Source organism: Lissotriton helveticus, chromosome 4_1 (genome assembly GCF_964261635.1).
Source record: "Lissotriton helveticus chromosome 4_1, aLisHel1.1, whole genome shotgun sequence".
NCBI lineage: Eukaryota > Metazoa > Chordata > Amphibia > Caudata > Salamandridae > Lissotriton > Lissotriton helveticus.
Genome location: NC_136063.1, coordinates 600,949,194 through 602,102,626, shown reverse-complemented (window position 1 = coordinate 602,102,626; position 1,153,433 = coordinate 600,949,194). Strand labels below are relative to the sequence as shown.

General features: G+C 43.1%; 2 long non-coding RNA genes and 1 pseudogene across 2 annotated transcripts; 1 reads left to right on the top strand and 2 right to left on the bottom strand.

The window, feature by feature from the left end:
* Nucleotides 1-46,687: 46,687 nt before the first annotated feature.
* Nucleotides 46,688-48,825, bottom strand: LOC144827253 (uncharacterized). Its single transcript, XR_013610102.1, has 2 exons — nt 48,722-48,825; nt 46,688-46,875 (listed from the first exon to the last, which is right to left on the bottom strand). It is a non-coding gene; the product is annotated as an uncharacterized LOC144827253 (long non-coding RNA).
* A 308,868-nt stretch (nt 48,826-357,693) lies between these two features.
* On the bottom strand, nt 357,694-371,220 carry LOC144827252 (uncharacterized). Its single transcript, XR_013610101.1, has 3 exons — nt 371,071-371,220; nt 370,165-370,257; nt 357,694-359,000 (listed from the first exon to the last, which is right to left on the bottom strand). It is a non-coding gene; the product is annotated as an uncharacterized LOC144827252 (long non-coding RNA).
* A 295,509-nt stretch (nt 371,221-666,729) lies between these two features.
* On the top strand, nt 666,730-670,091 carry LOC144828033 (F-box/WD repeat-containing protein 7 pseudogene; annotated as a pseudogene).
* The last annotated feature ends 483,342 nt before the right edge of the window (nt 670,092-1,153,433 follow it).

The window sequence follows — 1,153,433 nt, the reverse complement described above, 5'->3', positions numbered from 1 at the left end:
TTAAAAGCTATTCAAAGCAAAGTGATAGAGAGACCTCCCGGCATCCACCTCAGGAGGGGGAAAGAGCGCACAGCCTAGTCAGGGATCTGTTATGGCCCAGAGTGCGTAGTGTACAGCAGCTTCTCTGTAAAATCTATAATTACCTCCGAGCACTGACAACAGATACGTTACAACAGTCTGACAAACAGATCCACAACCTTATTACACCGCTTTTGAGTCACTTTTAACATGGGTAAAGTGATGCAAGGAGCTAGTAAATCTACATCTCACTTTTCAAGAAAAAATCTCAACTCCAGACTCTGCGACACAGTTTTAATGTTGTTTTCTCTCTCTCTCCCTCTCTGTGACATCATTTCTCTTTCTCTCTTAAACTTAGACACTGCTGTCTTCGACGTGTAGACGTGTAGAAGAATTGTTCACAATAAGTTGTGACACCAACTGCCTAAAATGTTTACCTGCAAAGTTTATACAACGGTAAGCACAGAGGCCTAGATCTACAAAGCCTAAATAGGAATGCATTAGAAATAAGTCACCATAACGGGCGTCAGTAACACAGTAGGCACTTCCATATAGACACCACTTGAATGCGGCACTATAACAGAACTGGAATGTACGAGTCACACTGCACACGCAAAACCGTAGAGTTATCAAAACTTGTAGGGGCATAGTATCAAGAACGGCGATAAAATTGTCGCCGTTTCAGCGGCAGGAAACTGCCGCTAAAGCGGCGATAATGGGCTTGATAATATGCCCTTGTGAATTCCAATAGTAGCCAAGGTTAACACCAGAACCTAGACTGCTATGGGAATTCACAACACCATATTATCAAGCCCATTATTGGCGCTTTAGCTGCAGTTTCCTGCCGCTGAAACGGCGATAAGTTTATCGCCGTTCTTGATAATTTGCCCCGTAATGCTTCAGCTCATTTACTCACATCTACATAATTCTAAACTCTAATTTTCTTTTTTCTTTTGCAGATTACCAATCGGACACCTTTTGGAATCCATTTCACAATTTGTTTATAACATTGTTTAAGTTATTTTTCCAGTTCTAATATAGTTATAATTGAGTTTTGTTTAAATTAATTGTTTAATAAAAGTTAATAAAAAAAAAAACTACATACTTCTTTTATTTTGTGGGGGAGGGGTATGACGGCCCACAATAAAAATAATGTTGAAATACTATAGTAAGATATTCAAGACTAGGATTGAAAACTACTGAGTTCCAACTAACAGATATATTAAAAACAACAGTGAGAAACTACTAAAATGGCGGTGGACGGAGTACGTAATCAACGTTTGGTGCCTCGGCACTACCTTTCAAATAAATATATAGAAAATATGACTATTAATACTGTACAAAAGTACAGGAGCGGATGACACACACAAACCGGGAGAAGAAAGCGACAGATTTACTAACTGATATAAAGAAAGGTTTGCTTGTTGAACTTGAAGAAAAAGAAAACGTGGGCTTCAAAACGACGCTGAGCATGCGAAGAGAGTACAACTGCTACACCAAAAAAAAGGAAAGCTTTACATACTATCATAGAAATGAAGGAGCATATTATCAACAAAAGGCGATACATTATTGCCGCTTTTATCTACAGGAAACTGCCGATAAAGCGGCGATAATGTGCTTGATAATAGGCCCTTGTAACTTCCCATAGCAGCACAGGTTCTGGTGTTAACCTGGGCTCCTATGGTTATTCACAAGGACATATTATCAAGTCCATTATTGCCGCTTTATCTGCAGTTTCCTGCCGATAAAAGCGACGGTAATGTATCTCCTTTTGTTGATAATATGGCTCATTGCTCTTTTTTTGACCAGTAAATTTATGTGCATATTATCAAGGACCGGTGTTAAAATTATCGCCGTTTTATTGGCAGGAAACTGCCGATAAAACGGCGATAATGAGCTTGATAATACGGCCTTGTTATTTCCCATAGAAGCCCATGTTAACACCAGAACATAGGCTTCTATGGGAATTTACAAGGACGTATTATCAAGCCCACCCTCCCAACATTAATAAAAAAATCTTCAGACAATGCAGGTACCCGGAGCTGGAAGGTCATTTTACATATCACTGCCCCAGAAATGTGGCGTTCCCCGCAACGTGTACGGGGAGAGGGAGCTCAAAACATATATATTTTTTAAAAGACCCGAGGGTGCGGCTCAGCAAGACTGCGGGGAATAGGGCCGTAACCCCCCCCCCGCATACTTCAAAATTAAAACCAGAGGCACATTACAAGCCCCCATTAAGCAGAAAAATTGCCCCCGTAATTTGCCCCCCTGGGACCTAATGAATGAAACAGACTTCTACTTTGTTTTCACCTTTTCCACCGCATGCAAACACTCTTATTAAAGTTACAAACAAGGTCATGGAAACAAACAACGGACTGTGGGAGCCAAGCCGATAGTTGGCAGACATCTTGGAAAGGTAAACTGTACATATGTTTCAAGTAAATGTTAAATGCTCACAGTACTGTGTCTAGTGCTTATAAAGACCCAACTCAATACACAATACGACATTTGTAGGGTAATGTAAAGACATGAATGCAAATTAACGCAAAATAACAGTAGAATACCAATAACATATAAGCGGACATGAATGGTATTGGACTACAAATATCCCCCAAGTGGGAAAATCATGTATTGAGGTCTACCAAATGCGTGCCTGATGTAGTCAATATCATGATCCTAAACAAGCCCGTCAAAATGTGTTATCAAATGATCTTGGTGTGGTGCCTGGTACCGCTGAGCCAGTCTGGGTTAAGCTGGACTTTAAAAGGGGGGGAATAGTAACAGGTGAAATACCATGACCCCCTCTTGACAAAAGTGATCAGGAAAATCCTGAACAGTCAAGTTATCAGGTGAAATACCTGAAGAAATGGAGCAAAAAACACTTCTCGGGATTCTGTCTGCTCTTGCTTTGGCTTTTCTCAGTACCCATGCTGAATATCCCCTGTCTTTAAAGCGTTCCAGCATTTCTACACAGACTTCTTGATAGCAATACCGATGACAGCTATCAAGAAGTCTGTGTAGAAATGCTGGAACGCTTTAAAGACAGGGGATATCCAGCATGGGTACTGAGAAAAGCCAAAGCAAGAGCAGACAAAATCCCGAGAAGTGCCACTCTAGAATACAACTCATCAGATGAGAAAGAGCTTAATGAGAACAGCTCACGACTCATTCTGACTTACAATACCGAGTCACGACAGGTTCATAAAATACTGGCCAAAAATTGGGATATCCTTAAGAGTGACAACGTCATAGGAGATCTTGTTCCTGATAAACCTAGCGTCACGTACAGAAAAGGCAGAAATATCAGGGACCTTTGTGTACGCAGTGACATTACGCTTTATCCTGCTGTGCATGACTTTGGCCTCAAGGGATTTTTCCCTTGCAGTCATTGCAAAGCCCGCAGGAACCGCACACATATCAAAAAAGTGAATTACAATGGAGTTGACAAAGAGACACTCAGTTCCTCACTTGTAGCACTATGTTTGTTGTTTACGTAATTGTCTGTCCCTGCGGACTAGGCAGCACGACTGTCCATGCCAAAAAACGCATTTTGGAACATTATCGTGCCATTGCACATAATGATGAAAAATATCCTGTGGCAAGGCACTTTTGTGATAAACATTTTTCAAACCCGAGCCTAATGAGTTTTTTCATTTTGGAACAGATAAACGAGAGCCCCAGGGGCAGCAACAGGGTTTTGAGACTGAGGCAAAAGGAGTCTAAACACATCATACATTTTCAGACAAAGGCCCCTGGTGGCCTTAATCAGGATGAGGAGTTAGCGGTTCATTTGAAAGAAGACTAATGTACTCCTTTCTACTGTTACACCATTTGTTTGTCCTCTATAAACCTGATTTTTTTGCCACATATGTATTTAGACTCACATTGCAGATCAACTTTTGAACTAAGTTCTTTTTACGCAAGTTTTCTCTTTACGTATGTTCTTTCTCTCTGCATTTTTCTCCTCCATGCTCACTAATGCGAGTTTATTAATGGCATGCACACAGTCTTTATCATGTTTTTAACAATCGAGTAATATGTTCATATATTCCCCAACAGGAATACAGCTGTGGGCCGGGCCTCGCCACTACACTCACGCACACGGCCCTTTGATTAGCACCGTTCCTTTCACTTCACCTCACCGAGCACATCTCTAATGGTCAATTGTTACAGGCACAGTGACACTGCAGCGGGCAACCGGGCCAAGCCATAAGGAAGGACTTATGTTTTTTGCTCCGTTACTTCAGGTATTTCACCTGATAACCTGACTGTTCAGGATTTTCCTGATCACTTTTGTCAAGAGGGGGTCGTGGTATTTCACCTGTTACTATTCCCCCCCTTTTTAAAGTCCAGCTTAACCCAGACTGGCTCAGCGGTACCAGGCACCACACCAAGATCATTTGATCACACATTTTGACGGGCTTGTTTAGGATCATGATATTGACTACATCAGGCACGTATTCGGTAGACCTCCATACATGATGTGCCCACTTGGGGGATATCTGTAGTCCAATACCATTCATGTCCGCTTATATGTTATTGGTATTCTACTGTTATTTTGTATTAATTTGCATTTATGTCTTTATATTACCCTACAAATGTCGTATGGTGTATTGAGTTGGGTCTTTATAAGCACTAGACACAGTACTGTGAGCATTTAACATTTACTTGAAACATATGTACAGTTTACCTTTCCAAGATGTCTGCCAACTATCGACTTGGCTCCCACAGTCCGTTGTTTGTTTCCATGACCTTGTTTGTAACTTTATTAAGAGTGTTTGCATGCATTTTGTCACTTACGTGATCAAGGCTTTTCGTAAGCCGAAACATGTTGTAGGTGTTAATAAACACCCTTGGATTCTGCATTTGGCGTGATGTGTTTTGGTCTCTGAGAGCGTGGCGACTTTGGAACTGTTTGGCTATATATATATATATGTATATATATATATATATCGAACACCAGTCCAACTTTCACTTCTCAAAACAGGCGCTGACTCCGTGCATCCATCAAAGTAGAAACGATTTTATTAATCCAATTAGTTGCTCAGACGTGTTTCGGTAGACACAGCTACCTTGCTAACTACATCTGATCTCATTGTCAGCCATGATTTATACTAGCCAACTTTGACATGTTAGAAATGGTTTGGTTGCCATGGCAACCCTATGACACCATCTAAAAACAACATAGAAGAGTTTATTCCTCGTCACTCTCATGTGTTTGCAAAATCACCCGTAAATCATTCATCATTACTGTTTCTCCTCACCTTGGATCTGAGTTGCATTGCATTTCTTATTATTATCTACAGTGCATTCCTATATACAGTGAGCAAAAATTAATTATGTAAATTAAAGCAATAACATGATTTGAATGGCATTCATGTGATACATAAGTGAAATGGTAAATTTACTTTACAGTGAGTGAAAGTTTTTTTGACGCACTTTATTTGTATATTATTAAAATCATTTTTAAGACACGCTGTGAGCATATGTGAGTATTGTTCTGTCATAGGTCTAGTTCCTTCGTTATTTTTTACCACATATAAGATAAATGGCCATCCTCCAGGTTCGGGACCGTGTATCATCATAATGATGGGTACCCCCAAGTCCAGCGCTGCCTATTGATATGTATACAAATGCTAGATTAGGGAGCCTGTGTAGTTGGCTCCTTCCTGCTACTCCCCCGTCTGAGGCTATGAGACCCATAGTGGGTGGGGGTTGCGGAATGTCTCTCATATCTATACTGATACGGGTGACAGGCTGTCGTGGATTACCCATTATACTTTGTGTGTGTTACTGGTGTCTAAATCGTGTCGTGCGTAAGAAAAAAACAAAACTTATGTGTGCTTAGTGTCAAAAAAGACTATTTACAAAATATTTACAAAGTAAGTGCAATTTCAGATGTTTTTCAGGGGGTTTAGGTTTAACGCAGGACAAGCGGCATTGGATTCTAGAGGTGCACATTTAGAGCCTCATCCGCATTTAACCCATTGGGGATTTTTGAGTCGAGCAGAATGATGTATCTCGACTCCAGTCTTCTGAGTGCCAACCGTCTGTTCCCACCCCTGATGTTTTTCGGGATGCTGTCTATTACAAAGAATGTCAGTTCTTTTTCATTGCCTGCATGGTGTGAATTTATATGCCTCGCCACGGGATATGTTTGGTCATTGTTACTGATGGCTCTAAGGTGGTGTAGTATGCTGACATGGACCTGATGTATCGTACTACCCACATACCTGCTACCACATGTACACTGCAAAACATACACAGCATACGCCATTTTGCAGGAGTAGCTGCCTCGGATTTTATATGGAGTGTGCCTGAAAGGAAGTGCGACCGACTGAGTGTTAATGCCGTGTCTGCACGCTTTACATTTGAAACACCTGTGGAAACCTTTCTGTGTTGGTAACCATGTGGTGTTCTTGGTAGTCGTAGGGGCATTGCAAACTAATTCGTTCCGCATTGACTTAGCCTTCCTGAAGGTCAGAGCAGGCCTTTTTTCACAGAATTGACCTATAATGGGGTCATTGCGGACTAGGGGCCAGTGTCTGTTGAGTACCTTCCTATGGTTAGCATGGTAGCTGTTATAACCAGTGATTAACATAGGTGTGTGTGGTGAGACTGCCTTTGATGTATGGGTTGTTTTATCCTGTGGCATCAAAAGGTCTTTCCTATTTATGGATGCACATTTGTCTTCAGCTTTTTTTTAGGGTGTCTTGTTTGTAACCTCTACTCCTGAGTCTTTTGAATAGTTCAGTTTTGGACTCCTTCAGATCTGTTTGCCTGCTACAATTTCGGGTCATTCTGAGACATTCGGCGTAAGGGATCGACTGTATTAGTGTGGTAGGATGAAAATTTCGGGCGTGCAATATAGCATTGCCAGCTGTCGGTTTCCTGTAGGTGCGAGTATGTATTTTATTGTTTGCCACGAATAGTTCTAGGTCTAAGAATTGGATGGAGGTCTGACTAATGTTGCTTGTGAAGGTGAGATTGACCTTATTGCTGTTTAAGGCTAAAGCAAATTCTAAAGCGCTCTCACTGGTTCCCTTCCATAAGATAAAAATATCATCGATGTAACGTTTATATATGATTACATTCTCCGACATGACCTGTTGATATGTGACCCCTAATACTTGCTCCTCCCACCAACCCATGTGTAAATTTGCATAGCTGGGGGAGAAGCAAGTACCCATAGCTGAGCCTTGTAGCTGTTTGAAAGGCAGTCTGTTGAAAATAAACATGTTGTTGGTGAGGCAGCACTCAACCATTTCCAAAATCATACAGGTGTGTTGATGCAGTGTGATAGGTCTCTGGCCTAGGTAATGTTGTAACGCCCTTAGTCTGTCTGTGTGTCTTATGCTTGTATATAAAGATTGAACATCTAGTGTCATGAATACATAGTTTACATTCCAGTCCAAATCATATATTTTAGTGAGAAAATCCCCAGTGTCTTTAATGAAAGCCGGCAGCTCCTGAACATATGGTTGCAAAAATGAATCAATAAAAATGCTTGTATTTTCAAACAAACTCCCAATCACAGCTATTATCGGTCGACCAGGTGGTTGTTGCGCATTTTTTTGTACCTTGGGGATTAGGTACATTTGTGGGGTGATAGGGTAGTCCCTTTTCAAAAACTCAAACTCTGGTTTGCTGAGTAACCCCAGTCCCTTCCACCTGTATAATTCCGCATGGTATCTCTCTTTAATACCTGCTATGTTCGTTGGGCTTATCCGGCTGTAGCAATTATGGTCTTGTAGTTGTGATTGTGCTTCCTCATTATACATAGTTAGTGGCCACAGCACAATGTTGCCTCCCTTGTCAGACCACCTGACCACAATGTCAGGGCGGGCTTGGATTTTGGTAATGAGGTTGTTGTACTCCAATCTTTTATTGTGGTTTTTGGTAATGAAACTCTGTGTGCTTGTTAGTGAAAGGTTCTTGAGCTCTCTGATCACGTTGTCCGAAAATAGATCCAGGCCATCCTTAGGCATAAGCTGCATGAAGACAGATTTAGGCTGGAAGGTCGTATATACTGATTCATATATGCTGATTCCTGACCTTGTTGCTGCTTCATCTGGGTTTATTTGGCTTACCCCTTCATCTGAGTCTAGTGTTTTGAGGTCTCTAAGTAGATCCTTGTCATTGGTTGACAGAGCGGATTCAACTCCATTCTCACTGCTCATTTCTGTGGGTTTCCTTTTGTTGTAGATAACATATATAAATATGCCTTAAACTCTGCACTTCCGTCCATTAGGCGAACAGAGACACGAACCCAGCGATATGAGGCAAGATTATATTTTATTTGAAACCTCAAAACTGATGCTTTTCGGGCACCTTGTGCCCTTGCTCCTATATATATATGTATTTATGTCTGGTCATTTGAGACAACCATCGCTGAAGACAGATCATTTTTAAAGTGGGCTGACCAATTGCAATTCTTGTATGATATGATCATCACACGCAAAATATGGATGATGCCACAATAGACCAATGAAATAAGAGTGCTGACCCGACTGAAAGCCCCTCTTTGTACCTATGTATATAGATCTATGTTTGGGTTTGACCTTTGAGACAGCTTTAGCTGTGTCTCTAGATTATTGTTTTCCCATATTCATAGATAATATACATATTTTGGAAGGTTTTCAGTTAGCCCTCTCCCTCTATTGGTCTGTTCAACTGTCATTCACATTTTGCTTCCACCCACCACAGTACATAATGTGGGACAATGGGTCAACGCACTTCAGCCTCTGGCTCACCTCACTTTAAGTGACTGCATATTCTTGTGCACAATTTGCACATCCGCTCAGTGGTGGCCACTAGCAGGGGAAATCGGTGGTGGAGCTCAGTGGAAACATATAGAAATAAAACCTTGCCTGACATCTGCCGTCTCGTCTCCTCTCCTGCTCGACAATGTTCATACAGGTACCCAGAGTCCCTTGAGACAATCCAGACGCTACTCTCAAACTGGTGTTACACAGCATGAGTGAAGCGTAGGGATTGTGTGAAGAAGGCTGGTTCCATGCTCCTGTAGGGACTGGGAGCCTGTGCTCCTGAGCCCTGCTGATATCTCCAAGCAACTGGCAGTGCCAGTGGCCCACTATTCCTCCTGCAGGCCCCACCTTCAAGACTCAGCCGCGACTCAGCTCAGAGTAAAATAAAATGATAATAAAGCAGTTTTATTAACTGCTTTATTAGCATTTTTTTACATGCATCTGCTGGTTCCAGTGGTGGAGCAACGCTCCTCATCCATAACGGAGGAGTCAGCCCTACATCCACTTCCAAAGTAATCGTGTTCATGTAAGAAAATTAGAGTCACTAAATATACATGCTGCTCAGTGGACATCACCATGACTTAAAGTCATATCTTAGAAGTTACTTGGTTTATGTAGTGAGCCATGACATTTGGATGGCCTACCACAGAGACACAAAACACCTCCTTCAACCCATTCCTTTTAATACCAGATGCTACTCCTTCTTTTCAACATGTATAGAACTGCCAGCAGAGCATTCACTTTAGTTTCATTTGTGATGGTTTTATCATGTTGTGACTGGTTCTAAAGTGAGTTGCCATTCAAGCTCTTCTATTTTCAAACTCGCATAGCTTTGCCTCATGCTTCATGACAGGAGTGATGTAAAGCGCCATTTGCACGTCATATAAATAATTATTATGAGGGGGTGCGGTGGAATTGTGAAGTGCAGGCACTACACGCCTTTTCAGACAGCCTATTCCCCTTTTCAGAAAGATATTACACTGTATGGGGGCTGTAATCGATTTGCTGACCTTCTGGACAAGAAAGATGTAGACTCTCCTCGATTGGCAGATTGCAAGATACCAGCTCTCATGTTCGCTGATGATACGCTCCTTTTGTCTAAATCATCTATGGGCATCCAGCGAACATTGGAAGCGTTCTGTCAATTCTGTAAAAATAGAAATTAGGAGATTAATCTCTCCAAATCTAAATATATGGTTTTTCGTGCCAGTTCAGTAAATTGCCCCCACCCCCATATGGATGGTATGGCCCTCGAGAGAACCTGTACATTTGACTACCTAGGGGTGACCCTGAACGACCGGATGGATTGGGGGACCCACGTGGCCAAAGCCAATTTGAAGTTGGCACAAGCATCCGGGGGTATCCTTAAGGCTTATAATGACTGCTCCTAGAAAATCCCAGGACCCCCGGTAGAAAGTTATAAGACCCAAGCCAGGGGAGGAGCACTCTATGGTTTTGAACTCTGGGGGCATGTTAGTGCCAATCCTATGGCTTTTAAGATTTCCCAAGGGCACCCCTATCCTCCCATTGCGACTTGATTTGGGCATGATCCCTATCTTGGATATAATAGCCAACCGTCCCATTCTCTTTTGGAGACATCTTTGGAGCACGTCCGAGCTCTCCAGTTACAGAGAGGAATTGAAGGACTTGTTTTCTATCCTGGGGATGGGGAAAATTCTTTGGCTTACGCAAGTTAGAAATCTTTGCTACGCAATCGGGAGGGCAGATATCTGAATTCTACCAGAACAGACTTGTCCCCTTATTTCTAAAAAATCTCCCATAAGGAATATCGCTTGGCTAGCTTATTACGAAATAGCACTCTAGGCGTACTGAGTTCTAGATTCTTAAGTCCGATTTCCATTTTGAGCAGTTGTTGGACTATATACAGCCCCTTCTGGCAAAGAAATTATATCTGCAATTCAGATTGGGAACACTTCCAGTAAGGGCTTACACTAACAAGTGGATAGGTGCACTTACCCCTGCCCAGGGTTGTCCAGGGTGCAATGCTAGTGTAGAATCCGACTTGCATGTCATTTTATTCTGCCCTTTATTTAAAAACGCCAGAGTTAAATGGATTGTTCAATTATGAAGGAATTATCTGGAGGTGTACAGAATCCTAAAATATGATCCATCTTTTTTTATGTATTCGTCACCTCCAGGTTCCTATTTTCTATGTGGTGTACTAGAAGTGCAAAGATTAAATCAATGGAATTAGGGAGATGCGTGGTAGCGGTGTCTTCTTCACATACCTGAAATGTGGGATGACTATTGGTCCTAATCTGATGGTTAGAGTCCTAGCTTAGTACCATTGTATCCACCTGATTATCTAATTGTATTGTCCTTCTGTTTTTTTATTTGATTTTATGGTAATTTATTTGATTGTTTTAACTTCATATTTTAAGCATTATAGACTCAATTGTGATACCTTATTTATGTAATGCTGTCTTATAACTTTGTTGGTCATGGAACACTTTGAATGTCGCTTTTTATCTAATTTGTTGTACTGCTTTTATGGCCGTATGGCCAATAATAAAGCGTGTTTGACTGACTGTCTGATTTGCTTACCAGCTAGGAAAAGCAAACACTCAGAACCATTGAGAATTGCAGATGATAACGTGACATTATTGAGGCTCATGTTCAGTGTCTGAGTTTTGATGTGAGGAGCTTTTGAGATGGGCCAACTAGCTGTATGACTCTTGTAGTAGTCTGCCTTCCAGTTTCTGAGCACGATTCCAAGCATAGCATGTTTACTTTTTTGTCACAACCATGTACCACATTGTGTGCCATAGTCTGCTTCCTGACCAGCTCTGAAAACTCAGCAGAACAATGGAGTGTGATACCAACAAGAATCATGCTCTGTCTCTGGGCTTTAGTAGGAGGAGCAATTTTCCAGGTGCTAAAATCTGCAGCTTCCATTGTAGCCCTCCCAAACTAATCAAAAGCAATAGTGTTTCATTACAGCATGTTTTAACCCTTAACACAGCTTTTCCCCAACCCTGCAGAGTCAACCCATTGGAGAGATGTTCTGTCCTGATTTTGGGTTATTTATTTTTCCGGTACGCAGTGTTTCGTCATCTGCAGCTGTCTAGGCACAAGGGCAGTGGAATCTTTGGCGAAGAATCATAGATGTCTGCAAATGCATATACATGAATGAACATGTGTGAATATGTGGTGCATGAATCTGTTTGCACGAGTATGCGCACGTGTGAGATGTGCATGAGGAAGCTACATACATCAGGCCTGCACTTTCACATCTTTCTTACACCTCCAATGCATCTGTGTACAGTGCATTGGCAGCTCTTTCACCCAAACCCTGGCTGGTTGATTTTCATGTCAACTTTTTGTCCTTCTGTATTTATGTATTAGGTGGGGTTTCAATGTGTGGCCTACTGCCTCTGGAACTGATTCTAAAGACCTCCTCTCAGAACAGAATGCCATATGAGCACAGAGTTGTTTTAAGTCATGGGGAAAACAAGCAGTGTTCAGGGCACCCTCTTCCATAGAGCCATTGAGGTACTATCGCTGCAACTCAGTATAACTGCCACTACCTCAGCCTCCCACCCTCTCAATAGCCCAACACTCTCTCTGCAACAGCCCTCTCCCTGCATCTCACTGCTCTGCTTCCATCTCCGTTCATTGTATCTCTCCTTCATCGAAATCACCTCACTCTCAACCTCATCTTTTCCGTGATCTCACTTTTCTATTTCTCTCATCTCTATACCACACCGTTCTTTGCCTCTTTCTCTAGCTCGCTACTCTTTACCTCACCCCTATCTCTTCCTCCGTTTTTTTCTCTGCGGCCCATCTCTCTTACTACCTTCTCTTTACACCGCCTCTTTCTCTCTCTTGCTATTACACCTACCAATTTCTCCAGTTTGTTGACTCGCCAACTCCCCCTCTCTTTGTAACTCTTTGCCCTCTACTTCACCTGTCACTATCTTTATCATTAGCTCTCTTACTCTACCACCACTTTTCATTAACTTCTTTTTTTATATTTTTCTTCAAAACTCTCTGCACCTTTCTCTATTTTAGCTCACCTACTTTATCTCTCCTATCTCTGGGCCCCACCCCTTTTACTTCTTTATACATTATCTCTCTGACTTCACCTCTTTCTCTACCTCACACTCTCTACTGATTCATCACTAGCACCTCTCTCTGCGTCAGCTCTGTCTCGGTGCTTTAATAATGGCCTCTCTCCACCTCACCTTTCTTTCTACATTTCACTCTTCCCATTTCATCTCTCTCTATCAGCCTCCCTGCATTCTTTAGCTCACATCTATCTAAACATATCACTATCTCACCTGTCTACTTCTGCTACTCTGGTCCTCTATTTCTAACTCACCTCCCTTTTTTTACCCTCGGTGTTGTCCATCCACCCCCTCACTCGTTACATTTCCTTCTCCCTAGCTCTCTGTACCACACTTCGAAACCTTTGCAATGTTTCTCTCCCTGCCTTTCCTTTTCTTCCTCGCTGTATATTTTTTTCTGGCTACTTCAAAATTCGATATTTACCCTACATCTCGCCACCCCACTTATCACTCTATTTCAGCTCTGTCCATACATCACTTCTCGTGCTACTGCACCTGTCTCACTATACTGCCCTCTTTACCTCCCTGCCCTTCCTCCGCCTCCTTCTTCCTCTCATTCCCCTTTAGTAGGATGGAAGGTCACTGTCTAACAGGAGAAGTGCACATATAATAAGAGGAGAGGAGGGACAAGGCTGAATAACAGAATTAAGACGAAAATTATCAGGTGTCACCTGATGGAATGATGAAAATCCTCATCGCTTTGTTTTACACTGACAGCAAGGATGCCACTCGTGAAATTGTTTTATTTATGCTTATGAATTTCTGAAGTTAAAGTTACAATGAATGCTGTCTGCATATATGGTATTTTAAAAATATGAACCTCTCCACTATACATATGCCAAGTCACTCGAATTATGTCTTTCCCACAGTGAGAGGAAGAGGCTGGCTGACCCTGAATTCCACATGAATTATTGTGAGGTAAAAATCTGGAGCTCGCACATTAAAAGGAAATGGCATTATCAACACTTTCTACAAGACGTTTCGTTATACATATACAGACACGCGCAAATACAATCACGTACGGAGGACAGAGTGTATATATATATATATATATATATATATATATATATATATATATATATATATATATATATATATATATATATGTGTGTGTGTATATGAGTGACTGGTCCTCACGTTCTCCTGTCTGAGTGTGTGTTCCTGGGTATTCACAAATAAGCCCATAAAAATGTATCTATATTTAGTTATACATGTATGGGCATTGGCGTACATGAAGAATTTTGAAATGCTAATAAAATAATATGTATTTATTATTACATCCACATACCATGGCATTTTATCTTACGTGTAACTGGTTTACAAAGTGCAAACTGGTAAAAATATTGTAACTTCTCCTTCTGTACACCTCCGTGAATTGATATTCTTATTGACAACATATATTCACAAACCCCAGGTGCAAAGCACAACCAAAGATTACACGCCACTGCTTTACCTTGTAAAAAAAAGGATCAACGGCTCATTTTTTTTTCGATGAACTATTTTCTCATGCAGAGGGTACGTTACGCACGACCACCATGTATACACGCTGCAGAGGGCTTTCGGACAGCCATCTGTTTTGAATGATTATTGAATACTGCTGACGGTGTGCTTTTATAAGTATCACATTTTTTGAAAAACATACAATTGCCCCAAAATGTTTAATTTTCAAACGCCTTGCAAAAATATTGAAAAACGTGGTCTTATTTTACAAATGTTCGTCTTTTTGTTTTTATAGCGTATCTACAGGAAAGGGACTGAGTCAGGAATACGATTTCTCAGAGGGGGGATGGGCAACTGATAATGTCAGAAAAAGGCAACACTGTCCCAGAAAGCCGACAGTTTACTCAGTAAATGGGTCGTGTTATGACTTAATTTTAGTGAAAGTGAAACATAGTCAACAGAGGCGAATTAAAACCATATAATTTTGTAATCTTAGTTTAGATATAATTGCAGCAATAAAACAGTGGAAAGAATAATTGTGGAACATATGTTTGTGATTGGCGTTATCTAGGTGGCTTCCCCGTTGCAGCAATGCGCTGTCCTATTTGTTTTCCTCTCCCCGTGTATTGGAATGACAAACCTGCAAGCCTGGAGTTAATGCTGATTACAGCAGCTGCTTCCACATGGTGTCTCCATGGCAACTGCAAAGGTTGCCATGCAACCATGTTCTTTTAGGGACAGTGAAAATGCCCAAAGGCTTACTAAAAATACGTGAAAAAAGCATTAGAAATGTTTCTACCACTTTTGTCGCGTAAAGAGAGGAATGCAGCAGGGAAAAAAAACTCAGGTCGCGCAAAAAATAGCCATCGGCCGACCTTAGAAAATATTGCCTGAAATTTCAAGTGTATATCATAAAGAGAACTCCTGTTTTATTGAAGAATAGGTGGTCTGTTCAGGCTGCATGATGCAGGCGCGTGATATTAGTATTCCGATGGGGTTAAAGGTCAGCAGAGCCATCGATGAAGTATTGATCGTTTGCGTCCAAAAATGCTCATGTTTACGCCATTATGATTTTTTGGGCCCACGTGCACAACTTGAGCCGAGGCCTTCCAGCTTTTTATCGAGCTATTAAAGCCTTAAATCTCCGAATGCGAAGTCACTCTTGCCTTCTCAGCTGTTTCTGCATATTTCTATAAATAGCTGAATGAAGAATTTATGACTCCATGCAGGGACCGTGGCCACTCCTTTTCAGTTCCTCAAGATTTATGGTTTGCTCTATTTTCTTACTCCTGCGGTAGTGAGGATGTAAAGAGAACTGTATTGTGTTTACTCAAATTGTTAATTTGAATGCAGGAGGTTTTTTTCTGCAATGTGGTAATATACATTTGGGATGTTTGAGTTCGATCTTTTTTCCTTTCATTTCTCCTGCTGAAAATCATTAGATAAGAATTTGAAAGGCAGAGCTGCGAAAAAAGCATGAAGCATGTCCGTGTGTTTCTGACAGGGGAGCGACGACAGAGGGCAGACACCAGAATTGCAGCCTAACGTAGACCTCTTGATTAATCATATTTATTTGGATCTTACGGCTTGTACAGTTCGTTTAAAGTAGGTACCAAGTGCCTAGAAGTAATCAGGATCGTATTAGAGCACTGTCAATGTTAGTAGGAGCCATTTTGCTTCGGCTAGAATTTTTTAAGCATGTGCCCACACTACCAATACACAAAAGACATTCACACTATAGTTGTGGACTATGTCCTAAACTATAGCTATTTGTCCACATTAGCAATTGCTCGGACTCCCAATGCTGGTTGGTACAGACTTTGCTTAATAAGTATTAGAATGAGTGCCAGTGGCCGAAGCTCCACTCAGAAGTCTGTGGCAAGTCAATTTAAATGTCAGTGCGTGGAAGACCAATGTTGCTTAGTCTTGAATCCACCTCACGCCTCTTTAATCTACCACCAGAGACTTCCTGACCCTTATTCTTACTCATGCAGGTTCCAGCTTTTTCCCTTTAATCCTTTTTTCCCGTCTTTCTCTTGCTCCGTCTTTCTCCAATGTGAGTTTTTTCCTTTCTTGCCCTCAGTAAATGTCTGATAATGAGGAATAAGTTCCGGTCCCCAAAAATGAGTGCAAGTGGCCCCCACCAGGAACCACCGGCTTAAATTAAGTACTGGGTACACCATTTTAATTTTCCGTTTCTGCTCACAACTGCATTCTGACTGCTTTTACCTTGCTGCTTTCAGAATTGTTTTTTGGTAGTGACAAAGACGTTTTCACTAAAGGTACTTTGGTTCTTTGCAGTAGTTGTATGATTCATGTTTGATTTGTGTTATGGTAACATTCTTCTTGTTGTTACTACCAGCATCCCAAACAAAAACGTGTACATTCGTTCCTACCACAGTAGGAGAGCTGCCAGGAGAGACCTAAGCATGCCCTTTCCCTTATCATATGAGGGGCAGTACATGCACAGAAAAGTCTTTGCTGGAAAGGCATTCCTTATTCAGTTTAAAAAGCTTTATTTAACGAGTAGAACAAAAAAGATAAGTTACGAGAAACATTTGCATCATACAGTAATATATTTAAGCATTAGAACAATGGGGTGTGGAATGTACAATCTAAGTAAAGCTATATTAAAACACCGAGAACTTAAAGAGAACACAAGATAATAAAACCATATCAATAATAAGTTTTTTACTTTTGTAAGGCTAGACGTATAACATTAGTAAGAAATACACAGAAAGGAAAAGAAAACGAAGAAAGAAATAAGGAAACATGAAGAAAAGTATAATGAAAAAAGAACAGCATCAATTGTGAGCGGTAAGCGGTAGTAACATCAAGTAGAAAAGAAAAGATTCAGTGAAGTAAGTGAATTGGAAATTAAATAATTCGCAATGAGATAGCATCTGATCGAGTTGGTTTAAAATTCACTGATGTAACGGTAGAGATATGCAAAATATTATTGCAAACATTATTTAAATATGCTGGTATTCGGAGGCAAAATATTTCTCAGTTGACAGGACTAACAGAGGAACCCACAAACCGTCTCTCCAATCTGTGATGGTAGCAAACTGCATACCACCAAACTTTAGAGGAAATATTCGAAAAACGCTTCCAGTTCATTGTCATTTGTTGAAAAGCAACAGCTGGTAAAAGGTCTAACAACTTATTAAGGAATACATTCGTATCATTGGGATCAGCGAGACTATCGAACAATTCCCTAGGGATTTCAAAGGAGGTTGGAGTATAAAAAAATTGCCTTAATTTGTTTCCATACTTTATGCCAAAAGTCCCCAGACAACAAAATAACATGTGTAATAAATCACTATTGGTTTGATCACATGATCATCAATTGTTAGTGGTAGCCTGAGAACATTTAGCAGACTTGGAGAGAGTGATATAAAGTCTATAATAAATAAAGAACACCGTCTGAGTGGTATTGACTGTCCTAGAGGTTTTATGAATTTTTAGCCAAATCTTGTCCCAAAAAGGGACAGGGAAGGTAAGACCAAAATCTGCATTCCATAGTAGTTCGATTTTAGATTTTGGGCCTCAATATAGTAGAGATGAAAGAATTTGATAAAGAAGGGAAGTTTTAAAACAAGAGATTAAGACATGAGGCAAACTTATGGTGATAGGAGATGAGTCTTGAGAATCATATAAAGAATAAAGAACATCCAAGAGTACATTCAATAGAAGGAAGAACCTAGACTGAAATAAATAGGAGACATTGAAACCATGACAGAGATTGTGGCAGGGGTTAGGAACATTCTGGAAATAGGCCTGATACCCATAAAATGCCTCGGTCCCTATTTGAGGTACAATAAATTGGTGGATGATTAAGTTTAATACGTTTATTAGGCCATAAAGGCAGTTTAGGGAAAGTCTTGCCAGAAGTCAACTCTGAATGAAAGATTGATGATAACAATGAACAGGTCTGCTTAAAATCTTAGTGAGTAACACTAGAGGGCTGCAAAGAGAAGAAAATAACCTCTTAAAAAATAGTAGAGACTCAGATTTTCCCAACATCAAGTCATAACGGGTAGAAAGAGGATTTTGCAACCAAGGAGAGACTTAAGGGAGACAACACGCATTAGGATGCTGATGAAAATCTAGGAAGTTAACCCCTCCCTCCCCTTTGACTTTTTTGAGTTTGCTCAAAGAAACTTAAGATCTCTTCTTCTTCTATAAGAAGACAGAAATAAGTGAATCGAGTTTCGTAAAGTTCATGAGGGAAATTATTACTGTGTCATAGCTATGGTATAGAATATACTGGACATGGTCATCAATTTAAAATAGTCCAAGCAAACCCCAACAGGATAAGAATGAAAGATTCCAACTTAAAAGCAGGGTTTTGGATTTGTATAAAACTTCCTTAAGATTGATATGAACTGTCTCATTGATAGAGTTAGTGAAGCAAAGACCTAAGTATTTGATTTTACAAGACTTCTAGAGAAAATCAATAGACTCAAATGAGTGTTCGGTAAATAATTAATTTAAAAGAAGTATTTCAGGTTTAACAGTGTTATATTTTATAACCCAACATGGATGCAAACAACATTAACTACATTATCAAGGACAGTATTGAGAGATCAGGATTGGAAGCAAAAAGAAGAATATCATCTGTTAAAGCTGATCATTTTAAATTTGTATCTCCACAGTGAAAACCTGTGATTAACAAATTATTTGATCTGAGAAAGAAAAGTTTCCAGCACAAGAAGAAATGGAATCTGGGATAGGGGACAACCTTGATGGACACCTCTTTGGAATGTGAAGGAAGGGGATGGCTTCCAGTTCACTGCCACTGAAACCCTAGAGAAGTTAGATAATAAGAAAATAAGAGAGATGAATTTAAGTCCAAAACCATGCCTATGCAAAGATCTAAGCATACAATCCCAACCCAGTCTTTTGAAGGCTTTCTGACCATCAATTTTTCTTGCTCTTATAACTTTGGACCCGTTTGACAAATCTTCACTAAGTTTTCCTCAAAAATCTCATCCACCTAAGCTCCATCCGGGAAAGTTATTGGATGACCTGTGAAGTGGGGACCGAGAAAAGGGGGGGGGGGGCAAAATGCATTTTACCATTCATTTTTCCATAGTAAAGTTGAACAGCGATACCGCAAAAACTGCTTAATGGAATTACACCAAATTAGGCAAAAAGCAAAATCTTGGTCCAGAAAGTGCAGGTACTGTGATTTAGTGTAGACCCATTCAGTAGTTTTCCAGAAATTAACATTCAAATTGTATGCACATATCATGGCCAGAGGATCCATGGCTGCATCAAATCAAAATGTATTATCTGATATATAGGGAGGCAGGATAGGAACAATCTTTCATATTAAGCAAGGTGGAAGTGTCCCTGAGAGAGCCCCAGGCCCAAAATGTATTTTTTTCTCAGCGTTGAAGAGCCACAGAAGATCCACGGATCCGTGGTGCCAACAGAAGAAAGACAGAGTCTCCCATGCTTTGTAAACATAAGCCCCCCCCCCGAGATGGGCCAGGGGCTGGGGGAATGTTGCATTTTTTATTTTTATTTGGGGGGAGTATATATATATATATATGTATATATATATATATATCAATGCTCGAAGGCATCCACCTTTGAGTAGCACGCGAACAGCAGCTTGGTTTATGTATAGGTGAGGACGGGGATCCACTCGTAGACGCCGCTCCGTACGGGATCTGCCCGACGCGTTTCGAAGCTCCATATGCTTCTCTTCAGGGGCTTTAACGGAAGCGGTGTGCGCAACCGCCGACCCACTTCCCCATTTTATATATAACACACCCACCGATGGGAGGCTCAAATGAGACTGTGCATTCTGGGAAATGTGGTCCGGGAAGCACACAATCAATTGGTGGGTGTGTCATATGGAAAATGGAGAAGTGGGTTAGCGGTTGCGAACACTGCTTCCGTTAAAGCCCCTGAAGAGAAGCATGTGGAGCTTCGAAACGCGTCGGGCAGATCCATTACGGAGCGGCATCTACAAGCGGATCCCCGTCCTCACCTACACATAAATCAAGCTGCTGCTCGTGTGCTACTCAAAGGAGGACAACCTTGGAGCGACAATATATATATGTATATATATATATATATATATATTACCTACTGGCGGTCGCCAGTAGGTAGTTATAGTTAGGATTGTTTTCCATAGGAAATCCGCAACATTCTATTGGGAATAACTTTGGCGCCGGTGGACGAATTTTCGCGCATTTATCAAAGAAGATGGCCCGCTCCTTCCCTGAAAATTTGGGGGGGATTCGTGAAGTGGGGGCCGAGATAAAAGGGGGGTCCCAAAACGTGTTTTCCCCATGTTAATTTCCATAGGGCGGTTGGACTCACCTTTAGCCCGAATGGCTGAATGGATTTCCACCAAACTTGGCAAAATTGTAGGGACTGGTAGCCCGATGTGCCTTTGCTATGTCTCAAGATATGTGCTCCAGTGGATTTTGAGTAATTTAGGTTAAAAAAAATATATATATCTATGAGCGCGCCCCAGTACGCGCACCGGGGAGCGCACCCGGCGCGTAACGCGAGTTCGCGAGCGGAAAGCTGATTGGCTCTCGGGTGTTTGTCAACATTCTAAACAGTCCGGAGCGGCCGCCATCTTGTGTGTCGGTAGGATCGAGACACAAGAGGTGTCAAAAACAAAGGGGGAAATGACTAAAAGGGGGCAGGGTAGACCCCCCCCTGACCCCATAGGTTTGATGGGAGGGCCATAAAAGGGCTTTCGCGGGTCAAAAAAAAAAATATTTTTTTATTTTCGCGGGGGGAGCGCCCGGTACGCGCACCGGGGAGCGTACCAGGGAGCGTACCATGAGGAAAACCCAGTGAAACAGTAAAATAATAATTTAAAGTGCTTAGAGGTAGGGTAGCTCTGAATAGAGTTGTTGTGTTGTGTGGGTGATTTAAGTACCAACATGTAGGTACCAATGCAGAGTCTTAAATTAAATGTACACCTTCTTTTCTGTAGATATCTTCAATGTTGTTACAGAAGTTATGTGGTATATGGAATCCATACCATAGTCTGTCAGGAAAACAGAAACAGATCCTTTAAGCACTCCCTGAGAAGGCCTAGGGGATCATGGGTAGTCTACGCTGCTCCCTTATGATCTTTTAAAATTGCACAGTATACTGTAAGTCTCACTTTATATTATAATCATTTTGGTACTACTTCATGAATTACATATAAAAATGAATAATGTCTCAAACAATTTTGAATTATTAAATAAAAATGTATTGGTTAGAATTTTCATAGTTTAATAAAACTTCCAGCATCAGATGATCTGGAATCTCCTCAAAATTGCATGATTCAATATCTTGTAAACAGTCAATAAATTGTTGGTCCAGAGACTCATCCATAAAGTCCTCGTCAACAAAATCTTCTTGAACAATCTCCTCATCGGTAATTTCGAAAGAAATATTGATGATTTCTTGTTCTCCTTCCATTGTCTTGCTGTAAATTGCATAAAAAATAACTATATCAGTAGAGTTAGGGCACTGTTGGGTTTAAGTTCAGAGAGGTACTTCTGAGTTTTTAACAGTGAAGTTATCTTTGGGAAGTTATCAGGCAGGAAGTAGAAATATAAAAAAGTGTATGTGAGGAAGCCTAAGTAAATTCATAATTATACCAGAGAAGCCTAACTTAATCTATAAATATAACAGAGAAGCCTATCTTAATCTATAACTACAACAGAGAGACAGTAAATAACTATCAGAAAACGTTTTTACAATTTAAATTAAAGTGCCCCTTACAAATTAACAACTTACCTTATATAAAGGAGATGAAGATAAATGAGAAAATCCTTTAAAGATGTACCTCAGCTAGTTGTGGTCAAAATGGCCGTGTTTCCCTCTCATTTTTCATTTATATTCATGTACATAACCAATCAAATGTCAGGAAATAAAAATAGAAAATGAAAGTAACATTTTAATTAGTTGTAAATTCTAACACTTCATATGTGTTTTTGTCATGTAATTTACCTCAGGATATTTAGACAGGGCTACAGCCCAAATGGCTCAATGGAATTCCACCAAATTTGGGAAAATGGTAGGGACTGGTATGTAGTAGGGCCTATTCTATATTTGGTGAAAGTCTCTCCAGTGGTTTTTATGTGAATTAACTTTCAAAATTTTTTGGGAGCGCTTACCGGTGCGCGCCCCGGTACGCGTACCTGCAGCGCAACGGGAGTCCTCCATCTTGTGTTTCGGTAGATTTGAGACGCAAGATGGAGGACAAACAACATTGGGAATGGGTAAAAGGGGGCACGGTAGACACCCCTTGACCCCCTAGGTCTTTTTTTTTTTACTTTTTCGCGGGGGGGGAGCGCCCGATACGCGTACCGGGGAGCGTACCGGGGAGCGTACTTTGGTGAAAAACAGTGAAAAAAGTTAGAGTAAAGTAATCATTTTGAGTGATCAGAGGTAGGGTTGCCCTGAAAAGAGCTTTTGGGTTCTGTGGCTGATTTAGGTACCTACAAGTAGGTTCCAATGCACAGTCTTAAATTTAGGAGGAATATTCTATTCCCCTCATCTGAGAAGTGCACACCATCTCCTCTGTAGATATCTTGCATGTTGTAACGCAAGTTGTTGTTGTATATTGAACCCATTCCATAGTCTCTCATGTAAGCAGAAACAGATTTATTCACATGTTTCCGTGCTTTCTCAAAGTGTGGACAAAATTGGTTGGACCACTTCCATTTCTGTCTTTGGCATGTATTGGAATATACCAAGGCAGTTTGTGGAAAAAGTGTCATCAATTGCCCAAAGGTGTCCTTTAAAAGCATTTCCAGACCTACCCCAGTCAAAGTGCCTAGGTCATTTCCACCACAGTGCAAAATTATGAGGTCAGGGTGTGGCAGATGGTAAAAGGTTTTCACCAATGGTATCAATTGATGACATTTCAATCCTCTCTGGCCAATCCACTTGATGTCTACATTTGGTAAATCAAGGTTGTGAAAATTTCTGATAGCTGCATACCTTTGAGCCCAGTGGATGTAGCTATGTCCAATAATCCAGACAGAATACATGATGAGAGGAGGTTCTGGTGCAGTCAGATGAAGTGTAGGAATGAATTGGCAGTTGGAACAGTAGGAGTTTGCAAAAAAAAACCTGTGGAGTTTCAGTGCTCTTGAATCACAAGCAATGATTGGTGGATTCAGATAGTTGAAAACTGAAAGTTAGGGTGCATGCTTCTGTTCTGTGAAAGAAGTGATTTGAATGGTTAAGAAAAAGTCATTTAAAGAAACATAGCACCGGATAAGCTGGTGTATTGAGAGGTCAAACATCCTTGCTGAGTTCATTTGCAACATTGTAGAATAAACTTTTAAACCTGAAAGTTCAGTGAGGAGGGAGTTGCTATGGTAACAGGTAGAAAGGGCTGAGGGGGGGGGGAAGGGTGTTGGTTTGAAAATAGGGAGGGAAGAGTTTTAATTGGTTAACATGAGGGATATGTGTGTAGAATTAGAGGTTTTCTGTGCCATTCATGGTTGCAGTGCCTGGAGTACATACCTTTTGCTCTGCTAAAGAAATATTGGTGTGTGTGTCTGACACTGTTCTCAATCTCCCAAAGCATTTGTAAAGGTGAGTAATGATTCATTTAATATAGATAGAGACTTGTATACTCTATGGAGAAGATTTGGAAGCAAAATGTGGTTTTTAAATGTTGCTTTGTGTCATGTTTTTTGATAATGCTTGGTAAAAAGTTTTTGCTGCATAGAGGAATTGTATTTTGTAAAATTGTGAAGTTTCAGTAGTGACATGGAATGCTTGTACATAGGACCTGTGCTGTGTTTCTTACATGTTATTTAAAAAACGATTTTGGGGCAAATGAATGGCTTTTACATTGGTGAGAAGGAATAAATAGTGTCTGCATGATTAAATAAATATATTTGAACCTTTCACAATCATGTCACCTGTGTTACCTCAGATTAGGAAGCAGATTGAGCTTCTTTCTTGTTGGTTAGTGTCATGTTTTTTGATAATGCTTGGTATGAACATTTGCAAGATAGAGGATTTGTATTTTGTGAAATAGTGAGGTTTCAGTAGTGAAATTGAATGCTTGTACATAGGACCTGCGCTCTGTTTCTAAAATGTTATTTAAAAAACGATTTTGGGTAAATGAATGGCTTTTACATTTTTGAGAAGGAATAAATAGTGTCTGCATGATTAAATAAATATATTTGAACCTTTCACAATCATGTCACCTGTGTTACCTCAGATTATGAAGCAGATTGAGCTCGTTTCTTGTTGGTTTCTGTCATTATTTTTGATAAAGCTTGGTATCAACATTTGCAAGATAGAGGAATTGTATTTTGTAAAATAGTAATGTTTCACTAGTGAAATTGAATGCTTGTACATAGGATCTGCCACTGTTTATTAAATGTTATTTAAAACATGCTTTTGGGGCAAATGAATGGCTTTTACATTTTTGAGAAGGAATAAATAGTGTCTGCATGATTAAATAAATATATTTGAAGCTTTCACAATGATGTCACCTGTCTTACTTCAGATTAGAAAGCAGATTGAGCTTTTTTCTTGTTGAATTGTGTCATTGTTTTCGATAATGCTTGGTATCAATGTTTGCAAGAGAGAGGAAATGTATTTTGTAAAATAGTGAGGTTTCAGTAGTGAAATGGAATGCTTGTACATAGGACCTGCGCTCTGTTTCTTAAATCTTATTTGAAAAACGATTTTTGGGCAAATGAATAGCTTTTACATTTTTGACTAGGAATAAATAGTGTGTGCATGATTAAATAAATATATTTGCAGTTTTCACAATCATGTCACTTGTGTTACTCTAGATTAGGGAGCAGATTGAGCTTTTTTCTTCTTGTTTTTTGTTAAGTTTAATGATAATGTTTGGTATCAACATTTCCTAGATAGAAGAATTGTATTTTGAAAAATAGTGAGGTTTTAGTAGTGAAATGGAATGATCTGTTTCGTAAATGTTATTGGAAACACGATTTTGGAGCAAATGAATGGCTTTTACATTTTTGAGAAGGAATAAATAGTGTCTGCATGATTAAATAAATATATTTGAACCTTTTACAATCATGTCACCTGTGTTTCCTCAGATTAGGAAGTAGATTGTGCAGATGAGGTGAGGCATGTCCAGGGGTGCAAAGGAGGTGAGGCCTGTGTCCATGAGTGCAGTGTAGAGGACTCACGTCCTCTGACTCTTGGACAAGACTCATCTCCTCTGTGCCCCCTTGACAGGCCTCAATGTATTGAGTATAATTGATGGTAACAGGGTGCAGATGAGGTCAGGCGTGTCCAGGGGTGTAGATGAGCTGAGGCCTGTCTAGGGGTGCAGATGAGGTGAGGTCTGTTCAGGGTTGCAGATGAGGTGAGGATTGTCCAGGGGTGCAGAGGAGGCGAGGCCTGTGTTCAAGAGTGTACTGGGAGAGAAGCCTGTCCAGGGGTGCAAAGGAGGTGAGGCCTGTGTCTAAGAGTGCAGTGGGGGAGAGGCTTCATGAAGTCCATTCCACTGCCCTCTTAGACACAGGCCTCAACACCTCTGCTCCCCTGGACAGGCCTCACCTCATCTGCACTCCTGGTTAGGCCTCACCTTATCTGCATCCTGTTACCATCAATTATACCCAATACATTGAGGCCTGTCCAGGGTGCACGGAGGAGGTGAGGCTTGTTCAAGGGTCAGAGGAGGCGAGTCCTGTCCAATGCACTCTTCGACACAGGCCTTACCTCCTCCTCACCCCTGGACAGGCCTCACCTCATGTGCACAATGTACTTACTAATCTGAGAAAACACAGGTGACATGATTGTGAAAGGTTCAAATATATCTATTTAATCTTGCGGACACTATTTATTCCTTCTCAAAAATGTAAAAGCTATTCATTTGCCCCAAAATCGTTTTTCAAATAACATTCAAGAAACAGAGCGCTCGTCCTATGTACAAGCATTCGATTTGTAAGCATATTGTGCAGATGAGGTGAGGCCTGTCCAGGGGTGCAGAGGAGGTAAGTCCTGTCCACAGCACTCTTGGACACAGGACTTATCTCCTCTGCACCCCTGGACAGGCCTCACCTCATCTGCACAATCTGCTTACTAATCTGAGGAAACACAAGTGACATGATTGTGAAATGTGCTAATATATTTTTTTAATCATGCAGATACTCTCTAATCATTGTCAATAATGTAAAACCAATTCATGTGCCCGAAATCTTTTTTTAAATAACATTTACAAAACAGAGCACAGGTCATATGTATAAGCATTTCATTACACTAATGAAACCTCACTCATTTAGAAAATACAATTCCTTTATGCACCAACATTTCTTTAAGAAGCATTATCAACAATGTATTAGTCTCTATTATATTCTCTTCCTGACTTACTCTATTTTTCCACCTGTCCCCTTCTAACACCCTCTCTCTGACTTATTCCTTTTTACATCCTGGCTCTGTGTTACACTCTCTTACACTCTCTCTTTGACTTACTTTCTCTTACACCCTGTCTCTAATTTATTCCCTCTCCCTCTTTTTTACAGCAATTTGTAAGTCATACTTTCTCTTACATCCTCTTCCTGATTTACTCCGTCTTACAACCTTTCTCTTTGTAACATTCTCTCCCAGACTTACTCCCTATTACACCTTTTGTCTGTTTTACACCCTCTCTCCCTCTTTCTGACTTTTGTATTCTCTTCCTCTCTTCCTGTTACACCCTCTGTCTGACTTACTCCTTGTTACATCCTCTCTCTGATTTACTTCCTCTTACACCCTCTCTCAAACTTACTCTCTCTCTCCCTTTTACAGCCTCTCTCTGTTTTAGTCTCTTTTACATACTCTCCCCTTCTAACACCCTCTCTCTGTCTTACATCCTCTTACACCCTCTCTCTGTCTTACACCCTGTTATATCCTTTTTCTGACTTACTCCCTTTGTCCCTTTCTTTGACTGACTCCCTCTCCCTATTACATCCTTTTTCTGTCTTACAACATATTATACACTTTTTCTGTCTTACTCATTCTCTATGTTTTACTCCCTCTACCTGTTTCTTTGTCTGACTCTCTCTGTCTTTTTGTGTTAGTTCCTCTACCTCTTTTTCTCTGTCTTAATCCTAGTTACATAGTTGCTGTGACATAAACTTAGATATGTTGTAAACTAGTGTTTATATCGCTTGCTTATTGTCATTGCTTTGTTGTTTGGTAATAGTAGTCTAAAATGTGTTATTTTTTTCTTTAACACAGATTAAAATCAAGATTTCAATAGTAAGGAAATATGCCCTCAAGGCAGAGGAGAAGAAAAGATGCCAAGCGGAAAAAATTAAAGACAGCAACGAATTAAAGCACTCGTCTACAACAAATACTTCAAAAAACAGGAAAAAAGCTCCTGGTAAGACAACTAAGTCTTTCTTTCGGAACATATGTAGATCAAAACAAAATGTTGATGAGGATGTGAATATACAGAAGGAGAGAGCAAATTTGAAAAGGAAGGAGAGACCCCCCAAAAATGTTACTACTGGAGCAGGAGAGAATAATATGTATAGGAATAGAAGGCAAAACCAATTTAGGGACATTCGTAAATGAATGTTTCGCAATAGGGTGGTTTTAAATTTGTTAAAAAATATTAAAAAAGGTAAACAGAGAGCTGCTTTTTATAAAAAAAGAAAAGTGTAGAGAAGATTGTTGATCAGGCTTTTGAACTTAAGAAAAAATTATTTATTTTAGTAATCAATCGAATTAGGACACTTAACAAGACAATTGATGTTTTCAAATCAAAGAGTAGATGCAAAAGAGTAACTAATCGGACTAATTTTTGTAAAGTTTTTTCTGGAGAATGGATGCATAGTTCAAGTTGTAAGCCATTTTTTAATGAGGAGAGTTACTTCCAGGAGAATGATTTGGTGCATGCAGTTGACACCAGTGGTCGAGCATATGAGGTGAAAGACGGTTGTCCGATTGAAAAAGAGAAACTTGTGTCTAGAAATGCAGAAGAGGTGTTAACTGATGAAGTTTTAGGGAGACGTACTAAGGGTCCAGTGTACACTTGGAAGTGTAGTAGTATTTGTAGTGTGCGACAGGATTCAATCGATTTGCTTCGTAATTTCTTACGTACATATAGTAAGAAAAGTCTAAAACAGAAAATGAAGATGTTGCAAGACTTAGATCCTTGCAGAGTGAGAGAAAACACAGGTTTGCAAGGGCATTCACTGGCCTGTCTTTCTAGAAAAGTATGTCAGAGTGTTTTTCATCATTTTAGGATGTTAGCAGTGTATCATAACAAAATGAGGAAATTAGTGAGAATGTTGTATTATGCAAAAAGTCCAGCACTTAAGCTTAAACAGTTAAACAGTGCTCTTTTTGCATGGAACTGAATTAGATGTGAAGAAGATTTGTGAAGATATTGAGATTTGTTACTTTGGTGAAAAAGAGGACAGTGTAGAAATTGACACAGTAATAGAAGGTAATGTGGAAGACAATGTACACATTTCAAGTACAGAAAAGTTTGACCAGGAAATTACCAAGTTTAGGGTGAAATCAAGTGAAAGGCCTAATTTTACTTGTGTGTGTTGTCGACTGACTCATTATAAGATTCAGACAAGGTTAGTTGATTTATGTGCAGAAAGTGAAATGGAAAATATTAGTGAATGGAAGAATTTTGCAACTTTTTTGTTGGTGGAGAATTCTTTTGATTTGAGTTCTGATCAGCGTATTTGTAAATATTGTTATAATAAATTAAATGAAAACAGAATGCCTGCTAGAGCTGTTCATAATAATCTTGAGTTGGTAGACATTCCTCCTGAATTGATGGATTTAAATACATATGAATCTATTTTGATACAAAGTGTCCATCCTTTTCAGGCTATTGTTCGCATGGAGCCTAAGATAGGGAAATTGCCTCCTTCAGATTTACAGAGAGGATTAAAGGGAAGAGTTGTTTATTTGCCTCTAGATTTCAAGAAAAATATTGATACAATTGGTGTAGAGAAAGTGGAAGAGGAACCTCTGGTTGTTCTAGTTATTGGGGTTCCGACAAAGAGTAAGAAAATCTGGCAAGATTTAGTGGATGTTAGGAAAGTCAAAAAGGCAACGTTGTATTTGGTCAAAAACAATGAGTACTACAAAGATGTATGTGTTGGAGCAGAGGAAACAGCTGCAGAAGAAGACAGTGATTGTTCAACCGGCTAAATTGAAAAAAGTTGATGTGTCTAGAAGTGAAGAAATATATGAACATTATACTGTTCATCCTTTGCATTCCAAAGAAGTAATGGGGAATGCAATTGACTTGTTTCAAATGAAAGCAGCAAATGGAAGTCCCATTAGTGTATGGAAAGAAAGTTTGGAAGCTCGTTGTTTTCCACAGCTATTTCCAACAGGTCGAGGTGGACGATATGACGATCGACCACTTCAAATTCCAGCATCTGAATACCGGACTTTAAGATTATATGCTGAAGATCCAAGGTTTCGTCAACGCATCCCATATTTGTTTCATCTACTGTATGAAAGTGACTTGTCTGGGCTTTATTATGCAGTAAACCATATACTGAAAAGTGGAGCACATCTGCAAAATGTTTCGGCGAGGACTTTATGGAGAAAGTCAATCTGCAAGACAATATTTTGGAATCTCATCTAATCAATCGCATGGCATGTCAGCGTGGTACAAACGAGTATTGGTACCGTCGTCATGGGGAATTGAAATGTATGCTAAGAAACTTAGCAACTCCTACATGGTTCCTCACTCTTAGCTGTGCTGAGTATGCATGGGACGACTTACTTTAATTTCTACGAGAGGCAAATGCAAACATACAAAATATAGAATTCAAAACACCTGGAGAACTGTGTTCTTTGGATCCAGTGAATGTATGCAGATATTTCAATCATAGATTTGAAGCTATGATGTCTTTCATTACCAACAAAAAAAATCCTCCCCTTGAAAAGGTTTTGGATTTCTTTTGGAGAAAGGAGTATCAAGCGAGAGGTGCTCCTCACATACATATGTTGTTATGGATTAAAGATGCACCCAAATTTGGAACAGATTCGGATGACACAGTGATGAGTTTCATTGAAGAGTATTCAACATGTGCTGTTCCGAAAACTACTGAAGAAAACAGTTTACGGCAACAAGTTTTACGCTTTCAATCACATCGTTGTGGAAAGTACTGTCGTCGAAAATTCAGAAACAAGGACAAGTTCTACACAAAATGTTGTTTCGGATTTCCACGACCAGTGATTTCTAAAGGAAGAGTAAATAATTTGATGTCTTCTCTGCGACATACTGTTACGAGGAAATCACCAAAAAATACATTTAATTTAAAAAGAAACAAAGAGTCCAAGTACACCAACGACTACAACCCAGTGATTTTGTCCATGTGGAATGCTAACATGGATATTCAGTTCGTTGCTGACAACTCTATTGCTGTGGCTCGATATGTGGCGTCTTACATCACAAAAAAAGAAAAGACAGAACTGAAGGAAATGTGGGAGTACATTTCACATGAAAAGAGTATAAGTAAAAAATTATGCAGTTTCAGTTTGAAGATGTTGTTGCATCAAGAAATTGGAGCATATGAATGTTCTGATCGGTTATCATCAGCAAGTCTCTACGCCAAGTCTAGAACAATTATTTGGGTGAGTCTAGGTCTTGCTGCAACACGAAACCGAGTTTTGAAATCTGTACAAGAAATTGAGTATTTGGCGGAGAAAGAACCAAACAGTACAGATATTTTGAAGACAAACATGTTGGATACATACTATCCAAATAGAAGTAGTCATCTTGAGAACAGTTATTTGTATGAAGTTCTGAAAAACTATATTTATGAGAGGACCATCAGAGAAGATATCAGCCGCGGCCCGTGCAGGGAGTTACGGTGGGGCAGGGAGGCGGGGAGGGGGAGGGGCAGGGTGGAGGGTGCTAAAAAACAGCATAGGGATAATTACAGGTAAGTAAACAATTTCATTAATAAAACGAATTTCGTAGCGCGCCCTGCATCGCAAAATGCGATGCAGTGCGCGCTACGAACTTCGTTTTATTAATTACATTGTTTACTTACCTGTAATTATCCATATGCCAGTTTTTAGCACCCTCCACCCTGCCCCTCCCACTCCCCGCCTCCCTGCCCCACCGTAACTCCCTCCACGGGCCGCGGCTGGAAGATATCAATAATGTAATATATGCTATCATTGGGTGTGAAGGATGTCTAGTGAAGCAGAGAAAAGGCCATTTGATTAATCATCGAAAATTGAGTTGCGAATATCCAGAGAAAAGGAAATTTTACTATTTAGCTCTTTTGCAACTCTTTAAGACATGGCGTACAGAAGAGGAACTACTTGGAGATTTTCTCTGTTGAGAAGATTCTTTTAATGCAACCAAGGATACCATAGAATGTCCTGATTTTCCAAATTATCTGCAAATGTTGAACGAAGAAATAGAGCAAGAAGCCACAATTGCTGTAGAGATTGCTAGAGACAGTTCTCAAGACAGTCAGAGTTCTGCTTCATTGAGTCAGGATCCACTAGGAGGACCAATTATCCAAAATGAAGCTGCCACTGCCATGGATGAGGTGGAAAGAGCTATGGAACAAGCTCAAGATGATGTAGTTAACTTAAAAGATTTGGTGAAACAACTAAACCTTGAGCAGAAACAGATATATGACGAAGTCACAGAACAGGTTGAACATGGATTCAGTCATGAGAAAAAAGAGTGCTCATGTACATCATTTAAGCCTGTCCGACTGTACGTGAGTGGAGAAGCGGGAACTGGAAAACGTTTTCTGATTAAAGCAATTACAACTTATCTGCAGAAAAGGACGGAGTCATCACTGTCTTGTGTTGTTACCGCTCCAACTGGGCTGGCAGCACATAACATTAAAGGGATTACTTTAAATCATTTACTGATGCTACCAGTTGAGCATGATAACAAATTGCAATACCACAAGCTATCTGGAGATGTGTGTTCTGAAGTTTCCAGAGTCCTGAAGAAAATGAAACTTCTTATCATTGATGAAGTAAGCATGGTCTCAAATCTAATGCTTGCTTTTGTGCATTTAAGAATGCAGGAAATTCTTAGAACAGACTATGATGTCTTATTCGGAGGAAAACACATTATTGTTTTTGGAGATCTACTGCAGTTGACTCCAGTGAAAGGACAACCAGTGTTTAAAATGCTCACGCATGAAGATACCAGGAAGTGCCTAGGAAGCATTGGAAACGTTAATATATGGTTAAATTTCAAATATGCAGAACTGCTTCAAAATATGCGACAGGCAAAGGATGAAGATTATAAAAATATTCTACAAGATGGGATTCTTTGGAGTGGGGCTGCTGGGCTTCCCTGGTCTTCCTGCTTCGACTTCGTTCCTGGTTTTCCTGCTCCTGATGTCTTCTGCCTACCAGGTAGGGGTGGGGAGCGCTGGTCTGCTTTTGCACGATCCTCCCCGGGGTGTTCCTTTCCCCCCTACCCCCTCCCTCCGGGCCTCTCTGTGGTTGCGGGGGCCCGGGGGATGTTTCTTCCCTGTGGGGTGTTTGGTTGGGAGCGCTGTTTCGGTGCGCGCTCTTTTTCCTCCCCCCCCCCCCGTTCCCGTTCCCGTCCTCTGTGCTGTGGGGGCGAGGGGCGTTTGGTGCTCGTTGTGTCCCTGGGGACGGCACTGTCTTCCTGGTTTCCTGGGGCCGGGAGTCCTCGTTCTTGGTTTGCCCGGCCTCCTCTCGCGATGCGTGGTTCGCAGATGCCCGGTGGAGCATTTCCTGCCTGACCTCGCAATGGCCGGTCGCCCGGGTGGGCTCCGGGCGCTCCGGTGTTTCGGTGGTTTTTGGTGCCCCGTCGCGGGCCCTGGGCGTTTTCGACAGTCATCGTTTCGGAGTCAGCGGGGCACTGGCCGGTCTTTTCCCCGGAAGTTTCAGAAGAAGTCCCAGCGTAGTGCCGGGTCTGGTCTGCAGCGTTCCTGACTATGCCGGCCTGGGGGACGTTCTCGCTGGTGGTCCGCCTCTGGTTGGTGGGAGGCTTCGCCTGTTCCTTCCTGCTTGGCACCGGACGACCTCGGACAGTTGGGTGCTGGATGTCTTGTCCGGGGGCTACCGGATCGAGTTCCTGTCCCCTCCTCCCCCCTCCGGGGTGGTGGTGACCCCTTCTCCTCGGCATGTGGGGCTGTCTTTCGGTATGTTGGGCCTATCCCGGTCCTCCCTGTGGGGGGTTAATTGGTGTGTGCCCTTTTATTTCTATATATATATATATGTGCCTCTGGGTGGTGGTGTTTGTGTGCTCTTGTGGTGTTTTCCTTTGTTCCTGCTTTGTGCTTTGGTGGTTTCATCATTAGCAAGCACCATCGCAAGAGGAAGCATTCCTCTCCTGTACCTCCCTCTTCCTCGGGTTCCGGTGGGGACTCCTCTCCTCCTCCTGTGAAGCGTGACAAGGGGGATGATGATGATAGGATTAAACGCCTTATCATAGAGACTCTTTCTGATATCAAGGCGTCCAAGAGAGGTGCTTCTGGTCTTTCTGGTTCTGCTGCGCTTTACTCTGATATTTCGTCCTCTTCTGGGTCTGATGAGTCTTCTTCGGCTGCGGTTGAACTTCAAGGCAAATACATTTCCAGGGATCTCTTGCCTGACGTCCTTTCCTATGTGCGTGTTAATATGGGGTTTCCTGATGTTTCTACGCCAAATGCTTCTCAGGATTCTCTCTTACCGCAGTTTAGGAAGCCTGTTGCCTCTTCCTTGCCGGTCCATCCCTTTGTCTCTGATGTCCTGCTGAATGAGTGGAAGGACCCTGATCATATTTCCATGCCCAGGTTTATGTCCAAGCTTTATCCCTTGCAGTACATGGCGGAGCATTTGCCTGATTCAGTTCCTGTGGACTCTGTTGTGGCCAGTCTTGTGGGGCGTCCTTCTATGGCGGATGATAACATTCTGAAGGACGGTGTGGACAAGAAGGTGGATTCTGCCCTGAAAAAGTCTTATGCCGCCTCCCACCTGGCGATTCGTTCTGGCGTTTATGGGGCATATGTTGCCCAGTCTCTGCTGACTGATTTCAAGTCCCTGTTTTCATCTATGCAGGAGGGTACCAGTTGTCCGGAATTGCTGGAGTCTATGGAGCGCCAGGCGGAATTCCTGTTGGACATTGCCTTTGATTCTGTGAGGGCTTCTGCTATGTCCTGTGGTGCCTCTGTGGCTGCCCGTCGTAACCTGTTGCTGAGAGAGTGGAAGACGGACGCGGCCCAGCGTTCCATGGCTTTGTGGCTGCCTTTCACTGGTACCCGTCTCTTTGGTGACTCGCTGGAGGAGAAACTGCACAAGGTCTTCAAGGAACGCAAGCATTCTTTGTCCTTTCGTGATCCTCAGCCCCCTAGGGGTTCCTCCTTCTCTGGTGCCAGGTCTTTCCGCCAGCCTTCCAGATTCCACAAGACAGGAAACGAAACAGAAAACGCTTTTAGGCTCCACCCCCCCTCCTGCCAGGTGCTATATCACTACCAACCACCAGAAGCACATCCTGACACATCAAGCAACAAAGGCCTGGACAGGGAGGGAGGGTGGGAAGTATGACTGGGTCGAGGACGAGTAGGACTGAGAGTAATGGGGATTACCAAACGTAATCATAGCATTACCTCTACGTCCCTCGTCCTCGACCCAGTCATCACTCATGAGGCATACCAAAGCAACGCCCAAACAGGCCTTTGGCAACCCCAAACACAGCAAAACACAGACAAGACACAAAGGAGTGCAGCAAGTGAAAAAAGTTTAATACACAAACAGAACTCAGAGCGGAGGGGGAACCCCCACAGCTTGCAACACCCCAAGACCAAAATTGGTCCGGTCAGACAGGGCACAATTCAACCTGTAATGCCACACAAACGTGGACTCAGAGGCCCAGGTCCCAGCACGACAAATCTCATCAAGAGACACACCATTGAAAGCAGCCCAGGAGGCAGACACGCCCGAGTGGAACGCGCCTGAACCCCCGCTGGACAGGGCAAACCAGCACCACGATAGGCAAGAGAGATGACAGCCTTAATCCAACGACCCAAGGTGAGCCTGGAAGCAGCCTTACCCTTACCAGCCAAACCAAAGGTCACAAAGAGAGAGTCAGAAGAACGAAACTCCCCAGAACGAGCCACATAAATGGACAGGGCACGCATCAGGTCCAAAGAATGAAGCAACAGCTCAGAAGGAGAAGAAGGAGAAGGACACAAAGAAGGAAGAACCAGCTCCTGAGAGGAATGGAAACGGGAGCGGACTTTGGGGAGAAAACCAGGATCCAAAGAGAGCACCACAGCGTCATCCAGAAAACGCAAAAACGGCGGGGAACAACGCAAGGCCGTAAGCTCCCCCAACCGCCTCGCAGAAGTGATGGCCACCAGAAAAACCACCTTGTAGGACAGAAACTTAATGTCCACAGACTCTATAGGCTACAAGGGGGAAGACTGTAAAACACCCAACACCAAAGACAAATCCCAAGAAGGCACCAGAGAACGAACAGAAGGGGCAGAAAGAGAAAAACTCCGAAACAGCTGAGAAACCAAAAGGCCATCTGAAGCAAGAAAGGAATCCGGGTCCCGGAAGGCCCGGATAGCAGCCCACTGACCACGCAAGGTAGACACAGCAAAACGCTTCTGAAAACCATCCAGAAAAAACTGAAGGATAGAAGACACAGGGCAAGAGGTAGGAGACAAACCAGAAGAGGAACACCACCCCGAGAAAGAAGACCAGTGCTTCCAGTAAGAAGACAAAGTAGACGGCCTACGAGAGGCCTGCATCACAGAAATTATGTGGTCGGGCAGACCACGGACCCCAAGAGACAACCGTTCAACCTCCAGACCGCCAAGGAGAGGGGAACCAGAAGAAGGGACGGGGACCTCAGAGGAGAGGGGTAGCGGGGCAGAAGCCAAGGAGGGCCCACCGCTAGGCCCAGCAACAGAGGAAACCAGGACCTCCTCGGCCAGTGTGGAAGAACAGCCACTACCTGAGCCCCCTCCCGCTGAACCTTCAGCAAGAAGGCAGGAATCAGAGGAAAGGGAGGAAAGGCATAAAGAAGCCAAGGAGGCCACCGGAGAGACAAGGCATCCACTCCCCACGCACCCACCTCCGGAGACCTGGAGCAGAACAGGGGAACCAGGGCATCGTACCGGGAAGCGAACAAGTCCAGACAAGGAGTCCGGAACCTCAGGCAAATCAAGCGAAAAGTTTGGGGAGCCAAGCACAGGGACAGAGACGAAGGAAACCTCCGGCTCAAAGAGTCCGCCACCACGTTGCCCACACCCCGAATATGCTGAGCAGACAGGGCCAGAAGATTCTCCTCCGCCCAGTCCGAAATGGAGCAGGCCACCAGGTTCAGGGAAGAACTGCGGGTCCCACCTTGGTGATTGATGTAGGCCGCAGACACCGTGTTGTCCGATCTCACCAGGACATGGCAACCCCCCAGATGAAGATGGAAAAAGCGGAGCCCCCTCTCCACTGCAGACAACTCCCTCCAGTTGGACGACCTGCGAGACTCCGACGGAAGCCAACGAGCATGAACAGCCCAATGGTCCAGAGTCGCCCCCCAGCCGGAAGCGCTGGCATCCGTGGTCACAACCAGAGGAGGAGGCAGACGGAACAACATCCCCACAGAAAGGTGGAAAGGATCCAGCCACCATTGAAGAGCAGACACAACGTCCAGAGTCACAGGCACAGGAACCGCATAATCCAGGATAGGAAAGGGGACCCACCGCTGCATATGCCACAGCAGAGGGCGAAGATGAACCCTGGCCCAGGGCACCTTTGTATGGGAAAGAAGCTTTACATGCACGATTAATTTCAAATTTGTATCCAAATGAAAACATTCTTCCAGAGAATATTTTTAAGAAAATTACTGAAAAAAAAACTGGAAGCTATAGATAAAATAGAGCATATGGGAGCATCCACCCCAGCGTCTCCCATTAAGAGACTCAGTAGTCTGGTAGGGGTTAGGTTAGGTGACTACACACATTCTACACATTGCACTACAGCACTGCTAGTGTTAATGCCTGACTCATTCTGCGAATGCTTAAGCAATGACTGGGTTCTAATACTACTCAAACTTGACAACTGGATAGGTTTTTAAGCAGTTATGTGTAAGCAAAGACATGAAGTAACCACATGCTTCTGTCAGAATGATTGCACAAGTGGACAGAGACTCATAGTGTGATTCTAGACAAGTAAAACTATTCCCTGGACTTTAGCAGAAGAAACTCACTAGTCTGGAAGGAGTTAGGTGACTGCATTAATTATACACATTTCAATACAGCACTTCTAGTGTAAATACCTGACTCATTCTGTGAATCCATAAGCAGTGACTGGGTTCTGATACTTCTAAAACTTGACAACCGAATAGGTTTTTAAGCAGTTATGTGCCAGCAAAGATATGAAGTAACCACATGGTTCTGTCACAATGGTTGCACAAGTAGACAAAGACTCACATTGTGATTCTAGACAAGCAAGACTATTCCATGGACTTTAGCAGGAGAGAGTCACTAGTCTGGAAGGGGTTAGGTGACTGCATACATTCTACACATTTCAGTACAGCACAGCTAGTGTTAATGCCTGACTCATTCTGCGAATACATAATCATTGACCGGGTTCTAATACTACTAAAACTTGACAACAGGATATGTTGTTAAGTAGTTATGTGTCAGCAAAGAGATGAAGTAACCATATGCTTCTGTTAGAATTCTTGCACCAGTGGACACAGACTCACAGTGTGATTCTAGACAAGCAAAACTATTCCCTGGACTTTAGCAGAAGAAACTCACTAGTCTGGAAGGGATTAGGTGACTGCATTCATTATACACATTTTACTACAGAACGTCCAGTGTAAATATCTGACTCATTCTGTGAATCCATAAGCAGTGACTGGGTTCTAAATCTACTGAAACTTGACAACAGGATAGGTTTTTAAACAGTTATGCGTCAGCAAAGAAATTAAGTAACTACATGCTTCTGTCACAATGGTTGCACAAGTGGACACAGACTCACAGTGTGATTCTTGACAAGCAGGACTATTCCCTGGGATTTAGAAGGAGAAACCCACTAGTCTGGAAAGGGGTTAGGTGACTGCATACATTCTACATATTTCACTACAGCACTGCTAGTGTTAATGCCTGTCTCATTCTGAGAATACATAAGCAATGACTGTGTTTTAATACGACTGAAACTTGACAGCAGGATAGGTTTTTAAGCAGTTATGTGTCAGCAAAGATATGAAGTAACCACATGTTCCTGTCACAATAGATGCACAAGTGGACACAGACTCACAGGGTGATTCTAGACAAGCAAGACTATTCCCTGTACTTAAGCAGGAGAAACTCTCTAGTCTGGAAGAGGTTAGGTGAGTGCATACATTTTACACATTTCACTACAGCACTGCTAGTGTGAATGCCTGACTCATTCTGCTAATGCATAAGCAATGACTGGGTTCTAATACTACTGAAACTTGACAACAGAATAGGTTTTTTAAGCAGTTAAGTGGCAGCAAAGACATGAAGTAACCACATGCTTCTGCCACAATGGTTGCACAAGTGGACACAGACTCACAGTGTGATTCTAGACAAGCAAGACTATTCCCTGGACTTTAGCAGGAGAAACTCACTAGTCTGGAAGGGGTTAGGTGACTGTATAAATTCTACACATTTCACTACAGCACCTGCTAGTGTGAATGCCTGACTCATTCTGCGAATACATAAGCAATGACTGGGTTCTAAATCTACTGAAACTTGACACCAGGATAGGTTTTTAAGCAGATATGTGTCAGCAAAGACTTGAAGGTACCACATGTTCCTGTCACAATGGTTGGACAAGTGTACACAGAATCACAGTATGATTCTAGACAATCAAGACTATTCCCTCGACTTTAGCATGAGAAACCCACTAGTCTCAAAGGGGTTAGGTGAGTGCATACATTCTACACATTTCATTACAGCACTGCTAGTGTTAATGCCTGGCTCATTCTGAGAATACATAAGCAATGACTGTGTTCTAATACGACTGAAACTTGACAACAGGGTCGTTTTTTAAGCAGTTATGTGTCCGCAAAGAAATTAAGTAACTACATGCTTCTGTCACAATGGTTGCACGATTGGACACAGACTCACAGTGTGATTCAAGACAAGCAGGACTATTCCCTGGACTTTAGCAGGAGAAACTCACTAGTCTGGAAGGGGTTAGGTGACTGTATACATTCTTCACATTTTACTACAGCACTGCTAGTGTGAATGCCTGACTCATTCTGCGAATGCATAAGCAATGACTGGGTTCTAATACTACTGAAACTTGACAACAGGGTAGGTTTTTAAGCAGTTATGTGTCAGCAAAGACATAAAGTAACCACATGCGTCTGTCACAATGGTTTCACAAGTGGACACAGACTCACAGTGTGATTTTAGACAAGCAAGACTATTTCCTGGAATTTAGCAGGAGAAGCTCACTGGTCTGGAAGCGGTTAGGTGAGTGCATACATTCTACACATTTCACTACAGCACTGCTAGTGTGAATGCCTGACTTATTCTGCGAATGCATAAGCAATGACTGGGTCCTAATACTACTGAAACTTGACAACAGAAAGGCTTTATAAGCAGTTATGTGTCAGCAAAGACATGTAGTAACCGGTAAACAACCTTTACAACAAAACTTTTACAACGCACTACCATTACAATGCGGTCATTACAACGCAAACCATTACAACGCATTGCGCTGGGGGCGCTCTAGGATAGGGAATAAGTTTAATTTACCATCCAACACCTTCCCTAGTGTCCACGGGGACTGGAGTTGGAATAGTAAATTAAACTATTCACTATCCAACACCCAAAAGCACTATGCGTTGTAATGGATTGCGATGTAAAAACCGCGTTGTAAAGGCAGGCGTTGTAATAGCCTGCATTGTAACGTCGTACATCCGTAGTAACCACATGCTTCTGTCACAATGGTTGCACAAGTGGACATAGACTCACAGTGTGATCCTAGACAAGCAAACTATTCCCCGGACTTTAGCAGGAGAAACTCACTAGTCTGGAAGGGTTTAGGTGACTGTATACATTCTACACATTTCACTCCAGCACTGCTAGTGTTAATGCCTGACTCATTCTGCGAATACATAAGCCATGACTGGGTTCTAATACTACTGAAACTTGACAACAGAATAAATAGGTCTTTTAAGCAGTTATGTGTCAGCAAAGACATGAAGTAACCACATGCTTCTGTCACAATGGTTGCACAAGTGGACATAGACTCACAGTGTGATTCTAGACAAGCAAGACTATTCCCTGGACTTTAGCAGGAGAAACTCACTAGTCTGGAAGGAGTTAGGTGACTGTATACATTCTACACATTTCACTACAGCACTGCTAGTGTGAATGCCTGACTCATTCTGCGAATACATAAGCAATGACTGGGTTCTAAATCTACTGAAACTTGACAACAGGATAGGTTTTTAAGCAGATATGTGTCAGCAAAGACATGAAGGTACCACATGTTCCTGTCACAATGGTTGAACAAGTGTACACAGACTCACAGTATGATTCTAGATAAGCAAGACTATTTCCTGTATTTTAGCAGGAGAAACTCTCTAGACTGGAAGGGGTTAGGTGAGTGCATACGTTCTACACATTTCACTACAGCACTGCTAGTGTGAATGCCTGACTCATTCTGCGAATGCATAAGCAATGACTGAGTTCTAATACTACTGAAACTTGACAACAGGATCGTTTTTTAAGCAGTAATGTGGCAGCAAAGACATAAAGTAACCACGTGCTTCTGTCAAAATGGTTGCACAAGTGGACACAGACTCACAGTGTGATTCTAGAGAAGCAAGACTATTCCCTGGACTTTAGCATGAGAAACTCACTAGTCTGGAAGGGGTTAGGTGACTGCATACATTCTACATATTTCACTACAGCACTGCTAGTGTTAATGCCTGACCCATTCTGAGAATACATAAGCAATGAGTGTGTTCTAATACGACTGAAACTTGACAACAGGGTAGTTTTTAAAGCAGTTATTTGTCAGCAAAGAAATTAAGTAACTACATGCTTCTGTCACAGTGGTTGCACGAGTGGACACAGAGTCACAGTGTGATTTTAGACAAGCAAGGCTATTCCCTGGACTTCAGCAGGAGAAGCTCACTAGTCTGGAAGGGGTTAGGTGAGTGCATACAATCTACACATTTCCCTACAGCACTGCTAGTGTGAGTGCCTGACTCATTCTGCGAATGCATAAGCAATGACTAAGTCCTAATACTTCTGAAACTTGACAACAGAATAAATAGGTCTTTTAAGCAGTTATGTGTCAGCAAAGACACGAAGTAACCACATGCTTCTTTCACAATGGTTGCACAAGTGGACATAGACTCACAGTGTGATTCTAGACAAGCAAGACTATACCCTGGACTTTAGCAGGAAAAACTCACTAGTCTGGAAGGGGTTAGGTGACTGTATAAATTCTACACATTTCACTACAGCACTGCTAGTGTGAATGCCTGACTCATCTGCGAATACATAAGCAATGACTGGGTTCTAAATCTACTGAAACTTGACAACAGGATAGGTTTTTAAGCAGATATGTGTCAGCAAAGACTTGAAGGTACCACATGTTCCTGTCACAATGGTTGCACAAGTGTACACAGACTCACAGTATGATTCTAGACAAGCAAGACTATTTCCTTTATTTTAGCAGGAGAAACTCTCTAGTCTGGAAGCGGTTAGGTGAGTGCATACATTCTACACATTTCACTACAGCACTGCTAGTGTGAATGCCTGGCTCATTCTGCGAATGCATAAGAAATGACTGGGTTCTAATACTACTGAAACTTGATAACAGGATAGTTTTTTAAGCAGTAATGTGGCATCAAAGACATAAAGTAACCACATGCTTCTGTCACAATGGTTGCACAAGTGAACACAGACTCACAGTGTGATTCTAGAGAAGCAAGACTATTCCCTGGACTTTAGCATGAGAAGCCCACTAGTCTGGAAGGGGTTAGGTGACTGCATACATTCTACATATTTCACTACAGCACTGCTAGTGTTAATGCCTGACTCATTCTGAGAATACATAAGCAATGACTTGGTTCTAATATGACTGAAACTTGACAACAGGGTAGTGTTTTAAACAGTTATGTGTCCGCTAAGAAATTAAGTAACTACATGCTTCTGTGACAATGGTTGTACAAGTGGACACAGACTCACAGTGGGATTCTAGACAAGCTGGACTATTCCCTGGGATTTAGCAGGAGAAACTCTCTAGTCTGAAAGGGGTTAGGTGAGTGCATACATTCTACACATTTCATTACAGCACTGCTAGTGTGAATGCCTGACTCATTCTGCGAATGCATAAGCAATGACTGGGTTCTAATACTACTGAAACTTGACAACAGAATAGGTTTTTTAAGCAGTTACTTGGCAGCAAAGACATGAAGTAACCACATGCTTCTGCCACAATGGTTGCACAAGTGGACACAGACTCACAGTGTGATTCATTCTAGACAAGCAAGACTATTCCCTGGACGTTAGCAGCAGAAACTCACTAGTCTGGAAGGGGTTAGGTGACTGTATACATTCTACACATTTCACTACAGCACTGCTAGTGTTAATGCCTGACTCATTCTGCGAATACATAAGCAATGACTGGGATCTAATACTACTGAAACTTGACAACAGGATAGGTTTTTAAGCAGTTATGTGTCAGCAAAGAGATGAAGTAACCACATGCTTCTGTTATAATTCTTGCACAAGTGGACACAGACTCACAGTGTGATTCTATACAAGCAAGTCTATTCCCTGGACTTTAGCAGAAGAGACTCCGTAGTCTGGAAGGGGTTACGTGACTGCTTACATTCTACACATTTCACTACAGCACTGCTAGTGTTAATGCATGACTCTTTCTGCGAATGCATAAGCAGTGACTGGCTTCTAATACTACTGAAACTTGACAACAGGATAGGTTTTGAATAAGCATGGGCGGATTTTGCGGATTCGCAATCCGCGAATTTGCGGATTTGCGTATTCGCGGATTGCGAAAATACGCGAAATCCGCGAATTCTCGCGGATTAGCGGATTTTTTGGGGGTGTGTGTGTTCGCACGGGTTTCTGCAAGTTCGCGAGGGTTTTGTACTATTTCTCAAATTGCGAACTTACTTGTCGGGTCGCCAGTTTAGCGAACTTGTTGTTTCTACGTGCCCAGCCTGTTTGCTAAGCTTTCTTCATCACTGCCACCCTCTGTCACCACTGGCACTCTCTTTGGTCACCCATGCCACCCTCTGGCTCACCCATGTCACCCTCTGTGTCATCACATCACCCTCTAGTTCACCAGTGTACATTATTGGGGCAAAGCAAAGCACTGCCATCCTCTGTCAACACTGGCACTCTGGTTCACCCATGCCACCCTCTGGCTGGCACACCCATGCCACCCTCAGTGTCATCACAACACCCTCTGATTGACCACTGAGTGAACAAACACCTGCTAAGTGCTTTAAGTTTTGCAAACAACAACACCTGCCCTGCCCCAACTGACATTAATGAAGGCTGGCACCTGCTTGTCTGCTCCCTTTCCTTTTTGTTGCAAATGCAATGTAAATAATTTTTTTTAACAGGATGCAATGGCATACTTGTAACTATTCTGTGACTGTCAGAGCAGGGTCACACAATAGTTGCAAGTAGGCAACCGGATTCTGGAGGGCCCCTTCAGGAAGCACTACAGGTAAATGGTTACAAATGATGAGCTCGAACTTTTGCACCTGCTCGTTTGTTTTGCTTTTGCAAAACTCGTTTTTCGGTAATTTCGCCCTATTCGCGGGGCGCGTCGTAGTGCGAACTGGCCCGTGGAGGCCGCGAACTCGTGCGAGTTACCTCAAGGTTGAGTATGGGCGCCGCCATTTTGTGTGCGTGACGTATTTCCGTTTCCGCCCGCTAAGTGTAATCTCGCGCGACTCGCGCCGTGCGAATACAAGTTCGCACGAGTTCGCGAGAGAAATCGCGTGCGAACTTACTTACGCGCACGTGATCGGGCCGCCATCTTGTTTTTCATTCATTCCTATGTGTCTGGGTATGGTGTTTCTATCCTCTCTATATCTCTGCCATCCTTTGCTTGTTTTAATATTTTTTTGATCTATTTAACTTATTTTCTATCCCTGTATTTTTCTAGATCTATATTTTTGTGTTTAGGCTACTTTTGTTTACTTTTGAACTACTTTTTTAAACTTTTACTTTCCTTCTTCCCTACTCTTATTCTTTTTCATTTTGTCTCTTCTTTACTGCTCACACCTGCCCAGAACATGGTCAAGACAGCTGTGAAGCTGCCCAAGACGGGCACCGCAGCCCGTGCCCGGCTCCCGTGTGGTCGATTGAGGGCGGAAATGGTGGTGCCCCGGGAGATTTTCAGCCCTGAGGAGGTGGGCGCACTTGTTTTTTACGTGCAGCGTCGTCTCCCCAGGACCATCGCGGCAGGCGGCAGGATTGCTGCTGGTTACACCAACAGCCAGGAGCGACGGAAGCGGTGGGGGCAGGTGTGCCGGGCCCTTTTTAAGATCACGGGGGTCCAGCGCACCTACAATCAGGTCACCCACCGCTGGACCGACATCCTTGACCGAGAGCGTGACCTGCTAGACGTGCTGGGAGTGGAGGTCCCCGGTCTTGGTGAGTAGTAGTAGCAATTTTTTCATTAATATTTAAAAATCTTCTGTGCATTTCAGGTGCACTGTTCTCCTTCTCTGTGCCGGTGCCACTGCTTATTTGTTATCTATTTTGTGTTCATTTAATTGGGCTGAGTATGAGTGTATTTTACAGAACTGCGTAATGCTAGACACAAAGGGGCAGATTTACAAGCCCCTTGTTCCACGTTTACACTGCCTTACCTGACGCACAGCGACGTAAACGTGGCGCATCCCTGCGAGTCATGTACAACGTGATGCATCTAAGGAGATGCGCCACGTGAATGCCTGGGCCTGCGCCTCAATGGGTGCGTTCCCACGCAGGGGGGGAGTGGGGGGTGGGGGGTGCCAGTCAGGCAGATGTGTGCCTCGCAAAAGTGCCTGCGTGAAATCTACAAGATTTAACGCAGGCATTTCCGCGACGCTGCTATGTCAATTCTTTATGCCTGCTTGCTTGAAGCAGGCGTAAGGACTGATGCGTTATGTAGAGTATTGGGCAGCCCTGAGCACTGCTATAGTTGCATTGCGCCTGCGACGCGACTCTAGAGATGCGCCCCTATTTCGTCACGAGATGCGTCACGCATCTGCCTACCCTTGCGCCAGGGTTTGCCGCATTGTAATAGCGGCGCATCTGCCGTGACGCAAGGTTAGTTTTGCGTTACGTATTTGTTCTGGTGCACATCTGGAGGTGTCCAGCTCAGAACTCGTAAGTATGCCCGTAAGTGTCAGATTAGCAATTACCTGCGCATCCCTGCAAAGTGTGTGGCACGGCAGCACCACCCATGGTGCGCCGTATTTACAATGCGGCACACCATGGTCCCAAAACGTCACCGAAGCGTTACGCATCGGTGCCGTAAAGGCGGCTCTTTGATGGAGTTGCGTTGCAACGATGGCGCAGCTCCAGCAATGCTGCGTCAAGCCGTAAGTCTGCTTCATGCAGGCGCAGGGTTTCAGTGACGCATCATTGTCCTAAATGACTGATTGAAATTTTATATATTCCCCATAGCCACTTTTAGCATGCGTTCCTGCGCAGGAACGCCCTCCCTTGCGATGGAATGCTCCCTAATGGCGCAGGGTTTTAGAATGGGATGCATCTCCCATATGCGTCACGTTGTTAATATACGCCACACCATGGCGCCTCTCTTGTGGCGCTGCGTCACAAAATTGACGCAAGAATGGAGCAAAAGAGCTGCAAGTGGCTTGTAAATCTGCCCCTAGAGTAGAGGCTCAGGTGCAGTCCTTCCTTTGTAGCCCTCTTTTTGGATGAAATAGTAGGTTCTTGTTCTTTCTAAATGTTTGATTTGGTTGACAAGGACATCGGCAAGCAGCAATCATCAATGTTTTCTGTTATTTCTTTCATGTTGTACGTCAGGTCCGCCCAGGGGCAAGCGGACCGAAAAATCTGATGCAGCAGTGGCTCCAAAGGAGGAGGATGCAGGCCAGGGCGGCGAGTGCTCCTTTGCTGGCCCCAGTAAGTTTTCATTTAAATATAGAGGACCTATTGTTGTCCAAGCATTCCTAATTTAATTGTTTCGAAATAGGGTTTAGATAGGAGCAAAATCAATAATCCAACTGTTGCAGGGACAATTCTCCACAAACCGAACTATGGACAGCAAAGACCAGAGTAATAATATTTCAGAGTGGCGTGTTTGGCACACTGTATAAATAAACCTGGTAGTGTCAGCAGCACAGACTCCTCCTTGCAAAAATTGCAAAACTTTTCGCTCAGTCACTCTAGTCTGGACTCTCTGGAGGACTAAAAACCACAGAGTCAATTCAAGTTTAAAAGCTTTATTAAAAGTTTAAGTAAACACATATATGAAAATAAAGTTAGTTGGAAATGGAAAAGTGCTTGGTGCTGAGTTGATGAGTACTGGATTGGTACACATTTCTTGTGGTCGAGCCGAGCTTTCACCTGGTTTGAAGTTGATGTTCCTCTTGTCCTTAGAAGTCCAGTTTCTGTCTGTTCAGAGAAAAATAGTGTGTGTTAAAATTAAGCAAGCATTCAACAATTGTGAATATAAAAATGAAGCAAGACAACAGCTTTCCCTGGAAGGAGGGACATTTTTACTTTAGACTAGAGTAGACAGTCAATTAATTTTTCTGTTGTTTTCACATTTTTTCATTCATAGACCAAATACTAGTGGAGTGGTGTAATCTAACATTCTTAAATCTACTTTGTAGGTGGAACATCTGGTGGCGGGGCCAGCTCAGATGTGGTGGTCATCAGTGACTCGGAGTCCGAGGGTCAATCTGGGGAGGAGGCGGCGCTAGAGGAGTCGGACCAAGAGCAAGAAGTACAGACTGTGAGGAAGGAGACGGTGGCGGTGGCGAGTACAGGTAAGCTGGATCATGGAGGTACTATCTGACTCTTAGATAGGATATGATGTGTATTCAGTGGTGGCCCAGTGACAAATTACAATATGGTAATTACAGCAGGCTGGGACCGACAGACAGATGGAGGCAGAGACAGAGAGAGAGGAAGACAGAAGGAGAGAGAGAGAGAGGGAGGGAGCCAGAGGGAGGGTGAGGGAGGGAGACAGAGAGAGAGAGACAGCGAGGTAGAGGGAGACAAAGGGAGACAGAAAGAGTGAGACAGAGAGAGAGAGAGAGAGAGAGAGAGAGAGAGGGAGGGAAACAGACATATCGCCTGGGCCTGGTGCAGATGATACGGTTGCTGGTGTGGTTAACGGCTCAGAGGAAAAATCACTCACTTCTGCCAGATCTCTTTCATATGAAAGAGCACCAAACCAAGGATACAAGTGAGTTGTGGGAAGGGAAATGGTGATTCAAGCGCCCCTCCCTGCGGACGCCCATGATACTGGCCTGAATAGTTTTGTACTGCCCTGGCTAGTTGCTAGTTGTACTGTGACACAACTTCCTGCTGAATCATTTTGTGTTAATCATATTCTTAAAGAGCATTGGTTACAGATTATGTCTTTCTTTCTTCATGTAGTTGGCAATACTAAAACCTCCAAACCAACGAGGAGTATGCTGGCTGTACTGGCCCGGCAACGGAGGCTGGAAGCAACTGTTGCTGAATATCGGCGACTGGTGGAACTAGAGGGGGACGACACGCACTCCAGTGCATCAAACCTAACAACATCTACATCCTCCTCTGTTACCCCACGTTCTACCGGTAAGCACAGTGCTCCAGCAAACCGGAGCCGTGCCGGAAGACGCCACCGCCGAGCAGCAAAAGCTGCACCTCGCAGCACTGTTAAAGGTCGCTTGCGCCGTGCACTCCGCAGAGTGTCCGACCTAGAGGCGGAGGTCCAGAAATGGACCAAATATCAGAATGTGGTGGAGGGCCTCCGCCTAGATCAAGCCATCCTCCAAGAAAGGTATGATGCCCTGGCCCTAAAGCATGATGCCCTGGAGGCCAAACTTAACAGCTTGCATCCATAGAGTGTCCCTTGCCCCTGTTTTTGAGACTTTTGGGGGGTGGGAATTGGGAGTTGGGTTTTTTGGGGACTTTTGAGGACTATTTATTTGTTGGGGTTAGGGAGGGTCTTGCGGGAGATTATTTTGTTAGGGATATAAATATACTTTTTCAAACTTTATCTGAGCATACCTGTTTTTTTACTACTTTTGAGCTGGGTGGGTGGTGGTTTTGCAGTAATTTCATTTAACTGAACACTGTCATCGTGTTGGTTCACGTGCAATAGGCCAAATGTTTTCCAAAGTAAATGCCTGTCACAGAGTTTGTTAATTCAAGAGCCCTAGGACTTTGCTGCTAGTACCACTGTCACTCTCTCGCCTCTCCGAATACTCCATTATACTACCTCCCATCCAAACGCTTATCTTACCTGTAATTTGTGTTTGAGGGCTGGCTCCACCTGGAATTCACAGAGTCCTAACGCGTTCTGCAGCAGGGCCACAACTGGAGTTTCCCGGCGTGGATTTTCTGCAAATCAAAAGCAATCAACATTAGAAATGTGGTAGCGGTGCTGACACAACCCTAAAACCTAGAAGCCCCAGAGACAGCACCCCTGAGACAGGCAAGCGAGCAATATAACGCCTACACGTTCACGTGCAATAGGCCAAATGTTTTCCTAAGTAAATGCCTGTCACAGAGTTTGTTAATTCAAGAGCCCTAGGACTTTGCTGCTAGTACCACTGTCACTCTCTCGCCTCTCCGAATACTCCATTATACTACCTCCCATCCAAACGCTTATCTTACCTGTAATTTGTGTTTGAGGGCTGGCTCCACCTGGAATTCACAGAGTCCTAACGCGTTCTGCAGCAGGGCCACAACTGGAGTTTCCCGGCGTGGATTTTCTGCAAATCAAAAGCAATCAACATTAGAAATGTGGTAGCGGTGCTGACACAACCCTAAAACCTAGAAGCCCCAGAGACAGCACCCCTGAGACAGGCAAGCGAGCAATATAACGCCTACACGTTCACGTGCAATAGGCCAAATGTTTTCCTAAGTAAATGCCTGTCACAGAGTTTGTTAATTCAAGAGCCCTAGGACTTTGCTGCTAGTACCACTGTCACTCTCTCGCCTCTCCAAATACTCCATTATACTACCTCCCATCCAAACGCTTATCTTACCTGTAATTTGTGTTTGAGGGCTGGCTCCACCTGGAATTCACAGAGTCCTAACGCGTTCTGCAGCAGGGCCACAACTGGAGTTTCCCGGCGTGGATTTTCTGCAAATCAAAAGCAATCAACATTAGAAATGTGGTAGCGGTGCTGACACAACCCTAAAACCTAGAAGCCCCAGAGACAGCACCCCTGAGACAGGCAAGCGAGCAATATAACGCCTACACGTTCACGTGCAATAGGCCAAATGTTTTCCTAAGTAAATGCCTGTCACAGAGTTTGTTAATTCAAGAGCCCTAGGACTTTGCTGCTAGTACCACTGTCACTCTCTCGCCTCTCCGAATACTCCATTATACTACCTCCCATCCAAACGCTTATCTTACCTGTAATTTGTGTTTGAGGGCTGGCTCCACCTGGAATTCACAGTGGGGGACTCGTCAACGTTAAGTAAGTTTCTTCATTGTGCAGAATCCAGGCATCAGCATTATGGGTAATGGATAGGGTGAGTCTGGAGGAGGAGGACTCAGGATAGACGACCAGGACTGAGTTCGTGTCAACTAACTGTTGTGAACCTGAGGAATGCTGCGGCATCAAAATCAAGACAGTTCTGTTGATGGGCTTGTTGTTTTATTGGTTGATTTGATTACAGTTTTGTTGGGAATGTGATGAAGCACTTGCTAAAGAAAGACAGACACACAGGAATAAAAGTGAATAAGGAGGACTATTTACAATTAATGAATGAATGATTGAGTCATTTTCAGAACTCGCTGTCAGGGAAGCAGAACTCGTCCTCATACTCTGCTAAATCATCAGTCGGGGTTACTTCTGGTAACTGAGGAGAACTTTCCTCGGGTAGGGCGGTGTCCTCTTCTTCCTGCGTGCATTCTCGTACTCTGTAATCTGGTGGTATGAAGTGCTGGTTCATCTTTATCAAGGTGAGCCGCTCCACATTTGCGGGCAAGAGGCGGGACCTTTTGGAAGTCACAATGCCACCAGCAGAACTAAAAACACGTTCTGAAGACACGCTTGCGAGTGGGCAAGACAAGTAATTGATAGCCAGGTTGGTGAGCTCTCGCCATATTTTTCTTTTCCCATGCCAATACGCCAATGGGTCCTCTGTAATATTGACCTCTGTTGAGTCATCCAGATAGGCCTGCACCATTGAAAGAATGTCCTCCCGGATTCCTGTACTTTGCACTTCTGTGTCCTTTCTAGGACCAGGAAACCCTAGCTGAGTTAGCCAACTCGCTTCAGACATATCGCATGCGCCTGGTGCAGATGATACGGTTGCTGGTGTGGTTAACGGCTCAGAGGGATAACCCCTGAAAAAGAGATCCAGTGTGCAGTGATGCACATGTAATCAAGGGCTTGGCAACTGGTCCACATGTCTGTTGTCAGGTGTATAGTGTGAACAGCACTCTTCTGCAAAGCTGCCCCCACCAACTCAAGCACCTCTTTGTGTAGTGCTGGAACAGCAACCCTGGCAAAATAGTACCGGCTAGGAACCTTCCATTTAGGGGCCAATGTTGCCACGAGTTCAAGGAAACCCACACCTTCGACAAACGAAAAAGGGAGAAGGTCCACCGCTAGCATTTTTGCCAGCTTAGTGTTATAGAGGCGTACAGTTGGGTGGTTGCGTTGAAATTGCGCATCTGAGGAGAACATGGCTGAAATGGTGCGCTGGACAAATTTACGGGATGATGCTGATGCCTTCTTCGACCCACTTCTGATCAGTGTTGACATTTTCCGCATTGGTGTGTCTCCCAGACTCTCAGTGTGCCTGCTATGTGTTACGGAGGGTGTGGTGCTGCAAGGGGTACTGGGTGCAACCGGACACATGTCTGACGCTTCTTCTACCTCCCCATCATCTTCAGATGAAACACCTACTATGGGTATATTTTGGCCACTTGCCCTTTGGGATCGCTTTCCCTTGACGTTTGCTAGGTGCGGAAACCATTCGACAGCGTGCTTTCTTTCAAGATGACCTATCTGGACTCCGGTTCCATAGTTGGTACCAGTCTTACCACGGCTAACGCTAGTCTTACAAATGCAACAAACGGCTATGTTATCATATTTTTCATGGACACTAAAAAAGTTCCAAACTGGGGACTGGAAACTTCTGGTTTTGCCGCACGAGGTGATACTGCTGCCAATGCCAGATGAAGCAGTGGTGGATGAGCCTTGCAGACATCTACTGGGTTGTGCAATTATTGCAGCAACCTTACTTGAGGGAGTCGAGCTGGATGGAGTCCCCCTCTGGGGAGAAAATATGGGAGCTGTAGGTTTTGTTGAACTTGTGGTACTACTTGACTGCGTTGGTGGTGCTACCAGTGGCACGTCGCCAGGGTCACGCTCAGCATGACGTCGGGATAGGGTGTAAATGTCTGTCTGCTGCATGGCCGGTGTGGCTGGACTGACATGTGTGATGACTAGGTCATTGCTGTCATCCTCTTCAACAACATCAGAATGCACCACTTCATCAAGTCCGACGTTCGGATCCATAAGTATGAGCTTTCCGGGGCCCTTCCTTTTACCATGTGATACCTTTCGCAGCTCATGGTGTGCCTCCCTCTCAGACGTCAGAGATGGTTGCCAATCTAGATCCACATCATCATCTGATGGAGCGGGGCTTGAAGAGGAACTTCTACACACCCTCCTTGATCTTTTCCTTGCTGGGGAGCTGGGAGAAAATGAATCATCAGGAGGAGTGGCTTCGTCTTCCTGACATGATACCCCGGCTCCAAAGTCAATTTCCTCCTGTGCCCCCACTTCTGGAAGAACAACCATTGTGGGCACTTGCACCGCTCCATGGCCATCTTCACTGACCTCTACTTGCAAGTCTCCATGGACCTCTCCTTCTCGGCCTTCTCCTTCTCGGCCTTCTCCTTCTCGGCTTTCTCCTTCTCGGCCTTCTCCTTCTCGGACAGCTCCTTCTCGGACAGCTCCTTCTCGGACAGCTCCTTCTCGGACAGCTCCTTCTTGGACAGCTCCTTGCGCATGTACTTCTGCTTGTACTAGTAGCCCATGCAGTTGTTGTTGCGGCTTTGGTTGTTGAATAGTACTTGTGAGATGAGTTAAAACCTGTGTTGATGGCGTGCTGCTACTTTCTTGCGATGATCCAACATCACTGGTCGTTGGTGATTCAACAACTAAACAGGCTACCTGTGCAGCACTCATGGTGGGCCTTTGTTTTTTTTGTTGTTGTTGCCCAAAAAATGTCTTGGTTGAGCAACCAGTCGCCTTGGTAAGTGGTGCCACTTGCTTCTTCTTCTCCTTAGTAGAGACATCTTTCTTGGAAGAGGACCTACGGGCACCTCTTTTTGGAGCCATCTTCTTCAGATGTCGGAACAACAGGCCGCAGCAGCACTTCTTCCTGGCACTGATGCTCAACGATGATGCGTAGTTTTGTGCACCTAAACGCAAACGAAGACAGAGGAACATCAGTAAATATAAATGTTGCATATGTAGCGCTTGAATAAACAGTTAGCAAGTAGGCATTTATGAATACACACGTGCACACCACACAATATGGAATTTTCAAAATTAGGATTTGCTAAATTTTTGGGAAACAGGAATTTAACATTGATCCAAGAGAGCACACACACAGAGGGTTGTGCTTTCATGTACCCCTGACTCCGCCTGGGCACAATGGGTGAAAGCAAGGCACAATGGGTGCAGGCCTATGTCTCAAAGCTCACTGCCTGCCTTCAAAATGGCCGCTTGACCCCCCCATCCACATGGCCAGGAACATGCCTCAAAATGGCCACCACCAACATAGCCAGCACCCAACCCCTACTCCAAAAAGTGAAAACACACAACACAAATCAAATCACCACAATCCAATGCCATCCATCCATTTTCAGAAGGCTTATGCTGCCTGCTGGTGGTTTTCCGGTGCAAAATTGCAGTTTTTACAATTTCGCGAGTGCGAGATTGTTGCTTCACGGCGCGAACGTGGCAAAAACCCGCAAAATCCGCGAACAGACCGATTCTGGGCCCCCCTGGGCATAATGGATGACATCAGAGCACAGTGGGTGCAGGCCTATGGCACAAAGCACACAACTTACAAATGGCCCCTAGACCCCCACCCACACGGGACCAGACAATAAAATGGCCCCCACCCCCATAGCAAGCCCCCAACACCACCCCAAAAAGTCCTAAAACACACAAAAATCAGCACAATCCAATGTCATCCATGCCCTGGCCAGAATCATGTTAACAAAAATAATTTCAACAAAACAGTTGTATCATCCATGCACCCATAAATAAGCCTGGTGGTTTTCAATTCATGTGCAGCAGAATTGTAATTTTTACAATTTCGCGAGTGCGAGATTGTTGCTGCGCGGGACACGAGCAGTGCGAACACAAGCAAAAACATCCTCAGCTCGCGAACTTGCAGATTTTCCCCCCAAAAAAGTCGAAAAAAAAACAACACACACAAAAATCACCACAAACAAACAACATCAACTTACTTCTTTGTGAAATCAAAATTCGAATCCAAAAGTAATCCAAAAGGCCTCAAATCCAAATATCCAGCAGCAACCACAAAAAGTAATCCTTCCCAGTCAAGAATGATCGAAAAGTGGCCAGGAAATGGAGGAGCTTGCTGGACAGGAACAGGAAGTTGGAGACTGGGGCACTTCCTTCACCCCACCCCTATGGGAGGAGCTTGCTGGACAGGAACAGGAAGTTGGAGACTGGGCCACTTCCTTTACTAAGTAATTTTTGTACTTTCGCTAGTGCGAGATTGTTCCTGCCCGCGCCGCGGACCGCGAGCAGCGCGAGCAGTGCGAACACAAACAAAAAATCCGCTTCGCGCGGATTTGCGTATTCTCGCCGCATCCGCGAGAGTTCGCGGATTGCGGATTCCCCAAAAATACGAAAAATACGCGAGCGTAACGGATTTTACGCCCATGCTTAGTTTTGAAGAAGTTATGTGGCAGCAAAAACATAAAGTAACCACATGCTTATGTTGTAATTCTTGCATAAGCGGACACAGGCTCACGGTGTGATTCTAGACAAGCAAGTATATTCCCTGCACTTACGCAGAAGAGACTCACAAGTCTGATAGCAGTTTGGTGACTGCATACATTCTACACATTTTAATACAGCCCTGCTAGTGTGAATGCCTGACTCATTCTGTGAATGCATAAGCAATGACTGGGTTCTAATACTACTAAAACTTGACAACAGGATAGGTTTTTAGACAGTTATGTGTCAGCAAAGACAAGAAGTAACCACATGCTTCTGTCACAATAGTTGCACAAGTGGACACAGACTCATAGTGTGAATCTTGACAAGCAGGACTATTCCCTGGGATTTAGAAGGAGAAACTCACTAGTCTGGAAGGGGTTAGGTGACTATACATTCTACAAATTTCACTACAGCACTGCTAGTGTTAATGCCTGACTCATTTTGCGAATGCTTAAGCAATGACTGGGTTCTAATACTACTGAAACTTGACAACACAATAGGTTTTTAAGCAGTTATGTGTCAGCAAAGACATGAAGTAACCACATGCTTCTGTCACAATGGTTGCACAAGTGGACATAGACTCACAGTGAGATTCTAGACAAGCAAGACTATTCCCTGGACTTTAGCATGAGAAACCCACTAATCTGGAAGGGGTTAAGTGACTGTATACATTCTACATATTTCACTACAGCACTGTTAGTGTTAATGCCTGACTCATTCTGCAAATACATAAGCAATGACTGGGTTCTAATACTACTGAAACTTGACAACAGAATAAATAGTCTTTTAAGCAGTTATGTGTGAGCAAAGACATGAAGTAACCACATGTTCCTGTCACAATGGTTGCACAAGTGTACACAGACTCACAGTATGATTCTAGACAAGCATGACTATTTCCTGTACTTTAGCAGGAGAAACTCTCTACTCTGAAAGGGGTTAGGTGAGTGCATTCATTCTACACATTTCACTACAGCACTGCTAGTGTGAATGCCTGACTCATTCTACGAATGCATAAGCAATGACTGGGTTCTAATACTACTGAAACTTGAAAACAGGATAGTTTTTTAAGCAGTAATGTGGCAGTAAAGACATAAAGTAACCACATGCTTTCTGTCACAATGGTTGCACAAGTGGACACAGACTCACAGTGTCGTTCTAAACAAGCAAGACTATTCCCTGCACTTTAGCAGGAGAAACTCACTAGTCTGGAAGGGGTTAGGTGACTGCATACATTCTACATATTTCACTACAGCAGTGCTAGTGTTAATGCCTGACTCATTCTGAGAATACATAAGCAATGACTCGGTTCTAATATGATTGAAACTTGACAACAGGGTAGTTTTTTAAGCAGTTATGTGTCCGCAAAGAAATTAAGTAACTACATTCTTCTGTCACAATGGTTGCACAAGTGGACACAGACTCACAGTTTGATTCTAGACATGCTGGACTATTCCCTGAGATTTAGCAGGAGAAACTCACTAGTCTGGAAGGGGTTAGGTGAGTGTATACATTCTACACATTTCACTACAGCACTGCTAGTGTTAATACCTGACTCATTCTGCAAATGCTTAAGCAATGACTGGGTTCTAATACTACTGAAACTTGACAACAGGATAGGTTTTTAAGCAGTTATGTGTCAGCAAAGAGATGAAGTAACCACATGCTTCTGTTATAATTCTTACACAAGTGGACGCAGACTCACAGTGTGATTCTATACAAGCAAGTCTATTCCCTGGCCTTTAGCAGAAGAGACTCCGTAGTCTGGAAGGGGTTACGTGACTGCTTACATTCTACACATTTCACTACAGCACTGCTAGTGTTAATGCATGACTCTTTCTGCGAATGCATAAGCAGTGACTGGCTTCTAATACTACTGAAACTTGACAACAGGATAGGTTTTTAAGAAGTTATGTGGCAGCAAAGACATAAAGTAACCACATGCTTATGTTGTAATTCTTGCACAAGCGGACACAGGTTCACGGTGTGATTCTAGACAAGCAAGTATATTCCCTGGACTTACACAGAAGAGACTCACAAGTCTGATAGCAGTTCGGTGACTGCATACATTGTACACATTTTAATACAGCCCTGCTAGTGTGAATGCCTGACTCATTCTGTGAATGCATAAGTAATGACTGGGTTCTAATACTACTAAAACTTGACAACAGGATAGGTTTTTAGACAGTTATGTGTCAGCAAAGACAAGAAGTAACCACATGCTTCTGTCACAATAGTTGCACAAGTGGACACAGACTCATAGTGTGAATCTTGACAAGCAGGACTATTCCCTGGGATTTAGAAGGAGAAACTCACTAGTCTGGAAGGGGTTAGGTGACTATACATTCTACAAATTTCACTACAGCACTGCTAGTGTTAATGCCTGACTCATTTTGCGAATGCTTAAGCAATGACTGGGTTCTAATACTACTGAAACTTGACAACACAATAGGTTTTTAAGCAGTTATGTGTCAGCAAAGACATGAAGCAACCACATGCTTCTGTCACAATGGTTGCACAAGTGGACATAGACTCACAGTGAGATTCTAGACAAGCAAGACTATTCCCTGGACTTTAGCATGAGAAACCCACTAATCTGGAAGGGGTTAAGTGACTGTATACATTCTACACGTTTCACTACAGCACTGCTAGTGTTAATGCCTGACTCATTCTGCAAATACATAAGCAATGACTGGGTTCTAATACTACTGAAACTTGACAACAGAATAAATAGTCTTTTAAGCAGTTATGTGTAAGCAAAGACATGAAGTAACCACATGTTCCTGTCACAATGGTTGCACAAGTGTACACAGACTCACAGTATGATCTAGACAAGCATGACTATTTCCTGTACTTTAGCAGGAGAAACTCTCTACTCTGAAAGGGATTAGGTGAGTGCATTCATTCTACACATTTCACTACAGCACTGCTAGTGTGAATGCCTGACTCAGTCAGTCAGTCAATTATCTTTATTCGATTATCGAAAATCATAAAAGAATGAGCAAAATTACATATCACCATTTCATCAGAGCACACATTTTTACAAATTTAAAACAGACAATCATTATAAAAAACACTAGTTTCACAATAAAACATACATAAATATTTAAAAAGATAAAAAGAAGGGCTTATTAAAACACAACTCCTTCAGAAAAATGAGAAAAGAGGAAATTCATTTTTGAGAGATAAAGTGCCTGTCCCTTGTACGATGCTTGTTTAAACGTGCTCCTGCAACTAGAAAACTAGCGACAGAGAAAGCTATTTTAACATTAGGGAGAAGTTGCAAGAACAACAGGGCTGGTTTTACCTGAATAAAGCCCTGGTTACGTAAAATAGGGAACAAATATCTTTTTCTAATCTCAATATAATGTCCGCAAAACATGATAAAGTGCATCGTGTCCTGTGTTGAAAAATGGTCACAGTCACATGGTTCAGCATCATCAGGTCTAGTCCAGATTCTAAAGTTGCCCAGTATAAAATGAATTAAATCAAAACGAAATCTCGTTAAGAGAAAGCGATGATAAGAATTTGTTACCAGGAGGAGATATGGTTCCATTCCTGGAACAGAGGAGAGCATACAGTGTTTCCTTACCATGTTTTTTTTTTAGCTCTGTAGCTTCCCTCTCCAGGGCATATAAATTTGTCAGTGTATTTTTGACTGATTTTAGATCTTCATAAGTTATTCCATCTGGAGATGAGAAGAGCTCTGGGCGGCCTGCTAAAGTAAGCTGCGTTTTCACATATCTTACCCATGGAATGTTAAGGGCTCTATCCAGGGCTAAATAGTCTTTTAAAATAATATGATTTAAAGTAAGCTCCTGGTTAAGCCAAGTTTTTATCCAACCAATCACTCGTGCTAGTTTTAAAATATCAGATATATAGCCCAGACCCAACTCTGTATGCAATGCAAAGGTCGGGGTTGATTGGGGAACGGAAAGCAGAGATCTCAAAAATTTGTTTTCTACGTTCTGTATTTTGGCGGAACTAGTATGTCCCCAGATAACAGAACCATACTGGGCGACAGACAAACATTTTGCTTTGTAAACTTTGATGATGCTTTCCATGGGACGGGCGCCCAGTTTTTTTAGCAAAACCTAGCAGCCCTGCAGCCGCTCTAGCAACAGCGCTGCTTTTAGCCAAAAGCTGGGGGCCCCAAGTACCCTTTTCGTCAAAAGTCACTCCTAAGTATGGAAAAGAAGGGACTCTCTTGACCTCCTTCCCCGCACAGTAAAATGTTAACGACTTTCTTTTCCTGCCTGCGGCTCCAGCAATCATTACATGTGATTTTTCAGTATTAATTTTCATGTCCAATGATGACATAAAAACTCCAAAAGATAAAAGAAGTTTGTTTAACGCCACTCCAGAACGTGCCAGAAGGACGGCATCATCCGCGTACAGGAGGACAGGTATCTTTGTCTCACCTGCACGCGGGATGTCACTATGGGATGTTGTCATTACTGCCTCAAGGTCATTAATGTATAAGGTAAAGAGGAGGGGGGCAAGTATACACCCTTGCCTAACCCCCCTCTCTGACTTAAAGTGACAAGTGCATCTTCCTTCCCTAGTTGCTCTAACTGAGGTCATACGATCCTTATGTAGCTCAGCTAAGTATTCGACCAAAGGGGGGTCAAGGCCCATGGCCAAGAGGATCCTCCACAGCTTTGCCCAGTTTACCAGGTCAAAAGCTGATGAGAGGTCCATGAAGGCCATGTACAATGAGCCCTCCTTGGCGATTACATATTTATTTAAAATTAATTCTAGGTTTAGACACTGATCTAAAGTTCCTCTTTTGGCTCTAAAGCCATATTGTGTGTTAGATAAAATGCCCTTACTTTCTAAAATCAATGTCAGTCTGCCTAAGAGGACTCTCCCCAGGATTTTAACACTCGAGTCGATAAGGGAAATTGGCCTATAACAGGCTGGATCTGTCCTCTGACCTTTCTTAAAGATTGGCACAATGGTCGAACTTGCCCAGCTAGAAGGGAAAGTAAATTCCCTTGTAGCATTAAAAATGTTAGTCAGAATCTTTGAGCTTAATTCAGGGGCACTCTTAAAAAAGTCTGCGGGGACCCCGTCTGGCCCCGGTGCCTTTCTACAGAGTGTGTCGTTAATTGCTTGTTTCACCTCCTCCTGAGTAAAGGGAGAGATGTAAGTTGACGATTGTGAAAGAGGTATTTCGCATTCTGTAGTGGTATGAGTACAACTATAAATATTACTAAAATGTGTCACCCACTGTTCATCTGGGATAATACAGTCAGCTCTCTGATTATCTAATCCCACAAAATATGGGTGATTTATAACTGCCCAAAATTTGGCACTGTCTTTCTGTGTCTCCGGCAGTAACAAATCATTCCAAGCCTCGTCTTTTATCTCAGATTTCCTCTTCCTAATAGCTAGGTTATATTGTTTCCTTAATGACGCTATCAACACTCTGTCTCTAGGTTTGTACTTTAGGGCCTTAAGAAGGGTGGAATGGGCCTTGGAGCAGTTTGTATCGAACCATTTGGGGCCCTTTGGCTTATTGGACTTTGCCTTTACAGTCAAATCTAAGTTAACTTGGTGACAGATAACACTAAAGGCCTCAACCATAGTAGCGCTAGGGTTTTTATTATCTAAACAGATGGCGACTTCACCAGTGACTTTGGCCAAAGTTTCCTGTAAAAAGGTTATTGGAATAACTTGATCCCATTTGAGCCTCCGGTTTTGATCTCTTAGCGCAAGATCTATTGCACACAATGTGTCTATCTTCCTTTTTCCCAAGACTCCTTGAGCTGACATCTCTAAAATCACAGGATTGTGATCACTAAAAACAGAAGTTTCTACCTTATAAACGAATACTTCAGGCAGAACTCTAAAAGATGCAAAAATGTAATCTATAATTGTGCCTGAAACATTGCCCACGTATTTTGGTAACCTTGAATCATTAGAACAGATACATGGTTCATAAAGGTTGAAGGTAGCCAAGAGCAATTCCAATGCCTCACCGCTTGGGGTGTGTTCAAAATGCGGCGAGGAGGAATAAGAGAAAAATTCCTCTGGTTCCCTTTGACAACCCGCCTGGCATGGATGAATATTAAAATCTCCCATAAGGATCACCTCATACCCATAGGAACTGTTCTCAATGTGAGTAAATAAAAGATCCTCTAGGGATACCAAATGCTCGTTTGGAAATTGACTGGCCGGGGAATTATAAAAGTTAACAAGTAAAATAGGATGGGAGTTTGATGAAGTCAGTTCAACCACTAAACAATTTTTAGATTTAGACTTAATGTGTCTAGGTTTGCCTTGGACGTCAAGTGAAATATATACAGCCAACCCTCCCCTTGCTCTTCCTGCTTTGCTGGGGTCTGCAGATACATAAAAATGAGAATAGCCATCTAAGGCCAAACAATTTAGCGTTTCCCAAGTTTCCTGAAAGGCAAGGATATCATAATTCCTGATTAGGTCCAACCAGTTCTTGTCTTTGAATTTAGCTCTCAGTCCGGCGATGTTCCAGCTCATAATTCTACAGACCCTGCCACTTGCAGGGAACTGAGCTGACTGACCAAGAGCGGGCTGTGATCCCTCCACATCATTGTCTCGACTTGGCAAAAGTCAATCATTTTGATCCATGGAAGATAGTGGTTAAACGGTTAAACAGTTCTAAGGGCTGTGTAACAGGGTTGAGCATTAAAGGTTGATGGCGATGAACTGGTGCTTTGTTCCTTAAATCTTGTCCCCATCTGAAGTGAGAATCCCAATTGGTGTCCCACCCTGGAGCAGGAGTCCTTGCAAAAGATACATTCTGCTGTTCCCCGTAAAAGAATTTCAAAGTGAGGGGGACCACAGTACCTCGTCTTCGTTGGGGAGGAAAGATATTTGCAAGGATATTGGGAAGAACGTCTTGATTTGAAAAGCTCACCGCCACACAGTCCCCTTTTAATTTTTTGGGCCGATTTCCCAGCCAGGGAACCCTAGTTGCTGATTTGATTACACTTGCTAGGTGATGTTTTCCCCCTGGAGCTAGCCGCACATTGCTAGTTAGCCAATGTAGGGCTTTGCTACAAAGTGAATTAGAACTTTCCGCTGTGCCTTCTTCCAGCGGAGGGACATTTGCGAGGACTAAGACCCCAGGTGTGGCTTCAACAATGAATTGCAGAGGGTCCGTAGAAAAAGTTTGGGCTTGTGCTTGTAATTGCGCTGGGGGAATGTTTGCCGAAGGAGTTGGATCTGATGAAGAACATGCTAGTATATGACCCTCATTAATAGCAGTCAAAATTGGTGGCGATGGATTCTCCCCAAGCAGTTCTGTTCCATCTCCAACACCCATATCACCTCCAGCGACGACTCCCCCAGAGTTATAGCCCAAATGAGTAACTAACGTGGTTATATTTTCGATGCCACTTGCAACTGTGTTTTGGAGGCCACCCAGCTTCTTAACCTCTGCTTGCAGTTTGTCAATCTTAGATATGAGAGGTTTGACAATAGTGTTGATTTTAGTCTCAATGAGATCTGCAATTTTATCAAAAAGAGCTTCCTCAAAAGAGCAGATAGGTTGATCCTCAACATGAGCCACTTGTTTGCGTTTTGGGGTAGTAGCCCTCTTCCGTTTTGTCCCTGAGCATAACCCACCCCGCTTTGGAGGATTCTTTGTACATTGACGTTTAGATCTGGCTGCGCGCCCTATAGGAGATTGGTCAAGGACAGAGACCTGAGACTGTGTATCTTGGTCAAAATCATTATCATTATCATTATCTGTAGTGCCCCCAGCGGGCAAACCCTTAGAGACCGGGGTTGCATTATCCGGTGTGCCAGGTATAACTTGGGAAGTAATGTCAACAAAGGTGGCTGCACTATGAACATCTTGCATGATAATTTCATCAGTCAAAGTAGTGACAAGTGTGGTTGGAGACGGACAAAGCCAATCAGGAGATTGGCTCAGCCCCAATGACTCCCTCCTTTGCATATTAATCTTCTGGTCAGTCTGAACAAGGTAATTGTTAATCTTGTTTTGCTGAACTCCAGCGAGTTTTTTAGACATAGCTTAGAATATAAAAAGTATTGATGTTGTATATATATCGAACTGTAAATCGGGTCTTGTGCAAGCAAGACTTACTTGAAGGATGATCGCAGAAGTATGTCCTGCAGCATTTCTGGCCCTGCCCCTGCCTCCTCCTGCCGATGAGGGCCTTAGAGGGCCCGCCATTTGCCCGGGCTTCGCCCCGGGCGTCCCGCTCGCGTCCCGCGACGCGGGGCTCCTCCGAGCTTTATCCTTCCCGTTGGCGCTCTCTGGCGCGTGTGTGTCACCCTAGACGCGCCGCCGCGTGGCCTGCCGGGTGCTGTAGTCCCCCGGAGCGGCGGCGCGGAGTCAAGTGCCTTCCTGACTCTTGGCGGTGGCGGCTAAAACAACAGGATACCTTCCCTGCAGGTAAGTGACTCTCGGCGGCGTTATTCAAATGTCTCCCCCGCTCTGCCTGGCTTCTCCGAGCTTTATCCTTCCCGTTGGCGCTCTCTGGCGCGTGTGCGTCACCCTAGACGCGCCGCCGCGTGGCCTGCCGCTGCCGGGTGCTGTAGTCCCCCGGAGCGGCGGCGCGGAGTCAAGTGCCTTCCTGACTCTTGGCGGTGGCGGCTAAAACAACAGGATACCTTCCCTGCAGGTAAGTGACTCTCGGCGGTGGCGGCGTTATTCAAATGCCTGACTCATTCTGCGAATGCATAAGCAATGACTGGGTTCTAATACTACTGAAACTTGAAAACAGGATAGTTTTTTAAGCAGTAATGTGGCAGTAAAGACATAAAGTAACCACATGCTTTCTGTCACAATGGTTGCACAAGTGGACACAGACTCACAGTGTGGTTCTAGACAAGCAAGACTATTCCCTGCACTTTAGCAGGAGAAACTCACAAGTCTGGAAGGGGTTAGGTGACTGCATACATTCTACATATTTCACTACAGCAGTGCTAGTGTTAATGCCTGACTCATTCTGAGAATACATAAGCAATGACTCGGTTCTAATATGATTGAAACTTGACAACAGGGTAGTTTTTTAAGCAGTTATGTGTCCGCAAAGAAATTAAGAAACTACATTCTTCTGTCACAATGGTTGCACAAGTGGACACAGACTCACAGTTTGATTCTAGACATGCTGGACTATTCCCTGAGATTTAGCAGGAGAAACTCACTAGTCTGGAAGGGGTTAGGTGAGTGTATACATTCTACACATTTTACTACAGCACTGCTAGTGTTAATGCCTGACTCATTCTGCAAATGCTTAAGCAATGACTGGGTTCTAATACTACTGAAACTTGACAACAGAATAGGTTTTTTAAGCAGTTAAGTGGCAGCAAAGACATGAAGTAACCACATGCTTCTGCCACAATGGTTGCACAAGTGGACATCGACTCACAGTGTGATTCTAGACAAGCACGGCTATTCCCTGGACTTTAGCAGGAGAAACTCACTAGTCTGGAAGGGGTTAGGTGACTGCTTACATTCTAAAAATTTCACTACAGCACTGCTAGTGTTAATGCCTGACTCATTCTGCAAATATATAAGCAATGACTGGGTTATAATACTACTGAAACTTGACAACAGGATAGGTTTTTAGGCAGTTATGTGTCAGCAAAGACATGAAGTAACTACATGCTTCTGTCACAATGGTTGCACAAGTGGACACAGACTCACAGTGTAATTGTAGATAAGCAAGACTACTCCTTTGACTTTAGCATGAGAAACTCACTAGTCTGGAAGGGGTTAGGTGACTGCACACATTCTACACATTTTACTACAGCACAGCTAGTCTTAATGCCTGACTCATTCTGCGAATGCATAAGCAATGTCTGGGTTCTAATACTACTAAAACTTGACAACAGGATAGGTTTTTAAGCAGTTATGTGTCAGCAAAGAGATGAAGTAACCACATGCTTCTGTTATAATTCTTGCACAAGTGGACACAGACTCACAGTGTGATTCTATACAAGCAAGTCTATTCCCTGGACTTTAGCAGAAGAGACTCCGTAGTCTGGAAGGGGTTACGTGACTGCTTACATTCTACACATTTCACTACAGCACTGCTAGTGTTAATGCATGACTCTTTCTACGAATGCATAAGCAGTGACTGGCTTCTAATACTACTGGAACTTGACAACAGGATGGGTTTTTAAGCAGTTATGTGGCAGCAAAGACATAAAGTAAGCACATGCTTATGTTGTAATTCTTGCACAAGCGGACACAGGCTCACGGTGTGATTCTAGACAAGCAAGTATATTCCCTGGACTTACGCAGAAGAGACTCACAAGTCTGATAGCAGTTCGGTGACTGCATACATTCTACACATTTCAATACAGCCCTGCTAGTGTGAATGCCGGACTCATTCTGTGAATGCATAAGCAATGACTGGGTTCTAATTCTACTAAAACTTGACAACAGGATAGGTTTTTAGACAGTTATGTGTCAGCAAAGACAAGAAGTAACCACATGCTTCTGTCACAATAGTTGCACAAGTGGACACAGACTCATAGTGTGAATCTTGACAAGCAGGACTATTCCCTGGGATTTAGAAGGATAAACTCACTAGTCTGGAAGGGGTTAGGTGACTATACATTCTACACATTTCACTACAGCACTGCTAGTGTTAATGCCTGACTCATTCTGCGAATGCTTAAGCAATGACTGGGTTCTAATACTACTGAAACTTGACAACTGAATAAATAGTCTTTTAAGCAGTTATGTGTCAGCAAAGACATGAAGTAACCACATGTTCCTGTCACAATGGTTGCACAAGTGTACACAGACTCACAGTATGATTCTAGACAAGCAAGACTATTTCCTGTACTTTAGCAGGAGAAACTCTCTAGTCTGAAAGGGGTTAGGTGAGTGCATTCATTCTACACATTTCACTACAGCACTGCTAGTGTGAATGCCTGACTCATTCTGCGAATGCATAAGCAATGACTGGGTTCTAATACTACTGAAACTTGAAAAGAGGATAGTTTTTTAAGCAATAATGTGGCAGCAAAGACATAAAGTAACCACATGCTTCTGTCACAATGGTTGCACGAGTGGACACAGACTCACAGTGTGGTTCTAGACAAGCAAGACTATTCCCTGGACTTTAGCAGGAGAAACTCACTAGTCTGGAAGGGGATAGGTGACTGCATACATTCTACATATTTCACTACAGCACTGCTAGTGTTAATGCCTGACCCATTCTGAGAATACATAAGCAATGAGTGTGTTCTAATACGACTGAAACTTGACAACAGGGTAGTTTTTAAAGCAGTTATTTGTCAGCAAAGAAATTAAGTAACTACATGCTTCTGTCACAGTGGTTGCACGAGTGGACACAGACTCACAGTGTGATTTTAGACAAGCAAGGCTATTCCCTGGACTTTAGCAGGAGAAGCTCACTAGTCTGGAAGGGGTTAGGTGAGTGCATACAATCTACACATTTCTCTACAGCACTGCTTGTGTGAGTGCCTGACTCATTCTGCGAATGCATAAGCAATGACTAAGTCCTAATACTTCTGAAACTTGACAACAGAATAAATAGGTCTTTTAAGCAGTTATGTGTCAGCAAAGACATGAAGTAACCACATGCTTCTTTCACAATGGTTGCACAAGTGGACATAGACTCACAGTGTGATTCTAGACAAGCAAGACTATACCCTGGACTTTATCAGGAAAAACTCACTAGTCTGGAAGGGGTTAGGTGACTGTATAAATTCTACACATTTCACTACAGCACCTGCTAGTGTGAATGCTTGACTCATCTGCGAATACATAAGCAATGACTGGGTTCTAAATCTACTGAAACTTGACAACAGGATAGGTTTTTAAGCAGATATGTGTCAGCAAAGACTTGAAGGTACCACATGTTCCTGTCACAATGGTTGCACAAGTGTACACAGACTCACAGTATGATTCTAGACAAGCATGACTATTTCCTTTATTTTAGCAGGAGAAACTCTCTAGTCTGGAAGCGGTTAGGTGAGTGCATACATTCTACACATTTAACTACAGCACTGCTAGTGTGAATGCCTGGCTCATTCTGCGAATGCATAAGAAAAGACTGGGTTCTAATACTACTGAAACTTGATAACAGGATAGTTTTGTAAGCAGTAATGTGGCATCATAGACATAAAGTAACCACATGCTTCTGTCACAATGGTTGCACAAATGAACACAGACTCACAGTGTGATTCTAGAGAAGCAAGACTATTCCCTGGACTTTAGCATGAGAAACCCACTAGTCTGGAAGGGGTTAGGTGACTGCATACATTCTACATATTTCATTACAGCACTGCTAGTGTTAATGCCTGACTCATTCTGAGAATACATAAGCAATGACTTGGTTCTAATATGACTGAAACTTGACAAAAGGGTAGTGTTTTAAGCAGTTATGTGTCCGCTAAGAAATTAAGTAACTACATGCTTCTGTGACAATGGTTGTACAAGTGGACACAGACTCACAGTGGGATTCTAGACAAGCTGGACTATTCCCTGGGATTTAGCAGGAGAAACTCACTAGTCTGGAAGGGGTTCGGTGAGTGTATACATTCTACACATTTCAATACAGTACTGCTAGTGTTAATGCCTGACTCATTCTGCGAATGCATGAGCAATTACTGGGTTCTAATACTACTGAAACTTGACAACACAATAGTTTTTTTAAGCAGTTATGTGGCAGCAAAGACATAAAGTAACCACATGCTTCTGTAGTAATTCTTGCACAAGCGGACACAGACTCACAGTGTGATTCTAGACAAGCAAGTATATTCCCTGGACTTTAGCAGAAGAGACTCACAAGTCTGGTAGCGGTTAGGTGACTGCATACATTCTACACATTTCAATACAGCCCTGCTAGTGTGAATGCCGGACTCATTCTGTGAATGCATAAGCAATGACTGGGTTCTAATACTACTGAAACTTGACAACAGAATAAATAGTCTTTTAAGCAGTTATGTGTCAGCAAAGACACGAAGTAACCACATGTTCCTGTCACAATGGTTGCACAAGTGTACACAGACTCACAGTATGATTCTAGACAAGCAAGACTATTTCCTGTACTTTAGCAGGAGAAACTCTCTAGTCTGAAAGGGGTTAGGTGAGTGCATACATTCTACACATTTCATTACAGCACTGCTAGTGTGAATGCCTGACTCATTCTGCGAATGCATAAGCAATGACTGGGTTCTAATACTACTGAAACTTGACAACAGAATAGGTTTTTTAAGCAGTTACTTGGCAGCAAAGACATGAAGTAACCACATGCTTCCGCCACAATGGTTGCACAAGTGGACATAGACTCACAGTGTGATTCATTCTAGACAAGCAAGACTATTCCCTGGACGTTAGCAGGAGAAACTCACTAGTCTGGAAGGGGTTAGGTGACTGTATACATTCTACACATTTCACTACAGCACTGCTAGTGTTAATGCCTGACTCATTCTGCGAATACATAAGCAATGACTGGGATCTAATACTACTGAAACTTGACAACAGGATAGGTTTTTAAGCAGTTATGTGTCAGCAAAGAGATGAAGTAACCACATGCTTCTGTTACAATTCTTGCACAAGTGGACACAGACTCACAGTGTGATTCTATACAAGCAAGTCTATTCCCTGGACTTTAGCAGAAGAGACTCCGTAGTCTGGAAGGGGTTACGTGACTGCTTACATTCTACACATTTCACTACAGCACTGCTAGTGTTAATGCATGACTCTTTCTGCGAATGCATAAGCAGTGACTGGCTTCTAATACTACTGAAACTTGACAACAGGATAGGTTTTTAAGAAGTTATGTGGCAGCAAAGACATAAAGTAACCACATGCTTATGTTGTAATTCTTGCACAAGCGGACACAGGCTCACGGTGTGATTCTAGACAAGCAAGTATATTCCCTGGACTTACGCAGAAGAGACTCACAAGTCTGATAGCAGTTCGGTGACTGCATACATTCTACACATTTTAATACAGCCCTGCAATTGTGAATGCCTGACTCATTCTGTGAATGCATAAGCAATGACTGGGTTCTAATACTACTAAAACTTGAAAACAGGATAGGTTTTTAGACAGTTATGTGTCAGCAAAGACAATAAGTAACCACATGCTTCTGTCACAATAGTTGCACAAGTGGACACAGACTCATAGTGTGAATCTTGACAAGCAGGACTATTCCCTGGGATTTAGAAGGATTAACTCACTAGTCTGGAAGGGGTTAGGTGACTATACATTCTACAAATTTCACTACAGCACTGCTAGTGTTAATGCCTGACTCATTCTGCGAATGCTTAAGCAATGACTGGGTTCTAATACTACTGAAACTTGACAACAGAATAAATAGTCTTTTAAGCAGTTATGTGTCAGCCAAGACATGAAGTAACCACATGTTCCTGTCACAATGGGTGCACAAGTGTACACAGACTTACAGTATGATTCTAGACAAGCATGACTATTTCCTGTACTTTAGCAGGAGAAACTCTCTATTCTGAAAGGGGTTAGGTGAGTGCATTCATTCTACACATTTCACTACAGCACTGCTAGTGTGAATGCCTGACTCATTCTGCGAATGCATAAGCAATGACTGGGTTCTAATACTACTGAAACTTGACAACAGGGTAGTTTTTTAAGCAGTTATGTGTCCGCAAAGAAATTAAGTAACTACATTCTTCTGTCACAATGGTTGCACAAGTGGACACAGACTCACAGTGTGATTCTAGACAAGCTGGACTATTCACTGAGATTTAGCAGGAGAAACTCACTAGTCTGGAAGGGGTTAGGTTAGTGTATACATTCTACACATTTCACTACAGCACTGCTAGTGTTAATGCCTGACTCATTCTGCAAATGCTTAAGCAATGACTGGGTTCTAAAACAACTGAAACTTGACAACAGAATAGGTTTTTTAAGCAGTTAAGTGGCAGCAAAGACATGAAGTAACCACATGCTTCTGCCACAATGGTTGCACAAGTGGACATAGACTCACAGTGTGATTCTAGACAAGCAAGGCTATTCCCTGGACTTTAGCAGGAGAAACTCACTAGTCTGGAAGGGGTTAGGTGACTGTATACATTCTAAAAATTTCACTACAGCACTGCTAGTGTTAATGCCTGACTCATTCTGCAAATATATAAGCAATGACTGGGTTATAATACTTCTGAAACTTGACAACAGGATAGGTTTTTAGGCAGTTATGTGTCAGCAAAGACATGAAGTAACTACATGCTTCTGTCACAATGGTTGCACAAGTGGACACTGTCTCACAGTGTGATTGTAGACAAACAAGATTATTCCGTGGACTTTAGCAGTAGAAACTCACTAGTCTGGAAGGGTTTAGGTGACTGCATACATTCTACACATTTAACTACTGCACTGCTAGTGTCAATGCCTGACTCATTCTGCGAATGCATAAGCAGTGACTGGGTTCCAATACTGCTGAAACTTGACAACAGGATAGGTTTTTAAGCAGCTATGTTTCAGTAAAGACATAAAGTAACCACATGCTTCTGTCACAATGGTTGCACAAGTGGACACAGACTCACAGTGTAATTGTAGATAAGCAAGACTACTCCTTTGACTTTAGCATGAGAAACTCACTAGTCTGAAGGGGTTAGGTGACTGCACACATTCTACACATATCACTACAGCACAGCTAGTGTTAATGCATGACTCTTTCTGCGAATGAATAAGCAGTGACTGGCTTCTAATACTACTGAAACTTGACAACAGGATAGGTTTTTAGGCAGTTATGTGGCAGCAAAGACATAAAGTAACCACATGCTTATGTTGTAATTCTTGCACAAGCGGACACAGGCTCACGGTGTGATTCTAGACAAGCAAGTATATTCCATGGACTTACGCAGTAGAGACTCACAAGTCTGATAGCAGTTCGGTGACTGCATACATTCTACCCATTTCAATACAGCCCTGCTAGTGTGAATGCCAGACTCATTCTGTGAATGCAAAAGCAATGACTGGGTTCTAATACTACTAAAACTTGACAACAGGATAGGTTTTTAGACAGTTATGTGTCAGCAAAGACAAGAAGTAACCACATGCTTCTGTCACAATAGTTGCACAAGTGGACACAGACTCATAGTGTGAATCTTGACAAGCAGGACTATTCCCTGGGATTTAGAAGGAGAAACTCACTAGTCTGGAAGGGGTTAGGTGACTATACATTCTACAAATTTCACTACAGCACTGCTAGTGTTAATGCCTGACTCATTCTGCGAATGCTTAAGCAATTACTGGGTTCTAATACTACTGAAACTTGACAACACAATAGGTTTTTAAGCAGTTATGTGTCAGCAAAGACATGAAGTAACCACATGCTTCTGTCACAATGGTTGCACAAGTGGACACAGACTCACAGTGTGAATCTAGAGAAGCTAGACTATTCCCTGGACTTTAGCATGAGAAACCCACTAGTCTGGAAGGGGTTGGGTGACTGAATACATTCTACATATTTCACTACAGCACTGTTAGTGTTAATGACCTGACTCATTCTGAGAACACATAAGCAATGACTGGGATCTAAATCTTCTGAAACTTGACAAAAGGATAGGTTTTTAAGCAGATATGTGTCAGCATGACTTGAAGTACCACATGTTCCTGTCACAATGGTTGCACACGTGTACACAGACTCACAGTATGATTCTAGACAAGCAAGACTATTTCCTTTACTTTAGCAGGAGAAACTCTCTAGTCTGGAAGGGGTTAGGTGAGTGCATACATTCTACACATTTCACTACAGCACTGCTAGTGTGAATGCCTGACTCATTCTGCGAATGCATAAGCAATGACTGGGTTCTAATACTACTGAAACTTGACAACAGGATAGTTTTTTAAGCAGTAATGTGGCAGCAAGGACATAAAGTAACCACGTGCTTCTATCACAATGGTTGCACAAGTGGACACAGACTCACGGTGTGATTCTAGAGAAGCAAGACTATTCCCTGGACTTTAGCATAAGAAACCCACTAATCTGGAAGGGGTTAAGTGACTTTATACATTCTACACGTTTCACTACAGCACTGCTAGTGTTAATGCCTGACTCATTCTGCAAATACATAAGCAATGACTGGGTTCTAATACTACTGAAACTTGACAACAGAATAAATAGTATTTTAAGCAGTTATGTGTAAGCAAAGACATGAAGTAACCACATGTTCCTGTCACAATGGTTGCACAAGTGTACACAGACTCACAGTATGATTCTAGACAAGCATGACTATTTCCTGTACTTTAGCAGGAAAAACTCTCTAGTCTGGAAGGGGTTAGGTGAGTGCATACATTCTATACATTTCACTACAGCACTGCTAGTGTGAATGCCTGACTCATTCTGCGAATGCATAAGCAATGACTGGGTTCTAATACTACTGAAACTTGACAACAGGATAGTTTTTTAAGCAGTAATGTGGCAGCAAAGACATAAAGTAACCACGTGCTTCTGTCACAATGGTTGCACAAGTGGACACAGACTCACGGTGTGATTCTAGAGAAGCAAGACTATTCCCTGGACTTTAGCATGAGAAACCCACTAGTCTGGAAGGGGTTAGGTGACTGCATACATTCTACATATTTCACTACAGCAGTGCTAGTGGTAATGCCTGACTCATTCTGAGAATACATAAGCAATGACTCGGTTCTAATATGATTGAAACTTGACAACAGGGTAGTTTTTTAAGCAGGTATGTGTCCGCAAAGAAATTAAGTAACTACATTCTTCTGTCACAATGGTTGCACAAGTGGACACAGACTCACAGTGTGATTCTAGGCAAGCTGGACTATTCACTGAGATTTAGCAGGAGAAACTCACTAGTCTGGAAGGGGTTAGGTGAGTGTATACATTCTACACATTTCACTACAGCACTGCTAGTGTTAATGCCTGACTCATTCTGCAAATGCTTAAGCAATGACTGGGTTCTAATACTACTGAAACTTGACAACAGAATAGGTTTTTTAAGCAGTTAAGTGGCAGCAAAGACATGAAGTAACCACATGCTTCTGCCACAATGGTTGCACAAGTGGACATCGACTCACAGTGTGATTCTAGACAAGCACGGCTATTCCCTGGACTTTAGCAGGAGAAACTCACTAGTCTGGAAGGGGTTAGGTGACTGTATACATTCTAATAATTTCACTACAGCACTGCTAGTGTTAATGCCTGACTCATTCTGCAAATATATAAGCAATAACTGGGTTATAATACTACTGAAACTTGACAACAGGATAGGTTTTTAGGCAGTTTTGTGTCAGCAAAGACATGAAGTAACTACATGCTTCTGTCAAAATGGTTGCACAAGTGGACACTGTCTCACAGTGTGATTGTAGACAAACAAGACTATTCCGTGGACTTTAGCAGTAGAAACTCACTAGTCTGGAAGGGTTTAGGTGACTGCATACATTCTACACATTTAACTACTGCACTGCTAGTGTCAATGCCTGACTCATTCTGCGAATGCATAAGCAGTGACTGGGTTCCAATACTGCTGAAACTTGACAACAGGATAGGTTTTTAAGCAGCTATGTTGCAGTAAAGACATAAAGTAACCACATGCTTCTGTCACAATGGTTGCACAAGTGGACACAGACTCACAGTGTAATTGTAGATAAGCAAGACTACTCCTTTGACTTTAGCATGAGAAACTCACTAGTCTGGAAGGGGTTAGGTGACTGCACACATTCTACACATTTTACTACAGCACAGCTAGTCTTAATGCCTGACTCATTCTGCGAATGCATAGCAATGTCTGGGTTCTAATACTACTAAAACTTGACAACAGGATAGGTTTTTAAGCAGTTATGTGTCAGCAAAGAGATGAAGTAACCACATGCTTCTGTTATAATTCTTGCACAAGTGGACACAGACTCACAGTGTGATTCTATACAAGCAAGTCTATTCCCTGGACTTTAGCAGAAGAGACTCCGTAGTCTGGAAGGGGTTACGTGACTGCTTACATTCTACACATTTCACTACAGCACTGCTAGTGTTAATGCATGACTCTTTCTACGAATGCATAAGCAGTGACTGGCTTCTAATACTACTGGAACTTGACAACAGGATAGGTTTTTAAGCAGTTATGTGGCAGCAAAGACATAAAGTAAGCACATGCTTATGTTGTAATTCTTGCACAAGCGGACACAGGCTCACGGTGTGATTCTAGACAAGCAAGTATATTCCCTGGACTTACGCAGAAGAGACTCACAAGTCTGATAGCAGTTCGGTGACTGCATACATTCTACACATTTCAATACAGCCCTGCTAGTGTGAATGCCGGACTCATTCTGTGAATGCATAAGCAATGACTGGGTTCTAATACTACTAAAACTTGACAACAGGATAGGTTTTTAGACAGTTATCTGTCAGCAAAGACAAGAAGTAACCACATGCTTCTGTCACAATAGTTGCACAAGTGGACACAGACTCATAGTGTGAATCTTGACAAGCAGGACTATTCCCTGGGATTTAGAAGGATAAACTCACTAGTCTGGAAGGGGTTAGGTGACTATACATTCTACAAATTTCACTACAGCACTGCTAGTGTTAATGCCTGACTCATTCTGCGAATGCTTAAGCAATGACTGGGTTCTAATACTACTGAAACTTGACAACACAATAGGTTTTTAAGCAGTTATGTTTCAGCAAAGGCATGAAGTAACCACATGCTTCAGTCACAATGGTTGCACAAGTGGACATAGACTCACAGTGAGATTCTAGACAAGCAAGACTATTCCCTGGACTTTAGCATGAGAAACCCACTAATCTGGAAGGGGTTAAGTGACTGTATACATTCTACACGTTTCACTACAGCACTGCTAGTGTTAATGCCTGACTCATTCTGCAAATACATAAGCAATGACTCGGTTCTAATATGACTGAAACTTGACAACAGGGTAGTGTTTTAAGCAGTTATGTGTCCGCAAAGAAATTAAGTAACTACATGCTTCAGTCACATTGGTTGTACAAGTGGACACAGACTCACAGTGGGATTCTAGACAAGCTGGACTATTCCCTGGGATTTAGCAGGAGAAGCTCACTAGTCTGGAAGGGGTTAGGTGAGTGTATACATTCTACACATTTCAATACAGTACTGCTAGTGTTAATGCCTGACTCATTCTGCGAATGCATGAGCAATTACTGGGTTCTAACACTACTGAAACTTGACAACACAATAGTTTTTTAAGCAGTTATGTGGCAGCAAAGACATAAAGTAACCACATGCTTCTGTAGTAATTCTTGCACAAGCGGACACAGACTCATAGTGTGATTCTAGACAAGCAAGTATATTCCCTGGACTTTAGCAGAAGAGACTCACAAGTCTGGAAGCGGTTAGGTGACTGCATACATTCTACACATTTCAATACAGCCCTGCTAGTGTGAATGCCAGACTCATTCAGTGAATGCATAAGCAATGACTGGGTTCTAATACTACTAAGACTTGACAACAGGATAGGTTTTTAGACAGTTATGTGTCAGCAAAGACAAGAAGTAACCACATGCTTCTGTCACAATAGTTTCACAAGTGGACACAGACTCACAGTGTGATTCTAGACAATCAGGACTATTCTCTGGGATTTAGCATGAGAAACTCACTAGTCTGGAAGGGGTTAGGTGACTGCATACATTCTACACATTTCACTACAGCACAGCTAGTCTAAATGCCTGCCTCATTCTGGGAATACATAGGCATTGACTGGGTTCCAATACTCCTACATCTTGACAACAGGATATGTTTTTGAGCAGTTATGGGTCAGCAAAGACATGAAGTAACCATATGCTTCTGTTAGAATTCTTGCACAAGTGGACACAGACTCACAGTGTGATTCTAGACAAGCAAGACTATTCCCTGGATTTTAGCAGAAGAGACTCAGTAGTCTGATAGGGGTTAGGTGACTACACACATTCTACACATTGCACTACAGCACTGCTAGTGTTAATGCCTGACTCATTCTGCGAATGCTTAAGCAATGACTGAGGGTACCACCTAGTACTGCTGGACATATAGCTCATAGGGAGCTAGGGAGGCCACACCTGGTTGACTCATTAAAACTTAGGCCAATTGTGGCGTGGCTTAAAATTTGGGCAAACCCAGATGCATATTTAAGCAGAGAAATTCTATTGGACTGCTTGGGTAGGACTCACTGCATGCGCATCCCTTGGCTCAAATATGTGAGAAACACTCTTGAAGAGTTAGGGTTTGGAAATCTCTTCAGGAACCCCACAACCATCTTAGCACAGCACAAGAAACAAGTAGGGGAAATTTTCCTAGAGCGGAAAACCCAATGTCGTGCGGAGGCTGAAGGAGAGAAAAAGTCCGTGAGGGCTTATAACTTGGTGAAGAGTGTGGAGGGTATGGAGCCTTATCTGTATCTTGTACATAACGCAAGGACAGATTTCTTATGTGTCGTTTCAGATTGAATTTGCTTCCTTTTATGTTGGCTACTCCGGCAGGTTTTACTATGTCAATCGAGCAGAAGGGACCCTGCGGCTGCGACAATTTGTCTCCGCAGGATTCCCTTCATTTTATTTTGCTTTGCCCCTATTTTTCTATGCCCAGGCGTAGATTTCTAGTAGACATATTAAAAAAAGCCAAATTGGAACATGCCAGGGATGCTTTAGTCTATCTGCAACAAGCTGCCGACCCGCTAACCTTATGCTGTGTCATGAACTTTATCAAGGTGGCGGTTCGATTAAGGATGACGAGGGGAGAGGAATGAATGACCTGGGATTTTATGTTTTAAATTTATGGCCCTGTATGTTGGGATTTTATCGTATTATTCATGTACAAGGATCTTGACTAAGATTTAATGTTTTCTTATCTATGTATATATATGTGTGCTTTTATGGTGTTTTTTAATCACCGAATAAAGATTCTTGAAATGAAATGACTGGATTCTAATACTACTCAAACTTGACAACTGGATAGGTTTTTAAGCAGTTATGTGTAAGCAAAGACATGAAGTAACCACATGCTTCTGTCAGAATGATTGCACAAGTGGACAGAGACTCATAGTGTGATTCTAGACAAGTAAAACTATTCCCTGGACTTTAGCAGAAGAAACTCACTAGTCTGGAAGGAGTTAGTTGACTGCATTTATTGTACACATTTCACTACAGTACTTCTAGTGCAAATACCTGACTCATTCTGTGAATCCATAAGCAGTGACTGAGTTCTGATACTTCTAAAACTTGACAACCGAATAGGTTTTTAAGCAGTTATGTGCCAGCAAAGATATGAAGTAACCACATGGTTCTGTCACAATGGTTGCACAAGTAGACAAAGACTCACATTGTGATTCTGAATCTATGACATAATATCGAAACACACATTATCGTAGTACAAAATTATCGACACAAAAATATCGACATCAAATATATCGTCATCCTATACTTATTTAATCACATACACAAATATCGAAATTAAAATATCGCAATACATAAACATCGATATCAATTATATCGACCCCATATATATATCAATATTTAAATATCGATAATTAAAATTTATAAACAGTACGTTAAAAATATCGAGAGTAAAAATATCGACTACAATAATATCGTTATTTAAGCAATATCGAACAATTTTATTATTATTCTATAACACTTGTAAACATTAAAAAAATACTATTAGCAATACAATTCACATTTTACAACAATTTAAAAATACATAAATTTTCACATTTAAAAATAAATGATTTACACATGTATAAATTATTTATTTAACATATTATATAAAGGTATGTATGCTCAACATTAATTAGCGTTTACCATATATGGTAATTAATTACACCAACAGTTTTTCAAAAATACAAACCAACGAATCAAAACAGTACAAACATAAACTCACCAATAGCTAACTAATTACTAAGTCCAAAACACTATATAAACAATTACATCCAACAAACAAATTACCTGAGAAAAGTAGAAGACAGAAAAGAATACTGTGGATACATTTGACGACGCCTACAAGAAAACTAAGATTCAACCTACCATTAAGATGATTGAAAGTAAGTAACAAAATGTAACTTAATTAAAGGAACTGCTAAAATTACACATGTAGTAAAAAGGACAAATTACTCATACATATGTATTGTATATTATCTCCTACCACTACAGAAAACTTCACTACTAAAGAACAGAAAAAACTAAGAAGAACACTACGAAACTACTAACAAAGTAATTATTATTTTTTTTTCTCGAACAACATTAAATAATTTAAGCTTTAACCTTAAAACAGCAAACAGACCTGCTTCCAAAAAAATGTTAATAAATATGGATTTTAATGAATATTATTTTTTTTTACAGATAAAGACATCAAAGGAAATACAGGCCACAACTGAAAATTGAACAGATTGCCTTACACCTACAACAGCATTAAAACTCTGCATAACAAGCAACTAATACAAAGTAAGTCAATTAAATGATGTGACAAACAGTAACTCCTAAAGAATAAAAAATTGCTAACATATAGTAATAATTTATGCATATATCCTTCTTTTTTTCTAGCACCACTACAACATCCACTAACAACAAATATCAAAGAACAGAATTCAACAAACAAAGATACAACTACCAAAGTAAGTATATCCAAACACTTTTCAAAAAGATAAAATAAGTACAAGCTTTAACTTATAGCAAAACATGTAAAAGCTACCCAAAAAATATAACTAAACAATTTACACAAATACATTTTTTTTTTCAAGGAAAGAAACACCAGAAAAGACAGACCACAAGGAAAAGAGTAAAGAACATCAAAATCACAGACTAAACTTCAACCAAAGGTAAGCATGCACAATATAAATATTTTTAATTCCCACTTAAAATACATATAACTATAACTATAATAACTATACCATATATTTCCAATAGATTTACAAAGGAGAAAATGACAGAAGGAGCTGAATTTGTTACCAGTCAAAAAGGGAAACTATTACTCTGCTACATGGGTTATACTTATACCCAAGAGAAACAATTTGTGATGAAAGTAAATTGGAAATGTTGCAAATATTACTCTAACAAATGTTATGGAAGAGCAACAACTAGAGAAGCAACTGTCCTTTACACCAGGGAACACAACCACCCTCCAAATATAACAGAAATAGAAGTCAGAACAGCATTAGAAAACATTAAAGAAGCTAGTACATGTTCCCAAAAACCTACAAGCCTAATTTTAAAAGAACAAATTCCACAAATCCCAAAAACAGCCACTACCCAAATGCCTAATATAATTTCTCTCAAAAGAACAATATCACGTACCAAAAAAGCAACTACTACTACCACTCCACCTCCTAAAACATATAGTGATATAAATTTAACTCATGACCAAACTATAACTTTAAACAAAATACCTTTTATAATTTACGACAATAAAAACAATGAGAAAAGAATAATAATCTTTGGTACTGCTATAAATTTAATAAAACTCCAACAATGCCAATTTTGGATGATGGACGGTACTTTTAACATCTGTCCCAGACCTTTCTACCAACTTTACACAATACATGGCTTATATCAAAACTGTAACATACCTCTACTATATGCACTGCTTCCAAATAAAACTAATTCAACATATATGGATTTATTAAACATTATCAAACCAAAAACAAATGACTATTCCCCTGAAAAAATTATACTGGATTTTGAACAAGCAATGCTCTCAGCTATTTTAAAAATACACCCCCATGCGTGTATCCAAGGCTGCTATTATCATTTTAATCAGTGTCTTTGGAGGCATTTACAAAAAACTACTCTAAGCATAGAATATGCTACAAGCTCATCTTTTGCATATCAAATAAAAAAACTGATAGCACTCGCTTACGTCCCTGAAACAGATGTGGCCGAACACTACAACCTTTTAATAGACAGCCAATTTTACAAACAAAATGAAGCAAAGTTAACTCCTCTCTTAGACTACTTTGAGGACACTTGGATAGGTAGACTCCATAGATCTGGCCACAGGAGAAATCCTAAATTCTTAATACCCTGGTGGAATGTTTACAGAAGCACCTTAAATGGAGAATCTAAAACAAACAACGCAGTTGAAGGTTGGCACAATGCCTTCCTCCAATCAACAGGCCAAACTAAACCAACATTACAAAAATTCATTACATGCCTCCAAAAAGAGCAAAGTTATCAGGAATTCAGAATGGAGCAATCCATTACTGAACTAACTCCAAAAACATCCAAACAAACAAAACAAATGCACAAATACCTAGAGCAACAAGTAAAGCTGTACCCTAGCACAACAGGCATGGAATACCTCAATATAATAGCCAAAACACTACTGTAAACTACTCTAAGCCACAAACAATCTCAATAGAAAAATGTTCTAATACAATAATATTACATTCATATAATTTATCTCGAAAAAAATTAATGTATGTAATATATATTATATAATTAAATATATATACACACATTAATTATGTTTGAAATAAATAAAACTAAACAATATTCATTAAAACATTACCCACCCACAATTAATATAATGTAAAAAAACTTACCAAAGATATTCCAAATGATGTAGAATCCATTTCCACCAAAATAATCCATTTTCGAATACCAGTTACCCCAAAAAAAATTAAAAAATACAACTGTCCCAAAATAGATAAATCCATTCCACGAAGCTCTTTCGAAATACCATAAAAAACCCGAAAAATGTAAAAATGTAGAAAAAACGCTCCAGGAAAGCCGAAAAATTTGAAGAAGTGTCTACAAACTATTAGTTAATAAAACTAACCAACACTTCTCCCCCCAAAAAAACGCTTCCTTCCGACATCAGGAACTCCTGCAAGTGAAAGACATAAAAGAAATATTCCCACCCACATAAAATAACACATACACTCCTACTAAAAGTAATAGCAACATAATATTTCGAATAATAAACTTAAACATCGAAACACTAACTCTACACACAAGGCAATACAACACTAAAAATTACGTTAAATGTACATCCGCAAACACAACACATCATAATCGCCAATACAACACATTTACTTCTAACAACACTAAATACGACCAAACTACTCTCAAAATTAATTCAAAACACAGTTAAAACATATTAAATAAACCTTACCTTCAGAGACGTGAAGTGTTTCCCAACCGCTAGCTGAACTTCCTCAAAATGACACAAAACGACCTAAAGCCGTTACAAAATAAAGGACCCAAAACTAAAGAAAATGATAGACATTACACACTTATTATTTAATGCAAGCAAAGTATTTGTTAATTTAATAAACCAAGGAATACTATGAAAAAATAGTAATTTTTTATTTGTATTAAAATACTTAGAAAAATGTACACAATTTGTAAAATTATAAAAATAAATATTATAAAATACATAATATTTATTATTATAATTGTAAAAATGTTTAAATGGTGTAAAAAAAAATAACAAAATGTTTAACAAAATGTATATATTCTACAATATTTTTTTCAATAAAAATGTTTGTTACAAAATGTAATATTAATATCTTTATATTAATATAAATACTAAACTATTGTTTACTAACAACATGTTTTTGAATATATACATTGTATATGTATTTTTCAAACAGTATATTTTATTTGGATGTATGACGTTACAACTCATACGTTTAGAACGCATACCATTACAAAGAAAATTTTACAACGCAATAACTATTACAACGCATGTATTTACAACGCATGTTTTTACAACACAGATACCTTTACAACGCATACCATAACAACGTACGTATTGGTAAGTATATAATAATTTAGTTAATTAAAATTAATTGAAAATAATATAATTTAATTAAATGTAATATAATTTAATGTAATTTAATATCATTTAATAAATTTTAATTAAATAGTTAATAATTAAAAATAATAATATTTAATTAAATTTAATGTAATTTAATGTAATTTAATTTAATTAATTTAAAATTAAATTTATTTTAACCCTGTACCCCTGTACCCCAAAAACTCAAAACTGACCCTGAATCCAAAAAATACCCTTTTACCCAAAAACCCAAAACTGACCCTGAACCCTAAAAATACCCCTTTACCCAAAAACCCAAAACTGACCCAGAACCCTAAAAATACCCCTTTACCCAAAAACCCAGAACTGACCCTGAACCAAAAAAATACCCCTTTACCCAAAAACTGAAAACTGACCCTGCACCCAAAAAATACCCCTTTACCCAAAAACTGAAAACTGACCCTGAACCCTAAAAATACCCCTTTACCCAAAAACCCAAAACTGACCCTGAACCCTAAAAATACCCCTTTACCCAAAAGCCCAAAACTGACCCTGAACCCTAAAAATACCCCTTTACCCAAAAACTGAAAACTGACCCTGAACCCTAAAAATACCCCTTTACCCACAAACTGAAAACTGACCCTGAACCCTAAAAATACCCCTTTACCCAAAAACCCAAAACTGACCCTGAACCCAAAAAATACCCTTTTACCCAAAAACTGAAAACTGACCCTGAACCCTAAAAATACCCCTTTACCCAAAAACTGAAAACTGAGCATGAACCCTAAAAATACCCCTTTACCCAAAAACTGAAAACTGACCCTGAACCCTAAAAATACCCCTTTACCCAAAAACTGAAAACTGACACTGAGCCCTAAATACACCCCTTTACCCAAAAACTGAAAACTGAGCATGAACCCTAAAAATACCCCTTTACCCAAAAACTGAAAACTGACCCTGAACCCTAAAAATACCCCTTTACCCAAAAACTGAAAACTGACACTGAACCCTAAATATACCCTTTTACCCAAAAACTGAAAACTGACCCTGAACCCTAAATATACCCCTTTACCCAAAAACTGAAAACAGACCCTGAACCCTAAATATCCCCCTTTAGCCAAATACTGAAAACTGACCCTGAACCCTAAAAATACCCCTTTACCCAAAAACTGAAAACTGACCCTGAACCCTAAAAATACCCCTTTACCCAAAAACCCAAAAGTAACCCTGAACTCTAAAAATACCCTTTTACCCAAAAACTGAAAACTGACCCTAAAAATACCCCTTTACCCAACAAATGACTACTGACCCTGAACCCTAAAAATACCCCTTTACCCCAAAACTGAAAACTGACCCTGGACCCTTAAAAATATCCCTTAAAAACAAACCAAACATATAAAATTTAAAATATAATTATATACTTACCAATACTTACATTGTAATGGTATGCGTTGTAAAGGTACCTGCGTTGTAAAAAATGCGTTGTAAATACATGCGTTGTAATAGTTTTAGCGTTGTAAAAATTTCTTTGTAATGGTAGTGAGTTGTAAAAGTTGCGTTGTAATTGTTGTTTCCCATTTAATTTACTTATAACAATACTTATGTTTATTAAATATGTACTCTTTGAATTAAGTAATATTACCAATATTGTTTGAAATGTTTAATAAAATTTACACAAATTCCACTAATATATTAATAAATATAAATGTAAAAAATAGATGTTATACTAATGTTTATTGTTGTTCTTTCTCATGTTAATAATTTTTTTTTAATTTGTTCCAAAAAACACTACAGTATTGTATATTTTACTTCACTAAAATATTTATTTAATGACATTTCAATCTACATAACTTTACTATTCCCACTCCAGTCTACATTAATTTGGTGTAGGTGCTGGACACTAATTAAATATAATTTACTATTCCCACTCCAGTCACCATTAATTTGGGGTAGGTGCTGGACACGAATTAAATATAATTTAATTTTCTCACTCCAGTCTACATTAATTAGAGATAGATGGTGGAGACTAATTATATATAATTTACTATTCCTACTCCATTCTACATTAATTAGGAATACTTTAGCACACTATTTACATATACTTTTAAATTCCCACTCCAAGGTACATAAAATGCATGTACATATATGTTTATTTTAATAAAAATACATACCTTAAACACTATATACAATAATGATGTTTAAAAAATAATCTTTTCTAATTAATAATTTTTATTTTCACAGTTCAAATGTAGTATAATATACAAAACTGTACAGCAATATAAATTGTTAACAATTGTACTCACTCCATACACTCAACAAACAAATATACTTATTCCGAATGTGTAAATATCAAAAAAACTGTAAAAAAATATTCCGATTATTTATATAAAATAATTTGTTAAACATATTTTAAAATAGAACAATATAGTAAAATGTAATTTAAAAAATTTCGCAATTTATTATAAAATTTTAGCGAAATTCGAAATTTTAATTTTGTATTTAATGCACATATTGGTTTTATAAATGATTTGACATATTTTAACAAAAAATTAAAAAAAATATATATTTAAATTATAAAATATTTTTTTTATTATTTTAAAATTTTCCAAATAAATTTAAAATGTAAAAGACTTTTTTAATGTAGAATTATTGAACCATTTTAATATTTTTCTCTTATTTAAATATATTTATTTAAAAACATATTTTATATTATATTATTTTTAAATAATTATTATAAAATAAAATCTATTTCAAATATCAAATTTCTAAAAATATATATTTGAAAACAAAATTTTAAAATTTTGAATTATTATAAAAAAAAATTAATTTTTAATTTTTAAATGTTTTTTTCAATTTAATATATTTTTTCAATTAAATAAAAAAAAATATGTATATATTTTTTTTAAACACTCCCCACCCTTATCCTTTATAAACCCAACATCCCGCTCCTAAATTTATATATCGATTGATACATTTTTATATAAAATTTTGATTTAAATTTTTTTTATTTATATATTTTCTAATTAAAATAAAATATCTGCTATTTAATATTTATAATATATACTTTTTTAATACACTCCCCACCCTTATCCCCTATTAACCCAACATCCCGCTCCTAAATTTATATATGTTTTATTTTTTTATTTATTATATTTTATAGGTACACATTACTATTAAAAAATTGTAAATATTACTAATTATTACACAACAATAACACACATTACTACATAATTATTACTATATATTTTATTTCGATATTTTTACTATTTATCGATATTTCTTTACAACGATATTTTTACTTAGATATTTTTGTTACCGATATTTCAGCACACATACTTATTACGATATTTTTGACATCGATATTTGTGATTCCGATATTTTTCATCATCGATATTTAAACTTCGATATTATGTCACTTCGATATTAAAAGTTCGATATTATGTCTCAGTACCGTGATTCTAGACAAGCAAGACTATTCCATGCACTCTAGCAGGAGAGACTCACTAGTCTGGAAGCGGTTAGGTGACTGCATACATTCTACACATTTCAAGTAAGCACTGCTAGTGTGAATGCCTGACTCATTCTGCGAATGCATACGCAATGACTGGGTTCTAAATCTACTGAAACTTGACAGCAGGATAGGTTTTTAAGCAGTTATGTGTCAGCAAACATATGAAGTTACCACATGTTCCTGTCAAAATAGTTGCACAAGTGGACACAGACTCACAGTCTGATTCTAGACAAGGAAGACTATTCCCTGTACTTTAGCAGGAGAAACTCTCTAGTCTGGAAGGGGTTAGGTGAGTGCATACATTCTACACATTTCATTACAGCACTGCTAGTGTGAATGCCTTACTCATTCTGCGAATGCATAAGCAATGACTGGGTTCTAATACTACTGAAACTTGACAACAGAATAGGTTTTTTAAGCAGTTACTTGGCAGCAAATACATGAAGTAACCACATGCTTCTGCCACAATGGTTGCACAAGTGGACATAGGCTCACAGTGTGATTCATTCTAGACAAGCAAGACTATTCCCTGGACTTTAGCAGGAGAAACTCACTAGTCTGGAAGGGGTTAGGTGACTGTATACATTCTACACATTTCACTACAGCACTGCTAGTGTTAATGCCTGACTCATTCTGCGAATACATAAGCAATGACTGGGATCTAATACTACTGAAACTTGACAACAGGATAGGTTTTTAAGTAGTTATGTATCAGCAAAGACATGAAGTAACCACATGCTTCTGTTATAATTCTTGCACAAGTGGACACAGACTCACAGTGTGATTCTGTACAAACAAGTCTATTCCCTGGACTTTAGCAGAAGAGACTCCGTAGTCTGGAAGGGGTTAGTTGACTGCATATATTCTACACAATTCTCTACAGCACAGCTAGTCTTAATGTCTGACTCATTCTGCGAATGCAAGTGCAATGACTTGGTTCTAATACTACTGAAACTTGACAGCAGGATAGGTTTTTAAGTAGTTTGTAACAGCAAAGACATGAAGTAACCACATTCTTCTGTCACAATGGTTGCACAAGTGGACACAGACTCACAGTGTGATTCTAGAAAAACAAGACTATTCCCTGGACTTTAGCAGAAGAGACTCACTAGTCTGGAAGGGGTTAGGTGTCTGCATTCATTCTACACATTTCACTACAGCACTGCTAGAGTGAATGGCTGACTCATTCTGCGAATGCATAAGCAATGACTGGGTTCTAATACTACTGAAACTTGACAACAGAATAGGTTTTTTTTAATCAAATTTATTTTTATTTCCAATAATACAAAACATTTCGACTTTCGGACAATCACTACATAACATGCTTATGGTACCCCCAGTGTCCGGAATGGTTTCCGGAGTACGACCTCTGGAAGAGGATGCATTGTGTCCATGTATGCTGGTTAGGGCAATAGCCTGCAAAGTAAAGCATAGCAACGCTCCTGTTTCAAACCGCCCATCTATATCGTCCCTAACCCCAACTGCCCCTTTCCCAGAACTTCCCCCCACCCCCCTACCCACCCATTCCGGTGTGTTCCACTGTGCCAATGTCTGGTGTGGCTGGATCCGCTTCATATCGTCTATTCCTCATCTCCCGGTGTTTTGCATAACTCATCAACTAATCTGAGAACTCTAAGATATTTCGGGCACGTAAGTTCATAAAATTCGTGGGACAGCAGGGAAATCAGAGGTGACCAAGTTTTATTAAAGGTCTCCGAAGTTTGTGTAAGGGAGGCTTGTATCCGCTCCATCCCCATGATATACCATAACCGATGGAGCCACCCTGTGTGCGTGGGCTTCCGCGAAGAGCCCCAGAGTGAGAGAATGTGTTGCGTTGCGGCCCCCATCGCCAGCCCCATTTGTCTCCCCAATTTCAATTTCAATTTATTTTATTATGATTTTGGCTCTCCGCAGAGGGCCACATAAAATATACAAGAAACACAAATACAAAACGATACAAATGCAGGGGGTTAGCCACCCAAGAAATATCTAGCATAGATACTGATTAATATTCACACCAAAAAATTTACAAAAATACAATACAAAGCAGTACAAATGCAAAGGGTTAGCCTCCCAAGAAATATCTAACCTAGATACTAATTAATTTACCCACCGGAACAGTAAATGATTGATAAGTCAAAAAGCATCTCCATAAAATATCAGTAAATAGCTAAAAAAAAACTTTAAAAAAATTAAAAATGTAGAAGCAGAACATTTCGCTAGGAGGAAAATACAATGCATGACGAAAATCATTCAAAGTTAAGATACCAAGACGAAAACAAATTGCTTTTATCCATCTAGTGCGCCATTTACATAACGCCGGACAGATCAGTAGGACATGCATGCAATCCTGAATATTTAATTTACATAGGTTGCACAAAGAGGAGGAGCCATACCATTTAGATAGCAGAAGATTTAAGGGTATTAAATCATAGCGTAACAAAAACCAAAATCTTCGTATGCCATGTGGGAGGGACCATCGCACATAAGGTTGTGACTGCTTCATCGTGTAAGTATCAAGGAGGATATCTATGTTCTTCTTTCCCTGAATTGATTTTTTATCTGATTGGAAGCAGAGGTCCCAAGAGGCTGTTTTTAAAACAAGTTTTAACTGTATAGGTGAATACAGAAAAAGGGTAGTTTCTTCTAATTTTAGAAACTTTACGGCTATTCTGAAATTACGAACGAGTTGGGAAAACTCATTGAAACTACCTAAAAGTTCCTTTTTGAGCAAAGCTCTCAGTGTCCCAGCTTCCGCTCTTGCAAGACAAGACACCCATCTTACAAGGGCACAGAGTCCCTGAACCCAACTGCTCCTTAGACCAAATTCGATCCTACAGGCGGCCAAAGAGCATGCAGTGTTTAATGAGGAGAGAGATCTTAAGAGTTTCCCCTCAATCCGATTGCAAAAGTCCCACTTTTTTACCTCTATTAACTCTATACCATAGAGAATTGTCTCCCCCTTATGGACTTAAGTGGGAAAGTGAGTTTATTAGGTAGGCCCAGGATCGCATATGCGGGGAAGCGGGGAATCTCTGTCTCAAAATATCTATCTATGTCACGGAGGACCTCCTCCCAGTATTCCTACACCTCTGGGCATTCCCATAACAAGTGAAGTATAGTCCCTATGTGCCCGCATCCCCTCCAACACATGGGGTCCCGACTGGGAATGCTCTGGTGTAGCCTCTCGGGGGTCAGGTGCCAATAATAGGCCACCTTAACCTCCGATTCCCGACTGGCCACATTGCGAGCTGTGTGGTGCGCCCAGTAAAAGATGTCCTGCCATTCCTTATCTGAGAGCGTGCGTCCCAGTTCTCGGTCCCATCGCCTCTGCCCTGCAGATCTAGTCACCGGCGACGGAGGGTCAACAGCTTTTACAGTTCCGTGATCGCCCGCCTGTCCGTGGACTTGGATAGGAGCCATTTCTCATTAAGGTTTGAGAGGACGGCCCACTTGCGGAACTATATCTTTGTGGGTGAGCCAGTGTCGTAGCTGAGAGTACTGGAAATTTTTCGGCCTATCAATGGTGTACCCATCTCTCAGAGCCTCCAGTGTCATGAAGCCTTGCAGATCAAACAAATGTCCAGCCGAGTTACACTCCGTCCGTCGCTATTGCGGGAAGGAGCCTGGGATCATCCCGGGTGGAAACGCCGGATTGTCAAACAGGGGGGTCATTGGCGACGGAAAGGACGTGAGATCTCTGGTGATTGCTACCGTATTCCACACTTGGATGAGAGTCTTGGTGATGGGTGACTTGTTTATGTATGCCGGTCTATCGGAACGCGCCAGGAAGGGGATTCTCCAGAGCGGCATTCCCGCCATTGCCCTATCCTGAAACAGCCAGCGCTTCTCTGAGGTCGGTCTGGACCATTCCAAGAGGTATCGCATTTGCGTCGCATGGAAGTAACGCTGCAGATCAGGTACTCCCAATCCTCCCTCCGAGGGAACTCGAGTTATCAAGTCTTGCAGCTTTTTAATCATACCTATAGGAGGGGTGACAGGGATGGTCTGAAAGAGGTATAGTACTTTCGGGAGCAGGGAAATTTTGACCGCGGCCACCCGGCCCAGCCAGGATAACGGCTGCTGTCGCCATCTCTGAATATCCCCTTTGATGCGTGTAAGGAGCTTGGCATAGTTTAGTTCGACAGTCTGGGATGTAGTGGGAGTCAGATCGATTCCCAGGTACGGGAGTGTCATGTGTGTGGATAATCCTCCCAATTGTAGCGAGCTTCTGTTGGCCTGGCGGGTGTTGCTACCTAGAGGAAGAGGCACGGACTTTTGGACATTCATTTTGAAGCCCGATACCCTCCCGATCCTCTCCATCTCCTCTAAAAACGCCGGTATCAAGACCTTCGGATCCTCTACGGCAACCAGAATGTCGTCCGCGTATAGGCTAATAGTTTGTTCTTCGCCCCCAAAGGTGATGCCTTTGATAGCCCGGTTGTCCCGCACGCACTGGGCGAAAGGTTCGACATAGAGGGCGAAGAGCATCGGTGAGAGCGGGCAGCCCTGCCTCGTGCCCCGTCGGATGTCAAAAGGCATGGAGCTCGTCTCGTTCACCTTGATCGTCGCCCGGGGTGCCGCGTAGCAGCTCGCCACCCAGGCCCTGAACCTGTCTCCTAAACCAAATCTCGCCAGTGTCCTGTCGAGATGGAGCCAATCCACCCGGTCAAATGCTTTTACGGCGTCAGCTGACAAAAGAGCCGCGTCCGTACCGTTGTAGTGCGTTTTATCAATCACATGCATCAAGTGTTTGGTGTTATCTGCACATTGACGGGAGGGAATACAGCCCGCCTGATCCAGCTCTATTATACCTGGGAGGCAGGGCCCCAGCCTCGCGGCCAAAATCCCAGTGAAGATCTTTAGGTCGAGGTTGAGGAGTGAGATCGGCCGATATGCCGCGCACTGAGACGTGTCCTTGCCTGGTTTCGGCAGGACTATGATATCTGCCTCCAGCACATCTTGCGGGATTGATGCCGGACCCCGGAAAGAGTTGAACAATTTCATCAACACGGGGGCTAGGAGGGAACAGAAGGATTTATAAAAGCCCGCGGAGAAGCCGTCCGGGCCCGGCGCCTTAAGCGGTTTGAGACGTGCAATCCAGAGCCTGGGCGCTGGCATCGTTCAGGGCTGTCACCTTGGCGTCGTCAAGGTATGCTATGCCCGCTCCATCATCCGCAGCCGGGTCCGCTGTGTAAAGTTTGGCGTAGAAGGACCGAAATGCCTCCGCAATGCGTTCGTCCTCCCGGAGCTCCCCCCAACCTTCCTCGTGAATGACTGGGATCTTGGACCTGACCGTTTTCGCCTTTAGTTTACTGGCCAACAGTCAGCCTGTCCTGTCCCTTCCCACGTAGTACGTGTGCTTGAGGCCCAGTGCCGCGTATTCCGCCCGATCTAGATTGAGGCTCGCGAGTAGCGCCCTGGCTGCTTTCAACTTGCGCCAGATCCTGGGGTCCCCATCCGGCTATGCACCCTCTACAACTCCAGCACTTGTGCTGATAGCTCCTGGCGTCGTTCCTTACGTTCCTTATTATCCGCAGCTGAAATCGCAATGAGCTCCCCTCTGATGACCGCCTTAAGTGCCCCCCAGACCTCTGTCATGACCACCTCCCCCGTATCGTTTTGGCTTAGATAGTCCGTAATGCTTTGGGAAAGTTGCTGAATGACCCCTTTGCGGGAAAGCAGATTCTCCCTGAGGCGCCATTTACCCTTGTGTGAGTGCGTACGTGGGACCTGCAATCGCATTATTATAGCATCGTGGTCTGACAGAGCCGCCGGTGTAACCTCCATGTCCTGTACCATAGAGGCTAGTTCTGCGGAGCAGAGGAAGTGATCTATTCTGGCATAAGTTTGGTGCACGTGTGAGCAAAAGGTGTAACCCGGGGCCGTGTGGTGAAGCTCCCGTCATGTGTCCAGGAACCCCCTACTGGCAAGCCAACGCTTCCCCTCAGTAGAGAGAGCGCCCGAATCGCCGAACCTCCGACCTGACCTATCCCTCCCGTTGTCCATAACCAGGTTAATGTCCCCGCCTATCAATATGTGCCTCGAATCCGTTCTCATGACCTCCGATAATGTTCCTGTAAGAAATGATTCTTGTTTGGCGTGGGGGCTTAAATGGACCCCACCGTGAATGTCAGGTTCCCAATAAAAACAGTATGGGCCAGTAGTCTACCTTTAATTTCTGCCACCTTGTCTCCCACCCGACCCTTGAAGTGTCTAGCGAAAAGGAGAGCCACCCCTGCCTTCTTCTCTGTGGTGGAAGAATAAAACTGAGTTGGGAACGCCCTGGATCTCATGCGGTGCCAATCTTTGGCCAGCAGGTGCGTCTCCTGGAGAAGGCACACCGCCGCCCCGGAGTGCTACAGATAGGAGAGTACTGCCCTTCTCTTGATTGGGTTATTGAGCCCTTTGACATTTAGGGTAAGAACCAGAAGAGGTTCGTCAGCCATGAGGAGGTTTGTACCCTGTCCCTCCCTTTTGCTGTCCCGTTCCGAAGCTGCCCAGCTCCCTTGTCGTCGCTGCCTGAGTGAAGTGAACACCGGAGCCCACCCCCAAACTCCATCCCTGAACTCGCACCCTTCTCCCCCCCCCCTTCCCTTCCCAACCCCAAATTCAACACCCAAACTGATGAACATTGTCCCAGGCCTATAAAACGTCAGTCTAGGCCCGTTGTTAAGTGTCAAATGTAGGGGAAGCGTGTCAATGGCGGCCCGAGGCGTCCCGTCCCGCCTCCCGAGGCGCTGCAACTTAGCTGTTAAACACCCTCGCCTCAATACATTCAGGAGTCAGCGTTGGTGTCCTTGGAGACCTCTTGGATCACTGCCACTCGTTCCTGTGCCACGGTCTCGGGATTCGGTTTGAGACCTTTCCTGGAGGAGCGTCTGTGTCGTACCGTCTGCCAGCCTACAGTGGTCGATCGCGCGGGTCCGGACTGGGCCCCCGGTGACCGCCTCCCGGTGTCTTCCTCTGGCGAGTCCCCCTCGTTGGGAATGCCCAGCAGGGCGCAGGTGTCTCGCAGGGACCTAAGTTGATGCATGGCCCGTTCCATTTGAAGATCAGTCGAAAGGGCTGCCCCCATGAATACGGGACCCCTTTATCTCGCAAGAAGGTGGTAGCCACTTTGAACGACCGCCGTTTTTGCAAGGTGATAGCGGACAGGTCCTGATAGAGTTCCACTGAGTGGCCTTGAAATCGGAGGGGTTGCTTCAGGCGGGCTGCCTTCAGGATGCGTTCCTTGAGGGGATAGTCAGGCAGGAAGGCCAGAATGTCCGGAGGGGGAGCCGACGCCCTGCGAGCCAGGCCCACCCGGTGGGCTCTGTCTATGCGGATCACAAAGTCCTCGCCCTCATCCAGCACCCCTCTGAATAAGTTCTGCAGATATGCCGCCACGTCGTCCCCTTCTGCTTTAGAAGGCACGTTGCAAACCCGAATGTTGTTGCGTCTCGAGCGGTTCTTAAGGTCTTCTGTGTGTGTTTGGAGGTCCATTTGTTGCTCATGGAGTCTGATGACTTCCTGTTGGAGGAATTCTACTTCTTCACTTCTAGCCTGAACAGTGAGCTCGGACGCAGCCACCCGTTCACCTAGGTCGTCGACGTCGTGGCACAGTTCCTTATAATCCCCCGCCATATCCTGTCGGAGTGTTTGAATGTCTTCTTTAAGAGAAGCGAATGGGGCCTCCATAAACGCCTTAGTCGCCGGGGCTTCCCCTTCATCATGATCCTTTCCCTTAGGCGGAATGATCTGCGCGGGTTTATCAGGGCTCTTGTCCGTCTTGGAGGATCCCTTGGCCAGCATTTCTGTGATGGTGCGGCCCCCTTGCGGTTAGAGGAAGACATGGTTTATTTCTCAGCGGGACCGGCCGTCTCCCGGGTCGTGCCGCGGCCCCCAGTGAGCCTGCAATCGATGGGGGGTCCATGAAGGGGATGCGGAGCTATGTGTGCGGGTGGCACCGCGCTATGATGTGTGCTGCAGGGTCTGCTCACTGATTAGAGCGGCAGACCCTGATGCAGAGGTCTGGCCCGGGACCAGGGTTCAATTCCCGACGCGGCAGGGTCCTGAGCCCAAAATGTCCACGGACTCGATAATTCTCGCCTCGGTGCCTATTCTAATCATGGGGTCCCACGCTGCAACTCTGGGCAATAGTTGCTTAATCTCCACTTCGGCGGCCCACCCGCTGCGGGATGCCTGGCTTTCACCCTGGGGATACCCAGTAGGGGTTATCTCACAAGGAAAAGCCAGGACGGGTTCCCAAGGCAAGCGCCTTGATGCCTTCGGGTGATACGTGCGCTATATAAGTCGCAATACATTTACATACATTTACATTTACTCCAGTCCAGGGCCCCTGACCTTGCTGTCCTGCGGCCCCTCCGACCCGCGCCCTCCATGGTACGCTGTTCCTCTCGTCTTGCCCACTGAGCCGTAGGTGATCCCCCGCACCAGGCCACGTTGATCTCCGGGGATCGTTCTATGCCCCTTGTGTCCAGGCTCCCGGAGTCGGGATCTGACTCCTAGTGTTTCTTGGGCCCTTCTCCCCAGCACCCAGCCGGTGGAGCCCCAGGGCCCTCTGGCTGCCCCTCCAGGAGGGCTTGCTGCTGCGGCGCTAGTTCTAGGCTGAGGCCCACGCCGCAAGGTCTCCCGCGACGGAGGGATTCAGTGCGTGGGCCCCCCAAACGCTGACCCCAGGGTCCGTATTTCCAGTTGCGGCGCGCCTTGCGCTCGTCGACACTCTTTTCCCTTGGAGGCCTTCACCCACTGATTGGGCTCACTCCCGGGCTCTCGATGGCGACCACGGCCGATAGGCCCCGCTCCTCGTGGCACCAGCCCTTCAGGAAGCTGCCACTCGCCAGGGGCTCGCTGTTGCCCCCGATCACTCTCACACGGCCCCAGAGCTCGCCTGTGGTGTGGGCCCTCTCTGACGAGTCCTCTGCGCGCCGGGTCTGGCAGTTTCAGGGCGGGCCTCGTGGCACCGCTTCTAAGAGCGCGGCCGTGCGGCGCCGGGCCCCACTGGCATCGGCCCCGGTCCACGCCTCGCCGGGGGCTCGATTTTCCGCCCCCCGAGTGGTTGCCCCCTCTGTCTGCTTCGTCCCGCTCCTCACCTCTCTGCTGGGCGCCGCAGGCCTCCTCAGTGGCCGCTAGTTCTCGGCCCGGTAGGCCCAAGCCGGGGTCTCGGGAAGTTCCATCTGCCCTCCAGCACAGCTCCCCGCGCTCTGGACAGCGCACCGGCGGCCCACCGCAGGGTTGTCGCCCTGCACCTCACGTCCTCTTCGTCGCCGGCAGAGGGTTGCTCCGCCTCGGTGGTGTGACTGCCCAGCTGCTGCGGGGGCCCCCAAGCCACTACCGCCCCGCGGGCCGGGCCGCCTCAGTCTTGCTTTCAGCCGGGGACGGTCGCCACCGTCGCCGTTCCGATTTCGCCTCCTTGCCGGGCGGCCCCACGGGAGTCTCTGCCGGAGTCTCACCGTCAGCCGACGGTCAGTGAGAGGCTTAGATGGGGAGAGGGTGTATTTTAAAGTACGGTTAGAGGGATCAGGATGAGGAACCTCTACGAAACACGTCCTCTCAGGCCGCCATCTTGGCCACGCCCCCACTGGAATAGGTTTTTAAGCAGTTATGTGTCAGCAAAGACAAGAAGCAACCAGATGCTTCTGTCACAATGGTTGCACAAGTGGACACAGACTCACAGTGTTAATCTAGACAAGTAAGACTATTCCCTGGAATTTAGCAGTAGAAAGTCACTATTCTGGAAGGGGTTAGGTTACTGCATACATTCTACACATTTCACTACAGCAATCAATCAATCATCCAGAGTACTTGTAAAGCGCGCTACTCACCCGTGAGGGTCTCAAGGCTCTGTGGGGAGGGGGCTGCCGCTATTGCTCAAAGAGCCAAGTCTTGAGGAGTCTTCTGAATGCGGGTAGGTCTTGGGTCTGCTGTAGGTGGGTAGGGAGGGTGTTCCAGGTCTTGGTGGCGAGGTAGGAGAAGGATCTGCCGCCGGAGGTCGTACGTTGGATGCGGGGGACAACGGCGAGGGCGAGGCTGGCTGAGCGTAGCTGGCGGGTGGGGTGGTAGAAGCTGAGTCTGCTGTTCAGGTAGGCTGGTCTGGCCTTGTGGAGTGCTTTGTGTGCGTGGGTGAGGAACTTATAGGTGATCCTCTTGCCGACGAGGAGCCAGAGTAGGTCTCTCAGGTAGGGGGTGATGTGGATGCGGACGTTGTCGATCAGGTGGGCGGAAGCGTTTTGGATGCGTTGTAGTCATCGTAGTTGTTTGGCTGGGATTCCTGCATAGAGTGTGTTGCCATCGTCCAGTTTGCTGCTAACTAGGGCCTGTGTCACCGTTCTTCTTGTTTCGGTCGGATTCCACTTGTAGATCCTGCAGAGTGTGCGGAGGGTGTTGTAGCAGGAGGAGGAGACGGCGTTGACCTGCTTATACATGGAAAGGGAAGAGTTGAGGATGAATCCTAGGTTGCGTGCATGGCCGGTGGGTGTCGGTGCTGTTCCCAGTGTGGTCGGCCACGAGGAGTCGTCCCAGGCTGAGGGGGTGGGTCCGAGGATGAGGACCTCCGTCTTGTCCGAGTTCAGTCTCAGACGGCTGCTCCTCATCCAGTCAGCGACGGCCTTCATTCCCTCATGGAGGTTTGTTTTGGCGGTGTGTGGGTCCTTGGTGAGGGAGAGGATGAGCTGGATATTGTCGGTGTAGGAGATGATGTTGAGGTCGTGATGGCGGGCCACTTGTGCAAGGGGGGCTATGTAGACGTTGAACAGCGTTGAGCTGAGGGATGATCCCTGGGGGACGCCGCAGATGATGTCAGTGGCTTCAGGTCGGAAGGGTGGGAGGCAGACACTCTGGGTTCTGCCGGAGAGGAAGGACGTGGTCCAGTCAAGGGCATTCTCTTGGATTCCGGCTTTTTGGAGGCGTGTCTTTAGAGTGCGATGGAAGACCGTGTCAAAGGCGGCTGACAGGTCAAGGAGGATGAGGGCTGAAGTTTCGCTGTTTGTCTAGTTGGCGCCTGATGTCGTCTGTGGCGGCAATGAGGGCTGTCTTGGTGCTGTGGTTTCATCTGAATCCGGACTGGGACGGGTCCAAGATGATGTTGTCTGCGAGGTGGCGGGCCAATTGCATGTTGACGATTTTCTCGATGACCTTCACCGGGAACAGGAGCATGGAGATGGGGCGTAAGTTCTTGAGGTCCTTGGGGTCCGCCTTGGGCTTTTTGAGGAGGGCGTTGATTTTGGCGTGCTTCCAGCTTTACGGGAATGTCGCTGTCTCGAAGGAGATGTGGATGACCTTCCGTAGTTGGGGTGCTATGGCTGCGTCTGCTTTGTTGAATACGTGGTGTGGGCACGGGTCTGACGGAGATCCTGAGTGGATGGAGTTCATGACCTTGCGTGTCTCTGCGTCGTTGACGTTGGACCAGGAGGTTAGGCGGTTGGCGCTGGTGGTGTTCGCAGGGGAGGTGGAGTCTAACGTAGTCGGGGCAGTCGTGGTGGTGAAGCTGTCATGGATGTCAGCGATCTTGCGGTGGAAGGAGATGGCCAGTGAGTCACACAGTTCTTGTGAGGGCGAGATGTCATTGGCATTGGCGCTGGGGTTGGAGAGTTCTTTTACGATGCTGAAGAGCTTTTTGCTGTCGTGTGCGTTGTTATCCATGCGGTCTTTGAAGGAGGACCTCTTGGCTAATCTGATGAGGTGGTGATGTCTGCGGGTGGCGTCCTTGTGGGCTGCGTGGTTGTCCGGTGTGCGTGGGTGGAGCCATTTCTTCTCCAGTTTCTGGCATGCATGTTTGGAGGTCTGGAGCTCGTCGGTGAACCAGGTGGCTCTCTTGCTGGTGTGGCTGTTGGAAGGTTTCTTGAGTGGGGTAAGGGTATTGGCGCAGTCGTCGATCTGCTGTCTGATGTTGTGGGCAGCGGCGTCTTGGTTGATGGGGTCTGTGGGTGGGTTCTGGGCGAGGCTGGTGATTAGCTGGTCTTCAGTGACTTTGCTCCAGCAGCGGCGAGGCAGCTGTTGGGTGCGGTGGTGCGAGGTTGGTTTCTTGAAGGTGAACACTGCTAGTGTTAATGCCTGACTCATTCTACGAATGCCTAAGCAATGACTGGGTTCTAATAACACTGAAACTTGACAACAGGATAGTTTTTTAAGTAGCTATGTGTCAGCAAAGACATGAAGTAACCACACGCTTCTGTCACAATGGTTGCACAAGTAGACACAGACTCACAGTGTGATTCTAGACAAGCAAGACTATTACCTGGACTTTAGCAGTAGAAACTCACTAGTCTGGAAGGGGTTAGGTGACTGCATACACTCTACACATTTCACTACAGAACTGCCAGTGTTAATGCTTGACTCATTCTGTGAATGCATAATCAATGACCGGGTTTAAAACTACTTAAACTTGACAACAGGATAGATTTTTAAGTAGTTAAGTGTCAGCAAAGACATGAAGTAACCACACGCTTCTGTCACAATGGTTGCACAAGTAGACACAGACTCACAGTGTTAATCTAGACAAGCAAGACTATTCCCTGGACTTTAGCTGGAGAACTCAGTAGTCTAATTAAAAACAAAGGCACCACATACAACACCTCACAAATTAATAACTCACTTTTCAAATTGATTTTTAGATTAAGAAGTATCTGAAGCACACACCAGATTTTCTTATTCACGCAATGTCTGTAGTGTACTGCTCTTAGCAAAACCAAAAAATGGCACACTTTTCCTCTCATTCTGCACACATATACATGTAAATATCAAATCACATTGCTTCCCACATTATTCAAAAGCTAACACACATTTCTATTGGTTACACATTTCAACCCGTTCAAATTGACAAAACTTTCAACCCTAACCCCATTCTGCTTAATGCCTTTTACCATAGTAACAGTTCATGGAACACTCAACTGAACACACAGGTCACAAGTTCAGCACAGAATGTTGCAAATTCATACAGAAAGTGTGCTTGACTTTTCAAATTATCAGCTTATCCCATCTAATGTTCCTTTCAAATAGTTTTCACTATCCAATAAGAAACATGCTTTTAAAACAAAGAAATATGCACCCTATGTTTCAGTCTATAATGTTCTCCAACAGCCAATCATTTCTCTTATTTTTTTAAAACTGCATCTTATCCAACATTTTAGAAAACTCTTAGTTTTCAACTGCCCATTTCACACACAGACATCTTCTGAGTACATCCAGACCCCCTTCAAGATGCTTAGAGTGTGGATTGTGGGACACAGCTATATTTCCTGGAGCAAAATGTATGCTGAAAACAAAGGTATTGTCAAAGATTTAGCTTTGCCAAATGTAGACATTAAATGTATTGGACATAGAGGATTAAAGTGACACCAATTGATGCCATTGGTTAAATCTTTTTTGCATCTCCAACACCCTGACCTCATAATTGTGCACTGTGGTGGCTATGACCTAGGCACTTTGACTGGGGTAGATCTGGAAATGCTTATGAAGGGAACCTGTGGAGAATTTATGTCACTTTTCCCACAAACTGCCTTTGTCTATTCTAACATATGCCAAAGACAGAAATGGAACTGTTCCCATCAATTTTGTCCTCAGATTGAGAAAGCTCGGAAACATGTCAATAATGCTGTTTCTGCTTATCTCAGAGATTATAGGATGGGGTCCATTAACAACAACAATCTGCGTTTTAATATGGATTGCATCAATAGGAGAGATGGTGCACATTTTACAGATGAGGGTAACTGAGTCTTTCTCAACAACTTTAGACTCTGCATAGGTACTTACTTGTAGGTACCAAAATCTCCCAATAATCGCAAGGGCCCTTTTTAGAGCCACCCAATATCTAAACACATAAGCTTGATGTATATTTAAAAAATATTACTTTCTTTGTGTGGAGTCGCACACCCAGTGTGTTTTGGAGTCAAGCACCCAACGCGATCACACCAGGGGACCGCGCTGGGAGTTGTGCACCCAACGCAGTCACACCAAACAGCTGCGCTGGGAATCACGCTCCCAACGGGTTCACACCAGGGGGGCACACTGGGAGTGACGCACCCAACGTGTCCACACCAGAGAGCCACACTGGGAATCTCGCACCCAGCGCGTTCACACCAGGGGGCTGCGTTGAGCACCGTGCTGGAGCCGCGACTCCAAATGTTTACGTAAATGTTTTTTTGCTCCTACCACTAATTTTTATTCTACCAACCGGAGACCCCATCCCCTGGGGCTTACACATAATGATGGAGAACAGGGGGTGTACCCAATGCCCCCATGGTCCCGCCAGCTTCCTGCGTCCTTTGGGAGCCGGAATTGCTTTCCCACATAGGGAGCTGCTAACATGCAGCTTCCCGTGTGGAAAAACAATCTGGTTTGCATTTTGAAAGAGAGAGTAGGTTTCCCTGCTCTCTCTTTCAAAATCCAAACCAAGTTTGCTATGGCAGTGTGGGAGCCACGAGGATCCTGCCCTGCCATAGCAAACAGCAGTGTCCTGGGGTGGACACCCGAGACACTGCAGGAGCTGGCCCTGGAGGGTGGCGGTCCCCAGGGCCATCATTGGCTCCAGGAGGGGAGCCCCACGACCCCCCTCCCACTTAAGGCAAAGCTCCAGCGGGTGGTGGTCCCCGGGGCTTGGGGGTCCATAACAGACCCCCTTTTTTGAATATGCCCCCCACAATAATAATTAATTAGAGCTCTGGGGGTGGCGGTCCCCGGGGCTGTGGGGGGCCGTGTGTCACCCACAAATATGCTTTGCCCCAGGGGCTGGCGGTCCCCGGGGCAGTGTCGGGGGGATTGGGCCTCCCCCCACACTTTTTTTTCACATGCCCCCAAGACCTGGCCCACCCGGGGGCTTTAATTAAATGAAGCGCGGGAGCCCCCGCTTTATTTTTTTCATTTTCGTGGCTGGATCCGCGCATACTGCGCGCATTATGACGTTTTAAAAATAAATATGCTTTTTTTTAGCCCTAGAATTCCTTCTAGGACACCCTAAGCAGACCTATGGGATCAGGGTGTTTCAACCCTGCCCCCTCTTCTTTGTTTCCACCTTCATTTTACTGCCATCTTGTGCCTCGCTTCTACCGAGGCACAAGATGGCTGCCAACAGTTCCTGGTTTAGAGTGTTCCCAGCCAATTAAAATGCAGCTCGTGATCGGCGGGGTGCGCGGATCCTAATCTGTAGGGTGCGCGGATCCTAATCTGTAGGGTGCGCTGATCCTCCACGGCCATAGATATAGTTATCATTTTCTCAGCAACTACTGAATGGATTTATAGCATTTAACAAAAAGGGTTCTTTCTGAACCAAGAACTACCTCTTTGCCAAATTTGGGGTAATTCCGTTCAGCAGTTCGGGCTGTAGCCGTGTCTAAAGTTTCCTACGGAAAATTGCATGGGGAAAACACGTTTTGGGACCCCCTTTCTTCTTGGCCCCACTTGCCGAATCACCCCAACAACAAAAGGCACCAGTGGCAATACTTTCAATTTCCGTGCTCCGCTGTGTCTCTCTCATCTTTTCGGCAAGGAGAAGGTGTTGTGTTCATGTTTCAGCGTGTTAGCCCTTGGAACGCAAGAGAGACCCGTCCGTCAAGCGTTCTCAGCAACTAAAGGCACCAGTGGCAACACTTTCATTTTCCGAGTGATCGACAGCTGAGAACCGCCACCTGACCCACGAGGGAAGAAGAACTGCTGGCAGCGTCAGTCCATCACTGAATGGAGAGTCATGGACACTGTGCCGTGGTCTCCAGTTTTGGCCCATAGTGGGAAAGTGCGGCTGGAAGTAGGGGCAAGTGAGACAGCTTTCTTCAACCTAGCTGTACCATTCGCCTGACCTCGCTCCCAAATTGGCCCTACATTCACTGTGAATAATTACAATCCTGGCCATCAGTTTCACCCTCCCCAGTCCAACATCGCGCTGCATTGTGGGATATGCAGTCTTTCCAACTTAAACTGCATGGGTGGAGCTTGAGTATATATGGGGGCCAGGTGTGCTCATTTAATTGAAGGAGAGGCTAGACTACTTTGAGATATGCAAGCAGTCTTATCAGTTTTGAGAACTTTGGCATTCGAGAAAGGAAAAAGGTATTTCCGAAACGCGTCATGCCTTAAATAACAATAAAGTCTGCCTCACCGTGCTCCGCTGTGTCTCTCTCATCTTTTCGGCAAGGAGAAGGTGTTTTGTTCATATATACATATTTATATTTTATATATATATATAAATATATATATATATATATTACCTACTGGCGGTCGCCAGTAGGTATATATAGTTAGGATTTTTTCCCTATGGGATTTTTGAAAATTCTATGTCTAATAACTTTGGCGTTTGTGGACGGAATTGGCTGAAATTTTCAGCAAAATGGAACATTTTGTTTCTGAGCAGCCACTGGAAATTTGGGGGGAGTTGGTCCAGGGGGGGCCGAGAAAAAAGGGGGGTCCCAAAACGTGTTTTTAACATTGAGTTTTCCATAGGGCGGTTAGCCTCATTTTTAGCCCGAACGGCTGAATGGATTTGCACGAAACTTGGCAAATTTGTAGGGACTGGTAGCCCGATGTGCCTTTTGTAGGTCTCAATGTATGTGCTCCAGTGGATTTTGAGAAATTAACGTTCAAAAAAAGATATATATCTAGATCCGCGCCTGGAGCGCTCCCGGATACGCGTACGGGAGAGCGCTCCAGGCGCGCCACGCGACTTGCGCACGGCAAGCTGATTGGTTCTCGGGTGTCTATAAACATTCGAAACAGTCCGCAGCGGCCGCCATCTTGTGTCTCGGTAGGATTGAGACACAAGAGGTGGCAAAAATCAAAGGGGGAAATGAGCAAGAGGGAGCAGGGTACACACCCCCTGACCCCCTAGGTTTCATGTGGGGGCCATAAAAGGCTCCCGCGGGTGAAAAAAATAAATAAAAAAAAAAATCGATTTTCGCGGGGGTGAGCGCCCGGTACGCGCACCGGGGAGCGTACGGGGGAGCGTACCATGGAGATTAAAAATGACAGACTTTAAAAAAAATAAAGCTTCTTTTTAAAAATTGGAGGTAGTTCTGAAAAGAACTTTTTTTTTCATTTTGTTGTTTTATATATATTTTTTTTTTGTTTTTTTTGTTTTATATTTTTTTAGACTTTTTAAAACAATTTTATATTTTTTTTGTATTTTTTTCAAGGGAAAAACAAAAACAAGGATTGCAAAACTGCTCAACAGGAGCAAAAAAAATTGAAAATTTAGGGACTGGAAGAGCAGCGGTGTTGCTGTTTCTTTAGAGCAATCAGTTCAACACTCTGCTCCCCATAGCAGAGCAGTTCGTCACACTCTGCGCACAAAAATTTGATGCCCGCAAACACCGGCTGAATGTTAGGGATCATTCTTCCACGGGGTGGTCCCGAAGGTGTTGCTCCACCAGTGGAGGTGCTGCCGCCATCTGTTGGTACATTCCGTGCCAGCTCTCTGACACTCTCCCTGGCAAAGTTGTTAGGGTGTCTTCTTTTGACATGCCGGATCAAATTGGCATTGCCAAAACTATATTTTTTCAGAGGATTGCCTCTGGATAAACTACTCCCACATATTTTGCATGTTACTTTGGGAGCGTTCACTTTTTTCTGTCCTTCTGGGATGTCGTAAAATTTCCAAATGAAATGGGTTTTTTTCTTTTGCTGAGGAGGGTCCTCATCCAAAAATCCCTCTGAATCACTGCTGGATGACTCTCTTGCAGCCATTGCTGGAGATCAGAAAAGTAGGAGATAGAGTAGACACAACAGCTCTTGCTCTCTCCAAGTACAAAGCAATAGTGAGAGAAATGGGTGGGTTTCACACAATTTGGAAAAAAAAAAGTTCTGAACCAATGAAAAGTGTTATTTTAAAGTCACATGGTTTGACGCGCTTACGCTACGCGCCCGGGGCGCGTCCCGGGCGTGTATCGTAAGCGCATCGGGGCGCTTACGTTGCGCGATCGTATGCGCTTCCGGGTGCGCTTACGCGGTGCGTCATAAGACGCATCTCGCGGCTACGCGATACGTGTCTTATGACGCAAGGCGTGGCGGCTACGCGATACGTCACGATGTTGTTTTCGTTCTCGACAATAGCGCTTCCGGGACGCGCATTAGTACGCGCCTCGGGGCGCGCCGCCAGATTGCGCTTACCCGTGCGTTCACCTGTCCGCGCCCCGGGAGCGCACTAAAAATAATATTAAAAAAAAATAAAAAAATTATAAAATATAAAATTAGATTTAAAATGTATTATTTTTATAAAGATTTGCTATTAAAAAACCTATGAAATTCACTGAAAAAACCATAGGTTATAGACCATATATAGTTAGGAATTAGCATTTACAAAACCTTGAAAATTCACTGAAAAAACCATAGGTTATAGACCATATATAGTTAGGAATTAGCATTTAAAAAACCTTATTTTACTCACACAAAACCATTGAAATTCCATATATAGTTAGTTGCAGTAACTATATATCGCGCACCCGCAATCCACTGCTGATCATGTCACATATTACATCATTCATGACATGGTCAGTGACATCACTGATGACATCACTGATGACATCTCAAATGACATCACTGATGACATCACTGATGACATCTCAAATGACATCAGTGATGACATCATGACACACCAATACCAGTTACTACATACGCACTCACTGATTCCTACGTCTACACACACATTCACTCATTCACCCATACAATCACTCATAAATACAGTCACTCATTATTACAACACTATCATATGCACTCATACACCTAGTCAGTCCTGTGAAGAATCAATCACACTTCGATTTCCTCATCTATACAGTTAAACACAGAACACCATACTTTTCACACATAAACTAACACATACTTACTCTCTTATACAATCACTGATACAAGTACACATTGATATGCACAGTCACACACCTCCCAGCCAGCCACACACACACTCAGTCTTCCATACATCCACTCATTCTTCAATATGTAAAACATATTTAAACTTTACAAAAACACACAGACACTAGATGATGTCATCAGTGATGTCACTGACCATGTCATGAATGATGTAATATGTGACATGATCAGCAGTGGATTGCGGGTGCGCGATATATAGTTACTGCAACTAACTATATATGGAATTTCAATGGTTTTGTATGAGTAAAATAAGGTTTTTTAAATGCTAATTCCTAACTATATATGGTCTATAACCTATGGTTTTTTCAGTGAATTTTCAAGGTTTTGTAAATGCTAATTCCTAACTATATATGGTCTATAACCTATGGTTTTTTCAGTGAATATATATATATATATATTCACTGAAAAAACCATAGGTTATAGACCATATATAGTTAGGAATTAGCATTTACAAAACCTTATTTTACTCACACAAAACCATTGAAATTCGCATATATAGTTAGTTGTACTAACTATATATCGCGCACCCGCAATCCACTGCTGATCATGTCACATATTACATCATTCATGACATGGTCAGTGACATCACTGATGACATCACTGATGACATCTCAAATGACATCACTGATGACATCACTGATGACATCTCAAATGACATCACTGATGACATCACTGATGACATTACTGAGCACATCACTGATGACATTATTCATGTGATAATACGATGAACCTCTTCAGACTCTACTATAACCTTAGATAAACTCAGTGTAAACAGACACTCACAGACTGTCACTCATCCATGGAGTTACTCACACACCTACTCAGTCATGCAAAGAATCAATCACACCTCCATTTTCTCAACTATACAGTTATACACACCTTACTTATTCAAACATATACTAACACATATTTACTCTCTTATACAATCCCTGATACAAGTTCACAATGATCCATACAGCCACTCACACATTCACTAGCTCTTATGCACAGTTATTTATATATGTCAACTCTCACATGTACTGTGTTTTACATATGTACTTACTTTGACATGTAGCACTTAGATATCCATTCACTCACCAATACACTCATGCACACTGTCAACCGCCCATACAGCTGTTTCCACATGCACTTTTGAACCCATACATCTAGTGAATCAACTGCTCACACATCTATGCACAGAGTCATACACCTCCCAGCCACCCACACACACACTCAGTCTCCCATACAAATACTTGGGCAACCAATCAATAACCCATATAGTTACTCATATAGCTACTGATCAACACATGCAGCAGTTTACAGAACAACAGACATAATGATGCACAAATTAAGACACTTTAGTCACTAACCCATGCACTCAGTGAGACACATTTAATCACTCACTCATACAGTCAGTCATGCACCTACTAAATCCTTCATCCAGACACTTATACATCCACTCATTCTTCAATATGTAAGACATATTTTAACTTTACAGAAATACACAGTCACTGGATGTTATCATCAGTGATGTCATCAGTGATGTCATTTGAGATGTCATCAGTGATGTCATCAGTGATGTCATTTGAGATGTCATCAGTGATGTCATCAGTGATGTCACTGACCATGTCATGAATGATGTAATATGTGACATGATCAGCAGTGGATTGCGGGTGCGCGATATATAGTTAGTACAACTAACTATATATGCGAATTTCAATGGTTTTGTGTGAGTAAAATAAGGTTTTGTAAATGCTAATTCCTAACTATATATGGTCTATAACCTATGGTTTTTTCAGTGAATTTTCAAGGTTTTGTAAATGCTAATTCCTAACTATATATGGTCTATAACCTATGGTTTTTTCAGTCAATTTCAATGGTTTTTTAATAGCAAATATCAAAAGCTTTAAAATGTATTCTTCTTTAATTCGAAAAATATATTTTATATGTTTTTAATACAATTTTTTAATGTATTTTTTTTTATTTTTATTTTTTTGTTTCGCTCCCGGCCTGCGAACCGGGTAGCTTCCCGTTAGCTCAATTCGGTGCCGCGACCCGGTCCGCAAACCGGTAAATGTTCCGTTTGCGCAACTGCCGCGTTAGAAAACAACATCGTGACGCGTCGCGTAATCGCGACGTATGGCGTTCTCGCGTAATGCGTCTTATGACGCGCCGCGTTAGTGCACCCGGAAGTGCTCCGGAGCGCGAACCGAGGCGCGAAGCGCAGCGCCCCGGAAGCGATCCGGGGCGCGGCGCGGCACGCAGCGCGCAGCGCGTAACGTAAGCGTCACAGGTCATGTAACTTGTTATCAAAACGTTTCATTGGTTCATTTCACTTTTGGTTTCCTAATGATGTAAGGCTAGGTCATGTGACCTAAAAATAACACTTTTCTTTGGTTTAGAACTATTTTTTTTCCCAAATGATGAAAACCCCTCCTTGTTTCCTCACTCTGACTTTCAACTTTGTGAGAGGAAGACCTTTTTTGATTACTTAGAAATGGCAAGTCTTGTAGCTGCAGCTGGTGCACCCCCACCACCACCACCACCTCCTAGGAAGAGAGGACCACCTCCTCAGGTTATCCTTCAGCAAGAGGAGGAAGAAGAGGAAGAGACGCAAGGGGAGAGGCAGTTTTTGCCTGAGGAGCCAAGAATTTCCCATGTAAAGGAAGATTTCATCTGGCAATTTTATTCATTTCCCCAGGGCCAAAAGAAAGTTAATGCCCGTTATGTTACCTGCCTTATTTGCAAAAAAGATCTGTCCAGAGGGACAGATAAAAAATATAGCTATGGCAATTACACCATGCATCGCCATATGCAGAGGTGGCACCCTAATAATTATAGTGCTGCGCAGGTACGTGACCTGCAGGATAACCCCCCTCCTGTGGCCAGAACATCAAATGTAGAGGCAGTGACGGGACCAGAGGCGAGGGAGATGGTCCCAAATATACAGATGAAGTTTGGAAGTGTGAAACAAGTGTGTGTTTATTGCGGCCAATTGATTTGCTACAGGGAAAGTAGCATCACTCTAATCAACAGAGCTATCGACAATCATAATTGTCCAAAATGCCCCAGAAAATAAATTATCTTTTTTTTTGTTGCTCCTGTTGAGCCCTTTATAATGAATCATTTTCGTTTCTCCCCCCCCAAAAAAACCCAAAAATATATAAAATCGTTCAAAAAATACAAAAAAAGTAAAAACATGTTCAGAAAAATAATAAAAAAAATATAAAACAACAAAAATAATTTTAAAAAAAGTTCTTTTCAGAACTACCTCCCCTTTATAAAAAATTGCTAGAATGTTTAGCACTCTGGCAACCTCTATTTCTTTTGATTCGCTTCCCGGTTCGCGCGCCGGTACGCGAACCGGAAGCGAAATAAAAAAAAAAAAATTAAAAAAAGGAAGAGTGAGTATAAGGGAAGGAAACAGAGAGTAATGTTAAAAGAAAGACAGCTAGAGGGAGTAACACAGAGATACTGTTTAATAGATCTATTTACCGAAGAAAAGATGGAAGAGGGTATAATTGTGAAAAACAAAATAGATAAGGAAGTGAAAGAAAAAAAGGAGAGTAGAAGAATAATAAACAAGAGTTTCTTAGAGAATGTGAGTGTATGTTCAAAATAAGAAGAAAAATAGTAAAGGATGTGGAATGAGAGGTAGGGATAGAACCGGACTAAAAGAACAATCCTGAGGGAAAGTGTTAAGAAAACAGTGAGCAAAAGTAAATAGGAATAAAACAAGATGTATGATAGTGACTAAGGTTAAAACATGTTGAATAACAGAGAGAAAAAACAGAAAGCAGAAAAGAAGAAGTGACAGAAAAGGAATGATTGAAACAGCAAAGAAATGTAAATAAGATAGGGGCATATTATCAACACAGGCGATAAAATTATCGCTGCTTTTATCGGCAGAAAACTGCCGCTAAAGCCGCTTTTGCGGCAGAAAACTGCCGCTAAAGCCGCTTTTGCGGCAGTTTTCTGCCGATAAAAGCAGCGATAATTTTATCGCCTGTGTTGATAATATGCCCCTTAGTGTGCTTGAACTACAGGGAGAAAGCATAATGAACAAGTAGTGAAAGAGTGATCAGTCAGAGACAGTGAGAGTAATAGAGACGGAGTGAGTGAACAGGAGTGAGGAACTATGAGAACAGAGGGACTGAGAAAAGGAGTGGAAGGAGTAGAGTAAGTAAGTAATAGAGAAAGGAATGAGGGAAGTAGCAAAGGCAGGAAACTGAGGGTTAAAGAAATGAAGCAGTGGAACTAATAGAAGTTAAATGTGATAGAAATGTAACGAAAAGAGTACAAAACATTTACCTTATAATTGTCGTTAACTTAGTCACTTGCTATTTTTATACTTTCAATCTGTGAAAGAAAGAACAAAAATTTGAAAAATATTAAAACATGTATTTAAAAATTAGAAAAGACAAGGGAAAAGATTGACAATCATCCAATTTTACAAAGAAATAAAGTTAGAGATAAACATGCAGAAAAAAAGAGAAAGAAACGGTGATAGACAGTCAGAGACAAAAAGAAATTGAAATAGAGTAAATTACTAAGAGAAAAAAAAGAAGATACTTTCAGTGACAGAAAAGAAGGATAGAAGAGAAAACTAAATTGAAGTTGTGTAAGCTACTAAAAGAAAGTGAGTAAGGTAAACTATATAAGGAAAGGGTGAATAAGGAAAAGAGAGTGAGGGAGAGAGGAGACAGAGGAAGTGAAGGAAAGAGTGTCAGATACAGACTGAGTGAGGCATCTACACAATGTGATTCATAATGTTAGGAAACACAGATAATGTAATTGAAAAACGTTCAATTTTTTTTGCTCATTCCACAATCACATCACTTGTGTTTCCTATGCTTAGGTATCTCATTGTGCAGATGTAGTCTAGCATATGAAAGACTACGCAGAAGGTGAGCACTGTATGCAACAACTTTGACACTTACAGAAGCCTCTGCTTCTCCATGCCCCCTACACAGTCCTAAATATATACATTTTAAACTGACGGTATCTTGTTGCAGATGAAGTGAGGCCTATCTTGCAACATGGTGCATCTTTTGCACTGCTGCTGCGTCACAAAAGTGACGCAACGGCGGCGCAAAAGAGGCGCACGGCCATCATAAAACTGCCCCTAACATTTTAAATGATTGTTTCAGGATGCCGATAAGGTGTGGCCTATCCAGAGATTTGTTTGAGGTGAGGCCTATCCAGAGTTACAGATTAAATTTAGGCTTGTTGAAGAGTACAGAGGAGATAATACATGTGCAGGCCTACCAACGAAGTGAGTCATGTCCACTGCACTCTTGAACAAAGGCCAGCCCTCCTCTGTCTCCCTGGACAGCCCTAAACCTCATCTGCACAATGTGATTCGTAATGTTAGGAAACACAGGTGATATAATTGAAAAACGTGCAAATATTTGTGCTCATTTAACAATCACATCACCTGTCTTTCCTCAGCTTAGGTATCTCATTGTACAGATGTAGTCTAGCATATCCAAGAGTACGCAGAAGGTGAGGACTGTATGCAACAGAGCAATGTACATTACTCACCTCCCTTGACACTTACAGAAGCCTCAGTTTCTCCATGCCTCCTACACAGTTCTAAATGTATATCATAAATACAAAAAGTACAGAATTAATTATACATGTTAAATGGTTTATTTTTGCTGTTCTCAGAATATATCAAATTTCACTAAAAACAGCGACTTGAAGGTATTCATCATATACCAGCGGGGAAAAAAAACCACAATCAAAATGATTGTGTTTAAAAAACCCATATAACATAACCAATCAGAAATCAGAACTCCTCAAAAGTAACTTACTTTCCATGACGTCGAAGGATGTCCTAGGAACAGCTTATACTCTGTTGTGCTGTTATTATTTTCAGCCCACCACTTTCTGAAAGAAAAGCTCCATCGTTTTGACAAATATGTTACATACAATAAATGACTTCTCGCTCTCTACCGCACTTCTCCTCAGGGCCAAATCGTGTAAGAGCCATTTATAACTCTTGGAATTCTTCTAAGCAAATCCCGTCATTTTCTTTTTCCGCAACTTTCAGAAAGAAAACGTTCAAGATCACTTTCACAATCCTGTACTAGTAATATCTCACCCTACTTGCTCACTCATGTTCCACATTTCCTATGACACTGATACTGCTTACTATGAGGCACACTTACACTACCTCTATGACTACTACAAATATTTAATTCTCTACATCACTTTTAATCACAAAGCAATTTAAAACAGTACATAAAATTATATCAACTCCTAGAATCATTATAGGCCAGTTACCTACCCTAAATTCTTTCTTCTGAAAACAGAAAGTAAGAATATTTTTAAGTCAAAAGGCAACATTGTTTCATAGTCAAATGTAAATCATTTCCGAAACATCAGCTTTTTTTACATTTTCAATAAGCTGTGTAATAAGCAGATGTTGTCAAAGGACCATCATGTCATATAATAGCTGCAGTTAGAAATGTTCTTCCTAAAATCAACAACTGTGTAGCCACAACATTTGTAATTAAAGTTGAAAACTTACTTTCATCAGGTTTATATAGTTGGAATTTTAAAGTGACATTATAACCAAAAGTTTGTTCAAAAAATGTGGACAGCATTGCAGACTTACATTACCTCTACTCCATGTTTTAATTGACTGCTTGAATTAGCTTATTAAAACAAACAGTTTTTCTGAACTCATTCAAAGTGCAGTTATTTTTCCATGACGTCGAGTGTTATGGTAAGAACACCGTTTGCTTTGGTAAATACTCTGTTGTCCTTTAACTAATCCGTGCCCACCACTTTCTGTAAGAAAACCTTCTTTTTTTTCAGGAACTACTTAAAACTCAAAAATAACTTTTTACTATGTACTACACTTATCCTCAAGGCCAAATAGTGTAGGAGCCATTAGAACCTCTTGAAATTCCTCAGAGCAAATCCCGAGATTCTTTCCCTAAAATTTTGGTTGTAAAAACACCAGGTAAGAATTTTTAAGGTCAAAAGGCAATTTTTTTTTGAAAGTTAAAACAGAATCATTGCAGAATGACCAGCCGTTTCTAGACTTCAAATAAGCTGTGTAATGTCCTGATGTTGTTGAAGGACCGTCATGATATATAATTGCTGCAGTTACAAAAGTCCTTCCTGATATTGACAACTGCGAAGCCACAAAATTTTTAATTAAAGTTGTCAATTTTGTTCCATCAGGCCTACATCGTTGGAACATTAAAATGACATACTGGCCATATGTTCGTATAAATAATGTGGACAACATTGCAGACTTACATTGGCTATACTCCATGTTGTGATCAGCTGCTTTTACTAGCTTATTAAAGGACACTGATTTACTGTCTGGCAAAGTTAAATATATAAATCTTTCTGAGTCTACACTAGTAGTACTTGATACCCTACAGTTCTCGCAGGCATGCTGCCATTGATAAGAAAGGCCAAACAGATGATCTACATCTACACCTTCATCTTGCAATACATCAAGCATATACATTAAAAACTCCTGACAATCTTGCTGAATATTTTGAGAGAATTGCGTTTGACCTGAACATTTGTCTAACAGATTTCGAATTTCAGACACACTTTCTATTCTTATTCTATCAGTGCTACATTTCTCTAACACAGAATTCAACAAACTGCAAAATCTTTGATCCAAATTGACCACAATCTCTTCTTTTAAAGTTTCTAGAGAAAAGACAATATTAACCACTACATTAGCATAGCACTTGACACCAGAACTATTTTCAAATTGAAAACCAACAACATCTTCAACAGAATCCATTATTTTTCTGCTTATAATTTTGGGTTCATCGACTTTTCGTCTTTTTGCTACAACCTCCCTACTATTGGTCACATTTCTTCGTTTCCGGCCTACCACACGTTTCTCAAACAAAGGATATTGAGGCAAATGTGGCGCATACTGTCTTCTTAACCTATTGTATTCCTTAACACAATCTAGATCCGCACAAATGTTTGTGACATCACACTCAATCAAGTACAATCCCGATAAAGTTCTGACTCGTGACAATGCCACATATGCCATACCCTCCTTGAACACAGAACTGCCAATATTCACCAATGCACTGTCTACACTTAAACCTTGCGATTTATGGATTGTCACCGCATATGCCAAGCAAACAGGAAACTGCTTACGGAGAACATATAAGTCTTTTACAAGCAAAAATCTAGCAGAGCAACGACCAATTAGCTGTACTTCCTCAATGCCATCAAATTTAATTTTTAAAAATTCAATTCCATCTCTATTTCTGTATTTCTCAAAATCAACAACATTACCCATTGATCCATTTACCAGACCTCTTTCAACATGTAAATTCCTTCTTAAAATTATACGGCAATTTAAGCACACATTCAGAGTCTTTTCAAAACCAGCAGTTTTAGATATAGTCTTCTCTAATGAATCCGATTTTGATTTCAAATTCTCAGACAAAATAATTGTTGCTCCCATATGCTCTATTCTGTCAATAGCTTCCAGTTTCACAATCTCTTGGTTTTCTAAATTCAACATTTTATTGTTGAAGATGGCACATTCTGTAAGAGTTGGCATCAAACATATTCCAGATTTCTTCTCAGTAATTTTCTGAAAAATATTCTCAGGCACAACGTCTTCTTCTGGATACAAATTTGACAGTAATCGTGCATGTAAAGCTTCTTTCCCATGCTCGGTCACTTTTCCAATTCTAACATCTTGTAGAATATTCTTATAATCTTCATCCTTCGCTTGAAGCATATTTTCACGCAGTTCAGCATAATTGAAGTTTAACCATATATTGACGTTGCCAATGCTCCCTAGGCACTTCCTGGTATCTTCATGCGTGAGCATTTTGAACACAGGTTGTCCTTTCACTGGTGTCAGCTGTAGAAGATCACCGAAAACAATGATGTGTTTGCCACCAAATAACACATCATACTCTGTTTTGAGAACTTCTTGCATTCTCAAATGCACAAAGGCAAGCATGACATTGGAAACCATGCTTACTTCGTCAATGATAAGAAGTTTCATTTTCCTCAAGACTCTTGAAACTTCACAACAAGCATCTCCAGATAACTTTTGGTATTGTAATTTGTTATCATGCTCCACTGGCAGCATCAGTAGACGATGCAAAGTAATACCTTTAATGTTATGTGCTGCCAGTCCAGTTGGAGCGGTGACAACACAAGACAGCGATGACTCAGTCCTTTTCTGCAAATAATATGAAATTGCTTTAATGAGGAAACATTTTCCAGTTCCCGCTTCTCCACTCACGTACAGTCGGACAGGCTTCAACGACGTACATGAGCACTCTTTCTTCTCATGACTTAATCCATGATCAATTTGGTTGGTAACTTCGTCATATATTTTCCTCTGCTCAACGTTGAGTTGTCTTTCCAAGTCTTCTAAGTTAACCGCATCCTCCTGAGCATGTGCCATGGCTCTTTCCACTTCAATCATGGCAGTGGCAGCTTCATTTTCGATAACTGGTCCTCCTAGTGGATCCTGACTCAATGAAACAGAACTCTGACTGTCCTGAGAACTGTCTCTAGCAATCTCGGCTGCAATCGTTGCTTCCTGCTCGATTTCCGCATTCAACATTTCTAGATATTTGGGAAAAACAGGACATTCTATGGTCTCCTTGGCGGCATTGAAAGAGTCTTCGTAACAGAGGAAATCTCCAAGCAGTTCCTCTTCTGCACGCCAAGGCTTGAAAAGTTGCAAAAGTGCTAAATAGAAAAACTCTTTTCTTTCAGGAGATTCGCCACTCAATTTTCGATGGTTTACCAAGTGGCATTTTCTTTGCTTGACCAGACATCCCTCACTTCCAATTACAGCATACACTCCTTTATCAATATCTTCTTTGATGTTCCTCTTGAATATGTAATATTGTAGAACCTCATACAGACAAACATTCTCGAGGTGACTGCTTCTATTTGGATAATATGTATCCAACATGTTGGTCTTCAAAATATCTGTACTGTTTGGCTCCTTTTCCGCCAAATACTCAATTTCCCGTACAGGTTTCAGAACTCGATTACGCGTTGCAGCAAGACCAAGACTCGCCCAAATGATACTCCTAGATTTGGCATAGAGACTTGCTGAAGACAACCGGTCAGAACATTCGTAAGCTCCGATTTCTCGATGCGACAACATCTTCAGACTGAAACTGTACAACTTGTTACTGAGGCTCTTTTCATGGGAAATGTCCTCCCACATATCCTTCAATTCTGTCTTTTCTTTTTTGGAGATGTAAGATGTCACATACCGAGCCACAGCCATACAGTTATCAGCCACAAACTGTATATCCATGTTAGCATTCCACATGGACAAAATCACTGGGTTGTAGTCGTTGATGTACTTGGACTCTTCGTTCCTTTTCAAATTGTATGTATTTTTGGGTGATTTCCTCGTCACATTATGTCGCAGCGAAGACATCAAACTGTTCACTCTTCCTTTAGAAATCACCGGTCGTGGAAAGGCGAAACGACATTTTGTGTAGAACTTGTCCTTGTTTCTGAATTTACGATGACAGTACTTTCCACAACGATGGCTTTGGAAGCGTAAAACTTGTTCTCTTAGGCTTTTGTCTTCCTTTGTGTTTGGAACAGCACATGTAGAATACTGTTCTATGAAACTCATCACTAAGTCATCCGGATCTGTTCCAAATTTGGGTGCATCTTTGATCCATAGCAGCATATGTATATGAGGAGCACCTCTTGCTTGGTACTCCTTTCTCCAGAAGAAATCCAACACCTCTCCAAGAGGTGGATTCTTCTTGTTCATGATGAAAGACATCATAGCTTCAAATCTATGATTGAAGTATCTGCATACATTCACTGGATCCAAAGAGCACAGTTCTCCGGGTGTCTTGAATTCGATATTTTCAATGTTTCCATTTGCCTCTCGTAGATATTCAAGTAAGTCTTCCCAGCCATACTCAGCACAGCTGAGAGTGAGGAACCATGTGGGAGTTCCTAAGTTCCTCAGCATACATTTTAAATCACCATGACGACGGTACCAGTACTCATTAGTACCACGCTGACACGCCATGAGATTAATCAGGTGAGAATCCAAAATACTGTCTTGCACATCGACTTTATCCATAAAGTCCCTTGCCGAGATATTTTGCATCTGTACACCACTTTTCAAAATGTGGTTCACTGCATATGACAGTCCAGACAGATCACTTTCAAACAGTAGATGAAACAAATAGGGAATGCATTGACGAAACCTAGGATCTTCTGCATACAATCGTAAAGTCCGGTATTCAGAAGCAGGAATTTGATGAGGTCGCTCATCATATCTTCCTCCTTGACCTGTTGGAAATAGCTGTGGGAAACACCGAGCTTCCAAACTTTCTTCCCAAACACTAATGGGACTCCCTTTGGCTTGTTTCATTTGAAACAACTCAATAGCATTCCCCATGACTTCCTTGGAATGCAAAGGATGAACACTATAATGTTCATATATTTCTTCATTTTTAGAGGTTTCTACTTTCTCAATTTGTCCAGCACACAAATCGCTGTCCTCTTCTTCACTTACTTCCTCTTCTGCAACATATACATTCTTGTAGTACTTATTGTTTTTCTTCAAATACAATGTTGCCTTTTTGACTTTCCTAACATCCACTAAATCTTGCCAGATTTTCTTACTCTTTGTCGGAACCACATTAACTAGGATAACCAGAGGTTCCTCTTCCACTTTCTCTACTCCAATTGTATTAATGTTTTTCTTGAAATCTAGAGGCAAATAAACAACTCTTCCCTTTAATCCTCTCTGTAAATCTGATGGAGGCAATTTCCCTGTCTTTGGCTCCATTCGTACAATAGCCTGAAAGGGATGGACACTTTGAATCAAAATAGATTCATAAGTATTTAAATCCTTCAATTCAGAAGGAATCTCAACCAATTCCAGATTATTATGAACCGCTCTAGCAGGTATCTGGTTTTGATTTAATTTGTTACAACAATAAGTACACACACGTTGATCCGATCCCAAATCAAAACAATTTTCTACCATCAAGTATGTTGCAAAATCCTTCCATTCACTATTATTTTCCCTTTCACTTTTTGCATAGAAATCAACTAACTTAGTCTGATTCTTATAATAAGTGCGTCGACAACACACACAAGTGAAATTAGGCCTCTCACTTGATTTCACCTGAAACGTGGCAATTTCCTTCTGAAAATTATCTGTACTGGAAACCTGTACACTCTCTTCCACATTACCTTCTTCTTCAGGGTCAATTTCAACATTCTTCTCTTTACTTGCAAAGTAACAAAACTCAATTTCTTCACAAATATTCTTCACATCTACTTCAGAACCATGCAAAAGAGCAGTGCATAATTGTTTAAGCATAATTGCTGGACTCTTAGCATAATACAACATTCTAACTAATTTCCTCACTTTATTATGATGCACTGCTAGCATCCTGAAATGATGAAAAACACTCTGACATACTCTCCTGGAAAGACAAGCCAGTGAATGACCATGCAAACCTGTCACTTCTCTCACTCTGCAAGGATCTAATTCTTGCAACAACTTCATTTTCTGTTTTAAAGTTTTCTTATTAAATGTCCATACAAAATCACAAAGCAAATTGATGGAATCCTGTCACACACTGCAAATACTACTACACTTCCAGGTGTACACTGGTCCCTTAGGACGTCTTCCTAAAACCTCATTACCTAACACCTCTTCTGCCTCTGTTTACACAAGTTTTTCTTTTTCAACCGGACAACCATCTTTCACCTCATATGCTCGACCACTGGTGTCAACTGCATGCACCAAATCATTATCCTGGAAATAGCTCTCCTCATTAAAAAATGCCTCACAACTTGAACTATGCATCCATTCTCCTGAAAAAACTTCACAAAAATTACTACGATTAACTGTTCTCTTCCATCTACTATTTGTTTTGAAATCATAAATTACCTTGTTTAGTTTCCTAATTCTATTGATTATCAAAATAAATAACTTTCGCTTAATTTCGAATGCCTGATCAATAATTTTCTCAATGTTTCTCTTTCTCTAATAAAAAGCCACTTTCTGTTGACGTTTCTTAACATTTTTTAACAAATTGCCAATTATCCTGTTGCGAAACATTCGTCTACGAATGTCCCTAAACTGATTTTTCCTTCTACTACCATGCACAGAGTTATCTCCTGCTCTAGCAGTAACATTTTTGATTGGCCTTTCCTTTCCGTTTAAATTGGCTCTCTTTTTCTGGACTAAAACATGTTTTGTAGTGATATTTTTTTTTCTGCAAATGTTTCTTAGGAATGATTTTGTTGTCTTACCCGGAGGTTTCTTGGTGACTTGACGAGTTTTTATTGTAGAGGACTGCTGCAAGCATGTAGTAAGCTGCTGTCTTTGACGTTTTGTAGCCTTTCGGCTTCTTTGCTTCGATGACATAGTGTAGTTTTGACATGATCTGCAGTTGAATCTGTGGTAAAATATAATAAAAAATTTTATTAACCACTATTACCAAACATTAAATCAATAACAGTCGTCAAAAAATTAACACACTACTTGTCAATTCTACATACAATAATTTTTAGTGCATTGGCAAATTTAAAACTCACAAATAGTAGCAAAGAAATAGAATGCTTCTACATTTGACCTGTGCTCTTTTATATGTGAATCTGAACTAATTTTATTAGCATATTTCACTATTTTATTAAAGACACTTCACACAAGCTGTTTTTGAAGTTGTGTTTAATTTTAAATGAAACTGTTAACATGGTTACTTTTCATTTCCAGTAACTTTTAAAAATAACTCTTTATAGTTCCATAGGCTCGAGCAGGTCAGCTTCCCACCCTATGTCATACAATTCTGACAAATCGGCATCCTCATCATGTTCTTCATCATCCTCAGGATTTAAATCATCCAAGGGATCTACTTCCACTGATGTTTCAATGACAAGTTCAATGATAATATCGAGATCAACAGTTTGCTCATTATCACTCATGCTTGATGTTGTCGTTATCTTTAAAAAAAGAGAACAACAATGAGATGTTGCAGAGTAAGAGACAAATCTCAGAGACTATAATAGTAAAATTGTTTAACAAGAGTAACATTTTGCAGATATTATTTAACCATGTCCAGCGATGCTGAGGAGGTGAGGCCTATGTCCAAGTTTTCAGTGAACAGGACTCATCTCTTCTTAACCTTGGATAAGCCTCACCAACTCTGTGTCCCCTGCTCTTACTTAAATGTACGTTGGCAGATTTATGTTAACTGGCGCATCCCTAGGGATGCAACAGTTAATGTGCGCTGCTGCTCTGCCACCCATGATGTGCCGCATTTACAATGTGGAGCACCATTGAACAAAAATAGCACAGATGCGCCACGCATCTGTGCCGCAAAAGCGGCACATTGCAGGAATCACGTCATAAGCGCGACATGTCTACTACAATGCACAGGGGCAAGCCACACATTGCATGGTGCGTCACTCCTTATGCCTGTTTCAAACAGGCGTAAGGATTTGATTCAGCAATGCCATAAAGCTGACTCAGTGAAATGTTCTAAATTTCACCGTGTTAGTTTTACAGGGCTTTCATGCAAATGAATGCCCACCCTGCAACAAAACGCCCACATGAAACCTGACGCAGATTTCATGTGGCACAGGACTTTACACCGTGACACATCTGCCTGGATGCATCAAGTTGTAAATATGTCTCAACATAGCGCATCTTTTGCGCCGCCGCTGCGTCACAAAAATGACGCAACAGCGGCGCAAAAGAGGCACACGGCCATCATAAATCTGCCCCTAACATTTTAAATGATTGGTTCAGGATGCCGACAAGGTGTGGCGTATCCAGGGGTTTGTTTGACGTGAGGCCTACCCAGGGTTACAGATGAAATTTATGTTTGTTGAAGAGTACAGAGGAGATAATACATGTGCATGCCTACCAATGAAGTGAGTCATGTCTACTGCATTCTTTAACAAAGGCCAGACCTCCTCTGTCTCCCTGGACAGGCCTAAACCTGATCTCCACAATGTGATTCATAATGTTAGGAAACAAAGGATGATGTAATTGAAAAACGTGCAATTTTTTTTGCTCATTTCACAATCACATCACTTGTGTTTCCTTTGCTTAGGTATCTAATTGTGCAGATGTAGTCTAGCATATCAAAGAGTACGCAGAAGGTGAGCACTGTATGCAACAATTTTGACACTTACAGAAGATTCAGCTTCTCCATGCCCCCTACACAGTCCTAAATGTATACAGTTTAAAGTGACGGTATCTTGTTGCAGATGAAGTGAGGCCTATCTTGCAACATGGTGCATCTTTTGCACCACTGCTGCGTCACAAAAGTGACGCAACAGCGGCGCAAAAGAGGCGCACGGCCATCATAAATTTGCCCCTAACATTTTAAATGATTGATTCAGGATGACGATAAGGTGTGGCCTATCCAGAGGTTTGTTTGAGGTGAGGCCTACTCAGGGTTGCAGATGAAATTTAGGCTTGTTAAAGAGTACAGAGGAGATAATACATGTGCAGGCCTACCAATGAAGTGAGTCATGTCCACTGCATTCTTGAACAAAGGCCAGACCTCCTCTGTCTCCCTGGACAGACCTAAACCTCATCTGCACAATGTGATTCGTAATGTTAGAAAACACAGGTGATGTAATTGAAAAACGTGCAAATATTTATGCTCAATTCACAATCACATCACCTGTGTTTCCTCAGCTTAGGTATCTCATTGTGCAGATGTAGTCTAGCATATCCAAGAGTACGCAGAAGATGAGGACTGTATGCAACAGAGCAATGTACATTACTCACAATAAAGCATTTCTTTTTTTTTTAAAACGATTTTCTGCTCATAATTTGAAAACACAACACAGCTCCTATGTAGAAGCACACCCTGTCAGTACTTAAATTTGCCAAGCACACATGGGTGCGTATTTACAAGGACCTTGCACCACGGGGAAATGACTTAAATTAAAATGGGGAAAATAACATCAAAGTGACTCAAAGGCCTTGTAAATATGCCCCAAGCAGCCTATGAAACTCTAGCAGTACATATCAAGAAACCTAATTGACTTCAAGAAGTGTACACGGCCATCATAAATCTGCCCCTAACATTTTAAATGATTGGTTCAGGATGTCGATAAGGTGAGGCCTATCCAGGGGTTTGTTTGACGTGAGGCCTACTCAGGGTTACAGATGAAATTTACGCTTGTTGAAGAGTAAAGAGGAGATAAAACATGTGCATGCCTACCAATGAAGTGAGTCATGTCCACTGCACTCTTTAACAAAGGCCAGACCTCCTCTGTCTCCCTGGACAGGCCTAAACCTGATCTGCACAATGTGATTCGAAATGTTAGGAAACACAGGTGATGTAATTGAAAAACGTGCAATTTTTTTTGCTTATTTCACAATCACATCACTTGTGTTTCCTTTGCTTAGGTATCTCATTGTGCAGATGTAGTCTAGCATATCAAAGAGTACGCAGAAGGTGAGCACTGTATGCAACAATTTTGACACTTACAGAAGATTCAGCTTCTCCATGCCCCCTACACAGTCCTAAATGTATACAGTTTAAAGTGACGGTATCTTGTTGCAGATGAAGTGAGGCCTATCTTGCAACATGGTGCATCTTTTGCACCACTGCTGCGTCACAAAAGTGACGCAACAGCGGCGCAAAAGAGGCGCACGGCCATCTTAAATTTGCCCCTAACATTTTAAATGATTGATTCAGGATGACGATAAGGTGTGGCCTATCCAGAGGTTTGTTTGAGGTGAGGCCTACTCAGGGTTGCAGATGAAATTTAGGCTTGTTGAAGAGTACAGAGGAGATAATACATGTGCAGGCCTACCAATGAAGTGAGTCATATCCACTGCACTCTTGAACAAAGGCCAGACCTCCTCTGTCTCCCTGGACAGACCTAAACCTCATCTGCACAATGTGATTCGTAATGTTAGAAAACACAGGTAATGTAATTGAAAAACGTGCAAATATTTATGCTCAATTCACAATCACATCACCTGTGTTTCCTCAGCTTAGGTATCTCATTGTGCAGATGTAGTCTAGCATATCCAAGAGTACGCAGAAGATGAGGACTGTATGCAACAGAGCAATGTACATTACTCACAATAATGCATTTCTTTTTTTTTAAAAACGATTTTCTGGTCATAATTTGAAAACACAACACAGCTCCTATGTAGAAGCACACCCTGTCAGTACTTAAATTTGCCAAGCACACATGGGGGCGTATTTACAAGGACCTTGCACCACGGGGAAATGACAAATTAAAATGGGGAAAATAACGTCAAAGTGACGCAAAGGCCTTGTAAATATGCCCCAAGCAGCCTATGAAACTCTAGCAGTACATTTCAAGAAACCTAATTGACTTCAAGAAACGTTTTTAAACACATCAAGTAAACTAATTATTCACCCACATTTATGGGGAAGTGACTTAAAATGCCCTAACACACATGAAAGCGTATTTATTAGGGCCTTGCATCATTTTTGCGTCACTTTTAACATGGCTATGTAACTCAAAGAAACAAAGTCTAAATTTGCCAAGCACACATGGGGGCGTATTTACAAGGACCTTACACCACGGGAAAATGACTTAAATTAAAATGGGGAAGATAACGTCAAAATGACTCAAAGGCCTTGTAAATATGCCCCAAGCAGCCTATAAAACTCTAGCAGTACATTTCAAGAAACCTAATTGACTTCAAGAAACGTTTTTAAACACATGAAGTAAACTATTTATTCACCCACATTCATGGGGAAGTGACTTAAAATGCCTTAACATACATGAAAGCGTATTTTTAGGGCCCTTGCACCATTTTTGCATCACTTTTAACATGGCAATGTAACTCAAAGAAACAAAGTCTAAATTTGCCAAGCACACATGGGGCGTATTTACAAGGACTTTGAACCACGGGGAAATGTCTTAAATTAAAATGTGGAAAATAACATCAAAGTGACTCAAAGGCCTTGTAAATATGCCTCAAGCAGCCTATAAAACTCTAGCAGTACATATCAAGAAACCTAATTGATTTCAAAAAACGTTTTTAAACACATCAAAAAACAAATTATTTTCCCACATTCATGAGGAAGTGACTTAAAATGCCCTAACACACATGAAAGTGTATTTTTAAGGCCCTTCCACCACTTTTGCGTCACTTTTAACATGGCTATGTAACTCAAAGAAACAAAGTCTAAATTTGCCAAGCACACATGATGGCGTATTTACATAGACTTTGCACCACGGGGAAATGTCTTCAATTAAAATGGGGAAAATAACATCAAAGTGACTCAAAGGCCTTGTAAATATGCCTCAAGCAGCCTATGAAACTCTAGCAGTACATATCAAGAAACCTAATTGATTTCAAAAAACGTTTTTAAACACATCAAGTAAATCACTTATTTACTCACATTCATGGGGAAGTGACTTAAAATGCCCTAACACACATGAAAGCGTATTTTTAAGGTCCTTCCACCACTTTTGCGTCACTTTTAACATGGCTATGAAACTCAAAGAAACTAAATCTATTTGTAAAACACTTGACACAAAGCAACATTTTAAATACACAACTTTCTTCATAAATTTATCCCTAAAGCATACTATTCTCTATCTAAATTAAATGAATCTTTTCTCACCTTAGCAAATACTTTTTGAGTTTCAAAACAGTCTCGACACACACCAATTTTTCTTTAGCAGAGCAAAAGGTATGCACTCCAGAGGCTGCAAACAACAATGGCACAGAAATGCTGTAATTCATAACACATATCTCTCATGTCACCCAATCAAAACTCTTCCCTCACTTTTTTCAAATCAACACCCTTCCCCCCTCTGCCCTTTCTGCCTTTTTTCCATAGCAACCACCTCCTGAAACACCTGTCATGTTTACAAGTTCACACAACAATGTTTCACTTGAACTCTGAACTCTCAGTACAGCTGCGTATCCAGTGCAATCTTTCATAAAATGATTTTTTCTTGACCATTCAAATTACATCTTTCAAAGAACTCATCCATGCACCCTAACTTTCTGTTTTCAGCAATCAAAATCCACCAATCACTGCTACTGAATCATTAGCACAGAAACTCCACAGTTTTTTTTATTACATACTCCTACTATTTCAACTGCCATTTCATTCCCACACTTCATCTGACTGCAGCAGAACCTCCTCTCACCATGTTTTCTGTCTGGATTGTTGGACATAGTTACATCCACTGGGCTCAAAGGTATGCTGATAACAGAAATTTACACAACCTCAATTTACAAAATGTGGAAATCAACTGGATTGGTCACAGAGGATTAAGATGTCACCAATTGATACCATTGGTGAAAACCTTTTTGCATTTGCCAAACCCTGACCTGTTAATTGTGCACTGTGGAGGAAATTACTTGGGTACTTTGACTGGGGTAGGTCTGGAAATGCTTTTAAAGGACACCTTTGAGCAATTGATGGCACTTTTTCCTCAAACTGCCTTGGTATATTCAAATATATGCCAAAGACAGAAATGGAGGTGGTCTAACCAATTTTGTCCACAAATTGAGAAATCGAGAAAGCATGTAAATAAGTCTGTTTCAGCTTACATGAGAGACTATGGAATGGGCTCCATCTACAACAATAACTTGCGTTACTACATGCAAGATATCTACAGAGGAGATGGAGTTAACTTCTCAGATGAGGGGAACAGAGTTTTCATCCTGAATTTAAGACTATGTATTGGTACCTACTTATAAGTACCTAAATCTACCACATACCCAAAAGCTCTTCTCAGAGCTACCCTAACTATGATCACTCTAAACAAATTTTAAATGTAACTTTTTTTTTACTAATTGTCACGATTTACGCTTTCCGGAGCGCTACCCGGTACGCGCACCGGACGCTAAGCGCGCAAAAATTTGAAAAAAAAATGTTTTTTTTCGCACATATGGGCCTCCTCAGCCACCCTCAGAAAACCTAGGGGGTCAGGATACGTCTACCGTGGCCACTTCTACCCAATCTGAACATTATTTGCCCTCCATCTTGTATCTCAATTCTACCGAAACACAAAATGGAGGACTCCCGTAACGCTGCCGGTTCGCGTACCGGGGCGCGCACCGGGAAGCGCTCGCTGAAAAAAGGTGGGAAAGTAATTCACAGAAAAACCACTGGAGACACTTTCACCAAATATAGATTAGCTCATACTACATACCAATCCCTACCATTTTCACAAATTTGATTGGAATTCCATTTAGCCATTTAGCCTGTAGACCTCTCTAAATACCCTGAGGTAAATTACTTCACAAAACACATCTGAAGTGTTGGAATTGACAACCAATTAAAATGTTACTTTCATTTTCTACTTTTTTTACCTGACATTTGATTGGTTATGTACCTGAATATATATAAAGAAAGAGAGAGAAACACAGCCATTTTGACTACTACTTCCTGAAGTACATTGCAAGAGCATTTTCACTGACAACTTAAACTTGTTTTTAAAAGGTAAGATGTTATTTTGAAAACTGAAGTATATTGTGCACTTTAAGTTAATATGGAAAACTTTTTCTGATAGTTATATACTATCCCTCTGTAATAGTTATATATTTAGATAGACTTTTCTGTTATAGTTATGGATGGATTTAGGCTTGTCTTGTATAATTATGAATTTACTAAGGTTTCATCACATACACATTTTTATATTTCTACTACCAGTCTGATACCATACACTGCCCAAAGATAAATTCACTGTTAAATTAATCCCAACAGTGCCCTATCTCTACTGATATATATATTTTTTTATGCAAATTTCAGGCAAAATGGAAGGAGAACAAAAAGTGTCATTTGAAATTGTCCTTGTAGAGAACAATGAAGAAAACATTGAACCAAATGACATTGAATTCTTGGATGAATCACAGGACCATGAACTACTACAATGTGTACAATCTGTAGATGTTGCAAGTTATGTTCACTCAAAATAAGGACATTTCGGACACTCAAATGTTGGAAGTTATGTTCACTGAACATGACGACATTTCGGACAGTCAAATGTTAGACGTTCAATTAAATTTTGAAAAACAATCACAAAAATAAAATAAAAATAAAAAAACAACAAAACGAACAATCAATAAACATACAATATTTGAAAAGTCTATCATTCTTTTTTCCTCATAGTACGCTCCCCGGACCGCTTCCCGGTGCGCGTACCGGGCGCACCCCACGCAAAAAAAACGATTTTTTTTTTTGCCCCGCGGGGCCCTTTTAAAGCCTCCACATCAAACCTAGGGGGTCAGGGAGGATCTACTATGTCCCCTTATGGTCATTTCCCCCTTTGTTTTGGCCCCCTCTTGTCTCTCGATCATACCGAGAGACAAGATGGCGGCCGCTCCGGACTGTTTAGAATGTTGACAGACACCGGAGAGCCAATCAGCTTCGCTTCGCGAAGTTCAGTTACGCGTCAAGTACGCGAACCGGGGCGCTAACCGGGGCACGCTTACAGATATATATTTTTTTTTAACGTTAATTTCTCAAAATCCACTGGAGCACATATATTGAGACCTAGCAAAGGCACATCGGGCAAACAATATCTACAATTTTGCCAAGTTTCATGTAAATCCATTCAGCCGTTCGAGCTAAAAGTGAGTCCAACCGCCCTATGGAAAATTGCATGGGAAAAACGCGTTTTGGGACCCCCCTTTTTTCTCGGCCCCCCCTTGACGAAACCCCCCCAAATTTTCAGGGGCTGCTCAGAAACAAAATGTTCCATTTTCCTGAACAATTCAGCCAATTCCGTCCACAAACGCCAAAGTTATTAGACATAGAATTTTCAAAAATCCCATAGAGAAAAAATCCTAACTATATATACCTACTGGCGACCGCCAGTAGGTAATATATATATTACCTACTGGCGGTCGCCAGTAGGTATATATAGTTAGGATGTTTTCCCTATGGGATTTTTGAAAATTCTATGTCTAATAACTTTGGCGTTTGTGGACGGAATTGGCTGAAATTTTCAGGAAAATGGCACATTTTGTTTCTGAGCAGCCCTTGAAAATTTGGGGGGGTTCGTCAAGGGGGGGCCGAGAAAAAAGGGGGGTCCCAAAACGTGTTTTTAACATTGAGTTTTCCATAGGGCGGTTGGCCTCACTTTTAGCCCGAAGGGCTGAATGGATTTGCACGAAACTTGGCAAAATTGTAGGGACTGGTAGCCCGATGTGCCTTTTGTAGGTCTCAATATATGTGCTTCAGTGGATTTTGAGAAATTAACGTTCAAAAAAAGATATATATCTGTAACAGCGGACCGGGCAGCGCTCCAGTTCGCGTACTTTTCGCGCAACGGAGCTTTGTGAAGCGAAGCTGATTGGTTCTCCGGCGTCTGTAAACATTCCAAACAGTCCGTAGCGGCCGCCATCTTGTCTCTCGGTAGGATCGAGAGACAAGAGTAGGCCAAAGCAAAGGGGCAAATGACCATAAGGGGGCATAGTAGATTCTCGCTGACCCCCTAGGTTTGATGTGGAGGTTTTAAAAGGGCCCCGCGGGGCAAACAAAAAAAAAATAATAATAATAATCGAACGGCTGAATGGATTTGCACGAAACTTGGCAAAATTGTAGGGACTGGTAGCCCGATGTGCCTTTGCTAGGTCTCAATATATGTGCTCCAGTGGATTTTGAGAAATTAACGTTCAAAAAAAGATATATATCTGTAACAGCGCTCCGCTTCGGAGCTTTGCGAAGCTGATTGGTTCTTCGGCCTCTGTAAACATTCCAAACAGTCCGTAGCGGCCGCCATCTTGTCTCTCGGTAGGATCGAGAGACAAGAGGAGGCCAAAGCGAAGGGGCAAATGACCATAAGGGGGCATAGTAGATCGTCCCAGACCCCCTAGGTTTGATGTGGAGGCTTTAAAAGGGTCTCGCAGGGCAAAAAAAAAATATATCGTTTTTTTAGTTTTTTGCGTGGAGTGTGCCCGGTTCGCGAACCGGGAAGCGTTCTGGGGAGCGTACTTTCTTGAAAATTAGTGAAAAAAGTTAGAGTAAAATAATAATTGTGAGTGATCAGATGTAGGGAATCTCTGAGAAGAGCTTTTGGGTTTATGGTACATTTAGGTACTTATAAGTAGGTACCAGTGCACAGTCTTAAATTCAAAATGAAAACTCTGTTGCCCTCATCTGAGAAGTGAACTCCATCTCCTCTGTAGATATCTTGCATGTAGTAACGCAAGTTATTGTTGTACAGGGAGCCCATTCCATGGTCTCTCATGTAAGCTGAAACAGATTTGTTTACATGCTTCCTCGACTTCTCAATTTGTGGACAAAATTGGTTTGACCACCTCCATTTCTGTCTTTGGCATATATTTGAATATACCAAGGCAGTCTGAGGAAAAAGTGCCATCAATTGCTCAAAGGTGTCCTTTAAAAGCATTTCCAGACCTACCCCAGTCAAAGTGCCCAAATCATTACCTCCACAGTGCACAATTAACAGGTCAGGTTTTGGCAAATGCATAAAGGTTTTCACCAATGGTATCAATTGGTGACATTTTAATCCTCTGTGGCCATACCACTTAATTTCCACATCTTGTAAATTGAGGTTAGGTAAATTCCTGTTCTCAGCATACCTCTGAGCCCAATAGATGTAACTATGTCCAACAATCCAGACAGAAAACATGGTGAGAGAAGGTTCTCCTGCAGTCAGATGAAGTGTGGCAATGAAATGGCAGTTGAAAAAATAAGAGTTTAAAATGAAAAAAACTGTGGAGTTTCTGTGTTAATGAAGCAGTAACAGTGATTGGTGGATTTTGATTGCTGAAAACAGAAAGTTAGGGTGCATGGATGAGTTGTTTGAAAGATGTATTTTGAGTGGTCAAGAAAAAATCATTAAATGAAAGAATGCACTGGATATGAGGTGCACTGAGAGTTCAGAGTTCAATTGCAACATTGTTGTGTGAACTTGCAAACACCAGAGGTCTTCCAAGACGTGGTTGCCATGCAGAAAAGGCATGAAATGGCAGAGGGGGGAAGGGTTTTCATTTGAAAAAAATTGAGGGAAGAGTTTTGATTGGGTTACATGAGAGATATGTGTGAAGAATTACAGCATTTCTGTGCTTTTGATAGCTGCAGACTCTGGAGTGCATACCTTTTGCTCTGCTGAAGACAAATTGGTGTGTTTCTGAGACTGTTTTGAAACTCAAAGTATTTGCTAAGGTGAGAAAAGATTTCTTTAATTTAGATAGAAAATAGTGTGCTTTAAGGAGAAAATTATGAAGAAAGTTGTGTTTTTCAAATGTTGCTTTGTCTCAAGTGTTTTACAAATAGATTTTGTTTCTTTGAGAAATTGTAATTGGAGAAAATGTGAAGTATTAGTACTGACAGGGTTTTTATGTGCATAGGAGCTGTGGAGTGTTTTCAAATTATGACTTGTAAATCGTTTTTGAGAAAAAGCAATGGTTTTAATATTGATGACAAGGACATAATGGTGTCTGCTTCTTTATAAGGTAATTGAGAGTCTCTGATGTTATTTTTCCCATTTCAATGTAAGAAGTTTGTCTGTGGAGCAAATTGCTTGTAAATATGCTCCCACCTGTGCATGGCAAATTTAGATTTTGAATGTTTGCGTTACATAGGCATGTTAAAGGTGACTGAAACATGCTGCAAAGGCAATCAAAAAACGCTTTTATGTGTCTTAAGGACATTTTAAGTCATTTCCCCATGTGCAGTGTTTTCAAATTATGAGTTGAAAATCGTTTTTGAGGTAAAGGAATGTTTTCAAAATTTATGTGCGCCATATGCCCCTAAATTTCTTTTTCAGGGGTGCAGCAGGGTGTTCTTGAGACACCCCTGCACCCTCGGAAAAATTCGTAATTTGCGATGAGGTAATTGCTAATCGCAAATTGCACCTTCATTCCTATGGGCCTCCTGCTGCATGGAAATGAATGGGTAATTTGTAATTAGCAAATAGCTCATCGCAAACTAGGAATGGTAAAGAATCGCTATTTATTCCTTAAAGTTCGCTATTTAGGAAATGCAAAAAACTTTGATGATACATATGACGGTTCATCTCTAACAAGATAAGAAGCATAGGGATAGATTTATGATGACTGGCGCATCACCAGGGATGTGTTAGTCATTCTGTGCCGATGTTCCGCCACCTATGGTGTGCTGCATTTACAATGCGGCGCATCATGGGGCAAAAACAGCACAGATGCGTGACGTATCTGTGCCGTAAAGGTGGCGCATTGCTGGAGTTGTATCGCAAGTGTGATGAAGCTCCAGCAAGGCTCAGGGGTGTCCCTGTCGCAGGGTTTCTGTTCTCACACAGAACTGTGGACAGAGGATTGGAACCTCGGCGAATTAGGGTGCCCCAAAACTCACCTTAGTAATCAAAAACCCCTTAGCAAGCTAGGTACAGTGTCACATTGGATATAACAAACTCTCAATGTTTAGACAATCCAGAATATGAACTTATAGTACCTCAGGATACGTGGAACTCATGAACAGTCGGTCGTTATATATTTCTTAGAAACCAGAACATGGAGTTAAGAAGAACACATGTGTATTTGAAATGTTTATTTACTAATGCCGTCTTCTCAGGCGTAGTATCTTAGATAATAGAAGTACACATATTATCAGTAGCAAAATTACCAGCATAGTTACTAGTACATAAAAAGCGAATGGTGACAGTATGTTAACATGCTGTAAATGAATAAGAGTTAGCAACACTTATAAGCAGCCGCGGGCCGTGGAGGGAGTTACGGTGGGGCAGGGAGGCGGGGAGGGGGAGGGGCAGGGTGGAGAGGGCTCCACCCTGCCCCTCCCCCTCCCCGCCTCCCTGCCTCACCGTAACTCCCTCCACGGCCCGCGGCTGCTTATATGTGACCCTCCCTAATACACATAATATATTATTTGCTAAGAAGGTCTCTTTGTGTTGGTTTAGGGCGTGCCCATACTTTAGTGTCTTAGATTTGAAGGAATCACATCAGCATACACCAGCTCTCTCTTCATGTGAACCGCATCAAGTGTTGTGTATGTGTGTTCGGCAAAGCAATATAAAACCCGCCTCATGCCCAGAATTGGCAGAAGCTGCACCTATGTTATGAGTATGAAGTCATGGAGATCAGACCTCATAACAATTCTGTATCGTGTTGTTCTTGAAACTTCAGCAGTCGCTGTACAGATATAGTTTAACAAGCAAAGCAGATAGTAGAGCAATAACATATTATTCTCATGTAAACCACGATGAACTACTAGGTTGAAAGCTAAAGCAACAACTAAGTGTCGTGTGCAGAAGTTGCAAAAAAGGAAAAATGGCATTTAAACCGGTAATGAGCCCATGCTAACTTAACACGGTGTAAAGATATCCAGGATCTAGATGACACCTCCCCATGATCCGGAAACAAACTGAATAAGATAATAGAAGTGGCATCTCATGAGAGCAGATTGCAACTTTATATGTGGACGGTCCGCAAGGTAAAACATTTAAAAACTAGGAAAATTTAATGCTAAAGAAAAATAAAACAGCCAACTACTTTATCGAGGCTTAAGCCAATAGGCAAGCTAAATAATAAAAACTTGACAAATAAGTCAATGAATTGTCAATGAAATGCTAGTACTCAGCATATCAAACATGAATAAGGTCTATGACATAACTGTGTATGCAAAATAAGCTGCAACAGCCTCCAATAGGAAGTCACCGTCTTCATCCGAAAAGAGTTCAGCCATACAATTTAAAAGCGGAAAAGAACATACGTGCTCTCCCAGCACCGGATCCTCTATCACCATCAGAGGACAGCTCGGTGGGTTTTCAAGAAAGCTCTGTTCCAAGAAAGACTGTGTTGCCACCAGTAAATTCCAGGGACCAATTAGTCCATGCATCAATGCCACAGCCATAATCCTTTCGCCAGGACAAACCAACTCGTGAGTAATGATAGGAGTCATCAGCTTATTAAAGTCGACGTCAGGAGAAACCGGTCCGCAGAGACACAAATCAATGGCCCAATCGAAATCACAGGTCAGGCAGTGAAATACAGGCTGGACACAGGTGAAGTAGGAGAATCGAAAAGATAATCCATATGCCGTGCTTAATATCGCCAACGGCATTGTGCCATAATATTCAAGCATGCGATTGCGGAACAGCGTCAGCAGCTGCAGGGTGGGAGCTTGCACAGGAGGGACATCCATATTTAAAAATGTAAAAAAGCACAAGAGCGTCCGCTGGTAATGCAAGTAAAAATGGGAATCCACCAAGCACAGTGGAAAAAATAGAATGAAAGAAAGCAGGGATGACTCCAAAGATTTTCTCAAATGAAGTCACGAGACCACTGGTAACAACTTTAAAAAAGTGCGCCAGGCCCTTTGTGGAGGACGCGTTAAAGATAGTCCGAACCATCTTGCTGAAATGGAAAGGCAAATCTGTATTTAAAAGGGTCTGCACCTCTGTACGGGTGTTCGCTATGTGAAGCACGAAAGTTTCACGGGCCGAACTCAAGGCCACCTCTCTCTGAGACAAAAGAGCTCTTATTCTTGCCATGCCGTTGAAACGTGTCCCAAGGTTGGTATTTGTGGCCAGATTGAAAACTCCCTATGTTCATGTGTGGGAGGAAATAGAACATTTCTGCAGCAAATAACCCGTTCACTTACTGTTACGATAAAAGGAATACTTTTAATTAACTCAGAACAATCTTCATTATTGAGCATCAAATAACTACCATTTTCCAACAACTTGAACGTGGGGATGATAGCAGGAACTGGCGTGCCTTGCAACACGCAAGCCATATTTGGTCGGTGTTTGTTGCATGAACCGTGTAACTGTATGTGCCTACACATTAGTGAATGATCTGGCGTCTCAGTGCATTCCTCTCCATTCAGATAAACTTCTTGATCATCTTTGAAACATCTGTATGTGTATGGAAGCGACCAGACCTCATGAAGAAAAGCACTACCTAAAGGTTCATAACGACCTATTGGTATATATTTCATACAATTTGAAAACTTATATAAAGCAAAAGGCAGCGTTATTAAACCGTGGATAAGGCACGTTGCCAAAGCAGCCAACCTTTTGGATTTATACTGGAAATGTTAAAGGAAGAATTATGGAGTAGGGCCTGTAAATCTTTAATGGACAACCGAGTAAAATTACTCCAACCATCATATTCCTCTAACTCCGGGATAGTAGGGGTGTTTAATTTTTTAGAAGTAGCCAATCCAAAGCATGTGGTCTGGGAAATTGTTTCATTCACAAACAACATATGATTTGGGATGAGATATGCACGGTGCAAAGCCTCAGTGCCTTTTACCTGCCAGGTTCGTGAACCCCAAACTGATGTAGATCCTGGATATCTTTACACTGTGTTAAGTTAGCATGGGCTCATTATTGGTTTAAACGCCATTTTTCCTTTTTTGCAACTTCTGCACACGACACTTAGTTGTTGCTTTAGCTTTCAGCCTACTTGCGTCAAGATCTATGCCTGCTTCAAGCAGGCGCAGGGTTTTGATGCAGCTTTGTCCTATCTGATTGTAAATGCGGCAGACTGTGGGTGGTAGAGCAGCGGTGCACGTTAACTGGTGCATCTCTGGGGATGTGCTAGTTAATATAAATCTGCCCCTTTCCATACATACTGAGCATGTCATGAATGATGTAATATGTGACATCATCAGCAGTGGATTACGGGTAATAGTATCTCTAGTTTACTCCCCTATAGCTGTCTTTCTTTTAACATAACTGTCTGTTTCCTTCCCTTATACTTACTGTTTTTTTGGTTCGCTTCCGGTTCGCGTACCGGCGAGCGAACTGGGAAGCGAACTAAGAGAAATAGAGGTTGGCACAGTTCCAAATATTGTACCAATTTTTTAATACCGGGGAGGTAGTTCTGAAAAGAACTTTTTTTTAATTGTTTTTGTGGTTTTATATTTTTTTAATTATTTTTCTGAACATTTTTTTACTTTTTTTGAATTTTTCTGAACAGTTTTATATTTTTTTTGTTTTTTTTTTGGAGGGGGCAACGAAAACGATTCATTGTAAAGGGCTCAACAGGAGCAACAAAAAAAAAAAAAGAATTTATTGTTTGGGGCGTTTCGGACAAACATGAGCATGATTGTCAATAGCTCTGTTGATCAGAGTGATGCTACTTTCTCCGTAGCAAATGAATCCACTGCAATGTACGCAGACTTGTTTTACTTCACGAAATCTCGTTTGTATATTTGGCACCATCTCCCTGCCCTCTGGTCCCGTTACTTCCGGTACAACAGATCTTCTGGCCATAATAGGGAGATTATCTAGGTCGTTACGAAACTGTGCAGCACTGTAGTTGTTAGGATGCCACCTAGTCATATGGCGATGCATTGTGTAGTTTCCGAAACTGTATTTTTTGTCGGTCCCTCTGGACAGTCTATCTTGACATATAAGGCAAGTTACGTATCTTGCATTTACTTTTTTCTGACCTTTGGGAATTTTAAAAAATTGCCAAATGAAGTTTTCTTTCCGGTGAGACGTCCTGGGCTCCTCAGGCAAAAAGTGCCTCTCTTCGTGCTCTTCGTCCTGTTCCTCTTCTTCCTCTTCTTGCTGAATTATAACTTCAGCAGGTGGTCCACTCTTCCTTGGATGTGGTGGAGGTGGTGGGGAAGCACCAGCTGAAGCTACTAAAGAAGCCATTGCTCACTGGTAACAAAGGGTCTTTCTCTCACAATGATGAAAGTCAGAGTGAGGAAAGAAGGAGGGATTTTCATCATTTGGGAAAAACAATAGTTCTCAACCAATGAAAAGTGTTCATTTTAGATTATATGACCTAGTCTTACATCATTAGGAAACCAAAAGTGTAATGAACCAATGAAAAGTGTTATTACCAAGTCACATGACCTGCTGTGTTTACGTTACGCGCTTTGCAGGGCCTCCCGGTTTGCTTCCAGAAACCTGCGCTTTGCGCCTCGCTTCGCGTACCAGTTCGCTAACGTAGCACGTCATATGACGTATCACGCGACAACGCGAAACATCATGTGGACGGGAGGCGTCACGATGTTGTTTTCTAACGCGGCAGTTGCGGTAAAGAAACGTTTACCGGCTCGCGGTCTATTTCGCGGCATCAAGGTCAGCTAACGGGAAGTTTCCCGATTTGCGAAGCGGGAACGAAGAAAAAAAAATATTTAAAAAAAAAATTATTAATAAACATATAAAATATATTTTTGGATTTAAAGAAGAATACATTTTACAGCTACAGATATTAGCTGTTAAAAAACCAATGAAATTCACTGGAAAAACCGTAGGTTATAGACCATATATAGTTAGGAATTAGCATTTAGAAAACCTTATTTTACTCACACAAAACCATTGAAATTCCATATATAGTTAGTTGCACTAACTATATATCGCGCACCCGCAATCCACTGCTGTTGATGTCACATATTACATCATTCATGACATGGTCAGTGACATCACTGATGACATCACTGATGACATCTCAAATGACATCACTGATGATATCTCATTTGACATCAATGGTCACATCAATGATGATATCATTAATGTGACAATACAATGCATCTCCTCACACTTTAATATAACCTCTGTTACACCCAGTGTTAAATACAGAGTATAATTTCTGAAACCATTGACACACCAATACTAGTTACTACATACGCACTCACTGATTCCTACGTCTACACACACATTCACTCATTCACCCATACAATCATTCATACATACAATCACTCATCTTTACAACACTATCATATGCACTCATACACCTATACAGACACTCACACTCTGCCACTCATCCATGGAGTTACTCACACACCTAGTCAGTCCTGTAAAGAATCAATCACACTTCCATTTTCTAATCTACACAGTTAAACATAGAGTACCTTACATTTTCAAACATATACTAACACATACTTACTCTCTTATAGAATCACTGATACAAGTACACATTGATCTGCACAGAGTCACACACCTCCCAGCCAGCCATACACACACTCAGTCTCCCATACAAATACTTGTGCAACCAATCAATAACCCATATAGCTACTTATATAGCTACTGATCAACACATGCAGCAGCTTGCACAACAACAGACATACTGATGCACACTTTCAGACAGTTTAGTCACTAACCCGTGCATTTAGTAAGACGCATTTAATCACTCACTCATACAGTCAATCACGCACCTACTAAAACCTTCATTCAGACACTTATACATCCACTCATTCTTCAATATGTAAAACATATTTAAACTTTACAGAAACACATAATCACTGGATGTTGTCATCAGTGATGTCATTTGAGATGTCATCAGTGATGTCATCAGTGATGTCACTGACCATGTCATGAATGATGTAATATGTGACATCATCAGCAGTGGATTGCGGGTGCGCGATATATAGTTAGTGCAACTAACTATATATGGAATTTCAATGGTTTTGTGTGAGTAAAATAAGGTTTTCTAAATGCTAATTCCTAACTATATATGGTCTATAACCTATGGTTTTTTCAGTGAATATATATATATATATATATATATATATATATATATATATATATATATATATATATATATATATATATATATATATATATATAATATAATATATTACCTACTGGCAGTCGCCAGTAGGTAGTTATAGTTAGGATAGTTTTCCATAGGAAATCCGCAACATTCTATTGGGAATAACTTTGGCGCCGAATGAGGGATCTGCCTGTAATTTTCCTTAACTTTGCCACGCTGCGCTCCGCTCCTTCCCTGAATGTTTCGGGGGGATCCGTCAAGCGGGGGCCGAGATAAAAGGGGGGTCCCAAAACGTGTTTTCCCCATGTTAATTTCCATAGGGCGGTTGGACTCACTTTTAGCCCGAACGGCTGAATGGATTTCCACCAAACTTGGCGAAATTGTAGGGACTGGTACCCCGATGTGCCTTTGCTATGTCTGAAGATATATGCTCCAGTGGATTTTACGAAAATTAACTTTGAAAAAATATATATTGGGCTACATTGGGCTATATATATGTTAGAGCCCAAATGTAGCCCAATGTAGCCCAATGTAGCCCAATGTAGCCCAAAGATGGCCACCAGAGACAAAAAAAACAAATGTAGCCCAAATATCAGCCAGATGTAGCCCAACTATAGCCCAATGACAGAATGTCCCAGAGTGTTCTAAAGAACAACTAGAGCGCTAACAGTCTTATTTATGACAAAAGTATGGCACACCTGAAGTCATCTTGATTGGAATAAAGTGTTAGCACTTAAAACATTTAATTTGCAAAGGAACAAAATGAGGGGGTTCATTTTGCCATAGTGTAGTGTAGCTCCTATTTTCCCAATAGGCTCTGCGCATTGGAATAATACCTACAGCAGTAAAGGCCTAGGCCAGACGTTAACTAGGTCTACTACTGTCGATACTAGACTTAATTTTTGGGTTTGCCAGCTAAGCTCAGAGTTCGCTAGAAACTTTCTCGAATGTTCAAGGAAGGAATTAACTCCCCTGATTAGACAAGAAGGGATTTAGTTTCTGACAACCATAGAACATGACAACTTTGCTCTCCCCTAATCAAGAGTCAATCTCGAGAGTCGTGTGAGCACAAGGCAATTATTTTACTTAGTCAGTACGTGCATTCTTAGTCTCATCAGAATGTAGAGAAAAGGAAGAGACGGGCGTGTTCAATAAAAAGATGTTATTTATTGATCAGTCTCTTTTCTCGTACAAGAGAAATGGATCGATATTATTGCAATACTTATAGTTAAGTAAAGTGCATACATTAAAAGCAATAGTATAAAATAATACTGTAAAAACATTGATATGGTTTCTGAGCCATATGATGTTTGAAATGATTAAAATATATTTACATACACATATACATTTGACTAAATGTACTCAACTGGTGTTTCTAAATACGCCTACCCCGTGTACCTGACCTAAGTCTAATGCGTGGGCGGGAATAGAAAGTTACAGTTTAAGTTAAGTTTGTTTTTGCCAAGTGAATAACTAAAGAATTCTCTGTGAGGGGTTATTCAGTTCTGTACCTGGAATTTAGGATGGATGAGGAATGGTATCTCTTTCTCTGCTCTCGATATTCCAGGCTGCCTGCGAGGGCTGCCCGAAAGCGCCGGTGCTGGGTCTCTCGGCTTGAGATAGCAGGGCGTCTCTCAGTGCGTCAGGAAGGCGGGGCTGCTGCCAGCGGGGTCTGCTTCTGCTCTCGGCTTCGGCAAGTGTGGCTGCTCCGTCTTGTCACCACGCGTGTGTTTGCATAGGGCAAGATCGGCAATATTTATACCTTAAAGGTGCCGAGATTGACGTAAGGATGGACATAGATACGTCAATAAAGATGTCATACGACTTGCTCGTTAGCACATTCTTTACTAAAGTTCTCTGTGAAATCAAAACAATGGCCGCACGGATTTTCCAGGTTGTCATAGGTTTGATTTGTTATGAGAACGTCGTATGCCTTATCAGGGGCTGGAGGAATGTCGCTTGTCTAATTAGATCTCAGCGTTATGACCTAATCAGATAACACGTTCCTGTGCCGTAGTGTGACTGCGTCAGATAACGGTATCTGCATCATGGGGGCTTTTCTTGCCTCATGGGCTGACTGTTAGTTAACTTGATAGTTAGTCTAACCAGAATAGGGTCAGGAATAGGGGGACTGATTCAGAACCTATAGGAATACATGACACCCACTCCACGCTAACTATGGTCATATCTACTAATCTATGCATAGTATAACATAGTACAACATACTATAGAGTATAGTGTATACCTTACCACCCCAAAATACATAAATGCATTTCGAAATTTTCAAATATACTGAAAAATTGCAGTCATATATATTGTATGCACTTAAGCTATGGTTTAAATGCAAAAGTAAACACGCATTTGTATGCATTATTGCTTATTGGTATATGAGAAATACACATGAAATGGCTCTTAATATGGCTATACAGAAAGGAAGTTCGAGACCATCTCATCACATAATAAAATATTTGTGAACATCCCAGCGGGCAACTAAAGTTTATAAAGTATCTAAAAATAGAAATGTTAGTTCTCTAGGAATAGTTTCTTACTTTAAGCAGAAGATAAGTGTCCCGAAAAATTTGTGAAAAATAATTTGGGGCTGCTAAAAAATTGTTGTCCGTGAACTGGTGGGAAGAATTGTTCATGCGACTTTATTTTTAAAGTTGAAGGCCGAATTCAGGGAACGCCGTGTGCGAGTTTACTCAAAAGTCTCTATTTCTGTTCTGGAGAGAACATCATATCATTCAGGCTTTCGAAAAAACTGTCAACAGCTTCATGGGAAAGTTCCACTAAGTCGGAAATAGGTGTAACCATGCATTCGTGCGCATGATTGTCTGTATTGACATTCTGATTCGCATTGCTGACAGAAGGTCGTACCTGTTCGATGCTGCTTTCATCTTGAACTTCACTACTCTTCAATCGCAGTGGTGAAGATTCCAGGAATGCCGTCATCAGGATTGGCAGCCTTTGAGGGCAGCACAAAGCGTGAACCTTGGTAGGAACCAACAGTGTATCTGCATCCACTGGCGCATCCGATTGTAGCGTCAGACAGGTGTCTAACACGCATTCTTCTCCGCATAGCAGACACCTTAGTACAGGTAAAACACACCTTTGCCACATTGGTCGAAATGATAGAAACCAAGTCATGTTTAGGTCTCTAAGCCGGGAGAGTCCCAGGATTTTTGATATCCGGTCCCGGTATCCAATGGCTAGGATCGTATCTTCCATTGTCGCGAGAGTTTGATCTGTGACATGGGTTGCCATAACGAAAAATAAGGACTAGGAATAGGATTCCTGCAATTAGTCCTAGGATCAGGGGAAGTCCGCCAAAAATCGAATGGACGAAATCTGGAAAAATACCCAGTATGGCTTTGAATGGTGTTAATGCCATCGAAAATACTGTCTTAAATACCCCTGAGATCCCATTGGTATCAGAAATATTTAAGATTTCGCTTAGGATTTCCGCAAAATGTACGGGGGAATTAGTTGATAATAATGTATGTATCTCTGCAGTCGTCCTTGCAACTTGTAGATCATACGTTTCTTTTGATGACGTGAGCCTTGTAGGCGTCTGAAGAAGCACTGTTTTCATTCTGCTTAAAGTATCTATTCGAATAGAAGTAATTTTCAAACTGGGCCATGCCCTTGCCTCCCTGTCTGGAAAGGAGCTGGGGAATAAAGAGCGTCCACAGCACTTGACCTTCGCCGTCGTAGTGACTAGATAAGGAGTCCCGGGCATAAGACTGCAACATCTGCGGTCTACAATAAGAATGTAACTCCCATTATAGAGTCTTTGAAAGAATGGTTCTATTTCAGTTGCAGGTGCGCCTTGCTGGTGACATGAAAGGTTGTATGAATTCCCTTCACAGGCTCCATGCAAACTAATTCCGTTACACAGAAGCGTGCCGCTTAGTGACATAGCACAATTGTTGCCACTAAGAAACACTTTCTGTCCTTTATTACTGACACATGCATGTGAATAGGGCAGGTTCCAAGTTGTTTTAAGGTACCCCTTTCCCAATTTCTCGTACATGCCAGCCTGTATATATTTTTGGCAGTATTGAAACCTGAAGGTTGAGATTGGAATATTTATGATTCCGTGGATTATCCATTCACTGACAGGTCGTTCTGACATTGTCATTGGTAATCTTTCTAGTTTTTCAATGCTCAAGATTGTATAATCAGCACCCTTTTGCGCCATACCGATTTGTCTATCAGTAAGGTTAAAGATTTGGAATAGTGACGTTGTGTTGATTAAACGCCAAGGCACGTAGCCTGAACGCAGATTTTGTAACGTCCAGCCAAGCTGTACAATGGAACGCAATTGTGACTGACCATGTTGTAATAACAGTAAGTCTTGCGATAATATATCGATTGCTGAAGACACAATGCTGTCCAACGAAAAAATTCTGGAGGACAGAGTCATTAACCCATTGTCCACTACAGAAAGTGATTTTTCCAAATTGATACGGTCAATTTCCAGTATTCTTTCTGCTGTCTCAATTTGAGTAACCTTCCAGGCCTCATTGTATGCTGCATATACAGAGGCTGCTATGAAACGCTTTTGACGCTGTTTGCGTGGTCCCGGTATGAAATCACGCAAGTCAGCACCATCAGTAAGTAAAGTTAGGTGTTGCTTAATTTCAGGCAGTGTGGAAGTTTGTAGCCACTGAAGGCATAATTTGCCCACACTGTAGGTTGTTATTATCCCTGGGTAATGTCTTTGGGGATATCTAGGGTCTGGCCTGGTCATTTTGAAACCCTGTGTTTTATTCAGGAATCTATCTTGACAGTTATTTGTATCTGTGGGCCAGATCAACCATTGTTTCCAATCAGGATGTGTTCTGTTTTGGTTTAATATATGGTTTACGTCTATCTCTTCATCTGTATCAGAGTTATTGCTAAACATTATTGGCTTTGGAATAGACGGTTTAATTAAATCTTTGATTTTGGCTAAGCCAAGACAGGTGGTTTGTTGAACAGTGTCATTTAAAAATATCATTTGTTCTGGGATCATGCAGGCTCTAAACAAAGCTTCTATACCCTGTACTTGCCATTCTTTTGTACCCCAAACACTTTTCAGATCAACATTTTTGTCCCAATAATCAAATCCAAAAGTATTCATTTTTTCAAAGAATGAATCTGAATATATCAATTTTGTGTTGGTTATCATGGTTTTCATCCCTGTCTTGTTTGACAATTTAAATTAAAATGTTTCAGCATTACTTATGTTAAAACCTGAAAAATATGAATATTTGTCATATACGGTTCTAGAGCTTCCTTTTGGAGGTGTAGCACAATGTTCCCATTGATTATAATTTAAAACATTTCTAGGTTGTGCTGATTTATGCAAAAAATGGTTACCATAGTGGTTATAGCAATACATACTGTCATAATTTGTAGAACCTTGCAAATAATCATGTTTTGTAAATTTAGCAGACATTACTAAGTCAGACATCATGTTGTTAATACTTTCGAAGTCTCAATCATCAGCAAATGAGTTTGGTTTTGCAAAATCACCCAAGGAGATCTTGATTTGGTGTGGATATTTCAGGATCTCGACCGGACCATAAATTTCATAGTCAGTGTTGTCCCAGGCTACCCCACCAGGTATAGGATTGGCTGTGAAGTTGGCTGAAGAAAGTTCTGAAGAAAGTTCTCTTTTCTCGACGTGTGAAGATGTGTGTGGTTTGAGGATCAAGTTGATGTTCTGACTTGCTGTGTCCATTTTAGCATATTTTCCCTCAATGAAGCGTCCCAAAGTAAATACCATGATGAGCCAAAGTATGAGGATAAATGCACCAAAACCCACCCAAAATTCAATCCATGGAGAAACCAGATATGTTTCTTTCAGTTGTTTCAAAAGTTCCTTAGCTTTGTCTTTAAAGGATTTTGATGATGGCTGTGTCTTTGATTCACTGAAGCCGTCAGAGGAATCATCGAAGTAACCGGATGCAGTTCTGTCAATTGTTCCAATTGGTTCAGGATTTCTGTTTTTTGCATTTTCACTTGGTACTTCAGTATAGATTGGTGTGTCTCTCCTAAATGTCTTTATTTGGGTTTTCAGAGGTCTGAGTTCTATTGCATTGTTGCATAGTCCTTCTTTTCCTTCTGCAGGCGTTTCGAATGTGATGAGCCTTTTTGTTAGGACCTCTGTACTGGTAGCAAACCTTGGTGTTCTGCTACTTATTGGGAGTCCACTTGGCCTACTGTTTGTTATCGGCCACATGTTGTGGTTTCACCAGGTCGATGGATACAACTCGGTTCTCCTTTTTTCCAGCAAGTGGCGGTAGTACAACTGATCTTGTCCCGTTGACAGACAAGACAGGAACTGCTTTTCTGTAAGAAGGCCCAAATTCCTTCTTTACCGCGATCTTCTCCCTGACTAGATCCCCGACTTTTGGAATCCAAACAGGTCTTGCTGGGACAGGTGGTGATTCTTCAGTGGTTGTTGGCTGTTGTTTCAACTGTATGTTGCTCAGGTCTTTTCTTGTTTTGTTTAAGTCCTGCAAAATAGCCAAACGGTCTTTGACATCAAAGGTTTTTTCTATTACCACTGAAGTCTGACTATCAAGGTCAGAGATCAACATCCTAGTTCCGAATAATAATTCGTACGGACTGAATCCCTTCAGAGAATTTTTTGGCAATTTATTTAGACTACGTTGGACACTTATTAGATGTTTGACCCACCCAGCTCCCGAACCTAATATCCTTTCTATTATAGATTGCTTTCTGCCTTGGTTTTTTCTTTACACCATCCCGTACCCTCAGGAAGGAAGCGAGAAGATTCCCGCTGGGCTGTGCTCATTTGGCCATGTTTCCCCCCCAGGCTGGATTGCCTGAGTGAAAACAATGGTCGAACGTAGCATGCTCTTAGCGTATATGCCATTTAGACTCGCAAATCTTGTATAATAGTCCGGACGTCAGCCGAGTGCTGGTGATCTACATTATAAGTGGAAACTAGCCTGTATATGTTAATCGCAAGCCATTCTTTTTGCTGGTAATATTATCTGCCTTGATACGACGAGGTATTAAACTGTTTCTCTCCCCACTGCGATCTCTGTTGCAGTTTGGGCAGTTTTTTACAAACATGGTGTAGTGCAGGCTCATGCCTGGCCACCAGTACCGTGATTGTAATTCTTCCAGAGAATTTTTCAGTTTGAGGTGTCTGAGACCCTCGCCCATGTGTGCGTCTGCGATTAACAAGCTTCTCCTGTCCATGTTTGGAATCACTCTATCCCCCACTCCAGGGATTCGAGCAAAAGGGACGGAGTTTGCATCGATTATGTATGTATAATTGAGTGGATAGTTGATCGGTAACGCTGAGCAGTCGCCTTTTGATGACGTTTTCACCGCCAGCATTGTTTCACCGTCAATGTATTTTAATGTACGCTTTTTTCGATCTACGGGTGCCGGTTTAGTGGCTGCCGCTGCGGCTGCTTCAGCCAATGAATTCCCCACAACGTGAACGCCATCACGTTGATGACTCAGTGAGTGAGTCACGTGAGTCTTTGGTAGTTCTTTTTTCAAAAGAGCTTCTTGTTCCCAGAGCAGTTTCTGCTTTATTGGTGCATCTGTGTCATCTTTGTAACCGTTCTGAATCCATGTCTGCAAATCCTTGTTATATGCTTTGACGCAGTAATATGAATCTGACACTATAAGTGTCGGGAATTCGCGATCCGCATTATCTAGCGCCATTTTCAAAGCTATTATTTCAGTTTGTAGTTCTGAATTAGTTTCTACTGAGTGTGATTTTGTTAATAGAGGTTTTAATATACCTCCGCGCCACACTTCTTTTGTAATCTCACATGTGGGGTTGTATGCATGTTCTCCCCAAACGGAGGGTTGAGCATGTCCGTCTGTAAAGATTACACAGGCGTAATGTCGTAGAGGAAGAATGTCGATTGGCAGAGGATACGTCTTTTCATATTTTAGATTTTTTAATTCTTCTAGTTCTTAGAAAATTGTCAACCAGGCTATACTTGATAATTCATATCCTACGTACAAGACTGTCAGATGGGCAATTCTGGATTTTTTAAAGTTGAATTTGTAACCCTCTGCAGCGAACCCAAGTATTATGGTGTTCACTCTTTTCAAGTGAGTATCCAAGTCATCATCTGTTAAGTAAATGTCATCGACATAGGATAATGCTTCATCATCATATAGTTGTAGTAATTCTGTTACTCTCGCTGAGAATACCCCCGGGTTGTTCTTGTACCCCTGGGCTAACCGACAGAATTGTTTTTGAGTGCCATTTACTGAGAATGCAGTTAAATATCTGCTCTCTGGTGCTATGTTTTGACAAAAGAATCCATTGGAGATGTCCAAGGTTGTTTTGTATTTTTTGCGCACTATGTTATTCATTAGTGCAGCACTGTGTGAGTTTTGCACTGCAAAGGTTTTGCAACATGTGTTAAGGTGTCGGTAATCCAAAACTAGACGATATGAATTGTCTGGTTTGGAGACCGGAAACAAAGGATTGTTCATTTGTGAGGTGCAAGTTTCAATCACCCCCTGGTATTCTAGCTGATCTAGTATTTCATTTACTTGTTTTTTAGCTTCTTGCTTAATTGGGTACTGCCTTTGTGCAGTAGGTTGTGATTTTAACTGGATTTTGTGAGGAGGAGAATCCTCATCCCATCCTATATGATTTTTATATAAAGCAGGTGCTAAGGCCACTGCCCACTTTCTAGCAAGTGTGTATTTTTTTATGAATCGGTATTTGATTCGAGAAGGCAGGCATAATTACTTCTTCGCCATGAGGGCACTCCCTGACAAACTCTGGTGGCCAGTCTTTTTCAGCTAGAAGGATGTCATAGCCTTTGGAGAGGTTATCCCAAAATAGTCCCCTTATTTTCCTAGTCTTATCTCCCTCTATACGTAATGTTATCTCGTATATCTTGTGGGGCTTGCTAACTCTGGTGTCTGCAGTTTCCACTTGAAGGTATTCATTCGTGTCCACTGTCTCCAGATGATTCATAAGGACTTTGCGAGCTATGCTCACCTCTGCTGCGCTGTCTAGCATTGTCTGAGCCCACTCTCCGTTTTTCAGTTGTGTCCTCAGTATTCTCGGCATTTTTAACTACCTTGATACTGGCTACCTTCTTTTTTGGAAATTGTAATTTCTTTTTTTGTTGAGCAGGTTCCTTGTCTTTGGACTTGGCGTGCTCTTCTGATCGTCCTCTTCTTTCCGATTTCTGCGAGGAATTCTGAAAAGATTGAGAGGGACGTGTATCAATGTCTTGATATCTATCAGGTTTTTTAATATTATCCCTATTTCTAAGGTTATATCTATTCCCCGAGGGGTCACTCTGCGGTGACCTCTGTCTTTGGTTTGGAGATTTCTCTCTTCGCCTAGGAGACCTTCCTCGGGACTGGAATTTCTTTTCTTTAGGATTGGATTGTTTGTTTCCATCCCAGTTCTTTTTTGGTGAATTATTATTATTAAATAATATTTTTTCTGGACTTGTAGTCAGTTGCGGTTTTACTGGTATTCCACCTAGACTATCTCTGCCTAGTTCTTCATAGGATTTTTCTATGATTCTGGCAATTTCAGCTGGTTGGTCTGCTATATCTGTCTCTTTTAACCTCTGGCGGATCGCCACGTTTGTTGCTTCACCTTTTATGTTGGCTAATAATATAGCCGAGACCTGCTTGAAGTCTTTCAGTAATTTCATACCAAGAGTTAAAGCAGGTTCTGGACCGTATTCATCTTGAATTTGTTTTAGCACATCTGGTATTACCGAAATGGATGGAACACCGTGCGTTTTTGTGTAGATGGAAGCAAAGACTGTACCCCAAGTGTCACAGTCCTCAATGTGTGGTGCGATTCCCATTGGGAGACATATAGTCAGAATCCTGTGTTTTTCTAATGGGGTGGTGTCAGGAAACACCGCCTCTATTTGGGTAATTTTCTGTGCCAACCAGAATGGTATCTGTTCCCGTTTAGCTGGAACTTTACCTAGGCAGGATTGGATGTTCTGTGGTGTAATTTTATTTGTGTTCCCCTGGTGAGGGGTCAGCTGTGGAAGTTTAATCGCTGGCTGAATTGTTGAAGTCCGCATTACATACTGAACTAATTGTCTATGAATTTTTAGTAGTTGTTTTAGCTGTATTAACAGCTCTGCTGCAGGCATTCTTTCGATGTCTGGATGTGGTGTGTATCCGGCTAAGACCGGCCACGTTGCTCCTGGTCTTCCTAAAGGACCGAGCCTTGTAATGTGATTGTTATGTTTTTAGGGCGCCATCAAATAAGAGCAAATGCTCTTGGAATTTGAGTGGTACTTCCACCTCCTCAAAAGGAGTGTACGTTTCAGGAGGTTCCTCTACTTTGTAATAGTGGAAGTACTTTGTTACAGCATTTGCTGCCGGAAAATGTATCCATGAATAGTATACCTCTGTCTGCCGATATTCGTGTGCCTCAATTACGAATATGACTGTGCCACCTCTAGGTGTCAGTCCATTTTCTATAAGTTTTAAGGTTATAGATCTCCTTTTAATGACCGGAATGAGTGTTATATTCGGGTCTGCTGCTTGCATGGTAGCATCAGCATCTGCGAGTTCAGTTGCTAATCTAACTGCCTCTCTTTCATCATCACTCTCTGCCATTTTACAGACAGGATGGTATTATGTTTGTTTGCAGATCAGGTTTCTTTATGGAACAAAGATTAGATGCACAATATTTTGGAACTGTTTATCCTTCAACGTTGACTTGACCAAGAACCATACATAGGAGTTCCCTCCTGCGAGGTTTTGGAGGATATAACCTTTCACCCACTCCAGACGTCTTTGGAGTATTTGGGAAAAGGGGTCTGAGTGAGAAAGCACGACTGAGTTACTCTAAATGTCTTACGTTAGTTTTATCGCCCTTTCCAAACACGTTGGGCGCCATGTAGTGTAGCTCCTATTTTCCCAATAGGCTCTGCGCATTGGAATAATACCTACAGCAGTAAAGGCCTAGGCCTGACGTTAACTAGGTCTACTACTGTCGATACTAGACTTAATTTTTGGGTTTGCCAGCTAAGCTCAGAGTTCGCTAGAAACTTTCTCGAATGTTCAAGGAAGGAATTAACTCCCCTGATTAGACAAGAAGGGATTTAGTTTCTGACAACCATAGAACATGACAACTTTGCTCTCCCCTAATCAAGAGTCAATCTCGAGAGTCGTGTGAGCACAAGGCAATTATTTTACTCAGTCAGTACGTGCATTCTTAGTCTCATCAGAATGTAGAGAAAAGGAAGAGACGGGCGTGTTCAATAAAAAGATGTTATTTATTGATCAGTCTCTTTTCTCGTACAAGAGAAATGGATCGATATTATTGCAATACTTATAGTTAAGTAAAGTGCATACATTAAAAGCAATAGTATAAAATAATACTGTAAAAACATTGATATGGTTTCTGAGCCATATGATGTTTGAAATGATTAAAATATATTTACATACACATATACATTTGACTAAACGTACTCAACTGGTGTTTCTAAATACGCCTACCCCGTGTACCTGACCTAAGTCTAATGCGTGGGCGGGAATAGAAAGTTACAGTTTAAGTTAAGTTTGTTTTTGCCAAGTGAATAACTAAAGAATTCTCTGTGAGGGGTTATTCAGTTCTGTACCTGGAATTTAGGATGGATGAGGAATGGTATCTCTTTCTCTGCTCTCGATATTCCAGGCTGCCTGCGAGGGCTGCCCGAAAGCGCCGGTGCTGGGTCTCTCGGCTTGAGATAGCAGCGCGTCTCTCAGCGCGTCAAGAAGGCGGGGCTGCTGCCAGCGGGGTCTGCTTCTGCTCTCGGCTTCGGCAAGTGTGGCTGCTCCGTCTTGTCACCACGCGTGTGTTTGCATAGGGCAAGATCGGCAATATTTATACCTTAAAGGTGCCGAGATTGACGTAAGGATGGACATAGATACGTCAATACAGATGTCATACGACTTGCTCGTTAGCACATTCTTTACTAAAGTTCTCTGTGAAATCAAAACAATGGCCGCACGGATTTTCCAGGTTGTCATAGGTTTGATTTGTTATGAGAACGTCGTATGCCTTATCAGGGGCTGGAGGAATGTCGCTTGTCTAATTAGATCTCAAGCGTTATGACCTAATCAGATAACACGTTCCTGTGCCGTAGTGTGACTGCGTCAGATAACGGTATCTGCATCATGGGGGCTTTTCTTGCCTCATGGGCTGACTGTTAGTTAACTTGATAGTTAGTCTAACCAGAATAGGGTCAGGAATAGGGGGACTGATTCAGAACCTATAGGAATACATGACAATAGAAATTATGATTAGTGCTGAAGAAAGAAAAATTAGGGCACATTTTGAGTGACTTCTCAAATCCTCTTATATTTCATTAAAAAAATTCTGATATGCAGTCTCCCAAGATGGCCACCAGAGACAAAAGAGCCCAAATGTAGCCCGAATATCAGCCAGATGTAGCCCAACTATAGCCCAATGACAGAATGTCCCAGAGTGTTCTAAAGAACAACTAGAACGCTAACAGTCTTACTTATGACAAAAGTATGGCACACCTGAAGTCATCTTGATTGGAATAAAGTGGTAACACTTAATACATTTAATTTGAAAAGGAACAAAATGAGGGGTTTCATTTTGCCATAGAAATTTTATATATATATATATATTCACTGAAAAAACCATAGGTTATAGACCATATATAGTTAGGAATTAGCATTTACAAAACCTTGAAAATTCACTGAAAAAACCATAGGTTATAGACCATATATAGTTAGGAATTAGCATTTACAAAACCTTGAAAATTCACTGAAAAAACCATAGGTTAAAGACCATATATCGTTAGGAATTAGCATTTAAAAAACCTTATTTTACTCACACAAAACCATTGAAATTCCATATATAGTTAGTTGCACTAACTATATATCGCGCACCCGCAATCCACTGCTGATGATGTCACATATTACATCATTCATGACATGGTCAGTGACATCACTGATGACATCACTGATGAGATCTCAAATGACATCACTGATGACATCACTGATGACATCTCATTTGACATCAATGACCACATCACTGATGATATCATTCACGTGACAATACAATGCATCTCCTCACATTTTAATATAACCTGTTTCACCCAGTGTTAAATACAGAATATAATTTTTGAAACCATTGACACACCAATACTAGTTACTACATACGCACTCACTGATTCCTACGTCTACACACACCTTCACTCATTCACCCATACAATCATTCATACATACAATCACTCATCTTTACAACACTATCATATGCACTCATACACCTATACAGACACTCACAGTCTGCCACTCATCCATGGAGTTACTCACACACCTAGTCAGTCCTGTAAAGAATCAATGACACTTCCATTTTCTTGTCTATACAGTTAAACATAGAGCACCTTACATTTTCAAACATATACTAACACATACTTACCTTGTTATACAATCATTGATACAAGTACACATTGATCTGCACAGAGTCACACACCTCCCAGCCAGCCACACACACACTCAGTCTCCCATACAAATACTTGGACAATCAATCAGTAACCCATATAGTTAATCATATAGCTACTGATCAACACATGCAGCAGTTTACAGAACAACAGACATAATGATGCACAAATTAAGACACTTTAGTCACTAACCCATGCACTCAGTGAGACACATTTAATCACTCACTCATACATTCAGTCATGCACCTACTAAATCCTTTGTCCAGACACTTATACTTCCACTCATTCTTCAATATGTAAGACACATTTTAACTTTACAGAAACATACAGTCACTGGATGTTGTCATCAGTGATGTCATCAGTGATGTCATTTGAGATGTCATCAGTGATGTCATCAGTGATGTCACTGACCATGTCATGAATGATGTAATATGTGACATCATCAGCAGTGGATTGCGGGTGCGCGATATATATTTAGTGCAACTAACTATATATGGAATTTCAATGGTTTTGTGTGAGTAAAATAAGGTTTTTTAAATGCTAATTCCTAACGCTATATATTGTCTATAACCTATGGTTTTTTCAGTGAATTTTCAAGGTTTTGTAAATGCTAATTCCTAACTATATATGGTCTATAACCTATGGTTTTTTCAGTGAATTTTCAAGGTTTTGTAAATGCTAATTCCTAACTATATATGGTCTATAACCTATGGTTTTTTCAGTGAATTTCAATGGTTTTTTAATAGCAAATATCATAAGCTGTCGAATGTCAAGTACGTGGTAAGTAAAAACATTTTCGTGTTTATGCACACTGATCTGCTTTGAATGCTGCCCCCCACCCCTCATTTCTATTAGGAGTACTCTCTCTTTGCAGATAGTGAAGGGTAGTTAACGCAGGCCTTTGCCCCCGTTGTAATCCGTCGTGCCTGCTTCTCTCTCCATTTGATTGATTGTTCTCTTTGGTTCATTCTCTATTTACAAACAAGCACAGAGTCGCAATACTCTGTTTAGTCTTTGCAGATAGCGAAAAATCGTGTAAAAAAACAAAAGGAATCGAGCAAAATCAGTAGGCCACTAATGGGATCTCTTTTTGACCTCGCTAAAATAGAAACATTAGGAACAACCTGTTGAAAATAGCAATGTGTATGTACATAAGCGGCGTTCATTTGTGTTCACAGTACCCCTTGTTGATTGTTTGAATCGAGCATTGAATTGTTCGAAGTTGGTTCTCTCAAGGATCTTCTCTGCCTGCAAACGATGAAGAATAGGAATATTCTCTCTCCCTTTGCAGATAGTGAAGGGTAGGTAACGCAAGCCTTTAACACGTCGTACCTATTTCATTCCTCATTGATTGATTGATTATCCGAACATTGACTGTTTGGGAATTAGTTCTTTTTTGAGGTATTCCCTGTTTGCAAATAAACGTAGGAAAATCTTTGCAAGTAGTGAAAGGGTACGTAATGCGGACCTTTCTCCCCCGTTGTAATCTGTCATGCCTATCTACTCCCCACTGATTGATGCACCTGTTTCACCCGGACCATTTACTAGAGATAGGTCATCTGGCCCGACCAGAGAGCACCCCTAGTGAAAAGGACATATGCAATAATAACGAAGTGATCACTGTATCCTGTTAACAGAAACTTTAGCATGAAACAACCTGGAAAGAAAAGAATAGGAAAACGAAAATCAGTAGGCCACTGATGAACTTTTTATTAAATAACAAACAAAGAAACGATAACAATACGTAATGATAAAACCTATTATTGTCCTAGAAACAAGAAACGTTAGAAGTAAGCCCGTAATAAGAAACCTGAAAACATCGCCCCTCACTGCCCCAAAACGTGTCTGTCCCACCGCCTGCCACGGCCAAATAACGGCAAACTGGGAAAGATAGAAGTCAGCAGACATCCGCCCCATTCTAGAAACTTCCAAAGGGCAACAGGTTTTCGGCTACGCCCAGCCGGAAGCAACACATATAAGGCGGGTCCTGCTGCCACGCCTCGGCCAGGAGATCATCACGTAGGGTGTAGCCGGAGGAGAGGCCGAGGCCAGCGGGACCCAGCCAGGGGGATTGACAACACTCGAGAGTTTCAGGGGGGGGAATGTCCGTGTCCTCGACCCTCCCCTCTCTCTCCCAGTCCGGCCGCGGTGGCCCTTGAGAGTTGCAGGTTGTCCCTCCACACTCTCTCCCGGTCCGGCCACCAACGGCCGGGGGCTGGGGCCGACGGGATCCGGCTGCAGCCGATGAGCCAAGGAACCCGTTCATGGGGCCAGAGCAAAGGGCGTCCGGCCGCCATCCACCGGAGATCCGGCCCAAAGACGGACGGGACATTTCTTCTTTCTTGAATAATTGCTGCAACAACCCTGGGGGGGGATGTCTTGCACATGCCTCCGACCCCCCCCCCCCTCTCGTCCTCATCGCCTGGTCCGGCCATAACAAATCTCAAGCGAGACGCCGTGGGGTGCACTGGGAGGGAGAGACGGTGCGAACAGGCCTCTCCCGCCTCCCCAGGTGGAGGCTTCACAGCTGCACCCTCAGCGCTCCAGGCGCCCGGAAAAGGGTTCTTCCACTGTGGCGATGCTACAACGTCTCGCCCGGCAGGGTGGAGCCCGTCCGCTCATTTGACCCCGCGATCGCCAGTAGCTACCGAACTCTCAAAATGGCGGTCGACCTGGCAAGAGCGGGCCCAGCATAAAGAAATGGCCCGGTCACTGGTTGACTCCACCACCGTAGTCCTCCACGACCTTGAAGATTCTAGAGGAGCCGCGGGAGTCCCCGACCCCCGCAGACACCCCCGATGGGGAATGACTGCCATGATCGCCCATGGAGTGACGAAACTGTAGCCGCGGGACGTCGGCGCTCCCATGCTGGCGCCAGCCTCAGTTTGAATGACTAGAATCCTGCAGACCTCAGTTCCGGTGAAAGCACAGTGTGACCCGGTAGGAAAAATTGTTGCACCCCCTCCCCTTTTTGACTGATGGTTCAAACCACCGATCCTTTCCTTTGCCCTTTTAACGGAACTTTGGACTGCCTCCCCCCCCCCCGCGGCGCCCCACGCCGTTATTTGCTGGGCGGCAAATTACTAGACATCACCTTCGTGACATCCAGATTTCAGCGCGTTCTGCTGCCTTGGAACTATTCGCACAACAGACCGCTACTGACAACCCACCCCCCGGGACGCCCCACGCCGGATACCCAAATCAATGCGGCACCCAGGCAACATCTTCTGAATTTTCATAATTTGAAAGAACTAGTAACATGTCCTCATCAGGAATTTCCTCTTCAATCATCTCATCAGGAATTTCCTCATGAAAAGTCTGCAATGATGATTCTTGTAACTCTATGGTCTCCAAACATTCGATAAATTCGCCATCAAGACATTGATCAAAAAAATCATTCAAGTCATCTCCTCCTTGTGAGAATATTTCATTATTGGTGCTGTCAATTTCAATAAATGTAGTGGATAATTCAAAAGAAATTGCCACGGTCTCTTCGTTGTTTAAATGTTTTTACTGTTTTTGTTTTGTTGTATATATTTATAAGTTATTAAAGTTTTATATTCCTACTACTTTGTTGGAGTGCTATATATTTTTAATGTGACACATAATTGTAAAAACTTTGATGTACAAAGAGTCATCCCTGGAATCTTCCGCTTCAGGCTCGGTCCCCTCCCCAATCACAATACAGGATGGTTTTCAGATAGTATGAACACGTGTGGTGTGACGGATCTCATCGGGTGTGGGCCTTGATCTACTATAACTCCTTTGAAGAGGGGTGATTCTTTACAGCTGGGGCCATAAACTACATCTGCAGGGCTAGCTGATAGCCTAGGACCGGCCTGGACAATCGGACACAGAGGAAGAGGAGTGTCAGAGGGTGCGGTAGTGAATAGGGCGAAAGGGAGGTGTCGGGCGGGCACAGAGTGTGATTCTCAGGGAAGAGCAGCGCAGATGGGGGGAGGTTTATTGCCCATGCATAAGACAGAGAGCGGGGGTGAGCAGTGCCTGGGGAAGATGCTTGCGAGGGTGGGGAGCCATGCTACGAATCGACAGCGTGCAGAGAGTGGGTCTGGTCAAGGCATCTAAAATGGCTGCCGTGCACAACAAAAGTGTGGCATTTCAAAAAAGGCAAGATGGCGCAGACAATGTTTTTCAACACTTCCTCATTTCCTTCGAATCGAACGTTAACAGACGTTGGTGCATATTGCCAAAGTTAAGCGATATTTATCGCTAACGATACTTAGCAACAAATTTTTTACCGCTAAGCATCGTCAGAAATTATCGAAGATAAACCTTGCTATTATCAAGGTTTATCGCAAATGCGATAAAAAACGGCCGCAATGCATGAATATCGCTAAAAAGTCAGCGATATTCATGCATTACCGAGCTAATGCTCTTAGCCATGTTATCCACCTCCCATTGGATAACATGGCTAAGAACTGCTCAGGGCAGGTGTTAGTTTTTGGAGATATTCGCGCTTAGCGCGAATATCTCCAAAAGTTGGTAATAGGAGATAGATATCTTGCATGTTGTAATGCAAGTTATTGTGGTATATGGAACTCATACCATAATCTCTCAGGAAAGCAGAAACTGATCCTTTTGGAACCGCCTGAGAAGGCCTAGGGGGTGAGGGGTACTCTACTTTGCCCCCTTTTCACGTTCCGAACTATTTTATTTTACTCTCTTCTGTAATTACACAAAATGGCAGCGATAAGATGCATCAGAGACAGACAGTGAGAGAAAGGAGGCCGGAGATGAAGAAGAGATGTCAAATACACATTGGAGATAATATAGTGGGAGAAGGGAAGTAAATATGAGTAAACTTACCATGTAACATAAAAATGTTCCACTCTATACTATAAGTCTCATTTTATACTACAATCACTTCGCTACAACCTCATAAATTAAAAATAAAAATGAATAATGTCTCAAACAATTTTTGTATTTCTAAATATAAATTTATTCTTCTGAATTTTCAAAATTTGAAAGAACTAGTAACATGTCCTCATCAGGAATTTCCTCTTCAATCATCTCATCTGGAATTTCCTCATGAAAAGTCTGCAATGATGATTCTTGTAACTCTATGGTCTCCAAACATTCGATAAATTCGCCATCAAGAGATTGATCCAAAAAATCATTCAAGTCATCTCCTCCTTGTGAGAATACTTCATTATTGGTGCTGTCAATTTCAATAAATGTAGTGGATAATTCAAAAGAAATTGCCACGGTCTCTTCATTGTGAGCCATTTTATTTTGAAATTGCTTGCTGTAAATTGCAGAAAAAATAATCACTTTCATTTATCGTTTTTAGTATTTAGTATAACAGAAGGACTGTAAATAAATAACAGAAAACATTTTTCAAATTATCTTAAAGTGTACAACATAGTTCCCCTTACAAATTAACAACTCACCTTTTTAAAAGTAGGAGAAGTGTTAGTACTGTGTAAACCAAACACCAGAAATTGAGCACCAAAAATTCCTCACAAATGTACCTCAGACAGTAGTATCACAAAATGGCTGTGGTTTCCTCTCATTTTAGATATATACATAACCAATTAACTTTCATCACACACAAATACAAAACCAAAGTAACATTTTAATTGGTTCTAAATTTCAACACTTTCAAATGTGTTTGCCCCATGCAATTTTCCATAGGACATTTAGATACGTCTACAGCCTGAATGGCTGAACGGAATTACACCAAACTTGGCAAAATGGTACATCAAACCTAAGAGGTCAGGGAGGATCTACTATGCCCCCTTATGGTCATTTGCCCCTTCGCTTTGGCCTCCTCTTGTCTCTCGATCCTACCGAGAGACAAGATGGCGGCCGCTACGGACTGTTTGGAATGTTTACAGACGCCGGAGAACCAATCACCTTCGCAAAGCTCCGTAACGCGAAAAGTACGCGAAGCGGAGCGCTGTTACAGATATATATCTTTTTTTGAACGTTAATTTCTCAAAATCCACTGGAGCACATATATTGAAACCTAGCAAAGGCACATCGGGCTACCAGTCCCTAATATTTTGCCAAGTTTCGTACAAATCCATTCAGCCGTTCGATTATTATTATTATTTATTTTTTTTGCCGCGCGGGGCCCTTTTAAAACCTCCACATCAAACCTAGGGGGTCAGCGAGGATCTACTATGCCCCCTTATGGTCATTTGCCCCTTCGCTTTGGCCTCCTCTTGTCTCTCGATCCTACCGAGAGACAAGATGGCGGCCGCTACGGACTGTTTGGAATGTTTACAGACGCCGGAGAACCAATCAGCTTCGCTTCACAAAGCTCCGTAACGCGAAAAGTACGCGAACTGGAGCGCTGCCCGGTCCGCTGTTACAGATATATATCTTTTTTTGAACGTTAATTTCTCAAAATCCACTGGAGCACATATATTGAGACCTAGCAAAGGCACATCGGGCTACCAGTCCCTACAATTTTGCCAAGTTTCGTGCAAATCCATTCAGCCGTTCGGGCTAAAAGTGAGGCCAACCGCCCTATGGAAAACTCAATGTTAAAAACACGTTTTGGGACCCCCCTTTTTTCTCGGCCCCCCCTTGACGAAACCCCCCCAAATTTTCAGGGGCTGCTCAGAAACAAAATGTTCCATTTTCCTAAAAATTTCAGCCAATTCCGTCCACAAACGCCAAAGTTATTAGACATAGAATTTTCAAAAATCCCATAGAGAAAAAATCCTAACTATATATACCTACTGGCGACCGCCAGTAGGTAATATATATATATATATATATATATCCTGCTCCTCCAAACGCCATGGGCGGGACACTACGTGGTCGGGTGCAAAAATGCGGTGGCGTACCGCGATATAAATCCAAGCTCAACAATTTCCTATTCTCCTCAGGAAAGAAATAGCACTCACGAGGATTCTGTAGCTCAGCAGCAGTTTATTCAGGACAAACGCGTTTCGGATTTACATCCTTCGTCAGTGTCGTGATCTCTAAACAAAATACTGGCGGCCATATTTTATTAAAACATTACATGTCACGTGTCACAGGTGAGAATAGAGGACGGACTTGGCGTCTCAGTGTTTTGCGCGGGCGCCATGTTTGCACAGTATATACTGACTGACTTTCACAATATTTTCCGGTTTACGAATACCATGATTAGTCATATTTCAACATCATCACAAACCATCAATCTTAATGTAATTCATACAAATATAATTCAGCCGTGGATCTGCGATGCAGCCTTCTAAAAAAGGCTGCTAGTCCTATTTGCCCACTAAAAATTATGCCGTGTATCGGCATGACAGTGACATGTTAAAAAAGCGAAATGGTTGCAGGCAATGTTTCACAAATCATTTTCATATATCACAGTACTTTACTTGTTCAAATGAACAGCCAACTCTTCCCCACCATTCAGCCCTTTAGGTATTTTAGTTCCCAAATCGATAATATAACGGGATTCCAGCCTCCTCAATCTGAGCAAACGATCTCCACCTCTAATGTTTGGTGGTAGGTAGTCCAAACAATAATACTGCAACAGGTCCCTATTGCTGTTATGTTGTACTGAGAAGTGGCGTGCTACTGGATAGCTGAAATCTTTATTTTTAATAGCACGCATGTGCTCTAGTACCCTTAGTTTTACCATATTGATCGTGCTCCCCACGTATCTCAGTCCGCAGGGACACACGAGACAATACACTGCAAAGCTGGTTTGACAGGTCATGAATTTGTTATTCTGTTTGTTTTGTTTCATGCCCTCTATCTTGTACGATCTCACTCTTTTACTCGCTACACAAGCTTTGCACTTCCCGCAGGGAAAAAAACCCTTCATTTCTTTGAGGGTATTTTGGGTTTTAGGTATAGGTTTTTCTAGGTGACTGGAAACCAAATTGTCTTTGAGGGAACGGGCTTTCCTAAAGGTCATTAGGGGATGAATAGGAATATCTGTAGCTATAACGGCATCCGTTTTTAAAATGTGCCAATTTCTTCTCAGAATATTCCTAATAGTGTTGGACTCATTAGAAAAGGTAGTGATCATTCTAAACTTTCCTGTGTCTTTAAGATTCTTTTCTTTTTTCTTTAACAGATCTTCTCTATTGAGACTTAGGACCTTCCTACGGGTACTGTCTAACAGTGTCGTCTGATAGCCTCTAGCCTGGAAACGTTCTATGCTGCCCTTCAAGGCTTCGTTAAGGTCTTCCTCCCCTGAACAGTTTCTTTTTAACCTCAAAAACTCCCCATAAGGGATACTATCTTTGAGTTTCTGAGGATGTCCACTGTCCGCGTGAAGAATACTGTTCCCGGCTGTGGGCTTTCTGTACAAGGAGGTATTCATCTTCCCATCTTTGACAGTTAGTTTCAAATCTAGATAGTTTACTGTAGTTGTACTGATCTCTCCAGAAAATTGAAGATTAACTTCATTATCATTCAAAATTCCTATATATTCCTCTGCTTCGGCCACAGTACCATCCCAGATTAAAAACAGATCATCGATGTATCTGTACCATGCCACTGTCTTGTTGGTCCAATTTTGGTTCACCCTTGACCAGGCCACCTGCTCCTCCCACCAGCCCACGAACAGGTTCGCGTAGCTGGGGGCGAAGCAGGTACCCATCGCGGTCCCCGATGTTTGTCTGAACAAGTCCCCATTAAAGGTAAATATGTTATTGTACAGACAAAATTCTATAAATTCCAACAACATAGAATTGTGGGTGGCAAATCTCATAGATTTCTTATCTAGGAAGTATTTTATGGCTGTCAGGCCTGTAGTATGGTTAATGCAGGTATACAAACTTGTTATATCGAGTACCACCATACAATAAGTTGATTGCCATGTAATTTGTTCAATGTGACAAATAAAATCGGTGGTATCTCGTACATAGGATTTTAATTTTACTACTGCATCAAACAGAAAGTGGTCAAGGAATTTGGAGAGATTTTCAGTAAGACTGCCCAATGAAGACACTATCGGTCTACCCGGTGGTTCCCTCTCATTTTTGTGAATCTTAGGTAGGTGGTAAAAGGTGGGTAAGGTGGGCTCAGGAGTGTTTAAAAACAGATACTCATCACCATCCAGCATCTGTTTGTGGTGCCATATTTTAATTAAAGCATGGAACTTTCGAATGCTTTCTTGGTAAGTCACTTGCGTACAGATCTCATAACAGTTAGAGTTTTTCAATTGTCTATATGCTTCTTCTTCATAGTATTTTCGTGTCAAGAGGACTATATTTCCTCCCTTGTCCGAAGGTTTGTATATAATATCATTATCTCCTTTCAAAGTCTTCAATGCTTTTTTTTGATCTTTATTAAGATTTTCATTTTTGTAGTTTTTGCACGACTTAGATGTCATCTTTAATTTCAATAAGTCCTTTGTAACTGCTTCTGTGAAAGTATCGATGGCATCATGTGGCATTAAAGGAAAAAATTGGGAGGGGGATTTCAATCCACTAGTGGGTGCATCTTGATCTATTCCCACAGTTCTTATCCTCTGACTCAAAGTGTCCTCAGTATCTGATTGAGTTGGATCCTCATCCTTGCGCAGGTTTTCCAAAATTTCCAGGGTCATTAAATCATTTATTTGCAACAGATCCATGTCTTGTTTCTGTGTTTTTAGAAGTTTTGCTTCCTTTGTTGTAGGTCGAAGTTTGAAAAATTTATGAAGCTTAAGTCCGCGAGTAAATTTAAACAAGTCTATTTTAGTTTGCGTAAACTCAAAACTTGTTTGTGGGCAGAAAGTTAACCCTAACTTCAGAACTGATTCTTCTGTCTTTGTCAGCACTTTCTTAGTTAGGTTGACGATGGTTAAATTGTCATCGGTCTCTACCATCGATTGCCTCTCCGGCTTCTGGTAACTCTGGTCGTTGGTTGGGGTGTTTTTCTTCGACCTCTTCCTCTTCCTGCCCCCTCGCCTTGTTCTTCTTGTTTTTCTGGGGGTCTGGTCTTTCCCCCTCGCAACCATGTCTGTTGCATTAGCTGAAATTCCTGCTGAAAAGGAGTTTTCTCAATATCTGATGAGGTTCCAGGTATCTCATCTCCTGACTGATCTGTATCTGTCAACTCCGATTCGGAGGTTTCCACTCGTGTTGTTCCTCTTATATATATATATATTACTCAGGAAGTCAGCCTTGTAGCATGAAGAAGGACGACAGCGGACCCAGGAAATTTCAGGTGCAAATTTTATTTAGTGCAAGAGCGCCCCCGCACCATAGCCATGACGCGTTTCGGGTCTTCCACGACCCTTGATCACATGACGGATATATTCACTGAAAAAACCATAGGTTTTCACACCAGTTATAGTTAGGAATTAGCATTTAAAAAACCTATTAAATTCACTGAAAAAACCATAGGTTTCACACCAGTTATAGTTAGGTGGAAATTTTACTCGCATAAAACCATTGAAATTCCCACGTTATAGTTAGTTGGACTCACTATAACTTGCGCGTGCAATGCACTGCTGATGACGTCACATATTACATCACTCTTGAAATGGTCAGTGACATCACTCATGACATCACTGATGACATCTCAAATCACAATACTGATGACATCATCCAGTGAATGTGTATCTTTCTGAAAAATAAATATTTTTTATATATGTATATCTAAAGGTTGATGGAAGAATAAATGGGTAAATAAATGTCTAAATGGATGTTTTTTTGTGTAAAATTGATTGGTTAACTGACTTATTAAATGTATCTTAGTGAATACATATATTGGCGAGTAATGTTTAAATATTTAAATATCTGTATCTGTGTCTCACTTTGTGTATAAGTGGCTGCATGGGTTGGTGAGTAGCTACATGAGTGTGTATATGGGTTATTAGTTGTTTTTTTGAGTATCAGTATCAGTGTCTGTATGGTTCGGTGGGGGATATTACTTAGAGCACAGATGCATGAATGAGTGACTCACTATTTGTATGTATTTTGAAGACAGCATGTGTGCAAGACTGTATGGGTGGATGATTGTGTGTATGGGTGGGTTAGTGAGTATGTGTTTTTATAATTGATTGTTTAAGAGAGTAAATATGTTTCGGTTTCTGTAGAAGTATGTGTAGTGGTGTGTATATAGCAGTATAATCAAGTAAATGTTTTTTTGATAGTTTATTTGCATGTGTGAATTTGTGTGTGAGTAACTATATGGATGAGTATTAGTGTGTAACAGGATGTATAGGTGTATGAGTACATATGATGAGTAAGTACATGCATGAGTGACTATATAGAACTGTTGGTGAATGAGTGGATGTGCATGTAGATGTTGGAATTACCTAAAAAGTTGTTGTAATTGGTATTGGTTTCTCCTTTTTTAAGAAAATGTTAGTTTCTATTTTTGAATGTGTGTGTCAAAGGTTATTTTATGCTGATAGGAGGTCTGCCACTTTGTCACAAGGATGTTGTCATCAGTGATGTCATTTGAGATGTCATCAGTGATGTCATGAGTGATGTCACTGACCATGTCATGAGTGATGTAATATGTGACGTCATCAGCAGTGCATTGCACGCGCAAGTTATAGTGAGTCCAACTAACTATAACGTGGGAATTTCAATGGTTTTATGCGAGTAAAATTTCCACCTAACTATAACTGGTGTGAAACCTATGGTTTTTTCAGGGAATATATATATATATATATATATATATATATATATATATATATATATATATATATATATATACATATATATATATATATATTCACAGAAAAAACCATAGGTTATAGACCATATATAGTTAGGAATTAGCATTTACAAAACCTTGAAAATTCACTGAAAAAACCATAGGTTATAGACCATATATAGTTAGGAATTAGCATTTAGAAAACCTTATTTTACTCACACAAAACCATTGAAATTCCATATATAGTTAGTTGCACTAACTATATATCGCGCACCCGCAATCCACTGCTGATGATGTCACATATTACATCATTCATGACATGGTCAGTGACATCACTGATGACATCACTGATGACATCTCAAATGACATCACTGATGACATCACTGATGACATCACTGATGACATCTCAAATGACATTACTGATGACATCACTGATAAAATCATTTATGTGATAATACGATGAACCTCTTCAGACTCTAATATAACCTTAGATACACTCAGTGTAAACACAGACTCAAAGATTGTCACTCATCCATGAAGTTACACACACACCTGGACAGTCATGCAAACAATCAATCACACCTCCATTTCCTTAACTATACAGTTAAACACACCTTACTTATTCAAACATATACTAAGACATATTTACTCACTTATACAATCCTGGATACAAGTTCACAATGATCCATACAGCCACTCACACATTCACTGGCTCTTATGCACAGTTATTTATATATGTCAACTCTCACATGTATTGTATTTTACATATGTACTTAATTTGACATGTAGCACTGAGATATCTATTCACTCAACAATACAGTCATGCACACAGTCAACCGCCCATACAGCTGTTTCCAACATGCACTTTTGAACCCATACATCTATGCACAGAGTCATACACTTCCCAGCCACCCACACACACACTCAGTCTCCCATACAAATGCTTGGGCAACCAATCAATAACCCATATAGTTACTCATATAGCTACTGATCAACACATGCAGCAGTTTACAGAACAACAGACATAATGATGCACAAATTAAGACAGTTTAGTCACTAACCCATGCACTCAGTGAGACACATTTAATCACTCACTCATACATTCAGTCATGCACCTACTAAATCCTTCGTCCAGACACTTATACATCGACTCATTCATAAATATGTAAGACATATTTTAACTTTACAGAAAAATACAGTCACTGGATTTTGTCATCAGTGATGTCATCAGTGATGTCATTTGAGATGTCATCAGTGATGTCATCAGTGATGTCACTGACCATGTCATGAATGATGTAATATGTGACATGATCAGCAGTGGATTGCGGGTGCGCGATATATAGTTAGTACAACTAACTATATATGCGAATTTCAATGGTTTTGTGTGAGTAAAATAAGGTTTTCTAAATGCTAATTCCTAACTATATATGGTCTATAACCTATGGTTTTTTCAGTGAATTTTCAAGGTTTTGTAAATGCTAATTCCTAACTATATATGGTCTATAACCTATGGTTTTTTCTGTGAATTTCATTGGTTTTTTAACAGCTAATATCTGTAGCTGTAAAATGTATTCTTCTTTAAATCCAAAAATATATTTTATATGTTTATGAATAATTTTTTTTTTAAATAATTTTTTTTCTTCGTTCCCGCTTCGCGAATTGGGAAGCTTCCCGTTAGCTGACCTTGATGCCGCGAAATAGACCGCGAGCCGGTAAACGTTTCTTTACCGCAAGTGCCGCGTTAGAAAACAACATCGTGACGCCTCCCGTCCGCATGACGTTTCATGTTGTCGCGTGATACGTCATATGACGTGCTACGTTAGCGAACTGGTACGCGAAGCGAGTGCCAAAGCGCAGGTTTCTGGAAGCAAACCGGGAGGCCCTGCAAAGCGCTTAACGTAAACACAGCAAGTCATGTGACTTGGTAATAACACTTTTCATTGGTTCATTTCACTTTTGGTTTCCTAATGATGTAAGACTAGGTCATATAATCTAAAATGAACACTTTTGATTGGTTGAGAACTCTTGTTTTTCCCAAATGATGAAAATCCCTCCTTCTTTCCTCACTCTGACTTTCATCATTGTGAGAGAAAGACCCTTTGTGATCACTGAGCAATGGCTTCTTTAGTAGCTTCAGCTGGTGCTTCCCCACCACCTCCACCACATCCAAGGAAGAGTGGACCACCTGCTCAAGTTGTAATTCAACAAGAAGAAGAAGAAGAGGAACAGGAGGACGAGCACGAAGAGAGGCAGTTTTTGCCTGAGCAGCCCAAGACGTCTCACCGGAAAGAAAACTTCATTTGGCAATTTTTTAAAATTCCCAAAGGTCAGAAAAAAGTAAATGCAAGATACGTAACTTGCCTTATATGTCAAGATAGACTGTCCAGAGGGACCGACAAAAAATACAGTTTCGGAAACTACACAATGCATCGCCATATGACTAGGTGGCATCCTAACAACTACAGTGCTGCACAGTTTCGGAACGACCTAGATAATCTCCCTATTATGGCCAGAAGATCTGTTGTACCGGAAGTAACGGGACCAGAGGGCAGGGAGATGGTGCCAAATATACAAATGAGATTTGGTGAAGTAAAACACACCTGCGTATTTTGCGATGGATTCATTTCCTACGGAGAAAGAAGCATCACTCTGATCAACAGAGCTATTGACTATCATATGCAAGTTTGTCCGAAACGCCCAAAATAATAAATACTTCTTTTTTTTGTTTTGTTGCTCCTGTTGAGCCCTTTACAATGAATCGTTTTCATTGCCCCCTCCAAGAAAAACCCAAAAAAATATAAAACTGTTCCGAAAAATTCAAAAACAGTAAAAAAATGTTCAGAAAAATAAAAATAAAAGTTCTTTTCAGAACTACCTCCCCGTTATTAAAAAATTGGTACAATATTTGGAACTGTGCCAACCTCTATTTCTCTTAGTTCGCTTCCTAGTTCGCTCGCTGGTACGCGAACTGGAAGCGAACCAAAAACAGTAAGTATAAGGGAAGGAAACACACACTTATGTTAAAAGAAAGACAGCTATAGGGGAGTAAACTAGAGATACTATTACCCATAATCCACTGCTGATGATGTCACATATTACATCATTCATGACATGCTCAGTGACATCATCAGCAGAGGATTGCGGGTTTTTTGGCAACATGCCTTATCCACGGTTTAATAACGCTGCCTTTTGCTTTATATAAGTTTTCAAATTGTATGAAATATATACCAATAGGTCTTTATGAACCTTTAGGTAGTGCTTTTGTTCATGAGGTCTGGTCGCTTCCATACACATACAGATGTTTCAAAGATGATCAAGAAGTTTATCTGAATGGAGAGGAATGCACTGAGACGCCAGATCATTCACTAATGTGTAGGCACATACAGTTACACGATTCATGCAACAAACACCGACCAAATATGGCTTGCGTGTTGCAAGGCACGCCAGTTCCTGCTATCATCCCCACGTTCAAGTTGTTGGAAAATGGTAGTTATTTGATGCTCAATAATGAAGATTGTTCTGAGTTAATTAAAAGTATTCCTTTTATCGTAACAGTAAGTGAACGGGTTATTTGCTGCAGAAATGTTCTATTTCCTCCCACACATGAACATAGGGAGTTTTCAATCTGGCCACAAATACCAACCTTGGGACACGTTTCAACGGCATGGCAAGAATAAGAGCTCTTTTGTCTCAGAGAGAGGTGGCCTTGAGTTCGGCCCGTGAAACTTTCGTACTTCACATAGCGAACACCCGTACACAGGTTTGCCTTTCAATTTCAGCAACATGTTTCCGACTATCTTTAACGCATCCTCCACAAAATCCCTGGCACACTTTTTTAAAGTTGTTACCAGTGGTCTCGTGACTTCATTTGAGAAAATCTTTGGAGTCATCCCTGCTCCCTTTCATTGTATTTTCTGCACTCTGGTTCGTGGATTGGCATTTTTACTTGCATTACCAGCGGACGCTCTTGTGCTTTTTTACATTTTTAAATATGGATGTCCCTCCTATGCAACCTCCGACCCTGCAGCTGCTGACACTGTTCCGCAATCGCATGCTAGAATATTATGGCACAATGCCGTTGGCGATATTAAGCACGGCATATGGATTATCTTTTCGGTTCTCCTACTTCACCTGTGTCCAGCCTGTATTTCACTGCCTGACCTGTGATTTCGATTGGGCCATTGATTTGTGTCTCTGCGGACCGGTTTCTCCTGACGTCGACTTTAATCAGCTGATGACTCCTATCATTACTCACGAGTTGATTTGTCCTGGCGAAAGGATTATGGCTGTGGCATTGATGCATGGACTACTTGGTCCCTGGAATTTACTGGCGGCAGCACAGTCTTTCTTGGAACACAGCTTTCTTGAAAACCCACCGAGCTGTCCTCTGATGGTGATAGAGGATCCGGTGCTGGGAGAGCACGTATGTTCTTTTCCGCTTTTAAATTGGATGGCTGAACTGTTTTCGGATGAAGACGTGACTTCCTATTGGAGGCTGTTGCAGCTTATTTTGCATACACAGTTATGTCATAGACCTTTTTCATGTTTGATATGCTGAGTACTAGCATTTCATTGACAATTCATTGACTTATTTGTCAAGTTTTTATTATTTACCTTGCCTATTGGCTTAAGACTCGATAAAGTACTTGGCTGTTTTATTTTTCTTTAGCATTGAATTTTCCTAGTTTTTAATGCTTTACCTTGCGGACCGTCCACATATAAACTTGCAATCTGCTCTCATGAGATGGCACTTCTATTATCTTATTCAGTTCGTTTCCGGATCATGAGGAGGTGTCATCTAGGTCCTGGATATCTTTACACCGTGTTAAGTTAGCATGGGCTCATTACCGGTTTAAACGCCATTTTTCCTTTTTTGCAACTTCTGCACACGACACTTAGTTGTTGCTTTAGCTTTCCACCTAGTAGTTCATCGTGGTTTACATGAGAATAATATGTTATTGCTCTACTATCTGCTTTGCTTGTTAAACTATATCTGTACAGCGAGTGCTGAAGTTTCAAGAACAACACGATACAGAATTGTTATGAGGTCTGATCTCCACGACTTCATACTCATAACATAAGTGCAACTTCTGCCAATTCTGGGCATGAGGCGGGTTTTATATTGCTTTGCCGAACACACATACACAACAGTTGATGCGGTTCACATGAAGAGAGAGCTGGTGTATGCTGATGTGATTCCTTCAAATCTAAGACACTAAAGTATGGGCACGCCCTAAACCAACACAAAGAGACCTTCTTAGCAAATAATATAATATGTGTATTAGGGAGGGTGAGATATAAGCAGCCGCGGGCCGTGGAGGGAGTTACGATGGGGCAGGGAGGCGGGGAGGGGGAGAAGCAGGGTGGAGCCCTCTCTACCTTGCCCCTCCCCCTCCCCGCCTCCCTGCCCCACCGTAACTCCCTCCACGGCCCGCGGCTGCTTATAAGTGTTGCTAACTCTTATTCATTTACAGCATGTTAACATACTGTCACCATTCGCTTTTTATGTACTAGTAACTATGCTGGTAATTTTGCTACTGATAATATGTGTACTTGTATTCTCCACCCTGCTTCTCCCCCTCCCCGCCTCCCTGCCTCACCGTAACTCCCTCCACGGCCCGCGGCTTCTTATAAGTGTTGCTAACTCTTATTCATTTACAGCATGTTAACATACTATCACCATTCACTTTTTATGTACTAGTAACTATGCTGGTAATTTTGCTACTGATAATATGTGTACTTTTATTATCTAAGGTACTACGCCTGAGAAGACGGCATTAGTAAATAAACATTTCAAATACACATCTGTTCTTCTTAACTCCATGTTCTGGTTTCTAAGAAATCTATAACGACCGACTGTTCATGAGTTCCACGTATCCTGAGGTACTATAAGTTCATATTCTGGATTGTCTAAACATTGAGAGTTTGTTATATCCAATGTGACACTGTACCTAGCTTGCTAAATAGTTTTTGATTACTAACGTGAGTTTTGGGACACCCTAATTCGCCGAGGTTCCAATCCTCTGTCCACAGTTCTGTGTGAGAACAGAAACCCTGCGACAGGGTCACCCCCGACCCTTGCTGGAGCTTCATCACACTTGCGATACAACTCCAGCAATGCGCCACCTTTACGGCACAGATACATCACGCATCTGTGCTGTTTTTGCCCCATGATGCGCCGCATTGTAAATGCAGCACACCATAGGTGACGGAACAGCGGCACAGAATGACTAACACATCCCTGGTGATGTGCCAGTCATCATAAATCTATCCCTATGCTTCTTATCTTGTTAGAGATGAACCGCCATATGTATCATCAAAGTTATTTGCATTTCCTAAATAGCGAACTTTAAGGAATAAATAGCGATTCTTTACCATTCCTAGTTTGCGATGAGCTATTTGCTAATTAGCCGAATGTAGCCCAATGAAGCCCAATGTAGCCCAATGTAGCCCAAAGATGGCCGCCAGACACACAAAAAAACAAATGTAGCCCAAATATCAGCCAGATGTAGCCCAACTATAGCCCAGTGACAGAATGACCAATCAGCTTCGCAAACCTCCGTTACGCGAAGCGGAGCGCTGTTACAGATATATATCTTTTTTTGAACGTTAATTTCTCAAAATCCACTGGAGCACATATATTGAGACCTAGCAAAGGCACATCGGGCTACCAGTCCCTAATATTTTGCCAAGTTTCGTGCAAATCCATTCAGCCGTTCAATTATTATTTTTATTTTTTTTTTTTGCCCCGCGGGGCCCTTTTAAAACCTCCACATCAAACCTAGGGGGTCAGCGAGGATCTACTATGCCCCCTTATAGTTATTTCCCCCTTTGTTTTGACCTCCTCTTGTCTCTCGATCCTACCGAGAGACAAGATGGCGGCCGCTACGGACTGTTTGGAATGTTGACAGACGCCGGAGAACCAATCAGCTTCGCTTCACAAAGCTCCGTTGCGCGAAAAGTCCGCGAACCAGAGCGCTGCCTGGTCCGCGCTTACAGATATATATCTTTTTTTAAACGTTAATTTCTCAAAATCCACTGGAGCACATATATTGAGACCTACAAAAGGCACATCGGGCTACCAGTCCCTACAATTTTGCCAAGTTTCGTGCAAATCCATTCAGCCGTTCGGGCTAAAAGTGAGGCCAACCGCCCTATGGAAATTAACATGGGAAAAACGCGTTTTGGGACCCCCCTTTTTTCTCGGCCCCCCCTTGACGAACCCCCCCCCAAATTTTCAAAGGCTGCTCAGAAACAAAATGTGCCATTTTCCTGAAAATTTCAGCCAATTCCGTCCACAAACGGCAAAGTTATTAGACATAGAATTTTCAAAAAACCCATAGAGAAAAAATCCTAACTATATATACCTACTTCAGCGAGGATCTACTATGCCCCCTTATAGTTATTTCCCCCTTTGTTTTGACCTCCTCTTGTCTCTCGATCCTACCGAGAGACAAGATGGCGGCCGCTACGGACTGTTTGGAATGTTGACAGACGCCGGAGAACCAATCAGCTTCGCTTCACAAAGCTCCGTTGCGCGAAAAGTCTGCGAACCAGAGCGCTGCCTGGTCCGCGCTTACAGATATATATCTTTTTTTAAACGTTAATTTCTCAAAATCCACTGGAGCACATATATTGAGACCTACAAAAGGCACATCGGGCTACCAGTCCCTACAATTTTGCCAAGTTTCGTGCAAATCCATTCAGCCGTTCGGGCTAAAAGTGAGGCCAACCGCCCTATGGAAATTAACATGGGAAAAACGCGTTTTGGGACCCCCCTTTTTTCTCGGCCCCCCCTTGACGAACCCCCCCCAAATTTTCAAAGGCTGCTCAGAAACAAAATGTGCCATTTTCCTGAAAATTTCAGCCAATTCCGTCCACAAACGGCAAAGTTATTAGACATAGAATTTTTAAAAAACCCATAGAGAAAAAATCCTAACTATATATACCTACTGGCGACCGCCAGTAGGTAATATGATAGATAGATAGATGTAACACACTGGAAGTTGCCACTGTGTAGTAATGGTTAAGTCACACTTTGCATTGACAATGCATGTTTTGATAAAATGATGAGTCTGATTTGCTAATCCTATTCAGGATTTGCAGTTCTCCAACACCTAAAATGATGGACTTAGGGGCCGATTAGTATGGCGGACGGATGTTGTAGGAAGGGACCGTCCGCCACAGGGGCAGAGGTCCCGTGCATCGAATTAGGATGCACCCACCACAGTGGCGGGTGCATCCCACATTTTTAACATTGCAGCGGGCGGTGCTGAAAGCACCGTCCGCCGCATTGCTAAAAATGCATGTTGTGCGTTTCAAAGCACAACATGACAGGCACCTGCCATGTTGTACTTTGAAACACAGGGGGATCCCATAGGTACCCCCCATGTGCACCTTCCACCCCTCCCTTCACCCTGGGGTCCCGCATTGGGCCCCCAAAGCAAAGAGAGTATGCCTTTCCATGGCTAGGTCCGCCCGCATCGTAATATGGCTGGCGGTGTCTCGCAGACACCTCCACCATATGTAAGCACTTTTTTCTGCTGGTTGCAAAGGCAACCAGCGGAAAAGCGGCGGACAGTCTTGCCATCCGCCGCAGACTCCCCCGCCATCCTAATGTGATGGGGAGTAAATCTGTGAGGATGGTGGACGGATTGTCCCCACCGGGCTGGCGGTGGCTACCACCAGCCCGGCGGGGGCAATCCGTCCGCCATCCTAATCGGCCCCATAGTCCTTAGTGCTGAGGCATGGACCACAGTACCCTTCCACTAATTTAGGTTGTTTCGATTCACAGATCTCAGAAAAGGTAAGGGAATTGAGGGCAATCTTCATGCTCCATTACTGTAAACCCAGGCTAAGTTTCTCCTACCCATGCTTTGCCTATAGGATTTTAGACTGCAAATATGTGAAAGGATGGTAAGAGTCAGAGATGTTTCCGTGTATGTTTTGTTCCAATTAAGACTGTGAATCCACCCCCCCCCCAAATATAATAATACCTAAGGCAAGGGCAAATGCCAAGCACTATGGCCCAATCATACTGAACATCTGAGATTGGCTGCCCACGGCAGGTTTGGCACAGGGACTGCTACTCCTTTGGAAACTAAGTACATCATATAAAGTACAACGAAATTCACTGAATTGCACAGCTAAAAGCTGAATTATGATCCAGGCTCAAATGCCAAATACCCCTGCCATTCATCAGATATAAAAAGTTATCAAAAAGACAACATGGGGCATGGCACAAGCTATAGCATATATTGTCAGAATTGGTAACCAGAACTTACGAATTCCAATCAGTTTCTGCATTTGAGCTAGAACCATATCTTAGATTTTAACTGTGTTTTTTCAGTGAATTTCTTTATATTTTTTAGGATGTAATAATACTATGCAAGGAGATAGATTGATAGTGAAGCATACAGGCAATCCAAGAGAAAAAGATGCGTGGATATTTTATTACAACAAGTCAATTTCTCAACCTGCTAACATTTGTGAATTATGATAATGGACAGTATTGGAAGCTAAAATGTAGCAGATATTAGTTATCAGCAGGATCAGAATTATGAGATATGTGGCAACATTGGGATTGTTTTTATTTTGACTTGGAGATTGGAGCTGCTGAAAACAGCCTACATTTCTGTGTAAATATCTCGGGAGAAATTAATACTTACTGCCTGAATCACACCCAGATTTACTGATTCCTCTGTAATCCCTAATTTCTGTGGTAATATTCAGGGCATCACTTCTTAATCCCCAGTACCTTAAACCATATGTAGTTTATGGTACCTGAAACTTTATTCCCGGGAGCTGAGGTTACCAGGAGAATTACTGCTGCTCATAATTAAGCTTTTACAGGTTGCACTTAAGGAATCTAGGAATTTGGGTTCAGGCGCAGTAGAGGAATTAAATAAACTCTAAAATGCTGAACCTGATCAGTAAATAAGGAATCTATCTTCAAGATATCCTCAGGATTTGAAAGTTAGCATGCAAGGCAACAGCTATGAAGCTGCAGACTTAGGGGCCAGATGTACGACCCTATTTTGCATGTGTAAAGGATTTGCGACCCATTTGCGCATGCAAAATACTATTGAGCCATGTACAAACCGTGTTTAGCGAGTCACAATTTATTTGCAACTCCCTAAATAGGATTTGCGGCTCGCTATTCGGAAGGGGCGTTCCAAGGGCATCCCTTCCTAATAGCGACTCACTACCCTATGTAAGAATGTTTTGGGACCGCAATTGCAGTCTCAAAACACTCACAATTTAATGCCCTGTTCAAGAGGGTCGTAAAACACTCGCAGAAGGGAAAGGGTCCCCAAGGGACACCTTCCCCGTTGTGAATGCGGGGGAAAATATATTTATGGGGCAGGCAGTGGTCCCAGGGACCACTACATGCCCTTACAAAATAAAAACAAACACTTTTTTTTTTTAAAAATGCACCCCTTTTTCCTTTAAGGAAAATGGGCTGCATTAAAAAAAGCTGTCCCAGACATGGAGGTTTGCTGAGCCCAGCAGGCCACCATACCTGGGAGGGCTAGCCATTCCCAATGGGGTCGCAAATTCCAAGTGCATAATGAATATTGATGCGGCATACAATTTGTGACCTCATTGGGAATTACAAACAGTGTCTCAGACACTGCTGTACATGGTATTTTGCGAGTTGCAAATTGTGACTCGTAATTGTGCGCAATTTGCGAGTCGTACATCTGGCCCTAGGTTTCTAAATCTGTCCGTCAGTTTGGAAGTCTTATGGCCACGCTCCAATTGTCTTTTTTTTGTCGTTCAATGTTGCAGCATGTAACACGCTGGGGAAAGTCACCTATCAAACTGCTGTAAACATAATGGAACTGAAAACTAAGGCCGATTTCTAAACCAGGATGTGCAATTTACACACTGACTGAATTGCAAATGGGTATGCATTTTGAGAGGCGACCTATGTACTAATTGGACAGAATGTAATTTACATATTTACAAGTAGTCACACAATTACCAGCATAATGAAAATTAATTAGGCAGTTCACAATATGCAACCTTCTGTTAATAGCTATGAATGCAGGGACAGTGCACTGCAAATGACAGCAGACCACTACTCATGCCCATGTACCTTAAAGGGGCAAGTACTTCTATAAAAATGTTTCCCTTTTGGAAACACATTGGGTCACCTGGTCCTCTGGCTGCTCCCCCAGGGGCTTTCTGACATAATTGTATACGTAACTGAAGACTACCATGACCACATAGAGGGATTAGGTGGAAAGCATTGTTCCTTCCTCAGGTCACCGAGATCTGAGGTAACTTTAAAAAAATGTAGAACATTGAAAGGTGGCACTTTTTCTTTGTAATGTATTTTCACATCATCACCGCTGTACTGTCTTGCGATATATTTTGACAGAACCCTTTTGGCTCCTAACTAACTCTGTAAAGCTGTGACGTAAGTGTCAGAGCACAATGCCATGAAAGGTTATTTAGAATGTCGAGTTCACAGTTACCCGCAGCATAATAAATCAATCAATCAATCAATCAATCAGGAGTTTGTTAAAGCGCGACTACTCACCCGTAAGGGTCTCAAGGCGCTAGGGGTGGGGGGGGTTGGGGGGGTGCAGGTTCCATTCCATCAAGGAGGGGGTCTGTCGAAGAGCCAGGTTTTGAGGTTTCTTGTGAAGATGGGGAGCGATGTTGTCTGTCTGAGGTGGAGCGGAAGGGCGTTCCATGCTTTGGCCGCGACGAAGGAGAAGGAGCGGCCTCCCGATCTGGTCTTTCTGGTGCGGGGGACCACAGCGTAGGAAAGCTGGGCTGATCGTAGGGTCCTTTGGGGTGCGTGGAATTTGAGTCGGCTGTTCAGGTATGCTGGTCCGGTGCCGTGGAGGGCCTTGTGTGCGTGGGTGAGCATCTTAAAGGTGATTCTCGCCTCGACGGGGAGCCAGTGGAGTGTGCGCAGGTGCTGGGAGATGTGGTAGTGTTTTGGCAGGTTGAGGACCAGTCTTGCGGCGGCGTTCTGGATGTTCTGTAGCTTGCAGATGAGGTTTTTGTTTATTCCGGCGTAGAGTGCGTTGCCGTAGTCGAGTCTGCTGGTGACCAGGGCGTGAGTGACTGTCTTTCGGTGTTCGAGGGGGATCCATTTGAAGGTCTTACGAAGGAGGCGGAGGGTGTGGAAGCAGGAAGATGAGACAGAGTTGATCTGGCGGTCCATTTTGAGCTCGGAGTCCAGGATGATTCCCAGGTTGCGTGTGTGGTCTGTGGGGGTTGGCGGGTTTCCGAGGGCGGTGGGCCACCAGGTGTCACTCCAGGCGTCGGGGTTTGGGCCCATGATGAGTACTTCTGTTTTGTTGGTGTTTAGTTGTAGGCAGCTGTTTTTCATCCATTTGGCGACGGCTTCCATGCCTTCTCGAAAGTTGCGTCTGGTGGTGTTGGGCTCGTTGGATAGGGAGAGGATGAGCTGGATGTGTAATACTAAGCTTCGTGTGTGGCGTGGTCATTGGCGGATACCCAGGCTGGTACGACTCTACAACACTCATCCAATTTTGATACTGGTTGCAGATAATTAGAGTAAATAAAGTGCCAATATAGTAGAATTATACAGCCTCCATATTTGTATTTGTTGCAGATATATTTAGGCCCTTTAATATGAGCCGATTGTAAAACAATTTATAGTATGCTAGTATTTAGTGTATTGTACCTTTCCTAGTTATCTCCCTTGCTGCTCAGCCAGTGTGAGTGAGCTTGGAATGTTGGTATGTGTGATGAGTGAATGGAATGCTGGTATGCCTGTGTGTGGAGTGGCAGTTGGAGTAGATGGGCTGAGCGGCAAGGAAGCTGTTCCTGGTGGGGTTCTCCCTTTGGGCTTACTTACCTATGATTCTTATACTTGATACTTGCATCCATCTAAGATAGTACCAATAAAGCATACAATTTTAAAGAATACCTGTAGCCCATTGGTCATATTACACAATTCTATTTGAATTTGAAATGTGTAGTAACATGAAGTTAGTGTCACTTTTTTATTTGCTGACTTTCAGAATTGTCATAATAAGGGAAGCATTGCCTTAAATATGTTCTTATTAACTTGTGACTGTAGATTTTCTGGGAAACAAACACATCAGATGGATTGGATCTGAAAAGCTAGTCACTCCATGATTTATTTTGGTATTTTTTCTTCGCATGAGGAAGTTATTTGCAAACTGTTTCCTGGCCCTGTAGGAAAGCAAACTTGACATCAGAGTTATACTGCAATTAATTAGTACATAGATCAGTGTTGTTTCCTGTCTTATTGCAGGTGAGCAGTGTTACCACAATTAGTAATAAGGAGGCTAAATGCAAGCCTGCAATCTATGTGACCAGGGATTTTAGGCATCTATGGTTTGTGAGACAATGTATTCAATGTCTGCAGTTCATCTCCACACAAGCGTCAGAACACTTTAGTATCCATGGTGCCCGATTTTGAGAATTATGGTATGCAGTTCAAGATGAGGTGCCAACCTGGTGCTGATCAGCTCTAAAATGAAAATTAACTTAAATTGGGTGACCACTGGCATGGGTGGTCTGTTTAACAGACATTGAAACGCTCAGGTAATGCAAAACTCTGCACATGGCCTGTGGTCTGAGGACTCGGTCAGACACAAGTTTTTCAAGCAAGGGTAGTGAATACATGGAATAGTGCTACATATGGAATTGTGGAGATAAACATGATGCATGCATTCTAAATAAGCATTGGCACATACAATAGGTACAGTGTTGGTTGCTAGCCTTTTGGCTTTTGTCAACGCCTGATTTGTCGTGGTTTTCGCAAAATATCGTTGTTGTGGAAGCTCCTGCGCCTCATTAGTCAATAAAATAGCTAAAAACTAAAATATTTTTGGTGTAAAGATGCACAAATTGCCACAGTAATCCCTGACACTTATGGAAACTATGTTGTGTGGTGATGTAATCCTTGTGAAAGGCCCAAATGCCGTCACTCGCAGAGAATTAGGTCAATGGTTGACGTGGTTGACTCGTTTCCCCATTCTGTTCCCTGTAGTGGGCAGAAACAAATGTAATGTGAATGACAAAATAATAGATCAATGGATAAAGAGAAAAAATGTATTAGTATACAAGTTATTTAAATAAAATCAAAACGTCTTGGCTAACGCTAGACCTAAAAGATTTGTGACAGAAACAAAGCAATAACAATAAACATTCAAGCATACTAATGTACATACACAAATGAAAGTAAATAGATGGCATGAGTTAAGAGAATGTGAAAGCAGTTCACATTCCATCCATTTCACAGACCAGATATAACACTACCCTCTGATCAGGCCGTGAACCCTTGATCTGGTGAGACTACACAATGATGTTACATTTAACTTTTTATTTAGGAATAGTGTTTCATAGTAAAGATTTAACATTTATAGAACGTCGGATTTCGTGCTTGCTTATCTATGTCAGAAGGATAAAAGGCTATGTCGATCATGCTCAAAAGCAAACCTGTGACCTGAAGATGTGTAATCCATTAACAATTTAAAGACAATAGAAGTTACACCTGGTCCCGTAATCATAGGTGCATTTTAAGGTGAAACAATTGCCAGTGTGAGGCGCCTAGTTGTGGTGCCCTAAACTATAGAGACCCATGGACGTTGTTTAGGAGTCACCAGGAGTTGCAGCTGAGACCATTAGCATGATCCTTGCGACCCCTGGCAATGCCTTTTTGACCCCTGTACTCAAAGGCTGGCAAAGGTAATGCTAGGAAGAGAATAGCCGTTTGATGGTGCTGTGGTGTGCACTATTTACTTTCTGCAGCTTCTTCTGTGAACTTAGTCATTGGACTCTTAGCTCAGTAACGCTAATCAGTATACAGGAGTGCAATGAAGATATCACTTCCTGGCAGGATTCAGTGTCAGATCGTATGATTCCTCTTTGTGTTATGTGATGGGTCAAATGGAAATGATGTGATGTCACTTTTGATACCCCTGGCAGTTTGGTGAATCGACGCCCTTGCAGAGATCTTTTATCTACTGGATCTTCACACCATGAACAATTGGGATATTGAGACTATAGGATGAGATTTTGCAGGCTGACAATAAAAGCCTGCAAGGCAGGTTGGAGATGTAGTCAGCTTCCTTACAACAAGAAGACATCAGGTTCACATCTTTGCTTTGCCTGACACATTTTGGGAAGGCTATGGCACCATGCTCGATGAGAGGCACGCCCAGCGGCTGCCAGAAGTATGTATCCAACAGTCATTAGGGTCAACCTCACAATTCTGGCATTCTTTTTGTGTCGGTGGGTGTACTGTGCAGTGGTTGAAGTACTGATTAACATGTGCTTGCAGTCGCTTGGCATAGCCTTTGAAAGGTGCTGACAACTCATGATTTTCAATCACCACCTGCTATCAAGGAATTCCATTAAAAGCAAGTGTTTGGTCACAGCCTAATCGCTTCAACTCCTTATGCTTAGAACACGAACCACGAACACTTACACAAAACAAGCAAACGATATTCGGTGTCGATGCAAAAACTAAAAACCTGGGGCCTCATATATGAAAAGGGACTCATCGCTGCGTGAAAACAGCGATGCGTCACTTTTCACTGCGCCCTCCTTGCGGCTCCAATGATGCGTCATATTTACAGTATGACGCATCATGGCGCAAGGGGTTACAGATACGTCAGTATTTCTGACGTATCTGTATGGCGCAAAAGTGACGCATTGCTGGAGTGTGTCACAAAAGTGACGCAACTCCAGCAATGTGTCCTTTCACATGCCCCAAGCCCCATGTGAAAGGGCCTGTGTCAGTCTTACGCCTGCTGTGAGGCAGGCATAAGAAATTGACACATTTGTGTCCTAGAAGTGGCACAGTGAAATCTTATAGATTTCACTGCGTCATTTCTATGATCCTTTCTTGTGTCAAAACGCCCCCTTGCATACATTATACCTGGCGCAGGTATAATGTGGCGCAGGGGTTTACAAAGTGACGCATCTACCTAGATGCCTCACTTTGTAAATATGTTGCGCAACAAGGCGCATTTTTTACGCCACTGGTGCGTCACAAAAAGTGATGCACCAGCGGCGTAAAAGTGAAGCCCAACCTCATAAATGAGGCCCCTGAATTTAAGCAAGCCGTGCAAATGTTATCATCAATCGTTTGTGGGCATCATAAAATATTTTTGCAGGTATAAAATGTTTCAGTGATAATCTGTTATTTTCCCCATTAGCCAAAGTACAAACATATTTTCAGAGTGGTGCAGATAAATTAATCAATAAATCAACACATATTTCAAAGTACCATACAAATAAGCTCTCTTTCTTTTTCTCTTTCTCTCTCTTTCTCCATCTATTCGAGGACTATGCCCTTGTTTACCTGTTGAAACAGGCAAAGCTCTAAATGCCGGGCTCAATGTCTGCGTATTGGTTGAACAAATAAGCCAAAGGTCATACAACAGGACACAATACGAACAAGGTCCCTGATCATACAATACCTCCAAAACGACTCAAGAGCACTGAGAGTGAAAATGTCACACACTTCACACAAAGCATAGTTTTTCAGACCACCCCATGCTTCTCTTTGGCTGCGAGGACATGTAATTACCCCTTCATTTGCACTACACTATTTATTGTACTTTTCCTCGATCACTGCATACACAAAATACCACTATTGTGGCTTTTTGTCAACATTTTGATATGATGCAATGAATAAATAATCTTCCACTAATTTCTTTGAATATGTCTCAAACGGTCACCCATGTTAAACTAATGTCTAGGCCATTTTACATTTTTTGATAAAAGCAAAATATCATAGGGCAAGCTCTGTGGCCAGCCCATGCTACATATAGCAGTAGACTATGGACAGAAGGGTTTGACTGCAATACCTGGCCTACCGCCAGGCTTTGCTCCCAACCCTCCACTACTGGCCAACCCACGCTGAGCACAGCCTTCATCCATTTGCTGTGGGGATTGTCCGCCAGAGCTTGGCCCATGGGCAGCCCTTGCAGGCAACTCACAAGGTTAGTGTTTTGTAGAGGCAAACTACTTTTTAGGTGTTTTTCCTGATTCTCCAAAGAACCATTTTTGAGTGGATGTTTATGTTTTGAGTTGTGTGTGTTTGTTGGTTTTTTGCTGTTTTTTCTTTAACTATGGACGCAAATCTTTTACTTTTTTTTTTTAATTGATGGGATTTTCAAGAATGTTTCTTTTACCATCTTGTTCCCAATCCTGAGATTTTTCTTTCAGTATCAGATGCTATTTTTGCACTCCCTACAGCTGATTGCAAAGATGCACATGTGGATAATTTTCTTCTGCTTCCTGCAGCACCTCTTGTGCCAAATTGTGCGAGTGTCGGATTACTGGTGTCTGGTTTCTTTACGCTTCTGCAGGAACCTCCCATACTTCTTCCCATGATTCAACTTCAGGTGTCAATACATTTTCCAAAGGAGTAGTGTCCTCTCCCCCTGATACTGAGTATTTGTCACATATATTGCAGTTGACTTGGCGTATGTTGAGCTGCGTCTCCTCTATTGGATAGAAAAATAACTCCTTTGTGTCTAAATGTTTCTTCAGCTTTCCACTCTCCTAAAGGCATTGACAGAATCTTCTTCCTCTGGAGCAGCAGAGATAATACAGGAATCTCTCCTGAATTGTATTTGTGGAACACCTGCATCACTCAAGGTATTATGAAACGTTTCACCTGCTGCCTGGCTACCTATAATGATTGTTGTCTTTTTTAAAGAAGGAAAAAAATATCCCCAGTGTGCCATGGGGATTTTGTGTTAATTTTATATCATGAAATCTTCCAAAGATACCAGCTTGCAGAGGGTCCATGAATTGATGGTGTTACGTCTATTCCATTGTAGTGTAGTTCCTATATTCCCAATAAGCTCTGCGCATTGGAATAACATAAACGATAGTTTAGACGTAGGACTTAGGTTGACTATGTCTCTATTGAATATGTTAGACTTAATTATGAATGCCAGCTAGCTCAGAGGTCACTAGAAACGTTCTCGAGTAAACAGGAAGGTGTTAACTTTCCTGATTAGACAAGAAGGGATTAGTTTCTGGCAACCGCATAAACATGACAACTTTGCTCCCTCCAGAATAAGGAGTATATCTCCAGAGTCGTGGAAACAATGGATAACTATTTTACCCCAGTCAATCGTGCATGCTTAGTTTCACCAGAAGCGCAGAGAAATAGAGAGACGGGCATTTTCAATAAAAGAGGTTATTTATCGAACAGTCTTCTTTCTCATGCAAGAGAAGTGAGTTGCCACAATTGCAATACTTGTCATAAAGTAAAGTGCGTACAGTAAAAGGAGTATTATGAAATAATACTGTAAAAGTATGGTATGGTTTCTAAGCCATACAGTGTTTAAAATAGATAAAATATATACATAGATAAAACCATGCCTAAACGTACTCAACTGGTGCTTCTAAGATAGGCCTACCCCGGTGTACCTAACCTAAGTCTAGCACGTGGGAAGGAGTAAGTGAGCTGCAGTTTAAGTTAAGATTGTTTTTGCCAAGAATCTGAATCAAGAATTCTCTAAGGGTCTAATCAGCTCCGTACCTTGTTTATAGAATAAAGGAGGTCTCGTATCTCTCTCTCAGGACTCGATCTCCCAGCAACCCGCAAGGGTGACCAGGAAACACTGGAGCTGGATTTCTCGGCAGGAGAAAAGACAGACTCTCTCTCAGTGCGTCAATGGGAGGGTCGCTTCCTTCGGCACTTGCCACAGCAGGGCGTCGGGCAAGTAGATAGCTGATCTGCTCCAAACCACCGTGTGTTTTGCTGGGGCAGATGCTGGTATATTTATACCTGGAAGGTGCCGAGTTTGACATAAGGTTGGACATAAGACGTCACTAAGAACTCGCAGTTCTTTTAGGACTCCAGGAGTTCTAGGACAAATCAATACAGAAGCAGGGGGAATTCCCGGGCTGCTGGAGGCTTGGTTTGTTTAAAAACGCGTTGTGCTTTCTAGGAGTCTCTGGGAGTAGCCTTGCCGTATTTGGATTGCATTGGCTATGACTTAATATGGATATGATTTGTTATAACCACATAAGGGCATAAATCGGGAATATTTAAATAGGGTCCTAGATACGTTTACAACACCCACTCCAAGTATAATGTCCATCATTACTAAAGACTAAGCAATTTTAAACATATGACTATGCATGTGTTTTCCATCCCACCCCAAAATACATAAAATGCATTTGAAATGGTATATACACGAAAAATGAGTAATATACTGTATGTTTTCAAGCAGTGGTATAATTCAGATAATGCATATATTGTACATTGAAATGTTGACTGGATGAATCATGAAAATTACATTCATGAAATAGCTCTTAATACAGAAGAGAAGGTCGAAACCATTTCATCACATATTTATACAAGAATGTACATGTGCGAGAGGCTAAATCAAAATATTGCCTCTAGAGTTTCAAAATAGAAATCTTGTTCTCTAAGAATAGTTCTACTTTAAGCAGAGTATCATGTGCCAAAAAAAAAGGTCAATATTTTGGGAACGGGGAAAAAATAATTTAGCTTTCAGGGCAAAAATTAGTTCCACAGTTTTCTAGAAGTTTCTGTTTTCCAAAATTGAAGGTCGAATTCAGAGTTCAGGGAACGCTATGTGCTCAAAAGTTATTCTCGTTGTTAGGAGAGAACATTAACTCAGATAGGCTGGCAAAGAATTCGTCTACAACAGTAGGTGAAAGTTGGACCAGGTCCGAAAAAGTAGAAATAGTGCAGATATGAGAAGCATTGCTGTCATCGGTGTTCAGATCAGCAATGGTCACAGAAGGTTGTACCTGTGTGCCACTTTCATCTCGTACCTCACCGTCACCTAATCGTAATGATGAGGTCTCAACGAATGCCGTCATCAGAATAGGTAGCCGCTGGGGACAACACGTTGCATGAGCCGTTACCGAACCAAGCAAAGTATCGATATCCAAAGGTACTGCTGATGGTAGTGTGGGACAGACGTCCAACACACATTCTTCTCCGCAGAGCAGGCATCGTAGAACAGGTAGGATGCAATCTTGCCAGATTGGTCTGAATGAAAGAAACCAGGTAGTATTCAGATCTCTTAGCCAAGCCGAGTACTTTTGTTATCCGGTCTCGGTATCTCATCGCTAGGATCGTTTCTTCCATGGTAGCCTGAGTTTTGTTTGTGGCTGGATTTGTCCTATCGGAGCAGAAGGAACAAAAATAAAATTCCAAGATGAGAGGCAGGCCGCCAAACACAGAGTGCACGAAATTCGGAAGATGCTCAGGACTGCTTCAAAGGGTGCTAATAGTCCTGAAAAAATTGTCTTAAATACATGTGCGATGCCACTGGTATCAGACATGTTTAAACATTTGACCTAACATTTCTACTAAATGCACAGGGCAATTTGTTGATAATAATGCATGTATCTCTGCCGCTGTCCTTGCAACTTGCAGATCATACATTTCTCTAGATGAGGTTAAAGGCACAGTTGTTTGTAAAAGAATGGATTTCATTCTGCTTAAAGTATCAATTCGAATAGAATAGATGTTCAGAGAAGGCCATATCATTGCCTCCTTGTCTGATTTGCTGTTTGGATACAATACTTGCATACAGCAAGTGACCATGGAAGTTACACTGACGAGATATGCCCTTCCTGGCACCATGGCACAACAGCTGCGGTCACTTATTATAACGTAACTGCCGTTGGACAGTTGTCTGAAAAAAGGTTCTATCTGTGTAGCCGGGGTGCCGCGCAGGTGGCATGAAAGGTTATTTGATGAACCTTCGCAGGCTCCATGCAAGTTAATTCCTTGACACAGAAGTGTACCGCTTAGTGAATTTTTGCAGTTATTACCACTAAGAAATACCTCTTTTTTCCCCCCACTGTAACATTTATGTGTATAAGGTAGATTCCAGGTCGACTTGATGTAACCTTCACCCAACCTTTCATACAGGCCTGCTGGTATATGCTTTTGGCAATATTGAAACTGAAAAGTCGTTATTGTAATTGTAATTGTGCCATGTATTATCCATTCAATGACGGGTCTTTCGGAGACTGTCAATGGCAATCTTTCTAGTTTTTCAATGCTCAGCACCGTATAGCCTGCTCCTTTTTGTGCCAAAGAGATGTATTTATCAGTAAGGTTAAAGATAGAAAATAATGACGTTGTGTTGATTAGACGCCATGGCACGTAGCCTGAATGGAGGTTTTGTAACGTCCAGCCTAACTGTACAATAGAATGTAATTGGGACTGGCCATGTTGTAACATTATCATATCCTGTTCTATTATATCAATAGCAGATAATACAATGCTGTCCAGTGAATAAATTCTGGAGGACAGAGTCGTTAACCCATTGTCCACTACAGACAGTGATTTTTCCAAATTAATACGGTCAATTTCTTGTATTTTTTTAGCAGTTTCAATTTGCGCTACTTTCTAAGTTTCGTTGTAAGCAGCGTATATACCGGCGTATATGAAACGTTTTTGACGCTGTTTGCGAGGTCCCAATATGAAATCTCGCAAGTAAGCACCTTCTTTAAGTAAAGTCAAGTGTTGCTTAATTTCAGGCAGTGTGGATTTCTGTAGTCATTCGAGGCATTGTTTTCCTACACTGTATGTTGTAATTATCCCTGGATGTTGTCGCTGGGAATATCTTGGGTCTGGCCTGTTCTGTTTGAGCCCCTGTCTTTTATTCAGGAATCTATCTTGACAGTTATTAGTGTCTGTGGGCCAGATCAACCATTTTCTCCAATCAGGATTTGTTCTGTTTTGGTGTAAAATATGGGATACGTCTATTTACGCATCTGTAGAGCTATTACTATCAGGTATGGACTTTGGTATAGACGGTTTGGTTAAGTCCTTTATTTTGGCTAGGCCAAGACAGGTTGTTTGTTGAATGGTGTCATTCAGGAACATTATTTGTTCTGGGATCATGCAGGCTCTGAATAATCATTCTAGACCTTGTACCTGCCAATCTTTTGTACCCCAGATGGTTTTTGTCTCAATGTTGTTTTTCCAAAATTCAAAACCAAATGTAGACATTTTTTCATAAAATTTTGTGGAATATATCAATTTAGTATTTGTCAACATGTTTTTCATTCCTGTCTAATTTAACATTTTAAAATAAAACATTTCTGGATCAGTGATGTTAAACCCTGAGAAGTATGGGAAATTTTCATAAAATGTTTTTGAGCTGCCTTTTGGCGGTGTTGGACAATGTTCCCATTGATTATAAGCAAAAACATTTCTAGGATTAGCAGATTTATGCAAATAGTGATGCCCATAATGATTAAAGCAATACATTTCTTCATAGTTTGATGAGCCTTCTAAATAATCATGTTCTGTAAATTTTGCTGACATTTCTAAATCGGACATCATATTATTAATATTTTCAAAGTCCCAATCATCAGAGAAAGTACTGGGTCAGTGGTTCCCAAACTTTTGACTGCGGAGGACCCCTATTGAGTCACCACTGGAAGCCGGGGACCCCCAAACAATTTGTAGGATTTAATTATCAAACATTATAACTAATTAAAAAAAATAAAAACACATGTGCATACAAACCAAATACTCAAATTACTAAGGAATTTATGGGCATATTTTCAAGCCCCTATCACCATGGGAAAGTCAATTTTTGTGATGTTCCCGTGGCGATAAGGGCTTCGCCTTATTTACACAGCAGCTTTAAGCCACTTAATGTGGCTTAGCGCTGCCTTGTAAATAAGCCCCCCTTTCACACACTGCTTATCGTGAAAGGGGTGGGCAGTGGGAGTTACAGTGGGTCTTCCACCCCAACACCTATTGATTTTGGCGCTGCCCTCTATTAACAAGGGCAGCATAAATAGGAGGCAGCACCAAGATTAAGACCATGGAAAACCAGGTCTTAACTTGGCGAAAGAAGTAGAAATACGTTATTTCTCCTCGATTTTGCTTTTTCCCAAGGAAAAAGCAAAACACCTTGGATTGTTTATTTGAAGGAAGGTGACCCTTTTGGCACATAAACAATCTATTTAAAAAAAAGAATTTGGTAACTTCCATGTATGCTGCATATACAGGATACATAGAAGTGACAAGACTGCATTTCAAAATTGTTCATGTGAAGGAAGTGGGAACTTCCTGCACATAAACAATCTTCCCCTGCACACAGACACCCTTGTACTATGGTGCAAGGGTGCCTGCATTGGCACAAAACTGCTAAGTGTAGCGCCAGTGCAGGGTGAAACGCAGGGCTGCACCATATTCTTGTAAATTTGGTGCAGCCCTGCGTTTCTGCGGAGGATGTCGTTAAGCCAAGGAGGCTAACGACATACTCCGCCAATTCTATTGTAAATATCCCCTTAATATTCTATTTTGAAAGAAATTGCAAAAAACATATTAATGGGAAGAGAGGTGCTGCATCTCCAAGACTAACTTTTGAATGGTTGCTTTTATTTTGTAGTACGAGGTTCCTGCTCCTGCCAGGGCCAGACTGGAAACACAATGCAGCCCTGGCAAATGTTCTCAGACCAGTCCCTTTATGGTGCACACCGAGTGCAGTGAGTGAGCCTCACCACTACAAAGGGGGCTCTGGGAGGCTCGCCCCCCAAACAAAATGTAGCAAACAATGGTGCAGTCTACAAAACATTTATCATTATACAATGAATTGTATTAGCTTTTAAAAAATAGTAAATGAAGACCTAACTGTACACCAGGATACAAATATTTTTGTTCGAGTTCTTCTATGTTTCCCTTATTATCACCCTCCAACAGGGCCAACATAGCCCATTTGTCACATGTATTTACTTTGTTTTATAGCAACTTTCATGGCATTGTAGGATGTCAAAGCACTTTACTTCACACACATATAGAGACAATGAATCATACGTGAAATCAGCATTTAGAAAATGTTAAAAAAGGCAAAGGGGACTACAAGGTGTTTTACTCACATTGTCATTCATACTGGTTGGCATATGTAAAGAGTGCTTGGTCTGGTGAAGCACAAACTCAGGATTGAGAATATAACACAGTGGTTAGCAATGACTTTAACAATAAAAATTTATTTCCACACATATAAACCTTTTTTAGCAGCATCCGGATAATTATAGACTGGGAAAAAACATACATAAGTTACTGACTTGGACAATGCAGTTTGCAAGTAGTTCTTTGATGAGAGTTTATAGGTCACTGTGCTAGATTACACTAGTCCCTTATGAATTGCACACTAACAAAAGAATCTCTGTGAGAAAAGCAGTAACCCACTGACCTATGCACCTAAAATACTGTTTTTTTTTATGCATGGTACACATTCTTTGCAGTAGGTATATTAACCCTCTGTGCTACATTAGATAAGTCAAAGCTGCCACTGAACAAAACTCTCAACTCTCTCCAGCAGATACATTAATCATTGGCATTTTCATGACACTTTTATTGTTGCTCAAAAACTGCTCATTTTACCAGGAACTTTGCAGTGCTTTTCAAACTGCTGCCTGGGGACCCCCTGGGAATGTGCCACGGACCCCTGGGGGTCCGCGGGCCACAGTTTGGGAAACACTGTACTAGGTGATACAAAGTCACTTAATGAAACCTTGAACTGATGTGGATATCTCAACAGTTCAACCGGGCCATAGATGTCGTAATCAGTAGCGTCCCATGCTACACCACCAGGTATAGGAATGGCAGTGATGTTTACTGATGATAGCTCTCTTTTTTCATTGTGAGAAGATCTGTGAGGCTTTAGAACCAAGTTGATGTTCTGACTTGCTGTGTCCATTGTACTGTATTTTCCATCAATCATTCTTCCCAAGCTTAAAACAAAATGAGCCAGAGTAGGAGGAAAAGTACACCTAACACAATCCATAATTCAATCCATGGTGAAATCAGATATATTTCTTTGAGTTGATGAAAGAGTTCAGTAATTTTTTCTTTGAAAGTTTTAGTTGCTGGCGTTTCTTCATGTTCACTTGGATCTTCAGAAAAGTCATCGAAAATGATGAAGTAGCCAGATGCAGTTCTGTCAATTGTTGGAATTGCTTCGGGATTTTCATTAATCTCTGCATTTGTACAGTCAGAGGCTACATCATTGTAGATTGGTGTTTCTTGACGAACTGTTGCAATTTGGGTTTCAAGAGGCACAAGTTCCATGGCTTTGTTGCATAGTCCTTTTTTATTCACTGCAGGTTCATCAAATGTGATTAGTCTCTCAGTTTGAAACTCTTGAATTATAGCAAGGTTTGGTCTTCTGCTACTTCTTGGGAGTCCACTGGGCCTACTACTTATTATTGGCCACATGATTGTGGTTTTACCAGGTCGATTGATACAACTCTGTTCTCCTTTTTACCAGCAAGGGGCGGTAGTACTACTGATCTTGTTCCGCTGATAGCTAAGACAGGTACTGCTTTTCTGTAAGAAGGCCCAAATTCCTTCTTCACCGCGATCTTTTCTCTGACCAGATCCCCAATCTTTGGAATCCAGACAGGTCTTGCTGGGACAGGTGGTTTTTCTTCAGTGGCCGTTGGCTTTAGCTTTGTGTTACTTAGACTTCTTCTTGTTTCATTTAAATCCTGTAAGACAGCCAAACGATCTTTGATATCAAAGGTTTTTTGTTCCATCACTGAAGTCTGACTATCGAGATCTTCGATTATCATTCTAGTACCAAACAAAAGTTCATACGGTGTCGTGCAGGCCTCAGCCAGACCCGCTAGTGCAAGGGGTTCACCCTTCTCTGCACAAAGTCCTCAGACCAAATAGAAAAAAATTGGCACAGAAACTGGAAATAGAAAACATAACATTTATTACACCTCATGAGGTGGTGCTACGGTTCAAACAGTACCCTTCGGCATTGCAAGAAGTAGCACCCGAGCTAAGAATGCATGGTTTATTTATACCCACACAGGGGCTCAAAAGAAGGCGGTACAAAGCACAAGAGCACATTTTATGTACATATAAGGTAAGGCACAATCGATCAGTGGGAGGAGCTAACATTCTTGGGGGCTTGACAAACACATTCCACTCTAGAGCTAATCACTACCATATGTGAACCCTAACGGTCAGCGGCAAAGTAGGGGACACTAATAAAAGCCTGTTGCTGGGCAGATTCAAACACCATGAACAGGAAGATAGGACAAAGCACATGGTCGGCACGAGGCAGCATGTAGCAGACAAAATGGCTGCCATGAATACAAAACGGAGTCCACTAAATGTCAAGATAACGGCTAGAACTAAGATGTTTTTTGCTAATGCTCAATCTAATCGCTGTTAAATTACAACAGACAACCGTTTTAGCATTAGCTAAAGACATACACACTTTTGGGATAATCTAAACATTCATCCTGTATATCTATACGCATCATATCAGCTACTTCTTTATCTAACATGTGTTGTGCTTTCACAGTATTCTTCTTGGATGGTATACAAGCAGTTATGCACATAGAACATAGCATTGGGCCACAGTGGATACACATACAACAGGTGAAAATCACTGCAATTGCAATACAGAGAATAGTCAGTAATTTCCAACCCCAAGCAGAAACTAGAGCCCACAATCAACCAGCAAAAGTCCAGGTGCCATTCTTGGTATGGATATCTGCAGCTATCTTATGCAGTTTAAGAATTGCATCATACACTGAGGGCGAATTATCAGGGATAAAAACGCAGCAACTACTACCGATAACTTTACATGCACCTCCTCTATCAGCTAACATAACATCTAACACCATCCTATTCTGGAGAGCTACAATTCTAGCAACTTGTAACTCCTCAGTAATATTTCCAAGAGCTATAGCAGTTTGATTAGTGACAGCTTCCACAACTCTAGTCAATCGTCACACTTTCCTGCTATTTAATGCAGCGCCCACAAAAGGAAACAGGCCCAAATTAAAATCAAAATATTGCTGCAGACTAGTGTCTATTTGGTCCACATCATCAATTCTTATTGTTCTCTTGTAACGATTTATTGAAATATTCCTAAACAGTTTAAAATCTCGGTGGTATGAAGCAGGTGCCAGGAAACAGGAGGCAATAGAAAAGAAACATAACATGCACCTGACCACCCTACTGGTAGTCTATGGTATCCATGTCTTCCACATACTAGATATGTGTTATGTGAAGCCAAAAAAAAGCTGTTATTTATTCCATCTATATTTAATACAGTAACACAGTCACTAATTCCAACTGGGATTCGTCCAGTACTTTGTACACATAAGTCTGCTTTAGTCCTTGTAACAGTAATTACAGATTGGTTGCTTGTGGTAAAGTATCTCGTGTGGGTGAAAACATATGGCGTAGAAGGATTGTCTGGTCGGTATTCCTCCCATTCCCATATAGTTCCATTTGCTTGAGGATACCCATGTTTGTCTTGATAACACTCTTTTTTCACCTACTATAGGTTTTCTAGTTGCAAACAAAAGAGTGTACCAGGCGCGACAAGAACCATTATGCGAGAAAGGAAGTGGAATAAAAGGGGTTCCACCTTTCTTTTGATGTGCTGGAAGCATACCACATATCCAACAATTAGTGGTATTCGTTGCATTATGGGTGTGGTGGAGCATCTGGACAAACGTATTATTAAGATAAGATTCTTGATGCTTCTGCTCATGATACGGTAGAGTGAAATACTGGTGCTCTTCTGGGACTGGAGTAATAGGAACCACAAAAAAATCATGAGCAGGAGCCATCATTTCAATAGACCAGGTGATCACTGCTATAATTGTCAGAGCAGCAAAAACACCTATGACTCCTAATATCTTTTTCTTAGTGGTCATCATAGCAACAAAATCAACTTTCTCAAAAAACAGAACAAAACAACAAAAACAAAAATGATCATAAGAGCTCTTCTCCCGAGGGTAGACGTTGTTTTCTTCACCGCAGATCAAGACAGGTGTCACTACACTATGCAGGGCTGATCCCCCTCCCTTGTCATATCGGCATTCCGTTTCCACTACCCAGGGCGGTTGCTCAACCTGTATGTCCGAATGAGGTCGCACACTGCTCGTCCCCTCAGCGTGTGACCCCGGAGCATGATGGTCGATGTAGTCGGTATCAGCGGGTGCGCTTCTACCCGAGTGTTGAGCCTTGAGGGTGTTCACTGGTGTGCTTGCCATCCCTGGACATGTGTTTCGCGTTCATTAACGCTCATCAGCAGGGATTAGGCGTGTGCACGGGGTTGCTGCGTGGGCTGCCGAAAATATTCGTAGGTCCAGATACCTCTTAAGGCGCGCAGGTGCGTTGTCTTGAGGTAGTCACCTCCACCGGCTCAAGGGAGCCTGTATAAATAGTATGTCCAAATGTGGTCGCACACTGCTCGTCCCATCAGCGTGTGACCCCGGAGCATGATGGTCGATGTAGTCAGTATCAGCGGGTGCGCTTCTACCCGAGTGTTGAGTCTTGAGGGTGTTCACTGGTGTGCTTGCCATCCCTGGACACGTGTTTCGCATTCATTAACGCTCATCAGCAGGGATTTCGGCGTGTGCAAGGAGTTGCTGCGTGGGCAGCCGAATATATTCGTATGTCCAGATACCTCTTAAGGCGCGCAGGTGCGTTGTCTCGAGGTCGTCACCTCCACCGGCTCAAGGGAGCCTGTATAAATAGTATGTCCGAATGAGGTCGCACACTGCTCGTCCCATCAGCGTGTGACCCCGGAGCATGATGGTCGATGTAGTCGGTATCAGCGGGTGCGCTTCTACCCGAGTGTTGAGTCTTGATGGTGTTCACTGGTGTCCTTGCCATCCCTGGACACGTGTTTCGCGTTCATTAATGCTCATCAGCAGGGATTAGGCGTGTGCACGGGGTTGCTGCGTGGGCTGCCGAAAATATTCATAGGTCCAGATACCTCTTAAGGAGCGCAGGTGCTTTGTCTCGAGGTCGTCACCTCCACTGGCTCAAGGGAGCCTGTATATATAGTATGTCCGAATGAGGTAGCACACTGCTCGTCCCATCAGCGTGTGACCCCGGAGCATGATGTCTCTCTCAAAAAACTGTAGACTCTTTCCTCGGTCTCAAGTTGTATCGTGTTGCTCCAAAAATCGTCTGGTCCGGGAAGAACTCCGCAGATTCGTCAGGTGATACAGCAGGGCCTTTCTCCGTGGTCAAGATCTCTCGATGATCAGTCAGCACAGCAGGTTCCACCAAGGTCGATGATACCTTCCGACAATGGGTACTATGCACCCAATTTTTCTTGTTGATGACTCGAACCGCTGTTCTCGCAGCAAGGAGCACCTGTTCTGGTTCACACCATCTCGGCTCCAAGCTGCTTGACCTCTCGAACGCCTTAACCATCACAAGGTCGCCAGGACGGAGTTCATGGCCTTCACCTGTAGATCTGTCAGGAAGTGCTTCTCGAACCTGGTGATGAATAGAAACTAAACTGTCAGTTAACTGTGCCAAATAGTCATTCATCAAGACACAAGGTACATCATACACAGAACTCGGTTTTGGACCTCCCCAAAGGTCGTCCGAATACCACTTCGTACGGGGTGAGACCCGTTCTAGAATGTGGTACTGATCTGATGAACAACAATGCCAATGGCAACGCATCAGGCCAGGTCAAGTGTGTAGAAGCTTGAATTTTCGCAATTTTCAGCTTCAGAGTAGCATTATACCTTTCCACCAATCCTGCTGATTGAGGTCCGTTATCATTCCATAGTCTGCGAACACCAAACCACGGCAAGAATTCCTTCAGTAACACCTTTGTGGGGTACGCCTCAATCCATTTACTGAAGGCACAAACCACCACTAGAACATACTTTAAGTTAATACAACGCTCAAGTTGGATGTAATCCATTTGCAAGACTTCAAAAGGTGCAGTTGGTGTAGCAAAACCTCCAGATGGAACTCGCATTCCTTTTCCAGGATTATATTGTAAACAGATCAAGCAAGACAGTACTACTCTCTTAGCTGTGCTAGCAATTTCTTGATGCTCCCAAACTTGCGTAAGCATTTTCGTTATTGCGGAAGCTCCAACTTGTGCTAGCCCATGTGCCAACTAAACCATAGGTTGTACGAAAGCTATAGGCAGCTTCCATCTATCCATCTGCTTATTCCGTCAACAACCTTCATCATCTAATTCTCCTTCGTTAGACCATTTTTCACGTTCTTTATCAGAGGCTGTCCTCTGTATCTCTCGTATTTCTTGCCTAGCATCATGCCATCCCTCAGCTTGTGACTTCACTACATACATGGGAGTAGTGTTTCTTTGCGTCGCAGTTTCACGTGCTACGTGATCTGCAAAGGCAGTACCTTGTCCAATCTTATCTGTCACTTTCTTGTGCGCACCACACTTCACTATGGCTACTTTCTTTGGGCATGTCAATGCAATCACAGATTATGCACTAATTCTCCGTGTAATATTTGCATTCCGTGAGATGTAAGAAAGCCTCTTTCCTTCCAGAGTAGGCCAAAATCATGCGCTACTCCAAAAGCATAGCGCCTATCTGTAAATATTCACACACAAATCAGTACTAAGCTCACATGCTCGCGTCAAAGCTATCAATTCAGCTGCTTGAGCCGATTTCTGTGGTATGCGAGCTGTCTCCACTATTGTTTCAAGCGTGGGATTACATATGCGGCTGAGGTCGTACCATCTGGTAATTTTCAAACATGACCCGTCAACCCACAATTCACCATCCACATCTGGAAGGGGCATATCTTGCAAATCAATGCAACCCCTTGTCTGTTCCTCAGTCAGGAATATACAATCATGCCTTTCTTGTGACTGAGGCTGAGTCACCGGATACGGCAACAAAGTAGCTAGGTTCAAAGTTGCACATCTCTTCAATGTAATTTGAGGAGCTAGCAATGTCAGTTCATATCCTGTCAGACGAGCGCTAGTTAAGTGCTGCGTCTTTGTTTGATTCAAAAGGGCATCAACCGCATGGGGTACCAACACTAACAGCTTATGTGACAAAACTATTCGCTCACTCTGTCGTATTGACACAGCTGTTGCTGCAACTGAGCGAAAACACCTAGGTAATGCTCTAGCAACAGGATCAAGAACTGCTGAAAATAAGCACAAGGACGTTGCTTATCACCATGTAACTGGACTAAAACTGACAATGCACATCGATCTTTCTCGTGCACGTAAAGTGTAAAAAGCTTCGTGTAATCTGGTGTACCTAACACTGGTGCTGAACAAAGGGCTTGTCGTAACTGTTGAAAAGCACTTTCACATTCATCTGTCCATGGAAGGGGTATGGGAGTGTCTTCCGTCAAAAGTGCTAACAAAGGCTTAACAATATGTGAAAACCCCAAAATCCATTGCCTGCAAAAGGAAGTAAGACCCAGAAATGCACGTACTCATTTCTGTGTCTTAGGTACTGGCGTGTCTAAAATTGCTTGTATACGATCTCATGTCAATGCACGTCCCTCCTCAGACAAAAGGTGACCTAAGTAGGTTACCTTTGGTCTACAATATTGCAGCTTCTTTCTCGACACTTTGTGATGATGTGAAGCAAGAAAAGAAAGCAAAGACAGAGTACACTTTTCACACTGTTCTGGGGTGTCGGCTGCCAGCAAGATGTCATCGACATATTGTATGAGAGCCACACCTTCGGGCAACGCAAAAGAATCAAGTTCTCTATTTAATGCTTGACTGTAAATACTCGGACTCTCAGTATAACCTTGAGGAACTCTAAAAAATCTATACGATCGATTATTCCACGTGAAACCAAACAAGTATCAGCTGTCAGGATGAATAGGGATAGAAAAGAAAGCGTTCTTCAAGTCTATAACCCAAAACGTAGTAGCAGTCGGAGGAACTAAAGTAAGAAGTGTTGTGATGTCAGAAACCACAGGGTACTGCGGTACAACAATCTTATTTACCTCCCTCAAGTCTATGATGAATCTGTAAATTCAAGTATCAGTGTCTCTTTTCAGAATTGGAAGAATCGGGCTGTTACAAACATTAAATGGAACTTCCACAACAACCCCAACTTGGATGAGATCTTGTACAATTCGTATGAGTGCTTCTTCACCCTCCTGTGAAATCCTATATTGAGGCAAGCGAGGTAACACAGCTCCCTCCTTGACACTAATCTGTTAAGCCTGTGGCTTGCGAGAGCTCTGAGTTAGCATCACAGCAATTGTGTGATGAAATCTCTCAGTTCTTTACTAAGAAAATAGATGGGATATATGAAAAAATCATTAGCTCCAACCTGTCCTTTAGTGGAGATACAACACGACCACAAGTCGTGGAAGAATTTTACCCTACCACTCATACGCTCGACATATTTCCTCCTATTTCTCTAGAAGAGGTAGAATCTTTAATGATTCAGATCAAGAGTGTCTGTCCAGCTGATACCATCCCAGCTAGAATAATGCCTGTGGTTGGCAACGAACTGGGTCCTGGGATCCAGCGACTTGTGAATCTTTCTTTGACTGAAGGCGAGGTCACCAGGAGTGGAAAAAGGCTCTGGTAAGACCCATTAGGAAAAACTCTACAATCCCTTGGACAGACCTGTCCAATCTCAGACTGATGTCGCTGCTTCCATTCCTGAGTAAACTCACAGAAAAACATGTGAATCGACATCTATCAAATTACATCGAACTGGCAGGAGGCCTGGATTATTCTCAATCCGGCTTTAGGCCGAAGCACAATACAGAGTCAACCTTACTGTCAGTTACGGATGATCTGCATATGTATCAGGATAGGGGCTACTCCGTTGTCCTGATACTGCTAGACCTATCGGCAGCGTTCGATACTGTGTCCCATAACATCTTGATTGGACGGCTCGCAAATATCGGTCTTGAGAATAAGGCACTGGCCTGGTTAAGGAGCTTTTTATCCAACCGCACCCAATGTGTCACCATGGGTGCGTATCGCTCGGGGGAGGTAGAGATTACTAAGGGGGTGCCACAGGGCTCCTGTTTGAGTCCGACTCTTTTCAACATCTATGTGGCCCACGTGGCTGGAATTATGAGAGCTTTCGGTTTCATCCAGTGTCTTACGTGGATGACACACAGCTCCTTTTTCCTTTCAAATCTCTCACCACCGAGGTTAAAACCTCCTTTTCCCAGGGCATGAATGCTGTGGCCCAGTGGATGTCATCATACTGCCTACAGTGTAATGTAGGGAAGACCAAAGTCATGCTTTTCGGGGAGGCTAAAATCCTATGGACTCTGGACTGGTGGCCACAAGATCTCGAGCCAGTCCCCGACCCTAAACAAGTCGTGAAGAACTTAGGAGTACGATTAGACCAGGAGCTCTCGCTGAAGCAGCATGGTAACTACATTGTGGGCTCATGTTTCCACGTGATAGGCCTTCTACGCAAAGTGTTTCCCTTGCTCCCTGACTCCATCAGGAAAACATTGGTACAGGCTCTTGTCCTTAGTCGTATCGACTACTGTAATGGGTTGTTGTTATCGGCAAATGAGGGAGTATTAGCTAAACTCCAAGTTGTGCAGAATACTGCTGCCCGGTTGGTCCTGAACGCTTCTCCTAGATCCGCGTCCAAACCTCTTTTGGACAAACTACATTGGCTGTCGGTCCGCCAAATGATCAAGTTTAAGACATGTTGCCTAATTCACAAGAGCCTAAACGGACTAGGTTCCTCCTATTTAATAGACTAATTTGTACCTTATACTCCTGTTCGCTCCCTTAGGTCAAGCAACCAGCTTCTACTGTGTGTGCCCCGTGCAAAGAAGGCCAGACACGGAGGCAAAGCTCTGTTAGTGGTTGGGCCCACACTATGGAATAAACTCCCCTTAGCTCTCAGACAATGTTCGGAGCATCTGTTGTTTAGGAAGCGGCTTAAAACTTTCCTGTTTCAAAACTAAATCTTGTAAGTGTCCTCTCTGATTGTGCTTGTGGTGTTTTTAGGGCGCAGAGATACTCCTCCGGGAGTCGATTCGAGCGCGATATAAACCCGCAAATAAATAAAATAAATAAATCTGTACTGGTGGGATAACCATTTGACCCACATCAGTGTCTGAGGTAGCCCACAAAGTTTTAGGAAGTGAAGCTGATGCAATATCTTCTTTAACAAGACAAACTCTTTCAGACTCGGAATGATCATCATTCAAAATGACATGCACTCCTTCAGGAGAACATCGTATTGTAGCTCTGAAATACTTCAGCATATCAAGGCCCACAATATTATCTGGTGTGTTTGGGGAAAGAAAAAATAGACAAGAAGCAGTAAATTTATCAACATGAAATGCAAGTGGTTGTGACAATGGGCTAAGGGAAGGTGTTCCATCGAAACCTATCGAAGTAATAGTTACGCCAGACAGGGGAGCCCTCGGAACCAAATGTTTAGACAAAGCGCTAAGAGTAGTTCCTGTATCAACCAGAAACCGATCAGTAGAACCCAAAACATGTGCTGTAACATAGGGACCCGTCTGATCTACTGGAACTTCAACTGATTCCTTACCCCATCCTTGGCAATCCTATGCATGAGCAGAATCGTAAAGGTCAGGCTGAACATAATCAGACATTTGATATTGATTTCGTCTATCAAAAGCATTTGGTCCATTTTGTGCTCGTACATTAGTATCAAATCGAGCACGATCATTCGTATTTCCCCTAGGTCCTGAAAAACCTGAACGATTTCTCATTTGTCCCCACCCTCGTGAATTCTGTTGGGCACGCAACACTGGGCAATCAGCCATCCAATGACCAAACTGCTTACAATACGCACATTGATTGATAGACAGATTCGTACGAGTATAGAGAGTATTGAAAGATCCACGTCCGCCTCTATTGTAACCTTTATCATAGCCTCTATCATAACCTCTAGAGGGCGGACTATAGACTTTGGCTAACATGACTTTAGTTTTCAAATCTTTAGATTTCTTGTCTTCGTTACCTTTAGCTTCTAATTCTTGACGCTCATAATATTGAGTCATCGTCAAAACAGATGCTGGAGAGCATGTAGTCCAGGAACTTTCACTGGCTTTTAAGCGGCTAGCTATCCCTGGCAACAGATTCGTAACATATTTGTCGACAATCAGTTGTCTGCCCGTATCATCCGTCAAAGACTGACCGCTAAAATCATGAAAAGCTTCCTCAGAGCGTGTAAAGAAATCAGAAACCGACTTGTCTACCTTTTGTTTACACTATGCTAGAACAGTCCAATCTATCTTTTTAGGTGGAATAACTGTTTTAAGTTTAGTTAATATTGCTGCGGGGAGATCTAATATCAACCGATGTGGCTTTTGAGCGGGCTCCCTTTCTAAATCCAATCGTTCTAAAACCTTCCAATCGGCACCAAGAGTAACTTGATCATCAATTTTACGAACAGTCCGCCACATATCTGGCGGTAAGATTAAGCCGGAATATAAATCTATATCACATAGGGTCATAGTACAAGAATTTATAGCACCTTCAACTTCCTCTTAAAAAGTGGCTGGATTTTTACACGGATCGGGTAACGCTGCTTTTAGTGGCATTACATCTGCTCTATTCCAAAGAGTGTACACCCAATTATAAACAAAATATCCTTTAGAATCAGTAGAATTTTTATCATCACTGTCACCCGCTCCTTTAGGAGAACATATAAGGGCATGGCTTCCCACATAGGCCTCATTTCGACTGGTATTATCTTATCTGTTCCGCAGATAGGAGACTGCGACACTCCGGACGGATTGGGCTGCGCAGCTGCGTCTGCAAGCTTTTTCTTCTCCTTCAAGTGAACCGCTTCAGTTCGTAATTTAACCAACCGTCTAATCGTGTCATCCACCTTTTCCGACCATCCCTGTATACTAGCTAAAAGATCGGGAGCAGAATCAGTACTACGTAATGCTTTACGAGCAGCTTGTCTGATATCGGATGCACGCTCAGCAGACAACATAGATCGGGTGTCCCGCGCTTTTTGTTGCTCTGTGTCAGAATCCTCGTCGCCTTCGGCCCGAGCGGACGGAACGGCATACGGAGGTGGAGGTCGATCTAGTAACAAAAAATCATCTTGGGGTTTATTAAGGACAGGATAGAGAGGCTGTCGGACAGGATATTGGCCAGATATCTGCAACCTGTGTTCTTTTTCCGCTCACTCTTTCAACTCTTTCACTTCTTTCTTTCTCAACTCCAGCGCTTTCTCATACACATTCTTTTTCTGTTCTTTCTCAATCAACGCTTGCTCACGCTTCTCTTGTTGTCGTACTTCTTTCTCCCACATACGCACGCATTCAAACATATAACGTCTAGACCTTCGCTCAAACATACATCGCTCCACATACTCAACCTTCCGTGCATCAAATGACCCATTCAGTGGCCACTGTAACTCAGGATCCTTTTTGGTATATTTATGCCACAAAGTGCTCTACATTATGGCAGAAAGACCAAATTTAACATACATAACTCTATTAGGCGTTCCCTCTGGGGGAGCCGTCTGCGATTCCTCAAGTCGTAAACTGGTACCATTACAAAAGCAACACAACTTTCGAAGTGCGCTAAAAACAGGCATGCCGGAAATAATGCAAAATATGCAATATTATACACAAAGTAGCACTTAAAGTACCTTTAGTACGTTGCACCGTTCAAATCAAATAATTGAAGAAAAATCTTTACATTGCCTGCCTATATGGGTTGCAACACATATTTATACCAAATTCCAAATACAAATTAGACTAGTCTTTTCCAAATACAAATATGCCACAGTAAGTGTTCCTAAAACTACCTTACCATACAAAGGCATCCAAAACCCGTAGTAGGTGCCGCAAAACGGCTCTTACCAATCATAGGGTGTCCAGATTCCTACTGCCAAGTTCTAAATTCGACCAAACGGTGACTGAACAGCGAACCAACAGAAGAGATCTCAGTCAAAGACCGGCGCCGCCTGGATGGTCAGATCGGAAAGAAGGGAAGAAACGCCTTGGGTGCCAAGATACGGGTCTCTTCTGGCAGCAATTGCGTCCTCAGCGAGGTTCCAAACCTTCGCCACGACCGATCCTTCGGGCATCCGAGTCGTCGATGAGCCCCACGTGTCGGGCGCCAATTTGTCGTGCAGGCCTCAGCCAGACCCGCTAGTGCAAGGGGTTCGCCCTTCTCTGCACGAAGTCCTCAGACCAAATAGAGAGAAGTTGGCACAGAAACTGGAAATAGAAAACGTAACATTTATTACACCTCATGAGTTGGTGCTACGGTTCAAACAGTACCCTTCAGCACTGCAAGAAGTAGCACCCCGAGCGAAGAATACATGGTTTAGTTATACCCGCACAGGGGCTCAAAAGAAGGCGGTACAAAGCACAAGAGCCCATTTTATGTACATATAAGGTAATATCGAGAGGCACAATCGATCAGTGGGAGGAGCTAACAGTCTTGGAGGCTTGACAAACACATTCCAATCTAGAGCTAATCACTACCAGATGTGAACCCTAACGGTCAGCGTCAAAGTAGGAGACACTAATAATAGCTTGTTGCTGGGCAGATTCAAACACCATGAACAGGAAGATAGGACAAAGCACATGGTCAGCACGAGGCAGCATGTAGCAGACAAAATGGCTGCCATGAATACAAAATGGAGTCCGCTAAATGTCAAGATAACGGCTAGAACTAAGATGTCTTTTGCTAATGCTGAATCTAATCGCTGTTAAATTACAACAACGGAGTGATTCCCCCCAGAGAATGTCTTGGCGGATTATTATGACTACGTTGGACACTTATAAGGTGTTTGACCCACCCATCACCCGAACCTAATACCCTCACTGTTATAGATTGCTTTATGTCACGTTTTTTTCTCTCCGCTATCGTATTTCCCTCGGGATGGAATGGACTAGAGTACCGCAATGCAATGCCCATGCTGGCCATCGCCTCCTTGTAAGCTCGAGAGCTAAATGCAGGACCCTGGTCAGAATGTAGCATGCCAATTGCGTATGTGCCGATAAAGACTCGCAAATCTTTTATAACAGTTCTGGCGTCAGTCGAGCGCTGGGGCCACATCTAAATGAATCTCGTCTCAATATTTATGGGATCGCATTTTTCCGTGTGGATGTCTGCGTGTAGATAGCCTAATGCTGTCTAATAGAGGTGTATGGGCTGGTATCTGGTCCGGTTCACAACTGCAATCTCTGTTGCAGTCCAGACAATCCATTGCAAAGTTATAAATTTGCACGCTCATCCCCGGACACCAGTATTGTGATTGTAATTCTATTAGAGATTTCAAGATCTCTTGGTGCCTCAGACCCATTCCAATGTGTGCTTCTTGAATCAAGTAAGCCCTCCGGTTCATGTTTGGAATTACTCTGTCCCCCACTCCAGGGATTCGAGCAAAAGGAACGGAGTTCGCATCAATTATGTATGTATTGTCGAGTGGATGGTTGAGAGGTAATGCTGCATAGTCGCCTTTTAATGAGGGTTTTACTGCCAGCATGGTTTCACCATCTATTTGTTTTTTAGAACACTTTTTTGTAGCTACGGAAGCCAGTTGGACAGCTGCCGTTGTGGCTCTGTTAGCCAATTGATTCCCTGCAACGTGAACGCCATCACGTCGAAGACTCTGCATATGTATCACGTGAGTCTTTCGTAGTTCTTTCTGTAAAAGAACTACTTGTTCCCATAGTTTTTATGCTTTATTGTGACACCTCATCTTTGTAACCGTTTTCAATCCAGGTCTGCATGAAATTATTGTAAGAGTGGACGCAATAATACGAATCGCACACTATTAGTGTGGGAATTCGCGATCGGCATTCTCAAGCGCCATCTTTAAAGATCTTATTTCAGCTCGCTGAGCGGTACAGTTTCTGAGTGATTCAGTTTTAGTGACCATCGGTCTGAATTTACCTAAGCGGCAGCAACCTTTAACATTTGCGCATGCTGCATTGTAAACTTGTTTTTCCACAATGTAGTGTTGTGCAAATCTGTCCGTGTAAATTACACAGGTGTACTGTTCGAGAGGCAGAATTTCGATTGACAGAGGACATTCATGTTCGTATTCTAGATGTTCTAGTTTTTTTCATTTTGGGATCAAATGCGTGTATCACGTCTGTTGCAGCAATAGAATTTTCCCATTGTATCCATTTTGGATCTAATGCCATAGCATTTGGAAGCCTTGGTCTTGTTACTGCCTCAAGGGCTGATACTGCTGTTAAAATAGATATGCTCTTCCCTTGGGCTAGGGCTCTTTCTTTTTCTACAGCAATTTAGACCGCAGTCAGAGTTTTCTCAGTAGAACTGAATGTCATTTCAGCTTGTGTGTACAAGTGTGATTTATAAGCTATTGGTCTCCCTCATTAGAGGTCAGGTACGTAAATCCGCATCTTCCTGGGATGACAAGGTTGCGTTAGTTTGCGCGTGTTTGCAGTTTTGTTTTAGTTAACATGTCTGTTTGTAGTGATCGTAACATTTTTGTGTGTTTCTGAGTCCAATTAATTGGTTTGAAATCAGGTTTTATTAATTTCTAGAGTGGTTTAACCCTCTCTGCATAGTTTAGAATGTAAGTTCTTCCGAAATTCAGGAAACCTAGAATTGATTGTAGGTTTTTCAGCGTTTTTTGAGCTTGGAGTACTGCACACTTCTCTAAGAAGTTGTCTGCTAGGCTTTTGCCTTCACTTGATAACTCACATCCTAAAAATAGGACAGTGAGGTGGGCAATTCGTGACTTTTTATAGTTGAATTTGTACCCTTCAGATGCGAACCCAAGTATAATGGTGTTCACTCTTTTCAAGTGTGTCTCCAGGTCATCGTCTGTAAGATAGATGTCATCGACATAAGATAATGCCTCATCATCATACATTTGTAGTAATTCTGCTACTCTGGCTAAAAATAATCCTGGGCTGTTCTTGAATCCCTGGGGGAGACGACAGAATTGCCTTTTGGCCCCCATACTTGAGAAAGCGGTCAAATACCTGCTTTATGGTGCTATGTTTTGACAAAAGAAACCATTGGAAATATCTAATGTCGTTTAATATTTTTTTGCGCACAATGTTATTCATTAGTGCTGCACTGTGTGAGTGTTGTACTGCAAATGTTTTGCAGCAGGAGTTTAGGTGTCTGTAGTCCAAAACTAGACAATATGAATCGTCTGGCTTGGAGACAGGAAACAAAGGATTGTTCATTTGTGAAGTGCATGTTTCAATCACCCCCTGGTATTCAAGTTGATCTAAGATCTCCCTGACTTGTTTTTTAGCTTCTTGCTTAACAGGATACTGCCTCTGTGCAGTCGGTTGATTTTTTAACTGAATTTTATGGTGAGGAGAATCCTCATCCCATTACATGATTTTTATATGACGCAGGTGTTTGGGCCACTGCCCATTTTCTAGCATATGTGTATATTTTATGAATTGGAATGTGATTTGAGAAGGCAGGCATAATCATTTCTTTGCCATGTAGGCCCTCCCTGACAAACTCTGGTGGCCAGTCTTTCTCTGCTAGAAAGATATCATAGCCTTTAGATAGGTTCTCCCAAAAGAGACCTCCTATTTTTCTAGTTTTGTCCCCTTCTATACGTAATGTTATTTCATATAATTTATGGGGTAGACTAACTCTGGTGTCTGCAGTTTCCACTTGAATGTATTCATTCGTGTCCACTGTCTCCAGAAGATTCATCAGGATCTTGTGAGCTATGGTCACTTCTGCAGCGCTGTCTAGCATTGTCTGGGCCCATTCTCCGTTCTTGAGTTGTGTCCTCAGAATCCTCGGCATGTTTTATTTTAATACTGGCTACCTTCTTTTTTGGAAATTGTAATTTTTTACTTAGATGAGCAGGTTCCTTGTCTTTGGACTTGACGCGCTCTTCTTTGTGTTATGACCGTCCTCTTCTTTCCGATTTCTGTGAGGAAGTCTGAAAAGATCGAGAGGGACGTGTATCATTATCTTGATATCTGTCAGGTTTTCTTAAATTATCCCTATTTCTAAGGTTGTATCTTTTTTTAGAGGGCTCTCGTTGTGGAGACTTGACCCCCCTGTTCTGGAGATCTATTTCTCCGTTGGGTAGACCTTCCTCTGGACTGGAACTGTTTTTCTCTGGGAGTTGTTTGTTTATTACCCTCCCACTTCTTTTTTGGAGTAATGAGATTATTTTTAATAAAGCTCTTTTCAGGATTTTCAGTTAGTTGTGGTTTTAGTGGTTTCCCACCCAAACTATCTCTACCTAATTCTTCATAGGATTTTTCAATTATTCTGGCAAGTTCAAAAGGTTGTTCTGCTATATTTGTTTCTTTCAATTTTTGGCGGATCGCCACAGATGCTGCTTCTATTCTTATGTTTGCTAATAGTATAGCCGAGACTTGCTTAAAGTCTTTCAGTAATTTCATACCTATATTTAAAGCAGGCTCTGGACCGTATTCATTTTGAATCTGTCTTAATACGCCTGGTATAACCACCATAGAAGGGACACCATGTGTTTTTATGTATATTGATAATTTACAACAAGGGGTGGTGATGGACAGAGTCTCTGAATTAAGCAGAATACTCTCACCCAGTCAAGAGATCAGGGCTAGATCCAACACCGTTTTTTAGCTCATTGCACCATCCCAGTTTCAGGTCCCCGGAAGCTTGTTTCCTTCCCAGTGTAAGAATTGGCTTTTGTAGTTTGGTTTGCCCTGTTCCCATCATGCACTGGGACAGGAACAGACTAATTTGCATACAGCCAGGTTCTGAAACTGGGATGGTGCAATGAGCTAAAAAACGGTGTTGGATCTAGCCCTGATCTCTTGACTGGGTGAGAGTATTCTGCTTAATTCAGAGACTCTGTCCCTCACCACCCCTTGTTGTAAATAATTTATGTATATTGAAGCAAAGACTGTGCCCCAAGTGTCACAGTCCTCCACATTTGGTGCGATCCCCATTGGTAGACAGATTGTCAGAATTCTGTGTTTTTCATGAGGTGTAGTATCAGGAAATACTACCTCTATTTGAGTAATTTTTTGAGCTAACCAGAACGGAATTTGTTCCCGTTTTGCGGATAATTTGCCAATGACTGATTGTATTGTCTGTGGTGTAATTTTATTTGTGTTCCCCTGGTGAGGGGTGTGCTGTGGAATTCTTATTGCTGGTTGGACTGTTAGAGTCCGCATGACATATTGGACCAATTGTCTATGTATTTTAATTAGTTGTTTTAGGTGAACTAAAAGTTCTCCGTTTGACATTTTTTCAATGTCAGGATGTGGTGTATAGCCGGCTAGAACCGGCCTTGTGGCTCCTGGTCTACCTAGTGGACCGAGCCTGGTAAAGTGATATTGATGTTTTAGGGCACCCTTAAACCAGAGCTGATGCTCTTGGTATGTTAGTGGAATTTCAATGTCCTCGAAAGGAACGTATTCCGTTGGAGATTCCTCTATTTTGTAGTAGTGGAAATCGCGTGTCACGGCATTTGCTGCCGGAAAATGTATCCATGAATAGAATACCTCTGTCTGCCGATATTCATGGGCCTCTACCACAAATATGACTGTACCACCTCTTGGTGATTCTCCTTTTTCTATAAGTTTTATAGTTATGATTTTTCTTACATTTACCGGGATGATTATAGCATTCGGGTCATCATGTTGGAGACTTGTGTCCTCCGCTAAAAGTTGAGCTGCCAAAACATCTCTTTCTTCGTCACTTCCCGTCATTTTACTGACTGAAAGGTTTTTTGCAGAGCAAGTTTCAAGGAAACAAAGATTAGGTGCACAATATTTTTGGAACACTGTATCCTTCAACGTTGACTAAACCAAAAACAAATTCATAGGAATCTCTTCCTACTAAGTTTTGGCGGATATTAACCTTTCACCCACTCCAGATGTCTATTGGAGTATTTACGGGAAAAAAGGGGTCTTTGTGAAAAGCACGACTGAGTTACTCTAGTATCTTGCGTTAAATTATCGCCTTACCAAACGTTGGCCGCCATGTAGTGTAGTTCCTATATTCCCAATAGGCTCTGCGCATTGGAATAACATAAACGATAGTTTAGACGTAGGACTTAGGTCGACTATGTCTCTATTGAATATGTTAGACTTAATTATGAATGCCAGCTAGCTCAGAGGTCACTAGAAACGTTCTCGAGTAAACAGGAAGGTGTTAACTTTCCTGAATAGACAAGAAGGGATTAGTTTCTGACAACCGCATAAACATGACAACTTTGCTCCCTCCAGAATAAGGAGTATATCTCCAGAGTCGCGGAAACAATAGATAACTATTTTACCCCAGTCAATCGTGCATGCTTAGTTTCACCAGAAGCGCAGAGAAATAGAGAGACGGGCGTTTTCAATAAAAGAGGTTATTTATTGAACAGTCTTCTTTCTCATGCAAGAGAAGTGAGTTGCCACAATTGCAATACTTGTCATGAAGAAAAGTGCGTACAGTAAAAGGAGTATTATGAAATAATACTGTAAAAGCATGGAATGGTTTCTAAGCCATACAGTGTTTAAAATAGATAAAATATATACATAGATAAAACCATGACTAAACGTACTCAACTGGTGCTTATAAGATACGCCTACCCCGGTGTACCTAACCTAAGTCTAGTACGTGGGAAAGAGTAAGTGAGCTGCAGTTTAATTTAAGATTGTTTTTGCCAAGAATTCTCTAAGGGTCTAATCAGCTCTGTACCTTGTTTATAGAATGAAGGAGGTCTTGTATCTCTCTCTCAGGACTCGATCTCCCAGCAACCCGCAAGGGTGACCAGGAAACACTGGAGCTGGATTTCTCAGCAGGAGAAAAGACAGCGTCTCTCTCAGTGCGTCAATGGGAGGGTCGGCTTCCTTCGGCACTTGCCACAGCAGGGCGTCGGGCAAGTAGATAGCTGATCTGCTCCAAATCACCGTGTGTTTTGCTGTGGCAGATGCTGGTATATTTATACCTGGAAGGTGCCGAGTTTGACGTAAGGTTGGATGTTAGAAGGGGCGATCTAAGAGGGCCAGGTTGTACTCACCCAACCACCCCGGGACCCACCTCTCCCCCAGATCTTGCCGAGTCTTATTGTGAGTTCCTCACCGGGGAGGACTTTGAGTCTAGGATCGTACACACTGAGCTCACACCACACTTACGAACAGACACCACAACGTGGAATTTCAATGACAAGTTATTTATATGCAGTAAAAAGAAGGAAGCACTCTTATGTACAGAAAGGATCGAGGAATCACAGAGTCTCTGAGGATTCGGGAAGAGGGAAGCGGGACAGTCTTTAGCCTTTGGGCCAATACGATGCGTACCCTACGCACAGCTCTCAATCCTCGAGCCGGGGGATACGGGATGATGGTTGTACTGGCTGCTTCACTCACGTCGAGTCGGCTCGGGTCGTGATGGTGGTCTCAGTAGTCCGGCCGGACCAAAGTACCCCTCGAGCCGTGACGAGGTCAGCAGGGCTCGGTCCGGAGAGGGTCTTGAGGAGCCGCGACAGCGTCAGCAGGGCTCCGAGGTCTTAGAGAGGACGAGCCGCGACAGCGTCAGCAGGGCTCCGATGGTTGCAAGTTCAGTTCGAGCCGTGACAGCGTCAGCAGGGCTCCGAGGTTTTAGAGAGGACGAGCCGCGACAGCGTCAGCAGGGTTCTCCGATGGTTGCAAGTTCAGTTCGAGCCGCGACAGCAGCAGCAGGGCTCCGAGGTTTTAGAGAGGACGAGCCACGACAGCGTCAGCAGGGCTCCGATGGTTGCAAGTTCAGCGCGAGCCGTGACAGCGTCAGCAGGGCTCAGGTGGTTCAGTTCCTTGTTGCGAAGAGGGAGCCGCGACAGCGTCAGCAGGGCTCAAGGATGCAAGGTTGAGTTCGTCTCAGGGTCAGCCGCGATCAGATCAGCAGGGCTTCAGGTCCAAGATACAACTGCCCGCTAGTTGTCGAGCGGGCCCAGATATAGTCCATTGGCCCTTTGATGTCCGGACCCTCGCAGGCGGAGGTCTCATGCCCTGGGGGGCTGGTCGTTGGCGAGGTCCGGCGGTTGGCTCTTTGATCCTTTGATGATGGGTCCCAGATGCCAGCGGGTCTGGAGCCAGCACTGGAGGAGGCCAGAGGTGTGAATGAACCTGGCCCACCAGGGAAGGCCAGAGGTGTGACAGATACCGGTCTCTCAGGGGAGGCTGGAGGTGCCATCGAAACTCCCTGGCTTATCTCACTCGGGGAGCCCTTTACCCCCCAGCCGGGACTGGCGTGCCTTTGGAGTCTGGGTTTCGCTGGGCCCGGGGTCACGCTAGGCCCAGGGAGACAGGGATCTGGGGAAGGGAAAATGGCTGCCGGGCCTTGTGGGGCATGCAATGGTTAGGCGCTCGGAGCCGGGAGTGGGACAGGATAGTCAGGCCTGGTCGTGGGTTACAAGGGTCGGGGCTTATCGGGAGTAGGACGACCAGGTTCGGGGGCAGGTTACGCTGACGGGGAGGCTGCGCAGGGAACTCAGGTGGCAGGCCTGCGCTCGCAGGGTGTGGAGGGACAGCAGCGGACCGCGCCACGAGGCCGGGTCCAACACTGGACATAAGACGTCACTAAGAACTCGCAGTTCTTTTAGGACTCCAGGAGTTCTAGGACAAATCAATACAGAAGCAGGGGGAATTCCCGGGCTGCTGGAGGCTTGGTTTGTTTAAGAACACGTTGTGCTTTCTAGGAGTCTATGGGAGTAGCCTAGCCATATTTGGATTGCATTGGCTATGACTTAATATGGATATGGTTCTTCTGCCTTTATAAGGATATGATTTGTTATAACCACATAAGGGCATAAATTGGGAATATTTAAATAGGGTCCTAGATACGTGTACAACACCATGTGCTTACCAGAGGTAACAACATGCAGTTATTAGAAGACAGTTCATTTTTGGTATCTGTTCTCAGCATGTAGTGCAGCAGAGAATTGTAGATTCTACAGCCATTTACCTAGAGGGATGTTCTGCTGCTTTCATGTAGCGCCCACCTTCAAGTGCAGTAGTTGTGTTATGGAACCTCATGAGGGAAGTATGATGTGAAATTGTTTTTCTTCTTCTCATAATTGTAAGACGTTATATGTCTGAAGATGTAGGCGGAATTGGCCTAATATTTAACCATTCCTAAGATGGGTGTTTTATTTTAGTGATTGCCGCCTGAAGGTTTTATTCCAAGACAGAGCTGTTCAATTTCCTATGGTATCGTTTCCTTCTTCCCTATATAAGAATGTACCAATAAGAGATGGAAGCTTGACAGTCTGCTGTTTTTCCTGTAGCAGAAAGCAAAACATCCTATGAGAGTTAAAACCACTAGCCTTCTTCTATGTGCAGTAGGGGCGTTTGGCAAGCCTTTTGCCTAACCTTCTACAACACATGGCTTTTTTGCCATGTGTAGTGGAAGTTGCATTCATGACCTGGTATGTTGCCAGGCTATTTTGAGCAGAATCCATGTGGCAGTTCCTCAGCTGCAGAGACAAAATGTAGGAAATGTACCTTTTCCACATGGTCACCCCAGATGTTTTGCCTTTTCCTGGATCATATTTTTTCTGGACTGATAACTATAAGTTCGTAGTATATGGTGTGCACCTACATTAGACATGCCTGGACCTGAAAGAGCAATTTTGGAAATGGCTCTATTCAATGATCTTAAGAAGATTACTAAATATATACTTCCAGTTACACCAAACCTGACTAGAGGGCAAATAGTTTCTCTTTAGTGATGGTAAGATAATTCTAAGCTAACCGTAAACCCTATGACAAAGAGGGCGGGTTCATTCTTATGAACACAGATAAGTATATAAATAAAGAGAATGAGATGTTATCTATCGCTGAGCATTACAGAAGGGTGAAAAGAGATACAATGGAAACCCTGAAGATGAGCATGAAGCATATGAGGCTTTGGAAAAGAAGGGATATGCAAACAAATGTGATTACCTGGATGAGATCAGTCTGGTAACTCCCGCAATCTACAATGTTCCAAATCGCACAAAAAATTAGAAGGACCTTCCTGTACGTCTTATTGTCTCTGCTATCATTGCCATGATAGACTCCTCTTTAAGTATGCATATATGTTTCCACGACCCTTTGTAAAAATGTTCAAGTTATGCATTAAAGATACAGGGTATATGATTACAAAGATAGAGAATGTGCCTTCCTGTAATGAGCATAAAATATTAGTGATTTTGACTGTTGAAGTGCTATATAGTAATATACCTGAAGAGAAGCAATAGAGCGAATCCAGGAATTCCTGATGGAGATTTCTAAAGATGAACAAACTTAATTTATTATGCAATGTCTAGAAGTTGAACTTCTTACTCATTCTTGGGAGATCAATGGAGAGTTATGTCAATAAATTAAAAGTACACATATGGTGGAGTCTTTTTCCCCTAAGATAGCACATATCTATCTGGGGGTGTATGAAGAGAAACACATATAAAATAAGATCACACAATTTTTTGAGAACATTAAGAATTGGTACCAGATCATTGATATTTTGTTCATCAGAGTTGGTAAGGAAGAAATATTGAAATAATTCCTGCTCTGGCTTAATGAGAGTAATCAAAACTTAAGTTTTAAAGCTAATGTAAGTAGACAGTAATTTAAATTTATTGATATTTGGAAAGTAGATATTGTTGGTTACCTGTATGTGGATTTATTTGTCTAGAAACACCCTTCTGTATTCCTCTAGTGTCTGTATTCCTCTAGTGTCTATCAGTATTGATAAAAATAATCTGTGAACTTTGGACAATTTCTCAGAATAAGGAGAAATACAATGGAGAATTCAACACCATCTCACATCTCACTCTCGCAGCCAGACTTCACGACGCGGGGATACAAGGAGCCTCCCTCAACTGGATCCAATCCTTTCTCTCCGGCAGAACCCAGAGGATCGGACTGCCCCCTTCCTGTCCGAATCCACAGAGATCAACTGCGAAGTACCCCAAGGAGCATCGCTCAGCCCCAAACTTTTCAACATCTGCATGTCCCCCTCACCACTATTGTCAGACAGCATGGACACAGCATAGTATCCTACGCTGATGACACCCAGCTCATCCACTCCCTCATGAATCACCCCGAAGACACCAGACTCTGCTTCCAGGAAGGACTGAAGGACGTTGCAGCCTGGATGAAGGATAGCTGCCTGAAGCTCAACTCAGACACAGAGGTCCTCATCCTCAGACCCTCTGCCTCCACCTGGGACATAACCTGGTGGCCCTTCACCCTCAGGAGCCCACCTACCCCTACAGACCACACACGGAACCTCAGCATCATCCTCGACTGATCCCTTACCATGACCCGCCAGATCAACTCCATCGCCTCCACCAGTTTCAACTGCTTTTGCACCCTCCCCACAAGACCGTCAAAGGGATCCCCCATGAATGCAGGAGGACTGTCACCCATGCACTCATTACCAGCAGTCTGAACTATGGCAACTCCCTCTACGCCGGAACCAACAGAACTCTTCTACACAAGCTCCAAACCATCCAGAACACCACAGCCAGACTTGTCCTCGGGACAACACGACACAAAAACATGACACAACACTTATGAGACCTCTACTGGCTCCCCATCGAGAAGAGAGTCACCTTCAAACTTCTCACCCACGCTTACAAATCCCTCCACAGCATCAGACCCAAATACCTCAACAAGAGAGTCTCCTTCCACGCACCCAAGAGGAACCTCTGCTCCACCGACATCGCCCTGGCAGAGACCCTGCGCATACGTAGATGCAGAATAGGAGGAAGAGCCTTCTCCTACATTGCAGCCAAGACCTGGAACGAGCTCCCAGTGAACATCAGATGCTCCCCGACCCTGCACATGTTCAGGAAGAATCTCAAGACCTGGCATTTTGACTGAACCGGAGCTGCACCTCCCTCCGCCCAGCGCCTTGAGACCCTCACTGGTGAGTAGTGTGCTTTACAAACCCCCTGATTGATTGATTGAGAATTATCATAGAAATAGGGAAGAACTAAAAACAAGATTGATACAGAGAGGACACTCCAAATGATTGGTGAAAGACACACTCAAAAGGGGTAAACATTATGACTGTGGAACCCTGTTGGTGAGTAAAAAGTAAAAAAAGAGAAAAAATTAAGCATAAAAAATCACTCTAAAATTAATAATAAGATCAGAAGAATGTGTTGGTCTAATTGGAAAAATCTCAATACTAATGAGTGGAACCCAGCAATTGAAAAACCAGTGTATGCATAAGGAGAAATTGAAATCTGAGAGAAAAGTTGGTTCATAGCCGCATGAAGGGAAATCATAGGCGGAGTCAAAGATCCATATAAGGTGGCGTGCCAGTTAAAGGTAACTATTTGTGGGGCACATGTCATGCCTGTGAGGCAGCCTTTATCCCCAATAGATGGGAACACAATGATTACAAGTAAACATGGAATGAAATCAAGAACTGTAGAAGCAGTAATTTTGTGTAGTTCATCCTATATCCGTGTGGTCTTGGATATATAGGTGGGACAGAAAGAAAGTTTAGAATGCTATTCCAATAGCACAAATCAGCAATCGGGACGAAAAGGGTACAGGCCCCTTTAGTTTGGCACTGGATAGGCATAGGACAAAAGTGAGAATCAAAATGGCTAATTATAGAGAGGGTTAACTGTCAGGAGGGCAGGTCTAAAATATTAAAACAGAAGGAGAGAGAGACATTTTGGATTTTCTCTTTAAAAAGCTATGGAATAAGACAATGAAAATGTAATTTGAGATTTTGTGTAATTTGAGTGAAGGACATCTTGGATTTGTTGATCCATCTGTATAATGTTGTCTCCTTACTGCCATGGACATTTTAACTTGAGATTATAGGTGATATTCATGGTGAGCATACAGCTCCTGAATTTATATTACGTTTTACTTAGTGTTGTTAGAAGAAGTTAGGTGGCAGTTAGAATAGAGCAAGGGATTCTTGATCATCAGTTATGTACAGAATATAGACGTTGGGCCTATCTTGGGAATGTTAATTTGTCATGTCCATATTTTGATAGTGAGTAAAATGTTTATGTAAAGCTGTGCCCCATAATTAGCCATTAAAGCACCTAATTTTGCCTAGATAATCACTTGTCTGCTCATTGTTTTGCACAGGGTTGATATAAAGGGAAACAAGAGTTATTGTATATTGGACATTTTCTTTATTCCTCTTTTACCAGCCTCAAGATAGCTCCAACAGTGCTATTAACTTTATGTGACCTATAAGAAAGTTGTGTTAGGTGCACTGGACATCTTGTCTGCACCTTGGGATGGTGATATGGGTATGATGCAGCATAAACAAGTTTACAGATATATATAGTACCCAATCACCATCTCTGGGAAGATAAGACAATGTTATGCACATCTCTATGGTATATCAGTTCATTTTACATTATGGTTTGACAGCTCTAATATGGCTTCTGTATTTAGAACGTGTTGAGTTTAGCGTACTTTCCTACCTGGTTTTAATTTCGGGATGCGCAGTGTAGATGAAGTTGCCATCCAACATGGGCTGGTTGGTCTGTAGTAACTTGCTTTTGTACACTGTACAGTGTTCTGAACTTGCCCTGCTAATAATATATTTGTTATAAAAGTTGTAATCTGGACTTTTACTGGTATCCCAACAGGTTTTTATCCATATATGATAGTGAGAGTTTAATGGTTTACAAAGAGAGCAAAGTTTACCACAGAAGATATAATGAATATATGTATGGATGTGTGACATACATGGATATCTGTCAAGCACAAAGGTGGAAGCTGTTTCTAGTGGGGTGATACACCACAGTGAATCACAGGCAGCTGTTTTCAATTTGTAATATCCGCACTGGCATGCACCACTGGTTCATGATGATGAAGAACATATATTAGCCACATATATTGTTGGTGATGGTAGGTGTCTGGTGCATATGGTATGTTATAACTAGAGTAAATAATGATTTTAATTGCAATTTTGGTATAACTGCCCCTTACTTACATAACATTTTGTTTATGTCTAGAATATACCTCACTAGTCAGTAGAAAAATAGAAGACAATTTATTTTAGGTCCTGAAGAAAGTAATTATAAAGCAATACGCTCACCAAAACGTATGTTAACCGCTTGTGAGTCTCCCCTGGCTATGGCGCAAATACTGTGGAAGAAAAAGAGAATATTCTCAATGTAGGGGCAATACGAGTTCTTGTGGGAAGTGGGTGTTGTTGACTAGTATACATGAGTATGAATGCATGGTGTGTATAAGAAGGATTGAACTGGGAATAAGATTAAGCGATGTGTCGTACATATATGAACTGAGCAAATTATTGTGACAATTAGTTTAGCTATATATGCAAATTATGTATCTCAAAATGTATTATGCTAACAAGATGACCTATACAGTGAGAAATTAAATGAAGATATGGGAAAAAAGTGGGGTTAGTTAATAATTCAGTGATTAACTCTATAGAAAGGAGATACAGGTTAACAGGAATGTTTACTGCTGACAAAATGTCCCCACAGCCTGAAAGTTAAATGCCACCTGCCAACTGAAGCACCTATTTTGCCATCCATTACAGTGGCATTGAAAACATGGCTTAATGCCTGCTCCCCGAAACTTGAGAGCAGTAGGCAGCCTGAATCCTCCTTCACAGATTTATCAAAATAACCCACTTAATAGGTGAGAAACCCTACTTTTAAATATTCAATAAGTAACCACTTCAAGCACCTTCCTTACCACAAGGTAGAATGCACAATATGTGAGAATGAAATGTGTGATGTTCAAAATGACATGTTACCTGAGTGACTAGGTCCAAAATAACATTTCACAGGTCAGGATGTAGCTGGCACATAGGAAACACATTTTTTATCCACTTAAGTCCTTAAGTAGCATCTGCAGACTTAATTCAAAAACGTATTCTTATATTTAATGAACATCCATTCTAATAGTAATGTTGGATTTATATTAAATATACGGAAAATGCAACTTTTAAAAAGATTCTTTTTCTCTGCTTGAAACTGCAGGAGGCTAATTTGTATTAGCTCTCCAGACGCTGCCCAACCTGTACTTTGCCTGAAAGAGGTGTGAAAAATGCTCCCAGAGCAGAAACTGTGGTTCGGATGTGGTATGTGTTTTCTTTCCCTTGCAGGAAGACCTGTGATGGTGGGCCCATGAACTTAATTTACTTTAAAATGGACGGCCCTGTCACAATTAAGTGACAATGTGACACCTGGGAAGGTCACCGTCTTTGTCCCTATAGTCAGGCTTGCACCAAACCCAATGGGACAAAAGCTATCCCCAGAACCATTTTGAGTGACCTCAGACGAAGGGACTGCTGATTCGCCTGAGCATACTTCTGGGTCGACACATAGGGCCCCATTAGGATGTTGGGTGGATTTCCACTACCCGCATGGCGGTGGTGATCCATCTGACATCCGTCCCCGCCCGCCATCCATTTCCCCTCTGCCATATTACTATGGCTGCAGTGAAGCAAAAAGCACAATCTAAAAATGTAGGTAGGATAGTCCAAAGAAACTTTTGCACCATGGGTTAGAGAGTGCCCAGGGGTCACCCCCACCCACTATCTAGTGTCAGGCATATATTTGGAACCCTAAGGAACGTTCCTTAGAAGACGTAGTGAACCTGTGGAAGTTCAGAAGAAGACTGTACCTGCTATCTGTGACCTTTGAGGAGCCCTGAAGAATTGAACCTGCCCCCTCTTGTATCTAGGGGTGTTAGGACAAAATATCAGGAAAAATGCATTGTGTGGACAAAATATTGTTTCAAGAATATTGAGGCCAAAAATATCATGAAGGTAAGTTTCTATTGGTAAGCAAAGTTTTACTATAGATAACTCCACATATATGTACCTTGGTGATTTATATATATATATCTTCAAAGTACGTAGATGTGGAATTAAGAATGGTAAATCTATACTTCCCTATTTGTACTTGCCTCCTCAATATTTTGGTCCTCGATTGTCTGACACAATATTCTATACACCCAATATTTTTGTTACCGATATTCCATAAGTAATCCATACATACCTAGGACAGAGAAGTGGACTAAAAGAGTCTGTGGGTGCCTTAAAAATTGCATTGAATGTGTTACATGTGCTTTAAATAAAATGATAAAGGAAATAAAATGATGAAGGAAAAGAGACCCAGAACTAGACATAGGCGGTGAACTACACCCCAAACGCAGAGTTTGTGGACTTTTCTGCTATCCGCACTCGGCAGAGCTCACAGAGGGCAGAAACTCCACTCCGTGTAGTGCAGCAGAATTTTTTCCTTACTTGCAAATGGTAAGTTCACTAGCACGAGATGCCGCTCGGGTAGATTTTCTAATCGAGTGACAGGAAGACCAGCGTGAACTGCAGTAAGCACTGCACTCCGTCACTTACGAAACTCAGCCGTTTTCTTGTCACTTCGCCCAGATCTGCCCAGAACATCTCAGAGATGCTATTGCAATTTTCTAAGTGTTGTTGGCTGATAGACACAAACAATGTAGTAGTCTGTTTCATCATTTATAATTTTTATATAGGACAACTAATTTTGTTATGTTCTTGCAGGTACCACTCACTTCTTTAAAATTGGCTTTAATGAAGAAGGTGCTCATATGCTGAAATGCAAGTAGATGATGATGGAAGACTATCATTCTTTAAGCCACAAAATACTTGTCATATAGAAATTCGGATGAAGATCAAAGACTATCCTTCTTTAAGCAACTAAGGGGGTCATTAGGATGGCGGGCGGACTTTGCCCGCCCACCTTCCTCACGGGGATTGGGACTGCCCGCCATAAGGGCGGGGGTCCCGTGGTGGGGATTAGGATGCGCCCGCCACAGTGGCGGGTGTATCCCTCAATTTTTTAACATTGTGGCGGGCGGTGCACTCAGCACCGCCCGCCACAATGCTAAAAAAGCTTTTATGCATTTGCATACACAAAGCGGCAGGAACCGCACGGTGCCTGCCACTACATGTATGCAAATGCTGGGGGGTACCACAGGTATCCCCCGTGTGCACCCCCCACCTCTCCTTCACTCTGGGGGCCCGCAGCGGGCCCCCAGAGTGAAGACCGCATACCTTTCCGTGGCGGCGATGGGCATCTGACTGAGCCCATTGTACTATGGCTGGCGGTGTCTAATGGACACTGCCACCATATTAAACCTTTTCCGCCCCGGCCGCAAGGCGACCGGGGCAGAAAAGCGGCGGGCGGTGTTTCCTTCCGCTGCGGTCCCCCCCGCCATAATAATATGGCGGGGGGAAAATGGGTGGCGGGCGGGCATAAATGTCGGGCGGATCGCCACCGCCACCATGGCGGTGGCGATCCGCCCAACATCGTAATGAGCCCCAAAGTGTTTTTCATATAAAAATTGATAGATATCCACTGCCTAAAAGCATCAGATTATGTGGTGCATGTTTTAAATAATCTAATTTGTATGATTGGCTTTTATTGGTTGGATGTACCTGGGGAGATTGCAGCGACAAATGTAGTGTGCGTGTCAAAGTATGGAATTGTTATCCTTGTGGAATTTATTATGAACTCTTTATTTAAGTGTGAATAAACATAATTGTTCAATTGACATCTGTTCTTTATTATATTCTTCTTGGTACCATTTTTCACTTTGGTTTGTATGTATTCTTGGAAATCTGGTCCATATCAATAAATAAGAGATGCCTTCGATTTCTGTTCGCTGATGAAAAAAAGGCTCTACATTGAACATAGGGAAAAAATGTTCCATCTTTCAATGGGATTCAAATGTATTTTCATCAGAGTATTTGAGGCTCCATATCTGTGAATAATGAGGATATACTGTCAAAAATTCACTTCCTGATTACCCTTAAAGAATGGCAGACACCTATTTTTAAGACAATCATTTTAAAAACCACTAGGGTCCCGATTCATAAATGTAAAGGTGCACCCTTGTGTATTTTTCCATTTTTTTTATATTGAATAAGTATATTTTATTAGTAAGTTTGATGACTACAGAGAGTACGCAGTTGAGGTGTGGAACGCAGTACATAGAAAGATAAGATATGCCTATATTTGCATGTTTAATGTTTTCCATCCTGACAGCGTAGTCTCCACAGTCATAAATTTACCACTGAAATACAGTTTTGAAAATGCAAAAAAAGACCAAGCGGGTTGTGGGTTAATAGGGGAAAAGGGTGGGAAGTAATTTAATTGTAAATATGTAATTTGTATCTATTGGTATTGATAAATATGTTTATGTTAATTAATCATTAATTGGTAATTAATTGATTAATTGGTAATTTTATTAAGTGTATTAATTTATTATTGAAGTGTGTTGTGAGGTTATAGGGTGGTAAGTAATTTAATTGTAATTTAGTACAAACATTTTTTAGTGTTGAGTATTGACAATTAAATTGTTGTTAATCAATTATTAATTGGTAATAAATGTTTACTAATTCTTTTTTTAATTGTTCATTAATTATTAATTGATAATGACATTTTATGTTTTATAATTTATTGGTATGAAAAATAATGTATTGTTAATTAATTATTAATTGCTAAATGATTTTGAATAATTATTGTTTTTTCGTAATGATTTTTTTAAAAATGTTTTTATAATTTGTTAAGACATGTTTAGTAATTATTATTTATTTGTATTTATTTTAATAGTTAATTATTTATTAATTGGTATTTATTTTTAAATAATAATTTATTGGTATTGTTAGCTAATTTGTTGTAACTTAATAATTAAATTTCTATTTTCTAAAAAGAAATATTATTTTAATTATTAGTAAGTTTTTTTGACCCCTAAGCTATCCAACACTTTCCCTACTGTTGCACCCTCTGGAGTTGAAATAATAATGTTAACCCCTATGCTATCCAACACTTTCCCTCCTGTTGCACCCTCTGTAGTTGGAATAGTAATTTTTGCCCCTACGCTATCCAACACTTTCCCTACTGGTGCACCCTCTGGAGTTGGAACATTAATTTTAACCCCTACGCTATCCAACACTTTCCCTACTGTTGCACCCTCTAGAGTTGGAATAGTAATTGTAACCCCTACGCTATCCAGCACGTTCCCTACTGTTGCACCCTCTGGAGTTGGAATAGTCATTTTTTCCCCTACGCTATCCAATATTTATTGTTTAAGATATTTATATTGAAAAATAAATGTTAAAATTAGTCATATAAAGTCTTGATATTTTTATTTATATTATTGTTGTATGTGTATGTGTGTATTAATAATGTATTTAAAAAAATCTAACAATTTATAAGTTATTAGAGTAATTAATTGTAAATATTATCAAGTATGTATATAAATTATATTTTATATGTGTTTGTTAAAAAAATGTTTACATTATATCTATTACTTATAATTTTAAATATATTTTTAACTATGTTTATTTTAATGATATGTATTATTTATTTAATTTTATATTATTTTTAAACATTTTAAAAAAACAATATTTTTTACAATGATATTTTTTTCAACGATATTTTTTTCTCGTTATTGTTGTACTTTCTTAATATAGATAGTCCGATATTTTTGATGTCGATATTCCACCTCTGATATTTTTTACGTCGATATTCTGTCAGTGAGTCCTGTGCACATTGTGCTACCTGACCAACCTTAGCCACTCCCACCATGCACACCCGACTCCCTGCCCATCCTTGGCCCCTCCAGCTGTGCACCACACTCCCTGGGTCACCAGTGCCAACAGATTATGTATTGTTTTCCAGGTCGGTTGACCATACTCCCTCTGGTAACCTTTGCAGCCCTATGCAGATGGGTGTGTGTGTAATTATAATTATAACCTCAACATCTGTAGAGCCTGTGGGTGAGTGAAGTGTGCTGGCAGGGTTGGGGCTGAATGCACTGCACACCTCCAGCACCTCCAGGCAGAGGACAGTGCCCCTCGCTAGCAGAAAATGTCATGTTGAGGTGGGTTGACTAGGCATCACAGTCAGGGGTGTTTAGCATGCATGCCAGCCCCCATGACCAAGTGGACTCATTGTGTTGCTCCTGAGTGTACTGCACTTTTTTGTATTCTACTTTCTCTTTCTTAAGCATACTTTTCTTTGCTCGGCAAGTGGCAGGTATATAAAATACCCCTTTCTTTGTTGCAAGCTCTCCCGTTCGGGTGTTCTCAAATGCTGGCATGTGTGTGCATGCTAGAGGCAACCGGGGCCTGCTGCTTCCTGGCACCAGGACTGTCACTCCACATCATGGAGGGGTTTGTGCACCCCGCAGGGAAGGGCTGTCCTCAAGGAGCATAGAAAGGTGTGCAGGGTCTGGGGGTGCAGACCCAGCCACAGTGTGAGGGTTCACGAGCAGGGCACAGCCATACCAGACAGTTGTCACTGAAAAGGAATTTGCCCCTACTTACCACTCCGAGCTATTACTATGTAAGCAGTGCACAGTGAAATAGCCCATTCTATCCAGCCACCCCTTTCATCAGTTTACGAGAGCTACCGCCCCACACACAATTATGGATTGAGGCTAAAGCAAATATGTGGTTAAGACTGCTGTTTTCAGCATGGGTTTGGCATCGCTGAAAAATACACAGGAAATATATTATTCAACAATTTGTGTCCAATCTAAGCTACGCTTCATTCTTTTCTGTCTCAAAATCCAACTGAAATGAGCAGCAGCTTTGATAGGAAAAACATTTTGCTTGCTATCTGATCCTGAGAAAGTGTTTCAGAGCTGAAAGTGTTTCACTTTTGTATCTTAATAGAATTGTTTTTAACTTAATTCAATTAATAAAAACGCATTTTCTGAAACACATCAGAAGGTATTCTTCCTCTCATTAAGGCGTCTATGGGTCGATCCTAAGTTAACAGCGAAGCATCCCATGCATAAATACTGACAGCCAGGAGAGGTAAAGAACGCCCAAGATAATGGCCAATTTGCATGTGAGCGCACAGTCACAGTGCTGCCATCCCCTCCTCCCATGGCCTCATGCTAAAGGAAAAGTCGTCACCTTCGATAGTAAGGAGACTCAGTGAACTCCTCAACTCCTGTTACACTCCTTATTTCTACTGAGGATCAGAAATAAATTTTATTTTGGGGACATGTTCAATCACATCAGAAAATCATACAAAGCATTCAATGTGGAAGTACAGGGCGGGCCAAACAATTACTGACCTTGGCAGTGGCATCATTTTAAGGAACACTCTGTTGTTCAGTTCACACTGATAAACAACTCTGAAGGTTTCGGGCCAACTGTTCTTTCCCTAAGCTGTGCTGAATATGATTCTTATCTCCCTCAGGTGTCTCTCATCACCACACTTTTCCAGTGTAGTTTAAAGTACAATAATATATTTGTATTTACTTCTTCTATTTCTGTCTCCTCTAACTAATAGGTGTTACTGTTACTTGATGATGGAGAAGAAACACTGCGCGCCAAGAAACAAAGGAAAAAATGTGTAAATCGTAAAATTTTCAAGTCCGGTTTCAGCGTACCTGCTGGTAAAAATGTAGCAAACAAAGGCGAGTGATAGAAAGAAACATTGTGGCAGAGCTAATGTTACACACTCTGTCTCCTTTGGTCGGCTCAGTTTGAATCCGTTTATCTCTGCGAGGGGAGTTGTTTTTTTCACCGTTCTCCTACCTTCAAAATTGCCCATATTTGCAAAAACACAAGGACGACTTCAATATGTTCACATTTCGAATGTCTTCCAAGCTGCGCTCCAGACACAGTCTTTGTGTAGTGATGCCCCTCACAGAATGACTGATTCAAGCCTGGAGGACCCACATTAAAGGCACAAAGAAGTGTGAGGGGTCTGCACTGAAGTGTGATTAAGGTAGACAAATGTGTGGCCTCACCTAATGGGTACCCATCAACCTGCAGCTCCATCCCTACTCACCCATAGCATCTACAAAGGGACAGAGCTTCAGGAAGTCTAATCAGAGGCAATTTGCTTACAAAAGTGTTCATTGGATTTGTAAAGGGAGCCCTTTCACCATACCCTAACTGACATCAGTGTTTGCATTGTCAGAAACAAGCAGAAAGAGGCAAAATAATAGGCAGAATGAGCAGAAAAGGGCAGAGTAGAGAGCAGTAGCAGCAAAGAAGCAGACAATGAGCAGATGAGGTACCCCGAGTGTCTCCCTCCTTTTATATGCACACACACACTCACAGCCCAACTCACACAGTCATGACCCCTCTCACAGACCCACTCTTATACTCATCCACCCACTCACAGACCTACTCAAGCACCCTCTCACAGACCCATTCAGAGTTACACACCCACTGACAGACCTACCCAGACATTTAATCACCAACTTACAGACCCACTCACACACTCAAGCACCCAGTGACGAACCCACTGAGACACTCATGCACCCACTCAAAGATACATTCAAGCACTCATGCACCCATTCACAGACCTAGTCACACACTCTAGGTGCCACTCACAGGCCCACTCAGAGACTCATGCATGCACTCACAGACCCACTCAAGGACTCATGAACCCACTGACAGACCCACTCAGACACTCATTCACATATACTCACAGAACCACTCAGAGACTCAGACAACTACACACAGATCCAGTCCAACACTTACATACCAACTCACTCACCCACACAGAGACTCATCAAACCACTCATACATCCTTTCAGACACTCATGCACCCACTGACAGACCCACTCAGAGACTCATGCACTGACTCACAGGCCCACTCAGTGTCCACTCATGCGCGTGCTCACAGATCTACACAGGTACTCTCACACCCACTCACACAGCCATGTGCACATCCATACTGTCGCTCACACACCCACTCACAGACCCATACAGACACTCATGTACCCACAAAAACCTTCACACAACTACTCAGAGATCCAATCAGCTATTCACACACACACTCAACTATCAGTATAGCCACTCACACACCGACTCTCAAATGTTACAGGTTACAGTTAGGAAATAACATTTTTAAAAATGTAGAAATTCAGTGAACTAAAAACAAAGGTTACAGGGACCTTATAGTTAGGAAATATATTTTTTTTTAAATGTAGAAATTCAGTGAAAAAGCCAAAGGTTACAGGGAGATTACAGTAGGATATAGAATTAAAAAACGTTAGAAATTCACTGAAATGACAGGGATCTTATTGTTAGGCTCATTGTTCACTCGTAAAATACAGTGACATTCAGCAGTTATATTCACCTGAGATAACTAAAACTTATGCCCCTGCAATGCACTGCTTATGACCTCACATTTTACATCACTCATAACATGGTCAGTGCCATCACTGGATACATCACCGATGATATCTCAGGTCACATCACTGATGATATCATCCACAGAACCACTCACACCTCCACACCTCTCCTGCACCCACTGACATAACCATAGAACCATTCACACACAGTGGCGGCTCCTCTAGGGAGTGCTGTGAGGCATGGCGTGGAAAGGGCAGGGTGGGGTAGTAAACCCTGGCATTTGGCCGAACAGTTAAGTAACTAAATAAATAAATAAAACGAATTACGTTCCAGCGCTCGCAATGTCATTTGTTTTATTTATTTATTTAGTTACTTAATTCCATTCGGCGATAAGCCGGAGTTTACTGCCCCCCACCTTGACCCTCCCCCACCCTACTTGACTGCCCCACAGCACTCCCTCAAGGAGCAGCCACTGCTCACACACCTACATACGCATCCACACAGTCACTCACATGCCCACTCATTCACCTAAACAGCCACTCACTTACCCATACACCTGTTCACTCACTGGTAAATTCACTCACAAAGCCACTCACTCCTTCATTCAGCCACTCACACACCCAATCACTCGCTAATATAGCTACTCACACACCCAGTCACTCACCCATACAGCCTCCAAAAGAGCCACTCACGCATCCACACGACCACTTATATACCCTTTCACACATCCATGCAAGCACTCACACATTTACTAGTGCTCACTCACCCATACAGGGACACATACATTTACTAGCCAATGCAGCCACACCCACACTGATTCAGCTAATCAAACACCCACCGAAACAGCCACACACTCACCCATACAGCCACTAACATAGCCACTCTGATACAACATTGTAGCCAATCACACAGCCACTCACTCACTAATACATCCACTCACACAGGCACTAACCCACCCATACAGCCATTCACAGGCAGGTGCACACAGTCACACAACCACACACATAATATATATTAGAAAATAATGTACTCATTAATGCTACACAAAGTATACAAATATAACTTTTGTAGTACCTTATTACACATGTTTAACACTCATAAACTGTTAGCAAATACTCACAATCACTGGATGATGTTATCAGTGATGCCATTTAAGATGTCATCAGTGATGTGACAGACCATGTCATGAGTGATGTATATGTGAGGTCATAAACAGTGAGTTGCAGTCACGATATTTATAGTTACCTGAGATAACTATAACGGCTGAATTTCAGTGAAATCTGAGCCTAACTATAATGTCCCTGTAACCTTTAGTTTTTTCTGTGAATTTCTAAGGTTTTTAAAATGCTGATTCTTAACTATACCATCATTCGAACCTTCATTTTTTTCAGTGGATTTCTCAGTTTTTTTTAAATGGTAATTCCTAACAATAACTTCCTTGTAACCTTTGGTTTTTTCAGTGAATTTCAATGTTTTTTTAAGTTGCACTCATGGGCCTCCGACCAGCTCTCAACAATCCCACTGTGTAGGACTTACAGGAGGTCAGGATCCACGTTTGCAGGGTGGTGGCGAAAGGGGGCGTGGGTTCAGAAGACCTCTTACCAATCATGCTGTGTGGGACTTAATGGGGGTAACATGAAGGGTAGTTTCAGCGCCGGGGGCCCAATCCCCGGGGCTTGCCCGTTCTTTATTTATTAATTTGTTTATTTTAATTGGTGGGGGCTATGCAGCACCCCTCCTGGGCCGATTTCAACCCCAGGGACCCCATCCCCCAGAGCCAAGCCTTTAGTGTTGGTGCCATGGTCCCATCCCAAACACCAATTCTTTTTAAAGTTGGGGACCAGAGGGAGCCTAATGGCCCCTATGGTTCCTGCTGGCTCCCCGCCTCCTGTGGGAGCCAGCCTTGCTATTGCACACAGGGAGCTACTAACATGCAGGTCCCTGTGTAAAAGCAATCCTGCCTCACTTCTAGTACACAAGAGCATTTTCTGCTCTCGCTTACAAGAAGTAAAGTAGTATTTGCTATGGCTTGTCAGGAGCTGTGCTTCCACCTGAGGCCAAAACATATACGTTAAGGGGATTATGGCCTGTAGCTCCCCTAACCTAGGTTTATTGGTCCCGTGGGCCCATTTCCTGGCACCAAAAATAATAAAATAAATTCCATGGAAAATGCATGGGGATTTGGCATTTTGGCATCCACCTATTCTCTCAGCCCTCACTTGACGAATCACCCTCACACTTTCCATGCACAAACTAAGCAAAAAGTGATATTTTTTGTAAAGTTTATCCCAGATTCATTATATATATATTGGTATATTCACTAAAAAACAAAGGTTACAGAGTTGTTATAGTTAGCTGACAGAATTTTTGTTACTTTTAAAAAAAATACTTTTTATTAAGCCGATGATTCAGAACACAAAGCAATTAAGGCTGAATACAGTGCAACAAATAGGCTGCTCACAGGGGGCCTAGACATATTCTGAATACTTTCCCTAACCCGCCCAAAGCCCCAAAGAACTCCCTGTAGCAATGGAGCTAGTCTCTGGCTCTGCCTCTGCCTCACTGATATTGAGAATATCCACTTCCTCGGCCCCTGTTTGGTTATTTATACCCCGATATTGCTTCATGGCCCCCATATCTTTTCAAATTTGAGTGTGCAACCCCTGAAGCGATATACTGCCTGTTCAGCTAATTGGCCCCAGTCTAAATCTTCCTTCCAGTCTTTAATCGCTGGGGACCTGCTTGCCCCGCATAACCTGGCTAGGCTGTGCTTTGCCACCCCTGCAGCCATTTTGAGCCAGATGTTTATGTGACTAGGCCATTTCTCCTCAATCAACATTCCCAACAATAGCCACTTGGCCTCCAGCAGCACCCCTTACCTCCCTCATTGTCTTGGTTATTTCGGACCAAAAGTTTTGAATATGTGGGCAGGTCCAGAATGTGTGGTAGGATGTGCCCAACTCACCACATCCCCTGGGGCATTCGGACAAGTCTATCCAACCCATCTTGAATACTCTCGACCTAGCCAGGTAGGACCTGTGTAGTATCCGTAGCTGCACCCGATGAAATCCAGCCCTTATAGTTACTTCTCTGGGGCTCTGCAGCACCTCGCTCCACACTTCGTCATCTAGGGGCCCCACATCTACCATCCAAGCCTCCTAAGTGGGACAAGGTTGTCCGGCATGTTGTTCATGATCTTCCTATGTACCAGGGAGACTGCCTTGGAGGGCACCAGGTCAAGTATCAGTCGGTCCTCTTTGGGGAAGTAATCTGGGATGGCCTCCCCTTCCAAAAGATGACATTTCATAGCATGCTGCAGCTGCCTATACTGAAAAATGTTCCCCTGTGCCAACTATATGCAGTCTTCAGTGTCCCGACGGTAACTATAGTGCCCACTCCCCAGACATCTCCCAGTCGCTCAATTCCTACTGTGTGCCATTTCGTGAATGCTCTCAATTTTTGTAACCTATCCCACAGTGGGGTCTCTGCTTTAAGTGTCCCATCTCATCCCAGGGACCTGTTGGTTGCTTTCCATGTCCGTACTACCACCCGTGTGTGGGGCGGGAGCTGGCCACTTTCAATTGCACCGTACAGAAGCGCCGGAGAGTCCCTGTTTCCCATGGCTAAGTGATCCACCCTGTATGTCTTCTCCGTCCGGTCCCCAAACACCTAGTCATTCACCACTGCCAGCTCTGAGGCCCAGTAATAAACTCGGAGTTCAGGGACTGCCAGGCCCCCCATCGTAAGCACCCTGCTGCAGCTTTGCCAACAAGACTTTGGCTGCCCCACCGTCCCACAATAGGGACCGCAAAATGCTTTTAATTCTGCGAAAGTAGTATTCAGAAATTCTGAACGGTCTGGTCTGAAGAATGTACAGCATTCGCAGGAGGGTCATCATTTTTTAGAGGTCCGCCCACCCCATCAGCGAAAGTAGAAGTGCTCGCCAGTGGCTCACGCCTACCTGAAAGTGATCTATCTGAGGGAGAATGTTACAAGTTAAAAATATTTTATCGGCTCTGGTGATACAGATCCCCAGGTACATAAACCCGTCTGTTACCACTGGGGCTAGGCATCGTGATGGCAGAGACAGGGGGACCGAGGAGAGTGGGTAAATCAGTAACTTATCCCAGTTAATTTGGTAACTGGCATAGCTGCTGAACAGATAAAAAATGTGCAGAGTTCACGGTATCAAGATACAGGGCTTTTCCACATAGAGTAGGATATCGTCCTCAAAGAGAGATATCTTTTCCTCCCAGTTACATTTGACTTTAATTCCCCGGATGAGTTGGTCTCCGTGGACCCAGGCTGCCAGGGGCTCCAAAGCTAGAGTGAAGATCATGAGAGATAGTGGACAACCTTGCCACGTGCCCCTCCGCAGTTCAATTGCGTGGGAGATGTAACCGTTCACCCGCACCCTGGCTGCAGTGATTCATAGAGTAGGCGAATCAAGGCACAGAAATTAGGGCCAAAGCCCAGCCTAGGTAGCATTGCAAATATGTATTTCCAATGCACACTGTCAAAGGCCATTCAGGCATCGAGGGAGATAACCCCCGCATCCTCTACACCATACGCCTCCATCAGGTGGAGCACCCCATATTGTCGTCTCAAATTTAAGCACGTACTTTACTTCGGCATAAAGCCGGATTGGTCAGGGTGTATCAACAATGTTATCACACTTGCTAGTCTGTTTGCAAGGACTTTGGCCAGGACCTTGGGTTCCATGTTGAGCAGGGAAATGGTTTGACTTTTTTGGGGATTACCACTATGGTGACAGTTCTTTGGTCATCAGGAAACATCCCACCCTCCCTGGCCTCTAGGAACATGTTCAAGAGGTAGGGTGCCAACTATTGAGCAGTTTTCTATGTTTATTCTACATGGTACATCAGTCCATATTAGTACAATTTGTAACATGAGCGTTTCATGTGTTCAAGGCTGATGAGGCAGTCGAAACGCATGATGGTGGACAAAGTTTGAATAAATCAAAAAAGTGAAATCTGCTGGTAGTGTCTGATTCAGTCGTGTAGAGAAACTCAGGATTGCAAATGTACATATATACATATATACAAATATATATATATATTACCTACTGGCAGTCGCCAGTAGGTAGTTATAGTTAGGATTGATTTCCATAGGGAAATCGCAACATTCTATTGGGAATAACTTTGGCGCCCGTTGAGGAATCTGCCTAAAATTTTCTCAACTTTGCCTCGCGGCGCTCCGGTCCTTCTCTGAAAGTTTGGGGGGGGGTCTGTCAAGCGGGGGCCGAGATAAAAGGGGGGTCCCAAAACGTGTTTTCCCCATGTTAATTTCCATAGGGCAGTTGGTCTCACTTTAAGCTCGAACGGCTGAATGGATTTTCACCAAACTTGGCAAAATTGTAGGGACTGGTAGCCCGATGTGCCTTTGCTATGTCTCAAGATATGTGCTCCAGAGGATTTTGCGTAATTTAGGTTCCAAAAAATTTATATATCTATTGCCGCGCCCCGGTACGCGCACCGGGGAGCGCTCCGGGCGCGCCACGCGACTTGCGCACGGAAAGCTGATTGGCTCTCGGGTGTCTGTAAACATTCGAAACAGTCCAGAGCGGCCGCCATCTTGTGTCTCGGTAGGATTGAGACACAAGAGGTGGTAAAAACAAAGGGGGAAATAATCAAAAGGGGGCAGGGTAGACCCCCCTGACCTCCTAGGTTTGATGTGGGGGCCATAAAAGGGTCCCTCGGGTAAAAAAAATAAAATAATTTTTTTTCGATTTTCGCGGGGGGAGCGCCCGGTACGCGCACAGGGGAGCGTACCGGGGAGCGTACTTTGGTGAAAAATAGTTAAAATAATAGTGTAAAATATTCATTTTGAGTGATTACAGGTAGGGTAGCTCTGAAAAGAGCTTTTGGGTTCTGTGGCTGTTTTAGGTACCTACAAGTACGTCCCACACACACCCACACGCACACAACCCCACACCCACACACTCCCCACACACACCTCACACACGCACACCTCCACCCACACCCAAACACCCCACACCCCCACACCGACACCTTACACATCCACACCCTCACCCACACATCCCACACACCCACACCCACACACACCTCACCCCCCCTCAACACATAACACACACACACGCACACACAGATACCTCACAGACACACCCCACACACACACCTCCCCCCCACACACACACACACACCTCACAGACACATCCACACATCCCACACATACACACATATCCTACACACATACCCCCCACACCCACACACCTCCCACACACACCTCACACACCCACACCTACACTCAAACACCCCACACACCCACACCCACATACACACCTTACACACCCACACCCCCACCCACACCAACATACCCCATACACCTACATACACCTATGCACCTCACCCCCCCCAGACACATACACACACACACCTCACAGACACACCGCACCATCCCCCACACACACCTCTCCCCCACACACATGGGGAAAACTCAGTGAAACAGTAAAATGATAATTTAAAGTGCTTAGAGGTAGGGTAGCTCTGAATAGAGTTGTTGTGTTGTGTGGGTGATTTAAGGACCAACATGTAGGTACCAATGCAGAGTTTTAAATTCAATGTACACCTTTTTTATGTAGATATCTAGCATGTTGTTACAGAAGTTATTGTGGTATATGGAATCCATACCATAGTCTGTCAGGAAAGCAGAAACAGATCCTTTAAGTACTCCTTGAGAAGACCTAGGGGATCATGGGTAGTCTACCCTGCTCCCTTATGATGTTTTAAAATTGCACAGTATACTGTAAGTTTCACTTTATACTATAATATAAACATAATTATTTTGGTAGTACTTCATGAATTAGATATAGAAATGAATAATGTCTCAAACAATTTTTAATTATTAAATAAAAATGTATTGGTTAGAATTTTCATAGTTCAATAAAACTTCCAGCATTAGATCATCTGGAATCTCCTAAAAAATGCATGTTTCTATATCTTGTAAACATTCAATAAATTGTTGATCCAAAGACTGATCCATAAAATCTTCTTCAACAAAATCTTCATTAAGAATCTCCTCATATGTAATCTCGAAGGAAACATTGATATTTTCTTGCTCCCCTTCCATTTTTTTGCTGTAAATTGCATAAAAAATAACTATATGAGTAGAGTTAGGGCACTGTTGGGTTTAAGTTCAGACAGGTAGTTCTGATTTTTTAACAGTGAAGTTAACTTTGGGCAGTGTATGGTAACAGGCAGGAAGTAGAAATATAAAAAAAGTGCCTGTGAAGAAGCGTAAGTAAATTCATAATTATAGCAGAGAAGCCTAAGTCAATCCATAAATATAACAGAGGAGCCTATCTCTATCTATAACTATAGCAGAGGGACAGTAAATAATTATCAGAAAACGTTTTTACAAATTAACTTAAAGTGCCCCTTACAAATTATCAACTTACTTTACAGAGAGGTGAAGAAGAAAAAATGCGAAAATCCTTTCAAGATGTACCTCAGGTAGTTGTAGTCAAAATGGCCGTGTTTCCCTCTCATTTTTCATTTATATTCATGTACATAACCAATCAAATGTCAGGAAAAAAAAGTAGAAAATGAAAGTAACATTTTAATTGGTTGTAAATTCTAACACTTCAGATGTGTTTTTGTCATGTAATTTACCTCAGGATATTTAGACAGTGCTACAGCTTAAATGGCTCAATGGAATTCCACCAAATTTGGGAAAATGGTAGGGACTGGTATGTAGTATGGCCTATTCTATATTTGGTGAAAGTGTCTCCAGTGGTTTTTATGTAAATTAACTTTTAACATTTTTGGGAGCGCTTCCCGGTGCGCGCCCTGGTACGCGTACCGGCAGCGCTACGGGAGTCCTCCATTTTGTGTTTCGATAGATTTGAGACAGAAAATGGAGGAGAAACAACGTTGGGAATGGGTATAAGGGGGCATGGTAGGCACTCCCTGACCCTCTAGGTTTTCTGAGGGGGTCTTAGGAGGCCCATATAGGCAAACAGAAAAATAATAATTTTTCGCGGGGGGAGCGCCCGGTACGCGCACCGGAAAGCGTACCGGGGAGCGTACTTTGGTGAAAAATAGTGAAAAAAGTTAGAAAAAGATAATCATTTGGAGTGATCAGAGGTAGGGTAGCCTTGAAAAGAGCTTTTGGGTTCTGTGGCTGATTTAGGTACCTACAAGTAGGTACCAATGCACAGTCTTAAATTCAGGAGGAATATTCTATTCCCCTCATCTGAGAAGTGCACACCATCTCCTCGGTAGATATCTTGCATGTTGTAACGCAAGTTGTTGTTGTATATTGAACTCATTCCATAGTCTCTCATGTAAGCAGAAACAGATTTATTCACATGTTTCCGTGCTTTCTCAAATTGTGGACAAAATTGGTTGGACCAGTTCCATTTCTGTCTCTGGCATATATTGGAATTTACCATGGCAGTTTGTGGAAAAATTGTCATCAATTGCCCAAAGGTGTCCTTTAAAAGCATCTCCAGACCTACCCCAGTCAAAGTGCCTAGGTCATTTCCACCACAGTGCAAAATTATGAGGTCAGGGTGTGGCAGATGGTAAAGGGTTTTCACCAATGGTATCAATTGATGACATCTCAATACTCTTTGGCCAATCCATTTTATGTGCACATTTGGTAAATCAAGGTTGTGAAAATTTCTGGTAGCTGCATACCTTTGAGCCCAGTGAATGTAGCTATGTCCAATAATCCAGACAGAGTACATGGTGAGAGGAGGTTCTGGTACAGTCAGATGAAGTGTAGGAATGAAATGGCAGTTGGAACAGTAGGGGTTTGCAAAAAAAAACTGTGGAGTTTCAGTGCTCGTGAATCACAAGCAATGATTGGTGGATTCAGATAGTTGAAAACTGAAAGTTAGGGTGCATGGTTCTGTTATGTGAAAGGAGTACTTTGAGTGGTTAAGAAAAAGTCATTTAAAGAAAGATTGCAGTGGATAAGCTGGTGTATTGAGAGGTCAAACATGCTTGCTGATTTGATTTGCAACATTGTAGAATAAACTTTTAACCCTGGGAGCTCAGTGAGGAGGGAGTTGCTATGGTAACAGGTAGAAAGGGCTGAGGGGGAGAAGGGTGTTGGTTTGAAAATACAGAGGGAAGAGTTTTGATTGGTTACCATGAGCAATATTTGTGTAGAATTAGAGGTTTTCTGTGCCATTAATGGTTGCAGTGCCTGGAGAACATACCTTTTGCTCTGCTAAAGAAATATTGGTGTGTGTATCTGACACTGTTCTGAATCTCCTAAAGCATTTGTAAAGGTGAGTTATGATTCATTTAGATGGAGAGTTCAGATTAAGAAGCACATTGATTTTTTTTGCTGTTGGTTTGTGTGATGCTTTTTGAAAATGCATGGTTTCTATATTTGTAAAATAGAGGATTTGTATTTTGTGAAATAGTGATGTTTCAGTAGTGAAGTTGAATGGTTGTACATAGAACTTGCACTCTGTATCTAAAATGTTATTTTAAAAATCAATTTTAGGGTAAATGAATGGGGTCAGTAGTGAAAATGAATGCTTGTACATAGGACCTGTGTTGTGTTTCTAAAATGTTAATTGAAAAACGATTTTAGTGCAAAACAATGGGTTTTAGTAGTGAAAATGAATGCTTGTAAATAGGATCTGTGCTCTGTTCATAAAATATTAAATAAAAAACGATTTTTGGGCAAATTAATGGCTTTCAGTAGTGAAAATGAATGCTTGTACATAGGACCTGTGTTCTGTTCATAAAATGGTAATTGAAAAACGATTTTAGTGCAAATCAATGGCTTTAACATTTTTAAGAAGGAATAAATAGTGTGTGCATAATTATATAAAAATATTTGAATCTTTTACAAACATGTTACGTGTTTTACCTCAGATTGGGAAGCAGACTGAGTTTCTTTGCTGTTGGTTTGTTTCATTTTTTGGGTAATGCTTGGTAGGAATGTTTGCAAGAGATAGGAAATGTATTTTGTAAAATAGTGACTTTTCAAGACTGAAATGGAATGATTGTACATTGGACCTGCACTGTGTTTCTAAAATGTTATTGAAAAATCGATGTTGGTGCAAATTAATAGCTTTTACATTTTTGAGAAATAAAAAAAGTGTGTGCATGATTAAATAAAATAATTTGAAGCTTTCACAATCATGTCACCTGTGTTACCTTAGATTAGGAAGCACACTGAGAGCCTTATATATGAAAACAGCGATGCGTCACTTTTAACTGTGCACTCCTTGTGACACCAATGGTGCATTATATTTAATGTATGACGCATCATGTTTCTAGGACTTACAGATAAGTCAGTATTTCTTATGTATCTGTAAGCGCAAAAGTGACGAATTGCTGGAGTGTGTCACAAAAATGACGCAACTCTAGCAATGCATCCTTTCACATGGGGAAAGCCCCATGTGAAAGCGTTTGCCTCAGTCTTACGCCTGCTGTGAGACAGGTGCAAGATTTTGACGTAACAGTGTCCTAAAAGTGATGCAGTGAAATCTCATAGATTTCACTGCGTCACTATTACGAGGCTTTTTGCAGGGGAATGCCCCCTCTGTGTACATTACACCTGACAGAGGTATAATGTGGCGCAGAGGTTTAAAAAGTGACGCATCTACCTAAATGCGTCACTTTTTAAATATGGCGCAAAAAGGTACATGTTTTATGCCGCCGATGCGTCACAAAAAGTGACGCATCAGCAGTGCAAAACTGACGCAGGGCCTCATAAATGAGGTTCATCTTTGTTTGCACACTACTCCAGTTTAGTCCTGTCCACTGCACTATTGGACACAAGCCTCACCTTTTGTGCTCCCCTGGACAGGCTTCATCTCATCTGCACTCCTGCTTAGGTGTCAGAATCCTATCACATGGGGAAAGCCCCATGTGAAAGCGTTTGCCTCAGTCTTATGCCTGCTGTGAGGCAGGTGCAAGATTTTCATGTAACAGTGTCCTAAAAGTGACGCAGTGAAATCTCATAGATTTCACTGCGTCACTATTACGAGGCTTTTTGCGGAGAAATGACCCCTCTGTGTTCATTACACCTGACAGAGGTATAATGTGGCGCAGAGGTTTAAAAAATGACTCATCTACCTACATGCGTCACTTTTAAAATATGGCGCAACAAGGCACATGTTTTATGCCGCCAATACGTCACAAAAAGTGACGCATCAGTTTTGCAAAACTGACGCAGGGCTTTATAAATGAGGCTCATCTTTTTTTTGCACACTACTCCAGTTTAGTCCTGTCCACTGCACTCTTGGACATAAGCCTCACATTTTGTGCTCCCCTGGACAGGCTTCATCACATGAGCACTCCTGCTTAGACCTTATAATCTTTTTTTAGAATAACATTTGAAAAACAAAGAAAAGGTCATATGTATAAGCTTTTCATTACACTACTAAAATATTTTTGCTGCAAATTAATGAGTTTTACATTTTTGAGAAAGTTTAAATAGTAGGACCTGCACTGTGTTTCTAAAATCGATTTTGGGACTAATCAATGAATTCTACATTTTTGAGAAAGAATAAATAGTGTGTGCATGATTACATAAAAAAATTTGAACTTTTCACAATTATGTCACCTGTGTTACCTCAGATTAGGAAGCACACTGAGCTTCTTTGCTGTTGGTTTGTATTATTTTTTTGGTAATGCTTTGTAGCATTAATTGCAAGAGAGAGGAAATGTATTTTGTAAAAGAGTTTTCAGTAATGAAATGGAATGCTTGTACTCCAGCAATGTATCCTTTCACATGGGGAAAGCTGCATGTGAAAGCGTTTACCTCAGTCTTATATCTGCTGTGAGGCAGGCGCAAGATTTTGACGTAACAGTGTCCTAAAAGTGACGCAGTGAAATCTCATAGATTTCACTGCGTCACTATTAAGAGGCTTTTGGTGGAGAAATGACCCCTCTGTGTACATTACACCTGACAGAGGTATAATGTGGTGCAGAGGTTTAAAAAATGACGCATCTACCTTCATGCGTCACTTTTTAAATATGGTGCAACAAGGCACATGTTTTATGCCGCCAATGCGTCACAAAAAGTGACGCATCAGTAGCGCAAAACTGACGCAGGGCTTTATAAATGAGGCTCATCTTTTTTTTGCACACTACTCCAGTTTAGTCCTGTCCACTGCACTCTTGGACACAAGCCTCACGTTTTGTGCTCCCCTGGACAGGCTTCATCACATGGACACTCCTGCTTAGGCCTCATAATCTTTTTTTAGAATAAAATTTGAAAAACAGAGAAAAGGTCATATGTATAAGCTTTTCATTACACTACTGAAACATTTTTGGGGCAAATTAATGTCTTTTACATTTTTGAGAAAGAATAAATTGTGTGTGCATGATTACATAAAAAAATTTGACCTTTTCACAATCATGTCACCTGTGTTACCTGAGATTAGGAAGTAGATTGTGCAGATGAGGTGAGGCATGTCCAGAGGGACAGAGGAGGTGAGGTCTATTTTTTCCAGACTGTAGTGGGAGAGAGGCCTTTCCTGGGAAGCATAGGTGGTGAAGCCTGTGTATAAGAGTGCAGTGGACTAGACTTCATGAAGTGTATCCCCTACTGGACTCTTAGACACAGGTCTCATCTTCTTTGTACCTGTGGACAGAGCTGTCTTCCAGTACACTCTTCAATACAGGCCTCACCTCTTCTGCACCCCTGGAGAATCCTCACCTGATCTGTAACCCTGAATAGACCGTTTGCTTTTTGTCATTGCTTTGTTGTTTGGTAATAGTGGTCTATAATGGTGCTATTTTTTTCTTTAACACAGATTGAAATCAAGATTTCAAGAGTAAGGAAAGATGCCCTCAAGGGAAAGGCCAAAAAACAAAACCAGCAACGGAATTACAGCACTCTTCCGCAACAAATACTTAAAAAAACAGGAACAAAGCTCCTGGTAAGACAACTAAGTCTTTCTTACGGAACATATGTAGATCAAAAAAAAATGTTGGACAGCATGTAGAAAAAGAGAATGAGAGAGTAAATTTGAAAAGGAAGGAGAGAACCTCAAAGAATCCTACAACTGGAGCAGGAGAGAATAATATGTATAGGAATAGAAGGCAGAATCAGTTTAGAGACATTCGTAAACAAATGTTTCGCAATAGGGTGGTTTTAAATTTGTTAAAAAACATTAGGAAAGGTAAACACAGAGCTGCTTTTTATAAGAAAAAGAAAAGTGTAGAGAAGATTGTTGATCAGGCTTTTGAAGTTAAGAAAAAATTATTTATTTTAATAGTCAATAGAATTAGGACACTTAACAAGACAATTGATGTTTTCAAATCAAACAGTAGATGGAAAAGAGTAATTAATCAGACTAATTTTTGTAAAGTTTTTTCAGGAGAATGGATGCACAATTCAAGTTGTGAGCCATTTTTTAATGAGGAGAGTTACTTCCAGGAGAATGATTTAGTGCATGCAGTTGACACCAGTGGTTGAGCGTATGAAGTGAAAGACGGTTGTCCGATTGAAAAAGAGAAACTTGTGCCTAGAGAACCAGAAGAGGTGTTAACTGATGAAGTTTTAGGGAGACGTACTAAGAGTCCAGTGTACACTTGGAAGTGTAGTCGTATTTGTAGTGTGCGACAGGAATCAATTGATTTGTTTTGTAATTTCTTACGTACATATAGTAAGAAAAGTCTAAAGCAGAAAGTGAAGTTGTTGCAAGACTTAGATCCTTGCAGAGTGAGAGAAAACACAGGTTTGCAAGGGCATTCACTGGCTTGTCTTTCTAGAAAAGTCTGTCAGAGTGTTTTTCATCATTTTAGGATGTTAGCAGTGCATCATACCAAAATGAGGAAATTAGTGAGAATGTCGTATTATGCAAAAAGTCCAGCACTTAAGCTTAAACAATTAAACAGTGCTCTTTTGCATGGAACTGAATTAGATGTGAAGAAGATTTGTGAAGAAATTGAGATTTGTTATTTTGGTGAAAAAGAGGACAGTGTAGAAATTGACACAGCAATTCAAGGTAATGTGGAAGACAATGTACAGATTTCAAGTACAGAAAAGTTTGAGCAGGAAATTACCAGGTTTAAGGTGAAATCAAGTGAAAGGCCGAATTTTACTTGTGTGTGTTGTCGACGAAGTCATTATAAACATCAAACTAGATTAGTTGATTTACACGTAAAAAGTGAAAAGATGAATAATTATGAGTGGAAGGATTTTGCAACTTATTTGTGGGTGGAGAATTGTTTTGATTTGAGTTCTGATCAGCGTATTTGTAAATATTGTTATGATAAATTAAATGAAAACAGAATGCCTGCTAGAGCTGTTCATAATAATCTGGAGTTGGTAGACATTCCCCGTGAATTGATGGATTTAAATACATGTGAGTCTATTTTGATTCAATGTGTCCATCCTTTTCAGGCAATTGTTCGCATGGAGCCTAAGATAGGGAAATTGCCTCCTACAGATTTGCAGAGAGGATTAAAGGGAAGAGTTGTTTATTTGCCTCTAGATTTAAAAAAAAATATTGATCCAATTGGAATAGAAAAAGTAGAAGAGGAACCTTTAGTTATTCTAGTTAATGGGGTTCCAACAAAGAGTAAGAAAATCTGGCAAGATTTAGTGGATGTTAGGAAAGTCAAAAAGGCAATGTTGTATTTAGTCAAAAACAATGAGTATTACAAAGATGTATGTGTTGCAGCAGAGGAAACAGCTGCAGATGAAGATAGTGATTGTTCAGGCGGCCAAATTGAAAAAGTTGATGTGTCTAGAAGTGAAGAAATATATGAACATTATACTGTTCATCCTTTGCATTCCAAAGAAGTAATGGGGAATGCAATTGAATTGTTTCAAATGAAAGCAGCAAAAGGAAGTCCCATTAGTGTATGGGAAGAAAGTTTGGAAGCTCGTTGTTTTCCACAGCTATTTCCAACAGGTCGAGGTGGACGATATGACGATCGACCACTTCAAATTCCTGCATTTGAATATCGAACTGTAAGATTATATGCTGAAGATCCAAGGTTTCGTCAATGCATTCCCTATTTGTGTCATCTACTGTATGAAAGTGACTTGTCTGGGCTTTCTTATGCAGTAAACCATATACTGAAAAGTGGAGCACATCTGCAAAATGTTTCGGCGAGGGACTTTCTGGAGAAAGTGAATCTGCAAGATAATATTTTAGAATCTCATCTAATCAATCTCATGGCATGTCAGCGTGGTACAAACGAGTATTGGTACCGTCGTCATGGGGAATTGAAAAGTATGCTAAGAAACTTAGGAACTCCTACATGGTTCCTCACTCTTAGCTGTGCCGAGTATGCATGGGACGACTTACTACAATTTCTACAAGAGGCAAATGCAAATATACAAAATATAGAATTCAAAACACCTGGAGAACTGTGTTCTTTGGATCCTGTGAATGTATGCAGATATTTGAATCATAGATTTGAAGCTATGATGTCTTTTATTACCAACAAAAAAAATCCTCCCCTTGGAGAGGTTTTGGATTTCTTTTGGAGAAAGGAGTATCAAGCGAGAGGTGCTCCTCACATACATATGTTGTTGTGGATTAAAGATGCACCCAAATTTGGAACAGATTCGGATGAGACAGTGATGAGCTTCATTGAAGAGTTTTCAACATGTGCTGTTCCAAAAACTACCGAAGAAAACAGTTTAAGGCAACAAGTTTTACGCTTTCAATCCCATCGTTGTGGAAAGTACTGTTGTCGAAAATTCAGAAACAAGGACAAGTTCTACACAAAATGTCGTTTCGGCTTTCCACGACCAGTGATTTCTAAAGGAAGAGTAAATAATTTGATGTCTTCTCTGAGACATACTGTGACGAGGAAATCACCATAAAATACATACAATTTAAAAAGAAACGAAGAGTCAAAGTACATCAACGACTACAACCCAGTGATTTTGTCCATGTGGAATGCTAACATGAATATTCAATTCGTTGCTGACAACTCTATTGCTGTGGCTCGATATGTGACGTCTTACATCACAAAAAAAGAAAAGACAGAACTGAAGGAAATGTGGGAGGACATTTCACATGAAAAGAGTCTAAGCAAGAAATTATACAGTTACAGTCTGAAGATGTTGTCGCATCGAGAAATTGGAGCATATGAATGTTCTGATCGATTGTCGTCAGCAAGTCTCTATGCCAAATCTAGAACCATCATTTGGGTGAGTCTAGGTCTTGCTGCAACACGAAATCGAGTTTTGAAATCTGTACAAGAAATAGAGTATTTCGCTGAGAAAGAACCAGAAAGTACAGATATTTTGAAGACAAACATGTTGGGTACATACTATCCAAATAGAAGTAGTCATCTTGAGAACAGTTGTTTGTATGAAGTTCTGCAAAACTATATTCATAAGAGAACCATCAGAGAAGATATTAACAATGGAATATATGCTATTATTGAGTGTGAAGGATGTCTAGTGAGACAGAAAAAAGGCCATTTGATTAATCATCGAAAATTGAGTTGCGCAAATCCAGAGAAAAGGGAATTTTACTATTTAGCTCTTTTGCAACTCTTTAAGCCATGGCGTACAGAAGAGGAACTACTTGGAGATTTTCTCTGTTACGAAGATTCTTTTAATGCAACCAAGGATACCATAGAATGTCCTGTTTTTCCAAATTATCTGCAAATGTTGAACGAAGAAATAGAGAAAGAAGCCACAATTGCTGCAGAGATTGCTAGAGACAGTTCTCAAGACAGTCAGAGTACTGCTTCATTGAGTCAGGATCCACTTGGAGGACCAATTATTCAAAATGAAGCTGCCACTGCCATGGATGAGGTGGAAAGAGCTATGGAACAAGCTCCAGATGACGTAGTTAACTTAGAAGATTTGGTGAAACAACTAAACCTTGAGCAGAAACAGATATATGACGAAGTCAAAGATCAGGTTGAACATGGATTCACTCATGTGAAAAAAGAGTGCTCATGTACATCTTTTAAACCAGTCCAACTGTACGTGAGTGGAGAAGCGGGAACTGGAAAAAGTTTTCTGATTAAAGCAATTGCAATTTATCTGCAGAAAAGGACTGAATCACCGCTGTCTTGTGTTGTTACCACTCCAACTGGGCTGGCTGCACATAACATTAAAGGGATTACTTTACATCGTTTACTGATGCTGCCAGTCTGGAGATGCGTGTTCTGAAGTTTCGAGAGTCCTGAAGAAAATGAAACTTCTTATCATTGATGAAGTAAGCATGGTGTCAAATATAATGCTTGCTTTTGTGCATTTGAGAATGCAAGAAATTCTTAGAACAGACTATGATGTCTTATTTGGAGGAAAACATATTATTGTTTTTGGAGATCTTCTGCAGTTGACTCCAGTGAAAGGACAACCTGTGTTCAAAATACTCACGCATTAATATACCAGGAAGTGCCTAGGAAGCATTGGAAACGTTAATATATGGTTAAACTTCAAATATGCAGAACTTCTTACAAAATATGCGAAATGCGGCAGGCAAAGGATGAAGATTATAAAAATATTTTACAAGATGTAAGAATCGGAAAAGTAAGTCAGCAAGGGAAAGAAGGTTTACATGGACGGTTAATTTCAAATTTGTACCCAAATGAAAACATTCTTCCAGAGAATATTTTTAAGAAAATTAACGAGAAGAAATCTGGCATATGTTTGATGCCAACTCTGAAAGAATGTTCCATGTTCAACAACAAAATGTTAAAGTTAGAAAATGAAGAGATAGTGAAACTGGAAGCTACAGATAAAATAGAGCATATGGGAGCAACAATTATTTTGTCTGAAAATTTGAAATCAAAATTGGATTCATTAGAGAAGACTATATCTAAAACTGCTGGTTTTGAAAAGACTCTGAATGTGTGTTTGAATTGTCGTATAATTTTGAGAAGGAATTTAAATGTTGAAAGAGGTCTGGTAAATGGAGCAATGGGTCATGTTGTTGTTTTTGTGAATTACAAAAATAGAGATGGAATTGAAATTTTAAAAATTAAATTTGATGGCATTGATGAAATAGAACACATTTGTCGTTGTTCAGCTAGATTTTTGCTCGTGAAAGACTTATATGTTTGCCGAAAACAGTTTCCTATTCGTTTGGCATATGCAGTGACAATTTGTAAATCTCAAGGTTTAAGTGTAGATAGCGCTTTGGTGAACATTGGAAGTTCTGTGTTTAAAGAGGGTATGGCATATGTGGCATTATCTCGAGTCAGAACTTTATCAGGATTGTACTTGATTGAGTGTGATGAAACAAAGATTTGTGCAGATCTACATTGTGTTAAAGAATACAATAGGTTAAGAAGAGAGTATGCTCCACATTTGCCTCAATATCCTCTGATTGAAAAACGTGTGGTAGGCCGAAAAAGAAGAAATGAGAGTAATTGCAGTGAGATAGTAGCAAAAAGACAAAAAGTAGATGAAACTGTAATTGTAAGCAGAAGGAAAAAGGATTCTGTTGAAGATGTTGTTGGATTTCAGTTTGAAAACAGTTCTGGTGTCAACTGCTATGCTAATGTAGTGGTTAATGTTGTTTTTTTCTTCAAAATATACAGGAACAGATTGTTCAAAATCGGGATCAAAGATTCTGTTGTTTGTTGAATTCCGTGTTTGAGAAATGTACCAGTGATAGAGCAAAAATAGAAAGTGTTTCAGAAATTCAAAATCTTCTAGACGTATGTTCTGGTGAAAATCAATTTTCACAGAATATTCAGCAGGATTGTCAGGAATTTTTAATGTATATGTTTGATGTATTGGAAGATGAAGGTGTAGATATAAAAAAATCTTTTTAGCCTTTCTTATCAATGGCAGCATGACTGTGACAACTGTACTTTAACAAGTACTACTAGAATAGACACTGAAAGTTTTATATATTTGACTTTACCAGACTGCAAATCAGTGCCTTTTAATAATCTAGTTAAAGCAGCGGATCACAATATGGTGTGTACCCAATGTAAGTCTACAATGCTGTCCACATTATTTCTTCAAAATTATGGTCAGTATGTCATTTTAATGTTCCAACGGTGTAGACCTGATGGAAGTAAATTGACAACTTCTATTAAATATTTTGTGGCTTCTCAGTTATCGATATCAGGAAGAACCTTTGCAACTGTAGCTATTATTTTTCATGACGGTCCTTCTACAACATCAGGGCATTACACATGCTATTTAAAAAGTTGTAAAGGTTGGACCCAATGTAACGACACTCATTTGACTTTCAAACAAAGTTTGCCTTTTGGCTTAAAAAATTCATACCTAGTGTTTTTACAGCCAAAATTTAGGTAAAGGTAATTGGCCTATGAAGACGGGAGCAGTTAATAAAGGTTTTTTTGATGTTTAAAAATATATTCTAAGTAAAAGTGATCCAGGTAATATAAAAAATTGACTTGTCATAAAGGTACTGTAAGTGGATCTCATAGTAAGTGATATTAGTATTATACAAAATGATGAACATGAGTGAGTCAGAGATGGTTTTACAAATACTTAAATATTGTGAAAATGTTGTAGAGACTTTCTTTCAGAACGTCAGAAAAAAGGTCATTTCAGAGTTTCTTAGAATTAATTTGAAAATATACTCATACATCTGACACTATTTGGCCAAAAGGAAAGGTACAGGAATGAGTAAAGAGTCATGACTGAAAAAAAGGAGTATATGAAAATAATGAAAATATTTCAGATGTTCTTGGAGCTTTTCTTCTAGAAAGTCGATGAAACGGATTTTTTTGTGAACAGCAGAGTACTTTGCAACGAGAAAAGGACCTCCATGATATACTATTTGGCCTCAAGGAAAAGTAAGTCAATCAAAGATTAGTGTACATTTGTCATTTGTCAGTATCTAAGTTTTTTTTAAAAACACAATCTTTTAGATTGTGTTTTTTTTCCCCGCTGTCATATGATGAGTAATTTGAACTCACTGTTTTAAGTGAAATTCAATATATTCTGAGAACAGCAAAAATAAACTATGTAACATGTTGTACAAGTTATTCTATCCTTTGGATTGTGTAAACTAAATTGTATTCCCATTCTCTGACACTCACTTTCCTTTTTCCATCCTCTTTCAGCTCTTTTTACTCACTTATAATGTCTTTCTCTCACTCTCTGTAACCCCCGTTCCTTTACTCCACTTCTTTGACAACCCCTCATTCTCATTTCAACTGTCTGCATCCCCTCTCTCCCTTGCATACCTTTTCAGCTTTCAGTCTCTCTGCTTTACTTCCCTTTTCCGTATTTTCCTCCTTTGCTCTTTTAGTAATTCCTGTTTACTCACTCAGCAGTATTATCGCACTCTATCACTATAAATCACCCACTCTCCCTCGCTTATCTTTGTTTGCTCCTTACTTTTGACCTCTTCTCTCTATTTTTTGTTCACTACCTCTATGTCCTCAGTGCCTCACTCTCCTTGTGTTATGTTCACTTGTGTTTATCTACCTTCTATCATTTCTTTTACAACAACTTCACTGCTTCTCTCTCATCGTTCTTCATCCCATTTCTTTTACTCTGGTTCCATTACTATCCCTCATTTCCTATCTTTCAGTGTCCTTCTCTTTACTTTCATCACCGAATCACTTTCTCTCAGTACCACTGCTCTAGTCCTCTTCTCCTCTCTTTCCTTCTTTTGCTCCCTTAATCATTTTCCTTTCCTCACTCATTGTACTCCACTTCACTCAGTCCTTCCCTTAGTTTCTTTGTCTACTAACTTCCTCACTCCTTTTCCCTCAATCATTCTATATTATCCTCTCTCCCTTCATCCCTTCACTCTATGACTCTCCTTCACTTACTCTCAGTTATCTCCCATTTCTCAATCTTCTAAATGCATCCATAATTAGACTCTTTTCCGTCTCTGTTATTATCTTTTTACTTACTACTGTTTCCTGACTTAGTTTTGCTAACTCACATTGTTTTAGTATCTTTCTTACCTTCAGTTCATTTCTCTGTTCTTCTCTTCCTCTGTGTCAGTGAATCTATATGCCTTACTCTTAGAAATTTGCTCTCATTCTATTTCTTTTTTCTCTTTTTATCCTTCTACCTTACTTTATTTCCCTTTCTGTGTCCTTCACTCTTACTTTATTTCTAAATACACTGTTATGATTTTTAACCTCTTCATTTGTATATTTGAATTTAAAATACACATTTTACTAATTATAACTTATTTTTTCTTCTCTCTTTCACAGATACAAAGTGTAGTAAATTTTTTTATTAAAGTTACATTTATTATATGGTAAGTATGACTATAAAAATGTATTTTGTCATCACCCTTTGCTTTAAGCTCACTAATATTTTCTCAACCAACCTCACTCCTGTGTCTTTATTCTGCTTCCCTCACTTATTCTTATTCTCCATGTTTACTCCAATTTCCCTATTTCCCCTCTCATATTCAACTTCTTTCAATCCCTATTCTTTACTTCACTTACCCTTTGTTCCCTTCCTTTGCTTCTTCACTCATTCTGTTTTTCTTAATCATTTACCTTACTCCTACACACACACACCTCATTCCCCTCTCAATACATACACACACCTCTAACATACACCCCACACACACACCTCAAACACACACAAAATCCCCCCACACACACTCTTCACATACACACACACATTCCATACACACACAAACATCGCACACATATACACCCCACACCCATACACTCTTCACACATACTTCACACACCCTCACCTTGACCCACACCAAAACACCCCACACAGCCACACCCACAGACACACCTTACACACCCACACCCCGACCTACACCCACTGACTCCCTATAAGTCACACACACTGCATTACTTATCTTTCTTTGCTGTTTCACTCAAACCCATTCAGGTACTGTTTTCTTTACTCTCTTTGTCCTTTCTCTTTGTCACTCCCCATGTCTTATCCTAATTCAATTTTTCACCCTCTTTCACCCCTCTTTACTTACACTAACTGGTCTTTTCTTACCCTCACTCACCGTTCTTCATTTATCCCGGTTACGCCACTACCCTTCATTCCCAATTTTTTACTGTCCTTTCTTTTTCTTTCAACACCCACTCACATTCTTCCACTATCTCTACTTTAGTCTTCTTCCTCTCTCTTCCCTTCTTTCGCTCCTTTAGTCATTTTACTTTTCTCACTTTCACCCTATTACACCTTCTCTCTTTTTTACTATGTAATAAACAATCCCTCTGTGTTCATCCTGTAGCTCTCTTTCTCTTAACATTACTCTCTTTGTGTTCTTCCTTCATGCTAACTCCTTCATTAATTTTTTTTTTCTATTTTTTGGGGGGGGCGCGCCCCGGTACGCGTACCCTAAGAAAAAAAAATTGACAGAGATTCATTAAAAATATAGGTTTATTTTTATAAATGAAAGGTAGTTCTAAAAAGAACTGTTTTTTTTCTTCTTTTTGTTGTTTTATATGTTTTTAAATTTTTTTTGAACATTTTGTACTTTTTTTGGCTTTTCAAAACATTTTTATATTTTTTTGTATTTTTTATGTCGAGAAACAAAAAACAGGGAATTGTAAATAGCTCAACAGGAGCAAAAAACAAAAACCGGAAAAAATTACTGTTTTTTGGGGCATTTGTGATTGTCACCAGCAAGGAGGACGAGCTTCATGCTCTTTTCACCATAGGCGATGAGTTTGCCACATTCAATACATGTGATTCTAAAATATGCAAATCGTGGTTGTATACAAGGCATCATCTCTGTTGTTTCTGGTCCCGATGGAGTGGGTTGTGTTCTTTTGGAGGTGGTCCTTGAAGACTGGGGGAGGTTACTAGCCAGATCCCTGAGCTCTGCACGAGAATAGTTGTTTGGATGCTTCCGGGTCATATGTCGAATCATGGTATTATTACCAAAGGAATATTTTTTGTTTGGGTTGCCCCTTGAGAGTTGTTTGCCACAGATTAGGCAAGTTACTTTTTTCTTGCCCTCTGGGATTGAAAAAAACTCCCATACAATGTGTGACTTGGGCTTGTATGGGGTATTTTGTTCAGGCAACCATGTTCTCCCCTCCTCCTCTTCCTCTTCCTCCTCCTCCTCTTCTTGACCACCAATGTACTGTTGTGGTGGTCCTCTTGGTGGTGGTGGTGGTGGTGCAGATGCTCCAGCTGTTGCAGCTACAGTAGCCTTTTGAAAGTACAAAATAGTTCTCTCTCTATTGTTGAAACAGGTCTTCCTCAGTCAAAGGACAAAGTCAGAATAAGGAAAGAAGGTGGGGTCTTTCATCATTTGCAAAAAACAAAGTGTCCTGAACCAATGAGAAGTGTTATTTTCAGGTCATATGACCCGGGCTTTACTCATTTGGAAACCAAAACTGTTCTGCACCAATAGAAAGTGTTATTTTCAGGTCACATGACCCGACGTGCTTACGCTACGCGCCCTGAGACGCGCCCGTAGTCGCGCTCCGGGGCGCGCCCGTGGGTGCGTAGCGTAAGCGCGTCAAGACGTTGCGCGATCGTATGCGCTCGCGTGCTTCCGGGTGCGCTTACGCTGTGCGTCATGACGCATCACGCGTCTACGCCGAACGTCACGATGTTGTTTTCGTTCGGGAAAATAGCGCTAACGGGGCGCTCCCCGGTACGCGCCCCAGGGCGCGCCGCAACATTGCGCTGACCCGTGCGCTCCCCGGAACGCGCCCTGGGAGCGCCCCAGGCAAAAAAAAACAAAAACATAATTATACAATATAACATTCATTATAAAAAATATTACTTTTCATACCTATAGAGATTTGCTATTAAAAAACCTATGAAATTCACTGATAAAACCATAGGTTTCACACCAGTTATAGTTAGGAATTAGCATTTAAAAAACCAATTAAATTCACTGAAAAAACCAAAGGTTTCACACCGGTTATAGTTAGCTGGAAATTGTACTCGCATAAAACCAATGAAATTCCCACGTTATAGTTAGTTGTACTCACTATAACTTGCGCGTGCAATGCACTGCTGATGACGTCACATATTACATCACTCATGACATGGTCAGTGACATCACTCATGACATCACTGATGACACCATCCTTGTGACAGAGTGACAGACCTCCTTTCACTGTAATGTAACCCTTGAAACACATATTCAAAAATAGAAACTAAAATTTTCAAAAACAATGGAGATACCCATACCAGTTACAACAACCAATTCAGTAATTCCACCATCTATATACACATCCACTCATTCACCAACAGTTCTATGTAGTCACTCGTACATATACTCACTCATCATATGTAGTGATACACCTATACATCATATTACACACCGACAGTCATCCAAAAGATACTCTCACACATACTCACACATGCAAAAAAACTATTGAACATCCATTTATTTGCATATACAGCTATACACACACTACCACCTTAAGTCTAAGGAACCTTACACATACTTACTCTCTTAAACAATCACTTATAGAAACATATACTTATTTGAACAGGAACTCTTACAATCCCTTACTCTCACATATATTCACTTATATACATCAAAATTCACATATACTATATTAAAACATATGTAGTTACTGATAAAGACACTAGTGAGACAGTCATTCACTCACTAACATACACATATACACACTCATCCACCCATACAGTCCTGCACATGTGCTGTATTCAAAACACATACAAACAGAGAGTCAGTCATTCATGCATCTATGTGCTAAGTAAGCATGGGCGGATCTAGCGGATCTCGCGTACGCGAATTTGCGGATTTACGGATTCGCAATCCGCGAAGATACGCGAACTCTCGCGGATTTGCGGATTTTCCCGTTTTTTGTGTTGGCGCGCGTTCGCGCCGATTTTGGGACAATTTCGCAATTGCGAACTTACTTTTCGGCTCGCAACGGCCGTGACTATGTTGTTTCTAGGTCTGGTTTATCATCACAGGTTCACAGCACCCTCTGTTTCACCACTGCCACCCTCTGGGACACCCATGCAACCCTCTGGTACATCCTCACTGCCACCCATTAGGTTTGTTTATCACTGTAGTTTATGGGGGGTGAAAAAAGCAAGCACACCTCCCCTACTTCAACTGCCATGAATTAATTTGGGGTTGATTAATGTGTCAGTTATTTAGAAAGTTCCAGTCTGGCTGGCACCTGCTTCCTTCCTTATCTGTAATTTGCTTTCTGTTGCAGTGAATTTTTTTTTCACAGGACCTTTATGGTCTACTTGTAGCTATTCTATGAGCCTGCTGTTTGGGTCATAGCAGGGTCATAGAATAGTTGCAAACTCTGGAGGGGCCCCTCAGGAAGCACTACAGTGAATGTTACAAATGTTAAGTTTGAACTTTTGCACCTGCTCATTGCTTTCAGTTTAGCAAAAATCGTTTTTTCTGCAATTTCGCGTGTTTTTTGGGGCGCGAATCCGTGCGAGATCGATTTCGGAAGCCGCGAATGCTTGCGAATACACAATTTTTTTTTTTGCGACGTGTATGTTCGCGTGATTTTGTGCGTGTTCACGAGGCGCTTGTAGCTATACGTTTGCCAAGTTACCCTAGCGGTCGTACACGGGCGCGGCCATCTTGTTTGCGTGACGTAATTCCGTTTCCGGCCGCTATGTGTAATCTCGCAAAGTGTGCTGCTCGCTAGTACAATTTCGCGCGTGCTCGCGAGGAAAATCTCACGCGAACTTACCCACGCGGTCGGGAACGGGCGCGGCCATCTTGTTTCTCATTCATTGCTATGGTTCTGGGCATGCTTTCTGTATCCTCTCTGAATCTCTGCCATCCTTTGCTTGTTTGAAGTTTATTTGATCTATTTTACTTATTAATCTATCCCTCTATTTTTCTAGCTCTATATTTTTGTGTTTTCTGCTGCTTTTAGTTACTTTTAAACTACTTTTTTAAACTCTTTTCTTTTCTTCTTCACTATTCTATTTCTTCTTTATCATTTAACTTTATTTCTGCCCAGACCATGGTAAGGGAGCCGGGAAGCACCCTGAGAAGGGGAAGGGTCCCGCACCCCGTGACCGGCTCCCGTGCGGGCGTTTGAGGGGGGAGCAAGTGGTGCCACGGGAGATCTTTAGCGCGGAGGAGGTGGCCGCACTCATCTTCCACGTCCAGCGCCGCCTCCCCAAGACGATCCTGGGAGGCGGCAAGATCGCAACCGGCTATGGCATCCGGGAGCGCCGGAAGCGGTGGGAGAAGGTGTGCCGGGCCATGTTTAAGCTCTCTGGGGTCCGGCGCACATATAACCAGGCCACCCACCGCTGGACAGATGTCATGGACCGGGAGCGGGACTTGCTGGACGCGCTCGGCGTAGAGGTCCCCGGGCTTGGTGAGTAGTAGTAGCTATTCATCACTACTCTGTTTTATCCGGCTCTGTCATTTGCAAATCTTTGTTCTTTACCAAGAGCAATAATGCTGCCGATTACATTGTAGGTAAATTATATTTCAAAATCTTCTATGCATTTCAGGTGCACTGCTCTCCTTCTCAGTAGCCTTGCTTGCTACTATGCTTATTTGTTTTGTATTTCGTGTTCATTTCATTGGCCTGAGAAATTATGTATGAGTGTAGTGTAAAGATAAGAACTGCGTAATGCTAGACACTAAGGGTCATATTTTCAATTACCCATTGGCCCAAAATGTCACAGAAGCCTTACGCATCTGTGCCGTAAAGGCGGCGCATTGCTGGAGTTGCGTGCCAACGATGGCGCAGCTCCAGCAATGCTCTGGGGTACCCTATCTCCCCAATGCTGCATCAAGCCGTACGTCGGCTTCAAGCGCGCAGGGTTTGAGTCATGCATCATTGTCCTAAAAGTGACTGATTGACATCTTGTAGATTTCCCTCAGCCACTTTTAGGATTCGTTCCTGCGCAGGTACGCCCTCCCTTGCGCCGGAACGCCCCCTGATGGCGCAGGGCTTTACAACGTGATGCATATATACGCCGCACCAACACCATGGCGAGTCTTTTGTTCTGCCGCTGCGTCACAAAAGTCATACAACAATGGAGGAAAATGAGCCGCAAGGGACTTCTAAATCAGCCCCAACAGACTGAAGTCCAGTCCTTCCTTTAGACACATGGCTATAAGAAGAAATAGTGGCGGTGGTCGGTGGATTGATAGTTTGAGTATTCACTGATCTGCAAGCAGGATGGACTTTGTCTGTCACTTCGCGTGCTGCGGACTGCTGCCTGCCAGGCCTAGGCAAACCTCTTTAGTAGTCTGTTTATTGAGTTACATAGGAACTTTCTAAGTCAACGGTCCGCAAATCAGGCAATACGAATAACGTAGTATACCACATGAGATAGATCCCGTGGAATAGTTGTCTATCTATTTGCTATTTCTCCAAAATATTGTGTTATTGTTCTTTTGAAATGTTTGATTTGGTTGACAAATCTCATCCATGTTTTCTGGTCTTTCTTTCTTTCATGTTGTACATCAGCTCCCCCCAAGGGCAAGAGGACACAGGAGGAGGGTGCTGTTCAGGAGGATGCAGGCCAGGATCGGGCAGGCGAGGGCTCCTTTGCTGGTCCCAGTAAGTTTAAATTTTAATAAAGAGTACCTATTTTTTCCTAGCGTTCCTCATTCGATTTTTTCTAAATCGTCTTTGATCTTCTTGTAGACTGGATATAAATTCTTATCCTGCCTCGAATATGACTCCATGTGGCATTACTAGATTATTCTTATTAGTCTGTCTGTGTAGCTAACTAAGATTGGACATTTGGCAATTCCATTGTACTCCCATTCTATTCAGCAATAGCTCTATGCACTGTCTCCTTACTGACTAGATAGTGTGGCAGATAGTGTGGCAGAGTCATTTAGCTCCCGAAGTCACCGATGATTGATCCCCAATGATCTCTAGATTATCGTACGCAGGACAAGAGTACGGAGTCACAGTCAAGAAGTGTCAGAGGCACTCATGCTTGCAAAAATTCCAAAACCTCTAGCTCATCCACTCTAGTCTGGAGGACCAAAAACCACAGAGTCTATTTAAGTTTAAAAGCTTTATTAAAAGTAAACACATTTATTAAAATCTACTTTGTCATAAAACTATTTAACTGAAAACGGAAAAGTGCTTAGTGCTGACGATTAATTGGACACATTTCTTGTGGTCGAGCCGAGCTCTCACCTGGTTTGAACTTGATCCTGGTCGTGTTCTTAGGAGTCAAGCTTCTGTCTGTTAGGAGAAAAAGTGGTGCGTGTTAGAAATAAAAAGCAAGCATTCATCAGTTGTGCATAAAAGTGCAGCAAGACAACAGCCTTCCCTGGAAAAAGGGACATTTTTACTATAGAATAGACAGTCACAAATTATTACATTGTATTCTGTTTTTTTAACATTTCTTTATTACTCCTAGACCAAATATTATATAGTAGTGAGTGGTGTATTCTAACATTCTTAAATGTACTTTGTAGGTGGAACATCTGGTGACGGGGCCAGCGCGGAGGTGGCGGTGTTGGGCGAGGACTCGGAGGACTCTGGGGAGGAGGCGGTGCAAGAGCCGGCGGACGGTCCTGTGGGGGTTCGCACGGTGGTGGCGGGAACAGGTAAGCTATATATTCCTTACTTATTGAGATTGAAGACTGCATAGTGTGCTTTCTGCACGGGTGTATTACAAATCAACCAGGTAGTAGCCTCCTCGAAATGTACTTCGACTTAGCTGTGAAGTTTTTGGTGAGAAGAATCCCAATAAGTTCTTAGATGAACGTGATGGATGGGATGAACGAAAAGCGAAAGAAGGGTGTAAGTAAGTGGGACGCGAAATTGTATGATGGCTGGCAAAGAAGAACGATATGTGTTTGCTTGGCCCCCGAGGTGGCTGGGAAGGAAAGAATATGGTATGGTGCATGGCTGGGTCAATGATGAAGCAAGGATGGGTGGAAGGACAGCAGCCTGGGTGGGTGAAACAGAAACTGTATGTGTGCGTATACTTTGAATGAATGGATGCGTGGAGCATGGTATTCTCTGACTCTTAGATAGCACATGTGTATCTAGAGAGAGTAGATGGTCGCTGGATGAACTAAGTGTTACCTTGAAGAGCATGTACCACCGCACCCGCACGTCCGTTCCAGTGTAGGGAAGGCAAGGAAAAGAAATTGTAAATGTGTCCAATACTACCATGAATAGTAGCAGTACTTTGTATTGCAACTGCAAGCACAGCATATATCTGGTTATTACGGTGGACACTCCGTACCTCTCTTAATAACTTTAGTTTAGTTGTAGTACGTCATTCATGTGTGGGTGTATCACTGTTCACTCAATATTAAGCAAAGCACCTAAAGTCATCCCATATGTCATCAAATACGTCCCATGTGAAGTGATAGATAATCAAATTATTTAGCTTCTTCATTTTCCTTTTCTAGTACTCATTTGCACTGTAGGGTGAAAGGTAAATTAATTAAGCAGTAGCCCTTGTAACAGAGTATTCTCAGTGCCACCCGTAATAGAAAAGTAATAGCTTCACCACCTGCATGTACTGGACCGGTACAGTAACGCAAGTCTGTCTCACTCATCATGGTGTGCAACTGTTTTTCTCGGGTGCAAGTTCACTGTGCTGCCATTCTGCCGGCTTGCATAAGATAACGTACCAATTTTCCTAAACAAGAGAGAAGAAGAAGAATAAGACTGGTGTACTGTCATAGTCGACTGTAATGGAAGTCCATAGTGGTCGTAGAATTTGTTCATTAAACTACCACTAATGTTAGAGCAAGGATGCAGAAGTGGGAGGTTACATAGATACTGTCCTCAATAGTTATGTACTGTGCTTTCAATTTGCTACTTGTACTGTGACCCAACTTTCGGCTCAATCACTTTGTGTTATTAATGCTAAGGAGCATTGGTTACAGACTATGTCTTTCTTTCTTCATATAGTTGCTCCTTCCAAATCGACATCACGGAGGGAGCAGGCTCGAATGGCCAGGCAACGGAGGCTGGATGCCACTGTCACCGAATATCGGCAGCTGGTGGCCCTGGAGGAGGAGGAGGACACGCAGTCGACCGGTGCAACAACAACATCCTCGACTGGGACAGCTGCATCCTCCTCCGTGACCCCACGGGACGCCAGCATGCGCTGTGCTCCAGCGGGACCGAGCCGGGCTAACAAAGCCAACCGCCACCGCCAAGCAACAGAAAGACCAGCTGCCCCCCACAGGAGCTGCAAGGCACGCCAACGCCGCCTAGGAGTCCGAATGTCCTACCTGGAGCAGGAGGTCCAGAACTATAAGAACTTGGTGGAGGGCCTCCGCTTCGAGCTTGCCACCCTCCGCAAGGAGTATGATGCCCATGCCGCAAAATGCACCAGCACCCTCCAGTAGTGGAGTGTCCCTTGCCCTTTTTTTAGAGACTTTTGGGGGGTGGGATTTGGGAGTTGGGTTCTTTTTGGGACTTTTCAAAGACAATCGTTGGGGTTAGGGTGGGTCTTGAGGGAGATTATTTTGTTAGGGCTACATAAATATACATTTTTTAACTTTATCTGACCATACCTGTTTTTTACTGCTTTTCAGTCTGGTGGGTGGGGGACGGGGGTGTAACAGTAAGTTTGTTTTCCTGAACAGTCGTAGGACTTTAGTAGTACTACCGTCAATCTCTCGTCTAGTCCTAAATAATACTCCATTATACTACCTCCCACCAAACGCTTATCTTACCTGTAATTTGTGTTAGAAATTAGGGCTAGGCCCAGGGCTGGCTCCACGTGAAATGGGGATTAACGTTGGCAATCCTGGGCGGGTGAAATTTCCTCATTGCGGTGGTACTAGTGGTGTGACACAGTGGCAGTTGCATGCCTATGGAAAAAAAGAAAACGAAACCTGGTTTGTCCTTACTGTAGCATTACAACGGTTACGGTACGATCGAGAATATAGCAGGTGACAGTACACTAGAACAGTGCCATAATGTAGCCTAACAAATGGTAAAGTATTTGCTTGCAAGTATAACTAGTACTTGCGTTGAATTTATTTGACATTGGCTCCTACTACTAGAAGATATAGTACTGAAGCTGAGTAAGTCTAGAAGATATCCTCGTATTCCTTCACCAGCCTGTTGCTATGACCTTATCCTCCCCAGCAAGTGTGTGGAATTATTGATGTCATTTTAGTCAGACATCAAGCAAAACAACACAGCCCGGGGGAAGAGGGTTAGGGTTTGGAAAATGGATGGGAATGGGGGTTTCTTTTTGGGTAGGTTTTGTTGAGAGAAGAAAAAAAAAGCACAGCCTGGACAAACAATAATTGAAGATAAAGAAATCTTTGGGTACAAACTAAAGCTAAGCACATGCAGTCACACTCATAGAAGAAAACAATGGATACTGTATCTGTATTCTGTATGTTGTTGGAGTTGTCCTGTTGAATTTGGTAAGTAAGTTGCATGCAGCAAACAATTCCTCTTATTAGCGGCACTCCTCCATTCCAGCTGACGCTTCGTCCATCAATGTTGGTGACCACTGACAGAAGACACCCTGTCCACTGCCTGCCTGGCGGATGTTGACTGAAACCCGGCCTGTAATTATTGAACGGAAAACAGGAATTGCTATTACAATACCACTGATAAACAAATAAAAGGTATGCACGCTGTGTGGTGCAAAAAGTCACACTTTGATTTCCCTAATAGACAGTAGAATATTTTTGAAATTGCGTGCTCTGTCTGAGTCACCTTTTTAAGGATAAATAAGTATGGCCAAAATATTATAGCGGATCTTTCCCCTCAAGGTAGGTGTACTGTAAACTGTGTTTTAGAACAAAATTTGACCTTCCCAGCAATGCTCCCACCAAGACCCTTACTAAAGCCAGTCGCAAAAATGTAGAAGACCCCCAATCAGATCTCCAAAAACGATGCCTAGCAGAAAAATGGAGACAAAACGTACTTTGAAAGTAACAGTAGGCCCAAATACAGACCGTGGATTGTATTCAAACCACTTGCAAGCAAGCAAAAGTATCCATAGCCAGCATCGCTCCAACAGTGCTCTAAAACCCCAGAACTGCGTTGCAATAGAACACCCCGAAACACATGCAATCCTGCTGCTAGGGCTAACCCTAAGGAACCCTAATCTACAAAAAGTGCCAAAACTGGTGTTTCCTTATGGATTTTGTCCAAAACACTTCTATCCGGTATTAGACCTTCCCAGGAATGCCCCAGGCAAGACCCGCCAACCCACCCGCAAAAAACCACGCGACAACACCCCCAAACAGCGAAAAAGCTAAATCTCATACTTACAATATCTCTCGGCCTTCGGTCCAAACGCGCTGTGCAGCTACTACCAGCTAGGTCATCATCAATCATCATAACTCCTGTTTTCCACCACGGATTTCCTGAAAAGCAAATGCAATCAAGATTAGACTGTCGCAGCAGTGCTTCGACAGAGACCCCGGCCGCAACCCACCCACGAACAGCAGGAAGCCCCCCAAAACGCTACTGTGAGCAAGATGTCAGAAGAAATAGCAAAAAAAAGGCTTTTCCTTAAGGATTTTGTCCAAAACACTTCTATCCGGCATTAGACCTTCCCAGGAATGCCCCAGGAATGCCCCAGCCAAGACCCGCCAACCCACCCGCAAAAAACCACGCGACAACACCCCCAAACAGCGAAAAAGCTAAATCTCATACTTACAATATCTCTCGGCCTTCGGTCCAAACGCGCTGTGCAGCTAGGTCATCATCAATCATCATAACTCCTGTTTTCCACCACGGATTTCCTGAAAAGCAAATGCAATCAAGATTAGACTGTCGCAGCAGTGCTCCCAGACCCCAAAACTCACCCACAAACACCCGGAACCCCGCCAAAGAGCACCTCAAAGGCAAGCAAGTCAGCAAAAACGGCAAGAAATTTCCACCTCATATTTGGTCCAAAACACTTTTATCCGTTATTAGAGCTTCACAGCAATGGGCCCAAATCCGTCAACTCACCCGCAAAGAAGTAGAACACCCCCACAAGTGCTGAGTCTTTCTTCATTGGGCGTAATCCAGCACTCTGCTTTGAGGGAAATCGCAGTCTGGAGGAGGAGGATAGAGGAGCATGTTCTTCAGAACTTGTGAACCTGAGGAATGTAGACTGCGGCACCTTCAAATCAATAAGCAAACAAGTGAAGACAGTTCTGCTGATGGTCTTGTTTTTGGGATTAGGTGATTAAAGTTTGAATTAAATTAACTGTGCAAAACAAATAAAGAGAGACACACAGGAATAAAAGTGAATAAGGACGAAAAAGAAAGTTATTGATTCATTGTCTCATTTTCAGGGCTCGGTGTCAGGGAATAAGAAGAAGATTTCGTCATCATACTCTGCGAATTCAGGCAGGATGACGTCAGTGCCACCGAACAGAGAACAAATCCCCTCATCTACGTTGCCATCCTCCTCGTCTTCATGCGGCGTGCTTTCTCGTACTTTGTAATCTGGTGGTATGAGGTGCTGATTCATCTTGATCATTGTCAGCCGCTCCACATTTTGGGGCGAGAGGCGGCTCCGTTTGGGAGTTACAATGCCACCAGCAGCACTGAAAACACGTTCAGAAGACACACTTGCGAGTGGGCAAGACAAATAGTTTATAGCCAGGTTGGAGAGCTCTGGCCACAATTGTTTTTTCCCATGCCAATACTGCAATGGCTCATCATTAAGAAAGACCTCTGTTGAGTCATTCAGATAGTCCTGCACCATCGACTCAAGGTCATCAACGGTTCCTCCACTTTGCTTACTTTTTGCTGTGCCTGTGACATTTTTTCGAGAACCATACCCCATCAAACTTAGCCAATCCTCCTCCGCAGCCACTGTTAGTGTTGTCATTGTGTGTGGTGCAGATGGTCCACTTGCCGGTGTCTTTAACGGCTGAGAGGTCACTTGTGCCCCAGCCACAGGTGCAGAAGTGGATTCTTGTGACTGGGGATGGCCTGCTGATGCTGATGCTGATGTACTGTCTTCTCCTTCAATAACCTGCCGTTCTTTTTCAAACCTCTTGGCTGACCAGGCTAACCAATGTTTGTACTTTTGAACATCTGCATCAGCAAAAGGAAAGAATGCTTCGCCTGCCAGCACCTTTTTGTAGCGTGGATCCAGAATAGTAGCACAAATGTAATGCTGTTCTGACTTGATCTTTTGAAGACGTTCATCACCACGTAGGCGCTCTAATAATTTCTCAGACAAAATAAAATGGTCTTTTTTTTTCATCTTTTTCAAACTCAGAAGACACCGCCATCAGTTGGTGCTCCAGCATGCACAACAATGGGATAGCTTTTCCCAAATTACAGTCCTCCTGGCTGACTGCACGCGTGAAGAACTCAAAAGGATGAAGCATGTCTGTCAGGCTTTTAACTATGTCCCATTGCGCCGCACCCATCCGCATGTCCTCCTTCTGAGATGTACCCTCTGTGAAGAAATAGTGATCGAGTACCGTATACTGCTCATACAGACGCTCAAGCATGTAGAAGGTTGAGTTCCAACGTGTTGCCACCTCCTGGATGAGTGCTTTCACTGGTATTCGACTTTGAAGTAGCAGCCTCCTCAGATGCTTCCGGGCCTTAAAAGAATGGCTGAAATGGTTGCACATTTTGCGGCAGGTGGCCATTACCGCGAACGCTGCACTGTCTCTATCACTCAAGAATTTTTGAACTACCAGGTTGATACAGTGCGCCAAACACGGCACTCTAAAATAGCGACCCAGCGCCATGGCCTTAACTACATTGGCGCCATTATCCGTGGAAACATAACCAATCTGGCGTTTTTTTGGGGATAGCATTTTCAAGACCTTTTTGTCAAACTCGTCCAAAATGTTTTGGGATGTGTGACTTTTCTCCAAGCCAAACATAGCTAGTGTTGCATGTTTCCGAGCAGCTTTGAAAACTTTGTCCGGGTCAACACCTGCGTTTAGCTTTGCTTTAACACCTGAAAAAGAGACCCAGTGTGCAGTGATGCACATGTAATCAGCGCCTGCACCACTGGTCCACATGTCTGTTGTCAGATGTATTGTGTGAACAGCACTCTTCTGCAAAGCTGCCCCAATCGCCTCCAGCACATCTTCATGTAGTGCTGGAACCGCAACTATGGCAAAATAGAACCGGCTAGGAACCTTCCATTTAGGGCAGAGCGTTGCCACTAATTCTAGAAAACCTACCGCTTCTACAAAAGAAAAAGGGAGAAGGTCCACAGCTAGCATTTTAGCCAGCTTAGTGTTATACAGACGCGTCAGTGGGTGGTTGCGTTCATATGGCACGTCTGAAGTAAGCATTGTTCTAATGTTGCCCTGGACCAAGCATTTACGGGCTGATAATGAGTTCGTTGACCCAATTTTGCTCGCTGGTGAACTTTTGTGCGTTGGTGTCTCACTCGCTCCAACACTCTTAGTGTGCCTCACATTGGGTGTGCTGCTGACAGGGGTACTGGGTGTAAGGGAAGTGTTTGACACGTCTTCTTCCTCCTCGTCATCATCAGATGCAACATCAACGTTTCCTTGAATTCGGCCTTTCTTGATCGCATCTAGGTGCGCAAACCATTGGACAGTGTGCTGTCTCCTAAGATGACCTCTCTGGCCTCCGGTACCATAGTTGGTACCTGGCTTACCACGACTAACTGCAAGCTTACAAAGGGTACAAATGGCAAACTTTGGATTTTTTTGACAAACAGTAAAGAAGTCCCAAACTGGGGACTTGAAGTGTCTGTGGGACCTGGAGGAGGCGGCGATACTGGTGGTGGTGGTCATGAAGCTAATGCCAGATGAAGTGGAGGATCTGGATTGCCCAACTTTTGTACGTTGTGCACTTTCACAGCCACTAATTAAGGTCGAGGTGGATGGAGGTCTCTTCTTGCCAGAAAGAAATATGGAAGCGGGACGAGTTGGTGTACTACTTAACTCCAATGATTGTGGTGTTTCCACTGCCTCCTCATCGACAACATCATCATCATCACGCTCAGCAGCTCTTCGGGCTAGGGTCAAAATGTCTGTTTGCTGCATGCCCGCTGGGGCTGCAGTGACCTTTATGATGACTGGGTCGTCGTTGGCAGAGTCTTCATCAGCAGCAGTATCCGCCACTTCTTGTTGAGCCTCATCACACTCCATAACTCTGAGACTTTGGACGAGCTTCCTTTTACGCTTAACTACCTTTGTCAGATCATGGTGTGCCTCACTCTCAGACGGCAGTGGTGCTGGTTCCCAAGTTTGATCCGTATCATCAGAAGGAGGTGTGCTTGAAGAAGATGTAGACACCACCCTTGATCTCTTCCTTGCTAGGGGTGTGGAAGACAATGAAGGATCATCAGGAGGAGTGGCTTCCTCAAATGATACCTCGCCTAGATTGTCGATTTCCTGATGTGCCCCTACTTCGGGAGGAACAACTATTGTGGGCACTTGTGACCCTCCATGCACCTCTGCTTGCGCATCTCCTTGCGCTGCCTCTCCTTCCACATGTACTTGGGCTTGTACTTGCACATGTGATTGTTGTTGCGGCTGTGGTTGTTCAACACTCGTCAGATGAGCTACAACAACCTGTGTTGATTGAGGGACATTGCTGCTGCTTTCTTGCGATGAGCCAACATCACTGGTCGATGGTGATTGAAGAACTATACTGGCTGCCTCTGCAGCACTCAAGGGCTTGGACTTAAGTTGGTGTGGTGGTGGTGGTGGCACTGAGCCCAATGGAGCGGGGGTGCTGCTGCCAGCTTGGTCCCCAGCAGATCCCGCTGCTGCTGCAGGCATACTTTTTTTTTTACTCCCAAAAAAAGGGGCGGGTGGCACACCAGTCTCCTTGGTAACTTGCTTCTTCTGCTCCTTACTGGCACCTTTCTTGCTAGAGGAGCTACGGGTTACTTTTTTTGGGGCCATCTTCTTCAGAGCAGGTCAGAAAAGCAGGCAGCAGTTGCACGAGTTGCAGAGTTGTCTGTGTCCAGACGTGACGTCGCGTGACGTTATGCTGCACACACACACCGCTGCAGGACTTCTTCCTGGCACTGGTGGTTCTCTTGAGTCTTGTGCACCTAAAAGCAATGGAAGACAGAGGAACATCAGTTCAGTTATACACCCCAAAAAATCGACAAAACACAGAAAAATGAGCACAATCCCATGCCATCCATGATGTTTATATTGAAGACACCCCACAGAAAGACTAGGGCCATGCAAGTATGCAACACTCACTACCCCTGGGCATAATGGATGAAAAGTAGGCAAAATAAATGCAGGCCTCAGACACTGCCTCTTTTCAAAATGGCCCCTTAAACCCCAAGCACATGTTGCCTGTACCAGCCAGGACTCAAGATGGCCACCACCACCACCCACATGGCCACAGTCCACATCAACAGTACACCCCCAAAAAACAGAAAACCAGCCAGAAATCACCACAATCCAATGCCATCCATGATGTTTACATTAAAGAGAGTGAGACCACACTACAGGCACACTCAGTCCATGCACCACTACCCCTTGGCAAAAGGCCCCACCAGCAGCCCCAAAAAAACGACAAAAAACAATAAAATCAGCACAATCCCAGCCCATCCATGGCCTCAATGGTGTTTAAATTCAAGAAGACACCCCTCAGAAACACTAGGCCCATGCAACACTCACTACCCCTGGGCATAATGGATGAAAAGTAGGCAAAATAAGTGCAGGCCTCAGACACTGCCTCTCTTCAAAATGGCCCCTTACACTCCAAGCACATGTTGCCTGTACCAGCCAGGACTCAAGATGGCCACCACCACCACCCACATGGCCACAGTCCACATCAACAGTACACCCCCAAAAAACAGAAAACCAGCCAGAAATCACCACAATCCAATGCCATCCATGATGTTTACATTAAAGAGAGTGAGACCACACTACAGGCATACTCAGTCCATGCACCACTACCCCTTGGCAAAAGGCCCCACCAGCAGCCCCAAAAAAACGACAAAAAACAATAAAATCAGCACAATCCCAGCCCATCCATGGCCTCAATGGTGTTTAAATTCAAGAAGACACCCCTCAGAAACACTAGGCCCATGCAACACTCACTACCCCTGGGCATAATGGATGAAAAGTAGGCAAAATAAGTGCAGGCCTCAGACACCGCCTCTCTTCAAAATGGCCCCTTACACCCCAAGCACATGTTGCCTGTACCAGCCAGGACTCAAGATGGCCACCACCACCACCCACATGGCCACAGGCCACATCAACAGTACACCCCCAAAAAACAGAAAACCAGCCAGAAATCACCACAATCCAATGCCATCCATGATGTTTACATTAAAGAGAGTGAGACCACACTACAGGCACACTCAGTCCATGCACCACTACCCCTTGGCAAAAGGCCCCACCAGCAGCCCCAAAAAAACGACAAAAAACAATAAAATCAGCACAATCCCAGCCCATCCATGGCCTCAATGGTGTTTAAATTCAAGAAGACACCCCTCAGAAACACTAGGCCCATGCAACACTCACTACCCCTGGGCATAATGGATGAAAAGTAGGCAAAATAAGTGCAGGCCTCAGACACTGCCTCTCTTCAAAATGGCCCCTTACACCCCAAGCACATGTTGCCTGTACCAGCCAGGACTCAAGATGGCCACCACCACCACCCACATGGCCACAGTCCACATCAACAGTACACCCCCCAAAAAACAGAAAACCAGCCAGAAATCACCACAATCCAATGCCATCCATGATGTTTACATTAAAGAGAGTGAGACCACACTACAGGCACACTCAGTCCATGCACCACTACCCCTTGGCAAAAGGCCCCACCAGCAGCCCCAAAAAAATGACAAAAAACAATAAAATCAGCACAATCCCAGCCCATCCATGGCCTCAATGGTGTTTAAATTCAACAAAACAGTTGTATCATGCACCCCTAACCAACCCTGGTCCTACTGGATACTGTGGCTACCAACAATATAATTTATTTAATGTTCTGAAAAAGTTCCAAAATTGTACTTGCAGCAACTGTAATGCCCCAAACAAACGTACTTGTGAAAGTTGATTTCTAATCCAAAAGTGATCCAAAGACAGTCAAAAAGGCCTCAAATCCAAATATCCAGCAGCACCCACAAAAAGTAATCCTTCCAGCTCCAGATCCAAATGAAAGTGACCAGGAGATGGACAAAGCACTGGGAGGAGCCTGCTGGACAGGAACAGGAAGTTGGAGACTGTGGGGCACTTCCTTCCTCCCCCCCCCCAAAAATTGACTCCTTGCAAAAAAAAAGGCCATGCAAATGTCAACCTGAGGAGTGATTCTGATAAAAATCATAATTTTCTGAAGGTTTATCCTGTTTGCTGGTGATTTTCTTGTGCAGAATTGCAAAATCTCTATTTCGCGAGTGCGAGATTGTTCCTTTCCGCCGCAACTACGTGTTCGCAATTGCGAACTCTCGCGAGGTATGCTGTGCAAGGTGGCAAGCCGCGATTACGTATTCGCGGGTGCCAAACTCCCGCGGGATCACGCAGCAAGATCCAAAATGGCGCGGCACTCGCTAAATATGATCGAGAAAAACAACTCGGCAAACGCTTAATGACGGAAAGTGAACGCCGTGCACCACGCCGCGCGCCGCAACCAAGCAAAAAATCCGCCGCGAGCGGATTCACGGATTTTCGACAAATTCGCGAGAGTTCGCGGATTGCGAATTTGCCGAAAATCCGAAAAATCCGCGATCAGAGCGGATTTTACGCCCATGCTTAGTGCTAAGTAATACCCCCACCAAACCATACAAACACTTATACTGATACTAAGAAAAACATCTAATAACCCATATACCTACACATGTAGCTACTCACCAACCCATGCAGCCACTTATACACAAAGTGAAACATTAATACATATATTTAAATATTTAAACATTACTCACTAATATTTATTTTTCAGAAAGACACACATTCACTGGATGGTGTCATCAGTGATGTCATGAGTGATGTCACTGACCATGTCATGAGTGATGTAATATGTGACATCATCAGCAGTGCATTGCAAGCGCAAGTTATAGTGAGTCCAACTGACTATAACGTGGGAATTTCATTGGTTTTATGCGAGTAAAATTTCCAGCCAACTATAACCGGTGTGAAACCTATGGTTTTTTCAGTAAATATATATATACATATATATATATATATATATTACCTACTGGCGGTCGCCAGTAGGTATATATAGTTAGGATTTTTTCTCTATGGGTTTTTTGAAAATTCTATGTCTAATAACTTTGGCGTTTGTGGACGGAATTGGCTGAAATTTTCAGGAAAATGGCACATTTTGTTTCTGAGCAGCCTGAAAATTTTGGGGGGGTTCGTCAAGGGGGGGCCGAGAAAAAAGGGGGGTCCCAAAACGCGTTTTTCCCATGTTAATTTCCATAGGGCGGTTGGCCTCACTTTTAGCCCGAACGGCTGAATGGATTTGCACGAAACTTGGCAAAATTGTAGGGACTGGTAGCCCGATGTGCCTTTTGTAGGTCTCAATATATGTGCTGCAGTGGATTTTGAGAAATTAACGTTTAAAAAAAGATATATATCTGTAACAGCGGACTGGGCAGCGGCCCAGGACGCGGACTTTTCGCGCAACGGAGCTTTGTGAAGCGAAGCTGATTGGTTCTCCGGCGTCTGTCAACATTCCAAATAGTCCGTAGCGGCCGCCATCTTGTCTCTCGGTAGGATCGAGAGACAAGAGGAGGCGAAAGCGAAGGGGCAAATGACCATAAGGGGGAATAGTAGATCCTCGCTGACCCCCTAGGTTTGATGTGGAGGTTTTAAAAGGGCCCCGCGGGGCAAAAAAAAAAAATAATAATAATAATCGAACGGCTGAATGGATTTGCACGAAACTTGGTAAAATATTAGGGACTGGTAGCCCGATGTGCCTTTGCTAGGTCTCAATATATGTGCTCCAGTGGATTTTGAGAAATTAACGTTCAAAAAAAGATATATATCTGTAACAGCGCTCCGCTTCGCGTACTTTTCGCGTTACGGAGCTTTGCGAAGCTGATTGGTTCTCCGGCGTCTGTCAACATTCCAAACAGTCCGTAGCGGCCGCCATCTTGTCTCTCGGTAGGATTGAGAGACAAGAGGAGGCCAAAGCGAAGGGGGAAATGACCATAAGGGGGCATAGTAGATCCTTCCTGACCTCTTAGGTTTGATGTACCATTTTGCCAAGTTTGGTGTAATTCCGTTCAGCCATTCAGGCTGTAGACGTATGTAAATGTCCTATGGAAAATTGCATGGGGAAAACACATTTGAAAGTGTTGAAATTTAGAACCAATTAAAATGTTACTTTGGTTTTGTATTTGTGTGTGATGAAAGTTAATTGGTTATGTAAATATGTCAAATGAGAGGAAACCACAGCCATTTTGTGATACTACTGTCTGAGGTACATTTGTGAGGAATTTTTGGTGGTGAATTTCTGGTGTTTGATTTACACAGTACTAACACTTTTCCTACTTTTGAAAAGGTGAGTTGTTAATTTGTAAGGGGAACTATGTTGTACACTTGAAGATAATTTGAAAAATGTTTTCTGTTATTTATTTGCAGTCCTTCTGTTATACTAAATACTTGATAAAGTTAGTTTTATATTATGTATTACTAAAAACGATAAATGAAAGTGATTATTTTTTTCTGCAATTTACAGCAAGCAATTTCAAAATAAAATGGCTCACAATGAAGAGACCGTGGCAATTTCTTTTGAATTGTCCACTACATTGATTGAAATTGAGAGCACCAATAATGAAACATTGTCACAAGGAGGACATGACTTGTATGATTCCATTAGATTGATTGAAATGGACAGCACCAAGAATGAAATATTGTCACAAGGAGATGACTTGAATGATTCCACTACGTTGATTGAAATTGAGAGCAGCAATAATGAAATATTGTCACAAGGAGGAGATGACTTGTATGATTCCATTAGATTGATTGAAATGGACAGCACCAATAATGAAATATTGTCACAAGGAGGAGATGACTTGAATGATTCCACTACATTGATTGAAATTGAGAGCACCAATAATGAAATATTGTCACGAGGAGATGACTTGAATGATTCCACTACATTGATTGAAATTGACAGCACCAATAATGAAATATTGTCAGAAGGAGGAGATGACTTGAATGATTTTTTTGATCAATCTCTTGATGGCGAATTTATCGAGTGTTTGGAGACGATAGAGTTACAAGAATCATTATTGCAGACTTTTCATGAGGACATTGCTGATGAGGACATGTTACTAGTTCTTTCAAATTTAGAAAATTCTGAAGAATAAATTTATATTTAGAAATCAAAAATTGTTTGAGACATTATTCATTTTTATTTTTAATTTATGAGGTTGTAGCGAAGTGATTGTAGTATAAAATGAGACTTATAGTATAGAGTGCAACATTTTTATGTTACATGGTAAGTTTACTCATATTTACTTCCCTTCTGCCACTATATTATCTCCAATGTGTATTTGACATCTCTTCTTCATCTCCGGCCTCCTTTCTCTCACTGTGTGTCTCCGATGCATCTTATCGGTGCTATTTTGTGTAATAACAGAAGAGAGTAAAATAAAATAGTTCGGAACGTGAAAAGGGGGCAAAGTAGAGTACTCCTCACCCCCTAGGCCTTTTTAGGCGGTCCCAAAAGGATCAGTTTCTGCTTTCCTGAGAGATTATGGTATGAGTTCCATATACCACAATAACTTGCATTACAACATGCAAGATATCTATCTCCTATTACCAACTTTTGGAGATATTCGCGCTAAGCGCGAATATCTCCAAAAAGTAACACCTGCCCTGAGCAGTTCTTAGCCATGTTATCCAATGGGAGGTGGATAACATGGCTAAGAGCATTAGCTCGGTAATGTATGAATATCGCTGAGTTTTTAGCGATATTCATGCATTGCGGCCGTTTATTATCGCATTTGTGATAAACCTTGATAATAGCAAGGTTTATCTTTGATAATTTCTGACGATGCTTAGCGGTAAAAAATTCGTTGGTAAGCATCGTTAGCGATAAATATCGCTTAACTTTGGTAATATGCCCCAACGTCTGTTAACGTTCGATTCGAAGGAAATGAGGAAGTGTTGAAAAACATTGTCTGCGCCATCTTGCCTTTTTTGAAATGCCACACTTTTGTCGTGCACGGCAGCCATTTTAGATGTCTTGACCAGACCCACTCTCTGCACGCTGTCGATTCGTAGCATGGCTCCTCACCCTCGCAAGCATCTTCCCCAGGCACTGGTCACCCCCGCTCTCTGTCTTATGCATGGGCAATAAACCTCCCCCCATCTGCGCTGCTCTTCCCTGAGAATCACACTCTGTGCCCGCCCGACACCTCCCTTTCGCCCTATTCACTACCGCACCCTCTGACACTCCTCTTCCTCTGTGTCCGATTGTCCAGGCTATCAGCTAGCCCTGCAGATGTAGTTTATGGCCTCAGCTGTAAAGAATCACCCCTCTTCAAAGGAGTTATAGTAGATCAAGGCCCACACCCGATGAGATCCGTCACACCACACGTGTTCCTACTATCTGAAAACTATCCTGTATTGTGATTGGGGAGGGGATCGAGCCTGAAGCGGAAGATTCCAGGAATGACTCTTTGTACATCAAAGTTTTTACAATTATGTCTCACATTAAAAATATATAGCACTCCAACAAAGTAGTAGGAATATAAAACTTTAATAACATATAAATATATACAACAAAACAAAAACAGTAAAAACATTTAAACAACGAAGAGACCGTGGCAATTTCTTTTGAATTATCCAATAGATTTATTGAAATTGACAGCACCAATAATGAAATATTCTTGTCAGTAGCGGTCTGTTGTGCGAATAGTTCCAAGGCAGCAGAACGCGCTGAAATCTAGATGGCACTAAAGTGATGTCTAGCAAGTTGCCGCCCAGCACATAACGGCGTGGGGCGCCGCGGGGGTGAGTGAGTCCAGTAGGCACCACAGCTATTCTTACCGGCATTGCAGAATTACTGCTGGGGACAATGCCTGTGCTGTAGCAGGGTCACAGCAGAAACAAAAAGGATTCTGTTGAAGATGTTGTTGGTTTTCAATTAGAAAACAGTTCTGGTGTCAACTGCTATGCTAATGTAGTGGTTAATGTTTTGTTTTCTATAGAAAATGTAAAAGAGGGGGAGGCAGTCCAAAGTTCCGTTAAAAGGGCAAAGGAAAGGATCGGTGGTTTGAACTATCAGTCAAAAAGGGGAGGGGGTGCAACAATTTTTCCTACCGGGTCACACTGTGCTTTTACCGGAAGTGAGGTCTGCAGGATTCTAGTAATTCAAAGTGAGGCTGGCGCCGACGTCCCGCGAATACAGTTTCGTCACTCCACGGGTGATCATGGCAGTCATTCCCCATCGGGGGTCGGAGACTCCCGCGGCTCCTCTAGAATCTTCAAGGTCGTGGAGGACTACGGTGGTGGAGTCAACCAGTGACCGGGCCATTTCTTTATGCTGGGCCCGCTCTTGCCAGGTCGACCGCCATTTTGAGAGTTCGGTAGCTACTGGCGATCGCGGGGTCAAATGAGCGGACGGGCTCCACCCTGCCGGGCGAGACGTTGCAGCATGGCCACAGTGGAAGAACTCTTTTCCGGGCGCCTGGAGCGCTGAGGGTGCAGCTGGGAAGCCTCCACTGGGGAGGCGGGAGAGGCCTGTTCGCACCGTCTCTTCCTCCCAGTGCACCCCACGGCGTCTCGCTTGATATTTGTTATGGCCGGACCAGGCGATGAGGACGAGGGGGGGGGGTCGGAGGCATGTGCAAGACATCCCCCCCCAGGGTTGTTGCAGCAATTATACAAGAAAGAAGAAGTGTCCCGTCCGTCTTCGGGCCGGGCTTCCGGTAGATGTCGGCCGGACGCCCCTAGCTCTGGCCCCATGAACGGGTTTCTTGGTTTATCGGCTGCAGCCGGATCCCGTCGGCCTCGGCCCCCCGACCGTTGGTGGCCGGACCGGAAGAGCATGTGGCGGGACTACCTGCAACTCTCAAGGGCCACCGCGGCCGGACTGGGAGAGAGAGGGGAGGGTCGAGGAGACATTCCCCCCCCCTGCAACTGTTCAGCGTTGTAAAGGCAATCCCCTGGCCGGGTCCCGCTGGTCTCGGCCTCTCCTCCGGCTACACCCTACGTTAGGATCTCCTGGCCGAGGCGTGGCAGCAGGACCTGCCTTATATGGGCTGCTCCCGGCTGGGCGTAGCCGGAACCCTGCTCCACCTTGGAAGTTTCCAGAGTGGGGGCGGATGTTCTACTGACTTGCATTTTCCCTAGTCTATCGATTTTTTTGGCGTGGCAGGCGGTGGGACAGCGAGGGGTGATTTGGTTTCTCTTACTGTTTTTCTGGTCTCTCACCAATGGCATATTTTAACGTTTTCTTGTTTCTAGGACATTAACAGGTTTTATCATTACGTTATGTTATCGTTTCTTTGTTCGTTGTTTAATAAAAGTTCATGTTCATCAGTGGCCTACTGATTTTCGTTTTCCTATTCTTTTCTTTCCAGGTTGTTTCATGCTAAAGTTTCTGTTAACAGGATACAGTGATCACTTCGTTATTATTGCATATGTCCTTTTCACTAGGGGTGCTCTCTGGTCGGGCCAGATGACGTATGTCTAGTAAATGGTCCGGGTGAAACAGGTGCATCAATCAGTGGGGAGTAGATAGGCATGACAGATTACAACGGGGGAGAAAGGTCCGCATTACGTACCCTTTCACTACTTGCAAAGATTTTCCTACGTTTATTTGCAAACAGGGAATACCTCCAAAAAGAACTAATTCCCAAACAGTCAATGTTCGGACAATCAATCAATCAATGAGGAATGAAATAGGTACGACGTGTTAAAGGCTTGCGTTACCTACCCTTCACTATCTGCAAAGGGAGAGAAAATATTCCTATTCTTCCTCGTTTGCAGGCAGAGAAGATCCTTAAGAGAACCAACTTCGAACAATTCAATGCTCGATTCAAACAATCAACAAGGGGTACTGTGAACACAAATGAACGCCGCTTATGTACATACGCATTGCTATTTTCAACAGGTTGTTCCTAATGTTTCTATTTTAGCGAGGTCAAAAAGAGATCCCATTAGTGGCCTACTGATTTTGCTCGATTCCTTTTGTTTTTTTACACGGTTTTTCGCTATCTGCAAAGACTAAACAGAGTATTGCGACTCTGTGCTTGTTTGTAAATAGAGAATGAACCAAAGAGAACAATCAATCAAATGGAGAGAGAAGCAGGCACGACGGATTACAAAGGGGGCAAAGGGCTGCGTTAACTACCCTTCACTATCTGCAAAGAGAGAGTACTCCTAATAGAAATGAGGGGTGGGGGGCAGCATTCAAAGCAGATCAGTGTGCATAAACACGAAAATGTTTTTACTTACCACGTACTTGACATTCGACAGCTTATGATATTTGCTATTAAAAAACCATTGAAATTCACTGAAAAAACCATAGGTTATAGACCATATATAGTTAGGAATTAGCATTTACAAAACCTTGAAAATTCACTGAAAAAACCATAGGTTATAGACCATATATAGTTAGGAATTAGCATTTACAAAACCTTGAAAATTCACTGAAAAAACCATAGGTTAGAGACCATATATAGTTAGCTGGACATTTTATTGACATAAAACCAATGAAATTCCATATATAGTTAGTTGCACTAACTATATATCGCGCACCCGCAATCCACTGCTGATGATGTCACATATTACATCATTCATGACATGGTCAGTGACATCACTGATGACATCACTGATGACATCTCAAATGACATCACTGATGACATCTCATTTGACATCAATGACCACATCACTGATGATATCATTCATGTGACAATACAATGCATCTCCTCACATTTTAATATAACCTCTGTTTCACCCAGTGTTAAATACAGAGTATAATTTTTGAAACCATTGACACACCAATAGTAGTTACTACATACGTACTCACTGATTCCTACGTCTACACACACCTTCACTCATTCACCCATACAATCATTCATACATACAATCACTCATCTTTACAACACTATCATATGCACTCATACACCTATACAGACACTCACACTCTGCCACTCATCCATAGAGTTACTCACACACCTAGTCAGTCCTGTAAAGAATCAATCACACTTCCATTTTCTTGTCTATACAGTTAAACATAGAGCACCTTACATTTTCAAAAATATACTAACACATACTTACCTTCTTATACAATCATTGATACAAGTACACATTGATCTGCACAGAGTCACACACCTCCCAGCCAGCCACACACACACTCAGTCTCCCATACAAATACTTGGACAATCAATCAGTAACCCATATAGTTAATCATATAGCTACTGATCAACACATGCAGCAGTTTACAGAACAACAGACATAATGATGCACAAATTAAGACAGTTTAGTCACTAACCCATGCACTCAGTGAGACACATTTAATCACTCACTCATACATTCAGTCATGCACCTACTAAATCCTTCGTCCAGACACTTATACATCTACTCATTCTTCAATATGTAAAACATATTTAAACTTTACAGAAACACACAGTCACTGGATGATGTCATCAGTGATGTCATTTGAGATGTCATCAGTGATGTCATCAGTGATGTCACTGACCATGTCATGAATGATGTAATATGTGACATCATCAGCAGTGGATTGCGGGTGCGCGATATATAGTTAGTGCAACTAACTATATATGGAATTTCATTGGTTTTATGTCAATAAAATGTCCAGCTAACTATATATGGTCTCTAACCTATGGTTTTTTCAGTGAATTTTCAAGGTTTTGTAAATGCTAATTCCTAACTATATATGGTCTATAACCTATGTTTTTTTCAGTGAATATATATATATATATATATATATATATATATATAATATATATATACATATATATATATATACATATATATATATATATATTCACTGAAAAAACCATAGGTTTCACATCAGTTATAGTTAGCTGGACAATTTACTCATACAAAACCATTGAAATTCTCACGTTATAGTTAGTTGTACTCACTATAACTCGCGCGCCAGCAATGCACTGCTGATGACGTCACATATTACATCACTCATGACATGGTCAGTGACATCACTCATGACATCACTGATGACATCTCAAATGACATCACTGATGACATCACTGATGACATCATCCAGTGAATGTGTGACTTTCTTTCAAATAAATATGTTTTATATATGTGTACCTAAACGTCGATGGAAGAACATACTGTTAAATGAGTGTTTAAATGGTTGGGGTTTTTTTTAATCGATTGTATAACTGACTTATTAAGTGTATCTTACTGAACACATGTATTAGCAAGTTTTTTTTTAATTTGTAAATATCTGTATCACTGTCTCCCTTTATCTATATGCGGCTGCATGGGTTTCTGAGTAGCTACATGAGTATCTATATGGGTTATTACTTAGTTTTTTGAGTATTAGTATGAGTGTCTGTATGGTTTGGTGTGGGGTTTTACTTAGTGCATAGATGAATGAATGAGTGGCTCACTGTTTGTATATGTTTAGAAGACAGCATGTGTGCAGGACTGTATGGGTGGATGAGTGTGTGTATGTGTGTGTTAGTGCGTGAATAACTGTCTCTATCATATCTTAATGAGTAAATACATGGGTTTTAAAATAGTTAATGTTAGAATTGATGTAGGTAAGTAAGTATATGTGAGAGTGAGAGATTGTAAGTGTTCCTGAATAAATATGTATTTGTTCCTATAAATGTTTGTTTTACATTATAAGTATGTGTACGTTTCTGTAAAAGTAAGAGTAGTGGTGTGTGTATAGCTGTATAAGCAAGTGAATGGATGTTTTATAGTTTATTTGCATGTGTGAGTATGTGTGTGAGTAAGGATGAGTGTCGGTGTGTAACAGGATGTGTAGGTGTATGAGTATATTTGATGATTGAGTACATGTATGAGTAACTGTATGTAAATGTTGGTGAATGAGTGGTTGTGTTTGTAGATTTTGCAATTACTGAATAGGTTGTTGTAACTGGAATTGGCATTTCCATTGTTTTAAAATTTATAGTTTCTATTGTTCAATGTGTGTATGAAAAGTTATATTACGCTGAGATAGGGTCTGGCACAAGGATGATCACACATTCACTGGATGATGTCATCAGTGATGTCATCAGTGATGTCATTTGAGATGTCATCAGTGATGTCATGAGTGATGTCACTGACCATGTCATCAGTTTGATTGATTTGATTTGATTTGTCGATTTGAAAAGCGCGCGAATGCCGGCGGGCGTCTTGGCGCTATGATAAATCCTTCCATTCCTTGAGCGGTGTCTAAAGTTATGCAGAGAATAGCCATGTTTTTACTTCCTTTCTAAAGGATTCTAAAGATGGGCAGGTTTTTATGGCAAGAGGTAGCTGATTCCAGGTGCGTGCTGCGTGTACAAGGAAGCTTCTACCGCCCCAGCTTGCTCGTCTTAATCTGGGAACGGTAATTAGTTTCAGTTGGCCGGATTTTAGAGATCTCGTTGGTTCATATTGTTTCAGATGATATCTCAAAAATTGTGGTCCTTTTCCCTGAAATGCCTTATAGGTCAGGCATAGTGCTTTAATTTCACCCTCTTTGCAATTGGCAGCCAATGCAAAGTCTTTAGTTTATGGCTAATCGGCTCGAATTTAGGTATGCCTAGAACCAGTCTGGCTGCTGCATTTTGTAGACGCTGTAATTTGTCTATAACTTTTGTACTAGCTCCGGCATATAAACCGTTTCCGTAATCCAGTCTCGCCAAAGCTAATGCTGTTACTACTGTTTTACGTGAATCCTGTGGTAGATATGGAAGTCATTTTTGTATCATTTTTAGAATATACCAGAGTGTTGAAGACAACTTACTGGCTTGGGCTTCAAATGATAAATTCATGTCAAGAGTGAAGCCCAAATTCTTCACTTTTTCTGATGATCCTGGGCATCTACCTAAGTCCTTGGGCCACCAGGTGGGGGACCAGATGTTTGTGTCACCCCCTAGTATCATCACGTCACTCTTATCTCCGTTGAGCATTAGGCGATTTCTTTCCATCCATTGACTGACCTGTGTCATACAACGTTGGAATTTTTCCGCTGTTTCCTTTACATCCTTACTGATGGTCACTACAATTTGAGTGTCGTCAGCGTAGGATATTGGGGTAAAGCCACAGTTCCTTATTATTTCAGCAAGGGGGGCAACGTATAGGTTAAAAAGGGTAGGACTCAGCGAGGATCCCTGCGGGACCCCGCATGGTAGATAAAAAGATTTGGATTTTGCTCCTCCTACTTCTACTGAAAAAGTTCTGTTGGCTAGATAGGATTCAATGAGGGTACATGCCGAGTCATGTATTTCTGCTGTTTTTAGGCGATTTATAAGAATCTCATGACTGACCGTATCGAAGGCCGCCGATAGGTCGAGTAGTAACAGGGCGGCCTTCGCTCCGTTGTCCATCACTTTCCTGAGTTCCTCCACTGCTGTAATTAGAGCAGTTTCTGTTCCGTGTCCTTCGCGGAAACCAAACTGAGAATAGTCCAGCCAATTGCCATCCATCAGATAGCGAGATAGTTGTTTGTTTAAGAGTTTCTCTAATATTTTAGCGGCGAAAGGAATCCTGGCTATTGGTCTGTAATTACTTGGTTCTTCACAGTCCAAATTTGATTTTTTGAGTAATGGTCTGATTGATATCTTTTTCCAGTCCTCCGGAAAGGTGCAAGTTTCAAGTATTTGGCAGAATAATTTTTCTAATACTACGCTTAATTGTTCTGAACAGATTTGCATTGTTTTGGGTGGACAAGGGTCTGTTGGGCTACCTGAGTTAATGGTGAGTAATTCTTTCTGAATTTGATCCTTTGTAGGGGAGGTAAATTGGAACAGTGTAGGATGGTCTGACTGTTCCACTAAGATTGCTGATTGTGAGGTGGCCTGCTCTGGCTGATTAGCCCTTTCTATATTATGGTTTTTAAAAGAATCATAAACTGAGGAAACTTTTTTTACGAAAAATTCGCCTAGAGTGTTACAGAATTCTGATGACATTTCTTCTAAGGTATTATTTTCAATTTTTAAAAGTTTTTTAACAGTGGAGAAGAGAGCTTTACTGGAGTTTTTTGAGTCATTAATTTTTTGGACGAAGTATTTGCTTTTCTCTGATGTTATTAATTTTTTATAACTAGCTAAAATTGCTTTATCTTCTTTTTTTTGCTGTGCGTCGTAATTGGCTCTCCACTTTTTTTCTGCTCTTCTACACAATTGTTTTTTTTCCTTCAAAGCTTCTGAGAACCATGGTTGTGAAGGGGTCTTTCTTTTAAAAGTAACTTTCTTTTGTGGAACTGTAAGTTGGACTGCATTCTCCAGCCACTTATTGAGTTGTTTACATGTTTTATTGCTGTCTGTATCTAGAGTTGGATACGACGAGCATAGGGTGTCCGTAAATACCTGGGGCTGGATTTTGGACCAGTCATGATATGTGGGTTTTTTTATGGCTTCGACCGGTCTTCCTGTATCTTGTGTAATTTCTGAAAAGAATGAGACCATCTTGTGGTCTGACCACGGGACCATTAGCGTGTCAATTTTATTTATCTTCTGGCATGATGTAAAAATACCATCCAGAGTATGGCCGGCGCAGTGCGTATCTAAATGTACTTTTTGTTTTGAGTCACAATTTTCCATTTCATCTATAAATGAAATTACCTTGGGGTCAGATGTTTTTTCTAGGTGTATATTAAAGTCTCCAAGAATTGTATAGTCAAGATTCGTCACACTTGATTCTAGAAATGGACTTAGCAGCTCAATTAAAGGCGTTTTGGCATTGGGTGGTCTATAGATCAATAAGCCATTAAATGTATAATTGTTGGTAATTTTTATTTGAAAAGTTAGCGTTTCACAATCTGGGTTGCTTCCTTTGTCTGAACTTTTGATCTTAAATTCCTCCTTAGCTATAATCGCTAATCCTCCTCCGCGTTTCATTTTTCTATCGGCTCTGTAGATAGAGAAACCTTCTGGGATTGCCAGGGTCATATTGGCATCAGATGCTTCGTCTGCCCACGTTTCGGTAACAAATAGAAGATCTACATTTTGGCTTTCGATTAACTCTGCTGTGTGAACATTATGCTTGACCATAGATCTAACATTAATTAGACCTGCTTTAATGGTTGATATTCTACAGATTGGTATCTTAGGTTGGTTGTAGGTCATATTAGGAGCTCTAATTCGTGAAAAAGCAAATATTTGTGAACAAGATGGACAGCTCTTACCTTCCTCATGTAAATCGATCGGGATACAGGTGGCGCGAGGTCTTAATGATAGGAGCTCCTGGCTGGAATAGGTCCATCTTCTTCTATCGATATGAATTTGGTCAGGGGGCATGGCCCTGGGCCCGGTCCCGGCGCGGACGGGCGCAGACGGGCTTGCCTTAGGCACGCCTTCGGCGCGCAGACGGAGCTCCCGCTGCGCTCGTCCGCTGCGCTCGTCCGCTGCGCGTCTGGGGATTGCACATAGTTTATAGGAGTGAGGATATATCGACGGGGGCGTGGCCTCACGATAGTGGACGTGGCCTGGGGTTCTCTGTAATGGTGGCAATAGTCTTTCTAAGCCTGTGACAGCGTTAATATCCGCTATGCGGGTATGTCGAGTGTGTTTTATTCAAGATTTTAGTGCTCAGGGAGGGGGGATCGTGCAGATAAAAAGACAGTAAGTATATTCAATTTTTTTTTTTAAATGACGAACGCTCTCCCGGCTTCTGCCTCAGGAAAAGGATGTATCTAAGTTGCGCTTGTCTTCAGCGCCCTTTTTGTACCTTCGGCGGGGGGCGTGGCCTCACGATAGTTGGCGTTGCCTGGGGTTATCGGTAATGGCGGCAATAGTCTTTTTAAGCCCGTGACAGCGTTAATATCCGCTGTGCGGGTATGTCGAGTGCGTTTTAATCAAGGTTTTAGTGCTCAGGAAGGGGGGATCGTGCAGATAAATACACAGTAAGTATATTCAAATATTTAAAAAATGACGGACGCTCTCCCGGCTTCCGCCTCAGGAGAAGGATGTATCTGTGAGTGATGTAATATGTGACGTCATCAGCAGTGCATTGCTGGAGCGCGAGTTATAGTGAGTACAACTAACTATAACGTGGGAATTTCAATGGTTTTGTATGAGTAAATTGTCCAGCTAACTATAACTGATGTGACACCTATGGTTTTTTCAGTGAATTTGCATGGTTTTTTAAAAGCTAATTCCTAACTATAACGTGTGTGAAACCTATGTTTTTTTTGTGAATTTCAAAGGTTTTTTAAAAGCTAATTCCTAACTATAACGTGTGTGAAACCTATGTTTTTTTTCTGTGAATTTCAAAGGTTTTTTAAAAGCTAATTCCTAACTATAACGTGTGTGAAACCTATGGTTTTTTTCTGTGAATTTCAAAGGTTTTTTAAAAGCTAATTCCTAACTATAACGTGTGTGAAACCTATGGTTTTTTTCTGTGAATTTCAAAGGTTTTTTAAAAGCTAATTCCTAACTATAACGTGTGTGAAACCTATGGTTTTTTCAGTGAATTTGCAACTTTTTTAAAAAGCTAATTCGTAACTTTAATGAGTTTGAAAACTACAATTTTTAAGTGAAATATTGTTTTTTAATGATAGGTAATTATTATATCTATTTTTTTCTAATTATTTCCTAATTCTATATTTGTAAAAAACTATGTTTTTCATATATATGTTTTTTTAATTATTTGTGCACCGGTGCGCTCACAGTACGCGTTTATGTATTAAAAGTAAATATTAATATGTAAAAGTAATATTTATAATATTTAAGAACCGTATTTGAGCTTTAAACGCATTCCCGAAAAATGAGCAAAATGTCACTGCTACGTGCCGCGTAAGCGCCCCCGGAAGCGCTCCAGGAAGCGCCCACATACGTGCTGTGTAAGCGCCCCAGAAGCGCTCCGGAGCGCGTAGCGTAAGCGCCTCAAGCCATGTGACCTTAAAATAACACTTTTCGTTGGTTCAGAACATTTTCTTTTCCAAATATTGAGAAACCCACCCTTTTCTCTCACTATTGCTTTGTACTTGGAGAGAGCAAGAGGTGTTCTGTGCATTATCTGCTTCTCAAAGTTTTCTGATCTACAGCAATGGCTGCAAGGGAGTCATCCAGCAATGATTCTGATGGTTTTTTGCCTGAGGACCCTCCTCACCACAAAACAAAGGACCACTTCATTTGGAATTTTTTTTCCATCCCTGAAGGAAAAAAAAGGTTAATGCTGCTAAGGTAACCTGCAAGATATGTGGCACTACTTTATCCAGAGGCAATCCTAATAGGAAATATAGCTTTGGAAATGCCACTTTAATTAGGCATGCCAGAGAAGACACCCAAATAAATTTGCCAGGGAGAGTGTCAGGGACCTGCCACGGAATTTACCAAGAGATGGCGGCAGCACCTCCACTGGTGGAGCAACAGCTTTGGGAACACCACGTGGAAGAATGGTCCCTAACGTGCAGCCGGTCTTTGCAGGCATAAAATTTCTATGCATGGACTGTGATGAACTGCTCTGTTATGGGGAGCAGAGCGTTGAACTCATTGCTATGAAGAGACAGGAACACCGCTGCCCTCCCCGTCCCTAATTATTCAAATTTTTTTTGTTCCTGTTGAGCAGTTTTGGAATCCCTGTTTTTGTTTTTCCCCTGAAAAAAATACAAAAAAATATAAAATCGTTATAAAAAAGTATAAAAAAATAAATAAAAAAAGAACAAAAAAAAGTTCTTTTTAGAACTACCTCCAATTCTCAAAAAAGAGCTGTATTCTTTACATATTTTACAATTCTTTTTTTCAGAGAATGTGTACTGAATAAATAAATGAATGAAATGAGTGAATGAAGGGGAGAAAGTGATAGAGGGATCAAGTGACAGAAGACGAGTGAGAGAAGGTGAGTTGTAAACAAGAGTGAGTTGAAGTGGAGAGAACGAAGGAGAGTGACAGGGAGTGACGGAAAGAAAGGAGTCAAGGTAAAAAAAAGGGGATTGAAATTGAGAGAAAGAGGGTGACGGATGATAAAGTAATGGGACTGAGAGTAAGGCAAGGGGAGTGAGGGAGAAGGAAGGTGGACTGATTGAGAGTGAGTTGATGACAGTCAGTGTTTGAAGATGAGTGAGGGTAATTGAAGGGAAGTGACAGTGAGGGGACAGAGGGAGTGAGGCTAAGAGAGAGGGAGTGAGGAAAGGGGAGTGAGGATGTGAATGGACAGAGAGAGTGAGAGAAGGAGTGAGTGAAGTGGAGTAAGGTGAGTGAGGGAAGGGCAATGAGTGAGGGAGCAAATGAAGGGAACAGAGGGGAACAGGACTGAAGCAGAGGTAGTAAGAGAAGGTGACTGGGGGATGAAAGTGAGGGGAAGGGGAATGAAGGATGGAGAATGAGGGGTAGTGAGGGAACCGGAGTAAGGGAACAGGAGTGAGGGATGGTGAGAGAACGGCAGTGAGGATCAGTAAAGAGGGGTGATAGAGGGTGGATAAAGGCAAGTGAGAGTGAGAATAGGGGAGTGAGAGAGTGAGGAAACAGAGGGAGTGAAGGAAAGAGTGAGAGAAGGGGACTGAGTGAGGAACCAAAGAAAGGTAAGTAAGGGAGTGTGGGAGAGTTAAAGGGAGTGAGCATGAGGAAAGGGGACTGAGAGAGTGAGGGGACGGAGGGAGTGAGGCTAAGAGACAGAGAGTGGGGGAAGGGGAGTGAGGATGTGAAAGGACAGACGGAGTGAGAGAAGGAGTGAGTGAAGTGGAGTAAGGTGAGTGAGGGAAGGGCAATGAGTGAGGGAGCGATGAAAGGGAACAGAGGGGAACAGGACTGAAGCAGAGGTACTAAGAGAAGGTGACTGGGGGATGAAAGTAAAGGGAAGGGGAATGAAGGATAGGGAATGAGGGGTAGTGAGGGAACCAGAGTAAGGGAACAGGAGTGAGGGAGGGTGAGAGAACGGCAGTGAGGATGAGTAAAGAGGGGTGATAGAGGGTGGATAAAGGCAAGTGAGAATGAGACTAGGGGACTGAGAGAGTGAGGAGACAGAGGGAATAAAGGAAAGAGTGAGCGAAGGGGACTGAGTGAGGGAGCAAAGAAACGTAAGTAAGGGAGTGTGGGAGAGTTAAAGGGAGTGAGCATGAGGAAAGGGGACTGAGAGAGTGAGGGGACAGAGGGAGTGAGGCTAAGACAAAGGGAGTGAGGAAAGGAGAATGAGGATGTGACAGGACAGAGGGAGTGAAAGAAGGAGTGGGTGAAGCGGAGTAAGGTGAGTGAGGGAAGGGCAATGAGTGAGGGAGCGATGGAAGGGAACAGAGGGGAACAGGACTGAAGCAGAGGTACTAAGAGAAGGTGACTGGGGGATGAAAGTAAAGGGAAGGGGAATGAAGGATAGGGAATGAAGGGTAGTGAGGGAACCGGAGTAAGGGAACAGCACTCTAAGCACTTTAAATTATTTTTTTCACTCTAATTTTTACACTGTTTTTCCCCGTGGTGCACTTAGGGTACTCATCTAACTAGAAGCACACCTACCTTCAAAATGACAAAAGTCTGGTTTGTGGGTCATAGCTATGTCCGCTGGAGTCAAAAATACGCAGCTAACAGAGGTATTTACAATCTTGATTTACCAAATGTGGACATTGTATGGATTGGACAAAGAGTTAAGTTTGAGGCAACTGTTTTTCATCCTGGTGGCAAAGGCTTTCATCCCACTGTGAAAGTTGTTTCTGGCGGTTGTGGGTTTATTGGTCAGGGAGAGGAGCAGTTGGGTGACGTTGGCTTAGGAAATGATGATGAGTCCATAGTTCCTGATGATGGCTATGGGAGGGGCCATGTAGATGTTGAAGAGGGTGGGGCTCAGGAAGAAGCCCTGGTGTACTCTGCAACTGATCTCCATGGGTTCAGAGAGAAACAGAGGTAGTCTGACTTGCTGTGTTCGACCGGTTGAGGAAGGAGTGGATCCAGTCCAGGGCATTGTCACAGATGCCGGCATTGTGGAGTCTTGTGATTAGGGTGCGGTGGGAGATGGTGTCTGAAGTGGCTGAGAGGTCCAAAAGGATGAGGCCTGCAGGTTTGCTCCGGTGGCGGAGAGAGCAGATGTTGTTGGTGGTGGCGAGAATTGCGGGCTCAGTCCTGTGGTTGCTATTTAAACCAGATTGGGAGATGTCCAGGACTTGGTTTGCTTCAATGAACTCGGAGAGTTGTACGATGATTGTCTTCTCGATGACCTTGGCTGGAAAGTGGAGCTGGGAGATGTGTCTGAAGTTCATGAGGTCAATCGGGTCGACGGGGTGTTTCTTTAGTATATGGTTGATCTCTGCTTGTTTTCAGTCATCGGGGAAGGTGGCAGTATTGATGGAGGAGATGATTGTGCAGTAGAGTTCAGGAGCAATGGTGGTGGAGTGGTCATGGGTCCAAAGGGGCTCCAGATAGGATGCAAGTCAAGTATGCTTTATTCGATGTAAAAAAACTCATAAAAGCAGATAGGATGCTCTTTATGGTCTTGAGAGTGTTGTCTGTGGTGAGCGGGTCCAGTTGAGGAATATTTTTTGGGGTGCAGTGTGGTTGGGGGCGGTGGTGTCTGGCTTGGTGGGAAGGTCTTGGGTCTTGGGTGTTGAAGCTGTCATAGATCTGCCTGCTCTTGTGGTGGAAAAAGACACTGAGGTTGTCGCAGAGGTTTTGGAAGGGTGGGATGTCCGTGATCTCATGTTTGGACCTGGCAAACTCCTTAATGATATTAGTATTAAGCATGGCCTCTATGGTAATACAGTTCATGCTGGTGTTAAATGTGTAGTCAGAGCAACCTCAAGAAGACATTCTCTCATTTGCAGAGATGTGGCCCTATCCAAATGAGTGAATCCTTCGCCTTTGCGCTCATGCCATATTACAGGCACAGGTGCAGAGAAAAAGAAGGAGACATAAGGTGTACTGACTATGTACCAAAGGTGAAAAAGGGGGTGCCCAGGACCCCTGGTAGGTGGATGCAGTCACTCATTGAACCTGCCTGAAGTGGGATATCTGACTCTCTTTATATTGGATGTTGTGTTGCGGCCTGCACATTGAAAGCTACACTTGTAAATTCAAAGAGAAGGTCAGCCATTCATTAATGTGCTATGCCCAGTGAAGGCATACATTCATACCTGTGTTGGGAACAGCTCATTTGTTTGTGATATGGTGTACTGGATGTATGACATTACAACGCATGCTTCTACCACGCATGCCTTTACATCGCAGTTTTTACAACGCATGCTGTTACAACGCATAGCGCTAAGGGGTGCTGGATAGTGAATAGTTTAATTTACTATTCCAACTCCAGTCCCCGTGGATAGTAGGGAAGGTGTTGGATAGTAAATTAAATCTATTCCCTATCCTAAAGCGCCCCCCAGCGCAATGCGTTTTAATGGTTTGCGTTGTAAAAGTTGCAATGTAAAAGCATTGCGTGGTAAAAGTTGCGTTGTAAAGGATGTTTCCCGGTGTACTATCATGGTCTGCACCAAGTGCACTTAGATAAAGGTTGTTGCAGCAGAACAGGACATTAAGCCATACCTGTAATACAAGCCCTGGGCTTGATAATTAGAACATCACAGAAGATAGTTGTGAAAAGTAAGTCTATGAGAACTTAATATGTGTGCTGATGAAAAACAACATATATTGTGAATCCAATGCAATTTAAGTTCCATGTGGGTCAATGAAAGAGATGTGTACTGGTTAGGCTGGTGAGGGTGAGAGGCTTAGAGTTTTTAAGCCATAAAAATGCAACTCAAGTGCAGGACGATGAAGTGTAAAAGATGAAAAGTCTTGATTGAAAACAAGTAATTAAAGGAATCTGACAGTGCGTGTGGGTGGTCTGACTGGATGGAAAGGTTGATATTAGTCGGTGATGGATAAATGGTCGAACAATAGGATGCTCAGAATGATAAATCCAGAGTTATGACACAGACATTTGATCATAACTTTAATTGTTCCAATGAAGCATACAAAGGGAAATGATTGTCCTGTAATTTTACAAAGGTGTGCATGATAAAAAAAAAAAAAGTTTTATTTGGTTCAGTAGCTGTGAGTTAAATGGTTGTATATGAAATCGGTTGTTTTCTTGTTCCTTTCTGTTTTCTCTCAACGTTTTTTTTGTTTGTGTTTAGGTGGCACCTGTGCTGTAATGATATTAACTCCTGATTTTTTTTGTTAGTGTTTAAGTGGCACCTGTGCTGAAATGTATCTTAATGAGATATCCCCTGTAATGAAAGATATGTATTGTTTATGTGCCGTGTTTAATTTGTAAAAAATGAAGTGCCAGGGCTGAAAATGCTGCCAAGGTGGCTACAGCTCACTTGTAGCTCCGGTGTGCCCAGCTTTCAACACCTGCACTGCCTCAGTCTCTATCCTGTAACAGTGCTGTGTGTGCTGTCTGTCCCATAAGACATGCGTTTTACTTCTTTACCTACACTGACAGATGAGTGCGAAAACAAAATGTACACCAAATTAAAATGATTTTTTTGAACCTATTGATCAGTGCGTTCTGACTGGATTTGTTGCAGGTCAGGAGGCTGCTTGAGCATAGCAGGTCATGTCACTGCTAGTGGTGCCTGTAATTAGTTTGGTCCAGTTATGACAACAGCGTAGGCATCCACTGCTCAGCTTGCTGTGACCCTGCCTGCTACAGCACAAGTACTGTCCCCAGCCGAAATGCTGCTATGCCTGTGAGACGTGAGTATGGCTGTTGCACCTACTGGGCTCAAGCACACTCAGCAATTAGCATGTTTGGAGGCAGCGTATGGCAACTGCAGGTGACACAATAGCGCACAAAAGTTGCGGTGGGCAACAGACACATCAAGGACGTAGAGCACAGCTTTCCAAACTTTTCATGTTGGTGACACACCTTTTAGACAATCTTCATCTTGTGATACGGTAATTCAAGCGAGTAAGGCCGAACAACCTAAGGGGGCCACGGGGGGGGGGGGAGGCTATTCTCCCCCCGAGAACATTTTGTCAAAATAGTAAGCAAATGGTGCATTTTCAAGCAAATTTAAGAAATCAGGAAGGTTAATAAAGCAATTGTGAATCTGTTCTAACAAAGACAGTGACTGGCAAAACTGGGTGTAAGCAAGGTTAGTGTTTGGCCTGAAACAAGAATATAATCATGCACACATTGACACAGGCCCCTGTGATTTATGGCACAAAAACAAAATCGCCACATCAGTTCAGACCCATCTATATGACAATGAATTTACACTGGAAGAGTAAGCAGTAAACACAGAGCTGGAATCTCAACCAAGTTTGAAAGTCATGAATATAAACAAAGAATTTACCTAACAGCAAAAAAAAACAGCTTGCTTGAAATGGGACTTTCGGAATGTACAAACAACCAGAGTTGGAGGATCGGGAAACTACCTACAGAACTGTCTTGCTATTTAACATGCAAAGCGAAGGAAGCCTACCTGCATGCACAAGAAGCTGGACTGTACCTGCCAGGAGGAGTGGCATGATCCGAGAAAGACCCAGCTGACATGATGGAACATCATGAAGACAGCTCAAGGAATTGAGACAGCCCAGGACCAAGAAGGCCACCCTATCCCGGCTGCATCAGCTCTTGAAAAACCCACCCTTGTTTTTTCTTTGTCTAAATTAGGGAAGGGATCATTGTTTTACTAAGTACAGAAGCCGAACTGAGGCAGCTTGCTTCTGTGACTACACGATTCACATTAATGGAAAAGTATCTTCTGAAATTTGGAGTAGCCTGGTCAGCCCCAGGTCTATTAGTGTTTGTTAGGCATAAATGTGCAAGATTTATCAATGAGTTTCTGTGAAGAACTATAAATCATAAAAACTTTCAAATGGTTGAAGATAAGAAGGATGACTAATCCCAGCAATGACTGTGCATCTGCTTCTCTGTTTCAAAAAACATAATATTCCAAGGATCTTTACTTTTATCTTTTCACTCTTCTGTAACTATACCTCTCAATCACAGCTCAAGTTGGCAAATGATAACGACATAAATACAATTAGAACTTGGAACACAAGCATCGCAATAACGGAGGCAGAAGTGCATTAAGCAACATAATATCAGCCCTGGGGCTATGACGCCCTTTTTTTATTAACAGATGGGATCTCAGAACAAGAGCCCTGCAAGCTTAGCTACACAACCTTGCGGAGAGATCAACACACCATAGGTTTGAACCGCAACATCACATAGCACCCCCTCCAGATTGGCTTCTAATACAAATTTGATTATTAGTGCAAGGAAGAACCTCAGTTTGGAAAGCTCTGCTCTAGCATATCACTCTGTTTTTTATGCTCGGAATGTGCACACCAATGTTTCATATTAGAATCTCTTTCCTGAACTTTGATGCTCCCATAAATCTAGTTAAGGCTAGCAACATTCTTTTTAGCTTCCAATTTCAAATTCCTTCATATTTACAGAGTCTATTAAAATTTAACAATTTGTATTTGGCTTTTTTATGCATAATTTAGGAGACAACACACAAAATGTCTTCTATTTGACATGTCAGTAGGCAACAATAATTCAAAACAGATAGGTGATCAAAAATTTTCAGTGTGAGCATCTTGAGGAGTCGTAATAGGGGATTTAAACTTGTTTCTGTCAGAGTGTAGTTTTTAAGCTATCTTGTTCAGACCCTCGTGATCTGACATTAAGTGAAGAAACACCCCCCAGCATGCAGCTTAACTGTCTAGGACCCCAGTGTTGATCATGAGCCTGCTGTGGTCTTGTAAATTGCCCAGTTAAAGGGAGCAAGTGAAAATGAATTCATATCAACAGAGTGTAGGAAATATAGGTTGCGCTCCATTTTTGCCAGAGTCTTGTCATGGAGGGTGATGAGTATCATAGCGGGGTCTAAGAGGCTGCATTTCTAGTTTATGAAGGCAGGGCCCAAGAACTGTGGTCTTGTGGTGTTGCAATTAACAACAATGGTCTGTTTTTTTATGCTGTCTCATGGTAGTGAAGGCAATGAGCTCTCTGAAACTGCCAAGCTTTTAAGTCTAATAAGGCAACAGAGCATTGAACAGAGTCAAAAGGTAAATCGATGGTAAAGATTAATATATAGCGCGAACTAGACCTGAAGATATCAGACATCAGAGCGCTTTACATAGCACCAGTTTAGTTACACAAGGACACATATTTATTATGCAAATAAAACCTGCAGCAATGTTTTCTCCAACAAACAATGTGTCTTGTGTGTTCTTTATTATGAGATTGCTGTGCTGTGCTGGAGGGGTATGTTGCTGATATTGGCACTATGGTCCTGGGCAGATCCTACTCTCCCTGTGTCTCTGTTCAGTGGTTTGACAATGTGTGAGCACAGTCAAATGTGCTCAACTGAAGAACTTATGAAAACCAAGGGCATATTTCCAGACAGGACCCCAGCATGGCATCCATTCACCCATTCAGGGCTGTTTAATTTAAGACTGCCGAATTGTCGCCTTGCAAAGCGTAGGACCTCCTCCAGGGCCCCTGCCCTTCCTCCTGGTCAGGGACAGGCACCTCTTTTACAGTGCATAGAGAGCTGAAAGAGTGAATATTGTGCTGTGAGAGGATCTAAAATGGCAAGGAACAAAAATGTCACCCCCACAAGTCTGTGAGGGCTGAGGGACGGGAACCACCGCAGGACAGACCTGTAACATGCGGACAGTTAATCTGCCTAGCCCTAGTAAAAACATGTCATACCTCCCACAGCTTTCCAAACCGGGCTGTGTTGCGAGAAAGCTCTCCCTCCTTGCCCCTGTTCCTGCGTACTCCTTCCACATTCCATGCCGGCACACATTTCTCTCCCAGCTGTTACCGTTCGGGCTTCCCTCAGATGTCACAGGAGGTTACAAGGTATGGGGTGGGAGGGGCAGATGCTTTTTTTTAGTGGGACAGGGGCTGTGAATAAGCAATTGCATTTAGTGTTGAAACTTGAAAGACAATCACACTTGTTCCTCAATCTCCAAGCTACTGCCCCAGCATGTTCATGACAGAGGATGGGGTTTTGGTTTAAAAGTGCTTAAATTGCAGGCCCTACGAAACCTGAGGTAGAGTGTTAGTTTCCCGATGTTAACAAATCGTGTGATATTGGACAAGTTATTAATGACTCTGCTCTTGTGGTTTGAAAAGATGAGGGTGGGGGCTGGGCGGGGGGCTGAATTAGGCAAAACACTCAGATAGTGTGTGAGAAGAAACTGAGCTGAACCCAAATTTCCCTGGTCCATAGAGTCGTGGAAAAATACCTTGTTTCCAGAGACACACAGCGCATTCCACCCGTTTCTATGGGGCACAGGGGATACAATTTAATGCCGAGTTTTTAAATGTATAAACTTACAGTTCCAAGCACCTGGGGAGGGAGAGCAAAGGCGGCTCCGGGAACTGACAGGGCGTTTAACGCGCGTCACCTCTCCTTTCTCTGCTTTCTGCATCACAATGCAAACGTCCAAGAGAGCATTTGCCCTAATCTGCCCCCGCAGACATCATCGTCATGCGACACATTCACACATGGCAGGCGACACAGCACTGTGTCGCGCCACAGAGTTTGGAAAGCTCTGACGTAGAGGATAGTAGCAATGCAGGGCTGCAGGCCCCCACTACAATTATCCAATGGGAGGCTTAGGCCCAGGCAGTGGTAGTGGCAGGGTGCAGCAGACTCGGGGAGTAGAATGCAAGCCATTCGTTAGTGATGACTTCTTAGATTAATGACAGGCGTGATGACATCATCACTAAAGTGATGATACACAATCATGCCTGCCTGAACAGATGTATGCCGTCCTATGAAAACATAGCAACCCATCACCATGCAAGGTATGTGGTTCTTTTTATTTTAAATTGGGCACTTAATATTGAGACCACCACCTGCAGGACCAGAAATTGTAGCCCCGGCCCTGTGAAAGAAGTGCCGGTGCTGAGCACCTGAAAGCACCTGCTCAAATTAAGCACTGTTTCTGTGATGTCGAATTTGTTGGTGCCAAAACATTCTGTCTGTTGGACAGGGCACAATCCTCACCAGGTATGATGCTGTCCATCGCATCAGACTGTTTCACGCCCATCCTGTGGCAAATTGGATTTAAGAAACAGGCAACTGGAAAGATTACAAGCATTTGCAATGCACTAGGTCTCGCATTTACGCGAGTTTGAGCTATTGACATTGTAAATGACAATGCATAAAATAAAAAGAAAAGGCATTGACATTTACAATGTCAATAGCTCAAACTCGTGTAAATGCGAGACCTATTGCATTGCAAATGCTTGTTCATGTTATGGACAGGGGAAAACACAAACTTCGTATTACGACCAAGTGAATACACATTTCTACGGTGTGGTGGTCTGAGTACACGCTTGACATATTGTCACATTATCACAGGCTGAGTGCATGGTTCACGGAGTCAGATGGAAAGCTTATACACTCCCCATTAGAGGAGAGCACACAACTCCAATTACAAAGCAGATATGCAATGTGATGAATGCGACGTAGGAGGACAGCCCCCTCTGCTGCAGGCACTATGTGTGACTGTGCGCAAGCCAGGAGATTGGTTTGGGCTGAGAGGGGACAGGTCACTTATTACCAGTCCTTATTGCATTTCGGCTGCAAAGGTTTAGCTTCCAGGGAAATAGCTGCAGACAGTTGCTTTCCCCAAAGCTGCTGTGGGACAGAGTTGAGAATGTGGCAATATGTTTGTCCGTCGCGGGTTTAGGGAAGGAGGATAGAGGGACAAAGATATGGAGGAAGGGAATAAGGGCAGCAGCTGTATGCGCATGTCCCTTCCCCCTCAAAATTTCTTTGATTGGCGCTGTATCGGGCACAATGGCAGATAACATACTGAATGGTGCATTCTGATTAGATAGCTTAGAGAGTTAAGAGCACGTAGCACAGATCTGTGTAGCTTGTAGATCAGACCTTTGCGTTGATCGTGGCGTGCCCAATTTTACATCCTTCTGGGTTCCCTCCAGCTCGGTTGCACTCTGTAGCCATGAAATCAGTCGGTTAATAGGATACGTTGCAAATGACACAACACCACATTACTAATATTATTACCACTGTTAGCCAGCACGGCCAGGAACTTGTGACCGGGAGCCTGTGTCACACCAGACAGGCGAGCCTCACACTCTCGCTGGTGTGAGCAGTTCAGAGGTGGAGGGTAGACAATAAACAGAATATGCAAGTATCTGCAACTGGATGCCACGCCAGAGCCCGGGACCAACCCTGACTGGAGGCTCGCAATAAACGGTGTGGTGCCAAAAAGAAAATCAAAAAAGTATTGATTACTGGGGAAAGCAGCGGCACCTGCAGTCAGGGCCGGACTGGCCATAGCGGGCACCGTGCAATCCCCCGGTGCGCCACATGAGTGGGGGCCGGTTTTGGGCCCTTGGGGGCTGTTTTTGTTACAGGGCCATTTTGGCCCTGTACCAAAATCGGTCGAAAACCGGCCCCGGCAAAGAGCTCGGCGGCACCTCCACCCCTCGAGTGGGGCCGGCCGAGCACTTTGCCAGGGCCGGTTGTCGTTCCCAGTCCGGCCCTGCCTGCAGTGCTGCTTACAGTGTGTGTGTGTGTGTGTGAAGTGAAGTGAAGTGAAGGGGTTTTGTAAAGCGCGGCTGCTGCCTGAGGGCGTCCAAGCGCTAAGTAAAAGTAACAGAGAACAGTGTTACAGTGTGTGTGTGCGCACGCAATGTGCTGGGAGGACTGGAGCACAAAAGGCGCAGAAAACATCGCTGGGGAAAGGATGGGAGAGGATGTGAAGCATGTGTGGCTCTTAGGCTGGGAAACACATGATGAAGGAAAGTAGTCCCCGCACAAAGACATAAACACATAAAGCGCAATAAAACTGTAGTTGGTGGGTGCTGCTTCCGATAAAAAAGGAAGAAAACGGAAGGGATGAATGAGAGCAGCAACCAATAGGGAGGCTGGATACTGAGTGAAATCTGAGTGACGCATAAAAAACCCTATTGCAAGCTGCAGGCAAGCAGCAGGCTAGATTACTCTCGATATACGGATTACTTGATGTCTGGGACCACTGCCTAGTCGAAACCTAAAAATGAATACCTACATTGATCACGGTGCTCTTGATTTTTCCTTTTAAATCAAAGCACAAAACCTAACAGGGCTACAGATTTCGCTAACAAAACATAAAAGACCAACATTGCAATCTAATAATGCATGTTTGAATTGTCCTGCATAATGTTCCTTCTTTAAATTGCCCTGTATAATGTCCTTGTTATCGCTAATGACCGTCACATCTTCTGATCACAGCATGTCTTCCCCACGTCCCATGACACTGCACCAATGAGTTCAGTCTAGTGGAAGTGTAAGGCTGATGATGAGCCAATCAACATTGCATTGGGAATAGCTTAATCAAAGACTCATGTCTGTTTTAGTGCACCATCGTCAAGGCCTGGGCAAACACTTGCTGGATTTTTTGTCTTCGCAAGCTGGCTGCTAAGAACATGGGGTGTTAAAAGACTCACCAGGCGAGAAAAGTGTGTTCCACTTAAAATGGCTAAATTGCTATATTTTCTAGTGATGTTCACCCAAAAGGAAGGCGCAACAAATCCATTTTCACTTCTGGCTCTCTGTGTCCCAGTGATCAAAACTGTCCTGCTGTTCCCCATCGCTTTTTTTTATTGTAATCGTGAAATGTATCACAGAATCCTATAACAGGAATTAGGGAGCTGGTTTTGCCAATCATTGAGTTGCGATCACATCCCAAAGGACTCAAAGAAGCAAAGGAGACAATTTATAAATGATTATTTGATCAAAACTGAAAATATAGCCATATAGGTTAGAGCCTTCATAAACGTGAAGACTGTCGGTTTTCATCCGCCTATGAGAGAAAATCAAAAACCCGTCTTTTAATAAGTGAAGTATGAAAAAGGCAACCGATTATTAAAATAAGTTAGCGATTTTGCAATTTATTGTGCTGCAAGCGATTAAAGTGAGCTTCTTGGATTCCAGAATTCCAGTTTGTACATTAAGTGGCATGGTCTCCGTAGCTCTATGAGTTTTAGCAGATGACCAAAAAAAGACTTCTGCAGCTCTTTGACTATTTTATGACATGACTTCCTTCCAATAGGCTTCAGGTAAAATAGTCGTGAGCATTTATTACTTGAAATGGAGACCCCTTTCTTCCAACAAAAATGTTCTTGGGCTAGTAAAATAAGTGATATATTCAACAGTAACCTTATTTGACCTAACTTTCATATAGTATTTTTAAGAATTTTGTTATGATGCAACATGAATTGCATTCGAAATAAAGCCTAGTTGATAGTTAAATTAGCGTAGCAACACACTCTCATCCACAGGCAGTGAAATTGGAATTCTGCTTTTGCCACCCACCACTTTGCACTGGACTTTATTCAAAACAGTTTCTAGCCATAGAGGGGACTTTGGAAGTTATAAATGCGGCTGAATTACTTCATGCTGTTCGGAGAGATAGGCACTGGGTGGAGGAAGGATTGTACCTCAATCTATGGGATTATGTTAGTTAATTAGTTAGTTAGTGGTTTGTAAAGCGCTCACATCACCCTGGGGCATTGCGGCTCTGTCCAGAATAGACGTGCAACCTGAAAGGAAGAAAAGTAGCAAGTAGACTGGCCCAGAACTTAAAACAGATTTGCTTTCAACTGTTTCCTAAAGACAGTGTAGTTTGTGGTTTTGCGTAGTTTCAAGGGGAGTTGGTTCCAGTACTTAGGTGCCAAAAACGAAAAGGCTCTGCCTCCCGTCCGGACCAGCCGGATGCGAGGGATCTGAGGCAGGTCATGGGCCCTAGATCTGAGGTTCCTGCTTGGAATGTATTTACGTAATTTATTCCGCAAATACAAAGGACCTGTTTCATTAACTGCCTTGTACGTTAAGCAGCAGATCTTAAAAAAAGATCTTTTCTTTATTGTCAACCAATGCAACTCCTTCAACAGCGGAGCTGAAGATGAGCCTGCCGGTTGGTTAAGGATCGTTCTTGCCGCAGTATTCTGCACCACCTGGAGTTTGGCCAGGATAGTTTCTCAGACTTCCGTCAATAGAGCATTTCCATAATCCAAACGACTGGTGACTATTGCTTGTACTAGAGTTCTCCGATAGGGAAGAGGAATGTAGGGTAATATTTTCCTGCAAAGTCGGAGGGCATAGTCACATGAACTTGTCGTTGTAGTGACTTGATCTTTCATGTACAGGGCTCGATCAAGCTTTAACCCTAGAATTTTTACTGATCCTTTTGGCAATGGCGCTGATCCTAGCGCCTGTGGCCACTAATCCTCTGACCATACATCTGTTGCTTTTCCCAGCAACATCAGCTCAGTTTTGTCGGGATTCAACTGGAGACAATTTGCTGTCATCCAGTCCACGATGGTAAGCATACCTACGGCAAAACGAGCTTTAGGAAGAGTGGGGTTTGATCCGATGTTAAAGATGAGCTGTGTATTGTCTGCATAAGAGATGATCCCAAAAACCCAATTGCTCCACGATCCTTGCTAATGGGGCCATATACATGTTAAAAAGGGTAGGGCTCAGACAGGAGCCCTACGGGAGGCCTCTACCCAGATACCTTCTTTTGGATATATATGGTCCTAACATCACCGTTTGGAATCTACCTGACAGGAAGTCGTTTAGCCACTTAAGTGTGATTCCATTAATACCCGAGGCAACAAATCTCTCCGTCAGCTTAGAATGCGAGATGGTACCGAAGGCTGCGGAGAGATTGAGTAGGATGAGGATTGCTGAGCCCCCTGCATCGATAGTTAATCTAAGTGAGTCTGTAACTGCCAGAATCGCGGTCTCAGTACTAAACCCTGGCCTGAATCCTGATTGTGGGGGATCCAGGAGCTGGTTCTCTTCAAGGTAAGTACTGAGTTGTCGATTAATGATCCCTTCCAGGATTTTACTCAAGAGTGGTAAAAGGGAGATAGGTCTATATTTACCAAGGGTAGACGGGTCCGCCGTGGGCTTTTTCAAAATAGGGCACACAAAAACCTCCTTCCATATTGATGGCATAGAGCCAGTGAGTATAGACTGATTAAAGATGTCTGTAATTGTTTGAACACAACTGTTTGCTAGGAGTGTCATTATCCTTGGGGGACAGAGATCCACTGGTGGCCAAAGGCCACAATGGGACTCCAGAAATGTGCATCTGCTTAACTCTCGAGCAGAAGTTTAGTGCAGCATCCCTTTGTGGTACAGTGGTCACAGCAGGAGTCAGTGAGGAGGTATACCATCTGGTCATGCATGGGGTGGAAGGCAAGTACCTGAATGTGATGGCCATTATACTAGGGCATTCAAGGATGGCATTAACAGGTTGTAGTTTCAGGTGCAGGAGCTGCTTAAACGACCATACACAACACTGCTACTAGAAGTAGCCAGTCTGACCTTGACACTAGCAGCAACACCACGTCCCCTGGAAAATACTGTGTGTGGTTTAACCGGCAGACACTGCGAGTTCTAACAGCAGAGTCAGCAGGAGCAGAATCACTGAGGGCTCTTACAGGCTGAATGGTACCCTGATGAATAAAAATTTGCAATCTTGCACACTTGGATTCCTCCCACGAGAAAACAAACCATTGGACAATGTGGATTAGCAGTATTGTATTCAAAGAAAACATAAAGAATTAACATATACCCTCTTAAAAAGTCAAATATTTTTGTAAGAATTGAGATGGTGGAGTTGACTGGGTTGCTTAGTTTCGCCTGTGGAGGATGCACAGCAAGGTCCTGGTTCGTTTTCATTGCACAGCTGAATAAGTGCTATTATAGTGCTTCTTCAGCATTGTACATCTGAACACACCTCTCTCTTTGTTTTCTATATTGGCGCTGTAGTGTGAAGAGGTGAACGGGGTCTCACTCTCTCAGAACTAAGGCTCAGAATACGCAGACCTGAGATCTATTGTAACTCCTGAAATACATACGAGTGAACTATAGGAAATGACCCGATTTTGACCAATGGTGACAACCTTTTTATGCTAACTAAAATCTATGATTATTGTGCCCTCTCACTCCCTAGTTCTGATTAGCTTGATGCCAGTACTGTTTCACCCTATGCATGATGGGTATAAACATATTTGCTGACCATGTGGTGCATATTGTAGTACAGCAAACAACTGTACACGCTATTTCTTTCGGGTGTAAGCATTTTATTGTTTTTGGTTTTTTTTCTGTTTAGCCGGCAACTGAATTAATGGCCCCCCCTTTTCTCTGGGCCCAAATTCAATTTAATTTTCTCCATACTGTTCAAATGTACTACTACAATAAGGGAATTGCTGATGTATGTCAGAATGTCGTGTACAGAACTATTACCTGACATCAATATTTTGCCCTAAATAGCATTGCAAAAAGTATTATTCTAATGGATGTAGAATTTCTACTATTATCTCCAATGGAAGGATAGTTTTGTAGATAATTTTTAGGACATTATATTTATATCACACTGTACACATATTCCTTTACCACACCTGGTAACAGATGAACTTACAACACTTTTTTTTATCTGTCTGAGAATTGATTTTTTAGATTATTCCTAAAACACTTTGCAATAAATTACAGCATTTGGTAATTACATTTATTCATGTCAAATACGTATTTGCTTTGGAATAACTTTGGTGAATCTATGGATAAATACTTGCACATGTGGTCTCCATAAGTGCCTGCCCTTACATTATCCACTTTCATCATCATTTTTCAGTCCTCCTCTGAAGTACTGCAGCGAACCGAGGGTGTGACTCTTTTGCCTCAATGGTGCTTGATGGGTATAATATTAGCATAGCAAACACAAGGAGATGATGGACGGAGCATTCCACCTGAAATATAATTTATCTTAGTGTCTCCCTCTCCTCTGTAGCATACCTTCTCAGAAAGGAAGGTGGGTTCAGTGCTACACATCTGAGGCATCAAGAAAAAATGCAACTTCCCTGAGCATATGTCATTTGTAGTCCCTGGATAATTCATACATTAATAAAATACACCAGGGGCTAGAAGGAAAAGGGTGACTGTGAAGGTTATCTGCATTGAAAAAGTAGTTCCTGGCCCAGTGCCTTCCCAACTTCACTCTTCACTTCTATCTCCTTAGCCTCCAACTCTCAATCTGCTTTATATATGTACCAACATTATTTTGATGATACTAACATTATTTTGATCATATCACATGAAGTACTAGAAAATATACCACAGAGCTATACTTACCAATAGCCCATATAAAATAGTTACCAAGAATAAGTCAGCCGGCAATGAATAAGGTTCAATCGTTTATTTTGCAAAAGCGCCCTATATAGGGGAGCCTCCCTCTCGCCACAGCTCTCAAAGGTGTGCAGAGGTGACTGCTGGATTACATTCAAAACAGTGCATATATACTTTCGGTATACCTCATAGAAACCCCGTACATGGAAAAGTACAAGTTCATGAGAAACCAGCAGGAAAACCCATATAAGGCACAACTGATTGGTTCAAAACTCAGCTCAAGTTATTCCGGGAGTAGGTCAGTGAAGGTGCCTCCCGTCCATTCTGGTGCACGGGAGTATAAGCATGGCGCCTACAAGAATGTGCTCCTCCTTCAAGAAAGACAGACGTAACCTTGAGTTCCCTAAGTTAGAATCAATGGTCTGTTCATAGCCCAAGCCGACCTTTCAAACTTTTCTATCAGCAGCATGTCACGTGTTTTCCCAACTAACGAAAGAGGCCCCAGGAAACGGAACCAAGATGGCGTTCGTTCAGTTCAGGCCCGATTCTGAGAATCTACATGGGTTGCGTATATTTACAAAGGGGTTCTATCGAAGTAGCAGTGATATATTGGATATATCACGACAACATTATATACTGTAAACTTTATATTCCTTCAGACCGCCCTTTTGGCGTGATTAAGCCAATATATATACTACAATATACCGGATTATCTAATCTAAAAATACTCCTTCATCTATTTGCATGAGGTCTGCGACCTCCTTCTGCACTAACTGCTTTTCAATTTTAGCCTGTCGTGATATGGTCAGTGAGGAAGTGAGCTTGGCAGCACAGAAAGAGCAACATGCTGGGCCACAATGAAGGCACAGACAACAAACAAATACCACTCCAAGTGCTCCAGCTAGAATCATGAAAATCTTCCATCCCAAGTAGAAAGGAGGTCCCAGAACCACCCAGTCAAAGACCAAGTACCAGTGTCCGCATGGACTTCTGCAGCTAAGCGGTGTAATTTCTGTATGGCCAAATGTATGGTTGGATCAGAATCTGGAATATATACACAGCAGGAGCTGCCGATCATGCGGCATGCTCCTCCTCGGTCCGCTAGGATGACGTCGAGCACCATCCGATTTTGGAGCGAAACAAGCCTCATAGCCTGAAGCTCCACTGTCAAGTTAGTCAAAATCCCAGTAGTGGTTTGAACTACATTTTCCACCACTCTAGAGAGACGCCTAACATCCCTGCTAGTAAAAATAGGACCCCAGATAGGGAAGAGGCCTTTTGCTATATCTACAAACTGCTGAGAAGCAGAATCTGTCTGATCAGTGCCATCAGTATCAATACTTCTACTAATTCTGTAAGAATCAGAACTTCGTTTAGTCAACTGATGTGTCTTGTGGTAATTAGAAGGAGCTATATACACCGGGGGGGGTAAAGGAAAGACAGGTAACATCGCCCTGCCCAACCTCTGGGGAGCCAAGTATAGGTGTTCTCACCACATACGAAATATACATTAGGCGGAGTTATTAAGGGCGGGGTGCTGTTAGTATGCAAAGTGTAGGTGTAGTTACATTTACTATCTCCTACTTTAACATGACCTTGACCTTGTATACAAAAGGAAGCAGTACTATTCAGGATAGGAACGGGCATTGCCTTATCATCAGTAAAATTTAGTTCTTGGAAGTGTTGCGTGGAATTAAATTGTTCAAAATCTACCATTTCTCCTTTTAACCAGGTAGCATTTTCATATGTGGTATACATATTCATACAGGCATCTGGATCTAAAGATCCCTCCCCTTCGTTCCCCTGGGCATCGAATCCTTGATGTTGTTCTATATACTTTAAAATAGCTTCATAATCCTTTGCCGTGTATCTTTTGGGATCAGCTACGTAATGCAGATACATGAGAGATAACAATTGAAACCAGGCTTCACAACTTGCTAAGTGCGATAATGGCAAAGAGATGAATAAATCATGGTGTTGCATTACAGATGGCAAAAGGCCACATACCTATAACAGTTTGTCTTATTCGCAGTGCTATGAGCTTCGTGCAACATTTCTATGAATACATTTTTAGCATAGGTTTCTTGATGTCGCTCTTTGGGAGGAGACAAGGTGTAAAAGAAATGTTCAGGTGGGGCTGTGGTGGTACCCAATACCTTGTGCATAGGGTATTGAAATTCCAAATTGTTATTGTTATTGTTTTTGTTATTGTTAGCTTTGTTTTATATAGCGCCAACTCACCGGCAGGTCACAAGGCGCTCATGACCAAAGGACAAAACAACTGTTTAGCAGATCGAAGAATCAGTCGCATAGTGCAAACTAAGGTGAAGCCAGAGCCTCCCTGAATAGAAGTCTTTTTAATGATTTCCTGAAACGCAGGAGGTTACCTTCTTTACGAAGGGACTCGGGTAATCTGTTCCAAATTTGAGGGACTAGAACTGAGAAGGATCTCCCACCCTTCGTTGCTAGTTTAAACCGTGGGTAGACTAACAACTGAGCGTCAGACGACCTCAATCTTCGTTCAGGTTTATAGACCTCCAATCGTTCCCTAATGTAGGCAGGTGCATGCCCATAGATTGCCTTATGGGCCGTACAAAGACTTTTAAACTCTGCCCTTTGCCTAATAGGGAGCCAGTGAAGGCTCTGTAACAAGGGAGAGGCATGGGATTTTCTTGGAAGTCTGAAGATAAGTCGTGCAGCATCATTCAGAACAACCTGCAATCTATTGGTCAAATTTTTCGGTAGGCCTAAATAGAGAGCGTTCCCGTAGTCCAGCCTCGGAATGATTGTAGCAGAGACTACTGTGCGAAGCATGGACAAGGAAAGAAGGGGGACTAACTTGCGCAATTGTCTAATTAGACCAGTACAAGTCCCCACAATGGAGGAAATTTGGCTGGCCATTGACAGTTCGCAGTCAATCTTGATTCCAAGACTTTTCCTCTTGTCACAAGGTGTTGGGGTGGGACCCAATTCTTGAGGCCAGTATAGATCACTCCATGGAGAGCTTGTAGTCGAAACCACTAGAACCTCAGTTTTTTCAGGATTAATTTTCAACAGATTTGCCGTCATCCAGCTAACTACAAATCTGAGAATGTCCTGTGCATACTTCTGCGCAGAGGCTGTATTGTCTATACTAAGTAGCAACTGGGTGTCGTCAGCGTAATTAAATACGCGACAGCCCATGTTTACCAAGGAGTTGATCAATGGCTGTGTATAAAGATTGAGCAATACTGGGGATAGAGCGGAGCCCTGTTGGACTCCGCACATCAGATTACCCACCTCTGATAAACTATCCCCCAACTGAATCCGCTGTGTCCTTTCCAACAGAAAAGATTGAAGCCACTGAAAGGCCGTGTCCCGAATCCCGAACTTGGCCAGCCTATCCAGGAGCAGTGTATAGCTGACAGTATCGAACGCCGCTGAAAGATCTAAAAGTATCAGGGCGCTCGGTTTTTTACTGTCAGCCATCCCCCTAAGCTCATCCAGCACCGAGAGCATCAACAACTCGGTGCTGTGGTGTGCACGAAACCCTGCCTGATGCTCCTGGAAGAGATGGTGAGACTCCAGGAACAAGGCCAGGGACTTCAGCACATGTTGTTCTAGGATTTTGGACAAGAACGGTAGTTGGGAAATAGGCCTATCATTTTTCAAGATGGTAGGGTCGGCTCCTGGCTTCTTTATCAGAGGCTTCACTCGGGCTTCCTTAAAAATGGCTGGTACCATCCCTGTTTCCAGTGAGTTGTTCAGAAGGGAAGTGATGTGATTTTCTAAAATAGGACACGCCAAACGAAAAACACTAGGGGGGCATGTATCTGCCGGGGAACCTGATTTAGATTTACTCATAAGTTGTTCAAGACTCATCGGATCTATTAATGGGAATTTTGAAATGATGACTTCCGAGGAAGGCTGGACCTCCTGTGGCATGTTTGATCCAGATGCTGTACCTTGCCTAATATCAGAGAGGATAGTGTCTACCTTCTCCAAAAAGTAGTCTTGAAACATATTACAGCTGATTGTTGTTTCAGTAATTCCAGGTTTTTTACTCAGCTCTGTCAATATTTTGAATGTTTCTTTCTGAACATTCTCAGCCTGGTTTATACGAGTTTCGTAGTAATTTGCTTTAGTAGCCAGAATGATTTTTTTATATGCGCTGAACAGATTTTTATACTGCTCTCGATCCCCTTCATCCTTAGTTTTCCTCCATCTCCTTTTAGCGTGACGGACCTTCTTTTTATGATCTCTCAAAGACGGTGTAAACCATGGTGCCCCCCTTCCTACTCCTTTAACTATTTGTAATCTCTCAGGTGCGATCTGATCAACTGCTTTCCTCAGATTACACACTATATCTATATACTCTTGATCTAGATTACCATTAGAGGCCATTGGTTGAACAAATTCCAAAAAGGTGTCCGTTAAAGTTTGTGAATCAACTTTCCTCCATTGACGGACTTTTTTCCTTTTAGGGGGTGGTTGTGTCAACTTTACATCAATAGGGATGTCACAATAGACCAAATAATGGTCCGACCATATACATGGTAGGATGTCCAAAACAGCCACCTTAGGATCTAAAGTCCAAATGAGATCAAGGATATGCCCTTTTGTGTGTGTGGGAGCTTTTACCAACTGCTTAAAGCCCAGTGAGGACATAGTTGTGTCTAAACATTGGGCTACCGGCTCCTTATGAGCCTTATCCCAATGTAGATTAAAATCCCCGGTTACCACTACCTTTTTATATCTTGAACAAATGTCAGATATAATAGACATAAAAAGGTCAATAAAGGCTGGGGTAGAATTTGGTGGACGATAAACTGTGAGGATTACAAGACACTGGTCATCAAACGTAATTTTTACTCCGAGAACGTCGACTAAATCCACTGTTTCAGCTAGTATTTTGACTACCGTGAAGGATTTTTTAAACAGAATTGCTACTCCCCACCCTCGAGCATTGTCTGCACGATTGTGCCATACTACGTCATACTCAATCGGAAGAGCGGCTATAATGTCTGGTAGTGAGTTATCCCCAAGCCAGGTCTCAGTAAGAGTTAAGACATCAATATCTCCATCCTGAAGCAGAGAGAATATTTCCATATTATGTTTGTGCAAAGACCTTGTATTTAAACAGGTCAGTTTCAGAGAGCATGGGTAAGATTTGGCTGAACCAGTAGACGATCTGACAATAAGCATCTCCTCTAGTTTCCTCAATGTGGCTAAATCCAAAGACTGTCCCTCTCTATCAAGCTGATGTAGCTCTGATGAGCTATAAACACGCCGCTGACCAGAAGTCCTAGCCCCTGCGCCCGTCCGTGCGCGGACGGGCGCCGACGGGCTGGACTCTGGCGTGACTCCGGCGTGCTCACGCTGCGCATCAGCATGGCCGCCCTAAATAGCTGCCTCTGTGCAACTAGCACGCAACCAAAGATGGCACCGCCGGGCGTCCCGTCTTTCCCCCAAGATGGCCGCCGGTGAAGAGGGGATACAGGGACCCGCTAAAACGCGGTGTATTGCCACAATTATCGTGCAAGTAAGCTGAAATTGGCCAACTATTAAAAACAGGGGAAATATAACACAGATTAAATCAAATATAAAAATGGGTACTTTAAAATTCGTTCTTGCCCACCACAGTATGAGCGCTGAACCGTGATCTGCGTAAGCACTGCCGAATAATGATTAGGCGCCCTACCTGGTCAAGACTTGGAGTCTAATTTGCCCGCCCTAAATAGCTGCCTCTGTGCATCTAGCGCGCAACCAATGATGGTGCCGCCGGGCGTCCCGTCTTTCCCCCAAGATGGCCGCCGGTGAAGAGGGGATACAGGGACCCGCTAAAACGCGGTGTATTGCCACAATTATCGTGCAAGTAAGATGAAATTGGCCAACTATTAAAAACAGGGGAAATATAACACAGAATAAATCAAATCAAAAAATGGGTACTTTAAAATTCGTTCTTGTCCACCACAGTATGAGCGCTGAACCGTGATCTGCGTAAGCGCTGCCGAATAATGATTAGGCGCCCTACCTGGTCAAAAAAAATACATGAACACACTCATTAATATAATCATAATTACTGCAATAGTTATTACAAAGGCTATCTTCAGTCTGGTAGCCCAACCGGAAAACATGGGTGCATTCTCTAGGAAAGGTCTGGGAGCAAGAGGCCTTTCGTCTTCAAGGGTAAATCGGGCAAAGGGATACATTCTAACTAAAAGTCCAAACTAAACTCGGAAATGAGATGCAAGCCAACTGCCAGAGGGTTTCTTCTCCCTGTGTCCGTCTAGAGCCTCACAGGCAGGCTCTTATTATCCATCCACAAAAGTATCTTCCGTGCACCCTTTGACGTTGCAATTTAGGCCCTTATCATAACACAGTCTTTCTTTCTGAACAGAGCAATATGACAGTTCCGTGCTCTCAACGGGTTCAGTCCAGTGTCTTGCTCAATACCCCAGTAAAAACTATTTTCAGCCCTACAGCTCAAGTCTTTCCCTATCTCCTGTAATCCGAGACTGGGGTATCGCGCTGTTTTCGGGGCCGTAAATTGTATCAAAGATGGCCAGGTTGTTCTTGGTCATCGAACAGCACAGTAGCAGGGACATTTGGTGCAATACGTTTTTCCAAAACCTCATGGGGATCAGCCTTATCATGAGTTTCAGAAACTGGGGCTGATTTGTCTCCTTGCGGCATCAACAACCCTTCCTCTTGCCCAATTTCAATGGCATCCGAGAAAGGCACAAAGCTCAACCTCTGCTCTCCTTCTTGCGTCAGAACTCTGTCTCAATTCTGTAGGTCAGAAGGAAGCGGCAGGGGCAGTTTCTTTACATGCGACACATGAATCCAATGTTTCTTCCCATCCACTTTCAGTGCTGTTCGAGTGTCCAAGAGGATTTGGTAAGGACAGCTCCATCTGGGCTCCAGACTCGATTTCCGTTGGTAATTCCACACGAGGACCCACTGTCCTGGTTCCAAGCGGTGTCCTGGACCCTCCAGCAGCGGCTGCAATACTGCTGACACCTGTTGATGAATGGAACGCAGATCTTTAGTTAAAGCGTTCAACTAGTCAGTCATCATAGGATAATCAAGATCACGAAAGGATCTAGGCCTTGGGACACCCCACACATTGGCTGGTCAGCCAAAAATAACCTCATAAGGTGACAGCCCAGCCCGAGAATGAGGGGTTACTGTTATGGACATTAACGCTAGGGGCAGCGCATCAGGCCAACTCAAACCTGTGCTTTCCTGTATCTTTGCCATCTTTAATTTCAATATGCCATTATATTTCTCAACTAGTCCTGCAGATTGTGGGTGACGTGCTGCATGAAATTTTTGTTTTATCTGTAACCCTTTACAAATATATTTAACGAGTTCTGCATTGAAATGCACCCCATTGTCTGTCCATATAATAAACCAAATCGCGGCAGAAACTCCTTAATCAGGGCTTTTGCAGTGGCCAAGGCGGCATTGTCTTTGGTGGGGTAGGCTTCAATCCAAATGCTAAATGCAGAGACCACCACCAGCACATACTTCAGGTTATTCACCCTATCAAATTGAATATAATCCATTTGTAGCACTTTAAAAGGCAAGGAAGGGGGCGCAAAATTTCCACTGACAGCAGTCTCTCTCCCGCCAGGATTATGCTGTAAACAGACCATGCAGTATTTAACCACATGAGCAGCAGTCTTGGAGATATTCGAGTTATTCCATACTGGGTCCAATAATGCACAAATACCTTTTGCTCCGATGTGGGCAGTGCCATCACTACTACTGCATATACCAGAGCCTTAGGCAATAGCCATCTCTGTCTGTCAGTCAAGTCAATCCAGCAATCATTGTTGTCTAACCGCCCTATTTCCTGTTCCCATTTTAATAATTCATGAGGGGTGGCTTCTTTCTGCAATTCTGTAACACTTTCAATAGTATTATCAAGTACTGTAGTCTCCGCCACCCATCGGGTTGCTACACTGGGGAACATTGTGGACGTTTTAGCTTGGGCTGTTTCTTTCGCTAGTTGATCGGCAAAGGCATTTCCTTCTCCTGTAGTGTCAATGATTCTCTTGTGGGCACTACACTTAATAATGGCCACCTTCTCTGGCAAGGTTAGAGCATTTAACAATCTTACAATCAAAGGACCATGTTGTATTTTTTGACCATGGGAGGTAAGGAATCCTCGTTCCCTCCACAGCTGTCCAAAACTATGGGCTACGTCAAAGGCGTACTGGCTGTCTGTAAAAATATTTACTCTTAAACCTTCGCTCAGTTCACATGCTCTTAACAAGGCTATTAGTTCAGCTGCTTGCGCTGAATGCTGAGAAACCCGTGAGGAAAATGATATTTTGCCTGACCAAATATGTCCACTACATATACCCTATGTTACATGTCATGTGCATGTCACCCATGCATATTTCCCGTAGTGGCCTGAATCACTAGGCCTCTGCAAACATGTCCTGCAAGTCAAGTCATCAAGTCTCCCAAACGTTAAGCTAAAATGAAGGCCCATGTATTTGCAATTTGCATTGTGCTCTTTTAAATAAATATCGTACTGGTTGAGCCTGAAACCACTTTCTGAATTAATGTTTACATGACTCTTGGCATACTGAGCTGCAGTCACGTCAGCAAGAAGTCTGCCAAGACAGTATTATGAATAACAGTTATCCGTCTGCTGTACAGAGTGGCATCCCTGCCCGGTGAGGAAAAGTAAACAGACCCGTCCGATAGCCATTCTGTCTCCATTTAAGTGAATTACAGTGCTTGCACCCATAGAAAGCTCATGCAATGAACGAATAAATATGCCCTCTCTGTCTTTTAGTGACGAACAACCTTTTCTTCAGATAATACATCCCCTGACTCTAGATATCAGTTGTACTAGATGTGCTGGTCGCCTTGACATAAGAGATCTCTCTACTAGGTTGAAAGTCAGCTCTCCTCCCAGTTACACGTCAATTGCACGTCATGCTCAAATTGCACAATTAGGGCACAGTTCGAGCTGGTCATGCCAACTCCTCCTCTAAGTACCCACCCACCTATGACACCTACCTATCACACACCTATGACTCATCAAGTGTACACCCACATGTTCTTATCTCATTTTCTGTCTTGCTCTGCCTCGAGCTCCCTATGTACAAGGAGTAAAAAGTATATATATGATGTTTTGTTATTAAATGATTAGAAGACTCTTCCTGAACCTCTGTAGTGATGGAACTAATTCTCCCTTTGACTCGAGTTATTGGAATAAAGCCCATTTTAACTCAGATACCACGGACTCTGCCTCTCACTTGATGCATGCTAATTGTTAATGACTAGAAATTATGCCAGGGTAATTTTTATTTACCACATAATTTGGCGACCTTTCCGGGACATATCCCTTTCCCCACTCGCCGGAGTTGTCGGTCTAGTCTTTGCTCCCTTCTACAGCCGTGACGGACTTCAAAGCGCACCAGCAGGACTTCCTGCCACTCCCTCAGGCCCACGGAGGAGGACGGACTGCGACCAGGCATCCATGTGAGGCGGTGAGAATCGCGGATCGTCTCAACCAGAGGCCCAGCCCGTGAGAGAGCAAGGTCCGAGGTCTCCAGAGGTCCACCTGTTCCAAGGCGCAAGCGTAGTCAAGTCAAGTTTCCGAGGCCTTCAAGTTTCAAGTTCTGCTTTCCCGGTGAGTACCACTATGGGGAATGTATCTAGTTTCAAGACGGGCTCATTTTAGATGAGAACGGTCAAGACGTGTCCACAGTGGGCCCGGTAAAGACGTGTCTCAATTTTTTGAGACCGGTATGGTTGCACTGTATTTTCAGTGCACAAAACTGTTTTTCAAGTACATGTTTAACTCTCTGTAATTGTATCTGTTTTAGTGTTTCAATGTTTAAATTGTTTAGTGTGAATGATTGTTGATTGTTACAGTCTATTTTTGTGTATTGTGTTTCCATTGTATTGGTTTCTGTTTTCAAAATTACGTCAGATAGGGACCAGAAGAGGTTTACTAGAATAGACAGTTAATATCCGGCCTAGAGACACACCTGGTCATTTTATGTATAATAAGCATGGGCTAAACGCCATTTGGAGAAAGAAGTCAAGACCCTCTCAGAAAGATGCCATTGAGTTATGGCGCAAAGAGTGACATAGGAGAACAGAGAAAGAATTCAATAAAGCAGAGAGAACTAAAACAAGCAGAGAAAAAATAAAGCCAAAGAAAAAGAACTACGGGATAAGGGGGAACAGGTCAAGACAGAACAGACTGTTAGAGAAAGAAATTCCGTCATTACTGGTATTTATCCCACCCTGTCAGAAGAACTAGTTCAAGTGACCACCTCAGAAAGACCCAGTAGGTAGAGAACGCCACCACCTGTACCCTTTAGAGTATGTAAAATAAGTCGACAGCATCTGAAGAGTTCATTTCCTTGTATCTAGACATGTCCCTTCTGGACTGCGCAAGTGCCTTGTGAGTAACTAGTTGGTTTATTTGTGAATTGCGCTTTGTGCTTAAGACTTGTGAATAAGTTTGTTACATCCATGTGTGTAACGCTTTGTGAGTGGCTTGTAGTTCCTTGTACATAGCGCCTTGTGATTAAGACTTGTGAGTAGTTTGTTGAATTGTCCTAAGTATAGCTCCTTGTAAATATGCCTTGTGAATAGCGTGTCATTTTTGTGACTTGTTGAGTTTCTTGTAAATATGGCTTGTGAATAGAGCCATGTAGTTATGGCTTGTGCAGAGCATGTTATCATCAGGTCCCTAGCCATTACGTTAATCAGGAGAGAGCTGGATCTCTTTCAAGTGCTTAGAGAAAATGTTTTGAAGATGTGCGTATGTGTTATGTGATAACGTGGAGAGATGAGTTCATGACTTTCCCATGTACTGCAGTCATTGGGGAATGATTGTGCTTCGGCTGCCAAAGAGTTAATATCTTTTATTGAGAAGGCAGTATTTGTTTTAACAAGGTGTTGAGGAATTTTGGCGGTTTTTTTTGGTGTTTGCGGGGGGGGGGGCGCGTGTTTTTGAGCGGAAATTCGTACCCGTTCCAGTGGAGGGATTTGGTTGCTTTTTGGTGAGGATTTAGGGAATAGCTTGGACTACTGTGATGCAAAATTTGAAAAGGATCTGAGCTGTGGAAGTGGTGGAAAAAGCATGTTTTGTGTGGAGGTGCGATTTGCCATGTTATCCAATGGGCGTATTTCTGAAATGTGAGATAAGGGTTTGCACCACGAAGAGTGCTTTAATGTTTTCACGGTAGAGAAGAAATTATAGAACAGACCGATCTTAGAGAATGTGCTTTAAATTAGTGTAATGCAACAGTGATTTTTTGTTTTAATAGGAATGTTTCTACAGAATATTTTTCCCAATGCAAGCTGCCCTTTAGAATAGCGTGTGACAGTTATCCCACTCACTTAGGAAAGTGGCTATTTGTAAATTAATGAACGTGGCCCTTTTTGATAGCTACAATACACTACCATGTTAGTGCATTGCTAAGAGTCCCCTACATTAGTTTAGTTTGCATTCATTTAGTTTCAAGGCTCACCTATGTACTTTGACAGGCTGCTGATAGAATGATGATATATTGCACGGTAAAAGCAGTGTTCATTAAACAAGACTTGGAAAATAGGATTTATTATGTCTGATTCAGGGCTACAATACTTACACAGATGGTTTCAGATCAACATTAAGTGGAGAAGGCTCCATTGATATATGCAGAGAACAGTCCCAACGCAACAGTCCATGATAATTCGTTTTTTTTTCCTCTCAACTGCAAAGTGCTTAGCATTGTGTGCAGAAGCAAACTGTCCCTTTTTGTGTGGTAATTTGCATGCTAAACAAATGCCCATGTTTCAAATGTCTTGCCTTCTAGCTGAATTAGTTAGACAAAAGTGTTTTTTAGAAAGTGGAGCTTTTTAGTAGCAGTACAGAATTATTTAAAATGCTAGCATGTCACTCAGTTACAGAAAAATACATGTCTTTATTAATTTACTTTTTAACACGTTTTAAAGTTCGCTTCAGTTAGTTAGAGAATAATGGTTCTGGCCTGGGAAGAGATATGTTATGACGTACAAGGAATGTGTTTTTTAACCTTGAGACAGTCCGTCCGAGACCGAGATGGCCTGGCTCCCAGTAAATGTTTATGTAAAGGGAGGGCTACTCCCTCTTGGAGCGAGCAGTGCCTGTCTTGTTGGCCATAACCCAATTCTTTCCGCGATCCCTTTGTTTATGTAAAGGGAGGGCCACTGCTCATCAGACTTACACTAGCTTCCTTCGCATGTGGAGGGAGGAGGCTTGCAGCTCACTCTTTAAGAAACTTGGCAGACGCCTGGCTCTTTCAATGAGCTCAGCGTTGGCAGCGACCCAATTTTAGAGAAGCAGAGACGAGTGAGAGGCTTGTCTCCTCTTAGTGATGTTTGACACTGAGCCAGCTCCTGGCTCTGAGGGGAGAGGTAGGTTAGCAAAGAGTGAGTTCGTAGCGAAGTTACCTCCCCAGCCCCTCTGACTTGTGTACAAATAGTTGCTCTTCCTTACAGATAAGTCACGCTTGCAAATGAATAGTTTGTCCCTCAGTAGTGTCAACAGAATAATTGGCAGGAGTCTTGCTCTTGCAATGAGTTCAGCATCTGGCAGTCATTCAATTGTAGATCTCAGTGTAGCCCGGCTTGGAGTTGATTCAAAACTCCGAGCGCGAACATAATTCTAGAGGGAGGGGCTGTTTCTCAAGGGAGTGAGGAGTATCGAGGCTTCTAGGCCTTCTGTTTATGACAAGAATAATGTGGATTTTATTCAGATACATTTAGAGAACATATTGTAGGTAGTATGGTCATACTATTACCAGGATTTAGAGTAGGATTTATTGTAAAACTGCAGAGCTTTTGAATTGAAAATTCATTTTTCTTTATTTATTTATTTCTATGTCATTTATTTTTGCTAGATTGATGACAGTGAGCCCTAGCATTTACAGTCAGACACTAAAGGAACGGCTGGACAGTGTTTACATGCCTTCCAACACAGCACTGATACAGTACATAAACGACATTCTAATTACAGCAAGATCAGAACCAGACTGTGACATTGCATCTCTGACAGTCTTGCACTGTCTGTGTAAAGCAAGTGGTGTACAACACTTGCTTTCCAAGGAGGGTACACCAGGTATACAGCTAACATAACCATTTATTGGCCTCACTTCTTACTGTAGGCAATGGATTCCCCAGTATGCATACCTAGCAAACCGCTCATACAGTTAACTACACAGGAGGCAGCCATTTTGACTGTTCTCCCTAGGACACAAGAACACACCTTGGCATTTGAGGAATTAAAAAGAGCATTATGTCAAGCGCCAGTTTTAAGCGACTCCATGTTACAGTAAACATTTTATGCTTTTTTATTTTTATTTATCTTTACGTTTGACTGCAGCGAGACTGACAGGATATGAACTGACATTATTTCAACCACACATAGAGATCAGACGTTGTAACATTCTGAATCCTGCAACGCTTTTGCCCTCAAGTACAGTAAATGCATCACCACATGACTGTGTGGAAGTAATGAATAAACCAAGGCAAGACCTGACAGATATTGCACTTCTAGACCCAGACCTGACACTCTATGTAGATGGATCATGCATGAGAACAAGTACAGGAGACTTAGTAGCAGCGTATGCCGTGACCACAGAAGTCATAGAGACACAGAAAATAGACACACTGTCTGCTCAAGCAGCAGAGCTCATTGCTCTGACACAAGCCTGCATAAGAGCTAAGCAAACATTTATACAGACTCACAATATGCCTTTGGCGTAGTCTTGACCTCCCATGGGACCAAGATTCAGCACAGCCAGCTTATTCAGGCCCTGTTAGAGGCCATACATTTACCTACAGCCATTTCTATCCTGAAATATAAAGCTCACACCAAAGTTACAGACACCATTTCCCAGGGTAATGACCTGGCAGACCGAACAGCTCAGACAGCCCAGACACCAACAGACACGACAAGGACAGAGGTACCATTACTGATATAAAGTATGACAGTCAGGGACCCTACACAAGATGTACTCGACATACAGACACATGCCACCACAGATGAGATAAAGAAATGGACTGAACAAGGAGGGGTCCAGACTAACCAAGGTTGGATGACTAAGGGAAAAGCACATGGTTTCTTTCAGATTCTATGGTACAAATAATCATAAACACAACACATAGTCCCGCACACTTAGGAGAGAAGGCAATGCTAGACAGCTTACAGAACATTTGGTTTAACAAGCAGCGAACATGTATGATCTATTGCCAGTTCAATCCAGGAAAAGGCATTCCGGTGGAACAAGGCGGATTTCATCCTCCTGACCGCCCTTTTGAGGTTCTCCAGATGGATTATATCCAAATGGACAGATGTAGAGGTTTAACAAGTATGTCCTAGTAGTTGTGTGTGCACTGTCTAGATGGACAGAAGCATATCCAGTTCCAGATTATACTGCTGTTACAACAGCCAGGCAATTAGTGCGCAGTACTTCCCCAGCTATGAATCACCTCATGTGATCTACCTCATGTGATCTATTCAGATAACGATCAGCCATTCTCCTCTGAATTAATGAAACAAGTGTCCCTTCTGTTAGGTTATACATGGAAATTCCATTGTGTCAGACACCCAGAAGCCGCAGGCCTTGTAGAAAGACAAAATCAGACAATTAAGACAAAGTTGCTGAGATCTGTACAGACAAAGGCGTGGATTGGATGGTGGCCTTGCCGGTTGCCCTCTTTTACATGCGTATGGTAGCTCATTCCAGAACAGGCCTATCTCCTTATGAACTATATTTTATTTACCACATAATTATGTGGTGATATATGTGAGGTACGCCTATGCCAAAGAAAATTACTGATGTTGACAGTAACATGCTGACAGATTACCTGGCTTCCTTGATTTCTGCACTACTTTCTTTTCATTCACAGGTTGCTGCCGCCTTCCCTGACAACACCCAGGTCAAGGAACATGCCATAGCACCAGAGGATTCTATACTTGTGTCCGGATTTTTGATCGTTCAAGTCCCCTTGAGCCACGTTGGAAGACGCCGAAGTTGGTGGAAGGACGTAAAGGCCGAACTCACCTTCATCACTACAAAAGACACTTTGGAACTTTGGAACTTTGGAACTTTGGAACTTTGAAACTTTTAATAAAGAACACTGACCTTTGCTAGAAAATACCCCTCAGCAAGAGTATAGGTCTAGATTAAGAACTAGTAAGTCAGACGTAGTTTAATTGTTTAAGCCCACCCGGTGGTGAATCGGTTAGACTCGATTCTGACATGCATAAGATCACATATGAGAATAGCAAGAAGAGAGATAAGAAGGAAAAGTACTGCAAGGTATTACGCAGTAGATGTATAGTTACTTTGATCATCCTTTTTATTCTGTGCATTGTTGTAATTGGTGTCAGTTTATTGCTACATGTTTTCTTTCCCATTTCCTCACATATACATTCTTCCAGTAACAGTTCCGCAGAGCATACATTTAGTGACCTGCCACCCCATGAACTGTCATATCGACTTGCACTACGTAACAATACATTTATTCGAATGTTACACCATTCTCATCAGACCAGCAATGCAACTGACTGCTGGGTATGTGGCCAACTGCCTCCTTATCAAGAAACGAAGGGAGTTCTGCCCTTCTACCCTTTACCGTTCTCACACAATGGTTCGTGTGGAGCATGGTTTGCTCTAATGACCTCAATAGATAGAAGGTACATAGCTTATCCAGGTGGCAGGATATATGGAAACCTGAATAAAGTAATGAATGAAGCATGCTTTCCAGACAAAGACGGATTCCCCCAAAGAAAGGGAACCGATTTAGAGAATGAAGAGTACGAACAGGGAAATGCATCTGTTAATTTTATAATGTTAAACGTTCAGCCCAAGCAAAATACAGGTCCACCGTTTATATCAGTCCTGCCAGCAAAAGGTGATTTATGTGTTAGTAAGAAAGGCTCAGTACATATGGGACACAGCAAGTGTACCACTGTAGTAGAGTTTGATGATAACGGACTTTCTTCTTTCAAAACATCACGCCATACCTATTTCATTTGCGGTCAGACAGCCTATGTACATCTGCCCTTAGACTGGGGTGGGACTTGTTATATAGCATTCTTATTGCCACCCGTTTTTCTAGCCCCATCAAATTATCATAGAGGTTCACGACTAGAACATGTTAGACAAAAGAGAGAGACAGATTCTGCAGGGATCGATCAGACTGAAACAGCTTGGGAGCAATATACAGATTTCAACAGAGGATTCTTTTTCTTCATAGGTCCCGTCCAAAACAGTAAACTGATACGCAGGTTAACAAGGACTCTTGAAACAGTTGTAAATATAACTGCATCTGCCCTGGCGAACTTGACCCAGGAACAGTTAGACTATTAGACTTGTCGTTCTTCAAAACCGCCTCGTTCTAGACGTCATCTTGGCGGATAGGGGCGGAGCTTGTAGAGTCATCCGATCTAGTTGTTGCATTTTCATCCCAGATAATGCACCATCTGTGTACGAAGCAATAACAAGACTCCACAAAATTGCTAATGCCATACATCAAGATCCAGGCACATGGACTTGGTCCAGTTGGTTCTGGGGTGTAATATCTGCATGGGGATGGAAAGTTATGTCCTTCCTAGGAATGGCCCTACTTATGGTATTTGGTTGCTGTCTCTGTCTGCAGTGTGGTCCGGCCATTTGCGGCTTGTGTGCTACTGCCTGTATTCCACATCCACGTAAACAAAGGATAAAAGATGAAGAAATGATGCTGTATGATCAACTATACGGTCTCATGAATATAGATGTATCCTGAAGGGTTATGTAGGTGACAAGGAGGGAATGAGGAAAATGATATTTTGCCTGACCAAATATGTCCACTACATATACCCTATGTTACATGTCATGTGCATGTCACCCATGCATATTTCCCGTAGTGGCCTGAATCACTACGCCTCTGCAAACATGTCCTGCAAGTCAAGTCATCAAGTCTCCCAAACGTTAAGCTAAAATGAAGGCCCATGTATTTGCATTTTGCATTGTGCTCTTTTAAATAAATATCGTACTGGTTGAGCCTGAAACCACTTTCTGAATTAATGTTTACATGACTCTTGGCATACTGAGCTGCAGTCACGTCAGCAAGAAGTCTGCCAAGACAGTATTATGAATAACAGTTATCCGTCTGCTGTACAGAGTGGCATCCCTGCCCGGTGAGGAAAAGTAAACAGACCCGTCCGATAGCCATTCTGTCTCCATTTAAGTGAATTACAGTGCTTGCACCCATAGAAAGCTCATACAATAAACGAATAAATATGCCCTCTCTGTCTTTTAGTGACGAACAACCTTTTCTTCAGATAATACATCCCCTGACTCTAGATATCAGTTGTACTAGATGTGCTGGTCGCCTTGACATAAGAGATCTCTCTACTAGGTTGAAAGTCAGCTCTCCTCCCAGTTACATGTCAATTGCACGTCATGCTCAAATTGCACAATTAGGGCACAGTTCGAGCTGGTCATGCCAACTCCTCCTCTAAGTACCCACCCACCTATGACACCTACCTATCACACACCTATGACTCATCAAGTGTACACCCACATGTTCTTATCTCATTTTCTGTCTTGCTCTGCCTCGAGCTCCCTATGTACAAGGAGTAAAACGTATATATATGATGTTTTGTTATTAAATGATTAGAAGACTCTTCCTGAACCTCTGTGGTGATGGAACTAATTCTCCCTTTGACTCGAGTTATTGAAATAAAGCCCATTTTAACTCAGATACCACGGACTCTGCCTCTCACTTGATGCATGCTAATTGTTAATGACTAGAAATTATGCCAGGGTAATTTTTATTTACCACACCCGAACGGTCTCTACTACTGTTCTGAGGGTAGTTATAGCATAAGCAGCTGTTGTCGTGCCATCTGGTAACTTAAAACAAGAGCCATCCACATACAACTCCCCTTGTGGGTCAGATAAAGGGGAGTCAGTAAGGTCCACACGTCCCTTCGTTTCTTCTTCAGTTCGCAATATAGAATCATGGACATCGTCCTTTTGATCACTCGAAGGGAGGGGTAGTAACGTGGCTGGATTCAGAGTGGCACATCTTTTAATTTTAATGTGGGGTGCAAATATAGTTAATTCATAACCAGTCAATCGTGCACTCGTGAGGTGCTGAATTTTTGTTCGATTCAATAATATGTCCACAGCGTGGGGTAACATCACTGTGAGATCAGTATTTAAAACAATCCCTTCCGACTGTCGAATGGCCCCTGCCACAGCAGCAGTGGCCCTTAAACAGCTAGGAAGGGCCCTGGCAACATTATCCAACACTGCCGAAAAATATGCACAAGGTCGTTGCTTTCCGCCAAAATCCTGGGTTAACACTGAAAGAGAACAACCGTCCACTTCATGCACATAGAGTACAAAAGGTTTTCGGTTGTCCGGGGTACCCAAGACGGGTACAGAACAAAGAGCAGATTTCAGAGAATTAAAAGAATCTTGGCATTCATCCGTCCAGGGCAAGGGTTCATGCACATCTTTGGTAACCAAATGCAACACGGGTTTAGCCAGAAGAGAAAAATTAGTAAACCATTGGCGACAGTAAGAGGTTATGCCTAGAAAAGCACGAACATCACGTTGAGTACGGGGCTCAGACATGTTAGTAATAACAGTTATCCGTTCAGGAGTTAATCTTCTCCCCGCTTTCGACAGTAAATGACCAAGGTAGGTCACTTCCTGTCGACAATACTGAAATTTGGATAAGGACACTTTATTACCATTCGCTGCCAAATGGTGCAACAATTTAACTGTGGCCTCCTTACAACCCTCTGCCGTATCTGATGCCACTAAGATGTCATCTACATATTGGACAAGAACATTACCAGGAGGTAGGACTAATTCATCTAACACTGCTTTTAGAGCTTGGCTATAAATACTAGGGCTCTCAGTATAGCCTTGAGGTGCACGGCAGAATCTGAAGCTGCGGACAGATAATGAGAATCCGAAAATATGACGGCTGTCAGGATGGATCGGAATACTAAAGAAAGCGTTCTTCAAATCGAATACTGAAAAATACTGGGCAGTAGGGGGAATCATAGTCAGGCTTGCAGTGATATCCGGGACCACAGGGTATTGAGGAATCACTATTTTATTAACCTCTCTAAGGTCAATTACAAAACGATAAGTATCTTTATAATCAGGGCCACCATCTAAAGGGGCCATTTTCAAAATCGGTAAAATGAGGCTGTTACAAATGTTTGCAGCCGTTTCCTCTACCACTCCTTTCTTAATTAAATCACGAATGACATGAAATAAAGCCTGTTCACCTTCTGACTAAATTCGATATTGGGGAATACGTGGTAGATGCCCGTTAGGTTTTAACGTGATAGATACAGGGGGTATTTTCAACAGTCCTACATCCGTGTCCCCCTTTGCCCACAGAGTATGGGGTATACCTGAAAACTCAGGAGGGAGAGGTGCATCTTTAACTAAACATTGTGACTTACGTTCAATAGGGGGCTGCAATGTTAGATACACACCATCAGGAGAACAATAACTCTGAGCATGCAACTTCTTTAGTATATCTAATCCGAGCAAATTTTCGCCACAACTAGAAGTAAGCAAAAATGGCCTGTCCACAGTGACAGGGCCAATAGTAAAGGGAAGTGGCTTCAAAACGGGGCTTACCACGGGGATTCCTGAAAAACCCACCAATACGTTATTTTGCCCACACAGAGCAGACCCTGGGACCAATGTATGCGCAAAAGAACTATTCATTGCTCCAGTATCCACGAAAAACTTCTCAGATGTCCCCATCAATTGCCCCTGTACATAAGGCCCCTGCCGGTCAACTGGTATTGATATATGGCCCCTGCTCTGTCCGTGGCTGTCTCATGCATAATTGTGTCGATCATATCCGTCCTCTCGATAATCCTTATTATAGTATTGCCTTCCTTGAAAATCATCAAAATAGTTCTTTCCTGACTCATCACCGAACCTATCACTACGTCTCATACTATTCCGATCAGTACCTCCTCTTCCTCGTCCTCTCTTAAATCCACCCCGTTCATATAATAATGGGCACTGGGCTCGCCAGTGTCCTTCCTGCCTACAATTGGAACACTGGTTAATCCTAATAGGAGGACCCTGACCTCCTCCTCCTCCTCTCATCATTGCTCCTCTAGGGAAGGAGCTCCTTCTTCCCCCTTCTACTATTTTGCCCTCTGCTGACCTGCTGTAGCAGTACTCGGGTCTTCAATTCCTTAACCTTTTTATCTGATTTATCCTTGCTCTCATTTTCTCATTGTTCTTAGTACTGAGCCATGCTAAGAATGACTGAGGGAGTTGAAGTGGTCCAAGTACTTTTGGCAGCCTGTAGACGTGTCTTTATTTCTGGTAACAAATTAGTAACAAACCTGTTTACAAATAGCCGTATGCCACCTTCCATAGACAAATCTTGTCCACTGAAATCAATAAACACTTTCTCAAACCGAGTAAAAAAATCAGAGACATTTTCATCCTTATTTTGATTGCAAGCAGTTAACTTATCCCAATCCACCTTTCGTGGAGGAATAAGGGTTTGCATATAAGTAATAATTCAAGCCGGTATAGCTAAAATGTCACTTTAGGCTTGTCGCCCGGTTTTCTATCTTTGTCCCATGTCTTTATCTGGTCCCAGGTACCACCCAGTTCGGCAGCATGATCTGAATCATGCACCTGTCGCCATATGTCTACTGGGATCAAAAGACCGAAAAATAACTCGATGTCGGCTAAAGTCATAACGGCTGAATCTGCGGCTTCTGTCAGTTCTTTATAATAAGCCGTGGGGTTTTTCCGCGGGTCGGGAAGTTGGGCTTTTAAAGTAAGAACCTCGCTACGCTTCCAAGGGGTATAGACCCAATGCTCTTGGAACCGTGCCTCTACACGTGCTCTGGTTATTTGGCCCCCTTCATCTAATACTTCGGGAATCTCTGGATGGAAAAGAGGGTGCACTTCTCTCATAGGGTACTGTGCCCTTACATCTGGGCATCTCCTATTCATTCGATCTCGATATTGTATCAATGTTTCGACATTTTGGAATACTTCTTCAACCTGTAATTCAAATTTATAAGCTTGATTTTTAATATCACACAATATCTGGGGGGCCAGTCCTTCCTGAAAACATTGCTCCCATAAGGAAATCAGTCTAATGGCCATATGTTCTAATGCTAGTTGTTGTGTAACTGGTTCAAAATCTTTCATAGTACTCCAAATGTCCTCCAGAGTATAAATTGGATTCCGCATCCATTGGGATGCCTGAACCACTACAGCCCGTCTTTCTTCATCTCCTAGGGACGATTGAGTAAAAACTCGTCGACCATCCATCCCTCCCATAGGCCGTCGTGGCGTGACATCCGATGAGGCAGCGGTCAGTCCCATGGGGATGGCTGTTGCCTCTCTAGTTGGGGGCGTTAAAAATACCGGGGACAGGGGAGAGGCGACACCTGCCCCAGGCATCAATGTAATTAAATCTGAGGTAGTTGGACGAGGGTAAGAGGAGCGGGCAACGGGACCGGAGGATGTACAGCCACCGGAGCGGTAGCAACCGCAGACACCGCTGCTCCCGCCCTTCCGGTCCGGTCCACTGGGACCGCCGGGTACAAACCTTGGGGGGCATATGGAGGCGGAGGGCGAACCTCTAATAATTCCTCTATCTCATCTTCTGCCTCGGGTCGGGTCACATAACTTTTATCTGTTTGTAATCAAAACTGTCTATCTAATTGCTCAATATTATTTTCTACTTTCTCCTTTTCATACGCCACCACTTTTTGGGTTACAGTCTGTCCCGCTTTAATCTCTCCTAATTTTTCCTCTCGTATTTGCCATCGCTTCGCCTCCTTTAACCACAAGGTCAGGGAGTCAAACATAGTCTGACGACTCCTTCTTAAAAACAATTTATTCTGTAAGTAATTAATTTTTCTTTCATCAAAAGACCCCGTTAAAGGCCATTGCAATTCTGCATTGTCTTTAGTATATTTATTCCTCAGTGTATTAAACAAAATGGGAGAAATACCATGTTTGACATACATGTCAAAACTAGGACTGCCTTCCGGAGGAGCAGGCTGTCTTTCTTCCAGCCGTCCACTTCTCTGGCGGCAGCATCGAAAACACAGTTTACTGAAACACGACTTTTAAAAAAAAAAAATTACGAATTCAACACATCATACCATTCCAACTAAAGTTACACTCATAAACACGTCCACTCACCACACACTCTTTCACTTGTTCAACTATAATCAATTTTATTTGTATAAAGTGCATAAGTGTTGATCGATAAGAGTACTCCGGTCATGAATTCACAATTCCATACGACATGTCTCATACACGAACAGAGCACGTCGACTCCTGTTCGGGGAACCGATCACCCTGGATTCCAGACCACTAAAAGATTTCACAAAAGAGGCAGTCCAAAGACTACCCTGGGATCATCAGACAGGCGCACCACGAACCCTCTTATAGACTATCCCGCAGTCCTGTGCTGGTTGGGCCTGGCGTTATGGGCGCAACCCCAGACCCCACGCGTACCCAGTTGCTCCTGCGGACCTTTCTGAAGAGAATTCAGCCGAGTGAGCACCCACCGTGCAACACTAAGGCATCCGATGTTGTCCCAACTAATCACCAAACAAGTCTGTGAGGCATCTGCCCGTGCAGTCACACCTCTGCCACGTCAGACCCCCAGATTCCCTGTGGTTCGCTAACCACTACATTCCATACTCAGTTAACTTTTCTTCTGAGCCACTTCTCAAAAGTGCTCATTCCATAATCCACAAAGAACTTATCATACAATTTCACTCACCTGGTGCACTCAGGTCTGATTGTGCGTTCTCCACTGCTGACTTCTTTTATAGACCAGCACGGTCAGCTGTTCCAGGGTTAAGCCCGAAGGACTCCGGCAAAGGGTTATTTAGCAGCTGGGAAGTTCACTGGGCCGGAGAGTGAAATTTTCCTTTTCTACCACAAACTGATTTCTCAATTAGGATCCTTTTTCAGTCCACCCCTTCAACCAGAACCCCTCCCCGTCCCTCTTCTCCTACTTACAGGAGGGGACAACCCTATCGCGGAGTCCCGGCGGAGTTGCCAACTGAAGTACTAGAAAATATACCACAAAGCTATACTTACCAATAGCGCATATACAATAGTTCCCAAGAATAAGTCAGCCGGCAATGGAGAAGGTTCAATCGTTTATTTTGCAAAACCGCTCTATATAGGGGAGACTCCCTCTCACCACAACTCACAAAGGAGTGCAGAGGAGACTGCTGGATTACATTCAAAACAGTGCAAATATACTTTTGGCATACCTCATAGAAACCCCGTACATGGAAAAGTACCAGTTCATGAGAAACCAGCAGGAAAACCCATATAAGGCACAACTGATTGGTTCGAAACTCAGCTCAAGTTATTCCGGGGGTAGGTCAGTGAAGGTGCCTCCCGTCCATTCAGGTGCACGGGAGTATAAGCATGGCGCCTACAAGAATGTGCTCCTCCTTCAAGAAAGACAGATGTGACCTTGAGTTCCCTAAGTTAGAATCAATGGTCTGTTCATAGCCCAAGCCGACCTTTCAAGCTTTTCTATCAGCAGCATGTCATGTGTTTTCCCAACTAACGAAAGAGGCCTCAGGAAACGAAACCAAGATGGCGTTCGTTCAGTTCAGGCCCGATTCTGAGAATCTACATGGGTTGCGTATATTTACAAAGGGGTTCTATCGAAGTAGCAGTGATATATTGGATACATTACGACAACATTATATAGTTTAAACTTTATATTCCTTCACACATACCCTTCAGTGTTTGCTTCTACTTTGATCTTCTGCACAAAAGAACTCACAAAGACTTATATCATCAGACCAATGAAACAGCAAAAATACATCTGAGATATGAAACATGCAACAAGCAAACAAACGAATGCTGCAATAAAGAATGCAAAGACTAAATTACTATGAAACGCCATCTAGTGTACCAGCATTGGTCCTGCTTTGTAAGTTACTCCAACACGAACACTATAAATGTTGCCCTCGTGAGCCCTTACAGAAATCATAATGGGAGCAAACACAACATTCTGGAGCACAGTCCTTTCCATTATGAATGCAGCGAAATGAATGTATGTCACAATACCATCCTGCTTATAGGTGAGTATATATTTACTATTCGTAACTCTGTATCAACATACTTTGATGATATGTGTTATCAAGGTATGTCAAAGTCGAATTAAAAATGATATATTTATACTTACGTATACATTCACACAATTTTGATAAGTCATATTCTAGACACCATATGTTGGTACGTTTATACTTAAAAGTCAATATTGTGCTAGAATACCAGAGACAAGCAGCAGGAAGATAGTGACACAAGACTTCTTTAACCCAGTTGCCCAGCTTGATTAATTTACAAGTGTGCAGAAATAGAGTTGGCAGCATCTAGTGTTCCAAAAGAATGCAATACAAAGTTATAATGGCTGCTTTGTACATCATCCAAAAGATAATTCCTGGAGAACAACTCTGGTAATTCTGCTCAGAGAAAGTATGGGCTACCTACTGATTGTGAATATTGTCACATGAACAGAGTGTGTTGAAGAGGTAAGCAGGGGTTAAAATAGCTCATGTATCTACATTGCAAGCCAAATATTGCCTGTGAAAAATGGCATATGATAGAACAGGCTTATGTCACAATGCAATGGCACCAGTGACAGAACATTTTAACAAGACCCACATCCTTTGCTACGAAAAAGTAGGGTTTGCTCTCAGTCCTATTTCAAAAGCATGGTGAGCAGACTGGTGCTCAATTCTCTGTTACATTAGATCCAGTAGCCGTAGCTCTCCCTGCTTGACTAAAGTATGTGGTAGCTGTTTGCCTGGTAATAGAACAAAGTGAAGGGATTGTTATGGGCTATACAATATTTGAGTTAGCTCCTCATTCAATCAATTTTTCCCTGATTTGTACACAGACCCTGCATCTGACAAACAGGCACATTACAAAATATGAACAAACAATACTGGTACTTGAGATTATCCTAATAAGAAGGTGCAACACATTAAACCCTGCAACATTGCAAAAGATCCCAAACAATGATGAAGATGGTGATGAAAATCCTGATCCCAATTTTATCAATGTAGCAGAGATCTGTACAAAACCAAGACCACACATTACATATGTTTCTCTTGTAATGGCTGATCTGACTCTGGGAATGGTTTGTGTCTGAGACCATCAATGAATACTAAGAGCCACCTATGCGTTGCTTCCATTTATGAAATTGATGAATCATAATTTCAGCATAGTATGACGATTTACACAGAAAGCCAATATGGATTCGGAGTGGGACAAGGACTTTGGTCAATTGTATTCACAAAGGGTCTTCATGGCGTCTTCTGCAACTCCTATATGCAATGGAGAATACATTCTCAATCTGTTAGAAGGCATACACCAAACTAGAGCAATATTTGTTGTAAAGTGTATTTCTCATAAATCAAGTGATAGCAATGGTCTCCATTGGTAACCGCTATACCAATCAGGTTCTGAAATATCATGCCCTTACAACAAGAACCAAAACCGTGTGATGCTGATACAAAAGTTGGTGATGAAGATAATATGAATTGTATTTGGTTGAAACCAATTTAGGCAATGTTAAATCAGAAAGTTGCAAAAGGAGGGGCCAGAAGATGAAACGAAAAATGGGAAACTGCAGGTTGATAGAAAGATTATAATAATGTTTGAGTAAGTTCAGATTATCAATATGTTCTTATAGATTCGATGCTGCAGGGCATGGCCATATTCATTGGATGTTTGACGGTACGACGCGGGCTATTAGCATGCGTACCGTTACAACGCGTGTCTTACAACGCAAGTCGTTACCACGACTTGCGCTGTAGGGTGCGGACTTAGGAATAGTTTAATTTACTATTCCAACACCAGTCCCCGTGGATAGTAGGGAAGGTGTTGGAATAGTAAATGAACTATTCCTTGTCCTTGAGCGCTCTCCAGCGCAAGTCGTGGTTATGACTTGCATTGTAAGAGACGCGTCGTAATGGTAGCGCGGGGTAACATCCGCATCATAAAGGATGTTCCCCATATTCATTCTCATACAAACTAACATAGGGAGAGACAATATGTTGAGGATCTTTCAAAATTACTGATAAAACTCAAACATCAGAAGGGTAGCAGAAAATTTGTGTAAAAAGATGCATTACTTGCGAGAGGATTAACCAAGGCAAACACACATTAATTATTATGAATCACTTAGGCAAATCAGAGGGACCATTTATTAGACTTCAAGCAGCTTTCATTGAGATACCTATCTACAATGGACTCAGATATATTCTTGTGATTGTTTTGTTTGTTTCCTAAATGGGTTGAGGCCTATTCAACCAAGAGAAGCAACAGTGTGACTGTAGACACAATATTGCTGAGGGAATTAAAACTGAGGGTTGGAATGTCTACTTCTACTGAGACAAATCAAGGAACTCACTTTAAAAATGAGGTCCTAATATTACTATTAAAAACCTTACAAATTGAGCGAGGTTCTACTGCCATTATTGACCAGAAGCATCAGGTGTCGTTAATAAGATGAATGGCACTATTAAGTCAAGGCTTGCTATGGTGTGTGTCTCAAAAACTTTACATACTGCACTATATTATTTATCTTGTTCTCATGATCATTAGAAGTACTCCAAACAAAAAGGAGCTGCTGATGGTACATTTAATCAGCAGCACTTATAACAATAATTCATGAAATCATATTGGCTTACTGTAGAGGTCTGACTATTGTGGTGAAATCTGTCTCTCATCAGCTGAATTTGGCAACACCATCAGCAACGGAAGTTCAATGCCAAGTCTCCAACCAAGTGACTGGGTCCTGGTGAAGAAACTGTCTGCCAAAACTGCTTGGACCCACAGTGGAAAGGGCCATGTTAAGCCATACTAACCCTTCTGTCAACTATGCTGGTATCATACCATGGATCCATTCAGCTCACACAAAGAAATTGAAGACTGCAGATGAAGAATTGGTGACAACAACCACAGATACACAGTGACAATCTCAAGTTTGCAGTGAGAATCACGAGTGGGGCAGAAGAAAATTCTGGTGAAAGTTCAAGTCATCAGATTGAAAATATGCAGATTGAAAATTAGCAAATTGAAAATCAATACAAAAACACTGCTGCAGAGTCATACAAAAACACTGCTGCAGAGTCAAGAGCAACAATAAGAAACAGAGACTGAAGTTCCAGTTCTTAAAAAAGTCAAGCTATAAATACAGGTCTCAATGACCCTCAAAGGGAGGTGGTTCGTAGTAAGACAAGTTGCTGATGTCGATCGAAGCACAAGTTCAGGTGTGAGTGGAAAAGATTCAGCAGTGACCTCAAGTGAAGAAACACAGTTTGAGAATTAGTTCTGAGAAACAAGTGACCTGTGTAGTGTCTTGTAAATAAAAGAATCCTGGAACTCTTTTAGTTTCTACTGTACACTGTAGGCCTGTGACGTAAGCGTTGGAGGGATGAGTTGAAGGTAGGGTTAGAAAGTTCAGTTCTGACTTGCAGGCAGCAGTATAAAGAAGTTTGCAACAACTCTCCTCCCATGTGGAGAGTTTATTGGTTCGAACCTGGGCTGGTAGGATGCTACAACTGAATGAATGAATGAATGAAAATGTTTTTATTATGCGCAAACTATGCCCAATGGGCGTCAAGGCGCCTAACATCAAAATAACAGCTTATCACCCCGCGGAGCGTTCAATCATAGGTAGGCCCTCCTAAAGAACCAGGTTTTAAGTTCCTTTTTGAACAAATCAATTGATGGTAACCTTTTAATCTCAATTGGAATAGAATTCCAAAGCTGAGGGGCCACAACTGAAAAGGCCCTAGCTCCCCATCTAGCCAGCCTAGCACGAGGCACGACAAGTTGGAGAAGTTCAGCGGATCGAAGGCCTCTAGCTGGGACATAACGGGCGAGTAAGGAACTAATCCCACTCGTTGATCCCTCCGCCAGTGCTCTGTAGGTCATACATAGAATTTTAAAAGAAATTCTATGCTGCACTGGAAGCCAATGAAGGTCTTTCCTGGCTTTGGTGACAGATAATGACTTGGGAAGGGCCAAAACAAAACGTGCAGCCGCATTCTGCACAATTTGCAGTCGATGTATGTGGCTCTTGTTGGACTCCATATACAAAGAATTGCAATAATCCAACCTGGAGCCAACAAGCGCGACTGCAATTTGTTTACGCGCTTGGGGAGAGAGATATCCGCGGATTCTATTAAGGGTCCTAATCACACCCCAGCAGGTGGCCACGGTCCTGTTAACTTGAAGGGACATAGAGAGTAAGGTGTCAAATATCACACCCAAATTTCTGGCTGATTGGGATGGAGTGGGGCAGATGCCAAGAGAGGAAGGCCACCACTCGCTCGACCAAGCATCCTGGTTCTTTCCAAAGACCAGTACCTCTGTTTTATCGCCATTGAGCTTCAGGGAATTAATAGTCATCCAGTCTGCCACGAACTGCATGCATACCCTAAAGCTTGAGGCGGATGTTGCAACAGAGGAATGAGCCAGAGACACCATAATTTGGGTGTCATCAGCGTAGGATACTACCTCCATCCCCTGCGATCTTACTAGTCTAGCAAGGGGGGCCACATAGATGTTAAACAGGGTCGGACTCAAGGCCGACCCTTGTGGCACCCCACATTGCAACGACCTAGCAGGGGAGAGGTAGTTCCCAAGCATCACTCTCTGCTCTCTTTCTAAAAGAAAGGAGTTCAAAAGACTCAGGGCCGACCCCTCAATTCCTGCCTCCCTAAGCCGAGATGTTAAAATGGCGGGAGACAGGGTATCGAATGCGGCCGAGAGATCAAGCAGGACCAAGACAGTAGTTTGGCCGGAGTCCACTTTACGCCGGATGTTATCGGCCACAAGGGTGAGAGCGGACTCTGTGCTGTGATGTTTTCGGAAGCCATGTTGTGTATTGTCTAAGTATCCAGACTGATCGAGAAAGGAGGACAAGCGAAGGTTGAGGTGTGCCTCCAAGATTTTTGCAGGAGCAGGGAGAAGGGAAATTGGCCTGAAGTTTTTTAAAAGGCCAGGGTCGAGGGACGGTTTTTTAAGGAGAGGCTTCACAATAGCCTTCTTCCATACCGTTGGGAAAGAGCCCTGGGTTATAGATTTATTCATGGCCATGAGCATGGGAGGAAGAAGACTACTTCTACACTCTTTAAGTTTTTTAAGAGGTAGAGGATCCATGGGGGAAGAGGATTTAGTCCTGTCCAGTAAAAGATTCAATCCCTCCAACGACAACGACAACTGGTGATGAGATAGTGAATATGAAACCCATACATGAAAGCACTTTTCCAGAGAGTTTGCCATGGTACTGCAAAGTGCTTGTTCATACCACGTGTGCCGTAGTCAAGTGCAGAATCAACGCCGGTATAGGTGGAGTCTCAGTACAAAGCCTGTGTAAAACACTTGAAAATAAAGAAAGCAAAAGTGAAAATCTACTTGTTGGTGGCCTGGAACTGAACGAAATGGGCGCAAACAAAAGGTACTGTGCCATTACGCAAATTAATGCCACATGCTATACGGATTAAGAACACTAACGACTGATACAACCAGGTTACGAAAGCAGCGCACAGCCATAGTTCAGTACTAGCCAAACTGAAATTCATGTGCTGTGAAGCAGATTAGCTAGGTGGTTGTGAAGAAACATTTAAGCACAATGTCGACCAAATAGCACATCATTTTCTGCTTTCATGGACTAGTAGAATACAAAGGTTATCTACTTAGTGAAAACATTAAAGAATCATCATGTCTCAATGTGCTGCAGAGTGGCTCCAGAAAGAGGGTCGTTTGTGCTAGTGGAGCAACTGCAGATTATGAAATATACATAATTATTCAAGAACATCAGAGAGGAGCTGATTGTATTGTATTGTATTGTAAGGCATACTTATAAAGCGCGACTGTCACCCGGCGGGTATCCTGGCGCTATGATCTTTCAGGCCTGAACACAAGAAACATTACATTTGCAGCCATCTATATTGTCCTTGGGAAAAGGTGAGTTTTTAGTTCCTTTTTGAAGGCGGAAAGGTCTTCCATACTCCGGAGAGAAAGTGGAAGCGCATTCCACAGCCTAGATGCTGCGTAGCCAAAAGAGCGACCACCCATCCGTATCCTCCGGATTTTTGGGACTGCCACTAGATAGGCTGAGGCAGAACGAAGGGGTCTGGTGGGAGTCTACCAGGAGAACATTTCTCGTAGAGGAGTCGGACCCAGATCATGAAGAGCCCGAAACACCAGGCACAAAACCTTAAATTCGACGCGCTGGAATATGGGCAGCCAATGAAGATCTTTAAGTGCCGCTGAAGAGGAATCATAGCGTCTACGAGAGAGTGCCGATTTTGCAGCAAAATTCTGGACCCGCTGCAATTTGCCCAACAAGATGGCAGGGGCCCCCAGAAGCAGTGCGTTGCAGTAATCTAATCTGCTTAGGATGATACTCCGCACTACTTCTGGTCCGGCGTGGGTTAGGAGCAATGGGAGGATCTTCCGAAGAGTGCGCAGCAGCACCATACAGGTGGACACAGTTTTATTTACAAAACCGTCTAGTTGAAGGTTAGATTCCATCGTCACTCCCAGGTTTCGAACAGATTCAGCCGCTGATACCGTGCCTTGACAGGCTAAAGGCCAGAAATCTTGCGGAAGAGGACGAAGAATACGGTCTGCTGAGCAATAAAGCACCTCAGTCTTAGAGCTGTTAAACTGTAAGGAGTTATTGCCCAGCCTTTCAGCCGTGCTGACCATGCAGTGATGGAAGGACTCCTGTGACACTGCATTCTTACCCTCAAAAGAGAAGATAAGTTGCGTGTCATCGGCGTAGTTGGTGACTGTGATGCCAAAAGATTTAATAATCTTGATCAGGGGTCGGAGGTAAAGATTAAAAAGGATGGGGCTGACGGCCGAGCCCTGTGGTACGCCCTGCTCAACCCTTTTAATGGAAGACTTAAAAGGGGGCAGTGCAACTACCTGATGTCTGTTGACAAGGTACGAAACCAGCCAATCCAGGGCCAGGCCCGCCATCCCAGCCTCCTCCAGTCTCCTGATCAAGATGGCATGACTGACCGTATGGAACGCTGCCGACATGTCGAGCAGCACAAGAAATGCTGCTCGGCCTTGGTCGGCACGTGAACGAAGGTCATTCACAACAGTCACCAAGGCTGATTCTGTTCCATGGGCTAGTCTAAACCCGAACTGCGCCAAGTCCAGACAGTCATTGGCCTCCAAGAAACTGGACAGGTGTTTTGTGACCATTTTTTCCATGATTTTAATTGTAAAGGGGAGCAGTGAGATGGGTCTATAATTTGCGGGGCACAAAGGGTCCAATGATTCCTTTTTCAGCAGTGGAGAGACTACCGCAAGCTTCCAGTTAGCCGGGACTTGGGCAGTCCCAAGAGACTGGCAACAAATAGCATAAAGAGGGGGAAACAGTTCATCCCTGAACAGCTTCCAGAATTTATGTGTAAGCACATCAAGGGGAGAGCCAGAGGCTACCCCATCCGCCAAAGAGCAAAATTCCACAAAGGAAGGGAGAGAGAAGTTATCCAGCCGAGCTTTCCCGGGTTCCAACTCAGAGACGGGGGGAGAAGCCGTCACCAGTGCCAGTGGACTCAAATTGCTTAAAATAGTCCTGATCTTATCCTCGAAGGCTTTAGCCAGCGAGTCACATAGCAATTGGGAGGCTGGAATAGCTGTTGTGACGCAAGACGGTGAGATAGATTTTTAACGATTTTAAACAAGGCCTGGGCTTTGTGTAAGGCTGAACATAAAGTTTCCTCTAAGAGACTGGCCTTTGTGCACTTGATCTGCGACTTATAATACACCAGTTCCAGTTTAAAAAGGAGTTTGTCAGCCTCATGGTATTGTTTTCTCCATGTCCGCTCAGCACGCTTACACTGGAGTTTTTGCTGAAAAAGCTCCTTCGAGACCCAGGGCCTAGCGGTATTAGTTTTATCTCGCGTTTCCCTCAGTGGAGCTAGTTTGTCCAATGAGGCAGTTATTTGCCGGCTAAGAGAGTTATAACTTTCATCCGCATTATCACCCAGCATGAAGATTCCTGGTAGTAGCTTAGGTAAACGAGTATGTTTCAAAAGTCTCGACCACTGTCTGCCTATCTTAGCCACTCCAGAGCTACAGATCTTTGAGCAACCCTTTGGGAGAGCTATAGAGAAGAGGACCAGAGCATGGTCTGTCCAACATTGTGGTAGGATATCTCCAACAGACACCTGACTGGTGTTGGCAAAAATCAAGTCCAGAGCATGACCCTTTTGGTGGGTTTGGGAACGAACTAACTGCTCCAGTTGAATGTTACAACAGGCCTGAGTAAGATATTTAAAGGCTGAGTCTGTTGGCCCCTCTGGCCACAGATTAAAATCCCCTAACACCACCAATCTAGCGTGGGAATTTGAAAGGTCATAAATTAGATCCGTGAGCTCGGTTATGGCAGATAGGGCGCAGGCTGGTGGGCGATAGCACAATAAGCCAGTATAGAGAACCCCACTAAATGATACCATCAATTAGTTTTTTGAGAAACTGGATGTTCTGGTGAAGCACTGTAAAGTCAATGAATTTAATGATGGTCAGCTACCCGCCTCAGAGTAATTGATGGATTTCTGTCAGATTCCTTTTGGCAAGGAATGCTGTAGAAAAACTCTGAGCTTAGAACAAGTCCTCAAGGCTGCTCCTGTTGAAGAGCATGCTGACCATCAAGCAACTGACATGGAGGACAGAGGCACCCAAAGTGCGTCAGTCATGAGCATGAAACATTTGTAGAAATTCAAGGCTAAGGAATACAAGGTGATGTCGCCATAGAAAAAGAAAACGTGCTACAAATGTGGACTGTTGTTTCCACATGAAGGTAAATGTCCTGCTGTTGGGCAGGTATTCATTAGCTGTGGTAAAACGAACCATTTTGTAATGACTTTCAAGAAGAAGAGAAAAGTAAGTGCGTCTCAGCGTGAAAACAAAATGTCTGACCGGACGCTATCTCAGCGACGTTCAACACACAACCAAAAGGCCAAGCGGTCACATCAACTGAGGCAAATCAACACCAAACAAAGTCAATCGTCATCTAAATCATTGACAAAGAATTCCTCAGTATCAGTTTCTAGTGAAAGTGAGAATGACAAATGTCCAATATCGATGTTTACATCAGAAAGGCATGCACACATGGGACTAGTTGAATGTGAAGAAACACTCAAAGTGAAGAAAAATGGACATGAAAAAGCACCAAAAACATTCACACATTGTCATTGTCAAGACTTCTCTAAAGAAACATCATATTTGATACCGTTCATAATTGACAGTGGAGCGTCGATTAATATCATGCCTGAGAAGAAGTATCAACAATAATCTCAGTTACCACAACTTACAAAGTCAAAGACTAAAGCATAAACATGTGCTGCCTCAATGCCCTTAAAAATTCAAGGTTCATTTGTAGCCACTTTGAAACCTAAAACGTCTGTGGTACAAGGGCCCATTAATGTACTTCAAGGAACAGCTTCAAGTGCCTGTTTGCTGAGTGTCAATGCTGCTGCTGATATGGGACTGGTATCAGTGAACTACAATATGAATGTTCCTCATCAAACTGCAAGTCAATTTCCTTCATTATTTCATGGGTTAGGAAAACTCAAAACATTGAAAGTAAAGTTACATATACACAGATGAATTGTGTTGCACTTGCAAGAAGCTGATGAAAAGGAACTTGGGGCCATATATAAAAGCCCCTATTGCCACCACAACATCACTTTTAGTGACGGTGTAGTGGCAATAGAGACTTTGCCTTATTTACAAGACAGCGTTAAGCCACTTAACGTGGCTTGACGCTGCCTAGTAAATAAGGCACCCTTTCACGCTGCACTTTATGTGAAGGGGAGGACAAAGGGTGGTGCTGTGGAACCCACTGATTTTGACGCGACCCCCCTATTTACAAATGTGGTATACATAGGAGGCAGCACCAACTTTAAGACCAGAGAAAACCTCGTCTTAGACACGCAAAATGAGGAGAAATGCTTTATTGCTCCTCACTTTTGCTGTTATCATGTGTGCTGCTTTGTGCAGAACACATCTAAACAGCAAAAGGCCAATGATTGTTTATGTGCAGGAACGCCTCCCTTCCAACACATAAACAATCAATAAAAAAACATTTGGTAACTTCTATGTGTGCTACATCAAGCATCACACAAAACAGTTTACAAAGCGCTATTTAAAGATTGTTTGTGTGCAGCAAGGGAGACCTTCCTGTACATAAAAAATCTTCCCCTCAAAGCAGACATCTGTGCACAAGGCTGCTAACTATTGCACCAGCGCAGGGGAAAATGCAGGGCTGCACCATATTCTTGCAAATATGGTGCAGCCCTGCATTTCTAAAGTGATGGACTGTGTCGTTAGGCTTCTTAGATTAACAACACGCTTTGCCACTTTATTGTAAATATGCCCCTTTAAATTTGTTTTGTTGTTTAAACATGACATCATTGAACGTTCATAATAGTGCCTAAAAGAGACAGTCGAGGAGCTGTATCCATATGTATTGACAATGCTCCAGGCCAACAAGACAATTGAGTGAGAGAGACATCCAGGCCCACACATTGCTGATATGATAGCTCAATTGAATGGTACAAAGTTGTTCAATCGACTCAACCTAAATAGAGGATATCACCAATTGGAACTTGAAGAAAAATCCAGGTAATTACAAACTTTACTGAGCGTATTGGTCTGTTTTGCTAGAAGCAATTGTTTTGGTATATCCTCTGCTGAAGAACCTTTCCAAGACATCATTTGACATATCCTACAACCCATAGTCAATGCATTTAGCTATAGTGATGACATATTGGTTTTCAGAGCCACACAGAAAGAGCATGCCAAAGCTGTCATGCAAGCATGTCATTTGTTGAAAGATGCAGGATTAGTTCTGAATGCTGACAAATGTGAATTCCACAAGAAAAGCTTGAAATGTTTTGCTCATGTCTTTTCTGATGGGGTATGACATCTGATCCAGCTAAAGAGAAAGTGTTGTTTACTGCAAATCCCCCACAAGACAATTTTAATTTATGACAATTTCTTGGAATGGCCAGTTATTGTTTTAGATACATAAAAGACTTTGCAACGGTCAGTGCACTGTAATGAAAACTGGCAAAAAAGTATGTGTCTTTTCATTGGTCACATAAATGTGAGAAAAGCTGCCAAAAAATCAAGCAAGCTATTGAGAGTGACACTGAAATGGCCTTCTTTGATGCCAAACTTCCTACAGAAGTTGTAATTGACACTATTCCTGTATGGTGAGACGTGATCCTTGCACAGCACAATGAACATAAAAATGCCTAGAGAGGTACTGTGGCATATTCCAGTAAAAGTCTGTCACAAACTGAACGTGCTTACTCACAACCTGAGAAAGAAAGGTTAAGCAGTGGTCTGGGCTTGCAAATATGTCGATGTGTTCTTCTACAGAAAGCATGTCACAGTTGTAACTGATCATCAAGCACTGTTGAAGATCTTTGGCAATCTCAAAGCCGAAATGCCTACTCAAATTAAACATTGGGGTTTGAGGTTACAAGAATATAACTATTGAATTCTTTATCGTTCCGGGAAAGATCAGAATCCTGCTGATTATTTTTCAATAGTGCCATTGTATTGCCCTGGTACCCCATCTAAGACAGAGGAGACCTGTATCAATTTTATTGTGAAGTCAAGCACATCATCTGCAATGCCTTTATAATAAGTTGTCACTGCCACGAGCCAAGATAGTGACATGTTAAAAGACATTATTACTCATTAATCATGGAAATAGCACTCTAGACCTCTCACTAGTGACAATGAGCATTTAAAGTTCAAAAAGAGATGAACTTCCAGTGACTATAGAAGGCCTCATACTGTGAATACACAAATTGTTATTCCCAAGAGTCTATGACAACAAGTGATCGGCGACGTTGCCCATGAACGACCTCGAGAAATAGTTGCTAGCAAGCTATCCATGACAGAGTCTGGATTCCTTATCTCGATTAAAGGGTTGAAAAAGAATTAAAGACTTGTCATACATGCAACTGTCTTTCCTCTCAAGTTATTGAGCACCCTTTGAACATGTCAGAATAGCCACCTCGTGCTTCGGAGAGAATTGCTGTAGATTTCTTTGGCCCTCTTGCAAATAAACATCTACTTCTGGTCATCTTTGACGAATACTCCTATTTTCCATTGGTATAAGTCTGTTCATCCACTACACATGAATAGTTTATTCAAAGATTAGATGACATCTTTGCAACATGGGGTGTTCCTACAATCTTTAAATCTGACAATTGCCCACATTTTATTAGTCGAGAATTCAAAGACTTTCTAAATCATTTCATTATAAAGCATCTCAAAGCTCTCATCTTTGTCCCCAGGCCAATGGCCTGATAGAATAATCAATGAATACTCTGAAGAAAGCTGTTCAGCATGCTGCATTGAAGAAGCTCAACCTCAAAGTCCTGTTAAACACTAGTCTTCGAGCTTACTGTTAGACCCCTCACTCAACGACAGTGGAGAGCCCTGCAACTCTCATATTTGCCATGATGACCAAGCTGCCACAATGGACAACCTCAGATCCAAGAATGAGGAAGACATCCATACTATGGACTTTGCTTGCAAACAAAAAATGGGGAATATATGCTGTGATGTCATTTTTAGAAGAGGCTGAACCATTTACCATCACTCACACCAAAGAACACATTGTGAGTGCCCAGCATCTTTTGAAGTCGCTTACTAGAGATTCCTCTAATTTTCGACATGGGGCCCATCACTCACCAAAACTCGATGTCAATATAGAGACTGGTTCTCGATAAACTGTTAATTACTCTGTGTCTGCTGATCGTTCCACCTCATCGGTGCATATCACTGAGACTTCGACTGCTAGTTCCCAGTTTCCAGTGACTCGATCAGGACGTGTGATTCAGGAACCACGACAAATAATTGAAGAATTTTATTTTATTGTATATCTATGTTCATCTGTGTGTTTACTCTTGTATTTATTCTTGCATTTGTTTATTTATTTATCGATTTTGAAACAGTTGTAACTTTTTATTTAACAAAGTGGGAGATGTAGTGTCTTGTAAATAAAGAATGCTGGAAATTTTTTGGCACCCATTGTACACCGTAGGCCTGTGACGGTATACAACGTTTACAACGCAACTTTTACAACGTACTACCATTACAACTAAACTTTTACAACGCAACATCCATTACAACGCAGGCATTACAACGCATGACACTACAACGCACAACGCATACCATTACAACGCAGTCATTACAACGCATACCATTACAACGCAAACCTTACCATCCAACACTTACCCTACTGTTGCACCCCCTGGAGTTAGAATAGCAATTTTAACCCCTACACTATCCAAAACTTTCCCTACTGTTGCACCCCCTGGAGTTAGAATAGTAATTTTAACCCCTACACTATCCAACACTTACCTTATATGCAATGTAAAGTAATGCGTTGTAATGGTATGCGTTGTAAATGTAGTATGCGTTGTAGTGGAATGCGTTGTAAAGGTATTTTTTAAGAATTCGTTGTAATGGTATGCGTTGTAATGGTGTGCGTTGTAATGGATGTTGCGGTGTAAAAAATGCGTTGTAAAGGTATGCGTTGTAAAAGTGTGCGTTGTAACGTCATACATCCGCCTGTGACGTAAGCATATGAGAGATTAGTTGAAGGCAAGCTTAGAATGTTGAGTTCTGACTGGCAAGCAGTGGAATAAAGATGTGTACAACTGCTCACGGTGTGTGGCATTCTTATTGGTGAGTACCTGGACTGATAGGACGCTACAGCCTTACCCATGAGAAGCAATAAAAGATTACAGTGGAAGACTCAGAACCTGGAATCTATCGGAGAAAAATGAGAGACAATTGATACTGAGAATAGTGAAATTGAATCACCTGCAGTTTACAGACCTATGAGAAAAAGAGGGCCAATAGTAAGTATTGATCACCTGAATTGACCTATCCAGAATCAGTGTCATAAATAGAAGTAATTCATTTAACAATATACTGTGAATTCATCCTTGAAGATGAACTAGAAGATGAAGAACCCTCTTGACATTTTGCTAAGTCCTGATGAATTTCCAATTAAAATGTTGTACCTACATGAATTGACTGATTTTGTTTCATACCAAAGGTGGCCGGACAATGATAAAAGTGGTTTCCTGAATCATCTGAACAGAATTATTGAGCTGAATAAAAAAAAAGTGTGATTCCTGATTACGCGCAATCACCATCGACCCTTTCTTTTAGATGCACTTTCCTAAGTAAAGCTCACACTCTAGATATTTCAGAAAGCGAGTTAAGCCCGCTGAGTGCATGGGAATATTAAGTGGAAACACTTAAGTTTTTCAAATTGTAAAACACGAAATGTTGTATATGTAGTCATTTGCCCATGCAATAAGATTTACATAGGCAAGACAACACAACAAGTGAATATGCGCATAACGCAACATAAGTCTAGAATCAAGAATAAAGTGCTTACAGCACCTATGGTGGAGCATTGCATTGAAAATAAACACACTGAGAATGACTTAAAGTGGTCAATTCTATATGTTCTGCAACAGTCTAGATCCATCGACCATGATAAACTTCTACTAAAAAAAGAGGCCTACCTTATACTTAAGTTTAATAGCGCACTCAGCGGGCTTAACTCGCTTTCTGAAATATCTAGAGTGTGAGCTTTACTTAGGAAAGTGCATCTAAAAGAAAGGGTCGATGGTGATTGCGCGTATGTTCTCATATGTGGTTTAAATTCACTTTTTTTCACATCTTAATGATAGCCTTCTCTAGCGACCCCACTCTAAAATGTCCGCCAAGCAAGTAGCTTTAAGTCGGTCAAAAACCACGCTACAACATGGCTGCCAAACGAAGTGAATGAGAGCTTTCTTTAGCGACCCCACTCTAAGATGGCCGCCAAGCAAGTAGCTATAAGTAGGTCTAAAGCCATGTTACAACATGGCTGCCAAACTAAGTGAATGAGAGCTAGATGCCGAGTCACAGCTTTTTCAAGTAAGTCTAGAGCTAACATGGGTTCGATTTGTCACTAATATTGCAGTAGCCCCTGATACCTAATAAAACGCTGTCATTTCTTCTAGGGAAAGTGAGCGCAAATAATAAGGATTGAGGAAAGCGGTGCCCACATGGTCAGAAAGCGTTTACCGCTGCAACCGATTAGCACACGAACAGCCCAAGCGAGGAATCCCTCAGAGCAGGTATGCCGAGTAGAGCAACGAGTGCCATACTCTCTCCGTCTGTGCATAAAAAGTGCGTAAAACGTTATTCTCATTATTTTCAGGCTGTAATACAAGACTGAAAATTAACTCCCATTTGGTGGAAACGTAGGATCACGAGCATGATCCAGTAAGATATGTTAATAACATATGTGCCCCATTCTGGTCTTAAAAAGTGAGCAAGAACAGGTCATGATACCTGCGTTTGTTTTTAGATCCCGAAAAGAAAAGAAACTCAGTCAGAACTAATACCTTACCCTTGACCGGCGGCTGCTGGTTCAACAGGTAATATGAGGAATCCGAGTTAAATGTAGTCGGAAGCTAAACAACTGTCAAAAATGTAGCTAAAACAAGTCTTATTTTATACACTTGCAGATATCCCGTATTAAGACAGAGCCCTGATGAGAATCCGTAGAGTTGACATACCGGATTCGAAACGCGTTGGCGTAAAAGGATTAGCCATTTATTGGTTGAATGGACTGAATGAATTAATTTGGAGTCTATTTTTCCTTATTTGAACTGTCAATATTCAACTATAGTTCATTGATTTATGATTGTCATCAAGTTTATACTTTTGACTCCGGTCTTTATGGAATTACGGATGATTTTTTCTTCATAGTATGAATATTTGAGTGTATATATATCAGAGCAATTCACTTTGTATAATACAACTAGTTATGTGTATGTGTATGTTTTTGTGTTGTAAATAATCGCGAATTGTAAATAATTGTATATAAGGTGTACAAAACGATAAGGTGTCCCTTTCATACATCAATACTTTAAAAAAAGACAAAAAACAAACAAATAATAAAAGGGTTTGAGTGATATACCCGAACGAACCAGGAAGTCTCTTATGGTTTGTTCCCTCAAAAATAGAGGATTTGAGTAAATGTGTGGCCGGCAATTTGTGTATTTAGAATTTATAATTTCTCTAGTTGGGCATGTTTCTCTTTCATAAAGTGAATTAGCTACCATACATAATGAAAGAGAGCAAATGAGACACAAACATAGGGATAGATCAGTAGGTAATTCTAAGGATAACATTTAATCAAATCTGTTGGGGAATATACTAAGATAATGAAGTTTGAGCTTGTTATGTGTGTACAAATCTTTCATCCTCTGCTGAAGAGAAGAGGGTGCCTCCCCACCTACACCAATTTAAATAGGTTTGCCTACCACCTACCAACTTGTGTGGTGTCACTACACTCCTTAGCCCAGTCAGCATATCAAGGGAAAGACGCGATAAAAGAATAGCCCTGAGAATGGACATATGACATGCCCTCTCATATGACATTATTTTCAGACCTGACTAAAACAGGTTGCTTGATACTGACAAGTGAGGGCTATTAATTTCCAATCACTGACTAGTCTGATATTAAGCATACTCTCAGAATGAAGATGTTCTTTCGTGGACAGGCTGTTTTATGCATTACTCCTGTGACTGCCCTGTCTGAGTGACTTGCTGTTTCTTCTTTCTGAGTATTTCTTCTTTATGACTTATCACACATACCCAAGGCAGCGATGTGGCAAAGCATTCAGACTACTTTTGGTGATATTAGCAAGACTGCAACCTGGATGCCAGTACCTTTTGGAAATGAAGATGAACTGGGTTTACTTGTCTGGCTGGGACAGTAGTGCTGGCTGGGACAGCTGGTTTAGCACACCAGACCAGGTCCCATGATATTTGTTTCTGGTCCAGGGAGGAAGTTGCCTGGCTGTTCGGGCTGGACTGTTCCCATCAGGGGCAGGGTCAATATGGATTTGCATATGGCTGGACTGGCATAGTGAGCAAAAGAACAATGGATTAAACGCACATCTCTTGACTGGGGTGAGTGTTTGAAAAGTTTCAGCACTCCGTACATCATAATCAACTTTTTTCCAGGCTTAAACCTTCCGTTTTGATACTTATAAGTTACCCTATGGTAGGCCCTGGAGAGCCTAGAGTGCAGGGTACAATGAGTTTTCAAAGTAGGATGTGTACTTTTAAGTATTACTTGTCCTGGTAGTGAAAAACTCCTAAATTAATGTTTCACTATTGTAAGGCCTAACTCTCCCGTAGGATAATATTGGAGTTGCCTTATACATTTACAGTGTAATTTTGAATGGCAAGAGATAACCAGTTCACGTTTGTTGTCTCTGGAATGACAATTTAAAATCCTAGCTCATGTTGAAGCCGTATGGTAAATTGCAATTCTGAAAATCACACTTTTATAAAGTTGACATTTTCTTGCCTTGTCCATTTAGTGCCTGTAGCTTGTCCGTTGGTTACATGGCTGGGTATAGCTCACAGTTGGCTTTTTATATCCCTCACACACACACACAACAAGGAGCTTAGGTGTGCCCTGATGGGCCATCCCTGGTGGCATGAGAGGAATTAGCTAAGCACCGCCCCACTTACACCTGAATAAGCTTTGTCCTGCCACCACACAAACGGCTGCAGAACCCCTGTAGTCTGTTGGGAGCCAGGACAGGGTTGGCAGGATGCCAGGGTACTTTAAAGGGAAATCTCTTGAAGGTTCTCCTCCTCTTCCAAGGCACAACTAGTTATAAATTCTGGACCTCAGACACCAACTTTTCTGTACACACCTGGACCTGTTGATACTCTGCCAGGAATAAAGACTCCTGTGCTGCCGAAGGACTGCCAATCTGCTGGGCTGCACTCTGCTGGACTCCTGCATTGCTGTGCTGATATGCTGCCTGCTGCACTCTTGCCTGGGTAAGAAGGAGCAAACCTGCATCGTTTGTACCCAAAGAAACTCCAAGAGCTAGTTGGCAGTCCTGATCTGAAGCCTCATGGACATAACAGGCTTCCAACAACCGTACATCTGCACCTGAACTCTGCCTCCTTTGAGTCTACCCTGCCAAGTGGTGCCACTCACGGACCTTTTGAAGTGGGCTTAAGGTGCTTTGCCAGCCTCTGTGGATCCAGCAGAATGGACGCATCTCCTGTGCTGCATGGCACAACTCCGAGGAGAACCTATGCATCTCCACTGCTGCATGGATTGGAACTGTTGCAAAGACTCATATCCCCACAGCAACCTGTATCGCCTTTGGAACTGATACAGTGCGATGCATCCTTGGTGCAGACCCCGCATCTTTTGTCAATGACGACACTGAACTCCGCATTACAGCCTCACAGCTCCTTGGAACCAGCATATCACCCCAACTGCACGACACATGCCCTACTCCAGACTTTGCATCTTAAGCTGGTGTCAATAGGATCCTCCACATCAGCGCACCAGGAGAGGAGGAAATAGCAGTATGTCTGACTAGCCTACTGTGATTGGATGGTTTGCCATACTTGGCGTGATTAATTGAACACAGCTTTCAGATTATGACCAGACATAAGGAAGGCCCAAAGAATAACTTTTGAAAATGCTGAGTGTCAAAAAGTAATTAAGGAGAAGGGACGTCATTGAAAAAAATATTTGTTAACAGCTACTTCTATTTCACTGCTAGCAGTACAGTGTTTAGCAATAGCTATATGGGGAGAAGGAATGATGTCTGGGATACCTGAAGAAGGTGTATGGTTCAATTTAGATGATAAAATAGGCAAGGGGGAGTAGGTCTTAGATTTAATTCCAAAATAAACATAATGATATGATTAGAAACAATTTTTTATAAACAAACCTCATAGAAATTTAATAAAAAAACAAAAGTTGAAGATACGTTAGAGTCAGAAAACGTTATTGTTTCTGTAGAAAAACTATATAACTACACAAACCCTAGAAATTGAAAAGTTATTGTTATAACGTAAAGTTATGATGTGGATCACAACCAAATCATTCTATACACGCGCACTTTCAAACAGAGTGTGGTAAACTTAATAGAAAGACTAAGGGGAAGATGTATCAACGTACCTATTTGCGATTCTCAAATAGTGATTTTTTGAGAATCGCTATTTGAGAATTGCAAAATGGTATGTATTTACAAATTCGCTATTTTTTAGCGATTTCTTAAAATTCCTTAATTGCGGTTAGCAAATTGCTAATTGCAATTAAGGCATAATTTCCCATTCATTTCTATGGGCCAGGAAGCCCATTGGAAGAATGGGAAGATATTCTCAATTTGCGATTCGCAATTTGCTAATCGCAAATTGAGAGTTATTTCAAGGGCGCAAGGGTGTTTTAAGGACACCCTGCTGCACCCCTGAAATTTACATCTGTGCACATATGGCGCACATACATGCACCACATGGCTCCTTTACAAATGGCAAAAAGTGAATTTGTAAAAGAATTCGCAAATTACCACCAACTACAAGTTGGTGATAATTTGCGATTTCTTAAGGTGAAATCGCAAAAATTAAATGTTTCTTACATAGCATTTAAGGAATCGCAATTTGTGATTCCTTAAATGCTTTTGCAAAATTAAGGAATCGCAAAATTTGCGATTCCTTAATTTTTGCAAAATACATACCATTTTGAGAAATGTTTGTCTCAAACGCTGCTTTTTTGCGAATCGCAGCGTTTGGGACTAAAAAATCCCTTGATACATCTGCCCCCAAATCAACTGTAACGGACCACAGTATCATGCACAGTCTTCTCATGAATTGTCATTTGAGATGCCATGAGTTTTGTTATAAATGCTATGATTTGACAAGATATCTGTGTGGTATAAGCAATGCATTGTGAAGCCAAGAGTTACAGTTGAGTCAAGTCACTTTTAGACTGTATGAACTCTTTAACCACCTGTAATAATTATTGGTGGGTGATTTTTATGGTGATAAATATCAGATCGACAAAAAATAAATATTACACAAAATTGAAAAAGTGGATTGAGTTTGTTTCAAAACATCTTGCATTTTTCTTTTAGTAGTGGTAGCCTTATAGACTTTGAACAGAATTTACTAACTGTGTTGTCAAATTGTGGAACCAATTGTACAATCAGTAACGGAGAATGAAGTGTGCATTAGGTTGATTATGTATGTTTTATGCATTGGCTAGAACAGCCACTGATTTGAATGGCAAACGAAGTCCATTTGACAGGTAAATGAAATTGTTACATACTGTTCGTCCACCCATGATAAAACCCCAAGACCTTTTGGAATCTGGACAATCTACTCCTTCAAGTGTTATAAATATTTTCTAATCCTGTGATTCTCTTCATTTTACACACCCTATTGAAGTGAAGATGTCACTAAAGAGGTGAGAAATATCAGATTCTTCTTGTCATGAGTGCCATTGAAGTTGGTTTTGTCTCTCCTCGAAAAGCACTGCATCTCGGTCCCCAGCAAACAAATTTCCAGTAACACTGCCCAAATTACTGCAGATCTGACCCATACGATTTGATCTCACTACCATCTTGAATTATGATACCAGGTGGTACCCATTGACCCTTGTTGGTGACACTTTGGCCAGTATCAATTGTTCATGGACTCTTGAATCTTGCAATCCTTAGGGATTGGATGATTTGGTGAGTATACTCCTTAAGAACACATGCCAAAGGAATGATTATCTACCAAATATTCTTTCTTTTGTGTGCAAGTGGGGGCAACAACACCTAACTTCTTTTTTATGTATTGTTGCTCCTGACAATAACAGTCCAAATACCCACAATTTTCTTTTCTGGCGATATTAACTTAACCTCACACCTTTCAAACAGAAAATCATCACTGAGTATCATATTTTCCACAGTTGTTTTTTTCTTCTACTCCTTAATGAATAGTATTCCTCCTATAGCCAAAGCAGTACAGTTTGCACACCAATTATCAATTACAAGCTTTTTTTAATAATCTTATATTCACTTGATCTTAAACCTATACAATACTTTCAAAATGTATTAACGTTAGAAAAATAAATAATTAGCAATTGATATTTAGCAACCTGTTACCGTTTCTATTCCAGTGTTGTTTTTAAGTCTGGATGAGAGATAGATTTACCGGCTGTAGCCAGCACATTGTTTTTATTTTTTCAAAATAAATTAATAATATTCCTAGTTATATTACTAAGACAAACAGGCATTGGATAAGCAACATTAAGTCACAGGCCTGGTGTATTGGCATTTACATATTTGATGAGTCCACACAACAGCTTACAGAGACAGAGAATATGGAAATAAGTCAGCCCTCTTCAGCCCTTGGCCTTGTGGTAGCAGTACTCAATAGAACGGAGAAGCACTCCTTTTGTGTCTTCAACTTTTTTGTTATTACTATAGACCTCTTTTTAACTTATTCTGTCAAGCATGCTACAATGGTGGCACGTATTATCTGAACCGTGCCTAAACTTAAACCACCCTACCTCAAGTCTTTCAGGCTCGACCACTGTGCCCTGTTGCGAGGGTCTGTTACCAAATTGGTCTTGCAAAATAATTACAGTGTAAATGACAACTTAAATGCTTTACCAACCTCTTTGCCAAATTTTCATAATGTAAACACAACACATTCAAAAGCTTCTAATTCAGCTTTTTACTTATTTTCACATAGGTTTAAACAAAAAATCGCCTTTCAACAATTATATAAATATACACACTTGGTTGTTCAACAATCCAGAAATATTCCAACTTTCCGATGCGTGCCCAATGCATTTCGGGCCAACTGCTCCTTCTTCGGGGGCCTTAAATATATTGAAAGGTGTGGCTCAACCTGCATATGCTCCCCACTCGTACTCGGCGTAACTTGTGATCCAAGTTGCGCCGAGTACGAGTGCCAAGTTTTTCTCAAATACGAAGGCAGAGAAGATTTCTCAGATACGAAGGCAGAGGAGTTTTGAAAGACAGATTCATTTGTAAGGCTGGAGGTTCGAATTTGGAATGATAACGCCATAGAAATTCTCAGTGGAGAGCATATGGAGGTTGAGCCACTACTTTTGATTTAGTTGAGGCCCCTGAAGAAGGGCCGGTTGGCCTGAAATGCATTGGGCAGGCATCGGAAAATTGGAATATTTCTGGATTGTTGATTGTTGAACAACCAAATGTGTATATCCACTCCGCGGACCCACAGGTCTCACATTTGGTGCTGGGTCTTGATTTCTTCATGGAAGAGGACATACCAGTGTACCCAGCATCATTGCAGGCTGCACACCCGCTCAGCCTCATGGGTGCCACTAACCCAGGAGGCGACGCCACGTGGCGGTAGGCCCACACTGCCCGCTGGCTCAGGCCTACACTGCGGTCCAACAGGATACACAAAATCTGAGCAGTCAGGACCACCGGGACGGGGCATTATTGCAAGCTGCACACCCGCTCAGCACTTAAGGTGCCCCTACCTCAGTGCACCGAAAGTCACCGTCCCGTGGCGGTGTGCCTCTGCATGCCACAGTGTATCCGGTGCCACCAAGTCTGTACCCCGCTAGTCATGGACCCTCTATGATTGGGTATCGTGGTGTGGACGCCATCATGTCACCTCCGGGCTTGCGGAATGTGATATGCAGGCCCCTGGGCCTCCATGCCTACATGCACACCACACAGATACACCCCGAGAGAGGTTGGAATTTGCATCGTGCACGTGTGCCCAGCCCTTTTTATTGGCAGGGTCACATGTGCTGTGAAGCGTGTGCTGGTTGGGTGTGGTGTGGGTGTATACCAGCCATGAGGGAGTGACCGTGGCATGCTAACAACTAGATCTGTGAGCAGCAGACAACTACAAGGGAGACCTGGCACTTTTGGCATTGTTGTCCCCCCCAGAGCATAAACGTAGTGGGCTGACTGGTGTATGCCCGTCCAGTGTAAGGGTTTGAACAATGACCCCGGGGCTCTGGACGTGGTTCTGTACGGGGCTGGTCAAGGAAGTAACAAAAATGTGTGTCGCTGTTGTTGCGTCAGCACCACCCGGACAACATCCTGCAATGGGTCACCCTATGACCCAAGTCCAACGACATGAGCCACATGGACGCAGGGGGAATTCACTGACTCAACATTCATAAATACTACCACACATGAAAGACCACAGACACAACACATCTGTGTGATTCAGAATGTTTAATGCCCATTCAGTGGAGTGTTGCATTTGGAGCAATACAGGGCCATGCAAACACCAAATTACAATGTTGGCCCGTGGAGGGCCAGCCAGAGTCCTTCAGAGAATGACAAGTCCAAAGGAAGAGGAGGAGTTCAGTCCGCAGTCTGATTGCTGTGTCAATGGCGGTCACACAGAATATGACAGTCCATCGCGAGGTCCAAGGTGAGTGTCGCACAGTGTATCGGGAGACAGTGGAAGGTGATGATGCAGAGGGCAGAACCAAGCTGAAATTGGCCATATGGTGGAGATGAATGCTACTGCGTCCTTCTCACCGCAATGGCGCTTTCATCCACTTCTCCAGCCTCTGCTGTTCCATGTGCCTCACTTGTGGGAGGTGCTGGCCTTTCTCCAGCACTGTGTAGCAGTGACACCTCAGGGGCAGGAGGTGGAATGTCTGCCGCACTGTGTGGCACTGACACTTCAGGGGACAGAGATGTAGATCTGGTGGGAGCAGCAGCATGCATCAATGCCAGGCCTTGTGGCAGCTTTGCCATGAGGATGGTTTTTAGGTCATTGAGAAACCCAGCTACCAATCACTGGTGTGCAGCTGTGGCAGCCGCTCTTTCCACATTGGACCACTCCATGGTTACCATGAGCCTGAGCATGTTTCCCACCTCCCGGGCAAGCTCGATGGAGCCACTCCGATTAGTCAGTTGTTCTTGTCTCTGAGTCAGGACTCTGGCGATGTCAGCATGGTTTGTTGGAGAGCATGGAGCGGACTGTGGGTGTCTGTTAGGGACTGTGAGTGGTCCCTGATGGGACTTAGACACCCACATGTGGCATCTAGTTTGTCTGCCATGCGGTTGAAGCCCACCCGCACCTGTTCAGCCAGCTGTTTCTTGGCATTCCAACACACGGCGTTAGAAGGCTATGTGTGGGTGCTGCCTGCTGTGTGGTCTTTGCAGGGGGTGGGGTTTCATTGTAGCAGCTAGCCTGTCCTGCTCCTGGAAGTGGGCTGCAGAGGCTCTCCGCGAGCTGTTGGAGGGGGTCGGAGTTGAAGCTGTAGTGGTCCTCTTCTTCATCAGAGAAGAGAGGTTTGGGCTGACCTTCAGGAGGTGTTGATTGTCTACCTGTAATGTGAAGGGAAAATTCAGTTTAACAATGTGTTCACATGTGTGTAACCACATTGTACATGTTTACATACAGACTGCATGACTGTGTACTTCATGGCTGTTTGGAAAGAGCTGCCTATTTGATGGGTGACAGTGGACATTTTGACAACACATGTGTGTGTGTTTGTACTTGTACATTGTCCTTTCACATGTCCCTGCAATGCCACTTGTGATTGGCCAGTGTCTACACCGAGTCGGCACCAGTTGTGTCCTGTGTTCTGTCGAGGACATGTTGCGGTTTGTGCCACATTGTTGTCAGTGTTGATATGCTCTGCATGTTATGTTTTTGTGCTGCATTTCGAGGGTGTGGCCCCTGCTGCCCTGGTTTGCTGCCCCTTATCCCTTTTCTGCGATGTGCCTTCGCCTTTTGTGCTTATACAATGCTGAGATGTTGCATACTTGGGTACATTGGTCTCTTGGTGGGAGTTGGGGTCTAGGGCATGGTTTGTCCGCAGATGTGCTCAGCTCAATTGTGCATGTGTGCCATTGTGCCATCTCCCCCTTCCCCAGTCCCTGGTCCTTACTCACCCTGTTGCTGTTGTGTCTGGTCTTGTTGAGCAGTGTTCGGTCCCTTGACACCAGGCACCGGCTCCCCACTGATGACTGCGGACACCATTTCCTCCATCTCGTCCAGCTCCTCCTGTGGCGCTGGACTTCCACCTCCAGTCTGCATTGCTGCCTTCCGGTTGTTGGCGAGTTAAACATGGTTTTGCACTTGGCATATTTCCTGCGCCTCTTGACCTCTTCTATTGTCCTCTCCAGCACTCCCACTGCTTTCACCTTGTCTACGATGGACTGCCATAGTCTATTTTTGGTTGCCAATGACACAGTGGAGGTGACGAACAGTTGTTGATGGTATTCTACCACCTCTGTTATCAGGATCCTGTTTTGCTGCTGACTGAAGTGCTTCTTCCTACTCTTCTTCTCCTTGGCCTTCCCTGACCCCGAGGTCCCAGGCAGGTCCTCCAGGGGGCTTTTGGGTTTCTGGTTCTCCTATGTAGTTGTTCCGGCAACATCCATTGTGCTTCGGTGTTGTTTGGCATTTGCTTGTCAGTTTTTTTTCTACTTTTATGGTGATTTTTCCCGCTTGATGCGTGTGGGTTGCAGGCCTGTTGCTGGTTTTTGCTGATTTTGTTATCACGATTGGCCTCATCGCAGCTATTTTTGCATTCGTGTTTTGCATTTTTGCGGTATGGCGTTGATTTGAACGCGGTCTGTTAATGCGTTATCTGGCGACTATCGCATGGTACCGCCGTGTTGAGAATGCTTGGTTAACACGGCGTAATATTCCAGCGATAGACTGCGATGTTGGAAGTTGCGTTAAGTAACTTTTGCTATGGTAATCACATGTTCTTGAGAATAGGCCCCCAACTATTCAACTGGAAAGGGAAGTTCAAACACATTCAAAAATCCACATCAAATCACACCCCCTTAAACACCTCACAGCACATCGAAAATTACTAACATGCTGTGACAAGACTAACTATGCGACAAACCTCTCAAACAGTGTCAGAGGGTGATTTCCATATGATTCTCTTTCACATGGGTAAAATAAGGGGAACAATGTTAAATAATTAAAACCAAATATCTGCAAGTGGGGCTTGAACCAATGTAAAATATAACATTACCATGGCATTTGCTTCTACAACAGCTATTCAAACATGTAGTTTATTTTTTAAAATGTCTTTTTCACACAGGTAGTTCAGTATGCCTTATGTTAGGGTGCTGAGTTTCTTATATACACAACAGACTCAGAATTGTTTTTCATGCCTTAAAAATATATCACCCTTCCACTCTTTCACTATGGCATTGGACGCACCCATTTATTTTTCTCCCAGACACGTCCACTATAACGATTTCCACAAAGTAACGGCTTCCTTTTGCAACAAACCATTCTGCCTCCCCCCACATGCCACAGCATCTCATGGATTTGTGAAACGATGTGTCATGTCTAATTATACTATAAGCCTATAAGCCAATGCCGGTGGGTGATTTCCAAAGGATCAACCTTCTCTTAGGTAAATTAGGAAAAATTAAACAAAGTAAAAAAAAATTTAAACTGCATGTGCCACTTCAACCTTAATTAAAAAAAAGTACATAAACCTTGTCATTTACTGCTCACCAACTAGGTATTTTGTGCGCTGCTAAATATTGTTTTAGCAGACAGATAGTGCAGTAGTCCATTTTCTATTAACATACAGTTTTTCTTTTATATGCCACAACTTCACTAGTGTTTTCTCATGCATTAAAAACAGCTAACCATCAGGGGTGTAGCTTGGGGGCCGAACATGGCGGTCACGTTTCCTTAGCGCTCCGCAGTAAAGCCTGCATTTTCCTGACCCCAGCCGCAAGTCCCGAGAGATTCTAGCTAAGGCCCCCGCGGTGCAGCTTAGGGTCGGGTTTTGCAACGGTGGTGGGTCCGAATCATCAAGAGCGAGCTCCTAGCTACCCGGGGCCTGCTCCGAGAATGTGGGCTGCGAGGCCGTGCTTGACCAGCTGTATACCCCCCTCATCTGTAGGAGTGGTGTGGACGAATTGGAAGAAGCTCCGGAGTTGCCCTAACTGGTGCAGCTGAGGCACGGTCTCCCTGATTGTCCTGAGGTGCGGAGAACCGGAGGAGGCGGGCGCAATGCCATTGAGGTGCCCCTCCCCTCACCTTTATCGCCACGGGTCCCAGAGGGCCTGAGTGATGCTGTGGTCTAGCGGACCCTGCCACGATCCCCATCCGTGGCTCTGAGTGTGCTGTTCCCCTGGTCCTGGGTTTCGTCTACCTGCTCTGGTGCAGTGGGCCATTCGCTGCCGCTGCTGGTCCCTGTGAAACCATCCCTCAACCAGCGGGCTGCGTCCACGGCCAGAGCAACTTCCCCCTTCCGAGGGGTGGTGGAGGTGAAGGAGGGTAGCCCCGGTGCCACTCTGGATCCTGAAGCTGCGGTGCTGCTGGACACTGCCAGGCCAAGGTTGGTGCACCGGGGGTGGTGTGTGCGAGACCTTTGGAATGCCCATCCACATTGCAGCAAGTGCCGGTGGGCCTGAACTGTGTGGCGGAAGCTGCGAGCTCACCTGGTGCGCCCTGCTGGTGCCGTGAGCCTGCTGGGTCCCTGGGCCTAGGATTTCCAGCCTGTTGTGGTACGGTGGGCCTTTCTCTGCCTCTTCTTGCTCCTGCTTAGTCACCCCCAGCTGATAACTACTGAGGTGAGTAGAGGGTCCGTGGAACATCCTCAGGGGGGGCCAGTTGGGCCCACTGCTCCTGTGGCCCTTGCTCGGCAGAACTTGGATCATCTGCCATCGGAAGTGGGCTTGCCCAGGACCTGGTAGCTCTGGCAGGGGCTGGGTACCCTCCGTGGTCAAGCGGTCGGCTCTGCCCCTGGTGGCTGGTCCCCTTCCCTGTGCCCAACTCGATCAGGTCTGGCCGAGTGGACCCAGGAGGCACCTCTGCGGAGGCACGGCGGGGGCCCATGATGCTGGTCACGTAGTCACCAGGCCGCAGCGGTTGGTGGACGATTCCCTGAGGATAAGCCCATTGGGAGGCCTGAGATGTGTGGCACTGCTGCCGACAGCGTAGACATCTGGAGAGCATGATCAGGTGGATGGCCCCGCCGGGAGATCCAGACCACCCTGGGCAAGGATCGGTAGGGGGTGTCGGTCCCCAAGCAGCACACTATCGACCACTACACCACCACGAACACTCCCAGGGGAGGCTCTGCGGAAGGCATGTCCTCAGACATGGCGATGCTGCTGAAAACGATCAATCAATCCAGGACTGCTCTGGAGGTGCCTTAGTGGGTGGGTTCGGAAGTCTTGTTTCTCCGCCAAGATCTGCGGAAGGTAGTTGACTGTATCACCAAGGCCGAGACCAGGGTCTCTACAGTGGAGGACTGTGTTTCCACGCTCCAGCAAAAAGTAGAGAAGCTGACCAAGCACACGCAAGACCTGATGGCCCGGGTTGAAGAACTAGAAGGGCGGGCCCATCTCAACAATATACGCTTGGTGGGCTTTTTAGAGGGCCTTCCATGGACACGTTCATCTTAGAGTGGTTCAAGGCGCTGTTGCCCCCGGAGGACATGTCTTCTTGTTTCATGGTGGAAAGGGCTCACTGTGCCTTCACCAAGAAGCCGCCCCCGGGGTAGTGCCCGAGGCCCGTGTTCGCAAGGCTCCTTAACTATGCGGACCGCGATGCCATTCTCCGCTACGCCTGGCTACATAAAGACAAAATGTTTTTTTCAGTTGTATCCCATCATGTTTTCCCCTGATTACACTAAGCTGGTGTAGTAACAACGCCAGTCATTTCCTATGCATTACTGTTTCTGGCCGGGATGAAGGTGAACTACAACGCTAAAACTTTCTTCTTTGACACTCCGGAGGAGGTCTTTGTGTGGACAGATGAGCTCAGGATCCTTAAGCTGCACTAACCGCCCGCTGGACGCAGACTCTTCCCAGAGCTCGCATCAGAGTGGCTGCCAGGGCAGAGACACAACATCGAGATGCAACAGATCCCGTTCCAACTGGCGTGCCCAGGAACCGGAGGGCACCGGGGACTGAGGTAGGCTGGGACTCGTTGGCCAAATTTTGCTTCCTGCCTATTATCGGGGGGGGCTAAGACACCTCATTGTGGCCTTATTAGCACCTGGGGGGTTTGGGGCTGGGGTCTTTACTATTTGCCCTGAAGGGAACTGCCTTGCTTGTCCCCATTTGTTTGGGTAATGTTGGGTGAATTTGGGAGGGGGATCCATTGGAGGAATCGCTTGGGTCATCTGGTTGAGGGAGTTCTTGGAAGTATTGGGATGGGGGGTGGAGGAAGGGGTGATGGGGACTGTTCCTGAGTTGCGGGTTGATTTGTTTTTTTGTTTTCACACCACTCACACACTATGTTATTCTGTCGGGCCCACACTGGCTGACCCACTTTGTCTAGACAATGAGCAATGGCACACACGATGAGTAGCTTAACACCGGGAACCCTAAAAATCCTCGCCTGGAACGGGCCTGTTAAATAAAGTTAAGCGTGGGGCAGTGCTACAGCCGGCGAGGCGTCATGCCGCTGACGTTCTCTTGCTCCAGGAGACGAATCTGCTGGGCATGAAAGCTCCATGCGTGGCCTGGTATGGGTTCACTACAGTATACCATTCAGGAATCTCCCGAGGGGTGCGGAGCACGGCCATTTTAATACATAGCAGACTGCTGTTCCAGGTAGAGCAACACTGGATAGACCCGGGTGGCCGATTTTCCGTGATTATGGGTACTATTGCTGAAAATCAGATCACGCTAGGCAGTATCTACGCCCCCCGTCCCTGGGCCAGACATTTGTAGATAAACTGACACAGTTATGGGGTGATCTCCCAGGGGGTCTGATGGTGTTATGGGTGATTGGAGTGACATCATGGGTCCTTCGGACAGTTGTAGCACGTCAACCTGATATACCCCTGCTCCGTCTAAATTAAACGTTCTTGCACACACTTTGGGTTGGGCGGAAACGTGGCGGGCCTTTCATCTCTCTGAAGCCGGGTTCTCCTATGCATCGGCAGTACATCCACTCTTTCCCGCCTAGATTATTTGTTTATACCACATAGTTATTTGCATAGGGTGTCACATACCTTGATATTGCCCCGTGCCATCTCAGATCACTCACCGATACAACTCCAGTTGCGCCTGATGTCTAACAGGACCTCGTATAGATCACGTATGTCCCCCTGCCTGTTCCCTTGACATGGAGTACCAGGAGATGCTGAGCTCGGCAATTACTGAACTTCTCAGTTTTATCGTTGGCTCCTGCCAGTCCTCTGTTACTCTATGGGAGACGTTTAAACCAACGATCCGTGGGGCTGACATCAGTTACCACACCAGGGAGAAGAAGCGACGCTTGGCCCAGGTGACAGACAGGCAGAGCTCTAGTCTCTGGTGGTGGAGGTTGCAGACCCTGCTACCCAACGGAACCTCTTACATGTCCAACAGCAGCTCCACCAAACCCACACGGACGCTGCCAAGGAGGCCTTGTTGGCTACTTAGCAGAGGATTTCCCAATGGGGCCACAAGTCTAGTCAGAAGTTGCTTAGGCTCTGCCAGGCTAGGGCGGCCCCAATGCAGGTCCCTCTTCTGCGGTCCCCTGTGGGGGATATGTGTGCCTCCCCAGTGGCAGTTTTACAGGCCTTTGCAGATTTTTATGCTGAGTTGTATGAGGAACGGGAGGTTATTTCTGGAAATCTTATTGATGCCTATTTTGTACATATCCCTTCCTGCTTCCTCTCAGACGAGCAACGAGCCATCCTGGAGGAACCCATCACCTTGGACGAGCTGCGGGCAACTCTTTCCAATATACAGCTGGGACATGCGCCCGGCCCTAACAGGTTCCTGTGTGATTTCCTAGGGCCCCATTTGGAGACGCTGGGACCATACTTATTAGATGCACTACGCGATGCCTCAGAGAGATGTGTGTTGCCCCCGGACTGGAGACACATGGAGATAGTTGTCTTTCTTAAGCCGGTTCGCCCACCGGAGGAGCCGGGTTCATACCACCTATTTTCTCTTCTAAATTTTGAGCCTAAGCTGCAGGGTAATGTTCTGGCTGATCGACTCCGCTCATGCATACAAGACCTGGTGCATCCGGATTAGGCGGGTTTCATGCCCTACTGGTCCACAAGACACAATATTAGACGTGCCCACAATGCCGGGGCGGAGGTCCATCGTTTGGAGCGCCCCACAGCTGTATTCCTCGCCGATATTGACAAGGCGTTCGACTGTAAGAGTTGGAAGTATCTCTTCAAGCTCTTGGAGGCGGTAAACTTAGGCCCCCGCTTCAGGGCATATATTCAATTATTATGTACGAGCCTCACCACACTGGTTCGAGTGGCTGGCCATTGTTCTGCCCCCTTTCCCATTCTCAGGGGCACACGGCAGGGGTGCCCACACTCCCCACCCCTGTTCGTGTTGGCCATCGGGCCCCTGGCTGCCTGGGTTTGCATAGAATCTGTCTTTCGAGGTCTAGTTTGGTCACCGGAGCACACCGACAAGACTGCGTTATATGCTGACGATGCCCTGTTCTTTATGTCGGTTTCCTGGGTCTCTGGGCCCAGGGTGCTCCAAATTCTGTGGATCTTTGGGGAGACCTCATGGCTTTAGGCTAACCCCTCTAAGTGTATTTTGACCTTATCACCAGTGATCAGCAGTCTCTTGCCTGGGCCTAGCAGTTGATTGTCGCAGATGAGGGTTTTCGATATCTGGGGGTGTTTATTGCGTGGTGCCCGACGGTGGCGTGGTCGCATATGATTCTGCCGCTGCTCTCGGTGGTACGAGACAAGACAATAGTGTGGTCTCAGCAGGCTCTTTCGTTATATGGCAGATCTGCCATTTTTAAAATGGTGTCTCTATAGTGTTTCCTATATCGGCTGCAGAATTACCCCTTCCCCATCCCCCCGTCTTGGTTCCGTCAAATCAATGCTCTCCTGAACAGATTTCTCCTGGAGGGGGGGTGCGATCTGGGTGGCACTCGCGACATGTGTGCAATTCACGTATTGTGGGGGGATTAGGGCGGTAGACATCCGGGCATAATATTGGGCTTCACACCTGCTTGTGATTAACGATTAATGATTGGTGGTACTGCTCCTCAGGCAGATCCGGCTTATGCGGTGTGGAGACTTGTCATGGCAGAAACCCTGCTGCTCGACCTCCTATACAGCTCCTCGCCTTTATCGGGGTTTCCCTCAACATGCTGGACTGTCATTCAAATATGGAGGAGCTGGAAGTCGTCTTGACGCTTCTGGAACGATTTGAGCGTAGACCCCTGCATTATGTCCCCCAACATGGAGATACCTGTGTCATCCCACCGGTGAAACCCCACCAGGGACGAGACCGGCAGGATCCCCCACCAGCCCATCTGGCCAACCACCAGATTGACTGGTGGGGTAAGCTGACGGCGCAACTCCTCTTTGGAAGGGTTCCCATCTCCTGCCGGTATTGTGCCTGGTGGGGTTTCGCAGGTGCGGGTTTTGGTCAATGGTCGACACCTGCAATACCTCCCCAGTGCATGTGTCAGCTACTGGCCAACACTGGGGAGGTAATAAATGCACCAGAGGGATTCATTTATTTACTTTCAAGCTCGGCCTGCTCAGGAAGAGCTTCCAGAGATGCCTGAGTCTTCTTTGTCTTTGCTGTGATGACTATTGGTGCGCAGGATGCCCTGACGTCATTATGGTAAAGTGAAATGAGAATTAGCCAATAGGCTCATTTTACTTTTACAGAATCAGTGTCTGTGGGGCGTAACTCAGGGCCCCAGGCACTGACTGGGGTGGGAGGTGGTATCGTTGGAAAGGGAAGAATCTCCATTTTCCAATGCTACCTCTTCCCAGTGGATCCTTGCTAGGGGATTGCCACAAGAGAGCCCGTTCCAAGAAGGGCTTCTCCCACTGAGCACCAGGAAAAAGGGGGTAGAGGCCCCTCAAGCAAGGGATTGTGCTCCCTCCAGCATATATAAATATATCCCGGGGGACAGAATGCCCATTAGACACCAGGGAAACGATTTGTTTTAAAAATATAGTGGTGGGGGATGACCACCATGGACAGACATGGTCATGCCCCTGTCCCATTTAAATGGAGCATCAGTATTTCTGCACCCTCTTGGGGTGGATGCAGATAATTACCCTCAATCTGCTCCCTCGGTTGGACAGAAAATCCACTAGACACCAGGCAAAGGATTTATTAAATAAAGGGGTGGGGGCAGACCACCATGGGCATGGCCATGCCTTCCACCCCACCCCAATTAAATGGGGCATCAGGTCAGTCTTTCTGCCTCATCATGGGTAGATGGTTGTAATTACCGCCCGACGTGCCCCAGAGGAGGGCAGAAAGCCAACTAGAAGATAAGGAAAATATATATTTTAAATATAGGAGTGGGGGATGTCTACCATGGTCATTTCAATGCCACCACCCCAACTAAATGGGGTCTCAGTCCTTCTGCCCCCTCAGGGTAGCTTGAGTTCTTGAAGAACCTATAAACCTTTTATATCCCCACAAGAAAAAGGGTCTAGCAGATGTAATGGTATATTGCTTTTGTAAATCAGCCATCCTGACCAAAAGTTACAAAATAAAAACTTTGTCACAAGTGGCAGATTTTTCTACTCATTTCCAATAACACATTATTTCAACAGTTAGTTTCTTTGAAACCACCTTGAGGCAGCTACACGTATTAGCCATTCATTAATTTGGAATGTTTTCTACTTCCCAGATATCTATAGCTTTCCGGTTTCACTCATGGGTTTGACACGGGTTTCCACCACAAGCTGAAAGGCGGCGGAGAGCACAAAAAACAGCTGCCCTCGTAACAGGTCAAGTTTACTTTCAAAGAAAAATATGGCACTCATCATTGAGTACACAAGTTTCTGTCTACCAGAAAATGAGCTAGGTGAGCCACTACAAATCATACAATTATGAAAAGGACTACCCTTGACTGTTCAATTTCTGGTAGCAAATTGATAAACCTTTTGAGAACTCTACCTTTGATCAACCACCTTATTTCAGTGCACAACTACAGGTCTGCATATTTAGATTAGGCATCCTTCAGCAATAATTAAAAAAGTCTGTGGTTGAGTGTTTTTGCTCAAATAATATTAACAATTCTTACAACTTGCTTCATAACATCATGAAGTTGTCCTTGTTTTATTATGCAATGATAATCAATAAAAGTGGAAGATGGAAAAAAAATTCTTAACAGAGATACGAAGTCCCTCCCATGTCCAATAATGGAGGGTGCCCCATCTGTAGTGATATTTACTAGATTGTTAAATCCTGGTCAATAAATCCCCTCTTCTTGTGTGACCATGCAATGGCGAAAGGCAGAGGAGCTCTTCGTTATGAAATGATTTCCTGTTCCAAATACCTCACCCCCACGATTAACTGAGCCCCATCACTTACATTTGTTGACTCATCAACAGCAATGCTAAAGAGAGGGGTCAGTTTGAATGCATTGTTGACCTGTGTTAGAAATGTGTCACCCATTGCCTCAATTCTAAGTGGACATGTGGAATCTGACAGTTGTAATTCCCCTATTTCCTTCATAATGTTTAATTTATTAGAATAGTTGGAAAATAAAATGTCTACTGGCCAAAGAAAAAAATTCTTAACCAGCTCTGCCTCTGTAAATGCTTTTGGTATGTTTTGCAAGCAAGTGACATATTTGGAAGGATGCCTCAGTTATACCCTCAGATTCTTACATCTGGCACAGAGAGAGCTTTTGTTGGGATAGAAGGACTTGCTTAAGTGATGCCAAATTTGCAGAATGCAGTTTTAAGGACATTGGGGAGTTTTCCTGTGAAGGGGAATGGTAAGTATTTGAGTGCTGCTCCAGGTTATATCTTGTGAGGATATTAACCTTTTCTTTTCAAAGGAGACAAGTAGCTTTATCTTTTGGAAATTCCACCCAAAAATATTTTTCTTCCCACGAAGCCTGGAACACCCTGTTTTGTGTTTATAGACCTGGGTCATATGCAGGACTGTGTTACCGGGCGGTGTGCCATTTCTTCGGATTCCTTGTGAACACTGCATGAAAACAGGATTGGTGTGCACAACTAATGGCATGACCTTGTCTCACGATCAATGGTATGACCCTGTCTCATGACTGATGGCACGACCCAAGGCATAACTCTGTCTTGGTTGAAGAGCTCTACACACAACCAATAAGGTGACACTTGAGTGCTGCTATTTGAGGGCAACATGTTTGAAAATAAAATTAGGCGTTAAAAAAATTAAATGTCCATTTTGAGTGTTCAATTCTCGATGCATGTTTGACAGCGCCCTATTTGCACATATTTAGATGTATTCAAGGTTATAACTAGATAATAGTGCTTCATAAATTAAATATTTTGGTAACCAATTTCTCATGTACAGCCATCCCAACTTGAGATCATTAGTGGAATGAAGAAAGGAAGAACATTAGACCACTGTTTCATAATAAAATATGTTCACATTTGTAGACTTCATCCACTACCTCAAATCAATTTCCCCATGCCCCAGACACAAAAAATAATGGCTCAGCAAAATAGTCTGTCACTTTCATTAGTGAACTGAAGTCTAGAGGCTCTAGCAGGCCACACAAGAATCATGACTGACTTACCATTCCTTCTCCTATGAGGAATCCATAAATTCCCACAAGAGAATAACATACACTTCTCTTTATCTTTTTTCATTGCTACCTTCTCATTGCATGTGTGCTTCATTCTGCAGCACACATATTGTTTGGAATAAGACTCCAAGAATAGTTTTTGTACAGGAAGTTATGCCTTCCTGAACGAAAACTAGTCTGGGCACAATGCAGACACCATTGCGTCAGAAAACAAGGTCATCTGTGTTGATGCTAGGCAACCAGATGTGTGCCAGGGGTACAATAGAGCACAACTGCGCCATATCTTAGTAGACAAGGCATATTTCTATTCTCTCCCTTTGACACAATGTAGCAACTTTCCTTTCAGGGATGTGCCAAAGTTTAGTAAGTCTACCCCAATTTTTGAGACATGAACCTAATAGTTCTTGGCATCAACAAATTTGTCAGAAAGGAGTCACAACTCGCTCCAGTGGGAATAGAGGAGGGCTTCAGCAACAATACCTGACAAACGTTCCTAATAAAGAGTTCAAATATATTGGGGTTTGACCTTCCCACCCTGTAAGACCCAAGGAAGTATTCTTTCCACATTGTTCTCAGGCTTGAAAAACACGACCATAGAATGCCCATTTTCATGAAGAAGTGAAGTACCTTTTAAGTGAACGGTCCGCACGCCATAATGTGTTTCATTTCGAACTCCTGCTTTTCTAAGCACTATGCCTGACATGTGTTACCATTATCAACGTTAGTGGAATTCTAGTAGATTTGGCCCACATCTCAGTTTTGCCACTGCCTGACAATTTTATGTTGCTTATTTTGTTGCAGCAAATGGTAAGGACCTGTTTCAGAAGGAAAACAGGTCACAACTCATCCCAAGTAAGGTTTTCACTTTTCCCTCACTGAGCCTCAGAAAACACCATGGTTGTAGGCTGGATACTTGTGGAAACAATTGGGTCTTTTGCAGAGTACGAAATGACATGGATTGGATGCGTTTCACATATACTGCAGGCATTTTCATGTGTAATTGTATGATGCAAGATATACACCATCAGTGCATGCATCGTCCTCAGATTTACAGAGATGAGACTTATGGCATGAGTGTTCCACACTGCAACCTCCAGTGGCCAGGCCCACCACTCACTCTCTTACTTCTGTGGCCTGGGTCTGAAGAATAAGTTGCACACATTGACAGGCACAGGAGCAGGTGCTTCTCTGGTCTCATAACTAAGGCAGCTGACAGGATGAGTTTGTAAAACGGTTCTCCAGTTCTCTTTCTCCCTGTTTAATGTTTCTATGTCACAAGATGCTTGAGTGGTGCTTGGATCACACTGCCAGCTATGTTGCAGCATGTTGACACAATCACTTTAGGTTGGAAGATGCTCAGAGAGAGTGCTGCCCATTGCGTCAGAACAGTAAACAGAGGAGGCATGCTTAAATAGCCTGGCACAGGCTAAGCAGAAGCATGTTTAACTTCCAGATTGACAGTTCAGGAAACAAGATATTTGGCACACTGCCAAGAACTAGGGAGGTGCAACACACCCGTGATGTGGAGTGTGGTGATACAAAGTGAAAATACTTTAGTATAACCCTAGATGCGTGGCACTTCGCAGGACTATGCACAGCAGATTGAAACATAGAAAGACATGCTGATGCTCATTTCTTTTGTACCCACTTATTAACCAAATGGGTGACATCATGAAAAAAAATGTTTTATTCTATCTGACACAAGGAAGTTTGCAATTGAATGTATTCAGCAAACGCTTGGCTTGAAAATGATTCTCCATTGTCTTTAAACAGTTGTCTGTTTATGGGAGGACATTCACATGATCAGGAATCATTTCCTCTGCAGACAGATAAAATCTCTATGTTGGGTTATTTTAAGTATATTCAATATTCATGACAGCTACTAAGAAATGCTTTCCATCCAGGAAGCTACCAAACTCCGAACTGGCTCTTATCCACTGCTAGAGTGGAAATATTGCAAAAAATTCCACTAAAGTTGCCATCGCAAAATGTATTTAGAAAACCCAAAGTTCTGTGCCTTTCTCGGCCGATGAATCTTTATCACCATTTTCAAATGGAGCATTAGATATCAAAGACATCAAAAATTACATTTGATGTTCAGTCAATAAAGAGAGTGTTGGTGAGGTTTTAAACGTTTTATTCTCTCATTTTAGTAGATTATTCAGTATTTTTGTTCTTTATTCAAATTAGTGGCAAATCGCTTACAGAAATAATAAGAATAAGACTGATTAAATCAAGCTTACGCAGTGTGTTCCTGTTATATTTAGCCTGTCTTCTTTCTACCTCTGGGGATTTCATGGTCACTCACATGATGTCACCACTAGAACCTTGGGTGACATCATGGAGTGTTTGGGGCTTGACCTGGTGACAACTGGCAGTTGGAACCAGGCAGGCTGAGTGGCAAGCTAGTCACTCCTGGTGGGTCTTCTTTGTAACTTGACTTAACATCCTGAAGACTTGAATAAAGTAACCTACATGATACCAGGCTCCAGCATCTATTTACAACATTTTTGGCGACTTTGAGAAATTTTGGAGCGTATTTACAAGGTGCAGACAACGGGAACAAGAAGAAAAGAACCCCCAGCGCAAAGTAAAAGCAAGTATTAAGGAACTGTTCAAAATTACTTGCGACTGTGTGTTGAAAGAACTTATAAATTAAAGAGAATTTAAAGCAGAAGACAAGACATCCACCCTGGTAAGTCCCACCAGTGTCCTGTGTAATCGGACGGCCTGCAAACCCAGGGTGTAATTCTGCATAATTTTGTGTGAGACTTGGTGAAGTTCACTTGTGTGTGGAAAAGCAGTAATCAACATTATCTGCATATCACCATTGGAAGACTGTTACCTTAATTCAACAAGCTTAATTTTATTGACTGTCATCGAGTGGCTGACGCTGAGTTTAAACAGAACAAGGCACCGTCAGGGTATGCCAGAAGACCAGCTGTCGAGTGTGTTTATTAAAACTGTCATGATCTTGAGCCTTGGAGTTTACAGTACGCAGCAGTTGTTTTTAAAAAGAAAGTCTACACAGAGTATTCAGAAAAGCGGCTTTATTTAGGACGATGTTAGACTCTAGCGGCACACATTTTACACAGAAAAGCCACACAACAGCAATACGCAACGCATATATTTAAAGGCAGAGCTGAGTCAGGCGGGGGAAAAGTGACTGCACAAACTTTCGAAAATGCGTGACTGGGGAAAGTGCACGACTGAAAATGCGCCAATAATACATTATTAAATACATCTTTCATTGACATTTTAAACATCACAGGTTAACTGTGCAATGTATAACTGTCACTTTTTAAAAGAGAAGGGCACGAGGGACGCGTGAAGCCTACCTTCTCACTTCAGCTCCTTGTGACGAAGTTTGTTACTGCGATCGCACGTTGTGAGCAGAGGCGTGCCCAGAGCCACCCAGCGCCGCGTGGAATGCGTGCCACCATTTCAAGCTATCTTTGCTTTGTTAAGGACAAATACACCGAGCGTCACCACGGAAACGTCTCTTGGGACTTGCGAGACTGTCTGCCACATGTTTTTAAGGTTGGTGAAAAGAGAATATTGCCACTTTGCGTTGAGGTTAACATGACAGTGTGTGTGTCACATCACAGGACAATTTTACACAATGAGATCTTCGAAAAAAGTGTAAACTCTTGTGCAACTACTGTTCAGGGGAATAGAATGAACTCTTGATGGTCGATTTCATTAAAGGCTGGCACAAACATTCTGGATGTGACATGGGAGTTAAGCCCTGACGATGAGGGAAGTATTATCGGAATGCTGTCTTTATGAAAGACGTCGCGAATCTTGCCGTATTTACAGCATTTCCTACTACTGAAAAGAACTTTGAGGAGAACTCGGGTGAGAGACCGCTCACCGGAGCTTGGGACTTTATTGAACATTATTTTTGCTGGTCATTTGTAGTGTTTATCTCGTGCTTTCTGGGAGTGGTGCTCGGTGAGTGTATGTTTCAGGGAAGAGTGTGTTTTCTTTTTGGTTTGGTTGATTACAAGTTAATGGCGTGTACAGTGAGTACCTGCGTAGTGTTGCGTTTAGACTGCTGTGAGCCGCATGGAGTATTTTCAGGTGTCGTGAGTGGCGTGTGAGTGGCAAGTGTCGTATTATTGTGCACCTATAGGATGGTGTGCATTTATGGCTTGTTGTTTTTAGGGATCAGGAGGTTTATTATAGGAGGTGTTGTTCTTGGAATCTGTATACATGATTTCCATATGTGGTTGAGTGTTGGGAGTTATAAACTTATACTCCTATTTTAAAGATGTGTACCCTGTCTCTTTTGTGGTTTTGGGGTTATGATTGTATCCCAGTTATAGTTCACGGGGAGAGCTGTACCCCGTTACGATGTAGAGTTTATTCTTAAAATTTAAGGGTGGTGTGTACCCCATTTAGGAATTTGGGGACGGAGAAATAGCTACTCCAAGGTGTAGTTCACGGGGAGGGTTGTACCCCGTTACGGAGCAAAGTGGTCTCCATTAATTTTTCGTCTAATTTAGTTTGTGTTTGTGTTTCCCAAGGAAAGGGGATGGGACTTGGGACTAAGTGTATTTGGGATGTGTTGTCGTTAACTTGTGTTTGTAACTGTTTGGGATGTGTTTGTTCTCCATCTGTGGAATGGATGCTATGTGTACTTTCATATGGATGTGTACACACAAGCTAATTTTATCTATTGTATTTCCATCTTGTTGATTTCCCTAAAGAAAGGAGATGTGTTATATTTAGCCTGTCTTCTTTCTACCTCTGGGGATTTCATGGTCACTCACATGATGTCACCACTAGAACCTTGGGTGACATCATGGAGTGTTTGGGGCTTGACCTGGTGACAACTGGCAGTTGGAACCAGGCAGGCTGAGTGGCAAGCTAGTCACTCCTGGTGGGTCTTCTTTGTAACTTGACTTAACATCCTGAAGACTTGAATAAAGTAACCTACATGATACCAGGCTCCAGCATCTATTTACAACAGTTCCATTCAGAATATAGTACCTATTCTAAACTAAAAGGTCCTATCCTAACAGGAACCCATAAAGAGTTCCTTCTGGGAAAGAGCAAATAGATCAAATAACTAAGAGGAAGATCGAACTCCCCATAAAGGGTTGTTCTTGAGATACAGCAGAGTTCTCCAGACTATAGTAGTAGCAATTGTCTAAAAGGATGAGAAGGAAAGAATCACAACAGTAGCTATGATCAGCATAAAACAGAAAAGTCTCCTCACAAAGCGCAAAGAAAAACAAGAAATGACAGTAAGAAGTAGCTGATGGCAATTTAGGCTAAAACAACAAAATGCCAAGGGGTATGGCAGGGTAGGGAGGCATGAAGTGAGTCGAATAGCGCAAGTACCTCTCTAGCTAGGAAAACGTAATATATAGAAAGCAACTAAACATGCTGCAAAAACAGGTGAATATCTTTATCATCCAATGGTTAGAGGTACTCTGGTGGTTCATCGTCTTCGCCCTCAGTTCCCACAGTAAACGTCGATGGCAACATGAAGTCAGTTAGAAATGGCTACAACTTATTACAAAAAGTTACATCTACGACGGTTCTCACAAGAACCTTTTGTAAGCCTACTCTGTAAGCTGTTTGGTATCTCACCATATAACAATGAGCTGCTCTATGAAATACAACAATTCTGGTATGTTCCGGTTAGATCATGAAAAAAAGCTACAGCAAGCATTTTCTTTCCATTGATACACATGTTCATTATGCATATGTGGCAAACAAAACAATCTAAGTACAGTGAAGTCATATAAGAAGATGAGGAAAGAAGGAATATATTTTTCCAGGACACAGCACATTTCACAAACAGTCATGTCCTAGAGTTCGATTATAACGTTAAGTCACTATTTTGTGCATTTGTTATCGTAAAGAGATAGAACAGTAAAAATAAATAGTGCATCCTATCCAGTAAAAAATGATAGAAATGAAAGCTTTCTGCAGGAAATAAACAGCATTTTACACGTTAAGTAAAAGTACATTTTCTAACATAACTTATTATTCATTTGGAGGTTAAACATTTAGGGACTGATTATGATTTCGGGTGGAGTTTCTTTTGCCCGACAATCTCGGTCAAGTGACCGACTGACAACCAGTTGGCGGTCCCGACGGACTAATTAGGATGCACTGTTCAGTTGCACTCCTATACTTTACAATGGGAGCATGTATTCCGGTCGGACTGCATGCTCCTATTGTAAAATAGGAGGTGCAGTTCCTTCCTGCACCCGTGGCAGGCGCCTCAAGGGAATCAGAAGGCAACAACAGGGAGGCATCACAGGTGGCCCCTCAGCCTCCAACTGGAGGCCATGCACCCAATGGAGCCCTGCTAAGGGGTCCCCAAGTCGCGCTCTGACAGCCTTTCTATGTCGGAAAGGCTGGCATCGAAAGGCTGCCGAAACACGACATCATAATCGCATGGACGGAAAGAGACACCCTTTGTATTACTGGCTGCATTCTGACTGGTGGGCAGACTCTCTGAGCCTGTCAGAAGTGAGTTGGAATGACCATTCAGATTCCTTTCCGATGGCCTCTATTGTAATAAGGCGGTTGGAAAGGAATCCTACCAGCATATTACGATGTGGTTGAAAAGGATCTGACCAACGGTTGGAGCTGTTTCTGTCCGCATCATAATCAGGCTCTGAGTGTGTTTCTAGATTATTGTGTGGTGAAATGTGCTTAACAATTTTCAGCTTTCATACCACTGATGAGTGGAAATCTCTTGGGATGATGATGATTGTAAGAACTGGCAACCCTGTGACTTGGCAAATAGTGGAGCCCTTGATCAGATTTTCACTATCTTTGTTTTTGAAGACTTTTGTGATGAGCTATTTTCTCCATTTGCTACTGTATTTACTGATATGCATCTGGTGCCTTATTCTAGAGCGTAAGTGTCATCAGAGGTAGCCATTTTTGACAGCTGATCAGACTAGTTGCCTGTAGGATGCCAGAATACGTTGGCTGGTCCTGCTCTTTCTAGCAACAGAAGCACTGTGGCCACCCGGGTAACTAGCAGTAGTCTACCTTGACAGTTAACTGTTTTAAGAACTTTTAATGTTTGTTCATGTGCTTGCACTTTATGCTCTTCTCTCGTTGTCACTCTTGGCAGCCCATGGTGATTCACATGGTTCAAGCTTAGTCCTTTATTCCAGACAACTGCTTTTAGAGTACATTGTAATTTAGCAAGTTTGTTTTATTGCTTTCTTTACTGCCACTCTGCAGGTGCTATATTGAAGGGGAAATGGGCATTTCAGGTAGCCATTTCTGACCACTGAGCATTTAGCTGCTTGTAGGATCCCAGAACGTGCAGGCCAGTCGAATGCAATATAACAGCAATAGCATCACAGCTGTGCAGCGGACACATGAATGGTGCACCAAAGGCGTGCTCATCTTCGCCCCTCGATACACTGACCAAGCAGAGGGCACAGGACCCTATCCATTTAAAATCAGGCTCTCACAGTAGAGTTATATATAAGTGTGACTTTCTTATCTCCCTCCGATCCACACTCATCTCTTCCACCTTTTCCCTAGACACTACTCTTCTTTGTGATCCACCTAATTTCCCTCTGTTCCACTTTTAAGCTACTCCTTACCCATATTTTCTGCTAAGAATCAGTTGCAATTCACAATAATAATGCATGAAGACAATAGCATACTTCTTCCCATGCTGATCAACTCAAATGGGCCACACACATCCACCACCATCTTCTGCAGTGCCCTGAAGGTTCAACATGTACCACAGGAGTCTCCTTTGCCTTATGAGACTTGTCACTACACGCATGTTAGCAATCTGGTTTCTGGTTAGCAAAGGTATGCACTCTGTCCAAGCAGGAACCACCACTTTAGACAGGGTAAGCTAGATACACACTAAAAAATAACCTGTGCTCACCCTCTGGTAGCTTTCCATAGAGCAGTCAGGCTTATCTATAGAGCCAATGTATACAGTATTTGTGCAACACACACACACAGAGTAATGCAATGAAAACACCATATAAATACTCCACACAGGTTTGGAAGAAAAGATAAAAATTGTGTGTTTAAATCAAGACCAAAGCAACACAAATCTTATAAGTAGAACCAAAGTTATGAATTTTTAAAGATGAAATCAAAATATAGTGCTTAGAGTTATAAATCATCAGCAAGGGAAATCTGGTCGCTGTACACCAGGGTGCACCCAAAGGTCAAGTCTACGGCATGTGGGGCAGGCCGGCTACATGACTCATGCAGGTCCCACTGAAAAAGTACCTTGGATGGAGGAAACGTCGATGTTGAAGACTCGGTGCAAGGAGCAGAGGAAGTGATGCATCATCGTTAATCCCATGGTTGGAGGCGATGCATCAGTTCTGATCCGCGCAGTTGATGAAGGCTTTTTCGATAAACCCCTTTGCGATGAAGGTGATGCATCATCATTGAGTGGTGCAGTCTATCGTAGTAGATGCATGCAGTCCGTTAAGCAATGTCGTAGGGCAGCAACTGTGTTGAAGGTAGATGCGTCAGTTCTAATAGGCACACATTTTTTGATCTGTGAATTTGGCTGGATCAGTACAGAACAAGTCAGTTCCAAGGGCCCAGGACTGGGTTGGCACCACTTGGCAAGGAAGAACTCAGAGATGGCAAAGTACAGGTGTTGCTGCTTGGTTGAAGAAGTCCAGAGACTTCAGAACAGGAGGCAAGCGAGCAAGCCCTTGGAGTCCCTCTGCATTCAAGTGAGATGGGTCCACCCCTTTTCCTCAGCTGGGCAGAGGGTAGCAAGTAGCAGTCAATAGGCAGCACAGCAGAAAAGCAGTTCTTCCAAAGCAGCAACTCGGCAGAGTGGCAATCCTTGTAGTAGCACAGCAGTCCCGGTCCTGAGTGGGAGCCCCTGTGCGCTCATCAGCATGAGTTTTGCCAGCAGACAGAGCAGGTTCCAGTTCCCAGTATCCCCAGCACAGTAGATAGTGCAGAGTGATTTCACCACTACTTTTCAGTTTGTAGATTCAAATGAAATGAGGATGTACCTAGAATGATGTTAAAAGCAGTTATTTCAAAAAGGTGGCAAGGGAGTGCAAACAATGTTATCATAACCCTGGCTTATGAGGGGTGATACAATGAAACCGATCCCAGGATGCTAGATTCTGGTCCAGGTTGGACCTAACCTAGCTGTTCGGGCTGGACTGTTCCCATGGACAGCAGGGTCAAGACTGATTTGCACATGGCTGGGTCCAAGTTGGGTGATGTAGTGAGCAAAAATACAATGGATTAAACCCAGATCTGTGACTTGGGTTGAATGTTTGATTTATTAAGCATTCTGTCCACCATTTATTCTTTCTGCTTTTATCTCCCTAAGTGGGAAGGGTATGACCTGACGTGGCTGGTCCCAGGATACATGTTTCTGTTTCAGGGAGGACCTGGCCTGGCAGTTGGGCTGGACTGGTCTCATGGGACACAGGGCAAGATTGATTTGCATATGGCTGGGTCCAAACTGAGGTAGCATTGTGAGCAAAACACGGTGGATTAAACTCAGAGCTGTGCCCGGGGTGAATGTTTCATTTGTTTCAGCATTCCCTCCAGCATTTGTTCTTTTTGCTTTTGTTGTCCTAAGTGGGAAAGGTAAGCCCAACAATGGGTCCCATGCTCACTGTGCCACCTGGATTCAAGCTAGTGTGGCTGATGAAGGGTGATACCCCAAAACCGGTCCCAGGATACTTGTTTCCGGTCCAGGGAATACCTGGCCTGGCAGGGTCAAGATTGATTTGCATAGGCTGGATCCAAGCTGCAGTGGTGTGGTGAACGAAAAGAGAAGGGTTAAGCCTAGTTTTGTGACTGGTGGTGATGTTTGATGTTCTTTATGCTATATATATGACACTACAGCTTGTGACCATAGGTGTGGCACTTAGCTGTGTGCCACCCTTGAAGCATGTACAAGAAATGTATCATGGTAATACAAGAAGGAATGATGCAAATGAATCTAATAGAACGTTTAGTCTATATTCAAGCATAGTAGAATAAGTGGCAGTGTTTTTAGTGTTATAGGTTTGTTCCTTTTGAATAGAATTCAATCCCCACCTCTTAATAGGCATTTTACCTTCGTCATTTTTATTGTTATTATTTTACTCAACTGAAAAGGGGTACCTTTAGAAATAACCCACTGTCACTGCCTGAGAGGTTTTGGGGATGATCTGACAGGGAGTAACATGGTGGAGATCTCTGGTATGCTGGTATATGCATGGTAGGGGCTATGGTTTGTTGTGAAAGAATGTAATTTGTGGAATAGGTAATAATAGAAAAAGAAGAAGGGTTATTTGTTTTTAAGGCACGGAAAACTGTTATGAATTAGAGGTATGCAAAGGAAATTGTTCAATTGGCCAAGTCTTCAACACAATAGAATAGTTGGCATAGTGTTATTTTAAGCATGTCCTCAGTATTATTGCATTTTACCTTTAAATAATATAACAAAATGAGGTTTTCACATTATGAACTTTATTAAGTAGGAAGACGAGTACTGAATCACACTTACCCATTTATAGCAAGGCCACATTTTTCCCTGGCAAGGGGAGCCTTAGTTATGATGGACTGTGGTCTAAGTAAAACCTCAGTGCCCTGAGTATATCCTCCTATTTACTGCGGCCAAATTAGGTGATCATTGTTGCCTTACCCTATAAAATGAGGTCATTTTCTTCTTTATTTCTCGATTTTTTTTTTTTATGAAGGACATTGTCCATTTTGAGGATATGCCAGAGGTTTTGAAATAGGTTAGGCGGGGTCATACCTTAGTTGGTTCCCGCACTGAAGATCATCTTACGGAGGCATAACTGGTAAAACTCAACTCATAGCACCACTGGGGAGCAAGGGTTGTTATCCATCCACCTCCATTGCTACCCTCTTACTTAATTCTAAGAGTGTAATAAACAAAGAAATGTCTGCTGTCGAAGAGAGGTGAGTAATTACACAACATATAGTGTCTGCAAAGGTCCAGGAGTGGTATATTAAACACATTAAATAATAGGTTAAAGATAGAGGAAACTAATGTGGGCAAGTGTCTAGAGGGAATAAAAGTTTTAATATTGTTAAAAATGGTTTAGCACACTAAACTGATAGAGTCTCCAGCATAGTGGTAGATTGAAGGAAGTGCAAGGGAAAATGGAGTACTGGTATAATAGAAGCTGGCTATTTAAATCAAGAGGTCTGCCATGATGAATCGGAGGAGAAGGGGAGATCTTCAATTTTTCGTGGCTGGGGGCATGACCAGAATGGCACCCAGAATTATTGTTGGCAGAAACAGCACTGCCCTAATTTCCCAAACAATTTACTTCTATCCCCTGAAGCAACTCCCCATGTGATAATGTTAAAAAGTGTGCCACCCTTGTGGCTAATCACAAGTAAAATTGGGAAGATCTAAAGAAGAAGGTGGTGCATTAGATGGGCCACAGAGTGGGTTGTTCCAGGGAACTCTATCAGGTCATCAGCATGCTACTAAACATATATTAAGTATAGAGATAAAACCTGCAATGGCAAATATGTAGTGATTAACTTTCGAACCCCTTAGAAAGTGAAGATGGTATTGTCCAAATTAAGTTGCCCAATTCTGTCTAAAAGTCAAATTGACATAGTTCTATTAGTTTTTCTACATAGCACTAGATTTTATTAGTGATATGGGTTCACCACACACTTCTTCTACAAAGCGTCTAGTCAATTTAAATTTCAGATTTCTAACCAATTTTCACCACTTAGTTGGATAGCACTTGTAGAATGACTGGACCCCATGCGTTCTGACACCCCAGGAACACCAAAGGTAATAACCAAGGGTCCTTATTTATCAGATTATCCTTGGCCTGCAGTCGCTCCAGTAATAATAGCTGTTGAAATTCCCTGGGCCATCCAAGGGCCTGTTTGTAATATGATTTCACCCAAACCAAATTTTTACATTATTCCATGGAACTTAGAGTTTTTAAAGTCCAAACTGAATAACCAAGACTGGCTAACCTTTGTAAGTTACTTTTCTATTTTGTTTTTAAAGAGACCTTGGCTACCAACAACTTTCATGTGAATGGTTATGCAACCTATGAGACTTTGGCAATACCATCACAGTTAGGGAGAGCCAACAGTGGACTGGCTATATATCTCTATTTCTACCCTGATTTCGCATATGGTGATTTTTGAACAGGTAGACTCATCCATCAATCAGATATTAGGTTTACTAATGATAACTAGTACTATCCATGATATTGATCATTTGCATAACAACATTTTTGACTCAGGAAGAATAAATGTGATGTCCAAACTTGACAAGGATCTGTATACTGTCTGTTGTAGGAGGGGTAAGGAGATTTACATCATATGGGCAGGTGACTTTAATGCCCACCTATGTACTTCACCCGTATAAAACATGTGGGATCTGGGAATTTGATGAATGAGCTTCAAATGCATTTTGGACATGATAGTTATGGAGAGGCATACAATAACTTATTTATTAGGAATAACTTGTTTTCTCTAATGAGGCTTGCGATTTATCTATCCCCTTTGGTCATATCTTTACAGGGAGAGGTACTGGGAGTACCATTGATTAAATACTTCTGTCAGAGAAATTGAGCCTGTTTGTCACCAACTTTAGCACTCATAACAACTGTGATAGAGACTGCAAACCACTAGAATTGGGGAGAAGTTTGGGTATTGGGAGGATATAAAGCTCTGAGATCTTACAGGATATTGATGCAGCAGGAAGTTAATGGTACCTTGAGCAGATGTAACAGGGTGAATACCAAGGGATTCATGACCAAACTAATTAGTGATAATAAGGAACAATTCAAGATGACCTTGGATGCATCTCTGGGAGACCCAAGGGTTAAGAATGCCTTTGTTGAAATCTCCAGAGGTAGCCAAATAGAGCTATTAGCAGAAACTAGAGCAAGGGAGCCATAACTGTCTGGCTGGTTTGATACAAGCTGTATGAGGGCCCCTAAAGATCTTTGTGTGCCACTTAGCAGACCTCCCAGGATCCAAGACGAAGTTGGATCCGGGAGACCAAATAAATCATTACTCACAGAGAGAAAGAAAATTATCGAAAGGAAACTCATGGGACTGTGAGTGAGACGAAGGGCAATGTAGTCTTCTGGATGGTGATCAATCCACCCTAGTTCAGATATTCTAGTACTCCATCCATAGATGTCTTAATTCTACCACAGGAATGGGTTGCCCATTTTGGGATGATGATGAATGTCAATCCAATAATTAAATCGGGGGAGATTGAGATGCAAAATAATAACATTAAATTGCTACCCAACGCATGAAGCTGTTTTACACTTCCTTTTGATCTCCATGAGGTCAAAACAGCAATTGAAAACATTCAGTGCAGGAAAGAACCAGGCCCATTTGGGATTTCAATTGATCTTTTTAAGTTCAACTTGGAGTTTTGTGTGCCAATTTAACAAACTTCCTGAGACCGGTAACTAATTCTGGAAATTTGGACACTTGGTCACATTCCTTGATAATACTAGACTTCAAAAAGGGGAGAGAGGGATTTCCATGGGCTTTCATCTGATTTCATTATTATACTGTTTGGTTGTTAGAAAGGCTAGACTCTTACGCAGAGCAGAACTTGATTTTTTTAACTACAATATGGTTCCTGTAAAATTGCTAGGAACAGTCGGGCATTGCTTAAGTTAAATCTCTATCTGCTTATTGATAAATCTATATTGACCAAAAAATGGGTCATTTATCAGCCTCTTGAATGCATTTAACTGTATAAATCATGCCAAGTTATGGTCCTTAATCATGGAAATAAAGCTGGATTCCTCAATTGTAAAATTTTAGGGGTGAATTCCTCAATTGTAAGTTTTCCTAGGCAACTCTAGGCAGGAACAACTGCTTAGGTCCGTTATGGAACTAACACAGAATGTTCTGAGAATTTTTATACAGCATGGGGGTAAAGCAGGGCTGTGTTCTTGCACCTTTCCCTTGTATCCAAATTACTAACAACTTAGAGATATTCTTTATTGAGAAAGGCAAGGATATGCCACAGATTGAGGTCAACCCATTTCTGCCCTTCTGTACTGCTCTGCAGTAATGGCGCATATAGCAAATGAATTTCAGACACTGTTGAATGCCTTTGCAAGTTTTATGGATTTTTAGAACTTGAAAGCTCATTTTGTGAAACATTTATTATGTCCTGTGGGCACAGAGGGGCAAAAACACCTCCTTTAACAGTAAATGGTATTCAGCTGACCAAACATAGCTCAGTCACGTATTTGGACCTGCAATTTGATTTGCTGGTGAAATGGGAGCAGCTAAATATTGTAGGGAATCAATATTTTGAAGAATCTGTAACAACGTTATTCACATTTGCCTCCAACTTGGAAATTAAATCTTTAAGAGAAATAGGTCTGCATTATAGGGCCAGGTGTGCATTTATGGCTGCATATGTAGCAGGTAGTTAGGTTGAATGCACTCTCCTCAGGGCAGGTACAAACTTGTGCTGCTCTGGGGGTAGCACATTCCAGTGAAATACTGAGCTGCTGCTTCAAAGCTGCTCTGTGTTTCACTGTGCAGGCGGCCAGCCGCCTACACTTTAACGAGCAGACAGAGATTACCTTGCAGGCGGGCGCAGTGAATCATTGTATCTGCTTGCAAGGTGATGTCTGGGAGGTCAATACAACCCCTTGACCCTTTGCAGAGGGCTGCCATTTGGGGGCTCACTGACAGTGACCATCTTTTTGTTTAATTCAAAATTAAGTGGCTTATTACGATGTCGAGCTGACTTTCATTCACCCGATACTGCTGTGGTTTGGAACTGCCCGACCTTAGGTTGGTGGTTCCAACCACCTGATTTGAATGCGACGACCTATAGTGCAGTCAGAAATATCCATTCCACAATAGAAGTTTTTGCTGCAGGTGGAATAGGCCTGCACCATAAGCTTACATTGTAGAATGGAGGTTTGCAATCATTCCTGCACCGTGTGACAAGCACCACACAGTGCAGGGATGTTGAGGGAGGCACCATAGGTTCCCCCAGGCCCAATTGCAGAGGACCAGGGGGGAAGGAGGCCCAGCTAGGTGCCTCCTAAAACACTTTCCGACAGCCTTTTCACGTCAGGAAGGCCGACATATAATGGCTGTCTGAAACTGTCATCATATTCTCTATAGTAGAGACAAGCCTGGCTCCACCTTCATTAGGGGATTATGGTGTGTTCCAACGAATCGATGCACTCCTCGAACCCATCGGAAGCACACAGCATAATGCATGGTCCGACTGCATGTAGAGATGTCGGTCGTATTGCAACCGACAGGCTGTCTGTTGTGAACCCATCAACATCGTAATTGGCCTCTAAGTCAATAGAGCTCTACCATTTTTTATTTTTTCCAAATTTAAATTAAATATATAAAATTAATTGACATTAACTTTTAATATAAAAATATTTTTGCTGATTTATTATAGAATTCGATAAATGTTTTAATTTTTCCTATACATTACAATGGGGAGATTTCCACTCCTACTGTCAAGTCTCCTTTTAGTAAAGTATAGGAAAGAGTAAAAACTTTACTTTAATTTGAAATATATTTATGTTAAATATTCATGTAAATTAATTGTATCTATTTATTGTAGAACAAAACAAGAACATGCTACAGTACTTTTGACTTAATTTTGTATTTTTTCAAATAAATCTTTAATTAATTTGCATTTCTTAAATTAAAAAACAATCTGGTTTAAATCAAAATAGAAATTCCTATCTACAGTAAAACAAATTGTTTATTATGGAATAATAATATTAAAGGTAATTTATAGAATCAATTAAAAGTCATTTTATTATAAAAGTAATGTTTTACTACTTTCCAAATTAAAAACAGATGTTAAAATATGTTATCAAAAAATAACAGAAGTTTATTTTTAGATCAATTTTAACATTAGATATGTATTTATATTTGTAACAATTTTCAATAATTGAATTTAACTCCACATTGTTTTTTTGTTTTTTTTTAAGTCACTACCACCTCTATTTTATAAGAGAGGGTGTTGCACTACCCGTAGTTGGCCATGGTTGGCACTGGACCTACTTCAACTCTGAAGTAACTTTCAACTGATTTGGGTCCTTTTTCTGGCTGAACTAACTTTAGAAGTGTCGTTTGAGAAAAGCAGTGCTCTTATTCTTTTGTGGAAGGGTGCATTCCCCTCATTAAAACCTTCCCTGAACCTCCCTAAACTCTTACATACTCCCCTCTAAATCCACCCCATTTAGTAGTAGGGAGGTCCCTTTTCTAGCCACTTTTCGTGATCCCTCTGGCATTTACTACCAAGGACCTTATTGCGATGGCGACACCATTGCGGAATTGGGACCGACCTCCTGTCTGCGGTCTCGATCACTGCATTACAATGCGACCGCACATGGTGTAGTCGCATAATTCCATTTCTCAATGGGCACTCGTGCTGCAGCCAAAAAATGGCTGTGCCACAAGCTCCCATAGAGAAATGGTAAAATCTGTTCATCCCTGCACCTCCATGGTACAGGAGGCGGCAGGGAGAAGGTGGTCCTGCCAGGATCCCCCAAAGTCACAATGTCAGAAAGCCCAACATGGAAAGCCTGTCAGAAGTCGACATCGTAATCCCGACAGCATAAAAGCCGTCCAAAGGGATTGCGTGAGGCCTCCAACTGGCAGACGGGCTCCTTGAGCCCATCAGAATCCAGCGAGAATGACCGGCTGGTTTCCCTTTCAACCGCCTGCATCATAATGCTGCGGTCAAATGTGAAACCCATGATGTTGTCCGGAAAGCCTCCGACCTGCGGTCGTAGGCTTTCTGAGTCTCATCGTAATGAGGCCCTAAGTAGTAAACTCACATGTGTGAGGACCTCCCATTGAAAGATAGTAGAGGTGTAGATTTACACTTATAGTTTTGCAAATACCATTTTGTAATACTTTAGTAATACTACCCTAGTACACCTAAATGTACTGCGCAATGCAGTTTGTGAATAAGCCCTTGTATGTCTAAAAAAAGCTATCTAATTATGAGCTTAAATAGCTGTTAGGTTTTTTTAAATAGTGAAAATGTATTTCTAATAGGATTACTAAGTATGATTGTCGATATATTTTGCCCTTTGGTCTGTTTTGAGCCCAAGTAAACACACAGCTGTCTTGTGAGACTTGTCATGCCAAGTTTTAAATTATTTTATCATCAACTGCTGATCTTGCTTGTTGTGTGCCAAGAGTTGGCGAGAAGAGCTCTTGGGGTGCCCAATACTTGTTAAAATATTGGCTTGTTGGAAAATCATCGCAGATATAGCATTTAAAATTAATGTTGCTTACAAAATATCGCCCCATTGGCTTTACATAATGTATTCTATACTCAAATTGGGTGGTCAGTTTATAGATGTTACATAGGATATTATATTTATGTCAGTACAATTTCAGTACTATACTCATAAAATTCGAGAAAACAGGAGTCTGTTATGCCTTTGCTTGCCACAGGTTTTCAAATAAGATTTGTTCACGAACAATGCATGTTTTAGATTATGTAAATTAGATTGCAACTAAAGTCACTGCCTACCAGTGATTTATGTTCAATGACATTGACCTTACCTTCAACTGGCGAACAGCAGTGCTGAGTTCACAGGGGTAAGGCTGATGACCCTTTCTGTGCCCTCCTTTTACTAATCTTTTTCGGGGTAGCAGTTATATCAAAAACACAGAGCTATTTGCTTTGCCATCACACGTACAGAGACTGATATGCATGAAAGGCTTTAGTTTCTAAATAATTTATTTTTTCTGATCCAATTCTAGACTCTTGTGGAGCTTCACCTGGAGCCCCAATGTGTTAAGTCTACTGTATTGGCTTTAATCCCAACTTGCAGTCGCCCCTAGTTCACGTTGCAGATTGACATACCCAGAGACCAGACACGCCACATATTCCACTGATCAGCCCCTCATGATTTGACAAGCACCACCTCATAGTAGAAGCTGCTGTTTGACATTGCATGACCAGAGCATTGACTCGTTCGACCAGCTTCGAACCAAAGACTTCAAAACAATGAACATCTTTGTGGTCATTTCACTCCAAGCAACTTGTGAATTAGATGTTCAATTCTTCAAGTTGGGGTCCAGATTTATCAAAGGATAGCATTGCCCTGGCATCGCGCAGGGTGACATCAAGGGCAACACAATCTGTATGTCAAATGTACTGATCCACGTGAGCCGACTGTGTGTGGTCCTGTGTGGCTTCATAAATCTGGAGTAAGCCTAGGCAGCGCCATTCACTGACTTGTGTTACTCTGCGCTTGGAAGGAGTTAAATAGGTGGAGAGTGGGTGCACTGACACATCTACCCATATATTTTGGTGCATTCTTAGATTTCCCAAGATAAGTATATCTGGGAATGTGTCAAATTTGAAAACCTGCCAGATAGAGGTTCAACAAGGTAAATTATCTTTATTTTTATTCGTTTGTTCTTCCTTCTAGGTGTCCTACTCAAAAACAATCCTGCTTGCAATGCAGACACCTTTGAACCATGGTGCAAGGGTGCTTGTGTTGGCGCTAGGCAGTACATAGTGCATCGGCATAGTGAGAGAGCAGAATGTGCCATATACTAGTAAATATAGTGCATCCTTGCAGTGCTGCAAGTTGTCTCTGTGTTGCTCTGTGTCTAAACTTGATAAATCTGGCCCTCGAGCTCCAAACGTTGGCACGCGTCTTTTAGTTGACTAACCAGCATGATGTGAGTTCACATGGCTTTCAAAGGTTGAGCTGCATGTTTCAACTAGATAAATGAATTGTATCCCTACTTTAAGAACAATGAGTGGCTTTGGACTGTTTTGGTTCAATTTATATGCTTGATATTTATTGCTATTTCTTTCCCTTTTACCCTCCTCCAATAGTGTGTGATAGATTATATGATTAGATTTAAATTGATTTGGTTTGGGCAGGCTAGCTGCTGGGCACATACTAAACACACATACTCTGAGGATGACAAGCTGGGTATGCAAAGACACCAATGGTGTGCCAAGGTAATCTTTACAGCGAGATGTAAACTCTGAGCACCACATGGTTTAGAGATTGCAGAAATTTAGTCACAGATTACATCAATAATATTTAGTAATGTGGCTTCTCGCTTCAAGGTCCTAATATTTCTTATTTGCGCGGTGCACGTTTTAAAAGAAGTATAGGGAATATGTACAAGAAAGTGGCGGAGAGAGGCATTAGCCATCATGGCTTAAAGCCTCTCTCTGCCACTTCTGAAATCTAAGGCTGCACAATATGTACAAGAGTGTGGTGCAGCCCTGTGTTTCCCCCTACGATAGCGCTAAGCTTAGCAACTTGGAAAAACAGGGGGGGGGGGTTGATTCCGTTGAGGAACAAAGGGGCTGGAATTCAATAAACAAAGTACATAAACACAATTACCCCTAAAACCATAGATTCAATAAGTTCAATTTCTATTCAAGTACAAATTATTACTCAAATATCTGTACAATTTATGAACATCATTGCATTCAAACAATTATAATACTGTAAACCCTGTGAGCAAAAAAGATAGTCTTTACCAAAATTATACTTTTCAAATAAAGTGAATTTCCTTTAATTCACAAATGTTCTTCATATATATTCTCATGCTCTCTTTTTTTGTTTTTTTGTTTGATTTTGTCAAAAATATTTCATCATCAAAAACGTCTTTTTACAATTTCTGTACAGTGTTTATAAATTTGTAAACAGTACACATTCAAAATCGCTTCTAGTCTACACACTAAAAACAATTTTAAACATCTTCTTGATCCTTGATATTATTTACGAAATACAATAATTCATGACGGTAAAATAATACTGCATTATTCCTCAATCATCAGTAACTCAGTGGTCCAAAGAAAAAAGGGGAGGTCAGACTTCACATTAACACAAAGTCTTATCGTATTCAACCTCCATCAGTGGGTTAAACTAAACATTTGCTGTTATCTTCAATCCTTTACAGTATGTTGAAGCACTTGACCTCGTGATGGTGAAAAAAGATGAATAAAAATGGGGGAGATTTGCAGATGCGTTTCAACCTTAAGATGAGGGCCACATCATTTTATGTATGGTCTTCCTCAGGGCTGTGATATTTAGTGTAGGACACAGAAGAATAAAAAAATATACAGGTTCAATTACTCTGATGAGCTACTTTTTGTGTTAATCAAAATGAGGAGAGGGGGAAGCACCCTTCTTGTCATACCTGTAAGATGTAGAAAAGTGGATCACTTTCAGAGTCTACCAATTGGATTGTGTTGGCGATGGGTAGCAGCCGCTCCCCATATGTTCTTGCTTTCTGTGAAGAAAATGCAGCTATAACAACTAGCTACTAATCCTTTGGCATGCTTCATAACAGCTTTTTTCTAGGGAATTGTGGTTATTAACTAGTCATTATTTTTTATTTTTAAACTATCTATGAACAGGAAACTGCTAGCATTTTGTTAGATTCCTGGGGATAGAGAAGAGAGTGCCTAATGTATTGCTGATAGGTGTTCCTTAATAACAATTCTGAACGGATGTTGCCGTAACTGGGCAAACTTTTGAATTAGACATCTTGCCGAGTGGCAGTTTACTGTCAAAACATCACTTGGGCGCTTTTGTTCTTTTAGTTGCTTGCGGGCATAGTATATTGCTAATAGGCATTCCTTAGGGAATATTCTACATAGATGTTGCAGTCGCAGGGCTAATTCGTTAAGCAAGAAGCTTGCGCACGTGGCAGATTACATGGCAAATCCCACCAGGACACTTACGGCCAGATTCATCAATGTCCCGTTTTGCGAGTCCTTAATAGCGATTATTAAGGAATCGCTATTAAAGACTCGCAAAACGGGATTCATGTAGAAATCGCAAAAAAAAATGTGATTTCTACAGCTTCCTTATTTGCGATTAGCAAATTGCTAATCGCAAATACGAAATGACTCCCCATTCATTCCTATGGGCCTAAAAGCGATTTTTGCATTTGGGATGATGAATCCCAAATGCAAAAATTGCGCTCGCAAAGGGCCAGATTCTCAGAATCTGGTCCTTTGCGAGCCGATTTTCCCTTGATGAATCTGGCTGTTAGTTCTTTAAATTACATGGGAACCAGCGGAATCGCGGGTTCTTTTACCTTGCACCGTCTAATGTCTTTGTCAAGTGCATAGCATGCACTTCTGCTTCAATACACGCACCGCTCTTCTCCGTGTCGGTAGATGAAGTGTAGCAAACTCGTTGTGAATACCGTAGGCAGCGTCCAGTTTATCACGCCTTCTTCCTCTCAGCGTCGAGGCCAATGCTCATAACTTCCGGTTGTCTATCTTCTGGTATTGCTTTACGTGTTCAAGGCACCTGACTTCCTGTCAGTGTTGTGGAAAAAAGCCATTGTCATCAAAGCAGAAAGAGGGGGCCTGTCTTCCGGTACTCTTCCTATAGCCGAATGTCTTGTTCAGACAGCCTGACTTCCTTTTTCGGTTAGTGAAAAAAACGTGTAGCGTCTAAAACTTTACGGAAACAGTGTCTTATTCTGCAATCCAGACAGGCAATATACAAGTAATAAATCATGCACTATGAGTTCAAAGATGGACGTGTTCTTCAGTGATTCATCTTAAACATAACTCAAGGGAATTATTTATAAGTAATCCAAGTGCCTTTTTGTTGTGTCTCAGCTGCTAGCTCCATGCTTAGGGATCGGCTACAAGCAATGCAGGATTTCAGAAAGTTAATTTAGTCCATGGGCTGTGGTTCCCATTTTCAGGATATATTTGGCTTCATAATTGGCTAGTAGTATATCAGTCATGGAGCTTTTGATATGTTTTAAAACTGTCCATTTCATTTCCTGAGGTCCGTGACTTTTATCAATACACTGTTTTACCATGGGCGCCGTCAAAACTTTACTATTTGATTTGGGATCTATGTTGTGTAATTTGAGTTTTGATTTGTTGGGTTGTCTTTCCTATGTAGGCTAGTTGGCACGGAGAAATCACACAATACACTACATTGCAAGTGTTGCATTTAGTGAATTCTTGGTGTATGATGTTTCTATTTCTGTATCCAAAATCACTCCCTTCAATGGTGCTGCTATATGAGGTACAATTTCCGCAGTGATGATGTCCTTGTACAGGGGGTAAGGTATAGTTGGTTGTATTTTAGAAATCTTCGTATTCGCCCTCACCAAGTGGTCCTTGATACTTCTATTCTTTTTCAATGCAAATATAGGGAATTCTTTGAAGGTATCCAATACTTTGATGCATTTCCAATTACGTTTAACATTCTTTTTAATCTTGTAGGTACATCCTGGGAAAGTGGAAACACAGACCAGGGGCATTTTTTTTTTTTTTTTTCGTCCTCATTTACCTCAGATAAAAGAAAAATGTCATTTTTTTCTGCCCTTATTGTTTGTGAGGGTTACCAACTGCCAAAGGGCATACTCCAAGCAACATCAACTTTTCTACGGCTGTGTCTCACACCTAGATATATACCGGCACTGCTTTATTTTCCAAAAAATGACTTTAAAAGCCCTGAAGCAGTCCAGGAGTGTTAGCATGTGTAATCATTGGATGTCAGCTAATACTAATATCACAGATTACCTCAACCGTTAATTCATACACCTTCCAACCAAACAGTTAATGATTTCCAGAAAGCTTTCTTTTTGGACATTTTGCCTGAAAGATACATTCTAGACATATATATATATAAGAGATTCTAGCCAAACTGAGTGCTGTGGAGTTATGCTGCTTACACATTTCCCTTCTGGCCAGTTATACAGCATGAAGCAACAAATCTCTAGAGGTTCCCGTTAACTCATCATCCACCCCAAAGATAACCAGAGAAAGGCTTACCTTTATTAGCCAACCCAAAATACCTGTCATGGTTGTTTCTACCTTGCTGATTTCTGGACATAGTAAAAACATGTGGACATCGGTTGCCTTTTCCAACCCACATTTTGCACAGCTGGTTTGGCTTCCTTTCCCCATCTTAGATATTTTCTCTGGCGATATGTAAGCCCTATAAAGTGAAAAATGGTGGTTTCTTCTTTTGACTGTGTTGTAAAGAGTGTGCATAGATAATTGTCAAATGTTCCGCAACTGGTCACCCGGCAAGTACTGTCCCCACAGCTCCTCCGCCAAAGATATTGGCGAAAAACCTCAGCTACTCAATTTCTCTCTGACGTCCCCTTCGCAAATCACTAAGCTGATTACTCTGGCTAAGTTTCGCTCACCTGAAGACCCTCGTCCCCCAAAAATTTTACAAAGTATTTGTCATCTTGTAGGACCTCATCTATCAAAGATTTTCAACCTGATGATTGAACAAGGACACTTTTCCACTGTGTGGAAACAGGCCTGCATCTTGGCTCTGCTTAAAAAAAATAATATGGATGCATCAGGTACAGCTAATTATCGGCCGATTTCGAGGATTCCACTTCCGGCTAAGATAATTGAGAAAACCATGAATATGGAACTCTCTAATTTTGTTGCAACCAATCAAAATTTTAGATCACAGCCAGTTTGGTTTTAGAGCTAATCATAGCATAGAATCGGCTCTAATTAAGACCACAGAGGAAATCCGTTCATCATTAGACAGCGGTGGGTCAGCAGCCTTGGTGCTGCTTGACCTATCCGCTGCATTTGATACGGTAGATCATAGTCTTTTGATTTGTCGTCTACAAGAAGCTGGGATCGGATGTAAAGCACTGTCGTTGCTGTCATCGTTTCTAGCAGAGAGGACTCAATCTGTCCTTCAGGGAAAGTTTAGGTCTGCACCTTTTTCCCTTCCATGTGGTGTTCCGCAGGGCTCGTCGTTGAGCCCTACACTTTTTAATATCTATGTAGCGGTATTGGCACCACTAATAAGAAGTTTCAATTTGACCCCAACATCCTATGCCAACGATACCCAGCTGGTGATCTCGACAGTGGATAAGGACATTAATTACGCATCTAAGCTTCAGGACTGTATGCTCTCCTTAAGTCACTGGATGAGCACGCAGTGCTTGAAACTGAATACAAGCAAACAGAAGTGATTATGTTCGGCAATCGTTTTCTGCCTTGGTCACCAGCTTTGGTGGCCAGACAACCTTGGCCCTCCCCCTACCCCGGTCGAAAAAGCCAAATACTTAGGGGTCATAATAGATGGCAAGCTTAGTTTCAAAGCTCAAGTCTCTAAGGTGGTTTCCTCTTCGTTCTTTATGATCAAGATGATTAGGAAAATGTTACCTTTTATTCCGAAAACATGCAGAAAGTCAGTAGTAACTTCCTCAGTTTTGTCTAAAATCGACTATTGTAATGGACTGTACATTATGGTGCAGGCCAACCTTCTGAGGAAGTTACAGGCGGTGCAAAATGCTGCTGCGAGACTGATTTTGGATATTCCAAAATATCAGTCAGTAAGATCAGCACAGCGAGTACTTCACTGGCTGCCAGTATGTCAGCCGATAAAGTTTAAGACCCTCTGCCTGGCCTTCAAGGCGCTACACCAAGAAGGACCACAATTTCTAGAGGACCTGTTCAATTGGTATTCACCAAGCAGACGTCTACGTTCAGCCAATGCATATCTGATGTGGGCAATCAAGATAAAAAAAATGAATGGGGGGGGGAGTCTTACATTTAACACTATTAGAGAATGGAATGCTCTTCCTTTGCCTCTCAGGAAAATCCCTTCCCTTTTGGAATTCAGAAAACAGCTGAAGACCTGGCTTTTTCAGCAATAGTAGCACCTAGCATAGTATGTTGCACCGGAAGCGCCAAGACACCTGAGGGTAATCGTGCGCTGTACAAGTTTTACTAACATTAACATTAACATTAACAAAGTGAATTCTCCGTCCATGCTGTCTTGAAGGTGCCAATACCAAAGAGATACTTCTTTACTTCCCGGTGGCTTACTTATCAGTTGGTCTTCCAGGATGTTACTAGTGCCCAATGACGATGCCTTGCGCCCAACTTTTTATTTGTAGGTAATTAAATTTTGAAAGAGAGCCCATCATCAAACTATTTAAGTCATACCAAGGTAACAAATGTCCATCTCTTGATAGATCTCCCCAGATCTTTAGGTTGTATTCTCTGATTGGTACCGCCAATTTATCATTAAGACACTCGGGGGTCCCTGGGGAATCCCAGATCGGGGGGTATTTCTTTTGTTTTGTCTTTTGGTGTTAATAATGCCTCCCTGGGTGTGTACCATCCCTCTTCATTGCTAATTTTGTTGATCTTTTAGGGTACTGCCGTAAAACTAGTTTTCCCAAAAGTATTTTGGCATTGATGAAATAATCTTCCCTCCGTGAGCAATTTCGTTGTATTCTTGGGGGCAGCATCAAAATCAATGGGTGTTGCAGTGGAACGCCCAATGCAACACCCACTACCCTCCCCTTTCACGCTAACCATAGCATGAAAGGGGCCTTATTTACTAGGCAGAGTTAAGCCAGGGGCTTAACGCTGCCTTGTAAATAAGGCGCAGCCCCTAGCGCCACTGCAACGTTGATAAAAGTGACTTTGTGGTGGCGATAAGGGCTTGGACATATGCCCCTAAGTCTTTAACCCTGCATAAAGTGGTTTATGTTCCCTGAGAAAAGAAAATCTAGGACTTAATTATATGATAACAGTAGGGAAGGCAGAAATTACAGGATTAAGAAATCCCTGTGATGAGTGGGAATAAAATATGTGTGTGAAGGAAGTGATGCAGGAATGTAAAGATTTAGGAATGTAATGGGTTTGTTCTAGTATGCTGTTTGAATATGTATTCTGATTATCATGTACAAAGAAAAATTTATCTAAAATGTCAGCCAGACCTGGCAAAATTGCCCAATCGTAATGCTTTATTTAATGCTATATCAGACTAAAGGAACGAGATGGAATGCAAGGAGGGCAAGGTCAACGGCACAAAGAGGGCTTTCAACTTTTGGCCTCTAGAGTAGACCTCATTATTCCATGAATTAGAAGCCTTAACTGAATCTCACTTTTATTTATCAGAAAATCTGATATTTTAGATCCCCCCTCCTGTAGCTTTCAAAAGAACTGAGAATGAAGGAAAGAAGCAGGGGCAATGGAGATTCCCTAACGAGGTACTTCTTCAAAAAAATGTGAACATCATTCCTGATATTTTATAGACCAGTTCTTGGAAGAAAATGAGGGTTCAGATAGTTCAGTGGAGGAAGAGATGCCGTTCAAAATACACCTACAGGGGGTTTGATGTACCAAACAGCCTATAATAATTGGTCCCTGGAGGAAGGGGTTGGAAAATCATAGTTGGAGAGCCAAGGAATCCATAATACTGCTTTTGGAATGAAAATAGACGAAGACCTGTATTTTATTTTTAGAAAAATAAAAGAATACACTGTGACGATGGTTAAAAACCACTATTCATATTCTCTATGATAGCTTTACAAGGACGTGTCTCGGTTCCACAATCAAGGTCAGAAGTGCTACAGACCCCAAGAAGGAACCACACATGTGGCCTGGGGAGAACATTAAAGGAAATTCAAAGCACTATTTCATTGGGTGAGGTCAGACGTGCTAACAAAGCAGAAGAAGGGACCAGATGCGACCTGCCTATTATTTGGTAGACAATCAGACGACATTTCAACCACAATGTCACTTGGGGAGCGGAAAGTGCCTACTCTCATGCTTTGTTATATAACATTGTCCCACATTGCCTCGGGGACACTCATCCGGTAGGTCATTGGAATGCATCATATGCTACTAACTGAGCCCCACGGGCCTGTTGGTGGATACAATCTGTGAGACGAAATCAGCAATGACAGGAGCAGTGTGATGCACTCTGCAAACCTACATCAAAATACTGCTCATCAAAATGAAAGCACATACATGTGAGCAGAGAAAAAATCTGAAATTCTGTTAATCATACAGAAGCAAAAGAAAATGACATTTACTGAAAAATCTGCATTTAACATGACCGCATAGAGCATGTTGCTAAAGACATATATGTTCATTAACTTTACACAGCTGTGGTGCATGTCCTACCCTTTGCTAGAGTATGAGTTAAACTTTATATGTGGTCCTCAAAACAAAAGGAAATCATCAGGGACGTTACTGTCTTCCTGCATTCAGCTACTTCAGCATCTATTGCCATTAAACTAATGCTGAAGAACTTTAGTTACAAATAAGTAACTATATATGCCCTGATCATGCACTGCTTATACTCACATAGTGCAGAACCAAACTCATTCAAGCTTAGGCCTGGTTTAAAAAGGTAAACTTACACTTTTGTGTAAATTTACTATTTTCTGGTATTCACTAACTACTAGGTAACAGTAAGTGTACACCTAATGGGTGGCAGAGGACTGCGCACATAAAAAGATAGGCATGTCCTATTCAATAACAAATGAAGCCAATCAAGAAACAGCCATGTAAAAGCAATAGACAAAATGTGCCACAGGGGATCACATATAAGTAGCCCACCCAAAGTGCATTTGAACATACATAGAGATGCCACACTACACAAAATGAGTGGCATATGTGGTATGAAGATGAGTAGACAATAAACAACGGTATGGTGGACAATGTCTACAGACTGGAAGACTAGTAGAAGTGGGCATGTGTATAAATCAGTACTATTACAAAAGCTTGTTTGGAAAACTGAAGGGAGGGTAAAACAGTTCACTAATCCTCGCCTATCTTGTAACAAAGGATCTCACAGAAGGCTAGTATTGCAACGAGGCAAACAACAGATTCAAAACACACATTTTAAAAAGGTGTTATAGGAACAACAAGGAACAATGGCAGAAAACTACGGTATATAAATTCCCCAGAAACATAATGGCAAATGATCACAAAATGTCATTACAAGGGCCAAAAAAAGGGAGGTTGTTACTCAGTTCCTTTGAGATTAGCCATAATTTGCACTCGTCACTGTGACACCTTCACACATTATGCCTAGACATAGACTCCACTCTATAGGAGACAATATGCATCAACCACAGCTCAGTCATTAGATCATTACATTTTTAGTATCTCCTGCAAATACAAGGACTAACACAGAATAGGATAAATAGCTTTAATATCAGGGGGCACTGGGGGGGCACTTTTAATCTAGTTTATATTAATTTTTGCATACACAAAAAGGCAAAACAACAAACAAAAGAGATGGTCCTGTATTACATAATTGTTACCACCCCCACCACTGTCTGAGTCAACTGTTAATAATCCTTTTACTCTCCACACTCATTCCCTTTGTCGACATTTCAATGAAGCATCACTGAGGAAGGACAATCTTGAAAACCACACCTAACCTCTCATGCACATCCTTCCCTTTAATTTCAAGCATTCAGTATTTACACTCCATCAGGTATAAGGATTGTCTGAACTACTCCTCTATCCCTTTGTTCTTCAATTTATTCCAACTCAAAATGTGTGATCTGTATCACCCAAAATGTCCAAGGTTTGCGCCATTAACATCTGCTTTTCTAAACCACCATTTGTAAACCCATATAGTGGTCCATTCGCAGGTACAATTTTCCTTAGCTGTGTGGTTGTTGTTACCCAAGCCTCTGGCTATGCCTCACATGGATTCAATTAGTCCAAAGGAAGAGACGGTCAGTATGTTCCTAGACCTATCAACCTCATTTGGGATGCATAGTGTAATGCATTGCATTGTTAGTGGTACTTTCTTGTCATGAACTCTTGATAAGGAGTCACTAATTTCCAGAGAGTATATCTGAATTATATCACCTCCCCATACGGTGTGCAAGAATGTGCCGGACACTCTTTTATATTTCACACAAAGATCATCAGGAGTCAGGCCCTTTTTTTAGAGCGCTCTGTGTAGGGTTTTGAGTTGAATAAGTCTTAGGGCCTGATTTAGATCTTGCTATTCTTACCACCATCCCGCTGCGACGGTTGTCCATCCGCTGTATTTTGATACAGATGTTTCTAATTACAGATGTATGCTGACTGTCCTTCTGTGCGCATTGACAGAATATTTAGCACCATGCACATGGCTCATTGCTCCAGATGTGGCTGACTTCAATGGTGGTGGATAATACTCTGTTGTTGTCAGGGCAGGCGGATTGCTCTGAGCCAATTTAGATTTCATAGTTTTGCTGGTGATCTTCTTGTGGGGGGCAATGGAGTGAATCCATTGAGGGATGCGGTTAACATTGGAATATACCTGTTGCTGTAGCGTGAATGCTAGCAGCACACACCTGATGCTCTTTACTCAATTGTTTGCATCTGCGTACTACACTATACAACACACTCCATTTCAGACCATGATCCTGTGCCATTCCACTGCACTACACTATTTTCTAGCAAACGTTTTGCCAGTTAAATTAGGTTATTTTTTAACTAGCAGCTGAGCCTTTCCCTGTCCCTTGTGCCTTGTTTGTCTTCCATTTATTTACATGTGCTAATTATTTTGATTTCATCACATTTATTTGGATTATGCCAGGACACAAAAATCCACATTTCACTGAGGGAGAATTGTCAGTCATGGAGGATGAAATCAGAAGAGTAGAGCCACAATTGTTTGGAGCTCAAGTCCATAATATACACCTCTCTCAGAAAAGGGAAATGTGTGCCAAAATAGTTGATAGAGTGAATGCTGTAGCCAACAACTTGTGCACACAGGAGGAAATTAGGAAAAGGTGGAACGACCTGTGGGGAGAGTGTATTCTCTGGCCTCAAAGTGTCACCTGGAGGCCCAGAAGGGCTAGTGGTGGTTCTCCCAGTCCCCCTGACAGTACTGTCGCAGGGATTCTGCTCCTACATAGAACTGTGCATAGAGACTTGGAACCTTAGTGAATCAGGGTGTGCCAAAACTCACCTTTGTATCCAAAATCCCCTACCAGACTAGCAATCAGTGTCTCATTGGTTCTTCCATACCCCCAATGATTAGACAACCCAGAACATGAATTTAGAACACCTCGGGTAACGTGGAACACATGAACACTCTTTCATTATACTAACATACCAGTCCAGAACGAGGAGTAAATGAAGACACGTGCTAGTTTGAAATATTTATTTCTAATGCGGTGTTCTCAGGCGCAGTATCTTAGCTAATACAAACAAACATATTATACAACAAGGTTATCAGCCTAGTTACTAGTCCATAAAATAGAAAGGGAGAAAGCATGTTAAAATGCTAAAGGGAAGAAGGCTAAATGTCAACTCAGTCTTACCCTCCCTTGCTAGTATATTATATTATATCTACAGAAGGTCTCTTTGGGTTTTAGAAGGGCAGCCCCATACCTCTGGTCTTAGTAGAAAGGGATCACATCATCTTCACACCAGTTCTCTGCATGCGAATATTCATCAAGTGTGTGTGCATGCTCTGCGCAGTGCATTATTAAACGCGCCAAAATCAGAGTTGGCCACAGCTGCATATATGTTATGTCTAGGACGTGCGCTGATCAGACCGAACAACAACCACTGTGTTGAAATAACCTTGAAGGCCTCGGCACTCACTGTTCGGACATAGCTTACCAAGCAAAGCTGATACAATAGGAAAACATATTATTCTCGTGTGAAGCAAAATATTCTACTAGGCTCAAAGCATTAATAACAATATGTGCCGTGTGCAGAAGCAGCAGAAAGGAAAAATGGCGTTTAAACTTCTAATAAGCTCATGCTAACTTAACACAATGTAAAGGCAAAGCCTATCTTCATGACACCCTCCCTTGATCCGAGCACGGATAAGATGAGAAAAGATAAGGGCCAAATTTTAGGAATGCAGAGTTCAAGAACGACAGTCAGAACCAGTCTCAAATTTGCACAAGGGAAAAAATAAGAAGAGAAAAAAAATGTGTCTTTTAAAATCCTCATAGTCAAATAATAATGCAAATCCAATAAATTTAGTCATTGGCCGAAGCAAAGTCAATAGGCCTGGGGCAGAGTAAAAATTTTGTAGAGGCTTGAAAAAAAATATATATGTTCGATGTCCAATAAATGACCTCGGTTATGGGAGAGAGAAGCGATGACATATCTCATCCCAACAATGAATATGCAAAATATGTAGCAACAGCCTCCAACAGGAAGTCACTGTTCTCATCCGAAAATAGTTCAGCCATCCAATTTAACAATGGGAAAGAACATACATGTTCTTTAATTAACGGAGCCTCTAGCACCATCAGAGGACAACTCGGTGGGTTTTCAATGAAGCCGTGTGGCAAGAAATCTTGCGCAGCTGCGAACACATTCCAACGACCCAGAATTCCATGCATCGCTGCAAAGGCCATAATCCCTCCGTCAGAACAAAGCAATTCATGAGCAACTAAGGGGCTCATAAGCTGAATATAATCCACATCGGGAGACACCGTATTGCAGAGACACAAATCCAGGGCCCAGTCAAAATCGCAACTCAGGCAATGAAAGACAGGCTGGACACATGTAAAGTAGGAAAATCAAAACGATAATCCATAAGCCGCACTCAAAGTGGCAAGAGGCAGCGCTCCATAGTACTCAAGCATTCTGTTGCGAAACAGCACCAGTCGTGACAACTCTTCTTGAAACATAGGACGTGCATCCATTTTGAATTAAACAAAACAGTAAAAGAATGGCTGCAGCTAGAGCCAGCAGTAAGGGAAAACCACCAAATAGGCTGTAAAAAATCAAATGAAAGAAAGCCAGGAAGACACCGAATATAGTTTGAAAAGAAGTTACAAGGCCACTGCTTACAACTTTAAAAAAGTGGGCCAGCCCCGTGGTGGAGGATGCATTAAAGATAGTGTGAATTAACTAACTGAAATGCAAGGGATATCAGTATTTAATAAAGCATGCACCTCTGTGCGGGTGTTTGCCACGTGAAGGACGAATGTCTCACGAGCAGACGTGAGGGCAACTTCTTTCTGGGACAATAGAGCTCTTATGCGACTCATCTTGTTGAACTCTGATTTCAAGGTCGGAATCGTGGGCCAGATGGAAACATCAAGCTTCCCATGCGGGGGAGGATACATTACATTTTTACAGCAAACCACACGTTCACTGACGGTAACCACATAAGCAATTCCTGCTACTAACCCACAACAATATTCATTATTTAAAAGTAAATAACTCCCGTTTGCCAGTAATGTGAATGTGGGCACGATAGCAGGCACAGGTGTACCTTTCAAAATACAGGCTAAATTTGGCTCATTCTGGTTACAAGAACCATGTAATTGGATATGGCTGCACATCAATGAGTGATCTGGTGTTTCAGTGCAATCTTCACCATTCAAATAAATTCCTTACACTTACTAAGGCAACTATAGGTAAATGAAAGCGACCAAGCTTTATAGAGATAAGCACTCCCAAGAGGCTCATATCTACCAATTGCAAAGTACTTCATACACCCCTCGAACTTGAATAGAGGGAAGGGGAGAGTTATTAACCCGTGGATAAGCCACGTTGCTGAATTGGCCTCCGCCACAGAAAACGGTAATTGTTCCAACCTCTCAATGTGTAACATAGAAAAGGAAGCATCTTTCATTGACAGCAAACACTGCTTATCTGTCAAATTAAACGGGGCAAACAATGATGATGTGTTCAAGCAATGCCATGGCATTTTTCCAGCTTTTAAGGTTTGCAAGGTCCATGCAAACCGCATGATGGAACGCAATTGATTTTGACCATGGTACAAAACAGACACTTCATCCTGCACAATATCAACAACAGATGATACAATATTGTCTAAGTTGTAAATGCGGGAAGAAAGCATATTAATGCTGTTATCTACAACTGCTAGCACTTTCTCTAAATTAGCCTGATCTATAGCTCTAATGCGGGTAGCCGCCTCAATCTGGGAAGTTTTCCAGACTTCGTTGTAAATAGCATGTATCCATCTTTTAGATCTGCCGTTAGCCGAGCCCTTTGTAAAATCATTCAGATCAACATTGTCAGTCAGTTTAGATAAATTTAGTTTAACCGACCCCAAAGTGGAATCTTTGAGCCAATTCTGACATAATTTGCCTACAGAATAGGTAGTAACAGAATGGCTATTTTAAAAACTGGGATCCAACCTGACCTGTGTAAAGCCTTGAGCCAAACCCAGAAAATGATGCTGGCAAGAATCAGCACTTCTGTGCCAGAGCAACCAACCCTTGGGATCCAAACAGGATATGTTAAAGGTAGAATTCAGCAACAGAGTTGTTAACTCTCAGATAGAAAATTTAGTAGGAATTTTTCCAACCGGAATATTCTTCTAATTCAGGAAAAGAAGGAGCATTTAATTTTTTAGTAGTAGCCAATCCAAAGCATGTTGTCTGTGAAATTGTAGAATTCAAGAACAACATATGGTTCGGGATGAGGAATGCACGGTGCAAAGCCTCAGTGCCTTGCACTTGCCAGCTTTTAGAACCCCAAACTGATTTAAGGTCAATTGTATCCTTCCACAACTCGTAGCCACCTACAGCTAACTGGTCTAGAAAGGACTTTGAATACAATAATTTAGTATCAGTAAGTCTAACTTTGGATGTGGACTTCTCAGTCATCTTAAAATAAAAGGCATTGGGATTTGACTGATTAAAATCGGTAAAATAAGTGAACCTTTTGAAAAAAGAAGCAGAACTGCCTTGTATAGGAGCTGGACAATGTTCCCATTGTGTATAATTTACAGTGTTCCTCCTGGTATTAGTTTTATGCAGGTAGTGATTGCCAAAATGTTGTTAACAATATAAATCACCGTAATTAGCAGATTCTAAATACGAATCTTCAGCATCAAAGGCAGCATAATATTTCAAATCAGAAAACAAGGCTTCTACGGCCTGAACATCCCAATCATCAGAACATATATTTTGTTTAATTACATCCCCCATAGAAACTCTAAGCACATTAGGGACATTTATAACCTCAGTGGGCCCATGAATTTGAAAACGAACAGCATCCCATACAATCCCATCTAAAACAGGCTAAGCAGTGATGTTAACAAAAGCCAAGTCTCTCCTCAATATGTGTGATGAGGAATGGGGAGCCAATGTTCCATTGATATGTTGAATGCATGTTCTCTCTTCGACATAGTGTCCATTGACAAGTCGAAATATACACCACAAAGCCAATTGACATGAAAAGGTAAATTGAAAAATGCACCAACCAAATGTAGGTTCAAGGGGGAATCAAAAAATGTTTTTTAAACAATTTATCCAAAACAGAGACCTTTGAAGGTTTCCTCGATATTTGTGAATCAGTGTCAAATGAAAATCTGGATTCTGTAGCCAAGCGAGTTTGCAAATCAGGCATCGATAAGTCAGTTGGGTAAGTGTAGTCAGTTTCATCAAGTTGAGTACCAGGCAGTGTACTTAATAAAGGACTAGAAACTGCAGGAATCTCGAGGTCAACATCAGGCAATGGATCAGAAGCCGGGGCCAAAACAGAATTCCTCAAAATCTAAGGACATCAGACTGCTGGTGTCCTATTAAGAAGAATTGGCCACTTTGTGTATCTTGACATTGTCAATGGAGATATAATTGTTTTCCTTACGATCTGGAAGTGGTGGTAAAATGACTGTTCTTGTGCCCTTCACACCAAGCACCGGAACTGGAGCTCGATAAGAGGGACCAAATTCTTTCTTGTTTTCGATCTTCTCTCGAACCAGTTCTCCAACTTGGGGTAGCTAGCCAACTACCAGGATCTACAACGCATCATCCAAGGTGGAGGGCAAGTGTTCCTTTGCAAGACTGTCTCTCGTCTCTTGTAGATTCTGTAAAACATGGCAATGTTCATCTAGGTCAAAGGGGGCAGCGACCGCCCCCTTGTCTAGACCGTCAATGTCCGGGGCAAATATTTTGACACCAAAGAGCATTTCATATGCGATCCGCCCACCCAGAGACCTTCTAGGGAGATTATTTAGAGCATGCTGCACGCTATTGAGGTGGGCCAGCCAGTTCCTGCCAGTGCCTATAACTCTAGCTGCCAAAGACTGCTTTAAATCTTGGTTCATTCGTTCCACAACACTATTACCCTCAGGTCTGTATGGAGACGAAAACTTGACTTGGACCCCCAACTAAGTCATGGCATCCTTATACGCCTTAGAGGCGAAAGCCTGATCCGAATGGAAGGTACCACAGGCAAAAATCCCTACAAAGACACGCAAGTCTCTTATGAAAGTTCGTGAATCAGCGCTGCGGTGTGGCCACACACACACAAAGCATGTGCATGAATCAACTGCTACTAAGATGTACTTATACGCAGTATCAGAAGAAAAAGGAGCGCAGTGATCTAAGTAAACACAACCAAGTGGTTTATTAGAAATGTACAACTGTGTCTGGGGCAGACGCGCAGCAGTTGAAGGTTTAATCTGCTGACAAATGTCACGTTGAAGGATATATCATGCGTCTGTTTGTACAGTCCCCGCCACCAGAAACGTTGTTGTAACTGAGATACATTAGCCGAAAGGCCCGCATGCGCAGACGCAACACCTTCATGGGCAGCTGTAATCAATGAGGACCTGCGGTCCGCGTTGGGAATTAACCTTTCACCAATGTCCGGTATTTTCACATAAGGAACTTTATCAGGACTTAAGTGGTATGAATACTTTGAAGGGAATCCCTTAGGATATTTACTTCCCTTCTCAGTCGCAGCAACGGCTGCCAAGATATCATCATCAATCCTTCTTTTGGAATGTGTAACTGCTGCAACCAAATATGTCGATACTGCTGATTTTGCGGCCTCATCGGCCAAAGACTTGCCCACAGCGTGAACTCCCACGCGCTGATGACCGAGAGTATGAATTACAAACACGAGTAGCAACTGCTTTTTAAGCTCAGCCACTCGGACCCAGATCATTTTATCTTTTATTGTGCTACCCTTGGAATCACGAAAACCATTCTGAATCCAAAAGAACAGGTTTTCGTTGTAAGACTGGACACAGTAGTAAGAGTCGCTGACAATAAGCGTCATCACACTAGGATCAGCGTACTCCAATGCAAGCATCAGAGCACGAAGCTCTGCCAATTGTGCGGTGCAGTCCCCTAAAGTCTGCGTGTGCACGACCCTGGACTTGAACTCATCATTCACCATGGCACCTACCACAATGGCACAAGCTGAAACGTATGCATGCTTAGACCCATGCGCAACTTGCGCTGAACCATCAGTGTAAATAATACAATGGAAATCCTCCAAAGGCCGCATAGTCAAAGGCACAGGATGAACAAATTCATACTGCAAAAACTCTTGCGACTGTAGGGAGGCATCAAAAATAAATGTGACATCCGGAGACGTCAATGACGCTGCCCATTGTATCCACTGTGGGTGCAAAGCTTTAGAATTCGGTACACTGGCTTTCGTCACTGCCTCCAGTGCAGGATACGGGGTTACAACCAACATGCGTTTTCCCTGCGACAATGCATGTTCTTTAAGGATCGCCATTTGCACTGCTGTCAAAACTTTTTCCATAGCGGAAACCTGCATTTCAGCCGAAGTGTACAAATGTGACTTGTAAGCAATAGGTACTGTGTCTCCTTCGTTAAAAGTAAGGTAAGTGAAACCCACCGCCCCTGGGATGATTCTTATCACCAGGTTGGTGTGGTTATCATGAGTCAGTAAGAATTTAGATTCTAGAAGATCAGCCTGCAAAGATTGCAAAATAGCTGTATGTTCTGGCAGCCAGCACGATTTGGTAAAAGTAGGTTGTATCAAAGCATACAAAGGCTTGATACGCTGGGCATATTCAGGAATGTATGTACGCCCGAAATTCAAAAATCCCAGCAAGGACTGTAACTTTTTCAGAGTTGTGGGAGCGCGCAGTTGTGCGCATTTCTCCAAGAAGTGAGGAGGCAATCCTCGACTTCAATGTTGAGCTCATAGCCCAGAAACAACACTGTGTACTCTGCAATGTGAGACTTTGCAAAGCTAAATTTGTAACAAAGTCCGCAAAGTTACAAATTATGGGGTCAACGCGACACAGATGCGCCCAAAGCTCGTTGTCTGTGAGATATATGTCATCCACATACGAACACGCATCTGTGTCCACTCTCTCCAAGAGAGAGACTATACGGGCAGCAAACACGCCTGGACTATTCTTATAGCCCATCACTAGGCGTTTAAATTGGCGCTGTTTGCCGCCACAGGTAAAACTGGTCCATTGGGAACTAAGATCATCCAAATTGTGGGCAAAAAAAACGTTGGAAATGTCAAGTGTGGTTTTAAACCGTTTTCGCACAAGCCCATCCACTAAAGCAGAGCCGTGGTTATTCTGTACTGCACAGGTACGACAATGCGAGTTCAAATGCCATAATCCAATACCAAACGGTACGAGCCGTCTGGCTTGGTCACAGTAAAAGGAGGGTTATTCATCGGTGACACACAAGTTTCAATTACACCTTGATATTCCAATTGTTCAAGGATTTCCGCAACGGAAGCCTTAGCTTCGCGTCGGATGGGACATTGAGGTTGAGGCTGTGGCATAGACCATAAGGGGATCTCGTGGTGTGGGGAAAATTTATCCCAACCACAGTGAGTACGGTATAGAGCTGGCACAAGGGCTTTAGCCCACTCTTCTGCAAAATTCAGCACATGCTCCTTTGAGACAGTGTGTGCGAAACTAGGGAGGATCACCTCCTCCCCTCTCGCAGCTGCGAGGACAAAAGGTGAGGGCCAGTCAGCCTCCGCTAACAAAATGTCATAGGTAGTCGTAAGATTTTACCAAAATACCCCTTTTATGGTACGTTGTATGTCACCTTCAATTAAAAGGACAATGTCATAAAGTCTATCAGGGGGAGCTACTCTGATATCAGCCGTCTCCACAACAACATACTGGTCAGTCGCTGTCACCTTCAGTAGTGGACGCAGGGCCTCTCACACTATGGCAATCTCCGCCACGCTGTCCAACAACGTCAGCGCCAAGGTCAGATTCCGAAGCTGCGTTCTCACTATCTGTGGCATATCTCGCTGTTAAAGCGGCAACCTTTTTCTTCTGAAACTGGGGTCTTTTCGGTGTCGAATCGTCCTGCTTGCCTTTACTGTCTTTTGGGCGGGGCTGTTTGCGTCCCTGCTGGCCACCCCGACCTCTGCCACCTCCTCCACCACCGGTCGACGAGGCTGATGAGTCCTGAAAAGAACGAGGAGAGCGTTTTTCAGAAACCTGAAAACGATCAGGAGATTTTATCGTCGCGCGATCGCGCAAGTCATAAACACGTTCTGTAGGTGCGTGGTGATGCAGGACGTGACCCCTGTTTCTGTTGCTGTTGTTTACCCTGTTTTTGTTTTTCGGCCAATTTTGCTTTTTAGCCTTGGGCTGGTCATCCATATCCGACTTCTGCCCTCGGGGTTGTTTTTTCTCTTTTGTAGAGAAAGGCTTGACACCCAAACTATTACGGCCCATGGTCTTATAAGCCACAGTAATAATTCTCGGTAACTGGTGGGGTTTATCGGCATCGGGAACAGCATGCAAAGCATTAGACACCTGAAAGCTTACCGCATCTCCCTTGACATTCGCAAGTACGAGATCGGAAACTACGTCAAAACTGCCGCATAGCCGCATACCAAATTCAACCGCTGCCTCAGGTCCGTGCTCATCTTGAACACGTTTAATGACCGAGGGAAGGACGGTCATTGACGGAGTGCCGAAGCACCTCATGTACACCGCCGCAATAATCTTACCCCAAGACTCACAGTCACCTGCCTCTGGTATCAAGTCTTTTGGCAAACTAATTGTCAGAATCCTGTGTTTTTCAACAGGAGTCGTGTTAGGAAATACTGCTTCCAGCTAGTCAAATTTATCGGCAAGCCAGAAAGGCATATCATCCTTATCCTGGGGGCGCTTGCCCATCACTGCATTAACCATAACAGGACTAAGCTTCATACCGCTCGGTCCGGCTGGAAGCGGGTAATGTATTGCACTAACGACCTAATTACACGAATTGCGACTGTATGTAGCAGCCAAAAATCTGCAACGGGAACCGCTCCATGTCGAGGATGCGGTGTAAATCCAGCCAAAACAGGCCAGGTAGCGCCTGGAATGGACAAAGGACCTAACCTTGAGACTAACAACGTGTGGGGTAGGGCGCCATTAAACCAAACTCGGTGCTGCCAAGCATTAATCGGAACTTTCTGTGTCCTATATGGAACATATTTCTGTGGCACGGCAGTAGAGGTATAAGTGTCGAACACACCAGTATTTACGTTCACTGCAGGGAAGGTCACCCACGAATAGAAAATTTCATAAGGGTAAGCTAATTCCGCACTTACTACCAAAATAACTGCAATGCCATCCAACCCGACATTATAAGCCTGCAAATGATTGCGAACCGCAATTCGACTATGTTGCCGTATGTCAACGTCAGCCATAGTGACACAGCAAGAAAGAGGTACAACAAAAAACTACGTAGCACAACTGGGTAGTAATTCAAAAGGAAACCGTTTGAAAAGATTCAAGCTTGAAAAGACCTATGTAACTATAGGTAGGTTTGTCCGACACCACTGTCTTCCGGAAAAATAGTGAAGGGGGTTAAGGACTGATATAAGCACTACTCAAGCATCATGTAATAAGACCACCAACGATTAAGCGCCATGTCGCAGTGATTCTGCTCCTACACAGTGGAGTAGTGTGGCTCACTGGTTAGAGGCGGCAGGCCTGAGAGCAGAAGTCAGCCTGGGACCAGGGTTCAATTCCCGACGCGGCAGGGTCGTGGACCTTGGTCAGCGGACTCGATAATTCTCGCTTCGGTGCTTACTCTAATCAGGGGTTCCACTCGGCAACTCTGGGCATTAGCTTGCCTAATCTCCACAACGGCCCCACCAATTCCGGGGATGCCTGGCTCCACCTTGGGGACTCCCAGCAAGGGACCATCCCACAGGGAAAGCCAGGACGGGTTCCCCAGAGTTATACAGCGCCGGGACGCCCCGTTGCTGGGGCAGCTGTGCGCTTTACAAGTATACTACATTTACATTTACATTTACAGAACTGTGCATAGAGACTTGGAACCTCAGTGAATTAGGGTGTGCCAAAACTCACCTTAGTAGCCAAAATCCCCTACCAGACTAGCAATCAGTGTCTCATTGGTTCTTCCATACCCCCAATGATTAGACAACCCAGAACATGGACTTAGAACACCTCAGGTAACGTGGAACACTTGAACACTCTTTCGTTATACTAACATACCAGTCCAGAACGAGGAGTAAATGAAGACACGTGCAAGTTTGAAATATTTATTTCTAATGCCTTGTTCTCAGGCGCAGTATCTTAGCTAATATAAGCAAACATACTATAAGCAACAAGGTTATCAGCATAGTTACTAGTCCATATAATACAAAGGGAGAAATCATGTTAAAATGCTAAAGGGAAGAAGGCTAGATTTCACCTCAGTCTTACCCTCCCTTGCTAGTATATTATATTATGAATGAATGAATGAACGGGGATTTGTATCGCGCAACTTAGCCCAAGGGCATCAAGGCGCAGACAACGGACAGACACATAGTCTCAGGACATCGAAAACAGGAATTACTGGTATGCCTTGGTGAAAAGTCAAGTTTTAAGATGTCTGCGGAAGATCAACAGTGAAGGTTGACTGATCAGTTCTGGAGGGAGGGAATTCCATAATTTGGGGACCAAGGTGAAAAAGGCTCTACCTCCCCACTTAGCTCTAGAAAATCTGGGGACAGAAAGAAAATTTTGGGAGGCAGAGCGAAGTGTTCTGCTGGGAGTGTATGCACAGACAAGAGACCTAATGCCCACCGAGCCAGAGCCATAGACAGCCCTGTGGGCAAAACAAAGAAGTTTGAAGGAGATCCTGGAATGAACCGGAAGCCAGTGGAGACTCTTCCTAGCCTGGGTTACTGAAGCAAACCTCGGGAGGTTCAGAACCATCCTGGCTGCAGCATTTTCTACCATCTGAAGACGATGGACAGAGCTCTTATTTATTCCACTGTACAGGGCATTACAGTAATCGAGCCTTGAGGAAACCAGGGCAACTGTAGCTTGTTTCCGGGCAGCAGGAGATAGATAGGAAGCAATCTTTCTCAGGGTCCTGATGATGCCACAACACGTGGATACAGTCCTATTGACCTGAAGGTCAAAGGAGAGTGCAGAATCTATCAAGACTCCAAGGTTCCTGGCAGAGTGGACCGGGTGGGGGCAGTCCCCAAGGGAGGCCGGCCACCAGTCATCAGACCAGATCTCCTGGTTTCCTCCAAAAACCAGGACCTCCATCTTTTCCCCATTTAATTTTAAAAAGTTCCGAATCATCCACTGGGATACTGCCTCCATACAGGATCTGAACTTGAGGGCTGAGTCGTTGACCAACTGTGTGATAGACACCATGATCTGAGTGTCATCGGCGTACGACAGCACCTCAAATCCAAAGGATCTCACCACTTGAGACAAGTGGGGTCACATAGATGTTGAATAGTAGGGGACTTACCGAAGAGCCCTGCGGGACCCCACATTCCACTGACTGGGAGGGAGACAGAAAATTGCCCATCTTAACTCTCTGTTCCCTTTGATGGAGGAAGGAAGCCAATAAGCTGAGGGCAGAGCCTCCAACCCCAATCTCCTCAAGCCTAGAGACCAGGACTGAGGGAGACAGGGTGTCAAAGGCTGCCGTGAGGTCGAGTAGGACGAGAAGAGTGGTATGGCCCCTGTCGACCTTGGAACGAATGTTATTAACAATGACAGTAAGGGCAGATTCTGTACTGTGGGCATTACGAAAACCATGTTGAGAGATATCTAACAGATTTGAGCCCTCCTAAAAGGTGGATAGATGGTGGTTGAGATGAGCCTCGAGGATCGAGGAAAAGGGAGATGGGGCGAAAGTTTTTTAGGACTCCTGGATCCAAAGAGGCCTTCTTAAGCAGTGGTTTAACAACTGCTGTTTTCCAGGAGAGGGGAAAAATCCCCTCCGAAATAGCCAGATTCATGACCTCAAGTAGCGGGGGAATAGCCACCTCCCTACAGGCTTTCAGAATTTTCAATGGGCAAGGGTCCAGTGGCGAGCAAGATTTGGTGTTATCAAGCAGGCAATTTAACTCTTCCAAGGTCAGCTGAGGGAAGACCAAAAAACCCAACTTGGGAGTCCCATCCTGGAGAGGTGTGGGAAGGGGAAAAGACAGTGCGGGGTTAGCATCAAGCTCCGAGTTGAGAATTTGAAGTGATTGATGGATATCAGTGATTTTAGAGTGGAAAAAGCTTGCGATATTATCGCAGAGTTCCTGGGTCTCAATGATGGGGTCCACTGTTTTAGGCACCGACAGGGAGTCAATGATTTTAAAGAGATCTCTGGAAGATTTTAATGAGGCAGTCAAATTGGTATAGTAGATCTATTTTTCCGCAGCTATTGCCCTTTTATATTCCCTTAACAAAATTTTGTGTTGTATTTTTACAGATGGATCAGGATGAGCATGCCAGTGTCTCTCTTTTTGTCTACATTTCTGCCGTAACAGCTTAAGACGATCAGAGTACCAGGGCAGGGAGGGGCTCTTTCGGGCGGAATAGTGCTACTTGGCGGGGGCCAGAATATCCATCGCACTCAAAAAGGCATTGGACAAGCCTAGTGCCGCCGCGTTAGGGTCCGACCTTGGAAGGGAGATAAATTCATCCATAAACGGAGCAAGGGTTTCAGTATTAATCTCCCTATAATTCCTTCTCAGTTCCCATTTCTTACATTTAGAACGGTAGGGGGCAATAGAAGTAGTTTTGAGCTCAAAGGACACCGCCAGATGGTCTGACCAGGCTAGAGGAATGGACATTCCGATCGTCAATCTGGTGTGGTTTGATAAGACACCATCGAGCGTGTGGCCAGCTAGATGAGTAGCCCCTTCTACAAGTTGAATCAGGCCACATGCGGCTAGGCCTTCTACTAAGGATGACGTGTCACTAGAGTATGCGTGGAGAAGTATACGTGGAGAAGTGTGGCTCAATGGTTAGAGTGGCAGACCCTGATGCAGAGGTCTGGCCCGGGACCAGAGTTCAATTCCTGCCTCGGCTGGCCTCGGCTGGTCTCGGCGGATCTTGGGCTCATAATTCCTCGGACCTGATTTCTCGCCTCGGTGCCTACTCTAAGCATGGGTCCCACGCTGCAACTCTGGGCAATAGCTTGCTTAGTCTCCACAACGGACCCCTACAGCGCTAGGGATGCCTGGTTGCACCCTAGGGATGCCCAGGAGTGGACATTTCACGGGGAAAAACCAGGAAGGGTTCCCTAGCGGTATGAGTACAGCGCCAGGACACTCTGTAGTATCAGTGCGCTTTACAAATACGTCTACATTTACATTTACATTTACATTTACATTTTCTAGATGAAAATTAAAATCACCAAGAAGGGTAAGATTAGGCCTGTTGATGAAGGGCTCTAAAAGTTTCAACAGGTCTTGGGAAAACGTAACTCTGGGGCCTGGAGGCCTATAACATAAAATACCAGAAAAAGAGGCTGTGGGGGTAAAGTTTATAGAAAAGTACATTGCCTCAAAGTTATCCAAAGGAGAGGAGAGGGAGTCAGTGCGGCAAGTAAAGGAATCTCTAAACAGAATTCCTAGCCCACCGCCTCTGCGACCTGTTATATCCATCCTGGTCAGGGCATAGCCCTTAGGGATAGCATCAACCCGATCGGGGCCTGAGGTGTCCGATCCCCAGGTTTCAGTAATGAAAACCCAAGGGGGTTTCCTCAGCGAGACAAAATCACAAAATGCCACATTATTTTTAACTAAAAATCTTGCATAAATGAGAAATCCCACATCCTTTATAGGATTTGCAATAGGCTTAAATGCCCCCGGGTGAGCCCTGTCTTTCCTGGGGTGTCGAATTCTGATATGTCTTAGATCATGACTACAACAATGCGTGCTAGGGAAGTCATCGGGGGATAAGGTATGATGGCACAATTTAAAAGGAGGCTTCAAAGAGAGCAAGGTAGAAAGAGTATACAGCTCACTATCAGCTGGGGGAGAGTAACAAGATCCAGCCCGTCTGGCCCATGGCACGAACTCAGTGCGGCCGGGCGCAGACGGGCTTAACTTTGGCGCGACTTCGGCGTGCGCCCGCTGTGCACGTCCGCTGTGCGCGGAGAAAGCCATCCGTACTAAATAGGGTGGAGCCTGCGTGTCGAGCCCCGCGTGACTCTCTTGAGCCAATCAGTGCGGGACCCCAAATGTTTGCCGGTGCCCTCCACAACAAACAGGAAAACCTGTGGTAGACCGGGGCGCTGGCAGAAGCGGTGTGAGTACGGTAAGGGCTGCGGGAAAATGTGCACAGAAACACAGTAAGGGTCAGTTTTAAAATACAAACGTAGCAGCAAAGCTAAGGCAACATAGCAATCATGCGCCAGAGAAACAGTATTCAAGTTTTAAAAAGTGTTTGAGTAATTTAAAAAGCGGAGCATAACAACAAGCATAGTAATCATTCAAACGATCCTGGGAGAAGCGTGGCTCAGTGGTTAGAGGCGGCAGACCCGGAAGCTGAGATTGACCGTGGACCAGGGTTCGGTTCCCTGCCTCGGCGGGTCTTGGGCTCAAAAATTTCCATGGACTCGACAATTCTCGCTCTGGTGCCTACTCAACTCACGGGGTCACACTCTGCGACTCTGGGCAATAGCTTGCTTAATCTCCACTACGGCCCCTCGCGGTGGGATGCCTGGCTTTCACCTTGTGGACACCCTGCCGGGGTTTCTCACAGGGGAATACCAGGACGGGTTCCCTAAGCAAGCGCCGGGACGCTCACGGGCAGCTGTGCGCTTTACAAGTCCAGCACATTTACATTACATTTACATTACAGAGACAAAACTACCTATATCTACATAAGGTCTCTTTGGGTTTTAGGAGGGTGGCCCCATACCTCTGGTCTTAGTAGAAAGAGATCACATCATCTCCTACACCAGTTCTCTGCATGCCAATATTCATCAAGTGTGTGTGCATGCTCTGCGCAGTGCATTATTAAACGCACCAAAACCAGGGTTGGCCACAGCTGCATATATGTTATGTCTAGGACGTGCGCTGATCAGACCGAACAACAACCACTGTGTTGAAATAACCTTGAAGGCCTCGGCACTCACTGTTCAGACATAGCTTACCAAGCAAAGCTGATACAATAGGAAAACATATAATTCTTGTGTGAAGCAAAATATTCTACTAGGCTCAAAGCATTAATAACAATATGTGCCGTGTGCAGAAGCAGCAGAAAGGAAAAATGGCGTTTAAACTTGTAATAAGCTCATGCTAACTTAACACAGTGTAAAGGCAAAGCCTATCTCCATGGCAGTACCTGCCCTGGGTGTAAAAGGTCTTGCAGATCCTACATCCTGCTGGCTTGAATCCTTAGTAGAGTGGAGACTGGTAAGCTATAATTTCAAATGAGTCGCTAAACCTAAATGTCCTGTTTGCTTTGAAGTTAGTTGTGGCTAATGTGTTCAGTAGAATCTTTTAAAATAAAAACCAAAATAAATCAGTAATATCTTGTTTGGTTTGTTTGTTTGAATGTATTGAGTTGGATTTAAGATAACAGGTTTCAATAGCCATCACATTTCAAATGATGTTATGGTGCTTGTAAGTGTTTGTACTCTAAATAACAATGAGCAATGGTGACCAACTATACTTGGTAAGGCTCCCACCCCTAAGATGGTGGTTTATAATTTGGGGGTGTGGATGGATTCTACCCTCAGCTTCCAGGACCACACTAAGAGAGTGGCCAGCACCTGCTTTGGTCTCCTCCGGGGACCCAGGCCCTTGCTGGGGTTTTTGATCATCCTACCTGTCAGCTGATTGTCCAATCTGCCATTTTATCCAGATTGGACTATTCCAGCTCGCTCCTTTTAGGGGCGAATCAAGCTGAGGTTACATATTTACAGCGTTTACAGCGTGTCCAAAATGCTGCTGCCAGAGCTCTGCTGAGGCTTCCGAGTAGCTGCTCCTCTACTGGTGCTACCCGGCGGGTACATTGGCTGCCTATGGCCAAGCGGATTGAATTTAAAGTCCTCTTTCTTTCCTTCAAGATCTTGAAGCTTGCGTCCCCGGGGCTCCTGGCTAACCTGTTGGTACCTTATGTTCCGAGTCCCAGCTGCGCTCTTTGGGACAACAGTTGGTTGTTGTCCCTCGAGTGAACCGTCTCCGGGCTGGGGGGCGATCGTTCCGCTGTCTAACAGCCAAGCTGTGGAATTCCCTGCCCTTCCATATCCGCAATTTGGATTGCTTATTAGATTTTAAAAAAGCTATTAAAACATTTATTTTCCCCTCGGTCTAGCTCCTTCCCTTTCCTCTTTGTTCTGTTTTTGCGCTAACCGGTTCAGTTTCTTAGTCCCCATGTTTGTCTGCTGTCAGCACCGGGACGCCTCTTTGCTGAGGCAGCTGTGCGCTATATAAGTTCAGTTAACATAACATAACAAACAACATACATGTGTTTCATATTGTAAATGTTGGTTCTCTTTCTACTGCAGCTTTACACACGGTATGTTCAAGTCACAATGTTGCAACTGTTGTGAATGTCTCATTGAAATAACTACAACTACCATGATGCCTTGTTTCTGTTTTGTGAAAAAATTATTGCCATTTCTTTTATTGATCAATCTCTATCTTAATGCTTTCTTTTTAAAAACATTTGTGTTGAATTATGTATGTTGTCCTTTACTTGTCATATCATTTATTTAAATCATGTTATCAGTTTCACAAAACAACCATTTTAGTCCTCTAAAATGTAAGGCATATAAAATTGTATGGTGAAGAAAAGTGGCATATGTATAAACTGCATTCTGCACTGTTCATATGATAACTATTGCTAAACATTGCTTTTTAGTTATGTAAAGGTCTGTAGTTTAGCCAGTCAGGCCTTGGACTGGTTAATTTGGTTAGTTTCTTTCATGTATACTTACTAAGTTATCTTTTTTCATTTCAAGATATCTTACCTGTTTATTTGAAGTAGTATTGTATGAAAGATAAACTGTTTTTTTAATAAATTAATTTACCACTGAAAGGTATAATGATGATATTCACTTCCTCTTCCTGTTTAGGTTGATACATTATACTTCATAACCAATCATTGGATGTGTAATATACAATTTTACACATTATTTATTTAATTACATTCATAATAGATCCAACATCCAGAACATATGGGCAAACATCTGTGTCTGAGGAAACATCCACTCCCGCCCAGGATCAAGCTTCCTGAGAGGACTCTACTCCTGAAAGTCCGGATGAAGATGACCTGCCTGGTCCATCTTGTTTGCCTGGGCAGACAGCTCCAGTGAGTCTTCCTCAGTCCACACCAATACCTCAGCAGGCTGATACCTTTTACTTCATGTGTCAAAAGCAAATTAATTTCCATCTTGTGCCCCCAGTCTTGGCTGGAGGTGAGACAACATCACCACCACCACAAGCTCAACCAGGACCCAGTGGAACTGGGGACATTGGTTCAAGGCCACAGGTATGTCGGTGTAGGGGTTGTGGGAAGGATCCTGTGGGCCATCATTGTGAGGCCACTCTACGGTAAGTGTCACCCAGGCCACTATGAAACAAGTATTGGGAACCTGTCATCAGTCCCATGAGATGATGGGCCAGGTCTTTACAGAGCTCAAAGACAAGCAGCAGTTGCAGAGGGAGCACAATGTTCAAATGGAAAATCTAAACTCTAATTTGGGCTCCCTGACTGGGGTGCTGCAGAACATTTTCCCCATCTGTGCAGGGCTTTTCTTGCACAATTGCCCCCTTTCTGTGGTCCAAGTACATCTTGCCCTACATCTGCATCAGCTACAGAAAAGGAGGCATTACCACAACAGGAAACACCTGCACCCACCTCAGACCCTGCAACTGTGGATCCATCTACCCCCACAGGGGCATACATTAATCCAGATGTAGGAGAGTAGGGTCTGCTATCCTATGGTCACCCCAAATTTTTGCTTTTTGCTTCACTGGTTTATGACTTAATGTGGCTGTGGGCCTGCTAATCATACCCACAGCCTGCTGTTCTCTCTATAAATTAATGCCAACGCATACTAGGTGCATTACGAATTAGAACTGGTTCACCTTATTGGCCCCTGTAACAGTGTACCCCAGGTACCCAGGGCATAGGTGTTTCCAAGGCCTACCAGGGGCTGCAGCATGTAATATGCCACCCCTGGCCTGGCCTCCATATTTGACACAACTGGCTGATCACTCAGCTGGGGTAAGTCAGTGTAATCACCCCTTACTTAGGTATAGTATGTCTATATATAACTTAAAATGGACACATATGTTCCTATCAGCCACTCTTATGGAAGGCCTCATCAATCCTGTAGGCAGAGTGCTTGGAAATATGTGAGATGGTGCTCTAGCATGAGCTGAGCCTGTCTGCAGCTTTCGGAACCACGTCCTTTAGCTGTTCCATGATACTGCCATACCATATACTCCTAAGTGCATTATGAACCTCGCGGTTAAATGCTATCTTTGGCTTGGCTTTATCAAAACATGTCGAGTAAGGTGTCATACAAATTGGAATGCTACCCCCTCGCCAGTTCCGGTCAACGGGGGTAGCATTCCACCCTTCTAGAGGGACACGACATGTACATACCCTGAACCCCGGTTAAAGTTTAACATGATCCTCAGCATCACAAAATGGATGCTGCCACCACAGACACAAGTCTGACCTCCTGCTGCTGGGAGTCCTTCCAGCGAGGGAGGCTTGGACAAAGGGTTTCCTGCCTTGGGAGGTGCTAGCACCACCCCAGACAGGATTTTGTGTATTTGGGTAGGACAGGGCTGAATAGAATGAGACATGTCTGGGGCACACAAGGTGTCCCTGCGCATAAGCCAGTCCAAACCGGTGCTGGGGCTTCCCAGCCCCAGTCTTGGCGCGGAGATGGACAAAGGAAAGGGGGTGTAGCCACCCCCCTTCCTGGTCCCACCCAGAGGAGGGACCTAGCAGGTAATCCGGCCCCAAGATTTGGAATAAGAGTAGGAGCTGTGTCCCAAGACTTCAGATCATCCTGAACTCGACTTGAAACTAAGAAGAAAACTGGACTTCGACATTCTGCTGCACAGAAGACTGAAGAGAATCTCCCTTGTGGCCCAGGAGTGACCACCCTGTGAATACAGGCACCAACCAGCAACTCAACATCTGCTTTGCCGTCGCCTCCCGCCAGAGCCCGAGTACAGAGCCCAACAAGACCTGGATTCACAGACATCTCACAGCCCGATCCACAGTTCCTGAAAAGAAGAGACCCGTGGAGGCACCGAGAGACGTGGGACCAGCAATCTTGACCCCTGAGAAGCTGACTGCGCAGCACCCGAGGCACCCTCGATGCTGTGCTTTGGGGTTTGAGAAGCGCCACCAGCGAGCAGCATCTGCACTAAAGATCAGCCCCCCAGCATCTCCACGATCTGCGTGGGGCCCTTTTGCACTTTGCCACTCGATGCGTCATCCCGGTTGCTAGCCTGTTGGCTGGTGGCCATCTTGGCGACAAAATCTACAATCTAAACCACTGGTCTGGTTGCTCCAGACTGGCCCTCGCTCCTGTAAAAAGGAGCAGCCCCTCTGACCTTGCTGGTCCGAGAAATAAGCTTTCTTCACTTCCTGCGTGGCTTGCATAGCCAAGGCCTGTTTGCTCCAATCAAGTTGCCGACAGCGCCATCAGCTAGAGCCTTTGTGAGACAGCTCGTGATCGACTCCTGGACATCCTCGACCTCTTCCTGTTCACGTGGCTGCGGAGACAAGCTGCACCTCATCACCTGTTTCCACCCGACATCGCCTGGTTCCATCCTGGTTCCACGGTAGTCACTGGCTAGTGACTTTGAACATTGTCCCCTCTGCTTTCAGGTCTTCACATCTTCGGATCCATCCTTGGATCCACCGGAACTCTCCTCGACGACCCGCCTGCAGCATCTTCATCTCCAGGCACCATCGACCTGCGTGACGAAACCCGACACTACTTGGCACCTGTGCACCCGCTTCCTGTGGGTGAGGTAACTCAGCAACGCCGGTGTTCCTACACTGGTACACACCTCTAGTGCCTAGATCTAAAGTTTTGTCCTTCTAGGTCAGTCGGAAGGTTCCTAAAACAGTAACATTATAACTTTTACGCACCATTGACATTGCATTGGTGCATGCGTGTGCTTTAAGCGCTGCACCCGAGTCCCGCGGGCCTTTTCCGACTTCTTCACTGTTAGTCCTGAACAGCTCCAGCGATTCCCCAGGCCCTAGGCCTATGTCCTTTCCAATTGGTGGTTCTTATACCATCATTTTAGTATATGGTTTAAGTGGCCCCTAGGGCTCATCCATATTGTGCCACTTTTTTATATTTAAACTGTGTTTTATTTTAACGCATTTGCTTCTGTGCTCATAAAGAGTATAGGGGATATTTGTAGTAAATAAATATATATATATTTTCAATATATATCTGTGTGGTGTCCTTTCATTTGGTATTTAAGGGGATTGTGTATGGTAAAACAGCTTGCTTCACATGCCTATACAGAGTTTAGCCTAAGACTGCTTTGTCCACGCTACTAGGATAGCTGGTCTATAAGGTTGACTTACAACCAATCATCATAAGGGTTGCTTGGCATGGTACAAGGTGATCACTAGAACTAGTGAGCATCATATACCAGGCCAACTTCTCAGATTGGTGAGCAGCGGTTGGGATTTGAGCTTGCTGTTGTTTTACCATTACAAACTTTGAGAGTATAATTTGAAAGATCATACAGGTACCTGTTAGGTACATATAAAACAAGACTAGTATACTTAAGTTCTACTGAACATAGTTGTTGTAGAGGATAGGGAGTAACACACCCTGACTACAGCTACTAGATAGGTTTAGTAGGTAAACACCAGTGTACGTAGATTGCAACATATCCTCCCACACTAGAGCAATGTCTGGAGCAGAGGGGTCCACTGGACCTGTCCCTGTTGAGAGTGACCCTCCAAAGGCACCATCCAAATTTGCTATGTTAAACTTTAAAGAAATGAGGCAGCTGTGTACCTTAAGAGGTCGCAAGACGGGTCCAGCCCCTACCACAGCACACCTCAGAGAGCTTTTAGACCAGTCTGAAGCTCTAAAGACCTCTAAAGCAGACCCCACAGGGAATGTCGAAGGAGGCTCTCCCACTGAAGATGATAATACTGACACCCTTGTCCCTGTTGTCCAGATAGATGAGGAAAACCAGAACACTGGAGATACTCAGCCTGAGGATGAGGAGGAGGAAGACGAGGAAGAAGAAAGTGATTCTGATGATCAGAGACTTAGTCAGGTGCCAGTCAAGAGACTTAGCCAGGCTAATTTAAGCCAATTTGGGACTGAGTCAGGGTCAAACCCACTCAGACCCCCAAGTGGCCTTAACCAGGAGTCTAGGAGGAGAAGGAATCACTCAGGTGAATCTGACACTTCCCATGCTTCTAGAGGCTCTCATGGTCACTCCAGAAGGGGGATGACTAGCCCTCAGAGAAGGGAACATGAGGCCAACATGAGAGAGGCTGAGCTTAGGATCTTGAAGAGAGAGCTGGAAGTAGCCCTGATCCAAGAGAAGCTTGCTAAAGCAAGACAGCCTAGAGTGAGTGGATTAGGATCCACTGGTGGCAGCACTATCCCTAAGGATAAAGACAGGTCCTATGACAATAGAAACCTGAGTAAGATTGTGCCCCCCTACAAAGCTGGGGATGACATCCACAAATGGATAACTGCACTTGAGAGAGCCTGCAGAGTACAGCAGATCCCTCAAGAGCAGTGGGCAGCAATCTTGTGGCTCTCCTTTGAAGGTAGAGGCCGAGACAGACTCCTCACAGTTAGTGATGGGGATTCTAGAAACTACCTGATCCTGAAGAGTGCTCTGATAGATGGGTTAGGCTTAACCACTGAACAGTACAGGTTAATGTACAGAGAGACCCAGAAGACACAGACTCAGGACTGGTCTGAATTTTTTGAATGTGCCACTAAGGCTCTGGAGGGATGGTTGCTGGGAAGTAAGGTTACAGACTATGAAGGATTATACAATTTGCTTATGAGAGAACACATTTTAAATAATTGTCAGAACCAGCAGTTGCATCAACATTTGGTTGACTCAGATCTGACCTCTCGCCAAGAATTGGGAAAGAGGGCAGACAAATGGGTTAGAACCAGAGTTAAGCAAAAGAACCAGAACCAGGGTGGTGACCAAAAGAAAACAGACCAGAAGGGTGGGGAGCAGAAAGCTAAAGACCAGAAGTTTTCAACAGGGCCCCAAACTAATACTGAGGGTGGGTCCCAAACTTCCAAGAAGAAGAAGAAAGAAGGTCAAAGAAAACCCTGGTGTAGTACTTGTAAAAACACCTCTCACTGGACCAGTGAGTGTAAAAATGGTGGAGCCCCCAACACTGCAGCCCCTAAGGCACCTGCACCCAATAGTACAGTCAGCAGTGTTGGTCCACAAACTAAGGGGGTAGTAGGTATCTCCTTGGGAACTGAGGGAGAGTCTGGCCTAGTCAGAACCCCTACACAGGCTGTTCTGATTTGTGATGTGGACATAGATTTGTCCACTACTGTCAGCCCCAGTAATCTGGGCAAGTACAGGCAGACGCCTTTGATTAATGAAAAAGTGGCTCAAGCATACAGGGACACATGTGCCAGTGTCACCATGGTGACACCTAACTTTGTGGACCCTGGACAATACATACCAGGTGACAATTACCTAGTGACCAATGCCAGCAATGTCACTACTACACATAGTGTGGCAATTGTGAATTTCTCCTGGGGAGGGGTAACTGGCCTAAAAAGAGTTGTGGTTAGTGCAGATCTCCCAGTTGAATGTTTGTTGGGCAATGACCTGGAGAGCTCTCTATGGTCAGAAGTTGAGTACAGGACTCATGCAGAGATGTTAGGGATATCATCACATGTCCTTGCTGTGACCAGGTCACAGGCCAAAAAGTGCCTCTCTGAACCTCAGGTCTTGGATCCTGGAACAATGAACCAAGCACCTTCCAAGAAGAAGAACAGGAGGGTAAAGGCTGTGCCTTCCCAACTGCCTACAAGTGAGGATCAGCCTTCACAGGAAGATGATCCTGAGACCCCTGAAGGAACTGTCCCTGAAGAGCTTGAACCTGATCAGGTTGAGTTTCTAGGGGCAGGGGGACCTTCTAGGGCAGACTTGGGGCAGGCTCAGTTAACCTGCCCTTCTCTTGAACCCCTCAGACAGCAGGCTGCTGCTGAGGCTGCTGGGAATGCTCAAGGTACCCATAAAGTGTATTGGGATGATGGGCTCCTTTATTCAGAGGGTAGAGACCCCAAGCCTGGTACAACCAGGAGGTTGGTTATACCTCTGCAATTTAGGGGCTTCCTTCTAACCTTGGCCCATGATATTCCTTTAGCAGGACACCTAGGCTAGAACAAGACTTGGGATAGGCTTGTCCCCCACTTTCACTGGCCTCACATGTCTGAAGATACAAAGGAGTTTTGTCGCTCCTGTGTAACCTGCCAAGTCAGTGGCAAAGCAGGTGGAACAACAAAGGCCCCCCTGATACCACTACCTGTGGTGGGGGTCCCCTTTGAACGAGTGGGGATTGATATTGTAGGTTCAATGGATCCCCCTACAGCATCTGGGCACAGATTCATACTGGTGGTGGTGGACCATGCCACCAGGTACCCAGAGGCAATTCCCCTTAGGACCACAACAGCTCCTGTTGTGGCCAGGGCCTTACTTGGAGTTTTCTCCAGAGTGGGGTTTCCCAAGGAGGTAGTATCTGATAGAGGTGCCAACTTCATGTCAGGATACTTAACAGCTATGTGGAAGGAATGTGGTGTCAATTACAAGTTCACCACTCCTTATCATCCACAATGCAATGGGCTTGTTGAAAGGTTCAACAAGACCCTAAAGGGTATGATCAAAGGATTACCAGAAAAGCTCAGGCGCAGATGGGACATCCTTCTACCCTGCCTTCTGTTTGCCTTCTGTTTGCTTACAGAGAGGTCCCACAAAAGGGGGTTGGCTTCAGCCCCTTTGAATTGTTGTTTGGGCACCCTGTAAGAGGACCCCTGTGTTTAGTGAGGGAAGGATGGGAGTTACCTCTCAGAAAACCCAAGCAAGACATAGTGGACTATGTACTTGGTCTCCGCTCCAGGATGGCTGAGTATATGGAAAAGGCATCCAAAAACCTTGAGGCCAGCCAAGAATTACAGAAAGCTTGGCATGACCAAAAGGCTGTCTTGACTGAGTACCAGCCTGGACAGAAAGTATGGGTGTTGGAGCCAGTGGCCCCAGCAGCACTCCAAGACAAATGGTCTGGACCCCATACTATCATTGAAAAGAAGGGAGAGGTTACCTACTTGGTGGACCTAGGAACTCCCAGGAGCCCCCACAGGGTGCTCCATGTTAACAGATTGAAGGCATATGTTGACAGGGCAGACATGGGCTTGCTCATGGCTACTGATGAGGGGCAGGAGGAAGAGAGTGACCCTCTCCCAGACCTGCTGACTCAGAACCCTGAAGGTGGCTCAGTTGATGGTGTGGCCTTAGATGGCAGCCTCACTAAACATCAACAAAGTGACTGTAGACAAGTTTTGCAGTCATATAGACATATGTTCTCATTGACACCCAGTCAGACTAACTGGTGTACCCATGTGGTGGACACTGGTGACAGTCTTCCTGTGAAAAACAAGATTTACAGGCAACCTGACCATGTCAGGGACTGTATAAAGACTGAGGTGCAAAAGATGGTGGAATAAGGTGTTATTGAGCCTTCAGAGAGCCCCTGGGCTAGCCCAGTGGTTCTGGTCCCCAAACCTCACACCAAAGATGAGGTTCTGTGTGGATTACAGAGGACTCAATGCTGTCACAAGGACAGATGCACACCCTATTCCAAGGGCAGATGAGCTCATAGACAAGTTGGCTTCCGCCAAATATTTGAGCACATTTGATTTGACAGCTGGCTATTGGCAAATCAGATTAGCTGGGGAATCCAAAGCCAAAACAGCATTTTCTACCCCAGAAGGTCATTACCAATTTGTGGTGATGCCCTTTGGTTTGAAAAATGCACCTGCCACCTTCCAAAGGTTGGTGAATCAAGTCCTTACTGGGTTGGATGACTTTTGCGCAGCATATCTGGATGATATTGCTGTCTTCAGCTCCACCTGGGAGGATCACCTGGTCCACCTGAAGGAAGTGCTAGAGGCTCTGCAAAAGGCAGGCCTCACTATCAAGGCCACAAAGTGCCAGATAGGGCAGAGTAAAGTTGTATACTAGGGCCACCTTGTAGGTGGAGGCCAAGTTCAACCACTGGAGAGTATGATCCAGACCATAAAGGACTGGTCCCCTCCAACCACCCAGACTCAGGTCAGAGCTTTCTTGGGCCTGACTGGGTACTACAGGAAGTTTAAGAACTATGGGTCCATTGTGACTCCTCTTAATGATCTGACATCCAAGAAGATGCCCAAAAAGGTTCAGTGGACAGTAAACTGTCAAAAGGCATTTGAAGACCTGAAGAAGGCCATGTGCTCTGCACCTATCCTGAAGAGTCCTGACTACTCAAGAGAGTTCATTGTCCAAACAGATGCTTCTGAGTTGGGAGTGGGAGCTGTGCTTTCACAACTTAATGTAGATGGCTAAGACCAGCCCATTGCTTTTATTAGCAAAAGGCTGACCCCCAGAGAGAAACGTTGGTCAGCCATTGAGAGGGAGGCCTTTGCTGTGGTGTGGGCCCTGAAGAAGTTGAGACCATACTTGTTTGGCAATCACTTCAAGATTCATACCGACCATAAGCCCCTCTTATGGCTTAATCAGATGAAGGGTGAAAACCCCAAACTGCTCAGGTGGTCCATTTCCCTACAGGGGATGGACTTTACTGTGGAGCACCGCCAGGGACTGACCATGGTAATGCAGATGGTCTCTCCAGGTACTTCCACTTAGAACATGAAGACGCAACTGGTCAAGGTTAGTCTAATGTCCCTGCGTTTGGGGGGGGTTGTGTAGGAGAGTAGGGTCTGCTATCCTATGGTCACCCCAAGTTTTTGCTTTTTGCTTCACTGGTTTATGACTTAATGTGGCTGTGGGCCTGCTAATCAGACCCACAGCCTGCTTTTCTCTTTCTAAATTAATGGCAATGCACACTTGGTGCATTACGCATTGGAACTGGTTCACCTTATTGGCCCCTATAACAGTGTACCCCCAGGTACCCAGGGCATAGGTGTTTACAAGGCCTACCAGGGGCTGCAGCATGTATTATGCCACCCCTGGCATTGCCTCCATATTTGACACAACTGGCTGATCACTCAGCTGGGGTAAGTCGGTGTAATCACCCCTTACTTAGGTATAGTATGTCTATATCTAACTTAAAATGGACACATATGTTCCTATCAGCCACTCCTATGGAAGGCCTCATCAATCCTGGAGGCAGAGTGCTTGGAAATATGTGAGATGGTGCTCTAGCATGAGCTGAGCCTGTCTGCAGCTTTCGGAACCACATCCTTTAGCTGTTCCATGATACTGCCATACCATATACTCTTAAGTGCATTATGAACCTCGCGGTTAAATGCTATCTTTGGCTTGGCTTTATCAAAACATGTCGAGTAAGGTATCATACGAATTGGAATACTACCCCCTTGCCAGTTCTGGTGACGGGGGTAGCATTCCACCCTTCTAGAGAGACACAACATGTACATAACCTGAACCCTGGTTAAAGTTAAACATGAGCCTCAACATCACAAAATGGATGCTGCAACCACAGACACAAGTCTGACCTCCTGCTGCTGGGAGTCCTTCCAGCGAGGGAGGCTTGGACAAAGGGTTTCCTGCCTTGGGAGGTGCTAGCACCACCCCAGACAGGATTTTGTGTATTGGGTAGGACAGGGCTGAATAGAATGAGACATGCCTGTGGCACACAAGGTTTCCCTGTGCATAAGCCAGTCCAAACCGGTGCTGGGGCTTCCCAGCCCCAGTCTTGGCGCGGAGATGGACAAAGGAAAGGGAGTATAGCCACCCCCCTTCCTGGTCCCACCCAGAGGAGGGACCTAGCAGGTAATCCGGCCCCTAGATTTGGAATAAGAGTAGAAGCTGTGTCCCAAGACTTCAGATCATCCTGAACTCGACTTGAAACTAAGAAGAAAACTGGACTTCGACATTCTGCTGCACAGAAGACTGAAGAGAATCTCCCTTGTGGCCAAGGAGTGACCACCCTGTGAATACAGGCACCAACCAGCAACTCGACGTCTGCTTTGCCGCCGCCTCCTGCCGGAGCCCGAACCCAGAGCCCAACAAGACCTGGATTCCCAGACATCTCACAGCCCGATCCACAGTCCCTGAAAAGAAGAGACCCGAAGAGGCACCGAGAGACGTGGGACCGGCCATCTTGGAAGACCCCTGAGAAGCTGACTGCGCAGCACCCGACGCACCCTCGATGCTGTGCTCTTGGGGTTTGAGAAGCCCCACCACCGAGCAGCCTCTGCACCAAAGATCAGCCCCCCAGCATCTCCACGATCTGCGTGGGGCCCTTTTGTACTTTGCCACTCAACACGTTATCCCGGTCGCTAGCCCGTTGGCTGGTGGCCATCTTGGTGACAAAATCTACAATCTAAACTGCTGTTCTGGTTGCTTCAGACTGGCCCTCGCTCCTGTAAAAAGGAGCAGCCCTTCTGACCTTGCTGGTCCGAGAAATAAGCTTTCTTCACTTCCTGCGTGGCTTGCATTAGCCAAGGCCTGTTTGCTCCAATCAAGTTCCGACAGCGCCATCAGCTAGAGCCTTTGTGGGACAGGTCGTGAGCGACTCCTGGACGTCCTTGACCTCTTCGTGTCCACGTGGCTGGGGAGACAAGCTGCACCTCTTCACATGTTTGCACCCGACATCGCCTGGTTCCATCCTGGTTCCACGGTAGTCACTGGCTAGTGACTTTGAACATTGTCCCCTCTGCTTTCAGGTCTTCACATCTTCGGATCCATCCTTGGATCCACCGGAACTCTCCTCGACGACCCGCCTGCAGCATCTTCATCTCCAGGCACCATCGACCTGCGTGACGAAACCCGACACTACTTGGCACCTGTGCACCCGCTTCCTGTGGGTGAGGTAACTCAGCAACGCCGGTGTTCCTACACTGGTACACACCTCTAGTGCCTGGATCTAAAGTTTTGTCCTTCTAGGTCAGTCGGAAGGTTCCTAAAACAGTAACATTATAACTTTTACGCACCATTGATATTGCATTGGTGCATGCGTGTGCTTTAAGCGCTGCACCCGAGTCCCGCGGGCCTTTCCCGACTTCTTCACTGTTAGTCCCGAACAGCTCCAGCGATTCCCCAGGCCCTAGGCCTATTTCCTTTCCAATTGGTGGTTCTTATACCTCTATTTTAGTATATGGTTTAAGTGGCCGCTAGGGCTCATCCATATTGTGCAACTTTTGTATATTTAAACTGTGTTTTGTTTTAACGCATTTGCTTCTGTGCTCATAAAGAGTATAGGGGATATTTGTAGTAAATAAATATATATATATTTTCAATATATATCTGTGTGGTGTCCTTTCATTCGGTATTTAAGGGGATTGTGTATGGTAAAAGAGCTTGCTTCACATGCCTATACAGAGTTTAGCCTAAGACTGCTTTGTCCACGCTACTAGGATAGCTGGTCTATAAGGTTGACTTACAACCAATCATCATAAGGGTTGCTTGGCATGGTACAAGGTGATCACTAGAACTAGTGAGCATCATATACCAGGCCAACTTCTCACACAGATCACCAGGTTAGGATGGCAATGCCGCCAACACCACGAAGAGACTCCAAACCTAATTTCATCCAGTGTGTGAAGACCATTCTCTCTGTGGACAATTTTCTGGACACATTGGCCTTTCTGAAGCCAGTTGTATTTTGGACATTGAACCTCAAACAATTTTGAACCAAAAATTATGGTTTCATTCACCATGACTGACTTTTGCTTATTTTGTTTGTTGTTTGGTTTATATCCACTTTGTCTTTATTTGATTTTGTTTAATTAAAGCAAAACAAAGTCCAAGACTGGTGTTGTAGTTATTTTCTGTATTCGTTCAACTCTTTTTCCTTCTTTCATACATTTAAAAATATAAAAAGCCAAAGGATTGTTTATTCATAAATGAATTGCAAGTAGGTAATGTTCCTCAATAATTTCTACCATGACAACAGAACACAAATACCAAAACCACCATCGACTAGTATTTCACTTAATTTGAAACAGTGTTCTGTCAAATTGTATTAAACAAACCATACATAACACTAACCATACATAACACAATACATAACACAACCACACATAACACAAATACTCAGTGCCTTTTTTACATTTCCAGTTCCACGTCTTGCCACCATAGAAAAAGGGGATGTAATGAAAAGAATCAGATTAAAGGGGCAATATATTATTGGTTTATGTCATCAGTGAGAGCCAGATATCTGCCTCACAGTTGGAATTTCACAACAATAACACCAACAGTTCTAAATTCTGGCAGTACTCACTTTGGTGGCCTATACAATGTTGCGGTTTCTGGGGAAATATCATAACCAACTTTAAGTAGTGTGCTACAAGACGTTCTTTCTACAATGATGAGACATATCAACATATTCAAAAACTTAACACAAAATGTGCATTTGGCCAATTTGAAGGGGTCTGGCTATGCTTTTGGTTGACTACCTCACGTGGTTAGAGCAAATGAAGCAACACACATTGGCTTGGTGCCAACAATCAACAGAAAACTAGTCAAATGCAATCTTAACAACTTCCATTCATTCACTGTGCAAGTTGTCTCAGTGCAAGACATATGCACACAAAGTCTGTATGTGTCTTCCACAGGACAACCCACTGTAGTTTGAAACAGCACTAGTTAACTACAAATGTCACAACTTTGACACGTCCAAATGAAGAAGACATGATGAAGATACCTAACACAGAGCAAAACAAAAAGATGAGTAATGAAACATGATAAAATTGACACATTACAAAGTCATGTTTGTGAGGTCACATTTTTAATACACAATCAGATATAAACAATCAAAAAGAACACTAAAGTCAATATATCAGAACTTTAATCAACAAAGACCTATGTCCTGGATTTCCCTGAACCTACCCTTCCTAAGAAATGTCCAGCACAGACCTTTTCCTCATTACAGTTGTAAATGATATCCTGATGTAACCCAACTCCTTCCTCCTCACCACTATCAATTTAGTTTGGTGTTTTTATTCAAGATCCTCACTTGGTGGCTCTTCATGGTCTCCACCATCTGCAATGTAAGGGATGTTACATGGCAGGGCTATGTTGTGCAGCATGCAGCAGGCTATGGTGATTTGGCACACCTTATCGAGTGAGTGGAGGAGAGCTCCACCAGTCTTGCCAGACATTGAAATCCAACCTTTAGGAGCCCAAAATCATGCTCCACTGGCCTCTCTGTTCTCCCATGGGCCTCATTGAAGCAGACTTACCTAGACATTGTTGGATTTCTCAGCAGTGCCAACCATGGTCAGTTAGGATAAGCTGAGTTTTCTAAATGGAACAAAAAGAGAAAAAGCCAAGATATGTAACACAATTACAGATGACTCACCTTGAAATAACCCAAACAATATTATGTCAGACTGTACTTACCAACAAGCCAGACCCTCTCATGTCAATGTTATGACATTTGCAGGGGTTTGCTGCTGTTCCAAAGGAGTCATGGGCTAATCTGGGGAAATGGGCACAGAAGCATGTGATGTACAAATCAGCTTTGCGATACCAAAGGGGATGATGGACGGAGCGTTTGATCAAATCAAACACTCATCCCAGTCAACTGATATGGGTTTAATCCATCATCATTCTTTAGCTCACTCCACCACCCCAGTTCAGACATGGCCATATGCAAATCAGTCTGACCCTTTGCCTCATGGGAACAGTCCAGCCCGAACTGGCAAACCATGTCTTCTCTGGACCGGAAACAAGCACACTGGGACCGGTATCGGGTTCATAACCCTCATTAGCCAGGCTATCTTATATCCGGTGGCAAAGTGAGCAAGGGACACACGTCTGGGCATACCTCGCCAACGTAGGGCGAACAAAGCGATACCTAAGGGGATGATGGACGGAGCATTTGAGCAAATCAAACACTCACCCCCAGTCAACTGATCTGGGTTTAATCCATCACCATACTTTAGCTCACTCCACCACCCCAGTTCAGACATGGCCATATGCAAATCAGTCTGACCCTGTGCCTCATGGGAACAGTCTAGCCCGAACTGCCAAGCCATGGCTTCTCTGGACTGGAAACAAGCATCCTGGGACCGGTTTCGGGTTCATAACCCTCATCAGCCAGGTTATCTTGAATCCAGTGGCAAAGTGAGCAAGGGACCCACGTCTGGGCATACCCTGCCAACTTAGGGCCAATAAAGCGATACCAAAGGGGATTGTGGACGTGTAGTGTAGTTCCTTAATTCTCAATAGGCTCTGCGCTTTGGAATAATATATCCTATAGTTTAGACGTAGGACTGAGGTCGACTAGGTCTCTATCGAATGTATTAAACTTAATAGTGAGTGCCAGATAGCTCAGAGGTTGATGGATACAAACCTGTTCTGCTTTCTTCCAGCAAGGGGCAGTAGTAACACTGTTCTTGATCAGTGGATTGCTAGTACGGGTACTGGTTGTCTGTAAGAAAGCCCGAACTCCTTCTTGTCCACGATCTTTTCTCTGACTAGATCCCCAATCTTTGGAATCCAGGCAGGCCTTGCTGGGACGGGTGGTTCCTCTTCAGTGGTTGTTTGCTTCTGTAATGTGTTGCATTGACTTTTCCTTGTTTCATTTAAGTCCTGCAAACCAGCCAAACAGTCTTTTATATCAAATTTTTTTTGTTCTACCACTGAAGTGTGACGATCAAGGTCCTGGACAATCATTCTAGTTCCAAAAAGGATTTCATACGGAGTGATTCCCCCTAGAGAACTTCTTGGCAGATTATTAAGGCTACGTTGGATGGGGGATGGTGGCAGCTCCCTCCTGAATTGTTTGTTGGCCAACAGGTGCGATATTTTGTGCCCTGCCTGTATTCCTGACGCTGATGTTGAGCTGAATTTGTTTTAAAAATTGTTTTTAGTCAGAGTGAAGTGTGTTACTCCCTCGCGGTGGTGAACACGGATCTTCTGTCATTTTTAAACGTTTTCCCTACGCGTGTCATTTTTAAACTTGTTCTCTACGCGTGCTTCCTAAGGGTAGAACCTTGCAGTGGGGCATTACGTGCACTTACCTGGGGACTAACGGAGGCCTGTACTCGGTGATCTGTCCTTCCCGCCCTGGTCCGACGCGGTAGCTAGTACCGTTGTGCGGAGGGCGGGGTAGGTAGAGTCTGGCACTTTTGCATTCCTAGGTTAGCGGTCTAGTTGCATGGGAGATCCTGTATAAAGCACGCTTCGACCGGTGGTAGCATTGCGAGGAAGGGGGATGGTGGCAGCTCCCTGCTGAATCGTTTATTGGCCCACAGGTGCGATACTTTGTGCCCTGCCTGTATTCCTGACGCTGATGTTGAGCTGAATTTGTTTTAAAAAATGTTTTTAGTCAGAGTGAAGTGTGTTACTCCCTCGCGGTGGTGAACAAGGATCTTCTGTCATTTTTAAACGTTTTCCCTACGCGTGCTTCCTAAGGGTAGTACCTAGCAGTGGGGCATTACGCGCACTTACCTGGATACTAACCGAGGTCTGCACTCGGTGATCTGTCCTTCCCGCCCTGGTCCGACGCGGTAGCTAGTACCGTTGCGTGGATGGCGGTGTAGGTAGAGTCTGGCACTTCCGCATTCCTAGGTTAGCGGACTAGTTGAAGAGGAGATCCTGTATAAAACCCACATGCCCCAGTGACCGCGCGCAGCTGGCGCGCGTGCCAAAGGCAAGCCCGACTGCGCCCGTACGCGGCCGTACGGGGCACGGGGCCAGAACCCCTGGAGGAATTCAGGTAGGAAAATACTATTCACGGCAAGAGTTAGTAGCATTTCGTGCTGGGGTGAAGGAAGGTTGCAGACACAGACTGAACCAAGATAGCACTGATCAGATAAAGAGATGCAGGCACTGTCCGTTTACGACCAATCCCTTTTTAAGGATTAAGAATGCTGGACAAAAACTTAGCTGTGCTTTGGTTTACTGCAGATCATTGAAAAAGCACTGTTTGGAAATCCACGATTATCTTGTTGATAGTAAGGTGGGAATACTTTTTCTCACCGAGACTTGGTTGGATGAGGAGTCAGCTCCAGAAATCTTAGAGGCACTACCCCAAGGCTACGGTATTTGTAGGCAGGACAGACCCTCTGGGAGGGGAGGTGGGATCGCTGTGATCTATAAACAGAATATACAGTGCACGCTTGTGCCAGCGCATATTACAGACAGCGAGGCGGGCTACTTTTCTATTAGGATATCCAACAATCACATAATTAAAGGCCTCTTAGTTTATAGACCTCCGGGAGGTGCAGCGCAATTTATAACTAGCCTTATTCAAAATCTAATACAATCGGCCATGCGGTACGAGAAGTTCCTCTTGTTAGAGGACTTAAATTAGGATTTTGATGACGTTTCCAATCTGGCAGCCCAGGAGCTCCGACAAGAGCTGTTAATTTTACAATTGTGTTTAAAATTTGAGCTTCCCACACACAGGCTGGGACATCTATTGGATCCCATTTTTAGTAACTGGGAAGCTTTAAAACTGAACCCCCTGTACCCGTTATTTGGACGGACCACTTCTTGATCCCTTTTCAAGTCACCTGCACTGTTGAGAGATTACTGGTGAATTCGGAACTAAGAGGAGACAGAAGAAATGGGCTAATTTCTCTTCTGAGAGGTTTCCTACTGCCCTTGCTCAGGGCGGTCCTCCGGGGGAGTTAGGACGGGAGTTAGATCTAGCCTCTGAGGCCTTGGACCAGCGCATTTTGAGTGCTCTGGACAGCATGGCACCTTGGTCTAGTACAGGTTCAGCTAAAAACCGCCCCTTGGTCCAATGCTGAGCTGAGGGAGGCTAAGTCAGCATGCAAGCGTCTTGAGAGACGCTGGAGAGTCAACTACTTGCCTATTCACGGGACTGAATATAAGTCCAGTCTCAAAAACTACCACGTCCTAATTAGGAAAACTCATTCTTCGTACTTTGCAGACCGGATTGATAAAGCGTACTGCTCAGCTAAGGAGTTGTTCCGAGTGTTTAAAGAGATATCCACACTATCCACCATAGAGTTACCCGAGGTTGGATCCATTGCATCCTGTAAGCAGATAGCAGAGTTTTTTGCCACTCAGGTTAAAGATATTTACTCTACCTTCCCCTTGGAAGCCAGGGATGGGTCTAGCAGAGAGGGGGTGTCCAGTGGAGGGATAATGGAGTCTGAGTGCCTGAAGACGTTTAGGTTTCCTGATGGTGATATGCTAAGTAAGTTAGCTAGTAGTGTGAAAACTGGCTCACCTAAGGACCCTGCACCAGCAAAAATTTTGAGAGGAAATAGTGAGACTTTAGAGCCTTATATTACGTATCTGTTAGAGCTCTCTTTCAGCCTAGGCAAAGTACCGAAACCCTGGAAGGAAGCTGTGGTCCTTCCTCTGAAAAAGAAGCCACAGATTAGAATAGCTCAGTTAAGTAATCTGCGTCCCATTTCACTCCTCCCATATTTTGCGAAAATTGCTGAAAAGATGGTTAATCAACAACTAATAGCCCACATTGAGACCCATAAGCTGCTACACCCTTTGCAATCTGGCTTCCGTGCTCTCCACTCTACGGAGTCAGCCTTGCTTTTCTCCACGGAGACTCTCCAGAGGCACGTGGTTGAGGGTCACACTGCGGCACTGATTCTTTTAGATCTCAGTGCCGCGTTTGACACTGTGGCTCATCACAACTTGCTGCAGTGTCTTAGGAAGGGTTGTGTAACAGGGAAGGTGTGGGACTGGTTGGAATCATTCCTTCAAGATCGCAGCTTTCAGGTCGCTCAAGGGCCCTTTAAGTCAAAAGCTTTTAGCTTGAACCAAGGGGTTCCTCAGAGCTCTAGTTTGAGCCTGACCCTTTTCAATCTCTACGTGGCGGCTGTGGCTGCAATCACTGAGCAATATGGGGTGGAAGTGGTGACGTACGCTGATGACACGCAGCTGGTTGTGGCCTTAGCGCAACCTGCTGAGAATGCCGCCAGTAATTTTGCATCCTGTCTCCAAAGATCTTGCTGCTTGGATAGCTAGCAGTGGCCTCAGATTAAACGGCCATAAAACTGAGGTGCTGATTGTGGGCAAAGCACCTTCAGTCTGGACCTCAGCATGGTGGCCCCAGGTGCTGTGGCCTCTCCCTGTACCAAATGATCAAGTAAAAAATCTGGGGATTTGGATTGATTCTAAAATGTCATTCGACTATCACACAAGGCGTGTGTTTTGGTATCTTACGCGGCCTCAGAAATACTCTTAATCTACTCCCTGTAACAGCTAGGAAATCCCAGGTCCATGCCTTGGTTACTTCAAGGCTGAACTATGGGAATGTCCTCTATCTGGGAGCGAATGTAAGCTGCCTCCAAAGATTGCTTTTCAAGAAACAAGGGGGACCCAGCGGGTAGCTATGGACCATGGGTATCAGTTACGTTTTTGGAGACAAAGGTCCTTAGCAGTGTTGAAAATAAAAAACAATTATTATATAGAACACAATAGGCTGCTATATATATATCTTCCTTGTCCAGCCGGACAAGGAATTTATTTATCAAAATATAAAAGATATTCAATCAAAATACATTTCTACAACAATAGTACATTGCAGTAAGGCACACTCCTGTGACGTACCGGGAGGAAAAGAAAAATAGAATAGAGTGAAAGGGGTGTTTCAGGCAAAGGAAAAGAGCAGGCAGGGTACTGTTGCGAATCAAGAGTTTGACAGTATCGCCTGGAGAAGTTCATACAAATTCAAATAAACATTGCTTTTAATGTATGGCCACTCATAAGTGTCGACGTTTCGATCCTCGCTCAATTAATAAAGGGGATCATCTTCAGGACTTAAGTAATAGTTTTGCCTGGGTTATAACGGCCTCTCGTTGGAGGTGTAAGGTCCAGGTGCTGCCAGCAACGCAGGGACTTTTGGGTAATGCAAAAAGTGTTTTTGAATTGCTTGGGCTCGATTGTTGAGAGCCCGTGTAGCGTTTACGAATAAAACGTTTCCACGGCTTTACTTGTGGCAGTGCGCAGGACCGGTGGGCGGTGTGCTTGCGATTTTGGAAATTATTGCTCCGAATGGAGATCAATATGCAGTTGAGCGGGGAGGGCTTGATGGCCGTCGCCGCGGTGCGGTCACTTCTGTGAATGATCCGCGGGTTTCTGGATGAAGCCGTGGAAAATGCCGGGGGCCGCGATCCTGCACCAAAATCGCAAGCACACCGCCCACCGGTCCTGCGCACGGCCACAAGTAAAGCCGTGGAAAAGTTGTATTCGTGAACGCTACACGGGCTCTCAACAATCGAGTCCAAGCAATTCACAAACCCTTTTTGCATTACCCAAAAGTCCCTGCGTCGCTGGCAGCACCTGGACCTTACACCTCCAACGAGAGGCCGTTATAACCCAGGCAAAACTATTACTTAAGTCCTGAAGATGATCCCCTTTATTAATTGAGCGAGGATCGAAACGTGGACACTTATGAGTGGCCATACATTAAAAGCAATGTGTATTTGAATTTGTATGAACGACTCCAGGCGATACTGTAAAACTCTTGATTCGCAACAGTACCCTGCCTGCTCTTTTCCTTTGCCTGAAACACCCCTTTCACTCTATTCTATTTTTCTTTTCCTCCCGGTACGGCACAGGAGTGTGCCTTACTGCAATGTACTATTGTTGTAGAAATGTATTTTGATTGAATATCTTTTATCTTTTGATAAATAAATTCCTTGTCCAGCTGGACAAGGAAGATATATATATAGCAGCCTATTGTGTTCTATATAACAATTGTTTTTTATTTTAAACACTGCTATGGACCTTTGTCTCCAAAAGCCTCCAAAGATTGCAGCGCATCCAGAATACTGCCGCCCGTCTGGTGTTGATGCTACCTAAGAGAGAAGCCTCTAAAAAAGCTTTGGAGATGCTTCACAGGCTGCCAGTTAGGGAGTGGAGCCAGTTTAAAGCCCTCTGTGTAAGTCATCGGATTACACAGGGGAAAGGACCCCACTTTCTTCTCAACCTCTTAACTACAAACACCCTGAATCGTCAATTGAGATCCCAGGGGGCGGGTTTAGTGCAGGTACCTAAAATCCGAAGAGCAAAAATAGGAGGGAGGTCCTTTCGTTTCCTGGCTGCCCATCTATGGAATAGCCTTCCTCTCAGGCTCCGTGTGGAAACCTCAGAGGTGGTTTTCCACAAAGAATTGAAAATGTACTTATTCCCCAAGTATAGGCACTAGGAGATTATGGTGGGGGAGGGCACAATAGTATGGTAATCTGGTGGCCAAGTCATTAGCGCGGGGACACACTGGCTAGTGTTCCCAGGCGCTGTATAAGCTTCAGTTATTATTATTATTAATATTATTAGATGTTTCACCCACCCGTCACCCGAGCCTAATATCCTAGCTGTTATAGATTGCTTTATGTCCCATTTTTTTCTCTCCACAACCGAATTTCCCTCATAATGGAATGGACTAGAATACCACAATGCAACGCCCAGATTGGCCATGGCCTCCTTGTAAGCCTTTGAGCTAAACGCAGGACCCTGGTCGGAATGTAGCGTGCCGACTGCATATGTGCCGATAAAGACTCGCAAATCTTTTATAACAGTTCAGGAGTCAGCTGAGCGCTGAGGCCACATCCAAATGAATCTTGAGCAGGAATCCACTGCAACCATGATATATTTGTAGTTACCATCCCTCTGTAAGCGACCGCAGTGGTCCAGGTAAACGCATGCTAATGGTTTATCTGAAATTAACAGGGGTGTCTGCGCAGGACGTTTCACAGTAGAGAATTTCATCTTTTGGCAGATTTCATATTCCAAAGCATAGTTTCTGGTCTGTTTCCTCATGCGTGGCCACCAGTATCTCTGGTTTAATAATGATACTGTGCCGGAAACACCTGCGTGTGCAGAGGCGAGCCCTTCATGTGCTGCTAAGATTAGTCCTAATCTATGCTCCATGTTTATAATAACTCTATCCCCCACTCCAGGGATTTGAGCAAACTGAGCATTATTTGCATCAGTTATGTATGAGTATTTGAGTGGAAAGCCTTTTGGTAATGTTTTACCACTGCCTTTGCTTGTGGCATTGACAGCTGGCATTATTTCGCCTTCTATTTTTGTTTTTGAATGAGTGATTGCAGCTACGGGAGCAGTTTGCACAGTTGCCTTCGCGGCTTCATCAGCCAATGAATTCCTTGCAACGTGAACGCCATCACATTGATGACTTAGTGTATGGATCACTTGAGTGTTTTGTAGTTCTTGTTGTAACTGAACTACTTGTTCCCAAAGCAACTTATGCTTGATTGTGCCACCTTTTGCATCTTTGAAACCGTTTTGAATCCAGTTCTGCAAGTATTCATTGTAAGATTGAACGCAGTAATAGGAATTGCACATTATGAGTGTGGGGAATTCGCGATCGGGATTTTCAAGCGCCATCTTAAATGCTTGTAGTTCAGCTCGCTGAGCTGTACAATCTCTGAGAGATTGTGTTTTAGTGACCATAGGTCGGAATTTACCATCACGCCAGTGACCTTTAACGATCGGGCACGCAGCAATATAAGCTTGTTTACCCCCGATTGCGGGCTGTGCTGATCCGTCTGTATAAATTATACATTCGTACTTTTCTAAAGGCAGAATCTCAGTGGGTAGAGGACATTCTTGTTTGTGTTGTAGAAATTCTTGAATTTTCAATAATGGGTCAAAAACGTATTCAATGTCTGTTGCAGCAAGAGAGTTAACCCAGTGTATCCATCTCAGATGTAAAGCCTTTGCATTCAGAATGCTCGCTTTTGTCAATGCCTCTAAGGCAGGTACAGGAGTAACAACCATTATGCGTTTTCCCTGTGCGAGGCCTCTCTCTTTTGCTACTGCAGTTTGAACCGCTGTCAGAATTTTTTCTGTGGAGGTGAATTTCATTTCAGCTTGTGTGTACAAGTGTGATTTATAAGCTATTGGTACTTTTTCACCTTCATTAAAGGTTAAGTATGTGAATCTGCATCTTCCTGTAATGATTCGGATTACAAGGTTGCGTACGTTTACGCGAGTCTGTAAATGTGTTGTTGCTAACATGTCTGTTTGCACTGAACGCAACATTTCTGTGTGTTTTTGAGTCCAATTAACTGTTTTGAAATCAGGTTTGATTCATTCATAAAGAGGTTTAACCCTTTCTGTGTAATTTAGAATGTATGTTCTTCCGAAATTTAGGAAACCTAGAATTGACTGTAAGTTTTTCAGCGTTTTTGGAGGTTGGAGCAGCGCAAACTTTTCTAAAAAGTTGGCTGCCAGGCTTTGCCTTCACTTGATAACTCTTATCCCAGAAAAAGGAAGTTGATGTGGGCAATTCTCGATTTCTTAAAATTAAATTTATACCCTTCAGAGGCGAATCCAAGTATTATGATATTATGGTAACAGAGTTACTACAAACGTATGATGATGAGGCGTTATCTTATGTCGATGACATCTATCTAACAGACAATGACTTGGACATGTTTTGACAGAAAAACCTGTTAGAAATATCTAAAGTGTTTTTTATATTCTTTACGCACAATGTTATTCATTAGTGCTGCATTGTGTGCATTTTGTACTGCAAAGTTTTTGCAACAAGAGTTTAAATGTCTGTAGTCCAAAACTAGACAATATGTATTTTCTGGTTTGGGGACAGGAAACAAAGGATTGTTCATTGAAAAGGTGCATGTTTCAATCACCCCTTGGTATTTAAGTTGATCTAATATCTCCCTGACTTGTTTTTTAGCTTCTTGCTTAACTGGGTACTGCCTTTTTGCAGTTGGTTGAGTTTTTAACTGGATTTTATGGTGAGGGGAATCCTCATCCCATCCTACATGATTTTTATATAATGCTGGAGCCTGGGCTACAGCCCATTTCCTGGCATATGTGTATTTTGTATGAATTGTAATATGATTGGAGAAGGCTGGCATAGTATTGTCTTCACCATGTGGGCACCCCCTGACAAATTCAAGTGGCCAGTCTTGTTCAGCAAGAAGAATGTTCTAACCCTTCGAGAGCTTCCGCCAAAAGAGTGCTCTTATTTTTCTAGTTATATCCCCCTCCATCCGGAGTGTTACTTCATATAATTTGTGTGGGACACTAACCCTGGTATCAGCAGTTTCAACTTTGATGTACTCATTCAAGTCCACTGTCTCCAGATGATCCTTCAAGATCTTGCGAGCTACGGTTACTTCTGCTGCGCTGTCCAGCAATGTCTGAGCCCAATCCCCGTTCTTGAGTTGTGTCCTCAAGATCCTCAGCATGTCTGATTTTTAGACCTGCTACCTTCTTTTTTGGTGAATTGGGTTTTCTTATTTTTCGCAACGTGTTGATTGTCTTTGGACTTCACGCGTTCTTTTTTTTGTGCTGACCGTCCTCTTCTTTCCAATTTCTGTGAAGAAGTCTGAAAGGTACGAGAGGGACGTGTATCAGTATCTTGATATCTATCAGGTTTTCTCAGATTATCCCTGTTCCTGAGGTTATACCTCTTTTCATAGGGCTCCTTTTGAGGAGACCTACCTCTGGATTGAGAGCGGATCTCTTTACAAGTTTGTTTAGTGTTCTCCCACTTCTTTTTTAGGAACAGTGAGAGTGTTTCTAATAAAGACCTTTTCAGGACTTTCAGTTAGTTGGGGTTTAACTGGTTTCCCACCCAAACTGTCTGTACTTAGTTCTTCATAGGATTTTTCAATTATTCTGGCCAGTTCATATGGTTGCTCAGTTACATCAAATTCTCTTAACTTTTGGTGGATCGCCACTGATGCTGCCTCACCTTTAATAGTAGCTAATATTATTGTTGAGACCTGTTTGAAATCTTTCAGTAGTTTCATTCCTATATTTAATGCAGGCTCTGCCTCGTATTAATTTTGAATCTGTTTCAGGACGTCTGGTATTACCGCCATGATGGAACACCATGTGTTTTTGTGTAGATTGCAGCAAAGACTATACCCCAAGTGTCGCAGTCTTCTAGGTGTGGTGCGATCTCCATTAGTAAACAGATTGTTAGAAACCTGTGTTTCTCATGAGGGGTAGTATCGGGAAATACTGCCTCGATTTGAGTAATTTTTTGAGCTATCCAGAATGGAATTTATTCCTGTTTTATGGGCAATTTATCAATGACTGATTGTATAGTCTGTGGTGTAATTTAATTTGTTTTACCCTGGTAAGGGGTGTGTTGTGGAATCCTTACAGGAGGTTGGACTGTTAAAGTCGGCATGACATATTGAACCAATTGTCTATTTATTTTGATTAGTTGCTTTAGTTGAACTAATAGTTCAGCACCTGACATTTCTTCAATGGCAGGATTTGGTGTATAGCTGGCTAATACCGGCCATGTTGCTCCTGGTCTACCTAGTGGACCGAGCCTATTATTGTGATTTTGATGTTGTAGGGCGCCTTTAAACCAGAGTGCATGCTCTTGGTATGTTAGTGGAATTTCAAAATCCTCGAAAGAATTCTATTCCATTGGATGTTCCTTTTCTTTGTAGAAGTGAAACACATGTGTTGCTGGATTTGCTTCAGGGAAGATAATCCATGAATAGAATACCTCTGTCTGCCGATATTCATGTGCCTCTAGTACAAAAATTACCCTACCACCTCTTGATGATAATGTAATTTTTTATAAGTTTTATAGTGATGGTTTTCCATAAATATTCCGGGATGATTACAGCATCCAGGTCATCTTGTTGGAAATCTGTAACGTCTAATCCTGGTAGGGCTGCAGCTCCACCGGTTTCGTTATTGTCTTCGGTCATTGTTTAATGAAAGTTGCAGAGCAAGTTTCAAGGAAGCAAAGATAAGGTGCACAATATTTTGGAACACTGTATCCTTAATCGTTGAACAAACCAAAAACTAATACATAGGATTTTCGTCCTAATCAGTTATGGCGGATATTTTATCCTTTCACCCAATCCAGACGTCTATTGGAGTATTTTACGGGAAAAAGGGGTCTCTGTGAAAGGCCCGACTGAGTTACTTTAGTATCTAGCGTTATATTAGTGCCTTACCAAACGTTGAGCACCATGTAGTGTAGTTCCTAAATTCCCAATAGGCTCTGCGCATTTACAATAATATATCGCGTTGTTCGCCCTTAGTTGGCAGGGTATGCCCAGACGTGGGTCTCTTGCTCACTCTGTCACTGGATTCAAGATTGCCTGGCTGATGAGGGTTATGAACTTGAAACCGGTCCCAGGATGCTTGTTTCCGGTCCAGGGAAGACATGGCTTGGCAGTTCGTGCTGGACTGTTCCCATAAGGCACAGGGTCATAATGATTTGCATAAGGCCATGTCTGAACTAGAGTGGTGGAGTGAGCTAAAGAATGATTATGGATTAAACCCAAATCAGTTGACTGGGGGTGAGTGTTTGATTTGCTCTAACACTCTGTCTGTCATCCCCTTTGGTATCGTACAAATCAGCTAAGCAGAATACTTGCACATTGAGTGGAATTGCTTCTGATTCTGGTAGACTTGTTCCCTGGAGTGTGGTGGCACTAAGGCAGTATGTATGTCATCAATTGCTCTAGCCACATGTGGTAGGTGACCCAAAGTATAGAAATTGCCATTCACATTTGCAAAATCCTCATGTTGTGGAAACTGGGTGAAGCTGTTGATATGTTTCATCATAAACAAAAGAACTTCTTACAGCACATCACAGAAAGTTGGTTTTGATATTCTACAAGATGTTACCATAGTGTAGTGGAATGATCCTGTTGACACAAAATAAAGTACTGCCATCAGTTTGACAATTAGTTCAATATATGTGGGATTTCTGTGTGAGGCACAAGATCTGGCTCCAGCTGATGACATAAATCCAGTATAGTTTGCCTATTCAATCTGAACTTGCAATAATATCTCCTTCTTCCATGGTGAAAAGGTCTGGAAATGGGCAGTTCACTTGAGGCTGCCATCTACTGTTCTCCCAGGGTTCAAACATTGGCATTGGAAGATGTGTGTACATTTTAAAACATTTTACACATGCTGGCCGCTTGACCTCACTGTCAGGACATTTGTAATCAGACATCTGCTGCAGAAGTTGACTGTGTAGTGGGTGTTCAACTCCATGACAGACACAGCCATAGGCTAACATGTGAGAAATCAACTTACAAAGGCCAATGGCTGTGTCTGTATCCACTGACGATTGCATATATTGTGTATTATGTCGGTTTGAAAAAAGCTCAGATGTCTCCTATTTTCAGCTTTCAGGACCTCTTCAACTTTTGCTGCTGTTACTGACTTCTGGGAGCAGTGATGGCAGGTCGAACAAGTGAGAGGGCCACTGCCATCTTGATAGAGGAGCTGGAGCTGCTGGAACATGAGGTCCTCTAAGCAAACACAAAGAGCTAATGGACAGAGCGCTGAAACTTTTCATTCATTCGCCCACAGTCACTATAAGATCTGGGTTGAATCCATCATCGTTCTTTATCTCACTTCATCACCCCAGTCCAGATCTAGCCATATGCAAATCAGTCTTGACCCTGTGCCTCATGGGATCAGTCCAGTTCAAACTGCCAAACAAGGTCTTTTCTGGACCAGAATCAAGCATTCTGAGACCAGTTTCGGCGTAACACCCCTCATCAGCCAGGCTAGCTTGGATCCAGTGGCAAAGTGAGCAGAGGACCCCTGTCAGGGCATACCCTACCAACTTAGGGTAAACAAAGCAAACACAAAGAGATGATGGACAGAGCGCTGTAACTTTTCAGACACTCACCCCCAGTCACTATTAGATCTGGGTTGAATCCAGGAGGTCCTCTGCCTGAATGGCCAGCTCTATGACTCACCAAAGTAACAGGTACTATCCTGAAACGTATATGTGAATCTGTCTAACTGGTCTGTTTATATTAACAAAACCTACAATGTCCCTTTGAGTCCCTCAGTGAAGTGTAATGATTGACGTGAAGTGTAATATATTTTGTTCCTTACATAGGAGAAGGATGTTGGGGTTTTTCTGAAACCAAAGATTAAAGGGACATTATAGTTAGGAAATGGAATTTAAAAAACCTGAGAAATTCACTGAAAAATCAAAGGCTACAGAGACGTTATAGTTAGGCTCAGGTGTCATTTGTACAAAATCAGAGACATTCAGCCATTGTAGTTAGTGAGCTAACTATAACACGTGCCCCCGCACTACACTGCTTATGACCTTACATATTACATCACTCATGACATGCTCAGTGATATCACTGATGACATCGCTCATGACGTCTGAAATTACATCACGCATGACATCATCCAATGTTTTTAAAAAGTTCCTGTGTTAAATTATATATCAAGGTGTCAAGGTGAATCTGTGGGTATATGATACCTGATTTGATGATTCAGTGGGTGTGTGACTAACTGTTTAAGTGAGTGATTAGTACAGGGTGGAGAAAGGGGGTGTGACCTCCAAAGACTTCTTAGTAATCTTGCTGTGTGGGATTTACTGGAGTAACCGGAGGGGTAGTTGGCCTGCAAGGACAGCCTTCAAGGCCAACTATCCCTCCTATTACCTCCAGTAAGTCCCACAAGCAGGATTGCTGAGAGGTTGTCGGAGTCTGTCCCTCATTTCTCTAACACTCCTGGTACACTACTAATAGGGGGGGGGAAGTCCTCTTGGCTTCAGCGGGCCGTTGGGGGCCAACTACCCCTCTTGTTAACTCCAGTAAGTCCTACAAAGTGGGTTTGCTGAAAAGTGTTTTGTGGCCATGCTCCCTTTCTTCACCAATCTGCAAACGCGCCTCCTGGTGCACTATTGGTTTTGGGAAGTAGCCCTTTCTTAGTCCTGAGGCCCTCCGGAGTAAAATGGTATTTATTCCTAAACCAGTAGCCCACTAGGAGGTGCATTTGCAGAGTTGTGGAGAAAGAGGGCACGGCCTCTAATTCCTCTCAGGAATCCTGCTGTCTGTGACTTGCTGGAGTTAACAGAAGGGGTTCCTGGATGCCAAGGACCCTCAGCATCTATGGGGACTTCGTACCCCAATCACCACTGTGCCAAGAGGTGCATTTGCAGAGTGATGGTGAAGGAGGCGTGGCCTCCAGCGACTTGCTGGGGTTTTATTCTATTTTATTGTTTTAAGGGAAGGGGGCTGCGTTGTCCCCCTTTCCTGGGCCATTTTTGGCCCAAGGTACCTAATCCCCCGGGTTAACATGCTAAACAGAAGGGGGCCCCCCCAAAAAGGAAATGTAGGCAGGTTTGCGGGGGGGGAAACAAACAGTCAATGTGAACAGGGGAGAACCTTGCCAAAAACTTTTTTTTAACATAAGGCCCTATAAAGGGCCCTGGATATTAAGCAAGACAGCGGAATCACCCATGAGCAAGGGGAAGGGCACAACCAATGGTGTACAAACAAATGCTTTTATTCTTTATTTTTCATTTTTTCATTTCTGGGACGGTATATTTTGATAATTTAATGTGCATGTTTTATATAATGGTTGTATAATGAAATGGTTTCTATTATTGTAGCACTTATGCACTTTACTTTAATCTTAAAAAGAAATAAAAAAATGAAAATAAAGAATAAAAGCATTTGTTTGTACACCATTGGTTGTGCCCTTCCTCTTGCTCATGGGTGATTCCGCTGTCTTGCTTAATATTAAGCATGGGCGGATTTTGCGAATTGGCAAACCGCGAACTTGCGTATTTATGGATTCGCAATCCGCAAAATCCGCGAACTCTCGCACATTCAGCGGATTTTTTTTTTGTTTGTTTTGCAAGTGTTTCTGCCGTTTCGCGAGGGTTTTTTAGCAGTTCGCAAATGCGAACTTACTTGTCGGGTAGCAACGGTTGCGACCATGTTGTTTCTACGTCTGGTTCATCACAGCACCCTCTTTTTCACCACTGCCACCCTCTGTTTCACCACTGCCACCCTCTGGCTCACCCATGCCACCCTCTGGCTCACCCATGCCACCCTCTGTTTCATCACTGTAGATTATGGGGGGAAAAGCACACCTGGCCTGCCTCAACTGACATGAATGAATTAGGGGCTGATTGATTAATGTGTCACTGAATTTGAACTTCCAGTCTGGCACCTGCTTCCTTATCTGTAATTGCTTTCTGTTGCAGTCTAAATTTTTTTTAGCAGGACCTTTGGCATACTTGTAGCTATTCTCTGAGCCTGCTGTGAGGGTCAGAGCAGGGTCATAGAATAGTTGCAAGTAGGCAACTGAACTCTGGAGGGGCCCCTCAGGAAGCACTAGAGGGAATTGTTACTAATGTTAAGATTGAACTTTTGCACCTGCTGAGTGCTTTCAGTTTTGCAAAAATCGTTTTTCTACAATTTTGCGCGATTTGCGGGGCGCAAATTAGTGCGAGATCGATTTCGGAAGCCGCAAATTCGTGCGAATACACGATTTGTTTTTTTTGCGGCGTGTTTGTTCGCGTGATTTTTTGCGTGTTCACAAGCCGCTTGTAGCGCAACGTTTGCGAAGTTACCCTAGCAGTCGTACATGGGCGCGGCCATCTTGTTTGCGTGACGTAATTCCGTTTCTGGGCGCTATGTGTAATCTCGCAAAGTGTGCGGCTCGCTAGTACATGTTCGCGTGTGATCGCGGGGAAAATCTCGCGCGAACTTACCCACGCGGTCGTCAACGGGCACGGCCATCTTGTTTTTCATTCATTGCTATGGTTCTGGGCATGCTTTCTGTATCCTCTGTCAATCTCTGCCATCCTTTGCTTGTTTTAAGTTTTTTTTGTTCTATTTTACTTATTATCTATCCCTCTATTTTTCTAACTCTATATTTTTGTATTTTCTGCTACTTTGGGTTGATTTTAAACTACTTTTTTTAACTCTTTTCTTTTCTTCTTCCCTATTCTATTTCTTCTTTATTATTTACCTTCCTTTCTGCCCAGACCATGGTAAAGGGAGCCGGGAAGCAGCCCGCGAAGGGGAAGGGTCCCGCACCCCTTGCCCGGCTCCCGTGCGGGCGTTTGAGGGGGGAGCAAGTTATAGCTCGGGAGATTTTTAGTGCAGAGGAGGTGGCCGCACTAGTCTTTCATGTCCAGCGCCGCCTCCTCAAGACCATTATGGGAGGCGGCAAGATCACTACCGGCTAAGGGATCCGGGAGCGCCGGAAGCGGTGGGAGAAGGTGTGCCGGGCCATGTTTGAACACTCTGGGGTCCGGCGCACCTACAACCAGGCCACCCACCGCTGGACGGATCTCATGGACCGGGAACGTGACTTGCTGGACGTGCTCGGCGTCGAGATCCCCGGGCTTGGTGAGTAGTAGTAGCTATTTCTAGCTATTTCATCACTACTCTGTTTTCTCCCGCTCTGTGTGTTATTATATTGCAAATTTTAGTTTTTTACCAAGAGCAATAATGCTGCCGATTACATTGTAGGTAAATTATATTTCAAAATCTTCTGTGCATTTCAGGTGCACTGCTCTCCTTCTCAGTAGCCTTGCTACTATGCTTATTTGTTTTCTATTTTGTGTTCATTTCATTGGCCTGAGAAATTATGTATGAGTGTAGTGTAAAGAACTGCGTAATGCTAGACACTAAGGGTCAGATTTTCAATTACCGGCGCATCCCTGCAAAGTAGCAGGGATGCACCAGTAATTGTGCGCCACGCCACCACCACCCATGGTGCGCCGTATTTACAATGCGGCACACCATGGGCCCAAAACGTCACAGAAGCCTTACGCATCTGTGCCGTAAAGGCGGCGCATTGCTGGAGTTGCGTGACAACGATGGCGCAGCTCCAGCAATGCTCTGGGGTGCCCTATCTCCCCAATGCTGCGTCAAGCCGTACGTCTTCTTCAAGCAGGCGCACGGTTTGAGTCACGCATCATTTGTCCTAAAAGTGACTGATTGGAATCTTGTAGCTTTCCCTCAGCCACTTTTAGGATGCGTTCCTGCACAGGAACGCCCTCCCTTGCGCCGGAACGCGCCCTGATGATGCAGGGCTTTACAACGTGATGCATCTCCCGTGAGCGTCACGTTGTTAATATACGCCGCACCATGGCGCCTCTTTTGTTATTCCTCTGCGTCACAAAAGTCACGCAACAATGGAGCAAAAGAGCTGAAAGGGGCTTGTAAATCTGCCCCTACATACTCCAGTCCAGTCCTTCCTTTGTACACCTGGCAATAAGAAGAAATAGTGGTGGTGGATTGATAGTTTGAGTATTTTAATGACTGGTTAATGTAGTAGGAAACTTTTTTGTGTTGTCGCTGATCTGCAATCACGATGGAGTTTGTCTGTCACTACGCGTGCTGCGGACTGCTGCCTGCCAGTCCTAGGCGAACCTATTTAGTAGTTTGTTTAGTGAGTTGCATAACTTTTCAAGTCGACGGTCCGCAAATTAAGCAATACTAATGTCGGAGTAGACCACCTGAGATAGGTTAATATATCCCGTTCAATAGTAGTCTATTTGCTATTTCCCCAAAAGATTTTGTTATTGTCCTTTTGAAATGTTTGATTTGGTTGACAACAATCATCCATGTTTTTGGGTCTTTCTTTCTTTCATGTTGTACATCAGCTCCTCCCAGGGGCAAGAGGACATTGGAGGAGGCTGCTGCTGCTGAACCAGGCCAGGATCGGTCAGGCGAGGGCTCCTTTGCTGGCCCCGGTAAGTTTTAATTTTAATATAGAGTACCTATTTTTTCCTAGCGTTCCCCATTCGATTTTTTCTAAATCGTCTTTGATCTTCTTGTACACTGTATCTAAATTCTTATCCTGCCTCGACTATGACTCCCTGTGGTATTACTAGATTATTCTTATTTGTCTGTCTGTGTAGCTAACTAAGATTGAACATTTGGCAAAAGGTGTCAAACGAAACTCCCATTCTAGTCAGCAATAGCTCTATGCTCTGAGTGCAGTCCTCTGGGATTGTCCATAATGTCTTTTCAAGTCTTCTAAATGTTTATGCTTTGACAATTACCAACAATAAAAAGGTGAATGACCACCAAGAAAGAATAAGATACTACTTTACTTTTGGTTTGGATAGGAGGACAATCCATACTACTACTGTTGCAGGGACAAATCTGTACAAACAGAACTATGGACACTAAAGTGCATTGTTTATCAATTATAATAGGCACAGGTCGACTTTCCACATACCTCAGTGATATCAGACTTTGAAGAACCCCCAATCTCCTTACTGACTAGATAGTGTGGCAGAGTCATTTAGCTCCCGAATTCATCGATGATTGATCCCCAATGATGATTATCCAACGCAGGACAAGAGTACGGAGTCAGAGTCCAGAAGTGTCAGAGGCACGGGCTCATGCATTGCAAATTGCAAAACCTTTTGCTAATTCACTCATGACCAAAAACCACAGAATCTATTTAAGTTTTAAAGTTTTAAAGCTTTATTAAAAGTAAAAATATTTATTGAAATCAAGCTTGTCATAAAACATAAACGGTTGATTGAAAATGGAAAAGTGCTTATAGTGATTTATTTCACACATTTATTGTGGGCGAGCCGAGCCCTCACCTGGTTTGAACTTTAATTTTTCTTTTTGGTGCTGAACCGTTGGTCCCTCTGTCCTAGTGATGATGATTTGTTCTTAGAAGTGAAGATTCTGTCTGTTATGAGAGAAATGGTGCGTGTTAAAAAGCAAGCATTCATCAGTTGTGCCAAAAAGTGCAGCAAGACAACACCCTTCCCTGGAAAAAGTGACATTTTTACTTTAGAGTAGACAGTCACAAATTATTAGCTTGTTTTCGGTATTCACATTTCTTCATTCCTAGACAAAATACTAGTGATTGGTGTATGTCTATGACATCTAACATTCTTAAATGTACTTTGTAGGTGGAACATCTGGTGCTGGGCCCAGCGCGGAGGTGGAGGAAGGAAGTTCTGGGGAGGAGGTGGTGCAAGTGCCGGACCAAACTGCTGTGCGGGTTGCCACAGTAGTGGCGGGCAGTCGTAAGCTCTTATATTCCTTACTTATTGAGATTGCAGACTGTAAGGTTTGTCCAGATGAGAGATATGAAGAAGAATGATTGACATATAGTTTGAATGGATGGATGCCTGGATCATGGTACTATCTGACTCTTAGATAGCATATGTGTATCTCGAGTGAATAGACGGTTACTGGATGAACTAAGTGTCACTTTGAAGAGCATGTAACACCGCACCCGCACGTCTGTCCCAGTGTAGGAAAGGCAGGAAAAAGAAGTTGTAATTTTGTCCGAATGCTACGATGAATAGTAGCAGTAGTTTGTATTGCAAGCACAGCATATATCCGGCTATTACGATGGCCGCTCACTACATCTGTTAATAAGTTTAGTAGAACTCGGTCATTCTTGTGTGGATGTATCACTGTTCACTCAATAAAAAGCAAAGCACCTAAAGTCATCCCATATGTAAGCAAATACATACCATGTGCAGTGATAGATAATCAGATTATTTATCTTCTTCATTTTCCTTTTCTAGTATCTATTCATTGGCACTGTAGGGTGAAAGTTAAATTAATTAAGCAGTAGCCCTTGTAACAGAGTATTCTCAGTGCCACCCGTAATAGCTTGTCTCCTTTCTGGTGAAGAATTGGCTTGGTAGTTTGGTCTGCCCTGTTCCCATGATGCACTGGCCCAGGGACAGACTAATTTGCATATAGCCAGGTTCTGAGCTGGGATGGGGCAGTGAGCTAAATAACGGTGATGGATCAAGCCCTGATCTTTGGACTGGGTAAGAGTGGTCTGCTTAATTCAGACACTCTGTTCATCACCACCCCCTTTTCTGAATCGTTTTTGGCCACTATAGGTGTGGCAGGGTATACTCAGACATGAGTCCCTTGCTCACTGCTCCATCAGGATTCAAGCAAGCCGGGCCGACGAGGCTGAAATGCCAGAAACCGGTCCCCGGTAGCTTGTCTCCTTTCTGGTGAAGAATTGGCTTGGTAGTTTGGTCTGCCCTGTTCCCATGATGCACTGGGCCAGGGACAGACTAATTTGCATATAGCCAGGTTCTGAGCTGGGATGGGGCAGTGAGCTAAATAACGGTGATGGATCAAGCCCTGATCTTTGGACTGGGTAAGAGTGGTCTGCTTAATTCAGACACTCTGTTCATCACCACCCCCTTTTCTGAATCGTTTTTGGCCACTATAGGTGTGGCAGGGTATACTCAGACATGAGTCCCTTGCTCACTGCTCCATCAGGATTCAAGCAAGCCGGGCCGACGAGGCTGAAATGCCAGAAACCGGTCCCCGGTAGCTTGTCTCCTTTCTGGTGAAGAATTGGCTTGGTAGTTTGGTCTGCCCTGTTCCCATGATGCACTGGGCCAGGGACAGACTAATTTGCATATAGCCAGGTTCTGAGCTGGGATGGGGCAGTGAGCTAAATAACGGTGATGAATCAAGCCCTGATCTTTGGACTGGGTAAGAGTGGTCTGCTTAATTCAGACACTCTGTTCATCACCACCCCCTTTTCTGAATCGTTTTTGGCCACTATAGGTGTGGCAGGGTATACTCAGACATGAGTCCCTTGCTCACTGCTCCATCAGGATTCAAGCAAGCCGGGCCGACGAGGCTGAAATGCCAGAAACCGGTCCCCGGTAGCTTGTCTCCTTTCTGGTGAAGAATTGGCTTGGTAGTTTGGTCTGCCCTGTTCCCATGATGCACTGGGCCAGGGACAGACTAATTTGCATATAGCCAGGTTCTGAGCTGGGATGGGGCAGTGAGCTAAATAACGGTGATGGATCAAGCCCTGATCTTTGGACTGGGTAAGAGTGGTCTGCTTAATTCAGACACTCTGTTCATCACCACCCCCTTTTCTGGACCCCCTTTTCTGACCCGTAATAGAAAAGTAAGAGCATCACCACCTGCATGTACTGGACTGGTACAGTAACGCAAATCTGTCTCACTCATCATGGCGGGCATCTGTTTTTCTCGGGTGCAAGTTGACTGCGCTGGCATTATGCCGGCTTGCAGAAGTTAACGTACCAATTTTGCTAAACAAGAGAGAAGAAGAAGAATAAGACTGGTGTACTGTCATAGTCGACTCTAATGGAGTGAGTCCACAGTGCTCGTAGAATTGATTCCTTAAACTCCCACTAATGTTAGAGCAAGGATGAAGAAGTGGGAGGTTAGAAAGATACTGGCCACAATAGTTATGTACTGCGCTTCCAAGTTGCTAGTTCTACTGTGACACAACTTTCTGCTGAATCATTTTGTGTTAATCTTAAAGAGCATCGGTTACAGACTATGTCTTTCTTTCTTCATATAGATGCTCCTTCCAAACCAACAAGGAAGGAGCTGGCTGAAAGGGCCCGGCAACGGAGGCTGGAGGTGACTGTCGCCGAATATCGGCGGCTGGTGGCCCAGGAGGAGGAGGACATGCAGAGTACGTCAACAACATCCACGGCGACACCTGCATCCTCCTCTGCGCTCCCTGGGTCAGCCAGTCAGCGCAGGTCTCCAGCGGTACGGAGCCGGGGTACCGCAGCCACCCGCCACCACCGAGCAGCAAAGAAATCAGCTGCCCCCCACAGCAGTTGCAAAAAAAGGATGCACCGCCTTTCCCTGAGGGTTTCCTACCTCGAGCAGGAGCTCCTCAACACCAAGACCCTGCTCGAGACCCTCCGCAAGGAGCATGCTGACTTGGCCCAAAAAGTCAACAGCAGCCAGTAGGAGGAGACTGTCCCTTGCCCCTTTTTTAAAGACTTCTGGGGGGTGGGAATTGGGAGTTGGGTTTTCTACTTTTTTGGACTTCGTTTTCAGGGACATTCGTTGGGGTCCGGGGGGGGGGGGGTCTTGCGGGAGATTTATGTTACTGGATATATAAATATACTTTAAACTTTATCTTAGCATACGTGTTTTTTACTGCTTTTGAGGCTGGTGGGTGGGGGTTTAACAGTCCTGAAACTTAAGTGGCATCTTGATTCAAGTTGTGTAAGTACTAATGGCCCAAATGTTTTCAAAACTAAGGGCCTCTCACAGAGTAAGTGAATTCAATAGTCCTAGGACTAGTGTCAGTCTCTCGTCTCTCCTAATACTTCATTATACTACCTCCCCCCAAACGCTAATCTTACCTGTAATTTGTGTTTGGAAATAGGGCTAAGCACAGGGCTGGCTGCACGCGAAATGGCGATTAAGGTTGGCAATCCTGGGCGGATGAAATGTCATCATTGCGGTGGTACTTGTGGTGTTACACAGTGGCAGTTGCAGCATCTGAAAAAAAGAAAATGAAACCTTGTTTGTCCTTACCGTAGCATTAGAACGGTACGATAGAGAATATAGCAGGTGACAGTACACTAGAACAGTGCCACAATGTAGCCTAACAAATGGTAAAGTATTTAAAGTATAACTACTACTTGCGTTGAATTTCTTTGACATTGGCTACTATTACAAGAAATAGTACTGAAGGTGAAGGACACAGCAGCGTAATAATTTCATTTGCCACGTCTAGGAGGAGGATGTTCTTGATGACCAATCAAGTTGATGGCGCACATGAAAATCTGCTTTCATTTGCCAATAGTGACTCGGTGTCAAGCTGAGTAAGAATATATCCTCGGATTCCTTCACCATCCTGTTGCTATGACCTTATACTCCCTAGCAAGTGTGTGGAATTATTGCTGTCATTTAGTCACACATCAATCAAAACCACACAGCCCGGGGGAAGAGTGTTAGGGTTTGGAAAATGGATGGGAATGGGGGTTTTTGGGAAAGTTTTGTTGAGAGAAGAAAAAAAAAGCACAGCATGGACAAACAATAATTGAAGATAAACAAATCTTTGGGTACAAAGCTAACCATGAATCTTTTAAGTGACATAAAGGAAGTGCATGCACTACTGCATGCATGGTTACTGAAAAGTAACTAGTACTTTCGACAACCGTGAATGAAAGAATGCGACAGTACAGGGCTGCAGTAATAATTATGCGTTTTCACTTGCCTATCTCTGCACTCAGAGAAACACTTCGTACATTAAATTAGGTTTGAAAAATAGCAGAAGTAAAACCTATCCAATGGCTGTAGGGATGAATTTAGAAGCAGAGATCAAAGAAATGCAGAGTCACACTCATAGAAGTTCACAGCAATAACATTACTTAAAAGATAATTAGAAAAGAACAGACACTGTATCTGTATGTTGTTGTAGTTGTCCTGTTGAATTTGGGAAGTTGTAAGATGCATCCAACCATTCCTCTTATTAGCGGGACTCCTCCATTACATCTGACGCTCCGTCCATCAATGTTGGTGACCAGAAGAAACCCTGTCCACTGCCTGCCTGGCGGATGCTGAATTGCGGCTCGCTAATGTGAAGCCTGACTTCATCCTTTTTTTCCCATTGCACAGGCTGAAACCCGGCCTGTAATTCTTGATGGAAAAACAGGAAGTGATATTAGAACACCACTGACAAATAAATATAAGGTATGTACGCTGTGTAGTGCAAAAAGTCACACTTTGAGTTTCCTAATAGACAGTACAATGTTTTTGGAAGTGCCTACTCTGTCTGAGTCTCCTTTTGAAGGATAAATAAGTATGGGCGAATTAATTTAGCAGATCCTTCCCCTCACGCTAGGTGTACTGTAAACTGTGTTTTAGAACAAAATTAGACTTTCCCAGCAGTGCTCCCAGACCCTTACTAAACCCAGTCGCAAAAATGTAGAAGACCCTAAGAAGACCCCCAATCAGATCTCAAAAAACGAGGCCTAGTAGAAAATGGTGACAAAACGTACTTTGAAAGTAAAGTAGGCCCAAATCCCCTATACCCACCGTGGATTTTATTCAAACTACTTGCAAGCAAGCAAAAGTATCCATACCCAGCATCGCTCCAAGACTCGCAAACCCCCCCACAAACAGCCCCCTGCCCAAACACATGCAATACAATACTGCTAACCCTAACGAGTCATTAGTTAAGAATAGTGGCAAACGCTTTCTTTAACTAGGCCAAATCCCCCCTTCCCCACCATGGATTTTCTCCAAACCACTTTTATCCGGTACTAGACCTTCCCAGCAATGCCCCAAGACCCGCCAACCCACCCGCAAAAAAGCACAACACCCCCAAACAGGCAAAAAACTAAAATGGAAAATCTCATACTTAGAATTATTTTTCGGCCTTCTTTCAATTCTGTCCAAACGCGCTGTGCAGCAAGGTCATAACTCGACTTTTCCACCATGGATGTCCTGGAAAAACAAATGCAATCAAAATTAGACTGTGCCAGCGTTGCTCCCAGACCCCAAAACCCACCCACAAACACCAGGAACACCCCCAAACAGGCCACCGAAAACATGATAGTGAGCAAAAAGTCAAAAACTTTTTTGCTCCGATTTTCTCCAAACCACTTTTATCCGGTACTAGACCTTCCCAGCAATGGCCCCAGAGCCGTCAACCCAGGCGGAAACAAGTAGAAGACCCCCAAACAGCCACAAAACTACAAAGAAGGGGACTTAATTTTCCTGGCAAATTTCCAACATCACTCCACACGCGCTCTGCAGCTAGGCCCTAACTCCCCTTTGCCACCACGGATTTTCTTCAAACCACTTGCAATGAAAAGTATCCATACCCAGCGTTGCTCAAAGACCCCAAAACCCACCCACAAACACCAGGAAGCCCCCCAATTAGGCCCCCAAAAACGCTGTAGTGAACGAAATGTCAGCAAATTCAAAAACGTTTTCCTCATGGATTTTCTCCAAAACACTTTTATCCGGTATTAAACCTTCCCAGCAATGCCCCAAGACCCGCCAACCCACCCGCAAAAAAGCACAACACCCCCAAACAGGCAAAAAGCAAAAATGGAAAATCTCATACTTAGAATTATTTTTCGGCCTTCTTTCAATTCTGTACAAACGCGCTGTGCAGCAAGGTCATAACTCGACTTTTCCACCATGGATGTCCTGGAAAAAAAATGCAATCAAAATTAGACTGTGCCAGCGTTGCTCCCAGACCCCAAAACCCACCCACAAACACCAGGAACCCCCCAAACAGGCCACCGAAAACATGATAGTGAGCAAAAAGGCAAAAACTTTTTTTGCTCCGATTTTCTCCAAACCACTTTTATCTGGTACTAGACCTTCCCAGCAATGGCCCCAGAGCCGTCTACTCACCCGCAAAGAAGTAGAACACCCCCACAAGTGCAGAGTCTTTCTTCATTGGGCGTAATCCAGCCATCTGCTTTGAGGGAAATAGGAGTCTGGAGGAGGAGGATAGAGGAGCATGTTCTTGTGAACTTGTGAACCTGAGGAATGCAGACTGCGGCACCTTCAAATCAATAAGCAAATAAGTGAAGACAGTTCTGCTGATGGGCTTGTTTTTTGTGATTAGGTGATTAAAGTTTTTGTTATATAGATTTTGCAAAACAAAGAAAGAGACACACAGGAATAAAAGTGAACAAGGACGAAACAGAAAGTTAGTGATTCATTGACTCATTTATTTTCAAGGCTCGGTGTCAGGGAAGAAGAGCTTGTCCTCAAACTCTGTGAATTCATACGGGAGTAGGTCACTTAACAGAGAAGAACTTCCCTCATCTAAGTTGGTGTTCTCCTCGTCTTCTTCCGGCGTGCATTCTCGTATTTTGTAATCTGGTGGTATGAGGTGCTGATTCATCTTGATCATTGTTAACCTCTCCAAATTTTTGGGCGAGAGGCGGGTCCTTTTGGAAGTTACAATGCCACCAGCAGCACTGAAAACACGTTCAGAAGACACACTTGCAAGTGGGCAAGACAAGTAATTTATAGCCAGGTTGGTGATCTCTGGCCAAGCAACTGTTTTCCCATGCCAATACGCCAATCGGTCATGAGAAAGATGGACCTCTGTTGAGTCATTTAGATAGGCCTGCACCATCAACTCAAGGTTCTCCCGGGTTCCTCCACTTTGCTTACTTTTTTCTAGGACCATTTCAGAAGCAAACCCAAGCTCAGTTAGCCAATCCTCTTCATCACCCGATATTACTGTTGTGTCTGGTGCAGATGATACGGTTGCTGGTGTCGTTAGCGGCTGAGAGGGCAAATCACTCACTTCTGCCACAGCCACAAATGCAGAAGGGGATTTTTTGGACTGCGGACGGCCTGCTGATGCTGATGTACTGCCTTTTCCTTCAATTTCCTGCCGATCACTTTCAAACCGAGTGGCTGACAAAGCTAGCCAATGTTTGTACTTTGTAACATCTGCGTCATCAAAAGGAAAGAATACTCTGCCTGCCACTGCCTTTTTGAACCGTGGATCCAGAATAGTAGCACAAATGTAATGCTGTTCTGTCTTGATCATTTCAAGACGATCATCGCCAAGTAGGCGGTGTAATAACTTCTCCGCCAACTCTAATGCTTCTTCCTTTCCATCTTTTTCAAACTTAGAACACACCGCCTTCAGTCGGTGCTCTAGCATGCTCAACAATGGGATAGCTTTTCCCAAATTACAGTCCTCCCTGCTGACTGCACACGTGAAGACCTCAAAAGGACGAAGCATGTCTGTCAGGCTTTTAACTAGGTGCCATTGCTTTACCTGTATCCTCATGTCCATCATAGGTGTACCCAGTTTAAAGAAATACTGATCGACTACCGCATACTGCTCATACAGACACTCAAGCATGTAGAAGGTTGAGTTCCAAAGTGTTGCCACCTCCTGGATCAGTGCTTTCACTGGCAATTTACGTTCATATTGCAGGCACCTCAGCTGCTTCCGGGCCTTAAAAAATGGTTGAAATGTGTGCACATTCTTCGGCAGGTGGTCAGTAACTCGGAGACTGGACTTTCTTCACTCAAGAATTTTTTAACAACCAGGTTTATACAGTGCGCCAGACACAGCACTCTGAAATAGTTACCCATATCCATGGCCTTAACTACATTGGCGCCATTATCCGTGGAAACATAACCAATCGTGCGTTTTCTTGGGGACAGCCATTGAAAGACCTTTGTGTTAAACTCATGCAAAATGTTTTCTGCTGTATGACTTTTCTCCATGGCGAACATGGCTATTGTTGCATATTTCCGAGCAGCTTAATAAACTTTGTCCTCATCAACACCTGCGTTTATCTTGCCTTTAACCCCTGAAAATGAGACCCAGTGTGCAGTGATGCACATGTAATCAGTGGCTGCACAACTGCTCCACATGTCTGTTGTCAGATGTAGAGTGTGAACAGCACTCTTCTGCAAAGCTGCCCCAATCACCTCGAGCACATCTTCATGTAGTGCTGGAATCGCAACTCTGGCAAAATACAACCAGCTAGGAACCTTCCATTTAGGGCAGAGCGTTGCCACCATTTCAAGAAAACCCACCCCTTCCACAAAAGAAAAAGGTAGAAGGTCCAGCGCTAGCATTTTAGCCAGCTTACTGTTATACAGACGCGCCATTGGGTGGTTACGTTCATATGGCGCTTCTGAAAACAACATGCTTCTAATGGTGGGCTGGACCAATTTACGGGATGATGATGACTTCTGCGACCCAGTTACGCTCCGTGATGAACTTTTTCGCGTAGGTGTCTCACTCTCTCCCACACTCTTAGTGTGGCTCATAGATCTGCTGCTGACAGGGGTACTAGGTGTAAGTGAAGAAATGTCTGACGCTTCTTCTTCCTCCTCGTCATCAGCAGATGAAACATCAACGGATAATATTTGTTGACTTGCAATTCGGGCATCCTTGTTCTTCCTTAGGTGCGCCAGCCATTTGACAGTGTGCTGTCTCTCAAGATGACCTCTCTGGCCTCCGGTACCATAGTTGGTACCAAGCTTACCACGACTAACTCGAACCTTACAAATGGTACAAATGGCTATGTTTTCCCTTGTTGGGCTAACACTAAAGAAGTCCCAAACTGCGGACTTCAAATGTCTGTGGGGAGCGGAGGAGGCGATACTGGGAATGCTGCTAATGCCAGATGAACTGGAGGATGTGTGTTGCCGAAATTTAGTACGTTGTGCACTTACAGCACCACTAATTGAGGACATGAAGGTCGAGGTAGGTCCCTTCCGGCGAGAAAATATGGAAGCTGTAGGTGGTGATGTTGGTGTACTAGTTAACTGCATTCCTGGTGGTCCCATTCCCACGTCGCCATTATCATCATCACGCTCAGCAGCATTTCGGGATAGGGTGAAAATGTCTGTGTGCTGCATGCCCGCTGAGGCTGGAGTGACGCCTATGATGACTGCGTCGTCGTCGTGAGAGTCTTCATCAGCAGGAGCAGTATACGCCCCTTCTTGTTCAGCGTCATCATCACACTCCATGACTCCAAGACTTTCGGGGACCTTCCTTTTACGCTTAGCTACCTTTGTCAGATCATGGTGTGCCTCACTCTCAGACGGCCGTGGTGGTTCCCAAGTTTGATCCATATCATCAGAAGGAAGGGGGCTTGAAGAAGAAGTAGACACCATCCTTGATCTTTTGCTTGCTGGGGATCTGGAAGACAATGAATCATCAGGAGGAGTGGCTTCCTCATGTGATACCTCGGCTTGAATGTCGATTTCCTGATGTGCCCCTACTTCGGGAGGAACAACTATTGTGGGCACTTGTGCGGCTCCATGCACCTCTGCTTGCTCCTCTCCTTCCACATGTACTTGGGCTTGTACTTGCACATGTGGTTGTTGTTGCGGCTGTGGTCGTTCAACACTCGTCAGATGAGTTACAACAACCTGTGTTGATTGAGGGATGCTGCTACTTTCTTGCGATGAGCCAACATCACTGGTCGATGGTGATTGAACAACTATACTGGCTGCCTCTGCAGCACTTAAGGGCTTGGACCTAAGTTGGCGTGGTGGTGGTGGCACTGAGCCCAATAGAGCGGAGGTGCTGCTCCCAGCTTGGTCCCCAGCAGACCCCGCTGCTGCTGCAGGCGTACTTTTTTTATCCCAAAAAATGTGGCGGTCGTCACACCAGTCTCCTTGGTAAGTGGCGCCAGTTGCTTCTTCTGCTCCTTACTGGCAACTTTCTTGCTAGAGGAGCTACGGGCAACTTTTTTTGGGGCCATCTTCTTCAGATTTCAGAACAGCAGGCCGCAGTTGCACAAGTTGCAGAGATGTCTGTGGCCACACGTGACGTTGTGCTGCAAACACCGCAGCAGGACTTCTTCCTGGCACTGATGAGGAACGATGAGGCTGATGATTCGTCTTTCTGCACCTAAAAGCAAACGAAGCCAGAGGAACATCAGTTAAATAAATGTTGCATATGTAGCGCTTCAATTAATAGTTTGCAAGTAAGCAATTTTATTATACCCACCCCCCAAAATGGAGAGACCAATAAAATGCACCACTGACAGAGTACCCCTGGGCATAATGGATGAAAGCATGGCAGACTGGGTGCAGGCCTATGACACAACAAAGCACACTGCCTGCCTTCAAAATGGCCCCTTGCACCCCAAGCACATGGCCAGGGTCTGCCTGTACCAGCACTCAAAATGGCCCCCACCCACATGGCCAGTCCCCATCACCAGTTCACCCCAAAAAAAGGACTACACACAAAAATCACCACAATCCAATGCCATCCATGCCCTCCATGATGTTTACATGAAAGAGACCCCACAGAAAGACTCAGTCCATGCACCACTGGGTACCCGTGGGCAAAAGGCCCCAACAGCAGCCAAGAAAATAAAAAAAAACAAATCAGCACAATCCCATGCCATCAATGATGTTTAAATTCAAGACACCCCACAGAAAGACTAGGCCCATGCACCACTCACTACCCCTGGGCATAATGGATGGAAGCTAGGCAAAATGGGTGCAGGCCTGACAACACTGGCTGCATTCAAAATGGCCCCTTGCACCAAAAGCACATGGCCAGGGCCTGCCTGTACCAGCACTCAAAATGGCCACCACCCACATGGCCAGTCCCCATCAACAGTACACCCAAAAAACGAAAAACACACAAAAATCACCACAATCCAATGCCATCCATGCCCTCCATGATGTTTACATTAAAGAGACCCCACAGACAGACTCAGTCAATGCACCACTCACTACCCCTGGGTAAAAGGCCTCAAGAACAGCCCCAAAAATCGAAAAAACACAAAAATCTGCACAATCCCAGGCCATCCATGCCCTCAATGATGTTTAAATTCAAGAAGACACCCCACAGAAAGACTAGGCCCATGCACCACTCACTACCCCTGGGCATAATGGATGGAAGCTAGGCAAAATGGGTGCAGGCCTGACAACACTGGCTGCATTCAAAATGGCCCCTTGCACCAAAAGCACATGGCCAGGGCCTGCCTGTACCAGCACTCAAAATGGCCACCACCCACATGGCCAGTCCCCATCAACAGTACACCCCCAAAAAACGAAAAACACACAAAAATCACCACAATCCAATGCCATCCATGCCCTCCATGATGTTCACATTAAAGAGACCCCACAGACAGACTCAGTCAATGCACCACTCTCTACCCCTGGGCAAAAGGCCCCAACAGCAGCCCCAGAAATCGAAAAACACACAAAAATCAGCACAATCCCAGGCCATCCATGCCCTCAATGATTTTTAAATTCAAGAAGACACCCACAGAAAGACTAGGCCCATGCACCACTCACTACCCCTGGGCATAATGGATGGAAGCTAGGCAAAATGGGTGCAGGCCTGACAACACTGGCTGCATTCAAAATGGCCCCTTGCACCAAAAGCACATGGCCAGGGCCTGCCTGTACCAGCACTCAAAATGGCCATCATCCACATGGCCAGTTCCCATCAACAGTACACCCCAAAAAAACGAAAAACACACAAAAATCACCACGATCCAATGCCATCCATGCCCTCCATGATGTTTACATTAAAGAGACCCCACAGACAGACTCAGTCAATGCACCACTCACTACCCCTGGGCAAAAGGCCTCAACAGCAGCCCCAAAAATCGAAAAACACACAAAAATCAGCACAATCCCAGGCCATCCATGCCCTCAATGATGTTTAAATTCAAGAAGACACCCCACAGAAAGACTAGGCCCATGCACCACTCACTACCCCTGGGCATAATGGATGGAAGCTAGGCAAAATGGGTGCAGGCCTGACAACACTGGCTGCATTCAAAATGGCCCCTTGCACCAAAAGCACATGGCCAGGGCCTGCCTGTACCAGCACTCAAAATGGCCACCACCCACATGGCCAGTCCCCATCAACAGTACACCCCCAAAAAACGAAAAACACACAAAAATCACCACAATCCAATGCCATCCATGCCCTCCATGATGTTTACATTAAAGAGACCCCACAGACAGACTCAGTCAATGCACCACTCACTACCCCTGGGCAAAAGGCCCCAACAGCAGCCCCAAAAATCGAAAAACACACAAAAATCAGCACAATCCCAGGCCATCCATGCCCTCAATGATTTTTAAATTCAAGAAGACACCCCACAGAAAGACTAGGCCCATGCACCACTCACTACCCCTGGGCATAATGGATGGAAGCTAGGCAAAATGGGTGCAGGCCTGACAACACTGGCTGCATTCAAAATGGCCCCTTGCACCAAAAGCACATGGCCAGGGCCTGCCTGTACCAGCACTCAAAATGGCCACCACCCACATGGCCAGTCCCCATCAACAGTACACCCCCAAAAAACGAAAAACACACAAAAATCACCACAATCCAATGCCATCCATGCCCTCCATGATGTTTACATTAAAGAGACCCCACAGACAGACTCAGTCAATGCACCACTCACTACCCCTGGGCAAAAGGCCCCAACAGCAGCCCCAAAAATCGAAAAACACACAAAAATCAGCACAATACCAGGCCATCCATGCCCTCAATGATTTTTAAATTCAAGAAGACACCCCACAAAAAGACTAGGCCCATGCACCACTCACTACCCCTGGGCATAATGGATGGAAGCTAGGCAAAATGGGTGCAGGCCTGACAACACTGGCTGCATTCAAAATGGCCCCTTGCACCAAAAGCACATGGCCAGGGCCTGCCTGTACCAGCACTCAAAATGACCACCACCCACATGGCCAGTCCCCATCAACAGTACACCCCCAAAAAACGAAAAACACACAAAAATCACCACAATCCAATGCCATCCATGCCCTTCATGATGTTTACATTGAAGAGACCCCACAGAAAGACTCAGTCCATGCACCACTCACTACCCCTGGGCAAAAGGCCCCCACAGCAGCCCCAAAAATCGAAAAACACACAAAAATCAGCACAATCCCATGCCATCCATGCCCTCAATTATGTTTAAATTCAACAAAACAGTTGTATCATGCACCCATAACTAACCCTGGTCCTACTGGATACTGTGGCTACCCACAATATATTTTATTTAATGTTCTGAAAAAGTTCCAAAATTGTAGTTGCAGCAACTGTAATGCCCCAAACAAACTTACTTGTGAAAGTTGATTTCTAATCCAAAAGTGATCCAAAGAAAGTAAAAAAGGCCTCAAATCCAAATATCCAGCAGCATCCACAAAAAGTAATCCTTCCAGGTCAAGATCCAAATGAAAGTGACCAGCACATGAAGAAAGCACTGGGAGGAGCCTGCTGGACAGGACAGGAACAGGAAGTTGGAGACTGTGGGGCACTTCCTTCCTCCCCCCCCCCCAAAATGGACTCCTTGCAAAAAAAGTGCAGGCAAATGTCAACCTTAGGAGTTATTCTGATAAAAATAATCAGTTTTTAGAAGGTTTATGCTGCTTGCTGGTGGATTCTTGTGCAAAATTGCAAATTTTGAAATTTCGCGAGTGCGAGATTGTTGCTGCTCGCCGCACCTACGTGTTCGCAATTGCGAACTCTCGCGATGCGTGCTGTGCAAGGTGGCAAGCCGCAATGACGTAATCCCGCAGCAAGATCCAAAATGGCGCAGCACACGCAAAATATGGAGAAAAAACAACTCTGCAAACGCTGAATGACGGTAAGTGAACGCCGCGCGCCGCAAAATTGTATCACCAAGCAAAAAAATCCGCTGCGTGCGAATTTGCGGATTTTCGGCAAATTCGCGTGAGTTCACGGATTGCGGAATTGCCGAAAATCCGCAAACTCCGCGAGCGGAACGGATTTTACGCCCATGCTTACTTAATATCCAGGACACTTTATTGGGCCTTATGTTAAAAAAAAATTCTGACCTAATCCCCCGGGGCCAGGTCTTTTTACAGTGGGTGAGGGGGGCCATGCAGCTCCCTTCCCAGGGCAACTTCAGCTCCAGGGACCCGATCCCCTGGGGTCTGGAATTTTTTATTTTTGTTATATATTTCCTGATTTTAAAGGAGGGGTCCGGGTCCCACTGCCGGGCTTTTTTCAGCTCCGGGGTCCCCAGGGCATGGCCTTTTGGGGTTTTGTTAAAAAAATTCTAATGGGGTGGGGGCCACATGCCCCCCCACCTAGGCTAATTTTGGCCCTGGGGACCTAAACCCAGAGGCCTAGCCATTGCCATTTTTAAATTTAATTTTGCCATTAATATGGTAGGGGGGCCACGCGGCCCTCCTTCCTGGGCCGATTTAGGCCCTGGGGACCAGGGCTCGGCTTTTAACAGATGTGGAAGGGGGCTGCATGGCCCCTTTCTGTAAGCCAAATTGAGGCCCCTGGGACCCCATTCCCAGGGCCTGCCCATTTAAAGTGGGTACCGCCAGGGTACCCACTCACCAATGGAACCACAGGGGAGCATGAAGGCTCCTGTAGTCCCTGCTGGCTCCCCACCTGTGAGATGCAGGGAGCTGCTAATGTAGCTCCCTGGATCTCAAAGCAATGTCTGATTCCCTGCTCGCTTGACAGCGGGCAGCAAAAAAGACACTGCTCTGCTTTCAGCAAGCAAGAGCATTTTTGGTGTTGCTTGCTGAAAGCAGAGCTGTGTGCTATGGCATGGTGGGAGTGGTGGTCATGCTAATGCATAGCAAGCTGAAATGTCCCAGGGTTGGCACCTAGGGCTCCTGGATGGGGCTGCACAGCCCCTCTCCTATATCAAGGGAGGTGATCATATATGCATTACCCCACCACCACCAGCATACCCAAATACACTGCAGCCACCACCACACCCACAAGCACCACAACCATACCCAACACCTCCACAGCACACATCTACACACAAACACTCACATTTGAATTTACACAAACAAAACTTGAATGCCCACACTCACCCAAACAACAGACACCTATGACACAAGACAAACCCAAATGTGCACGACATACATCAGACCCACAGGCACCTGCACTATCAATAGACACATGCACACCCGCTATTGCCTATTAGAAATGGGGGTCTTTAGTTGGCAATGGTTTGCATCTTTGTCCAAATATGGGCGATGGTTGCGATGTGAAGTGTAGTGATGCGGTGTGCGGTGCCTTCAAGTTACGATGCAAGCAGCAGCTCAGTGACAGTCGTCCAGCGGAGACGCTGAGACCAGGGCTGAGGTGCAGAGTGAGGCGGTGCTCCTGATGGTGCTGACAGGTCACAGTGCAAGCGACAGTGCCGGTTGATGGGAGCTGGCGTCAAAGTGTGGGACGGGGCAGTGCATTTTGTAACTTATAAGCTGTGCCCCAAACCATGGTGCTGTCCCTGGTGTCGCGGTCAGCATGCAGCATCGTTGTCAGTGAGACCAGGACAGCAGAGTGAAGCGAGGTGGTGCAGAGTACAGTACCCACAGGCCACGGTACAAGCAGCGGCTTGGTGGCGGTCATCATCTTCGGTGTGACCAGGAGTGCGGTGCGAAGTGCGGCGGTGTCCTTTGTGGTCCCTTGAGGACACAGAGCTCATAGCGGTGTTTGTGACAGTATCAGCTGCTTTCCCCCTCTGTGGCGACTGAAACTGCGGTTCCAGAGGCGGTACTCAGAGGTAGGTTAAGTCTTTGCTGTCCCTGAGACTTCTTGTACAGGAGGTAAGCTCTATTTCAAGCCTGTGGAGATACTCTGCAACAAGTAAAGAAAGTTCAGTCCACTCCTTTCACTGCCCAAGGCAGAATAAGCAACCACAGGCCAACCCAGCAAAGCAACAACACAGCAAAGGGGTAGGACTCCTCCTGGCAGTTCTAACAGCTCTTCTTCTTGGCAGGTTCCTTGATCCAAGCGAGTTCTAACATTCTGTGGTCTGGTCCATAATATTTATACTACATTTCTCTTTGTTCTCTTTTGCAGAGTGTGCCTGTGCTTAGTCCAAACCCGTTTGGTCCTCTCTGGCCCAGCTTCCCAGCAGGAGGTGGAGACAGCATTGTCCAAGGCAGACCAGGCCCATTCAGGTGCAAGGAAATCTCCTCCTAATACTCTAAATGCAGCCCAGGTCTATTTAGCCCAACCCTGACTCATCCACAAAAGGCAGGACATACCTCAATCCCCGCAACCTAGTGACTGTCTGAAGAGATTGATTACTCACACTAGGTTCAGTATCAATCAAATTAAAGGAAGAGAATGCACATCATCAGCACTTGTCACTCCAAAGCCAGACAGTCAATCTGCAACACAGCAGAGGCACAGAGGATGGCTAAGCAAGAAAATACCTACTTTGTAAAAGTGGTATTTTCAAACACAGAACATAAAAATCATCTTCACTAAAAGATGCATTTCTACATTCTGAGTTCAGGCATACTAAACTCAATTTCTCCATCTTGTCCTAATGGGAAGATTTACTCGTAAAATGTTACCGATTATTCCCCATTCTATTCTATGGGACAGATAGCCTTTCAACAGTGAAAAAGAAATTACGCTGAAGGTCACTATCAGGACATGGCACACACACCAGTACATGCCCTAACTTTCAAATACACTACATCATGCCCACAGGGGTACCTTGGGCCTTCATTAGGGGTGACTCACATGTAATAAAAGGGAAGGTTTGGGCTTAGCATGTGGGTGCGCTTGCCAAGTCGACAATGCAGTAAAAACTGGGAATAGATACTGCAGTGGCAGGTTTGAGAACCCTTTGATAGGCTGCTCATGTGAGTGGCACAATCAGTGGTGTAGGCTCATTAGCAGCATTTGATTCACAGGCCCTGGCACTCTAAGTGCACACTACTAGGGACTTACCAATACACCAATCATGGAAACACCAATCCATAATTGAATTTACAATCTGAGCCCTTGCACTTTAACACTGAACAGCAGTGAGAAAGTGTGCAGGGACACTAAAACAGCAAAAACAGATTCAGAAGCGGGAAGTCAGTGCCCAAAGAGACTGGGGAAGTAGCCCCATAGAAAGAACATAACATCTCATTGATGTTCTGAAGGATACAATCTACCACAACTGATTTAAGTTCGCTCAGGTCAATACATAATCTGGTCACACCATCGTCTTTGTATGACATCACCACAGGCGCTAGCCACTCTGTGGCTTCGATTTAATGGCTAATACCACCTTCAATCAATTTGTGCAACTCCCTTTTCATGCAATCCCTCACAAGTAAAGGAACATTTCTAACCTTTGCCACCTTGGGCTGAGAATTGGACTTGTGTTTGGTCAGATGCAGATAGTCCTTGAGACACCCCAGTTCCTTCTTAAACACCTTGGGAAATCCCCTTACATAATCACAACCTACCTCAGAAACATGGCTAACATCAATAGATTATTTCACTCTGACTGAGGGATTTTCATTAGGATCCTGATAAACAAATACGTCCCTCTGATGAAATCAAGTTATTAGTAAATCACCTTTGATTGATACATATATTTTCCTTGGTATAGTATCCTAATAACTTGATGGACTCTCCATCATAACCCCTAGGTTTTATATGTGGTTTTTAACAATTTTACCTTCCTTTTCAGGTTTCCCCTCAAAAATCTGGAATTCAATGCAACTTTGCCACCTGAATCAAATAACATCCTGACGGGTTCACCATTAATCTGCACAAATATGAATGTCCCTTCTCCTGATTTCTCTTTAATCTGTAAAAGTGCAGTCTCACAACAATACTCATCCTACTTATGCTTAACTTTTTTCACTTTCTTAAAGTCATCTTTGCAAAGTGTTCTTTTCTCCCACAGCTTTTACAAACTACCTTCCAGCCCAGACAATCAGTGGATCCAACAAAATTACAAGTTGAAGCTAACTCATGCGATTCAGTAATGTATTACTCCACTGACTCTCCTGGGCATTGCATTCTTTTCCCAAAGTAATAATTGTCGCGAATAGTTCTCACATTAGGGAGATAATGCTGGTGCAATTTCTTTAAGAAAATCTCATATTCAGTTAAATTTGTAGTCTCATCATCAAACAAGTTGCGGAGGTGATCAAAGACATCCTGTATATATGGACCTAAAACAATGCATCAACAATGACATTTTCAAGGAGCCAAGCTCGCGTCCGAGATGGCCGCGTTTTAGCTCGGCTCCGTTCACTCTCCTGTCTGCAACAAATATCCTGTACTTTATCCTGCCCCGGGAAGTATTCCACAATGTGCAGTGGAATGACGATAACTCACAGGCACTTACCGTTTGCTCCGGTGATTCCTGGGTGTCACAGATCCTGAGTTACGCCCCTGTCTGCTTCGGGGCCTCCGGAGCGGCCGGGCCTGGCACTCCTTGGCGGCGCCCGAGCTGGACGGGGCGCGGTGGCCGGCCCTTGGTGGTGGTGTGGAGTCGGTCGGAGGGGCCGATGTGCGAATAGACCGATTGCGGCCTCCCGGGCCTGGTCCGGCGGTCCTGCGGCCTGGTGTTGGGGAGCTGACTTCCATGGACGGGGTTAACCGTACATCTGGCTCGTCTCCCCTTTGTTCTCCGGCCCGGCCATTTTGAGTTCCTCCGCCCGGACTTGGAGAACGGTGCAGGCGGCGTGTGGGGTGCCGGCGCATCGCCTTCTTCTGGTGGCTCCCCTTCCTGCCCTGGTGGCACCTCCGCTGGTGGTTGCCGGTATCCTGTTTTGCCCCGCTGATATCCGGGCGGGGGTCGGTGTTCGCAGCGGCCCCGCCGGGCTTCTAAGATGGCGGCCGGCCCCGTGACTCTCGGCCTTGCGGGGACCGGCGATGCGGGTCCACCGTGCGGCACGTTTGCTGAATACTGTACAGGTGAGCCTACGCTTGGCAACATCCTCGCCGCCCTGCGCTCCTGGGGGGCAACCATGACCGCACCGACCGCTATCCTGGAGAGGGGTCCCTTTGTTGGGCCTGCCGGACCCCCCTCGGTTTGTGCGGCTTCATCTCTGTTTTGTGCTGCTGGAACTTTCCTTGGGGTCGTGGACCTGGAGGCTGCTGTTGGTGTGGATGTACGGGGGTCCGCTGCCCTTCTTCGTCCTGTGCCTCCTTCTACTCCGGAGGTTCCCCGGCTGGATCCCGTCTGGACCGACCTCGATGGGTCTCTTTTTCCTCTTTTGTCTCACATGGCCACACGAAGATCCTGTGACGGCGCCGCTGGACCGGCTTTCTCCGTATTCTCATCGGAACTTTGCCTGCTTTGCCTGAAGTGGTTACTGTACTTTCTGGATCATCCGGGTCGCGCTCGCTATAACTTGAGTGTATTTTTGATTCGACTCCCTGTTATTCACCTCCGGTTCCATGTGATCTGGTTCCTGGTGCGTTGGACGACTACAGTTTGCGAAAAACGAGGACAGGGTTGAGCTGATCTTGCCTCTGTGGACTGTTATTTTGTGGTATGGTTGGGTGATCCGTTCATAATTGTATGATTATGTTTGATACGTCTTTACGTTCCTGGAGCTTATCCGTGTGTTTACTATCTTCCCGTGGGCTATGAATATTTTCGGGCGGGGGGGGGTGGGAGCTGAAGGGGTTTTGATTATGTGGCTCCTCTCCCGCAGTTTTTTCCCTGTTTTCCCTTCCCCCCCCTTTTAATCTAAGTGATTCTTTCTTTCTTATATTTCTCTATATTTCGGGTTCTAATTAGGGCGACAGGCACGCTGCTGGGGGGTAGGCCATAGCCTTCTGCAGGGGTGCAGGGTGGGCTGTGCGGGGTGGTGGGGGGGTCTGTTTATTGTATCTTTCCCTGTTCCTCTTTTTGGTTCTATGGCTCTTATGTATCCCCTAATTTCGTGGCGCGGTGTCGGCGCGTTGCCCCCAGGGGTGTTTGTACTGGCATGGCTCTTTTGGTATGTCTGCTGTCACGGTTTACTACGCATTCATTTCTCCTGTTGCCACTAGTTCCATGTGCCGAATTAGTATTGGGTGCTTTGTTAGCCATGGGGGGCGTGCACTGACGCTGCGCCCTCACTTTCCCCCTCCCCTTTTTTTGATGTCCTCTTCCTCCCCTTTTTTTCCCTTTCCCCCCCCCCCTTTTTTTTTTTTCTCTCCTCCCTTGGGTTGTTGTAACGGAGGGCTTTTAGTTTTGTAAGCGTATTTTTCGCTGTTCTATTATTATGTGCCCTGGTAGTGGTGGGTGGGTGCTGAGCAGCGATTGTGATTGTTCTTGATGTGGGACTCACGTTCTGCCTTTGCCAAAATGTACTGTTCTTTTGGTCTTTTCCTGTATTCGAGACTTCGGCTTGCTCACGGCCCACCACGGCCCTCTGGACTTTACAGATTGTCATTATCCTGTGACACCCCTTTTTTCTATTATAAAATTAACCTACTTTTATCCTGTCCGTGATGGCGACTCGAAGACTTGTTGCCTCTGCCTTTCATATGAGCTATTTAGAAATCCTGTTGTCTCTCCTGTATTGCCTCGTATGTCTCTTTATTGTGGTGGCCGGCCCGGTGGGTTGTAGGCCCGTATCTGTGAGCGCCTTCTGTACAATAAAGGTTTTAAAAAAAAAAAAAAAACAATGACATTTTCCTCCCAGCACTAAGGGCCATATGTATCATTCCAAATTGCGATCGCAAACGCCAAAATTCACAGAATTTTGGCGTTTGCGATCGCAATTGGGCTCTGTGGTATGTATGAAAGAAAAACTGCCTTGCAAAATAAAGAGTACGGTACGAAATTGCGATTCCCTATTTTGCATTTGCATTTAAGGAATGGCGAGTTGCTATTCCTTAAATGCATTGTAAGAAGCGCAGAAAAAGTGCAATTTGGCCATAAGAAATCGCAAATTACCACCAACTTCAAGTTGGTAGTAATTTGCGATTTCTCTGAAAAATACACTTTTGTGCATTTTTCAAAGTGACATGTGGCGCACATACATGCCCTCGGGGCATGTATTTGTGCCACATGTGCACACATGCACCTTTCAGGGGTACAACAGGGTGTCCTTTTGACACCCTGGGACCCTTGAAATTGCATTCTCATTTTGAGATTTATTGCGATTTATTGCGATTTATTTCTGTGGGCCTCTAGCCCCATAGGAATAAATGGGGAGGTATTCCTTATTTGCGCAAATTTGCAATTTGCAATTAAGGAATATGTAGGATTCGTGAACTTATTTGCAAATCCTACATACATAGCGTTTTGCGATTCTCAAATAGTGATTCGCAAAAAATCGCAATTTGAGAATCGCAAAATGAGAGTTTGATACATATGGCCCTAAGTGATGTGCTCCAAAAAAAGAGAGAGTTTCCCCAAACAGACCAGAAAGGACTGGGTGAAGCTATAATACAAAAAAGTTTTTCCTTTCTGTGTCAATCACTTTAGTTATCTGAACATTATATCTAGTTGTTGTATGGACCAAACGAGAAACTTATATGTAAAGATATTTCTAGCACGTGGAGATATATAGTTTTTGGGTTTGTATTTTATTTATTGATATAAAAATGTTAGCTTTTTAAATAAAATCAATACAGTTCATGAATTGCAATCTAAAAAAATATCCAAATGTAGAATATTCATATACATTCCTAAATATCAAAACTTATTACAAAAAATCAACATAATATACATATTACAAATTACAAGTTAATACATTCAATAAAAACATCCTTTTGGTCCTTGTGTCGACGCGTTTCAGTGTCTTTCTTTAATGGGCTAACACCTTCCTCAGGACTGAACAATTAAAATCTTGAATCTGTTATTGTTACGTGTGGCGTCTTGGTGAAATGGCCCACTCTATGTACCTTTAAAGCTTCTTAATGACTTTTGTACATCTTTCTGGGGGTTTCTCAAACTTATCCCCTTGTTTTTATGCACTTAATATGTTGGGGTACTACTCATACCCTTCCGTAATATTGTCCTTTGCGACTGATAGGTATTGGGGGTCCTTATCGAATGTGTCCCCACCTCTTTTCTTGCCTCCACCTCTTTTCGAGGGGCTGATAGTGCCTATATTCAAGTCTTTAACACCGTCGCTCGTAATGAGTTTTGATATTTGGGAATTTACCCTAAGTGATGTGCCACACACCTTCGCAGAAGGACTGAATATTTTTTTCAATTTTGCCACTGTATAGGAGGATCTCCAGGGATGGCAAGAAAAAACGGCGGTGCAGTAGCATTTTGTATTTTGAGAAAAGAAAAGAGAAGAAAACAAAAGCAACAAAAAGAAAAAGAAAAGGAAAACAACAGCAAAGCACAGTAATGATGAAAGAAGATGGAACAGGAAAGAGACAGAACAACGATGGTATTCGGTATCAAAACTTGAATGGTTCCACAGTAAACAAAGATATCACAGGTATCTGAAATGAGCTGCAGACCGTTTGCCTCACAATCGCCCAGCTGCATGAGTGCTGTCTTTTAATGGCAACGGCTGATTACAGCAGGTAAAAAAGCTGAAGGTAAGTGAAAATGTTTCTAGGATATTCACTGTGCAGAGTTTGTCATGTTTAATTTAATAAACGCCAAGTTACAGTAATTCACTCATCACCAGTGACAAATTCCAAGATGATCTGAACACTGCTGTGGTAGTTGAGAATCTTATTTAACAGCCTCCATGGGGGTGTGCATGGGTGGCTGCTGGAGAACCTGCAGTGGGTGCAGGCGAAAGCTCCTACGTGGTGTGAGGCACAGCAGCAGGTGGGGGAATGGGATCGGGGTCTAGCAACATAAGAAATGCTGCAGAGTATCGCTGGGTTCAGTCCAGGCACGTCCAGGCACAGACAGACTTGCTTGTGGCACACCTGCTGTGCCCCGCAACATGCATTTGCAGCACATCCATATTGCAGCTGCCATTAAGTAGGACCAAGGAGTGTAGATGAGTGCAGGGTGCCGAGATGTTATTTCCTGTGCTGATGGGTGATGGTAAATGAAGTCCTCTGTTGTATGGTGTTTTAGGATCTGAGCTAAATTTACTGATTCATGCCCTATATAGGTACAATTCACATTGCCCTTATATAGGCATAGAATTCATAAACATATTTAGACGTAAGCCTATGCAGTCCAAATACAGGCATGGCTACTTCCACTCGTTCCAAAAAGTCACAACGATTTCTTGGAAAACTCAGCTTAAGCAGTCAGGGACATCCCCTTGCTTGAATATTGATTTGTCCAAGAACTCGTTGAGTTTTCAAAGAACTACCATTCCCTTGGGGTTCTTTGATGACGTTATTATGCCCAACTTTACGTCAAACTAGGCACCTTCAAGGTGTAAATAGGCCTTCACTTGCCCTAGCAAGGACACGGTGGTTCGGAGCAGCTCGACTATCTACTTGCCCGACACAAACTCGCTACAGCAAGTGCCAAAGGAAGCCGACCCTCCAGCTGATGCACTGATCGATAAGCTGTCCTTTCTCCCGCTGAGAATCCAGCTCCAGTGTTTCCAAGCTCCCCTTGCGGGTTGTTGGGAAATTGAGTCCCGAGACAGAGATACCAGACCTCCTTCATTCTAAAACCAAGGTACGGAGCTGATTAGACCCTAAGAGAAATCTTGGATAGATTCTTGGCAAAGAAACTAAACCTATGGTACACCACACCTACTTCTTCCCTCGTACTAGACTTAGGTTAGGTACATTGGGGTAGGCGTATTTTTAGAAGTACCAGTTGAGTACTTTTAGCCTTTATTATTTAGTTATGTATTTATCAATGGTTTAGAAACCATACAATGCTTTTGTAGTATTATTTTATAATACTCTTCCTGCTGTACACATTATACTTTGCAACCAGTATTACGATTGTAGCAGTTCACTTTACTTGCATGAGAAAGAAGACTGTTCAATAAATCTTTTTATTGAAAACACCCATCTCTCTATTTCTCTGCACCTCTGATGAAACGAAGCATGCACGATTGACTGAGTAAAATATCTATCTATTGTTTCCACGAGTCTGAAGATACGTTTATTCTTGGGGAAACAAAGTTGTCATGTTTATGCGGTTGTCAGAAACTAATCCCTTCTTGTGAATTCGAGACAGTTTCTAGTGACCTCTGAGCTAGCTGGCACTCACAATTAAGTCTAATATATTCGATAGAGACCTAGTAGACATAAGTCCTATGTCAAATCTATTTGATATATTATTCCAATGCGCAGAGCCTATTGCGAATATAGGAACTACACTACACCACATGCTTGGCTTCTCAATTTAAAGACACTTTTGGTGGGAAAAACAGTTATGTCACTTCCTGTACAGATGGATGTTGGGAAATTCAGTGATGCCACTTCCTGTGTAGGTGAATGATGGAATATCAAGCAATATTACTTTCTGTGCTGATGGGTGATGGAAATGAAGCCCTCTTGCTTGGCTTCTTTTAAAAACGGTTTTGGTGGAAAAACCAGTAATGCCACGTCCTTTTCAGATGGATGATTGGAAATTCAGTGATGTCACTACCTCTGTAGGTGGATGATGGAAGATACAATGATGTTAGTTCCTGTGCTGATGGGTGATGTGGAAAAAATTAGCCATCTTTTAACTTACATCCATGGGACTCAGCCTCTGATCACTTTCATATCCCTAAGTGGGAACAGGTTTACTTAACCTATGGTATATGTGAGTACAAGAGTGCTATAATCCTAACTATAACTTTGAAACTATTGGGCCGATTCCGATCTCGGATTCAGCCCTCCGAGACGTGTCAGTAGCCTTACCTTACGGCTGAACCGTACCAGGAGCAGGACGGTCCGGGCGAGGAAGTACGATGCGGAAAAGTGTCAAATTCCCGACCGATCCGCTCGCTCCGACTCCATCATCAATTTCCGTCAGAGCCTGACCCGGAAACACCCAATCCACGACGCATGGCAACATAAACACTGCTACTTCCGGCCGTCAAAGTACGATACTCAGTTCCTACGTTACAGACGGCTCGCCACGTACAGGACGTCTCAGCACTCAGAAGAACTGCATATCAACTCCGATTCGTGCCATTAACCCGTTCCACGGATTCAAACCGGAGCAGCCAGCGACGGATCGAGACGGAGCATGAATCCAATCACGCAGGTCATACCAGTCCTGTACATATATGACCGGATCAGGAACAAACGAAGACTGTACAGACGGTAAGTCGGACACCCTCCCTACAAACAAATCCAGGAGGTCCACACCCTGTCCACCAGTACCACGCCTCCTCAGGTAACCCATGGCCACCACTACTGCCACACCACCCATAGGGGCATGTTACCCACCCCCACTGCCACCCCACCCATAGGGGCATGTTACCTATCAAAGATGCCACCCCACCCATAGGGGCATGTTACCCACCCCCACTGCCACCCCACCATAGGGGCATGTTACCCACCTCCACTGCCACCCCACCCATGAGGGCATGTTACCTATCACTGATGCCACCCCACCCATAGGGGAATGTTACCTATCACTGATGTCACCCCACTCATATGTGTCATGTGCTCCATCACTGATGCCACCCCATCCATAGGGGCATGTTACCCACCCCCAATGCTACCCCACCCATAGGGGCATGTTACCCACCCCCACTGTCACACCACCCATAGGTGCATGTTACCTATCGTTGATGCCACCCCACCCATAGGGGCATGTTACCCACCCCCACTGCCACCCCACCCATAGGGGCATGTTACCCACCCCCACTGCCACCCCACCCATAGGGGCATGTTACCTATCACTGATGCCACCCCACCCATATGTGTCATGTTACCTATCAATACTGCCTCAGCCACCCATAGGGGTCAGTGTGGCAGACAATATCGACACCCCACCCATAGGGAGGATGATGCGACACACATCATCAAACATCAACCACAGGCATGTCAGCCAAAAACATTTCACAACAACATCATGCCAACAGTGTGCAGTGCCCGACAAATACCCCCAACAGTGAACTTGATTCATGACACACAAAGTAACTACCATCACATGTGTGAACAACTCCAGAGTGTGGGCTACACAAGTCAAGCTTTGAAATAGCACTGGGCCAATGTGTCAAAACCCCCCATCAGTTGTACATCCAATGTAAAATGTGTGGACACAAACTGCAGCTAAAGTTGAGCATTGTGGCAAAGGGTTAAAATCACCCATCATCACAGTGAGCACAAGGTAGGTGTCATCATGGAAATAGCAGCACATGCCAAACAGTAGGTAAGATTCCTGGGCATGTCAGCACAACACCTGTACACTCAACCTTCATCTACCACCCAATGTAGGCACTGGTGACACACGCCTGGGTACGGTAGTGCTCCTTAACCCATTGGCTGTGTCGAACGTTCAGCTCCAGTGCTGACCATTCGAAAAACAGGTGGGGCAGCGTCGGCCAACGGACGTGCGCAGCACTACCAAGGTAGTGCTCGCGACTACTGTTGCCCGCCGGCAGCAGCCAACGGGTTAAGTAACCTGCACATTGACAAAACATAGGTCTACCAAGTTGCACTGAGGACACTGTTGACTTTACAGCAATGATGACCACACCTGCATGTACAGTGGAGATGGCACAACAGTCAGGGAAAAAGTAAAATTGGACATTGTGAAGCGCATCATATGTGCATGGATGTAAGCCACAGATGTGGCCATGCCAATGAAATGTTACCATGCCTGGGCTAAATTAGTTAACCATGACACACCCACTCAGCTGTAAAGGATTACATGGATACCAACCTGAACATGAAACACATCTCATTGGCCACATGGTGTACACCACATCAACAGGCACCACATCAACAGTAACAGACATTTCAAAATCCTACATCATCACACCAAGGTCAGGCTAAACAGCATCAACAAAATCTACAGCTCAATCAAATGTACGAGGAGAACAAAAAAAGCTTTAATCAGCAATCTGCCACCTTGAAGGGAAAATCAACAAAGAAATGTAGTCCAATGTCCCTTTGAAAGTCCAAAGTCCAATGATGGTGTGAGTGACACCTGTCACCCATTGCTTGCCTGCACTGATAAGGACTGGGGAAATCCACTCTGAGGGGCATACATGGGGCAGGCCAGGCACCGCAGGGACAGGATCAGGGCTCAGCAGAAGGGGGTTGTGAAGAGGTGCTGGGTGCAGGAGAGTCAGTGGCAGCTGCAGTGGAGGGGTCTGACATGGGTTGTTCTGTCACAACTGTGGGGCACAAGTCTGATTGGGTGGGTGCTGGAACCACTGCAGTGGGCAGGTCAGGTGTAGTGGACATGGTCCCAACTGCAGTGCCTATGTCAGACTGGGTGGGCGTGGAATCCACTGCAGTGCCTAACCCCATGGCAGTGGAAAGGGGTGCAGGTGAGGTTGGCAGGACAGCTGGGGGGGACACGCTCCCCACAGTAGTTGCAGCAACAGACAGACTGGTGGTGGTGTCAGTGGAAGAGCACGTGCGAGTTGGGGAGGGTCTGAGCTTTTTGGGGATGATGTATCTTTGGGTGGGGGAACCTGGGACAGGGAGTGGCGGGGGAACCTGAGGTGAGCTGACCTGGTGGATGGAGGAAGGAGACTGTGCAGTGGAGCTGGGGGGTGGGGGTAGGGTCTTGCTCTTCCGGGTACGGGGTGACTTGCGGACGGGGGCCTCAGTCTGCCTGTGCATGGGGGAGGGTGTCCGGGTGTGAGGGGCACTCTTCTCTGTGTGTGGGGACTTCCCTTTCCCCCTGTAGACAGGATCTGCTGGAACTGAGGGGAAGAGGCCTAAGTCTCACAGGAAAAGCTTCTTAGGAGGTGGGGTTGCAGGTGAGGCAAGGGAAGGGCTCTTGGAGGGAGAGGGATCTGAGGAGTGGTTGTAGATGCCTGTGTGTGTGTATGCGACCCATCCCCTGTGTGTGTGGTATCAGTCCCCTGACTTAGCTTGCGTGCATGTTTAGACTTATGTTTGGGTGATTGTGTGCTGTCTGGGTCTTTGTGTTTGGGTGACCGCGCAGGTGTGTGTGTGCTGGGGACAGGTAGGGTGCTAGGAGTAGTTGATGGGGCAGAGGCTGAAGGGGTAAGGGACTGTTAGAGGAGGGATACTGCTGCCGTCAGTGAGGAGGCCATGGACTGATTGGTCCTCTGTAGGGCAGACTTGCCAGATGAGATGCCCTCCATGAACGACACCAGTTGTGTCAACAGACTGGTGTGTGCATGGAGGACACTCAGCATTGATGTCTACCCTACATGGATCTGTTTAAGTACGTCCACAGACTCCACACTCAGGACAGCAGGGGACATGGGGGCAGGGGGTGCGGTGCCTGGCAGGAAGGAGACATGCTCCCGCACAGGGGAGCTGCCACGTACCTCTGGGATGGGAGCCAAGTGGAGGGTGGTGGTGGTGGCGGGAGAGCCTCACTATCACGTGTTTCCTGGCTGCTGACACCCGCCCCCACAAGGGAGTCATCCTCCGAGCTGCTGTGGTCCTCAGCTGAGGATGATGGTGCTGAGGACTCCTCGGTGGGTCTCCCCTCACTCTCCGTGCCACTGGGTCCCTCTGACTCCTCAGTCGCTGGCCCAGGCTGGCTCTGCGGCTTCTCCTGTTCCGTGGCGCTGTCTCCTGTGCCCGTGTATGCATCTGCATATAAGTAGGAAAAGAACAACCAAATTAGTTGCCTGCACTGACTGCACACAACACTGTAAATACACCACATCACAGGCCATGCACTGGCATCCTTAGCTGATATGTGCTCATAATGCACACATAGGTGTACATAGGGCAATAGCCAGTCTGAACTTCAACCATGGCACACAAATCCCTCCTGGACCTGTACCCATATGTCTGTTGTATGCTGGCTGATGATATCCGAAAGTGCACACATGCACCACATACACAGTTGTTGAGAATGCAAGTAACCATGTAGAAGTACGGTACTGTAGACAAACATCACATCAAATGCCAATCACTCAGTACAGGGGTCTGGATGAATGTATGCACAGACTCACATTTCCAAATCTTGTGATGCCTAGCAGCACAACACATAATGATGTCCTTACGTCCTGAAAGTTAATGGCACAATGGGGTGCACGGAGCACCTCTGACTCCAATGCAGGATCCCTCATCCCAAGTCAATGCCCTGGCACAGACATGCATGGTCAGTCAGTCTTCACTGTCACATGTCATGGGGCAATGCATCCGGACAACATCAGTCTGCACTGCGTTACATTCATAGGTCAGGCCCATACCAAACTCTGCAGCTGACAAGTTCACCACTCTGTCCCCGGCCAGACAGTGCTCTTGGACTATGATGAACCTACATCACTCAAATTTAACATATGAGTGACTGCAAACACAACTACATGAATATGAGCACCTCACAGTCAGCTGACAATGATACACAGCTGCGCGAAAGTCACTCCTGCATACAACATTGTGCACATTCAACTGACCACTACCCTATATGCTGCACAGGTATGATCACCATTGTCACAACTCAGATGTCCTGCTGACACTAAAATCCTCAACACACCAGTTGTCACAAAAAGTAATCCACAACACAATGACATTGTGTCAGACACCTGATGGCACAATTCAGGAAGCACAATCAATTGGTCCATACGAGTGAGTGTGAGTACAGACTCTCCCAAGGCTGTGGAGTGGGCATGACTGACCAGGTAAACCTAAAACAGTGTATTGTCCTGGACAGTAGGCAGGTGTGGGCAAGTCTGACATACTTCCTAAACATACTCCTGAGGACATTACATGGACTCACCTGATGCATGTGCATGCTTTAGGAACTCCATCACACATGTTGTGACTACACCAGCAATTTGAATACATATGAAAGGCACACACAGAACACATGTCAGAGACCAGGCATAGTGCAATGAATAAACTCACCCACGATGCACACATCAGAGTCCCAGTCACATATGCTGTGCAGAACCCTCAGCATAGCAGAATGAAGGGACACAGTTCCCAAGTTAAAAAAACTCACAGACTGTAGGGGCCATAACTGTGGATCAGATGAGGAGTGTGACTGAACCAATTGAGGGACACGAGTCCTGGACTCCAAAACCAACGTAATGTGGGAGTATTACTAGGCCATAAGACTGCAAATGGGTCAGACAAGTTCACAGAGCAGGCATGGACTTACCCCCTCCTTGCTACTGTCTGGCCTTCAATTGCCCATCCATGTAAGGGAAGACTACCGCCAGGATCCTGAGCATGTGGGAGGTCAGGGTCCGAGGGGCACCCCTATGGCAAGGAGGCGACAGCTTCAGCTGGACCCTCGCGATCCTCCGGGTCCAGCCACGTAGGTCCTGCCACCTCTTCTGGCAGTTGTGGATCTGGCGCTTGTAGACCCCCACTGATCACACTGCCCGGGTGATGGTCAGCCAGATTTTCTTGCTTCTGGTGGACATCAACCTGTGAGGATAACAAAGTGAAGAGGACATTACCACACATGCCACATAATTGTTCTGCATACAGTTGAGTATACATGTAGTCATCACAAATGTAAAAGAGGTACACAGGTAGTGGGCCCATATGAATGTGCATTTGTGCTGTAGGTCTGACATGGCAACACTGGCTAGGAATTTACGGCTAGCACTCCTGCACTACTGCAGCAGGGCACCTGTTCATCACATGTACCCACTTAAGTAGGTAGCTGAAAGTACTCAGTGCATATGCCTCAGACTGCTGTGCACGCTTCTATTACTTTTAGTCATACAACTTGCATAAAATGATGGGCAGTATACTGCACACTCACCTGCTCCCCTGGTTTCCCATACAGCTTGCTGTACTCTGGAAGCACCCCATCCAGCAGGGCCTGGTTCTCCTCCTTAGTGAATGCTGGGCCCTCTCCAAAGTACATGCCATTGCAGGATCCAGAGGAAGCACAGACAGCAGCAGCATTGGCTATGTGAAAGGGGTCCTGTAGCAAGTAGTGCAGGCAAGTGAGCTCCCTGGGGGCCTGCCAGCCTTAAATCGGTGCTGCAGAGGCAGATTCTGTGACATTGCCCCTCACTGATAGGCCAGACACGGTTGCATTCTATGAATCTGTCCAATCCATGGAAATGTAAGACTCCTACACGTCTTGCACATCGTTCAAATCACTCACCTTCAGGACGGCCTAGGATTACAACATTGTTGTACGCATCCAACTGTATTTCCAGCGCACGACTCGATCATTTTTTTAATTTGTGTCCTTCTCCATGGCAGCCTATTGCCAATGAGTGCGCATGGCTCAGTAAACTGACTATCCGACGTGTATTTTTTTAACAAGACGTATCCTTCCGGATACAATTCTGAGGGCTATGCGTGCGCACAGCTCAATCCATGCCTGTACGACGCGTCTGCTTACAAGTCACCCACATTGGGTCAGATTGCATACGCGTTCAACATACATGAACCGAGCCGTGCACTCACATTGCCCATTGGCATCAATGTGATCAGATGCGGGTGACTGTAATGCATATGCATCGTGCAGTCAATGGACAACGAGTGAGCACGACTCGGTCCATACATGTAAGGTGCGTCTGCATACAAGTCAGCCACGTTGGATCACATTGGTGTGACTTGCAAATGGTTTAAACAGATATTAATGTGCCATGGCCACACCTTCAACACAACAGCATGTCCCACACAGCATCCCATGGCATGTTAGGCTGTATCACCTGTGTGTGTCGGGGGGCAACATTTCTATTCTTGAATGGCACTTAGGTCAAGCCACTCCCAGGCTGGGCAGGAGTTCATGGGGACAGATTAGTTTTGGTGTGGTGCACCTCACAAATATAATTTGAAAGTGTTGGATTATGGGAATGAGTAATGGACACAGTACCAGTATTGAGATGTGTATGACCTGTCACATACACCATGAGTACAGGGTTGCATGTCATGTACGTCACAGCCAGACCCATGGCTACAATCATGATCTACCCACACAGTCTGTGTGCATGTTGTGTTTCTGATGTTTGTGGTTCCATGTGCCCAATGTGAGACAGGGTCCACCATGTGCCTTGTGCATGCAATTTCATGCTGTGTGTGTGTGTAAGGGTCATCCATGTATGGCCTGCAGGGACCACAGGGGCCACTAACTGTGTGACTCATTATTGGTTGTGTGATGTCCATGATACAACATGTCATTCCAGTGCACATGTGGCAATACAGGGACCATGGCTATTTCCCTGACATGGATTTGTGATACCTGTGAAACATCAGTCCTCCCTTGTCACTGTGTTGTGTGTTTTGGACGTGACAGCAGTCCATGGGTACTGTACCACAGCCCAATGATTTGCCATTGCACCCCAAGGTACTAATGTACACATGTGTGATTAATATGTGAGATGATAGGCATGAAGGTGACATATGTGTCCATAACCAACCGCACACACCTTAGTTAATTGTAAATAGCTATGATGTAAAATGTGATTTTTTGCAAGGTGAGTGCCACATAGGTAGCTGAATATATGATGTGACTTTGCTCATCTCTGTACTGCAGGGCCCCAGTAGTCCATAGACCGTTCCCTGACCTCGAGACCATGGTGGAACGCGACAGCATCCGACGGTACCGCTTCACCAGGAGCATGATTGATGAGTTGGCGGAGCAGTTGGCACCAAATCTGCTATCTGGCCGCACATACCCGACAGCACTGACACCAAAGGTGAAGGTGATGGCAGCCCTGCACTTCTTTGCCACCGGTACCTTCCAACACACTGTGGCTAGTGTTGGTGGTATGTCACAAACTATGTTCAGCCGTGTGCTACGAGATGTCTTGGAGGCGATGTTGAGTCACCTGGACTCCTACATCAAGTTTCCTACACCAGGTGAACTTGCAGAGATCAAGGATGCCTTCTATGCACTGGGTAGGATGGCAAACGTGATTGGCTCAATCAATGGCACACATGTGACCCTGATACCACCACGGGCACAGGAACAGACATACCGCAACCGCAAACATTACCACTCTATCAATGCTCTGGTGGTATGCCTGGCGGACATGGTGATTACACATGTGTGTGTACATTTCTCTGGTTCGGCCCACGATGCCTACATATTGAGGAGGAGTCACATACCGTTGTTGGTGTCACAGATGCCAAACCAGCGTGCCTGGCTTGTTGTTGTGTACTGTTTACCATTGTATATGTTTTGCTATGTTGTCTCCCACCCCCTTACAATACTCAACGAATGTGTGATTCTTTGTATGTAGGTGACTCTGGATACCCCAACATGCCATGGTTGCTGACACCCCTATGGAACCCTGTGACAGCATCCGAGATGCGCTACAATCAGGCACATGGCAGAACCAGGCGAGTCATTGAGCATATATTTGGTCTCCTGAAAAGCCACTTCCGCTGCCTGGACAAGACCGGAGGGGCCCTCCCATATGAGCCTGAAAAGGTGAGTAAAATCATCATCATCTGCTGCATGCTCCACAACAAGGCAGTACGGAAGGAGGTGCCTCTCATCCAGGACGACGACGACCAACATCCACCACCTGTGGAGGATCCTGGCCTGGGCCACGAGGCCAGTGATGAGGATGATGAGGGTGACGTCCGCACACAGCTCATAAACAACTTCTTCAGCTGAAGGTGAGTACACAGGTTTGTCATGTCAATGGCCTGAGTGAGCTTGTGATGTGTTTGTGCAGCTCAGTTGCTGTTAGAGTTTGTCCGTGTGGTACTGGACTCGAAGCATGCAGTGATGTGTCCTGTCAGATGGTCTGTAGTCCACAATGGTGTTGACATGCTAAGTTGTTAGTGTGTAGGTTTCTTGTGACATGTTTATTGCACTTCCATCCAGTTCTGGTGTCCTTCTGACAGTGTCTAATTTCTGTCCTTCCCAAGGTACTTTGCCAGTTGCTGGGGCAAGTCTGACACCGACATCCAGTATCCACCATTAAAGCGCCATTTGACGACACTTGGTGAGCCTGTGCCCACTGTCATGTGCATTCACCTTGATATTGTTGTGTAATACACTTGTTTCTGATTTGTAATGAACCTGTGCATCACTTAGTAATGTGTGTTGTCTGTCTTCATACATCTGACTGACATTTGGTTACCTCACTTATGGGCTTGTTGGCAGTGTATGTGGAAAGGTGTGGTGTCTGTGCATTCCACCGTATATCTGGCAAACATCTTTGTAGGCAATGTGTCACATGTCCATGGTGAGTATGTGTTGTTGAGCCCAATTGGTGTGTCTCCCTCAAAGGTGTCACATCAACATGAGTCGCATAACGGTAATGACATTGCTGTAGTAGTCGGCATGCACTGTGTGCTTCAGCATTTCTTCATCTCTTTGACACATACCAAGGTGGAATCACAACATAGTATATTGTAATAGTGATTTTCTTTACATACATGTGTGGAGATAGTGCTGTACATGAGGTTTAGAATCCAAAGTTCACACATGAGTTAGAAGTATTGGAAGATTAAATGTCCAGAGTAAAGTCCACATTCATCTTCTACATTGGTACAACATGGGCCCTCCATGTCATGATGGGGGCTTGTGTAATGTGCAACAAGGTGAACGCTTTGCACACAAAGACCAACATCCAAAACAGGTTCTGGGGATGTGCAGGGACAACTGTGGCTCACTTGTCCTTCTTCGGACGACCCCCCCTCTTCTTCTGGGGGGGATCCTCAGGAGCAGGCGATGACGGTGCATCGGACTCTCCACCAGATTCATCCTCCCTCCCTGTGGCATTTGCAGATGTTGTTGCATGAGATGTTGTGGGCACACAGGGAGGTATGGAGAGATTAGTGCTGATCTGGCGGAGACAGGTCAATATGTCCATACGCACCGCCGTAAGTTTGTCCCACTTGGCCTCCATGCCAGCATGATGGTCAGCCTGCTCCTGTTTCATGTCCTTGAGGACCCCCCACTACCTGCCTGAATCCTCTGGTGCTATCCTGGTACGCATGCGTACCAGTTGGGCGTCATCAGGCAGTCCAGGCACCTCTGCAGACCTTGACCTCTGCCTAACACTACTCCCACCACCCTAGACACACGGGCTGTACCTGTGGTGGCAGGCACAGTTGACCCGGGGCCCCCTTGGCTGTTGCCACTGGTGTCATTGTTGGTAGCATACTGGGTGGCCGGGCCCCTGTGCTGAACTTGGTCTCCTAGGTAGGTCCGTGTTGGCGGGGGTGTTAGGTCTGTGGCCAGATGGTGTTGACATGTCTGGAGGGGGTGCAGGTGTTTCTGATGGTGGGACTGCCTGATGACTCACACCGGAGGTTCCAGGTTGATTGTCGTCATCCGAAGAGGACAGAGCCAGTTCGACACCATAGAGCGCATCCTCCACCAGAGTCTGGACCAGGGACTCATCTTCACTTGGTGCTGAATCCCCAGTAGCACCTGAGTGTGGAAGAGACAGACATTGTCATTTATGTCACTACAGACATCAATGGTTGACCTATGTATATTGCAACAGGGAGTGGGGAAGAGGTACTGATACATTCATCTTGCAAATGTGTAGTACTAACAATGAAGGAGGGAGCAGTGGATCACTCATCCCGTGCAGCCATGATATGTACATGATTTCATTCCTTTGTACCTTCCCTTCTATACGAATACAGGAATGGGGCCGTGCTACTTGGATTGCCACATTAGGGTACTGTAGCTGCATTTACTTTGGATCACCTTTACTGCAAATATGATGTGCCTCCAACTGGAGGTAGACTGGCTGCTTTCCCAGTAGTGTCCAGAGGAGCTATTAGGTCTAGGATCACATGGGGCTGCCACATGTTGACCAACAGTGACCAACCCTGGTGTGGTGGATCAGTAGCTGGATCCACACACAACAACTTTGTTTGTAACTTCATACATCACAATGTTCAACACTTTTCCTTTGCCTTTGGGTGTTGTGTGTGTTTTTAACTCACAGCACTTGAGCACAAACACACACTCTCTGTTTTCTTCTCTGGGCACTACTGGTGAACCAGCCAGGTTACCTACAGGTGGAGGCACAGCATATTTGCAACAAGGGGGAGCCAATGATGCTGCTGCTACAGTACACTGATGCTGAAAAACATGATGTCACACACTAAGCATGTGTACATATGTGTCGCATTCAATGGAGGCAACACAATCAGTTATGAACCAGGTTGCACAGGAGGAGTAGACCATTCACCCCTCCTTGATCTTTGTAACAATGTTTGATATACATGACATTTGCAACGTGACGTCAGAATGCATGCCTGAACACTGCATTGTCTTCAGTTGTCACAGACAGAGTTTGATGTTGTGGTAGCACATTGTCCTGCCAACATGGAGCCTTTTAATGTGCATGTTGATGTGTGCACATATCCAGCTCATGTATGGATTTCCATGTACATGGAAATTGTTACTCAAGGGCCATCAGGTGGCTGACACAGGAGTGTGATCCATGTTAACATTTGACTCAGTTTCCCTGTGAGGGTGTGTGCCTGTGCTGACAAGATGGCTGACAGTGCAGTCCTGGTGTTTGTTGGTGCACAGTTCCCAGCAGGGCCTTGTGTTGCTCACAACAGAGCCCACTCACAGAGTACTTGCCAGCCCATTGCAAGCCCCTCTGAGGTGAGCATTGTTCAGAGAGGTGTTGATGGAGAAATTGTGAGGGGGTGCATTATCTGTGGCAACAACACTATCATGCTTTGGTATACACTCACTTCACAAGCATACTCACTATTCCTTCCTGGCAGTCAGCTTCACTGTGAGTTATTGGTTGTAGTGGCAGGGATGTCCAACAGTGTTAACTCAGATTAGTGCCACTGCCTTGCCCTATTAGTTGGTAGGTTTGTACATGTCATGACACAGTTATAATTCACTATTATGTGGCCATTATTGTGTTTGTCTGACTAGCATTGACTTCTTGGGCTGATTGACTTTTGTTTCTAATGCCATTGCTATCACTCAATGGTTTCACAGTCCCCTTAATGGTGCTGTGTGTGTATTGCGACACAATATTGGGCATATTGGTTGTGTACTCACCAGGCTCTGGTATGTCAGGTAGGCCATGGATGCCATCTGGTGGTAGGATTTCCAGCACTTTCTACTCCCAGCACCTGAGGTAGACTGGTTTGGTAGGAGGTCCACTGCCAGTGACCTGGCTCAAGGTGTGTTCCTTCTGGAAGAGCTTTTTGACCCTCCTGCGCACGTCATACCACCTGTTCTGGATGTCGGTCTTTGTGTGATACGCTGGTGCTTGTGCATTTACCTTGTCCACGATTCTGTCCCACATCTTGGTTTTCTGTGACATGGGGGTCCTTTGTACCAATGTGCCAAACAAATGTGGCTCCACTCTGAGGATCTCATCTACCAATATTTCTAACTCTGTCTCTATGAATGGTGGATTCTTCTTAGGAGGCATGGTGATGGGTGGTGGTGAGGAGTGATGTGGGTGGGTGGGTGTGTGGGTGCAAGTGAGGGTGGGTGGGCGGCTGTTTGTTTGTGTAGGTGTATGTGTGAGAGCTTTTGGAGGAGTGCTGATGGTGTGTAGGTTGTGTATTGGGTGAGTTGTGTGTGTGTCTGTGGTTGGTGTCTCAAGTTGTTCTGTGCTGGCTGCTCTGTTGTATTTGCAAAGGATCATGGTAGTGTAGTTTTGCCTTTCTATAGGTGGAGTTGTAGGTGTGTCTTTGTGTTTTCTTTAATTTTTTGTGTATTTATTGACTTTATCATGCTTGGCTGGTCCTTTTTTTGTGTTTTTGGCATTGTTTTTGGTGGGCATGTAGGAGACGTTCTTCTGACCAAGTCGGACTCTCATGTTGGCTTGTGCGGGCTGCTCCGTGTCTTTCACGCTGATTGGGTTCTGTGTTGCATGCGAGTCTATCGCTGTGGTCTCTCTCGCTTCAGGTACGTTTTCTGTCCGGGTCGGTCGTGCGGCTTGGGCTCCGTGCAATTTGGTTGGATTTAATGTGTTTGGCATCGAACTGTGCGGCTCGGACGTCGCGGGTACGTATCGGTCGGGTTCATTCCGGGTTCGGTTCGGTCAGTGCGGCTAGTGTCAATTTCCCGGCCGGATGGCTGAATTTTGTGTGATCCCTGTTAACATTTGACTCAGCTTCCCTGTGAGGGTGTGTGCCTGTGCTGACAAGATGGCTGACAGTGCAGTCCTGGTGTTTGTTGGTGCACAGTTCCCAGCAGGGCCTTGTGCTCCCCACAACAGAACCCAGTGTCAGACATCTTGTCAGTCCATTTCCACTCCCTGTGAGGTGAGCATGGTTCAGTGTGATCTTGTTGGGCCATTTGGTGGGTGGGTATCATGAGTGACTGCAAGTCCCAGCATGCTCTGGGCTACACCCCCCTCCCAGCATGCCCTCACTTCCCGCCTTCTGACTTAGCTTCCCTGTGAGGATGTGTGCCTGTGCTGACAAGATGGCTGACAGTGGAGTTCTGGTGTTTGGTGGTGACCAGTTCCCAGCAGGGCCTTGTGCTCCCCACAACAGAGCCCAGTCCCAGGGTACCTGCCAGCCCATGTTCAACCCCTGTGAGGTAAGCATGGTACAGTGTGATCTTGCTTGGGCCATTTGGGTGGGTGGGTATTGTGAGTGACTGCAAGTCTCAGCATGCTCTAGGCTACACCCCCCTTCCCAGCATGCCATCACTTCCCTCTTTCTGACTCAGCTTCCCTGTGAGGGTGTGTGCCTGTGCTGACAAGATGGCTGACAGTGCAGTCCTGCTGTTTGTTGGTGCACAGTTCCCAGCAGGGCCTTGTGTTGCTCACAACAGAGCCCACTCACAGAGTACTTGCCAGCCCATTGCAAGCCCCTCTGAGGTGAGCATTGTTCAGAGAGGTGTTGATGGAGAAATTGTGAGGGGGTGCATTATCTGTGGCAACAACACTATCATGCTTTGGTATACACTCACTTCACAAGCATACTCACTATTCCTTCCTGGCAGTCAGCTTCACTGTGAGTTATTGGTTGTAGTGGCAGGGATGTCCGACAGTGTTAACTCAGATTAGTGCCACTGCCTTGCCCTATTAGTTGGTAGGTTTGTACATGTCATGACACAGTTATAATTCACTATTATGTGGCCATTATTGTGTTTGTCTGACTAGCATTGACTTCTTGGGCTGATTGACTTTTGTTTCTAATGCCATTGCTATCACTCAATGGTTTCACAGTCCCCTTAATGGTGCTGTGTGTGTATTGCGACACAATATTGGGCATATTGGTTGTGTACTCACCAGGCTCTGGTATGTCAGGTAGGCCATGGATGCCATCTGGTGGTAGGATTTCCAGCACCTTCTACTCCCAGCACCTGAGGTAGACTGGTTTGGTAGGAGGTCCACTGCCAGTGACCTGGCTCAAGGTGTGTTCCTTCTGGAGGAGCTTTTTGACCCTCCTGCGCACGTCATACCACCTGTTCTGGATGTCGGTCTTTGTGTGATACGCTGGTGCTTGTGCATTTACCTTGTCCACGATTCTGTCCCACATCTTGGATTTCTGTGACATGGGGGTCCTTTGTACCAATGTGCCAAACAAATGTGGCTCCACTCTGAGGATCTCATCTACCAATATTTCTAACTCTGTCTCTATGAATGGTGGATTCTTCTTAGGAGGCATGGTGATGGGTGGTGGTGAGGAGTGATGTGGGTGGGTGGGTGTGTGGGTGCAAGTGAGGGTGGGTGGGCGGCTGTTTGTTTGTGTAGGTGTATGTGTGAGAGCTTTTGGAGGAGTGCTGATGGTGTGTAGGTTGTGTATTGGGTGAGTTGTGTGTGTGTCTGTGGTTGGTGTCTCAAGTTGTTCTGTGCTGGCTGCTCTGTTGTATTTGCAAAGGATCATGGTAGTGTAGTTTTGCCTTTCTATAGGTGGAGTTGTGGGTGTGTCTTTGTGTTTTCTTTAATGTTTTGTGTATTTATTGACTTTATCATGCTTGGCTGGTCCTTTTTTTGTGTTTTTGGCATTGTTTTTGGTGGGCATGTAGGAGACGTTCTTCTGACCAAGTCGGACTCTCATGTTGGCTTGTGCGGGCTGCTCCGTGTCTTTCACGCTGATTGGGTTCTGTGTTGCATGCGAGTCTATCGCTGTGGTCTCTCTCGCTTCAGGTACGTTTTCTGTCCGGGTCGGTCGTGCGGCTTGGGCTCCGTGCAATTTGGTTGGATTTAATGTGTTTGGCATCGAACTGTGCGGCTCAGATGTCGCGGGTACGTATCGGTCGGGTTCATTCCGGGTTCGGTTCGGTCAGTGCGGCTAGTGTCAATTTCCCGGCCGGATGGCTGAATTTTGTGTGATCCCTGTTAACATTTGACTCAGCTTCCCTGTGAGGGTGTGTGCCTGTGCTGACAAGATGGCTGACAGTGCAGTCCTGGTGTTTGTTGGTGCACAGTTCCCAACAGGGCCTTGTGCTCCCCACAACAGAACCCAGTGTCAGACATCTTGTCAGTCCATTTCCACTCCCTGTGAGGTGAGCATGGTTCAGTGTGATCTTGTTGGGCCATTTGGTGGGTGGGTATCATGAGTGACTGCAAGTCCCAGCATGCTCTGGGCTACACCCCCCTCCCAGCATGCCCTCACTTCCCGCCTTCTGACTTAGCTACCCTGTGAGGATGTGTGCCTGTGCTGACAAGATGGCTGACAGTGGAGTTCTGGTGTTTGGTGGTGACCAGTTCCCAGCAGGGCCTTGTGCTCCCCACAACAGAGCCCAGTCCCAGGGTACCTGCCAGCCCATGTTCAACCCCTGTGAGGTAAGCATGGTACAGTGTGATCTTGCTTGGGCCATTTGGGTGGGTGGGTATTGTGAGTGACTGCAAGTCTCAGCATGCTCTGGGCTACACCCCCCTTCCCAGCATGCCATCACTTCCCTCCTTCTGACTCAGCTTCCCTGTGAGGGTGTGTGCCTGTGCTGACAAGATGGCTGACAGTGCAGTCCTGCTGTTTGTTGGTGCACAGTTCCCAGCAGGGCCTTGTGTTGCTCACAACAGAGCCCACTCACAGAGTACTTGCCAGCCCATTGCAAGCCCCTCTGAGGTGAGCATTGTTCAGAGAGGTGTTGATGGAGAAATTGTGAGGGGGTGCATTATCTGTGGCAACAACACTATCATGCTTTGGTATACACTCACTTCACAAGCATACTCACTATTCCTTCCTGGCAGTCAGCTTCACTGTGAGTTATTGGTTGTAGTGGCAGGGATGTCCGACAGTGTTAACTCAGATTAGTGCCACTGCCTTGCCCTATTAGTTGGTAGGTTTGTACATGTCATGACACAGTTATAATTCACTATTATTTGGCCATTATTGTGTTTGTCTGACTAGCATTGACTTCTTGGGCTGATTGACTTTTGTTTCTAATGCCATTGCTATCACTCAATGGTTTCACAGTCCCCTTAATGGTGCTGTGTGTGTATTGCGACACAATATTGGGCATATTGGTTGTGTACTCACCAGGCTCTGGTATGTCAGGTAGGCCATGGATGCCATCTGGTGGTAGGATTTCCAGCACCTTCTACTCCCAGCACCTGAGGTAGACTGGTTTGGTAGGAGGTCCACTGCCAGTGACCTGGCTCAAGGTGTGTTCCTTCTGGAGGAGCTTTTTGACCCTCCTGCGCACGTCATACCACCTGTTCTGGATGTCGGTCTTTGTGTGATACGCTGGTGCTTGTGCATTTACCTTGTCCACGATTCTGTCCCACATCTTGGTTTTCTGTGACATGGGGGTCCTTTGTACCAATGTGCCAAACAAATGTGGCTCCACTCTGAGGATCTCATCTACCAATATTTCTAACTCTGTCTCTATGAATGGTGGATTCTTCTTAGGAGGCATGGTGATGGCTGGTGGTGAGGAGTGATGTGGGTGGGTGGGTGTGTGGGTGCAAGTGAGGATGGGTGGGCGGCTGTTTGTTTGTGTAGGTTTATGTGTGAGAGCTTTTGGAGGAGTGCTGATGGTGTGTAGGTTGTGTATTGGGTGAGTTGTGTGTGTGTCTGTGGTTGGTGTCTCAAGTTGTTCTGTGCTGGCTGCTCTGTTGTATTTGCAAAGGATCATGGTAATGTAGTTTTGCCTTTCTATAGGTGGAGTAGTGGGTGTGTCTTTGTGTTTTCTTTAATTTTTTTGTGTATTTATTGACTTTATCATGCTTGGCTGGTCCTTTTTTTGTGTTTTTGGCATTGTTTTTGGTGGGCATGTAGGAGACGTTCTTCTGACCAAGTCGGACTCTCATGTTGGCTTGTGCGGGCTGCTCCGTGTCTTTCACGCTGATTGGGTTCTGTGTTGCATGCGAGTCTATCGCTGTGGTCTCTCTCGCTTCAGGTACGTTTTCTGTCCGGGTCGGTCGTGCGGCTTGGGCTCCGTGCAATTTGGTTGGATTTAATGTGTTTGGCATCGAACTGTGCGGCTCGGACGTCGCGGGTACGTATCGGTCGGGTTCATTCCGGGTTCGGTTCGGTCAGTGCGGCTAGTGTCAATTTCCCGGCCGGATGGCTGAATTTTGTACGGCTCGGTCGGACTGTTTGGTTTCTGTATGTCTCGGTTGTAAATCACAGGCTTTACAACGTACTGCAAGGCTCGTACGGTGCATGTAGGTGTCAGTCGGACTCCGTTCCGGGTACGAGTAGGTCGGGCCGATTTCCGACCGGAATCGGAATCGTCCCCTATATGTATTTATATTTGGGCTATATCTTCTGAATTTAATCCAAATGTTGCTTTCATAAATCTACCTGCTGGTTCTTTACCAGGAAAGGTAGAAATATTTCACAATGATTTAAAGAATTCATAAATATGGCTTCATTTACGGAGACCCTCTGCCAATTACATACCCATCAGTGCTTGACAGCCTGTTGGGGTTGCTGAATATATTACAAGCAGAAAACAAAACAATGTGGAAGGGTATTTGAAGAAAGGGGATGTGGAAAAGTGAAAACGTAAGTGGGTGCAAATAGTTTTGTTGCATATACCACAAGAACATCTGTGAAGGACAACATAATCAAGACTACAGGCATTAATAGTGGTAGTAATTAGACATTTTGCATATAGAGGACATAAAATACGACTATCATCATGGACATACAAATATTATTCAATGTGGGTGAGGGAAACCTGATAGTAATCGTACCTGAAACTACATTGAGTATATCATTAAAATATCAAAGAAAGAGAAAAATAATAATAAACTGTCAACATGCATAAAAAGATAACATAACAAAACTGATCAACGTTATTATATAATAGGCACTATATTTATCATATCATAGGCATTATGCTGGAATGTTATTTGTATAGGATTTCCAACAAACTGGCTTCAGCAGAGGGAATCTTGATGTGAGCTTTGACTGAGCTCCCACAGTACTTAAAATATGAACCACAAAAGAAAATCAGTTTTCTCCCGGTTATTCTTGGCAAATCTATGTTAATATAGCATTACTGTAAAAAAAGGGCATCATATATGTTGTGACCCCCCCCACATTTACCCTGTCAGGCTTTGCTGGCTTTGCACTGTGCATTGATTTCACTTGTTTGGCTTATTTATCTTTCCAATAGCATGATTTACAATTTACCAGTGGCATGGAAGTCAAATGTTGTATGGGGCTTCAATGTGCCACATATGACTTTCCAATTTAGAGGACTGGAAGTGCTTTGGGACAAGTAGCACAGGTTGAGCAACTGCGTCCCTGCCAGAGAACACGTTTTGAGGAGATGACAATCCTGTTAATTTATTTTTGTACACAAATACAATTACCATATAGATGCCAAGAATTCCCATGATCCTTTATTGACGTCTGCAAATTGTCAAGTTTCCCATTGCCAATAAAAAATAGAACCCAGTAGGAAAGTAAGGGTATCTGCAGTGCTACTTTCTTGCAACATTTTAAGGATGTTTTGAAGTAAGACCACCTACTTGTTCAATCTTTACCTCTTGCCCCACAGCTCTTTCAGTCCTCCAAACTAGAAACTAGTAGACCCATTCATCATGGATGCAGCTCTTCTGCCAAGGACTACTTCATCTTATAGCATTTCCAAGCTCTGAATATAAGATCAAAGCACACTAATAACAGAACACCACAAGAGTCTGTTCAGTGGATCATCTTTAGCAGTCATTTAAAAAACCTTTCCATCCGATTTTGGACGGAGGTCAGGATAGGTCTTTTAACTTCGTTTGCTTTGAAATATTATCAAGCATGTTTCACACGTCATATCCTGTCCAAATCATGATTGTAGAGTCCTCTCCCAGAACAAGACCTCTAGTGAATGGTAAATCACTCTGTAGGAACACAATAGGATTAAACGTGTAAAATTGATTGCTGGTTGCACCTCCTCCACATTATATTGTCAAGACCCCAAACTTCTCCTCCTACTCAATTCCTATATTTTGTAGGGCTCCTTCCTTCGGCACAGGGAAGGCACACCATTGCAAGACCCACCAACATTCCATATTAAACTTTTGCAAAGTAATAATATCCAGGCTAAAGTTCACAGCTCTTTTTTACTGCACCACATCAGCTGCTGTCAGCCAGGCAGTCAAAAGAGAAATCAATCTGAACAATTTCCTTTCTAAAAGGGAACCGTGGAGACAGTTCCTCGGTTACTCATAAACAATACACAGACCACAAAAGCTAATTGAATGTAAACTCATTGCAATATAAAGTATGTCCCAAGACCTGCTGAGTGATTAAGCCACTAATTATTAATGGATGTATAAAATTGTAAATCTATATCTCTCTTAACTTCTGATCAGATTGAGATATGTGAAATATGATTTAAGTTTTGGATGTTTAGGCAAATCTTCTTCACTTCCCTGAATTTCACTCTAAAAGACACCACCGGCCAAGACAAAATAGCTCGCAGGCAATATATAATTTAGAGAACAGGGCATAAATCAGCAGTTTCCTAATACTAGTGTGGTGCAAAAGGCCATGAGACAGATCTTGATAAGAAATAATATATCCTTCCAAGAAGAATATGGTAAATCACACTTTTGAAGATGCCCAATGCTGATCCAGATTCTCTTAACAGATGCTGACCAATATTTGGCCTCCTGTATGTAAGATTTTTCAAATCATGGTAGGTGCCAAGCTTACAGCACACCTTCAACAGAACAAAATGTTAAGTAGGGATGCGAAATTTGAGAAATTTGCATATGTGTGTAGTTATGCATAATTTCCAAAAAGTGCACATAATTATTATGAAATGTAAAGCCCTAATTTAGGGGCAGATGTATCAAGATACCATTTTGCGATTCTCAAATAGCGATTTTTAAGGAATCTCTATTTGAGAAGTGCAAAATGGTATGTATGTAGAAATTTGCTATTTTTTAGCGATTTCTTAAAATTCCTTAATTGCGATTAGCAAATTGCTAATCGCAATTAAGGAATAATTTCCCATTCATTTCTATGGGCCAGGAAGCCCATAGGAATGAATGTGAAATTATTCTCAATTTGCGATTCGCAATTTGCTAATCGCAAATTGAGAAATATTTCAAGGGTGCAAGGATGTCTTAAGGACACCCTGCTGCACCCCTGAATTTGACATGTGTGCGCATATGGCGCACATACATGCCCTAAGGGCATGTATGAGCGTCATATGGCACCTTTAGAATTTAAAAAAAGTGCATTTTGAAAAGAATTCGCCAATTACCACCAACTGCAAGTTGGTGGTAATTTGGGAATTCTTAGTCAAAAATCGCAAACCTGAAATGCTTAATACATTTCAATTAAGAAATCGGAATTTGCCATTTCTTAAAAGCCTCGCAATATTAAGTAATCACAAAATTTGCGATTCCTTAATATTGCAAGGCTTTTTGCATGATACATTCCAAATCTCGTTTTTTTGGCGCAAACGCTGCTATTTTGCGAATCGCAGCGTTTGCGACAAAAAAAACGTATGATACATCTGCCCCTTAGTGCTATATGTTAGTGCAAAATCATCCTTTTGTTAATTTGTGATGCATGGATGCATTTTGCTATAAAAAACTGCAACAAAACTAAAATCAAAGCGAAAAACAGCTGAAAATGTTCTGCCCTGGAGGGGTTGCCCTTTACCCCTGCCCACCAGGTGCCTGAAGTACACCACAGACCCCTATCCATCTGGCACTAACTGGCTTTGATAGTCAGGCCTGCCTGTTGCAGAGCCTGAACCACTTCCTGGAGGTGAAAAAGGGGACCCTTCCACCTGCTACTGAAGACAGGTATATTATCCAGGTAGGCAGCTTAGAAGGCCTCCATACCAACAAGGACCTGCTTCACCGATGTCTGGAAGGTGGCGAGGCATTCTTGACTACAAAGGGCATCACTCAAAATTGGTAGTGGCGCTCTGAAGTGGGGAAGGCTGACCTCTTCTTGGCACCTCCTTTTAGGGCAATCTGCCAGTACCCTGATGTAAGTTCAAGGGTATTTAAGTACTTGGCAGCCTCTAACCTGTCAATAAGCTCATCAGCCTGGGGGATGGAATGAGCATTTGTCTTTGTCACTGAATTTAGCCCTCTATAATTAACACAGAACATCAGTTCAGTTGCAGAGCCCGGTGGGGCAGCTTTTGGCACCAGAACCACAGGACTTGACAAGGGGCTACTGGAGGATTCTATAACCCCCCCAGTTCCAGCATGTTAGAGACTGGTAATTTGCGAATTTCTTGAAAAATGCCAGTTTTGGCATTTTTCAAAGTGCCATGTGAGACACATACATGCCCTTAGGGCATGTATATGCACCACATGTGCACCCATGCTGATTTCAGGGGTGCAACAGGGTGTCCTTTGGACACCCCTGCACCCTTGAAATTATTCTCAATTTGGATTAGCAAATTGCGAATCGCAAATTCAGAATAAATTCCCATTCCTTCCTATGGGCCTCCCGGCCCATAGAAATGAATGGGAAAGTATTCCTTAATTGCGAATTCGCAATTTGCGAATTCGCAATTAAGGAATATCAAGAAATCGCTAAAAAATTGCGATTTTCTTGATACATACCAATTAGCGATTCTGAAATAGCGATTTCTTAAAAATCGCTATTACAGAATCGCTAATTGGTACCTTGATACATATGGCCCTTAGTGAGAGTCTCTCTGCTCTTCAGAAGTTAGACTGGGGGAAGGAATTACTCCCTCCACATACCCATCTATCTCCTTGGAGTTTAAGAGGTCAGGGAGAGTTTTACTCTCCTCCTCCTCTTCTCCATTTGTCGCCATTAGCATGGTGAGCTCAGATCTCTATAATTGGGGTTTGATGTGATTCCTATGGTGAACCCTGTGAGGTTGCCTGGTGGTCTTGAGGCCCTTCATGGAGGTAGCCTTACCCTTCCTCTCAATCACCTCATAGGGCCCAGTCCAATGGTCCTGGAGGGCCCTGGGTTCCACAGGTTCCATAACCACACTTTCCGCCAATGCTGCAATTCCACAGTGGTAAAGATTTGGTCATATCACTCTTCCATTACAACCTACGTGACGTCTTTGTTGTTTGAAGCTTGCGTCCACAAGTTAGCCCGTGAGCTTCTGAAGGTTAGCATGTAGCTTACTATATCCTGTGAAATATCCTTGGGAGCTTGCTCCTACCCTTCCTTCACCAAACTCAAAGCTCCCCTAACAGAGTACCTGTACAAAAGCTCAAAGAGGGTGAAACCCACTAATTTCTGTGGTACCTCCCTGGAAGCAAACAACAGGCATAGCAAGAGGATGTCCCACTTATTCCTTAGGGTCTCAGATAGGCCTCTATTCATGCCCTTCAGGGTTTTGTTGGATCTCTCAACTCACCCATTTGTTTGTGGATGGTAAGGGGTGGAAAACTTGTAGGTTACCTAACACTCCATCCACATTCACTACATATATGCAGGTATGAAGGATCTGATTCACAAAGGTAAACTTAGACCGAAAAGTGAAGTTTACAATTCTCATTATTCACAAAGGTAAACGTAGACCAAAAGCCCAAGTTTATGAATTACAGTATTCATAAAGGTAAGTTACGAGTAGTATATATATGTGCCCGCTCAGGGAGTGCAGGGATTCCACTTTGCACCATGATTAGAATCTCCACACTCGGGGTGGAGGTGGAGATTCTACTCTGGGCGCAGAGTGGAATCTCTGCACACGGTGCAAAGATTCCACCTGAATGCTCCCCCCCAAATGTGGATGTAAACATACTACTCCTAACTTACCTCTGTGAACATTGACAGTCGTAATCTTTTACTTTTGGTTTAACTTTACCTTTGTGAATCAGGCCCGAACTTTGTACCCCTATCAGACACAACTTCCTTGGGGGAAGCCACTCAGGTAAAAATCCCTATCAGGACCTTTGCCACTGCATGTTAAGTCATGCTCCTCAGAGGGATTGTCTCTGGGTATCTAGAGGCATGATCCACCAGAACAAGGAGAAACCTGTTGCCTGATGCAGTCTGGGGATTAAGGTGGCCCATCAGCCTCCATCTCTTTTTCCCACTGGCCTAGCATGTTACACAAGTCCTAAAAAATGCATCTGAGGATTTCTTGATCCAAGGCCAATAAAAGTGGGAGACATGCCTTGCAAGGGTCTTGCTTTGGCCCAGATTTCCTTTCAGGTAGTGTGCTCAATGTAATTTCCAAGCAAACAATGTACATGCATGGCAGGGCTCACAGCAACCTTCAGGAGACCTGAATCCCCCCCACTCAAATGGAGCAAGGGCCACAGGATAGTGACCCTCTCTGTTGTTGGCCACCATAACCTGGTGGAATGCATTGGGAATCCCCTGCCCGGGGGACACCTGCAGACTCTTTACCATAATCATGCTGGTATCTGCATCCCTCAAAGCCTCAACACCAGGGACATTGATAGTGACCCATTGCCTATACTTTGTAGCATTTTAGGGCTCATGGATCTTTGGAACCATCTCACTGTCACCCAGGGACAATAGGGTAACTTACTTAAACTTCCCTCTATTAACTGGGACAAACTCTTCCCCAGCACTAGACTAGCCACACCTGGAATCTCTCCTCCATTGTGAAGCAGTACATTCTTTGGACACTTGGGATATCCCTTGTAGTGTCCATACTCAAAGCACTCATAGCACCTGGGAGTCTTGGGCTGCTAACTTTTTTCATGGTAGTATTTCTTCTTATGCCAGATTGGGAATGAGGTTATTTCCCCTGTGAGTTGTTTTGGGGGCCTTTAGAGAACTCTGCTTTTTTATCTCACCACTTCTTCTTCAGGTGGAAACCCTGACCACCCTTTTGGAAGTCACCCGGATGCCTTCTTGTATAGTTTGGTGATGACCCAGGTGTCTGTCTCCTCAGAAATCTTCCTGGAGTAAGTAAGCTTGCTATCAACTAGGTGTTGGTGCAGCTCTGTAAACAAATATCAAGGAAGCATATGCTCCTTTAAAATTAGGTTGTATAGCCCTGAATAATCATCAACCTTGCTACCCCTCACCCAGCCCTTCAGCGCCTTGCTGGCATAATCCAAGAAATATATCCATGTTTGTGATAAGATCTTGTGGCTGTCCCTAAATCTTAGCTCATATCTCTCGGAGGTCAGTCCACACTTACTGACTAGGATGACCTTCATAGAAGTGTAGCATGTCTGGTTCTCCACCTCTAGTTTAAGGAGTGTGTCCCTTCCCACTGTGCGTATATACCCCCATACATTATCTCCCATTAACTCCTATGAGATGTTGAACACTCTTAGAGCCACTCAATTGGCTGAGCATCATTTGTCTATATCATCCCCCACTTGATAACTGGGCACCAAAGCCTTGCCTCCCTGTGGACACTGCCACCCTTGATTTTGCTGGACCCCACTTGTTTCCAGATCTCTCATGCTGAGCTCATGGGCCATTTTCCTCTCATACTTGGCTAGCTTTTTCTCCTCTAGAGCTTGCTCTTTTTCAATTTAGCAAGGACCTGCTTTTTCTCTAGCTTGGCAAAGGCATGCTCCTTCTCCAATTTCAGTTTTGCAAGCTATATCTTTCTCTCCTCCTTCATGTTCTCCACCTCCTCTGGGGACAGGTTCCTTGAAGACACACTGCTTATTGGTCTGCTGCGACCTCCAGTCCTGGGAGGATGTTACCCTCACACCAGTAGACTGTATGATAAGACCTCCAGACAGGTCCTGCTCCAATTCCTCCTAAGAATCTGACCCTCTCCTACTCATCCTCTGTGTTGGTCAGGTGGGCGCTGACCATGCTCTTAAGGCTTTCTGAAGCTTTGCCTTCTTGGTATTTCCTTTAATGAACACCCTTCTTTCCTGGCAGAAACCTTTGGCAACTGTGTAGGTTTCCAGATTGACCAGCTTGAATTCTATATTACCAGAAAAGACCACATGCATTGCGGATAAAAAAATGAGTGTTGGGCAAAAATAGTTTTGGAAAAATCAAAGATGCCAATTAAGGAGAAATGAAACAGTTTCTAATTGGCCTTAGTATAGAGTTGAAGTGAACAATGATGTACTATATGGTATTGCACAAGAACAAGTCCTATTATCACCAGTGATCACCAATGTAAGAACTGGGGTTACTGGTTGGCAGAGGTATGCACCCTCTCCAAGCAGGAACTATCACTCTAGTGAGGTTAATCTAGATAAACACTAAAAGATAACCTGAGCTCACCCTCTGGTAACTTAGTACACAGCAGCCTGGCCTACCTAAAGAGGCAATGTGTAAAGTATTTGAGCAATACACATACACACAGTAATACAAAAATATTCCACACAGGGCTAGAAAGATAGATAATATTTTTAAGAGTAAAACAAGACAAAAACAACAATAATCCAATAAGTAGAACCAAAGTTATTATTTTTAAAAGAATGAATCAAAGTCTAGCGCTTAGAATCAAATAGCGCTTAGGGGTTACTTGAGAATGTGCTGGACCTGGGTAAATACAAAGTGCAGGCCGAACATGATGGTGGACAGGCTGGCTTAAAGACTCATGCAGGTCCCACTGGAAAAGAACTTTGGATGTCAACATTAATGTGTTGGTTCCCATCAGCGCAGTCAATGAAGGTTTCATCGCCGAACCCCTTTATGATGCAGACACTGCATAATCGTTGAGCCATGCAGTCCATCGAAGAAATGTCATTGATCAGCTCCTGCAGTAGTGGCGAAGAGCAATGTTTCGGTTCCGATTGGCGCAAAGTCATCACTGCATCCGTTTTGATGATTCTCGACAGCAGAATTCACCTTTCAAGGGCCAAAGACTGTATTGGCACCACTTGGCAGGGCAGGATCCACAGATGTCTAGGTGCTGCTGCAGAGTTGAAGGAAGCCTTTGATGGCCCTGAGTCTTCAGTACAGGGGGCAAGCCAGAGAGCCCTTGGAGTCACTTTGGCTCCAATTGAGATGGGTCAAGGTCTTGTCCTCAGCAGTGCAGAGATCAAGAGGCAGCAGGGCAGCACAGCAAAGCATAAAAGCAGTTCTTCCAGATAAGCACTCAAACAAAGTGGCAATCCTAGCAGTACAGCAGTTTTTACTCCTGGAAGAGTTCTTCCAGGTCCAGTAGTGTACTGTCTTGGTAGGGCCAGATACCCAGTACTTGTACTCAGTTGTGCCTTTAAAGTAGGCTTGACTTCAAAGCAGGCCCTTGAATTGCATAGGTCCTCCATTCATCTCATCCCTGGCTCGAGACTATCAGTAGGGGTAATCAGTCCTCTGTGTAGAAACAGGACACTGCCTACTCAGGTGTGTCAACTCCCCCTCCCTCTTCCTGCCCAGGAAGAGCGATCAGAATTCAGATGAATTCTCAGTCACACCGACCTAGCCAGTGTTTGTGACTGTCTAGAGGGAATGTACAAAAGTGTAACTGTCACCCACTCTAGACATGTACTGGAGACAGGCGGCATGGCACACAGAGCAGTAAGAGAAGAGAAATGCCCAGTTTCTAAAAGTGACATTTCTAAAACAGTAATGTTATATCCAACTTTACCATTAAATAGGGTTTATCATTACTATTCCAAAGGTATGAAACATGATGCATCTACTCATTTCTAATCAGGAATTGCAGCTTTAAATTGTTTTAAGGTATTCCTAATGCTAGCCTCAGAGAGGCCTCACAGTAGTGAATAATGAATGTAGCTGTTTGTCTCTACCAGGACATGCAAAACTTAAAAGTACATGTCCTACCTTTTAGTTACACAGCACCCTGCCATTTGGGCTCCCTAGGACCTACAGTAGGGATGACTCGTATAATAAAATGGGAGTGTAAGGCTTGGCAAGGGGTTTTAAATGGCAAGTCAAAGTGGAAATAAACTGCACACACAGGCCTTGCAATGGGAGGCCTGAAACAGGTTTGAAAGGCTAGTTGTGTGAGTGGCACAATCAGTGCGGCAGGCCTACTAGTAGCATTTAATTTACAGGCTCTGGGTTAATGGTATAAATACCACATTACAAGGGGCTCCAAGCAAACTAAATATGTGAATTAAGTTTAACTCAATGTTTAGCGGAGACATACATGCACTTTAGCACTGGTCAGCAGTATTAAAGGGCTCAGAGTCCTAAGGCCAACAAAAAGATACTGAAAAAAACTGAGGTAAGCAGGCAAAAGGTTTAGCGGAAGATGACCCTAAGGATGACAGCTTTAACAATGTGCAAAACAAAATCACTGAAATTACATGAATTATGCCAGTATGATATAAATATCAGGCTTGCTAAATTTTAGTAGTTCTGACAAGAGAATGAAACAATTCTTATGTTCACTTTATAGAATCTGCTTACTGTCTTTGACCAGGGGAAAACGTGTACTTCAATCTTCTTGGAGAAGACAGAAGAATTCACATGCTCAGCCACAAAATACCAGGGGCTGAATTACAAGCAAGCGTGTGCATCAGCTTTTTGCGCACCCGGGGCACTAAGTTATTCAGAAGGGGCAGCAGACGACTGTATGGCTTCTTCTGTATTGCTCATAGTGCTGGCCCACATGTAGCACTAGCATTACCTTCAGAGGTGGTTTCCTCATTAGCATGGGGATATGGCCTTATCCAAATCAGGGAAGCACTTTGATTCTTTGCCCATGCTCTATTAGCAGGTCTTTACGAGACACACAGAACGTCCTTTCAGGTGACCTCAAGCTTCATCATTGCCTTGCGTTTACAATACATACAATTAAAAGAAACTAGAGGCTAAATTGTAATTAGTAGGTGTTAGTTTCTGGTAAGAATTCAACAACTAGGATAGAACCTGTGAAGTTGACTTGATGTAATTATTTGGGGAAAATTCCATGTGGAGTAAGATATAATGTTAACATTGCTTTATTTTTACCTTATGATTGGCCAAGTATGGGTTGACTTGTTTCACGTAAAAGTTGGAAATTGATGCTACATTACTTTATAAATTCAATATTTTGATTAAATATGTCATAATTAAATGATACATTATTTTTCGATTTTGTTAACATTAAATTATATTTTTTTATATTGTTAACTATTTTAAATAAATTAGTTCATTTTAACATTATTGCCTATAGGGTTTAATTTTACATCCGTACCTCTATTATTTTTTTATGGGATGGTGTTGCAGTACCATTGGTTGGCCACGTGTGGTGCTGGATTTACTGCTGTTTCCTTTCGGCAGTAGCAACTAACACTTGTAAATTTGGCTTCACCCTCTGTTTGAGGGGGAGGAGACCTATGAGTCTAAACTTTCCAGTAACTTTACACTGACAATTTGTGAACAGTTAAATGCAGTAATGCTATTCAACAGTGTAAGATTAAATGCATGTTTAAATTTCTCACAAGGGTAAGTTAAATTTGTAAATAGACCCATATGCCTATCCAGCTATAATACATAGTAATAAGTGACCATAGAGCATGCATAAGGTCAAGGTGTGTCACTATGCATCTCCAATAATGACCACTTATATGCAATTTCACTTTAAATAAATCAGGTGTTGCCTGGCATTAGTTTTGTGTTATCTTTCATTGCAAGAACCTAAGTCTGCCTTCCCTCAATTAATTGTTGTGAGTGCAGTAGAGAGACTCATTTATCCTCAGTATAGTCCAAAAGCAACTGTGTTTTCAAGTCCCATCATGTTCACAGCTCTAAAGGCTTAGAGAAAAGTTATGTAACCTATATAATATAAACAGGTTTGAAAGGCTAGTTGTGTGAGTGGCACAATCAGTGCGGCAGGCCTACTAGTAGCATTTAATTTACAGGCTCTGGGTTAATGGTATAAATACCACATTACAAGGGGCTCCAAGCAAACTAAATATGTTAATTAAGTTTAACTCAATGTTTAGCGGAGACATACATGCACTTTAGCACTGGTCAGCAGTATTAAAGGGCTCAGAGTCCTAAGGCCAACAAAAAGATACTGAAAAAACTGAGGTAAGCAGGCAAAAGGTTTAGCGGAAGATGACCCTAAGGATGACAGCTTTAACAATGTGCAAAATAAAATCACTGAAATTACATGAATTATGCAAGTATGATTTAAATATCAGGCTTGCTAAATTTTAGTAGTTCTGACAAGAGAATGAAACAATTCTTATGTTCACTTTATAGAATCTGCTTACTGTCTTTGACCAGGGGAAAACGTGTACTTCAATCTTCTTGGAGAAGACAGAAGAATTCACATGCTCAGCCACAAAATACAAGGGGCTGAATTACAAGCAAGCGTGTGCATCAGCTTTTTGCGCACCCGGGGCACTAAGTTATTCAGAAGGGGCAGCAGACGACTGTATGGCTTCTTCTGTATTCCTCATAGTGCTGGCCCACATGTAGCACTAGCATTACCTTCAGAGGTGGTTTCCTCATTAGCATGGGGATATGGCCTTATCCAAATCAGGGAAGCACTTTGATTCTTTGCCCATGCTCTATTAGCAGGTCTTTATGAGACACACAGAACGTCCTTTCAGGTGACCTCAAGCTTCATCATTGCCTTGCATTTACAATACATACAATTAAAAGAAACTAGAGGCTAAATTGTAATTAGTAGGTGTTAGTTTCTGGTAAGAATTCAACAACTAGGATAGAACCTGTGAAGTTGACTTGATGTAATTATTTGGGGAAAATTTCATGTGGAGTAAGATATAATGTTAACATTGCTTTATTTTTACCTTATGATTGGCCAAGTATGGGTTGACTTGTTTCACGTAAAAGTTGGAAATTGATGCTACATTACTTTATAAATTCAATATTTTGATTAAATATGTCATAATTAAATGATACATTATTTTTCGATTTTGTTAACATTAAATTATTTTTTTTATATTGTTAACTATTTTAAATAAATTAGTTCATTTTAACATTATTGCCTATGGGGTTTAATTTTACATCCGTACCTCTATTATTTTTTTATGGGATGGTGTTGCAGTACCATTGGTTGGCCAAGTGTGGTGCTGGATTTACTGCTGTTTCCTTTCGGCAGTAGCAACTAACACTTGTAAATTTGGCTTCACCCTCTGTTTGAGGGGGAGGAGACCTATGAGTCTAAACTTTCCAGTAACTTTACACTGACAATTTGTGAACAGTTAAATGCAGTAATGCTATTCAACAGTGTAAGATTAAATGCATGTTTACATTTCTCACAAGGGTAAGTTAAATTTGTAAATAGACCCATATGCCTATCCAGCTATAATACATATTAATAAGTGACCATAGAGCATGCATAAGGTCAAGGTGTGTCACTATGCATCTCCAATAATGACCACTTATATGCAATTTCACTTTAAATAAATCAGGTGTTGCCTGGCATTAGTTTTGTGTTATCTTTCATTGCAAGAACCTAAGTCTGCCTTCCCTCAATTAATTGTTGTGAGTGCAGTAGAGAGACTCATTTATCCTCAGTATAGTCCAAAAGCAACTGTGTTTTCAAGTCCCATCATGTTCACAGCTCTAAAGGCTTAGAGAAAAGTTATGTAACCTATATAATCTAAATGCCCGAAACCACACCAATTTCCCAGCTCCATTTTGTAATTTATAAGAGTATCATAGATTGACATGGTAATAATAGACAAGGCTGATCCTGTTTGCATTGCAGTGCTTGATTTGCTTGCATCTGTATCCCTAAGACTAAGGTAAACGTAACTTAGTATGCCAAGCCTCGGAAGTATTTAAGGAGCTACCCCAGAACGACACTACTTCACGATTATCAGAACTCATAGCTATTATTCGGTAGTACATGTAGTTAATTTTCTGTCGTGATATTCGACCACTGTATAGTAGATTCATGCAATGTTTCTGTTGAAGCTGTCTCAAGAACAAAAGACCTTCTGTATTAATCTTTCCATTGGATGTGATGTCAAGGTCCTCAATAAAGTATGCTATAAAAAACAAAAAGGAGCTACCCCAGAACAGGCATCTGCTTTACCTATTCAACAGTTGGACACGAGTAGCCATTGAAATGGAGCACACCTTAATTATAAGACCTGTAGTGAACTATAAAAGGGCCACTCCATGAATGTGCCTACATACTTTAAGTATTGTAAGGGAAGGAGTCCAGAAGTCTAACATGACCTTAATGATAAGCAGAAGGCATTGAAAACAGGGAGATTTCCAAAGTACGAGCATTTGAAATTCGTTCACATTGAAGGACCTGGCTAGCCTGGAGCCATGCATAGCAACTGCAAGAGTTTGTACAATAGTAGATTGAGGCCCACATTCAAGAGTTGCAGACCCCCTGAAACGCGATAGTATGTTAATTAGCAGGTATGGGGCTAAGATGTCAACGTGCGCAAATTAAAGGTTTTTATATGTCTGTCCATGACCTGCAGTTTGGAACTATTGATGGGAAAGGAAAGCATGCTTAGTAAATAGTTTTACCTTGGCAATACAATTATATTCACAACATTTATTCACCCATAAGGGGGAGTTGTGTGAAGGACCATTTGGCCAAGTTGGCAATTTTTGCAATTAGAGACTGTAGGTCACCAGCTACAATACTAATTAATCCTCTACTGACTAGGTCACACGGGTATATTAAACTGAACTCTTTACAATTATGGAACTCAAAGTATAAATTTTGGCAGACGCATGCCATCCCATCGGGTCAACCCAGATTTTCTCGATTGTGTTTACCTGAGAAGTATCACCACCAAACGCCTTATAGGAAGAAGAGGCTGATGAGGGCTCTGCAGAATTTATAGTTTGGAAAAACACTGTTTTATACCAAATCTTTTTTCAGTTTATCAGATTCTGGTGGCAAGAGATGTGTTTCTTGTATAAGAGTAATATCTGTGGATTTTATTTCCAAACATACAAAATGTTCTTAAGTTTGATACGGTGAGTCGGTCCAATACCATTTAGGGAGGTCAAACTAAGCGGTTGATGTTAGGTTTGTAGAGACATGAAGTAAAGGGGGAAAATGTGGACAATCAGACAAGGTAATCTGCAACACCAAAGTCAGCTGCTGTGATAATGAGTAAAAGCAGAAATGTAGGGTTAATTGTAAGAATCACATAATTAATAAAATACTAACTTGTGTGTGCCATTGCTTATATGCGTTGAGACAGGCTCTCAACACCTACCCATTAAATCTGCTACACTTACAGGAGCTTTGGCGAGAGCTGGGCTACCACTTGGGCTACTGACAAGTTATGGCCCATAAATCTGTAAAGATCTCTCACAGAGCAGTAGGTGACTCTTCTGTTGATGCGAGGATATGAGAAGCTGGAGGGCAGCCTACCACTGTGGGAGAGGCAGCTTATGATCATGAAACCATGGAAATGGTTTGTGCTGGTAGAAAAGAGTCGATTTCATGTCTGTTTGTGACCGAGGAGTGTTGAAGAAAAACACTACACAAGAGCTCCTAAGTGAATGCCGGGAAGACAGGTGCATCATTGAAACTGGCACAGAAATGTTTAGCGCCCCTCTGTACAGCCCTCTGTACACAGGGAGGAAACAGCAGCTTGATCCTGGAAAGCAGCTGTGGACATTGATATGGACATTATTAATTCAGGATCAGAGGGAGCGCCCACTAGACCACAGAGGCATGTTTGACCAAGTCCCCTGGACCCCACTGGTATGGACATTAGACTAGACTAAGATATTGATGGTTTACTGCCCAACATACAGACTCAGGTACTTCCTTTATGGCACTTTGTTGCTGGATTAAATGCGACCAAAGATGATAAGCCCCAACTACATGCTTTTATCAGTGGTTCTCCTGGGAATATCATCGCAATGCTAGGGGAACACCATTAAAATGTAAGAAGAACCCTCATTTTGCAATCATTAGCCATCACGAAGGGTCGAAAAAATTATTTAACAGCCATAAAAGGCCAATTGGAGGACTATATCAACCAGAGATGCCTGTTCACGTACATATACTTCATCTTTAAAGACTTGGGGCAAAGGAACAGGAACACATCGGATGGCCCCCAAGGAGCAGGTATCCAAAAGAGCAAGGAAAATTATGAGATAGAATGAACAGTTTTTGTGATGGGCAGATCTCTCAGAAAGCAGCAATGAAGATAAACCTGACAACGATGATTCACTCTTTTGGGACTCAGACAATCGTGCTCAGATGGTTCATAAAAAAAGAAAAATGCAATTAAAATGACCCTTCTGGTGCGATAGCATCCTTAAAATGCCACTACTTGCCAATTTATCCAACGTGACACAGGGTTTGGAAGATGGTATGGACAAACAGACAGTTTCAGTTTCCGATGGTCAAAAATGGTACTTAAATAGCCCAAAATGCTACTTGCAAGCTGTAAGGGGCAGTGTTCAAGCAGGCTAAAGTGTGCATGATTTTTGGGGAATGTTTAAAAGAACTAGAGAAGCGGACTCAGGAGTTGGAATCTAAACTAAACATAATGATGTGCAAGTTATCAAGCATGAGGGTCAAAACACTGAAATTCAGTGGACAATAGAAGAGTTTGAGTATAGACAGTGAAAAAATAACCTCCATATTCTCAGGATTCACCATTGCATCGAAGGAAATGATATACGAGTTTATGTTGTGGCATTTTTTAAACACGTTTTCCTTAAACTAAATACTCTGGCAGTGGGAGTATCAAATACAATGGCCTCATTGTTTTTCCTTTAAGGTGAGACAGCACAGAACAAGTACAAAGCAATGTTGGTATGTATTGGCAATTGTTTCCTGTGATAACATATCTTGGAGAAAACCCATCATGAGAATCAAATTCAAATATATGACAATATGCTTTTGTCAGGGCAGACTATTGCCATGTCACGTTAGAAAGAAAATAGCACCTTCAGCAACTGACAACACCTTTTCAGACAAAAAAACTGCCAAGCATACCTGCAGGGGTCCGCACAGTGGAACATTATAAAGAAGGGCACATTTCAAATGCTTAACTCGGAGATTAATGTACAGGGTTTTCTAGGTTCACTAAAATTACATGGTTTGACATTTGAGTATAAAGATAAGAAAAACTGACTAGTTGGATGAGATGTATTATAGTTTTTGTATAAAAGGCAACAGAGCTTCACTAGGTAAGGAACACCCTTATAAGCCCTGCTACTCCATATGCTGGGATGTTTTTCCCCCCAGAGGTGGGATCTTTTTGGGTAGGTACTAGAACCCTGGTAAGGGTGGATATTTTAAGGGGCTGAGGTGGTGGTTAGGGGCCGGGGCTGTGGACCTCAGGAGAGGGGAAGGTTTGGGTGATGGGAGTGAAGGGATTCATGAAAACAAAATAACTAATTGAGAATCGCACCATGGCTGTCAGAGAAGATCACAATGTAAAATATAGGACTGACACGAAGTGTGCAAATATATGGGGATAATTTTAATAGCATATTAAAATGTCAGGGGTCTTAAAAGAAAAGAAACGATAGAAACTATTATTAGAAATTGCCTGGCTTAAACTGTATATATATTCCAACATTCCGTCCATCATCTTGTGTGTTAAACTTTATATTATACATCACAAAGAGACACATTTAGTATTTTAAGGTAGCAAGAGACTGAAATATACAGGTTATGAGGTAATGGCTAGCACCTGTCAGGAACTGTCAGGGGCTGTCTGGGACACAGTCAGGGACTTGGGCAAAGACTGGTGACTGGGTAGAAATTGAAGCGGAAAAATGAGTACAGCACTGCCCACGGTCACACAGGAAGTCAAAGGTTAAAAGGGATCCAAAGGAGAAGCCTGCACAAAGGAACAAGATGGCTAAGACTCAGAAAGCGGTACAAAAGGGGGTGTTGATGGACTCAGAAAGGACAGGCACTCATGAGGCGGTTCAGCATTCAGAATCACTACACCCAGGATGGATGTGCAATACACCTATATATAAAACAACATTAACAATAAAGGGAATGTGGGGTAAAGCACTCGGGAGTAGGACTGAAGCTCAGTAAGTTCCTCATTAACAATTACTGTTACAGATACTGACTGCAAATACCCACGTATAGGGTATGCATGCAAAGGCAGGGTCTGTGGAGCTGATACCTATGGTGATGTTATAAATGTAACTCAGAGACAATACTCACAGTGAACAAGAAACACCACCTAGGTAGTCTGTTGTGCCCACAGCTCCTGATGATCAAACTGTAACACGCAAGGCAGTAACAGCAAGGGGGTAGAACTAAACACAAGCAAAATAGACAAAGAGCTAGCAAGGAGGAGTGCTTAACAGGAAAGGACAAAATCACAGGGCACACTTGGCAGAAAGCAAGTAAAAAACATACAAGGTAATAGAAGCAAGACAGCAGAATAGAAAGACAGAAAACTAGGAACTAGAACCAAGGAAATGGGAAGAAAGCTAGGGGTTGGAAAAGGATATACATAAGGGAAGGCTACGAGGGTACTTAGGCTGTCCGGTTTTATGGTTTAAACCTATAATAACTGATAAACCCCCTCTGGAAGAGAAATAGCCCTCACCAGTGTAAACATTAATGGACATATGCATCATTGCACCCGTTTGCGATTCCTAAATTGCGAAAATTAGGGAATCGCAATTTAGAAATCGCAAACGGCAATGCATGAATAATTCGCAAATATTTTTGCGATTTCTTAATTTTCCTTAATTGCGATTCACATTTTGCGAATCGCAATTAAGGAAAACCTTCCCATTGATTCCTATGGGCCAAAAGGCCCATAGGAATCAATGGGAAGGCATTAACATTTTGCGATTTTCATTTTGCGAATCGCAATTTGTTAATGCATTTCAAGGGTGCTGAGGGGGGTCCAAAGGACCCCCCTGCACCCTTGAAATGTTGTTGTAAGTGCAAGTTTCACACACACATGTCCAAAAGACATGTGTGTGTGTAACATGACACTTTCAAAAATGCATTTTTGTGCATTTTTGAAAGATTTCGCAAATTAACACAAGGATCAATCTTGTGTTAATTTGCTCCCCCTATATGCGAATTTGCATTTTTTAAAACATTCATGCATTGCATTTAAGGAATCGCAAAAATGCGATTCCTTAAATGCAATCGCATTTTTAGAAATCGCAAAAAATTGCGATTTCTACACAATTGTTTAATGCATCCCAAAAAGTGATTTTGGAAGCGCAAACAGCCGAATTTTGCGATTCGCACCGTTTGCGACTCCAAAATCGCTTGATGCATGTGGCTGATAGAAAAAACCCCTGCACAACCACAAACTAAATGCCATTCAAAGAAAGGAAAAGGAGAGTGAAAGAGTCATTTTTATTTCTTCCCGAAGGGGCCAATACAATGTAACTTTGTTAAATAAGGTAGCAGTAAGAAAGACTGGGCGAACATTATTCTGTTTGAGTTTTGTTGTTTTGGGATATCACTAAAATATTGTTTCTTCATTTTTTCAGTGTTGTGGTCTTTGGTCTAAAGATACAGGGGTTAGAAGCATGTTGTAGGTGTTGTTTATTTATTTTATTAACTGTAGAGAATCAGGAACTACCTAAATCATTTTTGATTTCTAGGCTATGCTTGAGTCTTTCACTGATAGGAAATATGTAGATTTCATAAGAATCTTTCCCAATATGTACCATCACATTTACCCACAGAGAATGGGTAAACACCCTTGATACATCAGCACCCTTTTCCAGTGAGTCAATAGTGCTAGTAGGTGAATTGCCCAGTGAACACCCCAGTCTTTAAACATTCAATGCAAGGTATAGTGACAGGTATATGTGAAAAGAGTGCAGTCACAAAGCATTTGGGATACTGGTGAAAACATGACACCATATGTTTGGAAAACATGGAATGCAGAATCACTTGGAATGCTGATGCAAAAAGTTCTTACCAAGTTCCATAAAGATTGGAGGGATTTTGTTTGTATTTGCAGTGATTCAGCTACGTATATGAAAACGTTGTGTGATAATCTGTCAAAATCTATACCTGAGCTGAAGTGCTTCCCTGTAAGAGATCTTTGCCACTTGTTAGATGGCATGCTGAAAGCATCTTTACAATCTTCAGAGTTAATGATGAATGCTATTGACTTTTTAGTCGATTCCAGTGCACTGTTTTGTTATGCACGGAAATTAAATCGCAAATACTTCTCATTTTGTGCTTTGTGTGGCATCAACAAAAGAGTCATCCCAACTGTCTCACTTAGCTGATGGTTTTCAGTCATAGAGGCCATGAATGCTTTATTATCCATGTGGCAACCGTTTACAGAACTTTTGCTGAGTGATGTTGCCAAAGGCAAGAAATATGAGGATCTTTGGTCACATATTGATAGTGATTTTAAAAACGTACACTCTACTGCATTCTTACATTTTTACAGGAAAGCATGACTGCTGTAGTGGACGTAATAAAAACACTATAGTCTGAAAACACCCTTGTCTACCAAGTATTCAGCATCATTAGTGTACATGTGAAACATCTCCTTGAGAGTAGGCTGGATAACACTTTTAGTGACTTTGGCACTGAAACATATTCTATATTAGAGTGCCTGCCACTTGGTAAGCAAAGAAATGTTGAAGAGCAATTCAGGAAGTTTTATTTTAGAGTGCATGAGAAATAGCCCTTCAACAACCATGGCATTTGAAGTCAATGAAGCCTCACTGTGATATTCTGCACAAGTTATAGATCCCTTCCATAAAGGGAAATTTTCTCCAGGGTTTTTATAAGTTCTGCCTCATTTTTGACCGTTTCTATAAGTCGGACGGCATATGCGCCCAGTTCAACGCAACGCATATGTTGCAGAACCTGTTGCACAGAATCACAATCTTCAGGTGCACCAGTATTGGCATGGAAAGCTATGTCAGTGGCCAGAGTTAGCAAATTGTATACTGGCTATTTTGGTGTTGCCTTTCTCAAGTGCCAATGTTTAGAGGGCCTTTTCACACATGAAAGTTTACATGGGAAGGAAAGAGTGACAAAGACTCACTGAAGAAGCATTGTATGGTGTACTACGATACTTTTGATTTGTAAAAATGTATTTGGACCTCATTTACACTGTACATACACTGTCTATATACCATTCACTATCAGTGCAGCAAGCAAGCAATAATAAAGGCAAAAAGTTCCATAAACACTGGAAAAACACTGTTTCTGTTGTTTTTAATGGCACAGGAATGTATATCCACTGATAACCATTGTTTTTTTAAGGTATTGAAATCACTTGAAAACACGGAAAAAACCCCACCAGAATGTACTTAAAATAGATACTGAAAACAGGAAAGCCTAGGTATACTTGAATAGTGCTGGAGCAGGAGTCAGAAAATAAAGTAGCACTGAAGGCTGTGCTGGAGCAAGAACAATAATTTAGCAAAAGCTCAAAAGTCAAGGTAGCACTGCAGGCAGTGCTAGTTCAGGAACAGGAAATTACTATAGCTCAGGAGTCAGGGTAGCATTGCAGGGAATACTAGTACAAGGAAACAGGAAATAGCTACAGTTCAGGAAACAAGGAGTCAAGGGAGCACTAAAAGCAGTGCAAATCAGGAACACGAAACAGATGAAGCTCAGGAATAGGAACAAAATATAACTGTAGCACAGGAACTCAGGAAACAAGGTAGCTCTGCAGACAGTGCTAATTCAGGCACAAGGAATAGCTATAGCTCAGGAATCAAGGAAACAAGGATAATAGAAGTTCAGGAAAAGAGGGTCGGTCTCACCGGTACACAGATACAATGACCAACACTGGACTGAAGGGAGCTGGGGCTTAAAAGAGCTCACAGTAATCACATGCATCAGGTGTGAGCAGGCTAGCAGTAGCCAGCCACAGGTGAGCTGAATTCCTCCACCCATCCTTGGCCTGCAGGGGTGGAGACAAAGCAGTGAGCAGGGAAATCTAGGTAATGGAGTTTCATGCACGAGCAGACTGGCTTCCACAAAACCCGGCATGGATAGGGAATGGATGCCAATTCTCAAAGAGTGTCCAAATGGCTGGAAGTAAGTATATGCATGAACGGGAGTGTCCAGTAGCTTATTATGACCCTGGAGAGACACACAGTTCAGCCCCCTGGTGGTGGACACAAAAAACGCAGGAAGCAAGTTGTGACAGCACCAAATAGCGTGCCTCAGTTTGAGGTGTGGCGTTATTAATGAAACCCAGTTTACTTAACCGTAGAAGGAAAAACAATGATAGATCAGGTAGATGAGCTATTGCAGAAATATTTTCTACAACCATCCAATGTACCATATGTGGAATATATGGCCCCAATGTCGCTTAATTGGAGATGTACCATTTTTCAAGAACTTTCACAATGGCACTCTACACTTATTTTCAGTGGGATCCTTAATTCTAATACGGAATAGATAATTCCATTACAACACCATGGGCCTGATTCTGATGTTGTTAGGAAGGCCTCCTAACAGCATTTGCTCTGTCGAAATTGGATTGGAAATGTATCTTTCCGACTGACCGAGTACAATGTGATTTAGACGTTAGGAATATCCAAATCCGAACCAGAAGGCATTCGGAATGACCAAGCTATATGGAGCAGAATCTGACCACATTTCTGAACGACCAATTACTATGCTGGATTCAGAAATCCTTTCTGACATGTGCCGTCTGACTTGAGTTCGCAATCAGAATCACACTTTAGGGGCCTGTAGCGGGCTCCCCTGCACCCAGGGCCTTCTCAATCGGGCCCATGGGGTACCCATTAGTCCTTCCTTATCAGCCATGCACAGTGTGGTAGGCACCAGGGGGTGTCCGCCACAGGGTGCCTGATTTTTCCCAGCCACCCCTTTCTTCAATGGGAGCCTATGCATTTGTTTGGAAGATAGGCATCCATTGAAGTTAATCAGAGTCCAACCAAATTGTATCTGGAAGCATCCAGATGCTTTGTAATCGGTCTGTCGGACTCTCCTGATCCAAGTCGGTTGCAAGCCATTCCCAAATTGATTCGGCCAGAATGATTTCCTAACCGCATCGGAACTGGCCACTATGAGGGAAAAACTCCAAATTGCATCAAGCGATTAGTGATTTAATATAGATACATTACATTAGTGATGCATGGTCCTGCTTGTACCCTGCTGATTCAGGATACACATTTTCTATGATTTCATTTAATAATAATTGATGCTCAAATATAAAAACGTTTGGAGAGTTTCTCAGATCGTGAATCTATTGTACTACACATTGTTGATCAGAATCTTATCAGGGAAAAAACAGATGGACATTTAAAAGAAAATTACTTAAGGATATGTATTTGGCTTATGGAGCAGTCAATCTTGGAATTTATTCAAATAAATATTGGCTCAGCCGAATTGAACGCTGTTTGCAATACATTTAATGTGCCAGTCCAGGATGTCACTCTTAGCTGTACTATAAATAAAATCTAAAGGTCGCACAACAGGATTGAAAAAGTGCTATGAAGAATTAGCAGAATTAGAATTGAAACATATGCAAGCAGTTTTAAAAATAGATGCTATAGAACAAGAAAAACATGACCTGATCATTAGTAAAACAGCGGAAATATACGAGTACTAAAGCAGGGAACAAACTCGCAAATATAAGTCTAACAAAAATCTAAATTATGATATAAAGACTTAACTGGGAAAGTGCTTGCATTCATAATTTGTCAGTGGGCGAATAGATATGTCATAGTAGCCATTCTTGACAAAGACTGGAAATGGAAAGAAAAAGCTGATGGTATACTCATGGTACTTTACATAGATGTCAGAACTGTGTAGTGGAGGTAGAAGGCACAAAATATAAACTGCAAGTGTCAGATAGGATAGCAATTATAATAAAGACCTAACAATCAAAGCTTCGCAAAAGAAGTACTACAGGTAAACTTACAAAAGCAGGGTGGACCTCACATCTCCCTACCTTGAATAATCTAATCGAAGAACAGAAGCAGAACAAAATGCAGATGCTCAGTACATGGGTGATAAATCAGAAAATGAAATCAGCAGTATGCCTTTCACGTCACTGAATCACTTGTGAGCTAACCTAAATTGCGGAGGTCAGAATAAAAGTGTATCTGTCATACCATAATGTATGCAGAGAGCAAATGCACTTCAGCACTGATCAGCAGTAGTAGTGCCCAGAATCCTATAGTCAACGAAAACAGGGTCTGAAAGACAGGAGGCAAAAGGTTTGTGGGTAAACCAGTCAAAAGGGCCAGGTCTAACACACCTACCCCCCACCCCCACCAGCCTAAAGCCAGTGGAGACAAATCAACACCTTGATGGACTTCCCTGTTTGGGGCGACAAAACATAGACCCTGGCCAGTAGCAACAGGGGTCCATTCTAGTTCCATACCTTCTTGAACCCAGGTGGATCCCTCTATCCATACTCTGAGCTAACCCATAGGAAACCTTTCTCCTCGCCTGTGAACCCCGTCTATGCAGTGCATAAACTTACTATGCACATAGATGTGTCCCAGTAGGCAGACAGTACACACATGACCAACACAGTGGTGTGGGCCAGTCCATCCTCATGTTGTGACTCCTGTCCCCCTCCCAGGGAGAACTCTGTCCACCAGGACTGCAAATCATAGTGGCCACTGACAGCTGTTAGAAACGAGAGCCAGGCCTCATGGCTTTCAGGGCTCACTAATCACTGTGGCATCAGAGAGTGGGTGGTGGTAGCCCAAGGTACGCTTTGTCCACTCTCACTCCTGTCAGGTCAGGGATGGCATCCTGACACTGACCCACCAGCCCAGGGTCTGTAGCCTGAGGCTGGACAGATGACAGAGGTTGGGTCTCCCATACCCTGTCCTCCCCCCTGTGGCTCTGCATCCTCCCGCTATTTACCCCAAGAAAACAAATGGTGGCGGCACTGCCAGAAGCTGCCCCTTCCTCAAGGTCAGGGGGGACACACTGAGCCTGGCATTCCAACCCAGGGTCTGTACTTCTATGGGACTGTACACACCCCCAGGGGAAACACACTCCTCATGAGTTGTGCGAGAGTCTGTCTGGCACAAGTCTCCATCCATCTGTCTTCCTGTGCATGAAGACCCCCCAGGCTAGAAGTGACCTCACCAGGGTCAATCCTGGGGTGCTCTGACCTCAGAGCTGCAAACCCATGACCCGCTGGTCCTTCCACTTTGGACTGTCTGCCCCCTCACACCTTCCTCTGGACTCATGCAGCTTCCCAACTGGAGTGATGCTGCCAGACACCAGAACAGCTGGGAAGCTTGTTACAGCAGCCCCCCCGCCCCAGCACAACTGACACCTTGGGACCCCATCAGGGAATCAACTCCCGGTAAGACTAGGCCCCCAAGCTGGTGTTCCATCATAGAACCAACCATGCTCTGGGACTGAGTTACAGACATCTTGGCCTACACACACTCCCTCTACTCAGAGACAGGACAAGGAACTCCTCACTAATCACACTACACTGGGACCTATCTGAGTTACTCCAAACCTCCCCTACCTCACCTGGTTGGGGAACACCTGAGCTATCTCCTTCAGGATCACTTTCAAAAGCCTCATCAGACCCTCTGGAATCCACCAAAAGGTCTGCCTCCAGTGCAAGCTCCCTGGGATCAGAGAACGCCCACTCCACAGGGTGTTGGCTTAGCTCTGGAAAACAGGGACTTAAAATATGCTCTCCAACAATTGAGTCATACAGACCCTCAGATGTGTTAACCGCCCTCCCATTCACCATCCAGTGGCTCACATCACCCTTTTGAGACAGGTAAGACAGCGTCTGAATGTTTCTGCCATTCAACCTACACTCTTCTGGGCGGTATCCACTCACACGTACCAGGACTTCTACCATGAGTAAACCCCTCTCCCTGCACCTCTCATCTAGATTTAGTAGAGTGTCCCTCCCACTATTAGTCCTATGAACCCCTGTTCCAGTTCCCCAATCAACCTCAGGGACCCTGCGCACCACTGGAGCTACCTCATAACTTGAACCCCCTGATGCCAATCTCCTACTTCAAGTCAGGTGCCACATCTCCGGGTGTATGTACTTCTCTCTGAGCACTAGACATTACATTTTTGCTGCCACCCTCTGAGACGGATTCTACACTTACTGCTGTTATCTATAGCCCAACCAAGCTCAGTTCCTGAGCAACACACATTCCCTTTTGCTTGTCTAAGACACTCATAGCTTCAAGCCTCTCGAGCTCCACATCAAGCTCTCCCGTTCTCAGCTCATGCTCCACATGAAGCTCTCTCATGCTCGCCTCATGAGCCAGAATCATTTCCTTTTCTCTTATCTCCCATTTATATTTTACTAACTTCAACTCTTGATCCCTGGCCCTCTGTCTGTCCTCTAGCTCCTCTGGGGACAATGTTCTAGAGCATACATTGCTGCCAGGCCTGGAGGTCCTTACCCTCACAGGCAGCTCCTGAGCTACTAAACCCCATGACTGGTATTCCTCTACACGTTCCTCATCATACTCCTCAACCCTCTGGTTTTTGGCTGTCGACTAGGCCAACAAGGCCTCCCGCAGATACACCTTCCAGGCGGAACTTATCACATGACAACCAAGATCCTGACAGAACTGCTTAGGTCTCTCACAGTGTAATAATACAACTTGTTAATGTTAAATGCAGTTCCTGCCACAGCTACTGGATCACCCAGGTGGGACATGACTGACTTTCAAGGGGTTGCTAATCAAGGGGGGGGGGGGAGGAAGGAAAACAAGATCCTTCAATTCCCTTCGTTAAAGTATAATCTGATCAATGGAGAAGGATCACTTGTCCTGCATAACAACGGGTATGCGGAAACGGATTCTTGTAAGTCCCAATAAAAAACCCTCATACACGTGTCGTTTGTTGGTAGCGTTAAGCGGTATATCTTGATTCTCCGCTTTGTTTTACACGCGTTGGCACAAATTCACCATGGGACACACGTCCAGTCATGGGACCCTACCCCTGCGGCTCCTGTTCCGTATGTCCACTGACTAAGGTCACAAAAGAAATACAACTGCTGCCTGACTTTAGATGGAAACTGTTGAATCACACCAACTGTAACACGAGTCATGTGATCTACATGATTACATGTCCATGCAAAAAACTCTATATTGGCATGACGTGCAGAAAAATAAAACAACGGATGTGTGAGCATAGGAGTAATGTCAAATTGAAAAAGATCACTACCAAGATGTCTGCACATTACCTGGAAGCAGGACACACAAGGAAGGATCTAGAATGGGTTGTTCTAAAAACACTGCCAAATAAAGACCATAATGCGGAAAGAATCCTTTTCGAGAAGGAGCAAAGATGGGTACACAGGTTGGGCACTGACCGGGAAGGATTGAACAATAATATTCCATGGGGGAGCATGTATAAGTAATCAATAAGAGCGTCACCACCCCGATGGTAACATAAGGACTATCCACCATCCATTGATCAATTCCACAATCGCAAATGAGAAATGAACTTTGAAACCACGAGGAAGTTGACAAATGTCGCCTTTATATAAGGATTTGGGGGAAATGAAGAAGGAATATCTATAGGTAAATTAATATCTCTAATCAAGGACACTGCCAGAAAACGAACACGTGATAATTCTTGAGTAATATCTGGAAATAGGAAAAGGACGAAATTGCGTGTCCCCACTCCCCAAAAAAAGTATTGACATGGAATAACAATAATTTACAATATGAATACATTAATGACATTGTGAAGCTGTATATTCAGGACGCAACGCTAGCCATCAGAAGAAAGACTAATGGCAAGATAAAAGTCTTTCCACACTGTCACACACCTTTAAATACATGAACTCGGAAACAGTGCGGTTTCCGGGACCATCAGTGGCAGAGTCAGAACAAGTCTGATTACGGAGGAACCGCAGGTAGCAGGAGACACGACGGCAACAAACCGTAACGTATGAGAAATTGTGTAATGAAAACTAAAATGCCACCTATCCTCATAGCAGGCCCCGCTGACCGACGTGGATCCTGATGAGGTAGTAATGAAACTCCTTTGAAGGTACGTGAACTGAGTGTAAAAAATGAGTGAGTAGAGCATTACCGCACCACTTGAGTGAACGATACATTCTAGCAGCTCCACATCACCACCCCCTAACAAACCTGAATTTATTACTAACCTTGCTCAATATCGAGCTAGTATGCAAGTTACCCTAACCGAATGAGAAGGTATATGAAATGCGCCTCCGTCGGTTTTGGGTTAGTTCTGTTTTGGATTTGTTTGTGAGTGTACTTTCGGAATGATTGTCCAAGAAGGTATATGAAATGCGCCTTTGATAAAGTGAGAGTACTGTTATACATCTTGCTAACCTCTAAATCTCTTGTTTTGAGTGAATGAAAAATACGTAACGCTGAGAATGAAGACTAACGAAGGTATATGAAATACGCCTTCGCTAGCATACACCAGCATAGAGAGTAGTCACATGTTGATTTTCCAGAAATGTAGATACTATCGCTCGTCTAGAAACTTGATATTGTTTGCTGATTATGAGAGAGTCGACCCTATCTGAGACACAGGGAGTAGAGTTAGAAGTAACTATATTCACCTTAAACTGATACCAATGTGTCTTTTTTTAAATGTCCTCAGGAGATTCTGAAGTATGAATAGCCAGAAAAAAAACCTCCATCTTGATTGTTTTTTCACAGGTACCTTAGGACCTGAGGAACCGCACTAATAGCAGTTCCCTCGCACAGTTACACTAAGAAATTCTTAGCAGTACCTTTCACACAGCACACCCCCTGGTCCTGAAGAAAGCCCACCCGACCAACTGGCAATTGAGGGCTGAAATATGTCGACATACACCGCTTTTCTAGTGTGATTGAGTCATAACAACTCAAACTCACCCACATTGCTTTTAATGCCTATAGAACCCAGAGAGAATAAATAATAATGTCTGGACTATAGAGACTTTTAATTTCCTTCACAAATTCACGAGCACCATTTCTGGTCACTACTGTCTTAACTAAAGGGTATTTCCTCCTGGTGGAGGTGCATAACCACTAAACCCAATGATTGTGCCAACGCGTGTAAAACAAAGCGGAGAATCAAGATATACCGCTTAACGCTACCAACAAACGACACGTGTATGAGGGTTTTTTATTGGGACTTACAAGAATCCGTTTCCGCATACCCGTTGTTATGCAGGACAAGTGATCCTTCTCTTTTGACTTTCAAGGGGTGTCACAAAAATAGAAGAACAAGAAAACACTAAGTGGTCACTAACTTGTCTAGTGAGTTTGTAGTGCAACTGTGAGTCACTGTGGTACTGCACAAATGCCAGTCCTATTTACTACTGTCACCAATGTTAGACATGGGGTTTCTGGTTGGCTAGGGTATTCAACTAAGCCAGGCAGAACCCACCACTTTAGTCAGGATAAGGGAGTTACACACCCAAGACAACCCCTGCTCACCCCCTTAGTAGCTTGGCAGAAAAGTCAGGCTTATCCCAGAGGCGATGTGAAAGCATTTGCACAACACACACACAGACACCAGTGGCACACTAGGTACACCACAAAAGAGACTTCATCACGGGGTTATATTAAATATCCTTTGTATTACACATAAAACACATCAGACCACACTCACATAAATCACTGTGCCACTAGGCACTTGTCATAAAAAGGCGCATAAAGCACATAGATCACTTTGGAAATACATGAGTATTGTCAATGAAGCAGAGGTAACATCATCTTCAGTGCACTGGAGCCAGTACAACCACTTTGCCCATAGATCACTTCGTAAAATAAATGCACCTTATAGTAAGCCGCTGCAAACAGGGTTCTTGTTCTCTGGTCATGAAAGGGAATAGGAAAGAAAGAGCCGCTGTGAGAAGTTGGCCTGGCATCTGATGTCCACTATTCTAGTGGGCACCTTGCACCAGTCCAAACGACCCTTATTGATGGTAGGTTTGAAGGCAACCTTATAGAAAGCTATCCTAGTGGACGCTGTGGAGAGCAGCCTTCAGGCTAAGACTTAGAGGCCAGTTAAGCAAAATGTTTTACCAGTTTATAACCTCTTGAATGATCAAATGAAAATACACCACACAAGGTATATATCAAATATATATGTATTTATTCTAAACACAACCCCTCTGGACTCTTTATGAGGTCAGAGGTCAAAGTACAATACAAGTAACTTAATTAGCATACGATAAGTTGCACAGTATACGTTATGCCCTAGGGGCCTCACAAACCATATACTAAAATAGTGGTATAAGAACCACTTGAGGGATAGAAGTCAGGCCTAGGGCCTGTAGAACCGCTGGGGCAACCAGAAACCACCCAAGGTAGGGACACAGGATACCCACGGGGCACGCGTGCAGTGTCGAAACACAGCCGCAAATCACGGTTGACTTTCTATGGAGAACGAACAAGTTACAATTTTAAAGATTAAGGACACGTAGAGATGAACTACGATGGAACCCTTTTAGACTAGGACACTTCGAGAGTCAAGACCCGCGGGAGCACCGGAGTACTCGTGTTACGTCACCCAGGGAAGCTGGGTGCATAGGTGTCTTTTGGGGTCGGGTTTCATCATTGATTCCTATGGAGAGCTGCAAAGAAGTGCTGCAGGCAACCAGAGGAATAGTGTCGAGTGGATCAGGATGGTGACAGGAATATGCCAGCCGATGTCGGGTGCTTTCAAGTGAAGTAGGTGAAGCTTGACTCTTCAGCCACGAGGACCAGGAGGTGTTGACAACAACCAGGAGCTGAATTCGAGCTGTCCCATGAAGGATGTCGAGTGCTGCAGTGTCAGAATCCAGATTGGACCCAGCAAGCCTTGGCAACAGCAACCCACGCAAGATGACAAGATTGGCTTCGGTGCAGACCAGCAAGGTCTGAGGGAGTCACCCTTTGGAGGGGAGTCAGACCATGTCTGGAGCAATCAGGAACGCTCAAGAAACAAAGGATTGTCCTTTATGGGAGCCCATTAGGCAAGGGACTAGGAACTGCGAAGGAGCCTCGAGCTACAGTGAAGAAAAGGGACTCACGGGTTACTCGTGGAGTGCTGGCCTCTGTACTTCGGTGGAAAAGGTGTTAGGGGCAGGGGCTTCAAATACCCCAATGCACAACTTCAGGAAACTTCAGGAAGTAGGTGCAGTCGCAAAAATGCAGGGTGTTCAGGAGTTCGGGTCCCACGTCTCTTGTGTCAGCTACAGGTCTCAGCTCTGCTGGGAACTTGTGTCAGCTTCAGAGATGTCTGGAAGTCCATGTCCTGTGTCCCAGATTTTTCAGGATCCAGCGGGAGCCTCGAAAATGCAGACCAGCAAAGATTTGGTGCCTGTTTGAACAGGGGGGTCACTCCTTGATCCCAAGGGAAATTCTTCAGTCTTTCAGTCGAAAAGAAATGTTGAAGGCCCAGGATTTCTTCTTCAGAGTTTCGTCCAGGGTAATCTAAAGTCCTAGGGACTGGGTTACTATACTTATACTAAGTTTAGGGGTTGCGCTAACTCGAAGGTCCCACCTATCGGTGGACCTGGGGATGGGGTGGTTACACCCCTTCCCCTTTGTCGTGTTTCACACCAGAGCTGGGGCTGAGTGCCCCAGCAACCGGTTTGAACTGGGAAATGCATGGAGCACCTTGTGTGCCCCAGGCAGTGTCTGAAAAGCATTCACTGTATGCAACCCACCCTGCGCCAATTCACTAAACCCTGTCTGGGGAGATGCTAGCACCTCCCTGGACAGGAATCCTATTGTCCAGGCCTCCCCTGCCGGAGTTGCGTCCAGCAGCAGGAGGTCAGACTCGTGTCTGTGGCAGCAGCATCCATTTTGTGATGCTGGGGCTCTGTTTAACTTTAACCGGGTTGTCAGGAAGTCACCAGCCAACATACAGATACACCGGGAGTTGATGGAGAGGACTGTATACCTCCTTACATTTCCCCCCTCCTTTATTTTCACCCTATATGGAGCGGTGTAACAGATCTGCCTGCGGGTAACACGAAGGAGTTCATCAAAGACTGCAGCCCCTTTAAGAGCAGCGCTTTCAGCACAACCGTGGGAGGTCACGTGAGGAAAGGGGAGCCTTTTTTCCCGGAAGAAGACGTCGGAGATGGGGCAGAGGACACGGAGAGGGAGACGCTGGTGGAACGAGGACCTGAGGGGGAAGCAGTGTTTACCGGAAGCACGTTCCTGTTAAGAAACAAGAAGAGCGATCGAGAGGGAGACGACATTGTGCCACCCAAGACAGCCGGGGTCCAAGCATCTCAGAGGCCAAGTAAAGAAGCCTGCCACGGCCCTGGAGGGTCATGGTTTTCACAGGTGCAGGGGCGCAAATGCACAGTATTGGAGGAGAGGGTGAGGGATCAGGAAAAACAGGGAGGGCAACGGAGATACGCGCTAATAGCTAAGCGCCTAATCATCGGTGCTGAATGAGCGCGAGCACTTTCCTTTTCTCTGTAAACCCCATCACTACCTCCTCCCACACATTTTTTTATTCTTTTGGGGACCGTACCTTTTCTTTTAAAGACTATGCAAGCTCGTTTTTCATTTTATCAATTGGTGGTCCCATGTACGCCTCCCCACAGCATTATAGATATTATTAGAAAACTTACCTGAGCCCTTTTCTTTTTCACGTGAAGGAGAGGTGCTGGCCAGGAGGGCGTCAGGCAGGAGAGTACAGAAGAAAACCCTGCACAGGAGAGAAGAGAGAAAGACAAAGACATTGGACTGCTTAATCACTTATCTGTTTCTTTTATACACACATAAGTCTGAAATAAAGACTATTATGAGTTGAATAAGTCCTTCATGTCCCCATAATTGAGTACATTATCACACGGGTATACCAGTGTGTACATGTGTTTTCCCTCTAAAAGGGTGGAATGCTACCCCACCACCAGAACTGGCAAGGGGGTAGTATTCCAAATCGATTGACACCTTACACGAAAGGTTTTGATAAAGCCAACCCAAAGTTAGCATTTAACCGCAAGGATTATAATGCACTGAAGAGTATATGGTATGGCTATATCATTGAACAGCTATAAGGAGATATTTCCGAAAGCTGCAGAGGGGCTCAGCTCATGCTAGGGCACCCTCTCACACAAAACCAAGCTCTCTTCATTCAGGATTGTAAAGGCCTGCCATAGGAGTGACTTATAGGTTAATATGTGTCTATATGTAAGGGTAGATATAGGTATACTATATCTAAGTAAGGGGTGCTTACACCACCTTACCCAGGCTGCCAGTGCAGATCTGTGGTGTCATTTTGGAAGGCTAACCAGGGGTGGCACAATACTTGCTTCAGCCCCTGGTAGGCCTCTGGGGTCCCTATGCCCTGGGTACCTAAGGTACCTTATAGAGGGACTCATAAGGTCTCAATCTGGTATATACCTAAAGTACATGGTATCAATTTAGAGAGAGAACAGCTAGGCTGTGGTCCTGATTAGCAGGGCCACAGCCAGTCTAAAGTCGAAAAACCAGTGATACACAGCAAAAAGTGGGGGTAACCATACGAAGCAAACCCTACTCACAACCCCCCCCCCAAACTCAGGGTCATTAAACTAACCTTGACCAGTTGAGTCTTCATGTTCTAAGTGGAAATATCTGGAGAGTCCATCTACATTGGCATGGTTACTCCCAGGTCTATGTTCCACTGTATAGCCCATCCCCTGTAGGGAAATGGACCACCTGAGTAGTTTGGGATTTTCACCCTTCATCTGTTTTAGCCATAAGAGGGGCTTATGGTCTGTCTGAACTGTGAAGTGAGTGCCAAACAAGTATGGCCTCAGCTTCTTCAGAGCCCAAACCACAGCAAAGGCCTCCCAACATTTCTCTCTAGGGGTCAGCCTTCTGCTAATAAAAGCTACTGGCTGGTCCTGACCTTCATCATTCAATTGTGATAGCAGAACCCCTACCAACAAATCAGATGCATCTGTTTGGACAATGAATTCTTTGGAGTAGTTAGGACTTTGCAGAATGCAGTGCACATGGCCTGCATCAGGTCATCAAATGCCTTTTGACAGCTAACTGTCCACTGAACTTTCTTAGGCACTCTTTTAGAAGTTAAGTCATTCAGGGGTGTCACTATGGAACCATACCCCTTGACAAATCTCCTATAGTACCCAGTCAGGCCCAAGCAAGCTTTGACCTGAGTCTGGGTGGTTGGATCAACCCAGTCCATTATGGTCTGGATTTTGCTCAGCAATGGTTGAACCTGGCCTCCAAATATAAGGTGGCCCAGGTACACAACCTGCCTCTGCACTATCTGGCACTTTGTAGCCTTGCTAGTTAGGCCTGCTTTTTGCAGGGCTTCCAAAACATTTTTCAGGTGGATCAGGTGATCCTCCCAGGTGGAGCTAAAGACAGCAATATCATCAAGATAAGCTTCACAGTAGTCTTCCAGGCCTGTTAGGACTTTACTCACCAACCTTTGAAATGTCGCAGGTGCATTTTTCAGAGCAAAGGGCATTACCACAAATTGATAATGTCCACTAGGGATTGAAAATGCTGTTTTTGGCTTTGCATCGTCAGCTAGTCTGATCTGCCATTAGCCAGCTGTTAGATCAAATGTGCTCAGAAATTTGACAGATGCCAACTTATCTATGAGCTCATCTGCTCTGGGTATTGGATGGGCATCAGTCTTAGTGACTGAATTGAGACCTCTGTAGTCTACACAAAACCTCATCTCTCTCTTACCACCCTGGGTGTGAGGTTTTGGTACTAGGACTACTGGACTAGCCCAAGGGCTATTTGAGGGTTCAATTACTCTCAATTCCAACATTTTCCGGACTTCTGTCCTGATACAGTCCCTGACATGATCAGGTTGCCTTTAAATCTTATTTTTAACAGGCAGACTGTCCCCAGCGTCCACTTCATGAGTGCACCAGGTAGTCTCCAAGATGCTCCATGGAGTGTATGTGCGCTATACAAAAACCAACAAACATCAACATCTGACTTGGAGTCAGTGAAAACATATGTCTGTATCATTGCAGAACTTGTCTGCAGTCAGTTTGCTGCTGATCAGTGAGGCTGCCTGTCAAAGCTACTCCATCAACACACCCATCATCAGTGTTCTGAGAGAGCAGGTCTGAGAGAGGGTCACTCTCTTCCTCCTGCCCTTCTTTTGGTAGCCATGAACAAGCCCATGTCTGCCCTGTCAACATATGGTTTCAATCTGTTGACATGAAGCACCCTATGGGAGCTCCTGGGAGTTAGCTACAAAGTAATGTACAAAGTTCCCCTGTCTGGGGAACTTTGTACATTACTTTGTAGCTAATCCATCGGACACGTACACTGGACCCCATTAAACATTGTCCGTTCTTGGTTCCCTCCTTTTGTCACAGCTCCTGGGAGTTCCAAAATCTACCTAATAGGTATCCTTTCCCTTCTGTTCAACAATAGTGTGGAGCCCACTCCACTTGTCTTGGAGAGCTGCTGGGGCCACAGGCTCCAACACCCACACTTTCTGTCTGACTGGTAAACAGTCAGTACAGCCTTTTGGTCATGCCAGGCTTTCTGTAATTCCTGGCTGGCCTCAAGGTTTTTGGATCCCTTTTTCATGTACTCAGCCATCCGGGAGCGGAGACCAAGTACATAGTCCACAATATCATGTTTAGGGGGTTTGAGAGGTAACTCCCATCCCTCCTTCACCAGACAAAGTGGTCCTCTGACAGGGTGCCCAAACAGAAGTTCAAATGGGCTGAAGCCAACCCCCTTCTGTGGAACCTCCCTGTATGCAAACAAAAGGCAGGGTAGCAGGATATTCCATCTCCGCCTGAGCTTTACTGGGAGACCCTTAATCATATTCTTTAAGGTCCTGTTGAACCTTTTAACTAGACCATTGCACTGTGGATAATAGGGTGTGGCGAAGTTGTAGTTAACTCCACACTCCTTCCACATTGCACTTAAATAACTAGACATACTGTTTGCACTGCTGTAGTGCAGGTGCTATAGTGGTCCTAAGGGGAATTGCTTCTGGGTACCTGGTAGCATGATCCACTATCACCAGGATAAATCTGTGCCCAAATGCAGTTCCGGGATCCATTGGTCCAACAATGTCAATCCCTACACGTTCAAAGGGAACCCACACCACAGGTAGTGGTATAAGGAGGCCTTTGTAGTGCCACTTGCTTTACCACTGGTTTGGCAGGTGACACAGGAGCGACAAAACTCCTTTATGTCTGCAGACATGTGGGGCCAGTGAAAGTGAGGGACAATTCTGTGCCAAGTCTTGTTTTGGCCCAGGTGTTCTGCTAAGGGAATATCATGGGCTAGTGACAAAAGGAAGCCCCTGAATGCCAAAGGTGTGACAACCTCCTGGAAGCACCAGTGTTGGACTTGGCCCTTCTGGCAGGTTCACCCCTAAAACTTTTTGCTTTTAATTGTGACCTGGTGCTAGTGATTTTTGGTTTCTGCGCACTTTACCACTGTGTCCCAGGGTAAAGTGCGTGCGTGTGGGAAGATAGGCCTGCCCATCCATAGGAATGCATGGGGAATATATGTGTCCCTGGTAGTTCCTGATGCGTGGGGAGTGCAGGGGCGAGTTTGGTATGTGCAAACTCGTGAGAGTGAATGCTGCGCGATGTGTGCGGTGTTATTGTGTCTAGTGTGGAAGTGCCACTTCTTGAAGGTGGCCTGTCTGTGTATAAAAGGTAAATTGGCTGTCTGGCGTGTGATTGGCTGAGACTGGCTGGTGTGCCTTGCTCCATGAGTCAGGATGGGTCTGCCCCGGTGGTGAATGGGAGATCTGCATGTTAATGTGAGGGAGGGGTGCACCTGGGACCTGAAAAGGGCTGGGCTTTCCCCACACAATGCTGGCTCCGCCCCCTGTGGTGCGACTGATGACCCTAGCCTGCACTGTGAATGAGAAGAGGGGCTGAGCACATCAGAGTGCTCCAAAACCAGCTGGGACTGGTCTTCCCCTACCCTGCAGACAAAGACAAAGGAGTTGTATGTATAAAAAGGGGCTGTGTCCCCACACAAAATATTCTGTTCCTGATCCAAGCTTGAGGGGGGCCTGCTGCTGCTGGGCGCCAGGAGAACCGCCACTGGGGACTGCCTCCCTGCCTGGAGGGCCCTGTGAGCTGGCCCCTGGGCCCAGCCTTTGCCCCCCCTGCCTTTCCAAAGACTTTGCCCTGGACTTTGGGGATTCCTGCCTGCCAGCCCTGGGGAGCGCTGCCCTCCCCCCCTCTAAAAATAGTGCATTGCACCGCTGGAGCGGCGATCCCTTTTCTCGAGGGATTCCTCCTTTGTGCTTATCATCGTGCCCACCCCGCTCATTGTCGTATTTTCTTTTCCTTATTAATATATACCTAGCGGGTGCCCATCCCGCCAGGGATTTCGTCTTGAACCGGGAGCCCACCCCGGATTGTGAGGAGATCAACGCCGGCCCGGGTATCCAGGAAGTCAGGCAATACACCTGGGACAATGTGGGTGGGACCTGGGGGGAGACAGGAAGTCCCACGCACGCCCCAGCAGCCGAGAGAGGACCTCACCGCGTCATCACCCGGGGATCCCGAGAGCCAGGGAGAGCCCCGTGGTGCCCATAGAAGCCGCCTGTCCAGCAGCGGGGCTCTCGTGGTGTGGAGAGAGCCCCCGCAGGCCCTGGCAAAGAGGACAGCGACCGCCAGAAGGAGCCCCCGCCTGCAGAAGTGCCAGTAAGTGAAACCGGCTGGGCGGGAGCTCCGAGTCATAGTGCGGCATCATTGTTTTGCTGAGTCCCCCGAGCGGGACTCCAACGAGGGGGCCATTAGTTAGTGAGTCCCCAGAGCGGGACTCCAACAAGCTCGTGGGGCATTTTTTTAGTGGTAGAGCGGCCCCGGTTGGCAGTGGGCCGCTCCCCCGTTGCCCGCAGAATTATTTCCTTTCCAGAGCCCACGAGAGGCTCCCATCTCCAGGGGGCATTGTTGCGATTCCGAGTCGCCCGAGCGGGACTCCAATGTCACGGGGCACCTTTGTTTAGAGCCCACGAGAGGCTCCTGAGGCCCCAGTTATATATTCAAAGCCCACAAGGCTTCCGGGCACATTTATTGATTTCGAGTCCCCCGAGAGGGACTCCATCGATTAAGGGGCGTTTAGGGTGGTAGAGCGGCCCCGGCTGGCAGCGGGCCACACCCCCCCAGTGTAGGCAGCATCTCTTCTTGAGCCCGCGAGGCTCCCCCGTCGTGTTCCTGGGCCCCTTTGTTTACCCAGTGCCCCGAAGAGAGAGCCAGGAGGCACGCTGGTGCCAGGCTCAGTTCTCCAGTTGCCCAGCACTTAGTGGGCAACTGCTACGTTTAGGCCCCCAGGAACCCTTGCGCAATCTTCTGTGGCTGCCTGCGCAGCCTGCCCTGACATTTTGGACACAGGGCGTTTCAGCCCCTGAGAGGCCAGTTGGCCTTGGGGACAGTTCCATGTGTTGTGCCCTCGCGTGGGGTACGTGTTTTTGCCCTATGTGATCCTTTGCGCAATTTGTGATAACCTGCCTAATGTGATTTCTGCATCATGTGTAATGCCTTTTTACCTACACCTCTGAATGTCTGTTTATGCTTAGGAGGTTGTTTTACCTAGTATAGGTGATATTAGTGAGTTCATGGTTCCCTGCGTGATATTTTCCTAAGGTGGTTAGGGTTGCCTAAATGGTACTTACCTTTTACCAGTGATTACTAGTTGTGTGCTACAGTTGCTATTTGGTGCTACAGTTATGATATGCTCTATGTTCTAAGTGTTATTCCTACAAAGTGTTAATTCTACCAAGTGCTAGTTCTAAAACTGCTTATTCCTGACAGTGGCCCATGTGGCCCTGTCCCATGTACATAACCCCCTGTAAATTCTGCCCGTGCTTGTTGGTACATTGTAAAGTGTGTGTTTTTATCTAATGTGTTTGCTATAATACGAAGGCTATTTTTATATATAACCTTGTGTGGAGTTTCCTTTGTGGTGGGCCTTGGGTGTTGTTGCTGGGTGCGTGCGCAAACACTTAACTTACATTGTCTCCGGGATAAGCCTTACTGCTCGTGTCACGTTACCTAGAGGGTGAGCAGGGGTTATCTTTGGCGTGTAACTCCCTTGCCCTGACTAGTGGTGGTCTCTGCCTGGCTTTGGCGCAAGCCTTAGCCAACCGGAAATCCCATTTCTAACAACCAGGCTTGGGGTCTCTACTCTCTGAATACAGGAGCCCATCATCCCAATAGATTCTATGGGTGCCACTAGCATTCCCAGCAGCCGCAGCAGCTGCTTGCTGTCTAAGGGGTTCAAGAGAAGGGCAGCTCAACTGCGCCTGACTCAGATCTGCCCTAGAGGGGCCCCTGTCCTTAAGAACTCAACCTGATCAGGTTCAATCTCCTCTGGGACAGTTCTTTCTTCAAGCTCCCTATCAGCTTCCTTAGAAGGCTGATCCTCACTCTGAGCCAGGGGAGAAGGCACTGCCTTAACCCTACTGCTCCTTTTCCTGGGAGGCAACTGGTCCATTATTCCAGAATCCATTGCCTGTTCAGTGTTAGACTTTTTGACCTGTGACCTAGTCACTGCAAGGACATGTGCTGAGATTCCTAACATTTCTACATGGGTCCTATACTCCACCTCAGACCAGGCTGAAGTCTCTAGGGCATTGCTAAGCAAGCATTCAACTGGTAGGTCTGTACTTATCACCACCTTCTTAAGGCCAGTTAACCCTCCCCAGGAGAAATTAACAACTGCCATACTATGAGTGGTACTGACGTTGCTAGCATTGATCACTTGGTAAGTCTCTTCAAGTATGACTTGTGCAGGGTCCACAAAGTCAGGGATCACCATTGTGACACTGGCACCTGTGTCCCTATAGGCCTCATCCTTTTTCTCATTGATTGAAGATGTTTGTCTGTACTTGCCCAGATTACTGGGACTCACAGAGGAAGTCATATCCATGCCTCCATCAAAGATCAAAACAGCTTGGGTTGGCACTCTGACTAGGCCAGAGTCCATCCCAGATCCCAGTGTTAACCCTACTGCACCCTTCTATTGGGAACCACCACTTGTAGCTATACTCGGGGTACCAGTTGCCTTAGGGGTAATGGTGGCTGGAGCTGTCTCCTTTTTGGTGCACTTGCTAGTCCAATGAGTATTACTCCTGCAAACTTTGCACCATGGTTTTCTTGGACCTTCTTTATTTTTAGATTGGGGACCCCCCCATTAGAAGCTTTTTGGGGACCTTGTGAAGACATTATCTGGCAGATGCATCAACGTAGCCTTTTGCTATTCCTAAATAGCGATTTTTAAGGAATCGCTATTTAGGAATAGCAAAAGCCTATGCATGTAGGAATCGCTATTAAAATAGCGATTCCTTAACATTCCTTAATTGCTACTCGCAAATTGCTAGTCGCAATTAAGGAATGCTGTCCCATTAATTCCTATGGGCCTACAGGCCCATAGGAATGTATTGGAGATTGCATGAGCAATTTGCTAGTACCAGTAGGCACTCGCAAATTGCTCATGCAATTTCAAGGGTGCAAGGGTGAAAAAATGACACCCTGTTGCACCCTGAAATTGATCTATGGACATATGTTGCACACATACATGCCCTAAGGGCATGTGTGCGCGCAACATGAAACTTTGAAAATTGCACAAAAGTGCTTTTTTCTAAGTTTTAGCAAATTACCATGAAGTCCAAGTTCATGGTAATTTGCTCCCCCTATTAGCGAATTCGCTATTTTTTTTACTTTCATGCATTGCATTTAAGGAATCTCAATTTGGGATTTCTTAAATGCAATCGCAATTTAAGGAATCTCAATTTAGAGATTCCTTAAATTGCGACTTTTGCATTTGGGATGATGCATCCCAAATGCAAAAATACCGGGAGCAAAGGGGCAGATTCTGAGAATCTGCCCATTTGCTCCTGGTATTTACTTTGATGCATCTGCCAGCTGGTCTTTTACTTTCTCCCCACCCTTTTGGTCTTGCTACATTTGGTCACCACCTTGGTCCTGCACCTTCTGCTTCACCCTGGTTGTAACCCATTTGTCTGCCTTCTTTCCCAATGCTTGGGGAGAGGTCAGATCAGAGTCAGCCAAGTGCTGATGCAACAACTGGTTCTGACAGTTATTAAGAATCTGTTCTCTCATGATTACATTATACAATCCTGTATAATCACACAATTTTCTGCCCAGCAACCAGCCCTCCAGAGCCTTAGTAGCACAATCTACAAAATCAGTCCAGTCTTGAGTAAGTATGGGCTAAAAATCCGTTCCGCTCACGGAATTTGCGGATTTTCGGCAATTTCGCGATCTGCGAATCTCACGAAATTGCAGAAAAATCCACAAATCCGCTCGCGGGCGGATTTTTTTTTTTTTTTTGCACATACATTCATTTACCCAATGAGGTAGCACTTACTGATTAGCCAGTACAAAGTACTCCATTTGAGTAGAGGTATGGCACAACACGGTGGCATCATCGTGGATAAATATGCAGGCAGGATTTATTCTGGCACGATGCTCCTGTCACAAAAATTAAACCTCAACAGGAAGCACTTACAGATATAAATAAAGCAGGTGCCCGAGTTGAAGCTCAAATTCAGTAACGCATTTTAATCAGCCCAAAAAACTAGTGAGCACGGTCGAGGCTATGCAGGTGTGCTTTCTCCCCAGTTCTACCATCTGTAATCCTTGATGGAGGTCTTTGCATCCACGAATTTCTCAAGCGCAATCCCTGTGTTCTTCCTGTGACCAGGAGGCTGCTTTCTCCTCATCTGCTGCTCTGATCGGCCTCTGACCCTTTATAAACAAGAGGCATGTGAACTTGCATAGAAGCCCCCCCATTTGGCCCGCTCCACACAAACTAGGGTATGCAACATCTTCCCACCCTTTCTCCCACTGTGATGGACAGCTCACTCCAGTGGCGTCACTAGGGGGGTGCGGGGGGTGCGGACCGCACCGGGTGACACCATTACATGGGGTGACACCGTGGTCTGATTCAAAAATAATCCTGGTGATTGTCTCCCTCTGCAGCCTGCAGCTGGTAAGTGCGAGCTGTGCTACTCCTTCCGGGCACCCCGAAAATTTCAACCGCCCTGGGGTGCTGGTGTTTCAACCATGTGCCAAGGCCCGCCCGCAGTGCCCAATTACATTTCTCCCATACCACAGTAGCCCTCCCAGAGACATGGTCTCTGTATGTTTATATGTTCGAGCCTCCCTCTAGGGCCCTAGAATAGCCCCCTGTGCAGGGGACCTTGTTTCCCCCGCATTTACCCTTTTGATCTTGGTATGTGACGTCGATTTCTAGGGGGGTCCTAGTTTTGTGTTACACCCTGCCGGGAAGGCGAGCGGACACAGATCCCAGCTGAAAGATGGGAGCGCTGATAATGCCGGCGTTGCCCCTGAGCCCTGGCAGGAGCCACAACGGAAATGCGATGGGCGAGCTGCAGGCCACGGGCATGGGTACCTGCGGGCACACGTCATGCCCACGTAGGGTTTTTTTTATGTCTTTGGCCCTCCGCTCCGAGATGGGTCACTGACCCTCCTGCTGTCTCTGCCCCCCTCCCTGGGGAAGGAACGCGTGTGAAGGCACTGGCTCTACACCCTGGAGTCCCTATGGAAGACAAGAGACCTAGAAATATCAGCTCACAGGAGGAGACGGCAAAGAGTTAAATTGAATTATGCATTTGTAATGAGAAGTCACTTCTTGGTGCAGAGCCTTAATCTGCGCGCAGCAAGCGGAGGGGTGGGGGTAAAAAAATTATTAAAAAAAGAGTTGATGCCAACAGTAGTCTATAGAGGTGAGGGGAAGGGGAAAATATCGATGAGGGAGAGAAGGAAAGGAAAGGGGAAAGGAGAAAGGAAAAGGAAAGGAAGACCCAGCGATGAGAAGGAAAAGAAAGGGGAAAGGAGAAAGGAAAGAGGAAGGGAAAGGGAAAGGAAAGGAAGACCCAGCGATGAGGAAGACCAGAAGAGAAGGGTTCGAAAGAAACTGAACATAGGAGAGGGTAGATGGCAAAGCAAGTAAAAGAGACCTGGAGTGAAAAGGCAAAATAAATTAAATGGGGAAGTAGGCAGAGCAAAGGGAGAAAGATTTAGTGGAGTAGAAAGAAGGAGAGTAGAGTGAAGCAATTGGTAATGAAAGAAGGAAACGGGAGGGGAAGGAAAGAGTGTTTGGTGCTAGAGCTTTGGCAAGATAACCCCTGCGAGTGGGTGGTAGAGGGGCTCCTTGGGCCCGTCGAAGGTCCTTGGGGCAACCAGCGCCTCCTTCTAACGCACCCCCTCAGCAGCAGGGAGACGCGTCAGGGCCTTGGAAAGATGGAACCAGGGGCTGGCCTGGTGACCCCAGGGGAACGGCGAGGCTTCCCACCAGACGGGTTCCCCTGGCAGCCCGCCAGAGACTGGGCAGAAGAGGTCGCATGTCATGCCTGACATGGCTGGCACTGCCCCAGCTCCGGCTGCCTGTCATGAATTCTCCTCTGTCTCCAAAGGAACGCCGACTAAATTAAGCGACACACACTGTGCAGCCGGTGTCTCACCTCAAAATTACCAGTTTAGCTCATGAATAGAGCAATTTGCAACTAAAAGGAGACCAGTGCGCCTTTGTATGTAGCCCCCACTGTGTAGCAGCATGTGTGTTACTCTCCTCTAGTGAGGTTTGATCCATGTGAACTAGAAGCAAATTTTTGGGTGAAATATGCATTTAATGCATCCGGCAGTGAATTATGTGGCAAGTGCGGTAAACCCACAATTACACAGAAATGAGATCATTCCAGTGGCCCTGCCGTTAGTCTCTGTAACTGCAAGTTCACTTCTCCCCAGTTACTTAGGGTGTGTACGATCTGACGCAAACCTGAGAATTTCCCAAAATCTGGGCTTTGTTTTGCATTTTCGTTCTTGCAGTCTTATTCATGGTGGTATAAACGTGTGAATGACTACAAGTACCAGAATGCACCTGGACTGAATGACCTGCACACACATTGAACTTGTAAACTTGAGCGTTCGGCTCTGCTGAGGGAGATGTGAGGGGCCGAGTAAGGGTATCTGGGGGGCATCATGAATTCATGGGATAAGTCGTAAGGGGGTGACACCATGAGTTACCCGCACTGGGTGACACCAACCCTAGTGACGCCACTGGCTCACTCGAGGGACCTCGTCGCCTATCGGCGCGATGGCAAAGGTAAAGACACCCGTGGTCACTGGAGACAACTCTTCTGGCCCTTTACGCAGCTGTAGTGTTGGAAAAGCACTATACATTTACCCAATATTTGTAAATCCGCGAGTTCGTGAATTTTTTCACGAACTTGTGGATATTTTTGCGATTTCGAAAGATTTTGTGGACCGCAAATCTGCAAAATTCTCCCATACTTAATCTTGAGTCTGTGTCTTTTGGGTATCTCTGAACTGCAACATGTACTGTTCAGTGGTTAGGCCAAACCCATCTATCAGAGCACTCTTCAGGACAGTGTAATTGTCAGCATCCTCTTATCTTACAGTGAGGAGCTTATCTCTACCTTTGTTTGCAAAGGAGAGCCACAAGATTGCTGCCCACTGCCCTGGGGGTACCTGCTGTACTTTGCAGGCCCTTTCCAGTGCAGTAATCCATTTGTGGATGTCATCCCCTGACTGATAGGGGGGACAATCTTGTTCAGGTTTCTATGGTCATAAGACCTATCCCTAGCACTAGGGATATTGCTGCCACCATGGGACTCTAGTCCCATCTTTTTTTCTCTTTCTCAAGAGCTAAGGTCTCCTTTTCTAAGGCTACCTCTTGTCTCATCCTAGCAACATGCTCCCTCTTCTCAGGAGAAGTTCTCCTCTTATGAGCAGAGGCAGAGGACCCTAGAGATGTACCAGAATGGTCAGATTTCACTGAAGGCGATCTTTCTCTTCTGGGCACCCCACCAGGACTACAAGGGGGGATGGAGGTGGGCCCATTCTGGCCTTCCTCATCTCCAGGTAGACTTGGATTCCCCAGGTTGAGTCTACTGACGTCAACCTGGTCTGCATCATCATCATCATCATCATAGTTCTGGTGGGGCAACCCACTAGGATCCTATTTTGCTGATGGTTGCACCCCATCCCCATTACCTAGTCTATCAGGATCTGTTGCTTTTTCCAAGTCATCTAACACTAAGATATCTATCAGGTGTTGGGTGGTGGGACTTTGTCCTTGCTTTAATTTTCTTATGGCACACAGACCCCTTAATTCTTGGAAGGAGAATGTGTCATACTTAGATGGCAGCACTAGGCTGTCATCTGGCAGAGACCCACTAGGTCCTGCCTTTAAAGCCATGACTAGTGTGGTGTGGTGTGTGCACCTACCTACACTACTTGGTTTCCTACTGAACCTCCGTAGTAGTTGTAGTCAGGGTCTGCTAAGCCCTTAACACTTACAACTTCTAAGCTCAGTAGAACTTATGTATTTTAAGCTTGATTTATATGTACCTACTGGTACCTTAAGTGATTTTTCATATGAAATTCTCAAGATTATCTGGAAAAATAATGCAAGCTATAATCCTTCCGCTGCCACCAATGTGAGAAGTTGGCCTGGCATATGATGTCCACTATTCTAGTGGGCAGCTTGCACCAGTCCAAACGACCCTTATTGATGGTAGGTTTGAAGTCAACCTTATAGAAAGCTATCCTAGTGGTAGCTGTGGAGAGCAGCCTTCAGGCTAAGACTTAGAGGCGAGTTAAGCACGTTGTTTTACCAGTTTATAATCTCTTGAATGATCAAATGAAAGTACACCACACAAGGTATATATCAAATATATATGTATTTTTTCTAAACACAACCCCTGTGGACTATTTATGAGGTCAGAGGTCAAAGTACAATACAAGGAACTTAATTAGCATACAATAAGTTGCACAGTACATGTTATGCCCTAGGGGCCTCACAAACCATATACTAAAATAGTGGTATAAGAACCACGTGAGGGATAGAAGTCAGGCCTAGGGCCTGTAGAACCGCTGGGGCAACCAGGAACCACCCAAGGTAGGAACACAAGAGACCCACGGGGGACACGTGCAGTGTCTAAGCCCAACCGCAAATCACCATTGACTTTCTATGGAGAACGAACAAGTTACAATTTTAAAGACTATGGAGAGCTGCAAAGAAGTGCTGCAGGCGACCAGATGAAAAGTGTCTGGATGGATCCAAGGGTGGATCGGAGATGTGAAGAACCTGTAAGCAGAGGGGACAGAGTCTGGGTCACTAGACAGTGACCAGGATGGCAATAGGAAGATGCCATCTGATGTCGGGTGCTTTCGAATGAAGTAGACGAAGCTTGACTCTTCAGCCAGGAGGACCAGGAGGCGTCGATGATGAACAGGAGCTGGATTCAAGCTGTGCCACAAAGGATGTTGATTGCTGCATTGTCAGAATCTGGATTGGACCCAACAAGCCTTGACAACAGCAACCCATACAAAATGACAAGATTGGCTTCAGTGCAGACCAGCAAGGTCTGATGGACTCACCCTTTAGAGGGGAGTCAGAGCACGTCTGGAGCAACTAGGAACACTCAAGAAACAAAGGATTGTCCTTTGTGGGCCCCCACTAGCCAAGGGACTAGGAACCGCAAAGGAGCCACGAGCTGCGGTGAAGAAAGGGGACTCATGGGTCACTCGTGGAGTGCTGGCCTCTGTACTTCCGTGAAAAAGGAGCTCGTGGCAGGGGCTTAAAATATTCCAAAGCACAACTTCGGGAAACTTCGGGAAGTAGGTGCAGTTGCAAAAATGCAGGATGTCCAGGAGTTCCGGTCAACTTCTCTCGTGTCAGCTACAGGTCTCAGCTCTGCTGGGAACTCGTGTCGGCTTCAGAGATGTCTGGAAGTCCATGTCCTGTGTCACAGATTCTTCGGGATCCGGTGGGAGCCTCGAAACGGCAGACTGGCAAAGATGTTTCTTTGGTGCCTGTTTGAACAGGGGGGTTACTCCTTGACCCCAAGGGAGATTCTTCAGTCTTTCAATCGAAATGAAATGTTGAAGGTCCAGGATTTCTTCTTCAGAGTTTCGTCCAGGGTAATCTAAAGTCCTTGGGACAGGGTTCCTATACTTATACTAAGTTTAGGGGTTGGGCTAACTCTAAGGTCCCACCTATGGGTGGACCTGGGGAGGGGGTGGTTACACCCCTTCCACTTTGTCCAGTTTTGTGCTAGAGCTGGGGCTGAGTGCCCCAGCAACCGGTTTGAACTGGGAAATGCATGGATCACCTTGTGTGCCCCAGGCAGTGTCCAAAAAGCATTCACTGAATGAAATCCACCCTGCCCCAATACACTAAAGCCTGTCTGGGGAGGTGCTAGCAGGAAACCTATTGTCCAGGCCTCCCCTGCCGGAGTTTCATCCAGCAGCAGGAGGTCAGACTCGTGTCTGTGGCAGCAGCATCCATTTTGTGATGCTGGGGCTCTGTTTAACTTTAACCAGGTATACCAGTGTACATGCCTTTTCCCTCAAAAAGGGTGGAATGCTACCCCCGCCGCCAGAACTGGTGGGGGGGGTGTAGTATTCCAAATCGTTTGACACCTTACACTACATGTTTTGATAAAGCCAAACCAAAGTTAGCATTTAACCGCGAGAATTATAATGCACTTAAGAGTATATGGTATGGCTATATCATAGAACAGCTATAAGGAGATATTTCCGAAAGCTGCCGAGGGGCTGAGCTCATGGTAGGGCACCCTCTCACACAAAACCAAGCACTCTGCCTTCAGGATTGTCAAAGCCTGCCATAGGAGCGACTTATATGTTAATATGTGTCTATATGTAAAGGTAGATTTAGGTATACTATATCTTAGTAAGGGGTGCTTACACCACCTTACCCAGGCTGCCAGTGCAGACCTGTGGTGTCATTTTGGAAGGCTAACCAGGGGTGGCACAATACATGCTTCAGCCCCTGGTAGGCCTCTGGGATCCCTCTGCCCTGGGTACCTAAGATACCATATACAGGGTCTCATAAGGGTGACCCAGTAACCAATCTGGTTTGAACCTAAAGTACATGATATTAATTTAGAGAGAGAACAGATAGGCAGTGGTCCTGATTAGCAGGGCCACAGCCAGTCTAAAGTCGAAAAACCAGTTAAACACAGCAAAAAATGTGGGTAACCATAGGAAGCAGACCCTATTCTTCTACAGCCGCTAATCACCTTCTGAAATGATACCAATAGCAATGAAACCATACAGGATTATTATGTTGTTGTCAGCACCACTCCAGTTTGAGGTTGATGTGGCAGGTAACCGGGGCACCTGCCTGTCCACCACACTAATTGTGGTCAAATCAAGGAAAGTGCCCCCAATTAACTTGCCTAGGCGGGAGGCATGAGATATCAATCCTGCACTGGTGCATGGTGCATCGACCTTGTGTGGCTGGCGGTAAGGGCTGAGTTCCTCTTGGCGGACCCTGGCTGATGAGCGTCCTTCACATCTTCACCCCTGGACTCCTCTTGGCAGAGCCAGAAAGCTGGGAAGCCACTTATGATGCCTCTGGGGGTGTTGCTCTGCAAAACGGGGAACTCTGGTCGGCGGCACCGGTTGCCCAGCAATGCTACAGACTCTCTCGAGCTAGTCTCACTGCCATGCGGCCACTCTTGTACTTGTAGATCTTCCCTAACCTCCGGCTCTGCTCACAACAGGGTGGGTGCTCAGCCCAGAATCCTAAAGCAAGATTAATGCTCACTTGGGCTCCAAGGAGCGTAACATAGGGGGATCTTCCAGCAAAGTAAAAGCACCGGGCAATTCTTCACAGCTTCAGGGAACCTTCAAGTAAAAACAAAGCACGGGGAGACTTTTCAGCAAACATAGCCCTGGTAATTCTTTAGCAACATGAAGGAACAGTGGAAGCTTTGATGACCTTGAGTTTCCCAGAACAGGAGGCCAGCACACACAGGCCCTTGGAGAGTCCTTCACAAGCAGTATACCACAGCAGGGTAAAAAGAGCCAGTACTTTTTCTCCACCACAGACAGAACAGCAACTGCAGGCCAACCCACCCCTCATGCAGAAAAGGCAGCATTCCTCACACAGCCCTTCTGCTCTTCTTCTTGGCAGGGTCCTCTTGTCCCTTTTTTTTAAGTTCAAAGAAATGTTATTGATTTTCCTTACAAACATGAAATACATAAAAGGCAGGGCAAAGTATTGTGTGTACATCACGTCAACCCTGCCTTCAACACTAGAAGACAGCAATCAGTGGATTAGACATTACATTACAATAGGCTCAATACAACGGGACAGGGGTTAGTGCGTGTGTAACCTTGGAATACAGTAGGTCCTCGAGGAGACAGCATATATGCCAGTTGTACTTGGCAGTTCCATGTCAGGTCAATATGCTTGAGTTGTGCATTCCTACGCAATAGTCATTGAGGGGCAAACTGATTGAGAACGGTCACCATGAACAGAATATTATCCTTGAAGTTGCTGAAAATCCTATTTCTAGCATTGGACGAGTTATGAAAAATACAAGGCCCGCAGGAAAAGGCTAGAGAAGAGGATAGTAAAGCAAAGAGAGCAAGAGGTACAGAAGGAGTAAGGGTGAGAGAAGAGAGGCTAGAGCTCGGCGCCAAAGGGGTAGAATTCGAGGCTGTGTATTCACGTTAAATCAAAAGGAGAACCTTCATTTAAATCCAGCAGGAGGTCTCCATAAGCAGTGAGGGACGTGAGGTGATATGGTGCGTGATCATCATGGTCTAGCAACTCAGGGGGGTTTAAAAACCATGGGACTAGCGTCAAGCGCCTTCCATAGTTTCCTGTGCCTGGGTTTCCAAGGGGAGGTATTTAAGACAGTATCGTCTGCTCCTCTTAAGAAAATTAGCCATTCTTGCTATTTCTTGAATGAGATTTTCTCAAAGTTTTTCCAATTACACAGGACTATTTTACACGCAAGTGTTAACATTAAATCAAGCAGAAAGCGGTCATCCTCCCCTGACAAATCAGGATCCAAAAAGCCTGCCAATATATAAGATAGCTCTTTAACCGGGGAGATATTGAGTACTTGAAGATTTGATTCCAAAACTTTTCTAGCATCGGGCATAGCAGGAGCATGTGAGATAAGTCACCTGTGTGAGCATTGCAATTCCAGCATAATGGAGACTGGGTTAGATTTAATCTAAATAGTCGTGACCTGTTTATGATCATAAATTTTGTTTGCAAAAGAGTAGGGGAGATTTTGTGTTTGAAATGCATTGAATGTATTTGCTTCCAGTCCAGGGCAATTGTTTTGCTGCTTGGTTCTGTCTCCCGTTTTGCCACGTTATTCAAATGTTGTTTGCAAGGTTTGCGGAGGAGTAGGTTGTAAATCCTTGAGACTGTGTGTCGTGCACTTAATAATTGGGTAAGTCTTGAGGGGAGTGAGGGGGGGTTAAAATTAGAGTTACGTTTCGAGATCTGGACTTTCAATTTCAGAAAATCACAGAAATCCAACTCGGTTAAACCCTTATCTTTTTTAAGTGTGTAAAATGGAATAGGACCAGTCTCATTATATAGGTCTTTGAGGAAGTTGATCCCTTTGTGTGACCAATCTTTCCAGAATATGGTTTCTTTATTTATTTTTATTGCAGGGTTTTTTCCAGATCGTCTGTAAATTTGAGGCATCTATTCTTGTTGTGGAGAGAGTCTCCAATTGTTTTAGGGCTTTTTTTGTATTTTTTATGATGTATTTAGAGTGTCCCAGTTTGTTGGTCTGCATTGTCATAACTGCTTGAAGGGGAATTCCTTTAGTGAGCTGTAAATCCACATCTACCAATTGAGGTTTGTAAATAGGGTTATCTATGAACCATGCAGCTCCCTGTTTACAAAGGTATGCTATTTGATAATTTCTGAAATTAGGAAGGTCAACTCCTCCCATGTTTTTCCAGAGTCTTGATTTACTTGTGGAGATCCTCGCTTTTTTCCCTTTCCATAGGAAGTTACTAATAGCTTTCTCTACTTTATTTAGTTATCTGATAGCATCATGGGCAACATACTAACGAGATAGTTTATGAGGGGTGCGATCATCATTTTAATCGTTTCGACTCTTCCCCACCACAATAGGAATTTCAGAGACCACCCTTCTAGAAGATCTGTGATTTTTTTTAAAGTATTGTTTTCATTCACCTCTAGAGTGGAGATGAGGTCGCTTGTGAATTCCAGGCCTAGATATTTTATTGAACCAGGTTGCAATTACAGTCCAGACTCGCCTAAAATCTCTCTGGACCCACCTAAGTTGAGTAACTTTACTTCGGTCTTATCCCTATTGAGTGTATAGCCTTAAACTTCTGCATAAACTTGGATCAACTTCATGAGGGCCGGAATGGCCTTCCCAGCATCCTTGGACACGACTAGTATGTCGTCCGCATATGCTCTTGTCCCTTGAAGTAATCTAAAGTCCCGGGGTTTTACCTGCAATACTTATACTCCATTTTGTTATTGTTCTCTATGTGGCAAGGGTCTCTGAACCCAGTACAAACCAGTCCTGTCCTCCATGCTGCAGAATGACCACAGGCGGCAGAGACAGAATTATGAAAATGAGACACAACCTATTAATGTGCAAACTCAACTCCTCCCACCACTCAAAATGCAGACCAGGTCTATTCAGTCCTGCATTGAGTCACCCAGGCAAGGCAGGGCTCACCGCAACGCCCCCAGTGACTGTCTAGAGCGAATGCACATCAACAGCTCCTGTCACTCCAACAACAGACACTGAATACACAAACAGTCAGAGGCACACAGGGTGGTAAAGTAAGAAAATATCCACTTTCTAAAAGTGTCATTTTCAAACATAGAATTTAAAACCACCTTTACCAAATGGTTTGTTAATAAATTCTGAGTTCAGAGAGCCTACACTCAATTTCTCCTTCTTATTCCTATGCAACGTTATACTGGTAAGATGTTACAAAGCAACTCCCATGTTAGCCTATGGGACAGATAGCCTTTCAATAGTGAAAAACTAAATTGGCAGCACTTCACTATCAGGACATGTCACACAGAGCAGTACATGTCCTACCTTTCACAAATTAACGTCTCCCTGCCAAAGGTGGTACCTTGGGCCTACCATAGGGGTGCCTTGAATGTAAAGAAAGCAAAGTTTGGGGCATCACTTGCCAGGGCAACATGGCAGTTTACAACTATGCATGCAGATACTACAGTGGTAGGTCTGAAACACATTTACAGGGCTGCTCATGTGGGTGGCACAACCAGTGCAGCAAGCCCACGAGTAGCATTTGATTTACAGGCCGTGCACTATACTAGGGACTAACCAGTAAATCAAATATGCCAATCTTTGATAACCAATCATATCACAATTTATACAGAGAGTATATGCACTTTAGCACTGATCAGCAGTGGTAAAGTGCCCAGAATCTTACAGCTAACGAAAACAGGGTCTGAAAAATAGGAGGCAAAAGGCAAAAAGTTTGGTGGTAAACCTGTCAAAAAGGCCTGGTCTAACAGTATCAAATATAAAAATTATCAGGAAGCTAGTAGGCTTGGGCAGAATTAGTAATTCTGCTCTTGAAATTGGAGGAATGTGGTGACTCCGTGTTACTCTTTTAATGTGGAGTTCCGACCAAAATCTGCCAATCGCCATGTCGCAAACAAAACATATTTCTCTTCAGGTAACGCTATGACAACAGAAAAAATGCAAGGCTCAGAAAGTGGGCTGGCAAGCGAGATTTGGCATCCCAAAGGGTGATGTTCAACTGCTAGGATGCCTTATTGCACTATTTCCTAATGTGAGCCGTCATGGTAAGAAGTCTGCTTTTCAAGTAGATTTTCTACTTGAGCGACAGCAAAATCAACTTGAATGCCAGTGCGCTTTTCAACACGGCGTGTTGCCACACTGAGGGGCCTGAAGAAGCCAAAACTGAGAAGAGGAAGAGCAGTGGGCTGCAGTACTGTTTTGACTAAAGTTTGTGAATTTGAAGGAGACAACTAGTTTGATGTAGATGGACAAAATAAATGATGTCAGAAGTGCTATTATGCAGGATCGGTTAAGTATGTGCCACTTGGTAAATAGAAATACACTAGTTGAGTACTCGAAGTTGTTGACATTTCCCTTTTGTCTCTTAAATGTATATGGAATTTGAGTGAGAGCAAATATTAGTATAAATACGTTTGACAAAGTGTAGGGAGCTGTATGAGTTGTGAGAATTAGTGGTGCACACTGGCTCTTGATCTACCATAATCCGAGATGGCCACCATAAGTTGTAGCTCCATTTCAGGGTCTTCCAAGAGTAGAGTGTGGCAGACTCAGCTGGTCTCCTATGGGGTTTTATGTTCTTGGGCTGTAAGCTGCACCTATGATCTCCAACGAGTGCCTGCTAACTTTCCATAGGTGCATCCTGTAACACTGTGAGCCAGCTGACAAGCACTGGACCTACTGTGGCCTAGTTCTATTGGCTAGTGGGTGTCTCCCATACTGTGTTGGCAGATGATGGGGCTGAGCACAGCCACTCAACTCATAGATCCACTGGTAAGGAAAGCTGTTCTATGGATGTTCATCTGGGCCCTAGGTATGTGCTCTCTTTGGCTAATTCTGGGGTAGTTCATTGTGTGCTCATTCTAAGAGGAAGGAAGTGCACCACAATGGGTCATTTGACCACATGCATCAATAAGAGGTTGGTAGTTCCACAATTTCTCCATCAGGATGGCAGGATAGGAAGAGCTTCAACAGGAGCTGACCATCTTAGTTGTAGCTAAGCCTCGCCTCCCATCTGGATTCATTGATGGGTGTTGGACAGGTAGAACATGATATACTTCAATATGATATCGCATAAACCCAAACATGTAGAAAGTATGTTCATTAATGCCTGATGGCCATAAACAAATAATTCCCTATTGCATGTAGTAATGAGCCTCAAAGGTTAGTGTCATTGCCGTAAACATTTGGAGACAATTCTTCAATTTGAATCGCCATAAACTGCCCTCTGATGACGAGAGTGCATGCAACATGGAAACGTGGTTATCTGACTTCCTTCCACTACTCTCAACTGTGGTTTTGATTTGCAGGTTAATATTATACGTAACAGCAAATTCAAAAACCCTTAATTCGCTAGCCTTTTAAGAAGATAAAAAAAATCCATTGCAAATGCAACCACCATCAGTAAGATGGAAGTTTGCAGAGCTCAACAGGTGGCGGCTGTTCCTGCCAGGAACTATTAACCTACAATTGTTACTTTGAGGTAAACCAAGCATCAAACTAGAGAATCCAATCAAGACATGCATACCATCCTGAATCTGAATGTGGCAGAAATATTTGCTTTTTAGTGATTACAAAACTCCCAGTATGTACAAAGTCCCCTTGGGATTATAAAAGCAGGGGTTACGTGCTCATTGATATAATATTTCTCTCTGGGGGCCTTATCAAGTACACTGTTAATGTATTCTAGGAGTGACCCCAACACCTTTCAAAATGCATATTTGCATTTAAATTATGTATTTCTTTGTATCTATTATCGGAACACCTGTATTAGAAATGCTGTACGTAGGTGTTGTAACATTAAAAAGTGGCAAAATGTGGAGATAACACAAACAGTATTTGGAAGAAATTGAGCGAGGAAACTGTGGTTCTAAACGTAAAGGTTGTTTCCTGAATGAAAGCGTGAACATTAAACAAGTGGTTCTATGTCAAAATCAATCTATTGTTTTCTCAAAGCGCACGAATGTGTCCAAATTCAGTAAATGACAATCACTGCTTAGGGCGACAACGTAAAGAAAGTGTGTATTTTAAATGTAAAAGGTGAAATTATATGATTTAATTACATTGAGGGGCAGATTTATGAGGCACTTGCGCCACGTTTACGCCGCTGTTGCGTCACGCAAGGCGGCGTAAACGTGGCGCATCCCTACGAACGATTTACAACGTGACGCATCTAGGCAGATGCGTCACGTTGTAAAGCCCTGCGCCGCTTGTGGGCGTTCCAGCGCAGGGTGGGCGGTCCGGGGCAGGTGCGTCTCGCAAAAGTGGCTGAGTGAAATCTATAAGATTTCACTCAGTCACTTTCAGGCCAATGCTGCGTCAAAAGCCTGCGCGTGCTTGAAGCAGGCGTAGGTCTTGACGCAGCATTGTTAAGATGGGGCACCCCCGAGCCTTGCTGGAGCTGCGTCGCGCTTGCGACGCAACTCCAGCAATGCGCCACCTTTACGGCACAGATGCGTGACGCATCTGTGCCGTTTTTGCCCCATGGTGCGCCGCATTATAAAAGCGGCGCACCATGGGTGGCGGAGCTGTGGCGCACTGTGGCGCACATTAACTGGCGCATCCCTGGGGATGCGCCAGTTAACATAAATCTGCCCCTTTGTATTTAATGTCTCGGTCATCAAAAATGCATGGCTCAAAGACTAATTCATATCTAATTTAGACAAATAAGGTTCAATTATATTTCGTAAAAATATAAAACTATTAATAACGAGTAACTATGATTATAGTCGAGAAATAAGTATTCTATTAGGTCAATATTTGATAATGTAACAAGGCCCCAAGTTATCTCCGTTTATAAAATATAGGTCCAGAAATTAATTGTTGCCCTTTTCCTTTACATATGGTTTTGTAGTTGGCAGCTCCATTTAAAGGCTTTATTTCACAGGACACGAATTAGTGACAAGCGGCGATAATGTTCGCAAAATACACCTTATCATCTTCCTGCAGATGTTTCTTTACTGCACAGAAAACACTGAATTTAAATTATGGTTTCATGTATCATGCATGTACAATACTTTTTTCTCTCTGTCATATTGAGCCAGCGTCTGGAATTTAGGATTTGGAACTGGAAGAATGCTGAAAAAAATCAACATTTTCCCTTTGATGAAGGAAGTATGTGAAACCCTTTGGAAAATAATGTTTCCACGCAACACGTGTAATTATCTTTGATATATACGAATGTGTTTTCTAATAATCTTGGTATACAACACATGTAATTATCTTTGATATATATGAATGTGTTTTCTTTAGCATAAACACAGTATAACAGGACAGTTATTCTATAAAGAATTCTCATGAAGTTATTATTCCTGGCAGTGAGAAAGGGATTTGAATGTATTGCCAGCGAGGTGCTTGGCAATCTGTAAGGCTGTTTTTAGGTGAGTTTGTTGCAGTAAACGCTAAAGCAATAAGGACAGCCTGGCAGGTCAAATATTTGCTGTAAAGCAACTGAGCAATATATAAAGCAAGGCATATAAGAACACAATCCAAGCAGCCAGTACGGATTTAGAAGTCAGCAGAGCTGCATAATGTACCATTTTGACTAATTGTCGTTAGTAGACAGTAGCATAGTTGAAGGTAAATAATGAGTAAACCACTTTATACAATGTGGTGGCCATCTTGGAAACAAAGAAAATAACAATCCAAGAAGACAGCCACTACTATTGACTTCGCCGATGTTTGCAAAGCAAATTTACAAGCATTAAAAAGTCAATAGAGAGAGCAACATCTGGCAGGCAACAAGGGCCTGGGGGGAGGGTGGGGGCGGGGGAGCGATGCAGAGTAGTGGGAATCAAAAGAGACACCGAGCATCAGAGGTGCTTGAGGTCTATAGAGGAAGGGGCAGAGGAAGGGTGAGGTATGTGGGTACAGATGTGGAAATACTTGGATGACGAGAGAGAAAAGTGGGTGAGAAATTGAAAGACAGTGAAGACAGAACAACACACGTCCTCCCATTGAGTGCTTACGAAGAAAATCCTGAAAAACATGATAAAATAAATATACAGTCAGATTCATCAAACTAAAATCGGCTCGCAAAGGGCCAGAATCTGAGAATCTGGCCCTTTGCGAGCGCTATTTTTGCATTTGGGATTCATCATCCCAAATGCAAAAATCGCAAATCTAGATATCGCTAAATTGCGATTAATTGCATTTAAGGAACCTCAATTTGAGATTCCTTAAATGCAATTCATCAACCATTTTAAAATTGCGAATTCGCAATCTGGGGCCGCTATTTACCGCGAAGTCTAACTACGTGGTAAATAGCGAAAACTTAGAAAAATGCACTTCAGTGCATTTTTCTAAGTTGTATGTTACACACACAAACATGTGTGCGCACAACACCAGTGTACCTTACCATTTCAGGGGTGCTACAGGGTGTCCTTTGGACACCCTGGCACCCTTGAAATCGCTTCCTTATTTGCGATTCGCTAATTGCTAATCGCGAATAAGGAATGACTCCCCATTCATTCCAATGGGCCTTAAGGCCCATAGGAATGAATGGGAAAGCCATTCCTTAGTTGCGATTAGCAATTACCGAATCGCAAATAAGGAAGCAGTAGAAAAAGCAAAAAATATAGCGATTTCTACATGCATCCCGTTTTGCGAGTCTTTAATATCGATTCCTTAAAAATCGCTATTAAGGACTCGCAAAACCGGACTTTGATGAATCTGGGGGATAGTTCCTGAACATCAGCAGTGGAAGCATACATTCAAATGTGCATCCATATGAATAGAAAGAAAAGCAATTAAATCAGGAGCAAAGAATTGCAATTGAGGAGGAAGTCTACCATGCATGAGCAAGTGATAGGCCCAAAGCCGCCCACTCTAAGTATATGTTAACATATTGGCCATATTGGTTACAATGCTGACTGCAACAGAAACTTGAAGATGTCTGCAGTTTGGCATTACAAAGCACAAAAAGATGATACTGGCCAAATATTGCTGCATCTCACGGACATATTTGCCAAATTACATGGTAGCTAGATTCTGGTGAGGTTAGACTGTTAAAGACAGAAAACTAATAGACCTCCTTTTCTTCCGGCATGATTTAGCAATGGGGAAAGCAGTCTATATGAAATATTTACAATCTATTTCCTTTAAAGCCAATATTTTCATTGAGAAAGAGGTAGCTGCTTTGCTGTTTCTATAGAAGTAAAAACAGTGTACGAATAATAAAATGGTTGACACAGTAGCTAGAGTTAGCAATAAGGGCCCCATATTTGAACAACTTTGCATGTGTGCATTCTGGTATAAGAGGTAAGATCACGAAGAATTTATCAGTCAGCCAGGGAAGTTGACAAGGCTATGTATTGGCCTTAAAATGATTTAAGTCATACCACAATGATGGAGTTGAATTACTCTAGTCCTGCTTTGACGATCCACACCTATCAGGGAATTCTATCCCCATACCATTATTTACAGATGCCAAAAATGTATTACCACACCTAAAAGCAGACTAATAGAACATTCTAAACAATTTTCATGTACTGCGAATGGAAGTTTTGACTGTGAATCCTGCAATGATAACGTTGATGCTGTACAGTCTGAAAAGAGTAGTTGAATGCCAGCTATGTTTAATGAACCCCATTTGAAAGGAACCTGCTCCTATGATATTTGTGAATTAGGTTTGCTAATCATAGGATAGTAAGTAAGTAAGTAAGTAAATTCTTTATTGCTTGATTAATAAAAATCTTTGCAATTGTTCATAAAAATGCTTAGTGAGCTAATCATAGGATAGAATTCACACCTACGACAATATAACTGGCGCATGCTCACGAGGGGGGGGGGGCAGGAGAGCAACACAGTTTAAGTTGACCAGGAATTTGTGGTGTAAAACAGTGAGACACATGTTTTCTTGCATTAGATTAGAGGTGGTATCAACTACCCACTATGGGGCCATGGTCTGGAGCCATGCAAATTCAGAGGGCTTTGCTATTAGAGAGCAGACATTTCCAAAACTACAACTTAACTTATCTCAAGTGCCTTTATAAGCTCGTTTTTATTACAGCTCTGAATGAAGGTACTAATCATAAGTAGACCACTTGGGATAAGAATGTGGTCAAACCCATAATTAACCTATTACAGGGAGGCATGGAAGGAGATAGCAGGGTGATTCAGTGCATAGTTCCAACCATGGGTAAGATTCTAACTAAGTTCAACTTCAAAGACCATTAAACAAATCCTAACCTAGTAATCAGATCTAAAAGAAAAATAGTCAGGGATTATAAAGGGAACTGGGCCGATACCAAGTGGATGGAGAGTGCAGTTTAGAGTCAGCTGTGTGTAATACTGATGTGAAAACATGTAAGAGGTTGACACTATATTTAGAATGGATTCTGCCATTCCGCTAGCTGTTATAAATCGGAATTTTGCTGCTTGTATCTTTAGCCTACAATTGACACATGTCAAGAGGCCCCCTAAAAAGTTCCACCCTGCCCAAAAAGAAACGAATCAATGGAATGTTTCTCGGTATTGTGACATTTCGATTCTGGCTTCAAAAGATGCTTGTTAAAACCTCTTTTAATCAATGCAAAAGTGAACACTTTAGAATGATGTCCCCCGGAGGCAGTAGAATTGCAGACTACTTTTCCCCCTTGGTGCTTCGTGCACAAAACAGGATAGGGCTAGGATAGGTAGTTGGAGGGTCTGGTTGTAGCGTTGGGCTTTATAAGAACCAGGAAGGGCATGTACGGCCTCATCCTGACTTCGAGCATCGCCAGGTGGGGATAGGTTTTGAATAAAGGAAGTTTGTAGCAGTGTCCACCCAGCATGCCCATGCTCACCTGGAATAGGTGAAGGCAGCGCTGCACACTTTGTGAGCAGCTGACAGGTAAGACCTACTCAGGCCTGGTGTCCTTGACCAGGCCTTGGTCAGTTTGGCTTACCTGACTCATTCCATGTCGGGCAAGAAGGCCACAGCCGTTGCGGCCTGTTTGTCTCTGTGGGGGACAGGAGGGGGGAGAAGGCCCCACGGGGATACAGTAGGAGCACAAGGTACTCTACTGGTGATTGAAGGCAGGCAGAAAGGCGTTGTAGCCCTCTGGCTAGGTTAAAGGTCTCCAACTCCACAGATAAGCAGGACTTCTCTGAGGAGCCTGAGGGTGTGGGCCTAGTACCGATGCACTCATGCTGGCCAGTGGGAGTGTCCCTACGGTTATGATTGACACAGCGCTGATGGGGCAGGAAGGGCCCCTTGACTTGTCTGTGGGGATAGCCCCTTTACAAGCACCAGGACAGTAGCTGGGTCAAATGGCTGAGCCACCAAAAAAGCATACAAAATGCTGCCAGAGGTGCGGTAATCACAGTGGTTGAGGGAGGACATAGGGGTGGGTCAGCTCTGGATGGTCAGGGGCACGCAGTTGGAGAGGCCATGTCTGGTAGATGGCAGGGAGTTGATATAGAGGTGCAGGTTAGGGAGCAGTGCTGTTTGGTCCAGGAGACTGAGGAGCACCAGGAGTGAATGAACAGGAGACGGGCGCTGGTAAGTATGCAGCTGGGAGTGTCTCCATGGACGTGGAGGGGGATGAAAAAGTAGCCTGCATCTTTGGGGTTAAGGCAGGATGTTGGCTCTGGGTGCCTGAAGGGGGGACATGGGGTCTGGTAGGCAGGGAGCTGGTGCGACTTGGGCCCGATGGTGCTCGGGACCTGCCAGTTTGGTGTAGCCTGGAGTAGTAAATGCTGATGAAGCCCATGGCAGGGCTGGCAGACAGATGGCAAAGCCAGCAGGGCACATGTCGGTCCCGGGACATTGATCCAAAGAGTTGGAGAGGTCCGTGGCTGCCGCTCCTACAACAAGGGCTCATGAATTAAACCCTAAACAGGACTGTTCGGCCCAGCGTGGCAAGAATGCAAGTGTGCTTAAGTGTGGCAGTGTGGCTCATTGGAGTGAGTTTGAGGAGGGTGAGTGTGATGAAGCATTGGTGCTGGATTATGACAAAGGTAGTGATGATTGGGTAAAAGGTGAGCAGCGTGATGAGGATGAAGTGGAGGTGCCAGAGGTGCACCACTAGGGAAAGGGGTGCACAACAAGTGGTTCAGTTAGTGTTTTCAAAAGTCAAGTGCGGGCCGAAGGGGCACCTAGGTCAGGGCATCAAAGCCAAACAGTGGAAGGAACACGGAGAAGAAGGACATAGAGCCTGTCTGTAGGTACGGGGGATTGAGGTCAGTTTGGGACAGCAGGGAACTTAAGAAGGGGTCATCACTTGCAGGTCATGGGTGTTGGGGACGGGGTCATAAACACTGGGGCGGGGAAGGCTAAGAGTTCCTTGAAGGAAATAGGGACACCCAAGCGGTCCGGTGGCAAGAATGCTTCAGAAGGAAAGAGGTGTCAGATGGATAGCTCAGGGGAATGAGAGGAAGCAGGGGGCAACAAGGCCTCCAATGGCAACAAACATAAGAAGAGGCTGCCATGCATGGGTTTGGTGAATCCTTTGTGGTCCAATCTGTCTGAACAAACTAAGAGCAGGATTTGGAAGCACAGATATGTAGATGTTTTAAAGATTTTGCACAGGGATATTTTGCTCCCATCACAATGCAAATTCAAGCATGAATGGTCCAAGTGCAGGAGGAGACATCCTATCACATAGTGTTTCAGATTCACCAACCCTGCAGAACAGTGGAAGGCTTCCAGGGGCCGGAGTCAGCAGGGACAGTCTGGACAGAAAGGCACCTACTCCCATATGGCAGATGCCAGTGCACTTAGCTGTCAGTGCATCCTGACAGGGTGGCAGATTTGCGGCTGGAATGGGGTTTTGCAGAAGCTTTCAGGATCGGGTACTAGGGGCCTAAAGGGCATAGGTGGGTGGACAATATGCGGTCTGACAAGAAATTTCCTGAGGTAGTGGCAGCAAAGTTGGACAAATAAGTGGTGGAAAGAGAATAGCAGGACCCTATTTTGAAGGGCCCATCTCTGATATGATTGTTTCTCCTTGTGGTTTGTGTCCAAGAAGGTGGCAGGGGATTTTCGGTTGATCCATCACTTGTTGTGGATGGATGGACCTTCTGGGAATGCCTTCATTGTGGAGGAGGACTCTAGGGTGCTGTATGCGTCACTGGATGATGCTGTTCGTCTGGTGATACAATGTGGCCAGGGAGCGAAATTGGCAAAATGTGACATTAAGTCAACTTTTCGGTTGCTGCCGATACACTCTGTTCATTTTTCACAACTGGGTATGCAGTTTGGGCGGCCATCTATATTGACAAGGTTTTACCGATGGGCTGTGTCATTTCTTGAGCCTTGTTGAAACCTTTAGTACTTTCTTGCAATGAGTTTTCACCAAATCTGGTGGTCATTGAGAGGTGTCTCACTACCTGGATAATTTCCTGTTTCTAGGCAGGAAGTACTCAGTAGAAAGTGTCAGGGCTCAGCAGCCTTTTCAATTCATGGCCGGGTGTTTCAGGGAGCCTTTGGCTCTGGAGAAGAGGGAAGGTCCTTTTGAGGCATTGAACTGGACACGGTACAGATGGTGGGTGAGGTTGCCGCAAATGAAGGTGGAAGAGATTCAAAGTTTCCTGTTGAAGGTGATGGGTGAATACAAAATTGAGTTGCAGTGTCTACAAAAGTTGCTTGGTTTCTTGAACTCTGCATGTCGAGTGGTGTGGGCTGACCAGACATTTTGCCGGTGTCTGGTCATGGTCATGTCCGGGGAGGTTTTTACTAATCACAGAGTGCAAATCTCTTTGGCTGTCAGGGCAGATTTGGGTGTTTGGAGGATGTTTTTGGATGACTTCAATGGAGTATCCTTGTGTTTCTTGGATGAGAACACAGTTTGGCAAGTACACATATTTTTAGATGCCGCAGGTGCTCAAGGTGTTGGACTGTTTGGGGACGCAAGGAGGTGTGCAGACAGCTGGCCAGCTCACTGGTTAAGTCAAGGTCACAGCATAGCCTTTTTGGATTTTTTTCCACTGTTTGTGGCATTGGAGGTGTGGGGAAGTAAACTGGTAAACAGGACAGTGTTGTTTAATGTCGACAACATGACAGTGGTGGATTTGGCCAACAGACAAAAGGCTAGAGACTTGGGTGCACTGATTTGTTTCTGGTTTCCATTGCTGATCTACTTGCATTTGAACATTGTTTTCAGGGCTAAATATCTGCCTGGTGTGCAGAATGACATTACAGATTCCTCCTCTGTTTCGCAGTGGCAGCGATTTCACAGATCGGTGCCAGGAGCAGGGAAAGACAAAACACCATTGCCTGCAGATATTAAGGTGCTGGGAGAAACAGAGTTTTGGGTCTGGTCTAGGACTTGTTGGCTCAATCTACCAGGCTGGCTTGGAGTGAGTTTGAGGGCTGGTTACCTCAGAAATATGCACTGGATGAGAAAGCGGTGAAGAGGAGAGTGTTACATCTTGTTTTGTTCTGTATACGCAAAGATTTATCGACCACAACTATTTGGGGCAAGTTGGCAGGGGTCTCAGTCTATGGAAAACTGTATTGGGGTTTTGACCCTGCCAGAGAGGAGATCCGGAGCCGAGTTCTGAAGGGGTGGGGTAAACAATGGGGTGGGGGTTTACAGTATGAGAAGCTATTACATTTGAGATGGTAAAGGATTCATTGGCAGTGTTACCTCCATGTTGTTATGATAGTTTTAAGGTGGCTGTTTTTCGTCTTTGTATGATTTGGAGATTCTTTGGGGCTTTTCATGTTTCGGAGCTGTTGAGGTCTGCAAGAGAGTTGGGGGTGTTTTATAAAGACGTGTGCCTTCACCCTGGACATTTGGGCATTTGGTTAAGGAGTTCAAAGACCATTCAGCAAAGTAGAGGGAAATGAATATGACTGTGTGAAGGGGGGAGCATGGAGGTGTCCCCAGTGCCGGAATGCTGTCATTTTCAGATGTTGGTGGTATAGTGCACTTTTCTGTCATAGGGCAGGCAGCAAGGTGCCAGGTTTTTGGTTGTAGGCAGTGCTGCGGATGGAGCTGTGCTGCCTGGGGAGGGATCCTGCTGTTTTTGGGGGCACATTCTTTTTTAATTGGGGCAACTGCGGCAGGTTTGGTGTGGAAATGGGATCACAAACATCAGATTGGTAGGTGGAGGTTCACGGTGCTGTGTAAGCAATGTGAGGAAATAAGGGTTCTTCCTTTTTCTGTGATGGGTTTTTGGGTTCTGTGTTGGCCGCCAGACCTAACTCCTTTTTTTCTTCTGATGCAGGGAGTGTGAGACGGTGACCTGGATCATGGGACATTTGTATGTACATTGGACAGCGAAGTACGCAGACCAGCAAGTATACTGACAGAACCTGGGACTGCACAGCAGCTGGCATGAGGTGCTATGGTAGGGTAAAAGGGGGATGCACTGAGGTAATTTGTTACCTTGTTGATGAGGTGAGTTCTGCATAGGGGATGTCACCTGAGGAAAAATGACCGGATGCAAATATCTGGATTAATATTGTTACAGCTCATGCCACGAGATTAAAAGGTAATCAAAAGGAATTTGCCAGTAGATGTATACTTTGGACTGAATTTGTGCCATGACTGGTATAGAGGAGGACTCTGAGACATGCTGCAATTGACAAGGCTCGACGGAAACATAGCAGGGCCATGAGGGTGTTTTGCATGGAAATGCTGTGATCTCTCATGGAGGCAAATAGGAAGAGGACAGATGTCTTTTTCGGGCTTGACTGAGTGCATCTTTTACAAATGAGGAATGCATACTACATGATGGAGGTGCTGGATGTGGTTAGCTGACTGTGGGATGAGACTATTTGGTGCAGGCGAGATACGTGTTGAAAGGTTTGTTGGAAAAGTGGGGGGGAGTCAGTAAATGCCCTCTATGTTTTTTCTGGGTGGTGGTATTTCTGGGGGTGGCGAGTCACATGCTGTCATATCCACCCCCTCAGGGGGGAGAAGAATGGAGTACAGGTGACAAAAGACAGTGTGCGGTACGTTGTCAAGCGAGAAAAGAGTTTCAGTGGAGGGTGTTTGGATAGAAAATGAAGGAGAGTCTGGATATATGGCAGGAGCCCAGTGAGTGGTACAGGGAAGTTTGAAACAAGGTATGAGGGCTTGGGGAGTGAAAGTTGGCAAGAGGTGTTAGTTCTTATGGGAAGTGTAGGGGTGTCGTACTTGCAAAAGTTAATGTTATTTGTTTATATGTTGATTCAAGTTCAAAAGAAGTGCTTATAACTGTGACCTGATGAATGGCCTTTTACACTAAATTGTGTTTTTTATTGCACAAAGATCAATTTTAATCTGCATAGCAACTGCAAAGTAATCAACGTTAAATGCTGTCTTCCTGTGAAAAATTATTCATTCAGAAAAAAGGGTATCTGGATGAATCAGAAATTATAAAAAATGTGGGAATCCACATTCTCTACCTCGACAGTTCAATAGATACTAGCTCTTAGTTTAATACTGTGAGGCACTGCTTGTAGGTGTGCTTACGACAAATGTGCCTGTGGTGCAGTTCTTGGGTCTCAGGTGGTTGTATGATGTTACAACACATTCCATTGCAATGTATGCCTTTACAACGCATGCATTACAACGCAAATGCCATTTCCACGTATAGTCTTTACCACGAAAAAGACTTTACCACACAGACTTTTACAACAACTTTCATTGCAAAACTATGCATAGTAAGAGCATATTCATGGTAAAAGGCCCCTGCCCCAAGTCCAATAACTGGTCCCATGTGCCCATCCAACCCCAGCCCTCGGATCTTTTTTATTAAAAAATACTCCTCCCCTGTACCCCTGTGTGACCCACTTCCTCTATCCGTCCCTCAATCCTTCTAAGAAATACCCCTCCCCTGAACCCTAAAAATGGACCTCTGCATGATTCCCCCATACCGAGAGCCTTCTAACAAAAACCACTCCCCTCCCCTTCGCCTACCCTGAATCCTAGAAACAGCACCCTGCGTGACCCAACCACCAGCCCTATATTTAGTCAAATAATAACTTTATTTATAAAGTAAAATCCCCCTTACCTCTCCAGGACATCTCCTCTTCAAGTTCTTCTGAGGCGCAGATGGTGCACGTAGTAAAGAGGAAGCACCTTTCTGTTTCCTCTAACGACGCTGATGGCCTCCACCACTCTTACCACACTCATACCTTTATCACACATGTCTTTACTAAGTATCTCGTTGTAATGGCATGGGTGATAAAAGCTGTGCATGGTAATGGTGTTTACCAGTCACACACATACATTAACCATACACACCTTTACAGCTTAATTTGTTGTAAAAGTATGCATGGTAAAGGCTATGCGTGGTAATCACGCATGCGTTGTAACGCATGCGTGGTTAAGGGTATTCGTGGAAAGCAGCCAGTTTTATGTTGGTGAATGGTTGGCTTCACTGTTATCTATCCCCACATATTATGTCAATATCCTTCTTATAATCAGTAGAACACTTCAGGTGTGTAATGCAGTCGCAGCCGGCATGACTCGCGGGTGGGGGAGTGGAGGGGCATGCGGGGAGTTTCATTTTAAATACATGTTTTAAATTTTTTTTTTTACTTACCTTCGTGGCCCGCTCTGGTCTGGTCCGGCATTGCTTCCTCTCCATATAGGAAGCAGCCAAGCAGGCCTCCCCTTCCCTAAGCCAATCACAATGCTGAAATGGCAGTGATGTGATTGGCTGGGACGCCAACCGTACATGCGTCTAAGGGGAGGCCGTTTTTTCCATGTAGGCTGCATACAGCTGACTTAAAGAAAACGGAGAGTGTGCATGACTAGTTTGGTCAGCCTTGGAGCTGACCAAACAGTCAGCGCCCACAAGAGTGGGTGACCCACTCATCCCTTGCCTGGAGCAGGACCACCCTCCCACCTGCCCCCAACCAAACCCACCTGCTTCTCGCAGTGTGAGAAGCAGAAACATTAAATGGTATTTATAATACCATTTTATGTTTCTGCTTTTCGCTCTGCGAGAAAGCAGTGGGGCGCCCTCTTTCGCCCACATGGATGATCCGCCCCTGGTGTAAGGGTGGGCGTGTATGAGGGAGATGCCCATGGTCAAGCTGCACTAGGCCTCAGCTAAGGTGACCGGTCCTTAGCGAGATAAATGTTATGATTAATCAGTGTACACCAGGCCCTCGATGCCCTTTACATGGCCTCAAGATCTAAACAGAGCTGCGCCATTAGGCATAAAACATAACATTCATTACCTTAGTTCACTAGCTCCCAAAGAAAATAGAGTCCGTTATAAACATGCATTTAAAGTATTAGTTCAGGGCACGTAGGTAGATTACAAAGTCAAGAAACTCATTATATACAGAAATTTGCCAAACACACCATGTATTTACATTCGTAAGCTCGCTGAACACACACCACATTGAAGCCTTTGAAATAACTGATTAACCATATTCTGGAATAATGAACAAGCAATAGTGGTATTTTGCCTGCGGGCCTACCATACAGTTCAGTACCACGTGTGGGGTTTTACACTAAAGGGTTAGAAAAGCCATTTAATGTGCCCTCGCTTGCCAAGAATCTTCAAATCTAAATAACATGGACTGGAAATCTCTTATGCAACGTGGCGTGTGATTGGAAAGCCCAGTAAGCTGACGTCTATTCATAGTAATGTCAGGATCAGATTAAGTTAATGTGAAGACCTGGGTCCGGATAGAACTGCAAATCCACGTCCTTTAATCCTTTCAAATCCCATAGTCTGAGTTCATTTGCCTGACCTGTTTGACTCGTACGCCCATGCAAGGTAAGGTACAGCCAAGCAAGGTGATGTGCAAACAATTGGATGAGGTCTGTAAAAACCCAAGCAGTACTACAGGTTTATGAAGCGTGTTGACGTATTCAAGTGTGTTTACAACTTCTACAGTAAATCATTCACAAATCTAGTTTTGAACTATGTATTTTTTTTCTTTAATTCTATCTTTATTGGCATTTATAAACATAATTTTAAACTATCTATTGTTCAGTGGCTGTGTGTATTTTACCAATCTTCATGTACTTAACGATCATCAGAAAAACTGAGGTTTTGTAAAATTGCTGCCGAGGCTCTATTCTTATCATCACTCTCAGGTGCATATATACAAGCCCCTATCACCACCGCAATGTCACTTTTGGTGACGTTGTGATGGCGATAGGAGCTTCGCCTTATTTACAAGGCAGTGTTAAGCCAATTAACATGGCTTAACGCTGCCTTGGGCCCCCTGTAACGCTACAGTTAGCATGAAAGGGGCGAGCAATGGGTATTGTGGTGGGTGTTCCATCTCAACGCCCACTGATTTTGATGCTGCCCCCTATTTAGCAGTATAAATAGGAGGCAGTGCCACAATTAAGACTAGGGGAAATCTGGTCTTAAACAGGTCAAACGAGAAGAAATGCTTTATTTCTCTGCAAGTTTGCTGCTTCCATGTGTACTAGAAATAGCAACACGCCAATTATTGTTTATGTGCAGGAAGGTCCCCCTTCCTGCACATTAACAATCATTTTGAAAAATGCTGTTTTGCAACTAATATGTGTGCTGCATTAAGCAGCACACATAGAAGGGACACCTTCCTGCACATAAACAATTTTCCCCTCAATGTTGACAACCTTGCACTATGGTGCAAGGGTGCCTGCGCTGGCACTAGGCAGATAACATTTAGCACCAGCGCAGGGGGAAACACAGGGCTGCACCATGTTCTAGTAAATATGGCGCAGTCCTGCGGTTCTAAAGTGACGAAGCGTGTTGTTAGTCTTCTTGGCTTAACAACACTCTTCGCCACTTTCTTGTAAATATGCCCCTCAGTGTCTTTGAGGTCACTTGACCCCACTTTGGCATTCATGCCAGGGTCTCATATACCACCATCCCTAACAGGGCAGTGCAATGCAGGAACAATTTGTGCAGATTTAGGTTGTGCCAAGTGCTTTAAATGGTACAAGAGGGGTGGTGATGGACGCAGCATCTGAACCAATCAAACACTCACACCCAGTCAACAGCTCCAGGTTTAATCCATCACCGTTCTTTAGCCCGCTCTGCCACCCCAGTTCAGACATGGCCATATGCAAATCAGTTTGACCCTGCGCCTCATGTGAACAGTCCAGCCCGAACTGCCAAGCCATGCCTTCCCTGGACCGGATTCAAGCTTCCTAGGACCGGTTTCTAGCATTACAGCAGTCTTCAGCCAGGCTTGCTTGAATCCAGTGGCAAAGTGAGCAAGTGCTTTAAATGGGCCGCACTGTTTGGTACTCAGGACCTGTGCTTCTTTAATTTGAGAGGGAGAGTATATGCATAGCTGCCAACCATTCCCATTTTTCAGGGACAGTCCCAGCAAGTTGGATTCTGTCCCTGGTAATTCACTATCCCAGGACAGTCCCAGCAATTGCACTTCCAGCCATGCCAAGTGTCTTGCAGGGACTTGCGATGGGAATTTCAAACTTGAGGCCAAAGTAGCCAATTCGGAAAAATTCTCCAATGCAGTGGAATGAGAGAATTTTTCCAACTCAGCTAGTTTGGCCTTAAGTTTGAAATTTCCGTCGCAATTCCCTGCAATTCTCTCTTTATTGAAAAGACCCTATAATCTGCTTTATGATAAGTATGCAAAGTTAAATTATGCTAATTATGTGTGTTGGGTGGAGTGGGCAGAGCTTTGGGGCAGTGGGTGGGGTACATTTCCAAGTATGTAATTGATAGCTGTCCTGGAATTCTTTTTTTAATGTTCGCAACTATGGTGCATGCACTTCTCATCACTGTTGCATATATTTAATGGGAGAGTACTGGCACTTCTCAGAAGCATGTTCAACAAAAAGGGGGGACTCGGGGTCAGTTTAACGAGGTCCAACGTACATACCCCAAGGGAATGTATAACAAAGAAAGGTACGTAGTTTCTCTCAAGAGATTGGTAAGTATTTATGAAGGGTCTTTAAGGGGGGGGTGCCAATTTTGTGTGTATGAAGGAGGAAAAGGAGGGGGAGTTCTCCTTTCGGAACTAGGGCCCTCACACACCCAGCAAGCTAGGTGTCATGCTTCATCATTTGAGCCTGCTCCTCATCAGGTCGACGCTGCAATACCTGACGGGCACCCGAAACCGGGGCTCTTTGTCGGGGATCTTCTGTTCCTGGCGATGGGTGCAGTGGGGGTGAGGGGCCTAGTGAGTGTAGATGTAGGGGTGAGTGAATTAAAATAGGTCAGTTAGTCCTAACCAAATTGTATTCCGAAGGTAAACTGCCTAGTTAAAAAGGTGGAGAGAGGCCAAACCTAGTCGGAATGTGTCTAGTTGTGAGGGCCTACTCCCAAACGAGCAACATGTTTCGTGTCATATAAAGTCTATAATGATCTGGACACTTCTTCAGGATCAATCAGTCATACTATCTACACTGGTAGGTAAATGTGAAAGTACATACCCCATTGTTTTCTTAGTAGACCTGAAGGTGAGATAAAAATAATAATAAACAAAACACAAACACCATATATAAGTTGCAAAAGACATTGGTAGTGATCCTCTGCTAACTGGTCATTGTTATAATGGTGATAATATAAGACACTCCTTCATACTTGAACCTTAATTAGTGTTAGGTTCCTTAAAACATCCTATTGTTGCAATGTAGCCCGGCTAGAGGGCGAATGCGTGTGTTAAAAAAGGAAAATAAGCTTTTTAAACATTTTGAGCATTTTAAAACCAGTAGTCAGGACATAGATCATGGTGGGACCCACGTAAACAACATTGTGTGCAACAGTAGCCGGCGGTAAAAGGACACCGAATGGGTCCTAATCATAGGGAAATAAAAGAAATTAGTTGGGTCGTACTAGTCATTAGCAGCGACCCTCTAATTAACAGTGCGCATAATGGTGGCTTAGAGCGTGGTTCATACAGTTGTGCACCTCTCATAATGCTGGCCACAGCAGTGCGAAGTGCCAAAACTTACAGTCTAAAATCTACAGAAATTACAGAAATCAACACACCATCAGCTGTCTGTGTAATGTTATGTTATGTTAAATTAAATTTATTAAGCGCACGTACGCCCATAGGCTTCATGGCGCTGTTGGAGGATTTGCAAAGACATAACATATAACAGAGAGAGCCCGAATTAACTATGAGTAGGCTTGCCTAAAAAGCCAAGTTTTAAAAGCCTGTCTGAAAGCCAACAAGTCTTCATGAAGTCTCAGTGTCAGAGGCAGAGAGTTCCATAGGGAGGAGGCCAAGAAGTGAAAAGAACCGCCTCCCTGGCGTTGTTTCCTAATGCGAGGCACCACCAACAAGTTCTTTTGACCTGAGCGTAGAGCACGAGAGGGGGTGTAACTCACAAGCAGGCTGCTAATAAATCCAGCGCCCTTACCTTGTAGAGCCCTAAAGATAATGCATCCAGCTTCAAAAGTTGCTCTCTGCGCTACTGGCAACCAGTGGAGACTGGCCAGACCCGGCCTGATGGACTGCCATTTGGGACTCTTACAGATCAGCCTGGCCGCTTGGTTCTGAACCAGTTGAAGTCTCTTGAGCTGCCCAACTGGAAGACCCAGATACAAACTGTTGGAATAGTCCAGTCGGGACAGCACGAGAGCGATGATAACTTGGATCAAAGCAGGGTGAGTTAGTAGGTGGGCAATCTTCTTGATCTTACGGAGTTGGAAGAAACTTGAAGATACCACAGTCCCTACCTGACTTTTAAGCGAAAGATCTTCGTTAAAAGTAACCCCTAGGCTTTTTACTGTTTGGGACTTGGTTGGAGGATTTCCCATTTCTGGAGGCCAAAAATGTGGCCCCCAGTACAGTTCACTCTTCCCAGGCAAAATCAATTCAGTTTTGCCTGGGTTGAGTTTCAGGTGATTTAGGCTCATCCATCTCTGGATGTGGACCATGGCCTCCCGAAATTCGGTGGCAGCACCAGGGGAGTCCAGACGGAAGATCAATTGCAGATCATCTGCATAGTTGAAAATTAAAGCTCTAAACTTTCTTAATGAAAACAACAGAGGGCGTAAATACAAATTAAATAAAAGTGGGGACAGGGACGATCCCTGAGGGACTCCACATTCATTTTTAATTTTAGGGGCTGTAAAGGTTCCTAATCTCACTGCCTGGGTGCGATCCGAGATAAATGACTTCAGCCATCTCAAGGCCGAGCCTCTAAGGCCCGCCTGTTCGACACGGTCGACCAAGATGGTGTGGTCGACCGTGTCGAACGCGGCCGATAGGTCAAGAAGTACTAGTGCTTGATGAATGTCCTTGTCCGCGTTGCATCTAAGTACATTCTGAACCGCCAATGTCACCATCTCGGTCGAATGCCCCGGTCGAAACCCAGCTTGGTTGGGTTCTAAGTATCCAGTGGTTTCAACGAAGCTAGAAAGACAGCTAGCAACATGTGCCTCCAGGATCTTTGAAAGGAATGGCAACAAGGAAATTGGGCGATAGTTTGATGGGTCATGAGGATCCAAGCCAGGTTTTTTGATCAAGGGAATGAGTAGAGCGTGTTTAAACCCTACAGGTACCTTTCCCTGATCAAATGAGTCATTAAGCAGAGGAAGGATCCCCTGAGGGATGGCATGCCCTATTTCTGTGAAGATGTAGGGTGGGCAGATGTCGTCGGGTGAGCCAGACTTGACACGTGCCAGGAGAGCAGAGAATGTTTTAAAGTCTATGGCAGGGAAGGCATCTAATGTAGCGGGATTGTTAAAAATATCATCCAAAGGAGATGGTATAGGAGAACTTGCAATGTTGCGTTTTATAGTTACAATTTTCTCTCTGAAATATTCATTCAGAGAGTCGCACAACTTCTGGGTAGGAGCTATTGAGGGAGCTGTCCTATCATCATCACAGAGCTCATTGACTATATTAAATACATCTTTAGTTTTGTTGGAAGAGGTTAACATTTTTTGGGAGAAGTAATTGGTTTTGTGTTGGTGCAGAATTTTTTGGAACTCCTTCCTGGCAGCGCAATACACCTTCCTGTCTTGTGGGGAGTAATTTTGTCTCCATTTCCGTTCCTTTTGTCGTACCCCTAATTTAAGATTTTTCAGTTCTTGGGTAAACCATTTGTGGGCGTCATTCCCTCTAATGCTAGAGACCAGTACTAGGGGGGCTGAGACATCAGCTGCGTGGCGTAGCCAGTTTGACAATGCTCTCTCACCAGTGTCCAGGTCACCATGCGGCAAAGGAACGGATTTACTTAGAACATCAATGAATCCCAGAAGGTCCATAGATTTCCACTTACGGAATTCGTTGCCCATGCATGGTCTGGACTTAACATTCCCTGGTATTTCTAAAGTGAAGTGAATAACGAAATGATCCGACCATATGCATGGACTAATAACGGGGTTGGGTAATGGTAGGTTATGAGTCCAGATTTGGTCAAGGCTATGACCTTTATGGTGGGTAGGTGAGTGAATGTGCTGGGTTAGGTTAAGGTCTGTGAGCAGGTCTTTTAGTTCAGCAGCTTGGGTATCTGTATCTATGCTGTCGAACCAGTAATTTAGATCCCCAATTAGGATGGTTTTAGAGTAGCTGACTACATATGAGGCTAACTGCTCAACCAGAAGAGATGGATACTTGGCCATGTATTGGGGAGGGCGATATATCAGCACCAGGGTGAGGGCCCCACTTTCAGAGTCAAGCTTGATCACCAGGTTCTCGGTGTCCGGAAGGGTCAGAGAGGGTAATTCCCTAAAATGAAGGGATTTCAGGATAATAGCTGCTACGCCACCTCCCGCCTTCCCGGATGTACGATTGGCTGTCAAAATATAATAATCTGAGGGAAGTGCTGCAAGAATGTCGGGAAGGGAGTGGGGGGTTAACCAGGTTTCAGCAAGTAAAAGGATATCAGGTTTTGCCTCCTTCAGAAATAGAAAAATTTCAATTTGGTTTTTAACCAAGGACCGGGTGTTGAGGTAGTAACAGCGCAGGCTGTGCGTTACCGCGGGTGCAAGTCGAGGCCCAGAAATAAATGGTAGGACAGGCTGAGCATCGTTCGCTGGGGAGGGGGCTGGGGAAGGGAGGGAAGAGAGTCCTAGCCGTTGAATGCGTGCCGATATATGTGGAGGTAATGAGTACTGGCAAGAACAATGGGGTATATGAGAACGCAGATTTAGATGTTCCAAAGACGAGTACTTCACAAATTGGCCAGGGGGAGTGGGCCCGGGTCCCGGTCGGCCGCGGACGGGCGCAGACGGGCTTAACTCAGGCGCAACTCCGGCGCGCCTTCGTCGCGCCCGCTGCGCTCTTCCGCTGCGCTGACACATACTGGACCGTTAAGTAGGGGCGGAACTCGGGGGGTGTGGCGATGGTGACACTGGCCTCACCTCACCCGAGCAGCCCAGCCCAAGATGGCGCCCGCGGCGCTGAGAGCCCGCCGATGCGGTCAGCGTTCAGCCGGCTGCCGGTGCACTCAGGAGGAGTGAGCAGGTAAGCGTCCAGGGATCCGACATATCAGAGGGCATATGTCAGCGCGGTCCTATTTAGCCGATCTACTTTGCCAAAGATCTACAGACAGATCCTCGCAGTCAGGCGGGGGCTTTGTTAGGTTGGTGTTTCCGAATCACCATCAAGTCAAGACCCCAATGATGGGCTGAAATGCAGGGCGTACTCAACATCCAAGAGGGCAGCCCTGCAATCACTCACCTTGCCTCTGTAACCTCAACGGGACTCACCAGCGATCCGGTTGCTTCACGGAAAATCACCTACCCTGCCATCGACACCGGGATGGTGAAGTCATGTCGGCGGCCGGGAGTGAAATAGCGTGAGCTTCCTGGTCACGTGGTCGCGTCCGCGTCGCGTCAGTGAAACTGAGGACGGGTTGTTTTTAGTCAGTAACTAGCGTTCAGTGGTGGCGGCCATCTTGTAGTAGGTCAGCGTAAAGAATGAATGTATACTACTCAAAAGGTGTAGACATTTAGTGCAGTAGGTACATTGTGAATCTAATCAATAATTAATGATTAACTGGAAATGATAACAGCTGGTCAGAAAAAAGTGTAAAGTAACCAATTACATAACCGGTGGCGGTTCCGTCCAGGTATATTAGTAAAGTATGTGACATAAAAATAGGTCACACATTATCAAAATCGGGGGTGATATCTTATGACCAAGGCACTTGCTTCTTAGTTGGTGTGAAATAGCAGTGAGTGGGTTCATGTCCAGAAAAGACATATATCTAAGTAGGGTGAGGGAAACCATTCTATTATGGTGGTGATGGTGTGTATCCACAATGGCTAAGAGTCATGTATGTACGGGGCTTGGTTAAGGCGATGTACAGTTGATGTGGGGTCTCATGATTGGTGACTTGATAAAAATTGGTACCAGAACCAAATCTAGAGATCGAAGCTCGAAAAACCTTTTAAGAAGGAGTTGGTTCAATTCAGAGATCCCCAAGGTATGTCGTCATTCAGACCCACACTGTGTGTTGATAATCTATGCACCCATCTCTGTTCAATTCTAAAGAGGGCTGTCTTTGTGATACATGGAAATGATTCTAGTATCGTCCAGTTGAGATCGTCCGCAGTGTGTGGTGTGTCTTTATAATGAGTGTACATTCTAGTTGTCACTCTTTGACAGCGGATGTTACTCCTGTGTTCGGAAATTCTTGTCTTGATAGGGCGCATTGTCATGCCTATGTATTGTAATCCACATGGACATGTCAACATGTAGATTCACTGTTTGGTGTTGCAATTCGTGTGTCTTTTTTGTGTCCATTTAAAGTTTTGTAGCAGGGATAGCTCCTTAGTTGCCTTAGTGAACGGGCATATCACGCATGAGCCACAAGGGTGGTGTCCGGTTACAGGTGGTAGACCCATAGAGTTTTCAGTGGGTCTGATCGGATTGTGCGAGGTCGGGTGTGTACTAACGCATCTTTGAGATTAGGTGTTCTCTTGTATGCAAATCTGGGTTTGGGTAATTGTAACTCTCCAGCGTTCAGGATCTGCCAATGTTTAAGGATTATCTTTTTGATCCTAACTGAGTCGGGAGTAAATAAGGTAACACATGTGAGATTATCAGTTGTAGTCTTAGTGTGTGTTTCTAACAGTGACTCTCTAGGGTTGTTCCTTGCCCTTTTCATGGAGTCTCTGACTTGTCTCTCTGGGTAGCCTCTTGCCTTGAGGTTAGATGCAAGAGTTTTGGCCTCAGTCTGGTAGTCAGTGATTGAGGTGCAGTTGCGTCTAATTCGCAAGAATTGGCCTACCGGGAGGTTATCTCTCAAAGATTTGGGGTCGTGGCTGGTGTAAAGAAGCAAGCTGTTCCGGTCGGTAAGCTCAGAAGCAAACAGGTACTCTAAATGGTTTGTATCTGTACTACTATATTTCCAGGTTTTGTTAGGTGGGAATGCCCACTCTGCATACATCCTAGCTGACGCAGGTTTAAAGTGGCATAGGGGTTCACAAGGTCACACATATGCCTAGATGTGTCACTTTTTACAGAGCCTAGTTTGGTATACAGGGTGTCTGCTGTCACCTTCCCCAGCGATCAGCAACCCTCAGATGCTTCATCCACTGACACAGAGAAGCTGCCAGGGTGCCGGCACAGTTGGAGCTCCATCGGTGGAGTTTGAACGCTATGGTGTTGGCGTCTGCAAGCATTGCTGGGGTCGTGCTGGGGGAGTTGCCGAAAAGTTCTTTGATGGCCTTGATCCAGCAGTGACAGGGGGGGCGATGATGGCGGTGGTGTACGGTAGGCGTGGTGATGGCAAGATGTATGCTATGATGGTCGGTCCAGGAGGGTTTGGTGGTGTGGCTCTTGTTTAAGTTCCCACTGGCGGAGAAGAAGGGGTTGAGCGTGTGTCTGGCTATGAGGGTTGGTGCAGTGACTAGCTGCTTGAGTCCGATGTTGGCAAGGTTCGCCAAGAGGGTGGTGGTGTTCTGGTCACTGGGGTTGTCCAGGTGCAACTTGAGGTCTCCGACCTCAAGTTGTATTCAATGGATGAGAGAGCCTGGGTTGCGATGAGGTCTACAATGGCATCAGTGAATGGGAGTTCATGGGCCGGGGGGGCCTGTAGATGTGGGTGCTGCGGGGGATGGGGTTAGGGTTGGTCTGGATCTTGTAGTGGAGGTGTTCCTTGGTAGCCTTCAGGTCATTAGAGTGAGTGGTCAGTCGGAGTGTGCTTTTTTTAGACAATAGCAATGCCTCCTCATCGGTGCATGACGAGGTCAGTGCGGGTGAATTTGTAGCCATTGGGTATGGTGATGGCAATGTCCGGTCCGGAGCAGAGGTTGGTGTAAGTTTTGGTGAACAAGGCAATGTCTAAAGAGGTGGCATCAAGGAGTACCAGATATCTGTTGGGTGTTTGTTGAGGGACCACATGTTGAGGAGGATGTAGTTGAGCTGGTCGGCTGCGTGGTTGGTCGGCTGGGTGGCAGGAGGTGCTGGTGTGCTGATGTGGCAGAAGGTGCATTTGCAGTTTTGGCAGGCACAGGGTGCAAGGGAATACTACAGTGATGCTAGATGACAGACAGGCGGTCCTGGGTGATGGCGAGGAGTGTGCTGGTATCGTAGGGGTGGAGTGTCCAAGAGGGAGAGTCCTTGGTGCTGGGCGTGGTGCATGGGTGGATGGATGCAGACGGACTTGCCTTTGGCACACCATTGGTACGCCCACTGTGCATGTCCGCACATCAGCCACCATTAAGCAGTGCTGCGGGGGGAAACTTTGGAAATACACTGGAGGGTGCAGGGACACGGAGGGGGGTGGGGGTTGTAAATATATTAAAATACATTCCTATCTTGAAGCCGGGTCCCACATCTTCTGTGCTCCTACTCTCCTCCGTCTGCGTCCAGGAACAGGAAGCAAGCAGACCGGCTCCCTCCCCTCAGCCAATCACAATGCTGCAATGCAGCATTATGATTGTTCTTGAGCACCATGACAAGGCCTTCAGCCAGGGGCTGGAGTAGTGGGCATGTTCTCCTTGCAGACTGTAATGCAGCCTGCGTTGCGAACACAGAAGTGTGCATGACTGCTTTGGGTGGCCTGAGAGGGTTGACCAAACAGTAATTGAGCACTTGAGTGGGCATACCAATCCGCCACTGCCCTGCTCTATGAGTATATCATCATGTTATGTTCCCTCTTCTTGCACTGCTAGAAAGCAGTGGGGCGATGCTCTTCTGCCATAGCCGATGAGCCACCACTGGGGTGCTTCAGCGACAGGTGCTAGGCCTGGGTTCAACTCGACTCCCGGGCCAGCTCAGCTATGCGTCCCATCTTCTCCTCACCTGGACATTTACACTGTGGTGCAATCCGCTGCACTCTCTCCAAATCTGTGACCCAGCCAGCAGGAGCCTCAGCCAGTTGGGATTTCATAAGCCTGGGTACAACAGTCACCGCCAAGTCTGCTGGGGAACCTCCTGATGCAGGTGATGCAACAGGGCCATCTTATGCGTGAAGTTGCAGTGCTCCTGTCACACAAGTTTGGTGCAGCTCAGGGGCTTCAAACTCCACAGCGTCTGGCCATTGCAGCATCCTCCGGTCTGTGATTGAGAGAGGCACGGCCCACCATTGGTAATCTCCCCTGTGCACCCCAGTTTAGGGGTGGCATGTACTATGAGATGCAGACCTCCCTACGTTGGTCCACAGGAGCGCCTCTACCATTCACAACTCCATGGGGCACCAGGCAGTCTTCTCACACAGATCAGCAATGTGTCTCCATGCGACCTGGCAGATTTCACCACCAGGTAAGGGCAATTGCCTACACCTCAATGTCTACCCCCATGACCCAGCAACTCCACAGCACCTTCACATCCCACTCTGGGTCCCAGATGCAGGCCCAGCGAGGACCCCGGCTCCGGAAACTTTCCATACTTTCAAGGTTTTGGCTGCCATGGTGTTGCAAGGAGGGTGTTATGAAAAGTGATGCATCACAGGTTTTCCACAACGATGCACCTCTTTTCATATATTCAGCCCTGATTCTGCATTCCTCTTCCCCTGGGAATCTGGCGGGTCATCCTGGCTGTTGGGGGGGTTGGGGAGGTTGTCCATGGCTGCTCCATTAGGCATTCTATTGTTTTTCTTTTTATTTCATTAGCGGTAGACTTATTGGATATTTTTTGCTCTAGTGGCAAAAAAAAGGGAAGTTCTGCTGACTAACATGAGTTTTTTCCCGCAAACTGTTCTTTCGTCAGTTTTCGCCCGCTAACGTCAGAATTTGTATCGCCTTCATGCTAGTGTTAGTGGCAGTTTTCACTGCGGCTACCTGAAACTTTTGCCATGTAGCGAAGTATTGTAAATACACCGCTAACAAGGCAATATTTTTCGGCGATATACCGCGTTAAGAAAACTGCCGCCAGTTAAAAATAGCGTTAATTAGCAGCAGTTCTTGTTTATATACCCCTCAGAGTTTTCAATCACAGAATGTACTATAAGTGAATCCTTATTTCAACAGTATCTGTCACCTAGTTGGCCCACATTGGATTTTGTGCTCTATTACTCTTTCTATGTATAAAAGTAAAATTCTTTAGTGGACCAAACCTCCAACCTATAACTGGCTGCAGATGCTCAAAGTTAGATACAGGTGATGTGCCATTCCTGATAATCACTCTGAAGAATCCTTAGGCATCTGTTCAGAATTTTTCACAATTTCTGATGGTTTTACATTTTTAAAGACAGCATTTTTTTTAATTTTGTGTTTGCTTTATCCTGAATTGAACTTGAACTTGATTATATTATTGATTTTAAATTCCTTTATAATGTGACAATTTGTGTTGCTAATATTTTTTTGGGGCATCTTTTAATTCGGAGTTTCCACTGGATTTTTGTATATCATCTTTGCCATTGACCATTGCACTTTTTATGTTTTTTTACTGATTTTGAAATAAATGTGCTTCACTATTGAAAGTTCACTTTTGATGTTTTCTTTTACTACGCCTCTATCCATTGTTTGTCTTTACTGTTTCCATTTTTCCTAATAAATATGCATATTTAAATTTAAATAACATTTCAGATGCATGCCCTTTTTCTGAAGATCACCTCTGCTCAGGCGAAGCTATCAACCTTTAGCCAAGTTTGTATTCATGGAGACATCTCTGTGGACTGAATTACTCTGCGCACCTATAATGTAGGTACATTTTTCAGTCGTATTAATTGTGTGTATACTGCAAAACATGGCTAGAAGGTGTTTTTTTACAGGTTAAGTGACCTAATCATACTTTATTTAAATGTCTATTATACAAGACACATGTACAGACTATTATGAACGTGACATGCACCGATTCACGACGAGTCGGATTACATATAAGAAATGGATTTAAATACAATTAGTATCCTAAATATTAAGTACCTGTTTGAACATTCATTGACGAATAAAAAGACAAGAAATAACTACCAAGGAAATTCAACCATTACTTTACCCAACAACAACGTACCTCCCATAGTTATTCCCTGAAATCTAACTGATCCTAACCAAACAACCATATGCAGAAACACAAACTGAAATATAAAAAATAACCAATAAACAAGAGGCTAAACGGAGTTTGGACACTCCCTCCTCCACTTGTGACATCAAGTTTGTTCACCAATATCCACTTGTCTAAACATGTGGCTTCTCTACTGCTCAGGTGGGGCTTTGTCTACCCCATGCACCTTATTAATGTTTCAAGGCCTATGACAATGACTGAGTCTACAGTGCAGCAAAATCTGTTTTTACTCAAACACATGACTGATGAATACATTATATTTCTGCTTAGACGGATGAAAATCATCCACACAGTTTAGAAGAACCTAGACCAGTGGCAATCCACAAGATTTCCCTATCATTTTCTTTCCTACATAGCTAGAAATGACTATGTTTTTCATGGCATTTCCCCAGATATTTTCCTTCTTTTGCTGAACCAGTTTCTGCTGGCCATGGGACTCTACGCATTTTGGTCCTGCTAACCAGTGTTAAAGGGCTTTCGTTCACCTTGCTAAACATGTGAAAGTTACCCTAATTGACACATTTAATTTACTTGTAAGTGCCTTATATATTCTACCATAGCTACCCAGGGCCTGTGATTAAATGCTACTAGTAGTCTGCAGCACTCATTGTGCCACCTAATAAAGTAGCACTGCATAACAAGTCTCCAGGCTTAAACTTTCCTTTCTGCTATTTATAAATCACCCTAAGGTAGGCCGTAAGGGCTCATATGACAGTGTGCATGGTATTTACAAAGGAGGATACATATGTTTAATGTTTTATATGTCCTAGGAGTGAAAAGCTTTCAAAGTTTTTTTGACTGTGCCAAGGCTGGTTCTCCCATTGACTAACACTGGTTACACTATTACGTTTAGTAAATACTAAATTCAGTTTGAGAGTAGCTAGAAAAATGGTTCAGGAACTATGTTCATAGTCACTTAAAATCCAACTTAATGGGTAAGTCAGATTTTAAATTAATATTTTTGAAATTAGATTTTTAGAAACTTTAAATTTTGCTGCCTAAAAAACAAAGGTTTTCTTGCCAGTGTCCAATTGTCACCTGACTCCTTATGGCTTCCCAGTGGTGAGATGCGTATTGGTATCAGCCAATAGACAAAGGGTGCTGGGTATGAAATGAGGGACTCCTTCCTTGACAGAATGGCATTAGTGGATGTGCCAAGCCCCTTCCATGGATTCAAAGGAAGTCTGCTTTGTCACTGGCAGATGAAGCTCACACCTAGACCTGCCCCCCATTGTCTCCATAGTCAGGCCGGCACCAAACCAGAAGGAGGGCATGAACTGAGCATAACTGGTTTAGGGAGTGGATTAGTGCCACAGGCTGGCACTCGGTATAAAAGTGACAGTCCCAGAGCCTCTCATCAAAACACTCCTGGACCTGTGAAGATTGTAAGAAGGACTGCCTTGCTGTCAAAAACCTGTGGAAAGAGCTTGCTTTGAACCCAAGGCCCCAGAAGTGACTCCAAGGGTCCGTTGGTAGGACTCTTATATGAGCTACAGGGAAACAACACACTACCAGAGGCCTCTCTACCTACGACTGCCCAGCAGACCAGTTCCAACTGGACCTGCCCTGGACCCTGTTGCTGGTCTATGTTAGAGTCCTTACCCCCAACCTAGCCCTCAAGTGGGGGCTCCAGGTTCTGGACTCTTGACTGTTGTTAGGGTGTACTTCTCTTGTCCCTAACTTGTAAGAAGTAAGACTTAGGGCCTGATTACGAGTTTGGTGGTGTGGGAGCTGGCTGCCATTCCACTGCCCTGTTCTCACACTGTCAAACCCGTCCGCACACTGCCAGCAAGATTAGAAGTTAATTTGTGGTCTGGCGTGCCAAAGCACGTTCCTGCATGGCATGGACTGTGAAGTCCATACCATGCAGGAACTGAGGGTGCATGCAGAGACACACCATGTGTCCCCCTGCATGCATCCCCTGGTCCTGAGGCAGCAGGGGGCCATGTAGGGCCCCATTACTTTCCTCACTAAACTGTGGCTGTGAGGAAACTCATAATAAGCTTGGTGGTGCCGCAGCGGCACTGCCAGCATATTGCTGGGCCAGAATGCCATGCTCCCGCTGAGGGATCACGAATCCCAAGCAGTTGCAGTGGTCCGTGCAGTGGTCCGTGGCAGTATTGTAATTCAGTGGTTGGACCTCCAGTGCAGTGGTTCATGCCATCCACTATGAGTTTGGTGGTCCGATGGACTGCCCAACTCGTAAACCGCCCCTTAGACTCTTTGAAAATGTTCATCCTGGAGAACCCTCAGAGACAAGGACAGGTTGGCTTCAGCTTGCTGGTCTCCCCAGGTGACAGAGACCTGACCTCCAAAACAGTCCAAGCATAGAAGACTTCTTCAGGACCAACGGCAAACATGTGCTTTCTGGGCACAGGCTCCAGACTTCACCCATTCAGAGCTTTCCCACCTTTGTCGAAAATTGCACTGGAACTCTGCTCTTCAGAAACTCTTCGTCGTTCAGCACATCTACATATCCTGCTTGCAGCCTTCCCTGCCAATGACTTGTCAATGACACTTTTTCTAAAAGTCAGAAGGTAAATTTTCCACTGGGATGCATCTGGTTGCTGTACCCAACCAGCGACCCATCCGAGTCAGCCAAAACCTTTGACTTTGTGATCTAGCGTGACCAGATAACCACAATCGGTGGTTTGTGCTTTTTGGCTATATTTTTAGGTCAAAATTTAAAAATTCATATCCTTCGTTCTATTTATTGCATTTTTGTCTTTTTGATGTCATTTTATTTATTAAAACATATTTTATTTTTCAAAATTGGTTTGGGATTGTTCTTGTGTTGTATTTTTACTCTATTGCTTTTTCAGTACTGCATAAATCACATTGACTCTACATTAAGCCTGACTGTTCTGTGCCACACTACCAGATTGTAAAGCAAAGTCTTATTAAGTCACTTTAGTAGTTCATCCTCACAAGAATTGTGATTATTGTTTGAGGCGGCTTCTCTCCCCCAACTAATACTCCAATTTCTAACATAAATAAAATACATTAGGGGGTCGATTCCGATCCGAATCGTCGTACGGAGCGTTTTTTCCCCGTACGAATCGTACCCGTAGACGTCCCGTACGTACGACGAAGTACGATCCGTACCAGGTGCCGAACTCCGTACGAGTCGTACAGGACTCCGTACGACTCAAATCTTCGTACGAGTCTCACTCGGAACCCGCTGTACGCGACATCACAGCGGTTCGCGGCTGGTTTTTACGACCCAGCAAGTACGATTCGTGTCGGGTACGCACCGTACGACCCTTTTCCTACGGGAGCTGAAAACAGTCGTAAACGCAGAGTTCACGCCGAAACACGTACGGAACGCCCCCCCCCGGGTACGGCACGTACCCCCCATGATCGCAGGGGTACGGCGCGTACCCCTGCCATCATGGGGGGTATGTGCCGTACACCCAGCGTACATGGGGTACGGTGCGTACCCCATTAACGGTGGGTGTACGGGACGTACCCCATGTACGCTGGGTGTACGGCACATATCCCCCATGATCGTAGGGGTACGCGCCGTACCCCTGCGATCATGGGGGGTACGTGCCGTACGGTGTGTATGTGATTGTGCGCTTTTCCGTACGAATCGCCCTTACCTGACGTGGACCGTACGAATAGCGTCCCGATCACCCGGTCTGGATCGTACTCGCCGAGTCGTACGGTGTGTGTACGAGTCGTACGGAAACGGCTCCGGATACGAATCGTACAGACGGGGATTTTACCGGATCGGAATCGACCCCTAGGTCTTGGATTTGAAAGAGAAGCTGTCAAATACACATTCTCCTAGTCTTGTATATAGAGTGGACTTGGTGTCAACTCTTTGTACCACTGGATTTCTCTGACCAGTGTCTTTCAGTCATTGGCTTGAGACTTTGTTAATCACATTTTGTCTCTGCACATTGGATTATTCAGCGCTCACTTAATGCTGCTGACTTTTTAGATGTATCCTTCCACCCCGAATAGAGTGCTTGCATTGAGCTGCATGAGGGACTACTATTCAATGGTACTTGCACAAAATATCAAATTGTAAATATTGTGATACAAAAACATTGTGATGCAGAAATATTGGTGTAAAAAATAGCTTTTTTTCAGGTAAGTAATATAGATGTCAGGAATATAGTTGTTGCTAATATCGTTTTCAATAATATAGTTGTAAAAATATAATTCTTAAATTGGTTTAATATGTTTTAGTTCATATATATCAATTTTATGTGTTTCTTTGTGTAATTGTTTATTTTTTTAAATACAGTTTGTAATTTTAATTGGTTTGGAGTTTTTAGTTTAATTGCTAATAGTAATGTATAGTGTCAGAGACGTTTGTTGAGTTTGTAGGGGGATAGGATGGAAAGTTAATTAAGTAATAATTAATTCATAATTAATTATTAATTTTTAAATAAGTATGTGTTTGGTATTAATTATGTATATTATTAATACTGTTTTTTTTAACGTATATATTAGGTGAGGGTTGCTAGGTTTATAGGGGTATATGGTGGGAAGTTAATTAGGAAATAATTAATTAAAATTCATTTTTAATGTATTAATATTTAACTAATTGATTATTAATTATGTAAAAACTTTACATTTTAGTTATATTTTAGATGTGGTAGCTGGATTTGTAGGGGTATGAGGTGGGAAGGTAATTAAGTAATATTTAATACATAAAATATTTATTTATTACTAATTATTGATCTTTTTATTTATTAATTATGTATGTTATGTAAAACTGATTTATTTTAGTTATATTTTAATTGTGGATTACTAGTTTTATAGACGTAAAGGGTGGTAAGTTAATTAAGTAATATTTTAAAAATAACATTTATTAATATATAATTCAATATTTAATTGATTAATAAATATGCCGGGTCTGGTGGCTTAGTGGAATGATGCATCCACTGTAGGAACTTGTCTTTGACCTCATGATCACAGGTTCAAATCCTGATGGGCCCACTCAGCCTTTCATTCTTCTGAGGTTGATATAATGAGTACCATTGTGTTGGGTAACAATAAACATCTGTTATTCTGCGCCAAGATGTTTTGTTATATTGATACATTTTAAGTGTGGGATGCTGGGTTTGTAAGGTTATAGGGTGGGAAGTTAGTTAAGTAATAATTAGTTAACAATGAATTATTAATTGCTAATTAATCTTGTAATAGACTATCAGTCATGTAAATTGTGGTTTAACAATATTTTAGGTGTGTTTGCTAGTTTTCTAGGGGTATAGGGTGGCAAGTTAATTACATAACATTTAAATAACCGTTATTTTTAATTGCGAATTATTATGTTATTTATGGATTTTGTAAATTGGTTAAGTGTTTTAAATGTGTTATTATATGTATTTTATGTTAAGTAATATTGTTCATATTAATCATTTTATATTTTTTCTGAATTAATTGGGTTATTCAAATATGTAATGCATTTGAAGTGAAGTAGTTTACCTACTGTTGCTTAGACTGGAGTGGAGACAGTAAATCTTACCCCTTCAAAGTCTAACTCTTTTGTTACTGTTGCACAGACTGGTGTTGGAATAGTAACCTTACCCTTCTGAAGTCCAAAGCTTTCCTTATCTTTAATGTTTCACAGTCTGGAGTGCGAATAGTGAATTTAACCGTACTGAAGTCCAATGTTTTCCCTACTGATGCACCGACTGGAGTGAATATAGTGAATCTAACCCTTCTTAAACCCAAACCTTTCCCTACTGTTGCACAGACTGGAGTGGGAATAGTAAATCTTATCCAACCGAAGTCCAACACGTTCATTTTAATTGCACAGACTGGAATGGGAATAGTAAATTTAACCCCTCAGAAGTCCAACGCTTTCCTACTGTTTCTCAGATTGGAGTGGAAATTGTCAATATAACCCATCTGAAACACTTTCTCTACTGTTGCAGGGTTCAGAGTGGGAACAATATGTTTAACTTATCCGAAGTCCTACACTTCCTCTACATGTTGCATAACCTGGAGTCAGAAAAGTATGTCTATCATTCCCAGACCACAATACATTTCGTAATATTGGTTAAATATATGTATTATTAATATCTGTTTGTAATTTTAATTCTAAAGTATTGTTTATATTTATATTTGTTCAAAAAAATAATATTCGTCTTTATAAATGTTTTTTTTTCAATTATATTTGTTTGGTAATTTGTTTAATGTTTCCGTACTGCATTCTTAATATTTTATGGTTCATGAAGTATATATATACTTTTAATCTTTTTTATATATTGTTTTAATGGTATCTTTTCCGGCTGGAAAAAATGTTACTCTTAAGAATATGGAATGTATGTTTGCTATTTAATATAATTATATTAACTTTGATTTTATTGTATATAGTACTGCACTATATATTTAATATTTGCTGGTTGTTGCACATATTATATTGCACTTTAGAATGGTATTTGCACTTAGGAGATTGTTTGGCACTTGGACACTTTATTCTAAAACATAGTCTGGATTTATCCTTTACAATATCGTGAACTGTCTAACACATTAGTGAGGTTTTCGAAAAGAACAGTGGGAACATCCTTTTGGATTTATCCAGTAATATAAAGAAGAACTAAAATATGTTCTATTCTTTATTTATATTTTTGTATTTATACATTAATTGTTGTTTTTGATTTTGCTTAAGTTAAAATGCACTATTGTTTTTGACCAGCAATATAAACATGCATTTACGCGAAGATACCTGCTAAAACACGTCATGGATAAAAGTCTGTTGTCTATGTTTACGATCATGTGACCAGAAATGCATTTGTGAAGAGGTGTGCACTTTACACGCATATATATGAAAAAGTAAAATGGCGTTGTACTTAGCTGAATGTGACCAAGCGCTCTGGTAGCCCGAAACGCGTTGTTGCAGGCTGTGATGTGAATAAAACAAACTTTGCCTGAAGAGCTGTGGTGGTCTGAGTTTCCTTCTTCGTCGCACGTCGGAGGTGGTTGGAATTTCATGCTGCATATATATATATATATATATATATATATATATATATATATATATATATATATATATATATATATATATATGTATATTTATATATATATATATATATAGATAAATACGAAGTATCGTCACCTTCACACAGGAGCCCCTTAATGGGCTGGAAAAGATGAGGAGTGGACCCAAGATTTGCTGGTGCAAGTTAAAGTATTTTAATGATGCCCAGTGTGTCCGCCGGGCACACACACATATATATATATATATATATATATATATATATATATATATATATATATATATATATATATATATATATTCACTGAAAAAAACATAGGTTTCAGGCACGTTATAGTTAGGAATTAGCATTTAAAAAACCATAGAAATTCACTGAAAAAAACATAGATTTTAGGGGTTAGTTGGACATTTCTCTCGTACAAAACCATTGAAATTCCCCCGTTATAGTTAGTGTAGCTAACTATATGTTGCACGCCCGCAATGCACTGCTGATGAAGTCACATATTACATCACTCATGAAATGGTCAGTGACATCACTGATGACATCTCAAATGACATCACTGATGACATCCTCCAGTGAATGTGTGTTTTTCTGAAAATTAAATATGTTTTATATATGTATATCTCAAGGTTAATGGAAGAATAAATGGCTATATAAGTGTCTAAATGGATGATTTATTTTTGTAAATTTGATTGTATAACTGACTGATTAAGTGTATCTTAGTGAATATATGGGTTAGTGAGTAATGTTTAAATATGTAAATATCTGTATCAGTCTCTCACTTTGTGTAATAGTGGCTGCATGGGTTGGTAAGTAGCTACATGACTTTCTATATGGGTTATTAGTTGTTTTTTTGAGTATCAGTAGGAGTGTCTGAGTATCTGTATGGTTCGGTGGGGGCATTACTTAGTGCATAGATGCATGAATGAGTGACTCACTGATTGCATGTGTTGAAGACAGCATGTGTACAGGACTGTATGTGTGGAAGAGTGTGTGTATGGGTGTGTTAGTGAGTGGATGACTGTCTCAATAGTGTCTTTTTGAGTAACTACATATGTTGCAAACTCGTGTATGTCAGTATTTGTGTATATAAGTGAGTATATGTGAGAGATGAGTGATTGGAAGAGTTCCTGTATAAATTAGTATGTGATTTTATAAGTGATTGTTTAAGAGAGTAAGTATGTGTAAGTTTCTGTAGAAGTAAGTGTTGTGGTGTGTGTATAACTGTATGTGCAAGTAAATGGATGTGTGATACTTTGTTTCCATGTGTGCCTATGTGTGTGAGTAACTCTATGGATGAGAGTTAGAGTGTAACAGGATGTATACGTTTATGAGTACATATGATGAGTGAGTATATGTATGAGTGACTGTATAGGGACTGTTGGTGAATGAGTGGATGTGTGTGTAGATCTTGGAATTATTGAATAGGTGTGTTATAAGTGGTATTGGTATGTCCATTGTTTTGAAAATGTTAGTTTTTATTTGTGAGTGTGTGTATCAAAGGTTATATTTGGGCGGGAGGAGGTCTGCACTCTATCACAAGGATGATGTCATCAGTGATGTCAGTGATGTCACTTGAGATGTCATCTGTGATGTCATCAGTAATGTCACTGACCATCTCATGTGACGTCACCAGCAGTGCATTGCGGGCGCGCGAGTTATAGTTAGCTGAACTAGCTATAAAGAGGGAATTTTAATGGTTTTGTACGAGTAAAATGTCCAACTAACTATACCTACCCTGAAACATATGTTTTTCAGTGAATATATATATGTATTTATGTATGTATATATACATATATATTTATATTCACAACTAAGAAACTCCTACTGCTTCCAAATGGCGAAGAAGGAGAGACGGACCATTGCATTCAGGCAAGATGTTTATTTCAACCAGTTAATCCAGCATTGTCAAATGACGCGTTTCGGGCTCGTAAGCCCTTGTTCACATAAAGACTGTATATTCGCTGGTTGTTTTTAAATATTGCTACAAACCTGCCCTCATTACATGGTGTAATCACATGATAATAGGACTAAACAACAGACTAGATAATGACTTCTCACTTGCAACTTCCGATTTCTATTAGTGTTTTTGTTGCAATATAATCCAATATATATATCTTTGTGGAGGGTATTTTGGATATATATATATATATATATATATATATATATATATTCGAACACTTTTCACTCCAATAAGGCTGAAAACAGGCCAGCACACAGGTCTCCGATTTTGTATATTTTATTGGAACCCCGTCACCCTTAACAGAAGCGTTTCGCTTAAAAAAGCTTCGTCAGTGTCAATTTGCGTGTTAAACTCTTGCCATTTTAAAGACATTTTCACATTATTGTTCATCGACATAGAAGATGGTATGGTTCATTTCACATTCATTGTTGTGGCCATCTTGTAGTATATATATATATCTCCACAAACAATAAAGTTGCGAGTCTCCTAGCCACTTGATGGAGGTGGGCTCGAAGTGAGGTCGCAACCCTCCACAAATGATTCAAAGATTTCTCCGTATTTTAAATACACAAAATCCACTCGAGCCCAGAATTATTTCTTGAAGTGTGTGTTTAATTAATTAATCATGCAGCAGGTAAATGTCTGACACGTTTCGGTGCCAGAGCACCTTGGTCACGGGTCAGAGAAACGTTTGTGCAGTGAAAATACATATAGTTCAAATTCATTCCCATAGATATAGGACTACTCTGTCTCTACACTCTGATGATTTGGCAGACATCTTGGAATGTTATTTTACCAGAGTGGTTGTAAATGCAATCTCAATAAAGTTTTCAAAGAAGTTTTCCATAGAGATCATGGTGATACAATACAGCAATAGAATAATATTGAAAATGTCAACACAAATATTATCGAATTGTAGTGTCAAAAGACATAAAGATAGTGCAGATTGGACCGAAATCGTTACAATTTCCAGCCATCAATAATGCCGTATATTTGTCATAAATGTAGTAACTGGAAAACCAATAAGGAACATTTTACGTTTGAGAATACTGCCCAAGTAGGCTCATGACAATTTAATTATATTTCAATGGTAAATTAATGCTACTGGCCGGAATGATTCTCAATAACAGATTGTCCAAATGTACTGCCCCATTGGGCTTTGTCTAAAAACAATACATAATTTGAATATTTACTGTATGTTTTAGCTCCTACTAAATACACCATGCATCTCTCTTGTTAATTATAACTCCACGTTGCATCTTCACAAGAAGTTTAACTGCCTGTTCTTCAATCTGAGCAGCTGACAGTTTATGTCTCCTAAAAAAATTAAAAAGTGCTGTCAATGCGTATTAAAATTATGTAAGACAAACAAAAGTTTTGAATATGAAGATATATATATATACATAATGGAAAATTATTTTACAAGGAAAAGGTACCAAATCTATTTAAAAAAATTATCTTAAAGTCATGCAGGTAGGGGCGCTAGAGGGCGCGCGTTCAAAATGGCCGCACATTAGCGAGGCTCCGACCGGTTCGGGCCGAAAAACATACATAACCCCCATCCTGCACTGCCACCCAAGTAAATTAGGCACTGCTGCGAAGACCCTTTGGCATTCTGCCTGCGGTGAACTTGTTCCCGTCTTCCTGGGACATCGTGCGGCAGAGAAACGCGCCGCTGAATGTCCGAGCAGCCAACTGGAGCAGAACGTCGGAACTCCAAGGCGGCCGCAATTACCAGGCAAGTCCGGGGTTGATCGGGCAAAGCTGTGAAGAGAGGCAGACGGGGAACACAAGCTGTCATGGCTGCGGACGCAGGCGGCAATAGCGGATCGATGCGGCTGTGAGCGGGAGCTGGCATAGACAGCCCTGTGCCCATTTCCCAGCCCACTGACTGCGAGACGAGCTGGGCGAGAAGCCGCAGAACGAGTACAATAGCCCTGGGGGACCGGTGAGTGATCGGCGAGGCGCATGCAGCAGGAGAAGAGACTTTTGAGGCTGCAGTGCCCACAAGGTGATAGATTATTGCCTTGATCTGCTCCAGCATAACCTCTGACTTATATGCTCCACTGGCACTGGACCCTAGCATAGAGCACCGATACCCGTAAGGCCATAGGACAAGGGGCCGCCATTTTGAGCGCGTGTTACCCCGGTGGGAGAACGGATAGCAGACACGCACGGAGACTAACCTGGAAGGATATTTGCATCGCCTGACTGTAAAACAGAGTGTGTAGGTGATGTGACACCCGGGTGTGGGACCAGAGTCCTACTACCGAAGCCGCCATTTTGGGGCGCTATGCCCGCTCATCCCTGAAGACCAAGGGCGCTGCACGGAGAGGCTGGTGCGACAGCAGGGATAGGTGCGAGGAAACCCACACGAGGTGAACGAGAGACCTCTTCGCTCACGACGGTGCGGCCTCATTGGTAGTGGGAGCATCACGCTGCCAAGGCCCCGAGTCTGGCAGAGTGGGTTCTGCATACCCTTGAACAAAGTGTGGAAAGCCTAACGCTGCGAAGGCACATCCGATATGCGGACCGCTCAAGGCGACACCACCTCCACAGAACCTAAACAGGCCAAACTCTTGTCTCTGAGCACAGAGATAAGAGCCCAGTGGAACAGCGTGACGACGACTGGAAAGCGATCCTGATGGGTATGAAGCAAAGCCTCACGTCCATAGATGCCAAAATCGACACTATGAACACCAGAATAGACTCTGTGGTTAACAGGCTCGAGCAACACGACCACAGGCTCAAGGAGGCAGAAACCAGGGTGGCGGAATTGGAGGATGGCGCTGCAGCGATGAGCGAGCACGTGCTTTAAATGGACAAATTGCTAAAGGTTATACCTGATAAGAATGAAGATTTAGAAGGCGCTCTCGCTGTAATAACGTTCGAGTCCTGGGCCTAGCAGAGTCCACCAACACGGGCCGGATGGAGGACTTTATGGAAAAACTGATTGTGAAACTATTTGGCAGGGAAGCCTTTTCAGCCCATCTTACTGTGGAAAGGGCACACCGCTCGCTCGCCATATGCCCACCTCCAGGAGCACCACCGCGACCAGTCATTCTCCGTTTCCTAAATTACCGGGACCGCGATACTGTGCTGCGGCTGGCCCTGGAAATGAAGCAGGTGCACTACGAAAATACGACTTTAGCATTCTTTCCGGACTTCACTCAAGCTGTTCAGGAGGCGAGGCACAAGTGTGCAGCGGTAAAGAAAAAACTTCCGGCACCAAATATCCAGTATGCAATGTTATACTCAGCGAAACTCAGGATCACTCACTTAGGGAAACAACACTTCTTCACTACTCCTCAGCAAGCCAAAGATGACCTCAGGAGGAATTGTAGGGCCGCTTCCCGAGAGGCAGAGGAACGCAGACATTCCAGATCCCAATCGCCCACGTCTGATTCGGACTGAGTGATGGGCCGTGGCTGACACACTACGGACTATCACGGCACAAGGAAGCCTAGAGACTATCTCCTACTTGGTGATGTATTTACAGTGGCATTATCCTTTTTGTGTTCCGCCCGGGCACTCCCCTCCATCCCACTAATGCAGACCGCCTTACTGGGTAGGGCTGCGGGTGGGTGGAATATCGGAGGTGGAAAGATGGTGCATCGCGGGCCCCTAGTGTTCCCCTTTAAACGGGCATACCCCCAGTTTCCCCTCTAGTGAGAGAGGGCGCTTAACAGACTCTTGAACTTGAGTTGTGGGGAGGGTTGTATACCGGCGAGTTGGGGAAGCCGACGTGGGTGGAGGGGGGGAGGGGACAAGGGATTGTTACTAGTCATAGGGATGGACAATGGACAGATTAAGCAGGCACTGGCAATGAGCAAAACTTGGGACAAGGGCTGAAGGAGCAAATGTTGTTAAGAGACTCAATGTATTATCGTTGAATGTCCGTGGGCTGAATGACCCGAGAAAAAAGAGGCAAGTGCTGGGTTATTTGGATAGGCATTGGGTCCAGGTGGCCCTAATTCAAGAAACACATCTATGCCCGTGTAGTCAGCCCCAATTTGCATCCCGGTGGGCTTCCCATAGATGTTTCGCCTCGTACTCAAGCTATTCTCGAAGGGTTGCAATCCTGGTGAAATGCGGGGTACACTTTGTGCAAAGGGGGGTGGAAGTGGATATGAATGGGTGATATTGCTTACTTTGGGTTAGCCCTAACTCCCACGACGTAGTGTTTGCCAATTATTATGGACCCAACGTAGATGACCCGCATGCCCTACTGGAAGTATGAGGTAAGATCCAGGCGATGGGTACTACCTACGTGATATGGGACGGAGATTTTAATACTGTAATAGTCCCTAGGATGGACAGATCACGACCTGGTCCTATGCACTACACCAACACTCAGGAGACCCTCCACGATATTGTAGCTACTGACTATCTCCTAGACACATTTAGGGACAAACACCCCACACTGCGAGAAGGCACGCACCACTCTGCGTTACACAGAACCGGGGCTAGGCTTGATTACATGCTGGTGTCGGTGGGAATGGCGCACTGGATAGAGAAGGCATCCCATTTGGCTCGCACTTACTCGGACCACTCGCCTGTCATGACAGAACTGCTACCCCCGACTGCCCAATCCCCATAAATTCACTGGCGCCTCAATCCCCAACACCTCCAGGACTCTGTATTTCCGGCTGAAATTGAACAAGAAATAAGGGAATTCTTTGAACGTAACGTGAACTCAGTGTCTAGTTTGACGGTGGTGTGGGAAGCCTTCAAGGTAACTGTACGGGGTGGTACATTTCCAAAGGGGGAGGGATTCTGAAAGATCTGCGCAGAACCTTACAAACCCTTGAAAAGGAACTTAAGGCCCTTGAGACAGAATTGTCAGGGGGAGGCGAGATGTGCGCTACTAGAGCACTTGTGACATTTTAAATTCTTCACTTCACTTTCACGAACCAGCTCCGCAGTATTTCTGGCGTTGTAGCACACTGGGGTGGCATTCGGCCACTCCCGGTGGGGCCCAATGATGAAGCATGTCACCAACTAGTGATGAGTGAGGGCCTTTTTAAGAACCTAACACGGTTCCTTCTGTACCAGTACACTTGCTGACAAACTAACCTTGTTTTGTCCTACAGTCACTTCAATTGTGACGCTCCTTTGTTGTTTATGTATGATTATTCCAGGGGTATAGGAGCGTCTCCTTTGCTTCCCTGACTCTCTTGTTGTTACAAGTATTTTTGCGCGCAGGCACATTTTGCTGTATACTGGCTGCATCCGCCTCCCTTCATGGCGCACTTGGCGGTAGAAGATGGGTACATGGCTCCTACCCCCCCAGCCGGGTACTTGTTCACGCAGGTAAAGGAACGCAGTCGGGACCCGTGGACTGTACTGTGACGGCGTGAAGGTGGATGGCACGCCGGCTGGACGTATCCCTAATGTACTCTCCCCCTGAATGGCATTGATGCGTAACCCACTGTTACAAGTAGCATGTAAGGGTCTGGGCTGTAGAATGCTGAGGGCACTGAAATATAACACATGGGGCGACCTATACATGGAGGGACGATTCCGCTCTTTGGAGCAGTTCTTTGGAGACCGCACACCCACTAGCATGTTTTTCTATACCCAGCTTCGGCACACTATCAGGGCAGTTACCCAACAGAGCCCGCCATTTTTGCACCATTGCATGCGCTGCTGCAGACCGAGACACCTAACCATGTTATTTCCCTACTATAAGGTGAGGAGCGCACCCCCCCTGTGTCCCGTACGCGCCAGGGCGGAATTGGGACAGGAATCTAGAAGTACCTCTAACTGATGATCAGTGGGAGCAGTGCTGCACACAGACCGAAGGGATCACTGGCAGTAGTCTGCTGAGGCTCATTCACTTCAAATTCCTGCATCGCCTGTACCATACCCCTGCTAAGTTACACCACTACCACATCAGGGAGAATGATTGTGGGACTTCATGCACTTAGCATGGCAATGTCCTAGAGTGGAAGCTTACTTGATGGAGGTCTTTGAAGGAATGTCCGTGATGTTGGGTGTACAGATTGCAGCGTCTCCACTTATAGGACTCCTTGGTTTAGCTCACACGGTGCAGAGAGTGCACAAGAAATTACTCGCTGTGGGAATATTGATAGCCAAACGACGGGTGGCATGCAGATGGGGACGGGCACCTAAATTTAAGGACTGGATACGAAATCTATCTACTTGGCAGGAACAGCTACACAACTATGCTGAGTTGCTACCTATGAAATCTCGACTCTAAGATATTTGGGGACCCTTGGTGACATATCTTCTTGCACAAGAGGCGAGTGAAGAAGGGGAATCAAGACCAGTAGCAGTGGGCCTGGATGACATAAATTTTGATGAAGTAGCTACAAGTATAGGAGACCCACGCTGAAGGGCTGAGGGATCACATGGGGAAAGCAGTTACTATTGTGGAATGTGCTCACCTAGAATCATGACATAGATGTAGATCAATTGCATATGGGGTCCATCTTGGTGAGGGTCGAGAGGGTACGAACCCAAGTAATCACAGTGTAATAGAATGTGATTAGGCTGTCCTGTTTTCAGTTTCTATTTTTGGTAAATTCTGGTGGGGTTTTTTCAGTGTTTTCAATATCTTAAAAACCTGTTGTTATCAGTGGTTACTCATTTTCACGGCACTAAAAACAACAGAAAAAGTGTGTTTCGGGTGTTTATGGAACGTTTTGCTTTTATCATTGCTTGCTTTCTACACTGAAAGAACATGGTATATAGACAGTGTTTGTATAGTGTATATGAGGTCCAAAGACATTTTTGCAAATTAATCTTATTGTAGTACACCATACAATACTTCTTCAGTGAGTCTTTGGTCATGTGCGCTCGCGCTTTCCTTCCCATGTAAACTTCTGTGAAAAGTCCCTCTCAGCATCATAGCCCCTTGGGCTAAGAACTGTCTGCTAAGGGGCAGAGTTTGGATGACTCTTTCTTTGATGCCACATAAAGCACAAAATGATAAATATTTGCGTTTTAGTTCCTGGGCATAAGAAAACAGTGTACCAGAATGGACTAAAAAGTCAATAGCATCCCTCATTAACTCTGAAGATTGTAAAGATGCTTTCAGCATACCATCTAACTAGTGGCAAGGATCTCCTACAGGGAATCACTTCAGCTCGGGTATCAATTTTGACAGGTCATCACACAATTGTTTTATATACGTAGCTGAATCACTACAAATACAAACAATATCACTCCAATCTTTGTTGAACTTGGAAAGAACCTTTTTTGCAGAGCATAACAAGTGACACTGCGTTCCATGTTTTCCAAAAGTCTGGTGTCACTTTTTCACCACTATCCCAGATGCCTGGTGATATATATACTTGTCACTATACCTTGCATTTAATGTTTAAAGCCTGAGGTGTTGGCAATTCACCTACTATCAATACTGACCCACTAGATACTATGGTCTGATGTATTAAGGGTGTTTACCCATTCTCTGTGGGCAAATATTAGGAAAGATTTTTATAAAATTAGACATTTTACCTATCAGTGAAAGAATCAAATGCAGCCAAAATATCAAATGTGAGTTTGATATGTCCTGATTCTCTACAGTTTATAAAATAATTAAACTAAACCTAAAACTTGAAACTAAACCCTGCATCTTTAGACCAAAGGCCATACAACTGAAAAAAGTAAAAGGAAGAAGAAACAATATTTTAGTGGCATCCCTAAAGAACAAAACTCAAGCAGAATAATGTTAGCCAGCATTTCTTTCTGCTAGCTTGTATAACAAAGTTACATTTTATTGACCCCTTCAGTAGGAATAAAACGACTCTTTCACTTTCTTTTTCCTTTCTTTGAATGGCATTTAGTTTGTGGTTGTGCAGGTGTTTTTTCAGTGTTTATATGTTTTCACCTGTGAGGGCTATTTTTCTTTCAGTGGGGTTTTATCAGGTTTAAACCTAAAACCCCACAGCCTAAATGTGATGTACTTGCTATGTCGCGACTGTTGGATGTTGTGAGAGGGGGTGGGTGGGATGTTCATTGGAAGGTGAGGTACACATACTTCAGCTGTAATACTGTCTGGGAAGCTGAGCAAATCATATTGTACATGATAGCTTGTGTTATGCTTCAATAAAGGTTTTTGAAAATTAAAAAAAAAAGGGATGCAGGTAATATCATTGACAAATATAATCTGGACAAGAATATTTTTAACAAGAATATTATCAAATCAGCCCAAATTAACCCACATTTCTTCGTCCTTATTCAACCCCTTTGGATGGAGGACTGTGTCATATTTGATAATTAATTTAGATTCTAAACACCTGAGCTCCTTCACTCTTTCTTTAAAGTGCCTAGCCACCGGGTATTGTCTATCTTCATTAATGATAGCCCTTGTATGTTCCAATATCCGTTTCTTGACTGGATGTATGGTGCTCCCAATATACACAAGCTGGCATGGGCAGCTTAGGGCATAGACACAAACATCGAATCTGCAAATTAAGTGTTTTGTAATGACAAAAGGTTTGTGTTTGAAGGACAGTGTCATTTCTTTACATTTGGGGATGCTCTTGCAAGCTTTACAGGAGGAACAGGGAAAGAAACCTTGAATGGGATTGGTCACTTTATCATCCAGTATCATGTTGCTACATAATAAATCTGCAAGTGCAGGACATTTTCTGTACGTGATTTTGGGCTGTCCCCCCACAAATTTACTTAGGGTAGAATCTGTGTTTAGAACATGCCAGTATTTCTTAAGGCACCTCCGCAATTCCTAAGACTGATTGTTATATGACGTAATGAACCTCAAAGGTACAACTTCATTAAAAGTCTTAGGCTTACTGGCTAATGTAGATTTTCTGTCAATTTTAGAAACTTTTAAACAAGCTTGGTTGACCGTTTTCTGTGAGTACCCTCTTTCCAAAAAACGCTCTTTCATGTTTTTAAGTTCACTCTGGAATAATTCCTCCGAACTGCAGTTCCTTTTTGCTCATAAGAGCTCTCCCAAAGGAATACTGCTGACAAGATTTGTCGCATGACAACTATAGGCATGTAATATGCTGTTGCCAGCAGTTGATTTTCTAAACAATTTACTTGTCAATTTGTCATTTTGAACATTGACTTCCACATTCAGAAATTCAATTGTATTTTGATGTACAGTATTAGTGAACCTCAAATTGTACTCATTTTTATTGAGTTCATCCACAAACTCTTTGGCATCATCTCCAGTTCCCTTCCAAGTACAAAACACGTCATCTATATACCTCACCCAGAGGATGACATTATGGGTAAAGGCACTGATGTTACTGGCCACCTGCTCTTCCCCCCAGCCAAGGTACAATCCCGCATAGCTGGGGGCGATGCAGGTTCCCATCGCTGTCCCCTGGGTTTGGAAATAGATGACATGATTGTATAGAAAGTAATTGTTTGATAGACATGTTTCCATCATAGACAGTATCATTTCAGTGTGTTTCAGATACATCAACTCTCTTTTTTTTTTAAAAATAACGTGATGTCTCAATTCCCAAACCGTGTGGTATATGAGGTAGGAGGCTGCCGTCATGGCACTTTGGATCCACTCAGTGGTCCTTTCCACTGCCCCACCTGCTCTTTCCAACTCCCCAAACCGCAGCCTATTGCCAGTCTTCAATCTAGACCGCCCTGTGTCCACAAGTCTAACTCTGTTGTAGGCGGAGCTACCCAAACCACCCTCAAATTAATGTCAGATCTCTGACCTGTCACCATCAAGAAGTACATTCTTTGATCTCTGACGATGATCCGGATATCTTTTTCTTTACCGAAACCTGGCTACATGATCAATCCATGGCGGTTATCAACTTAGCCCTTCCGGCGGGCTATACCATGTATTCACACCACCGTAATGCCAGAGGTGGAGGTATTGCAGTTGCGGTAAAATCTCATTACCCATGCGCCTGGAAACCCACCACCATTGCAGGGTGTGAGAGTGCATATTTTAACATCACTGTGAACCCCCACTTTTCTTTTTCGGGATTATTAATTTATAGGCCTCCTGGACCTGAGGGTGCCTTCCGGCTCAGCCTTCCAGAAGTAGTCGCCTCTTTAGCTTTGAAAACTGTGAATTTTACGATTATTGGCAACCTTAATTTGCACATGGAAGCTCCACTTAGCAACTCGGTCCACTGCCTGTTGGCGGATCTTGAAGCATTCCAACTCAGCCAATTGGTAGGTTCACCGACTCACATAGGTGGACACTTGTTAGATCCTCTGTTAAAGAACCTGGCAGCCAATATCTCAGTGCTCCAACCCAGACCTATGGCCTGGACCGATCATTATTTGATCGAAATTCACATTTCCACTCCTTCCTCTCCCCACAGAAATAATATCCCTGATATTCTCAAACGCCCTTGGCGTAATTTAGATCTTGAGCATTTTCATCAACTCTTGATGAAACATCATCCCCAACCCCCTGTAGAAGTTTCATGTGGCTATGACAATTTCTGCCAGTGGTTAAACCAATCATTGGATACTCTTATACCAGCCAGGTGGAGTAAAACCAGATCAAGTCCCTCGAGTCCGTGGTATGACGAATCCCTTAAACAGCTCAAATCCTCCTGCAAAAAAGCGGAACGCGCATGGCGCAAAAAATATGATGCGGACCTTAAATCAGCTTATAGGGCCTGCACCAGAGTCCACCACCGGGCCATTTGTTCAGCTAGGGCTGCCTTCTACTCTCAGGAGATTAAGAACAGCACCAATCCCACCAAGGTTATATTTAGGGTATGCAGTGATCTTACTAATAAAAAGACCAATACTGCTAGTCTCGAAGCCTCGCTGGCTCACTGTGAGGACCTCGCCTCGTTCTTCGTGGAAAAGGTAGAAGCCATTTACAGGTCTTTCTCTCATACCTCTAACAGGGAGAATATCACTGCTTCTACGGTCTCAAAATCACTGCTCCTTATTCCCAGCCCCACTTTGGAGGAGTTTAAAGCCTTAACGACAAAGGTCAAATCTGGCTCCCCGGACGACCCTATGAGACCTACTCAATTCCGGGAATTTGCCCAGTGCTGCTATCCTGCAATGCACAGTCTGCTGGATCTGTCCTTTAATACTGGTTCGATTCCTAGGGCCTGGAAGCAGGCGACTGTCATCCCTATCCTTAAAAAGCCTGCCCTTGACCCTACCAAATCCGAACACTACCGGCCTATCTCTCTTCTGCCCTGGCTAGCTAAATTAGCAGAATCTCATGCTAATCAGATTTTGTCTTCTCATCTGCAGGAAGCTAACATTCTGGATAATTCCCAGAATGGGTTCCGTGCTGGCCACAGCACCGAGACTGCGCTCTTGATCATGGTGGAACATATTAGGAAAATGTTGGATCAGGGTCAGACGGCGGCACTGATCCTATTGGATCTAAGTGCCGCCTTTGATACGGTTTCCCATCAAATTCTCCTGCACCGTCTCATGGAGGCCGGAGTTGGAGACTTAGCACTCGAGTGGTTCAGATCCTTTTTGACGGACCGAACCTTTAAGGTATCCACACCTCCTTTTGTCTCGGCCCCTCGTCCCATTCATCAGGGTGTCCCGCAGGGATCGGCCCTCAGTCCCACCCTTTTTAATTTGTATGTTCAGCCACTGGCGGAGGTAGCCCATAGTTTTGGTCTCACCATGGTGTCATACGCCGATGACACGCAATTGGCGGTGGCACTTAATGGTGACTCCAATATGGATGCCCCTACCTTTCAGTCAGCCCTCAAAGCTGTGGCAGGCTGGATGGCGCATAACCGACTTCAACTTAATGCCTCTAAGACTGAGGTCATTATTTTTGGTAGGGAAGGTGGTCTTTGGGGAGAACAATGGTGGCCATCTGAATTGGGCCCGGTCCCCACCCCCGTGGCTGAAGTTAGAAATCTCGGGGTGTGGCTCGATGACAAACTCTCCTTCACCTCCCACACTAAACGTGTAGCTGGTACATGTTTTGGTGCCCTGCATTGTCTCCGACCCATCTTCAAGTTTTTTGACGCGGATACTAGACAGATCATAGTCCAAGCTCTGGTTCTTACCAGATTGGACTATGCTAGTTCTTTGTTTCTGGGTGTGAACCAGGCAGAATTGGCCCGCCTTCAGAGGTTGCAAAACGCGGCGGCCAGGATGCTTGTCGGCCTCCCGAAGTTTGTCTCTGCCCGTCGTACTATTCGTGACCTACATTGGCTGCCTGTCGGGCAAAGAATTAAGTTTAAAGCTCTGTGCTTAACTTTTAAAATTCTTAAGTCTGCCTCCCCTCCTATTCTATCGCAGACAATTCAACATTATGTCCCTTCTAGAGCCCTTCGATCCTTCGGCTCAAATCTTGTCTCTGTGCCACGCTTTAAAAGAGCTAGAATGGGTGGACGCTCTTTCTCAGTGTTGGCGGCAGCTCTTTGGAATTCTCTACCTGCCACTCTCCGTTCCATCCCAGATTTGCTCCCATTTAGGAAGGCACTGAAAACCTTTTTATTCTCCTCAGCTTAGCTGTTCGGGTTTATATTTGTTGTGTTGTGTTCTACCATCTCCGGAAAGCGCCGGGACGCCTCTTGGCTGCGGCATCTGTGCGCTATATAAGCAAAAATAACATAACATAACATACAGGTATAAAGACTGTTGACATCCAATGTCATAAGCAACATGTCATCTGACCAGTGTACCTGATTAATTAATATTTATTTAATCTTTATTTCGGCCATGCGGCCATCAAAGATACACAACAACATAAGACATATACACCATAAAACATCATCAATGGTAATAAAACATACTATACATTATAAAACCGTTCATATCTGTAGATTAAAACTATCAGGATTACATATAGGAAACTGGAGCTAACTCATTGACCGTGACTTCAGTAAACTGGTGCGAATATGCCAGACATTGGTAAGAAATTTAGCCAATGCAAACACAATTGGACTCGAAAGATCAGTTTTTAAAATTCTATACATTGGGAGATACTCTCTGCCACCAAGGTTTCTAATAAGTGGGAGAAGCCAGTATTTCCTCGCTTTCGAGTATGTAGGGCAAAACAGAACTACATGCAAATCACTTTCCTCAGCATAAGAGCATGTTGGACACTGCTTAGGGGAGGGCGGGTTTGTCCAGGAGCTCGTAAAAGCCCGTAAGGGCAAGATGCCGTATCTCCATTGCAGAAACAGCTTCCTGGCCAGCACGGGGGATATAGCATCCAGCACCCTTTCCATCCTGTATGTATCTTTGCCCAACATAAATACAGAGGTCAGTGATCCCTCTCGCTGATTTTCCATAGCCGAGGATAGTTTATAGGCATGATAAGCATCGACCAAATTTCTGCGTGAGATGTTTAGTGAGGCCTCAGCAGGGACGGACCAAAGATCAGGAAACCCCAGTACCGTGCATAGATTCTGAATATATTTTAGCCAGGGGATCTGTAACGCTTTTGGATGGGATATCAGCTCCCCTAGTTCAGCCCTGTAGGCATAGAGTGCTTCACTGCTCCACAGTCTTCGCCAGAAGACTATGGGTCTCAGTCCTATTTCATCGGCTATTGGTCTCAATCCCAGATCTAACCTCAGGGGGAGGAGCGGGGTACTTGGCGGGAGTGCAGTTATCTGCCTGATAAAATTATTTTCAGTTACCGACAGACTGCGAGTTGGTGTATGTCCCCACAGTTCCGCCCCATACATTGTGGCGCCCCTGGCCTGCGCTTTGTAGATCTGGATGAGCGGACCCAAAGGCCGATAAGTCGAATTTTTCAGCATCCGTGCAATACCCCCAGTGGTCTGTACCAGTTTAAGATTGGCCCTGGTCCGGTGTGCCCCCCACGACATGGACTCATTCAAGGTTACACCTAGGTAATCAAAAGTGGAGACTCTTTCCAACCGTGCCTCTCCCAGCAGTGGATTTGGGCGCAATTTTTTACTTGGATTCAGGACCATGAATTTTGTTTTTCCAACGTTAATTTCTAGGCCCCTATCCATACAAAAGGCCACGAAAGAATCAAGGATCCGCTGGATCCCCATGGGGGTTTTGGACAGCAGCAGGGTGTCATCTGCAAACATAATTGCAGGCACCCTGCTGCCGTTCAGTTTTGGAGCATCAGTATGTTCAATGCCATTCAAATGGGCGATTACCCCGTTGACGAAGAGGCAGAACAGGGTCGGTGCAAGCACACAGCCCTGCCTAACCCCCCTGTCAACGGGGAATCTGTCCGTCAACTCCCCCGACTTTCCACACCGCACCCTGGCATAGTTGTTGTGATGTAACCTCTGCAAGATTATTAGAATGTCCGCAGGTACGCCCATCTCGCCCAGGACCCTCCAAAGTTTGCCTCTGGGCACCAGATCAAAGGCGGCTCTTAAATCCACAAATATTGTGTATAAGCTGCCACCGTCGAAAACCACTGTCCTCCAATAAATGATGTTCAATCGGAAGACCTGGTCCACCGTTGATACTCCCTTCCTAAATCCAGCCTGGTAGGGACTAAGGACTTCCATTTCTTCTGCCCAGTCCTGGAGCCGATTGAGCAGTACCCTTCCAAGGAGCTTCTGGGGCACATCAATCAGACTAATTGGTCTGTAGTTGGCTGGAAGCAGGGGCGAGCCCTTCTTAAATATGGGAACCACCTCCGCCCCCAGCCAAGTACTTGGGACTTCCATGCCGCATAAGACTCCGTTAAACAAAACGGCTAAATATGGGGCCCACACATCTGGTTCCTGCTTAAAAAGATCTCCAGGCAGGCCATCAAGACCTGGGGCCTTGCCCGAGGCCAAACCAGCTATTGCTGCCCTAACCTCGCCCACTGTAACTAATTCCCCCTCATATACCCCCTGAGGACTGCAAGTATCACCCATGCTATCTCCCCCCGTCGAGCTATAAAGGGTTTGAAAATGAGCCTGCCAGACCCCAGCTGCAATATTGGGCTCAATAGCTGAAAGGAGATTCCCCGACCCCCCGTTCACTATTCTCCAGAACATCCTGTGGTCTCCCATTACAAGGGATTTGTTGAGCTCCTCCCATTGGCTCTCTTCCCATTCAGTTTTAGCATGGGCAAGTACTTTTTTATATGCCCGTCTGCTTTCTCTTAATGTCTCCCCACCTGAGCCCTCCTTGATATTTCTTAGAAGTTCTTGTTTTGCTTTTTTGCAGGTCGCGTTATACCACATGGTTTTTGGCGCTTGCCCCCTAGTTGCATTATGTGCGTTGCTATACAGGAAAGGACTCATACCCTTTATAAGATCTTCATGGGCCTGGTATAATTTACCAAGTGTTTCCGTATTGCCCCTCTCAATGTCCAACCCTCCTACACTCTCTAGGATGGGGATTAGCCCCGCATAAAGCTTCGGGAGTTTCTCCTGGCTTGCAACTATTTTTTCCCACCTGATCCTTTTTTTGTTGTTTGCCAAAAGCAGTTCAGGTAAGTTTCCCTCACTCGCTATTGTGGGATGCTGGAGGCCAGGGTGTGTGAGATCCAGTTCTAGTGCGTTGTGATCACTTTCCAGCCGTTCGGTAACCCTAAAATCCCTAATGGTAGACCAGTTGGTTATCTGTACCAGAACATAGTCCAAGCGGGATTTTCTTCCCGCTCTGTTAAAGGTTGTTCTACTAGGTACATCTGATTTAATTCGCCCATTACAGGCTCTAATTCCAAACTTTAGGGTTAGGGCTGTGATCTGCAACGCCAAGGGTGTCCAAGCCTTCGGGGGAGGAACTTCTACCAGTGGTACTGACCACATGGCCTCTTCTTCCATCTGGAAGCCTTCTAAGAGGCCAGGCAACGGCTCGAATTGGGAATTTAGGTCCCCCCCTACTATATAGGGTAAATCCCCGGGTATTTCAGCTAGATAAGCTACGAGCTCATCAATCGTTGGTGACTCCCTGGCTACTCCCACTGGCCTAGAGTAAATATTAATAAAAGCAAGTTTTACCTGGTTCGGCCAGGATAGTAAGACCACAAGGATATCGTCAGATGGTACCACTAAGCGTGAAGCCTCACAGCCTAGGTGGGAAGCTACCCATGTTGTTAATCCACCAGAAGGACGGCCTTTGCCCTCCCACCTGGCCGGGATAGAAAAAGACTGGTATCCCTGATGGGTATGTTCCTCTCTGTCCCAGGTCTCCTGAAACATGCAAACATCCCCTGTCTCAATGTACGCAACCCAGTCTGGGGTAGACAACTTGTTGACAATTCCAGCCACATTCCAGCAGATAAGTCTCAGATGCTCTGTATCAGGCATCACGGGAGGGAGAATATTGGATTGAGCCAGCTCAGTTTGATCATAGTTGGTTACAACGGGTACAGTTTCTGTAGTGGCTCCAACTGGCTCGGGAGAATCACTAAAGCCATTTTCCGTATTCATAGTTTCCGGAGCTTTATTTGTAAACAGTCAATCAACCCCTTCCAACCCCCAGACAGTTAAACCGATTATAATGGAAAAAGGGGGTATCCGGCAGTTGGTTAACTGGACGTATGGCCTGTTCCCGATATCTAGGTCTCCGCTCTACCCTTGTCCAGTTGCCTTGTTCTGGCTCATGGTACATACGGGTGGGGGGGAAGAAGAAGGAGACTGGCAGGGACTGAATAGTGGAGTCCAGTGATCTATTCGTCCCTGCACAAATGTGTAAAACTGTGCCTGGGTCACGAAAAGAGACCATAATGCAATCCCCCATGATTGTTTTCCTCGTCCTCCCCAGCCAAGGTACCCTTCTAACCATGGTAATCTCGTTATTAAAGTGAGGAGGTAAGGGCCTATTCCAGTTAAGCCACTTGATGACTTTCCTCTTGAGTGTTATAAAATTTTCTTTTTCACCACTTTCCAGGGAAGGGGCACCCGCCAATACTACCATAAAGCTATTGGCTTCCGGGGGCAGATCCGGTCTCCGGGTTCTAGGTGCAAACCTCCCTTCCTGAGGGGGGGAAAAATTGACATTGGGTTGGGATCTATGGGTTGTGCCAAGGGATGGTCCATGTGTGGCTGCTGCTACTAATTCAGGAGGGGCAGTATTAGGGCTGCTCAATGGGGGTGGTAATTGAACAGACATAAGTGGTTGCAAGGGAGCGACTACGGGGGAGCCCTGCATATGGCCCACACTGGGGTTGGATGGTAGTGAACGGGGAGGGAACCTTGCAGAGGGATTTTGCCCGGCAGCTTTATTCTGTTTATTAGTCGCAGCATTCAGACTCACTAGGGTAATTTCTAGGGTAGTAAGCCTGGTCTCCAATTTTTTTAAGCTCTCGCTGATAGGCGTCAAAAGTGATTTTAGTAAAAATTCTATACTTCCGAGGGTTACAGCAGGAGATGATATATTAGATGGGGTATTCCCTAAGTCACTGTTAACAACGGCAGTAGGTGTATTGTTACTCTTAGGGAGAGCAGCTACTTGTACCTTCACTTTGGGCCTATCAGGGGAGTGCACCGATTTATGATTTTTCCCAAAATCAGTGTGAGGAGTTTTGATTTTCCCCTGCCCACCCCTTGTCTTTCTTCTACGCTTGTTAGGTGGAGGGCCGTGTATCTCTGCCACCACGGACTGCTTAGGCTTGGTTTTCTTAGCTCTACCCACCGGGGATGCCAGAATAATCAAATCAACCACCGTATCACTATCGGTTGATGGAGGGGCAACTCCCATGGACTGATCAAAAAGTGTGTCGGAACTAGGAACAGAATCCCGTAGGAGTAAAGGAACATCCTCTTGGTTTGGTACAACCAGAGTGCCCTGGCGGGGACTTTCCTCTTGGGAGATAGGGTAGGGGATTATTTCACTAATAGGTCGATTTTTCATAGACTCAATGGAGCGACGGCGCTCGCCCCTGCGCTTCTCTAGGGAGCTTTCTTTTCCCTCTCCCCCCTTCGCTGGTTTGAAAAAATTATCCAGGGGCCCATTGATGCTACCCCCTGCCATTGATGAAGTTCCTCCTTGGGCTGTTATAGACATAGCAGGGTTCTGTAGCACAGTTCGGCTGGGATCGGGGGGTGAGGGCGAAAGAGAGTGGGCCCAGCCCGGCCTCCTTCGGCCCCCGACGGCCACAGACGGTCCCGCCCTTGACCCGGGCTTAACCCGGGCGCTCCCGCGCGCTCCCGCGCAGCGTGTAGATCTCGTTCTTATAGATGTATTATGAGGCAGGTGGAGCTGGGCGGGGCGGTCAGGGAGAGCGGGCCAGCTGGAACGGCCTGTGCAACCCGGGACTCCTGGGAGATTGAGTCCGGGTTGCTGCTCGCAGCCCTGTCACACACTCGCCGCCCAGCGAAGCACAGCCTCCGTTCACCCCCTTCTGCGACGCGGGACCCGCGGAGCGGGTTCCGCTAGCTGTGGGCACAAAGGTCCAAAGTCCGAGGTCAGCGGCTGGAGTGCAGGCGTCCTTGAGAGAGTCCCGATGGAAGGTGCAATCAGGGCGGAATATGAGGCGGGTGGAGCTGGGCGGGGCGGTCAGGGAGAGCGGGCCAGCTGGAACGGCCTGTGCAACCCAGGACTCCTGGGAGATTGAGTCCGGGTTGCTGCTCGCAGCCCTGTCACACACTCGCCGCCCAGCGAAGCACAGCCTCCGTTCACCCCCTTCTGCGACGCGGGACCCGCGGAGCGGGTTCCGCTAGCTGTGGGCACAAGGTCCAAAGTCCGAGGTCAGCGGCTGGAGTGCAGGCGTCCTTGAGAGGACAGTATTCAATTGAGCAGGAAGTCACCGACCTGGGCTCGTCCCCTAAAGAGAGGATCCAGATGAGAAGTTTGAGGATAGAATCAGAGGAAAAATCTGGATTTCTAGCTCAATGCAAATTCCTGTTCCTGCAATACTCCTACTATGATGGTCCTTTTCTTTAACTGTTGTTCACAACTGACGCCGGCCTGATTAATTACATTAAGGAAATCTCAGGTATCCTGGATATAGGATGGCAATGCCTGTACAAAAAGTCTTAAGAAATGGTCAATATACTTGGACGTTTTTTCATATGTACTGCCTATTGAGGACACGATAGGGCGTCCTGGAGGAATGGTATTGTTCTTATGTATTTTAGGAAGTAAATACATAACTGGCAATTTATATATATAGTAACCACAGTCCTTTATCCCCCAATCTTCAGCTCGAATAAAGGTGCAGCCTATGTTGCGGAGTTCAAAAAAAGGTGTTTTATTGCATTAGTCAAAGCATCAAAGGTAAAAGCAAGTGCCCTAGCCTGACACGCTTAGACTGCGTTGCCGCGGTCTTGATCACATGACGCGCTGGACCAATAGACTACCTTAAATAGAGAAACAACCGAATACATCCCACTTAAAGCACACCCATTCGTAATAGACATCAATAACATACTTCCAGGGGTCCCCTGCTCATAATATAGCACTAAAAGTTTAATCATTTCTCTTAATTAGTAATAATAAAAAGAAAACATTAAACTGTACAGTGCAATAAACTGGTCCTATAACATAATATGGCATTAACAACATTTTATCAAAGTGACCATATCGTAATGTTCAAATATGCTTATTACATTGACCAAGAATTGAAATAACACCTCTAAGTACATGTATGCTATCACTAAAATCCTAATGCTAAATAAATAAAGTACTAGTGCAAGAAAAAAGTATTTTTCAATGGATATGCAAATATCAGCATTAATTAATGTGCTTTGTAGTAAAATATGTAACACAGCCGCTTGCTGAAAGTCCTAACTTACTATGAATAAAATGCAAGTGCACAATGGTATTGCTTATAGATAAACCCGGGTGACAAATGTTACATCTCATAACCCCTAGTTAGCGGCTATATTGCACCACTGACTCATAATTCTAGATAAAGTGTAAGTGCATAATAGACCAATAATTGTTACATGCTCTGGTAACACTAGATGTCAAAACACCTTCTCATTGCAGCTATATGGAACTAAAAAACAATTTTAAAACCTTCCTAAACTGAGTACAACCAGGGAAAACCCAGTAGAACCCAGTAAAAACAGAGTTAAAAAGACTAGTTAAAAGACAGCATGTAAAACTACAGAATAAGGCCTCAAACCTGAAAGACTATGCCAAGAAAACCATCTTATAGAAAATTATGAAGATCTTCTCCTGTGTTCAAACCGTTTGACATCTTGGTATCTAGCAGCATAATAAATTTTGATTCCAGCTGCCTCAGTCTCTTTTCACGGTTACCATCCCTGATTGATTTGGGTACTGAACCAGCCACATAGTAACTGAGATCATTGATGTTATTATTGTGTACAAGTTTTAAGTGATGCGCTACTGGGTAGTTAGGATCTGAATTCACAACTGCCGTTAAATGTTGCAGTATTCTATTAAATACTTGCAGTTTAGTACTTCCAACATATTGTAGATGGCATGTGCATTCCAATATATAGACTGCAAAATCAGTCCTGCAGGTGTAATGACCCTGAATTTTAATGGGTTTTGAATCAAAAGCAGTGCTTTATTCAGTAGTATTCTTACCAAATTTACAAGCTCTGCATGAGCTACACCTAAAAAATCCCGCCGTATCGTCTACCAAGTTTTAGAACGAGACACGTCTGTACTAGACACTAGACTTAACTAAAACATCTGTCATCGAAGGGGCTGGTCTAAAGGTTAAGTTCGGAGTATATTTATATATATATATACATATATATATATATATATATATATATATATATATATATATATATATATATATATATATATATATTCACTGAAAAAACCATAGGTTATAGACCATATATAGTTAGGAATTTGCATTTACAAAACCTTGAAAATTCACTGAAAAAACCATAGGTTAGAGACCATATATAGTTAGCTGGACATTTTATTGACATAAAACCAATGAAATTCCATATATAGTTAGTTGCACTAACTATATATCGCGCACCCGCAATCCACTGCTGATGATGTCACATATTACATCATTCATGACATGGTCAGTGACATCACTGATGACATCACTGATGACATCTCAAATGACATCACTGATGACATCACTGATGACATCTCAAATGACATCACTGATGACATCATCTAGTGTCTGTGTGTTTTTGTAAAGTTTAAATATGTTTTACATATTGAAGAATGAGTGGATGTATGGAAGACTGAGTGTGTGTGTGGCTGGCTGGGAGGTGTGTGACTCTGTGCATATCAATGTGTACTTGTATCAGTGATTGTATAAGAGAGTAAGTATGTGTTAGTATATGTGTGAAAAGTATGGTGTTCTGTGTTTAACTGTATAGATGAGGAAATCGAAGTGTGATTGATTCTTCACAGGACTGACTAGGTGTATGAGTGCACATGATAGTGTTGTAATAATGAGTGACTGTATGTATGAGTGATTGTATGGGTGAATGAGTGAATGTGTGTGTAGACGTAGGAATCAGTGAGTGCGTATGTAGTAACTGGTATTGGTGTGTCATGATGTCATCAGTGATGTTATTTGAGATGTCATCAGTGATGTCATTTGAGATGTCATCAGTGATGTCATCAGTGATGTCACTGAAGTATGGTGTTCTGTGTTTAACTGTATAGATGAGGAAATGGAAGTGTGATTGATTCTTTACAGGACTGACTAGGTGTGTGAGTAACTCCATGGATGAGTGGCAGTGTGTGAGTGTCTGCATAGGTGTATGAGTGCATATGATAGTGTTGTAATAATGAGTGACTGTATGTATGAGTGATTGTATGGGTGAATGAGTGAATGTGTGTGTAGACGTAGGAACTGGTATTGGTGTGTCATGATGTCATCAGTGATGTCATTTGAGATGTCATCAGTGATGTCATCAGTGATGTCATTTGAGATGTCATCAGTGATGTCATCAGTGATGTCACTGACCATGTCATGAATGATGTAATATGTGACATCATCAGCAGTGGATTGCGGGTGCGCGATATATAGTTAGTGCGACTAACTATATATGGAATTTCATTGGTTTTATGTCAATAAAATGTTCAGCTAACTATACATGGTCTCTAACCTATGGTTTTTTCAGTGAATTTTCAAGGTTTTGTAAATGCAAATTCCTAACTATATATGGTCTATAACCTATGGTTTTTTCAGTGAATTTCATTGGTTTTTTGAAAGCTAATATCTATAGCTGTAAAATATATTCTTTATTACGTGACGTATCACGTAGCCACGTGAGACGCCTCATGACGCGTCGCATAACCGTGACGTATCGGCTCTGCAGCGCAAACAAAACCCGTAACGTAAGCGTGCCGGAGCACGCTTACAGATATATATTTTTTTTAACCTTAATTAGACAAAATCCACACGTGCACATATCTTGAGGCCTTGCAAAGGCACATCAAACAAACAGTCCCTACAATTTTGCCAAGTTTGCTGGAAATCTATTCCCTTAATTTTTTTTTTACTGTTTCTCTTGGTTTTTCCCTTGTTACGCTTACCGGGACGCTACCCGGTACGCGAACCGGACGCTCCAAAAACACAAGATGGCTGACTCCCGTTACGCTGCCGGTTAGCTGCCCGGTTCGCGTACCGGGAAGCGCCTCTACCGCGAAAAATCGCGGGGGACTTTAATATCCCCCTCATCAATCCTAGGGGGTCAGGAGGGGTTTACCTTGCCCCCTTTCCTTCATTTACCCCTTCTTTTTTCACCACATCTTGTCTCTCGAACCTACCGAGAGACAAGATGGCGGCCGCTCCGGACTGTTTACAATGTTGACAGCTACGCTGCCGGTTAGCTGCCCGGTGAGCTGCCCGGTGAGCTGCCCGGTTCGCGTACCGGGACGTGCCTCTACGGCGTAAAATCGCAAAAAAAAATTCTTTTTTATTTTTTGCCCCGCGGGGCACTTTAATATCCCCCTCATCAATCCTAGGGGGTCAGGAGTGGTCTACCTTGCCCCCTTTCCTTCATTTCCCCCTTCGTTTTTCACCACATCTTGTCTCTCGATCGTACCGAGAGACAAGATGGTGGCCGCTCCGGACTGTTTAGAATGTTGACAGACACCGGAGAGCCAATCAGCTTCGCTTCGCGAAGTTCCGTTACGCGTCAGGTACGCGAACCGGGGCGCTAACCGGAGCGCTGTCACAGATATATATATTTTTTTAAACGTTAATTTCTCAAAATCCACTGGAGCACATATATTGAGACATAGCAAAGGCACGTCGGGCAAACCATATCTACAATTTTGCCAAGTTTCATGTAAATCTATTCAGCCGTTCGAGCTAAAAGTGAGTCCAACCGCCCTATGGAAAAATGAATGGGAAAAACGCGTTTTGGGACCCCCCTTTTTTCTCGGCCCCTCCTTGACGAAACCCCCCCCAAATTTGCAGGGGCTGCTCAGAAACAAAATGTGCCATTTTCCTGACAGTTTCAGCCAATTCCGTCCACAAACGCCAAAGTTATTAGACATAGAATTTTCAGAAATCCCATAGAGAAAAAATCCTAACTATATATACCCACTGGCTATCGCCAGTAGGTAATATACATATATAAACATATATAATCTGCATATCTATATCAATATAAATGCATGCATACATATACATATATGCATACATATGCATGTTATTTACATGAAAGTTTTAAAAACACTAATAAAAGCAAAGCTAAAAAGCCACCTCATTACAAACAGAATGGCTTTAACTTAAACGAGGGCGAGATCTATTGCATTTTAAATGCTTGTTTACTTTGGTTCTATCAAGAAGGCATTCAGATGTGTCACACATTTGCCATAAATTCTGAATGTTAGCACTCTAGTTGCTCATTAGATCACTGTAGTAAAGCTAGTGCTCACCAGGGAAGTCTGCTGCTAATCATGGTTTGCAGCCATTTTCCCGCATTTTTTATCCCGCAGACTTTCAGTCCGCATACCAAAATCCCGAAAGGTCATTGACCTCGCATACCATTATCCCGCATTTTTTCAAAACGCATGTGCATTTATCGCGCATGCCTTTACAAAGAATTACGTTTTAAAGGCATGCATGGTAAATTCATTTGCGTTGTGAAAACCACGATGACGACAGAGGTAAGTGGGTTTGTGTTAATTTTTTCGTGGGTTAGTGATTGTGTAGTGTAGTGTAGTGTTGTGTAGTGTAGTGTTGTGTTAGTGTAGTGTAGAGTTGTGGTGGTTGTTTAGTGTAGGGTCATGCTGGGGGTAGTGTTTTAGGGTTTAGGGTTGTGTTGTAGTGTTTGCGTAGTGTAGGGTCATGCTGGGGGTAGTGTTTTAGGGTTTAGGGTAGTGTTGTAGTGTTTGCGTAGTGTAGGGTCATGCTGGGGGTAGTGTTTTAGGGTTTAGGGTTGTGTTGTAGTGTTTGCGTAGTGTAGGGTCATGCTGGGGCTAGTGTTTTAGGGTTTAGGGTAGTGTTGTAGTGTTTGCGTAGTGTAGGGTCATGCTGGGCGTAGTGTTTTAGGGTTTAGGATAGTGTTGTAGTGTTTGCGTAGTGTAGGGTCATGCTGGGGGTAGTGTTTTAGGGTTTTGGGTAGTGTTGTAGTGTTTGCGTAGTGTAGGGTCATGCTGGGGTGTAGTATTTTAGGGTTTAGGGTAGTGTTGTAGTGTTTGCGTAGTGTAGGGTCATGCTGGGGGTAGTGTTTTAGGGTTTTGGGTAGTGTTGTAGTGTTTGCGTAGTGTAGGGTCATGCTGGGGTGTAGTGTTTTAGGGTTTTGGGTAGTGTTGTAGTGTTTGCGTAGTGTAGGGTCATGCTGGGGTGTAGTGTTTTAGGGTTTTGGGTAGTGTTGTAGTGTTTGCGTAGTGTAGGGTCATGCTGGGGGTAGTGTTTTAGGGTTTTGGGTAGTGTTGTAGTGTTTGCGTAGTGTAGGGTCATGCTGGGGGTAGTGTTTTAGGGTTTAGGGTAGTGTTGTAGTGTTTGCGTAGTGTAGGGTCATGCTGGGGGTAGTGTTTTAGGGTTTAGGGTAGTGTTGTAGTGTTTGCGTAGTGTAGGGTCATGCTGGGGGTAGTGTTTTAGGGTTTAGGGTAGTGTTGTAGTGTTTGCGTAGTGTAGGGTCATGCTGGGGGTAGTGTTTTAGGGTTTAGGGTAGTGTTGTAGTGTTTGCAGAGTGTAGGGTCATGCTGGGGGTAGTGTTTTAGGGTTTAGGGTAGTGTTGTAGTGTTTGCGTAGTGTAGGGTCATGCTGGGGTGTAGTGTTTTAGGGTTTTGGGTAGTGTTGTAGTGTTTGCGTAGAGTAGGGTCATGCTGGGGGTAGTGTTTTAGGGTTTAGGGTAGTGTTGTAGTGTTTGCGTAGTGTAGGGTCATGCTGGGGTGTAGTGTTTTAGGGTTTTGGGTAGTGTTGTAGTGTTTGCGTAGTGTAGGGTCATGCTGGGGGTAGTGTTTTAGGGTTTAGGGTAGTGTTGTAGTGTTTGCGTAGTGTAGGGTCATGCTGGGGGTAGTGTTTTAGGGTTTAGGGTTGTGTTGTAGTGTTTGCGTAGTGTAGGGTTATGCTGGGGGTAGTGTTTTAGGGTTTAGGGTTGTGTTGTAGTGTTTGTGTAGTGTAGGGTCATGCTGGGGGTAGTGTTTTAGGGTTTAGGGTAGTGTTGTAGTGTTTGCGTAGTGTAGGGTCATGCTGAGGTGTAGTGTTTTAGGGTTTTGGGTAGTGTTGTAGTGTTTGCGTAGTGTAGGGTCATGCTGGGGGTAGTGTTTTAGGGTTTAGGGTAGTGTTGTAGTGTTTGTGTAGTGTAGGGTCATGCTGGGGGTAGTGTTTTAGGGTTTAGGGTAGTGTTGTACTGTTTGTGTAGTGTAGGGTCATGCTGGGGGTAGTGTTTTAGGGTTTAGGGTAGTTTAGTTGTTTAGTGTATGCTAAAGGCATATTCGTTCTAAAAGTTTTCGTTATTTTAATTTGCGGCCTAATAGTACATGTGGGATTTTTTTTGCGGACTGATGGTATGCGGGATTTCGTCATATATTCGCTAATCATACTTTCTATGGCAAAATGAACCCCCTCATTTTGTTCCTTTTTAAATTAAATGTTTTAAGAGTTACCACTTTATTCCAATCAAGATGGCTTCAGGTGTGCCATACCTTTGTAATAAGTAGGACTGTTACCACTCTAGTTGTTCTTTAGAACACTCTGGGACATTCTGTCATTGGGCTATAGTTGGGCTACATCTGGCTGATATTTGGGCTACATTTGTTTTTTTTTGTCTCTGGTGGCCATCTTTGGGCTACATTGGGCTACATTGGGCTACATTTGGGCTCCAACATATATATAGCCCAATGTAGCCCAATATATATTTTTCAATGTTAATTTTCGTAAAAACCACTGGAGCCTATATCTTGAGACATAGCAAAGGCACATCGGGCTACCAGTCCCTACAATTTTGCCAAGTTTGGTGTAAATCTATTCAGCCATTCAGGCTAAAAGTGAGGCCAACCGCCCTATGGAAAATTGCATGGGAAAAACACGTTTTGGGACCCCCCTGTTTTCTCGGCCCCCCCTTGACGAAACCCCCCCAAATTTTCAGGGGCTGCTCAGAAACAAAATGTTCCATTTTCCCGATAATTTCAGCCAATTCTGTCCTCAAACGCCAAAGTTATTCGACATAGAATTTTCAAAAATCCCATAGGAAAAAAATCCTAACTATATATACCTACTGGCTATCGCCAGTAGGTAATATACATATATATATATATATATGTATATATGTATATATATATATATATTCACCGAAAAAAACATAGGTTTGAGACCATATATAGTTAGGTATTTGCATTTACAAAACCTTGAAAATTCAATGAAAAAACCATAGGTTTGAGACCATATATAGTTAGGTGAATATTTTAACCATACAAAACCAATGAAATTCCATATATAGTTAGTTGCACTAACTATATATTTCGCTCATCCGCAATCCACTGCTGATGATGTCACATATTACATCATTCATGACATGGTCAGTGACATCACTGATGACATCACTGATGACATCTCAAATGACATCACTGATGACATCACTGATGACATCTCAAATGACATCACTGATGACATCACTGATGACATCATCCAGTGACTGTGTGTTTCTGTAAAGTTTAAATATGTTTGACATATTGAAGAATGAGTGGTTGTATAAGTGTTTGGATGAAGGATTTAGTAGGTGCGTGACTGACTGTATGAGTGAGTGAATAAATGTGTCGTACTAAATGCATGGGTTAGTGACTAAACTGTCTGAATGTGTGCATCAGTATGTCTGTTGTGATGTAAACTGCTGCATGTGTTGATCATTAGCTATACGAGAGGCTATATGTGTTATTGATTGGTTGCCCAAGTATTTGTATGGGAGATTGAGTTTGTGTGGGGGAGGCTGGGAGGTGTGTGACTCTGTGCATAGATGTGTGAGCAGTTGATTCACTAGGTGTATGAGTTCAAGAGTGCATGTGGAAACAGCTACATGGGCGGTTGACTGTGTGCATGAGTGTATTGATGAGTGAATGGATATCTCAATGCTACATGTCATAGTAAGTACATATGTAAAACACAGTACATGTGAGAGTTGGCATATATAAATAACTGTGCATGAGAGCCAGTGAATGTGTGAGTGGCTGTATGGATCATTGTGAACTTGTATCAGGGATTGTATAAGAGAGTAAATATGTGTTAGTATATGTTTGAATAAGTAAGGTGTGTATAACTGTATAGTTGAGGAAATGGAGGTGAGATTGATTCTTTGCATGACTGACTAGGTGTGTGAGTAACTCCATGGATGAGTGACAGTGTGTGAGTGTCTGTATACACTGAGTGTATCTAAGGTTATATTAGAGTCTGAAGAGGTTCATCGTATTAGCACATGAATGATGTCATCAGTGATGTGATCAATGATGTCAAATGAGATGTGATCAGTGATGTCATCAGTGATGTCATCAGTGATGTCATCAGTGATGTCATTTAAGATGTCATCAGTGATGTCATTTGAGATGTCATCAGTGATGTCATTTGAGATGTCATCAGTGATGTCATCAGTGATGTCATTTGAGATGTCATCAGTGATGTCATCAGTGATGTCACTGACCATGTCATGAATGATGTAATATGTGACATCATCAGCAGTGGATTGCGGGTGCGCGAAATATATAGTTAGTGCAACTAACTATATATGGAATTTCATTGGTTTTGTATGGTTAAAATATTCACCTAACTATATATGGTCTCAAACCTATGGTATTTTCATTGAATTTTCAAGGTTTTGTAAATGCAAATACCTAACTATATATGGTCTCAAACCTATGGTTTTTTCTGTGAATTTCAAATTTTTTTTGAATGCTAATTCCTAACTATATAAGGCCTGAAACCTATGGTTTTTTCAGTGAATTTGCAAGGTTTTTTAAATGCTAATTCTATTAGCGGATAACGTTTTTATACATTCAAACGTTTTTTTAATGCTAATTCCTAACTACATAAGGCCTGAAACCTATGGTTTTTTCAGTGAATTTCAAAGGTTTTTTAAATGCTAATTCCTAACTATATAAGGCCTGAAACCTATGGTTTTTTCAGTAAATTTCAAAGGTTTTTTAAATGCTAATTCCTAACAATATAAGGCCTGAAACCTATGTTTTTTTCTTTGAATTTTAAAGGTTTGTTAAATGCTAATTCCATTAGCGGATAACGTTTAAGTGTATTAATATCCTAGTGGGACCACCTGAGCAGCCCTAAGGGGTCAGGGTGTTTCTACCCTGCCCCCTTTTTGTGTTCTACACGTTTTTTTTCTGCTTTCTTGTGCCTCAGTCTACTAAGACCCAAGATGGATGCCAACACCTCCTGGTTAGAAGTGTTGACAGCCAATGAGCATGCAGCTTTCTCGGAAAGGCATGCTGGTTGGCTGTCACTGTCTGTCAACACTAGCACAAGATAGATGCCAACACCTGCTGGTTAGAAGTGTTGACAGCCAATGACCATGCAGCTTTCTCGGGAAGGCATGCTGATTGGCTGCCACTGTCTGTCAACACTCAAAACCAGGAAGTGTTGGCAGCCATCTTGTGCCTTGTTAGAACCAAGGCACAAGAAAGCAGTGAAACAAAGGTGTGAAACTCGCAAAGGGGCCAGAGTAGAATCACCCTGACCCCCTAGGCCTGCTCAGGGGGTCCCACAAAGACCCCAAAAACCAAAAAATGTTTAATAAAAATCGGGGTACGCGTACCGTGCGCGTACGGTACGCGTACCCCGCGACTTTAAAAAAAATATATATATATTTTTGCCTTCGGGGTCCTTTTGGGACCCTCTGAGCAGGTCTAGGGGGTCAGGGTGCTTCTACCCAGCCCCCTTTTTGAGTTCTACACGTTTGTTTTTCTGCTTTCCTGTGCCTCAGTCTACCGAGGCACAAGATGGCTGTCAACAGTTTCTGTTTTGGAGTGTTGACAGACATTGGCAGCCAATCAGCATGCAGCTCGTGCGCTTTTGGTACGCTTACCGTACGCGTACGTGCACGTACCGTAAGCGCACCGGTAAGCTCACGGGTAAGCTGCTATAGATATATATATTTTTTTTAACCTTAATTTCTCAAAATCCACTGTACCGCATATCTTGAGACCTAGCAAAGGCACATCGGGCTAACAGTACCTACAATTTTGCCAAGTTTGGTGGAAATCCATCCAGCCGTTCGGGCTAAAAGTGAGTCCAACCGCCCTATGGAAAATTGCATGGGGAAAACACGTTTTGGGACCCCCCTTTTTTCTCTGCCCCCGCTTGACGAATCCCCCCCAAACTTTCAGGGAAGGACCGGAGAGTAAATGTGCCATTTTCAGGAAATTTCAGCCAATTCCGTCCATCAACGCCAAAGTTATTCAACATAGAATTTTGAAAAATCCCATAGGAAAAAAATCCTAACTATATATACCTACTGGCGACCGCCAGTAGGTAATATATATATATATATATATATATATATATATATATATATATATATCACTGAAAAAACCATAGGTTATAGACCATATATAGTTAGGAATTTGCATTTACAAAACCTTGAAAATTCACTGAAAAAACCATAGGTTAGAGACCATATATAGTTAGCTGGACATTTTATTGACATAAAACCAATGAAATTCCATATATAGTTAGTTGCACTAACTATATATCGCGCACCCGCAATCCACTGCTGATGATGTCACATATTACATCATTCATGACATGGTCAGTGACATCACTGATGACATCACTGATGACATCTCAAATGACATCACTGATGACATCACTGATGACATCTCAAATGACATCACTGATGACATCATCTAGTGTCTGTGTGTTTTTGTAAAGTTTAAATATGTTTTACATATTGAAGAATGAGTGGATGTATGGAAGACTGAGTGTGTGTGTGGCTGGCTGGGAGGTGTGTGACTCTGTGCATATCAATGTGTACTTGTATCAGTGATTGTATAAGAGAGTAAGTATGTGTTAGTATATGTGTGAAAAGTATGGTGTTCTGTGTTTAACTGTATAGATGAGGAAATCGAAGTGTGATTGATTCTTCACAGGACTGACTAGGTGTATGAGTGCATATGATAGTGTTGTAATAATGAGTGACTGTATGTATGAGTGATTGTATGGGTGAATGAGTGAATGTGTGTGTAGACGTAGGAATCAGTGAGTGCGTATGTAGTAACTGGTATTGGTGTGTCATGATGTCATCAGTGATGTCATTTGAGATGTCATCAGTGATGTCATCAGTGATGTCACTGAAGTATGGTGTTCTGTGTTTAACTGTATAGATGAGGAAATGGAAGTGTGATTGATTCTTTACAGGACTGACTAGGTGTGTGAGTAACTCCATGGATGAGTGGCAGTGTGTGAGTGTCTGCATAGGTGTATGAGTGCATATGATAGTGTTGTAATAATGAGTGACTCTATGTATGAGTGATTGTATGGGTGAATGAGTGAATGTGTGTGTAGACGTAGGAATCAGTGAGTGCGTATGTAGTAACTGGTATTGGTGTGTCATGATGTCATCAGTGATGTCATTTGAGATGTCATCAGTGATGTCATCAGTGATGTCATTTGAGATGTCATCAGTGATGTCACTGACCATGTCATGAATGATGTAATATGTGACATCATCAGCAGTGGATTGCGGGTGCGCGATATATAGTTAGTGCAACTAACTATATATGGAATTTCATTGGTTTTATGTCAATAAAATGTCCAGCTAACTATATATGGTCTCTAACCTATGGTTTTTTCAGTGAATTTTCAAGGTTTTGTAAATGCAAATTCCTAACTATATATGGTCTATAACCTATGGTTTTTTCAGTGAATTTCATTGGTTTTTTAAAAGCTAATATCTATAGCTGTAAAATATATTCTTTATTACGTGACGTATCACGTAGCCACGTGAGACGCCTCATGGCGCGTCGCATAACCGTGACGTATCGGCTCTGCAGCGCAAACAAAACCCGTAACGTAAGCGTGCCGGAGCACGCTTACAGATATATATATATTTTTTAACCTTAATTAGACAAAATCCACACGAGCATATATCTTGAGGCCTTGCAAAGGCAAATCAAACAAACAGTCCCTACAATTTTGCCAAGTTTGCTGGAAATCTATTCCCTTAATTTTTGTTTTTACTGTTTCTCTTGGTTTTCCCCTTGTTACGCTTACCGGGACGCTACCCGGTACGCGAACCGGACGCTCCAAAAACACAAGATGGCGGACTCCCGTTACGCTGCCGGTTAGCTGCCCGGTTCGCGTACCGGGAAGCGCCTCTACCGTGAAAAATCGCGGGGGACTTTAATATCCCCCTCATCAATCCTAGGGGGTCAGGAGGGGTTTACCTTGCCCCCTTTCCTTCATTTCCCCCTTCTTTTTTCACCACATCTTGTCTCTCGAACCTACCGAGAGACAAGATGGCGGCCGCTCCGGACTGTTTACAATGTTGACAGCTACGCTGCCGGTTAGCTGCCCGGTGAGCTGCCCGGTGAGCTGCCCGGTGAGCTGCCCGGTGAGCTGCCCGGTGAGCTGCCCGGTTCGCGTACCGGGACGCGCCTCTACGGCGTAAAATCGCAAAAAAAAGAATTTTTTTATTTTTTGCCCCGCGGGGCACTCTAATATCCCCCTCATCAATCCTAGGGGGTCAGGAGTGGTCTACCTTGCCCCCTTTCCTTCATTTCCCCCTTCGTTTTTCACCACATTTTGTCTCTCGATCGTACCGAGAGACAAGATGGCGGCCTCTCCGGACTGTTTAGAATGTTGACAGACACCGGAGAGCCAATCAGCTTCGCTTCGCGAAGTTCCGTTACGCGTCAGGTACGCGAACCGGGGCGCTAACCAGAGCGCTGTCACAGATATATATTTTTTTTTAAACGTTAATTTCTCAAAATCCACTGGAGCACATATATTGAGACATAGCAAAGGCACGTCGGGCAAACCATATCTACAATTTTGCCAAGTTTCATGTAAATCTATTCAGCCGTTCGAGCTAAAAGTGAGTCCAATCGCCCTATGGAAAAATGAATGGGAAAAACGTGTTTTGGGACCCCCCTTTTTTCTCGGCCCCCCTTGACGAAACCCCCCCCAAATTTTCAGGGGCTGCTCAGAAACAAAATGTGCCATTTTCCTGAAAATTTCAGCCAATTCCGTCCACAAACGCCAAAGTTATTAGACATAGAATTTTCAGAAATCCCATAGAGAAAAAATCCTAACTATATATACCCACTGGCTATCGCCAGTAGGTAATATACATATATAAACATATATAATCTGCATATCTATATAAATATAAATGCATGCATACATATACATATATGCATACATATGCATGTTATTTACATGAAAGTTTTAAAAACACTAATAAAAGCAAAGCTAAAAAGCCACCTTATTACAAACAGAATGGCTTTAACTTAAACGAGGGCGAGATCTATTGCATTTTCAATGCTTGTTTACTTTGGTTCTACCAAGAAGGCATTCAGATGTGTCACACATTTGCCATAAATTCTGAATGTTAGCACTCTAGTTGCTCATTAGATCACTGTAGTAAAGCTAGTGCTCACCAGGGAAGTCTGCTGCTAATCATGGTTTGCAGCCATTTTCCTGCATTTTTTATCCCGCAGACTTTCAGTCCGCATACCATTATCCCGCAAGGTCATTGACCTCGCATACCATTATCCCGCATTGTTTCAAAACGCATGTGCATTTATCGCGCATGCCTTTACAAAGAATTACGTTTTAAAGGCATGTATGGTAAATGCATTTGCGTTGTGAAAACCACGATGACGAGAGAGGTAAGTGGGTTTGTGTTAATTTTTTCGTGGGTTAGTGATTGTGTAGTGTAGTGTAGTATTGTGTAGTGTAGTGTTGTGTTAGTGTAGTGTAGAGTTGTGGTGGTTGTTTAGTGTAGGGTCATGCTGGGGGTAGTGTTTTAGGGTTTAGGGTTGTGTTGTAGTGTTTGCGTAGTGTAGGGTCATGCTGGGGGTTGTGTTTTAGGGTTTAGGGTAGTGTTGTAGTGTTTGCGTAGTGTAGGGTCATGCTGGGGGTAGTGTTTTAGGGTTTAGGGTTGTGTTGTAGTGTTTGCGTAGTGTAGGGTCATGCTGGGGCTAGTGTTTTAGGGTTTAGGGTAGTGTTGTAGTGTTTGCGTAGTGTAGGGTCATGCTGGGCGTAGTATTTTAGGGTTTAGGGAAGTGTTGTAGTGTTTGCGTAGTGTAGGGTCATGCTGGGGGTAGTGTTTTAGGGTTTTGGGTAGTGTTGTAGTGTTTGCGTAGTGTAGGGTCATGCTGGGGGTAGTGTTTTAGGGTTTAGGGTAGTGTTGTAGTGTTTGCGTAGTGTAGGGTCATGCTGGGGTGTAGTGTTTTAGGGTTTTGGGTAGTGTTGTAGTGTTTGCGTAGTGTAGGGTCATGCTGGGGTGTAGTGTTTTAGGGTTTTGGGTAGTGTTGTAGTGTTTGCGTAGTGTAGGGTCATGCTGGGGGTAGTGTTTTAGGGTTTTGGATAGTGTTGTAGTGTTTGCGTAGTGTAGGGTCATGCTGGGGGTAGTGTTTTAGGGTTTTGGGTAGTGTTGTAGTGTTTGCGTAGTGTAGGGTCATGCTGGGGTGTAGTGTTTTAGGGTTTTGGGTAGTGTTGTAGTGTTTGCGTAGTGTAGGGTCATGCTGGGGGTAGTGTTTTAGGGTTTTGGGTAGTGTTGTAGTGTTTGCGTAGTGTAGGGTCATGCTGGGGGTAGTGTTTTAGGGTTTTGGGTAGTGTTGTAGTGTTTGCGTAGTGTAGGGTCATGCTGGGGGTAGTGTTTTAGGGTTTAGGGTAGTGTTGTAGTGTTTGCGTAGTGTAGGGTCATGCTGGGGGTAGTGTTTTAGGGTTTAGGGTAGTGTTGTAGTGTTTGCGTAGTGTAGGGTCATGCTGGGGGTAGTGTTTTAGGGTTTAGGGTAGTGTTGTAGTGTTTGCGTAGTGTAGGGTCATGCTGGGGTGTAGTGTTTTAGGGTTTTGGGTAGTGTTGTAGTGTTTGCGTAGTGTAGGGTCATGCTGGGGGTAGTGTTTTAGGGTTTAGGGTAGTGTTGTAGTGTTTGCGTAGTGTAGGGTCATGCTGGGGTGTAGTGTTTTAGGGTTTTGGGTTGTGTTGTAGTGTTTGCGTAGTGTAGGGTCATGCTGGGGGTAGTGTTTTAGGGTTTACGGTAGTGTTGTAGTGTTTGCGTAGTGTAGGGTCATGCTGGGGGTAGTGTTTTAGGGTTTAGGGTTGTGTTGTAGTGTTTGCGTAGTGTAGGGTCATGCTGGGGGTAGTGTTTTAGGGTTTAGGGTTGTGTTGTAGTGTTTGTGTAGTGTAGGGTCATGCTGGGGGTAGTGTTTTAGGGTTTAGGGTAGTGTTGTAGTGTTTGCGTAGTGTAGGGTCATGCTGGGGTGTAGTGTTTTAGGGTTTTGGGTAGTGTTGTAGTGTTTGCGTAGTGTAGGGTCATGCTGGGGGTAGTGTTTTAGGGTTTAGGGTAGTGTTGTAGTGTTTGTGTAGTGTAGGGTCATGTTGGGGGCAGTGTTTTAGGGTTTAGGGTAGTGTTGTACTGTTTGTGTAGTGTAGGGTCATGCTGGGGGTAGTGTTTTAGGGTTTAGGGTAGTTTAGTTGTTTAGTGTATGCTAAAGGCATATTCGTTCTAAAAGTTTTCGTTATTTTAATTTGCGGCCTAATAGTACATGCGGGATTTTTTTTGCGGACTGATGGTATGCGGGATTTCGTCATATATTCGCTAATCATACTTTCTATGGCAAAATGAACTCCCTCATTTTGTTCCTTTTTAAATTAAATGTTTTAAGAGTTACCACTTTATTCCAATCAAGATGGCTTCAGGTGTGCCATACCTTTGTAATAAGTAGGACTGTTAGCACTCTAGTTGTTCTTTAGAACACTCTGGGACATTCTGTCATTGGGCTATAGTTGGGCTACATCTGGCTGATATTTGGGCTTTTTTTTTTTGTCTCTGGTGGCCATCTTTGGGCTACATTGGGCTACATTGGGCTACATTGGGCTACATTGGGCTACATTTGGGTTCCAACATATATATAGCCCAATGTAGCCCAATATATATTTTTCAAAGTTAATTTTCGTAAAAACCACTGGAGCCTATATCTTGAGACATAGCAAAGGCACATCGGGCTACCAGTCCCTACAATTTTGCCAAGTTTGGTGTAAATCCATTCCGCCATTCAGGCTAAAAGTGAGGCCAACCGCCCTATGGAAAATTGCATGGGAAAAACACGTTTTGGGACCCCCCTTCTTTCTCGGCCCCCCCTTGACGAAACCCCCCCAAATTTTTAGGGGCTGCTCAGAAACAAAATGTTCCATTTTCCTGAAAATGTCAGCCAATTCTGTCCTCAAACGCCAAAGTTATTCGACATAGAATTTTCAAAAATCCCATAGGAAAAAAATCCTAACTATATATACCTACTGGCTATCGCCAGTAGGTAATATATATATTCACTGAAAATATATATATGTCTGATGTCATGAGTGATGTCACTGACCATGTCATGAGTGAGTCCAACTAACTATAACGTGGGAATTTCAATGGTTTTATGCGAGTAAAACTTCCAGCTCACTATAACTGGTGTAAAACCTATGGTTTTTTCAGTGAATTTAATAGGTTTTTTAAATGCTAATTCCTAACTATAACTGGTGTGAAACCTATGGTTTTTTCAGTGAATTTCAATGTTTTTTTAATAGCAAATCTTTATAGGTATAAAAAATAATAAATTTTAAAACGAATTTTATATTGTATAATTATGTCAAATTATATATATATTTTTTTATTTTTAACTCGGGGCGCTCCCGGGGCGCGTACCGGTGAACGCACGGGTAAACGCAATATCACGGCGCGCCCTGGGGCGCGTACCGGGGAGCGTCCCGTTAGCGCTATTCTCGCGAACGAAAACAACATCGTGACGTATCGCGTAAACGCGCGATGCGTCATATGACGCACAGTGTAAGCGCACCCGGAAGCACGCGTGCGCATAAGATCGCAGCGTGCCCTGGGGCGCGTACCGGGGAGAGTCCCGTTAGCGCTATTCTCACAAACAAAAACAACATCGTGACATATCGCGTTCACGCGTGATGCGTCATATGACGCTCAGCGTAAGCGCACCCGGAAGCACGCATGCGCATACGATCGCGCAACGTCTCGACGCGCTTACGCCGCACGCCCCGGGGCGCGCCCCGAAGTGCGACTACGGGCGCGCCCCGGGGCGCGTAGCGTAAGCGCATCGGGTCATGTGACCTGAAAATAACACTTTCTATTGGTGCAGAACAGTTTTGGTTTCCAAATGAGTAAAGCCCGGGTCATATGACCTGAAAATAACACTTCTCATCGGTTCAGGACAGTTTTGTTTTCCAAATGATGAAAGACCCCACCTTTTTTTCTTATTCTGACTTTGTCCTTTGACTGAGGAAGACCTGTTTCAGCAATAGAGAGAGAACCAATTTCTACTTTGAAATGGCTACTGTAGCTGCAACAGCTGGAGCATCTGCACCACCACCACCACCACCAAGAGGACCACCACAACAGTACATTGGTGGTCAGGAAGACGAGGAGGAGGAAGAGGAAGAGGAGGAGGGGAGAACATGGCTGCCTGAACAAAATACCCCATACAAGCCCAAGTCACACATTGTATGGGAGTTTTTTTCACTCCCAGAGGGCAAGAAAAAAGTGAATGCGGCCAAGGTAACTTGCCTAATCTGTGGCGAACAACTCTCAAGGGGCAACCCTAACAAAAAATATTCTTTTGGCAATAATACCATGATTCGACATATGACCCGGAAGCATCCAAACAACTATTCTCGTGCAGAGCTCAGGGAACTGGCCAGTAACCTCCCCCAGTCTTCAAGGACCACCTCCAAAAGAACACAACCCACTCCATCGGGACCAGAAACAACAGAGATGATGCCTTGTATTCAGCAACGATTTACTGATTTTAGAATCACATGTATTGAATGTGGCAAGCTCATCGCCTATGGTGAAAAGAGCATGAAGCTCGTCGTCCTTGCTGGTGACAATCACAAGTGCCCCAAAAAACAGTAATTTTTTCTGTTTTTTGTTTTTTGCTCCAGTTGAGCCATTTTCAATTCCCTTTTTTTTGTTTCTCCCCATAAAAAAAAATAAAAAAAAATAAAACTGATTTGAAAAGCCAAAAAAAGTACATGTTCAAAAAAACATTAAAAAAAATATAAAACAACAAAAATAAGAAAAAACAGTTCTTTTTAGAACTACCTTTCATTTATAAAAATAAACCTATATTTTTAATGAATCTCTGTCATATTTTTTTTTCTTAGGGTACGCGTACCGGGGCGCGCCCCCCAAAAAATAGAAAAAAAAATTAATGAAGGAGTTCGCATGAGGGAAGAACACAAAGAGAGTAATGTTACCATACACTGCCCAAAGTTAACTTCACTGTTAAAAAATCAGAACTACCTGTCTGAACTTAAACCCAACAGTACCCTAACTCTACTGATATAGTTATTTTTTATGCAATTTACAGCAACAAAATGGAAGGGGAGCAAGAAAATATCAATGTTTCCTTCGAGATTACATATGAGGAGATTCTAAATGAAGATTTTGTTGAAGAAGATTTTATGGATCAGTCTTTGGATCAACAATTTATTGAATGTTTACAAGATATAGAAACATGCATTTTTGAGAAGATTCCACATGATGTAACGCTGGAAGTTTTATTGAACTATGAAAATTCTAACCAATACATTTTTATTTAATAATTAAAAATTGTTTGAGACATTATTCATTTTTATATCTAATTCATGAAGTACTACCAAAATAATTATGTTTATATTATAGTATAAAGTGAAACTTACAGTATACTGTGTAATTTTAAAACATCATAAGGGAGCAGGGTAGACCACCCATGATCCCCTAGGTCTTCTACGGGAGTACTTAAAGGATCTGTTTCTGCTTTCCTGACAGACTATGGTATGGATTTCATATACCACAATAACTTCTGTAACAACATGCTAGATATCTACATAAAAAAAGGTGTTCATTGAATTTAAAACTCTACATTGGTACCTACATGTTGGTACTTAACTCACTCACACAACACAACAATTCTATTCAGAGCTACCCTACCTCTAAGCACTTTAAATTATCATTTTACTGTTTCACTGAGTTTTCCCCATGTGTGGGGGGGAGGTGTGTGTGGGGGATGGTGGGGTGTGTCTGTGAGGTGTGTGTGTGTATGTGTCTGGCGGGGGGTGAGGTGTATAGGTGTATGTAGGTGTATGGGGTATGTAGGTGTGGGTGGGGGTGTGGGTGTGTAAGGTGTGTGTGTGGGTGTGGGTGTGTGGGTGTTTGAGTGTAGGTGGAGGGGTGGGTGTGTGAGGTGTGTGGGGGTGTGTGGGTGTGGGGGGTATGTGTGTAGGATATGTGTGTAGGATATGTGTGTATGTGTGGGATGTATGGGTGTGTCTGTGAGGTGTGGGTGTGTGTGTGTGTGGGGGGGGAGGTGTGTCTGTGGGATGTGTGGGGTGTGTCTGTGAGGTATCTGTGTGTGCGTGTGTGTGTTGGGGGGTGGTGAGGTGTGTGTATGAGTGTATGAGTGTGGGTGTGTGGGATGTGTGGGTGTGGGTGTGGATGTGTAAGGTGTCGGTGTGGGGGTGTGGGGTGTTTGGGTGTGGGTGGAGGTGTGCGTGTGTGAGGTGTGTGTGGGGAGTGTGTGGGTGTGGGGGTGTGGGGTTGTGTGCATGTGGGTGTGTGTGGGACGTACTTGTAGGTACCTAAAACAGCCACAGAACCCAAAAGCTCTCTTCAGAGCTACCCTACCTGTAATCACTCAAAATGATTATTTTACACTATTATTTTAACTATTTTTCACCAAAGTACGCTCCCTGGTACGCTCCCCGGTGCGCGTACCGGGCGCTCCCCCCGCGAAAACCGAAAAAAAAAATTTAAACTTTTTTTTACCCGAGGGACCCTTTTATGGCCCCCACATCAAACCTAGGGGGTCAGGGGGGGTCTACCCTGCCCCCTTTTGATTATTTCCCCCTTTGTTTTTACCACCTCTTGTGTCTCGATCCTACCGAGACACAAGATGGCGGCCGCTCCGGACTGTTTCGAATGTTTACAGACACCCGAGAGCCAATCAGCTTTCCGTGTGCAAGTCGCGTGGCGCGCCCGGAGCGCTCCCCGGTGCGCGTACCGGGGCGCGGCTATAGATATATACATTTTTTGGAACCTAAATTACTCAAAATCCTCTGGAGCACATATCTTGAGACATAGCAACATAAATAGTGTAAAATAATCATTGAGACATAGCAAAGGCACATCGGGCTACCAGTCCCTACAATTTTGCCAAGTTTGGTGAAAATCCATTCAGCCGTTCGAGCTAAAAGTGAGACCGACCGCCCTATGGAAATTAACATGGGGAAAACACGTTTTGGGACCCCCCTTTTATCTCGGCCCCGCTTGATGAATCCCCCCCAAACTTTCGGAGAAGGACCGGAGCGCCGCGAGGCAAAGTTGAGGAAAATTTCAGGCAGATTCCTCAACCGGCGCCAAAGTTATTCCCAATAGAATGTTGCGATTTCCCTATGGAAAACAATCCTAACTATAACTACCTACTGGCGACCGCCAGTAGGTAATATATATATATATATATATATATATATATTACCTAGTGGCGGTCGCCAGTAGGTATATATAGTTAGGATTTTTTCCCTATGGGATTTTTGAAAATTCTATGTCGAATATCTTTGGCGTTTGAGGACAGAATTGGCTGAAATTTTCAGGAAAATGGAACATTTTGTTTCTGAGCAGCCCCTGGAAATTTGGGGGGGGTCGTCAAGGGGGGGCCGAGAAAAAAGGGGGGTCCCAAAACGTGTTTTTAACATTGAGTTTTCCATAGGGCAGTTGGCCTCACTTTTAGCCCGAACGGCTGAATGGATTTGCACGAAACTTGGCAAAATTGTAGGGACTGGTAGCCCGATGTGCCTTTGCTAGGTCTCAATATATGTGCTTCAGTGGATTTTGAGAAATTAACGTTTAAAAAAAGATATATCTGTAAGCGCGCTCCGGGCAGCGCTCCGGTTCGCGGACTTTACGCGTACCGAAACTTCGCGTAGCGAAGCTGATTGGCTCTCCGGTGCCTGTCAACATTCTAAACAGTCCGGAGCGGCCGCCATCTTGTCTCTCGGTAGGATCGAGAGACAAGAGGAGGCCAAAACAAAGGGGGAAATGACCATAAGGGGGCATAGTATATCCTCCCTGACCCCCTAGGTTTAATGTGGAGGCTTTAAAAGGGCCCCGCGGGGCAAAATAAAATAAAAAAATGTTTTGTTTTTTTGCGTGGGTAGCGCCCGGTTCGCGAACCGGGAAGCGTTCTGGGCAGCGTACTATAAGGAAAAAAGAATGATAGACTTTTCAAATACTGTATGTTAATTGATTGTTGGTTTTGTTGATTATTTTTTAATTTTTTTATTTTTTAAGCAATTATTTATTATTGTGATTGTGTTTCAAAATGTAATAACATTTCTAACATTTAACTAGTTTATGAATTACATATAAAAATGATTAAAGACTCAAACAATTTTTTTATTTTACATACAATTTTATTTTTCAGATTGTTTTTCAAAATTTAATAGAACGTCTAGCATTTGACTGTCCGATATGTCCTCTTGTTGAGTGAACATAAGTTCCCACATTTGACCGTCATCATAATGGAGTAAATGATCGACAGATTCTACACATTGAAGTAATTCACAGTCCCGTGACTCATCCATGAATTCTAAGTCATCAATGGGTTCCATAACTTGTTCATTGTTGCTGTCCAGAACAATTTCGAAGGAAACATTCTGCTCACCTTCCATTTTATTGCTGTAATTTGCATAAAAAATAAATATATCAGTAGTGATAGGGCACTGTTGGGTTTAAGTTCAGACAGGTACTTGTGAGTTTATAACAGAGAAGTAATCTATGGGCACTGTATGGTTTCAGGCGTGAAGTAGTACTATTAAAAAGTGCCTGTGAAGAAGCCTAAGTAAATTCATAATTATACCACAGAAACCTAAATCAATCCATAATTATAATAAAGAAGCCTTTCTCAATGTCTAACTCTTACAGAGGGATAGTATATAACTATCTGAAAATGTTTTCAAATTTATAAAATAATATCTCACCTTCTAAAAACAAGTTTAAGTTGTGAGTGAAAATGATCTTGCAATGTAATTCAGGAAGTAGTAGTCAAAATGGCTGTGTTTCTCTCTCTTTCTTTATATATATTCAGGTACATAACCAATCAAATGTCAGGTAAAAAAAGTAGAAAATGAAAGTAACATTTTAATTGGTTGTCAATTCCAACACTTCAGATGTGTTTTGAGAAGTAATTTACCTCAGGGTATTTAGAGAGGTCTACAGGCTAAATGGCTAAATGGAATTCCAATCAAATTTGTGAAAATGGTAGGGATTGGTATGTAGTATGAGCTAATCTATATTTGGTGAAATTGTCTCCAGTCGCTTTTCTGTAAACTACTTTCCCACCTTTTTTGATGGTGCGCTTCCCAGGGAGCGACCCGGTACGCGAACTGGTGAGCGCCCCGGTTCGCGAACCTTAAGCGTTACGGGAGTCCACCATTTTGTGTTTCGGTCGAATTAAGATACAAGATGGAGGGCAAATAATGTTCAGAATGGGTAGAAGGGGGCACGGTAGACTTATTTTGACCCCCTAGGTTTTCTGAGGGTGGCTGAGGAGGCTTATATGTGCGAAAAAAAACATTTTTTTTTTAAATTTCGCGAGGTTAGCTCCCCGTTCGCGTACCGGGAAGCGCTCCAGGGAGCGTACTTTGTTGAAAATTAGTGAAAAATGTTAGAGTAAAATAATAATTGTGAGTGATCAGATGTAGGGTAGCTCTGAGAAGAGCTTTTGGGTTTATGGTACATTTAGGTACTTATAAGTAGGTACCAATGCACAGTCTTAAATTCAGAATGAAAATTCTGTTGCCCTCATCTGAGAAGTGAACTCCATCTCCTCTGTAGATATCTTGCATGTAGTAACGCAAGTTATTGTTGTACAGGGAGCCCATTCCATGGTCTCTCATGTAAGCTGAAACAGATTTGTTTACATGCTTCCTCGACTTCTCAATTTGTGGACAAAATTGGTTTGACCACCTCCATTTCTGTCTTTGGCATATATTTGAATATACCAAGGCAGTTTGAGGAAAAAGTGCCATCAATTGCTCAAAGGTGTCCTTTAAAAGCATTTCCAGACCTACCCCAGTCAAAGTGCCCAAATCATTACCTCCACAGTGCACAATTAACAGGTCAGGTTTTGGCAAATGCATAAAGGTTTTCACCAATGGTATCAATTGGTGACATTTTAATCCTCTGTGGCCAAACCACTTAATTTCCACATCTTGTAAATTGAGGTTAGGTAAATTTCTGTTCTCAGCATACCTGTGAGCCCAGTGGATATAACTATGTCCAACAATCCAGACAGAAAACATGGTGAGAGAAGGTTCTGCTGCAGTCAGATGAAGTGTGGCAATGAAATGGCAGTTGAAAAAATGAGAGTTTAAAATGAAAAAAACTGTAGAGTTTCTGTGTTAATGAAGCAGTAACAGTGATTGGTGGATTTTGATTGCTTAAAACAGAAAGTTAGGGTGCATGGATGAGTTCTTTGAAAGATGTATTTTGAATGGTCAATAAAAAGTCATTAAATGAAAGATTGCAGTGGATACGCAGGTGCACTGAGAGTTCAGAGTTCAATTGCAACATTGTTGTGTGAACTTGCAAACACCAGAGGTCTTCCAAGAGGTGGTTGCCATGCAGAAAAGGCATGAAATGGCAGAGGGGGGAAGCGTTTTCATTTGAAAAAAAGTGAGGGAAGAGTTTTGATTGGGTGACATGAGAGATATGTGTGAAGAATTACAGCATTTCTGTGCTTTTGATAGCTGCAGACTCTGGAGTGCATACCTTTTGCTCTGCTGAAGACAAATTGGTGTGTTTCTGAGACTGTTTTCAAACTCAAAGTATTTGCTAAGGTGAGAAAATATGTCTTTAATTTAGATAGAGAATAGTGTGCTTTAAGGAGAAAATTATGAAGAAAGTTGTGTTTTTCAAATGTTGCTTTGTCTCAAGTGTTTTACAAATAGATTTTGTTTCTTTGAGAAAATGGTAATTGGAGAAAATGTGAAGTATTAGTACTGACAGGGTGTTTTTCTGCATAGGAGCTGTGGAGTCTTTTCAAATTATGACTTGAAAATCGTTTTTGAGGAAAATGAATGGTTATAATATTTCTGACAATGACATAATGGTGTATGCTTCTTTATAATGCAATTGACTGTCTCTGATGTTATTTTTCCCATTTTAATGTAAGACCTTTCTCTGTGGCGCAAATTGCTTGTAAATATGCTCCCACCTGTGCATGGCAAATTTAGATTTTGAATGTTTGTGTTACATAGCCATGTTAAAAGTGATACAAACATGCTGCAAAGGCAATCAAAAAACGCTTTTATGTGTCTTAAGGACATTTTAAGTAATTTTCCCATGTGCAGTGTTTTGAAATTATGATTTGAAAATCGTTTTTGGGGAAAAGGAATTGTTTTTAAATTTATGACAAGGACATAATGGTGTATGCTTCTTTATAAGGCAATTGACTGTCTCTGATGTTATTTTTCCCATTTCAATGTAAGACCTTTCTCTGTGGCGCAAATTGCTTGTAAATATGCTCCCACCTGTGCATGGCAAATTTAGATTTTGAATGTTTGTGTTACATAGCCATGTTAAAAGTGATAAAAACATGCTGCAAAGGCAATCAAAAAACGCTTTTATGTGTCTTAAGGACATTTGATGTCATTTTTCCCATATTACATTAAAAGACCTTTCTCCGTGGGGCACATTCCTTGTAAATATGGTTACACTTGTGCATGGTAAATTTAGATTTTGACTGTTTGAGTTACATAACCATGTTAAAAGTGACCCAAAAAAATTGCAAAGGCTTTCAAAAAACACTTTCATGTGTCTTAAGGACATTTTAAGTCATTTCCCTGTGGGCAGTGTTTTCAAATTATGACTTGAAAATCGTTTTTGAGGTAAAGGAATGTTGTTAAATTTTATGTGCGCCATATGCCCCCAAATTTCTTTTTCAGGGGTGCAGCAGGGTGTTCTTGAGACACCCCTGCACCTTTGGAAAAATTCCTAATTTGCGATGAGCTAATTGCTAATCGCAAATTGCACCTTCATTCCTATGGGCATCCTGGCCCATGGAAATGAATGGGTAATTTGCAATTAGCAATTTGCTCATCGCAAATTAGGAATGGTAAAGAATCGCTATTCATTCCTTAAAATTCGCTATTTTGGAAATGCAAAATAGTTTGATGATACATATGGCGGTTGATCTCTAACAAGATAAGAAGCTTAGGGATACATTTATGATGACTGGCGCAATGAAGTGGACATCACTTACTTCATTGGTAGAGCTTTACATGTATTATCTCCTCTGTATTCTTCATCAAGCGTAACTTTAATCTGCAATCCTGAGTAGGCCTCACCTTAAACAAACCTCTGGATAGGCCACACCTTATCGTCATCATGAATTAATCATTTAAAATGCTAGGGACAGATTTATGATAGGTGTATGCCTCTTTTGCGCCACTTACAAAACACTGCCCATGGGGAAATGACTTAAAATGTCCTTAAGACACATGAAAGTGTTTTTTTAAAGCCTTTGCAATTTTTTTGGGTCACTTTTAACATGGCTATGTGACTCAAACAGTCAAAATCTAAATTCACCATGCACAGGTGGGAGCATATTTACAAGGAATGTGCTCCATGGGGAAAGGTCTTATAATGTAATATGGGAAAAATGACATCAGAGACAGTGAAATGCCTTATAAAGAAGCATACACCATTATGTCCTTGTCATAAATTTACAAACCATTCCTTTTCCCTAAAAACGATTTTCAAATCAAAATTTGAAAACACTGCACATGTGGAAATGACTTAAAATGTCCTTAATTCAAAATTTGCTATTCCTTATTTTGCGATTGCACTGAAGGATTTGCAAATTTTGCGATTCCTTAAATGCAATGTATCAAACAAAAAATATGTAAAAAATGACATTAAGGATTTGGAAACTACCACCAACTTCTAGTTTGTGGTAATTTGCGAATTCTTTTCAAAAAGCTTTTTTTCCAAAAAACAAAAGGTGCCATATGACGCCAATACATGCCCTTAGGGCATGTATGTGCGCCATATGCCCCCAAATTTCTTTTTCAGGGGTGCAGCAGGGTGTTCTTGAGACACCCCTGCACCCTTGAAAAAATTCCTAATTTGCGATGAGCTAATTGCTAATCGCAAATTGCACCTTCATTCCTATGAGCCTCCTAGCCCATGGAAATGAATGGGTAATTTGCAATTAGCAATTTGCTCATTGCAAATTAGGAATGGTAAAGAATTGCTATTTATTCCTTAAAATTCGCTATTTAGGAAATGCAAAATAGTTTGATGATACATATGGCGGTTCATCTGTAACAAGATAAGAAGCTTAGGGATACATTTATGATGACTGGCGCAATAAAGTGGACATTACTTACTTCATTGGTAGGCCTTTACATGTATTATCTCCTCTGTATTCTTCATCAAGCGTAACTTTAATCTGCAATCCTGAGTAGGCCTCACCTTAAACAAACCTCTGGATAGGCCACACCTTATCGTCATCCTGGATTAATCATTTAAAATGCTAGGGACAGATTTATGATAGGTGTATGCCTCTTTTGCGCCACTGTGCGTCACTTTTATGATGCAGCGGCGGTGCAAAAGATTTGCTATGAGGCGACAAAATTACAAATTGATGCATTTAGGCAGATGTGTCATGGTGTAAAAAAAATGTGCCACATGAAACCGATGCAGCAGTGATGCAAAAGATGCACCATGTTGCAAGACAGGCCTCACTTGGGGCCATATGTATCAAGCTAATTAGCATTCGCAAAGATCAAAATTCTGCAAATTTCGGCCTTTGCGAATGCTAATTAGACAAATGGTATGTATCAAACAAGTTTGATGCAAAATAAGGAATAGCAATATTTGCTATTCCTTATTTTGCGATTGCACTGCAGGATTTGCAAATTTTGCGATTCCTTAAATGCAATGTATCAAACAAAAAATATGCAAAAAATGCCATTAAGGATTTGCAAATTACCACCAACTTCTAGTTGGTGGTAATTTGCGAATTCTTTTCAAAAAGCTTTTTTTCCAAAAAACAAAAGGTGCCATATGACGCCAATACATGCCCTTAGGGCATGTATGTGCGCCATATGCCCCAAAAATTTCTTTTTCAGGGGTGCAGCAGGGTGTTCTTGAGACACCCCTGCACCCTTGGAAAAATTCCTAATTTGCGATGAGCTAATTGCTAATCGCAAATTGCACCTTCATTCCTATGAGCCTCCTAGCCCATGGAAATGAATGGGTAATTTGCAATTAGCAATTTGCTCATTGCAAATTAGGAATGGTAAAGAATTGCTATTTATTCCTTAAAATTCGCTATTTAGGAAATGCAAAATAGTTTGATGATACATATGGCGGTTCATCTGTAACAAGATAAGAAGCTTAGGGATAGATTTATGATGACTGGCGCATCACCAGGGATGTGCCAGTCATCCTGCGCCGCTGTTCCGCCACCCATGGTGTGCTGCATTTACAATGCGGCGCAGCATGGGGCAAAAATGGCACAGATGCGTGACGTATCTGTGCTGTAAAGGTGGCGCATTGCTGGAGTTGTATCGCAAGTGCGATGCAGCTCCAGCAAGGCTCAGGGGTGCCCCATCTCCACAATGTTGCGTCAAGACCTATGCCTGCTTAAAGCAGGCGCAGGGTTTTGACGCAGCTTTCTCCTATCTGATTGTAAATGCGGCACACCATGGGTGGCAGAGCAGCGGTGCACGTTAACTGGTGCATGCCTGGGGATGTGCCATTTAACATAAATCAGCCCCTTTACATTTAAGTATGTGCAGGGGACACAGAGTCGGTGAGGCTTATCCAAGGTTAAGAAGAGATGAGTCCTGTTCACTGAAAAATTAGACATAGGCTTCACCTGCTCAGCATCGCTGGACATGGCTAAATAATAGCTGCAAAATGTTACTCTTGTTAAACAATTTTACTATTATAATCTCTGAGATTTGTCTCTTACTCTGCAACATCTCATTGTTGTTATCTTTCTTTAAAGATAAAGACAACATCAACATGAGCGATAATCTGCAATCAGTTGATTTTGACCTCATCATTGAACTTGTAATTGAAACATCAGTGGATGTTGATCCCTTGGATGATTTAAATCCTGAGGATGAAGAAGAACGTGATGAGGATGCAGATTTGTCCGAATTATATGACATAGGGTTTCAAATTTATAATAAATAAAAAGTAAAAATGTAAACCGTTTAATTTAAAAATAAAGACACCTTCAAAAACAGGTTATGTGTAGTGTCTTCAATAAAATATTAAAATATGCTCATAAAATTAGATCAGATTCACATATAAGATAGCACAGGTAACATGAATATAAATTCCATTTCTTTTCTGCTATTTCTGTATTCTAAAATTGCCATGCACTAAAAAATCTTATATGTAAAAATGTAAAGTAGTGTTTTAAGTTTTGATTACTGTTATTGATGTACTGTTGGGTAATAGTGGTTAATAACATTTTTTAATATATTTTACCACAGATTCAACTGCAGATCATTTCAACATTTCACCATGCCAACGAAAGAAAGACTGAGAAAGGCTGCAAAACGTCAAAGACAGCAGGTGATTGAAAAAAAGCAGCAGTCCTCTAACAAAAAGATTTGTCAAGTCAACAAGAAAGCACCGGGTAAGAGTACAAAAACATTCATAAGAAATATTTGCAGTAAAAAAAATATTACTACAGAAAATGTTTCAGTCCAGAAAAAGAGAAGCAATTCAAATGGAAAGGAAAGGCCAATCAAAAATGTTACTGCTAGAGCAAGAGATAACTCTGTGCATGATAGTAGAAGGAAACAACAGTTTAGGGACATTCGTAAACGAATGTTCCGCAACAGGATAATTGGCAATTTGTTAAAAAATATTAAGAAAGGTCAACAGAAAGTGGTTTTTTATAAGAGAAAAAAAAAAGTTGAGAAAGTTATTGATCAGGCATTTGAAATTAAACGTAAGTTATTTATTTTGATAATCAATAGAATTAGGAAGCTAAACAAGGCAATTTATGATTTCAAAAGAAATAGTAGATGGAAGAGAATAGTTAATCGTAGTAATTTTTGTGAAGTTTTTTCTGGAGAATGGATGCATAGTTCAAGCTGTGAGGCATTTTTTAATGAGGAGAGTTATTTCCAGGATAATGATTTGGTGCATGCAGTTGACACCAGTGGTCGTGCTTATGAAGTGAAAGATGGTTGTCCAGTTGAAAAAGAAAAACTTGTGACAACAGAGGCAGAAGATGTGTTAGGTAATGAGGTTTTAGGAAGACGTGCTAAGGGTCCTGTGTACACCTGGAAGTGTAGTAGTATTTGCAGTGTGCGACAGGATTCCATCAATTTGCTTTGTGATTTTGTACGGTCATTTAATAAGAAAAGTTTGAAGCAGAAAATAAGGTTGTTGCAAGAATTAGATCCTTGCAGAGTGAGAGAAGTGACAGGTTTGCATGGTCATTCACTGGCTTGTCTTTCCAGGAGAGTATGCCAGAGTGTTTTTCATCATTTCAGGATGCTAGCAGTGCATCATAATAAAGTGAGGAAATTAGTTAGAATGTTGTATTATGCTAAGAGTCTAGCAATTATGCTTAAAAAAATTATGTGCTGCTCTTTTGCATGGTTCTGAAATAGATGTGAAGAATATATGTGAAGAAATTGAGTTTTGTTACTTTGGAAGTAAAGAGAATGTTGAAATTGACCAAGAAGAAGCGGGTAATGTGGAAGATAGTGTACAGGTTTCCAGTACAGATAATTTCCAGAGGGAAATTGCCACGTTTCAGGTCAAATCAAGTGAGAGGCCAAATTTCACTTGTGTGTGTTGTCGACGCACCTATTATAAGAATCAGACTAAGTTAGTGGATTTATATGCAAAAAGTGAAAGGGAAAATAATAGTGAATGGAAGGATTTCGCAACATACTTGATGGTAGAAAATTGTTTTGATTTGGGATTGGATCAACGTGTGTGTACTTATTGTTGTTGCAAATTAAATCAAAACCAGATGCCTGCTAGAGCAGTTCATAATATTCTGGAATTGGTTGAGATTCCTTCTGAATTGAAGGATTTAAATACTTATGAATCTATTTTGATTCAAAGTATCCATCCCTTTCAGGCTATTGTAAGAATGGAGCCAAAGACAGGGAAATTACCTCCATCAGATTTACAGAGAGGATTAAAGGGAAGAGTTGTTTATTTACATCTAGATTTGAAGAAAAACATTAACACAATTGGAGTAGAAAAAGTGGACGAGGAACCTCTGGTTATCTTAGTTAATGGGGTTCCGACAAAGAATAAGAAAATATGGCAAGATTTAGTAGATGTTAGGAAAGTTAAAAAGGCAACATTGTATTTGAAAAAAAATAATAAATACTATAAGAATGTATATGTTGCAGAAGAGGAAGTAAGTGAGGAAGAGGATAGCGATTTGTGTGCTGGTCAAATTGAGAAAGTAGAAACTTCTACTAGTGAAGAAATATATGAACATTATAGTGTTCATCCTTTGCATTCCAAGGAAGTCATGGGGAATGCTATTGAGTTGTTTCAAATGAAACAAGCCAAAGGGAGTCCCATTAGTGTTTGGGAGGAAAGTTTGGAAGCTCGGTGTTTCCCACAGCTTTTTCCAACAGGTCAGGGAGGAAGATATGATGAGCGACCTAATCAAATTCCTGCTTCTGAATACCGGACTTTGCGATTGTATGCAGGAGATGCTGGGTTTCGACAATGCATTCCTTATTTGTTTCATCTCCTGTTTGAAAGCGATCTGTCTGGACTGTCATATGCAGTGAACCACATCTTGAAAAGTGGTATACACATGCAAAACATCTCGGCAAGTGACTTTATGGATAAAGTCAATGTCCAAGACAGTATTTTGGATTCTCCCCTGATTAATCTCATGGCGTGTCAGCGTGGTACTAATGAGTACTGGTACCGTCGTCATGGTGATTTAAAATGTATGCTGAGGAACTTAGGTACTCCCACATGGTTCCTCACTCTGAGCTGTGCCGAGTATGGCTGGGAAGACTTACTTGAATTTCTACGAGAGGCAAATGCTAACGTAGAAAACATCGAATTCAAGACACCCGGAGAACTGTGCTCTTTGGATCCAGTCAATGTATGTAGGTACTTCAATCATAGATTTGAAGCTATGATGTCTTTCATCATGAATAAGAATAATCCACCTCTTGGAGAGGTGTTGGATTTCTTCTGGAGAAAGGAGTACCAAGCAAGAGGTGCTCCTCATATACATATGTTGCTGTGGATCAAGGATGCACCTAAATTTGGAACGGATCCAGAAGACTCAGTGATGAGTTTTATACAACAGTATTCTACGTGTGCTGTTCCAAACGCAAAGGAGAAGAAAAGCCTAAGAGAAAAAGTTCTGCGTTTCCAAAGCCATCGATGTGGAAAGTACTGTCGTCGTAAATTCCGAAACAAGGACAAGTTCTACACCAAATGTCGTTTCGGTTTTCCACGACCGGTGATTTCTAAAGGAAGAGTAAACAGTTTGATGTCTTCGCTGCGACATAATGTGATGAAGAAATCACCTAAAAACACATACAATTTGAAGAGGAACGAAGAGTCCAAGTACATCAACGACTACAACCCGGTGATTTTGTCCATGTGGAATGCTAACATGGATATACAGTTTGTGGCTGATAACTGTATGGCTGTGGCTCGGTATGTGACGTCTTACATCACCAAAAAAGAGAAGACAGAATTGAAGGATATGTGGGAGGACATTTTCCATGAAAAGAGCCTCAGCAAGAAGTTGTACAGTTTCAGTCTGAAGATGTTGTCGCATCGAGAAATCGGAGCGTACGAATGTTCTGACCGGTTGTCTTCAGCAAGTCTCTATGCCAAGTCCAGGAGTATCATTTGGGCGAGTCTTGGTCTTGCTGCAACGCGTAATCGAGTTCTCAAACCTGTGCGGGAAATTGAGTATTTGGCGGAAAAGGAGCCAAACAGTACCGACATTTTGAAGACCAACATGTTGGATACATATTATCCAAATCGAAGTATTCACCTCGAGAATGTTTGTCTGTATGAGGTTCTTCAAAATTACATATTCAAGAGGAACATCAAAGAAGATACTGAGAAAGGAGTGTATGCTGTAATAGGAAGTGAGGGATGTCTGGTCAAGCAAAGAAAATGCCACTTGGTAAACCATCGAAAATTGAGTGGCGAATCTCCTGAAAAAAAGGAGTTTTTCTATTTAGCACTTTTGCAACTTTTCAAGCCTTGGCGTGCAGAAGAGGAACTGCTTGGAGATTTTCTCTGTTACGAAGACTCTTTCAATGCCGCCAAGGAGACCATAGAATGTCCTGCTTTTCCCAAATATGTACAAATGTTGAATGCGGAAATTGAGCAGGAAGCAATGATTGCAGCCGAGATTGCCAGAGACAGTTCTCAGGACAGTCAGAGTTCTGCTTCATTGAGTCAGGATCCACTAGGAGGACCTGTTATCGAAAATGAAGCTGCCACTGCTATGAATGAAGTGGAAAGAGCCATGGCACATGCTCAGGAGGATGCGGTTAACTTAGAAGAGTTGGAAAGACAACTCAACGTTGAGCAGAGGAAAATATATGACGAAGTTACCATGCAAATTGATCATGGATTAAGTCATGACAAGAAAGAGTGCTCATGTACGTCGTTGAAGCCTGTCCGACTGTACGTGAGTGGAGAAGCGGGAACTGGAAAAAGTTTCCTCATTAAAGCAATTTCATGCTATTTGCAGGAAAGGACAGAGTCATCGCTGTCTTGTGTTGTCACCGCTCCAACTGGACTGGCAGCACATAACATTAAAGGGATTACTTTACATTGTTTACTGATGCTGCCAGTGGAGCATGACAACAAATTACAATATCACAAGCTATCTGGAGATGCTTGTTTTGAAGTTTCAAGAATCTTGAGGAAAATGAAACTTCTTATCATTGACGAAGTAAGCATGGTTTCCAATGTCATGCTTGCCTTTGTGCATTTGAGAATGCAAGAAGTTCTCAAAACAGAGTATGATGTGTTATTTGGTGGCAAACACATCATTGTTTTCGGAGATCTTCTGCAGCTGACACCAGTGAAAGGGCAACCTGTGTTCAAAATGCTCACGCATGAAGATACCAGGAAGTGCCTAGGCAGCATTGGCAACGTCAATATATGGTTAAACTTCAATTATGCTGAACTGCATGAAAATATGCGTCAGGCGAAGGATGAAGTTTACAAGACTATTCTACAAGATGTTAGAATTGGAAAAGTGACCGAGCATGGGAAAGAAGCTTTACATGCACGATTACTGTCAAATTTATATCCAGAACAAGATGTTGTGCCTGAGAATATTTTTCAGAAAATTACTGAGAAGAAATCTGGAATATGTTTGATGCCAACTCTTGCAGAATGTGCCAAATTCAACTACAAAATGTTGCATTTAGAAAAGCAAGAGATTGTGAAACTGGAAGCTATTGACAGAGTAGAGCATATGGGATCAACAATTATTTTGTCTGAGAATCTGAAAACAAAATTGGATTCATTAGAGAAGAGTATATCTAAAACTGCAGGTTTTGAAAAGACTCTGAATGTGTGCTTGAACTGCCGTTTAATTTTAAGAAGGAATTTACATGTTGAAAGAGGTCTGGTAAATGGATCAATGGGTAATGTTGTTGATTTTGTAAAATACAGAAATAGAGATGGAATTGAATTTTTAAAAATTAAATTTGATGGCATTGAGGAAGTACAGCTAATTGGTCGTTGCTCTGCTAGATTTTTGCTTGTAAAAGACTTATATGTTTGCCGTAAGCAGTTTCCTGTTTGCTTGGCATATGCGGTGACAATCCATAAATCGCAAGGTTTAAGTGTAGACAGTGCATTGGTGAATATTGGCAGTTCTGTGTTCAAGGAGGGTATGGCATATGTGGCATTGTCACGAGTTAGAACTTTATCGGGATTGTACTTGATTGAGTGTGATGTCACAAGCATTTGTGCGGATCTAGATTGTGTTAAGGAATACAATAGGTTAAGAAGAGAGTATGCGCCACATTTGCCTCAATATCCTTTGTTTGAGAAACGTGTGGTAGGCCGGAAACGAAGAAATGTAACCAATACTGGGGAGGTTGTAGCAAAAAGACGAAAAGTCGATGAACCTGAAATTATAAGCAGAAACAAAAAGAATTCTGTTGAAGATTGTTGTGTTACACAACACGGGTCAGCGCGAGTACATACTGAATGCGAGACTCGGCTCATGCATTTCTCTGTGTGGACTCGCGCCGACTCGTGCTATTGTTTATATTTCAATCTGGTCTCGAGTGATATTGTCATTCAAATGTGCATCACTCGAGACATGCTCAGTGTACAATTAATATACTGTTAGCTCCAACTGTGTTAAAGGGTCAGTTAACGTTGATCTTCATTGACAGTGGATGTACATGCAGGCTGTGCTTCTTTTGTACCATTAAACTTCTAAGAAACACATTTACTTGTTGATATTTACTCAACAAATCTGGCGACGGAGGATGGAGCATTGAACCTGAGAGAAGCACTTCCTGCCCGGATTTATACATATTTACATAATTTTTGGAAATCCATTTACATCTTAAACGACCTCGTTTCAATTTGTACCTTTACTTGAACGATCACCAATCACTTGAAGAACTCAATTTCAAGTAAAACTGAATTTCCGACCGAGGGACGAAGGATTTATTTCATCTACGTGTGGATGTGCGCGCTTTGGTTTTCCCATCGCATTTCCTCCACACGGATTGGATAAACATCGCATTTCCTCCACACGGATTGGCGCTTTAGTTTTCTCATCGCATTTCCTCCACACGGATTGAATAAACATCGCATTTCCTCCACACGGATTGGATAATAACAAAGCGGAAGCTATTGCTCCATTTCACACGAAAACTGAAAACCCGCTTTTCATTGGTTTCCTTATTTTAATGAAACTGACAAGGTGACTTCGTTTATCTTTTCCTACATCTTCGTGTGTACAATACAAACGGATGGTGATCTGAGGTACAAGAAGATTTATATAAACCTTCATATGAACACATAGAATCATTCTGAATTCCCAGGACCCAAGTACTTTATTTAATTAATTTATCTAATAAGACTAATTGCTTGCTAACTGATAATATTCAGTGTAAGCCTACTATTTATTTTGATCACTATGTGTGCTCAAGGTTATACTCTTTCCCCTCCACAAAGTTATTGGTCTGCTGGTAGTACCCCTTGTATGCCTTGGATTGAGTGGAAAGCTTACTTCTTAAATTATATTGAGACTTTGGATGCAAATGGTAAAATGAAAGCTCCGGAAAAGAAGGGTATCTTTTTACACAGTTTGGGTCCTGAAGGATTAAAAGCCTTCAATCAACTTCCTACTTCACAAGCTATTGGTGACATGAATGTATTTGACAAAGCTGTTTATGATTTTGATAAATATTGTTCTCCCAAAGTATGCATAGGAATTTCTAGGTTTAAGTTTTTCCAGAGAATACAGTTAAGTGAAGAGACTGTAGATAATTTTGTTTCATCTCTGAAAACCTTAGCTCTAGATTGCAAATTTGGAAACTTACAAGAAGACTTTATAAGAGATCAAGTAGTCATGCACTCTAAAAATGATACCATACAAGAAAGACTTTGGATTAATGGTGATGAGAACTTAGATTTTGTATTGTCAATTGTTAGAAAAGCTGAACTCTCTTGTAGAAGTGCACTACAAGTTAAAAAGAATGATGCTTCAGTCAGTAAGAATGTTGTTGCAAAAATTAATCCAAAATATGAAAGTAAAAATAGAGATACTTTCAAGAAGAAACAAGTATTCCCTTCTAGAGTAAATCCTGAAGCCTCAAGAAGTAATCTCAAATGTTTTAGGTGCAACAGCAAATCACATTTGGCTAATGACAAAACTTGTCCTGGCTTAAAACAGAAATGTTCCAATTGTGGTTTGAAAGGACATTTTACTTCTGCCTGCAGAAGGGGTAATGTCAATCAGAAAGTCAAATGCATTGAGTTGAATGAGAATAGTGATGAGGATGATTTCACAGATGACTCCAATGACTGTTTATTTGTCTTAAACATAAAAGACTCTGATGTCTTAAATGTAAATGACCATTCCATCAAGAAAAAGCCATTGTGTGACATGGTTATCGGAGGTGTAAAGATTAACATGTATGCAGATTCTGGTTCACCTTATTCCATTGTATGTGAATCTGTCTGGAAACAATTGTTTGTACCTAGGCTTTGCAGTCACTTAGAAGAAAGTGACATTAATCCTGAAGGATATTCTGGTGGAAGGATAGATATTTTAGGATTCAGGACATTAGTTTTCAGATTCAAAAACAGAAAGTGCATTGCAAAACTGTATGTTTCAAAGAAGGGTCCCTCAGTTCTAAGTTGGTTTGACTGTGGCAAACTTGACATTGTACTGGATCCTAATAGTCCTACTCCAGTGATGTTGATTGATGAACAAAATGGCATTTCTTCTTTGATGCTGAGTAAATTTCCAAATGTTTTTTCCAAAGACATTGGAAAGTTAAACAACTTCAAACATGAAATTCGTTTAAAAGATAATGCTTGTCCTAAAATACATAAAGCCCGTAATATTCCTTTTGCAGTTAGAGAGGAAGTCAAGAATGAATTAAATGTATTAGTAGAAGGAGGTATAATAGATAAAATAGAATCCTCCGAATGGGTTTCGCCCATAGTGATTGCCAGGCGAACTAATGGCAAGGTGAGATTATGCATTGACCTTCGCCACCTTAACAATAATATTGTTATAGACCAGTTTCCTCTTCCCCGTATATCTGAAATGTTATCTGTAGTAGGGGGATCTAATATTTTTTCAACTATCGACCTATCTGCTGCGTATCACCAGATAGAGCTAAATGAAAAGAGTAAAGATTTGACAGCATTTATTACACCATTTGGGTGTTTCAGGTTCAACAGGATGCCTTTTGGACTGGCGTCCGCAGCTGCAATTTTCCAGAGAGTCATGCAAGATATTTTGAAAGACTGTAAACATGCCATCTGTTTCCAAGATGATATTTTAGTATTCAATGACGATAAAGACAAACATATTATGGCTTTAGAAGAAGTCTTAAATGCACTTAATGCACATGGCCTTACCATTAAGCATGAGAAATGCAAATTTGGTGTACATTCTGTAAATTATCTAGGCCACGAATTATGTGCAGAAGGTATCAAGCCTAAACCTTCACTTTTAGAAGCTATTAAATCAGCTCCTCATCCTTTATCTAAAGATGATGTAAGGTCCTTTTTAGGATTAGTTGAATTCTACGCTAGGTATGTACCTGATTTCTCATGCAGAACATATAATATCAGGCAATTAATCAAAAATAGAGTTGTCTTTGAGTGGACTAGTGAATGTGAAAAAGAGTTCTGTGATGTAAAGAATGCTATCTGCTCAGCAAGTGCATTATCCTGTTTTGATCCTTCTCTAGAAAACATCATTACTACTGATGCTAGCGCAAAAGGACTAGGTGCTGTGTTCTCTCAAAAGAATAAGGAAGGAAAAGAAGTAATCATTGCACATGCTTCAAGAGCACTTACTCCTGCTGAAGAAAAGTATTCCACAATAGAAAGGGAGACTTTAGCATGCATTTGGGCTTTAGAACATTTCAGGGTATTTGTCTGGGGTAAGGAATGCACTCTTAGAAGTGATCATAAACCGTTAGTACGGCTACTTACTACAGAAGGCATGTTAAGAGCTTCAGCCCGAATTGCACGCATGTCAATGCGTTTGCAGGATTTCATTTATAATATACAATATTTACCAGGAAGAGAAAATGTTTCTGCCGATTTTTTGTCTAGGATGCCTTTACCTATTCAAGAGGATTTGCATAATGAATGGGACAATTTTCAGATTGCCATGATCCATGATGAGGGTCCCATTTCCATTGATCAGACTTTGTGGAAAGAAAAGTTTAATGATGATGCAGTGTTAAGGAATATTGCCGATTATATAGTGGGTAATTGGCCTGATAAGAAGTGTTTGAGTCCAGAATTGAGAAGCTTCTGGGAAGTAAGGTCAGAACTCTCATGTTGTGAGAACATCATTAAAAGAGGCGAGCATATTGTGCCTCCAGTGGGTTTAAGGAAGACTATAGTTCTACAGGGTCATGAAGGTCACAGTGGCATGATTAGAACCAAACAACAAGTCAAACACTTATTTTGGTGGCCAGGGATGGACATGTTTATTGAAAGATTGGTCAGAAATTGCGTGGTATGTGCCAATTCAGACAAATCTTTAGTTACATTGAAACCCAACATAGGTACACATAGTATTCCCAATAATCCTTGGGAAACCATTGCCATAGACATAATGGGTCCCATTGGTTACGAATCCAAGTACGTCATAGCTGCCATTGACATTTTCTCAAAATGGCCTGTTATCAAAATTGTCCAGAAAATAGACACTGATACAGTCTTGTGTTTTTTGGATAAAGTTTTTATTGAGGAAGGACTACCAGTAAAAATTATATCTGACAATGGTGTACAATTTATGTCCAAGAAGGCTAATGAATATTTTTCAAGACTTGGCATTGTTCATTCCACTACTTCGTTGTATAATCCCAGTGGAAATGGGGTTATAGAGAGATTCAATAGAGTTCTTAAAGGAGCCATACAAATCACAAGTAATGATGATAAAACATGGGAAGTAGAGATTTTTAAGAAGGTGTGGATGTACAGAACAACCACAAATTCTATGACTGGGTACTCTCCTTTTGAGATCATGAGAGGGAGAATTCCTAGGACAAAAGTGAACCCCTCATGGTTAGTAAAATCCACTCCTTCCAAAGTGGATTTGAGTGTAGTCAAAGAAAACCTCATTCGCACTCATTCATCAAACAAAAAATACTTTGATGAGAAATGTGGTTCAAAAAAAGATCCCAAAGTAGAAGTTGGTATGATGGTAAAGGTCAAGAAACCATGGAAGGTCAAGAAAGGTGAAAGTTCATTTATGGGTCCTTTTGAAGTTTCAGAAGTTTTAAAAAACTCTGTAAGACTATCCAACAATAAAGTTTGGAACCTGAGTAGAATTGCTATCCTCAAGGCAAATAAGGATGTTTACCGTAATGAACCTGTTCCAAAACATCCTGATTTCTCTTTTTTGGATGAGGACTCCCATGTTACAGATGTCTTACCTTGCAATTCTACTAGTAGTTTCACCAATCAAAATCCTACTCTCACCACGACTGCACTTTCAGATAACAGTTTCATCAATCAAGATGCAAATGTTTCATTACCAAAAAGAGTCACTAAGAAACCAAAGTGGTTATCTGATTTTGTTGCGTTTATTATGAAGAAAGTATAATATACAATGTTTTTTTTTTTTTTTTTCATAAGGGGGGAAGGTGTGTTGTGTTACACAACACGGGTCAGCGCGAGTACATACTGAATGCGAGACTCGGCTCATGCATTTCTCTGTGTGGACTCGCGCCGACTCGTGCTATTGTTTATATTTCAATCTGGTCTCGAGTGATATTGTCATTCAAATGTGCATCACTCGAGACATGCTCAGTGTACAATTAATATACTGTTAGCTCCAACTGTGTTAAAGGGTCAGTTAACGTTGATCTTCATTGACAGTGGATGTACATGCAGGCTGTGCTTCTTTTGTACCATTAAACTTCTAAGAAACACATTTACTTGTTGATATTTACTCAACAAAGATGTTGTTGGTTTTCAATTTGAAAACAGTTCTGGTGTCAACTGCTATGCTAATGTAGTGGTTAATGTTTTGTTTTCTCTAGAAAATGTAAAAGAAGAGATTGTGGTCAATTCTGATCAAAGATTTTGCAGTTTGTTAAATTCTGTGTTAGAGAAATGTAGCACTGATAGAACAAACATAGAAAGTGTGTCTGAAATTCGAAATCTGTTAGACAGATGTTCAGGCCAAACACAATTCTCTCAAAATATTCAGCAAGATTGTCAGGAGTTTTTAATGTATATGCTTGATGTATTGCATGCTGAAGGTGTAGATGTAGATCAGCTGTTTGGGCTTTCTTATCAATGGCAGCATGACTGCGAGAACTGTATGGTATCAAGTACTACTAGTGTAGACTCAGAAAGATTTATATATTTAACTTTGCCAGACAGTAAATCAGTCTCCTTTAATAAGCTAGTAAAAGCAGCTGATCACAACATGGAGTGTAGCCAATGTAAATCTGAAATGATGTCCACATTATTTATACGAACATATGGCCAGTATGTCATTTTAATGTTCCAACGATGTAGGCCTGATGGAACAAAATTGACAACTTTAATTAAAAATTTTGTGGCTTCGCAGTTGTCAATATCAGGAAGGACTTTTGTAACTGCAGCAATTATATATCATGACGGTCCTTCAATAACATCAGGACATTACACAGCTTATTTAAAGTCTAGAAATGGCTGGTCATTTTGCAATGATTCTGTTTTAATTTTCAAAAACAAATTGCCGTATGACCTTAAAAACTCTTACCTGGTGTTTTTAAAACCAAAATTTTAGGGAAAGAATCTCGGGATGTGCTCTGTGGAATTTCAAGAAGTTCTAATGGCTCCTACACGATTTGGCCTTGAGGATAAGTGTAGTTCAGAGACATAACTTCTAACCATAAGACTGGACGTCATGGAGAAATAAGTGCACTTTGAATGAGTTCAGAAAAACTATTTCTTTTTATAAGCTAATTGAAGCAGCCAATCAAAACATAGAGTAGAGGGAATGTAAGTCTGCAATGCTGTCTACTGTTTTACATTGCTTTGTGATTAAAAGTGATGTAGAGAATTAAATAATTGTAGTAGTCATAGAGGTAGTGTAAGTCTGCTTCATAGTAAGCAGTATCAGTGTCATAGGAAATGTAGAACATGACTGAGCAAGAAGGGGAAGATATTACTATTCCAGGATTGTGAAAATGATCTTCAACATTTTAATTCTGAAAGTTGCAGAAATGCCAAATGACGGGATTGGCTTACAAGAAATCCAAGAGTTATAAATGGCTCTGACAAGATTTGGCTTTGTGGAAACTTGTGGTAGAGAGCAAGAAGTCATTTATTGCATGTAGCATGTTTTTAAAAACGATGGAGGTTTTCTTTCAGAAAGTGGCGGGCTGAAAGTAATAACAGCACAACAGAGTGTAAGCTGTTCATAGGACATCCTTTGACGTCATGGAAAGTAAGTTAACTTTAAGGAGTTCTGAATTCTGATTTGCTATGTTGTATGGGTTTTTTAAACACAATCATTTTGATTGTGGTTTTTTTTCCCCGCTGTTATATGATGAATACCTTCAAGTCACTGTTTTTAGTGAATTTTGATACATTCTGAGAACAGCAAAAATAAACCATTTAACATGTATAATTAATTCTGTACTGTTTGCATTTATGATGTATATGTAGAACTGTGTAGGAGGCATGGAGAAGGTGAGGCTTCTGTAAGTGTCAAAGTTGTTGCATGCAGTGCTGCACTTCTGCGTACTCTTTCATATGCTGGACTACATCTGCACAATGAGATACCTAAGCAAAGGAAACACAAGTGATGTGATTGTGAAATGAGCAAAAGAAATTGCACGTATTTCAATTACATCACCTGTGTTTCCTATCATTACGAATCACATTGTGCAGATCAAGTTTAGGTCTGTCCAGGGAAACAGAGGAGGTTTGGCCTTTGTTCAAGAGTGCAGTGGACATGACTCACTTCATTGGTAGACCTTCACATGTATTATGTCCTCTATTCTCTTCAACAACTCGAAATTTCATCTGCAACCCTGAGTAGGCCTCACCTCAAACAAACCTCTGGATAGGACACATCTTATTGGCATCCTGAAGCAATCATTTAAAATTTTAGTGTCTTGCGACACTTTTCTGAGACAACAGCAATGCAAAAGATGCACCATGTTTTAAGATAGGCCTCACTTCATCTGCATCAAGATACTGTTAGTTTAAAATGTATATCTTTAGGACTGTGTAGGGGGCCTGGAGAAGCAGAAGCTTCTGTAAGTGTCAAAGTTGTTGAAAAACTGTTTGTCCTTCAATCTTTTCCCTTGTCTTTTGTAATTTTTAAATACATGTTTTAATATTTTTCAAATGTTTGTTCTCTCTTTCACAGATTGAAAGTATAAAAACAAAAAGTGAGTAATTTAACGACAATTATAAGGTAAATGTTTTGTACTCTTTTCGTTACATTTCTATCACATTTAACTTCTATTAGTTCCACTGCTTCATTTCTTTAACCCTCAGTTTCCTGCCTTTGCTACTTCCCTCATTCCTTTCTCTATTACCTACTTACTCAACTCCTTCCACTCTTTTTCTCAGTCCCTCTCTTCTCATAGTTCCTCACTCTTGTTCACTCACTCCGTCTCTATTACTCTTAGTGTCTTTGACTGATCACTCTATCACTATTTGTTCATAATGCTTTCTCTGTGTAGTTGAAGCACACTAAGGGGCATATTATGAACACAGCCAATAAAATTATTGCTGTTTTTATTGGCAGAAAACTGGTGCAAAAGTGGTTTTAGCGGCAGTTTTCTGCCGCAAAAGCGGCTTTAGCGACACATTTCTGCCAATAAAAGCTGCAAAACTTTTATTGCCTATGTTGATGATATGGCTCTATGTTACTTACATTTCTTTGCTGTTTCAATTAATCTTTTTCTGTTATTTTTTGTTTTCTGTTTTTTCTCTCTGTTATTCCCCATGTTTTAATCTTATTTTGAACATTCACTCACATTCTCCAAGAAACTCTTCTTTGTTAATGTTATACTCTCTTTTTTTTCTTTCACTTCCTTATCTATTTTGTTTTTCACAATTATACCCTCTTCCGTCTTTTCTTCGGTAAATAGATCTATTAAACAGTATCTCTTCTTTACTCCCTATAGCTGTCTTTCTTTTAACATCACTCTCTGTTTACTTTCCTTATACTTACTCTTTTTTTTTTTTTTTTGGTTAGCTCCCGGTCCGCGTACCGGGAAGCTAACCGGGAAGCGAACCAAAAGAAATAGAGCTTGCCAGAGTGCTAAACATTCTAGCAATTTTTTTTGAAAGGGGAGGTAGTTCTGAAAAGAACTTTTTTTTTTAATATTTTTGTTTTTTTGTATTTTTTGAACGATTTTATATTTTTTTTGGTTTTTTTTGGGGGGGGAAACAACAAAAAACAGGCATTGAAAAGGGCTCAACAGGAGCAAAAAAAAATTACTGGGGGCGGTTAGGGCAATTATGATGTTCATAAGCCAGGTTGATAGCATTTATACTCATATTACCACATGCTATCAACGCACCACAGTGCATACAAGTATGTTTCATGTGGCCAAAATTCTCTTGTATGTTTGGCACAGTTTCCCGTGCCTCTGCTGGTGTCAATGATATTGACGATCTTGATCTGGCCACAGGAGTTGATGTTGGATTTTCTTCCAAATCCCGTATTTCTGCCCGGCTGTAATTAAGTGGATGCTTCCTGGTCATGTGCCTATGCATGGTATAGTTCCCATAACTATACTTCTTATCAGTCCCTCTTGATAATTTATCTTTGCAGATGAGGCAGGTGACATACCTCGCATTCACTTTTTTTTGGCCTGGAGGGATTGAATAAAACTGCCAGATGAAACTGGCTTTCCTATGGGAAACCCGGGGCACCTCTTCCAAGAACTGTGGTTCTTCTCTCTCCTCTTCCTCCATTTCTTCCTCTTCCTCCTCTGTGTTGGTCATGACCTGGGGAGGTGGTCCTCTCTTCCCATGAGGAGGTGGAGGTGGTGGTGGGGGTGCACCAGCTGAAGCAACTACTGAAGCCATTTCAGAAGTATTAATAAAGGTCTTCCTCTCACAATGATGAAAGTCAGAGTGAGGAAAGAAGGAGGGGTTTTCATCATTTGGGAAAAACAATAGTTCTCAACCAATGAAAAGTGTTATTTTTAGGTCACCTGACCTAGCCTTACATGATTATGAAACCAAAAGTGAAATGAACCAATGAAAAGTGTTATTTACAAGTCACATGACCTGTTATGCTTACGTTACGCGCTCCGGTCCCCGCCCTGGATAGCTTCCGGGTCGCTGCGCTTCGCGCCTCGGTCCGCGCCCCGGGGCACTTCCGGGTGCGCTAACGCTGTACGTCATAAGACGCATTACGCGGCAACGCGATACGTCGCGCTTTCGCGACGCGCCGCGGATCGCTTCCGGGGAGCTGCGTTTCGCGCCTCGGTCCGCGCCCCGGGGCACTTCCGGGTGCGCTAACGGGGTACGTCATAAGACGCATTACGCGGCAACGCGATACGTCGCTCTTTCACGACGCGTCACGATGTTGATTTCTAAAGCGGCAGTTGCGCAAACGGAACGTTTACCGGTTCGCGGACCCGGTCGCGGCATCAATTTAAGCTAACGGAAAGCTTTCCGGTTCGCGGACCGGGAGCGAAACAAAAAAAAAATTATTAATAAACATATAAAATATATTTTTGGATTTAAAGAAGAATACATTTTACAGCTATAGATATTAGCTTTTAAAAAACCAATGAAATTCACTGAAAAAACCATAGGTTATAGACCATATATAGTTAGGAATTAGCATTTACAAAACCTTGAAAATTCACTGAAAAAACCATAGGTTATACACCATATATAGTTAGGAATTAGCATTTAAAAAACCTTATTTTACTCACACAAAACCATTGAAATTCCATATATAGTTAGTTGTACTAACTATATATCGCGCACCCGCAATCCACTGCTGATCATGTCACATATTACATCATTCATGACATGGTCAGTGACATCACTGATGACATCACTGATGACATCTCAAATGACATCACTGATGACATCACTGATAACATCTCATTTGACATTACTGATCACATCACTGATGACATCATTCATGTGATAATACGATGAAGCTCTTCAGACTCTAATATAACCTTAGATACACTCAGTGTAAACAGACACTCACAGACTGTCACTCATCCATGGAGTTACTCACACACCTAGTCAGTCATGCAAAGAATCAATCACACCTCCATTTCCTCAACTATACAGTTATACACACCTTACTTATTCAAACATATACTAACACATATTTACTCTCTTATACAATCCCTGATACAAGTTCACAATGATCCATACAGCCACTCACACATTCACTGGCTCTTTTGCACAGTTATTTACATATGTCAACTCTCACATGTACTGTGTTTTACATATGTACTTACTTTGACATGTAGCACTGAGATATCCATTCACTCACCAATACACTCATGCACACAGTCAACCGCCCATACAGCTGTTTCCACATGCACTTTTGAACCCATACATCTAGTGAATCAACTGCTCACACATCTATGCACAGAGTCATACACCTCCCAGCCACCCACACACACACTCAGTCTCCCATACAAATACTTGGGCAACCAATCAATAACCCATATAGTTACTCATATAGCTACTGAACAACACATGCAGCAGTTTTCAGAACAACAGACATAATGATGCACAAATTAAGACAGTTTAGTCACTAACCCATGCACTCAGTGAGACACATTTAATCACTCATTCATACAGTCAGTCATGCACCTACTAAATCATTCATCCAGACACTTATACATCCACTCAATCTTCAATATGTAAGACATATTTTAACTTTACAGAAAAATACAGTCACTGGATGTTGTCATCAGTGATGTCATTTGAGATGTCATCAGTGATGTCATCAGTGATGTCATTCGAGATGTCATCAGTGATGTCATCAGTGATGTCACTGACCATGTCATGAATGATGTAATATGTGACATGATCAGCAGTGGATTGCGGGTGCGCGATATATAGTTAGTACAACTAACTATATATGGAATTTCAATGGTTTTGTGTGAGTAAAATAAGGTTTTTTAAATGCTAATTCCTAACTATATATGGTGTATAACCTATGGTTTTTTCAGTGAATATATATATATATATATATATATATATATATATATATATATATATATATATATATATATATATATATTACCTACTGGCGATCACCAGTAGGTATATATAGTTAGGATTGTTTTCCATAGGGAAATCGCAACATTCCCGGCCGCCAGTAGGTAATATATATATATATATATATATATATATAGTTATATCTCCGTTTCCCCTCTGCAAAGCCCAGCCGGGACAAAACCAAAGGAACGGATTACAGACTCCAATTTTCGTGGATCAGCAGGTCTTTTATTATTCAAGTATAGCCAGACGCGTTTCGAATACCTCCGTATTCTTTCTCAATGTAACAAACAAATGGTCCGCTTTTTATTTTTATACATTTTTGGTGTGATGCTTTCACCTCATCTCAGTGTTAAACATAGAAAAAATACTATATACGAATGTATGCTGGGTTTTGTAGTTTTTTGCTCTAGAACCAATTTACCCAATATAGTTGTATTTCATGTCAAAACAACCTAACAGCATAAATGCTCAGTCATAAAAAAAATAGTAAATAAAACATGGTGCACCAATATATTTGATATCTTGACACAGAACATATCCTAATTTGCAGTCATGGTCACTTGTTTGTATAGCTCCATAATTTTTCATGAGTGTATCTGCAGCATATAAAAATATATATATAAAAACCATTTCCCTCATATAATATGAAAAAATATATCCATATATATAAAAATATAAATATGCATTCTATATACAATATAAAAATAGAAATATATTATAAAATATTGATACCTCAATTTTATGGCTATACACAAATACCGGAATGAATTCCCAAATAGTAAGGACCTGACTACATCAATGTTGATCTAGGCAACATGGAGAGTTGTGCAAAATAGAGCTCATGTGCAAACCCACAAATAAAGTGCATATAATGTTTTATAGCAGCATAAAAGTATTTCTTCGGTTAAAGTGCAAAAATTACAGTGATATTTTCCCATTCCATAATAGTGTTGTTTCCTTTTAAAAGGGAAAAAGGAAAACTTGATATTTACAAGCTTTGTGAGATGTTTTTTTTTTAAATTTATAAGATAAAAATAATTATGCTTATAACGTGAAAAACTAAAACCAAAATTGAAAAAGTATTTTTTAGAAAAGAGTGTGGAAACGTAACTAGGGCCGCAGTATGGTTTTTAGACTAGTTTTCAGAAACCTAAGAGTCTGAGAAAGACTTAAACGGACATGTCCTAACCTCAAAAAATATATATAGATATTATCTTAGAGGAAATGATGTAAATCCTCTGTATTATTCAAACCATTGGGCTGTCTACTATCTAGTTCTACAATAAATTTAGATTCCAGCTGTCTAAGGCTTTTTTCTCTGTTACCACCACACGGATTCTCATTTACTGCTCCGATGACAAAATATCTTAAATCTGCCAAGTTGTTTTGGTGGACTGCCTTAAAGTGTCTTGCAACAGGATACGTACTGTCGTTGTTCACGATAGCACGGAGATGTTGCAAAATTCTGACGTGTACCTGCTGCTTGGTGCTACCCACATATCTGAGCCCGCAGGTACACGTCAGAATATAAACTGCATATTCCGTCTTGCAGTCAAAGCATCCCTGAATTTTAAATTCCCTCGGGCTGAAAGGTGTAGTGTACTTTTTGGTAGTTATTCCAAATTTACATGCCCGGCAGGATGAACATTTAAAGAAACCCTGTTTTTCTGGTAACCAAAGACTGCTCTTCTTCTTGGTACCCAGGTCTGGGATGCTTTTGGCTATTTTATTTCTCATCGAAATGCCTCTCCGAAAGGTTATTGTGGGTTTTTGAGGCAATTCTGATGTTATGACTGCATCTGTCTGCACTATCGCCCAATTTTGATTAATTATTGAGCGAATTTGACGGTGCTGGTTATTGTAGGTTAGTATCAGCCTGGGTATCTTAGAGGTATCCTCATTTTCTTGCAAGGCATTTTCTTCTACATTTGGTAATAGTGATACCCTAGATCTACTATTGGCTTTGTCCAAAGCCCTTTGTAGAGTTTTTGCCGTGTAACCTCTCCTACGGAATCTCTCCACAGCCTCTTGCATACATATAGTTTGTTGTTTCTCATCACTACATATGCGTTTTATTCTAAGAAGCTCACCGTAGGGAATGCTGTCAATTAGGTGTCTGGGGTGGGCACTAGAGGCATGTAACGTAGAGTTACCTGCTGTAGGTTTTCTATGCAATGTTGTATGTAATTCACCATTTTCTACATAAACCTTTGCGTCCAAGAATTCAACCTCAGTACAACTCATGTTTGAAGTGAAATTCAGATTCATTTTGTTCACATTGATATCCTGTAAAAAAGCATTTGCACTTTCATTGTCCCCTCTCCACAACAAAAAGACATCGTCTATATAACGTAACCAAATTGTTATATTGTTACCATATTTTGACGATAATTCTTTCCTCAATATATGCTCCTCCCACCAGCCAACCACTAAACAGGCATAGCTGGGGGAGAAGCAAGACCCCATTGCCACGCCCCTGCACTGTCTGTATATTTTTTTAGAAAATGCAAAAAAGTTATTGTTTAGGCACCAGTCAATACTTCTCATAATTACTTTGTTATGTTCGTAATATTCGATAGGTCTTGAAGACAAGAAATGTTTAATAGCATCCAATCCTACTTGGTGATCTATACAAGTGTATAAGGATTCAATGTCTAATGTTAACATTCTCATATTGTCTTCCCATTTGATGTTACTGATTTTTGTTAAAAAATCACCCGTATCCTTAACATAGGAAGGTAAATCCCTGACCAAATCTTGTAAGAAGAAATCAATGTATTGTGATAGGTGCTCACTTGCACTTTCAATCGCCGATATTATTGGGCGTCCCGGGACCGGGGTTCTCTCCTTATGAGTTTTCGGGAGAAAGTATATAGATGGCAAAACAGGTGAGTCATTGCATAGAAAATTATATTCCTCTTTAGAGATCATACTATGTCTCTTGCATTGAAGTAGATGTTTCCGCAAAGTTTCCAAAGCCCTTGTGTATTCTTTATTAGTTGTTTCCACATAACACAGGGTATCTGACAGCTGTCGATTGGCTTCTCTTATATAGTCTTGCTTAGGCCACAGTACTATATTGCCGCCTTTATCCGAAGCTTTTATGATGATCTCAGTGTTGGTACCTAATTTAGTCATTAATCGATTATATTCCAGGTCGTTTTGACTTAGTTTCTTGGAATGATGACTCACTTGATAGTGTAGATTTTTTATATCCTCTGTTACCCTATCGTTGAAAATATCGATTGCATCTTTGGGCATGATGGGTACAAAGACTGATTTTGGCTTAAATGGGCTCTTGCCAGCCCCCAGTTGAGCTATTGAAGCTGCTTGTAAATGTTCTTGGGTAGACATGTTGCTTTCAATTGCCTCATCGATGTTCTCTTCTAGAGTTCTGGCTGCCACTATTCCTTCAACATCAGTAACCATTAGTCTAATGTCATAGGTTGATTGTTCCGTAGTTGATTTTTTAGCTAGTCCACTTTTGATTTTATAAAATTTAAGCAGTTTTAATTTTCTGATATAACTGAAGATATCTATACGGGTCTGTGCAAAATTGAAATTTCTTGGAGGACAGTATGACAATCCCAATTTTAAGATTTGTTCTTCTCTGTCGTCCAATGTTAAAGATGTCATATTGATGATTGTTTTGTCTATTATGTTGGTTGCTGTTGATTGCGCCAATAGTTTCTTTTCCCTCTTCCTTTTGGTTTTGTTGCGCCTTTCCCTCCTTTTGGCATTTCTGGTTTTTGTGTCACCAGTGGCTGTGACTGTTGTTGCTTCCGTGGCCTCAGTGTTTTTAATCTGTCCTCGATTAAAAAATCAATTTCTTCACCGAGGTTTAGGGTTCTGGGAGTAGTATCATCATCGTCCGTGCTGTTAGTTCCACTGACACTATAGACTGAACTATTATATATATATATAAATATTTCACCAAATCTCTTTCGCACAATACCTCTGCCTCTTGTGACGGCGGGCTTCCGGCCAGGTTGCGAACCCTTTAAATCCAATAAAGTTTCCTCACACGCTTCTATGAGAAAAAACGCCGAGCCCCAATTTTCAGTGCAGCAATATTTATTTCTTAAACAGCAGTGGCAAACTCCACCCGACGTGTTTCGGAACCAAGGAGCCGGCTGGTTCCGAAACGCGTCGGGTGGAGTTTGCCACTACTGTTTAAGAAATAAATATTGCTGCACTGAAAATTGGGGCTCGGCGTTTTTTCTCATAGAAGCGTGTGAGGAAACTTTATTGGATATATATATATATATATATATATATATATATATATATATATATATATATATATATATATATATATATATATATATTACCTACTGGCAGTCGCCAGTAGGTATATATAGTTAGGATTTTTTCTCTATGGGTTTTTTGAAAATTCTATGTCTAATAACTTTGGCGTTTGTGGACGGAATTGGCTGAAATTTTCAGGAAAATGGCACATTTTGTTTCTGAGCAGCCCTTGAAAATTTGGGGGGGGTTCGTCCAGTGGGGGCCGAGTAAAAAGGGGGGTCCCAAAACGTGTTTTTAACATTGAGTTTTCCATAGGGCGGTTGGCCTCACTTTTAGCCCGAACGGCTGAATGGATTTGCACGAAACTTGGCAAAATTGTAGGGACTGGTAGCCCGATGTGCCTTTTGTAGGTCTCAATATATGTGCTCCAGTGGATTTTGAGAAATTAACATTTAAAAAAAGATATATATCTGTAACAGCGGACCGGGCAGCGCTCTGGTTCGCGGACTTTTCGCGCAACGGAGCTTTGTGAAGCGAAGCTGATTGGTTCTCCGGCGTCTGTCAACATTCCAAACAGTCCGTAGCGGCCGCCATCTTGTCTCTCGGTAGGATCGAGAGACAAGAGGAGGCCGAAGCGAAGGGGCAAATGACCATAAGGGGGCATAGTACATTGTCGCTCACCCCCTAGGTTTGATGTGGAGGTTTTAAAAGGGCCCCGCGGGGCAAAAAAAAATAAAAATAATAATAATCGAACAGCTGAATGGATTTGCACGAAACTTGGCAAAATTGTAGGGACTGGTAGCCCGATGTGCCTTTGCTAGATCTCAATATATGTGCTCCAGTGGATTTTGAGAAATTAACGTTCAAAAAAAGGTATATATCTGTAACAGCGCACCGCTTCGCGTACTTTTCGCGTTACGGAGCTTTGCGAAGCGAAGCTGATTGGCTCTCCGGTGTCTGTAAACATTCCAAACAGTCCGTAGCGGCCGCCATCTTGTCTCTCGGTAGGATCGAACAGCTGAATGGATTTGCACGAAACTTGGCAAAATTGTAGGGACTGGTAGCCCGATGTGCCTTTGCTAGGTCTCAATATATGTGCTTCAGTGCATTTTGAGAAATTAACGTTCAGAAACAAGATATATATCTGTAACAGCGCTCCGCTTCGCGGAGATAAAATTATATGTGTATTACCTAGCTGTTGCTAACACCAGTTAGCGACGGCTAGTAGAAGATAGCGACCATCTTGGGCCCCACTTTGCATGTGAGTGATATATATCACTAATGACAATCAAAGTGGGCATGCCAAGATGTTAGCGACTGGAAACAGTCGCTAACATCGCTATCTCCTATTATCAACTTTTGGAAATATTCGAGATAAGGGCGAATATCTCTAAAAGCTACCACCTGCCCTGAGCAGTTCTTAGCCATGTTATCCAATGGGAGGTGGATAACATGGCTAAGAGCATTAGCTCGGTAATGCATGAATATCGCTGAGTTTTCAGCGATATTAATGCATTGCGGTCGTTTTTTATCGTATTTCCGATAAACCTTGATAATAGCAAGGTTTATCTGCGATAATTTCTGACGGTAAAAAAATCGTTGCTAAGCATCGTTAGGGATAAATATCGCTTAACTTTGGTAATATGCCCCAACGTCTGTTAACGTTCGATTCGAAGGAAATCAGGAAGTGTTGAAAAACATTGTCGGCGCCATCTTGTCTTTTTTCAAATGCCACACTTTTGTCGTGCACGGCAGCCATTTTAGATGCCTTGACCAGACCCACTCTGTGCACGCTGTCGATCCTTAGCATGGCTCCCCACCCTCGCAAACATCTCCCCCAGGCAGTGGTCACCCCCGCTCTCTGTCTTATGCATGGGTAATAAACCTCCCCCATCTGCGCTGCTGTTCCCTGAGAATCACACCCTGTGCCCGCCCGACACCTCCCTTTCGCCCTATTCACTACCGCACCCTCTGACACTCCTTTTCCTCTGTGTCCGATTGTCCAGGCTGGTCCTAGGGTATCAGCTAGCCCTGCAGATGTAGTTTATGGCCACAGCTGTAAAGAATCACCCCTCTTCAAAGGAGTTATAGTAGATCAAGGCCCACACTCGATGAGATTCGTCACAGCAGAAGCGTTGCTATTATCTGAAAACCATCCTGTATTGTGATTGGGGAGGGGACCGAGCCTGAAGCGGAAGATTCCAGGGATGACTGTTTGTACATCAAAGTTTTTACAATTATGTGTCACATTAAAAATATATAGCACTCCGACAAAGTAGTAAGATTATAAAACTTTAATAATTTATAAATATATACAAGAAAACAAAAATAGTAATAACATATAAACATTTTTAGGGAAAAACAACGAAGTAGCGGTCGGCTGTGCGAATAGTCCCAACGCAGCACAACGTCCAGATTTCCGGCGTGGGGCGTCGCGGGCGGTGGGTCATCAGTAGCAAACTGTTGTGCGAATAGTTCCAAGGCAGCAGAACGCGTTGAAATCTAGATGACACGAAAGTGATGTCTAGTAAGTTGCCACCCAGCAAATAACGGCATGGGGCGTCGCGGGGGGTGGGTCATCAGTAGCAAACTGTTGCGCGAATAGTTCCAAGGCAGCAGAACGATGGCACCAAGGTGATGTCCAGTAAGTTGCCGCACTGGTTTTGGTATCCTACAATGCTGCTCCGAATAACGGCGTGGAGCGCCCCGGGGGAGGCGGCGTGAACGGGCCTCTCCAGGTGGAGTGTCATCTGTTGTAGTGGGGCGCCCCTTTACCGTTTCAGTTGCCATTCCGTCCGTTTTTGGTCCACTGTGTCAAAAGCCGCAATTCAGCTGAGTTGCGCCCACTCTTGCGGTGCAGCGATAGGCGGCTGTCACAGGACTCTCAAAATGGCGGCAGGCTGTTTCCTTTTTGGGCCTGGTCCACTGAAATGGCCCTGGGACACCTTGGAAATCGGACGCTTGTCTGCTAGGTCTTGGACCTCATTCTCGAAAGCGTCCCCTCCGCCTTGAGAATTCATCAAAAGTTTTGGGGGCTCCGACTCCTGCAGGCTTCTGGTGGGGAGCGGCTGCCATGATTGCTCGCGGAATGACCACGACTGAGCTACGAGATGGTGGTGCTTTCATGCTGACTATCTAAACAACTCGTAAGAGAGGGTCCGAGGGAAATGTTTACCGACAAAACAGGCTAATACCCCCTGTAAGACTACCTAAAAAACAACAGAGCCTGTAAGTCAAAGGTACTTAGGAGTGATAATCAACACTGGTATAATTGCACGGAAGTGAACCTAACTAAAGACCATCAACAGTAGCTGATTAAGTCCTATCAGCCCACCCAATGGCGGAGCCTCATCATGTAGGACTCCAATACCAAGGTAAGTGTGCAATCGCCCAGTTGTCAATTAGCGATGCATTACTCAACCGAGGTAAGGTCACCACCGTTGTTAGACTTGAGTGGGAGACTGATATGTGCAGTGCAGGAAAAGAAAATAAAATAGTGTGTGATTAAAATGGCTATCGAGGCAAACAAAGACCTTTATTAACGTTTGCCTGGACGTCAGGTTAAAAAATAGTGAAAAAACAGTGTGGAAAAAATCACTGTTTGACTTGCTTGATAGAAAACTAAGTAAGATATAAGAGGGCCAACATGTTTCTGCCTTAAATGTGAAGAATCACTGGCATTCGTCAGGGCCGAATTAATATCTGCTACTGCAAGACACTATAATGTGTGTGCAAGAATTAAGGAAATGTACAATATATGAACAAAACGGAACCATCCTACCACATCTTGTCAGTATTGTCGTGGTGATGCGATGGATTTTTCCTGTGAGAAATCAAGAAGGAAAAAAAGAAAGAAGAAAAGAACAATGTAGACATTGCATTTTTACATTGCTCAAAAGTTAAATCTACACCAAACATATTCAAGTGGGATGATTTAACGTGCACACTGTTGGGTAAGTGTTGATACTGTGTACATTATTTTTAATCACTGGGTGACGTATCAGAATGCACCTTATATGTGACTATCACCAATGAGTGATGGTCCTGTCTTAGGTTTGTGAGTCTATACTGGTTTTGCACGTTAAATCATCCCACTTGAATATGTTTGGTGTAGATTTAACTTTTGAGCAATGTAAAAATGCAATGTCTACATTGTTCTTTTCTTCTTTCTTTTTTTCCTTCTTGATTTCTCACAGGAAAAATCCATCGCATCACCACGACAATACTGACAAGATGTGGTAGGATGGTTCCGTTTTGTTCATATATTGTACATTTCCTTAATTCTTGCACACACATTATAGTGTCTTGCAGTAGCAGATATTAATTCGGCCCTGACGAATGCCAGTGATTCTTCACATTTAAGGCAGAAACATGTTGGCCCTCTTATATCTTACTTAGTTTTCTATCAAGCAAGTCAAACAGTGATTTTTTCCACACTGTTTTTTCACTATTTTTTAACCTGACGTCCAGGCAAACGTTAATAAAGGTCTTTGTTTGCCTCGATAGCCATTTTAATCACACACTATTTTATTTTCTTTTCCTGCACTGCACATATCAGTCTCCCACTCAAGTCTAACAACGGTGGTGACCTTACCTCGGTTGAGTAATGCATCGCTAATTGACAACTGGGCGATTGCACACTTACCTTGGTATTGGAGTCCTACATGATGAGGCTCCGCCATTGGGTGGGCTGATAGGACTTAATCAGCTACTGTTGATGGTCTTTAGTTAGGTTCACTTCCGTGCAATTATACCAGTGTTGATTATCACTCCTAAGTACCTTTGACTTACAGGCTCTGTTGTTTTTTAGGCTTTCATGCTGACGCCAGCTTCAGTCTGAAACATCCAGAAACAAGGTGGGGCTTTCATCGTTTGGGGAAAAAAAAAAGTTTTCATCCTATGAAAAGTGTTGTTTTTAGGTCACATGATCAAGCCTTCCATCATTAGGAAACCAAAAGTAAAATGAACCAATGAAAAGTTTTATAAACAAGTCACATGACCTGTTATGCGGCATAGGGTGTAAAATTAGGAGAAAATACGTTGGCATGTGAGACGGCGTCAGTAGCGGACCGATGTGCGAATAGGCCGAAGGCAACACAACGCGCCAAGATCTGGATGGCACCGAGGTGGTGTCCAGCAAGTTGCAGCACTGGTGTGGCCATCCTACAATGCTGAAAGTCGGCGTGGGGCGCCCCGTTGGCCTGTGAGTTTGCGTCAGTAGCGGACCGATGTGCGAATAGGCCGAAGGCAGCACAACGCGCCAAGATCCGGATGGCACCGAGGTGGTGTCTAGTAAGTTGTCGCACTGGTGTGGCCATCCAACAATGCTGATAGTCGGCGTGGGGCGCCCCGTTGGCCTGTGAGTTTGCGTCAGTAGCGGACCGATGTGCGAATAGGCCGAAGGCAGCACAACGCGCCAAGATCCGGATGGCACCGAGGTGGTGTCTAGTAAGTTGCCGCACTGGTGTGGCCATCCTACAATGCTGAAAGTCGGCGTGGGGCGCCCCGTTGGCCTGTGAGTTTGCGTCAGTAGCGGACCGATGTGCGAATAGGTCGAAGGCAGCACAACGCGCCAAGATCCGGATGGCACCGAGGTGGTGTCTAGTAAGTTGTCGCACTTCTGTGGCCATCCTACAATGTTGAAAGTCGGCGTGGGGCGCCCCGTTGGCCTGTGAGATGGCGTCAGTAGCGGACCGATGTGCGAATGGGGCCAAAGGCAGCGCAACAATATTTTCTGATTTGAAGACACCACAAGGCGCTGAGATGCCAAGATCCGGATGGCACCGAGGTGGTGTCTAGCAAGTTGTGGCACTGGTGTGGCCATCGTACAATGGTAAAAGTCGGCGTGGGGCGCCCTGTTGGCCTGTGAGATGGTGTCAGTAGCGGACTGATGTGTGAATGGGGCCAAAGGCAGCGCAACAATATTTTCTACTATATTTTCGGAGTAGAAGACACCACAAGGCGCTGAGATGCCAAGATCCGGATGGCACCGAGGTGATGTGTAAGTTGCGGACGGATGTGCGAATGGGGCCAAAGGCAGCTCAACAATATTTTCTGAAGAGAATACACCACAAGGCGCTGAGATGCCAAGATCCGGATGGCACCGAGGTGATGTCTAAGTTGCGGACCGATGTGCGAATGGGGCCAAAGGTAGCGTAACAATATTTTCTGAAGAGAATACACCACAAGGCGCTGAGATGCCAAGATCCGGATGGCACCGAGGTGATGTCTAAGTTGCGGACCGATGTGCGAATGGGGCCAAAGGTAGCGTAACAAGATTTTCTGTATGGAAGATACCACTAGGCGTTGAGATGCCAAGATTCGGATGGCACCGAGGTGATGTCTAGGAAGTTGTGCCACTGGTGTGGCCATCGTACAATGGTAAAAGTCGGCGTGGGGCGCCCTATTGGCCTGTGAGATGGTGTCAGTAGCGGACTGATGTGCGAATGGGGCCAAAGGCAGCGCAACAATATTTTCTGACTGACACCACAAGGCGCTGAGATGCCAAGATCCGGATGGCATCGAGGTGATGTCTAAGTTGCGGACTGATGTGCGAATGGGGCCAAAGGCAGCGTAACAATATTTTCTGTATGGAAGATACCACTAGGCGTTGAGATGCCAAGATTCGGATGGCACCGAGGTGATGTCTAGCAAGTTGGTGTGGTCATCCTACAATGCTGAAACTCGGCGTGGGTCACCCCATTAGCCTGTGAGATGGCGTCAGTAGCGGACCGATGTGCGAATAGGCCGAAGGCAGCACAACGCGCCAAGATCCGGATGTCACCGTGGTGGTTTCATAGTTGAGAGGCACTTCATCTGCAGTGGGGCGCCGAGATCCGGATGGCACCGAGGTGATGTCTAGCAAGTTGCTGTACTTGTGTGGTCATCCTACAATGCTGAAACTCGGCGTGGGTCGCCCCATTAGCCTGTGAGATAGCTGTTCTTTGGATTTGGGCCTGGTCCACTAAAATGGCCCTGGGACACCTAAGAACTCGAACGCTCGATTTTTTTTTCCTTTCCTGTACATGCAAAAAAAGGTAAATGCCCGGTATGTTACACGCTTCATCTGCCACGATGAACTCTCCAGAGGAACCGAAAAAATATATAGTTGTGGTAACTATACCATGCATCGTCATATGGAGAGGTGGCACCAATTAATTATAGTGCTGCATAAAAGAGAGATTTGGAGGAGAACCCCTGACCTGCTAGTACATTCATCAAAGAAGTGGCACTGAGAGCTTCAGAGGCAAGGGAAACGGTCCCAAATATTTAGAAGAACTTTGGAAAGATTAAAATGACATGTTTAGATTGTGGTAAATTAATTTCATGTGGGCAGATGAGTGTTACTCTAATAAATACAGCATATGAACATCATCATAGTCGATGGTTGGTAGAGACATTTTGACTATATCCTGGACCTGCCCGTCCTCACCCAAAATGGCGCCGGAATAAATGGGACTCGTAACTCCTTGTTGTGTACTGGTTGCAGAACCTTGAAATCACGAGATACGTATGCAGTTTTGAAGCACATGGCGGGCGGGGACGAGAATTGATTGAATATTTCGACATCCCTATTGATATTAAGTTCTGATGTGTTATTGATTACTGTACTGTTGAAAATTCGAATTAACGTCACCCATGGTACTTGCCCGCAAATGTATATCTAGATAATTTTATTGTAACTGGCCCTGTCGTATTTTAATTATAAAATGTACGTCCACCGATTCCGTAACTGTTAGACACCTTAGTTTTTGCAACCTAATGGCCCGCCCGTTACGTTCCTCTACAGTGTAAATGTCTATTCATCATATACGATTACAGTTTGCTCCGTGGCAGGCCCACGTGGTTATAGGCTCGTATTTGTATAATGAAATTTTCACAATAAAGGTTTTTAAAAGAAAACATGGTAGTAGTGTATACATTGGTAAAGTTTTTAATAATAGTCACTGTTTTAGAATCATTAAAAGGCAAGTGAAATAAAGCAGACCAATTACATGAAGGGTAAAAGGTATAATACGAAGGAACGCAGTAAAGATAAATGGTCAAGGGCTGTTGTGTTTTCTATTCCTGCAACATAAAGTGATCGATAAGAATCTCATATTCAGGCGTATCGGCGACTAAGACAGCAGGTCGACCCTCTTTTGCTCAACGGCTCCGTCATGGGACGAAGAAACGCTCTTTTTCTCGAAAAAAGAATATATTTTACTTGCAGGACAGTTGTAAAATTTCCGGGAAAGTACATTAGCCTGGAACATTATAACATATATTTAAGAGAAAATAATGTTCGGAAGTAATTAAAAGCGTAATTTTTAGGTGATATGACCAAGGCTTTCATCATTAGAATAAGAAAAGTAAAATGAACCAATGAAAAGTTTTATTAACAAGTCACATGACTTGTTATGCTTACGTTACGCGCTGCGCGCCCCGGATGACTTCCGGATGCGCTAACGCGGCGCGTCATATGACGCATTACGCGACAACGCAGGTCCAGAATATAGTCTAAATGTCTCCACCAACCAGCGGTCGAAACACAACCCCTTTCAGCAGGCTAAATAGTTCTGTTAAATGACAACAGAAAGGACAGGCAACAAGAACCATCAGTCAAAGAGGGGAGGGCTAGTTCTTCTCTACCGGGTTACATTGGGGCGCTACCGGAACTGATCGAATTGGTAGTCTACAGTGTTTCTGGATGTTTCAGACCGAAGCTGGGGTTAGCATGAGAGCAGCACCATTTCGTAGCTCCGTTGTGGCCATTCCGCAACCAATCATGGCAGCCGCTCTTTATCGTTATTTTGGGCGGGGTGGGTGGCGGAGCCGAGCTGTTTTGCAGCCATCATTGTGTGGAGTTCAGTTCATCTCACTAGTTTTGTATTTGTCATGAGGGGTTGTTCCTAATGTTTCTATTTTAGCGAGGTCAAAAAGAGATCCCATTAGTGGCCTACTGATTTTGCTCGATTCCTTTTCTTTTTTTTTACACGATTTTTCGTTATCTGCAAAGACTAAACAGAGTATTGCGACTCTGTGTTTGTTTGTAAATAGAGAATGAACCAAAGAGAACTAATTCTAAAACAGTAAATACTTGGATAACAATCAATCAAATGGAGAGAGAAGCAGGCACGACGGATTACAACGGGGGCAAAGGCCTGCGTTAACTACCTTTCACTATCTGCAAAAAAAGAGTACTCCTAATAGAAATGAGGGGGGGGGGCACCATTCAAAGCAGATCAGTGTGCATAAACACGAAAATGTTTTCATTTACCACGTACTTGACATTCGACAGCTTATGATATTTGCTATTAAAAAACCATTGAAATTCACTGAAAAAACCATAGGTTATAGACCATATATAGTTAGGAATTAGCATTTACAAAACCTTGAAAATTCACTGAAAAAACCATAGGTTATAGACCATATATAGTTAGGAATTAGCATTTAAAAAACCTTATTTTACTCACACAAAACCATTGAAATTCCATATATAGTTAGTTGCACTAACTATATATCGCGCACCCGCAATCCACTGCTGATCATGTCACATATTACATCATTCATGACATGGTCAGTGACATCACTGATGACATCACTGATGACATCTCAAATTACATCACTGATGACATCACTGATGACATCTCATTTGACATCAATGACCACATCACTGATGATATCATTCATGTGACAATACAATGCATCTCCTCACATTTTAATATAACCTCTGTTTCACCCAGTGTTAAATACAGAGTATAATTTTTGAAACCATTGACACACCAATACTAGTTACTACATACGTACTCACTGATTCCTACGTCTACACACACATTCACTCATTCACCCATACAATCATTCATACATACAATCACTCATCTTTACAACACTATCATATGCACTCATACACCTATACAGACACTCACACTCTGCCACTCATCCATGGAGTTACTCACACACCTAGTCAGTCCTGTAAAGAATCAATCACACTTCCATTTTCTTGTCTATACAGTTAAACATAGAGCACCTTACATTTTCAAACATATAGTAATACATACTTACTTTCTTATACAATCATTGATACAAGTACACATTGATCTGCACAGAGTCACACACCTCCCAGCCAGCCACACACACACTCAGTCTCCCATACAAATACTTGGACAATCAATCAATAACCCATATAGTTAATCATATAGCTACTGATCAACACATGCAGTAGTTTACAGAACAACAGACATAATGATGCACAAATTAAGACAGTTTAGTCACTAACCCATGCACTCAGTGAGACACATTTAATCACTCACTCATACATTCAGTCATGCACCTACTAAATCCTTCGTCCAGACAGTTATACATCTACTCATTCTTCAATATCTAAAACATATTTAAACTTTACAGAAACACACAGTCACTGGATGATGTCATCAGTGATGTCATTTGAGATGTCATCAGTGATGTCATCAGTGATGTCATTTGAGATGACATCAGTGATGTCATCAGTGATGTCACTGACCATGTCATGAATGATGTAATATGTGACATGATCAGCAGTGGATTGCGGGTGCGCGATATATAGTTAGTGCAACTAACTATATATGGAATTTCAATGGTTTTGTGTGAGTAAAATAAGGTTTTTTAAATGCTAATTCCTAACTATATATGGTCTATAACCTATGGTTTTTTCAGTGAATATATATATATATATATATATATATATATATATATATATTACCTACTGGCGGTCGCCAGTAGGTATATATAGTTAGGATTTTTTCCCTATGGGATTTTTGAAAATTCTATGTCTAATAACTTTGGCGTTTGTGGACGGAATTGGCTGAAATTTTCTGGAAAATTGAACATTTTGTTTCTGAGCAGCCCCTGGAAATTTGGGGGGGGTTCGTCAAGGGGGGGCCGAGAAAAAACGTGTTTTTAACATTGAGTTTTCCATAGGGCGGTTGGCCTCACTTTTAGCCCGAACGGCTGAATTGATTTCCACAAAACTTGGCAAAATTGTAGGGACTGGTAGCCCGATGTGCCTTTTCTAGGTCTCAATATATGTGCTTCAGTGGATTTTGAGAAATTAACGTTCAAAAAAAGATATATATCTGTAACAGCGGACCAGGCAGCGCTCCGGTTCGCGGACTTTACGCGTAACGGAACTTCGCGTAGCGAAGCTGATTGGCTCTCCGGTGTCTGTCAACATTCTAAACAGTCCGGAGCGGCCGCCATCTTGTCTCTCGGTAGGATTGAGAGACAAGAGGAGGCCAAAACAAAGGGGGAAATGACCATAAGGGGGCATAGTAGATCCTCCCTGACCCCCTAGGTTTAATGTGGAGGCTTTAAAAGGGCCCCGCGGGGCAAAAAATAAAAATTTTTTTTGTTTGTTTGCATGGGTAGCGCCCGGTTCGCGAACCGGGAAGCATTCTGGGCAGCGTACTATAAGGAAAAAAGAATGATAGACTTTTCAAATACTGTATGTTAATTGATTGTTGGTTTTTGTTGATTATTTTTTAATTTTTTTATTTTTTAAGCAATTATTTATTATTGTGATTGTGTTTGAAAATTTAATAACATTTCGAACATTTAACTAGTTTATGAATTACATATAAAAATGATTAAAGACTCAAACAATTTTTTAATATTACATACAATTTTATTTTTCGGATTGTTTTTCAAAATTTAATAGAACGTCTAGCATTTGACTGTCCGATATGTCCTCTTGTTGAGTGAACATAAGTTCCCACATTTGACCGTCATCATAATGAAGTAAATGATCCACAGATTCTACACATTGAACTAATTCATGGTCCCGTGATTCATCCATGAAATCTGAGTCATCATTGTCCTCAATATCTTTTTCTGTGTTGTTCTCCAGAACAATTTCGAAGGAAACATTCTGCTCACCTTCCATTTTATTGCTGAAATTTGCATAAAAAATAAATATATCAGTAGAGATAGGGCACTGTTGGGTTTAAGTTCAGACAGGTACTTGTGAGGCGTGAAGTAGTACTATTAAAAAGTGCCTGTGAAGAAGCCTAAGTAAATTCATAATTATACCACAGAAACCTAAATCAATCCATAATTATAATAAACAAGCCTTTCTCAATGTCTAACTCTTACAGAGGGATAGTATATAACTATCTGAAAATGTTTTCAAATTTATAAAATAATATCTCACCTTCTAAAAACAAGTTTAAGTTGTGAGTGAAAATGATCTTGCAATGTAGTTCAGGAAGTAGTAGTCAAAATGGCTGTGTTTCTCTCTCTTCCTTTATATATATTCAGGTACATAGCCAATCAAATGTCAGGTAAAAAAAGTAGAAAATTAAAGTAACATTTTAATTGGTTGTCAATTCCAACACTTCAGATGTGTTTTGTGAAGTAATTTACCTCAGGGTATTTAGAGAGGTCTACAGGCTAAATGGTTAAATGGAATTTCAATCAAATTTGTGAAAATGGTAGGCATTGGTATGTAGTATGAGGTAATCTATATTTGGTGAAATTGTCTCCAGTCGCTTTTCTGTAAACTACTTTCCCACCTTTTTTGATGGTGCGCTTCCCAGGGAGCGACCCGGTACGCGAACTTGCGAGCGCCCCGGTTCGCGAACATTAAGCGTTACGGGAGTCCACCATTTTGTGTTTCGGTCGAATTAAGATACAAGATGGAGGGCAAATAATGTTCAGAATGGGTAGAAGGGGGCACGGTAGACTTATCTTGACCCCCTAGGTTTTCTGAGGGTGGCTGAGGAGGCCCATATGTGCGAAAAAAAAACATTTTTTTTAAAATTTAGCGAGGTTAGCTCCCGGTTCGCGTACCGGGTAGCGCCCCAGGGAGCGTACTTTGTTGAAAATTAGTGAAAAATGTTAGAGTAAAATAATAATTGTGAGTGATCAGATGTAGGGTAGCTCTGAGAAGAGCTTTTGGGTTTATGGTACATTTAGGTACTTATAAGTAGGTACCAATGCACAGTCTTAAATTCAGAATGAAAATTCTGTTGCCCTCATCTGAGAAGTGAACTCCATCTCCTCTGTAGATATCTTGCATGTAGTAACGCAAGTTATTGTTGTACAGGGAGCCCATTCCATGGTCTCTCATGTAAGCTGAAACAGATTTGTTTACATGCTTCCTCGACTTCTCAATTTGTGGACAAAATTGGTTTGACCACCTCCATTTCTGTCTTTGGCATATATTTGAATATACCAAGGCAGTCTGAGGAAAAAGTGCCATCAATTGCTCAAAGGTGTCCTTTAAAAGCATTTCCTGACCTACCCCAGTCAAAGTGCCTAAATCATTACCTCCACAGTGCACAATTAACAGGTCAGGTTTTGGCAAATGCATAAAGGTTTTCACCAATGGTATCAATTGGTGACATTGTAATCCTCTGTGGCCAAACCACTTAATTTCCACATCTTGTAAATTGAGGTTAGGTAAATTCCTGTTCTCAGCATACCTCTGGGCCCAATAGATGTAACTATGTCCAACAATCCAGACAGAAAACATGGTGAGAGAAGGTTCTCCTGCAGTCAGATGAAGTGTGGCAATGAAATGGCAGTTGAAAAAATAAGAGTTTAAAATGAAAAAAACTGTGGAGTTTCTGTGTTAATGAAGCAGTAACAGTGATTGGTGGATTTTGATTGCTGAAAACAGAAAGTTAGGGTGCATGGATGAGTTGTTTGAAAGATGTATTTTGAGTGGTCAAGAAAAAATCATTAAATGAAAGAATGCACTGGATATGAGGTGCACTGAGAGTTCAGAGTTCAATTGCAACATTGTTGTGTGAACTTGCAAACACCAGAGGTCTTCCAAGACGTGGTTGCCATGCAGAAAAGGCAGAAAGGGCAGAGGGGGGAAGGGTTTTCATTTGAAAAAAAGTGAGGGAAGAGTTTTGATTGGGTGACATGAGAGATATGTGTGAAGAATTACAGCATTGCTGTGCTTTTGATAGCTGCACACTCTGGAGTGCATACCTTTTGCTCTGCTGAAGACAAATTGGTGTGTTTCTGAGACTGTTTTGAAACTCAAAGTATTTGCTAAGGTGAGAAAAGATTTCTTTAATTTAGATAGAGAATAGTGTGCTTTAAGGAGAAAATTATGAAGAAAGTTGTGTTCTTCAAATGTTGCTTTGTCTCAAGTGTTTTACAAATAGATTTTGTTTCTTTGAGAAAACGTAATTGGAGAAAATGTGAAGTATTAGTACTGACAGGGTGTTATTGTGCATAGGAGCTGTGGAGTCTTTTCAAATTATGACTTGAAAATCGTTTTTGAGGAAAATGAATGGTTATAATATTTATGACAAGGACATAATGGTGTATGCTTCATTATAAGGCAATTGAGTGTCTCTGATGTTATTTTTCCCATTTTAATGTAAGACCTTTCTCTGTGGAGCAAATTGCTTGTAAATATGCTCCCACCTGTGCATGGCAAATTTAGATTTTGAATGTTTGCGTTACATAGCCATGTTAAAAGTGACACAAACATGCTGCAAAGGCAATCAAAAAACGCTTTTATGTGTCTTAAGGACATTTTAAGTCATTTCTCCATGTGCAGTGTTTTGAAATTATGATTTGAAAATCGTTTTTGGGGAAAAGGAATGGTTTTTAAATTTATGACAAGGACATAATGGTGTATGCTTCTTTATAAGGCATTTCAGTGTCTCTGATGTCATTTTTCCCATATTACATTAAAAGACCTTTCTCCGTGGGGCACATTCCTTGTAAATATGGTCCCACCTGTGCATGGTAAATTTAGATTTTGACTGTTTGAGTTACATAGCCATGTTAAAAATGACCCAAAAACTTGCAAAGGCTTTAAAAAAACACTTTCATGTGTCTTAAGGACATTTTAAGTCATTTCCCCGTGGGCAGTGTTTTCAAATTATGACTTGAAAATCGTTTTTGAGGTAAAGGAATGTTGTTAAAATTTATGTGCGCCATATGCCCCCAAGTTTCTTTTTCAGGGGTGCAGCAGGGTGTTCTTGAGACACCCCTGCACCTTTGGAAAAATTCCTAATTTGCGATGAGCTAATTTGCTAATCGCAAATTGCACCTTCATTCCTATGGGCCTCCTGGCCCATGGAAATGAATGGGTAATTTGCAATTAGCAATTTGCTCATCGCAAATTAGGAATGGTAAAGAATCGCTATTTATTCCTTAAAATTCGCTATTTTGGAAATGCAAAATAGTTTGATGATACATATGGCGGTTCATCTCTAACAAGATAAGAAGCTTAGGGATACATTTATGATGACTGGCGCAATGAAGTGGACATCACTTACTTCATTGGTAGAGCTTTACATGTATTATCTCCTCTGTATTCTTCATCAAGCGTAACTTTCATCTGCAATCCTGAGTAGGCCTCACCTTAAACAAACCTCTGGATAGGGCACACCTTATCGTCATCCTGAATTAATCATTTAAAATGCTAGGGACAGATTTATGATAGGTGTATGCCTCTTTTGCGCCACTGTGTGTCACTTTTGTGATGCAGCGGCGGTGCAAAAGATTTGCTATGAGGCGACAAAATTACAAATTGATGCATTTAGGCAGATGTGTCATGGTGTAAAAAACACCGTGCCACATGAAACTGATGCAGCAGTGATGCAAAAGATGCACCATGTTGGAAGACAGGCCTCACTTGGGGCCATATGTATGAAGCTAATTAGCGTTTGCAAAGGCCGAAGTTCTGTGAATTTCGGCCTTTGCGAATGCTAATTAGACAAATGGTATGTATCAAACAAGTTTGATGCAAAATAAGGAATAGCAAAAATTGCTATTCTTTATTTTGCGATTGCACTGAAGGATTTGCAAATTTTGTGATTTTTAAATGCAATGTATCAAACAAAAAATATGCAAAAAATGCCATTAAGGATTTGCAAATTACCACCAACTTCTAGTTGGTGGTAATTTGCGAATTCTTTTCAAAAAGCTTTTTTTCCAAAAAACAAAAGGTGACATATGACGCCCATACATGCCCTTAGGGCATGTATATGCGCCATATGCCCCCAAATGTCTTTTTCAGGGGGTGCAGCAGGGTGTTCTTGAGACACCCATGCACCCTTGGAAAAATTCCTAATTTGTGATGAGCTAATTGCTAATCGCAAATTGCACCTTCATTCCTATGGGCCTCCTGGCCCATGGAAATGAATGAGTAATTTGCAATTAGCAATTTGTTCATTGCAAATTAGGAATGGTAAAGAATCGCTATTTATTCCTTAAAATTCGCTATTTAGGAAATGCAAAATAGTTTGATGATACATATGGCAGTTCATCTCTAACAAGATAAGAAGCATAGGGATAGATTTATGATGACTGGCACAATGAAGTGGACATAACTTACTTCATTGGTAGGCCTTTACATGTATTATCTGCTCTGTATTGTTCATCAAGTGTAACTTTGATCTGCAATCCTGAGTAGGCCTCACCTTAAACAAACCTCTGGATAGGCCACACTTTATCGTCATCCTGAATTAATCATTTAAAATGCTAGGGACAGATTTATGATAGGTGTATGCCTCTTTTGCGCCACTGTGCGTCACTTTTCTGATGCAGCGGCGGTGCAAAAGATTTGCTATGATGCGACAAAATTACAAATTGATGCATTTAGGCAGATGTGTCATGGTGTAAACAAACCGTGCCACATGAAACCGATGCAGCAGTGATGCAAAAGATGCACCATGTTGCAAGACAGGCCTCACTTGGGGCCATATGTATCAAGCTAATTAGCATTCGCAAAGGCCAAAATTCTGTGAATTTCAGCCTTTGCGAATGCTAATTAGACAAATGGTATGTATCAAACAAGTTTGATGCAAAATAAGGAATAGCAAAATTTGCTATTCCTTATTTTGCGATTGCACTGAAGGATTTGCAAATTTTGCGTTTCCTTAAATGCAATGTATCAAACAAAAAATATGCAAAAAATGCCATTAAGGATTTGCAAATTACCACCAACTTCTAGTTGGTGGTAATTTGCGAATTCTTTTCAAATAGCTTTTTTTCCAAAAAACAAAAGGTGCTATATGACGCCCATACATGCCCTTAGGGCATGTATGTGCACCATATGCCCCCAAATTTCTTTTTCAGGGGCTGCAGCAGGGTGTTCTTCAGACACCCCTGCACCCTTGGAAAAATTCCTAATTTGCGATGAGCTAATTGCTAATCGCAAATTGCACCTTCATTCCTATGGGCCTCCTGGCCCATGGAAATGAATGGGTAATTTGCAATTAGCAATTTGCTCATTGCAAATTAGGAATGGTAAAGAATCGCTATTTATTCCTTAAAATTCGCTATTTAGGAAATGCAAAATAGTTTGATGATACATATGGCGGTTCATCTGTAACAAGATAAGAAGCTTAGGGATACATTTATGATGACTGGCGCAATAAAGTGGACATTACTTACTTCATTGGTAGGCCTTTACATGTATTATCTCCTCTGTATTCTTCATCAAGCGTAACTTTAATCTGCAATCCTGAGTAGGCCTCACCTTAAACAAACCTCTGGATAGGCCACACCTTATAGTCATCCTGAATTAATCATTTAAAATGCTAGGGACAGATTTATGATAGGTGTATGCCTCTTTTGCGCCACTGTGCGTCACTTTTCTGATGCAGCGGCGGTGCAAAAGATTTGCTATGAGGCGACAAAATTACAAATTGATGCATTTAGGCAGATGTGTCATGGTGTAAAAAAAATGTGCCACATGAAACCGATGCAGCAGTGATGCAAAAGATGCACCATGTTGCAAGACAGGCCTCATTTGGGGCCATATGTATCAAGCTAATTAGCATTCGCAAAGGTCAAAATTCTGCGAATTTCGGCCTTTGCGAATGCTAATTAGACAAATGGTATGTATCAAACAAGTTAGATGCAAAATAAGGAATAGCAAAAATTGCTATTCCTTATTTTGCGATTGTACTGAAGGATTTGCAAATTTTGCGATTCCTTAAATGCAATGTATCAAACAAAAAATATGCAAAAAATGCCATTAAGGATTTGCAAATTACCACCAACTTCTAGTTGGTGGTAATTTGCGAATTCTTTTCAAAAAGCTTTTTTTCCAAAAAACAAAAGGTGCCATATGACGCCCATACATGCCCTTAGGGCATGTATGTGCGCCATATGCCCCCAAATTTCTTTTTCAGGGGTGCAGCAGGGTGTTCTTGAGACACCCCTGCACCTTTGGAAAAATTCCTAATTTGCGATGAGCTAATTGCTAATCGCAAATTGCACCTTCATTCCTATGGGCCTCCTGGCCCATGGAAATGAATGGGTAATTTGCAATTAGCAATTTGCTCATCGCAAATTAGGAATGGTAAAGAATTGCTATTTATCCCTTAAAATTCGCTATTTAGGAAATGCAAAATAGTTTGATGATACATATGGCGGTTCATCTCTAACAAGATAAGAAGCTTAGGGATAGATTTATGATGACTGGCGCATCACCAGGGATGTGCCAGTCATCCTGCGCTGCTGTTCCGCCACCCATGGTGTGCTGCATTTACAATGCGGCGCAGCATGGGGCAAAAATGGCACAGATGCGTGACGCATCTGTGCCGTAAAGGTGGCGCATTGCTGGAGTTGTATCGCAAGTGTGATGCAGCTCCAGCAAGGCTCAGGGGTGCCCCATCTCCACAATGTTGCGTCAAGACCTATGCCTGCTTCAAGCAGGCCCAGGGTTTTGACGTAGCTTTCTCCTATCTGATTGTAAATGCGGCACACCATGAGTGGCAGAGCAGCGGTGCACGATAACTGGTGCATGCCTGGGGATGTGCCATTTAACATAAATCTGCCCCTTTACATTTAAGTATGTGCAGGGGACACAGAGTCGGTGAGGCTTATCCAAGGTTAAGAAGAGATGAGTCCTGTTCACTGAAAAATTAGACATAGGCTTCACCTGCTCAGCATCGTTGGACATGGCTATATAATAGCTGCAAAATATTACTCTTGTTAAACAATTTTACTATTATAATCTCTGAGATTTGTCTCTTACTCTGCAACATCTCATTGTTGTTATCTTTCTTTAAAGATAAAGGCAACATCAACATGAGCGACAATCAGCAATCAGTTGATTTTGACCTCATCATTGAACTCGTAATTGAAACATCAGTGGATGTTGATCCCTTGGATGATTTAAATTCTGAGGATGAAGAAGAACGTGATGAGGATGCAGATTTGTCCGAATTATATGACATAGGATGGGAAGCTGACGTGCTTGAGCCTATGGAACTATAAACATTTATTTTAAAAATTTATAATAAATAAAAAGTAAAAATGTAAACCGTTTAATTTAAAAATAAAGACACCTTCAAAAACAGGTTATGTGTAGTGTCTTCAATAAAATATTAAAATATGCTCATAAAATTAGATCAGATTCACATATAAAATAGCACAGGTAACATGAATATAAATTCCATTTCTTTTCTGCTATTTCTGTATTCTAAATTTGCCAAGCACTAAAAAATCTTCTATGTAAAAATGTCAAGTAGTGTTTTAAGTTTTTGATTACTGTTATTGATTTACTGTTGGGTAATAGTGGTTAATAACATTTTTTATTATATTTTACCACAGATTCAACTGCAGATCATTTCAAGATTTCAGCATGCCAACCAAAGAAAGAGTGAGAAAGGCTGCAAAATGTCAAAGACAGCAGGTTAATGAAAAAAAGCAGCAGTCCTCTAACAAAAAGATTTGTCAAGTCACCAAGAAAGCACCGGGTAAGAGTACAAAAACATTTATAAGAAATATTTGTAGTAAAAAAAATATTACTACAGAAAATGTTTCAGTCCAGAAAAAGAGAAGCAATTCAAACGGAAAGGAAAGGCCAATGAAAAATGTTACTGCTAGAGCAAGAGATAACTCTGTGCATGATAGTAGAAGGAAACAACAGTTTAGGGACATTCGTAAACGAATGTTCCGCAACAGGATAATTGGCAATTTGTTAAAAAATATTAAGAAAGGTCAACAGAAAGTGGTTTTTTATAAGAGAAAAAAAAAAGTTGAGAAAGTTATTGATCAGGCATTTGAAATTAAACGTAAGTTATTTATTTTGATAATCAATAGAATTAGGAAGCTAAACAAGGCAATTTATGATTTCAAAAGAAATAGTAGATGGAAGAGAATAGTTAATCGTAGTAATTTTTGTGAAGTTTTTTCTGGAGAATGGATGCATAGTTCAAGCTGTGAGGCATTTTATAATGAGGAGAGTTATTTCCAGGATAATGATTTGGTGCATGCAGTTGACATCAGTGGTCGAGCTTATGAAGTGAAAGATGGTTGTCCAGTTGAAAAAGAAAAACTTGTGACAACAGAGGCAGAAGAGGTGTTAGGTAATGAGGTTTTAGGAAGACGTGCTAAGGGTCCTGTGTACACCTGGAAGTGTAGTAGTATTTGCAGTGTGCGACAGGATTCCATCAATTTGCTTTGTGATTTTGTACGGTCATTTAATAAGAAAAGTTTGAAGCAGAAAATGAGGTTGTTGCAAGAATTAGATCCTTGCAGAGTGAGAGAAGTGACAGGTTTGCATGGTCATTCACTGGCTTGTCTTTCCAGGAGAGTATGCCAGAGTGTTTTTCATCATTTCAGGATGCTAGCAGTGCATCATAATAAAGTGAGGAAATTAGTTAGAATGTTGTATTATGCTAAGAGTCCAGCAATTATGCTTAAACAATTATGCGCTGCTCTTTTGCATGGTTCTGAAATAGATGTGAAGAATATATGTGAAGGAATTGAGTTTTGTTACTTTGGAAGTAAAGAGGAGAATGTTGAAATTGACCAAGAAGAAGCAGGTAATGTGGAAGATAGTGTACAGGTTTCCAGTACAGATAATTTCCAGAGGGAAATTGCGACGTTTCAGGTCAAATCAAGTGAGAGGCCAAATTTCACTTGTGTGTGTTGTCGACGCACTTATTATAAGAATCAGACTAAGTTAGTGGATTTATATGCAAAAAGTGAAAGGGAAAATAATAGTGAATGGAAGGATTTCGCAACATACTTGATGGCAGAAAATTGTTTTGATTTGGGATTGGATCAACGTGTGTGTACTTATTGTTGTTGCAAATTAAATCAAAACCAGATGCCTGCTAGAGCAGTTCATAATAATCTGGAATTGGTTGAGATTCCTTCTGAATTGAAGGATTTAAATACTTATGAATCTATTTTGATTCAAAGTATCCATCCCTTTCAGGCTATTGTAAGAATGGAGCCAAAGACAGGGAAATTGCCTCCATCAGATTTACAGAGAGGATTAAAGGGAAGAGTTGTTTATTTGCCTCTAGATTTGAAGAAAAACATTAACACAATTGGAGTAGAAAAAGTGGAAGAGGAACCTCTGGTTATCTTAGTTAATGGGGTTCCGACAAAGAATAAGAAAATATGGCAAGATTTAGTGGATGTTAGGAAAGTTAAAAAGGCAACATTGTATTTGAAAAAAAATAATAAATACTATAAGAATGTATATGTTGCAGAAGAGGAAGTAAGTGAGGAAGAGGATAGCGATTTGTGTGCTGGTCAAATTGAAAAAGTAGAACCCTCTACTAGTGAAGAAATATATGAACATTATAGTGTTCATCCTTTGCATTCCAAGGAAGTCATGGGGAATGCTATTGAGTTGTTTCAAATGAAACAAGCCAAAGGGAGTCCCATTAGTGTTTGGGAGGAAAGTTTGGAAGCTCGGTGTTTCCCACAGCTTTTTCCAACAGGTCAGGGAGGAAGATATGATGAGCGACCTCATCAAATTCCTGCTTCTGAATACCGGACTTTGCGATTGTATGCAGGAGATGCTAGGTTTCGACAATGCATTCCTTATTTGTTTCATCTCCTGTTTGAAAGCGATCTGTCTGGACTGTCATATGCAGTGAACCACATCTTGAAAAGTGGTATACACATGCAAAACATCTCGGCAAGTGACTTTATGGATAAAGTCAATGTCCAAGACAGTATTTTGGATTCTCACCTGATTAATCTCATGGCGTGTCAGCGTGGTACTAATGAGTACTGGTACCGTCGTCATGGTGATTTAAAATGTATGCTGAGGAACTTAGGAACTCCCACATGGTTCCTCACTCTGAGCTGTGCCGAGTATGGCTGGGAAGACTTACTTGAATTTCTACGAGAGGCAAATGCTAACGTAGAAAACATCGAATTCAAGACACCCGGAGAACTGTGCTCTTTGGATCCAGTCAATGTATGTAGGTACTTCAATCATAGATTTGAAGCTATGATGTCTTTCATCATGAATAAGAAGAATCCACCTCTTGGAGAGGTGTTGGATTTCTTCTGGAGAAAGGAGTACCAAGCAAGAGGTGCTCCTCATATACATATGTTGCTGTGGATCAAGGATGCACCTAAATTTGGAACGGATCCAGAAGACTCAGTGATGAGTTTTATACAACAGTATTCTACGTGTGCTGTTCCAAACGCAAAGGAGAAGAAAAGCCTAAGAGAAAAAGTTCTGCGTTTCCAAAGCCATCGATGTGGAAAGTACTGTCGTCGTAAATTCCGAAACAAGGACAAGTTCTACACCAAATGTCGTTTCGGCTTTCCACGACCGGTGATTTCTAAAGGAAGAGTAAACAGTTTGATGTCTTCGCTGCGACATAATGTGATGAAGAAATCACCTAAAAACACATACAATTTGAAGAGGAATGAAGAGTCCAAGTACATCAACGACTACAACCCGGTGATTTTGTCCATGTGGAATGCTAACATGGATATACAGTTTGTGGCTGATAACTGTATGGCTGTGGCTCGGTATGTGATGTCTTACATCACCAAAAAAGAGAAGACAGAATTGAAGGATATGTGGGAGGACATTTCCCATGAAAAGAGCCTCAGCAAGAAGTTGTACAGTTTCAGTCTGAAGATGTTGTCGCATCGAGAAATTGGAGCGTACGAATGTTCTGACCGGTTGTCTTCAGCAAGTCTCTATGCCAAGTCCAGGAGTATCGTTTGGGCGAGTCTTGGTCTTGCTGCAACGCGTAATCGAGTTCTCAAACCTGTGCGGGAAATTGAGTATTTGGCGGAAAAGGAGCCAAACAGTACCGACATTTTGAAGACCAACATGTTGGATACATATTATCCAAATCGAAGCATTCACCTCGAGAATGTTTGTTTATATGAGGTTCTTCAAAATTACATATTCAAGAGGAACATCAAAGAAGATACTGAGAAAGGAGTGTATGCTGTAATAGGAAGTGAGGGATGTCTGGTCAAGCAAAGAAAATGCCACTTGGCAAACCATCGAAAATTGAGTGGCGAATCTCCTGAAAAAAAGGAGTTTTTCTATTTAGCACTTTTGCAACTTTTCAAGCCTTGGCGTGCAGAAGAGGAACTGCTTGGAGATTTTCTCTGTTACGAAGACTCTTTCAATGCCGCCAAGGAGACCATAGAATGTCCTGCTTTTCCCAAATATGTAGAAATGTTGAATGCGGAAATTGAGCAGGAAGCAATGATTGCAGCCGAGATTGCCAGAGACAGTTCTCAGGACAGTCAGAGTTCTGCTTCATTGAGTCAGGATCCACTAGGAGGACCTGTTATCGAAAATGAAGCTGCCACTGCTATGAATGAAGTGGAAAGAGCCATGGCACATGCTCAGGAGGATGCGGTTAACTTAGAAGAGTTGGAAAGACAACTCAATGTTGAGCAGAGGAAAATATATGACGAAGTTACCATGCAAATTGATCATGGATTAAGTCATGACAAGAAAGAGTGCTCATGTACGTCGTTGAAGCCTGTCCGACTGTACGTGAGTGGAGAAGCGGGAACTGAAAAAAGTTTCCTTATTAAAGCAATTTCATGTTATTTGCAGGAAAGGACAGAGTCATCGCTGTCTTGTGTTGTCACCGCTCCAACTGGACTGGCAGCACATAACATTAAAGGGATTACTTTACATCGTTTACTGATGCTGCCAGTGGAGCATGACAACAAATTACAATATCACAAGCTATCTGGAGATGCTTGTTTTGAAGTTTCAAGAATCTTGAGGAAAATGAAACTTCTTATCATTGACGAAGTAAGCATGGTTTCCAATGTCATGCTTGCCTTTGTGCATTTGAGAATGCAAGAAGTTCTCAAAACAGAGTATGATGTGTTATTTGGTGGCAAACACATCATTGTTTTCGGAGATCTTCTGCAGCTGACACCAGTGAAAGGGCAACCTGTGTTCAAAATGCTCACGCATGAAGATACCAGGAAGTGCCTAGGCAGCATTGGCAACGTCAATATATGGTTAAACTTCAATTATGCTGAACTGCATGAAAATATGCGTCAGGCGAAGGATGAAGTTTACAAGACTATTCTACAAGATGTTAGAATTGGAAAAGTGACCGAGCATGGGAAAGAAGCTTTACATGCACGATTACTGTCAAATTTATATCCAGAACAAGATGTTGTGCCTGAGAATATTTTTCAGAAAATTACTGAGAAGAAATCTGGAATATGTTTGATGCCAACTCTTGCAGAATGTGCCAAATTCAACAACAAAATGTTGCATTTAGAAAAGCAAGAGATTGTGAAACTGGAAGCTATTGATAGAGTAGAGCATATGGGATCAACAATTATTTTGTCTGAGAATCTGAAAACAAAATTGGATTCATTAGAGAAGAGTATATCTAAAACTGCAGGTTTTGAAAAGACTCTGAATGTGTGCTTGAACTGCCGTATAATTTTAAGAAGGAATTTACATGTTGAAAGAGGTCTGGTAAATGGATCAATGGGTAATGTTGTTGATTTTGTAAAATACAGAAATAGAGATGGAATTGAATTTTTAAAAATTAAATTTTATGGCATTGAGGAAGTACAGCTAATTGGTCGTTGTTCTGCTAGATTTTTGCTTGTAAAAGACTTATATGTTCGCCGTAAGCAGTTTCCTGTTTGCTTGGCATATGCGGTGACAATCCATAAATCGCAAGGTTTAAGTGTAGACAGTGCATCGGTGAATATTGGCAGTTCTGTGTTCAAGGAGGGTATGGCATATGTGGCATTGTCACGAGTTAGAACTTTATCGGGATTGTACTTGATTGAGTGTGATGTCACAAGCATTTGTGCGGATCTAGATTGTGTTAAGGAATACAATAGGTTAAGAAGAGAGTATGCGCCACATTTGCCTCAATATCCTTTGTTTGAGAAACGTGTGGTAGGCCGGAAACGAAGAAATGTGACCAATACTGGGGAGGTTGTAGCAAAAAGACGAAAAGTCGATGAACCTGAAATTATAAGCAGAAACAAAAAGGATTCTGTTGAAGATGTTGTTGGTTTTCAATTTGAAAACAGTTCTGGTGTCAACTGCTATGCTAATGTAGTGGTTAATGTTTTGTTTTCTCTAGAAAATGTAAAAGAAGAGATTGTGGTCAATTCTGATCAAAGATTTTGCAGTTTGTTAAATTCTGTGTTAGAGAAATGTAGCACTGATAGAACAAACATAGAAAGTGTGTCTGAAATTCGAAATCTGTTAGACAGTTGTTCAGGCCAAACACAATTCTCTCAAAATATTCAGCAAGATTGTCAGGAGTTTTTAATGTATATGCTTGATGTATTGCATGCTGAAGGTGTAGATGTAGATCAGCTGTTTGGGCTTTCTTATCAATGGCAGCATGACTGCGAGAACTGTAGGGTATCAAGTACTACTAGTGTAGACTCAGAAAGATTTATATATTTAACTTTACCAGACAGTAAATCAGTCTCCTTTAATAAGCTAGTAAAAGCAGCTGATCACAACATGGAGTGTAGCCAATGTAAATCTGAAATGATGTCCACATTATTTATACGAACATATGGCCAGTATGTCATTTTAATGTTCCAACGATGTAGGCCTGATGGAACTAAATTGACAACTTTAATTAAAAATTTTGTGGCTTCGCAGTTGTCAATATCAGGAAGGACTTTTGTAACTGCAGCAATTATATATCATGACGGTCCTTCAACAACATCAGGACATTACACAGCTTATTTAAAGTCTAGAAATGGCTGGTCATTCTGCAATGATTCTGTTTTAATTTTCAAAAAAGAATTGCCGTATGACCTTAAAAACTCTTACCTGGTGTTTTTAAAACCAAAATTTTAGGGAAAGAATCTCGGGATGTGCTCTGAGGAATTTCAAGAAGTTCTAATGGCTCCTACACGATTTGGCCTTGAGGATAAGTGTAGTTCAGAGACATAACTTCTAACCATAAGACTGGACGTCATGGAGAAATAAGTGCACTTTGAATGAGTTCAGAAAAACTATTTCTTTTTATAAGCTAATTGAAGCAGCCAATCAAAACATAGAGTAGAGGGAATGTAAGTCTGCAATGCTGTCTACTGTTTTACATTGCATTGTGATTAAAAGTGATGTAGAGAATTAAATAATTGTAGTAGTCATAGAGGTAGTGTAACTCTGCTTCATAGTAAGCAGTATCAGTGTCATAGGAAATGTAGAACATGACTGAGGAAGAAGTGGAAGATATTACTAGTCCAGGATTGTGAAAATGATCTTCAACATTTTAATTCTGAAAGTTGCGGAAATGCCAAATGACGGGATTGGCTTACAAGAAATCCAAGAGTTATAAATGGCTCTGACAAGATTTGGCCTTGTGGAAACTTGTGGTAGAGAGCAAGAAGTCATTTATTGTATGTAACATGTTTTTCAAAACGATGGAGGTTTTCTTTCAGAAAGTGGCGGGCTGAAAGTAATAACAGCACAACAGAGTGTAAGCTGTTCATAGGACATCCTTTGACGTCATGGAAAGTAAGTTAACTTTAAGGAGTTCTGAATTCCGATTTGTTATGTTGTATGGGTTTTTTAAACACAATCATTTTGATTGTGTTTTTTTTTCCCCGCTGTTATATGATGAATACCTTCAAGTCACTGTTTTTAGTGAAATTTGATACATTCTGAGAACAGCAAAAATAAACCATTTAACATGTATAATTAATTCTGTACTGTTTCCATTTATGATGTACATTTAGAACTGTGTAGGAGGCATGGAGAAGGAGAGGCTTCTGTAAGTGTCAAAGTTCTTGCATACAGTGCTCATATTCTACGTAGTCTTTCATATGATAGACTACATTTCCACAATGAGATACCTAAGCAAAGGAAACACAGGTCATATGATTGTGGAATGAGCAAAAAAATGTGCATGTTTTTCAATTATATTACCTGTGTTTCCTAACATTACACACCACATTGTGTAGATGAGGTTTAGGCCTGTTCCTGGAGACAGAGGAGGTCTGACATTTGTTCAAGAGTGCAGTGGACATTACTCACTTCATTGGTAGGCCTCCACATGTATTATCTTCTCTGTATTCTTCAACAAACCTAAATTCCATCTGCAACCCTGAGTAGGACTTACCTGAAACAAATCTGTGGATAGGTTACACCTTATTGGCATCTTGAAACAATCATTTAAAATGTTAGGGTCAGATTTATGGTGGCCGTGCGCCTCTTTTGCTCCATTGTGGGTCACTTTTGTGTAAAAGATGCACCATGTTGCAAGATAGGTTTCAGTTCATCTCCAGCAAGATACCATCAGTTTAAAATGTATATAATTAGCATTGTGTAGGGGGCATGCAGAAGCAAAAGCTTTTATAAGTGTCAAAGTTGTTGCAATCAGTGCTGCACTTCTAGGTACTGTTTAATATGCTGGACTACATCTGCACTATGAGATACCTAAGCAAAGGCAACACAGGTGATGTGATTGTGAAATGAGGAAAAGAAACTCCACATTTTTCAATTACATCACCTGTGTTTCCTAAGTTTATGAATGACATTGTGCAGATGAAGTTTAGGTCTGTCCACGGACACAGAAGAGGTCTGGCCTTTGTTCAAGAGTGAAGTGGACATGACTCACTTCATTGGTAGGCCTTCACATGTATTATGTCCTCTGTTCTCTTCAAACAACTCGAAATTTCATTTGGAACCCTGAGTAGGTCTCACCTCAAACAAACCTCTGGATAGGACACATCTTATTGGCATCCTGAAGCAATCATTTAAAATGTTAGTGTCTTGCGACACTTTTCTGAGACAACAGCAGTGCAAAAGATGCACCATGTTTTAAGATAGTCCTCACTTCATCTGCATCAAGATACTGTTAGTTTAAAATGTATATCTTTAGGACTGTGTAGGGGGCCTGGAGAAGCAGAAGCTTCTGTCAGTGTCAAAGTTGTTGAAAAACTGTTTGTCCTTCAATCTTTTCCCTTGTCTTTTGTAATTTTTAAATACATGTTTTAATATTTTTCAAATGTTTGTTCTCTCTTTCACAGATTGAAAGTATAAAAACAAAAAGTGAGTAATTTAACGACAATTATAAGGTAAATGTTTTGTATTCTTTTCGTTACATTTCTATCACATTCACCTACTATTAGTTCCACAGCTTCATTTCTTTAACCCTCAGTTTCCTGCCTTTGCTACTTTCCTCATTCCTTTCTCTATTACCTACTTACTCAACTCCTTCCACTCTTTTTCTCAGTCCCTCTCTTCTCATAGTTCCTCACTCTTGTTCACTCACTCCGTCTCTATTACTCTTAGTGTCTTTGACTGATCACTTTTTCACTACTTGTTCATAATGCTTTCTCTGTGTAGTTGAAGCACACTAAGGGGCATATTATGAACACAGCCAATAAAATTATTGCTGTTTTTATTGGCAGAAAACTGGTGCAAAAGTGGTTTTAGCGGCAGTTTTCTGCCGCAAAAGCGGCTTTGGTGACATATTTCTGCCGATAAAAGCTGCAAAACTTTTATTGCCTATGTTGATGATATGGCTCTATGTTATTTACATTTCTTTGCTGTTTCAATTAATCTTTTTCTGTTATTTTTTGTTTTCTGTTTTCTATTTTTTCTCTCTGTTATTCCCCATGTTTTAATCTTATTTTGAACATTCACTCACATTCTCCAAGAAACTCTTCTTTGTTATTGTTCTACTCTCTTTTTTTTCTTTCACTTCCTTATCTATTTTGTTTTCCACAATTATACCCTCTTCCGTCTTTTCTTCGGTAAATAGATCTATTAAACAGTATCTCTGGTTTACTCCCTATAGCTGTCTTTCTTTTAACATCACTCTCTGTTTACTTTCCTTATACTTACTCTTCATTTTTAAAAAAAAAAATAATTTTTTGGTTCGCTCCCGGTTCGCGAACCGGGAATCAATCAATCAATCAATCAATCAATACATTTATAGAGCGCGCTACTCACCCGTAGGGTCTCAAGGCGCTAGGAGGGGGGGGGGGGTGCCTTTACTGCTCGAACAGCCAGGTCTTGAGCTTCTTCCTGAAGGAGAGGTGGTCTTGGGTCAGGCGCAGGTCGGTCGGGAGGGAGTTCCAGGTCTTGGCGGCCAGGTAGGAGAAGGACCTTCCTCCTGTTGTCGCTCTTCGGATGCGGGGGACGGCGGCGAGGGCGTGGTTGGTTGATCTGAGGTGGCGCTTGGGAGCATAGAAGTTGATTCGGTTGTTGAGGTAGCTCGGGCCTTGGTCGTGTAGGGCTTTGTGTGCGTGGGTGAGGAGGCGGAAGGTGATTCTTTTGTTGACGGGGAGCCAGTGCAGGTCTCTCAGGTGTCCGGAGATGTGGCTGTTACGTGGGATGTCGAGGATGAGTCTGGCTGAGGCGTTCTGGATCCGCTGGAGTCTCTTCTGGAGCTTGGCAGTGGTTCCGGCGTAGAGGGCGTTGCCGTAGTCCAGACGGCTGGTGACGAGGGCCTGGGTGACAGTCTTCCTGGTCTCGGTGGGGATCCACCAGAAGATCTTCCGTAGCATGCGCAGGATGTTGAAGCATGACGAGGAGACGGCGTTGACTTGTCTGGTCATGGAGAGGGAGGAGTCCAGGATGAAGCCCAAGTTGCGTGCGTGGTCCGTCGGTTTGGGTGCGGTGCCCAGGGCGGGGGGCCACCAGGTGTCGTCCCAGGCGGAGGGCGAGGAGCCCAGGATGAGGACCTCCGTCTTGTCTGAGTTCAGTTTCAGGCGGCTGGTCGTCATCCATTCGGCTACCTCTCTCATCCCTTCGTGCAGGTTGGCTCTGGCGGCGGCGGGGTTGTTGGTCAGGGAGAGGATCAGTTGGGTGTCGTCGGCGTAGGAGATTATGTTGAGGTTGTGTTGGCGTGCGATGGCCGCGAGGGGGCTCATGTAGACGTTGAAGAGGGTGGGACTCAACGAGGATCCTTGCGGGACGCCGCAGGTGACTTCGGTGGCCTCTGACTTGTACGGTGGTAGGCGGACTCTCTGTGTTCTTCCGACGAGGAAGGAGGTGATCCATTCCAGTGCTTTCTCCTGGATTCCGATGTTGCCAAGACGCTGCACTAGGGTGCGGTGGCAGACAGTGTCGAATGCCGCGGAGAGGTCCAGGAGGATGAGGGCCGCTGTTTCTCCGTTGTCCATCAGGGTTCGGATGTCATCGGTGGCCGCGATGAGGGCGGTCTCGGTGCTGTGGTTGGCTCGGAAGCCAGACTGTGAGGGGTCGAGGGATCCATTCGTCTCGAGGAAGGCGGCCAGCTGTTTGTTGACGGTCTTTTCGATGACTTTGGCCGGGAACGGGAGGAGCGAGATGGGACGGTAGTTTTTGAGTTCGGTGGGGTCCGCTGTCGGTTTCTTGAGTAGAGCCCTGAGTTCGGCGTGTTTCCAGCTCTCAGGGAAGGTGGCGGTGTCGAAGGAGGTGTTGATAATGTCCCGCAGGTGGGGTGCGATGACAACGTCGGCCTTGTTGAAGACGTGGTGAGGGCAGGGGTCGGTCGGAGATCCGGAGTGGATGGAGTTCATCGTTCGGATGGTGTCTTCGGCGCTGATCGGGGTCCAGGCGCGGAGGGTGGTGGTGGGTGGCGTCGCTGCGGATGTGGCGTGCGTTGGTTGGATGCTGAAGCTGTTGTGTATGTCCGCGATCTTGTTGTGGAAGTAGGAGGCGAGGGAGTTGCAGAGGTCTTGCGATGGGGTGATGTCGTTGTTTCCGGCGTTGGGGTTGGAGAGCTCTTTCACGATGTTGAAGAGTTCCTTGCAGTTGTGTGTGTTGTTGTCCAGACGGTCCTTGTATGCGGTTTTCTTGGTGGCGCGGATCAGTTGGTGGTGTTTCCGGGTGGCGAGCTTGAGGGTGGACATGTTGTTCAGTGTCGGTTCCCTTCTCCATACTTTCTCGAGGGCTCGGCAGTTCTTCTTGGAGCTCTTGAGTTCGTCGGTGAACCATGGGGTTTTTCTGCTGCCGGGTCTGCTGGGCGGGGTCCTAAGGGGGGCGAGTTCGTCCGCGCAGTTGCTGATCCACTTCGTGAGGTTGTCGGCGGCCTGGCTGGGGTTCGTTGAGCCGGCAGGAGGGTGCTGGCTCAGGGAGGCGGTGAGCTGGTCGGCTGTGATCTTGTTCCAGCTTCTTCGGGCAACCTGTTGCTGGTGGTGGTGGGTCGTCGTTCTTTTGAAGGTGAAGTGGACACAGCTGTGGTCCGTCCAGTGGAGTCCTGTTGCGTGGCTGAATGCGATGTCTTTGCTGGATGAGAAGACGGCGTCGAGTGTGTGTCCGGCGAGATGGGTGGGGGTGGACACCAGCTGTTTGAGTCCGAGGTTGGCGAGGTTGTCGAGCAGGGTGATGGTGTTACGGTCGCTGTTGTTCTCCAGGTGGAAGTTGAGGTCCCCCAGGAGGATGTAGTCGGCGGAGGGGAGGGCATGCGGGCTGATGAAGTCGGCGATGTCCTCGCTGAATCGTGTGCGTGGTCCCGGGGGTCGGTAGATCAGGGTGCCTCTGAGGGTGGTGTTCGGGTCGGTGTGGATCTGGAAGTGCAGGTGTTCGGCGGTGGTTAGGGTGTCGTCGGTGTTGGTCGTGATGCGGACGGTGTCCCTGTGGATGATGGCTATGCCTCCTCCCGTCTGGTTGGCGGTGCGGTCCCTCCGGGTGATTTTGTAGCCCTCTGGGACGGCGATGGCGATGTCGGGTGCTGAGGAGGCGTTCATCCAGGTCTCCGTGAGGAAGGCAACGTCAGGGGCTGTGGTGTCGAGGAGGTTCCAGAGTTCGATGGCGTGTCTGTGGATGGAGCGGGTGTTGAGCAGGATGCACTTGAGGTGGTTGCTGCTGGTGTTCGGCTTGGTGGGTGCTGGTGCAGGGTAGGTCCGGACGCAGGAGAACTTGCAGGCGTGGCAGCTGAAGGGACCGTGGGTGTGCCTCGGGGTGGCTCGGTGGCATCCCGGGATGCCGCCGGTGTTGAGTGCGAAGAGTTCGGCGGCGTTGTAGGTTTGTCGGGTCGGCTTCCGTCGGTGGGGGCCAGGAGTCCTGGCACTGGGCGCGGTCCAGGCGCGGACGGGCGCAGACGGGCTTACCTTTGGCGCGCCGAAACGGCGCTCCCGCTGCGCGTCAACGCTGCGCGTTCGCACGGTCGCCATATATGGCGAAGTGCGCGGGTGGGCGGAGCAGCTGGGAGGCGGGAGCGGGGAGGGAACAGAAGGAAAAAGGGGCGGGGTCAACGGTGGTGGCGGGAAGCGGGGAGCGGGGAGGGCGGCAACAGGGGGGAAAATACAATCACTACGGGGGCAAATGACACTAATGAGCACAAATACAGTTAAACAGGCAATACGGCGGAAATACAAACAACAGGCACAAGTAAGCACAAATGCAGGACTACACTGTGAACCAGGGGCACAGGGAGAGGAGCGCTGAACACGGACCACGCCACTCGAGGGAGGGGGCGTGGTCACGAGCCGGCAGTCGGGCAGCGAGGCACAAGGAAGGGAGAGCACTCGCAGCAGCTGGTGGCCGTGCGGCGCGGGGGTGTCCTAAAACTAGGTCACACTCACCTGCGTCGCACGGTCGCCATATATGGCCAAGTGCGCGGGTGGGCGGAGCAGCTGGGAGGCGGGAGCGGGGAGGGAACAGAAGGAAAAAGGGGCGGGGTCAACGGTGGTGGCGGGAAGCGGGGAGCGGGGAGGGCGGCAACAGGGGGGAAAATACAATCACTACGGCGGCAAATGACACTAATGAGCACAAATACAGTTAAACAGGCAATACGGCGGAAATACAAACAACAGGCACAAGTAAGCACAAATGCAGGACTACACAGTGAACCAGGTGCACAGGGAGAGGAGCGCTGAACACGGACCACGCCACTCGAGGGAGGGGGCGTGGTCACGAGCCAGCAGTCGGGCAGCGAGGCACAAGGAAGGGAGAGCACTCGCAGCAGCTGGTGGCCGTGCGGCGCGGGGGTGTCCTAAAACTAGGTCACACTCACCTGCGTCGCACGGTCGCCATATATGGCCAAGTGCGCGGGTGGGCGGAGCAGCTGGGAGTCGGGAGCGGGGAGGGAACAGAAGGAAAAAGGGGCGGGGTCAACGGTGGTGGCGGGAAGCGGGGAGCGGGGAGGGCAGCAACAGGGGGGAAAATACAATCACTACGGCGGCAAATGACACTAATGAGCACAAATACAGTTAAACAGGCAATACGGCGGAAATACAAACAACAGGCACAAGTAAGCACAAATGCAGGACTACACAGTGAACCAGGGGCACAGGGAGAGGAGCGCTGAACACGGACCACGCCACTCGAGGGAGGGGGCGTGGTCACGAGCCGGCAGTCGGGCAGCGAGGCACAAGGAAGGGAGAGCACTCGCAGCAGCTGGTGGCCGTGCGGCGCGGGGGTGTCCTAAAACAAAGAAAAGAAAGAAAAATTAGGGCACATTTTGAGTGACTTCTCAAATCCTCTTATATTTCATTAAAAAATTCTGATATGCAGTCTCCCAAGATGGCCACCATAGACAAAAGAGCCCAAATGTAGCCCAAATATCAGCCAGATGTAGCTCAACTATAGCCCAATGACAGAATGTCCCAGAGTGTTCTAAAGAACAACTAGGACGCTAACAGTCTTACTTATGACAAAAGTATGGCACACCTGAAGTCATCTTGATTGGAATAAAGTGGTAACACTTAATACATTTAATTTGAAAAGGAACAAAATGAGGGGTTTCATTTTGCCATAGAAAGTTTATATATATATATATATATATATATATATATATATTCACTGAAAAAACCATAGGTTACACACCAGTTATAGTTAGGAATTAGCATTTAAAAAACCTTTGAAATTCACTGGAAAAACCATAGGTTTCACACCAGTTATAGTTAGCTGGAAATTCTACTCACATAAAACCATTGAAATTCCCACGTTATAGTTAGTTGGACTCACTATAACTTGCACGTCTGCAATGCACTGCTGATGATGTCACATATTACATCACTCATGCATATATTTAAATATTTAAACATTACTCGCTAATATATGTATTCACTAAGATACACTTAATAAGCCAGTTAACCAATCAATTAAAAAAAAAACACTGAAAAAACCATAGGTTTCAGGCCTTATATAGTTAGGAATTAGCATTTAAAAAACCTTTGAAATTCACTGAAAAAACCATAGGTTTCAGGCCTCATATAGTTAGGAATTAGCATTTAAAAAACCTTTGAAATTCACTGAGAAAACCATAGGTTTCAGGTCTTATATAGTTAGGAATCAGCATTTAAAAAACCTTTGAAATTCACTGAAAAAAACATAGGTTTCAGGCCTTATATAGTTAGGAATTAGCATTTAAAAAAACCTTTGAAATTCACTGAAAAAACCATAGGTTTCAGGAGTTATATAGTTAGGAATTCGTTTTTAAAAAAACTTTTGAAATTCCCTCAAAAAAGTATAAGTTTTAGTGGTGTTATAGTTAGCTGGACATTTTACTCATACAAAACCAATGAAATTGCTCCTATATAGTTAGTTGTACTAACTATATTTTGCGCACCCGCAATCCACTGCTGATGATGTCACATATTAGATCATTCATGACATGGTCAGTGACATCACTGATGACATCTCAAATGACATCACTGATGACATCATCCACGTGACAATCACATACACCTTTTCATACACTATTATAATTTTTCATCACTGTTTGTAAAATACAGAGTATCATATTTAAATCCATTGTCACAGCAATACAAGTATCTAAAAATCCACTCAGTGATTCATAGTTGTATACACGCATCTAATCACTTACCTATGAATTCACTCATACATGCTGTCAATGAACAATAGAACACTATCAAAAATACTTATACATCTATATCGACATTAAACAACAGCACGCATCCTATTCACATATGAAGTCATCCTACTCACTTATGCAAACAATGGATCATACTTACATATTTACTTAGCAAAACACTTATACAAACACCACTTCTTCTATTCATTTAGATAGTAAGTCATACTTAGTGAATTATAAAATCATTATTACAAGTATACAGTTATCCATACAGTCAATCACACAATCATTGTGTTTTTTGTATACTTATTTATATACAACAACTGACACATACACTGCCTTTTATTTTTCTAGTTTGTTGGACCTGTACCTTTGAGAAATATATTTGCTCATCACCACACCCATAAAGAGATTCCCTCACCCAAACTGTTAGAACATGTAGGTTTAACTTCATATATCTCCCGAATCAACTATTCACACATCTTTGGACAGTCACACACCCCCCACCGAACCACACACACTTTCACACTCCCATACAAATACTCAGTTAACTACTCAATACCTAATATAGACTTTCACATAGCTAGTAACCAACTGTAGAATCAGTTTACACAACAACTGACAAAGTGATACAGATATTCACACAGTTTAGTCACTATCCACTATATTTAGTGAGACATTATAAATTGGTCAAGGAAACAGTCAATTACACTGCTACTAAATCCTCCATCAAAATATTTATTTATATATATCCACTCATTCTTCAATGTAAATTGCTATATATATAATGCATATTTAAATAACTAAGCAAACCACATTCACTGGATGATGTCATCAGTGATGTCATTTGAGATGTTATCAGTGATGTCACTGACCATGTCATGAATGATCTAATATGTGACATCATCAGCAGTGGATTGCGGGTGCGCGAAATATAGTTAGTACAACTAACTATATAGGAGCAATTTCATTGGTTTTGTATGAGTAAAATGTCCAGCTAACTATAACACCACTAAAACTTACAGTTTTTTAAATGAATATATATATCTAGATATATATTACCTACTGGCAGTCGCCAGTTGGTAGTTATAGTTAAAACCTAGTTTCCGTAGGAAATCCGCAACATTCTATTTGGATTAACTTTGGCGTCGGTGGACGAATCTTTGCGAATTTCTCCAAGAAAATGGCCTGCTCCGCTCCGCTCCTTCCCTGAAAGTTTGGGGGTGATTTGTGTTTTCCCTATGCAATTTCCCATAGGACCTTTAGCCAGGGCTACAGCCCGAACGGCTGAACGGAATTACACCAAACTTGGCAAAAAGGTAGAGTTCTATTCGCAGATCACTCTTTTTGTTGAATGGTGTAAATCAGTTCAGTAGTTCATGAGAAAATCGTAAGTAAAATCATAGATATATATTGGAGGTGTTACGGTAAGCTTACTGTAAGCTTACTGTACTCTGTACCTTCCCGAGCACGAGCTGAAAGCTAATTGGCTGTCAACTGTCTGTCAACACTCTAAACCAGAAAGTGTTGGCAGCCATCTTGTGCCTCGGTAGACTGAGGCACAAGAAAGCAGGGGAAAAAAGGTGGAAAACACGCAAAGGGGGCAGAGTAGAAACATCCTGACCCCCTAGGCCTGCTCAGGGGGTCCCACAAGGACCCCCAAAGCCCCAATTTTTTTTTTTTAAATCGCGGGGTTCGCGTAGGTACGCGTACCCTGCCGATAAAAAAAAAAAGCCTTTTTTTTTCTTTACATGGGGATTCCAACTCGGCATACATAGGCTCAATTAAAACAAAATAATAATAAATGCGCACGGAGACCTGTAGGTCCTCTGAGTTTCCTGGCTGCTGTTGGAGTAGATCCTCGGGTAGAGAGAGCATGGAGTATCCGGAGCCGCAGCGGAGGAGCGCGGTGGACATCAACCGAGCGGGCGTCAAGGAGCTGGAGGGGGCACTGAGGGATATCAGCAGGAGGAGAGCCCGGGGCATCATGCGGAAGAGAGAGGAGCTGAAGAGGTTCAACTCCATATAAGATCTCCTGCATGTGAAGGGGATTACCACCCGCATTCTGGAAATTAACAGTGACTGCCTGACGTGCCGGAAGAGGCAGTGTAGTGGTGATACTGGCCGGGGTAGCTGCTCGCACAACAACACACAGCCAAGGCCATCCAGTTCTACAGGAGATGCTTTGAATGGCAACGTGTCTCAGGAACATTCCAGAGGCACGGGCAGAGAGGAGGAAGAAGAGTCAGAGATTCAGGCCGTTTGGGGGAGGAAGAGGAGGATGAGTCGGAAGAGTCTGACCGCTCTGGCGTGCGAGGAGAGGATGAATGGGAGGAAGAGAGCGAAGATGGAGAGGATGGCAGTGACGTCTACCTCTATTATATGACAGATGAGCGCTGGATTGATTATCTGGAGCGTACTGAGGAGGGGAACCTCATTCGTCATGTTCGGCCCAAGATGAAACGAAAGTCTGAGAGTGGTGTCGATGTGAGAGCCCTAGCTCCTGGAAAGAAGTTATGCAAAGGCTCAGAGTACAGCAGTTTTTGGTCATTAGCACAATGCATAAACAGTGCCACAACGTTTGGGGACCTGCGAAATGCCAACAACCATGGGCATCAGCTTCGACGAATCCCTTCCATCGCCCCTCCAGCAGAGCTGCAGGACTGGCTGCGAACCTTTCAGAAGTGGACCGGTCCCGAGAGGTTGCTAGCATTGGATGAGCTCATCGATCGCTGTGAACCATCTCAAATCAAGTATATGATGCAAGTCATCGAGCCACAGTTCCAACGTGATTTACAATGGGATGTATGACATTACAACACATGCTTTTACATCGCATGCCTTTACAACGCAAGTATTACAACGCAGTCCATTACAACGCATAGTGCTTTGGGGTGCTGGATAGTGAATAGTTTAATTTACTATTCCAACTCCAGTCCCCGTGGACACTAAGAAAGGTTATTGGATAGTAAATTAACCTATTCCCTATCCTAGAGCGCCCCCAGAGCAATGCGTTGTAATAGTTTGCGTTGTAATGGTTGCGTTGTAAAGGCTCTGCGATGTAAAATTTGCGTCGTAAAGGTTGTTTACCTTTACAATGTTATGCAAATGCTGGCCCCTGAGGTCAAAACAATATGTAATTTGTACATTGTTATTAGTTTGTATATGATGCCGCATTAGGCATTTAGTACACTGGTTATTTTTACCCACTAGGGTCAAATAGGCTGCTAGCTAGCCAAATCTCGATCTGTAGTGTATTTTATTATTGTTATGTGTTTAAATATCGAGACAGTGTCACATGGTAGGCTATTTTTTATAAGTTTTTATTATGGCCCACTTGGGCGTATCAATCATATGTTTACTGAGAAGTGCACTGGTATGTTTAGGTATTTACTCATATCGGCTGTACCCACTTGGGTTGCATGCTTGTAAACCAGTCTATTTTACCTATCTGACTGCTTTTCATGTGAATGGGGGCGTAGCTCAACCAGTACGTGCATCTTTTGCCGTGGGTTTCAGCTACTGACAAGAGTTCGCGTCTCACCCCGAGACTTTTTTGATAAAATTTCACACTAATTAATTATTACTATTATTTTTGGGCACAAATGAACATATGATGCCACACAACAAGGTGATCATATACCGTACATTATTTATGTGTTTTCTTTATGTTTTAGATGCCATGACAGTCAGCAAGCCGATGATTTGTAAACATTGTATTTACTTTTTGTTTGTAGCACACGTGTTTATTATTATATTTGCACAGGTTTATAATGATGATAATATGAAAACAGGAGGCTCTCTAATGAATATGAAACTTAATGGCACTTGTTCTATGGCCCAGAATTTGAGACATTCCCACCGACTTTCATGTTCTTTCTCCATATGTTTCGCTATTGCATTGGATTTCATCTCTTTACTACCCAAAGAGCTTGCACTGTACGTACTATCCTTCTTGGAGCCCCGGGACCTTCTGCGAGCCGCTCAGATCTGCCGCTACTGGAGGATCCTGGCTGAGGACAATTTTCTATGGCGGGAAAAATGCGGAGATGAAGGAATTGATGAGCCCCTCAACCTGAGATGGTGGAGGATCCTGACACCTGGTTTCATGTACAGTCCATGGAAATCTGGTTTCATGAGGCAGCACAAGATAGATATGAACTGGCGAAGCAGGGACATCAGGCCCCCTAAGGTGGTAAAGGGACATGATGATCACGTCATAACTTGTCTTCAGTTCTGTGGGAACCGGATAGTTAGCGGGTCTGGTCACAACACGCTAAAGGTGTGGTCTGATGTCACAAGAGGGTGTGTTCAGACATTGGTAGGGCACACAGGCAGCGTCTGGTCCTCTCAGATGAGAGATAATATAGTGATTAGTGGCACCACAGACAGGACGCTGAAGGTCTGGAAGGCAGACTCTGGCGAGTGCATCCACACCCTGTACGGGCATACATCCACAGTGCGCTGTATGCACCTCCACGCAAGCAGGGTTGTTAGAGGCTCACGTGATGCCACCCTGCGGCTCTGGGACATTGAGACTGGACAGTGTCTGCATGTACTTATGGGTCATGTGGCTGCTGTTCGCTGTGTGCAGTACAATGGCAAGAAGGTGGTCAGCGGTGCTTATGATTACACTGTGAAGGTCCGGGACCCGGAGATGGAGACTTGCATTCACACTCTGCAAGGACACACCAACAGAGTCTACTCCTTGCAGTTTGATGGGGAGCATATTGTGAGCGGCTCCTTGGACACCTCTATCCGTGTCTGGGATGAGGAAAGTGGAAATTTTTGCACATGCTTATGGGTCATCAGTCCCTGACCAGTGGGATGGAGCTGTGGGACAACACCCTCGTCTCAAGAAATGCTGACTCCACTGTGAAGATCTGGGATATAAAGACAGGACAGTGCTTACAGACACTGCAGGCCCCCCAGAAGCATCAGAGTGCTGTCACTTGCTTACAGTTCAGCTCGAGGTTTGTGGTAACAAGCTCAGATGATGGCACCGTTAAACTTTGGGACCTGAAGACAGGCGATTTCATCCGTAACCTGGTGGCTCAGGAAAGTGGTGGTAGTGGAGGAGTCGTATGGCGAATTCAGGTTTCCAATACTAAGCTAGTGTGTGCAGTTGGTAGTCGAAATGGCACAGAAGAAACAAAGTTGCAATAATAAATGTGTAAGTTGACTGCCAAATTCCGTTCCTTGTGCCTCTACTATTGTGACCCCGTCCCTCTCTGCTGTCACTCCTAGACCACCAATTTTCGATATCCATACGGCAACAATTTAATTAAATCAATGACCAGCACTGGGAGTCGGACCCGAAATATCTCTCATCGCATTTCCGCTTCTAATCTCTCTAGCTCAAACTTTAATCATCTCTCAACCCGAAGAAGGATACGTCAATCTATCCGGCACAGTTTGCATTCCAAGCCTCGCTATCAAAATTAGAGCAACTCTCATTGGCCAAACGTCACCAGTGAAGAATCTCATTTGCTGTACTTTCTAGGGGGACTGACCTCTGTCTTTTTAAAATGGCGCTGGTCTGAGTTTCTCAGTAAATGCTAGATCTGTACCCAGTGTTGCCATATTCGTTGTCTGTTAGTTGTGAAGTGTCTGTAGGTGTCTCGCAGTGTGTATGCACGGCCCTGTGCAGAGTGTGAAGTGTGCCATGGGGGTCTCCGACTGTGAGCCCACCCCATAGCTCGCTAGCTCTGTCCTAAACCTGTCCTGACTCCTGCTGCGGACACCTCTCCTCTGATGCGGACATGCTCTCCTCTGGTGCTCTGGCAAACACTGGCCTCTGTCAGAGGAGTGCCCCTCAAAGTGAGCTTAGTGACAGTATCACGACATACCACAGTGAGCCCTGAAGTCACTGAGTGCTATTGCCGGATTCAGTCTCGTGATTTGCACTCCCGCCACAGTGATCACTGAAGTCCTCGAGTGACATTGGTGGATTTAGTCTTGTGATCTGCAGGCACAGTGAGCCCTGAAGTCAGAGTGGTATTGCTGGATTCAGTCTCGTGATCTGCAGGGCACAGTGAGCCCTGGAGTCACTGAGTGATATTGCAGGTTTGCACTGACGTCCCTTGTTTGCCTGCTTTAAATGGGCTGGTGTTGTCAGACACTGGGTGCTTCCAGTTCTTTCGTTTGAAATGGAGAGATTCACCTCTTCACTGCAGTGACACACTACTTTGAATTGGTGACTACAGGCACCTCTCAATAGCGATCAGACCCCATGGGACACCAAGTGCTGGCGCTGTTACATTTCCGCTTCAGCCTTGGGGTCTCAGCAGCACTGCTGAGTTCACCAGCTCACCCACCCTGTCAGGCCAGGAAGATACAGTGCTACTTTGAACAGCATCTTAATGCTTCCCTTGCTGACCTCCTTCGGGTCAAGTAGTTGCCACTCTTACTTCTCTCGGTTATCTTCTGACCAGGTCAGGAATGTCCCTTTGACCTCCTTGTCACAGGTTTCAATTCCGGCGTGACCACTCAGCCCTTCATCCTTCTGAAGTCGATAAAGTAAGTGAGTACCACCTCTGGTACTCGGCACCAAGATGCCCTCAGGGGTTAGCGTGCCGCACTCTATCTCCTACCTCCCATCCTTCACAACTATACAGAACTGTTGCATGTTTCAAAATCTGCAGAACTGCTCTCACATCTTTACAAACTCTTTCTATCCCTTCTCAACTTCATAGCACTTTCCCATCCTTCAAAAGTGTAGAGCATACTTCCCTTCCATCACAAATCTACACCTTCAAAATATACAGAAAGTTCCTCCCATGTTTTACAACTATGCATAACTCCCCCTAACTAATTTGCAGAATGTCTTCTGTTTTCCCACATCTGCTGCCTTTTACACCACTTGAGTCACCTCCATTTGTTCAGTTTCCTTAAAAGTTGCACAGAATTCCCCCATCCCTCGCAACTCCACAGCACACCGTTAGCAGCTTTCTTGAGCTCCTCTTGCATCCTTCCTAGTTCCATAGACCTTGCTTCTATTCCTCACAAATCCAAATAACTCCTCTCACATCTTTCACAACAATACAGAAGTCGCTCGTGTGCTTTGACACTACAGAACTTTGCTCCTATCCTTCAGTAACCTACAGAATTGTTACACTCTTTACAATTCACAGAATATTACTTCCATGCTGCATACAAGCTCCTAATGTTGCATACATCCTCCACAGCTTTCCAGAACCTCCACTATTATCCACAGTTTCATAGAATATCCCTTTGTTCAAAATGTTGTCCATCCAATCTCTCATCCGAGGAACATCCTTCTTGTACTTCGCTACTTTTCAGACTTTCTCCATATTTCACAACGATGTAAGACTAAACTCTTATCCATCCTGATTTTTTAGAAAGTTGCTCCACCCTCTGCATGTCTTGGTTTTGGGCTGTCATCGATGGTGAGTCGTTCTCCTCTCTGTTCTTGCACTACCTGCTTTGAGCAGGGGATGGTCATTACGTGCAATCTTACATTTTCACCTCTCGCCTTCGCACTACCTAGTATACAGCACGTGTGGACACAGGCTGTGTGTTCCTACACACCAAAAAGATGATGCTGCTACTATTAAGAACGTTTTTCACAAAGAACATAAGCAGGCACAGTCGCAGGGCATTCTCTGGGTCACAGCAGAGGCACAACAGTGAGAAAAAGGTAGAGTGAATTAACAGTGCACAGGCTAACATTGACTGGTTTCAAATGGAAATTTTTCTAAGTGGGGAGTTTTGGAAGTTTAAAAAAATCCTGTAAAATCAGCCGAACTGCGAATTCCGATTTACTCACCTGTTATCACGAAAGACGTCAGTGCTGCATCTTTGAGCCCAGGACGGACCCTGAAAAGTAAATGTAACCATACTTACAGTAACTTGAATTTCCTTCCATAGGCTAACATTGGCATGTTTACTTGGAAATTCTTCTAAGTGTGGAGTTTTGGAACTTTAAAAAATTCCTAAAAAATCAGCCGAACTACGAATTCCGATTTACTCAGCTGTCTTGAGGAGAGACCTCATTGCTGCATCTTTTAGCCCACTACTGATCCTGAAAAGTAATTCTAATAGTAGTTACAGTAATGTGAATTTCCTTCCATAGGATATCATTGCCTGCTATATAAAATATATATAAATTAAAAAATATATATTAAAAAAAAATAATTACAATTTCAATATTTTTAAAAACATTTATTTTTCAATTTATATAAAAAATATGTAATGTAATTTAAAAAATAAAATATCTTAAAATAAATAATTTAAAATAATGTAGTAAATCAGTATAAAAAATATAACAATTAATACATTTAAAAATTATCATTTACAAAACCTTTGAAATTCACTGAAAAAACCAAAGGTTTCAGCGACGTTATAGTTAAAAATGAGCATTTAAAAAACCTTAGAAATTCACTGAAAAAACCATAGGTTTCAACCGCGTTATAGTTAAAAATTAGCATTTAAAAAACCTTACAAATTCACAAAAAAAACAAAGGTTTCACACACGTTATAGTTCAAAATTAGCATTAAAAAAACTTAGAAATTCACTGAAAAACCATAGGTTTCACACATGTTGTAGTTAGCTGGACATTTCACTCATACAAAACCATTGAAATTCCCCCATTATAGTTAACTATAACTCGCGCGCCCGCAATGCACTGTTGATGACGTCACATATTACATCACTCATGACATGGTCAGTGACATCACTGATGACATCACTGATGACATCACGGATGTGATGTCATCCGCCGCAGTGCATACTTTATAATCGCGCATCATGTTGCATAACATAGCGTTATATCTCAACATAGTTATGTATACGCATATTTGCTGGCGCAGTTTTCTAGCAAAGTGCTAGGAAGGTTGTTGATGGACTAAGTGCCCATGCATTATGGCTAAGTGCCAATTGGTCTGTTTGTGCCATTCGATGCTTTGATCAACAGCTTACACAGTGCTATGATAAAAAAAATTCAAAAAATCTTTGTCACATGTATTGCATTCGAAACATTCGTAAAGTATTCAGCTTGTATAGAGACAAGTTAAATATATTCAGTTTTTCGTATTCAGTTCATCAACCCTATAAGTGTACATAAAGTTCCTCATCGGCGTTGAGGCCCCATGGGTTTCTAGTTTTGAATCGTATTATTAGTTTCGATTCTAGTCGTCTTAGTCTGGTGACTCGATCACCACCTCTTTCATTCTCCCCCACCATTGCAATTCCAGCATATCTCATATATTTCCAAGTTTTTCCTGGGTGAGTCTTTAAATGTTTTGCTGTCGCATAACTCAGATCATTGTTTTGAATAGCTATGGTGTGTTCGAGTATTCTCTTTTTAAGTGGGCAGATTGTTGAGCTAATGTATTTTTTCCCACAGAAACACTGTATTTGGTAAACCACAAATTGTGAGTCACATGTTATTTTATCATTTATCACAAAGGTTCTTCCTTTTGGATCTTTTATGGTTTTCATGTTTTGGCCAATTTTGCATGCTTTGCATGTTAAGCATTTGCTGAATCCCAGTTGGCATTTTTCTAACCAGCTTAGAGTTCTCACTTGTTTGAAATGGCTATTCACTATCGTGTCTTTAATGGAGGGTGCCTTACGAAAGGAGACTAAAGGTCTGTCCCCAATCAGCATTCCTATCTCCGTGTCCTTTTTTAACACATTCCAATATTTGAGCAAAATCTGGCAAATCTTATAATCTAAGCTAACCTACTCAAAGGAAAGTTATCTGTTGAGGTTCGCAAACCACCTTGAACTTACTTTGCCTTTTTGTTTCATTGTTATTTCATCATTTGTATACAGAACATTTATATATCTTCTTTGTACCTTATATGCTCATATTTTACATGCTCATTGTAATACTTATTTAATATTCTTTGTAATTTTCCTTAAGTTGTAATTATTATTATACCCTTTTGCTGTTTCTTCTTTTCCTCCCCCCCCTTTTCCCCTTTTTCTCTTATTTCAATAAAATCAAACTTAAAAAAAAAAAAGAAATACTGGTGAAATACACCTGGTCAGACAGAGACAAGATCAAACAGAAAATAGTACAAATCAAATTAACCTTGAATACTCATGAGGATCAGGACACTGTCATTAAATTCCTGGACGATATGAAGAAATGACTCAAGATAATGGAAGACGATATCAAAAGGAGGAAGCAGCGGAAACTGCACAGAGACTGTGGGGATTATGAGTCGGGCAGGATTCTGACCTACAGTAAGAAATACGATCACCTTATTGATAAGTCAAAACCATCTAACAACAGTATGCATCAACATCGAGTGCAGGAAGAGGAAGAAGTAACCAGCATGAGCGACACGAATACTGAGGAATCAGAAAACAACAGAACCTCGGAAAGTTCTTTATCAGACACAGAAAGAGTACCTCGGCCTAAAACGACTTTTTTAGACGAGTATCGGCTCATGAAGGAGAGACGCCAAACAATGAGATCGATGACCCGAATGAACCAGTCAAAGGATTCCCCAAAGTGAGGGGAAGGAGGACAGGAAGAGGAAGGGGTACCAAAGGAAGAGGAAGAACAGAATCAGACAAAGAAGAAAGAAAAGAGAAAAATACGGAGTACATGGGAAAACGCCAAACACGCTCCAAGAAGAATCTGTGATGGATGACGAGATGGTAGATCAAACCATTGTGAATTTAACAGCTAAGACAATAAGCAACAAAGATAAAATAACTCTTTGCTTAGGACTCTCCTTTTGCCCCTCAGTACCCATGAACTATGTGGACAGTAAAATTGATGTGATTCTGCAGAAAGTTAAAACTCAGAAAGTGGCACAAATTGAAACCAGCAAAAAGAAGGGAACAGTACCACACAGAACGTCGACACAAGGGGAGAGGTTGGCTACATGGGACATTGACACCATGATTGCCCTACACAAATTACAAAACAATCCGGATGAGACACACATTAGCAGAGACGCCTTACTCATTTTAGATAAATTAGATGTCAGATATGAAAATACAGCTAGTAGCAATTTTAAACCACAGATCCAAAAATGGCGCATGACAACATTGACACCTTTCAGGATTTAGTGAGAAATGAACTCCTCAATTTCAGACAAAGGAACTGGCCCAAGAAAATGAGAAGTTTCAAACACAACCTGACAGTTACCTAAAAAAGAGCCATGGAAGACTTAGCCACTGATGAAACTATAGTAGTGAGACCAGCAGATAAGGAGGGTAACTTCGTTATTCTACCTAGGGAAATGTACATCGGGGAAGCACTGTGACAGTTAGGTGACAGCAATACTTACAGTGGGTCCAATCAGGTGGAGTACAACAGAAGCATCACCGACATTTGGGAAATGCTACAAGAGTGGAAAGATAAGGGACTGATAGAATGGGAGTAATTCTGTTTTTTAAAGAAAGACTACCCCATCTTACCAGTTATGTATCTCCTCCTAAAGATCCATAAAAATAGAGGCACCCCCCAGGCAGACCCATTATCTCATCAAGGGCAGCTCTTTAGAAAACATCTCAAGATATGTGGACCATTTTTTAAGAGATTTTGTGTCCACCCTATCCTCCTACGTTAGGCACACCAAAGATTTCTTGGGTAAGATTGACAGACTGGTATGGGAAGAGAACTACATCCTGATAACTTTGGATATCAATTCACTCTATACCATAATCAACAAAGAGCAGGGAATTGCAGCACTTGCTAGGTTCCTCACATGCAGGGATGTCAGATACTTAGAACATACAAACATGTTCTTGACAATGATCAGATTTTGCCTCAAGAACAATTTTTTTATGTTCAACAAGGAAATCTACAAGCAAGAGCATGGTACCACAATGGGTATGTGCTTTGCGCTGAGCTTGGCAAACCTATTTATAGGGGCATGGGAAGAGGACATCACAACCAACACCCAGTACCAAGAACTTTTCACAAAAGTGAAATTATGGCTTAGATACATAGATGATATCTTTGTGGTATGGCAAGGAGAAGAAAGTGAGGCTTTACTTTTCATTAAGGATCTGAATCTCAATGATGGAAATCTAACATTGACCAGTTCTTTAAGCAAGAAAGAGGTAGAATATCTGGATACATGTGTGAAAACACGTTGTACACAAAATCCTTTATCGCAAATGCAAAGGCAGGCAATACCCTCCTTCATGCCTTAAGCAGTTACCCAGACAATCTCAAATGGAGCATACCGTATGGGGAGCTTCTCAGGGCAAAGAGGAATTGCAGTTCCACATCTGACTACAACATGGAGGTATTAGCCATGACTGACTTGTTCAGAGCAAGAGGGTACCCCTCTTGGGTCCTGAAGAAAGTGATGGAGAGGGTGAGAGAGAGGTGAGAGAGGTAGACAGTAGAGAGAGGTGAGAGAGGTAGACAGTAGACGGAACAGATAGAGGAAGACAGAACAGACACACTTAGCACTAGAGAGAAAGTGGCAACCGAGGGTGACAATGAGAACATCACACATATGATCATGACCAACATTGGCAAATCAGACCAGATAAGGAGGGTGGCCAATCGTTACTGGGGGATTTTAAAGAATCACCCCATTATATGCAAGAACCTACCAGAGAGACCAAGCATTACATACAGAAGAGCCGCAACCTCAAAGACCTATTGGTCCACAGTGATTTGACACACAGTACCATCAGAAAGGGTATTTGTCTTCAGGGTTTCTTTCCATGTGGCCATTGTAAAGCATGCGAAAGTAGCAAGTTGGTCAAAGAATTTTGGAATACCAGCACAAACACCATGGTCAGCATATCTCAGTTTCTGACATGCACAAGCACATTTGTCATCTATGTACTGGAGAGCCCATACAAGCTACAAATATGTAGGAAGCACCACACACATTGCAAAGAAACATGTCCTAGAACACATGAGGTTGATCACCAATAAAGATAAACAATATCCGATCGCTCACCACTTCAACAACCACCATTTCTCTGATTACACTAAACTGTTTTATTATGCCATAGAACAAGTGTTACCAAAAGTAAGGGGTGGCAACTGAGTGCTTAGACTCAGACAGCGAGAGTCAAGGCACATTGTGGGTATGTGTGCCCGTTTCCCGAATTGACACAATATGGATGAGAAAATGGCGATACACTTACAGGAAGAATGAAATTCATGTTTGATTTTATGTCTTTTTAAATATTTTGCTTTACTTATTTTAATGTACATCTTTCAGCCTTTCTAATTTGTAAATATGTATCTCTTCCCCACAGGAGGAAAGGAAAGGAATACGTCTCAAGCAGGTTGCAACGGGATCCCTACCCTTTTCTTCAGACCATCCTTCAAGTCACACTCCGAGCGACAGATAAGATTTTTACCTGCACTTTTGATCTATTTTGTGAACATGAGGAGTATGACACATGGGGGTGGAAAGGCACCAATTACTGACATAGGCATTCACAATACACAGGTCCCTCTTTCAAACCATGTTCCCACTAACAAGGGTTAGACATTTAGCTCCTGTCTCTTTAAGCCGCTGACAGGTTCAGTGCCATGGCACCACATCACCCACTAACCGGAGTTTGACTGCTGCAGCAACCATGGTGTCATCTAGATTGATTCAACTTTGATTTTCCTGCGCAATTGCAGTTCATTTTTTTGATCTTGGACCGTCCAGGCATACCAGGAACACTATTCCCCATGTAAGTCCACACCCGCATGTAGCATCTGGCCACACCAGGCACAGTAGAACTACCAGTAACTCACCCCTGTGTGCGCTTTTCAGAAATGGCGACACGTTTCTAGTTGTATGCTATCTATACCAGTATTGAGTATCTCTTCACTATCAAGGTAACACAGCACAAGGGAGAGACATGCTGTATTTGCACATCTGATGTACCGAGTACTCCAACTCGTATATATGAACTTTGTGATACTACACGATGGTGCCCACGATTCGGGCAGAATATTGGCATGAAGTCCGTTGTTTATGCCTATGACCAATTGTATGTAATGGTGATTCTGAGTACACTAACGCTGTGTGAACAAGCCACTTTGGTGGCGAAACACGTCACGTGGGTTTATGATGTGAATAAACCCCCAACTTGCTTGTACGTAACCTGTGATTTACTGCGTCAGCCTGACTCCGAGAGCGTGAGTGGGACTTCGTTTTTATTGGATATTGTTTACTGGTTTTCTCCGCCGGTCTCACACAACCCCGAAGATTGGGAGCACACACTGGAGTAACTTGGATGGATATATGTATATATATATATATATATATATATATATTCACTGAAAAAAACATAGGTTATAGACCATATATAGTTAGGAATTAGCATTTACAAAACCTTGAAAATTCACTGAAAAAAACATAGGTTATAGACCATATATAGTTAGGAATTAGCATTTACAAAACCTTATTTTACTCACACAAAACCATTGAAATTCCATATATAGTTAGTTGCACTAACTATATATCTCGCACCCACAATCCACTGCTGATCAGTGGTCAGTGACATCACTGATGACATCTCAAATGACATCACTGATTACATCACTGATGACATCTCAAATGTCATTTGAGATGTCATTAGTGATGTCATCAGTGATGTCATTTGAGATGTCATCAGTGATGTCATCAGTGATGTCACTGACCATGTCATGAATGATGTAATATGTGACATGATCGGCAGTGGATTGCGGGTGCGCGATTTATAGTTAGTGCAACTAACTATATATGGAATTTCAATGGTTTTGTGTGAGTAAAATAAGGTTTTGTAAATGCTAATTCCTAACTATATATGGTCTATAACCTATGGTTTTTTCAGTGAATTTTCAAGGTTTTGTAAATGCTAACTCCTAACTATATATGGTCTATAACCTATGGGTTTTTCAGTGAATTTCAATGGTTTTTTAATAGTAAATATCAAAAGCTTTAAAATGTATTCTTCTTTAAATCGAAAAATATATTTTATATGTTTTTAATACAATTTTTTAATGTATTTTTTTTAATATTTTTTTTTGTTTCGCTCCCGGTCCGCGAACCGGGTAGCTTCCCGTTAGCTCAATTTGCTGCCGCGACCCGGTCCGCGAACCGGTAAACGTTCCGTTTGCGCAACTGCCGCGTTAGAAAACAACATGGTGACGCGTCGCGTAACCACGACGTATCGCGTTGTCGCGTAATGCGTCATATGACGCGTCGCGTTAGCGCACCCGGAAGTGCTCCGGTACGCGAAGCGAGGCGCGAAGTGCAGCTTCCCGGAAGCGATCCGAGACGCGGTGCGGAGCGCGTAACGTAAGCATAACAGGTCATGTGACTTGTTAATAACACTTTTCATTGGTTCATTTCACTTTTGGTTTCCTAATGATGTAAGGCTAGGTCATGTGACCTAAAAATAACACTTTTTATTGGTTCAGAACTATTTTTTTTCCCAAATGATGAAAACCCCTCCTTGTTTCCTCACTCTGACTTTCATCTTTGTGAGAGGAAGACCTTTTTTCATCACTTAGCAATGGCAAGTGTTGTAGCTTCAGCTGGTGCACCCCCACCACCACCACCACCTCCTAGGAAGAGAGGACCACCTCCTCAGGTAATCCTCAATCAAGAGGAGGAAGAAGAGGAAGAAGAGGAAGAGGAGCAAGAGAGGAGGCAGTTTTTGCAAGAAGAGCCTAGGACGTCCCGTGTCAAAGAGAGTTTCATTTGGCAATTTTTTAAATATCCCCGGGGCCAAAAAAAAGTGAATGCCTGGTATGTAACTTGCCTTATATGCAAGAAAGATCTGTCCAGAGGGACAAATAAAAAATACAGTTATGGCAATTATACGATGCATCGCCATATGGAGAGGTGGCACCCTATCAACTACAGTGCTGCGCAGCTACGTGACCTGCAGGACAACCCCCCTCCTGTGGCCCGAAGATCAAATGTAGAGGAAGTGACGGGCCCAGAGGCGAGGGACATGGTCCCAAATATACAGATGAGGTTCGGGACAATCAAACAAGTGTGCGTGCGTTGCGGTCAGTTGATTTGCTACAGAGAAAGTAGCATCAATTTAATTAACTTAGCAATTGATAATCATGATTGTCCGAAACGCCCCAGAGAATAAATTCTTGTTTTTTTGTTGCTCCTGTTGAGCCCTTCACAATGAATCGTTTTCGTTTCCCCCCCAAAAAAAACAAAAAAAATATAAAACCGTTCAAAAAATGAAAAAAAAGTTACAAAAAATTCAGAAAAATAATAAAAAAATATAAAACAACAAAAATAATTTAAAAAAAAGTTCTTTTCAGAACTACCTCCCCTTTATAAAAAAATTGCTAGAATGTTTAGCACTCTGGCAACCTCTATTTCTTTTGGTTCGCTTTCCGGTTCACTCGCCGGTACGCGAACCGGAAGCGAAACAAAAATGTTTTAAAAAAAAAAAAGAAGAGTAAGTATAAGGGAAGGAAACAGAGAGTAATGTTAAAAGAAAGACAGCTATAGGGAGTAACACAGAGATACTGTTTAATAGATCTATTTACCGAAAAAAAGATGGAAGAGGGTCTAATTGTGAAAAACAAAATAGATAAGGAAGTGAAAGAAAAACAGGAGAGTAGAAGAATAATAAACAAGAGTTTCTTAGAGAATGTGAGTGAATGTTCAAAATAAGATTAAAACATGTGGAATAACAGAGAGAAAAAACAGAAAGCAGAAAAGAAGAAGTAACAGAAAAGGAATGATTGAAACAGCAAAGAAATGTAAATAACATAGGGGCATATTATCAACATAGGTGATAAAATTATCGCTGCTTTTATCGGCAGAAATCTGCCGCTAAAGCCGCTTTTGCGGCAGAAAACTGCCGCTAAAGCCGCTTTTGCGGCAGTTTTCTGCCGATAATCGCTGCTTTTATCGGCAGAAATCTGCCGCTAAAGCCGCTTTTGCGACAGAAAACTGCAGCTAAAGCCGCTTTTGCGGCAGTTTTCTGCCGATAAAAGCAGCGATAATTTTATTGCCTGTGTTGATAATATGCCCCTTAGTGTGCTTGAACTACAGGGAGAAAGCATAATGAACTAGTAGTGAAAGAGTGATCAGTCAGAGACAGTGAGAGTAATAGAGACGGAGTGAGTGAACAGGAGTGAGGAACTATGAGAACAGAGGGACTGAGAAAAGGAGTGGAAGGAGTAGAGTAAGTAAGTAATAGAGAAAGGAATGAGGGAAGTAGCAAAGGCAGGAAACTGAGGGTTAAAGAAATGAAGCAGTGGAACTAATAGAAGTTAAATGTGATAGAAATGTAATGAAAAGAGTACAAAACATTTACCTTATAATTGTCGTTAACTTAGTCACTTGTTATTTTTATACTTTCAATCTGTGAAAGAAAGAACAAAATTTTGAAAAATATTAAAACATGTATTTAAAAATTAGCAAAGACAAGGGAAAAGATTGAAGGACAAACAGTTTTTCAACAACTTTGACACTTACAGAAGCCTCTGCTTCTCCATGCCCCCTACACAGTCCTAGATATATACATTTTAAACTAACAGTATCTTGTTGCAGATGAAGTGAGGCCTATCTTGCAACATGGTGCATCTTTTGCATCACTGCTGCATCACATAAGTGATGCAACAGCGGCACAAAAGAGGCGCACGGCCATCATAAATCTGCCCCTAACATTTTAAATGATTGATTCAGGATGCCGATAAGGTGTGGCCTATCCAGGGGTTTGTTTGAGGTGAGGCCTACTCAGGGTTACAGATGAAATTTAGACTTGTTGAAGAGTACAGAGGAGATAATACATGTGCATGCTTACCAATGAGGTGAGTCATGTCCACTGCACTCTTTAACAAAGGCCAGACCTCCTCTGTCTCCCTGGACAGGCCTAAACCTGATCTGCACAATGTGATTCGTAATGTTAGGAAACACAGGTGATGTAATTGAAAAACGTGCAATTTCTTTTGCTCATTTCACAATCACATCACTTGTGTTTCCTTTGCTTAGGTATCTCATTGTGCAGATGTAGTCCAGCATATGAAAGAATACGCAGAAGTTCAGCACTGCATGCAACAACTTTGACACTTACTGAAGCCTCAGCTTCTCCATGCCCCCTACACAGTCCTAATTATATACATTTTAAACTCTGACGGTATCTTGTTGGAGATGAAGTGAGGCCTATCTTGCAACATGGTGCATCTTTTACACTGCTGCTGCGTCACAAAAGTGACGGAACAGCGGCGCAAAAGAGGCGCACGGCCATCATAAATCTGCCCTTACCATTTTAAATGATTGTTTCTAGATGCTGATAAGGTGTGGCCTATCCACAGATTTGTTTCAGGTGAGTCCTACTCAGGGTTGCAGATGAAATTTAGGCTTGTTGAAGAGTACAGAGCAGATAATACTTGTGCAGGCCTACCAACGAAGTGAGTCATGTCCACTGCACTCTTGAACAAACGTCAGACCTCCTCTGTCTCCTGGAACAGGCCTAAACCTCATCTACACAATGTGATGCGTAATGTTAGGAAACACAGGTAATGTAATTGAAAAACGTGCAATTTTTTTTGCTCATTCCACAATCACATCACCTGTGTTTCCTTTGCTTAGGTATCTCATTGTGCAGATGTAGACTATCATACGAAAGACTACGCAGAAGGTGAGCACTTTATGCAACAACTTTGACACTTACAAAAGCCTCAGCTTCTCCATGCCTCCTACACAGTTCTAAATGTATATCATAAATACAAAAAGTACAGAATTAATTATACATGTTAAATGGTTTATTTTTGCTGTTCTCAGAATATATCAAATTTCACTAAAAACAGTGACTTGAAGGTATTCATCATATAACAGCGGGGAAAAAAACCACAATCAAAATGATTGTGTTTAAAAAACCCATATAACATAACCAATCAAAAATCAGAACTCCTTAAAATTAACTTACTTTCCATGACGTCGAAGGATATCCTATGAACAGCTTACACTCTGTTGTGCTGTTATTATTTTCAGCCCGCCACTTTCTGAAAGAAAAGCTCCATCGTTTTGACAAATATGTTACATACAATAAATGACTTCTCGCTCTCTACCACACTTTTCCACAAGGCCAAATCGTGTAAGAGCCATTTATAACTCTTGGAATTCTTCTAAGCAAATCCCGTCATTTTCTTTTTCCGCAACTTTCAGAAAGAAAACATTCAAGATCACCCCCACAATCCTGTACTAGTAATATCTCACCCTTCTTGCTCACTCATGTTCCACATTTCCTATGACACTGATACTGCTTACTATGAAGCAAACTTACACTACCTCTATGACTACTACAATTATTTAATTCTCTACATCACTTTTAATCACAAAGCAATTTAAAACAGTACATAAAATTATATCAACCCCTAGAATCATTATAGGCCAGTTACCTACCGTAAATTCTTTCTTCTGAAAACAGAAAGTAAGAATATTTTTAATAAGATGTGTAATAAGTGGATGTTGTCAAAGGACCATCATGTCATATAATAGCTGCAGTTAGAATTTTTTTTCTAAAATCAACGACTGTGTAGCCACAACATTTGAAATTAAAGTTGAAAACTTATTTTCATCAGGATTATATAGTTGGAATTTTCAAATGACATTATAACCAAAAGTTTGTTCAAAATATGTCGACAGCATTGCAGACTTACATTACCTCTACTCCATGTTTTGATTGGCTGCTTGAATTAGCTTATTAAAAGAAACAGTTTTTCTGAACTCATTCAAAGTGCAGTTATTTTTCCATGATGTCAAGTGTTATGGTAAGAACACCGTTTGCTTTGGGAAATACTCTGTTGTCATTTAACTAATCCGTGCCCACCACTTTCTGTAAGAAAACCTTCTTTTTTTTCAGGAACTACTTAAAACTGAAAAATAACTTTTGACTCTGTACTACACTTATCCTCAAGGCCAAATAGTGTAGGAGCCATTAGAACCTCTTGAAATTCCTCAGAGCAAATCCCGAGATTCTTTCCCTAAATTTTTGGTTGTAAAAACACCAGGTAAGAATTTTTAAGGTCAAAAGGCAATTTTTTTTTTAAAGTTAAAACAGAATCATTGCAGAATGACCAGCCGTTTCTAGACTTCAAATAAGCTGTGTAATGTCCTGATGTTGTTGAAGGACCGTCATGATATATAATTGCTGCAGTTACAAAAGTCCTTCCTGATATTGACAACTGCGAAGCCACAAAATTTTTAATTAAAGTTGTCAATTTTGTTCCATCAGGCCTACATCGTTGGAACATTAAAATGACATACTGGCCATATGTTCGTATAAATAATGTGGACAACATTTCAGACTTACATTGGCTACACTCCATGTTGTGATCGGCTGCTTTTACTAGCTTATTAAAGGACACTGATTTACTGTCTGGCAAAGTTAAATATATACATTTTTCTGAGTCTACACTAGTAGTACTTGATACCCTACAGTACTCGCAGTCATGCTGCCATTGATAAGAAAGGCCAAACAGGTGATCTACATCTACACCTTCATCTTGCAATACATCAAGCATATACATTAAAAACTCCTGACAATCTTGCTGAATATTTTGAGAGAATTGCGTTTGACCTGAACATTTGTCTAACAGATTTCGAATTTCAGACACACTTTCTATTTTTGTTCTATCAGTGCTACATTTCTCTAACACAGAATTCAACAAACTGAAAAATCTTTGATCCAAATTGACCACAATCTCTTCTTTTAAATTTTCTAGAGAAAACAAAACATTAACCACTACATTAGCATAGCAGTTGACACCAGAACTGTTTTCAAATTGAAAACCAACAACATCTTCAACAAAATCCTTTTTCTTTCTGCTTATAATTTCTGGTTCATCGACTTTTCGTCTTTTTGCTACAACCTCTCTACTATTGTTCACATTTCTTCGTTTCCGGCCTACCACACGTTTCTCAAACAAAGGATATTGAGGCAAATGTGGCGCATACTCTCTTCTTAACCTATTGTATTCCTTAACACAATCTAGATCCGCACAAATGTTTGTGACATCACACTCAATCAAGTACAATCCCGATAAAGTTCTGACTCATGACAATGCCACATATGCCATAAACTCCTTGAACACAGAACTGCCAATATTCACCAATGCACTGTCTACACTTAAACCTTGCCATTTATGGATTGTCACCGCATATGCCAAGCAAACAGGAAACTGCTTACGGCGAACATATAAGTCTTTTACAAGCAAAAACCTAGCAGAGCAACGACCAATTAGCTGTACTTCCTCAATGCCATCAAATTTAATTCTTAAAAATTCAATTCCATCTCTATTTCTGTATTTCTCAAAATCAACAACATTAACCATTGATCCATTTACCAGACCTCTTTGAACATGTAAATTCCTTCTTAAAATGATACGGCAATTTAAGCACACATTCAGAGTCTTTTCAAAACCTGCAGTTTTAGATATAGTCTTCTCTAATGAATCCAATTTTGATTTCAAATTCTCAGACAATATAATTGTTGCTACCATATGCTCTACTCTGTCAATAGCTTCCAGTTTCACAATCTCTTGGTTTTCTAAATGCAACATTTTGTTGTTGAAGATGGCACATTCTGCAAGAGTTGGCATCAAACATATTCCAGATTTCTTCTCAGTAATTTTCTGAAAAATATTCTCAGGCACAACGTCTTCTTCTGGATACAAATTTGACAGTAATCGTGCATGTAAAGCTTCTTTCCCATGCTCGGTCACTTTTCCGATTCTAACATCTTGTAGAATATTCTTATAATCTTCATCCTTCGCTTGACGCATATTTTCACGCAGTTCAGCATAATTGAAGTTTAACCATATATTGACGTTGCCAATGCTCCCTAGGCACTTCCTGGTATCTTCATGCGTGAGCATTTTGAACACAGGTCGTCCTTTCACTGGTGTCAGCTGCAGAAGATCACCGAAAACAATGATGTGTTTGCCACCAAATAACACATCATACTCTGTTTTGAGAACTTCTTGCATTCTCAAATGCACAAAGGCAAGCATGACATTGGAAACCATGCTTACTTCGTCAATGATAAGAAATTTAATTTTCCTCAAGACTCTTGAAACTTCACAACAAGCATCTCCAGATAACTTGTGGTATTGTAATTTGTTATCATGCTCCACTGGCAGCATCAGTAGACGATGCAAAGTAATACCTTTAATGTTATGTGCTGCCAGTCCAGTTGGAGCGGTGACAACACAAGACAGCGATGACTCAGTCCTTTTCTGCAAATAACATGAAATTGCTTTAATGAGGAAACTTTTTCCAGTTCCCGCTTCTCCACTCACGTACAGTCGGACAGGCTTCAACGACGTACATAAGCACTCTTTCTTCTCATGACTTAATCCATGATCTATTTGGTTGGTAACTTTGTCATATATTTTCCTCTGCTCAACATTGAGTTGTCTTTCCAAGTCTTCTAAGTTAACCGCATCCTCCTGAGCATGTGCCATGGCTCTTTCCACTTCAGTCATGGCAGTGGCAGCTTCATTTTCGATAACTGGTCCTCCTAGTGGATCCTGACTCAATGAAACAGAACTCTGACTGTCCTGAGAACTGTCTCTAGCAATCTCGGCTGCAATCGTTGCTTCCTGCTCGATTTCCGCATTCAACATTTCTAGATATTTGGGAAAAACAGGACATTCTATGGTCTCCTTGGCGGCATTGAAAGAGTCTTCGTAACAGAGGAAATCTCCAAGCAGTTCCTCTTCTGCACGCCAAGGCTTGAAAAGTTGCAAAAGTGCTAAATAGAAAAACTATTTTCTTTCAGGAGATTCGCCACTCAATTTTCGATGGTTTACCAAGTGGCATTTTCTTTGCTTGACCAGAAATCCCTCACTTCCAATTACAGCATACACTCCTTTATCAATATCTTCTTTGATGTTCCTCTTGAATATGTAATTTTGTAGAACCTCATACAGACAAACATTCTCGAGGTGACTGCTTCTATTTGGATAATATGTATCCAACATGTTGGTCTTCAAAATATCTGTACTGTTTGGCTCCTTCTCCGCAAAATACTCAATTTCCCGTACAGGTTTCAGAACTCGATTACGCTTTGCAACAAAACCAAGACTCGCCCAAATGATACTCCTGGATTTGGCATAGAGACTTCATGAAGACAACCGGTCAGAACATTCGTAAGCTCCGATTTCTCGATGCGACAACATCTTCAGACTGAAACTGTACAACTTCTTACTGAGGCTCTTTTCATGGGAAATGTCCTCCCACATATCCTTCAATTCTGTCTTTTCTTTTTTGGTGATGTAAGATGTCACATACCGAGCCACAGCCATACAGTTATCAGCCACAAACTGTATATCCATGTTAGCATTCCACATGGACAAAATCACTGGGTTGTAGTCGTTGATGTACTTGGACTCTTCGTTCCTTTTCAAATTGTACGTATTTTTGGGTGATTTCTTCATCACATTATGTCGCAGTGAAGACATCAAACTGTTCACTCTTCCTTTAGAAATCACCGGTCGTGGAAAGGCGAAACGACATTTTGTGTAGAACTTGTCCTTGTTTCTGAATTTACGACAACATTACTTTCCACAACGATGGCTTTGGAAGCGTAAAACTTGTTCTCTTAGGCTTTTGTCTTCCTTTGCCTTTGGAACAGCACATGTAGAATACTGTTCTATGAAACTCATCACTAAGTCATCCGGATCTGTTCCAAAATTGGGTGCATCTTTGATCCACAGCAGCATATGTATATGAGGAGCACCTCTTGCTTGGTACTCCTTTCTCCGGAAGAAATCCAACACCTCTCTATGAGGTGGATTTTTCTTGTTCATGATGAAAGACATCATAGCTTCAAATCTATGATTGAAGTACCTGCATACATTCACTGGATCCAAGGAGCACAGTTCTCCGGGTGTCTTGAATTCGATATTTTCAATGTTTCCATTTGCCTCTCGTAGAAATTCAAGTAAGTCTTCCCAGCCATACTCGGCACAGCTGAGAGTGAGGAACCATGTGGGAGTTCCTAAGTTCCTCAGCATACATTTTAAATCACCATGACGACGGTACCAGTACTCATTAGTACCACGCTGACACGCCATGAGATTAATCAGGTGAGAATCCAAAATACTGTCTTGCTAATTGACTTTATCCATAAAATCACTTGCCGAGATATTTTGCATCTGTACACCACTTTTCAAGATGTGGTTCACTGCATATGACAGTCCAGACAGATCGCTTTCAAACAGTAGATGAAACAAATAGGGAATGCATTGACGAAACCTAGGATCTTCTGCATACAATCGTAAAGTCCGGTATTCAGAAGCAGGAATTTGATCAGGTCGCTCAACATATCTTCCTCCTTGACCTGTTGGAAATAGCTGTGGGAAACACCGAGCTTCCAAAGTTTCCTCCCAAACACTAATGGGACTTCCTTTGGCTTGTTTCATTTGAAACAACTCAATAGCATTCCCCATGACTTCCTTGGAATGCAAAGGATGAACACTATAATGTTCATATATTTCTTCATTTTTAGAGGCTTCTACTTTCTCAATTTGACCAGCACACAAATCGCTTTCCTCTTCTTCACTTACTTCCTCTTCTGCAACATATACATTCTTGTAGTACTTATTGTTTTTCTTCAAATACAATGTTGCCTTTTTGACTTTCCTAACATCCACTAAATCTTGCCAGATTTTCTTACTCTTTGTCGGAACCCCATTAACTAAGATAACCAGAGGTTCCTCTTCCACTTTCTCTACTCCAATTGTATTAATGTTTTTCTTCAAATCTAGAGGCAAATAAACAACTCTTCCCTTTAATCCTCTCTGTAAATCTGATGGAGGCAATTTCCCTGTCTTTGGCTCCATTCGTACAATAGCCTGAAAGGGATGGATACTTTGAATCAAAATAGATTCATAAGTATTTAAATCCTTCAATTCAGAAGGAATCTCAACCAATTCCAGATTATTATGAACCGCTCTAGCAGGCATCCGGTTTTGATTTAATTTGTTACAACAATAAGTACACACACGTTGATCCGATCCCAAATCAAAACAATGTTCTACCATCAAGTATGTTGCAAAATCCTTCCATTCACTATTATTTTCACTTTCACTTTTCGCATATAAATCCACTAACTTAGTCTGATTCTTATAATAAGTGCGTCGACAACAGACACAAGTGAAATTAGGCCTCTCACTTGATTTCGCCTGAAACGTGGCAATTTCTTTCTGAAAATTATCTGTACTGGAAACCTGTACACTATCTTCCACATTACCTTCTTCTTCTGGGTCAATTTCAACATTCTCCTCTTTACTTGCAAAGTAACAAAACTAAATTTCTTCACAAATATTCTTCACATCTACTTCAGAACCATGCAAAAGAGCAGTGCATAATTGTTTAAGCATAATTGCTGGACTCTTAGCATAATACAACATTCTAACTAATTTCCTCACTTTATTATGATGCACTGCTAGCATCCTGAAATGATGAAAAACACTCTGGCATACTCTCCTGGAAAGACAAGCCAGTGAATTACCATGCAAACCTGTCATTTCTCTCACTCTGCAAGGATCTAATTCTTGCAACAACTTCATTTTCTGTTTTAAAGTTTTCTTATTAAATGTCCGTACAAAATCACAAAGCAAATTGATGGAATCCTGTCGCACACTGCAAATACTACTACACTTCCAGGTATACACTGGTCCCTTAGGACGTCTTCCTAAAACCTCATTACCTAACACCTCTGCTGCCTCTGTTGTCACAAGTTTTTCTTTTTCAACTGGACAACCATCTTTCACCTCATAAGCTCGACCACTGGTGTCAACTGCATGCACCAAATCATTATCCTGGAAATAACTCTCCTCATTAAAAAATGCCTCACAACTTGAACTATGCATCCATTCTCCTGAAAAAACTTCACAAAAATTATTACGATTAACTGTTCTCTTCCATCTACTATTTCTTTAGAAATCATAAATTGCCTTGTTTAGCTTCCTAATTCTATTGATTATCAAAATAAATAACTTTCGCTTAATTTCAAATGCCTGATCAATAATTTTCTCAACTTTTTTTTTCTTATAAAAAACCACTTTCTGTTGACCTTTCTTAATATTTTTTAACAAATTGCCAATTATCCTGTTGCGGAACATTCGTCTACGAATGTCCCTAAACTGATTTTTCCTTCTACTACCATGCACAAAGTTATCTCCTGCTCTAGCAGTAACATTTTTGATTGGCCTTTCCTTTCCGTTTAAATTGGCTCTCTTTTTCTGGACTAAAACATGTTCTGTAGTACTACTTTTTTTTCTACAAATGTTTCTTAGGAATGATTTCGTTGTCTTACCCGGAGCTTTCTTGGTGACTTGACGAGTTTTTATTGTAGAGGACTGCTGCAAGCATTTAGTAATCTGCTGTCTTTGACGTTTTGTAGCCTTTCGGGTTCTTTGTTTAGATGGCATAATGTAGTTTTGAAATGATCTGTGGTAAAATATAATAAAAAATGTTATTAACCACTATTACCAAACAGTAAATCAATAACAGTCATCAAAAAATTAACACAATACTTGTCAATTTTACATACAATAATTTTTAGTGCATTGGCAACTTTAGTAGTCACAAATAGTAGCAAAGAAATAGAATGCTTCTACATTTGACCTTTGCTCTTTTATATGTGAATCTGAACTAATTTTTATCAGCATATTTCCCTATTTTATTAAAGACACTTCACACAAGCTGTTTTTGAAGATTTGTTTAATTTTAAATGAAAAGGTTAACATGTTTACTTTTCATTTCCAGTAACTTTTAAAAATAAATGTTTATAGTTCCATAGGCTCGAGCAGGGCAGCTTCCCACCCTATGTCATACAATTCTGACAAATCGGCATCCTCATCATGATCTTCATCATCCTCAGGATTTAAATCATCCAAGGGATCTACTTCCACTGATGTTTCAATCACAATTTCAATGATAATATCGAGATCAACAGATTGCTCATTATCACTCATGCTTGATGTTGTCGTTATCTTTAAAGAAAGAGAACAACAATGAGATGTTGCAGAGTAAGAGACAAATCTCAGAGACTATAATTGTAAAATTGTTTAACAAGAGTAACATTTTGGAGATATTATTTAACCATGTCCAGCGATGCTGAGGAGGTGAGGCCTATGTCCAAGTTTTCAGTGAACAGGACTCATCTCTTCTTAACCTTGGATAAGCCTCACCAACTCTGTGTCCCCTGCTAATACTTAAATGTAAAGGGGCAGATTTATGTTAACTGGCACATCCCCAGGGATGCACCAGTTAACGTGCACCGCTGCTCTGCCACCCATGATGTGCCGCATTTACAATGCAGAGCACCATTGAGCAAAAACAGCACAGATGCGTCACGCATCTGTTCCACAAAAATGGCGCATTGCACGAATCACGTCGTAAGCGGGACATGTCTACTGCAATGCACAGGGGCAAGCCACACATTGCATGGTGCATCACTCCTTATGCCTGTTTCAAACAGGCGTAAGGATTTGATTCAGCAATGCCATAAATGTGACTCAGTGAAATCTTCTTAATTTTACTGTGTTAGTTTTACAGGGCTTTCATGCAAATGACTGGCCACCCTACAACAAAACGCTTACATGAAATCTGACGCAGGTTTCATGTGGCACAGGACTTTACAGCATGACACATCTGCCTAGATGCATCAAGTTGTAAATATGTCGCAACATAGCAAATCTTTTGCACCGCCGCTGCATCACAAAAGTGACGCACAGCGGCGCAAAAGAGGCACACGGCTATCATAAATCTGTCCCTAACATTTTAAATGATTTATTCAGGATGACGATAAGGTGTGGCCTATTCAGAGGTTTGTTTGAGGTGAGGCCTACTCAGGGTTGCAGATGAAATTTAGGCTTGTTGAAGAGTACAGAGGAGATAATACATGTGCAGGCCTACCAATGAAGTGAGTCATGTCCACTTCACTCTTGAACAAAGGCCAGACCTCTTCTGTGTCCGTGGACAGGCCTAAACCTCATCTGCACAATGTGATTCGTAAAGTTAGGAAACACAGGTGATGTAATTGAAAAATGTGGAATTTCTTTTCCTCATTTCACAATCACATCACCTGTGTTTCCTTTGCTTAGGTATCTCATTGTGCAGATGGAGTTTAGCATATCAAAGAGTACACAGAAGTTGAGCACTGTATACAACAATTTTGACATTTACAGAAGATTCAGCTTCTCCATGCCCCCTACACAGTCCTAAATGTTTACAGTTTAAACTGACTGTATCTTGTTGGAGATGAAGTGAGGCCTGTCTTGCAACATGGTGCATCTTTTGCATCACTGCTGCATCGGTTTCATGTGGCACAGGACTTTACAGCATGACACATCTGCCTAGATGCATCAAGTTGTAAATATGTCGCAACATAGCAAATCTTTTGCACCGCCGCTGCGTCACAAAAGTGACGCACAGCGGCGCAAAAGAGGCACACGGCTATCATAAATCTGTCCCTAACATTTTAAATGATTGATTCAGGATGACGATAAGGTGTGGCCTATCCAGAGGTTTGTTTGAGGTGACGCCTACTCAGGGTTGCAGATGAAATTTAGGCTTGTTGAAGAGTACAGAGGAGATAATACATGTGCAGGCCTACCAATGAAGTGAGTCATGTCCACTTCACTCTTGAACAAAGGCCAGACCTCTTCTGTGTCCGTGGACAGGCCTAAACCTCATCTGCACAATGTGATTCGTAAAGTTAGGAAACACAGGTGATGTAATTGAAAAATGTGGAATTTCTTTTCCTCATTTCACAATCACATCACCTGTGTTTCCTTTGCTTAGGTATCTCATTGTGCAGATGGAGTCTAGCATATCAAAGAGTACACAGAAGTTGAGCACTGTATACAACAATTTTGACATTTACAGAAGATTCAGCTTCTCCATGCCCCCTACACAGTCCTAAATGTTTACAGTTTAAACTGACGGTATCTTGTTGGAGATGAAGTGAGGCCTGTCTTGCAACATGGTGCATCTTTTGCATCACTGCTGCATCGGTTTCATGTGGCACAGGACTTTACAGCATGACACATCTGCCTAGATGCATCAAGTTGTAAATATGTCGCAACATAGCAAATCTTTTGCACCGCCGCTGCGTCACAAAAGTGACGCACAGTGGCGCAAAAGAGGCACACGGCCATCATAAATCTGCCCCTAACATTTTAAATGATTGATTCAGGATGATGATAAGGTGTGGCCTATCCAGAGGTTTGTTTGAGGTGAGGCCTACTCAGGGTTGCAGATGAAATTTAGGCTTGTTGAAGAGTACAGAGGAGATAATACATGTGCAGGCCTACCAATGAAGTGAGTCATGTCCACTTCACTCTTGAACAAAGGCCAGACCTCTTCTGTGTCCCTGGACAGATCTAAACCTCAACTGCACAATGTGATTCATAATGTTAGGAAACACAGGTGATGTAATGGAAAAATGTTGAATTTATTTTCCTCATTTCAGAATCATATAACCTGTGTTTCCTTTGCTTAGGTATCTCATTGTGCAGATGGAAACTAACATATCAAAGACTACGCAGAAGTTGAGCACTGTATGCAACAATTTTGACATTTACAGAAGATTCAGCTTCTCCATGCCCCCTACACAGTCCTAAATGTTTACAGTTTAAACTGACGGTATCTTGTTGGAGATGAAGTGAGGCCTGTCTTGCAACATGGTGTATCTTTTGCATCACTGCTGCATCACAAAAGTGACGCAACAGAGGCACAAAAGAGGCGCACGGCCATCATAAATCTGCCCCTAACATTTTAAATGATTGATTCAGGATGACGATAAGGTGTGGCCTATCCAGAGGTTTGTTTGAGGTGAGGCCTACTCAGGGTTGCAGATGAAATTTAGGCTTGTTGAAGAGTACAGAGGAGATAATACATGTGCAGGCCTACCAATGAAGTGAGTCATGTCCACTTCACTCTTGAACAAAGGCCAGACCTCTTCTGTGTCCCTGGACAGGCCTAAACCTCAACTGCACAATGTGATTCATAATGTTAGGAAACACAGGTGATGTAATTGAAAAATATGGAATTTATTTTCCTCATTTCAGAATCACATAACCTGTGTTTCCTCAGCTTAGTTATCTCATTGAGCAGATTTAGTCTAGCATATCCAAGAGTACGCAGAGGATGAGGACTGTATCCAACAGAGCAATGTACATTACTCACCTCCTTTGACACTTACAGAAGTCTCAGTTTAATATTTCTCAGTTCAATATTTATTTAAAGAAGCACACAAAATATGACCTTCTCATAAATGTGAAAAGCGTTTTTTTTTTTTAAAAACGATTTTCTGGTCATAATTTGAAAACACAACACAGGTCCTATGTAGAAGCACATCCTATCAGTACTTAAATTAGCCAAGCACACATGGGGGCGTATTTACAAGGACCTTACACCACAGGGAAATAACTGAAATTAAAATGGGGAAAATAACATCAAAGGGACTCAAAGGCTTTTTAAATATGCCCCAAGCAGCCTATGAAACTCTAGCAGTACATATCAAGAAACTTAAATGACTTCAATAAACGTTTTTAAACACATCAAGTAAAGCAGTTATTCAACTACATTCATGGGGAAGTGACTTAAAATGCCCTAACACACATGAAAGCGTATTTTGAAGGCCCTTAAACCATTTTTGCATCACTTTTAACATGGCTATGTAACTCAAAGAAACAAAATCTAAATTTGCCAAGCACACATGGGGGCGTATTTACAAGGACCTTGCACCACGGGGAAATGTCTTAAATTAAAATGGGGAAAATAATATCAAAGGGACTCAAAGGCCTTGTAAATATGCCCCAAGCAACCTATGAAACTCTAGCAGTACATATCAAGAAACTTAAATGACTTCAATAAACGTTTTTAAACACATCAAGTAAAGCAGTTATTCAACTACATTCATGGGGAAGTGACTTAAAATGCCCTAACACACATGAAAGCGTATTTTGAAGGCCCTTAAACCATTTTTGCATCACTTTTAACATGGCTATGTAACTCAAAGAAACAAAATCTAAATTTGCCAAGCACACATGGGGGCGTATTTACAAGGACCTTGCACCACGGGGAAATGTCTTAAATTAAAATGGGAAAAATAATATCAAAGGGACTCAAAGGCCTTGTAAATATGCCCCAACCATCCTATGAAACTCTAGCAGTACATATCAAGAAACTTAAATGACTTTAATAAACGTTTTTAAACACATCAAGTAAAGCAGTTATTCAACTACATTCATGGGGAAGTGACTTAAAATGCCCTAACACACATGAAAGCGTATTTTGAAGGCCCTTAAACCATTTTTGCATCACTTTTAACATGGCTATGTAACTCAAAGAAACAAAATCTAAATTTGCCAAGCACACATGGGGGCGTATTTACAAGGACCTTGCACCACGGGGAAATGTCTTAAATTAAAATGGGAAAAATAATATCAAAGGGACTCAAAGGCCTTGTAAATATGCCCCAAGCAGCCTATGAAACTCTAGCAGTACATATCAAGAAACTTAATTGACTTTAATAAACGTTTTTAAACACATCAAGTAAAGCAGTTATTCAACTACATTCATGGGGAAGTGACTTAAAATGCCCTAACACACATGAAAGCGTATTTTGAAGGCCCTTAAACCATTTTTGCATCACTTTTAACATGGCTATGTAACTCAAAGAAACAAAATCTAAATTTGCCAAGCACACATGGGGGCGTATTTACAAGGACCTTGCACCACGGGGAAATGTCTTAAATTAAAATGGGAAAAATAATATCAAAGGGACTCAAAGGCCTTGTAAATATGCCCCAAGCAACCTATGAAACAAAGCAACATTTTAAATACACAACTTTCTTCATAATTTTCTCCCTAAAGCATACTATTCTCTATCTAAATTAAATGAATCTTTTCTCACCTTAGCAAATATTTTTTGAGTTTCAAAACAGTCTCAGACACACACCAATTTGTCTTCAGCAGAGCAAAAGGTATGCACTCCAGAGGCTGCAACCAACAATGGCACAGAAATGCTGTAATTCATCACACATATCTCTCATGTCACCCAATCAAAACTCTTCCCTCACTTTTTTCAAATCAACACCCTTCCCCCTTCTGCCCTTTCTGCCTTTTTTCCATAGCAATCCCCTCCTGAAAGACCTCTCATGTTTGCAAGTTCACACAACAATGTTTCAATTGAACTCTGAACTCTCAGTACACCTGCGTATCCAGTGCAATCTTTCATAAAACGATTTTTTCTTGACCATTCAAATTACATCTTTCAAAGAACTCATCCATGCACCCTAACTTTCTGTTTTCAGCAATCAAAATCCACCAATCACTGCTACTGATTAATTACCACAGAAACTCCACAGTTTTTTTCATTACATACTCCTACTGTTCCAACTGCCATTTCATTACCACACTTCATCTGACTGCAGCAGAACCTCCTCTCACCATGTTTTCTGTCTGGATTGTTGGACATAGTTATATCCACTGGGCTCAAAGGTATGCTGATAACAGAAATTTACACAACCCCAATTTACAAAATGTGGAAATCAACTGGATTGGCCACAGAGGAATAAGATGTCACCAATTGATACCATTGGTGAAAACCTTTTTGCATTTGCCAAAACCTGACCTGTTAATTGTGCACTGTGGAGGAAATGACTTGGGCACTTTGACTGGGGTAGGTCTGGAAATGCTTTTAAAAGACACCTTTGACCAATTGATGGCACTTTTTCCTCAAACTGCCTTGGTATATTCAAATATATGCCAAAGACAGAAATGGAGGTGGTCCAACCAATTTTGTCCACAAATTGAGAAATCGAGGAAGCATGTAAATAAGTCTGTTTCAGCTTACATGAGAAACCATGGAATGGGCTCCATCTACAACAATAACTTGCGTTACTACATGCAAGATATCTACAGAGGAGATGGAGTTCACTTCTCAGATGAGGGGAACAGAATTTTCATCCTGAATTTAAGACTATGTATTGGTACCTACTTGTAGGTACCTAAATCAGCCACAGGACCCAAAAGCTCTTTTCAGAGCTAACCTACATCTGATCACTCACAATTATTATTTTACTCTAACTGTTTTCACTAATTTTCACCAAAGTACGCTCACCGGAGCGCTACCCGGTACGCGCACCGGACGCTAACCGTGCAAAAATTTGAAAAAAAATGTGTTTTTTTTCGCACATATGGGTCTCCTCAGCCACCCGCAGAAAACCTAGTGGGTAGGATACGTCTACCGTGCCCCCTTCTACCCATTCTGAACATCATTTGCCCTCCATCTTGTATCTCAAATCTACCGAAACACAAAATGGAGGACTCCCGTAACGCTGCCGGTTCGCGTACCGGGGCGCGCACCGGGAAGCGCTCGCTCAAAAAAGGTGGGAAAGTAATATACAGAAAAACCACTGGAGACACTTTCACCAAATATAGATTAGCTCATACTACATACCAATCCCTACCATTTTCACAAATTTGGTTGGAATTCCATTTAGCCATTTAGCCTGTAGACCTCTCTAAATACCCTGAGGTAAATTACTTCACAAAACACATCTGAAGTGTTGGAATTGACAACCAATTAAAATGTTACTTTCATTTTCTACTTTTTGTACCTGACATTTGATTGGTTATGTACCTGAATATATATAAAGAAAGAGAGAGAAACACAGCCATTTTGACTACTACTTCCTGAACTACATTGCAAGATCATTTTCACTGACAACTTAAACTTGTTTTTAAAAGGTAAGATGTTATTTTATAAATTTGAAAACATTTTCAGATAGTTATATACTATCCCTCTGTAAGAGTTAGACATTGAGACAGGCTTGTTTATTATAATTATGGATTGATTTAGGTTTCTGTGGTATAATTATGAATTTACTTAGGCTTTTTCACAGGCACTTTTTAATAGTACTACTTCACGCCTGAAAAGTACCTGTCTGAACTTAAACCCCAAAGGCCACCTGAAAATAAATCAGTGAATACTCCGATGTTGTTGGAATATACTCAGTGTGTTAAAATACCCCTCCGCCTCACCCTTTTAACGATACCAGCCAGTGCCTATTAAACAGTTTTTTCTAAACACCAGGCCAGGTATCTTTTAATCTCACCCATATCACTCCCGACCCCACTGTATATACCTACTGGCGGTCGCCAGTAGGTATATATAGTTAGGATTTTTTCTCTATGGGATTTTTGAAAATTCTATGTCTAATAACTTTGGAGATTGTGGACGGAATTGGCTGAAATTTTCAGGAAAATGGCACATTTTGTTTCTGAGCAGCCCTTGAAAATTTGGGGGGGGTTCGTCAAGGGGGGGCCGAGAAAAAATGGGGGTCCCAAAACGTGTTTTTAACATTGAGTTTTCCATAGGGCGGTTGGCCTCACTTTTAGCCCGAACGGCTGAATGGATTTGCACGAAACTTGGCAAAATTGTAGGGACTGGTAGCCCGATGTGCCTTTTGTAGGTCTCAATATATGTGCTCCAGTGGATTTTGAGAAATTAACGTTTAAAAAAAGATATATATCTGTAACAGCGGACCGGGCAGCGCTCCAGGACGCGTACTTTTCGCGCAACGGAGCTTTGTGAAGCGAAGCTGATTGGTTCTCCGGCGTCTGTCAACATTCCAAACAGTCCGTAGCGGCCGCCATCTTGTCTCTCGGTAGGATCGAGAGACAAGAGGAGGCCAAAGCGAAGGGGCAAATGACCATAAGGGGGAATAGTAGATCCTCGCTGACCCCCTAGGTTTGATGTGGAGGTTTTAAAAGGGCCCCGCGGGGCAAAAAAAAAAATAATAATAATAATCGAACGGCTGAATGGATTTGCACGAAACTTGGTAAAATATTAGGGACTGGTAGCCCGATGTGCCTTTGCTAGGTCTCAATATATGTGCTCTAGTGGATTTTGAGAAATTAACGTTCAAAAAAAGATATATATCTGTAACAGCGCTCCGCTTCGCGTAACGGAGGTTTGCGAAGCTGATTGGTCATTCTGTCACTGGGCTATAGTTGGGCTACATCTGGCTGATATTTGGGCTACATTTGTTTTTTTTGTCTCTGGCGGCCATCTTTGGGCTACATTGGGCTACATTGGGCTTCATTTGGCTTCATTGGGCTACATTGGGCTACATTTGGGCTCCGACATATATATAGGCCAATGTAGCCCAATATATATTTTTCAAAGTTAATTTTCGTAAAAACCACTGGAGCATATATCTTGAGACATAGCAAAGGCACATCGGGCTACCAGTCCCTACAATTTTGCCAAGTTTCGTGGAAATCCATTCAGCCGTTCGAGCTAAAAGTGAGTCCAACCGCCCTATGGAAATGAAGGAAATGAATGGGTAATTTGTAATTAGCAAATAGCTAATCGCAAACTAGGAATGGTAAAGAATCGCTATTTATTCCTTAAAGTTCGCTATTTAGGAAATGCAAAAAACTTTGATGATACATATGGCGGTTCATCTCGAACAAGATAAGAAGCATAGGGATAGATTTATGATGACTGGCGCATCACCAGGGATGTGTTAGTCATTCTGTGCCGCTGTTCCGTCACCTATGGTGTGCTGCATTTACAATGCGGCGCATCATGGGGCAAAAACATCACAGATGCGTGATGTAACTGTGCCGTAAAGGTGGCGCATTGCTGGAGTTGTATCGCAAGTGTGATGAAGCTCCAGGAAGGGTCGGGGGTGCCCCTGTCGCAGGGTTTCTGTTCTCACACAGAACTGTGGACAGAGGATTGGAACCTCGGCGAATTAGGGTGTCCCAAAACTCACCTTAGTACTCAAAAACCCCTTAGCAAGCTAGGTACAGTGTCACATTGGATATAACAAACTCTCAATGTTTAGACAATCCAGAATATGAACTTATAGTACCTCAGGATACGTGGAACTCATGAACAGTCGGTCGTTATATATTTCTTAGAAACCAGAACATGGAGTTAAGAAGAACACATGTGTATTTGAAATGTTTATTTACTAATGCCGTCTTCTCAGGCGTAGTATCTTAGATAATACAAGTACACATATTATCAGTAGCAAAATTACCAGCATAGTTACTAGTACATAAAAAGCGAATGGTGACAGTATGTTAACATGCTGTAAATGAATAAGAGTTATCAACACTTATAAGCAGCCACGGGCCGTGGAGGGAGTTACGGTGGGGCAGGGAGGCGGGGAGGGGGAGGGGCAGGGTGGAGAGGGCTCCACCCTGCCCCTCCCCCTCCCCGCCTCCCTGCCCCATCGTAACTCCCTCCACGGCCCGCGGCTGCTTATATCTCACCCTCCCTAATACACATATTATATTATTTGCTAAGAAGGTCTCTTTGTGTTGGTTTAGGGCGTGCCCATACTTTAGTGTCTTAGATTTGAAGGAATCACATCAGCATACACCAGCTCTCTCTTCATGTGAACCGCATCAAGTGTTGTGTATGTGTGTTCGGCAAAGCAATATAAAACCCGCCTCATGCCCAGAATTGGCAGAAGCTGCACTTATGTTATGAGTATGAAGTCGTGGAGATCATACCTCATAACAATTCTGTATCGTGTTGTTCTTGAAACTTCAGCACTCGCTGTACAGATATAGTTTAACAAGTAAAGCAGATAGTAGAGCAATAACATATTATTCTCATGTAAATCACGATGAACTATTAGGTTGAAAGCTAAAGCAACAACTAAGTGTCGTGTGCAGAAGTTGCAAAAAAGGAAAAATGGCGTTTAAACCGGTAATGAGCCCATGCTAACTTAACACGGTGTAAAGATATCCAGGACCTAGATGACACCTCCCCATGATCCGGAAACGAACTGAATAAGATAATAGAAGTGCCATCTCATGAGAGCAGATTGCAACTTTATATGTGGACGGTCCGCAAGGTAAAATATTAAAAACTAGGAAAATTTAATGCTAAAGAAAAATAAAACAGCCAAGTACTTTATCGAGTCTTAAGCCAATAGGCAAGCTAAATAATAAAAACTTGACAAATAAGTCAATGAATTGTCAATGAAATGCTAGTACTCAGCATATCAAAAATGAAAAAGGTCTATGACATAACTGTGTATGCAAAATAAGCTGAAACAGCCTCCAATAGGAAGTCACCGTCTTCATCCGAAAAGAGTTCAGCCATCCAATTTAAAAGCGGAAAAGAACATACGTGCTCTCCCAGCACCGGATCCTCTATCACCATCAGAGGACAGCTCGGTGGGTTTTCAAGAAAGCTCTGTTCCAAGAAAGACTGTGTTGCCGCCAGTAAATTCCAGGGACCAATTAGTCCATGCATCAATGCCACAGCCATAATCCTTTCGCCAGGACAAACCAACTCGTGAGTAATGATAGGAGTCATCAGCTGATTAAAGTCGACGTCAGGAGAAACCAGCCCGCAGAGACACAAATCAATGGCCCAATCGAAATCACAGGTCAGGCAGTGAAATACAGGCTGGACACAGGTGAAGTAGGAGAATCGAAAAGATAATCCATATGCCGTGCTTAATATCGCCAACGGCATTGTGCCATAATATTCTAGCATGCGATTGCGGAACAGTGTCAGCAGCTGCAGGGCGGGAGGTTGCATAGGAGGGACATCCATATTTAAAAATGTAAAAAAGCACAAGAGCGTCCGCTGGTAATGCAAGTAAAAATGGCAATCCACGAAGCAGAGTGGAAAAAATAGAATGAAAGAAAGCAGGGATGACTCCAAAGATTTTCTCAAATGAAGTCACGAGACCACTGGTAACAACTTTAAAAAAGTGCGCCAGGGCCTTTGTGGAGGATGCGTCAAAGATAGTCCGAACCATCTTGCTGAAATGGAAAGGCAAATCTGAATTGAAAAGGGTCTGCACCTCTGTACGGGTGTTCGCTATGTGAAGCACGAAAGTTTCACGGGCCGAACTCAAGGCCACCTCTCTCTGAGACAAAAGAGCTCTTATTCTTGCCATGCCGTTGAAATCTGCTCCCAAGGTTGGTATTTGTGGCGAGATTGAAAACTCCCTATGTTCATGTGTGGGAGGAAATAGAACATTTCTGCAGCAAATAACCCGTTCACTTACTGTTACGATAAAAGGAATACTTTTAATTAACCCAGAACAATCTTCATTATTGAGCATCAAATAACTACCATTTTCCAACAACTTGAACGTGGGGATGATAGCAGGAAGTGGCGTGCCTTGCAACACGCAAGCCATATTTGGTCTGTGTTTGTTGCATGAACCGTGTAACTGTATGTGCCTACACATTAGTGAATGATCTGGCGTCTCAGTGCATTCCTCTCCATTCAGATAAACTTCTTGATCATCTTTGAAACATCTGTATGTGTATGGAAGCGACCAGACCTCATGAAGAAAAGCACTACCTAAAGGTTCATAACGACCTATTGGTATATATTTCATACAATTTGAAAACTCATATAAAGCAAAAGGCAGCGTTATTAAACCGTGGATAAGGCACGTTGCCAAAAAACCCGCAATCCTCTGCTGATGATGTCACTGAGTATGTCATGAATGATGTAATATGTGACATCATCAGCAGTGGATTACGGGTAATAGTATCTCTAGTTTACTCCCCTATAGCTGTCTTTCTTTTAACATAAGTGTCTGTTTCCTTCCCTTATACTTACTGTTTTTGGTTCGCTTCCGGTTCGCGTACCGGCGAGCGAACTGGGAAGCGAACTAAGAGAAATAGAGGTTGGCACAGTTCCAAATATTGTACCAATTTTTTAATAACGGGGAGGTAGTTCTGAAAAGAACTTTTTTTTTATTGTTTTTGTTGTTTTATATTTTTTTTATTATTTTTCGGAACATTTTTTTACTTTTTTTGAATTTTTCTGAACAGTTTTATATTTTTGGGGGTTTTTCTTGGAGGGGGCAATGAAAACGATTCATTGTAAAGGGCTCAGCAGGAGCAACAAAACAAAAAAAAAGTATTTATTATTTTGGGCGTTTCGTACAAACTTGCATATGATAGTCAATAGCTCTGTTGATCAGAGTGATGCTTCTTTCTCCGTAGCAAATGAATCCATCGCAATATACGCAGATGTGTTTTACTTCACCAAATCTCATTTGTATATTTGGCACCATCTCCCTGCCCTCTGGTCCCGTTACTTCCGGTACAACAGATCTTCTGGCCATAATAGGGAGATTATCTAGGTCGTTCCGAAACTGTGCAGCACTGTAGTTGTTAGGATGCCACCTAGTCATATGGCGATGCATTGTGTAGTTTCCGAAACTGTATTTTTTCTCGGTTCCTCTGGACAGTCTATCTTGACATATAAGGCAAGTTACGTATCTTGCATTTACTTTTTTCTGACCTTTGGGAATTTTAAAAAATTGCCAAATGAAGTTTTCTTTCCGGTGAGACGTCCTGGGCTCCTCAGGCAAAAACTGCCTCTCTTCGTGCTCGTCGTCCTGTTCCTCTTCTTGTTGAATTATAACTTGAGCAGGTGGTCCACTCTTCCTTGGATGTGGTGGAGGTGGTGGGGAAGCACCAGCTGAAGCTACTAAAGAAGCCATTGCTCAGTGATTACAAAGGGTCTTTCTCTCACAATGATGAAAGTCAGAGTGAGGAAAGAAGGAGGGATTTTCATCATTTGGGAAAAACAAGAGTTCTCAACCAATGAAAAGTGTTCATTTTAGATTATATGACCTAGTCTTACATCATTAGGAAACCAAAAGTGAAATGAACCAATGAAAAGTGTTATTACCAAGTCACATGACCTGCTGTGTTTACGTTAAGCGCTTTGCAGGGCCTCCCGGTTTGCTTCCAGAAACCTGCGCTTTGCGACTCGCTTCGCGTACCAGTTCGCTAACAAAGCACGTCATATGACGTATCACGCGACAACGTGAAACGTCATGCGGACGGGAGGCGTCACGATGTTGTTTTCTAACGCGGCAGTTGCGGTAAAGAAACGTTTACCGGCTCGCGGTCTATTTCGCGGCATCAAGGTCAGCTAACGGGAAGCTTCCCGATTCGCGAAGCGGGAACGAAGAAAAAAAAATATTTAAAAAAAAATTTATTCATAAACATATAAAATATATTTTTGGATTTAAAGAAGAATACATTTTACAGCTACAGATATTAGCTGTTAAAAAACCAATGAAATTCACTGAAAAAACCATAGGTTATAGACCATATATAGTTAGGAATTAGCATTTACAAAACCTTGAAAATTCACTGAAAAAACCATAGGTTATAGACCATATATAGTTAGGAATTAGCATTTACAAAACCATATTTTACTCACACAAAACCATTGAAATTCCATATATAGTTAGTTGCACTAACTATATATCGCGCACCCGCAATCCACTGCTGATGATGTCACATATTACATCATTCATGACATGGTCAGTGACATCACTGATGACATCACTGATGACATCTCAAATGACATCACTGATGACATCTGATTTGACATCAATGACCACATCACTGATGATATCATTCATGTGACAATACAATGCATCTCCTCACATTTTAATATAACCTCTGTTTCACCCAGTGTTAAATACAGAGTATAATTTTTGAAACCATTGACACACCAATACTAGTTACTACATACGCACTCACTGATTCCTATGTCTACACACACATTCACTCATTCACCCATACAATCATTCATACATACAATCACTCATCTTTACAACACTATCATATGCACTCATACACCTATACAGACACTCACAGTCTGCCACTCATCCATGGAGTTACTCACACACGTAGTCAGTCCTGTTAAAGAATCAATGACACTTCCATTTTCTTGTCTATACAGTTAAACATAGAGCACCTTACATTTTCAAACATATACTAACACATACTTACCTTCTTATAGAATCATTGATACAAGTACACATTGATCTGCACAGAGTCACACACCTCCCAGCCAGCCAGCCACACACACACTCAGTCTCCCATACAAATACTTGGACAATCAATCAGTAACCCATATAGTTAATCATATAGCTACTGATCAACACATGCAGCAGTTTACAGAACAACAGACATAATGATGCTCAAATTAAGATAGTTTAGTCACTAACCCATGCACTCAGTGAGACACATTTAATCACTCACTCATACATTCAGTCATGCACCTACTAAATCCTTTGTCCAGACACTTATACTTCCACTCATTCTTCAATATGTAAGATACATTTTAACTTTACAGAAACACACAGTCACTGGATGATGTCATCAGTGATGTCATCAGTGATGTCATTTGAGATGTCATCAGTGATGTCATCAGTGATGTCATTTGAGATGTTATCAGTGATGTCATTTGAGATGTCGTCAGTGATGTCATCAGTGATGTCATTTGAGATGTCATCAGTGATGTCATCAGTGATGTCACTGACCATGTCATGAATGATGTAATATGTGACATCATCAGCAGTGGATTGCGGGTGCGCGATATATAGTTAGTGCAACTAACTATATATGGAATTTCAATGGTTTTGTGTGAGTAAAATAAGGTTTTGTAAATGCTAATTCCTAACTATATATGGTCTATAACCTATGGTTTTTTCAGTGAATATATATATATGTATATCACGGGGAATTTCTTCGGAGAAGAAAACAGAGACCAGAGGAGAATTCAGGGTGAACAGCATGCTTTAATGATGAAATCACAGTTGCGGCGGATGCATTTCGGCGTGATGGCCTTCTTCAGCGCCCAACACTGTAGTAAGTTCTTCACCTCTAATCCCCTTCCTGTGTAAAATACGTGCTTGCTTCAAAAACTCCTCCCCCCAATGCAGTTGGCACACCTGTGTGAAGTTCGCTTTCAGTCCATCGAACTACACCTCCTAGCATGCACTCTGTCGGCTTGTTGAGATGGTGGTGTGGGGGAGCAAGTGAGGACAGTGGGTCTGTGCAAGCTGCAGGTGAGTGGCAAAGAAACTTCCTGGACCACATCACAGTCAGCGGCTGCTTCCCTTAGTCTCCTCGTACCGCTACCGCCGCTCCTCTTAGGGTCACAAATGGGCAGGGACTGTCAAATAGAGACAACACGCCCTGTTAAGGTGAAATACCTTAATCTGCCGACGTTCGTCTGAGGTTCCTGGCTGTCTCCGGACACATCGATACCTCGATAACAAACATGCTGAGAACAGCGAAGAGCCAGTAACAAGTCCGGGACACTTAATGTAGCAGGGCCTTCTTTGCTGCATCTCTGGCTGGCGCAGAAAATATCACGGGGAATTTCTTTGGAGAAGATAACAGAGACCAGAGGAGAATTCAGGGTGAACAGCATGCTTTAATGATGAAATCACAGTTGCGACGGATGCATTTCGGCGTGATGGCCTTCTTCAGCGCCCAACACTGTGGTAAGTTCTTCACCTTTAATCCCCTTCCTGTGTAAAATACGTGCTAGCTTCAAAAACTCCTCCCCCTAATACAGTTGGCACACCTGTGTGAAGTTCGCTTTCAGTCCATCGAACTACACCTCCAAGCATGCACTGTGTCGGCTTGTTGAGATGGTGGCGTGGGGGAGCAAGTGAGGACAGTGGGTCTGTGCAAGCTGCAGGTGAGTGGCGTAGAAACTCCCTGGACCACATCACAGTCAGTGGCTGCTTCCCTTAGTCTCCTCGTACTGCCACCACCGCTCCTCTCACGGACACAAATGGGCAGGGACTGTCAAATAGAGACAGCACGCCCTGTTAAGGTGAAATAGCTTCATCTGCCCACGTTCGTCTGAGGTTCCTGGCTGTCTCCGCACACATCGATACCTCGATAACAAACACGCTGAGAACAGCGAAGAGCCAGTAACAAGTCCGGGACACTTAATGTAGCAGGGCCTTCTTTGCTGCATCTCTGGCTGGCGCAGAAAATATCACGGGGAATTTCTTTGGAGAAGATAACAGAGACCAGAGGAGAATTCAGGGTGAACAGCATGCTTTAATGATGAAATCACAGTTGCGGCGGATGCATTTCGGCGTGATGACCTTCTTCAGCGCCCAACACTGTGGTAAGTTCTTCACCTCTAATCCCCTTCCTGTGTAAAATACTTGCTTGCTTCAAAAACTCCTCCCCCTAATGCAGTTGGCAGACCTGTGTGAAGTTCGCTTTCAGTCCATCGAACTACACCTCCCAGCATGCACTGTGTCGGCTTGTTGAGATGATGGCGTGGGGGAGTACGTGAGGACAGTGGGTCCGTGCAAGCTGCAGGTGAGTGGCGAAGAAACTTTATATAGTGCTTTTTCTACGAGTAAATTCAAAGAATAAAAAACAATATAATGTCTGTCATTCATAACCATTTTCCTACATTTTCCCAGGGGCATATGTAATAGTATACAGGGGCTCCATGCCCCCCCGCTCTCCCAGGGTTCAAATAATAGAATGGATGGTGTCCTTTGAGACTACCGGCCCAGGGACCACCACCTCCCCGGGGCTACGGTAAAGATTGGAGGAGGGGCCATGCAGCCCCCCTCCTGGAGCCATACATGGCCCTTGGGTACCACCATCCCCAGGACCAGATCCTGCTATGTCCAGGGGTGCCCACCCCGGGACATAGCTGTTTGCTATGGCTTGGCGGGAGCTTTACCGATCCCGCCAAGCCATAGTAAACTGTGATCCACTTTTATCAAGCAAGAGCACAAAGAATGATCTTGCTTGCTAGAAGCGGGGCACAATTGCTTTGACAGAGCGGGAGCTGCATGTTAGCATCTCCATCTCTGTCAAAGAAATGCTGGCTCTTGCAGGAGGTGAAGAGCCGCCAGGGACCGCGGGGCCTTGAAGATCCCCCCCCACTACCCAACATTTCTAAGTGAGTGCCCTGGGTGGGACCAGAGCACCCACACTAGATGCCGGGCCCTGGGGGATACGGTCCCCGGGACCTAAATTGCCCTGGGAGTGGGACTGCATGGCCCGCTCTCCTTGTTTTTTCTAAAAGTATAAGAATAAGGTTGAAATATGCCCAAAGGGGGGGATCACACAGTCCACCTCCCTTAATAAATAAAGGCCTAGGCACTGGTGATAGGGGCCCTGGGGTCCAAATCAGAGCAAGGAAAAGGGCTACGCAACCCCCCTCCTGTAAAAAAAATGCAGGAACGGCAAGTTGCCAGCGGCCCTTCCCCCTTTCTTCACTACTCTGAAAACTCGCCTGCTGGCACACTGCTGGTTGGGGGATGATGTTCCCCTGGATGCTGAGGATCCTTGGGGGCCAGGTACTCCTACTTTTACCTTCAGTACATCCCTGACAGTGGGATTGCTGAGAGGTCTTTGGGGTCATGCCCCTTTTCTCCTCCACTCTGCAAATACACCTCCTGCCACACTAATATTTGGGGAATGAAGTCCACTTTACTCCTTGAGGGTCTTTAGGGCCAGCTACCCCTCCTGTTACCCAATAGCGGCTGGCATGGATTGGGGATGGCAGGTGGGCAGGAGTAAAGATAAATAAAATAAATCTTACCTCCTCATGTCTCTCCTCATTATCCCTTGTCGTATCTCTCTGCTTCAGCTGGAAGAGGAACCAGTCAGGCTCCCGTGACCTATCACAAGGCTGCCAATCAGCATTGTGATTTGTAAGTACCCAAGGTTCCCCTGACCAATCACAACACTGTAATGTAGTGTTGTGATTGGTTTTAGCACTGTGGTTTGGCATTCAGATGAGTAATGGGGCCCTGGGATGTTCTTCATGCAGCATGTAATGCAGCCTTCACGGAAAACATGCAAAGTGTGCATGGCTGTTTGGCTGGCCAGAGAGGGCTGGTCAAACAATCATGCACACTTTTACAGAGTGCCACCACTCCTTTCCCTGGTCTGAGAGCAGAGCAGCCCCAGCCGCAAAGATGCAGGAACAAATAAAATAATAAAAATGTCCAGTTATTATCCTTTTTTTTCCCCTTCATTTTCACTGCTAAAAGCAGTCGGGTGACTCTACTTTGCCTCTGCTGTTGGCTCCAGAAAGTCCCACACAGTTGGATTTCTGAGAGGTAGTCTGTGGCCATGCCATCATTCTCCACAACTCTGCAAACACAGCTCCTGGAGCACTACTAGTTGGGGGATGAAGTCCCCTTGGCTGCTGAGGGTCCTTGGGGGTGAACATCCCCTCCTATTATCTCCAGTAAGTTCCACACAGTGGGATTTCTAAGAGGAGTTTGGAGTCCATGCCCTCGTTCTCCACCACTCTGAAAATGCACCTCCTCCTGCACTGCTGGTTGGAGAATGAAGTCTTCTTGGATGCTCAAGTACCTTGGGACCAATGAGCCCTCTTGGTACCTCCAGTTATTGCTGCACAGTGGGATTCCTAAGAGCTGGTCGGAGGCCTTACCCTCTTTCTCCACCACTCTGCAAATGTTACTACTTCTTTAAAAAAAAAACTGAAATTCACTGAAAAAACATATGTTACCGGGACGTTCTCATTATTAATTAGCATTTAAAAAGCCTTCGAAATTCACTGAAAAAACAAAGGTTACAGGGCCGTTATAGTTAGGAAATGGATTTTTGAAAAAAGGTAGAAATGTACTGAAAAAATTACGGTTACAGAGACATTGTTTTAGCCTCAAGTTTCACTCATTCAAAACCAGTGAATTTCAGCAGTTATTATTTAGCTGAGCTATGCTATGCTCATGACCTCACATATTACATCACAGATGACATCACGGTTGACATCTCAAATGACACCACTGATGACATCATCTACTGAATCACTGACACACCCACTCACTCCCCCATAGAACCTTCCATACACCCACTCTCACACAACTATTCAGAAACCCATACAGAGACCCATACCAGTACTTACACACCCACTCATTGATTCATAAATCTACACACACATCCAGTCACCCACTCATACAGCCACTCATAGACTCACTCACTCACTAATACAACTACTGACATATCCACTCATTCAGCCATAAGAACCACTCACAGACAGTCAACCAAGGAGCTTCTCACATACCTAGTAACTCTCATAGTTGATCACAATTCCATTTACTCACTCACTTACTTCTACAGTAACTAACACGCACTCATTCACCCATACAGTCACTGACACAAGCACACACTGACTCATACAGCCACTCTCACATTCACTCACTCACCCACAGTCACTCATATGCCTCATCTCTCACCTATACTGCCTTTCACATACCCAGTAACTCACCCACATACCACCGACACATCCACGCACTAACCCACACAGCCATACACCCACTCGCTCACCCATACAACCCCTCACACATGCACTCACTAACACATACAGCCACAGCCTCACTCACCCATTCACACATACAGGAATTAACACATCCTCTCTCCCACCCAAACGGCCACTCAGACACCCATACATGTACTCAGACAACCAATCACTCACCCAGTCAGCCACTCCTGTACCCACTCATACACCCATACAGCCACTTAGACACCAACTGACAGACGGATACAGAGATCTACACAAGTGTTAACTCACCAATACATTCACTGATATACCTAATCACTCACTTATACAGTCAGTCATGCGATCACTGAATAAGATCATCCATACAGGTACTCATACACCCACAGATTCACCAGTACACCTTAGTATAAATATTTTACACTAATACACTTTTAAAAAACACTCGCAGTCGGATGTATGACGTTACAACGCAGGCTATTACAACGCCTGCCTTTACAACGCGGTTTTTACATCGCATACCATTACAACGCATAGCGCTTTTGGGTGTTGGTTAGTGAATAGTTTAATTTACTATTCCAACTCCAGTCCCCGTGGACACTAGGGAAGGTTATTGGATAGTAAATTAACCTATTCCCTATCCTAGAGCGCCCCCCAGCGCAATGCGTTGTAATAGTTTGCGTTGTAATGACCGCGTTGTAATGGTAGTGTGTTGTAAAAGTTTCGTTCTAAGTGATGTTTACCCTCGCAGTCACTGGATGATGCCATCAGTGATGTCATGAGTGATGTCATGAGTGATGTCATGGTGTCACTGACCATGTCATGAGTGATGTAATATGTGAGGTCATAAGCAGTAGATTGTAGGGGTATCAGTTATAGTTAGCCACCGTAATGAGAATCAAGGCTCCTGCAGTTCCAGCTAGTTCCTTGCCATCTGCTGGAGTCGGCATTGCTCTCACACACAGTGAGCTGCTAGAAATGCAGCTCCCTGTGCGGGAGAATCGTTTAATCTGTTTCCCTGCCGGCATGACAAGGGTCAAGGAATTAGATGAAAACTCTGATCCCAGCAACCGGGAGTGGTTTGACAGCTCCTGCCTGCTGGGAGTGGAGTTATGTTTGCTCTCATTTGACGGGAGCTGTCAGCTCCGGCTAAGCAAAAGCAAAGTGCTATATACACCCACTCGCACACCCACTCACAGGTTTGATAGCTTCATCTTACTGGGAGTGGAGTTATGTTTGCTCTCACTTGGCCAGAGCTGTCAGATCCTGTTAAGCAAAAGCAAAATGCTATCTCCCAATGGTGGGAACCCTAGGACATAGCAGGAGCAGACCCTGGGTGTGGGGGTCCCTGAGCCATTAACGTCTCCAGAATGGGGTGCATAGCCTCCCCTTCTTTCTGATGAATCTTCCTAAAAGTTTCCCAAAAAGCATACCAGTCAGTCTAGTTGTATATGGAATGCTTCGGTGTGAACCGTCACGCGGGGGCTGAGAAAAAGGGGGATCAACAAAAGCGTTTCTTCCATGCTAATTACAGTAGGGATTTCGAACACAACTACTGCCCAGACTGCAAGATGGAATTACATCAAATTTGGGAGAAAGGTAGCTCTTGGTCCAAAAATCATGCTTTTTGCTATTTGGTGCAAATGTGTTCAGTATTTTTCATGGAAACCACATTTGTTCATCTAGGGACACAGATCCGACAGACCCAGTGCTGATATCTGATTAGCTGCCAACACTTCAACCAGAAAGTGCTGGTAGCCATTTTGGGACACGGCATCAGCCGAGTCCCCCCAAAAAAATAAAAAAAAAGAGAAACGGAGCAGGGTAGACATACCCCCCTTAGACACCGCCTAGACACAAAAGCACTTTATGTTTCTGCAAATTCGCGACAGTCGCAAATCCATGGCAAAAATTATTTTAAAAATAAAGCTCGCTTTTTGGTACTTGTTTTAAAAAAAAGTCTCAGGAGGGGCCAGGTCCTAATTTCAAACCTTACTGCTCTTCCTCTGCAAAGTGAGCGACGCTTCTAGAAAGGTTGTTTGCAGCGCATGGAATTTCCTGACTCCCCTGCCCTGGCTCCAAGCTTGCTGCAGTGAGAATGTGCAAGTGATAAGTCATTTGTGTGAAAGCAAAGCACATTCGGCCAGCAAATGTACCCTTACAGCACAACTACTCCCTCTATTGTATGACTCTCTTGGAGGAATTCACAAGGTCTAACTGTCAGTTACATTCAATCATGTCACCCAAGAGAGACTGGATGCATAAAAGGGCTAAATGCAGAAAAATGACATCTTTCTGAAAATGGCATTTTCAAAACTTTAATAAAAAATATGAAATTAACATTAAAGAGGATTTTCACTTACAATTTCATAGCTGCCCAACATGAGCTAGTTACATGGTCCCAAATAAAACTTAGCAGTTACTAAATGTAACATGAAAACCCAATGTTATCGTATGGGACAGCTAGTCCTCCAAGTAGTGAAACACTTATTTAGGAGTTGTTCACTACCAGGACATGTAAAACCTAAAAGTGCACATGCAGCCTTTTAATTGCAATGCACCCTGCCCTATCGGCTACCTAGGGCCTACCATAAGAGTGACTTATATGCAATAAAAAGGGAGTTTAAGGCTTGGGAAAGGGGTTATATTGCAAAGTCGTATTGGCAGTTAAAAAATGCAGTAAGACTTGCTACTTAAGTGGGTGGTACTATAAGTGCTGCAGGCCCACTAGTAGACTTTTAGTGTACAGGCCCAGAGTATATGGTATACCACTCTACAAGGAACTTACAAGGGACTTGGAAGTAAAATTAATATGCCAATCAGATGGTAGCGTGGAAGCCAATCAAATCATACTTAGTGGAGTGAGCACAATCACTTAAGCACTGGTGAACAGTGTTTAAATGCATTGAGTCCTAGGATCAACAAAAAAGAATTTAGGCAAAAAAATGGAAGAAAGTAGGCAGAAACGTTTGGGAAAGATCACTCTAAGGTCTAACATCTTCACATACATCCTCCACCATTTGTACACTTTGGACATTTTCTCTTGACCTGCCTACCTTGACTCTCTTGTCACACCTTCTTCAAACCAAGGGCCTCATTTATGAGGCCTCTTGCGCCACCGCCAATATTTGTGAAGTTCTGTGGCACCGGAACCTGCTCCATATCTACGAGGCATCACTAAGCCACTTTTTTTGGCTTAATGCTGCCTAATGAATACTGTTCCCTTTAATACAGTTTTCTGCGTTAAAGGGACATGCAATGGGTGTTGCAGGGTGCATTCTCAGCAACATCCATGGCTTTCAGACACTGCCCTGATTTACGAGAAATCATAAATCTGAGACAGCACCAAAAACATATGCCTCCCCACGGAGGCATAAGGGAGACACAACGAGGAGAAATATCTTCATTTCACTGCATCATTCTGCGGCACCCTTAGAAAGAGGAAAAAGCCTCTTATGATTGTGTTTGTGCAGGACGTTTTCCCTTACTGCACAAAAATAATTGTCCCCAGAATACAAGCACTCGTGAACCTTGGGGCAAAGGTGCCGGCGTTGGCTCAAGGCCGCACATTGTGAGCAGGCGCAGGGGAAAATAACAGGAATGCACCGTATCTGATAAATATGCACATTCTGGACATTTTCTTTTGCTGTAGGGCAGCACAGCAGGAAGGCCTATGGCAAAACCCTCATAAATGAGGAACCCCATTACTTGCACCACACAGTGGACTTAAACAAAACTGTCCAAGACTGTAACATCTGTAACACAGTATAGTTCTGCGTTCACCAAAATTACTTCTATAAGCTTTCTCTTGCTTGTCCTACTTTTTACCCTAATGTCCTTGACTTCAACCTTTGTTTCTTTTTATAATACTTTTATATATTCTCAAACTGTAGTATGTTCCATGCTTCTTGATATTTGGAAGGGTCCTTCTACATTTTGATCTTTCGATAACTATTTCTAATGTACTTTTTATTGTTCATAAATCTAACAATTTGATGTGAAATCATTGAGTTCGGTAGGTTTCAATCTCACATTAAACAACGGAACCTCTTAGAGTACCTGAATAACTTATAATAGGTTTACCTGCCTTCCATGCATGGGAACATAATTTGTGCCTTTGAAATGCTAATGTTAGCTTTTGGCAAACAATCCTTTCCAGCACTTGTAATGACAATTCATATACATTTGCAGCTTGAACATTTCCCATTTCTAGTTACATTTCTAGGAGGTCGTCATACAGTCTCCTTCATTCTATTCCTATGTGGAGTAATGGAATAGCTTGTTTGACTGACCCAATTTATCTCCCCCTGTACCTAACACCTATATTATGAATACATTCTTTCATCTTTTCCAAGGAATTATTAGTTCACTAGGAGTTTGATGTGTAGAACGTAGGTGGCGCTGACATACTTTGTTCTACCACATCTGAAAGAACAGTCATAAACTAAAATTATTTGCAGAAGTAAATTACTAATATACCAGGATTAAATAAATAACTACAATAAAAACTTCAAATAATAATTTTGAAGTCTTTTTTCATTCTTCTCCTTGTTATATTAGTTGTATAGTCTTCCATCTGTTTTTATGTGGGCAGAGTCCTTCTGTTTTGTCTACTTGTGACTGATACTGGGCTTAAGTTGTGGCAAGATCTTCTTAGTTTTCTGTTTTTTAAGCAAGGAGTGAATGTTGATTTGTTATATATAATTCGTATAGCCTAGAATGTAATAATTTCGGATATTTTGGCAGCTGCAGTCTGGTATTAGCACTCTCTTTTCTTGTTTGTTTGGAGTGCAGCGTTTTGTTTGGAGCTGAGAACATAAATTACACGCTTGTTACTTCTCTGGAGCATGGCTACAAACTGTTTGCGTAGTTCTGATGTGGCTGCAAAATTGAACTTTTCGCGCTTGTTCCCTCACCCAGCTGTCAGATTTTATTTACACTTGAAACGTGGTCCCATCTGGCTAGTAGACATTTTCTTTTGCATTCAGTGTTCATGCACTAAACTAAAAGTAAATAAAAATGATACCAGAATGACAAAACTCCAATCAGTGGAACCGGAGATATATTCATCTTGAAAGTTTTAATTGAAATAGTGCCTAAAAACACAACACACCACTGACTGTCATCCAGTTACGTTAAACTGGGCGAAAGTGCCAAGATCAGGCGGGTTGCAATAGAACTCAGGTTGGCTATCGGAACAAGGTTAGTCACACTGAAAACTTACCTTCTCAAATCTGGAGTGAAGAGTTCCGTTTGTGTTCAAGGAGGCTACAAGGTGGAGGCTTTCAGTGTGAAAGGCAGGTCGAGTGCTGTGGATGATCTTTGTTATAGCGCGAAGTTCCAGTTATCAATGGAGATTTGCATTGGCTATCATATTCGGCTGTTGTTGCTATAACGCAAAGTGGATGTCTCCCATTGCTGGTCATCAAGGACGGTGAATGTTGGCATGAAGAATAGGTTATACAGGTTCTTTGCTTGTCAGCGGCAGGGCACAGGAAGATCCAGTTGCAGCTGTGCAGGGAGGCCTCTTAAGATTGTTGTCTTACTGTAACTCACACAAGAGGTCAGCTAACTGACTGACCCTCAGAGTCTCTCTGGGTAGCCTGACATTAAGGCAAGCAGGTCCAGTGTTCCTTCTTCAGACAGCAAGGAATTCCCTCAAGCAGCGGGAAGATCTCTGGCAGTAGGGCAGTCCTTCTTCTGATTCTTCCACAGGCCTGGGAGTGTTATATCAGTGACTCAGGAGGTCCAAAATGTATACCTAGTGCCAGCCTTTGAGTGGGGGACTCCCTGTCCTACCTCGACAACTTAGGGTTCGATTACGATGTCAGTGGGAAAGCATTCTGACTCGGTTTCAGAATGCTTTCTGACTGAGTTGGTTGTGGGGAGACTGAATGATCGATTACAATGTGTCCGAACAAAGTTTGGTCTGGCTCTCATTGACTTCAATGATATCCTATGTTCTGACAGACAAAAAAGGGGTTGTCCAGGAAAACCATGCACCCTGTGTCAGGCACCCCATGGTGCCTGCCACACGGTGCATGGTTGGAAAGAGAGGTCCCATGGGTACCCCAACGGTGCTCATTCAGAAGCCTCAGGGTAAAGAGGGGTCCAGTACACACCCCCAAAATTCAGTCTTCAACAGCCTTTCCATGTTGGACAGACCAAATCATATAGGCTGTCAGAACCCGACATCATAATTGATTGATCTTAAATTTGGTCCATAGAGACGTTCGAGTTGGCTCCGACTGATTTTGTGTCTTCAAATACCGATCGGATGCGACTCGAAACCGATTCGGACAGTTCAAACGGTTTCCAACCATCGGAATTGATCAGTCGGATATGTTTCTGAGTCGGTCTGAAACAAGGCTTCAGACATGGATTTGAACGAACCAAATGCTGTTAGGAGCCTTTACGACCAACATCGTAATCGACCCCTAAGTCGGGAAAGTTCTCTCTCTTCCCCTAGTCAAGGGTCCAAACTGTCTAGGGTGACAAGAGGCAGCACAGGTGTGGTTTCCGGTTCTTTTGTGTATGCTGTATGCAAAGTCCTTCAAAGTGTAAATGGGGCTGGGTACAGTTCCTCCCCAGTCATCCTGTCATGATGTCGCATCCAGCCCACACCAAAGCTCTCTTCGCCTCACCGCCTGGAAGTAATACACAAACCTAAAGAGCAGATTCATACACAGTCATAATACCCAGGACACTGACAGGAAGGTGCAGTTGTTTGGGACAAGAAACTGGCAAGTTTCTAAAAGTGTTATTTTCAAAACTGTAACTTAAAATCCAACTTCACCATAAAAGAGAATTCAACATTGTATCTATCTGCTCCCAATCTAAAGTTAACACTGATTAAATGTAATAAAGTAACCCAGTGTTAGTCAAAGGCCTTGCAACAGTGAAACATGACTTTAGGAGTCTTTAACTGTCAGGGCATGCAAAACTTTAACACACATGTCCTAATTTTTAAATATAATGCATCCTGCTCAAAAAAGCTTTTGGACCCGCCTTAGCTGCAATTTATACATATTAAAAGAAGGTTTAGGCCTGACAAAAGATTCAATTCCATAGGTCGAAATGGCAGTTTAAAACTGCACTACATGCTGCAGTGGCAAGCCTAAGACATGTTTTGAAATGCTACTTTAGTGGGTAGGAAAAGGACTGTTGCAGACACACTAATAGCATTTAATAAACAGCCACAGGGTTGATGCAGTACCCTTTACTAGGGAATAACAAGTACATTTAATGAGCAAATTAGGTGTAGGCCACTTTTACCATATTTGAAGAAGAGCACACAAGCACTTTACTACTGGTTAGCAGGGTTAAAGTGCACAGAGTCCTAAAGCCAACAAAAATGAAATTCCGCAAACAGGAGAGGTGAAGACAAATATTTTGGGGAATAATATGCAAAGGATCTAACACAACACTTTTATCAATATTATCAGAAAGAGACAAATTCATGGCAGCTATAAATAAGCAACCCATAAGACAAAGTGAAAAAGAGTCTCTTTTGAGACAACCTGAACATATCTGGTGAAATTCCTTCAGACAATACAATCCGGTAGTTTAACTTCTTGTAAGTTTGGATGTAAAAGAAGAGTTACTGAATCTAAAGGTGTAGTGTAGCTCCTATATTCCCAACAGGCTCTGTGCATTGGAATAATATATCCTATAGATGTGACGTAGGACTTATGTCTACTAGGTCCCTATCAAATATATTAGACTTAATTGTGAGTGCCAGCTAGCTCAGAGGACACTAGAAACTTTCTCAAATGAACAAGAAGGGATTAGTTTCTGACAACCACATAAACATGACAACTTTGTTTCCCCAAGATAAAACGTATCTTCAGAGTCGTGAAAACAATAGATAGATATTTCACTCAGTCAATCGTGCATGCTTCGTTTCACCAGAGGTGCAGAGAAAATAAAAAGACAGGCGTTTTCAAAAAAGGCTTTATTGAACAGTCTTCTTTCTCAAGCATAAGAAATTAACTGCTACAATCGTAAAACTGGTTGTAAATTAAAATGCATACAGTAGAAAGAGTAGAATAAAATAATACTGTAAGAGTATTGTATGGTTCCTAAACCATAAATAAATGCATACATAAATAACAGAGGCTAAAAGTACGCAACTGGTGCTTCTAAAATACGCCTACCCTGGTGTACCTAACCTAATCTTAGTACGAGGGAAGATGTAAGTGATGTGTAGAATAAATAGATCAAGTTTCAGGGTGTTGCCGGCCTTGTCCCTCGAAGGCCGGCAACACCCTGAATATCGTTAAGGATAACGAAAGGAGGTGTTACGTGACTCACATAAGGAGCTCACTTATACCAGTGCTCACGACCTCACGGCCGGTATGAAAGATATCTGCCGTTAGAGGTGTACAAAACCAGAGTGTCCAATGCAGTGGTGTAAAAAGTATATGCCCTGAAGAAATTGCCTGATAAGTACCATGGCAATGAAACATGTTGGCAAGTAGAACATGGCTCTATAGGTAGTGGCCATATTCACTTTTTTAATATACGCAACCAGCATAAAAGAACAAGAATAAAGTTACCTGTTCATGCTGTTTGCGTGGTTTTATGTTGTATGGTATATGTTGTATGACATCACTTTATGTGTTATTTGTATTGTTTCCACTGCACGTATCACTGACAACACAGTTGTTTTCACTTGGACACTGTTTCTTTAAGCTCGATGACACCAATGATGATAACAGGGCCGTCCTGGTGAGTACCTACCAGGGGTCCCATTGGTGGTGCGCCCGTGAGGTGTCATCTTGCTTCCGCACATTTTTTTCCTAACACTTGTAGGAGTGGGTTTCTCATCTGTTTAGATAAGGGGACGGGCTTATTAAAGGTGGGCTACTGACTGGCGTATACCCTACTTTGCATTTAGAAAGATTGGGAGGTTATCTGTAACAGATTACGACAAGTGATACCCCAGCTCAATTGAAATTGAATGCCCTGGACCTGGGTTATTATTATGCCTGTAAGTTGTTAAGTTAAAATCATCCCCCCATATTATTAAGACATTTTTGGAGTTCTTGTTTTTTAATTCCTGTAAAGAGAAACATATGTCCTTTGCTATTAACTCAACCTTATGCAACTTATTGTAAAAGTTAACCAACACATAGATTTCACTATTATTCATGGGGAGAGTTATTATTTGAAAATTAGGTTCCAGTTTGAGAGGGACAATTTCCTTAATCTCTAAAAGATTAGAGATAAATGTTATCAGGCCCCCTTTGGCTCTCCCCGAAATAGAGGGAGATGCGGGCGAGAAATAGATTTTATATCCCTCAATGTGTATAACTGATGTAGCCCAAGTCTCTTGGAGGCAAAGCACGTTGAAGTTTCCCGCGAATCTGAGCCACACATCATTGACCACTTTGGAGCGCAGACCTGCTACGTTCCAATAAACTATGATAAGTCCAGAGTCACCGGGAATTCCAAACCGTGTGATACCTTGATTAATAGTCCCTCCATGAGGATCGGGATTCGTCGTAATCCCTATTCCTTCCTGGCTGGTCAAATCACTCCTAAATCTAACTGGACCTGTATTTTCTAATGCACACCGATGACGTAAAATATGAGAGTTAAATTCACTATTAGCAGTAATTTACAGGGGGACCGGTTATAATTTAGCGAGCTTTCTGTTTGGTGATGACCCATCTGATTCAAAGCTTCCTGTGTCCCAGGATGATTAAGATTTAGATTACCCAGTCGATCAATTTCTTCCAGGCCAGATAACATGTTATATCTATTAAAAGTTGGAATGCTATAGGTTTGACCTAGAATTGGTTCAATGTTTCTAATCTTGTATTCACTCAGATATCTGTTTCGAGGAGGATAGAAAAAAAAGCGGTAGTACATTGATCCCGCCTGCTACTAATGAATTGTTTCCTTCCCCCCAAAGAATTTTCTTGACAAGTAGTGGTGTTATAAATGTGAGAACAATGCAGTCACCCGGCAGCATTTTCCCACGATTACCTATCCACTGGACCCTTCTCACCATCTTAAACTCACTGAACAATTGTTCTGTTAAACCAGTCCTCCTTCCTAGCCAATGAAGTGATTTATTTCTCAGTGATTCCCACGATTCTATTTCTGAGAGGCCCTTTCTTGGTGCAGTTGCCAGAACAATTATATAGGGAGTGGCATCAGTGGGTAGATCAAGAAGTTGATCTGTTTCAGGATTGTCCCAAGTTTGGCCTAAGGAAATGGGCCCTGAGTGTTGATGGATCTGTGGCACACGTAAAGAAGGATTGAACCCTGCTACTTCTAATGATCTCTTTGGGGCCCTATTCCTTTTGCCAGAATCTGCACTATTTGATGGATTGCTTATCATGGTCTGGGGAACAGGGTCCCTTATTTGGTCATTTACACTATCTTTTGGGTTAGATGCTCCCGCCAGAGAAGGCTCATTATCCTTAATTTTATGAGAACCTTTGTCGGTGGTACTTAATTGCCTGGATTGCATGTTGTTGCTCTTATTCACCGTACCTGGCTCACCAGAGATTAATTTAAACTCAGGGGCTTGTTTCATATTACTAGAAATAAAATCTTCAATAGATGTTAATCTAGCACCCATTTGGTCCAACTTAACTCTCAAATAGAGATCTAGTCTTTCAACCAGAAGTGTTAGGCTCTTAAGATCTTTACTATGCGCGTTGGATCATCTGCTGACCTCTTCCTTGCCCTTATAGGAACCTTTTCTTGACCCTGCCCTTTTTTTCCCTTGATTGCCCAGTTTTGTTGTTATTGACGCGATGGCTTCTGATGAATTTTGCCACCGTCGCCTATAGCTTTATCAGCATCTGTTTTCTCGATGGAGGTAGGATTCTTTTGTTTCTTCTGGGGAAGTTGTAATGAGGAGTGAGAGTCACTTAGTAGAATCTCCTCGGAAATATGCTGAATACAGCCATTTGGGGCAGGTTTAGACTTTGTGCCATGCATCTGTGAATCCTGATTATCGAATTGATCTAGATCAGAGCTCGAGCATGATGTACCTGCCTCTAGGGACTCTTCTACAGAGGAAATCTGCTTGTCCACGGCCCCCATTGCCCCGGTAAGGTAACTTAAACAGGTTTTCTGTGAGTCAGTAGAAACTCTTTTTGATACACTGGGCTTAGGGCTTGGCATTTGCTTTTTACCCATGGTTAGTTATGCTATCTAGATTGGACACAGTATGAGGGAAGGCAAAGTAAGAGAGTAAGAGATAAAACTGATCTTACTGTTTCTCCTATCCCCAACCTAATAACCGGGACCCCAAACAACGCAATTTATTTTATAATAATATAGTTACTAAACAGTCAATTCAGGCTCAATGCCAAGGATTTACAAACTTTGCATTGAGCTTGGTCACTGAAATATACAGATATAGATTCTTGCTATCAATTTGAGTCCAATTCACGGGAGCGATGTCTAAGAGAGTAAGCCATTCTTGCCTTATCCGGCCACAGACGGGCAAGGACGGGCCCACCTCCTGGCGCTTCTCAGTGGCGTCAGTAGCATGCGCCGCGGGGGGACACTGGGATTTTAAGTCCCCAATGGCGGCGTTTTCTCCAGGGTGGCTTTGGTGATTTGCGGTGAGACCAGGGGTAGCGTGGCAGTCTCCCTGGACTATGTCCGGCAAAAAGTGCAGGTAGACGAGCAAGCAGCAAATTTTATAAAGAACCCAGAAAGCACTGGGTAATCCCGTTATTAAAAATTTTGGGTCTTCGACGTTGTAGCTAGTTTTGCAATTTTTGGAGGCAGAGTGTATTGCAAAAAATATTGCTCAATTTTTGAAGTTCTGTGTTAGACACAGGTCTAATCTAAACTAGGATTTGAATTGTATAGATTATGTACTAATATAGCCGTTTTCTTTTTGCTTGCACTCTAATGTAGTTTTAAATTTTATTTTAACATTTAGTCTGCACCTGAGCACTTTATCTTGCTAGCATGCTTGTCATTGATCAAACTTCTGTAATTTAAAAAAAAAGGATGATTTTAACCATTGTTTTTATGTAAATTTTAACAATGAACTTTTTATGGTTTTTCTAAATCTGAAAATCGAATAAAGGATTATTGAATTGAATTGAATTGAATGTAATCAAACATTTACCACTATATTTTAGTGCTAAATGTGTCCTGACATTAATTTTAGATGCGAGGAAGCCTTTCATCTATAAAATAGTGCAAAAAACAAAGCCACTACGGGCAACATTTTGATGTTTGTGTGCGTTTGAGGTAAACATTTATTGTAATGACATGACATGGTGTAATGGCATAATTTCAGGAAAAACACAAAAATCCTGATATTATACAAATTATGCCACTATACTTAACATTTTGTCCAGATCTAATAATTATCTTGAATGGGATAATTACCTCAAATACTACCCTCTGAGGTTACATGGATGGTTTAATGAGAAGAGACTGTGGTTGGAGGTGCTTTTATCATTTACCATTCACCATTTATTTTACTTTTTTTTTTTTTTTACCATTTACCATTTACCATTTATTTTATCTATATATTTTTCATTTATATACATTTATATATATTTATTTTTATATATATATATATATATTTATATTAAAAAAACAGAGTTTGCCCTGCATGGAGACGCCACACATTATGTGAAGTTACACCTTCTTTTAATGCAGGCAGCGAGAGAAAGCGTGTAAGTCCCCTCCTCACAGTTGCTACAGACGCGTTTCGGGCTCCATGCCCTTAATCATTGGCAGTATGAAAAAAGTCCCAACAGCAGATGCAGACTATATACTGATGAGCCCCGCCCAAATGGGACTTCATGTTGCACAATTGCATTCTGGGGCCAGTAGTCTATTGCAAGAACCATAGTGGGAGCTGAGAAGGCTTTTAAAATAAAATAAATCCCAAGTGGGTTATGTGGAGGGGACTTCATGTTGCACAATTGCATTCTGGGGCCAGTAGTCTATTGCAAGAACCATAGTGGGAGCTGAGACGGCTTTTAACATAAAATAAATCCCAAGTGGGTTATGTGGAGGGGAAACAGCGCTGCTCTCACCAATGTCCATCCCCACATCAACGGCGATTTCACAACTCCTCTCAAAGCGCCCACTATTCCAGGCGCTGCGGGCCGCAGATTTCGCGGCGGGGCATCTCCGCGGCGAGGCGCGCCGCAATTTCATTCCAAAAAAACAGAGTTTGCCCTGCATAGAGATGCCACACAGTATGTGAAGTTACACCTTCTTTTAATGCAGGGTCGAGAGAAAGCGTGTAAGTCCCCTCCTCACAGTTGCTCCAGACGCGTTTCGGGCTCCATGCCCTTAATCATTGGCAGTATGAAAAAAGTCCCAACAGCAGATGCAGACTATATACTGATGAGCCCCGCCCGAATGGGACTTCATGGTTGTACAATTGCATTCTGGGGCCAGTAGTCTATTGCAAGAACCATAGTGGGAGCTAAGACGGCTTTTAACATAAAATAAATCCCAAGTGGGTTATGTGGAGGGGAAACAGCGCTGCTCTCACCAATGTCCATCCCCACATCAACGGCGATTTCACAACTCCTCTCAAAGCGCCCACTATTCCAGGCGCTGCGGGCCGCAGATTTCATGGCGAGGCATCTCCGCGGCGAGGCGCGCCGCAATTTCATTCCAAAAAAACAGAGTTTGCCCTGCATAGAGACGCCACACAGTATGTGAAGTTACACCTTCTTTTAATGCAGGCAGCGAGAGAAAGCGTGTAAGTCCCCTCCTCACAGTTGCTCCAGACGCGTTTCGGGCTCCATGCCCTTAATCATTGGTAGTATGAAAAAAGTCCCATCAGCAGATGCAGACTATATACTGATGAGCCCGGCCCAAATGGGACTTCATAATGCATAATTGCATTCTGGGGCCAGTAGTCTATTGCAAGAAACATAGTGGGAGCGGAGACGGCTTTTAACATAACATGAAATTGCGGAGTGCCTCGCCGCGGAGATGCCCCGATGCGAAATCTGCGGCCCACAGCGCCTGGAATTATGGGCGCTTTGAGAGGAGTTGTGAAATCGCTGTTGATGTGGGGATGGACATTGGTGAGAGCAGCGCTGTTTCCCCTCCACATAACCCACTTGGGATTTATTTTATGGTAAAAGCCGTCTCAGCTCCCACTATGGTTCTTGCAATAGACTACTGGCCCCAGAATGCAATTGTGTAACATGAAGTCCCATTTGGGTGGGGCTCATCAGTATATAGTCTGCATCTGCTGTTGGGACTTTTTTCATACTACCGCCATGTAGACCAATTGTCTCTGGTTTGGGATCAGTCCTCGAACCATTATCACAATTTTGCGATGTTTTTTTCAAAGCCATGGTACAAAGAACCAGCACATACTTACAGGATACAAAGAGTCTCTTACAAATTCTCGACCAACTCACTGTGGATAATGACACCATCCTGGTGAGTTTTGACATTGAGAGCTTGTACACTAGCATCCCTCAGGATGCAACGCTGGAAGTACTAGAAAGAGCTCTAGAGAAGGAAACATGGACATCAAGAACACCGAAAAAATTCATTCTCGAGTGTGCAAGGCTAGCACTAAAAAGGAATTATTTTGAGTTTGAGGGCCAAATATTCCTACAGACGGGTGGGACATCCATGGGCAGTTCTTTTGCTCCAAGCATAGCGGGGCTATATGTCTTTGACTTCGAAGAAAAATACATTCTTAGCGATACAAACCCCTATAGCTCCAATTTGCTAATATGGCGTAGGTACATTGATGATGTGCTAACCATTTGGAAAGGCTCAGAGGAATCACTAACCTCCTTCTTCAATTGGATAAACACCCGAGACAATCATCTAAAGTTTACATATGAAAAAAACAATGACACTCTGGTCTTCCTAGATGTAAAAATCACAAAAAAAGATGGGAAACTGACTACTATTACCCATTACAAACCTACTGCCAAAAACAATCTCCTCCGTTTTGAAAGCTTTCACCCCAGACCCCTACGCGAAAACTTACCATACGGGCAATACCTGAGGATCCGTAGGAACTGTAGTGAACTGGATGACTACAAGAGCCAAGCCAAAGATCTATCTCAGAAACTCCTAAACCGAGGTTACCCAAACAGAATCCTCCAGAAAAGCCAGAAGCGAGCTCGTAATCAGCCTCGCGCAGCGCTTTTGGAACCAAAGGAAAGGATCCCGGAAGAGATCCCTTTGACGTGTGTGACAACATACAACACTATATCCAATGATGTGTCAAGAATAGTAAAAAAGCACTGGAATATTCTGAATACAGGCAACCTGAGATGGAACAAACCGCTATTCTCTTTCAGAAGAGCACGAAGCATAAAGGATGCCGTAGTAAACACGAGACCCCTTGCGATACGTCCTAGGAAAGAAACACAAACTAACCTATGGGGTCTACCCAAGGTAACTGGTCACTACAAATGCGGAAGTTGCAGTGTCTGCCCTTTTACCACAAATACAAAAACATTACTGTTGGAACCAAACAAAGTATGGACAATTAGAGGACAGACCAACTGCAACAGCGAGAATGTCATCTACAGATTGACATGCCCATGCGACTTGCATTATGTAGGAATGACCAGTAGAAAAATAAAACTCCGCATAGGAGAGCACAGAAGCACCATCAGGTGCAGGAAGACAAATACAAAACTTACTGAACATTTTTTGTCGGTGGGTCACACTGCTGATGATATAAAATGGACAATAATTGAACAAGTACAACCAGGTACAAACCTAGACAAACGCCTTTACGAGAAGGAACAGAGGTGGGTCTACAGACTTTCCACGCACAAAACCGGTTTAAACGATAATATTCCGTGGAACAATGTACTGACATAAGGGAACACATCAGTCTAGACCTCACCAGACGGAGTTCTCTCATACCTGTTCTGTTTTACCAAAAGCCCCCAAAAAACGGCGATTTTCCCTGTTTCCTAAAAGTAATCTCTGTATACTAAATATCTGTAAATATTGCCCATTACTCCCTTGTACGTGCTAAATAAGACGATAAATAATACCCCTGAACCATGGCTCAGCAACGCGAACGCTGTCCGCTCGAGATCACTGCACCCGTTACCATGGCAATGTACACATTGCCTTACACGGGCCAGTCCTACAACAATGTTCACCGAAAATTCTGATTGGCCACCATCTGATCACGTGCTCACCACACGTGACCCGGCCACGCCCAACAAGGAAGTGTTCACATTACCGGCAAACAGGCACCGGAGACACTCCACGGGGCACGCCGAGCAAGAACCAAGTAGGTTAATCGGTCTGATGAACAGAAGCGACAAGTAAGTACACCTTGAAGGACCGCTAAGCAGGAACGATCGCTTGTAGTATTTACTACTTTGTCTTGGGGCAACACTCGATTGTCAATGCGCTTTGTTCACAGCGCTGACACTGGAAACTTGTTTTTCACCTACAGGAGACGGAATCCTGTCAACTTGGTTACGCTGGTGCCTATGAAGCGAGAGTTTCGCTTTCAAGCGTAAGCAAAAAACAATCAGCCGCCCCAATAATATTGAGACGGTTTTTCTCACGACTGCTCACAGTTACCTTGGCAGCCGTTCACAGCGCAGCACGCTAACAGGTCACTCTCCCATTTACCGACCCCTGATTTTCACGTATCTCAGACGCCAAATCATATCGACACCCCTCATTTGGCGGCTGCCCTTTATTTGGAAGGCACTTCCCGGCCATTTTTCACTATATTTCTGTTGCCACCCACGCAATAGATATGTTTAAAATCACGATAGTGATATGCTGGTATGATTCCACACGTGGATATTATGATTGTCCGAGTAATCCTGAATATATACGTTATATGTGGTACAATCCATTTTGTCTACCCCTGTGTGTGACCCCCCCCCTGTTCTTTGTTTCCCTGTCTTTTTACAGGTTTTTTCAAAATTGAACAAACGCACCTTTTTTCACGAGATCCCTATTTACGATCTCTAAATTGAACTAGGGCAGGACGCTCCTTAGCGCGGGCGGACCACCCAGTTCAAATCACCCACGGTCCTGACGAAAACCCTTGAATCCATGTTTGGGTTGAAACATGTAGACCTTTTAAAACAATAATTTTGTATATTCACATTCACATAGCACACTTTTAGCTATTTTTATATATTTTAACACGACTTTTGACACCGAAGCCTTCCTAATTAGGCAAAGGTGCCACACTTTATTTTTAATAAGGGTTCAAGCGCTCAAGAATAAATCTTGAAGTGAGTAGTGTTGGCCCTTTTTAAATACACAATTTTGATAGTCTTGAACACATAAAAACAAAACCAGCTCCACTGTAATCAGGTGTCGCAGCACACCCTGTGGGCACTCGGCCTATGGGGTGGGACCCCGATGATGAAGCATGTCACCAACTAGGTTGGTGAGTGAGGGGTCTTCTATAAGGATATGCTTTATCCAGTAACAGGTTGGGGCAAAATGTGCTAGCCAGAGCACTATTGCTCATTATTAGAGAGTTACTTCTCTCTCTACCCACGAGGGGTTACTCCTCTATTGTTTTTTCAGATTAATTGGGGGACCAGGAGTTCCCACCTCACATAGTGCCTAGCATTATTATTTTCCCTCTCTCTCTCCATTGTTGTGAAAATTTAGGCAGCGCGCAGCTGCGAGAGTTGTATCATACATATTAGACACCACACTACACTTGCCATAAACCCATTGGCAACATGGCCGAAAACCAGGGTCTATCATATACCTCTGCAGAGGTCGATGAGATCATGAGTGACCTATCTGTGTTCGCAGATGCAAATATAGCACAAAGCATTTCAACAACAAAAGATTGGGAGAAGCTTACAGAGATGAAGAGAAACAGAATCAGGACCATCTTGCATGGGACAATTCTAAAAGAATACCTGAGTAACAGCATGGCTCCTAAAGGGCTACTGGTTTCAAATGCACCTCGCATCTTTCTTGAAGACGAAGCCTTTCGAAAAGACTGGGCGGCCATAGCATGGCACTGCACACACGATTGGATCGTCTTGATATTAAAGACAGCCTTAAGACTGTCCGAAAAAATACAAGTCGAGATCCAGGTGACAGAAAGCCACATGAAGACTACGATTACAGGCTTTAAGAAAAAACTTGATGAATTAAACAAGGAAATGACAGACTATAAAGACAACTTAACCCAGCAAAAAGTGCAAAAGTTCCAGAAGGATCTAAAGAAATTTTCCTATACCAAGACATACCCATACTCTGACCCAGAATTTACCCCTCAATCCAAAGGAGAAGATACCTCAGATGCCTCCAGTAATGCCTCAAGCAATACTTCCAATTCAAGTACAAATTCTGGAGGAAGTTACCCCAAACCAAGAGGGAGAGGACGGGGTAGAGGACAAGGGAACTGGTCACATTATGCACCGGTACCAATGCAAGGACCACCCGATCCTTACTATCATCCGCAAAATATGCCAATGTATGGCTGGCAACCACTATTTCAGCAGCCGTTTTTCCAACCAAACCCCTACACACCCCCTTTTTTATACCGGGGCGGAAGGGGAAGGGGAAAACGAAGAAACCAAAACCAGGGAGCTCAGGTACACTGGGCAGCGGAAGATCCGAGCACGAATCAGAACAAGCCCAAGCCGCAACAAGCAGGACCAAGCAACCGGAGAACCTAATAACCAACCTCGCAACTAGACCACTGAGCAAAGACGAAGAATCAGTGCTGAATAAAGGCTTAGGTTTTGTACCGACAGCGAATCTGGACAAATTCAGACTTCACTGTGAACTCTCGTCTTTCTTTCGAAAACTCAGACTAAAAGCCTTTTTCGAAAAAAGACCAATCTCTGAGGAGAATCCAGATCCTAATGAAACAGGCCTGAGAAACAAAGCCACTTTCAACCCTCCGCCACACTCGATACCTGTGGAAGTTTCCACCTTCGAGCAGGCTGTTTTCAATGACATTGAGAATACGAAACCCAAGAAACAATTCATGAACCTGACTAATCAGGAAAGGGTTGCCCTTGACACCTTGCGGAACTGTGACACAATTGTGATAAAACCTGCAGATAAGGGTGGAGGAATTGTTGTGCAAGATCGCACAGCTTACCAAACCGAATGTCTTCGACTTCTAGCAGATGACAACAGCTATCGGAGACTACCAGTGGATCCAACAGAGGATTTGAAAAGCGAGATAACATCGCTAGTGGAATATGGAGAAACAGAGGGTTTTATATCAAAACAGGAGGCAAATTTCCTTTGCAACAGCGAAGGGAAAATCCCCTATTTTTATACCCTCCCCAAAATACATAAAAACCGAACACCACCGCCAGGTAGACCAATTGTCTCTGGTTTGGGATCAGTCCTCGAACCATTATCACAATTTTGCGATGTTTTTTTCAAAGCCATGGTACAAAGAACCAGCACATACTTACAGGATACAAAGAGTCTCTTACAAATTCTCGACCAACTCACTGTGGATAATGACACCATCCTGGTGAGTTTTGACATTGAGAGCTTGTACACTAGCATCCCTCAGGATGCAACGCTGGAAGTACTAGAAAGAGCTCTAGAGAAGGAAACATGGACATCAAGAACACCGAAAAAATTCATTCTCGAGTGTGCAAGGCTAGCACTAAAAAGGAATTATTTTGAGTTTGAGGGCCAAATATTCCTACAGACGGGTGGGACATCCATGGGCAGTTCTTTTGCTCCAAGCATAGCGGGGCTATATGTCTTTGACTTCGAAGAAAAATACATTCTTAGCGATACAAACCCCTATAGCTCCAATTTGCTAATATGGCGTAGGTACATTGATGATGTGCTAACCATTTGGAAAGGCTCAGAGGAATCACTAACCTCCTTCTTCAATTGGATAAACACCCGAGACAATCATCTAAAGTTTACATATGAAAAAAACAATGACACTCTGGTCTTCCTAGATGTAAAAATCACAAAAAAAGATGGGAAACTGACTACTATTACCCATTACAAACCTACTGCCAAAAACAATCTCCTCCGTTTTGAAAGCTTTCACCCCAGACCCCTACGCGAAAACTTACCATACGGGCAATACCTGAGGATCCGTAGGAACTGTAGTGAACTGGAGGACTACAAGAGCCAAGCCAAAGATCTATCTCAGAAACTCCTAAACCGAGGTTACCCAAACAGAATCCTCCAGAAAAGCCAGAAGCGAGCTCGTAATCAGCCTCGCGCAGCGCTTTTGGAACCAAAGGAAAGGATCCCGGAAGAGATCCCTTTGACGTGTGTGACAACATACAACACTATATCCAATGATGTGTCAAGAATAGTAAAAAAGCACTGGAATATTCTGAATACAGGCAACCTGAGATGGAACAAACCGCTATTCTCTTTCAGAAGAGCACGAAGCATAAAGGATGCCGTAGTAAACACGAGACCCCTTGCGATACGTCCTAGGAAAGAAACACAAACTAACCTATGGGGTCTACCCAAGGTAACTGGTCACTACAAATGCGGAAGTTGCAGTGTCTGCCCTTTTACCACAAATACAAAAACATTACTGTTGGAACCAAACAAAGTATGGACAATTAGAGGACAGACCAACTGCAACAGCGAGAATGTCATCTACAGATTGACATGCCCATGCGACTTGCATTATGTAGGAATGACCAGTAGAAAAATAAAACTCCGCATAGGAGAGCACAGAAGCACCATCAGGTGCAGGAAGACAAATACAAAACTTACTGAACATTTTTTGTCGGTGGGTCACACTGCTGATGATATAAAATGGACAATAATTGAACAAGTACAACCAGGTACAAACCTAGACAAACGCCTTTACGAGAAGGAACAGAGGTGGGTCTACAGACTTTCCACGCACAAAACCGGTTTAAACGATAATATTCCGTGGAACAATGTACTGACATAAGGGAACACATCAGTCTAGACCTCACCAGACGGAGTTCTCTCATACCTGTTCTGTTTTACCAAAAGCCCCCAAAAAACGGCGATTTTCCCTGTTTCCTAAAAGTAATCTCTGTATACTAAATATCTGTAAATATTGCCCATTACTCCCTTGTACGTGCTAAATAAGACGATAAATAATACCCCTGAACCATGGCTCAGCAACGCGAGCGCTGTCCGCTCGAGATCACTGCACCCGTTACCATGGCAATGTACACATTGCCTTACACGGGCCAGTCCTACAACAATGTTCACCGAAAATTCTGATTGGCCACCATCTGATCACGTGCTCACCACACGTGACCCGGCCACGCCCAACAAGGAAGTGTTCACATTACCGGCAAACAGGCACCGGAGACACTCCACGGGGCACGCCGAGCAAGAACCAAGTAGGTTAATCGGTCTGATGAACAGAAGCGACAAGTAAGTACACCTTGAAGGACCGCTAAGCAGGAACGATCGCTTGTAGTATTTACTACTTTGTCTTGGGGCAACACTCGATTGTCAATGCGCTTTGTTCACAGCGCTGACACTGGAAACTTGTTTTTCACCTACAGGAGACGGAATCCTGTCAACTTGGTTACGCTGGTGCCTATGAAGCGAGAGTTTCGCTTTCAAGCGTAAGCAAAAAACAATCAGCCGCCCCAATAATATTGAGACGGTTTTTCTCACGACTGCTCACAGTTACCTTGGCAGCCGTTCACAGCGCAGCACGCTAACAGGTCACTCTCCCATTTACCGACCCCTGATTTTCACGTATCTCAGACGCCAAATCATATCGACACCCCTCATTTGGCGGCTGCCCTTTATTTGGAAGGCACTTCCCGGCCATTTTTCACTATATTTCTGTTGCCACCCACGCAATAGATATGTTTAAAATCACGATAGTGATATGCTGGTATGATTCCACACGTGGATATTATGATTGTCCGAGTAATCCTGAATATATACGTTATATGTGGTACAATCCATTTTGTCTACCCCTGTGTGTGACCCCCCCCCTGTTCTTTGTTTCCCTGTCTTTTTACAGGTTTTTTCAAAATTGAACAAACGCACCTTTTTTCACGAGATCCCTATTTACGATCTCTAAATTGAACTAGGGCAGGACGCTCCTTAGCGCGGGCGGACCACCCAGTTCAAATCACCCACGGTCCTGACGAAAACCCTTGAATCCATGTTTGGGTTGAAACATGTAGACCTTTTAAAACAATAATTTTGTATATTCACATTCACATAGCACACTTTTCGCTATTTTTATATATTTTAACACGACTTTTGACACCGAAGCCTTCCTAATTAGGCAAAGGTGCCACACTTTATTTTTAATAAGGGTTCAAGCGCTCAAGAATAAATCTTGAAGTGAGTAGTGTTGGCCCTTTTTAAATACACAATTTTGATAGTCTTGAACACATAAAAACAAAACCAGCTCCACTGTAATCAGGTGTCGCAGCACACCCTGTGGGCACTCGGCCTATGGGGTGGGACCCCGATGATGAAACATGTCACCAACTAGGTTGGTGAGTGAGGGGTCTTCTATAAGGATATGCTTTATCCAGTAACAGGTTGGGGCAAAATGTGCTAGCCAGAGCACTATTGCTCATTATTAGAGAGTTACTTCTCTCTCTACCCACGAGGGGTTACTCCTCTATTGTTTTTTCAGATTAATTGGGGGACCAGGAGTTCCCACCTCACATAGTGCCTAGCATTATTATTTTCCCTCTCTCTCTCCATTGTTGTGAAAACTTTTTTCATACTGCCAATGATTAAGGGCATGGAGCCCGAAACGCGTCTGGAGCAACTGTGAGTAGGGGACTTACACGCTTTCTCTCGCTGCCTGCATTAAAAGAAGGTGTAACTTCACATACTGTCTGGCGTCTCTATGCAGGGCAAACTCTGGTTTTTTGGAATATATATTTATATATATTTACCATTTACCATTTATTTTATCATTTACCATTTAATCAATCATTGATATTAACATGGCCATATCAAAGGAAGACTCAGTAGACCTGGAGGAAGAGTGGCGCATTTCTGTGATGTTTAGGATTATGAGAGCCTTAACTCTGCACAGCTAGGCTTCAGAGAGGCTCATATTAAATGAGGTTGCTCTGGCTACAGTTTAAAATGAGCTCAGAAGACATGATCCTGTTATATTGGTCAGCTGCCTTTAATGCAGAATCTCTCTTATAAATAGATTCTCGGACATCGGTTTTGGATACAAACGCCTTAGACTGGCTTATGGCATTTTTATCTGAATTTATGACTGCCAATAAACTAGAACAATATGTTTCTTTGGAGGTAATAATTATATGTGTGGTTTTATAGGGCTCCCTTGTGAGTTGCACCCTTTTAAAAGTCTATGTAGCACCTTTAGCAAAGCTGATTTGGTTCTTCGGATTTGTCTTCAGATGCTATTCTGACAATGCACAGTTAGCCCTAAGCTTAATGGAAATTAGAATCCCCTTAGGACTAATTATCAAAATAGTATGTTTATTGTATTTAGTTGGATGACCAACAACCATCTTTAGATAAGACAGTGGGGAGCACCTTCAGCTCTGAAGGACAGATATATAGTATTATGGTTCTACCTCTGTCCATCAGGGTGGTGGAGGGTATTATTATAGAGGAGAGAGGACTGCCATATTCTCTGTGCGTTCAGAGTGTAGGCCCTGGAAGTGTGGTGCATGGTGCCATCTTTTTGTGGTTCACAAACAAATTAACAAAGCAGGAGTTTGTTTATGAAAGTAAAAACCTATTGCTCACCATGTTTTTTTCGGTTTGTGACTGCCAAAGTTTAACTGGAGCAGACAGATAGAACAAAAAGGCCTTCATATCCACTGTCTCTAAATAGGGCCGGCAGGTCTGCAGTGCCGGCTTTAGGGCAGTGCGACTCGTGCAGCCGCACTGCGTGCTGACCTGTGGATGCGGCGCGACCTCAGCCGGGGCACTGTGTTTAGCAATAACTTATGATTGGAGAGATGAGGGGCACTTATGCCAGGTGGTAGTGACAGAGTCCGAGGAGAAGTTCATGGGGTCTGGGGGTGCCAAAAATGATTGTCACACCGGGCACCTCCAGCTCTAAAGCAGGCCCTGCAGGTCTTGTACCTTACAGTCTCTATTCCATTGGGGCATCGGAGTTTCGATGTTTGAGCCATTGGGGGCACCACCAAAGGAAAATGGATGGTCGGCCCGACTCATGATTGAGCAGACGGATCAAGGATTTGGCAGACAAAGTACCCCAACAAATTTGTGATGGGAACCCTGTCTGAGAAATGATAAGTCTGGTTTTAAGACTACTAAGCGGTCAACAAATAGTGATCATCCTGCAATATAAATTGATTTTAGTTGTCGAGCTATATAAAATATCGACTAAGTATCTGGATGTAATTACTTGATTCACCAAGCTGCACTTGTGACAATCTTAGAGCAATATCATATATTCATCAATTTTACGATCCAATCCACTTGACTCTATGTTGAATCCTATGTTGGACTATAAGTAATTAAAGGACATAATTGTGATAGATTGGCGACAACGGTGTATATATTGAGTTTGTGTATATTGAACCTCTTGATCCAGTATGTATACATAACAAAATGAAGGACGTGATCAAAACAGATCTGTAAACCACTGGTGTGAAAACCCTGAAGAAGGCTTTGCCGAAACGCGTTGGTGATAGTTAAGAACTGGAACCAGTGTATTCTGAAAATCAGTACATATATGGTATCTGGCAATCAACAACTGTGATTAGTGTATCTGATATTGACATACATTTTGTGTCTAATTCAACAATATTTAGATAAATTGTGCTAGATCACCAGCGTTGTTTACAACAAGGGGTGGTGAGGGACAGAGTCTCTGAATTAAGCAGAATACTCTCACCCAGTCAAGAGATCAGGGCTAGATCCAACACCGTTTTTTAGCTCATTGCACCATCCCAGTTTCAGAACCTGGCTGTATGCAAATTAGTCTGTTCCTGTCCCAGTGCATGATGGGAACAGGGCAAACCAAACTACAAAAGCCAATTCTTACACTGGGAAGGAAACAAGCTTCCGGGGACCGGTTTCTGGCATTACAGCCGTCTTCGGCCCGGCTTGCTTGAATCCTGATGGTGCAATGAGCAAGGGACTCATGTCTGAGTATACCCTTCCACGCTTAGGGTGGACAAAATTATTTACAACAAGGGGTGGTGAGGGACAGAGTCTCTGAATTAAGCAGAATACTCTCACCCAGTCAAGAGATCAGGGCTAGATCCAACACCGTTTTTTAGCTCATTGCACCATCCCAGTTTCAGAACCTGGCTGTATGCAAATTAGTCTGTTCCTGTCCCAGTGCATGATGGGAACAGGGCAAACCAAACTACAAAAGCCAATTCTTACACTGGGAAGGAAACAAGCTTCCGGGGACCGGTTTCTGGCATTACAGCCGTCTTCGGCCCGGCTTGCTTGAATCCTGATGGTGCAATGAGCAAGGGACTCATGTCTGAGTATACCCTTCCACGCTTAGGGTGGACAAAATTATTTACAACAAGGGGTGGTGAGGGACAGAGTCTCTGAATTAAGCAGAATACTCTCACCCAGTCAAGAGATCAGGGCTAGATCCAACACCGTTTTTTAGCTCATTGCACCATCCCAGTTTCAGAACCTGGCTGTATGCAAATTAGTCTGTTCCTGCCCCAGTGCATGATGGGAACAGGGCAAACCAAACCACAAAAGCCATTTCTTACACTGGGAAGGAAACAAGCTTCCGGGGACCGGTTTCTGGCATTACAGCCATCTTCGGCCCGGCTTGCTTGAATCCTGATGGTGCAATGAGCAAGGGACTCATGTCTGAGTATACCCTTCCACGCTTAGGGTGGACAAAATTATTTACAACAAGGGGTGGTGAGGGACAGAGTCTCTGAATTAAGCAGAATACTCTCACCCAGTCAAGAGATCAGGGCTAGATCCAACACCGTTCTTTAGCTCATTGCACCATCCCAGTTTCAGAACCTGGCTGTATGCAAATTAGTCTGTTCCTGTCCCAGTGCATGATGGGAACAGGGCAAACCAAACTACAAAAGCCAATTCTTACACTGGGAAGGAAACAAGCTTCCGGGGACCGGTTTCTGGCATTACAGCGTTGGGCATTTATACCCTTCAGGTATATCATGCATTGCAAGAACTTGTGGTTCAAATGTGTATGTAGAAGGATCTAGAATGTGTATTTTATGAAAAGAATAATTGATTATATGTATATATGTTTTTCTAATATTTGAAATAATTTATAAGAAGAAAAAATGAAGTGAAATAAAAAAGAAAAATATATTTTTATATAACAGTAGTATTGGTTGCATAATTCAATCACAGGTCTAAGGTCTAATTGCTACACAGTCTATTATTGTGCACTGTGCCCGGTGCAAATTTGTTTCCAAAAAAGGCGGACTCCGGCTCCCCATACACGATCATCCAAAAGGAGATATGGGGTGCAGACTTTGCCCATGTGGTAGGAGACAACCTTTCCCCTTCAAGTCTTAACCCATTCACGTATACAGGAGGGAAGATCCCAATGGTGGGGTATCGGCGGCTCACATTTGAGTTCAAAGGCAGACACACCACAGCCAAGTTACACGTCACACAGAAAGGTCCATTTGTCCTGGGGAGGGCAGACCAGGGAACGCTGGGTATTCAATTCAACTGAGGTGGCAACACCCAGGTTGTTTCAACGGATGAACCATCCACGCCAGCCTGGTTAAAGGACGAGTTTCCCACAGTTTTCATAGGTAAACTGTCCAAATTCATGCACAAGATCATGCTCAAAGAAGGTGCCATGCCAGTCTCCCACAAGGTCAGGAACATCCCGTTCAACTGTAGAGAGGCAGTACAGCTGAAACTGAAACGGCTGGAGGATGACGGTATCATTGAACCGATAGAGTGCGCTAAGTGGCTTGCACCTTTTGCGGTGGTGCGCACACATAACGGAAATATTTGTCTATGCATTGACCTCCGAGAACTCAATAAAAACATTATTGTGGACAAGTTCCCATTGCCCAAAATAAACAAACTGCTAGCACAAACCAAAAGGATCAAATGGTTTTCCACCATCAACCTCAAATCTGCATATCACCAAGTATCACTACACCCGGCGTGCAGGAAACTCACCTCGTTCATCACGCCCTTCGGCTGTTACAGGTTCCAACGGTTGACCTTTGGCCTCACATCCGCTACGGCTGTTTTTCAAAAGCTTATGCCTGCACTATTAAAAGATGTCCACAGAGTTCTCCACTCCCAAGACAACATCCTTGTCATGGAAAGACCAAGGCCAACCACGACCGCATGCTTGACACCATACTGTGCAAGCTGGCAGCAAATGGTCTCACGGCGGAACTCGAGAAATGCAAGTTTGGGTTAATGTAAAGTGACTTACCTAGGACATGAAATCAGTGATGCAGACATTTCTCCGAAGGCGACAAATGTGGAAGCCATCATGTCTGCACCAAAACCACAAAGCAAGGAAGACGTCCGCTCATTCCTGGGCCTCGCCGAGTTCTACAGCAAGTTCATCAGGAACTTCGCGACAAAAACGAACAACTTATGCCAACAGCTAAAAGACAAAGACGCCTTTTCCTGGTCCACGGAGTTGAAAGCTGAATTCTCCACCATCAAAAGGGAAATTTGCGGGGCGATTCCCTTACACAAATTTGATGGCACCGCGCCCATCGTCCTGACAACAGACGCCAATGACAAAGTGTTGGGAGCGTTCCTCACCCAGAGAGCGGCAGATGGTACAAAGACCACTGTGGCATTCACCTCACTCTCCCTCTCCTCCTGTGAAGAGAAGTACAGCATACTTAAAAAGGAAATGTTAGCAACCATTTGAGCGATGGAAAATTTCTGCCAATATATGTGGGGGTCGAGATTTACACTTCGCGCGGACCACAAACCCCTGATCAAAGTCCTAACTTCCAGTAGCAACATTGCGTCTCTTGGATTTCATGTACAATGTAGAATACACCCCGGGTCCCCAGAACAAAGTGGCAGACTTCCTCAGCAGGGCAGCAGCCATGGAAGGGGCAGCCTGAAAGTCGGAGTGGGACGAGTACAGCGTGGCGTTCCTGACAGATCACGAAAACACTATCAGCGTCCAGGACTGGGCACAAGTCTATGCGACAGACACAGAACTTTCACAAGTCAAACAGTACGCCCTGCATGGTTGGCCAGAAAAGAAGCACACAAAAAACAACTTCAGGAAAAACTGGGAAAGCAGAGACGAACTCTCAATCACTGACGACTCAGTGTTTCTGCTGCGAGGAGACAGAGTGGTGCCTCCAGTGCTAATCAACCTCATACTCCACATCACCCATGAAGGCCACCTGGGCATCTTTAAGGCAAAACAAAGAATGAAACTACTATACTGGTGACCAGCCATGGACACTCAAGTGGAGAGATTCCCATGTACATGTGAACACTGTGCCAGAGCTGATAAGACACTCATCACCTTGAGACCCCCCAGGGGCAAATTCAACACTCCCAACAATCCTTGGGAAGACTTGTCCATAGACATTGTAGGCCCCATCCTCGATTCCTGGGGCACTCCTAAACATCTCATCGTCCTAGTGGACCACTACTCGAAGTGGCCTGAGGACGACGTATGCAAATCGGTAGACTTGGATACTGTCATAGCCTTCCTCACCAATATCTTCCTGAGGGAAGGCAACCCCAAAACCATGACCAGTGACAATGGGACCCAGTTCACTACGGCCAAATGGACCGAATTCGCCAAACGTAATGGAATCCAGAACCCTGTCTGGTTTTAGGACTACTAATTGGTCAACAAATAGTGGTCCATTAAATTCTCTCTGCACGTAATTGTGGCATCACTTTTGTTGACATTCTTTCCTCTACAAATCATATTTCCAAAATATACACCGACTGTTTCTCACTGATAAAAAATCCTATGTAAATATTACTTTTTTTTTTCATCAAATGAGACACATTTCTTTACTATTCAAGCCGCCAATCGATCCATATCAGATGAATGCAATCGGCTATATTTTGGACTGCTCAAATATTTCATTAATCGACTTAAGATGTTCCAAAAATGTGGTGCCAGAATTCTATTAAATATGCCTCACTGATTTCAGATTTCCCCATCACTTTGCTCTGGTTACCCATTGGCAAAAGAGCAGCATTCAAATGCCTATGCATGGGACAAAAACAATATATATTCTTCTAGGGAAAGACCATTTTCTGAACTCTTCCAGTTTTACCAATTATCTTGTGTGCTTCTGTTTGCTGCCTCCTGCACCGTGATGACACCAAAGATTAAAAGATGTCGATCATCAGCAGCTAAACTCGGATCTCTATGAGCTGTTTAATTTAAGTTGTGTTTAGTTTTGAGATTCATATACAAGTATCCATCCTTTAAAAGGAGGAGGAAAACGTTGCTGTCTGGCACATGGTTGTAACTTGATCATCTCTCTGTGGAATGCAAATAATTTTTAGATATGGACTAAGAAATCACATTGCTTTTGTGTCGCAGTCTAGTCCTCCGTCATCACGTGATGCCCACGAGGGACGCTGGGAGTGACGTGACGCGGAGGACGGCCATTCCATGACCACGGTGCGAGGGACAAGTCGGCTCTCCTTGTACCAGTAATAAAGTTGTGAAACTGCACGTCTGTGTCCATCCTCATCATTGAGGGGGCCAACATAGAATACCACAGTGGTGACGAGCAAGGGAACCCGCCACTAACTTCCCCGCTGATCATTCCTCAGGGAGAGCCAGCACATACACGGCGGGATTCACCACCCGGCCGGCCAGCTGCGGGGAGGCAGGCGACCCAGCTCCCCTTCCTTGGGCATCGGCACGCTACTCGCATGCGTTTCCAGGCCTTCCAAGTTTCCCCAGCAGCAGCTGCCACCAGTGAGGCCAGAAGACAGGGTGATCATCACTGCGCCCCCAGAAAATGGGCCACACCAGGGATTTCCTCCCTTCTCCCCGGCTCTACTTCACTGGCAACGTGATGCCTGGTGCACAGCGTGCCCGCAACCCTGCTCCATCACCCACAAAGGGCCAGCCGCCTCAGTGAATATTCTGCAGTCAGTGTCCTCTGCCTGCAGACACGCGTGCCTGTCTCCAAGGCCACCAGCCAGTGCCCTACACAGTGCCAAGCCACACCTGTACCCATAAGCATGGTGTCCCGCCTTTCACGCTGCCCACATCATGTGCGCACAGACCTTCTCCATAACGAACCCAGTTCCTTTTCTCCCTAAACCGGGGGAACCAGCCATAAAGTGGGCCGACTGGAAAGGCTACTTCCTTAACTAACCATCGGCGCTGGAAGATGAGTGGGGAGAAGAGTTCTCCAGTAAGCGCAGGAAGAAAAATCTCTGCATAATTTGGGACCTGAAAGCTTGGTGTCTACGACAATATGGTGAAGAAACCGAGAGCTTCCACCGACAAGCAATGTCTTTCAACATGCCCTCGAGGATCTTGACAGACACTACCAGCCTGTCATTTGCACAGCTATCTTCCAGCACAATTTTTTCCAACGCAAGCAAACCGAGCCTGAGACGGTGGAGGACTACATAGCAGCCCTTAAGAAACTAGCCATCAACTGCAAGTTTGCCACCCTGCACGATGACCTTATCAGAGACCAAATCATAATGCACACCACCCATTCAAGCATCCAAGACAAGCTCTGGGTCAATGGAGAAGCGTCCCTCCCTGAGATCATTGTGATAGTCAATAGAGCCGAGTTGTCCAAACGGTGCGCACTGGCCGCCAAAAAAGAAACCGCTCCACAGCCAACAGTGTGCAACGTGACAGACAAGAGAGTATGGCAAGCAAAACACATGTCCACTTCTGGCTCAGCACCCAACAGGCAACCCATGCCCCACCCAAAGGGACCCAGAAGTGCCACCATCAAGTCAAGGCACCAAGACTCTGACGACCAAGAAGCAGGGTACCAATCAGACCAGGAGTCCATCCTGTGCATCGAAGACCACATCCTGGACGTCGGTGACGCACTCAACAGAAAACCCTTGTGTTTACTACTGATCGGGGGCATCCAAATCAACATGGTGGCGGACTCCGGCTCACTCTGGAAAAGTTCACGGGCCCCCTGTAAATAGGATAATACCCTAACAAGGAAAAACATTTTTTGGAAAACAAATTTGCACCGGGCACAGTGCACAATAATAGACTGTGTAGCAATTAGACCTTAGACCCGTGATTGAATTATGCAACCAATACTACTGTTATATAAAAATATATTTTTCTTTTTTGTTTCACTTCTTTTTTTCTTCTTATAAATTATTTCAAATATTAGAAAAAACATACATACATATATTCACTGATTCTTTTCATAAAATACACATTCTAGATCCATCTATATACACATTTGAACCACAAGTTATTGCAATGCATGATATACCTGAAGGGTATAAATGCCCAACGCTGGTGATCTAGCACAATTTACCTAAATGTTGTTGAATTAGACACAAAATGTATGTCGATATCAGATACACTAAGTTGTTGATTGCCAGATACCACATATATATTGATTTTCAGAAAACACTGGTTACAGTTCTTAACTATCACCAACGTGTTTCGGCAAAGCCTTCTTCAGGGTTTTCACACCAGTGGTTTACAGATCTGTTTTGATCACTTCCTTCCTTTCATTATGTATACATACTGGATCAAGAGGTTCAATATATACAAACTCCATAAATACAAAGTTGTCTCCAATCTATCACGATTATGACCTTTAATTACTTATAGTCCAACATAGGATTCAACATAGAGTCAAGTGGATTGGATTGTAGAATTGATGAATATATGATATTGCTCTAAGATTGCCACAAGTGCAGCTTGGTGAATCAAGTAATTACATCCAGATACTTAGTCGATATTTTATATAGCTCGCCAACTAAAATCAATTCATATTGCAGGATGATGTTCTATACCATACCAAAATATCGTTGAGTGGATCGGGAGTTGGCAAGAAACAGGGAAGGAAATATCAGGCTGCATCTCTACGTATTTTAAAGACTCAAAGACATTTAAAATTAGATCATCATCCTGCAATATGAATTGATTTTAGTTGTCGAGCTATATAAAATATGGACTAAGTATCTGGATGTAATTACTTGATTCACCAAGCTGCACTTGTGACAATCTTAGAGCAATATCATATATTCATCAAATCTACGACCCAATCCACTTGACTCTATGTTGAATCCTATGTTGGACTATAAGTAATTAAAGGACATAATTGTGATAGATTGGCGACAACTTTGTATTTATTGAGTTTGTGTATATTGAACCTCTTGATCCAGTATGTATACATAACAAAATACTTGCTTTTGCCATGTAATGAATGTATTGGAGTCGCACGCGTGCTACTGGAAGTCGTTTTCCATTCATGTTAACAGCGTCCCATGGCTGAAGCGTAAAAGGCGAAAGATAAGCAGAGGTCCAAGTAAGCTTCTTTGGCTACGGGGGTGCAAGCCTGAGCATAGATCATCTGAATGGAACTATGAAGCGTTTGCCGAATGTCACCTGCCACACTCCTGGCCCAGAACAGCTGGAACAACATATAGCTGGACTGATGAATATGGCTTACTGCAGAAGAACCCGAACATCGTGTCAACCTGTGTCTCTGAAGCGTTCGCCCGTGTCCTGGAAAGACTTTCAGTTCAAGCTGCGGTTACCTTGACAGGATACTATGATTGTTTGAGATTCGGAAGTTCTGGACTTGTTCAGTTTTGCTTCCTTGTGTAGCAATTATAATAAAGATGTTCTTCATCAAAAAAATATATATATATCACCAAGTATCACTACACCCGGCGTGCAGGAAACTCACCTCGTTCATCAAGCCCTTCGGCTGTTACAGGTTCCGACGGTTGCCCTTTGGCCTCACATCCGCTACGGCTGTTTTTCAAAAGCTTTAGCATGCACTATTAAAGATGTCCACGGAGTTCTCCTCTGCCAAGACAACATCCTTGTCATGGGATAGACCAAGGCCAACCACGACCGCATGCTTGTCAGCGTACTGCCCAAGCTGGCAGCAAATGGTCTCACGGCGGAACTCGAGAAATGCAAGTTCGGGTTATGCAAAGTGACTTACCTAGGACATGAAATCAGTGATGCAGGCATTTCTCCGAAGACGACATATGTGGAAGCCATCATGTCTGCACCACCACCACAAAGCAAGGAAGACATCCGCTCATTCCTGGGCCTCGCGGAGTTCTACAACAAGTTCGCCAGGAACTTCGTGACAAAAACAAACAACTTATGCCAACTGCTAAAAGACAAAAACGCCTTTTCCTGGTCCACGGAGTTGAAAGCTGAATTCTCTACCATCAAAAGGGAAATTTGCGGGGCGATTCCCTTACAAAGATTTAATGGCAACGCGCCCAGAGTCCCGACAACAGACGCCAATGACAAAGGGTTGGGAGCAGTCCTCTACCAGAGATTGGCAGATGATACAAAGACCACTGTGGCATTTGCCTCACTCTCCCTCTCCTCCTATGAAGAAAAGTACAGCATCATTGAAAAGGAGATGTTAGGAAACATTTGGGCGATGGAAAAGTTCTGCCAATATCTGTGGGCATCAAGATTTACACTTCGCACGGACCACAAACCCTTGATCAAAGTCCTCACTTCCAGTAGCAATGTTGAGTCTCTTGGATTTAATGTAGAATGTGGAATACATCCCGGGTCCCCAGAACAAAGTGGCAGACTTCCTCAGCAGGGCAGCAGCCATGGAAGGGGCAGCCGGAAAGTCAGAGTGGGACGAGTACAGCGTGGCGTTACTGACAGATCACAAACACACTATCAACGTCCAGGACTGGGCACAAGTCAATGCGACAGACACAGAACTTTCACAAGTCAAACAGTACGTCCCGCATGGTTGGCCAGAAAAGAAGCACACAAAGAGCAACTTCAGGAAAAACTGGGAAATCAGAGACGAACTCTCAATCACTGACGACTCGGTGTTTCTGCTGCGAGGAGACAGAGTGGTGCCTCCAGTGCTAATCAACCGCATACTCCACATCACCCATGAAGGCCACCTGGGCATCGTCAAGGCAAAACAAAGAATGAAACTACTATACTTGTGGCCAGCCATTGACACTCAAGTGGAGAGATTTGTATGTACATGTGACTCTGTGCCAGAGCTGATAAGACACTCATCACCTTGAGACCCCCCAGGGTCAAATTCAACACTACCAACAATCCTTGGGAAGACTTGTCCATAGACATTGCAGGCCCCATCCTCGATTCCTGGGCACTCCTAAACATCTCTTCGTCCTAGTGGACCACTACTCGAAGTGGCCTGAGGACGACGTATGCAAATTGGTGGACTTGGATACTATCATAGCCTTCCTGACCAATATCTTCCTGAGGGAAGGCATCCCCAAAACCATCACCAGTGACGATGGGCCTCAGTTCATTTCGGCCAAATGGACAGAATTCACCAAACGCAATGGGATCCAGACCAGACAAAGCCTTGTCTACCACCCGGCAGGCAGCGGCCAGCTGGAACGCTTAAACTGAGTGAACATGGGCTCGATCCAAGCAGCTATCAATGCGGGAAAGAACTGGGAGACTGATGTAAGAGCACGGTGTGGGCTTACCGCATCACACCCACCCTCACAGGCTACAGCCTGTTTAAAATCTTGAGAGGCACGGAACCTTTCACCAGGGACAATACAGCCTGGATGAGCATGCCGCTTCAAAGCAAGTGGTCCCCGGCCATCGTCTGGAAAAACATTGAGAAAGCCCAATGCATATACAAAGCCAATTATGACAAGAAACACAACGTGCGAGAGGTCTGGCTTGCAGAAGGCGACTGTGTTAGAGTCAAAAGGGGCCACCCAGGACAAAAAGGCAACAGCAAATTTAGTAAACCCTTACAAGAAATCGAAGTATACACAAAGTCGGCTTTGCTGAGCGACGGCAAGGTGTTATCACATTCCAGAAAGTCTAAGTGCAACAAAATCCTTTAGTGGGGCACGGACAGCAACTGCACCTAAGCCAGTGATCTCGAAGAGGATACCAGAGCCATGGGAAGAAAATCACCTACCACAAAACCTGTGAGGGAGGACATTTCCAACAGAAATTCAACCGGCACCTCGAAAGTGACAAATACCAGAGTACCGCGCAACAAACCCTGCGTTTATCCTAACTTGACACAGACAATGCCGGTACCTCACGTGAGACATCTATAAACCAAGACAGAGTCCAAGAACAGAGTAGGAGACCTGCTGGATCCGATAGAGGTGGAGAGTGAGGGATCTGCGCACCCGCATGGGCCGCACTGTGAAGCTGACCAAACTTTTCATAGACTTCCACTTGTGAACCAACTCTCTTTTTTCTCTCTTTCTCTTACTCTCCTTCTCCCACCTTCCTTGTTGTTCCGTTTCAGCCATTGTTCCCCATTGTCATTGTTGTTAAAGGGGAAGATGTGTTGTGTCGCGGCCTAGTCCTCCGTCGTCACGTGATGCCCGTTAGGTACGCCGGGAGTGATATAACGCGGAGGACGTCCATTCCCTGTACCAGTAATAAAGTTGTCAAACTACACGTCTGTGTCCATCCTCGTTATTGAGGGGGCCAGCATAGAACTCCACAATTGCAGCTCTTGGTATATTTAGTGACTCATTTATACTTTATTATACATTATTGCTTTTATGAAACATGGTTTCAAGATAGCCACTGTTTTTTCATATTGCCAAAAGCATGCAATTCATTATAAAAACTCCCCCTATACGAATTTATTAGAGAGACACATGCAGAATATAAATGTAAAAAAATAGTGGTGCCAGGAACATGCAGTGAGGCACTCCTTAGATAAACCTGAACATCATCACACCTCGCACTGTTATGGCTAATAAGCCATTGTGATGTAAAATCTTTACGGTCCAACTTTATCTTTTGTAGGCCCGACTACATCTTAGTCCATGGAAGTCACCATCTTCTTCAATTTAGACAATGGACATCACAATATTCCTTGGTTTGTACAGATTCATTGTGATGTCTGCCTTTTAACGCAGATGTTGCCAGACCTTATCTTTCTAAGAAGTGTGATATCGTCAAGTTCTTTGATTAATGATATAGATACATCTACTGTGACATTTGTCAGGGTCAAATGTCTCCTCCTCACCATGTCATGATTTAATAAGATTACAAACAGACATATCACCAAAATAATGCATTCTGAATTGATGTCCTTTTACCTTATAAGTTCATAAGGAAACGTCTGGAATGCATATAACCTATGTCAGACATTCCGAAACGTATGTCAGAAATTCCAATTTCTGATAAGATTTAAGATATAAGGACTGCTACTTGACAACTTGTCAGGAGAGGTCCTTCGTCCAGATTATCCCCCGTGTTTCTGCATGGTCAATCGAATCTGCTGCCAGCACACTTTCCACTTCGCAAATGATGCATCTCCCGCCTAAAGACTGAAGTTGACAAAGCAAGGTCCCGGAGGAAGACTCACTGACTACTCATTGCTACTTCACTGGGTGCTTGCTCTTCATGGGGAACACTGTTTTCACACATCCACCAATAAAGACAGCCTTTGTTGTCAACAAAATATGCAGTGCTTCTTTTCTCCCTAAGAAACTTTAAACTGTAAGCTGCTCGGCTTTTCAAGCTCTCATAGTATAGCGCATAGACTTAGGCATTATGGTATTACGTTCTTGCTCACATTTTAATTATATTTTAACAACAACAATGTTTATTTTATTCTCATTATTGATAATGTGTCTCGCTCCTGCTTTTATGATATTCTGTATATTTGTTTTAGATGTACTGAGAAACAGATTGTCCCTGTCGCAATAAATACTTTGAACTTAAGTGTTCATTCTTCTTAGGACAGTGTGTGTGTGATACTATGAATAATGAAATAAGGTTTGTTGCTTTTTCCACAGTGCCCCGATTCCTGTTGTAACCCAAAAGCAATACCTCTATATCAATTACACATTGAGGAGTGTTTGTGGGGCTACACTACCATGTCATTCACATCCATCGCTGGTGCATTCAACCAAGTCCATCTGTGTTACCTGTGGGTAGTTAAGCGCCCCACTTAGACTTACATCAAAGTTGGAACTTAAGCAACAATTGAAATGTGTGCCATTTCTGAAATTATTTGGATATTATAGGAAGACGAAAATGAGAATGAACTGATCTTGTGAATGCTTACATGCCTTTTCTAAACACTGCAATCATGTCAATCATATCTACCCCTAACTGCCAACTCCACATTAGGATCTTCTATATTATTTGGTTCCTCAGTGGTCCATTCCCATTCAAACTTTTCTCTTTGCAGCACTACATTTAATACAAAGGTAAGTAGTGAGTACATCCGGTATTTTTCAGTAAATGGGGCCAGATGTATTAAACTATTTGAAGGTGCAAATTCTCCAATTGGGAGATTGCAATAGCAAAAAAAGTTGTTCCCTATCTACAAAACTCAGTTTAGGAGCTGGTAAAGTAATACTGATATATAAACTGGGTTTGCAACATAAACTGAATCACAATTTAAAAGGGGCATGTTGTAGGAATCCAATTCAAATTCCCATTAGATTCCAGATGTGTTAATGATTTCCAAATTGTGTCGCAGTTGCAAACTGTGGAAAAGTTAGTGACTCACAAGATGGGTTGGTAACTTAGTCACAAAGGGGAAAGGGGAAAGGATCCTAGTTGGACCCATTCCCCTTTATGAATTAAGGTGCAAGTTTCAGCGGTAGTAGACCGTTATCAAGTCTCAGTGAACCTTTGAAAAATTACACTTCTACCATTTCTATGTGCTCTAGTTAAGATGTGTTTCTATTTCCAAATGTAATAGTACTTAATTTACTGGCCTCTGAGGGTTGGAAGCCTGAGTTAGTCTTCCTGGGATTTGAAATTGTGACCTGCAAACAACCACATACCTCAGCATCAAACGTGCAAGGAAATATTACAAACAGCTTTAAAATGAAGAGCTGTAGCCTTTGCAAAATCTCCATTTATATTATACTGATCTTAGCTATCAAAAATCATTGACTATTCTTGTCAAATGTGTGAGCTAAGTCATAAATCATTTAATTACCTGGGATTCAATGATCTTTATTTAAATCTTTTTTCACTTTCCTCTCTCTTGGTGTTTGCTGACGAGAGACAGGTGGAGTGCAGGCCTAAGCATGTAAAGTAGTCAGGAAGGTCATTTGAAAGCTGGTATTTTGCCGATATTTTAGGTCATGAACATCAGGACACGTATTCCTCTTTTGCAGGTTGGGATTTCATTTTCTTTCCATCTATGGGTGTGAGACTGAGAGAGGGTTAACAGAAGAAATTTACGCTTTAACTATAGACTCTTGTTATGCCCAGAGTCACTGGAAGTATGTCGAAATACGTGACTAATGTTGTAGCAGAATTAATGAAGTGTGTCCTAAAGACGAGGCAAAATGTATGGGGTATTATGTGATTGAAGACGACTTTTTATAAGATTTTGCCAGTGCTAAAAAAAAGTATAAAAATTTCCTGAATATGCATTGGTATCCTAAGTAGACAACCTTCCCACACGAAACAGGAACTAATTAAGCGTTGAAGAACAACAATTAATTAATTTATTATGCATATACCTACAGAAACACTATTTAAATGCATTCCGTTCTAACACGTTATACTCAGCAGAACACAAATACACCTCTATATACTTTTGTAATAAAAATCTGTCCTTGACAAACATTTTTTATAAACTGTCCCTTGCAGCTCACTGTATGGCTAACTCTGCACTCACATCGAGCTCTATAGACCAACCAACAGGAAACAGTCCTACATAACAATAATATCTTTATACTTTTTGTATATATGAGATCAAGTAACTGCTGCATATTATTAGGATATTGCATGTCAGTAAGGAATTGGAAGCCGAGGAACAAGGCTGAAGGACATGTTCTTTCATATGTTCATAAAACCCCAAGCTGACTTGCAATATCATTTTAATGTTTTGCAGACGGCATTTTATTCCTTATAATACACGATCACACCATTAACCTTCCCACAAACCAGTTAAATCCTTGATGTCTTGCTCTATTGTGTTCATTGCACACAAGAAGAATAAAAGCAAAATTTGTACTGTGGATTTTATTTAAACACAAAAAGGAAAGGATGGGAAGCCAAAAGTGCCCCTAACTCCCCAATCCTTCTACCAGAACAAATAGCATCTAAAAACAGGACCTTGATAGAAAGAAACATAGACTGTAAAGGCGTAAAGGGTGGATTCATCAAGGCCTGTAATACCAAAGGGAGATCCCAAGCAGGACAGGACAATGACCCATTGGTCACTGAAGAAAAACTCCTAAGAAAGCAAGAGGCCAAAGGGGCAATGACAGCTCACCAAAAATAACCTGAATAGCTGCCCAGTGAGCCCTTACCTTAGAAGGTGCCAAACCCAGGCTAAAGCAGAAAAATATATGAGAATTCACTCCTTCCCTTGATGTGACACCATACTTCAAAAACTTATTTGTAGGTGCATGCGTTCAGTGTCAGTGGATCGCCCCAAACCACAGTCAATACAAATGTATTAAAAAAGAGCTCTCCTCTCGCGCTCTACATTGTCGCACTGCAAAAAAGTGGGAATCGTTCCCACCAATATGTTCCATTAATCAAAGTACTTCAATGTAAACTCCCGTAACCATAACCTTTTTGTTGTCCATTATTATATCAATTTGTTGTTTCTCTTCATCACAATGGAAACAGAGCGATTGAATCTGCAATCTTTATTAAACTCTTCCAATACCAGCTGCACGCCACTCCAGGCTTTTTACAATGGTACGTACAAATTAATCTCAATTTGTAAATACCCAGGCCAAAGCCATCATTCGAAATTTCCAAATTCTGAATGGATCACATGCAGGTGGGGAAAGATTCTTGGTATTGCACGAAAATGCAAAATTCTTTCAGTGACGGTCATATGACTGCAAAGTAGAAGGTTTTCTTGACAACTGGAGATTGGCAGCTACTTCAGAAGAACAATTTTGGGGTACTAGAGCTAACGTCTCAAGTGTCAAACCCCCAGGTTGAGATGTTTAAGTGAGGCTGGGCTGATATTAGGGAAACTTAGAGGAGAGGAGAGCAGAGGAAATTGGAGAAAAATAGAGAGGCACAGAGAAATGGAAGATCCGGCTCAAGGTGTGAACATTTTAATGCTCTTTTTGCGGTAGTTAGGCTTATCAGAGCATAGTGCTAAGCATGTGTTGTACTCACAGAGGCAATAAATGAGACAGACACTTAAGGATAAATCCAAGACCAATTTGTAAAAATGAAGTTGATTTTTATATCTTTTTTTTAAGACCAAGAAAACAGTTCTATGCTAAGTACATTTGGAGTTATGATTTTTCAAATTTCGGAGAAAAAAAATTGCACTTTTGTGCGCAATTATGCAACATAGGAACCAATGGGTAAAGAGAAAAAAATGCACATAAGGTCAGGCAATACTTTCACAAAGTTCACCTTCTCGTTTTAGGTCAATGTTGGGACCAGGTCCAAAGTTCCAGCAGGAGAAGTTCATTAGTGTTCCAGATCGGGCGGGAGCAGAGTGCTAAGGGTCTTGGAAATTGGTGTGCAAAGATAAAGGAGGACACTTGAAACTGCACTGCCCAGGCAGACTTACAGGTAAGTGTGGTGGATTTCATTAGAAGGAGAAGGTCGCAAGGGGCTGTGCCCCCCAGAGCAGAGTTGGTTAGTCGAAGCTGGGACCAGTGGGGCCGGGTGCAATACAAACAGGTCAGCCAGGCTTCGTGCATCTTCAGGGTTCTCGCAGTCAGGAGTAGGCAACTGAGAGAGGGGCAATCTCTGGACAACAGGGCCACCCAGGAAGTGACTCTCAGATGCCTTGTTGTCCCTTGATGAGTACTTGCTTCTGGTACATTGGAAGTCCAAACTGAACTCTTCTTCTTGGTTTTTACAGTTGGGGATCTGGCACCCCAGGTATTGATACGCCGTGGCTCCAGTAGGTCCTGGTGCTGCCAAACTTGGTCGGGAGGCAGATCTGATTGCTTTGGTGCTGCATCAAGGTTGATGGGGAGCACAAAGTTGACAAACCTGACTTCATGAGATCGGTGCCTGCAGTGTGCAGGAGAGTGCTACCTTCACTCCAAGGAAGCTTCTCGGTGATTTCTCATAGGTTGTAGGTGCTCTGGAGTTCTTAGAGTACTTGCAGGTTCAAGACAACATAGCAGGTAACAATTGTCAAGTCTTTAGAGCAACTGACAGGATTTGACGCCTTTTTCTTCTGAAGCTGGACTTCAGTTCTTGTGTAGCAGGTCTTATTTGTCCTGGTCTTCTTTGGTTTAATGAATCTGAGGTTCAGGTCTCGGGGAGCCACCTAAATAGTGGAGTCAGGGGCGTTAAAAGGGGATGCAGGTAATTTCCAATGGGCTATCTACCTTTAGGGTGCTTACACCCTATAGTGATCACTTCCTGTGGGAAGCAGCACTACCCTAGCCCTGATTTGAGGTTTTCTCACCATCTAAAGATGGTAGGAATTCAGGAGAGGGGTTTCCCTTGCCTGCCCTGCCCTAACGGTGGTGCAGGCTGAGGGGGGACCCTCTTGCTCATCTAACTAATTGTCCTGCCTTTCTTCCCGCCAAAAGTGGAGCAGGATGGGGGCTTGGCCTCCCCCGCTATCTCGGGGTATCTGGGTTGGATTGCAAAGGTGGTATTGCCTTTGAAACTTCCTGCCCAGTAACGCCATCCTGTCCAGGAGGAGGTGTGAAACAGCCCCGCCCAGAGCAGGTATTTTTTCAGTCCTGTGAGAGCGTTTGCTCTCTCCGATGAGGTCAGAAACATGTCTGGTGGTTGCAGGCTGTTGAAAACCACCCTGAGACCCCACTAGTGTTTTGTTAGGCTTCAGGGGATCCTCTAAAAGGGTCTCCCGTTTGAATGTATTAATAAATCCAACACTGGCATTAGTGAGGATTTATTAAGGCAAGATGTTTGATACCAAACATCTTAGAAATCAGTGAAGCCATCATGGAGCTAGGAAACCCGTGCTGACAAGGATTAGCCCATGTACACTTTATGGCTTCCATGTTCACGTACAACATCACAGAATGGTCTGGCATATCTGCTCATTCTGATATGGCGACACATAGGATATAGTGCACCCTGCCTCAAGACTAAAGGCCTGCAGCGGGGTGACTTAGCTATATCATTGGCAGTGTAGGGTTGGCATGGCACATAGTGTGCCATGATGACTATTCCAATTTTCCTCTGCCAAGACACGCAGCCTACAATGCCAGAGTGCATAGTTTTGGTGTGGGGGCCCTGGGCGACACAACCTGTGCTGCAGCCCCAGAGGACCCTCTTCAGTACCCATGCCGTAGGAACTAAATTTGCGCTAATCGTGGTACAGTGTTTTGGGAAAGAAATCTGGCACTGGGGACCTAGTTAGCAGGGACCCAGTGTACTTACAGTTCAAAATCACATCAGGTATCAGACAAAAAGGGGGGGGGTAACCATGCAAAAATAGGCACTTTCGTACATCTGAACATGCAGACTTTTGAGCAAGACGGAAAATAATACATTTGTTCCCTTTTTTCCACAAATAATGTGTGTACAAATATACATTGGTAAAAAGTAATGTGCTACTCAAAGCAAATGTTATTTGCAGTGTGATGAGTTTGCATTCGCTAATTGCTCTGGGACCTAATGACCCTCTTTTGGCGGTGTGCATGCACAGTCAGTAAATAAGTTCATATCGAACAACAGTCCGCAACCTGCATTGGCATAGGCCTTAGTACTAGCTGTAATAATCTTTGACGTTCCTGGATGGTAGGCTCTCAAGCATTGCCACAATTTAATATGGTGAATCTGCAGATGATGAGTGATACTAGCTCAAGGATGAGAGATGGTGATTCAGCCACATTTTGCAGATGCCGTGGGCACGATAAGCTGCACTTTCTTCTGATGATGACGAATCTGCGTATTGCTAGGACTGGCTTCATGATCTGGCCGCTGTACTTTTAACACTTAGCATGACATGGACGTGCTGTTTGGGCAACTCTGCCTACTTTCTTCGGCTTGTGCAATGCTGTGAACCAAGGCTGAAGTGGCTTTTACAAAGTGGGCCATGTTAATTGCTTTCACTGAAAGTATGCTGTGTGTGAATTTTGAGATGAATTTGTTCTGGTCTCTTAATGTGGTTGTTTATTTAATCATAAGCATCTGCGCCTTTACTGTTCCTTTCATATGTGTTCTGTTGGAGCACTGCCTTGGCGCCATTGTGTGACATCTGCGCAGAGTGTATAAACAGTTTGCTTCCTGTTAACTAGCTGTGCCTACATTGCATCTCTCTGGTGCTACCATACTAGCTGATGTGAAGTAATTCTTTAATGAGCATGTGTAAATTGTTGACACTGTAGTACCGTTCCAAATGAAGATATCTATATATTTTTTAAATCCAGATGCTTAGCAGTTTGCCTTCGGAGGCAACCGCCTGTGCACATTCTGACACTACTATCATGAATAGACTTAGCTGTCAACATTTTAACTCATTTGGTGCCAATGTGTGCAACTTCTATTCAAATGAACAAAGTAGTAGTATGCAGGAATTCCAACTTTTCCAGCATTTCATATATAGAGAAATTTAGAGTCTTAGTTGCACTTTGGCAGATGTGAAACTCCATCAACACCTAACAATTATCACATTCGCCCTATTATCAGGGGCCATAGGCTATACTGCACTTGTAATACAGCAACCACGACATCTGCCAAGTTTATGACAGCATCTTTCTGCCAAACTCTAAATACGGTCCTTAGAATTGTATTGGCAGTTCACATCCTATTCTCCTTGATAACTTATTGTGCAACGTTAGGGTATTTTAGAGTTTCCATTAGCATGACCTTCAAATGGTTGTGTGATGGAACAACTCATGCCACAACAATGCATGCCTGAACCACGCGGTCTTAACCACGACCGCGTCTTTACCATGAATGTCTTTGACCACGCATTTTTATGCCCCTGTGCGAAAGACATGATCACACTCCAGCCTCTCTGCCAAGAGCCCTAAAATGTGGCACTCCTGTGGTCTATTCTACCCGTTCTTGTCCTATTAACCTCCCGACCCCCTATCCTGAACCTTAATACTGGACCCCGAGCCCCTAAAAACTACTATGACCTCAGCCCCTCTCCCTGTAAACTAAAACCAGCCCCCCTTAACCCTATCTCCACTTCCCCCCTGCCCCAGCCCAACTTCCCCCTCAACCTAAAAATTGCCTCTTTCATGTCCCTGCACTGAGACCTAAAACTCAGTCCCCTAAAAACTAATCTGACCCAAGCTCCCCTCCCTGAGCCCTAAAACCAGCCTCTACCCAATAAAGTTTATTTATTTATTCATGTACTTAACTCTGTTCGGCAGTATGCTGGGTTTTACTACCCCCACCAAGCCCCTCCCCCAGCCCGCCGCACCGCCCCGCAGCACTCCCTCCAGTAGCCTCGACTGGCTAAGTCAGCGGTGTTCCAACTGTTTCCCCCCTTTAAATCCCTATTTAGATGCAACTACCCATCTGAGCCCGATTTGGGATTCTGAGCTTTGTGGTAAATACTAGATATCTGAATTATTTCAAGATATGTTACACCCCAAAAAATCCTCACACAATATGAAAGGGGAAAAATACTTGAAAAGAGACAAAACGTGATAAAATCAAGTGCACTAACTCTTGTTAAGCATTTACTGGCAGATGCATCAAAGTTATGTTTTGCGAGTCCTTAAAAGACTCGCAAAACAGTATGCATGTAGGAATCGCAATGTTATTAGCGATTCCTACAGATTCCTTATTTGCGATTCGGTAATAGCTAATCGCTAATAAGGAATGGCTTTCCCATTCATTCCTATGGGCCTGAAGGCCCATAGGAATGAATGGGAAAGCCATTCCTTATTAGCGTTTAGCTATTACCGAATCGCTAATGTTCCGCTATTTCAAGGGTGCCAGGGTGTCCAAAGAACACCCTGTTGCACCCCTGAAATGGACCTGTGCACAAATGTTACACACACATGCCCTAAGGGCATGTGTGTGCGCAACATGTAACTTTGAAAAATGCACTAAAGTGCTTTTTTCAAAGTTTTAGCAAATTACCACGAAGTTCAACTTCATGCTAATTTGCTCCCCCTATTACCGAATTCGCTATTTTTTTGGGTTTCATGCATTGCATTTAAGGAATCTCATTTTGGGATTCCTTAAATGCAAGAGCAATTTAAGGAATCACTATTTAGAGATTCCTTAAATTGCGATTTCTGCATTTGGGATGATGCATCCCAAATGCAAAAATACCAGGAGCAAACGACCAGATTCTGAGAATCTGCCCGTTTGCTCCCGGTATTTTCTTTGATGCATCTGCCTGTTAGTTTCATACTCAGATTAAGAACACTGGATTAATAGTGCAATGATGCCACCAGTAAATACTGAACCTATTGGAGTCAGTATTTACCAGATGTGCAATTACCACATGTCCAATATAATGAGGCCGTATGAATAGCTCGGGTCATCATTGCGTAAAATAGTTACATTTGTGAGCTCTAACATATTGCAGTCAATACTTAGGGTATTTCTCCCCAGGGTTGAACCTTTGAAATTGTTGATTTCCCAGATGAAATGAGTAAAACTCACTTAGGGCCAGATGTAGGTCGCCAATTACCGGTCGGTAACGGCCGATTTCAGCCGTTACCGACCGGTATTTGGTTTTCGAGATGTAGGGGGCCCGAATTTTACCAAATCTGTAAATTTACCGATTCGGTAAATTTACAGATTCGGTAAAATACTGACTCGGTATATTTACCGAATCAGTAATTCCAGATGTAGTTGGCACTTAAAATAGTGCCACAGGCCCTTAAGAATTCGTTATTTACCATGAAATACTATCTCATGGTAAATAACGAATTCCTGTGTACATGCACATCTGTTCATGTACACCTGTGCCATGTGGCACACATACATGCCCTAAGGGCATGTATGTTTGTCACATTGCACAAAAGCCAGAATCAGGGGTGCAACAGGGTGTCAAAGTGACACCCTGTCCCCCTTGTAAATTCGGTAATTTTACAGAATCGGTATTTACCGATTCGGTAATTGACATTGATTCCTATGGGCCTCAAGTCCCATAGGAATCAATGGCAATTACCGAATCGGTAAATACCGATTCGGTAATTACCAAATCTTACCGATTCGGTAATTGATTTGGTAAAAATACCTACATCCCGATTGCCAGTTCTTAAATACCGAATCGGTATGATTCGGTATTTAGGAATCGGTAATCGGGGATTACCTACATCTGGCCCCAAGTCTTAAGCAATGCTGAAGTCACCAGCAGCTACGATATTCCCTGATTTTCATGAAACTCTACTTCATGCTATGTTATGGGAGCTGTTTCAAGGCCTCATACATGCGCCAACCACACAAAAATGGAGTAGGTGCCAATTTTCTCATTGGTTTAACTATGGTATAACTCATACTGAATTTCCTGTATGCGCACAGGGAAAGAAACAATCCAGGGGCCATGTCATGATCCTGCTTTCCGAGCGGGGTGTGTGCATTTCTTTTTTGTATCTTCAGCACATACATTAAATCGAAATTCTCCAAGGTTTTGCATTTTTACGTAACAGCAGAGCTCCTAAAAACAAAGAGGCACTTACTCCCCTGTATTTTAGAGCTCTACTATCTGCAGCTCATGCACTAAAAGGAAAAAGAAGTGCACAGGCTCCTTCTGAACTGGCACAGTAAATACCATTAAATCATGATACACCCCAATTCTTAATTTGTTTTCTCGAATAAGCAATTATACTATGCTAAGATGTTATTAAAACAAGTAATGTAAAGTGAAATTGAAACAAGGGGTTCACTCGATTTTGTTCTACAAAAGTTATGCATTTGTGAATAGATTTACTAAACTTTGGAGTAACGAAGGAAAGAAAGTTGCTAGGTTGTGTTGCGTAAAAGAGGAGAGCAGAAATGCACCATACCTAGTGAGATATTGCACAGTTCTCCTCTCTCGTAGTGCGGTGCACTTCTGGCTGTCTAGCACCATGGCAAGCACTCTTGCACCACAACACAATCATTTTATTCTTAGAAACTAATGCTTCCTTGTATGTGTGCTGCAAAATGCAACAAGAGAAAGTAACAAGGAGAAAAAAATATATTTCTTCTTGTTACGCAAGCCTAGGGACGGGTAGGTGCACCATTCTGGTGAAAAAACTGATGTTTACTGACATTAGTAAGTAATATGGCTTCGCCTCAGAATACATGAGTGGGTGCATCTGAATGCCCATCCCCCACCTCTGTAATGCGAATGTAAGTAACACACATGCTATTACTTTTTTTTTTTACGAAGCCTTCCAAATAGGGCCTTGGTTTGGAGCAGTGCCATCTGAAGGTACATCTGCTCTTTCAACAACTGTGATAAGTGTATCTGATATTGACATACATTTTGTGTCTAATTCAACAATATTTAGATCAAATGTGCTTGATTATTTGTGACAGTTTTTATTCACCAGCGGAGGGCATTTATACCCTTCAGGTATATCATGCATGGCAATAACTTGTGGTTCAAATGTGTATATAGAAGGATCTAGAATGTGTATTTTATTAAAAGAATCATTGATTATATGTATGTATGTTTTTTCTAATATTTGAAATAATTTATAAGAAAAAATGAAGTGAAATAAAAAAGAAAAATATATTTTTATATAACAGTAGTATTGGTTGCATAATCCAATCAAAGGTCAATGGTCTAATTGCTACACAGTCTATTATTGTGCACTGTGCCCAGTGCAAATTTGTTTTCCAAAAAAGGCAGACTCTGGCTCCCCATACTCGATCATCCAAAAGGAGATATGGTGTGCGGACTTTGCCCATGTGGTAGGAGACAACCTTTCCCCCTCCGACTCTTAACCCATTCACATATACAGGAGGGAATATCCCAATAGTGCGGTATCTGCGGCTCCCATTTGAGTTCAAAGGCAGACACACCACAGCCAAGTTACACGTCACACAGAAAGGTCCATTTGTCATGGGGAGGGCAGACCAGGGAGCGCTAGGTATTCAATTCAACCCCGGTGGCAACACCCAGGTTGTTTCAACGGATTAACCATCCACACCAACCTGGTTAAAGGAGCAGTTTCCCACAGTTTTCAATGGCAACATAGGTAAACTGTCCAAATTCAGGCACAAGAACATGCTCAAAGAAGGTGCCGTGCCAGTCTCCCACAAGGTCAGGAACATCCCGTTCAACTGCAAAGAGGCAGTACAGCTGGAACTGAAAAGGCTGGAGGATGACGGCATCATTGAACCGATAGAGTGCGCTGAGTGGCTTGCACCTTTAGTAGTTACGCGCAAACATAACGGAAATATTTGTCTATGCATTGACCTCCGAGAACTCAATAAAAACATCATTGTGGACAAGTTCCCATTGCCCAAAATAAACAAACTGCTAGCACAAACCAAAAGGATCAAATGGTTTTCCACCATCAAACTCAAATCTGCATATCATCAAGTATCACTACACCCGGCGTGCAGGAATCTCACCTCGTTCATCACGCCCTTCGGCTGTTACAGGTTCCGACAGTTGCCCTTTGGCCTCACATCCGCTACGGCTGTTTTTCAAAAGCTTATGCACGCACTATTAAAAGATGTCGATGGAGTTCTGCCCTCCCAAGACAACATCTTTGTCATGGGAAAGACCAAGGCCAACCACGACCGCATGCTTGACACCGTACTGCGCAAGCTGGCAGCAAATGTTCTCACGGCGGAACTTGAGAAATGCAAGTTCGGCTTATGCAAAGTGACTTACCTAGGACATGAAATCAGTGATGCAGGCATTTCTCCGAAGGCGACAAATGTGGAAGCCATCATGTCTACACCACCACCACAAAGCAAGGAAGACGTCCGCTCATTCCTGGGCCTCGCGGAGTTCTACAGCAAGTTCGTCAGGAACTTTGCGACAAAAACGAACAACTTATGCCAACTGCTAAAAGACAAAAACGCATTTTCCTGGTCCACGGAGTTGAAAGCTGAATTCTCCACCATCAAAAGGGAAATTTGCGGGGTGATCCCCTTACACAGAATTGATGGTACCGCGCCCAGCGTCCTGACAACAGACACCAATGACAAAGGGTTGAGAGCGGTCCTCACCCGTAGAGCGGCAGATGGTACAAAGACCACTGTGGCATTTGCCTCACTCTTCCTCTCCTCCTGTGAAGAGAAGTACAGCATAATTGACAAGGAGATGTTAGCAACCATTTGAGCGATGGAAAAGTTCTGCCAATATCTGTGGGGGTCGAGATTTACACTTCGCACGGACCACAAACCCCTGATCAAAGTCCTCACTTCCAGTAGCAACGTTGCGTCTCTTGGATTTCATGTACAATGTGGAATACATCCCGGGTCCCCAGAGCAAAGTGGCAGACATCCTCAGCAGGGCAGCAGCCATGGAAGGGGCAGCCCGAAAGTCGGAGTGGGACGAGTACAGCGTGGCATTCCTGACAGATCACGAACACACTATCAGCGTCCAGGACTGGGCACAAGTCTATGCGACAGACACAGAACTACAGTACGTCCCGCATGGTTGGCCAGAAAAGAAGCACACAAAGAGCAACTTCAGGAAAAACTGGGAAATCAGAGACAAACTCTCAATTACTGACGATTCGGTGTTTCTGCTACAAGGAGACAGAGTAGTGCCTCCAGTGCTAATCAACCGCATACTCCACATCACCCATGAAGGCCACCTGGGCATCATCGAGGCAAAACAAAGAATGAAACTACTATACTGGTGGCCAGCCATGGACACTCAAGTGGAGAGATTCGTATGTACATGTGAACACTGTGCCAGAGCTGATTAGACACTCATCACCTTGAGACCCCCCAGGGGCAAATTCAACACTCCCAACAATCCTTGGGAAGACGTGTCCATAGACATTGTAGGCCCCATCCTCGATTTCTGGGGCACTCCTAAACATCTCATCGTCCTAGTGGACCACTACTCGAAGTGGCATGAGGACGACGTATGCAAATCGGTGGACTTGGATACTGTCATAACCTTCCTCACCAATATCTTCCTGAGGGAAGGCATCCCCAAAACCATCACCAGTGACAATGGGCCCCAGTTCACTTCGGCCAAATGGACAGAATTCACCAAACGCAATGGGATCCAGACCAGACAAAGCCCTGTCTACCACCCGGCAGGCAACGGCCAGCTGGAACGCTTAAACTGAGTGATCATGGGCTCGATCCAAGCAGCAATCAATGCCGGAAAAAACTGGGAGACTGATGTAAGAGCACGGTGTGGGCTTACCGCTTCACTCCCACCCTCACAGGCTACAACCCGTTTAAAATCTTTGAGAGGCAGGGAATCTTTCACCAAAGACAATACGGCCTGGATGAGCATGCCGCTCCAAAGCAAGTGATCCCCGGCCATCATCCGAGAAAGCCCAATGCATATACAAAGCCAATTATGACAAGAAACACAATGTGCAAGAGGTCTGGTTGGCAGAAGGCGACTGGGTTAGAGTTAAAAGGGGCCACCCAGGACAAAAGGGCAACAGCAAATTCAGTAAACCCTTACAAGTTATCGATGTATACACAAGGTTGGCTTTGCTGAGCGACGGCAAGGTGTGGTCACATTCCAGAATGGCTAAGTGCAACAAAATCCTTCAGTGGGGCACGGACAGCAACGGCACCTATGCCAGCGATCTCGAAGAGGATACCAGAGCCACAGGAAGAAAACCATCTACCACAGAACCTGTGAGGGAGGACATTTCCAACAGAAATTCAACCGGCACCCTGAAAGTGACAAAGATCAGAGTACTGCGCAACAAACCCTGCGTTTGTCCTGCCTGGACACAGACAATGCCGGTACCTCACGTGAGACATCTATAAACCAAGACAGAGTCCAGGAACAGAGTACGAGACCTGCTGGATCCGATAGAGGTGGAGAGCGAGGGATCTGCGCACCCCATGGGCCGCACTGTGAAGCTGACCAAACGTTTTAGTGACTTCCACTTGTGGGCCAACTCTCTTTTTTCTCTCTCTCTCTCTCTTTTTCTCCTTCTCCCACCTTCCTTGTTGTTCCGTTTCAGCCATTGTTCCCCATGGTCATTGTTGTTAAGGGAGAAGATGTGTTGTGTCGCGGTCTAGTCCTCCGTCATCACGTGATGCCCGCGAGGTACGCCGGGAGTGATGTAACGCGGAGGACGGCCATTCCCTGTACTAATAATAACGTTGTCAAACTGCACGCCCGTGTCCATCCTCGTTATTGAGGGGGCCAACATAGAACTCCACAATTGCAGCTCTTGGTATATTTAGTAAGTAATTTATACTTTATTATACATTATTGCTGTTATGACACAAAGTTTCAAGATAGCCACTGTTTTTCCATATTGCCAAAAGCGTGCAATTCATTATAAAAACTCCCCCTATACAAATTTATTAGAGAGACACATGCAGAATATAAATGTAAAAAAATAGTGGTGCCAGGCACATGCAGTGAGGCACTCCGTAGATAAACCTGAACATCATCACCCCTCGCACTGTTATGGCTAATAAGCCATTGTGACGTAAAATCTCTACGATCCAACTTTATCTTATGTAGGCCCGACTCCATCTTAGTCCATGGGAGTCACCATCTTCTTCAACTCAGAAAATGGACATCACAATATTCCTTGCTTTATACAGATTCATTGTGATGTCTGCCTTTTAATGCAGATGTTGCCAGACCTTATCTTTCTAAGAAGTGTGATATTGTCAAGTTCGTTGAGTAATGACATAAATACATCTACTGTGACATTTGTCAGGGTCAAATGTCTCCTCCTCACCATGTCATGATTTAATAAGATTACAAACAGACAGATCACCAAAATAATGCCTTCTGAATTGATGTCCTTTTACCTTATAAGTTCATAAGGAAACCTCTGGAATGCATATAACCTATGTCAGACGTTCCTAAACTTATGTCAGAAATTCCAATTTCTGATAAGATTTAAGATATAAGGACTGCTACTTGACAACTTGTCAGGAGAGGTCCTTCGTCCAGATTATCGCCCGTGTTTCTGCATGGTCAATCGCATCTGCTGCCAGCACACTTCCCACTTCGCAAATGATGCATCTCGCCTAAAGACTGAAGTTGACAAAGCCAGGTCCCGTAGGAAGACTGACTGACTACTCATTGCTACTTCACTGGGTGCATGGCCTTCATGGGGAACACTGTCTTCACACATCCACCAATAAAGACAGCCTTTGTTGTCAACAAGATATGCAGTGCATCTTTTCTCCCTAAGAAACTTTAAACTCTAAGCTGCTCGGCCTTTCAAGCTCTCATAGTATAGCGCATACACTTAGGCATTATGGTATTACGTTCTTGCTCACATTTTAATGATATTTTAACAACAACAATGTTTATTTTATTCTCATTATTGATAATGTGTCTCGCTGCTGCTTTTATGATATTCTGTATATTTGTTTTAGATGTACTGAGAAACAGATTGTTCCTGTTGCAATAAATACTTTGAACTTAAGTGTTCATTCTTCTTAGGACAGTGTGTGTGTGATACTATGAATAATGAAATAAGGTTTGTTGCTTTTTCCACAGTGCCCCGATCCTTATATGGGATTGTTGTAACCCAAAAGCAATACCTCTATATCAAGTACACATTGAGGAGTGCTTGTGGGGCTACACTACCATGTAATTCACATCCATCGCTGGTGCATTCAACCAAGTCCATCTGTGTTACCTGTGGGTAGTTAAGCGCCCCACTTAGACTTACATCAAAGTTGGAACTTAAGCAACAATTGAAATGTGTGCCATTTCTGAAATTATTTGGATATTATAGGAAGACGAAAATGAGAATGAACTGATCTTGTGAATGCTTACATGCCTTTTCTAAACACTGCAATCATGTCAATCATATCTACCCCTAACTGCCAACTCCACATTAGGATCTTCTATATTATTTGGTTCCTCAGTGGTCCATTCCCATTAAAACTTTTCTCTTTGCGGCACTACATTTAATACAAAGGTAAGTAGTGAGTACATCCGGTATTTTTCAGTAAATGGGGCCAGATGTATTGAACTATTTGAAGGTGCAAATTCTCCAATTGGGAGATTGCAATAGCAAAAAAAATTGTTCCCTATCTACAAAACTCAGTTTAGGAGCTGGTAATGTAATACTAATATATAAACTGGGTTTGTAACGTAAACTGAATCACAATTTAAAAGGGGCATGTTGTAGGAATCCAATTCAAATTCCCATTAGATTCCAGATGTGTTAATGATTTCCAAATTGTGTCGCAGTTGCAAACTGTGGAAAAGTTAGTGACTCCCGAGGTGGGTTGGTAACTTAGTCACAAAGGGGAAAGGGGAAAGGATCCTATTTGGACCCATTCTCCTTTGTGAATTAAGGTGCAAGTTTCAGCGGTAGTAGACCGTTATCAAGTCTCAGAGAACTTTTGAAAAATTACACTTCTACCATTTCTATGTGCTCTAGTTAAGATGTGTTACTCTTTCAAAATGTAATAGTACTTAATTTACTGGCCTCTGCGGGTTAGAAGCCTGAGTTAGTCTTCCTGGGATTTGAAATTGTGACCTGCAAACAACCACATACCTCAGCATAAAACGTGCAAGGATATATTACAAACAGCTTTAAAAATGAAGAGCTGTAGCCTTTGCAAAATCTTTATTTATATTATACTGATCTTAGCCACCAAAAATCATTGACTATTCTTGTCAAATGTGTGAGCTAAGTCATAAATCATTTAATTACCTGGGATTCAATGATCTTTATTTAAATCTTTTTTCACTTTCCTCTCTCTTGGTGTTTGTTGACGAGACACAGGTGGAGTGCAGGCCTAAGCATGTAAAGTAGTCAGGAAGGTCATTTGAAAGCTGCTATTTTGCCTGTATTTTAGGTCATGAACATCAGGACACGTTTTCTTCTTTTGCAGGTTGGGATTTCATTTTCTTTCCATCTATGGGTGTGAGACTGAGAGAAGGTTAACACAAGAAATTTACGCTTTAACTATAGACTCTTGTTATGCCCAGGGTCACTGAAAGTATGTCGAAATACGTGACTAATGTTGTAGCAGAATTAATGAAGTGTGTCCTAAAGACGAGGCAAAATGTATGGGGTATTATGTGATTGAAGGTGACTTTTTATAAGATTTTGCCAGTGCTAAAAAAAAGTTTAAAATTTTCTTGAATATGCATTGGTATCCTAAGTAGACAACCTTCCCACACGAAACAGGAACTAATTAAGCGTTGAAGAACAACAATTAATTAATTTATTATGCATATACCTACAGAAACACTATTTAAATGCATTCCGTTCTAACACGTTATACTCAGCAGAACACAAATACACCTCTATATACTTTTGTAATAAAAATCTGTCCTTGACAAACATTTTTTATAAACTGTCCCTTGCAGCTCACTGTATGGCTAACTCTGCACTCACATCGAGCTCTATAGACCAACCAACAGGAAACAGTCCTACATAACAATAATATCTTTATACTTTTTGTATATATGAGATCAAGTATCTGCTGCATATTATTAGGATATTGCATGTCAGTAGGGAGTTGGAAGCCGAGGAACAAGGCTGAAGGCCACGTTCTTTCATATGATCATGAAACCCCAAGCTGACTTGCAATATCCTTTTAATGTATTGCAGAGGGCATTTTTTTCCTTATAATACACGATCACACCATTAACCTTCCCACAAACCAGTTAAATCCTTGATGTCTTGCTCTATTGTGTTCATTGCACACAAGAAGAATAAAAGCAAAATTTGTAATGTGGATTTCATTTAAACACAAAAAGGAAAGGATGGGATGCCAAAAGTGCCCCTAACTCCCCAATTCTTCTACCAGAACAAATAGCATCTAAAACAGGACCTTGATAGAAAGAAACATAGACTGTAAAGGCGTAAAGGGTGGATTCATCAAGGCCTGTAATACCAAAGGGAGATCCCAAGCAGGACAGGACAATGACCCATTGGTCACTGAAGAAAAACTCCTAAGAAAGCAAGAGGCCAAAGGGGCAATGACAGCTCACCAAAAATAACCTGAATAGCTGTCCAGTGAGCCCTTACCTTAGAAGGTGCCAAACCCAGGCTAAAGCAGAAAAATATATGAGAATGCACTCCTTCCCTTGATGTGACACCATACTTCAAAAACTTATTTGTAGGTGCATGCGTTCAGTGTCAGTGGATCGCCCCAAACCACAGTCAATACAAATGTATTAAAAAAGAGCTCTCCTCTCGCGCTCTACATTGTCGCACTGCAAAAAAGTGGAAATCGTTCCCACCAATATGTTCCATTAATCAAAGTACTCCAATGTAAACTCCCGTAACCATAACCTTTTTGTTGTCCATTATTATATCAATTTGTTGTTTCTCTTCATCACAATGGAAACAGAGCGATTGAATCTGCAATCTTTATTAAACTCTTCCAATACCAGCTGCACGCCACTCCAGGCTTTTTACAATGGTACGTACAGATTAATCTCAATTTGTAAATACCCAGGCCAAAGCCATCATTCGAAATTTCCAAATTCTGAATGGATCACATGCAGGTGGGGAAAGATTCTTGGTATTGCACGAAAATGCAAAATTCTTTCAGTGACGGTCATATGACTGCAAAGTAGAAGGTTTTCTTGACAACTGGAGATTGGCAGCTACTTCAGAAGAACAATTTTGGGGTACTAGAGCTAATGTCTCAAGTGTCAAACCCCCAGGTTGAGACGTTTAAGTGAGGCTGGGCTGATATTAGGGAAACTTAGAGGAGAGGAGAGAAGAGCAAATTGGAGAAAAATAGAGAGACACAGAGAAATGGAAGATCCGGCTCAAGGTGTGAACATTTTAATGCTCTTTTTGCGGTAGTTAGGCTTATCAGAGCATAGTGCTAAGCATGTGTTGTACTCACAGAGGCAATAAATGAGACAGACACTTAAGGATAAATCCAAGACCAATTTGTAAAAATGAAGTTGATTTTTATATCTTTTTTTTAAGACCAAGAAAACAGTTCTAAGCTAAGTACATTTGGAGTTATGATTTTTCAAATTTCGGAGAAAAAAAATTGCACTTTTTTGCGCAATTATGCAACATAAGAACTAATGGGTAAAGAGAAAAAAATGCACATAAGGTCAGGCAATACTTTCACAAAGTTCACCTTCTTGTTTTAGGTCAATGTCGGGACCAGGTCCGAAGTTCCAGCAGGAGAAGTTCAGGAGTGTTCCAGATCGGGCGGGAGCAGAGTGCTAAGGGTCTTGGAAATTGGTGTGCAAAGATAAAGGAGGACACTTGAAACTGCACTGCCCAGGCAGACTTACAGGTAAGTGTGGTGGATTTCATTGAAAGGAGAAGGTCGCAAGGACCTGGGCCCCCCAGAGCAGAGTTGGTTAGTTGAAGCTGGGACCAGTGGTGCCGGGTGCAATACAAACAGGTCAGCCAGGCTTTGTGCATCTTCAGGGTTCTCGCAGTCAGGAGTAGGCAACTGAGAGAGGGGCAATCTCTGGACAAAAGGGCCACTAAGGAAGTGACTCTCAGATGCCTTGTTGTCCCTTGATGAGTACTTGCTTCTGGTACTTTGGAAGTCCAAACTGAACTCTTCTTCTTGGTTTTAACAGTTGGGGATCTGGCACCCCAGGTATTAATACGCCGTGGCTCCAGTAGGTCCTGGTGCTGCCAAACTTGGTCGGGAGGCAGATCTGATTGCTTTGGTGCTGCATCAAGGTTGATGGGGAGCACAAAGTTGACAAACCTGACTTCATGAGATCGGTGCCTGCAGTGTGCAGGAGAGTGCTACCTTCACTCCAAGGAAGCTTCTCGGTGATTTCTCATAGGTTGTAGGTGTCTGGAGTTCTTAGAGTACTTGCAGGTTCAAGACAACATAGCAGGTAACAATTGTCAAGTCTTTAGAGCAACTGGCAGGATTTGACGCCTTTTTCTTCTGAAGCTGGACTTCAGTTCTTGTGTAGCAGGTCTTATTTGTCCTGGTCTTCTTTGGTTTAATGAATCTGAGGTTCAGGTCTCGGGGAGCCACCTAAATAGTGGAGTCGGGGGCGTTAAAAGGGGATGCAGGTAATGTCCAATAGGCTATCTACCTTTAGGGTGCTTACACCCTATAGTGATCACTTCCTGTGGGAAGCAGCACTACCCTAGCCCTGATTTGAGGTTTTCTCACCATCTAAAGATGGTAGGAATTCAGGAGAGGGGTTTCCCTTGCCTGCCCTGCCCTAACGGTGGTGCAGGCTGAGGGGGGACCCTCTTGCTCATCTAACTAATTGTCCTGCCTTTCTTCCCGCCAAAAGTGGAGCAGGATGGGGGCTTGGCCTCCCCCGCTATCTTGGGGAATCTGGATTGGATTTCAAAGGTGGTATTGCCTTTGAAACTTCCTGCCCAGTAACGCCATCCTGTCCAGGAGGAGGTGTGAAACAGCCCCGCCCAGAGCAGGTAATTTTTCTGTCCTCTGAGAGCCCTTGCTCTCTCCGATGAGGTCAGAAACATGTCTGGTGGTTGCAGGCTGTTGAAAACCATCCTGAGACCCCACTAGTGTTTTGTTAGGTTTCAGGGGATCCTCTAAAAGGGTCTCCTGTTTGAATTTATTAATAAATCCAACACTGGCATTAGTGAGGATTTATTAAGGCAAGATGTTTGATACCAAACATCTTAGAAATCAGTGAAGCCATCATGGAGCTAGGAAACCCGTGCTGACATGGATCTAGCCCATGTACACTTTATGGCTTCCATGTTCACGTACAACATCACAGAATGGTCTGGCATATCTGCTCATTCTGATATGGCGACACATAGGATATAGTGCACCCTGCCTCAAGACTAAAGGCCTGCAGTGGGGTGACTTAGCTATATCATTGGCAGTGTAGGGTTGGCATGGCACATAGTGTGCCATGATGACTATTCCAATTTTCCTCTGCCAAGACACGCAGCCTACAATGCCAGAGTGCATAGTTTGTGTGTGGGGGCCCTGGGCGACAAAACTTGTGCTGCAGCCCCAGAGGACCGTCTTCAGCACCCATGCCCTAGGAACCAGGGGTACCACTTACTAGGGACTTAAAGGGGTAACTAAATTTGCGCTAATCGTGGTACAGTGTTTTGGGAAAGAAATCTGGCACTGGGGACCTAGTTAGCAGGGACCCAGTGCACTTACAGTTCAAAATCACATCAGGTATAAGACAAAAAGGGGGGGCTAACCATGCAAAAATAGGCACTTTCCTACATCTGAACATGCAGACTTGTGAGCAAGAGGGAAAATAACACAGTTGTTCCCTTTTTTCCCTAAATATTGTGTGTACAAATATACATTGGTAAAAAGTAATGTGCTACTCAAAGCAAATGTTATTTGCAGTGTGATGATTTTGCATTTGCTATTTGCTCTGGGACCTAATGACCCTCTTATGGCGGTGTGCATGCACAGTCAGTAAATACGTTCATATCGAACAACAGTCCGCAACCTGCATTGGCATAGGCCTTAGTACTAGCTGTAATAATCTTTGACGTTCCTGGATGGTAGGCTCTCAAGCATTGTCATAATTTAATATGGTGAATCTGCAGATGATGAGTGATACTAGCTCAAGGATGAGAGATGGTGATTCAGCCACATTTTGCAGATGCCGCGTGGGCACTATAAGCTGCACTTTCTTCTCATGAGGACGAATCTGCGTATTGCTATGACTGGCTTCATGGACGTGCTGTTTGGGCAACTCTGCCCACTTTCTTCGGCTTGTGCAATGCTGTGAACCAAGGCTGAAGTGGCTTTTACAAAATGGGCCATATTATTTACTTTCACGGAATTTATACTGTGTGTGAATTTTGTGAAGAATTTGTTCTGGTCTCTTAATGTGGTTGTTTATTTAATCATAAGCATCTGCGCCTTTACTGTTCCTTTCATATGTGTTCTGTTGGAGCACTGCCTTGGCGCCATTGTGTGACATCTGCGCAGAGTGTATAAACAGTTTGCTTCCTGCTAACTAGCTGTGCCTACATTGCATCTCTCTGGTGCTACCATACTAGCAGATGTGAAGTAATTCTTTAATGAGCATGTGTAAATTGTTGACACCGTAGTACCGTTCCAAATGAAGATATCTATTTATTTTTAAAATCCAGATGCTTAGCAGTTTGCCTTCAGAGGCAACCGCCTGTGCACATTCTGACACTACTATCATGAATAGACTTAGGTGTCAACATTTTAACTCATGTGGTGCCAATGTGTGCAACTTCCATTCAAATGAACAAAGTAGTAGTATGCAGGAATTCCAACTTTTCCAGCATTTCATATATAGAGAGATTTAGAGTCTTAGTTGCACTTTAGCAGATGTGAAAATCCATCAACACCTAACGATTATCACATTCACCCTATTATCAGGGGACATAGGCTATACTGCACTTGTAATACAGCAACCACGACATCTGCCAAGTTTATGACAGCATCTTTCTGCCAAACTCTAAATACGGTCCTTAGAATTGTATTGGCAGTTCACATCCTAATCTCCTTGATAACTTATTGTGCAACGTTAGGGTATTTTAGAGTTTCTATTAGCATTACCTTCAAATGGTTGTATGATGGAACAACTCATGCCACAACAATGCATGCCTGAACCACGCGGTCTTAACCACGACCGCGTCTTTACCATGAATGCCTTTGACCACGCAATTTTACGCCCCTGTGCGAAAGACATGATTGGTGAAGGGACATGTGTGATAAAGATCACACTCCAGCCTCTCTGCCAAGAGCCCTAAAATGTGGCACTCCTGTGGTCTATTCTACCCGTTCTTGTCCTATAAACCTCCCGACCCCCTATCCTGAATCTTAATACTGGACCCCGAGCCCCTAAAAACTACTATGACCTCAGCCCCTCTCCCTGTAAACTAAAACCAGCCCCCCTTAACCCTATCTCCACTTACCCCCTGCCCCAGCCCAACTGCCCCCTCAACCTAAAATTTGCCTCTTTCATGTCCCTGCCCTGAGCCCTAAAACTCAGTCCCCTAAAAACTACTCTGACCCAAGCTCCCCTCCCTGAGCCCTAAAACCAGCCTCTACCCAATAAAGTTTATTTATTTATTCATGTACTTAACTCTGTTCGGCCGTATGCTGGGTTTTACTACCCCCCACCCAGCCCCTCCCCCAGCCCGCCGCACCGCCCCGCAGCACTCCCTCCAGTAGCCTCGACTGGCTAAGTCAGCGGTGTTCCAACTGTTTCCCCCCTTTAAATCCCTATTCAGATGCAACTACCCATCTGAGCCCGATTTGGGATTCTGAGCTTTGTGGTAAATACTAGATATATGAATTATTTCAAGATATGTTACACCCCAAAAAATCCTCGCACAATATGAAAGGGGAAAAATACTTGAAAAGAGACAAAACGTGATAAAATCGAGTGCACTAACTCCTGTTAAGCAGTTCCATACTCAGATTGAGAACACTGGAATAATAGTGCAATGATGCCACCAGTAAATAATGAACCTATTAGAGTCAGTATTTACCAGATGTGCAATTACCACATAGCCAATATAATGAGGCCCTAATAATAGCTCGGGTCATCATTGCATAAAATAGTTACATTTGTGAGCTCTAACATATTGCAGCCAATACTTAGGGCCTTTCTCCCCAGGGTTGAACCTTTGAAATTGTTGATTTCCCCGATGAAATGAGTAAAACTCACTTAGGGCCAGATGTAGGTCGCCAATTACCGGTCGGTAATGGCCGATTTCGGCCGTTACAGACCGGTATTTGGTTTTCCAGATGTGGGGGGTCCGAATTTTACTGAATCTGTAAATTTACCGATTCGGTAAATTTACAGATTCGGTAAAATACCGACTCGGTATATTTACCGAATCAGTAATTCCAGATGTAGTTGGCACTTAAAATAGTGCCACAGGCCCTTAAGAATTCGTTATTTACCATGAAATACTATCTCATGGTAAATAACGAATTCCTGTGTACATGCACATCTGTGCATGTACACCTGTGCCATGTGGCACACATACATGCCCTAAGGGCATGTTTGTGTGTCACATTGCACAAAAGCCAGAATCAGGGGTGCAACAGGGTGTCAAAGTGACACCCTGTCCCCCTTGTGAATTCGGTAATTTTACCGAATCGATATTTACCGATTCGGTAATTGACATTGATTCCTATGGGCCTCAAGGCCCATAGGAATCAATGGCAATTACCGAATCGGTAAATACCGATTCGGTAATTACCGAATCTTACCGATTCGGTAATTGATTTGGTAAAAATACCTAGGGCCCGATGTAGGTCGGTCGGTAACGGCCGAAAATCGGTATTTTCGGCCGTTACCGACCGGTATTCAGTAAATGGTATGTAGGGCCACATATTTTACAGAATCGGTAAATTTACCGATCGGTAAATTTACCGATTCTGTAAAATACCGAATCGGTATTTATACCTATTCGGTAATTGTGATATGTAGGTGGGACTCTTCTGAGTCCCACAACCCTTACCGATTCTGTATTTTACCATCAAATATATTTGATGGTAAAATACCGATTCCGGTGAGCATGCACATGTGTGCATGCACACCTGTGCCATATGACAGGCAGACCTGCCCTTAGGGCAGGTATGCCTGCCACATGGCCCTCGAATCTTTTTTGGGGGTGCTAGAGGGTGTCAAAGTGACACCCCCTGCACCCTTGTCAAAATCTGTATTTACCGATTCGGTAAATACTGACCGGTAATGCCCCATTCATTCCTATGGGCTTCAAAGCCCATAGGAATGAATGGAGCTTTACCGGTCGGTATTTACCGAATCGGTAAATACAGATTTTTACCGATTCGGTAAAAGGAACATCTGGATGTTCCTACATATCCACCCCTTAGATTTACCGATTTTTAATTACCGAATCGGTAAAATTCGGTAATTACAAATCGGTAAATCTATTTTACCTACATCGGGCCCCTAAATCCTGATTGCCAGTTCTTAAATACCGAATCGGTATGATTCGGTATTTAAGAATCGGTAATCGGGGATTACCTACATCTGGCCCTTGGAGTCTTAAGCAATGCTGAAGTCACCAGCAGTTACGATGTTCCCTGATTTTCATGAAACTCTACTTCATGCTATGTTATGGGAGCGGTTTCAAGGCCTCATACATGCGCCAACCACACAAAAATGGAGTAGGTGCTAGTTTTTCATTGGTTTAACTATGGTATAACTCATACTGAATTTCCTGTATGCACACAGGGAAAGAAACATTCCTGGGGCCATGTCATGATCCTGCTTTCCGAGCGGGGTGTGTGCATTTCTTTTTTGCATCTTCAGCACATACATTAAATCGAAAATTCTCCAAGGTTTTGCATTTTTACGTAACAGCAGAGCTCCTAAAAACAAAGAGGCACTTACTCCCCTGTATTTTAGAGCTCTACTATCTGCAGCTCATGCACTAAAATGAAAAAGAAGTGCACAGGCTCCTTCTGAACTGGCACAGTAAAGACCATTAGATCATGATACACCCCAATTCTTAATTTGTTTTCTTGAATAAGCAATTATACTATGCTAAGATGTTATCAAAAAAAGTAATGTAAAGTGAAATTGAAACAACGGGTTCACTCGATTTTGTTCTACAAAAGTTATGCATTTGGGACTAGATTTACTAAACTTTGGCGCAACGAAGGAAAGAAAGTTGCTAGGTTGTGTTGCATAAAAGAGGAGAGCAGAAATGCACCATACCTAGTGAGATATTGCACAGTTCTCCTCTCTCGTAGTGCGGTGCACTTCTGGCTGTCTAGCGCCATCGCAGGCACTCTTGCACCACAACACAATCATTTTATTCTTGGAAACTAATACTTCTTTGTATGTGTGCTGCATAATGCAAGAAGAGAAAGTAACAAGGAAAAAATATATATTTCTTCTTGTTACGCAAGCCTAGGGACGGGTAGGTGCACCAGTCTGGTGAAAAAACTGATGTTTACTGACATTAGTAAGTAATATGGCTTCGCGTCAGAATACATGAGTGGGTGCATCTGAATGCCCATCCCCCACCTCTGTAATGCGTATGTAAGTAACACAAATGCTATTACTTTTTTTTTACAAAGCCTTCCAAATAGGGCCTTGGTTTGGAGCAGTGCCATCTAATGGTACATCTGCTCTTTCTTCTATTGTTGTATCCACCTTTCATTTTACTGATTGGAAACTCTATCATCTGATATGAGTCTACTTTTGGTCAACTTCCTGAATGGGGAATTAAAAAAACAAATGGTCTCTAGGTGCCTTTCAGAAAAATCCCAAATACTACAGTTTACATTGATTTCAAACTTGACCCACATTCTATTTATATGTCCTGGTGTTAGTGAAATTTGGGGGCTTATTTATGAGCCCTTGCGACACTTTTTGTGACGCCGGCAGCATATTAAATGCACCATGTTGCGCCTTATTTACAAAGTGACGCATCTAGGCAGATGCGTCACTTTGTAAAACCCTGCGCTACATTATACCTGCGTCAGGTGTAATGTATGCAGGGTGGGCAATCCCGCATCAAAGCCTCGTAGATGTGGTGCATTGAAATCTCTAAGATCTCAGTGCGCCACTTCTAGAACGTCATTGTGTGAAAACCTTACGCTTGCCTCAACACAGGCGTAAGGGTGACGCCGGCCTTTTCACATGGGGCTTGCCCGATGTGAAAGGACACATTGCTGGAGTTGCATCTGTTTTTTAGACACACCCCAGCAATGCACCACTTTTGCCTTTACAGATATATCAGGAATACTGACGTATCTGTAACTCCTTGCGACATGATGCGCCGTACTTTAAATATGGCACATCTATGATGTCGCAAGGAGGGTGCACTGAGAAATGTGGCACTGCTGCTTTGCCTCAGTAATTTGACACTTCTCATAAATGAGGACCTAAAGCTTTACATTCTACATTTATATTGCAAAATTGACATCAATATCACATATTTGCAGATCTTCAGAGAAGCCCTACATATGTTGTAAAACTTAGATTTAGTCAGGGGCGGAACTTTTCCTGGACTCAAGATGGACGCAACCTAGGTGAGCTCCTGAGTCCGTCACAACATTCCTGCAGGAATAAATGCAATCCATGGTCAGTATTACAATAAAGAAGAGGCCCACACTGAGCATACCACTTGAAGTTTGCCATCCCGCCGTCTGTGCGGCCTACCTGTTCTCCCTCATGTTGAGTCCCGAGTGGCTGTGAATGCAATGCAGGAGCTTGGCTGCCGGCAGCGCTGGGTCTACATCTGCGGCTGTCCCTGGACCTACCGGGGTCTGGCACCCCCCCACACCCATGATGTTAAGGGGACTCATCCCACCCCTGGCTCCTGGGGGCGGTGCTGACTGAGCCCTGTGTGTGGCGGCCTAACGACCCTGCTTGGCCTGCTGCACAGGGTGCGGCTGTCCTGCTTCCATCTGCCACACCCAACAGGTGGCTCTGATACTCCTGGCAGCAATGTGGGAAAACGATCACAGCTGCCCCTGGAGCAGCGGGAGTTCCAGCACGCTTCAGACCTTGGCGGCAGCATGGGAGGACCTGACATGACTTTAAACCCCTGAAGCAGTGCAAATTGATTTGAGGATGTGGCGGACTGCTGACACTGCCTCGCTCCTCGTGCAGAGTGTTGCCGGCCTTTCTCCTCCTGCTGTGCCCCTCCGAGAGCACATAAGCTTTTTTCTGGACACCCAGACCAGCAAAACACTTGGAATTTAGCGGAGTGTGGACTGAACAGAGTAAAATGCATTGCTGGAGCAAATCAAGGGGTGTAACTACCGCAGATTGTATAATGGTTCTGAAGATGATGAGCCCTATAGGCTAAGCACATATTAACCCCTGCAAGGCCAAGAAAGATATTAATCATTACCCTACCCTGTGCAAGACCCATGCAAAGTCACTGCGACGCAACTGAGATAACACCTTAGCAGGGTGAATACAAGAACAGTTTGTCAGTATAACTAAGCAGGAACACCCCACTAAGACCCTATAACTCACTGCAAATAAAGACACTACATCCTGAGCACATAACCTGCAATATAATGGGGAAGCAAGATAAAAATAAGCTGAAACTGCAGTTTGAACAGCCAAATCCACCAGAATGAGACAGGATGATGCAGAGACGGCACCAATGGAGCAGGAGGCCACTGTCACTGAGCTAGGGGGTGACCTGTTCCAAGTGATAACAATGATGCAGCAAAGTTTCACTACAATAGATGGGAAGATTCTCTCTCCTGCCACATGGATTGCATATCAGAGCATATATGGATGCACACAGAGAGGCTAGATATGGTGGAGAGAAGGGTGTCGGAAGCCGAAGAGTTATAGACAGAGACCACAGAAGTTTAGAAACAAATGGGGAAATTAATGGTGACACGGCAGAACTAGGCTGAAGACCTTGAAGCGAGATCAAGGCATAACAATCCATGCATAGTGGGACTGCCTGAATCCACTGTGACTGGGAATATGGAGCTCTTTGGGGAGCAGGTATTTACTACCTTGCTGGGCCGAGACACCTTCATGTCCTTGTTTGGAGTGGAGCGCGAACATCGCTCGCGACCCCCTGGAGCCCACCCACACCCACTGATAGCCAGACGCCTTAATTATAGAGAAAGGGACACAGCACTGCATCATGCCAGAGTGCTTCAGATACTACGTTACAAGGGTAATGAACTTTCTCTTTACCCTGACTTTACCCCCAGGTGCAGGAGCCACAAAGACAGTTTGCGCCGCTGAAGCGGAAGATGTGGGAGCTCAGCATCAACTACGCAATGCTCTACCCAGCACGTCTGCGAGTCATGTTGGATGGTAAATCGAAGATTTACACAGAACCTAACAATTTACAACAGACGCTTAAGGCCTACACTAAGACTTAGTCCAGCAGGCACGCGCAGGATCGCACCTAAGTAGACAACCCCCTTACACAGAATTGGACCAGCAGGACTGAAAGTCAAGCATCGCTATTGTCATGTAACTACTCAAGTGGTAATTAACGTTGATAGGCCACAAGTAATTACTTTTCTACAAGTCATTTAGAATCATGTAAACGGTAACAGTGTAGTTTGTTGCAGCTAACTTGCTGAAATACTCAATAAGGCTCGCTGAGGGAGGGAGCACAGTTCATACACATTGAATAGTTCACTCCCTGAATTTATAAAGTAAGCAGAATGAATAGTTAGTATATAGTAGCTGGAGTTAAAGCTCATAACTAGGCTTACAAATAACCATTGGATGCCATGGATATGTTATACATGTTGATAGATGGTCAAACAGGTACAGAGAGCAGCTTTGGGGTAATCACCAACACACACCATTTTGGGAGCGTATTTTGGACCACTAAAAAGGGGAACAAATGGGTGGGGACTACAAAGCCATGTCATTTGTTGGGTGATGTGGCGAGGGTAGGGGATGGAGGATTTCTATATAGGCAGTCATTCTTCATAAGCAGCCAAGATGATGGAAGCAGGAGGAGCTTGATTAGCATCATAAATATGGTCATTTTTAGATACATCATATATATAAGCGAAGGTAATGATAATATTGCAACACCTATAGTAGGTAGCTCCTCAATACATTTTCTGTCATGGAATGTCGGGGGACTAAACGACCAATGGAAAATCTGCAAGGTGGGATTATATTTACAGAGACACCATATAATTTTTGCCATATTGCAGGAAACACATTTGGCATCTTACACCTGGCTGTTATCACTACGCAGAATGAAAGGTACTTGTTTTGCAGCGGGATTCATGATGCATACACGGGGGTTTTGGTGTGGGTGTACCAAGAAGCAGGCTTACATATTCATTAAGTAGATGTTGACCCTGGGGAAAAATATGTTGCTGCTGAAAAGATAACCTCGATGTGCTAGTGGTAGGGATTTATGGGCCTAATTAAGATGACCATCAATTCTATAGCTCCTTGTACTATAAATTCACCACATATACAAACATGCCAAAATTTTGGGGGGACAATTTTAACTTTGTTCAATCCCCAGAGTTGGATAGATCTAGGGACCCTCCCATGAGACATTCAGTGGCAGCCAGAACCATAGCTGCAATAGCGGAAGCAGGCGGGCTAGTAGATGTTTGGTACCATCGCTCACCTCCTGGCAGAAAGCATACTCACTACTCATCAGTACACAACATACACACTTGCATAGATTATTGGTTCTCCTAACGAGAGCCGAAACCCTTTATAACAGAATGTGGGGGTTCATGCCATTTAGTTTTGTTTACTGAACGAGGACTACATGTTCCAGAAGCCCAGGGCCCCAGAAGCAGTCCCTGACAACAGCTGTTACTCATTCATTGTGCAGGATTCTTGCCATTTTGTTTTTTTTACTGAACGAGAACTTTCATTACCCATGGTACCTGACCTGCGCCCTCTCTTCTCCCCATTCCTGTGGCCTTCCTTTGACCTCCCTCCCTCCCCTCCCTGTACAGCCTTTTCTCCTCTCATCTCACCGTATCCATGGCCTTCCATAAACCCCCTCCCCCCTCCTTCTCTCGCCATCCATTTCTACTTCTCAATTTTCTCCTCCTATGTATGATCTCTATTCTTCACCTCTGCTAAACACCAATAAAAATATCACTGTAACTCCATCCACTCCTTTCTATTATTATCTTCCCCCCTCAGACCCTTGCATCATATCTCTCTCCCTAGTCCCCCACAGGCCACTCCCTCTTTTTACCATTGAGCCACCCTTCACTCCATGCTCAGCTCACCTCTCTCTGGAAACTAAACTTGATTCTCTCATCTCTTCCATTTCCCATTTTGAAGCATCCATTTCACTCTTTTGTACTAAGATATCCCCCTCCCCGAATAACCTCCTGAGGAGTTCCTTGCTCCAGCGCCCCAATAAAGCCAACCACAGTCTGTCCTCCACAGACATCACCAACTTACTGGCTAGCTACGAGACTACCAACGTCAATTCACCTCCACTCGTCTCTCCTAACAATTCTACTCAATTTACCATTCAGACCATCTCTTCCATCAGAACTTACCAGCATCCCCCTCAAGGGGCACCCTCATTCATGAATCTAATCCCTATCCCCCTTATCACCCCAGACACTCACATCACCAAAACAGTTGCATCAGAGCTACACTGTATGCTCTATAACTGCAGATCTGCAACAAAACACAAACTGGAAATCTTTGACACTATCTCCCACCACAATCTCAACATTTTCTTTCTCACTGAGACCTGGTTTAATGACTCCTCTCACCCTTCATTTGATCTACTGACTACTCTATCCTCAGAAATGAGAGCACAGACAAGACGCGGGGAGGTGTTGCGGTTATCTTCATAAACTCCCTTCAAATCAAAGCCTTTCTCACCATCCTCTTTCGCACTTTTGAATGCCTTTGCCTAGAACTCTAAGTTCATCATGGTTCACCCTTCAGGTTCCATGCCATCTACCACCCGCCTGGTTATTGCTCTTCATTCATGGAGGAACTCATCGACTTCATTAGTGACCAATATTCACAAAGTGACAAGCAGATCTTCCTAGGTGATTTCAATCTCCATTGGGGCTCCGTGGAAGACTCGGCTGCCAACAAGCTTGCAACCTTTCTCTCACATGTGTCTTGCCCACCAATCAGGTTTACAATAGGGCAATAAGAGTGCAATACTCTACGACAGCGATATCACTAGAATATGTGACCACTGTGAAACCTCTCTTTTCCTTTCAGGTACAGATAACATTTATCAACCTTATAAAACATTAAGGTGGCAAGTTCACCATCTTTCCAATTAGGAGTCAAGATACATTCCTATCACCTGGACATGACGAAAGCCTGTAGAGATGCCAGCAGGCTGAAACATGCTGACCGCTCTCACTAGTGCGAAAGGCTAGTAACTAGCCCTTTAAACGCACTTCTTTGTTTTTAGTTTCCTATACCAGTGATCCACAGAATAAGAAACACTTGTGACTGGATATACGGAATTTTAAACCACAGTCACTTGAGCACTGCGAAGCCCTCTCTTTTTATTCATGGCCACTACTGTCATTCCAGTTGGTTTTCCTCCATGTGGAGGTCAGCATAACATACAAAGGAAAAGACCCAATGATAATGCTGTTGCGGCGCTGAATGGCGGAGAACCAAGATATAACGCCTGACGCTGGTGTTCGCATATGAGGGTTTTTACTATTATGACCCAATGCACGTTATCATAGACCCTGGGAACACAGGACAAGTGGTTCATTCCCCCACTACTTAATTTTTTTCAATCCTGGATGGATCAGTTGAATTTACTCAGGTGTCATACTTGACAAAAGACTCAACCTAATCTCACACATCAACTCCATTGTCAAGAGCGCACATTATCAGCTGCGCCTTCTATGGGAGATTCGTCGTTCTCACTGGAGAATGACCTAAAAACCTTGGTCCAATCGCTAGTTCTCTCTAGACTGGATTATTGTAATTCTCTTCTGATTGGCCTTCCCAAATCTCACATCTCCCCCCTCAAATCTGTCCTCCATTCAGCAGCTCGGATCATTTCAGGGTCCAAACAAAGTTACAACATCACTCCTATCCTGTGTTCTCTCGGATGGCTTCCCATCAAGGCTAGAGCTATTTACAAAACGGCGTGCATCACCCACAAAGCTTTTCACTCTTCCTCCACTCGCTATCTGGTGAATAAACTGAAATTGTCTGGAGGCTCAAGACCTTCTCGAAATGGGGAAAAGTTCCTGCTTGAACCCCCCTCCTTCAAAAGGGAAAAATTGATGGCGCAATCGTTCTCAGGTAATGCAGTGAGAATCTGGAACTCACTTCCTTCTTTGCTCCGTGCCATCACCTCCAACCAGATCTTCAAAGTGGACCTCAAATCTCTTCTATTCCAAGGACACTTTCAGAACTAATTCCATCCTTCTCAGACCCCGCCAGGAAATTATATATTTATATTTTTGTTTGTACATTCTGTGCATGCTGTGTTTGATATTGTGTTCTTTTTGACTGCGTTGTTTTGATTCTATGGCCTGCTATTTTTGTTTGTTCCATTTTTGTAATAGTTCTTTCATGTAACGTAACTAGTTCTATTGTACAGAGCTCTGACACCTTCTGGTAAAGTCCGCGCTTTATAAAAATGCATTAAATAAATAAATAAATACACTTTCCAGAATCCCAGGGCCCCAAGAGGTGGTCTCTGACACCAGCTGTTCCTAACCCATTGCGCCTTTTAATTTGTCCGGTGCTCCCGAGGTATGGGATTCTTGCCATTTAGTTTTGTTTACTGAACGAGGACTACACGCTCCAGAAGCCTAGGGGCCCAGTAGGTGGTCCTTGACACCAGATATTCCTCATTCATTGCGCTATTTAAGGAGCATGGTGCTCCCTCAGTGCAAAATTCTTGACATTTCGTTTTGTTTACTGAATGAGTACTACACGTTCCAGAAGCCCCGGGCACCAGGAGACGGTCCCTGACACCAGCTGTACGAAATGTCTCTGTAAAGCCTGCGTTCATGTTTATGTAAGGTCTGAACATCGAAAAAGTTGGTCATGGTAAAAAGAAAACACAGGGGAGGGGTGGTAGCTAAATCGCCTAACATACCTTGTCCCCCCTCCTCTTTTATGAACTACATCACAGGCGCTATGGCGGTGATCGAAAAACAGATAATGAGTTTTGATGAGTTCCTAACCAAGTGTACTATCAGCAACTCTTGTTCAACTCCAATTGAAACAGGTTTAACCCCCACTCCCAAACATGGTAGTCCAACAAGCAGAGGGTTGTCGGACGACAAGGAATCAGAGGAGAGTGTCACCAAATCCCCTCTCTCAAGCCAACCAGTCACTCAACCTCCGAGAAAACACCCTAAAATACTGCCCACTACTTTGACCCAGATCTCCCCTGAGCCCCAGAGATGGGGGGGGGGGGTGGGGGGGTGGCATTCAAAGAAAACTTCTCAGCAGGACCAAATGTTAAGTAAAAGCCCACTAAAGCACTAGCCAATCATCTGTCCTCTCTTCCTGAGGACCATGATTCCCTGATGGCTATGGTACAGGCCCTCACAGATATGGTTAGGCTTTCATTTAGCACCCTTATTGAGAAACTAAAAGTAATTGAGCGGAGTGTTTTAACTCACCTGGACAAGTTAGGGGAGGGCAACACACTCCCCGTATGTCTCCCCCAAGCTAGCGAAAATAAAACACCAACACAGCTTTCTTCATTGCCCAGCACATCACAACCAGTTCAACCTGAGCACCTCCCACCGCTTTTAGCTTCATTAGGGGCCGGGGCCCTGACCACTCTCGCCTCCATTATAAACCAATCAGGTCGCAGTCTCAACTCTTCCTCCCTGCTTCAACAGTCCCAACCTGTTATCAGGAAACCTTTTTCTACAACATACAACATTACTCCTATCCCACCTCCATCTAATAATGTCCTTACTGACCAACCACGTTCTTTTCCTGTTTGAAAATTGGAATACTTGGAGCTTCCGCCGGCTGCCACACCTTACGTGGTCCTAGTTAATGCCCCCCCCCCGCTTCCACCTCTTCCCATCATTCATGGGTGTCACTTAGTACCAAATCCCTAAACTGGCTGAATGCAAGGGTAGGGCTAGGTGGGGCACTTTTAGCATACCTGAAAAATGAATAGGCGAGTAAAATGAGTTGGTCTGGGGAGAAAAACATTGGAGGGAGATTGTGTGGTGCTCTAATTTACATCCCCCAACTTAGTCAGACTCATAGTAGAGAGAGCCAACTCCCCATCCTTCACTGCAAAGCAGATTGCAGTTTTACCTCTTGGCTTCTTTTACCAGCCTCTCGCCCCTTCCCTAACTTTTCATCAACCAGTAAATCCCTACCAGGCACATCTCATTACACCACCATTTCCACTCGAAACCTATAACAGGTTTGATTGCCTTTCTACGCTCACTGAGGGCACACAGTTTGGAATTTCCACTTCTTCAGCGTTCGATTCGGATATCTGTTTACATGTAGTTTTGGAATGTGAGAGTAAACAATCCTTACTACGTGGTTTTTACACCGCAATACTATCACAACGGGGTCATTACATTGACCGTGTTGTTACCATGCAGTGCCTTTATAACGTAAGTCGTTACAACAACTTGCGCTAGAGGGCGCTCTGGACTAAGGAATAGTATGATTTACTATTCCAACACCTTCCCTAGTATTGCACACACTGGAGTTGGAATAGTAAACCATACCATTCCTAAGTCCAGCACGTCATCTAGCACAGGTCGTTGTAACGACTTGCGTTGTAAAGGCACTGCGTGGTAACAACACAGTCAATGTAATGACCGTGTTGTGATGGTATTATGGTGTAAAAACTACGTACTAAAAGTATATATTCGGAATGTAAGTCCCCTGAGCCTTGTATAGATAAGGATCTTATCCTTATGCAGTCATCCCTTGCTCAGGTCACTAATCCTGTAGTAGCTAATATTGTTCTAGTTTGGAATGTTGCCGAGTTGCCAAGTGGATTGATTTCAAATCCAAGTTTCACATTCTTTGTTTACAGGAAACTTGGTCAGTGGACCCAATCCCCCTCAACGGTTTAAAAAAATACCACTCTCCAGCAATTCTGTCCATCTGTGGGAGACCCAAAGGGGGCCTGTGTATCTACATGTCAAACATGATGGCCCCTTGGCAGTGATCGCAACCAGAGTGTATTACCACATTATCACTCTCCAGATTACACAGTATACCAGTCTGGTTTTTGTACATTTTTACAACAAGGCCTGCACCCAGGATGTCATTACAGCCCTCCATCAATGAGACTCGTATCTAGAGTCACCTTTCCTTATCGGATGCAGGGACTCAATTATTTTATGGGGCGGCGACTTTAACATATGTCTTTGTCAGCAGCCTTCCAATAAGATCTGGGGGATGGCGGCTCCTGATAATAGCGATATTACCCACTACTTCCACTCAGAGTATGGCGATCTGTTAAATTACCTACTCTTCAAACACAATTTGTGTTTCTGCGACAAAGTTACCAGATCCTCAGCTGCAGGTAGGAGTACCTATAATGGCAGGGGTGAGTATAGCGTTATAGACTTATTATTGTTCCCTCAGTGTTATGCAGAGCTGGTTTTAGATTTTGTTATCCACATTACTGCAATCAGTGATCACTTTCCTCAAAGTGTTGCTTTGAATATTAACCTTCTCACATATCGGGGGGGGACACATAGCGTTTCTACAGTGAAGAACATTGATATCTCCTGTTGTAATGGGTATCTTTTGAGATGGTCCTTGATGACTACATCCACTTTTTTAGGAAAACTAATTTCTAAACAGAGGGTGGCATTTGACACATGTTTAGATGATACTACAGAGGCTCACAACTTTATTATGACATTTGATTTGATAAAAATTGGTATTAGAGAAGGGCTTACTGTCACCTAGAAAAAAGCAAGGTTAGGGTTCTCAGGCTGGTTTGATTCAGCCTGCACAAAAGCCCTAAGAAACTTGAAATCAGCACTAGCCAAAAAACCCAGGTCTATCCAGGAGGTCTTGGAGTGTCGACACGTGTACAATCTCGCTATTAAACAACAGAAAAAAAGTCTAAAGGAAGAGTCCTGGAACCAACTACTTGAGGCCAGTTTGACAAATCATAACACCCCTTTCTGGTGCATTATTAACTCATCTTTTTTTAAACTCAGCTGACAGTCACTGTTTAGAAATTCCTATCACAGAGGCCGACTGGCTAACCCATGTTACTAATCTGTATTCATCTGAGGAAGCTACCGCTATTACCCTTACCATTATAGCCCCTATTAGAGTTCCTGCTATAATTTCATCCTAGACTGACCGGAATTATCCTGACTTTTCCTTAGAAGAAGTAGTTCAGGCCCTGAAGGCCAGTAACGGGGGTAGAGCCCCGGGCCCTGACGGGATCCCCATTGACTTATTTAAATCTAATATTAATTTATGGGGCCCCATTCTAACGATGATTTTCAAAGCCTCTTGGAGTGAAGGATTCCTGTCCACTTGGCCTGAGTCTCTCATCCTTCCCATATTTAGGAAGGGAGACCGTACTAGTCCAGCACAATATAGACCAAATTATTTGCTGGATTCCCTAGTAAAGCTAGCTGAATGCATTCTTCTAGGTAGACTGCAGGACTGGGCAGAGCCCAACAATAATATCTCGGATCTGCAGTATGGATTTCGCCCAGGCTCAGGACTACAGAACAGGCCATTAATCTGAATGTACTTATTGGGAAATACGTGCATATCAAAGGAGGTAGTTTGTATTTAGTATTTGGAGACCTAACTTCCGCTTTTGATTTTGTGGTACATGACAAGTTATGGTCAATTATGGTTAACATGGGTGTAGATTGCACTATTGTGACCTTTCTCAGAGACTTCTATGCTTCAGGCCGGGGTAGAGTACATTACGGCCTAAACGGCAATTGCACTCAGCCATTCACAATAGAAAGAGGCGTACGCCAAGGCTGCGTACTTCCGCTTTTTTCTTTAATCTCTACCATAACAGCGTAGGTAGCACATTAGCAAGTAAGTGTACAAAATTTGCTCAAGTTGAGCATCATTCAATTCTGGCACTTTTTTATGCCAACGATGGCATTTTAATGGCTCACACTCCACTTGGCATTCAGCGATTAGTTGATGAATTTGCCCAGGTCATGCAGAATCAAGGTTTAAAAATTAACATCAGTAAAACTTTTGCAATTAAACTTGTGAAAAAGGACAAACGTTGGCGCAATATTGTCATTAAGGGCTCTAAAATTCTGTTTTCATCTACATTCTCATATCTAAGCATTTCATTTAATCAAGCTGGGAACTGGCTGTGTGCATTTAAATCAAGAAGTCTCCAATTTGTCAAAGCCATCATGGCCTTGCTGAATTTTGCTAGAAAACTAAGCATTAAAAACACCAGAGGGAAATGATGACTATCGATAAGGCCAAAAGCAGACCAACTGCCATGTACGGGTCTGAGCTTTGGTGATATGCGAATGCTGATTTACTTCAACTAGCAAAAACGGATGTATGACGTTACAACTCATACTTTTACAACGCATGCCATTACAACAAATTTTTTACAACGCAAAAACTTTTACAACGCATGTATTTACAACGCATGTTTTTACAACGCAGGTACCTTTACAACGCATACCATTACAACGTAAGTATTGGTAAGTATATATTAATTTTTTTTAATTTAATATAATTGAAAATAATATAATTTAATTTAATTTAATTTAATTTAATTTAATTTAATTTAATTTAATTTAATTTAATTTAATTTAATTGATTTAATTTAAATTTAATTTTATTTTATTTTTACCTTATACCCCTGTACCCCAAAAACCCCAAACTGACCCTGAACCCTAAAAATACCCCTGTACCCCAAAAACCCAAAACTGACCCTGAACCCTAAAAATACCCCTGTACCCCATAAACCCAAAACTGACCCTGAACCCTAAAAATAACCCTTTACCCAAAACTGACCCTGAACCCTAAAAATACCCCTGTACCCCAAAAACCCCAAACTGACCCTAAACCCTAAAAATACCCCTTTACCCAAAAACTCAAAACTGACCCTGAACCCTAAAAATACCCCTTTACCCAAAAACCCAAAACTGACCCTGAACCCTAAAAATACCCCTTTACCCAAAAACTGAAAACTGACCCTGAACACTAAAAATACCCCTTTACCCAAAAACTGAAAACTGACCCTGAACCCTAAAAATACCCCTTTACTCAAAAACTGAAAACTGACCCTGAACCCTAAAAATACCCCTTTGCCCAAAAACTGAAAACTGACCCTGAACCCTAAAAATACCCCTTTACCCAAAAACTGAAAACTGACCCTGAACCCTAAAAATACCCCTTTACCCAAAAACTGAAAACTGACCCTGAACCCTAAAAATACCCCTTTACCCAAAAACTGAAAACTGACCCTAAACCCTAAAAATACCCCTTTACCCAAAAACTAAAAACTGACCCTGAACCCTAAAAATGCCCCTTTACCCAAAAACTGAAAACTGACCCTGAACCCTAAAAATACCCCTTTACCCAAACACTGAAAACTGACCCTGAACCCTAAAAATACCCCTTTACCCAAAAACTGAAAACTGACCCTCAACCCTAAAAATACCCCTTAAAAAAACCCAAACATATAAAATTTAAAATATAATTATATACTTACCAATACTTACGTTGTAATGGTATGTGTTGTAAACGTACCTGCGTTGTAAAAACATGCGTTGTAAATACATGCGTTGTAATGGTTTTTGCGTTGTAAAAGTTTCGTTGTAATGGTAGTGCGTTGTAAAAGTTGCGTTGTAATGGTTGTTTCCCAGCAAAAACACATTCCTCCACCTCCGTCTTCCACTCTGTATTGGGAGTTCCTTATTTAGCAGTCTCGATCAAGATACAGCCAGTTTTACTCTGGCATAACATCTGGTCCTCTGATCACACTGCACTTAACTGCTCTATCATTGAAGACTGTCTTAGATCTACATCGGCACTTAAAATACTCTGGCTCAAATTTGTGCCTAACTTCTTGGTAGACATTGGCCAACTGTGTTTTTGATCATCCTGAGCTCCTAATTACCATCCAAAAAAAACCCTTAAATTGAAATGCGTATTACTAATCAAGGAATCAAGGCTATCCATAGAGCTTTCAAAATCCTTTGTTTTGAACACCCAGACGATTCTGACTATCTACAATATGCAACCCTATTTAGCTAATGGTATTATTTTCACCATAGATTCGTGCTGACCAGGTTTCTGCTGGACATCTTCCATCATTTAACTAGCTCTCTTACTATTAATATCTGGTCACCCAATCTTGTGAAATGCCTCTACAATGATATCTCCATGCAGAGTACCATTCATATTGTCCTTTTTTGTAAATATTATTCTGGCCTGAGATAACACCTTATTAAACCCCTGTTATTGTAACTAGGTTTTGTACAATGTCGACCAGCTTTTATGTATTTGTAAAGGCTTTCGAGCTTGTATATATGTGTTGTCTCGGTTTCTGCTGGCTGTTATAAAATGTAGGAAGCAGTATAAGAAACCTTATTGATCATTCAAGGGACGTACATTTTTGTTCATGTTTGTTTTTAGATGCATGTTTTTATAATTTTTTTAACTGATTTTTAATCCTGATATTGTCATATTCTGTAGCTTTTATGATTCACTATGTGATTTCGAATAAAGCTCATTTTGACTTGACTTGAATGCAAACATTTACCACACACATACTCAGATCATTCCACAGTGAGACTGAAACTGAGGATTGGCAATATGCAACCCAAGGTTATCGCCTGGCGTTTCACGCAGTACAAACAACTAGACACAGTGTTCCGCGAGGAACTTGCACAAGCGATAGACCACTATTTTAGTACCAACCTAGGGAGTGTCTCCAGTATGGCCACTATTTGGGAAGCATTTAAGGCCTATATCTGGGGCATAACTATCTCAAAGAACGCAGGGGTGCTCAGCTGTATTAGAGTTCACTCACAGAAATTGGAGACAGAGACAGCCACACTAGAACACATGACACAGGGTGTGTCTGAGCCTGAGGTGCTAGATCAGATCAGGGAAAAGATAGACTAATTCAACGAATTGTCCCAAGCCGAAATAACACACCATTGGAGGGATGGGGGAAACAGAAGTGTGGGGGCCATATAGGGTTAATAATGGTTCTGTTATTTCAGCCGTTCACTTGGCAGTTGCATGAAAGGGAATGGGTGGGTTAGATTAACACTAGAGTCCAGTAAGGGTTCATAATATTGTAAAGGTCCATATATTATACACAGTTGTGTTATCACTGTCCTTTCTTTTCTTGGTTTCTTCTAGGTGCGTCTCCGTCTTCAAGTAGGGGTCCCAGGTAACTTGCCGTGGAGTGGGACAAGACAAAAGAAAAGAAGCAGTAAGTATGGTTAAAGTACCTATCGGTATCCATTCACCACACCCAAGTGGAGGAATATGTGCTAAAGTGAGTGAGTAAACAAAGGGAAAAAGGCATATAAGAGCATGCATACCCACAGTAGTTATCAGTTCCCCCTCAAGTCTTTTCTTCCTTATAGTATTGGTCTCCTAATACGTCTTAGGAGGCCCCATTTGATGGGAGAGGACAATAGATGGATGTGACTCCAGGCGGTGAGAAAAAAGGAGCACAAGAAAAGGTAGAGTAAAAGAAACAAAATAGCAAAAACTCCCACAGGGTAATACAGTATGTGCATGTCCAAGAAGCAGATTCTAAAACATACTCTCTTGGGTTGACCCTGTGCCTGCCCCTCGCCCCTTCTCCCGCTGCGTTATGCTGCAACTCTCCAGGGTTGCGGCTGACTCCTCGCTTCCTCTGGGAACCACCACTCCTCAGACCAGAAATAAGGATGCTCCCCGTCCTCATCATCTTCAGTTGTGGCGTCCTCACTGTTGAGGTCTCCGTTACCGGCACCCTGCACCACTACTGTAGAGTCGTCCTCCTCCCTGGTGTCTTCTACCTGGTCGGCGCTCTCTCCTGCGGCGTCCTTCCCGGCCTCTTCCTGCTTGTCCTTCATCAGTGTTCTCGCCTCATTTTCTCCTCCCCTTCTCCCTTCTGATTGGCCCTGGTGTATCACTTCCTTTGTGCGTGGTTGATTCAGCCTTAGGGATGCTGTGGCTCCTCCCTGCGAAAGTAAACATTAGTCTTTCTTCAATATTTGTTTTATGTCCTGGTTCTCGTCAATGTCACCGGGTCGCGTGGCAGAAACCATGGAAATGGAGCGGGAGGTGAGTTACGGGTTATGGAGGGTTGCGAAACAGAACCCCACACACACTTAGGGAGATACGCTACCGCTAGAGCATACGACTAGGTTGAAAGGCCCAGTGCCACACTAGCAGCCCTGACTCAGCCTGAAAGAGGTAGATATGAAGTGTTATTCCTGCACGACAATATGGCACAGGTGTGCAATCCATACCAGATAGTAGGCATATTCCTAAATTATTATGCAGACCTGTATGCCTGTCGAAATCCACACACAGAAGAATCCACAGAAGAATATTTATCTGACATAACCATGAAGTGGCTGACCAACTCCATAGGGAGTGGCTAATGGCCCCACTCTGCCCAATCAAGAACACCGCAGCATTGAAGGACATGCACAATGATAAAGCACCGGGCTCGGACAGCCTAACAGTTGCCTTCTACAAGGCCTATAAGGATCAAGTAACTCCAAACCTGGTCAATCTTGATGAAGAAATGGCTTGAGAATGCACAATTCCCTCACCATGCAAGAAGCCATCTTGATTACTCTATTAAAACCCAGTATATCTCTGGAGCAATGCTCCTCATGCAGGCCACTGCCCCATCTCAATATTGACTCTAAGCTGTTTGCCAAAATCTTGGCAAACAGACTGGCCCCCTTATTCCCCATAGTGTTGGACTCAGAGCAGTCCAGGGTTCTACCTGGCTGTTCTCTCCTTTGCAATCTATGCACACTGTTTTGCACCATTACACGCATTGACCTGAACATGCACATGGCTACAGTCTTTTTCGATGCCGAAAAAGCATTCAACTCGGTATAGTGGAACATTCTAATGGTGGTGTTGAGGTGTTTTGGGGTGGGAGAGGTGTTCATTAAATTGGTTGAAGTACTATACGCAGAGCCGGTAGCGCAGGTTCGAGTGAATGATTTGCTAGCCACTCCATTTGTGATTACTAGAAGCACCAGAAAAGGATGCTCGCTTTCTTCACCGCTATATGCATTAGTGGCAGAGCCCTTTGCTGGTGCCTTGCAAGAATACCACAGGCATAGCAGAATAACATTCCCACACTACAATTTAATAATATCCGTGTATGCAGACGACATGCTACTATAGATGCTCAACCCAGAACAAAATGTATCGCAAACGTTACAAGAGGTGGAAAGATTTAGCCACCACTCAGGTATAAATTGGAGTAAGTCACTCATTAATCCCATCACTGCTAATACCGCCCCTCTGCAAATGGAATATCTTATAAGGTGGACCACAGATCCAATACGTTTCCTAGGGTTCCAAATACATACCTACCCCGAAGTGGTTATCTGGGAGAATTATGGTTGTGCGGTGCAAATACTCTCAGAAGCCATTGAGAAATGGATCCGACGGCCACTATTGTTGCTGCGGCGTATTGCACTCATGAAAATCCTCCCACGCTTTCTGTTTTACATCATGAATATACCGATCCTATTACCGAAGACACAGTTTCGTACTCTTCACACTCTATTAATCAGATTGGCCTGGGCTGGGAAACAGCCCCTTGTACAATGGGAGACGTTGACAAAACATTACTGTTGGACTTGGCCCTTTTGGCAGGTTCACCCCAAACCTTTTTGCATTTTCCTGGCCTGTTTCTGTAACCTGGTGTTGGTGATTTTAGGCCTCTGCACACTTTTTCACTGAGGTCCAGTGTAAAGTGCGTGTGCTCTCTGTGTATGTGTGGTGAGAATGACCTGCCCTCCCATTGGAATGCACGGGGATAAGTGTGTCCGTGGTAGTTCCTGATGTGTGGGGAGTGCAGGGGCGAATTTGGTATGTGCGAACTCATGAGATTAAATGCTACGCGACGGTGTGTGCAGATTTAATGTGTCTAGTGTAGAAGTGCCACTTTTAGAAGTGGGCATTTCTGTGTGCAGTGTGATGTGAATTGCCTGTCTGGCTTGTGAGTGACAGGGGCTGGCTGGTGTGCTTGGCTCCAGGAGCCAGGATGGGTCTGCCCGGTGGTGAATGGAGAGATCTGCATGTTGATGGAAGGGAGGAGTTGCACCTGGGACCTGAATAGGGCTGTGCGTTCCCTACACAATGCTGGCTCCACCCCCTGTGGTGCGTCTGATGTCCCTAGCCTGGCCAGTGAAAGGGAGAGAGGGGCTGAGCAAAACAAAGTGCTCAGGAGTTCCCCAGAACCAGTTGTAGCTGGTTCTCCCATTGCCTGCAACCTGTTAAACAAAGGAAAAGTGTGTAAAAAAAGGGGCTGTGACCCCATGTAAAATGTTCTTGTCTTGCATTTGAAACTACCAGGGGCGTGCTGCTGCTGGGGCCCAGGGGAAGGCTTGCCTCCCTGGGCCCTGCCCAGCCCCTGGATGCCCTGCCCTGCCCCTGGATGACTTCTTCCTTTGCTGAGGAGCTGGTTGCTCCATTTCTTTACCTCAGGACTTTTTGTGACTCCTTTTGTGCTTTTTGGCTAGAGGCCAGGACTTTGCCCATGCTTCCTGCGCCCTAGGAGTGCCTCCTTTGAATTCTGGCCCCAGAAGAGAGCGAGGAGCAGACGGCATGCAGCGCTCTGCTGCCATGAGCTGAGGGAATCCCGGCGCGAGGAATTCCCCCGTGGTAATGGCATCATTGCAGGTGCCCGCCACACGTTTGGATTTCTAAATTGCCTGATACTTATTTAGCTACGGGTGCCCACCCCATTTGTTTGTGCTTAACTAAGCAGGTGCCCACCCCACTGTATATTTTCAACTACAGAGGGAGCCTACCCCTCATTGTGCCGAGTGATTCCAATCCCGCCGCGGCTCGATCGGCCGCGGCGGAAGTCAGGCAGCCGATGCCTGAGTGGGGTGGGACTTCCGCTTGAAGACAGTCTCGCTCACCGCCGAGATCTGCCCGGAGCCTCGCCAGCTCCATGTGGAAGTCCTGGGTCCAGGAGGGGGCCCGGGTGAAGTGAAAAGGTGACAGCATCCGCCGATAGCAGCATGGGGCTCCCAAGAGGGACAGGGAAGCCCCACGTCACAAAAGGAGAGTTGTCTGGAGCCTCGCGGGCTCCCCTGCCAAGTCCCGTGTTCCCAAAGAGGGACCGGGTGAAGGAGCATGCAGGTGGAGCCTCGCGGGCTCCTCAGAGGAGAGGGAAGCCCAGCAAGTGAGAGGGAAGCCTCCAGGAGCCTCACAGGCTTCACTGAGAAGCCCCGGGTCCCAGGAGGGGGCACGGGTGAAGAAGGAAGCCCCACCAGCTGCACCAAGCGTGAGGAGGAGCCCCCACTAGAAATGAACAGCCCAGTAAGTTTAGAAGGGCTGGGTGCTTCGTAGGCGCTTTGCCAATACCAACCGCGGCCCTGTGAGGGTAGCGGTGCAGAGGGGTCCCACCAGGGAGCGGCCACTCCAACAGGGGCATGATCTATCTTCAAGAGCCGGTGGGCTCCAATGAAGGGGCATTATTGATTTTAAGAAGCCCAGTGGGTTGCCAATGAGGGCACTGTGTCTGTTCCTGAGCGGCCCGTCCTGCAGCGGGCCGCTCCAATGTGGCCAGGAATATTTAAAAGGGACCAGAGAGGCCCGTGTTCTTCCTGTGGGATGCCTCCGTGATAGGGGGCAAGATTATTTCTAGAGACTTGGTGGCTCCAACGACGGGGCAACTTCAGTTAAAAGCCATGTGGGGGCCAAAGGGCACTGTGTGCCGGTCCCCTGGTGTCATGTACAGCTGCCCCGTTTGCTAGAGGACAGCTGCCACATTCCTGGGGCATAGTTGATCTCAGAGCCATACGGCTCCAACGCTCCCCATGTTTGTATTGCAGAGCCAGATGGCTCCCCCGTGACGCGCAAGTCATGAGAGAATCCCGGAGATGGCACAGAGGTGCCAGGTCTTCCCCAGCTGCGCAGCACTTAGTGCCAGCTGCATGGTTTAGGCCCCATGTGATGGTTCTCAGCTGGCCAGCAAGTAGTGGGCAGCTGCAACGTTTAGGTTTACGCAGATGGCGCACCCTGACTGGCGATGCATTGGCAGCGTGCCCTGACATTCTGTACACAGGGCATTTGAGCCCCTCTGGAGATGGCCAGTTGGCCAGGGGGATTGGTAGAGGTGTAGGGCGCAAGGCCCTAATGTGATTGATGTGCTCATGCAATGTGATGCTAGGAAATGTAAAGCATTTAGTATGTTTTATGCACCCTGTTTGATACTTCTAGATATGGTTTAGGCTTATGAGGTTGTTTTACCTATTTAGGTTTGTATTAGTGAGATTATACTTGCCTGTGTGATTTACGCCCCTAATGTGAATGATACTTAGGAGGTAGGGTCTAATGGGTTTAAGCTAGTGAGGAGATTGCATAATGGTTTTATGCTGGTGAGGTTGGCGCAGGATGTAATTTGCGCCTGATGTTACTGTGCATAATGTAGGTTATGTTACAGGTTGAGGTGGGGCACTGTGATTACCAGTAGTTACTGGTTGTATGTTTATGATCTATTTTTACTTGTACCAATTTCTGCTAAGTGCTGATCCTGACAGTGGCCCACGTGACCCAGTCCTGTGTAAATAATCCCTTGTGAATATTGCCCATGCCAGTTGGCACAGTGTATGTTATGTGTTTACTATCTGATGTGTTTTGAGAATAGAAAGGCTATTTTTATATAACCTTGTGTTGAGTTCCTTTTATAGTGTGCCTGGGATGTTGTTGCTGTGTGCGTGTGCAAATACTTTACACATTGATCCGGGATAAGCCTGACTGCTCGTGCCAAGCTACTATGGGGGTGAACAGGGGTTATCTTTGGCGTGTAACTCCCTTGCCCTGACTAGAGTGGTCGTTTCTGCCTGGCTTTGGCGCAAGCCTTAGCCAACCAGAAATCCCAGTTCTAACAATTACTTTCCGGGAAGGCTTAATGCCCCAGATCTAGAAAGATATTGTAGTACAGCGCAGCACATACACACATACTACTGGTTGCACGGCCCTCACATACTTCCACACTTGTACATAGAGAGAGATAAAGTGAGTACCCTCCTTCTACCGCAGTTCTTGTTGAGCAAGCCACAACGAAGAATCATAGACCCAGTAGGGAACCCAAGATACCAATTATGAAAAGTGGCAGATATGCAAAAGACGTTTATACAGGCAATGCACACACTAAATATAATATATATATGGGGGACTATTTCATAGAAGAGACCTGGGACCAGTTGCAAACACAAACACCAAAGAGACCATTGCTCATCAGGTATCACTATAACTGAGCAGGACAGTCACTGTGTGTGCTACTGGGGGAAGATATGACAGAATCGCAATAATTCACTTCACTAACATATGTACTACAGGCCCAGACCCGCAGCGTGGGATCTCAATATTACACACACTCTCAAGGACAGGAAAAAACCTAATACTGATGAAGTCATATCAGGAGTGGTGAGATGAATTATGTATAACCAAGGAGCAATTGTCATATTTAAGTATGGGTGTAAAATCCGTTCCGCTCGCGGAATTTTCATTTTTTTGGCAATTTCGTGGTCCGCGAATCCCGCAAATTTGCCCACAAATCCGCAATTCGCAAGCTGGCGGATTTTTTTGTTTGGTCGCCCTTGAAAAATACAATATCGCGCATGCAGCGTTGACTTACCGTGATTCTCAATTCACCAAGTTGTTTTTCTCCCGGTTTGCGTGTGCTGCGCCATTTTGGATCTTGCTGCGTTATCGCGCAAGAGCTTTTTTGACCGCGAGTACGTCATCGCGGCCCGCCATCTTGCACAGCGAGAGTTTGACAACGAGAGTACGTCATAAGGGTCCGCCATCACGCATCGCGGGAGTAAACAATTGCGAACACGTAGATTCGGCGCGCAGCTGACTTCCGGCGGGAGATTTGAACAGCTCGCTTTCCCGAACTTGCAAAAATTGCAATTCTGCACAAGAAATCCACCGCAGGCTGCACAAACCTTCTGAAAATGATGATTTTGATCAGAATAACTCCTCAGATTGACATTTGGCTGCACTTTTTTGTGCAAGGAGTCCATTTTGCGGGCGGGGGGTGGGAGGAAGGAAGTGCCCAGAGTCTCCAACTTTCTGTTCCTGTCCAGCAGGCTCCTCCCAGTGCTTTGTCCATGTCGTGGTCACATTTCATTTGGATCTGAAGCTGGAAGGATTACTTTTTGTGGCTGCTGCTGGATATTTGTATTTGAGGACTTTTTGGACTTTGGAGTTTGGATCACTTTTGAATTTGAGATTTTACAAGTAAGTTGGTGTTGTTTGTTTGGGGAATTGCAGTTGCTGCAACTACAATTTTAAAACGTTTTCACAACTTTAAAAAATATATATTGTAGGTAGCCACAGTATCCAGTAGGCCCAGGGTTAGTCATGGGTGCATGATACAACTGTTTCTGTGAGTTTTGTTGAACTTAAATCTCATTTATGTCATGGAATTTTTGCTCACTGTTATATGTGGAATTAATTTTTTAATTTTGGGGTGCCTGTAAAGCCACACTAGCCAGTAGGCCCAGGGGTGTTGAGTGGTGCATGGACCAAGTCTTTTTGGGGGTGTCTTGAATTTAAACATCATTGAGGGCATGGATGGCATTAGATTGGGGTGATTTTTGTGTGTTTTTCGACTTTTTGGGGTGTTGTTGGGGCCTGGCCATGTGGGTGGTGGCCATTTTGAGGCCTGGTACAGGCAGGGCCTGGCAATGTGGTGGGGGTCAAGGCTCAAGGGGCCATTTTGAAGCCAGGCAGTGTGCTCAGGCCTGCACCCAGTTTGCCTTGCTTTCATCCATTATGCCCAGGGGTACTCAGTGGTGCATGGGCCAAGTCTTTCTGTGGGGTCTCTTGAAGTTAAACATCATTGAGGGCATGGATGACGTTGGATTGGGGTGATTGTTGCGTGTTTTTCGACTTTTTGGGGTGTTGTTGGGGCCTGGCCATGTGGGTGGGGGCCATTCTGTGCTCAGGCCTGCACCCAGTTTGCCTTGCTTTCATCCATTATGCCCAGGGGTACTCAGTGGTGCATGGACCAAGTGGAGGTGCAAGTAGAGGCGCATGGAGAGGCGCTTGGAGAGGCGCGACTAGAGGCGCATGGAGCGGCACAATTGCCCACAATGCTTGTTCCTCCAGAAGTAGGGGCACATCAGGAAATTGAGATTCAAGCGGAGGTGTCATCCGAGGAAGCCACTCCTCCTGATGATGATCCATTGTCTTCCAGATCCCTAGCAAGAAAAAGGTCAAGGAGGGCTACTACTACAAGTTCTTCTTCAAGCCCCCTTCCTTCTGATGATCTTGATGTTGATTGGAACACACCAATGCAGTCTGAAAGTGAGGCACGCCATGAGCCGGCAAAGGTAGCTAAGCATAAAAGGAAGGTTCCCGCAAGGCTTTCACTTTTTGCTGATGATGACGACGAACAAGAAGTGGTGTATTCTGCTGCTGATGAACAGTCTGATGACGACCCAGTCATCACAGTCGTCACCTCAGGCCCAGCGGGCATGCAGCAGACAGACATTTTGACCCTATCCCGAATTGCTGCTGAGCGTGATGTGGGCGGCGTGGCACTGGTACCACCACCAATGCAGTTAACTACTACACCAACACGACCTACAGCTTCCATATTTTCTCGTTAGAAGGACCGGCAGGGACCTCCATCCAGCTCGACCTCCATTACTTCAAGTAGTGGTGCTGTAAGTGCACAACAGAGTCAAATTCAGCCAAGCCCATCCTCCACTTCATCTGGCATTGAAAGTAGCACCTCCACCACCAGCAGACATCTCCAGTCCCCAGTTTGGGACTTCTTTAGTGTTAGCAAAAAGGTGGAAAACATGGTCGTTTGTTCGATTTGTAAAACTGTAGTTAGTCGGGGTAAGCTTGATATCAACTATGGTACCGGAGGCCAGAGAGGTCATCTCCAAAAACACCACACTATCATTTGGGAGGCGCACGTAAGGAAGATCCGGGAAGCCAAAAGTACAACAAATCCAAATCTATCCATTCATATTGCATCTGATGATGATGAGGGGCTGATCGTGCAGGGGGAAGTGAAGACGAGACAGACATTTTTTCTGGTACACCCAGTACCCCTGGCAGCAGCACTGCAGTGGTAGCGCCCACATCCTCTACCCCAGCAACATGTATGAGGCACACTAAGAGTCTGGGAGAGACACCAATGCGAAAAAGTACATCAATGAGCCTAACTGGGTTGAAGAAGTCTGGATCATCATCATCACATATGAAAATGGTCCAGACCACCATTAAAAGCATGTTTTGGTCGGAGGCGCCATTTGAATGCAACCACCCAACGGCACGTCTGTATAACGCAAAGCTGGCTAAAATGCTAGCGCTGGACCTTCTCCCTTTTTCTTTTGTAGAAGGGGTGGGTTTTCTAGAATTTGTAGCAACAGTCTGCCCTAAATGGAAGGTTCCTAGCCGGTCCTATTTTTCCAGAGTTGCGGTTCCAGCACTACATGAAGATGTGCTGGAAGTTATTGGGTCAGCTTTGCAGAAGAGTGCTGTTCACACTATCCACCTGACAACAAGTGGACCAGTTGCCAAGCCGTGGATTATATGTGCATCACTGCACACTGGGTCTCTTTTGCAGGGGTTAGAGAAAAGATGTCTACAGGTGGTGAGCATGCCACAATTTTTCAAGCGAGTCGGAAACATGCAACAGTAGTCATGTTTGCCATGGAGAAATCTCATACTGCATTAAACATTTTGGATGAGTTTAAGAGTAAGGTCTCTAAATGGCTGGTGCCAAGAAGTCGCATGATTGGTTATGTTTCAACGGATAATGGCAGTAATATAGTTAAGGCCATGCATGATGGTGGCTACTTCAGAGTGCCGTGTTTGGCACACTGCATTACCATTATTGTTCAAGATTTCTTGAAAAGAGAAAACACAGTCAGCAAGTTACTGACCACCTGCCGAAGAATCTGCACACATTTCAGCCATTCTTTTAAGGCCCGGCAGGAGATGAGGATCATTCAACGTAGCCGTGGAGTGCCAGTCAAAGGACTCATACCTGCTTGTACGTCTGTTTGAGCAGTACTTGGTAATCAATGAGTATGTCAATAGCATTAACATACGGTCTGCTGCTATGAAAGACATGAGGCTAGAGCCGGTGGAATGGGACTACTTAAAAGCCTGACAGACATGCTTCGTCCTTTTGAGGTCTTCACCCATGAAGTCAGCAGGGAGGACTGTAGTTTGGGCAAAGCTATCCCATTGTTGTTCATGCTAGAACAACAACTAAAGGCGGTGTCTTTAACGTTCTAAGGTGATGTTCACAAACAAGACGCATATCGGTTGGCAGAGAGCTTATTAAGCCGCCTACTTGTCAATGAGAGGCTTAAAAAAATACATTCAGAACAACATTACATTTGTGCCACTATTCTGGATCCAGTGGTCAAAAAGGCACTGACCAGCAAAGTATTCATTCCTTTTGATGAAGAAGATGTTTCAAAGTACAAACATTGGCTAGGTGTGTCAGCTACTCGGTTCGAAAAAGAGCGACAGGAAATTGAAGGAAACACCACAAGTACTACTGAAGCAGCAGGCCATCCGGCATCAAGGTCCACTTCTGTGGCCGAAGGCAGTCACTTTCCCTCACAGCCATTACTGACAGCAGCAACAGTATCCTCATCATCATCACCTGCACCAGGCCCAGCCATAATATTGTCGGAAGTGGAATGGATAACTCAGCAAGGGTTTGCTCGCTCCAGTGTTGATGCATAGGAAACACATGGTACGCAAAGTGGAGCACCACCCAGGGAGGCCCTTGAGTGGATAGTGCAGGCCTATCTGGATGACCCAACAGAGGTCTACATTGATCGTGACCCATTGGTGTATTGGTATGGGAAAAGGCCTCACTGGCCACTGCTCAGCAGGATGGCTATAAATTATTTGTCTTGCCCACTCACAAGCGTGTCTTCGGAACGAGTTTTCAGTGCTGCTGGTGCCATTGTCAGTTCAAAAAGGTCCCGCCTCTCGCCCAAAATTTGGAGAGGTTAACAATGATCAAGATGAAACAGCACTTCATACCACCAGAAAACAAAATACGTGAATCCACGTAGGAAGAAGAGGACACCGACTTAGGTGACGGAAGCTCTTCTCTGTTAGCTAACCTACTCCATGTTCAAATCACAGAGTTTGAGTACGAGCTCTACTTCCCTGACAACTAGGCTTGAAAAACTTACTTTTTGTTTTCTTCCATCCTTTTTGACTTTTATTTCTGTGTGTCTTTCTTTGATGTGCAACTTTTAGCACAACAAAACTTTAATCACAACAAATCCATCAGCAGCACTGCCTTCGTCTTATTTTCCATATTGAAGGTGCCGCTGTCTGCATTCCTGAAGTTCACAACTCAGTCATGCTCCTCTTTCCTCCTCCTCCACACTCCCCCTATCCATTTCCCTCAAGGCAGATGGCCGGATTACACAGAACCTAGAAACTGTCGCTTCAGTCCGTACACCAGTCCCCTCAAAAGAAGTGGGACTGGAATGACTCACTATGCTGACTGCACCTGACTGCACCTTCTGAAATTGACACGAGAAGCTGCCCTGTGGCCCTTCACTTAAGAATAAGATGATGACAAGTGGAACAGGTAATGAATGATGAGATGGCATGCAGTGGTGGACAACACTGGCTGTCTGACTCTGATGAAAGCAACTGTTGTTTGTTTGTTGTGCATGAAGTGAATCCTATCTATGTATTCTGTTATTATTATTTAATCTTTTACACACTAAATGTAACTCATGTGTACTCTGTTACCTTGTTTAATACAAATTGTACTTCCACTGCAGGGGCCAGCCACTACGTTGCATTTTTCAATATGGAAAGTGTCCTTGGACTCAGTGTGTAGAGAACATTGAGTTTGCCAATAACATACCATGATGATGATGAGTCTTGATGATTAAAGTTACATATTATCTTTATTCTTTACACAGTCACTCACTGGGATGGATGGATCATCATCATTGTCGGTTTACGGAAGAAATATGGCCATTTTGTGAGTGGCAAACAACAGGTAAACAAGTCAACAACAACCACAGCAGACCTACATGTCTGTCAAGTCGTGGTATGGGAGTGGTCGAGCCAGTGTAGTGTATACCAGAGACCAGACAGCAGTTCATGTAAAATTATGGCTATGTGGCTTGCTGCATAAAATTAGATATGCTTTATCTGTCTGTGTCAAAGAGGTAAGCTACATCATCAGGTTGGTTCACTCAGTGGTGCCTGCCTTGACCATCTGCATGGCCCTGGCCTGCTGTGTGCAATTACTATCCTTGAAAAGGACACTCAGAGTACGCACTTTAGAAATGATGCTTGTATATAATACTGTTGCCACTGAAAGTGTCATTTTTGCACTACACACCGTACCTTATATTTTTTCTCAGTGCTGTTTTAATATCCCTTCCTGTTTTTCCATCAACAATTGCAGGCTGGCTTTTACCTTGTGCCATGGGAACAACATCAATCCGCAATTCCGCATCCGCCAGGCAGGCAGTGGACAGTGTGTCTGGTCACCAAGATTGATCGACGGAGCGTCAGATGGAATGGAGGAGTACCGCGAATAAGAGGATTGGCTGGATGCATGCAACTTCCCAAATTGAACAGGACAACAACATACAGTTACAGTATCCTCTTCACTTCTACTTATCTTTTAAATAACTTATTGTTGTGAACTTCTATGAGTGTGACTCTCTGCTTCAAATTCATCCCTACAGCTATTTCATAACTTTCTTTGCTATTTTTAACACTAATGAAATGTACTACTAAGTCATTCTCTCTGTGAGTGAAATTGCGTAATTACAGCAGCCCTGTACTGTCTAATAGTTTAGTACTACTTAGTAAGTTGTAGTTAGTGCTACTTTTCAGTAACCAAACCATTCATTTAGCAAACAACTTCATGCATGCACTTCCCTTTGGTCCCTTAAAAGATTTATGGATATCTTCGTATCCAAAGATTTGTTTTTCTTCTTTTGTTGTTTGTCCATTCTGTGTTTTTTTTTCCTCTCTCCACAAAACGTTCCCAAAAACCCAATTCCCATCCAATTTTCAAACCCTAACCCTCTTCCCCCGGGCTGTGTGGTTTTCATTGAGGTGTGACTAAATGACAGCAATAATTCCACACACTTGCTGGGGAGGATAAGGTGCAAGCAACCTCCTCAAATCAATTTTAAGGCAGCTAGATGAATCCTAGGATATTGTAATTCTGCTTAAAAAAACACCAATGAGTATTTTCAAATCAATTCTGAATTTCATGCCCACCATCGATTGGATCATCAACATCATTCTCCTACATGTCAAGACTTGTTACGCTGCTGTGTCACTGTTCTTGTTGTAGCCATAATAATCCATGCAAATTTTTTTTTCCATACTTATCTTCAGCATTGCTTAGGCTACAAATATACTGTTCCTTCTAATACTCCTCTCAGGTCCCTCAATGCCTCATTTTCCTTTGTTTTTCATATGCTCCTACTGCTAGTGTGGTACCACTCCTACTACCACCACAACAATGGAATTTCTGTCTTGGATGGACTTCATGGGCAACCGTAATCGCCATTTGCCATGCAGCCAGCGCTGTGCCTAGCTCTATTCTCAAACACGAATCACAGGTAAGATAAGCATTTTGGGGAGGTAGAATAATGGGCTAGGTCTCAGAGGAGAGGAGAGACTGACAGTAGTACTAGTAAAGTACTAGTAGGCCAATTGAATTCACTAACTCTGTTAGTGGCACTTTTGTACATTTTTGGACGTTTTAGATAATTCATGCTGGTAAGTTTGAGGAAACCAAACGTGCAGTAACCCCCGCCCACCACCCCACAAAGTAATATGAATGTGTACACTATGTTGAAGTATGTACACTAAATAATTATATATCTACCCTAACAAAAATAAACTAGTCCAAAGACCCAAACCACCCCCTCACTAACCCCAACAAATGTCCATTTCAATATTCCTCAAAAAGTCCCTCAGAATACCCAACTCCGAATTCCCACCCCCCCAACAGTCTTTAAAAAAGGGGCAAGGACACAGTCACTTCCGGCGGTGTCCTGTGGACAGGTGGTCCCGCAGCTCTCTGCGGAGGTCCTGGAGCTGGTGCTTCTGCTTCTCCACCATGCGCTCCAGGTAGTCCACTCGGCGGCGTAGCAGGTGCAGGCGTGCCATCCAGGCTCTGGGGGGGGCAGCTGTTGGTTTTGTTGCAGTTGAGCGGCGGGAGGCTGTCGGACCACAGCGCTGTACTGGAGGCTGCTGGCTGGTGGGCCCGGGGGCACTGGAGGAGGATGCAGCTGTTGCTGCCTCCTCCTCCTGTTCCCGAGCCCACAGCCGGTGATATTCTGAACAAATGGCCTTCAGCTTCCGGGCCCTGGCCCGGACAGCCATCTCCTTTCTGGTGAGCTTTTGTGGTGCATCTATATGAAGAAAGAAAGAAAAATACTGTAACCAATACTCTTTAACAATAACACAAAATAATTCAACAGAAAGTTGTCTCACAGTAACACTAGCAACTTGCAAGCACAGTATAACATTTTGGCATGTATCTTTCCACCGTCTTTGTAGACCTGTAACATTAGGAGGAGTTTCAGGAATTCTACTAGCAGCACTATGAACTCACTACATGGTCAGAGAGTCAGAGAGTACACCAGTCTTCTTCTATTTTTCTCTAGTTTTGCAAAAGAAATTACTGGTACGTAAACTTGTGGTAGCCGGCATAATGCCAGCTCAGTCAGCTTGCACCCAAGAAAAATAGACACAAGCCATGATGACACAGACTCGCACACAAGCCATGATGACACAGACTTGCATTACTTTAAGCAGTACATGCATGTGGGGATAGGGAAGCTCTTACTTTTCTATAGGGGTGACACTGGCCATACTTGGTTACATCAAGGTCTACTGCTCAATGTAATATATATTTCGCACTGCCCCCCGGGCCTTCAGTACTACAAAAGGAAAATGAAGATTATTAATTTCTGATCATGTATCCAGCCGATCACATGATCTTTGCTTATATGATGGATGACTTTAGGTGCTTTGTTGTGATAGATTGAGTGAAGAACAGCGATAGTCCACCCATGATTGACACAGCTGAAAGAAAATTATTAACATAGGTACCCATATGAGTGTGGTACCCATAATTGCCGGAGGAAGGGACTTGATACAATGTCAACTATACAATACATACACAATATATGCTGTGCTTGCAGAGTAAACTACTGTACTGTTAGTCAAGGGAGAATTTCTGAACAATCACAACTTCTAGTATTTGGATTTCCTCTGCTTTGCTACTCTGGCACAGACATGCTATTCAAACAAAGTAACACTCTTCATTCACTGAGCGTCTGCTCTACATACACCTCTGCTATCTATGAGGAAGAAGATACCATCCATACTTCCAAAGTAAACGTCTATCATTCTTCTTAATGTCTCAACTGTACCAACTTTACTTTTTCTCAACAACCAACTAACACCCTTTTCATTTTATTTGGTAAACCACCGTCTTGACTTGCATTTCAGTTTCACCCGAATGATATATTGCAATGCACACCACACATGCATTTTCTGATTCACCCACACAGGCAGTCATCTTTTCTTTCTCCTCCAACCATCCTTGCTTCAAGCAGTCATGCATCTGATTCCTTCCTATCAGCCACCTCTGCATTCATTAAAAAACCCGGATCATTATTTACAGTCATAAATGTTACGACTCGCTCGTCCTTCCTTACACCCTTCTTTTCCTTTTAGTTCATCACATCCCTCAAGTCATCTGATCTGACTTGGCTTCACGATAAAAGTTTCACAGCTGAGTTGAAGTCAAATAGAAGGTGCCATTGCTTACTCGAGAACTACCGCCGCTAATGCTATGGCTAAGTCAAGTGTGACTGTCTTCTCCATGATTGGCAAAAATATAGTTCTAAATTAGTAACTGTTCATAACAGTACAGTGTACTTCTAATAGTGTACTGTCTACTGTACAGTACATCATACACCCCTACTCTAATATGTCAATAAGTAAGGAGTATAATAACTTACCACCGTCTGCCGCTGCTGAGCCATCCCTCGCAGCAGCTCCTCCTGGTGGCACTTGTGGCGCCGCCGCATCCGCCCCTGGAGTGGACCCCTCCGCGCTGCTGGCCCGGGCACTGGTGGTGGAAAGTGCTGCATCTGATGTTGTGATGACGCCTAGAAAAAACATGTCATATTTTTAGATGCCATACACCACCCCCTATTTCGTCTCGTAATGGAAGAGAAAATGTTAATACTTAAACAATTTTTAATTATTGGAACTGAAAAAAGTCACGGTTTTGGGGAGGGTTTTAACTTTTATGCTTAGCCATAACATGCAACACTTTTTGACACAACTGATGAATGCTTGCTTTTTAACATGCAACATTTTTCTAATTACAGACATGACCACCTACTCCTAATCACCACCAGGAGGACTTGAAGTTCCAACAAGGTGAGGGCTCCCGAGTCCCGCACAGTTACTATTAATAATTAGATGTGTTAAGTTGAAGTATATCCTAGGGAAGGGTGTTTAAACTTTAACGTCATCTATCACCACTGCTCACTGGGAATACTGTGCTATTAGAAATAAAGAAATCTTTTTTTTTTTTCTTATTTGAAAATAAAACTTTAAAACTAAAAAACACTGTGTGGTTTTTGTTCACGAGTGAGTGAGCGGAAGGGTTTGTAGTTGCACTACTGCACTTTGCAAGCATGCTTCCATGACTCTGTTCGGTGGGGACTCGGTAGTCTTCTTCTTTTCTTCTGGGTCGTATAATCATTGGTCAGACACACTAGATAGTCGGTCAGGGGTTTGGGGGTTCAACTTCTGTTCTGACTGAGGTATGTGGAAAGTCGAACTGCACCTATCATCAACAATGTCCTATTTCTCTTGTCCATACTTTTGTATGTGCAGAATAGTCCCTGAAACACTAGCGGTACGGTAAGTGCTACTATCAAATCAAAAAGCCAACTATTAGCTTATTCTTGGTGGACATTGACATTTTGTTGTTAGAAATTGTCAAAGCACTAATATTAAGAAGACTGGAATAGACAGCAAGGGCAACCCAGAGGACTGCACTCAGTGTCTTTAGAGCTATTGCTGGATCAGAGTTTTGTTTAACACCGTTTTCAGACTGGGCAAGCTTAGCTACATACACAGACCGACTCATAATAATAGTAAATAGTAATAGCACAGAGAGTGATGGTAGAGGCAGGATAAGAATGTAGAAACTGTCTACAAGAAGATCAAAAACTATTTTGTAAAATAATTAAGAAACAGTTTGGAATGAATAGGAGCTGTAAAAGTTAGGGAAGTATAATTATTAATATTAACAACAGAAAAACTTACTGGGGCCAGCAGAAGAGCCTGCAGAGGACCAATCCTGCCCACCTTGTCCGCCGGAGTCTCAGGTGTGGTCTTCTTGCCCCTGGGAGCTGCTGATGATCATGAAATAAACACAAACATGGATGATTGTTTATTTGAAATATTTGATTTCTTTGACCACAATCTAAAATTATCTTGGGGAAACAAATTACCAACAATTGCACTACATGTATTGTTTGACCTATCTGATTTGGTCAACTAGGATAGATAGTACAGTATTGCTGGAAAGCTATGTAAATCACTAACTAAATCAACAACAAAAAGGTTCTACTACGACTGCCAGCACTCAGCAGCATGCGACGTGACAGACACAGTCCGTCATCATGATTGCAGACCACTAAAAAATGTCTTACTACTAAATATCAAGTCATAATATACTCAACCTATCAATACACCACTATCTCTTCTTAGTGGCAGCAGGAGTACAAAGGAAGGACTAGACTTGAGTCTAGTCGGCAGAATTCTTGCTCTTCGGAAAAAACATATATTAGCAATATAACACAGAGCAGAAGAAAACAAAGTAGTTATTAAATAGCTACTCACCAAGGCCAGGGATCTCCACGCCTAGCAGGTGGAGCAGGTCCTGCTCCCGGTCAAGGAGGTCAGCCCACCGGTGCGTCGCCTGATGGTAGGTGCCCAAGACCCCCGACTCCCTACGCATTGCCCGGCACATCTTATCCCAGAGCTGGTGACGCTCCCGGAGGCCATACCCTGAACCGGGCCTGCCCCCTGCTGCCATGGTCTTCGGGAGGTGGTGCTGAACATAAAAGATGAGTGCGGCCACCTCCTCCGCGCTGAAAATCTCCCAGGCCAATACTTCGTCCCTCCTTAATCGCCCGAAAGGGAGACGGGTACGGGGTGCGGGACCCTTCCCCTTGTTCTTCTTGGCACCCTTTGCCATGGTCCTGGACAGGAATGGAAATAATAGAAAGAGAATAGGGGAAAAAGTAAATAAAAGAAAAGAGTTAAAAAAGTAGTTTTAAAGTAACCAAAAGTCGAAAAAAACACAAAATATAGATGTAGATAAAGAGAGGGATAGATAATGAGTAAAAAAGATCAAAAAAAAGTTCAAAGAAACAAAGGATTGCAAAGAATAGGGGAGGATTAAAAAAGCATGCCCAGATCCATAACAATGAATGAAAAACAAGATGGCCGCGCCCATAGAGGACCGCGTGGGTAAGTACGCGCGATATTTCCCCTGTGAGCACGCAAAAACGCACGCGACCACTTAATCGCGCACCGCGCACAACGCGAGCATGCAACTAGAACCCCGAAACGGAATACGCAACCCAAACAAGATGGCCCCGCCCATGTATGACCGCTTGGGTAACTTCGCGGTCGGCACCCTGTAAGCGGCCCGCAAACACGCAAAGTGCCCCGCGAATTAGCTTTCACACGAATTTGCGTACCGCGAATTCACAAATTTCGCCCATACTTAGTCATATTGCTGCTCGGGTACGAAATCTATCTCACGGAACAGAAGGCACTGGATAATACACTTCAAATATCTACATAGAGTATATTATACTCCAACCCACCTATATAAATACAAGCTGCGAGAAGATGACAAATGCACAAGTTGTGGGGCTGCAGAGGCAAATTTCACATATCTAGCCTGCGATTGTCCCAGGATCGGCAGGTACTAGGAAGCAGTTTTCATGCCACTACAGGACTTGGCTGAGACACTCGTGCCTGAAACACCATTAGTACCCCTTCTGGAAAACGTCAAAGATGTGCCTAAAGGAACCTGTAGATTGATAGCACTTGGCATATTATTGGCAAAGAGGAAAATTGCCATACGCTGGATGAAAGGTCCTCTATCCACATTGTCAGAATGGTGTGCTGACTTGTGCTATTGCAACACACATATTCAAAAGAATATGCAGGGTCAGGACTGATTTGCATATGGCTGGGTCCAAACTAGATTGGCATGGTGAGCAAAAACACGATGGATTTAGGTCCAGGTCTCTGTACTGGGGTGAATGTATGCCAATGTTCTGCATTCAGTCCATCAATTGTTTTTGCATTTGTCACCCCAAGTGGGACGGGTATGCCCAGACGTGGGTCCCATGCTCTCCATGCCACTGGAGTCAAGCTATCCGGGGTGATGAGGGCTGAAAGCCCAAAACCGGTCCTAGGATGCTTGTTTCCAGTCCATGGAGGACCTGGCTTGGCAGTTTTGGCAGGACTGTTCCCATTGGGCACAGGGTCTAGACTGATTTGCATGTGGCTGGGTGGCATGGTGAGCAAAAACACAATTGATTTAGTCCCAGATCTCTGTACTGGGATGAATGTATGATGTTGTTCTGCATTCTGTCCATCAATTGTTCTTTTACAACACACAGTCAGATAAGTACAATACCCTTATGCCCATACATTACAGACCTAGGAACAATTGGGGACCATACCATGCATATGTTACCCGTAAAAATACGGAGGACGCGGAACGGAAAGTCACAACAAAACAGGGGTCGGTTAGACCAGGGACGTAGCATATAAACACCACATATTACATGAAACCACAAGCTGAATAGTTCTACCCCAAAGAATAGCACCCAAGGGTGCTATACATTTGATGTTAACCAGTTGTTTGTCAATTTCCATACCTTGCATAGCACATTGTAATTATTGAATATACCTTACTGACATGCGCCTTACTGAAGTATTCAATGTAGCAGTGAATGCAATTTTTCACTATATGATGCTCATTCCTACTAAAGAAAGTAACCTTGTCAGAAATATGGCTACTGTAATGTTTATATGCATATAAAAAGAAAAAGAAATGTAAAAAAAAAACTAGTCAGTCAACTACGGTTTCATTGATTCCGATCCGGTTACATTTTTTGTCGTCTTCTCTAGACCACTTTAATCATTGCAATAAAATGTCAGCCTCAGTTTGAGTATACAAAAAAAGCGAAGGATGGAATACTTGAATTAATCTCAACCACTAGTAATTGCTTGGGCTGCATCCCAATCCAGCAATATTTTGCACACCATGTCACCTCATTCTGGAGCAAGGCATATGCAAATCAATCTTGACGCTGCCCAAGTTGAAACAGTCCAGCCCGAACTGCTAAGCCAGGTCTTCTCTGAACCAGAACACAAGCAACCCATTACCAGTTTCACTCTAGTTATGAGTTTATAAGCCAGCTACAGCTTGGTTACAGTGGCATTGTGAACACATTAACCACATCTGGGCATACTTATGGTGACACTCTAATCTATAAAAAGAAAAGCGATGGATGGAATGCTTGAATTAATTTCAGCCGCTAGTAATTACTATGGCCGTATCCCAATGCTATTTTGCACACCATGTCACCTCAGATTGGAAGCAGCCATATGCAAATTAGTTTTTGGCCTGCTTTAATCAGAATATTTAAGCCTGCCTGTTTGAGGCCATTTGTTCTATACTATTATTACTACTGCTATCAGTACTACTACTACTACTACTACTAATAATAATAATGAGAATAATAATAATAATACTTAACTTACAAGGTCACAGAGCTGGTAGCGTATTTCATTGAATGAGCGTGTTGGTAGCTGTGCATAAAGTGTATTTTGCATTTTTAAGTCCATCAGGGCTAACGCTGCCTTTTATATTACTAGTGCCATTAAACTGTGAAGTATGCTAGGTGCTGGATGTACCATGCCTTCAGCCTCCAGAACCTATTAAGGGTAATGAGACTGATGTCAAGCAGTTATGTCAGCAGGTGGCGGAACTGAAGCCCCAAAGTGGAAGTGAGTAGTGACTCCTGGATGATGCCATCCTGAAGTCTCCCGGCATGCTGTGCAGGAGGGCTAGGACATGGGTGAAGAGGAGATGTGGCACCCTAGGATTGGCCAGGGGTGCCTGGCCTCTGGAACCTTCCCCTCTCCTTCAAAAGTCTTGAACAACTCTCTATTGCTTGGTATTTTACTGTGCTTCACTGCTGTCCTGGTGCTGCCATGGACAACTGGTAGGAAGAACTCCTTGATGCCCACAAAGAACTAAGCTGTGCCCAATTGACCCCAGGATCAGTGGGTCTCATCAAGGGCCAGTGAGGTTGGCCCCCTTAGACTCCTTGAGGTCCAGTTGGAGGAAAGCTCTTGAATTTGGGGCGGGGGGCTGCAGTCTTCATGGATGCCGAAAAAGAATTTGACTAGGTAGAGTGGAGCTTTTTAATGGTGGTGTTGAGACGTGTTGGGGTGGGAGAGGTGTTCATTAAATTGGATGAAGTACTATGCGCAGGTTCATGTGAATGGTTGGCTATCTACTCCATTTATGATTACTAGAGGCACCAGACAAGGATTCCAGCTTTATCTGCTGCTACATGCATTAGTGGCAGAGCCCTTGGCTTGGGCCCTGCAAAAATACATATGCATGGCAGAGTAATATTCACACACTACAATTTAATAATATCTGCGTACACAGATGACATGCTACTATATATGCTCAAACCAGAACAAAATCTATCGCAAACGTTACAAGAGGTGAAAGATTTAGCCGCCACTCAGGTATAAATTAAAGTAGGTAGCTCATTAATCCAATCACTGCTAATACCGCCCCTCTATAATGGAATATCCTATAACGTGGAGCACAGATCCAATAGGTTTCCTAGGGGTCCAAATACATACTGACCCCAAAGTGGTTATCCAGGAGAATTATGGCAGCGCTGTGCACTCTCAGAAGCCATTGAGAAATTGATCTGACTGCCACTATCTTTGCTGGTGGCAGTTCAGTCTGGACTGTTCCCATGGGGCACAGGGTCAGGATTGATTTGCATATGGCTGGGTCGAAACTGGGGTGGCATAGTGGGAAAAAGATCGATGGATTTAACCAAGATCTTTTGACTAGGGAAGAATGTTTGCATTATCAGCATTCCATCCATCATTTGTTTGCTGTAACACTTTTCACCCTAAGTGGGATGGGTATGCCCAGACGTGGGACCCTTGCTCACTGTGCCACTGGATTCAAGCTAACCTGGCTGAAGAAGGCTGACATACCCTCAAACCGGTCCCAGGATGCTTGTTTCTGTTCCAGGGAGGACCTGGCCTGGAGGTTTGGTCTGGACTATTCCCATGGGGCACAGGGTTAGGACTGATTTGCATATGGATGGGTCCAAACTGGGGTGGCATAGTGGGCAAAAGAACAATGGATTTAACCCAGATCTTTTGACTGGGGGAGAATGTTTGCATTGTCAGCATTCCGTCCATCATTTGTTTGCTGTAACACTATCTTTGCTGGGGCATATTACATTTATGAAAATGAAAATCCTCCCACGCTTTGTGTTTTACTTCATGAATATACTCATCCTATTACCGAAGACACTATTTCGCACACTTTGCACTCTATTAATCAGATTGGCCTGGGCTGGAAACCAGCCCCGTGTACAATGGTAGACATTGAGAAAACTGCACTTTGCCGGCAGGCTTAATGCCCCACAGCTCGAAAGATATTATAGTATAGTGCAGCACATACACGCATACTACTGGTTGCACCGCCCTCATGAGCTCCCACACTTGTATATAGAGAGAGACAAAGTGAGTCCTCTCTTTCTACCGCAGTTTCTGCTGAGCAAGCCACAACAACGATACCATGTCGTAGACCTTGTAGGGAACACTAGATACCAATTACGAAAAGTGTCAGATATGCAAAAGATCACACTCTTTTAACCCCTGAAACTACCTGGTGAGTGTTAAAGCTGGTTTCTACCGCGAACGGAGAAGGCCTTTATACAGACAATGCACACACTAAATATAATATATATGGGGACTATTTCATAGATGGGAAAGTCAGTACCCGGGACCAGTTGCAGACACAAAAACCAGAGAGACCATTGCTCATCAGGTATCACTATAACCGAGCAAGACAGTCACTGCCTACACTGCTGGGGAATGATATGACAGAACCACAAATATCCACTTCACTGGCATATTTACTGCAGGCCCAGACCAAGCAGCATGGGATCTCAATACTATACAAACTCTCAAGGACAGGAAAAAATTTAACACTTATGAAGTCATATCAGGAGTGAGTAGATGAATTAGGTATAGACATAACCAAGGAGCATTTGTCATATTGCTGCTCAGGTACGAAATCTATCTCACAGAACATAAGGCACTGGCTAATACACTTAAAATATCTACACAGAGTATATTATACTCTGGCCTGACTATATAAATAGGAGCTGCAAGAAGATGACAAATGCACAAGATGTAGGGCTGCCTGAGCAAATTCCACACATCTAGCCTGGGATTGTCCAGGGATCACAGGTACTGGGCGCACTGTTCACGGCACTACAGGACTTGGCTCAGACACCCGTGCCCGAAACACCATTAGTAGCCCTTCTGGGATACATCAAAGATGTGTCTAATGGAACCCGTAGATTGATAGCGCTTGGCACATTATTGGCAAAGAGGTGAATTGCCATGCGCTGGATGAAAGGCCTTGTATCCACATTGTCAGAATGGTGTACTGACTTGTCCTATTGCAACACACAGTCAGATATCTACAATGTCCTGATACCGACACTCTGCAGACCTAGAAACATTTGGGGACCATACCAGGCAAATCTTACCCATAAAGTTATGGAGGAAGGGGAAAAGGAAAGTCACAGAAAATTGGGGGTCGGTTAGACCAGGGACAGAACATATAGACATCACATATTACATGAAGCCACAAGCGGAATAGGCGTACCCCAAAGAATAGCACCCAAGGGTACTATACTATTGATAATTGCCCATTGTTTGTCAATTTGCCTTACCTTGCATAGCACATTGTAATTAATGAATGTACCTTACTGATATGCTCCTTACTGAACTATTCACGGTAGCGGTGAATGTAGTTTCTCATTCTATGATGCTCATTCCTACTAAAGTATGTCACACTGCCGCAAATATAGCTACTGTAATGTTTATATGCATAAAAAAGGAAAAATTAAGTTAAAAATATCCTTAGAGTCAGTCAATTGCTGTTAAAGTGATTGTGATCCAGTAACATGTTTGGTCATCTTCTCTAGACCACTTTAATCATTTCTATAAAATGTCGGCCTCAGTTTGAGTATACAAAAAAGCAAAGGATGGAATGCTAGCATTAATCTCAGCCTCTAGTAATTACTCAAGGCTGCATCCCTATCCAGCATTATTTTTCACACCATGTCACCTCAGACTGGAGCCAGCCATATGCAAATCAATCTTGACCCTGCCCAAGTCGAAACAATCCTACCCGAACTGCTAAGCCAGGTCGTCTCTGAACCAGAACACAAGCTTGGTTACAGTGGCATAGCGTGCATGTTACCCATGTCTGAGCATTCCCGTCTCACTTGGGGTGACAGACTAAACAATTAAAAAAAAGAGATGCATGGAATGCTTGAATTAATCTCAGCCTCTAGTAATTACTTAGGGCCGCATCCCAATCCATCACTATTTTGCACACTATATCCTCAAAGATTGGACCCAGTCTAATGCAAATTTGTTTTTGGCCCTGCTCCAATTGAAATAGTCCAGCCCGCCAGTTTGAGGCCATTTGTTCGATATTAGTATTACTACTAATACTACTATTCCTACTGCTGCTACTACTGCCGCTATCAGTACTACTATTACTAGTACCACTACTACTACTACTACTACTAATAATAATAATAATAATAATAATAATAATAATAATATTAATGATAATAATAATAATAATAATAATCTTTATCCTACAAGGTCACAGAGCCGGTAGCACATTTTAATGTGCGAGTCACTGTTGTTAGCTGTGCATAAAGTGTATCTGGCAGGTTTAAGCAGGGCTAACTCTGTCTTTCATATTTCTGGTGGCAATAAACTGTGCAGTATGCTAGGTGCTGGATGTACCATGCATTCAGCATCAAGAACCTATTAAGGGTAATGAGACTAACATACTTCCTCCATTTGTTCACTTCAACTGTAATATGGATCAACACCAATATTGGTGCAGCAAATCTGAAACAAAAATTCATTTGAAAGTAATTTTAATTCAGTCATCCACCAAAAAAAGATGCAAAAATCAGTGCTTGTGCTAGGTGAATAAACGACGGGAGCAAGTTAGAAACCAAATTCTACTCTCAACATATGTTGTTTTACACCTGGGTAGAAATGTATATTTAGTAGAAGGAGTAGGAAAATTAACAGTAGCAATTTTATGGGTGTATTTCAGGTGTAAATCTGCCAAATATAATTATACGTAGCCCAGCTGGAGCTCTCTACCTACACTATATACAATGACATATTGAGAAGAGTAGGGAGACTAACATCTCTTAAGTAAAATAACAGACACCTAGAAATCATCACATGTGGAAGCACATAAATCTAGGCCACATCCCTCAGTCTCCCTTCTTCCACTTCTGAGGCTAGACACTGCTGTTACATCCTGCTTTTCTTTCTTCTCTGTCCTTCTTTAGTGTTTATTATAACTTGCTCAGCATACATCTATGATGTCACATAAAATGCTGGTTGTGTATGCTTGAGATGAGAGTCAGTTACATCTGAGGCTGAGCAGCAGTCCAGCTGCTCCTGGTGGGATTATAATTGAATTTACTTAATACTTTATTATCATCTTGATCTAATACAAATCTTCAATAAATCAGATCTATTTCTATCAACTGGATGCAAGGTACATCTTTTAAATGTTACAATGGCGACGAGGTACAGAACCTATGCATTGAGGAAAAGACTGAATTACTACAACTAAGGAATTTAAGGAATCTGCAACTGAGAAACTATTTGAAGCACAAGAAGAAAAGGTAAATTAAGAAAATCACCCTGGTTAATCCCACCAGTGTCCCTTATGATCTGGACAGCCTGTTTCCGCAGGGTGTTGGAATTTTACTGCATGATTTACGCAACATTGGCCTAAAATTTAATGTTTGAAGAGTGAACTTTTACATTTTTGGCTTCGGTTTTTGAGAGTGAAAATTTTGCTTGGCACCGTTGGATTATGGAAACCTGCTTACAAATGTGTCATTGAACCTGTTTCAAACACATGACTTGGATGTGTGTCATGTTTGAGGAGAAACACGCACCTACCATCACCTGTGTGGGAGTGAATGTACATCATTTAATTATTATCTGACATTCCAGCAGTGTGAGTAGAAGAAAAGAAGCCCCTGCAGAAGAAACACTGACATTTATAAACAGAGCACATTAATCAGTTTGATGATAACAGCTGTGCTCAGTCTCTAGAAAACTATGGATGTACGGAACAAAGAGTCACTACCAGTTTGTGGTATATGTGCTGTGTTTTAAACACAAATGCTGCGTAATGAAGAGTAATTTTGCCAGCAATTTCTTGTGTTCTGCAACAGGTGACATTTTATGAATTATTAATTTTCTTCTGCGCAAAACCCGGGTGAGAGATCGCTCACCAGAGTTTGTTTATTCATCTGATCACTTAAAGGAAATTAACAATTTATTGTATTTCATTTTCTGAAGGAGGTGGTATGCGTTTTAGAAGGAGTGCACAATTTATGTTGAAATTTTACGCTATTTGTAATTCTCACATGTTAGTTACATGTGTGCTATAGTGCAAACATTTTCAAGTGTATAAAAGTGTGTTGGCTTTCTTTAAGGTAGTGAGCCATTTATATACTCAATTAACATTGAAGTGCTCAGTTGTTTTGAATTTTGCTTATGTTTTGATGATAATACTACAGTGAGTTAGTATCTTTAATGGAGGGAGCCATTCTTATGCTCAACTTAGGTTGAGGTGCCCCGTTGTTTTTAATTCAATTTTCTGGTATGTAATTTCTTTTATGAAATCAGCCATAGTGCTTTCTTGTGCAGAACCACCATTTAGGTGCTCAATTTCCATTGAGGTGTTCAAATTCATTATTTCTTACTTTTAATCAACCACATTACTCAGTACCCTAAAATTTTAGAGGGGTTCATATATGTTACTGAGAGAAGTCATGCATTTTCTTTTATTGTTGTGAACCACAAATGTGCTCAAATTATTTTGAGGTGTTCTTTTCAGAGAATTAGTTGTCCTAGTGTTAGATTTATTGGATGTGTATTATGCGGAGCCACATTTTGTGCTCAATTTTGAGGTGCTCCATTTTTTCAAGTTAGTTTTAAGAGTAGTGCTGTGCTCTATTTTGCGGAAGATGTTCATTTATACAAGGAGTTATGCAGTGTTATACGAGGAATTATACTGCTTCTAGATTTTATGTATAAGGTTTGCATCCGAGGATGAGCAATTTTTCAGAAATTTCATTGTCTTAAAAGCATTAGTGCTGTGCTGAACCACTTTATTTAGTGCTCTTATATTTTAGAGGCGTTCAGTTTGTTAAGTTTAAAGGAGCCGTTGGTTGCTCTATTTACAAATGTATTTATTTATCTAACCCATCCATTTTCATTCTTGTGGATGTTATTATGTATCAAATCCATATTTTCCATTCTAGTGGATTTTATTAAGTTATGCATCAAATCCATATTTTCCATTCTAGTGGATTTTGTTGTGGATGTTGTTATGTATCAAATCCATATTTTTCCATTCTAGTGGATTTTGTTATATTATGTATCAAATCCATATTTTTCCATTCTAGTGGATTTTGTTATGTTAAGGGTAACCGTACTTCTTTCACCAATTGAGGTTTTAACCTTTTTCTATTTACTTTATTTATAATATTTACTGTGTAGGTGTGGTATGTTCTATCTTCTCTACACTATTCATTCTTTCATTCTTATGGATTTTGTATTGTTGTGCATGATTGTATTTTCTTCCATGCTTTCACTATTTTAACTTCCTCCTTTGTATCTTTTCAATAATATTTGTCGTGTAGACATTGTATGTTCTTTCATCTACTTTTCTGCTTTCTTTGTTTCTTATCTGTTTTTATTTCTATTAAAGGGGGAGATGTGTTACATCCTGCTTTTCTTTCTTCTCTGTCCTTCTTTAGTGTTTATTATAACTTGCTCAGCATACATCTATGATGTCACATAAAATGCTGGTTGTGTATGCTTGAGATGAGAGTCAGTTACATCTGAGGCTGAGCAGCAGTCCAGCTGCTCCTGGTGGGATTATAATTGAATTTACTTAATACTTTATTATCATCTTGATCTAATACAAATCTTCAATAAATCAGATCTATTTCTATCAACTGGATGCAAGGTACATCTTTTAAATGTTACAACTGCCTAGCTAGACATAAGCACATCAGCTATAGTTGAGTCATCTGTGTGTGTGTGTGTGTGCGTGTGTTGGAGTGCATGTGTGTGTGTGTGTGTATGTGTATTTGAGTGTGTGCTTAATTATGAGATGATTGTTTTTTATAATTCTTTAACAATTTACATATTTAAAATTTTCCAAGTATGTGTGTATGTTATGTTTACAAATGTACAATATGATTTATATGGGTGTTTGCAAAGGCTTAAGTTATCAAACCGTTTTTTAAGAATTAACATTATTTCGTTAATTAACGTTATTAAAAATATATAATGTGATTTATTTGAATGTCTGCATAGAGTAATTTATGATGGTGGAATATTATTTGGTGTGGGTGGCTTCCCAGCTCAAGAAATAATCACAATACTTCTCAGGGTAAACCCACAAAGTCACTAAACTACCCTGAGCTAAACCTTCCTGGCAGCTATGACGCAGAGCAGACTGATTTAACTTAGGACAAACATAAAGTAGTCATGCAATAGCAAACTAGTAATAAAGTCAAAATGGAAAGCTATATAAATCTCAAATGGAATTAGAAATTAATGATTGTGGTAGAACAGGTCTAAGGTGCAATTTCAGACTTCCATCTTGGGTCAAATGCATGAAGTTGATTGGTCACTGTAAAAGTCTGAAAGTCAGAAAATTTAAAACGGTTTTAAGTCCTACTGGTCTGGAGGATAACATTTCAAACTTTTCCATACTTTCTTTTGGTTCCCAAACAACCGCAGGAGTACTACCTTTATAAAGATTCCTAGAACCTGATTGGGGCACTTAGAGACTCACGGGGTGTCAAGCAGAGGGCAACAGTGATAGCCAAATCCTAACACAGTTTTGCCACTGGTCAACTGGGTACCTCTACGAAAAGCCTCTTACAGCTTGTTGTCTCTGTGTAGACACACAGGAGCCAGACAATTGACCCTTAGAATCTACTTCTTTATCTTGAGTACATGAGAAAGAAAGTCCAGTCCTTCAGGGCTCCTCTCAGATCACAGACAGCTAGTCCAGTCCTCTTTTGATTATCCACAAGTCCAGAAAGTGTTCTAAAGTGGGTACCTGAAAATGCAACATTTACGCCTGGTGCCAGAAAGTGGGGTGGGTTGGGTTGGGTTGCATCCAGGGCACTCTCTAACCAATGGTGTAAAAGGTGCCATAGCCAAATACATCCACTTTTTCAGTAGTCCGTTTGACTAATTGTAAACAGGTCCAAAGTGCCACGTGTCAGGCCATTTTTAAGAAGATGAAAGACTTCTGTCACACTGAACTTGGGGTCTTAGGGCTGGGAGGTGTATGTTTGAGCGTAATAGGGAAATTCACCTGTGTCCTTCCACATCTACCACTAAATTTCAGTTTGAAGCAGGCACTATAACTACAACTAAAGCAGAGACAGACATCTGGTGGGACAAAAGCAGGGTCCTTCAGTAACCAGACAGGGGATCCACAAACATTGTTTTGGCATTCTGTTCTCTCTCTTTCCAGTGTGCCTAAGTTTTATCTGTAGCTTAACAGATCAGTCAAGCAGGATTTATCAGTGTGTTGTCACAGGATGCCCACAGCCCCAACACTAAATATTCTGTGGACTTCAAAGGAGTCATCTCTACTCTTTCTGGTCATCTTACTGGTTCCTTCTGGGAAGCACTTCACACCTCTTAAGCACCAATTCATAGGCTAAGTACAGGCTGGGAATTCCAAAAGAGTTAATTAGCCTTTAGGAGCTTCACATAGGGAAAAGGCAGCTTTGTAAATGTTTCTTTTGCTGAATATTTATTAAAAATCTGAATTCACTTTTGAATTGAATTTCTCAAACTGTAAACAAAAAAGTGGTTTAATAACTTTTCTGACAAGTCGCCTTCACAAGTTAGCAGTTTCAATATTTATATTTGCACTGTGATTTCCTGCACACAACAGCTATGCCTGCCACACTGAAAATAGCATTGTGAGTCGGACAAATGTAGACACATGGCAATGATAATTTTCTACATGATTCACTCTTAAATAAAATGCACCCTACCTAGTTAGCTACAAGGTATAAATAGGGGTAACATACAAACTGATAAAGGGGTGTTTTTACATGTCAAAAAGGATGATTTTACAGGACACTTTGCTGGTTTTACACTGCAGAAATCAGACTACACAGGGTAGAACTATAGCCATATTTGCACTTCCACTGTAGTTGATGGTACAAGAGTTACAGCAGTCTACAAGTGGCATTTAACTTCCAGGCCTTGGGTGCACTTTTTTCATCATATTCTAGGGGTTTGCATGCAAGTTAATTGTGCCCATCAGGAATTTAACCATGTTTAAACAGAAAGCACAGGCAATTTACTACTGATTAACAGCAGTAAAGTGCAGAGATTTCTAAAGTCAGCAAAGATATCGGGTCCTGCAAAAGATGAAACATCTGGGGTGACCAGGCAGAAAAGTCCGATTTCTTACTGTAATGGTATTAATTTTCTTTTTTTCTATTATTTATTTTGATATATTTTTACATGTAGCACAGTCTATTGAATTTGTTATTCACCCACTCCATTGTTTAATGATTTGATTCCCTTTCAGTTACACTGAGTGGCCACGTGTAGTGTGCAACTTATTCCTTGGATTGGCTGGAGTAGATGTGAGCTTGCTTGAGTTGTAGTATTACTGGAGTAGATGTAGTAGTAAGTTTTGTGAAATGCAGCAAGCTCACTATTTTGTATGCATGCTGCAACTCTGATCTGCCCATCCAGTACGCCTGGATTTGTCTGCTTTTTGGGTCACCTAGTTTTGGACGTTTTACCGTGGGTGATTATTACTACATGTGTCTCACCTATGGTAATCACATGGTAAATGTACGGCCAGTGCTTAACACCAGTGTCCGTCTTTTAAGATAAGGCTGCTGCGATGCAGATAGGGTATGAGACAATTGGCTGGGTACACATGAAAATGTGTACACCTGCATGTGCACACATGTGTGGGCTGTGCGCGGGAGACTACTGTCATGAGCAGCCCGGTAACTGCGCACAGGTAGATGGGTGCAGAGGGGACTCTGCAGGAGTAGAGATTGACCTGGGGTAGGCTTTATAATGTTAGGGTATAGTAATAGGGAAATGTATGGTTTTGTCTGTAGTGACACTTTATTACACACCGAGCAAACTAGTTGCTTTAAAATGTAGTTTTGCTTCTTTTTGTCCTACATTGACCAGTGATGTATCAAAATTGGGTGGAACATGTGTGGGAAAATCAATTCTACAAGCTTCAAAGAGATATTTGTACCATTTATGCATCTTCCAGAAATGTCATATTTCTTTGACTCAGAGCCCAGGACTTTTGTCACCGTGCTGTCTCAGGTTAGTCGCATTTCTTTCCCGAAGCTGGAAAAAAGGCCTCCCCACACAAAGGGAGCAATTAACAGTGCTTCATTCCACTCCTGAGGAGGAAAGGGGTGGGGTGGATGGATCTGTATCAAACAATCAGTTGTAACATAGTGCCAGGGATGGGCCTGCCCAAACCTGCAAAATAAAGGAGGTAGCCCAGACCTCTGGAGCCAACACTGGAGAGGGCTCCCCTTTAAAAACATAGTGAGAAAGGCCCAGGCAGTGATGTCAGCAAGAGGCGGAACTAAAGCCCAAAGAGGATGTGAGTAGCGACTCCTGGATGATGTCATCCTGAAGTCTCCCAGCATGCTTTGCAGGAGGGTTGGGACATGGGTAAAGAGGAGATGTGGCACCCTAGGAATGGACAGGGGGGCTTGGCCTCTGGAATCTCCCCCTCCCCTTCAAAAAGTCTTGTACAAGGGGGAGACTCTCCTTTGCTTGGTATTTTTCTGAGCTTCACTGCTGTCCTGGGGCTGCCATGGAGAACTGGAAGGAAGAGCCCCTTGATGCTCACAGAGGACTAAGCTCTGCCCAATTAGCCCCAGGATCAGTGGGTCTCCCAGTGAGGCTGGCCCCTTAGACTCCTTGAGGTCCAGTTAGAGTAAATCCCTTGACATATGCACCTAGTGACAGAGACCATGAGGAAGGCTGGGGCAGAGTACCAGAAGAACCATTCATATGGTCTGCTGAAATTGCCCTTGGTGGCTAGGGCTCACCACCAGGAGTACAATGAGCCCATTTATGTCCAAATCAGCCCAGCATGGGCCTGGGTCATGGCATTTTAAAGTATGGTGACCTCTGACCTTTTTCCAATAAAGTGCATGGGGCTCCGGTGCTTTATTCCCATAAATATCCCCAGGATAGGCCAGGAGGTCAGCACAAGGTCTAATATGGGGCCCCCTCCTCAGACTCTGGATTGGTCCGGAGACACCATTCCCAGTCTGTATATACTGAAAAGGGGGAGGGGACCACATCCCGACCCCCAAAGACAAAGAGTGTGAGGGAGCACCGGTATGCAGCCCCAATTCTGATGGCCTCGCATCCGCTCCCCATGCCCATGTCCACGGTAACAGGGAGCCACCGCATGACTCTGCACCCTGTCCACATGGGCGGGCAGGGAAAGGAAGACTACCAGTTCTAGCGCAAGTGAGAATGATGCCAGTCCTGTGGGGAGAAAGAAGGGCCGGAGTGCGCTCCCAGCATGACCCTAACAGGTAGGACATTTGGGGTGTCATGGTAGGGTGGGGCACACGACTGAAAAACATAAAGAAAAGGGGAAAAAAACAGAAGGTAAGCTTTTGTGGCTCTCCCAGCACAGCAGGAGAACTACTGTTAAAATATGAACTTTTTTTCCTGACAAAGCACCCCATAATTCCCAGTAGGGCCTCTTTAATTCTTTAATTGCAAATTTCTCCACTTGTGGTGGCCTCAGGATGGCACGAGCACCACCCACAAAGTCAAGGAGGTGTGGGTGCGACTGCAGGAGTGCTGCAGCTCTCCCTTAAAGACTGGTTTTTAAGTTACTCGCCCTAAAGATTCGGGCTAATCAAATCCAGGACCCCACTGTAACTTTACCTGATGTTTTCAAAGCACTCCCAAGGCTGGAGCTTTTGCTCTACAGGTGGGAGTGCTGTGAACTCTAGGTGCTTATTTTAGGTTGCATTTATTATGGCCTAAATTTGTTGTAAGAACGTACATGTTGTTTAGTGCTCTTTAGGTGCTAAATCTGTGGTTGCATGTAATGTAATCATATTGTGAAGTCCTCTAGGGGCTGCTTTTATGATTGCATTTCGTGGTTGGAAAGTTTATAAAAAAGCACACAGTCACATGTTTTGCTAATTTTAAATGTTTTAATCAGTTAATAATGTTGAGAATGGTTATTAGTCACAGTGAATATGACCTATTATTAGTAATACGTGTATGTACACCTGATGATTATTAATTAATATTGTATTTACATACAAAATGATGTCTTTCACATGCGGCTTGTTGATCTGGAACCTCTGAACAAAACAGTAGGTGTACCCTTTAGGTGGCTAAAGTGATTACGTAATGTCCTCTATAGTGGTTTCCATCTGCCTATGTACATATTTGCAAATTTCTATGTAGTATTTTGTAGTTTGTGTGTAATAAATGTACCTCGCATTTTTCAAAAGAAAAAGTACTGATTGGACAATCATTTATTGAGTGTTGTTATTGTACGCCAATAAACAGTGATTACTATCCCACACCACCTCTCCTGAGTAGGCCTTGGACTGCTCTGCTTTGCAACCCTGAGAGAGTCAAGCCACACAATGTGGTGCTTGGCTCCCATTAAGGAGAATTGTTGAACCAATACTTGTGCAGGCCACACAACTAATAACCCAATTCCCTACAAGGTGTATGCCCATCCTGTGTCCCTCCTTGATTTTTACATTCCTTCTCTCGCTTCATAGTGGATATCCCCATTTATTTTCCAGGAGTTTCTTCTTGCCACTCCCACATTAACACCTATGCTCTATACACTCATGACGGAGAAATCCACACAGGAAAGATATGACAGCCACAAACTGAGATCTCCGTCTGCACCTCTAAGAATTGCAGTTCTGAGCATTTGAAATAGCACTACTGGCCTATTACTAAGCATTCTCCTAAATGCCTTTCTACATTAAGACCAACGTTAATATGGGTTAGAAGTGACCCCTCAGAAACAGGAAGAATGTAATTTGGGAGTTAAAAAATCTACACATGTTGATTTTCACATTTAGGAAAATAGTATTGGATGTTTACAGGAAAGCCGCTCATATGAATAGAAACTTATTTTCTTTTGGTTTCTACACAAAATAAGTAAACAGTAGATGGTCAGTTAGCCCTTTATTGAGATTGAAAAGAAATTCATGTGAGAATCTGATCTATAGGAATCCTGCTGAAGAGCTGCAGATGATAATCAGAGAGCTGGGTGATGAGGAGCATCAATTAAAAGAGGTCAATTTGAAAGTGATAACTTTGCATAGAAAGCTTTAATGAAAGTGTTAGAAGGGAAAGCCAACACTGATAAGATTGTGCTTGTTAATAAGTACATAACACAATTATGAGTTAACAGATAAAGAAAATTATGTGGCGATTTTATTCATTTCACAATATCAAACATGTAAAAGGAGATTTATTGAACTATCGCACTTTGAAGATACCATAGGGACACATATGATAGATCTATAAGTGAAGGTAAATATGTTACAACTGAAGGATACACAAACATATCTGGGTAACACAAAAGAGAAAAATATAAATTCTTAAGTTGTCATACTGAAATAATATGACAAATGATAAAAATTATTACTCAGGATCAGTAAACTTTAATTAAATATGACATTTTGCAAAACACAGTTAAAGTCATGGTTTGCAAAAATCTGGGAGAAACAGCAAAAAATTAGATGAGACTGGACAAGCATAAATATCATTATAATAGGCTAAGTAAAATTGTCAATTGAAGATGTTTCACGGAATATCAGAGACCACCACCTAGACCTGGCAAAGGTTGTGAAGTTCCTATGCAGAACTCCATGAAGTGACAAAAAAAGTCCACTGCACTATGTCTAGCTCCGCAAGTGGTGGAGTGCATTACCTCGTGTCATTTGTGCTAAATTCTAGCGGCAAACGTTTGTCCCTTGCTGTAAAGTTTACAACATGATTGACATCGCGCGCAGCGCAAGAAGGCACTGCTCCTTTCTGCCGCACGACTAGAAGTTCGAGCACCAACTTCCTCAATGCGAATGGAAGGTTTCTCAAAGCGAGTGGTAGGATTTTTCTGGGAAGTGGTCTAGATTTGGATTTTTCTCACTCGCGCATCCCAATCTAATGTTGGCAAGCACGGGCAGGGAAAAACTCTGCTACGTTGATTTTTTCAGAACATTGCAAGCTCTGCGGAATGCCAAAAACTCCTCAAACTCTGCGAACGGAGCGGATTTCACCGGCCAGGCCAACCACCACCTCCCCGGGGGATCATTGCTAAAATAAATTGAGGGACCTCATGGACCCCTTATCCGGAGGACCACCACCTCTCTGAGGCCTATTTATTTTTAAATGGGGCCCTGAAGTCCCCCACCACAAACTGATTCATGGCCCCAGTGATCAACACCACCCTAGGGCCAACTTCTTTTTGAAAAGATGGCAGGGGCTTCACGACCCCCCTTCCAAGCTTTTCTCTGCCCCGGGACTGCCACCTTCCCAGGGCAGGCCCAACATCAAGAGTGAGGGGCCACGCAGCTCCCCTCCTGGAGGCATAAATGGCCCTGGGGACTGCTACCCCCTGTACCAGCTCCTGCTATGTTCCGCGGTGCCCACCCCAGGGACAAAGCTGCTTGCGCTTTCATGGCAGGAGCTTTACCACTCTCGCCAAGCCACAACAAACGCCATGCTCCCAGCAAGTTAGAGCATTAAAAATGCTTTTGTTTGCGTGAAGCGGATCAGAATTGCTTTCACAGACAGGGAGCTGCCTTTCCAGCAGCGACCTTTGTGCAAAAGCAATGCTGGCTCCCGAAGGACAAGGGGAGAATGCAGGGATATGGGGGCTTTCAGGCACCCCCCTGCAGTCCCAGTGGAGGGTGGGTCACCTGGAGGCACCAACCTTAACATTGCCAGGCCCTGGGGTCCCCGAAGCCAAATTCAGCTGTTCAGCCCCCTTGACATCTCTAAATGGCTAGGCCCCGGTGAATGGGGACCCAGGGGCTGAAATCAACCCAGGGAGTGCCCCCCCTCCCCTTGTATTTTTTTAGTTTTTAATGTAAAAGGCTGGGGCCTGGGGGATATGGTGAGAGGGGCTGCGTGCCCCCAGCATCTATTATAAGTACACGGCACCTGGGTGATGGGGACACTGGGGTTGAAACTGACCCAGGGAGGGGGGCTGCGTGGACCCCTACCCATTGAATAAGGCCTTACTACGGGGGATGGGGTCCCCAAGGCTGAAATTGGCCCAGGAAAAGGAGGGTCGCACAGCCATCTTCCCTAATAAAATAAAAACAAATATTTCAAAATGTGGATCTACCCTGCCTGTTACCCCCGGTAAGTCCCATATAGCGGGATTGCTGCGAGGTCATCATAGGCCATGCCCCCTTTCTCTACCACTCTGCAAACACGTCTTCTGCCACAGTACTGGTTGGAGGATTAAGTTCCTTTGGCTGCTGAGGGTCCTTGGAGGCCAACAGGCCTTTTTGTTACCTCAGTAAGCCCCACACAACAGGATTGCTGAGAAGTCTTTGGAGGCCCCGCTTTCTCCACAACTCTGCAAAGGCACCTCCTGGGGCACTCGTGGTTGATGGATGAAGTCATCTTGGATGCTGAGGGTGTCTCGGGGCCAGGAACCTTGGGGGAGTCATTGTTCTACTTCAAATAGCATCACCATTTGGAAATTGTATGCAATTGGTTGGTGTGAGAATAACTATTCTAACTTAAGTCCCACAATCATTGCGAAACATACATATATTTAGCTGGGATTAGAGGAAACAATATGTTTTCTCTCAACTTCACAAGCATTGTGAAAAGTACATACACTTGTCGGGGAGAAATCAGATTGGATCTTCTAACTCCTCGTTAAAAACATTATGGAAAGTGCATGTGTTTGAAAGTGGACAGTAGATTAACTCTTCTAACCCCCATTCTAAAACATTGAACAGTACATATATTTTGGAAGGAATACAATTTTATTTTTTAACTCTCATCCCCAAACAATGGAGAATGTACATATATGTGGGATGTTTACATTTGGTACTCTTCAGAGGTGATCAAATATACTATTCTAATTCCAGTAACCCTAACCTTGGGGAAAATAGCAACACCGATAAGGTTAGTTGGTTTATTCTGCTAACTACACACCAATGGTCTAATAATTTATAATATATAATATATTAGGTAAACATTGATCAATTGTATATATGGTGAAATTAATTACTGATTACCAATAATATTGCAAGAAATTACTGTAAAAATAAAATAATTAGTGATTTGTTTTTAATATATTTTTTGCACTATTTTTCTGGCTCAAATTTAATTTCAAATAAAAATGTTGATGTAAACAATTTTAAAAAAATCAGCACCTAGATATCATTTTTAACTTAAAGAGTAAAAATCCTAAACAAATATATATTATCTTCCCTTCAATAGGGAACAACCATTTTAATACATTTTAAAATCACTTTCAATCCCCCAAATTTTGTGCAAAGTAAAATTTGAAATATTGATGAACTACCAATGCAATCCGTCACACAATACATGAGATCTATGCATCCTCATATATTATGTGATGATTAATAAAGTGATTTTAATGTTTTTCATTAACAAAACTCTTTAAATAATATCATAATAGAACTAAATATTTACTTTTAGTTAGTATATCTCTTTAGACTAAAATATCACTCACCCAATCCCCCATTACATACATAAACCAAATACAATTAAAAACAAATATCTTATAAATCAATAAATGAACATATAAATGAGATGACACTTAAAAATAAAATAAATAGTTATTTTAAAGTCATAAGTATCAAAAAAACACGCTCAATCGTCTGTAGTATGGTTTATGGGCCTTTTTCTGCGTGCATGTTAAGTTAGCATGGCTTATCAGAAGTTGAAATGCCATTTTTCCCTTTTACTGCTTTTGCGCACGACACTGCTTAGCTGTTTTTGCTCTAGACATACATCGTATCCCCAGTCAGTACAGTGAGTGCTAAGCCGCCAAGGTTATCATAACACAAGCCTGTTTATCGGCGTGTCCGTGTAACACGTTCTAGACACAACAATATGGCAGATGCAAGCCGAGTAGGATTCTGGCGCCTTTATCATAGCACACTTGCCAGAATTGCACACACTTGGAAGATTCCAGGCATGCAGAGAGACTACCCAGTAAATGGGGTCCCCCTAAGAACGCTCAAGAGACCTTCTATAGTTTTATAATACCTAGGGCCAGATGTAGGAAGCCTAATACCAGTCGGTAACGGACAAAATTACCGAATTTTGGCTGTTACCGACCGGTATTGGGCTTTTGGGATGTAGGGGCCTAATTTAAGGATTCGGTAATGTACCGAATTGGTAATTTAAGGAATCGGTAAATTACCAAATTCTTAAATACCGATTCATCCTTAATGTAGAAAGCACTCAAGTGAGTGCTTTTCACTTGTAAGGATTCGGTATTTACCACCAACTACAAGTTGGTGGTAAATAACGAAAACCGTTAAAAAAGCTATTTTGTTCTTTTTTTAACAGTGCCATGTGGCAGACATACATGCCCTAAGGGCATGTATGTGTGCCACATGTGCAGACATGCACTATACAGGGGTGCAACAGGGTGTCAATGTGCCACCCTGCCACCCTTGTAGGACAAACCCCTATTACTGATTCGGTAAATAGCGAATCAGTATTTACCGAATTTTACCGATTCGGTAAAATGTACCAAATCATTATCTACATATCATTTACCGATTCTAAAATACCGAATCGGTAAAATTCGGTATTTTAGAATAGGTTAATGATATTTACCTACATCTGGCCCATAGTTCCTAGATAGGGAAGGTGTTTTAAATAGGCGCTAATTATCACCTGTTTACATTATCATTGTAACATGATTCCTCCTTTTGTGAATTTATGGAATTGTAACCATGCTGTCCGTATTATTATTATCCATATGTATGCTGATGTTGATTAAAATGTTGATTAAAATACTGCGCTTGAGATCACGTCGTTAAAATAGACATTTTAATCTTACCGTGTCTCTACTTTACTCCTGTTGTGGACTGGTATGAACGTATAACAAAAGAGTGTTCTCACTTCCCACCATTCCTGAGATGGTCCTAAGTCGCATGTTCTAGGTTGTCTAATCATTGGATTTCTGTTTGGCAGCATGCCGTTTGGTTTAATGGCACCCTCCCACACGTTGTTACAGTGGTCAGACAAGGGCCGTTGTCCATTCCAGGCACTACTTGTGCTGTATTGGCTGCTTACACTCCGCATCCTCAGGTGGGGGATTTGACAGCCGTACAACTGTAAACCCTGTACGCCTCTTCGGTAGCAGTTATCTGGTTCACTACATTACTCGCAACCTCCCGGGTGGGGCCCCGGCTGGTGCAGCGCATTCAGTTGGCGGTGGCGGACTCAAACTTAGTCCTGTCATGGTTAATGCGGTCATGGGCAAGCGTCCCCAAGATAAGGAAGAATGCCTTTTTGGCTCTTTGTCGTTCGTGTGCGGTGCAGAATACTCACAGCTCTGCTCTATTGGATAGTCTTGTACGTAAAAGGAATAAAACCACACTTGACATTTCCAATGGCTTTTTTTGCCCATAACTTGTACCCATTTAGTAGTGAGTGGACAAGTTTTACCTGTGTGGCAAATGGCGCCAGTTTCTTCGTTTGCCCATGGGCTAAAAGAACAGTCCAGGCGTTTTTGGAGCTCCTTGTTGTCTCCCTGCTTGAGAGGCTTGACGCAGATGCATGTTCATATGTGGATGACATTTATCTCACAGACGACGAATTATGGCCACATCTGTGCCGTGTTGACCGCATAATTTGCGGACTTTGGCTATAAATTCAATTTTGCAAAATCGCACATTGCAGAAGTCACAGTGTTGTTCCTGGGCTATGAGCTCAACAATGATGGTAGAGGCTTGGCTCCTTACGTCTTGGAGAAATGCGCACTTTGCGCGCTCCCAGAATGCTGAAGAAGTTACAATCCTTACTGGGCTTTCCGAATTTTGGACATACATACATACATTCCAGAATATGCCCAGCGTATCAAACCGCTTTATGCGTTGATACAACCTACTTCTTCCAAATCGTGCTGGCTGCCAGAACATTCAGCCGTCTTGCAATCTTTGCAGGCTGACCTACTTGAATATAAGGACTCGTGACAACCACACAAACCTGGTGATAAGAATCGTGCTAGGGGAGGTGGGTTTCACATACCTCACTTTTAATGAGGGAGACACAGTTCCTATTGCTTACAAGTCATACCTGTACAGTTCGCCCGAGTTGCGGTTTTCCACTGTGGAAAAAGTTTTGACAGAAGTGCAAATGGCGAGTCTTAAGGAACGTGCACTGTCGCAGGGAAAACGCACTGTGGTTGTTACTCCGTATCCTGCCTTGGAAGCAGTGATGAAGGCCAGTGTACCAAATTCCAAGACTTTGCACCATCGGTGGATACAATGGGCTACATCCTTGACATCCCCTGATGTAATGTTCGTTTTCAATTCTTCTTTGCAGACTCAGGAGTAAGTATGGGCGGATTTTGCGAATCTGGCGTACGCGAACTTGCGTATTTACGGATTCGCAATCCTCAAAATCCGCAAACTCTCGCGAATTTGCGGATTTTTGTGTTTTTTTGTGTTCGCAAGGGTTTCTGCCAGTTCGCGAGGTTTGTGTACCAGTTCGCAATTGCGAACTTACTTGTCGGCTCGCAACGGCCGCGACTATGTTGTTTCTACGTCTGGTTCATCATCACAGGTTCACAGCACCCTCTGTTTTACCACTGCCACCCTCTGGTACACCCATGCCACCCTCTGGTACATCACTGCCACCCTCTGGTTGGTTTATCACTGTAGATTATGGGGGTGAAAAAAAGCAAGCACACCTGCCCTGCTTCAACTGCCATGAATTAATTTGGGGTTGATTAATGTGTCACTGATTTTTAAACTTCCAGTCTGGCTGGCACCTGCTTCCTTCCTTATCTGCAATTTGCTTTCTGTTGCAGTGCAATTTGTTTCCACAGGACCTTTATGGCCTACTTGTAGCTATTCTATGAGCCTGCTGTGAGGGTCAGAGCAGGGTCATAGAATAGTTGCAAATAGGCAACTGAACTCTGGAGGGGCCCCTCAGGAAGCACTAGAGTGAATGGTTACTAATGTTAAGATTGAACTTTTGTACCTGCTTTCAGTTTTGCAAAAAAAATTTTCGGCAATTTCGCGCGATTTGCGGGGCGCGAATCCGTGCGAGATCGATTTCGGAAGCCGTGAATTCGTGCGAATACACGATTTGTTTTTTTTGCGGCGTGTTTGTTCGCGCGATTTTTTGCGTGTTTGCAAGCCGCTTGTAGCGCAATGTTTGCGAAGTTACCCTAGCAGTCGTACATGGGCGCGGCCATCTTGTTTGCGTGACGTAATTCCGTTTCCGGGCGCTATGTGTAATCTCGCAAAGTGTGCGGCTCGCTAGTAGAATTTCGCATGTGATCGCGAGGAAAATCTCGCGCGAACTTACCCACGCGGTCGTGAACGGGCGCGGCCATCTTGTTTCTCATTCATTGCCAAGGTTTTGGGCATGCTCTCTGTATCCTCCTCTCTGAATCTCTGCCATCCTTTGCTTGTTTGAAGTTTTTTTTGTCTATTTTACTTATTATCTATCCCTCTATTTTTCTAGCTCTATATTTTTGTGTTTTCTGCTACTTTTTGTTAATTTTAAACTACTTTTTTAAACGCTTTTCTTTTCTTCTTCCCTGTTCTATTTCTTCTTTATTATTTTGCTTCCTTTCTGCCCAGACCATGGCAAAGGGAGCCGGGAAGAAGCCCGCAAAGGGGAAGGGTCCCGCACCCCGTGCCCGGCTCCTGTGCGGGCGTTTGAGGGGGGAGACAGTTATAGCTCGGGAGATTTTTAGTGCGGAGGAGGTGGCCGCACTAGTCTTTCACGTCCAGCGCCGCCTCCCCAAGACCATCATGGGAGGCGGCAAGATCGCTACCGGCTACGGGATCCGGGAGCGCCGGAAGCGGTGGGAGAAGGTGTGCCGGGCCATGTTTGAACACTCTGGGGTCCGGCGCACCTATAACCAGGCCACCCACCGCTGGACGGATCTCATGGACCGGGAAGGCGACTTGCTGGACCTGCTCGGCGTAGAGATCCCCGGGCTTGGTGAGTAGTAGTAGCTATTTCTAGCTATTTCATCACTACTCTGTTTTCTCCCGCCCGTGTGTTATTATATTGCAAATTTTTGTTTTTTACCAAGAGCAATAAACTTGCGCCGGAACGCCCCCTGATGGCGCAGGGCTTTACAACGTGATGCATCTCCCATATGCGTCACGTTGTTAATATACGCCGCACCATGGCACCTCTTTTGTTCTGCCGCTGCGTCACAAAAGTCACGCAACAATGGAGCAAAAGAGCTGCAAGGGGCTTCTAAATCAGCCCCTACAGACTCAAGTCCAGTCCTTCCTTTGTACACATGGCGATAAGAAGAAATAGTGGTGGTGGATTGATGGTTTGAGTATTCACTGATCTGCAATCACGATGGACTTTGTCTGTCACTTCGCGTGCTGCGGACTGCTGCCTGCCAGGCCTAGGCGAACCTTTTTAGTAGTTTGTTTAGTGAGTTACATAAGAACTTTCCAAGTCGACGGTCCGTAAATCAAGCAATACTAATAACGTAGTAGACCACATGAGATCGGTCAATGTATCCCGTGGAATAGTTGTCTATTTGCTATTTCGCCAAAATATTTTGTTATTGTTCTTTTGAAATGTTTGATTTGGTTGACAAATATCATCCATGTTTTCTGGTCTTTCTTTCTTTCATGTTGTACATCAGCTCCCCCCAGGGGCAAGAGGGCATTGGAGGAGGCTGCTGCTGCTGCTGTAGAAGGCCAGGATTGGCCAGGCGAGGGCAGTGGCCCCAGTAAGTTTTCATTTTAATATAGAGTACCTATTTTTTCCTAGCGTTCCTCATTCGATTTTTTATAAATCGTCTTTGATCTTCTTCTAGACTGTATCTAAATTCTTATCCTGCCTCGACTATGACTCCCTGTGGTATTACTAGATTATTCTCATTAGTCTGTCTGTGTAGCTAACTAAGATTGCACATTTGGCAATTCCATTGGACTCCCATTCTAGTCAGCAATAGCTCTATGCACTGAGCCTTCCCTGGAAAAAGGAAAATTTTTACTTTAGATTAGACAGTCACAAATTATTACATTGTTTTCTGTTTTTTGTTCACATTTCTTTATTCCTAGACCCAATATTATATAGTAGTGAGTGGTGTATTCTAACATTCTTAAATGTACTTTATAGGTGGAACATCTGGTGGCGGGGCCAGCGCGGAGGTGGTGGTGGTGGATGAGGACTCGGAGGACATTTCTGGGGAGGAGGCGGTGCAAGTGCCGGACGACACCAATGTGCCTGTGAGGGTTCACACGGTGGTGGCGGGCAGAGGTAAGCTATATATTCCTTACTTATTGAGATTGAAGACTGCAGAGTGTGCTTTCTGCACGGGTGTATCAACCAGGTAGTAGCCTCCTCTAAATGTACTTCGACTTAGCTGTCAAGTTTTTGGTGAGAAGAATCCCAATCAGATCTGAGATGAACTTGATGGATGGGATGAATGAAAAGCAGTATTTTATGTGCATATGTCTGTGGTTACTGCTTTTGTCACAGAGATTCTTTTGTTAGTGTGCACATAAAAAAACAAAAAGCGAAAGAAGGGTGTAAGTAAGTGTGGAAGGACGAGAAATTTAATGATGACTGGCAAAGAAGAATGATATGTGTTTGCTTGGTCCCCAAGGTGGCTTAGAAGAATATGGTATGGTGCATGGCTGGGTGAATGATGAAGCAAGAATGGGTGGAAGGAGAACAGCCTTGGTGGGTGAAACAGAAACTGTATGTGTGCATATACTTTGAATGGATGGATGCCTGGATCATGGTACTATCTGACTCTTAGATAGCATATGTGTATCTAGAGAGAGTAGACGGTCACTGGATGAACTAAGTCAGGGGTCTCTAAACCGGTCCTGGAGGGCCGGATACATGCCAGATTTTTAAAATAACTACATGTATCTCAATGGGGATATCCCAAAAATCTGGCATGGATCCGGCCCTCCAGGACCGGTTTGGAGACCCCTGAACTAAGTGTTACTTTGAAGAGCATGTAACACCGCACCCGCACGTCCGTTCCAGTGTAGGAAAGGCAAGGAAAAGAAGTTGTAATTTTGTCCAAATACTACCATGAATAGTAGCAGTAGTTTGTATGCAACTGCAAGCACAGCATATATCCGGTTATTACGGTGGACCCTCCCTACCTCTCTTAATAATTTTAGTTTAGTAGTAGTACGTCATTCATGTGTGGGTGTATCACAGTTCACTCAAAAAAGCAAAGCACCTAAAGTCATCCCATATGTAATCAAATACATCCCATGTGAAGTGATAGATAATCAGATTATTTAGTTTCTTCTTTTTCCTTCTCTAGTACTCATTTGCACTGTAGGGTGAAAGTTAAATTAATTAAGCAGTAGCCCTTTTAACAGAGTATTCTCAGTGCCACCTGTAATGGAAAAATATGAGCTTCACCACCTGCATGTACTGTACCGGTACAGTAACGCAAGTCTGTCTCACTCATCATGGTGTGCGTCTGTTTTTCTCGGGTGCAAGTTCACTGTGCTGGCATTATGCCGGCTTGCAGAAGATAACGTACCAATTTTCATAAACAAGAGAGAAGAAGAAGAATAAGACTGGTGTACTACTGTCATAGTCGACTGTAATGGAAGTCCATAGTGCTCATAGAATTTGTTCCTTAAACTCACACTAATGTTAGAGCAAGCCAAGGATGAAGAAGTGGGAGGTTAGATAGATACTGGCCTCAATAGTTATGTACTGTGCTTTCAAGTTGCTACTTGTACTGTGACACAACTTTCTGCTCAATCATTTTGTGTTAATCTTAAGAGCATTGGTTACAGACTATGTCTTTCTTTCTTTATATAGTTGCTCCTTCCAAATCCAACAAACCATCAAGGAAGGAGCAGGCTCGAATGGCCCGGCAACGGAGGCTGGATGCCACTGTTGCAGAATATCAGCGGCTGCTGGCCCTGGAGGAGGAGGACACGCAGTCTACTAGTACATCTACTGCGACAGCTGCATCCTCCTCCGGGCCCACACGGGCTGCCAGCCAGCGCAGTGCTCCAGCGGTACGGAGCCGGGCTACCAAAGCCAACCGCCACCGCCAAGCAGCAAAGACATCAGCTGCCCCCCACAGGAGTTGCAAGGCACGCCAGCGCCGCTTATCCCTCAGAGTGTCCTACCTGGAGCAGGAGGTCTTAACCTATAAGAACTTGGTGGAGGGCCTCCGCTTCGACCATGCCACCCTCCGCAAGGAGTATGATGCCCTGGCCGCTACAGTGAACAGCATCCTGCCGTAGTGTCCCTTGCCCCTTTTTTAGAGACTTCTGTGGGGTGGGAATTGGGAGTTGGGTTCTTTTTGGGACTTTTGAAAGACAATTGTTGGGGTTAGGGAGGGTCTTGAGGGAGATTATTTTGTTAGGGCTATACAAATATACTTTTTGAAACTTTATCTGAGCATACCTGTTTTTTACTGCTTTTGAGTCTGGTGGGTGGTGGTTTAACAGTAAGTTTGTTTTCCTGAAACTTAAGTCTGTGTCATTTTCTTCCTTTAAGTGTAAATGGCTAAATGTTTTCAACACTAAGTGCCTCTCACAGAGTAAGTGATCCCCCCTTTCCCACCATGGATTTTCTTCAAATCACTTGCAACAAAAATTACACATTCCCACGAGTGCTCTAAAACCCCAGAACTCAGTTGCAAAAATCAAGAACACCCCGAAACACATGCAATCCTGCTGCTAGGGCTAACCCTAACGAACCCTAAGTTACAAAAAGTGCCAAAACCTTTTTCCTCATGGATGTTGTTTAAACCATTTTTATCCGGTATTAGACCTTCCCAGCAATGGCCCCAGAGCCGTCAACCCAGGCGAAAACAAGTAGAAGACCCCCAAACAACCAAAAAGCAAAAGTACAAAAATGTGGACTTAGTCACTTTTCTGAAAATTTGCAAAATCACTCAGCGCGCGCTCTGCAGCTAGGCCCTAACTCCCCTCCGCCTCCATGGATTTCCTTCAAACCTCTTGCTATCTAAACCATCCATACCCAGTAGTGCTACCAGACCCCGAAACCCACCCACAAACACCAGGAAGCCCCCCAAACAGGCCCCCGAAAACGCTACATTGAGCGAAAAGTCAGAAAATGAAAAAACTTTTTCCTCATGGATGTTGTTTAAACCAGTTTTATCCGGTATTAGACCTTCCCAGCAATGGCCCCAGAGCCGTCAACCCAGGCGAAAACAAGTAGAAGACCACCAAACAGCCAAAAAGCAAAAGTAAAAAAATGTGGACTTAGTCACTTTTCTGAAAATTTGCAAAATCACTCAGCTCGCGCTCTGCAGCTAGGCGCTAACTCCCCTCTGCCTCCATGGATTTCCTTCGAACCTCTTGCTATCTAAACTATCCATACCCAGTAGTGCTCCCAGACCCCGAACCCCACCCACAAACACCAGGAAGCCCCCCAAACAGGCCCCCGAAAACTCTACATTGAGCGAAAAGTCAGAAAATGCAAAACCTTTTTCCTCATGGATGTTGTTTAAACCAGTTTTATCCGGTATTAGACTTTCCCAGCAATGGCCCCAGAGCTGTCAACCGAGGCAAAAACAAGTAGAAGACCCCCAAACAGCCAAAAAGCAAAAGTACAAAAATGTGGACTTAGTCACTTTTCTGAAAATTTGCAAAATCACTCAGCGCGCGCTCTGCAGCTAGGCCCTAACTCCCCTCTGCCTCCATGGATTTCCTTCAAACCTCTTGCTATCTAAACTATCCATACCCAGTAGTGCTCCCAGACCCCGAAACCCACCCACAAACACCAGGAAGCCCCCCAAACAGGCCCCCGAAAAAGCTACATTGAGCGAAAAGTCAGAAAATGCAAAACCTTTTTCTTCATGGATGTTGTTTAAACCAGTTTTATCCGGTATTAGACCTTCCCAGCAATGGCTTTAGAGCCGTCAACCCAGGCGAAAACAAGTAGAAGACCACCAAACAGTCAAAAAGCAAAAGTAAAAAAATGTGGACTTAGTCACTTTTCTGAAAATTTGCAAAATCACTCAGCTCGCGCTCTGCAGCTAGGCCCTAACTCCCCTCTGCCTCCATGGATTTCCTTCGAACCTCTTGCTATCTAAACTATCCATACCCAGTAGTGCTCCCAGACCCCGAACCCCACCCACAAACACCAGGAAGCCCCCCAAACAGGCCCCCGAAAACTCTACATTGAGCGAAAAGTCAGAAAATGCAAAACCTTTTTCCTCATGGATGTTGTTTAAACCAGTTTTATCCGGTATTAGACTTTCCCAGCAATGGCCCCAGAGCTGTCAACCGAGGCGAAAACAAGTAGAAGACCCCCAAACAGCCAAAAAGCAAAAGTACAAAAATGTGGACTTAGTCACTTTTCTGAAAATTTGCAAAATCACTCAGCGCGCGCTCTGCAGCTAGGCCCTAACTCCCCTCTGCCTCCATGGATTTCCTTCAAACCTCTTGCTATCTAAACTATCCATACCCAGTAGTGCTCCCAGACCCCGAAACCCACCCACAAACACCAGGAAGCCCCCCAAACAGGCCCCCGAAAATGCTACATTGAGCGAAAAGTCAGAAAATGCAAAACCTTTTTCTTCATGGATGTTGTTTAAACCAGTTTTATCCGGTATTAGACCTTCCCAGCAATGGCCTCAGAGCCGTCAACCCAGGCGAAAACAAGTAGAAGACCCCCAAACAGCCAAAAAGCAAAAGTAAAGGTGATTACAGTTTTAATTATATTAACTTGTGCAAAACAAAGAAAGACAGAAACACAGGAATAAAAGTGAGTAAGTACGAAAAAGAAAATTTCTGAATTCATTGGCTCATTTTCAGGGCTCAGTGTCAGGGAAGAAGAGTTCGTCCTCATACTCTGCAAATTCAGACAGGAGTAGGTCAGTGTCACCTAACACAGAAGAAATTCCCTCATCTACGTTGCTGTCCGCCTCGTCTTCTTCCGTTGTGCGATCTGGTACTTTGAAATCTGGTGGTATGAGGTGCTCATTCATCTTGATCATTGTCATTATCTCCACATTTTTGGGCGAGAGGCGAGTCCGTTTGCAAGTTACAATGCCACCAGCAGCACTGAAAACACGTTCAGAAGACACACTTGCGAGTGGGCAAGACAAGTAATGTATAGCCAGGCGGGTGATCTCTGGCCACAATTCTTTTTTTCCCATGCCAATACGCCAATGGATCAGCATTAACATAGACCTCTGTTGAGTCATTCAGATAGTCCTGCACCATCGACTCAAAGTTCTCCACGGTTCCTCCACTTTGCTGAATTTTTGCTCAGACCTTTTGAGAACCATAACCAATCTCAGCTAGCCAATCCTCTTCATCACCCAATATTTCTGATGTGTCTGGTGCAGATGATGCGGTTGCCGGTGTCTTTAACGGCTGAGAGGTCACTTCTGCCACAGCCACAGGTGCAGAAGTGGAGTCTTTTGACTGGGGATGGCCTGCTGATGTACTGCCTTTTCCTTCAATTTGCTTCCGTTCTCTTTCAAACCCGATGGCTGACAAGGCTAGCCAACGTTTGTACTTTGTAACATCTTCATCACTAAAAGGAAATATTGCACAGCCTACCAGCGCCTTTTTGTAGCGTGGATGCAGAATAGTAGCACAAATGTAATGCTGGTCTGAGTGGATCTTTTGAAGACGTTCATCGCCAAGTAGGCGCTCTAATAATTTCTCCGTCAAAACAAAAGCTTCTTGCTTTTCTTCATCTTTTTGAAACTTTGAAGACACCGCCTTCAGTTTGTGCTCCAGCATGCGCAACAATGGGATAGCTTTTCCCAAATTACAGTCCACCCTGCTGACTGCACGCATGAAGACCTCAAAAGGACGAAGCATGTCTGTCAGGCTTTTAACTAGCTCCCATTCCGCCGCATTTAACCTCAGGTCCTCCTTCACAGCTGTACCCAGTGTTAAGAAATACTGATCGAGTACCGTAAACTGCTCATACAGACGCTCAAGCATGTAGAAGGTTGAGTTCCAACGTGTTGGCACCTCCTGGATGAGTGCTTTCACTGGCATTCGACGTTCATGTAGCAGGCGCCTCAGATGCTTCCGGGCCTTAAAAGAATGGCTGAAATGGTTGCACATTTTTCGGCAGGTGACCACTAACTGGCATGCTGGACTGTCTTTGTTGGACTTGGGCCTTAGGGCAGGTTCACCCCTAATCTTTTTGCTTTTATTTTTGACCCTGTGTAGTGATTTTTGGGTCTCTGCGCACTTTTTCCCTGTGTCCCAGAGTGAAGTGCGTGCGTGTAGTATGGCTGGCCTGCCCTCCCATAGGAATGCATGGGGAATGTGTGTGTCCATGTTAGTTCCTGATGCGTGGGGAGTGCAGGCTCGAGTTTGGTATGTATGAACTCGTGAGAATGAATGCTGCGCAATGGTATGTGCGGCTTGTATGTGTCTAGAAGGGAAGTGCTACTTCTGGACATGGATGTATGTGTGCAGTGAGGATACTGGAGCGTGATTGGCTGGAGCTGGCTGGCATGCCAGGCTCCAGGAAGTCTGGATTGGTTTGCCCGGTGGTGAGTGTGAGATCAGCATGAGTGATGTGTGGGAGGAGTGCACCTGGGTCCTGGATGGGCTGGGTTTTTCCCCACACAATGCTGGCTCCACCCCCCTGTGGTTTGTCTAACGACCCAAGCCTCCCCAGTGAATGAAAGGGGTGGTTGGGCCATCAAGGGTACTCCCAAGCCAGCTGCAACTGGTTTCCCCCCACCCTGCACCTCCAAACAAAGGATTTCACAGTATAAAAATGGGGCTGTGTCCCCACAGATGTTGTTCTTTCCTGATCCTACTTGAGGGGGCTGCTGCTGCTGGGCCAGAGGACCGCCACTTGGACTGTCTCCCTGCCTGGAGACCCAGTGAGCTGGCTCTGGGCCCAGCCTTGCCCCCCCTGCCTTGCTGAGGACCTTTGGCTGGACTTTGTTGTCCTATAGCGTCTGGGGGCGCTGTACTGGATTGATAGCACTGGGAGCGCTTTGCTTTCCCCTTCTAGCGCTTACGAGCGCTTTATTTTGCATTTAGCGCTGAGGGGCGCTTTACTTTTGGAAGCCGGAGCCCACCCGGCGTTGGCCCCACTCCGTGACGAGTCTTCCAGCCCCAGCCGCCTTTCGAGCGCGTGCCCACCGCGCTTTATGGTAATTAAGGCCGGTGCCCACCCGGCATTGCCCAGGACTTCACCGCCGCAGCCGAGGAGGTTTTGAAACGTTGCCGGGCCGCTGCCTAGTGCGACCCGGAAGTGCCACCTCCACAGCCCCGGGCCGCGCTGCGATTGGATCCTGCAGCCGCGACCCGGAAGTGGCCGCCGGAGGAGAAGAAGCCGCCGGCCGTGTCCTTCCCGGGGGCTCCCGAATGAAGGGGGAGCCCCGGACATCTGGCCAGCCCCGTGGGCGAAGCGGGAGTCTTCCAGCCCCAGCCGCCACCTGCAGAGTCTCCGCCACCTGTGAGGAGAGCCCCGGACCTCCGCAGACCGAGCCGGTGAGTGATTTTAGGGAGAGGGGGCGTCGGGCACATTGCCGGTGCCCGCCACTCCAGCGCGGGCTGCCTGGGTGTAGAGAGGCCCGCGGGGCTTCTCCAGATACTGAGTCCCCCGAGAGGGGCTCCCCGACCCTGCCCCAGTAGGAAGGAGCCGGAGAGGCTCCAGAGACAGCCGCCTTTTGCTTGCAGAGCCCAGAGAGGCTTGTGACGGCCGCAGCTCTTGTTCGGCCCACGAGGGCCCCGGGGGCACATCATTTCCTTCGAGCCCCCGAGAGGCTCCCTGCCCGTATCTTGGTTGGTTGGAGCCACGAGGCTCCAGGGGCAGCATCTATTTGATTTAGGAGCCCCGAGGCTCCTGCGGGCAATTTGTTTATTTAGAGCCCGAGAGGCTCCCACGCCCACAGCAATTTACGAGCCCCGAGGCTCGAGGGGGCATTTTGTTGATTTAGAGCGCTGAAGCTCTTGATCCCAGCCCACATTTGTTTTGCGAGCCAGAGAGGCTCTTGGGACACGAGTGTGGTCAGTAGCCCCGAGGCTCCCACACAGTGTCTCCTCCCCACCAGTGTTCTTGAGCCCACGTGGCTCCAACGTTTGCCTACCTGTGATTTATAACTGTCCAGCACTTAGTGGACAGTTGCTACGTTTAGGCTTTGTGTGCTGTGCTGCCTGCGCAGCTTCCCTGACATTGAGACTCAGGGTATTTCAACCCTTGCGAGGCCAGTTGGCCTGAGGGACATTTCTAGTGTGGTGCTACATGCACCCTGCGCAATTTATGATTTACTGCTTATGTGATTTCTGCGCAAATGTTCTACCTGCACCTCTGAATGTGTTTTAATGTTTCATATGCAAATGTTTGTTGTTACCTTTGCTAAAAGTGACCTGCTTAGGTAATTGTTTTATTGCCTTTGCTAAATGTTACTTGCCTAGGTGATTATTTTAGGTTTCCTTCCCTTTGCTAAATGTGACTTGCTTAGGTGATAGGTTTTCCTTCCATAGGTCCTGATGATAAGGTCCTAGTTCCCTGCGTGATTTTCCTACAGTGTTTAGGGTGGCGTAGGAGGTATTTACCCTTTACCAGTAGTTACTGGTTGTATGCTACATTTACTATTTCTGTGTTACAGTCATTATATGTTTATCTGCTAAGTGTTATACCTGCAAGTGCTATTTCTAAAAAGTGCATACCCCTGACAGTGGTCCAGGTGGCCCTGTCCTGTACATAATCCCTTGTAAATCTTGACCGTGCCTGTTGGCACATTGTAAAGTGTGTGTGTTATCTAATGTGTTTTTATTATTATAATACAAAGGCTATTTTTGATATAACCTTGTGTGGAGTTTCCTTTGTGGTGGGCCTTTGGTTGTTGTCGCTTGGGTGCGCGCGCAAACGCTTTACACATCGCCTCCGAGATTAGCCTTGCTGCTCGCGTCACGTTACCTAGAGGGTGAGCAGGGGTTATCTTGGTGTGTGACTCCCTTGCCCTGACTTAGAAATGGCGATCCCTGACTGACTTGGCGTGAGCCGTGGCCGGCCGGGGGTCCTGTTTCTAACAGTCTTTATCCAAGAATTTTTAAACAACCAGGTTTATACAGTGCGCCAAACACGGCACTCTGAAATAGTCACCCAGTTCCATGGCCTTAACTACATTGGCGCCATTATCCGTGGAAACATAACCAATGCCGCGTTTTTTTGGAGACAGCCAGTGAAAGACCTTTGTGTTGAACTCATTCAAAATGTTTTGTGCTGTATGACGTTTCTCCAAGCCAAACATGGCTAGTGTTGCATGTTTCCGAGCAGCTTTAAAAACTTGGTCCAGGTCAGCACCTGCGTTTAGCTTTGCTTTAACCCCTGAAAAAGAGACCCAGTGTGCAGTGATGCACATGTGATCAGTGCCTGCGCCACTGGTCCACATGTCCGTTGTCAGATGTATAGTGTGACAGCACTCTTCTGCAAACCTGCCCCAATCACCTCCAGCACATCTTCATGTAGTGCTGGAACCGCAACTTGGGCAAAATAGTACCGGCTAGGAACCTTCCATTTAGGGCAGAGCGCTGCCACTAATTCTAGAAAACCAACCCCTTCTACAAAAGAAAAAGGGAGAAGATCCAGCGCTAGCATTTTAGCCAGCTTAGTGTTATACAGACGCACCATTGGGTGGTTGCGGTCATATGGCGCGTCTGAAAACAACATTGTTTTACTGTTGCCCTGGACCATTTTACGGGATGATGATGATGACTTCTTCGACCCAGTTACGCTCGCTGATGAACTTTTTCGCATTGGTGTCTCACTCTGTCCCACACTCTTAGTGTGGCTCACAGGGGGTGTGCTGACAGGGGTACTGGGTGTAAGTGAAGTGTGTGACACTTCTTCCTCCTCGTCATCATCAGATGGAACATCAACGTTTTCTCGACTTGCAATTCGGGCTTCCTTGATCTCCTTTAGGTGAGCCAACCATTGGACAGTGTGCTGTCTCTTAAGATGACCTCTCTGGCCTCCAGTCCCATAGTTGGTACCAAGCTTACCACGACTAACTGCAAGCTTACAAATGCTACAAATGGCTATGTTTTCCCTTTATTGGGCAAACACTAAAGAAGTCCCAAAACTGCGGACTTCAAATGTCTGTGGGGGCCGGAGGAGGCGATACTGGTGGTGGTCGTGCTGCTAATGCCAGATGAAGTGGAGGATGTGTATTGCTGAACTTTACTACGTTGTGCACTTTCACCACCACTAATTGAGGTCGAGGTGGATGGAGGTCCCTTCTGTCGAGTAAGAAATATGGAAGCGGTAGGTTGTGGTGTACTAGTTAACATCAATGATTGTGGTGTTCCCATTGCCTCCTCGTCGACTTCATCATCACGCTCAGCAGCTTGTCGGGCTAGGGTCAAAATGTCTGTTTGCTGCATGCCCGCTGGGGCTTCAGTGACGTTAGTGATGATGACTGCGTCATCGTCGTGAGAGTCTTCAGCAGCAGGAGTATACGCCACTTCTTGTTGAGCGTCATCACACTCCATAACTATGAGAGTTTTGACGACCTTCCTTTTATGCTTAGCTACCTTTGTCAGATCATGGTGTGCCTCCTCAACCTCACTCTCAGACGGCAGTGGTGCTGGTTCCCAAGTAAGATCCATATCATCAGAAGGAGGTGGGCTTGAAGAAGATGTAGACACCAACACCCTTGATCTTTTCCTTGCTCGGGATGTGGAAGACAATGAATGATCATCAGGAGGAGTGGCTTCCTCGCATGATACCTCGGCTTGATTGTCGATTTCCAGATGTGCCCCTACTTCTGGAGGAACAACTATTGTGGCCACTTGTTGTGCCCCTCCATGCACCTCTGCTTGCTCCTCTCCTTGCGCCGCCTCTCCTTCCACATGTACTTGGGCTTGTACTTGCACATGTGATTGTTGTTGCGGCTGTGGTTGTTCAACACTCGTCAGATGAGTTACAACAACCTGTGTTGATTGAGGGACATTGCTGCTACTTTCTTGCAATGAGCCAACATCACTGGTCGTTGGTGATTGAACAACTATACTGGCGGCCTCTGCAGCACTCAAGGGCTTGGACCTAAGTTGGCGTGGTGGTGGTGGCACTGAGCCCAATTGGAGCGGGGGTGCTGCTACCAGCTTGGTCCCCAGCAGATCCTGCTGCTGCTGCAGGCGTACTTTTTTTTTTATTCCCAAAAAATGTGGCGGGCGGCACACTAGTCTGCTTGGTAACTTGCTTCTTCTGCTCCTTTCTGGCATCTTTCTTGCTAGAAGAGCTACGGGGAACTTTTTTTGGGGCCATCTTCTTCAGATGTCACTCTGAACAGCAGGCCGCAGTTGCACAAGTTGCAGAGTTGTCTGTGGCCACACGTGACGTTGTGCTGCACACACCGCAGCAGGACTTCTTCCTGGCACTGGTGGTTCTCTTGTGCACCTACAAGCAATGGAAGACAGAGGAACATCAGTTATACACCCCAAAAAGTCGAAAAAACACACACAATTCTGCACAATCCCAGCCCATCCATGGCCTCAATGGTGTTTAAATTCAAGAAGACACCCCACAGAAAGACTAGGCCCATGCACCACTCACTAACCTGGGCAAAAGGCCCCACCAGCAGCCCCCAAAAAATCGACAAAAGCCACAAAATTCAGCACAATCCCAGCCCATCCATGGCCTCAATGGTGTTTAAATTCAAGAAGACACCCCACAGAAAGACTAGGCCCATGCACCACTCACTACCCCTGGGCAAAAGGCCCCACCAGCAGCCCCAAAAAAAACGACAAAAAAAACACAAAATTCTGCACAATCCCAGCCCATCCATGGCCTCAATGGTGTTTAAATTCAAGAAGACACCCCACAGAAAGACTAGGCCCATGCACCACTCACTACCCCTGGGCATAATGGATGAAAGCTAGGCAAAATGGGTGCAGGCCTCAGACACTGCCTCTCTTCAAAATGGCCCCTTGAACCCCAAGCTCATGTTGCCTGTACCAGCACTCAAGATGGCCACCACCACCACCCACATGGCCAGTCCACATCAACAGTACACCCCAAAAAAATAAAAAACACACAAAAATCACCACAATCCAATGCCATCCAGGATGTTTACATTAAAGAGAGTGAGACCCCACAGGCAGACTCAGCCCATGCACCACTACCCCTGGGCAAAAGGCCTCACCAGCAGCCCCAACAAAATCGACAAAAACGACAAAATTCAGCACAATCCCAGCCCATCCATGGCCTCAATGGTTTTTAAAATCAAGAAGACACCCCACAGAAAGACTAGGCCCATGCACCACTCACTACCCCTGGGCAAAAGGCCCCACCAGCAGCCCCATAAAAATGACAAAAAACACACAAAATTCTGCACAATCCCAGCCCATCCATGGCCTCAATGGTGTTTAAATTCAAGAATACACCCCACAGAAAGACTAGGCCCATGCACCACTCACTACCCCTGGGCAAAAGGCCCCACCAGCAGCCCCAAAAAAATGACAAAAAACACACAAAATTCTGCACAATCCCAGCTCATCCATGGCCTCAATGGTGTTTACATTCAAGAAGACACCCCACAGAAAGACTAGGCCCATGCACCACTCACTACCCCTGGGCATAATGGATGAAAGTTAGGCAAAATGGGTGCAGGCCTCAGACACTGCCTCTCTTCAAAATGGCCCCTTGAACCCCAAGCACATGTTGCCTGTACCAGCACTCAAGATGGCCACCACCACCACCCACATGGCCAGTCCACATCAACAGTACACCCCAAAAAACGAAAAACACACAAAAATCACCACAATCCAATGCCATCCAGGATGTTTACATTAAAGAGAGTGAGACCCCACAGGCAGACTCAGTTCCATGCACCACTACCCCTGGGCAAAAGGCCCCAACAGCAGCCCCCAAAAATCGACAAAAAACACAAAAATCAGCACAATCCCAGCCCATCCATGGCCTCAATGATGTTTAAATTCAACAAAACAGTTGTATCATGCACCCATAACCAACCCTGGTCCTACTGGATACTGTGGCTACCCACAATATATTTTATTTAATGTTCTGAAAAAGTTCCAAAATTGTAGTTGCAGCAACTGTAATGCCCCAAACAAACTTACTTGTGAAAGTTGATTTCTAATCCAAATGTGATCCAAAGAAAGTCTAAAAGGCCTCAAATCCAAATATCCAGCAGCACCCACAAAAAGTAATCCTTCCAGGTCAAGGTCCAAATGAAAGTGACCAGCACATGAAGAAAGCACTGGGAGGAGCCTGCTGGACAGGAACAGGAAGCTGGAGACTGTGGGGCACTTCCTTCCCCCCCCCCAAATAATGGACTCCTTGCAAAAAAAAGTGCAGGCAAATGTCAACCTGAGGAGTGATTCTGATAAAAATCATCATTTTCTGAAGGTTTATGCTGTTTGCTGGTGGATTTCTTGTGCAGAATTGCAAAATCTCTATTTCGCGAGTGCGAGGTTGTTCCTGCCCGCCGCACCTACATGTTCGCAATTGCGAACTCTCGCGATGCGTGCTGTGCAAGGTGGTGGCAAGCCGCGATTACGTATTCGCGGGCGCCAAACTCCCGTGGGATTCCGCAGCAAGATCCAAAATGGCGCAGCACTCGCAAAATATCGAGAAAAACAACTCGGCAAACGCTGAATGACGGAAAGTGAACGCCGCGCGCCACGCCGCGTGCCGCAATATTGTATCACCAAGCAAAAAAATCCGCTGCGTGCGGATTTTCGGATTTTCGGCAAATTCGCGAGAGTTCGCGGATTGCGAATTTGTCGAAAATCCGCAAAATCCGCGAGCGGAACGGATTTTACGCCCATGCTTACTCAGGAGTTTTAACAGTATGAGTTTGTTCATCCTGCTCCTTTGACTACGCGCCCACTGGAGGATTTTCGTTGTATCATTTACACTGATGGAAGTGCTCAAGCGGCTACGGGTTCTAGACACGTGTATTCCACGGCCTGTGCAATTGTGGTTGGTACAATTTTGGATGGTGAATTCAAGTCCGATGTCGTGCATACACAGACATTAGGGGACTGTACCGCCCAATTAGCAGAATTACGTGCTCTGATGCTTGCATTGGAGTACGCGGACCCCAGTGTGACTACTCTTACTGTAAGTGATTCCTACTACTGTGTACAGTCTTTCAATGACAATCTACCCTTTTAAACTCAAAATGATTATCATGACTCCAGAGGTCGCACAATAAAACATAAAATGATCTGGGTTCAGGTGGCGGAGCTTAAAGAACGTCTCCCACTCGTTTTTGTGATTCATACTCTGGGTCATCAGGGCGTAGGAGTTCACACTGTTGGCAACTGTCTCGCAGATGAAGCTGCAAAGACAGCAGTAGCAACATTTACAGTGGCAGCAGTTACACGTTCCAAAAGTAAGATTGATGATGACATCTTGGCAGCTATTGCCGCACCTGAGAAGGGAGGTAATTATCCTAAGGGTTTCCCTTCAAAGTACACTTATCACTTAAGTCCCGATAAAGTTCCTTATATGAGAATTAACGACGTTGGTGACAGATTGCTTCCCAACGCGGATCACAGACAGGCTTTGATTACAGCAGCCCATGTGGGATGGCTTCGGCGCATGCCGGATTGTCAGCTACTGCATCTCTCCTTCAACAACGATACTGGTGGCAGGGTTTGTATAAATAGACACGTGATTTTGTCCTTCAATGTGGCATTTGTCAGCAGATTAAGCCTTCTTCCGCTGCACGGACGCCCCAAACTCAGTTGTACATATCTAATAAGCCACTTGCGTGTGTTTATTTGGATCACTGCGGTCCTTTCTCCTCTGATACTGCATATAAGTATATCTTAGTAGCAGTTGACTCTTGCACGCGCTTTGTGTGGGTGTGGCCTCAAAGAAGCGCTGATGCTAGAACTGTCATAAAAGATTTGCGTGTCTTTGTGGAAATTTTTGCAGGTGGCACCTTACATTCGGACCAGGGTCCAGCATTCGCCTCTAAGGCGAACAAGGATGCCATGTTAATTGGGGGTCCAAGTCAAATTTTCGTCTCCATACAGGCCTGAGGGCAATAGTGTTGTGGAGCGGATGAACCTTGACTTAAAGCTATCATTGACAGCGAAGGTGTTCGGTGCTGGCAGAGAATGGCTCACCCACTTGAATAGTGTACAACGTGCACTTAATAATCTCCCTAGAAGGTTTCTGGGTGGGCGGACCTCATACGAAATTCTCTTTGGCATCAAGATGTTTGTTCCGGACTTTGACGGTCGAGACATGGCGGCGGGAGACGCATCCTTTGACGTAGACGAACATTCTAATGTTTTACAGAACCTACAAAAGACCAGAGACAGTCTTGCAAAGGAACACTTTCCCTCCACGTCTGAAGCTGTGTTGCAGATTCCGGTAGTCAGCTGGCTACCCCAGGTTGGAGTACTGGTCTGAGAGAAGATCGAGAACAAGAAAGAATTTGGTCCTTCCTATCGAGCTCCAGCTACCGTGCTTGATGTGCAGGGTACAAGAACAGTCATTTTACCTCCTCTTCCTGGGTGAAAGGGGAACAGGTACATTTCAATTGACCATGTCAAACCACACAGGGTGGCTGATACTGTATAGTATGACACCTGTGGTTTCGTGCCCAGCAATGGTGCGACACTCTGTTTTGGCCCCGGATCTTGCCATCGGGCCTGATGTTGCTATTGAAATGAGTCCACTTACAAATCCTATATTGAATCTACCTGCTGGTGATACTCTTAATGATACTGAATATACTTACCCAACTGATTTATCTATGCCTGATTTGGAGACCCGTGTGGCTAATCAATGGAGTTTTTCATTTGGCACTGGCTCATCCACATCAAAGACCCCTTCAAAAGTTTCACTTTTTGTTACCTGGTTTAAAAATCATTGTTTGATCCCGCCTTGGATTTACATTTGTTTCTGCTGATTGCAATTTGTTTGTTCATGTCCATAGGATTTGTGGTATATTTTTTTCGTTTTATCAATGGACACTATGTTGAAGAAAGAACGTCTATTCGAGTGATTGATGGAACTTTGGCTCCCCACTCCTCTTCGCACATCATGAAGAGGGACCAGACTTATGTTAATATAACTGCATTGCCTGTTTTAGATGGGAATGTATGGGATGCTGTAAAGTCCCAGATTCATGGTCCCACAGAGGTTATTACTGTTCCCAATGTACTCCGTGTTTCAATGGGGGATGTGGTTAAACAAAATATTTGCTCGGATGATTGGGAAGTAAAAGCAGTTGAAGCTTTATTTACTGATTTGAAATATTATGCTGCCTTCGATGCTGAAGATTTATATTTAGAGTCTGCAAATTATGGCGATTTGTACTGTTACCAACATTTTGGCAATCATTTTCTTCATAAGACTGGCTCATTCAGAAGCATGGTTAATTTCACACAGTGGGAACATTGTCCCGCTCCAGTGGAAGGCAGCTCTAAAACGTTTCTGAAGAAATGTTCCTATTTTACTGATTTTGATCAATCCAACCCTGATGCATTTTATTTTAAATTGACTGGAGAGTCATTTTCCAAGGTTAGACTTACCCACACCAAATTACTTTATTCGAAGTCCTTTATATGAACTGTGGAGAGATACTATTGATCTTAAATCTGTTTGGGGTACTAAAAGTTGGCAAGTGCAAGGCACTGAGGCATTGCATCGTGCAGGTCTCATCCCGATCCATATGTTGTTTCTGAATGACACTATTTCAAAAACGACATGCTTTGGAATGGCTACTTCTAAAAAAACTAAATACTCCTTCCTTTCCTGATTTGGGTGCATACCCGCATTGGAATAATTTTACCAGTACGCCCCTGAGTGAAATACAGGCACTGCTTAGTAATTCATCTTTTAATGTGGTGGTAGGCCTCACTCAGCTGGCGGAACATCCGGAAGTTTTACACGACTGCCTTGCTAACGTCTATCGGTGGATGTCTCGCTCGGCCTTAAAGCTTAATGGAGGAAAAACCGAGCTGATGCTCCTGGGTAATTCCAGTCCCTCTATTATTGCTAGCTGCTGGCCCCGGTCTCTGGGCGACCCACCATCTCCCAAGAAGGAGATCAAGTCATTGGGAGTATGGCTGGAGGAAGATCTGTCCTTTAGGACCCATGCGAGGAAGACCGCGGGAGTGTGTTTTGGTCTGCTGCGGTCAGCCCGCAAGGTGTTACCACTGCTTCCTGATCCAGCAAGGAAGCTCTTGATGCGTGGTTTAATCCTATCGAGGCTTGACTATGGGAATGCGCTGTTTCTTGGTGCTCCCGAAGCGACCTTCAAAACCCTCCAACAGGTGCAAAATGCTGCTGCGAGAGTCCTAATGGATGTTCCCAGAAGGCAGTCTGCTGCCCCAGCCCTCAAAAAGCTCCACTGGCTCCCCGTGAAGGAGCGGGTGAAGTTTAAAGCGCTATGTACGGCCCACAAAATCCTGCATGGTAAGGGCCCCCCCATCCTTTTTAATATGGCCCGTCCTTATAAACCTACACGTCTTTTGCGCTCAGACCAAAAACATCTTTTGCAGACAGCGAGAGTGAGGAGAGCTCGTTCGGGGGCAGACGGTTTTCAGTGCAGGTGGCGACTCTGTGGAACTCTTTGCCCCTTAAGATCCGTTCAGAGCCCAAGATCCTACTGTTTAGGAAACTCTTAAAGACCTATTTGTTCCCACAGTAGTGATTGGACTTGTTTCTCTCCCCTTGGTTCTGTCTCGCGCCGGGATGCCCCCGGGTAAGCTGAGCGCGCTACAAATTTCATATAATAATGTTTCCAGCATCAATCCCGAAGGCTGGCTGCTATGGAAAAAAAGTGCAGATTCCTGCCAGCACCGCTTTCTGGGTATGACCCCTGGCTATACAGCGGTTAAAGTTGATCCCCGTTTTTAAACTCACCATTCAGTCACCACTTATTCTGTTGGCAAGTTGTGAAAGAGTTGGCTAGGACATTCATCCTTAGCGTCTGTCAAGTCGCATTTGTCCAAACACACTGAATCTGTCGATTTAAATGATTTTGTTAAGGGCCATGCGGGTGGCAGATCAAAAAGATGGATATATGCTGCTTACAATGAAGTTTGGAAACTGTCTCAGATTGAAGCTGCTTCTGGGCTTAGAGCTATAGATCAAGCTAATTTAGAAAAAGTGCTAGCTGTGGTAGACAATAGCATTAACACCCTTTCTTCCCGAATTTAGCCTTTACATAATATTGTGTCATCTGTGGTCGATATTGTACAAGAAGATGTTGGTTGCAGTGTTGCATCATGGGCAAAATCAATTGTGTTCTGTCATGCAATCTGCCTGGACTTTGCAAACTCTTAAGAATGGTCGCGTTCCATGGGATTACATGAACACAAGCTTGTTATTAATGCCGTTTAATTTGACTTTGAAACAGCAATTCATGTCAATGAAAGATGCCACATTTTCCCTGTTGCATATTGAAAAATTAGAATCATTGCCTTTTTCTGTAGCAGAGGCGAATTTGGCTGTTTGGCTTATCCACGGGTTAATAACCTTATCGTTCCCCCTTTTCAAATTCGAGAATTGCATGAAACACTATGCTATAGGCAGGTTTGAGCCCCTGGGTGGAGCATTCCTTCATGAAGTTTGGAACCTCCCATTCACTTACAGATGTTTAAGGGATGGTAAGGAAGTGTTTTTAAATGGTGAAGATCGTGTCTCTACACCTGATCATTCATTTACATGCAGAAATCTTCAGTTGCACGGCTCTTGTAAAGTGCTTGCACCAAATTTAGCGTGTGTTTTAAAAGGCACCCCAGTCCCGGCCATTACACCAACATTCGCACTGCTTGCTAATGGTAGTTATTTGTTATTAAATATTGAAGAGTGTTGTGGGTTACACTCCGGTATTGCTTACATTGTTACCGTTTCCCAGCGTGTTACTTGTTGCAAGAATGTGTTGTTCCCTCCTCCACATGGCAGGCTTGATGCTTCCATCTGCTCCTTGATTTCGAGCTTGTAAGCAGAGTTCAACAAGGTGAGCAGAATAAGAGCTCTTTTGTCTCAGAAGGAAGTTCCCCTTACATCTGCATGTGAGACATTCATCCTTCACGTTGCAAATACTAGTACAGAAGTAAATGCTTTATAAAACATGGACCTGCCCTTGCACTTTGGTGCTTTGATCCACACAATCCTGAATGCCTCGTCGACTACTGGTTTGGCTCATTTTTTTAAAGTAGTATGCTCTGGCCTTGTTACCTCGTTTCAGACTATATTCGGTGTGATCCCTGCATTTTTCATTCGATTTTTTCGAGCGTCTCTGGAGGTTTCCCCTTGCTCCTGGCTTTGGGCGCCAGCATTCTGCTTTTATTTTGTTAATTGCAAAATGGATGTACTGTATGTGCCCCTAGACGTTCAGTCCCGGCTGCTCCACCTGAGTGACCCGATGCTAGAATACTATGGAGCGCTGCCTTTGGTGACTCTGAGTGTAGCCTATGGTTTAACTTTCCAGTTCTCTTTCTTCACTTGCGTGCAGCCTGTTTTTCATTACCTGGATTGTCAATTCAAATGGGCCCTGGATTTGTGTCTCTGCAACATGGTGTCTCTTGATCTGGATTTTGATCTACTAATGAGTCCCTTAGTTGCTCATGAAAGAGACTGTTCTGGTACCGGGATTATGGCCTGCGCAGTGGCACATGGGGTTTTAGGCAATTGGAACATTTGGACTGCGGCCTCTGACTTTCTGGATTGCTGTTATCTTGAAGTAAGCCCGAGTTGTCCTCTGATGATGCTAGAGGCTCCGGCAATCGAGGAACATGTATGTTCTTTCCCTTTGCTTGATTGGATGGCTGAAATGTTCATGGATGAGAACAACGTCTTCTTGTTGGAAGCAGTTGCAACATTTGGTGCTTACACGTTGTTGGACTGAAGTATTGATTATTTTTTACTTCATACACATGTGCTTTTTCCTTACATGGCTGAGGTGTTTTCCTACACCATAGCAACGTGTGTTTTGGATTCACTGGTTTTGGATTTTCACTCCTAAATTTCAAAATTGGCGAACTTTCTGAACTTGGTTCTGTTCTCCTCGAACTTGAACTCTGCGTCCTATCATGTTTGCCCTGGGTGCTGTGTGTTCCCCGAACATAGGGGGGGTGTAGTATGGTTTATGGGCCACTTTCTGTGTGCAATTTAAGTTAGCATGGCTTATTAGAAGTTTAAATGCCATTTGTCCTTTTTACTGCTTTTGCACACAACACTTCTTAGCTGTTTTTGCTGACTTAGCTTTGATGGAGGTCTATACATGAGAAAAGGTGTTTTTTTTACATCTCTAGACATACATCTTATTCCCAGTCTGTACAGTGAGTGCTAAGCCACCAAGGTTATCATAACGCGAGCCTGTTTATCAGCGTGTCCGTGTAACACATTCTAGACACAACAATTTGGCAGCTGCTAGCCGAGTAGGATTGTGGTGCCTTTATCATAGCACCTTTGCCAGAATTGCACACACTTGGAAGATTCCAGGCATGCAGAGAGACTAACCAGTCCTGATGTAATTTACACCTACTGAGCAGACAGGTAAATGGGGTCCCCCTAAGAAAGCTCAAGAGACCTTCTATAGTTTTATAATACATAGTTCCTAGATAGGGAGGGTGTTATAAATAGGCGCTTTTTATCACCTGTTTGCACTATCATTGAAACATGATTCCTCCTTTTGTATTTTAAGGAATTGTAACCATGCTGTCCGTATTATTATTATCCATATGTATGCTGATGTTGATTAAAATACTGCGCTTGAGATCACGATGTTAAAATAAACATTTTAACCTTACCGTGTCTCTACTTTACTCCTGTTGTGGACTGGTATGAACGTATAACAAAAGAGTGTTCTCACTTCGCACCATGACTGAGATGGTCCTAAGTCGCATGTTCTAGGTTGTCTAATCATTGGTCTCTTTGCTAAAGGATGGAGAGCTAATGTGACACTGATTACTAGTCTGGTAGCTGATTTTGGGATTTTGGGTACTAAGGTTAGTTTTGGCACACCCTAATTCACTGATGTCCTGAGTCTCTGTGCACAGTTCTGTGTTTGCGCAGAATCCCTGTTATACAACTAAATGTTTACATACTAAAATTACAAATATTTCAAAGTGATGTAATTTTTAAAAAATTGTAACAGAATTATATACAAAAAAACAATATTTATGTACATTCCATTTTAACAGTTTTTTGTTGGTGAGGCCTTAGGAGTACCAAAATACTGAGGTGTTCAGCTTGCATTTGTGAATTTTTTAAGGAACATGCGTGATCACATGGTTCTCCAGAAATGGGCTGAACCCATTTAGAAAGTAGTTGAAATTGTATGTTGGGGTGCAGTTGTTAGGGCGAGAGATAAGCTTTTGCTTTACTCTGTGCTTACTGGATTCCATGAAAGATCTTACAGTTTACTGTTCTCTTTTCGGTTGGCCTTGGTGTGTTGGTTGAAGGCTTAGCAGGGTAATCAGTATGATGAGGTACTTGTTAAAATACAGAGGCATGGGCGGTTTGCATTGGAAGGCTGGTGGTTTTGAGAAGACAAGGATGTAGTTTTTTTAGTGTGTTGGTAGTGTGATAAACTGTACAATGTTGATGGTATTAATGGGAATAAGGAGGATGTATCTTATTTTCTTAATGCTTGATTTGTCTGCAAGGTTGGAGTCACCCAAGAAGGTGGAGTGGATAGAGGTTGTTAGAACTAATCTATTTAATCTATAAAAAAATGGGGCTGATTACAATGGCTGGTGGATGTATCGGAATCAAGACCGCCCAACATGCTGTTGGTGGTCCCGTAAGAAGCATTACAACCACCAAGCCAGTTGCAATGCCTATGTTTTGATTTGCGGTGATTGCTGCCAGATGCAGCACCCGCTGCAAAAAAATAGGGACACTTGACACATCCCTGCACAATGTTGCAGGCACCACGGTGCAGTGAAATGTAGGAGGTACCATAGGTGCCCCCATGTGCCCAGAGATAGGACCAGGGTGGAAGGAGGGCCCGCTCCAAACCCCCAAAGTTGGATTTGCATATGGCCAGGTCTAAACTGGGGTGGCATGGTGAGCAAAAGAATGATGTATTTACCCTAGATCTCTTTATTGGAGGTGAATTTTTTATGTGTTCTGCATTCCGTCCATCAATGGGTGTCTTTTGCTTGCTCGCCCTAAGTGCACTGGGTATGCCCAGACGTGGGTTTCGGATTCACTGTGCCACTGGATTCTAGCTATCATGGGTGATGAGGAGTAAAACCCCCGAAACAGGTCGTAGGATGCTTGTTTTCAGTCCAGGAGGACCTGGCTTGGCAATTCGGGCTGGACTGTTCCCATGTTCCCAGGGTCAAAAGTGACTTGCATATGGCGGGACTAAACTGACGTGGCATGGTGTGCAAAAGAATTATGGATTTAACCCAAATCTCTTGACTGGGAGTGAATGTTTTGATTTGCTCTTCATTCTGTCCATCAATTGTGTGTTTTTTACATGATGCAGCCTTACCATGTAGGCTCTTTCCGAGGTGACAGGGATTTTGGCGCAAAACTACTTTTGACCCTAAACGTTTCGCAAAAAAGACAACCTTGTCTGTGTTTGCCCTTTGTTGGTGAAGCCCAGAAACTGGGAATCCCTAAGGTCTTACCTATAGTAGGAAAGAAGGTAAGAGGTTTTAGATCGGAAATACAGTGACAAAACAACATTCTAAGATCAATGCTGACAAATAGTGTCAACTTGTCCGTTTTCTTCTTTTTAAAGGCAGTTTTGGCAGGAAATCCACAATCTGATATAAAGGAGATTGTTGCCCTTGAGGAGAGATTGTAAATTGAATCTATATATGTTGATAATGGATTAAAATAAGTTTACCCATAGAACATAAATATAGACCTTGATTTGTCCTATTTCTAGTAAGTTCTAGAAAAGATTGGGATGGCCTGCTTGAATTAAAAGGGAGAGGATAGGGAATCAGACTGTTGTTCAGATACTCATGGAACTTGCTTTCGTACTGACTTTTGGGTTATGATCACTGAAGAAATGAACGAATGCAGTGCAGTTGATGGGACATTTTGAAGATTATTCCCCCGTGGTCACTCTCACATTTACATCTAAAATGTAGAGCTATGTAGGGAGAGTTCTAATCCCAAGTGGTGGAGAAACTCCACACTTGAGAGATAGGATGGGCATTGACAGAGATCTCCACTCATATTGTTGTGGATTGCATTTATGGGTATATGAAATAGTACCAACAGTAATATCACAAATACTCATAGAAGGTCCTTTTGTTTTTTCCCCACAATCTTCTTCAAACATCAAAAGAAGGCTAAAAACATACTTCAATCGCCTTGCATTTATGGAATGTAAGACTAGAAAAATGGTGGTTAATGGAAATCCTTTGATTCTACCCAAAATACCATGTGAATACTGAACTACAAATTAAAAAATAATTCTTACAGGTATGTTATAAAACAAAAGTCAGGAAATTTGTGGCAAAAATCCTTGCAATCTCTGCTCCAACACTTCTCCCAATAAAACCAGTATCCCCATGTGTGGTTGGTTAATTTTTACTTGTGAGGAAAGGACCAAATTTCAAACATGGTAGGTCCTATTGAAATGTGAAGAATTGAAAAATCTACAATGAAACTGGCTTTAATATTTGACCCCAGGGTCAGCCAACACAAGGAGCTGTACCGAACCCTGTAATTTTTTTGAACCCTAGAGACCAGAAACATTTAAAGGGGCCTATTACGATGTGGGTCGGGGTTTCCTCCGACTGACACTGTGGCGGAAACTAGACCGACTGAGGTCCGGTCAGCGGTCCCGACCTCCTAATTATGATGCGACCGCACATGGTGTTTTCGCATTCTCCCATTTCTCAATGGGAGCTTGTGTTACGGTCATAAACCGGCAGTAACACAAGCTTCCATAGAGAAATGGGATATTGTGTTAATCCCTGCATCCGTGGCAGGCACCTCAAGGTGCATGCCACAGGTGCAATGATTAACAAGGGGCCACATTGGTGCCCCTCTGCCCCCACTAGGAATCCACGAGGGAAATGGGCCCTGCTAGTGGCCCCAAAACATGCTATCTGACAGACTTTCCATGTTGAAATGCCCGGCTTTGGAAGCTTTTCAGAAACAGTGCATCATATTCCGGACTGCGTAAAATGCCATCCATATGGATTACGGGCCTGTTCTGACTGCCCGACGGGAACGCTGAGCCCGTTGGAAGCCCGCTGGAATACTTGGCCAGTCTCAATTCTGACCTGCTGTATTGTAATCACCCAGTCGGAATTAAAACCGATTATGTCTGTCGTAAAGCCACTGAACTTTACGACCGACATCGTAATAGGCCCTGAAGTGTTTGAGCACTTTCCTTTTGTTCGCACAAATACACTGCAAATGCCATACTATTTCTAAAAACTTTAACTCCATCACATCATTTAAGCATCTGAAAACTCTTGGCAAGTACCATCTTGTGTTCCTGATAAGAACGGTATCTCACATGCGTGGTTCAGACTATCATCTGGGATGGGGAATTGGCCAAAACCTCAAACATGTGAAGTTTTTGACTTCACATAAGGGTGGAGGCCACATTTGGGCCCAGGGTCCTACTCGTTTGTGAGGCAAAGACAGATGACAGAAATATCCTCCTTTCCACTACCATTTGGGGTGGGAGTTTATCAGTAGTTACCACCCAAAAAGGCCTCCGCTAGTCAGGGAAACATTGATTGTGGCTTTGTGGACCCACGTCCTGTGAAAATGGTCTCCTGACTCATTGTAAGTGTCTAAGCAATCTTCTCTGGGATTGCAATACAACCAAAAGGCAGAGCAGAAATCCTTTGCAGTAGAGTCCTGAGGCTTCTAATGTCTGAGCAGCTGCTTTTATCCTTCCTTCCTACCTTCCTTCTGTGTTTACCTATCATTATATTGACCATATTTTATCCTATCATCACTCATTGTATAGTGTCTAAAAACACAAAATACATGGAAGCAGACTAAAAAGATTGGCTCACCAATTCAGATGCGTGTGTACAATAATTAGTGTGTTTTAAGCAATATGTCAAATTCTTTGCTGTAAAATGAAGAATTGCCCACTATTTGAGAAAACTCATTATTGTGGTGAAACACTGTGCCTTCCTACCCCTCACACACCAAAATAATCCTCTTTAGAAGGTCTGATTATCTCGTTACACCTGATATTTTTGGATCCAAGTCCCACATTGAATGATGAAGTTAGTGTTATTAATCGCAGTGATGTGAGTTCTGCTTAGTTCAACGTGTGCAACTGACCAGCTGGCTCAATAACAACCAAATGTGACAGTAAATGTTGTTCTTCATTTTTGAAAATGCTTAAAAAGTCTCTCATTCCAGAGCAGCGTAATAAGTAAATCACAATCATGTAAGCCTTATTTTTTTCTGTTCCTGACTGAGGGCCTCATTTATGTATTTTTGTCATAGGGGTAGGGCAGCGCAGCAGGCCTTCCTGCTGGGCTGCCCTACGGCAAAAGAAAAGGACATGAATGCTTCGTATCTATGAGATACAGTGCATTCCTGTCCTTTTCCCCTGCGCCGGCACACAATAGGTTCTCGTGCAGCCACACAGGCACCTTTGCACCATTGTGCAAGAGTGTCTGCGTTGAGGGATGATCGAGGGAAACCTTCCTGCACAAAAACAATCACAAGAGGCTTTTTCCTTTTTCTATGTGTTGTACAAAATTCAGTATACATAGAAAAAAGAAAAGCGAGGAGAAATAATGATATTTCTCCTTGTTGTGCCTCCCCTAGCCCTCCCATGCGGAGGCGTAAGTTTTTGTCGCTGCCTCAGATTTACAGTTTCTCGTACATCTGGGGCAGTGTCAAAATGCCATGGATGATGCTGGGAATGCGCCCAGCAACACCATTGCATGCCCCTCTAATGCAGAAAACTGGGGCCAATATTTATGAGGCAGCATTAAGACAAAAAAAGATGCCTCAGTACTGCCTCGTAAAGATGTAGAAGACTCCTGCACTACGGAATGTCACAAAAAGGCTTATCAATGAGGCCCTGAGAATTTAGGATCAGACTTACAAGAAACGGATGCATCTCTGCGTTAGAGCAGAGATGCATCAGTTTCCCTGCGCCTGAGTGCTAAACTCTTGCTCCACCATAGATGCATTGTATTTACAATACGCCGCACCGTGGCGCAAGCATTGACAGATGCATCAGAAATTCTGTTGCATCTTTTGCTGTCAAAGTCACGCATTGCTGAAGTTGTGTCGCAAGCACAATGCAACTTCATTAATGCATGGGGGGCCTATTCTTGTTGTGCTATGTCACTCCTTACGCCTGCTCCAAGCAGGTGTAAGGTTTTGATGCAGTGGCGTCGAAGAAATGGCGCAGTGAAATCTTTTAGATTTCACTGGTTCACTTCTACAAGGCTTTCCTGCGTGGGAATGGCCACAATTCATGCATTATACCTGATACAGGTATAATGTGGCGCTGGGCTTTACAAAGTGACACATCTCCCTAGATGCATCATGTTGTAAATGGGACGCAATGTGGCACTTTGTTTACGCCTCCGCTGCATCACAAAAAGTGACACAATGGCGGCGCAAAAGTGAAGCAAGAGGCTTGTAAACCTGCCCCCTAGTGTTTATACAGAAATACTTATCTTGTCAGTCACATTTAGGGCCATCGGTGTAAAAGTGTATGTGTCATTGAGGGTTGCTTAGCAAATTCACAGAAAAAAAACACACGTCTGACTTTGTGTTCATTCTCAGTCATTTTCCATGACCAGTCCTACCCGATAAACACTTGTAAAGGTCCTCTCAAAAACATCGGGTTAATTGTGATTCTTAGATGAGAATGGTTTACAGCCACTCATAATTTTAACATTTGTGTACGGGGAAAAAGTGCAAAAAGAAATGTGTAAAAAGTTCACTATGCGCATAAAATGTATTATCCTCCTAGTGGACAATCTTTCCACCAAATGAAAACAGTACTGTCTGACATCTTTGACTTTGGTAAAGTTCCAAGAGTACTCTTTGGGAATCCAGTGAATCCCCCTAGATTTGGAAACCTATTCCAAACACTGGACATAACCTAAGGCAGACAATCTTACTTTTTAAGATTAGCTTCGTGAATCAGGCACTTGAATTGTGAAGCTACAGTGTATTTTTACAATAATCAAACACGGCAACTTTAAAAACACAGCAACTTCGAAATCACAGCAGCAGGCGATTCTGCAAGTTGGCATCTGGTCTCTTTCGAAATAACTGCGAAGATAGAAACTTTCTTCCCAAAAGCCAATATTAGCACTTTCTATTTTGCACATATGTTTGTGAATGATTTTTTTGGGCATTTAAATTAAAATGTCTCCGCTTGGGTTCTTTTGAAGCCAAAATTGAAAACAATAACATCTATGAAATTATGAAAACACCAAACTTCTCTAGAAGTGCCTGTAAAAGCCCACACACAGTCTGTAGAGCTAGTCACTTAACTCACAAAAAAACTAATTTCTATTTATAGTGACATTTTGAAAGAAACAATACATACCATAACTTGTACTGAATATTCATCCAGTTCTTGCAGTCAAACAAATGAGAAACATAATTGTTGGTTATTTTATAATAGGTTCAGGACACAGTGCACTGGAATAAGAAGCATAATACATCAATGTAATGCGTTACTATGGTGGTTGACTGAGCACTGTACGGCCATTCTGATTTCATACTACCAGGAGAAGCCCCTGGGTATGTAACTCGGAGACCCCGTAGCAGTGTAATCCCTTACCAGTTTCATAATGTGTGGTCAATTCAGCCAAAGCACTGCCTAAACACAAAACCAGTGGGGCTTCATGACTGCTCTGCCAGGAGATTGCTGTCCCTTGGTCGCAGGCACTGGCTTGTGCGGGGCCACATCCACATTTTGTGGCTTTCTGTGGCCTCCCACCAGGGTGTTCTGGCATAGATTTTTTGAAAATTAGAAATACCTGACACATTTCTCAGGGAGTCTGACCTCCTTCCATGGGAAGCCATATTTATGACCAGTGACACCAGCCCATCACCTCCCTTTACAAACCTCAGGTTGAATGCCTGCCTATGTGTTCTTGACTTTGGTTTGCTATGGTTAAGATATTTTAGACTGGGAAAGCAACATGATTGACCCCTACTTTTTAGATAAACATTGCTCTCTTGAAGTCAGTAGGTTGTATTAATTTGTACCTTTGGAGAAGCTGTAGTATACGCCACAGCGAGACATCTGGCCGGGAAGAGTACTGCCAAAGTTGCCACTTCTCCGAGGCTGGTAACAAGGATATCACTCTGGAGGAAGATCTGCTGCTCTGAACAGCCTGTGAAGAAGATGAATCTGTACCATCCATTACATGTCCATGGAGTATTCCCCGATACAGGAAGAAAAACGTCAACGCACAGATGAAGCCTGTGTGTGAGGTTATAACAAACAAATAAACTGTCCAGTGTCCATGATGATCCTGTTGACCAGATGAGAAAAACAAACTTCAAATTCAAGAGTCATTCTAAATCTATGAATGATGTCAGATGACATCTCTCTTGCTTGACTGAACAATTTCATAATATTGAGAATGGGATTGAAACCTTTGACTATGACCATAAATTCATTAAATAAGGAGGAATACATTTCGTAACTCTGGAAGCCAGAATATGTTCTATCCGATAGCCAGAAGCAATGGCACTTTGGTTTCTTACTTTGGATTTGGGGACCATATTGACTAATACGTGGTACTATATTGAAATGCGTTTATTGCCCCTTGTCACTGACCAATAGAGGCCAATAGTCTCATTAACTACACATTACAACTTTGACATTGGGCTGTTCTTTGGCACTATATAAACCAGTGGTGGGTGCTGAGCCTTGGAGCTTTGAACAAAGGTGTGGAGATGGAAACGCTTAAATGTGTTAAGTGTATCATATATTTTAACAAGAAATAATGTTTTAAACACATTGCACTCACCAATGACCGATTGCATATCAATGGTCCCATTTCTGTAAGTGCAATTTTTTAGTTCATGTGATGGGATGCTGGAGAGAGATTAAGAGGGGTCTGTGCACCAATAACACATAATGAAAATTCAGACCCCAAACAGGTGAGGGCACATGCAGTGGCTTACACACACCTGCAGATTATCAAACAGTCTCTATGAGAGTTTCAAGCATAATGTCTAATGCTCTTGTAGGGATGTATGACAAAGCCTCTAAAATGTCAGAAAACTGCCTTGTTTCACCACTGATGACATTTCCAAAGTATGCCTGTCTTCATGGGTGAACTTTCAAAATCTGTTACAGGGTGAATGCAAAGTTGGAAGTGGTTGGCAAATAATAAAAACATGCCAGGAAAGGCCAGGGGAGCAGGCCTAGATATAAAGGGGCCGATTTAAGGCAAAATATCCATAAAGAGTCCAGCCATATCTTCTCTATAATAATAACTCAAAATCTGTGAAACAAAAATAATAAAGTTAAAAAAACAAGTTTAGTATCTGAAACAATAACAAAGCCATACCCCAAGCCGGAATGGGAAGTCTGAATCAAGTTCCTTGCTTAGGGGCAAAAGTTTGTGACCATCCAACAACAAAGTTAAAGTACTCCTCTAACCAGGAAGTTAAATGGCTGGCCATGGCAACACCATAAACCCCACAGAGAGCAAGAAACACAGGAGTAAACATGTATGACACACACACTGGCAGATGGGACAAACAGGAGGCTGTGCGTATTGGGTTGTGGCAAATGAGACGTTAGACTTATTATCACGGATGAAATGAGGACACATAACTCCTGGCCCTGTTCTGTGACCAAATCTCATAGTATCCGGACCCCTCCAACTAAGTTCTAGATTTCCCAGGAAATGGATTCTAGAACCTTGTTGCAGGGCTTCAGAATCTCTTTGAAACTTTTCAGACACTCACCCCCAGTCACAGATCTGGGATGAATCCATCATCGTTCTTTAGCTCACTTTGCCACCCCAGGTCAGACACAGATATATACAAATCAGTCTTGACTCTGCCATGTCTTACCTGGACCGGAAACAAGCATCCTCGGACCGGCTTCGGCCAGCCAGGCTAGCTTGAATCCAGTGGCAAGTGAGCAAGGGATCCACGCATGGGCATACCCTGTCAACTTAGGGTGAACAAAGCAAACACAAGGAGATGATAACCGGAGCGCTAAAACTTTTCAGACACTCACCCCCAGTCACAGATCTGGGTTGAATCGATCATCGTTCTTAAGCTCACTTTACCACCCCAGTTCAGACACCCTGTGCCACTGGATTTAAGCTAGCCCGGCTGATGACGGGTGTTACCCAGAAACCAGTCCCAGGATGCTTGTTTCCGGGTAAGGGAAGACCTGGCTTGTCAGTTTGGGCTGGACTGTTCCCATGAGGCATAGGTTCAAGACTGATTTGCATATAGCTTGGTCTGAACTGAGGTGGCGAAGTGAGCTAAAGAATGATGATGGATTCAACCCAGATCTGTGACTGGGGTGAGTGTCTGAAAGGTTTCAGCGCTCTGTCCATCATCTCCTTTTGTTTGCTTTGTTCGCCCTAAGTTGGCAGGGTATGCCCAGACGTGGGTCCCTTGCTCACTTTGCCACTGGATTCAAGCTAGCCTGGTTGACGAAGGGTGTTACTCAGAAACTGGTCCCAGGATGCTTGTTTCCAGTTCAGGGAAGCCCTGGCTTGGCAGTTCAGGCTGGACTGTTCCCATGAGGCACAGGGTCAAGATTGAGTTGCATATAGCTGGGTCTGAACTGAGGTGGCGAAGTGAGCTAAAGAATGATGATGGATTCAACCTAGATCTGTGACTTAGGGTGAGTGTCTAAAAAGTTTCAGCGCTCCGTCCATCATCTCCTTGTGTTTGCTTAGTTTAAGACTGCACTCACAGACACTGCAATGGCAGGTCAGAGACAAGTTTACATGGCTACTCATGTGAGTGGCAGAACCAGTGTTGCACGCCCACTAGTAGTATTTGATTTACAGGCCCTTGGCACACACAGTGGACTTTACTAGGGACTTACCAATAAATCAAATATGCCAATCATAGATAACCAATCAGAGTCACAATTTACAGTGGAGCACTTGTACTTTAGCACTGATCAGCAGTGGCAAAGTACCCAGAGTATGCAAAAACGAAGTCCATCATACAGTCACAAATACAGGACATAGACACAAGAGGACAGAGGAAATCACACCAAGGATGCCAGGTCTAGCACAAATAAAGATAACAAGTCATTACTTTAACACATAGGCACCATTACATTTCTAAAAACTCATTTAACACCCTCTATGCTAATGTCATGTGGAGATGTTCAAACAAATATGAAACGTTTAGAAAATAAAATGTTCTCCAAATGAATAGACTAGTGATCACAGCGTAGGGCAGTGAAAGAGACCTCGACAAACCTTACAAGTCATAGAGAACATGGCAAAGTTAATCGAAATCAATGTAATCCTAACAGTGAAAATAAACTAATACATGTCAGCTTAACTGTGGTTTGCGGAGCCTGTGGGCAGTAAATATGAGCATGAGGGAAGCAAGAGTGAGTGGCAGAAATTGCATCCATCTTGTTTAAAATGAAGACACACAGACACATGGTGGCCTAACTAAAACACACTAATAAGTTAATGTCTATACATTATACAAAATGTAATTAAATTGCAACTATATTAATCTAGTCTGTTTATGCAGACACATGTATAGAACTGCATTTTGCACAATATTATAAGTTAAAAAATATATAACCTTAGGAAAATCACACAGTAATCAGCCTTTTATTATTTTATAATCACCACAACAATTAATAATACCTTATTAATCAGGAATTCATTCAATCCACGTACATCATGTTTTGCTTCTTCCTGGAACTCTCCTCCACAATCTTTAATTGGATGTAGACATGATCCTTGATATTCCAATCTTGTTATTTTAAAACCATTTCCTCTCTAATGATCACTCTTTATTTTTGTCTCAGCAAATTTATCAAACGCTCAGATTCTTTTTTTATAAAAGAACAGAACAATTGCACAAAGCATTACAAATATTACAGGGGTTAGTAAGATGCCCATAATTCCCCACTCAAATTATCAATCAATTCAACAACAATACAAAAAACCTTTTGCCTACCTCTCTAATCCAGGAGCCTATAGTTTCCCATAAGCCATTCTCTTCCAAAGACTGAAGTTCATGAGAAATAATATTTAACTTTGATACATAAGAATAGGAATTAGAGTTAAAAATAAAACTGTTATTTGGAATGAAAGTACAACACGTTTTTACTTTTAGCACTTTGCAAAAGCTAAGTGGTTTTGCATTACTATAGCTTTAATAGCAACTAGTTCAGAATGCATTTGAGTTAGCGCTGTACTTAAAGCAAGTGTATCTGTCAATGTAGATAAACTTCTCATTTTCAGATCATTCATTGCCACAGCTATAGGAGGAATAATAGGTCCTAGTATGTCTAATACTGCCTGTACAAATTAAAATTATCGCCTCACTCTCTTCAAACCAACCACATCATCCTTTTCATTCATATGATAATCTCTAGGAAACACCAAAGCAAGATAACAAGATCCAACTCAGTTATGCTGCAAACTAAAACAAGCAGTCTTACCACACACATAATTCATGCATCTCAGAATTGGCTCTCTGCCAACCAGAAAATCACCACTCAAAACATACCTTTCTTTACACTCACTCTCTCCAACATATTCAACCTTGCCACTGTTAAAAGGCTCATGGCACACCATACACATTTCACCTCTTCTTCCTTACTCTATTCCCAGAATAAGGTGTAGATTTGACAGTCTGAATCCTACTTCTTCCTTAATTTGTTCTCCTGTAGTTTTTCACCTCTCCAATCTCTCACAATGTATACTCTCCTCTGATTTTATTCCTTAATAAACTCATGCTCTTTGTCTCTCAAACCACAAATATACCCCTGTTTAATAGGTTAAGTTTCGAGCTTAATTTTTGTAAATAGTTTCAGAATTGTACCATACTTAACACCATTATCAGATTCTTCATTCTCTGGCGCAAATCCTTCAGACATATGTAGAAATCTAATAAGTAAGGAGACAAAAATAATTGTCATTAAATATACTAACAAAGACTGTACACTACAAACCATATAAGATTGGAGGCTGTGACTTTGTAACACCCTCTCCTGCAGAAGAAGGAAGAAAAGTGCAAATAAATCAATTACTGACCTTCACGATGTCAGGACATTCGTGCATCATTTTAGTATAAATGTTACCTTGATTTCCACTAAATTAACTTTCCCTATGTTTAATGTATTAGATCTAGCTTTATTATGTACTGTGATTAATTTAACCCTAGTGGAGATATGCCTCACCTAGATTTAAGCACCACAACATGCTTGCTCATGTTATTAAATGTGAGAAATTGGGTTGTTGGTTGACTGGGATGTGAGCCATGGTCAAGCAACAGCCAAACTACCCTGCATGCTGTAACACAAAAAGACACTCAATTAACCTGTGCTTAACCCTGGGTAGCTTGGCACACAAAAAGTAAGGCTTAGCTTGGAGACAATATTGGATGTATCTGAGCAGCACACAAACAGTAATAAAGTGAAAACACAAAACAAGAAAAGTCCCAAACCAAGATAGAGAGACAGATTATGATTTAATAAATTATTTGACACCAAACAACAAAAATCCAATGCGTAGAAATGAAGATATTGATTTTTAAAAGTGAAAATAGTGCCAAAAAACACAAAGCGCCAAAAAGTGATATCTGATCACACTGGACCTGGAACAAAGTCAAACATTCAGGCTGACTGCGATGAAGCATGGGCCAGCTATATCGACATAATTTGGCCCACTGAGCAAAAGTACCTTAGTAAGGTTTGCGTCGACATTGAGGATCCTGTTGGCGATGAGAATGCGGGGCTCAAACAAGGCAATGTGTCGATGTTGATCCTCCTTATTCCAAATGTTCAATCACCTGTTGTATTTATAAGCTACCTCCTTAGAAGGAGCACGGTTAGGAGTTACTCTAGCTGGTTCTTCCGTTGGCCAAGGCCCAGCAATCTTACATTAGGACCACAAATAACTAGGGATTACAATCTCAAACAATGAATTCATGTCAGTCCACAGCATTCGTGAAATCATTGTCAGCCTATGAACCTCCTTGTACCACCATACAGGTTCATCTTGCAATTTTTGAAAACTTGAAGTAAAAGCATAAATATCAGCTCACGTCCATGCACTAAATTACTTCCATGTACTTATCTCAATAGAACTTCCAAAACCGAACCTGATCACACTTCTGAATTGATAGCTGATCCCTTCACTTTGATCTCTGCTTGCTTGACTTTCTTTTTACTTACACCTTCTTCCATGTTTTCCTCTATTTCGTCAAATCACCTGATTCACTTGCTTTCTCATTGAAATCTTTAATGTGAGTTCTAAAAGTCATCAAACACAATTCCTTTATTTCATCATCAGATATGTCCACTTTATAGTTCTTTCTCACATTCTTTAATTTGCTAACTTCAACTTCAGAATCATAAGCTAATACCTCCAAATGTATTATGTGCTTCAATTGCCCATCTAGCTGCTTCTTTCTTCAAATGTCTCATTTAGTCAACATTGTATGACAATAATCTGATTGAATCAATTGTACCTTTTATCATTTTTCCAAATACAGTTTTCGAACGGCCAGCATTAATAGTCCTCCCATTTGAACTCTCTTCAACCACACTTGTACTAACAGGTGAAACGATATGGTTTTGAGAAACAACTGGGGTCTCTTTTCTAGTACTCAGTAATGCTGTCATTGCAATTTCAGATGGGGCATTCACCATATTACTAACAACTACAGCTGTGGGTGGGCTCATTATCTGCATCACTGCACTATCTCCTCCCACACCATACCAGATATGACACCACCACCATTTCCCTGTGCCCTCTAGGTATACGAAGGAGGTATGGAAAAAATATAATTTTGAAAGTTATCCTCCTCTTCTGAATCATGATTTTGTTCCTTTGCTTCCTTATTTTTCTTTCTGTCTTCAGTTTCTTTAATTTTGCAAGAAAAACTCACACCGTCCATCCTAACCTCCTGCCAACAGTTCTCTTGTCAATCACACTTTCTCTAACCATTGTCTAAATTAACCCTTCACTTGATTTGCAATTTTCTTTCTTTCCTCCTCTGTAGCCATTTGATTAACGCCTCTAACTGTGCAGGTCTATGCAATAGCTTTCTCTCATTCATTGTTTGGCTCAGGAAATCCAGCTATCTAATGTTAAAAGTACGTTCTAAAGAAAATTAAGTTTTTATCAGAAGCAGTCGTGCCATTCATAAACCAGGTACACAAATATAACCCAATGTCTATCATTATTTCATATGCAGGTGTTACCTTGGCAGGTAATGTTTGACCCTCAATAGAAGGTACTTCGGAAACTCTAGGCTTTTCAAAGATAGCACAAACTTTAGGCTTTTCAAAGATAGCCAAATCAAATCAATCTCAAAATGACACAAACTTAGCTAGAGAACAACAACCAATCCAAGCATGGTTCTGTCAAATGTCAACCTATGACAATGCAGCTCTGTCAGCAATCAACTACTGACAGTGCAGCTTTGTGGTGATGTCTCGCCAATTCCAGGCTGACTGACCAATCACAGAGCAACTTCTCCATGAATGAGAAAATCTATTTCAAAACCGTTTTCACTTAATTCTACACAGAAACAACCTTGCCTGCTCAGCCTGAAAATAAGAAAATAAGAAAATTAAGGTTGGCAAATCTCACAATCAACAAAGGCAAGAACAAAGAACCTTACCCTTCACTGTATCATTTTAAACTACATTTTATACTGGGTAGACTCTCGCACAGCAGTAATCCAGTCTGGCAAATCTCCCTTCTCCCATGCACTTGGTAGCAAAGCACATCAACTCAAATTAAGCACATCACCTGGAAAAGGAAAACTTGTTAATTCAGAAGTCGCTATCCATATGCATGCAGCACCCTGCACCACATGCTACCTTATGCAGACAAGTAAACCACCAAGATATTGGATTTCATTAAATCGGATAACAAAACCAAGACAGGCGTATCTTTTTATGTTCAGAGTTCTTCAACCCAACTTCAGAGTCTCTGCAGTTGTAAACCAACTATCAACTCATACATTGTGAATGCAAAAAAAAACTTACACAAAAGTATAATTTTGCCTTTGTGAATCAGGCCCTGAGAGACAAGACATTGGCCTTTTTAATTGTGCTGCTGGAAGTGTTGGTTTTGGTCCTGTCATTGGAACCATGTGGTGAGGGCAAAGGTAGCCTGTTGAATGTTAAAACTAGACTTCTTAAATTCAGATGAAAGGTTACATTATTTTTTTATATCTGTTGCTAATTTGTTTTAAATGTGAATGATAACTTGGTATTGGAGCTTTTTTTAATAATCAGTGCTACTTAGTTTATCTCAAAGATTATTCTTTTATAATATTGGGATTTCTGATTAGCGGTTGAAAAACCACATTGGTCTATACTTTTCAGGTTGCATCTTGTTTATCACAAATACTGATCCATTATTTCTCTTTGGATTTCTGTCTGCTGTTAGTAACGTTATATTCAGGATTTTATGGGTAAGCATAATTAAAAAAGATATACCAAATTATAGTCTTTAACAAGTATAACACTTGCAGCTCCTCTGTTTTTCACATTGGTTCATAATGTATACATGTATTACTATAATAAATAGTATTCATATAATAAATACATATATTATTTCTATACTCTGGACTTCATCTCCCAGGATGCACTGTCATCAACAGTAATTAACTGAAGTTGCATTGTGATTTGAAATGTGTGGTGATCAATTTAATTATGGTTCAAAACAAGTTAATAGATCTGTAATGTGACCTTGACAAAGACCAAGGTGGTGTGATAAACACTGGTGTGTGAGTGGCTGCCATTACTCGTTTTTCACTTTTTGCACTTATACTTCATGCATTTCCAATCTCACTGCTAATAAATGCTAAACAAAAATGTGCACAGTTGTGGCATGATGTGCCGCCTAACATGACCCACGACCCAAGACCCACAACCCACAGACAGTTCTCCTGCCTCCGCTGCCACCAGACCTTCACCACCACCCCAACCTCCAACACCGCAGAAACCAACACCGGCGACACCCTATGATTTATCTTTCTCAAAGTGCGCTCCGTACACAAACTCGCCGTGGAGGGCTGGAATCTGCTCGACTGTCTCTCACCCGTCATCGCCTACTTCACGGAGACCTGGACCAACACCTCCTCTGCCCCCGATATCAACACCGCCATCCCAGGAGGATACAAGATCAAGAGGAAAGACTGCCCCAACCAGCAGGGTGGGGGCCTAGCCATCGCCCACAAGAACACCCTCCGGCTCACAACCTCCAGTGAAACCTTCCCCTCTGCCGAACACCTGCACTTCCAGATCCAGACCAGCCCAAACTCCACACTCCGGGGAACCCTCATATGTAGACCCCCAACACTGGGCTCCCTTTGCCTCCACCATAACCGACCTCATCGCACCCCACACCATTGCGACAATGAACTACATACTCATTGGAGACTTGAACTTCCACCTCGACAATGCCAGCGACCCCAACTCCACCACCCTTCATGACAACCTCGCCAACATCTGACTCTAACAACTCATCTCCACACCTAATCTCCGGGCATGACATACCCTCGACCCCATCTTCGCAGCAGGGAACAGCGTTCACTTCTGCCGCACATCCCAAACCCATGGACAGACCACTACTGTGTACATTTCACCGTTAACAAACCGAGGGCACCCAGACAAGCCCCACGCCCACCACGAAGGAACTGGAGCAAGGTCACCGACGACCTCACCCAAAACAATGACACTTTGGCATCCAACGCCAACATCACAGCCAGAGAACTCCACACCTGGCTCCAAATGTGCGGACAAGCTCGCCCGCTACGCAACCCCAAAAACAGCACCCCAGGAAAGCCTCCTGGTTCACCACCCATCTCCAAGTAGCAAGACGCAGCTGCAGATGCCTGGAGAAGAACTGGAGAAACACCAAGACACCTGAAAACCACACCACCTACAAGGATGCAATGACTAACTACCAAAAAACACCATGAAAAGAGTGTCTAGGGGCCTATATTTATTGACCAAGATATCACAAGGGCCCTATATTGAAACTATAACTACAGAAAGGAATATCTGGGTCACAGGATAAACAAATGTGTCCTATCACAGAATAGTAGGCAAATGCTAAGAGACTAACAGCTAACCAAAATGAGTAGCCAGAGGCTGAGAATTTCTCATCAGACCACCCGATTGGCGGAGTATCATCACATGAGATTAGATTATGGATCCAGACAACACCCAGCCCATCATATGACGGTGCAGTTGTGGATACCAAATGTTGTCTCCAACCGGAGGTTCTCTCGATTTTGGTTGCTGATGAGGTGCAGTGCAGAAAAGTGAGTGAAATTAAAATTGATTATCAGAACAAAAATTATGTTTAATAGATATTGTTCTGGTATCAAAGGTAGAAACAATGCCTGGTAGTCTGACAATATGGCTACTCAATGGCGCTGTGCAAGACGGTCAACATGTTTCAGCCAGGAAGAGGTATTATCCGGCTTTCTTCAGGACCAAATCAGGATGTAATGCTACTGCACAAATTGATTACTAGTAAGTGTTACTAATAGAACTTACAAAAATGAAAGTGCAAGTGTGATTTTTTATACAAAGATGAAGTCATCCTACCAGGACCTTGGAGCCCCAATGTGCCCTGGGATGTTGAATAGTGATATCCTCACCTAAAAACATAAGAAAAAAAAAACCCGCACACAAAAAATAAATAAATTATTTTACTTTGATCTCTACATTTGCCAAAAAACACTGTACAGGACACACATAGAGAAAAACTTTATCTCCATCATACCCCATAGTAAATAGACTACGTGTTTAATACCGGCCCATTGCTTACATATGGGAAAGTGAACTCATTATGAATGTGATTATGTACTCACCCAGCAGTGTGGGTGGTAGACCTCACCTCACCCGGCATCCGCTCGGGAAAACTGAGGCACCGCTCTGTTGTGCAAAGTTGGAAATAAAAATTTGACACAATGAAGAAACTATCGTGCCAACTTCTAATCACAACAAAATGGTTTGCACAACCTAACTAAAACCTAGTTGTTACAAAGGAGGCCCCCTACTAACCAGACCAGGTGCTGAATGTAGAAAAACTGACTATTAACAATGAGTGTTCTGTGCAACTCATGGCTTTCCAGCTCAGGATCTGATTCTAGTGATCCTGATGACTCCTTGACTCCACAGAGAGGAGTTGGGCCACAACGCAGATCTAACAAAAGAAGAGGTATGCAGGGTCAATATCAAAATCAGGGCCAATGGTGGCCTCCAGGCCCTTGGGGATACCATCAACATCCTTTTGGGCAACCTATGTTCCCACCACAACCACAGTTCTTCTCAGACCCGTCTTTTTTAGGGTAGGGCCATGGCCGTGGCTACGGCAGAAGAAGAGGACAACAATCAGTACATTGGGAAACAGATCCCAACTTTCCCAACACCCGGAGCAGGAAGGCAGCTCAGCCCTCGACGAGCACAGGGACGACGAGTACCTAACAGTAAACTTGAGCTCTCACAATTTAACATCAGACAAACAAAATGTCCTTGAAAAGGGACTAAGCTTTGTCCCCACTAACGAGGGGAATCCTTTTGAAACCAGATGTGAACTTGAAAATTTTTTTAGGAAAGTGCGTCTACACTTTTTCTTTAAAGATAGAGAAAAAGATGGTGACACCGAGAAGGACCATTCCAGCAACACAGGGTTGCGTCTGAAATCTACATTCACCCCCTTTATCCATCAAGTTCCAACGCAGGTGGCAACCTTTGAAAAAGCAGTAACATATGACATCATGTCTTTACATAAAAATAAGCAACGGTGTTTTCAAAATCTCTCCAATCGAGAGAAGAATGCCTTAGCCACTTTATCAAAAGACCAGTCAATCACAATCAAACCAGCGGACAAGGGGGGAGCTACGGTAATCCTGGACACATCCAGTTATCGTGAGGAATGCCTGAGGCAGTTGAACAACAGGGATGCCTACCAGCCGCTTTCCAGCGACCCCACGAACCGGCTACTGACGGAAATTAAGACGATGGTTGATGAGGGCTTAGCAGAAGGCTGGATCTCACCAGAGGAGGCTACATTTCTAGTAACAACTAATCCGGTGATGCCGGGATTTTATTGCCTACCCAAGATACACAAAACAACAAGGCCACCCCCTGGACGTCCGATAATTTCAGGCATAGGCTCATTACTTGAACCGTTATCCACATTTGTGGATTTTTTCCTGCGGCCTTTAGTCAAAGAAATGCCCACATATTTGAAGGACATGGCGGACGTTCTGAGACTATTGCCTGAGATAGAATTTGATGCTTCGACTGACCTTTTGGTAAGCTTTGATGTAGAGTCCCTCTACACCTGCATTCCGCAGGAGGAGACTCTGGAGGCTGTAAGACAACTTTTAGCCGCTAGGGAACTAAATAGCATTACTCCTGTGAGTTTTATCATGGAGTGTGCCAGATTGGCCATGATGCAAAACTTCTTCAAATTTGAAGACCAGATATATCTACAAACCTCAGGAACATCTATGGGGAGCATTTTTGCCCCAAGCCTCGCCAACCTCTATTTTCATCTTTTTGAACAGAACTGTGTACTCAACCATGGCAACCCTTTCTTTGAAAAGGTATTGCTATGGAAGAGATACTTAGATGACATTCTAGTGGTCTGGCGGGGTACTCCATCCGAGGTTGAGGTGTTCCACAGGTGGCTTAACGAGCAAAATCAGTTTCTTCAGTTCACTGTGGAAAGTAGTAGAGAACATCTTCCATTTCTTGACATTCTCATTTTTCCAAGGGACGGGAAACTCGAATGTGAGTTGTATAAGAAACCCATGTCAAAGAACTCCCTACTTGTTTATAAAAGTCACCACCCACGATCGTTACGGAACAACCTCCCAGTGGGCCAGTTCCTTCGCATTTGGAGGAACTGCTCATTAAGACCAATGTTTGATAAACACGCCAAGGTACTGGCTACCCAACTGCAAAAATGCCAGTATCCCAGACACTTGGTGAGAAAAGCTTGGAAACGTGCATCCAACAATAACCGGGAGGCACTGTTAGAGCAAAACCCTGACAAAGCTCCACTGGATAGACTCACCTTTGTGAGCACATTCAGTGTGCTCTCTAACCAGATTCAAAAGATAGTACGGAGACATTGGGGGATCCTAAATGTCGCACAAACTTCGATCCCATCGCCCCTGTTTTCATTCAAGAGGGCACCTAACATCAGGGATAGTTTAGTGCACACGAGACCCAGAACTAACCCTGGGCGTAGTGAGCGTAGTGGGGCTTCGCGAAGCTACGCAAAGTGGGCGAGAAACTACGCCCACCTGCGCACTTCGCGTAGCCCCACTACGCACCACCCGCCTCCCTCCCGCCCTCAGTAAATACCCCCTTCAATGTTTAAATAAGTTTAAAACCACTTACCTGGTCCGCGCGCGTCCCGGGGCTCCCTCGTCTCTTTCAGTGCCCGCGTCTTGAACCCTAATGCGCATGCGTGGCCGCCCGCGCATGCGCATTTCTAGTGAGAAATGCGCATGCGCGGGCGGCCACGCATGCGCATTAGGGTTCAAGACGCGCACTGAAAAAGACGAGGGAGCCCCGGGACGCGCGCGGACCAGGTAAGTGGTTTTAAACTTATTTAAACATTGAAGGGGGTATTTACTGAGGGCGGGAGGGAGGCGGGTGGCGGGCCAGCTACGCTCGTCCACGGAGCATGCGTAGTGCCGGCTACTACGCCCGCACCGCAAAATGCGTAGCAGACGGCACTACGCATGCTCCGTGGACGGAGCGTAGCTGCCCGCCCACCCCTACCCAGAACAACGCCATCTGAAACCAGCAACACCCTGTGGGACTTGCCACCACTACAGGGCCACTTCCCTTGTGGCTCCTGTAGCGTTTGCCCACAGACATACAAGACCAACAGTGTAGATATTGGTACAGGGAAGCCATGGTTGTTGAAAAGGCATACCAACTGCAACACTGAGCGAGTCATTTACATGATCACTTGTCCCTGCTCACTCCGATATGAGGGTCACACTACTCGAAAAGTGAAATTGAGAATAAGTGAACATAAAAGCACCATTGGTTGCCAGAAACTAACTACACACATGACCACCCATTTTTTGGCTTCAAAACATAAAGCAGAGGAATTAAGATGGGTGGTACTGGAACATCCATTCATTCCACCACATATCAGTGATGTGTCTAGATTTCTCTTTATCAAAGAGAAAAAATGGATTTTCAGGGTAAAAAGTGATACACAAGGATTAAACGACAAAATTCCATGGTCGTCGCTATAGATCCTCTAGATCTTGCCTAAATGAGTTGTACTATAGAGTACTGAGTACAACCTTTAGTGACTAACATGATATGACACCAGTGGTCTACGCACATTTCTCCATATCGGTTTGTAGGTGTGGTATTAAGAGTTCATGACGGCTTGTGCGAACAAAGCTGACATTACTAATGCTGTCAATATATGAATTTTCATAATAGATCTAAGGAATTACCCATAGTGCCCCCTAAGAATTTTTGCGAGTAAATGAAAAGGAGGTTTTCCCCCTTCCAGAGCCTGGATCTTCGATAATGAGGGCGCAAACTATGCAAATGTAACATATTTTCAAGATATTGGCTGAAGCGTGACTATTTAAATTGGTAAATTGACGGCGCTATACAGCTCTGTTCAGGAGCGGCGCCGTGTCCAACATTACAGCGGTGACTAAACAGCGCGCGTGCGCAAAGGGAGAATTTCACTACAAACTAAATACGAGCCTGACACATGCAGATTTAATCACTCTGTATACACATGCGCATTGTATTGGCCACAACTCTATGTGTATGCTACGAGAGACGGTCTGGTATGCGCATGCTTATTGAGCATAACACCACCAACAAAGCAGACTGCGCAGACTCCGTGAATAGCCCCCACATGCATCAAGGTGATAAATTGCGAATTCTTATTTGCGAAAAATAAGGAATCGCAATTAAGAATTCGCAAAATGAGATGCAGGAAATTATTCGCAATTTTATAGCGATTCGGTAAAAATCGCAATTTTTACCGAATCGCAAGGAAAATGCGTTTCCTTAATAGCGAAATCGCATTTTGCGAATTCGCTAATAAGGAAAACACACACATGATGAATACAGAAGTGATTGAAGTGTGCCTGCCTCTGAAGCTAATTACAGACACCTGTGGGCTACATTCAACTTGACTTTGGCAGTTTGGAAAGAGTGTTTGGAGGGTGCTGGAGAGGTTTCTGTTTTCTCCTGTGATAATGGAGCCAAGCAATGAGGTTTTGGAGCCCCAACAGCAGCAGCAACAGCCCAGGAAAAGGAAAGTTAAATTTAGTGACAAAGAATTGGAGATTTTAATTGAGGAAGTGACAGCTAAGCATGAACAGCTTTTTGGCAAAAATTCTCTAAAAGTACCTGAGGCTATGAAAAGAAAAATTTGGATTACAATTCAGTCAAAGGTCAATGCTGTAGGTGTTGCCCACAGAGACATCAACAATCTCCAGAAGAGATGGTATGATTTGCGCAGCAGAGCCAAAGAGAAGATTGCAACACGCATTAAATCATCAAGGAAAACTGGTGGGGGACCTCCAAAAGACATACCAACTACCCCTTGGGAGGAACTAGTAGAAGGGACTTTACCAACAGAAGCAGTGATTGGAGTGTTTGACATAGACACCTCTGAGCAGCCAGGACCAAGTCAAGGTAAATTTTTCCTGAAATTAGGGTACTATTTTTGACTGCATTAATAGTCATTAATTTAGAAATGTTTAAAATGTGTTAACTACATTTTTTGTGCAAAATGCATGACATTTTTGATACATTTAGCATTAAAAAATTGCATCATGGGACATGTAGTTTGCAAATTATTTCTTTATTGAAATCACAAATGCAGGGTTTATTAAAGGCAATATGTAGAGCCACTTTAAAGAGTATTTGTGAGCCATGTCTCAATATATGAGTGTCATATGTTAACATGTAAAAAAAGAGTAGGCATTGGGATAAATTTTCTAACAATTTACTCCCACTGTCTCATTTTCAGATGCAGATTTGAATGCTGAATTCATTCAATTTGCAGAGTCCTTTACACAAGACTTATTAAATGATACTGATAACAATTTTGACCCACCACCTTCACCCACTGTGGAACCACAAAATCAAAGACGCAGACTGCGTCAACTGGTAGACTCAGAATCTGAGGCTGAGGATAATGTGAATAATGAAGTCCCAAATACAACAGTGAATGCAGAGCCTGCACAAAGGGGCCCAGGCAGGCGTCAAAGACTGCGACAATTCATCCGGCGTCGCAGACGTCCTTTTCAAAATCATGAAGCAATGGATGACATTGTCAATGGAAGTGTCATTGAGAGGAAGTTATTGAAAGTACAGCGCCTGCAAGGAAAGGATATTAGGGTTATCAAGGGTACAATCACCAATATGGCCAAAGACATGAACATTATGAGTACAGCACTTGTGAACATGGTGAATGTGTCCTCAGACAAAATGGAACGCATGACATCAGCAATAGAGACACTATCTCAAGCAATGCAGGGCAACCAGGGTGCACTTTTACAAAGAGCAACAGTAGTAAATATGCATTCCAGCACAAGAGCCATGCACAGAATGTGCAATAACACCTCAAAAATGATAGAAAGCACTGTTGCCATTCAAAAGGAAATGTTGAAATGTTATGGAGAGCTGTCCTCTAGCATGAAGTCAATGCAAGGCCTCATTTCAGAGCACCATCAAGGGCAAAGTATAACTCAACCACAGTCTGCAGTCACTGCATCTTCTGCTGAAAATCCAAATATTAAAAGCAAAGGTGCTTCAGAAAGGAGAAGTGTGAGAAATGTAGCCAAAGATACCTTTAAAACCCTTATTTCAAACCCTGTGCAGGTTAAAGCATTGGGGTTAAGAGGAAGGAAAAAATGAGTAATTAGGGGGATATTTTGGGAACCTTACTTTGCACTGTTTATGAATGTTAATATCCATACCTTTGAAGTTTACATTTAAATGACATTTTTCTTGAAAAACAGCAGATATGTTTGAATAACTGCTCACTTTACATTACTTTTGACCTGAATTAAATTTCAAAGTTACAGCAAAAGCATGTTTGTTCTGTGTCATACCTTTATTTAAAAGTAATGCTGAGTTATCTCTGCTCTCCTTCTCCTTCCCTCTGCAGCATCAGGACCATTGATTCTAGGTTGGGGTTGATGTGGTTGGTTGTGGTTGTTTGGGATGTTGTCTTCAAATTCCAATCCAAGTCCTCTTTTCATGGCTACATTGTGGAGCATGGCACAAGTGGCAACAATTTTGCAACAGACATCAGGACTATATTGTAATGCACCTCCAGTTTTATGAAGTATTCTGAATCTGGATTTCATTATTCCAAATGTCCTCTCAATCACATTTCTGGTAGAGATGTGAGCTTGGTTATAATTTTGCTCTTTGCGGGTTGTAGGGTTGAGATAAGGTGTCAGGATAAATGTTCTCACACCATAAGCACTGTCACCTATGGAAAAGTTATAAAACATTTCATTGGAATGTAAATTCGTTAAAACATTACTTGGCTGAAATCAATATGAACAGCACAACATGATAACTTACCCAGTAAATATCCATCTCCAAAATGTCCAGCTTCCAACTTAGTGTATATGGCACTCTGTTTAAATATGTAGGAGTCATGAGCACTTCCAGGAAAACTAGCAACTAGGTCTGTGATTATGGTTTTTGAATTACAAATGGCTTGAATATTCAATGAATGATACAATTTCCTATTCCTAAAAATGTACTCATTGTGAGAGGGTGGGCATATGGGAATATGAGTACCATCTATACAGCCTATGACATGAGGGAAATGAGCCATATTATAGAAGTCCAACTTTGTCTGTAAAAGTTCTTGCTGAGTACTTGGAAAAACTATGTAATGCCTGATCCTCAACAACATAGCATTTAAAAAATTTCTGAAAAACCTTGAAAGGGAACTCTGTGACACCCCACCAGCAATGGCAATCACACCTTGAAATGAACCAGAAGCCAGAAGATGTAGGCAACAAAGTACTTGGACATGAGTAGGAATGGCTTGTGTTCTAAGGGTGGGCCTCTGTAGTATAGGATCCAAATCAGCAATTAATTCCAGTATAGAATCTACATTTAACCTGTATTTGTCATAAATTTCTGCCTCAGTCTGCCCAAATAATTTAATGCGCACCCTAAATATCCTTTCACTCACTACTCTGCGCCTCAAAGCAGCTCTCAATCTCCGCCTACGTGCCAAGACAATCACTGCAGCCATGGTGAAAGAAAAAGGAATGGTGAGAGTGTCGCTTTTATAGCAAGAGCAATGAAAAACACATGTGCGTTTGGATAAGAAAAAAATAACACCAAGTCTGAGCTCTTCTTATTTTAGGAAATGCTATTTGCGAATTTACAGAAATTCGCAAATAGCGTTTTTTCATGCATGCCATTTTTTTCATACAAATCAGCGATTCCTTAAATTTGCGACTTATTTAAGAATTCGCTACCGATATGCGAATTCTTAATTAGCGATTTTTCACAAACAACATGATGCATCCCAATATTGCATTTTGCATTCGCAAACGGCCAAATTCTCCGATTCGCACCGTTTGCGAATACAAAACACAATGATGCATGTGGGGGTAAGTGTCATCTGAGCACACATGTGCAGCACGGCTCACCACGCCATATTTATTATTTACTCTAAAACCCTTAACCAACCAATTATTTAATTAGAGGGGTTATAAGTAGCGCGGGATTTCCTGTTGAGACTACCTTCACTTCCTCTCGGACGCCAAAGAGGGGTACCGACGGAGAGGTAGGTCCTTAGGTCATGGGAACACCGTCTTTCTTGTCCCTTTTTGGCTAGATGCTGATGATAGTTGACCTCTTAGCCACTTGTCCACTTATTATCTTTGTAGAGGGCCAGGCTCAGTCCAAACTATCTTTATAGAGGTCCAAATTTAGTCAAAACTTTTTGACTTTTTGAAACCTTCTGGTTACTTCAAACAGCACAGCACAGATCTATCAAATACCAACTTGGGAATCTGACTATTTTGATTTTAAATGAGAGACTTCCCAAAGATGAAAGCCATGAGTTGCACAGAACACTCATTGTTAATAATCAGTTTTTCTACATTCAGCACCTGGTCTGGTTAGTAGGGGGCCTCCTTTGTAACAACTAGGTTTTAGTTTGGTTGTGCAAACCAGTTTGTTGTGATTAGAAGTTGGCACGATAGTTTCTTCATTGTGTCAAATTTTTATTTCCAACTTTGCACAACAAAGCGGTGCCTCAGTCTTCCCGAGCGGATGCCGGGTGAAGTGAGGTCTACCACCCACACAAGGCTGGGTGAGTAAATAATCACATTCATAATGAGTCCACTTTCCCATATGTAAGCAATGGGCCGGTATTAAACATGTAGTCTATTTACTATGGGTTATGATGGAGATAAAGTTTTTCTCTATGTGTGTCCTGTACAGTGTTTTTTGGCAAATGTAGAGATCAAAGTAAAATAATGTATTTATTGTTTGTGTGCGGGGTTTTTTTTCTTATATTTTCTAGGTGAGGATATCACTATTCAACATCCCAGGGAACATTGGGGCTCCTAGGTTCTGGTAGGATGACTTCATCTTTGTATAAAAAATCACACTTGCACTTTCATTTTTGTAAGTTCTATTAGTAACACTTACTAGTAATCAATTTGTGCAGTAGCATTACATCCTGATTTGGTCCTGAAGAAAGCCGGATAAAACCTCCTCCTGGCTGAAACATGTCGACCGTCTTGCACAGCGCCATTGAGTAGCCATATTGTCAGACTACCAGGTGGGGTTTTTACCTTTGATACCAGAACAATATCTATTAAACATAATTTTTGTTCTGATAATCAATTTTAATTTCACTCACTTTTCTGCACTGCACCTCATCAGCAATCGAGTGAACCTCCGGTTGGAGACAACATTTGGTATCCACAACTGCACCGTCATATGATGGGCTGGGTGTTGTCTGGATCCATAATCTAATCTCATGTGATGATACTCCGCCAATCGGGTGGTCTGATGAGAAATTCTCAGCCTCTGGCTACTCATTTTGGTTAGCTGTTAGTCTCTTAGCGTTTGCCTACTATTCTATGATAGGACACATTTGTTTATCCTGTGACCCAGATATTCCTTTCTGTAGTTATAGTGCCATGACTAACTACCACAACCAAATCATAACCACCAAGAGGACCTTCATCCACACCAAAATCCTCGCCAACTCCACCAACTCCAAGGAACTTCACTATCATCCAGGAATTCACCAACGCTCACATCCAAACCACTGACATCACCTCGTCCCAAGACCTCTGCAACAAGCTTCAAAACTACTTCCACCTCAAGATCAAAAACCTCTACGACAACTTCATCGACTTTCCACAGCCGGCCAGCCCACCAGATGCATCAGCCTGCCCACTAACTCCATCTGGACGCCGATCAGACCCGAAGACACCAACTCAACCATGAAAGGCATCCACTCAGGGGCCCCCACTGACCCTTGCCTCCCATACATCTACCACAGAGCCGCCATTGCACCCAAACTACAACGCACCATGAAAACCACCCTCGAAACAGTCACCTTCCCAGATGACTGCGAACGCGCAGAAGTCTGACCCCTTCTCAAGAAGCTGACAGCTGACCCCACTGACCTTAAGAACTACTGGCCCATCTTGCTCCTCCCCTTCATGGCCAAGTTGCAGAGCAAACAGTCAACAGGGAACTGACATGATTCAGTCCCAATCCGGATTCTGAAGCAACCACAGCACAGAGGCCGCCCTACTTGCCGCCATAGATGACATCTGCACCCTCCTGGACCAAGGCCACTCCGCAGCCCTCATCCTACTTGACCTATAGGCAGCCTTCGACACCTTCTCCCACCACACAGGCGTCGCCAGACTACACGACGCCGGCATACCAGGAACAGCCCTAGACTGGATCTCATCATTCCTCACTGGTAGAAGCCAAAGAATCAGACTGCCACCCTTCCTCTTTGATCCCACGGAAATCACCTGCGGAGTCCCACAGGGATAATAATAATAATAATAATAATAAAAGCATCTTATATAGCGCCTGGTTACACTAGGAAACAGTGTGTCCCCGCGCTGTGTGAACAAAGGACTGGGCAGCTACCGGGAGAAGGAAGAATAGGAGATTGGAAGGCAAAGAGGGGAACTCATAGCTTCAGGAACAGATAGGTTTTTAGTTTTTGACGGAAAATCTTCTCTGATGGCTCCATCCTGAGTTCAAAGGGTAGAGAGTTCCATTGTTTACTGGCCAGGTATTTGAAGGACCGACCGCCCATACGCGCCCGGTAAATTCTGGGCACTTGGAAAAGCATACAGCCTAGAGATCTTAAATGGCATTTGGGTTGATACTTGGTCAGTAATTTTTGGAGATATATTGGCCCTTTCGCTTGGGCAATGCGGTGAGTCAGGCACATTGTTTTAAATACAATGCGCTCTCGTATGGGCAGCCAATGAAGGGTGGCTAAGGCGCGTTTCCCTGAGGACTTTCTAGACAGGTTAAGTGCCAATCTAGCAGCTGCGTTCTGCACGCATTGCAGACGCTGAAGACCTTTTTTGCTCAGACCCATATACAGTGAGTTACTGTAGTCAAGATGGGGGGTTACGAGGGCATGTATCAGAGTTTTCCTACTAGTTTCAGGAAGAGAGTCCAGGGTCTTACTTAGAGTCTTAAGGATGCCATAGCATTTGCCTGCAATCCCTCTAGTGTGGTGTTCAAAGGACAGAGTTGAGTCTAATCTGACCTCTAAGTTTTTCACCTGCTCTGAGGGCTTTGGAATGGCGCTGGGTTCCAATGGCCACCATGCAGACGACCAGATGGATGGAGTCTTCCCCAACACGAGAAGCTCTGTTTTATTCGCATTGAGGCAGAGTCAGTTGGTATTCATCCATCCAGCTAGATCCCTAAGACATGCCGAATAGCTAGCCGAGGCTTCCTCGGGCGGCCGAGAGAGTGTCACTATCAGCTTAGTGTCATCTGCGTATGACACTATCTCGACCCCGTACGCCTCGACTATCTTGGCCAGGGGTGCCATATAAAGATTGAATAGCGTAGGGCTAAAGATTGAGCCCTGCGGTACCCCGTGCCTGAGTGATCGTACTTCCGATTTGAAAGGTGGGCAATGGACTTGGAATTGCCTGTTTGCCAAGAACACGCACATCCATTCGTGAGCCAGGCCCTCAATTCCAACCTCGCTAAGACGCGAGAGTAGTAGGGGATGTGAGACGGTATCAAATGCCGCGCTCAGATCTAACAAAAGGAGCGCAGCTGTCATACCCTCATCTACTCTACCTCTTAAAAGCTCTGTGGAAAAGAGAAGAGCTGATTCGGTAGAATGATACGCTCTGAACCCTGACTGCGAGGGGTGGAGATAGTGGCCCTCTTCTAAGTGTTTTATCAGCTGGGCATTAACTATCTTTTCCACCACCTTAGCGCAGAAAGGCAGAAGCGATATAGGACGATAGTTGTCCAGCTGGGTTACACTGAGGTTAGCCTTTTTCTTGATAGGGATAACCTGCGCTGTTTTCCAGTCTTGTGGTACGTGGCTCGTCTGAAAAGACAATTTAGCCATATGGCTTATATGATTTACAAGAAGTTCAGCCTGATTTCTGAAGATCTTGGGACAAGCTACGTCTTTAGGGGAGCCGGATTGGATACTAAGAATGATTCTCAGCAGCTCAGTGTTATCTGGCACTGTAAAATGGTTGAGGTGACAAGTATTTGTCGGCTCAACGGTAGTGGCATGGTCTGTGAATGAACCATCCGTGACCTCCGGAAAGGTTTTGTAGATATTCTCAACTTTTTGTACGAAGAAATCTGCAATCGCTTCGCAAGTTGCTATAGAGTGCATATCTAGAGCTATAGTCCTCTCCGATGAGGTGAGTTCCTTGTATATGACAAAGAGTTCCTTGGTAGAATTATCGGCTGATTCAATTCTTTTATTTAGAAAGTTTCTTTTGGCTATTCTAATCCTCCTATTGTAATTTTTTATGCTCTTTCTATATTCCAGTTTGGCTGGTTCTTCATATTTACTGCGCCAGATGCGCTCTAGTTTTTTGCACTTTGATTTGATAGCTTTTAAGTCAGCGTCAAACCATTGTGCCGACTTAGAGCATCTTACTGGCGCCTTGGTAGTCAATGGTGCAGCTGTGTCCAGCGCTCTTGTTAGCCAACTCTCATAGTCCGTCCAGGATTCCTCTACACTTTCTTTCAATGGGGGGCTACCTGCCTTAAGGGCGAGCTATAAATCAGCTTGCTTAAGTTTCCCCCGTTACCTGCGCTTAGAAGCCATCGGCTTGGTACGTAGGGGTTGGTTAGGTCCTCCTGGGATAGTAAACTTGATCAGAAAGTGGTCCGACCATAGTACCTGGATAGGAGGTTGGACCGCCACTCCCTCCCAGTTAGCAAAGATCGGATCAAGGAGGTGACCCGCCTTATGGGTAGAACTCAGGGATTGTAGTTTGATATTAAACATTTCTAGGGGTGCAAGTAATCCTCGGGCTTCTCTATTATTTTCATCTTCAACATGGAGGTTAAGGTCCCCTAGGATAAGAAGCTTATTGTATTGCAGAGCTGATTGGGCAATTACCTCTGTCAGACTGTCTATAAAATTTGTGGACCCTCCAGGTGGGTGGTAAATTAGATAACCATTGAAGGTTATATTAGGCCTGTATTTAATCGCAAAGAAAGCAGCTTCACTATCCTTGATCGTAACAGCTTCCAGGGTGCATGTCAATTCGAGTTTATGAATAATAGCAATACCCTCTCCCCTTTGTTTGTCTCGGTCCACTTTTAGTATACCATAATCTTGGGGTAGAGCCTCCAGAATATCTGGGGTGGACTCCTCATCTAGCCACGTCTCAGTCAGAAAAAGAACTTCTGGTTGTTGTTCTATTAAAAGGTCAAATATTTCGAATGTATGTTTCCTAAGCGATCGACAATTGATCTGCAACATAATCAGAGACTTCATCTTATGTTCAAGTTCATTTCTGTTCTTGAGGTTGTAAGAGCAAGTTCTACAGCTCAGGGGCATCATTTCAGCTTTCAATGAATGCCTGCATGCTTTCATGGTAGGTGGACAGAGGCGTTCTAGCTGTTATTTGGAGTATGTAATCACTTTAAGGGAGTCTGAAGGAATTTGAGCAGGAGTTTGTGCCCCTGGCCCCGTCCGGTCACGGACGGGCACAGACGGGCTTGCCTCTGGCGCGCCTCTGGCGTGCCCGCTGCGCAGACGGGAGAGGGTGTTCATTTTATAGCGTCTAGGCTCAAATCGCCCAAACACTAGAGCGCTGTCCTCGTCCTCCCCCAAGAGGGCGCCCAAAGTCTGCGCCTGGAGGGATTGAGGCCGATGATGGACAGGAGCCCGAAATCTGCTCCCTGAGGTCACAGGAGACTATGGAGATCAGATGCGGCAAGGGGGGGGCGATTAAAACAGCAATGATGCACTTGTGCGAAATAAAGAAATAATGAGCGCTAGTAAAATAAACAGTGATAAGTTTTTTAAAATGAGAGCCCTAAACTCCCGGCTTCCACCTCAGGAGTCCTAGTTTGAAGTAATGGACAGGTTATTGCTTGCTCTTTTATAGCGTCTAGGCCCAAATCGCCCAAACACTAGAGCGCTGTCCTCGTCCTCCCCCAAGATGGCGCCCAAAGTCTGTGCCTGGAGGGATTGAGGCCGATGATCGACAGGAGCCCGAAATATGCTCCCTGAGGTCACAGGAGACTCTGGAGGTAAGGGGGCGATTAAAACAGCAATGATGCACTTGTGCGAAATAAAGAAATAATGAGCGCTAGTAAAATAAACAGTGATAAGTTTTTTAAAGTGAGAGCCCTAAACTCCCGGCTTCCGCCTCAGGAGCCCTAGTTCGAAGACTGAGAATGACTGAGAATGATCCTCTTTAACATCTACATGGCCCCCTCGCCTCCATCGTCCGATAACACGGCCTCAACATCGTCTCCTACGCTGATGACACCCGGCTCATCCTCTTTCTCACCAAAAACCCCGCCACGTCAGACTCAACTTCCAGAAAGGAATGCAGGAGGTAGCAGTTTGGATGACCAACAGCTGCCTTAAGCTCAACACAGAGAAGACATAAGTCCTCGTCCTCGGAACCACCCCTTCAGAATGTGACAACACATGGGGCCGACAGCTCTCCGAGGCCCACCAACCCCTCGAACCACACCAAAAACCTCAGCCTCGTCCTCGACTCACACCTGACCATGAACCGACAGATCAATGCTGCCACCTCCAGCTGCATCAACACCCTCCGCATCCTCCGCAAGACCTTCAAATGGATCCCCCGGAGTCAAGTAAGACAGTCACCCACGTACTCATCATCAGCAAACTGGACTAAGGAAATGCACTAAATGGCGGCATAAAAAAGTCCCCACTCCGAAAACTCCAGACGATACAGATTAAAGCCGCTCGACTCAATCTTGGCATCCCCTGGCATGAACACATCAGCCAACACCTCCGGAGGCTCCACTGGCTCCCTGTGGAGAAAAGAGTCACCTTCAAATTCCTCACCCATGCCTACAAATGCATACACAACACCGGACCCAAATACCTCAATGACAGAATCGACTTCCACTTACCAAAAGAAACCTCCGATCTTCCAACCTCGCTCTGGCCAAAACCCCGCACATCTGCAGAGCCAGAGCAGGTGGAAGATCCTTCTCTCACATTGCAGCCAAAACCTTGAACAAGCTCCTGGCAAACATCAGACTCGTCCCCTCCCTGAACACCTTCAGAAAGGCCCTCAAGACCTGGCTCTTCGGCTAACGGATCTGCGAACCTCCTCCCTCCCCCAGCAGCTTGAGACCTTCATGGGTGAGTAGCGCGATTAATAATCCCTGATTGATTGATTACTACAGTCTACCTATGAAACAGTGAAATTCATGGGCAAAGAGGGGTTACATGCTGTCCTGTCTTTTGTTTTGATGGCGTGGTGGTGATGGTTTTAATCTAGCTAAGTTAAGAATGTGACGTATCATGGGTTGATCCAGATGTTAGTGGCACTACATGAATGGACTGATTACTTCCATCATCAGTTGGTGATTTTTTTGTGTGGTAGAATTAATCAATTTGCAACATTCTAAATGTGTCATGGAATTACAATTACTGAAGCAAGTTGTACTCATCTGTTGGAAGAATTACATCATATTTAGGGCAAAACATGTACCTGGTGTACCTAGTAATGCAGCAGATGCTGTGTTTTGTTTTAACTTGTAGGATTTGAGGTATTTTTTATCCAGTTACAACCGGGAAAGCCACTCAATATCACACAAATATCTTCAACCTTGATGCAAAGTATTGCCAGAACTTGTCTCTGTCTGCTTAGCTACCAAGACCAGGAGGACTTGTGAAGGGGTCTTTGGCCTCTACTTGAGCTTCATGTGGAGAATAGCAGGATAGGGGGCTTCCATGCTGGGGTCCCAGGTTAATGTTCTACAGCATGCTTGGGCGAGAAGAGGTCTGCAGCATATGCAAGAAGGGACATCATCGCCTTGGCATTCTTTAACAATGATTATGGGGCACTGGCATTTTCTGACACCTTCACATCGGAAAATCTTCACAAGATTGGAGGGTGGCAAACAAGACAGCTGAATGTCAATTGACACTGAAAAGCTAATGCATGTATTTGAATGAGTACCATTTGCACCTACTTCGTCCCATGATGCTGAGCTGTTTAAAAGGTAGCATTCTGCCTGGCATTTTACAATGCTTTTAGTGTTAGTGAGCTAGTAAAGAGGTCAAACAAAGACCTGGGTAATGGGTTCCAATGCACACACTCTCATTCTCTAAGACCAATAAGCTGGGAAGGAGGGCTTGCATAATTGTAAGTATGTCTCAGGATCTTCCTTGCTTTTCAATTACTGTGTTAGCATTGTGTGGTAATTGATTTCTCTCCTTTCTTTCTTCAGAGTGACCCCCTTCTTACGCTCCATCCTCCGCATGTGTTCTATTTCTGAGTATATTCTCCTTGTAGTTTCCTGCCTGTCTGCTATCAACTGTCTTGTAATTCTGAAATTGGCTGACACCTCATTTGATACATCACTACCTCTCCTCTATAAAACCCTATCCATTAACCTTGGGTTCTGGAGTAGCATGTTGCTTGCAGTAAAGAGCTTCAAAGCGCTATATAAATATAATTACAATTACAATAAAAGTCGCCCAACCTGGAGTACTGCAACACTTGCACAAGACACAAGATCTGCAAAACTAAAACTGATATATAAGGCAACGAAACTGGAGCACTATCAGCCATAAAGAAGACACGTCATCTGCAATGCAATGAGCCATATAAAAGGCACCCAACCGTCAGCACTCAAAGCTCTAAACCTGAGTCAGTACAGTAGCCCACCAGTGGTGTGCCATACACAATTTATGGAGGCATCACCGAAGGGAAGCAGGCCACTTAAATAACGTGTTGTAGTAAACCACCCCCTCCAGAATGCAGTGGCAGACGAAGGCTACCAACAGACACACTTTTTAGAAAATTCATCATATAGATGATTCATGTCCTGTCCTCCAGGACTCTTGCAGACACACAAGCAAGCAGAAATCCATAGCGTGACTAGCTTTGGGAAATGTTGTGAAATAGCAATTCTACTCTACGTTTTGGTAGCCCAGTGTGAACATTTTCAGAGAACAAATTGCACAAAAGTATAACAAGCATGGCAATGACAGCTGGAATAGATTATATTTGAATCTGCCTCGTCAGTGACTAGTGAGTTAAAGTACTCAATTAGCCATAATGATTCATGTGCTGTGTCACACATTCTGGCACTCATTAATCCATTCATTCCATTGACTCATTCTTGCACTCAGCAGTAAAACAATGATACAATGTGCACAATACCAAGCCAAGATGACTACTCTGTAAACATAACACTAAGTGGTCATCTAGTGTGCATAGTGTATCACTGTTGTAGAGATTTGAGATGGCTAACATAATGCTTCTAAAAATTAGTCATCGTGTAATGGTAAAACAATGATGTTCTAGGGGCAAGATTTTCCAAAGAGGCCACCCAGTTTAGAAGGAGTGGTCACATGGTATAAAATGTAGAGCAGCTGAAGTAGAAAGCCAACAGCCCTTTAGATTTATCTGGTGACCTACAAGAACCTCTAATGCACCTTTTAAAGAGGTCCTAATAAGGATTACCACATTGCAAATGCTCTACCTTCAGGGCTATGTCAGATGAAATAATATAACCCATGGCCTCTTAGATAAATCTAGAACATTTCATGTGTCAAAACACCTGCCTACAGGTTTTAATACCATATAATACCAATCCACCCAGGATCGTTTTGGCTACAGTGCATTTCGGTGGGCTGGCAGGGTGGGACTGTTTTTTTTATGTTGGGGACCTGCCACCCACATTCCTACTTTCAGCGTTTCTAATGGTTCTAAAGCATGGTTAAAGCGTACATTAAAACAATGTATTTTTACATTCTTTACTTCGAAGCACTACAAGTAGGAACGTGACTCGCAGGTTCCCAGGGACAAAAACGCCCCCAGTGCCTGTGAAACCAACCCCCACCTTGCCAGCCCACAGAAACACTTAGTACCCTGCAGGCCAATCTGGCCCTGAATCCCTCCTGAAAATTCCCATTGGCTTTGGCATACACTTTTCTCATTATTATGTAAGGCCTTTGCTGTAACTTTTCACAATAAACACATCAGAACTGTGACAACTGAGTTAACTTTTTACAGCGACCCAATCAGGCCTGTACTATAGCCTTTTTAATTGGCTCTTCACCTTTACCAGTACAGGCCTACTGACTTGAGTGTAAGCTTTCCCACAAGGTAAACCTCAGGTACACAATCATAGAATTACAACTATATACAACATTATATTTGGGTAAACAATATAAACCCCAACTAAGATAGGTTAACAAGGACTGTGAAAGTACTTATCTTCACACCCCATACTTTGTCAGAGTGGGTGGCCAGCACCAAAAATAAAAACCTTACTACAGTCATCTGTGGGATCCCATCTAATACAGTACCTGCCGACAAGCGGTAACACTGTGTAACAACTATCCACCCTTACATGCCTATTGCTTTTAATATATGCTTTCATAACATATATGCCAGGACTTCTGTTTTAGTCATAGCTTTTCATAGTTAAGACTTTGAGACCTATGACCTTCTTCATTTGCTTGTCAGCATAATCAATTCAGTTCTGGTGTACTGAGCTTTCTTAAAGACAAAAAGTGCAATATAAGCACTCTTTTTCAGTGAAAGTGCACAACTTTTGCCCAATCGAATGCTGTACTAAATGCATTCAACATGTGGAGGGAGCCAACTCCCCTGTCTTGGTAATGTTTCTTAAAGCTCAACGCTGCACTGTCAAGCCAGATCTAAAGAGGGAATTATTCGAGCAGGCAGAAGCTTTTCCAAAATAGAAGCACTGACAGAAGAAAATAAAGCGCGTATGCGGGTGCTGGTAGTCGAAGAAATGTATGTGCTAGGGAGTCACACTGGAAATCGACAGAGGCATAGTGACAAGCAGGTAGGGGAATGCAGAGGCAAATATTGTTGCACGCTAGCAGATTTCTAAAATAACATTAGATTATGTTGTAATCAATGGTGCTTATTTTTATCGCAAATACAAGGAGATGATGGGATAAGCACTGAAACTTCTCGGACTCTCACCCACAGTCACAAATTTGGGTTGAATCCATCATCATTCTTTAGCTCACTTCACCACCCCAGTTCAGACCCAGCCATATGCAAATCAGTTTTGACCCTGTTCCTCATGGGAACAGTCCAGCCGGAACTGCCAAGCCAGGTCTTCCCTGGACAGGAAACAGGCATCCTAGGACTGGTTTTAGGGTAGCTCCCCTCATCAGCCAGTGGCAAGTGAGCAAGGGGCCCACGCCTGGGCATACCCTGCCAACTTACCAACCTCGAAATGATGAAATGATTGGATGAACCTGGATTCAAATCTGTGACTGAAGGTTGCATACATATGTGCGCACCGGTTGTTGAATGAGCTGAGACAGACTTTGGTGGGGAGAGGGAGGAGAAGGACTGGTGTTTAACGGTAGGCCGAAAAGGGAGGTCCTTGGTGCATTTAAATATAACAGGCACTGATGAACTACCATTATCCATTTGATGATTACGTATCCCTGATCTTGGTACTGTGTACAATTGACTCCCTGAGGTGGTCTGCCTAAGGTAAAAAATGCTGCATACAGAAAGCCCACTCGATGAGCTATGTTTAGAAGACTAAAGACACAGCATTTCTACGTCACTACAATCAAGTACTCGCCACGGACCGACATTTTAATAAACAAGCGATTTTAGTGGAATGGCTGTGTCTCCTCCCTGCTGCCCGTGTCCCTTTCTCTATTCTGTTAAACCCCTCTCTTCTATTTGCTTCTGCCCCTTCCCTTCCATGCCGTTCCCTTCTGCGCATCTCTTTTCCTGTCCCACGCCCGTCTCCTTCTCTACTAGACTTCTTTGCCTCCTTTCATTCTACCCCCTTTCTCTTCTCGTCAGCACCTTTTTTCCCCTGCTCTTCCCTGCCCTGCTTCCACACCCCATCTCTTCCCTGCGCCCCATTTCTCCTTCTCTTCTCTGCTGCCCCTCTCCGTCACTTCTCTGCTGCACAGACCCCTCTCTCTCCGCCTTCCTTCGCAGTCCCTCTCTCCTCTACTGCTAACGGGGCCTCTGGTCAGCCTGATTAATAAGTGTTTCTGTTGTGATGGGTTGAATAATAGGAGGTGACCGGTGACCCGGCGGAGCCTAAAGCCTGCGCTGGTTTATTGTGGCAAGCTGGGAGCGGGGCATGGGGACAGCGGCCCCGAGCAGTGACCCGCGCGCACCCCGCAGAGCCCCATTCAAGCCGGCAGCCCCGCAGCCCCCACCGCCGCGAGGTACACAATGGCACCCCTGCAGCGAGAGTAAGCCCTCTGGAGAGTTCTCACTGATGCTTTGCATTTAACTAAAACTCCTTCCTCCCCAGTGTGTCTTTCCAACGGCTGTTAGCATGGAATGCCATACAGATGCCGCGAGCACTGTGAGAAAACCTTTCACTGAAAGAAGCCGTACTGTGTGGATGTTACACTGCCCACGGACGTGTCACCTCCCCCCCTCAGTACAGTATCTGAGTGCACACTCTGAGGCACTGTGGATGCCTGTTTCTCTTCATTCGCGCGCAAAAACATAAATATATTGCTACGGTCATACATAATGTGTACATCTTCGCATATTTAACGAGTGTGTACTAAAATACGACACTTCTCCTGCGTACGGTAACACGTTTTTATTTAAATTTTTATGTAGAGAACACCGTCCACGTACAGAAGCACAGAAATGGAATGAATGTGTGCCTATGCACATGGAAGTAAATGCTTACGTTTACATGCACATCTACAAAGATGTCTACGCAGAGTACATTCATGACATATTTTGCACATATATCAGGGCATGTGTTTCACTGAGTCAGATTTTCAATTATGTTCCTACAGTTGCTTTAAGTGAAGCATCCAGGGATATTCGGGCGAGACTGCGCATTAGCCACAGACCTTAATAGTAGCTCAAAGGCCACCCTCACTAGGACAGCCCCGCAGTCCCGATCAACATAACTCAATACATGTCATCAAAACCCAGCGTTACTAATTCAAATAATATACATATCTTCCCCCTCCCTTAAGTCTCATGTAAAGTGCCAACTATCCTCAAAACTCACACATACCCCAAACATCCCTTCTCCATCTTCCATCTCAGACCCATTCTTTGCTAGATCAAGTTTTCCACACAAACCTCCAACATCTCAAACCATCCCCACCTTACAATGCTCAGAGTCCCCAAACTAATGACGTATGTACCCTCACCTGTATCCTCCTAGGTGTGGAGATGTCTGCACGTGACTCGCCAGCCCTCCAAACTAACACCAACCAGGAAAACACTAAGCAGATGTTACATGCCCCACCACCACCTTCACCACCTCATCTCTATAGCGTTTCACCTAATAAACGTCCCAACGTCTCCCTCAACTCCAACAAATATTATGCTTTGCCCAACAATGTCATATGAACGTCACGATATAAATGGAACTCCTCCCGCTTGATGTTAAGAGGCAAAATGACTTGCATACCAACATTGAAACAGAAAACTTTCATAGCCCTTTCAATTTTCACTCACTTTGCCACTCCTCCATACCCTTCTGGGTACAATCTTGGTTCAGACAATACAAGCTCCTGACCTCAACTTCTTCAAGCAAAGTCAATCTTCCTTCATCTTCTTCAACAACGTCAGGCCCAGTAGCTGCAGTAAGTCCTTTTTGCTCTAATGACTATATGAATAGGTCTCTGGACATTCTCTACCCAAGAAAAACTCAGCAAGAAAGATATCTGCCACATCTCATTCTGCTTTCACCCTACCAGAACACATTGTGCCAGCTGCTAGGAGATCCCAGAGAGTGGCCATGTGGGCGAGCGTCCACCTGCTGTGCAGTCCAACCAACTAAAGAATGTGCTACAATCCATGTGGTCATCTTGTCCACCAACAGTGACAAACATCAAAAAGTCTATGGCTGGAAACGAGACAACGCATCAGCAACATTACTCTTCTCACCTGGCACATCTCTCTCTCTAAATATAGTTTGGAAAAGAAAACAGCTCAACAAAAACCCACGCAGCAAAACTTAGCACATTCAAAATCTCTACTTGTTCACCAAATTCACAGCAGTCCTTTTTGTTTAGCCAGTTTACTCGTCTACTTAGATCACTAGAGCCACCAATAAAAGGAAAAAGTCGAGGAAAGGGATGATCCTTCCCTTCCCTGCTTCATCCACTGATCTGGATAAAACCCAGAGCACCATCAGCCATGCTAAAACAGGCCAAAGGGCAGAGCACAAGAGGCATCTACGTAGTCTGTATGTGCCTTAATGCCTCACCCTCTGGAGAAAACATTGTCACTCCTTTGAAGTTTTCAGAAAAATAATGACACTCTCAAATCCGCTCTCCATGCTACTGTCATTTAAACTGTGTGATGCATCAACACAATCTCAGACAATCTAAAACCCAAAAGCCTCAAAAAAGTTCTGCCAGCCCTGACAAATCTGCACACATAACTCCAGTGAACCAACAGTCTCTGCACCTATTGAAAATCCAATTTTCTCACAGTATATGTCTCGTCTAGCAACAACAGTATCTCTCCCACCTCCAGTAGATGAGCCTGCTTCTCAACAGTGACAGGTTCAGTACCTAGAAAATCAACTTCTTGTTCTGTCCTGTTTAAACAGACTCCCTCAGCCAATTGTTGCAAAATACCTAGCACTGTCAGTCACCAGATTTGATTTTCCCAGTTAACAAAAAAATCATCTGAGTAGCGCTTCATCAAGTTGTAATCAGCCCAAAACGAAAAAGCCCAATGCAAAACAAGTGATAAAATTCTCAAAAAGAGAACACTAAATAGCACAGACCAAAGGAAGCATCCTGTTGACATAAATGGTCCTCCAAAGTACAAACCCAAAAGGGGGAACCAACTAGATGCAGCAATAGAATCTACAATGTCTACTTAATGACACTTTGCCTATTCTGCTCCTCGCCACACTTCTTTACCAAACTAATGGCATAATGAACTCTGGCATAATGTAAAGCTTCACCTTCCTGGACAATGAAACTATTAACTGAAATTCCCTCCAGCATGATACATGATGAATCAGGAAAAACTCCTCCCTGAGATGGAGACTGTATAAGTGAAATATGATAAAACATTTGTGGAGAAACGCCAACGCCCCTGATATCAAACTTGCCAAGTAACATCCCATAAATCAGCCCAAGCAAGCACCTGGCTCACTGTGGAACAGAATGATTCACTTGAGGTCAACTCCCAATCCTCCTGTCCTACACCCTCCCTGTCAGGCTTCCATCATGCCCCACTACTCTGCATCAGATCGAGTCCCAAAAGTGTACATGGAATCCCTAACGTATTATATGCCCACTTATTTGAAACAAATACAGCGGATGCAGTAAGTTCATTCATGCAGGTGAATGTCACACATATGAACATTAAAAAACCTCTGGCCTGTTAACTGCAAACATGGTACCACATTGTCAGGAGGTATGGGAGGAAGACTCAGGGCGAGAAGATGACTGCAACGATGTTCAGAGGTATCCAGGAGTAGACAACAATAATTCACAACATTTCACAGGGAAGAGCATCCACACATGTCTTGCTAACCTAAAGAAGCCTATGGGAGAGGGAAGAAAATCGTGTGGAGGTGTCCTTTAAGACTGTTGAGGCAGTAAGTCATGTGTTCGGGCTCAAGTCCAATTAATGGACCTTGCCGGGCGTCTTGAGGGAGGAAGGGCTCTCATCGGGAGAAGAAAGAAAGAGAGACGGGATCTACTGGAGAAGCACGACAAGGAACAGAGCATCTCATCTCCACACAGAATGGAGACAGCCGACGACGAGGAATCCCACTAAGAATCGCAAGTAGACTCAGCAACCACCGACACAACGAGAAGCTCCGCCCCTTCCCAGGAGGGACGTGGCTTTCACAGGTGCATGAGTGGTGGCCTGGGAGGAGGGTAGGAGTTTTTTCGTTATGTTAATAGTTTTTTTATAAAGCGCACGTACACCCAGGGGTTTCATGGCGCTAACTGACAGAGGACCCAGATGGAAAGGGGAGAGTGCCTAAGCCGATGAAAAGAGCCAGATCTTAAGCTGCTTCCTGAATGTTAGGAGGTCGGTGCAGGAACGAATCCCCAAAGGGAGGGAATTCCAGAGTCCGGATACAAGAATAGCGAACCTGCGTCCGCCCTGACGTTACAGTTTGAAAGTTGGTGTGACCAGAAGATGGAGATTAGCAGACCGAGGTTACGGGAAGGAATATACCTGGGTAGGAGGATGTTGATAAATTGAGGGCTACGGACATGGAGAGATTTGAAAACCAGACAGGCTGTTTTAAATTTTACTCGCTGAGCAAGAGGAAGCCAGTGGAGTTGTTTTAGCAGGGGCTTAGCTGACTGCCAGCCGGGCTGCCGGTGGATCAGTCTGGCAGCTTGGTTCTGGACCAGTTGGAGACGTTTGCCCAAGTAGAGAGGGAGGCCCAGGTAGATGGAATTGGCATAGTCCAGATGGGACAGTACGAGTGCTATCACCACCTGGATCAAGGCCGACTGGGTCAACATCCGACTGATTTACCTTATTCTGCGGAGCTGGTAAAAGCAGGAGGATACCACCGAGCCCACCTGGGTTTTCAATGACATATCTCTGTCGATGATTACTCCCAGGCTCTTAACCGATGTGGAGGGAGTGGGCGGGAGACCTAATTCAGGGGGCCAGTAATGTGGGCCCCAGAATGTTTTTTTTTTTCCGTTAAGGATAATTTCTGTCTTGTCCGGATTCAGTTTTAAATGATTAGAGTCCATCCAGCGACAGATATGTAGCATGGTCTCCTGAAACTCCCTGATAGAGTCGGGAGAGCTATCTATAGTGAAAATGAGTTGAAGGTCGTCCGCATAGTTAAATGTGGCGGCCTTAAACTTTCTCAAAGACTGGATCAAAGGGACAAGATATGGATTGAACAGAAGAGGGGACAAAGAAGAGCCCTGAGGAACCCCGCAGGTGATCGGGAGTTTAGGGGCAGTGAAAGGGGCCAGGAGGACCGCTTGAGTGCGGTCGCTGAGGAAAGAGCTAATCCAACTGTAAACTGAGCTCCGGATGCAAGCTTGTTCGACACGGTACAGCAGGATGGCATGATTGACCGTGTCGAACGCGGCAGACAGGTAAAAAAAAGACCAAAGCCTGAGGTATTGCTTTGTCTGCATTGGCGCGAAGAGAATCCATGACGGCAGTGATGACACTCTCGGTGGACAAGAGCAGGCCGGAACCGAGCCTGATAGGGATCCAGATTGTTAGAGTGTTCAATAAAGTTAGAAAGGTGGGTAGTAACATGAGCTTCAAGAATTTTGGCCAGGTAGGGGAGAAGAGAAATTAGCCTGTAGTTAGAGAGGACTGAGGAGTCTACACCTGTTTTTTTTAGAAGGGGTACGATCACTGCCTCTTTGAAGGCTTTGGGGACCACGCCCTGTGAGAGGGAGGCATTGAGAAGGGTCAAAAAAGGGGCAGTATTGGCTGAGAGAATTTCCTTTAGGATATACGGGGGCAGCAATCCCTAGGGGAGCCAGATTTTACCCTTGTAGTTAAGGTTTGTAAGGAATCTACATTGAGGGGTGGGAAGTGATCAAAAGTGTGATCACTAGGGGTCAGGGGGATAGCATTCGGTTTAGGGACAGTGGCTGGAATGCTGGCTTTTATTGCAGATATTTTATCCCGAAAGAATAAGTTAAGGAAATTGCATAGATCTTGAGTCACAGTAGGTTTTGGGAGAGCTCTCTCCATATTTGATAATTTATTGACAATGGCAAAGATGTCCTTGGACTTATTTTCAGCATGTCCTGGATATCCCCAGACGCTCTTCGGCCACTGCAGCCAGGAAAACGCTGCACTGGCTGCCGGTAGAACATCGTATCCGGTTTAAGGTCCTTTGTATGACCTATAGAGCCATTGCCAAAAAGAGCGACTCTGGAATAGGATCCATCATCTCCCACTATGTCCCCCGAAGGACTCTGCGCTCCTCTGGAAAACTGCTTTTGGCAGCCCCCCGTGTACGAAGAGCCAAATGGGGTGGCAGAGCCTTTTCCACCCTTGCTCCTAAGTGGTGGAACGAACTTCCTCTGGATCTGAGATCTCTCCCGTCCCTACAGAACTTCCGTACTGCCTTAAAAACCCTTTTCTTCCGCCAAGCATATGTTTAGGTCCCTATGTCCTTTTCCTGATCATTCTTTTATCTTTTGCTAGGCGCCTTGATACCTGCGGGTCATTGTTCTTGCGCATTATAAATTTTCTTTCAATTCAATTCAATTCAATTCATGGGTGATTATGTTAGAGAAATATAATGCATTGGTTTGGACGATAGCTTGCTTGTAGTCAGTACGGGCAGCTATGTAAATAGTTTTTACATGGGGATCATAGTTGCTCCTCCATTTACGTTCCTTTTGGCGGATTTCAAGTTTTTTTGCCCTCAAGTCCTCAGAAAACCACTTCTGGGAATCCGGGCGGCGACTGGTTTTAAATTTCTTCAATGGGGCATGTATGTTGCTTGCTGCTAACAGCCAGTGAGAGATGTTTATTTCAGCCTGCTCAAGATCTAAATTATCAGCTGGGATGGTGCTCGCTAAGCTGTCTAAAAAGGCTGGTTTATTAAGAGTGCTCCATTTCCGGATGACACCTCCTGCCATTATGGGAGGTTTACTGTCCATTACAATGGAGATGAAATTTTTATCAAAGAGTGGTCTGACCATACGCAGGGGCTTACGGTGGGAGTAGAGATGGTAAGATTATTACTCCACACCTGATCGAGAATGTGACCCTTAACATGCGTAGCAGAGGTGATGTAATGGCAAAAATTGAGACCAGAAAGAAGTTCGATGAGTTCGGAAGCCTGCGGGCCACCCAGCTCATCATTACACCAGTAGTTAAAATCTCCAAGCAGGAGAATTTTCGTGTATAGAAAGTCTTGATTGGATTCATGCTTCAAACCACATGTCCCGATAACAAATATACTGAAAGAAACTAAGGATTTTTTTTCTTCTTTTTTATGTTCCTTACTTAATGTCATGACATATATTGAATGAAGCCAGTGGGGTTAACTAGGTAAGAATGCTATAAGCAAAAGTAACTAACGCCAAGACACTTGGTGGTGGAGAGTGTTAATGATTTTTTCCCTCACTAAACTTTTTCCATCACCTGAATAATTAAAAAACAACTAACCTAACTGCTGCTGACCAGGGAGCTGACCGGAATACCCCTGCAACGTTTCTACTGCTGGACTCATCTCAACTGCTGCCACAGCTCGCGGAACCCGCTGCGCGGGTCCCGCTTCGCCCGTTTTGCTGGGCTGCCTCGCTAAGGAGAAGGACCTTGTTGGCGCATTGCGTGTTTTCCAGGGCGGGAGAGGAGAACACTCTGCCAGGGCTGCGAGCACCAGGTGAGGGACAGGGACTCCATTTCCCAGGAGTCCCTGTGTAGCCATCCCCTGCACCTGGACGCTCTCCCTGGTTGCCCCGCCTCCTACCGCCGGGCTAAAGCTGCCGCTTGCCGTAAACAGTTGGGAGACACCTAACCTAACTGCTGCTGACCAGGGAGCTGACCGGAATACCCCTGCAACGTTTCTACTGCTGGACTCATCTCAACTGGACCCTTGATGATTTCATCGTCCGGACTCATGCTTTAATAGATGAAGGGATCATATTAATGGATAGAAGGGTGTCCCAGGACCTGGCAATAGCCAGGAGATCTTCTTTAGGACTTATAGCTCAGGCTTGTACCCCACACGCAGCGATTGGCTCAAACACCCGTGCTATCGTACATAATGAGGGGGCCCATGAGGATATTAGCTCCCAAGAAGGTTTGGAGGCAACACCTAACTTGCTTTGTTGGTAGAGAGCGATTTTTCAAATGAGTCCGAAAATATTCCTGTGGTTAATGTACATGACAGGGGTTTGAAAGAGGGTGCAATACCCAAAAAAAAGTCCAAATCAGCCAAACGTAAAGGAAGGAAAGCACTGACCACTCAAAACCTAGATCAAACCACTTTAGACCTGGCACCCTCAAACAGCATCCTGGTTGCGCACACTGCAGACTTGGATGGAGCTGCCCAAACTAATGTGCATTTATCCCTAAGCTTACCAGATGACACGATCATAGATAGTAGCTTAGAGGAAATATTGGATTTGGGTGATGAAATAGATAACCATGTTAGAAGCAACGAGGATAGGAACAGCTTAAACATGGTAAATAACAACATCTTGGAAATGTTAAAAATCCTGCTTGAACCAATTGAGGTCAGGTTGCGTTGCTTAGAAACCATCCTAAAAAACATTCATAAAGACATAAGTGCTCCCAGTTTTAGTTTGGAAAATAAGATACCCCCTGTAAAAAAGCCTATGAACAAGCCTCCCACAGCTGACAAAAACACCCTTCCTCTTAAAAAAATTATACCCAGTAACCCCACCAATGTTACCATCTCAGGTGGCACTTCTTTACAAACCACTGATTCAAAACAAACAACGATCCCTGTAAAATCCCAGGTAATCGCCCAGGTTATGTTTAAAGCTCCCACACCTCCGGCCCCTAAATTAGATCAGACCCCGAAAGAAAAGAGAGAACCACGGAGAAACATCCACCTTCCTCCGGATGCATGCCCCTATGTAGTGATCCTGACTGGGGTCACTGAACTTGTAACAACTGAAACTGAGTCTTACCAAGCCTTAAAAAATAAGGTTTGTCACTGGCTGTCAAAAAATTATCCCTTACCGCCTGGCATGCCTAGTAACATCCTAATGGTGGAGAGAACCCCTTGGGTGGGAGGCAATAGGAAAAACCTACAAGGTGACTGCGTTGTGGTCACCTTTGAGCACCAACAGGTAGTAAATTACATCTGTGCTGGTACACCACGCCATCAGGCGAGCACGGTCACTGCCAGGCCTCTCTCCTACTTCTATGTACAGGGGAATCAACCCGACAGTAGGTGGAGCTGGTTAAAGGGCCCCCAGGAGCTTAACAACAGACAGAAGTTCAATCCCCCATGGGAGGCTCAATCTCGCGGGTGGGAGGAGAGTGGGGAGGACGGGTGGAACGTGGTTAGGAGAAGAAGAGCCAGACCTTTTCAGGGTGGGTTTGCTGCAGGCCCCGAAAATAAATATTCATATCATGACCATCACTATGTAAACGGGCAAGAAAATTATTTTAATGTCCCAACGTTTAATCATTACGATCACCCGTCCTTTATGGATTGGGTAGATTGACAAACATCAGGCCCCCCCACCATACAAGTCTTAACTGCTCCTTACATCACACCACAGTGCAGTCAACACTCACAAGAATTAAACTCCGAACCAACTATTGAGCCATTGTTAACCACAGGACAGGGCTTGGAGGGAGGGACAGCCTCGAGTGTGACTGATGGGAAAAAAGGAAGTAGGCGGGTGATCGCAATGGCCACTTGGAATATAGCTGGCCTTAGGAATAAGATTGATGATCCTCATTGGAGAGACTTAATAGGCACTATGGACATAATTGCCATGCAGGAAACGTGGGCGACTGAAAATTTGCTCACAATGGATGGGTATACCACCTTTTTCCTCCCAGCTGTCAATTCATTGAGAGGGCGGGCCAGAGGTGGTCTGGTTACCTTGATATCCGCTAAAATCTCTGGCACATATAAAGAAATTCCCACTGGCAGCCCCTATTGTCTGGCAGTTTTAATTACACACAGGGGATTTAATGCTGTACTATTAGTTAACTTCTACAACTCCTTTGATAGAGAACACCCACTTGATAACCTGTTGAGGTTAAACTCTTTCTTAATTAGTTTTCAGGAGTCTATGGAGGCTAACTGTATTGTAATTTTATTGGGTGATTTCAATGTCCATGGCTGTAAGGAAGAATGCCCCCCGAACCTTTTGTTTGGTCCCCCAGAAGAAGAGAATTTCCATTTTGAACATTCAGAACAGGGATCCTGTTTAGAATCCCTGTTAGCTGAAAATGGTCTAATGTTGCCTCTTGGGGGGGAAGAGGGTATCCCAACCTTCACGGGACATGGCAGTGGGTCTACCATTGATTATATTTTTCTAAGCAGTAGTTATAGTAGTCATATTTTCGGCTATACTGTTGTAAGGTCCCACTTTAGTGACCATAATCCTGTTGTTTTAAAAATTGAAAATGTACTAGCTATTAATGTTAGCACTCTGAGTCTAGCAGACAAATGTGACTTAAGAACATCGGATCAGGCCCGCCGAATCAAATGGTGTAAAATAATCCCGGAGGATTTTTTTGGTAACCTGCGCATAAGTAGCCAGGAGGCCTTTGCACTTTGTATGGATGATCAGGCGGGGGACACAGAGGTGTTAGAGGCGTATAATAGGGTCTGCGCCAATATTGTGTCGAACCTGACACAACAGTGTGAAAGGAAAATCCAAGAAAGGGTGGGCTGGTTTGACAACAAATGTTCTGCTGTTAATCGTAAATTAAAATCAGCTTTAAAATCGAAACCAGTAGATAGAAGACTTGTGGCTACCCTTAGGAAAGCATATAAGACCGCCATTGAGAGAAGAAGGCGCGAGATCAGAGAGGATGCTTGGGCTGACCTGACCTCAACTGATGTTTTGAAAAGTAGCGCCAAATTCTGGGCCGTGGTCAACCAACCATTTTTTGCGGACTCACACAACAGTGAGTTGGATTGTGGTATTCAAGAAGACAAATGGCACCTGCACTTTAAATCTGTGTACGAACAGGAAGCCCCCGGGGCTGAGGACATGACCAGCTTATACCAACTCCCTTACAGCCTAACGGTGGATGAGGAAGAGGTGGGCTTAGTCATTGAAAAAATGACCAGCAATAAAGCTCCCGGGCCGGACGGGGTTCCCGCTGATCTTTTTAAAGTGGATATTTTATTTTGGTCCAAAATTTTAGCCAGAGTTTTCAACAGCATTTTTAAAACAGGTATCCCAGCATCATGGTCCCAATCAGTAATTGTCCCTATTTTTAAAAAAGGAGACAGGGTGGAACCAGGAAATTGCCGCCCTATATCCCTAATAGACTCTGCGGTTAAGGTCATAGGGAGAGTGGTTCTCAGTAAACTTACTGATTGGCTAGGTGAGACTAACATTCTCTCACCCCTTCAGTATGGTTTTAGAAAGGGAAGGAGCACCATCGATCAGAGCCTAAACTTACAACTGTTGATAGGAAAATACACCATAGCTAAGCCTGGATCCCTGTACATCGCCTTCATTGATCTGTCCTCGGCTTTCGACCGAGTCAACAGATCCAAGTTGTGGGGCCAGCTCCTCAGCATAGGCATTGACCCAAATATCGTGTACTTCCTAGCAGACCTCCATAAAGACCTCACCGCCACTGTCCGTTATGACAGAAAAGGGAACTGCACAGGGAAAATCCATATTACCAACGGTGTTAGGCAGGGCTGCATTCTTGCCCCCCTGCTGTTCACTTTATATATTAACAATTTGGGCGGAATATTGGGTACAGCATGTATAGACATACCGAGGGCAGGAAAATACACATTGCCCGCATTATTGTATGCAGACGACGCTGCTCTCATAGCTAGAACCGCAGTCGGCCTGCAAAGTCTGTTGAACTCTTTTTATAATTTTATGGTTAAACTGGACCTAAGCATCAATTTTGGTAAATCCCATGTAATGGTAGTAGGACATAAAACAAAGGCCAAAAAACATGCCATGACCTTACACTGTAATGGTCATAAATTATCTAGAGTTCCTAGATTCCCTTATCTGGGCGTAGTGTTTGACGATCGCTCTACATGGCTTCCCCAAATGCTGGAGAAAAAAAAGGTTTTAACACGATCCATATCTGCAGTTCTCGGCTTTTCACGAAAAATTGGGGTGAAGCCTATAGAGGCCGTTTTAAAAGTGTACGCTGCTAAATGCATAGCTATCGTTATGTATGGCGCAGACCTGTGGGGTTTTAGGCCTGTTAAATTTCTTCAAGTGATCGAAGATAACTTTTTAAAATCCATTCTGTCCTTACCAAAATCCACGGCAAGCTTTATTGCTCATCAGGAATGCGGGGTGGACTTTCTGGAGGACCGGGTCGCTATGGCTCCCCTCCTGAAATGGATATCTGTGTGGCTCAACCCAGAGCTTGAAGTTAATCACGAAATCCTGAAGGACTGCCTTAAATTAGATCACTGGAACAAGATCCCCTGGCTGAATTATGTTGAGCAGTTGTGTACTAAGCTAGGAAGGCCTGAATTGTTCCATAACCCCTCTGCTGTCGTGAAGGCAGACTTGAAGTGGACAAAGAACACTTTTTTGTTGTACAGTGGAATGGACAGGGAAAACAGGGAGTTGATAAAACCCTCGGTTAGGTCGCATCAATTGATTGTTTCTTCAGACCATGATTCGGAACTTTATTTGAAGGTCGTAAACAACCCAAACCACAGGTACCTTCTCACAAAGTTCCGTCTGAATAAAGTCCACTTGTTAATCTCTGGCCGCCCTGGTTGGACCAGGGACTCGGAACTGAATATATGTACTTGTGATGGACACTCAATTATGGATACTGCCCACTACTTGTTCTTTTGTATCCACTTCAAATCTATCAGGGAAAAATTTATTATTCCCCTGTTGAAAGGGAGAGGGTTTAGGCAGGTTAAACCAGCTTTATTATACCTTCAGATGCTAAACGATATCTGGGAAATCTATAATGTGGCCAAATTTTTAACTATTGCAGTCAGAATGGGTAAAAAGATCAATTGGGTGTAGAATACCTACCTACAACAATCATGCTTACTGTAAAATTGAATCTAGTTTTTTAAAAATTTTGTAATGCTTTTATTTGACTGATAATTGTAACCTTTTTAAAGATATATTGTGATTTTTGGACCATTGTTTATGTGTGTCTTGTACTTTTATGGTTTTGAAAAATTCGAACCGAATAAAGTATTTCTTGACTTGACTTGAACTAGATCAAGACACCTTAACTAAGCTGCCACTTACCTGGGAATGATTCAGAAAAGGGGGTGGTGATGAACAGAGTGCCTGAATTAAGCAGACCACTCTTACCCAGTCCAAAGATCAGGGCTTGATCCATCACCGTTTTTTAGCTCACTGCACCATCCCAGCTCAGAACTTGGCTATATGCAAATTAGTCTGTTCCTGTCCCAGTGCATGATGGGAACAGGGCAAACCAAACTACCAAGCCAATTCTTGTACTGGGAAGGAAACAAGCTTCCGGGGACCGGTTTCTGCCATTTCAGGCGTCTTCGGCCCGGCTTGCTTGAATCCTGATGGTGCAATGAGCAAGGGACTCACATCTGAGTATACCCTTCCACGCTTATGGTGGACAAAATGATTCAGAAAAGGGGGTGGTGATGAACAGAGTGCCTGAATTAAGCAGACCACTCTTACCCAGTCCAAAGATCAGGGCTTGATCCATCACCGTTTTTTAGCTCACTGCACCATCCCAGCTCAGAACTTGGCTATATGCAAATTAGTCTGTTCCTGTCCCAGTGCATGATGGGAACAGGGCAAACCAAACTACCAAGCCAATTCTTGTACTGGGAAGGAAACAAGCTTCCGGGGACCGGTTTCTGCCATTTCAGGCGTCTTCGGCCCGGCTTGCTTGAATCCTGATGGTGCAATGAGCAAGGGACTCACATCTGAGTATACCCTTCCACGCTTATGGTGGACAAAATGATTCAGAAAAGGGGGTGGTGATGAACAGAGTGCCTGAATTAAGCAGACCACTCTTACCCAGTCCAAAGATCAGGGCTTGATCCATCACCGTTTTTTAGCTCACTGCACCATCCCAGCTCAGAACTTGGCTATATGCAAATTAGTCTGTTCCTGTCCCAGTGCATGATGGGAACAGGGCAAACCAAACTACCAAGCCAATTCTTGTACTGGGAAGGAAACAAGCTTCCGGGGACCGGTTTCTGCCATTTCAGGCGTCTTCGGCCCGGCTTGCTTGAATCCTGATGGTGCAATGAGCAAGGGACTCACATCTGAGTATACCCTTCCACGCTTATGGTGGACAAAATGATTCAGAAAAGGGGGTTCAGAAAAGGGGGTGGTGATGAACAGAGTGCCTGAATTAAGCAGACCACTCTTACCCAGTCCAAAGATCAGGGCTTGATCCATCACCGTTTTTTAGCTCACTGCACCATCCCAGCTCAGAACTTGGCTATATGCAAATTAGTCTGTTCCTGTCCCAGTGCATGATGGGAACAGGGCAAACCAAACTACCAAGCCAATTCTTGTACTGGGAAGGAAACAAGCTTCCGGGGACCGGTTTCTGCCATTTCAGGCGTCTTCGGCCCGGCTTGCTTGAATCCTGATGGTGCAATGAGCAAGGGACTCACATCTGAGTATACCCTTCCACGCTTATGGTGGACAAAATGATTCAGAAAAGGGGGTGGTGATGAACAGAGTGCCTGAATTAAGCAGACCACTCTTACCCAGTCCAAAGATCAGGGCTTGATCCATCACCGTTTTTTAGCTCACTGCACCATCCCAGCTCAGAACTTGGCTATATGCAAATTAGTCTGTTCCTGTCCCAGTGCATGATGGGAACAGGGCAAACCAAACTACCAAGCCAATTCTTGTACTGGGAAGGAAACAAGCTTCCGGGGACCGGTTTATGCCATTTCAGGCATAAACCGGAAGCTTGTTTCCTTTCCAGTGAAGAATTGGCTTGGTAGTTTAGTCTGCCCTGTTCCCATGATGCACTGGGCCAGGGACAGACTAATTTGCATATAGCCAGGTTCTGAACTGGGATGGTGCAGTGAGCTAAAAAACGGTGATGGATCAAGCCCTGATCTGTTGACTGGGTAGGAGTGTTCTGATTAACTCAGATACTCTGTCCATCACCACCCCCCTTTTTGAAATTATTTTGGCCACCATAAGTGTGGAAGGGTATGCTCAGACATGAGTCCCTTGCTCACTGCACCATCAGGATTCAAGCAAGCCGGGCCGAAGACGGCTGTAATGCCAGAAACCGGTCCCCGGAAGCTTGTTTCCTTTCCAGTGAAGAATTGGCTTGGTAGTTTAGTCTGCCCTGTTCCCATGATGCACTGGGCCAGGGACAGACTAATTTGCATATAGCCAGGTTCTGAACTGGGATGGTGCAGTGAGCTAAAAAACGGTGATGGATCAAGCCCTGATCTGTTGACTGGGTAGGAGTGTTCTGATTAACTCAGATACTCTGTCCATCACCACCCCCTCTTTTTGAAATTATTTTGGCCACCATAAGTGTGGAAGGGTATGCTCAGACATGAGTCCCTTGCTCACTGCACCATCAGGATTCAAGCAAGCCGGGCCGAAGACGGCTGTAATGCCAGAAACCGGTCCCCGGAAGCTTGTTTCCTTTCCAGTGAAGAATTGGCTTGGTAGTTTAGTCTGCCCTGTTCCCATGATGCACTGGGCCAGGGACAGACTAATTTGCATATAGCCAGGTTCTGAACTGGGATGGTCCAGTGAGCTAAAAAACGGTGATGGATCAAGCCCTGATCTGTTGACTGGGTAGGAGTGTTCTGATTAACTCAGATACTCTGTCCATCACCACCCCCCTTTTTGAAATTATTTTGGCCACCATAAGTGTGGAAGGGTATGCTCAGACATGAGTCCCTTGCTCACTGCACCATCAGGATTCAAGCAAGCCGGGCCGAAGACGGCTGTAATGCCAGAAACCGGTCCCCGGAAGCTTGTTTCCTTTCCAGTGAAGAATTGGCTTGGTAGTTTAGTCTGCCCTGTTCCCATGATGCACTGGGCCAGGGACAGACTAATTTGCATATAGCCAGGTTCTGAACTGGGATGGTGCAGTGAGCTAAAAAACGGTGATGGATCAAGCCCTGATCTGTTGACTGGGTAGGAGTGTTCTGATTAACTCAGATACTCTGTCCATCACCACCCCCCTTTTTGAAATTATTTTGGCCACCATAAGTGTGGAAGGGTATGCTCAGACATGAGTCCCTTGCTCACTGCACCATCAGGATTCAAGCAAGCCGGGCCGAAGACGGCTGTAATGCCAGAAACCGGTCCCCGGAAGCTTGTTTCCTTTCCAGTGAAGAATTGGCTTGGTAGTTTAGTCTGCCCTGTTCCCATGATGCACTGGGCCAGGGACAGACTAATTTGCATATAGCCAGGTTCTGAACTGGGATGGTGCAGTGAGCTAAAAAACGGTGATGGATCAAGCCCTGATCTGTTGACTGGGTAGGAGTGTTCTGATTAACTCAGATACTCTGTCCATCACCACCCCCCTTTTTGAAATTATTTTGGCCACCATAAGTGTGGAAGGGTATGCTCAGACATGAGTCCCTTGCTCACTGCACCATCAGGATTCAAGCAAGCCGGGCCGAAGACGGCTGTAATGCCAGAAACCGGTCCCCGGAAGCTTGTTTCCTTTCCAGTGAAGAATTGGCTTGGTAGTTTAGTCTGCCCTGTTCCCATGATGCACTGGGCCAGGGACAGACTAATTTGCATATAGCCAGGTTCTGAACTGGGATGGTGCAGTGAGCTAAAAAACGGTGATGGATCAAGCCCTGATCTGTTGACTGGGTAGGAGTGTTCTGATTAACTCAGATACTCTGTCCATCACCACCCCCCTTTTTGAAATTATTTTGGCCACCATAAGTGTGGAAGGGTATGCTCAGACATGAGTCCCTTGCTCACTGCACCATCAGGATTCAAGCAAGCCGGGCCGAAGACGGCTGTAATGCCAGAAACCGGTCCCCGGAAGCTTGTTTCCTTTCCAGTGAAGAATTGGCTTGGTAGTTTAGTCTGCCCTGTTCCCATGATGCACTGGGCCAGGGACAGACTAATTTGCATATAGCCAGGTTCTGAACTGGGATGGTGCAGTGAGCTAAAAAACGGTGATGGATCAAGCCCTGATCTGTTGACTGGGTAGGAGTGTTCTGATTAACTCAGATACTCTGTCCATCACCACCCCCCTTTTTGAAATTATTTTGGCCACCATAAGTGTGGAAGGGTATGCTCAGACATGAGTCCCTTGCTCACTGCACCATCAGGATTCAAGCAAGCCGGGCCGAAGACGGCTGTAATGCCAGAAACCGGTCCCCGGAAGCTTGTTTCCTTTCCAGTGAAGAATTGGCTTGGTAGTTTAGTCTGCCCTGTTCCCATGATGCACTGGGCCAGGGACAGACTAATTTGCATATAGCCAGGTTCTGAACTGGGATGGTGCAGTGAGCTAAAAAACGGTGATGGATCAAGCCCTGATCTGTTGACTGGGTAGGAGTGTTCTGATTAACTCAGATACTCTGTCCATCACCACCCCCCTTTTTGAAATTATTTTGGCCACCATAAGTGTGGAAGGGTATGCTCAGACATGAGTCCCTTGCTCACTGCACCATCAGGATTCAAGCAAGCCGGGCCGAAGACGGCTGTAATGCCAGAAACCGGTCCCCGGAAGCTTGTTTCCTTTCCAGTGAAGAATTGGCTTGGTAGTTTAGTCTGCCCTGTTCCCATGATGCACTGGGCCAGGGACAGACTAATTTGCATATAGCCAGGTTCTGAACTGGGATGGTGCAGTGAGCTAAAAAACGGTGATGGATCAAGCCCTGATCTGTTGACTGGGTAGGAGTGTTCTGATTAACTCAGATACTCTGTCCATCACCACCCCCCTTTTTGAAATTACTTACCTGGGAAGACGCCGCCACCGCCAGGAGTCATTTAAATGCTGCCACTTACCTGGGAATACGCCGCCACCGCCAGGAGTCATTTAAACGCTGCTAAACCGCGCCGCCGCCCCAGGACTACAATTCCCGGTTGCCAAAGCGGCGGCGCGCTCTGCTGACACCGCGCCAGCGCCAGGAGGCGCACATAAGCAGAGCTGTGCCCGGCGGAGTGGGGGAGACACCTTAACTAAGCTGCCACTTACCTGGGAAGACGCCGCCACCGCCAGGAGTCATTTAAACGCTGCCACTTACCTGGGAAAACGCCGCCACTGCCAGGAGTCATTTAAACGCTGCTAAACCGCGCCGCCGCCCCGGGACTACAATTCCCGGTTGCCTCAGCGGCGGCGCGCTGTGCTGATACCGCGCCAGCGCCAGGAGGCGCACATAAGCAGAGCTATGCCCCGCTTCGCGGGACGAGCCGGGCGAAGCCCGGGCCAAGGGCGGGCCCATTTAAGCCCGTTCAAGACCGGACTAGGCCGGGTCGGGCCACACCCCTGACATTCATCACGCGGCCTACCCCTGTGAGTACTCTGTTTATAGTTTTTTATACCTCATTGGGTTTTCTGCAATGCCCCCTAAGGAGGCTAAGTGGAGAGTGGACACTGCAAATTTCACGGGAGCCATGGACCAATTCATAGTAAGGATGAACTGTGTTGTTGATGAGGGGATCTATATAATGGAGCGATGTGTTTCCCAGGAATTGGCCATTGCAAGAAGGTCTTCAATGGGACAGATTGCGAATGCGCAGACTCCAGTTAATTTAGGTAAAAATGTTGGTAGAGATGCTTCACCAATTTTAGAGCTCCCCATCCCACAGCTCCCGTTTTGCGACTTCTCACACGCCTCACTTGATAGTCAGTCTACGGCCTCTGAATCCTTGTTGCTATCCCCCCAAAAGTTGCCTATTGTGCCTAATGTAGTGAAGGTGCATAACACTAGACAACAGCGTGGGAAAGACCTGGGGGCAATTCCAAAAAATAAGCAAGGGCTAGCAAAACACACTGGTGGGAGGAAAACGAATGCCTCAAAAAGTATGAAAGAAACCCCAATTATTCCTGAGCAGCCTGTTGTAAACCCCGCCCAGGGTCTAGTTGATCCTTCAATGCCTAGTGGCGTGAACCAGGTAGCAGGTGCTGTCCCGATTCAAGGCGACGGGGAAGGGGTGTCGGTGAATGAGTCAAATGCCATTTATGAGACCCTTAGAGTTCTTCTAGCCCCATTAGAGGCTAGATTGACTAATATTGAGGTCCATTTAAAAAGGATTGAACGTGACCTCAAGGGAATAGTAGAACCCCCTTTAAGGGATAATTCACCCACAGTTACTAAGTTATTAGCCAAAGCACGTGGGAATAAGGTTCCAGCTGTACCCGTCCAGAAGGACGTAGTAGTATCGAATACAGCCCATAAGGTCTCGTCAGCACTTCCAGCTGCACCTCCCATTAACGACATAGCATCAGTTGATATAAATAGACCTCAAAAACATAGTATACCACAAGATAGCACAGGTGGTGAGATCCCAATTGCCTATCCTAATATAGGGAAAAACATCTTTAATTTACCTCCGGAGGTTTGTCCACTTGTGGTAATCTTAGCTGGGGTTCCAGAGTTGGGCAAACGTGAGGTGGAAACCCCTATTAAATTACGCAAAAGGGTTGTACATTGGTTAAATTCAAACAGACCATTGCGTCCCCACCTTGATGGTCAAATACTTATGACCCTGAGGGTCCCATGGGTCGGACACCTGGCCAAGAACATAAAGGGCGATTGTATTGTGATCAACTTTAATAACCCGAGAATTGTTGATCATATTTGTAAGTGGAGGTACCCCAGTGCAGGTGCATCTATTTACTCTCTCTCATTGACTTATTTTTATCCCCCTGGTCATTTTGCCTCACAGTCAGATGGTTGGTCACTGGTACAGTGGAATAGGAGGGGACCACCACAGGGGGGTTGGCTTATGCCCACCCTTCATTTGGACTCTATCTCCAGCCACAATCGATTTGACTGTCTGGAGACGGTTGATTGACTTGATGCTGAAGTAAGAGTGCTGAATAGCCCCTCTTCCGCACCGGGTGGTTGCTCTGCCTGCTCATCTGTGTTATCACTAAGTCCTGAGTCCTCAACTTTAGCCCTGAAACCTATGAGAATTACTAACATTGTGACTAGTCAAGATCCAAGTGTTAACACATGTGTCCCGATCACCGGCAATGTTCATACTAACAACCTTAAACTTGTTTCGTGGAATGTGGCAGGTCTGCGAAACAAGCTTTCATTGCCGGATTGGAATAACTTTATTGATGGGTATGACATATGCATGTTCCAGGAGACATGGTGCCTTGAACCCCTTTACAAACAGGGATTCTCTTGTTTTTATACACCAGCGACCACGGTTGGGCGAGGACGTCCCTCTGGAGGGCTTATGGCATGGGTAAGGGTTGACCTTAATCTTAAGATCACTCATCATACCTGTTCATCCCTGGACATTATGAGACTCTCAATTAGGGGCCCGAATGGTGCTGCCACCTGGGAATTCCTTAATGTATATGCCAGAGGCACCTAAGGGGGGGCCAAATCGTCCACCATTGCTATTCTATTGGACTTGCTTAAATTGTGCTCTCCTGATTCTTTAGTTCTGGTTGCTGGGGACTTTAATTGTTCATTTGAGCCTTTGGCAGCAGATGACATCCTTGGAGGGTATGAGGATGATGCTCGATGGGGCATCCCGCCACTCTTGCTCACGCCTGTGAGGAGATGGTCCCCAGTTGTCATCCAATTGAACGCCCTCATGTTAGAAACAGGACTAAGGGCTCTAAATGGTCGTACCACCTCCGATGCTCAGGGGGCAAATACATATAACAGAGTATTGCACGAAAGTAGAATTGACTATATAATAGTGGATGGGAGAGCATGGAAGTTAGTGGTGGACATGGTCATTATACCGTCAGAGGAGACTGACCACAACCCCATATCCCTCACATTAGTGGATGTATGGCAGAGAAATAAGAATACTGCGCTAGATAATGCGAGGTTATTAACTAAGAGAGTTGTACCATCGAACTGTAATAGATTCCTCAAGTGGCCCAAGTTTAGTATAGACAAAACTAGACTAAGTGCACTGGATGGAATCCTTAGTGAGCAGTCCTTAAGGCTTTCAGCAGCATGTAATGGCGCGGCTGGGCCTGCGGAGGTAGATACTTTTTACACTGACACTATATATCAGATTGGCAAACTGTTCGTAGTCTCAGGTAAGAAGAGCTCGACAATTGCCAAGCCAGTGCAGAAATGGTTTGACAGTAATTGCAGAATGAGGAAGAACAACTTGATTCTTGCTATTAAATCTAGCAATCCAGTTGCTGTTCGGGCGGCCAGATTTCACCATAAACAAGCTATGACAACAGCTAAAAGGGAGTGGGAAGAATCTCATTTGGAAAGCCTCAGAGCTGCAAGTAATGCTAAAAACGGTGAGTTATTTTGGGCCCTAGTCAGAAGATCTAATGGGTGTGACCCGGACCAAATCCCCAACCATATTACAGATACTGAATGGTTTGAGCACTTCAGTAAACTCTATGGGGGTGGTGAACTGCCCGGAGCTCCAGGGCATTTGAGCGGTGCCCTGGCTATTGGTTCCGGAGGGATTCCCCTAACTAGAGTTGATGAGAAAGAGGTGCTGGTGGCAATAGCTAAGATAGTACCTGCAAAAGCCCCAGGGCAGGATGGTGTACCGGGCGATCTTTTTAAAGCTAATCCTGAAGGCTGGGCCTCCTATTTTGTAAATCTAACGAATGCTCTGTTGGAGGGTTCACCTGTCCCCAGTTCATGGAAGGCGGCTGAAGTGATCCCTATCTATAAGAAGGGACCCAGGGAGGACCCTGCCAACTATCATCCAATTAGTCTTATAGATGCAGGACATAAATTGGTTGGCAGGGTACTCCTGGAGAGGATTATTTCCTGGGCTGATGAGAACAATATCATCTCACCCTTTCAGGCGGGCTTTAGGGCCTGCACAGGCACGATAGACCAGGCTTTTAGGCTGGTACTCCTACACTGGAAGGTGGTCACCATTGGCAAAGGCGGTCTTTATTTGGCATTAATTGACTTAAAGACCGCCTTTGACCTGGTTCCTCGAGACCGCCTTTGGATGATCCTGGAGGAGATGGGGATTCCCCCACCCATAGTGAATCTTCTGGCACGCATGCATGACGGCACCTACGCCCGTATTAGATTGGGTACACAGGAGCAAAAAACTGACAAAATCCCTGTGAATTGTGGGGTACGCCAGGGCTGCGTACTAGCCCCAACACTCTTCACGTTATTCGTGAATGGCGTAGTCTCTTTCCTGCTCGATATGAATGCTGATGCCCTAGTATTGGCGGGTGATAAAGTCCCCGCACTTCTCTTTGCGGACGATACGCTGTTGGTATCAAAAACTCCCGCAGGGTTATAGAAGCTGCTGGACCGTTTCTGTCTGTTCTGTAAGCTTAGGGGCCTTGTAATAAACACCTCAAAAACTAAGCTCCTCTATTTCAACCCAAGTAGATCGTCAAGATCCACCCTTTCCCTCGATGGGGTGTCATTAGAACATGTACAGGAATTTGACTACTTGGGAATTAGAATCTCAGATAAAATGAAATGGCAGCCTCACATAGATAAAATGGCATTAAACCACAAAAGGGTAGTTGGAGTGCTAGGGAGGGAACATCGTGCATCCACCTCCAAGCCCATTGCTCCTGCTCTTGATATCTATGCAGCGAAAGCTGTAGGCTGCGCCCTCTATGGTGCAGAGCTTTGGGGCTTTGATTGTGTTGATGCCCTAGTCACTTCAGAGAACAAGTTTTTTAAGGAACTTGTATCACTCCCGAGAGGTACCCCCACTAAACCACTCTTGAGTGATCTGGGTCGCCGCTCTATTAAGGATTTAGCCATTCTACGCCCTCTTTTATATTGGGCTCGGCTATAGAGGACCCCGGAGCTCTCAAGGTTTGTAGATGGTTTAAGAGAAGATATGAATCTTCATGGTGCCCACAAAGTTAGTTGGAATAGAAACATAAAAAAGCTCTTACTTGTAACGGGCCTGCCAACTGAGTGGGAGCATGTGGTATCGTTATCCAAGGCCGAACTTAAGCGAGTATATTGGTCATGGGTTGACGACCAAGAACAGAGGGACCCAAATCTAGGTAGGCTGACTGAGGCGTTTCGACAGCATAAATTAAAGCCTCGTCTGGAGCCCTACCTACATTTTATTAAGAAACCAAGAGATAGATCCCTTTTTATCCAGTTTAGGCTGGGAACACTACCCCTTCGTGACTATACTAGCAAGTGGAAGCCCCCGCACCAAACCTCTCCTGACTGCCCCTTCTGTGAAGGTACAATTGAAAATATCCCTCATGTCTTTTTTGTATACCCAGCCTATGCTAAACCTAGACAAAAGTGGCTTAAACCCGTGTGCCTACTGCTTGGAACCAGGGACTACTCCGCTGCACTTAGAATTCTTAAGGCTGATGTTAGCACAACCTTAGTGTGTGGGGTGGCCAAATTTCTTAGTTGGGCCTGGTTGATTAGGTTGAAGGCTTCTATATGATCCAACTTTTAGCTGATTTTTTTATATCTATAAACCCTCACAAAGCTGCTAAAGTTTAATCCATTTTAAAATTATTTATTGTAACATAAATGATTTTTATTGTAACCTTTTAACAAATGTATTGTCAATGACTTGTGATTTTATATTTTTATGTGCTTTTATGATATTCTGTATATCGAAATAAAGCTTTGATGATGATGACTCGATCAAGATTCTTACCTGCGGTTTTCTTCTCTGTCCGATGGGCATTTTTTTCAGCAGTGGTCCAGGCCTCCAAGACCGGCAGAGAAGTAGAGATAAAGAAGAAGCCATTAGGAAAGTCCCCGGAATTGGAATAACATAAATAAAAGAAGTTAAGATGAAATACCACAATGTTAAGCCTCCCATGTCCTGCTAATATTTCACACATGGTGGAGAATGCGGGCAGCCCTCCATTGACTGCTAAAATGGAAAACGTAGAACATCAGCCGGCTCAAGGACATAGAAGGCTGGAATGGTCTATGGAAAGACATATGTCCTCTGCTAAACTTGACAGCAAGATCTTTCGCAATGCTAAGAAGGCTAAAGTAAAGACCATTGATAAGATAGCTGAAGATCAGATACAATTGACATCCAGTATTCAAGAAACCGGGAGGCTCATCATGCAGGACCTAATGAAGCCGTACAAAAATGCATCATAGTAGCGGATCCAGAAGCCTTCCTCTATAATTTTGAGAGAACAGCCCGAGCCTGTGGATGGCCTATCAAGAAGTGACCTTTCTTCTTATCTACCCTCTTAACTGGTAAAGCTCAAGCTTCTTCCCAAGTACCCACCACAAATGGGAATACACCATAGGAGGATATTAAAAGAGTGATATCCAGTCACCTGGGCCTGGATGCAAAATCCTATAGAGATAAATCCCATAAAGAAAGCAGCACACACGGAGACAACCAAAAGACAGTATTTTTTTAAATTAAGAATGATGCCTTAGATGTGGTTAAAGCCAAAAGAAAACACAAAAAAACATGTTATAAATGTAATATTGTTAGAACAATACATGGAAGCTCGGCCACAGGCTATTGAGAAGTGGTTAAGGCAACATTATAGCCTAACCTTGAGCTAGCCGTTGACATGGCAAACATGTTCTCCCAAGCTCAACCTTGTCTTTATTTGGGGGATTTGGAGAGAAACCAGTGCAATAACCCCTTATCTTTGGGAAAAGGGGAAAAGAGGTTAGGAAAGAGTCAAGGTGAAAACTACAAATGTAAAATCTTCAAGGTTGAAAATACTTTGTATCTGGTTCCACATTGTTTCAAAGGTGGTGACTGGGGACATATTGCCCGTCTATGTTGAAATTCAAAGTTAAAAGTTCAAAAAGTCCTTATTGCGATTCATTTAGAACCATAAAAGATACATATAAAATCACTTTACAGTTATTCAAATACAGTTGACGCAAATACAAGTGCTATACATCGCAATAAGGGCTTTTTGAAATGTAGACGATGCAACCTACCCCCAATATAGCTAATAAAATCGTATGATATACAATAAATATCTAAAATATAGGCATTCATATTCATAAAATCATTTGTTTCTAATCCATTGGCCCATTTCCTTTATTTATGTTTCCTCATAGGATCCCTATATGACTTAATGGTGCTACAATTTCACTAGTACAGGTATAACATCACAGTTCCCATATTCTGCAATTCAATCATAATGTGCATATATCAGCTTCGAAGTGCTATGTGCAAAATCATAAAGTGATGTGTGCAAGTTCAAAAAGTGTGTATGCAAATTTTCTTCGGATTATACCTTTGATTGCCATAGTATTCGCTATCAGAGCTTTAGATCAGCTTTAGCTCTTATAAGGCTTACATTACATAAGTAGCTGCTAATGCTAAAGACAATTGGTTGTGATGTATCAGTTTTCAAAATTCTTTCTGCCTCTTTGCAGAACCTGGTATTCATATTTTTGCAAATAGGTATAATCCATTTTTTCATAGGTTTGTCATACAATGGGCAGATAAATTGTACATGCAAATCATTTTCTTTAGCTTCACTTTGACATAATATACACAATTCATTATTTTCACTTCCATGGTTACTACTCCATCTGGATTTATTAGCGTTTGTTTGTAACACAACATATCTAAACTTTATATATAAAGATTTAGCTAATTGTGGCTGCACTTCATCCATGAATGGCTCAAAATTTGGTATATCTTTAAAAAGAAGGAACCTAGGGGCATATTACCAACAAGTAGCGATAATTATCGCTAAAAAGGCTTAGCGACAATTTTTTTATCGCTGCCTATCGCTGGATATGTTAGCGGAGAAAACATGCTTTTAGCAAAGTTTTTCTCCATGTGCTAAAATATTCAGCGATAGCGGCAAAATGCGTGAATATTGCGGAGAATACAGCGATATTCACGCATTAGCGACAAAATGCTCTTAGCCATGTTATCCACCTCCCATTGGATAACATGTATAAGAACTGGTCTGAGCAGGCGTTGGTTTTTGGCGATAGCAGCGAATATTTCCATCGCTACGCCTGCCTTGCTAATAGGCGATAGCGACGTTAGCGACTGCTTTCAGTCGCTAACAGGTTGGGTATGCCCACTTTGCATGTCATTAGCGATAAATATCGCTGACATGCAATGCGGGCCCCAAACCGCTCGCTATCGCCTAAAAGCTGTTGCTAACATCAGTTAGTGACAGCTTGCTAATAGAGTGATATAATTATCGCCACTTAGCGGCCGAAAACGGACGCTAAACCGGTGATAATTGCCTATCGCCACCCTTGGTAATATGCCCCCTAGTTGTTAATGGCCCTGTAGTAGAGCTATGTAACACATTATTTTGGGTATGAGCCCAAAAGTTAATTTTAGCAGTTTCTTTGAGAGTGATACCAGATTGGTCGAACCTTCCCAAAAAGAAGGTAGACCCAACTTCATGAACCAAGAAGAAACATGCTTGAGCCATGGAATGTTCCTGCTCTGTTCATTCTTCAGAATCTCCTCTAGGCCTTCCCTATAGAGTCTCACCCAGAATAAGATAGTTCTTAATAGGACATAATGATCAGTGCGTTTTACATTCAGATCCATAATAATCGGAATTGGGGGCGTTCGTATTGGGATACTTAATATTTTCCTAAAAAATTTATTTTCTCCCAATTCAAAATTCTTTTTGCAGTGGGGCCCTCAAATTGCGGCCCATAAAGAGAGGCTGATTGTGCTTTATGTTTAAATACCTCCAATGTGGTAGAAACCGATTTCGAGATACTACTTCCGTGTTTTTTAATTATTGGTGCTGTGTTTTGAAGCAGGATTATCTTATTTTTTCCAACTGTGGCTTCCAACACAATTTTGTGTCTAAGGTTATACCCAAATAAATAAAACTCTGCACATACTCTAATTTTTGATTGTTTAGTACTAAATTCTTTTTAAACAATCTATGTGGGTTTATCACCATATGCTTGGTTTTGCTGGAATTTATTTCAAGGTCTTTCATAGTACAATATGTGTCATAACGGTCCATTAAGCATTGTAGTCCTTTGGGGGTATGTGGTATTAGTATGGTGTCATCAGCAAATTGTAATGCCGGCACCAAATCTCCCCCCAGCTTAGGGGCATCATTTGAGCATCCATATAAAAACTCAGGGATATCGTTTACATATAGAGAAAATAAGGTGGGTGCTAGTACACACCCCTCACGCACACCACTTCTTACAGGGATTTGCTTGGTGAGTTCACCCCATGGGCAGCTCTGTAAATATGAGACCTGCACCCCTGCTTAATCAATAGTGATCACATTTTAAACTGGTTTAAATCTATAAGGGATTACCCTGGTGAGGGTTGGGCCCACAGCCCTCTATGTTAAACTGCTCTGTCGAGGGCTGGAAACATCCAGGTCTGCAGGGTCCTCTACCTGATGCCCCTAAGGTTTCTTTCTGCTATGTCTTTAGTGTTGAAAAAACATTAATGAGATACATTGCTCCAAATTTTCTGAACAAATAAAACACTCTTGATCCACAAACTTTAAGTTCATATATTCTGAGAGAAATTTAAACAAGAATTGACTCATAACATTAATTACATGTCTGAGAAATAATCACATGTGAACATCCTTCACTAATGTATACAAACTGAGAATTAAATGATAAAAACCCAATGCATTTCGGGTTCAACTGAACCCTTCTTCAGGGGTTAATGTGAGCTTAAGAATTTTTAAAGTGTATTCTTCTTTACTCTGAGTTCTCTCGTTGAGCACTGCAATATAAACATTAGAATACTGGGTATGAGGTTTGCATCACTGGTTGTAAGAGTTAGAAAAAGTCACATAATTGTACATACAAACATTTTATAGGATTAGCACATGTAATCAGGAAAGGGAAAAAAGTCCAGATGATGAAAAAAGTCCAGAGGATAAAAAAAGTAAACCAAACGGCCATGTAATGCAAGGAAAAAGATGATGTCCTAGTGCTTGTGTGAGTAGTGTCAGGTGAGTCCTGAGTATTATAAAGAGTCCAGAAAACGTGCATAACCACCAATACAGTGCAAACGCTCAAGGATGGTACTCAGTCGCCCTGGGTACTCACAACTAAAAAAGGTTACAGGACTTGTCAGAGACCAGCGTACTCACTGCATAAACGCCCGGTGATTGATAGAGCTCTGTGCTGATGCAAAATAAGGTTTAGATATACCACACTATCTCCCTCGATATCCAGAAAGTAGGGTACATTCTCTATGTGAGTCTTACCCGTGGTGAATTGCCATTCAATGATAACTGGATGCCTGCACAGCCTGCTGCTAGTGTCAAGCTGGAAACAAAATACATACAAACGGATGTTACCGCTTGATTTAAAACTGCAAAATACTGCAGGCACTCTTTCCCCTGTTATAAACTAACCTGTAATCTTGCTAGTGTATATCCGGCATGTAGCCCGAGGTGCCTCCGTAACCAATAATCTCACACTGTCAGCCGACGACTTTGCATGAAAGTATACTGCAAAATAAAATATGTAGTGCCTTGTACCTTCAGTACAATCAACGACTCGTTCTTGCCACAATTCTAACCGTGGACGTACCTAGGTTCCCCGCGTATGTGTGCCAACTCTCTTCACTGAAATCCTTCCGGTGTAAACATCCAGGAAATCCCGCAGATAAGTTTTAAAGCCGCGTTTTCAACAAGCTTTATTGACATTTGCGTGAGAAACGAAACAGCAAGACTGTTTTCTCTGAAATAGTGTGAATGTGTCAGAACTATAAAACTTGATCTTGGCTTACCAACTCTTGCACAGGAACAGAGATGCTAGTACCCAAATCCCTCTCAGCAATGCTGGTAGGTCATTACACTGAACCTCCCATCATTACCTTAAGGGAAGGGGGAATTGGATAAAATAATAAACAGAGAAGAGACTGGTCCTGCGCTGGTTCCCTTAGACCGCTACCTTCTGGGTGGCTCATTCGTTGGAACCTAAAAGCAACAACACAATATTACATTCCTGCCTTCCTACTACCTATTGGAGTCTACTCTACTTTTGTCGCTTTAGTCTCCTCTCACCCACCCTTATGCTGCTGGACCTTGGCTTCTCTTCTTAATGTATTGATAGAATTCTCTGCTCCTCTATAGTTGTCACTAATGTAAATAAATAACAAAAAATATTAATTCCTTCTCTGGTGATCTCTAGTGCTAATATTAATTATTGCTTTAGAAAGTGCACTTACTTCACTATTAGTGGAGCTTCCTTTAATAGGGGGTTCAGTTAGAAAGTATCTTTCTTTTGTATTGGGAATCTTCTGTGTGTCTAACTCTAGCTTATCTTTTTCTTTGCAGGTGGCTGAGTCTTTCACCTTCTTTCAACAGTTTCTTGGTGAGTATTTACATATATACATTATTTCCACATTCTTTTGGCATAACTGAAAACCTTCTATGACCTTTTCTTTTTCCTTCTAGGTCGTTTTCAACAGGAAAGGTGCAACTCTGATTTAGCTTCAATTAGACAGCAACTTATATTATCACTAGCTCAAAACAACGAATGTCCACTTAGCTTTACTCTTCTGAGTCTGAGTTCAGCGAATTGCTTCTCTACTCGGACGTGTCAAATCAGGGACTGCTTCTCCGAAGGACCTTAACGGCTCACACTAGAAGTCTCTGTCCTCAGACTTCGGCTCTTCACGATGAAGCCTCTGTCCTCTGACTTCGGCTCTTCACGATATTTTCCTCAAAGTCTTTAAATAATTATCGGGACTCGCGCTTGGCTTCACACGCCGAGCCCGAGTTCAAGGTGACTTAAAGAGGTAGCGTCTGATGGACTCTCTGCCTCAAACACGAAATAATCTTTCAGGAATTAGCGTCTCTCAGGAAACTGGAACCACTCCGGTCAGGCTCGTCGGTGAAGTGCGCATTTCCCAAGGCGCTCACGCTCCACATCGAATTCTCGGCAGCTGTGGCCAGAGAGACTGGAACGCCTACTGCCCTCTGCTCAGGCGACAACGGCGGCCATCTTAAGTCTCCAAGACCGTACCCTGTCAGCCCAAGTGTTTTCAGTATCAGTTGATTCAGTTAGCACCGTGGTTGGATAAGAAAGAATGGCACCTAAGGTTCGGGTCCTGACAGTACCCCCCAACAAGGCAGGTCCCTTCCTTCTTGGCTCGGTAGGGAATCGTTGATGAAAGGATCTAATTAATCTCGGTGCATGAACATCCTCCTCTTTTCCCAAGATCGCTCTTCTGGGCCAGAGCCTTTCCAGTCTATTAAATAGTACAAGTTCCCTCTGGATATTTTGGAGTCCAACATTTCTTTTACTACATACTCAGTTCCTGTTTCCAACTGAATTGGTTTCGGAGGTTATTGGTTTCTCAGATTTGCAGAAGCCTTCTTTAACAGTGATACATGGAAGACTGGGTGTATCTTTAACTTGGGTGGCAGTTTTAGTCGATAAGTAACCTGATTGATTTGTTCCTCAATAGGATAGGGGCCGATAAATCGAGGTTGAAACTTCCTGTTTCCTTTTAGCCTCAAATTCCTGGTACTTAACCAGACCTGATCTCCATTAGTGAAGGATGGCCCTGCTCGTCTCTTCCGATCGGCATATTCTTTGTACTTTTCTTTGGCTGCTCGTAGATTGTCTATAGCCTTTTGTTGAATTTGAAGCAGATGCGACATGACTTCTTTAACTGCTGGAACTGCCATTTCCATTTGTCGAATGGTAGCATTCGGATGCCTGCCATAGTTCACAAAGAAGGGGGAAAATCCTGTCGAGGTGTTCTTTGCATTATTGTGAGCAAATTCCGCTGTCCACAAATAATCCGACCAATTCCCTTCTTCTTTTAAAAGGAACAGTCGCAAATATTGTTCTAATTCTTGGTTTACCCTTTCCGTCTGCCCATCTGTTTCGGGGTGGTAACTAGTGGAGAATCTAACTTCTGATCCCAACCCTTCCATAAAGGCCTTCTAAAACCGGGACACAAATTGGGAACCCCTATCAGAAATTACATTTTTAGGAATTCCATGTATTTTGACAATCTGGGAGCTGAAGTGGGCAGCTAACTGTTTGGCTGAAGGTACCCCTTTTAAAGCTGTAAAGTGGGCCATTTTTGAAAAGGCATCCACCACCACCAGGATGGTGTTGTATCCTTGACTAGTAGGTAAATCTGTGATAAGGTCTAATGTAACGGTGTGCCATGGATGGGGAGGTGTGGGTAGGGGTTGCAATAACCCCTTTGGAGCCTGCCGTTCTGACTTCCCCTGCGCGCAAATCTCACAAGACTTAACATACTTCTCAATATCTGACGCCATTTTAGGCCACCAATAATGTCTCTTGATTATTTTCTCTGTCTTAGCTTCTCCTTTGTGGCCAGCCAATTTGTCATCATGACATTCTTGCATTACTTGTTACTGTAACTCGGTTGTCGGTAGATACAAAGCATTCCGATGATAGGGCATTTGTTGAATTATCCTTCTGTTGGCGTCCTCCTCCGCCCAACTCTGCATGGCCTCTGAACTCATAACATCTGCAATCGACTCCTGTAGTTGAATGGCGGTTGTGGCTCCTATGATCTTGTCACTGGGAATGATTGGCTGAATGTCTGTAGAGGTCTTCTGAAACTCAGTACCTATCCTGGATAATGCATCCGCTTTTCCATTTTGAGCTCCAGGACGAAATGTGATCACGAAATCATAGTCTGCAAAATACAGAGACCACCTCAGTTGTCGTGGTGTAAGAGTTCTGGCAGTTTTTAGGAATTTTAAATTGCGATGATCTGTGAACACCGTTACTTGATGTCGGGCTCCCATCAAATAGTGTCGCCACTCCTTAAAGGCGTCCTTAATGGCCAACAGCTCCTTCTCTGTGATTGTATAGTTTACCTCAGCTTGAGATAACTTTCTTGATCGGTAAGCGACCGGATGCAGTTGGCCTGTGGCCTTGTGTCTCTGCGATAACACTCCTCCCACAGCTTGGTCTGACGCATCAGTTTCTACGTAAAAAGGCTCTGAGGGATCAGCATGTAACAAGACTGGCACCGTGGTGAAATCTTCTTTTAAAGATTGAAAGGCCTCCTCCGCTTCTTTTGACCACTCAAACTTGGTTCCTTTTCTCAGTAATTTGGTAAGAGGGAGGATCTCTCTGGAGAACTCGCTGATAAACCTCCGATAGAAGTTAGCGAATCCTATGAAGCCTTTGAACTTCCTTCACGTTTCTCGGAGACTCCCAGTTCGTCACTGCTTCCACCTTGCGTTGATCCATCAAAATTCCAGAAGGTGACAATACGAAGCCCAAGAACTCCACTTGCGACACATCAAACGCGCATTTTTCTAGCTTCACAAACAATTTGTTCTCCTGTAACTTCTGCAACACTCCCTTCACTTGCTTGTGATGTCTTGCCACATCTGAGGAATAAATTAGAATATTGTCAATGTACACAATCGCACACTGATCAATAAATTCCTTCAGGACATCATTGATAAAGTGCTGGAAGGTTGCTGGGGCATTGCACAGTCCATAGGGCATCACTTGATATTCGAAGAGCCCAAATCTAGTCCGAAATGCCGTCTTCCTTTCATCTCCTTCTCGCATTCGAACTAGATGATAGGCTCCCCTCAGGTCCAGCTTTGTGTAGATTCGAGCTCCCTTCACTTGGTCTAGAAGCACCGAGATCAATGGTAAGGGGTATCGGTTTTTCTTGGTTATCTTGTTGATGGCTCTGTAGTCGATGCACGTCCGCAAATCCCCCTCCTTCTTTGGTACGAAAAATAAGGGGGATGAAACGGGCGATTGGGACGGCCGGATGAAACCATTGGCTAGATATTTGTCCAAGTACTCCTTTAGATGTTGTTGCTCCTTCTCGGTCAAGGCGTAGACACGACTGCATGGCAAATTTGATCCCGGCACTAATTCTATCTTGCAGCCGTAAACTCGATGTGGTGGTAAATGTTCTGCTTCCACTTCATTGAACACATCCGTAAATTCCTTATATTCTTCGGGAATTTCCTGAACGTTTATCACGCACATGGAATGCCCGGTGGTACACAAGGACAACGCTGGGTTGTCCCTTACAAGTCGATTCTCTGAATTAAAACAGTTTTCATAACAATAACTCAAATCCATCACAATAGTTCTGGAGCTCCAGTTAATCGTGGGATTGTGCTCAATAAGCCATGGAAGGCCAAGAATTAGTTGGAACTGGGGGGCATCTATCAAGTTAAACTGAATCTTCTCCTGATGCCCATCCCTGGTTGTCAATTGGATCATCTCTGTGTGACTCACGATTGGTCCCGAGGAAAGATTTGTCCCATCAACAGCACGCACTGGTTCACTCTTTGCCTTTCGGACTGCCTGGATTCCAACCCTAGCGGCAAATCTGAAATCGCAGAAGTTCCCTGTGGCGCCCGAATCAATCATCACTGATACTTCCGTTAAGGTAGTCTGTCCGAATTTCACTTCCATAGTCAAAACTAAATGCGGAGCCGCTGACTGTAGCGCGTTCGCCACTTGATGTTCATGTGGAGTTATTTCTTGAGTCGCACTCACCTGCTGAACTCCTCCCACAGGTGGTGCCATTAGTTTTCCTTCGGCTTGAAGGGGCCCTTACGTTTCTTCGGACAATCTCGGACAAAATGGCTTCCGGATCCACAATACATACATTGGTTATTTGTCTTCTTTTTTCCTTCTCTTTCTTGGTCAAAGGGCCTCTTATTGCTCCAATCTGCATTGGTTTTGCTCCTGGGTGAGTCTTAGAGGTTCTGGCGCCATCTGACCGAGCCCGGTCAAATCTTGGAGGTATCACCTTAAAGTCTTTCTTCTTTTCTCCTCGCCGCTCTCCCTGAAGGAAGTCTATCTCCAACACTAAATCGATAAGTGCTGAAATCTCGGTGGGCCGATTAGGAATCTGAGCCAAGGTGTCCTTTAATTCATCTCTCAGCCCACGATAGAATACTGCAGCTCTCTTACTCTCTGGCCAATTGGTCTCCACTACCAACTTATTGAACTGAGCCAGATATGCGATTAAGTCTCGATTCACCTGTCGTAAATCTAATAATTCATTATCCACCACCTGGGATATCCTCCGTCGGTCTAATATCCGTAAAAACTCTTGTTTGAAATCTTCAAAGTTCCTTAGCAAAGGGTCATCTCGTGAGACTAAGGGCATGGACCACGAAGCTGCATCCCCACTTAGATATGAGAGTATGAAAGCCAACCTAGACTGCGCGTCGGGGAAGATCGAAGGGCGGCACATGAAATGTAATGAGCACTGAGATAGGAATATCTGCGCCTTCTGCGGATCCCCGTTAAATCTCTCTGGAGCTGCCAATGGAATGACTGGGGAGAGAGACTGTATCACCTGCGTGGTGGATCTATTGGTAGTCTCTAATACTGGGTTCATGGCTTCTCTCTCCAAGCTACTAGGTTGGCGTAACCTTAACGCCAATTCGGCAGTTTCTTTTCGGGCACTAACCGCTTCCTGTCTCAGGTTTCGATTCTCCTCCCTCACTGCTCCCAATTCCTTCTGTATTGCGTTTAGGATTGGAACTAAGGATTGGACATCAATTCCCTCCGTCATCTCTGTTTGGGTGAGAAGGCAATTTGGGCACTTCACTCTGTCAGAACTATAAAAAATGATCTTGGCTTACCAACTCTTGCACAGGAACAGAGATGCTAGTACCCAAATCCCTCTCAGCAATTCTGGTAGGTCATTACACTGAACCTCCCATCATTACCTTAAGGGAAGGGGGAATTGGATAAAATAATAAACAGAGAAGAGACTGGTCCTGTGCTGGTTCCCTCAGACCGCTACCTTCTGGGTGGCTCATTCGTTGGAACCTAAAAGCAACAACACAATATTACATTCCTGCCTTCCTACTACCTATTGGAGTCTACTCTACTTTTGTCGCTTTAGTCTCCTCTCACCCACCCTTATGCTGCTGGACCTTGGCTTCTCTTCTTAATGTATTGATAGAATTCTCTGCTCCTCTATAGTTGTCACTAATGTAAATAAAAAACAAAAAATATTAATTCCTTCTCTGGTGATCTCTAGTGCTAATATTAATTATTGCTTTAGTAAGTGCACTTACTTCACTATTAGTGGAGCTTCCTTTAATAGGGGTTTCTGTTAGAAAGTATCTTTCTTTTGTATTGGGAATCTTCTGTGTGTCTAACTCTAGCTTATCTTTTTCTTTGCAGGTAGCTGAGTCTTTCACCTTCTTTCAACAGTTTCTTGGTGAGTATTTACATATATACATTATTTCCACATTCTTTTGGCATAACTGAAAACCTTCTATGACCTTTTCTTTTTCCTTCTAGGTCGTTTTCAACTGGAAAGGTGCAACTCTGATTTAGCTTCAATTAGACAGCAACTTAAATTATCACTAGCTCAAAACAACGAATGTCCACTTAGCTTTACTCTTCTGAGTCTGAGTTCAGTGAATTGCTTCTCTACTCGGACGTGTCAAATCAGGGACTGCTTCTCCGAAGGACCTTAACGGCTCACACTAGAAGTCTCTGTCCTCCGACTTCGGCTCTTCACAATGAAGCCTCTGTCCTCCGACTTCGGCTCTTCACGATATTTTCCTCAAAGTCTTTAAATTAATTATCAGGACTCGCGCTTGGCTTCACGCGCCGAGCCCGAGTTCAAGGTGACTTAAAGAGGTAGCGTCTGACGGACTCTCTGCCTCAAACATGAAATAATCTTTCAGGAATTAGCGTCTCTCAGGAAACTCGAACCACTCCAGTCAGGCTCGTCGGTGAAGTGTGCATTTCCCAAGGCGCTCGCACTCCACATCGAATTCTCAGCAGCTGTGGCCAGAGAGACTGGAACGCCTACTGCCCTCTGCTCTGGCGACAACGGCGGCCATCTTAAGTCTCCAAGACCGTACCCTGTCAGCCCAAGTGTTTTCAGTATCAGTTGATTCAGTTAGCACCGTGGTTGGATAAGAAAGAATGGAACCTAAGGTTCGGGTCCTGACAGAACCCTAATCCAAGAGTGAAGTAAACTGTCCAAACACTGATCTGAGAGAGAGTAAAAGAAGAGAATGAAAAAAGAGATGTGCTAATCCTTTACAATAGTGTTACAGGTTATGACCTGTATTATTGTAAAATCATTGTTACTGCAAAAAACTATTACTACACGAGTCAACATGATGTGTAACAATCGTTTCAGAAGCCTTGAGATGTTTAGGCGCTGTAAAAGAGTTGATAATTAATAAAACCCAAGTCAGCATGGTATGTGAAAATCATTACACAGAGGGTTTTAACTTCATCAAAAAGTTCTTTACAAGTAACATAGTAACTAATATTGGTCATTTAAGCCCCCGGGGTTCATGGTCCCGAGAGACTTAATCCAAAAAGTTTCTCTACGAGCCAGTTGTGTATAGTGATCTTTACCACTGATGGATTCTACCTTTTCCAACACTGTGAATCGAATTTGGGGGATGTTATGTGACTCCTGAATCCAATGTGTGGCTAAACTAGATGAAGTGTGCCGGTTGCGTATTGTACTTTTGTGTTCAATAATTCTTGTCTTAACCTTCCTGGCTATTCTGCCCACATATACCAATCCGCAAGGACAGAGTATAGCATAAATTACTCCTGTGGTATTACAATCAGCATTGTGTCTAAGTGTGATGTTTTGTCTTGTTTTGGGGTGCGCAAATCCATTTCCCACAATCACATTGCCACATTGGCCGCAATCGTGGCATTTACTCATGCCTTTGTACCTGCAAAGAGTTGGTACTCGTTTGTTTTCCAATAACTCTCTCATGTTTTTCGAACGGGTATGTGCAAAAATAGGAGTGCTCCTGAACAGTTTTACGAAATCAGGTTCATTAGCTATGATATCCCACAGTTGTCTAATGATTTTTTTTATCATAGCAGCTTGTTGGGATTGTTTCAGAATGAATACCATACATTCATGTGAAGATTTATGTGATTTGTTTAATAGGTTGGCCCTCTCAAGTAATGCCACCTGCTCTTGTGCTTTCTCGAGTACTTGTTCTGGATATCCGCGTTGTTTATAGCGTTCGATTTGTTCCTTGATCAGATCTTCACATTGCTTCTGGTCCGAAGAGATTCTCTTGATACGTATCAACTGTGATGTGGGTAAGTGATCTTTCAACGTCTTCGGATGAGCACTAGTGTAGTGCAAAGCGTTGTTGACGTCTGTTGATTTTCGGAATACTGTTGTCAAAATACCTTCTGAGGATTTGTAAATCTCTATGTCCAAAAACTGAATACGATTCTCTTGTATGTTATGGGTACATTTTATGCTAGGGTTTTTGGAATTGATCTCGAGTATACATTCTTCTAATTTGGATCTGCTCCCTATCCAAATAATAAGCATTACATCAATAAATCTTAGAAATAGAAGTGTATGCGCATGCCAACTTGGGTTCCTCAAGATGTGCTCTTCTTCAAAATGGGCCATGAAAGTATTTGCGTACGACGGGGCTCCAGGAAAGCCCATGGATTTAGTTGTGCGTTGCAAAAAGTATTGACTTTTCCAAGAGAAGTAACTGTGGTAAAGAGGAAAATGTAAAAATTCAAGTATCAATACACTTAAATCCTGATTGATATCCGAGTTAAACAATCTCCACTCCATAGCTTCCATACCCTCCATGTGGGTAATAGATGTGTATAGTGCTACTACATCAATGGTACACAGTAGTGTTTCTACATCTACCAAGTGACTCACTTCTGTTAATTTAAGGAGACAATCGGTGGTATCCTTGATGTGTGTTGACCAAGATTATACTAGAGGTTGCATGTGATGGTCAATGAAACGTCCAATGGGTTCATGAATCGATCCGCATTCTGCCACGATGGGACGAAAGGGTGGATCTGTGGGATGTTTATGAATTTTGGGTAACATATAGATGTGAGGTATTTGCGGCTTTGTAGGTAAAAGGTACTTCCTGGTATTAACATTGATAAGCCCTTTTTCTTCAGCCCTTAGAACCATCTCTTCCAAGGGTTTACTGAATTCACTCGTGGGGTCACGGTCTAATCTGACATATGTATCTGTATCTTGGACATGCTGGTCTACTTTCTGATCGTAGAAGTTGGTATTCATCATTACAAGGGCGCCTCCCTTGTCCGCCGGTTGGAAGGTAATTTCAGTGTCCTCTATTAAAGCATTGAGAATTCTCATTTCAATGTTATCTAATGTCTTATGGGAAATAGGAGACATGAATTTACTCTTTGGTTTGAAGATTTCGGGAGGCTGAGTGTCTCCATTCGTATTGATCATGGAAAAAAAACATTTCAGGGGCAACTTTCTCAAGAACTTGAACAAAGCTATCTCCGTTTCTAGTCCATTTGACGCATATGTAGGAACAAAAGACGTGCCTTTGTTTTATACGTTTTCTTCTTCCTTTGTTAAAATTCTCTTAGATATGTTCACCACTAGGTTTCACGTTCGACTATCCGTTGTGGTCGACCGCTTTTGTTTTTTTTTTTTGTTGTTTTGTCCTCTCCGACCCGTTCCTTTTTTGTTGTTCCATAGACTTATCCGGTGGAAGGTTTGACGATTAGCCTTCCGCTAAAAAAGAAGGTTTTTCAGCCCTTGAAGTACCCTGTCCTGGGGTTATGCCGCTAACTTGTGGACCGATGGTTGTTGAGGGGGTCTTTGTAATGTTAAATCTTCATCTTGTGCTACACTCTCTTCAAAAGATGTATTCCTTGTGCTTCTGGTAAAGAATCTTTTTTGTGCGTATGCCTCTGCCCAAGTGTAGACCTCATCCAACTTGTAGTCAATCGTGTCTACGAAATTTTCTGATTTTGCGATCGTGCTCTTCTTTCGCGTGTTTGTCAAGCCTTGCATTGATGTCCTCCAGAATTTTACTCCAATCTTCTGCCGGCATGTTTAATGAGATATCCTCTTTGAGTTTATAAATGTCCTCCTTGAAATCATTTAGAATGCTAGATAACTCTCTATGATGAGCAATATTAAATCTAAAGAACATTTGTTCAAAATTGCATACCACTTAGTCATAACAACTTTGTTAAATTTGAACAACAAAGGTTTTAATGCAATTCGCAGTCCTCGTGGTATTCTTTTGACTTTATGGTATTCAATTAAAGTGGTAGCGTGGAGGCGTTGATTGACTTCTCTCCGCATTGTGTATTCAAGTTGTTTCAGCATTTGTGTTGTAGTGCCCGCCTAAGTACTAAAAGTCTATCAATGAATAAATGGATGCTGCTTCATCAGTGCTGTAAGCTTTAGTTTCTGCTTTGTTTAATGTAAAATCAGCTATGTCTTTGAAAGATGCCATTGTGAAGTGAGTATGATATGTGGGTGCTTGTCTGTTATGGGACCTAAGAGATACTAATACAAATAGGGGCCCCCTGTATTGGATGCAGGGCAGACTGGCAGGGGAAAATACAGAACCAGATTTGAGGGAAGAGAGTCTACCCTATATATTTCAATCTACGGGCTCATATAGAGTCCCAAATTATCAAAGAGGGGCACGGCCTTGAGCTCACTGAACCACGGTCACCATATTTAACTTCTCAACACAGTTTCAGAATAAATATACATTTTTATTTTCATTTTTCAAAATATGGGGTGATAACAAACACATATAAAAACATCTCACTTTACATATATGTACAAATCTATGATGAAAACAAATATAAATAGCTAAATGATTAAACACACAGACCCCCTAACTCACCCTCTCATCATTCATCCAGATTCAAGAATTTATTCCACTCAACACACTTCCAAACATTCCGTCCATTCATTCAATCTACACAATGCAATAACCTCAACATCCATTGTACACAATTGCGCTGAGGTAGTTCTGCAGTATCCACTCTGCAGGACGCTAGAGGGACATCAGATGTTGTGGGCAGAACAGATGGTCACCACGCCGACGCGCGTTTCGGTGCCAGGCCTGTTCTACGGCGGCACCTTCTTCAGGGCATATATTCGAGGGGGAGCAGACAACGGAGGTACAACACAATTACACAGCCGTGGTCACTATTTCATAACCGAGCGAGGACAAACTTTCTGCATGAACAGCAAGGTGGACTCAGGTGGTGCTTTATAAACAATTAAACATCGTACTTCTTGTGGTTCTGAGATTAAACGTGCTGCCTGCCGCTAGTGTCGCTTCACTGAGTATTCCATTTCTTCCATCAATTCAGTGGGGACTACGGGAAATAAACTTGTTTGAAGAGGTTTTCAATTGACCGAACCTGCCTCCCGTAAGTTGATTTCCTGGGCTCGTAGCACAGTAAAATAGCCAGCTGGAATCGTCCTCCAACGCTGGTTTCAAGGTGCTTCACGATGAAGCCTCTCAGATTCCTTTCACGGTCACGGCGGCAGTCCGGGCATTCATGAGATTATTGGTTACGGAGGCACCTCTGGCTACATGCCGGATATACACGAGCAAGATTGCAGGTTAGTTTATAACAGGGGAAAGAGTGCAGGCAGTATTTTGACGTTTTAAATCAAGCGGTAACATCCGTCTGTATGTATTTTGTTTGCAGCTCGACACTAGCAGGAGGCTGTGCAGGCATCTAGTTTTCATTGAATGGCAATTCACCACAGGTAAGACTCACATAGAGAATACACCTTACTTTCTGGATATCGAGGGATATAGTGTGGTATATATAAACCTTATTTTGCATCACCACAGAGCTCTATCAATCACCGGGCGTTTATGCAGTGAGTACCTGGTCTCTGACAAGTCCCGTAACCTTCTTTAGTTGTGAGTACCCAGGGTGACTGAGTACCATCCTTGAGCGTTTGCACTGTATTGGTGGTTATGCACGTTTTCTGGACTCTTTATAATACTCGGGACTCACCTGACACTACTCACACAAGCACTAGGAGATCATCTTTTTCCTTGCATTATTTGGCCGTTTGGTTTACTTTTTCATTCTCTGGAATTTTTCCATCATCTGGACTTTTTTCCCTTTCCTGATTACATTTGTTAATCCTATAAAATGTTTGTATGTACAATTATGTGACTTTTTCTAAATCTTACAACCAGTGATGCAAACCTCATACCCAGTTTTCTAATGTTTATTTTGCAGTGCTCAACGAGAGAATTCAAAGTCAAGAAGAATACACTTTAAAAATTCTTAAGCTCACATTAACCCCTGAAGAAGCGTTCAGTTGTACCCGAAATGCATTGGGTTTTTATCATTTAATTCTCAGTTTGTATACATTAGTGAAGGATGTTCACATGTGATTATTTCTCAGACATGTAATTAATGTAATGAGTCAATTCTTGTTTAAATTTCGCTCAGAATATACAAACTTATAGTTTGTGGATCAAGAGTGTTTTATTTGTTCAGAAAATTAGGAGCAATGTATCTCATTAATGTTTTTTCACCCCATGGGCCCCATCTCACTTTTACAAAATTATCCTTGTGCAATCCCATTATTTGCACGATCAATTCTCCGCGCACTACAAATCTCAGAGTAAATTCCGAGGTTTTGAGTCGAATGCAGCTTTCAGGTCTACAAAAGTGATGGATGTACAAATGTCCCTTTCTTAAACTTATATATTTCCAGCATAGGCATATAAATCTGAAAACCTGATTAATTGTGCTGGTTTTAATTCTAAATCTTGCCTGGAATTTTGAAAGCACATTTTTTCCTTCTATCCAGTCATTTAATCTGTTTAAAATATGCCTAGCATAAATCTTTTGTAAAATATCTATTAAACTGATTGGGCGATAGTTTACGGGGTCATAACAGTTGCCCTTTTTAAAAATCGTCACGATTTCTGCCCGTTTCCATGACTCGGGTTTTGGCGTTCCTGAGGCTATTGTGTTGCATAGACCAATTTATATATGGACCCCAGACGCCAATATCGTGCTTCAACAAGTCTCCTGGTATTTTATCAGGACCGGGAGCCTTCCCTGGTTTTACTGCATCAATTGCCATAGTTGTTTCCTTCAAACTAAAGTGTAGGTTTGTAGTCTTTGGGTTAAGAGCTAGGTCATCAATAGTATAAGGATGGTTAATTTCAGCCCCTGCATAAAGACGAGTGAAATGGTCGACCCAGGTATTAGCATCGAGGAAAAGATCCTTAGTGTCCCTACCTAACCTATTCCCTTTTGCTATTAATCTCCAAAAGCCTAGCTGGTCCTTAGTTTTCGCAGCGCTTATCAAATCTTACCAGATATCATCATCCCAAGTTTTTTTGTATTACTTAGGATTCTTTTATACCTAATCCTATTCTCCCTTATTAAAGTTACATTGCTGTTTTTTATTGCCACTATTAGGTCAGCCTTTGCTTCACGGCACTCCTTTTTATACCAGGGATTAATTCCTTTATTCGCATCTTTCTTTCCTCCGTTGCCTTCCTTTGGTATATTACTCACAAACTGAGTTAATGCATCTACAAGGGCATTATGTAGCTCTAACATTGGACTTGAATCTGGTAGTTTATCAATATAGGGGGCGATGGTCTCTGCAAAGGTCTTAGAAATATGCTCCAAAGAGTGACTATTCCCTAGAATATGGGCCATTTAAGGGCTCGACGATTATTACTTACTAGGGTATTATCCATGAGGGTATTATTTTCCTCGCTACACAAGGTGGTAGGGAGAAATAGCTGCGCTGATAATGTCAGTTGTAAGGGTCTATGGTCACTCTCAGTTCTAGGCTCTATTTTTAAGGTCAAGGACAATTGTCCAGACTCCATCGATACCATTATGTAGTCTATGTTACTCCTAGAAATACCACTACAAAATGTATATGCACTCGGTCTATCCGAGGGTAGACGGCCATTACAAGCTCTTAGTCCATGCCCTGTGGTTAATTTAATAGTTTGTGCAACTGCCACGGAACACAGCACTATTTTATAACTTTCTATACTAGGGATATTGTTTGCTACATCTTCATCCTCAAAGAGGTTATCAAAACCCACCACTGGTTCAAAGCTGCAATTCAGGTCCTCCCCCACAATTACCCATGCCTTCGGCTCTAGTGTATTTAGAAAAGAATCTAGTTGTTCTATCACTAATGATTCCTTTGTTGCTGGGCTTGGTCTATTATAGATGTTAATTAGATATATTTCCTTTCCATCCCAAGCAGTTATTTTAATCCCAATCGTATCCTGTGATGGTAAACATTTTTGGATTTAAAGAACTTCAAGGCTGATCCTTACCCATATAACTAGGCCACCAGATGACCTACCTCTATCCGAAGGGATGGCATCCACATTTACTGTCTTGTATCCTATTCTATGTGGAGTTTCTAATGCTCAAGTCTCTTGGAGGATACAAATATCGCTCTGCTCTATATACTCCTGCCATCCCATTTCTCTAAGATTCCTATTGAGCCCAGCAATGTTCCATGAAGTAAGTCGTACTTCCAACCGTTTACCTGGTCCAACATCTAGATGTAAACTATTTCTCGTGTTATAATTAGGTTTGTTAACTGTTGCACTATTAGTCATTGAATCAGAGAAGGGCTCTGGGAAAGTACCTTGAGAGATGTTTATATCCTCCTCCCCTTGGTATTTTCTTTGTTCCTGTGTCCCAGTAAAATCTACGACATGATGCAACACTTCTGGATTATGGACATTTGATAGACAAGTTTGGGCCATTTTGCAGTTTGGCTGGGAAATCACAGGTAAAATATTTCCCTGATGTAGTATCTTTTGTTGTCAATCTAATGCATCCAGGCCTGATAATTCCCAGAACCTGTTTGAGAGTGCCACATGGGTGCCATCATTATTAATAAAACTCTCTATTGAGGTTCTGTAAAAATATTCTAGAGGAAGGGGAGTTTACAGCTACTTTGGGGGGAAATCTCCTCATGCGTATTCAGTATCTTTCGGACCAACTGTGGTCGCCGGAAGTTTACTACTACGCAGTCACCTAGCATATTCTAACCCACCCTACCCATAAGGATGTCTTTCATATTTGAGGGGTGAAACTTTTTGTGTTTAGTTAACCAATCAACCATCTTATTTTGCAAGTTATTCCATGATTCTTTTTGCTTTCTTTTAAGAGGTGGGACCCCAGCTAGAATTAACGCATAAGGATACAAGGCAGGCGGCAGATTTAAAACATCATTTTGGGTATAAGATCAGTACTTTTGGGACTATATGTTTAGCCTGGGTCGGTATGGATTTCTGATGCATTGGGGGGTTACATATGAGGTGTGACTATTTTGTAACCCTCCTAAGTTGCCATATGTGTTCCGCATTCTACCCAGTGTGCCTCTATCCTTATTAATCAACATTGGTGTATGGTTTACTATTAGTGTCTCCTTGCCCACATTACTCATTTTGGCTTGGTCTATTGGAAAACCCTCTGCTTGTGATGATGATTATGTCCCTGTGGTTTTTTCAGTACAGGTGGTATTGCTATTACTTTTCAGTTGTTCTATTACAGTCTTCAGCTGCTCTATCTTAATTTCCATTGAACTAAATTTCTTGTCCATAAGGTCGTTGATCTGCGTTAACATTAATCCAAGTTCAGATTCTAGTGGTAATGCTATAGAGTTCTCTAAGGTCCTCTTGCTCTCTTCTAGTGGGTGCATACCACAATCTGCTTCTGTCTGTGTGCTAACTGTTTTTTCTGGGTTTCGACTTGTTCATTAGTATGGTGATTTAAATTTATCATGGGCCCTGACCCTTCTATTTTCTTTGTTTTTGTTTTCCTGGGGCCATTTATTTGTCTCTGCTTTGCTGGTTGCCCCTTCTCCTTTGTCTCCTCAGCTGTCCTAGGAGCACGTAACCTAGTTGCCATACCCATTTTATTTGAGCCATCTGCCACATCACCCAAATGACCAAAGGGTGGCATTGGCGGGTTTAACCCCTTCCACGCTCATGACGAGCTCAGCTCGTCATGAGGTACACCTCTCGTACACTCATGACGAGCTGAGCTAGTCATGAACCGCGGGTTTTAGCGAAATGCAGCGCACCGCGGTAAATCTGCTCAGCGCTGATGCGTTTAAAGATCTTTGCTCATTGAGAACAATTACTGTTGGGCTTAATATGAGTAACTGTGATACGGCATTAATAGTAGGTGAGCATATTTGTCTATATGTGGCTAACTTAGAGGGGTCGAGTGACAAGCGCTTCTCTGCTATCTGTATTTCATGAGTTAAAAGAGACTCAGCTCTAATGATAAAATCGTCCAGGGTGCCAGCAGCCCCTTTATGTCTACTTGTGCTCATGCTTCTGTGGTTTTTAAATTATATAAAAGCGGGCATTAACAGTTGGTAGTCCTCAAGTCCCAGCTTAGAGATGCTTAGTCCCGTATTATTTGCTGAACGCTTACCACACAGTCTGTTATGGATGTAGATTTCAGAGGGGTGGCCCAGTCCAGTCTCCTTCAGTCACTGATGGGCGCAGACGGGCCGGACCTTGGACCGGGCTGCGCCCGACACATGCCCGCACGCGTCACGTGAAGTGGGTGCCACAAGTCATTAAATACGCCCCCTGGGCGCACAGCAGTGGTGTCAGTGCTTGGCGTGAGCAGCAGGGCTCTCTGGGACTTGGAGTCCCCGCAGTTAGTTGGCTTTGCAGCGAAGCGGCTCCCCCAAAGCGGGTGCTACGAGTCGGTAAATACGCCCCACTGGGTGCACAGGAGTGGTGTCAGCACCTCCAGGCGTGTGCAGCAAGGTTCTCTGGGGCTTGGAGTCCCCACAGTTAGTTGGCTTTGGCGGCGAAGCGGCTCCCGTGAAGCGGGTGCTGAGAGTCATTAAATACGCCCCCTGGGCGCACAGCAGTGGTGTCAGCGCCCCCAGGCCCGTGCAGCAAGGCTCTCTGGGGCTTGGAGTCCCTGCAGTTCATTGGCTTTGGCGGCAAAGCGGCTCCCACGAAGCGGGTGCCGCGAGTTGTTAAATCGCCCCCCTGGGCGCACAGCAGTGGTGTCAGCACCTCCAGGCGTGTGCAGCAAGGCTCTCTGGGGCTTGGAGTCCCGCAGTTAGTTAGCTTTGGCGGCGAAGCGGCTCCAGAGAAGCAGGTGCCGCGAGACGTTAAATACGCCCCCCTGGGCACACAGCAGTGTTGTCAGCACCTCCAGGCGCATGCAGTAAGGTCCTCTGGGGCTTGGAGTCCCCGCAGTTAGTTGGCTTTGGCGGCGAAGCGGGTGTCGCGAGTCGTTAAAGACGCCCCCCTGGGCGCACAGCAATGGTGTCAGTGCCTCCAAGCGTGTGCAGCAAGGCTCTCTGGGGCTTCGAGTCCCTGCTTTGGCGACGAAGCTATGTTTAAATAAAAAGTATACAGAAGAGCCTATGGACATTAGTTGTGTTCCTCGTTCCATCCTATACACCCCAGAGATGGGACATTGTTTTTACTGAAGTATAAAAGTGAATTCTAAGTTAATCACTATGTTATTGGATTCTGGGAACAATCAGTCAGTATTTCAAGGAGATCTGGTCCATCCGGCCCAGATTATGCCTGGACAAACAGTCACCATTAGATGTGTCCATGGCAATGTTAAGAACTACCCTATTGCAAGTGTATCAGTGACGACCAGAAAAGGATAAAATGCAGACGTAGTATAGGGGTATTGCATAATCTTCACGAAGATCTCATTTTGGGGAGAGAGAACCCTGAATTCCTGGAGTAGGTCCTCACTAATATAAGACAGTATCAAACCTCTAGAGACTCACCATCACCTAACAATATTGCTAAGGGGGTACTGTTAACTCCCAAACCCTGGATTTTAGATAAAAATTTCAGACATGCACAAACAAATGTTGCTAGCCTCCAGAACACCTGGCAACAAGCCAAAGCTAAAGGACAAGCTTCAACTAACACATACCTCCAATTCATAGAAAAGCAAGGATTACTGTATAGGGTGGGACAAAGCGGGAACAAAACACAACTGTGAGCATCCTCAATTTCTGTGAACATATATTATTCTTTGCCTATGCCCTCCTAATGACAGGACATAGCAGAACATTTAAAATAACCCAGAATATTCTCAGTTATTTCTATTGGACCGGTATCTATGCTGCAATAAAGACATATTGCCAAGAGTGTAGGATATGTAAATGGAGGAATCTCTATTAACCCCTTCCGGTCCCTTTACAACCCTTACCCCATAATAGGGTCGGCCTTTGAATGAATTGGGATGGATCTTCTAGGTCCCTTCCCAAATCTAACCAGGGGAATCAGTATGTCCTAGTTATAGTTAATTATATTACCAGATATCCAGAAGCCTTCCTGTTAAGAAGCCTACAACCAAGAACATAGCAAACTGTTTAATAGAATTGTTTTCCCATGTGGGATTCCTGAAATAAATCTTAACAGACCAGGGTACGCCCTTCTTACCCCAACTCATAAAACAAGTTTGCAAAACACTGAAAATTACTTATATTAAAATGTCTGATACCATCCACAAACAGACGGCTAGGTAGATCAATATAACGGCACCTTAAAATGCACTCTTAAAAAATGCTTAGCGGGGAGAGAAGAGACTGGGACCAACTGCTACCACTAGTACTATTTGTAATTAGAGGTCAAGTGCAAAGTAGCCTAGGTTGGACATCCTTTGAACTCCTTTATGGCCGACAACCAAGAACTCTCTTGGAGATGATGAAAGAGGCCTGGGAAAAAGATAATAAAAATGAGGCAGGGAACCTTTTGGATTATGCAAGACAATTAAAATCAAAAATAGGTAAACTCAGCGAGTTAGCTCATATCAATGTAGAGAAGACCAAGAAAGCAGAGAACCTTTTATAATAAAGGAAAAGCATTTGCATAATTTGTGTGTAAATGATTGGGCACTAGTCTTACTTCTAAGTACGATAAAAAAGTTATGATCTGAATGGAAGGGACCATATAAAATATTTGCTAAAATAGGCAACACCACATACCGCCTGCAAATGTTGCCTCGAAGCCAAAAGAACTATCTCATAAATATGTTAAAAAGTGGCTTTGTTCACCTCCAAAGACAGCCAATGTAGTTCAACTGGTCTCTCCGGTCCTAGCACCGTAAACAAACTAGTTATTGATGACTCCCTCACCGAACCTCAAAATAATTCTCTCCATCAAGTACTTCAAATCTATTCAACAATATTTTTTAATCTCCCATGGAGAACCACATTACCGAGCATACTATCTCCACAAAAAAGGAGGTAGTGGTAAAACAAAAGCCGTATCATACAACAAGAAATTGAAAAATGCTACAAATAGGAGTTATATAGCCCTCTCAGATCAATTGAACTTCACCAATAGTACTTGTCCCTAATCCAGACAGGTCAACCATATTTTGTATTGACTTCAGGGCAGTGAATAATATCTCTAAATTAAACGCTCCTCCCAATAGAGGAGTTGATCAAGAAACTTGTTGAAACCAAATAAATTACCACACTAGACCTCACTAAGGGGTATTGGCAAGTATCCCTTTGGAAGGAGGGTCAGGAAAAAACAGCTTTTTCCACTCCTATTGCCCTATACAAATTCACAGTCCTATCTTTTGGCCTTCATGGTGCCCCGGCAACATTTCAAAGGTTGATGAATAAAGATCTGCAAAGGCACCAATATTATTCCTCGACCTACCTAGATGACATAGTTATCTTTAATAAAACATTGGAAGAACACCTAGAACACCTTCACAATGTGTTAAAAGCCCTACAAGAAGCCAACTCACATATCAATGCCAAAACGTCCTGAGGAGGATATGGCAAGGTCAAATGCCTAGGATATGTCTTAGAGAATGTGATGATAGAACCTAAACAAGAAAAGGCCAAGGCTATCCTAGATGTGCCTTTCCCTAGAAACAAGAAGGAAGTAAGGGCCTTCTTAGGACTGTTAGGGTACTATAGGCGTTTCATTCCCCAAAAAACTCTACCGTAGTGAGATACTTTATGATCTCTTAAAAAAAAAAGAGAAATATTAGCCTAGAAACCCTACCCCACAGGTTAAAGAAGCCTTTAAACTATTAATAACATCACTTACCACAAGCCCAATTTCAGCCTCCCTGAATTTTCAAAAACCTTTATATTACAGACTGAGGCCTCTGAAATAAGTACTGGCACTGTTCTTCCTCAGACTAATGACCATGGGTTTGAAGTTCCTGTGCTCTTTATTAGCCATAAACGTTTCCCTCAGGAACTCAAGTATCCATTGATCGAAAAGGAATGTCTTGCTATAAAATGATCAATTGACAAATAAGATACTATCTAGAGGGTAACCCCTTTGTCTTGTTTACGGATCACGCCACATTGGTCTGTATGAGTCAAAATAAGTTGAGCAATGTAAGAGTCTCATGTTTGTTTCTGTCTTTACAGTTTTGAGGTATATCACCGAAAAGGGACTGACAACTACCATGCTGACTTCCTATCTAGATTCCCTCTTTTTCCCAATCAGGAAAAGCGTGGCAGGAAGATATGTCAGAAGGTAGAGTAGGAAGACTCAGGGTGAGGAGATGACTGCAACATTGTTCTGTGGTATCCAGGAGTAGAAGACAATAAAACGGGTGTTCTGTAGTTACCGAATCGCACCGGAACACAGACAGAAAGAGCAATGGTAGATGCCTTGCTAACCTATAGAAGCCTATGGGAGAGGGAACAAAATCAAGTGGAGGTGGAGTTTAATACTTTTGAGCCTGAACGTGCTTGATGGGCCTCAAGTCCAATTAATGGACCTTTCCAGGCATCTGGAGGGAGGAAGAAGCCTCGTCGGAGAAGAAGTGAGTGTGAGAGAGAGAGAGAGAGAGAGAGAGAGAGAGAGAGAGAGAGAGAGAGAAAAGGGACCGGCTGGAGAAGTGCGTTGCAGAAAAAGAGCTTCTTATCTCCACACAGAGTGGCGGCCCCCGGCGGTGAGGAATCTTACTTAGAAGCGGCGAGTAGACCAAGCAACCACTGACATAATGTGAGCTTTCACAGGCACGCGAGCGGTGGACTGGGAAGAGGGTATCAGTTTTTTAGGGGTTAGAAAGTCTTGAGGGGACTCTGGTTTAAAGCAACACGTCCCAACAACAAATATACCGAAAGAAACTGAGGAAGTTTTCTTTCCTTCTTTTTTTGTTCCATATCTACTTTCATGACAAATATTTAATGAAGCCTAGTGTGGTTAAATAGGCAAGAATGCTACATGTAAAAGTAAATGATGTCTAGCCACTTGGTGGTAGAGAGGTTGGGTGATCTTTTCCCTCACCAACCTTTTCCCTCCCTCTGAATAATTAATCAATTAGGATGAGATTCTTACCAGTGGTTTTCTTCTCTGTCTGAGGGGCATTTTTTTATGGTGGTCCTGGCCTCCAAGACCAGCAGAAGAGAAGAAGGGATAATGAAAAGTCCCTGGAATTGAATAAAATAAGTAAAAGAAGTTAAGATGAAATGCCATAGTGTCACTGCTTCTATATCCTGCTGATATTTCACAAACATACATCCATAAATGTTTTTGCACCAGAGAAAACTTTCACAATCTTTGTCTCAATGGAGTTCAGAAATAAATATATATATTATCTACTGGCAGTTGTCAATAGATAGTTATAGTTAGGACCTAGTTTCCATAGGAAAAGTGTTTATTCTTTTCCCAATAACTTTGGCACCGGTTGATGAAACCTGGCAAAATGTTCAAAACTAGTGGGGCGCTCCGGTCAGCTCCTGTCTGGAAAGTTTTGGGGTGATTCGCCAAGCGGGGGCTGAGAAAAAGGGGGGTCCCAAAACGTGTTTTCTTATGTTATTTTCCAGAGGAAACTTTAGGCATGGCTACAGTCCAAACTGTTGAACGGAATTACAGCAAATTTGGCAAAAAGGTAGTGCTTGCTTGAGAAAGCATCCTTTTTTTAAATGGTGTAAATCCGTTCAGTACTTTTTGAGATATTAAAGAAAAAAATTATTTATATATCTGGCCGTGACCTAATTACACAAGCACAAGCTTGGTTCTAATTGGCTGCCAACACTTCAATCCAGGAAGTGTTGGCAGCCATCTTAGTGCAATGCTCTATAGGTCTCGTCTAGCGATGCAGTGCATGCGCTGCACACTACAAACACACCTCCGCAGTACCCTAAACAGTAAAACACTACCCCAGCATTGCCCCCTACTCTACCCAAACACCACTGCACTACCCTGAACCCTAAAACACTACCCCCAGCATGACCCCCTTCACTACCCAAACACAACTGCACTACCCTAAACCCTAAAACACGACCCCCTATACTACACAAACACCACTGCACTACCCTAAACCCTAAAACACTATGCCCAGCATGACCCCCTACACTGCACACACACCACTGCACTACCCTAAACCCTAAAAGACTGCCCCCTATACTACACAAGCACCATTGCAATACCCTAAACCCTAAAACACTACCCTAGCATGAACCCCTACACTGCACAAACACCACTGCACTACCCTAAACTTTAAAACACTACCCACAGCGCGAAACACTACACTACACAAACACCACTGCACTACCCTAAACCTTAAACCTACCCCAGAACGACCCCCTACACTACCCAAACACCACTGTGCTACGCTAAACCCTAAAGCACTACCCCTGCATGACCCCTACACTACCCAAACACCACTGCGCTACCCTAAACCCTAAAACATTTCCCCAGCATGACCCCCTATAGTACCCAAACACCACTGCGCTTACCTAAACCCTAAAACATTACCCCCAGCACGACCCCCTACAATACCCAAACACCACTGCGCTACTCTAAACCCTAAAACACTACCCCCAGCATGACCCTCTACACTACCCAAACACCACTGCGCAACCCTAAACCCTAAAACACTACCCCAGCATGACCCCCTACACTACCCAAACACCACTGCGCTACCCTAAACCCTAAAACACTACCCCCAGCACCACCCCCTGCAATACACAACCACCACTGCGCTGCCCTAAACCCTAAAACACTACCCCCAGCATGACCCCCGACACTACCCAAACACCTCTGCACTACTCTAAACCCTAAAACACTACCCAGGACGACCCCCTACACTACCCAAACACCACTGCGCTACCCTAAACCCTAAATCTACCCCAACATGACCCCCTATACTACCCAAACACCACAGCACTACCCTAAACCCTAAAACACTACCCCCAGCATGACCTCCTACACTACCCAAACACCACTGCGCTACCCTAAACCGTAAAACACTACCCCAGCACGACTCCCTACAATACCCAATTTAGACAAACACTTAAAGATAAACTTTTATTTATAAACAATTTAAAGATATTTCATACTTTACAAAATATGCCGAAGTCGTGACTTTTCAAAATGGTCCCGGAATGCTCACAGCCATCGTGAAGGATGGGCGAAGGGTGCACAACTTCTGTATAATATTTTTAAAAAAATGAATATAGTTTTCCTAACTAAAAATTATTCAATCCAGGAAGTGTTTACAGCCATCTTTGTGCAATGCTCTATAGGTCTCGTATAGCGATGCAGTGCATGCGCTGCACACTACAAACACACTTCTGCACTACCCTAAACACTAAAACACTACCCCAGCAATACCCCCTACTCTACCCAAACACCACTGCACTACCTTGAACCCTAAAATACTACCCCTAGCATGACCCCCTACACTACCCAAACACAACTGCACTACCCTAAACCCTAAAACACTATGCCCAGCATGACCCCCTACACTGCACACACACCACTGCACTACCCTAAACCCTAAAAGACTACCCCCTATACTACACAAACACCATTGCAATACCCTAAACCCTAAAACACTACCCCAGCACGAACCCCTACACTACACAAACACCAATGCACTACCCTAAACCTTAAAACACTACCCCCGGCACGAAACCCTTCCACTACACAACCACCACTGCACTACCCTAAACTCTAAACCTATCCCAGAACGACCCCCTACACAACTCAAACACCACTGTGCTACGCTAAACCCTAAAACACTACCCCCAGCACTACCCCCTGCAATACACAAACACCACTGCGCTACCCTAAACCCTAAAAAACTACCCCAGCATGACCCCCTATAGTACCCAAACACCACTGCGCTAACCTAAACCCTAAAACACTACCCCCAGCACGACCCCGTACAGTACCCAAACACCACTGCGCTACTCTAAACCCTAAAACACTACCCCCAGCATGACCATCTACACTACCCAAACACCTCTGTGCAACCCTAAAACACTACCCCAGCATGACCCCCTACACTACCCAAACACCACTGCGCTACCCTAAATCCTAAAACACTACCCCCAGCACTACTCCCTGCAATACACAAACACCACTGCGCTGCCCTAAACCCTAAAACACTACCCCCAGCATGACCCCCTACACTACCCAAACACCTCTGCACTACTCTAAACCCTAAAACACTACCCAGCACGACCCCCTACACTACCCATACACCACTGCGCTACCCTAAACCCTAAATCTACCCCAGCACGACCCCCTATACTACCCAAACACCACAGCACTACCCTAAACCCTAAACCACTACCCCCAGCACAACCTCCTACACTACCCAAACACCACTACGCTACCCTAAACCGTAAAACACTACCCCCAGCACGACCCCCTACACTACCCAATTTAGACAAACACTTAAAGATAAACTTTTATTTATAATCAATTTAAAGATATTTCATACTTTACAAATTATGTCGAAGTCGTGACTTTTCAAAATGGTCCCGGAATGCTGGCAGCCATTGTGAAGGATGGGCGAAGGGTGCACAACTTCTGTATAATATATGAAAAAAATTAATATAGTTTTCCTAACTAAAAATTATTTTAAAAAATGTAAATATATAAATGTATACAGATATATAGAAAATAAAAAAACATAGGATTGAGCTACATTAGACGTACACGTTTTCATTTAGAAAACCCTTTGTAATTCACTGAAAAAAACATAGGTTTTAGGTACGTTATAGTTAGAAATTAGCATTTAAAAAAACATAGAAATTCACTGAAAAAAACAGGTTTCAGGCACGTTATAGTTAGAAATTAGCATTTAAAAAAACATAGCAATTCACTTGGACATTTAGTGCAGTGTAGAGAGAGTATATTTGTAGTTAGACGTCTACATACATTCTGCACAGAATATTGTAGGTATATTTGTCTTAGTAGCTAGGCCGTTAAGAAAGTACATGACTAATAAGTGGAATGATTACAGTGCTACAAAAAGGGTGTCTGGTGAATTTATAAGTGGCTAGATATTGTCAAAGTAAATATATAAGTACATAGTGCTGGATGGGTAATTAGAGAAGTACATGGGACTGACAAGAGAATTTCTAGGCAACATGGGTATTATCTTAGTATTTACTAGACTAAAAATAGTATGTATGTGGTTAGAGGTCTGCATGGATAGTGTGTAGAATGCTGTATGTATGCTTCTCTTAGTACCTAGGACATTCCATAAGTACATCTCTGTTAATTGGAAAGATTACACTGCTGCAAACAGACTGCAAGGCAATCTTATAAGTGCTGAGGTATTGGTGGAGTAATAGGATAAGTAGATACTGCTGGATGGGTGATTGGAAAAGTACATCTGACAGACAGGAGGATTTCTAGGCTACTTGGGTAGTAACTTACTAGGTAACTGGTTAGAGGTTTATTTAGATACTGCACAGCTGACTGTAATAGTACATGGATAGTGTTTGGAGTACTTAATCTTTCCTTTACAGTAGTGGATATCAAAATATTCTAAATATTTTTTGCAGTTGTTTTTTATAATATAAATGTTTTTAAATATCGAACTTTAGAATTATGATCTGTAAAAGAGAAGAAAAAATACAGGTATAATGTATAACATTTTAATTTTATAAACACAACCTAATTTAAGCATAATTTAAAATATTTAGTTTTCCTTTTTTGCTGTTCGGAGAATATATTGAATTTCAATAAATATAGTGATTTCAATGTTGCTCATCACATAACAGCGGGGAAAAAAACAATCAATAAGATTGTTTCAAAAACCCCAAATCTGTGTCAAAAATATTTTCAATATAGTCAACTATCTCTTCACATTCCATAAAAACAACATCCTCAATAACATACCATATAATACAAATCACACATATGTAAAATGCTTCTTTCTAAGAGAATTTTGTTACTACAATATGAAAGAACCGAAGCAATAATTCAATCAACAATTCTTTATAATTTCCATATACTCTAAATGATGTTCTTTAAAATATATGCTGTCAGAATATCCTGGAAAAAGTGCTTATTTGATATAAATATGTTTTCTCTATTCCAAATGATATTCCTGAAATCCTTTATACTGAAATTGTCCAATAGTAATCGGAATAATACATTTTAACATATTCCCAATTGGCCATATTATGTTCTTAGAACTTTGGCTTTAAAAATATTAGGTAGGAATTTGGTAATTCGTTAAGCAAACGATGTCTAAAAACCAAATGAGCAGCATTACAATATGTCTATCCTTAATGTTTTTTAAATAGACAGTGTAATGTCCAGATGTTGTAGAAGGACCATCGTGGAAAGTAATTGCTTCCGCTACAAAAGTTCTTCCTGATATTGATAGTTGACTTGCTACAAAATGTTTAAATAAAGTTTCCAATTTTCTTCCAGCAGCTGTACAACATTGTATCATTAAAATTATATATTGTCCAAATCTTTGTATAAATAATGTTGATAACATTTCTGATTTGAATTGGCTACACTCAATGTTTTGATTTGCTGCTTTAACTAGTTTGTTGAAAGACACTGTTTTACAGTCTGGTATTGTCAAATATATTAATCTTTCAGTGTCTGTTAGTGGTGGAAGAAAACGTACAATTTTCACATTCATGTTTCCATTTATAACGAAGTCCAAAAAGATTTTCAATTTCTATTCCTTCATTTTCCAATACTGCAAGCATATACATTAGAAATTCCTGAGCATCTTGTTGGACATTCTTTGTAAATTGTGTAGAACCAGAATATATATCCAGAAGATTTCAAATATCAGAAACACTTTGCATTTTACTTTTATCAGGTCTCAATTTTTCATAAATACAATGCAACAAGGAACAAAACCTTTTTTCTCCATTCTCCATAATTTGCTGTTGCAGACTTTCTAGAACAAATACAACATTTACCACTACATTAGCATAGCAGTTGATACCTGAACTATTTTCTAACTGATATCCAACAATCTTTTCAATAGTGCCCTTTTTCTTTTTGCTTGGAAACTCAACATTATCTTGATTCTTTCTCTTCTGTTTCACTTCACTACAGATATTGTCATATATTCTCTTTTGACCGACTACATGCTTTTCATATACAGGATATTCACCTAAATTGGGAGCATACAATCTTCTTAATCAATTATACTCTCTTACACAATTTGCATCTGCACTAATCTTTCCCTCATCAAAATCAATCAAATGCAATCCAGATAAAGTCCTGACTCTGGACAAAGCAACATATGCCACACCCTCTTTAAATACTACACTTCCTATGTTTACCAAAGCACTGTCTACACTTAAACCTTGAGATTTATGAATAGTCACTGCATATGCCAGAGGAAGAGGAAACTGTTTTCTTCAAACATTCAAATCTTTAACAAGCAAAAAATGAACCGGACAATGACCAATTTGTTTTACTTCTTCAATTTGATCAAATTTGATTTTCAAGAATTGAATTCCATCTCGATTTTGATAATTAACAAAATCAACAACTTTACCCATTGCTTCATTTACTAAACCCTTTTCCACATCCAAATTACGCCGTAAAATTACCCAACAGTTTACACATAGATATAAATTCTTTTCTAAACCAGCAGTTTTAGATATAGATTTTTCTAAAGAATCCAATTTTGTTTTAAATTTTTCCATCACAATATTAGTGATTCCTTAATGCTCTATTTTATCAATGGCTTCCATTTTTATTATTTGTTCATTTTCCAGCTTCAAAAGTTCTTCATTGAATGTAGAATACTTGTGCAGTGTTGGCATTAAGCAGATTAGAGATTTAATTTCAGCAATTTTTTTGTATATTTTTTACGGAACTAAATTTTCATTTGGAAACAAGTTTGTAAGTAGTCAACTTTGCAAAGCTTGTTTGCCCTATTCTCTGTCAATATTCCAATTCTTCTTGAGGGTGTGGGAGAAACATGGCGGCAGGCTAGCTGCCGCGGTACTCCGCTCCGAGCCCCAGCAGAGTAATTGCCAGAAGAACATGTAGTAGGGTTTACGAGCATTTAATTGTTTACAGTGAATGATGAGACAAGGGTTTTGACAACGTGGTTCTTTGATAACCCGTTTGCGAACTTTTTATTTTTTTTCCGCTCCTTACCTTATCTTCGACCGGCATCGGAGTGCAGCGTTTTTTTTTTCATCTCTACGTGCCTCCATCCTGCGGGTGTGTTGCAGCTTTGCTCGGCGGGTCCTGCCGTTGTGTCTGGCGTTGAGTCGCCCCCACCGACGCGGACTGAACTTGTCCCGCTGTTTCGAGCCGCCCTGGAGCTCTGGCGAGAAAGACGACTATGGAGCCTACGGAGAGATCCGCGCATAGCCGTTGGTACCGGCGGTGCCTTGGGTAGCTCTGCAGGCTCGGCTACAAAAACGACAGGAACGACAGCAGTTGCAGGAGAGGGCGAGCAAATTGCTGCAGCGACCAGTGAGGTGAAGGGGAAGGTGGGGGGTGAAGCGGAGGTGTTATCTATTGCTGTGGATGTTGGTGGGGCTTTGGGGGCCAAAAATGTTACTCACCATACGGTCCTTACCCCACAAGATAAAGCAAAGGGCAAGTCAAAGGGAAGGGGGAAAACGACTAATACCCAAAAAGGAGAAAGGAGTGGTTTGACAACGGAGCAAATTGTCCAACCCTTCCCAGAGTTGGAGTCAGGGGTAAAATCCTTGGGTTGTGCCTTACCCTCAGTAAACTGTCTATCATTCAAGACTTCATCCTACCTATCAACTGAGGTGAAGCCTAAATGGGCATATAGAAAGAAAAAAGCAGTTAAGTCCCCACTTGACCCCACTGTAAGGATTACATCGTCCTTGCGTTCTTTTTTTAAAGTTGTCCCGCAAGTACTAGATTTGGCTCAAGATCCCTCCCGTAAAATAAGAGACCGCTCCGCTTCACCTCCTGCGGCCTCTGGTTCTGGTTCTTTCGAGAGCCAATCACCTCTGGGGTTGTGTATACCATCGACTCCCGTACCTTTCCCAGTGTTTAAATTTGGTCTCCCACCAGCACCTGCTCTCCTCCTAACTTCATCTATGGAAGCCTTGAAAGCATCAGTTCCTCTAGTGGAGGAGTGGGGCGAACTCTCAAACAGCAGTCTGCAGAATAAACTCGATACGTTATCAACGTCGCATACTTGCCTAAACTCTGATGTCTTGGAGCCATTACGAGACCCCCAGGCTAAAGCTGGGAGTGAAACAGGTTATCTTCCTGAGTTAGGCGATGAGCAAGTCTTGGCCTCTCACTCTCATAATAGCACGACCACAGAATTATTGACAGAAGGCCAGTTGGGTCAATCTCGGGAGGAGCACCCACATTTAGGTACATCTTATCAAGAGAACTCAGGCGCTCTCCTCATAGTTGAGAGTCGAAGTGACAATATGGCCACTGCTTGCATCTCAGCCTCTTCCCTACAGCTCATGTTTTCTAATCTTTCGGCTGAAATTAAAAGGGGGTTTGAAGAGTCAGCATCCATCCAGAAGGAGATCCGTAACTACTGCGAATCCTTGGATAGTAAAATAGATGGCCTCACCTCAAGAACGGGAGTGTTGGAAGAGACCATGGCTGGCGTAACCTTGCACCTCGATGAAGTAAAAACTGAGATAGTGAAGCTTAAGAAAGAAGATGGTGCATTAGCGGAAAGGATGGAACTTCTGGAAAATAATGCAAGGCGCAGCAACATCCGAATCTTAAATGTGCCAGAGGGAAGCGAGGGATCAGATATTAAAAGCTTCATTATTACACTCATAAAACGGTCTCTCAATTTGGATCAATCCGAAGAGGAGCTTTCTAAAGACATTCAACGGATACATAGGGATCCGTTCAGGCGCAACCCCCAAAGGACTAAGCCAAGAAAGATCTTGGTAAACTTTCATACTTATACCATCAAGGAACACATCCTCAACCTAGCCCTCAAGCAAAAATCCCTATCAGGCAAAGGGTTTACTTTTCAGATTTGTTCCGACCTGTCAAGGGCTACATTGGAAAAACAATGGGAGCTAGGTAGGAGGATGGATGCGTTCAGGAAAATAGGAGCGACAGTACAGATGGGATTTGCCGCCGCCTTGAAAATAATGCATAGAAATAAGATGTACAACATCCGTTCAGTTCAGGCGGCGGATGAGTTATTGTTATCTCTGGGGGGTGCTGAGAGTGGTTCTGGCTGAAAAGGGGAATTAGTCTAGCAAAGGGATAATAAAAATCTATGCCCTTCATGTCTTTGCTCGTATAAACAAAGGATTAGAGGAAAAGAAAAAAAAAAGGGAGGAAAATTTACAAGGAAAACAAAAAACAAAAACATATAATTTAATGGCAATTAAAGGCACAACCAATTTTGAGTCATTTGAATAATTTACACTTGGCCTCTCTGCAGGGGCTTGGGTAGAGTTAGGGGTACCACAAACCGGATCTGTTCCGGTTAGTTAGAACAAGGGTTTCTCATGGGAGGGGGGTGGTAGGTTGGGGCACTGGGGTGTAGGGGGTTGGGAAAAAAAGCATGAAAATTTCCTCATTTTCAGATTGGTTTCTGAATTTTTTTATCTTACAGTAAGGGTAGTATCTTCATTATTGGTAAGAGTTCTAGGCAGTACTTCTTTCTTATCTACTCTCAGCTGACGGGGCACGATTTATGAGTAACTTAAAGATTCTCTCCTGGAATGTTAATGGCCTGCGCACCAAGCCAAGAGTAAATAGAATTGTACAATATCTGAAAGACTCGGATGCGCAGGTCATTATACTCCAGGAGACACATTTAATCGAGGCAGAGATTCTCGATCTAGTTAAAAAGAACAGATGGATAGATCTTTCAGTATCCTCTTCACAAGTACTTAATATAAGGGGTGTGACTATCTTTTTAAAAAAAAACATTAGCACAAGAGTGATTGCGCAGAAGGTAGATCCCGAAGGTAGGTGGGCAATTACCACAGTAGTTATAGGGGATGCACGCTTGACATTAGTGGGCTATTATGGACCCAATCGGGATGATCCCACAGCTCTGGAGTCACTATTTTCCCAGTTACTACACTTTTCGGAGCCGACTATCATAGCAGGGGATTTTAATATAGTGCTGGACCCCCTTTTAGATAAGACCCCGAGTAGTAGACAGCAAATATTATCAAAGTCTAGAGCTTTTCTTCTTAATTCTATGAAACAGTATGGTTATGTGGATGTGTGGAGAGCAAGGGCTGGACAGCAGCATGGTTTTTCATTTCGGAATTACAAGTATCGTCATCAATCTAGAATTGACTTCTTTTTAATAAGTCGCAATTTGGTTGATGCTGTCAAATGGGTGGGTTACTCACCCTCACATCTGTCAGATCACTCCTCAGTATCCTTGGTTCTTGACGGAGTCATTAAACCTTCTTCTAGATCTTGGTCCTTCGACCGATCCCTTCTCTCACCATCGGAAGATATTACGTTCATTAAATCTGAGACCCTGAAGTTCATGCAGGAAAACACTGGCTCTGCTGAGCCCAGCATCGTATGGGAAGCCTTTAAATGTTGTTTGCGTGGTATAATCCAAAATAAGGTGGTATACCGAAGGAGGCAGTACGTACAAGAAGTGGCCTCTATTGAAGCTAAGATAATCACTACGCAAGCCGACATAGAAGCTAGTAGTAATGATTCCAACCCGAATGTATCACTTTTTAATGAGGAACTGCTTACACTTAAGGGGGAGCTGACTTCCGTCTTAAACCAACGCATCCAACAGAAATGGGAAGCAAGCAAATTAGCTTTCTTTGAATACGGAGAGGTAGCCGGTAAACTACTGGCCTGGAAATCAAAGACCGATCAGGCACGTAATATAATTGACTCAGTTACAACTAATGCTGGGACTTTTTCATCCGACGTTGATATCAGAACTGCCTTTAAAGAATTCTTCCAAAATATATATCAGGAGGATAAGGATATTTCCCCAGAAAGTATAGGTAATTGGCTGAATGACATCTCTCTACCTGCATTATCCTCAGAACAAAGTGCTTCTTTGGATGATGTGATCACAGTGAAGGAAGTTGCTGAGGCTATTCGGGGCAGTAAGGGAGGCAAGGCCTGCCAGCCGAGGTTTATAAAAATTTGACGGAAGAAATATCCCCCTTCCTTGCGGTTCTATTCAATCAAATTTTGCAAGAGGGGGTGCCTCCACCTACATCCTGGAACAATGCTTCCATAACGCTCATATTGAACCGGGTAAGCCAGCCACTAACTTTGGCTCATACCGCCCTATATCAATCCTTAATACGGATTACAAAATATTTGCTTCCATCTTAGCTAAAAGGTTGAGCCTGGTCGCCCCTGATATTTTACATTCTAGTCAGAAGGGTTTCGTTAGGGGTCGTCAACTTTTTGAGTTGACTAGTGATCTCATCGGAGCCATAGACATGGCGACCAGGGACTCTATCGCATTGGCTGATCTCACTTTGGATGCCACCAAGGCCTTCGACAGGGTCAATTGGCTGTACCTGTCGGGGATCTTGGCCAAATTCAACGTGGGTAAGAGCTTTTGCAGAGCAGTAAAATTGTTGTATCAGAGTCCTACGGCCTGTGTATTGATAAATGGGGTTTATTCGAACCCTTCGCGGTTACAAGAGGTACAGGACAGGGCTACCCTTTATCCCCTTTGTTATTCGATCTCTATATCGAGCCTTTTGCTCATAAATTAAGAGAGGGTAATACTATCAAACCTTTTATTTATAGAGACTGGGTAAAAAAGGTGGCCCTTTACGCAGATGACGTAATGATTATGACATCAGACATTACTACTGCGTTTCCCGCAGCCATTAAGCTTGCGATGGAATTTTGGGGATGTCTCAGGATATGAGGTTAATGCCTCAAAGACTGAGATAATGGTGTGGAATGAAGATTTGCCGGGCTTCAATGAGCAACTCATTACTAGTTTGCGATATTTGGGGTTAAACATTGTTAAGGACATTAATTTGATCGCTCACCTAAACTTCGCTGCAGTTGCGAAAGAATGTCGTAAGCTTATGGGAGCTTGGATGCATCTTCTCCTGTCCTTATTAGGCAGAGTAAACTTGGTGAAAATGACTATTCTCCCTAAGGTTTCCTTTTTATTCAACACAATTCCACTTTACTTAGATCCGGCTTGGTTGGCTAAGCTACAGGGCGATATTACCTCGTTTATCTGGAATAAGAAAAATCCTAGGATAGCATGGAAGAAAATCAGGTGCCGCAGGGAAAAGGGGGGGCTGGCAGGTCCGGACTTGCAGATCTATGCGTGGGCATTCCAACTAACACACGCACGAATGCTACTGAAAACACCGATAGACGAGGTTTTTGGCCTTACTGAAGGGTGAAGGGGTAGGCCAGTCGGGCTTCTTATTCAAACTTGGCGACCCGAAATTCTTTAAAAAGGTAAAATTGAAGGTGCTGCAGGGCCAGGCAAAAATGTGGGCTAAGCTAAGTCCCTTAATAAAACTAGGATACTATTCCTGCAGATCTCCAATATGGGATCTTCCCGCGGCTCCAGGTTGGGTAGGTGACACCTTAGCTCTCCCTCTAAGAGAAGCCGGAATAGCAGCTTGGGGAGATCTGTTTGTAGGGGGGGTCCCTGCTTCCATGGGAATGTCTAGTAAATAAGGTGGTGCCCAATCTTTCCAGATTTAAATATTTGCAAATATCGAGCTGGGCCCAAGCATTTACCACCCAAATTCCACACAGGAACTACCCGCCATTAGGGGAAGGGTGTCATCTTGAATCTCTGCTGTTGGACAAACCACCTGTAAAGAAAGAGACATCCTTATGGTACAACCTAATTTTGGAAGAACTTGACAGTGAATTCCATCTTCCTGAGTTGTTGTGGGGGCCTTTGATGCCAGGCTTGAATGTGAAAGATCTGTGGCTAGTGTCCTGCAAGGTTTTGTGGGACCTAGTTAAACCAGCCTGGCTTCGTAGAAATCATCTTTTTACACTACATAGGGCATATTATTCTCCACAAAGGCTGTCTAAGTTTTCCCCGGGTGTTTCAGTGGCTTGTGCACGGTGTGGTTTAAAAGAGGCCTCTGACGCGCACATGTTTTTCGACTGCCCTCATTTGGCATCATATTGGCACTCTATAGGCAGCAGGCTCACATCCTCCCTGGGTTATATTGTAACAATTAACCTTCGCCTTGTAATCTTTGGTGTCGTGGACCACACTAGAAGTTTAGCCGGGAACCTCCTTTTTTATTCCATCCTGGCTGCTCGCAGAGAGATTTGTAAGGGATGGAAAGACCTCTCTCCTCCTTCTTTTCATGACTGGCGTACATCAATCCTTCAAATCTCAAAATTAGATCTCGCCAGGGCTGGAAGACAAGATAGGAGAGCGTTCTGGTATCTTCTCGTCTGATGCCTCTTACGGTACTGTTTTTTTTTTCCCCAGGTCCGATGATTACGCGGCCATGGCTACAATCCTCCTGCTGCGCCTTCTTGTCCCTTCCTGTCCCCTTCCATGGACTTTCTGGCTGGCAACAGTAATGGTAGTAATTGGCCCTGTGGTTGGCAGCTGCAAGTTTGGCAATGAGGTTTTTTATGGGCATGGAGTTTGTCGTTGCTGTGGGATATGGCCTTTCCTCGTTACCCTGCATCCCATCCAGTTCTTTACTGTGGCAGCGCGACTTCTCTCCTTTATGCTATCCTCCCTTGCTGGGTGTCGCAGTGGCTAGAAACCATGGCGGAAAATTAGGACAAAAAATTCCAATTCTTATATATTGAAGAATAGATCCATAATCAACATCTTTTGCCTGTCGCATATTTTTAATGAGTTCTTTGTATTCACAATATGACCAAATGTTAACGTTTCCAACACTTCCCAAAGACTTTCTGGTGTCTTCATGCACAAGCGTTTTAAATACTGATTGCCCTTTTATAGGAGTGAGTTGCAGTAGATCACCAAAAACTATCACATTTTTTCCTCCAAATAAGACATCACATTCTGTTTTTAGGATTTGCTGCATTCTTCAATGCACAAAGGCAAGCATTAAGTTTGAGACCATGCTCACCTCATCAATAATCAGAAGTTTCATTTTCTTTAGCACTCTTGAAACTTCATAACAAGCTTCTCCAGATAGCTTGTGATATTCCAATTGTTTTCATGCTCTACAGGTAACATTAATAAACGATGTAATGTAATTCCTTTAATGTTTTGTGCTGCCAATCCAGTTGGAGCAGTTACAAAACAAGACAAATGTGAGTCATTTGTTTTCTATAGATAACTGATTAAAACATTAATTAAGGAACTTTTTCCTGTACCAGCTTCACCACTGACATACATTCGGATAGGTTGAAATGATGTGCACTCTTTCTTTTCATGAAGAAAACCATGGTCGATCTGTTGTCTCACTTGCTGATAAATTTCTTTCTGTATAACATTAAGTTGTTCTTCCAAGTTTCCTAAGTCCATAATATCTTCTTGAGCTTGATGCATTGCTGTTTCCACTTCACTCATAGCGTTTGCTGCTTCATTTTCAAGAATTGGTTGTCCTAGTGGATCTTGACTCAATGAGCAGAACTTTGACTGTCTTCAAAACTGTCTCTAGCAATCTCAGCTGCAATAGTAGCTTCTTGATAAATTTCTTCATTCAACATTTTGAGATAATTGCAAAAACAGGGCATTCAATGCTATCTTTTCAAGCATTAAAATAATCTTCATAGCACTGAAAATCTCCTAGTAATTCCAATTCTGTACGCCAAGGCTTGAAGAGTTGTAAAAGTGCTAAATAGTACAATTCTCTTCTCTCAGCAGTATCACAACTCAGTTTTCTATGATTAATCAGATATCCTTTACTTTGTTTCACCAAACATCCATCTGAACCAATTACTACATATTTTCCTTCATTTATGTTTTCTGTAGTATTTCTCTTAAAACTGTAATATTGCAGCACTTCAGAGAGACATATGTTTTCAAGATGACGACTTCTATTTGGATAGTAAGTATCCAACATGTTTGTTTTGACAATATCTGTACTTTCTAGTTCATTCAAGCTAAATATTCGATTTCTTTTATAGATTTAAGTACTCAATTTCGCGTTGCAGAAAGACCTAGACTCACCCAAATGATTCCTCTAGACTTTGAGTATAAACTTGCAGATGAAAAGCGATCGAGCATTCGTACACTCCAATCTCTCGATGGGATAACATCTTCAAACTGAAACTGTACAATTTCGTACTAAGACTCTTCTCAAGGGACATATCTTCCCACATTTCTTTCAACTCTGTCTTTTCTGATTTTGATATGTATGATGTCACATATCGAGCAACAGCAATGGAATTGTCTGCAACATATTGGATATCCATATTAGCATTCCACATTGAGAGAATAACTGGATTATAATCATTGATATACTTTGATTCTTCACTTATTCTCAAATTGTATGTATTTTTGGGAGATATGCTAGTGATGGTATGTCTCACAGCTGACATAAAACGGTTTACTTTTCTTTTGGATATTACTGGAAGGGGAAATCCAAAACGACATTTGGTATAAAAAATTTCCTTGGACTTGTACTTCTGTCGACAGTATTTCCCACATCGATGACTTTGGACTCGTAACACTTGTTGCCTTAAGGTGTTTTCTCATGTTCTTTTTGGTATAGCACATGTCACATAATCTTCAATAAAAGATAAAACAGTTTCATCCGAATCATTTCCAAATTTGGGTGCATCCTTGATCCGTAACAGCATATGTATAGGAGGAGCACCTCTAGCTTTATACTCCTTTCTCCAAAAGAAATCAATAACTTCTCCAAGAAGAGGATTCTTTTTATTGCAAATAAAAGACATCATAGCTTCAAACCTATTATTGAAATATCTGCATACATTTACAGGATCCAAGGAACACAATTCTCCAAGTGTCTTGTAGTCAATATTTTTTATATTTGTATTTGCTTCTCAAAGAAATTCAAGTAAATCATCCCAAGCGTATTCAGCACAGCTTAGGGTAACAAACCATGTAGGAGTTCCTAAGCTCCTTAGCATGCATTTAAGTTCTCCATGACGACAATACCAATACTCCTTAGTACCACGCTGACATGCCATCAAATTAATCAGTTGAGATTCTAAATGATCGTCTCTCTGATATACTTTATCCATAAATTCCTTTGCAGAAAAATGTTGAAGATGTACTCCGGTTTTAAATATGTGGTTGACTGCATACGAAAGACCAGAAAAGTCACTCTCAAACAAAAGATGAAAAATATATGGGATACATTGCCGAAATCTTGGATCTTCTGCATACAATCTTGTTGTCCAATATTCTGATGCAGGAATCTGCACTGATCGTTCGTCATATCGACCACCTCTTCCAGTTGGGATCAGCTGCAAAAAACAACGAGCTTCCAAACTTTTTCCCATACACTCATGGGAGTCCCTTTCACTTTCTTCATTTGGAATAATTCAATAGTATTCTCCGTCACTTCTTTCAAATGAAGTGGATGTACACTATAATGTTCATAAATTTCTTCACTTTTCAACACGTCCACTAATTCAATTTGACCACTTGACGCTTCAGTATCATCTCCTAAAAGTATTTCTTCTTCTTCCAAAAACACATTTTTGTAGTAATCATTATTTTTATAAGATATAATGTTGCCTTTTGCACTTTCCTGATATCCATTCATTCCTGCCAGATTGACTTACTCTTAGTAGCAACACCATTTACTAGAATAACTAGTGGTTCACTTTCTACATTCTCTACACCAATAGTTTCAATATTTTTCTTTAAATCTAGAGGTAAATATACAACTCTTCCTTTTAATCCTCTCTGTAAATCTGTAGGAGGCAATTTACCTATTTTAGGCTCCATACGAACAATAGCTTGAAATGGGTGCACACATTGAATCAGAATAGACTCATATGTGTTTAAATCTATCAGTTCTGGAGGAATAGTTACCAACTCTACATTATTATGGATAGCTCTAGCAGGCATTTTATTATTGTCTAATTTGTTATCACAATATTTACAAATATGCTGATCAGAAACCAAATCAAAGCAATCTTCTACCAACAAATAGGTTGAAAATCCTTCCACTTATCATTATTTTCTCTTTCACTTTTTAAATATAGATCAACAGTCCAGACTGATTTCTATAGTGAGTTTGTCAGCAACAAATACAAGAATAATTTGGCCTTTCACGTGAAGTCACCTTAAACTTTGTAATTTGTTCCTCAAACTTTTCTGTAGTAGTATGTACTACATTTTCATCAGCATCTACTTCTATTAATGTCTCACTTTCCCCACTCTCTTTTTCAGGAACAAAGTAACACAACTCTATTTCATCACCACCCTTTTTACATCTGATACTGACCCACACAAAAGAGCACTGTTTAACTCATTTTCGAATCTCAAACTGGGAATCACTAAATATCACGATTTGAGATTCTCTAATGGGGATTTTGATACATATGCTAGTAGTTGACAGCAAGTTCAGTTTATAGGTATTGCTGTTTTAGCAGAGTTATTAGATAAGGACATGATTCTGTCAAGATGATTGTAGGAGTGGACACAGACTCACAGTGTGATCCAAGACAAGCATGATTAATATGTGGATTTTTGCAGGACTCACTCACTAGTCTGCAAGGGGTTAGAGGACCACATACATTGTGCACATTTGACTGTACCACTGCTTGTCTCAATGCCTGAGTCATTGTGCAAGTACATAGACAGTGAGTGTTTACCTAGAGCGCTGGTAATTGACAGCAAGGTGAGTTTAAAAGTACTTATGTTTTAGCAGAGTGATTAAATAGGGACATGCTTCTGTCAGGATGATTGCAGGAGTGGACACAGACTCACAGTGTGATTCCAGACAAGCATGACTATTACCTGGATTTTTGCAGGACTCACTCAATAGTCTGCAGGGGGTAAAGGGAACCGCATTCATTGTGCACATTTGACTGTACCACTGCTTGTCTCATTGCCTGAGTCAACCTGCAAGTGCCTAGACAGTGGCTGGGTACCTAGAGTGCTAATAGTTGACAGCAAGGTGAGTATATATGTACTTATGTTTTAGCAGAGTGATTAAATAAGTACATGTTTCTGTCAGGATCATTGTAGGAGTGGACACAGACTCACAGTGTGATTCCAGACAAGCATGACTATTACCTGGATTTTTGCAGGACTGACTCAGTAGTCTGCAGAGACTTAGGGGACCGTATACATTGTGCACATTTGACTTTACCACTGCTTTTCTAAATGCATGAGTCATTGTGCAAGTGCATAGACCGTGACTGGGTACCTATAGTGCTAGTGTTTGACAGCAGGATACGTTTATACGTGCTTATGTTTTAGCAGAGTGATTAGATAAGGACATGCTTCTTTCAGGATGATTGTAGGACTTAATACAGACTCACAGTGTGATTCCAGACAAGCATGACTATTACCTAGATATTTGCAAAAACTGACTCAGTAGTCTGCAAGGGGTTAAGGGACCGCATACATTTTGCACATTTGCTTGTACCACAGCTTGTCTCAATGCCTGAGTCATTATGAAAGTGCATAGGCAGTGACTGTGTACCTAGAGTGCTAGTAGTTCACATCATGGTGAGTTTATAAGTACTTATTTTTTAGCAGAGTGCTGAGATAGGGACATGCTTCTTTCAGGATGATTGTAGGACTGAACACAGACTCACAGTGTGATTCCAGACAAGCATGACTATTACCTGGATATTTGCAGGACTGAATCAGTAGTCTGCAAGGGGTTAAGGGAACACATACATTGTGCACATTTGACTGTACCCCTGCTTGTCTCAATACCGGAGTCACTCTGCAAGTGCATACACAGTGACTGGGTATCTAGAGTGCTAGTAGTTGACAGCAAGGTGAGTTTAGAAGTAACTTATGTTTTAGCAGAGTGATTTAATAAGGACATACTTCTGGCAGGATGATTGTAGGAGTGGACACACACTCACAGTGTGATTCCATACAAGCATGACTATTACCTGGATTGTTGTCGGACTGACTCAGTAGCCTGCATGGGGTTAGAGGACCGCATACATTGTGCACATTTGATTGTACCACTTCTTGACTCAATGCCTCAGTCATTGTGCAAGTGCATAGACAGTGAATGGGTACCTAGAGTGCTAGTTGTTGACAGCAAGGTAACTTTATACACACTTATGTATCAGCAGAGCGATTAGATAAGGACATGCTTCTGTCAGGTTATTTGAAGGAGTGGACACAGACACTCTCTTTTCCCCTTTTCACTGAATCACATGTTGCATTTAATTTGCTATGTCTCATGGACACACTATCTTAAATCTGACTACGTCTCCCATGATGCTTTGCTGTGTGTGCTGTAAGAAGTGGACCGGAGTGACATGTGTAGTTTGTATTTTATGCATTCCTGACTGTGTGCATGAGATGGTGATGCGTGCGGATATATTTTGCATGCATCTTACCATGGCTGCTGGTTGCGGGGTTGGAGCTGTCTATGTCAGCCACACCACTGACGCTCTCAGGCAGGAGGGTTGACTCTACCAGCTCCTCATGGGGTGTTGGGTCTGTTGCTGTAAATGATCCTCCCCCAGTCTTGTTGGACTCCTTCAGTCTGGCTGGCACCCTCTCCTTCGACCTTTGTCACATATCATACCATCTTTTCCTAAATTCTTCCACTGTGCGATGGATCACACCCATGGCATTTACTTTTTCCTGGATGTCCAGCCAGATCTTCCTTTTCCTGCACTCAGGGACCCGCAGTGCCTTCTTCCCAAAGAGGAGCTCATGGCTGCACACCATCTCCTCAATGAGCACCTCCTGCTCCTTGTCTCTGAATTTGCGCTTCCTCTTTATTTGTTCTCCCTCCTTGCCCTCATGTTGTTTCTGGGACTCCATTGTGGATGTTTCTCTGCTGTGCTCACTCCTCTCACTCGCCAAGCAGCCTCTGACTGCGGCTCAGGCAATCAAGTGCAGCATATCATCCCCACTTCCTGGTTGTGATGTCATCAGGCTGCACCTGCATTGCAGATTCCCGTTTTTTGCGATTTCTTAATTTGAGAATTTTGCAATTAAGGAATCGCAAAGCATGTTTCTGAGAATTTTTAGCAAATTTTAAGAAATTGCTATTTGTTTGCGATTTTTTTTTACATCCCGATTTTCGAATCTCAAACTGGGAATCACTAAATATCGCAATTTGAGATTCTCTAATGGGGATTTTGATACATATGCCCCTTAGAGTGCTAGTAGTTGACAGCAAGTTCACTTTATAGATACTTCTGTTTTAGCAGAGTTATTAGCTAAGGACATGCTTCTGTCAAGATGATTGTAGGAGTGCACACAGACTCACTGTGTGATCCAAGAAAAGCATGACTAATATGTGGATTTTTGCGGGACTGACTCACTAGTCGGCAAGGGGTTAGAGGACCGCATACATAGTGCACATTTGACTGTACCACTGCTTGTCTCAATGCCTGCGTCATTGTGCAAGTGCATAGACAGTGAGTAGGTTCCTAGAGTGCTAGTAGGTGACAGCAAGGTGAGGTTAAAAGTAAGTATGGGCGGACAATTCGTGCCGCTTGCGGAATTGGCGAATTTTTGGCAATTTCGCGATCCGCGAATAGTGTGAAATTGCCCAAAAATCCACAATTCCGGAGTTGGTGGATTTTTTTTTCTTGTTCGCTCTTCAAAAATACAATCTCGCGCACGCGGCATTGACTTACCATGATTCTGCGTTCGCTGATGAGTTTTCCTCCCAATTCGCGTGCGCTGCGAGATTTTGGTAGCTGGCAGAGCGACGCCTCGATCTCGAACACGTCATTGGGACCTGAAACAGGAAATTAAGTTAAGTGGAAGCAACATGTTCGCGACCATTGCGACCGCATGCGCAAGTTCTCGTTCCCAAACTTGTAAAAAAATCTTGCGAACTCGCAAAAAAAATGCGCAAGCTTGTGCAATTTGGCGGATTTTTGCGAATCGCGATTACGAATTCGCGTATAGCGAATTCGCAAATTCCGCCCATGCTTATTTGAAAGTACTTATGTTTTATCAGAGTGATTAAGTAAGGACATGCTTCTGTCAGGATGATTGTAGGAGAGAACACAGACTCACAGTGTGATTCCAGACAAGCATGACTATTACTTGGATTTTTGCAGGAGTGACTCAATACTCTGCAGGGTATTAAGGGATCACATATATTGTGCACATTTAACTGTACCACTACTTGTCTCAATGCCTGAGTCAATGTGCAAGTGCATCGACAGTGACTGGGTACCTAGAGTGCTAGTAGTTGGCAGCAGGATAAGTTTGTAAGCGCTTATGTTTCAGCAGAGTGATTAGATAAGGACATGCTTCTGTCAGAATAATAGTAGGAGTGGTCAAAGACTCATAGTGTGATTACTGACTTGCATGACTATTACCTGGATTTTTGCAGAATTGACACAGTATTTATTTATTTTATTTATTTATTTATTATGCAACTTATACCGCGCAGACTAAACCCGAAGGTATCAAGGCGCCTACCAAAGAAGATCAAAATGCAGGGCACAACTACAAATACGCTTGTACAAAGAGACGTGTTTTAAGGGCAGATCTAAAAGTCTGTAGGGAGGGAAGGGACCTTAATTCTAGCGGAAGAGCATTCCACCATTTTGGAGCCAGATGGGAAAAAGCCTTCCCACCCCATCTGGCTTTCCGAATACGCGGGACACAAAGAAGAAGTCGATTTGAGGAACGAAGGTTCCTGCCAGGGTTATAATGAGACAGGATAGATCCAATACCTGTAGGGCTACTTTTCGCCAAAGCCTTGTAAACCATGCACATGGACTTAAAGACTATCCGCTCCTCAATCGGAAGCCAGTGAAGCTGCTTCCTGGCCAATGTGGCCGAGGAACGACGGGGTAGATCAAGGACAAATCTGGCCGCCGCATTCTGGACTACCTGCATGCGCTGCAGCTGACTCTTGTTCAATCCTGCATACAGCGCATTGCAATAGTCCAAGCGGGAGCCCAGGAGGGCAACAGCAAGTTGCCTTCTTGCCTGCAAGGAAAGGTAGTGCCTAATTTTCCTTAGTATGTGGATGATACCCCAACAGGTAGATACAGTCCTATTGACCTGTTGGCACATACCAAGGATGGGATCAATCATGACCCCGAGATTTTTAGCCAAAGAAGTGGGATTAGGGCAGGCACCCAATGAGTCAGGCCACCACTCCATAGACCAGATCTCTTCCTTTCCTCCAAACACCATCACCTCGGTCTTCTCCCCATTTAATTTCAGTGAATTGTGAATCATCCACTGGCTGACAGCCTCCATACAAGATCTAAAATTGGAGGCTGTCAGCTCGGTTGATTGGGAGAGAGAGACGAGGATCTGGGTATCATCCGCACAAGAAACTACCTCCATCCCAAAAGATCTAATTAGTCTGGCAAGGGGGGTCACATAGATGTTAAAAAGGGTGGGACTGAGCGCCGACCCCTGAGAGACCCCACATTGCACAGACAGGGATGGAGATAGAAATTTTCCCAGCATTACCCTCTGCTCTCTATGATCGAGAAAAGAGGAGAGGAGCCCCAGGGCTGCCCCCTGAACCCCAATCTCACCCAGTCGAGATGTTAATACACGGGGAGAAAGGGTGTCGAAGGCAGCCGTGAGGTCCAAAAGGATCAGGAGGGAGGTCTGACCCCCATCCACACTCGTGCGGATGGAATCGAGCACCAGGGTGAGGGCAGACTCGGTGCTATGTTCCCTCCTAAACCCATGCTGGGAAGGATCCAGGCAGCCCGAACTCTCCACAAAGGCAGCAAGATGCCTATTTAGATAGGCCTCTAACATCTTCGCGGGCGCCGGGAGCAGTGAGATGGGGCGGAAGTTCTTTAAAACCCCAGGATCAAGGGAGGGTTTCTTAAGCAGTGGTTTTACCACAGCATTTTTCCACTGCTGGGGAAAGGTACCCTCCCTCATCGCCCTATTCATGATGTCAACCAAAGGGGGTAAAAGAGATCCTCTACACTGCTTCAGGATCTTTAGAGGGCAGGCGTCAAGCGGAGACCCAGACTTTGTTTTGTTAAGCAGCGTATCTAGATCTTGTAGAGAAAGAGGAGGAAAGGATTCCAGGCATCCAGCCAAAGGAAGCTCTACCGAGGAAACGTCCAGGACAACAGTAGCCGGTGGCTCAGCAGTTGATAAACTCTGTGACTCCAAGGCAGTATAGATGTCCGATATTTTAGACTGAAAGAAGAGAGCTATGTCATTGCAGAGCTCCTGAGATGAAATTACAGGATCGGGGACCTGAAGAGATGTAAGAGAGTCCACAATCCTGAAGAGCTCTTTGGGAGATGAAAGTGAAGCTGTGAGGGCCGTAAAGTAGTCTTGTTTGGTCCTAATCACTTCCAGTTTATATCTTTTTAACAGGGTTTTATCGGTTTCCCTGTCTCTATGGTCCCAACTAGCATGCCATAGGCGCTCCTGTCTCCTTACTTCCTGTCTAAGGAGTCTTAGCTGTTCAGAGAACCAGGGGGCTGAGTGTCTTTTCCTGGCTGAATAACAGGACCGAGCAGGGGCCAGTTCATCCAAGGCCTCAGTGAGAATTTTTTCATCTTGCGGCACCGCCAGTGGAAGATCCATCTCCCGAATTGAGGACAGACTGGGAATCCACGGGTCAAAAGAGTTTTCCCTGATGTTTTTAAGATTCCTACGTACTTCAATAGTACTCGGAACTTTCCTAAGGATATCCTGGCTCGGGAAAGCCAAGTTAAAAGGGACGGCCAGATGGTCTGACCAGGACAAAAGAAAAGGATCCGTTACTGACAGTCTCTGATCATTAGAAAAGATCTGAAAGGGGTTACAAGATCGCATACATTGTGCACATTTGACTGTGCCACTGCTTGTCTCAATACGTGAGTCATTGTGTAGGTGCATAGACACTTACTGGGTACCTAGAGTGCTTGTAGTTGACAGCAAAGCAAGTTTTTAAGTACTTATGTTATAGCAGAGTGACTATATTAGGACATGCTTCTATCAGGATGATTGTAGGGGTGGACACAGACTCACAGTGGGATTCCGGACAAGCACGTTATTACCTGGACTTTTGCAGGACTGACTCAGTAGTCTGCAAGGGCTTAAGGGACAGCATACATTGTGCACATTTGATTGTACCACTGCTTGTCTCAATGCCTGAGTCATTGTGCAACTGCATAGACAGAGACTGGGTACCTAGAGTGCTAGTAGTGGACAAAAGGATAAGTTTATAAGTGCTTATGTTTCAGCAGAGTGATTAGATAAGGACATGCTTCTGTCAGAATAATTGCAGGAGTGGACACAGAATCATAGTGTGATTACAGACTTGTATGACTATTACCTGGATTTTTGCAGGACTGACTCAGTAGTTTGCAAAGGGTTACAGGACTGCATACATTGTGCAAATTTAACTGTACCACTGCTTGTTTTAATGCCAGAGTCATTGTGTAAGTGTATAGACAGTGACTGGGTACGAAGAGTGCTAGTAGTTGACAGCAAGATGAGTTTATCAGTACTTATGTTTTAGCAGAGTGATTAGATAAGGACATGCTTCTGTCAGGATGATTGTAAGACTGAACACAGACTCACAGTATGATTCCAGACAAGCATGACTATTACCTGGATTTTTATAGGACTGACTCAGTAGTCTACAAGGGGTTAGGGGACCGCATACATTGTTCACATTTGATTGATTGTACCACTGCTTGTCTCAATGCCTGAGAGATTCTGCAAGTGCATAGACAGAGACTGGGTACCTAGAGTGCTAGTAGTGGACAAAAGGATACGTTTATAAGTGCTTATGTTTCAGCAGAGTGATTAGATAAGGACATGCTTCTGTCAGAATAATTGCAGGAGTGGACACAGAATCACAGTGTGATTACAGACTTGTATGACTATTACCTGGATTTTTGCAGGACTGACTCAGGAGTTTGCAAAGGGTTACAGGACTGCATACATTGTGCAAATGTAACTGTACCACTGCTTGTTTTAATGCCGGAGTCATTGTGTAAGTGTATAGACAGTGACTGGGTACGAAGAGTGCTAGTAGTTGACAGCAAGATGAGTTTATAAGTACTTATGTTTTAGCAGAGTTATTAGATAAGGACATGCTTCTGTCAGGATGAATGTAGGAGTGGACACAGACTCACAGTGTAATTCCAGACAAGCATGACTATTACCTGGATGTTTGCATGACTTACTCAATAGTCTGCAAGGGGTTAGAGGACCGCATATATTGTGCACATTTGACTGTACCTCTGCTTGTCTCAATGCCTGAGTCATTGTGCAAGTGCATAGACAGTGAGTGTTTACCTAGAGTGCTAGTAATTGACAGCAAGGTGAGTTTAAAAGTACTTATGTTTTAGCAGAGTGACTAAATAAGGACATGCTTCTGTCAGGATGATTGTAGGAGTAGACACAGACTCACAGTGTGATTCCAGACAAGCATCACTATTACCTGGATTTTTGCAGGACTCACTCAATAGGCTGCAGGGGATAAAGGGACCACATACATTTTGCACATTTACCTGTACCACTGCGTGTCTCAATGCCTGAGTCATTGTGCAAGTGCATAGGCAGTGACTGGGTACCTAGAGTGCTCGTAGTTGACAGCAGGATACGTTTATAAGCGCTAATGGTTCAGCAGAGTGATTAGATAAGGACATGCTTCTGTGAGGATGATTGTAGGACTGAACACAGACTCACAGTGTGATTCCAGACAAGCATGACTATTACTTGGATTTTTGCAGGACTGACACAGTAGTCTACAAGGGGTTACAGGACCGCATACATTGTGCACATTTGACTGTACCACTGCTTGTGTCAATACCTGAGTCATTGTGTAAGTGCATAGACACTGACTGGGTACCTAGAGTGCTTGTAGTTGACAGCAAGGGGAGTTTATAAGTACATATGTTTTAGCCGAGTTATTATATAAGGACATGCTTCTGTAACGATGACTGTAGGAGTGGACACAGACTCACAGTGTGATTCCAGACAAGCATGACTATTACCTAGATTTTTATAGGACTGACTCAGTTGTCTGCAAGGGGTTAGGCGACCGCATACATTGTGCACATTTGATTGCACCACTGCTTGTCTCAATGCCTGAGTCATTCTGCAAGTGCATAGACAGTGACTGGGTACCTAGAGTGTTAGTAGTTGGCAGCAAGGTGAGTTTATAAGTACTTTTATTTTAGCAGAGTGATTAGATAAGAACATGCTTCTGTCAGGGTGATTGTGGGAGTGGACACAGACTCACAGTGGGATTCCAGACAAGCATGATTATTACCTGGATTTTTGCAGGACTGATTCAGTAGTCTGCAAGGGGTTAAGAGACCACATACATTGTGCACATTTGACTGTACAACTGCTTGTTTCAATGCCTGAGTCGTTCTGCAAGTGGATAGACAGTGACTGGGTACTGAGAGTGCTAGTAGTTGACAGCAAGGTGAGTTTATAAGTGCTTATGTTTCAGCAGAGTGATTAGATAAGGACATGCTTCTGTCAGAATAATTGTAGGAGTGGACACAGACTCACAGTGTGATTACTGACTTGCATGACTATTACCTGGATTTTTGCAGGACTGACTCAGTAGTTTGCAAAGGGTTAGAGGACTGCATACATCGTGCACATTTGACTGTACCATGGCTTGTTTCAATGCCTTTGGTCATTGTGTAAGTGCATAGACAGTGATTGGGTACCAAGAGTGTTAGTAGTTGACAGCAAGGTAAGTTTATAAGTACTTATGTTTTAGCAGAGTGATTAGATAAGGACATGCTTCTGTCAGGATGATTGTAAGACTGAACACAGACTCACAGTGTGATTCCAGACAAGCATGACTATTACCTGAATGTTTTGCAGGACTGGCTCACTAGTCTGCAAGGGGTTGGAGGACCGCATACATTGTGCACATGTGACTGTACCACTGCTTGTCTCAATGCCTGAGTCATTGTGCAAGTACAAAGACAGTGAGTGTTTACCTAGAGCGCTAGTAATTGACAGCAAGGTGAGTTTAAAAGTACTTATGTTTTAGCAGAGTGAATAAATAAGGACATGCTTCTATCAGGATGATTGTAGGAGTGGACACAGACTCACAGTGTGATTCCAGACAAGCATGTCTATTACCTGGACTTTTGCAGGACTGACTCAGTAGTCTGCAAGGGGTTATGCGGCCGCAAACATTGTGCACATTTGATTGTACCACTGCTTGTCTCAATGCCTGAGTCATTGTGCAAGTACATAGAAAGTGAATAGGTACCTAGAGTGCTGGTAGTTGGCAGCAAGGTGAGTTTATCAGTACTTATGGTTTAGTAGAGTGATTAGATAAGGATATGCTTCTGTCAGTATGATTGTAGTACTGAACACAGACTCACAGAGTGATTCCAGACAAGCATGACTATTACCTGGATTTGTGCAAGACTGACTCAGTAGTCTGCAGAGACTTAAGGGACCACATACATTGTGTACATTTAACTGTACCACTGCTTTTCTCAATGCCTGAGTCATTGTCCAAGTACATAGACAATGAGTGTTTACCTAGAGCATTAGTAATTGACAGCAAGGTGAGTTTAAAAGTAATTATGTTTTAGCAGAGTGATTAAATAAGAACATGCTTCTGTCAGGATGATTGTAGGAGTGGACACAGACTCACAGTGTGATTCCAGACAAGCATGTCTATTACCTGGGGTTTTGCAGGACTCACTCAATAGTATGCAGGGGGTAAAGGGTCCACATACATTGTGTACATTTAACTGTACCACTGCTTTTCTCAATGCCTGAGTCTTTGTGTAAGTTCATAGACAGTGACTGGGTACCTAGAGTACTAGTAGTTGACAGCAAGATGAGTTTATAAGTGCTTATGTTTCAGCAGAGTGATTAGATAAGGAAATGCTTCTGTCAGAATAATTGTAGGAATGGTCACAGACTCACAGTGTGATTACTGACTTGCATGACTATTAGCAGGATTTTTGCAGTACTGACACAGTAGTCTACAAGGGGTTAGAGGTCTGCATACATTGTGCACATTTGACTGTACCACTGCTTGTTTCAATGCCTGAGTCATTGTGTAAGTGTATAGACAGTGACTGGGTACCAATCGTAGATTATAGATGGTAGACCCCAGGTTTCTTGATGTGGCGAGGTGGCAGGATAAGGCAATAGTCTCTCAGGTGGCTGTGGAGCGGGTTTAGCCAAGGAATTTACCCTTGAGGAAGGATTTAGCCTCTTCTTTGAAGCGTGCCAGGGAGGGGATTCTTCTGATGGAGGGAGGGAGTTTCATATTCTTGGTGCAGTCCCGGCGAAAGCCCGATTGTAGGTTTTTATTTTTCTAAAGCGTGCAGGCCGGAGTAGGAGGGCATTGGCTGATTGTGAGTTTCTGCTTCCTCCGGATATCACAAGCTTCTGTGTAAGATATGCAGGGACGTTAGAGTGTAAGGCCTTGTGCGTGATGCATGCCAGCTTGAGGTGAATCCTAGCCTCGAGGGGAAGCCAGTTCAACGCTTTCAAGTGAGGAGTGATGTGATTGAATTTTCTAGAGCCTGTAAGTAATCTGGCGGCTGCATTGAGGCAGGCTTTTAAGTGTGCCATCAAGATCTTGGGTAAGCCGGAAAGGGTGGAGCAACCGTATACCAGTCGAGAGATAACTAATGATTGGACCGCAAGTTTTAGGTCAGGAGCGTCTAGAAAGGGTTTAAGTTTCCATAGGTAGCTCAGGTGGAATCTGGCAGATTTGGCCATTGAGTTGATGTGGTCTCGCATGTTTAGGTTATAATCCAAGGTAATTCCCTGTGATTTGGCCGAATCCACAATGGTCGGCGGACAGTTTAAGGCTGTGATAGCTTTAATCCATGTCTGGATCTCAGAGTTGCTCTTGGGCGGGGAGATTAGAAGGAACTCAGTTTTCTTAGCATCGAGTTTGAGTTGGTTGGAGGAGAGCCATCGGACGGTCAGCTTCAGGGCCTCATTCAAGGTGAGGATCACCGCAAGAGATGAGATTTTTATGTAGATCTGAGTGTCATCAGCGTACATATGGAAGGAGATATTTGCAGTGCGAAGGACTTCGGCAAGGGGTTCTAAATACATACATATATATATATGACATACATGAGCATTCTTTTTTCTCATGACGAAAACCATGCTCAATGTGCTCTGTCACTTCCACATATATTTGTCTTTGCTCAAGATTAAATTCCTTCTCCAATTCTTCTAAGTTTATTATATCCTCTTGAGCTTGCTCCATTACTGTTTGTACCTCATCCATAGCAGTGGCTGCTTCATTTCGGATAATTGGTTCTCCCAGTGGATCCTGACTCAACGATGCTGAACTTTGTGTATCTTGTGAACTTTCTCTTGCAATCTCCGCTGCAATTGTTGCTTCTTGCTCTATTTCGTCGTTCAACATTTTCAGATAATTACTAAAAGCAGGACATTCTATACTACTTTTAGATGCGTTAAAAGAATCTTCATAACTTATGAACTCTCCAAGTAGTTCCTCTTCGGTACGCCATGGTTTAAAGAGTTGCAAAAGAGCTAAATAGTAAAATTCTCTTTTGTCTGGATTTTCGCAACTCAGTTTTCGGTGATTAATCAAATGTCCTTTTGTTTGTTTCACCAGACATCCTTCCTGTCCAATTACAGCGTACATACCTTTTTCAACATTCTCTCTAACATTCCTTTTAAAAGTGTATTTTTCAAGAACTTCATACAGACAAATATTTTCTAGCAGAGTACTTCTATTTGGATAGTATGTATCCAACATATTTGTGTTCAAAATGTCTGTACTGTTTGGTTCTTTCTGTGCTAAATATTCAATTTCTTGCACAGTTTTCAAAACACGGTTTTGTGTTCCTGCTAGACCTAAACTCACCCACAGGATACTTCGAGATTTCGCATAAAGACTTGCTGATGATAATCGATCACAGCATTCATATGCTCCAATTTCTCGATGTGATAACATCTTCAAACTGTATGTATACAATATCTTGCTTAGGCTCTTTTCATGAGAAATATCTTCCCACATCTCCTTCAGTTCCGTCTTTTCAGATTTTGTGATGTAAGACGTTACATATCGAGCCACAGCAATAGAGTTATCCGCAACATATTGTATATCCATGTTAGCATTCCACATGGACAAAATGACAGGGTTGTAGTCATTTATATATTTGGACTCTTCTCCTCTTCTTAAATTATAAGCATTTTTGGGTGATCTTCTACTGATGTTATGTCGCAAAGATGACATCAAATTATTCACTCTTCCTTTTGAAAGCACTGGTCGTGCAAATCCAAAACGACATTTTGTATAGAACTTATCCTTTGTTTTGAATTTTTGCAGACAATATTTCCCACAACGATATCTTTGAAACCGTAACACTTTTACTCTTCAGTCTTTATCACTTGTACTGTTAGGTATGTCACAAGTGGCATATTCCTCAATAAAAGACAGTACAGTTTCATCGGAGTCTTTTCCAAATTTGAGAGCATCCTTAATCCATAGTAACATATGAGTATGTGGAGCACCTCTAGCTTGATACTCTTCTCTCCAGAAGAAATCCAAAACTTCACCAAGTGGTGGATTCTTCTTGTTTGTAAGAAACGACATCATTGCTTCAAATCGATGATTAAAATATCGGCAAACATTAACCGGATCCAACGAACACAATTCTCCTGGTGTCTTGTAGTTTATATTTTCAATATTTACATTCGCCTCTCGAAGATATTCAAGTAAATCTTCCCAGGCGTACTCTGCACAGCTTAGAGTTACAAACCATGTTGGTGCTCCCAAGTTTCGTAGCATGCATTTTAAATCTCCATGACGACGGTACCAATATTCATTAGTACCACGCTGACATGCCATTAAATTAATTAGATGAGAATCCAAAACACTATCTTTCTGTTGCACTTTATCCATGAAATCCTTTGCAGAAACATTGACCAAGACATGGTTTACTGCATAAGAAAGACCAGATAAGTCACTCTCAAAGAGAAGATGAAACAAATATGGAATACATTGACGAAATCTGGGATCTTCTGCATATAACCTTGTAGTCCGGTACTCAGAAGCAGGAATCTGCATAGGTCGATCATCATATCGCGCACTTTCACCTGTTGGGAATAAGTGTGGGAAACAACGACCTTCCAAACTTTTTTCCCACACACTAATAGGACTTCCTTCTGCTTTTTTCATCTGAAATAACTCAATTGCATTCCCCATTGCTTCTTTGGAATGCAGTGGATGAACACTATAATGTTCATAAATTTCTTCACTTCTGGACATGTCAACTTTTTCAATTTGTCCAATAGAAAAATCATTATTCTCTTCATCACTTACATCTTCTTGTTCTACATACACATTTTTATAGTATTTATTATTTTTAGCTAAATACAACGTTGCCTTCTTCACTTTCCTAACATCCACAAAATCTTGCCAGATTTTCTTACTCTTTGTAGGTACACCATTAACTAGAATAACAAGAGGTTCCTCTTCTACATTTTCAATACCAATTGTCTCCATATTTTTTTTTAAATCAAGTGGCAAATATACAACTCTACCCTTTAATCCTCTTTGTAAATCTGTAGGATTTAATTTCCCAGTCTTAGGCTCCATACGAACAATAGCCTGAAAAGGATGCACACATTGAATCAAAATAGTCTCATAAGTATTTAAATCCTTCAGTTCCGATGGAATATTTATCAACTCAAGATTATTATGAACAGCTCTAGCAGGCATTTTATTTTCATTCAATTTATTATAACAATATTTACAAATACGTTGTTCAAAACCCAAATCAAAATAGTTTTCTACCAGCAAATAAGTCGCAAACTCTCTCCACTGAGTATTATCTTCATCTTCACTTTTTAAATATAAATCAACTAACCTAGTTTGACTTTTATAATGAATGCGTCGACAACACACACAAGTTAAATTTGGTTTTTCACCTGCAATGACCTTAAATTTTGTTATTTCCTGTTCAAATTCTTCAGTATTAAAGTGTCCAACATTTTCTAACACATTTCCTTCTCTAACTATATCAGTTTCTACATTCTCTTCATCTCGACGAAAATAACTTACCTCAATTTCTGCACAAATACTCTTCACATCTAATACAGACCCATGCAAAAGAGCACTATTTAACTCTTTAAGTTTAAGTGCTGGACTTTTTGCATAATACATATTTCTGACTAATTTTCTCATTTTGGTATGATGCACTGCTAACATCCTAAAGTGATGAAAAACACTCTGGCATATTTTTTTTGAAAGACAAGCCAAAGAATGTCCTTCCAAACCCGTTTTTTCTCTCACTCTGCAACGATCTAATTCTTGCAACAGTACAATTTTTTTTTTAACTTTCCTTAGTGTACTTACGTAAGAAATTGCGAAAGAAATCAATTGAATCCTGTCGCACACTGCAAATACTGCTACAATTCCAACTATAAACAGGAGCATGAACACGTCCCTGTAAAACTTGTCCACCTATTTCCCCTTCTGTATTTCTCACCTCAATTTTCTCTTTCTCAATAGGACAGCCATCCTTCACTTCATACGCTCGACCACTGGTGTCAACTGCATGCAACAAATCATTACTTTGAAAGTAACTCTCTTCATAAAAAAATGGCTCAGAATTTGAACTATGCATCCATTTACCAGAAAAGATTTTACAAAAATTAGTTCTATTTATGTGTCTCTTCCATTTACACTTAGCTTTCAAAACTCTGATTGCCTTATATAGTGTATTTATTCTTTTAAGCACTAAAATAAACAATTTATTTTTCGTCTCGAACGCATCATCCACAACTTCCTCTATATACTTTTTTTTCTTATAAAAAGCAGATTTCCTTTTTGAAACTTTTTCCTTTTGTAATAAATTCATAACAACTCTCTTATGAAACATACGTTTCCTTATTTCAGCAAACTGATTTGTACGTCTTTTACTGTACATATTTTCCTCACCACTCTTTTCCAACACAGTTTTCTTTTTTCGTCCATTTCTCTTTGTAGATCCTGAAAACTGTTTTTCCTTTGCAACATTATCCAATTGACTTTTCCTCTGACACAATTTTTTTTTAAATTCCTTACTGCTCTTACCAGGAGCACTCTTGTTTTTGTCCGTCCTTTGTTGATTACGTAAATCTTGTCCCTCTTTTCTCTTCAAATGATATGTCTTTTTATACAGCTTTTTTTTTCATTTCTCATCGGCATACTGATTGATGTTTCTGATATTAATGATAACCTGTTTGAAAAAAAGTTAAAAAATATTATAGACCCCTACTACCACATACCATACAAATTATAACCAAGGCTTGATTTTATAACTTGAATAAAAACAAAGAAACAGTCTCTGGTCAGAGTAGGAAATCCTATAGTGAATATTGTTTCTAAATTTGTGACACTCCATATCTATGTTATCCTTACACATGTATTGTATGAATGTAATTTTCGAGAGAGATATAAGTAGTATTCTAACTTTCAAGCATTATCGATGTTCATAATGCTTTTTATTTTTATAACTTTAATCTTTTATCCACCTTATCACAACTTTTACTGTCATTCTTAAAAAAGAGAATACTGATTAACGGTACAACAATAATATTTTCCAATTTTTTTTTATTTAATCAAAAATAATTTTATTCATTTAATAACTCATATTCCAGAATCACATTTAGCATAATTTCATCTGATATTTCATTACTATTTTGCTCTTCCAAATTCTCTTCTTCCACCATCTCGAAGTATGCACTATCAAAAGTACTGTCCAAAAAGTCCTCATTTTCAGTTAGAATTTCATCGTCAAATACTCCTTCAATTAATTCTTCTAGGACTTCTTTTGCCATTTCAAAATTAATAAACTCATTTTCACAGTAATCTTCCATCTTTTTATTAATTTTCTATCTTCTTTCTCCTTTTAAAAAAATATAAAGACTAATTTAAATATTTTTTATTATTAGTTAACCAATGATTACCTTGAGTAATCTTTTAACTACATACACTTTAATACTTTTAAAGACATTAACTACATTGATTATTATAACACCTTCCTCTTTATTTTTCTAAAAAACAGATACTTTCATGCTAGACATTAACAGTTTCCTATTTAATTTTTTAAATTAAAATTGTGCTATAAAAACACATTTCACTGTGAAATTTGCTTTCTGCATTTCGTGCTGTAGAACTATTTATAGACTTTCTAATTTTATTGTAGAGATCTATTTTCTAGCTTCACCACTATAAACTGTGATTCAAACTGTATGCAAACTGAAGGATTAACTCACAACATACCAATTAAACATTCACTAAACCGATTGCTACTTCCCACAGAGACAGTTGCTTTTACCTTTAACAGCATACTCATCATGTAAATTTCATCTATTGTAAAACATTTCATCATAGTCATATAAAACCACAATGAGCCGCAACTCGTGGAGGCAATTATGGTGCGACAGGGAGACAAGGAGGGAAGATCTTTGCTGGAGGGACCTAAAAAGCAGTATACAGATAATTTGTAGTAAATACACAATTTAATTATTTAAATGAATTTTACAGTGTGCACTACATTCCAAAATGCGATGCTGTATACACTGTAAAAAAAAATTTATTAATTAAAATATATACTTTCCTACATTTATCTATATACCATATTTTAGATCTCTCTACCCTACACCTCCCCCTCCCTCCCTCCCTGCCCTACCATTACTCCCTCGATGGCGTCCAACTGACCTCATCATAATACACCTGTGCAAATGCATATAATAGAATGCAAATACATAGTACTGTCACAAAAAAGCATCTGAAATGTCCATCACGCCAACAGCCATGTCATAATATACCTCTATAATTTCTCAAAAATTACTGTACACCAATGATACAGCATAAAGTTGAAAGATAATGATGACTTAGCACAAATTTACCAAGGTAAACAGCAAACTCTTACAGTCAAAGAATAGATGAACCCAAACTGTATACAAAATAACACATGAACCCGGCCCATCAAAAGATTGTAACAATTAACAATAAAACCGTATTTCAAAATACATATATACTACAAGCATGTTCAGACATGTTGAAAGTACAAATTAAAACCCTCATGTATAAGAGAAGCAGTGTTAATATTTTTTAAATAAACATGCATATTATGATAATCTTTTCCAAAATAAGTTATCATTTTAAATTTATCAACTCACCTGTAAAAAAGGATTTTCTGGTTCTATACTCTCACGTTCAACCTCTGGTTGTTGCTTTTCAGCACCAAACACTCTTTAAAAAAAAAAACAGAACTGAATTTTAGTTATCATAATACACACATATGTATTACACAACATACACCCATTTTACCAAATATGATGCCTACCATATACATTCCCTAATTTTCTATCCAATATATATCGTAAAGCCTAAGTTTAAGGGACCTTATTTATGAAATCCTTGCACCACCGGTGCGTCACTTTTTCCCATGTTAAAAGTAACGCACCAGCGACGCAAGACCTTCATAAATGAGACCCAAGATGTCTTTGTGAACCACATTTATTTATCAAATTTTTCCCCCTACCATTTTTTTTAAATCAATCATTATATACAATATAATCTACCATACATTACCAGGATACTACATGCAATATTTTTGATATACACTACTACACAACCTTACTTTCTATATTTTTTACGTAAATACATATACATTATGTGCAGGGAGCTTTTTAACATAATGGCGCTCAACACTTTCTGAATTCCCCCAAATTGGGCATATTATCAAAGGACAACAAAGCGAAGATAAAATTATTTCCCTATTACGTAGCTGTCGCTAACACCAGTTAGCGACACCTAGTAGCAGATAGCAACCATCTAGTGCGCCACTTTGCATGTCAGTAATAATTATCACTAATGATATCCTAAAGTGAGCGTTGTAAGATGAGAGCAACTGGAAACAGTCACTAACATCACTATCGCCTATTACCAATTTTGAAGATATTCGCGCTAAGCATGAATATCTCCAAAAGTTAACATCTGCCCTGAGCAGTTTTTAGTCATGTTATCCAATGGAACCTAGAGAGCATTAGCTCGGTATAGCATGAATATCGCTAACTTTTTAACAATATGCATGCATTGCAGCCGTTTTTTATACCATTTATTATAATTAGCTGCTGAACGTCTCTCAACATTCCATTCGGAGGAAATAAGGAAGTGTTGCCGCCATTTTGTTAATACGACTGCACATATTCTACCGAACAAACGGTAACTACTTGGAAAGAGAAAAAGGCACAGATTATCTAACCGAGTACGTTTTCTCAGGGAGTGCACTATGGACACTGAACGCCAGAACAACATTTTTTTTTCTTAAAAAAGTTACGGGGTGCGCGCACTCGATCGCGCAACCCTATTTACAAGACTGTGATTCACATGCTTTATAAGTAAAATTTAATGCTGGAAATACAGACGACACTTGAAGATCGTTTCAGATCTTTAAGTTTACTTATTTTGCCTATTATTTAAAATTACAAAAATATACAGTTTATAGAATTCTCATTTGCTGTTTAACATCTGTTAACATTAGAATCAGTGCAAATCAGAAAGTATTGGCCGCCATTTTGTAACTGCGAGTGAATATATTGTACTGATCAAAGGGTTAGAACATGAAAAGGACAAAAGTTACAGATTATGTAACCCAGTACGTTTTCTCAGGAAGTCCAGTATAGACCCTGAACGTGAATGAAACTTTTTTTTTCAATGTAAACAGTTACGTGGTTTGCGCATTGGATCGCTGAATATCGCTAACTTTTTAACAAAATGCATGCATTGTAGCCGTTTTTTATACCATTTATTATAAATAGCTGCTGAACGTCTATCAACATTCCATTTGGAGAAAATAAGGAAGTGTTGCCGCCATTTTGTTAATACGACTCCATATATTCTACCGAACAAACGGTGAGAACATGGAAATAGAAAAAGGTATAGATTATCTAAGCGAGTACGTTTTCTCAGGGAGTGCACTATAGACCCTGAACGCCACACCAACATTTTTTTTTTCTGAAAAAAGTTACGGGGTATTGGCAGCCATTTTGTAACTGCGAGTGAATATATTGTACTGATCAAAAGGTTAGAACATGAAAAGGACAAAAGGTACAGATTATGTAACCCAGTACGTTTTCTCAGGAAGTCCAGTATAGACCTTGAACGTGAATGACATTTTTTTTTCTCCGTAAAAAATTACGTGATGCGCGCATTGAATCGCGCACCCCTATTTACAAGACTGTGCACTATTACCTTTTCTCACAGATTATTAGCTGCACATATTAAATACACCATAATTTACTTATTTCACTAATCTTTATCAAACTTTAAGTAACAGTTCCGCTAACACTGTAACAATATTCTCATACGTTAGTTTGTGAAAAAAATAAAAACTATTCCATACTAAATGTAACTCTCTTTAAAAGTTTTCCGTTCCGTAACTACACTACACTCACCTAACATCATTTCATTGCGTCACTTCTCCACTAGTCATAAGTACACACAGCCTTATTTATGAAGCCCTTGCGCCGCCGGTGTGTCACTTTTAACATAGGAAAAAGTAACGCATCTATGGTGCAAAATTTTCATAAATGAGGCCGACAGTGTCAAAAATATCAATGCCGCACATAATCGTTCACATCCAGGCACTACCAATTGCATAACTTGTTTAACATGAAGCGCTGTAATGTTGCATGTGTCTTCAATGATACACCGGTATCCCCTATTATGGCTAATTTTACCATAACACTCAGCAGTAATTATTTATTTTCAAGCAATGTTAATTACTATGACTTTTTAATAAATGACAAACTTTAATCTGAAATAGTTACTCTGCAAATGTTTCTCTGTAAAAATGAACTTCACCCACCCACGCATGGGAACCTTGATGTTTGCATCTGGCCGCGAAATACGGCCTTGAACTCAAAGTTCCATCCCAAGACTTGAACAACAGCCTTATTGTCCCAAAATCAAGCTACCCGAGCATCTGTTCACAAACTTATCTCAGTCACTTAGCTAACAGTCGCAGAAAACTGCATATCTTATTAAATAGTGACCTTCCTTTATAATTTTCTAACGTGACTCTCATAATCTTTAAGGCTCCTCCACTTTCCAGCTGCACTATTTTTTTTACAACTACTAACCAATGCTTTGGTGCTTTTTTTGCACCAAATCATTTAAAGGCATTCTGCTACTCTCACTCCATACTGTCTGATCTATGTTTCTGGACATCCTCATCTATTACCAGCAGCTGCAACCTTTGTATTCCTATTTTCGTTATTACAAAATGGATGTCCGTCCCGCCTTTGGAAACGAGCTGGAACACTTACAACTATTTCGACGCAGAATGCTTGACGAGTATGGCATTCTGCCACTCGCGACTTTGAGTGCATCATATGGATTATCGTTTCGATTTACCTATTTCACCTGTGTGCAGCCTGTATTTCATTGCCTGAGCTGTGATTTCATGTGGGCCCTGGACTTATGTCTCTGCAACTCTGTACCTCCTGAAGTGAATTACAATCATCTCATGAATCCGTTACTTGATCATGAACAGCTTTAAACCGACAGAGGGATTATGGCCTTTGCAGCGATACATGGAGTTCTGGGTCATTGGAATATTTTCGCAGCGGCGCAAGATTTCTTGGCACACAGCTACATTGAAAATTCACAGAGTTCTCCTCTGATGCTACTAGAGGCTCTGGTGATTAATGACCATGTATGTTCATTTCCTCTTCTCAATTGGATGGCTGACTTGTTTTCGGATGATAACAATGACTTTCTTTTAGAAGCAGTTGCCACTTACTTTGCCTATTCAATGGAAGAATAGCTGTCCTGCAAACCATTGACATCTTGACTGTTTTTTCTCTTCCTAATTTTTCTTATTTTTTTTTCTTATTATATTTTATATAAACTGACCTATTGGCTTTACTAACATTGGACATTGTAATTTCCTACTGGTGTGATTTTTTTAAGTTAAGTGGAGTTAATTTTTTTTCCACACCTCCTCCGTTTTGTTCAAAACATTTCTTGATGCTCTAATTTCAACAAATCACTACCTTATGTTATCTTATCTGATTTAAAATATTCTCGAACCAAGGCTGCGTAAAATATGATTAAATGTGCCCTGAGAAATGTGTAAAGTTACAATGACTTTTTATATGATTTCATATGGTTTATCACCATTCTCCCTTTCTACTCCTTATTTCCGCCTCACACACATGTGCTGCTTTTAATTTATGCCTATTGAAAGATTTTTGATTCATAACTAAAAACTTTATGATTACCCTGATATTACCATTGCTTATCAACCTGTATGAGACATTGTGTACTGAAACCTTTCAAAAAATTATATCAATACAATAGTTGTTCTGAGTACTGATTTTCGAATGTCCCTGCACACAACATACATGCACCTCGAGCCAAATTTTCCCTTTTGGCGCGTTTTTCATTTCCTTTCACAATACCACACAACAAGCTTGTTACTGCTTCGTATGCTGTAAACTAACTGTAAATGAAGTGATGTTTAACCATTACTATTTTCATATATGATTACTGAACTTAAAATCAAAACACACCTTCTTGCATGCAATATAATTAAATATATTTGATTGCGGGGCTGTACAATGTTTTTTAAACGATATTCATTTTGCTTCATACTACATTTCCATCAGTTGTGTTCTATGAACTAGTAACTATACCCACTATTTTCTTTAGATTATGTTTACTTGTATTAAATAAAAAACTTTCTCTCCAAACACTGCATCATTGAATAAAAATTTGAAATTTATACGTTCCCTCTTTTAACCCATATTCACAACTGAAATAATTTATACTAAAACTGTATTCATGTGTTTTACATAATCTCAGCTGCACTCAATTCATGTTTTCTTATGTCAACCTGAATTTTTCATACTTCAACCCGCTGGCCTGTGACGGTCAGTCAACCCTTTCTTTACGAGTTGTGAACCATAGCATCAATCGTACCTCTGGCTAAAAAATTATTTATTACTGTAACAAAACTCCGCCGCAGTTGTGCTTCACTCAGAGTATTAATCGCTGCTCCCTCGCTTCCACAGAGCACACGCTATATCCTATTTCAGTACTTATCACCCTTTCATCTCCACTATAACAACTGTGTCTGCCTGCAGAACAAACTTTCTCAGCTCAGACTGAACGCACACACACACACATACACACACTAAGATAACACAAAGCAACTAATATAGAAAGCAGGAGTGAGATGAAAATGGAGTCACACTGTGGTACACAGAAACCTCTATATATATTTGCTCTTCTACATCAATTTATAAAAGGCATATACTCCACGAACCTGTCTACAACCTCATGGTCACAATTTTTCATTTAATTGTACTGGGACACCTCTCCTTCTCACCCCACCCCCACCACTGCATTCCTCGGCCGCAAACCGCACTGTAATTTTTTACTCAAACTTAAAGTTTAAAATACCAAAACCATTACCACTTTTTTTCGACAATATCACATTTAATCAACTATTTTTCTCTCTACCTGCATTATCTGTACTCTACCAATTCCTTTTTTTTTTATCTGTAACCAACTTTACAAATTATGTGCAAACGCTCCCAAACGTTTATTAACTTCTGTCTATTTCATTACATTTTATTTTCTATTTATTCAGTTTTCCACAAATACATTCAAAACTATAATTCAGACTTGAAAGAAAGTGAAGAAACGGCGAACAACCCCCATTAACTTCACAGAACTTCAGCCCCCCCCCCCTCTCACATCTGCTGTGGAAGCCCAAGATAACACACATCCCAGATACACACAGAGCCGCACCTGAACGTTTCACATCTCTATAAAGAACCATTTCAATATTAATTAGGCCTCGCACTTGTTATACCCATTCTAAGAGCCCCTCCACCTTAACTCTACCTACTGATTACACGTTCATGTCCCCCTTAAAAAAATCATTTTTTATCGTCCTTCCCCCCCCAAATTTCGTTGCAGATCCGTCTCTAAGTAACATTTAATTCATAGACCTAACAGTAGCTCATAACTTCAAAACATGACTGAACTCCACTATCCTTAATCACATTAATTAATCGTAATTTTAAACTAATAATTACAAAGAAACAATGTTCCAAAACATTGATGTAATAAAATGGAACATTAGTTGAAAACATATCAAACTGTATCAAAGTCAAAAATGTGCTTCCTTAGACACAGTAACTCACATAATCAAATACATTGATCAAACCACATTTAACGGTACATCATAAAACAAACAGTTATACACTCACCTTTACCAATGCTTTATCAGATGTAGAACAATGATAGTTGTACAACGATAGCCGTTTGACGGAGCTCTCAATAATACTTCTATCACTGCAACCAAAGAATAATGGCATAGATTTTCTGTCAATACACACTCATATATGTCTCTTCAACCAATCATATTTGTACCCGCACAATTTCATATTCAAATTAACATTTCAGTTGGTTATCCTTTCAATATTTTCAAAGTCACATAACGGTCACCCTTCACCCTCTGCCTTCTCTGGCTGTTACCATGGTAACAGCTCAATCTGCACCTGCCTGAAGGCACAGGTCAAAAGTTCATATCTCAACGTTCTAAATCCAAGCAAAAAGGATAATTTCCCTCCAAACACACCTGCCTATCCACTCTTGTTTTACATTTCTTTTTTTTCCACCACCAATAGAAGATTTGTTTGTAATAAAACTATAACATACAGCGTAGTCTTCAATCTTGAAGTATATCAATTAACCAATCATGTTCAGTTTTTCTTTAACGCCAAACCTCACACACTTTTTTTATAGTGACTTTCACCATCTACTTGCCATTCCACTTCAAGAACCCATCGGAGTACTACTGCATCTACCTTGAAAATGAAGTTTTGGCTTGTAGGACACAGTTATATTCACTGGAGTGAAAAATATGCTGCAAACAGACGAATTTCTAACCTTGATTTACCAAATGTGCAGATTACGTGGATTGGCCAAAGAGGATTAAGATGTCACCAATTGATACCATTGGTGAAAACTTTTACGCATCTCCCTGAACCTAACCTGATAATTGTGCACTGTGGTGGGAATGATCTAGGCACATTAACAGGTGTAGGTCTAGAAATGCTTCTAAATGACACCTTTCGTCAATTGATGTAACTTTTTCCTCGAACTGTCTTGGTGTATTCAAATATATGCCAAAGACAAAAATGGAATTGTCCAATGAACGTTGTCCACAGATTGAGAAAGCAAGGAAACATGTAAATAAATCTGTTTCTGCTTTCCTCAGAGAATATAACATGGGTTCTATATACAACAACAACCTACGTTTCAACATGGAAGGCATCTATCGGAGAGATGGTGTTCATTTCACGGATGAGGGAAATAGAATTTTCCTCTGTAACATGAGACTCTGCATCGGAACTTACTTATAAGTTCAGCAAAAACTCAATTAACACAAGGGCTCTTTTAAGAGCCACCTTAGATCTAAACACTCAAACTTGTAATTTATCTCCATCTTTCTTTATGTTTTTTGATCGCCGTGCGTGACCGAGAGCGCGCACCTCGTAACTTATTTGCGAAAAAAGCTACTTTTAGACTTTCGTAATCCTTAATAAACCCCTCAAGAAACCTACGAAATCAAACACTCTCCACCCTGCTCCCTTTCCATTCTCACCACTATAGTTTTTCACACTCTTGTAAATAGGGGTGCGCGACCGAATGCATGCACCCCGCAAATTTTTTCTCCCCAAAAAAATATGGTATTTTCGCGTTCAGGGTCCATACTGTACCCCCTTAGAAAACCTACCCAGCCAGACAATCTCTACCTTCTCCCCTTTCCATGTACTAACCCTTTGTTCTGTACTATATATTCACTCGCACTAACAAAATGGTGGACAACACTTCCTGATTTCCTCCGAATCGAATGTTGACAGACGTTAAACAGCAAATCACAATGCCGCTCGCGCACACCCGCATAGGTGCGCGCACCCGTGCTCGCTTATAGATATATAACTGATTTCAACTTTAATTTTCCCAGCAACTACTGAACGGATTTACACCATTTAAACAAAAGCGTGATCTGCGACCCACACTCTACTTCTCTACCAAATTTCTTATAAATCCATTCAGCCGTTCGAGCTGTAGCCGTGTCTAAACGTCCTATGGAAAATAACATGGGAAAAACACGTTTTGGGACCCCCCTTTTATCTCAGCCCCCACTTCACCAATCCCCCCAAAACTTTTACAGAATGAGCGCAGCTGACCTAGCCATCTTCTTTGAGAAATTCGCAAACATTCGTCCACCAGGGCCAAAGTTATTCCCAATAGAATGTTGCGGATTTCCTATGGAAACTAGGTCCTAACTATAACTACCTACTGGCGATCGCCAGTAGGTAATATATATATATATATATATATATTCACTGAAAAAACCATAGGTTATAGACCATATACAGTTAGGAATTAGCATTTACAAAACCTTGAAAATTCACTGAAAAAACCATAGGTTATAGACCATATATAGTTAGGAATTAGCATTTACAAAACCTTATTTTACTCACACAAAACCATTGAAATTCCATATATAGTTAGTTGCACTAACTATATATTGCGCACCCGCAATCCACTGCTGATGATGTCACATATTACATCATTCATGACATGGTCAGTGACATCACTGATGACATCACTGATGACATCTCAAATGACATCACTGATGACATCACTGATGACATCTCAAATGACATCACTGATGACATCACTGATGACATCTCATTTGACATTACTGATCACATCACTGATGACATCATTCATGTGATAATACGATGAACTTCTTCAGACTCTAATATAACCTTAGATACACTCAGTGTAAACAGACACTCACAGACTGTCACTCATCCATGAAGTTACACACACACCTAGTCAGTCATGCAAAGAATCAATCACACCTCCATTTTCTCAACTATACAGTTATACACACCTTACTTATTCAAACACATACTAACACATATTTACTCTCTTATACAATCCCAGCTACAAGTTCACAATGATCCATACAACCACTCACACATTCACTGGCTCTTATGCACAGTTATTTATATATGTCAACTCTCACATGTACTGTGTTTTACATATGTACTTACTTTGACATGTAGCACTGAGATATCCATTCACTCACCAATACACTCATGCACACAGTCAACCGCCCATACAGCTGTTTCCACATGCACTTTTGAACCCATACATCTAGTGAATCAACTGCTCACACATCTATGCACAGAGTCATACACCTCCCAGACACCCACACACACACTCAGTCTCCCATACAAATACATGGGCAACCAATCAATAACCCATATAGTTACTCATATAGCTACTGATCAACACATGCAGCAGTTTACAGAACAAAAGATATAATGATGCACAAATTAAGACAGTTTAGTCACTAACCCATAACCCATACATCTAGTGAATCAACTGTTCACACATCTATGCACAGAGTCATACACCTCCCAGACACCCACACACACACTCAGTCTCCCATACAAATACATGGGCAACCAATCAATAACCCATATAGTTACTCATATAGCTACTGATCAACACATGCAGCAGTTTACAGAACAAAAGATATAATGATGCACAAATTAAGACAGTTTAGTCACTAACCCATGCACTCAGTGAGACACATTTAATCACTCACTCATACAGTCAGTCATGCACCTACTAAATCCTTCATCCAGACACTTATAAATCCACTCATTCTTCAATATGCAAGACATATTTTAACTTTACAGAAACATACAGTCACTGGATGTTGTTATCAGTGATGTCATCAGTGATGTCAGTTGAGATGTCATCAGTGATGTCATCAGTGATGTCATTTGAGATGTCATCAGTGATGTCATCAGTGATGTCACTGACCATGTCATGAATGATGTAATATGTGACATCATCAGCAGTGGATTGCGGGTGCGCGATATATAGTTAGTGCAACTAACTATATATGGAATTTCAATGGTTTCGTGTGAGTAAAATAAGGTTTTGTAAATGCTAATTCCTAACTATATATGGTCTATAACCTATGGTTTTTTCAGTGAATTTTCAAGGTTTTGTAAATGCTAATTCCTAACTATATATGGTCTATAACCTATGGTTTTTTCAGTGAATTTCAATGTTTTTTTAAAAGCTAATATCTATATCTGTAAAATATATTCTTTATTACGTGACGTATCACGTAGCCACGTGAGACGCCTCATGACGCGTCGCATAACCGTGACGTATCGGCTCTGCAGCGCAAACAAAACCCGTAACGTAAGCGCGCCGGAGCACGCTTACAGATATATATTTTTTTTTAACCTTAATTGGACAAAATCCACACGTGCACATATCTTGAGGCCTTGCAAAGGCACATCAAACAAACAGTCCCTACAATTTTTCAAAGTTTTCTTGATAATCTATTCCAATAAATTTTTTTTTTACTGTTTCCCTTGTTACGCTTACCGGGATGCTACCCGGTACGCGAACCGGATGCTCCAAAAACACAAGATGGCGGACTCCTGTTACGCTGCCAGTTAGCTGCCCGGTTCGCGTACCGGGACGCGCCTCTATGGCGAAAAATCGCAAAAAAAATGTTTTGCCCCGCGGGGCACTTTAATATCCCCCTCATCAATCCTAGGGGGTCAGGAGGGGTCTACCTTGCCCCCTTTCCTTCATTTCCCCCTTCGTTTTTCACCGCATCTTGTCTCTCGATCCTACCGAGAGACAAGATGGCGGCCGCTCCGGACTGTTTAGAATGTTGACAGACACCAGAGAGCCAATCAGCTTCGCTTCGCGAAGTTCCGTTACGCGTCAGGTACGCGAACCGGGGCGCTGCCCGGAGCGCGCTTACAGATATATATATTTTTTTGAACGTTAATTTCTCAAAATCCACTGGAACACATATATTGAGACCTATAAAAGGCACATCGGGCTACCAGTCCCTACAATTTTGCCAAGTTTCGTGGAAATCCATTCAGCCGTTCGAGCTAAAAGTGAGGCCAACCGCCCTATGGAAAATTGCATGGGAAAAACGCGTTTTGGGACCCCCCTTTTTTCTCGGCCCCCCCTTGACAAAACCCCCTCAAATTTTTAGGGGCTGCTCAGAAACAAAATGTGCCATTTTCCTGAAAATTTCAGCCAATTCCGTCCTCAAACGCCAAAGTTATTCGACATAGAATTTTCAAAAATCCCATAGAGAAAAAATCCTAACTATATATACCTACTGGCGACCGCCAGTAGGTAATATATATATATATATATATATATATATATATATATATATATATATATATATATATATATATATATATGTATAGGTGAGTAAATGGAAGTCTGATTGATTGTTTGCATGACTGACTAGGTGTGTGAATAACTCCATGGGTGAGTAGCAGTGTGTGGGTATCTGTATAGATGTATGAGTGCATATGATAGTGTTATATTCATGAGTGACTGCATGTATGAGGGACTGTATGGGTGAATGAGTAGATGTGTGTCTTGACCTAGGAATCCATGAGTGCATATGTAGTAACTGGTATTGGTGTGTTGATGGTTTTGAAAATGATACTCTGTATTTCAGAGTGGATGTATCAAAGGTTATATTAAAGTGTGAGGAGGTGCAACAGATTTTCACATGGATGATGTCATCAGTGATGTCATTTGAGATGTCATCAGTGATGTCACTGACCATGTCATGAATGATGTAATATGTGATGTCATCAGCAGTGCATTGCCGGTGCGCGAGTTATAGTTAGCTGCACTAACTATAACAGGGGAAATTCTATGGTTTTGTTCGAGTGAAATGTCCAACTAACTATAACATGTCTGAAACCTCTGTTTTTTTCAGTGAATTTCTAAGGTTTTTTAAATGCCAATTTCTTACTATAACATTCCTCTAACCTATGGTTTTTCAGTAAATTTCATAGGTTTTTTAAATGCTAATTTCTAACTATAACGTGCCTGAAACCTATGGTTTTTGCAGTGAATTTCAAAGGTTTTTTAAATGCTATTTTCTATTTATAACGTGCCTGAAACCTATGTATTTTTCAGTGAATTTTAATTTTTTTAATGGCAACCTATAGTTTTTTCCGACACCCAAGAAAGACACAACACCCTCTGCCACAACTCTCAGGACCTCCCCCGTACCACCCCTCTCCCTACTACCACCAAGCTGATTCTTAAAGCGCATTTACCTGGAGGCGCTTCTTCTGGGACATCACTTCTGCCCTCTGCCCTCTGCCCGACGGAACCTCGCCGCCTGCTCGAGGGGCAGTGCACTGGACGCTGTTGGAAGCGGGACGGGAGCCGTGCAGGTGCTGGGTCAGTGGCTACAGCGGGGCTGCGAGCGTTGCAGGGACTCCATTGCCCAGGAGTCCCTGCGTGACCGTGGGAGAGCTTCCGGTCCGCTCTCCCTGCTGGCCCGCCCACCGCCCACTGGAGGGCTTTTAAACAACTGTGTCCTCATCTCCCTTGGGACGCCTGATTCTTAAAGCGCATTTACCTGGAGGCGCTTCTTCTGGGACATCACTTCTGCCCTCTGCCCGATGGAACCTCGCCGCACCCGCTTCGCGGGTGCCCTTCGCCGCCTGCTCGAGGGGCAGTGCACTGGACGCTGTTGGAAGCGGGACGGGAGCCATGCAGGTGCTGGGTCAGTGGCTACAGCGGGGCTGCGAGCGTTGCAGGGACTCCATTGCCCAGGAGTCCCTGCGTGACCGTGGGAGAGCTTCCGGTCCGCTCTCCCTGCTGGCCCGCCCACCGCCCTCAACGCCCATTACATCAAAGCCTCTGACTCCCGCAGCCCGGGGCGAAGACCGGGCAAAGAGCGGGCCGTTTGAGGCCGTTAGAGGTCTAAGCGGTCTGGTCTGGGCCCCTCCTCTTTCGCCCCTAGCTCTGTCACCAGTACAGTCCACATTGCTTCCACCTATAGCTTATGCTGGTTGCCTATTATGCTAAACATGTCCACACGAGCGACCCGCAGTAGGGCTGCTAAGGGGGGTTTGATTCAAAGCGGCCCCATGGATGACTTTATTACACGCACAAACATTGCTATAGACAATGAAATTACTAAATTGCAAACTCGAGTTTCTTTAGATTTGGCTGCTGCTAGAAAGTTGTCACTGGAGTTTGCTAATTCTAAGAAATCATCCTTGGGTCATATAGCTTCGGCTATTACTCCGGAGCGTCTGGAGAATCAGCGATGCGTAATTACGCAGGCGGATGTCCATCACACTCCGGTTTCGCTTGTCTCACCGTTACCCTTGTGCCCCATACCCCCGCTTGTATGTCAGCACCCGCCCGTGGATATTTTTGACCAACAACTCACCACCATTTCCCATTCCCCGGATATTTCTGATGTATCCACTTGTAATAGTACTAAGGGTAATTCACACAAAAGGAAACGTATCCCAAGGTCTGCATACTTACGCAAAAAGGCTAAAATTGCTGGGGCACACCTATTCAACATTGGTAATATTCCCGTGTCTAGCGCCAAAGGAGGGTATGCTACCCCGCCACAGGTTCCCCGGGGAAAAGATAGTGATGGTTCAGCCTCTGCAACCACGAAAGTCAATTTAATTGCAGAGGAAGTTGCCCCTCAATCAAAGGATCAGGAAGGGAGGGATGGGGAGTTTATGGGAATAGTTTGGGAAACCTTAAAAAAGCTCCTATCTCCTCTGGACCTAAGACTTTCTCGCATCGAGAACCATCTATTAGAGATGGAAAAGAGCATTATAGCCTTGGCCACTCTTGGCTTGCGAGGTCTAGAAAACCAAGGTCTCCTAGAGAAAAATATAGTCTCACAGACTCCAATCCTTCCCCCTTCAGCACCAGTTATAACCCAGCCAATCCCCAAACCTCGTACCAAGGGAGTTGATCATAAAATTCCCGATCTCCTGCCCAGGGCCCTAAAGCCAAAGGACCTCACTCCCCAAGTCCCCATACAAATTAATGCGGGTGCTCCTCCAAGGCAGAATGCTAGCAACACTACGCACCGTCACACTCAGGGCTCATATAATAAGAGCAACTTTAAAGGGGGGTATATCGATCTCCCCCCAGAGGCCAATGATTATGTGGTGGTGCTGACGGGTGTGCCGGAGGTTGTGAACGGCCAATATGAAAATCATTGGTCTCTAAAGAACAAAGTCATGCATTGGCTCAACGTCCATAGACGGATTCCAAATGGTCAGACAAGTGGAGTTAATATGGTGCGAAGAGTTCCCTGGGTGGGTCCCTCACGGAAATCTAGACCTGGCGATTGTATAGTCGTGACATTTGAGGACCCAAACACGGCCCACCATATCTGCTCATGGTCTACTGGGGGTGAGGGTTCATCCATAGCACCTAGGCCACTAACCTTCTTCTATCCACCATGTAATGCACACACTTATGGGGGCAATTGGTCCATGGCACACCATCAGTCCAGGAGGGGGTATTCTACTAAAGAGCAAATTCCACCCAGTCGCTGGTTCGGGGCACCAACCTCAAACAGGTACAGTTGTCTCGAAGAAGTAGATTGACTGTTCAAGTCTTTTGATCCCCCACTGCCGCTAAAGATCTCCTTACTTCATGTGGAACCTGACTCCTCTCCTTTGTTAACTAACCCTGACGGGACTTGCTCCGCCCCACTTGCCCAACCTATGGTACATCGCTTGCTAGTGCAGGGAGCGTTGTACACCTCTAATACTAATAGAACCCATGCAATTGTGCACAAGATAGTTGCTCCACCAACGACTTCTATGCCATTCGACCAGCTGTCCTTGCCTCCTGGCAAACGAAATACCGTCCCGAGGGCTAATATCCAAATCCAGAAAGAGGCCACTCAAACACCAACCAGAGCCGCTGAAGTAGCGGCAGCGGCTGATTGTGGCCCAAGAGTAGGCCTTGGTTCCACCATTGATCCCCCTGCTTCTGCCTCCCTGACTAGACAGAGAACCATAGAAAACCCCCAGCTGAAGATCTTAAGTTGGAATGTGGCAGGGCTTGCACGCAATGTTGACAATCCAGATTGGAATTCCTTTGTCGATCCTTTCGGGATTTGTCTCCTGCAAGAAACATGGTGCTTGGAACCCCGCCACAGGGTAGGGTACACAACTTACTTCGTGCCAGCATTGAAACCACATGGCAGTAAAGGTCGCCCGTCGGGTGGCCTTCTCATTTGGGTCAGTATTGCATTGGGTTTAAACATAAGGCATATTAACACACAATCTCCTGATCTTTTGAGACTCACAATAACGTGCCATGGGGGTAGGAAGCTAGAAGTGTTTAACCTCTACTTAAGGGGGGCCAGGGGGGGGAAGTCAATGTTATCCTCATCCGGAGTTGAAGAGGAGCTCAGAGCCTGTAATATCGATTCCTTTGTTGTCTTAGCAGGAGACTTCAACTGCTGTTTCGAACCCCTAGCCAGTGAAGACATCCTGGACACCTGGGTAGACGATGTTAAGAGAGGCATTGCCCTGCTCTCTCTAGATCCGATTAAAAAATGGTCTCAGAGTGCCATATATATCAACTCACTTTGTTTGGAATACAACCTTAGAGCTACTAATGGACGTTCTAAGTCAGATTCTGGGGGAATGCACACCTACAATAGGGTGGGACACACCTCTAGAATCGACTATGTACTGCTGAACCATAATTTATGGTCGTATCTCCATGATATGGAAGGCTTATTGACATCCGACAGCGACCATAACCCTTTGGCCCTAACCCTTACCCCCCTGTGGCAAGGCGGGAATCCAATTACGTCTCCACCTATATGGAAGTCATCCCATGAATTTGTTCCTTCAAACTGCGGCAGGCGACTAAAATGGGCTAAGGTTGCTGCGGACGAGGGAAAGATGGCTCAAGCTAAGACCATAATGATTGCTGCAAAGCTCCGCTTAGATACATTGGAATCCATTAATCGTGATGCCCTCACGGCCCTCACAGAAACTGTCACAGCTCTAAGTGAATTGTTCATAGTCCCACAGAGTAGGGTAAGGGCTGCTAATAGAACTGCAACCAAGGGTAGAGATAAATGGTACTCCTCTGCATGTCGTGCGGCCAAAGGTGAACTCGTCCTAGCTGTGAAAGTGAAGGATCCAGCTTGAATTAGACTCGCTAGGAATAGTTATAAAAAAGTTCTATCCGTGGCAAGGGAAGCGCACGAAACCAACTTTTGGAGAGATCTAATTGATCCGAGCTCCAAAAAGGATACGAAGGTGTTTTGGGACTTGCTCCGAGGTAGAGATAGGCCCGTTGACTCACAATTGACTTGCAACATTACAGGGGAGGCTTGGTTTGCACATTTTTCAAAGCTCTACTTCTCGCCATCAGGCGTACTAGAAGCAAACAGGGGTCCCTTGCATAGAGTGCTGGTTGCTAATACAAGAAATGACTACCCCTTTGCTGTTAAGGAAGTCGAAGGGGCAATCAGGTGCCTTGTTCCTAACAAGGCTGCAGGCCCAGATGGCCTCCCAGGTGATCTGTTGCGGGTTAATATAGAGGTTTGGAGCGGGCTTATTGCCTTACTTCTGAACGAGGCCGTGATGGGAGGTCACCTTCCGGACTCTTGGAGGGGTGCGGAGGTCGTCCCGATTTTTAAGAAAGGCTGTCGGGACGACCCTGCTAATTACCGTCCAATTAGTCTGCTCGATTCCACCCAAAAGGTAGCAGGCAAAGTAGTCCTAGGTAGGATTTTGCACTGGGCTGAAGAAAATCAGGTTTTATCTGACTTTCAGGCCGGATTTAGATCAGGAACTGGCACCATTGAACAGACATTTCGCTTTTTAATGATCTATTGGAAAGTGGTTGTACTGGGCAAAGGCAGTCTGTATCTCGCGTTTATAGACTTACGGACTGCCTTTGACCTGGTCCCACGTGACCAACTGTGGAATGTCTTAGAGGGTTTAGGTATCCCTCCGTATTTGTTGGGTTTGCTTATTAAGTTCCATGAAAGCAACTTTGCTCAAATCAGGTGGGGTGATCAGGGCCAGAAAACATCTCACATTCCTGTAGATAGGGGTGTCCGCCAGGGTTGTGTGCTAGCCCCCACTCTGTTTTCACTTTATGTTAATGGAGTGGTGGAGCATCTCCTTAAACATCCAGCAGATGCACCTTCCCTAGCGGGCAGGAAAATACCCACCCTCCTATTTGCAGATGACACCCTCCTGATTTCAAAAACCCCGATAGGCCTTCAAACGTTGCTTTCTAGGTTCAAGGACTTTTGTGATTCTAGGGGCCTAGTCATCAATATAAGCAAAACCAAATTCCTTGTCTTAAACCCCCCTAGGAAGTCAGTCATTCCCCCAACCCTAGACTCAGTCCCACTTGAAAGGGTAAGGGAATTTGATTATTTAGGCATCCGACTCTGTGACTCTATGAGTTGGAAGGCTCACCACCAAAAAGTCTTTCTGACTCATAAGAGGGTTACAGGGGCTTTGCTAAAAGAACATCGTGCCTCGTCGCTTAAACCTATTGGGGCGATACTAGACATCTATAGGGCTAGGGTTGTGAGTGCGGCGCTGTATGGGTCGGAATTGTGGGGCACTCAGAGAGTTGATACACTGACCCATCTAGAAAACAAATTTCACAAAGATCTTATGAGGCTACCACACAGCACTCCATCACTCCCTCTCTTATTAGATGCAGGTACATGCCCAATAAGCGAGCAAGCAAGGTTACGTCCCCTCTTATTGTGGGCTCGAATATGGAGCGTACCAGAATTGTCGAGTTACGCAGAAGCCTTATGTGAACTTCTCTCATCCCCTGGCTGGCACAAGGTGGGTTGGCTCATGCAAGTAAAGCGGCTTCTCTGTGAACTGGGCCTTGGAGACGCTTGGGCTAACAGAACAGCTCCACCCAAACAGTTGTTAAAGAAATTGTACTGGTCATGGGTGGCTAATGAGAGAATGAGTAATTCTAAATTATGCAGATCTGCCGTTGAGTTTCTGTTAATTAAGGACCTCCCTCTTAGAGAACTTTATCTGGACATGATCCCCAACCCGATGGACAGGTCTCTGTACTTTAAATTCAGGGTGGGAGTTCTACCAGTAGGTCTATGGACAGCAAGCTGGAAGCCACCGCTGCAAACCACATCGTACTGCCCTTTTTGCGAAAAAAGGGATGAGTCCATTGCCCATCTAATGTTTGAGTGCCCAGCATATGTAGCGCCTCGGTGCGGATGGCTGAAACCACTATGCTTGAGCCTTGGCACTCGATCGCACTTGGAGGCTCTACGTATCTTGAGATCTGATGCTCGCCCTTCGTTTGCCTGTTGCCTGGCAAAATTTCTGGGTTGGGTCTGGCGGATAAGATCCGCGAGGAAATTGTTTCTCCAGTAAAAATCTGCATTGATTTAGCTTGTTTTAATAATTTTATGGCAAATAAATTCCCTCCTATGTTATTTTATTGATGGTCTTAAAAAATTGCAGAATTGATGAAATGGCATACATCTAATAGAGGTATGAATTCTTAAATTGTATTATATTTTTAACTGTTTTTGTATTGCTTTTATGCTATGATAAAAATATCGAAATAAAGCTATTCAACCAACCTACCACCAAGCAGTTCAGAACAGGACCACGAACCCTCCAAAAATGGCATGGTCCCTCACCCATATAGTAGCTAAATTTTGGGAAATGTGGCAAACGTTTTTTCAGTACATGTAATTTTTTTTTTTAAACTCTAATTTCTAACTTTAATGTTCCTGAGACCTATTTTTTGTGAATTTCAAAGGTTATTTAAATACTAATTTCTAATTATAAAGTTAAAAAAACTGTTTTTCTCATTAATTTTGAAAAACAAATATTATATTTGGAACTTTAATATCCTAAAAATAGTTTTTGTTATTTTTTATTTATTATGTACACTAGATAATGTGTTCTTGTTTTTAAAATTTTAAACAACTACATACAGTATGAAAGGGAGCCCAGCCAGACTCACATCTGAAGACCAACACATGTCATAGACCTACTGATCAAGCAGCTCCAACACCCAAGAACGCCACAACACCCACAACCACCCCAGGACGCCACCCCACCTCCCTCTACCACTGAGGATGCGCAGAACAAGACAGCAAACTTTCCAAAAACAGCATGGGCCCTCAGCCACACAATAGCTGAATATTGGGACAGGTATGAACAAACTATATGTGAAGGAAGCAATTCACGAGCACACAGAAGGATACAAAGTTCCCCAGGGAAGAGAGTATTACAAAGTTCCCCAGGGAAGAGAGTATTACAGTGTGGAGAGAGAATAAGACGTGCAGAGTCAAGGAATGAGGGAGGTTCCTTTGTCGGAACTAGAGAGCCTCACACACCCAGAGCGTTAGGTGTGAAACACACCCTGACTGTAGGATGTCCAGTTTCATCATCGGCTCACTGCTCCTCGTCAGACCGGCGCTGCAATGTCTGACGGAGTGCCGGAAGGCACCCTTTTGGCGGAGTTCTTTTGTTCATTGCCGATGGTGTGTGTGAGTGAAAAAGAGAGGAAGTGTAGTCAGTGCAGAGTGAGTGTATATTAAAACAGGGTAAACAGTCCACAATGGGTTTTATTGGCGTGGCTGATTCCCTGATTAAAAGGGGTGAGAGGGGAGCTAGAGACTGTGTAGGGGTACAGAAAACTAACTCAACCCCCTGGTGTGGTCAACATGTTTCTCGCCAACCGGCGATTCGTCAGGACCAAAACAGGGTACTACACATAAACAAAGGTGATACAATGCTCATTCACAAAGTAAAAAGCAAATACAACCTCACTGGGTCGGGTACACAGAGGGCCAGGGGGTCCTGCTCTAGTTAGGCGACCTAAAGGGAGGAGGAAAAAAAGGATTAAAAGAAAGCTAGTCAAGTCATATCTCAAAATCGTGAATATACATTGAGATAATGTAGGGTGACTTGTAGTCAATGCTCTCCACACTATAGGGGGTGTGAGGGGGGTGTGTGCAGGGAAAACATTCATACCGAGCACTGGGTGAATGAAAAATGTTTTCTTCATAATCGGTCTGGGTATGGCGCGACTATTATCCCTCATTGGAGAAACCGGAGTGCAGTGAAAACACTCATCTAAAGTGTCTAGCCGAATCTGTCCATGCAGCACCCATTCCTGGGAGAAGAAAAGGAAGGTTCTTACCCTAAGGGAGAGTAACATGGGCCTCACAGTGTGCTCCCTTGAGGCCAGCGCTGTCTGGTGGGTGTACCTACAGGGTATGGAAGGGAAGGAATGAATTATGTATAACAGGATACAGGGTAGTGGACTAGTGCCTGGTAGTCGAGGCTCCCCCAATGGGGGAATGGGGAGGACCGAGCTCATGCCGGAGCAAAGCCACGTGGAGGGCACAGGGGTGAACATTCAGTGGCCCTCCAGGGTTAATAGGCCCAGTACCACAGGAGCAGTCATCGGGTAGGCAGGGAAACGGAGCCTCTGTCCGGGTGGGGCGTCTGTATCTCCAAGGTGCTCCCAGCACGGGGCACAGCTCGCACACCCAGCATGCCACACTGTATGCTCACAAGCCGTGAGCGCAAGTCTTGACAGCGCCGAAGTGCAGCGGGGCACCGCGCAAGAAACAACCCCCAGAGTGCAGCCTCAGGAGCGTGAGTAGGACCGGGGACAGGAGGGCGCTCCCCACCTCCTCTGAGCCGCCGGCCGCAATGTGGCAAATGGACGGGAAGCCCGGACGGGGCTGAGGGCCACCCCCGCAACCGCCTGGGCTGAAGTGCTGCCAGCGTTTGAGGCGAGCCTCAGGTCATGAGGGCAGAGGGAGAGAGAGAGCTTACCTCTGTGCAGACGCTGGGACGGCGGAGACACCTACCCCTCACGCTCGCGGCACCTGGTCTGGTAGTTCCCCCAGGCGCCGCGAGTACGGTGGCGCCTATCGCGCATTATGCGCATGCGTACAGGGAGCCCAGGATCTGAAGCTGTTGATAGGCAATGATGGCAAACGTGGCGGCCATGTTGGGAAGGTCGCTGGTACTGTCAGAGGTCGGATGTACAGTCTGCTGGGGGTTAGAGTGGCGCTGGGTTGCTGCTCAAGCTGGATATTATGCGGGTGTTGGATCTTAATAAAGGTAACCTATCGTGAGGCGGGGCCGAGCGACTGCTGGGGGGCAGGGTTTTTTTGGGGTTTTTTGTTTTTTTTGGACCAGTCATCAGATCTCGGGAATAGAGTACACTCCATGATGGACACTGGGATATTGTGCTCGTGGTAGAGACAAAGCGGGTCAATCAGGTCCTCAGAGGGACATCGTGTAGAGATAACTCGTTTGGGAATCATCAAGGGTAGGACATAGACCCTCTGTGATGCAATGGCCGGGGCCAAAGCTCCGGTGTATGTAGTGAATAGGCTAAATGGGTACAAGGGCTAGCTAGGAGGTCATCTAGAGATGGTGGCCCAGGGGACTGTATCGTTAAGCCCTACTGTGTCAAGCTGAAGGCGGTGCACCCATCTCTGTTCCAGCCTAAACAGTGCCTGCCTGGACATGGCTGGTTGGGACTCGAGCACTAACCACTGGATGCTGTCTGCAGGATGATTGTGAAGTTGGTAGTGTTCATACAATCTCGTGTGGGTCCTGGAGCACCGTATGTTGCTTTTGTGCTCCGTTATTCTGAACTTCACCTGTCTCATGGTCATACCTACATAGAATTTGTCACAAGGACAAATCAAGAGGTAGATACATTTAGTACTGAGACAGTTGGTGTGTCTGTTGAGTTTCCACATGAAGGAATCAGTGAGTTTGATTTCTTTGCATTGTCTGGACTGGGGACATACCGCACAGCCGCCACAAGGGTAGTGTCCAACAACGGGGGGGAGGTGCCATAATGTCTGCTGCCCACTGCTGTATTGTTTCTTAGGGCGTGTATGTATCAGGGAGTCTTTAAGGTTGGCTTTTCATTTAAAAGCGAACCTCGGTTTGGGTAGCTCGGCGCCTCCTGAGTTTAGGATGCCCCAGTGTTTGTTCACAGTTTTTTTAATACAGTTGGAGTTTCTGGTAAAACTGGTGACACAAGTAATCAGGTCATCACGCTCTTTCTGGTGTGCTTCAAGGAGGGCCTCCCTATGGTTGTTGAGTGCTCTCTTGCTGGAGTCACGTATCAGTTTAGTGGGGTACCCTCTATCCATCAGTTTATGTTGGAGGGTATTAGCTTCTTGCCTATAGTCATCCCTAGAAGAGCAGTTTCTACGTACCCTCAGGAATTGGCCAAAGGGTAGATTCTCGCGCAGTGCTCTCGGGTGATGGCTATTGAACAAGAGAAGACTGTTTCTGTCCGTACTTTTCCGGAAGAGGGTAGTGCTCAGACCGGCTGGGCCCAGCCGTATCGTGAGGTCAAGAAAGGGGAGGGCTGTCTCAGAGATAGAGCCTGTAAATTTAAGGTATGGATTCTGTTGGTTGATCCATGTGCAGAATTGGGTGCAGCTATCGCGGTCACCTTTCCATAGTATCAGGATGTCGTCTATGTAGCGACGCCATAATGTAAGATGTTGTCTGAAAGGGTTGGATTCTGGGTAGATAAATTGGTTCTCGAAGGCTGCCATATAGATACAGGCAATACTAGGAGCAAAGGTTGAACCCATTGAAGTACCCCTGATTTGATGGTACATCTGTGATCCGTATTGAAAAAAGTTTTCTGTCAGGGCGATGCTCGCGCAGGCCATGATGAACGGTATTGGTGTAGGTGAGGACCACTCCTCCTGCATTAAGGCAGATTCCACTGCTTCTAGTGTGGCTGCTTGGGGAATATTCGTATATAATGCTTCCACATCAAGCGTGAGGAGGAGGTCCACTTCTTCTCTACCTTCGATTGAGTCAATAAGGCGTAGGACTTCCCTTGTGTCCTGCAGAAAGGAGGGTATTTTCTTCACAATGGGCTGGAGGAATACGTCACAGAACTTAGACAGTGGCTCCAATAGTGAGCCAATGCCAGAGACAATAGGTCTCCCTGGGACTGGACTGGTACCCTTGTGAATCTTAGGCAAGGTGTAGAAGTAAGGGACCACTGGGTCCGTCGTCAGGAGGAACTCCGCTTCGTGTTTCGAGATCCAGCCATTGGTCTCGCCTTCAATAATCAGACTAGAGATGTCCGTGGTCAACCTGCTGGTCGGATCTGCCGGTAGGGGTCTGTAGTGGGTGGTGTTGGCAAGTTGGCGCTTACACTCTGTGTCATAGTCAATGGCATCTTGTATAACCGTGGCTCCCCCTTTGTCGGCTTGTTTAATGACGATGGAGGTGTCGCTGCCCAAAGCTGAGACTGCCTGTCTTTCAGCTCTACTCAGGTTGTTAAAACTACTAGTCTGTGGTTTATTCTCCAGGGACCTCATTACTGCCCTCTCAAATGTAAGTACCTCGGGTGGGACCATCCCATCCGTTGGGGTGAACGTGGAGGGGTTACGTGGCCCTGTGTCAGTCTTGTCAGTTTCTGGTTGATCTTGGAAGAAGGCTCTGAGGTGTACTTTGCGGAAAAGCTGTTTAATCTCACACATTTCCGTGAAGTTGTCTGGGGTGGGGGTAGGAACGAAACCCAGACCCTTCTCAAGGATACCCATTTCCGTAGAATTGAGTACTCTCTTAGAGAGGTTAACTATTAGGCTCTCCTTCCCCTGGTTACACTCCTGGTTTCCATCGGGGCAGATGTCGATGGCTGGTCTTGCCACTGCACCCCTCTTACACCGCCCCGCTTGCGCCCTTTTCCTCTGCCCCAACCTCTGTCGTGAAAAGGGGGGTTCAGTGGGTAGAATTGTGGGGGCCCCTGCGGGTAGAAAGGGTATTGCCACGGGGCAGCATTTGGGGTGGTCCTTGAAACATGGGTCCTTGATGATAGCCTCGGTTCCAGTTTGGGCGACGTTGCTGGCGGTTGTTATTGGGTGTAGTGCTTCCACTCGAGTCACTACTTGACGACCCTCTGCGGCTGTCAGTACCAGAGTTCTCGTCTGAAGAGTACCCAGATTTTTTGTTAGAATATCCTTCCTTGAGGTAAGGATACACTTTTCCTTTTTCAAACTTAGCCACATCTTTTTGAAGTTTGGCCAGTTTCTGTTTTAGGAGATATTCTTGATTATCAGCAATCTCCTGGTTGATTTCTGCAAGTTTGGAGGTGAAGCCTGTCTTAGAATTTTTATTGACAGCTGTCTTCATTGTCGTCTCTATTGCTGTGATTTTATCCAGCAGAGCATCAGCCAGTCTTTTAGCTGTCTTGACAATTAAGAATAGGAGATCTTTCGTACATTTCCAGGAAACCTGGCACCAATCCCCCTTGAACTGGGTGTCTTCAAGGAAAAGTCTGGGGAAGATGTTAACTATGAGACCCTGAGGGGCGATATTAACTCTCAGGTACTCAGTCATAATTACTCCATGTATGGTTATTCTGAGCCATTCCTTTTTCAGGATAGTGAGTGTTGTCCAGTCATCATTGGAAGAGCCTGTAGCGGCTGCCTCTGAAGCTCCAAGGAGCGAGGGTGCTGATCTCAAGGCTTCGGCTATAGCTTCCTCATCGAAGCTGATGCCTGGGACATCCTCCATTATGGGACGGTCAACCAGGGGAATCAAGTAGAGAGGAGTGTGGGGTAGGCTTAAAGGGATAGAGGGGTACACAAGAATGCACGCAGTAATTCTAGGTACCCGTTGGGCCTCACAGCAAATTGTGGCTGGAGGTAGCCTGAGTGGTTCCGTGGGGTGGACCCACGCAAATATTTTAAACAACAAGAGGAACTGAGATCGGACGATATTTAATGGGGTCCAGTGTACATGTCCAAGACTAGAGCACACAGAAGGATACAAAGTTCCCCAGGGAAGAGAGTATTACAGTGTGGAGAGGGAATAAGACTGCAGAGTCAAGGAACGAGGGAGGTTCCTTTGTCGGAACTAGAGAGCCTCACACACCCAGAGCGTTAGGTGTGAAACACACCCTGACTGTAGGATGTCCAGTTTCATCATCGGCTCACTGCTCCTCGTCAGACCGGTGCTGCAATGTCTGACGGAGTGCCGGAAGGCACCCTTTTGGCGGAGTTCTTTTGTTCCTTGCCGATGGTGTGTGTGAGTGAAAAAGAGAGGAAGTGTAGTCAGTGCAGAGTGAGTGTATATTAAAACAGGGTAAACAGTCCACAATGAGTTTTATTGGCGTGGCTGATTCCCTGATTAAAAGGGGTGAGAGGGGAGCTAGAGACTGTGTAGGGGTACAGAAAACTAACTCAACCCCTGGTGTGGTCAACATGTTTCTCGCCAACCGGCGATTCGTCAGGACCAAAACAGGGTACTACACATAAACAAAGGTGATACAATGCTCATTCACAAAGTAAAAAGCAAATACAACCTCACTGGGTCGGGTACACAGAGGGCCAGGGGGTCCTGCTCTAGTTAGGCGACCTAAAGGGAGGAGGAAAAAAAGGATTAAAAGAAAGCTAGTCAAGTCATATCTCGAAATTGTGAATATACATTGAGATAATGTAGGGTGACTTGTAGTCAATGCTCTCCACACTATAGGGGGTGTGTGCAGGGAAAACATTCATACCGAGCACTGGGTGAATGAAATTTTTTTTCTTCATAATCGGTCTGGGTATGGCGCGACTATTATCCCTCATTGGAGAAACCGGAGTGCAGTGAAAACACTCATCTAAAGTGTCTAGCCGAATCTGTCCATGCAGCACCCATTCCTGGGAGAAGAAAAGGAAGGTTCTTACCCTAAGGGAGAGTAACACGGGCCTCGCAGTGTGCTCCCGTGAGGCCAGCGCTGTCTGGTGGGTGTACCTACAGGGTATGGAAGGGAAGGAATGAATTATGTATAACAGGATACAGGGTAGTGGACTAGTGCCTGGTAGTCGAGGCTCCCCCAATGGGGGAATGGGGAGGACCGAGCTCAAGCCGGAGCAAAGCCACGTGGAGGGCACAGGGGTGAACATTCAGTGGCCCTCCAGGGTTAATAGGCCCAGTACCACGGGAGCAGTCATCGGGTAGGCAGGGAAACGGAGCCTCTGTCCGGGTGGGGCGTCTGTATCTCAAAGGTGCTCCCAGCACGGGGCACAGCTCGCACACCCAGCATGCCACACTGTATGCTCACAAGCCGTGAGCGCAAGTCTTGACAGCGCCGAAGTGCAGCGGGGCACCGCGCAAGAAACAACCCCCAGAGTGCAGCCTCAGGAGCGTGAGTAGGACCGGGGACAGGAGGGCGCTCCCCATCTCCTCTGAACCGCCGGCCGCAATGTGGCAAATGGACGGGAAGCCCGGACGGGGCTGAGGGCCACCCCCGCAACCGCCTGGGCTGAAGTGCTGCCAGCGTTTGAGGCGAGCCTCAGGTCATGAGGGCAGAGGGAGAGAGAGAGCTTACCTCTGTGCAGACGCTGGGACGGCGGAGACACCTACCCCTCACGCTCGCGGCACCTGGTCAGGGTGCGGAGCAACTGGTAGTGTGTCCCGGTGGTGTCCGTCTATAAGAAGGCTGAACGCTAGTTCCCCCAGGCACCGCGAGTACGGTGGCGCCTATCGCGTATTATGCGCATGCACACAGGGAGCCCAGGATCTGAAGCTGTTGATAGGCAATGATGGCAAACGTGGCGGCCATGTTGGGAAGGTCGCTGGTACTGGCAGAGGTCGGATGTACAGTCTGCTGGGGGTTAGAGTGGCGCTGGGTTGCTGCTCAAGCTGGATATTATGCGGGTGTTGGATCTTAATAAAGGTAACCTATCGTGAGGCGGGGCCGAGCGACTACTGGGGGCAGGGTTTTTTTTTGACCAGTCATCAGATCTCGGGAATAGAGTACACTCCATGATGGACACTGGGATATTGTGCTCGTAGTAGAGACAAAGCGGGTCAATCAGGTACTTAGAGGGACAACGTGTAGAGATAACTCGTTTGGGAATCATCAAGGGTAGGACATAGACCCTCTGTGATGCAATGGCCGGGGCCAAAGCTCCGGTGTATGTAAAAAAAAAAAAGGAAGCAATTCACTCATGAATAACATTGCACACAATGCAAAGTGTAGCAGTGATGTGCTGGACACATCTCAGTACGCACAACACACACCTCTCCATGTGCACAAATACTACTGGTGCTTGTAGTGTTGTGGAGAGTGGACCCAACCATGTTACATCAAACATTAGGGAATATCACAGTCATGTAGCTGTGTCATCCCCCCGCCTCCCCCTGTAAGCATAAGCTTAACGGAAGTGGGCTGGTCCGACGTACGCCACTTCAGCGTAGGAGTGTGAATAAATAGGTCGGATCTCTGGGTGTGGTTCACTCGTGGGAAAGCCAAAGCGTCTGCCAGGGCGCCGCCCCTCACCCTGCCATGAGGCCGCTGTTGTGACCCGCAGCCTCCTCCGCCGATCACTGGCTTCCGCCACACAGGCCCCCAGGGGCACAGCACCATGGACTTATGTCTGTACAAACTACTGCCTTTGATATACACTGTGGAGAGCAAGCCTCACAATTCACATTGAGTCGCAATTGCAGATGACGCAGTCCAGTAGGCAACAGACATTGCTCAAATCAACAACACGTGGCTATGGGCCTTTCCTTACCGCTGCCTCCAGCCTACACTGTGGTGAGTAGGGCTCACAATTCAGATTGAGTCGCGATTGCAGATGACTCAGTCCACTAGGCAACAGACATTGTTACCAGTACGACCTGCCTGGACGACAAATCATCGGCACAGTAGATCCCACACGTGCAACTGTGTCCTCAGGCCTGAATGGCAGTGACCCCAAGTCTGTGGCAGTGACCACAGCACCAGACTCCCTTCGATCAGTGAAGCATATTTCCATATGCAAGTCCGGCGACACGCGGTGCCACTAACCCTGTTCAACACAAGCCAATCCCACGTGTGGAACTATGTCCTGAGTCCTGACTGGAAGTGGCCCCAAGTCTGTGGCATCGACCACAGCACCAGACTCGCTTCGATCAGTGAGGCATATTTCCATATGCAAGGCCGGCGACACAAGGTGCCACTAACCCTGTACAACACAAGCCAGGACATGTGGTGCCACTAACTCTGTTCAACACAAGCCAGCAAGTTTTATGGTTTCAGAATCATCGATGTAGAAAGTATTGTCGATGCAAATATAAGTTAAAGGATACATTTGACACAAAATGTTGATTTGGCTTTCCACGTCCAGTAATTTCCAAAGGAAGGGTTAACAGTTTTATGTCAGCAGTGAGGCATACTATCACTCAGAAATCACCCAAAAATACATATAATATAAAAAGAACAGTAATATCAAAGTACATTAGTGATTACAATGCGGTGATTTACAAAATGTGGAATGCAAATATGGACATACAATATGTTGCAGATAACTGAATCACTGTTCCTCGCTATGTCACGTCATAGATTACCAAGTCTTAGAAGACAGAATTGAAAGAAATGTGGGTAAACATTTCACAGGAGAAGACACTTAGCAAAAAAATGTACAGCTTCAGCTTAAAGATGCTTTCACATCAAGAAATTAGATCCTACAAATGTTCACGTCGATAGACATCTTCAAGTTTATATTCAAAGTCAAGAGAAATCATCTCGATAAGTCTAGGTCTTGCTGTGGCATGAAATGGAGTTTTCATATAAATGATATAAAACAATTTTGTGATGATATAGAGTTACGTTTCTTTGGTAATCAAGAGAAGTGTACAGAAAATAGCAGTTTGATAAGTTTACATGTTGAAGAAGAGATGGAAGATAATAGTGATGTAAATTTTCAAAAAGAAATAACTAAATATAAAGTAGTTTCTGGTTAAAATCCCAACTAAGTATAACGTCCCTCAAATCTACACAATATCCTTTTAGTATCCTTGCTTCAAGAACTTGTTTTATCACTTCTTAAATACTTGAATACTTTACAGCTAGAGCTTAAGGGTCAACTCCCCACACATAACCGTGGGCATTTGTTAGATCCTATATTTGCTAACTGGGGGGATGTCCTGGCGGCACCTCCAGAGCCCCTGCCCTGGACAGATCACTTCCTTGTCCCGTTTGTCATTCACCTGCCTAAATACAAGGCTCATGCTTCCGCCCCTCTCAATTACCCTTGTCGAAGGTGGGCAACATTTTCCTTGCTAGAGTTTAATAGGGCTCTCATTGCGGAAGGACCTCCAGGAGGCAAGGATGTGACATCAGCAAACAAGTTGCTTAATGATCGTATTATAGCCGCTCTGGACTGTACAGCCCCATTGGGTCGGCTTAATAAAGGTGCCCGCAGACAGATAACTGCTCCCTGGTTCAGCGAGGCATTGCGTCTCGCCAAAAGGGACTGCAAGCGGGCAGAGAGACAATGGAGAGTGGCATATGAGGGTTCGATGAAAGAAGTCTACCTTATCAAGAGACGCTTCTATCATAACAGAATCCGTATTGAAAAGGCCACATACTATGCAGACAGAATCCAGAGGGCAGAGAATTCCGCTAAGGAACTGTTTAGCATATATAAGTCTCTAGCCACCCCCAAAACTGCAAGTCTAGATAAAGATCACTCAGTAGCAGCATGCAACCGCATCGCTACTTATTTCGGAGACAAAGTGTCGAAAATCTACGCCGCCTTCCCCGAAATACCCTGTGCAGCGGAAGAGCCAATAGACTTAGCAGTAGAGGAAGATGATCGTAATCGGCTACTTAACTTTATCACCCCTTTACCGGAAGAGCTAATTAAAATCTGTAAGTCTGTTAAATCAGGCTCCCCTCGAGATCCCGCACCCCCTAAAAGATTGAGTGACAGTCTGGAGACCCTGGAACCCTACATCAGGCATGTGCTGGATGTTTCCTTCCGGTCCAGTTCAATACCTGATGATTGGAAACAGGCGGTGGTGCTCCCCCTCCGTAAGAAGCCCAATATTAGTTTCGAGAACTTGGACAATCTACGCCCCATCTCCTTGCTGCCCTATCTCTCCAAAGTAGCGGAGAAGGTGGCAAATAAACAGCTAATGGCATACATGGAGGAAGGCAACCATCTTCATCCTACCCAATTTGGGTTTCGGCCCCGTCATTCGACCGAGTCCGCCCTTCTGAGGGCCACCGAAGCCCTCAGGCAGGGTGCTGACGAGGGACAAACAATGGCGCTAATTCTATTAGACCTTAGCGCTGCGTTCGACACTGTAGCACACTCCATCTTGCTACAGTGTCTGGACAAGATCGGGGTGAAAGGAGCGGCGTTGAAGTGGATTTATTCATTTCTCACTGGCCGAGGTTTCCAAGTGAGGCAGGGTGACTACTACTCGGAGCGAATTTCTTTGGACCAGGGGGTGCCGCAGGGCTCCTCCCTGAGTCCAACACTTTTCAATCTCTATGTCGCTCCGATTGCCACCTTAGTAGAGAGTCACGGCCTCAGCTTGGTGTCGTATGCCGACGACACGCAGCTGGTTATCTCCCTATCGCGTGCACCCGGTCTTTCGGCGGACACCTTCAGAGCATGCATGCAAGACCTTGCTGCCTGGATGTCCGCCAATTGCCTCAAGCTCAACGGGGGCAAGACCGAGGTGCTGGTCGTGGGGGGCTGCCAGTCTGCGTGGACGTCGGCATGGTGGCCATCCTCCCTGGGCCCAACACCCATTCCGTGCCAAAAAGCGAGGAATCTGGGCATCTGGTTTGATGCAGCCCTCACCTTTAGCCCTCAGATCAACCAGGTGGTCGGACTATGCTTTGGGATTCTTAAAAGCCTTAGGAAGACGCTGAAGTTCTTGCCTGTGCAAGCCCGACAGACCTTGGTACATGCACTAGTCACATCAAGGATGGACTATGGCAACCTTCTCTATTTGGGCACCCTGGAGAAGAATCTTAACCGCTTACAGGTCCTACAGAACGCCGCTGCCCGACTGGTGCTTAGACTACCCAGAAGAGCTGCTTCTGCAGCGGCTCTCCGTTCTCTGCACTGGCTTCCAGTCAGAAGCAGGGTAGAATTTAAAGCACTTTGCACATGCCATCGGATCATTAATGGGAGATCCCCTCTCCCTTTACAAGAACTTTTGACACCTTATGAGCCTCCCCGCTCCCTGAGATCTTCCGGTTCTGGACTCCTGGCGGTTCCTAAGGTGTCCAGAGCGCGGATGGGGGGAAGATCTTTCAGATGCCTTGCAGCCGCTAGATGGAACAAGCTGCCTACGGCGCTTCGACTTGAGCCATCTGAATCAATCTTTAGAGCTAAGCTCAAAACTGCTCTATTTGCTTAGTTGATGCGCCGTTTCTGTAGGGTCCAGTAATGAAAGTAGCTCCTTAGCGCGGGGACACGCCGTTGTTGCGTCACCATGCGCTTTACAAAACTCCCTAAATAGAAAAATAGAAAAATTGTTTTATATCACGTGGTGCCGCTGAACCTGAACTACACAGGCCGGTGGGGCCACCAACCTATGCACTTGGCTGTGGGTCCTTGCTCACCGCTACCTCTGGCCTACACTGCGGTTAGCAGGGCTCACAATTCAGATAGATTCCCGATTGCAGATTTCGCAGTCCAGTAGGCAAGAGACAATGCTTCCAGCATGGCCTGTCTGCACCAAGCATCATCACAGGCTCATACAGTCTCAATGCTTCAGGTGCCACTAACTGTGCACCTCAACTCAATGCCACGTGGCTATGGGCCCTTGCTGACCGCTACCTCTGGCCTACACTGCGATCATCACGGCTCACAATTAAAATTAAGTCTTGGTTCATTAATTACAGAGTCCACTAGGCAAGTAACTATCACAGGCCTAAAACCTATGTAAAATCCTTTTAGTATGCTTGCTTCAAGAACTTATTTTATATCAGTTATAGCTTTAGTACAATCACCAAATTCATCTTCAAGTGCAAAAGAACACTCAATTCAAGTCTACACTGCAGGCAACAGAGCTCGCAATTCGAATTTTGGACACGTGGTGCCACTAACCCTGTTCAACAAAACCGTGACACGTGGTCTCATTAACCCTGTTCAACACAAGCCAATCCCACATGTGGAACTGTGTCCTGAGTCCTGAATAGTAGTGACCCCAAGTCTGTGGCAGCGACCACAGCACCAGACTCCCTTCGATCAGTGAGGCATATTCTTACATGCAAGGCAAGCGACACATGGTGCCACTCACCCTGTACAACAAAAGCCGATCCCACATGTGGAACTGTGTCCTGAGTCCTGAATGGCAGTGACCCCATGTCCGTGGCAGCGACCACAGCACCAGACTCTCTTCGATCAGTGAGGCACATTTCCATATGCAAGGCCGGCGACCTCAGCACCAGACTCCCTTCAGTTTTATTTGTTGTTGTATTCTTTAAATAAAATGTTTTATATGTAAATCTATATATGACTAAGATACTTGTTTGTCCAACCACACAGGGACACTTCCGGGCCCAAAAAGGTTATTGGGGGTATGTTGGTAACGTGATAAGAGGGTGCCTTACCTTCTAATGTGGGCAGTCACAGCGTGAAAGGGGTATCTCTTACAGAAAGAACTCCAGTATGTTTACATAAATGCCTCGGACGGATGCCAGCTCATGGACTGAATTACAAAATGGCTTTTCAATACTCCGCTCGATTCCCAGATGCAGTACTATGACCTGTCTGCGTCATTTTCGCTATCCCTCCCCTGTTCCGTCATACACCACGCTGTGCCACTCCGACTATGTTCCGACGTTGGCCCCACATAGCTACCTGTCGCAGGGATACTTGCTAATTGGTGTGCAGGTCAGTGGTCTAGTTCTCAACATGTCACAGCCACTCCCTGAGGGCAGGTATGTACACACACCACACCCATACAGCAAACGCGTCACAGGCTATGAGACCAAGCAAATATAATGGATTGAAAACGTCACATCATTTATTGCCGGTGGTGACTGGATGGCGGACGCTCCACAGGTCTGAATCATAAAGAGTCCATGAAAAGTAGCGCAGAGGATTAGTTGCACCCTGAGCTGTGTGGCCATCACGGGCCTACTACCTCGTAGCGCGGACTTGAATTGCACAGGGTTCGTGCCACCCAAAGCTGATGTGGCCATCCGGGGCCTACCAGCACGTGGCGCAGAGTTGAGTTGCACAGGTTAGTGCCACCCGAAGCTACAAGACAGTATTCAGAAGTTGGTGCAAATGCAAAAATCACCAGTATTCCCACTATAAGTGCCCCAAAATTTAACACCATTGTGGATACCATCAAATAACAGTAATAAGAACAAGAAAGAGTCACACAGCAGTTAAGAAAACAACCCAAAAGGTTAATAATAATTATTGTTTTTATTTATTAACATATATATATAAAACAATAAAGTAATAAACAAGATTTAACAATAATAATAGAAAACAACAAGGTGGAAGACTCCTGTGGGGACTATGGATGTCAACAACGGAGCCTGAAAAATAAATCAAAAATAAGGACGTGTTTAATGCGCATATCAAAGGCTTGAGAGAGAGAAACAGAGAAGGAAAAACAAGCCAGAGAGAAAAAGAGAGGGAAGGAAAGAAAGGGAGAGGGAAGTGAGAGAGAGAGAGGGAGAGAGAGAGAGAGAGAGAGAGAGAGAGAGAGAAAGAGACTGTCGCCTCTGTGCATCATGAGCAAACAACTACCTGGTGCCAGCGGAGTGTGAAGCAGTGGGCGGACTCCATGTGCCCGTCAAAACCTGGCCAATCTCAGAGGTGTTGCTGAGTCCTGAGTAATGAATGACTTGCTAAATTTTCATTTTCACTTTTGTGAAATGACTATATGCATTTCAGCATGTGAAGACAGAGATACTTGTTATTTAACCAAAAGCATATGAGGTTTATGTTTTATTAATTGGGAGTCAAATGGAGCGCAGTTGCAGGACAGAGTTTTTGTTCAGTACTCCGCCAACTATGCCCACCCTTAGCCTGGATAAACATTTGAAGACTGTTTGAGAAAGAGGACGTGGCCACTCTAAATCTCTCAGCAAACACAATTTGTGGCATCTACTGGATGTAAAAGGAGGGGTAGTTGGCCCCCAAGGATCCTCAATAGCCAACGGGCTTTCATCCCCCTACTAGTAGTGCGCCTGGAGGTGCATCTGCTGAGTGGTGGATGGAAAAAGGTGGCTGGCCTCCGACAACCTCTCAGCAGTCCTGCTGTGTGGGACTTACTGGAGGTAACAGGAGGGGTAGTTGGCCCACCAAGGATGTCCTTAAAAAGTATATTTATGTGTGTGTGTATATATATATATATACATATATATATATATATATATATTCACAGAAAAAACCATAGGTTATAGACCATATATAGTTAGGAATTAGCATTTACAAAACCTTGAAAATTCACTGAAAAAACCATAGGTTATAGACCATATATAGTTAGGAATTAGCATTTAAAAAACCTTATTTTACTCACACAAAACCATTGAAATTCCATATATAGTTAGTTGCACTAACTATATATCGCGCACCCGTAATCCACTGCTGATGATGTCACATATTACATCATTCATGACATGGTCAGTGACATCACTGATGACATCACTGATGACATCTCAAATGACATCACTGATGACAACATCCAGTGATTATGTGTTTCTGTAAAGTTTAAATATGTTTTACATATTGAAGAATGAGTGGATGTATAAGTGTCTCAATGAAGGTTTTAGTAGGTGCGTGATTGACTGTATGAGTGAGTGATTAAATGCGTCTTACTAAATGCACGGGTTAGTGACTAAACTGTCTGAAAGTGTGCATCAGCATGTCTGATGTTGTGCAAGCTGCTGCATGTGTTGATCAGTAGCTATATAAGTAGCTATATGGGTTATTGATTGGTTGCACAAGTATTTGTATGGGAGACTGAGTGTGTGTATGACTGGCTGGGAGGTGTGTGACTCTGTGCAGATCAATGTGTACTTGTATCAGTGATTCTATAAGAGAGTAAGTATGTGTTAGTATATGTTTTAAAATGTAAGGTACTCTATGTTTAACTGTGTAGATTAGAAAATGGAACTGTGATTGATTCTTTACAGGACTGACTAGGTGTGTGAGTAACTCCATGGATGAGTGGCAGAGTGTGAGTGTCTGTATAGGTGTATGAGTGCATATGATAGTGTTGTAAAGATGAGTGATTGTATGTATGAATGATTGTATGGGTGAATGAGTGAATGTGTGTGTAGACGTAGGAATCAGTGAGTGGGTATGTAGTAACTAGTATTGGTGTGTCAATGGTTTCAAAAATTATACTCTGTATTTAACACTGGGTGTAACAGAGGTTATATTAAAGTGTGAGGAGATGCATTGTATTGTCACATTAATGATATCATCATTGATGTGACCATTGATGTCAAATGAGATATCATCAGTGATGTCATTTGAGATGTCATCAGTGATGTCATCAGTGATGTCACTGACCATGTCATGAATGATGTAATATGTGACATCATCAGCAGTGGATTACGGGTGCGCGATATATAGTTAGTGCAACTAACTATATATGGAATTTCAATGGTTTTGTGTGAGTAAAATAAGGTTTTTTAAATGCTAATTCCTAACTATATATGGTCTATAACCTATGGTTTTTTCAGTGAATTTTCAAGGTTTTGTAAATGCTAATTCCTAACTATATATGGTCTATAACCTATGGTTTTTTCTGTGAATTTCATTGGTTTTTTAACAGCTAATATCTGTAGCTGTAAAATGTATTCTTCTTTAAATCCAAAAATATATTTTATATGTTTATGAATAATTTTTTTTTTTAAATATTTTTTTTTCTTCGTTCCCGCTTCGCGAATCGGGAAGCTTCCCGTTAGCTGACCTTGATGCCGCGAAATAGACCGCGAGCCGGTAAACGTTTCTTTACCGCAACTGCCGCATTAGAAAACAACATCGTGACGCCTCCCGTCCGCATGACGTTTCGCGTTGTCGCGTGATACGTCATATGACGTGCTACGTTAGCGAACTCGTACGCTTACCGAGTCGCAAAGCACAGGTTTCTGGAAGCAAACCGGGAGGCCCTGCAAAGCGCGTAACGTAAACACAGCAGGTCATGTGACTTGGTAATAACACTTTTCATTGGTTCATTTCACTTTCGGTTTCCTAATGATGTAAGACTAGGTCATATGATCTAAAATGAACACTTTTCATTGGTTGAGAACTATTTTTTTTCCCAAATGGTGAAAATCCCTCCTTCTTTCCTCACTCTGACTTTCATCATTGTGAGAGAAAGACCCTTTGTTACCAGTGAGCAATGGCTTCTTTACTAGCTTCAGCTGGTGCTTCCCCACCACCTCCACCACATCCAAGGAAGAGTGGACCACCTGCTAAAGTTATAATTCAGCAAGAAGAGGAAGAAGAGGAACAGGACGACCTAGATAATCTCCCTATTATGGCCAGAAGATCTGTTGTACCGGAAGTAACGGGACCAGAGGGCAGGGAGATGGTGCCAAATATACAAACGAGATTTCGTGAAGTAAAACAAGTCTGCGTACATTGCAGTGGAATCATTTGCTACGCAGAAAGTAGCATCACTCTGATCAACAGAGCTATTAACAATCATGCTCATGTTTGTCCGAAACTCCCCAAACAATAAATTCTTTTTTTTGTTTTCTTCCTCCTGTTGAGCCCTTTACAATGAATCGTTTTCGTTGCCCCCTCCGAAAAAAAACCAAAAAAAATATAAAACTGTTCAGAAAAATTCAAAAAAAGTAAAAAAATGTTCAGAAAAATAATAAAAAAAATATAAAACAACAAAAACAATTTTAAAAAAAGTTCTTTTCAGAACTACCTCCCCGTTATAAAAAAATTGGTACAATATTTGCAACTGTGCCAACCTCTATTTCTCTTAGTTCGCTTCCCAGTTCGCTCCCCGGTACGCGAACCGGAAGCGAACCAAAAATTTTTTTTTATAAAAAAGAACAGTAAGTATAAGGGAAGGAAACAGACAGTTATGTTAAAAGAAAGACAGCTATAGGGGAGTAAACTAGAGATACTATTACCCGTAATCCACTGCTGATGATGTCACATATTACATCATTCATGACATGCTCAGTGACATCATCAGCAGAGGATTGCGGGTAACAGTATCCCTAGTTTATTCCCTATAGCTGTGTTTCTTTTAACATAACTGTCTGTTTCCTTCCCTTATACTTACTGTTCTTTTAAAAAAAAATGTTTTAGATCTGTCAGAAACAGTGAAAGTAATGAAATATAAAAGACTACGTAGAATATGAGCACTGTATGCAACAACTTTGACACTGACAGAAGCCTCACCTTCTCCATGCCTCCTACACAGTTCTACATGTACATCATAAATGCAAACAGAACAGAATTAATTATACATGTTAAATGGTTTATTTTTGCTGTTCTCAGAATGTATCAAATTTCACTAAAACAGTGACTTGAAGGTATTCATCATATAACAGCGGGGAAAAAAAAACACAATCAAAATGATTGTGTTTAAAAAACCCATACATTACAAATCAGAATTCAGAACTCCTTAAAGTTAACTTACTTTCCATGACGGCCAAGGATGTCCTATGAACAGCTTACACTCTGTTGTGCTGTTATTACTTTCAACCTGCCACTTTCTGAAAGAAAACCTCCATCGTTTTCAAAAACATGTTACATACAATAAATGACTTCTCGCTCTCTACCACACGATTCCACAAGGCCAAATCGTGTCAGAGCCATGTATAACTCTTGGATTTCTTGTAAGCCAATCCCGTCTTTTCGCATTTCCGCAACTTTCAGAATTAAAATGTTGAAGATCATTTACACAATCCTGGACTAGTAATATCTTCCCCTTCTTGCTCAATCATGTTCTACATTTCCTATCACACTGATACTGCTTACTATGAAGCAGACTTACACTACCTTTATGACTAGTACAATTATTTAATTCTCTACATCACTTTTAATCACAAAGCAATGTAAAACAGTAGACAGCATTGCAGACTTACATTCCCTCTACTCCATGTTTTGATTCGCTGCTTCAATTAGCTTATAAAAAGAAATAGTTTTTCTGAACTCATTCAAAGTGCACGTATTTCTCAATAACGTCCAGTGTTATGGTAAAAAGTTATGTCTCTGTACTACACTTATCCTCAAGGCCAAATAGTGTAGGAGCCATGAGAACTTCTTGAAATTCCTCAGAGCACATCCCGAGATTCTTTCCCTAAAATTTTGGTTTTAAAAACACCAGGTAAGAGTTTTTAAGGTCATATGGCAATTTTTTTTTGAAAATTAAAACAGAATCATTGCAGAATGACCAGCCATTTCTACACTTTAAATAAGCTGTGTAATGTCCTGATGTTATTGAAGGACCATCATGATATATAATTGCTACAGTTACAAAAGTCCTTCCTGATATTGACAACTGTGAAGCCACAAAATTTTTAATTAAAGTTGTCAATTTTGTTCCATCAGGCCTACATCGTTGGAACATTAAAATGACATACTGGCCATATGTTCGTATAAATAAAGTGGACATCATTTCAGATTTACATTGGCTACACTCCATGTTGTGATCAGCTGCTTTTACTAGCTTATTAAAAGAGACTGATTTACTGTCTGGCAAAGTTAAATATATAAATCTTTCTGAGTCTACACTAGTAGTAGCTGATACCCTACAGTTCTCGCAGTCATGCTGCCATTGATAAGAAAGCCCAAACAGGTGATCTACATCTACACCTTCATCATGCAATACATCAAGCATATACATTAAAAACTCCTGACAATCTTGCTGACTATTTTGAGAGAATTGTGTTTGGCCTGAACATCTGTCTAACAGATTTCGAATTTCAGACACACTTTCTATGTTTGTTCTATCAGTGCTACATTTCTCTAACACAGAATTTAACAAACTGCAAAATCTTTGATCCGAATTGACCACAATCTGTTCTTTTAAAGTTTCTAGAGAAAAGACAACATTAACCACTACATTAGCATAGCAGTTGACACCAGAACTGTTTTCAAATTGAAAACCAACAACATCTTCAACAGAATCCTTTTTGTTTCTGCTTATAATTTCAGGTTCATCAACTTTTCGTCTTTTTGCTACAACCTCCCCAGTATTGGTCACATTTCTTCGTTTCCGGCCTACCACACGTTTCTCAAACAAAGGATACTGAGGCAAATGTGGCGCATACTCTCTTCTCAACCTATTGTATTCCTTAACACAATCTAGATCCGCACAAATGTTTGTGACATCACACTCAATCAAGTACAATCCCGATAAAGTCCTAACTCGTGACAATGCCACATATGCCATACCCTCCTTGAACACAGAACTGCCAATATTCACCAATGCACAGTCTACACTTAAACCTTGCGATTTATGGATTGTCACCGCATATGCCAAGCAAACAGGAAACTGCTTACGACGAACATATAAGTCTTTTACAAGCAAAAATCTAGCAGAACAACGAGCAATTAGCTGTACTTCCTCAATGCCATCAAATTTAATTTTAAAAAATTCAATTCCATCTCTATTTCTGTATTTCACAAAATCAACAACATTACCCATTGATCCATTTACCAGACCTCTTTCAACATGTAAATTCCTTCTTAAAATTATACGGCAGTTCAAGCACACATTCAGAGTCTTTTCAAAACCCGCAGTTTTAGATATACTCTTCTCTAATGAATCCAATTTTGTTTTCAGATTCTCAGACAAAATAATTGTTGATCCCATATGCTCTACTCTGTCAATAGCTTCCAATTTCACAATCTCTTGCTTTTCTAAATGCAACATTTTGTTGTTGAATTTGGCACATTCTGCAAGAGTTGGCATCAAACATATTCCAGATTTTTTCTCAGTAACTTTCTGAAAAATATTCTCAGGCACAACATCTTCGTCTGGATATAAATTTGTCAGTAATCGTGCATGTAAAGCTTCTTTCCCATGCTCGGTGACTTTTCCAATTCTAACATCTTGTAGAATAGTCTTGTAAACTTCATCCTTTGCCTGACGCATATTTTCATGCAGTTCAGCATAATTGAAGTTTAACCATATATTGACGTTGCCAATACTCCCTAAGCACTTCCTGGTATCTTCATGCGTGAGCATTTTGAACACAGGTTGCCCTTTCACTGGTGTCAGCTGCAGAAGATCTCCAAAAACAATGATGTGTTTGCCACCAAATAACACATCATACTCTGTTTTGAGAACTTCTTGCATTCTCAAATGCACAAAGGCAAGCATAACATTGGAGACCATGCTTACTTCGTCAATGATAAGAAGTTTCATTTTCCTCAAGACTCTTGAAACTTCAAAACAAGCATCTCCAGATAGCTTGTGATATTCTAATTTGTTGTCATGCTCCACTGGCAGCATCAGTAAACGATGTAAAGTAATCCCTTTAATGTTATGTGCTGCCAGTCCAGTTGGAGCGGTGACAACACAAGACAGCGATGACTCTGTCCTTTCCTGCAAATAACATGAAATTGCTTTAATAAGGAAACTTTTTCCAGTTCCCGCTTCTCCACTCACGTACAGTCGGACAGGCTTCAACGACGTACATGAGCACTCTTTCTTATCATGACTTAATCCATGATCAATTTGCATGGTAAGTTCGTCATATATTTTCCTCTGCTCAACGTTGAGTTGTCTTTCCAACTCTTCTAAGTTAACCGCATCCTCCTGAGCATGTGCCATGGCTCTTTCCACTTCATTCATAGCAGTGGCAGCTTCATTTTCGATAAGAGGTCCTCCTAGTGGATCCTGACTCAATGAAGCAGAACTCTGACTGTCCTGAGAACTGTCTCTGGCAATCTCGGCTGCAATCGTTGCTTCCTGCTCAATTTCCACATTCAACATTTCTACATATTTGGGAAAAGCAGGACATTCTATGGTCTCCTTGGCAGCATTGAAAGAGTCTTCGTAACAGAGGAAATCTCCAAGCAGTTCCTCTTCTGCACGCCAAGGCTTAAAAAGTTGCAAAAGTGCTAAATAGAAAAACTCCTTTTTTTCAGGAGATTCGCCACTCAATTTTCGATGGTTTATCAAGTGGCATTTTCTTTGCTTGACCAGACATCCCTCACTTCCTATTACAGCATACACTCCTTTCTCAGTATCTTCTTTGATGTTCGTCTTGAATATGTAATTTTGCAGAACCTCATACAGACAAACATTCTCGAGGTGACTGCTTCGATTTGGATAATATGTATCCAACATGTTGCTCTTCAAAATGTCGGTACTGTTTGGCTCCTTTTCCGCCAAATACTCAATTTCCCGCACAGGTTTCAGAACTCGATTACGCGTTGCAGCAAGACCAACACTCGCCCAAACGATACTCCTGGACTTGGCATAGAGACTTGCTGAAGACAACCGGTCAGAACATTCGTAAGCTCCGATTTCTCGATGCGACAACATCTTCAGACTGAAACTGTACAACTTCTTGCTGAGGCTCTTTTCATGGGAAATGTCCTCCCACATATCCTTCAATTCTGTCTTCTCTTTTTTGGTGATGTAAGATGTCACATACCTAGCCACAGCCATACAGTTATCAGCCACAAACTGTATATCCATGTTAGCATTCCACATGGACAAAATCACCGGGTTGTAGTCGTTGATGTACTTAGACTCTTCGTTCCTCTTCAAATTGTATGTGTTTTTAGGTGATTTCTTCATCACATTATGTCGCAGCGAAGACATCAAACTGTTCACTCTTCCTTTAGAAATCACCGATCGTGGAAAGCCGAAACGACATTTGGTGTAGAACTTGTCTTTGTTCCGGAATTTACGACGACAGTACTTTCCACATCGATGGCTTTGGAAACGTAGAACTTTTTCTCTTAGGCTTTTTTTCTCCTTTGCGTTTGGAACAGCACACGTAGAATACTGTTCTATGAAACTCATCACTGAGTCGTCTGCATCCGTTCCAAATTTAGGTGCATCCTTGATCCACAGCAACATATGTATATGAGGAGCACCTCTTGCTTGGTACTCCTTCCTCCAGAAGAAATCCAACACCTCTCCAAGAGGTGGATTCTTCTTATTCATGATGAAAGACATCATACCTTCAAATCTATGATTGAAGTACCTACATACATTGACTGGATCCAAAGAGCACAGTTCTCCGGGTGTCTTGAATTCGATGTTTTCTACGTTAGCATTTGCCTCTCGTAGAAATTCAAGTAAGTCTTCCCAGCCATACTCAGCACAGCTCAAAGTGAGGAACCATGTGGGAGTTCCTAAGTTCCTCAGCATACATTTTAAATCACCATGACGACGGTACCAGTACTCATTAGTACCACGCTGACACGCCATGAGATTAATCAGGTGAGAATCCAAAATACTGTCTTGGACATTGACTTTATCCATAAAGTCACTTGCCGAGATGTTTTGCATGTGTATACCACTTTTCAAGATGTGGTTCACTGCATATGACAGTCCAGACAGATCGCTTTCAAACAGGAGATGAAACAAATAAGGAATGCATTGTCGAAACCTAGGATCTCCTGCATACAATCGCAAAGTCCGGTATTCAGAAGCAGGAATTTGATGAGGTCGCTCATCATATCTTCCTCCCTGACCTGTTGGAAAAAGCTGTGGGAAACACCGAGCTTCCAAACTTTCCTCCCAAACACTAATGGGACTCCCTTTCGCTTGTTTCATTTGAAACAACTCAATAGCATTCCCCATGACTTCCTTGGAATGCAAAGGATGAACACTATAATGTTCATATATTTCTTCACTAGTACAGGGTTCTACTTTCTCAATTTGACCAGCACACAAATCGCTATCCTCTTCCTCACTTACTTCCTCTTCTGCAACATATACATTTTTATAGTATTTATTATATTTTTTCAAATACAATGTTGCCCTTTTGACTTTCCTAACATCTACTAAATCTTGCCATATTTTCTTATTCTTTGTCGGAACCCCATTAACTAAGATAACCAGAGGTTCCTCTTCCACTTTTTCTACTCCAATTGTGTTAATGTTTTTCTTCAAATCTAGAGGCAAATAAACAACTCTTCCCTTTAATCCTCTCTGTAAATCTGATGGAGGCAATTTCCCTGTCTTTGGCTCCATTCTTACAATAGCCTGAAAGGGATGGATACTTTGAATCAAAATAGATTCATAAGTATTTAAATCCTTCAATTCAGAAGGAATTTCAACCAATTCCAGATTATTATGAACTGCTCTAGCAGGCATCTGGTTTTGATTTAATTTGTTACAACAATAAGTACACACACGTTGATCCAATCCCAAATCAAAACAATTTTCTACCATCAAGTATGTTGTAAAATCCTTCCATTCACTATTATTTTCCCTTTCACTTTTTCCATATAAATCCACTAACTTAGTCTGATTCTTATAATAAGTGCGTCGACAACACACACAAGTGAAATTTGGCCTCTCACTTGATTTCACCTCAAACGTCGCAATTTCCCTCTGGAAATTATCTGTACTGGAAACCTGTACACTATCTTCCACATTACTCTCTTCTTCTTGGTCAATTTCAACATTCTCCTCTTTACTTCCAAAGTAACAAAACTCAATTTCTTCACATATATTCTTCACATCTATTTCAGAACCATGCAAAAGAGCAGCGCATAATTGTTTTAGCATAATTGCTGGACTCTTAGCATAATACAACATTCTAACTAATTTCCTCACTTTATTATGATGCACTGCTAGCATCCTGAAATGATGAAAAACACTCTGGCATACTCTCCTGGAAAGACAAGCCAGTGAATGACCATGCAAACCTATCACTTCTCTCACTCTGCAAGGATCTAATTCTTGCAACAACTTCATTTTCTGCTTCAAACTTTTCTTACTAAATGACCGTATAAAATCACAAAGCAAATTGATGGAATCCTGTCGTACACTGCAAATACTACTACACTTCCAGGTGTACACAGGACCCTTAGGACGTCTCCCTAAAACCTCATTACCTAACACCTCTTCTATCTCTGTTCTCACAAGTTTTTCTTTTTCAACTGGACAACCATCTTTCACTTCATAAGCTCGACCACTGGTGTCAACTGCATGCACCAAATCATTATCCTGGAAATAACTCTCCTCATTAAAAAATGCCTCAGAGCTTGAACTATGCATCCATTCTCCAGAAAAAACTTCACAAAAATTACTACGATTAACTATTCTCTTCCATCTACTATTTCTTTTGAAATCATAAATTACCTTGTTTAGCTTCCTAATTCTATTGATTGTCAAAATAAATAACTTACGTTTAATTTCAAATGCCTGATCAATAACTTTCTCAACTATTTTTTTTCTCTTATAAAAAACCACTTTCTGCTGACCTTTCTTAATATTTTTTAACAAATTCCCAATTATCCTGTTGCGGAACATTCGTTTACGAATATCCCTAAACTGTTGTTTCCTTCTACTTTCATGCATAGAGTTATCTCTTACTCTAGCAGTAACATTTCTCATTGGCCTTTCCTTACCATTTGAATTCGGTCTCCTTTTCTGGAGTGAAACATTTTCTGTAGTAATATTTTTTTTACTACACATATTTCTTATGACTGTTTTTCGACTCTTACCCGGTGCTTTCTTGGTGACTTGACAAATCTTTTTGTTAGAGGACTGCTGCAATATTCCATGCTCCTGCTGTCTTTGACGTTTTCCAGCCTTTCTTACTCTTTCTTTGCTAGGCATCCTAAAATCTTGAAATAATGTGCAGTTGAATCTGTGGTAAAATATAATAAAAAATGTTATTAACCACTATTACCCAACAGTAAATTAATAACAGTCATCAAAAACTTAACACACTACTTAAGTATATAATATACTGAAGCCTATCTCCAATTTTTCACTGAACAGGACTCATCTCTTCTTAACCTTGGATAAACCTCACCTACTCTGTGTCCCCTGCACATAATTAAATGTAAAGGGGCAGATTTATATTAACTAGCACATCCCCAGGGATGCACCAGTTAACGTGCACCGCTGCTCTGCCACCCACGGTGTGCCGCATTTACAATCAGATAGGACAAAGCTACATCAAAACCCTGCGCCTGCTTGAAGCAGGCATAGATCTTGACGCAGGTAGGCTGAAAGCTAAAGCAACAACTAAGTGTCGTGTGCAGAAGTTACAAAAAAGGAAAAATGGCGTTTAAACCAGTAATGAGACCATGCTAACGTAATACAGAGTAAAAATATCCAGGATCTACATCAGTTTGGGGTTCACGAACCTGGCAGGTACAAGGCACTGAGGCTTTCCACCGTGCATGTCTCATCCCAAAACATATGTTGTTTGTGAATGAAACAATTTCCCAGACCAAATGCTTTGGATTGGCTACTTCTAAAAAATTAAACACCCCTACTATCCCGGAGTTAGAGGAATACGATGGTTGGAGTAATTTTACTCGTTGTCTATTAAAGATTTACAGGCCCTACTCCGTAATTCTTCCTTTAACATTTCCAGTATAAATCCAAAAGGTTGACTGCTTTGGCAACGTGCCTTATCCACGGTTTAATAACGCTGCCTTTTGCTTTATATAAGTTTTCAAATTGTATGAAATATATACCAATAGGTCGTTATTAACCTTTAGGTAGTGGTTTTCTTCATCAAGTCTGGTCGCTTCCATACACATACAGATTTTCAAAGATGATCAAGAACTTTATCTGAATGGAGAGGAATGCACTGAGACGCCAGATCATTCACTAATGTGTAGGCACAGACAGGTACACGGTTCATGCAACAAACTCCGACCAAATATGGCTTGCGTGTTGCAAGGCACGCCAGTTCCTGCTATCATCCCCACGTTCAAGTTCTTGGAAAATGGTAGTTATTTGATGCTCAATAATGAAGATTGTTCTGGGTTAATTAAAAGTATTCATTTTATCGTAACAGTAAATGAACGGGTTATTTGCTGCAGAAATGTTCTATTTCCTCCCACACATGAACATAGGGAGTTTTCAATCTGGCCACAAATACCAACCTTGGGAGCACATTTCAACAGCATGGCAAGAATAAGAGCTCTTTTGTCTCAGAGAGAGGTGGCCTTGAGTTCGGCCCGTGAAACTTTCGTGCTTCACATAGCGAACACCCGTACAGAGGTGCAGACCCTTTTAAATACAGATTCGACTTTGCATTTCAGCAAGATTACCCATTCATTTCCATGCAGCAGGAGGCCCATAGGAATGAAGGTGCAATTTGCGATTAGCAATTACCTCATCGCAAATTACGAATTTTTCCGACGGTGCAGGGGTATCTCAAGAACACCCTGCTGCACCCCTGAAAAAAAAATTTGGGGTCATATGGCGCACATAAATTTTGAAAACATTCCTTTACCTCAAAAACGATTTTCAACTCATAATTTGAAAACACTGCACATGGGGAAATTACTTAAAATGTCCTTAAGACACATAAAAGCATTTTTTGATTGCCTTTGCAGCATGTTTCAGTCACCTTTAACATGCCTATGTAACGGAAACATTCAAAATCTAAATTTGCCATGCACAGGTGGGAGCATATTTACAAGCAATTTGCTCCACAGACAAACTTCTTACATTGAAATGGGAAAGACTCTCAATTACCTTATAAAGAAGCAGACACCATTATGTCCTTCTCATCAATATTAAAACCATTGCTTTTTCTCAAAAACGATTTACAAGTCATAATTTGAAAACACTCCACAGCTCCTATGCACATAAAAGCCCTGTCAGTACTAATACTTCACATTTTCTCCAATTACAATTTCTCAAACAAACAAAATCTATTTGTGAAACACTTGAGACAAAGCAACATTTGAAAAACACAACTTTCTTCATAATTTTCTCCTTAAAGCACACTATTTTCTATCTAAATTAAAGAAATTTTTTCTCACCTTAGCAAATACTTTGAGTTTCAAAACAGTCTCAGAAACACACCAATTTGTCTTCAGCAGAGCAAAAGGTATGCACTCCAGAGTCTGCAGCTATCAAAAGCACAGAAATGCTGTAATTCCTCACACAGATCTCTCATGTCACCCAATCAAAACTCTTCCCTCACTTTTTTTCAAAGCAAAACCCTTCCCCCCTCTGCCCCCTCTCTGCTTTTTCTGCATAGCAACCACCTCTTGCAAGACCTCTCACACAACAATGTTGCAATTGAACTCTGAACTCTCAGTGCACCTGCATATCCAAAGCATTCTTTCATTTAATGATTTTTTCTTCGCCACTCAAAATACATCTTTCAACGAACTCATCCATGCACACTAACTTTCTGTTTTCAGCAATCAAAATCCACCAATCACTCTTACTGCTTCATTAACACAGAAACTCCTCAGTTTTTTTCATTTTACACTCTCATTTTTTCAACTGCCATTTCATTGCCACACTTCATCTGACTGCAGGAGAACCTTCTCTCGCCATGTTTTCTGTCTGGATTGTTGGACATAGCTACATCTATTGGGCTCAAAGGTACGCTGAAAACAGGAATTTACCTAACCTCAATTTACAAGATGTGGAAATTAAGTGGTTTGGCCACAGAGGATTAAAATGTCACCAATTGATACCATTGGTGAAAACCTTTATGCATTTGCCAAAACCTGACCTGTTAATTGTGCACTGTGGAGGTAATGATTTGGGCACTTTGACTGGGGTAGGTCTGGAAATGCTTTTAAAGGACACCTTTGAGCAATTGATGGCACTTTTTCCTCAGACTGCCTTGGTATATTCAAATATATGCCAAAGACAGAAATGGAGGTGGTCGAACCAATTTTGTCCACAAATTGAGAAATCGAGGAAGCATGTAAACAAATCTGTTTCAGCTTACATGAGAGACCATGGAATGGGCTCCCTGTACAACAATAACTTGCGTTACTACATGCAAGATATCTACAGAGGAGATGGAGTTCACTTCTCAGATGAGGGCAACAGAGTTTTCACTCTGAATTTAAGAATGTGCATTGGTACCTACTTATAAGTACCTAAATGTACCATAAACCCAAAAGCTCTTCTCAGAGCTACCCTACATCTGATCACTCACAATTATTATTGTACTCTAACTTTTTTCACTAATTTTCAAGAAAGTACGCTCCCCAGAACGCTTCCCGGTTCGCGAACCGAGCGCACTCCACGCAAAAAAACTAAAAAAACGGTATATATTTTTTTGCCCTGCGAGAACCTTTCAAAGCCTCCACATCAAACCTAGGGGGTCAGGGACGATCTACCATGCCCCCTTATGGTCATTTGCCCCTTCGCTTTGGCCTCCTCTTGTCTCTCGATCCTACCGAGAGACAAGATGGCGGCCGCTACGGACTGTTTGGAATGTTTACAGACGCCGAAAAACCAATCAGCTTCGCAAACCTCCGTAACGCGAAAAGTACGCGAAGCGGAGCGCTGTTACAGATATATATCTTTTTTTGAACGTTAATTTATCAAAATCCACTGGAGCACATATATTGAGACCTAGCAAAGGCACATCGGGCTACCAGTCCCTACAATTTTGCCAAGTTTCGTGCAAATCCATTCAGCCGTTCGATTATTATTATTATTTTTTTTTTTGCCCCGCGGGGCCCTTTTAAAACCTCCACAGCAAACCTAGGGGGTCAGCGAGGATCTACTATTCCCCCTTATGGTCATTTGCCCCTTCGCTTTCGCCTCCTCTTGTCTCTCGATCCTACCGAGAGACAAGATGGCGGCCGCTACGGACTGTTTGGAATGTTGACAGACGCCGGAGAACCAATCAGCTTCGCTTCACAAAGCTCCGTTGCGCGAAAAGTCCGCGAACCAGACCGCTGCCTGGTCCGCGCTTACAGATATATATCTTTTTTTAAACGTTAATTTCTCAAAATCCACTGGAGCACATATATTGAGACCTACAAAAGGCACATCGGGCTACCAGTCCCTACAATTTTGCCAAGTTTCGTGCAAATCCATTCAGCCGTTCGGGCTAAAAGTGAGGCCAACCGCCCTATGGAAATTAACATGGGAAAAACGCGTTTTGGGACCCCCCTTTTTTCTCGGCCCCCCCTTGACGAACCCCCCCCAAATTTTCAAAGGCTGCTCAGAAACAAAATGTGCCATTTTCCTGAAAATTTCAGCCAATTCCGTCCACAAACGGCAAAGTTATTAGACATAGAATTTTCAAAAAACCCATAGAGAAAAAATCCTAACTATATATACCTACTGGCGACCGCCAGTAGGTAATATATATATATATAAATGGCGACAGCTGAATAAACGAAACGGCATCCTGATACTCTGGTCCATGTCTGCTTCCTGGTGCGTTGTCGTGAGAGGAGGTTGATTATATATATATATTTAAAACATAAAGTCCTGCAACGAACTACAAGATCCAGCATGCCGTAAATCAAACCCGCCCACCAGAGGACAACCCATTGAAGGTTTAAAAATGAAAAGGCAATTGTTGTAGACCTCGTAGCAGGGATCCAGTGTGCGGCATACCTTGAGAAAGTTGAAGGTTCAACGAAACGCGTCGGACTGCCAAACAACAGTGAAATGAAAATAAAGTGCACGTGAGCAATGGGAAGTGCGACTCCAATTTCTTCATTCTTGGAGAAGTGTTTATCATATTTCGATGGCGTGGTTCAGCCGTGGGAGCAGCGCACAGTTAGTAAGGGCGCCACACCTTCACGATAGGAACCGAACATGTGGACTCGTGAAAACGAACAAGAGAAGAGGCTGCCACCGGAGACCGGCTCCGGTATAACTCCCGTATCAACCTTTAAAATGGGCTGAAATGGGGCACTATGTCTCAAAAGCACGAAAGACATTAAATTTAAAACATGAAGCCCTGCAACGAACTACAAGATCCAGCATGCCGTAAATCAAACCCGCCCACCAGAGGACAACCCATTGAAGGTTTAAAAATGAAAAGGCAATTGTTGTAGACCTCGTAGCAGGGATCCAGTGTGCGGCATACCTTGAGAAAGTTGAAGGTTCAACGAAACGCGTCGGACTGCCAAACAACAGTGAAATTAAAATAAAGTGCACGTGAGCAATGTGAAGTGCGACTCCAATTTCTTCATTCTTGGAGAAGTGTTTATCATATTTCGACGGCGTGGTTCAGCCGTGGGAGCAGCGCACAGTTAGTAAGAACGCCACACCGTCCCGATAGGAACCGAACATGTGGACTCGTGAAAGCGAACAAGGGAAGAGGCTGCCACCGGAGACCGGCTCAGGTATAACTCCTGTATCAACCTTTAAATGTGCTGAAATGGGGCACCATGTCTCAAAAGCACGAAAGACATTAAATTTTAAAACATAAAGCCCTGCAACGAACTATAAGATCCAGCATGCCGTAAATCAAACCCGCCCACCAGAGGACAACCCATTGAAGGTTTAAAAATGAAAAGGCAATTGTTGTACACCTCGTAGCAGGGATCCAGTGTGCGGCATACCTTGAGAAAGTTGAAGGTTCAACAAAACGCGTCGTACTGCCAAACAACAGTGAAATGAAAATAAAGTGCATGTGAGCAATGTGAAGTGTGACTCCAATTTCTTCATTCTTGGAGAAGTGTTTATTATATATATATATATATATATATATTACCTACTGGCGGTCGCCAGTAGGTATATATAGTTAGGATTTTTTCTCTATGGGTTTTTTGAAAATTCTATGTCTAATAACTTTGGCGTTTGTGGACGGAATTGGCTGAAATTTTCAGGAAAATGGCACATTTTGTTTCTGAGCAGCCCTTGAAAATTTGGGGGGGGTTTGTCAAGTGGGGGCTGAGAAAAAAGGGGGGTCCCAAAACGTGTTTTTAACATTGAGTTTTCCATAGGGCGGTTGGCCTCACTTTTAGCCCGAACGGCTGAATGGATTTGCACGAAACTTGGCAAAATTGTAGGGACTGGTAGCCCGATGTGCCTTTTGTAGGTCTCAATATATGTGCTACAGTGGATTTTGAGAAATTAACGTTTAAAAAAAGATATATATCTGTAACAGCGGACCGGGCAGCGCTCCGCTACGCGTACTTTTCGCGCAACGGAGCTTTGTGAAGCGAAGCTGATTGGTTCTCCGGCGTCCGTCAACATTCCAAACAGTCCGTAGCGGCCGCCATCTTGTCTCTCGGTAGGATCGAGAGACAAGAGGAGGCCAAAGCGAAGGGGCAAATGACCATAAGGGGGAATAGTAGATGCTCGCTGACCCCCTACGTTTGATGTGGAGGTTTTAAAAGGGCTCCGCGGGGCAAAAAAAAAAAAAAATAATAATAATCGAACGGCTGAATGGATTTGCACGAAACTTGGGAAAATATTAGGGACTGGTAGCCCGATGTGCCTTTGCTAGGTCTCAATATATGTGCTCCAGTGGATTTTGAGAAATTAACGTTCAAAAAAAGATATATATCTGTAACAGCGCTCCGCTTCGCGTACTTTTCGCCGTTACGGAGCTTTGCGAAGCTGATTGGTTCTCCGGCGTCTGTCAACATTCCAAACAGTCCGTAGCGGCCGCCATCTTGTCTCTCGGTAGGATTGAGAGACAAGAGGAGGCCAAAGCGAAGGGGGAAATGACCATAAGGGGGCATAGTAGATCCTTCCTGACCTCTTAGGTTTGATGTACCATTTTGTCAAGTTTGGTGTAATTCCGTTCAGCCATTCAGGCTGTAGACGTATGTAAATGTCCTATAGAAAATTGCATGAGGAAAACACATTTGAAAGTGTTGAAATTTAGAACCAATTAAAATGTTACTTTGGTTTTGTATTTGTGTGTGATGAAAGTTAATTGGTTATGTATATATGTCAAATGAGAGGAAACCACAGCCATTTTGTGATACTACTGTCTGAGGTACATTTGTGAGGAATTTTTGGTGGTGAATTTCTGGTGTTTGATTTACACAGTACTAACACTTCTGCTACTTTTAAAAAGGTGAGTTGTTAATTTGTAAGGGGAACTATGTTGTACACTTGAAGATAATTTGAAAAATGTTTTCTGTTATTTATTTGCAGTCCTTCTGTTATACTAAATACTTGATAAAGTTAGTTTTATATTATGTATTACTAAAAACGATAAATGAAAGTGATTATTTTTTTCTGCAATTTACAGCAAGCAATTTCAAAATAAAATGGCTCACAATGAAGAGACCGTGGCAATTTCTTTTGAATTGTCCACTACATTGATTGAAATTGAGAGCACCAATAATGAAATATTGTCACAAGGAGGACATGACTTGTATGATTCCATTAGATTGATTGAAATGGACAGCACCAAGAATGAAATATTGTCACAAGGAGATGACTTGAATGATTCCACTACATTGATTGAAATTGAGAGCACCAATAATGAAATATTGTCGCAAGGAGGAGATGACTTGTATGATTCCATTAGATTGATTGAAATGGACAGCACCAATAATGAAATATTGTCACAAGGAGGAGATGACTTGAATGATTCCACTACATTGATTGAAATTGAGAGCACCAATAATGAAATATTGTCACGAGGAGATGACTTGAATGATTCCACTACATTGATTGAAATTGACAGCACCAATAATGAAATATTGTCACAAGGAGGAGATGACTTGAATGATTTTTTTGATCAATCTCTTGATGGCGAATTTATCGAGTGTTTGGAGACCATAGAGTTACAAGAATCATCATTGGAGACTTTTAATGAGGACATTGCTGATGAGGACATGTTACTAGTTCTTTCAAATTTAGAAAATTCTGAAGAATAAATTTATATTTAGAAATCAAAAATTGTTTGAGACATTGTTCATTTTTATTTTTAATTTATGAGGTTGTAGCGAAGTGATTGTAGTATAAAATGAGACTTATAGTATAGAGTGCAACATTTTTATGTTACATGGTAAGTTTACTCATATTTACTTCCCTTCTGCCACTATATTATCTCCAATGTGTATTTGACATCTCTTCTTCATCTCCGGCCTCCTTTCTCTCACTGTGTGTCTCCGATGCATCTTATCGCTGCTATTTTGTGTAATTACAGAAGAGAGTAAAATAAAATAGTTCGGAACGTGAAAAGGGGGCAAAGTAGAGTACTCCTCACCCCCTAGGCCTTTTTAGGCGGTCCCAAAAGGATCAGTTTCTGCTTTCCTGAGAGATTATGGTATGAGTTCCATATACCACAATAACTTGCATTACAACATGCAAGATATCTATCTCCTATTACCAACTTTTGGAGATATTCGCGCTAAGCGCGAATATCTCCAAAAAGTAACACCTGCCCTGAGCAGTTCTTAGCCATGTTATCCAATGGGAGGTGGATAACATGGCTAAGAGCATTAGCTCGGTAATGTATGAATATCGCTGAGTTTTTAGCGATATTCATGCATTGCGGCCGTTTATTATCGCATTTGTGATAAACCTTGATAATAGCAAGGTTTATCTTCGATAATTTCTGATGATGCTTAGCGGTAAAAAATTCGTTGGTAAGCATCGTTAGCGATAAATATCGCTTAACTTTGGTAATATGCCCCAACGTCTGTTAACTTCGATTCGAAGGAAATGAGGAAGTGTTGAAAAACATTGTCTGCGCCATCTTGCCTTTTTTGAAATGCCACACTTTTGTCGTGCACGGCAGCCATTTTAGATGTCTTGACCAGACCCACTCTCTGCACGCTGTCGATTCGTAGCATGGCTCCTCACCCTCGCAAGCATCTTCCCCAGGCACTGGTCACCCCCGCTCTCTGTCTTATGCATGGGCAATAAACCTCCCCCCATCTGCGCTGCTCTTCCCTGAGAATCACACTGTGCCCGCCCGACACCTCCCTTTCGCCCTATTCACTACCACACCCTCTGACACTCCTCTTCCTCTGTGTCCGATTGTCCAGGCTATCAGCTAGCCCTGCAGATGTAGTTTATGGCCCCAGCTGTAAAGAATCACCCCTCTTCAAAGGAGTTATACTAGATCAAGGCCCACACCCGATGAGATCCGTCACACCACACGTGTTCCTACTATCTGAAAACTATCCTGTATTGTGATTGGGGAGGGGACCGAGCCTGAAGCGGAAGATTCCAGGAATCACTCTTTGTACATCAAAGTTTTTACAATTATGTGTCACATTAAAAATATATAGCACTCCAACAAAGTAGTAGGAATATAAAACTTTAATAACATATAAATATATACAACAAAACAAAAACAGTAAAAACATTTAAACAACGAAGAGACCGTGGCAATTTCTTTTGAATTATCCAATAGATTTATTGAAATTGACAGCACCAATAATGAAATATTCTTGTCAGTAGCGGTCTGTTGTGCGAATAGTTCCAAGGCAGCAGAACGCGCTGAAATCTAGATGGCACGAAAGTGATGTCTAGCAAGTTGCCGCCCAGCAAATAACGGCGTGGGGCGCCGCGGGGGTGAGTGAGTCCAGTAGGCACCACAGCTATTCTTACCGGCATTGCAGAATTACTGCTGGGGACAATGCCTGTGCTGTAGCAGGGTCACAGCAGAAACAAAAAGGATTCTGTTGAAGATGTTGTTGGTTTTCAATTTGAAAACAGTTCTGGTGTCAACTGCTATGTTATTGTAGTGGTTAATGTTTTGTTTTCTCTAGAAAATGTAAAAGAGGGGGAGGCAGTCCAAAGTTCCGTTAAATGGGCAAAGGAAAGGATCGGTGGTTTGAACTATCAGTCAAAAAGGGGAGGGGGTGCAACAATTTTTCCTACCGGGTCACACTGTACTTTCACCGGAAGTGAGGTCTGCAGGATTCTAGTAATTCAAAGTGAGGCTGGCGCCGACGTCCCGCGGATACAGTTTCGTCACTCCACGGGTGATCATGGCAGTCATTCCCCATCGGGGGTCGGAGACTCCCGCGGCTCCTCTAGAATCTTCAAGGTCGTGGAGGACTACGGTGGTGGAGTCAACCAGTGACCGGGCCATTTCTTTATGCTGGGCCCGCTCTTGCCAGGTCGACCGCCATTTTGAGAGTTCGGTAGCTACTGGCGATCGCGGGGTCAAATGAGCGGACGGGCTCCACCCTGCCGGGCGAGACGTTGCAGCATGGCCACAGTGGAAGAACCCTTTTCCGGGCGCCTGGAGCGCTGAGGGTGCAGCTGGGAAGCCTCCACCTGGGGAGGTGGGAGAGGCCTGTTCGCACCGTCTCTCCCTCCCAGTGCACCCCACGGCGTCTCGCTTGAGATTTGTTATGGCCGGACCAGGCGATGAGGACGAGGGGGGGGGGGTCGGAGGCATGTGCAAGACATCCCCCCCCAGGGTTGTTGCAGCAATTATACAAGAAAGAAGAAGTGTCCCGTCCGTCTTCGGGCCGGGCTTCCGGTAGATGTCGGCCGGACGCCCCTGGCTCTGGCCCCATGAACGGGTTTCTTGGTTTATTGGCTGCAGCCTGATCCCGTCGGCCTCGGCCCCCCGACCGTTGGTGGCCGGACCGGAAGAGCATGTGGCGGGACTACCTGCAACTCTCAAGGGCCACCGCGGCCGGACTGGGAGAGAGAGGGGAGGGTCGAGGAGACATTCCCCCCCCCCTGCAACTGTTCAGCGTTGTAAAGGCAATCCCCTGGCCGGGTCCCGCTGGTCTCGGCCTCTCCTCCGGCTACACCCTACGTTAGGATCTCCTGGCCGAGGCGTGGCAGCAGGATCCGCCTTATATGGGCTGCTCCCGGCTGGGCGTAGCCGCAACCCTGCCCTACCTTTGTAGTTTCCAGAGTGGGGGCGGATGTTCTACTGACTTGCATTTTCCCTAGTCTATCGATTTTTTTGGCGTGGCAGGCGGTGGGACAGCGAGGGGTGATTTGGTTTCTCTTACTGTTTTTCTGGTCTCTCACCACTGGCATATTTCTAACGTTTTCTTGTTTCTAGGACATTAATAGGTTTTATCATTACGTTATGTTATCGTTTCTTTGTTCGTTGTTTAATAAAAGTTCATGTTCATCAGTGGCCTACTGATTTTCGATTTCCTATTCTTTTCTTTCCAGGTTGTTTCATGCTAAAGTTTCTGTTAACAGGATACAGTGATCACTTCGTTATTATTGCATATGTCCTTTTCACTAGGGGTGCTCTCTGGTCGGGCCAGATGACGTATGTCTAGTAAATGGTCCGGGTGAAACAGGTGCATCAATCAGTGGGGAGTAGATAGGCATGACAGATTACAACGGGGGAGAAAGGTCCGCATTATGTACCCTTTCACTACTTGCAAAGATTTTCCTACGTTTATTTGCAAACAGGGAATACCTGCAAAAAGAACTAATTCCCAAACAGTCAATGTTCGGACAATCAATCAATCAATGAGGAATGAAATAGGTACGACGTGTTAAAGGCTTGCGTTACCTACCCTTCACTATCTGCAAAGGGAGAGAGAATATTCCTATTCTTCCTCGTTTGCAGGCAGAGAAGATCCTTAAGAGAACCAACTTCGAACAATTCAATGCTCGATTCAAACAATCAACAAGGGGTACTGTGAACACAAATGAACGCCGCTTATGTACATACGCATTGCTATTTTCAACAGGTTGTTCCTAATGTTTCTATTTTAGCGAGGTCAAAAAGAGATCCCATTAGTGGCCTACTGATTTTGCTCGATTCCTTTTGTTTTTTTACACGGTTTTTCGCTATCTGCAAAGACTAAACAGAGTATTTTGACTCTGTGCTTGTTTGTAAATAGAGAATGAACCAAAGAGAACAATCAATTAAATGGAGAGAGAAGCAGGCACGACGGATTACAAAGGGGGCAAAGGGCTGCGTTAACTACCCTTCACTATCTGCAAAGAGAGAGTACTCCTAATAGAAATGAGGGGTGGGGGGCAGCATTCAAAGCAGATCAGTGTGCATAAACACGAAAATGTTTTTACTTACCACGTACTTGACATTCGACAGCTTATGATATTTGCTATTAAAAAACCATTGAAATTCACTGAAAAAACCATAGGTTATAGACCATATATAGTTAGGAATTAGCATTTAAAAAACCTTATTTTACTCACACAAAACCATTGAAATTCCATATATAGTTAGTTGCACTAACTATATATCGCGCACCCGCAATCCACTGCTGATCATGTCACATATTACATCATTCATGACATGGTCAGTGACATCACTGATGACATCACTGATGACATCTCAAATGACATCACTGATGACATCACTGATGACATCTCATTTGACATCAATGACCACATCACTGATGATATCATTCATGTGACAATACAATGCATCTCCTCACACTGTAATATAACCTCCGTTACACCCAGTGTTAAATAGAGAGTATCATTTTTGAAACCATTGACACACCAATACTAGTTACTACATACGCACTCACTGATTCCTATGTCTACACACACATTCACTCATACAATCATTCATACATACAATCACTCATCTTTACAACACTATTATATGCACTCATACACCTATACAGACACTCACACTCTGCCACTCATCCATGGAGTTACTCACACACCTAGTCAGTCCTGAAAAGAATCAATCACACTTCCATTTTCTCATCTATACAGTTAAACACAGAACACCTTACATTTTTTAAACATATACTAACACATAGTTACTCTCTTATAGAATCACTGATACAAGTACACATTGATCTGCACAGAGTCACACACCTCCCAGCCAGCCATACACACACTCAGTCTCCCATACAAATACTTGTGCAACCAATCAATAACCCATATAGCTACTTATATAGCTACTGATCAACACATGCAGCAGCTTGCACAACAACAGACATACTGATGCACACTTTCAGACAGTTTAGTCACTAACCCGTGCATTCAGTAAGACGCATTTAATCACTCACTCATACAGTCAATCACGCACCTACTAAAACCTTCATTCAGACACTTATACATCCACTCATTCTTCAATATGTAAAACATATTTAAACTTTACAGAAACACATAATCACTGGATGTTGTCATCAGTGATGTCATCAGTGATGTCACTGACCATGTCATGAATGATGTAATATGTGACATGATCAGCAGTGGATTGCGGGTGCGCGATATATAGTTAGTGCAACTAACTATATATGGAATTTCAATGGTTTTGTGTGAGTAAAATAAGGTTTTTTAAATGCTAATTCCTAACTATATATGGTCTATAACCTATGGTTTTTTCAGTGAATTTTCAAGGTTTTGTAAATGCTAATTCCTAACTATATATGGTCTATAACCTATGGTTTTTTCAGTGAATATATATATATATATATATATATATATATATATATATATATATATATATATATATATATCAAGCTCCAAAATCCACAGGATATTAACTCCAAAAGAATGCAGCACACGCAGGGGTGGTTCCAACCAAGATGTTTTAATGTTGGAACGCTCACAGCAACAAGACGCGTTTCGCCATCGGGCTTCGTCAAATTGTGCAGAGAGCCGAGGCGCCCTTCAACTTTAAAAAGCGTCATTAGCAAAGTAACAAACAAAGAAGGACTAACAAACAGCAGTCTACTATGGCCGCCATCTTAAGATGGTCAAAGTATCATTTAGAAAGATGGCAAAATGGTTAAAAACACAAATTATGTGAAATATAAAAACAAAACCATAGTTTAAATGAACATAAATTAACCATTTCTAAGCCGTTGTGAGTCCCTCAAATCTAGCCCTGAATGGGCACAAATGTAGTGAAAATAGTACGCTGGCACGCTATCGTGTCAAAGCCAACTCTAATGATCATAACTACATAAATTGCCCAGTCATAAATATGACAATAGGCAAATGCGTGCATACATCATATTAACATGCGCAATACATAATTGAACCCTGGATGGGCATAATCATAAACTTCACTACAAATGAGATGATACATTGCTAAACTGACAATAATGTTAAAATGAGAAATGTCTAGAGATGTAAATTTCAGAAATATCAGTAATATATACATTCAACGACTCTCCAGAATAAAAATGAAAAGAAACACCATCGTTACATGAATACTCAACCCAAATGTACTGATAATTCCTCATGCATATTCAATCCATGAGGAGTTTTGCATTGCAAGTCAATTATGTACCTGGATTCCAAGCGTCTTAGTTTCAAAAGGCGATCCCCCCCTCTGATATTAGCAGGTACACTATCGAGACAAGTATACACCAACAGATCCCTGTTACTTTTGTGCAACTTCTCGAAGTGCCTGGCCACTGGGTAGGAAGCATCCTTATTTGCAATTGCACGCATGTGCTCTAAAATTCTAAGTTTCACAGCATTAGTTGTGCTGCCTATATATTTCAGGCCGCACGGACACATAAGACAATAGATAACATAAGGTGTCGAACAGGTGAGAAACTTAGTTATGCGTTTAGGGATGGCCAAACCCGGTACTTGATATGTAAGCGTCAGCTTACTATGCTTGCAAGCCTTGCACTTGCCACAAGGATAAAAACCATTGAGAACCGGCATTTTTGGAGGTGTAACTTGGGACTGAAAGTGACTAGAAACAAGATGGTCCCTGAGAGATCGGGCCTTTCTGTAGGTGACTAAAGGATTACTTGGCAAATCAGCCTTGATAGTATTATCCATCAATAAGATATTCCAGTTCTTTCTGAGTATCTTTTTGATTTGCCCAGCACTCTCAGAGTAGGTAGTGATAAGGCGGAAAGAGCCATCACTGGCTTTCTTAGATTTTTTTGGCAGTAAGAGCTCTTGTCGCCTCAACTTTTTAACCCTTTCATATGCACTGTTAAGGACACTTTCACTATAGCCCCTTATTCTAAATCTTTGAAGACTAGAATGCACTGATCTTTCATAATCCTCCTCATTGGAGTTGTTCCTTCTCAATCTGAGTAGCTCTCCATAAGGAATGCTTTCAATAAGTGGTCGTGGATGACTACTAGTGGCAAATAGGGTGGAGTTACCAGCTGTCTCCTTCCTGTAAAGTTTGGTCTGTATACTGCCGTTCTCATCAATGTAAATAGTAAGATCTAAATAATTTACAGATGTCTGACTAATCTGTCCTGAAAATCTAAGATTCACATTGTTGTTATTAAGTGCATCAACAAAGTCATGTGCAGTTTCTATAGGGTTCTCTAGAATGATAAAAAGATCGTCTATATAACGATGGTACCCTATAATCTTATTATGCCATTCACAATTGTCGTTACTCCAGGCTACTTGCTCCTCCCACCATCCTACGAAAAGGTTCGCAAAACTAGGGGCGGAGCAAGCTCCCATGGCAACACCTGACATCTGTTTATACAGCTGTTTGCCAAATAGGAATATGTTGTTATTTAGACTGAATGTCATAAATTCAAGTAGCATTTTGTTGTGCTCATAGAATCTAAGTGGACGTTTGTCCAAAAAACTAGCCATAGCCTTGAGACCGTCCCCATGTGCAATGCACGTGTATAAACTGGCGATATCAAGGACCAGCATACAGTAACTATCCTTCCAGGAGATTTTGTTAATACAATTCAAAAAATGTTTGGTGTCTCTTACATAAGAGTCTAGGGACATCACCATGGGAGAGAGAAATGAGTCAACATAAATAGATAAATTTTCTGTAAGACCTCCATTGGAGGCCACAATTGGCCTTCCTGGGGGATTAACAAGATCTTTATGTACCTTGGGGAAGTAATAAAAGGTAGGAATAACAGGGCTCAAGCATCGTAGGAACAAATATTCATCCGTGTTCAACATGTTCAAGTTATACCACTTTAAAATCATGTCATGATATTCTTTCACACTGTGATTATATATTTTATCATTTACAGTCATATAAGTTGCTGTGTCTCCCAACAAACGCATGGCTTCTGTTTCATATTGTGTCTTAGTAAGAAGGACAATATTGCCCCCCTTGTCTGAAGGTTTGCAAACCAAGCCTGAATCCTCACACAAAGATTTCAATGCCTTCTGTTGTTGTTGTGTGAAATTGTCTTTCGAAGGCAGATATTTCTTGGTGTGTCTAAGCCTTGTGAGATCCCTCACAACGGCCTCTGAAAATGTATCAATAGCATCAGGACACATCATGGGCATGAAAGTTGAGACCGGTTTAAAAGCACTGGCCCCCCCTTTCTGTATTGCGCATGTTAATATGATGTATGCACGCATTTGCCTATTGTCATATTTATGACTGGGCAATTTATGTAGTTATGATCATTAGAGTTGGCTTTGACACGATAGCGTGCCAGCGTACTATTTTCACTACATTTGTGCCCATTCAGGGCTAGATTTGAGGGACTCACAACGGCTTAGAAATGATGGTTAATTTATGTTCATTTAAACTATGGTTTTGTTTTTATATTTCACATAATTTGTGTTTTTAACCATTTTGCCATCTTTCTAAATGATACTTTGACCATCTTAAGATGGCGGCCATAGTAGACTGCTGTTTGTTAGTCCTTCTTTGTTTGTTACTTTGCTAATGACGCTTTTTAAAGTTGACGGGCGCCTCGGCTCTCTGCACAGTTTGACGAAGCCCGATGGCGAAACGCGTCTTGTTGCTGTGAGCGTTCCAACATTAAAACATCTTGGTTGGAACCACCCCTGCGTGTGCTGCATTCTTTTGGAGTTAATATCCTGTGGATTTTGGAGCTTGATTACGTTTGCGGGCACACCCCCGCTTTGTGTGCACCCGCTCGAGTGTGCAGTTGGCTGGTGTTTGGGAGCTGCTATATATATATATATATATATATATATATATATATATATATATATATATATATATATATATATATATATATATATATATATATATATATATATTACCTACTGGCGGTTGCCAGTAGGTAGTTATAGTTAGGATTGTTTTCCATAGGGAAATCGCAACATTCTATTGGGAATAACTTTGGCGCCGGTTGAGGAATCTGCCTGAAATTTTCCTCAAATTTGCCTCGCGGCTCTCCGCTCCTTCCTGAAAGTTTGGGGGGGATTCGTCAATCGGGGGCCGAGATAAAAGGGGGGTCCCAAAACGTGTTTTCCCCATGTTAATTTCCATAGGGCACAACAAGGAAGGGTTGCTGAACTGTTCCTAAGCGTGACTAAAGGAAAGAACTAACTGGCGTGACCAGAGGTGTAAGTGTAACACCCAAGGGCATCCATTTTGTTGGATGGATTGGCCTCACACACCCCGAAGGATGTCATGCTTCATCATCGGTGGTTGCTCCTCGTCGGGGAGGCGGTGCAATCCCCGACGGGCTCACCTCAAAGAGGGGCTCTTTGGCGGAGATCTTTTTTCCAACAGCCTTATGGTGAGGTGTGGGTGTGTGGGCAGGGGGGTATGTGGTAGTGGAACAGGGATAATTAAAATGTAGCTAAGGGTACCGGAATCAATTTTATTCTGGGGGTCCCTCGCTGCAAATAAAAACAGGGGACTAGCTTACTAGGAGTCAACGAGCATAGTCAGGTGAACCTAGATGGGGCTAGTGGTGAAGACGGTCGACATGTTTCTCGCAGTGGGCAATAGTTACCCGCGATTCATCAGGACCTATAAAAGGTGATTTACAACATGCTGGTGTCATGTGTGAGTTTGTGTTTGTTTTACCTCTGTGGGGGTTGTCCTATGCCTATTTACCAAGAACTACCAGCCACCAGAGGGGTCGGCGGGAAAAGGCATCAAGGATGAGTCCATAAGTCAAAAACTCTAATCACTTGTGCCTTTGCTGCATGACCTACCCTTCTCCGCCGAGCTCGAGTAGAAAAAAAAAAAAAATTCCATAGGGCCTCACTTTTAGCTCGAACGGCTGAATGGATTTTCACCAAACTTGGCAAAATTGTAGGGACTGGTAGCCCGATGTGCCTTTGCTATGTCTCAAGATATGTGCTCCAGTGGATTTTGAGTAATTTGGGTTTAAAAAAATATATATATCTATAGCTGCGCCCCGGTACGCGCACCGGGGAGCGCTCATGGCGCACACCGCGAGTTCGCGCGCGGAAAGCTGATTGGCTTTCGGGTGTCTGTAAACATTCCAAACAGTCTGGAGCAGCCGCCATCTTGTGTCTCGGTAGGATCGAGACACAAGAGGTGGCAAAAACAAAGGGGGAAATGACCAAAAGGGGGCAGGGTAGACCCCCCCTGACCCTCTAGGTTTGATGTGGGGGCCATAAAAGGCTCCACGGGGCAAATAAATAAATAAATTAAAAAAATCGATTTTCGCGGGGGGAGCGCCCGGTACGCGCACCGGGGAGCGTACCGGGGAGCGTACCATGGGGAAAACCCAGTGAAACAGTAAAATAATAATTTAAAGTGCTTAGAGGTAGGGTAGCTCTGCATAGAGTTGTGTTGTTTGGGTGTTTTAAGTACCAACATGTATGTACCAATGCAGAATCTTAAATTCAATGTACACCGTCTCCTCTGTAGATAATTTGCATGTTGTTATAGAAGTTATTGTGGTATATGGAATCCATATCATAGTCTGTCAGGAAAGCGGAAACAACATGGAGGCAGGAGATGAAACAGAGATGTCAAATACACATTGGAGATAATAAAGTGGGAGAAAGGAAGTAACTGTGAGCAAAATTACTATGTAACACAAAAAAGTTGCACAGTATACTATAAGTCTGACTTTATATTATAATCAATTTGGTACTAGTTTATGAATTACATATAAAAATGAATAATGTCTCGAACAATTTTTGATTATTAAATATAAATTTATTTTTCTGACTCTTTTTCAAAATTTAATAACACTTCTAACAATATATTGTCTGGAATGTCCTCATTTTCATTCTGTGATTCTATTGCTTCCACACACTGAACTAATTCATGGTCCAGTGACTCATCCATAAAATCAAAGTCATCATTGTCATCAATAATTTCTTCAGGGTTGTTCTCCAGAACAATTTCGAAAGAAATATTCTGTTTTCCTTCCATTTTCTTGCTGTAAATTGCATAACAAATAAATATATCAGTAGAGATAGGGCACTGTTGGGTTTAAGTTCAGACAGGTAGTTTTGATTTTTTAACAGTGAAGTTATCTTTGGGGAGTGTATGGTATCAGGCAGGAAGTAGAAATATAAAAAAGTGTATGTGATAAAGCCTAAGTAAATTCATAATTATACAAGACAAGCTTAACTCTATCCATAACTATAACAGAGAAGCCTATCTCAATCTATAACTATTACAGAGGGATATAACTATCAGAAAATGTTTTCCAAATTAACTTAAAGTGCACAACATACTTCACTTTCCAAAATAACAACTTACCTTTGAGAAAGCAGTTGAAGTTCTCAGTGAAAATCCTTTTCAAATGTACTCCAGGAAGTAGTAGTCAAAATGGCTGTGTTTCCCTCTCTTTTTTTAATATATATTCATGTACATAACCAATCAAATGTCAGGAAATAATAGTTGAAAATGAAAATAACCATTTAATTGGTTGTCAATTCTAACACTTCAGATGTGTTTTTGTCATGTAATTTACCTCAGGATATTTAGACAGGGCTACAGGCCAAATGGCTCAATGGAATTCCACCAAATTTGTGAAAATGGTAGGGACTGGTATGTAGTATTGCCTATTGTATTTTTGGTGAACTTCTCTACAGAGGTTTTTATGTAAATTAACTTTTAAAAAATGTTGGGAGCGCTCACCGGTGCGTGCCCCGGTACGCGTACCAGCAGCGCTACGGGAGTCCTCCATTTTGTGTTTCGGTAGATTTGAGACAGAAAATGGAGGACAAACAACGTTGGGAATGGGTATAAGGGGGCAAGGTAGGCACCCCCTGACCCCCTAGGTTTTCTGAGGGGGTCTTAGGAGGCCCTTATAGGCCAAAAAAAAAAAGAAATTTAATTTTTCGCGGTGGGAGCGCCCGGTACGCGTACCGGGGAGCGTACCGGGGAGCGTACTTTGGAGAAAAACAGTGAAAAAAGTTAGAGTAAAATAATCATTTTGAGTGATCAGAGGTAGGGTAGCTCTGAAAAGAGCTTTTGGGTTCTGTGGGTGATCTAGGTACCTACAAGTAGGTTCCAATGCACAGTCTTAAATTTAGGAGGAATATTCTATTCCCCTCATCTGAGAAGTGCACACCATCTCCTCTGTAGATATCTTGCATGTTGTAACGCAAGTTATTGTTGTATATTGAACCCATTCCATAGTCTCTCATGTAAGCAGAAACAGATTTATTCACATGTTTCCGTGCTTTCTCAAATTGTGGACAAAATTGGTTGGACCACTTCCATTTCTGTCTTTGGCATATATTGGAATGTACCAAGGCAGTTTGTGGAAAAAGTGTCATCAATTGCCCAAAGGTGTCCTTTAAAACCATCTCCAGACCTACCCCAGTCAAAGTGCCTAGGTCATTTCCACCACAGTGCAAAATTATGAGGTCAGGGTGTGGCAGATGGTAAAAGGTTTTCACCAATGGTATCAATTGATGACATCTCAATCCTCTTTGGCCAATCCATTTTATGTGCACATTTGGTAAATCAAGGTTGTGAAAATTTCTGATAGCTGCATACCTTTGAGCCCAGTGAATGTAGCTATGTCCAATAATCCAGACAGAGTACATGGTGAGAGGAGGTTCTGGTGCAGTCAGATGAGGTGTAGGAATGAAATGGCAGTTGGAACAGTAGGAGTTTGCAAAAAAAATGTAGAGTTTCAGTGGTCTTGAATCACAAGCAATGATTGGTGGATTCAGATAGTTGAAAACTGAAAGTTAGGGTGCCTGGTTCTGTTCTATCAAAGAACTCATTTGAATGGTCAAGAAAAAGTCATTAAAAGAAATATTGCACCTGATAAGCTGGTTTATTGATAGGTCAAACATCCTTGCTGAGTTCATTTGCAACATTGTAGAATAAACTTTTAACCCTGAGAGCTCAGTGAGGAGGGAGTTGCTATGGTAACAGGTAGAAAGGGCTGAGGGGTGGGGGGGGGAGGGTGTTGATTTGAAAATAGAGAGGGAAGAGTTTTGATTGGTTACCATGAGTAATATGTGTGTAGAATTAGAGGTTCTCTGTGCCATTCATGGTTGCAGTGCCTAGAGTACATACCTTTTGCTCTGTTAAAGAAATATTGGTGTGTGTGTCTGACACTGTTTTCAATCTCCTAAAGCATTTGTAAAGGTAAGTAATGATTTATTTAATATAGATAGAGCGTTGTATACTGTATGGAGAATATTTGGAAGCATATTGTGGTTTTTAAATGTTGTTTGTGTCATGCTTTTTCATAATGCTTGGTAAAACGTTTGTACTACATAGAGGAATTGTATTTTGTAAAATTGTGAAGTTTCAGTAGTGGCATGGAATGCTTGTACATAGGACCTGTGCTGTGTTTCTTAAATGTGATGTCAAAAACGATTTTGGGGAAAATGAATGGCTTTTACATTTTTTAGAAGGAATAAATAATGTGTGCATGCTTAAAGAAATATATTTGACTCTTTCACAATGATGTTACCTGTGTTAACTCAGTGTAGGAAGCACATTGAGTATCTTTGCATAGAGGAATTGTATTTTGTAAAATTGTGAAGTTTAGTAGTGGCATGGAATGCTTGTACATAGGACCTGTGCTGTGTTTCTTAAATGTGAGGTCAAAAACGATTTTGGGGAAAATGAATGGCTTTTACATTTTTGAGAAGGAATAAATAGTGTCTGCATGCTGAAAGAAATAAACTTGACCTTTTCACAATGATGTTACCTGTGTTAACTCAGTGTAGGAAGCACATTGAGTTTCTTTGCATAGAGGAATTGTATTTTGTAAAATTGTGAAGTTTTAGTACTGACATGGAATGCTTGTACATAGGACCTGTGCTGTGTTTCTTAAATGTGATGTCAAAAACGATTTTGGGGAAAATGAATGGGTTTTACATTTTTGAGAAGGAATAAATAATGTGTGCATGGTTAAAGAAATAAATTTGACCCTTTCACGATGATGTTACCTGTGTTAACTCAGTGTAGGAAGCACATTGAGTTTCTTTGCATAGAGGAATTGTATTTTGTAAAATTGTGAAGTTTTAGTAGTGACATGAAATGCTTGTACATAGGACCTGTGCTGTGTTTCTTAAATGTGATGTCAAAAACGATTTTTGGGAAAATTAATGGCTTTTACATTTTTGAGAAGGAATAAATAGTGTCTGCATGCTGAAAGAAATACATTTGATCTTTTCACAATGATGTTACCTGTGTTAACTCAGTGTAGGAAGCACATTGAGTTTCTTTGCATAGAGGAATTGTATTTTGTAAAATTGTGAAGTTTTAGTAGTGACATGGAATGCTTGTACATAGGACCTGTGCTCTGTTTCTTAAATGTGATGTCAAAAATGATTTTGGGGAAAATTAATGGCTTTTACATTTTTGAGAAGGAATAAATAGTGTCTGCATGCTTAAAGAAATACATTTGACCCTTTCACAATGATGTTACTTTCGTTAACTCAGAGTAGGAAGCACATTGAGTTTCTTTGCTGTTGGTTTGTGTCATGTTTTTTGAGAATGGTTGAATTTCAGTAGTGAAATTGAATGCTTGTACATAGGACATGTGCTGTGTTTCTTAAATGTGATGTGAAAAACGATTTTGGGGTAAATGAATGGCTTTTACATTTTTGAGAAGGAATAAATAGTGTCTGCATAATTAAAGAAATACATTTGAACCTTTTACAATGATGTCACCTGTGTTACCTTATAATAGGAAGCACATTGAGCTTCTTTGCTGTTGGTTTGTGTCAGGTTTTTTGATAATTCTTGGTATGAATATTTGCAAGATAGGGGATTTGTATTTTGTGAAATTGTGAAGTTTCAGTAGTGACATGGAATGCTTGTACATAGGACAATAATGTCACCTGTGTTACCTTAGATTAGGAAGTAGATTGTGCAGATGAGGTGAGGCATGTCCAGAGTGACAGAGGAGGTGAGGCCTGTGTTCAAGACTGTAGTGGGAGAGAGGCCTTTCCTTGGGAGCATAGGTGGTGAGGCCTGTGTCTAAGAGTGCAGTGGACTAGGCTTCAAGAATCCTATCCCCCACTGCAGTCTTAGACACAGGCCTCACCTTCTTAATACCCCTGGACAGACCTCTCTTCCACTACACTCTTCAATACAGGCCTCATCTCTTCTGCACCCCTAGACAATCCTCACCTCATCTGCAACCCTGAATAGACTTTAACTAATCTGCATCCTTAGACAGGCCTCAGCTTATTAACACCCATGGACATGCGTCACCTCATCTGCACCCAGTTACCATCAATTATACTCAATACATTGAGGCCTGTCCAAAGGACACAGATGAGGTAAGGTTTGTCCAAGGGTGAGAGGAGGTCAGTCCTCTCCACTGTACTCATGGACACTGAATGATTGTACATAGGACCTGCACTGTGTGTCTAAAATGTTATTTAAAAAACGATTTTGGTGAAAATCAATGACTTTTAGATTTTTGAGAAGGAATAAATAGAGTCTGCATGATTAAATACATATATTTCATCCTTTCACAATAATGTCACCTTTGTTACCTCAGATTAGGAAGTAGATTGTGCTGATGAGGTGAGGCATGTCCAGAGGGACAGAGGAGGTGAGGTCTGTGTTCAAGACGGTAGTGGGAGAGAGGCCTTTCCTGGAGAGCCTAGGTGGTGAGGCCTGTGTCTAAGAGTGCAGTGGACTAGACTTCATGAAGCCTATCCCCCACTGCAATCTTAGACACAGGCCTCACCTTCTTTGTACCCCTGGACAGACCTCTCTTCCACTACACTCTTCAATACAGGCCTCATCTCTTCTGCACCCCTAGACAATCCTCACCTCATCTGCAACCCTGAATAGACTTCAACTAATCTGCATCCTTAGACAGGCCTCAGCTTCTTTACACCCTTGGACATGCGTCACCTCATCTGCACCCAGTTACCATCAATTATACTCAATACATTGAGGCCTGTCCAGAGGACACAGATGAGGTAAGGCTTGTCCAAGGGTGAGAGGAGGTCAGTCCTCTCCATTGTACTCATGGACACTGAATGCTTATACATAGGACCTGCACTGTGTGTCTAAAATGTTATTTAAAAAACGATTTTGGTGAAAATCAATGACTTTTAGATTTTTGAGAAGGAATAAATAGAGTCTGCATGATTAAATACATATATTTCATCCCTTCACAATAATGTCACCTGTGTTACCTCAGATTAGGAAGTAGATTGTGCAGATGAGCTGAGGCATGTCCAGAGGGACTGAGGAGGTGAGGCCTGTGTTCAAGACTGTAGTGGGAGAGAGGCCTTTCCTGGAGAGCATAGGTGGTGAGGCCTGTGTCTAAGAGTGCAGTGGACTAGGCTTCATGAATCCTATCCCCCACTGCAGTCTTAGACACAGGTCTCATCTTCTTTATACCCCTGGAGAGACCTCTCTTCCACTACACTCTTCAATACAGACCTCATCTCTTCTGCACCCCTAGACAATCCTCACCTCATCTGCAACCCTGAATAGACCGTTTGCTTTTTGTCATTGCTTTGTTGTTTGGTAATAGTGGTCTATAATGTGCTATTTGTTTCTTTAACACAGATTGAAATCAAGATTTCAAGAGTAAGGAAAGATGCCCTCAAGGCAAAGGAAAAGGAAAGATGATAAGCGGAAAAAAATCAAAAACAGCAACGGAATTACAGCACTCCTCCACAACAAATACTTCAAAAAACAGGAAAAAAGCTCCTGGTAAGACAACTAAGTCTTTCTTACGGAACATATGTAGATAAAAAAAAAATGTTGGACAGCATGTAGAAAAAGAGAAGGAGAGAGTAAATTTGAAAAGGAAGGAGAGGCCCTAAAAAAATCTTACTACTGGAGCAGGAGAGAATAATATGTATAGGAATAGAAGGCAGAATCAGTTTAGAGACATTCGTAAACGAATGTTTCGCAATAGGGTGGTTTTAAATTTGTTAAAAAACATTAGGAAAGGTAAACAGAGAGCTGCTTTTTATAAGAAAAAGAAAAATGTAGAGAAGATTGTTGATCAGGCTTTTGAAGTTAAGAAAAAATTATTTATTTTAATAATCAATAGAATTAGGACACTTAACCAGACAATTGATGTTTTCAAATCAAACAATAGATGGAAAAGAGTAATTAATCGGACTAATTTTGTAAAGTTTTTTCAGGAGAATGGATGCACAGTTCAAGTTGTGAGCCATTTTTTAATGAGGAGAGTTACTTCCAGGAGAATGATTTAGTGCATGCAGTTGACACCAGTGGTCGAGCATATGAGGTGAAAGACGGTTGTCCGATTGAAAAAGAGAAATTTGTGCCTAGAGAACCAGAAGAGGTGTTAACTGATGAAGTTTTAGGGAGACGTACTAAGGGTCCAGTGTACACTTGGAAGTGTAGTAGTATTTGTAGTGTGCGACAGGAATCAATTGATTTGTTTTGTAATTTCTTACGTACATATAGTAAGAAAAGTCTAAAGCAAAAAATGAAGTTGTTGCAAGACTTAGATCCTTGCAGAGTGAGAGAAAACACAGGTTTGCAAGGGCATTCACTGGCTTGTCTTTCTTGAAAAGTCTGTCAGAGTGTTTTTCATCATTTTAGGATGTTAGCAGTGCATCATACCAAAATGAGGAAATTAGTGAGAATGTTGTATTATGCAAAAAGTCCAGCACTTAAGCTTAAACAATTAAACAGTGCTCTTTTGCATGGAACTGAATTAGATGTGAAGAAGATTTGTGAAGAAATTGAGATTTGTTATTTTGGTGAAAAAGAGGACAGTGTAGAAATTGACACAGTAATAGAAGGTAATGTGGAAGACAATGTACAGATTTCAAGTACAGAAAAATTTGACCAGGAAATTACCAGGTTTAAGGTGAAATCAAGTGAAAGGCCTAATTTTACTTGTGTGTGTTGTCGACGGACTTTATAAGATTTATAAGATTCAGACTAGGTTAGTTGATTTATGTGCAGAAAGTGAAATGGAAAATAATAGTGAATGGAAGAATTTCTTTTGATTTGAGTTCTGATCAGCGTATTTGTAAATATTGTTATAATAAATTAAATGAAAACAGAATGCCTGCTAGAGCTGTTCATAATAATCTTGAGTTGGTAGACATTCCTCCTGAATTGATGGATTTAACTATATATGAATCTATTTTGATTCAGTGTGTCCATCCTTTTCAGGCTATTGTTCGCATGGAGCCTAAGATAGGGAAATTGCCTCCTTCAGATTTACAGAGAGGATTAAAGGGAAGAGTTGTTTATTTGCCTCTAGATTTCAAGAAAATTATTGATACAATTGGTGTAGAGAAAGTGGAAGAGGAACCTCTGGTTATTCTAGTTAATGGGGTTCCGACAAAGAGTAAGAAAATCTGGCAAGATTTAGTGGATGTTAGGAAAGTCAAAAAGGCAACATTGTATTTGGTCAAAAACAATGAGTACTACAAACATGTATGTGTTGAAGCAGAGGAAACAGCTGCAGATGAAGACAGTGATTGTTCAGCTGGCCAAATTGAAAAAGTTGATGTATCAAGAAGTAAAGAAATATATGAACATTATACTGTTCATCCTTTGCATTCCAAAGAAGTGATGGGGAATGCAATTGACTTGTTTCAAATGAAAGCAGCAAAAGGAAGTCCCATTAGTGTATGGGAAGAAAGTTTGGAAGCTCGTTGTTTTTCACATTTATTTCCAACAGGTCGAGGTGGACGATATGACGATCGACCACTTCAAATTCCTGAATCTGAATATCGAACTGTAAGATTATATGCTGAAGATCCAAGGTTTCGTCAATGCATTCCCTATTTGTTTCATCTACTGTATGAAAGTGACTTGTCTGGGCTTTCTTATGCAGTAAACCATATACTGAAAAGTGGAGCACATCTGCAAAATGTTTCGGCGAGGGATCCTATGGAGAAAGTGAATCTGCAAGATAATATTTTGGAATCTCATTTAATCAATCCCATGGCATGTCAGCGTGGTACAAACGAGTATTGGTACCATCATCATGGGGAATTGAAATGTATGCTAAAAAACTTAGGAACTCCTACATGGTTCCTCACTCTTAGCTGTGCCGAGTATGCATGGGACGACTTACCTCAATTTCTACGAGAGGCAAATGCAATTATACAAAATATAGAATTCAAAACTGCTGGAGAACTGTGTTCTTTGGATCCAGTGAATGTATGCAGATATTTCAATCATAGATTTGAAGCTATGATGTCTTTTATTACCAACAAAAAAAATCCTCCCCTTGGAGAGGTTTTGGATTTCTTTTGGAGAAAGGAGTATCAAGCGAGAGGTGCTCCTCATATACATATGTTGTTGTGGATTAAAGATGCACCCAAATTTGGAACAGATTCGGATGAGACAGTGATGAGCTTCATTGAAGAGTATTCAACATGTGCTGTTCTGAAAACTACCGAAGAAAACAGTTTAAGGCAACAAGTTTTACGCTTTCAATCCCATCGTTGTGGAAAGTACTGTCGTCGAAAATTCAGAAACAAGGACAAGTTCTACACAAAATGTCGTTTCGGCTTTCCATGACCAGTGATTTCTAAAGGAAGAGTAAATAATTTGATGTCTTCTCTGCGACATACTGTGACGAGGAAATCACCAAAAAATACATACAATTTAAAAAGAAACGAAGAGTCCAAGTACATCAACGACTACAACCCAGTGATTTTGTCCATGTGGAATGCTAACATGGATATTCAATTCGTTGCTGACAACTCTATTGCTGTGGCTCGATATGTGACCTCTTACATCACAAAAAAAGAAAAGACAGAACTGAAGGAAATGTGGGAGGACATTTCACATGAAAAGAGTCTAAGCAAGAAATTATACAGTTACAGTCTGAAGATGTTGTCGCATCGAGAAATTGGAGCATATGAATGTTCTGATCGATTGTCATCAGCAAGTCTCTATGCCAAATCTAGAACCATCATTTGGATAAGTCTAGGTCTTGCTGCAACACGAAACCGAGTTTTGAAATCTGTACAAGAGATAGAGTATTTGGCGGAGAAAGAACCAGAAAGTACAGATATTTTGAAGACAAACATGTTGGATACATACTATCCAAATAGAAGTCCTCACCTTGAGAACGCTTGTCTCTATGAAGTTCTTCAAAGCTATATTTATAAGAGGAACATCAGAGAAGATATCAATAATGGAATATATGCTGTCATTGGATGTGAAGGATGTCTAGTGAAACAGAGAAAAGGTCATTTGATTAATCATCGAAAATTGAGTTGTGAAAATCCAGACAAAAGGGAATTTTATTATTTGGTTCTTTTGCAACTCTTTAAACCATGGCGTACAGAAGAGGAACTACTTGGAGATTTTCTCTGTTATGAAGATTCTTTTAATGCAACCAAGGATACCATAGAATGTCCTGTTTTTCCAAATTATCTGCAAATGTTGAACGAAGAAATAGCGCAAGAAGCAACAATTGCTGCAGAGATTGCGAGAGACAGTTCTCAAGACAGTCAGAGTTCTACTTCATTAAGTCAGGATCCACTAGGAGGACCAATTATCCAAAATGAAGCTGCCACTGCCATGGATGAGGTGGAAAGAGCTATGGAACAAGCTCAAGATGATGTAGTTAACTTAGAAGATTTGGTGAAACAACTAAACCTTGAGCATAAGCAGATATATGACAAAGTCACAGAACAGATTGAACATGGATTCACTCATGAGAAAAAAGAGTGCTCATGTACATCATTTAAGCCTGTCCAACTGTACGTGAGTGGAGAAGCGGGAACTGGAAAAAGGTTTCTGATTAAAGCAATTGCAACTTATCTGCAGAAAAGGACTGAATCACCGCTATCTTGTGTTGTTACCGCTCCAACTGGGCTGGCAGCACATAATATTAAAGGGATTACTTTACATCGTTTACTGATGCTGCCAGTGGAGCATGATAACAAATTGCAATACCTCAAGCTATCTGGAGATGCGTGTTCCGAAGTTTCGAGAGTCCTGAAGAAAATGAAACTTCTTATCATTGATGAAGTAAGCATGGTCTCAAATCTAATGCTTGCTTTTGTGCATTTGAGAATGCAAGAAATTCTTAGAACAGAGTATGATGTGTTATTTGGAGGGAAACACATCATTGTTTTTGGAGATCTACTGCAGTTGACTCCAAGTTGATACCAAGAAGTGCCTGGGAAGCATTGGAAACGTTAATATATGGTTAAATTTCAAATATGCAGAACTACTCCAAAATATGCGGCAGGCAAAGGATGAAGATTATAAAAATATTCTACAAGATGTAAGAATCGGAAAAGTAAGTCAGCATGGGAAAGAAGCTTTACATGGACGATTAATTACAAATTTGTACCCAAATGAAAACATTCTTCCAGAGAATATTTTTAAGAAAATTAACGAGAAGAAATCTGGCATATGTTTGATGCCAACTCTGAAAGAATGTTCCATGTTCAACAACAAAATGTTAAAGTTAGAAAATGAAGAGATAGTGAAACTGGAAGCTATAGATGAAATAGAGCGTATGGGAGCAACAATTATTTTGTCTGAAAATTTGAAATCAAAATTGGATTCATTAGAGAAGACTATATCTAAAACTGCTGGTTTTGAAAAGACTCTGAATGTGTGTTTAAATTGTCGTATTATTTTGAGAAGGAATTTAAATGTTGAAAGAGGTCTGGTAAATGGAGCAATGGGTCATGTTGTTGGTTTTGTGAATTACAAAAATAGAGATGGAATTGAAATTTTAAAAATTAAATTTGATGGCATTGACGAAATAGAACAAATTTGTCGTTGTTCAGCTAGGTTTTTGCTTGTGAAAGACTTATATGTTCGCCGAAAACAGTTTCCTATTTGTTTGGCATATGCGGTGACAATTCATAAATCTCAAGGTTTAAGTGTAGATAGTGCTTTGGTGAACATTGGAAGTTCTGTGTTTAAAGAGGGTATGGCATATGTGGCATTATCACGAGTCAGAACTTTATCAGGATTGTACTTGATTGAGTGTGATGAAACAAAGATTTGTGCTGATCTAGATTGTGTTAAAGAATACAATAGGTTAAGAAGAGAGTAGGCTCCACATTGCATTTGCCTCAATATCCTCTGTTAGAAAAACGTGTGGTAGGCCGAAAAAGAAGAAATGAGAATAATTGCAGTGAGGTAGTAATAAAAAGACAAAAAGTAGATGAAACTGTAATTGTAAGCAGAAAGAAAAAGGATTCTGTTGAAGATGTTGTTGGATTTCAGTTTGAAAACAGTTCTGGTGTCAACTGCTATGCTAATGTAGTGCTTAATGTTGGTTTTTTTCTTCAAAATTTACAAGAACAGATTGTTGAAAATCGGGATCAAACATTCTGCTGTTTATTGAATTCCGTGTTTGAGAAATGTAGCAGTGATAGAGCAAAAATAGAAAGTGTTTCAGAAATTAGAAATCTTCTAGACATATGTTCTGGTCAAAATCAATTTTCACAGATTATTCAGCAGGATTGTCAGGAATTTTTAATGTATATGTTTGGGAAGATGAAGGTGTAGATATAAAAAATCTTTATAGCCTTTCTTATCAATGGCAGCATGACTGCGACAACTGTAGTTTATCAAGTAGTACTAGAATAGACACTGAAAGATTTATATATTTGACTTTACCAGACTGCAAATCAGTGCCTTTTAATAATCTAGTTAAAGCAGCTGATCACAATATGGTGTGTACCCAATGTAAGTCTGCAATGCTGTCCACATTATTTTTACAAACTTATGGTAAATATGTGATTTTAATGTTCCAACGATGTAGACCTGATGGAAGTAAATTGTCAACTTCTATTAAAAATGTTGTGGCTTCTCAGTTATCAATTTCAGGAAGAACGTTTGAAACTGTAGCTATTATTTATCATGACGGTCCTTCAACAACATCAGGGCATTACACATGCTATTTAAAAAGTCGTAAAGGTTGGACCCAGTGTAATGACACTCATTTGACTTTCAAACAACGTTTGCCTTTTGACTTAAAAAATTCATACCTAGTGTTTTTAGAACCAAAATTTAAGTAAAGGTAATTGGCCTATGAAGACGGGACCAGTTAATAAAGGTTATTTTGCTGTTTAAAAATATATTCTGAGTAAAAGTGATCCAGGTAATATAAAAAATTCGCTTTTCATATAGGTACTGTAAGTGGATCTCATAGTAAGTGATATCGGTGAGTCAGAGATGGTTTTACAAATACTTAAATATTGTGAAAATGTTGTATGAGCCTTTCTTTCAGAACGTCGGAAAAACTGTAATTTCAGAGTTTCTTAGAATTAATTTGAAAATATACTCATACATCTGACACTATTTGGCCAAAAGGAAAAGTAAAGGAATGAGTAAAGAGTCATGACTGAAAAAAAGGAGTATATGAAAATAATGAAAATATTTCAGATGTTCTTGGAGCTTTTCTTCTAGAAAGTCGATGAAATGGATTTTTTAGTGAACAGCAGAGTACTTTCCAACGAGAAAAGGACCTTCATGATATACTATTTGGCCTAAAGGAAAAGTAAGTGAATCAAAGATTAGTGTACATTTGTCATTTGTCAGTATCTAAGGTTTTTTTTTAAAAACACAATCTTTTAGATTGTGTTTTTTTTTTCCCGCTGTCATATGATGAGTAATTTGAACTCACTGTTTTAAGTGAAATTCAATATATTCTGAGAACAGCAAAAATAAACTAAGTAACATGTTGTACAAGTTATTCTATACTTTGGATTGTGTAAATTAAATTGTATTCCCATTGTCTGACACTCACTTTCCTTTTTCCATCCTCTTTCAGCTCTTTTTACTCACTTATAATGTTTTTCTCTCACTCTCTGTAACCCCCGTTCCTTTACTCCACTTTTTTCACAACCCCTCATTCTCATTTCAACTGTCTGCATTTCCTCTCTCCCTTGCATTACTTTTCAGCTTTCAGTCTCTCTGCTTTACTTCCCTTTTCCGTATTTTCCTCCTTTGCTCTTTTAGTAATTCCTCTTTACTCACTCAGCAGTATTGTCGCACTCTATCACTATAAATCACCCACTCTCCCTCGCTTATCTTTGTTTGCTCCTTTCTTTTGACCTCTTCTCTCTATTTTCCGTTCACTACCTCTATGTCCTCAGTCCCTCACTCTCCTTATGTTATGTTCAGTTGTGTTTATCTACCTTCTATCATTTCTCTTACAACAACTTCACTGCTCCTCTCTCATCGTTCTTCATCCCATTTCTTTTACTTTGGTTCCATTACTATCCCTCATTTCCTATCTTTCAGTGTCCTTCTCTTTACTTTTATCACCGAATCATTTTCTCTCAGTACCACTGTTTTAGTCCTCTTCTCCTCTCTTTCCTTTTTTTGCTCCCTTACTCATTTCCTTTCCTCACTCATTATACTCCACTTCACTCAGTTTTTCTCTTAGTCTGTCTGTCTACTAACTTCCTCACTTCTTTTCCCTCAATCCTTCTATATTATCCTCTCTCCCTTCATCCCTTCACTCTATGACTGTTCTTCACTTACTCTCAGTTATCTTCCATTCCTCATTCTTCTAAATGCATCCTTAATTAGACTCTTTTGCGTCTCAGTCATTATCTTTTTACTTACTACTGTTTCCTGATTTAGTTTTGCTAACTAACATTCTTTTAGTATCTTTCTTACCTTCAGTTCATTTCTCTGTTCTTCTCTTCCTCTCTGTCAGTGAATCTATATGCCTTACTCTTAGTAATTTGCTCTCCTTCTATTTCTTTTTCTCTCTTTTTGTCCTTCTACCTTACTTTATTTCTCTTTCTGTGTCCTTCACTCTTACTTTATTTCTAAATACACTGTTATGATTTTTAACCTCTTCATTTGTATCTTTTATTTTAAAATAGATATTTTACTAATTATAACTTATTTTTTCTTCTCTCTTTCACAGATACAAAGTGTAGTAAAAAAATGTAATAAAAGTGTTACATTTATTATATGGTAAGTGTGACTAAAAAAATGTAGTTTGTCATCACCCTTTGCTTTAACCTCACTAATAATTTCTCAAGCAACCTCACTCCTGTTTCCTTACTCTGCTTCGTTCACTTATTCTTATTCTCCATGTTTACTCCCCTTTCCCTATTTCCCCTCTCACATTCAACTTCTTTCAGTCCCCATTCTTTAGTTCACTTACCCTCTGTTCCCTTCCTTTGCTCCCTCACTCATTCTCTTTTTCTTAATTATTTACTTCACTCCTACACACACACCTCATCCCCCTCCCAACACATACACACACCTCTGACATACAGCCCACACACAAACCACACACACACCTCATACACACACACATCCCCCCACACAAACTCCTCACACATACACACACATTCCATACACACACATACATCCCACACACATACCCCCCACACCCACACATCCCTCACACATATCTCACACACCCTCACCTCCACCCACACCGAAACACCCCACACACCCACACCCACAGACACACCTTACACACCCACACCCCGACCTACACCCACTGACTCCCCATAAGTCACACACACTGCATTACTTACCTTTCTTTGCTGTTTCACTCAGACCCATTCAGGCACTGTTTCCTTTACTCTCTCTGTCCTTTCTCTTTGTCACTCCCCATGTCTTATCCTAATTCAATTTGTCACCCTCTTTCACCCCTCTTTACTTACACTCACTGCTCTTTTCTCACCCTCCCTCACCGTTGTTCATTTATCCTGGTTCCGTCACTACCCTTCATTCCCCATTTTTTAGTGTCCTTTCTTTTTCTTTTAACAGCCACTCACATTCTCCCACTATTTCTACTTTAGTCTTCTTCCTCTCTCTTCCCTTCTTTCGCTCCCTTATTCATTTTACTTTTCTCACTTTCACCCTATTACACCTTCTCTGTTTTTTACTATGTAATAAACAATCCCTCTGTGTTTCTCCCTCTAGCTCTCTTTCTCTTAACATTACTCTCTTTCTGTTCTTCCCTCATGCTAACTCCTTCAATAATTTTTTTTCTTTTTTTTGGGTGCGCGCCCCGGTGCGCGTACCCTGAGGAAAATAAATTGACAGAGATTCTTTAAAAATATATGTTTATTTTTATAAATTAAAGGTAGTGCTAAAAATAACTGTTTTTTCTTCTTTTTGTTGTTTTATATTTTTTTATGTTTTTTTGAACATTTTGTACTTTTTTGGCTTTTCTGAACAGTTTTATATTTTTTTTGTATTTTTTATGGGGAGAAACAAAAAAAGGGAATTGAAAATGGCTCAACTGGAGCAAAAAACAAAAAACGGAAACAATTAGGGTTTTTTGGGGCAATTGTGGTTGTCACCAGCAAGGACGATGAGCTTTACGCTCTTTTCGCCATAGGAGATGAGCTTACCACAATAAATACATGTAATTTGGAAATCCTCAAATCGTGGTTGAATGCAAGGCATCGTCTCCGTTGTCTCTGGTCCCGATGGAGTGGGTTGCTTTCTTTTGGAGGTGGTCCTTGAAGATTGGGGGAGGTTACTGGCCAGTTCCCTCATCTCTGCGGCAGAATAGTTGTTCGGATGCTTGCGGGTCATGTGTCTAATCATGGTATTATTACCAAAAGAATATTTCTTGTTAGAGTTCCCCCTTGAAAGTTCCATGCCACAGATTAGGCAAGTCACCTTGGCCGCATTGACTTTTTTCTTGCCCTCTGGGATAGAAAAAAACTCCCATACAATGTGTGCCTTGGCTGGTATGGGGTATTGTCTTCATGCAGCCATCTTCTCCCCTCCTCCTCTTCCTCTTCCTCCTCCTCCTCTTCTTGACCACCAATGTAATGTTGTGGTGGTCCTCTTGGTGGTGGTGGTGGTGGTGGTGGTGGTGGTGCAGATGCTCCAGCTGCTGCTGCTACTGTAGCCATTTTTTAAGTACAAAATATTTCTATAAGTTGTTAAAACAGGTCTTCCTCAGTCAAAGGACAAAGTCAGAATAAGGAAAAAAGGTGGGGTCTTTCATCATTTGGAAAACAAAACTGTTCTGGACCAATGAAAAGTGTTATTTTCAAGTCACATGATCCGGGCTTTAATCATTTGGAAACCAAAACTGATCTGCACCAATGAAAAGTGTTATTTTCAGATCACATGACCCGACGCGCTTACGCTACGCGCCCCGGGGGTACGTAGCGTAAGCGCGTCAGGACGTTGCGCGATCGTATGCGCTCGCGTGCTTCCGGGTGCGCTTACGCAGTGCGTCATATGACACATCACGCGGCTACACGATACGTCACGATGTTGTTTTCGTTCGCGGGAATAGCGCTAACGGGACGCTCACCGGTACACGCCCCGGGGAGCGCCGTAACATTGCGCTTACCCGTGCGTTCACCGGTACGCGCCCCGGGAGCGCCCCGGGGCAAAAACAAAATTTTTTTTTTTACATAATTATACAATTTTGAAATTCACTGAAAAAACCATAGGTTTTACACCAGTTATAGTTAGGAATTAGCATTTAAAAAACCTATTAAATTCAATGAAAAAACCATAGGTTTCACACCAGTTATAGTTAGCTGGAAGTTTTACTCGCATAAAACCATTGAAATTCCCACGTTATAGTTAGTTGGACTCACTCTAACTTGCGCGTGCAATGCACTGCTGATGACGTCACATATTACATCACTCATGACATGGTCAGTGACATCACTCATGACATCACTGATGACACCATCCTTGTGACAGAGTGACAGACCTCCTTTCACTGTAATGTAACCTTTGAAACACATATTCAAAAATAGAAACTAAAATTTTCAAAAATGTTGAGATACCCATACCAGTTACAACAACCAATTCAGTAATTCCACCATCTATATACACATCCACTCATTCACCAACAGTTCTATGTAGTCACTCATACATATACTCACTCATCATATATAGTGATACACCTATATATCCTGTTACACAACGACAGTCATCCAAAAGTTACTCACACATGCAAATAAACTATTGAACACCCATGTATTTGCATACACAGCTATACACACACTACCACCTTACTTCTAAGAAAACATACACATATTTACTCTGTTAAACAATCACTTATAGAAAAACATACTTATTTAAACAGGAACTCTTACATCCCTCACTCTCACATATACTCATTTATATACATCAATATTCACATATACCAGATTAAAACATATGTAGTTACTGATAAAGACACTAGTGAGACAGTCATTCACTCACTAACACACACATATACACACTCATCCACCCATACAGTCCTGCACATATGCTGTCTTCAAAACATATACAAACAGAGAGTCAGTCATTCATGCATCTATGTGCTAAGTAATACCCTCACCAAACCTTATAGACACTCATACTGATATTTAAAAAAAACATCTAATAACCCATATACATACACATGTAGCTACTCACCAACCCATGCAGCCACTTATACACAAAGTGAAACATTAATACATATATTTAAATATTTAAACATTACTCACTAATATTTATTTTTCAGAAAGACACACATTCACTGGATGGTGTCATCAGTGATGTCATGAGTGATGTCACTGACCATGTCATGAGTGATGTAATTTGTGACGTCATCAGCAGTGCATTGCACGCGCAAGTTATAGTGAGTCCAACTAACTTTAACGTGGGAATTTCAATGGTTTTATGCGAGTAAAACTTCCAGCTAACTATAACTGGTGTGAAACCTATGGTTTTTTCAGTGAATTTAATAGGTTTTTTAAATGCTAATTCCTAACTATAACTGGTGTAAAACCTATGTTTTTTTCAGTGAATATATATATATATATATATATATTTTACCTACTGGCGGTCGGTAAACCTATTTTCCGTAAGAAAATAGTTTTTAGATTTGCCAATAACTTTGGTGCCGTTTGACGAATCTTCGCGAAATTTGTGAAAAAGATAGCCCTCTCCGGTTAGCTCCTGTCTTGAAAGTTTCGCTGTGATTCGTCAAGCAGGGGACCCTTGTTAATTCCATGGGAAACTTTAGACAAAGCTACACCCTGAACTGCTGAACGAAATTACACCATATTTGGCAAAAAGGTAGGTTTTGGTTCAGAAAGAGCCTTTTATTTTCAATAGTGTAAATCCATCCAGTAGTTGCTGAGCAATTTAAAAAATAAAACTATCGATATCTGAGCACCGAGGAGGAGTTGCGACTCCTCCCGAGCACGCGCTTCACTCTGATTGGCTGCCAACAGTCCAAACTAAGAACTGTTGGCAGCCATGTTGTGACACAGTAACCGGCTCACAAGAACAGAGTAAAAAAAAGTGAAAAATAAGAAAAGGGGCAGGGTAGAAACTTCCTGACCCCTAGGCCTGCCCAGGACCAAAAAATGCATTTAAAAAAATAAAATCAGCTGAATGCTTGCTGAGTGCGTGAATCACGCGCTTTTTTGTATTTAAGCCATCGGGTGAGCCAGGACCCTTGGGCATCCCAATGTATGTTGCTGGGGCCCGCGGGTGCCCCTACAGCCCTGGGGACCACCACTTCCCTGGGGCTTTATTTATGATGTGCAGAAGGCATGCAGCACCCAAGCCCCTGGGAACACCACCTCCCTGGGGCGTTCCTAATATTAGGCAGGGGGGCCTCATGGGCTCCCCATGCCCTGTGGACCAACATCTCCCTGGGGCTTTCAAAATAATTAGTTTGGGGGGCTTGAGTCCCCCCACACTGCCCCAGGGACCACCACCTCCCTGGGGCATTGGTTGTGGTAATATGGGTGTCCGTTACGGCCCCCGGCCTCGGGGACCACAACCTCGCTGGGGCTATGTAAATGAAGAGAGGGGGGCCTCCTGGAGCCTTCCTTGTCCCTGGGTACCACCACCCCCCCGAGTGCCAGCTCCTGCAATGTCCCGGCGTACCAACCCCCAGGACATGGCTGTTTACAATGACAAGGTGGGAGCTTTGTGGCTTACACCCAGTCATAGCTAACTCTGCTTTGGTTTTTGGAAGCAAGAGCAGGAAACCTGCTCTCGCTTCCAAAAACCAAAGCAGATTACTTTTGGGCAAGGGGAACTGCATGTCAGCAGCTCCCCTTGTCCAAAAGCAATGCCAGCTCTCGCAGGAGGCGGGGAGCCGGCAGGGACTGTGGGGGCATTGAGGCTCCCCCACTGTCCCAAATGGCATGCCTCAGGGGATGGGGTTCCCGATGCAGAATTAAAATATTTAGAATAGGGCACATTTTCTTTTTCTTTTGCGTGCTTGGAATTGCAACTCCATCTCATACAGCGAAGCCCCCAGTTTATAAGCAATGGGTTTGAGACTCCAAGCAAAATTGTAGAAATAAGAATATGTATGTTTTTAATTGGTAAAATTCACTATTGGGTTATATGGTGGCTCTAAAAAGAGCCCATGTGTTTATTAGGAGTTTGTTGTAGCTACATGTAAGTGCGGATGCAGATCTTTAGGTTGTTGAGAAAGACTCTGTTTCCCTGATCTATAAAGTGTACTCCATCACTCCTGTAGCTGCCCACCATATCAAAACATAAACTGTTGTTATATATGGAGCCTATCCTATTGTCTCTTAGATAAGCAGAAACAGCGCTTTCTCAATCTGTGGACAGAATTGATTTGACCACTTCCATTTCTGTCTTTGGCATATGTTAGAGTATACAAAGACAGTTTGGGGAAAAAGCAACATCAATTGTCCAAAAGTGTCCTTCATAAGCATTTCTAGACCTACCCCAGTCCATGTGCCTAGGGAATTGCCACCACAGTGCACAATCATGAGGTCATGGGGTTGGAGATGCAAAAAGATTTTAACCTAAGGCATCAATTGGGACCACTTTAATCCTCTTTGTGCAATCCATTTAATATTTACATTTTGCATAGCTAGGTCTTTGTCAATACCTCTGTGTTCAGCATACCTTTTGCACCACAAACCATAGCTGTGCCCAACAATCCATACTGTAAGCATATTGAAGGGATGTCTGAAAGTAATGAAAAGATGTCTGTAGCTGAGGTAGTCAGTTGGCAGAATGACAGGTATGTAAAATGGTGGGCAAGATGCTGCTTTTTGAAAAGTAGAGCATTGATTGGCTGTTTAAGAACCTTGTACATTCAAACATAGGGTGCATTGTACTTTTTTTAAAAGCATATTTCTTATTGGATAGTAAAAGATGTTTGGAAGGTACAATAGATATTATAGAAATTGCATATTTTGCAAACTCAACCACACCTTGTGTTTGCATTTGCGACATTGTGTGGTGAACTAGAAAATGAGGTGAACTTGTGACCTGTCAGTTAAGTTGAATGTTCCATGAACTGTTACTGTGGAAACTGGCATTAAGCAGAATGGGGAAGGATTGAAAAATAACTGTGTACTCAAAATATGAAATTGTAATTTATGTATAAGTGAAATCTTATTAAAGTAAGATTTCCCAAGGCAGTAGTACGTTTAGAAGTGGTGTGTGTTTTTAAAAAGTAGTCATGTTTTTATTTGTAATATATTTTTGTACTCCTGTATGGATTCACGGTTCCATCGCTTTGCTGCACGGTGGAGTCGCAACTCCGAAAAAATCCATAACCAGTTTGGCCACTTTTTGAAGTCAATTGGTATGGGTTAATATGTCTAACAAATAGACATGTGTTTTCAAATTTGAAATTATGTAGTAAGCAATGTGATTTGTTACTTACATGTATTTTTTGTAGAGAAAAAGAGGTAAATGTTGCCATTACTGGTTCTACCTTTCTGAGTCTGGTGCATTACATTGATTGTGTGCATAAACAAATCTTTTATGAGTTTGTGATATTTGAAATTCTACAAATCTATTTGGAAGTTGAGTTATATGTTTGTGAGGCGTAGTATGGATTAGGTTTACTTTAAACTTTGAAAATAATTCAAAATCTGTGGTGTTTGAAATATATTATTAAGTGTACAGATGTGTATTATAGTTTGTTATATTGTTCTTAAATGTTGTTTGAAATAGTTTCTGTACTAGTTTTTTTTAGTGTATGGATATGTGCGTTTGTAGTATACTGCATAATTTTAGATGTCAAGTTTTAAGGAATGCATGACTTCTGTCTCAAGTATGTTCTACTTGTATATGTATTTTCATATGTCTTAATCATTTGAAAGGGCATGATATATAATAAAGAGGTGTTGTTGCTTTTTAAGTGGTTGGATCAAGACTGTGAGCACTAGTACAATGGTGAAGATGCAACACAAATTATGCTTTCAAAGATGGTCATATAAGGTGAAACTAATTAGGCATCTTTTTATCAGGTATCTTTTTACTAGTGTTTAGAAAGGTATAGTTGAATTATGCCACATCATTTTAGAAAGAATGGTGAAGATGGAGCATAAATGTGTGCTTTTAAGGAGGCTTGTACAAGGTGTTATTAATTAGGCTCCTTTTTTGTAGTCTGTAGAAAGGTATAGTTGAGTGATGCTGCACTATTTTAGATAGAATTGTGAAGATGCAGCACAAAAGTGTGCTTTTAAAGATGGTCAAATAAAGTGTTGTTAATTAGGATTCTTTTTTCTAGTCTTTAGAAAGGTATAGTTAAATGATGCCGCATAATTTTAGATAGAATGTTGAAAATGTAGCACAAAGGTCATACAGCAGATATGAACCTTGCGCCAGTCCCTTTTCATCTTGTCTTGTACTTACCCAGTGACTATCTTTATACTCATACAATTATCCAAAGAGCACCCATTGAGTGTTGAAATTACTTAGTTGAGATCTATTACATGTCTCAGTTTCTGGGTGTCAACATATTTCAGAAATATTGTACACATATTTCTTTCATATATCATGACGATTTGATAATGTGGAGGACATGTATATGTGCTTTTAACAATATGGATACACTTATAGTTGAGTTATGTAATAGTGTGCTGCTTTATTTTTGGCTAGGCCGAACTGTCATGCACTTATAAAAACACCCAAATACTCACCATACAGTCTTACAATGATGCAGGTGTTACATATGAGGTGCTGTAATCACTCAGCCATTCCTGTTGCACTGATGCAATCATTTAGGCACTATCTATGCACTTATGCAATCACTAAGGTATGACTCATGTAGTTATATAATCACCCAGGCACTACTGTTGCATTCCTTGAATTACAGAGGCACTTCCTTTCTACTCTTGTAATCACTCAGATAGTAGTCATGCTGTTATGAAATCACCCAGACACTACTTTTACAGTCTTTTATTTACTCAGGATCTGCCTCAGTAGTCCTGAAATTACTCAAGAGGTACCCATTCACTTATAAAATCACCCAGTCACTTGCTATGTAGTCATGTAAATCCCCAGACATTATTCCTGCAGCTATGCAATCACCGAGGTGTTGCCCATGTAGTCCTTTAATCCCCTTGTACTCTTTCAATCACATGTGCACTTCATTTGTACTTGTTTAATCACTCAGCCAGTAGTGATATACTTTTAAAATCACCCAGTCACTACCTTTGTACTCCTCTATTCACTCATGCAGTATTTTAGTAGTTTAGTGATCACCCAGGCAGCACTCATGAACTTATAAAATCACCCACTCACTTGATATGTACTTTAGTAATCCACTAGATATTACCTTGCAGGCAAGGAAGCACACAGGGACTAGTTATGTACTATCCCTACAGTTATGTAATCATGCAGGCTGTTGTTGTGCAATCTTGTAATTATCTTCACACTACCCTTGTAGTTGTCGAATCACCTATGCCTTTCTGTTGCATTCATGTATTCACCTAGGCAGTACCTAATGACTCATCAATCTCTTCAGGTGCTATTTATACACTTATCCATTCAATCAATGTGTATGTTTGCACTCAGGAAAGTAGCCAATCCCTTTTCATCTTGTCCTGTACTTACCCAGTGACTATCCTTGCATTCATGCAATTATCCAAGCACCCATTGAGTGTTGGAATTACTTGGTGAGATCTATTACATGTCTCAGTTTCTAGGTTTCAACATATCTCAGAAATATTCTATATATATTTCTTTTATATATCATGATGATTGGATAATGTAGAGGGATATGTATGTGTGCTTTTAACAATATGGAGACACTTATAGTTGAATTATTTAATAGTGTGCAGCTTTATTTTTGGCTATGCTGAACTGTCATGCACTTATAAAAACATCCAAATACTTGCCATGCAGTTTTCAATGATGCATGCATTACATATTTGGTGCTGTGATCACTCAGTCATTCCTGTTTCACTGATGCAATAATTTAGGCACTATATATGCACTTATGCAATCACTAAGGTGTAACTCATGTAGTTATATAATCAGCCAGGCACTACTGTTGCACTCCTTGAATCATGGAGGCACTTCCATTCTACTCTTGTAATCACTCAGCTAGTAGTCATGCAGTTATGAAAACACCCAGACACTACTTTTACAGTCTTTTATTTACTCAGGCTCTGCCTCAGTAGTCCTGCAGTGACAGTCTACAGCCAAAATTAGATACCTCATTTCATACGGCAACACATTATACGGCCCCGAGAAATCAAAACCTACCTTTTCCCAGGCAGTCACCGGTAATTTTGTTGGCTGCATGGGAATGTGAGCCAACATCCAGTGCTTGTCTGATAATAGACATTTTTCACACGCATCCACTAATCTCCTGACTTGTGCAGCCAAGGTGGGCAACCAATAGTGCTGTTTTATGCTAGCTTTAGAAACTCCAAAGTGACCTTTGTGGGCTACCCTAAGTATGGAATCTCGTAAGCCCGCAGGAGGAATTAACTTGTCACCCCTCATCACAATGTCATCTTTCCCAGAGAGCTCATCCACCACTTGAGAAAAATTCATTAAATCACCCGTCAAACTCCTCACCTCTGGCCATACATGCAAAGAATACTCCATCGCCTTAGCTAACACAGCATCCTTTCCATTAGCCTCCTTCCAATCACTCTCTGACATGACCAAACCTCTTTCTTCAGAAGCATCCACCATAGTGACACACTCCACCTCTTCCTCCACCAAACCCTCCTCATCATCCTTCTCCATCAACATTCTAGATAAACAATCATCCTGATACATTTTTACCTCCTGGGATGTGCTCCATTTCAAAATTATAGTCTTGTAGCTTAGATATCATTCAGTCAACCTGGCAGACATGCAGTTGCCTTTAATCTTGAAAGTAAGAGGCTTGTGATCCACAAAAATATCAAATTTGCGGCCCCAAATATACATTTAAAATTTTTTAGCTGCCCAGACACAAACCAAAGCCTCACGCCCGATAGTACTGTAGTGTCTCTCAAACTGCTTAAGAGATCTAGAGGCAAACCCCACTATTTAATCCCTGCCATTCACCTTCTGACTGAGCACTGCCCACAAACCTCTCATACTAGCATCCACAGTTATGACTGAGGTACAATCATCCTGAAAAGCGTGAAGAGCTTCAGCTGAAACAATCGACTCTTTCACCTTTGTGAATACTCCATCCAGTTCTTCTGACCACACAAACTTCTGGCCTTTTTTAAGCAATGTGCGTAGAGGCTCCACTCCCTGGGCATAGTTACCCACAAATCTAGCATAATGCTCTGCCAGTACTAAGAAAGAGTAGAGTGTGTCCTTATAATTGGGAGCCCTTGCCTCTTTCAGTGCTCTGATCACTGAGAACTTAGGTTTGATGCCTTCCCCAGACACTGTGTGGCCCAGGTATTCCAACTCTCTCATACTGAACTTGCATTTATCCACTCTTACAGTCATACCACACTCCCCCAAAATAGACAACACCTTCTTTAGTAGTTTAAAATGTTCCTTGGAGCTTTTTGAAAAAATCAAGATATCATCCAAATAAGTCTGCACCCATTTCATGTCCCGGAAGGGAGTATCCATCAGCCTCTGAAATACACTGGCTGCCGAGGCCAGACCAAAGGGAATTCTCAGAAACTTGTTTGCTCCAAAAGGTTTTACAAACGTAGTCAATTCATGAGACACCCTAGCCAACGGCACTTGGTCATAGACCGACTTCAGATCAATTAGGGAGAACCACTTGGCTCCTTCCAAATTCATCAAAGGTTCAGGGTTCTTAGGAAGGGGATGGCAGTCCACCATAATGTTTTTGTTTAGACCTCTGAGATCTGCACACAATCTAATCTCGCCGGTCTTCTTGCAAGCTACCATGATGGGGGTGACCCATTGAGAAGACTCAGTGGGTTGTATAATACCTTGAGTGCATAATCCATCCAGCATAGCACTTAATACCTCTTTCACACTCAACAGCACTGGCCGAACGTTATGTACTACAGGCTGAGCTCCAGGCAATAGCATAACTTTGCGTTCCACACCTTTCACACAACCCACCTGATCACTAAACACAGATTGAAATTCAGTTAATAATCTCTTAGTTTTAATTCCTAACTCCATCACATTACACACCAAAACTTCCCTCACCCTAACATGGTTGTCATCCCCGGCACTAAGTACAACCCCATTCGTGCAATGTCCTTCCATCCCACAATGCTTTTTCATTTGATGGCCACATACACTTTTGTGTAAATTTCCCGGTCCATAACTTTCAATTTACCCGTGAAAAACCCCAACATATCAATATCCTTTTCCCCTAAAGCCTTGGGATTCACATCTGTCTTAGATAAAGTTACATTTTCACCCCATTTTTAAAAAAAGGTAGCATCTCGCAGAATGGTTATCCGTGATCCAGAATCCACCATTTCTTTGATCTCTATTCCATCAATTGTAGCATCGCACACAGGACCTTTAATTTCCACATTTTCCTCCTTATAATCTAGAGTTAATAGAACATTGTTAAGAGATTCTGAACATAGATCCATTTCTACATCCACACTGCCCGTCTTCAGTGGCTTCCTTTGACTTCTGCAGACTTTCTGAAAACGTCCCATCTACTTACAAGTGGAACATCTCTTACCAACAGCTAGACAGCCCGGGAAGTTACTGATATGAAACTTCGACCCGCACCTATAACAGAAATGTTGACTTTTTTCTGTACGAATTTCTGAGTTTTGTTCTTATTCGTCAACCCAATAGTATACAACCCATCTTCACTATACTCCTCTTGTGTAGAAACTGTGTTAACTTTAAATGATGAACCTGCTTGTATAGCTCTCGTTGAAATAACTGACCTTTCTATGCTTAGAGCTAGGTCTATTACCTCAGTTAGACAAGGATTTTTACATCTAAGAATTCTTTCTTTCATTTCATGTCAGGCCAAATTAAACACAAATCCCTCATGTAATCATCTAACAATGGTCCGAATCCACAGGAAGTTGCCAGAACCCTTAGCGCTGAAGTGTACTCCTCCACTTTTTTTTCCTCCCCTTGTTTGCACTTATAAAAATTATGCCTTTCCAATTATGCCTTTCCAACATTATATTTGGAGTGTCTGAAAATTGCTTCTTTAATCTAGTAATTGCCTCTAAATAAACATTCCACTGTCTGTCTCCAGCCAGACCCGGCAGCGGAGGATTTGGGGGCATGCTATCGAAAATACGCTGCACCACCTGCCCAAGCTTCCAAAAAGCAAACCAAATTTGCAAGCAGGAGAATATTGTGACGCATCGTTGACAACCAAGAGATTTTCAAAGAACAAGAACCACTCTGACCACACCATGGATGGTTAACCCGGTTTACCTAAAAGAGGAAGTGGTTGGGTTATTTGATATGGGGTTTCCATTGTTTGTGTCTAAAATTGGCAAATTCACTTTAAATTAAACCCTTCAAAATTAGTAAATCCCCCACAAGAATAAAATGCAATACCGCAAATTTTGAAGAAATTAGGAGTCAGCACTACTTAAAGGTGTGCATGTCACCCAGGAGTTGAGAAATAATATGGATTGAAAGTGTGCGTGCCACTGCGACACGCTGCTTGGCAGCTTCTTAGAAGGCTGTGAACTGCCTTTGAAACCTGTGACCTGCCGAAGACTGGAGGTGTGCACGTCACTGTGACACGCAATTCACTGGATCACTGAAATAGTAAGGATCGCCCCATCGAAAAGCCCAAGCACGGCCCAAATCCTGTTTGAAAATGGCCACCCAATGTCTTCACGTTAGATAGCTGTGAAACGCTAGGCATTGCATTCCATCATCCCAAGCATGCCCGAAGCACAAGAACATTGAAAGCCTCCAACAGTTACCGGTGCGCAGCGTATGAGTGAAATCAGCCCCAATCCGGCCAAAACAAAAGAAAGAGGTCCTACCAGGCACCTTGACCAGCGAACATCGAAGTGAAAGGCTCCAACATCCCAGCAGAGCTCTCATCGCCAATGCAGAATGCCAGACCGCAGATACCTTTCTTCATCAAACAGTACCGACGAGCTGACCTCACAGCGTGGAGTAATTGGAAACTTACCTCTCAGAAGTCGATCTTCTTGAAGTAAGTAAGTTTATTTAGAGTGTGCTTCATCCACGACAAGGAGTATGTCACAGGCCAAGAGGTCGATCAGCAACTGTCACTGCAGATCGAACCCACTGACCGTGAAAACTCCAAGCACGAGGAAACATAGAATCAAAAATACATTCCGAAACAAAACATGACATTCCAATACAAACCCACTACACAGGGTCATATGAATTTGACCTTTGGTTCTATATACACATGCTATGATGGTGTTGGCTGCTGTCACTTTGCTACTTCACTACTTGTGAGAGGAAGGGATACTTATCACGGTAAGACAACCTGATGCAGAATGGACATTTTTGATAAGCTGCATGAGGAACGGGCGACTTTGTGGTGATTTGTACCGCCATGTTCTTTGGCATGGAGTATTCAATTTTCTGTGCCATGCAGGGTTTTGTTTGGGCCCTTTGGCTGGTACGCTGGCACATGAGAGCTTTTATTGCCTTAGTTGTTGGAACACTGAGGGGCATATTCACAAGGAGCTATCACCGAATCAACAGCACTTTATCACAGTCAAACTCATGATAAATTAACCCCCATTCACAAGCTCGTGCATACAGCCGACAGCACCAGTTTTCCCACCATAGCAGCCACAAAAAACATCGCCACAGAGGACCCCACAACTATCGCTAATAAGATTTGGTGTACATTCACAATGACCAGCCAGATCGGCAATAAGAACACTAAACACTCGATAAGGCACGTTAGCAGCAGAACATTAACACCTGCTCTGACCTGGTGTAAAGTCGATCCACAGCCTGAACCACAAAAGGGAGACCAGCCCACAGCCACACCTGAAGGGCAACAGATGCCATGGAGCAACTGAACATGCAGCACGGACACCCAGGAGGGCCACAACACCCACCGACACCACACCCAGGCCCACAAACCCCCCCGGCCCACCCACAACCCCAGACCAAGAAACTGCACATCATCACCATGAATCCCAAAACAATTATTTTGCCTGATGTCACGCAGGGAGAAAAATCAACATCCATCAGTGGCCAGAGAATGGAGAATCAGTCATACAGCAATGCAACAACCAACACAAAACACCATACCAACAAACGCCAAAACAACAATTCGGATGAGTCCTAGCGGGTCCTCGCTGGATAATCTGTAGGACACAGAATGGAAGACTAAATCCAGGAGAAGAAGCTGTGCCATGCACCCAACAAGGGAAAGAGAGGGAGAGAGCGAGGGAGAGAGATGGAGTGAGATTGCACAAGCAGTGTATGCCCTTGCAGGGCACCTGTCTCCACATGCCAACAATTGTGTGTATCGCCATCCGTACCCCATGAGCCCAAGGCTGTGTCCCAATCTCAGTTCCAAAGCCACTTCACATTCCGAAAACGCAGGTAGCAGTCAGACAAACAACAGGTATGAAAGCTCTAGTGTCCCAATGCAGAAAGTGGGAGGACACATGCACCTCTGACCTTGGTCCAGAACATGCCTGAAACACCCTGAGAGAAATGCCATGGCAGATGTGGACACTCCCACACCATGCATTGTGCAAACAAGCTATCCAACTGATCCACACCCCACACACAGAAGCCCCTGCCTGAGGGATCTCTGCATGAGATGCCCTTGACACACACAGAAACAGCAACTCATTCAGCCCAACGTTGTACACGCATTTGAATCATTGCCCAGAGCTGTGGCATATCCTCCACACAACTGCTGCAGTTCAGAAGAGTGCAGGTTCCATGAGACGCACCAAGGAAATGGCAGGCCATACCGGGCACATGCACAACCCCCGTCACGTGGAACACTACGTTGCATGTATGCTGCATTTACTGGGCGCAGTGCCACTGGCAGTGCTGCGGATCAGTTACCAGCTCAGTTTCCACATTGCCTGAGTCATCTGCGTCCAGCTCTGGTTGCACTGCGGAAAATACACATTCGAGTGTCCAATGGAAGTCCGCCTGTCCAACACAACTGTAGATGAATTGGACTATGACTTGTGTCTGTGCCCATTGTTGGATCATGAAAAGGAGTGTAACCGAGACAGCCGTGCATGGGATGCCTTGACATACTGTGTATGTATTGGCAGTTGTGCATGGGAGATTGCACAATTCCTTGTGTGCAGTGACCACATCGAGGTGCTCCCCTATTGGGCTGTGTTGCAGATTGGTGAAACAGCGTGGGCTGAGCACACCTGCCTGGACCAGTTGATGCCTTGGCTTACCCTGGTGTTCCTTGAACACGACGCCGATGTACTATTGGAACACATGGCACATGAAGCTGCGCTTGCATTCATGGATAAGTAACTACGTTCCTGCAGCCACATCCGATTGTTACACACAGCACAGGTCACAACAACTGGTTGCATCATGGTGATTGCTCACAAAGCTCACCACAACAGTGGACACATCTGCCATCGTCAGGATTCTGGATGCATGTGCGTGGAACAACGCATGTGTACACATACCTGTGCAAGGTGATGCAGGTCCATGGTCGGAGCAACACAGCGCCGTTTTGCAACGTTGCCAATTCGGACACACTGCTGGGGGAGAGCACACACATGGCAACCTTCCACGACATGTGAACATGTCGGACCCTTTAACCTGATCACTGTCAGCAGATCAGACAATCAGCACACTCTGGTGGCAGAGCACTATGCAGATACCAAGGGTAGTGATTTGTGCTCCCTTACATGGGGCAATGGGCAGACGCCAAACAACACATGACACATCCAGCAAGGTGGGGTGGGGCGTTGCCATCCATGATGATTGTTTACCATTTTCACACCAACATTTTCTGGACCTCGACATGTACCCATGCTGCGTGTAAATGTCTTAAGCACATCCCTGCCTGTTGTGTCCGTTGCCTTGTCCGTACTGACACGCACATGCCAATAAAGTCTATGCTACCCCACTGGTGTCTAACTGTGAGGTGTGTTCTTTAGATTGTCCACTCCCATGCCACAATGAGCATCGTCCCTACACAGGGAGGAACTCACTGACGCATGTGCAATGGGGGTGTGTCCCTTTTGCAAGCTCAACCTCTGTGAGCCAGACTTTGTTTAGGGATAGGTGCTGGCCGACATGTGCACTTACGTGACTTCAGCAATGTGAGTATGGTGTCCACCCTCAGACCATGTGGAGCAATGTCATAAATCATTACAGAATGTGTCCACACAGATGTGTGTAAGGGGGCATACGTCGTGAAGTTCTGGTGACACATGTGATCAAGGACACCACTCCTGGCCTGCTACCGATTTGGTCACACCTACACATAGCCCTATTAAACACATGGATGTGTGCCTACTTGGGGGGTCATGAGATTGTTGTTGATGTGCAATGGGGACACAGCTAGTACTCACCTTCCCAGTCACCCAATTTGCCATGTGTCTCAGGGATACACATGCGCATAGATGTCAGTTACCAGGGTGTACCTTCAAGTGCAATCATTGTCCTTACATCCAGCCATACTTTCATATGTGAGTGAACATACTAATAACACATCTGTGTGATTTAGAATGTTTTATTCACATTCCGGTGATTGACGGAGCTGGGGCTGTACATGGCTATCCAAGCCCACATCACATGAAAGCCCAGTGTTGGGTCAACCAGAGTTCTTTGGGGATTGAAAAGTGATTAGTAAGTGGGAGAGTGCAGTCCGCAGCTAGATTGCTGTGTGATTGGCCAGCAGTGATGAAATGAAGTCTGTGTCGGGGTCCGGTTGAATGTCGCAGAGTTTTCTGGGGGTCAGTGGGAGGTATTTCCCAGGGCATGATGCATAGGTCATAACCAGGCAGGGACAGGGCATATGGTGTGATGGATGCTACTGCCTCCTTCCTTACACAGTAATTCCCATCCCCTTCTTACTCCCCTGATATGGGTTCTGTGACCAGTGTGTCAGGTGTGTGTGTGGTGGGGTGATGGCTGCATCACTGTGTGCTACTGACACAACAGACTGCGAAGGTGATGGGGAAGCATCACTGTGTGCCCTGGACACATTGGGGGTCAGAGCTGTGTGTGTCGATGTTCCTACTGCAGTCATCTGGGAGCGGCTCAGTGGCAGCAATGGCAAATTGGAGTACTGCAGGTGCTGTAATTGCTGGTGCCTGTCTGACCAGACAGATCTTGTATTCGACTCATGGCCCCAGCGAGGTCAGCCAAGGTATGTGGCGGAGCATGGTACGTACAGGGGGTGTCCGATAGGGACTATACATGGCCCCTGATAGGACTCGGACACCCACGTATGGCATCGAGTTTGGCTTCCATGAGTTCGAAACCCACCCGCAGCTGTTCAGCCAACTCCACCTGGCAACCCCACACACTTTGTAGGAAGTCCATATATTGGTTGGAGGTGCTGGGAGCCACCTGCGGTGGTTTGTGTTTCCTGCTATGTGGTCTGTGCAGGTGATGGGCTCACCTCGTGGCAGCTGGCCGGCCCTGCTCCTGGGGATGATGTGCGGAAGCTGTCCAGTATCTGTTGGAGGGTGTCTTGACATATGTGCAGGTTGTACTCTTCATCATCAATGATGTGAAGTGTGGTGTGCCCTGCAGGAGATGTTGTTTGTCCCTCTGCAATGTGAAAGGAGAGATGCAGGTCAACAGTTACACATGTATATTGAAGATTTGCAGATGTTTACATTCAGACTGCATGTCAATGTACATTGTCACTGTTTTGGTGGAGCTGGCTATTTGATGGCAGTCAGTGTGTGTTACGACTATGTGACAGATTTGTGGTAGTACCAGTCGATTATCATCACACAGTGTCAGGCAATGCCAGATGTGAGTGGACAGTTGCTCTGCACGTGCGGGAACTGTTGTGAGCAATGTCCTATGGTGTTGGTGTTACACGTTGTACCTCATTGGCGTCATTGCTGATGTTCTGTGATTGCTATGTGTGTATGTTACATTGTGGGGGAGTTGCCCCTGCAGCTCTAAGTTAGTGTAGCCTTCTCCCTTTGAGGCGGAGTGCCTTTGAGTTGTGTGCTTTTCGGGGCCTGATTTGTTTTTTACTTGGGTCATATGTGCTCTCGGACAGATTTTGTGGCCTTGTGCATTGTTCGTCTGCTACATGTATCGTATGGCATGGGTTGTGTGTGCACGTGGACATGTCAGAGTGTGACCTGCTCCTTTAGGGATGCGATCCTTACCGGGCTCCCTCCATGTCGATTTGTAGGCCATCTCATGTTTTTGGGCTGCTGCCTAACTATCGGCATGCATTGTTACTTGCATAGTCAGTGTGGGTCACAGAGCCGTTGCTTTGCTGGATTCAGCACATTTGCATGGGTCGGTTGTGATATTGGTGATATGGAGGGGACCCCTTTGTGCACATTGTGGACGGGGGCCTACTTGGCATTTCTATATGTGCTGTAGTATGCCAAGGTTATCAGTGACATGTTCCACAATCATTGGTTAGTGTGCAGTGTGCTACACATACTTGTGCATGTGTGCCATTGTGCCCATCGCCCCCGCCCCCCCATCCCTGGTCGTTACTCAGCCTGTTGCTGTTGGGTCCGGTCATATCATGCTGTGTCCAGGCCCCCAATTCCTGCCACCATCTCCACACAGCTAACTGTAGCCACCATTTCCTCCGGCTCATCAATCTCCTCCTGTGTCGCAGGACTCCCACCTCCAGTCGCCCTTGCTGCCTTCCTGTTGGCAGCGAGCTTCTCCTTGGTTTGGCTGTGCAGTTCATGCCAGCGCCTCTTGACCTCCTCCAGTGACCTCCTCGACACTCCGACTGCATTGACGTTGGTGACGATGGCCTGCCATATTTCCGTTTGTGTTGCCAGTGCCGCAGTGGAGGTGCCGAAGAGTTGTTGATGGTGTTCTATCACCTCTGTGACGATGAACCGGTATTCCTGCGGACAGAGCCCCGTCTTCCTCTTCCTTTTGTTCTTGCCCTTCCCTGAACACGGGGTTCCTGGCGGTACCTCTGTGGGGCTTGTGGGGTTTGGCTTGTCCTCTGCACTCAGTCCGGGTGCATCCATGTTGCAGTGCAGTTTGAATTGCTTATTTATTTATTTTTTTCTTTTATACTGCTGTTTCCCGCCAGACGCGTGGGATTTGCTGGCCTGTGGCTGGTTTTCTCTGTTTTTTGCATTCACGTTTTGCATTTTTGCAGCGTGATGTTGATTTTCATGGGGACATTTGACGCGTTATCTGGTGACTACTGCATGCTAACGCCGCGTTGTGAATTCCATGTTGACACAGGGTTATTTTCCCGTGATAGGCTGCGATGTTGAAAGTTGTGTTACGCTACTCTTGTGGTAGTTATCACACTTCTTGTGAATATACACCTGAGGGTTTCAGCTGTTAGGCCTTACTCCTAATCTGACAAGGGTGCACGTATTGTGGTGACCTTTGGTAGGGTTGTTTTTTTGTGACTTTGGGAGATACAGGCATTGGGTGGCACAATACGATCATCAGTTGGTCACTCTATTGAGCAATATTGTGAGGTACCCATTTCCTTTTTTCGTTTTTTTATTTGTATCTATTTTTTTATATTTTCACTTTTATTTTTATGTTTATTCTTATGTTCAAGGTACAAAAGATACATTGCAATTGCTTTATATTATTCTTGCAAGTACCGAGCAGGTACTTATATTAGTCCTATCAGTGCAAGCCGTTTCATATCAATTTTACCTACATATTACCAGGAGCGACTATTATTTTTTGGATGAACCGTTACTATCTTGATACACTATCTATGAATCCACTTGCATGCTATTACTTTAAGGTGAGATATTTATGTAAAATATGACTATTTATTGTACACACGAAATGTCTGCCCTGCCTCCCACATGTTCTGTTATCTTTTATTGTAATGTAATGTTCAACTTTATTTCGATCTTTTAGATCATAAAAGTACATGATAAAAAACATCAAATCATCAATTCTTGATTTCATACTACAATAGCGAGGGTCCAAAAAGATTAAATTTCATAAGCTTACAATCTAGCAGCCCGGCATAAGTAAATTTTGCCATAAAAAGAAAATAGTTTTCCATTAATAGATTAAATAGCCTAAAATATTTAAAATCCCTATATACAACCTTATAAAATAATGTTACTTGTATTATCCATCAGTCACATACAAAATATAGAAATATTCACGAGAAGAAGGGGATCATAACATTTCTGCAGGTACTAACCCTTAAGACTCTTAAACTCTGGACCAATACAAAAATCTGTACAAGTTGTTATTTTTATAATCTCCATCCTTTTTTTGTTCTAATGTACATCACGGTGCACAGACATAATATCGACTCCAAAATATCGTTTGGACAGAATATCGAGTTTTAAATATCGTTTGGACAAAATATCGACAGGACAGAATATCGACAGTCAAAATATCGTTTTTAAGGTAAGTGAAGTAATATCGACTGTAAATAATATAGAAAGTGAAAATATCCAAGTATATAATCTAGATAGTAAAAAATATCGTTTTTTAAATAATATTTAATTATTTATAGTGTTTTTATGTTATAATATGTGTGAAAAGTGTCATTTTATGTTATAATTATTTTTAATTAATGATTTTTTTTTAATTATTGTGTAATTTTATTCTGTAGCGGGTTGTGGGTTTATAGGGGAATAGGGTGGGAAGTAATTTAATTATAATAAATTAAATATGTAAATTTATTAATTGGTAGTAATAATTAATTAATTGGTAATTAAATAATATTTGTTAATTATTTAAAATTTAATTGGTAATTAATTTAATTTAATTGATTAATTGCTAATTATGTAAATTAAAATAATTTATTTCCTGTAGCGGGTTGTGGGTTTATAGGGGAATAGGGTGGGAAGTAATTTAATTATAATTAATTAAATATGTAAATGTATTAATTGGTAGTAATATTTAATTAATTGGTAATTAAATAATATTTGTTAATTATTTAAAATGTAATTGGTAATTAATTTAATTTAATTGATTAATTGCTAATTATGTTAAATTAAAGGGGTATTTTTAGGGTTCAGGGTCAGTTTTTAGTTTTTGGGTAAAGGGGTATTTTTAGGGTTCAGGGTCAGTTTTTAGTTTTTGGGTAAAGGGGTATTTTTAGGGTTCAGGGTCAGTTTTGGGGTTTTGGGTAAAGGGTTTTTTTTTAGGGTTCAGGGTCAGTTTTGGGTTTTTGGGGTACAGGGGTACAGTGTAAAAATAAAGTAAAATTAAATTTTGGTAATTAAATAATATTTGTTAATTATTTAAAATGTAATTGGTAATTAATTTAATTTAATTGATTAATTGCTAATTATGTTAAATTAAAGGGGTATTTTTAGGGTTCAGGGTCAGTTTTTGGTTTTTGGGTAAAGGGGTATTTTTAGGGTTCAGGGTCAATTTTTAGTTTTTGGGTAAAGGGGTATTTTTTGGGTTCAGGGTCAGTTTTTAGTTTTTGGGTAAAGGGGTATTTTTAGGGTTCAGGGTCAGTTTTTAGTTTTTGGGTAAAGGGGTATTTTTAGGGTTCAGGGTCAGTTTTTAGTTTTTGGGTAAAGGGATATTTTTAGGGTTCAGGGTCAGTTTTTAGTTTTTGGGTAAAGGGGTATTTTTAGGGTTCAGGGTCAGTTTTTAGTTTTTGGGTTAAGGGGTATTTTTAGGGTTCAGGGTCAGTTTTGGGTTTTTGGGTAAAGGGGTATTTTTAGGGTTCAGGGTCAGTTTTTAGTTTTTGGGTAAAGGGGTATTTTTAGGGTTCAGGGTCAGTTTTGGGGTTTTGGGTAAAGGGTTTTTTTTAGGGTTCAGGGTCAGTTTTGGGTTTTTGGGGTACAGGGGTACAGTGTAAAAATAAAGTAAAATTAAATTTACATTAATTTAATTTAATGAAATTAAATTAAATTAAATTATATTAAATTAATTTTAAATAATTTAAATTATAAAAATTATTATATACTTACCAATACTTACGTTGTAATGGTAGTGCGTTGTAAAAGTTGCGTTGTAACGTCATATATCCACTGTTGCACTCCTTGGAGTGGGAATAGTAATTTTAACCCCTACGCTATCCAACGCTTTCCCTACTGTTGCACCCACTGGAGTGGGAATAGTAATTTTTACTCTATTGTATTTGTACGTTAATAATATTGGCTATTATTTAATTACATTTTGTTACTATATATATATATGTTTTAAGAAATATGATTAAAAAAATATTATTTTTTAACTTTCATTAAATATTTAATTATTAAAAGTTATTTTAAGTATTGTTAAGTATATTTTAGTAATTAATTTCTTATATTAATGTAATTAAACATTGTTTTTATTAAAGTCGATATTTTTTACAACTATATTTTTGTAAACGATATTTTTAACTCGATATTTTTGTACTTACCTGTTTGTAGATAGAAACTCGATATTTTGTCTCTCGATATTTTGTCAACGATATTTTTGTTGGTCGATATTCTGTCCCTCGATATTATTTCAGTGATCCGTACATCACAGAAGAGAGGAATCTTGATACACTGAAGATTACCAATTGTGTAGTATCCTTCCTCAGTACACGTTCTGCCTCTCTACACTGTCTTAAGTTTAGACTAATACACAATGGTTTTATTCAATTCTTTCTCGGTGTATTATATAAAGGGCAGAAGAAAAGAATATGTGCATCATCTTCCTTAGCTTCACTGGAATGTTTACAAAATACGCACTTATCCTAATCCCTAATGGTTCTATTATGATCCCATTTCGATGTATTTCCATTCGTTTGCAGTACCCCGTACCTAAATTTGAGGTACAATGATTTTGCAATTTGTGGGCATATCTCATCCAGTAGAGGTTCGAATGAGGCAGTATCTTTAAATAAAAGAAAAGCAGTAGATAAAGAGCCCAATTTGGAATCTTGTAAAAGTTTACTATTAATATGATTCCAAAAGGATAATTTTACGGTTTTGCTACAAAGTGTAGTCAAATTTGAGGGCTCATTACAATAATGGGGTAGTCCTATTTTTTTTAACCCTGATGAAACATGCTGTAACCACGGAATTGACTTTGTAGCACCCGCTCTCATTATCTCCTGTAAGCCTTTTTTGTAGTGTTCTAGCTCTATTGTTGCCCAAATTCTTACCCAAAATAAAAGTGGGCGAAGAACTGCTAGATTATCAGTGCATTTCAGATCAAGGTCCAGCATTACCGGAAGCATCGGTGTCCTGATGGGTAGTGACAATAACTTTCGGATGAATTTATTTTCATTTATTCCAAAGTTATGTTTGCAATAAGGACCCCAAACTTCTGCCCCATACAAGGCAGCCGCCTGCGCCTTAAATTTGTAAACTTCTAGCGCTGGGGAAATTGCTTTTGTAGTGCTCCCGCCATGTTTTTTTGCAATAGGAACACTGTTTTGGATAAGAACTAATCTACTTATTTTTAGTTGAGCCTTCCACGATAGTTTGGAATCAATTGTAATACCTAAATATTTAAAGCTATGTACAAATTCCAGTTTTTGACTATTTAGTTCCAGATTGTTTTAAAAAAATGTATGAGGGTTAATAGACATGTATTTAGTCTTGCTGGCGTTAATTTGTAAACCCTTATTGACGCAGTATAAGTGAAAAGAATTCAACATATTCTGAAGCCCACGAGGGGTTTGTGAGATTAAGATGGTGTCATCTGCAAAAAGTAAGGCTGAAATTATTTCCCCAGCCAGCTTAGGGGAGTCATTATTGCAGCCCTCCAGGAAAGTTGGAATATCATTTACATATAATGTAAACAGGGTAGGCGCCAGGACGCAGCCCTGGCGTACTCCCCTGTTCACATCTATGTCCCTGGTAAGTTGACCCCCTAGGCCCCCATCTCACGTTTGCATAAGTCCCCTCGTGCAGCCTGATTATCTGGGCCAATAATTCGATCCGTACTCCCAGATCTTTCAAGCATGACCAAAGAAGTCTTCTGGGTACCATGTCGAATGCGGTCTTCAAATCGACAAAAGCTATATATAAGCTGCCTTTTCTAAGGGATATGTATTTCCAGCATAGACAGAGGAATCTGAAGACTTGATCAATGGTTCTCGTCTTCTTCCTGAACCCTGCTTGGTACTTAGATAGCAACCCAGTATCTTCAAGCCAATCAGTTAACCTTAATAACAAGTGCTTGGCATACAATTTCTGAGGTATGTCTATCAAACTGATAGGACAATAATTCGCCGGGTCATGCTTGTTGCCCTTTTTAAAAATATTATCTTTTATTATATTGCATGTTTTGTTTGTTACTTATATTTTTTTATGTACAATGGGGGATGACACTCAAGGGCAGTGTTGCCCTGTATGACATTTAGATGTAGGGATTGTTTCATGTTTTTTTTTAGGGGGTGGGGGTTTACAGAGTTTTATATAGGGCAAAGTTGACCTGAATCGGATATCAGAGCGCTTAACATAGCACCAGCTGCATTACTTGAAGACACAATTATTTTTGTTAGGCACAGGGAGATTAAGTGATTTGCCCAGATCACAGGATGTTCAGCATCATTGCAGAGACTTGAACCCAGTTCCCCAGATTCAAGGTCGACTGCCCTAGCCGTTAGGCCCACTCCTCTTACATATCCATTGTGCCAGTCAGAGAAATATTGTGTCATATGCCAGGTCACGTTTATTTACTCCTATTCTTTAATGTTAATTCTACATGTATCAAGGTGACATGTATAAGCACTTATTGTTTGTACTATATGTTTTATATGCCTGTCTGTTACTTTCAGCCCTGATTAAGGACCAGAAGTAGTTGGAATGCAAAGTGTTGGCTGGATTTTGTCTAATTTGATCACAGAAGTATCACAATAAAGAGCATGTTTGGAATACATATATTGGAAATTTATTGTACTTCTACTATTTGCTGGTGCACCTTTCCAAGTACTAATATATATTCATTAAAGTGCATTTTTCCCTACATTTAAGCTCTAGTTCTTGTTTTCAGTTCTGCGGATCATTTAGAAGGTACTATCATGTATATTGATCCCAAGATGGCTGCCAGCACTTCCGGGTAGAAGTGCTGCCAGCCAATCAGATCTCAGCATGAGATCTGTGCTTAGGCTCCACCCAGATATCTATATTTCTCTTTCCTTTAATATCTCAAAAACAACTGAATGGATTTACACCAAATCACAAAAGGGCACTCTTTGGACCAAAATCTACCATTCTGCTAAATTTGGTGTAATTCCATCCAGCGGTTGAAGGCTGCAGTCATCTCTAAAAATCCCTATAGAAATTTCATGGGGAAAAAGTGATTTGGGACCACTTTTTCTCACTCCTACTTGATGAATCACCCAGACACTTTCAATACAGCAGCTGAACTGACTGGCGTACTGTTTTTTTTTTTTTAATTAAGATTCGTCACACGTGCCAAAACATCGACCAAAAAAAAAAGAAAAAATCCTGTGGAAACCAGGCCCTAGATATAACTACCTACTGGTGACCTATAGATATATCTAGCTACATATATATATGTATGTTGGCATGATGACAAAGGTACAGCCATTGATCATTAGAAAAAGAAATCATACGTTACTAAGGAAAAGAAATCTGATGTGATATAACCAGGGCCACTGGAATTATGAAATTGTGCGGCCGCTGTGTTTTTCTTATAATTATGGATCTGCTGCATTTGCCACATAATCCATCATCTGCTGCATAATCTCTAGATTTTAACAAACAAATTGTTTCTAGGTTAAACGGTTCAACAGTTACTCAAATTGTACTGCATGCGATCCCACGCAGTGGGAGGCTATTTGTAAAGTTTGACTGGTCACCTTTCTGTTGTTTATTGCTATGTTTGCAGGTAATACCGGTACTAATGGGGTGTAACCTGTGACCAGACAGTGTTCAAAAGTGTAGTAATTATAAAATAATGAAGTCAAACTATCAGAAAAAAGTGCTGCTTACACCACATATTGTGCCTTTTCTTGAGGTGTAATTTAGTCAACCCTACCGCATTGGGCCCTGGATATAACAAATGTCCCTGTTACAAAGTCAGCAACAAATTAATAATTCAGATAAAGAGACGTGAAAGTTACATATTCACTGAAATAAAAGAGGAAACAATAATCAGTGGCCTTGTGACCACTAAAAACGAGGAATTGCTCAATTTAATAAAAGGCTTGTAGTAGCAACGAACTGTCATAGTGACATGGAAATTATTTTTAACACATCTCTGAAATCATATGTTGAACAAATGAAGGGCGCTTGTATAAATAAGCAAATTACATCTGTGATCTTCTTGGTGTGTCGACGTTTCACCCACTGATCACTTAGAGTGCTCACTCATCATGCAACTAGGCGAGGCTGAGATCAACCTTTGTAAATTCTCTCAAAATCCGAAGTCAAGAAGAAGGAACCTTGTCGACAATAATTTGTTAGAGTGAACAAAGGTAAAAAGAATATTAATTCTCAGCGCCTAGTAATCAGAGGAAGAGCATAAGGACTTAAATCTGTACCAGTGGATTAATGTTTAATAAAAGGCCGTGAGTGTGCCTATGCGTTTTCTTCTACGAATTCAATCCTGATGGCCTAGATTAAGTGTACCCTGAAAACAACACCCACAGTAGTCAATTGGTCAGTCTTGTCCAGTGGCCCTGTAAAAAGGAATGCACGCGTATTAATAAAAATGCTCCCAATAACATTTTGTTGGCCCACGTTTATTTCCTTTGGCACAGCGGTTGTGTATGTGTGCGCGCGTGCGCGAGTGCGTGCGTGTGAGGTCACGCACAAAACTCAATCACTAGTAAGTGGGCAATGTTGGCTGCGGTTTAATAAAATGTGTCGTTTAAAAGGACAAATACCATCTGATAATCTGCTCCATCCACGGACGACGCCATCTTCAACCCATCTGCTTTTGGAAGGGGGTAGAAAGTAAGCATGTTCAAGTACTTTTACAGACATGCGTTTGTGTGTCCGTCTTTCGGAGCACATATGTATGCATTGTCCTTTATATAAATTGAAATGCATAAGCATAGAGGGCCTCGTTTTTCGGCCTCATCTTTTCTTAACGTGTTGCAGTATCGTGAGTGTTAAGAGTGAGCGCTGCGTATCACTGATGCAATTTTAAAAGCAAACGGTATTCACTGGCCCATTTTTTCCCCCTGAAGACCGTCCAAGAGCGACCAATCTGGTCTTCAGAGAGACGTTGCGGGAATCCCCGGGATCCGGGAGTATTGATTTGTTAATAAGGCGCCTTTGTCCCCGGGCGCATTGACATGCGAGGCCCTCCAGCAGGGCCTCAACAAAGAGCACCCCGCGCTCCGAGAGGACCTCTGGGCCCTCGGCCGAGGAGTTTATTATTAACTAATTAGCAACAACTCCTTGCAGCGAGCCGCGTTACATTTCGTAAGCTTTGAGCAAACATTCTGAGCGGATTCGTTTCAAGAGGCCACGCCTCGCCAAGAAACCTCGAGCCGGGGCGTGATGATGACGGGGGGATCCCGGTGTCGCCTTCACCGGGGGCCTGCAGCAGCGGGGCACGGATAGGAAGTGTGTGGGCTGCAGTGCGGGGGGTGCTTCTGCTGGTCGTATTACTGCAAGAGCTGAAGGGTGCAACGGTAACTGAGACGGCAGGAAGGGGGTTGGGGCTGGTGTGGCAGCAATGCACTTACAGCTCTGGCTGCGCAGTGCACGAGCAGCTGATGCAAGAGCTGAAGGGTGCAACGGTATCTGCGACTGCAGGACTGGGATTGGGGCTGGTGTGGCAGCAAGGCACTTACAGCTCTGGGGCGCAGTGCACGAGCAGCTGATGCAAGAGTCAGAGCAGCGAGACACCGCGAGTCTGGGGAGGCCTGAAGCAATGCACAGGCAACAGGGGTGGGTGGGCAGTAGTGCGGAGGGTGAGGAGATGTGGCCTAGAGGCCTCAACACTGTGGAACCAAGTTCGAGTCCCGGCGCGGGCTCAGCATGCTGTGATCCTGAGCAAATCACCTAATCTCCCAGTGCCAGAAATATGAATCGGACCTTCTGTAAAGTAATTTGAAGCTCAAGTAAAGCACTTCAATGCGCTATATAAAACTGCAAATGAATAAATTAAATGAGTGAGGGTTGCAGTTCGGGGTAGGGGTGGGCATCCAGTGCAATAAACCAAGGACACAGTCGAAAGTGAGCTTGGACTCATGGAATTGGAGCATGGTACCCGCCTGCACCAGTGAGTGCGGCCTGCAGCAGGGGTGCACTGGCTTTAGAGGGTTTGACTGCAGTGGGCAGAGAAGAGATTTACTGCAGGAGCTGAAGCATGCAAGAGAGAGAGTCTGGAATAGGGGACCGAGGCCTGGAACAGCAGCGATGCACGGACAGCTCTAGGGCGCGAGAAGAGGATATTTACTGCAGGAGCATGCAGGGAAACTCGAGTGTGGAGAGAGAGACCTGCACAGGGAGCCTGCATCAGCTATGCACTGGCACCTACTGGGTCAGCAGTAGTATGCAAGAAATATTAGTCTGTCAGCACAGCACGGCACCGTGGCATGGGTGTCCGTGCAGCTGGAGGCTGTCGTTGCAGTGCACTGGCAGTGGGGGGTGGGGGGGGGGGGGGGCAAAGGGTGACAATGTTTGAATCACGCAAAAGAAACCGAGTCCGGAGGCAGCAGACACTGGCCCGACTGCAGTCACTGCACCTGCAACAAGCGGAGTACTGAGAGAGCGCCCACTTCATCAATCCTCGACACACACCAGCGAACACCTATGGATTGCATAAGGAACAGCTGTAAAGTACAAGCAGCAATGCCAGGGAGGGGTACAGTGCGGGAATCGGCATTGCACAAGCTGCAGAATGCATGAAAGGGCGGCGGGAGTCAGTGCTCCAGGATTTTGGTGCCCGGATGCACTGAGCTGTGTCTGCAGTGACGGGTGGGCCGAGAAGTGTCCGGAGCGTGTTTTAATTGCTTATGGAATCGACCAGGCAGGGAGCGATGGATGTGGCCAGCTGCAGGGTGAAGGGAGAGATGTATAGGGCAAGGTAATGACGAAAACAGACAGAGGAGACCGGGTTCAAAACCGGCCCAAAGTCTATAATTCTGGGCAAAGTACTCTGCCCCTCCTCCCAATCTCCGCACTTATCTCTGTCCTTTATGTAAACGGTTTGGAGTTCTTGAAACTGAACACAGAGCGCAATATAAACACCCGACTTGAATTGTAAGTCTCAACATCGGCGTGATTATTATAATACGGGTTTTCTTTCGCCAAGTTTTTACACGACATTCACAATCAAAACTATCCGGACTGACAATAACCGAAATGGACTGCAAATTATTATGCTACGAAAAAAACACATACGTGGAAACAGGAAATGTAGGAAGGAGGGTGAGCCACTTGAGAACAAAACTGGTTTCTTTATCTTTACTTTATCGGTAAAGTCCAACCAAGAAATGTATCAAATATGCGAACAGGCCTTTTTTATGCAGGTTGTGGCTGAAGAGCGTCATGTGTGTTTATTATTACAAATAGGCCCACTGATACAAAGGCGTGCATGTGTGTATTCAAAGATATGCATTTAAGAGATAGTCTCGCATATAGCTCATTCATGCTTGCTGCATCCCAAGGCTGCAGACCTGACAGAGGATGGAGAGAGACACCGCGAGTGTCCATGTAGCACCCTCCTTGCCCCCCTCCCCCCTACACACACGGGCTCACCGGGCGCCATCTTTAATGGCCGCTGTTTAAGTGACGCAGCCAGTAACTGGCAGAGATGGCCGTCCCTAGTGAGCCGGGCCTTCTTTTCTTACCGTTAATCCTAAAAGTGCAGCTATCTCTAGCTCCCTAATCCCCCGGCATCGGTTAAGAGCTCTCGTGGGAGGCGAGGGATGGGGGAGGGGGTGTTATAGGGACGGTAAATGAGGGCTCTAGGCCGATTGAAGGTCCTGCTTAGGAGGGGCCACCCAAGATAGCTGAGGGCAAGCCCTTGCACACAGTGTGTGCGCCACCTAATCGCTATAGTGGCAAGCTGTGGAGCGCAGCTTTTCACACTCTGGGTATTGTTACTTCCCTTAGCACGTTGCAGCTACAGTGTGCATATTGTGATATATTTGTTACATGGTACACATCGTTTAGCCTACGTTAGTCAGCATTTAGTAAATTGTAAGGCTCTCGCTGTGGTGGGAGGGGGGTTGCAGCATTCTATTATTCACAGGATGCCTTGCCTTTAAATGACGAAAAAATCGACCTGCCGGTAGTTTATGAATCAGTCTGCTGCAAGTCCATGGATCAGTCGGCCCCAGAATCTGCGTCTTCCGTGCTCTCTTCGTGGGCAGTGGGCGCTGCAGAGGTCACACCTCCACACCGCCCAGAGCTTGCTGCGGGAGAGAGCCGGGGTTTGGCCATGCGCTGCCGGACCGGAAGGCTCGCTCGAGGTCGGCCTCTACAACAGGCTCCATTCAACAACAACAAGAGAAGGAGGAAGGTTATGTAACTCAGCCATGGCCTCTCTGACCTGTGACCAACCTCTCTCCCATGCAGTGCTCGACGTCAGTGCTGGAGGGGCCTGGATCCTTCCATTCCCTGGCAGCGCTGCGGGTGCAGACCGAAGAGGCAAGCTTCTCCACATGCAGTATGCAGCGGGCAACAACCACCACCGACTTCCAACCTGGCAAACTCTAGCCCTCTTACACGCCGTCCAGCCTGGCCCTCTTACACGCCTTCTAGCATGGCAAAGTGTGGCCCTCTTACACGCCTTCCAGCCTGGCAAAGTGTGGCCCTCTTACACGCCGTCCAGCCTGGCAAAGTGTGGCCCTCTTACACGCCTTCTAGCCTGGCAAAGTGTGGCCCTCTTACACGCCTTCCAGCCTGGCAAAGTGTGGCTCTCCTACACGCTTTCCAGCCTGGCAGTGTGCCCCTCTTACACGCCTTCCAGGCTGGCAAAGTGTGGCCCTCTTACATGCCTTCCAGCCTGGCAGTGTGGCCCTCTTATACACTTTCCAGTTTGGCAAAGTGTGGCGCTCTAACATGCCATCCAGCTTGGTAAAGCGTGGCCGTCTTATACGCCTTCCAGCCAGGCAAAGTCTAGCCCTCTTACACGCCTTCCAGCCTGGCAGTGTGGCCCTCTTATACACTTTCCAGTTTGGCAAAGTGTGGCGCTCTAACATGCCATCCAGCTTGGTAAAGCGTGGCCCGCTCACACGCCTTCCAGCCTGGCAAAGTGTGGCCCTCTTACACGCTTTCCAGCCTGGCAAAGTGTGGCCCTCTTACACGCTTTCCAGCCTGGCAAAGTGTGGCCCTCTTACATGCCTTCCAGCCTGGAAAAGTGTGGTCCTCTTACATGCCTTCCAGCCTGGAAAAGTGTGGCCCTCCTACGCACCTTCCAGCCTGGCAAATTGTGGCCCTTTTACATGCCTTCCTGCCTGGAAAAGTGTGGTCCTCTACATGCCTTCCAGCCTGGCAAAGTGTGGCCCTCCTACACGCCTTCCAGCCTGGCAAAGTGTGGCCCTTTTACATGCCTTCCTGCCTGGAAAAGTGTGGCACTCTAAAATGCCTTCCAGCCCGGCAAAGTGTGGCCCTCTTACTCTTCCACGCCTTCCAGCCTGGCAAAGTGTGACCCGCTTACACGCCTTCTAGCCTGGCAAAGTGTGACCCTCTTACTCACCTTCCAGCCTGGCAAAGTGTGGCCTTCTTTCATGCCTTCCAGCCTGGCAAAGTGTGGCCCTCTTACTCTTACACGCCTTCCAGCCTGTCAAAGTGTGGCCCTCTTACACACCTTCTAGCCTGGCAAAGTGTGGCCCTCTTACACACCTTCCAGCCTGGCAAAGTGTGGCCTTCTTTCACGCCTTCCAGCCTGGCAAAGTGTGGCCCTTTTGCACGCTTTCCAGCCTGGCAAGGTGTGAGCCTCTTACATGCCTTCCAGTCTGGTAAAGCGTGGCCCTCTTACATGCCTTTCAGCCTTGAAAAGTGCGGCCCTATTATACAAATTCCAGCCTGGCAAAGAGAGGACCTCTTACAAGCCTTCAAACCTGGCAAAAAGTGGCCCTAGTACACGCCTTCCAGCCTGGTAAAGTGTGGCCCTTTTACATGCCTTCCAGCCTGGCAAAGTGTGGCCCGATTACACGCCTTCCAGCCTGGCAAAGCGTGGCCCTCTTACACGCCTTCCAGGCTGGCAAAGTGTGGCGCTCTTACACGCTTTCCAGCCTGGCGAAGTGTGGGCCTCTTACATGCCTTCCAGTCTGGTAAAGTGTGGCACTCTTACACGCCCGACAGCCTGGAAAAGTGCGGCTCTCTTACTCTTACACGCATTCCAGCCTGGCAAAGCGTGTCCCTCTTACACGCCTTCCAGCCTGGCAAAGTGTGGCCCTCTTACACGCCTTCCAGCCTGGCAAGCGTGTCCCTCTTACACGCCTTCCAGCCTGGCAAAGTGTGGCCCTCTTACCGCCTTCCAGCCTGGCAGTGTCGCCCTCTTACTCTCACACGTGGGCGCACTGAGGTCGTGCTGGAGACGATTAGAACCAGGGTCAGTGTTTAGCATGGGCGAGCTAGTCCAGCGCCCTGGGCCAACCTTTCTAGGCGTGAATAAATCTGCCTGCTTCAAGGTCATGCCTGTAACATTTCCCTCTGATTTGGCTGCAGTGATTCAGCTTAAATTACGTTCACTTATGTGTTTTCTACATGCCGCAGGTGTCTGTTTAACACCCAGTCACCCTGCTTCTTTACCCTCCAATCTCAACCTCTGCCACCCACACCACCACCAAAACCAACACACCCTTCTCCACCCACCATCTCTACAACTTGGCACCACGATGGAGCTCAGTTTGGGGGATTCTAGTTAGGGAAGGGCGATGTTTGATCTCAGAAGCCAGTCAATACTCTTACATAATCAGCCAGGGCTTGGCTGAAAAAAGGGGCTCCTTGTGGCCTCATTTTATTCACAGCAGCAGCGACGGCGCCGCTTTTGATTCCATCTGGGGTTATCTCAATGGAGACGGCTCTAGTAACAACCCCCACTTATCTGCTAGCCATGCATACGGCCTCGTGGCTGTGTGTTCTCTGGAGGCCATTGTTGTAGGGCACACGGGCTTTCCTCTTACTGTCTGCCCTGCGGAGATGGTTGTTGCCTCCTCGTCCTCTGTCTGAGTGAAGTGGTCACACCTCGCAGGAACACCGGAGAGACGCAAAGATGGCGGCGCCTAAAGCACCCTTTTGCATCAAATGCGCTAGTGTCGTTTTGGGGCTATATGCTCTTCTGTCTGCACCCTCAAGCCGAGACAGTGGTTTCTAGAGCCAATGTTGTAATGAAGCCTTGGTGAACCGACGCCCCTGTCCTTTGTTAACAAAGAAGACCCCTTACAGATGACACCGCTGCGTATTTTTGAAACCCTCTTGTAAACCCCATAGAGTCACTGCCGAACCCTGCCCCGGGGCAGACGGCGCGAGGAAGCCTCTGTGCCGAGTGAGGTCAGAGGTCACTGGGAGAAACCCTGGGCACGCACTGACTGCCCAAGCCTTAGAGCAGGTGAAAAGGTGGAGAAAGAAATGTTACAGTTACTTGCTTCAGTCGGCGGGGAAGGGCGAGTGCATTTTTTTGTAACGCACTGGGCGAAATGCATGATTTAATTATAATCCAAAAAAGCAAATTACGCCAGGCCTGCTGAACAAATTGGAGGCGGCTAAATGCCCTTTTGTGCCCGCAGCTCTGGCGGTGTTTGGGAGGCCGCTGATGCATGAGAAGGAAAGTGGCTGATTTAACTCATTGCGATGCAGGAAGAGGCCTGCCTTCTTTGGAAAAAAAAAGTAAAATAGAGGGGGGTGGGGCGAAGTGGTGCGAGGGGGTCGGGGAGCGAAAAGGAGGGAGAGAAGGAGGGGAAAGTTGCTTTATTGGGCTAAGATTGTCTGGATCCAATGCAGAAAGCGTGATGCTCCCGCCACAAGGACCCTCCTCCACCCGCTTCGATCTCCCTCTCTGAACAAGCGCCGTTTCTTTTTTTTTTTTGCTCCCTCATCTGGTGCAAGCGGGCCTCTCCCCGCGCCTCGAGGATGTGGAAAATACCGCGAAAACCGCAAGAAGAGGATTAGCCCTTGCAGCAAAGCGGTGAGTATGCGGACACTCGGCACTGCTTTTATGTTACATTATCTGAACGTTATAATTATTTATTTTTGTTTGCAGTTTTGATCGGCGCTGGGGGCTGGCTTTAGTGTGTGTTATTTGCGGTATAATCGCAAGATCCACGTGCGGGAACGCATCATTTGAGCGTTTGATGCTACCTGATTTTTACATGTTTTGCGACTCTCTCCGTCCGCATATCCTCTTTTCCAGCTACGGGTGATGTGCAGTGTATGCCGGGGATGATAATGATATGCAGGCTGTAATGGCGCCTGCCGATTCAAGGCACGGCTTTCCCTCTCTGCGCAGCCGGCGCCGCCTGCCTTCAGCGCTGGTTGCTTCCCCGCCAGCGCCCAGATCTCCCTGCTATCCCAGCGCCCAGACCCCCCTGCTCTCCTCGACCCAGCGCTCCAGCCTCTCGCCCGCCCTAGCACCATCGTCTCCTCCTCGTTCAGCACTCAGCAGTCCGAGCCCACGTGCATTTCAATCCCTCTAGGAGGCTTCCACATCCATCCCTTCCAGCTCCCCCTACCCAGCTGTCCCTGCGCCCATCTCTCCCATCATCCGACATCTCTCCCGGCATCCAGCTCTTTCAGCTCCCTGCTCTGTCATCTCTTCAAGAACCCGCTTTCCTCGCACAGACCCCAGATCTCCCGACCCCAGTTCTCCCGGCGCTTAGTTCTTCGAGCACCCACTTTTCTTAGCAGCTGCTCTTCCGGTATCCTAGGGTTAACACCGGTGTTTAGTTCTTTTACTGTGTGTGAGTGAATGTCACGGAGAGGAGGTTTGCTCCGGTCACCGTGGGTCCGGATTCCGATGCCCGGCCCCTTTGTGCGTGCTTGGCCCGGTCCCTGTGTCTGGCGTAGGGAAGGAAGCATGGAGGCCCGGGAGAGCAGGTGCAACTTCTTTGTCCCGAGCCGGTTTCATCCAGCCATGAAATGCCTCGGCCGCCCTCTGTACTGACAGCAGAAGGGGCGCCTAGCCGCTGCAGGCGACCCGGTCTGCACAGCAGTGTAGCGCGAGCCCCGGAAGTGGAGCGGGAGGTAACCCCCTCCCCCCCCCCTCCACTCCCCCCACACACACACACAGACACACACTCAGGAATTCATTGCGCTGTGGAGCGGACAAGGTGCCGAGTCTCCCAGGGCGCACAGCCCAACTCACCGCTTTCACACAGGAATGCGCACCCTTAGATTTAACACGCACAGTCACTGCTCAGTGTCGGCCTGCACAGCACAGAAACACAGAGATGTAGATATCCCGCAGCGACCCCTAAGAAAAGAGTATTGTGGGATTTGACACTATGTAAAGTATGAAGTGTCTTGTTTTTGATGCCTGCGACGAGCTATAGGCCCTCCCTTGAGTGGTATTTTGTATTGCTTTGATTTGTTCCCACTCTTGTCTCTTAAAAGTAATGTAACATTGAGGGTGCCCGCTTCCAAGAGGGACGGCCGCCGCGCCCTGGGTGCACGTGTTAAGGCGGCACTGCTGACATTTCACTGACACGTGCAAGTGATGGAGGAGTCGACCATCTATTTCACGTTACAAACAGGAGTTAGGAACACAATATCTGCTACCGGACAGTTCTCAGCACGAGAAGCAATGGCGGACAGGCCCCTTCTCTGTGATAACAGCAAATACCACTCAGAGCATACACGCAGCCCTCTGCTGTCACCTGTGACATGCAGATTAAGCGTCCTGGAGCGGTGCGAGGGCGCAGTGGATACATCTCGCCCCCCCCCCCCCTCGGCCTGACCCCTGCAGAGCATCACCTCTGCCTTGCAGCCCTCACACTCAACACCATGGACAGCGACCAGAGCGCCTTCTTTCCAAAACGTGCCTTTCCTTACTTACGAATGTGCACATTTGAGGGCAAATGATACATTAACCTACGTGGTTTTGACATTAAGGTTATGTGTAGCGAGGTGGACCTCTGCAGTGATACATGGTTTGCCAGCACTCGGAACACGCCGACCTCACACGAAGCACAAACACTCCGCTCCGTAATTGAAATAACAGACGCACTGCCACCAGCCACACGCTTCCCACACACACACCGCCCGCACAAGCAAGCACAACATAAGCAGGCAGTGCGGCCTTCCTCGCCCACCTCTCCCTCTGGAACCTCTCTCTGCGCCAGTCACCTGCCACCACAGTCACCTGCCACCAGACCAGTGCATGAACTATGTATCAACAGGCATGCGGGCCCCATATCTACTCCTCGAGCAGCGTGGTGCGATGTCAGCACCCCACACGCCCTCCTCTACCGTGGCGGCCCAGTTTCAGCATCCCGCCCCCTCTCCTGTATGTGTGCCGTCCTGTGTCAGCAACCCACGCTCACTCCTGTATCACGCGCGCCCTCCTGTAACAGTGCGGTCAGGTCCTAGCATCACACAGGCCTTCCTTCATTCAGTACGGTCTGGTCTCAGCATCTCACAGGACTTCCGGCACTAGCGTCCTCCTGTAACAGTGTGGACCGGTCCCAGCATCCCTCACTCGCTCCTCCAGCAGTAGGGTCGAGTTTCAGCATCCTGCGCGCCCTCTTCTCTGTGTGTCCTTATTCGACGCCCCCACATTACTGTATCAGTCAGTCCAGTTTTAGCAGCCACACAGACCCTTCTTTCAGCACCATATTAATCTCTAAAGTCGGGATGTTTTCGCCCAATTAAACATCGTTCAATGGTATGTAAGGTTTAGGCATATTTAGATGAGATCTTTTCAAATGTCCCTACATCATGTCCATCTGAGATTACTCTGCTCCTGTCCGTGTGTTCCTCAGTGTAACACTGGATACTCTTTTTTTATTACATTGAGCGGATACTCGAGAAGGCTCATAGGCTGTCTACACACTCCCCAGTTGTGTAGCCGTGTTAGGCCTCTATTCGTGATTTCAGGGCACAGGGTGTGACGTAGAGTAAAGCCAAGTGTTTCAGAATGTGCTGCACTTGTGCCGCAGCCGGTCACAAGAAGCCAGAGTGAATTCCCGCCGAGACATCCCGCACTGCACCAGAGGAGACGCGGCCCAGGTCTTCCATCGGTTCTTCAGCTCTGTGCGCGGTGACGTGTGTAGTTAGGCCGCAGTTGTCTGCTTCTGTGCAGGATTCCGATTTCGGAAACGTGAAGATGACGACATTCTGCGGTAGAGTTTTGGGATGTGGAGACGGCTTTCATATCCTTCAGAGAGAGTGCTGCCTTTCAAATGTGTGCGCGTTGTGCGTTCACTGTACAGCAGCTCACAAAAGAAACGGAGACGTTCGTGCAATAGGCCTGCTGTACTGTGGCGTTTCCTTTGACACTCAGTCAGTCTAAATAAAACATGCCAAGAGGCACGTTTTGGATGAATGTGCGATACAGAGATACATTCATACATAACACTAGAGTATCTGCCCCACACCGATCAGTACGGCAGTGACGAGGGTGCATTTTTAACGGCGTTTACGCAGATTGTGACAAACAGATTGATGGGACAGAGACAGGCTTTATTTTACATTCTTTCTCACAATTGTGTTTTAAAAGTTTTGTTTGATTTTTTTTTACAAAGCACTATATATATGTTTTATCGAAATATAAGCAAATGCACACAAAGACACAAAGCACTCTTACACTTCATTTGTGACTTGAGCGACATTTTAAAACAAATACATACATATATATGAGATACGTCACATATTTAAGTATAGATAGATACATGTGCAAGTTTATATTGAATTATAATGAATTACTGATTTATGTGCACGTATTTTTAATTTGCTGTTTTATTTATCACACGCTCATATGAAAAACGAGTTGCAACTCGATATAGTATGCAGTAAGTGAGTGTGTTTGTGGTGTATGGTGCGTAGCGACGCAATCACATCCTCTAAGTGATATCACTGCGTGCAAGCACCCCTGCACCCACAGTGCACGAGAAGGCTGTGTGTGAAAGAGTCAATTTTGGAAGCGGACTCTTTTTGTCACAAGGTTGTGTGCGCTATGTCGGCGATGGCTCCTGGGCTCTAGAATATTCGCTTCCGGCACCGTGGGTGGGTCTTGCGAGCAAATACGGATGTGGTACACGTGTATGCTCTGGATAGACATACATTTATATTCTTTTTAAAAACATTTACTGGATCAAGTATGAGATGCGCGCACGTTCGTATTCAGATGTGTGTATCACTCTTAACCTGTGTGTTTTGTAAAACGTAAGTGTCTGTTTTAGGGGCGATGGTAGTATTCTACGTTTGATTTGTGTGTCTTTTGTGGTGAGTTCGCGTGTACTGATGGTATACTTCACCGCGTGCCTTTATGTGTCTGTGTGGCAGTGTGTGTGTTTGTGTGCCTTTCTGTGTTTGTGTGTCTGTGCATGAGTGCCTTTACGATTGTGCTTGTTTAACTTCCGCCTAGATTCATGTGTGTATTGTGGCGAGCGTGGCTGTGCGTTTCGGAGTGCGTGCGTGTTCGCGTGTGAGGCCTGAGTGGATGTGTGCGTCTTTGCACGTGCATGCGTGAGTCTTTTGTGAGCGGATGTGTGGGTGGGTGATTGTGTGCCGTTTTGTCTGTGGATGCGGAGCAGGCCCTCGAAGCTCGTATCATGTGTGTTTTGTGGTGTATGTCTGTGTCTCTGTGAGTCTGCGTGCCTGGGTCTGTGTATCGAGGATACACAAATGCACATACACTTCCGGACCCATTGTGCCAGTTCAGAGGCTGCGCCATTGCTCGTGCCTAATATCTGGGCCCTCTTTGGTTTCAAGGACACTGGGAGATGATCAGGACTTTAGGAGCCAACAGCTGCCTGGCTGGTGACGTCAGCAGTTCGGTGTAATCCTCTTGTGCTCGCGGCAGATGCCTTATTTGTTTGGCTGGAGAGCCTTAGTCCGTGATTCTGGAGCAGCTAGCGAGGGGAACAGACCGGGCTGCACTCTGCGCACCCCTCTCCGCACACAGGGCTCGCGCACGACAAACACGGTAACATATTGGGGTTCAATCTCACTAGGAACGCGATGATTTGGTTCACCCTTTGCATACTTATTTAAGATCAGTTGGGGACATGTTCTTAGCCTTATGCATTTTGGTGGCTCAGTGGGGCCCTGCTATGGAGAATCAGCCTCTGTGATGCATCCAGGGGCCCGAGTTCTTCCCTTCCTGCATTGTGACACCTTCTCTGTTTCTCTGGGTGGATTGATTTTCTCTATGCTCAGCATTGCATTTGTCATGATTTTGCTAGAATCTTTCTCTACCCAGAACCACCTTGCGCAGTTTTAACTGAGAGGCGGAGTTGATGATCAGGTGTGATGTAAGGGTACCATATGCTTCTCATTGCCTTGCTGATAAATGCTGTTCGTGGTGCTCTGCTGCTGCTGATGCCGGTCTGCTCTCACCTCGCGCCTCTCACGTGGTGTTTCTATGTTCATTTGTAGGCTGCGAGCTCTGATGGGAAGGAGGACGGCTGCTCCTCGCACTGCGGCAGGGCCCCTGGCAGCCACGCGGCGCTGCGTGTCTATGGGCCCGGAGGAGACGGAGCGGCTGCGTCACCCTCAGACTCTGTTCTTCACTCGTAACCAGTGGCTCCATTGACAGATCCGAGGAACTCCACATTCAGGATCTGCAGCAACATCTGCCGGACGGAAGGGCCTCCGACAGCCCAGGGCCTGCAGCCGCTGAGACTCCTGCGCAATGAGGGCTGTCTGCACTCTCCCGGGACCGGGCACGCGCCTCTCGGATCATTTGATGTATTACAAAGACAGAAGGCACGGATTGTGAGTGTTTCAGATGTATGTGCCAAAGAAAGGTCCAGCACAGCCCCCCTGGCCAGGAGCCTGAGCTCCAGGATTGTGCATTCAGAGGCCCTCCTCGTGACTTGGAGATGCAATGACCTTTGCCTCTTCACAGAGGACAGACTCAGGTTACAGCGCGCCAAGCACCATTCTGTAACGTCCTGTGACGGGTGTAGCTGCGTCAGAGGTCACTTCAGGAGGTAGCCCTCTACTGTGTATTGTGTGATCTTGTGTACAGATACAACAAGGTGTGTTGGACAATCCAGAGGGGTTGTGGGTGTACAGCTCCACGGAACGGCAAGGAGGGACCCCTCGCACTTCCATGCCCGCGGTGGCGGAGGTGACCCCAGTATGCGGCGGTGTTGCCTTGGCGCCCCCTCGCGGACACTCTAGGCTTGGACTCTGCGTGTTCACAGCGGACCTTGATTTAATGTCATACAATTAAGGCACGCGGTGAATGCCAAGAGCTGAGCCTGCAGACCACAGCAGGGAGAAGAGGACACCTAATGCTGCATCCACAGACTTGGGGCGCAGAGCTCCCAGCGCGTGCGCCTCTGTGTCCTAATTCTATTTCTAAGGGGGTGGTGGTGAACAGGCGGCATGCTAAGCCTGCTGTTCATGGAAATGCGTCTTTTGCTGGGCTCCGGCGTTTTCACTGAAGCTCCGTGTGCACACGAAGAATGCCAATCAAATGTAGGTAGCAGGCAGAATGGTAACCAAGCAAAGATGCCTGAAGGGTTCTTCCTGTCACCAAAGCTTAGATTTTGGCATTGTTAAAAAACAGAACAGTTCATGTTATAAGAGTTATGACGGTCTGTGTGTTATGAGGTCTGGGTTAACGGGCCACTGTGCCTTTCGTGATTGGCTATAGCCAACAAGAACCTCGAAGAACGTGGACACAGGTAGGCATGCCTGGAATATTATAAGCAAGAAAATAAACACAATGTATGTATTCTTTTCGCATGGGTTTCAAACACAGTTTGATATGTTATTACAGCTTCATAAAGCCTCTGTGATGTTAGTGATTAACTATTATTGTAAGGAGGTTGTCGGCAAAAGTGGTGGTAAGAGGAACAGGGAGGAAGGCTGCTGGGGAGGCCCCCTGCTGCCCCATGCTATGGGAATAACACACCCTGAGCCTGCCTTTGTGTGCAGCGGCAGCACGGGAGCTGTCCGGGTACTGAAACACCCGCTCCCTCTGAGCCCGGCATCCCCTGGCAGATGGCCGCTGGACTGGCGGAACAGACACCCCCTACTGGCCAAGCGCAGACATGCTCTGATGAGTACCTATGGTGTGCATCCTTACTGCAAATTCCACATACACTACTGCAATAGAAAATAACGGCACATCAACCATTCTCTATATGTTTTATTTTTGAAGAACAAATCATGCAAACCAGTCTGTGGAGGAAATGACAACATACATGACACTGCAGGCAGTGAGACTAAAACAGTCGTACATTACCACTGCCATCGCTATCCCTGACAATTCGATATCTGTCTGTTTTCCTAGGTTTCTACTTGTATATTTATATGAAATGATTGTTATCTCTTGTTTTATAATTTCTTACCGCCAACCTAGGCGATCCTGTTTTACTACCGTGTGGAAATGATTTTTATCCAAAGCGTGTTGCAAGGGAATTCGGTCAGTGTCAAATATGATTTAATAGAAAGTGTAATATGAACTATGCATCTATATTGCATTGAGGAATTCTAGAGACATCAACAACAAAGGTCTTGTGGTTTCTAAAGGTCATCGAAAGTCTTCCCTGGCAATTTAGGGTCAAATTATACAGGTAATCTCGTATGTATTTGTTTATATTATATATTTATTTCAGATTAGTTAGCTTGAAATGTCTTTTTTTTAAACCTGTAAGTGAAACACTCGACTTTGCGGTATGGATATCTTCTATATAAAGAAATATTTAATGATGCAGTTAAGAACGTAGACATTTCGAAAAAAAACTATGCATTGTTTAAAACACATTTTGTCTGTAGATGGAATATATTGTTAATGCTTTTCTCCTCAAAGTATAGCTCACAAAGGGCATTGTTTGAAGCTAACTTTTTTGGTTTTGTTTGTCTTTCGTAAACTAATAGTTACTAAAACAATGGGAAATGGTTCGGGCCAATAGAATGTTGCCATTCTGTGGCTCCATAAAATATACACATTGTTTTGGGTTTAATACACTCACAACAAAACTGAAAGGATGGTTTGCAAATTTCAAAAAACATGTTGTTACTAACTTACAGGGTTTAACACTATACTGTCAGACAATGTGTCCCTGAAGGCAAATAATTTCAGCATCTTTCGAGTCTACTTGACACATATTAGATAACACTGAGGCATAGTTTGTTTCTTCGTTGTCCATAACCGTAGGTTCCTGAAAATGTAAAGATACGATATGATGCTGCAACCCATCTTTCAAAGCGAAATGTGAAATATTTCCCGTATTTCAAGGGTCCTTGTGCTACAAGGTTTTTTAACCAGTGGTTATGCGTATACGTGTGCACATATGTATGTAGTATATTTGCATATGTATGTGTACATATGTTTGTATCTGTGTGAACCACTTAAGAATTAAGCAATTATAGTTCTCAAATAAGTGTCACAAATGCATAACTATGTTTTACATCGATACATTTCCCTAGCAACAAGCAACACACAATAAAACATAGTTCATAAAAGACTGCAACCTAAGAAAGCAAATTTCAGTACATTCCTCTACAAACCCAACAAGATGGCGCATAGTATTCCGCAGTATGTTGGAGAATAGCGGTCCGCGTTCGAGATGGTACATCCGGGAGCTTCCTATTGATAAATGATGTCTGGTAAGGTTAGTCTAAGGACTGATAATAAAGGTGACGCGTCGTTCTAGCAGGGACACGAATAGAACAGGCGCGTGAATGGCAGGGCGACACTGGGATGCCTCGGCCTTCATTTAATCGAGTCGTTTGTCACAACAACGTCCCGATTTCTAAATTCGGTCGTTTAAAAAATATGATTACTTTGTATGTCGGGTAATATATGCTGTTTCATATACTGGCTACAAGCTACAGGCCTCCCTGTCGCATAACCGCGTCTACCATCCACTCCAAGGGGTATGTGTGTGTGCCCTAAAACTGTTAAAAAGAGAACAAGCGGAGATGGCGTCTGTCACCTTCGCTCCGACACAGAAGAGAGCTCGAGCTCGCTGGAGGGCACATCCCCATCTGTCACCTCGTCCGCTCCGCCACCGAAGAGAGCTCGAGCTCAAAGGAGTGCGCGCCCTTTTCTGTACGCACAGGCCACCGCCACACACGTATAACTGTCCAGATAAAAACACGGCGACCGAGGGCTCGCCTGGCCCTGGTCAGAAACGATGTCTATACCAGTCACAGCCCTGCTTCGAACACAGCACGGTGTAAAGGAGGCCAGAGGGGCAGATGAGCGGAGAGCCTCAAGGAAGGCTGCGACAGAGGCTCATCGAGGCCTATCTCTGCACACGCGCTGTCGCGCATCTATGCGCATGGTTATTTACTGACGGCGACGAAGATGGCTTGTCAGGAGCAAAAAAGCACCAGGGATGATTTATGCGCTTGATGCACAGCGGACCTAGCGCCAAGACGCAGTGACTGCTTACCAAAACGCACCTTACGGTAGCAGGCGGCCCTCAAACGTGAGGCTCTAGCCGCATAGGCCGTGGCGTCTGGAGTGGGCCGAATCGGCAAAACCAAGGCTAGGTTCAGGGTATGTTCTGCACTTCTAACGGTTCTGGATGGTTTGCTGTACCAACTATTTCCAAATACACACTTACACATTTAAATTGCCCGCGTCCCATTTCAGTATCCACGACGGGATGCGGGGAAAGCAAAACCACAGGCACAAAACTAGGAGCAGGCGCCCGTTGTCAATGTTCCAGATATATCATTTGTGCCACAAAATAACAAAAATGCGAGGGCGCTAAAATAATGTCAAAACTGTCACTTTATGACACCTTGATACTTTAAAATGATTTACCGAGAAGAATCGCCTCCTATTCTGAACATTTACTGCTAGCAATGCTCAGAGTCCTCACACATAGCAAGCAGTCTGAACCGCCTCAAACCACCCGCGGAAGTTTCACAATTTATCGTGCCCCTGGCTTGGCAGCTGCTAATTTGCACACAACTCGCACAATTACAAATGCAAGCGTTAAATTAAGCCTGCAAACCCGGGCGCTCCACGGGCGAAATCTGCATCTGAGTTAACAGACAACAGTGTTTGGGACAGCAGGACACGTGTATGCAAATGAGACGCCGGCACGGCTGCTACCAAGCTCCTGTGCTTCAGGCAGCCCCTCCGGCCCTCGCCCGCCACCCCCCCCCCCCAATAACAAAAAACAGCTCAGGAGTTTTCAAAGTCACACACGACGTGCATACTTCGTACTTTTGAAAGGGACAGAACGAGCACTTATCAGTACGGTTTCACTACTTGTAATGAAACAGTCGGGTTACTTCTTAGTAGTAAACAGGAACGCCTGCATAGTGAGCACCTGCCCGTTTATATTTAAATATCAGCACTGTGAGGGCCAATTGCGTCTGTCAACGATCTCGACGCGTAGTAACTGTAAATTCCTAGACCAAGACACAGTTCCATACACAGAGAGAAGCGCATCTGGAATATATAACTCAAGTTAGGCACATAGGAGCTTATTTACAAGCCCCTTTTAACGCTGGTACGTCACGTATCCCCATATTAAAAGTGACGCACCGGCTGCACAAGGAGCTTATATAACGGGTAAACGTGAACTATGCGGCAAGCATTTAGGGGCAGGTTTACAAGCCCCTTGCGCCACTTTTCCCTCACTTTTCCCATGTTAAAAGTGACGCAAAAGTGGCGCAAGGGGCTTGTAAATCTGTCCTTTAGTTTCTGTGTGCGTGCTTCGAGTAAGTGCTTTAGTGGCAATATCTTTTTTTTGTGTCAATGTCTGGTTGTGTTTCCATATATGTGCGCGGAATCAGTTTTTCAATTCATATGTGTATCCATGCTTTGTGTGTTCTCAGTGTGTTTCTCTCTGACTCCCTGCATTCGTGTGCCGATACGTGCACTCCCTGTGTTTGCGTGTTTGTGTGTGGGGCAGTGTCAGGCTGTTTGTAATGTTGGGCTGGACTGTGCCCCTGTGTGTTTGTGCGCTTTTATGCGTGCTTGTGTTCATAATTATTCATGTGTGGATCTGTGCGTGTGCATATCTCTAAATTCTTTAATGTGTATTTTTAATTGTTACTGCGATGCAGAAAACGAACTGTTGTTTTCCACTATGAAAGACTAAACACATGTGTGTGTGCTTGCATTCAGAAACAGAAAACATCCAAACCAAGACCCCGGTTCACCCGTTGCAAAATATTATAACATGGCGGAGCTAGGAGCCAGTTTAAATGTTTCCAAAATGGCCTCCCCTCCTGTATGACTATGCCCCCTGGTGATCGCCCAGATGCATTCACATTTTGATGAGCTCGTGCATGTGTCATGCCGAATTTGCACTTGATAAATTCATCTCAGACATTGCTTCACTTTTTGACAAAGGACATGCAATTGTTCAGTGACCCAGTTCTTGAAATGTGTCAATGCTCATTGGGCCTTCTCAGACACGAAGGAAAATATTGTGAGTGCATCGCATTTGTCTGTTTGGCCTATTTTCAAAATATCTTCAACTTGCATTAATTTTGGTGCGATGTGTGTGTAACCTGACGCCTCCTCTGCAGGTTATCACTTCACCAAGTGCGAACAGGAGCAGCGATGTCTCACGGAACAATCATTACCGCAGTTATATCAGTAGAATTTCTTTTTGAATGGCAGAAGATATATTTAGCGTCGACTGTAATGCAATACAAGTTAATTTTAACTGCAACCATAAAGAGATTTTCAAAGGGAGTTCACATACCCTGACATCAGCTGGAGATAATGAAAGGACTGGGCGTTTGGACACTGAGGGGCAGATTTACTAGAAAGTGACGCAACGGTAGAAATGCATCACTTTCCCTACGCCAGCTTGAGAAACCCTGCGCCACCATGGAAGGGCCGTATTTACAATGTCACATGGATTGACAGATGCGTCAGAAATTCTGACGCATCTGTTGGGGCAAAAGTCACGCATTGCTGGAGTTGTGTCGCAAGCACAACACAACTCCAGCAATGCATTTGAGGCCTATTATAAGGGCTTCAGTTATGAAAAGTGATGCATCGCTGCGAGAAAACAGCGATGTGTCACTTTTAATTGCTCCCTCCTTGCCACACAGATGATGCGTCATATTTACAGTATGACACATCATGTCGCAAGGAGTTACAGATACGTCAGTATTTATGACGTATTTGTAGGCGCAAAAATGACGCATTGCTGCAGTGTGTCACAAAAGTGACGCAACTCTAGCAATGGGTCATTACACATGGGCATGTCTCGTGAAATGTGCCTGCGTTAGTCTTACTCCTGCTGTGAGGCAGGCGTAAGATATTGACGCATTTGAGTCCTAGAAGTCTTATAGATTTCACAGCGTCACTTCGATGACCCTTTCTTGCATTGGAACGCCCCCATGCATACATTATACCTGGTGCAGGTATAATGTGGCACAGGGGTTTACAAAGTGACACATCTACCTAGATGCGTCACTTTGTAAATATGGTGCAACAAGGCACATTTTTTATGCCGCTGGTAAGTCACAAAAAGTGACGCACCTGCAGCGCAAAAGTGACGCAAGGGCTCATAAATAAGCCCCAAGGTTTTGACGCAGTGGCGTCCTAGAAGTGACGCCGTGAAATCTTGTAGATTTCACGGTGTCACTTTTATAAGGCGTTTCTGTGTGGGAGCGCCCACCCTGCATACATTATACCTGATGCAGGTATAATGTGACGCAGGGCTTTACAACGTAACGCATCTCCCTAGGTGCGTCACATTGTAAATTGGCTGCATTTTTTACGCTGCCACTGCATCACAAAAGTGACACAATGGTGGCGCAAAAGTGTTGCAAAGGACTAGTAAATCTGCCCCTTAATGTGTTTGTTGGATACTATTCCAGATGCGCTGCTTTAAGGTGGATTATTCCATAAATTTCCTTGTTTATAAAGATTGTTTGAATGTCTAGTATTCAGGCACTGGCTTAGAAGCAACAGTCCACATAAGAGATACACTTCTTTCTCAGACGCTGCCACACACAGGTTATGCATCATGTTCACAACATAACTTCAGAGCACATTTCTGTCCATGAATATTCACAATGATATCTTACCATTTAGAAGTCATGGCACCTATGCATCTTAGGCCCTTACAAGCATATTACACTCTGCAGTCCCTTGGACAAGACAACGCAGGCCAAAAAAACATGCAAGGCCTCTTCATCACACATTTTCTTGACCCTTTCTGGCAAACACACTCGTGGCATAGATTCTGGGAGTCATGTACGAGGTTTTGGAGCAGGGCAGCGCCTCTGGGAACCTTGCTGCGCTGTCTAGCGTAAAAAGAAAAGGGCAGTAATGCGCCGTATCAATGAGATACAAGGCATTTCTGTCCTTTTCCCCTGCACTGGTGCACAATGGGCTGCCATGGGCCAAAGCAGACACCCTTGCCCCACGGTGCAGGGGTGCCTGTGTTGTGGAGTTGATTGATTTTGTGCAGGAAAGGAAACCTTCTGGCACAAAACAGGGGTGATTTCCACTTTCTATGCATCACACATAGAAGGAGGAAAAGACGAAGAGAAATGAAAACATTTCTCCTTGTTGCACTTCCCTAGTGCCACTCCTGTGGTGGCTTTAGAATCTGATGCATTCACAGGTTTACAATATGTTGTAAATCTGGGAATGCTTCAGATTCCATAGGTGTTGCATGAAAGGTGCACATACTTACAAGGCTGTGAAAAGCAATGTAAAGGGAAGTGGCCTTGTAAATATGCTGCAACACATTGCACCACCGAAGCACCGAAAAAGTGATGCTGCGAAGGTGCAAAATTGCCACTGTGTTGCATTTTCTCTGATTCCATTGGTACACTAGTCTGGCTCCGACACAAGACCACAACCCCTATAATGGGAAACACAGCACCCATAAACCTATGCACAATGCCAAAACACCTTTTAAACCTGCTGGCTCAATTAGATAAAAGGACACAGCTACGTCAGATACTGTCTCTCCATATATTACTCTTTCAACATGGTTGACTTTACCATCGCTGTAACCTCCCTTTGGACCACTAATTTACTGCCTGTAACTTTTCATAGATCGTCTATTGCTGACACAGCTGGTGGACCTCAAGAAATGTCTTACTACATCTTACCACTAGTGACCACCTCCCAATAGCACAGCTCTGTATCAATTTGCCTAGTGTGCCCATTTCCTCAACCATTATAGATCTGGTGTTAGCCATGACCTTTTGACTTTAGAAAACGTAAAAAAGTAATATACATACTTAAAGAGCCTTTGAGCCAGCCTTCTTCAAGCATTAGTCTCCTGCTATGTCATTCAGAATTTCTTCCACCCACTATAACATGCAACATGTGACAATAGGTTATACCACTTCAGCTGTTGGATGACTTTACTGTGAGTGATGTGGCATTCTTACTACTTCTCAAGGACCTCGCCTACACATAAAGTTGTTACCTTCATTGGCAAGGACATATCAAAGTGTATGTTTCCAGGTTTCGGAGTGGTCAGTTAAGCCGGGGCTGAGAAAAAAAGGGGGGTGGGGGGACAAAACGTGTTTCCCCCATGAAAATTAGACACAGCCAAAACAGCTGGCAAATTTGGCAGAAAGCTACCTCTTGGCAGCCGTGGTCGGTAGTGGGAGTACCTGCCGGGCAGTGACATGGGGAGGGGGGGGGGCAGGGTGGGGTGTAGTAATCTATGGATTACGGAGGTTTACTGGTAAGTAAACATATAAATAAATAAAACGAATTTCATTGCGCTCACTTATATGTTTACTTACCTGTAAACCTCCATATTCCATAGATTACTACCCCCCACCCTGCCCCTCCCCCTCCCCACATCACCGCCTGGCAGGTACTCCCACTACCGATCGCGGCTGCCTCTTGGTCCACAAAGCTTGTCTTTTGTAATTTGGTGTATTTAAGGTTCAGTACTTGTTGAGTAATTAAGGATCAAATTTATGTTTATATCAGGCCACAGAGGATACCCGGATCTGATAGATCTAAAAGTAAGATGTGATTGGCTGCCACCACATCAATAATTATGTAGTGACAGCCATTTTAGGACTCCGGGTCTCAGTCCCCTGTCTTATAAAAAGAAAACATATAGACAGGCAGACACCCAATGGACCAAAAACATATTTCTTTCAATGGTACAGTGATTCCATGTAGCATCCGCAGCACCAGTGAAAAAAATTGCAGGCTCTATCATTTAAAAAAATAAGCCCCCTGGGTCGGGCCAGGGCAGGGAGGTTGGTGAAATGTTTTTTGATAGGGAAGGTGTGCATGTGCCCACCCTACCCAAAGCCCTTTGGCGGCCCTCTCCCCTGGTAGCGTATGCCAACCAAGCCTATATAATGCCACTGTGGCCCTCATCCCCCTGCCTGATTAATTCATTTTGGGTAGGGTGCATGCAGCCCCTCCTACCCAAGCCCCAATGGACCCCATCCCCCTGGGCCCTTTTTTTGGAGGAAAGGGGCATGCATCCCCCTCCCCGAGCCACAGACCAGCTCGAAGGACCTCATACCCCAGGGCCCGATCAAACAAACTTGTGTCCCGGGGACCTCATTTCCCGGGACACCACTGTTTCCTTACAGGAAGATTGTAAGCATGGAGTACACATTTTATTCCCTACCTCACTCTCCCGGGCAGGGAACACAAAGGTGCTCCAGCTCGACAGGATCACAGAAAAAGCTATGCAGTATAATGTCCCTTTAACCTTTGTTTTTTGAGTAAAAAAAAAAAAATATATATATATATATATATATATATACACACACACACACACCACTGTATGCGACTTCATTCTATGACACTACACTCTATCACACTCTCCCCCATTCTACTGTACTGCACTCTATTTGATGAATATATTTGTATCCAACAAGAACAAAAGTTGTAGAAGCCATATCTCAGGATTACCAATGTTTTTATTTCCGAAGTTAAAAGTGGCAGCGTGCATTTTCGAATCCTTAGTTCTAACACATTTCAGTTCTATTACGAGCCTTGATCGCAGGGGAAGCAGGTTATTATGTTATATATATATATATATATATATATATATTACCAACTGGCGGTCGCCAGTAGGTAGTTATAGTTAGGATCGTTTTCCATAGGAAATCCGCAACATTCTATTGGGAATAACTTTGGCGCCGAATGAGGGATCTGCCTGTAATTTTCCTTAACTTTGCCTCGCTGCACTCCGCTCCTTCCCTGAAAGTTTCGGGGGGATCCGTCAAGCGGGGGCCGAGATAAAAGTGGGTCCCAAAACGTGTTTTCCCCATGTTAATTTCCATAGGGCGGTTGGGCTCACTTTTAGCCCGAAAGGCTGAATGGATTTCCACCAAACTTGGCAAAATTGTAGGGACTGGTACCCCGATGTGCCTTTGCTATGTCTCAAGATATATGCTCCAGTGGTTTTTACGAAAATAAACTTTGAAAAAATATATATTGGGCTACATTGGGCTATATATATGTTAGAGCCCAAATGTAGCCCAATGTAGCCCAATGTAGCCTAAAGATGGCCACCAGAGAAAAAAAACACCAAATGTAGCCCAAATATCAGCCAGATGTAGCCCAACTATAGCCCAGTGACAGAATGTCCCAGAGTGTTCTAAAGAACAACTAGAGTGCTAACAGTCTTACTTATGACAAAAGTATGGCACATCTGAAGTCATCTTGATTGGAATAAAGTGTTAACACTTAAAACATTTAATTTGCAAAGGAACAAAATGAGGGGGTTCATTTGCCATAGAAATTATGATTAGTGCTGTAGAAAGAAAAATGAGGGCACATTTTGAGTGACTTCTCAAATCCTCTTATATTTCATTAAAAAAATTCTGATATGCAGTCTCCCAAGATGGCCACCAGAGACAAAAGAGCCCAAATGTAGCCCAAATATCAGCCAGATGTAGCCCAACTATAGCCCAATTACAGAATGTCCCAGAGTGTTCTAAAGAACAACTAGAACGCTAACAGTCTTACTTATGACAAAAGTATGGCACACCTGAAGTCATCTTGATTGGAATAAAGTGGTAACACTTAATACATTTAATTTGAAAAGGAACAAAATGAGGGGTTTCATTTTGCCATAGAATTTTTTATATATATATATATATATATATAAAAATATATATATATATATATATATATATATATATATATATATATATATATATATATATATATATATATATATATATATATATATATATATATATTCACTGAAAAAACCATAGGTTTCACACCAGTTATAGTTAGGAATTAGCATTTAAAAAACCTATTAAATTCACTGAAAAAAACATAGGTTTCACACCAGTTATAGTTAGGTGGAAATTTTCCTCGCATAAAACCATTGAAATTCCCACGTTATAGTTAGTTGGACTCACTATAGCTTGCGCGTGCAATGCACTGCTGATGACGTCACATATTACATCACTCATGACATGGTCAGTGACATCACTCATGACATCACTGATGACATCTCAAATGACATCACTGATGACATCATCCAGTGAATGTGTATATTTCTGAAAAATAAATATTTTTTATATATGTATATCTAAAGGTTGATGGAAGAATAAATGGGTAAATAAATGTCTAAATGGATTTTTTTTGTGTAAAATTGATTGGTTAACTGACTTATTAAATGTATCTTAGTGAATACATATATTAGCGAGTAATGTTTAAATATTTAAATATCTGTATCTGTGTCTCACTTTGTGTATAAGTGGCTGCATGGGTTGGTGAGTAGCTACATGAGTGTGTATATGGGTTATTAGTTGTTTTTTTGAGTATCAGTATCAGTGTCTGTATGGTTCGGTGGGGGATATGACTTAGAGCACAGATGCATGAATGAGTGACTCACTATTTGTATGTATTTTGAAGACAGCATGTGTGCAAGACTGTATGGGTGGATGATTGTGTGTATGGGTGGGTTAGTGAGTATGTGTTTTTATAATTGATTGTTTAAGAGAGTAAATATGTTTCCATTTCTGTAGAAGTATGTGTAGTGGTGTGTATATAGCAGTATAATCAAGTAAATGGTTTTTTGATAGTTTATTTGCATGTGTGAATTTGTGTGTGAGTAACTATATGGATGAGTATTAGTGTGTAACAGGATGTATAGGTGTATGAGTACATATGATGAATAAGTACATGCATGAGTGACTATATAGAACTGTTGCTGAATGAGTGGATGTGTATGTAGATGTTGGAATTACCTAATAAGTTGTTGTAATTTGTATTGGTTTCTCCTTTTTTAAGAAAATGTTAGTTTCTATTTTTGAATGTGTGTGTCAAATGTTATTTTATGCTGATAGGAGGTCTGCCATTTTGTCACAAGGATGTTGTCATCAGTGATGTCATTTGATATGTCATCAGTGATGTCATGAGTGATGTCACTGACCATGTCATGAGTGATGTAATATGTGACGTCATCAGCAGTGCATTGCACGCGCAAGTTATAGTGAGTCCAACTAACTATAATGTGGGAATTTCAATGGTTTTATGCGAGTAAAATTTCCACCTAACTATAACTGGTGGGAAACCTATGGTTTTTTCAGTGAATATATATATATATAAAACGTTGCAGACCTGTTCCATTTTCTACATTAATGATGCCAATGAAGTTTTGTGTTGATTAGTTAAAGGGGTGCAAAGGAAAAAGGGGGTCCTAAACACATTTTATCCACCAATGCATTTTCCATGGGCTTTTTAGACAAACGTAGTGGCAAAATGGCTGAACAGATTTTTATGAAACTTGGCAGGACCATAGACTGTGGTGTGGAAAGGTTCCCTTTTCATATTTGATTAAAAGTACTTCAGGATGTTTTTTGTAACAACGGACAAAAATGTAGTGATATTTTCTTGCCACATAATACCACGGTATACTGCACTCTATGACACGCCACTCTACTCCTCTCCACTCCACTCCACTCCACCCCACTCCATTCCACTCTGTGCCACTCCATTGTACTCTATGACACATTACTCCACTCTATCATATTCCACTCTACGCCATTCCACTCTATGCCTCTCCAATGTATGACACAATACTATGTGCCACCACACTGTTTGACATGACACTCTATGCCACAACACTCTACGACACAACACTCTTCAACGCTACACTGTCCAGCACTTCATTCTATGCCACTCAACTCTACTCTAGTCTATGACACTCCAATTTATGCCTCTCTATGCTCCTCCACTGGACAACACTTCACTCTTCTCTATGCGGCTCCACTTTACATCACTCTATGCCACTCTACAACACTTTACTTGAAGCTGTGCCACTCTGTGACACTGCACTCCACTCTATTCATCTCTCTCTATGCCATTTCATGCTACTTTACACCATTCTACTCCATAACACAGTACTTCACTGCACTCAATTCCACTCCACTACTGCACTCTATGCCACTCCACTCTATGCACCTTTATACCACTCTACTTTAGCACACTCTCAGGTACTCTGCTCCACTCTACGATACTCCACTCTACTCCACAACACTCCACAACACTGCACCATCCAACGCTCTTCACTACTACACTCCACTCTATGACATTGCACTCTACAGCACTCTCCACTCTACTCTGTGACTCTCCACTTGATGACACTCTACTCTATGACACTTTATTCCACTGTACTCCACTCTATGCCACTCCAGTCTAACATGCTCTACTCCAGCCACTCTATGCCACTCTACTCCACTGTATTCCACCCCCTCCACAACAATATAATGCATTCTATTCCACTCTACAACACTCCCTCTGCAACACACCACTGTACAACACCCACTCCATTCTGTGGCACTACACTCTATGACACTCCCCCCACTCTACTGTACTACACTCCAATTGATGACACTCTACTCTACGTAACTCTACTCCCATCTATGCCATTCCACTCTACATCAATCTGCTTCAGTCTATACCACTCTCCTCAATGCGACTCCATTCGATGACACTCCACTCCACTCAACTCAACAGCACTCCACTGTATGACACCCCACTCCACTCTGTGCCACAACTCTGTCTTGTATGACACGCTCTCTATGCTGCTCCTCTATAAAACAATGTACTCAACTGTATACCCTCCACTCTGTGCCACTTTACTCCACCCAAAGACACTCCACTCTATGACACACCACTATACAACAATCCACTCTATGACACTCCACTCTATGATACTATACTCTATGACACTCAATGGCACTCCATTTGACAACACTCCACTCTAGAACACTCTACTCCACTCTATGCCACTACACTCCACAACACCCTTCTCCACCCTATGACACTCTAAAACACTAAAGTAAATGACACTCCACCAGACGATACTCTGCTTGACAACACTCCACTCAGTAACACTACACTCTGTGATTTGAAACACATTTCTACAAAAAAGCAAATGTTAAGGCTAAGTTATGTTAGGAAAACTTTTTACATATTTTGTATACAAAACCAATGTATATTACACAAACATTATGTATTTATACACAACCTCCCACTCGACCAGCATCTATTCTGCAATGGCTATAATAAGCTCGAAAATGGGCTATCCCTTTGCTTAAAATATCACTAGATACAACAAAGATGCATGAATTCATTGTTATTTTAGTATTACATCTTTTTATTGCAAAAAGAAAGGCTCTTACACAAAGCAGAGACATTTTGTGGTACAAAACATGTGGCAAACTGCCCATTGTCATAGCAATAGTAGCAAAACTCCACCATATGGTAGATCCACATCGTCCGACAAAATCTTCCTTAATACATTTATTGCAAAATTCATAGACCATAATTTTCATATATATTTTAGGGATATTAAAACCATATTTTTCTGTGTTCATATATACAGTGCAAATCATGAATAATTCAACAATAATACACTTTTTCTTAAGTGTGCAAATAGAGCATGGTTGTCAGAATAGATGTTGGTCGAGTGGGAGGTCGTGTATAAATATATAGTTTTGTTTCCCCTATTCTTCCAGACCACACACATTGATTATTAAGGGGTACCCATGTCTTTGCAAATTACACAAACATTAGAAATTCTACAATTGTAGTTATAACTTACAGTTATTATTTCTGCCTCGATTGAAATGTACTATAACTCGCCCACCTCCGTACACAGTGCTTTCACATCACTAGCCAAACTACATTAACTTTAACTTTGCCCTCTACCACAGACACCTTTCTCATAAATTCAGTAATTTGAGATGTCACAAGTCCTTTTATGAATTTTGTGAATGAAATGCTATATTTGATGTAATAAAACATTGCAAGGGGAAGGCTAAAGTTATTGTTAATATGGTGTGGCTAGTGAATTGACAACACTGTTTACGGAGGTGAGCAAGTTACAGTACTTTTCCAATGCCAACGCTTGCTCACTTTCTTTCTGATCGGCATCTCCTGCTTTGCTCTAAGTGACTATTTATGCTTCTGCCCTAGTTCTCCATTGCTCTATCTCTATTACAATTGTTTATCATCACGCCTCTCTCCCTGTCTCAAGAGGCAACCATGTATTAAACCCTCTTATTCCTGGCACTGGAAAAACAACAGAACTGGTGTCTTGAGAGCAGGAATCTTGCTTCTTGCTGCTGGTTACCCCCATGCATCTTCTTAACGTTGGACTCATTAGGTCCCTATCCATTGTCCTTTATAAACATATGAATTCAGCCTTTGGACACTCTCAGGAGCTCTTCCATGTGGTTGAACAACATGCAAATCCTTCACTTACCACAAAAATATTTTACTTTTTTGCAAATAGCATTTAGACCAGCAGGGACAACCTTACATCCCATTTTACTTTGGGATCTACAGGACCAAATGGCTATGTCTTCTTCCTTGGTCGCACAACCATGGCTGACCCTTTCTGTCTTAGAACTAATCTCCTTTTAGATATTTTTCTGCCTTAGATCTCAGAGACATTTTAGATATATTGAAACATCACATATTCTGACAACCGTCAATCAATTGGCTTGATGAAAAGCATTTCTCCCAGATTATTTACTATGTCTCCCACTGCTTAACGCACCTTTTGTCACAAGCATCTTCCCTGATTCCCTCAATGTTCAGAGGGCCTTCCCATGTTTATACTGGTTTACATCCTCAGTGTGCCACAGAGTCTGCTAATGTTTAGGTGGGGGATGACACCATCTGCATACCAGAAAATAATGGTAAATTTTTGATCATGCTATTTAATCTTTCAGCACTGTTACCACCATTAGCTATGATGTCTTGATGCTAACGACCATTTTGAACCTTATGGGCCAGGGACAGGGTCATGGATTGATTTTTATCTTTTCTTACTGGGCCTTCTTAGTTCGTAAAGGTCGGCTCCTTCAGGTTGCCAGACATCAGGAGGAGTTGCAAGGGTTCTAATGGTCTCTTTCTGTTATCGATGGTAGAAAACATCTATATGGAATTACTAAGAGAGCTAGTGCTTGGTGTGGGCATCTCTATCCACCAGCATGTGAATGATACCCAGTATGTCTTTGGGAGTTGTCTGTCATCAATAAACAATGGGTGACACACTTTATGTCTACTATTGAGTATTGCATGCCTGTGAGAAGGTGCAATGTTAGTTGGGGTGGATGGAAGTTCACTACAGGTGATAATGTCACTATTTGTATAAGTTCCAGTAAACGTTTCAGTAATTTAAACCAGAGCTCGATCCTGGGTAGCTATGGCACAGAGCATAGGGGCTTAGCTGAAGAAAAACCATGTAAAGCATTTAGAGGTACCAAAACAGTTAAACAAATTAAATACACAACACAATAAACATACCACCCCATTTTATAAAAATAGAGACTACTTAAATGAAGAAAATGAGACCAAAACAACAAAAATCCAGGCAGGCGAACAAGAGCTATAAATGTAATTTTTTTTAGCTAAAAATGTCCTCGAAAAGTGCAAGGCGTCAACCGCATGCAACTGGTTGCACAGGACTGTTACAAAATTTAGGTTCAAGAACAACCATGACGGAGCAAGGGCCAGATTCAGAGATGGGGGTCCTTTCTGGTTGGAGGTTTTATATTCTCACTTAGTCTCTGAAACGAAACCAAAACAACCTCAGCAGGGCTAGGCAGCAGGCTGTGGATGAGATGGTTTTCATGAAGCAGGATAGCCATCAGATGAAGTCCCAGTGAGGCTGTCGACTTTTGGAGGGAAAGCTCAGGGCAGCAGACGTTTAAAATGTGCTCTCAAGGAGCCCTCATCAGCCAGATACCTTTGGTACCTTTACCTGTTGAAAATTTCTACCTTTGTACATAATTAGTTTTTTGGAGCTCGGATTCGTCCAGCATGGCAACGATGCAAGCTATGGCACCCCATGACTTCACAAGGCTGGATACCTTTTTCATGACGTCCAGCTGAAACTGATTTGCTGCAGGTATAAATCTCTGAGTTGGAGCAATCTGGATGCTTGGCAACATATATTTATCAGATTTACTTGGTAGGTTGGTCACCATCTTCTGTTAGTTCTCAAGGCAAAAATCTATCCAAAAGGTTTTGAGATTAGGTGGGAGGAGTACACTCCAACTTATCTAAGGGTCGCAGAACCTTAGGGGCACCATACAGGTCAGTACTCGCTCTAGTAGAAGCCACAAGCAGTGTTTAGATCGTGTCAAGTCATAAATTCAGAAAAGTGGGTTTGATGCAGCTTTTGTGTGCCTGTAGCTTAGCCGGAGGCCAGCCAACTGACCCTTGGAGTATATTATTTAGTCTTTGGTAAAAGTGGCAGCAAATCCAGCCTTAGGGCTCTCCCCATAGGTTACAGGAGCAGGTAAAGTCCTTCATAAGTCTTCTACAGGCCCACCAGTGTTCTGAAGAAAGTACAGATGGGTGCCACATTTTTGCCTGCCACTAGCTTGTAGGTCGAGGAGACTCTCTGAAGTATAGAAAAGAAGTTCCCAGGGGCTACCCTACCCACTTCTATGCAATTTCCCAGAGACTTGGCTGTACACAATTCCACAGTGCAATGTTCTGATGAAATCCAACATGGCAGAACTGTTCTTCACTTGGGCAGTGCTCTCAGGACATTGCTGAAGTGTCTAGGAAATTAAGAACTCCCCTTGGAAAGCAGGTCTGAAACAGGTTTTTCCTCCACTGGGATAGGTGCCTTCCTGACTACCTGGAAATTAGACGGACAGGCAGTCCTAGGTGTAATTTACACCTGTCTGTGATAGCTGATGCCCCCATTGAAGTGTGTGAAGTTGGTAGGTACATCCCGCAGGACATCCTGTCAGGAGGAGGTTATACATTCTACTACCCAAGGCTTTTTTGTTCCCTTTCATGGGAGCCATTCAGATCTCCTTGCAGAAGGTCATCAGCAGGCTGTGAGGTAAGAGTTGGTGATGGACTCTGAAAAGGCAACTATAAACTTTAGGCAGAAAAATAGTGAAGTCATAATTTTTGAGCTAGTTAGAAAAAGTTTAACTTTACCATTAATTTAAAGTTTGAAATGAGTGGTTGAAGAATTGGTCTAGCTAGTGCCAATCTGAAGTTAACATTATTAAGCACAATAAAGCAACCCAGTGTTTGCTATGGCACAATCACTGGGGGGAAAGACAAATGCTAAAACCAAGTTATTAAAACATTATAGGTTATTCATTTCAGGCTACAGAGCAAAAATAATACCTAAAACAAAGTGTACTATTATAAATATACACACATAACCATGTTGTTTGATTCTATACATTTATCAAAAATTCTTTATTCAAAGTGCCGGAAATACTGTTTAATCAGTATCAAAATATATATTGTGTTTGTTAATTTTCTGATAAATATTGATTTGCATATAAAACATACTACAATACAATCACATATCCATGAAGAACATGTACATAAACATATAAAGTACACAGAGACAAATAATTGACTTCACTGTATGTTTAACATATGAATAGAAAAAGGAGCAGATGAACTATAAACAATTCGAAAGCTGACGGTAGGTGGAAACTACGCGTGTTTCAAGTTGGGCACAGTCAGCCATTAGAAACGGATTTGGGGCCTTTTTCACTGTAAAGGGTGATTTTGACGGGTCAAAATGGTAGGTTTAAAACTATTCAGCCCGGCTGCTATAGCAGGCCAGAGTCATGCTTTAAATAGTTAATTTTGGGGTGGATTAACATGTGCTGCATCCCTCTAGTGCCATTTAACTTACAGGTCCTGATCACACGCAGTACCATATACTAGGGACTTATATGTTAAATGTGCTTATCAGGGATTTGAACTAATTTTACATGTTTGTGGGGGTCAGAGAGCATGACCTGGGTACTGGTTAACTGGGTCCCAGTGTACATCGTCCAAAAACCCACAGCGTAAGTCCCAAAATTGGATTTGATCACGCAAGAATCAAGTGGGAATGAAAATAAAACTAAATGCTCCCGCTGATGGCAGGGAGTGATCCTGATGACACAGAGCTCGCATTCAGCTCCTAAGTAGCGTCCCGGGGGGCGTGGCCAAGAAGTGGGCGTGGCCGGGGGAGCGTCCGCTGGAGGCGGCAGGCAAGTGGGAGTGAAGCCGCTGCAGCGTCAAGCTCGGCTGCGCGGGAGGGAGGGACGAGGGCAAGGTCCCTGAGACAGGTGAGGAGAAGGTGGGTTTAAAAAGCGCACTCAAGCGCTGTAAAGTAAAAAGAATCAGGGTGGGAATGAAAATAAAACTAAATGCTCCCGCGGATGGCAGGGAGTGATCCAACCCTGGAATCCTCTTTTGTAATGATTTGGGACTTTTTTTAAAGCAGCCATCAGGGGTTTTATAATTAATTTCATGTCACAAAGAAAAATATCTTCAGATGCCCAATCTACTCAATTACTTAATAAAAAGAAGCAATTAGAATATTCTTGCTATCATTCCAATGATGAGTCTGCCCTGAAAAATCTTATTGATGCTAAACTCCTTTTTAATATATGAACTACAAACACGGCATTCTCTTATTTATTGAAAAGTAGCACCCGTTATTATGAGGTCAAAATAAAATGGGGAAATTGCTGGCTAATGATTTAAAAGTAAGAAAAGACTGAACTAGAGTAGAATCTTTGCAGAGTCCCACCGGAACTCTTCATTTCAAAGATAATGATATTTGAACTGAGTTTATTTCATTCTATAAAAACTATCTGAAACACAACCAGATCAGTTCAATCTCTCTACTTATTTTCAGTCCTTTGCTTCTCCTCCCTCTCAGCACATTGACTTTAATTCCTTGGAGGTCGATATTTTCTTAGCTGAAATTTACCATGCAATTTCGGTGCTGAGACGAGGGCAAGCTCCCGGCGCCTGATGGTTTTATTATTGAATTTTAAGATCATTTTGCAAAACTTCTCCTACCCAAATGCATACTATTATTTAAATCTTTTATTGATAAAGGTACATCTCAGGGCACATTACAAGAAGCCTTGATTTGCTCAATCCCAAAAGAAGGTGGAGACCATTCTCTCTGCAAGAACCATCGTCCCATCTCATTAGTCAATACTGACTCTTTGTTAAGGGAAGATTAGCCTCTGACAATTCTCAGTCTTTTTTAATGTCCTCAGTAAGGCCTCATCTTTAAATCACTCTATTGCTGCTATCGCCCTAGATGCAAAAAAAGGTTTCGATAGGATAGGTTGGGATTTTAAGTTCCATACATTAAGATTGATTGGTCTTTCATCCAAATTGATCACTTTAATCGTTCTATTATTTGAGGTCCCAGAGCCTCAATTTTCAGTAATGGTAAAGTTTCAGATTACTTCCCCTTGTTAGAGGAGTAAGACAAGAATGCCCCTGATCACCTTAATTATTTTTCATAGCGTTTGAAACCTTTTTTTTATCAAAATCAGGCAAGATATTCATGTCTCAGGTTTCCAATTTGGTCCAAATCATGTCAAAATGTCAGTTTGATATTCTCTTATATTGTACTAACCCTGTAACCTCTTGAAGAACCGGGTTTTCAAATACCCAGCGGCGCCAGGGACACGCCCAAAGTCCTCTGGGTTCCCTTGCCTTGGTATACAGAGACACGGAATACTTCTAGGTGGCGTCAGAGATCAAATTTATTAGCTGCAGCTAGTAGCAGAAATCCCAGTAATACAGCACGTGTACAACTCAAGAAACTGCTCAATTTTACTAAGTCGAGACATCCCTATTTATACACAAAAAGGTACATTTAAAATGCACGCCCCTGCACCAAAATTCAACCAATAGAAAATACATGACATCACACAGCATCATACAGTAAAGCTCATTTTACAGTGTCCCAACCCACAAGTTAATATTTAGGCATATCTAAATAATAATCTGGAAGGCCTGCACAAACCCTTAATTGAAAGCGTAACCCATGAAATGAAGAAACAGTAAAGAAAAGTAGTTTCAGATAACGTGCAAGATAACAGAAACGTAAAGAAACTTAAAAGTTAACAAATGTCTTGAATGGTGATTGGGAAAGTAGATAACGATCTTGCAGGGAAATTGGCTTGGCAGGGTCAATTCCAGGTGAAAGGCCAGCTTCTGAAATTAACTCCAGTGCACGAACAAAACCTTAGTTAATGTATATATGACCCAAAAAAGGTCACACTGCTTTGCTCGCAGACTAATTTCTGAGGCCTAGTAAAAGGCAACACCAGATGGCAGTCACGACACATGGCAAAAACCCATGTTTAGAAAAGAAAATCGTAAGGAAAGAAACAATTTAGATATTGCTTAGGATAAGATATGTGCAAGGAAACTAAAGGTTAACGAGGTCCTGAACAGTGATTGCCAATTTCAGACAACGATCAACTAGTGAAACTGGTTTTGCAAAAGGTCAGTTTCAGGTGAAAAGGGTTACTCTCTCTGCAGTTCATTCAGAGTCAGAAAAACCCAAGTTAATATATGCACGAACTCAGAAGGGCAGACCACTTGTTCGTTGGGCCTACTTCACAGGCCTAAGTGAGGGCAAGACTAAAATGGAGTCAGGTTTGAGAATTACAGAACCACAGGCCCTCCTTTTGCCATTACGTAGGCAATAACCTAAACTCATGTCAATCTGAATCTAGGTCTATATCTATTCTCATCAGGTCCTCAAGGTGTTGCTGTAACATCATCTTATTAGCCTTCACTTCTCTCGGGACGGGTCTTCTCACACAGATTGTAGCACAAAGACTACAAATGGCGGGACCACACTGGATGCAAAGGCAACAAGAGAAGAGAATAGCCAAAACCATACCAAGGAACGTCAAGATCTTCCATCCCCATGTGGACAGTAGTCCCCAAAACCATCCTGTCAATGACCAATCTCCTTCGTCTACGTGAATAGACTCAGAGATCTTGTGCAATCTAGAGATGGCCTGGTACACTGTTGGGGCATTATCTGGTATGTATATACAGCAACTGGATCCGATCAATTTGCATACTCCTCCTCGATCTGCAAGTATAATATCTAAAACCATACGGTTCTGCAAAGTCATAAGGCGGTCCGCTTGAAGCTCCGCTGTAATATTACTCAACGCTCCAGCTGTTTCATTAATGGTAGCTTCAACTACGCGGACAAGCTGTCGAATATGCCTACTATTCATCATAGGACCCCAGAAGGGCAGGAAACCCTTAAAGAAATCTCCTACTTCCTGTGCAGCAGTATCTTCCTGATCGAAGACACCTCTACCATATCTTGTTCTATGATAGTCTGAGGAGGCAGTATATGTCGGGGAAGCAGAAACGGCACATAACACGTTCCTGAAAAATCAGGTGGCAACCAAGTGTGGGCTCTGTCGTGACAAACAAAATATGTACCTTTAGCTGACACAAACGGTGGATAAGTTCTGGATGCATAAACATAGGTGTGATCACAAACACTTTTACCTAACTGAGCTCTCGGATTCAGACCATTACCCTGTAAGCAAAATTGACCTCGATGTGGCACAATCCAAATAGGAGGAGACCTTTTTCGTCTCTCTTTCTCTGTCAACTTAGCACTGTATCCAGTCACATTCCAACCAATGTAAGGCAGCACCTCATCCTTAGGGATAGCCTTGTACGCATCAATATCTCTGATCATATCGGCTATTCCCTTTATCAAGGCACTATTGCTCGGATTGTCTTTCATGGAACGTAAAGGATATACCTCATTGGCATAGATGAACATAGTCTGGAAAGCCCATGCAGAACCATTAAAACTAAAGGGCAAAACCAAATATGGCATGCCTCTATCTGTTGTATGAGGCATAAGACCACACACCCAACAATTAGTGGTATTGACTACTAACTGATGCTGATGCAACAGTTGAATAAACAAATTGTTGACAAACTCTGATCTCCTTATCTGTTCGTGTTCAGGCAAAGTATGAAATTGGTGCAAAGAAACAGTAGTAAAGGAAAGCATAGGTTGAGAAGTTGGTGCAGACGTCAATTGTGTAGAAGGAACAAACCAGAATATAGTAGCTAATAGAATACATAAAAGTATTAAAATAGATAAAGCTATACCACACTTGGAGAACAACATTCTATAATATCGGTTTTTCATCTCTTGCCTTTTATCGTCATTCCTCAATACAATCTTCATTTTCTAATGTTGCTCACGCAATCTTGACAGAGTACTTCAGCTGTGATTATTAGCAGGTCGTAGGGACACCGCAAGTCCTGCAGACCTATTGCCAGTACACAGGTCACAAACTAAACCGTTGGTACTCCTACGTGACCCTGCAACTGGCAAATGGTAACCAATCAAAAATTTAACAGAAAACCATAATAAAATTTCAGAAAAAGCAAGAGAAAAAGAAAAAAAAAAGTCAAATGCAAAATACTCGAAGAAATTGTCTCTTTTTGATCTCAGTGTGGCAAAAAATTATGTTCAAAGTCTCTTTATTTATTCCGAGATCGGAGGTTGTAACGTAATTTAGTCGGCACAGTTTGGTCCGTAAACAAAAGTTCAGGTTCGGTAGTGTCCAATCTCAAGGAACAGCTTCTTGCAACACATTGTCATTTTCCAGTTCAGATTGAGTCCATTCAAGCTGTGCGTCACTAAAAGGGACAAACCTAGGGACACGTTCTCCTTCAAAATCTCCCACACCCTCTCTAACCCAAGTGTCGTACGGCAAAGGCAGGGGTACGCGCTTCGTATGGGCAGCGTGCACCCAATTCTTTTTTTCCAAACACCTTAACAGCAGTCCAAGTAGCCAAAAGAATTTGGTGGGGACCAGTCCAACGAGGCTGTAGGTTCTTTGTTCGTTGGAAGTTACGCACGAGCACCCATTGTCCTGGATTGAGGGTATGGCCTGGGTCCACAGATGCTGATGGGAGCTGGTTGTGGACCTGTTGATGAAGGACACGCAGTTTAATAGTCAAATCGTGCAAGTAGTCAATTAGCATAGGATGTTCGATGTCGCTATATTCCTTCAGTCTAGGGACACCCCAAACGTTGGCAGGACGCCCAAACACAATCTCAAATGGGCTAAGTCCCACACGAGAATGCACTGTTGTCCTTGTCGACATAAGAGCCAACGGCAAAGCATCGGGCCATGTAAGGCCAGTGCTTGCTTGCACTTTTGCTAACTTAAGCTTCAATGTCCCATTATAACCCTCAACCAAACCCGCTGACTGTGGGTGATTCGCAGCATGAAATTTCTGCTTGATGCCCAAGCCTGCACACACTTTCTTCATTATCTGACCCACAAACTCACTTCCATTGTCAGACCATGCAATCCGTGGCATTCCATACCTAGGGAAAAATTCTTTGAGCAAAACCTTGGCAGTAGACAAGGCAGTATTATCCTTTAGGGGGTAGGCCTCTATCCATCTGGAAAAGGCACAAACAACCACAAGGACATACTTCAAGTTATTGCATCTTTCCATGTGTATATAATCTATTTGTAGAACCTCGAACGGATACGTTGGAGGAGCAAAATAACCTGCAGGAGTTGGAGTTCCCTTGCCAGGATTATGCATCAAACACACCATACAATTCTTGACCAGATTCTCTGCACATTTGGGAATTCGACTATTCTACCATACCGGAGCCAACAATTCGCATATCCCTTTTGAACTAATGTGAGCCAATCCATGAGCCATCGTAACAACTGGAAGCACATACGCATCTGGTAACAACCATCGCTGGTGCTCTGACAACTCAATCCAACAAACTGTAGGATCCAACATACCCGTAGTCTCTCTCCAAACACTCACTTCTTTCTCAATCGCTTCAGCCTGAATCATTTTCACACTTTCTATTGTGTCTTCACACATTCCACCAGCCATAACCCAATTAGCTGGGCCTGCAACATACATACGGCTCATCATGTCTTTCGCCGTTTCCTTCGCAACTTCATCTGCAAACGCATTCCCTCGACCAACATCGTCCACAACTTTCTTATACGCACTACACTTCACAATTGCAATCTGCTTTGGGAGAGTGAGAGATTCCAAAAGTTAATTCACCAACTGCCCATGCTGTATTTTGGTTCCGTGCGAAGTAAGGAACCCACGCTCTCTCCACAAACGCCCAAAACTATGGGCAACTCTAAACGCATACTGACTATCGGTGTAAACATTCACTCGCTTTCCTTCTGACAACACACATGCTCTAGTCAGTGCAATCAACTCTGCTGCTTGCGCAGAATTATGTTGTATGCGTGCTGTCTCAACAACTGTATGTAAAGTTGTAATAGCATACGCTGCAGTCGTTTCACCATTCGGAAGCTTAAAACACAAACCATCTACCCATAGGGTACCATCAACATCCTTAAGGGGAGAATCCCTCAGGTCAACTCTAGCCTTCGTTTCTTCCTCTGTACGAAGAAAACAATCATGCTGTTCTTGCACATCCATCTCTGTAGAGATCGGTAACAACGTAGCTGGATTCAGCACATTACATCTTTTAATGTGAACATGGCTAGCCAACAATGTCAACTCGTAACCTGACAGACGTGCACTAGTAAGGTGCTGTGTCTTAGTCCTGTTCAATAAGGTATCCACTGCATGGGGGACCATCACAATCAACGTATTGTCCAATACCAAACCAGCAGACTATCGAATAGAAACAGCCGCTGCAGCTGTAGCTCTCAGACAACTCGGCAACGCCTTACCAACTGGGTCTAACGTTGCAGAAAAATACGCCCATGGACGCTGCTTGTCCCCGAATGGTTGTGTCAACACTGACAACGCACAACCTTCTCTCTCGTGTACATACAACGTGAAAGGCTTACTATAGTCTGGAGTACCCAACACAGGAGCCGAACACAATGCATCGCGTAGTTCAGAAAAACTTTTCTGACATTCGTCAGACCAAGGAAGAGGATGCGGAGTATCTTTCAGAGTCAATGCCAACAGTGGTTTTGCTAGCAAGGAAAAATTGGGGATCCATTGCCTACAATACGAAGTGATACCTAAAAAGGCACGCACTTTTCTCTGCGTGGATGGCACATTCATTTGTGCAATCGCTTGAATTCGTTCTGGGGTCAATCTCCTTCCCTCCTTCGACAAAAGATGACCTAAGTAGGTCACTTCTTGGCGACAATATTGCAACTTTGAAGGTGACACTTTATGATGAAGGTCAGACAAATACCGCAACAAAGAAAGGGTAGCCTCTTTACAAATCTTTTCATCATCAGCAGTAACCAACAAATCATCGACGTACTGAATAAGAGTAGCACCAACAGGTAACACAAAACCGTCAAGCTGAGTTTTCAACCCCTGACTATAGATGGAGGGACTTTCACAATAACCTTGGGGAGCTCTCTTAAACCGGAAGCTTCGGCCTCCTAATGAGAAGCCAAAAATATCCCTGCTCTCCTCAGCAATAGGAATACTGAAGAAAGCATTCTTCAAAACAATGACAGAAAACCAAGCTGCTGAAGCAGGAATCAAAGTCAACAAAGCAGTGATATCAGGTACCACAGGAAACTGTGGCACGACTATCTTGTTTACCTCTCGAAGGTCGATCACAAACCGGTACACAGGTGGCTGAGAAGCATCAGTACGTTTAAGGACAGGCCAAACAGGACTGTTACACACATTACCTCTCGTTTCCTCAACTACACCCTTCTCAACTAAATCATAAACAATCGCTAAAAGAGCTCTCTCACCATCACTCGAGATCTTGTATTGGGAAATACGAGGCAGCCTAGCATTCGACTTAAGAGTAACAACATACGGAGGAATCTGCAAAAGACCAACATCATTTGGACCTGTAGCCCAAATTGTATCAGGAAGCGAACGCAATTCCAGTGGCAAACAATCCTTAGACAAATACATTGGAGAAATCACTTTCTTACCAAGGGTAAGTTGTACTCCTGAAGGAGAACAATGCAATGTCGCATACAATCTTTTCAGCAAGTCCAAACCCAACAGATTCTCACCACAACCAGTCGTTAAAATAAGTGGAGCTTCCAATTCACAAGGGCCAATCGAAAGGGACAAAGGGCTACAAACCGGATTACGAACTGGGGCGCCTGAAAATCCTACTGAAACATTGGTCAAGCCAGACAAAGGTGTGCCAGGAAGTTTAGAGGGCATAATAGAACTCTTCATCGCACCATTATCCAAAAGAAAAGGTTCTACCACACCTGATGTAATCACTTCAACATAAGGTCCACTCTGGTCTACTGGAACTGACACTACTCCCTCTCTTTGTCCTTGGCTGTCCTAGTTATCATTATAACCAGAACACTCACCTTCGACATAGTAATCCTCAACATAGTACTGGGCAGACTGACCACTCGGAACATTCTGTCTGTCAAAATAATTCGCAGAATTCTGTAGGGATGAGGAACCCTCATTCTGAGGGATCACACCACGTCCCCTACCCCTAGGAGCTTGCTGAAAACTACCACGACCTCTCTGACCAGATACACCATTCGCAGGCTGTAACAAAGCCGGGCAACTATTCTTGTAATGACCTTCCTCTCTGCAATAAGCACACTGATTAGGGCCAGGAAAGAATCGCTGAACATAAGGCTCAGGCTTCTGTAACAATCTCTGAAATTGTGGAGGTTGCTGAAACTAAGGCTGATTCTGATGAGGCGGATAAGCTTGCTGCAAAAGAACTTTCGTCTTTAACTCTTTCGTTTTCTTCTCCATTTTATCCTTCTCATCTTTATCCCTATTCTCGTAATATTGTGTAGTAGCAAATATCTGGGCCGACGAAGAGACAGCCCATGAACTCTCAGAGTCCTTTAACTTATTAGAAAGTTCGGGAAGCAAATTAAAGACAAAGTTATCCACAAACAACCTTTGACCACCCTCCGTACTCATATCCTGACCACTATGATCAATAAACGTCTCTTCAAACCTAGTGAAGAAATCAGATACACTCTCGTCTTTCATGCTGGTAACTTATCCCAATTTACTCGTAAAGCAGGCATCATCGTTTTCATCAGATTAATAATTCTACCTCGTAATTCTGAAACTAGAGGTTCAGGTTTAGCACCTCCCTCCTGTCTACCATCTGCAGCAACAATATTCATCCAGGTATCACCTAATTCAGCAGCATGATTCTCATGACGAATCTTCGCCCACAAAGGTTGAGGGACTACATTACCCATCAACATATCGATGTCAGCTAAATTCATAATACACGCTTCAACTGTCTGGGACAACTCCTTATAATAACCAGCAGGATTCTTACGAGGGTCAGGTAAGGTCTGCTTAAGAGCCAAGACCTCTGCTCTCTTCCAAGGGACATGTACCCATATTCGCTGAAAATGCGGCAGAATAACTGGATTAGCGTTTGGGTCCCCTTCCTTCCAAATTAGGGGAACTTCTCTCATTGGATACTGTCTCGCTTTTCTTCTAACAGAAGAATCAGGTTCATACAATGTCTGAGGCGGAAGGCTAGATCTAAAAGCCAGTATCATCTCTACAGCATCTGTAATATCAGATTCTACTATCATCCCTTTAGCAAAATCCGACTGAACATCAAGTAGTTCCTGCGGGATCAAACCCAAATCATTATCTTCCCATTCCTGACGCAAAAACATACACATCATATTAAAAACATACCTTTGCTTAGGCGTCTCCCACTGAAAGAAAACATCCATAACCACTGGCAAACTATACCTTGAGGCATTTATAATCCATTTACGAGCCAACAAATCCAACAAAGCCTGTTCCTCAGAACCAGGAAGCTGACTAAGACTCTGCTTACGCTCCGAACCAGGGGTCATATCCAGTGACCCAAACAATGGTGACAACAGATTAACAACAGTCTCTGTCATTCGTTTTCGAGCAGAAGGGGAAGAAGTAGACATAAGAACAGGAGAATAAGTATTCTGAGGCAAAGAAGGTGTAGGGACAAGAACAGTAGAAATCGACGATGCAGAAGCAGAAGGCAAAGGAGTTTGATGCAAAGCTGGTAGCAAAGCTGGCGACCCTAGAATGGGTTGCGCAGTAGGAGGCAAAACCATCTGTGGAGCACCGGGTGGCTGAACAACAGCAGGAGGTTGAACAACAAAGGGTGGAACAACCGGAGGTAATGGAGGCGCAGTAGCACCCTGCACATAGGGAGGTGGCAATCTCAGTAAATGAGAGATCAAAGGATCTTTTTCAAGGTCTTCAATCACTTTCGGAGGAGAAGACGGCAAGGCCGGATAACATTTATCTATGGCCATATAACGCTGTCTATCTAAAACTTCACTCGCATGCACTTCTCCATCTTCCTTAAACTGTCTAGCAGCTTGTAGTACTGACATATTCTTATCTTTCCTATCTCTCTTTGCTTGTTTAATTTCTCTCTGTTTGGCTTCCTTATGCCAAAGGCCGAAAGAGTCAAACATTGCCGGCCGGGCTTTCTTCTTAAATGGCTTAACTTCTAGATTGTCTAAAATCTCTGTTTCAAAACTACCATGTGGGGGCCCTTGCAAAACACCATCCTTTTTAGTGTAGTGTACCCATACTTCATTATAAGTAATAGAGCCCACTCCGTGTTTTGAATAGAGGTCATAGGTCGGAGTTCCAACCGGAGGTATCGGACATGAATCCTCCAATCGGGAATCCCTGTTACTACCAAAAACAAACCAATTACCAATTTTACCAAGACCAGACATCTTGCTAACTAGTCTGGTTTTAAACTTCAAAGGGAATCAAAAAATGATTCACTCGTAAATATACAAGCCCTTCGGCTTTGGGTACTGCAGCAGCCAAATCAAAACCAAGAAAACAAACAAAGTTGTGGGAGCGACCCACTTGTACTTAACCAAATATCTGTCACGCCACCAGAAGACCGTCTATCGTCTCGCTTTACAAACATCAATTGGAGGGTCCAAGACAAGGCGACAGTCAGGGCAGCAGTCCTTCGTAGCCGTTGGAAAGCGGGAAGCCTCGCAGAAAAGACCTTCGGTCCACGTCGACATGCAGGGGTCGATGAAGTGGGGGCCCTCCTCCAGAGTTTCCTCACGTGGTTCCTCGTGATCTTGGGGCTTGGACCGGTACCACTGAAGTCGTCCCACGTTGGCCGCGCCAACTGAAGAACCGGGTTTTCAAATACCCAGGGGCACCAGGGACACGCCCAAAGTCCTCTGGGTTCCCTTGCCTTGGTATACAGAGACACTTCTAGGTGGCGTCAGAGATCAAATTTATTAGCTGCAGCTAGTAGCAGAAATCCCAGTAATACAGCACGGTGTACAACTCAAGAAACTGCTCAATTTTACTAAGGCGAGACATCCCTATTTATACACAAAAAGGTACATTTAAAAATGCACGCCCCTGCACCAAAATTCAACCAATAGAAAATACATGACATCACACAGCATCATACAGTAAAGCTCATTTTACAGTGTCCCAACCCACAAGTTAATATTTAGGCATATCTAAATAATAATCTGGAAGGCCCGCACAAACCCTTAATTGAAAGCGTAACCCATGAAATGAAGAAACAATAAAGAAAAGTAGTTTCAGATAATGTGCAAGATAACAGAAACGTAAAGAAACTCAAAAGTTAACAAATGTCTTGAATGGTGATTGGGAAAGTAGATAACGATCTTGCAGGGAAATTGGCTTGGCAGGGTCAATTCCAGGTGAAAGGCCAGCTTCTGAAATTAACTCCAGTGCACGAACAAAACCTTAGTTAATGTATATATGACCCAAGAAAGGTCAGACTGCTTTGCTCGCAGACTAATTTCTGAGGCCTAGTAAAAGGCAACACCAGATGGCAGTCACGACACATGGCAAAAACCCATGTTTAGAAAAGAAAATCGTAAGGAAAAAAACAATTTAGATATTGCTTAGGATAAGATATGTTCAAGGAAACTAAAGGTTAACGAGGTCCTGAACAGTGATTGCCAATTTCACACAATGATCAACTAGTGAAACTGGTTTTGCAAAAGGTCAGTTTCAGGTGAAAAGGGTTACTCTCTCTGCAGTTCATTCAGAGTCAGAAAAACCCAAATTAATATATGCACAAACTCAGAAGGGAAGACCACTTGTTCGTTGGGCCTACTTCACAGTCCTACGTGAGGGCAAGACTAAAATGGAGTCAGGTTTGAGAATTACAGAACCACACTCTCTCCCCCCTTTTCTTCAGGAAGTAGACACTTTTACTCAACTTTCAGGATATTGACTTAATACTGATAAATGCAAAGTTTTGCCTTTAAATGCTTTATGTCAAAAACATATTTTTCTCCACTCTGGTTTTTTATGACTATCCTCTAAAAAAAAGTATTTGGGATTATGGTTCACTCCAACAATTCCCAAAATATTAATATTTAATTTTGATAACATCAATAACATTTTAAATGATACCATTACTCGTTTGCATCCTCTTATTCTCTCTTTGTGGGGCCGAATTGACTTGATTAAAATTATGTTTACTCATCTGATACTATATATTATCTCCATGATTCCGGTTAACATTCCTGGGTATTATTTTAAGAAAATTGATTCTCTCTTAACAAAAGTTCTTTGGAAGGGCGGGACTCCTCGCATAGCGTTGTCTTCTTTAAAAAAGGATAAATCTATCGATGGTCTTAGGTTTCTTGACTTCAAAACTTATCATTCTGTTTTTTCCTTAAAGCAAACTGCCCTGTGACTGTCTTCACAGCTCCCCATATTTCCTCCATTACGGATACAGATAGGGACATTTTTCATTACCCCCTTTGGTTTTCAGGAAATCCTTGCTTTCACTACTAATGTTTCATTTTTATGCTCCCCTATTATTTCTCATTTGCGTAAACTCTTAGGGCCAGATGTGGGTAATTCGTATTTACCGATTCTTAAATACCGAATTTTACCGATTCGGTATTTATGAATCGGTAAATATGAAGGGGTGAGATGTAGGTAATTTTAGAATTGGAAATACCGAATCGAAAACATTCGGTATTTACCGATTCATTAAATACCGAATCGGTATTCCCTATTGATTCCTATGGGCTGTGAAGCCCATAGGAATCAATGGGAAATACCGAATCGGTATTTACCGAATCGGTAAATACCGAATGTTGCAAGGGTGCAGGGGGTGTCACTTTGACACCCTCTAGCACCCTGAATTCAGGCACGTGTGACATGTGGCACACAGACATGCCCCTGGGGCATGTCTGTGTGTCACATGGCATAGGTGTGCATGCACACATGTGCATGCACACCTGGATTCGGTATTTTACCACCCAATTGGATTGGGTGGTAAAATACTGAATCTGTAAGGCCTTTGGGACTCAGAAGAGTCCCACCTACATTTGGATTTACCGAATCGGTAAAATTGCCGATTCCGTATTTTACAGAATCTGTAAATTTACCGAATTGGTAAATTTACCGATTCTGTAAAATAAAGGCCCCTACATATCGAAAACCCATTTACCGGTCGGTAACGGCCGAAATCGGCCGTTACCGATCGGTAAATGGCCACCTACATCTGGCCCAAAGTTCCTCTCTTAACATCATCATATCCCTGCATTAACTTCTATCAACAGCAATCCATTTGGCTCAATAAATCACTACAAATCAAAAATCCTTCTATATACTGGAGTAATTGAGGTACTAAGGGCTTACATTGGATGTCTCAACTCTTACTTGACGGATTCCTCCCCTGCCTTCCGCGGGAGTATTAGCCAACGCCCTGACTTTTTTAACCATTTTTAGCCAGCACAGCGCTCGCCTAGCGCTTTGCTTGTAATCACTCTTACCTGCTTCCAGGGACCCCTCCCTGCTACAGCCTTTCCGCGCAGCCGAGCTTGACGCTGCAGCGGACCCAGGAGTCCCCGTTCGCCGCCCTCAGCGGCCGCTCCCCCGGCCACGCCCACTCTCTCTGGCCACGCCCCCTGGAAACCTTGATAGGAGCTGAATACGAGCTCAGGCAACCAGACGGATTCCTCCCCTGCCTTCCGCGGGAGTATTAGCCAACGCCCTGACTTTTTTAACCATTTTTAGCCAGCACAGCGCTCGCCTAGCGCTTTGCTTGTAATCACTCTTACCTGCTTCCAGGGACCCCTCCCTGCTACAGCCTTTCCGCGCAGCCGAGCTTGACGCTGCAGCGGACCCAGGAGTCCCCGTTCGCCGCCCTCAGCGGCCGCTCCCCCGGCCACGCCCACTCTCTCTGGCCACGCCCCCTGGAAACCTTGATAGGAGCTGAATACGAGCTCAGGCAACCAGACGGATTCCTCCCCTGCCTTCCGCGGGAGTATTAGCCAACGCCCTGACTTTTTTAACCATTTTTAGCCAGCACAGCGCTCGCCTAGCGCTTTGCTTGTAATCACTCTTACCTGCTTCCAGGGACCCCTCCCTGCTACAGCCTTTCCGCGCAGCCGAGCTTGACGCTGCAGTGGACCCAGGAGTCCCCGTTCGCCGCCCTCAGCGGCCGCTCCCCCGGCCACGCCCACTCTCTCTGGCCACGCCCCCTGGAAACCTTGATAGGAGCTGAATACGAGCTCAGGCAACCAGACGGATTCCTCCCCTGCCTTCCGCGGGAGTATTAGCCAACGCCCTGACTTTTTTAACCATTTTTAGCCAGCACAGCGCTCGCCTAGCGCTCTGCTTGTAATCACTCTTACCTGCTTCCAGGGACCCCTCCCTGCTACAGCCTTTCCGCGCAGCCGAGTTTGACGCTGCAGCGGACCCAGGAGTCCCCGTTCGCCGCCCTCAGCGGCCGCTCCCCCGGCCACGCCCACTCTCTCTGGCCACGCCCCTTTGCAGCCCTATTTACCATGTGTCTCCACCGTTCGCGCAGCGGACGGGCGCAGCGGGCGCGCCGTTTGCGCGCCGAAGGCGCGCCTAAGGCAAGCCCGTCTGCGCCCGTCCGCGACCGGCCGGGACCAGGGGCCACAGGTCCTGCCCAATTTGTGTCTTACACCCCTGCTCAACTATCTGCAATCACGACTTCCTTCACTGTCCCTCCTTCGTTAGCTGCGCGCATTGCCTCACTCGGCATTTCTGCTCCTCTCGGTCCCACTTTATCCCCTTCCCTCTTACCTATCACCCCCCCTCCAACAATTTGCCAAGCATCCCCTTCCTTCCCTCCGTCTTCCCCTGGAGCCTCGGCACTTTTGTTAAACACCCGGTCAGCTGCTAAGCATCAGATTGAACTTTTCAATCTTCTTTCCACCGATTCCCCCGATTACCTCTTCCTCACGGAGACATGGTTTTCTCCCGATTCTCTCCCCGACCTTCTTGCTATTCTCCCTGACACATATTACGCCCTCCGTGCGGACCGACCGGCCAGCAAGACCGGCGGTGGAGTGGCTATGATCATTCGGTCTACGCTGAAGTTTCAGCTTCTTGACTTCTCCCCCATTCCCAACGTGGATTTCCTGGTCGCCCGGTCCACTAATCTCACTGACCCCCTTACCTTTGTCCTTGTCTACCGGCCCCCTTCGCTAATGCCCCAATTTGTTCCCCTTTTTCAAGACATTTTAGCCACTTTATCAGTTAATAACTCGGCAGTCGTCCTATTAGGCGACTTCAACTACTGGCTGGACGATCCTCGAGAAAGCCAGACTTCTAAAGATTTCTCTGCAACGCTCTGTTCTTTAAACTTCTCACCTCACGTTTTTTCACCCACTCATGCTAAGGGTCATACCTTGGACCAAATCTGGTCTCTGCGTTGCCCCCTTTTTGTTCTTTCCATTCTCCCCTGTCTCTGGTCAGATCACTTTTTAATCTCTTTTAACATTCCTGTTTTCTTTCATCCCAAAGTCCCTTACCCCAAGAACTTGACAGCACGCTGCTGGAACAAGACAGATCTCTCCCTTCTCTCTTCCTCTCTGACTTCCACCACACCTGACTTGACCGACCTCTCCCTGGAAGATCAAGCTGATGCGGTTGGTGCCTGGTTATCCTCCTCCTGTGATCTCGTCGCCCCTTTGAAAAACATCAAATCTGGTCGGCCCCATGAGGCCCACCGGTGGTTCACTAATGAACTCAAAGAGTTAAAACTCAATCTTAGACGATCAGAACGCCAATGGAGGCATCACTATTGTCCTCTTCTTCGCGTTAAGTACAAGGCACTACTTAATGACTATAAAAAAGCCATCATCTTGACAAAAAAGGAATACTTCTCTGAAAAAGTCGCTCGCTCTTCCAACAAATCTCGAGAGATTTTTTCACTTGTGAAGCAACTGGCCACGTCCGACCGTACCAGCGCTAGTGTCGCCCCTTCCCTCTCATTCTGTCTCTCCCTCAATAATCACTTCATTGACAAAATCTCTGCTATTAAAGCCAACATTCCTGCAGTCTCTCAAACCCTGGATCTCCTGCCCCTCCCCCCCCCACCCTCTTCGTTAGATCTTTTTCCCCCTATTACTACTGCACAATTTTCTGCTTTGCTGGCCAAGGTCAAATCGGGATCGCCAGCTGACGTCGCGCCGGCCCGGATTCTTCAAACCCTTTTTTCTCACTCCCCTGGACCCCCTCTCACACTCCTTAATTCATCCCTGGCCCTTGGATCTGTTCCCTCCTCTTTCAAAATAGCTTCTGTTTTCCCCATAATAAAAAAACCCGGACTAGACCCTTCTTCACCCTCTAATTTTAGGCCTATTTCTCTCCTCCCCTACCTGGGGAAGATTGTGGAAAGCCACGTCACCTCCTGCCTCTCCTCTTACATCGAGAGGCATGGCCTTCTGGCCTCTCACCAGGCGGGTTTCCGCCCGGGTCATTCTACTGAGACGGTCGTCACTGCTGTCCTGGATGAACTTAAGGGAGGGGCTGATTCCAACTCCCCCCAGGCGCTGGTGCTCCTCGACTTGTCGGCTGCGTTTGACACGGTTGATCATGCCATCCTCTCGACCGTGTCAGCGCAGCCGGCATTAGGGGGTCAGCACTATCCTGGCTGAAGTCCTTCCTTCGGGGTAGGTCCCAGGCAGTCCAGTTTGCTGGTTTTTCCACCCCTCCCCGCCCCTTGGTGTGTGGGGTCCCCCAAGGTTCCTCTCTTTCCCCTCTCCTTTTTAACCTCTACATCTTTCCTCTTATCTTCTCTCTTCGTGAGCTGAGGGTCTCCGTGTATAACTACGCTGATGACCTCCAGCTCATCTTCGATCTCTCCACTCCTGATTCTTCTTCTTTTTTCAGTTCCACTTTAACTTTCATTTCGGACTGGATGATCATGAACCACCTTAAATTAAACCCCGACAAGACGGAGCTTGTCCTCACTGGTGGTCCCTCTAATCCCTGGTCCCCTTCTTACTGGCCCCTCTCTCTTGGCACTCCCCCTACTCCAGTTCCCACTGTCCGTACTTTAGGCCTCAAAGTCAGCAGTGATCTTTCCATTCATTCGCAAGTTAGTGCTGTCATCTCATCCTGTTTCTTATCCCTCCGCCTCATTCGTAAGATATCCCGATTCTTCTCCACTGATGCCCTCAAATCCATCATCTCAGCCCTCATTACCTCCCGTCTCGATTACGGGAATGCCCTCTACTCTGGCATCCCCGGCTACGAAATGCACCGGCTTCAGGCCATACAGAACCAGGCCGCCCGGCTCATCTTTCAACTTCCCAAATTCTCTCACATCACGCCTGTCCTCAAGTCCCTTCACTGGCTCCCTGTACGCCTTCGTTCTTCCTTCAAATTAGCTTGCCTAGCTTTTCTGGCCTTCACCCACTCCGCCCCTTTGTTTATTGTTTCTTTGATCACTCCCTACACCCCTTCTCGTACTCTTCGTTCGTCCTCTCAACTTCTTCTTCAAGTCCCCCGCTTTCGTAAAGCTCGCATTGGCGGCACCCGTTTCTCGGTGCTGGCCCCCCAGTATTGGAATAGTCTTCCATTCTCTATCCGATCAATTCCCACCTACCCGGCTTTTCGAAAAGCACTAAAAACTTTTCTTTTTCTTCAGGCTTTCCCTGGCTAGTCTCATTGTTTGCAGTGTCGAACCCGTTTTCTCTTTCCCTTCCCTTCCCTTCCCTCCCACCCTCCCTTCCCTCCCCCTCCTTCCCCCTCTCCCCCTTGCCCCCCAGCGCCAGGAAGCCGCTTGGCCACAGTGCGCTTAACTAAGTTCCTTTTTCATTTCATTTCATTTCATTTCATTTCATCAACCCCTTTCATTTACTAATCTCCAAATAACGTTTTCTTAACCAGCTTCCTTTGGATCACAATATGATCTTCTATGCCACTCACTCAACCAATATCTTCTTACATTACCAAATACTTCCAAACTCCCTGCAAATTGCATAAACCTTTCTCCAATATTAGATACCTCCCACTCTGCATCTACTATTTACAAATCCTTACAATTGCCCTGGGACAAAACCAAATCAAAGATTGAATTGGCTTGAGAAAAATACATTACAAAGTTGGTCAATTAGTACATGGGATACGTTATTATTTAAACTTCAAAAAACCTTGGGGCTTATTATCAAGAACGGCGTTATAATTATCGCTGCTTTAGTGGCAGGAAACTGCCACTAAAGAGGCGATAATGGGCTTGATAATATGCCCTTGAGAGTTCCAAAAGAAGCCCCTGTTGACACCAGAACATGGGCTTCTATGGGAATTCACATGTGCATATTATCAAGCCCATTATCGCCACTTTAGCGGCAGTTTCCTGCCGCTAAAGCTGCGATAATTTTAACACTGTTTCTTGATAATATGCCCCCTCATGAGCTGCTAATACCACACAAACCCTTTACTTTGTTTATCAACAGGTGTTATTCTCCCCAGTGACACTTGCATCTTTATCATCGGAAATGTCTTCTACTTGTTGGTCCTGCCCTTGCCCTACTGCTGATTTAAATCACATGTTATTTGAGTGCCTCCCTATCCACCAATTTTGGCAGTTGGTTTGGTCCCAAATTAGGAAGCATTTTAAAGTTAAGATCCCCTTTTCTTTAATAAACATATTTCTAGGGATGATATCATCCCAATGGCCTCAGTTACCATTGAGTTTAAACTATTAGATCTATTGTTAGCTGTTGCTTTTAATTTAATAACCTCAAATTGGAAACAGGCAGATAAAGTTACTTTTAGATCCTGGTGGAACACTGTGTGTTTTCATCATAGATTAGGTACTAATTAGGTACCCCCTATATCTTTAGTGATTAAAAGAGATCTCTTATGTCTTCGATTAAACACAAATTTATCTGTATCCACATCTGCTATTGCTAACATTACTAATGTAGCCGATGAAGTACGGAAACCACCTTAATTTCACTCTTTGCCTCTCTTTTCTTCTTATGATTAAATGATATTTGTAACTTTAGATCTGTTCCATTATTTTCAGTTTTAAGTATTCCTATGCTTACAGTGTTAAATCACTTATTATTCTATTATTGTGTTTTGATATTTTAAATTATTAATTATATATTGTTCTCCTTCCCTGCCCCTTCCCCCTTTTGTTTTATTACTGTGTATAATCTTTTTTGCGTACAGCTGGATAGCTATAATACTCTTATATTTTTGTTATCATTATAACTATGTCAAGTAGGATTTGTAAATTTTCATTACATTGCTGTTCTCTTTTCTGTTATGTCGCAATAAACTCAAACATAATTATCTTCTGCCTCCCTAAGGGAGGCATAGGAGTGGCGCGACAAGGAGAAATACTTTTTTTCTCCTTTTTGTTTTTGGCTCTTTGCACACATAGGAGGAGAAATTAGCCTTTAATGATTGTTTATGTGCAGGATAGTGTCCCTTGCTGCACATAAACAATCATCCCTGCAATGCAGGCCTCCTTGTACCATGGAGCAAGGTGTTTGAGTTGGCGCATGGCTGCTGTTTGTGCAACGAAGCAGGGACGAAGGACAGGATTGCGCTGTATCTTGTGGATATGATACATTCTGCAGCACAGCAGGGAGGATTTCTGGGTTGCCCTGTGTCAAAGGTAAACATCGTTTACAACGCGGTGTTTACACCTCAGTGCCTTTACAACTATGCCATTACAAGGCAAGTCGTTACTACGGCTTGCGCTGGATGGCGCTGTTGAGCAAGGAAAGTTGTAATTTTATATTCCAACACCTTCCCTACTGTTACGTGGACTGGTGTTGGAATATAAAATTATAATATTCCAAAATCTGCGCCCTCCAACGCAAGTCGTTGTAACAACTTGCGCTGTAATGCCCGCATTGTCAAGTACCGTGATCTTTTAGATCGCGTTGTACAGACATACATCCGTGTCAAATATTTTAAATGAAGCCTTTTATGCTTTCGAATAGTATAATCTGTTTGGCCTGCTGAAAATTAGCTAAAGCCAGATCTTTTAACATGCTCTGGAAAGTAAACTCCATTAATGTCAGATTATTTTGCATGTAAAATTCAGGTGTTTCCCCTGCTGAATTAGAGAGAACACAACTGTGACGATTTGAGATGGGAAACATCCTCAATTTCTGAAGGACGTTGTAGTTAGAAAGGTTTAAACTCACATCTTCAGGTTCAAGTCAATATAAACTTTATTTCGGCGATTACTGCCATAAAAGAACAGTTCATTAACAGCAATGCATCATAAAATATCATTCTAAAATTAGGAGGGGTAAGGATTGGGAACAAAGTGCAATACATTCTCTATATAGATCATCACGTACATTTAGGCAAAGACAACTAAAGATTAAGGGCGACATGTCAGAACTTATGGGAGGAGGGTAAGATATAAACCAATTAATTAAAAAAGAAATGTTTTAAATAGATAAAAAGGCTAAAAGGGTGGTTAAAAAAGAGAAACGTAAAACATCAGAGAATCACAGTTAAAATCTAGGAGAACAATAGTTAATGGGCAGCATCATTTAATTCCAGGTCCTTAACTTTTCACTAAACAGCTTACACCACATTGCAAACAGAAACTTTGTTATCGCAAAAACAAAAACTGGGTGTGTTTCGTACTTAAATAGCCTAAGGGTCTCGCTAAAGTTTTGAATTCCTAAATTCCTGCATAGTTGGAGAACCCATGTTGATCTTGCTGCCTTATAGGCAGGACAGAAAAAGATCACATGCATCTCTGTTTCTTCCATCTCATTACACCCAGGGCAGAGTAATTTATTCACCCCAGACCAGTTATTGGAAAATGCATATAAAGGGAGGGTCCCGTGTCGGAGTTGGAGAAACAATTTCTTTGCTAGGAAAGGTTGGATGAGGTCTGAGGCCGGCTCCAGTTTATAGAGTGACTTGACATCGAGAAACCGAGTGGTTAAACTTGGTGTCTGTGTCGCCCTAAAAGTACACATAAGCTGGTGTTCTTTATTAGCAGAATTTAGTGACTGGTTGGAGGTAGCAGGGCATGATTCCTCAGGTAAGGACCACAAATCACTCCTTCCAATTTGACGAAAGGTCTTCTGGATAAAGGATAACCAAGAGATTTTCCCCGCCCCCAAAATGACCATACCTGATTTGAATTCCTCTCTATAATTGTCCAGCTCAGGAGTGCTCCATAGCCGTCGTCAATAAAGAAGTGGACGAGAGGCGATCACTTCGGCAATGGGGAGGATGCCTAGGTCCATCCGTAAGGGGATTAACTGGGTACTATTAGGCAAACGCTAGAGATGCCTTAGGAAGTTATTCTCAGTCGCAGTCAAGGTTTTAATCTGAGAGTGGCTCCAAAGTTCTGCTCCGTATAAGGAAGCGTCCTTTGCTTGAATTTTATGAATTTCTATCGGTAGGCCAATAACCTTTTACTGCACAGCTCCTGTGGACTTTTAGAATGCCCCACTAACCTGGATGAGTTTTAAATTTGCCTTACAAATCTGCAGCCCCCAATCCATGGTGTCATTTAGGGTAAGCCCCAGACAGTCAAAAACAGGCACTCTCTCAAGAAAATTTGTGTCCATTTTGGGGTGCGGGTAGTTTGTGGTGTCTGCATGGAAAACCATGTACGTAGTTTTCTTTATATTCCCCTCAAGATTCCTTTTTTACAAAATGAGCTAAATGTCTCCAAGACACGCTGCATTCCCATTGGTGTTTTAGATAGGAGCAGCGTGTCCTCCGCAAACATTAGAGCTGGAATTTTGCGGTTTGCTAGTTTAGGAGAATCTATATCCTTAACTGCTGAGAGATCCGCAATTAGCCCATTTAGAAAAAGGGAAAAAAGTGTTGGGGCAAGGACACAGCCTTGTCTTACACCTTTCTCTACGGGAATTGGGGTTGAGCATTCCCCTCTACTCCCATACCTGATTCTAGCAAAAGTTCCCTCATGGAGATTTTTAAGCTGTTGGCATAGGTAGAAAAGAGCTCTCATTTCTAGCAGGAGCCCCATAGCTGATCTCGATCTACCAAGTCAAATGCTGACTTGAGGTCAATGAAAGTTGAGTAAAGTGACCCTCCCTCCAAGGTGATGGTTTTCCAATAGATCAGTTGAAGTCTAAACAACTGATCTATGGTTGAAGTTTTGGATCTAAATCCCACTTGAAGAGGGGTCAGTATGTTTTAATCATCCATCCAAATCTGCAGTCTTCCCAACAGAACACGTGCAAAAATATTTTGCGATACATCAATAAGGCTGATAGGCCTATAGTCTGCCGGTTCTAAGGGACAGCCTTTTTTAAGAATTGGAATAATCTCGGCACACACCCATGTTTGAGGGGGTGTCAAGCCGTGAAGATCTGCATTAAAAAGAGACCACAGATAAGGAGCCCAAACTGCCTGCTCTGATTTGTATAGATCTCCTGGGACCCTATCCAATCCAGGTGCCTTATTTGGCAAAACTTTGGCAGGGCCGCTGATACCTCGAGCAAGGAGCAGGGGGGAATATCGGCTAATGGAACATATAGTAAATCAATCGCCGGTGTCCCCGTTTCAGCGATTCCCACTTGGGACTTTGAATATAGCTTTTCAAAGTGGGAGCGCCAAACTTCCTCCCCAAGATTTGGCTCAATTGCATTCTTGCCCTCGGGTTTGCCTGTCTTTACTAGATTCCAAAACCCTCTAGTGTCCCTGTCATCCAGGGCTTTCTTGATCGACTGCTACCTTTCGCTCTCCCATTCAGATTTTGCCTTTAAAGTAATTTTCTTAAAAGATGCCCTTGCCTCCCTAATAAGTGGAACATCCCCCTCTCGTAGGGTGGTCAGCAAGTCAATCCTTGCTTCTTTACATGCCCTATTGTACCAAGGACTATTACCTCTTTCTTCCTTTTTTTATTGGTTGGGGAAGTGCAGAAAAACTCTGCCAATATTACAACCAAACCCTGGTGGTTAGCACCCAGCTCCTTTAAATGATCAATATCACTACAGCTATCAGAAATGGAACTAGCCTTCACAAGAAAAGGTATAATAGATTGATACAAAGAAGACTCTGCCTCAGGTATTTGTAAACATTTTCCCCAGCGAATTCTTCTCCCTCCTTCTATAGCAATCACATTAGGGATGGATTGGGCAATCTCATCATGCACTACTGCCGTATGACGCCAATCAAAGGTAGTAACTAGTGGGTTGTGATCGCTTTCAGGACGTGACTGAACCATGAAATTCACTATCCTGTGCCAGAGGTCCACCCTCACCAAGATATAATCTATTGTGGACGCCTGGCCATTTCTTTCAAATGTGTATTTCCCTGGATTGTCCGCAATCAACCATTACACGCTCTCAGGGAAAAATTAAGGGTCAGTGGGGTCAACTGCAAAGCTAGAGGAGTCCAGCCCTTCAGTGAGTAGTGATTACACATTGGGATTCCCCACGTACGATCCTCATCACTCGTTATGGAGTGAGATAGGCCATTTGGAGGTTCGAAGTGGGAATTAAAGTCCCCACCTATAATGGGGAAGACTTGGTTGGGTAGCGAGGAAAGAAGGGTGGACAGACAGTCTAATGTCGGCACAGTCTGCCCATATTTGACAGGGCGTGAGTATACATTGACAATAGCCACCGTAGGGAAATTTTTGAGAGAGAGTATAATGCACAAGATATCTGGTGAGTGAGTATTTATCGCTTTAACTGAGCACCCGAGATGTGTAGCAACAAAAGATGCCCAACCCACCAGAGGGCCTGCCCTTCGGTCCCTGGGTAGCCACTTTACTGTATGTGGCGAACCCCACTCTATTCATCGGCTCCAATGCCCAGGTCTCCTGAAATAGGGAAATCTCTTGGGATTCAATAAAATCACCCCACTCAGGGATATCCATTTTTACTTTTAGCCCAGCTATATTCCAGGACAATATCCTTAACCCTGGTAATATGGTGCGTTGATTCTCTGCGGGCCAATGGTTTCAACGTCAACATCATAGTGGCTCACTAGTTCCCCATTGTCATTCTCTAATTGGGCACAATCATTACTTAACAGCAGAGGGTTTTCAAACATCACCTCTTCTTGAGCCATTTTAATTCCTATAGAATGGGGGAAAGGGATAGATTCTCCCTGGGTGGGAATGATAGCTTGCAAACCCCCTGCCCTACCAACTGGGCTACTACCTATAACCCCCTCAATTTCGTCATGGAGTCCCATATTTGTACCTTCAATTGTTTGATCCCTTTTCAGAATCAATGTAGGATCATTTGGCGTATCACCCTTATCATGTCGTGAGCCTTGTGTGCAAATAGTCAGTCAATCAACTTGATCTAGGGTACTGAATCTATTGTTTAGGGGGATAACAAAGGGAGAAAAGGCATCATGATTAGCATAGCTTATATTTTTTCTTCCCACTTGGGGCATAAATTCCCTACTTGTCCATCGTTGGCCCCCACTAACTGAAGAAGAATAGGTGGGGTGGGGGGTAGAAGTAGGTTAAAGAAAAGGCCCTAATCCTAGAGACCACCCTTGTTTGATGCCAGTCACATATATATGTAACCACCTTGCTATCTCTGAAATTGATCAGGATGCAATCACCTTTGATATCTTTCTTACTCTGGCCCACCCAACTACCTCTGCTGGGCAAACAGAATTTCGCTGTGTTCCTGTGGTGAGAGAGGTCTGTTGAGATTTAACCAGTGTGAACACTTATTTTTGAGATCAGAATACGGTTCCTCCCTGCCATGGTCCAACCCAGGGACACCAACCAAAATAACAACAAACGGAACTGATTCAGGTGGCAAGTCTATACGTAGGAGGCTAGGAGACTTCAATTCACGGCTTGCCACGAGTCTCAAATGAATTTCCGCTTTATCATTTCTCCCTGGTACCAACATTAAGCCACCCTCCTGCGTGCCACTCACTGTGTTTGAAATCTCATTAGGAACTCCCTCTTCATGAGGTAAGATATCTGGATTCTCAAGGCGATCCGACACATCTACCCCCCCTAGCAGTAGCTGATATTGTGTTAGTTGGAAGTACAGATGGTAAACCATTAGAGACTTGGTGATTAAACATTGGTACGGAAATTACTCAACTGACCCAGTCTGACCCCCCACTACCAAATTACTATTCAAAATATTTTGTGCCAGACAAGTTTCAAGGTGCAAGAGTTTCTCCTCTATTAAAGAGAGTCTTTCGAGGACTGGTCCAAAGGATGAAGTAAAAAGGGCACCCATTTTTATCATTAGTTCCTCTTCAGCTCGTAGGGGATAATCGTCTGTTGGATCTAGGTCTGAGAGCCCCATCGAGCAAGTTAGTGATCAAATCTCTTCCCCTGTTGGAGGTGCTGTGTGCTACCTCACGCCAGTTTGTGGATTTTGGGATTTTAGGGGGTTTCATTCCTCTGCGGACCCCCTCCCCACATTCTCTTTATCGCTGGTTCCGGAGGTTGAGCCGCGATTTGCTGAGAGGGATTGCGGACAGACCTTGTCAAAAGACGGGAAGGTGAGCTGTTGGCGAGGACTCTAGGAGGGGAAGCAGCAGGCTCAACAGTAGAAACATAATCCAATGAAGGGGGGCGTTAGCAAGGGTCTCTGGGGCCTGCGATGGTAGATGGCTTCCTCCTTGCACTAAAGAGAAATTATCGGCCGTAGCAATGTGCTGGTGTGTGACCTAGCGTACCTTATGTCACCCAGGGATGATTGTTTCGAGAGCAAAGGATCCTGCGATAGACACCGTTCAGTCAGGGCAATTTCGTGGGCCAACACCGATGTTGCTCTTATCAGGAACTGGTCCAATGTGCCCACTAATGACCCCCCTGCAACAGTATTCCTCCCCTTTCCTCCAATGGCGGCCATCAAGAACAACTAATTGTCCCAACAGTGCAGTTAGCCAGCTAGGCCACAAGAAGAAAATGCCCAATCTGAGTACTAGCTCCCGAGCCTTAAACATCAAGTTTTCACTAACCTTATTATATTTGTTGTATACAAGGGGGGGCCCGGCCTCTCACGGTCTCGAACCGGCTAAAACGGGCCCGGTCTTTGCCCCCAGGGTGCCGTGAGGAGCTAAATAGGCAGCGGGGAGGGGCTAGTGCGGCTCTGCTGTCTCGGCGCTTCTGGGGCTTGTAGTCCGCCCCAACACTCCAGTTGCTCCCGCGATGTCCCGCAATCGTAGAAAGGCTCCCGCTGTAAAGGCTCCCAACACTCCAGCTGCTCTCACGATGTCCCGCAATCAAAGAAAGGCTCCCGCTGAAAAGGCTCCCACTGCGAAGCAGCACCCCCGTTAAACTTGGGTACTGCAGGCATATATTTGAGGAGGAAAGGCTAGGACTTCTACGCCACATATTATTCAATGGAAACCCCAGACCATTGCCCCCTAGCCCTTTCTCGTAAAATCAGCAAAATCAAAGATAACATAATGTGTTTGATTAGATTCAAACTCAGCAAAGGCCACAAGTTTGGCAATAGAGGAACTGGTCACGGACCGGTTTAGGGGTAACAAGAGCAGGTCTCAAACAAACAGAGTTCATCATATGTGCCAGTAATAATACAGAGTCAGATGAAATGGCTGAATTCAAAACATAATATAACTTACATTGAGAGCAGTTGTTAGAGCCCTTGCAGATCACATTTGATTTGGACTTTTCAAAGACTATTTGGGGTTTTCAGTGGATCTAAAATGTGTGGTAACAAAATTCTAGAGTGATGGTGAAAGAGGGGAGCAATTCCCTTTTTCTTGGCACTCCATCAATGACTTTGGCACAGCAGGAGGAGGGGCTGTGACACCCTACTCAGAAGAATCTTCCACAATTACTGCTTCAGCCCAGTCAATACTGGCCGTGACCCTGCACTCTTCCAAGCAGCATGGCTGAAACATTTTGAAACTACGTGAGGGAAATTCTTTATATTAGACCGCTTTAGGTCCCTAGTGAATGAGAAGGAGGGAAGGCAAAAGACTGTTGGTCCAAAGAGAGGAAGAATCCAAATATATAAGGCCAGGTCAGTGGTGGACACAGCTTGCTAGGCTCATCTCAGCACCAAACTCGGCAGGCAGTTTTTAACTTTTTCAAATGGGGAGTTTGTAATCAGTCATATGTCTTTTAAAGTAAAACTGGATATTGTTAAGGCTATGTTGATTCCAGACACCATGCATAGGCACGATCACATAACAAGGTAGTCCAACTTCTTAGAATTGTACCAGCCAAGTTAAAGGCTTGCCGGTTGCCTATACCTCCAGTACCTATAGGCAGCCACCCTCACTGATACCCTCCCTCCCCCCACTGCCTGCCTCCTCAAGCAGGAAGGAGAGGCAAGGAACGTCAGGTTTGTCTCGGCACCCAGGAACAGAGATCCGGTCGGTGCACACAGTGGACCTCAGAAGGTAGTATTTTTATCCTGACATGCTCTCCGAATCCCCTGTTGGTCCTTAATGCTGTACAGCTAGCAGATCACCAAAACCTTAACTTTCATGTTGTGGTCAGTCTTTCATTCCACTTGGATGCTTCTGTATTTCACTCCCTTTCACTCCATGTTGGAGCAAGGACCACGCAGAACAAGGTTTAAGTTTTGGGGATTTAAAGCCTACCCAGACTCTCTGGGCAGTTGGAGGTGTGAACTCCCGGGCATATAGCTCTATTTATATTCATTGTCACATAAAAGAAGTTTATTAGAATGTTCTGTCCAAAGAACTCTATCAACATAGGTAGGGACATATAAATTGAAAATGACTAATGGTATCTTATCTATTAGTAACTTTACAATAACCCAAAGACAATCAATATCAACTTCCTGATGAACAACTGAAACCTATAATTTTTTTATGGCATACAATCAAAACCACGTATTTCTTACCTAAAGCAACATTTCGTCAACTTGGAAGCTTCAGACTCGGAGAGATGCACTCCCCAAAGCAATGCAATCTCAGTTTTTAGTTTAGCTAAATGAGATAACACCCATTCCATTTTAATAGGGTTACCTAGCCCTTTAACATTCCAAGTGGTAACCCAGAAGGTAACATAAAAATGAGAGCATGAACAATCAATATGCTTACAATATTGACAGTGAAATCAGAATAAGCCAAAAATGAGGGAGAAAATGAAAGAGATAAGGCTTTTGTTCAGTGAAAAGAAGTATGAAAGAAAGTGTGATAAAATAAAAAAAGGAACAAGAAGGTACAAAGAAAAAAATCAGAAAAGAGAAGATGACACATGGAACAAAAAGACAGTACATGTCATTCAAATGACGACTGAAAAACATACCTACAAAACACAAAACAAATGAGGGGGTGGTGACAACAGAAGACGACGAAGACAACACTTGAACACCACAGGATGACAGGGAAACCTTGGATGGGTAAGAATATCAACAACAGAAAAAGGAAAGCATATGTAAGACGGGGAATGAAAAATACACCTGTATTAAGAAGAAAAAGAACAATATGAATAAAATACTTTCATAGAAAAGAGGGGAAAGAGAAAAATAAACATCAGATTAGTCAATGAGCATCATAAAAAAATAAACAAGAGCAAAACATATTCAAATAAATACACAGATAAGGAAATAGCCATATAAAATGAAACAAAATGACAATCAGGTAGACTTTGAAGTGTCCATGCCATCCGCTCCAAGTTGCTGAAGAAATTCCTGTAGAGCAGCTGGTTCATTAAAAGTGGTAGTCTTCTCCTCATAGGTAACCTTAAAAAGCCAAGGATGAATTAGACCATATCTCACATTTATAGACCTTAGTTGAGGATGAATATCAAGACATTTTTGCAGACAGTCTGCAGTAGCTTTAGCAACATCCTGAGAGAAGAAAAGACGATGGCCCTCCCAATAAATTAGTTTTTTTGACTTGACAGCCAACAAGACTTGTAGGAGGTCTGTATATTACAGAAAGAACATGATGACTCTTGCTGGAAAACGAACCGGCCCCTGGAATTAGGATACAACCCTACCAACGAAAAAAGCTGGTTTGGAATAGGAGAGCACCGGGCACAGTGCTGATTGCTGGGAAGGGCAAAGGAGCTCTAGATATCTATATATTTAAAACAATTATGAATATCACATAAGGCTACATTTATATTCTTAGATTTGTCTTTATTCTTTTTTTATAAAAAATATATTTTTGTTATTTCATAGAAAAAACTTTCACAAATGTTAATTTTCCTATACAAATTCAATAAATACACATTACCTTTGATTTATATAGAACCATGTACATACATTTGCCTAATGAAGGATATAACAGTAGATAATCAATCCAATGAACTTTGCTAGTTCAATCTTTTAACTAGCCTAATTGATGATAGAACATTCATATTCAATTCAATGCCAACATGTAAGTGATTTACTCCGATACAATTGTGCAGAGACTGGTGACACATGTTGGAAGCAACGCGTTTCGGCTATGCCTTCATCAGGAATCCGTCACTGTGGTTACCTAAGCAGGGAATATATAAGCATAACTTTAATCTAGAATACAACCTGGCCCTTTCAAATATATACATTATACTGACATTACATCGTGATATACACTTGTAGCGGGTCATAGATTTCAACAGCAGCGCAAAAAGTGAAAACAAGGAGAAACTTATTAGTGATAAACAACCAAAAAACATGCAAAAACATGTGTGATTAAAAACACACAAAAAGAAAATTAACTTCTCAATTCTTGCAAATTACAGCTAACCACAGTTTATTGCATAAGTGGTCTGAATTATTCATGCGAAGACCAACATTATGTGATCCTGCTTTGCAGAAGCAGCACATGTATGGCATGGGCATAGATATCACACAATGCTTATCTTTCTATATGTTAGATATTACCTCTGCTTTATCTTTTATTATTCCCAGTTAGATCTGATAGATAGACATGGGTGAAAGGCCATCCCCTATCCCACGCGGGGAAGCTGCAAAATAGACAAAAAATTACACTATAGGTCTCTTTTGGTGCTAATAGGGTCTATTAGTGTGATATCTGTTATTCAATAAGGGTATATTTACCTTGCGGCACAGAGATGTATACTGTGTCACCTTTCTACTATATAGTAAGTCACAGTCCCATAAATAAAGGGGGCACCTGGCCTACACAATGACAAAATGTGATATATGATTAGGCTCATGAGTAGTAATAGCCTACAAATAAACAATACTTGCTCGGGTTTTTAAAATTAACGATTAAGTCTTATCTGTCTATATGTAGATTGGTTACCTTCACTAGTTGAGTGTATATCCACAATTAAGTTGATATATAGTCCTGGGATGGGTAATAGAATATCATGTATCCAACGCAGGTGGCTACATGAAAGGTAAAAAAAAAATAGACATGATTATACTATAAAAGTTCTCACTTTAATAGTTTTAAAGTAGTTATCACATGCTATGTTAAACATGGAAGTAAGTACCTTACACCCAGAAGACGTATTATGGGTCCTTGTGATACTTCTTTAGGGATCACAACAGTTCTAAAAAATCTTGGCCTGCAAAATGACATGATGTAATGCCCCGGTAAGCTGTGTCTATATAGTATTGATCTGGTAGTAAACAACTCTTGTTAGATTGAAGTATATAAACAGTAGGAAGTAGATCTTACCTCACATATTACAACCATATTTCTCAACTGTGAGATGCCTCTATATATGACTGTTTCAATGTCCAACTCTAACTATTCCCTGAGATCTGGATTAGCGATGCCTGTTCAAGGAAACATCATTGTATAATGAGCGGAACTTCTATTTCTATTTGTAAATGCTAATTACTCATGAAATTCTATAAGTTTATATACATGGACTGACCTTGGTAAATAGGATTCCAAACTCACAATATTTGCATCCGATCTCAATGGTGAAACTTGTTGTCAGCAGGTCATGATCTTTAGTCTCCCATTGCAGCAAAAGGACAAAGATTGAAGACAGTCTGAAAAAACACAAGAGGGAGCCACTATACTCTCTATATGTGAAAATCATAAGTAGCATTCCCAACCCTAGCACTGAAAATTACGGGCTAATGTGAAACCATAGGCTGCTGCGTTAATATGGACTCAGATTCCAGGGGTGATAATAGCGCTATCAAGAATATAAACCACTAGACTACGAGGTAACAAAACATCATCTCTTATTCCTCAAATCAATGGAGCTAACACGGATAATGTCTCCGCCAATTAGAGGGAGAAACTATAAGAATGTCGGGCGTGTAAAAATGAACCCGTGCATTCGTGAGTTTCACGAGCCCATGATATATGGCCCCCCATAAAGGACACTGTTGAAAATAACTCAGTCACAATGAAGTCGAGGCTAGCTGTGTCGCTGCATGGTAAGGCGACGGGGATGAAGATAGCTGGTACCTAATCACATATGTCAGCTGGACAATAGCTGCCATGGATGGCGCCGGTTCTGATCCTTCGGGGCCAACAGTCTGTATAGACTTAAGCGTTATCAATAAAAAACTGTTAAAAAGAAAACAGAAGGAACTGTGCTGGTAACCGGATTTTAGAGTTCAATGTGCACAATTAGCAGCCTGTGCGCGAATGTGGGTTAATAACGGAGATTAGAAGGCGGAATGTACCGATTAGCATGCTAGCGGGGCGCGTACCTCAGATAAGTACCATGAAGCAACGTCTACCGTCTTGTTTTCGTCTGTCAGATTCCTTCTGACAGTGGTGAGTTTTTGGATACCGAGGCAGTAGCCTCATTACTCCACATTCATTTTGAATTTTTTAGTCGCTGTTTAGGTTGTCTTATTGATGTGTGACGCTTTGTCACAGTTGAGGTTGTATCACAGGGTCAGCTCTGTGATGGGTCGCGGGTAGCGGTCAATTGAGTTTGCAGAATTGTCAGCATGTTTCCTCAAAGAGTCTCGTCTTTGTCTATCTACTGCCTTCTGATAGTGTCGAGTTTTGGCTGCCTGCCGAGGTGATTATGCCGTCAGACAGTGAAAGGGTTTTGGTTGCCTGCCGAGGCGATTAAGCCGTCGGGCAGTGATAGGGTATTGGTTGCCTGCCGAGGCAATTATGCCGTCAGACAGTGAAAGGGTTTTGGTTGCCTGCCGAGGCGATTATCCCGTCAGGCAGTGATGAGTTTTGCGTACCTGCCGGCGTTTGCCTTCAGGCAGTGATGAGTTTTTGGCTGCTGCGTTGCTGTTTCAGTTTCACAATGTTAGCGCTTCGATGGGTCGCGGGTAGCGGTCAAATGGGTTTGTAGAGATGTCTGCGAGTTTCCTGATCAGTGGGTTTTCTTGAAGCAACGCCAACCTACTTCTCTTTATGTAGGTGCTTTGTGCGCGAATCGTCGCGGCATGGATGACGTCATGGAAAACGGCCGATACTACATGCTCCGTTTCCCAGGGAATAGGATGCCATCTTATAATGGCTTTTAAAACAAGATATGTATTATTCCAAACTTATGCATATCTAAAACGAGAAGCGACAGCATGTCTGCGCATCTTAAGCCCTATCGCTCGATCAGATCTGGCCTTGATTTTTGGTGCGTAAAAAGAGGCCCAACCCAGGGAATAGGGGTATACCCAAAGTAAAAAAACACATGATTAAAATGTCAATTGTTGTGTATCTGTAGTTAACGGGATAAAAACGATGTTAAAGGGCTATATGTTGCCTGAAATGCAATACGGATGAAATTGATAAATATATCTCTACCTGTTCATTAAATGAATGAGGCTGACAGTTGTTAAGAAATCACATGAGCAGAAACAGACAATGTCTAAAAAGATCGATCAAAACTTCTGCTATCATGAATAGTATGTTGACTAGATACTATAACCTCAAAGGGCATCTACTTAATGCTTAATTGCTCTATGTAAGACAAACAATGTTAATGTTCTTCCCTAGCTGCCCTGCTCGGTGAAATGAAATGTGATAATACCTATAATTGCCAATACTGCACTCCAAATAATATCGATTGAAAGCAACAGTACATACCAATTGGTAGATAGTATACAGATAACTACTATATCCCATAGAATGCAGATAGAGTGTATGACTCATCCCCTAGCTTTATAGATATATCTATAAAGAGGTCTAAGGGTGCAGAGGTTTACACTGTGAGGATACTAGTATAGTTGTCTAGACTTAAAGGCACACAGGGGGAACTCAGTTAGTTGTTGTACTTGATAGCTTGATCCCAAGGTATCTCTTGGTTCAATCCTGTAACAGCTGTGCCCAAAATAAAGATCCAATACACTTCTCTAAGTTTTCTGGTCTTTCCCATAGTTGTCCCTGATTTTTGGGTGATTTTCTCCAAAATATACCATTGCATGTCCTCTGGTCCATGATTTTTATCAATGTAATGTTGTAGCATGGGTGCTAAAGTTTATTGGGTTCTAATAGCAGATCTATGTTCTGTAAGTCTGGTATTCAGTGATGTGCCTGTCTCCCCCACGTATCCCAATTTACAGGGGCATATTATTAGGTAGACAACATCAGACGTTTTACAATTATTCAAATTGATAGGCAATATAACCTGACCATTGAAATGTAAAGTGGGTGACTCTATAGCTATGTCGCATAATTTACAGGTGGGAGATCAATAGGTCCCAACAACTGGTTTGTTGCCATCTATACTTTTTTGTTGGTATGAGTTTTTGGTTCTCATGCGCGAATGGACACATGGTCCTTCACATTTTTGTTACGCCTGTATGCAAATAGGGGCTTTGTAATAGGGCCTGTCTCATTTGACCTGTCTGCATTGAGAACTGTTAAAAGGGTATTACTGGACGCACTGCGATTCTCAAAAATGAGTTCAACAGTCTGTATGGTGCTCCGGGGTATCGCCCTCCGACTGAGAGCGTAATGAATACAAACTGAGGTAGCACTCCCCAAAATTGGGAAGTGTCCCCCGGGCTCCTGAATTGTCCTTATATAAAGGTTTCACCAATGATTTCAAAAAAGTAAATGCAAAATGTTTGTTTTGGAAATCTGTTCGTATTTAATCCATCTTGTTGTATTCACAAGGATATATTCAACTTTTACATGTTCAGTCCTCCAAATTCAAATCGTGCACTCAAACAATCCCAATGCATTTCGGCATGTTCTAAATGCCTTCTTCTGGGGATGTATATTCTGTCAACAAAGAAAAAACAGAATTTGTACACAAAGTAATGTACATGAGGGTTTAACGAACATATCATCACTTAGGTAAAAAATTCAAGAGAGCCTCTATGGGGTAAAGGTGCTCGTTAACTCACTCCAGACTGGTGTTGTGAAAAGAATGGTACCGCGTGAACATTAAAAAAATGTCACATGGACATTAAAGAAATGTGCCACAGGTCACTACTTGAACATGTGGTAAAACAGTGCATCGTGAATTATAAAGAAGTGCAGCGTGAATTATAAAGAAATGTGACTGGATTCAGTGCTCCAACATTTTGCAAACAGAACTCGCTTTACTTAACTCCATTGATCAACGAATACAATTCACTTATGAGATCCAAACAGCATCCATAACTTTTCTTGATGTTAGGATTACCAATACCACCACCGGATTTGAAACCAGTTTATTCAGGAAAGAAACAGATAGGAACAACACTTTACATTACTCAAGCTTACACCTGCAACCTCTCAAAAATCATCTGCCATACAGCCAGCTCATCAGAGCCAAAACAATCACATCTGACACTGCCCGGTTCAGTCAAGAGACTCAGAACATCACAACACGATTCAAGTCCTGAGGGTACCCATACCAGATCCTCGAGCAGGCCAAACAGCGTTGTGCACTTAAATCGAGAAGTGAATTATTGACCAATACAACATCAACCAAAAAGGATTCTATCACTATTGTCTCTAAATATTCGACAGTCAGCAAAAAGTTCAAACAGATCATTAGAAGACACTGGGATATTCTCAGGGTTGAACCAGATTTCAACAATATTTTCAATACTGAACCTATCTTTGCCTACACACGAGCAAAAAATTTGGGCGAGCTCATTAAACACTCCGATCGCACTATCACTGAATTTAAAGGAACAACTCCATGCTGGAATTGCAACCACTGCAACAGCGTCATTAAGGGAACCACCATCAACCATCCCATGAGAGGACACCAAATTAAGATTAGAGCGACGGCGACCTGTGATACATCTAACGCTATTTACATGCTGAAGTGTCCATGCGGCAAAACCTATGTTGGACAGACAGAGAGAAAACTTAAAATACGACTTAATGAACACAAGTCCAACATCAGAACCAAGCAAGCTAAATCAACAGTCGCCCAACATTTTTTAGAAGCAGGCCATGGTATCAGCCAAATGCGCTATTGCGCTTTGGAAACAATTACTAAGGAAGAAGGCAAGGACAATCACAATGAACTGTTAAGGAGAGAGAACTATTGGATTTTTGCATTATCGAGTATGAAGCCATTTGGTCTCAATGACCGTGTGGAATATTCATGCTACTTATGAAATGTTCTATACATACTGATAGTTTCTAATGTGCGAGCAATGGGTAGCTCTGTTATTAGATTTTTTCTTAATATTGGTAATGTTATTTGAGAGATGAACCATATTGTTTTCAAGTAGGTTTCGTTTTCATTTTTCCTTTGACCCTTTTTAAGCCACATGATGATAGATGACGAGCAGTACTAGAGCATGTTCTTTAACCACTCACCTCACCGTTCACCTAGCAAGTTTCCTTTAATTTACTGACCTAATGATTCAACCCACACGAACTTTATGGACAGGTTGTTCATCACACTCACATTTAGCCTTGCGGATTAACTTCTACCTTTCCGGTTTAATAATCATTATATTTCTTATCCCAGGTCTTCATAGACGAATCTATCTCCTTAGTTTAAAACGTAGCCGGCTTTTTGGGCTTTTTAACCTATGCGGTTAAAACGAAATAACATGTTGCCTAGCAACTTCTAGAGATTTAAACACTTCCGGGGTTCAGTCACGCCCTAACCCGGCATGGGAACAGCCACACCTTCGTTCACTTTGTTGCTTACGCACGCCACTGTAAGCTTTCCAATCGCCCGCTTTGAATTCGTTTCACGATATGCACACATGAGCACTTTCTTCACCGTAAAACGTTGTCACTGCATTCTTGCCCTCTTAAGCATTTTCCTGAATACCAACTAATTTCCATTCGTTATGATTCCGCCGCCGCTAAGCCCTTCATTGTTTACATACAACCACGGGTTGGAGCACTGAATCCAGTCACATTTCTTTATAATACACGCTGCACTTCTTTATAATTCACGATGCACTATTTTACAACAGGTTCAAGTAGTTCATGTGACATTTTTTTAATGTTCACGCGGTACCATTTTTTTCACAACACCAGTCTGGAGTGAGTTAACGAGCACCTTTACCCCATAGAGGCTCTCTTGAATTTTTCACCTATGTGATGATATGTTAGTTAAACCCTCATGTACATTACTTTGTGTACAAATTCCGTTTTTTCTTTGTTTGAATTTGAATTTGAATTTAAAAGCATTTGTACAGCGCACTTCTACCTAGCGGTTTCATGGCGCTTGTTGACAGAATATACATCCCCAGAAGAAGGCATTTAGAACATGCCGAAATGCATTGGGATTGTTTGAGTGCACGATTTGAATTTGGAGGACTGAACATGTAAAAGTTGAATATATCCTTGTGAATACAACAAGATAGATTAAATACGAACAGATTTCCAAAACAAACATTTTGCATTTACTTTTTTGAAATCATTGGTGAAACCTTTATATAAGGACAATTCAGGAGCCCGGGGGACACTTCCCAATTTTGGGGAGTGCTACCTCAGTTTGCATTGAGAACTGGCCAGCTGGAACACAATGCTTGGCGTACTCTGTCATTTAACATGGAGTGTCGTGTAACAAAGACCAAAGCAGGATCCTCTTTTTCTTTGGTCTTGGTTAGTAGGTGTTGCCGATCGTAAAAATGGGCTCTCTTGTAGGAGTCCCTTACGTTCTTTCTCAGGTAGCCCCTAACCAGGAACTTTTCCTTCATAGCTTCAGCCTTACTCTCAAAGTCATTGATACTGGTACAATTACATCTGACACGTAAAAACTCTCCAAATGGAATGCTATTCTTCTGGATAGTCGGATGATAGCTATCATAATGAAGCCAAGTGTTACTGACTGTGGGTTAGTGAATAATTCAACGGCCAGGACACCCGCCTCATGTTTGATCAGTACATCTAGATATTCCACCTTGTCAGTACTAATATTGCGCCTAAAACGGATGTTCGAGTAGCACAAATTTATCCATTCTAGAAATTGCATCAGATTGTCATGGTAATCATTCCGATGAAAAATACATCGTCTATGAACCGTGACCATTTGGACATTGTCTGATAGCACAATTTTAAGACACTCTAAAACAAACAACGGCGGACACGCGATATTATAGGTGCGTATAAACCAGTGAACGGCTGTCATTGCTCCTTCTGTGGCTATATTGCTATACGGTACAAAAGGGGGTGGTGATGGACGGAGCATCTGAATCAATCAAACACTCACACCCAGTCAAAAGATCTGGGTTTAATCCATCACCGTTCTTTAGCCCACTCTGCCACCCCAGTTCAGACATGGCTGGTGTAGCACGGTTACAACGAATTTTTTACAACGCACTACCATTACATCGCAACTTTTACCACGCAAACCATTACAACGCAATGCGCTGGGGGGCGCTCTAGGATAGGGAATGTATTTAATATACTATCCAACACCTTCCCTGCTATCCACGGGGACTGGAGTTGGAATAGTAAATTAAATAATTCACTATCCAGCGCCTAAAAGCATTATGCGTTGTAATGGACTGCGTGGTAAAAACCGCGTTGTAAAGGCATGCGTGGTAAAAGCATGCGTTGTAGTGACACCAATCCGACATGGCTATATGCAAATCAGTCTGACCCTGTGCCTCATGGGAACAGTCCAGCCCGAACTGCCAAGCCATGTCTTCCCTGGACCGGAAACAAGCTTCTGAGGACCGGGTTTTGGCATTCCAGCCGTCTTCAGTCCAGCTTGCTTGAATCCAGTGGCTAAGTGAGCAAGGGACTCACGTCTGAGCATACCCTGCCACACTTATGGCGGCCAAAAGCGGTACAAAAGAGGGTGGTGATGGACGGAGCATCTGAATCAATCAAACACTCACACCCAGTCAAAAGATCTGGGTTTAATCCATCACCGTTCTTTAACCCCTTTTGTACCGTATATTGCTATACAGCGCTTCAATGTCCATAGTGACTAGGTGTTGGGTGCCTGGACAAAAAGGGGTATTCTCAATAAGATTTATGATGTATCTCATATACTGGACAAAGGGAGGGGTCCGAGGCACATGAGTACTCAAAATGGCATCCACGTATTTTGCAAGTGGTTCTTTTACGGAGCCTATAGGAGTGACTATAGGTCTCAGGGGAGGATCAGTCAAGCTCTTATGGACCTTGGATATGCCGTAAATACTGGCCATACTTGGGTTGTCTGTGTTAAGGAATGTCTATTTCTTCTCACAGATGTCACCATTTTTCAGCGCTCGATTGGTAAGTTTGCGTATTTTACTAGCTATGTGCATAGTGGGATCTCTTGTAATCGGCAAGTAAAAGTGAGTATCACTCAACATGCTTGCCATTTTGTCTACATATGTTGGAGTATCATAAACAACTATGCCTCCCTCTTTATCACATGCCTTTATGGCAGAGGTCTTCAAACTTTTGGATGCCGAGACCCCCCTGTCAAAATTTTCAAGCGTAAGGACCCCCTCCTGCCAAAAATTTCTAAATCTCTAGGTTATGAGGAAGGTGAGGACCAAATTATGCGACAGGCTTGACTAAATTGTTTGAGTAGAAAATGTAAATAATGTTCTGTGATGCTGCGTATTTTGGGGTAGTATTGCTTTATTATTTTGAATATTTTTAAACACAGTAATACTGAGGAAAGATTTCACCCTATCAGAACCAGTTTATGCCCAAAATATAGCAATTAACATCAGAAAGATGTCTAGTCAACCTCTCTGAAGGGCCTCCCAATCCGCAGGAATACACGCTGCCACATTAGAAGCTCACCTGGCCATGGCTGGGAACAGCAAGTGTTCATTCAAACCGTGGCGGTCTTGTGCAGAGTTAAGCAGTTTACCCATGCCCTTTCTTCTCACCCCCCTTGCTTCCATCCCTCTCTTCTCTCCTCTTCCAACCCCGGATCCCTCTCTCACATTGCAGGCAGATGGTTATTAGACCCAGGACACCTTTTGGTAACAGTAGCGCACTACAAATGTAAATATTAGCCAGAAGCAGGGGATCCACTAGACCCAAACTTCGGGGGCGGGGGGGTTAACACTCCCAGCCAGGGCTTGTCCAAGCCCTGGTCGCACACGGTGCAACAGTCTTTCCACCTTCTCTATGAATTCCCTCACTACCACTCACCAACAATACACCTCATCTCTCTATTGCACCTGTCTGACAAAAATTAAATTTTTTTATAGCGCTACTCATAGTTTACTCACACTCAGTTCTGTGATCTGCATGGTACATTTTCATTGTACCAGGCACTTTAACCTTCTGTACTGTGTGGGTGACAAGAGTTCCCATGTGATTGCACGGTGAGCAATGCAACAGTGTGAGAGTAGGGTAAAAGGAGTGAGTGAGGTGACCATATGAATTTGGGTTCGGCTGTAAGTGCAGAGTGGGACGAATTAGTGCATGGGTACTGATGGCCTTGTTTGAGTGAGCTACAGATTGAGCAGTAAGGGGGGAACAGGTGAGTGAAGTGTCACATGAGTGCAGGGTGTGAAGTGTACTCTTGTGACTGCAGGGTGAGGTACAGAGTGAACAATGCAAGCAAATGTTTAGTGCAGAGTGATCACTGTGAGAGCCAGGTGAGCGGGTGAATGGTGTGAGTGCATGGTGATCGGTGTGAGTGCATGGTGATCAGTGTGAGTGCATGGTGATCAGTGTGAGTGCATAGTGATCAGTGTGAGTGCATGGTGATCAGTGTGAGTGCATGGTGATCAGTATGAGTGCATGTGATCAGTGTGAGTGCAGGGTGAGCGGGTGAATAGTGTGAGTGCATGGTGATCAGTGTGAGTGCATTGTGATCGCTATGAGTACAGGGTGAGCGGGTGAATGGTGTGAGTGCATGGTGATTGGTGTGAGTGCATGGTGATCAGTGTGAGTGCATGGTGATCAGTGTGAGTGCATGGTGATCAGTGTGTGTGCATGGTGATCAGTGTGAGTCCATGTGATCAGTGTGAGTGCAGGGTGAACGGGTGAATAGTGTGAGTGCATGTTGATCAGTGTGAGTGCATTGTGATTGCTGTGAGTGCATGGTGATCAGTGTGAGTGCATGGTGATCAGTGTGAGGGACGCTGTGTTGCTAAATCAGACATCTGCTGGGACTCGGCACTATTGGTTTGACTCACCACTCCTTGCGGTACCCGCTTCGCGGGTCCCGCTTCGCTTTGTGGGAAATCCCTAGTGCACGGCTGGACTTGCAAAC